This window comes from Hyperolius riggenbachi, chromosome 11 (assembly GCF_040937935.1).
Source record: "Hyperolius riggenbachi isolate aHypRig1 chromosome 11, aHypRig1.pri, whole genome shotgun sequence".
NCBI lineage: Eukaryota > Metazoa > Chordata > Amphibia > Anura > Hyperoliidae > Hyperolius > Hyperolius riggenbachi.
This window is the reverse complement of record NC_090656.1, coordinates 220102366-221074865: the sequence shown is the minus strand read 5'-3', so window position 1 is coordinate 221074865 and position 972500 is coordinate 220102366. Positions and strand designations below refer to the sequence as shown.

At 45.5% G+C, this 972500-nt stretch overlaps 7 protein-coding genes and 1 long non-coding RNA gene across 25 annotated transcripts in view; 5 read left to right on the top strand and 3 right to left on the bottom strand.

Moving 5' to 3' along the window:
- Positions 1 to 7763: 7763 nt before the first annotated feature.
- On the bottom strand, positions 7764 to 409283 carry LOC137537658 (CD276 antigen-like). 7 transcript variants are annotated; one of them, XM_068259572.1, is made up of 9 exons: positions 409199 to 409283; positions 381924 to 382064; positions 362199 to 362281; positions 41960 to 42307; positions 35740 to 36081; positions 25487 to 25588; positions 20701 to 20763; positions 18002 to 18448; positions 7764 to 8001 (listed from the first exon to the last, which is right to left on the bottom strand). In XM_068259572.1, exons 4-8 carry the CDS (start codon positions 42288 to 42290, stop codon positions 18003 to 18005), a joined length of 1284 nt encoding a protein of 427 aa, XP_068115673.1. In that variant the 5' UTR covers positions 42291 to 42307; positions 362199 to 362281; positions 381924 to 382064; positions 409199 to 409283; the 3' UTR covers positions 7764 to 8001; position 18002. The 7 variants fall into 7 exon arrangements, with proteins under 7 accessions (XP_068115673.1, XP_068115672.1, XP_068115674.1 ...); XM_068259571.1 differs by lacking the exon at positions 409199 to 409283 and adding an exon at positions 398996 to 399083; XM_068259573.1 differs by lacking the exons at positions 381924 to 382064; positions 409199 to 409283 and adding an exon at positions 368181 to 368364.
- On the top strand, positions 112214 to 317770 carry IRAG1 (inositol 1,4,5-triphosphate receptor associated 1). The gene is made up of 20 exons (XM_068259568.1): positions 112214 to 112274; positions 219520 to 219698; positions 226175 to 226269; positions 230755 to 230831; positions 232716 to 232889; positions 234392 to 234469; positions 240008 to 240057; positions 256539 to 257123; positions 262913 to 262991; positions 278216 to 278342; positions 281227 to 281257; positions 285267 to 285407; positions 286447 to 286578; positions 288268 to 288409; positions 289282 to 289331; positions 290872 to 290979; positions 292871 to 292935; positions 298765 to 298881; positions 308099 to 308230; positions 315503 to 317770. The coding sequence occupies exons 2-20, from the start codon at positions 219627 to 219629 to the stop codon at positions 315741 to 315743; spliced, it is 2496 nt and encodes an 831-aa protein (XP_068115669.1). The 5' UTR covers positions 112214 to 112274; positions 219520 to 219626; the 3' UTR covers positions 315744 to 317770.
- LYVE1 (lymphatic vessel endothelial hyaluronan receptor 1) lies at positions 329354 to 363432 on the top strand. 2 transcript variants are annotated; one of them, XM_068259576.1, is made up of 6 exons: positions 329354 to 329525; positions 336391 to 336559; positions 347111 to 347253; positions 348741 to 349133; positions 355691 to 355769; positions 361848 to 363432. In XM_068259576.1, exons 1-6 carry the CDS (start codon positions 329441 to 329443, stop codon positions 362029 to 362031), a joined length of 1053 nt encoding a protein of 350 aa, XP_068115677.1. In that variant the 5' UTR covers positions 329354 to 329440; the 3' UTR covers positions 362032 to 363432. The 2 variants fall into 2 exon arrangements, with proteins under 2 accessions (XP_068115677.1, XP_068115678.1); XM_068259577.1 differs by lacking the exon at positions 329354 to 329525 and adding an exon at positions 334448 to 334634.
- Positions 368694 to 441586, top strand: RNF141 (ring finger protein 141). Of its 2 annotated transcripts, none has more exons than XM_068259579.1 (6): positions 368694 to 368727; positions 407673 to 407870; positions 412303 to 412411; positions 430438 to 430625; positions 437621 to 437728; positions 439568 to 441586. In XM_068259579.1, the coding sequence occupies exons 2-6, from the start codon at positions 407734 to 407736 to the stop codon at positions 439722 to 439724; spliced, it is 699 nt and encodes a 232-aa protein (XP_068115680.1). In that variant the 5' UTR covers positions 368694 to 368727; positions 407673 to 407733; the 3' UTR covers positions 439725 to 441586. The 2 variants fall into 2 exon arrangements, with proteins under 2 accessions (XP_068115680.1, XP_068115679.1); XM_068259578.1 differs by lacking the exon at positions 368694 to 368727 and adding an exon at positions 399137 to 399254.
- Positions 441587 to 458676: 17090 nt separating this feature from the next.
- Positions 458677 to 560759, bottom strand: AMPD3 (adenosine monophosphate deaminase 3). Of its 5 annotated transcripts, none has more exons than XM_068260713.1 (15): positions 560505 to 560759; positions 530907 to 531132; positions 510659 to 510893; positions 507379 to 507544; positions 504027 to 504246; positions 498874 to 499003; positions 497528 to 497722; positions 477087 to 477218; positions 475540 to 475703; positions 470194 to 470320; positions 464971 to 465134; positions 464276 to 464396; positions 461963 to 462136; positions 461733 to 461843; positions 458677 to 459158 (listed from the first exon to the last, which is right to left on the bottom strand). In XM_068260713.1, exons 2-15 carry the CDS (start codon positions 531125 to 531127, stop codon positions 458979 to 458981), a joined length of 2340 nt encoding a protein of 779 aa, XP_068116814.1. In that variant the 5' UTR covers positions 531128 to 531132; positions 560505 to 560759; the 3' UTR covers positions 458677 to 458978. The 5 variants fall into 5 exon arrangements, with proteins under 5 accessions (XP_068116814.1, XP_068116811.1, XP_068116812.1 ...); XM_068260710.1 differs by lacking the exon at positions 560505 to 560759 and adding an exon at positions 550713 to 551393; XM_068260711.1 differs by lacking the exon at positions 560505 to 560759 and adding an exon at positions 543770 to 543855.
- An 8677-nt stretch (positions 560760 to 569436) lies between these two features.
- Positions 569437 to 698866, top strand: LOC137538495 (uncharacterized). The gene is made up of 3 exons (XR_011024809.1): positions 569437 to 569513; positions 573799 to 573878; positions 698514 to 698866. It is a non-coding gene; the product is annotated as an uncharacterized lncRNA (long non-coding RNA).
- On the bottom strand, positions 696139 to 699190 carry ADM (adrenomedullin). Its single transcript, XM_068260715.1, has 4 exons — positions 699097 to 699190; positions 698497 to 698607; positions 698239 to 698370; positions 696139 to 697622 (listed from the first exon to the last, which is right to left on the bottom strand). Exons 2-4 carry the CDS (start codon positions 698592 to 698594, stop codon positions 697238 to 697240), a joined length of 615 nt encoding a protein of 204 aa, XP_068116816.1. The 5' UTR covers positions 698595 to 698607; positions 699097 to 699190; the 3' UTR covers positions 696139 to 697237.
- An 87850-nt stretch (positions 699191 to 787040) lies between these two features.
- The window catches only part of SBF2 (SET binding factor 2), a 604108-nt gene continuing 418648 nt past the window's right edge, over positions 787041 to 972500 (top strand). For all 6 annotated transcript variants that reach the window (XR_011024739.1, XR_011024738.1, XM_068260376.1 and 3 more), the window contains exons 1-2: positions 787041 to 787177; positions 911739 to 911824. Coding sequence is in view for 4 of the 6 variants with exons in the window: in XM_068260376.1 (XP_068116477.1) it covers positions 787123 to 787177; positions 911739 to 911824 (141 nt within the window). In the remaining 2 variants the exon portion in view is untranslated. The remainder of the gene's footprint in view (positions 787178 to 911738; positions 911825 to 972500) is intronic.

Here is a 972500-nt window from a genome sequence, read left to right as displayed (position 1 = left end):
TGGTATGGTGGTGAGCATAGCTGTCTTCCATGTGGTTGGCCTGGGTTTGATCCCTGGACATGTCATGAATGTGAGTATGGTTTTGAAATACTACAGATCTCTGGAGAGAGAGAGAGAGAGAGAGAGAGAGAGAGAGAGAGAGAGAGAGAGAGAGAGAGAGAGAGAGAGAGAAGGAGGAGGAGGAGGAGGAGGAGGAGGAGGAGGAGGAGGAGGAGGAGGAGGAGGAGGAGGAGGAGGTTGGTTATTCATTTTAGGCATCTAGAGGGATAGAAACCTTTGCAAACTTTAAAATACTAAATTTCGTAATCGTAATTACGAAAATTTGCGTAATTTGCGAAAATTACGAAATTCCGATTACTGCTAAAATCGTAATTGTAGTAATTTCGCGAAATTTCGGAAATTCGTAATTAGGTCATTACGCTCATCCCTAGTTGATAGCAACTCCCCTGTGCAGACATGGTCTGCACAGGGGAGCAGTCAGTATTAGATACATTTTGTATCCAACACTGACGCCAAAACTGACGGAGGATTTTACAGCTGAGAGGAACAGCTGTGTGAGGAATCAAATTGCTCCTAGTACTTGCCCTAATCAGAGCCGGATTAAGGACAAATGGGGCCCTAAGCAAAGTAGCCGATTTGGGCCCCCTCCTTCAACCCATTCTGCCCCCCCCCCTACCAAACGCTAGCAAGTTACTTGGGATTTAGAAGTATAGTGATATAAACACATTGTCATTGGGCAGCATGGTGATTAGCGCTCTCACCTTGCAGCACTGGGGCCCCGGTTTGAATCCCAGCGCATGGCTCTTTCTGCAAAAAATGTTATGTACTCCCCGTGTCTGTGTGGGTTTCCTCCGGGCACTTTGGTTTCCTCCCACATCCCAAAATCATAGATAAGTTAATTGGCTTCCCCCTAAATTGGCCCTAGACTACAATACATACACTAACATGTTACTTACATAGACGTATGACTATGGTAGGGAGTAGATTGTGAGCTCCTCTGAGGGACAGTTACTAACAAGACTATATATACTCTGTGCAGCGCTGCGGAAGGTTTTGATGCTATATAAATAATAAATTGTCATGCTGGAAGTATCCTGCAGAGTGGCCATAGCATACACACATATTGCCAGTAAACATTTTACCTCCCACGAAAATGTGCACACCGTAATCAGGCTGTCAGCCTCAAACAGTTGACACAATGAAAAACACAGGCAAGACCCCCTGGTTCCCCCCCTTCCCATGAAGGATTCACCTGAGGAAAGTCCCTGTCAGTAGAGGCTTCACTATCGTGCTGCCTGTACACAGCGGAGGGTGAGGGGAAAAAAATCACACTGCCCGGCTGCCTTTCACTTTAATCAAAGAGATGCCCCACATTCCAGCAAAGCACACAGCATAACACCTAAGGATGTTATACAGTCAGCATTCCACGGATGGTAGACATCCCTGTTTCACACCCCTTCTCGGTATATGTGTGAGGGAAGAAGAGGGGGAATGATTACATACGCAATCGGGCTCCTGGGCAAAGCATCCTCTATTGCAGACAGTGTCAGGCACATTCCTCCTGCTTCCTGGTCTCCTCTCCTCATGCCGCTGTGCATTTTAAAACAGACGCCCGCTCAAAAACTGAATCCCTCTGCCATGCTGAACTCAGCAATAGTCCCGTCTTCATGCTTGCTAATGGAACTGGGACAATTTTATGTAGCGGAAGTACACATTCCCGACACAAAGGATGAGAACCGAAACACGGTATTCTAATGAATTAGCGTAATGATGCGCCTGCATACTGATGGGGTCCCTTAGCCGCACCAGACATGTAACAGATACAGGATTGCATGCTGATGGGGCCCTTTAGCCCCTGAATAGGGCCCTAATCAACTGCTTGATGTGCCTGGTGGATAATCCGGCCCTGGCCCTAATGTGTGCTACAACATACAGCATTTAAAAATAAATGCATACATCGATAGTATTACTTTAAGTACAATCGCTTTCCCATAATAATACAATAATAAACCACAAGTGTCCTTTGAGCTCTAGAAGGAGCAAGTTTAGTAGTATCACCCAGTATGCAGTATAGTGGTTCATTAGGCACATGGATTTTTGTTACTTTTGTTATATAATCACATATTGTTTTCCAGGTAGGGGACAGGTTTTGGCAGAGCCAGAACATCTGATCTATATCCGCATTTACTTCTCCACATTTCCAGCACAGTACGGGATTAGAGGGATTGAATTTAGAAAGTTTTGAAGGGGTTAAATAGGCCCTATGCAATATTTTAAATTGTATTAATCGATCTCGCGTTGCTATTAGATATGTAAATGGTTTTATCCATATATCCTCCCATTCTTCATCGTCAAGGGTTGGTATTAGGGTCATCCATGATTGCTTAAATGTGGTGAGATGTGGTTCTGTTAACAATATAATATTTTGATAAAGTGACGAGAGGGCTTTATTTAGGTTTTCTTGTAATAATACATTTTCAAGTCAGAGGTGTTAATTCTAACTGGGCTATTACCAAATTGGGCATCAAACGCATGCCTTAATTGTAGGAATCTAAAAAAAATGTGTATTTGGGAGGGAAAAATTCTCTTTTAGGGAGTCAAATTGTTCAAGTTTCCCGGCCTGTACAATATGATTGAGGTGTGAAACCCCTTTAGATATCCACACTACCGGGTCTGGAATGGAGTAAAAATGGGAAAGTTTTGGATTATTGCAGAGTGGAGTATGCGGAGAGAATTTATTGTCTGGAGGGTGACTCCATTTGTGCACTAGGTCCCAGGCTTTAATAACTATCCTCATGTTATTTGTTAGTGGGCATGGAGCTGTGACTCCTCTATATAACATTTGTTTAAGGGCCTCAAAAGAACCTAACTTAGCTGCATCTAATACAACTGCCGCGTTAGTGGGGTCTTGTGTTAGCCATCAGTTAGCTGTTACCAGTTGACTCGTCAAATAATATTTAAAGAAATCAGGGAAGGCGAGCCCTCCCTCCGTCCATGGCCGTTGTAGCTTTTTAAGGCGGATCTTAGGATATTTATTGTGCCAAACAAAACTTATAAGGATGGATGTCAGTTGTTTAAAGATTCCCCATGCGAGCCACACCGGGCAGTTTCTAAATATATAGAGATACCTGGGTAGGAGCTTCATTTTTATCAAGTTTATTCTGCCAATAAGAGAGAGAGGTAGATTGCCATCCCACAAGTTTATGCTTGGTATGTTGTAGAAGTTGGACTATGTTATCATTTATAAAGTCTTTAGGGTTATTAGAAATCAGAATGCCTAAGTATTTTGTTTTGGATACTATTTGCATTGGGACATTAGATATAGTACTTGGGTTCAGCGGGAGTATTTTTGATTTAGATTGATTTACTTCTAAGCCTGTGAAGGGGGCAAAAGTTTTAAAAATTTCCATTGCGCCTTAGAGATAGAGGTTTCTGGTTTAGCCAAATATATTACTAAATAATCAGCATACAGGGATACCCTTTCCTCCAGTCCCCCGATGCAAAAGCCCTGTAAATCTGGGCTTTGTCTTAATGCAGTTGCAATTGGTTCCATGGCCATAGCGAAGAGAGCCGGAGAGAGAGGGCATCCATGCCTGGTTCCCCTCAGCAGCTTGAACTTATTGGAAAGCTGCATACCAATTTTAATTTGTGAAGTGGGGGACTTGTATCTAGTTTGTATCCAAGATATGAGTTTAGTGCCATATCCAAGTTTTGCAAGGGTAGCCCATAGGTACGGCCATTCCACCGAGTCAAACGCTCGTTGTATATCAACAAACCCTAATGCTCTAGGGGTGCTAGAGTTAGCAGACGATTGTTTATGAGTGAATATCCTTCTAAGGTTTATATCAGTGGTCTTGTGTGGCATAAAGCCAGTTTGATCTGGGTTTATGACTTCTGTGATATATTTATTTATTCTAGTGGTTATTATTTTAGTAAGGATTTTTAAGTCATTATTTAGTAAGGATATTGGCCTGTATGACTGGCATTCTAAGGGGTCCTTATCAGGTTTTAGAATTACATCTGCGCCTATGCAAAACAATCTTGCAAACATAGACTTTGTTTTATTAAAATAACTGTGATAAAATACAAAATATAAATATAAAATGCAACAGTAGTCTGTGTTCAATGCAACAATTTCCTTTCACAGTATCACCACTCGTACTGTCTCAAACTCTCAAAATCTCCTGTAACCTCTCAACAGCAAGACTGGACAACTGCCTATGAGAAAACTGCTCAATGTACTATACAGGCTCCTCTTTGTAGCTACATTAATAGATTGCTTTCATGCCTTCGCCAAGATAAAGATTCTCTTCCAGCAAACTTGCAACTTAAAAGCACAGTCCGACTGCCAATATTGCACACTCTTTCACTGGCCAGTACAGTCCAATCCGTCAACTGGTTATGCCCTGATGCAGGTAGGCGGTACCTACCGAAACGCGTAGGCTATTGGCTGACACGTGGTGACGTCACCTCCGGACTTCCTCTCGCTCTAACTAGGAAGTACCGGCATGTTACTATCCTACTCTTGAGAAACGAGCGGCAATTAAGAACTAAGGTCACCGGCCGGGACCCGAGCTGCTTTCGGAACATCAAAGCCTGAAGGCTACAAGAGTGGGAATATCCGTTTCACCTTCCGGGATACGTGAGTGTGTCGGCAGAACGTGCTGCAATATATTAAGAACAATCAGTGAACTGTATATGGCTATGTGGCCACGAAGCTTTTTTAATTGAAACTGCAGGATGAAATACATATGTTTGACCAGTCACGGCATGAGAGCATAACCAGTTGACGGATTGGACTGTACTGGCCAGTCGGACTGTGCTTTTAAGTTGCAAGTTTGTTGGAAGAGAATCTTTATCTTGGCGAAGGCATGAAAGCAATCTATTAATGTAGCTACAAAGAGGAGCCTGTATAGTACATTGAGCAGTTTTCTCATAGGCAGTTGTCCAGTCTTGCTGTTGAGAGGTTACAGGAGTGTAGTTTGAGACAGTACGAGTGGTGATACTGTGAAAGGAAATTGTTGCATTGAACACAGACTACTGTTGCATTTTATATTTATATTTTGTATTTTATCACAGTTATTTTAATAAAACAAAGTCTATGTTTGCAAGATTGTTTTGCATAGGCGCAGGAGTTATTTTGATGCTGTTCTGAAAGTGTAAGGTAGTGGTTTTTCCTTATTAACTCCATGCTGCCAATCGATACTGCATAAATAAGCGCCACAACAATACTTTTTATAGGTTTTAGAATTAGTACGACATGGGCCTGATAAAATGAAGTGGGAAGGGTTCGATAATATATTTGATAACGTAAAATCATACAAACAAAATAATATGACAAACTATAACGTTGCAAGCTTCTAAAACAATAACATACTTAAAAACTTTAATGTTCTAATGTTGTTAACAATATTTATTGGGCGCCCTTTTTTGCTGCTGTTTTCGCCGTATTAATGATAATTGCATTAGTCTATGGCGGCACCCTTTTTGGCCACTAGCTGCTGGCGCCCTTTTTTCTCTGCTACCGTTTACAGTATATAGCACCATTATCTTCTGCAGCACTTTACAGAGTACATTGCCATGTCATGACTGTCCTCAGAGGAGCTCAGTCTAATACCATAGACATAGTCAAATGTCCTACTGTATTATTATTATGTATTGAGATAGAATTGACAGTAGTGTCAGTATAGCACTTTGCAGAGTCTACAGTCATGTCACTGACCTCAGAGAAGCGCTCAGTCAGAAATGGCAAGTGGGTCCAGATAAAGCACAGGAGCCATGACACCATAGGGGATGGGGGCAGGGGGTTGTAAACAGATGGCCTAGGTCAGTGAAAAGTACAAATCCAGCCCTGAGAACAGACCAGGGTCAATCACACAGGCAGGCAGTAGAAGATAATAATAATAATAATCTGAACATTTGTATAGCGCTTTTCTCCTGTTGGACTCAAAGCGCTCGCTGTACCTGGTCCAGTGCAAAGCTCGGTTCCCTCTTCTGTTCCCTGCAGCTATGAACTGTGCTGCATACTGGTAGGCTGGACAGTGTACTGAATAAGGCTGTTACCTTAGATGTGGGATTTGAGCCTTTGACCAGAGTTCAAACTAAGGCTCAAGCCAGTATGTAAAACAGAAAGGAGTATTTGGGCAAGGCTCTCTAATGATCCTGGTTGCTAGTTTATAAACTGTGCCCCCCTCCCGCCCCCGATAAGAGCCAGTGTGGCCTACTAGCAAAACTGCCCCACTTTAAAGTGTACCTGAGAGGCTTCCTCCAGCCCCCTCCAATGGTAGGTGATTGAACTTGACTCTGAAAGCTCTATCCTCTACGGGAGAGCCAGTGCCGGTGCATCTCCTCCAAGCAGGCACACCACCCCTGCTCCACACAGTGATACAGAGTATAGTATAGTAGAAGGAGGCACTCCACAGGCAGGAACTTGCGTTCAGTTTTATTGCATGTCGATACACACTACATGTTTCGGGCTGATGAAGGGCGGAGCCCGAAACATGTAGTGTGTATCGACATGCAATAAAACTGAACGCAAGTTCTTGCCTGTGGAGTCGACTTCCTCCAGCCCCCTCCAGGCTGATTTGTCACTCGCTGTCCTCCTCCACCTTCTGTAACCTCCTCATTCCCTTCTGTTGCAGAAAAGCAGTGTTCAAATATATACCTGCTCCAGCATTGCATTGTGTCCCCTTCCTAGCAGCTGCACGATCTATGCTTGCATACCACTGGCTCTCAATGCCTGTCACGTGATCAGGAGCCATGGATATGCAGCATAGAGCATGCAGCTTCCGGGAAGAACAGAGGGGACCTGACCAGGAGCGTAACTAGAAATCACTAGGCCCCTCTGCAAAACTTTGGATGCCCCCTCCCCTCACTTTCAGCACAGGTAAACTGAGCACCAATGTTATTCAGTTGGCTAGTGCACACTTGAATGTGTTTTCTTCATGCAGATAAAAACAGTCAGCAGACAAACGAAGTAACGCTGTTCATGTGCAAACCTTTGTGCGCAGCAGCTCGCGTGATAACTGCTGTGATAGCAGTTATCACACTTTAGTGAATCAAGCCCCTGGTGTGCAGAAAATGCATACAGAAAAACAACAGACAAGTGTGTTCCCAGCCTCAGCTTATTACACTCACTCTGTTCATCTCTGATGGAGCAGAACTGGCTCTGCAAACTTCTCCAGCATCACTACAGTACAGAGAACTTGGGGAGGGGTAGAGAGGCTGGTGGCTGGGCGTTAAACACAAAAGCCTGCTGCACACTGAATAGGGACTGTCTACAAATCTTTGTCTGCAAAACTTTGTATGAAACCTTATCAGTGGCTGAGCAGATGCAGTCATTGGAATGATTGTGCAGAGAGCAGAAAGTTTTTCTCTCCATGTCCTTAGTTGTCAGTCTCTCAGGACAGGGAAAAGAAACTTCTCCCTCCACGAGGCCCCCCTCTGGCTTCTGGGCCCCCCTGTGGCTGCATCCCTTGCAGGGTCTTTTGTTACGCCCCTGGGCCCGACGCAGCACTTGTGTGGGTAAATATTACACTGTTTACTTGTCCACTGCACTTACTTTCCAAGTTGAGTAGAGGTGATGGTGGAAGAAGGAGGGATTATGTCTAGCCACACGCAGGGAAGAGGCAGGAGGCTGTATGACAATGTTGCTGAGGGGCCCAGGAGGTTGCTGTTTGCCGTGATGAGAATATATCTACAGTAAAAACAAAACTGCAGCTAGCAAATTCATCAAATAGAACATTTATATTTGTGTATCCCTTTTTATATATAAAACACACAAGACGTAAAAGCTGTTTTCCTAGAGTGATAACACATGAAATTATTTTTCTTGAAACAAAACAAAGTTCTTTCCTAATTCCTAGGTCAGAGTTGCGCAGCAGTCAGGTGAAGTCTCTGGGTTTTTCCATTGAGTTCAGACCAGACAGGTCAAATCTATAAAGAGATCCATTAAACTAAGACTTGATGCTTCTTCACGGACCGTCATCTGTGATCTGAAACCTTAATCAAGAAACATAAAAAAGGAAAAAGTTTGCGCTTGTGTGGATGAATGTGTTGCTGCTAGAGGTGGGGTCGGCTCAGACCCAATGATGAAGGAGAAAATGTGTATAGTACCTCAGCGCAAAAAGGGGTGTGGAACTTGCCCCGGGCTATGCAAGCCCACTCGAGATGTAAGCAGATGACAGTACAGTACCTTAATAGAGGTTACATCTAGCTGCCCAAATACTTGCTGTAATCCCGATCTCTGTATTTCAAGTAATCCCGATATCACAGCGGCGGGGGATAAGAGCTAGCTCGCTCTACCACTTCCTGTTTCCGGTCCGTCAAGCCCTACTGCCAGTAGGGTGCGTGCTGCACTGCAATGTAGTTCCGTGCGCCAATAAAATCACACCGGACAGCCTAAAAAAGAGATAGGCAACATATAGTGCAGAGAGTAGCGAAATGAGTGGCCACCGCTTAGGAATCACTTACTAGAAGCAGAGCTTGTTTATTGCACGTAATAAAACACGTAGACTCCTCTCCCGACTCGAGTTTCGGCTGTATGCCTTCCTCAGGACAGAGATCGGGATTACAGCAAGTATTTGGGCAGCTAGATGTAACCTCTATTAAGGTACTGTACTGTCATCTGCTTACATCTCGAGTGGGCTTGCATAGCCCGGGGCAAGTTCCACACCCCTTTTTGCGCTGAGGTACTATACACATTAATCAAGAAACAAGAATAGTTTTAGGGTATTTTACTGACGTCACCTGTATATATATATAAAGCCATGGTATATGTCATGTAAAAAAAAAAAAAGTAATTTAACACTGCTTGGAACTAAGCCAATCAAATGAACTTTCTTATGATTTTGATTGGCACAGTACCAGGGGCGTAACTAGAAATCCCTGGGCCCTCCTGCAAAAAAAAAACCTTGAGGAAAGGAAGGAAATGAGGGAATAATCAAGCAGGGATATGGAAGACACTGAGTTTAGCTATTACTACAGCAGGGCATCCAGCAGGAGTGAACAGTAGTTTCATGAAATACGAATTTGTCCCTATTTGTAAAGGGTGTGGTCTGTGGTGGCAGAAGTGGTTACAGTGATGTTTTATATGCCCTTGTACAGCGTATCCACTGCTCTAGAGTCATGTGACAATGTTATCTGTCTATTAAAGAACAAGTGACGCCCATGCAGTGTTGGTGTGAGAGGTGGGAAAGCTGAGGAAATCTACTTGCTGGCCAAGCAGTAGTAATTAGGCGTTGCTGCTCACAGTGAAGACTTGCTGCAGGTTTCTATGGGGGGTGATAACACATGGTTACTGCTGCTTGGCCAGCAGGTGGATTTCCTCAGTTTTTCCACCTCCCGGTCCCACACTGCACCCATGCTAACCTAGAAATAAAAAACACATATATACTTAGTTCCCAACTGTCTCTTTTGGAGGGACAGTCCCTCTTTGGGAGCCCTGTCCCCCGTCCCTGTTTCCTCCTCATTTGTCCTTCTTTCAGGACCTTGTCCCTCTTTCTATGTGTATGTGTGTATATATATATATATATATATATATATATTTCTCTACTACAAAATGTGTTTGAATGAGTCTAACATTTATTACCATCCTTTAAATTGATATATTACGAATTGTAAAATGTTAATATGAGGGAAAATGAAACAGGATAGAAAGGACCAGTGTGGTTTGAATAATAAAACAACATATTTTTCTTATGAAATCTTTATAGTATGCGTGACTAGGGTTGTGATGTGGGTGTGTCAGGGGTGTGGCTTAAGTGTCCCTCATCATCGTCTCAGAGTCTGGAGGTATGTATATAAGTAGATAAATACTAGTTCTACTTACATAACAGATGTATTGCACTGTCCACGTTATGAGACCTGTTCTAAAGGAAAAGCAGATAATCTTATTCTAGACCGTTTCCATCTTGGTTACCTTTGAATGAGGCTAATCCTGATATCATTTCCTACCTGTAACGATCGGTGTCAGCACACAGAGAATTCTGATTATTGGTGATCTGCAGTATCACCAATAATACAGATGCTATACCTGATTATGTGGTGATCTGCAGAATCACCAATAATACTAGTATAGCCTGACACTGGACTACAGAAGAGGAATAGTGTTTATTGTAACAGTAAAACGGATGAGAGGGTTCACTTGAGGAGCGGGTGACTCAGACTGTACTGCAGCCGGTGCTCACCTTATGAGTGGATGAGACAGACCGTGATACAGCTAATAGACATATAAATACTACAACAAAGAGAAGGAACACAATAATGCTGTACAGCTGACCACCTGTGGAGCAAGTGATTCAGACTGTACTGCAACCAGGTAGTGTTTGGTGCACAGTATAAGAGGAGGCGATCCTAATGCTGCTTGACAAAGGATCCCCCTGATGGTACAGACTGTTTTGCAGCCTAGGAGTAGTTGATACAGTTGGTGCTGCAAGCTAAGTGACACATGCAGTACTGCCGCCTAAGAGCGAGTGATACAGACAGTACTGCAGCCTATGAATACCTGTAAGCAGATATCACAACTAAGTATCAGTATCCTACACCTGAGAGGTAGGTGTAAGCAACTAGTATCCCGCACCAGTGTCAGGGCCCACTGATGCGGTGAGCGAGGTCAGACAGACAGAGTTTGGCAACGAGCAGACAGATGCAGTACAGAAACGGAAGACTGATTCAACGTCAAGGACAAGCAGGGTTGGCAACGTGAATCAGATAGGCTGAGGTACAGAATCGACAAACGGAAGAATAGTCAGAGCAAGCAAAAGGTCATAACAGATAAACCATGCAATAGTACTTTAAAGCTATCAACAGAATCTGACTCAGGGCCCATTTCCACTATCGCGAATTCGCATGCGTTTTTCGCATGCAAATTCACATGCGTTTTTCGCATGCAAATTCGCATAGCAATACAAGTGAATGGGACTGTTTCCACTTGTCAGATTTCCTTTGCGTTTTTTCTGTGCAGAAAAAAATCGCATGGCAGAGCCATCAGAATTCGCATATCGCATACCGCTATGCGAATCGCATACAATGTATTTAATAGGAAATTCGCATAAGGTTTGGGTATGCGAATTTTCATGCGAATTCGAATTTGCATAGAAACAATGGAAAAGCACACCAGCACTGCCATGGTTAAATTCGCATACATCGTCATCCATGCGAATTTTCATGCGAATTCGCATGAAAATTCGCCTAGACCCGCATGCGAAATTCGCATCCGCATGCAAATTTTTACCGCGGCGATTTGCACCGCACAAGTGGAAATGCAGCCTCAGTGTGGATCCCCGGCTTCGGCCGGTTCTAGCACACTTTGGGATCTGACTAGGGTCTGAGCGCTAACACACTATAGGATTCGCAACAGCAGACGCGGAACTACTGACAGACCTGCTCTATATATAGTCAGTATGCTCCCTAGCGCCACCCTAGTCACCCGCCCCCTCTTAGCTGCATAAAGGTCCTGTCGCTCTACTCGCACGCGCGTAGCCCTTAACCTGTGAGCAATGGAAGGACCCTGAGCACATACCCGCGCGGCAGAGGCCGCCGGTTGACATGCGGAGATAGCCGCCATGCCGCTTGACTCAGCGGCGGCATCTCCGCTATTCCTTACACTACCTCACTCTTTTTTTCTCCTCTTGTAAATCGTGTATTCATCATTGCCCGCCCTCCTCCTAGAGTCTTCAGACACTCCCACTGAGGTCTATACTAGGAAGTGCACTGTCTTATGTCATTAGAAGGAGGGGGAAATAAATGGAAGAGGAGGAATAAATTATAGATAAAAAGACCCCCCAGCATGCAACTGTTTGGCAATGGCACTTATAGGGCCAATGCTCCTAAGGAAGGTATGTGATAACTCCAAACCATAACAGCAGAAAAAGTTTTGAATGCAGGATTAGCATCTTTATCACTCAATACACTCAGACCAGTTGCTGTTGAAATTTAATTTTTATTCTGACAATCCCACTTTAACTATGAAGTCAGACATTAAAGGCAAAGAGCAGAGGAAAAAAAGGAAAAAGAAAAGAGAACAGTGTGTGTTCCTGAGAGAAACCCAAGCATGGTGTCTATGTACAGTTTATCCTTTGTCACTGATCTGCTGTAACTCCCAAGATGAGATTAGAAAAAAAAGTATCAGGCCGGCTATCCCATCTTATCAATCAAAATGGCAACAGGTTATGGGCCCAGGAGAGAGGGAACAAACCGATGGAATAGGCTGCTTTTGGATGGAAATGAGAAGAATTATGAGCTGTGTGAGACAAAATTCCTACGCCATCTGCACTTGATGAATCTTAAAGAGACCATCTTACATGAACCTTCAGATGACACAGACCCAGTTGAAGACAGGACAGTAATACGAAATAGGAGGCTTATGCTGTGCCAAATCAAAAGTCTGTCTCTTATAATAATAGAACAGCTGACGATGGAAGGAAAGCATTGAAAATTCTAAGAGCTCATTATGCTGGCAGAGGTAAGCCAGATATAATAACTTTATGTAGAACACCGACATCCCTTCAGAAAGCTAAAACTGAAAGTCTTACAGATTATATCTGTCTATTTTTTTTTTTTTTAATTTGAGTGCAAGTCACAGCTTCTGTCTTGTTGGTACCTTGTTGGGAGTATAGTAAACACCACTGATAAGCAAATTACAGCCATAAAAGTTTTCCTGGCAGAATGCAACTTCTGAGGGCAGGGGAGAGATAGCTAATATTATGGTGAAACCCTTCCCACAGTTTTCCTGTCTGTGAACCTCATTGCATTGTGGGAGATAGCTGTTTACAGCTGGTTCCAGATGCCAAAAAGCAAGCAGCATCTCCTTCCACTTACATCACCTACCAGCAGTAAAAATGTCACAATGTGATAAATGTCAAAATGTAAATCAGGGAGAGGAAATATTTTAGAATGGGCAAACACTGACAAAATTATTTATACATAATAATTGTAAAAATAAATCACTTTTTTATTACATTATTTTCACTGGAGTTCCTCTTTAACCATTTCAGCCCGCAGGGGATTTTTCACCTTGTGCATGTGAGCAATTTTCACATCCCATTCATTCGCCAATAACTTTATCACTTATTATCACAATGAATTGATATATATCTTGTTTTTTCCGCCACCAATTAGGCTTTCTTTGGGTGGTACATTTTGCTAAGAATTATTTTTTTCAAAATGCATTTTTACAGGAGTATTAAGAAAAAAATTGAAAAATTCATTATTTCTCAGCTTTCGGCCATTATATCTTTAAAATAATACATGCTACCATAATTAAAACCTATGTATTTTATTTGCCCATTTGTCCCGGTTATTAAACCATTTAAGAGACTCTGTAACAAAAATTTCAGCCTTGTTTCTTCTATCCTATAAGTTCCTATACCTGTTCTAATGTGGTCTGTCTTACTGCAGCCTTTCCTAGTTGCACATTGGCTGTATTATCTCTGTTATATAATCTAATCTTTTTTCCTTTGTCAGCTTTGCCGGGCTCAGGCACTCAGGCAGGAATGTGCTGCTCTGCTTGTGATAGGATAGACGTTATACACACCCTCTCTATGCCCCCTGCAGGCTCTGTGTGAGTCACAGACTAAGCTCCTCTCAGCCTATCACAAGCTGGTTAGCAGCCATGTCTTTTGTTTGTAAACACTGCCTAGAACTGGCAATTACAAGCTAGGATTGCAGCAAGGAGTGGCAGAAACAGCACATAGGGGCCCAGGAGAACATAATGAATAAAATGGTATGCTTTTTATTGTAAGAATTTTAGAGTACAGATTCTCTTTAAAGAGACACTGAAGCGAAAAAAAATATATGATATAATGAATTGGTTGTGTACTATGAATAATTACTAGAAGATTAGTAGCAAAGAAAATATTCTCATACTTTTTTTTCAGGTATATAGTGTTTTTTCTAACATTGCATTATTCTATAATATGTGCATATTACACAACACTCAGCATTCAAAATGATTCTTTCAGAGCAGTCTGTGAAGTAATGACATCTCCTCTGGCAGAGGAAAAGTAAATAGTCCAGGAACAGTTGAGATAATAAAAGTCAGATAACAGCCCTCTCCACGACTAAAGGTGGCCATACACTGGCCCGATTCCCGGCCGTTTCGACAGCAGATTAGATCCTGGGATCGAATCTGCTGCCAATCGTTCGCGGTAAACGCCGCCGACGATCTGATTTCCTCCCGAAATCGGATCGGTCCGTCGATCGCGCCGTGCGGGAAATTACCCTCGATCGCCCGCGGGTAAAGTGCGCGTCGCTAGCGGCGGCCGATCCGATGAAAAATACATTACCTGATGCGGGCTCCCGGGCGTCTTCTCCGCATCTTCTCAGCGCTGCACCCGCTCCATCCCGGCGCTTCCTGGGTCACTGCAGTGACCCAGGAAGTTCAAATAGAGGGCGCTCTATTTGAACTTCCTGGTCACGGAGTGACACAGGAAGCGCCGAGATGGAGCAAGAACAGAGCGGTGCAGCGTGGAGAAGATGCCCGGGAGCCAGCGTCAGGTAATGTATGCGCGGGGGGAGGACAGGCGGCAGGAGCAGCTGAACAGATTGTGATCGGTTTCAGGCTGAAATCGATTCACAATCTGTTTGCAGTAAAGGCAGCCATACGATCCCTATCTGATCAGATTCGATCAGATAGGGATCTGTCAGCTGGTCGATCTGATGGCACATCGACCAGTGTATGGCTGCCTTAACTTAGTCGGAGAGCTTAATGGCTTTTTTGCATAGAGATAACAACTGGAGTTTCTCAACTCTTCCTGTACTGGAAACAATTACACTGATGTATCTGATCTTAATGTTTTTTTTCTTAGCTGTACTACACATACAAATCATAATATCATAATTTTTTTTTCGCTTCAGTGTCTCTTTAAAGAGACACTGAAGTCTCAAAAAAAACATCTTTTTATTTAACAAAAGTGTTTAATATGTTTGCCCTAACTAAACCGCCGCATTCCCGCCGCTGTAATCTAATTAAATCCCCCCTAACTAGTCCTCCCTCTCCCCTGCAAAATCTACGACTTTCTTGGTCGTGGATTTTGCTGCCCTCTACTCTTCCGTGTAAGGCAGAGCTATGAGCTGCAGCCCTGCCTCACACGCGTCTGTCAGAGGCGGATCTCTGCCTCTCCCCGCCCTTCTCAGTGAAGGAAGACTGAGAGGGTCAGGGGAGAGGTGGCGATCCGGGCTGACAGACGCGCTAAGAGGCAGAGCTGCGGCTCATAGCTCTGCCTCTCATGGAAGCGCTGCCCGGATTGCCCCCCAGGGAGTTAGGGGCGATTTAGATAGCGTACAGCGGCGGGGTTGTGGCGGTTTAGTTAGGGGAATCATATTAAACATATTTGTTAAATAAAAAGATTTTTTTTGAGACTTCAAAGTCTCTTTAAATTATGTCCCTATCACAATTATGGCGCCAATATTTTATTTGCAAATAAAGGTGCATTTTTTCAGTTTTGCGACCATCACTATTTACAAGCTTATAATTTAAAAAATGTTTGTAATATACCCTCTTCACATATTAAAAAAGTTCAGACCCTTAGGTAACTATTTATGTTTGTTTTTGTTTTGTTTTTTGTTTGTTTTTTCATTAAAAATTTTATTTGGGTAATTGTTGGTGTGGGACATAAATAGCTAATTTTAAATATAATAATGTCTGTGTTATAATTTAAGTAGGCCTCAGTTATTTGGACTGAGTTAGTCAAAAAGGCTTGATGAGCAGACCTGCCCTTTAAGGGGATTTTCTTTTAGAGAGAAAATCTGCAGTTCTGTCAGCAGAACTAGAACATACCAAGAAGCTGTTCTCTGAACAAGGCCGCAGGTCTCCCTGACCTGGGCATGGAACAATAAACATCAGCCATGTTTGGTAAATATCCACATTCCTGCATGTATGTCAAATGTCTCATTGATTATTAATCGAGTAGGTGTGTATGATGACACCACAAGTGGGTCCACCAATAGACGGATATAGGGGATGGCGAAGATGATAAAAAAATTTTTATTTGGGTAATTGTTGGTGTGGGACATAAATAGCTAATTTTAAATATAATAATGTCTGTGTTATAATTTAAGTAGGCCTCAGTTATTTGGACTGAGTTAGTCAAAAAGGCTTGATGAGCAGACCTGCCCTTTAAGGGGATTTTCTTTTAGAGAGAAAATCTGCAGTTCTGTCAGCAGAACTAGAACATACCAAGAAGCTGTTCTCTGAACAAGGCCGCAGGTCTCCCTGACCTGGGCATGGAACAATAAACATCAGCCATGTTTTGTAAATATCCACATTCCTGCATGTATGTCAAATGTCTCATTGATTATTAATCGAGTAGGTGTGTATGATGACACCACAAGTGGGTCCACCAATAGACGGATATAGGGGATGGCGAAGATGATGTCATATTTAACTCTTTCCTAGTCGGTATTAAACCCGGAGTGAGCGATGGAGAGGGCACTCTGCTCCTTACTTTCGCACTAGCTCGCAAGGCTGACTGGGACCTCTAAGTATGTTCTTCCTTTCTGTAATCTGATATAATGTATGCTGTACATAGGTAGTTTAGTGGAACGTAGGTTAGCAAGAAGTGCCTGATTGACTTCAGCAGGAAGTCTAATCAAGAGCTTGTAACGCAACATGAAGATTGGCATGGCTAGGATATGATGAATGTATCTATCTGTATTTCTGTTTCCTGAATAAACTACGTAAACATTGAAGAAGCCTGAGGAAGTCTATCTCCTACTTGCTGTGTTGAGAGTCAAGTGATCTCACAGTCTGTGAGACGGTGGTGTCGAAGCAAGGTGATATAGAACAGGTTCCAACAGTCTGTTTATGTTATTAAAAAATGTATGTAGATGTAGTTTTACTATTTGGCAACAAGATGGCCACAGTCAGTAATCCTGAAAGCAATCGCTCTCGCTTCCAGGAAGGGTATAGAGGACAGGAATTTTTTTTTTCATTTGAAAGATGGCAGTTTCTGAAAAGAAGCCGTCGGTCTTTCTAGCGGGGACTTAGATCAATGATCTCTAGGCTAATGGGGGGCAACACATGCACGTATTACTTTACGTGCGCGTATTACTTTACTCACAAGATAAGATTAGAAAGCAGCATCAGGCAGGCTATCCCATCAATTAAATCAAAATGACAACAATTACACTAGCAACATGTGCGTTACTGGTGCTGTGTAACTGGTGCAAAGGTGAAACATGCCCTGCAATTGTACCACTATTTAGAATATGTCACATTGTTTGAATGTATGCACACTAGCAAACAGTAGATTGTTAATGTGGCCATACATCAGGCAACTTGGTGGCCGATCGACCATCCAATTCGATTATTATAATTGTAATCGGATGAAAATCAGTGCCGCCAAGTGCATGCCCGACCGACAGTGTGACCATTTTTGGGCCGATATTGGTCGCCTTCATCAGTCGGACATGCTGCAAGATGTAGGGCTGATTTTCTCAATGGGGTGCATGGCGGTAATCACAGGCGAGACTGGGGCAAGTGACGAACACAACAAAACCCCTGACGCTGTCCCCCCTAATGTGTAATGTCCCGCTGGAGCCCAGTGCACTCTATACATTACCTCTGATTGCCCTGGGCTCCTTCCACTGTCCATACATGCGGGCCACGTGGTTGCCTAGTAATGTGTGTGTGTGTGTGTGTGTGTGTGTGTGTGTGTGTGTGTGTGTGTGTGTGTGTGTGTGTGTGTGTGTGTGTGACATCTGACATCACACACACACCCTTACTAGGCTACCATGAGGGGCGTGCGTATGGACAGTGGAGGGAACCCCGAGTATAGAGTGTACTGGGCACCAGGGGGCACATTAAACATTAGGGCAGACAGTGTCAGGTCGGCAAGGCGGTCAGATGCGGTGTCACAAGGCCGATCCTTGATCGATTTCAGTGGTGTATGGGCAGCCAACAGATCTCTCTCTGATCAGATTCATTTAGAGAGAACTTTGTATCTTGGTCGAATATGTCTATCACCTAGATAGATTTACGTGTACCTTTAGACTGTCTTACCTCAATTTATCGCCAGTGGGTACTTAGCAGAAATGGGGGTAGTCTGAGTAGGATGCGTCACTTCAACGATAAGCTCCGCTCCATTCTCTTTCTCTCTATCAGGGGTTAAATAAACAGTAAATGAACATTTGTAGATATCAGGAAACACCTCTGCCAGGAAAGGTACCATTTCCACATTTATACGATAGTTGTCAGAAGTGTATGTTTCAGGGTTCTTTTTTGATGATGTCAAACGCTGGTCATTGCAACAATCATATCTCACGTATCCTATTCCTAATGGGGAATCCCAGGAACATAAGAGCTGTTTCTCCGGATCATTCATTCTCTTCATATACACAGTTACTTCAGTCTGTCTTGGACACAACTTCAGTATATCACAGTAAATAGCTGATTTTGCGTTATGAACGAGATTGTCACATTGAGTGAAAATAATCAACTGAGGTGACTCTGCAAAAGGCAAAGGATAAGGGTAAGTGATAAGGGAAGACAATGTATACATCTAAAATCACACCATAATTAAAGTGGGTTTGAAGCTTGCCAATACAAAACTCTCTTGTACCTGTTGCTAGGTACAAGAGTTAATGTAAAGGTGGCAACTAATGACACAATTTGCTGAACGATCTTTTACGAATGATTCTTCGTGTGAAAGATTGTAAATTATCAGTTTGGACCACTAATGGACAAAAATCTCCTAACCAATCAGATTGACAAGATCAACCCAATAAATCAATTTAATTCATCTGATTGGATTGGTTAGGAGATTTTTTTCCATTAGTGGTCACAAACGATCATTTTCGATCGTTCGTACGAGGAATCGTTCATAAACAATAATTCGGCAAATTGTATCATTAGTGGCCACCAGGGATGCTCAGCACGGAGTTATCATGAGTAACCACTGTGGTTACTCGTGATTCAAATGAGCTTTAATTGCCCCAGCTGAGCGGGTAGATGCAGTGGGGTTAATTACCCATAATGCTGCTCTGCGCCCAGCGTTTCAACGAGCTTGCAAGCGTCCTAAGGGACGCATTGCAAGCCTCGCTATGGAGCACTTCCTCCTTCGGGCTTGACACTTGACTCAACACTTGCTTTTTCAATAGAAAGCTCCCTGTAGTGCGATCCACATCCAAACTGGTGATAACATTATCTTGTGTTTACTTAATTGTAGCAGAGAGGAATATAAACATTCCCTGACTTCTTCTAATATGTCCAGAACTGACACAATGCTCAGAAATCATTACTGGGTATATTACAAAATAAATACACCAGCTATGAATAAAATGCAATGGCAGCTTTCAGAGCAAAATAAACTAAAATTTGGGAACTTGTAATTTCTAAATTAATAATAATACTTATGCTCTAAAGCAAACATGATAACTGTATAGAATATAAAAAGTAGGAAAACAAATTTTTATTGAATATTATGTCAGAGTTTAAACCGCTTTCCAATCAAATTTATTTAAAATGGATACATTTATATATTACCTGTGCCTGTATGATGTACGCATGTGCCGCCCTGGCAATGGTTGATGCGTCATTTTAAATGGTCCCAAACTGCACAATTTTCAACTGGCTTCATGCCACTGACTTCACAGTGACCATGGGAAGTATGTGTGTGTTTTTTGTTTTGTTTTTTTAAGCTGCAGTAACAAGCTTATGTCAAAATGCAAATAGCAGAAACTTCCCATTTCAGATAAGAACACTATAGCCAAAAGGTAATTGAATCCTCCCTCCCTTTTGAATTGTTTACACCGTGATGTGAGCCTGTTGTCTAGGTAATGTGTGCTGTAGAAGGGACAGTAATCTGTGAAATAAGTAGTAAATTAACACTAAGTTGGGTTAGAAAAAAAGAAAAGGGGCAAAAGTGTTGTCACTTTTGGCATCACAGAGAAACTGTAAAAATGGAAATCGGCAGAAATATTATATTTTTCCCTATCACATTTCTCTTAAAGGACCACTATCGTGAAAATCATCAAATTTAAAATACATGGTAACACATACAAATAAATTAAGAAGTACGTTCCTTGCAGAGTAAAATGAGCCATCAATTATTTTTCTCCTATGTTGCTGTCACTTACAGTAGGTAGTATAAATTTGACAGAACTGACAGGTTTTCGACTAGCCCATCTCCTCATAGGGGATTCTCAGGGTTTTGTTTATTTTCAAAAGCAATTAGTGAATGGCAGTTGCTCTGTCCAACTGGCAAAAAAAGTTTGAAGCGAACAGGGAATCTGGCCAGCATCATTGTATAAATGTTTTTCAGAGAATGTCCTCATAAAGAATAAGAGCCTTGATGAGAATCCTCCATGAAGAGATGGACTAGTCCAAAACCTGTCAGTTCTGTCAAATTTCTACTAACTACAGTAAGTGACAGCAACATAGGAGAAAAGTAACATATGGCTCATTTTACTATGGAAGAAAAATACTTATTTTTTGAATATGTTTACATGTATTTTAAATTTTAACATTTTTCACGATAGTGGTCCTTTAAATGTGACAGTGAACACTCAAAACAACAGGATAGATAAGCTGAATAGTTTCTTATTAAATGATGTATTTTATTTTTTAATATGGCATTTTCTTCCTTTTACAATGTTGATATTCTACAAAATAATATTTACTCATAATATGTATACTTCTTTACATTTTCATGCATTTTAAAGAGCATCTGTGTTGAAAAAAGCCTCTAGAAATAAACATACCATCCTGTTGGGTGTCCTCTCCTAGCCCCCTCTGTGAAATTTTCGCCGCTCCCCGCTGCGATCCTGGGGATAAAAAAAAACATTTCATAAACTGCTTTTGTAAACAATCAAGATGACCAACACCACCAAACAGGAAGTACATCAGAAGAGCCTGCTTGCTGCTTGTAGTGGTGTGTTTCTTATACACGGAAGCAGTAAAAAAAGGGCGCCACCATAGACTGCAATGCAAAATATCGGTTTTTGGGCACCCGACAGAAAATTTGGGCACCCGAGAAATATCGGTTGCAGGGATCGGGTTAACAAAAGTTTTCGTTTACAGAATAAGGTTTATTACAAATATTGTTTACAAATTTTTGACTTTGCCTTTTATTTTATCGTAGTTAAATTCCGCTTATAGGAGGTTTTACTTATTTTATAGTTTATAATATTATTAATGTGTACGTGATTTTAAGGCTATTTATTGCTATTTATTTTTATTACAAATTATAAATTATTCTATTCATGTTATTTATAGTGAAGTATTTTAAGGATTAAATATATTATTGTTTATATGTGTGTAAGGGTGTTTGTGCAGTGGGGATGGTTAGTGTTAGGCATGACCAGGGGAATGGTTAGGGTTAGGCACCACCAGGTAGAGATGGCACGAACTGTTCGCCGGCGAACGGGAACTGGCAAACTTCCGTGGTTCGCGATCGAGGAGAACCGCAAACTTTTCCGGAAGTTCGATTCGCCCCTATACTACACCATTAGGGTCAACTTTGACCCTCTACATCACAGTCAGCAGGCACATTGTAGCCAATCGGGCTACACTCTCTCCTGGAGCCCCTCCCCCCTGATAAAAGGCAGGCAGCGTCAGGCATTTCACTCACTCTTGTGGCTGCAGTAATTAGAGAAGGGAGAGCTGCTGCAGACTCACATAGGAAAAGCTTAGTTAGGCCCTGGTAGGCTTGTTAGCTTGCTCCTTGCTGATTCTTATTGCTAAAAATGCACCCCTCAACAGCTCTTTTGAGAGCTAATCTTGTTCTTGTGATCTATTTTTGTGTGTGTGTGTGTGGCCCACTTGCATTATATACAGCCCTGCCAGTCAGTCGCAGCTGGCATTTGGCCCCTTGGTGGTTATTCCTACTGTGCCACTGCCAAGCCCAGCACGTTCAGTGACTACCTGTGTGTGTGACAGGCAGCTGCACATTTGTAATCCCAATCACTACACCTGTTCACTGTTCAGTGCACCTACCTACGTGAGCGCACGCATTGTTAATACCACCAGTCATTGCACCTGTTCAGGGTGTGTGTGTGTGTGTGTGTGTGTGTGTGTGTGTGTGTGACAGGTGCACATTTGTAATCCCAATCACTGCACCTGTTCACTGTTCAGTGCACCTACCTACCTACGTGAGTGCACGCATTGTTAATACCACCAGTCATTGCACGGTACCTGTGTGTGTGTGACAGGTGCACATTTGCAATGCCAATCACAGCACCTGTTCACTGTTCAGTGCACCTACCTACCTACGTGAGCGCACGCATTGTTAATACACCCAGTCATTGCACCTGTTCATGGTACCTGTGTGTGTGTGTGACAGTTGCACATTTGTAATCCCAATCACAGCACCTGTTCACTGTTCAGTGCACCTACCTACCTACCTACCTACATGAGCACACGCATTGTTAATACCACCAATCATTGCACCTGTTCACGGTACCTTTGTGTGTGTGACAGGTGCACATTTGTTATACCAATCACTGCATACCCACCTGTTGTTGTTCAGTGCACCTACCTATGTGACCGCACGCAGTACCTGTGTTTGTGTGTGTGTGTGTGTGTGTGTGTGTGTGTGTGTGTGTGTGTGTGTGTGTGTGTGTGTGTGTGTGTGTGTGTGTGTGTGTGACAGATACACATTTGTAATACCAATTCCTGCATACCTGTTCACTGCACCTGTGTGACCACACGCTGTTTAGTATAGCAGTCCGTGCAAACCTGTTAACTGCACCTATGTGACAGCTGCACATTGTATTGTAATACCAGTCACTGCATACCTTTCACTGCACCTGTGTGACTGCACATTGTATTAGTCAAGTCAGTGCATCCTTTCACTTCATCCCCCCCCCCCCCCCCCCGATATGGAAAAATCAGGCAGAGGCATAGGTAGACCCAGAGGCAGGCCACCCGGCAGGTCTGTTAGAGGTCATGCTGTCGTGATTTTGTGTGGCCCTGGACCAAAGTACAGTGTTCAGAAGGTGCGTGCCATCAACCCCCAAGATTGTCAGGACGTAGTTGACTATTTAACGCAGAACACCTCATCTTCCTCAGCTTCTGCACGGAAGCATAACACATCTTCCTCCTCCTGCTCTGATTCTGGCACCCCACATAACACTCAGTCGGCCGCCACCACCAAAGCGCCATCACCCCAGGGCTCAGCGGTGTGGACATTTTATTGTGTTGCTGCTTCAGATGAGAGCAATGCCATCTGTACTCTCTGCCACCAAAGATTGAGCCGTGGAAAGACCAAGACCCGCGTAGGGACAACTTCCTTATGAAGGCACATGATGACAAAGCACAAACTGCAATGGGATAACCACCTGAGGAAAAGCAGCACACAAAAGCAAAGCCACACACCGCAGTGGAAGATACCAGGCTGCAATTATTTCTCAAAAAAGGTGATACCCAAACTGCTCCATGATGTTGAAAGGCAAGTGGTGTCATCTCTGGCACACAGTGTTGGGTCAAGGGTCCATCTGACCACATGGTCTGCAAAGCACGGTCAGGCCTGCCCGAAGACTAAGTCATTCCCCACACAGCATCTCTGCCTGCAGGCCGCTTGGCTGCCTTCTCTGCCACCACCAACAGGGTCCAGGACTCCAGGCGGATCCCTGAATTTGTAAGGCCGCTGCTAGCAGTGGCCACTATAATCATTTTTCTGGTGCGTGTACATGTCTGCCTAATTTTTCAGGCTGCACTGCAGCTGCAACAACAAAAAAAAGGCATGTACAACTGTCAATTCCCCATCGTGATCGTTACCTTGCCGCGGTGAAGGGGCTTGCGTGTCACAATGAAGCACAATGAAGCAATGACCGCCGTCTATATGAGTGTGTTGGGGATGGAAGGCACACCTCCTGACCCAAGAAGATAGATAATAAGGTTGTTGCTTCATTGTGGACAGACCAAATTCGATCAGCTAGACACTCAGTCACTGTTGTTCTGTCATTCAGCTACCTCAGCCCGACCATATGGGCTTGAAAACCGCCAAAGTGCAGATAACAGGTATGCATGGAGTGGTATATCACACTGCATGCATCATGTAGGTAGGTGGGTGCACTGAACACAACAGGTAGGTATATGCAGTGATGGGTATTACAATGTGCACCTGTCACACACACAGGTAGTCACTGAATGTGCTGGGCCTGGCAGTGGCACACACAATAGGAAGTACCAAGGCTGTCTATGCAACACAAGTGTCAGTGGGACACACGCACACAAAAAAAATAGATCACAAGAACAAGATTAGCTCTCAAAAGAGCTGTTGAGGGGTGCTTTTTTAGCAATAAGAATCAGCAAGGAGCAAGCTAAGAAGCCTACAAGAGCCTAACTAAGCTTTCCCTATAGCTCTCTATGCAACAGCTCTCCCTTCTCTAATTACTGCAGGCACACAAGTGAGTCCTATGAGTGACGCTGCCTGCCTTTTATAAGGGGGGGAGTGGCTCCAGGAGGGAGTGTAGCCTGATTGGCTACAATGTGCCTGCTGAGTGCTGACTGTGATGTAGAGGGTCAAAGTTAACCATCATGATGCACTATGGGGGCGAATCGAACTTCACGAAAAGTTTGTGGTTCTCCACGAACGCGAACCACGGAAGTTCACCGGGAACCGTTCGCCGGCGAACCGTTCGGGCCATCTCTATTAAACACAAATGAGGGGGAATTAAACAGGCTAAACTCTCTAAATACATTCAGGGTGCATGTCTCTACATTTCCCTTCTGTCCTGAGAAAAAGTTCAGGTCCACTTTAAATTCCCACACTCTGAACATATAAAAAAAAAGTGTAAAAAATAGGAACAGTTGCTAGTTGCGACTCCACAGGGGTATCCAGGGGTCCGTACCTGGAAAAGCTGTCATGAAATTCATTGCTCTTTCTTTTGATACAAGTAAATATACACTACCGTGAGGTTTGCTAGTTGCTACATTATCTCTCATTTACCGCATTTAAATGTATACTTTTTTCCTATTGAAACTAAAATCGATTTTCTCGAAAACTATAAGGTCTTTTTTTCCCTCTTCTACCCACTGTTCCTAGTTACATACTCTGCAAATTTGGTGTTTCTAGCACGTAAGGGGCCTTTGCTATTAACCGATAAAGTCAGCGGGTTTTTAATCACGAATAACGACTCGTTATTAGTGATTACATGCGGTTATTCGACTCAAAACTGCACTCGAGTCGGATATTTGTTTCTACTCGTGATCAGAGCTATCTGAGCAACCCTCCCCTCTGCTGAGGTATCTAAATGGGGCATTTTTCCCCCTACAGCTACACTTTAATCATCGCCTGCCACTAAAGTCTATGAAAAAATGCGAACGCAAATGTTTTTCAAAAAAAATTGTGTTCAATGCGAACGGCTAACAGGCCAATGTTCGCAGAATTTTGTCCGCCAGCTAACAGTTTGGCACATCTCTAAATATCATTAGATATCCCTCAGGTGTGATATATTATTATATTATATAAATAAGACGTGGAAAGTAAAAAGGTATTTAAAAAGTGTTCTTACAATAATGTCGATAGAAGAGGTTTTCATTTACCTTTTCTGATGAAAGTCCATAATACAAATACAAAACAAAATGTGAAAACTGTGACAATTGTAATTTTGTTGTCCAGAAGATAAACAGGAATATATGATGGCTCTGTAAAGACAAAAAAAATGCAACATATAAGTTGGTATTATTATTACTATTTACTTAGCTCCAACATCTTCCACAGCGCTGTACAAAGTATATTGTCTTGTCACTTATCTGTCCCTCAGAGGGGCTCACAATTTAATCCCTACCATAGTCACATGTCTATCTATGTATTGTGTAGTGTATGTATCGTAGTGCAGGACCAATTAAGAGGGAAGCCAATTAACTTATCTGTATGTTTTTGGGATGTGGGAGGAAACCATGGTGCCTGGAGGAAACGCATGCAGACACGGGAAGAAGATACCAACTCCATGCAGATCGTGATCTTTAAAACAGGGACTGGAATCAGTCTCCTCTAAAGCCCTTTCTCAAAGGTATTGGTACTGCCTAAAATATAGCTTTTATTAGGTTTCAATTAAAATATATGCATGGGCCATTCAACCACCACCAAACATGATAGGCTTGATTCACAAAGCGGTGCTAACTGTTAGGTCGTGATAAAATCAACTCGCACGCAACGTCCCGCGCGCAAAACAACGTCACATCGCGGTGCGCATAAGGTGCAACCTTAACGTCGCATAGTGCTTTGCGCGCAGGACTTTGCGCACGAGTTGATTTTCAAAACGGTGCTAACCTAGTTAGCACCCTACTTATCATGCCCAAAGTCTATAGACATGCTAACTAGGTTAGCACCACTTTGTGAATCAAGCCCATAGTGTGGAAGGGGTGATAAAACAATTACTCAAGTAAAAGGACTATAAAAGGGAAAGTTCCAAACGGTATATCAGAGCACTCATATATATCTATAGTAGAGTGGGGCCGAACCTCCGATTTTAGGTTCGCGAACCGGGTTCGCGAACTTCCGTGTAAGGTTCGGTTCGCGTAAAAGTTCGCGAACCGCAATAGACTTCAATGGGGATGCGAACTTTGAAAAATAGAAAAAATTATGCTGGCCACAAAAGTAATGGAAAAGATGTTTCAAGGGGTCTAACACCTGGAGGGGGGCATGGAGGAGTGGGATACACGCCAAAAGTCCCCGGGAAAAATCTGGATTTGACGCAAAGCAGCATTTTAAGGGCAGAAATCACATTGAATGCTAAATGACAGGCCTAAAGTGCTTTAAAACATCTTGCATGTGTATACATCAATCAGGTAGTGTAATTAAGGTACTGCTTCACACTGACACACCAAACTCACCGTGTAACGCACCGCAAACAGCTGTTTGTGTAGTGACGGCCGTGCTGGACTGGTGCGCACCATGGCGAGAGTGCAGTGGCGGGTTCACTGAACAGGAATACAGTGGCAGGTTCACTGAACAGAACAGGTATGCAGTGGTGGGTTCACAGAACAGATATGCAGTGGCAGGTTCACTGAACAGAACAGGTATACAGTGGCGGGTTCACTGAACACAACAGGTATGCAGTGGCGGGTTAACTGAACAGGTATACAGTGGCGGGTTCACTGAACAGAACAGGTATGCAGTGGCGGGTTCACTGAACAGAACAGGTATACAGTGGCGGGTTCACAGAACAGGTATGCAGTGGCAGGTTCACTGAACAGGTATACAGTGGTGGGTTCACTGAACAGGTATGCAGTGGTGGGTTCAATGAACAGGTATGCAGTGGTGGGTTCACAGTACAGGTATGCAGTGGTGGGTTCACAGAACAGGTATGCAGTGGCAGGTTCACTGAACAGGTATGCAGGTATCCAGTGGGCTCACTGAACAGAACAGGTATGCAGCCAGGAACAAGCTAAGCCTAACTAATCTTTCCCTATGAGAGACAGTCTGCAGCAGCTCGCCCTACTCTCACTAACGCAGGCACACGAGTGAGCGTAATGGCCGCCCCTGCCTGCCTTTTATTAGGGGGGGGAGTGGCTCCAGGGGCTAGTGTAGCCTAATTGGCTACACTGGGCCTGCTGACTGTGATGTAGAGGGTCAAAGTTGACCCTCATGGTGCATTATGGGGCAAACCGAACTTCCGCAAAAGTTCGCCTGCGGGACGCGAACGCGAACCACTGAAGTTCGCATGGAACCGTTCGCAGGCGAACCGTTCGGCCCAACTCTAATCTATAGATGGTAGGGATGTCGGAAATATAACCAGGGCCGGATTTGTACTCTTTACCACCCAAGGCCACTGTCACCAGGTGCCCCCCATTCGGTATAGGTAGCGAGATGACCCCTCCCCCTTCCCTCCAGTATAGGTAGCCTGATGACCCCTCCCCCTTTCCCTCTAGTACAGGTAGCGAGATGACCCCTCCCCCCTTCCCTCCAGTATAGGTAGCCAGATGACTTCCTTAATCCATCCTTTTCCCACCCCCTTTCAGTATAGGTAGCCAGCTCACCTTCACACTGCAGCAGCCATCAGTGTCACTCATTTCTCCGCTTGTCTCCAGTGCAGAAGCTTCTTCTTCCTTTCCATCTCCAATGCTGCCCAAGTCCATAACCGCCAGCCACAATGTAAACGTGCACAGAGAGCCGAGGTGGCTGTTGCAAAGGCAGCAGAGTACCGCGGTCAGGAGCTCGCCTGATCTCCCTGCATTGCAGCATTTGCAAGCTTGCACCAGTTTAGCCTGTTGCTTTGGTGCCCTTGCTCCTGTGGTGCCCTAGGCCATGGCCTAGGTGGCCTTGCCCTAAATCCGGCCTTGAATATAACCCAATAAGAAATCATCCAAATACCATTGAAGCCATCAAAAAATAGTTATAGTCCAACTGAGACTAAAGCACACATTGGTCTGACAATTTAATCGCGATGTACATATCCAAAGTCATGGAAAATGTAGCCTATAACTGTGCTACCATAATATAATCCCAATAGTGTGCATAATCACCCCCTTAACATAAACTTCACCCCTCAAAATTAAACATGTTTCGACATTAACATAATACAGTCTTCATCAGGAAAATTAAAAAGGCGCAGTGCTTAACAGTGCATAATAAAATTGATATAGTCAGTTGACTTGGGCTATATGCTATATCACTTTTATTATGCACTGTTAAGCACTAGAGATGGCCCAAACGGTTCGCTGGCGAACGGTTCCCGGCGAACTTCCGGTGGTTCGCGATCGCAGAGAACTGCGAACTTTTCCGGAACTTCGGTTCGCCCCCATAATGCATCATTAGGGTCAACTTTGACCCTCTACATCACAGTCAGCAAGCACATTGTAGCCAATCAGGCTACACTCCCTCCTGGAACCTCTCCCCTCTTATAAAAGGCAAGCACCGCCGGCCATTATACTCACTCGTGTAGCTGCAGTAAATACAGAAGGGACAGCTGCTGCTGCTGCAGACTCCCATTGGGAAATATTAGTTAGGCTCTTGTAGGCTTCTTAGCTTGCTCCTTGCTGATTCTTATTGCTAAAATAGCACCCCACAACAGCTCTTTTGCGAGCTAATCTTGTTCTTGTGATCTATTTTTTTTTCTGTGTGTCCCACTGACACTTGTGTTGCATAGACAGCCTTGATAATCCATACTGTGTGTGTGCCACTGCCAGGCCCAGCACATTCAGTGACTACCTGTGTGTGTGACAGGTGCACATTGTAATACCCATTACTGCATATACCTACCTGTTGTTCACAGTGCACCCACCTACCTACGAGAGTTGAGCGCACGCAGTGTCACTGTGCCTGTCCGCTACCTGTCTGTGTGTGACAGGTGCACATTGTAATACCCATCACTGCATATTCCTACCTACCTGTTGTTCACAGTGCACCCACCTACCTACGTGATGGCCACGCAGTGTCACTGTGCCTGTCCGCTACCTGTCTGTGTGTGACAGGTGCACATTGTAATACCCAGTACTGCATATACCTACCTACCTGTTGCTTACAGTGCACCCACCTACTTACGTGAGCGCAGCGCACTCAGTGTCATTGTGCCTGTCCGCTACCTGTCTGTGTGTGACAGGTGCACATTGTACTACACATCACTGCATATACCTACGTGTTGTGTTCAGTGCACCCACCTACCTACGTGAGTGCACACAGTGTGATATACCACTCCGTGCATACCTGTTAACTGCACCTGTGTGACTGCACATTGTATTAGTCAAGTCAGTGCATACCTTTCACTTCATCCCCCCCGATATGGACAAAACGGACAAAACAGGTAGAGGAAGAGGTAGACACAGAGGAAGGCCACGCAGCAGGTCTGTGCGAGGTCGTGCTGATGTGATTTCATGCGGCCCTGGCCCAAAGTACAGTGCTCAGATTGTCAGGACGTGGTTGACTATTTAACACCGAACACCTCATCTTCCGCAGCCACCAGTGCTACTACAAGCATCACATCCACTGCATTTGACACTTTGCAGGAGTTAATTGGTGGGGAATTAACTGATTCACAGCCATTATTGTTAAAAACCAGATGAAGGCGCTAAGCAAGTTACACCACCTCATATGTCCGAGTTAGGCAACACTATGGACGTAACGTGTGAAGATGATGAAGTACCTACTGTTGGTGCAGTTTTGGAGGTGTCTGAGGCAAGCGACTTAAAGAATAACTGTCAGGCTGCAAAAGCCAATTTAAACCTCTATTCTCCTGTGTTAAACAGTTTAGAAAGAAGCCAAAAAGGCAATACTGAAGTTAAAAATCTCTCTTACTTTTATCCTTGCTGAACAGCAAGGCTGGTTATTCCCAAGCCTCTAAGGAGGCCGTAAGGCCGCATAACATACTGCAAAGCATTTTGGGGCTGCTTCTTCTCCACACCCTGCACTACCTTGGGTCCTCCCCCTTCATTTTCCTATCACGCCCTAAGGCTGCTTTCACAGTGGGAAGTTACAGGCTCATGTTACAGCAGCTTGTAACATCACAGCACTGAAAAAAATCACAGGGCACATGTTCCGTTAGAGTATACTGCATGAGTTGCTATTGTTCCTAGCCACATGGCTAATTAATATTCACTGCACAATAGTGTTGTCCGGATCATGAACTATTAGGATCTTTGATCCTGATCGAATCATCAGGAAGGAGGGAGGATATTACATCACAATTGGCTTCATAAGAGACAGACAAACATGGAACCTGCCATGAGCTGTCAGGAGCATCATTCTCTGCAAATACTATATAAAAATTCTGTGAAATCCAAACGTGGACAGTGAAATGCATATGTAATGTAAGTACAGACAATATTTAGCTACTGATATATGTGTTTTTTTTTCTCTGAGACCCTATACCTAACAGCTCCTCTTCGACAGAAGTCCCCTTTTGGGTACGTGTACTACACGTTGAGAACCTAGGGTCTAAGCCACGTCTCTATGCCGTATGGCCAGGCTAGGTCTATAAATAAAAGAGGAGCCAGCAGTAACTTAAGTGAACAGAAGAGCTTGAAGAGGACAGACTTCCTCCTGATAACTCTTCACACAAGCTGAGCTGACTAGGTGGCAATCGATAAGACAGGAGGAAGGCTGCAATCAATACATGAAGAAGGGCAAAATCCAAAAGAGAGAAGCCAGACTCCAATCAGTCATCTGAAGAAGATGTGAGTCCCAGAGAAGAACAACAAAGACTTTTTACAAATTACAGATAATAAAATATTACCAAAACCTTTCTTGTATTGACTCTAAGTTTTACAAACAGGCAAGCCAGAACGGAAGTTGGTTAACTAATTTCTTAAATTTTGGGGTGACGAGATAGCACAATAAACCCTTATTGCTGTTATGTACTTCCGCAAAATGCAGATGACTTTGCTCAAGGAGCTCCCGAGTCCATGGAAGCAATACTCTGGAAATGTAAGAATCACATTAATTGTAAATTAATAACATTCATTGTTTTGGAACCACGCCCCCACTGCTAACATGGTGGGACTTTTAAATGGGCAAATGTCTATTTTGTTTTAAAGTGGATCTGAACTCTTGCACAGTACAGAAGGAAAACAGATAAATGCACCCTGTATGTATTTAGAAAGAGGAGCCTATGTAATACCCCTTTGTCAGTAATCACAAGTGTAATTTGATCTCTCGGCTGTGACAGCGCAGGAATTGGGCAGTTTCAGCAGACACAGCTAATATGTAAACACAGGATGTTAACCTTTTGTCTGTTTCCATGAAAGCAGGAAGTAGACACTGCAGATTTATTGCAAGAGTTCTATAAGCTGTAACAAAGAAATGTAAAAAAAAAAAAAAACCTCAGATACCAGATTTATTTTACACAAAAAGAGCAAAGTTTAAGTGTGCTTTCAAGGTAAAAGTCTGCTGTGTAGAGGCCTTAACTCACACTTTTTGCAAAGCATTGGCACAGTACAGTCCTGTGAGATTTCTGATATGTATGTGTATTATTAATAGGGTGCATTTTATATTTGGGTGTTGGCAGTAACCTTGTACAGCACATTGTTTATATTTTAGTATTATCAAATGTTTCTACAAAATCAAACAGATGTTAGTTTTGTAAATCATCTAAATAAAAAATAAAATTCCTCAGTAATTAAAGATTTATGATTGATGTTCCAGTTAAAATCGCTTTTTGCAATTCATTCACTTTCTTCATTACCCCTACCTTGCAAGTTGTACCATAGAGATATACCAATCTATATTTTGCACTGAAGAAGGCCAAAAGAGCCTGTCACGTTTTCGCGAACGCCATTGCGGCAAGCGCATGTAAATGCGCCCAAACTATGATCTGGAGAGCCCCTTTAATTCATTAGCCTGGCTTTTAGAAACTCTTCCATCTCACCACACCTGCACTGGAGGATGTGAGTGGGTGTTTGTTTGTACTTCCCGAGATCCCCAATAAAACCCTAAAACCAGAGCCATTCACATAGCTCACAGATCTACTACAAGGAACTGATGATAAGAAGCAGGATACAGGAACGCATCGTAAAATCATTAGGTGACATTCCTGCCTGTCCTGCAGATACCTAGAGACTTTTGATATCTCATTTCACAGTAGTACATAATTCAATGGATATTGCAGAACCGTTTGGGCCCAGCGGCCCACAACTCGCAGTGCGTCATGCGACCAGCGCAGCACACCATCTGAGACGTTAATTGATCACATAGCGGCCTCACAGCCTGAGATATTGATTACCTAGACAGGGAAGGTGTCACTCCAAGCGAGTTTGATATCGATTGGTTCACCGCATGATGACGGAATGTAAAATGTTGGGTTTTATATGATATGTCAGATATCCGCTGAGGTATGACATACTTGGAGAAACTGCCAATTCTGTCCCTCAGACAATAGGGGCGGACTTCAGCAGCCTGAGGTCAGATTGCTAAGGGTGGAGAAACCTCTCTTGTTACCATCCACACCCTCTGGCAGAGAAAGGGTTAAAACCGACTGACACTCAGCCTGGAGAGAGAGACCCCAGCCATCCTGTACCATCACAGATTTGGGCTGGATGATAAAAGGATTAATACCCATTCCACAGAACTTTCCAGAATTGAACTACATATCTGCTGTGGGACTTATCACAAAGGACACGGTAACTTGACAAACTGCTCAGACTGTAATCAGCTATTATTTTCATATGGAACCCTTATTATTTCTGTATCAATTTGTTTCTATTGCTATATTTTGTTCTGCATTATTTCTTTAAATAAACGATTAAAAAAATCGTTCGTCTAAGTGCTGTTCTGAAACAAATCTCCGCCAAAAGAATTCACATCTTCAGAGAGACATGTTACCATAACTGTTGGATATTAAATATTGTTAGTTTTGCTATCTCTAGAAAGGTTGTCAAATTAACCTTTTTTCCTACAGGATTTAGCTAGAGTTAGAATTAGCGCATTCACACGCTTTTATTGTGGATTGGTGGCAGCGACCTGGCCTCTATATGAGAGCACAGATTGTATCGATTGTATATACAATCAAAATTGGACTGTGTGTGGACTCACCAACCAATCCACAAGGTTACTTTGCCTGCAGTTCTGACTGCCTTCAGGATTCCCTCAGGGTCTGAGGCTTTATGGTAAACTGCAGCAAAGGGAACAGGAATTGGTGGGTGACTGCGCAGACGTCACAGAGCCTGAAACCGCTGTCTGCAAGTTGAACTGTATTGCTCTGTAAAATGAAAAGGCTATAGCCCCATACACCAACATTTTTGGATATATGCTGGGCTTTTGTGGAACATACTGGAATGATGTGCATATTCACTCACTGTCTAGAAAGTGATATACTCTGGAGGTCACTTCTTGCTTAAAGGACTCACAAGGCCAAATAAAGAAAGGTAATTTTACTTACCTAGGGCTTCTTCCAGCCCCTACAAGTCATTTGGGTCCCTTGGCACAGCTCTGGGATTCTCCGGGGTCCCACGGCAGCCTTTAAGGATCGCCAAAACCCAGATGGCTCAGTGCCTTCTGCAAATGCATGTGCCCGCTCCACGCATGCCCGTGCCCATATAACCAGGAGTGTACTGTGCTGGCACAGTGCACCCCCGATTACGTGGGTGCAAGGCACCAACCCAACAGGGGTTGGCGATTCTTATAGGCTGCCTGCGGGACCTCAGAGAGGACCGGAGCTGCTCCGAAGAACCCAAATGACTTCTAGGGGCTGAAAGAAGCCCCAGGTAAGTAAAATTTCCTTTCGTTTTTGGCCTTGTGAGTCCTTTAAAGGACAACCGAGGTGACATGTGACATGATGAGACAGACATGGATATGTACAGTGCCAAGCACACAAATGACTATGCTGTGTTCCTTTTTTTCTTTCTATGCCTGAAAAAGTTAAAAATCAGGTATGCAAGTGACAGTTTCTGTCCGGGTCGGGACTGGGTCAGACTATAGCATAACCCTCACTGCTAAGTAATTACAGTCATAACAAACTTTCCTAACAGAAAATGGCTTCTGTGAGCAGGAAAAAGATAAACAGGGTCAATCGTTCAAAGATTTGAGCTCTGGCATACTTAAATAAAGGTATCATTGAGGAAAGACAATTAAACAGTAAAAACTTAAAAACTAAATATAAAATAAAACTGTGGGATATCTAAATAAAAGTAATTTTAGGAGGAGGATAGATACTATTATTTATTTCATCAGTTTATTTTCACCTCGGGTGTCCTTTAACCTCCTTGCCGGTCCAATTCCCGCCGGCAAGGAGGCAGCGCAGCACTTTTTTTTTAAAAAAAAATTTCAAATCATGTAGCGAGCCCAGGGCTCGCTACATGATAGCCGCTGAGTGGCGGCATCCCCCCACCCCTCCGGCGATCAGAGTAAGCAGGGAAACCCGTCCAGAACGGGATTTCCTGCAGGGCTTCCCCGGTCGCCATGGCGATGGGGCGGGTTGACGTCACCGTCGGGACGTCAGAGGGAATCCCGATCCACCCCTCAGCGCTGCCTGGCACTGATTGGCCAGGCTGCGCAGGGGTCTGGGGGGGGGCAGCTCGGCGCGGCGGGTAGCGGCGAATCGGTGGGTAGCGGCGGTGATCACGTACCACACGCAGCTAGCAAAGTGCTAGCTGCGTGTAGGAAGAAAAAATATGCAAATCGGCCCAGCGGGGCCTGAGAAATCCTCCTGCGCAGGTTACCCCAAGCTGAGCTCGAGATAACCGGCAAGGAGGTTAAAGTGTATCCGAGATGAACTTTTACTCATTGCATAATTGTGTTCCTTTCCTATTATTTATAGGGCCTTCCTCAAGCTAAATACTTTTTTGTTTTTGTTTTAATACTCTAATTGCCTATAAACTACACAAGCCACGCCCACAGGTTTTCAGAGAGCCAAGGCACTTTCAGACAGTAGCAAGGACTCATGGGAGCTCAGTCTGGGCAGGAGGAGGGGGAGGTATTACTAGACAGAGGTTTCAGAGGCAGAGGGGAGGAGGGAGGAGGTGGGGGGATTAGGTTTTTTTTGCTCAAGATACAGATAAGCCTGCTTCTGTGTAATGTTTACAAACATGGTGGCTGTCATTGTATCACAGGAATAATCAATCATATTCTGTTGAAGTTGTTTGCAGCTAGATTTGCTGTGTAAACGATCTAAACTTTAGATAAGATATATAGACAAGTTACTTGTTATAGTTAGTTTTTCATCTCGGATCCGCTTTAAGTCAAGCTGAGTATACTGTCTAGATAATGACGGAATGGGGGGAGGGGTCATTTCTTGCTCATATGAAGTAGAGTATTTGGAAATCCTTTTTTGTTTTCCCCCTTTCGTTTTAGTATAGCAAAATTATATTTTGCATTCATTTTTAGATATGTGAAATATAGTTATTGGATGTCAAAACTACTTTACCATCACGTAGTACTGTCAGAGTAACGTTCAGGGAGAGGTCATTCTCCAGGGACCTGTGTGTCACCCTACAAGAATACACATCTCCATTTTCATGCAGGCTGAGGGGTCTCACAGGCAGCACGCTGGTGACATTGTACGTCCCATCGTCATTCTTCACTGGCTCAGTCAGGCAGGTGTTTTCATCCAGTAGTGTCTGGCCACTGGAACCTTCACTGTCACTGTACCTCTCCCACCTGATCTTCACAGATTCTGGGTAAAACTTGGTGACTTCACAAGTAACAGTTTTCTCACATTGACTTGAAACCGATATTTCAGGAGATGACAGGGTAACCTGTGGTTTAACTACATGAGAACAGAACACATTAAAGACCACCTCTAGCCCAAAAAAGGTCCGAATGGCAATACATATATGTAGTCTAGGCACAGTTAGATAAACATATAATGTTTACATCTGGTACATCATATTGGATAGAACAGACTCACATTTATAGCTGTGAGTAGCACTTCCTTATTCCTCCTGAAGCTTAAAGGAGTTATCAGGTGAAATTGAACAAAATAAGCGTTACTTACCCGGGGCTTCCTCCAGCCCCAAGCTTCCAGCATGTCCCTCGCCGCAGCTTTGCAGTCAGCCGTCTGCCGCCGCTGCCTCCCGGTCCCTGGCGATGACGTCAGGCCGACCACCCTGCGCGAGCGGTGCCGTCATTCACTGCCACATGGACCGAAGCGGACTGCGCAGGCGCAGAACTACTGCGCCTGCGCAGCCCGCTTCGGTCCACATGGCGGTGATTGACAGTGCCGCTCGCGCAGGTGCAGTACAGGCCGACCTGACGTCATCGGCGGGGACCAGGAGGGAGCTGCGGTGAATGGCTGCATGCAGAGCTGGAAGCTTGGGGCTAGAGGAAGCCCCGGGTAAGTAGCGCTTAATTTGTTCAATTTCACCTGATAACTCCTTTAACCCTCCTGGCGGTATGAAAAATTCCGCCAGGAGGCAGCGCAGCAGTTTTTTTTTTTTAAATCATGTAGCGAGCCCAGGGCTCGCTACATGATAGCCGCTGCTCAGCGGCATCCCCCCGCCCGCTTCGATCGCCTTCGGCGATCTCCGATCAGGAAATCCCGTTCAAAGAACGGGATTTCCTGGAGGGCTTCCCCCGTCGCCATAGCGACGGGGCAGGATGACGTCACCGACGTCAGTGACGTCGTGACGTCATTGGGAGTCCTGATCCACCCCTCGGCGCTGCCTGGCACTGATTGGCCAGGCAGCGCACGGGGTCTGGGGGGGACCCGCGCGCCGCGACGGATAGCGGCGATCGGGCGCGGGGCGGCTGCGATCAGTGTGCTGGCGCAGCTAGCAAAGTGCTAGCTGCGTCCAGCAAAAAAAAAAGTAAGCAAATCGGCCGAGCAGGGCCGGAGAAAACCTCCTGCGCGGCTTACCCCGAACTAAGTTCGGGGTTACCGCCAGGAAGGTTAAAGCATTGTGCCCACCTCTTCAGCCTGGTTCTCTCCCCTGCTCCTCCCTCCACTGCTATCTGCCTGGATCAAATTACTTCTCTTTTCACATTGTGTGGGAGAGAGGAGAGACAGGAAAACTGCTGTAGCCTGTCTTATCATGTCTGTTTGCTATCATTCTTATTTCAGATGTCTGTCACATGGACAACGAGGGGTAGAGTTATGGCATCAATCCCCAGCATCCTTTGCACCTATGGTTTGGAATGCCCAGGGCCCAATTTTACACTGGGGGCAGGGATTTCAAGACCATGGCCCTGATTCACAAAGCGGTGATAACTCAGTTATCACGCCTAAAAGACTTTAGGCGTGATAAGCCGTGGAAAGCTGAGTTATCACCGACTTGTGCTGCTCTTCGCGCGAAGCTTCCGCGCGCAAAGTCTTGCGCGCGCAAAGTCTTGCGCGCATAGCGCACCGCGCTGTGCGCGCAAAGCCCCATAGGGCTCAATGGACGCTGCGCGCGAAGCACGGTACGCTACGCGCGCAAAACTTTGCGCGCGGGAGATCGCGCGAGTTTCTTCTTATCACGCCTAAACTGAGTTTAGGCGTGATAAAGGGCTTTTCACAAGCGTGCAAACACTTTGCACCGCTTTGTGAATCAAGCCCCATATGTGGAATACGGACCCTGGGGGTGAGAAAATCACACTTTATCATGTGTGATTTTATATATCTTGGCAACTTATTAGGTTTAAAGGCAACTGTAATTTATAATTCAGGTACTCTATAATAATCATTATTACACACACAGGAAAAAAACATCACCTGGTAAGAACTAAAGACACACAACAGACATTAAACAAGAAACCATCACATTCACTAGAAACTGCACAAGAGGAGGACGCTTCTACAGAGATAGATAAAGGATTCAATAAAAGTGTGTGCAACCAGTGTCAGCTCGTTGTGCAGATTTTCTCAATGACGTACTGATGATCGTAATCTACTAATTACAACATTTTCACAATTACGGCCATACTTAATTGCGTTTTAGACATTCAACTGATTCTGTGTAATCCACCCATAACTTTGCATAATTTTTGTGTAATATTCACATAATTTTTTTGCTGACTTTAGCATTTAATAGCAAAGCATACATGCTATCATCACCAAAATTGTTACGTATGTTAACCACTCTGCGACCACCTAACGTCGATTGGCGGACGGATGGAGAGTGGCTCCGTTGTTCCTCAACTACGCCATATGGCGTCATCTCCCAGCTCCTGTCACTGTAAACAGATGGCCGCAGTGATCAGCCTGCCAATGAATGATTAGCGCTGGCAGGCTGTGTTTCCTATTTATTCCGCAAATAAATATTTATACAACGCTAACAATTATTTAATAAAAAAAATTGCCACCAAAAGAAAGCTCTATTAGTGAGGAGAAAAGGAGGTAAAATTCATTTGGGTGCTAAGTTGTATGGCCGAGCAATAAACCGTCAAAGTGCTGAATTGTAAAAAATGGCCTGGTCACTAGGGGGTATAAACCTCTGGTCCTCAAGAGGTTAAGGAGTAGGGTGGGAACAAGAAAAATATATATTTTTCAAAAACACCTTGTAGTTTTGGAGAAAATGGATTTTAAAAATGCAAAGGAAAAATGTTTTTTAACCAGTTGTTGACTGCTCCACGCCAATTGGCGTGAGCAGTGCGGCAGCCCCAGGACTGCTCCACGCCGACCAGTGTGAACGGCTGTTTATGGGGCTAGCAGGAGATCGCGTGCAGGCTGCATGCGCATCTCCTACTTGGAAGGTCGAGCTCTGATCCGCCTTCAGTTTTCCAGCGGCGATTGCCGCTCAGGAGACTGTGACGGCGTAACCGCCGTCTAATTACTTAGTACAGCGCTGCGATCTGCAGCAGCGCTGTACTAGGAACAGCCGTGTGACACGGCTGTCCCCTCCAGAGTGTCAGCGATGATCCAGACGATCACGATTGGCTAGCGGGGGGGAGGGAGGGAGGGTTTAGGGGGGGGGAAAAAAGACATTTATTTAAAAATAATTAATATAAATATTTGTGAAAAAAATAAAAACATTGTGCGGGGATCAGACCCCACCAACAGGAAGCTCTGTTGGTGGGGGGAAAAGGGGGGAGGAATCACTTGTGTGCTGTGCTATGCAGCCCTGCAGCTTGGCCTTAAAGCTGCAGTGGCCTTTTTAATAAAAAATGTCCTGGTCACTAGGGGGGTTTAACACTGTGGTCCTCAGGTGGTTAAACACAGAAAAATGACAGTTTAAAAAAAACATTTTTCTTTTGCAACTACAATGTTCTTTTGAAAAAATGTTTGCCCTTAACATACATAGCAATTTTGGTGACAATAGGGCTTTGCTATTAACCGCTATTAAGCTATTAACCACTTTGGGCCTGATTCACAAAGCGGTGCAAACTTTTTCGCGGACTTTTGCGCGTGCAATTTGCCGCGATTCGCGCGATCGCGGACTTTTGCGCGCGCAATTTGCCGTGATTCGCGTGAATCGCGGCAAATTGCGCGCGCAAAAGTCCGCGATCGCGCGAATCGCGGCAAATTGCGCGCGCAAAAGTCCGTGAAAAAGTTTGCACCGCTTTGTGAATCAGGCCCTTTGCTATTAACCTCTAATAGATTTTAATTTTAAAAACTATTCGACCAAACAAAATAATCGATCAAATTTCTCTGATCGGAAAAAAATAAATAAATTGTACCATGTACGGCCACCATTAGATTAGCTCTTTAAACACTATGGGCCTGATTCACAAAGCGGTGCTAACAGTTAGCACGCTAGTGAAAAGCCCTTTATCACGCCTAAACTCTGTTTAGGCATGATAAGTTTAGGTGTGATAAGTTTAGGTGTGATACGTTTTTTGGCGTGATAAAGTTTAAGCATCAGTGCACAGCTGATCAAAAGTTTTGCGCTAGCAAAGTCTGGTGCACTTCGCACAGAGTTTAATGGCGCTGCTTTGCGTGCGGGACTTTGCGCGCGATATAAACTTATCTAAACTTATCATGCCTAAACTTATCACGCCTAAACTTATCACACCTAAACTTATCACGCCTAAACTTATCATGCCTAAACTTATCATGCCTAAACTGAGTTTAGGCATGATAAAAATGGTTATCACGCCTAAAGTCTTTAACTGGGTTATCACCGCTTTGTGAATCGAGCCCTATATTTCCTCAGCCACCGAGAAATAAAAACGGTATGGCCAAAGCTGGGAATTGGATTCCTTAAAGGTAAAAATACATTTTTACATGTAAACATTACTACTTTTTCTGTAAGTTATTAACTGTGCGCTCATAGGAAATAAACTAAATAAATTGACTCCCGTTTCACTTTAAATGTGCAAGGTGAAATTATTAGAATCTCCCGGCCATTTCTACACGTCAGATTCATGCATAAATTCTGTAACTAGCCAAAATCATCAAGTTTGTGGACGTGCTGATAATAAATTAAAGAAACATGGATCAGACTAAAGGTGTCCACACACGATACAATACAATGATCCAATGTTATGGCAATTCTATAAAAACGATCGGTTGTACAGAAAAATCATTATTTAACCTATTTTGGTTCCTGGACGTAGAAACTACGTCCAGGAACCATGCGCGCTACCGCACGCTCCCGCGGCCGATCGCGCGCGTGCACGCGCACTCCCGGCCGCGGATTCGGTAGCCAGGGAATCAATGTATCGGGCTATGGTGCCCGATCACTGATTCCTCTCCCCCGCTGAAAAAGCGACAGCTTCTCTCGGAAGCTGCGCCTTTTCTGGCTGTTCCCTCCCCGATGAGTCACTCTAAGCGTGTGTTACGTTTAGAGTGACGTCATGTAAACAAACTCATGGCCGCCATCTTGTGGCCAAAAAGTAAAACTACAACTGTAAGGAAAAAAAAATAAAAATGAACACACATTTACATTATAAATCTATTGTTTACCTCCCACCCTCCCAAAACTACCCAAATAAATTGTTTACTATAAAAAAAAAACCATTACAAAAAAACAAAAAAAAAAAAAAACATGTAAATATTTACCTAAGGGTCTAAACTTTTTAAATATCAATGTAAAGATGAAGTATTTCTATATTTTTTTTATTTTAAACTTGTAAATAGTGATAGATGCAAAATGGAAAAAATGCACCTTTATTTCCAAATAAAATAGTGTCGCCATACATTGTGCTAGGGACATAATTTTAACGGTGTAATAACCAGGACATATGGGCAAATACAATACGTGAGTTTTAATTATGGAGGCATGTATTATTTTAAAACTATAATGGCTGAAAACTGAGAAATAATGAATTTTTCAATTTTTTTCTTATTCTTCCTGTTAAAATGCATTTACAGTAAAGTGGCTCTTATGTACCCCCCAAAGAAAGCCTAATTTGTGGCAGAAAAAACAAGATATAGATCAGTTCATTGTGATAAGTAGTGATAAAGTTATAGGCTAATGAATGGGAGGTGAACATTTCTCACGTGAAAATGACGGAACGCGAATGGATTAAAAAAAAAAATCAATAAGGAAATATTCTTCTGATCAATTTTTATTAAAATTGAATGGTATAGGGTAGATTGTCAATTTCTTAATGTATAGACCCAAGCAATCTTTTACAGAGTTTTCAATCATGTGGTACATTGGTCAGATGTAGCAATCAATGGTCAAAAGTTACAATCAGAAAAATAGATTACAATTCTTGAACTGAATAGTAATTGTAAAAATTGTATGGTGTGTGGCCACTGTTAGAGTGTAGTTGTCACTTACCGGACACCTGCAGGATAGTTGCGGCTGAGCGTTGATAGGGGGTCACAGTGACAGAGCAGCTATATTCTCCATCGTCACTGATCTGGACTTGTGGTATGTACAGGCTGGCGTTACCATTGATAAGGTCGCTCTCTGCCATGCGTGAGCTGTGCCTGCTTGCAGTATGGTTGGAACCTTCTGATATATAAACAGTATATTCAGTTGTATTGGGCAACTTCAGAGTCCAGATAACAGCAACCTTTTGTAGTTTCAGTGGTGTGGGGTGGCCATCAATATAGCACGGTATCGTAACATCTTCACCCACTAGAGCCTTGATAGGGCTCTTATTCATTGTTACACTCCAATAGCCTGAGAAGCAAAACAGAAAGACTGCTATTGTGGCTAATAGATGAGTAATGGTGGCCGTACATTGTACCAATTTTTTCATTTTTATTGAAGAAACAAAATAATTGTTCGTTTTTCTTGATTGAAAAAAAGATTATTTTTGATTCTATCGTTTTGGTCGAATAAGCAGGAAAATTGAACATTTTTATTGTACCATGTATGGACACCATGAATCTGTTCCGAAGCATTAGAACTCCCAGGAAATCTGGAAGACTCACAAGAGGCAAATTTTACACTGCCTAGTTTTTATGCCTGTACTGAAAATTAAGGGACCACTATTGCAAAAAAATTGTACAATTTAAAATTCATGGAAACACATACAAATAAGACATATGTTACTTCCAAAGTAAAATGAGCTATAAATAACCTTTTTGCCATGTTGCGGTCACTTACAGTAGTTAATAAAAATCTGGCGAAATTGACAGGTTTTGATTAGTCCAACTCTTCATGGGGGATTCTCAGTATTTCATTTATTCTTTGCAAAAGCACTTCCTGGAAAGGATCTATAGAAAGATGCAGGTGAACCCCCCCCCCCCCACACACACACACACACACACACACAAACACACACACAAACACACGCCTGTTTGCACAATATTCTGGCAGTTGGAATGAACAACTGCCATTTACTAAATGCTTTTGAAAACTCTGAGAATCCCCCATGTGGAGATGGGCAAGTCCAAAACCTGTCTGTTCTGTCAGTTTGCAGTGCCCACATTCAGGTATTCCACCTGAGGTTTTTAGGGTGCCCATCAGAGACTCCCATCTGTTTATTCTTAAAGGACCACCGAAGTGAAATATTGTAGCATTTAAATTGCATGCGTATGCATATGTATAAAATGTAAGTTTGTTTCACAGTAAAAATGCAGCATAAATCTATTTTTACCTATGTTGCTGTAACTTACAATAGCTTGTAAAACTCTGACAGATCTGACAGGATTTGAACTAATCCATTTCCTCATGTGGAGTTTTCATGTTCTATTTTCAAAAGCACTTACTGCATTGCAGCTGCCAGCTGCTTAGTCCAACTGCCAAAATAGTGTGCACATGAGTAGGTTGGCATCTTTGTATAGATCCGTTTCTGGTAGTGCTTTTGTAAAGAATAAAGGGGATACTGAGAATCCCCCATGAGAAGATGGGCTAGTCCAAAACCTGTCAGGTCTGTCATATTTTTACTGCCTTCTGTAAGCAAGAGCAAAATAGGAAGAACGGAATTTACGGTACATTTTACTCTGGGAGAAATGTACCTCTAGGGAGTGCATTTATCTCTTTTACAGGATACTTATTCCCAATAGAGGCCTCATCCTCACACTCTCATAATATCTTCATAGTCAACAGAGATCTAGAGTCAATCCAACCTGCCCATCCAGGATGAATAAAAAGTAAAAATCTACTTACCTGGGGCTTCTTCCAGCCCCCGGTAGCCGCCCTGTGCTCTCGCAGCAGCTCCACTTCCCACCAGTGGCCCGGGGTCCCCTCTGGTACAAGAGGCCTACTTGCGCTCCAGCGTAGCTCACGTATTTGCGCTACGTCATGCGGACTGTACTGCGCAGGTGCAGTAGTTCTGTGCCAGCGCAGTACAGTCCAGATGACGTCAGTGCGACTCAGTAAGCTGCATGGTGAAGCGCAAGCAGATGCAAACCTGGTGAGGTCGGCATCTGCACCGGAGGGGACCGGGAGCCAAGGGAGCTGCAACAAGGGCGCAAGACGCCCCAGGTAAGTAGATTTTTAGTTTTTATTTATCCTTCCCTTTTAATAAAATGAGCATCTAACTCAGTGGTTCCCAACCTGGGGGCGATCGCCCCCAGGTGGGTGATTTGGGTTCTAAGGGGGGGCGGTAAATTTGTAAGGGGGGCGACAGGGGGCGATCAGTATGAAAAGGCAGAAAAAATAAAGTGTCGCAGTGTCACTCGTTTTTAAGAAAATTATGGGCAAAAAATATGATCTGTATAAAATATGCAAGTGTGCATGCTAGAGTTGCGTAATTCCTCAGGGCTCGTTGGTCAGGCGCCGGTGTAATGACAGATATTGCAGCCCGGAAGCAGCCTTCCTCACTGAGTATCGCGCATGCTCAGTGGGAAGTTAGATATTATTTACCTGAAATATCTCCGCTTCCGCACCACGTACACTCCCGAAATTTTCAGTTGAGGGAGAGGACCCCCAGATCTAGCTCTGTGTCGAATTGCAGCCCCCGAACCCCGCTAGTTCCTGAGATAGGTTTGCTGCAATCAGTCTCAGGAACCAGCGGGGCTTGGGGGCTGCAATTCGGCACAGAGCTAGATGTGGGGGTCCCCTCCCTCCCCAGAAAATTTCGGGAGTGTACGTGGTGCGGAAGCAGAGATATTTAGGACGTTTTACGTGGCTGCACAATTTAATGGGACGCAGGCTCCTACTGCGCATGCGGGGCTGCAATAGCTGACATTACACCGGTAAGGGAATTGGCGCGAAGTAGTTGAGTCACCGGCTATTTTTAGCTGGCAAGGTCACAGCGCTACCCCCTCCACTGGCACCACCACCTGGCGTAAGGGTATACCGTACTAAGAGAAGGGGGACGACAGGGGTGAGTCGTCTTCCCCTAAGGGGCGATACCTCATAAAAGGTTGGGAACCACTGATCTAACTTATCCCACTGAAGGCAATTTGATCTTCAGCATCTTTCAATATTTCAACTTTATCATCCCATTCTTTCAGGGTCGGGGGACTTGGGCATTTCCATTTGATTGTAATCAAAAATGTAGCCGCTACCAGTGGTGTAACTACAAATCTGCAAAACTTTGACGGGGGCCCCCTTAATGTTCTCAACCGTTCCCTTGCCTCCCCTTGATGACCCTCACAGCCTGGGGGTAAATCTCACAACTTCACAAGGGTCATAAAACAAGTGTGGCCATCAGGATCTTCACCCCCATACCGTGTGTAGCCGCAACAACAGCCTCGGACTGACCCACCGAACTGCCGACGTAAAATTCGGTGGGCCTCCTTTAAGAGTTGTGACGTCACAGTCACATGACCAAGAGGGCCCCCTCTCCACTGGCGCAGGCCCCTTCTGTGCGCGTGTGCCGTGTGTATGGCAGCGGTGAGGCTGTCTCCCGTGCTGGGCCAGAGCTGAAAGTACTTTTTTTTTATTAATCCCCCGTGTGAGGCTGTCTCCCGTGCTGGTGGCCAGTAAAATGTTCATACTTGCCGCCCCGCCCCCGCTCCTTCTCCCCCATGCTTCAGCTGCTAAACACACACTTCAGATCACGGCGAGCAGAAGCCAGTCCAGCGCATAGCAACCGCGCGGTCGACTTGAAATGCTGGACGTGACCGATGACGTCACTTCCTGCATTTGAATTCACCGCGCGGCTATGTGCCGGACTAGCTTCTGCTCGCCGTGATCTGAGCCTGAGGTGTGTGTTTAGCAGCTGAAGCATGGGGGAGAAGGAGGGGGGCTGCCTGCAAATATTAATTTATCTAGTGGATAAATTAAAAAAAAAGTACTTTCAGCTCTGGCCCTGGCTGGAGGCATGGTGGCACGGGAGGCTCCTTGGCCAAGGGCGTAGGGCCCGTGGTCGCAGCGGTCGCCTTGGCGACCGGGCCCGGCTCCTGAGGAGGCGGGGGAGGGGCCCGGGGGGCCCATCTCCGTTTGGAGGGCCATGCGCCCGTTCGCGCTGGTAGGAGGGAGCCGCAGCCGCGGGGAGGGCAGCCCGACCTCTTCCTCCCTTCCTCTCCCCGGGGCCCCCCCTCAGATGCAGAGTAAGCGGCTAACGGAAGCGCTATAGGCAGAACTCACCTCCCTGCGTTCCACTCGCCGCTGATCTCCTCTCTGGCTGGCTCTGCATAGATGTTGTTACACACGCAGCTTCCGGCTAAACAGGAAGCTGCGTGTGTATTCATCTATGCAGAGCCAGCCAGAGAGGAGATCAGCGGCGATTGGAACCAGGGACGGAGGTGAGTTCTGCCTATAGCGCTTCCGTTAGCCGCTTACTCTGCATCTGAGGGGGGGGCCCGGGGAGAGGAAGGGAGGGAGAGGTCGGGCTGCCCTCCCCGCGGCTGCGGCCCCCCCCCTTCATTATGGGAACGGGCAGCTACCTAATCTATCCTGGGGGGCAGCTACCTAATCTATCCTGGGGGGCAGCTACCTAATCTAACCTAATCCTGGGGGGCACCTACCTAATCTAACCTATACTGGGGGGCAGCTACCTAATCTATCCTGGGGGCAGCTACCTAATCTATCCTGGGGGGCACCTACCTAATCTAACCTAATCCTGGGGGCAGCTACCTAATCTAACCTATACTGGGGGGCAGCTACCTAATCTATCCTGGGGGGCAGCTACCTAATCTATTCTGGGGGGCAGCTACCTAATCTAACCTATACTGGGAGGCACCTACCTAATCTATCCTGAGGGCAGCTACCTAATCTATCCTGGGGGGCACCTACCTAATCTAACCTAATCCTGGGGGGCAGCTACCTAATCTAACCTATACTGGGGGGCACCTACCTAATCTATCCTGGGGGCAGCTACCTAATCTATCCTGGGGGGCACCTACCTAATCTAACCTAATCCTGGGGGGCAGCTACCTAATCTAACCTATACTGGGGGGCACCTACCTAATCTATCCTGGGGGCAGCTACCTAATCTATCCTGGGGGGAAGCTACCTAATCTATCCTGGGGGGCAGCTACCTCATCTAACCTATACTGGGGGGCACCTACCTAATCTATCCTGGGGGCAGCTACCTAATCTATCCTGGGGGGCAGCTACCTAATCTAACCTATACTGGGGGGCAGCTACCTAATCTAACCTATACTAGGGGGCACCGACCTAATCTAATTTATACTGGGGGCACCTACCTATCTAACCTATACTGGGGGCACTTACTTATCTAACCTGTATTGGGGGCACCTAGCTAGCCTATACAGGTGGCAACTAAACTGGCTACCTATATTGGAGGCACCTACCTAACTAACCTATACTGGGGGCACCTACCTATCTAACCTACGCTGGGGGCAACTATTCTGGCTACCTATATTAGAGGCACCCACCTAGCTAACCTGTACTGGGGGCACCTATCTATCTAACTTATACCGGCGGCGCCTGCCTATCTCACCTATACCGGGGGCAACTATACTGGCTTACCTATGCCTGACTACCTATACATATAGGTAGCTATACATATAGCTGGCTATAGGGATTTTGATATGTGTGTGCATCCGTCGGGTGTTGTCGGGGGAGGGGGGGCTGTTGTTGCCGGGGGGGGGGGGGGGGCCCACATCCAGATTCCGCATCGGGGCCCAGAGGTTTGTAGCTACGCCACTGTCCTTGGCCGTCTGACATATCTCCTTCCTCTGGAGTTCCTCTGTATAAAGACGCTCAGCTTGTAGCAAACATCCCAGCACAAGACAAGAGAGGAGTCACTACTCCTGGCTGACCAGTCTCTGGATAATGACACGGCTGCAGCTGCCTGCCTGGCTGGCTTTTTGGATAGAGTGTATGGAAAGCATAGCTCTGTCCAGGGGTTTGGAAAATAGCGGGGCAGAGCGTAATGCTGGGAATACACGGTTCGTTTTTGCCTTCGTTTAAACCTTCGATTCGTTCGGTAAACGAATCGAGTGTTGAAAACGTACGTGAAAATAGTCATAATCTCATTATAGTTTCGATTAATAGACCCCAAAAACGAACGACTAGTGATCGAACATGTTTGATATTATCTCTCTTTATCCATCTAATCGAGCCATTGGTAGGCTTGATGGCTGTTCAGATCGATTATATATTCGTTTATGTTAGTCCGTCCCTGTAAAAAGGGATTTTCGTTTCGTTTCTTTGCAGCCTTCGATCATTGGAAAAACGAAACCATCAGAATCGAAAAAAAAAAACGAAACCGTGGGTGGTGATATTAACCGTATAACCGATTATTTCGGGATCGAAAAGGACAAAAGGCACAATCGAAACGAAGGTTTAAACGAAGGCAAAAACGAACCGTGTATTCCCAGCATAAGGGAGACAAGTTCACAGGAGTTGTACTCTGTGATTTATTCACTGCAGATCTTATCAGCACCTGCAGTGAGAAGGAACTTCCTAACAGCAGAGACACAGAGCTTCTGCATGGCGATGTCTGGCTGACAGTGCACTGCAGTCTGCTCCTCACAGTCCTCCTCAGTTCCACACCTGGAAGGAAGGTGGATTACTCTCCAAAAAAAGTGAAAGGTGTCTACCTGAATGCAGACTTTTATGAACTCCTCGCTTTGATTACCCTTTCCATTGTTTGGTAAGCATCATGTGGCTACAGCACGTTATCACTTTAGCTTTTACCCTGCTCCAAGGATTCCCATATATCTCAGGTGAGAGGCAGTGACCATGTGATGTGCTGCTGACATTGCTTGTGGCTCTGAAAAGGTGTGGATTGCCTAGGTGCTTCTGTGTGATTGGCTAGTGTACATGACATGCACCAGCTGCTAATGTACCTTCTCAGACCAGCATGGTGTCATTTTGTCACTGTTTAGTGGATGTAATGCTGGGTACACATGTTGCGATTTCCCGCTCGATTTGCGGGATCGATTGTATCTATTCGATTATTTCCAACATGTTCGATCGGATGCAGCTGTCGATTTTGCATATTAAGTGTGCAAAATCGACGGCTGTATCCATTGAAACCCGATCGAACATTTTGGAAATAATCGAATCGAGCGGGAAATCACAACGTGTGTACCCAGCATGCTTTACATCACATGAGGGAGCTTGGATGCACACCTGTCTATTAGCTCTTGACACTCTTCACAGGATTTGATTGCATTTTGTAGGGATATCTGCCGCCAATCTAATTGCATTTTGTGGGGATATCTGCCACCAATTTGATTGTATTTTGTTGAGAAATCTGCCGCCAATTTGATTGCATTTTGTGGAGATATCTGCCGCCAATCTAATTGCATTTTGTGGAGATATCTGCCGCCTATTTGATTGCATTTTGTCGGAATATCTGCTGCCATTTGACTACTTGATGAATTATCATGAGGCATGTAACTACTTGATTATTATATCTAAAATGTATCTGGTCAGACCTAATCTCTGTGAATAACACCTCTACTTATTTTATTTTTTTAAAGTCTGCCCATGACTCATCTTGACCACGCCGATGTTCCAGTGCATGGTGACAATCACTTATTCATGTGGACATATCCCTATTGGAGACTGTCCTCAGAAGTGCTCACAATCTATTCCCTACCATAAAATCATGCAAAATTTCTAGAGTACATGTGTATGTGAGCCCAAAATGGGGGGGATGGGGGGGGGGGGGGGGCCCAGGCTGAAACTTCCTCGGTGGGCCCTTAGTGTCCCAGTCCGACCCTGCGCAACAACACCTGATCTGGAGTATCGGAGGGAGGGTAGGTCATTAGTTGGACCCCTACACACATATGCCTCTGGGCCCCCCTGCAGTCGTAAGGGCTGCTTTCCTGTAGTTTCGCCCCTGGTGCAATCGAACATCTATATCGCTTAACAGTTTTTGAAGTATTATGCAGCAACACTGCAAAGGGATCCAAACTAACAGGAAACTCAATGACTTTATTTATGCATGTCAATACTTGCTCCCAATATGAGTGTATACTAGGACATGCCCAAACTAAATCTCACCTGCATTCTTATGTTTATGTATGCTTCTTTCCACTGTTCAAAAGTTAATAGGGTAGTCCTTTTGGAATTTTGTGTGTTTGTAGCACAGCAAGGAAAAGACCAAGCTAAACTATTCACCCACACACGAGGAAGATAACTCCACAACAATGAGTTAACACCAGCGAGGAGGGAATGGAGTCTGGAGGGGCTGCACACCTGTACACCTGAGTTGATCTAAGTAATTATATTACGTTACAGACATACCTGCTTCTACTCGGAATACAAAGAGAAACATAAAAACAACTCCAAACTTCAGCAGTGCCGTAATCTTTCTTGATCCCATAGTGGCTTTGCGGTTAATCACGGACTCCTGAAAAGATAGGACGTATCTGATCCCTTCCTGGTTCCTCTCCAAACTTGGACTTCCTTTCCTAAACTCACGCGTTACTTACCTTCTATTCTACACATTTCTCGTGAAATCTCAATAGCTGTAGGGAAGATCTGTAAGCGGATACTGGTAGCTATGCTTTTCATGTTGTTATGGGGGGGAAGGGAGTGGCATGGCAAGTTACTGACACAGGTTCAGGTCAGAGAGGCACTTTACTGATTCTAACAAATATAACTGCTTCTCATTACTTCCCTCTGCAGATAGCTTTTGGGGTTATTTCGCAAAACCTCATTCATTCAAATTACTCCGATTAGTTACTTTTCCTAATCTGTTTTTCATCTTATCCATACCTCCCAACTTTTTGAGATGAGAAAGAGGGACACTTAAAGAGAAACTCCGACCAAGAATTGAACTTTATCCCAATCAGTAGCTGATACCCCCTTTTACATGAGAAATCTTTTCCTTTTCACAAACAGACCATCAGGGGGTGCTGTATTGCTGATATTGTGGTGAAACCCCTCCCCCAAAGAAATTCTGAGTACGTACTCTTGGCAGTTTCCTGTCTGTGAACCCTGTTGCATTGTGGGAAATAGCTGTTCACAGCTGTTTCCAACTGCCAAAACAGCAGGCAGCAGCTACATCACTTGCCAGCAGTAAAAATGTCACCATGTGATATTTGTCAGAATATAAATCAGGGATTTAAAATATTTTACAATGGGCAAACACTGACTAAATCATTTATACATAATTATTGTAAAAATGAAGCACTTTTTTATTACATTATTTTCACTGGAGTTCCTCTTTAAGCCACTCCCCTGCCACACCCCTCATCATGCCCTCACCACACCCCTAGTCACGCATATCATAAAGTTTTCATAAGAAACATATGTTGTTTTATAATTCAAACCACATTGGTCCTTTCTATCCTGTTTCATTTTCCTTCATATTAATATTTTAAAATTTTAAAATTAGTAATACATCAATTTAAAGGATGGGAATAAAGTTTAGAGCCAATCAAACACATTTTTTAGTAGAGAAATATATATATTTACATAAAAACAGGGACAAATGAGGAGGAAAGAGGGACAGAGGGACAGGGCTCCCAAAGAGGGACTGTCCCTCCAAAAGAGGGACAGTTGGGAGCTATGTCTTATCTAGTTAGAACCTTTTAAAGTGCATCTGCAGTGTTAAAAAAAAAAGTGACAAACTCACTGTTTTAAAGTAAACCTAAAGCGAAAATAATTTTTTCATATATTTAATTTTATGTGTAGTACAGCTAAGAAATAGAACATTAGTAGCAAAAAAGGAGTCTCATACTGTTTTCCAGTACAGGAAGAGTTTAAAAAAAAAACTGTCATTCTCAGCGATTTTCTGAGCTAGTCAACCCATATTGGGCCATATGCAATTCACTTTTTCACCTGAGTTTTCTCCTAGGAGATATTTTTAAATTTGTCAATAAAATGCAATTTAAGCCACCAGAAGGCAAGAAAATACTCAATACAATTTTGATAGTACATTCTCACCTACTTTTTGATAATTTTTTTAGTTGAAAAGTGCTGGAAAATTATTTTAAATCAAAGATGAAAAATTATCTCCTAGGTGAAAACTCAGGTGAAAAAGTGAATTGCATATGGCCCCATGTGTGGAATACAGCCCTGTTTTCTGAAGTACTTTAACAGCCAAGAAACAATGAGAGACAGCTTGTGATAAGGTTTTACTGCAAGAAATTTCAAAGCATTATTTAAACTTTTAGGCTGGTTTCACAGTGGGACGTTAAAGTCCCACGTTACAGCAGCCAGTAACGCAGCCTAACTCACAGCACTGTAAAATCAATGTTGCTGTTCACAGTAACACCTTGCGTTACATAGTAACACAGCACTTTAAAAACAAAGTGCTGCACGCTGTACATTATACTGGGCTAAGCCACGTTAGACTGTTTGCACATGCTCAGTAGTGTTGGAGGAGGAGGTCTCCCCTCCTCCTCAGTGGCCAGCCACATGGCTAATTAATATTCACTGCACTGCAGAGACTCTTGGTGGGACTGTAGTGTTGTCCGGATCATAAACGAATCGTTCATTTGATCCGGATCTTTTTTATGAGTCGAATCATCCGGATAATCACAATGAAAGATTCGGTTCACAGTGGATGTCTGTCTGGAAGTAACAGGAACATACAGAATGTACAGTGCAGGGAAAGTCCTGTCCTGCTAGTCATTTCACCCAGTCTGCTTCCCTAGTAAAATGATTCAAATGATTCGGTTTAAAGATCCAGATCTTTTCAATGATCTGATTCAAATGATCCGAATCCTTAAAAAGATCCAGACTTTCTATGACTAACCTGGAGCGGCTGCTTTGAGAGCTGCATAACGCAGCTCAATCTGACATCCAACTTCAACACCACCATAGGTTGCATTATGGGCACGTTATGCGACCTTAACGTAGCACCTAACGCAACGTCTTAGTGTGTAAGTAGCCTTATCCTAAAAGACAGAAGGCTTGATTCACTAAACTGCGCTGCTACAGCTTCAAAGTACTGGTAGCTTCAAAGTACGAGATTCCTGCACTTTGATTGGCCCTGTAGGCTGCCTGTCACTTGGCCCTGTAGGCTGCCTGTCACTAGAGATGTCGTGAACCTCCGATTTTCGGTTCGCGAACCTTCGTGGAAGGTTCGGTTCTCGGAAAAGTTTGCGAACCGCAATAGACTTCAATGGGGATGCGAACTTTGAAAAATAGAAAAAATTATGCTGGCCACAAAAGTGATGGAAAAGATGTTTCAAGGGGTCTAACACCTGGAGGGGGGCATGGCGGAGTGGGATACATGCCCAAAGTCCCGGGGAAAAATCTGGATTTGACGCAAAGCAGCGTTTTAAGGGCAGAAATCACATTGAATGCTAAATTGCAGGCCTAAAGTGCTTTCAAACATCTTGCATGGGTATACATCAATCAGGGAGTGTAATTAGAGTTCTGCTTCACACTGACACACCAAACTCACTGTGTAACGCACCGCAAACAGCTGTTTGCGTAGTGACGGCCATGCTGGACTGGTGCGCACCGTGGCCAGAGTGTAGGCCGTGGCTTTTTTCAAGTCCATGTGGTCGCCGGGCTGTGGTAGCTCAATGATAGAACAACAGTGACTGTCCAGCTGATCAAATTTGGTCTGACCACAATGAAGCAACGACCTTATTATCTTTTGTGTCCCACCCCCACCCGGGACACTCAAATAGCCAGCGGTCATTGCTTCATTGTGATACGCAAGCCCCTTCACCGCGGCAAGGTAATGATCACGAAGGGGGATGGGCACATGTACATGCCTTTTGTTTATTTGTTGCAGCCGCCCGCAGTGCAGCCAGAAAAATTAGGCAGGCATGTACACGCACCAGAAAAATTTGTGTAGCGGCCGCTGCTAGCAGCGGCCTTAAAAATTCAGGAATCCGCCTAGAGTCCTGGACCCTGTTGGTGGTGGCGGAGAAGACAAGCGGCCTGCAGGCAGAGATGCTGTGTGTGGGAACTGACTTAGTCTTTGGTCGTGCAGTAGCCCTCCATGATCCATTCCTCATTTATTTTGATAAAGGTCAGGTACTGAACACTGTCGTGACTTAGGCGACTTCTCTTCTCAGTAACTATGCCTCCAGCTGCATTGGAGGTCCTTTCTGACAGGACGCTTGCGGCAGGGCAAGAGAGAAGTTGTTTGGCAAATTGGGACAGCTCTCGCCACAGGTCAAGCCTGCGCAACCAGTAGTCCAAGGGTTCATCGTCGCTTTTCGCAGTGTCTAGTCTACATCCACACTCAAGGCCAGGTAGTCGGCTACCTGCCTGTCCAGGCGTTGGTGGAGGCTGGATCCGGAAGGACTATGGCGAGGAGTTGGACTAAAGAATGTCCGCATGTCCGACATCACCCTGAGATCGCTGGAGCGTCCTGTCCTTGCCTGCGTGGACTTGGGAGGAGGAGGGTTACTGCCAGTGGTACCTTGATTGCGTTGTGCAGCCACATCACCCTTAAACGCATTGTAAAGCATCATCGACAGCTTGTTCTGCAAGTGCTGCATCCTTTCGGCCTTCTGTTGAGTTGGTAACAGGTCCGCCACTTTGTGCCTGTACCGAGGGTCTAGTAGCGTGGCCACCCAGTACAGGTCATTCACCTTGAGTTTTTTGATACGGGGGTCCCTCAACAGGCTGGACAACATGAAAGAGGACATCTGCACAAAGCTGGATGCAGACGTACTCTCCATCTCCTCTTGCTCTTCCTCAGTGACGGGACGCAACTCCTCCTCCTTCCCCCAGCCACGAACAATACCACGGGAACGTGGAGCAGCAGAAGCCCCCTGTGACGGCTGCCGCGGTTGTTCTTCTTCCGCCGCCTTTTCCTCCTCCATAGAAACACCTTCTTCATCATCACCATCATCAGAGTCTGACTCCTCTCCTTCCCCACACGACTCCTCTTCTTCCTCCTCCTCCCCACTCTGTGCTGCCGCAGGTGTTGTGGAAACATCGGGTAAATCGCTCCCAAGTAGGGATGCTCATTCGGATTCCGCGGAAATGCAAATTCCGAAATTCCGATCGGAAATTGCATTTCCGCATCGGAATGCGGAAATCGGCAATGCAAGTGCTGTAGGCGGATTTCCGCCAGAAATCGCGGAAATTTCCGCCGGAAATCGCGGAAATTCCACCCGACTTTAACATCGATTTTCTCAAAAACTATAAGGTCTTTTTGAAAACTTTTTTTTGCATCTTGTTCACAAGATTCGGTTTAATAAACCCTGAAAATTTGGTGTTTCTAGGACATAAGGGGGCTTTGCTATTAACTGCTAAAATCGGCAGATTTTTACTGTAATGTAAAATGCAGAAAATCTGCATCTGCCTATTTTCTGCATTTTACATTACAGTAAAAATCCGCCGAATTTAGCAGTTGATAGCAAAGCCCCCGTAAGTCCTAGAAACACCAAATTTTCAGGGTTTATTAAACCGAATCTTCTGAACAAGATGCAAAAAAAAGTTTTCAAAAAGACGTTATAGTTTTTGAGAAAATCGATGTTAAAGTCGGGCGGAATTTCCGCGATTTCCGGCGGAAATTCCGCATTGGAATGCGGAAATTGGTAGCGGTATGCGGAATCGGTAATCTGTACATGACGGAATCTGTACATGACGGAATGCGGATTTACTGCGGAATCGGAAATTAGCATTCCGACCATCCCTACTCCCAAGACTCCTGCTGCTGTAACTGTTCTCGTTCACGCTCCTCCACAGCTGTATCCACCACTCTACGCACGGCACGCTCCAGGAAGTAGGCGTAGGGGATCAAGTCGCTGATGGTGCCCTCATCGCGACTCACCAGTTTGGTCACCTCCTCAAAGGGCTCCATGACCCTGCATGCATTTTGCATCAGTGTCCAGTTGTTGGGCCACAACATCTCCATCCTCCCAGATTGTGTCCTTGTACTGTAATGATACAGGTACTGGGTGACGGCTTTCTCCTGGTCTAGCAGACGAGAGAACATCAGCAGGGTGGAATTCCAGCGAGTCGGGCTAAATCAGGCGTCTCACCGGCAAGTTGTTTCTACACTGAATGTCCGCAAAGCGTGCCATGGCATTGTAAGAGCGCCTGAAATGCCCACACAACTTCCTGGCCTGCTTCAGGACGTCCTCTAAGCCTGGGTACTTGGACACAAATCTTTGCACGACTAGATTCAGCACATGTGCCATACAGGATATGTGTGTCAGCTTTCCCAAATTCAATGCAGCAATGAAATTGCTGCCGTTGTCACACACCACGTTGCCGATCTCAAGCTTGTGCGGGGTCAGCCATTGCTCCACCTGTTTGTTAAGAGCAGCCAGGAGAGCTGCTCCAGTGTGACTCTCCGCTTTTAGGCAAGACATGTCTAACACTGCGTGACACCGTCGTACCTGGCATGCAGCATAGGCCCTGGGGTGCTGGGGCTGTGTAGCTGGAGAGGAGATCGCGGCACCAGCCAAGGAGGAGGAGGAGGATGACAACAGCGAATCGGTGGTAGCAGGTGGAGAGGAGGTGGCTGGAGGCCTGCCTGCAAGCCATGGAGGTGTGACAAGTCGGTCCGCTGCGCAGCCACGTATTCCCTGCTTGCTGCCATCGGCCACCAGGTTGACCCAATGGGCTGTGTATGTAATGTAGTGGCCCTGCCCGTGCTTGGCAGACCAGGCATCCGTGGTCAGGTGGACCCTTCACCCAAAGCTGTGTGCCAGAGATGACACCACTTGCTTCTCAACTGCACGGTACAGTTTGGGTATGGCCTTCTGTGAAAAATAATTGCGGCCTGGTATCTTCAACTGCGGTGTACCAATGGCCACAAACTTACGGAAAGCCTCAGACTCCACCAGCTTGTATGGTAATAGTTGGCGAGCTAATAGTTCCGCCACGCCAGCTGTCAGACGCCGGGCAAGAGGGTGACTGGCAGACATTTGCTTCCTACGCTCAAATACTTTCTTCACGGACAGCTGGGTACTGCTGTGGGCAGAGGAGAAGGAACCGCTGAAGGGAAGAGGCGGTGTGGAGGAGGGTGGCTGTGAAGGTGCACGGGAGAAAGTGGATGAAGAAGACGATGCACCTGAAGGAGGAAGAGGAGAAGGAGGGTGGCTTGTCTTATGAGGGGTGCTGCTTTTCCTCAGGTGTTCTTGCCATAGCTGTTTGTGCCTTTTCTCCAGGTGCTTTCGTAAGGCACTTGTCCCTACGTGAGAGTTGGCCTTTCCACAGCTTCATTTTTGCTGGCAGAGACAACAGATGGCTTTGCTCCGATCCGAGACACACACGTGAAAAAATTTCCAAACCGCTGAGCCCCCTTGGGGTTATGGCGCTACGGTGGCATCAGCAGCTGACGTTGAAGGGCATGTTGGCTGGCTGGCCATAGCTGGCGATACATGGCGCCGGACACTGCCCCCAGCTGTTTCGGAGGACGAGCTCCCTCTGCTTCTATCATGAAGTCGTCTCCTCCTACTCCTCTCTGACTCCCCCTCTGAACTGTCCCCCTGGTCATCTCCTCTACCGGGAACATATGTGGTATCCGTATAATCGTCATCATAATCCTCCTGGCCAGCTTCGCTTTCCTCAGACACCTCCTCAACTGCACCAAATTCAGGTGGTTCATCATCCCCCTCCTCACACGATACGTCCATACTAGCGCCACCTAACTCAGACGTATGAGGTGGTGTACCTGCGCCTTCTTCTTGTTGTTGGAGTAGTGGCTGGGAATCAGTGATTTCACCACCACCACCAAATAACTCCTGTGAAGTGTCAAATGCAGCGGATGTGGTGCTTGTACTAGCGCTGGTGGCACTGGCTGCGGGAGATGAGGTCTTCTGTGTTAAATACTCAAGCACCTCCTCACGATTTTGGGAAGTGATGGCACGTGCCTTCTTCTGAGCACTGTACTTTGGGGCAGGGCCGCACGAAATCACATCTACACCACCTCGCACAGACCTGCCGGTGCCTGGTGGCCTTCCTCTGGGTCTGCCTCTACCTCTTCCTCTACCTGGTTTGTCCATTTTGTCCATCTCGGGTGGATGCTAGGTATATGCAGTGAGGTGGGTTCACTCAACACAACAGGTAGTTGGATGCAGTGAGCTGCGTTCACTGAACAGTAAAGGTACTTAGATGCAGTGAGGTGGGTTCACTCAACACAACTGGTAGTAAGATGCAGTGAGCTGGGTTCACTGAACAGTAAAGCTACTTAGATGCAGTGAGGTGGGTTCACTCAACACAACAGGTAGTGAGATGCAGTGAGCTGGGTTCACTGAACAGTAAAGGTACTTAGATGCAGTGAGGTGGGTTCACTCAACACAACAGGTAGTAGGATACAGTGAGCTGGGTTCACTGAACAGTAAAGGTACTTAGATGCAGTGAGGTGGGTTCACTCAACACAACAGGTAGTAGGATGCAGTGAGCTGTGTTCATTGAACAGTAAAGCTACTTAGATGCAGTGTAGTGAGTTCACTCAACACAACAGGTAGTAGGATGCAGTGAGCTGGGTTCACTGAACAGTAAAGGTATCTAGATGCAGTGAGGTGGGTTCACTCAACACAACAGGTAGGTGGATGCAGTGAGCTGGGTTCACTGAACAGTAAAGGTACTTAGATGCAGTGAGGTGGGTTCACTCAACACAACAGGTAGTAAGATCCAGTGAGCTGAGTTCACTGAACAGTAAAGCTACTTAGATGCAGTGAGGTGGGTTCACTCAACACAACAGGTAGTTGGATGCAGTGAGCTGGGTTCACTGAACAGTAAAGGTACTTAGATGCAGTGAGGTGGGTTCACTCAACACAACAGGTAGTGAGATGCAGTGAGCTGGGTTCACTGAACAGTAAAGGTACTTAGATGCAGTGAGGTGGGTTCACTCAACACAACAGGTAGTTGGATGCAGTGAGCTGTGTTCACTGAACAGTAAAGGTACTTAGATGCAGTGAGGTGGGTTCACTCAACACAACAGGTAGTAGGATGCAGTGAGCTGGGTTCACTGAACAGTAAAGGTACTTAGATGCAGTGAGGTGGGTTCACTCAACACAACAGGTAGTAAGATGCAGTGATGAGGTGGGATAAATAAACACAGCAGGTACTGCAGTATATGCAGTACTGGGTAGTACAATGTGCAGCTCCCTGTCACACACACAGGTAGTCACTGAATGTGCTGGGCTGCTGGCAGTGGCACACACACTATCAATTGCAAGGCTGTGCATGCAACAAAAGTGTCAGTTTGACACACACAGAAAAAAAAAAGTACAGGATGAGCTCTGAAAAGAGCTATTAAGGGCTGCTATAAAAGCAATAACAATCAGACAGGAGCAAGATAAGCAGCCAAGAGCCTAACTAATCTGTCCCTAGAAGAACAAGTCTGCAGCAGCTGTCCCTTGTCTGTCTCTAGCAGGCACACGAGTGAGGCTAATGGCCGCCAGACACTGCCTTATATAAGGGGGGGTGGGCTCCAGGGCTTAGTGTAGCCTGAATGGCTACAATGTGCCTGCTGACTGTGATGCAGAGGGTCAAAGTTGACCCTCATAGTGCATTATGGGGCGAATCGAACTTCCACAAAAGTTCGCCTGCTCCAGGCGAATGCGAACCACGGAAGTTCGCCTGGAACCGTTCGCAGGCGAACCATTCGCTACACCTCTACCTGTCACTTGACAGGCAGCCTACAGGGCCAAAGTGCAGGAATCTCATACTTTGGAGCTACTGGACCCGCCAGGCTCCGAGCAGGTTCAGTAGAGTGCTCCTTAAGTGTAACAAAGCTCTCTTTACACTATCTGAGCACAGGGTAATTTCACTGCGCACGCTATGGCTGCATACCGCGCGCAGGGCATAATAACTTTCTCTGCTCTCATTAAGCAGTGCAGCTTAGTGAATCAAGCCCAGAGTGAGGTTTCTAAACTGCAAATGTGACAGAATAATTTAATGTTATAAAAAAAAAAGCTATATAATGCTATTAATGTACTAATGGCCTATTGTGCTATTCATTATCTGTACTACACACACAATTCATTATATAATTAGTTTATTTTTGCTTCAGGTTTGATTTAAAGTGTACCTGAGATTGGGCCCCAGCAATAAATATACATACCTGGGGCTTCCTCCAGCCCCCTCCGGCCTGATCACTCCCACGGCGTCCTCTTCTCTCGATCCGTTTGCCAGCAACTGGCCCCGGAAAATCTGTCAGTCGGGGCCAGTCGGCGCATGCGCAGTCTGGCCGGGATCGCTCCCCTGCCTCTCTCCTCTCCCCGCCGCAGAACGCTCCAGGCAACTTGAACACAGTGGGATCAGAGCTGGAACAAGATCCTCCAGCACCCAAGGCTGAGACCTAAGTGTGCCCCTCCATCCCTCCCACTCCAGCCATTACACACTGATTGCTATTAGACTCAGGGATGGTAGTAGTCAGCCAACTTCGCTACGCTGGAACTACGCGTATTTTTATGCAATTACGCTTCGCCAAACTACGGATTTTAAATAAATAATTTGCTTTGTATATATCTCATAGACTACGCGTTCAAATATGCAATTACGCGTAGTGCGAAGTGTATTGTATGCGGATGCTTATGCCCATTTGTGGAAAATTGTATGCATAAATTCCTCTTTTAAACAGGAACTCTTCTATGCGTACATTCCCCTTTCCAATGCGTAAATTTGTAAGCACTCAATCATACGCGGAAAAATAGCCGCGAGCAACGCATTCGTAGTTCACTACGCAATACACTGGTTGACTACGCGTAGTGGGCGTAAGCTACGCGTAGCGATACTTCGCAACACGTAAATTTGCAAGCGTAGTTTTGAAACTGCGTCTATGAACTATGATGCGTAGATGCGAACTACGATGCGTAAATTCGCACTGGTGTAGTTTCTGCTCATTTAGACTAAGATGTGCCCCAGGGCCCCTGCTTCAGACACAATAAGGGTATGATAGCTGAGTGAGTTGTGCACGCCCTTTTTCACTGCGCCCTGAGGCTTTAGCCTCTCTCGCCTCTGCCTCGGCCTTGTCCTGAGCGGTTGGCCCTGGACCGTAGGACTTTCCGGGGCCAATTGTAGGCAAATGGAGAGGGAAAAGGGGATGCCATGGGAGTTATCAGGCTGGAGGGGGTTGGAGGAAGGTATGTATATTTTATTGCTAATTCCCCCATCTCAGGTTCTCAGGTTCCCTTTAAAGCAGAAATGTAAACTCCTAAAAAACAAACAGTTTCACTTACCTGGGGCTTCCCTAAGCCCCCAGCATCCGTCCTGTCCGCGCCAGTCCTGCGCGATCCTCCGTTCCCCCGCCGCCACCTAGTTTTGTTACCGTCGACTTGTAAGTTGATGGCAACTGGGCTATGCAAAGCTTTCTTCTTATGTTTTCATTTTCAGTAATATAGCTTTTTTTTTTATAACCATGTATCATTCTGTTATATTTGCAGTTTACAAATCACACTTTGGAATTTAAACTATAATATAAAACAGAGCTAAAGAACCTTTGAACTTTCCTGCTGTAAAACCTTATCTCAAACTGTCTTGATATTACTCATATTTTACTACTACTAAAACTAAACCTACTCTCATGCAGAACCCTCCTTCTACTGATACCTAAGACCCCCCTTGCTGATGCCTAATCCTAACAACCCCCTGGTGGTTCCTAAACCTAAGACCCCCCTCCCCTCCTGGTGGTGCTTACCCCTAAGACCCCCTGGTTGTGCCTAACCTGAAGAACCCCCTGGTAGTGCCTAACCCTAAACCCCCCTGGTGCTGTGTAGCCCTAACCCCCCCCCCACACACACACACACACACACACTCCTGATGCCTGTCATACTCACCAGGTCCGTGACTCTCAGCGCTTCCAGGCAGGTGTCTCTATGCGTGCGCGCGGAGGAATGCTGGGTCTTGTAGTTCCTCTCAAAACAAGATGGCGCACGGCGTTGCGCATGCTCCGGGTGCGGAAATTGTGCGCGTGCACGGCGTTGCGCACTGCGCTTGCGCGAAAGTGTGTGCGCACAGAGCATTGCGCACTGCGCATGCGCAGGCGTGAATTCTGACGCCAGATTCAAGACAAGTATTTAAGCAGCACTGCCCTTCACTGCAGTGCTGCTTGTTCTGGCAGTTTGGCTAGTTTTCCTAGTGCGATACCTTGTTTATATCTGATCTCCTGTTGTGACCCGGCTTGTGTACTCGACCATCCTTGAACTCCGCCTGCCCTGACCTTCAGCTTGTGACATCGATTATCCTTGAACTCCGCCTGCCCTGACCCTTGGCTTGTGACCCCGACCATTCTTGAACTCTGCCCTCCCTGACCTTTGGCTTGTACTGTGGAATACGTCTCTGCTCATCAGTCCTTCACTCAGCAGTATCCTCCTGTTCTCCGAACCACTGTGTAGCTACCTCCAGCGCAACCTGGTGGGCACTAGGCAGCGAAGTCCGGTATCACCATTAGGGGGGTGTTCCAGCATCTCCACTAGGGAGGTGTTGGTGAAGACCCGTGGTCACTTAGACTCTGTGTTGGAGTGGTTCTATATCAGTGGTGAGGTCAACAGTCTCCCGGCCCGTAACAATGCCTAACTCTAAAAACCCTTTTCTCTGCTGCAAATAACGTGAAGCAATACATTTCTCTGATAATACATTTCAAAACAATAATTAACTACATTCTCAAAACAAATATAGAAATGATTCACCTCCCTGGTGGTGCATTTCTGTCTGGAATCATGAGTCAAAAGCGGTACATTTTTTAAAAAGATTTTTAGGCCTCCAATTCTTATGTCATAACTCACCAAAATATATAAGAATAAAAGCCTGGTAAAAATTCTACATATAAATAAAAGACTGGAACACAAAATTGTAGAAATAATTACATTAATGAATCTTGAAACTTAAAAAATTGTGAAACTGTAAAAATAAGGCAGGCAGGGAGTAGTCAAAATCCAGGCAGAGGTCGGTGCAGGTGGCAGGCAGAGAGTAGTCAAAATCCAGGCAGAGGTCAGTGCAGGTGGCAGGCAGAGAGTAGTCAAAATCCAGGCAGAGGTCGGTGCAGGTGGCAGGCAGAGAGTAGTCAAAATCCAGGCAGAGGTTGGTGCAGGCGGCAGGCAGAGAATAGTCAAAATCCAGACAGAGGTCGGTGCAGGTGGCAGGCAGAGAGTGGTCAAAATCCAGGAAGAGGTCGGTGCAGGTGGCAGGCTGAGAGTAGTCAAAATCCAGGCTGAGGTTGGTGCAGGTGGCAGGCTGAGAGTAGTCAAAATCCAGGCAAAATTTGGTAACAGTAAGGCAGAAGCACTTGGCTCAGAAACAGTTGGGAACCAAATGGTTGTATTGTTAAAATACTGTGCTTTCAATTGAGCTTATCTGCCATGGCAGTCAGGTGACAAAGGGAGAGATCAAATTACAACTTGTGATTAGAGAAAAATATTTTATATATATATATATATATATATATATATATATATATATATCCTACCTAATAATGTACAAGTGTCCCAGCGTCCTGTCCCTGTGTCACTCCTTTTGCGCTACTGCGCATGTCCTGCATTGACAGCTGTAGGGACAGGACGCAGGACGGCCAATGCATGTGTGTGTTGCTAGCAGGTGCGCGCGTCGGGTGAGCGAGCTCGAGCTTTGTTCCGGCGGGTGCGACCTAGAGCTTGTTTTTAAACGGGCTTGGGTCACTAGTATATATATTTTTAAATATATATATATATATATATATATATATATATATATATATACACACACACACACAGTGGGATGAAAAAGTTTGGGCAACCGCCTATGTGAACTAACAGGCCCAGCCACACCAAATGCACGCCGACGCGTTGGACGCGGAAACAGCCGCCTTGCTGTCAGTACCTGCGGCAGCTTTTCCGCGTTCTCTCATGGAGCCAGGCGCACGTCTCCGCATGCCAGCCGATGTGCTGGACGCGGACTCAGCCGCCCTGCCGTTAGTACATGCGGCGGCTTTTCCGCGTTTCCTCACAGTACCCCCCCAAGGAGTGGACTCCGGACACTCAAGCCGAGAATCTATAGCTTTTTGTATCCTCCAATGACTAACCATCATGGGGAGGGAGGGAGCGGAACCCACGTGCACCGCCGGTTTAGGCAAGGACATAGGGAATGAAGTCTTGTCAGCCTGTTTTTTCAGTGGTAAAATGACTTTGGGCCCAAAATCCCTATCTGAAGCGTCTGCTTTGGAGCTTTTGCTATCTGATTTATACCTGCAAGGTAACCGTGAGGAACCGGATCCGTTAGAAGACTCTGTACACTGTCCTGCCTTTCCTCCGACCTGTACCTTGGTATTACCCACATCAACTCTCCTCAAACAGCGCTCATGACAATGGGATGACCAGTTCAGTAGCTGTCCTGAAGCCCAGTCAATCAGCGGAAAGTGAAGCTGTAACCAGGGCATACCAAGAACGACAGGAGAGCTTTTCATTGGCAGGACCAGGAACCGTAACCTCTCTTCATGCACGGCCCCTAAGCAACAAGACAGTAGGGGAGTTTGGGAAAGAGACTGAGCACTCTGCAATAGAGAGTCATCCACCGCAGTGACCGAAATCTGCCGGTCGGGTGCAGACAAAGGTATTCCCAAACTTTTAGCAAAATCGTAATCCATAAGGTTCGCTGCTGAACCCGAGTCCACCATGGCCTCTGCGGACCCTGTCCAACCCTCCCACGTAACCGAACAGGGAAGGAACAACCGACCATCGTTCAGAGACGAAACCTGCTCACCTATGGTATTGACTAATCCCAGGCGATAGCATTTGTCTGGCCTAGTAGAACCAGATAAAGCGTTTCTCTTTGGCCTCCTGTGACTCTTCTTCCCTAGACTCAGCCCTGTATACCCAATTTGCATTGGTTCGGCTGGGGGTGAGGGAGGCCGAGAAGAGTCATGTAAGATAGCCCTTCCAGTATCTCTACCTCGAATCTGTCTTTGGTATCACAAACGGCGATCTATCAGTATGGCCAAAGAAATTGAGTGATCCACAGATTCAGGCTTAGGATATCCAATCATCACATCGTGAATTTCATTTGACAATCCTGCTATAAAACAATCTAATAAGGCGTAATCTCCCCATCTCGCTGAAGCAGACCACTTCCTAAATTCAGCGGCATAAACCTCTACTGATTTACGACCCTGTCTGAGCAATTTGAGCTTCCGCTCAGCGGTGGAAGCGATGTCCGGATCGTCATAAATTATGGCCATCGCTTTAAAAAATTCCTCAACTGAAGTCAGGGCCCCATCCCCAGGTTGAAGGCCATATGCCCAGGTCTGAGAATCCCCCGTCAACAGTGTCCTAATGAAGGTAATTCTCTGTGCAACAGTACCTGAAGAATTAGGTCTTAACTCAAAGTAAGACAACACTCAATTTTTAAAGTTTCGAAAGTCAGATCTGAGACCAGAAAACTTCTCGGGCACAGGCATACGTAAGCAGGGCCGGCCTTAGGTTTCACAGCGCCCTGAGCGAAATCTGATTTTGGTGCCCCCCCCCCCCCCGTTTCAGCCTCTTTGCACGTGCGGTTGCGCGTACACACACACTTTAATCTGCCCCCCATCCCCTCCACTAGGCAATCCACCACAAACAATGCTGGGAATACACGGTTTGTTTTTGAGCCATTTAGATGACTTAATAGATAATTTCCGACATGTCCGATCTCCCGCCCTATCGTTTCGCTGCTCGATTTGTGACAGCAGTGAATGGAAAAGATAAGAAAAACAAGCAGAAGATAAGAGAATCGACTGCAGAATCAAGCGGCGAAACGATCGAGTGGCAAAAACAAGCCGTGTATGCCCAGCATAATGCAGGCACCCCCAGCCACAAAACAGAAAACAGGCAGACAGCAGATCCATGCACGTATGCGCGCACACACACACACTACACACTCACACTATACACACGGCCACAATCTATATACACGGCCACATGCCACACACAGTCTATATACACAGCTACACACACAGTCTATATACACAGCTACACACACAGTCTATATACACAGCTACACACACTACACATACACAGCTACACACACACACACACACAGTCTATATACACAGCTACACACACAGTCTATATACACAGCTACACACACTACACATACACAGCTACACACACACACACACACACACACACACAGTCTATATACACAGTCTATATACACAGCTACACACAGTCTATATACACAGCTACACACACAGTCTATATACACAGCTACACACACAGTCTATATACACAGCTACACACACTACACATACACAGCTACACACACACACACACACAGTCTATATACACAGCTACACACACAGTCTATATACACAGCTACACACACTACACATACACAGCTACACACACACACACACACACACACAGTCTATATACACAGTCTATATACACAGCTACACACAGTCTATATACACAGCTACACGCACAGTCTATATACACAGCTACACACACAGTCTAGCTACACACACACACACACACACACACAGTCTATATACACAGCTACACACACAGTCTATATACACAGCTACACACACAGTCTAGCTATACACACACACACACACACACACACACACAGACACACAGTCTATATACACAGCTACACACACAGTCTAGCTACACACACACACACACACACACAGTCTATATACACAGCTACACACACACACAGTCTATATACACAGCTACACACACACAGTCTATATACACAGCTACACACACACAGTCTATATACACAGCCACACACACACACTACACTACACACAGTCTATATACACACAGCTACACACACAGTCTATATACACAGCTACACACACAGTCTAGCTACACACACACACACACACAGTCTATATACACACAGCTACACACACACAGTCTATATACACAGCTACACACACACAGTCTATATACACAGCTACACACACACAGTCTATATACACAGCCACACACACACACTACACTACACACAGTCTATATACACACAGCTACACACACACAGTCTATATACACAGCTACACACACACAGTCTATATACACAGCTACACACACACAGTCTATATACACAGCCACACACACACACTACACTACACACAGTCTATATACACACAGCTACACACACACAGTCTATATACACAGCTACACACACAGTCTATATACACAGCTACACACACACAGTCTATATACACAGCTACACACACACAGTCTATATACACAGCCACACACACAGTCTATATACACAGCCACACACACACACACTACACTACACACAGTCTATATACACACAGCTACACACACACACAGTCTATATACACAGCTACACACACACAGTCTATATACACAGCTACACACACAGTCTATATACACAGCCACACACACACACTACACTACACACAGTCTATATACACACAGCTACACACACACAGTCTATATACACAGCTACACACACACAGTCTATATACACAGCTACACACACACAGTCTATATACACAGCCACACACACACACACACTACACTACACACAGTCTATATACACACAGCTACACACACACAGTCTATATACACAGCTACACACAGTCTATATACACAGCTACACACACACAGTCTATATACACAGCCACACACACACAGTCTATATACACAGCCACACACACACACTACACTACACACAGTCTATATACACACAGCTACACACACACACAGTCTATATACACAGCTACACACACACAGTCTATATACACAGCTACACACACACAGTCTATATACACAGCCACACACACACACTACACTACACACAGTCTATATACACACAGCTACACACACAGTCTATATACACAGCTGAGCTACACACACTACATCCTATCAGCGGCAGACAGGACAAGACAGACCCTGTTTCTTCCAGAAAGAAAGCGAAACAAAGTCTAACAGCTCACAAGGGGATTAGCTCGCCACCTCGGACTGCTCCTCTATCCATCCAGAGTGCTTGAGGGGGCGGGGAGGGGGGCCGATAAGGAAGTCCGAGCAGGAGGTTGGAGACGTATGTCTTCTTCAGGTCCTAGTGCCCGCTGCTGCCCCAGACAACAGCCAGGCTGCTCTGCTCGCAATTCGCAAACAGTTTGTGCCCTACTCCCCTGCTTGTTATTGTCAGAGGCAGGAGCGCCCCCCTGGAAGCCGGCGCCCTGAGCGATCGCTCCGGTCGCTCAGGTCAAAGGCCGGCCCTGTACGTAAGTCTGTAACAAGAGGGGATCGCACTATGTTTATAGCAGATTGAAGTTCCTGAATAGCCCCAAATAGTTGACCGATCTGGTTCTGCTGGTTTAAAGCTATCCCGGAAAGCTGGTTTACCGCGGTGGTCAGGACTTCAACATGTCTATATAGTGCGTCCATTTGGGTTGGGTCTGCCATTCTGTAACGATTGGTGTCAACACGCAGAGAGATTCTGATTATTGGTGATCTGCAGAATCACCAGTAATGCAGATATACACCAGATTATGGATGATCTGCAGAATCACCAATAATCCAGGTATGTTTAACCTCTGGACACCTGAGATATAAGTGTTTGGTGTAACAGTAGCACTTTGAGTGAGAACCACCAGAGGAGCTGGAGGTTAGAAGAAGAAAGGAATTCACCCTAGACTGTGGGTGAATCCCTATAGGCTAAAGGCTCCCTAGGAGAGGGGCCTAGGCTAGGTTGCAGGATGCCCTGCTGCTAATATGAACAGTCTTGCCCTAACTGGATGTGAGATCCTAGCTCTCGACACCCTGGAGACGGGCTAAGGTAATACAAGTACTCAGTGCTAGTCTTGGGTGTGAGGTCCGTAGTCACAACACCCCGGAACTAGTCTATAGCATAACATAGCATTGACACAGTATCCTAGGCTTGGGTGTGAGGTCCGTAGTCACAACACCCTGGAACTAGTCTATAGCATAACATAGCATTGACACAGTATCCTAGGCTTGGGTGTGAGGTCCGTAGTCACAACACCCTGGAACTAGTCTATAGCATAACATACGAGAGTAATCTAGCTCAGTGTGAATTCCCAGGTCCTCCCGGTTCTAACACACTGTAGGATGTGACTGAGGTCTGTGTGCTAACACATAAAGCATTCACAATGGCAGACAACCAGCAACTGACAAACAACCTAAATATATAGCTGCTGGAGTCTGCCGCCCCGCCCAAGCCACTCAGCCAATCATGAGTCCAGCAGGAATCAGCTGATCCTCCTGATCAGTTTGACACTTCCCCTGCTGGTATAACCATCCTGACATCTGGGCCGCGCGCGCGTAGCTCTCCATCCGCCTATGTGAACTAACAGGCCCAGCCACACCAAATGCACGCCGCCGCGTACAAAGCGCCGCGTTGGACGTGGAAACAGCCTCCTTGCTGTCAGTACCTGCGGCGGCTTTTCCGCGTTCTCTCGTGGTGCCAGGCGCACGTCTCCGCATGCCAGTCGCTGTGCTGGACGCGGACTCAGCCGTCCTGCCGTTAGTACACGCGGCGGCTTTGCTGCGTTTCCTCACAGGACACTGTAGGGGGGTCGGGGGAAAATGAGTTGAACTTACTCGGGGCTTCTAATGGTCCCCCGCAGACATCCTGTGCCCGCGCAGCCACTCACTGATGCTCCGGCCCCGCCTCCGGTTCACTTCTGGAATTTCAGACTTTAAAGTCTGAAAACCACTGCGCCTGCGTTGCCATGTCCTTAATCCCGCTGATGTCACCAGGAGCGTACTGCGCAGACACAGACCATACTGGGCCTGCGCAGTATGCTCCTGGTGACATCAGTGGGATCGAGGACACGGCAACGCAGGCACAGTGGTTTTCAGACTTTAAAGCCTGAAATTCCAGAAGTGAACCAGAGGCGGGGTCGGAGCATCGGTGAGTGGCTGCGCGGGCACAGGATGTCTGCGGGGGACCATTAGAAGACCCGGGAAAGTTCAACTCATTTTCCCCCGACCCCCCTACAGTGTCCCTTTAACTGACGTTTTTTATTTTAACAACCAATGATTTGTACAGGAAAATGATGACAATTAACAAAGTTGCCCAAACTTTCGCATCCCACTGTACATATATAATACATATATACATATATTTATATACATACATATATATATATATATATATATATATATATATATATATATATATATATATTTACATACACATGTATATATGCATACATGTGAAATCGGCGCCGGTAGACTTAGGTGCAGGATACAGCCGGTTTATGGCTGATACTGCTTCTGCACAAGTCCGGGCCGAATTAATTACTATTCCCCCTCCAGGCCGCCATGGATAGAGGGGGAATCGCTGGAAGCCGAATTATTGTGTTTTTTAAGCAACTTCGGCTCCGTCTTCTGATGGAGCCGACGTTACTCACTGAGCGCCGCTATACAAGTGATTCCCTTTATAGCCTATGGAGGCGCCGGCTGCGCCCAAATCTTCCTGCACTGAAAAGGACTGCTCCGTGTGTGTGTATATATATATATATATATATATATATATATATATATATATATATATATATATATAATGTCGCATTTCTCTTTATTTACCTTCTTCTCTATGCACAAGATGTAGTGCACTTTAAAAATTTGTTCCGCCCCCTGCCCCGATGACTTCACCCCGCAACGCCGCCTCTCCACTGTCAATGGCTGCCGAGCCCCCGGAAGAAGAGGGGACATGGGGATCTTGGCGGCTGAAGAGGACGCTGATAGCCGGGGGGCGGGGGGAGAGAAGCCTGGCCGAAGATGATGCAGATCTCGGAAATTAGAGTGGGGAGATGGGGGTCCCTGCTATCAAAGCGGAGACATGAGGATCCCGGCGGCCAAAGAGGAGGCTAATAGCCGTGAAGAGAAGGCAGCCAATAGGAGCGGCGGATTTGGGCAGCCCGAACCGAGCTCGGGCTTATCGCTCTGAGCTCCTGAAACTCAGCTCAGTTCGAGATTACCCCCAGGGGGGTTAAAAAAAAGTAGAATTTCAAAATGTTGAAAAGTTAAGATGATAATTTACAAAAATGATAATTGTCAAAATGAATTTAATCACATTCACAATGTTTTTCAAACCAATATTTCTGACTGCCACGTCTCTAAGTGTCCAAATCGTCCAGTTTTGCGCCCAATAGCTGATTTTCAACATTATGGTGAATGGTGGCACCCGATTTGTCCACCTCTCATATGCACCCAATGTTCCTGCCTCTGTCTCTCACAGTTTCTTGGCTGGTTCAGTGCTTCAGAAAACAGGACTGTATTTGACCTCATGTTGGGAGGAATAGCCCAGAGAAGCTCTTTTACATAGATAACAACTGAAGTTTCTTAACTCTTCCTGTACTGGAAACAATATATGAGACTCGTCTGTGCTGCAAATGCTCTGTTTCTTAGCTGTACTATTATATCATAGGTTTTTTTTCACTTCATGTTCACTTTAAGGAAGTACATTTCTTTAAACTCTTTTTTGCTATGTAATCTTCAATCAGTATTCCTTTCTGGCAGGCATACATTTTTATACAACAGCTTTTCTCTTATATATATGAAAAACAAAAGTTTGCTTTCTTAAAACAGAAAGAATTTGCGATAATTCAGGTTGGAGTGAGCTTGAGATGTCTCCCAAGGCACCACTGCTGAATATATGCAAATTAACTATTGTTACCCTTAGAAGCTAAACACACCTCCAGAACCGCTGGACTGCAATGATGTGTCAGCTTGTTAATTTGTACAGAGCCATAATAATCCAACATGCATACAGACTGTTTCGGGTTGTTTGATCCTCATCAGTGCATGGCATGGATTAAAGGGATACTGTAGGGAGTCGGGGGAAAATGAGCTGAACTTACCCGGGGCTTCTAATGGTCCCCCGCAGACATCCTGTGTTGGCGCAGCCATCCACCGATGCTCCGGCCCCGCCTCCAGTTCACTTCCGGAATTTCTGACTTTAAAGTCAGAAAACCACTGCGCCTGCACGCCCGTGTCCTCGCTCCCGCTGATGTCACCAGGAGTGTACTGCGCAGACACAGACCATACTGGGCCTGCGCTGTGCGCTCTTGATGACATCAGCGGGATCGAGGACACGGCAACGCAGGCGCAGTGGTTTTCAGACTTTAAAGTCTGAAATTCCAGAAGTGAACCGGAGGCGGGGCCGGAGCATCGGTGAGTGGCTGCGCCAACACAGGATGTCTGCGGGGGACCGTTAGAAGCCCCGGGTAAGTTCAACTCATTTTCCCCTGACCCCCCCTACAGTATCCCTTTAATTTGGCTCTATGGAGTAGGGCTTGTAACATATTATATATATGCACATACATTCTTAGCATGCATATGGTCATTTTAGGCTTAGGCTTAAAAGTTAATTTTATGCTGTGATAAATTGTGTTTTTTTATTTCCACATGTCTATCCACTGCTATTTGTATTAGATAGGGGCATTATTCCTTGACTAATTTTCTTGTATTTTGACTCAGAATGAGAATAATAAACAGTTTATTCGCTTCGCTAAACACCACTGGGTCGGGCCTTGAATTGTGTTTGGCACAGAAAAACAGCTCAGATGGGAAGGCATTAAACATTAAGACAATTGATGACATAAAATAACCGTAAAACACCCATAGATAAATATAAATAGTGATGGTCAATACAATAATAAAACAGCTTTAAACAGAGTAGACACTGAAGACTGGAACACTCAAAAGCTGCAGCTCAAAGCAGTGCGCCACTTGACAGAGTGCAGGTGATCCAGTCTGCCATACTACCGGGAGCAATTGCCTCGGCAACGGTTCTAGAAGGCGGGGAGGGGGGGGGGGAAGCCTCTGTATAGCCTTCAGGATTTTTTTCCTATGCCTATCGGTCCTGGTGGAGATGGCCCAAAGACTCCATCCAGATGGGAGCTGGCTAGAGAAGTGGTGGCCTGGATGTGAGGGGTCATTTTCAATCCTCTGTGCCTGGGTTCACAGTCTGGAGATGTAGAGGAGGTCGAGCGGTGGGAAGGGTTTCCCGATAATTCTCTCCGCTGATCTTATGACCCTCTGTAGCTTATATGTGTCGCTCAATAATGGTATAAGAGGCGCCCTGGTGTAGGATAAAATCATCTAAAAACAGTTTGAAACAAAAAATAAATTTGAGGTAGCTTACCTCAATGACAAAAAAAATCTTTGTAATAACAAAGGTTTTTATTAGCAGCACAGGCAACGCGTTTCGCGGGTCAGAGCCCGCTTCCTCAGGCCAATAACAGTGCCTACATCAGTGGAAAAAAGCTCTTTAATATACCAGAATCTTGAAATACTATACATATACATCTGGACAGTGTAGATAAAGAAAGAGAAAAACCCGCAGGGTACCAGGAGCCCTTATGGTGTATTATCCTCGGATAAGGAGATTAAAAATTAAGAGTAATTATACTCACAAGTGTAGGTTGCTTGAAGGCAACCACTTGTGTAGGCGTGTAGGGAAGTCCCGTCCCCACTCGGTCTTTATGATCGATGGTCGCTGCTCCTTAGAAAAAGACTTCGCTTCTCGTAGGTCACGAAGAACCCCACGGGTGGGGTAATACAAGATCGTTATCCGAAGGGGGTAGGAGGCGCCCGTGTAGTGTATTAGGTGTTCTCTCTATACAAAGAGACTCCACTTCAAAAGGTGTCTGGAGAGCTTATACATATACATACACACACACACACACACACATATATATATATATATATATATATATATACACACACACACACAAATACGCATACAGCATGAAGTTACTATCACATAGATTACACATTTTTGATCTGATCTTATATCCACTTACACGCACCTAGAATGGTGGTTTATATATATATATATTGTTATTTAGGGGTATTGGCACCTGATGAAGTTATTAATATTATAATATATATATATATATATATATATATATATAATATTATATATATATATAATATTATATATATATTTGTTTAGGTCGCGCATAAATAAAAACAGAATTTAAAAAAATGTTTTTAAAAAAACTATAAATGATAAAAATAAATAAATAATAAACATACTACAGGTTTGTGTATATATAAAATCTTAAAAAGTTGATAGGAGTTGTCATTACATTATTTTCATATACAAATATATATCTCAATTAAGTATAGGTAGTAAAAAATCAATGGGGTCTTGGCCAGCTCTCTGTAAGGAGAAGGGCTCCCGCTCTTGTCTCCTGTATCTTTTCAGTAGAGGGTACTTGCGATACCCACATCCCACCACATATATGTGCCGCTGTTCGAGGACCTATCATGCCATACCAGAATGGATGAGCAGATGACAGGTTCTATGATGGCAGTGTAAAAGCTTGATTGACAGATGCTCCTGGGCACATACTTACATTACTTACTTACATACATACTTATTTAGGGTCGGACTGGGACACTAAGGGCCCACCAAGGAAGTTTCAGCCTGGGGTCCACTCCCTCTCCTCTCCCCCATCCCCTCTCCCCCCCCCCCCCCCCCCCATTTTGTGCTCACATACACATGTACTCTAGAAATTTTGTTTATGGTAGGGAATAGATTGTGAGCACTTCTGACGACAGTTTCCAATAGGGATATGTCTGCATGCGCCGCAGCAAAACTAAATGGGTGTCACCACGCACTGGAACATTGGCGTGGTCATGATGAGTCATGGGCAGACTTAAAAAAAAAAAAAAAAAAACACAAAATAGATAGCGGTGTTATTCACAGAGATTAGGTCCGACCAGATAAATTTTAGATAAAATATTCAAGTAGTTACATGCCTCATGATAATTCATCAAGTAGTCAAATGGCAGCAGATTTTCCGACAAAATGCAATCAGATTGGCAGCAGATATCCCCATAAAATGCAATCAGATTGGCGGCAGATATCCCCATAAAATGCAATCAGATTGGCAGCAGATATCCCCCCACAAAATGCAATAAGATTGGCGGCAGATTTCCCCACAAAATGCAATCAGGTTGGCGGCAGATACCCCCACAAAATGCAATCAGGTTGGCGGCAGATACCCCCACAAAATGCAATCAGGTTGGCGGCAGATACCCCCACAAAATGCAAGTTCCCCCCAGCTTGGAAAGGGGGGCAGCGGGCACAGATCACCTAGGCTAGGGCCCCCCCTTCCGTGCTCCCCCCTGTCCAAAATTGCAGCCAGCAGCGGCAGCGAGCGCAGGAATCATTTGCCATCCGAGAGTCAGATCGATAGCTCTGCGTGCCGCTGCTGGTCTGGCCTCCTGCACTGCACTGTCCAATCACGCTCTCACAGAAAGTACTGCGAGAGTGTGATTGGACAATCAGTGCAGAAGCCCAGACCAGCGGCACGCAGAGCTATCGATCTGACTCTCGGTCGGTAAGCTATTCCCCGCTGCTGCTGCTGGCTAGCTACAATTCTAGAGGTGGGGGAGCGTGGAAGGGGGGCCCCTAGGTGAGGGAGGGGGGAGGCTTCCCCCCCTCCCTGCCGCTCTGTGCCCACTTTCCCCCCTTCCTGCGCTTAGCCCCCCTCCTTTTCAGCTTTGGGGCCTCCAGGAGGCGGGGCGGCCGGGGCCCACCGATGGAACCATCGGCACTTCAGCGGCTCAGTATGAGCCTGTACTTACTTAATCCTGTGTCTCCTACTAGAGCAAAGGAACTCAACAAATCTATGCCCCCAGTTTCTTTGTCTGTCCCTGCCTTCTTTATTTCTTCCTCCACACTTCCTCTCCAAGTTGTCTTTGGTCTTCATCTTTTCCTGCTGCCTTGAGGATTCCATTTTAAGGCTTCTTTCTCAATTGATTTGTCCTTGTGAGTTGTGAAGAGTATGGCCGATCTTACGGTGACCATACGTCCCGCTTTACCCGGGACGCGTCCCGCCTTCGGGGGGCGCTGTCCCAGGCTGCATGAGGTCCCGGGAAACGTCCCGCTTTTAGCAGCGGAACATCCCGGCCTCGGGACTCTGGCCACCGTACAATGAACTAGCCGCAGCGTCTCCTAGACGCTGCGCTAGTTCATTCCCCGCAGCCCCGCTCCAGCCTGCATTGTCCTCCTCCGGCAGGCACAGGCAGAGCAGGGCTACGGGAAGATGGCGTCCGGAGGCGGAGCCCTGTACCGGAGACTATTTGTGTCTCCAGTACAGGGCTCCGCCTCCGGACGCCATCTTGCCGTAGCCCTGCTCTGCCTGAGTGCCTGTGTGAGCCCGGGGAGCTGCGCACACACACGAGAGGCCGGCTGGCTGTCTGACTTATGTCAGGTAAGTAAATGCTTTTTGTTTTTCCAGGTGAAATGTTTGCCCCCATTGCGTTCATTTTGTGCTGACATGTTTGCCCCCATTGCGTTCATTTTGTGCTGACATGTTTGCCCCCATTGCGTACATTTTGTGCTGACATGTTTGCCCCATTGCGTTCATTTTGTATTGACATGTTGCCCGCAGTGCGTTTATTTTGTACGGACATGTTTGCCCCCATTGCGTTCATTTTTTAATTAACATGTTTGCCCGCAGTGCGTTTATTTTGTACTGACATGTTTGCCTCCATTGCGTTTATTTTGTACTGACATGTTTGCCCGCAGTGCATTTATTTTGTACTGACATGTTTGCCTCCATTGCGTTTATTTTGTACTGACATGTTTGCCCGCAGTGCATTTATTTTGTACTGACATGTTTGCCCGCAGTGCGTTTATTTTGTACTGACATGTTTGCCTCCATTGCGTTTATTTTGTACTGACATGTTTGCCCGCAGTGCATTTATTTTGTACTGACATGTTTGCCTCCATTGCGTTTATTTTGTACTGACATGTTTGCCCCGCAGTGCATTTATTTTGTACTGACATGTTTGCCCGCAGTGCGTTTATTTTGTACTGACATGTTTGCCTCCATTGCGTTTATTTTGTACTGACATGTTTGCCCGCAGTGCGTTTATTTTGTACTGACATGTTTGCCTCCATTGCGTTTATTTTGTAATGACATGTTTGCCCGCAGTGTGTTTATTTTGTACTGACATGTTTGCCCCCATTGCGTTTATGTTGTACTGACATGTTTGCCCCCATTGCGTTTATTTTGTGCTGAAATGTTGCCTGCAATGCGTTTATTTTGTGATGACATGTTGCCCATTGCGTTTATTTTGTGGTGTCTGGGGTAACTGTTGCTGCATTTATTATTTAATGGTCATAGTTGGCTGTGTTTGCTGCTTTGGAGTTATGGTATACTATTAAATAGCATCACACAGTTTCTGCACACCCATGATGCGAATCCTCGTATGACCACATCACGGCATAAACACTGCTCTCTTATGCCTCGCTGTTGCATCATTACGTTAGCTCCGCCCATAGAATGTTATGGCCACGCCCAGGCACCACATTTTTCGCCGCGGCGCACTGCACCCCCCTATTTTTCGCCGCCCCCCGACCCTGTCCCAGGTTGAGCCTACAAAAATCTGGTCACTCTACCGATCTATCTCCACTTTCTGTGTTTGATCTGCAAGTCCACTTGTTGTTCTTGAGTGCTTTCCCACAACGCTTTATTTGAAATTCCATTTAGCAACCAGATATTTAGTATTCTTCGAAGGTAGCAGTTTATAAAGGTTCGGAGGCTTTTTGTTATCTCTGCTGTCACATACTTACATTAGCCACAGAATATGTTACCGCTTTATAATTCAAAAATCAATAATAATAGTAATAATAACAACTACTGGAGAGGCCCTTTGTCCTGCATTGTCCTCCTCCGGCAGGCACAGGCAGAGCAGGGCTACGGGAAGATGGCGTCCGGAGGCGGAGCCCTGTACCGGAGACTATTTGTGTCTCCAGTACAGGGCTCCGCCTCCGGACGCCATCTTGCCGTAGCCCTGCTCTGCCTGAGTGCCTGTGTGAGCCCGGGGAGCTGCGCACACACACGAGAGGCCGGCTGGCTGTCTGACTTATGTCAGGTAAGTAAATGCTTTTTTTTTTCCAGGTGAAATGTTTGCCCCCATTGCGTTCATTTTGTGCTGACATGTTTGCCCCCATTGCGTTCATTTTGTGCTGACATGTTTGCCCCCATTGCGTACATTTTGTGCTGACATGTTTACCCCATTGCGTTCATTTTGTATTGACATGTTGCCCGCAGTGCGTTTATTTTGTACGGACATGTTTGCCCCCATTGCGTTCATTTTTTAATTAACATGTTTGCCCGCAGTGCGTTTATTTTGTACTGACATGTTTGCCTCCATTGCGTTTATTTTGTACTGACATGTTTGCCCGCAGTGCATTTATTTTGTACTGACATGTTTGCCCGCAGTGCGTTTATTTTGTACTGACATGTTTGCCCGCAGTGCATTTATTTTGTACTGACATGTTTGCCCGCAGTGCGTTTATTTTGTACGGACATGTTTGCCTCCATTGCGTTTATTTTGTACTGACATGTTTGCCCGCAGTGCGTTTATTTTGTAATGACATGTTTGCCCGCAGTGTGTTTATTTTGTACTGACATGTTTGCCCGCAGTGTGTTTATTTTGTACTGACATGTTTGCCCCCATTGCGTTTATGTTGTACTGACATGTTTGCCCCCATTGCGTTTATTTTGTGCTGAAATGTTGCCTGCAATGCGTTTATTTTGTGCTGACATGTTGCCCATTGCGTTTATTTTGTGGTGTCTGGGGTAACTGTTGCGCATTTATTATTTAATGGTCATAGTTGGCTGTGTTTGCTGCTTTGGAGTTATGGTATACTATTAAATAGCATCACACAGTTTCTGCACACCCATGATGCGAATCCTCGTATGACCACATCACGGCATAAACACTGCTTTCTTATGCCTCGCTGTTGCATCATTACGTTAGCTCCGCCCATAGAATGTTATGGCCACGCCCAGGCACCACATTTTTCGCCGCGGCGCACTGCACCCCCCTATTTTTCGCCGCCCCCCAACCCTGTCCCAGGTTGAGCCTACAAAAATCTGGTCACTCTACCGAGTCCACTTGTTGTTCTTGAGTTCTTTCCCACAACGCTTTATTTGAAATTACATTTAGCCACCAGATATTTAGTATTCTTCGAAGGTAGCAGTTTATAAAGGTTTGGAGGCTTTTTGTTATCTCTGCTGTCACATACTTACATTAGCCACAGAATATGTTACCGCTTTATAATTAAAAATTCAATAATAATAATAGTAATAATAACAACTACTGGAGAGGCCCTTTGTATTTTGCAGACAGAAATTAGTTTTTATTCTACGCTAGCATCTTGGTTTTACCTCTGGGTGTCATCAGTTCACCACTGCACAGTTACATCTTCAAGACTTTTAATGCAATTGTTGATTAGGCCACAAGATGACAGCTCAAGCTGTACATTTTTCAGATTTCAGCAATCATGACTTTTTAACTTATGGGCTGCAGCTATTTTTTTCCAGAAAGCTACACACCTGGCTACCTATACTACAGCACCTCTAGCTCGCTACCTATGCTGAGGGCACCACATGTACCTGGCTACCTAAACTGAGGGCACCACATGTACCTGGCCACCTAAACTGAGGGCACCACGTGTACCTGGCTACCTATTTACTGCTGCCCCTATAGTTTGCTACCTATACTGAGGGCACCACCTGTACCTGGCTACTTATACTGCAGTACCTATAGCTCGCTACCTTTACTGGGGCACCACCTGTACCTGGCTACTTATGCTTCAGCAACTATGGGGCACCACCTGTACCTGGCTACTTATGCTGCAGCAACTATGGGGCACCACCTGTACCTGGCTACTTATGCTGCAGCAACTATAGGGCACCACCTGTACCTTGCTACCTATACTGCAGCACCTATAGCTTGCTACTTATACTGAGGGCACCACCTGTACCTGGCTACCTATACTGCAGTACTTATAGCTCGCTATCTATACTGAGGCACCACCTATGCCTGGCTACCTATATACTGAAGCATCTATAGCTCGCTACCTATACTGAGGGCACCACATGAACCTGGCTATCTATACTGCAGCACTTATAGCTCGCTACCTATACTGAGGGCACCACCTGTACCTGGCTACCTATACTGCAGTACTTATAGCTCGCTATCTATACTGAGGCACCACCTATGCCTGGCTACCTATGTACTGCAGCATCTATAGCTCGCTACCTATACTGAGGGCACCACATGAACCTGGCTATCTATACTGCAGCACTTATAGCTCGCTACCTATACTGAGGGCACCACATGTACCTGGCTACCTATACTGCAGCACCTATAGCTCGCTACCTATACTAGGGCACCACCTATGCCTGGCTACCTATATACTGCAGCACCTATAGCTCGCTACCTATACTGAGGGCACCACATGTACCTGGCTATCTATACTGCAGCACTTATAGCTCACTACCTATACTGAGGGCACCACATGTACCTGGCAACCTATACTGCAGCACCTATAGCTCACTACCTATACTGATGTCACCACCTGTACCCTATCTCATATGTTAACCGGGGACTACCTGTATTTTGCTAGTATTTGGCTCCAACCACATCACATCTTGGTCACGCCCAATTTTCACAGCGGCACGCTACTTTTCTTCAGTAGTGGTGGTGGTGGTGCTGCTCAATTTGGGGGGAAGTAGCCTTAAGTCATGGGCTGCTTGGGGCCACCAAAGCCTTAGCTACACCCCTGTATAGGAATACATTATTAAATATTTGTAGTTTATAATAGCAATGTGGTCACATGACTCATGCTTCTTCCTTGTTTTTTTCAATGGATGGACTTGTGGGCTATTTATTACAGATGCTGGGGATCCTACCATCCAAACCCCCACTGGCCCCAGTGTCCTTTCAACCCCCCATTAACATAAACAGGTGGAGCGTTGAGTGGCACATCATTCAAAGAAGGAATAGCTTTTCACCTAAAAACATGGTCTAATTTATTGACTATGATATGTTCAAGTACCCTTGGAGCCCATCTTACATACCCCCTGTAGACTGTAGTACACGTATCATGAGTTAAGGGCCTAGGCTTATGTATAGCATATCCACTCCCCTTACCTTTTCTGTCCACCCATTATGTCTATAAAATTTAAAGTCGATATGCATCCACAATATTTTTTTGCTCCCTTATTGGTTCACATTATTTAGCATAAAGATACAATTTCACGCCTTAAACTTCCCCTCATACTTACCTATGGGTGCTGGGATGGTTTCCAATTACAGGGTGATATCTGCCCCCAGTGATGCTCGGATACCCCCCAATCACGGATTTGACTATTCGGCCGTGTCTGAAAAAAAATAAGAAAATTCTGTGATTCCTTTACGGATTTGAACGAACTCACAAATTCGACACGGAATTTTTCTGTGAATGAGGTAATCACGGAAATTCACGGCTGTGATCACGGAAAAGCATTTTAGCTACTAGCAAGGCCCCCATACATGATAACTTCCCCCAAATTGCATGGATTATAAACCTGATAAGGGGCTACAACTTAAACAAAAAAAAATCCAAAAAGAGCTTTCAGTTTTTGAGAAAATGGATTTTAAAGTTAAATCAACGCTTTAAATGTGGCTATTAATTGATAATAAGTGGTTTTAAACAGGGAAATACACTTTAAGCAATCACAGAGGTGAAGGTGAGTCCCAATGGCACCTGGCGGTGGTGGTACCACTGGAGGAGGATGAGTGGACGATGCCACAAAAAGACCCAGAGAGGTTTTTGTAAAAAAAAATTCCTTGCAGCGATAGCAATGACATGGCAGCAGAGTTGTTCATGGCCACTGGTGGTGGGAACGCAGACTGTAGTAGTGAAATAGAACATCAGCGGCAGCAGGATGAGGACTAAAGCGGTCAGTGCGGCAGCACATAACGACCATGGCACCTCACTGGTGGTACCACAGCATGATAATGCTGCCTAAAAAATTACATGCATCCGTGGCCCCCATCCGTGGGTGGATGTCACTGCAAGCGTAGGACTGCTGCTGCTGCTGGGAGTGCTGCTCACAGTGGAGGTCTGGGATAAAGTGATGATCGGCTGCTCCTCCGTCAACATGTCCATCAATGCCTGTGAGTCTATCTCCTGAATGACCACACGGCGACCCAAGGTGCAGAAAATGGGTGCCACCGGCGTCAGCTGACTCGGCCCAGGCTGTGCTGCTGATAGACGCCACTCCGCTGCACCCCCTACAGCTAATCGCCCTCTCCCTGGCCGCCGACCAGTCCCAAAAGTGGCGGAGGCAATGGCACTCCCTCTCCTACCACACCCGCGACTCCTGCCAGACATGTTGTATACTATGCACAAAATTTTGAGGTTGAGATTTTTGAGGTGTGCTGATTTTTACAGTCAATACGTGTGTGTGGGCCTGAACTGAATACAGTAAAATGGAACATGGAAATCAGTGGACAGAGCCTTGGTCTGCCTGCACTATGCGCACAGCAAACTAACCAGCTGCATGCTAGTAGCAAAGTACAAGGTCACTGACTAAACTTAGTGACTGAACAACTGTGGCAGTGACTGCAACTGACTGAAGTTGATCGCTGGCTGGCTGGCATAGCTAGCTAATAAGTATACAGTAATAGAGCAGTAGAATCGGTGGGAAGTTGAACCTGCCTTCCTGCACTAAGCACACCAATTAGTACACTCTCTCACTAACAACTACACTGACTACAACTGAACTAACTTAAGTAATCACAAACTGGCTAGCTAGCTGAATACATGTATCAGATACAGCATAAGGGCAATGTAAGGACTGCTGCAGCACAATATGGCCTAGAGATGATCCTCTCAGTACCACAGAGTCTAGCAAGGATGGAGCTCTTTTAATGGCCCCCACTTTATATACAGGAGGGGAGGGCAAAGTCTCCCATCCTATGATTGGTTGCTAGCAGGGGTGCTCGGATACCCCTTTTCAAAATCCGAATTGATCCGGATACCCAGATACCCGGATCCAGATCAGGTATCCGGATCCAAACTTTTGGGTATATGAATAGAATCGGATATCTGACCCCAGTATCTGGGATATCCAGGCGGATTCGGATATCTGGATAGGGGAACCGGAAGTGGCCTTTAAATTGCTTTTAAAACGTTTTTAAGGGTAAATGAGGCATGTAGCATCAAGTTTTTTTTAAAGGGAAACACAAATTGATGATGTGGGGACTTAAAATCCCTCCCCCCTCAAAAAAAAAAATGGCTGTCAACATCAGGACTAGGTTCCAGTGGTCGTGCAGCCCACATTGGCCTCAATTCACTAAGCTTTATCAAACACTTTATCGAACGTTTGATAATTTACCTCATGGGTAAAATCTAATTTTGAATTCACCAGGATGTTATAGATTTATTGAACGTTTTATCGATAACACATTCAATAAATATATAACATCTTAGTGAATTCAAAATTAGATTTTACCCATGAGGTAAATTATCAAACATTTGATAAAGTGTTTGATAAAGCTTAGTGAATTGAGGCCATTGTGTCCAAAGTCCAACTACATGTCTGGGACATGACGGTTTTCAGCCCAGACACCTCCCAAAAAATTACGCAGCAATTGTGTTTTGGGTTAAATGAAGGTGGTATCAGCACAGCAGCAGTGGCCTGTGGCACCCTGGCAGTGTGAGCAGCACAGGCAGCAGGAACAGGGCACTGCAGCAGATGTAACGTTTGCCAAGAGCATGCCGGACATGGCACTTGGCAGTGGCACGTGGCACTTTGCACTTGGCACTTTGCATTTGGCACATGGCACTTTGCACTTGGCACTTTGCACGTGGCACTTTGCATGTGGCACCTGGCCCGTGCAAAGTGCCACATGCAAAAAGCCACGTGACACATGCAAAGTGCCAAGTGCAAAGTGCCGAGTGACAGTCAGACAGCAGAGGAGAAGACACTAGTGCACACTAACTGTCACACTGGCACTGCTCACAGCACAGCAGTTCTGTAGTAAGCTAACACAGTAGTACTACTACTCTAACAACTACTAGCACTGACTACAGTACTACAGTTCTAACTAAACAATAACACAGTAATCATATTCCCTAATCTAACCTATACTGTAGCTAAGGCTAGCTGGCCAGCAGGCAGCAGCTGGCCCGGTCTGTGCACAGCACACACACAGACACATAGCAGCTGCAGCAGCCCTGCAACCCACACTCTGACTGTCACTCACTGAATGAAATCAAGCTAGCTGGCTGCTACCTAATTAACAATATAACAATAGTGTAGTGATAGTGAAGGGGTTAATCACTGAACAGCTTTAGGTTTATCACTGTATACAGCACTTGCTAGGCCAGCAGCACTGGAGCATGTCTCTCAGTGAGCATTCACAAGCAAAGACGAGATTTCTCATCATGGCACCCCTCCTTATTATACAGGGGGGGCTGGCCATGGTTCCTTTCTGTGATTGGGTGCCAGGGTTTAGGCTGGGAGCCCTCTGACTGGCTCAATGAGGTCAGGTGGGGCTGGCCAGGGTTCCCTTCTGTGATTGGTTGCTAGGGCTTCTGCTGGGAGCCCTCTGATTGACTCTATGGTGTAATCTCCTTAGTTACATAGTTATTTTGGTTGAAAAAAGACATACGTCCATCAAGTTCAATCAGTATAAAGTACAATACCAGCCTGCTCCCTCTCGTATCCCTTAGTTACAGTATTCGGATTCGGATATCCGTCGGATCGCATCGAATCTCCGCAGATAGCTATCCGGATCTGCACAGAAATCCAGAATCCGAATCGGATAGCTGAAAAAAGGTCGGATATCCAGGTTACCCGGATATCTGGAATCCGGATGAGCACCAATAGTTGCTAGGGCCTGGCTGGGGGCCTCTGATTGGCCCAGGGATGTCAATTCTGCCCATTTCCGCCCAACCACGACCTAATCACGGATTTCCAACGTGATCACGACCGTGATCACTTTCCAAATATTTGCGATCACAAAATTTCCGTGGTCGATTTCCGTGATCCAGAATCGATCACGGATTCGAATTCGGAAGTCGAATAGTGAAAAAGTGCTCATGAATCATGGCGATCACGGAAATTATCCAAGCACCACTGTCGCCCCTACACGTGGACTATGCTCGAGGTAGGTCATTTCAGTGTGCGCTCTTCCTGTGACCTGGGCGCCACCATAGACATAAAATTATTATGTCTATGGCCAATCAGCAGTGTAAATTACTTCTACCTTTGAGTTGCTACGACTCGGAGGGGGAATATAAATGAATGCTGCCTGGAATTTCAGTGGCAGCAGGGTGAGCTGTCATTTGACCCAGCCAGTGCCAAAGTGACTGCGTGTGGCAAAACGCCATATACGCGACTATGCTCTTCTTCCCCTCATTTCTCTTGAATGTCACGTCCAGTCCTACTCCTGGTCATGCTCTCCTTACTCTAGAAGCAAGTTGAGTGGCAGACCAGCACTGCCCTCTTCCACGCCCCCATCACCAAATCCTTCAAGCTCTGTGCCACATTCTTGGACTTGGCCCTAACCACTTACCCTACACCACTGCCATGCCTTCTTCACAAGACAAAAAATGGGGGAGAGTAGTGGCTGTATTAGACATGCCTCACCACTCCATCAAGTAAACCTCACCACCAATTTCTGGAGGGCTCAAATCAGAGGCATACCTATTAGGGGTACAGGCCCTGCAGCCATAGATGCCCCTAACCACTCACCCTCACTCCTTACAGTTGTAACCGTACTTGTTATATTACCCCCAATAGATGGGTCTCCAGGCCCTGGGGGTCACCACAGTGAAAGGGGTGCAACCGTTGATGAAAGTTTGGCTGGGGGCATGATTTATTTTTATGCCCCCGGCCCCTGTGATGTCATCAATAGATCATTGCTAGAAATTAAAGTGTACCGGAGGCGACCCTAAGGTGAAAAACTGAATACTTACCAAAGAAGAGGAAAGCCTCTGGATCCTGCAGAAGATTTCCATGTCTTCCTGGCCCCCACCATTGCTATGCATAAACCCCTGAAAGAAATCCAACAAGAGCTTGATGAATTTCTGATTGTGACTGTGCCTCTCTTCATGTACAAGCATGGCCTGTGTGAATACGGAAACACCTGTGCAGTAAGCTACCGCAGCTCGTCCATGAGTGGACTACTGCGCAGGCACAGCCAGCTCGCACTGCTGCAGCACGCCCACGCTTATGCATGAAGAGGAGCACAATCTTCAGGATCCAGGGCAGTGGTGGTAGGAGCAAAGAGGACATGGGAGGCCTCTGGAGGAGGCTTATGCTCAACACACAGTGAGAAGCTGCTTGATGACTATTTCGACTACTTGGGAAATAACACACAGTGATGTCAGTAGAGCCTGAGTCCCGCAGTGCTTTCCCAGAGTGATAGCAGTGACAGAGCACAGCTCACATGATGATGTGGAAGCCACATGTATAAACAGCACAGGAAACACAGAGCAGGCCTCACTGTGATGCCGGATTTACCGTAAGCTTGCCCAGAGCCAAGCTTCTGCTGCAGCCAACATTACAGAGTTGTGTAATTTGTACAGCAGGAAGCAAGTAAAAGGGCCCTGGCGGGTGAGTCATGGAGATAAGATACTGTGTTGCTGGGGAAAAAATCAAGAGTAAAGGCTGGTACACACGCTGGATGGATGTTGCCTGACGGGAATTGGGACTCTATCCCTGGGGCGAAATCACTGGGGCGAGGTTGTACAGATAGGGGTCTGCAAAGTGGGTGGATTCTCCAAAATATATGGAAAAGTAAAAGAGAATAGGGAGCCCCTTATCACAAACTTTCTAGGCACGCCGAGCCAAACTGCACTTCCCTCCAGACATGATTATTGCCCGAAGAAGTAGGCTGCAACCCGCAAAATGTGTTGTCACGTGTGTTTTATTCCAAATAAATAATTTTTGCTGTCATTTGTGTCATCAGAGAGGTAAGTGTTTCTTTAAAAATTTTGGGACACCATCTCCCACCTCAGTTTAGACACATAGACAGCCTACAGGCTGACGATGCGTTCTGTTGCAATATGGAGGGGGCAAAGGCCATTGGTGCGGCGCAGTTGTGATGCGTGTCGGGCGTCGTGCCAAACGGCAAAAACAAAGATATCGGTCAATGCTCGGACAAGCTGATCCAGCCTGGTGAATTGTTGGTTGGGTGATGGTTGGGGGGGTCAGGGGCTGTTGTAGACACGCAGTATTATCGGTAGAGACGGTTGTTATCGGCCGCCTCAGCCGACATAATTCTATCATTTGTATGGGCCTTTGGGATTTGCATTAAAGCAAACCTGTGACTTTAACTGGAAAGAAAGTCACATACTTACCTCATAAAAAAGAAGCTTCTGGATCCTCCAGAGGCTTAAACAACGTCCTGCAGGCCACTGGTCCAGCTCTGTGACCCTCTGGAAGTTGTGTTACCGTCCGTGAACTGGAGTTACTCACTGCTACTGCACAGACGTGCACTCCAGCTGCCCTCATTCACGGACGGGAGCCCCTGTCAAATAGGCTATGAGTGCTTGATCGGTGGACGTGAGAGTGATTATGGAAGCCTCAGGATTATCCAGAGGCTTCCTTCTACTGAGGTATCTAAATGGGGCACTTTTTTCCCCTACAGGTACACTTTAAACCTACAAACCTCCATGGAGGTTCCTAGGCAGGGCCAAGCAGCGGATCCTCAAGGGGGTGGAGCTCAAATTTTAAAAAGGGGTCCCAATCAATAACTTGTGCTAAATTGTGTATGTAATACCCCGTCGCAGTATTAGGCAGAAGAGCCGGGACAAGGTCCTTCGGCACCCAAGGCTGAGACAGCAAAGTGCGCCCCTCCATCCCTCCCACCACAGCCGTCACACACGAATTGCTATTAGACTAAGACTAAATCCCCAGCACCTTAATCTCTAGTTATCTGGCTTGCAGTCACTGCTATGTATGCCCTTTTCTTATTTCTTTGTGCTTCAAACACAATTGGGAATGACCGCAGAATTAATTGTGCGCCCCCTCCTGCACTGCGCCCTGAGGCTGGAGCCTCTTAGCCTCTGCCTCGGCCCGGCCCTGTTAGGCAGTCTTTGCCTCCCCCATCTTTATAGCAGTATCAGGCAGACTTTGTGTGTCCTTCCAACTTCCAGTCTCTTGGCTCCACCACCCTTAAACTGTGGGTCACAGTGGGTGCTAGGAAAGGGAGAGGGCACAGTGGGTGCTGGGGGAGGTAGAGGTTAGTGCTGGTGCTGGGGGAGGGAGAAGTCGTGATTGGAGAGGCTACTGTAGGGAGTACATATGAATCGGCCGCCGGGAGATTTGAGCGCAGAATAAAGCTGGTGAATGGCTTACCCTGCTCCTGCACAACTCCCGGTGGTGCTAATTACTATTCCCCCTCCAGGCCGCCATGGATAGTGGAGATAAGGTGTATTTCAGCTTCCAGCTATTGCTGGTGGCCAAATTACAGTGTTTTTATAGTAATTTTGGTTCTGTCTTCTGACGGCGCCCAAATCATTCAATGAGCGCTGCTATATCCGTAATTCCTATTACGGCCTATGGCGGCACCAGCAGCGCCCAGAACTCCTGCACTGTTTTTACTGAGCTCGACTGTAGGTGCTGCTGGGGGCAGGGCCGTGCAGAGGGTCCTTAAGTGGGGGGTGCTCAAATTTAAAAAATGGGACCCCCCCGAAATGCACAGTAGTATCTGCAAGTGGTGGGGCCTCCCCCCCCCCACCCCCCCCCACCCCCCCCCCACCTCCACCCTCTTACCCTGCAGTGACATGTGAGCTTCAGACTGCCCGCACCCCCACTCGCCCAGGCTCTCCAACTGTCCCAAACCATCCCCCTGAGCCCCTTCACTTGACACGTAGATTCAATCTCAGACATGGCTGCATTCCTGCATGGTGTGGAGTCAGTAGGACCTGTCACCATTGGCTGCACATTCCCCCCCCCCCCTTGTTTCTGGCTGGGGGGGTATTGTTTGTTATGTGGGTGTTGAATGCAGATTCTGGGTGCAGGTACAGGGTGTCATTTGAGTTCTGGCTATGGACGGGTATCGAGTGTCATGCGGGTGTTGATTGCAGGTACTTAGTGCCATGTGAGATCTTGGTGCGTGCACTGGATGTCATGTGATTGCTGGGTGCAGGCACTGGGCGTGACATGGGTGTGAATACTTGGCGCCATGCCTGTACTAGGTGCTGGCTATGGGTGGGCATTGGATGTCATGTGGGTTTTAAATGCAGGTACTTTGGATGCGGGTACTGGTTAAGTGGGTACTTGGTGCAGATAGTAGGTGCCATGTGGAGGCTGTGTGCAGCTATAAGTACTGGGAGCAATGTCAGGCCTGGGTTCCAGGTACTTGGTGTCATGTGAGTGTGAGTACTGGGAACTAGCTATGGGGGAAAGGGTGTGAGTGGATGTTGATAGAAGTAGAGACCAGTGTCAGTGCTGCAGGAAGGGGAAGTCATTGGGGGTGATGGGGAGGGAGAGTTCACTTGAGGTGCTGGGAGAGGGAGAGGTCAGTTTAGGTTCTGAGGTAGATCACTGTGGGTGCTGCTGGGGATAGGAAGGGTGCCATTGGCGGAGGGAAAGGTCAATGTAGGTGCTGGGGAAGGGAGAGGTTGGTGTGGGTGCTGGGGTAGGCAGGATCACTGCAGTGCTAATGCTGGAGGAGGGAGAGGTCAGTATGGGTCCTAGGTGGAGAGGTCACTGTGGGTGCAAGGTTGAGAGAAAGGTCACTGTGGATGCTGGGGGAGGGAGAGGTCACTGCTGTCAGAGAGACATATCTTTCCTGCTTCCACACAGCTGTGGGGATGGTTACACTAGGATTCCTGTATGGGACCTCTTTACTCCAAAGTGTCCCAGATGGGGGAGTAGCTTCCCACTGCTGGTGGGCGGGGTTTACAGCATGTGGTAGGTGAAGTTTATCACAGCCATGGGCGGGGATTCCTTTTCTCAGCCAAAAGGGCCTTTCTATTGATATTTAAAAAAAGAGTGCTGCACATGCCTGGATAGGGGAGGTGGGAAGTCCCTGTGAGTGCTGCTGGGGACAGGAAGGGTGCTGCTGGGGAGGGAAAGGTCACTGTGGGTGCTGGGAAGGGAAAGGTCACTGTGGGTGCTGGGGGAGGGAGAGATCAGTGTGGGTGCAGGGGGAGGTCACTGTGGCTGCTGGGGGTGGGAGAGGTCACTGTGGGTGCTAGGTAGAGGGAGAGATCACTGTGGGTGCTGGGGGAGGGAGAGGTCATAGTGGGTACAGCTTTCAGGGAGACATCATCTTACTTGCTCCCCACACTAGGATTCCTGTCCGTAGCCTCTTTTCTCCAAAGTGTCCCTGGCAGGGGACCCTCCCGCATGGTGGGTAGGGGTTCCCACGTGTGGTCAGTGGAGCTTATCACGGCCAGGACGGGGCTTTCTTTGTGTGGCCAAAGGGGACACTTTATTGAAAACTTAAAAAAGGGGTTGCCTGGCGTACCCCCCCCCCCCCCCCCCCCCCGCGCATGCCTGTTCCTAGGACAAGAAGGGAGCAAAGATTCAGCAGTAGGGTCACACAATCACGCCACAGTGGGGGGGAGTTGGGCTCCAAGTGCTCTTTTTTATGTAAAGGGCCAAGGCGGTAGGAGGCGGCTGAAACATAAGAGGTTGACATACATAAACGCATATAAACTCCATAACACAAATTTTAAGAAGGTTCCCGGAGTTGGGTTTTTAACTTCCAGTATATGTTTGGTTTTGGTTTTTTTTGTTTTTGCAGGGAGCAAAAAGAATCCGATTAAAGCACCCAAACAAAGTCCACCCTTTAGAGAGAACTCTTGTAGAGCTGCATGGCCCATACTGGAAGGTTGGGTTGGGCCCCTGTGTGTTATGGAAAGTCAGGAATGACACCTGTTTATCTCTATATAATAGATGGTAGAACTGTACCCTCCCCCACACACCAGTCCTTCCCCCCTCCCCGGCTCCCCTCAGCCTTGAGAAGTGAGCAGTGGGTGTCCCCATCTTTTCAGCTGGCCCTTGTTTGGGAAGTTTCCGAGTCCCATTAATTGCTGCTGACTTGTCCTGTGTGAAGTGTTGTGCTGTGCAGGATAATGCAGTGCGGCTCTCCAGCCACTTGTGGAGGAGGCTGAGAAAGGCGCTGCTCCGAGCTTCCATTGTACAATATTTACATTAGCGATGAGTATGTGTCCACAGAGCAGATTCCACCTTTATTCTCTGCGCCGGCTCTTCACCGGCACACATAAACAATCCCAGAGAGCCAGCGTTCCATACAGTCTGTTCAGATTCCCGGCTTCCTGAGCCCGAGGCTGAGAAATGTGACTCACAGCTTGCAGCAGTACCCAGTATAAACACAAGAGGGGCGTGCTGAGAGACAAATACATATACACATATATACTGTAAATACAATACAGCTCCAGCAGCCTGTGCTTATTACACTATGGGATCATACATGTAATACTTACAACAGATTTGACATCATTTATTCTGAAACCTATAGAAAGGTTTATAACGTACGTCAATATATCAGTATGTTATCTTAGGACAGAGTCTTAGCATAGAGTCTCCTTGTAAATTTCCCATACAGATTCCTGAATCAGGATCACTTTAAGGCTGGGTGCACACTTAGCAGAAACGCAAGCGTTGCGGAAAACACTGCGTTTTTGCCACTAATGAAAGTCTATGGACCGCAGGAAAAAACTCATATCAAAAACGTATATGCGTTTTTACTGCGTGCGGTTTCAAAAATGCTGGTTTTGTTGCATAATCTTCAAAAAACGCATCATAAACACACATAGCTAAAGTCAATGTAAATGCAATGGTATGCGTTTTACATGCGTTTTTCTATGTGGTATGGATACAAAGGCGCCAGAAGGTTAAAACGATCTAAAAGACGCCATGGCATAGTACCAGACCTGTTTTTGTATATGCTCCATCTTATTGCCTGAGGAAGCGGGTCACTCCCGCGAAACGCATTGTATTTACTGGAGTATGTAAATAAATTGTCTTCCTGAAAATTGATTGGCATTTTCTTGTGTCTGCCCGGAGGAGGTAAGTCCACCACTACCTCCTCATTTTTAAACGTTATGGATCTTTTTATCTTTCTAGCGCCTCTGTACCCTTACTACGTCATACATATCCACCTTTTTTCCTTGATCTACAGAGAGCAACTTCTTAATCCTGAGTGGGGACAGGTCTAATCTCCCCACCTACCTATACAGAGGTTGTCTATGCGGTAACCCTTACTTAAGAGTATTTTGCACATACTCTTTCCACACACCTTCATTTACCAGTGCATACTACACTATATTGGGCTCTTGGTGTCCCGCTTTTTTGTTCTTCTATGTGTTTATGTTTTAAAAAAATGTTTTCTGTTGTCTTCCTAGTGATTTGCATAAAACGCAAAAGAAAAACTCATTAAAAACGGTATTGGTTTTATATATGCGAACCGCTAATGCATTAAAACGCACGCAAAATGCTTGAAAAACGCATCTGCGGTATAAAAAACGCTAACACAAACGCACCAAAAATGCAGTAAAAATGCACCAAAAATGCACAAACAATGCACACAACATAAAAAAAAACAATGACATACAACGCAGCCTTTCATGTTATGTTATGTGTGCACCTACCCTAAAAAATGTTGAAAAAAAAAGCTTGAAGTGGGATGAAACTCAAAACTATATTTTGGCTCTAAAACATTAACGACTACTGGACCACATGTCGTTTTAAAACGTCCTGTTAGGCCCGGTTCACATTAGCGGTTGTTTGCCAAACGGACCGGATGACCTGACCGGATCCGGACCGGATCCGGATCGGAACCGTACGGTTCTGATCCGGATCCGATCCGGATCCGGTCAGGTTGCATCAGGTGGTAATCAGGATGCGATCCGGATCCGTTTGGCAAAGTTTTAACGTAAAAAAAAAAAAAAATGTTGGGGTCTGGGAGGTCAGCAGAAGGGGGACCTGTGGAATCAGGCCCTCTGCTGTTTAGCACTCACCTCCACCTCCGACATGCTGCCAACATCCTGCCAACACCTCCAGCTCGTGATGCTCCACTCCAAAATGCTTGCCCATGTGTCCCCAGCCAATATCGCCGCAAAAATCCGCATAGGAAGTGGGGTAGAACATCCGGATTTCTCAGCCAGTGTGTTGTGCGGCCTCCGGTTCCCATTTGTTTGTATTGGCCGGATGGTGCAGTCCGGCTCCGCCCCGGATACGGCTGCCGGAGGGGCCGGATGAAAAAATAGCGCATGTTGGAACGGAGGCCGGAGTCCGGATCCGGCCCGGATCCGGTCCGGCTCCGGTTCTGCAGAACGGACCCATGTGAACGGACGCATAGGCTTTAATTGCTATGCCGTGCGTCCGTTCCGTCCGTTCTGCAGGCGGTGCGGCTCCGGCACGGCGATTCCGGAGGGCCACCGCAATTGTGAACCGGGCCTTAGTCCCTGTTAACGGACCAACAGATGTTTTAAAATGTCCACTGGTGCCTACACGTACCCGTCAGAAGTCAGAGAGCCACAATTGGTGAAAGAGAACAAGTGTTCCCTGAACCAATCAAAGTGCCTGTAAGGGAAAGATCATGGCTTCAGTGAGAAGCCTATTGTTTTCTGTAACAACGCTGTCTGTGTGCTTGGTTAAAACCACACAGACTAGTGCGTGTGAGGACATCTTGTGGTAAAAAAAAATACAGAAAAAAATAAAAAAGCACATTTTACACTTTTTTACCTTAAATAAAAATAAATTAATACCTCCTTCACCCCTCCCCTGTCTCCCCCCCTGTCCCCTCCCCCCATAGTTACCAAAATAAAACACTTGCAAAAAAATGACAGCATTTAAAAAAAAAAAATACTTAAATAGTTACGTTACTCCGTTTTATTTACTACAGTATGTATGGCATGAGGGTATATTACTGTTATTTTTGCAATTAAAGGCTTGTTATCATTAATCCAGTACAAAAAAAAACAGAACAAATACATCTCTATTTCAAAATAATATATTGGCACCATACTTTGTGATAGCCTGATTTGCTGTAATAACCTGGACAAATGGGCAAATAAAATGTGTGGGTTTTATTTGCAGAAGCACTGTTTATTTTAAAACTATAGAGAATGGAACTGGTGTAAATTAGTGTCATTTTTCATTTTCCCCCAAGTTTTCCCTTTAAATTAAGTATAAAATAAAGTAATTACTGAAAACAAATAACACCCCCAAAAAGCCTAATTTGTGGTGAAAAAAAAAACAAGGTATAGATAATTTGTGTGATAAGTAGTGACAACGTTGCTGAATAAAAGGGAGTAGTGCTGACAGGTGAAAATTGCTCTGAGGTCCGTTAGGGTAAAAACCCTTAGGGATGAAGTGGTTAAACACTGTGGAAGACAAAGGTGAAACACCATAAGGTCTCTTTTTCATGGATAGCTGTCAGCTGTTCCTGTCCACTGGCCGGGCCTTGCTAGCCCTCGGCACATGCGGTGGACCAGCAACACCCCCCTCTTCCCCATGGAGTTGCATCTGTGCATAGAACCCTGCCATTCATCTGCATGTAATTGCAGCTGAATGGCACTTATGGCTGGTAGAGGGGTGGCTCAACTGCCGGAATTGCAACAAGTTCAGCCATCCATTGAAAAGAGTCCTAAGTCAGGCGCAATACCATTTGGAGCCATATTTACAGAACACTGAAGCTAAATGATAACATTGGTTTCAGGGCAAATGATCAGATTTACTCATTGTGACTAGGTTGTGAGCCCCTCGGAGGGAAAGTTACAAGTGACAAGACGTAATATGTCGGCGCTATATAAATGCTTAAATAAATAAGAATTAAGTAATTACAGAGCAAATAAAGGAGAGAAAGATCTCTGCTTGCCCCCTACAATATATAATCCTCAGCACGCCCCCCCCCCCCCACCTTCGACAACACGACAACCACCACCACACTATAAAGTCCTCCGTGTGTCCCGCATAATATTGACTCCTCCTGTGGCTGCCATGGTTAAAATCTGTTTTAGAATGAGATTGTGGGGTTAGGGTGCACTATGCTTGTTATATTGCATAAAAATAAAGAATGTCAATTCACAGCCCATACACTTGTACACTTGGGTTTATTGGGAAATTAAATTGTGATGGGTGGGTGCAGAGCCGGGACAAGGTCCTCCAGCACCCAAGGCTGAGACACCAAAGTGCGCCCCTCCATCCCCCCCACCCCAGCCGTCACACACTGATTGCTATTAGACTAAGAGGCGCCCCAGGGCCCACAACCTCCCCAACACCTTAATATCTAGTTATCTGGCTTGCAGTCACTGCCATGTATACCCTTTTCTTATTTCTTTCTGCTTCAAACACAATTAGGAATGACAGCTGAATGAATTCTGCGCCCCCTCCTACACTGCACCCTGAGGCTGGAGCCTCTCCAGCCTATGCCTCGCCCCGGCCCTGGGTGGGTGTGACGAACAGCCCCGCAATCTCGTCTAACTTACTCCAGTACCATCAGGGATTAATCGCCTCTGATGGCTTGTAAGACTGTGAGCAAGTTGACGTTAAAATACCGGTTGCAGGGTCGTCAGGTAATAATGCAACAACGCGCGCCAATCTTGTCTAATCTGACACCGTTACCATTCGGGGAATGGGCACCTCCGATGGTTTGTAATATGGTGAACAGAGTGACGCCAGAGATTGGTCGCACCGCTGTTGGCAATGTGACGTATGCGCAGTCACCCACTAATTCCTGTTCCCTTTGCTGCAGTTTACCATAGAGCCTCAGACCCTGAGGGAATCCTGAAGACAGTCAGAACTGCAGGCAAAGTAACCTTTTTGGATTGGTTGATGAGTCCACACACAGTCCAATTTCGATTGTATATACAATCGATACAATCTGTGCTCTCATATAGAGGCCAGGTCGCTGCCACCAATCCGCAATAAAAGCGTGCGAATGCGCTAATTCTAACTAGCTAAATCCTGTAGGAAAAAGGGTTAATTTGACAACCTTTCTAGAGATAGCAAAACTAACAATATTTAATATCCAACAGTTATGGTAACATGTCTCTCTGAAGATGTGAATTCTTTTGGCGGAGATTTGTTTCAGAACAGCACTTAGACAAACGATTTTTAAATCGTTTATTTAAATAAATAATGCAGAACAAAATATAGCAATAGAAACAAATTGATACCCGAATAATAAGGGTTCAATATGAAAATAATAGCTGATTACAGTCTGAGCAGTTTGTCAAGTTACCGTGTCTTTTGTGATATGTAGTCCAACAGAAGATTCAAAGTCCAGTTATGGAAAGTTCTGTCGAATAGATAAGTCTTGTAATGCCAATTCCTTTGATGGTATCGGATGGCTGGACAAAAGACTCTCTCCTCTGTCCAGCATTGTTGGTTTTAACTCTTCCTCTGCCAGAGGGCGGAGTTGTAAAAGGAGATGAGTGTTGTATACCTTCTCCCGCCCTTTGTCATGACAAGCTGAAAGAATAGGCAATAACTGGAATGATCATAGCTCGGCAACAGCCGACCAAAACCTGCAGCGAGAGACACGGGCGCACTTCTAGCGTTCTCGGTGTCGCACACATACCAAACATGTGCATCTTGGGGTATCCCAAGGCAAATCACACTGTTGCTTGTTTTTGGATAATGGTAGGAACATTCTGATTGGTTCCACCACACACAAATCATTACTAATAATGGTCTGCTAATTTTGTAATGGCTAGCCTCGACAGAAAACTGATTAATTTAGTAAAATGTCTGAATGACTTAATCCTTCATATCAAGGTGAATTAAAAGTCATTCTCCCCAACTCTCTAACTCCCCTCAGGCTAGATGCAGGAATGTGAATGGGTCCTAATGAGTTTACGACCGGGCCTGTTTGTCCAGGCCTAGCTAGTATCACCTTTGAAGTAGATTTGTGTGCAATGTGAATGGCTCTGTTTTTAGGGTTTATTGCTGCTCTCCGGGAAGCATAAACAAACATTCACATCCCCCCAATGCAGGGGTTGTGTGATGGAAAAACACTCATTTTCTAAAAGCAGGCTAATGAATTTAAAGGGGTACTCCAGAACCGATTTTGTGTGCAATTTTGTACGATTGCGCAAATTGCGTGGTTCTGCTGGTGAACCCAACCATCACAGTGGGTACTAACTAAAATTGTCATCAAGAAGAAAAAGAAGAAAACACCGGGCACCTTCCGTCCTTGTGCTTTATTGTAGTAAATTCACGACAGGTAACTTGTTGCCAAAAAATGTTTCCATCTATTGGTTCATGCGGTGGTGGTGTGATGGAGGTGGGGGGTGCCAGGCACCAGTGGGGCTTGCGACGGCCGTTTCGCGTCTCACTAGACGCTTGGTCACGCTGCGTTTCAGTGAGACGCGAAACGGCCGTCGCAAGCCCCACAAGGACGGAAGGTGCCCGGTGTTTTCTTTTTTTTCTTCTTGATGGCAGCTGATTCAAGTCTTTCTTCATACATCCCAAAGTGCACATGTCCCAGCAGATGATCGCAGGCAACGTCGGTGGTTTGGTGAGAGTTGTTTGCCCTTCACTCACACTTTTCCTTCAACAGGGAGTGCCACTCATACATCCCTTTTTCTACAATAGCAAAAGTACTAACTAAAATTGTCCCAGGCGATATCTCATGGTCAGTTTAGATACAGATAACACTCACCAGTGTTTTGGGACAAAGGAAAAAACTGAGATTGTCCCCCAACTCAAAATACCGGTAATGTGGATTACTAGACATGAAAGCAATCTTTTTCTGCAGCAGGAGCAACATTTATCTTTAGTGTCACCCTCAGATAACCTTCCACTGTATTTTTTTTCTTTTAAAATACACATAAGAATTCTCATTTTTCAAGTCTATATCTAACTTTGCGCAGATATTTATTTGCTTGGTGCCTGCTGTGGCCTATCGGTGAAGAGGATCTGACACAACTCAGCTCCATTTTCTGAGCGATCAACCAGATATCTCTGAGTGTGAAACGATTTAAAGGGTAACTCCGTGTTTGGACTGAAAAACAAGGTTATTTTCTTCAGAACATCTACTAAACATGCACTGCAGATCCAAGTAGGGGGAAGCCAAAAAGTAGATAAAACTAGGTCTTTTAAAAAGGTAAAAATAAAGAGGTGGCTTACCTCAAAAGATGGCTCAAATATAATATAAAAAGTATTTATTTAGAGGGAGCAAAGCACAATAGGAGGGGGGGAGGGGGGGTTGAGGGGAGCACTGCAAATTAGAAAAACTGGGTTAAGAACTATTAAAATATAAAAAAGAGGTGGCTTACCTGAAAAGTTGACACGAAATATAATACAAAAAGTTTCACAGGCTTTTGCCCACTTCTTCAGTCCAAAAATTGTACCAACGTAATAGCGTGCTCAGATATAGACTTTGTTATTTTATGTGGACCTGATTATTAGTCTGAAGAAGTGGGCAAGAGCCCATGAAATGTGTCATCAGCCACTGTCTAAATGTTTTTTGTATTATATTCTGTGTCAACTTTGAGGTAAGCCACCTCTTTCTTTCACGCAGGCGCAGTATGGCCGCACTCGTAAAAGAGGAGCGTGGTCACAATCAAAAATCCCCCAGCTCTTGTCTGATTTCTTTCAGTGGTCTGTGTGTGGCAACTGTGGAGGCCAGGAGCACATGGGAATCCTCTGCAGAAGCCAGGGGCTTTGCTCTTCTTGGGTACATATTTTTTTTCATTATTTTCACCTCAAATACATTTGAACAAAAGTTCTGCTTGTGGGGTCGTTCCCCATCATCTCATCCCATCTCAGTTCTACCAGCTATATCCTACTGTCACCTCAGCAAGGATCTCCAGCATCTGTTGTTGCTATGGTGATTCTTCAGGTTAATCAGCATGATGGTGGCATCATAGGTCAGGAAGGATGCAAATGATTCCCAATTAGCGATTGTGTTTGCCACCCCATACTAATCCGAAAAATTCAAACTTGCAATCCTTTGGTTTAGTAAATTTAGTCCTTTTCTGAAGAACTCTCGTACATTCTTTCTTCTTTCTTCAAGTTTTATGTCTTGGCTCAGGTTACTGTTTTAGCTAAACAACAAAACCACACACATCATTTAAATGTCAGGCTGTTTGCAGACTTTTGATAGGCATTGTAAATATCAAAAAGCACAAGTAACTTTTGTGTTGTTACAATGCCGTGTGCTGTATGAGGCATGAGGAGGCAATTCTACAGATGCCAAGTTACTTCCCTACTCCCCCAGAGCCCCCTTGCTTATTAGGCTTCTAGTGAAGTCAACAACATGACTACAGTCACTTAAAGCGAATGTGAACTTCTTTTGTTTTGGACAAACCATGATACTTCCCATGTTTATAAATGCCTGGGCCAGATTTATGAAAAGGCCTAAAAGGCCCAGTCCTGGACAAAGAGGCTCATACCAGTGTGGTAGTATAGTAAAACCGGCACAATACCTTATGAAGCGGGGTAGACTCACAAAACACGTTGTTACAGGACAATAAACTTCCTAATCAACATATTTTATCAATTTTGTGGGGTAAGTACATTACTTACCCCTTACTTCAAATATTGTTTTCTGGGCACCTCTGGAATAGCTTTACTGTAGACCAAGTTTTTTAAATGGTGCAGTTGGTCCCCCTTCTACCCTGTTCTTTTCCCAACTGCTGACCCCAGCTTGCAGATTTGGAATGTTACCAGAGAGCCTAAAACCCGAATGGAGGTTTTCGCCACAAGAGGAAAATCCAATTGCAATTGGGCAACAACCCAACGTGAGTAGATTGATTTGAACTGCTTACAGAAGATTCCTACACTGACTACTACACTTAGAAGACTCCTGCTTCCCATGTTTTCCCTTCTCTTCTCTCCTCTTTGAGGTTCTTCAACTGGCCCAGTGCCCAAGGTGTGGTCGGAGATAAAAGAAGGTTTCTGCATACAGCAGAGGAGGCAGTAAACCGAAAGGGGATGTTGCAAACAGGGAGAAATATAAGGAAGAGAGTAGCAGCTACCAAAGGGATCGGTAAACAAAACTAAGACATTGTGTACATGGGTTTTACATACATACAGAACAGGGAGCTGCACATGAAAAGATAGTCACAAGAAAGTCGATCTAAAGGCAAAAAAGGGTCAAATCCAGCCTTAATGTTTTAACCCACCATATCCCTTTCCAAGCAGAAGATACCGTATGCACACGTGTGGTACTGTCATCTTGTGCCAACAATGGTATGTAGCCCTGCTCTCTATAGGCTTTTTAGCTATGCGCCAAGCTGCTCAAATCCGGAACCGGGAGATACCCGGATAGTTGCTATACGGATATCTCCCAGTTACCTGTGCGGGGTGGGCGGGGGGGTCAATCTTACCTGTCTGACGTCTTCTTCGTCCATCCCTCGGCGCCTCCCACGATGTGTTCCACGCGCGTCACGTGATTTCAAACACTTCCTCCTTCAACCCGGAAGGAGGAAGTGTTTGTAATCACGTGACTGCCGCTTGGACTGCATCGGGGGAGGCACCGAGGGACGGACGAAGAAGACGTCAGACAGGTAAGATTGACCCTTCCGCCCACCCCGCACAGGCAACTGGGAGATATCCGGATTTGAGCAGCTCTGGCTATGCGGAATTCTACTCCCAGAGCATTCTGAGAGACCAGGTCTTTTTTCTACTGAGTACACAAACATTTCACAGTGATGCACCTACCAGCACAAATGATGTTGCCACCCATGATAAATTTCAAATAGTACTTTAAATCAGAGAGAGGCAAGATGTTAAATTTAGCAGACACTGACTAGATAACTATGTTATTTTCAGTACAGTTCCACTTTAAGATATCAGCTTACTTTAATTTTCCTAAAGTATCCTTCAGACCCCCCCCCCCCCCCCCCCCCACACACACACACACACACACACACTATATATACACACACACACACACACCTGCTTCCTAACCAATCACAGTGAGATCCTCAAGGAACATCAAAATGACATAAGCCACGAGTATTTATTCCAGGGTTCTACTTTAAGCTCATTTCAAGTTCACAAGGATAAACAGATAAGGGTAGGGGGAGGAGTGGGAAATGGTAGGCAGACAACAGGGAGTGGAAATGTGGGGTCAGAGGCCACCTATAGGAATGTTTGGTCATTAAACTATTCTTAGAATTGGCTTAATCTTCAAAGGTAATACGTGAGAGCCAAACTGTCATCCAGACAGACTGTCCCCTATATTTGGGTGCCGAGGCGGTATGTCCATCATTTTTCCCCAATCTATCATTTTAGTGTTTGTACCCCTTCCAACATCAGCAGGATTTATGGTACGTGGTAAAATGGCGGGACACGCTTACATATAATAACTCTGCAAACTCGGGGCCAGGGCTAGATTTGTACTCATTACCGCCCTAGGCCACTGTCACCAGCCACCCCCCTTCAGTATAGGTAGCAAGATTACCCCTCCCCTCTTCCCTCTAGTATAGGTAGTCTGATGACCCCCCCCCCCCAAGTATAGGTAGCCAGATGACTCCTCCCCCTATCCCTCCAGTATAGGTATCCAGATGGCCCCTCCCCCTTCCCTCTAATATATATAGCCAGATAACGCCTTCCCACTTTCCCTCCAGTATAGGTATCCAGATGACTCCCTTAATCCCTCCTTTTCCCAACCCTCTTCCCTCTAGTATAGGTAGTCTGATGACCCACCCCCCCCCCCTCCCAAGTATAGGTAGCCAGATGACTCCTCCCCCTATCCCTCCAGTATAGGTATCCAGATGGCCCCTCCCCCTTCCCTCTAATATATGTAGCCAGATAACGCCTTCCCACTTTCCCTCCAGTATAGGTATCCAGATGACTCCCTTAATCCCTCCTTTTCCCAACCCCCTGTCAGTATAGGTAGCCAGCTCCCCTTTATACCGCAGCAGCCATCAGTGTCACTCATTTTTCCACTCGTCTCAAGTGCAGAAGCTTCCTCTTCCCCTCTGTCTTCAATGCTGTCCAAGTCCGTAGCTGCCTACCACAACGCTGACGTGCACAGAGAGCAAGGTGACCACTGCACAGGCTGGCAGCAGAGTACTATGGTTAGGCGCTTGCCTGATCTCCCCTCATTGCAGCATTTGCAAGCTTGCAAATACTGCACCAGTTTAGCCTGCTGCTTTGGTGCCCTTCCTCCTGTGGTGCCCTAGGCCATGGCCTAGGTTGCCTAGGCCTAAATCCGGTCCTGCTCAGGGCACTTATTAGCCTGACCTCCCATCATTTTTTATGGATTCTTCTGGTCACTTTGGTGGTAATTTGGGAGTGCCAGCATGTTCATATGCAACGGAAATGTGTTGTTTGTTTTGCATAGTACGTTTCTAGCAGGGGAAACCAAATTGAGAGCAAGAAGATTGAGTTTGAGTCTAAATGGAATGAAAGAGCACTCTGCATTAAAAGAAATTCTATGCTAAATGCAAATTTGCCTTCTTAAAACAGAAGGTACATGCAGTCCCCGACTTATGAACACCCAACTTCCGAATGGCCCAAAAATGTGAAACTTGATTCTGTGGGAACAAGTCAAAAACGTTTTTCAAAAAGACCGCATAGTTTTTGAGGAAATCAATTTTTTAAAAAATCAAAGAAAAAATGTTTTTTAAATTGGCAAATTGGCATTTTTCTGTGGCACATTGAGGACACAGAGGGGGCAGAGGTGACGCAGTGGAGGGCAGAGTTGGCACAGAGAGGGCCACGCCCCATCCTTTCCTCATCTCCTCTGTGCTCCCTGGGGCCCCCGCAGGCAGATCAGAGAACAATGATGCACAGATCAGAGAATAATGGCACACAGCGTCTATGCTTTCAAATGGTGCCGCATTGAAAACATACGCTTAAAGAGAACCTGTACTGAGTAAAATTATTTAAGATAAACACATGAGGTAACTTCAATTGAACATTACATAGTTACCTTGCCATCAGTTCCTCTCAGAAGCTCACCATTTTCTTCTGACAATAATCCCTTCCAGTTCTGACAACATTTTGTCAGAACTGAAATATATCAGTTGCTGTCAGTTACAGCTGAGAGGAGAACTGATGTGTCCATGTTTCCCTATGGCTCAAGTGGGCGATGTTACAGTTTAACTGTGTGCTGACCAGGAAGCTGTTATGTGGTAACGGCCATTTTCAAAATGGAGGACGGAGAATTCCCTTGATCACAGTGGACAAACAGGACGCAGGAGAGGAGAAAGAGATTGAGGAGTAGACTACATGGGAGGTACGTATGACCTGTGTATGTTGATTTTCACTTTTAATTTTCAGTTCAGGTTTTCTTTAACGCTATTTAACAATAGTACTGTATAATAATCAGGGGCGTAACTAGAAATCACTGGGCCCCCCTGCGATACTTTGAATGGGGCCCCCTCCCACCAAACCTTAAACCTGCAGAGAATAGAAAGCTTTTTCTCTCCGCGCCCAGACTCATCAAGCATCACTACAGGACACAGCAATTGGGGAGGGGTAGAGAGGCTGGGGGTAGAAACGAGCTGTAGACAAAACCCTGCTGTACACTGAATAGAGATTTTCTACAAATCTTTGTATGCAAATCTTTGCATGATTCCTTATCAGTGGCTGAGCAGATGCAGTCATTAGAAACAATTGTGCAGAGAGCAGAATGCATTTTCTCTACTTGCCCCTAGTTGTCAGTCTCTCAGGACTGGGCCCCCCTGCAGCTGCATACCTTGCAGGGTCTATTGTTACGCCCCTGATAATAATGGCGCACAGAGAAAAAGGAAGAAAGATGGCGCACAGTGCCGTTATTTATCAATAGCGCCGTACATATACCAAACAGCAGACGTCATTGCGCACAGTGAAGTTATTTATCAATAGCGCCGTACATATGTCAAACAGCAGACGTTATTGCGCACAGTGACATTATTTATCAATAGCGCCGTACATAAGTCAAACAGCAGACGTTATTTAAAGAGAGTCTGAAGCGAGAATAGATCTCGCTTCAGACCTCATAGCTAGCAGGGGCATGCGTGCCCCTGCTAAAACGCCGCTATAGCGCGGCTTAACGGGGGTCCCTGTCCCCCCAAACCCCCTCCGAGCAGCGGGGGAGCGCTTCCTGGTTGGGGCAGGGCTAACCGCCGCAGCCCTGCCCCATGCGCGTCTGTCAGACGCGTACCTCCGCCTCTCCCCCGCCCCTCTCAGTCTTCCTTCACTGAGAGGGGCGGGGGAGAGGCGGCGATGCGCGTCTGATAGACGCGACTGGAGGCAGGGCTGCAGCCGTTAGCCCTGCCTCCAGGAAGATCAGCTCCAGCGACCTTTTTCCGACCCAGGTTTGCAGGGGGTGGGTTGGGGGTGAAGGGACCCCCGTTAAGCCGCGGGATAGCGGCGTTTTAGCAGGGGCACACGTGCCCCTGCTATATATAAGACCTGAAGCGAGATTTAGTCTCGCTTCAGTGTCTCTTTAAGTGCAAAACGGTGAATGGATTTAATGTAACACTGTTAAAATTCTAAAGATGTCCCAGATTGAGGATTTAAAAAAAACAATATTAACGTTATTAATTTTGTTCAAGTAATATGCAGTACTGTAAACGTTAACTAACTTTAATACACTGTGACTGTACAGTTTTGAAAGTGTAAAAAAAAAATCTTACCGTTAATAACGTTAGCTAATTTGTACCTGTGATGTACAGTACTCTTAACTTAATTAACTCTAATACACTTTGACTTTGCAGGATCGGACTGCGTACTGCATTACATTTTAAATATAACTAACAATTAATATACTTTGATGTGTTTATATGTAAATATAATTTTTTATAATGAAATGAAAATGTACCCCTTGTGATTGTTTTTTATCTTTAAATAACAAAATACATTGTGACATAACTTAGACCAACTTTAGTGCAAGTACTTTAAATTAATTCAATTCTAATGTAATATTTAATACAAAATTATATTTTATTTTTCTATAAATATCTATATATGTTTTTTATTCCTCATCCTAATCTTATTTTTATTTAAAAATTAACAATAATTAACAATAAGCTAAAATGATTTGAACGAAGATAATAGCAATTAGTCCAGTTAAAAATTATAACTTTAAATAAAGATTACTATCAAGAGCGTTAGAGTTGTTCATATCAATAAAAAGGTTAGTTAATGATTTTAAGAAGACGCTTTTAAAACGGTAAATAAAGATTTAGTGTTAACGATAATTAACAATAAGCGGAAGAAGGATTATCGACATTACCGTGCGCCATTATTTGCAGGTGCCATTTTTCGCATGTACCCCCTGCATGATAGCAGCATTGTATCTCACCTGTCTTAGTGGCCAGCACTCTGCTCCCCGACTTCTTCCTGTTGCCTGCCTCTTGTGACCTGGCGCATGTTAAGTGTAATAACATGCCCCAGATCACAAGAGGCAGGCAACGGGATGAAGATGGGGAACAGGAGTGAATGAAGCAGCGTTCCTGCTGCCAGGACTGGTGAGCTACAATGCCACTACTGTGCATGGGCCCTAGGGAGCAAATTAGAGTTAAGGTGGGAGGTCAGAGGTCTGGCAAGTTGGCAACACGGGGGGCCCAGCAGTGCTCAGGGCCCTGGGGCAAGTAGTGCCGGCCTTTATGCAAATCATTCCTTTAGCCTGTGAATTTTACAGAGCTATACCAATATAATTTCAAACATTTATATGTTACTGGCTAAGTTTGTCTTTATCAGTGCAAGGCATGAATCAATATGGCTCTATGGATAACACATGGGAAATAAAGAGTACCTGAAAATCCAAGCACATATCCTGAACCCCTGGAGTACAGTGTGTCTAAAGCCTATTCATTTTACAGAGCCATGCCAAGCCAACTTGCAGACTTGCTAGGTTGGGATTCATCAGAGAGATGATTGGATTGATATGGCTCGATGGGTAGGACTTGGGAAACAGGATAATAAAGAGTTCCCCCAGTCAACTCATGGCGAACCATGTTAAAAAAAGGTTGTGTAATATATTATTGGTCCGCTGAATACAGTGTGGTTCGCTGTAGCCTGGTACATTGGTGCAGGTCATGGGGAGTCCGGGACCTGGAGTTTTTCCACCTGGACACTGCCTGGGTCCGTTGTCTGTGCAGGTACAGGCCTTGTAGAGTCCACCGCTGCTACCTAGGAGATCAGGGCTCCACTGAGGTAGGACACGTTGCTGATCTTGAAACCTTTGCCCTCTCTGGATGCTGGCTCCATCCATCCATCGGCTGCTGCTGCTCCACCGCAGCTGGGACACATCTGGTTCAGCCCCTCCATGATGTCAGCCACTAAACCGAAAGTAAGGGCCTCTGCAGCTGGACGTTTCTGTGACAGCCAGATTATCTTGACCAGACCTGCTGAATGCTGCCCACTGCCCAGGAGTTGGGACCCACCTTTTGTACTGGAACACCTCAGTCAGCTCTGCCAGATGCCAGAGGTCAGCAGATTTTGTGGCTGACAATCCCTCTTTAATAGAGGGAAACCTCTGTATAATCCAGAGGATTCCCCTGTCCTTCTCCAACAGCCCAGTCCAGCACTGTCCCCCCAGAAAACCACAAGCGCGTGTTGATAGATCGCAGATGCTCAGCAGCACGGACCCGATCGAGCTCAGTTTTTTGTACAGAAGCCCGAGTGGGTCCATGCTACTGCGCAGGTACAGTGCAGCCACATTTCGGAGGTCTCAACGGTGGAACCGTGAGGGGGAGGCAGAGCTGGGACAAGGTCCTCCAGCACCCAAGGCTGAGACACCAAAGTGCGCCCCTCCATCCCTCCCACCCCAGCTGTCACACACTGATTCCTATTAGACTAAGAGGGCCCTAGGGCCCACAACCTCCCCAACACCTTAATCTCTAGTTATCTGGCTTGCAGTCACTGCTATGTATCCCCTTTTCTTATTACTTTCTGCTTCAAACACAATTAGGAATGACAGCTGAATGAATTGTGCGCCCCCTCCTACACTGCGCCCTGAGACTGGAGCCTCTCCAGCCTATGCCTCGGCCCGGCCCTGGGGGGAGGGAACAGGGGTAGCCTCTGAAGAATCCAAAGGCTCTAGCCTAATTATTAGTAACTTCTACTTCCTGTCTGATGATCTCATTGAAATTATCTGAACTTGTTTTATATGCCATTCCGGCTCACTCTGTTTTTGTTTTTCTGTGCTGGCCGGGATATCTTAATTAGCAGCTGAAGCATTAATTAAACAATGAGATAGGAGGTCATTACGTCTTTGAAGACGGAGATATATTGTAACAACAAACTCATTTCCAGGGTGCTCGGATTTCAGCATTATTCAGGGTCATGGTCTGAGTCACGCCACTTCTTCCAGCTCATAGTTCCTATGCTGTTTATTAAAACGTTCCAGTAAAAATAAAGAGGACCATTAATTTTCTGTCGCGGGGGAATATTTTTTTAACAATTTAAAATTAGACTCTGTTTTCACTGTTGCAAATAGAAATAAGTGTTGAACAGCCTTGCGGCCCGGCAGCTTCAAGAGACCAGCGCAAAAAGATGAATGCTTTTAAGATGTCCCTTGGGGGATGTAATATTTCATCTGTGCTGCAATTATGTTTGGCAATTAATTAAAATGAGGAAAAGGAACAGTAGTGTGTGGTCACTAGTGACCACTAGGGATGCTCAAATCCGAATTCGGGTGAAACCCAGATAGTTGCTATCCAGATTTCACCCAGATACCTGTGCGGATTGGGCGGGGGTCAAGCTTACCTGTCTGACGTGACGTCTTATTCGGTCCTCCCTCGGCGCCTCCCATGATGCGTTCCACGTGGTGGTCACGTGAGTACAAACACTTCCTTCTTCCGGGTTGAAGGAGGAAGTGTTTGTAGTCACGTTATGCACGTGGACCGCATTGTGGGAGGCACCGAGGGACGGACCGAAGAAGACGTCAGACAGGTAAGCTTGACCCCTCCGGTCCACGCTGCACAGGTTTACTGGGTGAAATCCGGATAGCAACTATCCGGGATTCACTCGAATTCGGATTTGAGCGTCCCTAGTGGTCACTAGTGATGGTCATGTCTAGGAGAACTCATGGAGAAGCGTGTGATTTTTTTGATCAGCTGATAGATTTGCAAAGCTCTGATTTGCTCTGAGCACATCTTGCTTTAGCACATGATCAGGACTAGCAAATCAGAGACTTACATACCTATCACCTGGCCAAACTGATCATATGCAACTCCATGAGTTCTCCTAGACAGGACCATCACTAGTGGTCACTGCAAAACAGTAACAAACAGGAAGTGGGTAGTTCTCTCGCTTTGCAGGCCAAATTTGTGTCAGGACCCTATCTGAATGGCAATTGTATGGTCCCCTCCCCCACATGGGTTTCCTCAGAGCACTCTCTCACATCCCAAAACATACTCGGAAGATAACTTGCTCCGTCTTTCCTCCCCTCATAAAAAGTTGGCCTTAGACTGTGATAGGGGCATTAGACTATGATACAGAGGAGACTGTGAGGTCCTTTGAGGGACTTAGGATAATGCAGTTAGGGTTAGGCACTAGAAGGAAATTAGAATTAGGCTTTGGAGTAGCTAGTGCAATAAGGGGTTATGGAATGGCATATATCCATTCCTTGGGAAGCTGCTTATGGGAGTTCTAGGGAAGGAAGTCAAATGCTGGAAAATCTGTAAAGAAAAAACAATAGCTGGCGCAAGACAGCATACATGGAAAAAGTGTGCCACTATAATGTTGGTGCCTGAAACAGCCATTAGTGGAATATTGGCATTATTACTATTACTAAATTACTATTACTAAATTATGAATTTTTACCAATATTTGACTATTCCCTAACTTGACCCCACTTGAACACTCCCTATATAGATGCCTAACCCTAGCCAACCACCTCAACCAATGCCTAACCCTAACCAATCCACCCAGCTGATGCCTAATCTTAACCAACCCTCTCCAACGGATGTCTAACCCTAACGACCTCCAACCTATGCCATACCCGTCCCTAACCGACCCCCCACCTATGCCTAAATATAACAAACCCCCCAACCTATGCCTAACCCTAACAGAGCCCCCAACTAATGCCCAACCCTAACTGACCCCCTAACCTATACCTAATCCTGATTACCTAAGCAATACCAAACCCTGGAGGCACTGCCATAGGCACCTCCAACACCCAAATTACCTGCTTGAGGCAGGCTCTCTCAAAGCATGTTGTTTTGGTTCTTTTTGAAACTTCTGCTTTGATCACCTTGTTGTCCCTTGCAGGAGGTAAATGGTCCTTATTCACTCTACATCTTATATACAATTTTATTCATAATTTAAATTTTTTGGGTGCCTCCTACTATCTAGCCCTTCAACAAGAGCGAGGAGAAAGCAAGCACCTTGTCTATATGACTCATTAGAGGCCGGGCTCATAAACCTGTTTCCAGAACTTTGTATACACATTCATAACCATGAGCTATATATAACCTTCACCATTAAACCTTCACCTAGATGGGCCAGGGCTTGGGTGCTTTTTATAAAGATAGCTATCTGTAAAGAAATACAAGAGGGGCTTAAAGTATCTTGCCTAAAATCTTTGCTGGTGTGTTATATGTATACAGACCACCCAGGTTCTGCGCCAACACAAGGGATTACAAGACAAACTGCCAACAAGATTTACTAAACTCCTCTCACGCCATTGCTGAACCCCTTCCCCACTGGCGTTGTCAACTTCACTCCCTCCAGGAAAATATCAATCTGTGCTAAAATTGTTAATAAATATGTATAACTTGCTTCTAAAACTAAGCAGGGCCGGCCCTTCCATTAAGGCAAAGGGGGCATTTTCCCCAGGACCCCTGAGCGCTGTTGGGTCCCTGAGCACTGCCAGAACTCCGACTTCCCCCCTTAACTCTTTTGTGCTCCTCAGAGTCCCTGCACAATAGCAGCATTGTAGCTCACCAGTCCTCGTGGCAGACGTGCTGTTCTCTTTGTTTGCTCTCCCCGTCTTCATCCCACTGCCTGCCTCTGGGGACCTGGCGCATGTCATACGCTTACGTATAACATGCACTGAGTCACAAGAGGCAGGCAATGGGAAGACGGGGATGGGGAGCAGCGGCGGTGCGCTGGCCACCGGGACAGGTGAGATACAATAATGCTGTCATGCAGGGGACCCAGGGAGCACCGAGGAGTGGAGGGGAAGATCGGGGAAACGCAGGCCAGCTTAGGGACCCTGGGGGCTGAATTTTCTGGGAGAGCCCCCAGGTTACTTTTGCCCCAGGGTCCCATCGAACGTTGAGTCGGCCTAAAACTAAGCATGCACGATATGTCTCCCTCACTGGAAAACAATTCTTTTGGGTTATTAGGTGGTGTGTGTACAGGTGTCCACCACCACAACATCAGTAGGCTTACTACCTTTTATTTGAAGTTTCTCAGTAGACTCCTGTTACTGTACACATTTGCCAGAGTGGATTCAAATTTGAGGCAAATAGCATATAAACCTTCACTTCTAGTTTTAGGCACTTCACCAGTTCAGGGGGCTTACCCAAAAAAAACTCTAATACCCACCTCCACCTCTGAGGGGAGGAGGATGTTACTTCAAACTTCCTTTTCAGAGTTTGCCACTGTGCTGACAGTTATAGTGTGAGCTGGTAAATGAGCTAGTAAAGATTCCTTCTGTTCATTACAGCCTCAAACAGCAGGGAGGTAAAGGAGAGTCAACTCCTATGTGCCTTAGAAAAAAAAAAACCTATCCTGCCTACCCAAAAGTAAAGCAAAGAAAAAGCCTCCACCTCTCCCCCAGAGCCCTTGGGCTCAACTCCTCCTCTAGTGCCGAGGAGGAGGTTGGGGTAACTACCCCTATGCCTGTAGTATAGGCCCTGAGAGAAGGTTCATGGTGGCATTTTGGGGTACCATTTAACAAAGGGACCCCCAGATGTCTACCCACAAGTGAAATGAGTATAAGGGTATGGGTATAGGAATAATGAAGACTAAGAGCACCCACATGTATATCCCTGCTGCTTATACCTGCTATACTAAGTATAGCAACCCCTGGCAGAGCATCTTTCATTGTCCAGGGCATCCCATTGGTCCTTTAACAGACCAATGGGATCCCTTCTCCTCAGAACTACTGCCTGCACCCACAATCCCCCCACCACCAAAACACATAGTGCCCATCCCCGTTGGCACCCAGGGCACCCACAGCACCCTGCCCTGACACCCCAGCGCCCCACCAACTCTTGCACTGTAGCAGGCTAACCCCCGCTGAGCAGGGGTTAACGTGTGGTGCCGCATTTTGGCTATACCAGCCTGCAAGGGTGACTTGGGGCTGTTTGGCTTGGATGGAGGGACCCCACGCTGTTCGTATTTTTTCTTTTTATGTATACAAATGTGTATACAGAGCTCAAGCATTCATAGCTCCCAACTGTCCCTCTTTAGGAAGGACAGTCCCTCTTTAGGAACCAAAACCCTCCATCCCACTTTCTTCCTCATTTGTCCCTCTTTCAGGACTGATGTACAGATTTCTGTAAATATATGCATTTTTCCACAAAAAAAAATATGTTTAACTGACTTTTTATTCCCATCATTTAAATGGATATATTTCTCATTTTCAAATGTTAAAAATCAAGGAAAACTATTGATGATAGAAAGGACCAGTGTTGTCTGAATAATAAAACTACATCTTTTGTTTCTGAATTCTTTGTGATATGCATGACGGTTGTGTGGTGGGGGCGAGGTTAGGGTGTGGCAGGGGCGTGTCTTAAAGCATCCCTCTTTCTCATCTCAAATTGTTGGGTGGTATGAGTATTCGTTAAAGTGTGCCACAGCAAATCTCGTTTCCTCGGGTCCAAAAAAAATATTTTTTTATTTTGAATATTTAAAACTGATTTGCTCAAAAACTACACAAATTTTTCCCCTTGTTCCCACTGTTCTCCTTAACGCAACCCAGCAAATTTGGTGATTCTAGCATGTATTTGGGCTTTTTAACCTCTTATATCAGCGCAATTGACTTCAATGCAATTTGAATTCGGTCATTGGATCAAGCTGAAAATCTCAGTCTGTTCGATCGAATGGCCAGTGAATCGAACACAGAGCACAGAACTATTCAACCAACTCTAATGAGCACCTCACTTGCAGGTTATACGGCTGATTATATGAGCCACTATTTCTCTTTTCTGAATACTACATGTGACAGTGTACATTGTAACATTTATATCCACAGGGAAGTCTGGGAAGTGGTGGGACAGGTGCCCACCTGAAATTACAGACACAGCAGTTGAAGAAGTACCCTCAAGCATACAGAGAAAGACACTGATTGTAAATCTTCCACAGATTTATTGGAAGTAGATGTATTGGCTGGAGTTCTTCTTTAAGGGCTTCAGGCTGTAGCTTGTAATGAGTTTTGTTCCCTTTACGAGTACATTTTGGTCTTTGAAAGGATGCCAGGGGTTTCATGAAGTAAATGAAAAAGTAATTGGCAATGAGATTGAGTTGCTGAATGACGGTAAGGTCTCTAAGGTAATTCACTAAGCCTAATCCTGGCCATCGGCAATAGTTCCCCGAATGTCCACTGAGTATAATGTGTGGGGATGTATGTTAAACATTTTTCTTGATAATTTTTGCCTGGAAAATCGTTATATATAAAAGTACTCCCACAAAGTTTAAAATATTTAAGAAATGTTTTTAAAAGTTATATTTTTTAGCATGTCAAATTTAAAAAAACTAAACGGTGCCCTCTCGTCATTTCTCCCAAGAGCCCTCCACTCCTCCTCCCAGACATGGAGGGGAGCATTGCCGCAAAGAGGAAGAGGTTCCCGGCTGGCAGCCGAAGGGGTCGGGGACATTGGGGTTCCCGAAGCAGTGGTAAGTAACTATTTTTTTTTTCTAAACACTTCAGATTTGATTTAATTGTGCTTTTATAAGAAATTGAGTAAATAAACTGATGCAATACAATATAATAACAGAATACAATATAATAATATTTGTAAAGTGCTTTTCTCCATAGGACTCCAAAATATGTCTAACATCAATACATAGATGCAGGCCAAAAAGGATTAAGCTGAAATGGGGCCCTAGGCAAGATAGCAGTTTTTACCCACTAATGAGCACCTGGCTTTTTAGTAAGATTTGGTGGGGATAGCATCTTCCAGGTGAGCACTGTAAAAACAGCGAAGGAGATATGGGCGCATCCGGCACCACCATAGACCGTAATAGGAATTACAGCCATGCTCAGTGACTGATTTGGGCGCTGTCAGAAGACGGAGCACAGATCACTACAAGAACACTGTAATTCGGCCACCACCAATAGCTGGAAGCCGATTGATGTCTTCCCCCCACTATCCATGGTGGCCTGGAGGGGGAAAAGTAATTAACGCTGCCAGGACTTGTGCAGGAGCAGAATAAGCCGTTTATCAGCTTTACCCTGCACCTAAATCTCTTGGCGGCTTTGTTATAGGTACGCCCTCCAGGCCCCCAGACTCTCTCCAGGCCCTAGGCATCAGCCTAGGTTTGCCTTGTGGACAGGGGCGCCTCTAGCCATTTTGTCACTCTGGGCAAGAAAACCTGTTCCCCCCTCGTGAAAATAATCATGATGCGGCAATGTTCCACCATAAAATAATCGTAATACAGCAATGTTTCACCATAAAATAATCGTAATGTGGCAATCTTTCGCTAGAAAATAATCTTAAAGAAGAAATGTTTCAACAGAAAATAATCGTAATGTGGCAATGATTCACCAGAAAATAATCGTAATGTGGGCAGTGTTTCACCAGAAATTAATCTTAATGCAGCAATGTGTCACCATAAAATAATCGTAATGTGGGCAGTGTTTCACCATAAAAGAATCGTAATGCAGCAGCGTTTCACCATAAAATAATAGTAATGAGGCAATAATTCACCAGAAAATAATCTTAATGCAGAAATGTATGACCAGAAAATAACCGTAATGCAGCAATGTTTCACCAGAAAATAATCGTAGTGTGGGCAGCGTTTCACCAGAAAATAATCATAATGCAGCGATGTTTCACCAGAAAATTATCATAATGCAGCAATGTTTCACCAGAAAATAACCGTAATGCGGCAATGTTTCACTAGAAAATAATGAGCACCTGTAAAAAAAAAAGCATTTACTCACCTGCAGAAGAGTTGGCAGGGAGTTCCAAAGTGCAGGGGCAGCATGACAGAAGGCTCAGTGTTATGTGGCAATGGCGAGGTTCACTTGTTAACAGCCTTGCAGCGACATTCTATACTAGATGCAGGTGGTGCAGGTCTTTGTTTGGAAGGCCTGTATAGAGAACACTGCAATAGTCCAGCCATGATGTGAAGAAGTCATGAACTGGGGTTGGAAGATCCGCTGCAGGTATGAGGTGCTTAACTTTTGCAATATTAGGGGAAAGAAGGAATGTTTCACAACAGCTGAGATTGTATTAAGCTGTTGATAGTTACATAGTTACATAGTTATTTTGGTTGAAAAAAGACATACGTCCATCGAGTTCAACCAGTATAAAGTACAACTCCAGCCTGCTCCCTCACATATCCCTGTTGATCCAGAGGAAGGCGAAAAAACCCTTACAAGGCATGGTCCAATTAGCCCCAAAAGGGAAAAAAATTCCTTCCCGACTCCAGATGGCAATCAAATAAAATCAGATAAAATCCCTGGATCAACATCATTAGGCATTACCTAGTAATTGTAGCCATGGAAGTCTTTCAACGCAAGGAAAGCATCTAAGCCCCCTTTAAATGCAGGTATAGAGTTTGCCATAACGACTTCCTGTGGCAATGCATTCCACATCTTAATCACTCTTACTGTAAAGAACCCTGATGTAATTCTCCATCAATCAGTACACCCAGGCTGCACACAAAGTCTGAGCTGTTCAGGTCTGAACTCTCTATTCTTAGTGGTGCTGGCTGAGACTGGAACTGCTTTGCTGTCGAGTGTCGACCTCTGATAACAAGAAACTCACTTTTGTCAGCTTTTTGTTTTAGCCAGTTATCATTCATGATCAGCTGGAGGTGCTGAGAAATCAGTATTGGACCACACCAGATTCCAAACTAAATACTTATATAATTCATTACATGCAAAGACACCCTAAGGCCCCGTTCACACTTGCGGTTCTCTGCCAAACGGACCGGATGACCTGACCGGATCCGGACCGGATCCGGATCGGAACCGTACGGTTCTGATCCGGATCCGATCCGGATCCGGTCAGGTTGCATCAGGTGTTCATCAGGATGCGATCCGGATCCATTTGGCAAAAGATAGTAGAAAGCGAATAAAAATGTTGGGGTCTGGGAGGTCAGCAGAAGGTGGACCTGTGGAATCAGGCCCTCCGCTGTTTAGCACTCACCTCCACCTCCGACATACTGCCAACATCTCCAGCACGTTTAAAGTCACTGCTGCTCCACTCCAAAATGCTTGCCCATGTGTCCCCATCCAAAATCGCCGCTACAATACGCATAGGAAGTGGGGTAGAACATCCGGATTTTTAGCCAGTGTGTTGTGCGCTCTCCGGTTCTCATTGGTTTGTATTGGCCGGATGGTGCAGTCCGGCTCCGCTCCGGATACGGCTGCCAGAGGAGCCGGACCAAAAAATAGCGCATGTTGGGTCTTATGCCGGAGTCCGGATCCGGTTCGGATCCGGTTCGGATCCGGTCCGGACGAAACGGACGCATGTGAACGGACGCATAGGCTTTCATTGCTATGCCGTGCGTCCGTTCCGTCCGTTCTGCATGCGGTCCGGCTCCGGCACGGCGATTCCGGACGGCGACCGCTAATGTGAACCGGGCCTTAATATATACAAAAAAAAAGACTTGATATTTAACAACAGCAACATTTTTAATTATATCAGTCATTTTGGATCAATAAAGATAAATACTGTGCTGAGATTTAAACTACTCCTTTTTTTTCTGGTTACTCAACCGTCCATTGTGGGTGCAGTAGCCCCCCTCACATTCCATGTGTAACTCCCTCTTCTATGTGTTACATTCATGTATATCAGCCTCTCTTCCATTTCATGTACAGTTCCCTGGGACAGCAGCTCCTCTCTTCAATGTGTGGCACCCCACTTGCAGCCGCCCTTACTTAACTTTCTGCCTCCTCTTCCATATGCAGCAGCCCTCTCTTCGGTGTCCAGTCACCGCCTTGGGAAGCTCCTGCCCTAGACCCTGGCCTTTGTGGCCCTTACAGAAATCCAGCCCTCTGAGTGAGGGACACCACTATTGATGCTAAATTTTGGACAGAGACAGTTACTAGTGATCGAGGAAAATTTAAGGTTTGTGTATAGCCAGTATATGAAGGCTGACATATTTATATCCTTTTAAACAATACTAGTTGCCTGGCAGCCCTGCTGATTTCTTTGGCTCCAATAGTGTTTGAATCACAACCCTGAAATAAGCATGCAACTAATGCAGTCAGACTTCAGTCAAAGCACCTGATCTGCATGTTTGTTCAGGGTCTCTGGCTAAAAGTATTAAAGAGAACCTGAGGTGGATCTTCAGGGGGCAGATGAGACACAGAGGCATGTTCTCTGCCTAATGACATGGCTTCGTGTCCCCAACCGCCGCTCTCTGCCCCCCCCCCCCACCGCCATGCTAAAGCCCCCCGAGTTTAGTGACAAGATTTGTCGTTAACTCGGAGGTAAACAGAGGGGAGAGGAATTCCTTGTTTAAAATGCCCACCAGGGTCGTTCCGACAGGGTTTCCTGAGCTGCCATTTGGCAGCTCTCTCTCCCTGACCACGCCTCCTGCCGCTCCCCCGCCTCCCTGCACGCTATGAGAGACAACACAGTCTCTCAGTGCAGCGTCGTTACCTAGGGGTCATGCAAGTGAAAGTGGGCCATAGCGGCCCACAGGAGAGGCAGTTTTTGCCGCTACCTGATCCACTCAGCCCTGTGGATCAGGTAGCCTACTTTTTTTTTTTTGAGCCCTCCTCGGGCTCTCTTTAAGCTGAATAGTTACCTGAAGATAGATCGGGGAACCTCACAGCGACGTTTCCAGCAACGAGGGTCCCGGATCCATCCCCTACCCGCAGGAACAAGCGATGGCACACAAAGGTAAAGTGATCCTGGTACTTTGCACAGGAGTCGTCGAGGATCTTAAAGATCTGATCCGTCATAATGGTCGTTATCGCAGCGCATAACAAAATGTTGTTCTTGCAATCGCATGCATGTACCCATATTGCGAGATCACTGGAACGATCGCCGTGAAAATCGCATCGTGGGTATGGGCCTTAAGAGGATCCGCAGGGCTGCCAGGCAACTGGTGATGTTGAAAAGGAAATAAATATGTCAGCCTCCATATCTCTCTCATATCAGTTGTCCTTTAAAGTCAGAATCTGAAGGATTAGCTGTGCTTGCAAAGTACAGCACAGTATAGCAGCCTCATCTGTCGTTAAACACCCGAAGTGAGAAGACTATGGGGGCTGCCATATTTATTTCCTTTTAAATAATGCCAGTTGTCTGGCAGCCCTGCTGATCTATTTAGCTGCAGTAGTATTTGAATAACACCAGGGACAAGCATGCAGTTAATCTTGTAAGAACTGACAATAATGTCAGAACCTGATCTGCTGCATGCTTGTTCAGGGTCTACGGCTAAGAGTATTAGAGGCGGAGGATCAGCACAGGACAGACAGGCAATGTGTATTGTTTAAAAGGGTATAAATATGTCAGCCTCCATATCCCTCTCGCTTCAGGTGTCCTTTAACTACAGAAGAGGCTGCTATACTGTACTGTACTTTGCAAGCACAGCTAATCGTTCAGATTCGGACCAGTGCCCAAGCATGATAGATTCTCCTTAAATTTATATTGTCTCGAGGCCTTAAAAGACCAAGAAGGAGTTAAGGGGAAAAAAAGGAAACTTGTTTTATTTCGGTTATATTTAGCAGGGAAGGAGTTATCATGGGAATAGCCGGATTGCTCTATATATAACTCCTTGCATTTCCTCTGAGAAGCTTTTCTTTTATTGGGCTTTGATCCTGGAAAGTACACAGGCAGGATCCGTCTGATAGAAACCAGATTGCCCAGACTGCTAGGTGTCTTCATCTCACGTCCCTGTCTTGGCCGCGGCGAGGCGGAGAGCGGCTGCCGGCGTTTCTGCGCCGCGGACAACACAGACTTTCTCTCTCTCGGGCTGCTTTGAAGAAATTATTTATCTTGTGAGCAGCAACCTTCGTGGAAGAGGCTCTGTGAAGATTTGGAAGTTTGGAGAAGTCTTCAGCTTGATCTGCGTTGAGCCAAATGAAGCTTTGACCTTAAATGGTAAAAGTTGTGATTGAGAGGCCGGACTTGGGGGGAGAAGTGGCTTTTTTGGTTGGTAATCGGCATCACTGAGAATAAACTTCAATTTGGAGGACCAGCCAGGAGCCGGGGATCTCATGTAAATCCCTCATGAAAGATGCAGAGAGGTGCTGGATGGAGGGGCCGTACTTCATCCTCCTTGCTTCAGGAATAGCCTTACAAGCTGGGGATCGCCAGTGAGCAGGAAGCTGGGGTTGGACCTCGATGCCCCAGGTCTCTTACAAAAAGGTAAGAAAACATAATTAAAACTTTTCTTTATGCCACTGAGGCATCTGCCTAAGGACTGTGTCACTGTCAGGTGAATGATATGTAGCGTTTGCAAAATGTATAACTTTATTAGCTGCTGACAGCACCCAGCGCAGCTAACGATGATCGTTGCACAGCACCAGCAACTTGTAACTGCCTAGAGATGTATTGTGCCTATCACCAGTCTCCATCATTCAATTCCTGGTACATTGAAGTCTCTAATTAGCATAATTAAAACAGAGGTGGGACTGGCATCTGCAGATCCTACAGATATAAATCTACAGCCATTTCCTAATGCACTAAGGGGGCTTATACATGACTGGATTTTCGGCATGGATATATATGGCCGATTCGATCATAATTTTTTTAATCTATTTATTTAAGTATTTATATAACGCCGACATATTACGCAACGCTGTACAGAGTATATTGTCTTGTCACTAACTGTCCATCAACGGGGCTCACAATCTATCCCTTACCATAATCTTGTGTCTATGTATGTATCGTGTAGTGCATGTATCATAGTCAAGGGCCAATTTTAGGGGGAAGCCAATTCATTTATTTGTATGTTTTTTGGGGATGTGGGAGGAAACCGGAGTGTCTGGAGGAAACCTGCACAGACACGGGGAGAACATACAACCTCCTTGCAGACTAGTTGACCTGGCTGGGATTCGAACCAGGGACCCAGCGCTGCAATGACCGAATCTGGCAGATATCCTTGCAGCGACATGCCCAACCAATCGATCGTTTTGATCAGGACTTGATCGGGTGTGTGACGGTAACAGGGTTCGATTCCCCCCGACAATCGATGGGCCCCCACAGGAATGTAACTAGAGATCATGGGGGCCCCAGCAAAACTTTAATGGGGGCCCTTCATTTTTACAACTTTTCCCTTACCTCCCCTTGGTGACCATCACAGCTTGAGGGCCCATCTCACAAGGTTCATAAAACAAATGTGGCCATCAGGATCTTCACACCCATAACAAGTGTAGCCACAAAAACACCTGATCTGGAGTATTGGAGGGAGGGAAGCTTAATAGTTGGGCCTCCTACCCCCACACCCCTCTGGGCCCTCCCACAGTCACGACTGCTCCTGGACTCCCCGCCCAGTCTCCCTCCAGGTGTATGTGTACCCCCTGGGTCTGTGGTGAGTGTTGCATGCTCACCTGGCTGTCACACTGGGGTACATCCTGGCAACCTCCTCGGTGCAGCATCTTTTTACGTTGCCACCGCGACTTCCTGTAGCGAGTGACATCACCGCATGTACTGACATAAGGTGTATGGGTACCTTAACCCATTCGCGTTCCATCGTTTTCACTTGAGAAATGTTCACCACCCATTCATTAGCCTATAACTTTATCACTACTTATCACAATGAACTGATCTATATCTTGTTTTTTCCACCACCAATTAGGCTTTCTTTGGGGGGTACATTTTGCTAAGAGCCACTTTACTGTAAATGCATTTTAACAGGAAGAATAAGAAAAAAACTGAAAAATTCATTATTTCTCAGTTTTCAGCCATTATAGTTTTAAAATAATACATGCCTCCATAATTAAAACTCACGTATTGTATTTGCCCATATGTCCCGGTTATTACACCGTTAAAATTATGTCCCTATTACAATGTATGGCGACAATATTTTATTTGGAAATAAAGGTGCATTTTTTCCGTTTTGCATCTATCACTATTTACAAGTTTACAATAAAAAAAATATAGAAATATTTCATCTTTACATTGATATTTAAAAAGTTTAGACCCTTAGGTAAATATTTGCATGTTTTTTTTTTTTTATTGTAATGTTTTTTTTTTTTTTATATTAAACATTTTATTTGGGTATTTTTGGGAGGGTGGAATGTAAAGTATAGTTTTATAATGTAATTGTGTGTGGTTTTTAATTTTTTTTATTTGTAGTTGTAGTTTTACTTTTTGGCCACAAGATGGCGGCCATGAGTTTGTTTACATGACGTCACTCTAAGCGTAACACACGCTTAGAGTGACGCAGAGGGGAGGCAACGGCCAGAAAAAGCACAGCTTCCGAGAGAAGCTGTCGCTTTTTCAGCGGGGGAGAGGAATCAGTGATCGGGCACCATAGCCCGATACATTGATTCCGTGGCTACCGAATCCGCGGCCGGGAGTGCGCGTGCACGCGCGCGATCGGCCTCGGGAGCGCGCGGTAGCGCGCATGGTTCCTGGACGTAGTTTCTACGTCCAGGAACCAAAATAGGTTATAGAGGACCTCCATCCTAAATATAAAAATCTGTCAGTGCTGCAATAAAGAAAAGCTATATTTACTTGCGTAGTCGCGGCAGCGAAGTCCCTGCATCACTCCACTTCCGCCGCTTGGCCCCGCCTCCCCTCTCTCCTCTGAGAAAAAACCCTTGGCTATTTACTACAGTATAAACTATTCAATTAATAGTAGTTGCAAATCACAATACTTTATTTCACTAAGCATGACTGGGTCCTGTTTGGAATTGGATTTGGCACATACATATGTGAACATAATATATACAATATGCAATACAGTATGACATGGTATACGGAAACAGGCAGATAGATCAGATTCCAGACAGTTATATACATAAGGCACAGACTAACCAGCAAGCTCATGGTGACCCAGAACTCATTGGAGTGTGTAAGGGACTACAATGGTCCTAAAAGCCCCCTTACTAAGATGTTAAGAAAAACAAAAGTTTGCTTTCCTAAAACAGAAAGAATTTGCGATAATTCAGGCTGGAGTGAGCTTGAGATGTCTCCCAGAGCAACACTGCTGAATATATGGTTAATTTGCATATATTCAGCAGTGTTGCTCTGGGAGACATCTCAAGCTCACTCCAACCTGAATTATCGCAAATTCTTTCTGTTTTAGGAAAGCAAACTTTTGTTTTTTTTTATATACATAAAACAGTAGTTGGTCCGCTACCTAAGCGGAAAAGGGTGGGGGGGGGGGGGTGGAGAGCATGAAGAAAGTTTAAAGGGGTACTGAAGTAAGAGGTATACAGAGGCTGCCATATTTATTTCCTTTTAATCAATACCAGTTGCCTGGCAGCCTTGCTGGTCTATTTCTCTGCAGTAGTATCTGAATAACACCAGAAACAAGCATGCAGCTAGTCTTGTCAGATCTGACTTTAAAGTCTGAAACACCTGATCTGCTGCATGCTTGTTCAGGGGCTATGGCTAATAGTATAAGAGGCAGAGGATCAGCAGGGCTGCCAGGCAACTGGTATTACTTAATAGGAAATAAACATGGCAGCCTCCATATACCTCTCTCTTCAGTTCCCCTTTAAGAGGTTGACAGCCGAGAGTAAAAAAAAAAAGAGTTTCTGTGCCTTGTGGTCCTGGTGGAGATGGCCTGAAACCCAAAGCTATTGTTTGTGTCAATGGTTTTAACACAATACAACTGATTCAATGTGATCAAAATACTCTTTCTCTCTCATGCAGTAAAACAGCTGCAGTTGATTGAAAATCATTGCAGTTAATTAATAGCTCTTAACGTATACATTTTCCTAGGAGTATTAGTAATTTAATTGCAATAAACGTACTATTGAATCTTCACAATCGAAATGTGTGTGGTCATTATTTTTAAAGTAGCGTGACTCAAAAATCAAAGAGGACCTGTCACTGAAAAATCACACCTAATCATTCATGACCAAATCAAGCTATTATTGTGAGAAAAACAATAGTCGTGCAATGTGTAAAAAAAAAAGTTTGCTCTTAAAGGGAACCTGAAGTCAGAGGGATAGGGAGGCTGACATATTTATTTAATTTTAAACAATACAGATTGCCTGGCTGTCCTGCTGATCCTCGGCCTCCAATACTTTTAGCCATAGACCCTGAACATGGATGCAGATCAGGTGCTTCTGACTAAAGTGTGACTGGGTTAGTCACATGCTTGTTTCAGGAGTGTGATTCAGACACTACTAAGGCCAGAAGATAAGCCGGATTGGTGGAGGTGAGGAGGATGGGGGAAGCCTCTGAATTATATAGAGTATTCTTTCTACTGAGGTAAGTACCCATTTGGTGTATTTTTTTTCTCTTCGGATTCACTTTAAACTTGATTTTAAGTTGGGATCTCAGTATCTCCACTCTGCATCTCACTAAGGGCTGGTTCACACGGACACTTGGCGGCGTTTACCACCAAGTGTTCGGGACTCGTCGGCTAAACGCTCCCATTCAAGTGAATGGGAGCATTTAGCAGCACGTGGTTGCCGGCGATTGACGTCGATGGCACAAACGCGGCATTCCGATCCCGATATAATACGTAGTTTCAGCCGGCCCTAGTAGCTCATGTGACGTCTAAGGTTGGCTAGCCGCCGCGGCTTCATGTCCCCTTGCGGGGACGAGAAAATGCCGATCGCAACGGGAAGCAGATGATCGCCGTACCACCGCCCGCAAACGAGACGTCACAGGACGGGACGTTCCCGGCCGCCCCAACACCGCCTGCCGACCGTATGAACCAGCGCTAACTGGAGCATCTGAGGCCTTCATAACAGAGCTATAAATCATGATAAGCAACTAGTTGTGACTTACTGCCCATGTGACTCAGCCCTTATGGGATTGGTTCTTCACAGACGCATAAAGACAAGGGAATCATTCCTTGCAGCCATGGAAGGGGTTGGGAGGACTTCTTACACTTCGATCCTCTGAGACAGGAGCTTCCCTTCCTCCGCTCCCTCACTAGCTGTCAGTGACTGAAGCGCATGGAGTGGGGCAGGGAAGGTTGCTTTATAGTCATATATCTTGTATTGCGCTACAGTCTTTCCTTTGTTTGCCTCGCTCTTCGTCAATTTCTCTACTCCTTGGGTTTGATTCACAAAAGGGTGCTAACTAAGTTAGCACGCCTAAAAGCCCCTTAGCACACCTAAAGCGCTTTAAGACGCGCAAAGTTTAGCGCGCACTAAGTTTAGTGGTGCGCGCGAAACGTCGCACCAGGTGCCCCTAAAACGTCGCACCGTGCAGCACTAAACTTTGTGCGCGATCAATAAAAGCTTTGGGCGTGCTAACTGCTTAGCACCCTAGTTAGCAAACCCAAAGCTTTTAGGTGTGCTAACTGAGTTAGCACCCTTTTGTTAATCGAGCCCCTTGTCTTCATCTCCTGTTGGTATAACAAGTTAGAACTTTTTACTGAAGAAAAACTTGCAGAGATAAATCATACAATACCATCAGGTAATGCAGCTTGCTTAGATCAGAGAGGAACACATCACCCTCAGGAAGCTCCTCCCCATCTGGGACACTTTGGAGTAAAGAGGTGACATACAGGAATCCTAGTGTAACCATACCCACAGCTGTTTGAGGACAGGTAAGATGGTGTTTCTGGGACAACAGTGACCTCTTCCTCCCCCAGCACCCACAGTGACCTCTCCCTCCACCTAGGACCCATACTGACCTCTCCCTCCTCAGCATTAGCACTGCAGTGATCCTGCCTCACCCAGCACCCACACTGATCTTTCCCTCCCCCAGCGACACCCTTCCTGTTCCCAGCAGCACCCATAGTGACCTCCCCCAGCACCTAAACTGACCTCTCCCTCTGCAGCACCCACAGTGACCTCTCCCTTCCACAGCACCCCCAATGACTGCCCCTTCCTGCAGCGCCCACACTAACCTCTGCTTCTCCTAACATCCACCCACACTAACCTCTGCTTCTCCCAACATCCACCCACACCCCTTCCCCCCACAGCTGACACTCAGTACTCATACTCACATGACACCAAGTACCTGCACCCTGGCCTGACATTGCACCCAGTGCTCACACCTGCATGCAGTCTCCACGTGACACCCGCTATCTGCACCAAGCACCTACTTAACCATTATCCACACCCAAACTAGCAGCATTTACAACCCACTTGACATTTAATGCCCACCCATAGCCAGCACTCAGTACAGGCAAGACACTAAGTATTCCTACCCATGTCACACCAAGTACCTGCACCCAGCACCCACATCAAGTACAAACACCCATATCTCACATGACACCCAGCATCTGCATTCAGCACCCACATGACAACCAATATCCCCCAAGCCAGAAACAAGGAGGGGGGACTGTGCAGCCACCGGTGACGGGTCCGAATGACCCCACACCACTGAATGCAGCCAGCGCTTCTGTGACTGAATGAATGTGTCAAGAGGAGGTGCTCAGGGGGATGGTTTTGGACTTTTGGAGAGCCGTGGGGGGATGTGAAGGTCACATATCACTGCAGGGCAAGGGGGGAGGTACCCCACCACTACTACTGTGCGCTTCAAATTTGAGCACCCCCCACTAAAGGATCCTCTGCATGGCCCTGAGTGCATGGGTACACCAGATTCCACGAACTATAAGAGATTGTGGTTAACTAGAGGTTCTAACTCTAAAGCCACAGTGCGGAATGGGGTTGAGCAAGGGAATCCATGGCCCGAAAAGACACAAAGAAGACAAAATACCTGGAGCCAGTCGTGCAATATATTAGAACACCAGAATAAATAATGTAAGGAGAGTCATTCATGAATTGTAGGTTGCAAAAAGATTTGCAACCACCAATAAGGTATACAGTGGAATTCCCACCCCCGTTTGGGCTTCTGTGGATCCTCAAAGGTCCACTCCTGGTAGTTGGGTAGGTCCTGGGAACTAGAGCTACCTCAAAATACAACCTCCCAAAAGGAGGTGCCCAAAAATTATAAAACAGTTCAAAACTGTTTAAAAAGGAGAGGTATACTTGCCTTACCTCTCCTGTGAGTTTCAAAGCAGACGAACACAGCCAATAAAACTTGATTGAGATTCAAGAAATTATTGCTCAATGCAAGGTCAGACAACGCGTTTCACAGGCATTTCCCATTTCATCAGGTCAATAGTAACCACAAAAAGTGTCGTTTGGCCTGAGAGTGTCAAACTCAAGGTCATAATGTATTTCACTGACTTGCTCATCCAGTAGGAGTAGGGAAGGTGAGAGATCATTGTAAAGAACGTGTGTGCAATGGTTTTAAGAAAATATGATAATCTGATGAACATAATTACATTTCATAACCGGCTATTGGATTTCAGGCTCGCCACACTGTGAGCGGAGCTCTACTTTAATACTCTGGAATATGACACACCTGGGAGATGTCTCATTAGTGAACTGTAGATCATTAGCTGAGGCCGCTCGGATGATCTGCAGAACTTTTCTTACTCTCCCCAGAGACATGTTTGCTGGGCTGTTTCTAAGAATACTTGGCATGTACCCGGAATATGCTAAAACATTTGTTTTGTTTATTTTTATGAACGCTGCCAAAAATATTTCCATCCTTTAACCCCTTCATAACCAGAGGTATGATGTTTTACCTTTACGACTGCAAACATAAGACCGCAAAAACATGACTTTCCATTTCCATTATTGTCAGATCTGCCAAGATTAGCTGCATGTTTGTTTCTGGTGTTATTCAGACACTACTGCAGCCAGCAGGGCTGCCAGGCAACTGGTATTGTTTAAAAGGCAGCCTCTGTATCCCTCTCAGTTCAGATGTCCTTTTAAGCAAACCTGTCACTTTCCTGAAAGAAAAAGTCAGATGCTTTCCTTGGTAAAGAAAAAGCCTCTGCCTCCTCTAGAGGCTCCCCACATCCTTCTCAAGGCCACCGCTGGACGCCGGGACCCTCTGAAAGTTTGCAGTTGTGCTTTATTTTGTGAATGAGTACAGAAGCACTGCCTGTGCAGTAGCATGGAGCCGCTCGTGCATGGTGGGAAAAAGCGACTTCATGCTACTGCAAAGGCGAAGGCGAGTATCTGCATTGGTCACTTTTTTCCCTATGTACACTTTAGGCAGGTTTTACATCTAATTCTTGCATTGCGGTGGGGATTAGACAAGCGCTACAATTATAACAGCGCAGGAGATTTGGGCGCAGCCGGCGCCACCATAGACCGTAATATTACGGCTATAGTGGTGCACAGTGAGTAACTTCGGCGCCTTCAGAAGACAGAGCTGAAGTTACTTTTAAAACTGTAATTTAGCCTCCAACAATAGCTGGAAGCTGAATTACATTATTCCCCACCATCCACGTGGACCTGGAGGGGGGAATAGTATCTAACGTCGCCGGGACTTTTGCCGCAGCAGGATCAGCCATATATCGGCTGTATCCTGCTCCCAAGACTCCCGGCGGCGATTTTATACGTATGTGGGATAAGATGCCCCTACGCATCACACTGCAACCAATAAATTGACTAACCTATGACCCTGCGTCAGAGTGCAACGACAGGGTAATTTGCATAGCATGTCCCCATCCCCTCATTTCTCTCTCCGCCCCTTGCCCAGTGACATACTCCCTGCTGGACAGGAAGTACGGCATTGGGATTCCTGGGGATCCCGGTCGTATTCCCGTTGTTCCATGCATGAGCGCCGCAACACCACCACCTATCTTTTTTAAAAGGTATGCACCACCTATTGACTTACGTTACTTCTGCAAAAGCAGCAGCAATGGCGGCTCGGCAGCTATTCAGAAACTTCTGGCACAGCGCGATACATTGCGAGCGCTAGGACCCATTGCCTTGCATTGCCATTGCGTTATCCTGTGGTAAAACAAGGTAACACAATGCACACTTAGAATGCAAGTGTAAAAGGGGCGTGCCATGAAATAGGATTTGTCCTGAATAATTCTGCAGGAAGACATGTATCCTAAATTCACAGAAAAGAACCAGTGCTGGGCCGAAATTACGCATGAGCGTAATTACGCATCGTAATTCAATGTAAATTTACGCGTAAGCGCTACGCGTAACTTACGGTTCTACGCGTAATTATTTACGCGTAAGCAGTAAAGTGGTATCGTAATTACACTGTCTACCGTAATTGCTAGGTATGCGTAATTTTAAGAACACTTACGCGTAATTTTACGCGTAATTACTAACGTAAAAACTCCCCTTTTCTAAGAGTAGCCAATCAGTCAACATCCTAAGCAACCAATAGTATCTTCTCCCGCCCTTCAGTATAAGCGTACGTTTTGACGCATATGAATGATATGTACGCAATAACTGTCACATTGACGGCTATTGCGTACATATCGTCCGTATGCATCAAAAAATACGCATTAATGGTTATTACGGCACTACGCGTAACATCGTAGTGTAAGCGCCTACATTATGGTATCCTTACGCGTAACTGCGTAAGTTTACGCGTAATTACAGTGATGTACCGTAGATAATTTCCTAAGCCGTAACCGTAATTGCGTAATGCGTAATAGCGTAAAATTACGCGTAATGATCCGTAATCGTAGATTTTTCCATTACGACCAGCACTTAAAAGAACAGATTGCCCTCCCATACCTTCCGTTTCAAACAATACTTTCCATATCAGAAACAAGCAGAACAAAAAATGATTCCAGCAGAAGAAATTGATGTAGAAGGTTGGAGAGTGTGCTGCTCTGTATTGTTTGGGGTCCCGTGTACAGTATTGTGTTCCCAGGGTCTATATACACAGCTGAGCCATAATCATAACACCGACATGAATGATAGCGCTTCAGAGGAAATTTACACTTGAAATTTTCAGTATTTCCCTCCCTGGATTCCATCCAGACATCACATTCTGGAAAGATAAATTGCTTTAAAAAAAGGGGGGGTTAAAAAAGCCACATTTTCATTTGTCTCCCAGGCCACCCCCCTCCCGCCGCAGAAGAGCGCAAGTTGTATCCAAATGATTAATCAGCTGTTTGTTGTTGCAATCTGTTGTCAGATCTTCCAGCTTGAGGCATTGCGGTTTCTGGTCCGGAGCCCCTGTGCGTAGGCCGAGACTACACTGGTTGGTCTTACAAGAGTCAAAGTTATACTACTGCTGTGACCAGCGCACAAGTCCGTGTCTAGCATGATAGGCTGTTAGGCATGGAAACCCACTAGGGCGATTTTGGCAGCAATCACCGGCAATTCCCAAAAATGCTTTGCCAATGAAACTGAGTTTGGGGGGGGGGGGGGGACCCTTTAGTGTGATTGTGATTAGAGGTAATCGTAACCGCAGGATATGTAGCATTCTGAGCACGTTTGTGCTCAATGCAAAGTATAGAAGCGCTGCAAAAATTGCTTTCAAAGCTATTTTGCTGGTCTCTGTATTTCCTGCTTCTGTCTGTTGCCCCGCCCCCTAAAGGAAGACGTCACAGGCGGTTTTCTGATTGGTCATAGAGAAGCAACTATGACCTCTTCCTTTAGGGGTGGGGCTACGGACGGAAGTCAGATGCCTGGTAAGTATAATAAAGTGTTTTACAAAAAGCGTTGGGTAATCGTGAGCGCAATCACCCTAGGAATCGCTGCACACAGCGATGCGGCAATTTTAAAGTGCTGCAGTGATTTCTAGTGGGTTCCAGGCCTTATCTACCATCAGATGAAAATATCTCAAGGCCAGGGGCATAACTAGACTCAGAGCCGGGACAAGGTCCTCCAGCACCCAAGGCTGAGACACCAAAGTGCACCCCTCCATCCCTCCCACCCCAGCCGTCACACACTGATTGCTATTAGACTAAGAGGTGCCCCGTGCCCCCAACACCTTAATCTCTAGTTATCTGGCTTGCAGTCACTGCCATGTATCCCTTTTTCTTATTTCTCTCTGCTTCAAACGCTGAGTGACTTATGCGCCCCCTCCTACACTGCGCCCCCTCCTACACTGCGCCCCCTCCTACACTGCGCCCTGAGGCTAGAGCCTCTCTCGCCTCTGCCTCGGCACGGCCCTGACTAGATTTAATAGGGCCCCCCTGCAAAAATGATAGCATGGGGCCCCAAACCCATAGTGGGTCACATGATCGGGAGCTGACAAATGGCAGCAGAGAGTGTTCTGCTGTTAAGCATTGTCTGGAAGCAGGAAAAAAAATGACACACGGGGAGGTTTTTTTTGCTAATTGGTGGCCCCTGCAGTTGGGGAGAGGAAGGAGGAGGGGCCCCCAAAGCCTCTGGGCCCCCCTGCAATGGCGGGGGTCACAGGGGTGAGTGCTATGCTTATGATCAAGGCACCTGCAAGCTGTTCTTAAAGGGAGTGGTTGAGAGAAATTTCCAGCCAGTTGAAACCAGCAGGAGATAGGTTAAACATCGGCAAAAGAGGAAGTCAAAATGAATAAACTCCCAGAGAAATGTACCGGACCACCTGGGTGCCTTGTCTGGTTTAACTGCAGAAAAAAGCATAGTTAAAGGATACTCCAGCCGAAAGGCTGCTAAGAGATAAAACCTGCATTGTGTAGGTAAAGAAAAGGACATACTCACCGCTCCCCTCGCTCCCTGCCGTCGGGTCCCGCTCGTCAGCCACAGGTCCCGGTACTGGCCGACTCTCCTGACCCCTGACCCGGACATACTGCGCCGCGCATGCACAGTATGTCCTGTAATCTTCGCTTCTGGCGTAGCATCATGACGCCAGAAGTACGGACACTCCCCCGCCTCCTGCGTGTGCGCTCCAGCGGCTCCACTATAAAGCCAGCATGTAGCTTTATAGTGGAGCCGCTGGAGCGCACACGCAGGAGGCGGGGGAGTGTCCGTACTTCTGGCGTCATGATGCGACGCCAGAAGCGAAGATTACAGGACATACTGCGCATGTGCGGCACAGTATGTCCGGGTCAGGGGTCAGGAGAGTCGGCCAGTACCGGGAGCTGTGGCTGACGAGCGGGACCCGACGGCAGGGAGCGAGGGGAGCGGTGAGTATGTCCTTTTCTTTACCTACACAATGCAGGTTTTATCTCTCAGCAGCCTTTCGGCTGCAGTATCCTTTAAGCGGGATTACACTCAAATTTCATCTGTGGTCCAAATCATTAAACTGAACCTGTACCGAACCTAAACACATGATGTGCCTGCAAATGAATATTACATACTTACCTCGTTGTCGGTTCTTCTCAGAAGCTCACAGTTCGCCGGTGAATTTTCGCTGTTCGCGTTCTCAGAGAACTGCGAACATCTGGCATGTTCGACCCGCCCCCATACATCATCATGGAGCCTAACTTTGACCCCTTACCTCACAGTCAGAAGACACAGGGCAGCCAATCAGCTAGCACCCCCTCCTGGACCCCCCTATTAAAAAGCAGTTGCGGTTGCCATATTGGATTCATTCTCTGCTGGCTGCTGTTAGTAAGAGCAGGGTCAGACTTGCTGCAGATAGGTAGGGAAAGCATTAGCTAGGCCTGTGTTCTTGTTCCTCGCTTGCTGTGAAAGCACCCCAAATAGCCCTTTTGCAGGCGAGCACATCGGTCTCCTGTGTTTTTTTTTTTTTTGTGGGACACTCCACAGCCCACTGACACCCAGATCATTTGTGCATACTACTGCTGTTGCCTCATTAAGTTGGAAGTGGTGGAGGTGTCTTGACACCCGAAAGACAAAGACAACAGGAAATAGAGACCGGGAGCTCAATAGTGCAGGATGTAAGGTGAAATGGAGAATTCAATAGATATAAAAAAACTACTCACAAAGGTGGGTTGCAGAGGGGCAAATGACCGCAGAAAGCAGGTGGAGATGATTAACCCGACTCCACTCGGGGTGATCCAGCCGGACCCAGATGCGGTCGTTAGTGTTGGGCGAACAGTGTTCGCCATTGTTCGGGTTCTGCAGAACATCACCCTGTTCGGGTGATGTTCGAGTTCGGCCGAACACCTGATGGTGTTCAGCCAAACCGTTCGGCCACATGGCCGAACTAAGAGCGCATGGCCGAACGTTCCCCGACTGTTCGGCTAGCGCTGTGATTGGCCGAACGGGTCACGTGGTTCGGACCCGAACGCGCTCTGATTGGCCGAACTGTCACGTGGTTCGGGTAAATAAATACCCGAACCACGTCATATCTCCGCCATTTGTCTGTGGGTTTAGCTTTGGGTAGGCAGGCAGGGGAGTTCGCGCTCCAGCCACGCTAGCCAGGGTCCCCCCAGTCATTGTGTCGCTGCTGGGAATAGTAGTACGCCGCTCGCTCAGCCACACTATATAGCATTCTGTTTACTGCCACTCTGTGTACCTTGCTCAGCCACACTATATAACATTCTGTTTACTGCCACTCTGTGTCTGCTGGGAATAGTAGTACACCGCTCGCTCAGCCACACTATATAGCATTCTGTTTACTGCCACTCTGTGTACCTCGCTCAGCCACACTATATAGCATTCTGTTTACTGCCACTCTGTGTCTGCTGGGAATAGTAGTACACCGCTCGCTCAGCCACACTATATAGCATTCTGTTTCCTGCCACTCTGCGTACCTCGCTCAGCCACACTATATAGCATTGTGTTTACTGCCACTCTGTGTCTGCTGGGAATAGTAGTACACCGCTCGCTCAGCCACACTATATAGCATTGTGTTTACTGCCACTCTGTGTACCTCGCTCAGCCACACTATATAGCATTCTGTTTACTGCCACTCTGTGTCTGCTGGGAATAGTAGTACACCGCTCGCTCAGCCACACTATATAGCATTCTGTTTACTGCCACTCTGTGTACCTCACTCAGCCACACTATATAGCATTGTGTTTACTGCCACTCTGTGTCTGCTGGGAATAGTAGTTCCTTTGAAACTTTACAATCAATTTTCTCAAAAACTATAAGCTCTTTTTCAAATATTTTTTTTCCTCTTGTACCCACTCCCAAGGTGCACATACCCTGCAAATTTGGGGTATGTAGCATGTAAGGAAGCTTTACAAAGCACGAAAGTTCGGGTCCCTATTGACTTCCATTATGTTCGGAGTTCGGCGCGAACACCCGAACATCGCGGCGATGTTCGGCGAACGTTCGCGAACCCGAACATCTAGGTGTTCGCCCAACACTAGCGGTCGTTCTCCTTGGAAAAACTGAGGACTTATGCCACTTATTTTTTTTTTTGATCTATGCGCCCGAGCTCCGCACGGCTATTGTTAAGGTTATCTGTTTTATTGACCTGAGGAAGCGGGCTGAGTCCCGTGAAACGTGTTGTCTACAATATAACCGTTATTTTAATAAAGACTCCTTTTTCTACTCACATGATTCTTCTTTGGAGGTAGGAGACCTCCTCATTATACCATATATATTTTTATTTACTTATTTTTTTATTTTTATCCAATTTTATGAGTAAATTATCTAGCTGTTGCTATAACATACTTTTGGGCGCCTCCACCAACGTGCTTCACTTATGCCACTTATGGTAAGACCACACGTGGTCTGTCTCAACCCCTCTGAAGTGGTATGTTGGCGGGTGATATAACACAATTTATGGGAAAAGAGGCGCCCAGGTGTGTATAAAATGGATTAAAAACACAATAAAATTAGAAGATGAGGTAGCTTACATGACGAAATCTTTGAGTCAACAATGAATAATTTATGAAGCACAGGCAACGCGTTTCGCAGGTCACAGCCCGCTTCCTCAGGCCAATACAAGTACCGATTAGTAAAAGTTGATCAGCACAGGGAGCCTCTCAAATAATCATTAAGTTGCAGGCACAGAATCACTCCAGTGTATTATTTGTAGGAATGTAATGTGATTATTTAATTTCTGCCCTTTGGGGATTAAAACCCGACTTTGTGTCAAATCACCTCTGTCATTTTTGGTGGGACTTTTGGCATCCCCCTCCGGTATGCCACTGTCCAGGTGTTAGGCCCCTTGAAAAAACTTTTCCATCACTTTTGTGAACAGTAACAGTCTTTGTACAGCAGGAGACATTGGCAGCGCTTCCAAACAGTACTTACTCATGTAAGTATACTTATGGCTAGCTGCATCCATGTGCATCAATTTGCATTCAAATTATAGATTAGGACTAGTACATGATTTGCATCTGATTTGCATTCAAGGCATGTATTTAGCCCCTGTGGGGCTCTGCATGCCTCTGTTGGTCTACAATTCAGTTGCAGCCTATGAGCACTGTCATTTGTTTGATGTCTGTTTAACAGTCTTCGTACGTTTTAAAATTCACCTGCCCATAAAAGTCTATGGTGGTTCGCCTGTTCGCGAACATTTGCGAAAATTCAAGTTCGCTGTTCGCGAACAGAAAATTCGATGTTTGCAACATCTCTAATTCAAACATGCGCAGTACGGAGCTGCCTGTCCTCGGGAGCACTAAGGGATACAAGGGCTCCCAATGCCTTATAATGGCTCCCGGAGGCAGCAAATTTGAACAAGGGACAGTGCTGGAAATAGGACACTGAGGGAGAAAACGGAAGGCTTGTTAGGATTCAGAGCCTTCCCTCTCCGTAGGTGAGTATCAGATTGGGGCGTAACTAGAAAATCAGTCCCATGCACGATTGCAGGACTTCACTAGGGCTGCCCCTACTCTCTGGAACTCGCTCCCACCAGCCATCAGACTCGCCCCCACCTTTAATACCTTCAGACAAGCTCTCAAGACTCACCTCTTCACGCTCACATACCCCCCTACACCAGCACCATAATATGTTCTGTTAGACACCCTCTCAAAAGATGCACCTATTGTCTCCACCCCACCCTTTAGATTGTAAGCCTCTGGCAGGGCCCTCTCCCTTAAGGCTAGTACACACTAGCAATTTTGATTGACCAATGATTGCTCAATTTTACCACCTCCATGTAGTATGACCATTTACCTATATAATCTGCATAGAATTGAAAATCTGTTTGGCCCTCATACTACATGGAGGTGGTAAAATTGAGCAATCATTGGTCAATCAAAATTGCTAGTGTGTACTAGCCTTTAGTGTTTCCAGCTTGATTATGCAATCTTACTGACAATCACCCCTCTTGTGGACTAGAACAGTCTCTATTTTGACCTATGACACTGTACTGTTATCAAATCATTTGCATGATCTTGTTTTTTTGTGAGTTTCCGTATGTTCTACCTTGTATGTTAGCCCATTTATCTATTGTGCAGCGCTGCGTAATATGTTGGCACTTTATAAATACAATAAATAATAATAATAATGCTCCCCCCCTCTGTAAAACTTTGAGTGGGGCCCACTCATTTTCTGCACAGGTAGACTGAGAACCAATGTTATTCAATTGGCTAGTGCACTTTTGAATGTGTTTTCCCCATGCAGATATAAACAAACAGCAGTGCATGCATTTTCTCTCTATCAATTACAAATTATAAAAAAGTGCATGTTCTCACACATAAAAACATACATGGTGTGCAGAAAACGCATACAGAAAACAAACAGAAGTGTATCCTCTAGGGCTGCACGATTTTAGGGAAAAATCGAAATTGCGATTTTTCTCTCAGAAATTGCAATTTCGATTTTCCCGTTTTTTTTTCAAAACATGCTTTTGCACTTTAGGGCAGCCTGGGGGGGGGGGGGGGGATTAGGCGGGGGTTGGGCGCAGTTCATGTTGACGATCTGGTGCAGCAGCAGCTTTCATAGTGGCTGCACTGCCCAGTCCGCTATCTGTAGTACCTTGTGTCTGCCTGGCCCTGCTGTGCGTGGATTGGCCAGAAGCAGTGAATATGTATAAGTATTAATGAGCGGGGGGTGGATCCACTCGAGCAGCGGGTGGGCACATACAACTTTACCAATCAGTGGATAGCGATGGAATGACGGCAGCGGTAGGTGGAGCTGTACAGAGCATACAGCTCCGCCTACCGCTGCTGTCATTCCATCGCTATCCAGTGATTGGTAAAGCTGTATGTGCCCGGCCGCTCGCTCGAGTGGATCCGCCCCCCGCTCATTAACACTTATACATTTTCACTGCTTCTGGCCAATCTGCGTACAGCGGGGCCAGACACAAGGTACACTACAGACAGCGGACTGAAAAACCGAAGGTACTGACGATCAGCAGATCGTCTTGCCACGAACCGCGGTTTCGGTTTTAAACCGATAAACTGGGCAGCCCAAGTATGCTCCCAGCCTCAGCTTATTATACTCACTCTGTCCTCCTCTGATGTAACAGAACTGTCTCTGCAGACTCCTCCAGCATAACTACAGTACACAGCAGTTGGGGAGGGGTAGAGAGGTTGGGGGCAGGGCGCTAAACACAAGACCCTGCTGAACGCTGAATAGGGACTGTCTACAAATCTTTGTCTACAAAACTCTGTATGATTCCTTATCAGTAGCTGAGCAGATGCAGTCATTAGAACAATTGTGCAGAGAGCAGAGCGTTTTTTTCTCTCTGTGCCCTTACTGGTCAGTCTCTAATAACAGGAAAAAGAAACTTCTCCCCCCACACGGCCTCCTGCAGATTCTGAGCCCCCCTGCAGCTGCATCCCTTGCAGGGTCTATTGTTACATTTGTCTTTGTCTTTTCCACTACAGATTTGCTTCAAATGTGTATAAAAAGAAAACATGGGGCTTTTCTGTTTAGTGCAGCAGTAGACAGAGCAGATGGAAAGCACGTCCGCTCTTCTGCTGCATCATTCCTTTCCTGTATACAGCTGTGATTCCAGCACGTCAGATTCACAATAATCATTGTCAGCTCAGAGCTGAGGATTTTTGCGCCGTGAGTCACCTTCGTGAGAGAGAGAGACAGTCACATGTTTATGTGAAGCAGCGAGAGCGTCATCCCGCGAAGCCTGCAGGAGTTCAGATAATTTAAACATCGGTAGGGAGAGAGAAACACGTTCTGATGCAGAAGTCAGGCTGTGCCACGATGTTCATCTTAACCACTTGAGGACCGCCCCCAGCCGATGGGAGGCGGCAAAGGCTGGGCCGAAACGACTGTAATACGCCCATCGGCGGTGGCGGGCGTGATTATGCAGCAATCGCGTCACTCGTGACGCGATCAGCCGCCGGTGACAGGCTCCGCCCCCCTCGCGTTGTAACCCGCCGGCCGTTTGGAAGCGCCGGCGGGTTACTAGCTGCCCGATCGCCGCTGACAAAGTGTATAATAGGCTTTGTAATGTATACAAAGCCTATTATACAGGCTGCCTCCTGCCCTGGTGGTCCCAGTGTCCGAGGGACCACCAGGGCAGGCTGCAGCCACCCTAGTCCGCACCCAAGCACACTGATCTCCCCCTCCCTTCCCTCTGATTGCCCACAGCACCCCTCAGACCCCCCCCCCTGCCCACCCCCCAGACCACTGTTTGCACCCAATCACCCCCCTAATCACCCATCAATCACTCCCTTTCACTATCTGTCAAAGCTAAAAAAAATTTATGCCCTAAACTGCCCCCTGCTCCCTCCTGATCACCCCCCCACCCCTCAGATTCTCCCCAGATCCCCCGCAGACCTCCCCCCCTGTGTATTCTATGCCTCTATCCCCCCTGTAATAACCCACTGATCACCTGTCAATCACCTAACAGAATACCTTGGGGTGTCCTCTTTCTAAAATGGGGTCACTTGTGGGGTTCCTATACTGCCCTGGCATTTTAGGGGCCCTAAACCGTGAGGAGTAGTCTAGAACAGAGGTCCCCAACCAGGGGGCCGCGGCCCCCTGGGGGTCCGTGGGCAGATTTCTGGGGGGCCGCGGCGGATCTGGCCTTTCTCCCTCTCCCCCCAGCGGCCGCCGTTCCTGATACCTTATGAGCGGGCGGCCGCTTTTTTCCTTATATTCCCCATAGCCCCTCTCCTCTTTGAAGCATCTCGTATTACAGCAGCGCTTGCTGTGCGCATGCTGTAAGGAGGGAAGGAGGCGGGCAGTGTTCCCATGGTAACGGCGATCGCCGCTACAGGAAGCCGCTGCCCTATTTCCTACCCTTCCTTACAGCAGCCGCGCGGGAAGCGCTGCTGTGATACGAGGTGCTGCAAGAGGAGAGGAGCTATGGGGAATACAAGGAAGCGACCGCCCGCTCGTAAGGTAACAGGAGCGGCGGCCACATGGGGGCTGTGCGGGGGAGAGGAGAGGCTACACTGGGCTAACTGTACTGGCGACACTGGGGCAGCGATACTGGGCTAACTATACTTGCTATTCTGGGATAACTATACTTGCCATACTGGGCTAACTATACTTGCTATTCTGGGCTAACTATACTTGCTATTCTGGGCTAACTATACTTGCTATACTGGGATAACTATACTTGCCATACTGGGCTAACTATACTGGCTATACTGGGCTAACTATACTTGCTATTCTGGGCTAACTATACTTGCTATTCTGGGCTAACTATACTTGCTATACTGTGGTAACTGTACTAGCTATACTGGGGTAAATATACTTGCTATACTAGGCTAACTGTACTTGCTATACTGTGGTAACTGTACTTGCTATACTGGGGTAGCTATACTTGCTATACTAGTCTAACTGTACTTGCTATACTGGGGTAACTACTGGCTATACTGGGGTAGCTATACTTGCTATACTAGGCTAACTGTACTTGCTATACTGGGGTAACTATACTTGCTATACTAGGCTAACTGTACTTGCTATACTGGGGTAACTACTGGCTATACTGGGGTAGCTATACTTGCTATACTGTGGTAACTGTACTTGCTATACTAGGCTAACTGTACTTGCTATACTGTGGTAACTGTACTTGCTATACTGTGGTAACTATACTTGCTATACTAGGCTAACTGTACTTGCTATAGTGTGGTAACTGCACTTGCTATACTGGGCTAACTGTACTTGCTATACTGTGGAAACTGTACTTGCTATACTGTGGAATCTGGAAAAAAAAGGGGGGGGCTGCTGCCGCTGACACTAGCCACGCCCACTCCCCCCCCCCCCCCCCCCCCAGGGGGGCCCCGGAGAAAATTTTGGTCGGGATAGTGGGCCCCGGGCTCAAAAAGGTTGGGGACCCCTGGTCTAGAAAACAAATGCCTCAAAATGACCTGTGAATAGGACGTTGGGCCCCTTAGCGCACCTAGGCTGCAAAAAAGTGTCACACATGTGGTATCTCCGTACTCAGGAGAAGTAGTATAATGTGTTTTGGGGTGTATTTTTACACATACCCATGCTGGGTGGGAGAAATCTCTCTGTAAATGGACAATTGTGTGTAAAAAAAAATCAAAAATTTGTCATTTACAGAGATATTTCTTCCACCCAGCATGGATATATGTAAAAATACACCACAAAACACATTATACTACTTCTCCTGAGTACGGCGGTACCACATGTGTGGCACTTTTTTGCACCCTAAGTGCGCTAAGGGGCCCAAAGTCCAATGAGTACCTTTAGGATTTCACAGGTCATTTTGCGACATTTGGTTTCAAGACTACTCCTCACGGTTTAGGGCCCCTAAAATGCCAGGGCAGTATAGGAACCCCACAAATGACCCCATTTTAGAAAGAAGACACCCAAAGGTATTCTGTTAGGAGAAAGGTGAGCTCATAGAAGATTTTTTTTTTTGTCACAAATTAGCGGAAAATGACACTTTGTGAAAAAAAACCATTAAAATCAATTTCCGCTAACTTGTGACAAAAAAAAAATCTTCTATGAACTCACCATACTCCTAATGGAATACCTTGGGGTGTCTTCTTTCTAAAATAAGGTCATTTGTGGGGTTCCTATACTGCCCTGGCATTTTAGGGGCCCTAAACCGTGAGGAATAGTCTTGAAACCAAATGTCGCAAAATGAACTGTTAAATCCTAAAGGTACTCATTGGACTTTGGGCCCCTTAGCACAGTTAGGGTGCAAAAAAATGCCACACATGTGGTATCGCCGTACTCAGGAGAAGTAGTATAATGTGTTTTGGGGTGTATTTTTACACATACCCATGCTGAGTGGGAGAAATATCTCTGTAAATGAGCACCTTTAGGCTTTACAGGGATGCTTACAATTAGGCACCCCCCAAAATGCCAGGACAGTAAACACACCCCACAAATGACCCGATTTTGGAAAGTAGACATTTCAAGGTATTCAGAGAGGAGCATAGTGAGTCCGTGGCAGATTTAAATTTTTTTTGTCGCAAGTTAGAAGAAATAGAAACTTGTTTTGTTTTGTTTTTTTGTCACAAAGTGTCATTTTCCGCTAACTTATGACAAAAAATAAAATCTTCTATGAACTCACCATGCCTCTCAGTGAATCCTTTGGGATGTCTTATTTCCAAAATGGGGTCATTTGGGGGGTATTTATACTGTCCTGGAATTTTAGCACCTCATGAAACATGACAGGTGGTCAGAAAAGTCAGAGATGCTTCAAACTGGGAAAATTCACTTTTGGCACCATAGTTTGTAAACGCTATAACTTTTACCCAAACCAATAAATATACACTGAATGGATTTTTTTTTTAATCAAAGACATGTAGCACAATAAATTTGGACAAAAATGTATACAGAAATTTTACTTTGTTTGAAAAATGTCAGCACAGAAAGTTAAAAAAAAAAATCATTTTTTTAACAAAACTCATGTCTTTTTTGATGAATATAATAAAAAGTAAAACTCGCAGCAGCAATCAAATAGCACCAAAAGAAAGCTGTATTAATAGCAAGAAAAGGAGGTAAAATTCAATTAGGTGGTAGGCTGTATGACCGAGCAATAAACCATGAAAGCAGTAGTGGTCTGAATGGAAAAAAAGGCTGTGGTCCTTAAGGGGCGAAAAGACTGTGGTCCTCAAGTGGTTAAACATGGAGGCTCCCATCTTTTAACACCCTTACTAAGACATACCTTTTATAGAACTGCATTTTAACCTCCGCAGCATTTAATTTCCCTGCAATTTTTGTACCAAAAGAGGTACAATTTTTTTTAAAGAGAACCTGAGACTGGCTATATGCCAGTGTTTATATCCCAATGAGGTCCGTGGGATCTCTGAAGGGGGGTTTGCTACTGAAAATTTTTTTTTGGATTCCTGATTGATTTCAGCATGAAATCTCCTGAGAATCGGCCACATCAGCCACCTGTGCATGTATACATTACTTGTTCTCTGTCACCCACTGCACAGTGCACAACTGTCTTATGGTTCCTGCTCCTTTACTTGCGCCTCACACGCTGCCGGCGTATAGCACGTGGCTTATTTGACGTCCCATACGTCCCATACTGGTGTATAGCTCATTTGATGTCCCACAAGGCACGTGCTGGCGTATAGCACATGGCTCATGCTATATGCTGGCGGCGTGTGATGTGCAAATGGAAGAGGAGGAAGATGAAGATGGATGGCACAATGCAGTGGGTGACAAAGGACAGGTAATGTATTACTGCACACATGGGGGGCACATTTATACATTGGGGGGACAGCGCCGGGGGATTTTTAGGTTCCCCCAATATAGATAGCCAGGCATAGGTGCCCCCAATATAGATAGACAGGTATAGGTGCCCTCAGTATAGATAGCCTGACATATGTGCCCCCAGTATAAGTAGCAAGGCATAGGTGCCACCAGTATAAATAGCTAAGTATAGGTGTCCCAAATATAGATAGCCAGGCTGGGGAGGAGGGGCACATGCAGTGCAAGAGCTTGTTAAAAATTTTATGTTGACAGGATCCAAGTGCCATGTGTACTAACTTCCTGTTTTGCGTTTCATCTCATAGTAACAGTACCGTCGTAGGGGATGCTGTTACTGTGAGATGGAACGCAAGACAGGAAGTAAGTACACATGGCACTGGATCCCAGCTACATAAGTATTTTAACACGCTCTGGCTCTGCATTCTCCCCATGGCAATGCCTGATTTCGCCCGCTCGCCCACTCTTAGCACCCTGATAGCATTAGCACTGGGGCGGAAGGGGTAGCCGGTGCTATCAGGGTGCTAATAAGAATTTAGGAGGTACTACACTCCCATCCCCCCCAACAAGCTCCCCTCTGACACCATCACTTGGAGAAAGCAGTCAGGGGGAGGCCCCTGGAAAGGTTGGGGCCCAGGGGCAGGGCAGTTTCTTGAGCAGTGCGAGCAGGGCCACCGCTCTGGGCGCAGACCAGGCATGGTCGGAAGAGCCAATTTCCGTTTCCGCGGTAATTCCGCATACCGCCACTACCGAAATTCCGCTTCCGCTACATTCCGGTGGAATTCCGCTACATTCCACGGAATTCCGCGGTATTCCGCCACGTGCACTTTCCGTATTTTTAAACGGACTTCCGTAATTTTTAAACGGATTTCCGTAAATTTAGGAGGAAACACTCAATCGCTCATTTGAAATATCTATTGTTAATAAAGTTGATTTGTATTTTGTAAATTTGGATAAAAAAAATGTTGAAACCGTTATTTTAGCGCAGTAACTCTCCGCTGATTATGATTGGTCAACTCATTCCGCATCTCCTGATTGGTCAATTCATTCCGATTCCGATTTTGCCGGAATTCCGAATTCCGGATTGCAAATTCCGAATTCCGGATTGCAAATTCCGAATTCCGCGGAACCATGCGGAAACCCCAATTCCGGCGGAATTTCGGAATTTTAGCTTCCGCGGAATTCAGAAGCCCATGCCTGGCGCAGACCGGCAAGTAGAAAAAGGGGGCGCAAGCAAAAGGACATAACCACTAGGGAGCTGGTGATGCGCGGTGCAACTAAATGGAAGAAGAAAGAAAATTACCAGCGCAGTCACCTTCCTTGACTCTTCCTAGGCTACCTGCGCCAGACGTCAAGTCATCATCATGTCACCACCACATGATGACACCTAAAGTCCTGTAGCGGTACTGCAAGCTGTCAGTGCGCGGCGCCCATAGAGGAGTCGGCTTTCCGCGCTCTCTTCGCCTGAGTGTTTTCCTGGTCCCTGCTTCCTCCTGGATGAGCGGCTGTTCACTAGTAAGTAGGCAGATCCTACTTGTGTCCTGCAGTTGTGTGACTGTCCCTAAAGAGAATGGGTTCGCGAGTCCACGGGGTTGGGGGGGAAGGGGGCGTAATGTTTACACCCTGGCACTGGGTGCAATTTAGCCTAGAAACTGCCCTGCCCAGGGGAAATTGCCTCCTTTGCCTCAATGGCAGCACCGGCCCTAACTTCTCTGAATCACTGCCAATTCCAAAATGCTGCTGAAATAGCTCTAGTGGGCCTAGACCTCACAGCTAAAATCAGTAATGAAAGCATATTTCATCTTTAATCAAGCACTCCATTTACAAAATGTTAACCACCCTTAAGTATGCATAAACTGACACTTTAAACCCCTTTTATTACTTTTAAACAAGTGGTTTTAATTTTACACACGCTTAAAGAAAAGTCTGCAATAATGTAATAGGTCAAGATAGACTGGCTATTTTGTTTGAATTACACAAGCTGTTAAAAGCAACAAGTCATGGAATTGTTTGGAGGATTCCAGAGTGTGCTGGGATAGAATATCATTATTATTGCAAATGATTAATATAGCACGTGGTGCTGTACAATGGAAGAAACAAATAAGTGTACATAATATACAGACATTGGTATATGAGACCATGCATGTAAATGGAAAAAAGAAGAGGACCAAGGACAAAGCCCAACGATCAGTGGATGTCGAGCGCAGATGCGATTCCTGAGAAGTAAGAAGATCCAGGAAAGAGCGAGGTCCCTAATACCTTAGGATTTCTAGAGGAGCTGGTTGTGATCAACAGTGTCAAAGACAGAGGAAAGATCAAGAAGGATTAGGATGGAGTAATGATCTTTGAATTTGGCTGTTAGGTCATTAGACATTTTGGTAAGGGGTGTTTCAGTGGAGTGGTTGGAAAGAAACCAGACTGAAGCTGATCAAGCAGTGAGTTAAAGGATAAATAATTACCGTATTTTTCAGACTATAAGACGCTCCTGACTATAAGACGCACCTGGGTTTAGAGTATAATAACCGGGGGAAAAATATATACTAAACTTGATGCATCCATGGTGAAGGGACATCTTGTTGATTATGCCCCCTTTGTACCTCGTGCCCCCTTGTACCTATTGTGTCTCTCTGTGTCCTCCTCTATGCCCCTTTGTGTCCTCCTCTATGCCCCTTTGTGTCCCCCTTTGTCCTCCGTTTATCCCCCCGTGTCCTCCTCTGCATGGACACAGTACAGGAAGTCACTGACATTGCAGCAGGTTGGAGGTTCGTATTGGCAGGTGTTCACAAGTCAGGAACTCCCTGCATTTGTACTATAAGATGCAGTTACCATACTTTTTCCCCCCAATTTTGGTGGAGAAAAAGTGACAGTCTTATAGTCCAAAAAATACAGTAGTTAATTCTGCATGGGCATGGAATTCTAGTAGTTTGGAGACAAAAGGGAAAAAGTGAGACTGGGTGGTAGCTGGAGGGGGCTGTGAGATGCACGTATGTTTTTTTTTTTTTTTATATATATTTTTATTAGTATTTTGAGGATAAAGAAGGCAATACAATGACCAATATGCATGTTTATGCAACAAGTATTCATGTCAATAACTTTTCCCTCTCTTCCTTCTTTCCCCCTCCCCTCCCTTCCCTCCCCCCTTTCTTCCCTCCCCCCTTTCTTCCCTCCCCCCGTGCTCAATGCCAATAAAGAATATAGAAATGAAGCTTGTCAAAACAGTTTGCTTACAATACGTTATATAGATAAATCTCTCATTTATAGACCAAGGTTATACAGCGCCCCTTCATCTCGTGTTTGCGTAAGTCATCTCCGAGGTGCCTTTATCTTAGGTAGATTGTGGCTTGTGTTTGAGGGCTCCCAGACTATCACCTATATCTTCCAAACAGTACCAAGTAGTGAAGGTAAAGTTCCTCATCAATGTATTAATTTCTTCCTGGGTGAAGGTATCCAATATATAGTTTCTCCAAATTTTGAAGAAGGATTTATTCCTTTTTTCCAGGGATTGCAATGTGTGGAGTTTTTCCATTAGAAATAAGGATGCCAGTTCTTGTTTAACCACTTGCCGACCGCACGCTTATACCGTGCGTCGGCAAAGTGGCAGCTGCAGGACCAGCGACGCAGTACTGCATCGCCAGCTGCAGGCTGATTAATCAGGAAGCAGCCGCTCGCGCGAGCGGCTGCTTCCTGTCAATTCACGGCGGGGGGCTCCGTGAATAGCCTGCAGGCTAAATGTAAACACAAGCGGAAATAATCCGCTTTGTTTACATTGTACGGCGCTGCTGCGCAGCAGCGCCGTAAGGCAGATCGGCGATCCCCGGCCAATCAGCGGCCGGGGATCGCCGCCATGTGACAGGGGACGTCCTGTCACTGGCTGCACAGGACGGATAGCGTCCTGTGCAGCCCGGATTACCGGGGGGAGAGGTAGGAGAGGGAGGGGGGTGAATGTCGCCGCGGAGGGGGGCTTTGAGGTGCCCCCCCGCAACTAGCCTGCACGCAGGAGCGATCAGACCCCCCCTGCACATCATCCCCATAGGGGGGGAAAAAGAGGGGCGATCTGATCGCTCTGCGTGCACCCTGATCTGTGCTGGGGGCTACAGAGCCCACCCAGCACAGATCACAACAAACAGCGCTGGTCCTTAAGGGGGGGTAAGGGGTGGGTCCTCAAGTGGTTAAGTAATGACAATGTTGGGGTGTTCGGGGAGATCCAGTGTTTGAATATAGTACGTTTGGCTGAGGCCAATATTATATGAAATAAAGCCGAAGGTTTTTTTACGGAATCTTCATGCTGTTTGTCGTAGTAATGAAATAGGCATAATATTACTTCTTTTTCCACTTGTTTATGACATATAGCATTAGCATACCTAATAACCACATCCCAAAAATGGTCTATAGTATAACATCCCCAAATACAGTCAAATAAATCTGCCTGCGGGTGTTTACATTGCAGGACATAATAACTTGGAGGATTTTTGTACTTAAAGCGGAATATAACCCTGCATTTCAACTTTGCTCTAAAACATTATTTACAGCATATTATATGCAAAAAGCATTTTTTTTTTTTACTAGACCAGCATTGGAAGGGTTAAACACAGAGGTTTAAAGTTCCATGGAGAGATATGCAGAAGTTCAGATTGTTACATTCTATTTAGTTATATGTATCTATTGAGAAATGTTACACACTCTTTGGCTGTCCTCCAAGCTCCTTCTCAGTCAGAGAGATGAGTCACATTCAACACTTAGATACATTTATGTAAACAAAATGTATCTATGTCAGCTTCGGATGCGTCTGCAGAAATCTCCAGGAACTTTAAAGCCCTGTGTAACCCTTCCAATGCTGGTCTAGTAAAAAAAAAATGCTGGTTGCATATAATATACTGTAAATAATGTTTTAGAGCAAAGTTGAAATGCAGGGTTATATTCCACTTTAATATTATTAAATGCGTATTTTGCTCTATGCAAAAATAGTAAATGTGATGTTCTGTGTTGCTCATTTTTGATCACAGATCTATACTCACAAAGTCCCTGCGTGATATTTTGTCCAATATCCTCCTCCAGTATATCTTTCTTTCAAGTTTGGAATGCTATATTTGCCTTGTAATCTTCCTTAAGCCTAGATAGGCCTATATTAATCATAGCCAATGATTGTGCCGGTTTCCCTGGAGCTATCAGGCTATCAAATGCATCTGGCAAAGCCACAGAATTTAGATTCTTAACATGAGATCGCACCAAGGACTGTATCTGTAGATACTGGAGGAAGCTATTTTTTGAGATGGAGTATTTTGTAATTAATTCTTGAAATGTTAACCATTTCCCAGTTTTTAGGTCAAGAAGATTCCACAGTTTAGATATACCCCTGTCTTCCGAATCAGAAAGATATTGTTGGGTGATGCTATCTGGGAAGAGTGGGTTGCCCCATATCGGCATGTATTTGGATATGTACATTGGTAAATGTAATATTTTGCGGACATTTTTCCATGTTATCACTGTGTCTCTTATAACTGTGTTTTTGGGCGAAGCCGTATTGGGAGATCTTTGAATTTGGAGTGCAGGAGGCCAGGGAGAGCCCAAGGTTTTGCTACTTCACTTTCTAATGCGTAATTTGAATATTTGTCCATGCTTTTCAGCCAGTCATCAGGGCCGGCGCTACCATTAAGGCAAAGGAGGCAGCTGCCCCAGGGCCCCACAGCTTGTAGGGGCCTCCAGTGGCTACAAGAGGAAAAAAACATTTTTCAGATCGGCCTTATAGTTTTTGAGAAAATCGATTTTAAAGTTTCAAAGGAAAAAAAATACACATTTAAAAACCTGCCGACTTTAATGGTTAATAGCAATTCCACCTTAAATGCTAGAAACCCTAAATTTGCAGGATATGGTCAGGAGATCATTAGGAATAAGAGGAAAAACAATTTTTCAAAAAGACCTTATAGTTTTTGAAAAAATCGATTTTAAAGTTTTGAAGGAAAAAAGTATACTTTTAAATGCGGTAAATGTCACTTTTAGTAGCAAACTTAATGGTAGTGTAATTTTACATGCATCAAACGAAAGCGCAATAAATTTCCTGACGGGGTTTCCAGGGGGTCTATACGCAGCCGCAGCGCTTTGGCCAGGGATCGCTATACAGCCGCAATATGGCTGTATGAAGATCCCTGGCATTTTTTCCTATTTTCCCAATTTTTTTTTTATGTTTAGAGTGTGGGAATTTAAAAAAAAAATTATGTGGGGTCCCCCTTCCTGAAACTTTTTAACCCCTTGTCCCCCATGCAGGCTGGGATAGCCAGAATGTGGAGCTCCGACCGATTGGGACTTCACACCCTGACTATACCAGCTGCAAAAAAGGTCCCCTAATGCCCCTAATTTTTGTTCCGGGGTATATGTTGGGGGGCCCCCCAGGTTTATTTTGCCCTGGGGCCCCATTGTTGCTTAAACCGGCCCTGCCAGTTATGGACATATCTCATTAGGGAGGCTAGGTTATATTTGCGTATGTTTGGTAAGTTAAGTCCACCCAGATCTTTGGAGGACTGTAACTTTCCTAAGGAAATTCTAGGCTTTCTCCCTTTCCATATAAATTTGGAAAATGCTGCTTCAAGTTGCTTTATGTCTTTATGTCCAATAAGGAGTGGAAGTGTCTGCATTGGATATAACAGACGTCCCATTGTAGTCATCTTAATTAATGACACTCGACCCGCAGTACCAATAGGGAGATTGTGCCACTTCATTAATTGTTCCTTTATTTTACAGAAAAGAGGAGTGTAATTTAATGCATATAATCGAGTGGGGTCTCTAGGAATATTGATACCCAAATATATATATATATATATTGCCAATGCCACTCAGCTACTTTATAGCACCCTTTCCGGAGTTTTGTGGTTTGAATGAACCAGTGTTGGTGGTTGGTTCTGCACAGATGGGCGTTAGTGAGAGGGGTAATGGTGTCCAGAACTGATTTGACAGCATTGTGGTATTGTATAACTGCCGGGTCAGTGAAAGAACATGATGAGAAGAGCGATAATTCAGGTCTAGATTCTGATTGTGTCTGTGTGAGTGTGTGCGCACCTGGGTTGGCATAAAAGAGACAAGATAGTTTAACCAGTTATGGTCAGAAAGAGGGCAGGGACGAATGAATATGAGATCAAATGTTTGGCCGTTTGTATGGGTAGGGTTAGTGGACTACTGACAGACAGGCCCGGATTTACCTCACAGGAGCCTATAGGCACAGATGTCCTAGTACCGTAGAATTCACTCTCCATGAACATACACACCCCCATCGAACCCTACTTCCCTTGACGGTGATAGATAGCTACGGGTGTCCCTTAGTATTAGGTAGCCAGAGGTACCCTCATATTATAGCTAGAGGTGCCGCTGACTGAAGGGAGACCTTGTCAGTGGAATGCAGAGAGCAGGGTGAGTAACCTCTCATTTACACTCTCATCAGGACATAGGAAAGGAGGGAGGCACTTGGGGAGGGGAGTGAGCCGCCTTTCCATCATCAGGCGCCCATGCCTACAGTGCCTTATGACAGGGCCGGCCTTAGGTTTCACAGCGCCCTGAGCGTAACCAGATTTTGGTGGCCCCCCCCCCACATTTATCCTCTTCGCGTGTGAGCACACACACACACACACACACATAATGGGGGGGGAGGGGGGGGCAGATTGCTCCTTTAGTGTATATAGGCTTAGGCTACTAGTCTTGCAGTCGCAGATCCCTTTTAGTGTATTTAGGCAGCAGATCCTCCCCGACCCCCCCCCCCCCCCCCCATTAGTGTATCTACTCTAGCAGCATAAGCATATTCCCCCCCTTTAGCGTAGGGAGGTTGGGGAGCCTTACTTCTTGCTGGTCAGTCTTCTCTTCTTACTGTCTGCAGACTTAGTGCCAGTGTAGGTGACAGGATTCTGGGAGCAGGAGAGAAGGACTCGTCGTCACTCAGGACATGCTGCATGCTTCTCTGCAGCATCCTGAGGCTCAGCGCGCCTCCGTCCATCCTGATTCTGACATATAGCTATAAGTCCCCCCAGTATAGGTAGCCAGGCATAGGTTACCCAGTAAAGGTAGCCAGCTATAGATCCCCCCAGTATACAGTAGGTTAGCCAGGTAGGTGCCCACAGTATAGGTAGCCAGTATACTTGCCCCAGTATAGGTGGTTAGGTAGGCATTTGTCCCAGCTATAGGTTAGATAGGTAGGTGCCCCCAGTACAGGTTAGATAGGTAGGTGCCCCCAGTGTATAGGTTAGATAGGTAGGTACCTGCAATATAGGTTAGATAGGTAACTGCCCCAGTATAGGTTAGATAGGTAGGTACCCGCAATATAAGTTAGATAGGTAGCTGCCCCCAGTATAGATTAGATAGGTAGCTGCCCCAGTATAGATTAGATAGGTAGGTGCCCCCAGTATTGGCTAGATAGGTAGCTGCCCCCAGTATAGATTAGATAGGTAGCTGCCCCCAGTATAGGTTAGATAGGTAGGTACCCGCAATATAGGTTAGATAGGTAGCTGCCCCCAGTATAGATTAGATAAGTAGCTGCCCCCAGTATAGATTAGATAGGTAGCTGCCCCAGTATAGGTTAGATAGGTAAATGCCCCCAGTATAGGTTAGATAGGTAGCTGCCCCCAGTATAGGTTAGATAGGTAGCTGCCCCCAGTATAGGTTAGATAGCTAGCTGCCCCCCAGTATAGATTAGATAGGTAGCTGCCCCCCAGTATAGGTTAGATAGGTAGCTGCCCCCCAGTATAGGTTAGATAGGTAGCTGCCCCCAGTATAGGTTAGATAGGTAGCTGCCCCCCAGTATAGGTTAGATAGGTAGCTGCCCCCCAGTATAGGTTAGATAGGTAGCTGCCCCCCAGTATAGGTTAGATAGGTAGCTGCCCCCCAGTATAGATTAGATAGGTAGCTGCCCCCCAGTATAGGTTAGATAGGTAGCTGCCCCCCAGTATAGATTAGATAGGTAGCTGCCCCCCAGTATAGGTTAGATAGGTAGCTGCCCCCCAGTATAGATAGGTAGCTGCCCCCCCAGTATAGGTTAGATAGGTAGTTGCCCCCCAAGTATAGGTTAGATAGGTAGCTGCCCCCCAGTATAGATTAGATAGGTAGCTGCCCCCCAGTATCGATAGGTAGCTGCCCCCCCAGTATAGATTAGATAGGTAGGTGCCCCCCAGTATAGGTTAGATAGGTAGGTGCCCCCCAGTATAGGTTAGATAGGTAGGTGCCCCCCAGTATAGGTTAGATAGATAGCTGCCCCCAGTATAGATTAGATAGGTAGCTGCCCCCCAGTATAAGTTAGATAGTTAGCTGCCCCCAGTATAGATTAGAGTAGGTAGGTAGGTAGGTAGGTAGGTAGGTGCCCCCCCCCCCCCTCATACTGGAGGTGGAGCCGCGGGGAGGGCAGCCCGACCTCTCCCTCCCTTCCTCTCCGGGCCGCCCTCCGTGCTCCCACCTCCGATGCAGACTCGGCAAGTTATGCACAGAGTACTCACCTCCCTGGTTCCGATCGCCGGCGCCTCTCACTTCCCGCTGTTCGCCTCTTCTACATAGCCGCTGATGCACACTAAACTTCCTGCTTAGCAGGAAGTTTAGTGTGTATCAGTAACTAATGTAGAAGAGGCGAACAGCGGGAAGTGAGAGGCGCCGGCGATCGGAACCAGGGAGGTGAGTACTCTGTGCATAACTTGCCGAGTCTGCATCGGAGGGGGGAGCACGGAGGGTGGCCCGGAGAGGAAGGGAGGGAGAGGTCGGGCTGCCCTCCCCGCGGCTCCCCCCTCCATCACGGCGGCCGCATGTTTGCTCCCCAGCAGCGGCACCAGGGGGCGGAGCGAGACGGACCCAGATGGGGCTGCAGCAGCCACATGCAGCCAGGTGGCAGGAGCGCCCCCTGGAAGCCGGCGCCCTGAGCGATCGCTCCAGTCGCTCAGGTCAAAGGCCGGCCCTGCCTTATGATAAATCCGGCCCTGCTGACAGACCATAGGAGGAGGAAGAGAGAGAAGTTTGATGGCAGCAGAGTTGTTAGTGTCCATGGAGATGTTGAAATCACATGATGATAGTAGGGATTTCAGTGGACAGAAAGTAGAGAAGCCATGCAGAAAAGTTATCTAAGAAAAGGGAAGCAAGGTGCGTAAAGTAAGAAATGGATAGCCCATCTTGTCCGATCTTGCAGAAGAGCTACTGTGACACAAATTGGTAAAAAAAAAACTAATGCAGGCCTATGCTGACGCCTCGCTAGAAATGCATGAGAGAGTCCAAACTAGACCATAAAGTAATAGAAAGTTGTCCTAATCAGATAAGTCACATTTCTTTTGGCCTTCAAATTCCCCAGACCTCAGTCTAGTCATTCAAGCCTCTCTGGTATGTGCTGAAAACACAAGTCTGATCCATGGATACCTTTCACATCTTACAGGGTTTTAAAGTAAACCTGTACGTTTTTAAAATCAAAAAGTTAGATACATATCTCAGGAGAGGCTTCCCCCATCTCCGTCCACCTTGCCGTACCAGCTCTGTGCCCTCCCGAAGCTCACGGCTGCACTCCCGTAAAAGAACAAACGCAGCCCCACCCAGTAGCATGGACCCACTCAGGCTACCCTGTTGACAAGGGCTTGTCAATAGTTTTCCAGAAGAGACAGCACTGGATCGGGACTGGGGGAAGTCTCTGGATTATCTAGAGGCTTTCCTCTATTTAAATGCGTATCCTTTTGGGCCACTTTTTTCCGTACAGGCACTCTTTAAAGATCTGCTGTGGTACCACAGGATACCTTCAGTGGACAATTCTCTTACCTTGCAGCATTCTCCCCGTGTTCTCCCCATGTTTGCAATGGTTTCCTCCAGAACCTTTTGATTTCTACCACATCCCCAAAACATACTAAGTTAGTTGATTCTCCCCCAGAAACTGCCTTTAACCACTTCAGGACCACAGTCTTTCTACCCCTTAAGGACCAGGCACTTTTTTTCCATTCAGACCACTGCAGCTTTCACGGTTTATTGCTCGGTCATACAACCTACCACCTAAATGAATTTTACCTCCTTTTCTTGTCACTAATAAAGCTTTCTTTTGATGCTATTTGATTGCTCCTGCGATTTTTACTTTTTATTATATTCATCAAAAAAGACATGAATTTTGGCAAAAAAATGATTTTTTTAACTTTCTGTGCTGACATTTTTCAAATAAAGTAAAATTTCTGTATACATGCAGCGCGAAAAATGTGGACAAACATGTTTTTGATAAAAAAAACCCATTCAGTGTATATTTATTGGTTTGGGTAAAAGTTATAGCGTTTACAAACTATGGTGCCAAAAGTGAATTTTCCCATTTTCAAGCATCTCTGACTTTTCTGCGCACCTGTCAGGTTTCATGAGGGGCTAAAATTCCAGGATAGTACAAATACCCCCCAAATGACCCCATTTTGGAAAGAAGACATCCCAAAGTATTCAGTGAGAGGCATGGTGAGTTCATAGAAGATTTTATTTTTTGTCACAAGTTAGCGGAAAATGACACTTTCTGACAAAAAAAAAGAAAAAAAAAAAGTTTCCATTTCTTCTAACTTGCAACAAAAAAAAATGAAATCTGCCACGGACTCACTATGCTCCTCTCTGAATACCTTGAAGTGTCTACTTTCCAAAATGGGGTCATTTGTGGGGTGTGTTCACTGTCCTGGCATTTTGGGGGGTGCCTAATTGTAAGCACCCCTGTAAAGCCTAAAGATGCTCATTGGACTTTTGGCCCCTTAGCGCAGTTAGGCTGCAAAAAAGTGCCACACATGTGGTATTGCCGTACTCAGGAGAAGTAGTATAATGTGTTTTGGGGTGTATTTTTACACATACCCATGCTGGGTGGGAGAAATATCTCCATAAATGACAATTGTTTTATTTTTTTTACACACAATTGTCTATTTATAGAGATATTTCTGCCACTCAGCATGGGTATGTGGAAAAATACACCCCAAAACACATTATACTACTTCTCCTGAGTACGGCGATACCACATGTGTGGCACTTTTTTGCACCCTAACTGCGCTAAGGGGCCCAAAGTTCAATGAGTACCTTTAGGATTTCACAGGTCATTTTGAGAAATTTCGTTTCAAGACTACTCCTCACGGTTTAGGGCCCCTAAAATGCCAGGACAGTATAGGAACCCCACAAATTACCCCATTTTAGAAAGAAGACACCCCAAGGTATTCCGTTAGGAGGATGGTGAGTTCATAGAAGATTTTATTTTTTTGTCACAAGTTAGCGGAAATTGATTTTAATTGTTTTTTTTCACAAAGTGTCATTTTCCGCTAACTTGTGACAAAAAATAAAATCTTCTATGAACTCACCATACTCCTAACGGAATACCTTGGGGTGTCTTCTTTCTAAAATGGGGTCATTTGTGGGGTTCCTATACTGCCCTGGCATTTTAGGGGCCCTAAACCGTGAGGAGTAGTCTTGAAACCAAATGTCGCAAAATGACCTGTGAAATCCTAAAGGTACTCATTGGACTTTGGGCCTCTTAGCGCACTTAGGGTGCAAAAAAGTGCCACACATGTGGTACCGCCGTACTCAGGAGAAGTAGTATAATGTGTTTTGGGGTGTATTTTTACACATACCCATGCTGGGTGGGAGAAATATCTCTGAAAATGACAATTGTTTGATTTTTTTTTACACACAATTGTCCTTTTACAGAGAGATTTCTCCCACCCAGCATGGGTATGTGTAAAAATACACCCCAAAACACAATATACTACTTCTTCTGAGTACGGCGATACCACATGTGTGACACTTTTTTGCAACCTAGGTGCGCTAAGGGGCCTAACGTCCTATTCACAGGTCATTTTGAGGCCTTTGGATTCTAGACTACTGCTCACGGTTTAGGGCCCCTTAAATGCCAGGGCAGTATAGGAACCCCACAAGTGACCCCATTTTAGAAAGAAGACACCCCAAGGTATTCTGTTAGGAGTATGGTGAGTTCATAGAAGATTTTTTTTTTGTCACAAGTTAGCGGAAAATGACACTTTGTGAAAAAAAAAAACAATACATATCAATTTCCGCTAACTTGTGACAAAAAATAAAATCTTCTATGAACTCATCATACACCTAACAGAATACCTTGGGGTGTCTTCTTTCTAAAATGGGGTCACTTGTGGGGTTCCTATACTGCCCTGGCATTTTACGGGCCCAAAACTGTGAGTAGTCTGGAAACCAAATTTCTCAAAATGACTGATCAGGGGTATAAGCATCTGCAAATTTTGATGACAGGTGGTCTATGAGGGGGCAAATTTTGTGGAACCGGTCATAAGCAGGGTGGCCTCTTAGATGACAGGATGTTTTGGGCCTGATCTGATGGATAGGAGTGCTAGGGGGTGACATGAGGTGATTGATGGGTGTCTCAGGGGGCGGTTAGAGGGGAAAATAGATGCAATCAATGCACTGGGGAGGTGATCGGAAGGGGGTCTGAGGGGGACCTGAGGGTTTGGCCGAGTGATCAGGAGCCCACACGGGGCAAATTAGGGCCTGATCTGATGGGTAGGTGTGCTAGGGGGTGACAGGAGGTGATTGATGGGTGTCTCAAGGTGTGATTAGAGGGGGGAAATAGATGCAAGCAATGCACTAGCGAGGTGATCAGGGCTGGGGTCTGAGGACGTTCTGAGGTGTGGGCGGGTGATTGGGTGCCCGCAAGGGGCAGATTAGGGTCTAATCTGATGGGTAACCGTGACAGGTGGTGATAGGGGGTGATTGATGGGTAATTAGTGGGTGTTTAGAGGAGAGAAGAGATGTAAACACTGCACTTGGGAGGTGATCTGATGTCGGATCTGCGGGCGATCTATTGGTGTGGGTGGGTGATCAGATTGCCCGCAAGGGGCAGGTTAGGGGCTGATTGATGGGTGGCAGTGACAGGGGGTGATTGATGGGTGGCAGTGACAGGGGGTGATTGATAGGTGATTGACAGGTGATCAGTGGGTTATTACAGGGAATAACAGATGTAAATATTGCACTGGCGAATTGATAAAGGGGGGTCTGAGGGCAATCTGAGCGTGAGGGCGGGTGATTGGGTGCCCGCAAGGGGTAGATTAGGGTCTAATCTGATGGGTAACAGTGACAGGTGGTGATAGGGGGTGATTGATAGGTGATTGATGGGTAATTAGTGGGTGTTTAGAGGAGAGAATAGATGTAAACAATGGATTTGGGAGGTGATCTGATGTCGGATCTGCGGGCGATCTATTGGTGTGGGTGGGTGATCAGATTGCCCGCAAGGGGCAGGTTAGGGGCTGATTGATGGGTGGCAGTGACAGGGGGTGATTGATGGGTGGCAGTGACAGGGGGTGATTGATAGGTGATTGACAGGTGATCAGTGGGTTATTACAGGGAATAACAGATGTAAATATTGCACTGGCGAATTGATAAAGGGGGGTCTGAGGGCAATCTGAGCGTGTGGGCGGGTGATTGGGTGCCCGCAAGGGGTAGATTAGGGTCTAATCTGATGGGTAACAGTGACAGGTGGTGATAGGGGGTGATTGATAGGTGATTGATGGGTAATTAGTGGGTGTTTAGAGGAGAGAATAGATGTAAACAATGGATTTGGGAGGTGATCTGATGACGGATCTGCGGGCGATCTATTGGTGTGGGTGGGTGATCAGATTGCCCGCAAGGGGCAGGTTAGGGGCTGATTGATGGGTAGCAGAGACAGGGGGTGATTGACTGGTGATTGACGGGTGATTGACAGGTGATTGACAGGTGATCAGGGGGGATAGATGCATACAGTACACGGGGGGAGGGGTCTGGGGGGGGGGGGGTCTGGGGAGAATCTGAGGGGTGGGGGGGGTGATCAGGAGGGGGCAGTGGGCAGGGGGGGGGGATAAAAAAAAAAATAGCGTTGACAGATAGTGACAGGGAGTGATTGATGGGTGATTAGGGGGGTGACTGGGTGCAAACAGTGGTCTGGGGGGTGGGCAGGGGGGGGTCTGAGGGGTGCTGTGGGCGATCAGGGGGCAGGGGGAGGGAAATCAGTGTGCTTGGGTGCAGACTAGGGTGGCTGCAGCCTGCCCTGGTGGTCCCTCGGACACTGGGACCACCAGGGCAGGAGGCAGCCAGTATAATAGGCTTTGTATACATTACAAAGCCTATTATACAATGTAAGTGCGGCGATCCGGGTGCTAGTAACCCGCCGGCGCTTCCGAACGGCCGGCGGGTTACTACGAGCGGTGGGCGGAGCCAGTCCCCGGCGGCTGATCGCGTCACAAATGACGCGATCGCCGCATAACCACTCCCGCAGCCGCCCCCGCCGATGGGCGTATTGCGGTCGTTTGGGCCCGGACTTTGCCGCCGCCCATCGGCTGGGGGCGGTCCTTAAGTGGTTAATCTAAGGTAGGGATACATATGAGGCAATGACTGTGGCAGGGATTAGATTGTGAATTCCTCTGAAGGACACAGTGTCAAGCTCAAATGTGTAATGTGCAACATTTCCAGCAAATTCGGCATTAATTTTGTGCGTAACCGTAATTATAATCTTTAATTTAGTGAGTACACTTAATTGCACAAAAATGTGAAATTTGATTCTTTAGCAACAAGTACAAATGTTTTTCTTTTCAAAAAGACTAGCTTTTGAGAAAATCAGTTTTTAAAAAATTGAAAGAAAAGGTGGTTTTTAAACTCTCCCCTCCCAAGCCTCTTTAAAGAACAAGTAACACCCATGTTAACCTAGACATAAAAAACACATATAAAAGTAGATAAATACTAGTTCTACTTACATAACAGATGTATTGAACTGTCCACGTTATGATTCCTGTGAATTTTATAAAGAAAAAGCAGAGAATCCTATTCTAGACAGTTTCCATCTTGGTTACCTCTGACCTCCTGACATTTCCTCCCTCAGTCTTTTTTTCTCCTCTTGCTAATTGTGTATTCGTTACCCGCCCTCCTCCCAGAGTCTTCAGACACTCCCACTGAGGGCTATACTAGGAAGTGCACTGTCCTATTAGAAGAAGGAGGGAGAAATAAAGGGAAGAGAAGGAATATATTATAGATAAAAAGACCGCCCAGCATGCAACTGTTTGGCAATGGCACTTAAAGGGCCAGTGCTCCTAAGGTATGTGATAGCTCCAAACCATAACGGCAGAAAAAGTTTTGAATGCAGGATTAGCATCTGTATCACTTAATATACTCAGACCAGTTGCTGTTGAAATTTGATTTTTATGGTGACAATCCCGCTTTAAACCCTTGTCACCCATGCAGGCTGGTATACATATAATTCAGAGCCTGGACTGCGTGGGGCTCCACAACCTGAGCTATACCAGCCAACATGGTCCATAGTATGAGGTGCTCTGGAAGAGAGGGGCGACAACGCCTCCCCCTCTCCCCCTAAGCCCTTGTCTATAACATGGACAAGGGGCTCTTCCGAACCTCCAGTGCACTGTATAAAATAACTACAGAACTTGTAACTCAGTATTTAATACAGTGTACTGCAGCAAAATGTCAGTTTACCGAGTACAACCATATTTTCTTTGAATGTTTAAAGTGGAATATAACCCAGAATTTCTTCTTTGCTCTAAAAGATTATTTACAGCATATAATATACTAACACAATGTTGTTTTTTTTTAGTAAAACAGCATTCAAAGGGTTACATCATAGGGCTGACTCTTTCTTCTGCAGGGAGAACCTGCATCCAAACTGCTTATAATCGTATCTTGTGTGCACATTCTTTACTTGATACATTTATGTAAACATTCTCTGGCTGTGCAGGACTTCAGCTGATGAATGCTGAAGTAAAAAAACAGATCAGAAATAACTGCTGGCAGCATTTACAACAGAATGACAACAGTTATAAATAAAATGCAACAGCAGCTTTCAAAGTAAATTAACTGAACTTTGGGAAGTTATAATATCTAAATGAATATTAATACTTGTGCACAAAAGCAAATATGATAATTGTATGGGTTAGAAAAAGTAGGAAAACACATTTTTGTTGAAAATTTTGTCAGAGTTTTAAACCGCTTTAAAAATTGATTTTCTTTTTGTAATTTTTTTCACTTGTTCCCACTATTACTGCTAACCACCGAGGACGCCAATTCTAACTGGAGAATCGTGATAGGTTGGTGGCAGGGTGGACAGCGGAGCTTATTCTAATCCCTGGTAGGAATCTTCTTAACCTCCTTGCCGGTTATCCCGAGCTCAGCTCGGGGTAACCTGCGTAGGAGGATTTCTCAGGCCCCGCTGGGCCGATTTTCAAAAAAATTTTTTACTGCACGCAGCTAGCACTTTGCTAGCTGCGTGCAGTTTCCGCTCTCCGCCGATTCGCCGCTACCTGCCGCGCCACCCCCCCCCTCCAGACCCCTTGCGCAGCCTGGCCAATCAGTGCCAGGCAGCGCTGAGGGGTGGATCGGGATTCCCTCAGACGTCCTGACGTCCATGACGTCACCCCGCCCGGTCGCCATGGCGACCGGGGAAGCCCAGCAGGAAATCCCGTTCTGAACAGGATTTCCTTCTTACTCGGCGATCGGAGTGGATAGGGGGATGCCGCTTGTCAGCGGCTATCATGTAGCGAGCTCTCTTTTTTTTTAAAAAAGTGCTGCGCTGCCCCCTTGCCGCCAGAATTTTAATGGCAAGGGGGTTAAAGGGGACCCAAACCAAACATTTTTTTAATTCAAAATATTTAGTTGCACCACTCTGACACATACAAAGATAAATAACCTCTTCTTCAAGCCTATGAGCATTTCAGTGCATGCTTTTCACCCTTCTCTTTTCATAACTAGGGTTATACAGGTGGCAGCCATTAGCAATTCCTCCATTGCCGGACACTACCTACTCCAGCATTTTGCCAGATTATTTGCTGGCAATATGAAAGGAAGGGAGGGGTCCCTCCAATAAATGAAAAATATTTTATATTTGTCATCATGCAGCTGAAAAAAGGCTGCTATTTATTATTATAATTTAGAAAGCTCAGCTCGGGGTAACCTGCGTAGGAGGATTTCTCAGGCCCCGCTGGGCCGATTTTCAAAACATTTTTTTACTGCACACAGCTAGCACTTTGCTAGCTGCATGCAGTTTCCGCTCGCCGCCGATTCGCCGCTACCCGCCGCGCCACCCCCCTCCTCCAGACCCCTTGCGCAGCCTGGCCAATCAGTGCCAGGCAGCGCTGAGGGGTGGATCGGGATTCCCTCTGACGTCCTGACGTCCGTGACATCTTCCCGCCCGACCGGGGAAGCCCAGCAGGAAATCCCGTTCTGAACAGGATTTCCTGCTTACTCTGATCGCCGAAGGCGATCAGAGTGGATAGGGGGATGCCGCTTGTCAGCGGCTATCATGTAGCGAGCCCTTTTTTTTTTTTTCTTTTAAAGTGGTGCGCTGCCCCCTTGCCGCCAGAATTGTAATGGCAAGGGGGTTAAAGGGGACCCAAACCAAACATTTTTTTAATTCAAAATATTTAGTTGCACCACTCTGACACATACAAAGATAAATAACCACTCCTTCAAGCCTATGAGCATTTCAGTGCATGCTTTTCACCCTTCTCTTTTCATAACTAGAGTTATACAGGTGGCAGCCATTAGCAATTCCTCCTTTGCCGGACACCACCTACTCCACCATTTTGCCAGATTATTTGCTGGCAATATGAAAGGAAGCGAGGGGTCCCACCAATAAATGAAAAATATTTTATATTTGTAATCATGCAGCTGAAAAAAAGGCTGCTATTTATTATTATAATTTAAAAAATAGATTTTATTTCTGAAATCTTGTATTTTTAATTTGGGTCCACTTTAACACCTCCTTATGCTAAGGGCACACTATGAGATTTTCTGGCAGATTTACTGTCCGGTTGACTATTTCCAACATGTCCAATCTGGTTTCTGATCGATTTCCGATCATTTTCCGTCCGATCAATTTCCAACTGTTTTTCATTTACTTCTATCAGAAATCGATTGGAAAACGATCGGAAATGAGAATGGACATGTTGGAAATAATCAAAGTGTGTTCCTAGCATTATACTACTGCCTTGACAGTAGCTACTTTGGTTTGCTATATCTAGCACTCCTCTTGCCTACTCACTGTGTGTTCCATATGGGGGGTTCCCTTCACTTTCCTTCCTTTATCTCATTCTTCTTCAGCACTTTATTGTATTCTGTTTCCAGGCGCACTGCAATTCTTATAGTCCTTGCTTGGAAAATAGTTTCACACTTTATTCATGAAGGTTGATGCACATTGCACTTTATTGTATAACTGTTTATTGAGGAATTGTTAATTGCACATTGGATTGATCACTTTTTCCCTATCCAGATGCTCAGCTGCTATTATGGCAATATTATTTTTGTTTTTTTCATTGATGTACTATTTCCTCCTTCCGCCCCAATGGTTCTATGAATGTTTTTAATCATGTTACTCAATAAAGGAATGTATTATTGTTTACACTATATCCTGATTTTTAAGCTATTCTATTATTTGGGTATTATGTAGTTTTCATTGGCCGTTCTGCACAGCTCAGGGATTTGTTTGCCGTCATTTTTATTATTTAGCATTTGGTGCTTGCCCATTTGTTGTTGATATTACAGCTAACCATTCTGGTTTGCACACACATTTTTTCCGGTGCCGTGTTAACCACTTCACCCCCACTGCCTAACCTTAATCACTACACCCCCACTGCCTAACCATAACCACTCCACCCCACTGCCTAACCATAATTACTCCACCTCCACTGCCTAACCTTAACCACTCCACCCCCACTGCCTAACCTTAATCACTACACCCTACTGCCTAACCTTAACCACTCCACCCTCACTGCCTAACCTTAACCACTACACCCCCACTGCCTAACCTTAACTACTCTACCCCCACTGCCTAACCATAACCACTCCACCCCCACTGCCTAACCTTAACCACTCCACCCCCACTGCCTAACCATAACCACTCCACCCCCACTGCCTAACCGTAACCACTCCACCCCCACTGCCAAACCTTAACCCCTCCACCTCCACTGCCTAACCTTAACGACTCCACCCCCACTGCCTAACCTTAATCACTACACCCCACTGCCTAACCTTAACCACTCCACCCCCACTGCCTAACCTTAACCACTCCACCCCCACTGCCTAACCTTAACCACTCCACCCCCACTGCCTTACCTTAATCACTCCACCCCCACTGCCTAACCTTAACCACTCCACCCCCACTGCCTAACCTTAATCACTACACCCCCACTGCCTAACCTTAACCACTCCACCCCCACTGCCTAACCTTAACCACTCCACCCCCACTGCCTAACCTTAATCACTACACCCCCATTGCCTAACCTTAACCACTCCACCCCCACTGCCTAACCTTAACCACTCCACCCCCACTGCCTAATCTTAACCACTCCACCTCCACTGCCTAACCTTAACCACTCCACCTCCACTGCCTAACCTTAACCACTCCACCTCCACTGCCTAACCTTAATCACTACACCCCCACTGCCTAACCTTAACCACTCCACCCCCACTGCCTAACCTTAACCACTCCACCTCCACTGCCTAACCTTAACCACTCCACCTCCACTGCCTAACCTTAACCATTCCACCCCCACTGCCTAACCTTAATCACTACACCCCCACTGCCTAACCTTAACCACTCCACCCCCACTGCCTAACCTTAATCACTACACCCCCACTGCCTAACCTTAACCACTCCACCTCCACTGCCTAACCTTAATCACTACACCCCCACTGCCTAACCTTAACCACTCCACCCCCACTGCCTAACCTTAACCACTCCACCTCCACTGCCTAACCTTAACCACTCCACCTCCACTGCCTAACCTTAACCATTCCACCCCCACTGCCTAACCTTAAAGGATACCTCAAGTGACATGTGACATGATTAGATAGACATGTGTATGTACAGTGCCTAGCACACAAATAACTATGCTGTGTTTGTTTTTTTCTTTCTCTGCCTGGAAGAGTTAAATATCAGGTATGTAAGTGGCTGACTCAGACAGGAAGTGACTACAGTGTGACCCTCACTGATAAGAAATTCCAACTATAAAAAACTTTCCTAGCAGAAATTGGCTTCTGAGAGCAGGAAAGCGATAAAAAGTGTAAATAGTTCGTACATTTTAGCTCTGGCATACTTCAATTGATATATCATTGCGCAAAAACAATAAAACAGTTAAAACTTAAAAAGTAACTTTAAAAATAAAATAATACTGTGGAATATCTTAAAAAGTCATTTTTAGGAGAAGGAAGATAGATATAATCATTTATTTCGTTAGTTTATTTTTGCTTCGTGTGTCCTTTACCCACTACACCCCCACTGCCTAACCTTAACCACTACACCCCCACTTCTTAACCTTAACCACTACACCCCCACTTCTTAACCTTAACCACTACACCCCCACTGCCTAACCTTAACCACTACACCCCAGATGCCTAACCTTAACCACTACACCCCCACTGCCTAACCTTAACCACTACACCCCAGATGCCTAACCTTAACCACTACACCCCCACTGCCTAACCTTAACCACTACACCCCAGATGCCTAACCTTAAAGGGAAAGTCCAAGCAAAAAAAAAAAATGAGTTTCACTTACCTGGAGCTTCTACCAGCCCCATGCAGCCATTCTGTGCCCTCGTAGTCACTCACTGCTGCTCCAGTCCCCCGCTGGCAGCTTTCTGACCTCGGAGGTCAGGGCCACATTGCATCCATTTTTACGCATTCCAGCTAGTGCAGGAACAAAAATGTACGCATTGCACCACTAACGCGTAAAAATGTGTGTGTTAATGTTCCTGCACTAGCTGGAATGTGTAAAAATGTATGCAATTCGGCCCTGACCTCCGAGGTCAGAAAGCTGCCAGCGGGGGATTGGAGCAGCAGTGAGTGACTACGAGGGCACAGGATGGCTGCATGGGGATGGTAGAAGCCCCAGGTAAGTGAAACTCATTTTTTTTTTCTGCTTGAACCTTCCCTTTAACCACTAAACCCCCACTGCCTAACCTTAACCACTACACCCCAGATGCCTAACCTTAACCACTACACCCCCACTGCCTAACCTTAACCACTACACCCCAGATGCCTAACCTTAACCACTACACCCCCACTGCCTAACCTTAACCACTACACCCCAGATGCCTAGCTTTAACCACTCCACACCCACTGCTTAACCTTAACTACTCCATCCCCCTGCCTAACCTTAACCACCCTTCTTGCTTAAACTTAACTATCCCCTTGCCTAACCTTAACCCATCCTGCCCCCCTACCTATAGCAGCAATGAAGTTGAATTATGGTGCCCAATAAATATCCCAGCAATCTATTTATCGGGCACCATCGTTTATCTTCATTGCTGCTAGTTGCGGCTTTTACCATTTTTATCAGTGCTTGTCCTGCGCCATATTTATCTTCTCTGCTGTGGAAGAAATCAGCACTATAACTGTATGATGCTATAGTATCCTGTATTGGTTTGATTCTACCCATAATGCCTTGCTGCAGAGAGTTTTCCCTTGTGTGTGAATCTTGTATCAGGGAGCATGTGAATAGCCTCTGCACCGTCCCTCCCTCTCCCAGGAGATCTGTGTTTAGTGGTGTTTAGGTCACTGTAAGGCTGCTGTTTAGTTTTGTCTCCATGTGAGATTGTGTTTATCCCATGTGTGAGCCTGTGTGTCTCCGGGTGATGTACATCTGCAGCTGCCCTTCTGTCTTTCTGCATGTTCACTTCCTCTAGGCGCAGAGTGTCCTGTCCCCTGGGAGCTGGAGCTTTCATCCACGTAGTAGCCACTTCCCCAGGAGGAAAGGCCGTCTCTTAAAGTCACCCATGAGATAGAACCAGGCCCGGATTTACATCACAGGAGCCTATAGACACAGATGTCCTGGCACCCAGTGGCGTAGCAATAGGGGGTGCAGAGGTAGCGACCGCATCGGGGCCCTTGGGCCAGAGGGGCCCGAAGGGTCCACCCTCTATTACAGTATTAGCTCTCTATTGGTCTAGTGCTGGTAATAATCACTTCTATAGATGCTTTGAATAGTAGTAATACTTAACACACTGTTCCCCATCCCCTTCTTGCACCTCTGACACTGTAGTTGCCGTTGGCAGGTTTTGGTGTGCCATATCAATTGTTATGTATAGATTGCTTGGGGGGGGGGGGGCATGTAAAACTTGCACGGGGCCCATAGCTCCTTAGTTACGCCCCTGCTGGCACCCTAAACTTCACCCTTCACAAACCTACAAACCCTCGCCGAACCGCACCGCAAGTGTGCTGGCTGGCCCAGCCGTTACCTCCCCCTTACTTCCCTTGCCCGTCATAGGTAGCTACAGGTGCCCCTTAGTATTAGGTAGTCAGAGGTACCCTCAGAAAGTATTAAGTATCTATCGGTGCCCCCAAGTGAAGGGAGATCTAATCACTGGAATGCCGAGAGCTGGGTGAGTAAACTCTCATTTATGCTCTGCTTGGGGCTCTTTATAGAGAAAGAGGGAGGGGAGTGAGCCACCCTTTATATCTTCAGGCGCCTGTAGGCACATGACTATAGTGCCTTATGGTAAATCCGGCCCTGGAACAGATCGGGCCTCACGTGCAGTGATGAGCAAAAATGCCAATATTTTTTTTTCCATTAATTTTCACAAAATAATGTTACATTTGATTTCGTGCAAAAATTCCAGCGAAAATGTATTTTGTTATTTTTCGCACATTTCATGTATTTTCACGGTAAAATATCTATTTTTTGCGGTAAAAATTGTCACAGTAAAAATATTGTTTCTCTGCATTGCTGCACTTTTCACGATTTTTCGCATAAAATATTGAATTTTCACTGTAGAAATATTGTTTTTTCATAAAATATGTCAAAATACTAGCCTATTTTTCACGAAAATATCTCAAAATCGAAAATAGCATTTTCAATGCAAAAATGTCTGTAGCAAAAATTTGTATGCAACACTGCTCACATGTGAACAGAGATTCACAAACAATATGGAATCTGTGTTTACTAGTGAAGGGCACAAATTTCGCATAATTGTGTAATTTCGCATCATAATTCACAATTACAATGCAAAATTGTAATGCAAAATTTTGGGTAAAATCTTAATTAACCACTTCAGCCTTCAGTCGTTTTTCACCTTATGCATCCAAGCAATTTTCACCTCCCATTTATTCGCCAATAACTTTATCACTAATTATCACAATGAATTGATCTATAGCTTGTTTTTTCCGCCACCAATTAGGCTTTCTTTGGGTGGTACATTTTGCTAAAAATTATTTTTTTCTAAATGCATTTTAACAGGAAAATTAAGAAAAAAATAGAAAAAAAATCATTTTTTCTCCGTTTTCGGCCATTATAGATTTAAAATAATACATGCTACCATAATTAAAACCTAGGTATTTTATTTGCCCATTTTTCCCGGTTAGTACACCATTTAAATTATGTCCTTCAACTTCATATGCTGTGATTACACTAAGATGAGGTGTATTAATGTTCCTTGCGGATTCTGGTCTCTGTGATTTTATGATCACTAATTTTAGAATACTCCCTTAGGAGATACTGCATACTGTATATCTGTACCATGATTTATGGATTTGATTACCTCTGCTTATATATATGCTTGCATATGTTCTTGTACCTGTAGCCTTTTGGCAATGTTCTGTTTGTATAAACTTCAATAAAATGATTTGTTAAAAAAAATTATGTCCCTATCACAATGTATATTACTCCATCAGATTCGCACCATCTAAAATATTTTATTAGGCAATCTTCTTAAAAGTTACAGCATATTAAAAGTCCACATGTGGGTGTGTGCACCATAGGATGACGCACAGGCGTTTCGGGCCATCCTTGGTCCTTTCTCAAATTTGAGAAAGGACCAAGGACGGCCCGAAACGCCTGTGCGTCATCCTATGGTGCACACCCACATGTGGACTTTTAATATGCTGTAACTTTTAAGAAGATTGCCTAATAAAGTATTTTAGATGGTGCGAATCTGATGGAGTAATTGACAGAACACTTGTGACTCCAAAGGTGATTGCAGCACATCGACTTACCACCGGTGCAGTTACAATTACGCTATAAATACCCTATCACAATGTATGGCGCCAATATTTTATTTGGAAATAAAGATGCATTTTTTCAGTTTTGCATCCATCACTATTTACAAGCTTATAATTTAAAAAATATTAGTTGTATACCCTCTTCACATGCATATTAAAAAAAAGTTCAAACCCTTAGGTAACTATGTTTTTTTTTTTTATTGTAATTTTTTTTTTTATTAGTTAAACATTTTATTTGGGTATTATTTGGGTGTGGGTGGGAGAACGTCAGAAAGGTGAGTCCCCGTCCTCTTCTTCCCCTTCTACCACCGCTGCTAACACTGATCGCTAAGATCGGCCGGCGATCACTGAGGAGAGATGTCAGCTGTCATATGACAGCTTAATCTTCCCTGTCGGGTGTGCACGATCGCGTCAGAAGTGCTTCAAGCAGGCGGTGTTTATCCTACGGCGCATCAGAGTTAGGCAGCCACAACTGCAGCGTAGGACTTATGCTGCACAGTACCCAGAAGATTAAGGAGAAGGGTGAAAACAAGGCAAAATTTTTTTTCAAAAAGACCTTGTAGTTTTTGACAAAATCGACTTTAAAAATGCAAAGGAAAAATGTTTTTCACCTGTCATTTTTCTGATGGAATTCTACACTCCCCTGTATAAATGCATTTTTTTCAGTCACAGAGCTGAATTTCTCTCTTATCAACTCATTAATTCACTGGCTAGGCAGACCAGGACATATCATGTTTAGCATAGGTAGGCAGAAGACAGATTCACTCCCTAAAGGTGCGTACACACCTCTTGACTTATGTCGCCCCTCTCGGGGACTAGGACCTGATCCCCTAGGCAGACATCGCTGGCAGGCCTGTACAAACGCGTGTCATCTATGTAGCCAATCTTATAGTTCTCTTGCTATGGGGGGGCGGAGAGACAATAGAGCAGTGCATGTATGACGTTACGGCGCAGGAGGGAGACCAGCGCAGGAAGGGTTTGGTTTAGTCAGGCATGTGTACGGGCCTTAAGAAGCTGGGTGTTTTGTGTTGATTACAAGCAATTGTTTTTCTGATAGCTGAGCAACAGGTCAAATTACAACAGAGTACAGAGATGTGAATTCCGGTATTTAACATTTCACTTTTATCACACACAGCCTGATCCTAACCTGCTTGGTGAATGGATCTGTACACACGTCTGTCTGCACTATTCAGTAGTCACCTCCACTGATCTTTGGAGTGACCAGCTAGAATCTAATCTCTGCCCTTTGCAAGCAATGGGTGCTTTCTCTCCCTTGTTTGGCAGTAGGTACTGAAATGGTGCTGACGTGTGGTGTTCAAGAATATTCAGGTGTTTTAAATTCGATAGACTAAATTCGAACACCAACACTAGTTGTGAATACAACATGGTGGTTCAAAAAGTTGCAATCACGCTGATTACCATTTGATAAATATGGTGATTGTTACATATTGCAGAGACTTGGTGACAACAGTAATATTTACGAGATATAGACAAACCTTTATAAAAGTGATGAAAATGTAAACCTATTGTCACCTATATCAATATGGCGATCAGCTGATCTCCAGAAAAGAGCTGTTATTGCTGTAAAAATAGTGTTCTTTCCCAGTGTCAATATAAATAGGGCCCAACGTGAACCCTTAAATAACCCATTCAACTAATGAGAATAATCAGGCTTTGCAGCCTTAATATTTCCAGTAATAGAACAGAGATTGTAATCTGTACTTAATCCGGTCTCATAGTTCCAGGCAGTGGGCAGAAAAACGCTACGCACCATTCATGGTCTGATGCAAAGCTTGATGGATTGATGCTTGCTGAACTGACTTCCCTAAAGTTAAGGTCACACACTAGGAAAACATTATGGGGCTTGATCAGAGGCGTAGCTAGGGTTTTCAGCGCCCGGGGACAAAGACTATTAATGCGCCCCCGCGCCAAAAAAGGGCGTGGCCACATAATAAATGTGGGTGTGGTTATGGGTGGAGCCAAATGTATATGGAGGTTAGCAGGCTCACGCTCACCCACCCTCCCTCAGTATGTACCTTCCAGCATGTTCCAAAACATATTCAGCAATCATGAGCCCCCCCATCAAGACAAATTCAGCAATCATGAGCCCCCCCCATCAAGACAAATTCAGCAATCATGAGCAAACATGAGGCCCCAACATGACCAACTCAGCAATCATGAGGCCTCCAACAAGACAAATTTAGCGATCTTGAGGCCCCCAACAAGACACATTCAGCAATCATGAGGCCCCCAACAAGACAAATTCAGCAATCATGAGGCCCCCAACAAGACAAATTCAGCAATCATGAGGCCCCCAACAAGACAAATTCAGCAATCTTGAGGCCCCCAACAAATCATGAGGCCCCCCAAAAAAAGGTAGCCCCAGGTCTATAGGTGTCCCCAGAATAGGTGGCCAGCAGTATAGATGTCCCCAGAATAGGTGGCCAGCGGTATAGATGTCCCCAGAGCAGGTAGCCAGGGGTAGAGATGTCCACAGAACAGGTAGCCAGGGGTATATGTGCCCAGTATATGTAGGCAGGGGTATGTGTGCCCAGTATATGTAGCCAGAGGTATATGTGCCCAGTATATGTAGCCAGGGGTATATGTGCCCAGTATATGTAGGCAGGGGTATATATGCCCAGTATATGTAGCCAGGGGTATATATGCCAGTAAATGTAGGCAGGGGTATATATGCCCAGTATATGTAGCCAGGGGTATATATGCCCAATATATGTAGGCAGGGGTATATATGCCCAGTATATGTAGCCAGGGGTATATATGCCCAGTATATGTAGCCAGGGGTATATATGCCCAGTATATGTAACCAGGGGTATATATGCCCAGTATATTTAGCCCGGGGTATATATGCCCAGTATATGTAGGCAGGGGTATATATGCCCAATATATGTAGGCAGGGGTATATATGCCCAGTATATGTAGCCAGGGGTATATATGCCCAGTATATGTAGCCAGGGGTATATATGCCCAGTATATGTAGGCAGGGGTATATATGCCCAGTATATGTAGGCAGGGGTATATATGCCCAATATATGTAGGCAGGGGTATATATGCCCAGTATATGTAAGCAGGGGTATATATGCCCAGTATATGTAGGCTGGGGTATATATGCCCAGTATATGTAGGCAGGGGTATATATACCCAGTATATGTAGGCAGGGGGTATATGTCGCCAGTATATGTAGCCAGGGGTATATATGCCCAGTATATGTAGGCAGGGGTATATATGCCCAGTATATGTAGCCAGGGGTATATATGCCCAGTATATGTTGCCAGGGGTATATATGCCCAGTATATGTAGGCAAGGGTATATATGCCCAGTATATGTAGCCAGGGGTATATATGCCCAGTATATGTTGCCAGGGGTATATATGCCCAGTATATGTAGGCAAGGGTATATATGCCCAGTATATGTAGGCAGGGGTATATATGCCCAATATATGTAGGCAGGGGTATATATGCCCAGTATATGTAGCCAGGGGTATATATGCCCAGTATATGTAGCCAGGGGTATATATGCCTAGTATATGTAGGCAGGGGTATATATGCCCAGTATATGTAGGCAGGGGTATATATGCCCAGTATATGTAGCCAGGGGTATATATGCCCAGTATATGTAGCCAGGGGTATATATGCCTAGTATATGTAGGCAGGGGTATATATGCCCAGTATATGTAGCCAGGGGTATATATGCCCAGTATATGTAGCCAGGGGTATATATGCCTAGTATATTTAGGCAGGGGTATATATGCCCAGTATATGTAGCCAGGGGTATATATGCCCAGTATATGTAGGCAGGGGTATATGTGGGCAGAGTAGGTAGCCGGGTGACGGGTGTCCCCCTCCCTGGCTCCCCAGCAGGAGGGGAGCAGCGCACAGAAGAGGGAGAGCTGCTCTCCCTCGCTCGCTCTCCCCTCCAATAATGTCCGGATGGCTGGCAGCGGCGGGCGGAACTTACCTCCTCTCGTCGCATGCGCCGGATGGATTAGCCGCTACTCGGTCTGGTCCAGACCAGAGCAGCGGCTGCGGCACCCGAACTTCCGGCCGGCGCTGGAGCGAGACGTAGGTAAGTCCCGCCCGCTGCGCCAGAGACACCCGGACATTATTGGAGGGGACAGCGAGGGAGGGAGAGCACCCTAAGGTGAGAGAAGGGGGGAGATGGCCCCCTTCTCCACCGTCCGCATAGCTCTCCCTCTTCTCTCTGCGCTGCTCCCCTCCGCAGAAAAAAAAATAAATAAATAAAAAAAATAAAACAACAAAGCAGCTCAGCTGGGCGCCCTTAGGGACCCGGCGCCCGGGGGCACTTGACCTACCCCGACCCCCCCTAGCTCCGCGCCTGGGCTTGATCCAATTCACTTTTTCTCCTGAGTTTTCTCCTTGGAGATAATTATTTATCTTCATCTTAAAGTATTTCTGAGCCAGAGCTCAGGATAAAAAGAAAATACTTACCTAAGAAGTGAGAAGAAGGCTCTGGATCCTGTAGAGACTTCCCATGGCATTCTCCGGTCCCCCATTGCCAGGATGGGTCTGCCAAGATAGATCATTTGTTGAGCCCCACAACTGTCATTAGACATTATCTTTTAACATGGTTGTGCTGTTTTTCAGTAACCAATTGTCTGACGACGTAGATCATTGGTTTCCATCTGCCATGTGCATGAGATGTATTTTTTTACGGCTTTCGATCATCTCTGCAGATTAATATTTTAATACTGTTTTATCTTTGTTCTATGATTAGGGCCATCAATGGTATGAGCTCATGGCCTACAGATATCAGATTGGCCTAATCACTGATGAAAATCTTTTCCCCACTACCGGTACTATGTACTTGTTTGTGATAATAATCTGATAAATGTCTTTGCAGTACTTTATACGAGGGGGTGCTGATATGTTCCTGGGTTTGCCCAGAAAGAAGAGAGAGATATGAGATAACACATTTATTCAATATATCTACCCTGAGATTAATGCACTTGGTACAGCGTAGTTGCAGCTTTTTTAAACCGTTCAAATATATATGACTGATATGTTGTATATGTGTCACAATAAAAAATATTTAAAAACAAACGAATAAAAGTCCTTTGGTTGGGCCTCATACCAACTCTCGGCAGCATGTTTATTGTCGGAAATGTCCTCAAACGTTGCTCCTTTTCTTTAAGTTCGGGAACAGATAAAAGTCAGAAGGGGCCAGGTCAGGTGCGTGTGGGGGATGGTGGACCAATTGGAACTGCAGCCTCAACGTTGGACGTGTGCGCAGGTGCATTGTCCTGCAAAAGAAAAGATCCCTCTGGTCAAGTTTAAATGGTGTTTTGCCAAAATTGTCTCCTTCATCTGGTCCAGGGGATTAGCATAATACTGTCCTATGATACTAGAGCTCTGAGGTAGAATGTCCACCAAAAGGATACTAGTTCTAGTTTTCCTAGATATGACCATCACTACCCAACAATAGTGATTACTCATTTCTGAGTGTAAACTTTTTGACATGTCAATATCTTAAAACTGAATTAAAATCGTAAAATGCAAGCATGTACTGCATAATGGATCAAAACCTGGTTCTAGTACATTTTGACCACCTTTATAGATAAGCACACTGATATTATCATGGTTTTTATGCCACATATTCCACAGTGATCAGCACAGTGCTGTGCATCCCAGTCCCAGGACTTGAGTTGAGGTCTTTGGCTGGTCGCTGGCCTGGGACGCAGTTCTCGGCTGTCTCCAGGGAGTCTGAGGCCTGACAGCACTATTGCAGGGTACTGGCTAATGGAGATATATCGCCCACTGTAATCCCCCCTTGTTATGATAACAGGGAACAGCATATACAAGGCTCACTATAATGTTTAATTTACTTCACATCACACTCTTCATCATGTCAGAGGCGTGCAGGCCAACAATAACGTGATAGCAGAAAGGACACAAAGTGCCCTCCAGCCTTCAGCTTCACCTGCACAACTTTCAAAAAGGTTTCCAAACTTTCTTCATCCCTGAAGAACTGCAGCTCAACCTACAAAACTCCATTCACATCACTGCCTTCAAAATCCATGACGTTATTTTAATTTTCATCCAATGGACTTGCATGAAAGCTATCCACAGTACATAAGCTGTAATTGAAAGATGAAATCAGGCTTGCAGTAGTAATGTCTGCTATGTACATTAATGGTAGACGTTGGAAAGTAGTGTTGGGCAAACTTGGCACAATGTAGCTCATGGGGAAAATGGCAAGCACCCTCCCGCCCATTCATATGAACAGGAAAGTTTGCAAAATGGGAAAACCGAAACACAAATGCAGTGTCGCAACTAAAGTTTGCCTGTGAGCCAACAATCGCTTGTCAGCATTTGGCATGAATGCTGCTGCGCATGCGCACATGACTGCATATGTGCTTGAGCTCACATCGGCCTAGCCCTCTAAACCAGTGCTGGGCCGAAATTACGCATGAGCGTAATTACGCATCGTAATTCAATGTAAACTTACGCGTAAGCGCTACGCGTAACTTACAGTCTTACGCGTAATTATTTACGCGTAAGCAGTTAAGTGGTATCGTAATTACGCTGTCTACCGTAATTGCTAGGTATGCGTAATTTTACGAAGACTTACGCGTCATTTTCCGCGTAATTACTAACGTAAAAACTCCACTTTTCTAAGAGTAGCCAATCAGTCAACATCCTAAGCAACCAATAGTATCTTCTCCCGCCCTTCAGTATATAAGCGTACGTTTTGACGCATACGAATGATGTGTACGCAATAGCTGTCACATTGACAGCTATTGCGTACACATCATCCGTATACGTAAAAAAATACGCATTAATGGGTATTACGGCACTACGCGTAACATCGTAGTGTAAGCGCCTACATTACGGTATCCTTACGCGTAACTGCGTAAGTTAACGTGTAATTACAGTGATGAACCGTAGATAATTTCCTACACCGTAACCGTAATTGCGTACTGCGTAATAGCGTAAAATTACGCGTAATGGTCCGTAAGCGTAGATTTTTCCATTACGACCAGCACTGCTCTAAACCCAGACGACCTTAGTTTAAAGATCATATGCTGGGCATTATGGGTAATAGGTTCGCTGCAGATGAATGCAATCAAAGGTTCACCTTTGCCAGTGGATGGGGACACGTGATAACCAATGTCAACAAACGTTTACAAAGCCATTCACATGTCAGGCGCAGCATTGGGAAGAGTGTGCGTCAAAATGACCTGCTTTGCTTATTTATCATCAAGGCACCTTCTTTGTAGTAGGTTCACAGTTTCAGAGCACATAAAAATAACTCAAAGACAGCACTGTAAGATATATAACATTTAATGAATAACTACTTAGCTGCAGATGATGGTTAAACATCCAGATGGTCCCAGGCAAAGTTGCTATCAACAAACAATCCTGTCAAGAAGCAGTCGATAAAGGGTGTTGGCTAACTTTTATACCCACACAGACAAAGAGACAATGGTCAAGCCAATCACAAGTGTTCTTTGGACCATTTCAAAATAAGATTATGACTAGTATGTTACTGAGGTGGTACATTACATACACTTAAAGTGACCATGAAAGTGCAACTAGGGGGGTACTTACAGGGGCATATCTACAAGTCATGGGGCCCCCAGCAAAACTTTGATGCTGTCCCACCAAAGATCACACCTCTTCCCTTGCCTCCCCTTGGTTCCCTTAATGGTCTTGGGGTCCCTCTCACATGGGTCATAAAACAAGTGTGGGTACCATGATCTTCACACCCATAACAAGTGTAGACACAAAAAACAGGGTGCTCGGATACCCCTTTTCAAAATCCGGATTGACCCAGATCCAGTTACACAGATATCCGATCCAGGTCGACAGTTTTCAGCCAAGACACCTCCAAAAAATTACACAGCAATTGTGTTTTGGGTTAAATATAGGTGGTATCAGTGGCCTGTGGCACCCTGGCCTGGCGGTGGGAGCTGCACAGGCAGCAGGAGCAGGGCAATGCAGCAGCAGCAGGGGTAACGTGTGTCAGGAGCATGCCGGACATGGCAGGTGTCACTTGGCACGTAGAACTTGGAAGAGGAATGCAAGTGCCAAAGTGCTCCTTCTATTCTTTTTTCTTTTTGATACATAGTAATTTACTCGGGACTCCAACTCTGCATAGGTAATGCAGGAGGGAGGCACTTGGGGAGGGGAGTGAGCTGCCTTTCTATCATCAGGCGCCTGTAGGCACATGCCTACAGTGCCTTATGGTAGATCCAGCCCTGTTGTTATCCAACCACTAGAGGCATTAACCTCTAACCTCCTGGACAAACTATTTATTATCCCCACCTATCTATGGAATGAATCAAATGTATGAAAGATAATTATCCAAATATAATGTTGGCAGTGAGGACTATGGCAGCTGTAGGAGGTTAGGTTCCTGTGAATCTAGGTGCCACTTCAGACATTTCTGTTGGAGTTTAGCAGCTTGGAGGTGTGGTGGTTTTTTTTTTTTCAAGACTTTTTTTGCCTAGTTTGAAACTCTAATTCTGAATGGTTTCCTCGCTTTCGCTCAGAGCGGCTTAATTTGCCTTGTCAGTCTGCAGACTGGGAAAAGATAAGATTCATAGGTTCATTAGTAAAGAGATCCATCTCCCCCCATTGGGGCCACAAGGGAGTGTATTATCCAACCACTAGAGGCATTAACCTCTAACCTCCCGGACACACTATTTATTATCCGCACCTATCCATGGAATGGATCAAAAGTATGAAAGATGATTATCCTAAATATAATGCTGGCAGTGAGGACAGAATGCAGATTTAAAAATAGCAATCACTTATTTTTTGCAGCACGGGAAAAGAGTCCTCTTTACTAAGGGTTTACTGTGGCACAGGCAACAGGGCTTTTAATAGCTTAAAGGGAACCTGAGACGAGAAGCATCTCAGGTTCCACACTTACCTGGGGATTCCTTAACCCTCTGGGCGATACAATTATATCGCTTAGGAGGTGGCGCAGGGCTCGCTACATGATAGCCGCAGCGCAGCGGCATCCCCCCACCCACTCCGATCGCCTTCGGCGATCAGAGTAAGCAGGAAATCCCGTTCAGAACGGGATTTCCTGCTGGGCTTCCCCGGCCGCCATGGCGACGGGGCGGGATGACGTCATGGACGTCGTGACGTCAGAGGGAGTCCCGATCCACTCCTCAGCGCTGCCTGGCACTGATTGGCCAGGCTGCGCAAGGGGTCGGGGAGGGGCTGCACGGCACGGCGAGCGGCGGCGGATCGGCGGCGAGCGGAAGTTACACGCAGCTAGCAAAGTGCTAACTGCGTGTAACAAAAAAAAATTATGCAAATCGGCCCACCAGGGCCTATCCTCCTGCGCGATATACCCCGAGCTCAGCTCGGGATTATCGCTCAGGAGGTTAAAGAGAGCCCGAGGTGTAGCCTACCTGATCTGCAGGGCTAAGCGGATCAGGTAGCCGCTAAAAAGTCCGCTCCCCGCTGCTCCTGTGGGCCGCAATGGCCCACTTTCACTTGCGTGACCTATAGGTCACGATGCTGCACGGAGAGACTGTGTGTCTCTCATATGCGCAGGAAGGTGGGGGAGCAGCAGGTGGCATGGCTAAGAAGAGAGAGCTGCCCAATGGCATCTCTGGAAACCCTGTAGGAACGCCCCTGGCGGGCGTTCTAAACAGGGAATTCCTCTCCTCAATGTTTACCTCCGAGATAGTGGTGGGGGGGCACAGAAGCATGTCAGAAGGCAGAGAACATGCCTCTGTGAAGCCCCCTTAAGGCCTCTTGTCTCTCGCCGTCTCCCCAGGTGGCTCCGGTCCCCGGCAATTATGCCTGAAAGCCTGGCCTAGTCGCGCTTCATCACACATGTGCGGCAACTGGTAGTGTTCTGTGCTTGCGCAGTACTACTACGCAGGTTCAGAATGCTTCCAGGGACGGGAGCAGGACAGGGGATGAGTGGACTTTAGGGGAGGGGGGCTTAAGGGCGTCCCAGGTTAGCATGGTACCCGAGACGTTTCTCATCTCAGGTATAATTTAAAGAACCGAGAGCTGTTAAAGGAAAAATAAAGTGGTTTTTAGTCATTTGTGTAAATGTATTCATTTTTTTTTATTATCTTAATAATTTTTTATAAGCACTTTGCTTTGCACATAAACAGGTAATACAGGGTGCATGATACTCAATTTGCAAAGCACACAAGGGCCCTGTGTGCCTAGAGAAGCTTTGTATGTAGCAGAGAAAACCAGGTGGTCTCTCTTGTTTACTTTACTAGGAGTGATGAAGCAGCACTTTTTCCTATTCTATTGTTTGTGCCACATATCCAACAGGCATGTGGGATAAGCCCCTCTGTGTCAAGGCCAGTCATCCTATTTTGGGTTGTTGTGTTCGCCACTGGCGAAGTGTCAGTTTTCAGCCCGGGTGCCTTTAAATTTTGCTCTGTGTACTTGCCCAGCCTTGTGAAAAACATCATTAAAAAGTCCACTTTGCATTGACAAGTTAAACATGGCATTCATATTATTTTATGTACAGCAAGCTCCCCCTTCTACATCCAGCCCTCATGTACGGCAGTCCATTCTTCCAAAGAATCAGAACTATTACTTTCATAGCCGGATCATCCATAAGCCAACTTAGGCAGGTGCCTAGGGTCTAGAAGGTCTAGGGGGGCCTGGTTTATGCTAGCCCCCAACACCTCTAACAAAAAAAACAGGTTGCCATCAAGGATGGGCCCAAAGACCTTGCTTGCCTAGGGCCCCATTTCACCTCAGTCCATCTCTGATTACTTTACAACAGTCCCCTATATTAATAAAGAGCCCCTATTCCATGTGCATCCCACCCCCTTAGGTCTATGTGCTGCCCCCTGATTTGGCTCATTTTACCATGTATAAAATCCATTCTCTTGCCCATGCAGCATTACGATCAATTTAGCAACTTACTCTCCCATCTGCACCTCATTTTTTATATTTACCCAAAGCTACTACCTATTTAGCCTTTGCAGAGACCCGGCCCTTGTTAACACTTTCCTATATCCAGGGCCGGATTTGTACTCTTTACCGCCCAAGGCCACTATCACCAGCTGCACCCCATCAGTATAGGTAGCGATATGACCGCTTCCCTCCAATATAGGTAGCCAGATGACCCCGCCCCCTTCCCTCTAGTATAGATAGCCAGATGACCTCTCCCTCTAGTATATGTAGCCAGATGACCCCTCTCCACTTTCCCTCCAGTATAGATAGCCAGATGACTCCCTTAATACCTCCTTTTCCCACCCCTTCAGTACAGGTAGCCAGCTCGCCTTCCATAATCTTCCTCTTCCTTTCCATCTACAATGCTGCCCAAATCCATAGCCACCGGCCACAATGCAAACATGCACAGAGAGCAAGGTGGCTGCTGCATAGGCGGCTAGCAGCAGAGTACCACGGTCAGGCGTTCGCCTTATCTCCCTGCATTGCAGCATTTGCAAGGTTGCAAATACCTCACCAGTTTAGCCTGCTGCTTTAGTGCCCTTGCTCCTGTGGTGCCCTAGGCCATGGCCTAGGTGGCCTTGTCCTAAATCCGGCCCTGCCTATATCTAGGCAATGGACAGATACACTTAAAGGATTTGTTTAAAGTAAAATCTGGGAATTTTTTTCACAAATCTGGGTTTGGTTCACCCCGTGTGAGGAAGCAAAAAGCATCTCTTTAAAGTGTACCTGAACTCTTGTACAGGACGGAAGGAAAACAGAGAGAAATGTACCCTGTATGTATGTAGAGAGTTTAGCCCAGGCATGGGCAAACTTGGCCCTCCAGCTGTTAAGGAACGACAAATCCCACAATGCATTTGCCTTTATGAGTCATGACTGTGGCTGTCAGACTCCTGCAATGCATTGTGGGAATTGTAGTTCCTCAACAGCTGGAGGGCCAAGTTTGCCCATGCTTGGTTTAGCCGCATCCATGCAAAAAGGGCGTTGGGAAAAAGGATGCATGGTGTAAACAATAAACGGTAATAGCGTTTATAAAAATATTGTGTTGTATTCTGTTTACAATAATGTTTTACAAAGTAAAAAACATTATTATTTTTTATTTATATAGCGCCAACATCTTCCGTAGCGCTGTACATAGTACAAACAAATAATCGGGAACAAATATACATAAGAAATACAAGACACTGTACAGTCAAGACATTGAATAGAATAAATACAGATACATACATAGTTGATGTGTAGTTGGTACATGTACATATGTTAAAATTACAGCAGTATGAGAAACACTAGGAGGAGCTCCCTGCCCTTGCGAGCTTACAATCTAGGGGGTAGTGGGGAGGAAACAAAAGGGAAGGAAACACAAGGATTAGTGGGTGAGCCAGTGTGCCTTCAGTGCTGCCTATAGCAAATTATAGGCTTGTCTGAACAGGTGTATTTTCAGAGTACGTTTGAAGGTTTCCAGACTCGAAGCATGACGAACCGACTGAGGGAGAGAGTTCTAAAGGAAAGGGATAGCCCGTAAGAAGTCTTGGATGCGAGAGTGAGAGGAGGTGACTAGGCTGGAGGACAAAAGGGTCTCCTGTGAGGAACGGAGAGAGATTAAAGAGGAAATGTATGGAGGTGATAGCTTGTGTAGAGCTTTGTATGCAAGCGTGAGAAGTTTAAACTGGATCCTTTGGGCAACTGGTAACCAATGGAGGGATTGGCAGAGAGGGGCTGCCTCAGAGGATCTAGAAGAGAGGTGGATGAGACGGCTGCGGAGTTTAGTAGGAATTGGAGAGGTGCCAGTCTGCTTTTTGGTAGACCACAGAGTAGGGTGTTGCAGTAGTCGAGACGGGAGATGATTAGGGCGTGCACAAGCATTTTAGTTGCTTTTTGTGAAAGGAACGGACGGATTCTGGAAATGTTTTTGAGATGGAAGTAACAGGAGGTAGTTAAAGTGTTAATATGTGGTTTAAAGGAGAGCTCAGAGTCCTTAGACATTTCATAATGTCTATGAAATCACAAATTGGGAAAACAATATTCTTCCCTGTTTTGAAAGTGAAAATTATAATTACGTTTCTTAAAAAAACTATAATATATGTATAATCGTTATAATTAGGGATGGGACCTCGAATCTGGTGAATCCACGAATCCCTCGAATCTTAAGAAAGATTCAAGATTCGTGGATTCAAATCCCCATGCCATTTTAGGGCATACGAATCCGACGAATCCGCCGCATCCGCCGCAACGTTTCGCCGCCGGGATCGCTGTGTATACATTACCTGCGCCGCTTGTGACGTCATCGCGACCTCCGCCGACCTCGCGTTCCATCGCAGTGTGATGCGCCGCCACGTCATCGCGACCACTGAAGACCTCGCGTTCCGTCGCTGCGTGATGACGTTGACACCGCTCCGCCTATAGTTCAGTGAAGGCCCGAGGTGTGGACGTCGCTCTCGCATAGAAGACCTGGCTGAGACTGAAGACGGACGGACGGACGGACTGAGGGAGAGAGAACAACAGACAGGTACAGTATGGGGGCAGGGGGGGGCTCGGGCACTGAACTACCTATGCGCCACTAAACTACCTATGCTGGGGGGCACTAAACTACCTATGCTGCTGGGGGGCACTAAACTACCTATGCAGGTGGGGGGGCCACTAAACTAACTATCCTGGGGGGCACTAGATTACCTACCTATGCTGGGGGGCACTAGATTACCTACCTATGCTGGGGGGCACTAGATTACCTACCTATGCTGGGGGCACTAGATTACCTACCTATGCTGGAGGGCACTAGATTACCTACCTATGCTGGGGGGCACTAGATTACCTACCTATGCTGGGGGGCACTAGATTACCTACCTATGCTGGGGGGCACTAGATTACCTACCTATGCTGGGGGGCACTAGATTACCTACCTATGCTGGGGGGCACTAGACTACCTACCTATGCTGCTGGGGGGCACTAGACTACCTACCTATGCTGCTGGGGGGCACTAGACTACCTACCTAAAGGCCCCTCTACCTACCTACATACCTACCTATACATAAGGCCCTATACCCTGCTACCTAAACTGAAGGTCCCTCTACCTACCTACCCACCTACCTAAAGGCCCCCCTATACGTACCTACCTACCTAAAGGCCCCTATACCTACCTACCTACATACCTACCTATACTTAAGGCCCTATACCCTGCTACCTATACTGAAGGTCCCTTTACCTACCTACCTAAATGCCCCTATACCTACCTATACTTAAGGCCCTATACCCTGCTACCTATACTGAAGGTCCCTTTATCTACCTACCTAAAGGCCCCTATACCTACCTAAAGGCCCCTATACCTACCTACATACCTACCTACATACCTACCTATACTTAAGGCCCTATACCCTGCTACCTATACTGAAGGTCCCTTTACCTACCTACCTAAATGCCCCTATACCTACCTACATACCTACCTATACTTAAGGCCCTATACCCTGCTACCTATACTGAAGGTCCCTTTATCTACCTACCTAAAGGCCCCTATACCTACCTAAAGGCCCCTATACCTACCTACATACCTACCTACATACCTACCTATACTTAAGGCCCTATACCCTGCTACCTATACTGAAGGTCCCTTTACCTACCTACCTAAATGCCCCTATACCTACCTACATACCTACCTATACTTAAGGCCCTATACCCTGCTACCTATACTGAAGGTCCCTTTATCTACCTACCTAAAGGCCCCTATACCTACCTAAAGGCCCCTATACCTACCTACCTACATACCTATCTATACTTATACATACCTATCTATACTTAAGGCACTATACCCTGCTACCTATACTGAAGGTCCCTTTACCTACCTACCTACCTACCTATACTGAAGCCACATGTACCTTACTACCTATACTGAAGGCCCCTATACCTAGCTACCTACCTATACTGAAGGCCCATATACCCTGCTACCTATACTGAAGGCCCATATACCCTGCTACCTATACTGAAGGCCCATATACCTTGCTACCTATACTGCAGGCCCCTATACCTTGCTACCTATACTGAAAGCTACCAATATTGAAGGCACCCATACCTAGCTACCTATACTGCGGGCACCTATGCCTGGGTACCTATACTGCGGGCACCTATGCCTGGGTACCTATACTGCGGGCAACTATACCACGGATCACACAATTCTTATGTGCAGGATTCGTTAGATTCGGGATTCGAAAGGTTCGAGATATTCGAGAACCTTTTTAGATTCGGATCCGGATTCGGATTCGAAGAAATTGTGGATTCGTCCCATCCCTAGTTATAATTGTATAATATTGTGTATAACCTTCACTTATCGTTTCTTCATGTAATAACATCTGAAAATATTGTTTATAGCAATGAAAAAAATATATAAGTACATTCGTAATAACTGTAGTAAAATATTAATAAATATTACTAACATTTTACTACAACTAAACCTAACCCTACTCTCACACTGAACGCTCCCTCTACCTATCCCTAACCCTAAGACCCCCCTGGTGGTGCCTAACCCTAAGACCCCCCTGGTGGTGCCTAACCCTAACCACCCCCCTGGTGGTGCCTAACCCTAATGCTGGATACACACGGTTTGTTCCCGCACTCGATTCCCGTCGGTGCGCCACTCGATTCCCATCGATATGTTTATTTCCGACATGTCCGATTCGCGTTTTGATGGATCGTTAGGTCGATTTGCCATACTTTACATGGCAATCGACCTTAAAATCATCGAAATGCGCTCGGAAATGTACGGGAATAATCGATTCGTCGGGAATCGAGCGGCGCATTCGATGCGGGAACGAACCGTGTGTATTCAGCATAAGACCCCCTGGTGGTGCCTAACCCTAAGACCCCCCTGGTGGAGCCTAACCCTAAATCTCCCCTGGTGGTGCCTAACCCTAACAACCCCCTTAGTGATCACTTTATTGTGTGGATAATAATGTTTTACAAACAGTAAGTAAATTTTAAATAATGTTTTAGTTAAATACGAAACATATGTTTAGTATATTTGTGAACGTAATTCATCACGGGTGCATTTTGTAAACGTAAATCATCACAAGCGCAGTTTGAAAACGTTAATAATCTCCAGGCATCGTTTGAAAACATTAACAATCTCTGGGCACCCGTTTTTCCTGTTCGGCACCTGTCAAACGATATTTAATATGGGAGTGAATGGCGGCACCCTTTTAGTCCCCTTGCCTCATGCGCCCAAATTTCCTGCTTCCGTTTACCCTGTCTAATTCCCCCTCATTTGTGTCTAAGCACAAGTTGTAATTTGATCCATCAGCAGTGTCAGCTGACTGCCACAACAGAGAGCTCATTTGTAAACACAGGATGTTAACAATATGTCTGCTTCCATGAAAGCAGGAAGCAGACACTAAAAATTCATTACAGGATTTCTATCAGCTGGAACAAAGAAATTGTTTTTCTTTAAGGTGCCCTTTTCCACTAGCAATCGCAATCACAAATCACAAATGCCAGCATTTTTCATCAATTCTGTTATGCGATTGCGATTTTTCATTTGCATTGCATTATCCCTCTTAAAATCGCTCCAGAAAGCAATTGCGATTTGCGATTTTCAAATCAAATCACTATAATGGAAAATACTTCTCATGATTTCTATGATAGTTACATAGTTATTTTGGTTGAAAAAAGACATACGTCCATCGAGTTCAACCAGTACAAAGTACAACTCTAGCCTGCTCCCCCACATATCCCTGTTGAACCAGAGGAAGGCGAAAAATCCCTTACAAGGCATGGTCCAATTAGCCCCAAAAGGGAAAAATTCCTTCCCGACTCCAGATGGCAATCAGATAAAATCCCTGGATCAACATCATTAGGCATTACCTAGTAATTGTAGCCATGGATGTCTTTCAACGCAAGGAAAGCATCTAAGCCCCCTTTAAATGCAGGTATAGAGTTTGCCATAACGACTTCCTGTGGCAATGCATTCCACATCTTAATCACTCTATATGATAAAGTAGCAACCCTAGCGATTTAAAAATCACTAGCGATTTGCGATTTTGCGATTCAGCTGTGTAGTGGAAAAAGGCTCAAGTTTATTATGCTGTTTAACTTTTAGAGCAGAGAGGAAGTTCTGAGTTCAAGTCCGCTTTAAGAAACAGTTTTCCCAGAAAAAAAAGTCCACAGAACGTGCTGAAATATTTAGATATTGTTTTTAGTCCCGAGGGCCCCGAGAGTCTATATTTAGCTGGAAGCCCAAACAGGAGGACATTAGGTAAGATCTATGTGCGTGTAATGAGAACGGCCCAGATAATGGATTAAAATAAAGCACAAATGAGAAGCAGATGTCGGATGGCAGAATGAGGAGCGATGGGCCGGAAAGGAGAATTCCCCACAGAATCACCTTTTTTGGTGATGTGCCGCTCGCAGCGACGCTGCTCGCCCGCCAGCCTATCCGACCGTCTCTCTACCACATAATCTAATTGAGGGATAATTGCCGGGCCTGACGCTTCAGATCTCTGGTCCAGGAAATAACTGCGCTCGGCAGCCTCACACAGATGTAAAAATAGTGAATGAAATTATGTAATCTGCATCTGTAGCTGCTCTGACGCTCGCCTGCAGAAGAGACTGGCTCTAAAGAGGACCTGTCACCAGGGCCTGTCCCCTAGGGCCCCCAGGCAAATTACCCCCTCCCTGGCAGACCCCCTTCCCCACTTCCAAGAAGTAGTATTAGGGGCCCTTTCTTGCATCCAAATTTCCCTCAGGGTCCCTGAACCCCAACTTGACTGTTGCTCTCCGGGACCCCTGCAATGTCTTCTGCAGAGTAGCGTCTCACACAGAGCCAGTTCATCTATAAGGCAAACCTAGGCAGTTGCCTAGAGCTTGGAGGAAGTCTAGGGGCCAGGTGGAGGCTAACACCCACTAGAGATGTCGCAAACATAGAATTTCTCGTTCGCGATTAGTGAACGTGAACTTCCGCAAATGTTTACGAACAGTCGAATCTGGCGAACCGCCATAGACTTCAATGGGCAGGTAAATTTTAAAACTTACAAAGATTGTTTCTGGCCACAAAAGTGATGGAAAAGTTGTTTCAAGAGGTCTAACACCTGACTGTGGAATGCCGGAGGGGAATCCACTGCAAAGTCCCACCAAAAACAACGGAGTTGACGTAAAGTCGGGTTTTAATCCCTAAAGGGCAGGAATCGCATTATGCACAGCTCTGGGCGTCAGTGGGCTGTGGAGTGTCTCACACATAGAAATGCAATAGTACTATCAGAATACAGTGAAATAATAATGCACTGGAGTGGTACTGTGCGTGCAACTTAATGCGGCAACAGCAGTAGTGTGCACACAGCTCTGGGTGTCAGTGGGCTGTGGAGAGTCACACTCAAAGAAAACACAGGAGACCGATGTGCTAGCCAACAAAAGGGTTTTTGGGGTGTTTGGGGGTTGTGGGGGCCGTGCAAAGGGTCCTTAAGTGAGGGGTGGTCAAATTTACAAAAAGGGGCCTCGCAACGCGGTCACCCACCCCGCATGCCACCCCACCCCGTCCTCATTTCCGGCTAGGGGGTATTGGTTGTCATGTAGGTGCTAAATGCAGATGCTGGGTGCCATGTGGGTTCTGGGTGTGAATACAGAGTGTTATGTGGGTTCTGGCTGTGGGTGGGTGTCAAGTGTCATGCGGGTGTTGATTGCAAGTACTTAGTGCCATGTGAGATCTGGGTGCATGTACTGGATGTCATGTGGATACTGGGTGCAGATACTGGGTGTGACATGAGTGCAAATTCTTCTTGGCGCCATACCTGTACTGGGTGCTGTCTATGGGTGGGCTTTGGTCGTCACATGGGTTTTGGATGCAGATACTTTGGGTGCGGCCGGGTACTGGTTAAGTCGGTGCTTGGTTCAGATAGTAGGGGCCATGTGGAAGCTGTGATCAGGTGTGAGTACTGGGTGCATTGACATGCCTGGGTGCAGGTACGTGAGGTCATGTGAGCGTGAGAAGTGGGCGCCAGCTATGGGGGGAAGGGGTGGATGTTGGGAGAAGTAGAGGTCAGTGTGGGTGCTGCAGGAAGGAGAAGCCATTGGGGGTGCTGGGGGGAGGGAGAGGTCAGTTTAGGTGCTGGAGGAGGTCACTATGGGTGCTGCTGGAGACAGGATGGGTGCTGCTGGGGGAGGGAGGGGTCAGTGTGGGTGCTGGGGGAGGCCGGATCACTGCAGTGCTAATGCTGGGGAGGGAGAGGTCAGTATAGGTCCTAGGTGGAGGGAGAGGTCCCTGTGGGTGCAAGGTTGAGGAAGAGTTCACTGTGCATGCTGGGGGAGGGAGAGGTCACTGCTGTCAGAGAGACACTATCTTACCTGCTCCCATACAGCTGTGGGGATGGGTGCACTAGGATTTCTGCATGGGACCTCTTTACTCCTTAGTGTACAAGATGGTGAGGAGCTCCCTGTGGGTGTGGGCGGGGTTTCTTGTGGGAAGGGGCAGAGCTTATTGCGACCAGAGGCAGAATTTCATTTTTACAGCCAAAGGGGCCTTTTTATGGGAATTTAAAGAGACCGATGCTTCGGCACCCCTCCCCCCCTCCCCCCCCTATACATGCCTGCTGGCGGGACCCAGCTCGGGGCCCTGGGGCAATTGCCCAGGTTGCACATATGGTAGTGCCAGGTCCAGCCTTGCCTGTCACAAATAGTCATCAGCTAAGAACATTTTCTCAAACACAAGCTGATAGCTGTCCTGTTCCCTATTATTTAAAGTGCACCCAAGGTGGACCAAAATAAAGAAGGTAGATACTTACCTAAGCAGAGGGAAGCCTCTGGAGGCTTCCCATGTCCTCCTTTCCCCCACCATTGCCGAGTGTAGACCTCTGGAGCATATTGGTTAAAAGCTTTTTGGATATGTTCTCGTGGCCACGCTTCCTGCTGTGCACAAATGTAGCTGTACTGCACCTGCTCAAGGACTGACGCACCTGTGCTGTAAGCTAACGCCGCAGTATGGCCACGCAGTACAGCCCTCGCTCGTGCATGAAGGGCAGCAAGCTCACGATCTTAAAGATCACCTTGGGCAGCGTCTCCAGGTTTCCAGGAGGACTTAGGTAAGCATCTTAGTTAAGTATCTCATTTATTTCTGTTTTAATTTGCCAGGGGTTCTCTTTAAAGAGGAATTCTGGGTAAAATCTGAAAAATGTAGGCAGATGTGGCCTTCAAAAGTATTGCACAGGCAGCACTCAGATCAACGGAAATTAGTAAGAAAGGCTTAACTGCATCACCATGAGATAACTGCAACACAGCAAGAACATCTCATTTACTGACAGAAGCAAATAACAACAAAAGAGACCAGATACCTACAAACTCCATGGAGATAGTGCCCTGGCACACATTAGAACCGGGGACCCAGCACTGCAAGGCGAGTGTTCTCACCGCTACACCATGGGCTCGATTCACAAAGCGGTGATAACCCAGTTAAAGACTTTAGGCGTGATAACCATTTTTATCATGCCTAAACTCAGTTTAGGCATGATAAGTTTAGGCATGATAAGTTTAGATAAGTTTATATCGCGCGCAAAGTCCCGCACGCAAAGCAGCGCCATTAAACTCTATGCAAAGTGCCCCAGACTTTGCTAGCGCAAAACTTTTGATCAGCTGTGCACTGCGGTGCTAACCGAGTTGATGCTTAAACTTATCACGCCTAAAAACTTATCACACCTAAACTCATCATGCCTAAACTTATCACACCTAAACTTATCATGCCTAAACAGAGTTTAGGCGTGATAAAGGGCTTTTCACTAGCGTGCTAACTGTTAGCACCGCTTTGTGAATCAGGCCCTAGACGTGATAACCATTGCACCACGCTGGTGAAAAGCCAGTTTAGGCGTGATAAAGGGCTTTTCACTAGCGTGCTGTTAGCACCGCTTTGTGAATCAGGCCCCTTGCGTACTGCTGCATCTGTTTTTCTGAGGGCTGAGATCTGCCTCAAGACATGTTTTTACTAAGAGATTATCTTAAAACAATGTTGTATTTATAACATTTTATCATATCACCCTAATCTTTTATAGTATCGTTCTAATCTTCTGAGATTTTGACTATTTGATGTAATGCTGTAAACATTCCAGTATTTACTTTAATACTGTGATGTTTTCATAGAGGAGAGGCGATAGGAGATAAGGCAACCAGGGGTCCTGTGAACAGAGCCTGGGGTGTCCCGTAGAAGTCCCCTTATACTTGTAATGACAGTCAGAAGCATGATGTGACTAAGGCCTCATTTCCATATAGCGCGCATTCATGCACGCGATCGCAGGGACATCAGAGAGTGCATAGACTGCACTGTCTGCTGTTTCCATGCATGTGCTGTGATTCACTTTTGAATCACAGCGCATGGTAGCCTGCATTTCGGGGCGATTACGCCCGCAATCCCATTCAGTATAATGAGTGGGATTGCAAGCTCCACCCCCCTGGTAGTGACATGGCGAGTCTGCGTTGCAGTGGAAATGAGCCCTGAGTCCCAGTTTACACTGCACTGCACACACAGTGGATACAGAAATGGCGCAGTAAGCGTCATTCGCATACCTGCTGTTTTGCACCCGCTGCTTTCATGTTGCCAACTGTCTGCTGTATCGGCCGCTGCCCACTGTCCGCCATCCACCACCCACTGTTCGCAATCCACCGCTCATCCCAAAAAAGATCAGAGCTTGGCAGATGCATGGGGCTCCCTGCTGGATTGAAATAAAATCAACAGGAATCCTACCTAGCAACAGGGTGGACCATGGTGGACCAATGAGAATCTTCTCTGTAAAAGTAGGATTCCCATTGTTTTTTGCAAACCAATGGGGTGCTCCATGCTACCATTAGACTGTGATCTTCTTTGGCCCAATTGGTGGGTACAAGGGCTGTGAAACCAAATCCACCGGACAGGTTGGTGTTTTGCATTCGGCAATCAGCACAGTGGGAATGGTAGGCATTCCGATTTGCGGTTATGCGATCACGTTATGGTTGAAGAAAATGCAGCAGGTCAGGATTCTGCTTTTGCAGTCCAGTCTTTGTGCGTTGCCAGGGCAGGATTTGTACTCTTTATCCCCCAAAGCCACTGTCAGCAGTATAGACAGCCAGATGACCCCTCCCTCCAGTATAGGTAACTAGATGACCCTTCCCCCTACCTCCAGGATAGGTAGCCTGTTGACCCTTTCCTCCATTATAGGTAGCCAGATGACCCATCACTGCCTCCTCCAGTTTAGATAGCCTGATGACTCCCCCTTCTCCCCAGTATAGGTATCCTGATGACCCTTCCCCCCTTCCCTCTAGTATAAGAAGCCAGATGACCCTCCCCTTTCCATATAGATGGCCTGATGACACCCCTCCCTCCAATATAGGTAGCAAGGTGACTCTTCCCTTCCCCCTAGTAAAGCCTGCTGCCCACCCGCCCTTGATCCTGTGGTGCCCTAGGCCATGGCCTATGTGGCCTTGGCTTAAATCTGGCCCTGTGCGTTGCCTTTGCAATTACAGTGTAAACACATTCAATTAATAACATAGGATGCGATCACCATCCGATTTGGCCTTTTTTTGCGCTCCGTAAAATGCTGTATTTTTTATTGCAATGTGAACGGGCCCTTGCAGTTGTTGCCATATTAACCGCAATATGTGTTATAAATATACTAGAATAATGCCGCATTTATATCACTTTGCAGTTTAAAGCAATTTCAGCCATGGATATTTTGCTTAGGTGAACTCATGGAGAAGCATGTGATCAGTCTGATCAGCTGATAGATTTGCAAGGCTCTGATTTGCTAGTCATGATTGATCATATGTTAAACCAGGAAGTCATCACAGCAAATCAGAACCTTATAAATCTATCAGCTGATCAAACTGATCACTTGCTTCTGCGTGAGTCCTGCCTAAGCATTGCCATCTCTATCTATAAATAAAGCAGTTGTTTAAATATTTAAAAGTCAGTATTTTTATTCAGGATTGCACAGCAAATGAACATTGGCTGTGCAGGAGTCACAAAATAAGAGAACAGGAAAAACTGGTCCAGTTTTTGTGACATTTTCCAATGAAGTCTGTAACTTGGAAAATGGACAGTCCAGTCCAATTCCTGCTTAACTGATTGGCTTGATTTTTGTTTTGAAAGTGCTTTTTTAAGAAAAAGATAACATTTATGCCTAAATGATCGTGTCTGTTTTAACGCATACGGATCGCATTGCCGAAAAGCCTAAGAATAAAAGAAGGTTTTTGGGATCTTGGTCAACTCTTTACAATAAAATAGTCAAGCCTCAAAGCAATGGCAAAAGGCCCTTGGAGAGGTTTTCCAGGCCAAATGTAAGCTTTTGAGTGTTGTCTTGTTTTTTCTTTTTTATGTGATAAATAAAGATTGCACATACCTCTCAGATCAAGTTTCCTTTACACACCAATGTAAATGTATATGTTACAGGCAATGTGTTCTATAGAATGCCTAGGCAATATATACAATGCCTGGAGTTTTTAGGCAAGGTATGAAATAGCTGTGTTGTTACATACACAGACACATGACTAGGGTAGGGATTAGATTGTGAGCTCCTTCGAGGGACAGTTAGGCTAGGTCCACACTAGACACAGTTGCAGGACGGACACTGCAGTCCGGATCAGGGGAAGTACCCACCGTACTGCAAACTGATGAAAGTGCATCAGTTTTGCATCAGTTTTCGTTCAGTTTTTCCCTGACAGAAAACGTCTCTATCATTAGGAAGGAGTGGGGGGATTTTTTTGGGCCAATCATAAAGCTCAGGCTATCCGTTTTCACATCAGTTTTTTGCCTGTGGAGCTGGAGATGAGTTTTCTCATTGCTTTTCACTACCCCTGCGTGTATCCGTGGTCCTGATCCGTTGTGTGAAAATGCAGCATATCCGGACCTTCCGTTCAGGTTTTGAAAACGGATCCACGCAAACGCAGACGGATCCGTTTTTTACTTGGGTGAGGCTGGCTGCTATTTTGAATATTAGTATCCGGGACTCCGTCTTTCATCAGGTTTGAAAAACGCAGCCACGGATACGTTTCCGGACCTAGTGTGGACCAGCTCTTAGTGACAAGACTATACAGTATACTCTGTAAAGCACTGCCGAAGATGTCGGCACTATATATAAATACTAAATAATAATAAAATAATAATAATACATCTCCTAGGCATTCTATACAAATCCTAGGCATTCTAAAGAATGACAAGTACTCATTTGGCAAAGTGTGAAATGGGATATCGGAGAGATATTTTTTCCCCAATGAAATGCCTGAGAAGGAAAGAATATTAACACACAAAAAAAACCGTTTGCGAGAATGAATTTTGAATTGCACTTAATTTTCTTCTTTACACAAAGGCATTTCATACTTTGGCAATTAGTCTTGCACATACACCTCAGAAACCCTTGGCCGCTTTCCATGGACTGAGCAGTAGCAACAGATCGAAGAGGTAGTTCGTGGTCAGGAACATCTTGAACTCTCAGTAAGCTCTTTGGACAAACTGTGAATTGTGATCTTGCATATAGTTGCTTTAAAATTCCTTGTGCTGTTCCAAGTCGGTAAAAGCATCTTCTGTCACATTTGTAACGACTGCCAACAGATTAGACGATTTGCCGCGTCCCTTGTCGACGTCAGGGATGGGAGCTCGCACAGTGTCTCCCAAACGTGCAGGAGTGATTTTTTTTGTCAGAGTTCATTTTCATTTTTTTGGCCTGTACTTCCAGATTTGATGTCGATTGTCTTCTACCTTCGACAGCATTCTCTATGTTGAAGCAAATGTTGCAAAAACATGAACCTCATAACCTTCCATTTCCTCGCCTCCATCATCTTTAGTAGCATGCCCACAGATAGCGTGAATGATCCGCCCACACTCTCTGCATGCATGGGCACCGCTGCTTTTCTTTAAACAGACACAACACGTGGCACAAAAGGAAGACTCTTCAATATCCATGTCTTCACTAATGTTTTGGCTTTGTTCATCATGAACTCTATAGAATGCCTAGGCAATCACTAACGAGACTACCGTATTCTATACTCTGCCGGTTTACCTTCTGGCATTGTATAGAATGCCTAGGAAATGTATGTAACGACACAGCTATTTCATACTTTGCCTAAACACTTCAGGCATTGTATACATTGCCTAGGCATTCTATAGAATGCCTGCTTTCAAACTTTGCCTGTAACATATATAATAAAAGGTATAATAAAAGGTATATATAATAAAAGGTATATATAATACTGTGTAGCTAATTTACTAATATTGTAATAGGTAAATTATTATTAGTAGTATAATTATGATTATTCTTATTAAAGTATATACTATAGGAGGGTATAAAGCTGATACAGGTATAACAGGTGTTCAAGGCCATTTGTTTTTTCTTTTTGCACCCACTTCTGTCTAAGCCATCACCTCAAATCTCTGAGAGATGTTGTCAGACTGACCAGACTAAGGTCTAAAAATCATGAAAAATGCAGCACAGAAATCATGTGACACATACAGTAAGTCTGAACCTGACTTCTGCTGGATTAGTGCCACATTCTGATGCAATGTTTCTTGATGAATTTTCTTAAATGTGTTGGAAACCAAAATGCTGCCAATATTCTCGGGGGGGCTCATCTAAGTGGCCTAGGGGAGTGGTCAGCTGATATTGGGGCCTGGCTCGGCTCCCATGATGCCATGGGAACCTTCTTTAACTGTTATAGATAAGAGATGACAAGGCAAGGTGTGAGGGGCAATATATTTCACAAAAATGTCAGAAGACTGTATGCAAGCTACTTATTAAAATGGTCTGAGGACAAACTTGCACATTACTGCATTGTTCCTGTAGTCCTAGCATCACTAAAATGTTGTGAAATGCTGGATAAACGTTGACCAAATTAATCTTTCACATAACTCAAATAAACTCTTGCTTTTTAGAAACAAATCCTCTTGCAAAGGCATAACCACTGCAGGAGGTTGCAGGACCATGACAGCTCCTTACTTTCTACCATACCTTTGGGCTGAGACCCACTAGAGCATTTTTGGATCACCAGCAATCTCTAGCAATTCCAAAAATCGCATTGCCAATGAATGTCAGTGGTGAGGTACACACTAGAGCAGGGGTAGGCAAACTACGATGGGTGGTCAAGTCATCTGGCCCGCCGATGCACGGCCAGATGGTGTGTGTCCCCAGGTAGTAAACTGGTTTGTGGCGCCTAATAGATGTCATGCCAATTCACCGGTCGCAGCCCGCAGCTAACCTCCAGTCTGCGGGAGTCTGTGGGTTCCATCAGGCAGAGCAGGGCTACGGGAAAATGGCGTCCCAAGCCCTGCACTGGAGACTATTTGTGTCCATTTTCCCATAGCCCTGCTCTGGCTGTCAGCGCCAGGCCCGGATTTACCTTAGAGGAGCCTATAGGCACAGATGTCCTGGCACCTTAGACTTCACCATTCATGAATCTACAAACCCCCAACGAACCGCACCACAAATGTGAAGGCTGGTCCAGCAGTCACTTCTCTGTTAATTCCCTTGCCGGTCATAGGTAGCTACAGGTGCCCCTTAGTATTAGGTAGCCAAAAACACCCTGAATAATAATTAGCTAGAGGTGTCCCCAAGTATTAGGCAACCAGAGTAACCTCAGTATTAAGTTACTAGAGGTGCTTCTGACTGAAGTGAGATCTCGTCAGTGGAATGCCGAGAGTGGGGTGAGTAATCTCTCATAGGGAAGGAGGATGGGAGGCACTCGGGGACTCAGGGAGGGAAGTGAGCCACCTTTCCATCATCCGGCGCCTGTAGGCACATGCCTACAGTGCCTTATGGTAAATCCGGCCCTGGTCAGCGCAGGAGTTTTTCAAATTGCATCTGCTTGCCAAATTTCTACTGCCTACTGTAAGTGACAGCAACATAGGAGAAATGTACTTCTTATTTCTATGTTTTTAGATGCATTTAAAATTAAGCAATTTTTGCAATATTGGTCCTTTTATTCTCCCCCTGCCCCCTCCTCATAACCCTCTTCCCCTTGGCAATGCTGTCCGCTCCTCACTAACTGGTCCGCTTCCCCCAGTCTACAGAACGTTCTTGCGCTTTATGGAGAGTAGCGTTATTTGGATAAGGCATAGTTTCGGCTTCTCTGTGTTATGGTTCCAAAGTGTCCTTTTATATACTAAAACTTATATTTAAACCCGTATTTGCATTGCTGATTCATCCTGTCAGGATCTATAGATACACAAAGCGGCACGTCGGGGTTACTTAAAGCAATCCTGAAGTGAAAATAAACTGACAAGATCAACAGTTCTAACTATAGTCCTAATCCTCAGTAGGATTTCCTGGAATCTCATAGTTTTATTCTAGTTTTAAAGGTGAACACACCAGGTGAATGACAGCTGCTTTTTCATTATTATTAAGCTAATGTACAGCCAATTCTTAAAGGACATCCGAAGTGAAAATAAACTGATGAGAAAAAAATTATATCTATTCTCCTTCTGCTAAACATGACTTTTTTTTTTTTTAGATATCCCACGGGTTTATTTTATATTTAAAATTAGTTTTTAAGTTTTTACTGTTTTATTGTCTCTGCTCAATCACACCTTCATTGAAGAATGCTAAGGCTCAAATCTATAAATTATTGACCCTATTTATCTCTTTCCTGCTCTCAGAAGCCATTTAATGACAGGAGAGTAGTTTATGGCTGTAATTACTTATCAATGAGGGTTATGCTATAGTCTGACCCAGTCCGACCTGGTCCCGACCTGGACAGAAACTGTCACTTGCATACCTGATGTTTAACTCTTTTAGGCAGAGAAAGAAAAACGGAACAGAGCCTAGTTGTTTGTGTGTTTGGCACTGTACATACACATGTTCATCTCATCATGTCACATGTCACCTCGGTTGTCCTTTAAAGATCACACCTGAAGTCAGAGGGATATGGAGGCTGCCATATTTATTTCCTTTTAAACAATATCAGTTGCCTGGCAGCCTGCTCCTCTTCCTGGCGTTTGATTCACAAATCTGAGACAAGTATGCAGTTAATCTAATCAGACTTCATATTTGCATGCTTGTTCAAGGTCTATGGCTGAAAGTATTAGAAGCAGAGGATCAGCAGGACAGCCAGGCAATTTGCATTGTTTAAAAGGAAATAAATGTGGCAGCCTCCGTCTTCATTCCACTCCCGGCTTTAGGCTGGTTTCACAGTGGGACGTTACAGGCGCACGTTAGAGCAGCCTATAACGCAGCCCACCGCACAGTAATGAAAAATCAATGGGGCTGTTCACAGTGCGGACGTTGCGTTACATTGTAACGCTGCGTCACAAGACAACGTACTGCATGCAGTACTTTGGACGCGGCTGAGCCGCGTTAGACTGCTTGCACATGCTCAGTAATGTGGGGGAGGAGCGGAGAGCGGCCAGGCACATGGCTAATTAATATTCACTGCACGTTATGACGTGCAGTGTTTACTTCCTGGAGCAGCCGCTCTGTGCGGCGATTGGCCGGCGGGACCACGTGATGCCGCATGCGCACAAGAGTGCGCATCACGGCATCACTGACGCCAGAGTGAGCTGCACAACGCGGCTCACTCTGACGTCCAGATCCAGCACCACCAGGCGTTCCGTTAGGGGGACGTTATGCGACCTTAACGCCCCCTCTAACGCAACGTCCTGGTGTGAAATTAGCCTAAAAGTATTGAACTTTTTGTCTATTCCTCACTCTAAGTAGAGTTTTTCTCACCCACATAGGGGCTTTCTTACATTTAAAGGGAACCCAGAGGTTAGAGGGATATGGAGGCTGCCATATTTATTACCTTTTAAACATTACCAGTTGCCTGGCAGTCCTCCTGATCCTGAAGCATGCAGAAGATCGGGTACTCTGACTCAGCTGACACGACTTTTAATGGATTAGCCATATGCTTTTTCCGGGAGTTTGATTCAGACAATACTTATGCCAGATAATCAACAAGAAAATAAATATGGCAGCCTCCATATCACTCTCACCTCGGGATGCCTTTAATAAGTGTATCACTGGGTATCCTGAATAATTTACGACATTCTACTGCATATCATAACAGTGCTTCTTTATGTTGGCCAGTTGGCTACAGAAAGTGTAAACTTACATAGCTCAAAACTTTTGAAGGACAAAAGCTTTTAAAAGATATAAATTCCAGATATTATTTCTGTTGGATGCCCCATCCAGTGACATTTCATGGTGTCCTCTATTAACCTCCTTGCCGGTTATCCCGAGCTCAGCTCGGGGTAACCTGCGCAGGAGGATTTCTCAGGCCCCGCTGGGCCGATTTCTATCAAATAAAAAGGAGCACACGCAGCCGGCACTTTGCCAGCCGCGTGTGCTACCTGATCGCCGCCGCATCGCAGCGGCGAAAGAGGGTCCCCCCAGTCGCCCGAGCCCAGCGCAGCCGGAACAAACAGTTCCGGCCAGCGCTAAGGGCTGGATCGGAGGCGGCAGATGTCAGGGCGTCAGCTGGCATCCATGACGTCACTCCGCCATGGCGACGAGGAAAGCGAAACAAGGAAGGCCGCTCATTGCGGCCTTCCTTGTTACTTCTGATCGCCGGATCAGAAGTAGAGCCCTCTAGTGGGCTTTCATGCAGCCAACTTTCAGTTGGCTGCATGAAATAGTTTTTTTTTAATTAAAAAAAAATCCTCCCGCAGCCTCCCTGGCGATCTTAATAGAACGCCAGGGAGGTTAACACATTCAAATAGTTTCTCAAATATTCCTCTCCGACTGTAAAGTCAACCAGACAGTCCTCTTCTCCTTTGTAGTCAAGCTCTGCAAGTGTCCCCTGTGTACTTTTTTAATTTGCATCTTTTGTTATTAATTATACAAGACTTCACATTATACCAGCAATTCATAAATAATAATAATGAATTAGCACATTTTGCAAAATGGGGTGAAAAGAACATAAATCTCTATGGCACAATCCACAGTCCATCCTTGGCTAGTCCTACAATGACATTTGCATAGCTCTATCCATTGAGACCATGCGATACCTCTGAAATGATGCATTTTGGGCCTTTTAAAAGACAATAGTTTACATTGCAGGTCTTCCAATAGAGGTTTGGCCTACCAAGATCCAAATTGATTTAGGAGGCAGCCCCAGTACAAGAACTGTTGGCTAGAGTGGTGCAAAGGTCATGGCCACTGGGCTCTGAAGCAGTGAGAACTTCTACAGTTGAACAACACAGGATTTATATTATTTCCTCCAATAGGCCAACTTTCTTGTGGTTGCCCTTTTTGCAACCCTCTTTCCCTCTTCTACATTAAATATCTAGGGGAAAATCCCTGAGGAAACACAGGCCAGCTATAGGTCCCAAGACCTGAGCGTCACCTATCCTGGTTTGGGTTTTCTTCTCAGAGGCTTTGTCTGCTGATAATTTGGATTGGTAGTGGCCACAAGCAAAGAAAATGGTCCATGACATTTGAACCAGATCTAGTTGGACTAAGCACTATAGCTTAGTGCAATTGCTCTATTGTTGCTCCCGGCCAACTAACTCTGGTTCAAAGATCACCTACTTCCTCTGGTCACGGCCTTTACTGGTCCAAATTCCCAGCTAACAGAGCTGCTTGGAAGAACCTCCACCACAGTAAGTGATTGCAGGACCTATGCATGTCCTTTGTTTCCCCAAGGCTTTTAGCCTTGGTATTCTTTTATGTAAGTATGTATGAGTGGATGGATTTCTTGGAATTCCAAATTCCATCTTTTACTACAGAACATTGTTAATTTAGAGTTGAAACTAGAATTCAAACATCTAAATTCCAAAAGTTATGCAAAATTTAGTTAATGTAATGCACAAACTCTTTTCGCGCTAGTAGTGAAACATGGCTACTGAGCATGCTCAAAGGCCGTGACTGTCAGTGGTGCTCAGCAAGATTTCGGATATCCGAGTTACTCATATAATCCAAACTTTTTCCACTATCCGAACTTTGAATAGCAATTCGGATATTTTTTAAAATCCGAATAGACTATCCGAGCAAACTCGGATTTCCTATCTGAAATCCGAAATCCGGGCGGATAGTTAGTTCAGATATCCGAGCAGATGCCAAAATCACCTTCAATGACAAAAATCCTTTTTGATGGCAGTCAGGGAGAGAGAGAGAGAGAGAGAGAGAAAGAAAGAGAGAGAGAGAGAGAGATTTTTTTACCTTCCAAACCGTTTTGGAAGCATTTTAAAGGCCACTTCCGGTTTTCAATCCGGATATCTGAATCCGACCGGATATTGGGTTCGGATATCCGATTCTACTCGGATACCCAAAAGTTTGGATTCAGATATTCGATTCGGATCCAGATATCTGTGTATCCAAATCCGAATCTATTCGGATTTTCAAAAGGGGTATCCGAGCATCACTGGTGACTGTGAAAATTCTATGCAAAAAATTCAAAACGAAGTGATGACCTATTGTGAATATATATTTTCATAATTCGCACTTACCATATTTAACTTTATGGTTAGTGCATAAATATATCTGCAATAAATTCCAATGTCGCAAAGCAAATTCGCAAATCATGAAATTCTGAATTCCGTGTGAAATTTTGGAATTTAGGCATATTCGGAAACGTTCCCATTTTCGACAAAAGTTGTCAGTTGCATACAAAATTGTAGTGTTTTTAAAAAACATTTTGATCAAGAAATGGATTGAATTTCTCCTTTTATGTTTTTTGTTTTTTTTAAATATGTTTTTTGATATTTTTCCATAATGTACTTTTGTGTACTTTTGAAACCTAGTTAACCAGTGTAGAAAAAAAATGTTTTCCCTCAATCAAGGCATTAAAAAAAACTGAGCACAATTTTAAAAGTCACTGTTAACCCCAAACTGTGCACCTTACAGTACACCCTCTGCATTTACTTTCATGCAGTCTTCTTTTTATGGTTGACTTAGATATTGATATGCCTACCCCCTGGAGAGTGTTGTTAACTTTATTGGCTGTTGTGAAAGGGTTTCTCTTCACCATGGAAATTATTCTGCGATCATCCACCACTATTGTCTTCTGTGGTTGTCCAGGTCTTTTTGCATTGCTGATTTTACCGGTGCTTGCTTTCTTTCTCTGGATGTACCAAGCTATAGATTTTGCTACTCTTAATATAGTAGCAGTTTCTCAGATGGGTTTTTCTTTTCAGTTTCTGCGTCTGTAAGATGGCTTCTTTCATCTGCATGGAGAGCTTTTTAGCATCTATGATTAAAGGCAGATTCTGAGCCCAATATGCGCCAGCTGCTCCCGTGGATGTATTTGTCATTTTTCTGTGGAATTTTTGAATAAAGAATACTAGATTTTATCTACTTCACTGTAGATCCTCTGTGTTGTTCTAGAGACCTTCTTTAATCGCATGGTGTCTGTTCACAGCAAAATCTTCCACATGCAAGCACCACACCTCAATGGACTCCTGGTCTTTTATCTGCTTAATTGATAATGGCATAATGATAGACTTGTCCACACCTGCCCATGGAATAGCCTTTAAGCCAATTGTCCAATTACTTTTGAGCCCCTGAAATGAAGGGATTGTGTTAAACAAAATGCTTTAGTTGCCTCACATTTTTATGCAATCGTTTTGTTCACCTCATTGAATTAAAGAGACTCAGAGCTGATTCTTAAAGGACTTATGAGGCCAAATTAAAAATAAAAGTTCTGTACCTGCATGATTTTTGAATGCACGAAGGACGCCATCCGCGCCCTCCGTGCAGTTCCGCCGGGTCCTCGCTGCTTAATCTCTCCCCGGGCCGGCTCCCGACCCCACAGCCCGTGTCGGGCTGTCATGCCTCCCCAAAAATGGCCACCGGAGGTTGCCGCAGCTGCGCAGTCCGCATGCACGCGAGTGCGGCTGCGCAACTCTAGGGCCTCCCTCCCCGATCCATGCTACAGGCTGTCTCTTGTGCGTGGATTTGGGGGGGGGGGGGGGAGTCCCTAGAGCTGCGCAGCCGCACTCGCATCTATATGGACTTAGCAGCTGCAGCAACCTCCGGCAGCCATTTTTGAGGAGGCATGACAGCCCGATCCGGACTGTGGGGTCGGGAGCCAGCCCAGGGGGAGATTAAGCATCGGGGACCCGGCAGAACTGCATGGAGGGCGTGGATAGCGTCCTCCGTGCATTATAAAAATCATGCAGGTACAGAACTTTTTTTTTTTTATTTGGCCTCGTAAGTCCTTTAAGGCATTTTTTTACTTACCCGGCGCTTCCTCCAGTCCCATAAGCATGTATGTGTCCCTCGCCATCCTCTTGCGATCTCCTGTTCAGCTGCCATCAACTCCCGATACACGGCTCAGTCGTACTCAGTCTGACTGAGTGACGTCAGCCGGCGCCTTCTGCGATTGCGCAGAAGGTCCGCGCATGCACAGAAGGTCCGCCGCTGACGTCACTGAGACGCTTACCGGGGGAGATTGCGGGAGAATGGCGGCACTGAGGAGGACGGCGAGGGACACAACCATGCTTATGGGACTGGAGGAAGCCCAGGGTAAGTAAAAAAAATGCCTTAAGATTTAGCTCTGAGTGTCTTTAAAGGAGTTATCAGGCAAACATTTAAAAAAAAAAAAAGCTTTACTCACCTGGGGCTTTCTCCAGCCCCTTGCAGTCGACTGTCCCATACTAACCGCTCCATTCTCCGCCGCCCTCCCGGTCTCCGCGCACAGTGCAAAGGCCGACTCCGAGGTCGTCCTTATTGAGCCTGCGTGAAGCGCCGCTGTCAATCATGGCCGCGTTGCCCACGGCGTACTGCGGTAAGCATGGGACAGTCAGCTGCAAGGGGTGGAGAAAGCCCCAGGTGAGTAAAGCTTTTTTTTTTATTTTTGGCCTGATAACTCCTTTAGGGCTGGAACCCACAAGAGCGTTTTTTTGAGCATTTTGGCAGCGCTGCGATACGCTAGCGTTTTGCCAAAACGCTCAGCTGATGTTAATGGATGGGGCAACTTCCACAGGAGCGTTTGCGTTTCCCAGAAACGCAAACGCAGGACATGCAGCATTTTGGGAGCGTTAGCGCTTCAATGTAAAGTATTGAAACGCTAGCAGAAACGCTCAGCAAAACCTAAACTGAGCGGTTCTGCTAGCGTTTTGCGGTTCAGCACACTGTAACAAAATGAAAAATAATTCACAGGACCAATCAGGATAAAAACGCAAAACGCAAAACGCTAGGCACCCGCTGGGGAAAAAAATACAATGTTGCAAAACACAACCCAAAACGCGCATGAATCCGCTTGCAAACCGCTCAGACAAAACGCTAGCGGTTGCGGTTTGCGTTTGCGGTTTTCAGTGGGTTCCAGGCCTTAAAGTTGAAAGTCTACACTTCAATTGCATCTGAGTTGTTTCATTTAAGATGAATTGTGATAATGTACAGAACCAAAATTAGAAAAAAAAATGTCTCCGGCCACATATTTATGGACCTAACTAAGTGTACAAACAGTACATTACCATTATTTCATTATACACATAATTTTTCCTGTAACTTCTGGAGCCTTTTTTTATTTTTTATAACTCTATATTTCATTCTTAGAACCTTTCAAATTACACTATCGCTTTTTCTTTTGTCCAATTGACTTTTCACTATGCTCTGTTTTTATCTATAAATAAAGTTACATTTGTTTTAAGAATTGTATTCAACTACTGGGCAGCACGGTGGCGTAGTGGTTAGCGCTCTCGCATTGCAGCGCTGGGTCCCCGGTTTGAATCCCAGCCAGGTCAACATTTGCAAGGAGTTTGTATGTTGTGTCTGCGTGGGTTTCCTCCGGGCACTCTTGTTTCCTCCCACATCCCAAAAACATACAGATAAGTTAATTGGCTTCCCCCTAAAATTGTCCCTAGACTATGATACAAGCACTGTATGATACATATGACTATTGTAGGGACTAGATTGTGAGCCCCTCTGAGGGACAGTTAGTGACAAGACAATATACTCTGTACAGTGCTGCGTAATATGTTGGCGCTATATAAATACTGAAATAAATAAATATAAATAAACTACTTATGGGAAAAGCCTGTACAAAATGAGGGAAGGTGCATGACACTTATTTCAGGGTCTTAGATAGAGTCTGATGTTGGTGGTTTGAGAGTGTAAAAGTTTTTTTACATTTTTCAGTCATATGGTTTTACCATAGGTAATATTCTCACATCTTATCAAAAATGCCATTTAAGCCTCATTCACACTTGAAAATGCAAGCGTGTTGTGTTTTTTTGTGTGCTTTTTTCCCCCCTCCCGGCAATCCACTTTGTTGTTTGAAAAAGCGCTTTTCTAAGCACTTTGCCAGAGCGGTTTTGAGATTCACTCCCTGACGCAAGCTCTTCCTATACCTTCCATTAAAACACCCCAAAAATGGTACAGACACCGCTTTGCTAAACGCACAGCGCACGAACCGCGCTGATATGAACCTTCTCATTGAGATTCATTGCACAAGCGTTTTGTGGCGATTTTAAAAATCCCCTGCGCTTGAAAAAAGGTCGAAAACACCCCTAGTGTGAACGAGCCCTTATGCCACCAGCAAGCAGGAAAATAATCACAGGACCAAAGGGCTACAAAGGACCAAAAAACTCTTACTAAAATGCTATGCAAAACAAATGTTTGCCTTCTTAAAAGAGAAGGAATTTGCGATTATTCAGGTTGGAGTGAGCATATGATGTCTCCCATGATGCATCACTACTGAATTTGCAAATCATTCTTTGTTGTCTCTGTAAGCTAGCCACACCTCCAGAACCACTTGAATGCAATGATATGTCAGCTTGTTAATTGTAAAGAGCCATAATAATCCAACATACCCACAGACTGTTTCGGACTGGTTTTGCCTTGAGTGCTTGTTTTAGACAGGATGTTAGGCCAGAGAATGAAACCCCATGTGCCGGCATCTGTCCCCGTGGGGGATTCTCATTATCCGGCTAGTTTAAGCTGAGTGTACAATAACAGTCCACAACACAGCATAACAAACCTTATCCATGCGACCCATCTACCAGCGTGGGAAAGGGACAGGACCTTACATCTGTCCCCGGGACCACAGACGTGAATTAATGGACTTTATTAGAATAATTATTGTTTCTGCCATTGTGCAGCATAGCTAACGTCACTGAGGAGCTCCTGTTCTCTACGGGTAACCGAGCAAGAAATATTTACCAAAACGTACATTTTAGGAAGGATCAGCTCATCGCCTCCTGTGAATTTCAATCATGACATTTTCTATATAAGGCAAGGATGGCTCTTGCTATGCTGTGATTGGCTGGCTTGACGTGGGTTTGAATCTGCGCACTTCCTAGACTTATGTAACCTCTGGGGTCTTAAAGAAAACCTGAAGTGAAAAAAAAACCTTATGATACAATGAATTGTATGTGTTGTACTGATAATGAATAGAACATTAGTAGCAAAGAAAAGAGTCTCATATTTTTATTTTCAGTTATATAGCTTTTTTTTTATTATTATGATCAAACTTGAGAAAGTTTCAACAAAATTACAAGGGCTGGTAGCTTACAAAACACCCACTGGTTGTCAGCTTTTTATAAAGGTGACATGTGTGGCCTTTTTCTGCTTTCCAGGCTTGTCTGGGGCTAAGCGAACAAAGAATTGCTCTAAAATACTTAGTGCAAACTTCAAAGTCAATAGCCTTCTCAATGTCTAGCTAGCTATCATATGTGACATAATTTTAACCATGATAAGTTGTAGAATAGATTTTAGGTTGTTCTAGGTATGAGGTCTATGTCTTGTGAATTCTTTTTAGTGACAAACTGAATCAAAAGCAATAACATTTTTATTTTTATATATTTTAAACTAAAAGAAAAAACTTTCAAAAAGAAAATAAGGTGACAGAATTTAAAATAGAATACACGATTTGTTACCTTAGGAACTGAATGTGTTAAATATGTATGTCTTGAGGGTATATTACTGTTATTTTTTGCAAATAAGGCCATATAATCACTGAGTACAATGAGACAACAAAAAAATACAAAACAAAAAAATACACCTTTCTTAGAAAATAATATATTGTCACCATACATTGTACTAGGAACATAACTTGTTTTATTGTAATAGCCATGAAAAATGAGCAAAAAAAGGTGTGGGTTTTTCTACAGCAGCATTGTTTATTTTAAAAGTATAGGGGGTGGAATTTTAGAAAAGTAATTGCTGAAAGTAATTACTGAAACAAAGTAATTACTGAAACAAAGTAATTACTGAAACAAAAATATCAACCACAGAAAAAAAATCCTTATTTTTGGTGAAAGAAAACAAGATATAGATAATTTAGGTGTGATAAGCAGTGATAAAGTTATGGCCTAATAAATGGGAGGAGTGCTGAAAGCTGAAAATGGCTCTTGGCAGGAAGGGTAAAAATAGCCTGTGGGGTGAAGTGGTTAATTAAGTAGTCAGCTTCTGAACTGGGTAAATAAGAAAAAGTTGAACAATAATAAGTGTCATTCTGGCTATTTTACAATTAGAAATTTACAGCAAAGGTCCACTTTAATTAGCCAAAATCTGTGGCCCAGTTCTCTAGCACTGAATCCATTTCTATGCCTACATACAGTAGTTCCAAAATACACGTGATAGCAACAACAACAAAAAAACAAAACAAAAAATCCAACCAAACACAGTCTTAACAGTTTTGGCACAAACAAGCTAAACTTTTCCAAAGCACTTTTTGACAGAAGATCTTTTTCCTGACATAGTGAGAGATGCTTTATACTGAACTCCAGAACAAAATGTTTTATTTTAGTTTTTCAATTATGTGGAAAAGGCTTTTTATTTTAGCTTCCATTGTTGCCTATGTCCCCCCCCCCCCCCCCCCTCGGTGGATTCCATGCAATTTCTGTCTTTGCAGGAAGGAGTTAAACCTCTGTCACATGGCAGAGCCAGTAACACATAAGATCTTTTTTTGTAGAGAGCGAAGAGCGAGAACCATCATCAAGATTTTTAGTTTCGAAAGTTTTTATGAAAGTGAAATGAAACTTCATATTATCTGAAGAAAAAAACATTCACTAAGAAATTACTTATTTGGCTTACCTATCCTGATGTTTTTAGTGTTCACTGTCAGTTTTGGGAGAAAAAAATATTTCTGCTGGTTTCCATCTTTACTGTTTTTCTTTAACCACTCTAGGACTGTAGGCTTACAACCCCCCTGGTGAACAGGCTATTTTTTACAATTTAGGCCACTGCAGCTTTAAGGCTTCGCTGCAGGGCCGTACAACCTAGCACACAAGTGATCCCCCCTCCCTTTTCTGCCCACAAACAGAGCTTTCTGCTGGTGGGCTCTGATTCCTGCTGCCCTGTTTGTTTAATTTTTTTTAACTACCTGCGGACCGCCGCAGTACAAATCTACGGCGGGCAGGGGGCGCTGCGGTTCTGACCGGACGTAAACTCTATGTCTCATAGACCACACGCCCCCGCCCGTCCCCGCCGCTCCGTCCGCTCTGTCCCCACCGCAATGTGGTGCCCTGCCGCCTCTATGACGGTAGAGCACTGTGAGCCGGGCAGGAGCCGTTTTCATTGGCTCCTGGCCCTGTCATTCATGTAAGCTGCTGCTCCATGCTCTGTACACACGCTGCTGCTCCATGCTCTGTACACACGCTGCTGCTCCATGCTCTGTACACACGCTGCTGCTCTATCCAAAGTCAACTGTAGGTGGGAAAAAAAGGGGGCAGTGTTGAGATCTGCAGATATTCTGGTGTCTCAACTTGTGCCTGTCCCCAGACACTGCACCGGCCCTGGTCTGAGGGGGGATTCTGGGCAGCTGTAATCCCCCCCCTTCCCCCCCCCCCCACGTCTTCCTATGTATCTGTCACTACAGTGACGTGGCTGGATAGGTGAAGTGGCTGGATATTGTAATGGTTAAGGGCTCTGCCTCTGACACAGGAGACTAGGGTTTGAATCTTGGCTCTACCTGTTCTGTAAGCCAGCACCTATTCAGTAGGAGACCTTGGGCAAGACTCCCTAACACTGCTACTGCCTATAGAGTGCTGCCTAGTGGCTGCAGCTCTGGCGCTTTTAGTCTACCAGGAAAAAAGCAGGATATAAATACTATGTGTCTGACTACAGGGCCCCTTTCAAGAAAAAGTTGTGTATATATATGTGTATATATATATATATATATATGTATATATTGTAGGGGCCATCGGGGCTGGGTAGTAGATGGGAGGTACATTCCCCGGTATTTGGACTATGGTCACTTTAAAACCCTGTGTGGTCCTAGGAAGGGAGTCCGGATTTTAGCAGCAAGCAGTTGCTGCTTGGTTTTTCTTCTCAGGGCCGGACTCCTGGGATGGGAGGGAAGGAAGGGCGGGCCTTCCCATCCCACCTAGGTACACACCTGGTTGTCAGTGAGGCTGAGAGCCTCCCTAATTATGGTATTGATGAGATGCAAATTTATGCTTAAGAAGCAGCCTCAGAGGCAGTCTGAGGAGAGGTGTTGAAGGAGTAGCATGTATGCTGTGGAATCTCCTGACAAGGAATATTGGAGTATTTGATGGAAGCCAAACCATACCCTGCTCTGTTGTTTGTATGGTATTGGCCTGATGAAAACTGAACTTTGTTTGATCCTACTGGACTTTATATTACCAAGCTGAAGTAAGCTGAACTGTTATTTTCCACTTATTACTGCTGAGCTGAAGCTGTTTTCTTCTACTGCACAATAAACGGACTTTGTTTTATACATCTGTGTACTGCGTGCTGGCTGCGACCCCCTCTAAACTTCACAACTGGTGCTCGGATGCGGGCAGCGCAGCACTGCAGGAAAAGAAAAAGTTCCGTTTAAAAAGTGACATTTAAAGGGCCGGCCTCCTTGTATGCATGATGGAGGAATTGCTGAAACAAATGGCCTTAGCAACTGTGCAGCTACAGCAGAGTATGGTGTCTCAGCAGGCGAGTATGGTGACTCAACAGCAAGCCACGGAAGCCCTGCGAGAGGCCTCAGAGGCGCAAGCCAAAATCCTGCTTGAGGCGGTGCAGAAGCTGGCCCAGGGGAGAGAGACAGCAGGAGCTGCCCCTAGCAACCAGGCGATGGTGAGAGCCAGCCACTTTCTGCAGAAACTAACCCCCACAGATGATGTGGAAGCCTTTCTGAAAACGTTCGAAAGGACAGCAGAGCGGGAAGGATGGCCGAAAGACAAATGGGCTGGTATCCTTGCACCGTTCCTGATGGGAGAACCCCAGAAGGCCTACTACGATCTCAACTCTGCAGACGCCCTCGACTATGATCGACTACAGGCAGAGATCCTGGCCCGACTAGGTGTAACAACAGCGGTCCGGGCACAGAGGGTGTACAGCTGGCAATACCGGATGGATCATCCAGCCAGATCGCAGATGTATGACCTCATCCAACTGGCGACAAAGTGGCTGCAACCAGAGGTACTGACCGGGCCTGAGATGGTGGAGCGATTCGTGCTGGATCGTTTTCTGCGTGCCCTGCCGGTGGGACTACAGCGATGGGTCAGTCATGCGGACCCCAAAAAAGCGGAGCAGCTGGTGGAGTTGGTGGAGAGATATACCGTGGTGGAGGATCTACTCTCTCCAAAGGGCCAGGCGGGCCCCATCTTACCCCGTGTTGCAAGGTTCCCTGACTCTGGAAAGGGTGCTTCACGGAACCCCGCAACCAGCATCACCAGCAATAGGGAAGTATTCCCAACAGCCGCTCAGGGGTTGCCACCTGCTATTGCTACACCTCGGAAGGGAGGTGCGATCCAGTGTTGGAGATGTTCTGCTTGGGGCCATACCAGAGCCCAGTGTCCACTGCGGGAGGAACCCATGCAGTGTGACGTGCTACAGAGGGTGTCCTTTTTTGCCCAGGAGGTATGCCTGGCAGAGTGCCAGGAGAGCTTTGTGTGTCCCGTTAGTGTGAACCAGGTACCTGCTAAAGCCTTGCTGGACTCAGGCAGTATGGTAACCATGGTGCACGCTGACCTGATTGGAACAATTGACACTGTGCTAAAGCCGCTTAAGGTGGTGAGTATCCATGGAGACACAAAGACTTATCCTGTGGTGCCAGTGTCGATTTCAACTGACTGTGGGACAATCACTCACGACGTCGGAGTGGTAAGAAACCTAATGTGTCAAGTTATATTGGGTCGAGACTTTCCACTGTTTTGGGTACTATGGGAGAATGTCAAAGGGAAGTTATTTAAGGACTCTGATAATAACTTAGCCCCTCCTCCCCCTACCAGAGAACTTGATGCACCAAGTCTGGATACAAATGTTGCAGAAAATGTATTGCAAAATGATCATGTATTATTGCATAATGATGATGTATTATTACAAAAGGATGATGTAATGTTGCCAATGGATGAAAATGGGACTGACCATCCTTGTCGGGACCCTGAGCAGGTTACTGAGGGGGGGGGATGATTCCCCATTACAAGTTATGTTGGGCGAGGATGATGAGGAATCTTCCCCCCAATCTATGCTCCCTGACCTGGATGTGTCAAAAGGGATTTTTATCACTGCACAGATGCGGGATCCAACCTTATCCCATGCTAGAGAACAGGTATCTGTGGTAAATGGAGTTCCCCAGGAACCTGGGGCAGAGGAGAGATTCCCTCATTTTTCAGTTCATGGGGATATGTTATATCGGGTTGCAAAGGTCAGAGAAGAGGTTGTTGAGCAGCTGCTAGTACCTCAGGAGTTTCGGAGGAAGGTACTAGACTTAGCTCACAATGAAGCATTGGGAGGTCACCTGGGTGCCGAGAAAACGGAGACGCGGATAACTGACAGGTTTTACTGGCCTGGGTTAAAGGCCGAAGTAAAGAATTACTGCGCTTCTTGCCCCACCTGTCAGTTAACCGCGCCAGTGTCCCATTTTCGAAGCCCTTTGGTGCCCTTGCCAATAATCGAGGTGCCATTCGAGCGCATTGCCATGGATATAGTGGGGCCACTGGTAAAGTTTGCCAGGGGGCACCAATATATCCTTGTCATACTCGACTATGCCACTCGCTACCCGGAAGCCTTTCCGTTAAGAAAACCCACGTCCAAAGCTATCGCCCGAGAATTGTTTAATATGTTCACTCGGACGGGTTTTCCTAAGGAAATTCTTACGGACCAAGGAACCCCGTTTATGTCTAAAGTGATGGCTGATGTATGTAAACTGTTCCAGATTAAGCAGATGAGAACCTCTGTTTATCACCCTCAGACCGATGGCCTGGTTGAACGGTTTAATAAGACTTTGAAAATGATGTTAAAAAGAGTGGTTCAAAGGGACGGAAAAGATTGGGATTGTTTATTGCCTGCGGTGATGTTTGCTGTTCGGGAGGTACCTCAAGCCTCCACAGGTTTTTCACCATTTGAACTGGTATATGGGCGCAGACCTCGAGGGTTGCTTGACTTGGTAAAAGAAACCTGGGAAAGTGAGTCCAGTCCCCACAAAAGTGTGGTGGAACACGTTTCCCAGTTGCAAGAACGCATTGCCAAGGTGATGCCCCTTGTCAAGGAACATTTACTGGCAGCCCAAGAAGCGCAGAGTCGGGTATACAACCGCTCCGCGAAAATCAGGCAGTTCCAGGTGGGGGATAGAGTGGCAGTATTGATCCCAACCGTGGAGAGTAAATTCTTGGCCAGGTGGCACGGTCCCTTCGAGATCGTTGAAAAAGTGGGGGAAGTGAATTATAAGGTACATCAGCCAGGGAGACGGAAACCCTATCAACTGTATCACGTCAATTTGTTAAAGCCCTGGAAAGAGAGAGAGACCGCTCCGGTTAGGGTGGGTGTGAGTGTTGTACCCCAAATAAGCATTGAGGATGTGAAAATAGCCCCCACTCTGTCCAAATCCCAGGTCCAACAAGTAAAAGAGTTCCTTCAGAGAAACAAGGGAATATTTTCGGATTTGCCTGGACTCACGGGGATGGTTGAGCACAACATTATTACTGAGCCCCGGGCTAAAGTGTTTGTCAGGCCCTATCGCATCCCGGAGGCCTGCAGAAAGGCGGTGTCAGAGGAAGTAAAACGCATGTTAGAATTGGACGTCATTGAAGAATCGCAGAGTGAATGGTCAAGCCCGATTGTGTTGGTACCCAAGCCAAACGGAACTCTGCGATTCTGTAACGATTTTCGGAAATTAAATGAAATTTCCAAATTTGATGGTTATCCCATGCCCCGTGTGGATGAACTGATAGAGAGGTTAGGCCCAGCCCGCTACATCACCACGTTAGACCTGACCAAAGGATATTGGCAAATACCCTTGGCCAAAGAAGCCAGAGAGAAAACGGCATTTTCTACACCTGAGGGCCACTTTCAGTACAAAAGAATGCCGTTTGGGTTACAGACCGCCCCGGCCACATTTCAGAGAGTTATGGACAGAATGTTGCGTCCACACCAAAGATACGCGTCGGTCTATTTAGACGACATCGTAATCTTCAGTTCAGACTGGGAGTCTCACCTTCCCAAGGTTCAAGCAGTCCTGGATGCGTTAAGGAAGGCGGGTTTTACAGTGAACCCTGAGAAATGTGCCCTAGGTATGGAGGAAGCAAAATACTTGGGGTACATTGTCGGAAGGGGGTTGGTAAAACCCCAAATTAACAAAATTGAGGCAATCCAGGAATGGCCCCGCCCCATCAGTAAGAAACAGGTTCGAGCTTTCTTGGGGATAGTGGGCTACTACAGACGGTTCATTCCCAATTTTTCTACCCTAGCAGCTCCCCTAACTGACTTGACCAAGGGCCGGAAGTCAGTGATGATACAGTGGACGGCAGAGACAGAAAAAGCGTTTTTGGAGCTGAAATCGGCATTGTGTAGTCACCCTGTCCTGGTAGCCCCCGATTTCACTCGAGAATTCGTAGTGCAGACAGATGCCTCAGATGTTGGGTTGGGGGCGGTTCTGTCACAGGTGATTGATGGAGAAGAACATCCCATAGTTTTTCTCAGTCGGAAACTGACGGCCGCTGAGAGAAACTATGCGGTAGTGGAGAGGGAATGCTTGGCCATAAAATGGGCCCTGGACTCCCTGCGCTACTATTTATTGGGTAGGAAGTTCAGGTTGATCTCTGACCATGCCCCGCTAGTGTGGATGAAAAGGAACAAAGGAACGAATGCAAGAGTGTCCTGGTGGTTTCTCTCTCTCCAGGAGTTCAACTATGTGGTGGAACATAGGCCGGGTAAAGTGCACCAGAACGCTGATGCCCTTTCCCGAGTCCACTGTTTAGTGGGTCTATGTGCCTCCACCGCCTCGGGGTTGAGGCAGAGGGGGGGGATATGTAGGGGCCATCGGGGCTGGGTAGTAGATGGGAGGTACATTTCCCCGGTATTTGGACTATGGTCACTTTAAAACCCTGTGTGGTCCTAGGAAGGGAGTCCGGATTTTAGCAGCAAGCAGTTGCTGCTTGGTTTTTCTTCTCAGGGCCGGACTCCTGGGATGGGAGGGAAGGAAGGGCGGGCCTTCCCATCCCACCTAGGTACACACCTGGTTGTCAGTGAGGCTGAGAGCCTCCCTAATTATGGTATTGATGAGATGCAAATTTATGCTTAAGAAGCAGCCTCAGAGGCAGTCTGAGGAGAGGTGTTGAAGGAGTAGCATGTATGCTGTGGAATCTCCTGACAAGGAATATTGGAGTATTTGATGGAAGCCAAACCATACCCTGCTCTGTTGTTTGTATGGTATTGGCTAGTGTTGGGCGAACATCTAGATGTTCGGGTTCGGGCCGAACAGGCCGAACATGGCCGCGATGTTCGGGTGTTCGACCCGAACTCCGAACATAATGGAAGTCAATGGGGACCCGAACTTTTGTGGTTTGTAAAGCCTCCTTGCATGCTACATACCCCAAATTTACAGGGTATGTGCACCTTGGGAGTGGGTACAAGAGGAAAAAAAATTAGCAAAAAGAGCTTATAGTTTTTGAGAAAATCGATTTTAAAGTTTCAAAGGGAAAACTGTCTTTTAAATGCGGGAAATGTCTGTTTTCTTTGCACAGGTAACATGTTTTTTGTCGGCATGCAGTCATAAATGTAATACATATAAGAGGTTCCAGGAAAAGGGACCGGTAACGCTAACCCAGCAGCAGCACACGTGATGGAACAGGAGGAGGGTGGCGCAGGAGGAGAAGAAGGCCACGCTTTGTGAGACACAACAACCCCGGCCTTGCATGAGGGCAAGAAGCGTGCGGATAGCAGGCTTTGTACCGCCATGCAGTCATAAATGTAATAAAGATAAGTGGTTCAATAAACAGGGACCACGCGGCAACGCTAACCCAGCAGCAGCAGACGTGATGGAACAGGAGCAGGCGCAGGAGGAGAAGGCCACGCTTTGTGAGACACAACAACCCAGGCCTTGCATGAGGGCAAGAAGCGTGCGGATAGCATGCTTTGTACCGCCATGCAGTCATAAATGTAATAAAGATAAGTGGTTCAATAAACAGGGACCACGCGGCAACGCTAACCCAGCAGCAGCAGACGTGATGGAACAGGAGGAGGCGCAGGAGGAGAAGGCCACGCTTTGTGAGACACAACAACCCCGGCCTTGCATGAGGGCAAGAAGCGTGCGGATAGCATGCTTTGTACCGCCATGCAGTCATAAATGTAATAAAGATAAGTGGTTCAATAAACAGGGACCACGCGGCAACGCTAACCCAGCAGCAGCAGACGTGATGGAACAGGAGCAGGCGCAGGAGGAGAAGGCCACGCTTTGTGAGACACAACAACCCAGGCCTTGCATGAGGGCAAGAAGCGTGCGGATAGCATGCTTTGTACCGCCATGCAGTCATAAATGTAATAAAGATAAGTGGTTCAATAAACAGGGACCACGCGGCAACGCTAACCCAGCAGCAGCAGACGTGATGGAACAGGAGGAGGCGCAGGAGGAGAAGGCCACGCTTTGTGAGACACAACAACCCAGGCCTTGCATGAGGGCAAGAAGCGTGCGGATAGCATGCTTTGTACCGCCATGCAGTCATAAATGTAATAAAGATAAGTGGTTCAATAAACAGGGACCACGCGGCAACGCTAACCCAGCAGCAGCAGACGTGATGGAACAGGAGCAGGCGCAGGAGGAGAAGGCCACGCTTTGTGAGACACAACAACCCAGGCCTTGCATGAGGGCAAGAAGCGTGCGGATAGCATGCTTTGTACCGCCATGCAGTCATAAATGTAATAAAGATAAGTGGTTCAATAAACAGGGACCACGCGGCAACGCTAACCCAGCAGCAGCAGACGTGATGGAACAGGAGCAGGCGCAGGAGGAGAAGGCCACGCTTTGTGAGACACAACAACCCAGGCCTTGCATGTGGACAAAAAGCGTGCGGATATAGCAGCAATGCTTTTTGCCGCCATGCAGTCATAAATGTAATACAGATGAGAGGTTCAATAAACAGGGCCCGGAAACGCAACACCATCCCAGATGTTCATTGGTCATGTTACTTGGTTGGGGTCCTGGAGTGTTGCGTAGTCATTTCCAATCCAGGATTGATTCATTTTAATTTGAGTCAGACGGTCTGCATTTTCTGTAGAGAGGCGGATACGCCGATCTGTGACGATGCCTCCGGCAGCACTGAAACAGCGTTCCGACATAACGCTGGCTGCCGGGCAAGCCAGCACCTCTATTGCGTACATTGCCAGTTCGTGCCAGGTGTCTAGCTTCGATACCCAATAGTTGAAGGGTGCAGATGGATGGTTCGACACAGCTACGCCATCTGACATGTAGTCCTTGACCATCTTCTCCAGGCGATCGGTGTTGGAGGTGGATCTGCACGCTTGCTGTTCAGTGGGCTGCGGCTGCATGGGTGTCAGAAAATTTTCCCACTCCAAGGACACTGCCGATACCATTCCCTTTTGGGTACTAGCTGCGGCTTGCGTTGTTTGCTGCCCTCCTGGTCGTCCTGGGTTTGCGGAAGTCAGTCTGTCTGCGTACAACTGGCTAGAGGAGGGGGAGGATGTCAATCTCCTCTCTAAAGTCTCCACAAGGGCCTGCTGGTATTCTTCCATTTTGACCTGTCTGACTCTTTCTTCAAGCAGTTTTGGAACATTGTGTTTGTACCGTGGATCCAGAAGGGTATAAACCCAGTAATTGGTGTTGTCCAGAATGCGCACAATGCGTGGGTCACGTTCAATGCAGTCTAGCATGAATTGAGCCATGTGTGCCAGAGTCCTACCAGAATCCTCATCATCCTCTTGTGAGCGTTGTGATAGTTGTTGTGATGCATCATAGTCGTCACCTTCCTCCTGGTCTGCTTCTGCTGACCATTCGCGTTGAATTGTGGAAGTCCAACGTGCACCGCTCTGGCCCTCGTCAGTGGTGGCATGAAATTCCTGCTCCAACTCCAGCTGTTCCTCCTCCTCTTCTTCGTCATAGCTGCTGGGGCCAGCGTTCCCTGAGGCGGATGGCCTGATGTTGGTACCATCACGCTGATCGTTTTCTCCTTCAGATTCCCCCAGTTGCATCATGACAGCTGTTTCCTTGATTTTTAACATCGACCTCTTCAGTAAACACAGCAGTGGTATGGTAATGCTGACTGAAGAGTTGTCACTGCTCACAAGCAACGTGGATTGCTCAAAATTTTGGAGGACTTGGCAGAGGTCCAACATGTTGGCCCAATCGGATCCACAGAAGCTTGGCAGCTGGCCGGATGCGCCTCGGTACTGCGCCGTCATGTACTGGACCACTGCACTCTTCTGCTCGCAAAAGCGGGCTAGCATGTGCAGCGTAGAATTCCAGCGCGTAGGGACATCACACAGCAAGCGATGGTGGGGGAGATTGAAGCGCTCCTGCATCTTGGCGAGTGCCCCCGAAGCAGTACTGGAATTTCTACAATGTTTGGACACTCGACGCACCTTCAACAGCAGATCGGGCACGCCTGGGTATGTCCTCAGGAACCGCTGAACTACTAGGTTCATCACGTGCGCCAGGCAAGGGATGTGTGTCAGCTTAGCCAACCTTAAAGCGCGAATGAGATTACTCCCATTATCACACACAACCATGCCCGGTTTCAGGTCCAGCGGTGCCAGCCACAAATCCGTCTGTTCCTTTATTCCCCTCCAAATTTCCTCCCCTGTGTGCTGCTTATCCCCAAGGCAGATTAGCTTCAGCAACGCTTGCTGACGCATGCCAACAGCTGTGCTGCACTGCTTCCACGATCCTACTGCTGCTGGGTTAGCGTTTCCGGATGAGGTACAGCTTTGAGATGCGTTGGAGGAGAAGGAGTCAGAGAGGTAGGTGCTGCTGTTATCCAGTGGGAGGGACGGCGGTGCAGCTGTTTGTGGCGTGGGCAACACCCGTGCCGTAGCAGGTGAGGAATCGCTGCCAGGCTCCACAAGGTTCACCCAGTGCGCGGTAAGGGAGATGTATCGACCCTGGCCGAACGCACTCGTCCAGGTGTCAGTGGTGAGGTGAACCTTGCAGGCAACGGCATTCTTCAAGCTTCGGGTTATTTTGCTGACCACGTGCTCATGCAACTCAGGCACTGCAGAGCGTGCAAAGTGGTAGCGGCTGGGAACCACGTAACGTGGGATGGCCACTGACATCATGCCCTTGAAGCTGTTTGTCTCCACCAATCGATATGGCAGCATTTCGCAGGCCAGAAGCTTGGCTATGCTGGCTGTTACTGCCACGGCCCGGGGGTCATTTGCTGGCAATTTCCTCTTGCGCTCAAACATCTCCGACACAGACAACTGAACCGTAGCGCTGCACACGGAAGGGCTGTTGGTTGTTGTGTTTGATGAACACTGGGAGACCTCAAGAGCACTACTCCGGAAAGTGACAGTGTCAGCGTCGTCTGATGTTTGTGAATGTTGTGAACCACGCAATGGCTGGGCTACTGCTGCTGCTGAGGCGGGTCTGGTGGTGAGTCTGGTGAACCCAAGGGAGGCAGTGTTGTTTCTGGTACCCTGTCCTGACGCGTTTGCCCAAAGAGTGGGATGTTTGGATAGCATGTGACGGCTCATGCTGGTGGTGGAGAGGTTGTTAATATTTTTCCCCCTGCTCAGGCGGGTCTTGCACACCTTGCAAATCGCCATGGTAACATCCTCAGTGCAGTCTTCAAAGAAAGCCCAGACTTTGGAGCACCTGCCTCCTTGCTGGCGATTTCTGTTTGCTCCTCTTTTGCCTCTCACTTGAACTTCCACGCTTGTGGTGCCTGAAATTGCGCGCCGCCTACCTTGTGGCACAAGGCGAACTCGTGCAGCAGTGTGTTCTTCAACAGACTCATCTGTGCTGCTGCTACGACGGCGATGTTCTCGTTCACAAACAAAATCTGGGTCTCTGTCCACATTGTCCATACCCTCCTCTTCCATCTCCTCAAACTCGTCATATGTCATTGTGGGCCACCGCCGTGGAGTAGAGCTCCCCACAACAACCTCTGCGCAGCACACTCCAACGTCGTCTTCCAGATCTTGTCGGCCGACCTCCTGCAATTGCAACCCCTCCTGCCCAAATTGCTCTGGGATTTGGGTTTCCGAGTCCTCTTCGGACTCGCCTTGTATTTCAGTGCGCGGTGCATTTCCCACAGTTAACGGTTGTGAATCCAGGCACAACATTTCTGGCTGTTCCTCCATTGACCTTTGAAAGGTGGAAGTTTGTTGGGCTGGGAATAGCTCCTGCGAATACCCCATTGTGTCCTGAGGTAATTCATCGGACTGGTTATCTGGCAGTTGTGTGCGTGGTGTCGCTGCCGGTTGTGTCAGCTTTGTGCCCACTGGCTCCTTGTAACTGGCTGAGGACTCGGACCTCGTGCGTGATGTGCTGGTGCTGCTTAACCCACTGCTGGACGCTTGAGAGGTCATCCAAGTAATTATCTGGTCCTGTTCTTTTGGATTTGTGAGGGTTGTTGTCCTGGACAACATGGGCGGTATTGAGTGGGTTTTCTTGGGTGCTCCCCTGTGGCCTGTACGTGAACCGTCAGGGGAAACACCTCTTCCCTTGCCCCTCCCTCTTTCACCGGATTTCTTCCTCATTTCACTTATCCTTACAGTACACGCTGACTGGCAGCAGTACAGTGGCAGTACAGAAATGCTATACAGTACCACTATTCCCAGCAGCGACACAGAGCACAATGCTATACAGTGACGGGTGAGCGGTGTACCACTATTCCCAGCAGCGACACAGAGCACAATGCTATACAGTGACGGGTGAGCGGTGTACCACTATTCCCAGCAGCGACACAGAGCACAATGCTATACAGTGGCGAACGAGCGGTGTACCACTATTCCCAGCAGACACAGAACAGTACACAGAATGCTATATAGTGTGGCTGAACGAGCGGTGTACCACTATTCCCAGCAGACACAGAACAGTACACAGAATGCTATATAGTGTGGCTGAACGAGCGGTGTACTACTGTTCCCAGCAGACACAGAACAGTACACAGAATGCTATATAGTGTGGCTGAACGAGCGGTGTACTACTGTTCCCAGCAGACACAGAACAGTACACAGAATGCTATATAGTGTGGCTGAACGAGCGGTGTACTACTGTTCCCAGCAGACACAGAACAGTACACAGAATGCTATATAGTGTGGCTGAACGAGCGGTGTACCACTGTTCCCAGCAGACACAGAACAGTACACAGAATGCTATATAGTGTGGCTGAACGAGCGGTGTACCACTGTTCCCAGCAGACACAGAACAGTACACAGAATGCTATATAGTGTGGCTGAACGAGCGGTGTACCACTATTCCCAGCAGACACAGAACAGTACACAGAATGCTATATAGTGTGGCTGAACGAGCGGTGTACTACTGTTCCCAGCAGACACAGAACAGTACACAGAATGCTATATAGTGTGGCTGAACGAGCGGTGTACTACTGTTCCCAGCAGACACAGAACAGTACACAGAATGCTATATAGTGTGGCTGAACGAGCGGTGTACCACTATTCCCAGCAGACACAGAACAGTACACAGAATGCTATATAGTGTGGCTGAACGAGCGTTGTACTACTGTTCCCAGCAGACACAGAACAGTACACAGAATGCTATATAGTGTGGCTGAACGAGCGGTGTACTACTGTTCCCAGCAGACACAGAACAGTACACAGAATGCTATATAGTGTGGCTGAACGAGCGGTGTACTACTGTTCCCAGCAGACACAGAACAGTACACAGAATGCTATATAGTGTGGCTGAACGAGCGGTGTACTACTGTTCCCAGCAGACACAGAACAGTACACAGAATGCTATATAGTGTGGCTGAACGAGCGGTGTACCACTATTCCCAGCAGACACAGAACAGTACACAGAATGCTATATAGTGTGGCTGAACGAGCGGTGTACTACTGTTCCCAGCAGACACAGAACAGTACACAGAATGCTATATAGTGTGGCTGAACGAGCGGTGTACTACTGTTCCCAGCAGACACAGAACAGTACACAGAATGCTATATAGTGTGGCTGAACGAGCGGTGTACTACTGTTCCCAGCAGACACAGAACAGTACACAGAATGCTATATAGTGTGGCTGAACGAGCGGTGTACCACTGTTCCCAGCAGACACAGAACAGTACACAGAATGCTATATAGTGTGGCTGAACGAGCGGTGTACCACTGTTCCCAGCAGACACAGAACAGTACACAGAATGCTATATAGTGTGGCTGAACGAGCGGTGTACTACTGTTCCCAGCAGTGACACACAATGACTGGGGGGGACCCTGGCTAGCGTGGCTGGAGCGCGAACTACCCTGCCTGCCTACCCAAAGCTAAACCCACAGACAAATGGCGGAGATATGACGTGGTTCGGGTATTTATTTACCCGAACCACGTGACAGTTCGGCCAATCAGAGCGCGTTCGGGTCCGAACCACGTGACCCGTTCGGCCAATCACAGCGCTAGCCGAACGTTCGGGGAACGTTCGGCCATGCGCTCTTAGTTCGGCCATATGGCCGAACGGTTTGGCCGAGCACCGTCAGGTGTTCGGCCGAACTCGAACATCACCCGAACAGGGTGATGTTCTGCAGAACCCGAACAGTGGCGAACACTGTTCGCCCAACACTAGTATTGGCCTGATGAAAACTGAACTTTGTTTGATCCTACTGGACTTTATATTACCAAGCTGAAGTAAGCTAAACTGTTATTTTCCACTTATTACTGCTGAGCTGAAGCTGTTTTCTTCTACTGCACAATAAACAGACTTTGTTTTATACATCTGTGTACTGCGTGCTGGCTGCGACCCCCTCTAAACTTCACAATATATATATATATATTTCTTTATTTCTGCTGTGTATGTCTAGCAGCATAGGTTCCGAAACATCTGTCCCACATTCCACTACGTCTAAGGGCCAAAATTAAAGGACACCTGAACTGAAAGGGATATGGAGTGTGCCATATTTAATTCCTTTTTAAACAAATCTAGTTGCCTGGCAGTCCTTCTAGGGTTTCCAGGTCTATAACTGGAACTGGTCAGTCACACTCCAAATGTTCTTTAGGACAAACTTATCAACTCTAAAGATGTGAGACAAGATGCTAAAACAGTGGTGGAGGCACCCAATGCTTAAAAGACAGGATAATAAAGTTGTTGATCTTATGAACAGAGAGGTAATCTTACCTTTTTTAAGAATTTGGACCAGTCTATTGAAAAAAAGGTCTTTTATCTGAGCAAAATCGACAAAAAAATACACGTTTTGCAGGTACTTGCCTGCTTCCTCAGGTCAGTGAAAAAACAGGTGCCTTAAAGCGGAATATAACCCTGCATTTCAACTTTGCTCTAAAACATTATTTACAGCATATTATATGCAAAAAGCATTTTTTTTTTACTAGACCAGCATTGGACGGGTTAAACACAGAGGTTTTAAGTTCGGTGCAGACGTTCAGATAGTTACATTCTATTTAGTTATATGTATATATTTAGAAATGTTACACACTCTTTGGCTGTCCTCCAACTCCTTCTCAGTGAGAGAGATGAGTCACAATAAACACTTAGATACATTTATGTAAACAAAAAGTATCTAACTCAAGTTCGGATGCGTCTGCAGAAATCTCCAGGGACTTTAAAGCCCTGTGTAACCCTTCCAATGCTGGTCTAGTAAAAAAAAAAAATGCTGGTTGCATATAATATACTGTAAATAATGTTTTAGAGCAAAGTTGAAATGCAGGGTTATATTCCGCTTTAAAGAGGAGCTGTCAGCCATACTATCTCAGAAAAAGAAAAACACATACAGTATATAAGTAGATAAATACTTGCTCTACTTACATAGAATATGTATTGCACTGTCCATGTTTTGATTTTAGTGAGTTTTCTACAGTAAAAAAAGAGAAAATCCTTCTTAGCGTTTCCATTTTAAAGAGAATCTGTATTGTTAAAATCGCACAAAAGTAAACATACCAGTGCGTTAGGGGACATCTCCTATTACCCTCTGTCACAATTTCGCTGCTCCTCTGCGCATTAAAAGTGGTTAAAAACAGTTTTAAAAAGTTTGTTTATAAACAAACAAAATGGCCACCAAAACAGGAAGTAGGTTGATGTACAGTATGTCCACACATAGAAAATACATCCATACACAAGCAGGCTGTATACACCCTTCCTTTTGAATCTCAAGAGATCATTTGTGTGTTTCTTTCCCCCTGCAGTTCTCATGCACTGAAGTTTCAGGCTGCTCTTTTCTCCCTGCAAACAGCTTTGCCCTTGTTTGTAATTTCTCAGTATGTGAAAGCCCAGCCAGCTCAGAGGACGATTTATCCAGCTTGTAAAAGATAAGAGAGAAGAGAGAAGCTGCCCTAATCTAAATAATACACAGGCAGTGTGCATAGAGGGGCCTGGAAGGGGGAGTTCATAGCAGAACCACAACACTGAAGAACTTGGCAGCCTTCCAGACACAGGCCCGACAAGTCTGACAGGGGAAAGATACATTGATTTATTACAGAGACTGTGATGGTAGAAAGTGCTGCAGTAAGCCAGAACACATTAGAATAGCTTTTAGAACTTGTAGGATGATAAAAAACAGGATGCAATTTTTGTTACGGAGTCTCTTTAAGTGTGGCTATTTTGAAGCCAATCCTGATGTCATTTCCTCCCTTACTCTCCTCTGCCTGATTTGCCCGCCCTTCACTATAGAAAGTGCATTGTCTCAGCATGAGAAATATTGGCCAATCAGAGAGGAACAGAGGTGTGGGAGGGGAAAACAGGAGGGAAAGAGGCTTCAGCCAATCAGGCCTACTGACATTTAAATCCCTGAATAATCTAGGCCCTGGATACAAGAAAGATATGTTGCAGCTGCGTAGCAATCCCCGCATTCTCAGATCCACAGGTTCTAGTAATCTACTCATACCCAGAGTCCACTTGGAAACTTTTGGTCCCAGAGCCTTCTGTCATGCTGCACCTATGCTGGAACTCCTTACCTCAACAGATCAGGACATCTCCATCCCTGGATGTGTTTAAATCCAGACTGAAAACCCACCTGTTCAGTTTGGCATTTGCAGAAATATAACTTTTGTTGTGTGAATACTTCATCCTACTACCAATTACTGAATCTGAGAGAGCCTAAGCGCTTTGAGCCCTATGGGAGAAAAGCGCTATAGAAATGTTATTGTATTGTATTGTATTATTGTAAGTCTGAGGGGAAATTAGAGAAGCAAAAAAGGACAACCCAGCATGCCCTGCAACTTCCTTTTTGTGTACCAAATTCTGTGTGTACCAAATAAGAGTCAGGTAAACTGGGGAATGATCATTTATCAACAAGAAAAGTAATAGTGATTTTAACTTTTGGATTGCCTGGTTAGCATCCTTATTACTTGTTTACCAGATAAAAATGAAGAATTGATTTTTGATTTATGCCCGACAGTTACACTTTAACTGTCATGGCTGTGTAGCAAGCATGAGCTCCTCACACTTGCGACACAGATATAGCAATTCAGGCACCTGGAGAGGACTACAAACCCTGCAGATATTGCTCTGTCCAGAATTTTAACCTTGGACTCTGCAATCCAAGAGCATTCACCACTACTTTCTCGGTTTTTGCAGCTATAAATAAATCCATACTAGGTTCTGAGGTTCTAATGTCACCTTTGTTTGTGTTTTGGCAGCATGTAGCAGTAGCAGATGAGCTCCCTGGAAAGCTGCTCGTGTGGATCTAGCTGGGCGTTTTTTGTCTTGAATCAGGGCTCTTCCATCTCAGTGCCCTTTCTTCAGGATGCCAACTGTGCCCGGAGACCCCCAGGAGATGGCAGATGGGCAGCACATTCCCAACTCTGCCCCTGCAAGGGTAAGTGACTGATTACATAAAGTGAACCTTAGGTGAAAATAAACTGCTGAGAAACAATTGTATCGATCCACCTACTCCTAAAAATGACCCTTTTTTATACACAGTTTTTGTTTGGTTCTGTGGAGGGGCTCAAAAGAAAAGATCCGACACTTACCTGGGGCTTCTATCGGCCCTCTGTAGCTGCAATGTCCCGCACCGTCCATCTATGATCCGACGTTCTCCGCCGCCGGTGCAGGACATGACAGCTGCAGGGGGCGGATAGAAGCCCCAGGTAAGTGTCGAATTTTGTCTTTTTAACCCCCTCCACAGAACCCTTTAAAAACTTAAAATGTAGATTTAATGTTTTATTGTCTCTGTTCAATTACACAGTCTTTCCTTGTCCTAGATCTAAAATATATGAACTATTGACCTTTTTTATGTATCCCCTGCACTCAAAAGCTGTCATTTGCAAACCTAAATGTTAACTGTGTTGAGGCAGAAAAATAAAAAAGGGAAATAGGCTAGTTATTTGCATGCTTGACCCCAGGGGCGTAACTATCCTGGATTGGCCCTTCCTCACCTCCATCATATCCTGTACATTAATATACAGAACAGGCAGTACAGCTGAAATGTTGATATACGTTACCCGCTCCTGGCACACACGTCACCTCCACTCACTTCCTGGTTAGCTTTCAATTGCCGTGCACTGCTTGCAACCAGCCCATCACCATGTGGCTCCAATCTCATGGTTTATGGATTTTGTACAGTATTCTTTCAAACTCATCCTATATACTGAAGGTTGTAAATATGCACGGACGCGGAAGCACCTGTGGGTGGGGCCTTAGCGTGGGTGGCTGCTTAGTGCGGCGGTTGTGGTGCGAGCACGCCAAAGCAGGGGCATCTGTATGCGGTGGCTTAGTGGGGGGGTGCAGAGAAGGTATTATCCAAACTGCCTCCATAATAACTATGCAAGTTGTAGTGTGGCATCAGGGTAGTGCCAGCGCTACCATAAGGGCAACCTGGGCAATTGTCCCAGAGTTCCAGGCCTGCTGCCGGGGTCCACCTGGTATCCCCCCGACTCAACTGTTGCTCCCTGTGGCTCCTGAAAAGTCTTGCAGAGAAGCATCTCACCTGTCTGTCAGTCCGTGGCTCTTTAGGCCTCGTTCACATCTGCTGCGCTGAAAAACTTGTGCGCGCTTTTGTGCGCATTTCTGTGCATTGCGCTGCGCTTCTTTAAGGCACGTTTTGCTTAATGTAGCAGTATCAGTTGTCAATAAAGCTTTGTTTTTCTATGTAAATGTATTTTTTTTTCCAAATGGGGTAAAAAACACATGCGCTTCTATGTGCTTGTACGCGCTTCTATGCGCTTAAAAAGCGCACCCATTCACTTGCATTGATGTGTGCTTTACAGCTCAACACACAGAAATGCATGCACCAATACATTTTTGTAACGCTGCTCAGCGCAGCGCATAGATGTGAACCAGCTACATTTAGTTACATGGGAAAATCAATACCTTGCTGAACGCACAGGGAAATGAGCTGTGAAAAGCGCACAGAAACGGCCCTGATGTGAACGAGGCCTTATCCTTGCAGCGGCACCTCTCTTCTGTTACATAATAAAATGCCACGGGTCACAGAGAAACCGTGGACTGACAAAGCCATGGATTGACAAAACCTTTGTCCTGGAACTAGTGGCTGCCACATGCACAGTAGCTTTCCTTTACACACGTAGACAGCGCTGTCCGCACTCTTGGCGGCACTCCCTGCCAGCCACGCAGCTCACCTCAGCTCAATTTCTTCGATGAGGGCGGGCTTCTTTCAGGCAGGGAGTGGGGCTTATCCCAGCCAGGCTGTAATGATCAGTGTCAGCACACAGAGAGAATCTGATTATTGGTGATCTGCAGTATCACCAAGAATACAGATATATATACCCGATTATTGATGATCTGCAGAATCACCGATAATACAGATATATGACTAACTTCTGGACACCTATAAAGAGTGAGTGTTTGGTGCAACAGTAATAATTTGAGTGAGACCCCCCGAGGAGCAGGTGGTCCTTGATTGTATGAGACTTGTCTCCCACAGGGAAGTTTGTAAACCTTCCACCAGCCTGAGACTTCCAAAAGGGGAGAAGCCCAGGCTGACTAGCAGAAAGGCCTAGTAGCTTAGTGACACCTAGAAAACGGGTGTCACAAGCAGGACTGGAACTTATCACTCTAAGGAGAGGGATCTAGGTCGGACAGGCCAGGTCGGCAACACACGGACAGATAAAGTACAGAGACAGAAAGCTGATTCGGTAACCAGGGGCAGGCAGAGTTGGCAACAGGTAATCAGATATGCGTAGGTACCGAATCAGTAAACAGCAGGATAGTCAGGGAAGCAAAAGGTGATAACAGATATCTAACAATGCCTAGACTTGGATGTGAGGTCCGTGGTCTCAACACCCTGGAACTAGTCTGAGATATAACACACAATGGTAACACAGTGTCTCTAGTCTTGGGTGTGAGGTGCGTGGTCTCGACACCCTGGAACTAGTCTGAAGTATAACACAATGATAACACAGTGTGAGGTCCGTGGTCTCGACACCCTGGAACTAGTCTGAAGTATAACACAATAATAACACAGTAGTAATCTGGCTCAGTGTGAATTCCCAGGTTCTCCTGGTTCTAACACACTGTGGGATCTGACTATTGGTCTGAGTGCTTTCACGTAAGTGTTCGCAATGGCAGACAACTTGAGACTGACCAGCAATAACTATATAGAGAGCGGCGCTCCCTGACGCCACCCAGCGCTGATCAACCAATAGCCGCCCGCTCTGAGATCAGCTACCCAACCTGGTCAGCTGATCCCTCTCCGTTTGTCATAAAGGTTCCGCCTCTCCGCGCGCGCGCGCGTATTCCTCAATCTGTGTGCACTAGAAGGCCCAGCCACATCAGACGCACGCCGGCGCGTGCAAACCGCTGAGCCGAATGCGGAACCAGCCGCCTCGCTGCCAGTCCGCGCGGCGGCTTTTCCGCAATCTATTACACAGGCATGTTCTCTTCCACTGCTGTATCTAGTTTTTCTGGTGGGTTGGGATGGAAAAGGCCATAGGATGATTTATTCATTCTGTGCATCATGGTAGATATGCTGTCAGTGGCAGCAGGCAGCCGCTGAGCATTCTTAAATCACTACGCCTGGGCACATATGTTCCCTCTTGCCCCCCTTAGCTACGCCTCTGTCTTCTCATTAAAGGAAACCAGAGATGAACACTTTGGCACAAAATAAACATATCCCCCGATAGGTTTTACAAAATAAATACTACTGGTATTTTCACCGCTCTGGTGTGCCGTTTTTTTGTGGGTTTTTTACTGAAACTCCATGCAAAACACAGTTAATCAGAAAAGCATATTGTTTAGTGTGCAAAATGAAATCACCATTTCTAAAAACCTAACCATGACTAACAAACATAGATTAAAAAAAAATAATTGTTTTCAATATACCCTTTACATTAGCAGCTCCTCCCATCTCATAACCGCTCTCTGTGATGCTGCAAGTATACAGAAAGGGGAAAGCAGAGCCAGAAGGGGGCAGACTTGGGCTTGAACAGACATCAGAGAAGACTCAGCTGTAATGATTCCTGAGCAAAGCCAGACTGAATGCTCAGTCGGGGATTTTATCAGGACTGATAACAAGCAGGCTGGGCAGTGAAGAATGAAACAGAGAGCAGGGTAGGTGTTTTCTCTAATGTTCCCACTGGTGTATATGGTAAAATACATGAGGGTGCTTCGTCTCTGGTTCACTTTAAACAGTGCTGCTTTAGCAGCGCAGCTTAATGAATCAATCCCTTTGTGTAATGATCAGGGGTGTAACATAGAGGATCCCCATAGACCCTGCTCCCCTCCCCCTGTTATGCCCCTGATGATGGAATGTTGCATGCTGAGATCCAGTGGCATAGCTAGGGAGCTATGGACCCCAGTGCAAGTTTTACATGGGGCCCCACAAGCATGATACGGCGCACCAAAACCTGCCAATGGCAACCACAGTGTCAGAGGTTCAAGAAGGGGATGGGGAACAGTTTGCTAATGATTACTATTATTCAAAGCATCTATAGAAGTGACTGTTACCAGTACAGGACCTATAAAGAGATAATACTGTGGTTGAGGCCTGAGGGCCCCGGTGTAGTCGCAACCTCTGCATCCCCCACTGCTGAGACCTGTTCTTCCTCTTTCGTGTCTTGCAAGAGCATAGACACTCCATAACAGGCACTCTGGGAATAGTAGTTCTGCTCATCTGGCTGCCCGTAGTCTTTACAACCCGAAAGTTCTGCCAAATATAAAAGTTTATTTAACTAGCGGCACTTTCTCAGCGCTATTAATACGATCGGGATGGTTTTAATTTGCTGTAACATTTAGTGGAGTCTAAATACAGCCGCATTCTTCTACATTTTCACATTAATAAAAGGACGGGATTCGCTTGGCTGTGTTTCCAATATCTGCACAGATGGTGGACCACTACTCAGTTCAAAACATCCGGTGACTTATCTGCCATGAGGTGGATATGAAGAGGGGCTGTCATGGATCTCACATTGCGAGGACTGCTCCCTGATCCAATACAAAGTTTATTTTCTAGTTAAAATGTGATCAACATTTTCTGTAGCAGTTTATAGAGTACACTAGCACTGACACAGGGGCATGGGACGCAGGGACAATTGTATATTATTAAATAGGATAGTCATGTCACTGTCCTCAGAGGAACTCAGAAACTAATCTCTACCATAGTTATAGTCTAATGTCCTACCATATTATTATTACCGGTATGTGTTTATACAGCACTGACATCTTCTACAGCTATTTACAGAGTAAAGAGATAATCACTATTACCTAAACCTTAACGGCTCCTACTAGGACCTGTTCCTGAATCCTGACTAGTCAAAAACACTACACATAGATCCCAGCTGTCCATTTTTCAAAGACAATTTCTTTGGTTGAAAGAATTTCATCTAACACACACCTTTCAGTCTTTGAAGAAATTGATCTGATTTTTCACCCTTTCTGTTCGACAATTATTGAGAAAAATGGTCAATCTGATCAAATTTCTTAAACAAATAATAAATAAAAACTTTACATTTTTTCATACAATTGATCATTTCCTCAAATTGGCATAAAATAAAATGTTTTAGTTGTAACGTTACATTTTGTCTATTTGATTTTAACCCAGTTCAATTAAAAATATAGTAGACTGTGTAAAAATATTGAGATACATTTTTCTTCTGATAGATACATTTGATCAAAATTGTCATTTTTCTCAACTAAAATTGATCAGAGGTTGAAAAAAATCAGATAAATTTTGTCAGAAATTGAATGGTGCATGGTGGGTTATATGAAAGTCATTCGACCTAAAAGCTTAAATTCAAGAATAATCAAGAATGAGAGGGAGAATGGAGGGAGTCGAACCACAGCTAAAACACAGCTTGTCAGGGCTGTGCAAGCATTCCAAAATGAGGAGGCCTAACTGTCCCACTGATTGTTTTTATTAATATTACTAAAAGGTTCTAGACTTCATTTTTAAGTGTATTTCTATCCATTTCGTGGTTATTAGTATTTTTCTATTATACATATGTGATGTGTCACAGATAACTGAGCATTTGGCATGTGTCATGACTTCAAAAAGGTTGGGAACCACTGGTGTAGGGGAACCAACAGTCCATCTCACATTCACGGAGGATGGGAAATGCAGGGCACAAAGGTTTCCTGTAGCCCCTTGAGAGAGTGAAAGCATGAATCAGGAAATCTACGGACCACAAAATAGAAAACAGTTGTTAGGCAAGTCCCTCTCACTCACTACATCTGTTCCTGCATTCAGCTAAGTTCGTTTTTTACACAGATTTACTTTACATTGCCTTCATGGCACTGGTGTCAGCTGGAAACAGTCCAGATGTTAAAGTCCAGCTTTGTTGTGCAGAGTATGTGGCTTACTGCAGGCAGGGCAAGTTCTAGACTTTTTGCTGCCTGAGGCAAATTTGTGAGGGTGCCGCCCCTTGGAAGGTGCCGCTTCACACACGTGGTTCAGGAGGCGTCATATAAGGTCCGCCCCTTACTGCAGGGAACCATTACCTATATAACTACAAGATGACTGGGCATAGACACTGAGATGCAAATAGTTCCTTGTAGATGCAGGAATATGCTCATTTTATATGCAAATTTATTTATGCAGCTGGAAAGTAGAACAGTGGAATTCCACCAGGCTTCTGTCTGACATGTGTGTTAATATCTGTATAGCGTTTTTCTCCTGTTATAAACAAGGGAAGTCATTTCAGTGTGAAAAGCAGGACTCACAATGCTTCGCTTCAGGGCAATGGGGGTAACCAGTCTGAAGTGGTGCATTATGGGTGTCATTTGTTACAAGTGAATAGTGCTACTTTTACTATGAGATGGTCTCACTTACAAACATAAAGGGAGGATAAACAAGGCAACATAGCTATACATCACTTATAACTGTACGGTCTATTACAGGAGGTGGAGAAGGGGGTTCGGGCCTGCATCCCACCGGCTATAATCCTTCCTGAACCTGATACTGTGCTCGAGGGAAACTGCCTGGAAAGAAGCCGGTAAGTAATTGTAAAGCTTCACTGCTACACTTACAAACGCTAAAAAAGGCCAAGAATTGAATGGCATTCTATTTTTCAGTGTTAGTGTGTTTAAAGCAAACCAGAAGTGGCACAGGTTTGACTTGCCTAAGTAGAAGGAAGGCTCTGGATACCATAGTCTGGATAGAATAGTATAGTCTGGCTCTGGATAGGATAGTATAATCTGATAGTCCAACCACATCTCATCACAGCACTTCTACAACTCCCCTCCGTAAAGTCCTGGACCGCCTCCCCATCCACTTCAGGATCAATTTCAAAATTCTGTACTTGGGCTACAAATCGGTGCACAGGACCTGCCCAACCTTCATCTCCAAACTTGTCCACAGGCACATACCTGCCCACCCCCCTGATCCTCCAAAGACCTGCGTCTGTTTGCACTGCGCATATCTCACTCCCATGCATGATAGTAGGACTTCACTAGGGCTGCCCCCACTCTCTGGAACTTGCTTTCACCAGCCATCAGACTTGCCTCTACCTTTAACACCTTCAAACGAGCCCTCATTCAAGATTTACCTTTTCATGCTCCCCTACCCCCCCACATTAGTACCATAACACGTTCTGCTGGGCACCCCCCTCAAAAGATGCACCTATTGTCTCTATCCCTCTTTAGATTGTACGCCTCTGGCAGGGCCCTCCCCCCCTAGTGTTTTCAACTTGATTATGCAATCTCACTGTCTGACACCGCTCTTGCGGACTAGAACAGACCCTATTTTTTACCAAAGACTCTGAACCACTGTTATCAAATACATTTGCATGCTCTTCAATGGGAGGGAAACCAAGAGCCCAATATAGTGTAGTATGTCAAAAACAAATGTAGATAATGATAAGGTAGACAAATATACTCACAAACATGGGTTACCACATAGAAAACCACTTTGTAGGCAGGTGAGAATAAACCTGTCCTCACTCAGAATGAGAAGTCGCTCTCTGTAGATCGGAAAGAAAGGGGTAGGTCACCCCTCCACCTAGGGGTGGACTCAGTTATGCAATAGGAGAACAGAAGCGCCAGCAGGATAAAAATGAATAAAACCTTTAAAATTCGCTTGGAGGAAGCGGTGGACTCACCTCCATAAAGCAGACACGAAAGACTGTCTGAAGATAAATACATACATTTATTGTAAAGTACCCCAGGGATGCAACGCGTTTTGCAGGCTAGGCCCGCTTCATCAGGCAATAAGATGGGGACAACAACAGCAATTCGGATATAGCAAGTGACAACAGAGGCAATTCACTTGCTATATCCGAATTGCTGTTGTTGTCCCCATCGTATTGCCTGATGAAGCGGGCCTAGCCTGCGAAACGCGTTGCATCCCTGGGGTACTGATCGAGCGGGAAATCGCATTGTGTGTACCCAGCATTAGTCCTTGGTATGTCCCAAGAAGGCATGGCCCAACCAAGCACTTAAGGTAGCCATACATCTAGAGATGTTGGGCAGATTCGACCAAGAGACAAATCTCTCTCTGGTTGAATCTGATTAGAAAGAGATCTGTCAGCTGTCCATGCACCACAGGTCGATTCCCGATCAATTTCAGCATGGAATCTCTCGGGAATCGGACGAGAGATTTTAATTACATGCTACCGTAGTTAAAACCCACATATTTTATTTGCCCATTTGTCCCGGTTATTGCAATGTTTAAAATTTTTCCCCAGTACAATGTATGGCACCAATATTTTATTTGGAAATAAAGGTGCATTTTTTCAGTTTTGCATCCATCTCTAATTACGAGCCCATAATTTATAAAGTAATAGTAATATGCATTGACATACATATTAAAAAAAAGTTCAGTCCCTAATGTAACTATTTATGTATTTTTTTAACTGTATATTTTTTTATAAAAAAAAATGTGGGTAACTATTGGGGAGTGTGGAAGGTAAGGGGGTTAATTTTAAGTGTTAAAAAATGTCTTTTAATGAAAAAAAAGTGTGCAGATGTAATTCTATTTTTTGGCCACAGGATGTCCTCGCGCATAACTTCCCTATGCATAGTATTACTACGCAAAGAGGAAGTAGTGCGTGGATATGTAAGTATGTGTGGCAGCGCCGTTTAACCAGTTTTGCCAGTTCGTGTCCCCATGTAAAATTAATGTGATCTCATGTCTGTAAAACCATTATGTAGCACTAGGCTAGCTAGCTCAACTGTCCGGCACCCCCCAATCCCCGCCGCTCCCCCGTTTATACATTACTCAGCCTGGATCCAGCGATCGGCGCAGTCTCCCTGCACAGCTCCGGTCTTCATTATGGGGAGGATCGCACATGACGTCATGCGCAAACCCGATCCTCCCCATAGAGAGACCGGAGCTGTGCAGGAAGGCTGGGCGATCGATGGATCCAGGATGGGTAATGTATTAACGGGGGATCAGGAGGGATCACAATCGGGGGGAGCTGGACACTTGCACTAGCTAGCCTAGTGCTAGCTAAAGGTATTACAGGCATGAGATCACATTAATTATGCATTGGGGACTCCTGGGGCCAGCAAACGGTATGCTCAACACCGCTAAGCATACCACTAAGAAGGCTAATAGACGGCATCGGTCATTCAACCGAGGACTTACATCAATGAATGGGAACTGTGTTCCCATTTTTTGATTTCCCGGCTAATGATTGGTGGCGGTAGCGATAGCGGGAGCAGGCGTGGCGAGGGGGGGGGGGGGGACAAGTGGGAAGGGACGTAGTAGCTAGTTACGTCCCTGCAAGGTAATATGGGATTTTACAGGGAAGTAGTTACTTGTCCCGGGGGAGAGGAAGGTTAAAGTAAACCTGAACTGAAAATAAACTGAGGAGATAAACAATTCTATCTTACAGTTTTATTTAGTGTTTAATAGCTGAAAAAAAATGTTTTTATTATGTCAATTAAATCAGTGTTCCCCAACCCTGTCCTCAAGGCCCACCAACAGTGAATGTTTTGTGGAAATCTACACAGGTAGGTAATCAGCTCTACTGAGACACTAATTACCCCACCTATGAATGTTCCTGTGGTTTTCTGCAAAACGTGTACTGTGGGCTTTGAGGACAGGGTTGGGGAGCTCTGGGTTAAATGACACAGCCTTTTAGTGTTCCGGAGCCTCAATCTATGAATTATTGATTTTTTAATCTATACCTTGCACTCCAAAGTTTCTCTTTGCTGGGCAATCATTTTATGGCTTTTTTTTTATATAGACTTCAGCCTTCATATCTCGCCCGGACTTACATCAACATGACTTCACACCCGTGCATGTGTCCCTGGGCACGTATTTGCATCACAGTCCAATTTTATGGCTTTTAATTAATTATCAGTAAGCATTACCTTTAGGCCAACTAGAGAGAAACTGACATTTGCATACCTTAATTCTTAACCCTTACAGTGAGGAACAAAGAACACGGCCTAGATCAATTCAGGAATGGCACTATATATACACATGTTTATCTTATCATTTCACATGTGAGTTCAGGTACCTTTTAGGGACAACCAAGATGGGCATTAAAGATTAGAGATGGCCAGGACGGTTCGCCCGCGTACGGTTCCAGGCGAACTTTGGGTGGTTTGCATTCGCCGGCAAAGGCGAACTTTTGCGGAAGTTTGGTTCGCCCCCCTAATGCTGCATTAGAGTCAACTTTGACCCTCTACATCACAGTCAGCAGGCACATTGTCGCCAATAAGACTACACTCACTCCTGGAGCCCCACCCCCCCCTTATAAAAGGCAAGGTTCACCGGCCGTTTGACTCACTCGTTCGCCTACAGTAATTAGTGAAGGGACAGCTGCTGACAGACTCTGCTAGGGAAAGCTTAGTTAGGCTCTTGTAGGCTTGTTGGCTTGCTCCTGGCTGATTGTTATTCCTTAAATAGCACCCCACAACAGCTCTCCCTTCCTCCTCCTCCAGGGGAGGAGGATCTTGTCTTCCAGGGATTTGAAGGATGTCAAAAGCACGCTCACATACATTGGCCAGGAATCGTACCCGGGTCAACTGCTTGGAGGGCAGCTATGCTCACCATATACCACCAACACTACAGGCTGAAGCCAGTCTAGCTGGCCTGGGAAGGATGAAAAGCTAGGTGGCCATACAACCATTCCTGCTAACCTAAAGCTTACTTGTGTCTTACAACACATTGGCTTAAGACTTTACCAAATCCAATGCTCCAATATGGGGAAGCTTCTCTGTTTGCTGTTTTTTGTTTTTTTTTAAGTGTCGTGTCACAGTTCACTCATCTCTTCAACTACAAGGCCCAGGAGTAGTCTTAGCTACTATAATATCTATGTTACGGCAGGGCCCTTATTACACTTTCTCTTACAGGGCTATGGAAACCGTTTTGCCCATTCGATAAAGCAAGGTGCAAAAATGAAATCATGCCTAGCAGAGGATGTGCGGGTAGGAGGCGCACTTCAGCATTTCTGCTTTGGGTCCTGGAGGACTTCTCCCATCCATGCAGATCATCAGAAAACTGATGGGCCTTTTGTTTTTTCTTTCAGACCGCACAGTCCATCTATCAGATCCAACCGCCAGTCCCGGTCATCTTCATCTTCGCCAAGTTCCTTGATTTCTGTTGGTGAGTAATATTGGCTACAAGCTTAACCGAACTTGTGAATGGAATTATGTAGGAATCCTTGCCCTTAAAGCAAACCCAAGGAGAATTGAGATTAAAAAAAGAGATACTTACCTTAGAAGAGGCTTCCCATGTCCTCTTGGAGACCAACACTGCTGCCTAAGACACTCTTGAAGATCACGCTGCTCTTCGTGCTCTAGTTTGGTCATGAAGCACCTGCAATCATCCATGAGGCTTACTGCACAGGTGCAGCCATACTCACACATTCATGTAGAGGAGCTTGGCCACGTAACATATCCATCAAGCTCTTGTCGGATACATTTTGGGGTCGGGAGGTGAAATGAGGCCCAAGGCAAGGTGGTAGCCTTTGCTTCCCCCTATAGTCATTTTGGTAAGCTAAGGTGTGAGAGTGGTCAGAGAAGGTGGCAGCTGGGCCCCTTGATGCCCACTAGGCCCCAGGCAGTTGGCTAGGTTACCTTGTGGATGATCCTGCTTTAACACTGTGGGAGATGTTTCACCAAAATATCAGTCATCCCTGATTACCTATTCAAGAAAAGGTAAAGATTTCTCATGGGAAAGGGGGTATTGGCTACTGATTGGGATGAACGTCAATCCTGGGTTAAAGTTCCTTTTTAAACAATGACTATGGAGAACAGAATCAGACTTAATGTACATACGTACACTTAGATTAAACTCATCCATAGGGGCTGATAAAGATGTGCATTCAACGGCTCCTGACCGTTCTCAGCACGTCACCGAGTGATCAACACGGCCAATTGCTGGCCGAGGGCATTGTTCTGGCCTATACAACCTCGGTCCCATACTGTTGCCTGAGGGAGTCTCAATCCCACCTATGCGACAGCCGGCCTTGTAGATGTGAATGAAGCATCAGAGCTTAGGGTGAAAAATGTTGCAGCTGAATTCCTCAAAAACTATTAGGAACCATTGGCTTATTCCACCCCTAAGTGAAACTGCAGTTTTTAGGGTTGGAATGACTCTCTAAGGTGCTTTAATAACTCCCTACAGGACGTTAGGCATGGAGCTGGGTGGTCAGGACGCACGTGTAGTCAACACAGCTTGGCCAGAGGCCCTGGCAAGATGATTCCACTTTGATGATAAATACTTAATAAAAAATGCTCTTCCTTTGCCAATGCATACCAGCGAAAGCAGAGAAAGCATTTGGATGCAAAAGTGAAACACTTGAGAAAGTTTACTGGACCATTTTCCTGTCTCCAGAACATCTCAGCACTTTAGAAACTGAAAGTCCCTCTAGGTGGAACATTATGTCTGCAAGATGGAGAAGATCAAGGCCCCAATTCTGTGAATGTTTCTCACAAGAGGTCTTTTATTTTAGTCATTTTCTCCTCTACGTTTTCTCCTAGCTAGGAGATAATGTTACATCTTCTGTTTAAAGTAAACCTGTACCTTAGGAAAAAAAATAGATACTTACCTCAGGAGGAGGAAGCCTCTGGTTCCTAATGAGGCTTCCCCCGTCTTCATCCGCCAGCCCCATCCAGCGTTGGCAGCCTCAAAAAAGCGGCAACAATAATTCATGGAGCACTTTAAAAAAAAAAGTGTAAATTAAATTTACAATTTTTACAAGCGCAATAAAAAAAAAAAAAAAGAAAAGATAAATTTGGGGCTTCGCAAAATATTGACATTTGGGCACCCACGATGCCCGATATATGGCAGGCACTGTATCAGTGTCCGTTATTTTCCGGGCGCCCTAAGTTCCGCTCCGGCTTCCAAAGACCAATATTTTCTATTGGCATCTATGGTAACTTAATTAGCCCGCTCGCCGCATGCGCCCTTTTTTACTGCTTCTCACTCAACCTGCTAAACCACGAAAAAGATGACATTGTTTACTTAGCTTCAGATCTCTTCCAGATAACAATGGACACGTCATCGACTTGGTACGTGATAACCTACCTGATGTCCGGATGTCGGAGGAGGACAAGAAGAAAAACATAGAGCTACTGGAAGAGGCCAAGAAAGTCAGCGAAAAATTCCTGTCCCGACGGGGAAGGCGATCGCGGTGCAGCCTCTCTGAGTCTCCCACAGGTATACCCCATACATCTCCTATATGTATACCCCATACATCTCCTATATGTATACCCCATACATCTCCTATATGTATACCCCATACATCTCCTATATGTATACCCCATACATCTCCTATATGTATACCCAATACATCTCCTATATCTATATCCTGTACATCTCCTATATGTATACTCCATACATCTCTTACATGTACTGTATACCCCGTGCATTTCCTATATGTATACCCGTACATCTACTATGTGTGTACCCCGTACTTCTCCTATATGTATATCCTGTACATCTCCTGTCTGCCACGCCCTGGGAGGCTGGGGTCCCGGAGGGCCAGCTTGCCCTGGGAAGCTTGGACCTGGGAGGGCCCAAGGCTCGAGTGCCAGAGAGCCAGCTTGCCCCTGGAGGCCAGGGGAGGGTGGAGGGCTGGGGACTTGGTCCCAGGCACACAGCGAGTCGGTGGCCCCAGTGTGTGTGTGTGGGGGGGAGGGTCAGCAATGCCGGGCAGACAGCAAGCAGTCACGCCCGAGGGGACGGTTTAGGGGGCAAGTTCGTAGGGTGGCGGAAGGCATGGACCTTGGCTGCAGGCCCCTTTCCCCATGCAGCAGAGCCCCAGGAGATGAGGTGCTGGCCAAGAGAGCAAAAGAGGACTAAATCCTTCCGGGGAGACCGACTTGTGGGCCAGCTCACAGGGCAGGAAGGGAGAGAAATGAATCCTCCCAGAGACCTAGCAGGGCAAGGGGAAGCCCCAGAAGAGTGGAAAAGGACGAGCGCCTTCCATGGGAGAGCCTGAGTCACCTGGACTAGCTTGCCATGCAAGGAGGGAAGGGAATGTTTATATACCTACACACATATGTTCCCTCCCGGAGACCAAAATGAGGTAACCAGTAGGGTAATATTTGATATATTTCCCGAGATTACCCAGCGCAGGGAGAGCTGTCTTCCGGCTTCTCCCTGCACCCACATTACATGTGACTGGAGTATACGCAACTCTAGTTATAGTCGCTGATCGCAGCAATTACCATGGGCACCTAAGCTAAGCACCCACAGACAGATCACAGCCATATGGATTGGAGATCTACACCGACGTGCGTTCATCTGTCTGAATCTACAAGTGTCGTTTGTACCGTCGTAAAGAAACAATCAAGTAAACGATCATTTACATGATCGCAGCAAAACCCATGAAAGTCAGTGAGAATCGGAATGATCCTCCGCGATTGCATCCAACATCGCTGCGTATGTCGGGAAACATCGTTTAACGAATTTTCGCTAAACAATATTGCGTAATATTGCAGAAAAAAATTTTGACACCAAAAATTGTTTTGAAAAATCGCATTGTGGTTATGGGCCTTTACCACACTTCCATACTTGCAGAACAGGTTCCATGCTTTCGCGAGTACTATTTCTGTCTGCTGCTAATAAAAAATGTTTTGAAAACAAATTTAGCATTAGGAGTGCCGGCTGAATAACTCTGTATTATGATAATGATCATGCCTTTATTTTCTCTCCAGTCTCCTCTCCATCCCTGAGTCCCAAGGTGTCGCCAGTGTCATCGCGGAGCAGCTCGTTCACCTTCCCTCCGGCACCAGGTACCTCTCCTGCAAGGTCACGCTGGGCGTAGTTTCCCACAACACCTCTCAATGTCGTCCCCTTTGTTTGAGCCGTGTTGTATTGTGTAGCTTCGAAGGATACCTGGGGTCAAAGTTCATTCCCATTCCGTATACATTTCCTTCTATTCAAGAATGCCGTTATCAGGAGGGCTTCGTGTTCCTACCTGCGCTACATCAAACAGCAGAATGGTGTCCACAGGTCTGGGAGGAGGGGAAGTTCTTGTGAAACCTCAGACACACTGATCAGGCAGCAGTGCATAGGTAGGGTGGAGGGACATTACTGGAATCACACACATCACTTGGCCAGCAGAACAGGAAATTTGATGGACACTGAGGTGTGTCAGGAGCCCATCAGCAGTGACTAGAGGCAAGATCCTAACACAGGTAATGATACCTCATATTTCACTTATTATTCAACTAGGGAAAATTGAATTAATGAATTAATTAAGTTACAGAGTACATAGTCATGTCACTGACTGTCCTCAAAGGAGCTCACAATCTAATCTTTCCGTAGTCATAATCTAATGTCCTACCATAATCTTATTATGTATTTATATAGCAATGAAATCTTCTGCAGCACTTTACAGAGTACATAGTCACGTCACTGACTGTCCTCAAAGGAGCTCACAATCTAATCCTTCTACAGTCATAGTCTAATGTCCTACCATATTATTATTTATTTATATATATAACGCTGACATATTCTGCATCATTTTGCAGAGTACATACTCACGTCACTGACTGTCCTCAAAAGAGGTTACAATCTAATCATTCCACAGTCATAGTCTAATGTCCCACCATATTATTATTATTATTTATTTATATATATATATAAAACGCTGACATATTCTGCAGCATTTTGCAGAGTATCTAGATATGTCACTGACTGTCCTTAGAGAAGCTCACAATCTAATCCTACCACAGTCATAGCCTTATGTCCTACCATATTATTATTATGTATTTATATAGCATTGACATCTTCCAAAGCACTTTGCAGAGTACGTAGTCATGTCACTGCCTGTCCTCAGAGAAGCTCACAATTTAATCCTACCATAGTCATAGTCTAATGTCCTACCATATTATTATTATGTATTTATACAGCACTGACATCTGCAGCACTTTGCAGAGTACGTAGTCATGTCACTGCCTGTCCTCAGAGAAGCTCACAATTTAATCCTGCCATAGTCATAGTTCTAATGTCCTACCATATTATTATTATGTATTTATAAAGAATTGACATCTTCTGCAGCACTTTACAGAGTACATAGTCATGTCACTGACTGTCCTCAGAGTAACTCATAATCTAATCCCTTCCATAGTCAGTCATTGTCTTATGTTCATATATAGCCTAACGCTAACCATACATGGGTCGATTATATCCAGATATGCCTAGCTGATTGTTCCCTATCTGATTAGAATTCAGTTAAATGAACATTTGCTGTCAAGTGGAAAACCTCTGCAGCCCTGACCTGGGTCATATCTGCGTCTAGTGGGGTTGTTGAAGGAACAGTAAACTAGCAGTTGAGTCACTGCTGTCATGTGCATCACCCAAAAAGAGAACTTTTTACTATTTCTGATTAAGGCTCCCTGCAAACTGCATGCGATTCCGATTTTTAATCGGTTTTTACATCCGTTTCCTATTTTTAATCGTTACTGCATGGTGAGTTTTTTCCTCCGTTTTTCCTTTGATTGCATTCAGGGAATATCGGAATTGAAAATCGGAAATGGAATCGGAATCACAAAACGGATTTGCAGTGTGCAGGGAGCCTAATGGTGAGTGGGTGAACCCGAAATGCAGTATCGCTTGAGGCAAAACAGAACCTGAATGCTGGTGCATGCCACGGCAAGAGGGGTTATCTCACCTAGGTTGCCACCTCTGGCTGCTGCGCTCCATGCCACACTCCATCCTCCGGAGACTTTGTCTTTTACAGAGGAAATTCCGCTGTTAAGGAGGAAGTATGCGGAGGATGGAGCATAGTGTGGAGCAAAACTATACAAACTCTGTGAAGATGGCGTCCTGGCCAGTATACAAAGCTACAACTGCAGTCAAGTGATAGTTTACTAGCAATAATCATAACTATGCATAATAATTATGTAATGTACCCTCCTGGTACTTGTAGTCCCCCCATCTGGTCAGGAAGGGATGATGACTGATTGATGCTAATGCAAGACCAAGATCTTTTGGTTGTTCCTTGTCATGCTCAATATTTATTCGGTTGCCAAGTGACCTAGGGGACTTTTTAAGTAGCAATTATATCCCGGCTTATCGTGCAGAAATTGTAGAACTAATAATAGTTGGAATAAATGAGAAAGGAAAGGACATTCTTGATGGAATTTCACTTTCCTCTCCGTTGCTGCCAGGCCGAAAGGGGTTATTTTTCCGCTGCTCTGACATCTCAGCATCCATGGAAACGCCACCGTGCTTCTGACTATATTAGGTATATCAGCTGGCTGGACAAATCGCTCAGTTATTTGGAAATGGAGAGCAATGCATCAGAGTACGATGAGAGTAACCGGATCAGGCACTGCGGCCGGGGCACAGTGTGGTTTTGAGATGCCCCAATGGCCAGTCATGCGGAAACTAATGCTAGGTAGACTTTAACCACTTCAGACTACAGGTGTTTTCACCTCAAGGAAGGAAGCAATCTTCCTCTTCTCCTACTCATTTCTTTTGTACAGTGTTTGTTTGCTAACTGGGGGGAGGGGGGTTAGAAAGGATTCACTTTATTAATTTTTAATTAAAATGTACCCTGACTGTATTTTTACTTTTTTTGCCATTAGGTACAAACACTATGCTGTGTTACCAGGAAGTGTTTGATTTGTTTTTTTCTTAAAGACCACCTCCAGCCAAAAAAGGGTCTGAATGGCAATACATATATGTAGTCTAGGCACTGTGTACAGTTAGATGAACATGTAAAGTTTACATCTGGTGCATCGTAGTGGATAGAACAGACTCACATTTATATCTGTAAGCCGGGCCGAGGCAGAGGCGAGAGAGGCTCCAGCCTCAGGGCGCAAAGTAGGCGGGGACACACAACTCACTCAGCTATCATTCCCCTATTGTGTTTGAAGCAGAGAGAAAGAAAAGGGGATACATGGCAGAGACTGCAAGCCATATAACTAGAAATTAAGGTGATGGGGGCTCTGGGGCGCCTCTTAGTCTCATAGCAATCAGTGTGTGAGGCTGGGGTGGGAGAGATGGAGGGGCGCACTTTGGTGTCTCAGCCTTGAGCGTTGGAGGATCTTGTCCCGCCTCTGTCTGTAAGTAGCACTACCTTATTCCTCCTGCCCATCTCTTCAGCTTGGTTAACTCCCCTGCCTCTCCCTCTCCTGCTCTTTGCCTGCCTGGATCAAATTACTTCTCTTTTCATAAACTGTAGTACAGAGAAGATACAGGAAAACTGCTGCAGCCATCTTATCATGTCTGTTTGCTATAATTCTTATTTCAGATGCCTGCCTTGCTTTCTGGATTAGATCACATAGACATGAGGGGTGAAGTTATGACATCAATCCCCCAGCATCCTTTATGCCTGTGGTTTGGAGAGAAAAAAAAAAGACCAAATTTCACACTAGGGGCAGGGATTTCAAGACCATATGTGGAATACGGACCCTGGGGGTTAGGAAATCACACTTTATCATGTGTGATTTTATATATCTTGGAAACTTATTAGGTTTAGCGCAAATTGTAATTTATAATTTAGGTACTCTTTAATTTCCTTTTATTTTCACTATTATGAATGGACATGGCCCCTGATCGGGGTCATATCCATTTATTCCAAGTACTGCAATTGGCTCGGGGAACACTAGTTCCCCTTCACCAATTGCTGCCATGTAAATGCCATTGGGAACGAGTAGCGGGCGTGCACGCGCACCCTCTGCAGCAACACTAGACATGTACATGCCTAGTTAGACTTGCGCTGCTATCTGGAGAACTATAGTCATCCAGAAAGAATTACTGTAAGTGATTAAACTTATGTTAACTGCGCAGGGATGGTTGTGGTGTATTTAGATGTGTTTGAGTCACACACCTGCAAGAAGCATGCAGCCAGGGGAGTCACCCAAGAGTCACAGGATCTGATCTGCATGCTCATTCTGGGCCAGTGACTTCTAGTATTAGAGGCAGAGAACCAGTACAGAAGTCAGGCAACTGGCATTGTTTATTATTCATAAGTTACTTACAGGTACTACAAGGAGCTGCATTTAGGCAGTTTACGGTTTGCTTGTCTTTTGTGTCCGATTGACTTTATAGAGTACCTGAGATGAGTACACTAAAACATTTCATACTAACCCGGAGCTTCCTCCAGCCCTATGAGCCCCATGATGCATTCCTTGCTGTCCTCCCCAGTGTCTCCGTTCACCTGGTATTGGTCCAGGTAATCTGGCTCAGCCTTGCCAGTCAGCTCGTCTGGGCATGCGCAGAAGAGGCCAACTATCATCGATGCTCATGGAGCTGGAGGAAGGTAAGTATAAAATCTTTTAAATTGCCCATCTCAGGCTTCCTTTAAAGAAAAACTGTAATAATGAAAAGTGCCCCTGTGGGGTACTTACCTCAGGAGGAGGAAGTCTCTGCATACTAATGTGGCTTTACCATGCTCTTCTGCCTCGGGGATTCAGCGCTGGCAGCCCCCGAACAGTGTGCAGCAATATTTAACTATCCACGCTCCTGCACAGGCGCAGTACAAGCTTCCCCTTGGGCTCAGGTGGAAATAGCCGAGGACAATCGGGTCTGCTCTACTGCACAGGTGTGTGTCGCCTGTGCCTACATAGTAGAAAGGACCCTATTGGGCTCAACTATTTCCGGCGGAGGCCAAGGGGAAGCTTGTGCTGAGTCTGTGCAGGAGTGAGGATTAGTAGATATTGCCACACGCTGAAGCCCCTACTGCGCCTGCGCAATTTTTGAGGGCTGCCAGGGCTAGATCACCAAGGCTGAAGACATTAGGATCCAGAGGCTTCCCCCTCTCCAGGTAAGTACCCCATAGGAGCAGGTTTTTTCCTTACAGGTTTACTTTAAAGTAAACCTTTAACTTTTATTTTAAAAAGTTACATACTTACATCAGTAGGTGGAGAGGCTTCTCCGATCCTCCACAACCTCTCCATTGCTGGCAGAGACCATTTTTATCTTCGCTCCCCTCTGTTTACGAGTGTTGTAGCTGCACTGCGAAGGCATCAGTGGGTTCGCACCTGCGCAGAAGCTCGGAGCTGCTTGTGCACTGTAAAGGGTGTGCATGAGTGGCTCTGTGCTACTGTGTGGGCCATACTTCGCAGCTACGCAGTGCTGCAGTGCTCATACACGGAGGAAGTGCAGACATGAGCAATCATCATCATTAACGTCGGAGATTGTTTAGAGGGTCCCAGCACAGTGCTGGAGGGGCGTGCGAAGATTGTGGAAGCTTCTGGACCATCCAGAGGCTTCTCCCTACTGAGGTAAGTATTTTTTTAACCTGATAACAGATGTCCTTTAATTTTTATAATTTTAGGATAATTCAACTTGGTCTCTTTTGTTTGTTTATAATGTAGGACCTGATCCATACCCCGGCATTTTTCCTGCAGCCGCGGCCCTACTACAGGTGAGGACCAAAACAGACTTATGTGAATTTGTGACTGTGACTATAGTAAAAAACAAAATTAAACACCGCAGGAGCTTTACTGTACAGAGCTTCAAATCGGAGGGAAACGCAATCACAATCGACCTAGGAATTGCTGCACACAGCGCTTGTGTGGTTTAAAGAGAACCCGAGGTGGGTTTGAAGAATATTATCTGCATACAGAGGCTGGATCTGCCTATACAGCCCAGCCTCTGTTGCTATCCCAAACCCCCCTAAGGTCCCCCTGCACTCTGCAATCCCTCATAAATCACAGCCATGTTGCTGACAAACAGCTTGTCAGAGCTGGCTGTGTTTATCTCTATAGTGTCAGTCTGCTGCTCTCCCCGCCTCCTGCAGAACTCCAGTCCCCGCCTGCATCCCTTCCCTCCCTGCTGATTGGAGGGAAGGGACGGGGGCAGGGACCGGAGCTATGCAGGAGGCGGGGGAGCAGCTGAGACTGACACTACAGATGTAAACACAGCCTCACAGCATGGCTGTGATTTATGAGGGATTGCAGAGTGCAGGGGGACCTTAGTGGGGTTTGGGATAGCAACAGAGGCTGGGCTGTATAGGCAGATCCAGCCTCTTTATGCAGATAACATTCTTTAAACACACCTCGGGTTCTCTTTAAGAGTTTAAAAGCGCTGCAGCGATTTGTAGTGGGTTCCAGCCCTTATAGAAGATTTAGTGAGATTTGGCACTCTGCAGAGATTTAGGCCTTGTTTCCATCTGTGCGCTTCTGTCCGCTTCTGTCTGCTTTTCAACAACATGTATCATCAATCTGTAACATTGATGTGCTGATAAAAAGCGGACAGAAGCGGATAGAAGGGCACAGATGGAAACAAGGCCTCACTGGGGTTGTTTACACTACAGTCATTGATACTCTACAGGGATTTACTCAGATTTATAACTTTACAGCGGTTCACTGAAATGTGGTTTTCTAAAGCCATTAATCTGGATTTGCTACTCTAAAAACAGCCAATGATATTTGGTATTCCCAAACAATACAGTAAGTGGTAGTCTATAGAGATTCACTGAGATGTGGCACTTTAAAGAGATACACTGACATTTTCTAGTTGACAGAGATTCAGACAGTGATGCTCATCCAGATTCCAGATACCCGAACTATCAAGATATCCAAACTTTTTGCTGGTATCCAAACTCGGATACGGATTCCAGATAGCTGTACAAATCCGGAATGCACTATCCGAGTGAATCCAGATACGTATTAGGTATCCGGAAATCAGTCCAGATACCTAGTTCGGGTACCCGGATCCGGATAGCGTAACCACGGAGATGACGTCATTGAGCCAATCAGAGGGCTCCCAGCCGAAGCCCTAGCAATCAATCACAGAGGGGAACCCTGGCCAGGCCGTCCTGTATATAAGACGGGCGCCATGATGAGACTCTCGTCCTTGCTTGTGACTGCTCACTGAGAGACATCTCCAGTGCTGTTGGCTAAGCAAGTGCTGTATTCTGTGCTAAACCTAGGGTTATTGCTCCTAAACACCTGTACTACACCAGTATTTTATTGTGTAGTTAGTTGTTACAGATAGTACTACTACTGTGTTAGCTTCATTTACTACAGATAGTTACTGCAGTGCTGCTGTTAGAGTTAGTCAGTGTGTGACAGTTACTGTGTGCTCCTGTCACTCCATCAGTTGAAGTTCTACTAGTACTACTACAACTAGTCTACTACTACCAGTTATATATAGTTAATTTGTATTGCGTTAGCTTACTTTAATTGCAGTGCTGTTACAGTGTGACAGATAGACAGACAGTTAGTGTGTCAGTGTGTGCTACTCTGCTGTCACTCCATTAGTTGAAGTTCTACTACTGCTACTGCTACTATCTACTAGTACTACTGATTTGAAAAAAAGTATATATATATAGTTGTACTATGTCTGCTGGCACAGGCAGCCGGGGGAGGGGCAGCATGAAAAGCAAGGGCAAGAGGAGAGGGAGCAGCATTGCCGCTACAGGCGGCAGTTCTGCTGCATCAGTGTCCATTCCGCAGCTAGCCACTGGCCGTGGACACACTGGGCGCCCAGCTGTTAGGGGGAGTCACACTGCAAAGGTGCAGCAGCGTGTAGCGGCCATTTTCCAGCAGGGTCGTCGGCGCACATTGGCGGAGAAAGACGCAGAGCCTGTGATGGAGCTGATGGTTAATGAGCAGGCCACCACCAGCTCTACAACAGAGATCTCTACCCACCACCAGGGTCCACACAGAACAAATCTTCTGCTGCCAGTCTGCAACCAGCTATTACGCCACTACAATTGCTGTATTTTGTTGAAAAAAAAAACTTTACTTTTTTTGAGATTTCTGGGCTGAAAACTGTAATGTTCCAGTTGTGCATTGGACATAATCAGCTTGATTCACTAACCGGCGCTAAGCCGGTTAGAGAGTGTAAAGAGATAGTGGGCGCAAACCACGGAGTTAAGTGGTTTGCGCCCATGCATCGCGCACAGCCCAGGGCAGTGCGCACGCAGCTGTTAATAGTGCGTGGTGGTGCGACGTTTACAGGGCAGCGGGTGCAACGATATCACTATTAACAGCTGCACGCGCACTGCCCTTGGCTGTGCGCGATGTAGCTTTGCGGGACTATTTGTGCACGCAAAGCTACTTATGGGACATTAACCTCTTGACGACCAGCTAACGCCGATTGGCGTAAACTGGTCGTCTGCGGGTTTCCATGGAAACGGCCGCTCGTTCGAGCGACCTTTCCATGTCCGTTCACGGAGGGTGTCTCCGTGAACAGGCGGAGAGCCGCCGATCGCGGCTCGCCAGCAAAATGTAAACACGCGGGGAAGAAATCCCCGCTGTTTACATCATACGACGCTGCTGCAAGCAGCGCCGTAAGGCAGATCGGCGATCCCCGGCCTTTGATTGTCCGGGGATCGCCGGCATATGATAGGCTGAAGCCTATCCTTCAATGCGCAGGACAGATATACGTCCTGCGCAGCCCAGGAAGGAAGAGGTAGGGAGGGAGGAGGAGGGAGCACAGAAAACGATGCGGAGGGGGGCTTTGAAGAGCCCCCCCCCGCAAAGCGCAGCAAGCCGTCGGCGATCAGACCCCCCCCCCAGCAGGACATCCCCCTAGTGGGGAAAAAGGGGGGGAAGTCTGATCGCCCTGGCATAATACTGATCTGTGCTGCGGGCTGGAGAGCCCACGCAGCACAGATCAGGCAAATCACCCCTGGTCGGCAAGTGGTTAAGTGGCTGTTCACTCCGGCGCTATCACAACGTGGGCTTCACGACCGCTGTCTGGAACCTCCTGATGTTAATTTACACCCATGTCTTTTTTTTTTTTTTTTTTTGCATTATACCTCCCCACATAAACAATTGCTCTTTTTCTTTAAAAAACATGATGCTTCATGCATCATTTACTATAAAAGACGTTTTGAAAGCAATTTAAAGGCCACTTCCGGATTTCAATCTGGATTCCGGATTTCAATCCGGATAATGGGTTCAGATATCTGGATAGACTCGGATTTCAAAATGGTTCGAATCCAGATATCTGGATTTATCCAGATTTTTTGCTATCCGGATCTGGAACAATCCAGATATCAAAAAGAGGTATCCGAGCACCACTGGATTCAGGCCCCCTGCACACTGAAAATCCGATCTGCGATTCTGATTTTCGATTCCGATTTTCCATGGATGCTATCAAAACCGGAAGAACAACGCAGAAAAAATGCAGCATGCAGTACAGATTCAAAATCGCAAACCGGAATCACATGTAAAATCGCTAATCGGAATTGCATGTAGTATGCAAGAGCCTTCACTGAAATTTGTTATTCTCCTGGTGGACTCAAAGCGCCAGAGTTGCGTCCACTATGAAGCTCAGTAGGCAGTGTTAGGAAGTCTTGCCCAAGGTCTCCTCACTGAATAGATGCTGGCTTACTGAACAGGAAGAGCTGAGATCTGAACCCTGGTCGCCTGTGTCAGAGCCCTTAAACCAGTGGTCCTCGAAGTAAGGCCCGCGGGCCGAATGCGGCCCTCTGAGGCTTTTTTACCGGCCCCCACAAATAAATTGTATTACTTATAGATGCGGTCAGCTACATCTTTAAATATTGGTGGTCCACATATAGAATAGCAGTGCTGGCACCACCCATCCACATGGAAGCCAGAAAGCAATAATTCGCTGGTTTCCAATCAAATTCCACATCAGGTGACACTGCTGTCCAATTAGACTGCAGGTTGTCACCTGGGTATGCTTCACTGGCCCGCAAAGACATCGTTTTATGTATACTCTGGCCCCCCTGAAGTCTGAAGTATGTTGACCCAGCCCTTGACCCAAAACGTTTGGGGACCCCTGCCTTAAACCAACCTTTCTCCACTATTTTACCCTGGAGGAACCCTGCAAATACTTTTTGCATCTCACGGAACCCCTGGCATGGTCTTTAAAAGCTGATGTGGCTGTTTATGCCACTACCCAGGGGCGTAACTACAAATCACTGGACTCCCCTGCAAAACTTTGGATGGGCCCCCCCTACCCTTGCACTGTCTACAAATCTTTGACTACAAAACTTTGTATGATTCATTTTTAGTGGCTGAGCAGATGCAGTCATTAGAACAATTGTGCAGAGAACAGGAAGTTTTTTCTCTCCTTGCCCTCAGTTGTCAGTCTCTCAGGACGGGGCCCCCTGTGGCTTCTGGGCGCCCCAGAGGCTGCATCACTTGCAGGGTCTATTGTTACACCCCTGTCACTACACCCTATAACAGTGCCCTTTATTACAAATATATATTACAAATATTGTTCTGACCCCCAATTTGGTGCTTCTTTTTACAGTTCCCTGCTATTATAGTGTACTCGCTATCATACTTCCCCCAACCCCTACGATGGGGAAAAATGCCAGCCACAGTGCCCCAGCCTCACGCTGACAGCAGCACCCACAGAGCGTCACTGCTAGCCAGGCCAGCCACAGGGCCCCAGCCTTCCTGCTGACAGCAGCTGCAGCACCCACAGGGCTGTTAAAAATCCACACGTATATTCAGTGACTTTTGCTGAGTATTGTTTATTAAAAAAAAAGTGGGATCACTTGCGTACCACCGATCCACAAATATATTCAGTGACTTTTGCTGAGTATTGTTTATTAAAAAAACACTTTCAGTGCCACCAAGTGGGATCACTTGCGTACCACCAATCCACAAATATATTCAGTGACTTTTGCTGAGTATTGTTTATTAAAAAAACACTTTCAGTGCCGCCAAGTGGGATCACTTGCGTACCACCGATCCACGCGTATATTCAGTGACTTTTGCTATGTATTGTTTATTAAAAAAACACTTTCAGTGCCGCCAAGTGGGATCACTTGCGTACCACCAATCCACAAATATATTCTGTGACTTTTGCTGAGTATTGTTTATTAAAAAAACACTTTCAGTGCTGCCAAGTGGGATCACTTGCGTACCACCGATCCACACGTATATTCAGTGACTTTTGCTGAGTATTGTTTATTAAAAAAACACTTTCAGTGCCGCCAAGTGGGATCACTTGCATACCACCGATCCACAAATATATTCTGTGACTTTTGCTGAGTATTGTTTATTAAAAAAACACTTTCAGTGCCGCCAAGTGGGATCACTTGCATACCACCGATCCACAAATATATTCTGTGACTTTTGCTGAGTATTGTTTATTAAAAAAACACTTTCAGTGCCGCCAAGTGGGATCACTTGCGTACCACCAATCCACAAATATATTCTGTGACTTTTGCTGAGTATTGTTTATTAAAAAAACACTTTCAGTGCTGCCAAGTGGGATCACTTGCGTACCACCGATCCACACGTATATTCAGTGACTTTTGCTGAGTATTGTTTATTAAAAAAACACTTTCAGTGCCGCCAAGTGGGATCACTTGCATACCACCGATCCACAAATATATTCTGTGACTTTTGCTGAGTATTGTTTATTAAAAAAACACTTTCAGTGCCGCCAAGTGGGATCACTTGCGTACCACCGATCCACAAATATATTCTGTGACTTTTGCTGAGTATTGTTTATTAAAAAAACACTTTCAGTGCCGCCAAGTGGAATCACTTGCATACCACCGATCCACAAATATATTCTGTGACTTTTGCTGAGTATTGTTTATTAAAAAAACACTTTCAGTGCTGCCAAGTGGGATCACTTGCGTACCACCGATCCACAAATATATTCTGTGACTTTTGCTGAGTATTGTTTATTAAAAAAACACTTTCAGTGCCGCCAAGTGGGATCACTTGCATACCACCGATCCACAAATATATTCTGTGACTTTTGCTGAGTATTGTTTATTAAAAAAACACTTTCAGTGCCGCCAAGTGGGATCACTTGCGTACCACCGATCCACAAATATATTCTGTGACTTTTGCTGAGTATTGTTTATTAAAAAAACACTTTCAGTGCCGCCAAGTGGGATCACTTGCATACCACCGATCCACAAATATATTCTGTGACTTTTGCTGAGTATTGTTTATTAAAAAAAACACTTTCAGTGCTGCCAAGTGGGATCACTTGCGTACCACCAATCCACAAATATATTCTGTGACTTTTGCTAAGTATTGTTTATTAAAAAAGCACTTTCAGTGCCACCAAGTGGGATCACTTGCGTACCACCAATCCACAAATATATTCAGTGACTTTTGCTGAGTATTATTTATTAAAAAAACACTTTCAGTGCCGCCAAGTGGGATCACTTGCATACCACCGATCCACAAATATATTCTGTGACTTTTGCTGAGTATTGTTTATTAAAAAACACTTTCAGTGCCGCCAAGTGGGATCACTTGCGTACCACCGATCCACACGTATATTCAGTGACTTTTGCTGAGTATTGTTTATTAAAAAAACACTTTCAGTGCCGCCAAGTGGGATCACTTGCGTACCACCAATCCACAAATATATTCAGTGACTTTTGCTGAGTATTGTTTATTAAAAAAGCACTTTCAGTGCCGCCAAGTGGGATCACTTGCGTACCACCAATTCACAAATATATTCAGTGACTTTTGCTGAGTATTGTTTATTAAAAAAACACTTTCAGTGCCGCCAAGTGGGATCACTTGCATACCACCGATCCACAAATATATTCTGTGACTTTTGCTGAGTATTGTTTATTAAAAAAACACTTTCAGTGCCGCCAAGTGGGATCACTTGCGTACCACCAATCCACAAATATATTCTGTGACTTTTGCTGAGTATTGTTTATTAAAAAAACACTTTCAGTGCTGCCAAGTGGGATCACTTGCGTACCACCGATCCACACGTATATTCAGTGACTTTTGCTGAGTATTGTTTATTAAAAAAACACTTTCAGTGCCGCCAAGTGGGATCACTTGCATACCACCGATCCACAAATATATTCTGTGACTTTTGCTGAGTATTGTTTATTAAAAAAACACTTTCAGTGCCGCCAAGTGGGATCACTTGCGTACCACCGATCCACAAATATATTCTGTGACTTTTGCTGAGTATTGTTTATTAAAAAAACACTTTCAGTGCCGCCAAGTGGGATCACTTGCATACCACCGATCCACAAATATATTCTGTGACTTTTGCTGAGTATTGTTTATTAAAAAAACACTTTCAGTGCTGCCAAGTGGGATCACTTGCGTACCACCGATCCACAAATATATTCTGTGACTTTTGCTGAGTATTGTTTATTAAAAAAACACTTTCAGTGCCGCCAAGTGGGATCACTTGCATACCACCGATCCACAAATATATTCTGTGACTTTTGCTGAGTATTGTTTATTAAAAAAACACTTTCAGTGCCGCCAAGTGGGATCACTTGCGTACCACCGATCCACAAATATATTCTGTGACTTTTGCTGAGTATTGTTTATTAAAAAAACACTTTCAGTGCCGCCAAGTGGGATCACTTGCATACCACCGATCCACAAATATATTCTGTGACTTTTGCTGAGTATTGTTTATTAAAAAAAACACTTTCAGTGCTGCCAAGTGGGATCACTTGCGTACCACCAATCCACAAATATATTCTGTGACTTTTGCTAAGTATTGTTTATTAAAAAAGCACTTTCAGTGCCACCAAGTGGGATCACTTGCGTACCACCAATCCACAAATATATTCTGTGACTTTTGCTGAGTATTGTTTATTAAAAAACACTTTCAGTGCCGCCAAGTGGGATCACTTGCGTACCACCGATCCACACGTATATTCAGTGACTTTTGCTGAGTATTGTTTATTAAAAAAACACTTTCAGTGCCGCCAAGTGGGATCACTTGCGTACCACCAATCCACAAATATATTCAGTGACTTTTGCTGAGTATTGTTTATTAAAAAAGCACTTTCAGTGCCGCCAAGTGGGATCACTTGCGTACCACCAATTCACAAATATATTCAGTGACTTTTGCTGAGTATTGTTTATTAAAAAAACACTTTCAGTGCCGCCAAGTGGGATCACTTGCGTACCACCGATCCACACGTATATTCAGTGACTTTTGCTGAGTATTGTTTATTAAAAAAACACTTTCAGTGCCGCCAAGTGGGATCACTTGAGTACCACCGATCCACAAATATATTCAGTGACTTTTGCTGAGTATTGTTTATAAAAAAAACACTTTCAGTGCCGCCAAGTGGGATCACTTGCGTACCACCAATCCACAAATATATTCAGTGACTTTTGCTGAGTATTGTTTATTAAAAAAACACTTTCAGTGCCGCCAAGTGGGATCACTTGCGTACCATCGATCCACAAATATATTCAGTGACTTTTGCTGAGTATTGTTTATTAAAAAAAAACTTTCAGTGCCGCCAAGTGGGATCACTTGCGTACCACCGATCCACAAATATATTCTGTGACTTTTGCTGAGTATTGTTTATTAAAAAAACACTTTCAGTGCCGCCAAGTGGGATCACTTGCATACCACCAATCCACAAATATATTCTGTGACTTTTGCTGAGTATTGTTTATTAAAAAAACACTTTCAGTGCCGCCAAGTGGGATCACTTGCGTACCACCGATCCACACGTATATTCAGTGACTTTTGCTGAGTATTGTTTATTAAAAAAACACTTTCAGTGCCGCCAAGTGGGATCACTTGTGTACCACCAATCCACAAATATATTCTGTGACTTTTGCTGAGTATTGTTTATTAAAAAAACACTTTCAGTGCCGCCAAGTGGGATCACTTGCGTACCACTGATCCACAAATACATTCAGTGACTTTTGCTGAGTATTGTTTATTAAAAAAACACTTTCAGTGCCGCCAAGTGGGATCACTTGCGTACCACCAATCCACACGTATATTCAGTGACTTTTGCTGAGTATTGTTTATTAAAAAAACACTTTCAGTGCCGCCAAGTGGGATCACTTGCGTACCACCGATCCACAAATATATTCTGTGACTTTTGCTGAGTATTGTTTATTAAAAAAACACTTTCAGTGCCGCCAAGTGGGATCACTTGCGTACCACCAATCCACAAATATATTCTGTGACTTTTGCTGAGTATTGTTTATTAAAAAAACACTTTCAGTGCTGCTAAGTGGGATCACTTGCATACCACCGATCCACAAATATATTCTGTGACTTTTGCTGAGTATTGTTTATTAAAAAAACACTTTCAGTGCCGCCAAGTGGGATCACTTGCATACCACCGATCCACACGTATATTCAGTGACTTTTGCTGAGTATTGTTTATTAAAAAAAATATTTTATCTTCGTGACAAGTACTACTAACGACTAAGTAATGACTACTATGAAGAAATCCCGTGAAAGAGGGAGGGGCAGGGGAAGAGGTGTTTCCCCTGACGGTTCACGTACAGGCCGTGGTGGCGCACCTAAGAAAACCCCCTCAATGCCGCCCATCTGCCCCAGTCTAAAAACATACCTCACTAATCCACAAGAACGGGAAGATGAAATGAATTGGTTGACCTCTCAAGCGTCCAGCAGCGGGTTAAGCACCAGCCCATCCTTGTCAGGCACGAGGTCCTCTGCCAGTTATATGGAGCCAGTGGGCACAAAGGTGACACAACCAGCAGTTACAACAGGCACACAACAACCAAATACAGAGTCTGAACAATTCTTGTACGACACACTGGGCTATTCGGAGGAGCTATTCGCACCCGCACAAACTGCCATCTGTGAAAGGTCAATGGAACAGCCACAAATCTTGTGCCCGGATTCACAGGCAGTGGATGATGAAAATGCACCAATCACTGAAAGGCAAAGAGAGGACGAAGACACCCAAATCACAGAGCAATGTGCGCAGCAATTGGAATGGCAGGAGGGCTGCACAGAACATGAACAACAGATGGGATTGAGTTGTGCAGAGGTTGTTCTGATGAGCTCTACTCCACCGCACACACATGAGGACGACTCGGAGATGGAAGAGGAGGTTTTGGACGATTGTCGCACAGACTCGGATTGGCCAACAGCAGCACGTGGCCGTCGGGATAGCAGTACAGATGAGTCAGCTGAAGAACCTACTGCATCAAGAGTTTGCGTTGTGCCACAAAGGAGTCAGGGAACATCGGCCACAACAAGCGCACAAGTGAGACGCAAAAGAGGCACGCGCCAAACTCCCAAGCAAAGCAATAGGTCCTCCAAAGTCTGGGATTTCTTTGAAGACAGCAGCAAGGATGTAACCATGGTGATTTGAAGGGTGTGCAGGAAGACACTGAACAGGGGAAAAATGTGAACAACCTCAGCACCACCAGCATGCGCCGGCACATGGAAGCCAAACATCCCACTCTGTGGTCAAACGCGCAAAGCCAGGGTACCGTCGGCTCGCTTCCAGCCCCCAGCAACACTGCCTCCGGTGTGGACACCAGACCCTCCTCAGCAGACCAGCCATTACGTGGTGGACAAACATCCGTACCAACCGATGTTTGTTTAAACAGTAGTGTTCTTGACTGTTCCCAGTCATCGACAACAACCAACTGCCCTTCAGTGTGCGAGCCTACTGTTCAGCTATCTGTCCCGGAGATGTTGCAGCGCAGGAGAAAATTGCCAGCAAATGACCCCCGGGCCATGGCACCAACAGCCAGCATTGACAGGTTCCTGACCTGTGAAATTCTTCCATATAGAGTGGTGGAGACAGACAGCTTCAAATGCATGATGTCGATGGCCATGCCACGTTATGCGGTTCCCAGCCGCCACTACTTTGCGCGCTGTGCCGTGCCACCATTACATGATCACGTGGTAAGCAAAATCACCCGAAGCCTGAAAAATGTGGTTGCCTGCAAGGTTCACCTCACCACTGACACCTGGACGAGTGCGTTTGGCCAGGGTCGGCACATCTCCCTTACGGCGCACTGGGTGAACCTTGTGGAGCCTGGCAGCGAATCCTCACCCGCTATGGTGTTGCCAACGCCGCAAATTGCCGGACCTGCTTCCCTGCGAGTCAATGACAACAGCGACCTCTCTGGTTCCTTCTCCACCGCCTCTCCAAGCTCGACCTCATCCGGCATCGCTAACCCAACAACAGGAGCGTGGAAGCGGTGCAGCACAGCTGTTGCCATGCGTCTGCAAGCCTTACTGAAGCTGATCTGCATTGAAGATAAGCAGCACACAGGTGCAGAAATTTGGAAGGCAATCAAGGAACAGACCCAGTTGTGGCTGGCACCGCTGTACCTGGAACCAGGCATGGTTGTGTGTGATAATGGGAGCAATCTCATTCGCGCCTTACAGTTGGCAAAGCTGAGACACATCCCTTGCCTGGCCCACGTTCTGAACCTAGTTGTTCAGCAGTTTCTGAGGACATACCCAAATGGGGCGGATCTTCTGCTGAAGGTGCGGCGAGTGGCCAAACATTTCCGAAAGTCCAGTGCCGCTTCGGCCGCACTCACCAAGTTGCAGCAGCGCTTCAGTCTACCCAACCATCGCTTGGTGTCTGATGTCCCCACGTGGTGGAATTCTACGCTGCACATGCTAGCACGCCTTTGCGACCAGAGGAGTGCAGTAGTCCAGTACCTGACGGAGCAGTACCGAGGTGCATCCGGTCAGCTGCAAAACTTCTGTGGATCAGAATGGGCCACCATGTCGGACCTCTGCGAAGTCCTCCAAAATTTTGAGCAATCCACGTTGCTTGTGAGCGGTGATAACTCTTTAGTCAGCATTACAATAACACTGCTGTGTTTACTGAAGCAATCAATGTTGCAGATCAAGGAAGAGGCAATCAGGATGGAAGAGGAGGAATTGAGAGGACAACGATCAGCGTGATGATACCCACATCAGGCAATCTGCCTCAGGAACCACTGGTCCAAGATATGATGAAGAAGAGAACGAGGAACAGCTGGAGTTGGAGCAGGACTTGGATGCCTCCACTGCCGAGGAACATGGCCGTGCACGTTTAACTTCCACAATTCAACGGGAATGGACAGGAGAAGAAGACCAGGAAGAAGGTGCTGGTGATGGTGCATCACAACAATCAAGCACAGAACATGATGAGCATCCTGGTGGGACTCTGGCACACATGGCTCAGTTCATGCTAGGCTGCATTGAACGCGACCCGCGCATTGTCCGAATTCAGGCCGACAAGGATTACTGGGTTTATACCCTTCTGGATCCACGCTACAAAGAAAATGTTCCCACACTGATTGAAGAAAGTGTCAGACAGGTCAAAATGGAGGAATACCAGCAGGCCCTTGTGGAGAAATTAGTGAGGAGGATTTGCATCCTCCTCCAGCCACGTCAACAGACTGACTTCCGCTAACCCAGGACTAGGAGGGGAGCAAGAATACAAGATGCAGCTAGTGCCCACAAGGGAATGGTATCGGCAGTGTCCAAGGTGTGGCAAACTTTTCTGACACCCAGGCAGCGGCCCACAGAACAGCATTCGCCCAGTTCCACCTACAACACCGATCGCCTGCAGAAGATGGTCAAGGACTACATGTCAGATGGCGTAGCCATGTTCAACAATCCATCAGTCCCCTTTAACTATTGGGTCTCTAAGCTAGATACCTGGCACGAACTGGCAATGTATGCAATAGAGGTGCTGGCTTGCCCTGCAGCCAGCGTTATCTCCGAACGCTGTTTCAGTGCTGCCGGAGGCGTCGTTACAGATCGGCGTATCCGCCTCTCCACAGAAAATGCAGACCGCCTGACACAAATTAAAATGAATAAATTGTGGATTGGAAACGACTTCGCAACACCCCACGACCCAGCACCATGAACATCTGTGCTGGGTTAGCGCTTCCGCTCTCTTTTTAAGGAATATCACGTTCTATTATATTTATCACTGCATGGCGACAAAATGCTTTGCTTTATGCATGCATTTTGTCGCCAGGCCTGGGTTGTGTCACAAAGCGTGGCCTTGCTCTCCTGTAGTACCTCCTCTTCCATCCTGTGTGCTGGGTTAGCGTTGCCGCTCTCTTTTTAAGGAATATCTCATTCTATTATATTTATCACTGCATGGCGACAAGATGCTTTGCTTTACGCATGTATTTTGTCACCATGCCAGGCCTGGGTTGTGTCACAAAGCGTGGCCTGGCTCTCCTGTAGTACCTTCTCTTCCATCCTGTTTGCTGGCTTAGCCAGCACACAGGATGGCAGAGCGGGCACAGGAGAGCAAGGCCACGGTTTGAGACACAACCCAGGCCTTGCGTGAGGCCAAATTGGATACTGAAAGCAATGCACTTTGTCGCCATGCATTGAATGGCTTAGCGTTGCCGGTGCCATTTTCAGGAATATTTCAATCTTATTATATTTTTCAATGCATGGTGACAAATTGCATTGCTTTCAGTATCCAATTTGGCCTCACGCAAGGCCTGGGTTGTGTCTCAAAGCGTGGCCTTCTCCTCCTGCACCTCCTCTTCTTTCCTGTGTGCTGCGGGGTTAGCGTTGCCGGTCCCATTGGTAGTACTACGACAGCTTTCCAGGATCTCATTTGCCCCCCCCCCCTCCACTATTTCCAAGCCATTTTTGCAGAAGTTTCCCTCATTTTGTAAGGTTTTTCTGGCCTGCAAAGCAGAAATATTCAGGTCCCCATTGACTTGCATTGGGTTCGGAATTCGGCCCGAACATGCCGAATATCGGGCGAAGTTCGGCCAAACCGAACCGAACCCGAACATTTTGGTGTTCGATCAACACTAGTAGGGAACTGCCTGAATTGTGAAGGAAATGGAATAAACTGCCGCGTAATAAAAGAGTAATAACAAAAAGTGAGCACTAGAGGGCAGCATAGAATACTAGTGATAGATCTATGCTCTCAGATGCTGCCAGAAAATCCTCAATATTGTCTACATTATTAACCCCTTTAGCTCCAGGGCTTTAATCCTTTAAATTCCTTGTCCTTCATATTAAAGCAAAATAACAATATGACATGACATGCAGTGCTAATATTTCCCAACCCTTTAGTGCAAAATGAAGAGTGCTCAAGTAAAACGCAATCATTTTTCCTATGTGATTGTTGTTTTTACTGTGCTTGCAAAGTTCCATTCATTTATACTAAATGGTGCAGAAACATAATTGCACCAGGAATGCAGCATGTAATGCATTTTCAATGTATCGCTTTAAGGGCAACAGTTGATCGGAATGCATGCAATAAGAACCAGGACTTTGTGACTGTATCATCAGCCTACCTGCCTTTGACCCAAATTAATGTCATTTATATTTATTTTTGTGTGTCATTGTTTTTGTTGTTACCTATTTTGTTACTATGTGTTATAGTATTGTATAAACTGTTGTAAGTAGTTTCAAGCTGAAAATAACCAAAGAACATTGTTAGTACATATATATATATATATATATATATATATATATATATATATATATATATATATATATATATATATATATATATATATATATATATATATATATATGTGTGTGTGTGTGTGTGTGTGTGTGTGTGTGTGTATATATATTTTTTTTTATTATTGAAGAAAACAGAACGTTTTTAGCTGCAATCAACAATCCAAACAAGCAAGATGCAATACTCTCTTCCTCGTTCCTCTTTTTTTTTTCAAAAATACAAATCAAAAACAACCCCAAAAGCAACCCCAACCTCCTCCTCCCAATCCACAAAACAAACATCTCATCATAACATATCAACTCCTCAATATATTACATCGATGAACTCCCTCCTACTAAATACAATCTACTCCATCTTCAAGAAGCTCCTCCCCCTACACTCGTTAGTACCTTATGTCCAAATCCAGAGGTAACTGAAAGTAAATAATTTATTAACACATAGTATGCATGGTCGGACTGGGACACTGGGGGCCCACCAATGAAATTTCAACCTGGGGCCCACACGTCCCACGATTGCAGTGAAAAAAGGGGAGTGACCATGCACCGGAAGGTGGGCGTGGCCATGATGTATTATGGACAGGGACAAATGTACATGATCTTAGCAGCATTGTAATTCAGAGACACTGCTGCCCAGCAAAACTTTGCATAGAGTCCCCTCCTTCAATATAAAGTAATGTCCTACTTTGCAGAGGTTGCGACCGCAGAGGTTGCAGAGGTTGCGATCGCATCGGGGCCCTTGGGCCAAAGGGGCCTGAAGAGCCGTCCCTCAACTACAGTATTACCTCTCTGTTGGTCCTGTGCTCATAATAATCACTTCTATAGATACTTTGAACAGTGGTAATCACTAACAAGCTATTTCCCATCCCGTTCTTGCACCTCGGACACTGTAGTTGCCATTGGCAGGTTTTGGTGCGTCGTATCAATTGTTATGTATAGAGTGCTTGGGGGGCCCCATTGTAAAATTTGCATTGAGGCCCACAGCTTCTTAGCTACGCCACTGCTCTCAGCATGAGTCATAACAGCACTAAGAAGAGAATTTTTGTGCTGCAGGCAGCAATTGGAGCTCTGTCAGACAAGGAGGGGGGCCCACCAGAGACCAGGAGGCGGGGCCCACCGAGGGAAAAAACTGTACTACTGTGGCCCAGTCCGACCCTGATAGTATGTATAATACGTTACTTGACTTGCAAACTGATTCAACTTACACAACCTCTCCGAATGGAACCTGTTTGTAAGTAGGACCATCTGTATGTTCATACTACACAGCTTTCTATCAGTGTAGCTTGCACAAAGAAGCTCCCTGCTTTATTTTAAAGAACACCTGAAGTGAAAGGGATATGGATGCTGCATATTTATTTCCCTTTGAACAATGCAAATTGCCTGACTGCCCTGCTGATCCTCTGCCTCAAATATCATTGACCCTGAACAAGCATGCAGATCAGATGCTCTGACTGAAGTCTGACTGGACGAGCCACATGTGGGTTTCAAGTGTTTGATTCAGACACTACGGCAGCCAAATAGATCAGCAGGACACCAGGCAAGTGGTATTGTTTAAAGTGTACCAGATCTCTAAAATTAAAAATATTCCCTTTAGAAGGAAATTAATATGGCAGCCACCATATTCCTTTCACTTCAGGTGTCCCTTAACTTATTTCGGTGACCAGAGATTTAGTTAGTAGCCCTTCTGTCATTTTTGATGCATTGCTTGTTGTCTCCTGAAGAATAATTTTGTATTTTTTTTTTATTTTTGTTTGATTGCTTTAGAACGCAACAAAAGGATTAGCAGATCGGAATCAGAATGATCAGAGAAAGATCTCACAGGGAAAGCTGACCCCTCGTCAGAACGCTGCAGTAGCCTCCAAGGAGGCCCTCTCTGACCACAAGGAAAACTTTGACCCCCTCAAACATGTAACAAACATGTTCAAAACTGTACCTGCGGACAACGTTAAACCTTCGCCTTGTAAGCCTGTGAAAAGTCCTGATCCTGACTTTGGCAAGTCCATCCTGAAAAAACCCAAAGACAATGACTTTCCCCGAGGGAACCAATCACAGCCACCAGGGGTCTCCAATGTGGGGTTCCTGGTGCCGGGGTCTCCCATAGGACCTGCGGACTCCAACTTCCTGCCCAGAATGGAGCAGGTGGCAGCTGGCCCCCGACCTCCACTCCTGAGGGCCCTGTCCTGGGACAGCATGGAGCCAGCACAGAAAAATAAGTCCAGTTTGGAGTTACAGGAAAAAGACTTGGTTACTAACCATGAAAAGTGCAACAATAAGCTGTCCAAATTCACAGGGTTAAAGGAAATTCACATACAGCCTGTCCGACTTCAGAAACTCACCAAGCTGAGGGAGGTAAGTTCACTTCCGGGTTTTTTGGGTGAGTTCACTTCCAAGCCAACAGATTTTGAATACTATCAACAAATTGTATAGGTAAGCTCTCATAATATGTGGAGATGGAAAAATTGGTCAATGATTGGCCAATAAAAATTTAGGGTGTGTACCAGGTTTAAAGCTGGGCCAGAAATACACTACAACTTCTAGAATGAGGGACACAGTATTCTTCTGTCATAAACCGGTCATATACGCAATACATTATATTTTTTATCCAGGTTGTTGATATCAATTCAGGAAGGATCCTTGTCTGTGAGATTGTTTCCACGGTTTAGATTTGCAGTACCATTGGCACTCAACCTACATGGAAATGGGAAAATTGGCCAACTTGGATGTGTGTACACACACTTTTACCATGCGCATGAGGTTTGAGGGCCAAAAGATTTTACAAGGAAATGGTAAAATTGGCCAAAATTGTCCAATCAAAATTGGATGTGTGTACACACTTTCAATTATGATTGGCCAATCACTGTCCAATGTGGCCACCTCCATGTAGTATGAGGGTTTACCTACACAATCTGCTCATAGTATTCAATATCTGTTGAGCCTCATACTCAGTGTTGTCAACTCATCCCTTTAATTACTGACACATCTAAATTATACAGATTATGGGACTATTTGCACATAATCAGTGCCTTAACTGCATCTACCTAGCCACAAAACCTGTATAATTCATATGTGTCAGTAATTAAAGGGATGAGTTGGCAACACTGTTCATACTACATAGAGGAGGTAAAATTGGTCATTGATTGGCCAGTCAGAATTGAAAGTGTGTGCTAGGCTTAAAGCAGACCTGTAGAAAAAATTAACTTATGATATAATGAATTGCATGCGTAGTATGGATAATGAATAGAACATTAGTAGGAAAGAAAAGAGTCTCATATTTCTATTTTCAGTTACTATATATACTCATGTATAAGCCTAAGTTTTCAGCACAAAAAATGTGCTGAAAAGTTACCCTCTCGGGTTATATGCGAGTCAGTTGAGAAGAATGGATGGTGGAGCAGGATTTGTTACGGGCAGAGGACAATAAGAATCACGCACTAGTGATCCTACCCTTTCCAGTTGGCTCCTTGCTGTGTCCGTGCCCCCCATCCCCTGCAACATGGTGTGCAGAGTGCGCTGCTCACGACTACCTGTGTCCCTTGGCTTGTGGAGCGGAGCATGCAAGCAATGTATCAGTAGTACAATGATCGAGTGTTCTTCCTGTGTGGCAATCACTGTCTCATATCTCTGACGCCATCTAGTGACATTTTGAGACACAACTGTACCATCCATGTGGCACATCTGGCGATGGGGAGAAGGAATGACTTGTACTGGGGGCACATCTGGCTACTGTGGAGTGGGCGTTACTGGGGAGGAGGCTTAAACGCGAGTCAATCACTTTTTCCTGGTTTCCTCGACTTATACGCGGGTCGGCTTATAGGCGAGTATATACGATATGTAGCATTTTTTTATTAACTTTAGGGTTGATTCACAAAGGTTACTTATTTTTCACCTTAACTGTAAAGGAGTGCTAATGCAGGAGGTAAACAAATTAGGAGAGATAATTCATGAGATAAATAGACAAGGAGAGCTATAAGTCAGTTAAGGAGAGTTATACAATGAATTAAGTCAATTAAGGAAAGCTAAACCATGATTTAAGTCAGTTAAGGAGAGCTAAATCATGAGTTAAGTCATTTAAGGAGAGATAAATTGTGAGGTAATTTAACAGAAAAGCTTTGTGAATCAGGCACATTGCCTTAGGGCCTGTTTCCACTGCACGCAGATTAGATGCAGAATGGATGCAGAAAAACTGACTCCAATGAATGCCTATGGGCCTGTTTCCACTAAACGCGATTTTTCTGATGCAGATTTTCCCATAGGCATTAATCGGCATCAGTTTTTCTGCATCCAATCTGCTTGCAGTGGAAACAGGCCCTTATTCTGTCATAGTTGCAGTTTTAATAACACACACTGTCTTTTAAACTGTAAAAAAGCAAAAAGACTGGCCCTTTGAACTTTCCTGCAGTAAAACCTCATTGCAAGCTTTCGCTCCCTCTTTTTTAGCTTTTTAAGTGCTTCAGAAAACAGGACTGTATTTGACCCAAGTTGGGTCGCATAGCTCAGAGAAACTCTTTTGTATAGATAACAATTAAAGTTTTTTTTTTAACTCCTGTACTGGAAACAATGAGACTCTTTTCTTTGCTACTAATGCTCTATTTCTTAGCTGTGCTACACATACAAATCATTATCTCACAAGTTTCAAGTTTTCTATATAGCTTATCTGGATACATATTGAAACTCTTTCTTTCTTTCTGGAGTGACCACAGAGGGGACGCAGTATTCTCCTGCCATGTACCGGCCGTTTTGCAGGTTGTTGATATCAATTCAGGAAGGAAAAGCCTGTTGGAAAGAGGATCCTCTCGTGTGATTTATTCCAGGGCTCTGATTCCTGAGTCTTCCCCTCCAATCTGACACCACAATCCATCAGCTCCTTCCTGTTTACACTCTGACATTGCAGGCGGAGCGGCAGGTTCAGGAAAGCTCTGAAAACGCGCTGCTGAGAGCCTCTGTTCTCAGGATATTGTTATGTCTGGAGCCTGGAGCCGACCCCGTCCACTGACAGAGCTACACAATCTATGGAGACGAGATATAGGCCTTGCTGTAAATCACCATATAGTTTTATGGAGGCATTCATTGTTATCGTAAAAGTATTATGGTTATTAGACAGGACTCCAGGCGTGAGGAGCGGATCGGCTGTGGGAGAGGTTGTCACTCGAGACCTCCACATACAACCGCCCTGCACAATGTTCACTGATGACGTTAATGCAAAGTAACTGGGAGGCCCCACAGATGGACTGGAGTGTGAGTGTTGGCAAGCCCGGAGTTATACTTTTAGCTCTCCTAGGCCAACATTCTTGTTGCTCCCCTTCTAAGAGCAGCGATGTACCCCATTCCAATTGCAGCCCCTCTTCCATGTGTAACAGCCACATAAGCAACCCCTCTTTAATGTCCAGCCGCCCGCTTGGGCCACAGCTGCCAAAGGCCCAGGCCTTTATTACCTTTTCCAGAAATCAGGCCCGGTTGGCTCATTTGAAGTCTGACAAGGGGGTGGGTGGGATGCAGGGTGGCGTAATTATAATTCATGGGGCACTCCCGGCAAAAGTTTAATAGGTCCCCCAATGTTTGCACCCCTTCCCTTGCCTTCTCTTGGTGCCCTTTACAGCCTTGGTGCCCATCTAACAAGGGTCATAGAACAAGTGTGGCCATCATGACCCGTGTAGCCACTGATCTAAAGTATAGTCCCCTGTATCTGAGGCAGGGAAGGCTAGTAGTTGGGGGCCCCTGCAGCTCTGGGCCCCCCTCAGGGACTGCTCCCCTCTAGTTATGTCCCTGCAGGGGGGACAGGCCCAAGTTCCAGGAACTATCACCTACTCTCTAGCTGTAATAGAGTTAGGGTTAACACTACCATTTTTTATTACTACATCAACTCTGAGTACAGTACTGATTAGTACTGAGTTCTAGTGCCAGTTTAACACCCACCGTCCAATTCAGGGCCATTTGTAGGCATAGACAAACCAGCCAGATGCCTGGGGTAACAGCTGCTTGATGGAGCACTAAGGAGGTGTTCTTAACAGGCTGCGCTTTATGCAATTCTTATGCACAAATGCTAGATCGATTAAAACATGCATAAATGGTAATTTTAGAACCTATTTGGGCACTACTGAGCTGACTAAAATAACCAAGGATGCCAGAATAGCATAACAATGAATGGCAGGTAAATAAGCTGTAATTTTTTTATTTTTTTTTATTTGGTCGGTATGGATTGTTGAAATTCAACAAAAAAATAGAGAACAAAGCGACCAGACCAAAGTAGCTGCACTCAAAGAATAAAATATATTGCAAGAATATGCATATTCACTTAGTCAAGTGTATTTGACTAAGTGAATATGCATATTGTTACAATACATCAATATTCCTTGAGTGCAGCTACACTGGTCTGGTCGCTTTGTTCTCCTTTTTTTGCTATGTCTTATCACCAGTGCTACTTAGTCTATTTATGATCAGTATTTTGTGTGTGTTTTTCTCTTTGATTGTTGAAACTCTTCTAGATTTCCAGGACAATATTCCAATCTGTAAAGACCCAGGCTTTACAGAGTAAATTATTTTTTATAAAGGGATTATACATCTCTCGTAACAGTTATAGGAAGGATTTGTTGTGTGGGTTGAGAAACAACATTTTTGTATCTAACCTATGAAATCATCATTGTTGTCTGCAATGTCAATTAATGTAAGGATGGGAGGGCAGACAACAGTTGCCTTGGGCCCCAAAATGGGCAGAGTTGAGATTATTCAAAGGGTGTAGCTGGGGACACGAGAATGACAAGGTGGGTTGAGGATGTACCAGGGGCATAGCTGAGGACATGAAAATGACAAGGTGGATTAAGGTTGTACCAGGGGTGTAGCTGGGGACATGTGATTGACAAAGTGGGTGTAGGTTGTACCAGGGGTGTAGCTGGGGCCATGCGAATGACAAGGTAGGTTGAGGTTGTACCAGGGGTGTAGCTGGGGACATGAGAATGACAAGGTTGGTTGCGGTTGTACCAGGGATGTAGCTCGGGCCATGCGAATGACAAGGTAGGTTGAGGTTGTACCAGGGGTGTAGCTCGGGCCATGCGAATGACAAGGTAGGTTGAGGTTGTACCAGGGGTGTAGCTGGGGACCTGAGAATGACAAGGTTGGTTGCGGTTGTGCCAGGGGATGACAAGGTGTTTGAGATTGTATCGGGGTTGTTCAGGACATGAGAATGACAAGGTGGGTTGAGGTTGTGCCAGGGGATGACAAGGTGTTTGAGATTGTATCGGGGTTGTACAGGACATGAGAATGACAAGGTGGGTTGAGGTTGTACCAGGGGTGTAGCTGAGGACACAAGAATGACAAGGTGGGTTGAGGGTGTACCGGAGGCATAGCTAAGGACATGAAAATGACAAGGTGGATTAAGGTTGTACCAGGGGTGTAGCTCGGGCCATGCGAATGACAAGGTAGGTTGAGGTTGTACCAGGGGTGTAGCTCGGGCCATGCGAATGACAAGGTAGGTTGAGGCTGTACCAGGGGTGTAGCTGCAGACCTGAGAATGACAAGGTTGGTTGCGGTTGTACCAGGGGTGTAGCTGGGGACATGAGAATGACAAGGTGTTTGAGATTGTATCAGGGGTGTTGTACAGGACATGAGAATGACAAGGTGGGTTGAAGTTGTACCGGGGGTGTAGTACGGGACATGAGAATGGCAAGGTCGGTTGAGGTTTTACCGGGGTGTAGCTAGAGACAAGGTGGGTTGAGATTGTACCAGGGGCTGTAGCTGGGGACATGAGAATGACAAAGTGGGTTGAGGTTGCACTGGGGGTGTAGTACTGGACATGAAAATGACAAAGTGTCAGAGTCGCCCAGACCGATAACTGGCCCAGCTACGGCTGTGGTTCCTCTTGTTGCTTCATCTTCTTACTGCAGTCCACATTTTTTCCAATAGGTCCACTGGGTTCATCCTAAACAAGAGCCTGCAATGTATTCAGGAGGGTTGTTAGATTGTTAGCACCTCAGATCAAGGGACTGATACAAATGGCTTGATAATCTCTATAATGCACCCCAGATTACAGGATACACAGATACAGTAATTACATAAATAACTACTGTGTATGGACTACAAGTTACAGAAATATTCACAAACTCTGTGTTTGGATACAGTAAAACTTTTTTCCCTTCTTCATCTAGGAACATAAGTTGATGAGGAGTCAGAACCTCTTGAGCCAGAAGCTTCCGGATCTCAGCGAGGCGGCTGAGCAGGAAAGAGGTATGACCTGGGAGTATCCTAACGAGGTTTTATTAATTAGTCATCAGATCCCCGGAGGACGATGTTATCATGAAGGAAAATATCGGAATTCTCTTGGTGGAATGTGTTCCAGAAATATGAAAGTCTGAAATGTTATTTGTAATTCATTCCAAAATCAGTTTGCATAGAATGGGCATTCTTATGACTATGGGATAGTACAGTCAGCAACCTTGCCTGATTACCATTACTCAAAAATTAATTTACAGGATGATCTCACCATTGCAGAATTCTAGGCACATCTGCGTAAGTCTAATTTTACATAATTTATACAATAAATCTTCTATGCAAAGCAATGTAAGCTGTACACGTATTTTGACATTTGTAATGTTGGCCAGACTTAATGATGGGATCTGTTAAAACTGTTACACATAGTTGTGTCTACCAACCAGGGCTATGGAGTTGGAGTCGAGGAGTCGGAGCATTTTTTGGGTACGTGGAGTTGGAGGTTTCATAAACTTAGGAGTCGGATGATTTGTGTACCAACCCCACAGGCTGTTAAGTTGGAATTGGAGCAATTTTTGGGTGCCTTGAGTTGGTGGTTTCAGAAAATCTGGAGTCAGAGTTGGAGTCAAATGATTTTTGTACTGACTCCACAGTCCTGCTACCAACAAAGGTCACAATTCAGGTCAGATTGCATTGATAATCCCTGTAGTGTTCTTCTGGCATGGATCTAATTTGCAAGTCAATCTCACTAATATTATAAATGCGAAAGTTTGGATGTTTGTTACTCAATTAAGCAACAATGGCTGAACGGATTTGAATGAAATTTGGCACACAAATAGTACATTACCTGGAATAACATATAGAATTCCTTTTATACCCATAATCAAAAAGTGGGCAGAGACAAATACAAATTTTACTGGGAGAATGTAAACTTTAGCCATTCTTACACCGTTAATAGCAGGGTTCTCAAACTTTGCACAGTTCGTCACTGGGTGACTGGGATTTAAATTCAGAAAAGTGGGTGGAGCCTACAAAAGCCAATCAAAATTCACCTATTGATTTTCAAGGGGAATATTTAATTCCTGCCATTCTTGCACTGTTAATGGCACAAGCCTCAAACCTGGTACAGTTGGTCATTGGGTGACTGTGGTTCAAATTCAGTAAAAGGGGGTGGAGCCACAAACAGCCAATCAGATTTGTTTCATTTCAATGCAGATTATTGATGCCAAAGACCGCAAAGCTCAAAAACTTGGTCATTGAGTAACTGAGTAATTGTGTGTTAGGGTTAGAAAAAGTGGGTGCAGCCAACACCAGCCAAATACATAACCGGGCAACACCGGGCAATCAGCTAGTACTTTCTAAATGTGAATGTGTGTAGGGTACCCGCCTTTAGTGATGTCTGTAGGGTTATCAAACATAGGGCTTGATTCACAAACCCATGCTAACTGTTAGCACGGGCTTGCTAAATAGTTAGCACGCGAAGTGCCGCTCGCGGACTTTTGCGCGCGCAAAGCCCCGCTTTGCGCGATCGCTGACATTTGCGAGCGATAATGAGGACTTTTGCGGGAGCAAAAATTAGTGATCAATGGCGTAGCTAAGTAGCTATGGGTCCCCGTGCAAATTTTACATGGGGACCTCCCAAGTACTCTTTACATAACAATTGATATGGTGTACCAAAACCTGTCAAGGTCAACCACAGTGACAGAGGTGCAAGAAGGGGATGGGGAACAGTGTTAAGGATTACTACTACTCAAAGCATCTATAGAAGTTATTATTACCAGCACAGGACCAATAGAGAGCTAATACTGTAATAGAGGGTGGATTCTTCGGGCCCCTCTGGCCCAAGGACCCCGATGCGGTAGTTAAATCTGCACCCCCCATTGCTACGATACTGTTAGTGATACTCTAAAGACTAATAATTCTTAGTGACTGTCTGCAGGGTACCAAACCTTAGTGACTGCTTGAAGGGTACCAAACCTTAGTGACTGCTTGTAGGGCACCAAACCTTAATGACTGTCTGCAGGATACCAAACCTTAGTGACTGTAGGGTACCAAACCTTAGTGACTGTCTACAGGGGACCAAACCTTAGTGACTGTCTGTAGGGTACCAAACCTTAATGACTGTCTGCAGGATACCAAACCTTAGTGACTCTAGGGTACCAAACCTTAGTGACTGTCTACAGGGGATCAAACCTTAGTGATTGTCTGTAGGCCACTTAACCTTAGTGACTGCCTGTAGGGTACCAAACCTTAGTGACTGTTTGCAGCGTACCAAATCTTAGTGACTGCCTGCAGGGCACCAAACCTTAGTGACTGCCTGTAGGATACTAAACCTTGAGGTCCATACACACATCCGATTTTTATCTGTAGATGATTGGCCAATTTTACCACGGCCATGGGTACACACAAGCTAAATCTTTGAAAAGTGAAAGATTAAAGATCAAACCTGCAGATAATCTTTGTAAAAAAAAGTTCTCAAAAGAGCCAGACGAAAGATATTTAGCTCTTAATGTGGCCATACACTGATAGATTTGCAGCAGATTCGACCAGGAATCTATTTGATGTGTGCCACACACTAGGACCAGATTTCCAATAGATTTAATTCTGAAATCTATTGGAAATCTGTTCCTAGATTTCAGAATGAAATCTATTGGAAATCGATCTAAATGCATTATTGGACCATTAGATCCAAAGCAACTTTATAAGCCATCGATCTGCTGCAAGCAGCAGATCGACCTAGATTTTTCATCCTGTCAGATAGATCAAATTGATCGAAATCGTCCGCAAATCGATCGATAGATTTGATAGAATCGATTTCCGATCGATCGACTCCATAGAATCAATTGATCGATGGCTGAAATCGACCAGTGTATCAGTCCCTTAAATCTTTCAGATTCATCCCAATGGATCTGATCTGCAGATGACTGCCCATTAAACAAGGTGGGTATGAGATCTCCAGATATCATAGACAATGAAAGCATTTTGCAGGAACTGATCTTTTGTATGTGTACAGCATCTTTAGAAAGATCAGTCTTTCAATCCTCTCTGGCAAACCTATGCGACAGATTAATTCCTTAGTTTGCAAAGATTTTTATCTGATGGGGGTACTCAGCTTAATAGAATAGACTGTGTAGAGTATGCTCTCACACTACATGAAATATGGTAAAATTGGTCTGTGATCTTTCATTTTCCAAAGACTTTAATCTCATGTGTGTACGTACCTAGTTTTAGTGACTGTGTGAAGTACATCATACCTTAAAAAGTGAACCTCCAGACTAAAAATCGACTCAGCAGCACTGAAAAGGCCTGGTGTTTCTTTAACAGTTTCACAGCATCAGAACTTTGTTTCTCTTATACAAGCCTCATTTTTAGCTGCACAGAAGAAAACTGCCCGGGCAGTTTTCCCCTTATGCTGTGCAAAGCATGATGGGATTGCTGATGTTGTTGTTCTCGTTGTGCTGTTTTGGTGCAATTTTTTTTTTTTTTTACATTTTGAATTTGACATTTGAAGCCTAGTGTGTGCAGCTGGGAGGGGTTATCAGTACACAGTACAGTTGGAACTGTGTCTCATGCTCCCTGTCACCTCCTTTCAACCAAAAAGATGGCTGCCCCCAGGACAAAGATGGCAGCCCCTATGATTGACAAACATTTGCCTGTTCTTTTAAAACAGGGTGGGTAAAAGTTTATATTACCTATCTATTCTAATTAACATAACTAATGTAACTTAAAAACACTATGTTTGTTTAGGCTGAAGTTCCCCTTTAGTGACTGACAGACAAATGACAGCGCTCAAGGTTGCACCTGAAATGTAAACCAACAGAGGCAATGCAGAGCCCCTCTGGGGCTAAATACATGCCTTGAATGCAAAACAGATGCAAATTATGTGCTAATTCTAATCTAAAAATTGGAAATAAATTTGAAGCAATGAATGCAGCTAGCCACTACTAAACTTACGTTCAATTTGCACAGCGGGAGACATGGCAGCGCTTTCAAACAAAACTTATACCTGAATGATTTATCTGCATGGATGTGCAGAGTAGAGATGGCCTGAACAGTTCGCCCGGGGAACTTTCGGGGTTCGCGATTGCGGAGAACCACAAACTTTTCCGGAATTTCGGTTTGCCCCCATAGTGCATCATGAGGGTCAACTTTGACCCTCTACATCACAGTCAGCAGGCACATTGTAGCCAATCAGGCTACACTCCTTCCTGGAGTCACTTCCCCCCCCCCCCCCCCCTTATAAAAGGCAGGCAGCGTCAGGCTTTTCACTCACTCGTGTGCCTGCATTAATTAAGGGAAAGCTGCTGCAGACTCTCATAGGGAAAGCTTCGTTGAGCTACGTATACACATGCGACAACGATCGAACGTACTTTTAATTGACGAAAGAACGATCTAAGTAAAATTAGTTTTTAAAGGTGTGTAACGATATGATCGTTAGAACGAACGTTACATCACGTAAAGCAACTATTGCGCTTGCGCATAAAAATGAAAAGTTCCATGGAGAAATAGTGAAATGCGCATGTCAAGCTTAGTACAAACGACCATTTCCAACGATGTACTACTTTTGCAAACGATCGTCGTTAAAAAAAATCCGCCAAGATAGATCGTTCGTTTTTAACGATCTAGCTCGTCCGTCGTTAGACTTAATGGTCGTTGGCTCCTTTTTTTTAAACGATCGTCGTTTGAAATGATCGGGCAACGATTGTTTCAAACGACTATAGTCGCATGTGTATACGCACCTTTAGGCTCTTGTAGGCTTGTTAGCTTGCTCCTTGCTGATTCTTATTGCTAAAAAAGCACCCCACAACAGCTCTTTTGAGAGCTAATCTTGTTCTTGTGATCTATTTTTTTTTTGTGTGTGTGTGTGTGTGTCCCACTGACACTTGTGTTGCATAGACAGCCTTGGTAACTCCTACTGTGTGTGCCACTGCCAGCCAGGCCCAGCACATTCAGTGACTACCTGTGTGTGTGACATGTGTACATTGTAATACCCATCACTGCATATACCTACCTGTTGCTTACTGTGCACCCACCTACCTACGTGAGTGCACGCAGGGCCACTGTGCCTGTCCGGTACCTGTCTGTGTGTGACAGGTGCACATTGTAATACCCATCACTGCATATACCTACCTGTTTTTCACTTCAGTCAGTGCACCCACCTAAATACGTAAGCGCACGCAGTGTCACTGTGCCTGTCCGGTACCTGTCTGTGTGTGACAGGTGCACATTGTAATACCCATCACTGCATATACCTACCTGTTGTTCACTGTGCACCCACCTACCTATGTGAGCGCACGCAGTGTCACTGTGCCTGTCCAGTACCTGTCTGTGTGTGACAGGTGCACATTGTAATACCCATCACTGCATATACCTACCTGTTTTTCACTTCAGTCAGTGCACCCACCTAAATACGTAAGCGCACGCAGTGTCACTGTGCCTGTCCGGTACCTGTCTGTGTGTGACAGGTGCACATTGTAATACCCATCACTGCATATACCTACCTGTTGTTCACTGTGCACCCACCTACCTATGTGAGCGCACGCAGTGTCACTGTGCCTGTCCAGTACCTGTCTGTGTGTGACAGGTGCACATTGTAATACCCATCACTGCATATACCTACCTGTTGTTTTCAGTGCACCCACCTCCTCACTGCTTATACCTACCTGTTGTGTTCAGTGCACCCACCTACCTACGTGAGTGCACGCAGTGTGATATAACACTCTGTGCAGACCTGTTATCTACACCTGTGTGACTGCACATTGTATTAGTCAAGTCAGTGCATACCTTTCACTTCATCTCCCAACCCCCCCCCCCCCCCCCCCCCGATATGGACAAAACGGACAAAACAGGTAGAGGCAGGCCCAGAGGAAGGCCACCCGGCAGGTCTGTGCGAGGTCGTCCTGATTTCGTACAGCCCTGGACTAAAGTATAGTGCTCAGAAAAAGACACGTCCCATCAACTATCAAGATTATCAGGACGTGGTTGACAATTTAACACAGAACACCTCATCTTCCGAAGCCACCAGCGCTACTACAAGCACCACATCCGCTGCATTTGACACTTCACAGGAGTTATTTGGTGGGGAAATCACTGATGCACAGCCATTACTGTTACAAACAGATGAAGGCGCTAAGCAATTTACACCACCTCATATGTCTGAGTTAGGCGACACTATGGACGTAACGTGTGAGGAGGAGGATGATGAAGAACCTGCTGTTGGTGCAGTTTTGGAGGTGTCTGAGGCAAGCGAAGCTGGGCAGGATAATTATGATGATGACGATGATACGGATGCCACATATGTTCCAAATAGAGGAGATGAACAGGGGGACAGTTCAGAGGGGGAGTCAGAAAGGAGTAGGAGGAGACGAGTTCCTGAAAGAAGCAGGGGGAGCTCGTCATCAGAAACAGCTGGTGGCAGCGTCCGGCGCCATTTATCGCCACCTATGCACAGCCAGCTAACATGCCCTTCAACGTCAGCTGCTGATGCCACCATAGTGCCATCACTCCAGGGGGGCTCAGCGGTTTAGAAATTTTTTTAACGTGTCTGCCTCAGATCGGAGTAATGCCATCTGTTCTCTCTGCCTGCAAAAAATGAGCCGTGGAAAGGCCAACACCCACGTAGGGACAAGTGCCTTAGGAAGGCAGATGGAGAAAAGGCACAAACTGCAATGGGAAGAGCACCTGAGCAAAAGCAGCACACAAAAGAAAAGCCACCCTCCTTCTCCTCTTCCTCCTTCAGGTGCATCATCTTCAGCCGCTTTCTCCCTTGCACCTTCACAGCCACCCTCCTCCACTCCACCTCTGCCCTTGAGCGGTTCCTGCTCCACTGCCCACAGCAGCCAGGTGTCTGTGAAGGAAATCTTTGAGCGGAAGAAGCCAATTTCTGACAGTCACTCCCTTGCCCAGCATCTGACAGCTGGCTTGGCGGAACTGTTAGCTCGCCAGCTGTTACCATACAAGCTGGAGGACTCTAAGGCCTTCCGTAAATTTGTGGCCATTGGGACACCACAGTGGAAGATACCAGGCCGCAATTATTTCTTTAAAAAGGCTATACCCAAACTGTACCGTGAAGTTGAGAGGCAAGTGGTGTCATCTCTGGCACACAGCGTTGGGTAAAGGGTCCACGGATGCCTGGTCTGCCAAGCACGGTCAGGGCAGGTACATTACTTACACAGCCCATTGGGTCAACCTGGTGACCGATGGCAAGCAGTGCGTACGTGGCTGTGCAGCGGACCAACTTGTGACACCTCCACAGCTTGCAGGCAGGCCCCCTGCCACCTCCTCTCCTCCTGCTACATCCTCTTCGCTGTAGTCCTCCTCCTCCACCTTGGCTGAATGGCAGTTCAACTCTACTGGTGCTGCCATCTCCTCTCCAGCTACACAGCCCCAGCTCCCTAGGGCCTATGCTGCATGCCAGGTACGACGGTTTCACGCCATCTTAGACATGTCTTGCCTCAAAGCGGAGAGACACACTGGAGCAGCTCTCCTGGATGCTCTTAACAAACAGGTGGATCAGTGGCTGACCCCGCACCAGCTGGAGATCGACAAAGTGGTGTGTGACAACGGCAGCAATCTCATTTCCGCTTTGAATTTGGGAAAGCTGACACATGTACCCTGCATGGCACATGTGCTGAATCTAGTCATTCAAAGATTTGTGTCAAAGTACCTAGGCTAAGAGGATGTCCTGAAACAGGCCAGGAAGTTGTATGGGCATTTCAGGCAGTCTTACACGGCCATGGCACACTTTGCCGAGATTCAGCGGAGAAACAAGTTGCCGGGGAGACGCCTCATTTGTGATAGCCCGACTCGGTGGAATTCGACCCTCCTTATGTTCTCTCGCCTGTTAGAACAGGAGAAAGCCATCACCCAGTACCTCTACAATTTCAGTAGAAGGACACAATCTGGGGAGATGGGGATGTTCTGGCCCAGCAACTGGACGTTCATGCGAAATGCATGCAGGCTCATGCGGCCGTTTGAGGAGGTGACCAACCTGGTGAGTCGCAGTGAAGGCACCATCAACGACTTGATTCCATACGCTTACTTCCTGGTGCGTGCCGTGCGTAGAGTGGCGGATCAAGCTGTGGAGGAGCGTGAACAGGAACAGTTACAGGAGGAAACGTTGTGGGATCAACTCTCATCAGAACCAGATGTTTCCTCAACACCTGCGGCAGCACAGAGGGAGGAGGAGGAGGAGGAAGAGTTGTGTGGGGAAGAGGAGTCAGACTCGGATGATAAGGAATGTGTTTCTTTGGAGGAGGAGGAGGAGGCGGCAGAAGAACAACCGCAGCAGGCGTCACAGGGGGCTTGTGCTGCTCAACGTTCCCATGGTATTGTTCGTGGCTGGGGGGAGGAGGAGGACTTACCTGATGTCACTGAGGAAGAGCAAGAGAAGATGGATAGTATGCCTGGATCCAACTTTGTGAAGATGGCATCTTTCATGCTGTGCAGCCTGTTGCGGGCCCCCCGTATTAAAAAACTCAAGGGGAATGAGCTGTACTGGGTGGCCACGCTACTAGACCCTCGGTATAGGCAAAAAGTGGCGAACATGTTACCAACTCACCTGAAGGAAGAACAAGCTGGCAACTATGCTTTACAATGTGTTTCAGGGTGATGTCACAGCACAACGCAATAAAGGTCCCACTGCCAGTAATCCTTCTCCCATGTCCCCGCATGTCACAGGAGCCCTAGTAGTCAGACCGCAAATTGCCTTCCAATCGGTTTCAGCACACAGACCATGCAAGCTTTGGTCGCGATCTTTGCACAGAAACAGACAGAAATTTGGGCAGCAGCCCGACCAGAAGGGAGCCTGTGAGGTACGGTAATTACAACTTTACACACTATTTCAGGGTATCTGCCACCACCACTGGTATGGGCCAGTGGACCCGACTGACTGACTGGTCCTGCAAATAAAACGGTTAAACACACTCTATTCTGTCTAGATAACAACAATAGTAGCGTCTCTTCAGAGGTCTGAGTTCAGTTTCTGTGTATGCTGAATAATAGGGTAGCGGAACGGTGAATGACTTTGATAAAGTCTTTTATTCACAGGCAATATAAATAATTAATATATACAGACAATTATTAAAATCAACAATTATTAAAACAGTAATAGCCAGTGTGAAAAATAAGAGAAAGGGAGAAAAAATACTTAGTTCCTGGAAAGATGTTCTTTTTGTGGGAAGAATTATAAAGTCCTTGGTAAAATCCTTTGTTTCAGATCAAAGTTCAGCAAGATGGCCGCCAACCATGTGTCCTCTGGCTGGCAGCAGACCGTTCTCATATAGATGGAATGTGGAGGACTGAGTTGCCCGGGCAGCTCATTTCTTTTAATTGAGTTGAGTTCAGAGGCGGACTTCCAGAGTTGGCCCCCTGGCCGGATTATGGTAATCACATCTGGGCAGGGGCTTTCACCAGCCCCATAACCCTGACCTTTCTCTAGGCCGAGCTAGGCGGCCGGCACACAAATATTAATTACATATTATCGATCCCCAGAACCAATTAATATGATACCTTGGATGCGGGTGCTAGGGCGTATGGTTACCGAGGGGCCCATAACTCCTTAACCAAAGAAGGTATGATTATGATTTGTATACCGAGACGTTGGTCCAATTTCAACGGATCCGAATACACTCCTCCCACCTCTGGGTGATACTCGGTTTTCCTTTAATAAGCAGAAATCATAATTCCCATGCTTCATCATTTTAACTCCTAGAGACAGTTTGTCTGGTGAGCAGGAGGAAGCCCCATTTGCTAGTCAATTCACATCGAGGTGTGAGCTGTGGGCTCATCCTGTCTTCCCCAAAGGCAGGACACTGGCCTTGTGGTTCTTAATTAGCATCTGAGTGAGATCAGCTTGGTCAAACTGAGTTTTACACCTCTGGCTAAATTAGCAAGTCACAGGGCCAGTTTCCATGAAAAGACTCCTATGAAGACAGCAGAGACCCCCCAGGCTGGACTGCCTGGTATCCACAGACATGAGATTCTGATTTGGCAGCGCAATGACAATCGAGGCAGGAAACCGATTGCGGTTGCGTTTTAGTTTCTCACGGCTGTTCCGTGACAACGCAGGCAAGGACAGGCCGCTCCGGCGATCTCATGGTGATGTCGGACATGCGGACAATGCCTAGTCCAATGCCTCGCCTTAGCCCTTCTGGATCCACCCTCCACCAACGCCTGGACTAGCAGGTAGCCGACTACCTGGCCTTAAGTGTGGATGTAGACACTGTGAGCAGCGATGAACCCTTGGACTACTGGGTGCGCAGGCTTGACCTATGGCCAGAGCTGTCCCAATTTGCCATCCAACTTCTGTCTTGCCCTGCCTCAAGCGTCCTATCAGAAAGGACCTTCAGCGCAGCTGGAGGCATTGTCACTGAGAAGAGAAGTCGCCTATGTCACAAAAGTGTTCAGTACCTGACTTTTATCAAAATGAATGAGGCATGGATCCCGATTCCCGGAGGACTCCTGCCCGCCCGAAGACTAAGTCAGTCCCCACACACAGCTTCTCTGCCTGCACGCCGTGTGACTGCCTGCCCCAAGACTAAGTCGCTCCCCACACAGCACCTCTGCCCGCAGGCCGCTTGACTGCCTTCTCCGCCACCATCAACAGGGTCCAGAACTCCAGGTGGATTCCTTATTTTTAAGGACGCTGCTAGCAGCGGCCACTTTACTAATCTTTCTGGTGCGTGTACATGCCTGCCTAATTTTTCTAGCTGCACTGCAGCTGCAACAACAAATCAAAAGGCATGTACATGTGCCAATTCCCCTTCGTGATCATTACCTTGCCGCGCTGAAGGGGCTTGCGTATCACAATGAAGCAATGACCGCCGGCTATATAAGTGTCTCGGGGGGGGGGGGGCATATTGAAGATAATAAGGTCATTGCTTCATTGTGGACAGATCAAATTTGATCAGCTGGACAGTCATTGTTGTTCTATCACTGAGCTACCACAGCCCGGCGACCATATGGGCTTGAAAACCGCCACAGCCTGCACTCTCGTCATGGTACATTTGGTGTGTCAGTGTGAAGCAGTACTCTAATTACACTCCCTGATTGGTGTATACACATGCAAGATGTTTTAAAGCACTTTAGGCCTCCAATTTAGCATTCAGTGTGATCTCTGCCCTTAAAACGCTGCTTTGCGTCCAATCCAGATTTTTCCCCGGGACTTTTGGCGTGTATCCCAAACCGCCATGCCCCCCTCTAGGTGTTAGACCCCTTGAAACATCTTTTCTATCACTTTTGTGGACAGCATACATTTTTCTAGTTTTCAAAGTTCGACTCCCCATTGACGTCTATTGCGGTATGCGAATGTTCGCGCGAACCGAACTTTCGCGGAAGTTCACGAGTCCGGTTCGTAAACCGAAAATTGAAGTTATTGAAGCTCTGCAGATCCATGCAGATAAATCATTCAGGTATAAGTTTTGTTTGAAAGCGCTGCCATGTCTCCCGCAGTGCATAGTGATTATCTATGCACAATCGCTTAGTGATTGTCTATGTAGGCTAATAATGAACAGTCAGGCAAGTAAAGTAAGTGATGGCCCCCTCCTCCGTAGTTCCCTCCGTTCAGCTTCCCTTTAAATAAGTGCGTCTGGAGAGTGGAATGTATGGCGCTGCAGCAGCTGCTGCCCTGTGATAAGATGCCACAGGTCCGGTGGAAGGCTGATTCATGTCCTGCCCAGGCTTATCACGGGCACTTTACAAATGACTGTATTTTTCTCCTGGGAAAGAGGCAGCGCTGGCACACAAACCCCATGGAGGCAGCAGGTCGTACCTTTATTTATATTCCATATTTTATATCAATTCTGTGTAGAGAGCATGCAGCAGTTACCGGCCACAGCTGTTGTAGCATATTCTCTGCTATCAGGTGGGAATCTGATGCTGTAGCTATACGCGGGCAGAGAAGGATAAAGATGAACTGGGGCCCAAGGCAAGGTATTAGATTTGTCTCCCCATAATGGTATTTCTGGTAAACTGAGGTGAAAAGGGGGTCAAAGAAGGTTGCAGCCAGCCCCTTAACACTCACTATGCCCCAGGCACCTGCCTAGGTTGTCTTGTGGATGATCCTGCTCTGGATGTGGGCACAGAAAAGTGATTCTAGACCAGGGGTCAGGAACCTTTTTGGCTGAGAGAGCCATAAACACCACATATTTTTAAAATGTAATTCCATGAGAGCCATACAATATGTTTCAAACTGGGACAGTAGGGCTCACGTCCCGGTTGCCATGGTGATGTGTATACAGTTGATCCCCCGCGCAGTGGAAGTGTCAGACACGTCTTCAGCTTCTCTTGAGTTTCAGCAACATCAGCCATTAACCCCAAGAGCCAGACAGGAGAAATACAGACTAACAGCTTGTACAATTAGCTGGCTGACTTGGAGGTTAATTTAACTTTGTAGGACGAGATCCCTGCACTTTGGTCCAGTAGGCTGCCTGTCAAGTGACAGGCAGCCTATTGGGCCAATCAAAGTGGTGGATTTCGTCCTACAAAGTCACTGGACCTGACATGGTCGAGTGGGACAATTGGAGAAGCCATTCGTTTTGGGGTAGTGCGAGTAAGTAGTGCGTGCTACAGCAGTAACATGCCTACTTTGAAAATTTAACTTGCTCTGCCACAATAAGCTGCACTGCTTGAGCAGTGTAGCTTAGTGAATCAACCCCTACTGATTTGTATGTGAGCCAGATATACCCATCAAAAGAGCCATATCTGGCTCCCGAGCCTTAGGTTCCCTACCCCTGCCCTAGACCAATACTGACAGCTGGGACCTGGATCTGTTGAGCTTGTTTCCTATCCACAATGCAGCGTTAAAGCACACCTGAAGTGACAGGGATTTGGAGGCTGGCATACTTATTTCCTTGTAAACAATGCCAGTTGCCTGGCTGTCCCCCTGAGCCTGTATCTCTAATACTTTTAGCCACAGACCCAGGTGCTCTGGCTTAAGTCTGACTGGGCTATCCGCATGCTTGTTTCAGGGTTGTAAAAGAGAGAAATAAACCTCTTTTCTGGTTGGCTTGGGGGAGCTTCACTTAAAGTAAATCTGTAGGAAGAAAAAGAGCCCGGGGGGGGGGGGGGGGGTACTTGCCTTGGGAGAGGAAGCCTCTGGATCCTGATGAGGCTTCCCCATCCTCTTCAGCCTTGGGGATCCAGCGCCGGCAGCCCCTGAAAATCTGCCTACAAGCTTGTCGGTGCTGCATGCAGGCGGAGTAGGGGCTTCAGTGTGCGATAATATTTACAATCTGGGCTCCTGCACAGGCACAGTGCAACCTTCCCCTTGGGCTCCAGCAGAAATAGCTGAGCCCTATCGGGTCCGCTCTACTGCGCAGGCGACTTACAGGCGACCTTTATCCCAATCAGTAGCCGATACCTCTTTTCCTGCGAGAAATCTTTACCTTTTCTCGATATTGTGGTGAAACCCCTCCCACAATGTGATGTCAGGGCCATGGCCATGACAGTGGGCTGTCTGTGAACCTCATTGCCTGCAGTAAAGATGATGACTCGCAGGTTCATGCGTTGATCAAACAACATAAACAAATTACACAGCAAATATCAATCATTTCTTGATCTATCGTCTATTTTTTAACCATCTCGATTTGCAATGTATTGATTTATCTTTTGCCCTCTACTGTTATCTTTCAGTAAATTTCCTCTTTAAAGCAAAGACACTTTGTTAATAACTCAGTGAGATGGTGTTGCTTCAGTCTGCCTGACTGGTTTATGTACAGTGTGCATTTTGTATTGATGGTAGGGGTGGAATGGTGTAGTGGTTAGTACTCTTGCCATGCACTGCTGGATACCTGGCTTTAGATCTCAGCAAGGAGACTACCTGTGTGGAGTTTACATGTCCCCTCTCTCTCAGAAACATATACTAATAAGTTAGTTGGTCCCCCCAAAAAGTAGCCATATACCACATGTACCATGGTAGGAACTAGGGATGGTTAGTGTCAGTGAGATCATGCTAATAATTCTGGTTTGCATGTAAATGTAATGCCAGCATGACCTCAAATAACATGATCAGGCAGTATTGCCCCCTAAATGGCATAATTAGGCACTATGACCCCAAAATAACATAATTAGGCACCATATAGCATTAGCAGAGATTGTTATCGAGACGCTGCTAATAATTCTGGATTATATGCAACATAGATGTAAATTTGGTACAGCTTAAATGTGGGTTGTCAAATTACTTCCTGATGATTTTGATTGTCCCTGGCCCAATTCTAAGCTGCATACAATGTGTGCGCAAAGCAAAATTGGTAGCATCTCAGTGGCCATCTCTGCTAATTATGCTATATGGTGCCTAATTATGTTATTTAACCACTTCCGGATACCGGGTGGTTTTGCTGATCGGTGCTGCGTGGGCTCTCCAGCCCGCAGCACCGATCAGCTAGCAGCCAGGCCGATCAGACTTCCCCCCTTTTTTCCCCACTAGGGGGATGTCCTGCTGGGGGGGTCTGATCGCCGCCGGCTGCTTGCGCTTGCGGGGGGGGGGGGCTCTCTTCAAAGCCCCCCTCCGCAGCGCTTCCTGGCCGCCTTCCCCTTCCCTCCCTCTACCTCCCCCTGTGAGCGGCGCAGGACGGAATTCCGTCCTGCGCCGGATAGGATAGGCTTCAGCCTATCAGGTGCCGGCGGTCCCCGGCCAATCAGAGGCCGGGGATCGCTGATCTCCGCCACGGCGCTGCTGCGCAGCAGCGCCGTATACATGTAAACACCGGGGAAGATCTTCCCCGTGTGTTTACATTTACCCTGCGAGCCACGATCGGAGGCTCGCAGGGTGTTCACGGAGACGCCCTCCGTGAACTGACATGGAACGGCCGCTCGTACGAGCGGCCGTTTCCATGCAATCCACTTCAGGATTCAGGGGCGTAGTTAAGCGTACGCCGAATCCTGAAGTGGTTAAGGGTCATGTTGTTTGGGGGTCATAGTGCCTAATTATGTTATTTAGGGGCCATACTGCCTGATTATGTTATTTGAGGTCTAGTAGGGGCATTTCATTAGGACTGTTGTAGGGATTAAATTGTGAGCTCCTCTGAGAACAGTCAGTGACATGACTATGTACTCTGTAAAGTGCTGAAAAGATGCCAGTGCGATATAAATACTAATGATATTAGTAGGAGGGCTTTTTGGTCTCTTTTATCCCCCTATACATTCCTAGTGGTTTGGGTCACCCCGAGCTGCTTGGTTACTCTATATAAATACATAATATATAAAAAAAATGTTGATAGCAGTTATTGCACTTTTATCTATAGGGGCTTCGCCTCTCCACGAGGACAGTGAGGAGGATGGAGAAGAGGTGAAGGGTGAATCAGACGTCATGCCAAACATTCCGGACATCTTATTACGCAAACTGCGAGTTCACAAGACCCTCCCGAGCAGGTAAACAACCAAGAAAGGTCCATTATGGCTCAAACATGGGGAATGTGCTTGCTAGGGATAGTGGGAATTGCCGAATTCCAATCCCACGGAAATTCCAATTTCCACCATTGCCGATTTTCTGATTTCTGAGTCTTTTGTCTTTTTTTGTATTTTCTGCCGAGTTGACGCCGAAGCATTGGACCAATCAGAGAATGCAAAATTTTACAGTGGAAAACGGAATATCACGGCAATTTTAGGCCAATCACAAGATTTAAGAATTCTTGGTAGTATCCCAGTCTTGTGATTGGTCTAAAATTTTTGGACTAAAAGACTCACTTTTTCTCCGCCAAAAGTGGGGAAAAAAGTCACTGCATCTTATAGTCCAAATGCAGGGAGCTCCTGACTTGTGAACGCCGCCAATACAAACCTCCATCTCACCGCAATGTCGGGGACTCCCTGAACTGTGCCCATGCAGAGGAGGACACAGGGGGACAAACGGGGTACACAGGGGGACACAAGGAGCATAGAGGAGGACACAAGGGGGACACAAAGGGCCATAGAGGAGGACAAGACAAGACAAGACAAATAACATTTATATTGCGCTTTTCTCCTTGCGGACTCAAAGCGCCAGAGCAGAGCAGCAGCCACTAGGGCGCGCTCTATTGGCAGTAGCAGTGTAAGGGAGACTTGCCAAAGGTCTCCTACTGGGAAGCAGTAGATTTGGGCGCATGAGACAAGTGGACAAAAAGGGCGCCCCATTCACTTCCATTATAAATATCGTTTAATGGGCGCTGAACGGGGAAAATAAGGCGCCGGAGATTTTTAAGGATTTATAACGGCGCCCGGAGATTTTTAAGGATTTATAACTATGTTTGTGATGATTTAAGTTTACAAAATGAGCCCGTGACGAATAACGTTTATGAAGATAATAAATCACTATTTCTAAAACATTTCTAACACATTATTATCCACCCAAAAAAATAATTTAAATTTTTTTTCTTTACATTTTTTATTTATTAATGTCTGTAAAACATTATTATCCATAGGGGGTTTTAGGTTTAGGCACCAACAGGGGGGTCTTAGGTTTAGGCACCAACAGGGGGGTCTTAGGTTTAGGCACCAACAGGGGGGTCTTAGGTTTAGGCACCAACAGGGGGGTCTTAGGTTTAGGCACCAACAGGGGGGTCTTAGGTTTAGGCACCAACAGGGGGGTCTTAGGTTTAGGCACCAACAGGGGGGTCTTAGGTTTAGGCACCAACAGGGGGGTCTTAGGTTTAGGCACCAACAGGGGGGTCTTAGGTTTAGGCACCAACAGGGGGTCTAGGGGTTAGGGATAGGTACAGGGAGGGTTTTTAATAAACGAAAATATAAGTTTCACTTTACAAACAGGGAAGATTAACGTTTTAAGAATTGCCGATCTCATACACATTATTTAGTGATTTATAAATTCATAAAACACTATTTATAAACGAAATTCTACACAATAATTTCTATAAACGATATTTCCATTTATCGTTTATACCACGCGCCCTTTTTTCCCGACGCCCTTTTCGTACGTACGCCTCCTACTGAATTAGTGCTGGCTTACTGAACAGGCAGAGCCGAGATTCGAACCCAGGTCTCCTGTGTCAGAGGCAGAGCCCTTAACCATTACACCATCAGGACACAAGGAAGATAGAGGCGGACACAAGGGGGACAGAGGAGGACACAGGGAGACACAAGAGGTACAAGGGGGCATGAGGCACAAAGAAGGCATAATCCACAAGATACCCCTTCACCATGGATGCACCAGGTTTAGTATATATGTTTTTCCCCCTGGTCTTGTCCTCTATACCTAGGTGAGTCTTATGGTCAGGAGCATCTTATAGTCCGAAAAATACGGTACCACAGTAATCCGACTTTCACTGAAAATGTCTGCATTCTCTGATTGGTCCAATGCCTCCGAGTTCTGTGATCAGGCTAAAATTACCGTGTTGCGGTAAATTGGACTTCCGCGGAAATCCGAGTTCCGATCAGAAATGCGGAAATTTCAATTTTGCTGAATCCAAACGACCATCCCTAGTGCATTGGCCTGATTCTGATAATGCTAGCTTGTTATGTAAGGTATGAAAAAGTGATGAATGTTACATTTAACAAAAGATCCTCAGTTGCGCAGACCTCTGGAGAAATCTTAGCTTGCTACCAACTGAAATGGGCAACAAAATCATTAATTTACAGAGAGACTCGCGTGGCTCATAGCGGGGTTTTTTTGTTTTTTTTTTTGGGGGGGGGGGGGAGATGAAGTGGACCTGAACATGAATAATGCAGAAGGAACAACGCTCGCAATCGGGAGAAATCACATTGCAAATGCATTGCACTAATGGAAATATTCTGGCACAGTTTTTATCCACTTTTAAAGTGTTTTAAGGTCCGCAAATGATTGGAATAGCAAAACGCCGATAGTGGAAACGGGCCCTAAGAGCTCTTTCACACCAAGTGAAAACGTGAAAAAATGCAACAGAACTATGATTGCCCTTTTAGAAAATCGCAGATGCATTCAGTATGAGTGAATGCCTTCCTACAATTCCAATTGTAACTTTACTATACTTGCGGTTTGAAAATCGCAAGCCTTTTCAAAATCAAAACAGAACGCAGCCGGTGTGAAAAGGCCCTAAGTTTTTGTAGATTTGCATAAAAAAAATGTCTGCTTTCTCTCCAATGTTTGTATTGCGCCATGTTCTATAGACAGAGCTCTGTGGCGATATAGATGTGCAGAGGGCTGACACAGCAGCTGATGCAGCATAAACTCAACGTGATCTGATGATATCTGTCATTTTATCTCTCGCACCTTCCTGTGTCTGTCATTGGCTCTCATTTCTATACATCCTCCCGCATACATAAGAAATGTTTCTGCTTTCCATTGCAGTGCTCCACCTCTGACCGAGAAGGAAGTTGAGGTGAGTCACGTGCCCAGTCTAAAGAACCACAATATCAATGATAGTGTATTATTATATGGCCTGTGTGTGTGTTGTTATATTGTCTGTACAGACAACAATGGGTCTGGCAGAGCTATGTTTGCCTTAAAGGACACCTGTAGTAAAGCTGCGTACACACACGTGATAATCAGTAATAGTGATAATCGTAATCTGCTAATTACAGTTACAAGAAATTTTGCAATTACGGCCATATGTGATTACGATTTGGACATTGAATTGTATCGTGTAATCCAGTCGTAATTTTACATAAATTTTATGTAATTTTGAGCCGACATTTTAATATCAAAGCTCCTGTACAGGTCACACACAAAAAAGCTAAGAAAAAAATGGTTTAAAAAACATTTTTCCTTTGCATTTTTAAAGTCAAGTTTTTCAAAAACTACAAGGTCTTTTTTTTAAAACATAACTTTTTCCCACTATTCCCCTTTACATATGTAGCAATTCTGGTGATGCGAGCATGTAGGGAGGCTTTTCTATTAACCCCTAAAGTTGGCACAAAATTACATGAAAATTATGCGAAATTGTGAAATTACGATTCCTGATTACGTTTACATGCTAAATCAATTACGATTTTCCCCAAGATTTTGCATTACGATTTTGCTCCACAATTGCGAATTACAATGCGAAATGAATCCATTTGTTGGGGGGTTAAAAATAAGATTGCAATCGGCAAGACGGATCCTTAAAGGGAAGGTTCAGGGAGGGGATTCAAAAAATAAAAATAAATTTCCACTTACCTGGGGCTTCCTCCAGCCCGTGGCAGGCAGGAGGTGCCCTCGCCGCCGCTCCGCAGGCTCCCGGTGGTCTCCGGTGCCCGACCCGACCTGGCCAGGCCGGCTGCCAGGTCGGGCTCTTCTGCGCTCCATTTCCTGGGACTTCTGCGTCCCACGCCGGCGCGCTGACGTCATCGGACGTCCGCCGGGCTGTACTGCACATGCGCAGTAGTTCTGCGCATGCGCAATACAGCCCGGCGGACGTCCGATGACGTCAGCGCGCCGTCGTGGGACACAGAAGTCCCAGGAAATGGAGCACAGAAGAGCCCGACCTGGCAGCCGGCCTGGCCAGGTCGGGTCGGGCACCGGAGACCACCGTGAGCCTGCGGAGCGGCGGCGAGGGCACCTCCTGCCTGCCTTGGGCTGGAGGAAGCCCCAGGTAAGTGGAAATGTATTTTTATTTTTTTAATCCCCTCCCTGAACCTTCCCTTTAATGACTCCACATGCCCAAGCACGATTTAGGCCTTGTTCACATTAGCGTTCGCTGTCCGGATTCACCTGATCGGATCCGGACCGTATACTGTACAAATGGAACGTACGTTCTGCATAGCAATGCAAAGTCTATGCGGACGTTCACATGCGTCCGTTCCGTACAGAACGGAGCCGGATCGGATCCGGACACTTTTCCAACATGCGCTATTTTTCGGGTCCGGATCATCCGGCCCACGCACCCGGACCGGAGCCTGACTGCACCATCCGGAAATAGAAACCAATGGGAAACGGAAAGCACAGAACACACTGGCTACAAACACCTGGCGTTCTACCCCACTTCCTATGCGTATTCTAGCGGACATTTTGGATGGGGACACATGGGCCAAGCATTTCTGGAGTGGAGCAGCAGTGACTAAAGTGCTGGAGCTGTTTGGCAGAATGTCAGAGGCGGAGGTGAGGCCTAAAGAGCGGAGGACCTGATTCTACAGGTGCACCTTCTGCTGACCTCCCAGACCCCAGGAATTATATAGTTTTATTTATAACTTTTACCAAACGGATCCGGATCGCAGCCGTATGCATCCGGTCCGTTTGGCACAGAAACGCAAGTGTGAACGGGGCCTTATCAGTGGCCATTGTACACACAGAACGATTGACGGCTGAAATGGTAATTATCAGTTATTTTGGTCGAAAATTATGGCATATGTGTATGTACCTTCAGAGGCATACGGGGGTGCCATATTTACTTCCTTTTAAACAATACCAGTTGCCTGGCTGTCCTGCTGATCTTTATGGCATCAGTAGTGTCTAAATCACACACCTGAAACAAGCAAGTCTTCAGTCTTTAGTCACAAACATCTGATCTGCATGCTTGTTCAGGGTCTATGACTAAAAGTAGCTCAGAGGATCAGCAGGACAGCCAGGCAATTTGTATAGTTTAATAGGAAATAAAAATAGCAGCCTCAGTATCCCTTTCACTTCCAGGCCCATATGCAATTACATTTTCCTCCCAAGTTTTCCTCTAGGAGATCATTTTTCATCTTCTCTTTAAAATAACTTTTCAGTACTTTGTAATTGACAAAGTAATAAAAAGTAGGTGAAACGGCATTATCAAAATTATTTTCAGTATTTTCTTGCTTGCTGGTGGCTTAAAAGGCATTTTATTGACAACGTATGAATATATCACCTCGGAGAAACCTCGAGAGAGAAAAAGTTAATTGCATATGGGCCTTGGTGTCTTTAAAGAGACACTGAAGCGGAAAAAAAAATGATGATATCATGAATTGGTTGTGTAGTAGGGGTAATTACTAGAACATTGGTAGCAAAAAAAATATTCTCATATTTTTTATTTTCAGTTATCCAGCTTTGTTTTTATAACAGTGCATCATTCTCTAATATTTGCAGTTTACACATTACTCAGCATTCTAAACGTTTTTGCAGAACAGGAAGTGAACTTTTGACCTGTCTTGAACTGTTCTCTCTCTGCAAAAGAAAAACAAAATACAGCTGAGATAACCTAATCAGAAGTCAGAGCTCTCTGCCACTTTCGGGGCTGGAACCCACAGGAGCGCTTTTGGCAGCGTTTTGGCAGCGCTGCAATACGCTAGCACTTTGCCAAAACGCTGGGCTAATGTTAATAGATGGGGCAACTTCCACAGGAGTGTTTGTGTTTCCCAGAAACGCAAACGCAGGATGTGCAGCATTTTGGGAGCGTTAGCGCTTCAATGTAAAGTATTGAACCGCTAGCGGAAACGCTCAGCAAAACCTAAACTGAGCGGTTTTGCTAGCATTTTGCGGTTCAGCACACTGTAACAAAATGAAAAATAATTCACAGGACCAATCAGGATAAAAACGCGAAACGCAAAACACTATGCAACCGCTGAGCAAAAAAAATACAATGTTGCAAAACGCGACCGAAAACGCGCATGAATCCGCTTGCAAACCGCTCAGACAAAACTCTAGCGGTTGCGTTTCGCGTTTGCTGATTTCAGTGGGTTCCAGGCCTCAAAGTTGCAGAGCTCAATGGCTATTTGCATAGATAACAACTGGAGTTTCTTAACTCTTCCTGTACTGGAAACAAATATTAGACTTATGTCTCCGCTCCTAATGCTTTATTTCTTAGCTGTACTACACAAACAATTCATTATATCATAAGTCTTTTTTTCGCTTCAGTGTCTCTTTAAGGCCCACTTTATACTAGCATTGCAGGTGTGGTATGCTTTATGCAAGTGTAGGGGGCCTACATTGTGCCAGAAATTTCTGAATCGCTGCCGAGCCAACGCAAAGTCTGCAGCGCGTTACCATATGACTTCCACAGCAATGCAGCGAACATCATTGGAGTCGATGGGCAAAGCAGGATTTTTATTGCCGGTAGCGTTACGTGGTGTATCACACGCATGCGCGGACCGACTGTAATTCCAGGGAATCCCAGTGACATACTTCCTGCCCAGCAAGAAGTATGATGGGAAATAGGACACAGGGAGACAAGGGGTGGAACAGCTCATGAGGAATCCAAATCACCCACCACACCAGCATATAAAAATCTCCTACCTTTTTCCTAAATAACGCTCTCTACCAAAATATGAATCCAAAATTATAAAATATTTTAATTGCGGTCTGTGAAGTTATGAATAGAAACCTGGGAAGAGATTGCCCTTTAAATTAATTTTTCCATTTTCCAGGCTGGGGAAGTTTCCATATTTTCTTCCCAAAGGCACCAACCTTTTGTCACAAAAAATATTACTTTGTCTCTGTGTTCCCTCCCACAGAACGTGTTTATCCAGCTCTCCCTGGCGTTCCGTAACGACAGCTACACTCTGGAGTCCCGGCTGACTCAGGCCGAGAGAGAACGCAACCTGACAGAGGACAACAACGAGAAGGAGCTGGAGAACTTCAAATCTGCCGTCATGGTGAGACCGTGAAGCGTCATTACTGGAAACTTTACACAGAGAAACTACCCAGCTAGTTTTATTTCAAGGAGAACTTTGTGATGTGGCATTGGATTGGCCATTGAATAGGGATAACATTTTTGATAAACACCTTTTAGGACTGGTTCAGAGGGACGGCTGGTGCAATGGCTGTCGAAGGCTTGTTTAGCTGATGCTAAGTGCTTTTCTGCTACTGCACAGAAACGTGTTTGGCATCGGTTTCCATCGTTCCATTGCCAATGGCATTACATTTGGCAGTTCTGTCTATTCTGTCGCACATAAATTTATCAAATTTGCTTTATTCAGTATCAAATAACTCAGCCCAAAACCCCAGCCCACAAAAAAATACTTTCAAGAAGGCTGGGACGTGCTCACCAAACCACACACCGCGTACCAGTACCACTTTCTATGGATTTCTTAAGGGTGATTGACAGAGCTGTGAAGTGTGGACAGACTAAACGGCCATGCGTAGCCAGGATCCACCCATCAATTGTTTCAATCGTTAGGCAGACAACTGCAATCCTAGAATTTATTGCCCATCGGTATCTCACATCTCCGGCGCTAGACAAGAAGACTCCACCGCCCTACCGCTCATGCTCCAGGCATGTGTGAGAAGCACTGTCCATTCCTGCATTATCCGCTCAACCCAGCCACTTGGGTCTTCCTGGCGGAGTGATGAAGAGTTGCAGATCTTGGCTGCAGCCAGTCTGGGTCGGTCTATTGCAGCTGCTGGATGTGACCCCACCCACCCGTCCTGCATACTCATATGTAGGTACCAGTATACAGTATGATGGGCTGTGAAATCTCCTGAGGGACCAGCATACATAAAGCTTCTCCTCAACTTGTTACAGAAACACCCCATGCTCTTTTCTCTCCTAACTGATCAGCTCAAATGCTTGCTGCTTCAGATGAGTCCGGCTCAGGCTTCTCATAAACGGTTTTCTTGCAGTACAACTACTAGATGATATTAGTCCGATGTTTGTGCACTTTAGCTAATACCGTACGTTTGACCTTTTGTTAGTCTTCAGCGCCACTCTGGCAGAACAGTGAACACCGTGAAGCCTATCAGAAGCTGCTAGAGGACATCGCTGTCTTGTTCCGTCTGACCACGAGACTCTCCAGCCGGGCAGAGATGGTCGGAGCTGTACGGCAGGTAACAGAACAGTACCACAACTGTACCTACAATGTGCTGTTATGCAGTGCTTTCTAATGGTGCTGTCATGTCACCTTGTACTTCTCACCACAAACTAGCGGTAATACTCTAGGTCTGGCTCCCTGGATCTGTCTTTTTATCTTATATCGTTGTGAACACCCACCCTGCTCTTTAGAAGGGATGTGTCTTAATAAATATGAAGATGGGTGGGTTTACATGACAGGGAAACCCAAAAAAAAAGTGAAGCACTGCGGGCCGGACATAGTGCCTTTGATATTAGCTATGTACGTTTGCTAAGTGTGTAGAAAAAGGAATTATTCCGACAATCATGACTAGATATATCTTCAATCTGAATGAGTCTGGAGTTTTCAAGGATTGGATGCAGAGCCCTAGAACATCTGGTGTCTATCACTAGATTTGGCGTAGTCGGCAGGTCGTTATGTTCTAGGCAAGATACCCTCTTTTATCCATTTGTACTTTAATAATAGTGGCTGGATAGTGTACTGGTTAAGGGCTCTGCCTTTGACATGGGAGACCAGGGTTCGAATCCTGGCTAGGTCAAGTACCTATTCAGTAAGGAGTTCAAGGCAAGACTCCCTAACACTGCAGGGTGGCCTCCTGAGCGCGTCCCAGTGGCTGCAGCTCTTGAGCGCTTTGAGTCCGAAAGGAGAAAAGCGCTATACAAATGTTCGGATTATTATTATTATTATTAATAAGCACATTTCCATAAAAAAAGAAAACCACTCAATACATGTTTCAATATATATGAAGGAAATTTATAGGAAGGAACAGAAAGGTTTAGCTGCTATTTTTTTAGGGCCAGTTCAAAGATGTGGATTTTGCTGACAGGTATATAACGCCACTGACGGCCTGGAGCAGATGTGTGCCATTCATCTCATAAATGGCAGCTCATCAGCTGTCTGGACAGTGGACAGAAGCGCAATGGAGTTATCTGAACAGGACTATGTGCAGGGGAGTAACTACCTTGCCCCCCCCCCCACACACACACACATATACACAGACACAACCTCCATCAGAGGGGAAGGAGGAGGGTGGGCTGTAAGCTAGGGGTCCCAGTGCTGTGCATAATGCAGAGCCGCAGTGAAGTTATGCACTACCTGCTCCCATTGGGGATACAGGAACCTCTTTACTTACTCTTTAGTTTTCAAGTGCTCTGCAGCCATTAAATCTCCATGCAGCTCCAGTCCCATGTCACATGACAGTGATGGAAGCTGCATGGTGATTGGCTGGCTGCACGGCACTTGTACACTGAACTAGAAGTGAAGAGGACCTGTATCGCTGCCAGGAGCAGGTAATGCATAGCACTCTGCAGGACAGCCCCCCCAGTTCCAGCTCCTATCCCCCCTCACACACACACACGTGATGGTGGGGGTTGCTGGGGCTTTTGTTACGCCCCTGACTATATGAGAGCATAGATCCGTTGTACTTGTTTGTTGCTGTTCCGCTGCTTGCTGCAGTACTGTACACATAGGAGTAGTGTTGGCTGGCCCTATCTGTTACACACAAACAAACGGTAGCGTGTTTACAGAACAATTAAATATGAATATTGTTTTAGGATCCCAAGAGTCTTTGATTTGGCACAGACATTAGCTGCTCAGAGCTTTGCTATAGTGCCATATTACCCATATTTACATCCCTGCCTTATATTATTTTCTCTTTTCTGTCCAGGAAAAACGTATGTCCAGGGCCACAGAGGTGATGATGCAGTATGTGGACAACTTGAAGAGGACCTATGAGAAGGACCACGCGGAGCTAATGGAGTTTAAAAAACTAGCCAATCAGAATTCCAGTCGGAGTTACAGCGGAACTGGTAAATGCCACAGCAGATGAGTGACACCGGAATTGATTTGACTGAAGCCATGTTTCTGACAGACCAAGTTTGGGCGACAAAAAGAGGCACAAAGGGGTCAGAAGGAGGCACAGGGGGACAGAAGGAGGCATAAATGGGGACAGAAGGAGGCACAGGAGCCAGAAGAAGTAACAAAGGGGGAAAGAAGGAGGCACAGGGAGACGGAGGTGGGCAGAGGCGGCACAGAGAGTCAGTGGGTGGCACAAGGAGACAGAAGGAGGCACAAAGGGGAGGGCTGAAGAAGGCACTGGGGGACAGAGGGACATACAGGGGGCAGAGATGGCATGGGGGACTGAAGAAGGCACAAGGGGACACAGAGTGAGACAGAAGGAGGTGCAAACACCTGTTGGGGCGTGATTTCATTTGGGAGGTGTGGCTTTGTTTTGGGGTGGCGCTTAATCAGGGGCATGGTGCCCCCCAGGACCAATGGCCTAGAATGCCTTTGCTTAAAACCGGCCCTGAGTGCAAGACAAAGGTTATGGAGTCAAATTATTTCTATAGTTATATATATATATATATATATATATATATCGCTTTTGACAAATCCCTCAGGCGCTTCATTTGAGTTACTAGACTCTCACACCTAGACTTGGGCAAGCCTTGTACACAAGCTAAATGTTTCTTGGCCAGGACAATCATTTTGGCCCATCTTAGCTGAGTATCTGGCTTGTACACACACTCGATGAAGGAAGTGTGTTTGCAGCTTTACACTGTTGGCGTTCCCAACATGTAACAAGGAAATGGGCGACCCAGCCAATCAGATGTGTTACAACCAACCTTCGACTTACAAAGAAGAAAAGGTTAACTAAGTTTTCTTTGCGTTCTCTTCGCAGATGATGGTGTTCCCCGCTCTTCTCGTTCCATGTCGCTAACTATCGGCAAGGTATATAGCTTTGTTCATACTTTTTAAAGTGATTCAATAGCTAACATCTACAGTATATAAAGCCCATCTACTGTATATAAACCCCATAAAAATAGCAAGAGAAAGTAGCGAAGGAGTGCTCAGAATACCCATTTCATGGGCCCAATGTGCTTGACAAGATGTGGTGTAGCTTGCTTCCTCTCCACTCTGGATTCAGCTAGTGGGTGGAGCAAATGCCAGATTTTCAATTCCATGTCCAGACCCATTTTCTATGTGTAACATCCATATGCTGCAGCGCCACTCTTTTATGAACTCCTTTTCATGTATTGCTCCCCATTTGCAGCCTCCTCTCAGCTGGTGGGTGGATCAATCAGGTGTGAGCAAGTGATATTCAAAGTAGGAAAGATAGAAGAGGCCAGAAAACATATCCCAGCATTCGTGCACTATGGTAGAACCCATTAGTCAGCAAAAAGTTTTTTGGACCAATAGCCAGAGTGGTCAAGAGTGCAGAACTCCACCCGACACTGGGAGCTTTTTCGCACACTCTTTGCAACTGTTCTACCTCTGGCGGTTGTAGCTAAGGAAAAAAATGTGTCACTGTGCAGTTTTAACTGAGGTCAACCTCTGACCAAATACCTTTATGACCACATGCTTGCTTTATATAGCTGGTCATACACTAGGCAATGTTACCCATTCATATATGGCAAATGTGATCATTGTGATCTAATCTGCTAGAAAACGCAAATGTTGCCTGATCAATCGTTTTCTGTCCAGAATCGATCGATTTGGATGATTGCACAGGATGGAAAATGTTGCTTGATCGGCGGCTTGTCAGGAAGCGGCATTCAGTTTGGCAGTAACCGACTCAGAGAAATGGCAGTACTCTCACCCTTTCTGCTGGCATGTGTCCTCCTGTGTCTGGTGGTTTCCTTTATGCTGGTGGTCTCCTCCTACCTGTGTCCTCTTCTCTTCCTGGTCATGTGACACAAGCTGAAGTGCAAACACTAGAGGTACGGCAGCATACTTGAACTTTAGCTTGTGTCACATGACCAGGAATCAGTGGCGTAGCCAAGGAGCTGTGGGCCCCGATGCAAGTTTTACATGGGCCCCCCCCAAGCACTCTATACATAACAATTGATACGGCGCACCAAAACTTGCCAAGGACAACCCCAGTGTCAGAGGTGCAGGAAGGGGATGGGGAGCAGCTTGTTACTGATTACCACTATTCATAGTATCTATAGAAATGATTATTATGAGCACAGGACCAACAGAGAGCTAATACTGTGATAGATGGTGGACCCTTCGGGGCCCCTCTGGCCCAAGGGCCCCGATGCGGTCGCTACCTCTGCACCCCCTATTGCTACGCCCCTGCCAGGAATAAAAGATAACATGGGAGGAGCTGGATCGAGGCCCTGGGGCAAATGACCAGGTTGGCCCTAAAGGACTACTAGGGTAAGGGTGGCCCAACGTTAATAAAACTGAGATAAGAGCATAACTAAAACAATATTATAATGTACCAAAGTGCCTCGCTCACCAAGCTTATGTACTTCTTGCTCCACAGAACATGCCCCGGAGGAGAGTCAGCGTTGCAGTCGTGCCAAAATTTAATTTGCTGAACATCCCTGGACAGTCCCCAAACTCATCGCCCATCCCAACCCTGGCTTCCCTGGTAAGCAGGACCTGAATTACCTCACCCATGTAACTATTTGTGCAGATGCCCATTAACCCTTACCAATCCTTTTTTTTCGATACTCAGCACTTGACTTTTCTTGGTGTACTGGGGAGGGCGTAGGTGATCAGTCTGTGGCTGCAGGGATCCGGAGGTTCTGTACTTCCTTGCGTTAGAGCAAGGGGGTGACCAAGCATTGGGGAGGTCAGCACCAGCTCGCATGCAGAAGCTCTGCCCCCTTGCAAGAATGCCAGCGTAATTACATTATTACACAGTGCTGCGTGGTACTATAGAGGAATAAAGTGTAGGACTTTTTCAGACACTTCCATCAACAAAGGGTTGCACCATGCCTGGCTAGATATATTGGCAGCAGTGCCCGTAGTAATCAACCCAAATGCACCCACAAAAGATGGATTAAAGGACACCCGGGGAGAAAATAAACTAATGAAATAAACAATTGTGTCTATCTTCCTTCTCCTAAAAATGACTTTTTAAGATATTCCACAGTTTTATTTTATGTTTAAATCTACTTTTTAAGTTTTAACTGTTTTACTGTTTTTGCTCAATGACACATTCATTGAAGTATGCCAGAGCTAAAATCTATAAACTATTGACCCTTTTTATCTCTTTCCTTTTTTTAGAAACCATTTTCTGCTAGGAAAGTGTTTTATAGTTGGAGTTTCTTATCAGTGAGGGTCACACTGTAGTCACTTCCTGTCTTGAGTCAGGACTGAGTCAGCCACTTACATACCTGATATTTAACGCTTTCAGGTAGAGAAAGAAAAAAAAGAACACAGCCTAGTTATTTGTGTGCTAGGCACTGTACATACCGATGTCTATCTCATCATGTCACATGTCACCTCGGGTATCCTAATAGGGCACTAGGCTATGTAATGGATTTGAGACCTTCTTGAAGTCTTTTTGGTAAGTTGAAGTGAGGTCACAGAAGGTGGCAGGTGGGCCCATTGACACTCAGTAGGCCCCAAGCACCTGCCTAGGTTGCCAGGTGGATGATACTGCTCTGGCCCCCACGTAATATTTATATTACATGGTGCAGTGGCGGGGGATTGGGCTTTGGGCTAGCAGCTGTCGGACACTTTGATCAGAAGACTGACACACATCGCCATCTAGCGACAGCAAGCTTTCCCATGTCAGACTACTGTATGTCCAGTATTGCTCCTATGGAGAAAAATGCCATAGGATTGAAAAGGGTTAATGGTACAATTATGTATAAAAAAAATCGAATCAATTGATTGATTTTATTTTTTATTTTTTTCTATGAAAAAGTAAAAGAGTCAAAATACTGTACATACAATTCGATCACAATTGACAGAAAATTTCTGTCATACCAAATTCATAAAAAGGTGTTACATGTGATTGGTTATAGGATGGTTCATAGTGGATCTACAGCACTGATACCTTCTACACACATACAATTCAATCACATTGTGGTTTGGAAATATAGTATATTTTATATAGTGTATCATTAAAGTGGACCTGAACTCTTTCACAGGAAAGAAGGAAAACAGAGTTTAGCCTGTCTAATTCCACCTTATCTGTGACTAATCACAACTGTAATGTGATCTCTCAGCTGTGTCAGCTGGCTGCGTTGGCAGAGCAGCTAATTTGTGAACACAATTTGTTAACCCTATGTCTGCACCCATGAAAGCAGGAAGTAGACACACTGCAGATTTATTGCAGGATTTGTATAAACTGTAACAAATAATTTTTTTTCTGTAAAGGTTATTATGCTGTTGCGTATCTTTTAGAGCAGAGAGGACGTTCTGAGTTCAGGTCTGCTTTAATGAGCCTCTTTATATTTGGTTAGTCAGCTGGTGTAGCGTCTGTTCCTGAGTATATCAGCATAACGCTCTCTCTCTGTTGTGTGTAGTCGGAGTCCCCCTGTGGGAAGAGCAGCCTCCCCACCAGCCCATCACTCTCTCCGCTGACAGAAAGGTAAGGACATACATAAAGGACTTGCTTAAACTGCACCACACCTCTCACAACCTCAGATCAGCAGGATCCATAAACTTGGTCACTCCCAGAGTGCACCTCATAACCTTTGAAGCCAGAGTTTTATGTCACGCTGCCCATACCAGGGGTGTTGCTAGCCCCAAAGATCAGTGGCTCGTGCCCCGGATCTATTCTGGGGAGCCCCAAATCTCCCCCAGGTACAGTCAGCTGTGGTGCCTCAATGGTAGCATGCTGGGAGCTGTGGTGCATCAATCAGACGTATGCTGGGTGCTATGGTGTCTCTGTGTGGACATACTGGGTGCTGTGGTGCCATGCTGGGTATTGTGATGCCTTTATGGTGACATGCAGGGAGCTGTGGTTCTTCCGTGGAGGCATGCTGGGGGTTGTGGTGCTTCAATGGCAGACCCATGGGAGCATGGGAGGGGGTCCAGTAGAAGGTCAGGGAATGCTATGGGGGAACTGCCAGATAACCTGACGGCAGGCCAGCTCACCCAGCAGAAAGCCAGACCAGCCAGCACAGAAGCCAGGTAACTCTGCCTAGTTATGTTTAATTGACACTGCCTATTTACAGTATGTGATATGCTGCATTTTTTGTTTGTTTTGTTTTTGTATTAATGGAGAGGGGGGCTTCATCCAACATGTTGCTAGGCACTAGGCAGGCCTACTTAGACCATTGTTAAGTTCATATAAATTTGGCTCCACCCATGACCACACCCATATTCTGGTGTGTGGCCACACTCATTTTCCGGCTGGAGTGCCCAAAAGTGCCCCAGATCTCTTAGGATCCTAGCAACGCCCCTGGCCCGTACCCTTTGGAACTCCCTGCCACACCCAGTAAAGACAGCCCTGTCTCTGGCGCTATTCAAATCCAGAATGAAAAGCCACCTGTTTAGCCTGGCATTTGCAGACTTGTAGAATTCTTTCTCTGTACCACAATTTACCAATCAACCAATTACTGGTCAGAGCCATGCTTATGCGCTTTGAGTACCTGGGGCTTCCTCCATGAGCAGTCTTGCATGCGCAGTCTGGCATCGCCAGTGCAGTACTACTGCGCTGACACAAAACGCTTCTGGCAAGTGGAGCACATGGGCAGCCTGGTGGCACATGCGCAATATACCCCAGATAGAAGGACTTTACAGTCAAATAGCGCAGGATCAGGGGGCACAGGAGGACACAAATATTTATTTATTTAAAAAAAAAAAAAGAAGACATATTTGTCAAAAAATAAATAAACTGGGGGGCGATCAGACCCCACCAACAGAGAGCTCTGTTGGTGGGGAGAAAAGGGGGCAGGGGAATCACTAGTGTGCTGTGTTGTGCGGCCCTGCAGCTTGGCCTTAAAGCTGCAGTGGCCCATTTTACTAAAAATGGCTTGGTCTTTAGGGGGGTTTAGCACTGTGGTCCTTAAGAGGTTAATACAGATAAAGAGAGATTAAAGTGACTCTGTAACAAAAATTACAACGTTTTTTCTACCATCCTATAAGTTCCTAAACCTATTCGAATGTGATCTGGCTTGCTGCAGCTCTTTCTACTATAACCATCTCTGTAATAAATCAATGTATCTTTCCCCTGTCAGACTTGTCGGCCTGTGTCTGGAAGGCTGCCAAGTTCTTCAGTGTTGAACTGTTCCTCTATGCACACTCCAGTGTGTGTTTTATTTACATAAGCCAGCAGCTTCTCTGCTATCTTATCAGTGATAGAAGAGAGCTGGATATAAATCCTCCTCTGGAGGCTGTGAAAGGAGCTGGTCTGTCACATACTGAGGAATTAACGACATAGGCAGAGCTGTCTGCAGGAAGCCTGTAATGTTCAGTGCATGAGAGAAGCTGGGGACAGAAGGTAAACACACACAAGTGATCTCTTGAGATTCAGAAGTAAGGCTGTATACAGCCTGCTTGTGTATGGATGTATTTTCTATGTGTGGACATGCTGTACATCAACCTACTTCCTGTTTTGGTGGCCATTTTGTTTGTTTATAAACAAACTTTTTAAAACTGTTTTTGACTACTTTTAATGCGGCGGGAGCGGTGAAATTGTGACAGAGGGTAATAGGAGATGTCCCCGAACACACTGGTATGTTTACTTTTGTGCTATTTTAACAATACAGATTCTCTTTAATCATGAGTATGAGATAGCAAGATTATTTCTAATACAGACGTAGAAAAGTTGCTAATGATTGGTAAATATGGATTACACACCACTCTTTATTGTCTTTTCTTCAGTCTTTTGCACATGAAAGGTATTTTCCCATGCCGTGATTGCGGAGTAACGTGATTAGCGGTATTATATATAGCGTCAGTTTTCCACAAGCACAGATAATGGTCTGATTGTACCCAGCACCACAGCATTCCATCCCGTGCCAGCACCCCCTTGGCGATTGTCAATGTTCTGTGATCTCATGGCTACTTGGCACAGCTCAGATAAAGGTTCCTACTGGAGAGAAGTCACACCCATCGGGGGAGTGCGTTGTCATGGCTCTTTCCACTGGGAACACAGGATGCCAGGCCCTCTGGAAATAAATAGGGCCCACCCAGCCCTCTTCTATGTTCAGCGGGGGTCACCCTCGGATATGGAGGCAGGAAATTGTTGATTGACTAAAGCAACGGATTTACTGACACAAACTAATGTATGGAACACAAAGGCCGAGATAAGACGCCCCACGGTTGTAAATCTTGGGCAGTGAGGGGTCAGACAGACGTCTGTCAGGGGCAGGGTGTTCACTGGTTCGCTGTGGAGATACCAGGCTATTAATACAGCAAATAGCGAGGACACACCATACCTGAATGCAAGACTTCACAGAAAAGTCAAGCTGAAATTTCCAGTTCAGATTCAGTTGGTCTAATTACAGTGCAAACAGGTTCCGTTCCTAGGAGTTTGATGTAAGTTGAATTTGTTTGTAAGTTGAGTCTCGGGTTAAGCATGGTAAATCATGGACAAATTATTTACTTTCGGATAACTCTGAATTTGGACATATAGTATAAACAATGATTTTTGGTTGTTTTCAACTTGCTTTTAACCCTTTAGCAGCCAATTTATTTAGAGGCTTGCAAGTGCTTCGGGCCAATTTATTTTAGCATTTTCTTTATTTCTTGTTACATTTCCTTGCTTCTAATTAGTACTGCTGTAATGTGTATTTAGGGCCACTTGTCACTAGGGGGCAGTGTGAGACAATAACAGAGGACTTCAGCTCTCAGTTTCTATATTTTCTGCTAGTAGAGAGAGATGAAAGGATTCCAAATATTTGCAGCACAACGAGTTCTGCCAACTTAGGTCAAAAGCAAAACACGTATCTCAAATGAGATAATTCTATTGAAGTTGCTAATGGAAGTTGCTAATACTTGCATTGAAGTTGCTAATACTTGCATTGCTCTCATGCTGTTACATTTAACAGTTTATACCCCAAGTGTCAAACTCGAGGCAGCCGGGCCGAATGCGTCCCTCCTTGCCTTTTTATGTGGCTCTCAAGATCTTGAAATGTGCACCATTGTAAGCAGTAAAAGAACAACAGCACATTGTCTTCCCATCCAGAGAAGCACAGCGGTGACAGTGTTTCACACTGTTTGTAAATTTGAGCCGAGGTGCAGCAATAACCCATGGGGCAACCCCCCCAGCAGAATGAACATGGGATCCAAACCCCCCTGTGTAGATAAGCATGTGCGCAACTGCAAACATTCAGATGCATGCATATATACCCCTGCTGCTGAAGTGAAGACCACAGTGGCATAGATACACGACACAGCGGTGGGGAACTAGAGCATTTAATAAAATAGTAGCTGTGGGATTCAAGCGCTTCACACTAAAGGGGCCCATACACTCAGCCGATTTTCTGGCCAACCGATCGATCCAGATCGATCGATCGATTGCAAATCGGTTGGCCAATCGACCGATCGATGCCCGATTTCGATCGATTTCTATGGATTTCCATCGAACTGGCAGGGTGGAAAATTTAGGTCGATCTGATGAGATTGCTTATCATTTTGCATTGGCCTTAATGGAAATCTGATGGCAAAAAAATGCCATCAGATCGAATTTCAATAGATTTCAAACTGAAATCTATTGGAATTCTATCCTGGTAAAAAATGTTCTAAAAACACATCAGATAGATCATCAGATGCATTTCTTATCTATCTGCTGCCAATCTGACGAGTGTATGGGCACCTTAAAAGTCTTTAGATCAAACAGTTGCCAGACAGATCTGGATTTATGCTTCAAGAGCCTATAGGTACCACAGTTCTGGCACCCTAAAGTTTGCCCTCTGCCGAACCCGCAAATCCCAGTGCAAATTCTGGTTTGTGAGCCGAACCGTTGCAAATGTTCTGGCTGCCCATAAACCCTTCTCCCTTCCCCTGTGCTCATGCTTACCATGCTACATCAGGTCCATCCAGCCCGCCCATTTAGCTCTCCATGCTCCAGGGTGGTGATGTTAGCATACTGGTGCCTCTAGGCTCATGCCTAGTGTGCCTAGTGCTAAATTGCCAGAGGTTTCTCCATCCAAAAGGTGCCAACATAATATTGCATAACCTCAGCGCTATAGACAAATGACCTGCAGCCACCCACTCCACGGCAAACCATACAAGTGGCCGCAACCACATTAATGAGAGATGACAAAGCAAAAACAATTTCAAAAACCCCTAAGAACAGTGTAAGGCCGAAACTAGTCAGGTTTTGGACACGTTACAATCCTTAGTTGTGTCTCAGGGATTTTGTTGGACCCCAGTGTTCCTCTTTTATCCACCTACTTTGGTTGTTGCATATGAGGCACTTGACTCCTCTGGCTACCCCTTGACCTGGCCAAGGCCGGATTTATACTTTTAGTACCCCTAGGCCAACTGTCTTGTTCCCAGACTTCCTTGTGCAGCAGTGTCCTTCCATTCCTTGTGCAGCCTCCTCATCCATATGAAACATCCATTCACAGCATCCCCTCTCTTTCATGTACAGCTCCCTTGTACAGCAGGTCCCCTCTTCTATGTGTTGTGCTCCATGTGCAACCTCTCTTTTCAAATTGCAGCCTTCTCCTCCATATGCAGCAGCCCCTCTTCAATATTCAGCCACCCCTTAGGCTGCAGCTGCTCAAGGCCTGGGCCTTTGTTGCCTTCCCACAAACTGGCCCTGAACCTGGCCCTGCAGACATGAAAGTGGCAGGGTTACAGATCATGCATCATATTTGCATTATTGATTTAGACAAGACAAAACAAATACCATTTATATTGTGCTTTTCTCCTGGTGGACTCAAATCAATTGAGGTGCAGCCACTAGGGCACGCTCAGTAGGCAGTAACAGTGTGAGGGAGTCTAGACCAAGGACTCCTTACCGCATAGGTGCTGGCTTACAGAACAGGAAGAGCCGAGATTCAAACCCAGGTCTGCTGTGTCAGAGGCAGAGCCCTTAAACATTGCACAGCCTTTAGGAACATATCGTCAGATTTTATTGTATCCTTTATGTGAGAAGCATTTGAAAGGTGCCATGGCTTTCTTTTTTTCCTTTTAACAATTGATACATGCATTGCTCTCATGCTGATCCTCTGCTTCTAATGCTTTTTGAATCATGAAACCAGAACCAGTATGCACATCAGCTGTTGTGAGCCTGCTGGCTGCATGCTTGTTCCAAATGTGTGACTCAGAATCCAGTAGACCAGCATGGTTGCCCGGCTACCTCTGTAAATGCCAATAAGCACTAAAGGCAAATTATAGAGGATCAACACTGTAAGTTGATTCTACCGGTAATGTTGTTTTATATCTGCGCTGTACCCGATGGGGGATGTGTGGGTTTTGCTTACTGATGTTATAGTAATGAGTATTTTTTGTATTGTAGGTCTGGTTCAGACGTGGAGGGTTGTGAGGTGCCAACGCCGGCAGTCATACCCAACTGTGCCGAGGAGATCAGTCCCGAAATGAAGGCAAAGATCGAAGAGGAAGCATTTAACAAAGGGTAATTTTTATTGTTTTTAAGTATACCTGTAAGTAAGGGGAAAAAGCGGCCTTAATGTGCATAGATTACATTGTAGCTGGTAATTCATTGAATGTATGTAATTGCATGACCTGGTCTTGTATAAAAATGTTGCTGTTAATGAAAAAAAAAGAGAAAAAAAGGCTCCCCTCCTCTGGATTCAAAAGAGGTTTCCCCAATCCCCGTCCTGTTCTGTCCCTCAGTTCCCCCAAAAAGGGTTTGTCGACGCATGTCGGTAGCTTGCACAGGTGCAGGAGCTCAGGTCCACACCATTGTGCAGCAGTGAGCCATCTGTGCCTGCGCAGTAACACCGACCAAATCGGACTCAGCTATTTCTGCCGGAGTCCAAGGGGAATGGAGCTAATGCACATGCGCGAGGAGGCTGCTTTTCGGGGGTCCCAGCACAGGATCAGGAGGATGTAGGAGGACGGAGGAAGCCTCTTTTGGATCCAGAGGCTTTATGTAATGATCGCTGCTGCAGCAGCTATTGCTGGAAGTAGTAGTGCTGCAGCTCAGGCAGTTCTGATCTATTTCCATGCAAGCTGCATAGCTTTGTCTGTCTTTCCCTGCTGTCAGCTTGTGACTGATTATCATTCACCTGTGTGGGAATCTGCATGTCTGCTCCCATTGGATGACCTCAGTATAAAGATCTGCTTCCTGCAGGGTTTCCTTGGGTTTTCATAGCTTCAGTGTAAGCCAGTCTTGCTGTCGCTTCAGCCCCCGATCGTGTTTCTTGTTCTAAAGATACTTTGCTGGTCTTTGCATCATATATTGGTTCATTGCCAATATATATGCATACCAACACGTTTATTATTTTCCTTGTATTTGTGTTACGTTGATACATCAGTGTCGCTGATGTATACGTACACTAACTGTTTATATCCTGTGTGCAGTTAGTCAGCTTTCCAGCACGTTTTGGTAGGTTGCGCGTACCGTGACCACCCGTGCTGAGGTAGTTACCCTGCTCCTGGTTCTGTTTGTGGATTGCGTTCATCTCTGCGAAGAGATAACGAATCCTTCTGAATCCTGTTCTGTTACCGTTTGTGGATTGCGTTCATCTCTGCGAGGAGATAACGAATCCTTCTGAATCCTGTTCTGTTACTGTTTGTGGATTGCGTTCATCTCTGCGAAGAGATAACGAATCCTTCTGAATCCTGTTCTGTTACCGTTTGTGGATTGCGTTCATCTCTGCGAAGAGATAGCGAATCCTTCTGAGTCCTGTTCCCTGTGTTACTCTATTCCTAGTCAGCGTTCCTGCTTATGTCATATATCGGTTCATTGCCGATATATACATATGTTAGTCAGACGTTACAAATAGTTTCATTGATAGCTGTAATTGTAATACGCTAGGAAAACATACTTATTGTATATTTATCTGTGTTACGTTCATCTATCTTAATCCTGCTATTTTCTGACTGTCCTGTCCTGTCTTTGTGAGGCACGCCATCGCCGCATCGCATTGGCTGCCTCATTCCAGTCTGTCTGGTTTTGGACGCTTGCTGTCGCTAAGTAGCCGCTAGCTAGCAAGCGTTCATTCTGTCTACCTGTCCTGATCTCCTCAGTTCTGGTTTATGCGCTCAGCGCTACTTTGCGCTGAGACGTTATAACGAAAGCATTGTTTGTGGCTGTCAGATCTGCACCGGCTCTGTGCGCCACAATCTCCTATTGGAGTCAGTCCTCCCCTCTACTATACTAGGGATAGCCTGTTTCCTGGTGCTAGTGTGTGTACCTCCTCCACGCCAGCTCATGCGTTGCATGCTGACTGTGGAGAATACACCACCAAGCCTTACATTATGAAAACCCCATTACCAATCCCCATGGTGGGGGGGATTCCCAGAAAGTATGACACTGTTAATTATGGTTCCTGTTCCTTTAAGAAATTTGAAGAACTTAGCTCTGAAACAGAAAATGAGTTTTTCTCTGAATGTGCCAGGTTCCTGACCAATCCTGATCTCCAAGCGACTCCTGTTTCAACCTGGGCACTCCAACTAAGTTATATTTTGTTTAAAGGGGAATTATTCCAGTGGGCATTTGATGTTCTCAATCATTCCGATTTGAAAGAGAGACCGCTGGAATTTCTAGCGTTTGTGATCCATAACTGGTTGCGCATAGATCCATTGCCTTTTTCTCTTAATGAACTCCTGGCAGCAGGCCAATCAGCTACTCCTTCAATTGCTTGCAAAAATGTTCAGCAAGCAGAAAGTGTTACTGATAATTTTCCTGCAGCCTTGAATAAATCACCAAGAACAGCAGGGTCTAAGGCCAAACGCAAACGTTCTAAGAAATGTGTCCGATCTGCAGAGTCGTTATCCTTAGCGACTGAGACCTATAATGAGATTCTGCCATTAACAGATAATGAAATGCAATTGGCTTTCAGGGGAGTTAAATGGACTTATGAAACTACTAATGAACTTTCCTCCCTGGCTAGGGAAAATAAAGATTTTTGTTTAAAAGAATTATCTGAGTATGATTATGATGAGATATTACAGAGTATTGAACAAATCAACTTATTTGTGAACCAAGGGAAGTTTGCATACACTACAGTTCAACACTTGCTACAGGTATTGGAGATTCTTAAGAATAAGGAATCTGCCAATCACCTGCTAATTAACCCTATACATGTGCCTGCCACAATCATATCTGCAGACTGTGATCAGCCTAAATGTTTCGCTGTTAAGTATGCATGGGATCCTCCATTCGAGAGGGGAGAGATGGAAGCCCTGGTCTGTGAATGGAAGAATGATTCAAGTTCATTTTGTCAATTTTACAGTGCAAAAAGTGAAATGGTATTGAACGCATGCATTAAGTCAGCCTATAACCTAATAGAGGCTGGTGTGTGTAGGTATGACTGTGTGGCTCCTTTGATTGATGTGTGGGAACTGATTTTGGATGATTTTTATGTGACTCCGAATTCGCAAATTTGGCGTTCTGACCCGCCTGCTTCAGCACCTTTGGCTGATTCAGCAGGTGATTCGGAGCTCTTTTTGTGTGAAATTGAAGTTCCTGCAATTCCACCCTGTACCATGGATAACTCAGTGTTACTTACCAGTAAAACAGAAGCCACTGATACATTCTTAACCTTGCCCTGCGCAAATTTCTCAGCAGAGAATCCAGAGGTCCTGCTGACTTCCGAGTCCAGCCTAGCCAGTACTCATGACTCTTTGTTCAGTGAAACAAACACCAGAAAAATCTTGCCTGCTTCTGCAAACATTTCTGCAGAAATTACCTGTGTTAATAAAGTTCAACTCCTGTCTGATCCAGCAGATGCCAATAGATGCACTACATCAGTTTCCGAGTCCCAGCAATCCTGTCTAGAAACCTCAGAACCCCAGCTTCTGAATTTTCCAATTTTACAAATGAATGGTGATTCAGATGCGCAAACATTGTGTCTTGATCTTCCTGTTTCTACACCTCGCTCTAGTTTCGTGAATAGCTCAGAGCATCTGCTATGTGAACCTGAAATCGCAAAATTATTACCTTGTTCAGAAAATTTTCCAATAAATTTGCCCTGTACCATGAATTGTGCAGTAGATCTCTCCAATGAAACTCAGGTCACAGAATCATTATGCTGTCCAGCAGGTGCTTCCATGGTTTTGCCCTGCAATATGGACTGTTCAGTGATCCTGTCCAGTGAAGCTGTGGTCGCAGAGTCTTATGCTTCACCCAGTACTTTGGATATTTCAAACCCTCTAGCAGAGCAGTCTGAGGCACTGCTTACCTCAGTTGGTGTTGCAGTAATATTCACTTGTCTAGCAGCTGTTTTGGAATTACAGTCTGCTCTAATAAAACTTGATGAATTTCTGCCCAGCAAAGCAGAAGCCATTGAAATATTGTCCTCGTCAGCAAGTGTGTTAGATACCTTGCCCTGTACACAGTCTGATTTAACCAATGTTGTTGAGTCCCTCTCCAGTGTTGTAACAGCCGAGGAACTCCAGCCCTGTCCTCTGAATGTTTCAGAAGTCTTGCCCTGTAACATGGATAATTCTGATTCTCTGGTCAAAATAATAGAAATCTCAGAATTTCAGTCCGGTCTGATGAGTGTTCCTGAAACCCAGCCCTGTATCCTGAAAGATTCTGGTTCTCTGGCCGCTGTGGCAGAGGTTCCAGAGTCCCCTTCCTGTCCAGGGAATTCCTCAGTTTTGCCTAGTCCAGTGGGGGCTGCTGCAATGCTGACTTGTTCTGCAGCGCCTCATGAGCTCCAATCCAGTGTATTAGATGAGTCTCTGTCCAGTCCAGAGGTAGTTGTGGAGTCCCTATCTGGTTCAGTGCATACATCAGAAGATTTGTCCTGTCTTGTTAGTGCCCCTGAATCTGATTTGTTACTGACTTTGCTGGAGTCAGCGACATCTAAGTCTGATCCGGCATTCTCGTGTAAAAGTCCAGTAGTTGCGAAGTTTAGTCATGATGATTTTTTTTGGGCCAGTCCTGGTTTTGGTCCTGTCCTGGCTGACCCTGAGGCTCACAGTTCCTTGACATGCCCAGAGGTTTCTCTTGTGCCGGTGTGCCCAGATGTTCTTTGTGTGCCAGAATGCCCAAGTGTGTCTAAGGTGTTAGCGTGCTCTGATGCTTCCTTAGTGGGAACACGTTCTGATGTTGCCAGTCTGCCTGCATGCCCAGAGATGGTTCTGGTCCCTGAAAGCCCTGATATTGATGTTTGTCCTTGTGGCCCTGACTCGGGAATTGCCCTAGGTTCCATAGGGGTTCTTGATAGTTCTCCATGTGAGCCTAAGGGGCATTCTGACCTATGGGGATCTCTTTGGAGCTTCAAGGTGTTCTGGGAGGTCTCTGAGAAAACTTGTCCTGGTGCCTTGGACTGGTTCAACAGTGGGTTTTGTGTTGGTAAAGACAGTACCGGTGGGCATTGCAAAGGCTTTGGCGTTTCTGAACGGTTCCTGGAAGGCGGTGGGTATCGCTCAGGGAATTTCGGAGGGCTTTCTTCTGGAATTCATGGTTCTGATGGGTGTCACATTGGGGCTTGTAGTACTGATGGGCATGGTTCTGTAGGTTCTGGTTCTGATGGGTCCAGTCTTGTGGGGACTGATTCTGGAATTCGGTCTTGCCGGGCTGTCCCGGTCATCATGAATTATCAGTCGGACTGTTTTGTTGGGAATTTCAGTTTTGAAAAGCGTCTGGAATCCGCTTTTAAAGGCGGGGGTACTGTAATGATCGCTGCTGCAGCAGCTATTGCTGGAAGTAGTAGTGCTGCAGCTCAGGCAGTTCTGATCTATTTCCATGCAAGCTGCATAGCTTTGTCTGTCTTTCCCTGCTGTCAGCTTGTGACTGATTATCATTCACCTGTGTGGGAATCTGCATGTCTGCTCCCATTGGATGACCTCAGTATAAAGATCTGCTTCCTGCAGGGTTTCCTTGGGTTTTCATAGCTTCAGTGTAAGCCAGTCTTGCTGTCGCTTCAGCCCCGATCGTGTTTCTTGTTCTAAAGATACTTTGCTGGTCTTTGCATCATATATTGGTTCATTGCCAATATATATGCATACCAGCACGTTTATTATTTTCCTTGTATTTGTGTTACGTTGATACATCAGTGTCGCTGATGTATACGTACACGAACTGTTTATAACCTGTGTGCAGTTAGTCAGCTTTCCAGCACGTTTTGGTAGGTTGCGCGTACCGTGACCACCCGTGCTGAGGTAGTTACCCTGCTCCTGGTTCTGTTTGTGGATTGCGTTCATCTCTGCGAAGAGATAACGAATCCTTCTGAATCCTGTTCTGTTACCGTTTGTGGATTGCGTTCATCTCTGCGAGGAGATAACAAATCCTTCTGAATCCTGTCCTGTTACCGTTTGTGGATTGCATTCATCTCTGCGAAGAGATAACGAATCCTTCTGAATCCTGTTCTGTTACCGTTTGTGGATTGCGTTCATCTCTGCGAAGAGATAGCGAATCCTTCTGAGTCCTGTTCCCTGTGTTACTCTATTCCTAGTCAGTGTTCCTGCTTATGTCATATATCGGTTCATTGCCGATATATACATATGTTAGTCAGACGTTACAAATAGTTTCATTGATAGCTGTAATTGTAATACGCTAGGAAAACATACTTATTGTATATTTATCTGTGTTACGTTCATCTATCTTAATCCTGCTATTTTCTGACTGTCCTGTCCTGTCTTTGTGAGGCACGCCATCGCCGCATCGCATTGGCTGCCTCATTCCAGTCTGTCTGGTTTTGGACGCTTGCTGTCGCTAAGTAGCCGCTAGCTAGCAAGCGTTCATTCTGTCTACCTGTCCTGATCTCCTCAGTTCTGGTTTATGCGCTCAGCGCTACTTTGCGCTGAGACGTTATAACGAAAGCATTGTTTGTGGCTGTCAGATCTGCACCGGCTCTGTGCGCCACAATCTCCTATTGGAGTCAGTCCTCCCCTCCACTATACTAGGGATAGCCTGTTTCCTGGTGCTAGTGTGTGTACCTCCTCCACGCCAGCTCATGCGTTGCATGCTGACTGTGGAGAATACACCACCAAGCCTTACACTTTACCCTCCTGAGGTAAGTACCCTCCTAGGGGAGCCCTTTTTTTTACAGGTTAACTTTAACTAACGCAGCCTAGGGGATCCGTTAAAAAGGGCGCCTGAGCTGCCTGTATGAAGAGGGCGCCTCCATAGACATCAATGTTATTTCTGGAAATATGGGCTACAAGGTGGTGACAAGGGCACCCGAGTTTTGATATAGGCTACAAGCGGGCGCCCCTTTGTATCCCATATTTTTTTGGCGACAAGGTTTTCGGCTACAGTAGGGCACCCCTTTGTAGCCCATCATTTTTTCGGCTACAAGGTTTTTGGCTACAGTAGTGCGCCCCTTTGTAGCCCATCATTTTTTCGGCTACAAGGTTTTCGGCTACAGTAGGGCGCCCCTTTGTAGCCCATATTTTTTTCGGCTACAACGTTTTCGGCTACAGTAGGGCACCCCTTTGTAGCCCATATCTTTTATTCGGCTACAAGGTTTTTGATTCTGCTACAAAAGGGCGCTCCTTTGTACCCCATATTTTTTATTCATCTACAAGATTTTCGACTACAAGGTTTTTGATTCTGCTGCAAAAGGGCACCCTTTTATAGCTGACATTTTTGATTTGGGGGTGCAGGGGGGGGGGGGTTAGGATTAGGCATCACAAGCGGGGGAGGGTCTAAGGGTTAGGCACCACTAGGGGGGTTTAGGGTTCGGCACCACCAGTAGAGTCTTAGGGTTAGGAACCACCTGGGAGGTCTTAGGGTTAGGAACCACCTGGGAGGTCTTAGGGTTAGGCACCACTTGGGGGGTCTTAGGGTTAGGCACCACCTGGGGGGTCTTAGGGTTAGGGGAGGGTTCTTTGTGAGAGTAGGGGGAAGTTAGGTCATAGTAATTACCAGGGTCTGTCTTAGGGTTAGGCACTACCAGGGAGGGGTTAGGGTTAGGCACCACCAGGGAGGGGTTAAGGTTAGGCACCACCAGGGGGTTAGGCACCATCAGGGGAGGGTTCTGTGTGAGAGAAGTTAGGTCATAGTAATCACTTCTCTCAGCTATATCTAGAGCCCTTTTATAGCACAACAAATTTTGCCTATAACAGCATCCTTTTTATAAACTAAAACTATATGGCATATATGGGCTACAACAGGCGCCCTTTGTAGCCTAATTTGGCATATATGGGCTACACCAGGCGCCCTTTGTAGCCTAATTTGGCATATCTGGGCTACACTAGGCGCCCTTTGTAGCCGAATTTGACATATATGGGCTTCACCACACGCCCTTTGTAGCTGAATTTGGCATATAAGGGCTACACCAGGCGCCCTTTGTAGCCGAAGTTGGTATATGGGCTACACCAGGTTACCTTTTTGTAGCCGAATTTGGCATACATGGGCTATACCAGGCGCCCTTTTTTCCAGGCGCCCTTTTCAAATAGACGCCAGCCTAATTTTTTTTAAGCAGTAACATTTTTGTACATTTCATCACCTGATGTCAAGCAATAACATGCATGCAATATATTCCTAGCTACTATGTAATCCATGTACATTAAGGCCTGAGACCCACTAGAAGCGATTTAGTAGCGGTTACGTTTTGCTAGTGATCAGCAAAGTGTTTTGACAGTAGAACCCTATGAGGGTGGCTTCACTGCAGCCCTTGTGCTCGGGAACTGTGATCGGGCTGTACCATTTTTTTGAGCGATCCCTTAGAATCATGGTAAAATCGAGGACTTCCACAATTTCGCAAAGCACCACAAGTGGGTCCCAGGCAAGGCCTAATGTACATACAGTATGTCCATATTAAACAATCAGTACTCATAAAATATACAGCACAGCACTGGAGAGATAGAAGAAAAACAAAAAAGTAAGAACAGTGAAAGGAAAAATTTCCTTACACAACTGAATGCTGCTTTCTTGCATAATAATGTAATATTCAGATCATTCTGGTAGCGGAACACTGATTTAACTGGCATGTATTGTGATGCATGTGAGACACTGCCGGGAAGCTGGCAATGCGTCAGATACGGTCTTTCCATGAAGAGAATAGGGGATCTCATATGGGTCGGGGGACCAGAGGAGCAGCACCCTGCAGGTAACTAGTGACATTCATCCCAGCCTCTTCCCTACCACGGGACACTCTATTGTTGGTGAAAAATTACTATCAAAAATATTTTTACAAATTTGTTCTTGCACCAATGGTCCGAATCTGATGTGCAGCGATCCACTCTGGAGTCAAGAGTGTCTAGTAGAAACTTCTCAAGATCCGCACCATCAAAATGTATCTTTAAATAAGCAGCAAAATTAAAACATGATAAAACAATGTGTGTCATAGATGGATGACGCACAGGCGTTTCGGACTTGCCCAGTCCTTTCTCGATTCTTCCTAGACCCACCGAGTGTGGGTCTAGGAAGACTTGAGAAAGGACTGGGCAAGTCCGAAACGCCTGTGCGTCATCCATCTATGACCCACATTGTTCTATCATGTTTTCATTTTGCTACTTAATAAAGATACGTTTGGTGATGGTGCGGATCTTGAGAAGTTTCTATCAAAAATATTTTGAGTATTTTTTTTTTGCTTGCTAGTGGTTTAAAAGTCATTTTATCACAAGGTGTATAAATATCCCTTCGGAAAAAAAGTGAATTGCATATGGGCCAATATCTTCTCTCAGCAGCTTCCCACTGATGAGGTTTACATTGCAAGTTATCCATGCTTGGTAGAGTTCTCCTTTAATATGTGTCTCTGTCTAAGGTTTCAAGAAGGCCTGAAGAAGGTTCAAGGTATCCAGGAATGTAAAGAGGAAGAAGAGGAAAAGTTGAGTGAGAGCCCCACAGACTATGAGGAAGAAGGGAAGAAGGATGAGTTCACAAAGCTGAAGAACAGGTGGGACACCGAAGTTTGGGAATAAACACGAAATATAAGTGGGGTCAGTAACCAATAATTGGTTCATGTTCACAGGGCAAAACCTCTGGTATGAATGCACATGCGTCAGGCCCGTACTCCACTTAGGAGATCGCACTTAGGGGATCACGCTTAGAGGTGCACATGGAATCTTGCCAACATTGACCAGGTTCCAGTATCCTGTGTGAAAGGATGTCCTGTGGAACCATTTAGTAAAAAGCTTCTACTCAGCTTGTCCTGGGAACACCCTCCTGCTCTTCCATTTACAGTTTATTCAGCTCAAATGCTCCTTCCTTCCCAGCCAAGTCCAGCTATTGGGCAGCTGCTCAGGTCATACAATTCACACGCAAGGCTCCTCTCTGCACTCTGCTGGCTGAGGCTTCCCTCTGCACTCTGCTGGCTGAGGCTCCTCTCTGCTGGCTGAGACTGCTCTCTGCACTCTGCTGGCTGAGGCTCCTCTCTGCTAGCTGAGGCTCCTCTCTGCAGTCTGCTGGCTGAGGCTCCTCTCTGAACTCTGCTGGCTGAGGCTCCTCTCTGCTCTCTGCTGGCTGAGGCTGCTCTCTGCACTCTGCTGGCTGAGGCTCCTCTCTGCACTCTGCTGGCTGAGGGTCCTCTCTGCACTCTGCTGGCTGAGGGTCCTCTCTGCACTCTGCTGGCTAAGGCTCCTCTCTGCACTCTGCTGGCTGAGGGTCCTCTCTGCACTCTGCTGGCTGAGGCTGCTGTCTGCACTCTGCTGGCTAAGGCTCCTCTCTGCACTCTGCTGGCTGAGGCTCCTCTTTGCTAGCTGAGGCTCCTCTCTGCAGTCTGCTGGCTGAGGCTCCTCTCTGAACTCTGCTGGCTGAGGCTCCTCTCTGCTCTCTGCTGGCTGAGGCTGCTCTCTGCACTCTGCTGGCTGAGGCTCCTCTCTGCACTCTGCTGGCTGAGGCTCCTCTCTGAACTCTGCTGGCTGAGGCTCCTCTCTGCACTCTGCTGGCTGAGGCTCCTGTCTGCACTCTACTGGCTAAGGCTCCTGTCTGCACTCTGCTGGATGAGGCTCCTCTCTGCTAGCTGAGGCTGCTCTCTGCACTCTGCTGGCTGAGGCTCCTCTCTGTTCTCCGCTGGCTGAGGCTGCTCTCTGCACTCTGCTGGCTGAAGCTGCTCTCTGCACTCTGCTGGCTGAGGCTCCTCTCTGCACTCTGCTGGCTAAGGCTCCTGTCTGCACATTATGCTGGCTAAGGCTCCTGTCTGCACTCTGCTGGATGAGGCTCCTCTCTGCTAGCTGAGGCTGCTCTCTGCACTCTGCTGGCTGAGGCTCCTCTCTGTTCTCTGCTGGCTGAGGCTGCTCTCTGCACTCTGCTGGCTGAAGCTGCTCTCTGCACTCTGCTGGCTGAGGCTCCTCTCTGCACTCTGCTGGCTGAGGCTCCTCTCTGCACTCTGCTGGCTGTGGCTTCCCTCTGCACTCTGCTGGCTGAGGCTCCTCTCTGCTGGCTGAGGCTCCTCTCTGCACTCTTCTAGCTGAGGCTCCTCTCTGCTGGCTGAGGCTCCTCTCAACACTCTGCTAGCTGAGGCTCCTCTCTGCACTCTGCTGGCTGTGGCTCCTCTCTGCACTCTGCTGGCTGAGGCTCCTGTCTGCACTCTGCTGACTGAGGCTCCTCTCTGCTAGCTGAGGCTGCTCTCTGAACTCTGCTGGCTGAGGCTCCTCTCTGCACTCTGCTAGCTGTTATGGAATGATTTACCTCTGGTGGGTGTCACACCCTTTATACAAACTATCACTGGTCAGAGAGGACATTATTTTCATTAAAACTATTATTCATGTTTTCCCACAGTCCCGTTACTCTGTGATTTTTTTTTCAGGGCTACTTCAAGGCTGCCTTCACACGTACCTCTGAAATTATTGAATGCATTTTTCATATTGACTATTATGCATTTTGCGATTTTTTTATTTAATCCCATTCTTCTATTTTGTTTGCGTTTTTATGCATTCCATTTTTTCCATGCCCAATACTGAAGTTAATGTACATGATATTGTATGTCATTAACTATGCATTCATATTCAGTTTTTCACATTTGGAATGCTGAAATTCACATTTCCATTGACTTGCATTGTATGTGTTTCGCATGTCTGGTGGGAAAAAAGCATAAATTTTTTTCTGCAAAGAAATATTGGATGAGAAAATAGCACAACAATGCAAGTCAAATGCTTTGTCACGCAAATGCGAACTTGCAAAAAAAATGGAAAACCCACACAAATCATGTAATGTGTGAAAGGTACCTAAAGCCTAAAGTCCTAGTTTATAAAAAAAAAGGGGGGGGGGGTGAAATGTGGGGGGAAACCAAGAGCCAGTATAGTCTATTTAGTTTCTGACACAGGGTTAAGACATCATGAATGATTATACTCACATTTGTGTGCCACAGTGGTGGCACCACAGTAGGTAGGTGGGGAGAACGAACCTGACCCCACCTGGGTTAAAAAGTGACTCTCTGTAGTAATAGACAAAACAACATAAAAACAGGCTCCACTACAGCTCATTGGAGATTTTGCTCTCTTTATATTCCCGAAGAAGTCGGAACCTAGCCCAGAGAAATGCGTTGCAATCTATCAGAACTCCAAAAACACTAGGAAAGTATAAGGGACTAAAAGAGACCAAAAAGCCCTCCTACTAAAAAGCAACGCTCAGTGTAATTTGCCTTCTTAAAACAGAAGGTATTTCCGATAGTACGAGTTTTTAAATGAGCAAATGTGATTGCCCACAATGCATCACTACTAAATATGCAAATTATCTTTTTAAGCCCCTGAAGCCTGGCTTACATCCAGAAGTGCCATCGGTGTTTAGAAAGCCTATAGCTTATAAAAAGATAATGTGCATATTCAGTAGTCATGCATTGTGGGAGACCACAGTTGCAATCTATGCAAGTTTTGTTGTTAATTTGGATCAATAAAATTACAATTTTTAACCTCACCATTCATTTTTTTCCCCAAGAGGAGGTAAATGTACCTTTGCCTTCTCTATTTTTTAACAGTTTTGTAATAATTGTATTTCACTTTGGCACCTCTGAACCACATTACAAAGTCCTAGTGGAATGCTTTCTTTCAGTGTAATGCTATACTTTCTGACCACCCACAGCAACAAGGCTATGTAGCTGGATAATGGAAGAGGCTACACAGATGGACACAGGAGAAATGAACAAGGGAGCAAGATTGCCCAGAGCAACTGCAGCTCTGGGTCGCCTATCAGGCTACATACTATGTGATACAATACAAAACAGACGTAGTCGTAACAGGCTTGGGTCATACACGATAGATCAGATGGCAGGAATACAGAAGGGCTAGGCAAATTCGTAGTCAGGAGGCAGGCAAAGGTCAGAACACAAAACTATATACAACATTACAATAATACAAATACTGACTGACCAGAGTACATATATATATCATGCTGATGCGCAATATATGAAATGTAGCTCTCAAATAACTCACTAGCTAAAGCACAAGTAATGACAATTAACAAGACAGACAACAGACAGACAGACGGAATGCTTAGCCAATGTAGTCGCTGCTTCAGCAACGGCAACATTTACACTGAGATAGACAAGACTAACAGGTAGGAGCGTAACCAATGGTAACCGCTGCTATAGTTCATTCTAAAGAACAAGGCAAGAACAAGGCAAGAATGAATACTACCAGTTACCAACGTGGTGCTGGCAGAATCCAAACTATCAGGATCAGAAGGACAAATGTCCAGCAGGCATAAAAATACAGAGCAAGGCATTATACATTTTTACAATAACAACTTTCACAGCAAGGACCCAACGACAACTCAGAGAGCTGAATGCTATGTCGGGCGGGGTTTGAAATGGGAGGCAGACTTTTATGTCGGCATCAGCCAATGGATGCAGGCATGCAAATTGCCACACAGCTGAATGGTAATCACGCAATCCTGAGCCATCTTGATCACAAGCTACCAGCTGAAAGACTCTCATAACAAAATACATGCAATACTATGCAACGACATGCATGTAGGAAATCCAGGGATATCTGGCTGCAGTTCAATTGCAGCAAACAAAGGGAAGAGTTATGACTGCATCCTGAGCTGCTCTGAACTGCAGAGTGATTATAAATGACAATGAGACTTATTGCGAATAAGTCAGAACTGCCCGGTTGCAGTCCCACTGCAACCGACAGAACATGCTACAGGAGAGATCGTGAGACCTAGTCTGGTTTAGAATTTTACACTGTGTGTAACATATAATTTGCAAATCATTGTGCTTTAAGTTTTCTCACAGGAAATACGTACTTATCTTCTCTACAAAATACCTTTTCAGCACCTAGCAAGTGAAAAGCACTAGAAGGTAGGTCAGAAAAGTAAATCAAGCTTCGAAACAACTTATTTTCAGTACTTTTTTATGCTGAAAGCGAATGGGTATTTTATTGATATGCTACAAAAACTTCTCTTGCGAGAGTTCAGGAGAAATGTTCAATTAATCAAGGCCAAAGTGAGAAAATGATAAGGGAACACAATCTAAAGCAGGGGTCCCCAAACGTTTTGGGTCGAGGGCCGGGTCAACATACCTCAGACTTCTGGGGGGCCAGAGTATACATAAAATGATGTAGAAATCTTTGCAGGCCAAACAGTGAAGCATACCCAGATGCCAACCTGCAGCCCAATTGGACAGCATTGTCACCTGATGTGGAATTTGATTGGAAACCAGCGAATTACTGCTTTCTGGCTTCAATGTGGATAAGTGGTGCCAGCACTGCTATTCTATATGCGGACCACCAATAGGTAAAGATGTAGCTGACCGCATCTATAAGTAATACATTTTGTGTGTGGGGGGGCCGGTAAAAAAGCCTAAGGGGGCCACATTCGGCCCGCAGGCCTTAATTTGAGGACCACTGATCTAAAGCCTCACACACACGCTCAACAGCGGTGTTTTATGCATCACAATTATCAAACAACTTTTGTTGTGACACAAGTTGAAACAACCAGAAAAAGTTGCTTGCTATTGTTCTGTTCAAACAACTGATAAGACGTCAATCCAACAGTTGGATTGACGTCTTATCATAACAGTCTTATCAGTTGTGTGAAGAATAACAAGCAACTTTTTCTGGTTGTTTCAACTTGTTTCACAACAAAAGTTGTTTGATAATTGTGCTGCATAAAACACAGCTGTGAGCGTGTGTATGGGGCTTAAAGAGAATCTGTACTCTAAAATTCTTACAATAAAAAGCATACCATTTTATTCATTATGTTCTCCTGGCCCCCTCTGTGCTGTTTCTGCCACTCCCTGCTGTGATCCTGGCTTGTAGTTGCCAGTTTTAGGCAGTGTTTACAAACAAAAGACATAGCTGCTAACCAGAATGTGATAGGCTGAGAGGAGCTCAGTCTGTGACTCACACAGAGCCTGCAGGGGGGCGTGGAGAGGGTGTGTATAGCTTCTGCCCATAACAGCAGAGCAGCACATTCCTGCCTGAGCCCAACAAAGCCATCAGAGGAAAGATTAGATTATATAACAGAGATAATACAGCGACTGTGCAAGTAGGAAAGGCTGCAGTAAGACAGACCACATTAGAACAGGTATAGGAACTTATAGGATAGAAGAAATAAGGCTGAAATGTTTGTTACAGGGTCTCTTTAAGAAAGTGTTAGAACACAGATCCTTCGGAAATCTTAATCATGCCAAGCCATTATAGCACACAGTGTGACTAACGCATTTCTTTCAATCTCTCTATTTCTACCTCCTCTATTTACCAAGAATTTGGTTTTTAAGCTCATTTAGCTTCCTTTTATCCTTTTGGCGCCTCTGTTCTCCTGCATAATATTGAGTCCACCCTGGGTGGAGGGTTGAACCCCTTTTTCTCATCTACAGAGAGTGACTTCTTATTCCTGAGTGGGGTCAGGAAAATCTTCCCACCTGCCTTTACAGTGGTTGCCTAATGGTAACCCTGGTTTGTGAGTATTAATATTTACTCTATCTAGTAACCATTTACCAGTACATATTACACTATTGGGGCTCTTGGTGTTCCTTGTTTTTGCATTTCTTTCAATAGCTAGGGATGAGCTTGCGGGATTGACAGCAAACTCAATCTTGCAGAAAATCAGCTCAAATCTGGTTTAGCCAGACTTTCGTGGAACCAGAAATCATGTTTGCCATGTGGTTGTCTTTGGGGGTGAACGAGGAATCAAAGTGAAATCTATAGTAAAATAGATAAAACATCTAATCGATTGTGAACTGCTATTATATTGTTGTTAGCAGAATTATTTTACGATTGATTGCGCTTTTATGTACAATTGATCAGACATTTTGGCCCATATGCAATTCACGTTTTCTCCTCAGTTTTCTCCTAGGAGATAATTTTTCATCTTCTATTTCAAGTAACTTTCCAGTACTTTGCAATTGAAAAAGTATCAAAAAGTAGCTGGAAAAGTACTATCAAAATTATTTTAAGTATTTTCTTCAAAGGCAATTTTATTGACTAGTTTGTAAATATCATCTAGGAGAAAACTTTATCATATCATCTGGGGAAAAAAAAAAGATAATTGCATATGGACCTTTGTCTCTTTTATGATCAATTTCATTCCGATGCCAGTTTCACAAAACTGATTTGAGAGCTTCTCACGGACCAATCAGAGATTTGACAAAAATCTTGCAAATTTGCTAGCGACAATTTAAGCAGTTTTCACTCAATCCCACAATGTACGTTTTGCTGGCTCGGCCTGAATCTTAGAAGGTTCCTGGCTGACTAATGGGCTTTCTGTGAATTTACTGCTTGTCTGATAGGACAGTGTTTCTCAACATTTTACTGGTATGTACCCCTTTACAAAAAACCTGTACTCACCAAGTACCCCCCAGCATAGTAAACATTATCACAAGTACCCCTTGACAAATATATATTTGATCGTAGTACATGAAAATTGGTTCTAAACACTTTCCAAGCATTTACTATTGCTTTTAATTAGCAAAAATATTAATTTGGTATTGTTTAAATAAGATTTATCATTTTCTTAAACTCAAAATGTGTTATTATTGGTAAAGTTTATCAAGCCGAGTACCCCCTGGAACCATCAGAAGTACCCCCTGGGGTACGCGTACCACAAGTTGAGAACCTAGGTGATAGGAGACTCCACCTTGTGTGGCTACTGGGAAGTCCCATGGGCATAACCAGTGAAAGCTGCTGACCCATTCCAAATAAGGAGCCATGGCCAACGTTTAGAGCATCAGGGCACAAATCTCTATTTATGAGCAGGAAATAATACTTTCTCTATTGATGTCTTCCAGTAAAATTGAAGAATGTATTGACTACATCCACATGCTGTACCCCAAGCTACTGAACCACTGGAGCGCTTTCTCCATCGTGGCCGCTGCTGTCGTCCTGCTGGCCCTCCTGCTGAGTATTTATAATGCTTACTCCTCCTGCACTGAACTCCCAGAAGGAGGACACAACAAGGCCACCTGTTCCCTGTCCCAGAAATACTCTTGGTGGACCTCAGGATCTCCACACAAGCAACGAAGAGAGTGAAGGACTTTCGTGGTGCTAGTTTGTGCCTGGCTAGTTGTTCACAAGAACTGTGAATGACAATGACAATGAAGAAACGATACAGCCGAATAAATGGTATCAGAAAGATGCACAGAAGAAAGATGGAATTTATTTTTTGGAAGTTTTAAGGATCTAAATGAGAAGATTTGACGGTTCTCCAAATATTTGGTTGTTCGGATTTGCTAGATGACCTTCAATTTTACAATATGGGCATTGAATAGAGGTGAACAGCAGGGTGGTGTTTAAGGTCTCCTTGATGTAACGGAGAGGGTCGCCCCCTAAATGTTATGATACGGAATGCAATATATCATGGGAAAGTATGTTTGTTTCACAGTTCACACTCATTGGAAAGCACAAGCCCCGTTCCTCTTGTGGTACAAGTCTTATAAACACCGTAAGGACCTCCAGCAAGTTGAAGACTTATAAATAACGTGAAAGTAAAGTTTCTCCTCAGAAGACAAGCTGGTTTATGTAAACATTTTTACAGGGTTTTAACAATAGTAAATTCAGGAACTCATCAGAGCTGAGGATATTAAAGTATATGCCCAGTTCTAACTTCTCCAGGTCATGTTTCCAAAGAAAAAAATAAAGAAACTTTAGATGGACATCTTTTTATTATCTAGGAGAAGTTTCACCACTTTGACTGCAGTGGCTGGATAGTGTACTGGTTAAGGAGACCTTGGGCAAGACTCCTTATACTACTACTGCCTATAAAGTGTGCCATAGTGGCTGCAGCTCTGGCGCTTTGAGTCTGCCAGGAGAAAAGGGTGATATAAATGTTCTGTGTCTTGTCTTCTAATGAAGTGAAGGACATATAACTACATACTTATATGCATAGGTTGTCCACTTACTTCAGCCAACTGTCCACTTAATTTATACTGATCATGTACTGTAGTTGATGATTGTCGTTGTGTTACCTTGATGATATACAAAAACATCAAGGTAATCAAAGGAAAATTAATCTCAAAGGTGTGCTTGTGCCATTGTGTACAAAACAAATACAAAAACAAATACTCATAGCAGTGGTCCTCAGCATCTATATGTTCCACATAGTATAGCTTCCGGCACTATCTAGCCATGCATGCTCCACCCCCTGGTGGGCCCTCTAGACCTTAGTTCCCCTTTAAATAGTTAACATGTGCTTCACCAGTGACTGTTGGCTAAAGTAAGTAGATAACCTGTGATTGAATTCCTTTACCTCATTAAAACAGAGTTGCTTAGCAAGAATGGTTAAAGTTTTAGAACACAAAAAGGTGCCCATTGAAAGCTGTGCCATTTTTTCCCATTGTCCTCCAAATTGAACTATTCCTAATTAATTTTGCATGTTTGCCAAGATATTTCTTTTTATCACAAAATCGTGGCTATGTGACCTGTACTCCTATTTCTAAAAAAAAAATATAGTCTGTCTTCTGTTTCTAAAAAAAAAAAATCTGTATTGGGGGTATGTGCTCATTGTAGTAGCACACAGTGAGACACTGCAGAATTCATGTCCTGCACTCCTCCAGATTTCATTTGACCTCTCCAGTATGGAATAAAAATTTCCTTCCACAACTTGAGTGCTACTGTGTCAGTCCACCAATCGGGGGCATTCCTGGTTAAGTAAAGGCAACAACCTCAACCCCCTTCACAAATTATGAAAACACCCAAAAAGATGGTCTTTCCTCTAACCTACTATTCAAAAGCTGTGGGAGAAGTAAGTAGGGTCAAGTAACACAATACATTATTTGCGTACAGCACTTCTTGAATATTCCCTAATTTTATGTAATAACAGCTCACCAGATTCCAGCCAGAGTGATTTAAAGAGGGACAAAGAAGAGACAGAGCGTGATGGGAGCCTTGCTAATTTTTCTGATAGATAAGCGCTGCGGAATATGTTGGTGCTATATAAATAAAAAATATAATAATTTCAGGCCCTAACCTGGAAGGGGGTGTGACATGTTGGGAAAGGGGTACATTGAACCCCTAGGCAGCAAGGGTGGCTTGGAAGACTGATAATGATAGAGAGGTACCCTGGGTGATAAAAAGGGTGGGGGTGGGAGGGCAGCTAACATCCACATAAAGAAAAAAATTGTCAGTAACTATTTTTCTTGTCTTCAATGATGTGGAGGTTATCATGTCCTACCACCACTACCCTTCTCATCACCAGGGTACCTCTCCACAGAGCAGTATCATCCACCAAGCAACCTAGGCAAATGTCTGGGGTCTAGTGGGTGTCAACCAGCCACCTTCTCTGACCTCTCTCAACTTCAGCTTACCAAAAAGACCACAAGGGGCTGAGGCCCACAAATCTACTACCTTGCCTAGGGCCCCATTTACATCTAAATCCATGCCTGCCTCTCTAGAATTACCACGCTACACTAAAAGTTTCACTGTGCCCTGTCTGTAGAGCTGGGCTTAAAACCGTACCTTAAAAAATAAAAACAGAAACAACTAGATAGTGTAGTATGTACTGAAAATGGAGTAGGTAAACTGTACTCACAAAATTAGGTGGCTTAGGCCTAGTTAACATTAGCATTTGCCAACGGAACCGGCCATATGGTGGTGTTGTCCGTTCCGCTGAACGGACAAAAAAATGCAGCAGGACCGACTTTTCCGGACCGCTCAGCGTAACGGAAACGGAAGGTTTTGCAGCACAATAGGATCCTATGGAAAACGGACGTTTCACAGCACACTGGCTGTAAAAACAGACCGTTTTCCAGGATCCAGATGGCCGGATACATACGGCCGGCTCCGCATAAAACCGCAGATGTGAACCGAGCCTTAGGTAGGCAACCAACCAATAAGGCATGTGGAGAACTCCTGTCTGCACTTGGGTTAGATGGATTTTCTTAAAGAGAAACCATGACCAAGAATTGAACTTCATCCCAATCAGTAGCTGATACCCCCCTTTCCCATGAGAAATCTTTACCTTTTCACAAAAGTATCATCAGGGGGCTCTGTATGGCTAATATTGTGGTGAAACCCCTCCCACAGTGTGATGTCAGGACCATGGACCTGACAGTTTTCTGTCTGTGAACCTCATTGCATTGTGGGTAATAACTGCTGTTTTACTGTTTACAGCTGTTTCCAACTGCCAAAAAAGCAAGCACCATCTCCTTCCAGTGACATCACCTGCCAGCAGTAAAAATGTCACCATGGGATAAATGTCAGAATGTAAATCAAGAAGAGGAAAGATTTTACAATGGGCAAACACTGACTAAATTATTGTAAAAATTAAGCACTTTTTTATTACATTATTTTCACTGGCGTTCCTCTTTAACCTTCTTGGCGGTAACCCCGAACGTAGTTCGGGGTAAGCCGCCGGAGGGCGCCGCTCAGGCCCTGCTGGGCCGATTTGTTTAATTTTTTTTTTTGCTGGACGCAGCTAGCACTTTGCTAGCTGCGCCAGCACCCTGATCACCGCCGCCGCGCGCCCGATCGCCGCTATACGGTGCGGCGCGCGGCCCCCCCCCCCCCCCCCAGACCCCGTGCGCTGCCTGGCCAATCAGTGCCAGGCAGCGCCGAGGGGTGGCCCGGGACTCCCAATGACGACCCGACGTCATTGACGTCGGTGACGTCATTCCGCCCCGTCGCCATGGCGACGGGGGAAGCCCTCCAGGAAATCCCGTTCTTTGAACGGGATTTCCTGATCGGAGATCGCCGAAGGCGATCGAAGAGGGCGGGGGGATGCCGCTGAGCAGCGGCTATCATGTAGCGAGCCCTGGGCTCGCTACATGATATAGAAAATTTTTTTTTTAAAATAAACTGCCGCGCTGCCTCCTGGCGTATTTTTTTATACCGCCAGGAGGGTTAAGTTGTGGTTGCTCACTTGAGTGAAAAGATGACCACTAGTGGAAATGCGTGCAGTTGAAGACCTCCCTCCAAAGGAGGGTAGACAAAATAAATAGCAGGAAAGAGGCAACCAGGTTGTAAAAAAGAGTTAAAAGCAATAAAATGAGAAGAGGGAGGGGGGTTGCCTCAGGGATGACATGGAATTAATTTGAAAATTTGAATTTTTTATTTGCACTCTGGCAACACGTTTTGTGGGGATGTAAAACCCACTTCTTCAGACCAATTTTCCATGCCTGCTGTGTGAACAGCCGAGCATTGAGCGCCTGTAAGGCACACTTTTTATGCATAATTAAATTTAAAATAGTGTTGCATGATATGCATGCGAAAAGTGCCTGCTCTTGCAGTGGTATGGGGCATAATTAATAGTGGAATCGCCATGTGATATACTAGGGTTGTTTCTGGGCAGTTTAGATGGCTGTAGACCAAGTTGCACATTCAGATGTTGAATAGATGAAACCAGGAGGTGTATTAATTAAAAAAAAAAACAAGTTTAAGTAGAATTGAGATTCAGCAAGTTTATGAACTAAATCATGAACCAAAAGCATATTCAGTTATTACCATACTATGTAATTACACCTTACTTATTAACTCACAATATATCTCTCCTTAACTGACATAACTCATGATTTATCTCTCCTTATCTGTTTATCTCATGCATTAGCTCTCCTTACAGTTAGGGTGAAAAATAAGAAAGCTTTGTGAATCGACCACCCTGTCTCATCTTCTAGGCCACTACCCACCATTTCATATGCAAATGTAATCAGCAACCGTAACTTTGCATTTCCGTGTAAATTTCGCATCATTTTGTGCCAACTTTAGGGGTTAATAGCAAAGCTGTCACCAAAATTGCAACGTATGTTAAGGAGAATAGTGGAAACAAGGTAAAACATTTTTAAAAAAAATAGTAAAAATTGTAGTTTTTGAGAAAATCAATTTTGAAAATACAAAGGAAAAATGGTTTTTAAACAATCTACAAGGTATTTTTGTAAAATTCTTTTTCTGGCTTGTTGCCACTATTCCCCTAAACATACATAGCAATTCTGCGTGTGAGGGTTTGCTATTAACAGCTAAAGTCGGCACAAAATTACATGAACATTACGTGAAATTACTAATGGATTACACAAAATCAATTGAGTTTCCAAATCGTAATTATGTATGGCCGAAATTTTGCATAATCGTAATTGGCCAATTCCGATCATCGCTAGTGTCCACCACCACATTCCTACACACACATACACAGACACACACACTGGGGTAGAGGGTTGGATAGAACTGTCCGAGAAGTCTGTTAGGCCCTCCCATTTATGGTGCATGCAGCATTGCAAATTCATTATTACATAGTATAAGACACCAAGGATGCAGCCTTACCATACAAGCATTCTTTGAACTCCCCTATAATTTTAGATTTGCTGCATTTTTTGTAAAGTGACCCCAACGTTGGTTACGCTTTGAGAACATTGGAGGAAGCCAAGTGCCCCAATGTTCCTGTCTCGTCCTCATTGCTATCTACCATAGTTGTTTTTATCATCCTGTTATCTTCACTACTCGGTAAGTAATGGAGCTGGAACAACTGCCCCATCGCTCACTGGCCATATCTCAATGGCCACAAGTTTATTCCACGTCAGTTATTAAAGGCTAAGTGGAGCTATGACACAAAGATTGGATAGCCTAATTTCAGGCCTTTTAATGGTCGCATCTTCATCTCAGGGAGAGAATTCAAATCAAAAAAGCTTTATTGGCAGGACCAAATACCTTTAGTGTTGCCAAAGCAAAGCAGAGTAATGCATGTGAGGAGGTAGTTTTGGGAGTATAGGGGTGGGGAGGGTATAGGGGGCAGTATAAAATGGTATGCAGTCCATAGGGTATCATGTTCCTTTAAGTTGGTGGGGACATGTTGGGCTGCGACAGTATTTGCACCATTGTTTCCTCCTCCCCCAGTAGGATGACATTTCCTCACCTCATCCATGGAGTTGAAATCCAGGATGTCTGTGGATGTGGGCGGTCCTCACAGTTGCGTATTTGCTGTAGTGTAGCAGGAAGTGGTGCCCTGGTCATACTGCCTGCACAGCCTCTCCTCCTTCCTTGTCTGTCTGTTCCACCCTGACTCCATCTCAAGGCTGTGGGCACTCAGAGGGTACAGACTCTGACTGTGGGGTAGTGTAACCTCTCCAGATATAGGGCCATTGTGTACTCCCTCTGCAGAGAATCCTCTGTCTCCCCTACTGCAACATGGAGCAATAAGTGGCCAGGGCAGAGCTTGGGAGATGCTTATGAGTTGTGACAATTCCCATAAAGACTAGCGGAAGTCCCATTCCTGCTCATGCACTGATTTAGAGGCTTTGTTTACAGCAGTCAGCTAGGAAATGGGATGTTTAGGTTACATCTTGGACCTAAGCCAGGGTTGCCCATTGGTAGATCATCATCTTCCAGTAGATTGCAAAGGACTTCTGGGTTCCACACCACTTGCCTCTCTTATTCAGCATCTTTAACTTGGATGAGCTTAGTCCCATATGCTATCTTGAAGTTTTGGACAGCAGTGTAGATGATTATGAAGTTGCAAGTGGGGTAGTGAATCATTTAGAAGCATCATGTGCTACTGCTGATTACAATTTTCCGGGACACTGAGCATGAAATTGTAAGCATGACATCATTTTGACTCTATTTGGTCAAGCACTGTTTTATTTGGCTTAATAAGGAGGACTCTATGATATGCATCTAACTGACTGCGGCCTGTGGTAATCCCTGTTGGACTTCCGCTGTGCAGTTGCTGTAGTCGTCTGTTGTGGCAATGACAAGACAAGACACAGAACATTTATATTGTGCTTTTCTCCTGCCGAACTGTCGAAGTGCCAGAGCAGCAGCCACTAGGGTGCACTCTACTGTATCGGTGGTAGCAGTGTTAGGGAGTGTTGCCCACGGTTTCCTTACTGAATAGGTGCTGGCTTACTGAACAGGAAGAGCAAGATTTGAACCCTGGTCTCCTGTGCCAGAGCACTTTAACAGTACACTATCCAGCCACAACAAAGTCCCAGAGCTGCAGGCAGCCATTAGGGCGCACTCTATAGGCAGTAGCAGTGTTAGGCAGTCTCGCCCAAGGTCTCCTCACTGAATAGGTGCTGGCTTACAGAAGAGGAAGAGCTGAGATATGAACCCAGGTCACCTGTGTCAGAGCCCTTAATCAGTATACTATCCAGCCACTGTAATCATTGATGGCGGACTTCCGCTGTGCATGAACTACAGTCGTGGCTTGCATCTTCAGGTAGATTCTACCTACATCATTTTCACTTCGTAATTTTCTAAGTAGCTCCCAATCTGATAAACTGTGGGCACTACTGACCTAATCTTTACATACTTATGTAAAGAATAAGGACCTTGTAAACCCAGTAAAATAACCCGCAGTGACTTTTGGCTTCCTGTATGCAGCACAAACATACGTTTATGGAGACAGAGCCAGGAGGGTCACACAGGTCATTGGCCGATAGTCATTTGCTGCGCTATCTTCAGGGTCATTGCTAAGGGCAGAACCCTCCGGAAGTCCTTCAATCACTTGTTTCATGCTTAAATGTCTAATTTTAGTCAGGTGGTGTTGCACAAAGGATATCCTGTGATCGCTGTGATGGATACGAGGGATCCCTGGTTGCTGAATTGACTTAAAGTAAACCTGTTATGGCAAAAAAACCACAGAGGCTACTATAGTGCTTTTTCCCAGGATGTTATGTTGCTGATTCCCTAAATCTCAATGCTTACGAAGAGCTCATTCCGAGTATTATTTTTCTGTAGTTTTAAATACATATGGGTGTGGCCATCTACAAGTAGGGATAGTCAATGAGATGCTAAAAATTCCAAGTTGATGAAAATGTTATGCTTATGGATGCAGGTTGGGAGTGTATCAATCGAATGCCAAGCTGATCATTTTGATTAGTCAAGTTCCAAGGTTCATACATTTTGCATTTATTTGGAATTATTTCACTTTTCATTGACCCAAACCTATCTGCATTAGCTTGTGTTGGCCCCAGGGCCGAGGCCAGAGAGGCTCCAGCCTCAGGGCGCAGTGTAAGAGTACAACTCAATTGGCTAACATTCCCCTATTGAGTTTGAAGCAGAGAGAAATTGAAAAGGGTATGCATGGCAGTGACTGCAAGCCAGATAACTAGAGATTGTGGTGTTAGGGGATAGGGGGCCCTGGGGTGCCTCTTAGTCTAATAGCAATCAGTGTGTGACGGCTGGGGTGGGAGGGATGGAGGGGCGCACTTTTGGTGTCTCAGTCTTGGGTGCTGGAGGACCTTGGCCCGGCTCTGGTTGGCCCATGTGAAGGCCCATCTCTGTCCACTGTATTTCTGATCGGTGAGCGATCGATGGACTAATTGGGCTGTGATCATCACATGTAGGCCTAGCTTAAAGGGTGAACGCTGAAAAGAGGCACTGCAATAATTTGGGCGCTGGGTTAAGCTGAAAGTAGAATATCTATAAAGTTACAGATAATCTACTATCAGGCACTGGCTAAGACCAATACTAATTTGACAGATATTTTACTATTACTTTACCTAACCCTCTTCTCACATTAACCAACTTTCTTCCTACTGGCTAGTGTACTGGTTAAAGAGAAACTTCGACCAAGAATTGAACTTTATTCCAATCAGTAGCTGATACCCCCTTTTACATGAGAAATCTATTCCTTTTCACAAACAGACCATCAGGGGGTGCTGTATGACTGATATTGTGGTGAAACCCCTCCCACAAGAAACTCTGAGTACATACTCCTGGCAGTTTCCTGTCTGTGAACCTTGCTGCACTGTGGGAAATGGCTGTTTACAGCTGTTTCCAACTGCCAAAAAAGCATGCAGCAGCTACATCACCTGCCAGCAGTAAAAATGTCACCATGTAACAAATGTCAGAATGTAAATCAGAGATTTAAAAGATTTTACAATGGGCAAACACTGACTAAATCATTTATACATAATCATTGTAAAAATGAAGCACTTTTTTATTACATTATTTTCACTAGAGTTCCTCTTTAAAGAGAACCTGTACTGAGTAAAAATATTTAAAATAAACACATGAGGTAACTTCAAATGAACATTACATAGTTACCTTGCCATCAGTTCCTCTCAGAAGCTCATCATTTTCTTCTGACAATAATCCCTTCCAGTTCTGACAATATTTTGTCATATCTGAAATATATCAGTTGCTGTCAGTAAAATATCAGTTGCTGTCAGTTATAGCTGAGAGGAAAACTGATGTACCAGGTAATGTCCATGTTTCCCTATGGCTCAAGTGGGCGATGTTACAGTTTAACTGTGTGCTGACCAAAAAGTTTTTATGGGTAATGGCCATTTTCAAAATGGAGGAAGGAAAATTCCCTTGATCACAGTAAACAAATAGGACGCGGAGAAAGACACTGAGGAGTCGACTACATAGAAGTTAAGTATGACTTGTGTACGCTTATTTTGTCTTTTAATTTTCAGTTCAGGTTTTCTTTAAAGAGGAACTGTAACGACAAAACGGCCCCTGGGGGGTACTCACCTCGGGTGGGGGAAGCCTCAGGATCCTAATGAGGCTTCCCACGCCGTCCTGCGTCCCTCGGGGGTCTCGCTGTAGCCCTCCGTACAGCTGTGACGCAATATTTACCTTCCTGGCTCCTGCGCAGGCGCTCTGATGCCTCTCGGCGCCGAAGTAGGCGGAAATACCCGATCACCGTCGGGTCTGCTCTACTGCGCAGGCGCAAGTTTCCGGCGCCTGCGCAGTAGAGCGGACCCGACGGAGATCGGGTATTTCCGTCTATTTCCGTGCAGAAAGTCGCCACAGCGCCCCCGCTGGAGCCAGCAAAGGTAAATATTGAACTGACAGTCGGCACAGTCGCCGGCTGTTCGGAGGGCTGCGGCGAGACCCCCGTGGGACAGAGGACGGCATGGGAAGCCTCATTAGGATCCGGAGGCTTCCCCCACCCGAGGTGAGTACCCCCCAGGGGAGATTTTTAATGTTACAGAGTCTCTTTAAGGGCTCTGCCTCAAACACAGGAGACCAGGGTTCGAATCCTGGCTCTTCTTGCCGAGTGGATCAGTCAAAACCAGCCTTATCAGCCTGCCGACAGACTGTACACACGGGCAAACTGTCGGCAGAATGGCTGTCCCATGGGCGGGTCTAATGACCCGTCATTTGAAGGAATCAGGCATGTGTATGCACCTTTATACAGGTGGAACTCTCTCCCACTGAGAAGGAAGATAATGGAATCCTATGGGTCAGGAATTGGACATGTGACTTTTTTATACAGGAAAGATATGCTTTGTTGTTTTTTAACAGTCTGATGCCTACAGCAGGGACACTTTAGTGACTCATCAAAAACAATTTCTTAGTGTTAAAAAAAAATATTATTTCAGTCTAAATTGAAATGGAATGGCCCTTATTCAGTTCACTTTTTCTCCTAAGTTTTCTCCTACCAGATAATTTTTCATCTGTTTAAAGGGAACCTTAACTGAATGGGGGGTATAGAGTTTTACTTACCTGGGGCTATTGCCAGCCCCCTGCAGCAGTCCTGTGCCCTCGGCGCCGCTCTGGAATCCTCTGGTCCCCCGCTGTCACTTAGTTTCGTTTTTGACGACTCACCAGTCGCCGGCCGCCATGCGTATTATTGGACGCATTCACCAATGCAATTAGCGCTATTGCGGACCGCAACGCGTACAAAAATACGCGTTGCCGCATTCCGCACGCGTAGATATGCGGCAACGCGTATTTTTGTACGCGTTGCGGTCCGCAATAGCGCTAATTGCATTGGTGAATGCGTCCAATAATACGCATGGAGGCCGGCGACTGGTGAGTCGTCAAAAACGAAACTAAGTGACAGTGGGGGACCAGAGGATTCCAGAGCGGCGCCGAGGGCACAGGACTGCTGCAGGGGGCTGGTAATAGCCCAAGGTAAGTAAAACTCTATACCCCCCGTTCAGTTAAGGTTCCCTTTAAATAACTTTTCAGTACTGTACAATAGAAAAAGTACCGAAAAGTAGTTGAAGAAGTACTGTCAAAATTATTCTGAGTATTTTCTTGCTTGCTGATCACTTTAAAGGCATTTTATTTGTAAGGTGTAAAAACCTAGCAGAAAACTTAGGAGAATTTAAAAGGGCCCAATTAAATTCACTTTCTATCCTTATTTTCCTCCTAGGTGATATTTTCACACCTAATCATTAAAATGCATTTTAAGCCACCAGCAAGCAAAAAATTACTCTGAATAATTTTGACAGTACTTTTCACCTACTTTTTGGTACTTTTTCAATTGCAGAATGCTGAAGAGTTATTTTAAACAGAAGATTAAAAATTATCTCCTAGGGGAAAACTTAGTAGGAAAAGTGAATTGGATCAGGCCAAAGTGAATGAAATAAGGGTGAAAGCTTCCCTAGCATTCGTTAAAAAGTTTTAACTATCGAAAGCAGTTTAGAAAATCAAAATTGTTTTATAACCAAAGTCTGGTTTTTTTTAAGTACAAATGAATGTTTGATTTATTTTTGTTATTGTTGTTGTGTCGGGGAAATGATGTGCATTGTAAATTTGTGGCCCGGTAGAACCTTTTGCTGTTTAGTAATTATTATGATTTGAAGCTTTTTAATGTGTCCTGTATTTTAGTATTTGTTGAGTTATAACCACAGATGTATTTTGTTGTTGATGATGATGAAGATGTTGTTTTGCCCTGCACAGCACTGAATGGTACCGACCTGCAAAGAGGAAGAATCACTATTTTTTTTTCTGTAGAGTATTTAAATTTTTAGTAATGTTCAATTCTGCACACATTGTGCTCATGGCGTACTGTAAGATATACCACATACTTGATTGGAAAAATAAATAAAAGAAATAGAATTTAAGGTGCCGTGTGTATGTGATCTGTTATCCCTAGAACAAGAGCTAGAAGAACGTGAAGAGCAAGACGCATGCCTACTGGGGAGGCGGCCCATGAAGCCTCAGGTGGGCCCCAACTTCTTATCCTGCCTCCCTCTGATACAATCCCTGACCTCCCTCCTGGAGCAGGTGTTGTTGTAGCCACTCTTGTTATAGGTAGAAGGAGTCACAGTGGACTTACTATTATGTCTCACTTTGTCCGTCAAGACCTAACCTCAATGTACAGAGTAAAGTGATTAATATAGATCACTAGTACACAATAGTCATAAAATGCTAGTGACTTATTGATTAATAAAGCACTGTTGTAGTACTATAAAATAAAATTGATCCTGTACACGGAGGATGTCAAGGGAATATACTGAGGGAGGTCTTTAATGATCCCCCCCATAATCAACGTCAGTGGGGTGTAGCTTCCTTATATAATCGCATATAAGCCTAAATTTTCAGCACAAAAAAGTGCTGAAAAGTTACCCCCCTCGGCTTTTATGCGAGTCAGTGGAGCAAAACAGATGGTGGAGCAAGTTTTTGTTACTGGCAGAGAAGCGTAAGGATCGTGCACTAGTGATCCTACTCTTGCCAGTTGGCTCCCTGCAGTGCCTGTGCCCCCCATACCCCGCAACATGGTGCGCAGAGTGCGCTGCTCAAGACTACCTGGCTCCCCCAGCTTGTGGAGCAGAGCATGTCAGAAATGTGTCAGCGGTGCAATGATCGGGGCTTTTTCTTGTGTGGCAATCTCTGTTTCTCATATCTATGACGCCACCTTGTGGCGTCTTCAGACGCAGCTGTATAATCCTAGAGGCACATCTGGCTATGGGCAGAGGTGATGACTTGTACTGGGGGCACATCTGGTTACCGTGGAGTGAGCTATACTGGGGAGGAGGCTTATACGCGAGTCAATCACTTTTTCCTGGTTTCTGAGGGGAAATGGGTACCTCAGCTTATACACGGGTCAGCTTATATGCAAGTATATACTGTATTCCCTCTGCTAATCCCTCATTATTGTGATCTCTCCTCCAATGTGGATCAAAATAGATAGATTGCTATCAAGAGGGTGCAGGTCGGTATCTATCTCTCCACACCTGGTCCACTGTTAGCAGAACGTGGGTCCAGTGTGCAGACAGATCCCCCTTCCCCAATCAGTAGGTGTATAACAAGTACTAAGAGCAGTACTATTCACCCACTAGCTGCTCTAAAGACCTTCACAGAAGGCATAGTGTAGAAATCACATGAAAAGAGGGTGCATAAAAATATACAATGCAAGTGTAAATCTCAACATGTTTCACCCATAAACAGGGCTTCGTCAGGAGTAATATACCGTACACAAAATCATAAATAAAATGACTTGGGCTATTGCTGGGGGAATCTCTGTCTGCTGGTGGGGGGATCTTATGTTGTATTTATGATTATGTTATTGTCATTTTATTCATGATGTTATTTCCACTACAGTTCCTCTTTAAGTATTTTTAGATGGATGTAAATATTCTGCTATATACTATCTGTAGTGTAGATATGTGCCTACAATCTCTCAGCAAGTTTGTACCCAGTATAAGTACAGGAAATAAAGAACACTCTTTGTTTTCTTTTATTTTCACTACTTGCATTAGTCTTCAGCCTTTCTTTTACACTCTGTCTAATTACATTAAAGACTTTTCTTCATTTTTCTCTACCAGATGTTTACAAGTCCTCTTTAGACTTCTATTATCATTTCCCCTCTTTTTTAGCTGTCTGATTCAGCACTATCTCAGTTTTCCAGACAGCTGTCCACCAAAAATGTTCAAGGGCTTCCTACGTCACTGGTTCCACCCATTGTCCTCCAATTGCCAGGAGAACCGAGACTTTATGAACTGATTCACTCATTCACAGGTTTATTGTTAAAGTGTGGAGTGCAAGGTTCATACATCCTTTTACCAGAGAGGACCACAAAATCCCGGGAGTATATAACTCAGTTTACAGCCTATAACAAGATGGATTGCTGTGTTGGTTTTATGCTTATGCTGATGTTTTTCCTCCTAAGGAATTATGTAACCTACAGCTCTATAGATGTATCAGGTATGTACGACTTAACTGGGTTTTTATCTCTATGCTGAAAGTAAAAGGCGACATGGAGAGACTGCATTATGCTGTCAAAACTAGAAAATGGAATAACTGATGTGGATCCTTCTTTATAATAACAATGAAGCATTACAGACTACATATGAAGACAACAGATAATTTAAACCAGGGATATCCAACTCCAGTCCTTTGGTGTCTAGGATGGACCAAGAAATGGAGGAATGTGTTCTACTTGATGAACGACACCTTTCCTGATTCAGTCCCATCAATTCATTTAAGCTGTGCCAAAAATATGTGAGGACCTTGGCCCTTAAGGACTGGAGTTTGACATCCCTGCTTTAAACCAAGCCTAGGATCTTTAGGTGAAGACTGGACACTCAGATAACACCTCTTACACCATGGCCACGGTTTGAATTTAAAATGGAAATCTTATTCATTGTGCGTAGAATACACAAAATGGATTCAGCTGCTTGAGCAAGAGAATCTAGCCTGCTTGTAGGCTGACTTAGAAATTTTTGAAAACTCCGAGCTAAAGAATTTTGATCCTAATGAGCAAGTTGAAGGTGAAAGTTCTATGTACAGTATGTATGTTCATATTCTGTGGTTGGGTCATTATGTTTCAGGTGTAGTGTCCTATTTATAGAATGTAATAGAATTCTATGGTGAGCCTGTCTAATGGTCATCATGTCATGTTGGGCAAGTGAGGACAGGATTGGGAAACACTGCACTGCACGATCTGGCCATTAAAACAACCATAATGCAATTCTGTTACACTCTGTATGTTGAACTCTCCCAACACGGCACAACCTTGAAAAAATTCACCTCAACCACCTAAATTAAATCACATAACCACAGAAAGATGGACATGTCCATTGGTTAAATCATGTTTGGAGTGTAGTGTTCTATGGATGGAGTGTAATAGCATTGTATGATGGTCACATCCAGTGGTTAAATCGTGTTTGGAGTGTAGTGTTCTATGGATAGAGTGGAACAGAATTGTATTATGGTCACATCCAGTGGTTGGATCGTGTTTGGATTGTAATGTTCTATGTATGGAGTGTAATAGCATTGTATTATGGTCACATCCAGTGGTTAAATCGTGTTTGAAGTGTAGTGTTCTATGGATAGAGTGGAACAGAATTGTATTATGGTCACATCCAGTGGTTGGATCGTGTTTGGATTGTAGTGTTCTATGTATGGAGTGTAATAGCATTGTATTATGGTCACATCCAGTGGTTAAATCATGTTTGAAGTTTAGTGTTCTTCTATGGTTGGAGTAAGTATAATAGAATTGTATTCTGGTCACATCCAGTGGTTGGATCGTCTTTGAAATATAGTGTTCTATGTATAGAGTGTAAAAAGTATTGTACTATGGTCACGTCAGTCGTTGAAACGGGTTTGGATTGTAGAGTTCTATGGATGGAGTGTCATAGAATTGTATTATGGTCGTGTCCTGTCCAGTGGTTGGATTGTGATTGGAGTACAGTGTTCTATGGATGGAGTGTAATAGAATTGTATTCTGGTTACGTCCAGTAGTTGGATCATGTTTGGAGTGTAGTGTTTTATGGATGGAGTGTAATAGAATTGTATTGTGGTTATGTCCGGTAGTTGGGTGAAGTTGACAGAACAGTGTTTAAAGCTAAGTACACACCATGCAATTTCCACTTCAGACTTTATTTCCAATCAAGAAAATGATTGGATTGAACAAAAATAACTTACTGACTGCCAGTGACCTATCCCAGCTCAAAATAGACCTCTCAATCAAAAGCAGATGGGACATGCTGAAAAATATCAATCAAAATACTGACATTTGGTCCTTGTTTCTGTTCTTTCAATTCATTCTCAATCAATACTGAGTTGTTTCTATATCAGATCGATGTAAGATCTGAATATCAATCTGATCACTCACTTGAATTGGATTTGAAGTGAAACTTGCATGTGTGTACCCACCATTAGGTATAGAGTGTAATAGAATTGTTACGATGATCATGTCCAGCAGTTGGGTCATGTTTGTGGAATAGTGTTAGAGTTGTATTATGGGCAGCACGGTCGCGTAGTGGTTAGCTCTCTCGCCTTGCAGCACTGGGTCCCTGGTTCGAATCCCAGCCAGGGCACTATCTGCAAAGAGTTTGTATGTTCGCTCCGTGTCTGTGTGGGTTTCCTCCGGGCACTCCGGTTTCCTCCCACATTCCAAAAACATACAGATAAGTTAATTGGCTCCACCTAAAAATTGGCCCTAGACTACAGTACTTACACTACATAATATAGACATATGGCAATGGTAGGGATTAGATTGTGAGCTCCTTTGAGGGACAGTTAGTGACAAGACAATATATATATATATATATATATATATATATATATATATATATATATATATATATATATATATATATATATATATGTCGGCGCTATATAAACACTAAATAATAATAATAATGTTCAGTGTTCAGGTTATGTTAGCATAAGATTTTGTGGAGATGTATAGAGAGTAACATTTTTGTATTATAATCCCATCTAATGCTCGGATAATGTCGGAGTGTAGTGTTCCACAGTGATGAGCGAAAATGCAAATATTCTTTTTGCATACATTTTTGTGAAAATAATGTTAACTACGATTTTCAAGCAAAAATACCATAAAAAATAAGTCTTGTTGTTTATTGCGGTAAAGTATTGTGTTTTCACGGTTTTCGTGGTAAAAAACGCAAAAATATAAGCTATTTTCGTGAAAATGTTCTCAAAATCGAAAATCGCATTTTCAATGGGCAAATGGCTTTGGCGAAAATTCTCAAGCCACACTGGTGTTCCATCAATAAAGTGTAATAGCATTATGATGTGGTCTTGCCCAGTGGCCGGGCAATGTGGGATAGGTAGTTCTATTCTTTGCCTAGAATGTAATAGAGTTGTATTAGTGTCATGTCCAGGGATGAAGTCATGCTGGGGATGTAGTATTAATAATTTATGAAGTTTTATCTCAGCCCTCTGTATGGGAATATCACATTTGTTACAAAAGTGAAGATAAACTTTAATAACCTCCAAGACCAGTCCCAGGCTGGGTAGAAACAAAGTCAGATGAAGTCCCTTCTCTTTCTACAGCATTGTTGGTTAAAATAGACCTGAACTCTTGCACAGGACAGAGGGAAAACAGAGAGAAATGCACCTTGTATGTATTTAGAGAGTTTAGCCTGTCTAATCCCCCTTATCTGTGACTAATCCCAAGTTGTATTATGATCCCTTAGCTGTGTCAGCTGACTGCCACTGCAGAGATCTCATTTTAAACGATGTTTAAGTGTACCAGAGATGAGATTTAATAAAAGTTTTATACATACCTAGGGCTTCCTCCAGCCCCATGCGCACGGATCACTCCCACGCCGCCATCCTCCGCCTTCTCCACCTTTAGTACCAGGTCCCGTAAGTTCTGCCAGTCGCAGCCAGTCTGCGCAAGAGACGTGCGCTCTTTACGTATCTCTCTGACGGCTTTCCAAGGATTACTTCTATGAACTACCACTCTCCATAGGCTGTCATAGCGCCCCAGTGAGGAGAGGCCGTCTTGGAGGAAAGGGGTCCATATGGCGGCAGCAAAAAAATGGAGGCAGTTGGAGCACCCAAAGCCCTCATCCCCAGCCGAGGTCCCCACAACAACTAATCTTCCCTCCCTCTGATACAGGGGCCCATCCTTCCAGATCAGGTGGTTTTCTGGCTACATGTTATGGGTGTGAAGATCACAAGGGAAGGGGTATATAAATTAAGGGGGCAACATCAAAGTTTTGCTGGGGGAGGACATGATTTGTAGGTATGCCCCTGCAAGAAAATACTACAAAAAAAATTCTGGCCAGAGCTACAGGGCAGGAGTAGACCAGTGCACAAGTGCAATGAGAACAACTCCTCAGGACTTTTAAAACAATGTGCTTTTTACTGCTACGTTTAAGAATCAGAATCTTTATTTTCGCCAAGCACGACTGGGTCGAGCCCGGAATTGGGCTTGGCATGTACAGGGGTACTGATACATGAAATAGTTACAGATACAGGACAGGACATGCAGTAGGAACAGAGCATTATATAGCATTTATACAGAGGGAGACAATGTGGCATAAGTACCACACAAAAAAACCCAGCAAAATAACCCAAAAAATACACTTGAGCTGGAGCGTTGTCTATGTGCAAAGTGCCTCAGTGCGGGCATGGTATTGTGGGTTGGGGATGGGCATATCCATGGAGAGAGTTCAGAAGTTGACAGCCGAGGGAAAGAAACTGTTCTTATGTCTTGAGGTCCTGGTGAAGATGGATCGGAACCGGGGCCTTCGTCTCGAGGGGAGCTGACTAAAGAAGTGGTAGCCTGGGTGTGAGGGGTCGTTGGTGATCTTTAAAGCTCTGGAGTTCAGCCTGGAGTGGTAGAGGAGGTCTAGAGTGGGAAGGGATCTCCCGATGATCTTCTCCACTGATCTAATGACCCTCTGCAGTTTGAGCCTGTCGCTGGTGGAGGAGCTGGCATACCACACCAGGATGGATGAGCATAGGACAGATTAGATTGCGGCGGAGCAGAAGTTTGTCAGAAGCTTTTGGGCCATACCAAACTTTTTCAGAAAAGAAAACTCTCTGTTGGGCTTTCCTCTGTGTTGAGGTAGTGTTGGCTTTCCACCTCAGGTTTCCACCTACGTTTGTGAGTAACATTACAAAATTTCTTTATAATAAATCAAAGGTTTTATGCTATGGAGTGATGCATAGTCCCTAGATACTATAGTACCTGACTCTTGCTTCTTGTGGTTTGAACAAGGGAAGCAGAGAAGTATCCGGAACTTTCTGGGGAACACCTGGAGGGCCTAGCAAGGAGCTGCTTGGTCGGTTGTTGGTCAACAGTCACGGGCAGTTCTCAAGCTGTCGGTTGGGGTGGGCTGCATCACCACAGGGTGAGCAAGAGGCATTGGCAATGTAACTGATTGGCTGCAAGGTATGGTGGATGCGTTTTGCAGTGTTGACAGATAGCTGCGCAATGAGAAGCTGTTTCTTCTTTCTTTGGAGGTAACCAGTCTGGAGGACTTGGAGAAGGTGGAGAGTAGTTTTTGAGTGCGTATTGCTGTCTGTGGATCTGGGCAGTCAGTGGACTAGGTGAGCATGCCACTCTAGTGTCACTCAGAGCACAGTGGAGGCTGGTGACCCTCTATTCTCACCCATGGGTGTGAGGATATACTGGGATGGGAGGTAACCTCTGGAATTTGTATTGCAAGCAGATTGCATTATGTGCTGTTTTCTTCTTTTTTGTTGCATGTAAAATCTGTAATCAAACACTGTGGAACAACAAGGATCACTGTTGATAGAATGTAGACTTTTTCACTGGAGGCGCACTGTAAGGGCTTGTTCACATTAAAATCGCTTTTGGGTTTTTTAAGCGCCGGCGATTTTCAAAATCGTCCTAAAAGCGCTTGTGCAATAATCCCTTATGAGAGTGTTCATATCAGCGCGTTTCGACTGCTTTCCGCTCAGCAAAGCGCTTGCCTGTACCATTTTCTGAGCGTTTTGGCTCAATGGAAACTATAGGGAAATCGCTAAATGCTTAAAAAAGTGCTTTGTATAGTGATTTCCCGAGCACTTTTAAGAATAAATACGTTGTATTTATTCTTTTCCGGGTTAAAGAGTTCACTTCCTGATTGACGTCAGGAAGTGACAAAACGAATCGCTCATCAAAAGCACTTAGAAAAGTGCCAGCCTAAAATCCCTAATGAGCAGGTAAGCACCAGGAGGCGCTAAAAAAAATCACGAACAAATTTATGATGTGAACAAGGCCTTATAAATAACTATTCTTAGCAACATTAGCAACTGTGAATAGACTGCAGGAGCTCTACCTAGGCAGCTCTCCATATAGTAAACACTGAGGCCTAACCCTTTAAATGCTCCTTGCAAAAGTGAAATCAGGTTAAAATTTCAGGGGGTTTTAGGATTTGCATAAATAGTAATGAAGATTTTTTTTCCCATAAAGGTTATCATACTGTGGATAGTCTTTTAGGGCAGAAAGGAAATTCTGGGTTTAGTTTCACTTTAAAAAAAAACTCTTTTGTGTTCCTCCTGGAGAACCATGTACCTCTGACGATGTGGCTGCAAGCCATGAAACAGCTGTGAAGTAGGGGGGATTGTCCCCTTGGATGGATCACTGCTGCTATTAACCCTGTAAACTGTTATTTGGCTACAGGGCCAAATTTTTACTGCCACTGGGGAAATGTGCCTTCCCTAGCCTGGCAGGCTCAGCAGGGTATGCAGTGTGGGTGTCAGGGAGCTTTTATAGTTACCTGTCCGGATGGCCGGATCAGCTTCTTCTTCCTCCACTGCAGCAGCTATGTAATGCCAACATGTCTTCTCTGTTCTGATCACATGGTATGACATGTGATCGGGACCCAGAAGACCTGTCGAAAGTTCAGAGCCGCTGGTGGAGGAAGAGAAGCCGTCCGAAACAGGTAAATACAACTGCTCCCTCCAACCCGCTCGTTTTGAGATTTGCCGGCAAAGGTTTAGAATGCACAGCAGCTTTTACATGAAACTTTCATTTGAAGATGCTAATGGATTAAAGGGCAGTCAGTCCTATATCCTGTGTCCATTCTGTTTTTCTTTGCTGCTGTCAAAAACATTGCAGTACATTTTGCACATGAGCACAACTTTGTTTGTATTTTTGACACATTTGTAATTCGAGTGTTTGTTGTAAGTAGGCAAATGGCTGTATAAAAGGAGGTACCACACAATGAACTTGGCTGTGATGGAGGACTGTGTTGTCCATTTAAGACCGCATCCCAGTGCACACACCTACATTTACCAAACCTCTTGCATTATCCGAATGTGCCATGACCTCTCTTACAATGCTGTCTCTACTTTGCAGAACTGACAATTTTAAAATGCCGAATAGCTGGAGTGGTTCTGGTGGAGAGGAAAGGTTCAACAAAGTTCAATTACACCATGGCGGAGAGCACATGTGAGGCGCTGGGGTTACTGTTCGCCAGTAGAGCCAACCTGGAGAAGGCCAACAGCTTTGGTTTCGAAACGTGCAGGTAGGTGGCCAAAAATGGCAGTCTTTTTAGCTAGATGTGCTAGTGTTGGTCTTTTTTTTTACTAAGGGTGTATCGTACACTGAAATAGGGTGAAGGATGGAAAGAGCAAAAATCTGCTAGTAAGTATCAAAAGTAGAGCAACAGCTTTAGAGCCAGGGACATAACCTTTCCAGAAAGAGGTGACTCTGTGACATAGTTGATACCTCTCCTTGCACCACTGGGTCCCTGGTTAAAATCTGGGCAAGGACTCTATCTAAGATACCACACAGTCCGAATATTGGTACAAGCAGGGCATGATTTACCACAAGGCACTGTAGACAAGTGTCTACAGGGCATACGTATTGTCACGTCACCGATGAGTTGGGCGCCTGGAGTTGTTGCAACGCGGAGGTAGATGTAGATGTAATACGGGGTCCGGTATTTGCCGGAGCTCCGAATTACCCTTACGCGCCCCACACAGCATTTAAACCAGAGCTGACTGAGCTTGAGTTCTGCGTAGGGGAGGCAGACTGGGCAAGATGCTGCAGGGGTAATCCTACCATGCAGATACTTTACTAACCCAACCCCCTATGAACAGCCCTCTGTACTAATGGACCAACGTGAACAGATGAATTAGTTAACATTGGATCCATTTTCGTCCATTCCATTACGGTCCGCTAAGGGTTCTTTTACGCCTAATGTGTTTTAATGCGTTGCTGTAACGATTGCGGAATTGTTTCCGTGGTCAGCGCACAAGATGCGTGCTGACACAGCGGAAATCCTCCACAAGCGTATAATTTGATAGAACCCAGCTTGGGTGCAATGCACCAGTAGAGGGCAATTCCCACCGGCAGATGGAGCTGTGGAGTGCAGACGAGCACAGCCTCTGCACGGCCACAGATGCCAGTTGGGAATTGTACGAATGAAGGCAATGTAGGGCTGAACAGCCCTTAAAGAGAAAGAGCACAGAGAAAGGATGAATGTGTGTCCACCAATCTAGTCGCCACCCAGCGACGGTGAACACACATCAGCAGAAACAAAGTAAGAACGCAATCGCAAAGACTGGCGATTGCCAACAGACACAAGACCGAACAGGACAGAGCACGAGAGTAGCAAAAGGCACAGCAAACAACAATCAGGACATTAAGGAAAATAACAAACGCTAACTAAACGCGAACACCGCACTCATTCGCAACAGCGAACAAGTTTAAGCACGATCACCGCGCGTTAGGCGCCCAGTGATAAGCGTGCTACCCTAACCAATGTAACACAAACACGAAATAGAGAACGTGAACGCTTGCTAAACGGTTACCTCACCGAGCCTACAGCAAGCGTTCGTACAAGACAAGACAGAGAGAAGGAGCAGCCAGTAGCAACTGCAGCTCTGGCCTACACTCCCAGACAGAGTAGAGAAGGAACCACCGCTGCTACCGCTAGAGCGAATGCGTTCCAGACAGACAAACAGATGGGGCTACCAGTAGCAACCGCTGCTCTGGTTAGCACCCCTGAGGCAGAATACAGAAGGAGGCACTGCCACCACCACTAGGGCGAGTGCGATCCAGACAGATGGCGCAGCCGGTAGCAACCGCAGCTCTGGCCTACACTCCCAGACAGACAGAACGATTTCCTGACGACCGCCGCTGGCGACAGGACAATTGCTGCAACAGAGAGACAGTACAGGGCAAACAGATAATACAACCTGACTGCACTAGAAGGGCTGCCTAGTGCAGTCCCAAGTAATTACTCTAAGATAATCTTTAGCAAGCAAGCAAGGCTGACACTCCAGGTGAGTTAGCAGGAACAAACCATTATGACCAGCAAGGGATTCTGGGAGAACATGGTATTTATACTGCAAGCCTTCAAAGGAGGCAGCTAGGCAATTTGCATGACAAGTGTATGCAAATTCCTCAGCAGAGCAACTCTGAAACTTGCAAAGCGACGACAGGTCTCTTTTCCAGAGACCTGCAGCCCTCAGAGCTAAGGAATGGACAAACAGCTGTCTGCCCGTGCAGACAGCTGAGCAGATCATTACAGTTGCTAAACGTTGCGTTTTAATGCGTTTTTTCCTTTATTGCAGTGCATTGTGAAAAAACTTCAGTTTTTCAGCTTAAAGTGTGACAGAGGCCATAGGGAAACATGGACACTGGACTGCACATCAGTTACAAATGACAGCAACTGATTAAAGGGAATCAGAGAGGAATACAATTTAAAAATAGAAAAAGGCTTTTATACATACCTGGGGCTTCTTCCAGCCCCATAAGCCTGGATCGCTCCCACGCCGCCATCCTCCGCTTCCTGGAACCGCCGATACCGGGCCCGTCACTTCCGGCGGACGCGGCCAATTGTCCGCATCACAGGGGCTCCCTCCATACCCGTACGCATGAGGCTGCGCAGTAGGCAGCCTCATGCGTACTTGTGTAGAGGGAGCGCCGTGTGATGTGGAGAATCGGCCGCGTCCGCCGGCCGACTCGCAGCAATGGCGGGACCCGGTACCGGCGGATCCAGGCAGCAGAGGACGGCGGCGTGGGAGCGATCCGTGCGTATGGGGCTGGAGAAAGCCCCAGGTATGTATAAAAGCTTTGTTTTAATCATCTCTGGTTCTCCTTAAGTATAAAAGGGCCCTAAGGACTCTTTCACACTATACGCTGAAAAACTGAAGCTTAAAGGATACTACAGCCCACAGGCAGGGTTGCCAAGCGTCCGTCAAAAGACGGACTGTCCGTACAAAAGCTCTCAAAATAGAGCTGTCCGTACTGCCCGTATTTCCTGGGCAGTCGTCCGTCTAAAACTGCATAAATTACTCGAATCTGTTCTGCGCATGCGCGCGCTCTTTTTCCCCCCTCCCTCAGTCTCCTCTCAGCTGCCCTCTCCTCCCCGGGTGTCCCCTCCAATCAGCTCACCTCTTCTCATCTCGCTGCCCAATAAGAGATGCAGCCGGGAGGGAGCCGGCCCAGCCCACAGCAGCGAGAGTCGAGTGTCACGAGGACGGCGAGGAGAGAGAGGAGCTGAGGAGTGCGTCACACGGGAGGCAGCCAGCCAGGTCGGATGAGGTCGCAGCACAGACAGCACAGCACTCACTCTGGGGCACACACACACAGCACAGCCGCCGAGCCACCACGCAGCAGGGCAGGACTCAGTCAGGAGGAGCAGAATCAGCAGCAGCAGGACCAACCGAGCACTGCAGTGCGAGCACAGAGCAGATCAGCTCAGCAGCCTGACTCGGCAGAGTGAGTCTCCTACAGCAGAGAGCAGAGCAGACTGATTGGAGCCAGCCCGCCCCACCCCCACAGCTCAGCAGCCGCCATCTGCCAGTTCCAGCCAGGAGCGACCCGACCAGACCAGTCACCAGGCCAAGGAAGGAAGGAGAAAAACACTAACAGCCAAGTCGACCCAAGCTAACTGTGAGTCTCTGTGAGGGAGAGAGGCACCCCTAGGGGCTGGCCTGGCTGGGAGTGGGAGCCTGGGAAACTGAGTGAGTCTATGGGACTGGTTGGGGCGGGGACAGGGTGAGAGTGACTTAGTTGGAGCCAGGGCAGCCAGGGACTGGGAGGGAGACAAACAGCCGACCAAGCAGTCTACAGCAGACTGATTGGAGCTAGCCACAGCCCAGCCAGCAGCCGAGTCGACCCAGCACACTAAGGCTCCCTGCACACTGCAAATCCGTTTTCCGATTCCGATTCCGTTTCCGATTCCGTTTCCGATTTTCCTTGAATACATTCAACAGAAAAACGGATCAAAAAAACGCAGCATGCAGTTAAGATTAAAAATCTGAATCGGAATCGGATGTAAAAACAGATTAAAAAGCGGAATCGGAATCTGAAATGCATGCAGTGTGCAAGAGGCCTAAACTGTGAGTCTGTGAGGGAGAGAGGGGCACCCCTGGGGGCTGGGAGTCTGTGGGACTGGTTGGGGGACAGGGGGAGACTTAGTTGGAGGCTTGGAGCCAGGGAGGGAGACAAACAGCCACCCAAGCACACTCACTGTGAGTCTGTGTCTGTGTGAGAGAGAGGCAGTGGGGGCTGGGTGTCTGTGGGACTGGTCTGGGGGTCCAGTCAGTGGGGGACAGGCAGGGGGAGACTTAGTTGGAGGAGAGGTGCTGTGCTGGCTGCCTGTCACTGGAGGGGGACTGGGCCTGGTGGGGACTGTATGATAGGTGGTGGGTAAAGTAATGTGAGTTATGGTTGTCAGGAATGATAGTGCAGGACAGGTAGGCAATGTTGACTGTATGGTAAGGGGGTTATGGCTGTTAGGGAATGATAGTGTAAGTAGATAATGCTGACTGTATGGATGGGTTATGTGAGTTATGGCTGTTAGGAATGGTAGTTGGGGACTTTTTGTTCTGTGAGCATCATCATGGCATGCCAATTGTAGTCCTGCACAGCTATCATCTGACAGCATGCTGCCTGGGACTTGTAGTGCACTGCCCCCTCTTCTTTTACTGACATGATTGCAATGCATGCTGGGACTTTTAGTGCTCCTCAGACAGAGGAGGGTACTGAACCTGCACTGCAGTGCCCCCCTGTCATCTGCTACTGACAAAGCATGCTGGGACTTGTTGTACCCTCACATCATCTTCTAGTGACAGTCAGAGCAAGAGCGTTCTGCTTTCACCTGCCGCCAGCCAGAGAGAGAGAGAGGCCACACAGCAGCATTCTATGACCAAGCGAGTGGGTGAGTCTGAGAGTCAGTCAGTTTGGTCACTTCACTGGTGGTGATGCTGGGTCCCCCCTCCCTAGTACCCTGAGTGTTACTAGTGCCTGGGGGATTCATATGGTTTTGTTTGTTTTTAAAAGCACTTTCAAAAATGCATTTGCTCAAACCAAATACTTAAAATGGTGTGTTAGCAAGTAAGGAGTCTGGCTAGTGGCTGGTATCTTACTATTGTGACAGTTAGGGAATGCTTTTGGAAACAAAGAAAACCCTGGGAATCTGCCATTAGATGGACTAGTCCAAAACCTGTCAGATATTTAACTGCTTGCTTGTTTTGCTGTACTGGTCCATTAGGAATTCAGTGCAATTTAGTTTTTATTGAACAATGTTGCTGGTACACTGGTTTCTGCAATGATGCCTGAGATCATTGCTGTTTAAAAAAACTTTTTGGCATTCTGTTAACATTTCAGTGCAGTGTTGGTTTTGTTCTTATTGAACAATGTTTTGGGGAATAATGCCTGTGGTTAATGCTGTTAACAAGAATAAAATCTGTTCACAACAGTTTTTTGTTTCTCTATTCAGTTTTCGGTTTAACTTTGATAATGCCAAAAAGACATTTGAAAGGTTATATCTATATATGCAATCTTACTTTGGGTAAGAAAGTCTTCTCAGTTCAGGAATGCTGTTTCACATGAGCCTTATGCAGTAATCACCTGCTTCAGCTATATTTCTCTCCCCCCCCCCCCCGAAATAACAAGAAGTTCCCTAAAAAGCCCGCTACTGACTCCGCCCCCTGACTCCGCCCCTGTCCGTCCAAAACTTGGGGTGTCCAGATTTTTTGACCAATTTGTCCAGCAAAAATAAGAAATTGGGTTGGCAACCCTGCCCACAGGTTGTGGTAAACTAAATGCAGCATGGTGTAGGGAGAAAAAAAAGACATACTCACCGCTCCCCTCGCTCCCTGCCATCGGGTCCCGCTCGTCTGCTACAGCTCCCGGTACCGGCCGACTCTTCTGACCCAGACATACTGCGCTGCACATGCTCAGTATGTCCAATCATCTTCCCTTCTGCCGTCGCATGATAACGGCAGAAGATCGGACACTCCCCCGCCTCCTCCTCTCCCAGCGTGTGCGCTCCACTAATAAAGCTAGCGTGACATGCTAGCTGGAGTCATGCTGGGAGCGGCGATTTGGAGAGAGAGCGGAGGGAGCGTGAGTTGGGATGGATGGGAAGCGGGCACTTATTATGAAAGTGCCTGCTTCCCGTCCCGTCTGGGATTCCTTTTAATTATGTAATGCATCACTGCACAAACAGCATGTAACAAAACAGAGAAGAGATAACTCCACAGTCCACACATTTCTGCTGTTACCGAACAGGTTTTTGTAAATTGAAGCTATGAGTTTTGGTAAATTAGCAAACTTCTACCGCATCTGTGAAAATCTTAAATTAGCAAAAAAAAGTCTAAAATACCAGATGCGGTATTTTCCCGACTTTTTTTTGTTTTGTTTTTTTAACAGCCTTTGATGAATTGAAGTCATAACTTTTTACCAGAAAGGCACCAATAAAAACCCAAAAGAATGGATGAAAGAGACCAGATAATGTATCAAATGTGCAGGTTCATGAACATTTGGGAAATAGCGTTTACAACATGATAACGTTTGATCTGGTGACTGATAGGTCATGGAGCAGCGGAACAACTAAACTATGAGTCTTAGAAAAGAAAAGTTAACCACTTAATGACAAGCTGACTTATAAAAATGTCCTGCTAGAGCCTCTTAACCTCCCCGGCGTTCTATTGAGATCGCCAGGGAGGCTGCGGGAGGGTTTTTTTTTTATTAAAAAAAAACTATTTCATGCAGCCAACTGAAAGTTGGCTGCATGAAAGCCCACTAGAGGGCGCTCCGGAGGCGTTCTTCCGATCGCCTCCGGCGCCCAGAATAAACAAGGAAGGCCGCAATGAGCAGCCTTCCTTGTTTGGCTTTCCTCGTCGCCATGGCGACGAGCGGAGTGACGTCATGGACGTCAGCCGACGTCAGCCGCCTCCGATCCAGCCCTTAGCGCTGGCCGGAACTGATTGGTCCGGCTGCGCAGGGCTCGGGCGGCTGGGGGGACCCTCTTTCGCCGCTGCTCGCGGCGGATCGCCGCAGAGCGGCGGCGATCAGGCAGCACACGCGGCTGGCAAAGTGCCGGCTGCGTGTGCTGCTTTTTATTTGAAGAAAATTGGCCCAGCAGGGCCTGAGCGGCAGCCTCCGGCGGTGATGGACGAGCTGAGCTCGTCCATACCGCTCAGGAGGTTAATGGCTCCAGGACGGTTTTATAAGTCAGACAGTACTGCTGTCGCTGTGCACGTGCGCGCTCCCGCGCATGCACGTGCATTCCTGTGCACACGCACGTGAAAATAGTGAAAAAAAAACACCAAAGAAAAAATACACCTTTATTTCCAAATACTATATTGTCACCATACTTTGTACTAGGGACATAATTCAAGTGTTGTGATAACCAGGACAAATAGGCAGATAAAATGTGTGGGTTTTATGTACAGTAGCAGTGTTGATATTAAAACTATAGGGGATGAAATTGGAGAAATAGTGTATTTTTCATTTTTTCCTTGTTTTTCCCTTTAAAATGCATAGAAAATAGAGTAATTACTGGGAAAAAAATACCAACCCCAAAAAGCCCAATTGGTGGTGAAAAAAACAAGATATAGATCATTTCATTGTGATTAGTAGTGATTAAGCTATTGGCAAATGAAAGGGATGAGCACTGAAAGGTGAAAATCGATCTTGTCCGTTAGGTTAAAAAACGCCTTTGGGGTGAAGTGGTTAATCAACTCAGGCAGGCACTAAGTTTGGTGGACTGGGATAATGTACTACAAGGGAGGGACACTGAAGGGAAATGGCAAACTTTTAAAATTATTCTTAATCAATATTGTAGTAAATATATCCCATATGGAAACAAAATGTCTAGGAATAAAAAAAAGGCCTCTATAGATGAATAGAATGGTTAGAGCTAAAATGGAAAAAGAATGTCTATACCAATGGTCTTCTAGCACCATACAAAATAAACGTGATACAGATGGGGACATCAACCTTGGAGAAAAACTTTGGAGTACTCATCGTCAATAAGTTAAATAATCGTATTCAATGTCAAGCCACAGCAGCTAAAGCAAATCGAATTTTGGGATGCCTTAAAAGGGAAATCAAAACTCGAGATGCTAGCATAATATTGCCCCTATTTAACTCTCTACTAAAACCGCATCTGGAATCTGGAATCTGGAATTCAGTTCTGGGCACCACATTACAGAAAAGATATTGCCGTTTTAGAGCAGGTGCAGAGACGAGCAACAAAATTGATACAAGGGATGGAAGGTCTCACTTACCAGAAAGGTTAGATAAACTGGGCTTATTTAGTCTTGAGAAAAGACGCCATAGAGGGGATCTAATTAACATGTATAAACACATCAGAGGGCAATATAAAAGCTTGGCGGATGATCTTTTTGTCCTTTGGCCTTCACAAAGGATTAGAGGACATGGTGCTTGATTCACAAAGCGGTGCTAACTATTAGCACGCTTGTGAAAAGCCCTCTATCACGCCTAAACTCAGTTAGGTCGTGATAAAATCAACTCGCGCGCAAAGTCCCGCTCGCAAAGGCTGGTGTGTGCGAAACATTGCACTTTGGTAAATCAAGCACCCGATCTGCGCATGGAGGAAAAACGTTTTAGCCATTTATTTAGGAAAGGGTTCTTTACAGTAAGAGTGATTAAGATGTGGATTGTATTGCCACAGGAAATAGTTTTGGTAAATTCTATATCTGTGTTTAAGGGGGGCTTGGATTCTTTCCTTGGGCTTGATTCACTAAAGCATGCAAAGTGATAGCACGCCAGTGAAAAGCCATTTTTCACATGCTAACATGCTTTGCACGTGCTAACTAGGGTTCTAAGTAGTTTGCACGTGCTAACTAGGGTTCTAAGTAGTTTGCACGTGCTAACTAGGGTGCTAAGTAGTTTGCACGTGCTAACTACTTAGCACCCTAGTTTGCACGTGCAAAGCTTTTAGGCGTGATAACTGAGTTATCACGCTTTTGTGAATCAAGCCCCTTGTGTTGAAAAACATCCATGGATATAATTATTAAGTAGTTTGGTGATATTAATCCAGGGATTTTATTTGATTGTCATCTACTGTAGAGTCGGGAAGCAATTTTTTTCCTTTTTTGGGCTAATTGGGCCATGCCTCGTAAGGGTTTTTTGCCTTCCTCTGGATCAACAGGGATATGTGAGGGAGCAGGCTGGTGTTGTACTTTGTTTTCTGGTTGAACTCGATGGATGTATGTCTTATATCAATCCAAATAACAATGTAACTATTTAAGAGGGCCCCTAGTGGGCCCCTCTGGTCCAAGGGCCCCGGGGCAGTCGCAACCTCTGCATCCCCTATTGCTACGCCACATATTTCATGTATTTTTCAATTCCTGTGTTCTTCAATTTCTGTGAACATTTGTACAGGATCACCCTCCTCATAGCTCCCAACTGTCCCTCTTTGGGAACCAAAACCCTCTGTCCCTCTTTATTCCTCATTTGTCCCTCTTTCAGGACTGATGTGCAAATCTGTGTTCATATATGTATTTTTCTACTGAAAAATGTGTTTAGTTGACTCTAAACTTTATTCCCATACTTTAAATTGATATGTCTTATTTTCAAATATTAATATGAAGGAAATGAAGACAAAAAAGACAAAGTCAAACACTTATATAGCGCGGACTCAAAGCGCCAGAGCTGCAGCCACTAGGACGCGCTCTATAGGCAGTAGCAGTGTTAGGGGGACTTGCCTAAGGTCTCCTACTGAATAGGTGCTGGCTTACTGAACAGGCAGAGCCGAGATTCGAACCCTGGTCTCCTGCGTCAGAGGCAGAGCCCTTAACCATTACACCATCCAGCCAGGATAGAAAGGACCAGCGTGGTTTGAATTATAAAATATTTTTTTTCCTATAAAATCTTTATGGTATGCATGTCTAGAGATGCATACCATAAAGATTTTATAGGAAAAAAAATATTTTATAATATTTTAACACACCTAACACACTTTAACAATATTCGCATTTAGAGCCTAATAAGAGGCCCTCCTATGAATACCATCATTGCTCAAACACCACTTGCTCCTGGAGAAAATAGCTGTGTGGATAATCTTTTTTTTTAGAAACATGTGTTTGTGCAGTATATGGTCATCTGCCCCTTCATGAGCCACTTCCTGTAGCACAGACCTCGACACCTACAGACTGCACTCCTCTCAGAGAGTTCTGTCTGTTCCCCGCCTCCCTTGCAGTCTGAACAGCAGGGTGATGCAAGCGTAGCAGAAGCCTCTTCCATAGAACCAACACTTTCATCTGAACTGTTTCAGGGAAATCCAGTGGCATAGCTAAGGGGCTATGAGCCCCAGTGCAAATTTTACATTGCCCCCCCCCCCCCCCCAGGCACTCTATACATAACAATTGATACGGCACACCAAAACCTGCCAAGGACAACCACAGTGTCAGAGGTGCAAGAAGGGGATGGGGAACAGTTTGTTAATGATTACTACTATTCAAAGCATCTATTTAAGTGATTATTTCCAGCACAGGACCAATAGACAGCTAATAATGTAGTTGAGTAGGGGTCCCTTGGGGCTCCTCTGGCCCAAGGGCCCCGGTGCGGTCACAACCTCTGCAGCCCCTATTGCTGTGCCACTGGGGAATTCTAATGTTTAAAACAGACCTTTGAGCTACAGAAGTCTCGTTAACCACAAAAAAAGTTAACATTTGTGCATTTGGCTGACTACGTTATCTGATGGTATATGTAGTACTAGAGATACAGTATTTAGTAACTTAGCCATTTTTCAATAATGGATTTATATTTAGATCTGCTTACTGATGGATGTTCCTCTGCTCCACAGCTATGGATGGATACAGGAAAGATACGGTGTTATTTCTCGTATTCAAAACAATGAAAAATGTGGCCAGAACAGAACCGGGGTCCTCAGTTGGACCGTCCAGCTTTACGACACCCGCTTCAATGCGTATTGCTTCAACTCTTCCGGTAAGTGACATGTTGACAACACGTTTTTCAGATTGGTCCTGCTTGTCAGGTCAGTGAAAAGTTGTGACGGTGGTTTCTATGAATTAGAAACAAGCAACTTCAAAGGAGTGCAATAAAAATAGTTTTCATTAGGTGGTTTACGATTGGCTTTTTCTTCAATAAAGGTAGGCCAACCTCTTTTTTTTGCATTTTAGTGTTTTAAAGCTAATGGGAATCCATATGTAACTAAAATAAAGTCAGATACTCACCTAAGGAGAGGGAAGGTCTCGGGTCCTAATGAGCCTTCCCTCTCCTCTCCGGGTTCCCTCAGTGCTGCGCTGGCTCCCCCGTTCAATTCCCCCGCCGCGGGGACTTTGGAAGTCTTTGGGAGCAGGGCCGGATTTAGGCCAAGGCCCCTAGGCCATGGCTTAGGGCACCACAGGAGCAAGGGCACCAAAGCACCGGGCTGAACTTATGCAGTATTTACAAACTTGCAAATGCTGTAATGCATGGAGATCAGGCGAGCTCTTGATTACGGTACTCTGCTGCCAGCGGCCTGTGCAGAAGCCATCTTGATCTCTGTGCATGTTTGCATTGTGGCCGGTGGCCAGGGGTCAAATATAAGCTTAGCACCTCTGAGGTGCTAAGCTTATATTGGACCCCTGGCTGTGTGATACTCCTGTTGTTTATTGCCTGAAGAAGCGGGGTTATGCCTGCAAAATGTGTTGCCAGTTGTTTCTAGGAGTATGTGAATAAATTGTTACTACCTCAATTAACAGCATCATGTCTGTTTTGGGTTGGTTGGTCCACCACCGCCTCCCGAACTTTTTAAACGATGTTAGCGAATGTTATCCTTTTGGCGCCTCTGTACATCTCTACAAATATGCATTGAAATCTGCTGCAATGACCCGATTACTGCGTTCACCAGACATCAACACAATTTCTATCCGCTCCTCACGTGTTAATCTCTGCGACATGTCAATGCTGTAAACAAAGAGAAACTTGTAAATAACTCATGAAAGAATAAAGTTATGTTAAAACCAAGTACACCACTGTTTTTTTTTGTGAAATTCCCAATAAGTTTGATGTGTCACATGACCCTCTTCCTATTGAAAAAACAAAAGTTGGATTCAAAATGGCCGACTTCAAAATGGCCACCATGGTCACCACCCATCTTGAAAAGTTTCCCCCCTCACATATACTAATGTGCCACAAACAGGAAGTTAATATCACCAACCATTCCCATTTTATTAAGGTGTATCCATATAAATGGCCCACCCTGTATATTGTTTTCCTGGGTACCTCCTCCCATCAGTTATTACCTGAAAAATAAGAAATTTCACATACATATCTGATTGGATGTGTTGGAAAAAAGCAGATAGAAACATGCACAAAATGAATTCCCTGTTTGTGTTTTCCCAAGTCTATATGGACATCCATTTGCTCTTGGTTAATCATGGCCCTTTGAGGGTATACATTTTTTTTTTCATCTTCGATTTTTGTTACAGATCTGCAGATCAATTCCTGTAAACCGGAGCTTATGGTTACCATCCCACCCAGCACGGTCGCCCCACCCCCTGGAACCACCTTACTGCCAGCCACTCCACCGGGAAGCACTGAACAAATGGAGTGGTCAACTGTCTTGGTAAATGTGCCTACAACAGCGCATCACACCTCGCCTACCCCATTACATACCACACTGATGGCCACAATAAAGGCAACCACGAAAAAGGCACCAACAACTACAATGCCAAAGACGACAATGCCAAAGATGACAACGCCAGAGATCACAACGCCAGAGATCACAACGCCAGAGATCACAACACCATGGCCAACAGAAGAACTGCCAAAAGCCCCAGAAAACCAAGCCGCACGGCAGAGTGAAAAAATTGTTTTTGGAGGTAAACTCTTTGGCCATGAATAGAGAACTGCTGATGTATCTGTCTCACTTAGAGCAGCACTTATTCTCACAGCACGTGGGTCAATACGCAATTAACGTTTTCTCCTTAGTTTGCTCCAACTTAATTTTTCATATCTTGTCAATAAAATGCCTTTTTAAACCCCCAGCAAGCTAGAAAATACACAAAATAATTTTGATCGTACTTTGCTACTTTTTTGGCACTTTTTTTTTTAACTATTTCAGCCCAAGGGGATTTTTCACCTTATGCATCTGAGAAATTTTCACCTCCCATTCATTTGCTAATAACTTTATCACTACTTATCACAATTTATTGATCTATATCTTGTTTTTTCCGCCACTAATTAGGCTTTCTTTGGGTGGTAAATTTTGCTAAGAATTATTTTTTTATAAATGCATTTTAACAGGAATATTAAGAAAAAAATTAAAAAAAGTTCATTATTTCTCAGTTTTCGGCCATTATAGCTTTAAAATAATACATGCTACCATAATTAAAACCTATGTATTTTATTTGCCCGTTGTCTCGGTTATTACACCATTTAAATTTTGTCCCTATCACAATGTATGGTGCCAATATTTTATTTGGAAATAAAGGTGCATTTTTTTTTAGTTTTGCATCCATACGAGCCTATAATTTAAAAAATGTTTGTAGTATACCCCCTTCACATACATATTTAAAAAGTTAGACCCCTAGGTAACTATTTATGTTTTGTTTTGTTTTTTGTTTTTAATTGTAATTTTTTTTTTCCATTAAAAATTGTATTTGGGTAATTTTTTGGTGTTGGGAAATAAACAGTTAATTGTTAATGTTATAATGTGTGTAAACTGAGTTGAAAAATGTATGTAGATGTAGTTTTACTATTCGGCCACACGGTGGCCACCTTGAGTTTTTGATTTTTTTCCTTGTGCTTCTCGCTAACCGGAAGCACAAGGAGGACGGGCAAATTTTTTTTTTTTTAGAAAAACTGCGTTCTCTGATAAGAGACCGTTGGTTTTTCTGCAGGGGACACGGATCGGTGAACGGGAACCATGTTCCCGTTTACTGATTTCTCGGCTCCCGGGGGACAGCACGGGGACATGGGAGCACAATCGCGCGCGGGAGCGCGCCACTGCACCAGAGCAGCCGCCTGGACATGAGGATCACATCCGGGCGGCAGAAATTGTTAAATTGCGAAATGTTAAAAAAAAATTTTATCTTAAAGAGAAGATGAAAACTTGGGGGAAAACTTAGGTGAAAAGGGCCCATATGCAATTCACTTTTTCACTTGAGTTTTCTCCTAGGACATAATTTTTCATCTTTGATTTAAAATAACTTTCCAGCACTTTTCAACTAAAAAGGTACCTAAAAATAGGTGAAAAAGTACTACCAAAATTATTTTGAGTGTTTTCTTGCTTTCTGGTGGCTGAAAATGCATTTTATTGACAAGTTTAAAAATATCACCTAGGAGAAAACTCAGGAGAAAAAGTTAATTGCATATGGGCCCATGGCATAATATGCCGTTTAAACCACCAGCATGCAAGAAAATACTCCACATAATATTGATAGTACTTTTTTTTCCAATTTTTGGGTACTGTTTCACTTGTAATATGCTGAAAAGTTTTTTTTTAAAGAGAAGATGAAAATTAACTCCCAAGAGATAACTCAGGAGAAAAAGTTAATTGCATATGGGCCAAGTTGAATTAAACAGAAGATGAAAAAGAGCTCCTAGGATAAAACTTAGGACATGTGATGATTTGCTCAGCTGCCTGCGCAGGCAGGCAGCTTTTTGACCATTGTGTAGGTTTGCATGCTGCAGGACTCTGGAAAGAAGAGCTTCTGTCAGTTTTGCAGCTTGTGCTTGCTGAGGAATTTGCATACGTTGTCATGCAAATTGCCTGGCCACATTCATTGGAGGCGTGTACTATAAGTACTATGTCTTTCCCACAATGCTCGGCTGGTCATAAGGATTTCGTCCTATGTAACACTACTGGTGGGGTGTCAGCTTTACTCTCTTACTCTCTGTTTGAATATCACCTTGGAGAAAACTCAGGAGAAAAACGTAATTGCATATGGGCCATGGGGCCATATGCAATTCGAGGAGATAAGAAGCTGAAAACATGCGAGCTTCTTATCTCCTCACATCGCTCAGGATTTACCGGCAAATTCAATTGCCAGTTTCACCTGAGCGATGTCCTTGCGTAAAGGAGCATAACTCAGGCGAATACTAGGTATTCGCCAAGCGATGCTCCTGTGTGGCCAGCGATGTGGAACGAGGCATTACTAGTGCTGGGGAGATGTCCTTCAGCACCACAACACTGCTGCCTCGCTCCCGGGAAGATGCGCGCATCGTCGCAAGAGCCAGCGCATCGTTGCAAGGCTCGTACCCGCCGCCCGTCGCCTTCTGCCGCTCGTCGCTACCGCGGGACCTTCAGAAGATACATACCTCCATCGTTCCGTCTCGCCGCATGTCCCACGCCGCTCCTCTGCTCATTCTTCCTCTGTCTCTGTTATTCTCAGAGCCGGCAAAGCATCTTTGAGTCTCCCGCCGGGGCTCCCTATTCCTCCACTAGGTGGCCCAATGAGAATCATTCTGATTCTAATTGGACCAATGAGAATCAGGATGATTCTCATTGGGCCACCTAGTGGATGAATGGGGAGCCCCGGCGGGAGACTCAAAGATGCTTTGCCGGCTCCAAGAACACTCACAGAGACAGAGATGAGCGGAGGAGCGGCGTGGGACATGCGGCGAGACGGGAACGATGGAGGTATGTTTTTTTGTTACATTTTAAATAGGTAAGGAGTCAAAGCTGACTCCTTTACCTATTTAAATCCCTGGCATCTGGAGTTTCCTTAGTAAAGGAGGCTCCCAGATACCAAAATCAGCCCGCTGACAGCAGCGATAGGTCTTTTCGCCTGCTCAGAGCAGGTAAAAAGTTAGCACCTATGTTTGCCGGGAAGCTTCCCGGGGGGTGCAAAATGCAATTGCATAGGGGGAAAGGAACTTGCTGGGCGATTATATCGCCCAAGCGAGTTCTTTTCCGCCCCGGGGAGTGTTAAATGCAATTGCATTAGGCGACCTTGCTGACGCCTAATTTAAGAACTCGCCAGCACTTAGCGCTGGCGAGTTTGGTAATTGCATAGGGCCCATGGCCTCTTGTCAATAAAATGCCTTTTAAGCCACCAGAAAGCAAGAAAATACTCCAAATAATTTTGACAGTACTTTCTCCCCTAATTTTTGGTAATTTTTCAATTGCAAAGTGCTAAAAAGTTATTTTTAAAAGAACTTGAAAATATTATTTTCTAGGAGAAAATTCAGTAGAAAAAGTGAATTGCACATGGGCCCTTGTCAATAAAATTAAACCATTTCAGGACCTCAGGCTTACACCCCCTTAGTGACCAGCCCATTTTTCACAAAACAGGGCTGTGCAGCTTTGTCAGCATGCTGCGCAGCCCTAGAACTAAGCACACAAATTAATTTTTCCTCCTTCTCTTGTCCTTAATAGGGCACTCTTTAGGAGGTATCTGGTCGCTGTTGCGATCTTTCTTTGTTTTTTTTATTAAAAAAAGAGAGGCTTTTCCCCTCCTCCGTCCTCCCTCCCTCTTTTGCCGTCCTAAATCATCATAGAACGGCGATTGGCTCTCTTTCCCGCCTCTCATAGGCATCAGCCTATGAGAGGGCACACATTAGGAGCCGCTCGAAGGGACAGCTGAGTGTCCCCCATACAGCGCTGCAGGAGATCGCAGCGCTGTCCCAACATAAACAAAGGGGATTTCCTTCCCCTTTTCAGCTGAAAACAGTCTGCTAGCCGCGAGCGGAGCTCCGTGAACCGACAAGGAATGATCGCGCATGCACGCGTGCGTTCCCTGGTAAACTGCAGCTCCAGGACTTAATCGCTGTTAGACTCAAAACTGCAGCTCCAGGACTTAATCGCTGTTAGTCCTGGGGCTGCCGGTGCGTTCATGCCCACTAGCATGACGCGGTTGTTAGGTAGTTAAGCCACCAGCAAGCAAGAAAATACTAAAAATAATTTTGACAGTACTTTTTCACCTGCTTTTTGGTACTTTTTCAATTGCAAAGTGCTGAAAAGTTATTTTAAAAAGAACTTGAAAAATGATCTCCTAGCAGAAAATTCAGTAGAAAAAAGTGAATTGCATATGGGCCCTGGTAGCCATACATGTCCACATGATCTGCAGAATCTATGAATGGAAGAGTGGTGTGAGATATCACCAAGTACCACCTTGAATAGGTTTCAACTGCCTCTGAAAGTGTTTCTCAGACTTCTTGTAGAGTGAGTGAGTTATGGTCTGGAGTGAGTAGAGAAGCAGATCAAAGCAAAGAATGTTGATTCAGGTGCTGCCTTTAAAGCAAGAAATTAAAGTTTGATACTCACCTTCTGGATCCCATAGAGCCTACCCAGTTTTTTCTCTATCACGTTGTTCCAGCATTTGGCCTGAGGGGGGCCGAAATCTGTCTTTGGCCCCCTCAGGCAGTCTTTGGAAGCCCTTGGGTCCCCGAGTACTTTCGAAGACAAACGGATCTGTGTTGTGCACATGTGTGTCGAAACTTGTGTATGCACAATATAGGTGTGCTCATCTTCGATAATACTCATGGATGTGAGTACTTCTAAAGACTGCCGAGGTGTCCCGAAGGTGTGTAACTTCACCGGGAGAACATCGGTAGAACGAGGCGACCAAGTGAGGACTGGGAAGGCTCTAAGGGGATCCAGTGCTTTCCCTCTACGTAGGGAAGTATCTAACCTGAAGTAAGTTTCCTCACTTCAAATTGGCTTTAATGACTAACAGTACATTGTTTTTTGCAAGCTTTCTAAATTTTTTGATGGGCTCCCTCCCTCCTGTTCATGGTTACGACTGCAGCCAGTTGCATGGAGAACAAAGGAGCGACACATGCTCTGTCCACTCGCTCTCACTCAGATGTGCACAGCGGCATGTCTCAAGTATGCATTCCAAGAGAGCTTACAGCCTTTGGTGCTGTGCACAACCGTTCGGTGGCGCAAAATTGCAGGGAGCGCAGAGTGGTCAGAGAATGCAGCCCTTCTTCTTCACACAGGGGGTAGAGCTATCCAAACCAGAAGTCAGGTATACTATATAGATATAATAGCAAATTGCCAGTATAATGTACACTAAGATACTTGCATAATATTCAACATACTAACACACATGTTATATACATGATTCGATTTATGCCCTCTTCCCAACAACTGGGTTGCCTGCATTAACACTGCCAGGGCTGGATTTACCATAAGGCACTGTAGGCATGTGCCTACAGGCGACTGAAGATGGAAAGGTGGCTCACTCCCCTCCCTCCCTCTTCCTCTATAAAGAGTCCCGAGCAGAGCGTAAATAAGACGTTACTCAAATAGCTCTCGGCATTCCAATGATCAGATCTCCCTTCAGTTGGGGGCACCACTAGATACTTACTGAAGGTACCTCTGGCTACCTAATATTAAGGGGAACCTGTAGCTATCTTTGACGGGCAAGTTAAGTAAGGGAGAGGTAACAGAGGTAACTTGCGGTGCAGTTTGGCGGGGTTTGTAGGTTTGTGGAGGGCGAGGTCTAGGGTGCCAGGACATCTGTAGGGATGCTCGTTCGGATTCCGCGGAAATGCAATTTCCGAAATTCCGATCAGAAATTGCATTTCCGCATCGGAATGCGGAAATCGGTAATGCAAGTGCGTTAGGCGGATTTCCGCCGGAAATTGCGGAAATTCCGCCCGACTTTAACATCGATTTTCTCAAAAACTATAAGGTCTTTTTGAAAACTTTTTTTTGCATCTTGTTCAGGAGATTCTGCTTAATAAACCCTGAATATTGGGTGTTTCTAGGACTTACGGGGGCTTTGCTATTAACCGCTAAAGTCGGCAGATTTTTACTGTAATGTAAAATGCAGAAAATCCGCATCTGCCTATTTTCTGCATTTACATTACAGTAAAAATCCGCTGACTTTATTGGATAATAGCAAAGCCCCCGTAAGTACTAGAAACACCAAATTTTCAGGGTTTATTAAGCAGAATCTCCTGAACAAGATGCAAAAAAAAGTTTTCAAAAAGACATTATAGTTTTTGAGAAAATTGATGTTAAAGTCGGGCGGAATTTCCGCGATTTCCGGTGGAAATTCCGCATTGGAATGCGGAAATTGGTAGCGGAAAGCGGAATCGGTATTTGGCAATTGCGGAATGCGGTTTTACCGCGGAATCGGAAATTGGCATTTCCGACCATCCCTAGACTTCTGTGTCTATAGGCTCCTGTGTTATAAATCTGAGTTTGAACACCGCTAAAATTTACACGAGTTGTGTGCGCATGTGAATTCTACCATCCTTTCGTGAATCAGGGCCCATACTAGATGTCGCCTTTACGAAGGCTTCAAATACGGCTACTAAATGTTGAGCTGCTTTCTTAATTTGATTTCCTACTTTGTACAGCACCATCGAATATGTTGCCACTTTTTAGAAATCTATAATAATAATAATAATAACCTAACAATTAGATCTCTCCCTCTAATATGGATATATTATTATTATTTTTATTCTCCTTATTATGCAGGATTACCAACTGCACTGCTCATCTTAGCACTGGTGTTTTTCCTAGCCGCCGTGGTTCTCGCCATCTGCTACATTAAAAAGTAAGTAAGCCTCCCGAACACCTCAGAGTACAGACAGAGTGGGAGGAGCATAGTGGGGAATGGGAAAGACTGGACGCCATTTTGTTTTGTAAAATAAATTTTGAAGCGGGATTGTCAGCCATAAAACCAAATTCCCTTTACCCACAGCTCTGTGTTTACTCTGTAGTCTACATGCAGTATGCATTGCAAGCACTCCAATTGAATTATAAATGTGTCTGCTGTAATGAATCTTTTCTCAGCCTGGCACTATTCTGGTACATTGCCGAGGAGAGATAAGCTGGTTAATTTCCCTCCCACATTCCTGCTCCTCACTGATTGGCTGAGGGCAGTTCAGTGTGACAGGAGGCTGAGAAGGGAAAATACCTCACCCCTCTGAAGAAGCTGCTGAAATTACATCATGATTGGCTTCAGTCAGAGGCAGTAAAGATGGAAAATGCCTGGAACAGTTTTCTCTTTATTTACTATATAAAATTCACTGAAATAAAACAGTGGACAGTACAATACATATGTTATGCAAGCAGAACAAGCATTTGTCTACTTATATATGATGTTTTGTTCTTTTCTGTGAAAGTATGGCTGCCCCAGCTGCTTTAAACAGATTCCAAAGAAGTCACTTGTAGTTGATAAAAAGGATACAAACTTTTTTTCTTTGGCCTTATTACCAACAGATATTTCCAGTCGATAGTTTAACACATTTTGCGGTGTTCATTTACGCTAGGTGCAGATAACTGAATAAACAGGAGGTTGTAGGGTGGTGGGAGGTGAAGCTGTGCAACCAATAGAAAAGCTGAATCAGGCATTGTTTGTTTAGCGTTTGAGGGCGCAGGCTACAAATCTCTGGGCTGCAGTAATTTGGCTGTCCGACAGGGGTGGACTAGCCGGGGGAGGGGGGGGGGGGGGGCAGATGGAGATTCTCCCCAAGCTGCCTCTCATTTATTGATGTAGGGCTGGTGCCTTCAGGTTTTTGTATAAGGCAATGTGAACCACTAGGCTGGCTGAGGGAAATAAACACCCAATTACAGAACAATTAAAGGGCGGGCAAGCTGGTAAATATACACAGCATGATGCAGAGCAGAGGCTTGCCCGCAGGATCCGTGGGCAAAAATCTGGCCTATCACCATTATTACAAACACTGGTCCACATGACAGCCCAGGGGCCCCAGGTCTCTCTCACTCACTGGGGCCCCCAAACCACCATGCGACACCTAGAGGGAAGTGCGGGCAAGCCCTGGACCTCTCACCTCCAGGGAACTCACCCCACCACCTCTAAACTGAATGCCAACTGCAACAAACACAATTGCTAACTTCCAGCCAGAGCAATATCCTGCCTCTATCTGGCCAGCAGACGCCAGTCGGCCAATCAGGTGCACTGTCATACACCCTTTGCCTGCTGTACCATACCTAGCAGGAATTACATAGATTAGCATTCAGGTGGGAGGCTTCGGTTGGACGCAATCGTGAATTGCGTCGTTTACAGGGACGCCCCGTGTAGGCACATCTCCCACACGGTCCCCTCCCTAACCACTCACCTGTCAACCGCATCCTAGAAGCTGCAAAAAATAAATTTAAAATCACAAACACTGGTCCACATGACAGCCCAGGGACCCCAGGTCTCTCTCACTCACTGGGGCCCCCAAACCACCATGCGACACCTAGAGGGAAGTGCGGGCAAGCCCTGGACCTCTCACCTCCAGGGAACTCACCCCACCACCTCTAAACTGAATGCCAACTGCAACAAACACAATTGCTAACTTCCAGCCAGAGCAATATCCTGCCTCTATCTGGCCAGCAGACGCCAGTCGGCCAATCAGTTGCACTGTCATACACCCTTTGCCTCATACCTAGCAGGAATTACATAGATTAGTATTCAGGTGGGAGGCTTCGGTTGGACGCAATCGTGAATTGCGTCGTTTACAGGGACGCCCCGTGTAGGCACATCTCACACACGGCCTATCACCATTATTAACTGCATGTGCACAGCTACATAAGATATTGTCTAGGCTGAAAAGTTTTCGACAGTCCCTTGAATCCAGAAGGGCTGCTGGCAGACAGTCCCTAAACTCCAGAAGGACTGCTTGCAGGACTTGTGCGAGATGGAAACCCCAGCCGTTGTAAATCAAAATGTATTATGTGCCCCCCCCCCCTCCCCCCCGGTGCCAGTGCATTTATACTTTACCTGTCACGCTGTCCCTCATATGTCCTTGCTGTATTTCCCATGTGACTACTGGCATATAGCATGTGGGGCACGTCTGTGATGTCATTTGGGCTGGGGCTGCCGTGAAAACGGGCCTCTAGTTTGTGTTTTCCCCCCAGGCCAAAAGGTCCCAATCCAGTCCACCCCTGGGCCCAGATGTGATCACTGGAATGTCTGCATAGCGTGGACTCATCATTCTATAAATGTTCCGAGAGCATTTTATGAGCTCCCCAGAGGTCTTGAAGTAAACAGGAAATAGGCCACAACGCACAGTATTTGTACAGGAAATGGACAAAACATAATGTCTCTGTACTAGTAGCTCACAGCTGGCTTCAATCTCCTCCTCTTACCCAGGGCTGGGATTTTTATTCCCAACTTTTTTCCTGGTAGGATCAGCTTTTAACACAACTAAACATAGAAATGTTCAGCAAATTCCTCCGCACACCAAGGGCGTAGGGCCCGTGGTCGCAGCGGTCGCCTTGGCGACCGGGCCCGGCTCCTGAGGAGGCGGGGGAGGGGCCCGGGGGGCCCATCTCCGTTTGGAGGGCCATGCGCCCGTTCGCGCTGGTAGGAGGGAGCCGCAGCCGCGGGGAGGGCAGCCCGACCTCTTCCTCCCTTCCTCTCCCCGGGGCCCCCCCTCAGATGCAGAGTAAGCGGCTAACGGAAGCGCTATAGGCAGAACTCACCTCCCTGCGTTCCACTCGCCGCTGATCTCCTCTCTGGCTGGCTCTGCATAGATGTTGTTACACACGCAGCTTTCGGCTAAACAGGAAGCTGCGTGTGTAAGCATCTATGCAGAGCCAGCCAGAGAGGAGATCAGCAGCGATTGGAACCAGGGAAGGAGGTGAGTTCTGCCTATAGCGCTTCCGTTAGCCGCTTACTCTGCATCTGAGGGGGGGCCCCGGGGAGAGGAAGGGAGGGAGAGGTCGGGCTGCCCTCCCCGCGGCTGCGGCCCCCCCCTCCATTATGGGGACGGGCAGCTACCTAATCTATCCTGGGGGGCACCTACCTAATCTAACCTATACTGGGGGGCAGCTACCTAATCTATCCTGGGGGCAGCTACCTAATCTATCCTGGGGGGCACCTACCTAATCTAACCTAATCCTGGGGGGCAGCTACCTAATCTAACCTATACTGGGGGGCAGCTACCTAATCTATCCTGGGGGCAGCTACCTAATCTATCCTGGGGGGCACCTACCTAATCTAACCTAATCCTGGGGGGCAGCTACCTAATCTAACCTATACTGGGGGGCACCTACCTAATCTATCCTGGGGGGCACCTACCTAATCTAACCTATACTGGGGGGCAGCTACCTAATCTATCCTGGGGGCAGCTACCTAATCTATCCTGGGGGGCACCTACCTAATCTAACCTAATCCAGGGGGGCAGCTACCTAATCTAACCTATACTGGGGGGCACCTACCTAATCTATCCTGGGGGCAGCTACCTAATCTATCCTGGGGGGCACCTACCTAATCTAACCTAATCCTGGGGGGCAGCTACCTAATCTAACCTATACTGGGGGGCACCTACCTAATCTATCCTGGGGGGCAGCTACCTAATCTATTCTGGGGGGCAGCTACCTAATCTAACCTATACTGGGAGGCACCTACCTAATCTATCCTGGGGGCAGCTACCTAATCTATCCTGGGGGGCAGCTACCTAATCTAACCTAATCCTGGGGGGCAGCTACCTAATCTATCCTGGGGGGCAGCTACCTAATCTAACCTAATCCTGGGGGGCAGCTACCTAATCTATTCTGGGGGGCACCTACCTATTCTAACCTAATCCTGGGGGGCAGCTATCTAATCTATCCTGGGGGGCAGCTACCTAATCTATCCTGGGGGGAAGCTACCTAATCTATTCTGGGGGGCAGCTACCTCATCTAACCTATACTGGGGGGCACCTACCTAATCTATCCTGGGGGCAGCTACCTAATCTATCCTGGGGGGCAGCTACCTAATCTAACCTATACTGGGGGGCAGCTACCTAATCTAACCTATACTAGGGGGCACCGACCTAATCTAATTTATACTGAGGGCACCTACCTATCTAACCTATACTGGGGGCACTTACTTATCTAACCTGTATTGGGGGCACCTAGCTAGCCTATACAGGTGGCAACTAAACTGGCTACCTATATTGGAGGCACCTACCTAACTAACCTATACTGGGGGCACCTACCTATCTAACCTACGCTGGGGGCAACTATTCTGGCTACCTATATTAGAGGCACCCACCTAGCTAACCTGTACTGGGGGCACCTATTTATCTAACTTATACCGGCGGCGCCTGCCTATCTCACCTATACCGGGGGCAACTATACTGGCTTACCTATGCCTGACTACCTATACTGGGGGTACCTGTAGCTGGCTATAGGGATTTTGATATGTGTGTGCATCCGTCGGGTGTTGTCGGGGGAGGGGGGGCTGTTGTTGCCGGGGGGGGGGGGGGGCACATCCAGATTCCGCATCGGGGCCCAGAGGTTTGTAGCTACGCCACTGCCGCACACCTTCCATGGGATAAAACTAAGTCATTTTATTAAATCATCGAAAGAAAATAGCAAAAATAGGGCAACATACAAGCTCATGCATTTCTGACTCTGCCGGATCCTTAGTCGTAGCTATTGTAATATGCTTCAAGCAGTCTTAAATACCCAGAGACCACACCCGCCTAACCACCACACCTCCACAGGTGAATTAACAATCTTAAAGAGAACCCGAGGTGGGTTTGAAGAATATTATCTGCATACAGAGGCTGGATCTGCCTATACAGCCCAGCCTCTGTTGCTATCCCAAACCCCCCTAAGGTGCCCCTGCACTCTGCAATCCCTCATAAATCACAGCCATGCTGCTGACAAACAGCTTGTCAGAGCTGGCTGTGTTTATCTCTATAGTGTCAGTCTGCTGCTCTCCCCGCCTCCTGCAGAACTCCAGTCCCCGCCTGCATCCCTTCCCTCCCTGCTGATTGGAGGGAAGGGACGGGGGCAGGGACCGGAGCTATGCAGGAGGCGGGGGAGCAGCTGAGACTGACACTACAGATGTAAACACAGCCTCATAGCACGGCTGTGATTTATGAGGGATTGCAGAGTGCAGGGGGACCTTAGTGGGGTTTGGGATAGCAACAGAGGCTGGGCTGTATAGGCAGATCCAGCCTCTGTATGCAGATAACATTCTTTAAACACACCTCGGGTTCTCTTTAAAGGGGAATACCCCTAGTGGAAGGAGAGTGGACTCCAGTGTATTGCACAATTGTTTACATACATACATATGCATAAAATACATTAAAAGACAACACTTTCGTAGGGCCAACCTACTATCATCATTATTGTTACAACCCCCGAGGGGGGAGGGAGGAGGAAAGAGGAGGAAAGGAAGAAAGGGGAAGGCGGAACAAGGAAGGGAAAGACAAAAAGGAAGGAGGGAAGATCCAATGATATATTAGAAATACAACCCAACCCATTGCCCCACGATCTCCCAAAGTTTCAAAGGAAAAAAGTATACATCTAAATGCGGTAAATGACAGTTAATGTATTTACCGCAATTAAATGTATATATTTTTTCCTTTGAAACTTTAAAATCGATTTTCTCGCATGCAAGGGGGCTTTGCTATTAACCGCTAAAGTCGGCTGATTTATAATCACGAATACCGACTAGTGATCACGAGTCGGGTAATGAGTGCAATCACAAGTGCATTCATGATCGGCATTCATGATCGAGAGCCGATCACTAATGCCGATTACAACCTCGTGATCGCAAAAAACGGCTTTTGATCACGAGCTCATGATGAGCACCACTGCTTACATGCATACAGACATAAGATAACACAGACATAATAAACAAGTGCAGAACAACTTATAATATGACTTCTGTATTATTCTACAGGTACACGACCAGCTCGCTGTTCCGCAAGATCAAAGAGGAAAAGGAGAATGTTGAGGCCAAAGTGTTTAAGGAAACCATAACCACAGAAACCCCAAAAGAGGAAGATGTAACAGCCAATGGGAAGGAGGGGCAGCCACAGAACACTGCAGTCAGCACGGGGAACAGTGTTGAGGCTGAAGTGTAGCTGGGAGGACTCATGGACTAAGAGATGAAGTGTGACATCCCGGGTGCCAGGCCCAGCGTATGATCCCACCATGGGTGCCACCAGCTGCCTGGACAATACTGACATCACCAGACATAACTGTGACCATATTCAGTGTCACAGTACACAAAGGTTTAATGGAATCTCACCAGTGTCGGAGGCGTCACATTCTCCATTCCAAAGAGGGAAAAGTCATCAAATCAGGAGGTTTTATTGGATTTCATCATTGTGCCTATGTACCGAAAAAAAAGACGTTATTTTTTTGTTTAAATCTTTTATTGTGGCTTGATGGAAAATCAGCATGTTAAAATATCACATCTTTACAAATTCAGCCACTTTTTATAAAAATAACATAGCACTTAAAGCAGAAACAAAAAAACCCTTATGGTATAATGAATTCCTTGTATGTGTAGTAGGGATAATGTACAGAACATTAGTAGCAAAGAAAAGAGTCTCATATTTTTTATTTTAGCTATATAGCTTTTTTTTTTATAACATAGCATCATTCTGTCATATTTGCAGTTTAGAAACCACACTCTGTCTTTTAAGCTATAAAACAAAACAGAATTAATGATCCTTTGAACTTCCCTGCAATAAAATCTTATCTCAAACAGCCAAGAAACAGCTTAAGTGCTTCAGAAAACAGGACGATATTCGACCTAAGTTGGGTTGAAGAGCTCAGAGAAGCTCTTTTGCATAGATAGCAACTGAAGTTTTTTTTTTAACTCTTCCTGTACTGGAACACAAAGAGACTCTCTTCTTTGCTACTGATGTTCTATTTCTAAGTTGCGCTATACATACAATTCATTATCTCGTAATTTTATTTTCGCTTCAGGTTTTCTTTAATCAGTCTACATGTCAATCCTTGGCAACAAAGTAGAACATGGTTAACGCTAACATTGAAACAATGAACATAGTAAAGAATAGGGATGCCAATGCATAGGAGAACTCATGGAGAAGCATGTGATCAGTTTTATCAGTACAGTTCTGATTTGCTGTGATGACTTCCTGGTTCAACACATGATCATGACCAGCAAATCAGAATCTTACAAATCTATCAGCTGATCAGACTGGTCACATGCTTTTCCATGAATTCTCCTAAGCATTGTCATCCCGAGTCATGAAACTTTCTGTGCTACGATAAAAAAGACAAAATAACCACACAGAGTTATTGCCTGATCCGTGATTATATACAGTAGATGCATAACAGCAGCTTTTTCTATCCTCCAGCCAAATTCTGCCATCTCTTTCTGGGAAGATCCACAGACCGGGTGCAGCTGCTCATCGACCGGCCAGCCTGGCCAACGCCAAGTGTATTTACATACGTTATTTATAAACTTTCTGCAAATCATTGTATCCGTGTCCAATAAATTGAATCACCTCTCCTTGTCTCACAAAGAAATGTTTGTATATCTTTAGCCCAACAAGACTCCAAACGTTTTGATGAGCTTTTAGGGTGGCCCCACACAATAGAGTTTTTAGAATATTTTTGTTTAGTTTGAGAATTACGATACATTTTTACAATTGCTTGGACATTTTGAAAAATCTGGCCAGTGAATCACACAGGTGTGTTACATTTTTTTCCAGTTATGAAAAAAATGATTGAAAATGCCACAAAAAATTTCTTGGGTCTATAAATCAAGAAACTGACACTCTATCGTACACTATTCAATTTTCTGAAAAATTGATTCTTCACCATGGCAGATTGCAAAATATCGGAGAATATTGGGAAAAAAATAGCCATTTTCTAGAAAACAGTTTGTTTTCTTTTCTTTCTTTTTTTTTTTTGCTGTTTTTAAAAACAAGTTGCGTAAGCAGCTTTCATTGTGAGTTGGGTGAAATGTGTACATATTACAGCTATCACTGATTGAAAAACCCTTCCTCATTCCAAAGGTGGCCGAACCAATAATATAATAAAACAGTGACCAAGAATTGAACTTCATCCCAATCAGTAGCTGATACCCCCTTTCCTATGAAAAATCTTTTCCTTTTCATAAACGGATCATCTGTATGGCTGATATTGTGGTGAAACCCCTCCCACAGTGTGATGTCAGGACCATGGTCCTGGCAGTCTCCTGTCTGTGAACCTCATTGCATTGTGGGAGATAGCTGTTTACAGCTGTTTCCAACTGCCAAAAAGGCAAGCAGCATCTCCTTCCACTGAAATCAGCTGCCAGCAGTAAAAATGTCAGAATGATAAATGTCAGAATGTAAATCAGGGAGAGGGAAGATTTTACAATGAGCAAACACTGACTAAATCATTTATACATATTTATTGTAAAAATGAAGCACTTTTTTATTATTTTCACTGGAGTTCCTCTTTAACTGTGCTTACAATAACAGAAAACGGAAGAGAAGAAGTGCCCAATGGTATAATAAAACTAAGTTAAAAAACAAATAAATGAGAAAATGAATGAGGTGGCTTACTTCAATGAAGATAAAATCTCAAATCTTGGCTACAAGCACGCTTTGGCCCTTTAATGGACCTGAGGAAGTGGGCACAGACCCACAAAACGCGTTGCCAGTGCTTAATAAAGTTAATTTTTCATATGAATGTTGTCTTCATTGAGGCAAGTCACCTCATACCTTTTCTCATTTACAGCAGAGTCCCCGGTATCTGGCATTGGCGGGGATCATCTGATGCCGGATACATGTGCTTGCCAGTTGCTTGAGCAAACGGCCAAAAAGGGACAAACCTCCCCCCTAAAATACTCACTGAGACTCCAGCGATGCCTGGGAGTCTCCCTCTAGCTCCCTGAGTGCTCTGAGTGGCTTTCCAGCTTCCCCAATGCACAGAAGTCGGAGTGTCAGCTGAGCCGCATCGGGTCATTTGACACTCCCACTTCCGTACACAGATGCCGGAAGCCTCTAGGAGCCTGCAGGGAGATAGAGGGAGACTGCCAGCCATCGCTGGAGCCTCTGTAAGTATTTCTAAGCCTGCCAGCACCCACAGAAATGCCCCCAACAGAGATCCCTATTATCCTTCAGGCATGACGGTTAGTTAAGACATCTGGTTGCCTGAATTCCGGACAACGCGAACTTTGCTGCATTTGTTTTTTTTAACTTAGTTTTATCAAACTCTTGGGTGCCTCTTCTCCTCCCTTTTGCGCTTGTTAACCCTCTATTGGAGGGGTGTGCCCAGGGCCGGTTCTAGACTTTTTGCTGCCTGAGGCAAACTTGTGAAGATGCCGCCTGCCTCCCACCCCCAATAGATAGTAATTGCCCCCAGTAAAGGTAGCCTGGAGGGGGTAGCAGGCAGGAAGGGGGGCAGTGGGCACGGAGGTGGGGAAGGGGGTCAGACCCCCCCCTTCCTCACCTGGGTCCCCCTGTCCGCTCTCCCCCTCCAGCTATTACCGCAGTGTAGTAGGCAGCCGGCGGGGAAGCGATGACTCCCTTCCTTCCGCGTTCCAGCGTGAATTCCACCGCTCGTCATTTCCTCCAATGCCGTCCACTGTACAGTACAATGGGCGGCACTGCAGGAAGTGACGAGAGGTGAAACGCGTGCTGGAACGCGGATGGAGGAAAGTCATCACTTCCCCTCCCGCTGTCTACTTATACACTGTGGTAATAGCTGGAGGGGGAAACCGGGGGGGGTGGGGGACCCAGGTGAGGGACCTTTTCCCGCCACTGTGCCCGCTGCCCCCATTCCTGCTTGCTACCCCCTCCAGATCAGCAGCCATACCCCCCCACCCGCCCTTGGCCAGGCAGGCGCTGCCCCCCACTTATGCGGCCTAAGGAACTCGCCTAACCCCGCCTCATGGACGGCCCAGGGCTGGGTGTTCTCTGGCCCTTGTCAGGGATCTGTCATCACCAGGACCAGTGATATATTTTACATGAGGAGTGTGACTGCATCCAGTTTGCCCTGGATGCCCGAGTGGAGTCGTGTTATACATCTCCACCTGCCTCTTGTACTTGGTTGCTCCTTCTGCAACCTCCCCTTGTGAGGAGCACCTTTCCTTACACTACTGTATCTCTATCTCTTCCGATTTGAAGAAATACGTTCCTATTAGCTTTGCAACATCCAATACAGCTGTTGCTACAAATGGCCATGTGTGCGTGAATTGTGATTGCGTGGAGAGGAGTGTGATTAGCAAATCAAGTCAGTTCAGCAATTTGCAAATCTGCAAATTTGTCTAATTGCTTTTATTGATGTTTGTTGAAGTAAGTCCTGGTTATTATATGTCATTTTTTCAATAAAGTTAATCATGCTGATTTTTTGTACTCTAAGAGGTCTTGGTCACTACTTTTTTCTTTGCCAATTGTTGATATTTGAGTGTTGCGTTTTGTAAACTCCAAGGCCCACCCTCGATATAGAGGGGAAGATGGAAGATAGGTAAAAATGGTGAGGTGGCTTATGGTCACCCTTGTATTTAAAGAGAATCTGTAACAAAAAAAGAGCCCCTGTGGGGGTACTTACCTCGGGAGGGGAAAGCCTCTGGATCCTAATGAGGCTTCCCCTGTCCTGTTCAGCACTGGCTTCCCTGGACACAGAGCGGCAATATTATTTACAACTGGTGCTGCGCAGTAGCGGCTCTCCGCTCGGGCTCCAAAGTAAAGAGTCGAGCCTGATCTGGTCAGCTCTACTGCGCAGGCGCATACGGCTCATGTCTACACACGGAGCCAAGTGGAGAGCCCCTACTGCGCATGTGTGTACGCCGACAAGAGGCGACTAGGAGATCCTCGGGGGATTCCCAGCGCTGGATCTCCTTTACTGAATCAGAATCAGGCCAATGCACTAGGAATGGTCGTTTGGACTCCGCAAAATTGAAATTTCCGCATTTCTGATCGGAACTCGGATTTCCGTGGAAGTCCAATTTACCGCAACACGGTAATTTTAGCCTGATCACAGAACTTGGAGGCATTGGACCAATCAGAGAATGCAGACATTTTCAGTGAAAGTCGGATTACAGTGGTACCGTATTTTTTGGACTATAAGACGCTCCTGACCATAAGACTCACCTAGGACAAGACTAGGGGAAAAAACATATATACTAAACCTGGTGCATCCATGGTGAAGGGGCATCTTGTGGATTATGCCCCCTTTGTACCTCATGTCCCCTTGTACCTCTTGTGTCTCCCTGCGTCCTCCTCTGTCCCCCTTGTGTCATCATGTGTCCCCCATGTGTCCACCTCTGTCCTCCTTGTGTCCTCCTCTATGCCCCTCTGTGCCCCCCTGTGTCCTCCGTTTGTCCCCATGTCCTCCTCTGCATGGGCACAGTACAGGGAGTCTTCGACATGCGCCGGGTTGGAGGTTCGTATTGGCAGGCATTCACAAGCCAGGAACTCCCTGCGTTTGGACTATAAGACACAGTGATTTTTTCCCCACTTTTGGGGAAGAAAAAGTGAGTTTTATAGTCCAAAAAATACAGTAGATTCGGTACTTATCCATTAGCCGGGCATATCCGGCAGGTGGCGCTGTTGTAGCTAATTTCATTCATACTTAGTTAACGTAGTACTGTGTGAATGGAAGCGCCGCAGGTGGCGCTAATTACATTGATACGGCACGTAACAATACAGTGTTAATGGGAACTAATATGTATTTCAAGTGGCCGGAACTGTCACTTAATGGAATTAAAATAAAGGCGGCGGCAATTTAACAGATGAAGCCGCCGCCTTCGTCTGTTGTTCTTTTTCTTATCCCCCTTTGCCCTCCTCTCGCTTCTATACAATGCTGGCAGCCTGCGGGGACATGCGTGTCCCCCCAGAGTCGTTTGTCGCAGCAGGGAATCCTGCTTGTTTTCTAGCGACGAACGACTGTGGGGGGACACACGTGTACCCCCCCCCCCCCCCCAGCTGCCAGCATTGTATAGAAGCGAGAGGAGGGCAAAGGGGGAGGAGAAGAAGAAGAACAGACAAAGGCGGCGACTTCATCTGTTAAATTGCCGCCGCCTTCATTTTAATTGCATTAAGTGACAGTTCCGGCCACTTGAAATACATATTAGTTCCCATTAACACTGTTATTGTTACGTGCCGTATCAATGTAATTAGCGCCACCTGCGGCGCTTCCATTCACACAGTACTACGTTAACTAAGTATGAATGAAATTCGCTACAACAGCGCATCGAAATTAGCTACAGCAGCGCCACCTGCCGGATGCGCCCGGCTAACGGATAAGTACCGTAGATTCTTACCTCATTAGTGGGAAGCCTCTGGTTAGTGCAGAAACTTTCCGTATGCTTCTCTGCATTTTTTCGGACAACACATCTGAACCCCCATAGCCACGCATGGGATGGTTAAGGGATTCAATGCATACTCGCATCAGCACAAATGGCGGCATCTGTCTTGGAGATTAATGCTGGCACAAAACCGCCCTTACTGAACAGCAGTTACTCAGTCCAACTGCCGGAATAATGTGCCAGTGAGACGAGTGGGTTGGCTGTCCAATATCTTAGTAGAGATCCTTGCCAAAAAGGGTTTTTAAAATAAGGAAGCCCTAATGCTGGGTACACACGATGAGATTTCCCGTTCGATTCCCGGATCGATTCGATTAAATCAAACATGTTCGATTGGATTTCGATCGTTTTTTCTGTTGATTTTGCATACCTATCATGAAAAAATCGATCGAAATCCAATCGAACATGTTTGATTTAATCGAATCGATCCGGGAATCGAACGGGAAATCTCATCGTGTGTACCCAGCATAAGTTCCCCACGAGGAGAAAGACTGATCGGTAACAGGTAAGAACCATCAGATTAAAAAATATTGCTATACACCTTGGATGGCATTTAGTGAAGTAGAAGGGTTGGAGTGGCACACCTTACCGTATTTGGTGGGTGCATAACCTTGGGTGCAAAGCAAACACCCCGCATACAATCTGTACATCCAAGCACACCAGGCTTCTCATAGGCATAATAATGGTTTAATTCCTTCAAAATATGTGTCAAAACACCATCAGTTGACAATTGTTTTGGGGCCACACAGGTAGAGTTGTCTCGAACCTGCGATTTTAGGTTCGTGAACCTCGAACGCAAAAAAAGTTTGCGAACCGGCGAACTTCACGAACCGCCATAGACTATAATGGGCAGGCGAACTTTCAAAACTACAAACACTAATTCTGGCCACTAAAGTGATTGAAAAGATGTTTCAAGGGGTCTAACACCTGGAGGGGGCATGGCGGAGTGGGAGAAATCCGGATTTGACGCACAGCAGGGTTTAAGGGAAGAAATCACATTGCATTGCTAAATTGGAGGCCTAAAGTGCTTTAAAACATCTTGCATGTGTATACATCAATCAGCTAGTGTAATTAGTGTACTGCTTCACACTGACAGACTAAACTCACTGTGTAACGCACCACAAACAGCTGTTTGTGTAGTGACGGCCGTGCTGGACTGGTGAGCACCATGGCGAGACTGCAGGCAATGGTGGTTTTCAAGCCCATATGGTCGGGCTGAGGTAGCTCAATGACAGAACAACAGTGACTTAGTGTCCAGCTGATCGAATTTGGTCTATCCACAATGAAGTAACAACCTTATTATCTTCTTGGGTCAGGTGTGCCCCCCAACACACTCATTTAGCCGGTCATTGCTTCATTGTGATACGCAAGCCCCTTCACCGCGGCAAGGTAACGATCACGAGGGGGAATTGACACAAGTACATGCCTTTTGTTTTGTTCTTGCAGCCGCAGTGCAGCCAGAAAAATTAGGCAGGCATGTACACGCACCAGAAAAAGTATTATAGCCTTAAAAATTCAGTAATCCACCTGGAGTCCTGGACCCTGTTGGTGGTGGCGGAGAACAGTGCTGCTCGGATACCCCTTTTCAAAATCCAAATCCGATTTGGATCCGGATACCCAGATATCCGATCTGGGTCAGATATCCCAGTTCAAACTTTTGCAATCCGAATTGGATATCCGACCTCAGTATCCGGGGTATCCGGGCGGATTCGGATATCCGCCTAGCAAAACCGGAAGTGGACTTCAAATTGCTTTTAAAACATTTTTTTAGGGTAAATGAGGCATGTAGCATCATTATTTTTTTTTTGGGAAACACTAATTGATGATGTGGATGTGGGGACTTTAAATCCCTCCCCCCCCCAAAAAAAAATGGCTGTCAATTAACATCAGGACTAGGTTCCAGACAGCGGTCATGCAGCTCACATTGTGTCCAAAGTCCAACCGCACATCTGGGACATGACTGTTTTCAGCCCAGCCACCTCCAAAAAATTACGTAGCAATTGTGTTTTGGGTTAAATATGGGTGGTATGAGCACCCTGGTGGTGTAAGCAGCACAGGCAGCAGGAGCAGGGCAATGCAGCAGTAGCAGGTGTAACGTCTGCCAGTAGCATGTTGGACGTGGCACTTGGCAGTGGCACTTGGCACGTGGCACTTTGCACTTGGCATGTGGCACTTTGCACTTTGCACATGGCACTTTGCACTTGGCATGTGGCACTTTGCACTTGGCACTTTGCATATGGCACTTTGCACTTGGCACGTGCAAAGTGCCACGTGCAAAGTGCCACATGCCAAGTGCAAAGTGCCACGTGCAAAGTGCCAAGTGCAAAGTGTCACATGCAAAGTGCCAAGTGCAAAGTGTCAAGTGCCACGGGTTAAGTGCAAATGGCCAAGTGCCACGTGCAAAGTGCCAAGTTAAATGATGTCATCTCCTTAGTTACAGTATTCAGATTCGGATATCCATGGATATCCGGGTATGCGACCAAATATCCGCATAAAGCTATCCGGATTTGGGCCCAGGTATCCGGAATCAAAATCCGGTCGGATAGCTGAAAAAAGGTCGGATATCCGGGTTATACTGGCGGAGAAGGCAGTCAAGCGGCCTGCAGGAAGAGATGCTGTGTGGGGACCGACTTAGTCTTGGGGCAGGCAGTCACACGGTGTGCAGGCAGAGATGCTGTGTGTGGGGACTGTCTTCAGGCATGCCTGACCGTGCTTTGCAGACCAGGCATCCGTGGTCAGATGGACCCTTGACCCAACGCTGTGTGCCAGAGATGACACCACTTGCCTTTCAACATCACGGTACAGTTTGGGTATCGCCTTTTTTGAGAAATAATTGCAGCCTGGTATCTTCCACTGCGGTGTGTGGCTTTTTTGTGTGTGCTGCTTTTCCTCAGGTGGTGATCTTATTGCAGTTTGTGCTTTATAATCATGTGCCTTCGTAAGGTAGTTGTCCCTATGCGGGTCTTGGTCTTTTCACGGCTCAATTTTTGGTGGCAGAGAGTACAGATGGCATTGCTCTCATCTGAGGCAGACACACAAAAACATTTCCACACCGCTGAGCCCTGAGATGATGGCACTTCGGTGATGGCTGCCGACGGAGTGTTAAGTGGGGTGCCAGAATCAGAGCAGGACGAAGATATGTCACGCTTCCGTGCGGAAGCTGAGGAAGATGAGGTGTTCTGTGTTAAATAGTCAACTACGTCCTGACAATATTGGGGGTTGATGGCACGTGCCTTTTCTGAACACTGTACTTTGGTCGAGGGCCGTACGAAATCACGAAAGCAAAACCTTGAACAGACCTGCCGGGCGGCCTGCCTCTGGCTCTGTCTCTTGTTTTGTCCATATTGGGGGGGGATGAAGTGAAAGGTATGCATTGACTTGACTAATACGATGTGCTGTTACACAGGTGCAGTGAAAAGGTTGCAGTGACTGCTGGTACAACAATGTGCGGTCACACAGGTGCAGTGAAAAGGTGACTGCTGGTACAACAATGTGCGGTTACACAGGTGCAGTGAAAGGTATGCACGGACTGGTATATAAAACAGCGTTCTGTCACACAGATGCAGTGAAAGCTATACAGTGACAGCTATATAAAACAGCATGTGGTCACACAGGTGCAGTGAAAGGTATGCAGTGACTGGTATATAAAACTGCGTGCTGTTACACAGGTGCAGTGAAAGGTATGCACAGACTGGTATTACAAATGTGCAGCTGTCACACACATAGGTACAGTGAACAGGTATGCAGTGACTGGTATATATAACTGCGTGCTGTTACACAGGTGCAGTGAAAGGTATGCACGGCATGGACTGGTATTACAAATGTGCAGCTGTCACACACACAGGTGCAGTGAAAAGGTAGGCACTGAATGTCCTGGGCCTGGCACAATATAGCAATTAGCAAGGGTCAGCTGTGACAGACAGGGCTGTATATGCAAGTGTTAGTGGGCCACACAAAAAAAAACACATCACAAGAACATTAGCTCTCAAAAGAGTTGTTTTGGGGTGCTTTTTAGCAATAAGTATCAGCAAGGAGCAAGCTAACAAGCCTAACAAGAGCCTAATTAAGCAGCAACCTCTCCCTTCTCTCACTACTACAGCAGCAGACAGAGTGAGATCATAGCCAAAGTTGCTGCCTTATATAAGGGGGGGGGGGGGGGCGCCAGGAGGGAGTGCAGCCTGATTGGCTGCCATGTGTCTGCTGACTGTGCTGTAGGGGGTCAAAGTTTAGACCAATGATGTAGTATAGGGGCGGGTCGAACTCGCTATAAAGTTCGTGTTTTGACGCGAAGGCAAACCAGAGATGTTCGCGCAAATAAGTTCGCGGCCGAACCGTTCGGGACAACTCTACACACAGGGCCCCAAAAAGCTCAACATGGTAAATCATTCATGTAACCAGGGCCAGATTTAGGCCTAGGCCACCTAGGCCATGGTCTATGGAACCACAGGAGCAAGGGCACCAAAGCAACAGACTAAATTGGTGCAGCATTTGCAAGCTTGCAAATGCTACAATGCAGGGAGATCAGGTGATTGCCTGATCTCCCTGCTGCCAGTTACCTGTGCAGCGACCACCTTGCTCTTTGAGCATGTTGGCGTTGTGGCGTGCAACTACGGACTTGGGCAGCATTGGAGACGGAGGGGAAGAGGAAGCATCTGCAATGGGGACCAGCAGAGAAGTGAGTGACACTGATGGCTACTGTGATGTGGAGACAAGCTGTACTGAAAGGAGGGGAGTGGGAAAGGGAGGGATTAAGTGAGTCATCTGGCTACCTATACTGGAGGGGGAGGGGAAGGGGTCTTCAGACTACCTATAGAGGGAAAGAGGGGAGGGGTCATCTGGCTACCTATACTGGAGGGGGGTCATCTGGCTACCTATACTGGAGGGAAGGGGTCATATCGGCTCGCTACCTATACTGAAGGGGGGAGGCTGGTGACATTGGCCTTGGAGTAAGAGTACAAATCTAGCCCTGTATGTGACCCTGAGATCCCGCCTGCAGGTAAAGAGCTGGCACTGGCAGAAGAGTGAATGTTCCCAGCTAGTGAGCACTGCAGATCTCACTGTCCAGATCCTGCCTGTACTTCTTTGTGGTCAGGACTGCAATTAACAGATTGTTATCACTATGGGACTAAGCTTTTAGCTGCAGTGTTGGCCACAAAGAGTTAGGGCTTGATTCACAAAGCGGTGCTAACAGTTAGCATGCTCGTGAAAAGTCCTTTATCACGCCTAAACTCAGTTTAGGAGTGATAATTTTAGGCGTGATAAGTTTAGGCGTGATAACTATAGCACCAACTGGGTTAGCACCGCAGTGCACAGCTGATCAAAAGTTTTGCGCTAGCAAAGTCTGGTGCACTTCGCATAGAGTTTAATGGCGCTGCTTTGCAAGCAGGACTTTGCGCGCGATCTAAACTTATCACGCCTAACCTTATCACGCCTAAACTGGCTTTTCACCAGCGTGGTGCAATGGTTATCATGCCTAAAGTCTTTCAGGCGTGCTAACTGGGTTAGCACCGCTTTGTGAATCGAGCCCTTAATCTCTCAGCAGAGAGGGGAGGTGGGTGAGATACGGTGATCTGTGCTGACGTGTGGGTAATGATGGGTCGGGGAGGAGTCTGGACTGTGTCTACAGCAAAATGTCACCGTTATCTTGAAAGTAATTGAAGCGACCTGACTTTTTTGAAGTGTTCCGTGCAGAGCGGCCATACATCATGTATTGTATAAAAGGAAATTAATACCTCAGCCTCTATATCCCTCTCACTTCAGGTGTGCAGGGACCATAGTCTTTTTTTTTTTCCTTTAAATTTCTCACTTTGTAATTGCTGTGATTGGTCTACAGTGATCACAGGGTCAGGAGCCAATGGAATTGTCTCTTGACCGTCACACAAGACTCACCGTTAGGAGCATGGAAGGCAGTGTAGTAAAAAAAAATGTGGAGGTATGTCATGTGGGAGCGATGTAGGGGTTTTTGGGATGTTGTGGATAGATGAGGCAAGACAGGTTAAATTATTTTGAGTGACACCAGGTCCCTTGACTGTCCAGTGTGGTCACATGACCCTGAAGTGAACGGCTCTGCACCTTTATAGGTGGTATTGGCGGCTGGGAGGTATACGGTTAAGTTAGTTGGAGAGAAAATCGCCCTTGCAGCCTCCAGATAGTAGTATGCCTTACATACCCCTCAGTTAACTGTATTAGAGATCCATGCCGCCCCCTTCCTGATAGCATTATTAGGCGGCCTTGTGCCCCCAAAGCCAACTTCAGAGCATCACAGGGGGGACTGCTGTATGGGGCTCGAGTGAATCTTTGACCCGGCGAACTACCACAAATGGGCCACAGCTGCACAGACAGAGGTGCTTATCTGAGTTACGGACCTTTTTGTATATGCTCTGTCCTTATTGCCTTGAGAAGCGGGGTCAATCCTGCGAAACACGTTGTATGATCTTGTGGAGTGTATAAATAAACTGCTTTATTGATATTACATCGATATTATTTTGTGTCTGCTAGATACTTTTATTCTTTTGGCGCCTCTGTATTCCTAGAACACAGCTGCAGTCTGTGTCTGTCCTTCTGGCTGCTAATTAATATGATGAGAGGTGCTGGGAGGCTCCTCCAGGAGTTACCTTAGTCAGTTAGTGAATAAAGTAAACCCGAGATAAGTGGGAGAAAAGGATTGTTGCTTACCTGGGACTCCTTCCAGCCCCCTGTAGTCTGTCAGCTTCCTCGATACCCTTCCGGTCCGATCTGTTGTGCTCCTGTGAAGTCCGCACAATCCAGCTGGGTTGCAGGCCAGGCCACTGCGCATGCATTGTTCTGGGCCTTATGCCTCCTCCTCCTGAACTGAGCATAGTCAAAACCCTCCAAGTCATGGGAGTGCATGAAAAGCGGACACACAGATGTTAGTGTATTTCAGGCCTCCAAAGATTGTGATTTGCCATTTTGTTGCAGAGAGGAGTGGGGGCAGTAGGTTTGCCCAGTATGGGGCCCAAAAATTTCTGATGCGGCACTGTGTGCCCCTCAACAGGGGCGTAACAATAGACCCTGCAAGGGATGCCTCCACAGGGGAGCCCAGAAGCCACAAGGGACCTTGTGGGGGAAAAAGTTTGAAATTCTGACAAGCAACTAAGGGCATGGAGAGAAAACGTATTCTACTCTCCTACCATTGTTAAGCCCCATCTACATGATATGATTCTTTGTGCAATTCGATTACGATTCTATTTCCGATCCGATTAAATCCGACATGTCCGATCAGGATTCAATTCGATTTGCCGTTGCAAAACAATTATTGTGTAGATTGGGCTTGATGTTGACTGCATGTGTCTACCCCACAGATAAGGAATCATACACACTTTGGAATTTGTGCACTGTCCCTGCTCCCTAGGGTTCGTAAAAAAACATCTGTCTCACACTGCAGCAGTTCTGATGACTTCATGTACAACATTACAAACAAAGGAGTCACAGTTGGAAAAAAAAGTTGTAGACCTTCCCTAATTTCCTACATTCTTATCACACACAGGCTAATGAGGACTTTATGGTGTCTGATTACTGGACACAGTGGAATGAGAAAGATTGATGTCTGACTATTGTTGCCTCATTGAGAGCTTGTGTCTCATACTGAGTCTTAGATCCTGTAATAACAGTATCAATCAGTGAATACTATATCTTACGTTCAGCAGGTCATTGTTGTTCCTCCATATAGCATGTGCTCTCATGAAGTAAAATAATACGGCTGTATGTGTATGTATGTACTGGGAGCAGAGCTGCAACAAGTCCTTGTTGGTTGCAAGGGGCTGGAGGAAGCCCCGGGTAAGTAGATCTGGGGGTAGCATAGATTGTCTGACATTTCCTTTAAAGAGAATCTGTATTGTTAAAATCGCACAAAAGTAAACATACCAGTACGTTAGGGGACATCTCCTATTACCCTCTGTCACAATTTCGCCGCTCCTCGCCGCATTAAAAGTGGTTAAAAACAGTTTTAAAAGTTTGTTTATAAACAAACAAAATGGCCACCAAAACAGGAAGTAGGTTGATGTACAGTATGTCCACACATAGAAAATACATCCATACACAAGCAGGCTGTATACACCCTTTCTTTTGAATCTCAAGAGATCATTTGTGTGTTTCTTTCCCCCTTCTGCTCTCATGCACTGAAGTTTCAGGCTGCTCTTTTCTTCCTGCAAACAGCTTTGCCCTTGTCTGTAATTCTTCAGTATGTGAAAGCCCAGCCAGCTCAGAGGACGATTTATCCAGCTTGTAAAAGATAAGAGAGAAGAAAGAAGCTGCTCTAATCCTAAATAACATACAGGCAGTGTGCATAGAGGGGCCTGGAAGGGGGAGTTCATAGCAGAACCACAACACTGAAGAACTTGGCAGCCTTCCAGACACAGGCCGACAAGTCTGACAGGGGAAAGATACATTGATTTATTACAGAGACTGTGATAGTATAAAGTGCTGCAGTAAGCCAGAACACATTAGAATAGCTTTTTGAACTTGTATGATGATAAAAAACAGGTTCCATTTTTTGTTACGGAGTCTCTTTAAGTCTAAGTGTTTTTCTCTGCATGGGGAGAACACATTGGTCCTCAGTTTTCCTGTGCAGAAAGCGAGGGGGTGGGGGGGGCCCGTTCCAAAGTTTCGCAGGGGGGGCCCAGTGATGTCTAGTTACGCCCCTCTCCCTCAGATAGCATTATTAGGAAGTACTCCACAGACAGCAGTATTAGGCAGCTCCTCCTCCTCCCCTCATGTAGAGTAAGCCCAACAGAGCATGATGTCACTCACCTGTACTGCCAATCATGTCCTTCCTCCAGCTCCTCAGACCCCCATTGGTGCCCCTCTCTATTCCTGCTGACATGTAAAAACTGTCATGAGCAAAGACAAGGATGCAGCATGGGTGCCATGGAGACGGGACGCCAGTCAGAGGAAGGAGATTCGCACTAGCAGGAGCAGGTGAGTTACCTCCCCAGCACTCTCTACTGCATACTCTGCATTTTAGTACCCTTCATGGGCCCCTACAGGAGAAAGGGCCCAGTCACAAGTGAGACCCTTGCTCCTATTGCAAACAAGGTATAAAATGCTGATGCTTCACCTCCCTGGGCAACGCCAGGAAGAGAATTACAAGAGGTGACTGCAAGTAATAAGGACCCCATCACGCCTATGACTCCACGGTGATATAAGGTGCTGGGGAGAGAAAGGATGTAGAGGAAGGTGAGCCGAGGACAGGGTACACACTGACGTCTGTCTTCCCAGAGTCTGCTTCCGTCTGCTGCCCAACACTTCCTGCCATTACACAATGTATATACAGAATGTAATGTATGACTGGGAAGGGTGGGGACACTACAGAAAGTAGGAAACACAAATGTAAACCATTTCTCTTTTCACATTCATCGTGACTTTTAAAGTGGACCTGAACTGTTGCACACGACCCAAGTAAAGCACAGAGAATCCACCCTGTTTGTGTTTCGAGAGAAGAGCCTAATTCCCCCTCCTCTGCAAGTAATCACAAGCAGAGCTGCTCAAAACCGAATTCGGGTGAAACCCGGATAGTAGCTATCCGGATGTCACCCTGCTAATTACAATCAGCTGTGCGGGCTGAGTCAATCTTACCTCTCTGACATCTTCTTTGGTCCGTCCCTCGGCGCCTCCCACGATGCGGTCCAATCCGGTGTCACGTGACTATACACTTCCTCCTTCAACCCGGAAGGAGGAAGTGTTTGTAGTCACGTGACCGCCGCGTGGACCGCATCATGGGAGGCGCCGAGAGATGGACCGAAGAAGACGTCAGAGAGGTAAGATTGACCCACCCGCCCAGCCGATTGTAATTAGCAGGGTGAAATCCGAATTCGGTTTTGAGCATCTCTGATCACAAGTGTAATTTGTGCTCTAGGCTGTGTCAGCTCAGAAATTCTTCAGACTGGCAGACACAGCTAATGTGTAAACACAGGATATTAACCCTTTTGCTGCTTCCATGAAAGTAGACACACTGCAGATTTATTGCAGGAGTTCTGTATGCTGTAACAAAGAAATGTTAAACATGTAAGGTTCTTATGCTGCTGCTTATCTTTTAGAGCAGAGATTTTGGGTCTGCTTTAATGGTATACAGAGATATGTATTGTTAATATTATTTTATTAGTGTAATTATTTGTTGTGCTCGAAAATGTGGGCAAGCAGTAATCCCGATAGCAAAATATCAGTATTTAATACAGATATTTTACTATAGCTAAACCTAAGCCTATTCTCACATACAGTAGCACCTTCCCCCTGACGTCTAACCCTAATTGTCTCCCCTGCACAAACACCCTTCCTGATGCACAGTGGCGTAGCTAAGGAGCTGTGGGCCCCAGTGTAAGTTTTACATTGGGGCCCCCTAAGCACTCTATACATTACAATTGATACGGTGCACTGAAACCATGCCAAGCATAACCACAGTGTCAGAGGTGCAAAAAGGTGATGGGGAATAATCTGTTAATGATTACTGGTAATCAAAGCATCTATAGAAATGATTATTACCAGCACAGGACCAATAAAAGTGCTAATACTGTAAGGGGCCCTGACGCACTCGCAACCTCTGCACCCCCTATTGCTACGCCACTGTTGACGCCTAAACCCACCACGGGTACTGATATTTCCCTTCCTCGCCAATACATTTAATGGAACCCTATATTGGCACCCAAATTTTAATCGCTAGCGGGGACCCAAATTTCCTGCTACCGTGCTATACAATATGGAGGTGAGTGACAGTGGGCGGCTGCATGAAAGACAAGAACTTACCGACCTGGTGGCAATGAAGCAGGTAATAGTCCTGCACTACACAAAGCAGCTGCATTGGAGAGGGAACAGCAGCTGTAGCGGGAGCACTGGAGGCGTGGCCTGGACTAGAGGGATCAGCGGCATAGGTAAGAAGCTGTGGGCCCCGATGCAGGTTTTACAATATGGCCCCCCAAGCACTCTCTACATAACAATTGATACCGCGCACCAAAACCTGCCAATGGCAACCACAGTGACAGAGGTGCAAGGAGGGGGTGGAGAACAGTTTGTTAATGATTACTATTTAAAGTATCTATAGAGGGGATTATTTTGAGCACAGGACCAATAGAGAGCTAATACTGCAGTTGAGAAAGGGCCCTCTGGCCCAAAAGCCCCGATGCGGCTGCAACCTCTGCAACCCCTATTGCTACGCCCCTGAGAGGGATGTCAGCAGGCCCCCAGGTAGATATGCCACTGGAACACCTCAACTGAATCCTACTCTTCCATTGGGTCCTCGCAAAACCTTTGGACTCTTAATAGACCTCCCACAAAACTGTGGGAAACTTCTTAATCTTGCCTCCTCTAATGTTATCTCATGAGAAAAAAAAACCCTCCATAGCGCAATGCAGTTAAAAACAATCAGTCAAAGGTTACACTCACATGATGATAGGGAAGTTAAATGCAAAGTGTGTGGTGACAGGATCTCCCCTGTGTGTATCCCGGCTCAGGTGTCTTAGCGATGTCTGCCCTCTTTTCTCTTTCAAACTTCCCCTGTGCAGCGTTGTTACTTCCTGGTAGCCGCGTCAGCTCCGCCCAACATGTTTCACTGAACACCCTGATGAGTCTAAAGGTCGCCATTAATGATACAATTTTCCTAACGATCGATTACTAACGATTCTTCTTATGAATGATTTTAAATGATCGTTTGGGACCACTAATGGATAAATATCTCCTAACCAATCCAATCAGATTGACGGGATCGAACCGAAATTCGGATTGATTACATTAATCTGATCGGATTGGTCAGGAGATTTTTGTCCATTAGTGGTCCCAAACGATCATTTACGATCGTTCATAAGAAGAATCGTTCGTAATCGATCGTTCGGCAAATTGTATCACTAGTGGCCACCTCTAGGCATACATTGAAAACATATTGGGCGGAGCTAACTGCTGCTACAGATGGGGTGGCCCCTGCGTCAGAAGGAGGGAGGGTAATGAGCCCCCAACTGCCTCAGGCCTCCCTGCCTTTGCAGTGGCTGTAACACCAGCAGTTTTGCCTCTAGAGTCTGTCCATGAATGCGGCTCCATTTTTTACACCATTCATAAGAAAAGCTCCACTATCCTTTTTATCCCCAGCTAGAGATCAGCATGGAGTATGATGTAAGCTGAATGGAGGTACTGTGGAAATTCGTGTGCCGGAAACAGCCGCTAGTGGAATATGCATAACATTTTTTAGTATTGGGCAGTGGCAATTTCATTAGTAAAATATACATTTAACAAGCCCCCCCCCCTCTACTGATGCCCAACCCTAACTGCCCCCCATGCCTAACCCTAACCACCCTACCAATGCCTCACCCTAAATGACACAACCCCTCCCTCCTCCCACCCCACTAATGCTGTTGAGGTTTGGTGCTTGCACTATTTTCCTAGCAATCGCGATTCAATGTTAAAGTGGGATAAAACTCTGACATAACGTTCAATAAAAATGTGTTTTCCTACTTTGTATCACCCATACCGTTATAATATTTGCTTTTGTGCACAGGTAATATTGTCTGTTTGCAAATTACAAATTCCCAAAGTACAGTTTATCTGCTCTGAAAGCTGTAATTGTATTTTATTGCATAGCTGCTGTATTTACACGTTTAGGGCTGGTGCACACCGAGCGGCTTTTGTCGCATTTTTACAGATGCGTGCGGCTGTGGAAAAGCGTGGGTAATCTATTTCAATGGGCTGGTGCACACCAGAGCGGGAGGCGTTTTGCAGAAACGCATACTCCCGGGCTGCAGCATTTTTTGGATTTCGGAGGCGTTTCTGCCTCCAATGTAAAGTATAGGAAAAACGCAAACCGCTCTGACAAAATGCCAGTTCAGAGCGGTTTTGCAGGCGTTTTTGTTACAGAAGCTGTTCAGTAACAGCTTTACTGTAACAATATATGAAATCTGCTACACAAAAACCGCTTCCCAAAACCGCAAAACGCTAGCTGAAACGCTTCATAAAAATAAGAAAACGCGGTTCAAAAACCGCTAGCGTTTTGCGGCTCTGCTAGCGTTTTTTGGTGTGCACCAGGCCTAAAATATATCTAGCGATCACTCCTCAGCTCTTTCTGCTTCTCAACTCAGTACAGCTTAGTATTGGCAATTTGCTAATGTTAACTAAATGTATCTGACAAAGGAATGTAAACAAAAGATAATGTTATCACCTCTTCAGATGCAGCTAGAAGCTTTCCACTGAAGCAAGGAGCTTTCCACTGAAGAAGAAAGTGCTGTGTTTAACTGTTTGAACACTGTCCTGCTACAAATCTTTTTTTTTTTTTTTTTTTTTTTTCTTTCATGGCAGTAGAGTTTATGCTTTAAATAATCTATTAGAACAAAGAGTAAATGCTCAGTTTCATACCACTTTAAGTATAGAAGTGCTGCAAAATCACTTTTCAATCACTATACTTTTTTGCAGCACTTATACAACCCAGAAACCACCAGCTTACCGGAAATCCCTTGCAGACTGTAAATCGCGAATCACTCTTGCAATCACTAGCACAAATATAAAACTGGTACAAAAAAACTTCCCAGGAATTGCTGCTGGAATCTCTTTACAAAACGCTGCAGGATTGTGACTTCAATCAGCGATCTGAAGTGGGCCCCAGGCCTAAGTGACGTGACTTGTTTGAAGATTTATGTAAAGCTCAGCAGAAAATGCTGCATGTAAATATGTCATAAAAGTGATAGATAGATTTCCCCCATACATACTTACAGACACAGAGTTCTCTGCATTTCCCATGATGGGGACGATGGTTGTGGGTACCGGGGTCAGCAGTGACAGAGCTTGTCAGGGACACAGATGTTTAATGACCACTGGTAAACACAGGCTGAGTTCACAGGAAAGCCACAAACTCTAAAAGAGGAAGAAGAGGTTACTGAGTACAAACCGCACTATACAAACACGTTTCACTGGACAGGGATTTAAAGGGATTCTACATCTGCAATCACAAGTGGGGCTCCCCAGGAACACACCTGCTGGGGCTCCCCTTATCAGGTTCATAATCCAAAAGGAAAAACAAGCCAGCAATGCTAAATACATTGTTCCCAATGGCCCAATGCCCCTGATCTTAACCACTTGAGGACCATTGGCTTACACCCCCCTAGTGACCAGGCTATTTTTTACAATTCAGGCCACTGATTAAAGGGGAACTGAAGTAAGAGGTATACGGAGTCTGCCATATTGATTTCCTTTTAATCAATACCAGTTGCCTGGCAGCCCTGCTGGTCTATTTCTCTGCAGTAGTATCCGAATAACACCAGAAACAAGCATGCAGCTAGTCTTGTCAGATCTGACTTTAAAGTCTAAAACAACTGATTTGCTGCATGCTTGTTCAGGGGCTATGGCTAATAGTATTAGAGACAGAGGATCAGCAGGGCTGCCAGGCAACTGGTATTGCTTAAAAGGAAATAAACATGGCAGCCTCCATATACCTCTCTCTTCAGTTCCCCTTTAAGGGCTCGCTGAGTGCAACTCAGCACACAAGTGATTCCCCCCTTTTCTGCCCACCAACAGAGCTTTCTGTTGGTGGGATCTGATCGCTGCCCTGTTTGTTTATTTTTTATTTGTTTTTAATTTTTTAATCAATTTGTATATTTTTTTTTTATTCCCAGCCCTCCCTCCCCCCGCCAGCCAATGACTGCGATTGGCTGTCATAGGCATCAGATCCTCTGTAGGGGACAGCCGAGTGACATGGCTGTCCCCAGTACAGCGTAAATAAGCGGCAGTTTCGCCGTCTAACAGTCTCCTAGAGGCGATCGCCGCTGGGAGACTGATGACGGAGCAGAGCTCCATCATTCAAGCGGAGATGCGTGCACGATCCCCTGCAAAACCTCGCCCCACTTCACGGCAATTGGCGTTGAGCAGTCCTGGGGCTGCCACAGTGTTCACGCCAATTGGCGTGGAGCGGTCGGCAAATGGTTAAAGCATACCTGAAGTTAGTAGGATATGGAGGCGCCCCAAGAACCTTGTGTTCTATGCAAAGACACTGTGACCATGACCTGAAGAAGCGGGTAAGACCTGTGAAACACGTTGTCTTTTTAAATCTCCGATAAAATTTTTTATACACTACCCCTCAATCAGCCGCCCTAAACAATGCTCGATTTATGGAGCCCTAGACCATGGCCTATGTGGCCTAGCCAGAAATTTGGCCCTGGGCAGGAGGATATCTGATGCTAAACAATGTATTTCACATCTCAATTCAGTAACCAAATCAATTGAAAAGAAGGCTGTGACAAGGTTACCTTAATTCTAATTTAAATCTAAAAATGACGTCCTGTGTTTGTGTCGGGAGGTGTGCATAGGCTTACTGCACCTCCCGGGTCAAAGGGCACCGAACGCTCCAACCAGGACCATAAAAACCGGAGGATTAGCAGGCGAACAGAGGCAGACGCCAGGCCATAGGAGGTGCAGTAAGCCTATGCACACCTCCCCACACAGGGTGTAATTTTTAGATTTAAATTAGAACTAAGGTATCCTGTAAAGTACCCCTAAGGCTTGGGGAAAAAAAAGAGTGAAGCTGATTTCCGGACTAGACTACCTCTTGATATCCCTCATGCTGCTTGTTGTCCTTTTGGTCCCTCCTGCAGAGGTGGGAGATTTAGGCGCCCGTTACGGTGATGTTCTGTTCACCACTCCACTGTGGCAAGAGAGACCCTTGGAGTGCAGAATCTAAGTGACCACGGGTGTTCACCGTAGCGCCCGCAAGGGACGATGGACTTTTTTGCGGCCTAATGCCCACCAGGTTGCACTCTAGAGCCCTCCAACAGTGGATTGGAGAACAGGGGACACCCCGATGTGGAGGCTGGGATTAGAAGTAATCTAGATAGATAATTCGGGTCGGTGGCAGGCAGCAGAGGTTCAGTACGTTTAGATAATTCGGGTCGGTGGCAGGCAGCAGAGGTTCAATACATTAGACAATCTGGGTCGGTGGCAGGCAGCAGAGGTTCAATACGTTAGACAATCTGGGTCGGTGGCAGGCAGCAGAGGTTCAATATGTTAATGGTTAGGCAATCCGAGTCGATGGCAGGCAGCAGTGGTTCAGCAGTACAAGACAAGCAAGGTCGGGGCAGGCAGAAATCAGGGAGATCCAGAAACAGGCCGAGGTCAAACCAGAAAGCAAGGAGATCGAGAGGTCAGGACAAGCCGGGTCAGCAACAGAGAAACAGGATCAATAGGACTGGCGTAACCAATACACTAGCTGACACAAAAATCAGCGCAGTGTGCTGTGAGCAGTTGCCTTTTATACTGCAGGGGGGCTGGCTCCAGAATTGAATCCAGCGCTGCGCATGCAGAGTCATGTACGCCAGACACTGTGCACGCGTACATAATGCCCGGCGCTACATCCGCTCACTTCTACATAAGTCTCCCGGCAACAGAGACCTATCCATTGCCAGGGATGCATGTGCAGATGCCTTTTCCTGGAGATCAACCCGGAAGTGTGAGCCGCAGCAAGCCACGGAACTCCGACCTCCCCGCAGCAATCCAGCCAGACTGCACGGAGGACCACTCGGAACCCGCAGGACACAGTGAGACAGCCATATGGGCCTGACAGTCCGCCTCATCCCCCTGACAGCCGCCTGGAAATCTGGCTATAGCCTGCAATGTGAATTGTGGTTATAGCTGCGCCTAGTGGACAGTGTAGGCAACAACGCCGGACGTAGTCAAATTGTCAGAATAGCAGCGGTAAAGCTGTGGTTAAAGGCACAGAGGCCGAGGGATGTGATTGTAATGATAGCGTACCTGAGGTACAGGAGACCAGTTAGCTGAGGGCAGCAACCCTTGCGGCTCACCGACTGGGGCCCCTGAAGATGAAACAGGGGAGTCCAGTAAGCAAGGGGCAGGAGCGCTTGTGAAACCAGTAAGAAGTCCTGTTTGGAAACACAGCACTCCCGCAGGCTGAGTCTGGTACTGCAATGACTCAGCAACCAGGTAGGCTTGGACGTAGTCACCAGGCTGGAGAAGGCGTAGAACTTGAAACAGGCAGAGGTCGGCAACAGATCGGGTATTCGTACTAGCCGGGGTCTGGCAACAAATCGGGTCCTCAGGCAAGCAGTGGTCGGCAACAAATCGGGTAGTCGTACAAGGCAGAAGTCGGCAGGTAATCGGGTAGTCAGGCAGGCCAGGGTCAACATCCAAGAGATCAGGTACGGGCAGAGCAAGGCTCACTCACAGGAGTGTAACACACACACAAGCTGCAATACTACAGCACCCGAGTGTTGCACTCTCCAGACTTATATAGGCCGTTTTGGCGCGCATGGCGTAACGCGTCACACGCATGCGCACGCGCACACACGCGCATCACACGCGCGCATGCGCACCCGCAGACGCGCACAACCGACCGCGCATGCGCACGCACGCGCACGCACGCACGCAGACGCGCGCAAACAACATAATGCATAAAACAGAACATCCCTCACGCGCGCGCGTGCACAGCATCAACCGTCAACGTTTTACAACGCCAACGTCCACGCCGCGCAACGCAACGCGCATGGGCAAGCACCGACAGTCCACCACGCCGGGAAGACCGCCGAGACCCACCAGGACGACTGCCAGCATCCGTGTGTGCAAGCCGCCTCGTCTGGACAGGTAACTGACCGTGACAATGCCCCTCCCCAAGGGGCAGCCTCCGGATGCCAACTGGAACTGGTTTATCTGGATATTTCTCATGGAAGTCCTTAATTAGCCGGGAAGCATGAAAATTTGGAGCAGGTTCCCATGTGTTCTCTTCTGGGCCATAACCCTTCCATTTCACGAGAAATTGGACCTGACTACCTCTTTTTCTAGAGTCCAAGATTTCTTCCACCTCAAATTCTTCTTCTCCATCAACCATAATTGGTGGAGGTGGAAGAATCTCCCGATCTGGAAATGGATCCGTGAGAGACGGCTTCAAAAGAGAGGCATGGAACACTGGGTGGATCTTTAGATTTGAGGGTAAGTCTAGTTCATAGGCCACTTGGCCAATCCTCCTCTTCACTAGGAATGGCCCAATAAATTTGGGACCCAATTTTTTTGACGGACAAGATAGTTTCAGATTAGTAGTCGACAATAACACATTATCTCCAGGCTTGAATTCCGGTTCACCCCTTCTATGACAATCCGCCTTCCTCTTATACGTGGCTTGAGCTTGGGCCATGACTTGTTGTAGAAGTTTGTTATTTTCTGAAAAAAATTTTGCAATGTCCGTAACAGCTGGCACCGTAGATTCAGGGATGAGATCTGGCAGGAATGCTGGATGGTAACCGTAATTGGCAAAGAATGGAGTTTGTTGAGTGGAGGAATGAATAGAATTATTGTATGCAAATTCAGCTAAGGGGAGCAACTGTACCCAGTTGTCTTGAGCGGCAGAAGAAAAGCACCTAAGATACTGTTCAAGGGTTTGGTTAGTGCGTTCCGTTTGGCCATTGGACTGAGGATGGTATGCAGATGAGAAATGAAGTCGTATATCAAGTAGTTTACAGAGAGCTTTCCAGAACCGTGAAGTAAACTGCGACCCTCGATCAGAGGTAACATCGGCTGGAACACCATGAATGCGAACAATTTCCTTGATGAACATTTCTGCAGTTGTTTGGGCAGAAGGAATACTGTGCATGGGCAAAAAGTGTGACATCTTCGATAACCGATCCACTATGACAAAAATTGTAGTAAATCCCTCGGATATAGGCAATTCGACAATAAAGTCCATTGAAATGGAATACCATGGCCTGGGAGGAACAGGAAGGGGATTTAGCAATCCTAATGGTTTTAACTTGGATTCTTTAGAGCGATTGCAAACTAGGCATGTAGTTACATATGTTTTGCAGTCTTTTCTGAGATCCGGCCACCAAAAGTGCCGTTGGACCAATTCCTGGGTTTTAGCGCACCCAAAATGACCTGCCATCTTATGATCGTGGAAGAACTTAAGCACTGAAGAGCGACTATCCTCAGGTACAAATATCTTATCACCGTTAAGCCAGAGACCATCCTTTTGTGTTAATGGCAAATGAATTTCTTCAACAAGAACTGATGATCCATGACGAATCTGATCAACTAATTCTGATTGTATCAACAGGAAGTTGTTTTCAGCTAAAATGGTATCAGATGTGGCTGGAACTTCATCATCTGGGAACATACGGGACAAAGCATCCGGTTTTGTATTCTTTGATCCTGGTTTGTAGGTAATATGGAATGTGAAGCGGCAGAAAAAGAGAGCCCATCTAGCTTGTCTGGGGTTTAGTCGTTTGGCTGTCTTAAGGTATTCCAAATTTCGATGGTCTGTGTATATTAGAATTGGATGAACCGCCCCTTCCAGCAAATATCTCCATTCTTCTAAGGCACACTTAATTGCTAGTAACTCCCTGTCACCCACGCTGTAGTTACTCTCAGCGTCTGATAATTTTCTTGAAAAGAAGGCAACTGGATGGAGGGCCGCTTTCAGACCTTGACGTTGAGAAAGTATTGCCCCCACCGCTGTTTCTGAGGCATCCACTTCAAGAGTAAAAGGTAAGGCTGGGTCCGGATGCTTGAGGATAGGAGCCGTAGTGAAAAACCGTTTGAGTTTGTCGAATGCTGCTTGAGCCTGTGGAGTCCAAAGAAAACGGGTCTGTTGACGTGTAAGCTGTGTAATCGGTAGTATGACTGCTGAAAAGTTCTTGATAAATTTGCGATAAAAGTTTGCAAAACCTATGAACCTCTGGACTGATTTCTTGTTGGTAGGGGCTGGCCATTCCAGGATTGCTTGCACCTTTTGGGGATCCATAATAAATCCATCAGGAGAGATAATTAGTCCCAGAAACTGAATGGAATGTTTTTCAAACTCACATTTTTCGGCCTTCACATACAACTGGTGTAACCTAAGTCTTGCGAGAACCTGTGAAACTTGATAACGATGTTCTTCTAAAGATGTGGAATATACTAGGATGTCATCCAAATAGACAATTATAAACAGGTCGATGAAATCTTTAAGAACGTCGTTGATGAAGTACTGGAAAGTAGCTGGAGCATTACAAAGTCCAAAGGGCATGACGAGGTATTCGTATTGCCCGTAACGAGACCTGAACGCTGTCTTCCACTCGTCACCCCTCCGTATACGTATCAAGTTATACGCCCCTCTCAGATCCAACTTCGTAAAGATGGTGGCGTCTCTTAGTTTCTGGAATAATTCCGGCATTAAAGGTAATGGGTAGCGGTTCTTAACAGTCACTTTATTGAGTTCCCGGTAATCGACACAGGGGCGGAGAGTCTTATCCTTCTTCTCAACAAAGAAAATACCTGCTCCTGCAGGAGATACAGAAGGGCGGATAAATCCTTTTTGTAGATTCTCCTCGATGTATTGCTTCAAGACCTTCTGTTCGGGTTCAGATAAAGGAAACATACGGCCAAAAGGTATAGCCGCACCAGGCAACAGGTCTATGGGGCAATCGTAGGGACGATGTGGAGGTAGCTGATCCGCTCCCTTCTTGTCAAAGACATCCAAGAACCCATGATATTGGGAGGGAATGAGTTCGGTCAGGTTTGCGGTGCATAACAATGGTCCGGAATCCTTTGCTTCCTCCAGCGAGCAGAAGTCAGTACAGTATGAAGAGATGAATGAAATCTTCCCAGTAATCCAGTTAATTGCAGGGTTATGAGCGCGAAGCCAGGGCAGACCCAAGATAACTGGGTACAAGGGGGATGCGACTAGATCAAATCTAAGATATTCCTTTTTTTTTATAAATTCTTTTTATTGTTTTTTTTGCTTTAAAAAACATATAAAATTAACAAAACCATTGCTCACACGCAGGTGAGCATCAAATAAACTTAAAACGTGCACATTGCTCACTATTTAGACATATACATTGTACTATCTTCCTCCCCCCTCCCCGCTTATTTACTTTCCATCATAGGATTACTAGTAAATTCTGTTAGGTTATTTCGTTGTACATTCAAGTTGCATTTATATGATATACATATTATCGGTATGGTAATTGTTGTCAGATATTTTATATTTACATCATATTGTGGTTTGTTTCCTTGTTGCTAGTCCATGGTTCCCATATTTTTTTAAACTTCTGTGGACATCCTCTAGCTATATAGGCAGCCTTGTACAGGTGTAATGATTCATTGACTAGTTTTTTCCAAAATTGTAAGGTAGGTGGGTTTTCACTCTTCCAATTTAGCACAATAGCTTTGCGATAGTAAAATAATAGAAGCCCCACTAAGGTCCTTTGGGCTCTTGTAGGGGCAAGCTTAGTGGTGTCTCCTAGGATGCAGTAGTGGGGATCTGCTGGGGTTTTTATTTTGGTAATGGAGGATATGTGGTCACAAATAGTTTTCCACATAGGTGCAATTGCTGGACAATGCCAAAATATGTGATCTATGTCTGCATTGGAGGTATTACATCTCCAGCAGAGAACTGGTTTAGTCGTATCAAATTTTGTTAGTTTGGCTGGGGTTAAATATGCTCTGTGGAGGATTTTGTATTGAATTAGTCTGTCACGGGTTGCTATTAGATAGGTAAAGGGTTTGATCCATACATCTTCCCACTCCTCATCGTCTAGGGTTGGGATGAGGGTAAGCCAAGGCTGCCTATATATAGAGATGTGAGGTTCCGTAAGGAGTATAATATTCTGATAGATTTCTGATAGCGCCTTTTTGAGGTTTTCTTTGTGTAATATGTCCTCCAGTTCAGTGGTTTGCATACGTATTGGCATCTTTCCAAACTCTGCAAAGAAGGCATGTCTGAGTTGTATGTACCTAAAGAAGTAAGAGTTTGGAAGGGAAAAGGTGTCTTTCAAGGTATTAAATTCTGCTAGTGTTCCAGCTATAATGATATGTTCCAGATTGACCACTCCTTTAGAGATCCAAATTATTGGGTCCGGAATTGTGTAGAAATTTGGCAGTTTAGGGTTGTTCCATAGGGGAATTTTAGGGGATTGTTTATTTTGAGAGGGGCTATTCCATTTGTGGACTATTTCCCATGCTCTAATGACAGTTATCATATTAGTGGTGAGAGGGTAAGGGGCTTTTGTTCCTCTATGTGCTAGTTGTCTGAGAGCTTCAAGAGAACCGAGAGTCGCTGCATCTAGTATGGTTGAGGCATTTGTGTAGTCTTGTATTAGCCACCAGTGTGCTGTCACTAGTTGGCATGCAAGAAAGTATTTAAATAAATCGGGGAAGGCTAATCCTCCCTCTGTCCATGGTCTCTGTAATTTCCTGATACCTATTTTAGGAGTTTTGTTGTACCAGATATAACTTATAAGAATAGAGTTGAGTTGAGTAAAAAAGGTTTTTGGTACCCAGACTGGGCAGTTTCTGAGGATGTAAAGGTATTTCGGGAGGAGTTTCATTTTAACTAAGTTAATTCTTCCTATCAGAGATAGGGGCAAGGTTCGCCATCCCATTAGTTTTGTTTTAGTATATTGTAACAAAGGTAGAAGGTTGTCTGTTATGAAGTCCTCTGTGTTATTGGAGATCCATATTCCTAAGTATTTAGTTTTGGTGATTATCTCTAGTGGAGTCTGCAGTATGGATATGGGATTAATGGGGAGTAGTTTTGATTTAGACCAGTTGACCTCCAAACCCGTGAATGGGGCAAAGTTGGAGAATACTTCAAGTGCCCCGGCTAGCGAACTTGCAGGGTCAGTAAGATATATAACTAGGTCATCCGCGTACAGGGACACCCTCTCCTCAAGCCTGCCAATCGTAAAACCATTTATTTTAGAGCTTTGTCTCAGTGCTGTGGCTATCGGCTCCATTGCTATGGCAAATAGTGCCGGCGAGAGAGGGCATCCCTGTCTGGTGCCTCTATACAGTTCGATTGGAGCAGAGATTTCCGATCCTATTTTTACTTGCGTCAATGGGGCTTTGTATATAGTCTGTATCCAGGATACAGTTTGGGAATTAAACCCAAGTTTCTCTAGCACCGCCCATAAATATGGCCACTCTACCGAATCAAAAGCTCGTTGGATATCCACAAATGCTAAAGCTTTGGAGGGGGGTGCATTACTCGAGGATTGTATGTGGGTGAAAATACGTCTGAGGTTTATATCCGTTGTTTTATTTGGCATGAATCCTGTTTGGTCAGGGTTTATAATTTCAGTAATATATTTATTAAGCCTAGTGGTGATTATTTTGGTTAGTATTTTTAAGTCGTTATTTAAAAGAGATATAGGGCGGTATGATTGGCAGTCAAGGGGGTCTTTTTCTGGTTTTAGTATTAGTATAGTGTGTGCTTGGTAGAATGTAGGAGGGAGCTGGCCACTTGTGAGGCAGTGATTTAGTGTGGTCTTAAGGTAGGGAGCTATTAATCTAGAGTATCTTTTGAAGAATTCAATAGGGATGCCGTCAGGGCCCGGGGATTTTTTTGGTGGAAATGAGGAAATTGCGTCTAGGATTTCATCCTCAGTGATTTCTGACTCCAATGTCTTTGTGGCCTCTTCCGAAAGAAGTGGCATGTGTAGGTTCTGCAAGTGTTGTACTATTATGTCTTGAGGTGTGTTACTAGTAGATTTATACATAGTAGTAAAGTATGAGTGGAAGGCATTTAATATGTTTTTGGGGGAGGACGTTAACTCTCCAGATGGCAGTCGTATTTCAGGGATATTTGTTTGCTCGTTGGGGCTTCTGGATATATTTGCTAAAAGTTTGCCGTTTTTATCCCCCTTTTCAAAGGTATATTGTTGCCACTCCCGAAGGGAAAGTTTAGTAACGTCAGTCATGTGTATGTTTATATTTCTTTTAGCTTGCATAAGGTCATTAAAGGTATTTTCTTCTGGAGCGTCTGTAAATTTCTGGGAGGCTAGAGCTTCTGCTTCGTATAGGGAGGTTAGTGAGTTATTAAAGTTTTTCCTCTTGGTGCTGATAAGATTTATATAATTACCCCTGATAGTAGCCTTAAAGGCATCCCATGTCATTGGTATTGTAGCCGAACCTTCATTTAGTTGCCAGTATTGATTTATTTCTAAGGTGACACTATCTCCTATTTCTTTGTCCTCTATCCATTTGGGGTCTAGTTTCCATAGTGATTTATTGTGGATGAGGCCAACTTTACACATTATTTCTAGCGGGGCATGGTCAGATAGGCCGCTAGGGAGGTAAGAGGCTTCAGTAATATCAGTGAGCAAGTCTACATTGGCAAATGCCAGATCGATTCTTGAAGCTGATCTATGTACTGAGGAAAAATGTGAGTACGCTGTTTTAAGTGAATTTTTCCATCTCCACACCTCCGTCAGTGATAATGCCTCAGCCCAGTTGCAAAGGTCAGTGTTTTGTGTTCTCAAGGGGTTTGTGGAGTCTTTACCAGTAGATATTATATCATTAAAATCACCTATGATTAATAGTTTTGCTGGAAGATATCGTTGAAGAGTGGATGTGATTGTATTCAACAATGCCTTTTGTACAGGGGGAGGGGCATAGAGACCAACAATACAAAAGATTGATCCCATAATAGCAATTCGGACAATTACAAATCTACCATCAGGGTCCTGGTATGTGCTAATAATTTTATGCGTTAGGGTTTTACTAATAAGAATAGAGACACCTCTAGAGAATGTGGAGTATGTAGAATGGAAAGCTTTAGCTATCCAAGGTTTAGCTAGAGCCTTAGTAAGAGAACCATCTAAATGCGTTTCTTGTAATATTGTGATGTGGGGTTTGTGTTTCATTAGATACTGGAACATTAGAGATCTTTTAAATGATGAGCGTAGCCCTCTTACATTCCAGGACACAATCTTTAGTGGGGTTTCCATTGTGCTAGCTTAGTGGTTATAACAGGATATGAATTGATCCAAAGGGGGGAACCCGCTAGGAGGGGGGCGAGGAGACAGAAAGAGAGCGGCATCAACAGTTTACAGTTTGTCATTTCCAGTGAGATCTTGTGCAATATAAATAACTTAGCCCGACAACTGCAGGCAACAAAATATAAAACCCTACTGTAGTATTAACAAAAACTAACCTAAACTTATACCACAGTTTTATTCCCAACCCTTAGTGCGACCAAATAGCCGAGTCAGTGAGACAGTCACTTGATTGCACTAATCGCCGGCGCTGCCCAACCGTCTACCTCTGCAGCCTCCAGTTAAAGCATGTGTGATAACGAAATGGAAAGAAAAAGAAAATTAACAAAATCTATCAGATTATAAGAAAGAAAATGAAGTGTGTGGGGGTGGACAAGAGAACCAGCGTGTCACCGCCCAGCAGCTCTCAGGGTACAACGGTACCTACTGAGGGTTCATAAATATTTGAACCGTTACAAACCAGTATTATTCGTTTTTTTCCTTGTGCCTATTCCCAGTTATGCATATCTACGTCTTGAATATGTGTATCCGGTATTACATTTGCAATTACTCACTAGCGTGTCTCTATGCTTAGGTTGTGGTGTACATACAGGGGAGTAGAGGGCACGCTGCTCCGTGGGCCTCCAGGGTGTCACTGTGGCTCCGGGGACATTTGTGGGCATATATATTATGGCATGTTCCGGTACTGTGTCTAGGCATAGGGCACCTCCATATACACTCAATGTCAGCCCTCCAGTGCTCACCTGTGTGCGAATTAAGCCGTCAGCTAGTGTTTAAAGTGAGCGCCAGCGGGTAGTGGGAGATCCGGGTGAGGGGGGGGGGGGGGAAGACAGGTCGGGCGCCGGCCGGGTGTGAATTCCAATGGAGTCCAGTGACGGGGCCCGCTACCCTCGCCATCCACCCATCCCCCACCCAGACCCCCATCAGTGCCCCTTTCCCCAGGCATGCCAACTTCAGACTAGGAGCGGAGGACAGATCAGGCGCCGGCTGGGGTATAGGCCCCTCAATAGAGAGGAGCCCAGTGACGGGGCCCGCTACCCTCACCGTCCCCGGTCCCCGCCCAGAGCCGGCAGCCGATCATACATGGGCACCCAGGCGGCACCTGCTAGGGTTAGCGCAGCAATTCTCCTGCACATACCGGACAGTCCAGGCAATGCAGCTGATAAAGGATTTTTTAGGATGTAGATGATCGGACTATGGCACCTATAGTCAGCATATGATAGACACATTATTATGTAAAGTAAAGGAGAATAAGAAAATAAAGAAAAACGACATCATTGAACACGTAGCTACTACAGGGCTTACGATGTAGTTCAGCGTACAGGCAAGCGAATGCTTGGCTTATGTGGGGAGAGAGTGTATATGCTGCCAGAGGCTCCATTCAGGGCTTTGTCTATTAGTATACAACAGTCATCATAGTTTAGACTGAAGAAGCCCTATGGTAGTATAGGTAGGAACCAGGGGATCATTTAGGCAGGGCCTCGATCCAAGTCATAGCATCCTCCGGCTTTTCAAAGAAAATTACAGACTCACCATCTTGTATGCGGAGACGGGCAGGAAACATCATGGCGTAGACTATTTTTTTCTCACGCAACTTTAGTTTAACTTGTGCGAATGACTTACGTTGTTTCTGAGTTTCTGTGGTAAAATCTGCAAACAACATAAGTCTGGCGTTTTCGTATACAAGGTTTTCGGCTCTTCTAGCCGCAGCCAGGATAGCGTCTCGGTCCTGATAATTGAGAAGCTTGAAAATAATCGGTCTAGGAGGGGTCCCTGGCAGTCCGCGTTTAGCTGGCATTCTGTGCGCTCTTTCTATGAGAAAAAAGGATGAGAAGGTCTTATCTGGAAGGAGTTTTCGCAGCAGGGATTCCACGAAGTCAGGTACGTTGTCACCTTCTGTGCCTTCTGGCAAACCGAGCAGTCTAAGGTTGTTTCTCCTATTGCGGTTTTCCGCGTCTATGGCTCTATTTTCAAGTGTTTGTAGGCGCTTTTTCATGTCTGGAATATCGCGCGCATGCTCCTGTTGAGTATCCTCCAGGTTAGACACTCTGCGCTCCGTTTCGCTAGTGCGTTCCCTTAACTTAGAGACATCTTGCCTCAGTAGGCTAAGACCTGCTTCATAATTGTCCATTTTCATGGTGAGGGAAGCCTGGCACTGTTTAATTGCGTCCAGGATCTCGAATGGATCAGGCGGGAGCGGTTGGTCGCCATCTTGTGACTCCTCGTGGTCCGGGGATTTAGGAGCCTGCTTGCTTTTCGGGATAGATTTAAGCTGGGCTTGTAAGGCGCCTTGGTGCTCGGAGCTGTCTATCTTCTCCCCTTTGTCTTTAGTTTTGTCCTTTTCCCTGTTTGCTTTGTGAGTTCTTTGTGCCATTGTGGTAGTCTCGTACGGAGCGAATCTCTCAGCCGCTCTGTGTAAGCGTGAGGGGCCCGCCGATTCCTCTCCGGCCAATAGTGGTAAAGAGTTCAGCTCGGTCTCCGGCAGCGTCAGAGGATCGTACCGCTCCGTGATTTGTTCTGCAGGTTCGGTAGACATAGGCTAGTAGATTCGTTCTAGTTTGGTCAATGAACGGTCAGATTTTTGCAGGGTTTTCAGCTGCTGGGCGGTGGAGCTCTACCACTAAGCTGTTAGCCGCTCGCCATCTTGGCCACGCCCCCCAAATCTAAGATATTCCTGATGGGTCCCAGATATACATGTATTAATCGGAGTAGATTCCATAGTCACGGGTCCAGAGCTGATTGATGTTCCATCAGCCAGATGGATATGAAGAGGCTCCTTCCGAGGTTGGATGGGAAACTGGTGAGTTGTGGCAAAGGATATGTCTAGGAAACAGCTGCAGGCTCCGGAATCAATAATGGCAGTGGTTCTAAGGACTCTTCCTGGGAGCTGAAAAGAAATAGGAATAATGAAATGATTTGAACTGAACGAGGGACAGGTTGGAACTAATACTTTGGTAGCAGGATCCTTACCCGTAGGTCTTACTGGGCAGGCACGAATGAAGTGACCAGTGGCTCCGCAGTAGAAACATAGGTTGCTCTGCCTCCTTCTTGTTCTTTCCTCCATGGACAATGCAGGACGAATCACTCCTAATTGCATGGGTTCAGGCGAATCCAGAGAGGAGGCGGATGTCGTAGCTGGAGAAGAACTTGAGGGTACCCAAACTGGACGGTTAGTACCAATTGATCTCTCCAATTGACGTTCCCTGAAGCGGCGATCAATCTGAAGAGCCGTTAGGATAAGGTTATCCAAGGTGGCTGGGGGTTCCATTCTTGCCAATTCATCTTTTACGTATTCGGACAAACCTAAACGGTACTGATGACGAAGAGCTGACTCGTTCCAGTCTATGTCGGCTGCCCAGCGGCGGAATTCCGAGGTATACTCCTCCACCGGCCGCCGACCCTGGCGAAGATTATGTAAAGAAGCTTCAGCTGTAGCACTCCGCTGCGGGTCATCGTAGAGGACCGCCATGCTCTCAAAAAAAACATCAAGGGAGGCTAAACACTGATCTTTCTTCTCCATTAGCTGGTGTGCCCATGACTGAGGTTCCCCTTGTAGTAAAGAGATCACAAAACCAACCTTGGTTTCTTCGAAGACGAAGGTGCGGGGCTGAAGGGAGAAAAACAGCTGGCATGCATTCTTGAAGGCCCTGAATCTGGTTCTGTCTCCCGAAAAACGCTCAGGTGTTGGCACACGAGGTTCAGGTGCGGGCAATACCACGGCCGGACCCAAAGGTGCAGGAGCAGGAGGAACAGCGGCCGGGGCAGGAACTGGAGCTGCAGTAGCAAATCCAGTGGGCTGGGTTGCAGTGGCTAGAGTGTTGATACGTTCTTCCAACTGATTGTGTGCTGCTTGAAGTTCCTTGATTGCTTCCGTTAGGTTACTCATCTGCTTGCATAGAGTGCCCAGCACACTTGCTGCCTCAGCGGTCTCCATTCTTTGGCTGTAGTATTTTGTAATGATAGCGTACCTGAGGTACAGGAGACCAGTTAGCTGAGGGCAGCAACCCTTGCGGCTCACCGACTGGGGCCCCTGAAGATGAAACAGGGGAGTCCAGTAAGCAAGGGGCAGGAGCGCTTGTGAAACCAGTAAGAAGTCCTGTTTGGAAACACAGCACTCCCGCAGGCTGAGTCTGGTACTGCAATGACTCAGCAACCAGGTAGGCTTGGACGTAGTCACCAGGCTGGAGAAGGCGTAGAACTTGAAACAGGCAGAGGTCGGCAACAGATCGGGTATTCGTACTAGCCGGGGTCTGGCAACAAATCGGGTCCTCAGGCAAGCAGTGGTCGGCAACAAATCGGGTAGTCGTACAAGGCAGAAGTCGGCAGGTAATCGGGTAGTCAGGCAGGCCAGGGTCAACATCCAAGAGATCAGGTACGGGCAGAGCAAGGCTCACTCACAGGAGTGTAACACACACACAAGCTGCAATACTACGGCACCCGAGTGTTGCACTCTCCAGACTTATATAGGCCGTTTTGGCGCGCATGGCGTAACGCGTCACACGCATGCGCACGCGCACACACGCGCATCACACGCGCGCATGCGCACGCGCACCCGCAGACGCGCACAACCGACCGCGCATGCGCACGCACGCACGCGCGCACACGCAGACGCGCGCAAACAACATTATGCATAAAACAGAACATCCCTCACGCGCGCGCGTGCACAGCATCAACCGTCAACGTTTTACAACGCCAACGTCCACGCCGCGCAACGCAACGCGCATGGGCAAGCACCGACAGTCCACCACGCCGGGAAGACCGCCGAGACCCACCAGGACGACTGCCAGCATCCGTGTGTGCAAGCCGCCTCGTCTGGACAGGTAACTGACCGTGACAGTGATTAGGTGCATGGGCTTTGTATATTATGTAGCCAGACCCCACTTAGCCACTAATACCGTAGTGTGTCCATGGAGGTATATGAAGGGGTTGAGGTTAAGCGTAGGTAGGGGTAGGTTAGTGTGAGAATAAGGTTACAGTGAGGGATAGTAGAATGTTGGTATAATTGCCAATATTCTACTAGTGGCTGTACCAGGTGCCCACACACCTCCATATCTCCCAACTTTTTAAGATGCAAAAGAGGGACACTTAAAGGGGACCTGAAGCGAGTAAAAGTATTTCAAATAAACACATGACGTAGCTGTAAATAAATATTACATACTAACCTCACCGTCAGTTCCTCTCAGAAGCTCACCATTTTCTTCTTACAGTGATCCTTTCCAGTTCTGACAATATTTTGTCAGAACTGAAATATACCAGTTGATGCCAGTTATATACCAGCAGCTGTCAGTTACAACTGAATGTGCAAGGTAATGTCCATGTTTACCTATGGCTCAAGTGGGTGATATTACAGTTTAACAGTCTACTGACCAAGAAGCTGTTATGGGGTAATGGCCATTTTTAAAATAGAGGCCGGAAAATTCCATTGATCACGGTGGACAAGCGGGACGCAGGAGAGGAGAAAGAGATTGATTAGTAGACTACACAGGAGGTAAGCATCACTTGTGAATGGTTATTGTGACTTTTTATTTTTAGTTCAGGTTCTCTTTAAGCAACACCCCTGATCATGCCCCTGTCACACCCCTTGCCACACATACAATAAAGATTTCATAAGAAAAATATGTTGTTTTCTAATTCAATCCACACCGGTCCTTTCTATCCTGATCCATTTTCCTTCATATTAACATTTTAAAATTAGTAATATATCAATTTAAAGGATGGGAATAAAGTTAAGAGTCAATCAAACACATTTTTTAATAGAGAACTATATATATATTTACATAGAAAGAGGAACAAAGTCCTGAAAGAGGGACAAATGAGGACGAAAGAGGGACAAATGAGGAGGAAAGAGGGACTGTCAGTTGGGAGCTATGCACCTCCCTCCGGACACCATTTTTTTACGAATGCGCTCCTGTCCCCCCAATTTCAGATGTGAACAAAGCCCAAGTAGTGGGTAATCTATACCAACACCCTTTTCAATTAAAAATGTTAGCACATCTCTCATGCCTAGCTCTAAAATGCTGCTGGAAGTCTTACCAGAGAATTTCGCGTAGCCAGGTGGCGCTGCAGCCATGTGAGGTCAGCGTGCCCACACTAAACATGGTGGCCGCAGGATGCGTGCGTCCTGGAGACGTCGCTTGGCTACTGACAGCTGGGCGGGTACAGTGCGTGTGTTCAGTGTACACCACGTGACCTGCGTGGTGAGTTTGTGCTGCTGTGTATGGGGGTCGCTCAGCGCTGTTGTGTACCTGGCCGGGAGGAGGAGGCGCAGCTCCCACCCATCAGCAGGACCTCTGTATGTAATGTCTGGTATGGGGGGGTGTCTGCTCTGCGCATCATATGGGGGGGGGGGGGGGGGGCACAGCTGTCAGCTGTATGCATACGACATTTAGCTACTGCATGGTGCACATAGATACTGCCTGTGAGCCACATAGATCAGTATGATGATGTAAGCATATGTATTGGATCACAGGGTATATATATATCATATAAGTAGATTTATGGAACACATATTTTGGAATATAAGGTATTATGTATTGGAACATAGGGTATAGGTCACATTAGTAAATGATGGAACATATATATTGGATAAGGAGGTATTGTACAGATATACAACACATTCACCTACTGCATAATGCACATATATAGCATGTGAGTCACATAGATCAGTATGATGATGTAAACATATGTATCATACATAGCTCACAACTGTCCCTCTTTCCTCCTCATTTGTCCCTCTTTCAGGACTTTGTCCCTCTTTCTGAGTAAATATATATATTTCTCTACTAAAAAATGTGTTTGATTCTAAACTTTATTCCCATCCTTTAAATTGATATATTACTAATTTTAAAATGGTAATATGAAGGAAAATGAACCAGGATAGAAAGGACCAGTGTGGTTTGAATTATAAAACAACATATTTTTCTTATGAAATCTTGATGGTTCTGTGTGACTAGGGGTGTGGTGGGGGCGTGATCAAGGGTGTAGCAGGGGCGTGGTTTAAGTGTCCCTTTTTATCATCTCGCAAAGTTCAGAGGTATGGATCATAGGGTATATACATCATATAAATAGATTATGGAACACATATATTGGACTATAAGATATTATGTATTGGAACATAGGGTATAAATCATATTAGTAAATTATGGAGCATATAGATTGGATAAGGAGGTATTGTACAGATAATGATGTAAATATATGTGTGATCATTGGGTATGTAGATGATATAAGTATATAATTATTATGTATTGGAACATATGGTATAGATCACATTAGTAAATTATGGAACATATATATATTGGATAATAGGGCATTGTACAGATATATGATATGAAGAACTCAAGTTTACAAAGGAGGTTTGGGTATATAAGGGCAGGATCACATGGGTGTCTGCTGGCATGTCGGTCAAAGGCTTTTCTGCAAGCATGTTGAAAGTAATTGTCTTTCAGCGGCATCCGACTTTTTTTTTACCTCTGCAGAGGAACGCAGAGCGGCGGGGGTAAGCAACGTTTGGCTGAAACAATGCCAAAAATTGGGATCGGAAAACTACATTAGCGCAAACAACGGTACAGGCACTGCCCATTCACTTGAATGTGCTGAATCAAGTGAAAGGGCAGTGCTTGTGGCACTAGTCTGCTTGAGGGGACCCAGCAGGAAACCTGACAGCGAAATTCAGCTAGCGCGATTGGGTGGATGGAACCCTTTCCAACTGCTAGGTTTCCAATAGGTTGTAGTAAACTATGCCCACATTATTCAGCCAATCACAATGCTTTGTGCTGTAAGAGGGTGCTGTGATTGGAGAACTGTTACTTATGAAGTTTCCTGCAGGGTCCCCTTAAGGAGAGCCCGACGTGGTCTTAATAGACCGCCAGGGAGGTTAAGAAAAAAAAAGACTGAGACCATCTTGTGGCCAAATAGTAAAACTACATCTAAAAGTATTTTTCCTAAATGCAAAGACCTGTTTTTACATTTTAAATTAACCCCTTACCTCCCAAACTCCCCAATAGTTACCAACATTTATTTTTTTTGTAAAAAAATACAATGAAATAAATTTACAATTATAAAAAATGCATAAATAGTTTTCTTAGGGACTGAACTTTTTTAATATGCATGTCAAGAGGGTATAATACTGTTACTTTATAAATTATGGGCTTTTTATTAATGATGGATGCAAAACTAAAAAAAAATGCATCTTTATTTCCTAATAAAATATTGGCGCCAGACATTGTGATAGGGACATCATTTAAATGGTGTAATAACCGGTACAAATGGGCACATAAATTACGTGGATTTTAATTACGGTAGCATGCATTATTTAAAAATTATAATGGCCGAAAACTGAAAAATAAGGATTTTTTTCCAATTTTTTCTTATTTTTCCATTAAAAAACATTTAGAATAAAATAATTCTTGGCATAATGTACCACCCAAAGTAAGCCTAATTAGTGATAAGAAAAAACACATTTAACACATTTCATTCTGATAAGTAGAGATAAAGTTATTGGCAAATCAATGGAAGGAGCTGAAAGGTGAAAATTTCTTGGATGCTGAAGGAGTAAAACCCCTCAGTTGTAAAGTGGTTAAAGTGGATCCGAGATGAACTTTTACTCCTTGCATAATTGTGTTCCTTACATATAGTTTACAGGGCATACCTCAAGCCAAATACTTGTTTTGTTTTGTTTTGTTTTAATACCCTAATTTCCTATAAACTAAACAAACCACACCCACAGCTTCTCCAGAGTGCCTTGGCGCTTGCAAGGGATTGTGGGATTTCAGTCTGGGCAGGTGAAAAAGGTGTTACTAGCTATAGATTTCAGAGGCAGAGTTTTCACAATCTGAGAGCTGCAGTGCAGATACAGATCACTTGCCTGTGTAATGGAGGAGATAAGAGTGGAGTTTTCACAGAATATGCAGATTAGCATGCCTAGATACAGATAAGCTTGCCTGTGTGTGTAATTGTGTAATAGTGACAAGCAGAAAACATGTCTGCTCCAATTGTATCACAGGAAAAAATATTAATATACTGTTGAAGCTGTTTGAAGATAGATTTGCTGTGTAAACTATCTAAACTTTAGATAAGATATATAGACAAGTCACTTGTTATATTTAGTTTTTCATCTCGGATCCGCTTTAACCTGAGTTTGAGAGAGTTGCTGAAGTGCTGGTAAATAATGATGTATACATTTAATTTGCTTATCTCTTTTGTTTACTGAAACAAATTCCTTTCACTCTGAACTGACTGCACTGTCTGCTTATTTCTGACGGGAGAGTTAATGAGAGGAGGGGAGTTTCCCTCACAGTGTAGTTAACTCTGTAACTGTGTGTCAGAGAGCTCTCATAAGAAGCTGCATGTTTCTAAGCTGTCTGCAAGAGAGCAGAGGAAATGTAACTTGTTTTGAACATGTAAATTGTCTGTGACAGCACAGTTTTTCATATTTTTGGGGGCTTTCAGGGAAAAATACTGTGTAGTGTGATATGCAAAAAACAACACTGGCTGTGCATTGAAACAGAAACCCCTTTGCGAATGATTTGTCCCAATAGAGCTTAACCCTACACACAGTTAATTACAGCTTTTGCCTCTGATATTTAACATGACAAATAGGAAAATGTTTACACAGCTACTTAGACATTATTTGTACATTGTAATTTAAAAAAAAACTTGGGTATTGATAGTATTCCTTTAAGTTCGTGTAAATCTGGCTCCACCCATGATCACACCCACATTCTGGTGGGTGTCCATGCCCATTTTGCATCTGGAGTGCTCAAAAGTGCCTCGGATCTCTTAGGATCCCAGCAACGCCCCTGGCACTTACCATGCAGGGCTGGGGTCCCAGGTGTGATTGAACCTAGACAGAAACTACCAGTTAGGAGATTGTATATTCTCTGTGTTTCTCTCAAAGCATTCCTATTTCCTCCCAAATCCTACAAACAAGCCCATGGGTTAATTGGCTTCTGCCCAAATTGGCCTAGACTCTGAAAGGGCGGGGATGTTCATTAGGTTGAAAATTTTATGCTATGGAATGAATGGTGTAGGCGTACAGTGCGTGAGGTGTGGATGTAGGGGTGGCACGCGTGAGGCGACTGTAGAATATAACCCAAAGTGTGCTGCGCAGAGGGGGTTGGATATTAATATTATATATATATATATATATATATATATATATATATATATATATATATATATACATACATACATACATACATACATACATACATACATACATACATACATACATACATACATACATACATACATACAGTGTTCTCCACAGAAATTTTTCCAGCCGGGTGGCATGAAAAAGTAGCCGGGTGGGACACGACCGAAGAATGCAACTCAACTGACGCAACTCTGCTTACATCATAGGCGGAGAATTAAGAGGCAAACAGGTGACAGCCAGGTGCCTACCAAAACTAGCCGGTTGGAGAACCCGGCTAAAAGAGCATGGGGAGAACACTGAATATGTGTACAGGGATTAGTAGTATTTATACACAAGTGACATGACTGGTACATGAGAAATCTTATTCCTTTTCATAAACGGATCATCAGGGGGCTCTGAATGGCTGATATTGTGGTGAAACCCCTCCCACTGGAAACTGAGGCCTATGGTCCTGGCAGTTTCCTGTCTGTGAACCTTGCTGCATTGTGGGAAATAGCTGTTTACAGCTGTTTCCAACTGCCAAAAAAGCAAGCAGTAGCTACTTCCAGTGACATCACCTGCCAGCAGTAAAAATGTGAACATGTGATAAATGTCAGAATGTAAATCAGGGAGAAGAAAGAATTTACAATGGGCAAACACTGACTAAATCATTTCTACATAATTATTGTAAAAATGAAGCACTTTTTTTATTACATTATTTTCACTGAAGTTCCTCTTTAAGGGGACCCACCATGAAACCTCATCGAGAACAGTTGTCCAATCACAGCACATAGCGTTGTGATTGGCCGAATAGTGTGGTTATAGTTTGCTACAACCTATTGGAAACCTAGAAGTTCAGGAGGGTGCTGTACACCCGATAACATTAACTACATTTCCTTAAAGAGACTCTGAAGTCTCTAAAAAAAAAAGTTTTTTAATTCAATAATCTGTTTAATAGCTTAGCCCTAACTAAACTGCCGCATCCCCGCGGCTGTAAACTATCTAAATCCTCCCAAACTCCCCGGGGCACACTACGGGGAGCGCTTCTGTGTGAGGCAGGGCTATGAGCCGCAGCCCTGCCTCTCCACGCGTCTATCAGCGGAGGATCTCCGCCTCTCCCCCGCCCCTCTCTGTCTTCCTTTACTGAGAGGGGCGGGGAGAGGCAGAGATCCGCCTCTGACAGACGCGTGTGAGGCAGGGCTGCAGCTCATAGCTCTGCCTTACACGGAAGAGTAGAGGGCAGCAAAATCCACGACCAAGAAAGTTGTGGATTTTGCGGGGGAGAGGGAGGGGGGAGTTGGGGGGGGGGGATTTAGATAGTTTATAGCGGCAGGGATGCGGCGGTTTAGTTAGGGCTAAAGTGTTAAACGGATTATTGAAATAAAAAAACATTTTTTTAGAGACTTCAGAGTCATCTTAAACCATTTTTTCTGCTGGGTCCTCTAAAGTAGACTAGTGCCGAAATAGGTACCCTGAGGGCTTGTTCACACCTAGATCGTTTTCAGGCTTTTAAAGGCCCGTTCACATCTAAAACCGCAAAATGCCGGCGGTATTGCGGGAGTGATTTTCCCACGATTAACGTGGAAAATTCACTGGACACTGCGGCGGTTTTGGAGCGATCGGGATTAGCGGTGCTATGCATGCTAACCGCGATCTCTAAACGCTAATCGCGAGCCGCCGGCAAACCGCTGCATGTAACACGTTTGCGGTTAACGCTAACCGCAAACGCGGCAGTGAGAACACCGCCATTTGTTACATGTTGTAGCAGTTTTTCAAAGACTGCTAGCGGTTTGCCTAGAGCGGGAATCGCGCGATTCCCGCTCAAGTGCGAACGGGCCCAAAAGCGCCGCCGCTTTTTAAAATCTCCCTAACACTTGTGCAATGATTCCCTATGAGTGTGTTCACATCTGAGCGGTTCGATTCCGATCCGCTCACCAAAGCGCTGCCTGTACCATTTTTGGGGTGATTTGCCTCAATGGAAGGTATAGGGAAATCGCAAAGTGCTTGAAAAAGCGTTTTGTTTAGTGATTTCTCCAGCGCTTTCATGAATAAATACATTGTATTTATTCATTACCGGGGGAAAGAGTTAAAAACAAATGGCTCTGCAAAAGCACTTAGAAAAGCGCTTTACAAAAAAATCCCTAACGCGCAGGTGAGCGCCTAGCGGCGCTAAAAAAAAATTGCGCACAAAAACGCAAAATGCTGGCATCAGCGATTGCGATTCATGATGTGAACAAGGCCTTACAGCTTATGTACATATACAATTTATTTAGAGCCAACATGTTCCACAGCGCTTTATATATAGTCTTGTCACTCAGAGGGGCTCACAATCTAATCCCTACCAAAGTCAGTCACAGTGTAATGGTTAAGGGCTCTGCCCCTGACACCGGTGACCTGTGTTTTAATCTCGGCTCTTCCTGCTCTGTAAGCCAGCACCTATTCAGTAAGGAGTCCTTGGGCTACACTCCCTAACACTGCTACTGTCTAGTGGCTGCAGCTCAAGCTCTTTGAGTCTGCAAGGAGAAAAGCTTGTCTTGCCTTGTGTCATATGTCCATTGTAGTCTAGGGCCAATTTACCTGTATGTTTTTGGGATGTGGGAAGAAACCTGAGTGCCCAAAGTAAACCCACGCAGACACGGAGAGAACATACAAACTCCATGCAGATAATGCCCTGGCTGGGATTCAAACTCAGTGCTGCAAGGTGAGAGTGCTAATTACTACGCCACCGTGCTGCCCATCATGTAGGAAGATTGAGATATAGACTGTGCACATAAATACTCAGATTAATAGGTATAGTTTGTATGCACAGTTATGAGTCATAACACTCAGTGTGGACATGAACAAGCAAGTACATATGTAGTATAGTTATATTATACACAAATAGGTGTTCCACTTCGCTGCTGTACTGAATGACTTTCAGTGACTGTAATGTTACCTGCAGGCTACATGCATGCCTGTTCAGGCCTTTATAGTACTATGCATCACCCACAACCTCATGCTTCACTGTACTCAAGCATGCGCAACAGATGGCTTGTGAGAATTGGCAGCATTTCATATGCAAATATTCCCTATTGCCAATAATAGGTATTTAAAGGACACATCCGAGCACGCTAAAAATAAAAAAAAATCCACTTACCTGGGGCTTCTTCCAGCCCCTGCCAGCCATCCTGTGCCCTCGCTGCAGCTCTGCTCACCGCCAGTGGCCCGAAGTCCCCTCCGGTGCAAGATGCCCACTGCGCATGCGCGAGCGGCTCTGAGTCGTGCAGACGTCATGTGGACTGCACGGCGCAGTCCGTATGAAGTCAACTCCACCATGTGAACCGCATGCTAGAGCGCAGGAGAAGCCGACCCAAATGCCGACCTGGCAAGGTCAGTATCTGCACCGGAGGGGACCGGGAGCTACGGCTAGGGGGCTGGAGGAAGCCCGAGGTCAGTGGATTTTTTATTTTATGGTGCTCGCACCTTCCCTTTAAAGGACATCTAAAGTCAAACTTCTGATCTGCATGCTTGTTCGGGGTCTATGGCAAAAAGTATTAAGGTGCCCATACATCTATCGACTTGGTGGCCATTTGACCATCTGATTATAAAGTTGTTGAATCAGATGAAAATCTGTGCCGCCAAGAGCATACCTGATTGGCGATGTACATTGAACCCAGAGGTGTTGTCTATCACCCATAAACCTGGTTCAGATTGTACATGAAGAATGTGTAATAGAGGAAGAATCTCCTCATTGCCCTGCAGAGTACTTGCACATCACTCTTAGAAATAAAAACGAGTGAGTATATCTATTTAACACCTACTCTACAGCTATATCCTAAGTTAAGTTAAAATGCATCTCTGAATAAGATTCACTGGATCCCTGTATCAGCTAGGTTTCGATGCATAGATCTGCCCCTTGCATAAAATGGCCCTGGCTTTTTCTATATCAGATATAGAAAATGTAGAGGCCTTTTCTGCAAGGTGGCTGGGCTACACGCTGGAATCCAGCAGATAAGGTGCTCTGGTGAATCTTATTATACTGACGACATACTGGGGCATTTGCGTTGGCAACAACAGGCCAAGAGGGTAGAGTGTCAACTTCCTGGCCTGGGAGTTTTTTTTTTCCCAAAAGCAGATGGCATCTTAATATAGCTTTAAAATTCTTAAGCTTTGGCAGTAATGAAATGTTTTTTATGTTACATACTTTCAATCAACAAGAATGCAATATGAAAATTAGAGGAGTCTGTGGAATTCAGGAACTGAGGAGTTGGAGTTGGGGGATTTTTGGTATCAACTCCACAGCCCTGGTTCCCAGAAACTGGTTTGATGCATGATGTGTTTGAGGAAACCTTATCGATGTTAACTGACATGGTACAAATACTAAACACCCTCCATTCTACCAACTAACTATTCAGTGTTTATTATTATGGTCTGTGTTTTAGTTTGCTGTACCTATTTATTTTGGTGTGTAAAGGGTTAATGTTGGCGTGCGACTTCCATGTTTCCCATAACAAAGATGTGGAAGAATAAACTTTGCGAGAAATGGCCGAAACATTTGCAAAACTGGATGAAACCTCTGAGTTGGTGTTTGTGTTGCAGGACCTGGCGTAAGCGTGACCTGCATTCTGAGGTGAAGCCTTTCCTCCTCCACGCCCCAGCCATGGGCCAGCAGTTGACCGGCCAGTCCGCCATGAATAAACTTCCTGAAAAAGTCGTCAAGCATGTGACCCTTGTGCGGGAGAGCGGCTTCCTGACGTACGAGGAGTTCCTGGGGAGAGTGGCTGAACTGAATGATGTGTAAGTCTGTTCTGTAAATCACTCAGTAGGTGCCGTGTTGACGTGATCTCCGCTTGAGGGAACGGGGTGTCCATGGGGGGGTGCCAGGAAATGTAGTCAGTTATACCAACCCTCCAACAATCTGTATTGTCATGTGACTGCTCCACTTACCCCCTGCATAATCCACTATTGTCATGTGACTGCTCACCTCACACCTTGCATAACACGCTATTGTCATGTGACTGCTCTCCTCACCCCCTGCATAATACGCTATTGTCATGTGGCTGCTCCCCTCACACCCTGCACAATCCACTATTGTCATGTGACTGCTCCTCTCACCCCCTGCATAATCCACTAATGTCATGTGACTGCTCACCTCACACCTTGCATAATATGCTATTGTCATGTGACTGCTCCCCTCACACCCTGCATAATCCACTATTGTCATGTGACTGCTCCCCTCACCCCCTGCATAATCCACTATTGTCATGTGACTGCTCCCTTCACCCCTGCATAATCCACTATTGTCATGTGACTGCTCACCTCACACCCTGCATAATACATTATTGTCATGTGACTGCTCCCCTCACCCCCTGCATAATCCACTATTGTCATGTGACTGCTCCCTTAACCCCTTGCATAATACATTATTGTCATGTGACTGCTCCTCTCACCCCCTGCATAATCCACTATTGTCATGTGACTGCTCCCTTAACCCCTTGCATAATACATTATTGTCATGTGACTGCTCCTCTCACCCCCTGCATAATCCACTATTGTCATGTGACTGCTCCCTTCACCCCTTGCATAATACATTATTGTCATGTGACTGCTCCTCTCACCCCTGCAGCCGGATCCAAAGACATTGTGAGGTGCTCAAAAGTCAGTAAATGGCTGTACTCTGGACGTTTTTTGCACATGCGAATTCGCGTTTCATAGGGCATAAAAGCATATGGGATACTTTCTATCCAATGCGAATTTCCCATATGTGAAAAAACTGACAGCATGCAGCAGTTTTCGCGGACACGATTGCGTTTTCACCTATAATAGGTTTTAGTGGAAATCGGGGCTGTGGAGTTGAGGATTTGGAACAATTTTAGGGTACTTGGAGTTGGGGATTTCATAAACTGAGGAGTCGGATGATTTTTGTATCCACTCCATAGTCCTGTTGGAAAACACATTTTTGCATGGAAAACGTACATGGATACTGCCCTAAGTAGAATTGCATGCGTTTTAAAAACTCATCCGCGATTTGACACTTTGCAGTGAAAATGGGCCTTTAAACTGTAATTTTCTCACATATTAAAAGCTGTTGGCTGCACACCCAATTTCCGGAATGTTGTTCTTACTTTAGAATTCCCTGATTTGTGACTTGCGGGAGTGTTTACACTGCTGCGTATTGGACCTTGAGTCTCTTGGCCTTGTGGACAGACGGCAATAGTGAAGAGTAATAACTGATCATGAAGACTGTTAGTTGTTAGATTACTGGCCAGTGTCGCACTGTGTGGCCTCCAGGGAGGTGGTCACATGACATGAAGGACGGGGAGAGTTTAGTGCTTTGTTCCAAACTTTGTTTTGAGTAACTTTGCTGGTTGGGCGAGGCTCGTATGACTTCACATGAGTGTTTTTCTGGGTAGTCATGTGATGCAGTGATGTCACACCCTGGCCTTGTGTGTTCATATTAAACAGCAGCTGACAGACGGCTGATAAAACCTAATCCATGAAGCTATTAAAGAATAGAGATCACAGTTTATGGAGGAAAATGTGAAGGTTGTGGACTAACTTATGGACTATATTTCTGCCTGTTTCCATTCCCCACTTTATGATCCAAATAGAGTATATTCAAGAAGGAAAAAAAAGATTGTAAACTAGCTGCAGTGTGTGCTGATCCCTGCTGCCTCCAGTATGTAAAGTATAAGCTGTTACTCTGTTCCTGTACTGATAGTAAGCTAGCTGCAGTGTGTGCTGATCTCTGCTACCTCCAGTTTGTACAGTATAAGCTGTTTCTCAGTGCCTATACTGATAGTAAAGTAGCTGCAGCTTGCTTTGATCTCTGCTACCCCCAGTATGTTCAGTATAAGCTGTAACTCTGTGCCTTTATGATAGTAAACTAGCAGCAGCGTGTGCTGATCTCTGCTACCTCCTGTATGTACAGTGTAAGCTGTTACTTTTTACCTATGCTGATAGTAAACCAGCTGCAGCATGTGCTGATCTCTGATACCCCCAGTATGCACAGTGTAAGCGGTTTTCCTGTGTCTGTACTTGATAGTAAGCTAGCTGCAGTGTGTGCTGATCTCTGCTACCTCCAGTATGTACAGTGTAAGCTGTTTTCCTGTGTCTGTACTTGATAGTAAGCTAGCTGCAGTGTGTGCTGATCTCTACCTCCAGTATGAACAGTGTAAGCTGTTTTCCTGTGTCTGTACTTGATAGTAAGCTAGCTGCAGTGTGTGCTGATCTCTGCTACCTCCAGTATGTACAGTGTAAGCTGTTTTCCTGTGTCTGTACTTGATAGTAAACTAGCTGCAGCATGTGCTGATCTCTGCTACTTCCAATATGTACAGCGTAAGCTGTTACTTTGTGCCTATGCTGATAGTAAACGAGCTGCAGCGTGTTTTGATCTCTGCTACCCTGATTTGTACAGTATAAGCTGATACTCTGTACCTCTACTGATAGTAAACAAGCTGCAGCATGTGCTGATCGCTACTACCCCCAGTATGTACAGTGTAAGCTATTTTCCTGTCTCTGTACTTGATAGTAAGCTAGCTGCAGTGTGTGCTGATCTATTTACTTGTCATTTTATTCTTAATAAATTTGTCATTTTTCTATTTATTTTAAACTCCGCTTGCCCCCCCCCCCCCCGCAATCAATCCAGCGATCAGCTCTCGTAAGCATCAGCCTACGAGAGCCAGTTGCTATCTGAGCCTCCCCAGGGGACAGCCGAGTTACACGGCTGTCCCCTGTACAGTGCTGCCGTAGATCGCAGCACTGTACAATGTAAATAGACAACGGCTTTGCCGCCTAACAGTCTCCTATAGTGGGAGACGGATGTTGGAGCAGAGCATTCAAGCGGAGATGTGCCCGAGATATCCTGCAAGACCCCGCCCCAGGACTTGATGCCTTTCAGTGTTAGGCGGTCCTGGGGCTACCACCCTCCCGCCACCCAGGGGCGTAGCAATAGGGGGTTGCAGAGGTTGCGATTGCATCTGGGCCCTTGGGCCAGGGGGGGCCCAAGGGGCCCTTCCTCAACTGCTGTATTAGCGCTCTATTGGTCCTGTGCTCATAATAATCACTTCTATAGGTACTTTGAATAGTGGTAATCATTAACAAACTGTTCCCCATCCCCTTCTTGCACCTCTGACACTGTAGTTGCCATTGACAGGTTTTGGTGCGTCATATCAATTGTTCTGTATAGAGTGCTTAGGGGGCCCCAATGTAAAACTTGCATCGGGGCCCACAGCTACTTAGCTACGCTACAGCCGACGCCGCTCTGTGTAAAGGTGGCCACACACCATACATTTTTTTAAATATCTGTTAAATTTAAGAATTGCAATCATTTTTTCTGACTGATTGTAACATTTCAAAAATATGACCAATGTACCCACATCTATGTTCAATTTTTCACCAATTATGATAAAAATGATTGGATACTCTGACAAAAATGCTAGGGTGTGTACATTAATAAATTGGCAATCTAACACACACCATACAATCTTTAGAAAGATTGAAGAGAAATATCTGGCAATCCGGATCGGTAAGAATCGAAGAAAACGGGAAATCCGATCGGATTTTTCAGTCAAATGAAAAAAAAAAGCTTTCGATTTTTTTTCGGGAGATCCAATTGTTTTTATCGAATTCCAGTAAAATCGGATAATTTTATTGTATCGTGTGTGTGGCCACCTTTAGACAGTCGGGAAGGGGTTAAGAGGAAATAAATATGGCAGCCTCCATATCCCTCTTACTACATACAATGTCCTTTAAAGAAATCTGGAATGGGAGGGACAAGAAGTATCAGGAACAGCTGCTACAGCAGGCATTCTAGCCCACCATGGGTTTTATTCCACATTAATGTTGTCACTTCAGGTGGCCTTTAAAGCACAACTGAAGTGAGAAGAATATGGAGGCTGCCATATTTATTTCCTTTTAAACCATACCAGTTGCCTGGCAGCCCTGCAGCTCTGTTTGGCTACAGTAGTGTCTGAATAACACGAGAAACAAGCATGCAGCTAATCTTGTCAGATCTGGCAATAATGTCAGAAACCGCTGATCTGCTAAAATTATTAGAGGCAGAGGATCAGCAGAATAGCCAGGAAACTGGTATTGCTTAAAAGGAAATCAACATGGCAGCCTCCATATCCCTCTTGTTACCGTTATCCTTTAAATCAGGGAAATTATGTTTGTTTATCGAGCTGATTCCATTGCGATGATTCCATTTCGTTCACTTCCTCTCTTCCAGGACGGCAAAGCTGGCATCGGGACAGGACAAATATCTGCTGTTTGAAGTCCAGCCAGGCTCTGACTCGTCTGCCCTGTGGAAAGTGGTGGTGCGAGTTCTGTGTACAAAGGTAAGCGTTGCTGCGGTAACCGGAGTACTACGTGGTGCTGTAAGCTCCACATACACGTCATCGCGTGGCACACTGCACATTGATGTATTCTCCATATACACGTCATCATGTGGCACACTGCACATTTATGTATTCTCCACATACACGTCATCATGTGGCAGACTGCACATTGATGTATTCTCCATATATACATCATCATGTGGCACACTGCACATCTATGTATTCTCCATATACACTGCATCATGTGGCACACTGCACATCGATGTATTCTCCATATACACGTCTTCATGTGGCACACTGCACATCGATGTATTCTCTATACACGTCATCATGTGGCACACTGCACATTGATGTATTCTCCACATACACGTCATCGCGTGGCACACTGCACATTGATGTATTCTCCACATACACGTCATCATGTGGCACACTGCACATTGATGTATTCTCCACATACACGTCATCATGTGGCACACTGCACATTGATGTATTCTCCATATACACTGCATCATGTGGCACACTGCACATTGATGTATTCTCCATATACACGTCATCATGTGGCACACTGCACATTTATGTATTCTCCATATATATATATCGTCATGCGGCACACTGCACATTGATGTATTCTCTATACACATCCTCATGTGGCACACTGCACATTGATGTATTCTCCATATATATATCATCATGTGACACACTGCACATTGATGTATTCTCTATACACGTCATCATGTGACATACTGCACATTGATGTATTCTCCATATACACGTCATCATGTGGCACACTGCACATTTATGTATTCTCCATATACACACCATCATGTGGCACACTGCACATCTATGTATTCTCCATATACACGTCATCATGTGGCAAACTGCACATTTATGTATTCTCCATATACACATCATCATGTGGCACACTGCACATCTATGTATTCTCCATATACACATCATCATGTGGCACACTGCACATTGATGTATTCTCCATATACACGTCCTCATGTGGCACACTGCACATTGATGTATTCTCCATATACACGTCCTCATGTGGCACACTGCACATTGATGTATTCTCCATATACACGTCATCGTGTGGCACACTGCACATTTATGTATTCTCCATATACACTGCATCATGTGGCACACTGCACATCGATGTATTCTCCATATACACGTCTTCATGTGGCACACTGCACATCGATGTATTCTCTATACACGTCATCATGTGGCACACTGCACATTGATGTATTCTCCACATACACGTCATCATGTGGCACACTGCACATTTATGTATTCTCCATATATATATCATCATGTGACACACTGCACATTGATGTATTCTCTATACACGTCATCATGTGACATACTGCACATTGATGTATTCTCCATATACACGTCATCATGTGGCACACTGCACATTGATGTATTCTCCACATACACGTCATCATGTGGCACACTGCACATTGATGTATTCTCCATATACACTGCATCATGTGGCACACTGCACATTGATGTATTCTCCATATACACGTCATCATGTGGCACACTGCACATTTATGTATTCTCCATATATATATATCGTCATGCGGCACACTGCACATTGATGTATTCTCTATACACATCCTCATGTGGCACACTGCACATTGATGTATTCTCCATATATATATCATCATGTGACACACTGCACATTGATGTATTCTCTATACACGTCATCATGTGACATACTGCACATTGATGTATTCTCCATATACACGTCATCATGTGGCACACTGCACATTTATGTATTCTCCATATACACACCATCATGTGGCACACTGCACATCTATGTATTCTCCATATACACGTCATCATGTGGCAAACTGCACATTTATGTATTCTCCATATACACATCATCATGTGGCACACTGCACATCTATGTATTCTCCATATACACATCATCATGTGGCACACTGCACATTGATGTATTCTCCATATACACGTCCTCATGTGGCACACTGCACATTGATGTATTCTCCATATACACGTCCTCATGTGGCACACTGCACATTGATGTATTCTCCATATACACGTCATCGTGTGGCACACTGCACATTTATGTATTCTCCATATACACTGCATCATGTGGCACACTGCACATCGATGTATTCTCCATATACACGTCTTCATGTGGCACACTGCACATCGATGTATTCTCTATACACGTCATCATGTGGCACACTGCACATTGATGTATTCTCCACATACACGTCATCGCGTGGCACACTGCACATTGATGTATTCTCCACATACACGTCATCATGTGGCACACTGCACATTGATGTATTCTCCACATACACGTCATCATGTGGCACACTGCACATTGATGTATTCTCCATATACACTGCATCATGTGGCACACTGCACATTGATGTATTCTCCATATACACGTCATCATGTGGCACACTGCACATTTATGTATTCTCCATATATATATATCGTCATGCGGCACACTGCACATTGATGTATTCTCTATACACGTCATCATGTGACATACTGCACATTGATGTATTCTCCATATACACGTCATCATGTGGCACACTGCACATTTATGTATTCTCCACATACACGTCATCATGTGGCACACTGCACATTTATGTATTCTCCATATACACACCATCATGTGGCACACTGCACATCTATGTATTCTCCATATACACGTCATCATGTGGCAAACTGCACATTTATGTATTCTCCATATACACATCATCATGTGGCACACTGCACATTGATGTATTCTCCATATACAACACGTCATCATGTGGCACACTGCACATTGATGTATTCTCCATATACACATCATCATGTGGCACACTGCACATCTATGTATTCTCCATATACACATCATCATGTGGCACACTGCACAATTATGTATTCTCTATACACGTCATCATGTGGCACACTGCACATTGATGTATTCTCCATATACACATCATCATGTCGCACACTGCACATTGATGTATTCTCCATATACACGTCCTCATGTGGCACACTGCACATTGATGTATTCTCCATATACACGTCATCGTGTGGCACACTGCACATTTATGTATTCTCCATATACACTGCATCATGTGGCACACTGCACATTTATGTATTCTCTATACACATCCTCATGTGGCACACTGCACATTTATGTATTCTCTATACACGTCATCATGTGGCACACTGCACATCCATGTATTCTCCATATACATGTCATCTGTGGCACACTGCACATTTATGTATTCTCCATATATATATCATCATGTGGCACACTGCACATTGATGTATTCTCTATACACGTCATCATGTGACATACTGCACATTGATGTATTCTCCATATACACGTCATCATGTGGCACACTGCACATTTATGTATTCTCCATGTACATGTCATCATGTGGCACACTGCACATCTATGTATTCTCCATATACACATCCTCATGTGGCACACTGCACATTGATGTATTCTCCATATACACCTCATCATGTGGCACACTGCACATTTATGTATTCTCCATATACACGTCATCATGTGGCACACTGCACATCTATGTATTCCCCATATACACATCCTCATGTGGCACACTGCACATTGATGTATTCTCCATATACACCTCATCATGTGGCACACTGCACATTTATGTATTCTCCATATACACGTCATCATGTGGCACACTGCACATCTATGTATTCTCCATATACACATCCTCATGTGGCACACTGCACAATTATGTATTCTCTATACACGTCATCATGTGGCACACTGCACATTGATGTATTCTCCATATACACGTCATCATGTGGCACACTGCACATTGATGTATTCTCTATACACGTCATCATGTGGCACACTGCACATCTATGTATTCTCCATATATACATCATCATGTGGCACACTGCACATCTATGTATTCTCCATATACATGTCATCTGTGGCACACTGCACATTTATGTATTCTCCATATATATATATCATCATGTGGCACACTGCACATTGATGTATTCTCTATACACGTCATCATGTGACACACTGCACATTTATGTATTCTCCATATACACGTCATCATGTGGCACACTGCACATTGATGTATTCTCCATATACACGTCATCATGTGGCACACTGCACATTGATGTATTCTCCATATACACGTCATCATGTGGCACACTGCACATTGATGTATTCTCCATATACACATCATCATGTGGCACACTGCACATTGATGTATTCTCCATATACACCTCATCATGTGGCACACTGCACATTGATGTATTCTCCATATATACATCATCATGTGCCACACTGCACATTGATGTATTCTCCATATATATATCATCATGTGGCACACTGCACATTGATGTATTCTCCATATATATATATCATCATGTGGCACACTGCACATTGATGTATTCTCTATACACGTCATCATGTGGCACACTGCACATTGATGTATTCTCCATATACACGTCATCATGTGGCACACTGCACATTGATGTATTCTCCATATACACATCATCATGTGGCACACTGCACATTGATGTATTCTCCATATACACCTCATCATGTGGCACACTGCACATTGATGTATTCTCCATATATACATCATCATGTGGCACACTGCACATTGATGTATTCTCCATATATATATCATCATGTGACACACTGCACATTGATGTATTCTCCATATATACGTCATCATGTGGCACACTGCACATTGATGTATTCTCCATATACACCTCATCATGTGGCACACTGCACATTTATGTATTCTCCATATACACGTCATCATGTGGCACACTGCACATCTATGTATTCTCCATATACACATCCTCATGTGGCACACTGCACATTGATGTATTCTCCATATACACATCCTCATGTGGCACACTGCACATTGATGTATTCTCCATATACACCTCATCATGTGGCACACTGCACATTTATGTATTCTCCATATATACATCATCATGTGGCACACTGCACATTGATGTATTCTCCATATACACATCATCATGTGGCACACTGCACATTGATGTATTCTCCATATATACGTCATCATGTGGCACACTGCACATTTATGTATTCTCCATATACACATCATCATGTGGCACACTGCACATCTATGTATTCTCCATATACACGTCATCATGTGGCACACTGCACATCTATGTATTCTCCATATACACATCCTCATGTGGCACACTGCACATTGATGTATTCTCCATATACACATCCTCATGTGGCACACTGCACATTGATGTATTCTCCATATACACCTCATCATGTGGCACACTGCACATTTATGTATTCTCCATATATACATCATCATGTGGCACACTGCACATTGATGTATTCTCCATATACACATCATCATGTGGCACACTGCACATTGATGTATTCTCCATATATACATCATCATGTGGCACACTGCACATCTATGTATTCTCCATATACATGTCATCTGTGGCACACTGCACATTGATGTATTCTCTATACACGTCATCATGTGACACACTGCACATTTATGTATTCTCCATATACACGTCATCATGTGGCACACTGCACATTGATGTATTCTCCATATACACGTCATCATGTGGCACACTGCACATTGATGTATTCTCCATATAAACGTCATCATGTGGCACACTGCACATTGATGTATTCTCCATATACACATCATCATGTGGCACACTGCACATTGATGTATTCTCCATATACACCTCATCATGTGGCACACTGCACATTGATGTATTCTCCATATATACATCATCATGTGGCACACTGCACATTGATGTATTCTCCATATATATATCATCATGTGGCACACTGCACATTGATGTATTCTCCATATATATATATCATCATGTGGCACACTGCACATTGATGTATTCTCTATACACGTCATCATGTGACACACTGCACATTGATGTATTCTCCATATACACGTCATCATGTGGCACACTGCACATTGATGTATTTAACACGTTATCATGTGGCACACTGCACATTAATGTATTCTCCATATATACAGTACATCATCATGTGGCACACTGCACATTGATGTATTCTCCATATATATATATATATATCATCATGTGGCACACTGCACATTTATGTATTCTCCATATACACGTCATCATGTGGCACACTGCACATTGATGTATTCTCCATATACACCTCATCATGTGGCACACTGCACATCTATGTATTCTCCATATATACATCATCATGTGGCACACTGCACATTGATGTATTCTCCATATATATATCATCATGTGGCACACTGCACATTGATGTATTCTCCATATATATATATCATCATGTGGCACACTGCACATTGATGTATTCTCTATACACGTCATCATGTGACACACTGCACATTTATGTATTCTCCATATATATATATCATCATGTGGCACACTGCACATTGATGTATTCTCTATACACGTCATCATGTGACACACTGCACATTTATGTATTCTCCATATATATATATCATCATGTGGCACACTGCACATTGATGTATTCTCTATACACGTCATCATGTGACACACTGCACATTGATGTATTTAACACGTTATCATGTGGCACACTGCACATTAATGTATTCTCCATATATACAGTACATCATCATGTGGCACACTGCACATTGATGTATTCTCCATATATATATATATCATCATGTGGCACACTGCACATTTATGTATTCTCCATATATATATCATCATGTGGCACACTGCACATTTATGTATTCTCCATATACACGTCATCATGTGGCACACTGCACATTGATGTATTCTCCATATATATATCATCATGTGGCACACTGCACATTGATGTATTCTCCATATATATATATCGTCATGCGGCACACTGCACATTGATGTATTCTCTATACACGTCATCATGTGACACACTGCACATTTATGTATTCTCCATATACACGTCATCATGTGGCACACTGCACATTGATGTATTCTCCATATACACGTCATCATGTGGCACACTGCACATCTATGTATTCTCCATATACACATCCTCATGTGGCACACTTCACATTGATGTATTCTCCATATACACCTCATCATGTAGCACACTGCACATTTATGTATTCTCCATATACACGTCATCATGTGGCACACTGCACATTTATGTATTCTCCATATACACGTCATCATGTCTACACTGCACATTGATGTATTCTCCATATACACCCCATCATGTGGCACACTGCACATTTATGTATTCTCCATATACACATCATCATGTGACACACTGCACATTTATGTATTATCTCATATGCACGTCATCATGTAGCACATTGATGTATTCTCCATATACACGTCATGTGGCACACTGCACATCTATGTATTCTCCATATACACGTCATCATGGAGCACACTGCACATTTTTGAATTCTCCATATACACTTCATCTTGTGTACACTGCACATTTACAGTGGGTTGCAAAAGTATTCGGCCCCCTTGAAGGTTTCCACATTTTGTCACATTACTGCCACAAACATGCGTCAATTTTATTGGAATTCCACGTGAAAGACCAATACAAAGTGGTGTACATGTGAGAAGTGGATTGAAAATCATACATCATTCCAAACATTTTTTACAAATAAATAACTGCAAAGTGGGGTGTGCATAATTATTCGGCAACCTGAGTCAATACTTTGTAGAACCACCTTTTGCTGCATTTACAACTGCCAGTCTTTTAGGATATGTCTCTACCAGCTTTGCACATCTAGAGACTGAAATCCTTGCCCATTCTTCTTTGCAAAACAGCTCCAGCTCAGTCAGATTAGATGGACAGCGTTTGTGAACAGCAGTTTTCAGATCTTGCCACATATTCTCGATTGGATTTAGATCTGGACTTTGACTGAGCCATTCTAACACATAGATATGTTTTTGTTTTAAACCATTCCATTGTTGCCCTGGCTTTATGTTTAGGGTCATTGTCCTGCTGGAAGGTGAACCTCCGCCCCAGTTTCAAGTCTTTTGCAGTCTCCAAGAGGTTATCTTCCAAGTTTGCCCTGTATTTGGCTCCATCCATCTTCCCATCAACTCTGACCAGCTTCCCTGTCCCTGATGAAGAGATTTACCCCCCGAGCATGATGCTGCCACCACCATGTTTGACAGTGTGGATGGTGTGTTTAGAGTGATGTGCAGTGTTCGTTTTCCGCCACACATAGCGTTTTGCATTTTGGCCCAAAAATTCCATTTTGGTCTCATCTGACCAGAGCACCTTCTTCCACATGGCTGCTGTGTCCCCCACATGGCTTGTGGCAAACTGCAAACGGGACTTCTTATGCTTTCTGTTAACAATGTCTTTCTTCTTGCCACTCTTCCATAAAGGCCAACTTTGTACAGTGCATGACTAATAGTTGTCCTATGGACAGAGTCTCCCACCTGAGCTGTAGATCTCTGCAGCTCGTCCAGAGTCACCATGGACCTCTTGACTGCATTTCTGATCAGCGCTCTCCTTGTTCGGCCTGTGAGTTTAGGTGGATGGCCTTGTCTTGGTAGTTTTACAGTTGTGCCATTTCTGAATGATCGCTTGAACAGTGCTCCGTGGGATGTTGAAGGCTTTGGAAATCTTTTTGTAGCCTAAGCCTGCTTTAAATTTCTCAATAACTTGATCCCTGATTTGTCTTGTGTGTTCTTTGGCTTCACGGTGTTGTTGCTCCCAATATTCTCTTAGACAACCTCTGAGGCCCTCACAGAGCAGCTGTATTTGTACTGACATTAGATTACACACAGGTGCACTCTATTTAGTCATTAGCACTCATCAGGCAATGTCTATAGGCAACTGACTGCCCTCAGATCAAGGGGGGCTGAATAATTATGCACACCCCACTTTGCAGTTATTTATTTGTAAAACATGTTTGGAATCATGTATGATTTTCGTTCCACTTCTCACGTGTACACCACTTTGTATTGGTCTTTCACGTGGAATTCCAATAAAATTGATTCATGTTTGTGGCAGTAATGTGACAAAATGTGGAAAACTTCAAGGGGGCCGAATACTTTTGCAACCCACTGTAAATGTGCAGTGTACACAAGATGAAGTGTATATGGAGAATTCAAAAATGTGCAGTGTGCTATGTATTCTCCATATACACGTCATCGTGTGGCACACTGCACATCTATGTATTCTCCATATACACATCATCATGGAGCACACTGCACATTGATGTATGCTCCATATACACATCATCATGTGGCACACTGCACATTGATGTATTCTCCATATACATGTCATCATGTGGCACACTGCACATTAATGTATTCTCCATATACACTGCATCATGTGGCACACTGCACATCTATGTATTCTCCATATACACATCATCATGGAGCACACTGCACATCTATGTATTCTCCATGTACACATCATCATGTGGCACACTGCACATTAATGTATTCTCCATATATACATCATCATGTGGCACACTGCACATCTATGTATTCTCCATATATACGTCATCATATGGCACACTGCACATCTATGTATTCTCCATATATACATCATCATGTGGCACACTGCACATTTATGTATTCTCCATATATACGTCATCATGTGGCACACTGCACATTGATGTATTCTCCATATACATGTCATCTGTGGCACACTGCACATTGATGTACAGGGAGTGCAGAATTATTAGGCAAATGAGTATTTTGACCACATCATCCTCTTTATGCATGTGGTCTTACTCCAAGCTGTATAGACTCGAAAGCCTACCAATTAAGCATATTAGGTGATGTGCATCTCTGTAATGAGAAGGGGTGTGGTCTAATGACATCAACACCCTATATCAGGTATGCATAATTATTAGGCAACTTTCTTTCCTTTGGCAAAATGGGTCAAAAGAAGGACTTGACAGGCTCCGAAATGTCAAAAATAGTGAGATATCTTGCAGAGGGATGCAGCACTCTTAAAATTGCAAAGCTTCTGAAGCGTGATCATCGAACAATCAAGCGTTTCATTCAAAATAGTCAACAGGGTCGCAAGAAGCGTGTGGAAAAACCAAGGCGCAAAATAACTGCCCATGAACTAAGAAAATTTAAGCGTACAGCTGCCAAGATGCCACTTGCCACCAGTTTGGCCATATTTCAGAGCTGCAACATCACTGGAGTGCCCAAAAGCACAAGGTGTGCAATACTCAGAGACATGGCCAAGGTAAGAAAGGCTGAAAGACGACCACCACTGAACAAGACACACAAGCTGAAACGTCAAGACTGGGCCAAGAAATATCTCAAGACTGATTTTTCTAAGGTTTTATGGACTGATGAAATGAGAGTGAGTCTTGATGGGCCAGATGGATGGGCCCGTGGCTGGATTGGTAAAGGGCAGAGAGCTCCAGTCCGACTCAGACGCCAGCAAGGTGGAGGTGGAGTACTGGTTTGGGCTGGTATCATCAAAGATGAGCTTGTGGGGCCTTTTCGGGTTGAGGATGGAGTCAAGCTCAACTCCCAGTCCTACTGCCAGTTTCTGGAAGACACCTTCTTCAAGCAGTGGTACATGAAGAAGTCTGCATCCTTCAAGAAAAACATGATTTTCATGCAGGACAATGCTCCATCACACGCGTCCAAGTACTCCACAGCGTGGCTGGCAAGAAAGGGTAGAAAAGAAGAAAAACTAATGACATGGCCTCCTTGTTCACCTGATCTGAACCCCATTGAGAACCTGTGGTCCATCATAAAATGTGAGATTTACAAGGAATGAAAACAGTACACCTCTCTGAACAGTGTCTGGGAGGCTGTGGTTGCTGCTGCACGCAATGTTGATGGTGAACAGATCAAAACACTGACAGAATCCATGGATGGCAGGCTTTTGAGTGTCCTTGCAAAGAAAGGTGGCTATATTGGTCACTGATTTGTATTTGTTTGTTTTTTGAATGTCAAAAATGTATATTTGTGAATGTTGAGATGTTATATTGGTTTCACTGGTAAAAATAAATCATTGAAATGGGTATATATTTGTTTTTTGTTAAGTTGCCTAATAATTATGCACAGTAATAGTCACCTGCACACACAGATATCCCCCTAAAATAGCTACAACTAAAAACTACTTTCAAAAATATTCAGCTTTGATATTAATGAGTTTTTTGGGTTCATTGAGAACATGGTGGTTGTTCAATATTAAAATTATTCCTCAAAAATACAACTTGCCTAATAATTCTGCACCCCCTGTATTCTCCATATACACGTCATCATATAGGCACACTGCACATTGATGTACTGTATTCTCCATATACACGTCATCATGTGGCACACTGCACATTGATGTATTCTCCATATACACGTCATCATGGGGCACACAGCACATTTATGCTTTTAAATCTTTCATTAAAGCATCGTTATAAACCTTTATCATTATAATTGTTATCAGTTCACCACTATGACTACAAATCAATTTTTAAAGAGAGCCCGAGTCAGGCTCAAAGAAATTAAAAAAAAAAAAAAAGTAGGCTAACTGATACGTGACCTACGGGTCACAATGCTGCACTGAGAGACTGTGCGTCTCTCACAGCGTGCAGGGAGGCGGGGAGAGGCAGGGGGAGCGGCTAGAGAGAGAGAGCTGCCCAATGGCAGCACTGGAAACCCTGCAGGAACGCACCTGGTGGGCGTTTAAAACATGGAATCCATCTCCCCTGTGTTTACCTCCGAGATGGCGACAAATATTGTTGCTAATCTCGGTTGGCTATAGTGCGACGGTGGGGGGGGCAGAGAGCGGCGGTGTGAGCACACAGAGGCATCTTATGACATAGAGCATGCCTCTGTGTCCCATCTGCACACCTCGGGGTCTCTTTAAAGTGAATGGGAACCGCATTTAAAAAAATGAGACAGATACTTACCCTAGGAGAGGGAAGGCTCTGGGTCCTATAGAGCCTTCCGGCTCCTCTCCTGGTCCCCTCGTTCCAGTGCTGGCTCGCCCGGTAGCAGTATTTGACTAAATTAGTCAAATACTGCTTTACCTGGCGAAGGAGGCTTTAGAAGTCTTCAGGGAGCCCGAGTGCTCCTGAAGAAGGGCGGCCCTGTACTGCACCTGCGCAAGCACGCTCTCTTGCACGCTCACGCCTGTGCAGTATGGAGCCGCACGTCTTCGGGAGGACACGGCTCCCGAAGACTTCCAAATACCCTTTCGGTGGGGGATTGAAACGGGGGGGGGGGGGGGAGCCAGCACAGGATAGAGAGCGCCGAGAGAGGAGACGGAAGGCTCTATACAACCCAGAGCCTTTCCTCTCCTTAGGTATGTATTTACTTCATTTTTTTTTAAAATGCGGTTGCCATTCACTTTAACCACTTGCCGACCGCCTACTTCATATTGGCGGCGGCAAAGTGGCAGCCCCAGGACCACGTAACGCAGAATGGCGTCAGGTCCTGGGGCACTGTTTTGCCGGGAATCGCGCGCTGGGATGCGCACGCATCCACCGGCAATAGGCTCTGCCCACCCGCGACGTCAACCCGCCGGCCAATCGGAAGCGCCCGCGGGTTGTTAACCCGAAGATCGCCGGATAGGAAGCGTATAATACGCTTTGTAATGTTTACAAAGTGTATTATACAGGCTGCCTCCTGCCCTGGTGGTCCCAGTGTCCGAGGGACCACCAGGGCAGGCTGCAGCCACCCTAGTCTGCACCCAAACACACTGATCTGCCCCCCCCCCCCCCTTGCCCCCTGATCGCCCACAGCACCCCTCAGACCCCCCCCCCTGCCCACCCCCCAGACCACTGTTTGCACACAATCACCCCTCTAATCACCCATCAATCACTCCCTGTCACTATCTGTCAACGCAATTTTTTTTTTAGTCCCTAAACTGCCCCCCTGGGTACTCCTGATCACCCCCCCCCCCCCCCCCTGTGTACTGTATGCATCTATCCCCCCTGATCACCTGTCAATCACCCATCAATCACCCCCTGTCACTGCCACCCATCAATCAGCCCCTAACCTGCCCCTTGCGGGCAATCTGATCACCCACCCACACCAATAGATTGCCCGCAGATCCGACATCAGATCACCTCCCAAGTGCAGTGTTAACATCTGTTCTCTACTCTAAACACCCACTAATTACCCATCAATCACCCATCAATCACCCCCTATCACCACCTGTCACTGTTACCCATCAGATTAGACCCTAATCTGCCCCTTGCGGGCACCCAATCACCCGCCCTAACGCTCAGATTGCCCTCAGACCCCCCCCTTATCAATTCGCCAGTGCATTATTTACATCCGTTCTTCCCTGTAATAACCCACTGATCACCTGTCAATCACCCCCTGTCACTGCCACCCATCAATCACCCCCTGTCACTGCTACCCATCAGATTAGACCCCTATCTGCCCCTTGCGGGCACCCAATCACCCGCCCACACGCTCAGATTGCCCTCAGACCCCCCCTTATCAATTCGCCAGTGCATTATTTACATCTGTTCTTCCCTGTAATAACCCACTGATCACCTGTCAATCACCTATCAATCACCCATCAATCACCCCCTGTCACTGCCACCCATCAATCAGCCCCTAACCTGCCCCTTGCGGGCAATCTGATCACCCACCCAAACCAACAGATCGCCCGCAGATCCGACATCAGATCACCTCCCAAGTGCAGTGTTTACATCTGTTCTCTCCTGTAAACACCCACTAATTACCCATCAATCCCCTATCACCACCTGTCACTGTTACCCATCAGAATAGACCCTAATCTGCCCCTTGCGGGCACCCAATCACCCGCCCCACACGCTCAGATTGCCATCAGACCCACCCAATCACCCGCCCACACGCTCAGATTGCCCTCAGACCCCCCCTTAGTAATTCGCCAGTGTAATATTTACATCTGTTCTTCCCTGTAATAACCCACTAATCACCTGTCAATCACCTGTCAATCACCTATCAATCACCCATCAATCACCCCCTGTCACTGCCACCCATCAATCACCCCCTGTCATTGCCACCCATCAATCAGCCCCTAACCTGCCCCTTGCGGGCAATCTGATCACCTACCCACACCATCAGATTGCCCCAGACCTACCCTCAGATCACCTCCAAAGTGCATTGTTTACATCTGTTCTGCCATCTAATCACCCACTGATCACCCATCAATCAGCCCCTGTCACTCTTACCCATCAGATTAGACCCCTATCTGCCCCTAGAGCACCCAATCACCCGCCCACACCCTCAGACCACCCTCAGACCCCAGCCCTGATCACCTCGCCAGTGCATTGCTTGCATCTATTCCCCCCACTAATCACACCTTGAGACACCCATCAATCACCACCTGTCACCCCCTAACACACCTACCCATCAAATAAGGCCCTAATTTGCCCCGTGTGGGCTCCTGATCACTCGGCCAAACCCTCAGATCCCCCTCAGACCCCCTTCCGATCACCTCCCCAGTGCATTGATTGCGTCTATTTTCCCCTCTAACCACCCCCCGAGACACCCATCAATCACCTCCTGTCACCCCCCTAGCACTCCTATCCATCAGATCAGGCCCAATACAACCTGTCATGTAAGAGGCCACCCTGCTTATGACCAGTTCCACAAAATTCGCCCCCCCCCCATAGACCACCTGCCATCAAAATTTGCAGATGCTTATACCCCTGAACAGTCATTTTGAGACATTTGGTTTCCAGACTACTCACGGTTTTGGGCCCGTAAAATGCCAGGGCAGTATAGGAACTCCACAAGTGACCCCTTTTTAGAAAAAAGACACCCCAAGGTATTCTGTTAGGTGTATGAAACGTTCATAGAAGATTTTTTTTGTCAAAAGTTAGCGGAAATTGATTTTTATTGTTTTTTCACAAAGTTTCATGTTTCACTAACTTGTGACAAAAAATAAGATTTTCTATGAACTCACAATACACCTAACGGAATACCTTGGGGTGACTTCTTTCTAAAATGGGGTCACTTGTGGCGTTCCTATACTGCCCTGGCATTTTAGGGTCCCTAAACCGTGAGGAGTAGTCTAGAAAACAAATGCCTCAAAATGACCTGTGAATAGGACATTGGGCCCCTTAGCGCACCTAGGCTGCAAAAAAGTGTCACACATGTCGTATCTCCATACTCAGGAGAAGTAGTATAATGTGTTTTGGGGTGTATTTTTACACATACCCATGCTGGGTTGGAGAAATCTCTCTGTAAATGGACAATTGTGTGTAAAAAAAAAAATCTAATATATGTAATTTACAGAGCTATTTCTCCCCCCCAGCATGGGTATATGTAAAAATACACCACACAACACATTATACTACTGCTAAAGGGCCCAAAGTCCAATGAGTACCTTTAGGATTTCACAGGTCATTTTGCGACATTTGGGTTCAAGACTACTCCTCACGGTTTAGGGCCCCTAAAATGCCAGGACAGTATAGGAACCCCACAAGTGACCCCATTTTAGAAAGAAGACACCTCAAGGTATTCTGTTAGGTGTATGACGAGTTCATAGAAGATTTTATTTTTTATCACAAGTTAGCGGAAATTAATTTGTATTGGTTTTTTTTTCACAAAGTGTCAATTTCCGCTAACTTGTGACAAAAAAAAAAATCTTCTATGAACTCACCATACTCCTAACAGAATACCTTGGGGTGTCTTCTTTCTAAAATGGGGTCACTTGTGGGGTTCCTATACTGCCCTGGCATTTTAGGGGCCCTAAACCGTGAGGAGTAGTCTAGAATCCAAATGCCTCAAAATGACCTGTGAATAGGACGCTAGGACCCTTAGCGCACCTAGGTTGCAAAAAAGTGCCGCACATGTGGTATTGCCGTACTCAGGAGAAGTAGTATAATGTGTTTTGGGGTGTATTTTTACACATACCCATGCTGGGTGGGAGAAATATCTCTGTAAATGACAATTTTTTGATTTTTTTTTTTACACACAATTGTCCATTTACAGAGATATTTCTCCCACTCAGCATGGGTATGTGTAAAAATACACCCCAAAACACATTATACTACTTCTCCTGAGTACGGCAATACCACATGTGTGGCACTTTTTTGCACCCTAACTGCGCTAAGGGGCCCAAAGTCCAATGAGTACCTTTAGGATTTCACAGGTCATTTTGCGACATTTGGTTTCAAGACTACTCCTCTTGGTTTAGGGCCCCTAAAATGCCAGGGCAGTATAGGAACCCCACAAATGACCCCATTTTAGAAAGAAGACACCCCAAGGTATTCCGTTAGGAATATGGTGAGTTCATAGAAGATTTTATTTTTTGTCACAAGTTAACGGAAAATGACACTTTGTGAAAAAAAAACAATTAAAATCAATTTCCGCTTACTTGTGACAAAAAATAAAATCTTCTATGAACTCACCATACTCCTAACGGAATACCTTGGGGTGTCTTCTTTCTAAAATGGGGTCATTTGTGGAGTTCCTATACTGCCCTGGCATTTTAGGGGCCCTAAACCGTGAGGAGTAGTCTTGAAACCAAATGTCGCAAAATGACCTGTGAAATCCTAAAGGTACTCATTGGACTTTGGGCCCCTTAGCGCAGTTAGGGTGCAAAAAAGTGCCACACATGTGGTATTGCCGTACTCAGGAGAAGTAGTATGATGTGTTTTGGGGTGTATTTTTACACATACCCATGCTGAGGGAGAAATATCTCTGTAAATGGACAATTGTGTGTAAAAAAAAAAATCAAAAAATTGTCATTTACAGAGATATTTCTCCCACCCAGCATGGGTATGTGTAAAAATACACCCCAAAACACATTATACTACTTCTCCTGAGTACGGCAATACCACATGTGTGGCACTTTTTTGCAGCCTAACTGTGCTAAGGGGCCCTAAGTCCAATGAGCACCTTTAGGCTTTACAGGGGTGCTTACAATTTAGCACCCCCCAAAATGCCAGGACAGTAAACGCACCCCACGAATGACCCCATTTTGGAAAGTAGACACTTCAAGGTATTCAGAGAGGAGCATAGTGAGTCCGTGGCAGATTTAATTTTTTTTTGTCGCAAGTTAGAAGAAATGGAAACCTTTTTTTTCCCTTTTTTTTGTCACAAAGTGTCATTTTCCGCTAACTTGTGACAAAAAATAAAATCTTCTATGAACTCACCATGCCTCTCAGTGAATACTTTGGGATGTCTTCTTTCCAAAATAGGGTAATTTGGGGGGTATTTATACTATCCTGGAATTTTAGCACCTCATGAAACATGACAGGTGCTCAGAAAAGTAGGAGATGCTTCAAAATAGGAAAATTCACTTTTTGCACCATAGTTTGTAAACGCTATAACTTTTACCCAAACCAATAAATATACACTGAATGTTTTTTTTTTTTTTTTTATCAAAGACATGTAGCAGAATAACTTTCACGCTCAAATGTATAGGAAATTTTACTTTATTTGAAAAATGTCAGCACAGAAAGTAAAAAAAAAATTATTTTTTTGAAAAAATTCATGTCTTTTTTGATGAATATAATAAAAAGTAAAACTCGCAGCAGCAATCAAATAGCACCAAAAGAAAGCTGTATTCGTGACAAGAAAAGGAGGTAAAATTCATTTAGGTGGTAGGTTGTATGACCGAGCACTAAACCGTTAAAGCTGCAGTGGTCTGAATGGAAAAAAAGGCTCTGGTCCTTAAGGGCTTTTATGACTGCAGTCCTTAAGTGGTTAAAGACATTGATTGCCTGTCCTGAAGAAGTGAGCATGGACTTGCAAATGCGTTGTCTTTTTTTTAAGCGTGCAATAAAATTATTTCTTTATTATTTAAATACTATATAGTTTTTATACAAGCCCTTCAACATTTAAACAATCCCCCTCCTTCCCCAAAACTGTTTGACGAACACGACTATTATTCGGGCACCTCTGACATCTCCATTTTTTTCTTAAACCCTTTTTTTTCCCCGATCAATCAATTTTTGTGATCAACTTTCTGATCACCTCTATACAAAATCGATCGGGAATTAGATCGAACCTGTTAGAAGTAATTGATTTGACCATCAACCTGACTGAAAATTGCATTGTGTGTGCTAAGCCTAGTGTCTACTTTATTTCAGATTAATAAAAGCAGCGGCACTGTGGAGATATCCCGCATTATGAACCTCTATCAGTTCATCCAGCTGTATAAGGACATCACCAGTCACTCCGAGGGCGTCTTCGCTCAGAGTGCGGCGGCCGCCGCCGAAGAGCACGTAGAAAACCTCTCGTCGGTCTCCTCCTGCCAAGCCAGCATCTTAATGGGAAAGTAAGTGGATGTTCCTCATCTCCCCCAACCACATCTTGATCCCTCTCTGTGTAGTAAGCTCCATATAAACGCTAGACCATCGCCATCCAAAATGAATGAGGTATAACGTGCTGTCCAAATATCGCCAGGGAAAAAAGTAGCACAACGTTGGGCCCAGCCGCCCCCTTCCTTCATAGAACGATACGCTCAAGTATTTTGATATGCAATGCTGGGGGCACTCTGGGTAAGATACCTGTTTACTAACCAGTATAGTCCACCATGCAATCTCTACAATGTAGGGAGTGGGAAATGGAGTTTGTATGTTCTCCCTGTGTTTACTAAAATATACAAATCGGTTAATTGGATACATTCTCAGCCCCTCCCCCCCACATCTCCCACTTCAAACTATGGGAAGGGCGTATAACTATGGCAAGGACAGGAGTTTGAACTCCTCTGAGGACAGCTAGTGACATGACTATGTACTCTGTAATAGGCCTGAACGATTTTAGGAAAAAATTGAATTGAGCGATTTCTGTCAGAAATTGCGATTTCGATTCACAATTTCCTTCAAATTAAGTTTTGTTCCCCCTCTGTCCCCCTGTCTCTCCTTGTGCCCCCTTTGCCTCTTCATGCCTCCTCTGGGTCTCTCTTGCCCCCTTTGTGTCTCTGTGCCTACTCTGTTTCTCTCTGTCCCCCCTCTGTCTCTCTCTCTGTCCCCCCAAGCTGCATCAGTTCTGGACATAGTTTCCACAATGAGTCCAGTGATGCCCGTCTATCCACTTCGCCTCCTGCAGACTCTAATGCACAGAATACTTCCTGTATGTGACATACAGGAACCCAGAGTTTTGCCAAGCACAGGAGCCGGCAGAGGACGAATGAGGACGGACAGCGTTGGACTCGTGGGGAAGGTATGTCCAATGCTGCGGGCCGCGCGCGACGGGACTTTGGGGAAGTTTGAAGGTGCTTCTTCAAACTTCCTCATCTGGAAATGAGGTGATCGCGATATTCGCCACTTTGACGATTCTGAAATTGTGATCGCGATTTCGATTTAAATTCGATTTATCTTTCAGGCCTACTCTGTAATGTGCTGCAGAATAAGTCAGCGCTATATAAATACACACGAATAATAATATGGTAGGACATTAGATTATGACTATGGTAGGATTAGATTGTGAGCTCCACAGAGGACATGACTATGTGATCTGTAAATTGCTGCAGAAGATGTCAGTGCTATACAAATACACAATATTAATATGGTAGGACATTAGACTATATGGTAGGATTAGATTGTAAGTTCCTCTGACATGACTGTGTACTCTGTAAAGTGCTGCGGAAGGATCCGGCGTTCTATCCATGTAATAAATATATTCAGCATGGATGCAGGGTTTTGGTCGTTTACAGGCACAGATTGGGCAGCTTGCAAACACAATAAACTGAAACGGAGCAATGCCTAATGTTGACAGATCTCCCATCCATGTAGCTTTAGAAATATATCCAGGCTGTATCATTGTGTGCAGCGACATTCTTGGATATCTCCGTGGGTAACGAGTCAGATGCAGGGGAAATTAATTTAAGGACTCCTGAAGTGAGAGTGATATGGAGGCTGCCATATTTATTACCTTTTAAGCAATGCCAGTTGCCTGGAAGCCCTGTTGATCTATTTGGCTGCAGTAGTATCTGAATCACACCAGAAACAAGCATGCAGCTAATATTGTCAGATTTGACAAAAATGTCATAAACACCCGATCTGCTGTATGCTTGTTCAGGGTCTTAGGTTAAAGGGATACTGTAGGGGGGTCGGGGGAAAATGAGTTGAAGTTACCCGGGGCTTCTAATGGTCCCCCGCAAACATCCTGTGCCCGCGTAGCCACTCACCGATGCTCCGGACCCACCTCCAGCTCACTTCTGGAATTTCAGACTTTAAAGTCTGAAAACAACTGCGCCTACGTTGCAGTGTTCTCGCTCCCGCTGATGTCACCAGGAGCATACTGCACAGTCACAGACCATACTGGGCCCACGCAGTACGCTCCTGGTAACATCAGCGGGAGTGAGGACACGGCAATGCAGGCACAGTAGTTTTCAGACTTTAAAGTCAGAAATTCCAGAACTGAAGCGGAGGTGGGGCCAGAGCATTGGGGAGTGGCTGCGCGGGCACAGGATGCCTGCGGGGGACCATTAGAAGCCCCAGGTAAGTTCAACTCATTTTCCCCCGACCCTCTACAGTATCCCTTTAAACGTATTAAAAGCAGATGATCAGCAGGAGAGCCAGGCAACTGGTATTGCTTAAAAGTAAAAATATATGGCTGCCCCAATAGCCCTCTTGCTGCAGCTGTCTTTTAAAGTGGACCTGAACTCTTGCACAGGACAGAAGAAAAACAAAGAGAAATACACCCTGTATGTATTTAGAGAGTTTATCCTGTCTAATTCTCCCTCATCTGTGACTAATCTAACTGTAACTTGATCTCTTAGCTCAGGAAACTCTGGCAAGGCAGAGCAGTTAATTTGTAAACACATGAAAGCAGGAAGTAGACACCCTGCAGATTTATTGCAGGATTTGTATTTGCTGTATCAAAGAAATGTGTTTTTCTTTAAAGGTTATTATCCTGTTGATGCTTATCTTTTAGAGCAGAGAGAAAGTGATCTGCCTCATGCTTGTTCAGAGTCTATGGCTAAATGTATTAGAGGCAGAGGATTAGCAGGACTGCCAGGCAATCTGTATTGTTTGAGAGAAAATAAATATGGCAGCCTCCATATCCCTCTCACTTCAGTTACCCCTTAAAGTGCATCCGCTTGCGAGGTTGCATATATGAGCCATTACACCGCAGTCTCCATGGGTTACAATGTCCATGTTGCCTGTTTCGGTGCCGCCCTGGTTTCCAAGCCTCTTCTGGTAACCTTAGTTCTGCATCACATAGAGCTCATGTCATGGTGGAGACAGCCTGTTTACAGCGGGGCTTTCCTGTGTCTGGGCTGCCCTGTCCCACCTGTTCCTCTCTCCCTGTGTTTACGTTGGATGGGAGAAAGGGTACTGGGGGTATGTTCAGCAGTTTCCACCAAGCGGTCTTAATGACGGTGAATCCTGCTCATCCGTTTGCTTTGGGAGCATCAGATAGGAGGACGCGGCGTCGGGTTGTTCGGAACACAGTGCTCTGTTTAGATAACACGGATGGGACATTGTTCAGTAAAAGCTCATTTTACTGGCAACGATCGAGTTTTTCTGCTTACTCTAAATTACCTGAGGCTACGACTGCAGATAATACATAGTTCAGGCCTCAAATGAGGCCACATCATAAAGACTAATGCTCAAATACTGCTATCAGATCGACCATCTGATAGATCCCTCTCTGATCGAATCTGACCAGAGAGGGATCTATTGTCTGCCCACACACTGCACACCGAGTTCAGCATCACAGCACTCGTGGCAACACCGGAGGAGGCTAGGATTTGCGCCGGTGTTTGACAGGTGAGCCTTTAAAGGTGCCTATACATCAGGCGACTTGGCGGCCGATCGATCATCCAATTGGATTATAATCGAATTGGATAAAAATCGGTGCCGCCAACTACAAAATTGGTTGCATTGTCGATCGCTGCAAGATCTTGGGCCAAATTGCTCGATCGGGTGCACAGCGGGAACGGAGGGCAATTTTAGGACGATCGATAAATGCGACGAAACCCCCGGCGCTGTCCCCCCTAATGTAAAATGTTCCCCCACTGTAAAGTATAGATTACTTGTCCGTGGCCTGCACTTATCCTATCCTAAGCCTATCCTATAGCCTATCTGCTGTTCCAGGCGCTTTCTGTTCTGCATATATGCTCGCCCCACGTTATTTTCTAGTAAGGGCGCGCGTGTGACCACACACACACACACACACACACACACACACACACACACACACACACACACACACACACACACACACACACACACACACACACACACACACACACACACACACACACACACACACACACACACACACACACACACACACACACACACACCCCTTACTAGGAAAACCTGTGGGGTGCACGTGTATGCAGGAGGAATCCCTGAGGCCAGTGAGGGACAAGCGCAGGCTGCAGTCAGGTAATGTATACTTTACACGGAGCACCGAGGGGACATTCTACCAGGAATTACCAGGACCCATAGCAGAGGATCCAGGCGGCGGACAACGACAGCAAGGGACCCATCAGCCTGAAGGGGGCTGGAGGAAGCCCCAGGTATGTATAAACGTCTTTTAATGCATCTCAGGTACTCTTTATGGAGTACTTGCAGTGACATTGATATGATGGGATAAACGTGTATCCACAGTCCTAAACCTACCTAGAACTAGGCTGCGCTCTTTTTTTCCCCCCTTACTGCTGAGGGCAGCTGAATAAACATGATCATTCACTGGAGGCAGTCTAGACTTTTTGAACGGAGATGCCAGGCCATTCATGCATGGACGACCAGATGGTCCGCAATATTTTTTCTTGCTACAGAGAGCAACATTTTTTACCTGATTGAGGACAGGTTTATGTTCCTCACCTGCCCTTACAGTGGTTACCTTGGAGGTAACTCACCTCTGTGAGTATATCTAAAGATTATTTCACAATGGCCTCAATTCACTAAGATCATGCTGGAGATAAGGCAAGAGAAAACTTACCTCCACACAGTACGAGAGTTATCTTATCTCTTCATTCCTTAAGTTACCTCCTCTATAGTTATTTTCACACGCAGTTAAAGAGACCCTGTAACAAAGTTCCCCTGGGGGGTACTCACCTTGGGAGGGGGAAGCCTCAGGGTCCCAATGAGGCTTCCCCCTCCGCTGTAGCTGCAGGCAATCCAGCACTGGCTCCCCCGAAGTGTCCCGGAATCCTCCCTCGACAAGCCTGACAATCGCTGATTTATTTACCTTCTGTAACGATCTGTGTAACACAGACAGGATCTGATTATCGGTGATCTGCAGTATCACCGAGAATACAGATATATATACCCGATTATTGATGATCTGCAGTATCACCGATAATCAGATATATCACTAACCTCTGGACACCAGGGTAATACGAGTGTTAGATGTAACAGGAATACTTTGAGGATTGCACCTGAGGAGCAGGTGCCCAGCAGTGAGGAGTACTGCACAGTAACACGTTCCTTCCGCAAGCTTGAGACTCTCCCGAGGGAGGGGTCAGGCTAAGAGTAGGAAGGACAGAGTGTGAATGACACCAAGGAAGGGTGTCACCCCCAGGTGTGTGAGCTATCTCTTGACTTAGGAGATAGCTCTCGAGGTCGGGCAAGCCGGGTTGACAACAGACAGACAGATCAGAGACAGGAGACAGATGCGGAATCCTAAGACAAGCAGAGTTCAGTAACAGAGTATCAGATATAGCAAGGTACCTAATCAGAGATCAGAGAATAGTAGTCAGGAAAGCAGAAGGTCATAACAAATAATCAACAATGCCTAGTCTGAGGTGTGAGCTCCCTGATCATCAACACCCTGGAACTAGTCTGAATCTAACAGGCTGGTAAACTAATCCTAGTCTTGGGTGTGAGCTCCGTAGTCATCAACACCCTGGAACTAGTCTAAAGAACAACACAATTAATATACAGTTTTCCCTAGACTGAGGTGTGAGGTCCTTGATCATCAACACCCTGGAACTAGTCTAGATATAACACAGATAGATCACAGATACTGACAAGGTCTGAGTGCTACCACGTAGTGATCGCAACGCCAGACACCACAGAAATGACCAGCACCCAGTATATATACACCAGCGCTCTCCAGCGCCTCCCCTGAGTGCTGGACCAATGAAACCTGATAGAATTGTCAGCTGATCGGCTGGATCAGCTGACACCCTTCTGACTGCCATAAAGGCTCTGCCTCTCACCGCGCGCGTCATTCTGAACCTGTGTGGACTATCCGTCCCAGCCACACCAGACGTGTTGTAATGCATCTGTTGGTTTGAACGCGGGGCAAGCCGCACCGCTGTCAGAGCATGCGGCGGTTTCCCCGTGTTCGGCCATACTACTAGTGGCAAGCCCCTGTGTTCAAACTTCCATGTTGGACGCGGAATCCGCCGCCTTGCCCACTGGGCATGCGGCGGTCTCTCCGCGCTCCGCCAGGCCAGTGGATGCAGGCCCATGCGCGAACTGTCATGTTGAACGCGGAATCAGCCGCCTTCCTAGTGGCGGCTTTTCCGCGTTTTCTCACACCTTCCCTGGATCCAGCGGGGGCGGTTTTCCGCACGGAGATAGGCGGAAATAGCTGATCTCCGTCGGGTCCGCTCTACTGCGCAGGTGCAGGAAACTTGCGCCTGCGGAGTAGAGCGGCCCGACAGCGATCGGCTATTTCCTACTATCTCCGAGGCGGAGAGCCATTACTGTGCCTGCGCTGGAGCCGGGAAGGTAAATATTTACATCCCCGCTGTTCGGGGCGTTTTATCTCCGCCGCCGCGGGACCGAGGAGGACGGGGGAAGCCTCAAAAGGATCCGGAGGCTTCCCCCAACCCAGGTGAGTACCCCCCAGGGGAGGTTTCTCTCAATACAGGTTTTCTTTAATTAACAGCCTGTCTTTAACTTTAGAATTCTAGAGTTATTTTAAGGATTGAAGAGTTATCTTTAGAGATCTCACCTTAACTTAAAGACAGAAGAGTTATCTTTAGGTTTGCCTGAGGTAAAATGTTTCCTAAATACTACATGCCTTATCACCATGGTGAAAACTCTAGAAAAGTATTAAAGACAGGAGAGAAGCTTAGTGAATTGAGGCCATTGTCCTATCCTAGGGAAAATAATATATGTAGCTCACCATACAGACATCGATTTTGATCACCCACATGAGTACCGCCAGCCATCGCCCCCCCCCCCCCCCCCAAAAAAAATTGTGAAGCTGGAGCCGTCACTGGCTGCTTCTCTACAGCTGTTTCACTTTCCTCAGTTTTAGACAGGTGCTCATCGGTGAAGTGCAGTGTGTGTTTACCCAGCAGAGAGGCAGTCAGGCCTGCGCTGTAACCTGATCATGTGTCTCTCCTGTCCTCAGGGTGAAGCAGCTGACAGATGAGGAAGAGTGCTGCATCTGTATGGACGGCAGAGCGGATCTGATCCTGCCCTGCGCTCATAGCTTCTGCCAGAAGTGTATTGACAAATGGTAAGTGCCTCCTCACCTCGCCCGCCATCCCCCCTCCCGCCATCCCATTCATTGTATTGTGGGGGATTCTTATCAGGTTACACATGTCATGGAACATAGGAAGTACAGGATTCCTATTTGGCTCAGATTTGCTATTATCCTATTTTATACGATAAAGCTCTTGCAGTCTTTAGAGCCTTTTATGCTCTATTCAACACGAATAATCCCTTCTTTTGCCTCATTTTCAATGTTTTTCAGAGTTTTACAAGCAAGATGGTGTATCTTGCAGTCAAAGCACAGCAGTTGCAGAAATCCTGTTGTAGGGTGTTACATCTCACATCCCAAAAATATAGCAAAAGGGTCCTCCGAGATTAGACATAGAGGTATAATGGGAACATTACATTGTGAGCTCCTCTGAGGACAGTCGGTGACATGACTGTGTACTCTGTAAAGTGCTGCAGAATATGTCAGTGCTATATAAATGCATAATAATAATATGACAGGACATTAAAGTAAACCTTTTATGAAAAAAATCTACCCTAGCAGCAACTCGCCTCAGCAGGGGGAAGCCACCGGATCCTAAAGAGGCTTTCCCTGTTATCCGACACAAACCCCTTCCACCGATTGGACCCCTAGACAAAAAACAATCCCCGTCACTGCTGCGCACAGACGCAGTAGTGGCTTCCTGCTTGAGCTCCGGCAGGCGTCACATACTGTGCACAGACGCAGTAGCTGCTTCCTGCTCGAGCTCCTGCAGGCGTCACATACTGTGCACACGCAGTAGCGGCTTCCTGCTCGAGCTCCGGCAGGCGTCACATACTGTGCACAGGCGCAGTAGTGGCTTCCTGCTTGAGCTCCGGCAGGCGTCACACACTGTGCACAGACGCAGTAGTGGCTTCCCGCTTGAGCTCCGGCAGGCGTCACACACTGTGCACAGACGCAGTAGCGGCTTCCTGCTCGAGCTCCGGCAGGCGTCACATACTGTGCACACGCAGTAGCGGCTTCCTGCTCGATCTCCGGCAGGCGTCACATACTGTGCACAGACGCAGTAGTGGCTTCCTGCTCGAGCTCCGGCAGGCGTCACATACTGTGCACAAGCGCAGTAAAGCGGACCATGATAGGGCTAGGCTATTTCCACTAAAGCCCAACGGAAAGCTGCTACTGCACCTGCACACCCCACCAACAAGCCTTTTCTGCTGATGTTTCGGGAGTCCCATTGCTGGTTTAGGGGTGCTAAAGAGGACGAGGGGAGAGGCTTCCCCCTCCTGAGGTAACTATGCCCCCAGGAAAGTGATGGCTAACCTTGGCACTCCAGCTGTTACAAAAGTACAAATCCCATCATGCCTCTGCCTCCCTGAGTTATGCTTAGAGCTGTCAGAGTATTGCAATGCCTCATGGGACTTGTAGTTCCACCACAGCTGGGGTGCCAAGGTTAGCTATCACTACCCTAGGGGCACTTTTTTCACTACAGGAACTATTTAGACTATGGTAGAGATTCGATTGTGAGCTCCTCTGAGGAGAGAGTCAGTGAAATAACTCTGTAAAGTACTGAAAAAATGTCCCTGCTAAAGGGATAAATAATAAAATAGAATAAACTCAGTCTAAAAAGAGTTAAGTTTAGATTAACATTTCTTTGCACGGTGGTGTCTGTGAACACACTATTGTGGACTGTAAATTGTGAAACAAATATTACCCAGCCGCACAACACCTGACCTGCATACTTGTTTTGGGTCAGTAAAAGGTGGAGGGTTAACATGGCACACCAGGCATGCAGCATTTTTTAAGAAAAGTGGAATTTACAAGTCATGTCCCTCTTGGTACATTTTTTTTAACGATAACCCCCCTCTTTTTCTTCAACAGGAGCGATCGGAACCGCAACTGTCCAATCTGCCGCCTGCAAGTGACGGGCGCAAATGACTCCTGGGTAGTCTCTGATGCGCCAACAAAAGAGGACGTGGCTAACTACATCCTAAACCTGGCGGATGAGGTTGGGCAGCCCAATGACGCCATGTTCTGACTGCAGTGAGGCCTCATCCTTCCTTTCTCTCGCTTCCACTAAGTCACATGGTCTGCCGCCTCCTGAAAAGATCTACTTTTTGACATTACAAGGCCTCACATGTGAATACTTGGATGTTACAACCTTTCACTTTCTAGCAACCAATCTTCTTCCTTTCTTGTTGCTAGGTGAGACATGAAAGACTTATTAGGAAAATGCTATCTCGCCACATCGTACCCAAGGCATGGCCTCCTTTTTGGGGTGGCGGGTCAAGCAGGCTTGTGGCCTCCTTGCAAGCCGACTAATTACTACTTGAGACAAGAAGAAGAAGAAGAAATCCAATCTTGAGAGGCTACTGAGAGCAACCAATCGAAATTCTTATTTCACATTTCCAGAAAGCAAAGGAAGAAACCTGATTGGTTGAACAAGGAAATCTGGTTGCCAACAAGCTGCTACAGCAACCTCTCATTTTCTTTTTCTTCAGGTTTTTGTGAATCTGTCCCCTTTTAGTGGGTCACACTACTGATAAAACCTGACGTGCTTCTGGTTCTCATCACATTAGGAATGAACAAGAGGGGATACCACGATCCTAACTGATAATGGCATTGCTAGGCCAGTTTCAACAGCTACAGGATGGTGGGTGAATTATCTCCTGCAGGGTAATTTTGGCACAGTACTCCGCCTCTCGTACGGCCATAAGTAAAGCCAAACCCCAAGCGATTGATTACAATTTGCAGAGGGTATATTAAGGGTGTGAAACCATAATTGGGATTGGAATCAGCAGTAACGTGTTGACTGCACTGAAGATACAGAAGATATATCACTGTTGGCATTTCTGAGCACTTCTAGTATAAGGTGGAAATTGCCAGCATCCTGGTGAGGTTGGAGGCTGTAAAAGTTCTCTACATTTTCAAAAAAGATTTAGTGAGATGGAGGCTGCCATATTTATTTCCATTTAAACCTTGCATGTCCTACTGATCTTTCTGGCTCCAGCAGTCTCTGAATCACACACCTGAGACGAGGATGGAATTAGGGTGGTCAGGCTTATGCTCTGTACATGCGCTAGACCGCAGTCGTCGGGAAAACAAGCCATCACAGGCTGTTAGCAATGAAACAACGGCACACATTTGAATTCCGTAGTCCATCCACCAATTGGATTGTTATCAGAAGTGTGAAACTGAGGACCAACTAGTGAGGTAAATTACTGAATTGTGCAGTAGATGCCTCAATTCACAAAGATTAAAGCATTCAGTAAATCAAGTAAAGGTGTTCGATATTTCAGAAATCAGAAAAACTTTATTTCGCCAAGCATGACTGGGTCACTGACCGAAAATATTTTACCGAACTGTTCTTGGTGAATTGAGGCCATTAAGTACTTGCGTGGGTCAATCGTTTGGTACAAACGACTAACAGCGATTATCATCCAAACCAATCTGCTAGGACAGACCGACCTACATGGATGTTAGCTTCTCTCTTTTGCCATTGTTGGGGCATTTAAAAAAAAAAATCAGCCAACCCGTCATTTGTTTCCGAGGACTGCGGTCCAGCGTGTGTACAGAGCTATAAATTGGAGCACCTGATCTGCATGTTCATTGTGGATCAATGGCTTGTAGCATTAGGGGCACAGGATAAGCAGAACAAAAAGGAAATACATGTGGCTGCCCCATATCCTGAATGTAAAGTCACTAAGTTTACTCTTTCTCTTAGCAATGGGCAGTTAGATTCACAGAACGACTGCACAGACGGCAGATGTTCTGTTCTGTAGATGGGCTACCTGTGAAGGACCTTCAGCCTACACTGAAGGCAAAGTTAAATAATTATTTAAATTGTATTACACTGTATTAAAGGAATACTGTAAGAGGTCAGGGGAAAATGAGTTGAACTTACCCAGGGCTTTTAATGGCCCCCCGCAGACATCCTGTTCTCGTGCAGCCACTCACCGATGCTCTGGACCCGCCGTTGCTGTGTCCTCGCACCCGCTGACATCACCAGGAGCGTACTGCGCAGGCCCGGTATGGTCTGTGCCTGCGCAGTACGCTCCTGGTGACATCAGCGGGAGCGAGGACACGGCAACACAGGCACAGTGGTTGTCAGACTTTAAAGTCGCAAATTCCAGAAGTGAACCGGAGGCGGGGCCAGAGCATCGGTAAGTGGCTGGGCGGGCACAGGATGTCTGCGGGGGACCATTAGAAGCCCCAGGTAAGTTCAACTCATTTCCCCCCGACCCCCTTCCCCCCCCCCCCCCCCCTACAGTATCCCTTTAAACAAAATTACTGAAAGCCTCCCTTACCTAGTAGACAAATGACACACCACAAAAAAACAGGGAGTTTCACTTAAAGGGGAACTTCGGCCTAAACAAACATACTGTCATCAAGTTACATTAGTTATATTAATTAGAATAGATAGGTAATATAATCTCTTACCCACCCTGTTTTAAAAGAACAGGCAAATGTTTGTGATTCATGGGGGCTGCCATCTTTGTCATGAGGGCAGCCATCTTTTTGGTTGAAAGGAGGTGACAAGGAGCAGGAGACACAGTTCCAACTATCCTGTGTCCTGATTACCCCTCCCAGCTGTACACACTAGGCTTCAAATTCAAAATGTAAAAAAAAAAAATTGCACCAAAACAGCAGAAAGAGAATAACAAAATCAGAAATCCCATCATGCTTTGCACAGCATCAGGGGAAAAAAGCCTGGGCAGTTTTCTTCTGTGCAGCTAAAAATGAGGCTTGGATAAGAGAAACAAAGTTCTGATGCTGTGAAACTGTTAAAGAAACACCAAGCCTTTTCAGTGCTGCTGAGTCGATTTTTAGTCCGGAGGTTCACTTTAAACAATAGATAAGGACGTGGATAGGCATTTCTTACAGGGTTAAAGCAAACCTAAAGCGGAAAAAACCTGTATATGATATGATGAATTGTATGTGTAGTATGGATAATGAATAGAACATTAGTAGCAAAGAAATGTCTCATATTTTTATTTTCACTTGTATAGCTTCATTTATAACACTGCATCATTCTGTCGTATTTGCAGTCTAGAAACCACACTGTTTTAAGCTATAAAACAAAGCAGAAATAATGACCCTTTGAACTTCCCTGCAGTAGAACCTTATCTCAAGCTGCCTCTCACTGTTTCTTGGCTGATTAAAGTGCTTCAGAAAACAGGACTGTATTCTACCCAGTTGGTCGAAGAGCTCATAGAAGCTCTTTTGCATAGATAACTAATGTTTTTTAACTCTTCCTGTACTGGCAAACATGAGACACTTTTCTTTGCTACTAATGTTTTATTTCTTAGCTGTGCTACACATACAATTCGTGACCTCATACGTTTATTTTCGCTTCTGGTTGGCTTTAATGTGCCCATATATTCATCGATTTCATATAAGATCCCCATATATTCATCAAGTCTTCATATGATTGTGAAGGGATGACCCTATTGGCCAGATAATATTCAATCATGGCCCAATCAGCTGGCTGGAGGCGGGAAGCAGACAGCAGAGTCCGTAGTGTTGCAGATTCTTGATATTGGGGTCTCCCACATGGCTATAGAGTATGGTATAGGATGTGTGAATGATGAGTGGGATCAGTAGGACCTCAACCCTCCCATTAGTAAATAGTCACATACTGTATGCATTTCCACTACATATTTAGCTAAGTGGCCTGAGGTCTTCATAACCCGGAGGCCATATTTCTGTGTTGCACGTAGACGTAGGATAACTTTTGGTTTGCACTTTGTGAATATTTTATATAGTGACGATACTAAGCCATTTCTATTAATGGACACTAACTGAAAAAAATAGTGACCATCGATCCATTAAGTAAAAATAAAAAACTTTTAACGTATACCCAAGTCGAAGCTGGGGTACACAATAACATACTTACCTGAGAAGAGGGAAGCCTCTGGATCCTAATAAGGCTTCCCTTGCTGCCCACTAGTCCCCCCGTCGTTGACAAGGGCTTGCCGGTAATCGGATTTGAGCGGCGTGCCTCTTCAAGCAGGAGTGCACCCGTATTGCACCTGCGCGGCGTGCTCACACCACTGCAGTGCGGCCACGCTTGTGCCAGAGGAGGAGACCAGCTCTGATCAGCTGGAGGGTCCACGAGCGCCAACGGGGGGAGCAGAGGACAGCGAGGGAAGCCTCATTAGGATCCAGAGGCTCCCCTCTTCTTAGGTAAGCATGCGTTTTGGGTCTTTAAAAGGTGATGAATATAGAGTGACACCATAAATAAATATTTAAAGTGGAACTCCACTTTCACTTACAAAAATATTCTTTATAATATTGATTATATACGCCTCCTAAATACACAAGTCATTCATTTAGCATTTTTCCACTGTGTGCATTACTACCCTCCTCTGGCAGCCGCATCGTGATTCGGAATCCTGGGTAAAACCCAGAAGCACAGTGGCTTAGCTAAGGAGCTGTGGGCCCCGATGCAAGTTTTACATGGGGCCCCCCAAGCACTCTATACATAACAATTGATACGGCGCACCAAAACCTGCCAATGGCAACTACAGTGTCAGAGGTGCAAGAAGGGGATGAGGAGGAGTTTGTTAATGATTACCAATATTAAAAGTATCTATAGAAGTGATTATTATGAGCACAGTACCAATAGGGAGCTAATACTGTAGTTGTGGGAAAGCCCCTCGGGGGCCCCTCTGGCCCAAGGGCCCCGATGCGGTCGATACCTCTGCACCCCCTATTGCTACGCCCCTGCAGAAGCAGTTAATGCCTCGGTATATAATCCGGTGGGTACAGTGACCGCCTGTGTCATCACTGTGAAAGGCCCCGTATTTTCTAAGGGTCTACGTTATCCTTACTGTAATGTAGAAAATCAGGCCTTGTGCCTAGGATGAGCATAACTACAGCTTCTTAAACAAAAAGAAAAATGGCAGCGCCCGTATTGCCATAATAATCACTGGTTCTCGTTACGTTCCTCATGGAACTTTTACAAGATTTGAATGTATGCACTACTGGTTCAGTTGAAGCATCAGCTCACTTTGTTTGTCACATGACTGCCAATCTACCAATCGCTTACAAGCCTTGGACTTGGCAAGATGACAGTGGTGGCTACTGTAGTGTTTTGTAGTGTTTACCTGTGCTTAAAGGGCTCGTCCACTCACAGTTAATTTTTCAGGTTTAAGTGGGGATCTGTGGTGCACGCAATTACTTGGTTTCTTCCGGAGACTTAAGTGCCACTTCACCCTCCCTGCTCCTTTCCACTAAACCCAGTAATGGCTGTATTGGATGGGTACTTAAGGCAACTTCTGGGTGGATTTAAAAATGGTAGTTGGGTGAAGTTAAGAGTTTTGGGCAATATACTGATGGAGTTGTAGGTTCTGATTAGCTAATGGGTAGAGCTGGGAGGTCTGCAAAACTTAAGGGAGGAGCAGGAGGCTGTGTGAAGCTTGTGCATGGAGCTGGGTCCTCTGACAAATTGTGAGTAGCGCTAGGTAGCTCTGAGAAGCTTGTGGGAGGAGCCTTGAGCTCTGAGAAGCTTGTAGGTGGAACTGTGGGCTTTGAGAAGCTTGAGGGTGGAGTTCGGAGCTCTCAGAAGCTTGTGGGTAAAGCTGGGAGTTCTAAGAAGCTTGTGGGAGGAGCTGTGAGCTCTGAGAAGCTTGTGGGTGGAGCTATGAGCTCTGAGAATCTTTTGGGGTGGTTGGGAGATATGAGAATTGTGTGGGTGGAACTGAGAACTCTGCAAAGCTTGTGAGCGGAGTTGGTGGCTCTCTGAAACTTGTGGGTGGAGCTGGGTCCTCTGACAGCTTGTGGTTAGAACTGGATAGTTCTGAGCAAGGTGTAGTAGGAGTTGTGAGCTCTGAGAAGCTTGTGGGTGTAGGCGGGAGCTCTCAGAAGCTTGTGGGTGGAGCTGGGAGCTCTAAGAAGTTTGTAGGTGGAGCTCTGAGAAGTTTGTGCATGGATCTAGGAACTCTGCAAACAGTGTGGGTGGAGCTGGGGGCTCTGAAACTTTTGTGGTGGAACTGGGTCTTCTGACAGCTTGTGATTAGAACTGGGTAGTTCTGAGCAACTTGTGGGAGGAGTTGTGAGCTCTAAGAAGCTTGTGGGAGGAGCTAAAAGTCCTGAGCAACTAGTGAGAGGATCCCAAAAGGAGGATAGGTGTCCAGTCCCACAAGCACCCACCCAGATCTGAAATTTTAGTTTGGAATGGACTAGCCCTTTAATGGTATAATTTGAGTTCTCATTTATTTGTTTGATGTCATTTAGTAATAAGTTACTTAGCAATAAGTTTGATATTTCAGATTCTATTTTTATGCAGTGTAATTTTGTCTTGTATTTTATTGATTTTAAACAGCTGTATGTAGCACATAACACTGTACAATCATATTCTGCTTCTGCTAGACACAGATGCAAAACTTTGGATGTCATTATCACAGTTTACTTGCTTGGTGTGCAATTTTGCAATAGCTGCAATCTTTGTAAATAAACTTGTGTAGGTGCTCCCTCTAGTGGCAGTCTGAATGTGGAGCATTTGTACATTATCAGATAAGCCACAAACAGATTGTGTTGTTTAGTCATTTAGGCTAGTAGCTTTCACTGAGGAAAGAGCAGCTGAAAAGCAGTCACTACAAATTTGAAAGCAGGACCTGCATATGCAAAGAGCACACATAGGGCTGTTGCGATGTTTGTTTGTAATTAACTATAAAAGACCGTTTGTAAACGTTTTGCCAATACACTGCTTATTGGAAATCGGCAATCAACTCTGTGTATTGAATTTATACCTGCCTGAATTAGCAAGGCACAAAGTCTGGCATAACTTTGACTTTCCAGTGTCATTAATTAATTGTCCTTAATTTTCATCAAGCAAGAAGCTAGAAGTTTGCCCATGCAGATGCCAGCCCACTCTAGCTGTAAATTATTCTGGCTGTTTCTAAAGGGTACCTGAACTGACATGTGATTTGATGATAAACATCTTTTTGCAGTGCCAAGCCTTTCTTTTTTTTCCCCCTCACTGTAAGAGTTAAGAATTGAGGTATGAAAAATTACAATTTCTCTCGTGTTGATGTAGTTGTTGGACTATAGGTAACTCGCTAATAACGAATTACCAACCATAACACTTTTCTTCCTGGCAGAGCTTTCAAGTGCATGGAATAGAGAACAAAGGTGTACTAGTTTATGGATTGTGGCTCTAGAACACTAAAAGACTCATTCAGCTGAGGCAGTAAAAAAACATTAAACCTACATTTTAATTTTTTTTAAACAACAAAATAAAACACTTGGATTTGGAAAAAAAAAAGTTTTATTAAACACTTTTACTTACATATAAACAACGCAGTTAGATTTGGCTTGACACGCTAAACTTAGATATGGAATTCAAACTACGCAATATATCCAATTGAAATGCCACAACGGGAAATCCAGAAACTCAAAGAGTTATAGATTTGGCTTGAGAAAAAAACATCACCTCACAAAAGCAAAAGGACCTCAGGACAGCAGCGTTAGGCGGGTGACAAAATGACAGATTTTTAGTTCTGCACTTCAGCTGTGGGTTCCTTCTCTGCCTTCTCCTCCTTCCCATGGTCCGGTCCATGGCTCCTGGAGATGTTTGTATCGCTTCATCAGCCTAATTCTCCACCTTGCTCTTGCAGTAGCAGCAGTAGAGATTTTTGTTGTTGTTTTCCAGGCTCTTTGAATGCTTCCCCAAGAGGAATCGGTGGTGTGTGCATTTCAGATATTCTGCCCAAAACATACTGAATCAGATCCTGGGTGGCCTGTATAAGTTCAGATCCAGCAAACTCAGTGTCAGTGTTGGTATTCCTAGCAAGATCATCTTGCCATAAACTACTGGATTAGATCCAGGGTGGCCTGCATGCCATCAGACACAGCACTGCTAGGATTTGTCTGGATCACCAAACCCAATTGCTCACCTGATCTCACTTCATCAGAGATGGATACTTACCTTTTCTTTGTTTTTGTACACACAAACTCACAGAAATGCAGAATAGTTGCTCTCCATGTTCGGTATCGTCTTCAGCAGGGTAGTCTGTGGCCAGTTTATTAAAGCCATGTGGCACTGACGCTCTAAGATATTCATTGGAGTCATTTGCTGAGCTTGGTATTATTGGCTTCAGCCATAGTCTGGACTTGTTAGAGTTGGTAGAGTAATCGGTCATCTTCTGCAGGGTATGCTGTAACCAGTTTTAAAAAGCCAGGTGGCACTGAAGCTCCGCAATGGTCATTGCAGTCCTCATGGTATATTGGCTCCACCCTGCACAACTTGCTCTTGCAGCAGCACAGGATTTTTTTTGTTGTTTTCCAGACTCTGGCTTCTTCCCCGAAGAAGACTGTCTGCACGGCTGTGGAGTTGGAGGAGTCGGTAGCTTCATCCAAAGTCCAGATTCTTTGAATTCGGCAGAATGTGGCACTGAGGCTCTGCAATAGTCATTGGAACCCTCATGGTATATTGACTCCATCCTGCAGGCGTAGTCTGTGGACAAATTAAAACCTAGTGGGACTGAGGCTCCTTGATAGTCATTGGAGTCCTCCCAATCCAGACATGGAATAGATAACATTGGGGGAATGATGTTCCTATTCATAAGCCTCCATTAAAGCACTGACCATGGCTAGATAGGTGTTGACATCTAAAGCCACAAGATCTCAGGTTTCAGGATAGTCAGGAGCCGCTGTCCCGATGTCGCTTGAGGGTCCATCTAGGCTTCCAGATGGTGTTGGAAATCCTCGGAGTCTATTTTCCATGATAATCGCAAACAAAAGTTTAAAAAAAAAAACATTTAGGAGTAGGAGAATAGATGCAATTGTTTCTCATCAGTTTATTTTCAGTTCTGGTTTCATTTAACTTGGTCATACGCTTATTTTTCCTTCCTTCAATAAATTAAATATGGCAGAGACGTCTTCAGCAATGTATTCTGTGGCCAATTTCTTAAAGCCATGTGATACAGAGGCTTCAAGATAGTCATTGGAGTTCTCATCTGCTTTATTGGCTTCATGTCTCTATATGATTGATGGCCTTTTGGGCAACATTTGTGCCTGAATAGGATCACTGCATAGGATAGACCAATATTTGCTGAAAATTTGTTGGTATTCATTATGGTGTTGTCCAGAATAATTCATAATCACTGGAAATGTTGTTTGTTTTGTTAGGGCTGTTTAGGAATAAGGCAATCTTCCTGGCTTAATTCCGAGGCTCTGGAGAATGGTGTTTATGAAGTCCTGAAAATAGTGCTTTTCCTGGAATCTGTTCTTTAGGATCTCAGATTGGTTGTGAAAGTCTTCCCTTTGTGTACAGACTCCTGTACACATGTTCAAAGCCTGAAAGCTGTACTAGTGTTAGTTCTTTATCACCTGATCACACCAAACTTCGGGCCCGTACACATGCCCAACTGATGTCATCCATTGGGGATCAGAAGCTGATCCCGTTGGGCACTATTGCTGGGCCAGGCTAGCCCGTCAGCTGTGTAGCTGAGAACATGCTAGGTTGCTATGTGGAGGGGAGGGGGGGTGAGCGCCGCATGCTTGACCTTACACGGCGGGGAAAGGAAGTGACGCGAACAATGGGATCAGCAGGGGGATCTGCGTCGCTGGGTTTGGGTACATCCGTCTGACAGATCACTCGCAGGTTGGGAGTCGCCAGCTGCCATACACATGTCTGACCGAATTGTATATAACTTAATGAATAAAATTGCTTATTTAACAATGTTCATTTATACATTTAGTGTGTGTTTTGCCATTATAAATCCTGATTTGATATTTATTTCACCTGCATCTTTACTTGTTGGCAATGGACTAAAATATTGGAACAGAGGTGCCAATACCAGGATAAAATATGTTAAAAACCTGTTTAAAAGAGTCGGTAGTAGTGGACTTACCTCCTTGTGTCAGTAGACACAAATTCTGTTGATTTTTGTTTAACATGAATGTTATTCAAATACTCCACAGTGCAACACGTTTCGCAGGTTCAATCCCGCTTCATCAGGCAATAATTAGAGCAAAAATTAATACAGGTCTAAGCAAGAACCAAGCGCCACTCTGTTGTTTGTTTTATGATTATTATGATGTGTGACATAGCCTGGGTTAAACCACACTGGGAGGGCGGGATTACATACCAATATACAGCACTATATAAATATAAGAAGCATTTCTGACGCTAAAACCAGGATAAGGTAAACCTGGGTATCCTGAATAATTTTATATTCTATTTGTTATTACAGTCCCTCTTAAGTACACTAAATGTTTGTTTGTCTTTGAGTGGAAGTCCTTATCCACACCCACCCATGCTCACCTGTTAAAGTCATATAAAAGCTACAGTATGTACAAACACTGTTGATGGATATGGGGTGGCTGCAATAATGAATGGGTCAGTCCACGCAAAGTGGATATTCTGTCATTTAGTAGATGCTGGTCTGGAGGTCTAAATTTCAAGGTGTTTTTATTTTTTAAGGGCCGGTCTCTGAGTTCCCAGGTCTGCATCTCTGCTGCAGCCAATAAGAGTGTCTCTCACACACTTAATTGGGGATATCAAACGGGATTGGGGACACCAGTGTCATAGAAGAAGGAAATGGACCGCCTGGGTGGTCCACCCAATCCGGGCAGGCTCCATCACTGATTTCTGGGACTTCAGCACTGACATCACTGGTTCCACACCAGTGACATCAGTGCTGGAGTCCCAAAATAATTCAAAAAGTAAAACCGTGGCTGCCCCCCCTTCCAGACCACTTCTATGGCTGAGATATCACTTTTGAGAAGACTGACCTCTAAAGGAAATGGGAAAAGAAAAAGCATTTTTAACTGTCTAAAATAAAAGAAAGCTATTTAGAAACACGGTTGTTGTCTTTGTCTTATTTGGGGCGAATATTGTAGGGAAAAAAACACAAATTAGAGATGTTCTTGGTTAACTGCTTACCGTGCTGATTGAAATCTATATCCGGTTTTGCACCAGTTATCTCTGCAGGGCGCAGATTTCAATTCTTCCCGCGGTTCTGTCACCGCTACTTCCCCCTCAGTCAGTTTTTCTGTGTGTAGTGGAAACAGGCCCCCAGCATTCTAAATTATTTAACAAAGCAGGCTGGTGATTTTTTTTTAACTGTTCTCTGCTGAAAAACAAACAATGCAGTGACTGGCAGTTGAGATAATAAGCTTCAGAAGACAGAGCTCTCTGCGACTATGAAAGTCATGGCGCTCAATGGCTCTTTTGCATAGATAACTGGAGTTTCTTAACTCTTCCTGTACTGTAAGCAATATTAGACGTATGTCTCTGCTCTTAATGTTTTATTTCTTAGCTGTACTACACATACAAATCAGTATATCATAATTTTTTTTTTTGCTTCAGTGTCTTTTTAATGGGCTAGAGCAGGCATGGGCAAACTCGGCACTCCCACAATGCATTAGCCTTTATGAGTCTTGACTGTGGCTGTCAGACTCCTGCAATGCATTGTGGGACTTGTAGTTTCTTAACAGCTGGAAGGCCAAGTTTGCCCATGTCTGGGCTAGAGACTGCTGGTACAGAAAGTTGGTGTACACGGACCTTTTGACTTATTTTGACCTTCTCTTTAAAGGGACTCCGAGCAGTGCAGAAACTATGGAAAGATGCATATCATTTTAAAGCTCTCTTTCTCCTCTTTCCAATGATATATAAATCACCGCCCTACGCCTTTTAGTTTTCGCTATTTTCGAGATTGAAATTGCCGTGGCCGCGATTTCAATCGCGAAAATAGAGAAAACAAAAAGGCGTAGAATGACGATTTAGGTGTCGCCAGAAAGAGGAGAAAGAGAGCTTTAAAATGATATCCATCTTTCCATAGTTACTTGTATTACACAGGACGACTTTTTCCTAAAGTCAGCAGCTCCATTCTGCTGAATGGAGCTGCTGACACTGGGGAAAGTGTCGTCCTGTGTAATACAAGTAACTATGGAAAGATGGATATCATTTTAAAGCTCTCTTTCTCCTCTTTCTGGCGACACCTAAATCGTCATTCTACGCCTTTTAGTTTTCTCTATTTTCGCGGTTAAAATCGCGGCCGTGGCAATTTCAATCGCGAAATTAGCGAAAACTAAAAGACGTAGGGCGGCGGTTTATATATCATTGGAAAGAGGAGAAAGAGAGCTTTAAAATTAAATGCATCTTTCCATAGTTTCTGCACTGCTCGGCGTCCCTTTAAGTTCAGTTGCACATCTGTACTTTTCCCAGTTAGATGGTGAATAGGAGACAGAGGTCAACTTGAACTTCGACAAATGGCAAGCTGATATCGAACAGACGTCAGACTGAAATCAAAAGTCCATGTACCAAAGAGAAACTCTGGGCAAAATGTAAACAAAAACACATTGGGCATGAGTCACCAAGTTTTTTCACCTGTTTCCCTCTGTTTTCACCTTATCTATGTTACATTTTTGAGTTACTAAAGAGCAAAAATATGATTTTGGGCCCTTTACCTCTAGCAATCACAATAGCTAATCAAACACTAGAGATTTTTCTTTAATTTAATTAAGCAATTGTGATTTTCCACACGCATTGGATTGCATTGCAAAACCGCTCTCAAAAGCGATCCAGAAAGCAATTGCGCTTTGTAAAAAAAATCGAATTGCGGTAGTGGAAATTACCACGATTCCTGTGTTAAAGTAGCAACCCTACCAATTTGAAAATCGCTGGTGTTTTGTAATTCAGCATGCAATCACCTGCCGTGGAAAAAGGCATAAAGGCAAGAAAAGTAATCGTGAAATGAAGTTAATCGGGAACAACTTACTTTGAGTGATTATTTTGCTTGTAACTGTGCTGAAAGGTTATTTTTTATCAGTTAGGTGATAAGTCATTTATGAGAAGTTTTGTGAATAGAGCCCAATGTGTCAATATCAGAGTACAAAAACGGAGATATTGTAGTTTTTGCCTGTCTGTTATCACTTGTATTTTCTTCCATGATGCAGTGATCTGTTTATCATGTCTAATGCGTGTTTTCTGCAATCCTTCTCTTTCCCTGTCTATCCCAGATTCCTGACCATCAGATGTGGAACCCAGGTCAAGTTACAAATCCTCATGGTTTTTCTTTTAGCTTGGACCACTCCTTTAAATCTTCTTCTAGGCGTTAATGAAAGTAGAACATGTTTAATTAAAGCGGGGTGCACTACTGTCAGCGTAGCGTGCGATCCTTGTAAATGCTCCATGATAGTGATGTATTGCTACCGCGATACTTCACTAGTTGCGTAGTAGTGGCCAGGGCAGTGAAGTATCGTGGTAGCAATACGTCACAATCACTGGGCATTTACAAGGATCGGCCTTTGCTAAGGAGTGCACACTACACTGCCAGTAGCGCACCCCCACTATAAGTTGTGCTACTTTCATTAAAGAAAATCTGTAACGAAAAACCCTCCCCTAGTGGGTACTCCCCTCCGGTGGGGGAAGCCTCCGGATCCTATTGAGGCTTCCCCCATCCTCCTCGGTCCCACAGTGGCGGTGAAAATCCTCCAGGACCGGCGGCGATGTAAATATTTACCTTTTGGCTCAGGCGCAGTATCCGCTCCTTCCCATAGAGATAGGTGGAAATAGCCGATCTCCGTCGGGCCGCTCTACTGCGCAGGCGCAAGTCTCCTGCGCCTGCACAGTAGTGTGGACCCAACTGAGATCAGCTATTTCTGCCTATCACCGTCAGAAGAGCTGCAACAGCGCCCCTGCCGGAGCCTGGAGAGGTAAATATTGAACAGGCTGTCGGGCCGGAGGGCTGCAGTGAGACCCCCGTGGGACAGAGGAGAACGGGGAAAGTCTCATTAGGATGCTGAGGCTTTCCCCTCCTGAGGTGAATACTCCCCAGGGGACGTTTTTCTTTTTACAGTGTCTCTTTAATGCACATAAGAAGATTTAACTTGCGTTGTCTCTTAATGAATTAAACAATCATGGTGTGCATACAATTTGGCATTTATTAACGCCAACCATCTTTATTGAACCATTTGAGTACAACAGGTATTTTCCTCAATGTCAGGAGACCTCTGCAACATGGACCAAATTTGCACTGGGTCTCTTTCCCAATCTTGTATGGGGTCGGTCTCAGTCCTAGCCAGAAATCCTGGTGAGATGGCCTCATTTAAACACACAGATGCAGAAAATCATGCAGTGGCAGTTTTATTCCATTTCATATATGTACAAAGTAAAACATGGATGGCAGAATAAGATAACAGATTGCCGCGAAGTCCTACTGACAGTCCAATTTCACATCCGTAAACAGCGTGACCAGCTTAAACAGTGATGTGATTTGTGAACAACACAGCATGGCGATTCATTCCTACAACAGTGATCTGGATGGGATAAATTTAGATACGTAATGCGAGATTCAGAGATGTGATGAAGCAAAGGGGAGGCATTGCTGTGTGATTGCACACTCCCAGTCTTTTTAGATGTGCGAGGAAGGGATCTGTAAACTGCAGTGGTTTGTAAAAATCCTGTTATCTTTATTGCAAAAAAATACACATAAGATATTAACATCCACAGGGTCCAACTTACGCGTATCGGGCTCAAGGTGTGCCCTTAGTCATAGTTTCAAAGATTTTTAGATTTGCCAAGGAACCTGTATTCTTTATATGGAAAATAAGCAATGGTTACTCCCATTCATGTCTCGATACAGATTTCCATGAAATCAGCTTCAGCTGTGCCTCACATAGATGCACACTCCTCACCTGGTTTATTTATCATAACATTTCGAGTGAGTAATGAACTGACTGCCAACCCCCCACTGAGTTTTAGTGCAATTGGCCAACACCGGTGTGGTTTGCAGTAAAGTGGGGCAATTGACAAAAATGGTCATTTAGTATCCTACTAACCATAAAGTTGTTGGGTGCTAATCTGGTTTAGGAGTGCCAGCAGGATACCTCATAGGAAACATTCTCCACCTAAGCACCTTTTTACAGCACAAAGCGTTGTGATTGGCTGAATATTGTGGGAATCATTTACAACAACCTATCTGAAGCCTAGTCTTTCAAGAGGGTGCTGTCCACCCAATCACATTAGTGGAATATCTCCATCAGGTTTCCTGCTTGGTCCCCTAAACTAGGCTAGCGCCAATTGTTAGACCTAATGTCAGAGACTGCTGAGGGTCATGAGTGTAACTGCCCCTTCTTGCCCGGCCCTTGATCAACAGGGCACAAAAGCAGACAGCAGGCAAAACATGAACATGGCCACTTACACAGCCCTTTAAACTCCTACTATGGTTTTGGCCACGCTTGTTTCCATTAAAGATACATTTGTGCTTGATAAAGTATCTTTAGATCTGAAATAGACTGGTGCCATTTTTTTTTCTTGCCTTAAGACCTACTGCTTGACAATATGGAGTGAGATATTGTCTACTTTTAATATTCTGTGATTCATGGTAGAGTCTGCCTGCGATATTTATCTGTAAGTAACTACCATTAAAATTACTTCAACAAAAATTCCTATTTTACCATAGTCGATTGTTGGCACTGTGATCGCTTTGAATCACTCCTTTAAAAGCACCCGTTAAGAGAAAGCAGTATGGAAACTGACATTTACTTCCCTTTAACAAGGGGTGGGCAAGCTTACCTGTCTGACTTCTTCGGTCCATCCCTCGGCATCTCCCACGATGTGGTCCAAGCGGCGGTTACGCGAGTACAAACACTTCCTCCTTCCGGGTTGAAGGAGGAAGTGTTTGTACTCACGTGATGCGCATCGTGGGAGGTGCCGAGGAACGGACGAAGAAGACGTCAGAAAGGTAAGATTGATCTCCCCCCCACCGCCGCCCAGGTTTACTGGGTGATATCCGGATAGCAACTATCCAGATTCACCCAAAGTTCGGATTTGAGCATCACTGAATATACCCTCATGACATATACATATTTTAAAAAAAAAAAAAAGCCAATTCACAAAGGTAATTATTTATGTTTTTTTTTTTTTTTTAAATGAATGTGGTGACTATTTTTCCTTACACAAGTGTTTTATTTTGGTATCTATTGGGGGGGGGGGGATAAATATAGGACAGATGTATGCTGTAATTTGTATCCACTACATTGGTGTTACACACTTAATCCTGTGTTTACCGGATGTGTTTAACTGTATTTTATTTTCCTCTACTTTTAACTTTTGTTTTAATGAATGAACATTGCTCCTGATTCCCACTCACCAATCTAAAGACAGCGTGGCACTGCCTGAGGGAAGCTGTGTTCTTGATTCCCATGCAAGCACCTGGTGTATACTGTTGTGTCTTGTGCGTGTTTGCAGAACATCACAAAGGCCCAGTGCACACCGAGCGGTTTTTGGAGCCATCCGCCTATAAAAACGCTTGGCTAATGTATTGCAATGGGATGGTGCACACCGGCGGTTTGAGGTTTTTGCCAAGCCGCAAACGCGCCTCCTGCTGCGCGTTTGCGGTTTGCTAAAAAACCTCAAACCGCCGGTGTGCACCACACATTGAAATACAATAGCCAAGCGTTTTCACTGGCTGATGCGGCTGGTGGATCGCATACAAAATCCGCTTGGTGTGCACCCGGCCAAATATCTGCTCTCTGCTCCCAAAACCGCTAGCGTTTTGACGATCTGCTAGCGGTTTTAGTGTGCACTGGGCCATAGTTGTGTTTTGCTACGTATTGGAGGAATTCAGAAGTGTTGATACCACAAGTAAAAAGCACAACTACAAAAATTTTAAGAATGAATAGCATTTACCATAACCTCTGGTATGCTAATCAGAGGTGCTGATGTATGTGTTATCTGGTAGGGTTAGGTGTCCCAACATATGACTTTTTGCCTTACATCACCGTTGTACCTTTCCTGACCATCCTATAAGAAGCAGCAGACATAATTTAAACGGTCTAATAATTGGGATAAATGGGCAAATACAATATGTGGGTTTTATCCACAGGAGAATGTTTTATTTTAAAACTACAATGGCCAAAACTTGAGAAATATTTTTTTTTCCTTTTTTTAAAATGCATTTAGAATAAAAAAAAATTCTTAGCAAAATGTACTACCCACAGAAAGCCTAATTGGTGGCAAAAAAAACCCCAAAAGGTATAGATCATTTTGTTGTGATAAATAGTAATAAAGTTATTGGCGAATAAAAGGGTGGAGCACTAACAGGTGAAAATTGCTCTTGTCCGTTAGGGTAAAAAAACGCTATGGGGTGAAGTGGTTAAATATAATTCGGGTGCCAGTGAAAGCCGGACCCCAAATTACTTTTTCCTCTGAGTTGCTACAATTCAGAGAGGGAATATTATTTGCCGCCGGGGTTTCAACGCCAAGTGACCGGGCGGCATACTAATAGGTACACCCACTAGAGTCTCAACGGAGATGGACCTCAGGGCTAGTTCACAGTGCTCCGTTGCATCGCAAAATAATTCTGCATGTCATCTCACTGCCCATACTAGTCTATGGGCCTGTTCACAGTAACAGATTGTGTTATTCTACCTTGCTGAATGCAGGCTTTGTATTAACCACTCTGAGACTGCCTAACGCAGGATGGCGCCCGCAGAGTGGCTTCCTTGTTCCTCGATCACTCACCAGTGCGTCATCTCGCGATGCGGGAGATTTGCAGGTAAGCTCGCACTCGCTCTAGTGCGACGCCTGTAAATGAACAGTGCGGGCATCCGTGATCAGTTACAAACAAAAAACAGCCTATTTGCATTTGTACAGTGCTAGGATCTAGCGGAGCGCTGTACTGGGGACAGCGCTGTCATTTAGATGTCCCCTCGAGTGGCTCACAATCAGATCCCTCCCATAGGTTGATGTCTAGGAGAGGTGATCTTAGTGCTGCATCTCGTGGGGAGGGAAGAGATAAAAAAAAAAAGGTATTTTTATTTTAAAAAAAAATTTTAAATTTAAAAAAAAAAATCACATGGCAGCAGCAATCAGATGCCACCAACAGAGCTTTCTTTTGGTGGCATCTGATTGCTGCTGCCATGTAATTTTTTTTTTTTATAAAAATAGCTTTTTTTTATGCAAGAAAAGGCGGTACGATTCATTTGGCTGCTAAGTTGTATGGCCCCACAATAAACCCTTAAAGCTGTGCAGTGCTGAATTGTAACAATAAAAAACAAAAAAAAAACGCCTGGTCACCAGGGCCAAATTTACGCCAAGGCCACATAGGCCATGGCCTGGGGCAACACAGGATCAAGGGCCGGTGGGCAGCAGGCTGTACTAGGGGGAAGGGTCACCTGGCTACCTATACAGGAGGGAAGGGGGAGGAGTCATTAGGATATCTATACTGGAGGGAAGGGGGTTCATCAGGCTATCTAAACTAGGGGGGAGGTCATCTGGCTACTTATACTGGTGGTGGTCATCTGGCTATACTGAAGGAGGGCAGCTGCTGCCAGTGGCCTTGGGCAGTAAAGAGTACAAATCCGGCCCTGCTGGTCACTGGGAGGGTGTAAGCCTGTGAGGTTAGAGTTTATGTCCAATCTCCATTGCAGTTCACACTCATGACAGCTCAGTAACCCTGAATCTATGCAATAGTCGGTCTGTATTGTCACCACCAGCCCAGGGCACAATTCTCTAACAAAGGCGGCGAGCTAATCACAAAAGCAGAAAGCAAATTAAAAGTTCACAGCATCTTGTGGGGCAATTGGCAAAATATACTAAGAATCATCGATAATATGGTTGTTCATTATAGATCTATAGCACCCATTGCTTCTGTGCCCATACAATTCTATCACACTATCGGCTCAAAGTAAAGAATCGTTCACATAGAATTAAATTGGTGATGGTCACCTTCTAGTACATCTTGTTCCAGTGAAAAAAAAAAATCAAATAAGAGAACAGACTGAATACACAAATATCCAGATTAGCAGTAGCCAAGGTACGGAAATGAATCACTAGTAAATTTCCCGCTGAGTCCAACCAGGACCGCCTGATGTCACATCATGCTGTTATAAAGACGGGAAAAGAAATCACTTTACAGTGACAGTTAACGGTTTCAGAGGAAAGACCGGAGTAAATGAGCACAGCAAACTAAAAAAAAAAACATGGCTGTGAATTGTGAGAAATCAGGTACCGGTAAGCAACAGTAGACACATACTGCGCTCAGATGTCAGTCACTGCGAGATGAACAGAACGTCACATTTATTAAACGTATGCCATAAATAAAGTTTGCTATAAACGAAAAAAAAAAAAGTTGTGCAGCAGTTCTATATATTACATAAACGTTATACGGAGTCGCAGTTTTCTTTCACTGCTTCCCGGATTGTGATAAATGTAACGCATATTCCAGCGTGGAGATATATTTATTCCATAGATAAGGACGGATTGGAGTTTCGGCAGATTGGAGGCGATTGTCACAGCTTGTTATTCACAGCGCGGTGGTGAAGGTGGGGGTTGTGTTCATTGTGCGTGGGCTACGGCGAGGTCGGCAGTATTCATAGCGTCTGTTAGAAAGCTCAGCTCGTTGCACAGAGTCTCGTATCGGAAGGCCATGCGGATCTGGGCCACGTTGGTGCGGCTGATGTCATTGCCCTCTGGACCCTCCTTCATGTAGTTGGCACCCAGGAAGTGTTTCTTCTCCTGTGGAAGAAATGAGAGGTTTCACTTTCAGACCTTGCACACCATAAGGTGCATACACACATCCAATTTTGATTGGCTAATCACTTGACCAATTTTACCATCTCCATGTAGTATGAGGGCCAACAGACTTTGAATACTAAGGCCAGGTTGTGAAGGTAAAGTCTCATACCACATAAAGGTATTAAAATTGGTCAGTGATTGGCCAATCAAAATTAAAGATGAGTAGGGACATTCCCCTCCCTTCATCTCTCTCCCCCCTTTCCCCCTCCCCATTTCCTCTCTCTGCACTGGATCTTCCAGTGGCACAGATTCCTCAGACATGCCATGCATATACGATTAACCCTCCATATAGGTAAAATATCTTGCCCACCCAAGGGCTGAACACCTCCTGAGGAAGTGAAGTATATCTTCACAAAACGAGTCAAGCTAAGCGCTTGGCCTTGGATACACTTAAAAAAAAACGTGGTATAACAATTAAATACTCTTAGTGGCTCATATGGGGGAATCATTGATGTTTCCAAGCCACAAAGAATCCTCTCACCCTGCGGGGTCTGCAATGACACAAAAGATGATGTAACATAACATATTGTGACTAATTATGGCAAAAGTTCATGATTGTTTTTATTGAATGTTCTATGGTTGCACTGTCACATTTCTAGATGTTTAAATAAAAATAGTGTTTATACAAATGAATGACATCAATTTATTTAGGGCCGGCAATTGCAAGGGGACAATTGCCCCAAGCACTGCTGGGAGCCCCAGCCTCCCACTGCCTTAACATTACCGTGGTCGCGCTGCTGCCACACTGCCAAAACCCCGCCCTCCCCCTCCCCAATTGATTTGCGCTAACGAATACATCCGCTAGCGGGGCCGCAGCACGACAGCAGCGTTTGTAGTTTACCTCTCGGCTGCTGTGCTGGAGCCGCTTCCCCATCTTCATTCCACTTCCTGTGTGACCTGGCGCATCATATGATGTGTAACATGCGCTGGATCACACAGGAAGTGGAATGAAAATGGGGAAGCGGCTCCAGCACAGCAGCTGAGACAGGTAGACTACAAACGCTGCTGTCGTGCTGCGGCCCCACTAGCGGATGTATTTGTCGGTGCCGATCAATTGGGGGGGGGAGGTCGGGGTTCTGGCAGCGGGGGGAGGTGTCAGCATCTGGGCATCGATGAAGTCGAATTTTTCTGTGCGATGGAGGCTCCAGGTTACCTTTGCCCCGGAGCCCCATCGGGGGTTAAACTGGCCCTGTTTATACCTACCACGTTTACCTCTCCTACACTTAATTATCCCCTAAAAACTACCAGAGACCTGTTCATTTTATTTACATAATAAATATATATAAACAATAGACGAGGACCTTAAAGTTACCTCCTTTTGAAAATATATGGGTAGAGACAATCTATGAGCAGTTACATAAGATAAAAAATGTGTTCGTTAGTGTTATTTTTTTTCCCCAGATAGTAAAATCACCCAGCCCCTGTACAACATAGAACTATTATTATTATTATTGCTAAGTATCTATAGCGCCAACATCTTCCGCTGTACAGCGTATATATTGTCTTGTCACGTGTCAATGTATCATGTGTCAATGTATGTATCATGTGTTGTAGTCTAGGGCCAATTTAAGGGGAAACCAATTAACTTATCTGTATGTTTTTGGGATGTGGGCAGAAACTGGAGTACCCTGAGGAAACCTATGCAGACACGGGGAGTACATACAAACTCCTTGCAGATAGTGACCTGGCTGGGATTCGAACCGGGGACCCAGCGTTTCAAGGCAAGAGCGCTAGCCACCACACCACTACTGCCCCAAAACAGGTATGGTTGTGTAGTGCTTAGTTTGTGCTCATTGGTGCTTCAAAAATATTAATTTTATCTTTTAGAGTTTTCAAGATATTCAAGTTTTTATAAAGGTCAAAAGTTCGCTCAGCCTTTGTACTGGTGTGTGTGTGTGTGTGTGTGGGGGGGGGGGGGGTGAACTTTTGACCTTTATAAAAACTTAAATATCTCAAAAACTAGAAAAGATAGAATGATGATTGTTGCAGCACAAAGGAGCACAAACACAGGCCTACCCAGCGCTGCGTAATATGTTGGCGCTTTATAAATACAATAAATAAATAAATACCCTTTTGTATCCATAGGCTGTTGTATGGGAGGCTGCCTGATGTTATTATCTGGGAAAAAATAGGTGCTATTACTGTAATAAATAATAACTATCTTCCCAGCACAAATAGGTACAAACGTAGCACTAACCAAACATGATGGAATTTTTATTTGTGATGATTGTGGGGGGGGGGGGGGGAAGCTTCACAGAGCCTCCTCTGAGGAACAGTTAATGGCATGAACTGTTTAATAAACTCTGTAAACTGCTGCCGAAAATGTGCCAGTTCTGGATAGACCCAGAATGATAGTAATAGTAGTAGTATTATGATTGACAAACAAAGGCTGATTCTCATTGCTCTGGAGTGGAGGTGGTGGATGGAAGGATCCCCTGACATGCAAAGCATGCTCGGTGTACCATAACTGGCTACAATAAGTCACCCAAAAGACTCCGCCCACCCTGTACTGACCTTATCTGATAGGCCACTCTGCAAAACGCTGTTCCTGGCGATTTCACACAGGTCGCAGGTGCTGAGCTTCCAGACCTGGGCGGCGATGGCGTATTCCTCCATCAGAGCTTCCTGCAAGACATATTTACCAGTGAACACTGGGAGTTTTTTTGTTTGGGGTTTTTTGTCGGAAGGCAGCCTGTAGACATAACACAAAGACTTTGAATGGCTTGTGATTTGCATTCATTCACCTTGGTGTAGTGGAACTGCATGGGGTCATCTGTGGACAGAGACACGACCAGGCCCTTGTGCAGGAACTCTCGCAGCGGGTTCTTGGAGTATTCCAGGAAGAGGCTGTTGTTGCTGAGGGGGGACATGGCGATGGGGATCTGTGCCAGGTAATAGAGATACTGCAGCACTGGGCTCTGCCAAAACAAAATGAGACATGCCACATTATTAAAGCCAAAGTATAGTCAAAAGAGGAACTGAAGTGAAAATAGCGTAATGAATAAAAGTGCTTATTTTCTATATTTATAGATTTACTGTAGTCAGTGTTTGCCTCATTATCCTGATTTACATTCTGAAAATTTTCTAGTCCTGTCAGGTGAAGCTCTAAGGAATGTTTGTATACTGACAATTCTGAAGCCAGTGAAAAATAATGCCTGGTCTCCCACAATGCTTTGGGAGGAGAACTCTGCATAGCTAAACAGCCTAGGCTAGGCATGACTTACAGACAGGGCTAAATACCAATATAGATATAGAATGGATATAGAAAGTGTTTCTGATGCTGAAACCAGGAAAATTACTGTAGAAGCGGGTAGCCTAAATAATTTACTGTTATCTACTATGTGTCACTATAGTGCTTAATCAAATACATTTGACTACTATACCTACTATATGTCACTACAGTGATCAAATCAAATTTGGCAGATCCAGCTATTATCACTGTTTAAAAAGATAAATGATGCACCGCACTATTTTTTTTGTACTATGTAGAGTGCTATATAAACAGAAAAAAAAATTATAATAATCATCTGTTCCTGAACTGGGGCTTTTAGCAACTAATCCGAGTTGCATGTTGGCTCAATGGTGACATCTTGTGGTCATTCAGCAGAACGCTATGAACCTTCTACAAGCTATACAGATTGCCCAGCAAGCTCATAGCAAACCAGAACTCCCAGTGTGCACAGGGCGAAAAAGGCCTCTAACTAAAATACTATGCAAAACAGAAATTTGCCTTCTTAAAGCAGAAGGTATTTTTGATTATACACACTCCTGTGAGTTCTGGTTCACCATGAGCTTGCTGGGCAGTCTAACTCTGGGTGTTTCGAGTCCTACCCCATAGAGCCACATTATTAATCCATGCCATGCACTGAGGAGGATCAACTAATCTGAAACAGTCTGTATGCATGTTGGATGATTGTGGCTCTGTACAATTCACAAGTTGACACATCATTGCATTCCAGCGGTTCTGGAGGGGTGTTTAACTTTCAGGGACATCAAGGGGATAATTTGCCTACTCAGCAGTTGATCCTGATTAGTTGAATGTATGCATTTATGGCCTAATGGCTGGATTGTGTACTGGTTAAAGTGATCCCGAGCCAAAGCGCAGGATCAAAATCAGAACCATACCTTAGAGAATCTGTACTGTAAAATTCTTACAATAAAAAGCATACCATTCTATTCATTATGTTCTCCTGTGCCCCTCTTTGCTGTTTCTGCCACTCCCTGCTGCAATCCTGGCTTGTAATTGCCAGTTTTAGGCAGTGTTTACAAACAAAAAACATGGCTGCTAACCAGAGTGTGATAGGCTGAGAGGAGCTCAATCTGTGACTCCCACAGAGCCTGGAGGGGGCGTGGAGAGGGTGTGTATAGCTTCTACCTATCACAGCAGAGCAACACATTCCTGCCTGAGCCGACAAAGGAAAGAAGATTAGATTATATAACAGAGATAATACAGCCACTGTGCATCTAGAAAAGGCTGCAGTAAGACCGACCACATTAGAACAGGTATAGGAACTAATAGGATAGAAGAAAGAAGGCTAAAAATGTTGTTACAGAGTGTCTTTAAAAGAGGGAAGCCTCAGGATCCGATTGAGGCTTCCCTCGCCATTTGAAGGCCCCTGTTGTTGAACGCTGTGGAGCACAGCCACGATGTGGAGCTTTTCCTTCTTAAGCGGGGCCATGCACTAGCCCGCCCGGACTTGCGCAGTAGCACGGAGCCAGCGGCGGGCTGGGTCGGTTGTTGCGCGGCCAAGCTGCAGGAAGAAGAGCCGTGTGGCCCTGATATGATTAACAGCAATGCATTGTCGCTAATCTTCTGGGGGACTGCTCTCAGCAACTGGATGGGGGGGGGGGGGCAGAGCACCACACAGGGGGACAAGGCAGGGAGTCCCTGACGTTGAGGTGGGTCATATCGGCCAGCGATCGAAAGCCGGGGACTTCCTGTATTCAGCATATAACACGTAGGGGGACTTTATCCTCATTTGGAGGGGGGGGGGGGAAGTGCATCTTATATTCCGCAAAAATCCGACACATAAAATATCAAATGATAATATCCATACCTTCTTGAGATTTAAGCCATGGGAAATGTTGTCGGCTGTAATGAATGCCGACACCAGATGGGTGATGGATCCGGCTTCACCGCAATGTGGCCGGAACTGGAAGGTGCTCATCCCCCTCTCTCTAGATGCAAACAGACAGACACAGGGATTTCAGAAGACCGCACATATAGAACGCACATATTCTTCCTTCACATCTCGGGCCATACAGGTTTAGGTAACGTCACACATTACCCTTTATATAAGGAACAGAACAGTAGCCATGGGGCCCAGAAGCAGAAGGGGCCCAGGTGGGTACTTAATGTATTCACTACATTAAGTACCCATTAGCAGATGCTGGTGTGAATCTAGCCCTGGGCCTAATGCACAGCAATGGGAACACAGCACTCTTACCCTTCACTGGCAGATGCTGGTGTGAATCTAGCCCTGGGTGTAATGCACAGCAATGTCTGTACAGAACTCCTACCAATCACTGGCAGATGCTGGTGTGAATATAACCCTGGGCCTAATGCACAGCAATTGAAACACAGTACTCCTACCGATCACTGGCAGATGCTGGTGTGAATCTAGCCTTACTTTGTGAAAGGTATTCATGGTTATATTAGACACCCCATGGTAACTCTGTTGCCTGTACAGAGACCTCTGGATTAGTGTCTGAGATTCCCCTCGCTCGGTGATACACAGGAGATGTCACTCACTTGCGCAGATTGTTGAGGACCATGATGTTGGCGTACATGAAATACAGGTAGTAGCTGTATGGCGGGTTCTGCTTGTGAGTCCACAGGTCGGGGGTGGGACTTTTGTTGGAGAACATGTGATCGTTGTGCTTGGATTCATCATCCACACTGTCAAAGCCCGTCACCTAGGAGCAGAAACAATCATTGCTGAAAATAATGATACTGCTAACAATTTCCTGTTTACATACCTTTCTTCTAGAAAAAAAAAAAAGAGTTCCTTTTATTAACACTTTCCAATCCATCTTCATGATCACCTACATCTCTCCCCAACACTTAATGTTTTCCAGTGTGCTGGGGGATTGTGGGTAATCGGGCAAAAGGATCGGCGGCAGGGATCCGGAGGCGCTGTACCTCCTTACTCTAGAGCGAGGAGTGACCCAGCGTCACATGTGGGGCAGCGCCAGCTTGCGCACTGTAGCTCCACCCCCTTCCACCAACATAATTTAGGTATTATTCTGCAGGGGGGGGGGGGGGGGGTTGGGGACAGCAGCGATCAGTTTGTCAGACATGGTCCAACATTTTGATCTGAATAGGATGACTTTGTGCCGGATTTTACCAGCAACAGCGTCATCTTTTATTATTAGAGGGTGTCTCACATTTTTTTGGGCCTCTCAGTGTAAGTATATAACTTAAAAAAAAAAAAAAAAAAAAAAAAACTGACTGAAGGCTGGTGCACTTTTGATATCGCTAGAGCTTTGAAAAACGATTGGCTAATGCGTTTGCTTGGTGCTTGTTCAAGCCAGAGTGAGGTGATTTCTTTCACAAACACAAACGTGGGTCCTGCAGCATTTTGAAGGCAATTACGCCTCAATATAAAATATAGAAAAAGTGGAAAATTGCTTTAAAAAGAGCTGAACAGCAATTTTTCAAAGTGTTTTTTTCCCAAAGCTGGTCACTTCTAGATCAACGTTTACATGAACTACAAAATCACTATAACACGCTCAAAAATCGCTAGGCATAAATAGGAAATCGCTACAAAAATCACTAAGCTTTTGCGATTACGACTACCGATTTTTGGTGTGCACTAGCCCTGACACATGTGGGTCATACAATAGATACCTTTAAAAGGCTAGTGACAGCTGACTTGGAGGACTTGACGGATCAGAGAAAGGATGGAGAGTTAATAATAGCATTAAAATTAGCAGAGAGAAAAGACCTTTTGATTAGGCCCGCTGACAAGGGGGGTGGGGTAGTTGTGATGAGGAAGGACCAATACGTTGAGGAATTAGAGAGAATAGTTGGGGACCATCTCACATATGAGAAACTAGGGGGAGACCCCACCAATCAATATAAGGGTAAACTAAGGGATATTCTGAGGGATGGACTGGAGAACGGGATCATTGATGATGCAGAGTTTAGATATCTTATGATTGATGTTCCTCGGGTACCGGTAATATATCACAACCCAAAAATTCACAAAGATTTAAAACAGCCCCCGGGATGACCCATTATAAGTGGGATTGAATCCCTCAATCAGAGAGTGGGGGAATATATCGATAGATTCTTGCAACCAGTTGTGGGGAAACTCCCATATTTGATCAAGGACACAAAACAGATGATTCAGGAGGTAGAAAAGATAAGATTGGGAGAGAATGTGACAGCTGACGTGGCATCATTGTACACAATTATACCACATGATCAGGGATTATATGCTGTAGAAAAGGCACTAGAGAAAGAGGGAACACTCAAAAGGGAGCAAATTCTGTTTATACTACGGCTATTGAAATTTGTTTTATGTCACAACTATTTTTGGTATGCCGGACATTTTTTCCGACAGGTTACGGGATGTGCCATGGGGCAAAGTTTGCTCCAAGTCTGGCAAATATTTTTATGGACGAATGGGAGAGGAATGTTCTTGACAAGGCAGAGAGTAATCCAGTAAGACACTGGTTCCGTTATATTGATGACTTTTGTGTCATCTGGAGAGGGGGTCAAAAGGAGTTGGAAGAATATATACAGTGGCTTAACTGCAATCAAAAAGGGATTAGACTCACTGCGGAGTGTGACGCTAACAGAGTTTGCTTCCTGGATTTGGATCTATATAGAAGGGGGGACAGATTACAAATGAGAACACATTTCAAAAAGACAGATAGAAATGGGTATATCCCATACTCTAGCTGTCATCACAAAAAAGTGGTTGACCAATATACCAAAGGGGCAAATGTATAGAATAAGACGTAATTGCACAGAGATTACAGATTTTAGAGAGCAGACAGATTTGCTAATTGAGAGGTTCACTGAAAAGGGGTATGATAGAAACACACTGGTGCAGATACGTGATGCCATTGAAAGACAGGATAGAGGACAAATGATAAAGAATGGGGGTGGGAAAATGGGAGGGAGTGATAGATACGATTATGCAGTGATGCTGTATTATAACTATAGATACAATAAGGTGGAAAAGGTTTTCAAAAACATTGGAATGTCCTTAGGGCAGACACAGTGTTAGGAAAGGTAATACCACCTAAGCCACAGTTTATATATAGGAAGGCCAAGAATTTGCAGCAAATTTTGGTCCCAAGCTTTATAGATGGTCCAAAAATCAATAGAGGTGACCTAGTGGGGAATAAAGGTTTTTTTTCCATGTCGCGGGTGTGTTGGATGTAGAGAGGCACGACCACAGAGGGGAAATGCGTTTGTGGGGAAAGTTACCAATAGGAATTATGAGATCAGAGACTGTATAACCTGTAATACGAGCCACATTGTATACATGTGCTGGTGCCCATGTGGATACCAGTATATTGGGAGGACCACTAGGAAGCTGAGGGAGCGTATTGGGGAACATGTGCGGAATATTAAAAAGGGTAATGTTGGTCACAATTTGTCCAAGCACTTTTCAGAACATCATGGATGTGACCCTGCTAGGATGAAATTCTGTGGGATAGATTGCGGGCCAAATGGCGGGGATGCAATAGTCTGATGGTGACGTACGAGTCTCCAATGAAAGCTGAGGCAGCGCTTTGGTGGGCGTTCTTTGGCCCCGCCCACTCTGACGTGTAGGCTAGATAGAGGGGAAGTAAGCATAGCAGAGACGCTAGTACGTAAGGAGGGCGGAAGTATGCTAGCGGCCATCTTGGGATAGGGCGCTATTAGCCCATTGGATACGCCAGTACGCAGGGAGGGCGGAAGTATGTTAGCGGCTATTTTGGAAAAGGGCGCTATCAGCCCATTGGATAGTGGAAGGGCAGAATGATATTTAATACGCCAGCTTGCCAGACGCCTCCAGCCCCTGATGAGTGTGCATGCACGAAACGCGTAGGGCGGAGCTACGGGCATGGAGAGTTGGTGTGGAAGCAGTTGATTTTATATTACGCTTGTTTATCTTTGGAATATGTGAGTGCACTATTTTATTATACATTTTAAATAAACCTATGGTTTTACGCTATGAGAGGCTTTTCAGTTACTAGGCAAAACGAGGAAGCTGCTCTTAGGACGGTCTATCTGTTGGGAAAATGATGCTGATGGGACAAACAAGTGCATTTGCTGTCTTATAATTTGGACGGCAGCGGAGAAGGTGAGAGGCCACGTATGCTTGCTGGGATACCTGGATACACTAAGGAGCTGTGCACTTTTTGCTGTGTGTGGAGGAGTTTATAGCTGTTTGTGATTTGGCAGCCACTGTATATGGTGAGGACCTGTGAGACCCTGTATAGTGGGTACCATTTACAGCACTGGGTGTTGTGGGAAGAGGCAATATATTTGAAACAGTATTATGCTATGGTGCGTTTTTTCTTCTTTTCTCTTTGAGCAACAAATTTGGAGGAAGGAGTTCCTGAAGGGTAGAGCGCAGTGTCTTGGAGGAATATCAGGATTTGCACCCTATGCTTGGTGACTGTCGCTGCGATCCAAAAGAACTTTTAGTTAAGTTAAAGAGAGTTTAGCTGCTCCAATTTGGAGACAGCACTTTGGGACATTTGTGAGTGAGCGCACAAACATATTGTATTTTTATATTTATAAGCTATAATAATGTTGAGAAATACTGCTCTGGACAACTGTGTAATGATTGGTCAATGCACTAAGGCTTTTATTAAATTCTCTTTTTGTCCTAGACCTAGGTAATATGTAACCGCCTAAGTCTATCTGGACAAATATATCTTTTCAGGTAGACTGTGCTGCTGCAGCGGCATCACGCGCGTGATCATGTGCGTGCTCCCGCCGCCAGCCCTTAGCACCAAGATCAATGAATGGGAATATAGTGAAACTACACCCACATACATTTTTTTTTATTCAATACATACAGTACATTATATTACATTTAAAATTAACTGTTTACCTCCCACATCGAAAATTACCCAAATAAAACTTTTTAATAAAAACAAAAAATGACAAACATAAATAGTTATCTAAGGGTCTAAACTTTTTGAATATCCATGTCGAGAGTATACTACTATACATTTTTTAAATTATAAGCTTGTAAATAGTGATGGACGCAGATTGAAAAAATTCACCTTTCCAAATAAAATATTGGCGGCATAAATTGTGATAGGGACATAATTTAAACGGTGTAATAACCGGGACAAATGGGTAAATAAAATACATGGGTTTTATTTATGGTAGCATGTATTAATTTCAAACTATAATGGCCAAAAAATGAAATAATATTTTTTTTCCATTTCTTTCTTACGGTAATCTTGCTGTTAAAATGGATTTAGGATAAAATAATTCTTAGCAACATGTACCACCTAAAGAAAGCCTAAATGTTGGCGGAAAAAACAAAATATAGATCATTTCAGTGTGATAAGTAGTAATAAAGTTATTGGTGAATGAATGGGAGGTGAAAGTTGCTCAGATGCATAAGGTGAACAACACTGTAGGCTGAAGTGGTTAAATGCCTTTTAAGCCACTGACAAGCAAGAAAATACTCAGAATAATTTTGACAATCCTTTTTTTGCTTATTGTTGGGTAATTTTTCAATTGCAGAATGCTGAAAAGTTATTTTAAACAGTAGATGAAAAATGATCTCCTCAGAGAAAACTTTATCTGAGTAAGGGCCTAAAAGTTCAATGCACATGATTTGTTTCACTGCAATGTTGCATTCTGTTGCCCTGATAATGTTATGTAACTACAAGCCTTTCAATAAAGTTTTAGTTCTTTAAAACAAAACAAAAAATTAGGAAGCGGTACAAGTCACTTAACATATATCCGGTAGTTCCCGAAGAGAGATAGAGGTCCCTCGTTACTTACATAGTTCAGGAAGAGGTAGAGCTCCTTGTGATCAGAGGGGTTAATTGTGGCCTCAAACAAAGGGAGGAAAATATTTTCTAACATCTTGCCAAAACTGGGAAGAATCTTCTTTGATCGGAAGATATCACTGCAAGACACAATGACATGAGATAATTTACTTGCAGGCAAAACAGACAGGCTGTATTATTATCATTATCATTCATCAGGTTGTACGACAGTGACAAAACATCCAGCAAACCTAGAATGCACTTTTTTTTCTTTAAAGGAGTTAGAGAAAAATGAATAAAATAAGTGGTACTTACCGGGGGCTTCCTCCAGCCCCAAGCTCCCAGCAAGTCCCTCGCCGCAGCTCTGCCTGCAGCCATTCGCCGCAGATCCCTCCCGCTCCCCGGCGATGAAATCAGGCCGCAGTAGTTCTGCGCCTGCACAGTCTGCTCCGGGCCAAGTGGTGGTGATTGACAGTGCTACTCGTGCAGGCGCAGTACAGGCCGACCTGGAGGTAGGCCTGACGTCATCGCCTGGGACCAGGAGCGAGCTGTTGCGGCGAGGGACATGCTGGGAGCTTGGGGCTGGAGGAAGCCCCCGGTAAGTAGCACTTATTTTATTCATTTTTCCCTGATAACTCCTTTAAAGAGCACCTCCAGCTAAAAAAATGTTTGAATGTCAATACATATATGTAGTCTATGCATTGTGTACAGTTAAATGAACATATAAAGTTTACATCTGGTACATCATAGTGGATAAAACAGACTCACATTTATATATGTAATAGCACTTCCAACTTTCTCTTCATACAGACGCCTTGCCGAAGTACATCCTCAGCATTGGGCCCTCCCTTCAAGCCTGGTTCACTCCCCTGCCCCTCCCTCCCTTGATCTCTGCCTGCTTGGCTCAAACTACATCTCTTTTCGCAATGAGGAGAGACTGGAGAACAGCTGCAGCCTGTCTTGTCCTGTCTGTTTGCTATAATTCTTATTTCAGATGTCTGTCTACCTGGCTGGATTAGATCACATGGACATGGGAGGTGAAGTTATGACATCAATCCACCAACATCCTTTGCACCTATGGTTTGGAAAGACAAAAAATCCTCCTGGTCCAATTTTTTCACTGGGGGTGGGGATTTCAAGACCATACGCTGAATACATATGGTGAGAATACATAAGGGGTGAGAAAAATTACATTGTACCTGTGATTTTATATATCTTGGCAACTTATTAGGTTTAAAGAGAACCGAGGTGGTTCTTGGGGGGGGGGTAGATTGGGCACGGAGGCATGTACTCTGCCTCCTGACATGCCTCTGTGTCCCCCCACCGCCGCCCTATAGCCCCCCAAGCCCCCCACCGAGATTAGCAACATTATTTGTCGCCATCACGGAGGTAAACACAAGCTTGCAGCGAATCCAGTCTGACTTCAGTCGGAGCACCTGATCTGCATGCTTGTTCAGGGGCTGTGGCTAAAAGTATTAGAGACACAGGATCTGCAGGAGATTCAGGCAACTGGTATTTTAAAAGAAAAAAAATATATATCCTTCTCAGTTTAGGTTCCCTTTAAGTTACCTGGCAGTCCTGCGGATCCTGTGCCTCTAATACCCTCCCTAGCCATAGACCCTGAACAAGCATATGCAGATCAGAGGTTTGAAGTGTGACTGCATTAGCCACAGGTATGTGATACAGACACTACTGATGCATGAAAGATCAGCAGGGCTGCCAGGCAACTAGTCCTGTTTCAAAGCAAATATTGCAGCCTCCATATCCTTCTCACTTCAGGTGTCCCTTAAAGTGCTCAAACCTGTTTTTTTTAATCTTTCCTATGAGGACACTATCACAGCTGTAGCAGCGCAGCTTAGTGAAACAACCTCTTTGTGCTTGTTGAGGACTTGTACAGCTTTAGATCAGACCAGGCATGAGGACAGTGTATATCGTGAGTGTAACATCCGAGTTCATTAGTGATGGGTCGTTCGCGAACGAGCCGGTTCTAAGAGCCGGTTCTTTGCCGAGAACCAGAGGAGCCGATGCTCACTCTGAGAAGAGCCGATGCCTCAGCCACCCCACACAGCTCTGCTCTGTAATAAAGGGCGCTGAGGCATGCCGGGAGATGTAATCCTCCTCCTGTATCCTTGTAGGGGTGTATGGGGCGGAGCAGAGCAGCAGCAGCAGGAGGGATTGCCCCACTCAGAGAAGCAGCCTGGAGTTGTCATGGAGACAGGGCGGGGCTTTTCTTCCATATCTGAGTGGCTTCTAAGGATATTAAATGAAGAGCCGTTTGAGAGCCATACGAGCCGGCTCTTCAATGGGAGCCGAGCCAGAAGAGCTGATGCTCTTAAAAGAGCCGGAATTCCCATCACTAGAGTTTATGATCCACAGATCTTTATTTCCTGTGAGGTGACAGTGAGTTTCCAGAGGACAGGAAACATTGTCCCAGATATCCTCTGACTGTCCTGGGAATGACCTGAGCCAGCCAACAGCTTTCCATACTTCCTGCTGTGACAAGTTCCAGCCGGCCAAGTGACAGCGTGCGCTCCTGACGATGCAAGACATTCTCCCACTGTCATTTCATTTTTATTCAGTATTATTTCTCAAATGTTTATTGCTAAAACGGTCACTATAGTAAGTTTGTTTATAGAAAGAACTTATTATAACATCTGTGTAGGAAACTTATGTGGATAATCATGCAACATGTAGCACGTGTCTTGGTAATTGGCATTTTTGCATCGTCGGTCTTTCAGTACATTGCCATACCCAATGAGCATTTAAAGAATTAGCTTCTTACCCGCATAAGCGGTTTCGGCTACGCGATTTAATGCCATCCACGGGGATATCAGATGGATAATGGATCAGATTATAATGAATGGAAAACACAATTATATCAGCAAAAACACATCATAACGCAAGTGCCCGCAGTGCTGACCTTAAAGAGAAACTGTCACCAAGAATTGACCTTCATCAGTAGCGGATACCCCCTTTTACATGAGAAATCTATTCCTTTTCACAAACAGATCATCAGGTGGCTCTGTAAGGCTGATATTGTGTTGAAGCCCCTCCCACAAGAAACTGAGGACCATGGTACTCCTGGCAGTTTCCTGTCTGTGAACCTTGTTGCATTGTGGGAAATAGCCGTTTAGAGCGGTTTCCAAAAAAGCAAGCAGCAGCTACATCATCTGTCAGCAGTAAAAATGTCACCATGTGATAAATGTCAGAATGTAAATCAAGGAGAGGAAATATTTTACAATGGGCAAACACTGACTAAATCATGTATACATAATCATTGTAAAAATGAAGCACTTTTCTTATTATTTTCCCTGGAGTTCCTCTTTAAGGGCCTGAGCCCACTGGCGCAGTTGTGTTCGCTTTTCAGCTACACATCAATGTCAGAGATGCTGAAAAGCGGACAGAAGCGGACACAACTGCGTCAGTGGGCTCAGTTAGCTTAGCTGAATATTCACCTGACGACCCAAGAAGATGGATCCCAGTGACGTCCCTCGACGACGAGCGTTCCCCCGATCCATCTTCCTGCAGGCGGGTACATGTGACTTTACACAACGGGCATAAACAGGAAGTCAGGTGATTGCGGTAGTTTGCACAAAGTCAGAGAGACAGAAGAGGATGGCGTGGAAGTGATCAGGCCAGAGGGGGCTGGAGGAAGCACCAGGTATGTATATCAATCACCCATCTCAGATATGCTTTAAAGATTTGATCCACCATGACAGTCTTTATTGCAGCGCATCGGCAAATGTCATTCGCTTAATCATGCGTTTTACTATAGGATTGCGAATCGAACCCAATGATTGTTACATGGCACAGCAGCAGCCCTGATGTCTCTGTTGGGATATGCAACAGCAGTCATGTATTACCTGTGTGTACTAAAAGGCCACAAGGTGGCACTGTGTATTTGGTTGATGTGCATATTCAATAGCACTTACCATGCAGATGATACACAATGATACACTACTGTACCTCTAAACTACAAAGCTCTCCACAATCTCTGTCCCCGGTACATTTCCTCACTTGTTTCCAGATACCAACCCAATCGTAATCTCACACGGCCTTCATTTGTCCTCCCCTAGAATCACATCCTCATATTCACGTATAAAAGATTTCTCACGTATGTCAACCATCCTCTGGAATCTCCTTCCACAACTCATAGGTCACTCTCCAACCTTTAAAATACTTAACCTCTTGAGGACCAGCTAACGCCGATTGGCGTAAACTGGTCGTCTGCGGGTTACCATGGAAACGGCCGCTCGATCGAGCAGCCTTTCCATGTCAGTTCACGGAGGGTATCTCCGTGAACAGCCGGAGAGCCGCCGATCGCAGCTCTCTGGCAAAATGTAAACAGGCGGGGAAGAAATCCCCGCTGTTTACATCATACGGCGCTGCTGCGCAGCAGCGCCGTAAGGCAGATCGGCGATCCCCGGCCTCTGATTGGCCGGGGATCGCCGGCATATGATAGGTTGAAGCCTATCCTTCAATGCGCAGGACGGAACTCCGTCCTGCGCATTACGGAGAGAGGGAGGGAGGGAGGTAAGGAGCGTGAGGGCAGAAATGGCTGCGGAGGGGGGCTTTGAGAAGCCCCCCCCCCCCCGCAAAACGCAGATGGCCGGCGGCGATCAGACCCCCCCAGCAGGACATCCCCCTAGTGGGGAAAAAAGGGGGGTAGTCTGATCGCCCTGCTGGACTCCTGATCGGTGCTGCGGGCTGTAGAGCCCACGCAGCACCGATCAGTGTAAAATCCACTGGTCGGCAAGTGGTTAAATGCTCCCTCAAAACTCGCTTTCTCCAACAAGCATATGCTCTAACTTAGGCCATTTCTCCTTCGACTCCAAATTGTACTCCTTACTACCCAACCTAAAAACACACTGCCTCTAGGTATGAATATTGTATCGTACCTCACCCCTTGTTGTCACCCCTGCCCCCATGCCTTTAGATTGTAAGCTTGCAAGGGCGCGGATCTCTCACCCTTTTGTGTCTAGGAATGTTATTCATTTTGTATCTTGCAATTTGTTATACAGTTTATTCATCATGCTATATTTGTCACTGTAATTACCAATTCTGTATTTTGTACCAGTGTCTATATTTGATGTACACCATTCTCTGTATTATTTTGTACCATATGTTCGTTTCTTACTTTGTACAGTGCCAAATCAGTAATAATAATATTCAGTGTTATGTACTGTTGTCATTCTCTACTCTATAGTCCCCACCTTCCACCATGAGAGATCGTTGAGTCCCTGTTAGCCCAGTGTGATATACAAGTGAATCCTTCTTACATGTTGCTGAGCCGAGTGTTCCCTGTGTGTGTGGTCTTCATAAACCCCACATATGCCTACCAGTCTATTGCTGTACTTACAAGATACGGGGGACCTGGATCATCCAGCGCATGTTGGGGGAGTAGACCTTGTGTTTGATGAACCAGCGTGCCAGAGAGTCCCACTCGTCAGGGGAGCGGCCATAGATGGACAGTCGAGGCTCAGTATATTGGTACTTGCTGTCCTCCAGCTCTCGGGCCACCTCCTGGAGGAACAGAGAGAGGGTCTGTAAAAATGTGGCCATCCATAGTACAATCTGATCTTTGTGGGGGAAGGGTGGTGGCAACAGAGGTGAAGTGAAAACTGTGAAACTCCCCATTCACTTTGAACTGTCAGAGAACTTATTAAAGGGAAGCCGAGGTGAGAATAATATGGAGGCTGCAATATTTATTTCCTTTTAAGCAATACCAGTTGCCTGGCTGCCCTGCTGGTCATCTGCCTCTAATACTTTCAACCATAGACCCTGAACAAGCATGCAGCAGGTCGGGGGGTTTTGACAATATTGTCAGAACTGACAAGATTAGCTGCATGCTTGTTTCTGGTGTAATTCAGTTCACTACTGCAGCCAAATAGATCAGCAGGGCTGCCAGGCAACTAGTATTGTTTAAAAGGAAATATGGCAGCCTCCATATCACTCACCTTGGGTTCACTTTAAAGGCACTGTTTTTTATGTTCATTTTACAGAACATAGATGAAGTCCTGCATGGCCTAGATATGAGGTCCCAGGGACATAGATATACCGCCGCGATAGCCACTGTGCATGCTCCTGATCGCTCCCATGCGTTGTTCTCGTCAATGCCTGTTAGTGCACAGATCAGTGCCTGTGCTTCCTTTAGCATTAGGAGGATACACCTAGTAGCCAAATAGTAAAATTACACCTACATACATTTCTAATACATACATCTCCCATTAAAATTAACCCCTCACCTGCCACACTCTCCCATAGTTACCAAAATATAACTTTTGCCTTTAAAAAAAAGTTACTTTAGGGACTAAACTTATTATTAATATGCATGTCACAAAAGTATATTACTGTTATTTTTGCAAATAATCGCTTCTAATTAATGACAGACGCAAAACTTGCCATACATTGTGATAGAGACATACCGGTAATTTCAATGGTGTAATAACAGAGACAAATGGGCATATAAAATATGTGGGTTTAATGACAGTAGCATTTATTATTTTAAAACTATTTTAAAATCTGAGAAAAAAAAAAAAACTTTTTTTTATTTTCCTGTGAAAACGCATTTAGAATAAAATAACTCTTAGCATAATGTACCACCCAAAAAAAGCCTAATTGGTGGCGAAAAAAAACAAGGCATAGATCATTTTGTTGTGATAAGTAGTAATAAAGTTATTGTTTAATGAATGGGAGGAGCGCTGTAAGGTGAAAATTGCTTTGGTCCTAAAAGTGAACCTTAACTGCAGACATCTTGTGCCCGCGCTGGTCCTCAACGATCCTCCGGTCCCCCTGCAGCCAGTTTCATTTTCAGCGATGGGCCAGTGCGCTTAACAGCAGACATTATCAGTGTTGTACATGGCACTCATACACATCTCTGCACATTGCCCCCTCTAGTGTTCTTACCTTGATAATGCGGGCAAAATATTCCCCCTCAATATAATTCTCTGTCTTCAGATACAAATCTCTCAGCTCACTGGCTCCCACAGGGTTGTACTTGGCGTTGAACTTATCGAAACGGTGGAACGTCTGTCGACCCTGTAAAGGCATAATGAACATCTAAGTTTGCAGGAGTGAATGAATGGCATGATAATAATAATAATGGTCAGCAGCTATTGTATAACTTTGTTAAAGAACACCTGAAGTGGAGTGATATGGAGACATATTCAATTCCTTTTAACTACTTTGTGACTGCTCCACGCCGATTGTCTTTAATGGCTGTGGGCGGGGACTTCAAGGGATAGTGCACACATCCTCGCTTGAATGACGGAGCAGAGCTCCGTCATCAGTCTCCCAGCGGCGATCGCCGCTAGGGACTGTTAGACAGCGAAACTGGCCGTCTATTTACATTGCACAGCACTGCGATCTAAGGCAGCACTGTACTGGGGACAGCCATGTAACACGGCTGTCCCCCTGGTAGGAAAAAAGTGATCCGCTGTCAGACTGAAGCCTATAACAACCAATCACGCTGATTGGCTGGCGGGGGAGGGAGGGAGGAGGGAATTCAAAAAAAAAAATTGTATATATATTTTTTTTTAAATAAATATTTATAAAAAAAATAAACAAGGCAGGAGGGATCACACCCCCCCCCCCCCCAACAGAAAGCTCTGTTGGTGGGGAGAAAGAAGGGGGGGAGGGGAATCACTTGTGTTCTGAGTTATACGGCCCTGCAGCGAGCCCTAACCGCTAACACTAACTGCGAAAAATGCAGCATGTCCTGCGAATTGCGAATCGCAATTGCTCCAGTGGAATTTGGCCCATCCATTAACATTAACTGAGGGTTTGGGGAAAAATCGCTAGCGGTTTGAATCGGTCCCTAAATGCTCAGAAAAATCGCTCTAGTGGGTTTGAGCCCTCAGGCTTGAAACAGTCATGTGACTTCTCTACTTATAAAGATGGAGTGTTAAAGGGAAACTGAAGGGAGAGGTACATGGAGGCTGCCTGCAGTAGAGTCTGAATAACACACCCGAAGCATCTGATCTGCATGCTTGTTCTATGGTATTGGAAATGAATGTATATGGCAGCCTCCGTATGCCTCTCACTTTCTTAGATTTGCCTTTTGTCTCATACAGGACAGGGCACAGTATGGGAATGGGACACCTAGGTACATAGAGTAGGTGGCATCTAGTGGTGAAGCCACGCATTACACCTAAATGGCCCTTTGGACAGGTAGCAACCGGTTTGGTGGGCTGTTCCATGAAGACAAAAACTTACAGAATGCGCTGGTCAAATGGAAATACAGTATTTATTGAACTAGTGAGTATTGCACTCTGATCAACTGTATAAAACCAAGGCGGTTGCCCCGTGTGCGTGTATACAAAAAATTACAATTCTGAATAAAACTGATTAAAACAAGTTAAAACATGAGCAATGTTCTTACAATGCGTAATAGCACTCCAATATTAGCGGCATGGCCCTTCTCTATAGAGTAGTTGAACTAATGATTATAGTGGGTGCCTGGATTGGTAGAAGGCCAATGGTTCAAACTACAACAACGGACTTTTCAAGAAGCTGGTTGGTCTTTTTCATAGAAATGTAATAAAGCAGTGTTCCAAGCATAACATGCATGCATGCAGATAGGCAAGTATATATAAACTCCAAGCGTGATGATAAGCGCAGCTAAAAAAGCATATTGGATCAGGCAGGATAATATCCAGCGTGATGCCTGGTGTCTGATGGAGAGGCTGGCAGGCAAACAAGTGGTGCTTTTGATATGCAGGGTTAATATATTAGCAATGCTCAATGCGACTAAATGTGGAGCGGTCTCACCCTCCTGAGATGTCAAATCCTTTGATGATGAATCCTGTAGCAGATGATATCTTCCTGGAAGCCGCTCAATCTCACCAGCCCCGGCCGGCGGCTAGGTGAGAGAGACTTGACCTGCACTGCAGTGTCGGGCAAGCGTGCCCGGCTTCCAAGGGGTCCGGATAGCGTTGGTGTCGTAGAGGATGCGAGCCGGCGGCTCGTCTAACTTCCGTCTTACTCTAGCAACTTTCCAATGCGGACCTCCAACACGCCTCCTTCCCCTAAGCGGCGTGACGTCACGACTGTAGCCTCTGCTGACGTTTCGAGAGGAACGCCTCTCTTTCTCAAAGCTTGGCTACTCGGGGAGTAGGAGGGTGGTTACTTATGATGTGCGTGCATGCTAATAGGATTATTGAAAGGCATGTAGCTCCAAGTCCTTGTTTAATCCATGCGGAACTAGAGTATTTAAATTGAATATCCACATAGTTTCACGTCTAGACATTTCTAATAGGAAATCTCCACCTCTCCACGGTCTTGCTACTTGCTCAATGACACAGTATTTGGATCCCTTAAAGGAGCAGTCATGTTCTAATTTATAATGTGCTGATAAAGGATGTTCTTTATTGCCCTTTTTAATATTAGTGCAATGTTCACTCATTCTTTCTTTTAAGGTACGTTTTGTTCTGCCTACATAGTGTTTAGAACAGGGGCAGGTTAGCACATAAATGACCCCTTTTGTGTCACAATTTGTTACACTTTTCATACTGAATGTTTCATTCCCAGAGGTAATCTCATAGATCCTTTCTATAGGGGAATTCGATTCTTTACAAGCTCTGCAGAACCCACATTTTTTAAAATATCCTCTAGTCTTCTTCATTCCAGATTTCTTAATGGTGGGTGCTAGCAGGTTACCTAAATTCCTAGATTTTTTAAAAATTACTCGCGGATGTTCAGGCAGTAAGGAGGTAAGTATGGGATCTTCCCTCAGTAAACCCCAATGCTTCCTCACTATATTTCTCACTTTATGGGCTTGGGTGGAATATCTCATGACCACACTTGGTTGCTGAAAAGTGTGGTCAACGGGGCCCTCTCTCTCTTCCAACAGGGACTGTCTTGCAGTCCTAGTGGCCTGCTCCCTAGCTCCTAAAATGATATCCTGTGGATATCCTTTGTTTTCAAATCTGGCTTGCAGAATTTGGGCCTCTCTATCAAACTCACCAATTTTTGAGCAGTTTCTTCTTAGTCTTAAGAACTGGCCCTTGGGGATATTCATCAACCACTTATAGTGGTGACAACTATCAATGTTGATATAAGTATTAGTGTCTACTGGTTTTAGGAAGGTTTTAGTGAAAATCCTACCCTCTTCTATGTAAACCGTCAAATCTAAAAAATTCACCTCCTGTTTGCTAAATTCAGCAGTAAACTTTAAATTATATTGATTAATGTTGATCCAGCCTAGAAACATATCGAGACTGGCTCTGGTTCCTCGCCAGATGAAAAACGCATCATCTATGAATCTCCTCCAGAGCACCAAGGAGGGTCCGGGGCCCTCTGGCCCATTGAGAACAAAACGCTCCCAATGGGCCATGTAAAGATTTGCAAAAGATGGAGCAAACCGGGTCCCCATCGCCGTCCCGGTGCCCTGGAGGAAAAACTGCCCCTCAAAAACGAAATAATTATGCTGTAATATAAATCTAATACTCTCTAGAATAAATTCTATTTGGTCCTGAGGTACCATTTTGGCCTCTTGAAGAAAAAACTCCACTGCTTCTATACCCTTCTGGTGGGGAATCACTGTGTAGAGAGAACTAACATCAACAGTGCAGAGCCAATACCCCTCCACCCATTCATGATTTTCAAGAATTCTCAAGAAATGTCCTGTATCTTTGATATAAGTGGGAGTGGATTTGACTAGATCTTGTAAATAGAGATCCACATACCCAGAAAGGTTTGATGTCATGGACCCAATCCCCGATATTATGGGTCTCCCTGGGGGATTGGTGAGGCCCTTGTGAATTTTGGGGAGATGATAATACACAGGAATTCTAGGGTTCTGTTCATATAAATACGCATACTCATCTTCGTCTATGATACCTTTTAATTTGGCCTCTGTTAAGTGGGTTTTCAATCTCTTTAAAAACTTCACAGTGGGGTCCATCGTTAATCTTTCATATGTGTCCTCTTGAAATAATTGACGAACTGCCTCCTGATGGTAATCTTTTAAATCCTGTAGAACTATCCCTCCCCCCTTATCTGCTGGCCGAATCATAATGGATGCATCGTTCTGGAGGTCCCTCATTGCCTTTCTCTCCATGGTGGTTAAATTATCTGCAAATTTGGGGTTTAGTTTTCTAATATCCTCCAATACTAGAGTCTCAAAGGCATTCATAGGTTTGCTAGCCTCATGAATTGGATTAAATTTGGACCTACATTTCAGCCCCGAGTGTTTATAAGGGTCATCCTGTGGCGTTTCACTATTTAAATTATCCCTTATTGTTTTTGAGAAATACTTTTTTAAGCATAATTTTCTCATAAACTGTTTAATACCAATGAAGGCTTCGAATTTGTTCAGCCTGCTGCCAGGAGCAAACTTAATTCCCTTCGCCAAAATATTGTGTTCTACTGAGGATAGGGTCCTTTGGCTGAGATTAAAGACCCCTCCTTCACCCATTGTTGGCACCTCTCCTATGTGTTCTCCTATTTTCTCACCCTTTTTTGATAGCCCCCTCCCCCTCCTCCCCCTTGGCCTGCCCTTGTTCCCCCTCCTCTGATGTACTTGTCCATCCTTTGCTGCTGGTGTAATTTGTCCGGAGGGACTTTCTGTTGTGACTGTTGTTTGGTGATACTTCTGGTCTCTCTCTGAAAATTTGGTACTCCATATTTTAAAGCTGTGCGATAATCCAAAAAGTGTACATTGGGCTTAGGATTAGCTCCCAACGTAGAATACCTATTCTGAATGGGAACATTAGTATAGCTAACTTCATCTATAATTTCTCTTGATTGAGTGGGAACTGCTGGACTACAGGATGATCCACCCCCCTCCCCCTGGGATCTGATCCTGAAGTATTCAGTGGGGTAGCACTCACCAGGCTAAAGTTGTCTTTGGTCCTCTCTAATGTGCCACCCACTCTGTCACTAATGGACTCACCTATAGACTGATTATAGTTTGTCCTTATTCCCTCTTGTAACGTGGGATCCATCACTAATGCTATGTTGTCATCCGACTGTTGACCCTTCTTTTCCTCTATTATGGGGTCTGTATAGGGTAATGCTTTAATAATGGGTAATGTGTCTGGGGCTGAAGCCGCTTTAAATATTTCTGATCTTTCTAAATTTTCTTCAATTATGCCAATGGATACTGTATCCCTTGGTATATGTTCATAAACAGGATCTCCTGTCTTGACTTCCATTAGTCTGAGGGTTGGTTCTGTTACTGCTGACTCTTTATCCAAATGTTCATCAGCAGATTCTCCTGCCTTTACTTCCATAGTCCCGTTTGTACTAGGCTTTTGTGGTGGGGATAAACTAATAATTTGATCAGATAAGTCCACCACAGATGAAATGTCCTCCAATGTTATTTCTTTCTGATCAATTGTGGCTCTATGTGAGGCTAATTTTTGCTCCTCCCCATATAGACCATCTCTCTCAAATTTCCTCCTTTTCCGTTTAATAATTTCCTCCTCCATACTAGTGAGCCTTAGTTGTATATTGTGTTCTAAGTTTCTATAGAAGTCGTTATCTTTAAAGGGTTCTAGTTTCTTATAGGTCTGTCTAATTTCCTCTCCACTTTTCATCAGTTGAATCTTGCGGAGCTCCATAATGAATTCCATAACCTGTAAGGAGAAACCATGGAACATACGATCCCATTCCATTTGGACTGATTCAGATTGTAGATCAAAGGACAATATTTTTCGTACTTCTAAACCTGGTGGGCATATGCCGTGCAGATGGTATCTCTCTAGGGTAAATACTTCCCAAAGATTTTTAGTCTCTTGTGTCAGCATTTTCTCAAGTGTTCGGCAATGTAATTTAATGACATCATTGTCAAATGGATTCACCTGAGTGAGGGTTTCATGATTGAAGAATTTCTCGAGTCTCTCCAATCTATCCTCCCTATACTGCCAAAGATCAGCACTAATGTTAACAGGTATTTCCATTATGGGCTGCGAACACCAAATGGGATAAAACAGGAAATCAATACAGAAATGGTGGTGTTGCGCCCCTTCAGACCGCAGCAAATCTGTAAAGGGATCCCAATTCCTAAAAGTGTAATACAAAAACTTACAGAATGCGCTGGTCAAATGGAAATACAGTATTTATTGAACTAGTGAGTATTGCACTCTGATCAACTGTATAAAACCAAGGCGGTTGCCCCGTGTGCGTGTATACAAAAAATTACAATTCTGAATAAAACTGATTAAAACAAGTTAAAACATGAGCAATGTTCTTACAATGCGTAATAGCACTCCAATATTAGCGGCATGGCCCTTCTCTATAGAGTAGTTGAACTAATGATTATAGTGGGTGCCTGGATTGGTAGAAGGCCAATGGTTCAAACTACAACAACGGACTTTTCAAGAAGCTGGTTGGTCTTTTTCATAGAAATGTAATAAAGCAGTGTTCCAAGCATAACATGCATGCATGCAGATAGGCAAGTATATATAAACTCCAAGCGTGATGATAAGCGCAGCTAAAAAAGCATATTGGATCAGGCAGGATAATATCCAGCGTGATGCCTGGTGTCTGATGGAGAGGCTGGCAGGCAAACAAGTGGTGCTTTTGATATGCAGGGTTAATATATTAGCAATGCTCAATGCGACTAAATGTGGAGCGGTCTCACCCTCCTGAGATGTCAAATCCTTTGATGATGAATCCTGTAGCAGATGATATCTTCCTGGAAGCCGCTCAATCTCACCAGCCCCGGCCGGCGGCTAGGTGAGAGAGACTTGACCTGCACTGCAGTGTCGGGCAAGCGTGCCCGGCTTCCAAGGGGTCCGGATAGCGTTGGTGTCGTAGAGGATGCGAGCCGGCGGCTCGTCTAACTTCCGTCTTACTCTAGCAACTTTCCAATGCGGACCTCCAACACGCCTCCTTCCCCTAAGCGGCGTGACGTCACGACTGTAGCCTCTGCTGACGTTTCGAGAGGAACGCCTCTCTTTCTCAAAGCTTGGCTACTCGGGGAGTAGGAGGGTGGTTACTTATGATGTGCGTGCATGCTAATAGGATTATTGAAAGGCATGTAGCTCCAAGTCCTTGTTTAATCCATGCGGAACTAGAGTATTTAAATTGAATATCCACATAGTTTCACGTCTAGACATTTCTAATAGGAAATCTCCACCTCTCCACGGTCTTGCTACTTGCTCAATGACACAGTATTTGGATCCCTTAAAGGAGCAGTCATGTTCTAATTTATAATGTGCTGATAAAGGATGTTCTTTATTGCCCTTTTTAATATTAGTGCAATGTTCACTCATTCTTTCTTTTAAGGTACGTTTTGTTCTGCCTACATAGTGTTTAGAACAGGGGCAGGTTAGCACATAAATGACCCCTTTTGTGTCACAATTTGTTACACTTTTCATACTGAATGTTTCATTCCCAGAGGTAATCTCATAGATCCTTTCTATAGGGGAATTCGATTCTTTACAAGCTCTGCAGAACCCACATTTTTTAAAATATCCTCTAGTCTTCTTCATTCCAGATTTCTTAATGGTGGGTGCTAGCAGGTTACCTAAATTCCTAGATTTTTTAAAAATTACTCGCGGATGTTCAGGCAGTAAGGAGGTAAGTATGGGATCTTCCCTCAGTAAACCCCAATGCTTCCTCACTATATTTCTCACTTTATGGGCTTGGGTGGAATATCTCATGACCACACTTGGTTGCTGAAAAGTGTGGTCAACGGGGCCCTCTCTCTCTTCCAACAGGGACTGTCTTGCAGTCCTAGTGGCCTGCTCCCTAGCTCCTAAAATGATATCCTGTGGATATCCTTTGTTTTCAAATCTGGCTTGCAGAATTTGGGCCTCTCTATCAAACTCACCAATTTTTGAGCAGTTTCTTCTTAGTCTTAAGAACTGGCCCTTGGGGATATTCATCAACCACTTATAGTGGTGACAACTATCAATGTTGATATAAGTATTAGTGTCTACTGGTTTTAGGAAGGTTTTAGTGAAAATCCTACCCTCTTCTATGTAAACCGTCAAATCTAAAAAATTCACCTCCTGTTTGCTAAATTCAGCAGTAAACTTTAAATTATATTGATTAATGTTGATCCAGCCTAGAAACATATCGAGACTGGCTCTGGTTCCTCGCCAGATGAAAAACGCATCATCTATGAATCTCCTCCAGAGCACCAAGGAGGGTCCGGGGCCCTCTGGCCCATTGAGAACAAAACGCTCCCAATGGGCCATGTAAAGATTTGCAAAAGATGGAGCAAACCGGGTCCCCATCGCCGTCCCGGTGCCCTGGAGGAAAAACTGCCCCTCAAAAACGAAATAATTATGCTGTAATATAAATCTAATACTCTCTAGAATAAATTCTATTTGGTCCTGAGGTACCATTTTGGCCTCTTGAAGAAAAAACTCCACTGCTTCTATACCCTTCTGGTGGGGAATCACTGTGTAGAGAGAACTAACATCAACAGTGCAGAGCCAATACCCCTCCACCCATTCATGATTTTCAAGAATTCTCAAGAAATGTCCTGTATCTTTGATATAAGTGGGAGTGGATTTGACTAGATCTTGTAAATAGAGATCCACATACCCAGAAAGGTTTGATGTCATGGACCCAATCCCCGATATTATGGGTCTCCCTGGGGGATTGGTGAGGCCCTTGTGAATTTTGGGGAGATGATAATACACAGGAATTCTAGGGTTCTGTTCATATAAATACGCATACTCATCTTCGTCTATGATACCTTTTAATTTGGCCTCTGTTAAGTGGGTTTTCAATCTCTTTAAAAACTTCACAGTGGGGTCCATCGTTAATCTTTCATATGTGTCCTCTTGAAATAATTGACGAACTGCCTCCTGATGGTAATCTTTTAAATCCTGTAGAACTATCCCTCCCCCCTTATCTGCTGGCCGAATCATAATGGATGCATCGTTCTGGAGGTCCCTCATTGCCTTTCTCTCCATGGTGGTTAAATTATCTGCAAATTTGGGGTTTAGTTTTCTAATATCCTCCAATACTAGAGTCTCAAAGGCATTCATAGGTTTGCTAGCCTCATGAATTGGATTAAATTTGGACCTACATTTCAGCCCCGAGTGTTTATAAGGGTCATCCTGTGGCGTTTCACTATTTAAATTATCCCTTATTGTTTTTGAGAAATACTTTTTTAAGCATAATTTTCTCATAAACTGTTTAATACCAATGAAGGCTTCGAATTTGTTCAGCCTGCTGCCAGGAGCAAACTTAATTCCCTTCGCCAAAATATTGTGTTCTACTGAGGATAGGGTCCTTTGGCTGAGATTAAAGACCCCTCCTTCACCCATTGTTGGCACCTCTCCTATGTGTTCTCCTATTTTCTCACCCTTTTTTGATAGCCCCCTCCCCCTCCTCCCCCTTGGCCTGCCCTTGTTCCCCCTCCTCTGATGTACTTGTCCATCCTTTGCTGCTGGTGTAATTTGTCCGGAGGGACTTTCTGTTGTGACTGTTGTTTGGTGATACTTCTGGTCTCTCTCTGAAAATTTGGTACTCCATATTTTAAAGCTGTGCGATAATCCAAAAAGTGTACATTGGGCTTAGGATTAGCTCCCAACGTAGAATACCTATTCTGAATGGGAACATTAGTATAGCTAACTTCATCTATAATTTCTCTTGATTGAGTGGGAACTGCTGGACTACAGGATGATCCACCCCCCCTCCCCCTGGGATCTGATCCTGAAGTATTCAGTGGGGTAGCACTCACCAGGCTAAAGTTGTCTTTGGTCCTCTCTAATGTGCCACCCACTCTGTCACTAATGGACTCACCTATAGACTGATTATAGTTTGTCCTTATTCCCTCTTGTAACGTGGGATCCATCACTAATGCTATGTTGTCATCCGACTGTTGACCCTTCTTTTCCTCTATTATGGGGTCTGTATAGGGTAATGCTTTAATAATGGGTAATGTGTCTGGGGCTGAAGCCGCTTTAAATATTTCTGATCTTTCTAAATTTTCTTCAATTATGCCAATGGATACTGTATCCCTTGGTATATGTTCATAAACAGGATCTCCTGTCTTGACTTCCATTAGTCTGAGGGTTGGTTCTGTTACTGCTGACTCTTTATCCAAATGTTCATCAGCAGATTCTCCTGCCTTTACTTCCATAGTCCCGTTTGTACTAGGCTTTTGTGGTGGGGATAAACTAATAATTTGATCAGATAAGTCCACCACAGATGAAATGTCCTCCAATGTTATTTCTTTCTGATCAATTGTGGCTCTATGTGAGGCTAATTTTTGCTCCTCCCCATATAGACCATCTCTCTCAAATTTCCTCCTTTTCCGTTTGATCTACAATCTGAATCAGTCCAAATGGAATGGGATCGTATGTTCCATGGTTTCTCCTTACAGGTTATGGAATTCATTATGGAGCTCCGCAAGATTCAACTGATGAAAAGTGGAGAGGAAATTAGACAGACCTATAAGAAACTAGAACCCTTTAAAGATAACGACTTCTATAGAAACTTAGAACACAATATACAACTAAGGCTCACTAGTATGGAGGAGGAAATTATTAAACGGAAAAGGAGGAAATTTGAGAGAGATGGTCTATATGGGGAGGAGCAAAAATTAGCCTCACATAGAGCCACAATTGATCAGAAAGAAATAACATTGGAGGACATTTCATCTGTGGTGGACTTATCTGATCAAATTATTAGTTTATCCCCACCACAAAAGCCTAGTACAAACGGGACTATGGAAGTAAAGGCAGGAGAATCTGCTGATGAACATTTGGATAAAGAGTCAGCAGTAACAGAACCAACCCTCAGACTAATGGAAGTCAAGACAGGAGATCCTGTTTATGAACATATACCAAGGGATACAGTATCCATTGGCATAATTGAAGAAAATTTAGAAAGATCAGAAATATTTAAAGCGGCTTCAGCCCCAGACACATTACCCATTATTAAAGCATTACCCTATACAGACCCCATAATAGAGGAAAAGAAGGGTCAACAGTCGGATGACAACATAGCATTAGTGATGGATCCCACGTTACAAGAGGGAATAAGGACAAACTATAATCAGTCTATAGGTGAGTCCATTAGTGACAGAGTGGGTGGCACATTAGAGAGGACCAAAGACAACTTTAGCCTGGTGAGTGCTACCCCACTGAATACTTCAGGATCAGATCCCAGGGGGAGGGGGGGTGGATCATCCTGTAGTCCAGCAGTTCCCACTCAATCAAGAGAAATTATAGATGAAGTTAGCTATACTAATGTTCCCATTCAGAATAGGTATTCTACGTTGGGAGCTAATCCTAAGCCCAATGTACACTTTTTGGATTATCGCACAGCTTTAAAATATGGAGTACCAAATTTTCAGAGAGAGACCAGAAGTATCACCAAACAACAGTCACAACAGAAAGTCCCTCCGGACAAATTACACCAGCAGCAAAGGATGGACAAGTACATCAGAGGAGGGGGAACAAGGGCAGGCCAAGGGGGAGGAGGGGGAGGGGGCTATCAAAAAAGGGTGAGAAAATAGGAGAACACATAGGAGAGGTGCCAACAATGGGTGAAGGAGGGGTCTTTAATCTCAGCCAAAGGACCCTATCCTCAGTAGAACACAATATTTTGGCGAAGGGAATTAAGTTTGCTCCTGGCAGCAGGCTGAACAAATTCGAAGCCTTCATTGGTATTAAACAGTTTATGAGAAAATTATGCTTAAAAAAGTATTTCTCAAAAACAATAAGGGATAATTTAAATAGTGAAACGCCACAGGATGACCCTTATAAACACTCGGGGCTGAAATGTAGGTCCAAATTTAATCCAATTCATGAGGCTAGCAAACCTATGAATGCCTTTGAGACTCTAGTATTGGAGGATATTAGAAAACTAAACCCCAAATTTGCAGATAATTTAACCACCATGGAGAGAAAGGCAATGAGGGACCTCCAGAACGATGCATCCATTATGATTCGGCCAGCAGATAAGGGGGGAGGGATAGTTCTACAGGATTTAAAAGATTACCATCAGGAGGCAGTTCGTCAATTATTTCAAGAGGACACATATGAAAGATTAACGATGGACCCCACTGTGAAGTTTTTAAAGAGATTGAAAACCCACTTAACAGAGGCCAAATTAAAAGGTATCATAGACGAAGATGAGTATGCGTATTTATATGAACAGAACCCTAGAATTCCTGTGTATTATCATCTCCCCAAAATTCACAAGGGCCTCACCAATCCCCCAGGGAGACCCATAATATCGGGGATTGGGTCCATGACATCAAACCTTTCTGGGTATGTGGATCTCTATTTACAAGATCTAGTCAAATCCACTCCCACTTATATCAAAGATACAGGACATTTCTTGAGAATTCTTGAAAATCATGAATGGGTGGAGGGGTATTGGCTCTGCACTGTTGATGTTAGTTCTCTCTACACAGTGATTCCCCACCAGAAGGGTATAGAAGCAGTGGAGTTTTTTCTTCAAGAGGCCAAAATGGTACCTCAGGACCAAATAGAATTTATTCTAGAGAGTATTAGATTTATATTACAGCATAATTATTTCGTTTTTGAGGGGCAGTTTTTCCTCCAGGGCACCGGGACGGCGATGGGGACCCGGTTTGCTCCATCTTTTGCAAATCTTTACATGGCCCATTGGGAGCGTTTTGTTCTCAATGGGCCAGAGGGCCCCGGACCCTCCTTGGTGCTCTGGAGGAGATTCATAGATGATGCGTTTTTCATCTGGCGAGGAACCAGAGCCAGTCTCGATATGTTTCTAGGCTGGATCAACATTAATCAATATAATTTAAAGTTTACTGCTGAATTTAGCAAACAGGAGGTGAATTTTTTAGATTTGACGGTTTACATAGAAGAGGGTAGGATTTTCACTAAAACCTTCCTAAAACCAGTAGACACTAATACTTATATCAACATTGATAGTTGTCACCACTATAAGTGGTTGATGAATATCCCCAAGGGCCAGTTCTTAAGACTAAGAAGAAACTGCTCAAAAATTGGTGAGTTTGATAGAGAGGCCCAAATTCTGCAAGCCAGATTTGAAAACAAAGGATATCCACAGGATATCATTTTAGGAGCTAGGGAGCAGGCCACTAGGACTGCAAGACAGTCCCTGTTGGAAGAGAGAGAGGGCCCCGTTGACCACACTTTTCAGCAACCAAGTGTGGTCATGAGATATTCCACCCAAGCCCATAAAGTGAGAAATATAGTGAGGAAGCATTGGGGTTTACTGAGGGAAGATCCCATACTTACCTCCTTACTGCCTGAACATCCGCGAGTAATTTTTAAAAAATCTAGGAATTTAGGTAACCTGCTAGCACCCACCATTAAGAAATCTGGAATGAAGAAGACTAGAGGATATTTTAAAAAATGTGGGTTCTGCAGAGCTTGTAAAGAATCGAATTCCCCTATAGAAAGGATCTATGAGATTACCTCTGGGAATGAAACATTCAGTATGAAAAGTGTAACAAATTGTGACACAAAAGGGGTCATTTATGTGCTAACCTGCCCCTGTTCTAAACACTATGTAGGCAGAACAAAACGTACCTTAAAAGAAAGAATGAGTGAACATTGCACTAATATTAAAAAGGGCAATAAAGAACATCCTTTATCAGCACATTATAAATTAGAACATGACTGCTCCTTTAAGGGATCCAAATACTGTGTCATTGAGCAAGTAGCAAGACCGTGGAGAGGTGGAGATTTCCTATTAGAAATGTCTAGACGTGAAACTATGTGGATATTCAATTTAAATACTCTAGTTCCGCATGGATTAAACAAGGACTTGGAGCTACATGCCTTTCAATAATCCTATTAGCATGCACGCACATCATAAGTAACCACCCTCCTACTCCCCGAGTAGCCAAGCTTTGAGAAAGAGAGGCGTTCCTCTCGAAACGTCAGCAGAGGCTACAGTCGTGACGTCACGCCGCTTAGGGGAAGGAGGCGTGTTGGAGGTCCGCATTGGAAAGTTGCTAGAGTAAGACGGAAGTTAGACGAGCCGCCGGCTCGCATCCTCTACGACACCAACGCTATCCGGACCCCTTGGAAGCCGGGCACGCTTGCCCGACACTGCAGTGCAGGTCAAGTCTCTCTCACCTAGCCGCCGGCCGGGGCTGGTGAGATTGAGCGGCTTCCAGGAAGATATCATCTGCTACAGGATTCATCATCAAAGGATTTGACATCTCAGGAGGGTGAGACCGCTCCACATTTAGTCGCATTGAGCATTGCTAATATATTAACCCTGCATATCAAAAGCACCACTTGTTTGCCTGCCAGCCTCTCCATCAGACACCAGGCATCACGCTGGATATTATCCTGCCTGATCCAATATGCTTTTTTAGCTGCGCTTATCATCACGCTTGGAGTTTATATATACTTGCCTATCTGCATGCATGCATGTTATGCTTGGAACACTGCTTTATTACATTTCTATGAAAAAGACCAACCAGCTTCTTGAAAAGTCCGTTGTTGTAGTTTGAACCATTGGCCTTCTACCAATCCAGGCACCCACTATAATCATTAGTTCAACTACTCTATAGAGAAGGGCCATGCCGCTAATATTGGAGTGCTATTACGCATTGTAAGAACATTGCTCATGTTTTAACTTGTTTTAATCAGTTTTATTCAGAATTGTAATTTTTTGTATACACGCACACGGGGCAACCGCCTTGGTTTTATACAGTTGATCAGAGTGCAATACTCACTAGTTCAATAAATACTGTATTTCCATTTGACCAGCGCATTCTGTAAGTTTTTGTATTACACTTTTAGGAATTGGGATCCCTTTACAGATTTGCTGCGGTCTGAAGGGGCGCAACACCACCATTTCTGTATTGATTTCCTGTTTTATCCCATTTGGTGTTCGCAGCCCATAATGGAAATACCTGTTAACATTAGTGCTGATCTTTGGCAGTATAGGGAGGATAGATTGGAGAGACTCGAGAAATTCTTCAATCATGAAACCCTCACTCAGGTGAATCCATTTGACAATGATGTCATTAAATTACATTGCCGAACACTTGAGAAAATGCTGACACAAGAGACTAAAAATCTTTGGGAAGTATTTACCCTAGAGAGATACCATCTGCACGGCATATGCCCACCAGGTTTAGAAGTACGAAAAATATTGTCCTTTGATCTACAATCTGAATCAGTCCAAATGGAATGGGATCGTATGTTCCATGGTTTCTCCTTACAGGTTATGGAATTCATTATGGAGCTCCGCAAGATTCAACTGATGAAAAGTGGAGAGGAAATTAGACAGACCTATAAGAAACTAGAACCCTTTAAAGATAACGACTTCTATAGAAACTTAGAACACAATATACAACTAAGGCTCACTAGTATGGAGGAGGAAATTATTAAACGGAAAAGGAGGAAATTTGAGAGAGATGGTCTATATGGGGAGGAGCAAAAATTAGCCTCACATAGAGCCACAATTGATCAGAAAGAAATAACATTGGAGGACATTTCATCTGTGGTGGACTTATCTGATCAAATTATTAGTTTATCCCCACCACAAAAGCCTAGTACAAACGGGACTATGGAAGTAAAGGCAGGAGAATCTGCTGATGAACATTTGGATAAAGAGTCAGCAGTAACAGAACCAACCCTCAGACTAATGGAAGTCAAGACAGGAGATCCTGTTTATGAACATATACCAAGGGATACAGTATCCATTGGCATAATTGAAGAAAATTTAGAAAGATCAGAAATATTTAAAGCGGCTTCAGCCCCAGACACATTACCCATTATTAAAGCATTACCCTATACAGACCCCATAATAGAGGAAAAGAAGGGTCAACAGTCGGATGACAACATAGCATTAGTGATGGATCCCACGTTACAAGAGGGAATAAGGACAAACTATAATCAGTCTATAGGTGAGTCCATTAGTGACAGAGTGGGTGGCACATTAGAGAGGACCAAAGACAACTTTAGCCTGGTGAGTGCTACCCCACTGAATACTTCAGGATCAGATCCCAGGGGGAGGGGGGGTGGATCATCCTGTAGTCCAGCAGTTCCCACTCAATCAAGAGAAATTATAGATGAAGTTAGCTATACTAATGTTCCCATTCAGAATAGGTATTCTACGTTGGGAGCTAATCCTAAGCCCAATGTACACTTTTTGGATTATCGCACAGCTTTAAAATATGGAGTACCAAATTTTCAGAGAGAGACCAGAAGTATCACCAAACAACAGTCACAACAGAAAGTCCCTCCGGACAAATTACACCAGCAGCAAAGGATGGACAAGTACATCAGAGGAGGGGGAACAAGGGCAGGCCAAGGGGGAGGAGGGGGAGGGGGCTATCAAAAAAGGGTGAGAAAATAGGAGAACACATAGGAGAGGTGCCAACAATGGGTGAAGGAGGGGTCTTTAATCTCAGCCAAAGGACCCTATCCTCAGTAGAACACAATATTTTGGCGAAGGGAATTAAGTTTGCTCCTGGCAGCAGGCTGAACAAATTCGAAGCCTTCATTGGTATTAAACAGTTTATGAGAAAATTATGCTTAAAAAAGTATTTCTCAAAAACAATAAGGGATAATTTAAATAGTGAAACGCCACAGGATGACCCTTATAAACACTCGGGGCTGAAATGTAGGTCCAAATTTAATCCAATTCATGAGGCTAGCAAACCTATGAATGCCTTTGAGACTCTAGTATTGGAGGATATTAGAAAACTAAACCCCAAATTTGCAGATAATTTAACCACCATGGAGAGAAAGGCAATGAGGGACCTCCAGAACGATGCATCCATTATGATTCGGCCAGCAGATAAGGGGGGAGGGATAGTTCTACAGGATTTAAAAGATTACCATCAGGAGGCAGTTCGTCAATTATTTCAAGAGGACACATATGAAAGATTAACGATGGACCCCACTGTGAAGTTTTTAAAGAGATTGAAAACCCACTTAACAGAGGCCAAATTAAAAGGTATCATAGACGAAGATGAGTATGCGTATTTATATGAACAGAACCCTAGAATTCCTGTGTATTATCATCTCCCCAAAATTCACAAGGGCCTCACCAATCCCCCAGGGAGACCCATAATATCGGGGATTGGGTCCATGACATCAAACCTTTCTGGGTATGTGGATCTCTATTTACAAGATCTAGTCAAATCCACTCCCACTTATATCAAAGATACAGGACATTTCTTGAGAATTCTTGAAAATCATGAATGGGTGGAGGGGTATTGGCTCTGCACTGTTGATGTTAGTTCTCTCTACACAGTGATTCCCCACCAGAAGGGTATAGAAGCAGTGGAGTTTTTTCTTCAAGAGGCCAAAATGGTACCTCAGGACCAAATAGAATTTATTCTAGAGAGTATTAGATTTATATTACAGCATAATTATTTCGTTTTTGAGGGGCAGTTTTTCCTCCAGGGCACCGGGACGGCGATGGGGACCCGGTTTGCTCCATCTTTTGCAAATCTTTACATGGCCCATTGGGAGCGTTTTGTTCTCAATGGGCCAGAGGGCCCCGGACCCTCCTTGGTGCTCTGGAGGAGATTCATAGATGATGCGTTTTTCATCTGGCGAGGAACCAGAGCCAGTCTCGATATGTTTCTAGGCTGGATCAACATTAATCAATATAATTTAAAGTTTACTGCTGAATTTAGCAAACAGGAGGTGAATTTTTTAGATTTGACGGTTTACATAGAAGAGGGTAGGATTTTCACTAAAACCTTCCTAAAACCAGTAGACACTAATACTTATATCAACATTGATAGTTGTCACCACTATAAGTGGTTGATGAATATCCCCAAGGGCCAGTTCTTAAGACTAAGAAGAAACTGCTCAAAAATTGGTGAGTTTGATAGAGAGGCCCAAATTCTGCAAGCCAGATTTGAAAACAAAGGATATCCACAGGATATCATTTTAGGAGCTAGGGAGCAGGCCACTAGGACTGCAAGACAGTCCCTGTTGGAAGAGAGAGAGGGCCCCGTTGACCACACTTTTCAGCAACCAAGTGTGGTCATGAGATATTCCACCCAAGCCCATAAAGTGAGAAATATAGTGAGGAAGCATTGGGGTTTACTGAGGGAAGATCCCATACTTACCTCCTTACTGCCTGAACATCCGCGAGTAATTTTTAAAAAATCTAGGAATTTAGGTAACCTGCTAGCACCCACCATTAAGAAATCTGGAATGAAGAAGACTAGAGGATATTTTAAAAAATGTGGGTTCTGCAGAGCTTGTAAAGAATCGAATTCCCCTATAGAAAGGATCTATGAGATTACCTCTGGGAATGAAACATTCAGTATGAAAAGTGTAACAAATTGTGACACAAAAGGGGTCATTTATGTGCTAACCTGCCCCTGTTCTAAACACTATGTAGGCAGAACAAAACGTACCTTAAAAGAAAGAATGAGTGAACATTGCACTAATATTAAAAAGGGCAATAAAGAACATCCTTTATCAGCACATTATAAATTAGAACATGACTGCTCCTTTAAGGGATCCAAATACTGTGTCATTGAGCAAGTAGCAAGACCGTGGAGAGGTGGAGATTTCCTATTAGAAATGTCTAGACGTGAAACTATGTGGATATTCAATTTAAATACTCTAGTTCCGCATGGATTAAACAAGGACTTGGAGCTACATGCCTTTCAATAATCCTATTAGCATGCACGCACATCATAAGTAACCACCCTCCTACTCCCCGAGTAGCCAAGCTTTGAGAAAGAGAGGCGTTCCTCTCGAAACGTCAGCAGAGGCTACAGTCGTGACGTCACGCCGCTTAGGGGAAGGAGGCGTGTTGGAGGTCCGCATTGGAAAGTTGCTAGAGTAAGACGGAAGTTAGACGAGCCGCCGGCTCGCATCCTCTACGACACCAACGCTATCCGGACCCCTTGGAAGCCGGGCACGCTTGCCCGACACTGCAGTGCAGGTCAAGTCTCTCTCACCTAGCCGCCGGCCGGGGCTGGTGAGATTGAGCGGCTTCCAGGAAGATATCATCTGCTACAGGATTCATCATCAAAGGATTTGACATCTCAGGAGGGTGAGACCGCTCCACATTTAGTCGCATTGAGCATTGCTAATATATTAACCCTGCATATCAAAAGCACCACTTGTTTGCCTGCCAGCCTCTCCATCAGACACCAGGCATCACGCTGGATATTATCCTGCCTGATCCAATATGCTTTTTTAGCTGCGCTTATCATCACGCTTGGAGTTTATATATACTTGCCTATCTGCATGCATGCATGTTATGCTTGGAACACTGCTTTATTACATTTCTATGAAAAAGACCAACCAGCTTCTTGAAAAGTCCGTTGTTGTAGTTTGAACCATTGGCCTTCTACCAATCCAGGCACCCACTATAATCATTAGTTCAACTACTCTATAGAGAAGGGCCATGCCGCTAATATTGGAGTGCTATTACGCATTGTAAGAACATTGCTCATGTTTTAACTTGTTTTAATCAGTTTTATTCAGAATTGTAATTTTTTGTATACACGCACACGGGGCAACCGCCTTGGTTTTATACAGTTGATCAGAGTGCAATACTCACTAGTTCAATAAATACTGTATTTCCATTTGACCAGCGCATTCTGTAAGTTTTTGTATTACACTTTTAGGAATTGGGATCCCTTTACAGATTTGCTGCGGTCTGAAGGGGCGCAACACCACCATTTCTGTATTGATTTCCTGTTCCATGAAGAATCAGCCTTTATGTGTGTGCATCCTTCATACAGCCAGGAACCTGCCACTCGATTTGCCGTAGTCCAGTCAGCTTCAGGCTATCAGCCATTTGCTCTACAAGAAGTCTGCTCTGTTTTGCCATGCATGCAATGAAAAACCACTAGCGCAGCATGGATTGGACTGATGCGTTTCGCAGGGGTTCTCCCCCGCTTCCTCAGGGAATAAAAACCCCTCTGAAACGTGTTGTAGCTACTTTTAATACAATATAAGGATATATTTAAATAACTCTCAGACTCGTTGCACTTATCCATACAGTACAAGTGGCATTTCTGCATTGCAACACAAAAAAGATAACCTCTTACAGAGCAAACGGCTGATACCCTGAAGCCCATTGGACTACGGAATGTTGAGTGCCAGGTCCTTGGGCCATAAGAGGCATCCACAAGCATAATGGCTGATACTTAATGGAACAGCCCCCCAATCCAGCTGAGACCTGTCCACACGGCCATTTGGCCACCTTAAGTACACAGTGAGGATTGTTCTCTCTCTTTTTGTCATTTATATTTTTAGTGGAATTACCCAGCTGCACTTGTGGGGAAAGGTCACCTGACTTCACAACACCAGAGGGAGATTCCACCCTCACCAAATACTGAGAATCAATATATATGCACTACCTCTTGGGTATAGGTTGTGCTGTATGTGATTGATGGTGCAGATCATATGACTTGGTCTATTCTAACGAGTTTCAGCCTCACCCATAAAGAAGTAGAGGTTATGTCTTACCGCATGGACATCCAGAGAGTCCACAGTGAGGTCATATGGATCCATGTGCAGGCTCTCGAAGAGTTCCTTTAGTGTCATCTTCCGACCGTTCTTCTCGGCCACCACCCGGTCTGATTCTGTGCGGTATGTGTGCTTGATAAAGCGTAGGAGGTGCTTTTGGTTCATGCAGGCCGCGGCATGGATGTGAGTGTCCACCTGTGGAAGGTCAATAAGGCAGTTCATTATTAAAATTGTGTTACATTTAGAAGATTGAAGACATCAGGGAACTTTACAAATAATTGCATAATGCTTTTAGAGCATGAATCACTCACTGGTGGTGCAACACTGTGAAGTCCACTGACCTACATTATGGGGCTTTGCTGTTCCACTGAGCATAATTATAAACTGTAGACAACTCACAGACCTACACTATGGGCTTCTGGTGATCCACACACCAGCAGTGTAGACTACAGACTGGTATGGATTTAGACCAGTAGTTCTTAAACTTTTTTGGGTGATGCTCATAAGTAGTCAATGACTGACCCCCTCCACAGGAACCCAGGAACCTTAGGCAGCATTACCCACTTCTAGGGGTGTAACAATAGACCCTGCAAGGGATGTAGCCGCAGGGGGGTCCAAAAGCCACAGGGGACCCCGACCTGAGAGACTGACAACTAAGGGCAAGGAGGGAAAGGAAAAAAAAAAAAAAAAAACTTTCTGCTCTCTGCACAATTGTTCTAATGCCTGCATCTGCTCAGCCACTGATAACGAATCACACAAGTTTTGTAGACAAAGATTTGTACGCAGTCCCTATTCAGTGTGCAGGGGGAGGGGGCCCGAGCCAAAGCTTTGCAGGGGGGCCCAGTTATGCCCCTGCCCCCTTCATATAGTCATCGACTCCCCATCAGGCAGCACCCCCTCCAAATAATCAGTGACAACCCCCCCTCATTAGCCAGCATCCCCTACTCCAGTTAGTCAGTGAGGCAGCATTCCCCACATTATGCAGCACCCCTCCTGAATGAACCAGACAAGGATAAAGAGTCAATTTTGAAGAGCACCTAGACAACATTTCCCCACATGGCAACTGCAGTTAGTAACATCCCCTTTACTTATGCAGCATCACCTTAGCACCCACTGCAGACTGTAAGTGACCACCATTAGCTGAACAAACATTCTACCTATACAGGGAATTGGAACAGAGCCTAACTGCCAAGTATGTAATGGAGTCCTGCAAGTCCCGTAAATAGATAGTCTTCCTGGGGAATACTTTGATGTAGGAAGTTGCGTTACACTCTCAATCTCCATATCTAAAATTTGCCACCAGATCTCTTGGTGCTTTTACTGATGCCGGCAGATGGGATACGAACCTTCCTGACGTTATAGAAGTCGCGGTGTGGAACGCTCTTCAGCTCCTTCAGCTCGGACATCTCGTTCAGCATTTCATGGAGGTTAAATTTGGAGCCCAAGAAATTCAGTCTGCGGTGACAGTATGTCTTTCTGTAGCACAAAAATATAAATATACACAATAATACAATGTTAGAGGTGACAATGTCATGCTTTTACCCTCATTTTTTTGGATTAGAGAGGAACCGTACTGGAAATATTATAATGAAAACATTTGCTTATTTTTTTTACAATATTGCTTTAGGGCTCGTTCACATCATTTAGCGCAGATGGCCGTGCGATCGGAATGCGCAAGATCACACGCCATCTACGCCGCTGATCCCATTCACTATAGTGAATGGGTCATCGCTGCGATTCCTGAAAAATGCCTGCAGCAGTGCTATAGTGCATCACACAGCTGCGCAGCGCATATGGTTGGAATGGCAGAAGTTCTGTCTATGCACTTCTATCATTCTTGCGCGTCGCACATCATACGCGCTGCCGAAATGCGCACAGTAGCGTCTATAGTGGGAACGCAGCCTAATTATTTAGTGAGTGTTTGCCCGTTGTAAAATCTTTGCGTTCTCTGACTTATACTCTGAAATTTATCACATCCACCACCTCTGTCATTGCCACCCATGTAAATGTGACTCCCATGCAATGAAAATACTTTACCTGTCCACTGCTGCCCACACGTCTTCCGTTTACGCATTTCTGACCCGTGTGCTATATGCGGCAGCCATGTGGAGCGGGACGGAACCTGTAGGGGCATCGCAGACAACAGTGGAATGTGAAAGTTTGGGCAACCTTGTTAATCGTCATGATTTTCCTGTATAAATCATTGGTTGCTACGATAAAAAAAAAATGTCAGTTAAATATATCATATAGGAGACACTTAGTGATATTTGAGAAGTGAAATGAAGTTTATTGGATCTACAGAAAGTGTGAAATAATTGTTTAAATAAAATTAGGCAGGTGCATAAATTTGGGCACTGTTGTCATTTTATGGATTCCAAAACGTTTAGAACCAATTATTGGAACTCAAGTTGGCTTAGTAAGCTCAGTGACCCCTGACCTACATACACAGGTGAATCCAATTATGAGAAAGAGTATTTAAGGGGGGCAATTGTAAGTTTCCCTCCACTTAATTTTCTCTGAAGAGTAGCAACACGGGGGTCTCAAAACAACTCTCAAATGACCTGAAGACAAAGATTGTTCACCATCATGGTTTAGGGGAAGGATACAGAAAGCTGTCTCAGAGATTTCAGCTGTATGTTTCCATAGTTAGGAACATATTGAGGAAATGGAAGACCACAGGGCTCAGTTTAAGTTAAGGCTCGAAGTGGCAAACCAAGAAAAATCTTGCATAAACAGAAGCGTCAAATGGTAAGAACAGTCAGAGTCAACCCACAGACCAGCACCAAAGTCCTACAACATCTTGCTGCAGATGGAGTCACTGTGCATTATTTAACCATTCGGCGCACTTTACACAAGGAGATGCTGTATGCGAGAGTGATGCAGAGGAAGCCTTTTCTCCACCCACAGCACAAACAGAGTTGCTTAAGGTATGCTAAAGTACATTTGGAAAAGCCAGCTTCATTTTGGAATAAGGTACTGTGGACTGATGAAACTATAATTGAGTTATTTGTACATAACAAGGGGTGTTATGCATGGAGGAAAAGCAACACAGCATTCCAAGAAAAACACCTGCTACCTACAGTAAAATATGGTGGTAGTACCATCATGCTGTGGGGCTCTGTGGCCAGTGCAGGGGACGAAAAGATGCCCGCACGGTGTTCTTAAGATCAAGTTCCTTTATTGTAGACGTATCCAAAAATAATCACAGATAACCAGTGCAGGGACTGGGAATCTTGTCAAAGTTGAGGGACGCATGGATTCCACTCAGTATCATCAGATTCTGGAGACCAATGTCCAGGAATCCATGACAAAGCTGAAGGTGCGCAGGGGCTGAATCTTTCAACAAGACAACGACCCTAAACACTGCTCAAAATCCACTAAAGCATTCATGCAGAAGAACAAGTACAACGTTCTGGAATGGCCATATCAGTCCCCAGACCTGGATATAATTGAAAATCTGTGGTGTGAGTTAAAGTGAGCTGTTCATGCTCAGAAGCCATCAAACCTGAATGAACTAGAGATGTTTTGTAAAGAAAATACCTTCAACCAGAGTCCAGACTCTCATTGGAACCAACAGGAAGCGTCTAGAGCAGGCATGGGCAAACTTGGCCCTCCAACTGGTAAGGAACTACAAGTCCCACAATGCATTTTCCTTTATGAGTTATGACTGTGGCTGCCAGACTCCTGCAATACATTGTGGGACTTGTAGTTCCTTAACAGCTGGAGGGCCAAGTTTGCCATTGCCTGGTGTAGAGGCTGTAATTTCTGCAAAAGGAGGATCTACTAAATATTGATTTCATTTCTTTTTTGTGGTGCCCAAATTTATGCACCTGTCTAATTTTGTTTAATTATTGCACACTTTCTGTAATTCCAATAAACTTCATTTCACTTCTCAAATACCACTGTGTGTGTCTGAGATATTTACTTGGCATTCTTTATTGCAACAACCAACGTTTTATACAGGAAAATCATGACAATTAATGTTGCCCAATCTTTCCCATCCCACTGTATTTTAATACACAGGGGGGGGGGGGGATTTACATTACAGAGGACAGAGGTCGGGGGTTCTGTTGCGCTCATCATCTGAGATTATCGCACGCCATTACCACCGCAAGTTAGATCAACCACGTTGGCCTGAGATTTCCCAGCATGTCCTATTAATACATTCAACCACTTTCAGCCTGAAATCAGTCGAATCATCGATCAGGCAGGCTTGTGGCGGCTCTGATTTTCATCTGATTTCAATAACTATGGAATGTGATGGCCGCCTGAAGTCACCTGATATAGAGCCACCTATAGAATGAAATATGGCCATAAATACCAAAGGGGAAGCCTTCAAAGCGGACCTGAACTCAGAACTTCCTCTCTGCTCTACAAGATATGTAACAGCATAATGACCTTTACAGAAAAACATTTTAGTTACAGCCGATAAAAATCCTGCAATAAATCTTCCATGTGTCTACTTCCTGCTTTTCTGGAGCAGACATAGGGTTCACATCCTGTGTTTACAAATTAGCTGCTCTGCCAAGGCAGCCAGCTGACACAGCTGAGAGGTGAAATTACAGCTGTGATTAGTCACAGATGAGGGGGAACTAGACAGGCTAAACTCTCTAAATACATACAGGGTGCATTTCTCTAGGATTTCCATCTGCCCTGTGCAAGCGTGCAGGTGCACTTTAAATGATATCAGATTGCCTTTTGTCTGGCTAAATAAAGCCACACTCCCTTCTTCACAGCGCACACCTATATCTAGAGGTCATGAGTTCCTTTGCTGTGTACCGTGTTGTGTTCCGCCTAACGTGCTGCGTGATCTCAGCTATTTGCTTTGTTATGAGCTTGAGGAATGCAGGTGAGTCTATTATATTGTCGAAGTTCCTCAGCGGATCCCAGAGATGAATCCAGCTCAACCAGCTCATTACATATTAACAGAGGCGGGGGTGTTTGAGGCCAGGGCCCTGAGTAATAAACACGGTACCTCCAGCTGGTCATAATAATGTGTCACGGGCGTGACTCCAGCATGCCTGGCTCAGAATAGGCCGCGGTGCTTCTCCACCTCCTATAGCCCTGCCAACATGTTATGTGAGTAGCCAGCTTTTATCCCCCCCCCCCTCCCCTCCTGTCGCTATAAAAATAATGCTGAAGGTCGGCCGGGAGCTCAGGAAAAAACATCACAGTGTTATTTAATTATTATTCTGAGTGGCGTTACATAAGATGTTATTGTGTTGTGTGCCAATGTTCCAGGGCTTGTAGAAAATCCCATACCCTTTTCTGGCCCCGATTATGATGATTAGGTACTCTTAGTGGGTACCTGAATTGAGAATAAAGGATGTCTGAGCTGGGTTGGGGGAAGATTACCGGTAGATCTACATACCTGGGGCAACTTTTGCCCCCCAGCAGTCTATTAGATGCCTCGCTGTAGTTCTACTGCCCTCCAGGGTGCCGCTGTCCCCTTTAGAAGATCACCCATCCACAACCGTGGTGACGGGCTACTGCACATGTGCAGTCAAGCACCTCTTTCGCTCCAGTGGCCAAGAGAATTCCTGCACTAGTGCAGTTGACTTAAAGTGCAGTATGCGATCCAGAGAGGTGCACTGACAGTGACGTATCTAGATGGGTGTAGGCATGGCTCATGCCATGGGCGCAATGCTTGCCCCCTTATCCCTCATGCTGCACCACCACACTGGGGGATGCCTCACTACCTATACTGGGGTCATAAACACAGTTCATTAGCACACCAGTAGCAGTTTCAAATACTCCGCACTTTTATTGTGCAATTATTCCACAGTTGGTACCAATCATTGCACAATAAAAGTGCAGAGTATTTGAAACTGCTACTGGTGTGCTGATGAACTGTGCTTATGACCCCAGTATAGGTAGTGAGGCATCCCCCAGTATGGTGGTGCAGCATGAGGGATGAGAAAATGATGCATGCAGTGCGTTTTTTCAATTTTCGCACATCGCAAGCGCTGCTCAAGCACTGCAGTTAGAGTAATCACATAAGATTATATGTGTGTCAGTGCTTTGCTGATCGCAGGTGACTACCTTAAATACAGGGGTTTCACCTTAAATATGGAGGGAAGTAGGGGGGCCCAGTAGGTTTTCCCAGTATGGGGTCCAGAAATTACCGACGCCCGAGCAGCACACGATTGCAGCCTGACACAGGTTGATAATGAAGAGAAGGATATTCAAACTGCGCTAGTTATTGTCCTATTCCCGAATTATATTGTGACCACAAGAAGGCCAAGAAGATCAATAGTGAATACTAATGACTTTTATTCAATGATCAACCAACGTATATGTTCTGCACAAGGCTGCAGAAGTTAAAAATGGTCTATCTTACTGGTTCCTATAACCTCATCATCAAATGTTTCCATAACTCCATACCTTCCAAAGAGAAGCACTGTATTTCTATTTCATCACCTTGATACAAAATGTGTTAACTGTCTTAGTACCAATTTTATAAAGCACAGTACACCAGGAGATAACATGTCAAACTCACGCAGGGCCATCAGCGATGAGTGCCAAGATGTGACTGAGGTCCAAAGTGTAGGTCTCTAGGTCTGGATAGGGCAAGCCACGTGGCTCATTGGCTTCCGCCATCTCCTTGTTGTCGTAGACGTGGAGGATCCCACCATGCATTCTCACCACGTAATGCAGGTTTGAGGGAACGTTCTCCAAGTTGTAGGGGTCCTCTTCCCCAGATGGAGGAGGAAAAAAGTCTGAAAACGAAAAAATACAAGAAAATGCATCAATGACAACTAAAAGTCTTGTACTGCTCTTTTGACTTGTAGCCACCATGGCTGATGGGATCAAATTGAGACCAAGTTGAATCTTTTTTATGACTTTTTAACAATACAGATTCTCTTTAAAGATGAAATCGCACAAAAGTAAACATACCAGTGTGTTAGGGGACATCTCCTATTACCCTTTGTCACAATTTCACCGCTCCTCGCCGCATTAAAAGTGGTTAAAACAGTTTTAAAAAGTTTGTTTATAAACAAACAAAATGGCCACCAAAACAGGAAGTAGGTTGATGTACAGTATGTCCACACATAGAAAATACATCCATACACAAGCAGGCTGTATACATCCTTCCTTTTGAATCTCAAGAGATCATTTGTGTGTTTCTTTCCCCCTGCAGCTATCTTCCACTGAAGTGTCAGGCTGTTTCTTCCTGCAGAGTGCAGACAGCTGTGCCTGTATGTAATTCCTCAGTATGTGAAAGCCCAGCCAGCTCAGAGGAGGATTTATCCAGCTTGTAAAAGATAAGAGAGAGAAGAGAAAATCTGCCCTAATCTAAATAATACACAGGCAGTGTGCAGAGAGGGGCCTGAAGGAAGAGATGCATCACAGAACCACAACACTGAAGAACTTGGCAGCCTTCCAGATACAGGCTGACAAGTCTGACAAGAGAGAGATAAGTTGATTTATTACAGAGATGGTGATAGTAGAACGTGCTGCAGTAAGCCAGAACACATTAGAATAGCTTTTGGAACTTGTAGGATGATAAAAAACAGGATGCAATTTTTGTTACGGAGTCTCTTTAAAGTCACTGGGAACCGAACCGCTTTATAAAAAAAATAAACCAGATACTTACCTAAGGAGAGGGAAGGCTCTGGGTCCTAATGAGCCTTCCCTCTCCTCTGCTGGTGCCCACCGTGCAGTGCTGGCTCCCCCGTTAAAATCCCCCACCGCGGGGGATTTCGGAAGTCTTTGGGAGCTGAGTCCTCCTGACGACAGGCAGCTCCATACTGCGCGTGCGTGATAGAGGGCGCTCACGCACGCGCAGTATGGCGCGGCCCGTCTTCGGGAGTACTCAGGCTCCCGAAGACTTTCCGAAGTTACCTTTGCCGACGGAAGGAGCAGAATTTGACCAATTTAATCAAATACTGCTCCCGGGGACAGCGCGGCACCGCGGGCACCAGGAGAGGAGAGAGAAGGCTCATTAGGACCCAGAGCCTTCCCTCTCCTTAAGTATCTGGTTTCTTTTTTTTTTATAAAGCGGTTCCCAATGACTTTAACATTTGCTACCACAAACATAATAAAGGAGTTTGAGGAAATACAAAAGGGACAATCACCAGACCCCGAATTACTTCTTCCTCCGAGTTGCTATGACTCAGAGGGGGAAATAGTATTTAACGCTGCTGGGACTTTGAGCGACATTCAGCTCACCCTGCACCCAACTTACCGTCGGAGTACATATACGATATACAAATCATGGGGCTCCCCAAGCAAAAAAACTTTGTTAGGCCCCCACCAGTGTTCACAGTGTGGACATTGTAGTCTTCACACCCATTACAAGTGTAGCCACAACACCTGATCTGAAGGATGGACCCCTTTATCAGAGGGAAGTAGTAGTTTGGGCCCCCTTACAGCTCTGGGCTCCCTGTATTCCCTGGGGCTACTCCATTGTAATTACGCCCCCTGCCCTGGCCCCTAAAGCCCCAGAATCAGGAGCGTAACAATAGACCCTGCAAGTGATGCAGGGGGGGGGGGCAGAAGCAACAGGGGGCCCTTGGGGGGGGAGTTTATTTTCCCTGTCCTGAGAGACTGACAACTAAGGGCATGGAGAGAAAACATGTTCTGCTCTCTGCACAATTGTTCTAATGACTGCATCTGCTCAGCCACTGATAAGTAATCGCACAGATTTGTGGACAGTCCCTATTCAGTGTGCGGCAGGGTCTTGTGTACAGCGCCCAGCCCCCAGCCTTTCTTCCCCTCCCCAAGTGCTCTGTACTAGAGGGATGCTTGAGGAGTCTGGGCACAGAAGGAAAAAAAGCTTTCTGATCTCTGCACAATTGTTCTAATGACTGCATCTGCTCAACAACTGAAAAGGAATCATACAAAGTTTTGTAGACAAAGATTTGTAGATAATCCCTATTCAGTGTGCAGCAGGCTCTTCTGTACAGCACCCTACCCCCAACCTCTCTACCCCTCCCCAAGTGCTGTGTACTGTGGTAAAGCTAGAGAAGTCTGCAGAGCCAGTTCTGTTCCATCAGGGATAGACAGAGTGAGTGTAATAAGCAGAGCCTGGGAGCACACTCGTCTGACGCTTTCCTGTATGCATGTCTGTATGTGTGCAAACATGCACTTTTTATCGCAGAAGCTAATGTAATTGATAGACAATGGGCCTGATTCACAAAGCGGTGCTAACCCAGTTAGCACGCCTAAAAGACTTTAGGCGTGATAACCATTGCACCACGCTGGTGAAAAGCCAGTTTAGGCGTAATAAGTTTAGGCTTGATAAGGTTAGATTGCGCGCAAAGTCCCGCACGCAAAGCAGCACCAATAAACTCTATGCGAAGAGCACCAGACTTTGCTAGTGCAAAACTTTTGATCAGCTGTGCACTGCGGTGCTAACCCAGTTGGTGCTTAAACTTATCATGCCTAAACTTATCACACCTAAACTTATCATGCCTAAACTTATCACACCTAAACTTATCATGCCTAAACTTATCACACCTAAACTTATCATGCCTAAACTTATCACGCCTAAACTTATCACGCCTAAACTGAGTTTAGGCGTGATAAAGGGCTTTTCACCAGCGTGCTAACTGTTAGCACCGCTTTGTGAATCAGGCCCAATGTGTGCAGTGCTTCACTGCTGTCTGTTTTTATCTGCATGGTGAAAGCACATTCAACTGTGCACTAGCCAATTGATTAACATTGGTTCTCAGTTTACCTGTGTAGAAAGCAAGGGGGAAGGGGAGGGGGCCCCATCCAAAGATTTGCAGGGGGGACAATGATTTCTAGTTACACCCCTGCCCAGGATCTTTTTTTTTTTCTACTCTTGCATCTGCAAGGCTGGAGCAGAGACACATTTTCCATTCGTCCCTTTCCCATGTCTGTACCTGGGTACACCTCATCTTCCAGCCTCCCGCCGTCATCGTTCGCTGTACACAGGTACTGCGCGGTGGTTCTTGGGAAGCGATGGTAGGCCAGCCGGCAGTATTTCTCTCTTATCCGGAGAGCCTTGGCGAGCCCGATCGCAGCTTGCTCATAGTCATCAACGGTCACCTGAAACATTTGTTGGAAGTCAGAAGATTGCAGTCATTTTCTCTTATATTTTACACAGCAAACTAAACCCTGATTTTTCAGCCAGGTTAGAGAATACTGGAGCACACAGGCAATCCTGGAAGCTGGCAGAGGCACAACTACCGAGCGGGCTGCCGCCCCTTCTGGCCCTTATTTCTTCTCCTTCCTCTTTGTGCTGTTACAGGGAAGGGTCATAGTAGCTGCACTTGTTACATGACACATGGCAGGTAGGACCACTTGGGGATTTGAACATAGGAGGGGGATTCCACAAGTTTTGCTGGAGGGCCCCACGATCTGTATTTCTGCTACTGAAAGCCAGACCAGATTTAATAATGTGTACCTGAAGTGACTATAAAACGAATATAGTGACGATCGGCCCATGTAGAGGGCATCTTTAACCTCCCTGGTGATATGATGATTTCCAGATTTTAACCCTAAAAATCATACTACTTGATAGCTCTGCTCTCGGGGTTACTGCTAAGGATGTGGAACTTTAACAAAAAGAGCTTCTCTGAGTTATAAACCCAACTCGGGTCAAACTCGGATTGAATACAGTCCTGTTTTCTAAAGCAGTGTTTCTCAACATTTTATTGGTATGTACCCCTTTTAAAACCATATACTCACGAAGTACCCCCTAGCATAGTAATATGGACAAAAAGAAAAAGAAGCTGGCCCTGCAAAAACCGCACCACAAGGAATTGAAGTACAAAAAATAGCCTTTATTCAAACCATAACAACATTAAAACCAGTTAAAAGCAGTCACACTAAATACATAATGCCCTCTAATATTGTACTGTAAATGTTCAGTGGTTACAATAGTGAACACGTGTTATAAATAATCTATGATGTAGACAATCCGCTGCAAGCCAGTAGCAGAGTAAAGGTGAAGGGGTAAAGGCAGGGAAAATTAGAGATTGGAAGTGAACCAACCTGTAGAAGTGAAGTGCACCAAGTGAGGAATAAGGGTGTGAAGTGGGTGCCAATGTCCGTGGTGAAACGGAATTCCGAGTGGTAGGGGCCAAATGGGGCCAAGTGAGAGAGAAGAGATGCAAAGAAAGAACCGTGGATGGAAGGCTTACCGGCCGGCAGCTGAGCGGAGGGACTAGCGTGTGGAGGCCATCGCGATTCGCCGCTACAAGCGGGCCCTTAGTCTTACAAATGACTTGATTCAGGGCCCTGACACACCGGAGAGCGTTTTTTGGGTCATTTTATTTTTTTAAAAAAACCTTCCAATTAAGTTGCATTAAAATAGTGGTAAAATCGTGGTGAAATAGCCGCCTTTACCATTTTCGAAATTACAAATTTTGCCGCCATTTTAATGCAAGTCAATTGAAGCATTTTTTTTTTTTTTTTAAATACAAAAATGACCTGCAAAACGCACTACCGTGTGCCAGGGCCCTAAAACTGACCACATGTTTCTCCAAGAGTTCTGCTACACTAGGAAAACTTTGTTCTCCTAAGGGCCCTTTTCCATTGGAATAGTGATGCGAAAGCGGCTACCTCACCGCATCACTTCCGCTGCTGACTGCGTCACTTCCGCAGGTCCCGATGCAGAAGTGTATGGAGGGGACGGCGGGCGGGTGTGGCTGTGCGAGAATCTGAAGCATGCTGCAGATTCTTGGATCGCTCCGCACGTAATGGAAACTGTTCCATTGCTGTACATTGGGTTCAGGACACTCGCGGGTGCGATGCGGCTATTTAGCACCGTACCGCATCTAATGGAAATGGGCCCTAAGTAAGGGCTTGCCTTGTTCACACATAGGCCCAGTGCACACCAAAAACCGCTAGCAGATCCGCAAAACGCAAAAGGTTTTTAAAGCAGATTTCAGAGCGATTCTAGGCATGTTTAGAGACGTTTTCTAAATATGCCTAGTATTTTTTGGAGCGTTTTTTGATCAGATTACACATATTTTTACAGTAAAGCGGTTACTGAACAGCTTCTGTAACAAATACGCCTTGAAAACAGCTCTGATCTAGCGTTTTTCAGTGCGGTTTTCCACTTATCTATACTTTAACAATGAGGCAGCAACGCCTCAGAAATCTAAAAAATGCTGCAGCCCCTGAGTTTGCGGAAAAAACGAACCGCTCTGGTGTGCATCATCCCATTCACTTTCATTAGCCAAGCGGTTTTCCCCCTGCGCGCTTAAAAAACCGCTACAGAACTGCACTGGTGTGCACCAGCCCTAAGGGTGCTTTTGGGGTTTTTTAAGCACTTGTGTGATGATTCCCTATAAGAGTGTTCACATATGAGTGGTTCAATTCCGATCCGCTCAGCAAAGCGCTGCCTGTACCATTTTTGGGGCGATTTGCCTATAAAGTGCTTGAAAGAGCGCTTTATATAGCTATTTCCCGAGCGCTTTTTAGAATAAATACATTGTATTTATTCTTCCCTGGGTTAAAGAGTTGACTTCCTGACTAGCGTCAGGAAGTGAAAAAACTATTCACTCTACAAAAGCGCTTAGAAAACCACTTTACTAAAAAGCACTAACACGCAGGTAAGAGCCCGGAGGCACTAAAAAAAGAATCGCGCACAAAATCTCAAAACACTGGCGTCAGCGATTGCGATTTATGATGTGAACAAGACCTTAGGCCTGGAACCCACTGAAATCAGCAAACGCGAAACGCAACCGCTAGCGTTTTGTCTGAGCGGTTTGCAAGCGGATTCATGCGTGTTTTCGGTCGCGTTTTGCAACATTGTATTTTTTTGCTCAGCGGTTGCGTAGCGTTTTGTGTTTCGCGTTTTTATTTTGATTGGTCCTGTGAATTATTTTTCAGTTTGTTACAGTGTGCTGAACCGCAAAACGCTAGCAAAACCGCTCAGTTTAGGTTTTGCTGAGCGTTTCCGCTAGCGTTTTAATACTTTACATTGAAGCGCTAACGCTCCAAAAATGCTGCATGTCCTGCGTTTGCGTTTCTGGGAAACGCAAACGCTCCTGTGGAAGTTGCCCCATCCATTAACATTAGCCCAGCGTTTTGGCAAAGTGCTAGCGTATCGCAGCGCTGCCAAAACGCTGCCAAAAGCGCTCCTGTGGGTTCCAGCCCTCAAAGTTTGTTTTTTCTCAACTTTCAACACTGACCAGTGAGTGCTGTCCTTACCCCAGCGCAGTAATCGCCACTGATGGTCACTCGCTGGAACTCTGGCACATCGTAGGGGACTTGCACAGGCTGGCCGGGACCTCGCAGGATGGGATGCGCTGGCTGCGCGGGGTGCACGGGGTGTACAGGGGACACAGGTGAGGCGATGGGTGAGGCGCTAGAGGGGGTCTTCCAGTCCACCGAGGGTAACTGCAGCTGCAGCGACTGAGATCGGATAATCTTGAAACTTTTCTTCCTAAACTCCGGAAAACAGAATGGCACCATTACAAAACTCAAAAGACAATAATGGGAATCATCATCAATACCGACACACACAGGGGAAATGAACACATCACTTCAAATCACTTATACAGCGCTGATCCATTTTAAACAAAATACTTTAGGCTTTGTTCACATCTAAAATCGAAATCACTGACGCCAGCAATGTTCGATTTTGTGGGCGATTTTTTTCTTTTTTTTTTTTTTTTTCCCCTCCTGACGCTTGGGTGGGCGCTGCGGGTTTTTTTTACAGTGCTTTTCTAAACAGTGACAGGCAGCCCATTGGGCCAATCAAAGTGCGGGGATAATGTCTGGACCCGAAGGGGAACAGGGCAAGACGAGCGGAGCTTTCGTCATTGCCAATTAGCAGGCATAAGTTTGTGGCGCTCCCTTTGCTACTCTGATAGGGCATGTTAACTCTAGTGAATCAAGTCCAATGTATTTATTCTTAAAAGCGCGAACGCAATCGCCGGATAAAGCGATTTGCGAGCATTTTGCGCTTTTCCTATACCTTCCATTGTAGCAAAATCGCCCTGAAAATGGTGCATGCAGCGCTTTACTGAGCGGAAAGTGGACGAAACGCACGGATATGAACTGTCCCATAAGGAATCATTGCACTAGCGATTTCAGGGTGTTTTTGAAAATCACCGGCACTAAAAAAAAAAACACCCTAGGTGTGAACAAGCCCTTACTGGCGTACAGGTGACACGGTAATTTGGGCACCAATCCTTTACCATTGGACAGTGGTAATTCCGATAGTAAAATATCTGCAAAATTTACCCATATTTTACTAAGGGCCTAAAGAACACAGTTGTGTCCACTTTTCAGTTACACATCAATGTTACAGATGCTGAAAAGCGGACAGAAGCGGAGACAACTGCTTTAGTTGGCTCAGGCCCTTATGCTAAACTGATCCGTATTCCTTAATTTGCTTTGCTATTAACCTATAAAGTCGGCGGCCATTGACTAATGTAAAATGCGAAAATCCGCAATATCGATATGCGGTATGCTGCCGACTTTAGAGGTTAATAGCAAAGCCCCCGTAGGTACTAGAAACATCAAATTTACAGGTTATGTTAAGCAGAAGAGTGGAAACAAGAGAAAACAAAATCTTTCAAAAAGACCTTGTAGTTTTTGAGAAAATCGATGTTTAATTCCCCTGGACTACTGTATCACCTGTTGACTGAAAAAGGAGTTGGGCTTTTGCCTTCTCATTGGCATTGTGTTTATGGGTGTTCTGGGCTACTCGCCATGTAGAACAGTTGGCCTCAGATGGATCTGAATTGTACAGTATCTCATACTCTTTGGTTTTCCTAGAGAGCAGTTTCCTTTTTTTGTAACATTTCTTAAGGGGCCCATACACTGGTGGATTTCAGACATCGATCTATTCTATAGAATCGATCGAATCAGAAATTGATTTTATCAAATTCCCCATTCGATTGATTTGCGGCAGATTTCGATCGATTTGATCAGACAGGATGGAAGATGTAGGTCAATCTGCTGCTGGCAGCAGATCGATGGCCCATAGAGTTGCATTGGATCTAATGGTCCAATAATACATTTAGATCGATCTGTCCAGGGGCGTGACTAGAGGATAACAGCCCATACGATCAGAGCTGTTCTGGAGTCCTATTACTAACCTTCCCTTCTTCCAATACAGGGGACTATACTTCAGATCAGGTGTTTTTGTGGCTGCACTTGTTAGGGGTGTGCAGATCATGATGGCCACACCTGTTGTATGACCCTTGTGAGATGGGCCCCCAGGCTGTGAAGGGCTCCAAGGGGAGGCAAGGGGAAGGGGTGTGACCATTAGGGGGGGTCCATCAAAGTTTTGCTGGGGGCCCAATGAATTGTAGTTACGCCACTGAGTCTGTGTTGTGTAGGCATAGCAGAGTTGGCTCTTTGGCCTTCCACAAACTGTAGAAAGGTAGACAAGTTGAGTGTACAGGAACTTTCCTAACTGAAGTGGATGTGTGATGTGCATGGACACCTTAGGTTTAAGATAAAGGGCACTTTGGTTTTCCCTGACTACCTTGTGGTGAAAGAGGATGCTGTCTACTTGATAGATCTGTCTTTATTCACAGTGAATAAGGTCCAGGGAGCCAAGGGTGGCCAGCAGGAGTATTTGCTTGAGTGGAGGCCTAGACGCAAGACCGATGCCAGGAGCCTGTGTAGTTCTGCAGCCCTGGAATGATCCACAGCTGGTATGGCAGTGCCACAGAAGGTTGCGGAGGATCAGAGCAGGCTGGTATGTTCAGTGTGGGGAAGGTAGGAGCCCTAGAACTTGCCAGATATGTGACAGATTCAGCAGACTTCAGAGGATGCTACAATTCTAAATAAAGGATGGCAGTGTTCAGCAGGTTGTGGCCACCGGGGTCACAGAGGAACTAGCTTGTGGCACAAGTCAGGGTTCTCAAGCATCTTTTGGAAGCTAGGGCACTTCAAATTGATACGGGATGAGGCAGTAGGATATATTTTGAATAGAACTCTGAAGAGCCATCTTAGGCATCTCCCCAACTTGTTTGTAGAAAGTTAAGACAGCCAGCAAAGAATATTTATACATATAATTAGCACATCAGTAGTACCTGCTGTACTTCGATTGCGTTAACCAGCTCTTAATTGTACTATTAATCAAAGGTGTAGACTTTAATGAGATCTTGGACAGCCTAGGTATTCTAGCATATCCTTTGACTATGAGTCAATGAAAGGGTAAACAAGGCATGCACATTTAAAGGACAACTGAAGGGAGAGGGATATGGAGAATCATTTCCTTCCTTTCAGGTCGGTTTTACACACGGGCCTAGCCTGTGTGTTTGTAGTGCAATGCCCTGTTCCATTGCACCTCAATGCAAAAAATGTCAGTAAAATGACCACGCCCAGTGACGTACTCCCTGCTGGACAGGAAGTACGTCACTGGGATACCTGTGTTTTCCAGTCATATTCTCGTCGCTCCACGCATATGTACTGCAGTACAAACACCAAGGGCGGCTCAAGGATTTTTTTTTATTGAGGGTGCTATGCAGGTGCTGCATCCACTGGTTATGTAGTCGTTGACCTGCAGTGGGCTAAGCATGCTACGGCAAATAATGGATGAGTCCATGCACTGGAAAGTGGGCGTGGTAATGATGGGTCATGGGCAGGGTTAAATGTACATGAACTTAGGAGCGGTGTAATTCACAAACCGTGGACATAAACAGCAAAACTTTGAATGAAGCTCCCTCTCCTAATAAAAAAATAATGCCCTACTTGCTATACACATAGCAGAGATTAGATTAAAGCTCCTCTGAGGATAGCCCGTGACAGTTGACCAGGCAACTGTTATTGTTTAAAAGGAAATGAAAATGGCAGCCTCCATATCCCTCTCACTTCAGGTTTCCTTTAACGGGATACTGAGCAGATTTTTAAAACTCATTTTGGACTTACCTCAGGCTTCCTCTAGCCCACCATAGCCAGCGAGGTCCCCTGGCGTCCTCCTGACTCCTCTCTCGGTCCAGCAGGCAGCTCCATTAAGTCACCAGCAGGAGTCCCTGCCGCACACGTTATCACGCCGGCCGCTACACGTTGTCACGCTGGCCAGCGTGAAAGTCCTGCGCATGCGTGGTTCAAAGTTAGAGAACCGCGCATGCGCAGGACTCTCACACCGGCCGGCGTGATGACACGTAGCGGCCTGCATGATGATGCGTAGCGTGTGCGGTGGGGACTCGTACTGGCGTCTTCAGGAGGAAGTTGACGATTAACAGAGCCACATGCGGGACTGAGAGAGGAGCCAGGAGACCTCGCTGGCTACGGTGGGCTGGTGAAAACCCCAGGTAAGTGCAAATTGTGTTTTTAAAACCTGCTCAGTATCCCTTTAAAGCAAATTGTTTGGATTTCAGCCAATCAAATACACTGACTGCCAGTTTTGATTGGCCCATTCCCAACCTTCATATAATTTACCGTACATAATATTTGCGAGCAAGCTATCAACAATTATCAGCATCTCCCTGACCATCTTGGCTTCATTTATGCAGTTACTCCTCAGTTCCCTCCTCTACATCTCCTAACCAGCAGCATCAGTTTTCTGCCATGAGTGTTTTTGTATTGTTTCCATTGTTTGCATTTTTTTTAATGTGCATTTCTGTTTTCTAATTAATATTTATATTAAGCAAGTAAAAAAAAATAATTTTCAATTTTTTTTTTACCTTTTTTTCAAAGACGGATGTGAAGCGCATGCGTTTTTCATCCACCATAGGAAACCATTGCACGTGAAACGCATGCGTTTTTCATCCCCCATAGGAAACCATTGCACGTGAAACGCATGCGTTTTTCATCCCCCATAGGAAACCATTGCATGTGAAACGCATGCGTTTTTCATCCCCCATAGGAAACCATTATGTGAAACGCATGCGTTTTTCATCCCCATAGGAAACCATCATGTGAAACGCATGCGTTTTTCATCCCCATAGGAAACCATTGCACGTGAAACGCATGCGTTTTTCATCCCCATAGGAAACCATTGCACGTGAAACGCATGCGTTTTTCATCCCCCATAGGAAACCATTGCATGTGAAACGCATGCGTTTTTCATCCCCCATAGGAAACCATTATGTGAAACGCATTAGTTTTTCATCCCCCATAGGAAACCATTGCACGTGAAACGCATGCGTTTTTCATCCCCCATAGGAAACCATTATGTGAAACGCATGCGTTTTTCATCCCCCATAGGAAACCATTATGTGAAACGCATGCGTTTTTCATCCCCCATAGGAAACCATTGCACGTGAAACGCATGCGTTTTTCATTCCCCCATAGGAAACCATTGCATGTGAAACGCATGCGTTTTTCATTCCCCCATAGGAAACCATTGCATGTGAAACGCATGCGTTTTTCATCCCCCATAGGAAACCATTGCACGTGAAACGCATGCGTTTTTCATTCCCCCATAGGAAACCATTGCATGTGAAACGCATGCGTTTTTCATCCCCCATAGGAAACCATTGCATGTGAAACGCATGCGTTTTTCATCCCCCATAGGAAACCATTATGTGAAACGCATGCGTTTTTCATCCCCCATAGGAAACCATTGCACGTGAAACACATGCGTTTTTCATCCCCACATAGGAAACCATTGCACGTGAAACGCATGCGTTTTTCATCCCCATAGGAAACCATTATGTGAAGCGCATGCGTTTTTCATCCCCTATAGAAAACCATTATGTGAAACGCATGTGTTTTTCACCCCTACATAGGAAACCATTATGTGAAACGCATGCGTTTTTCATCCCCCATAGGAAACCATTATGTGAAACGCATGCGTTTTTCATCCCCCATAGGAAACCATTGCACGTGAAACGCATGCGTTTTTCATCCCCCATAGGAAACCATTGCATGTGAAACGCATGCGTTTTTCATCCCCCATAGGAAACCATTATGTGAAACGCATGCGTTTTTCATCCCCCATAGGAAACCATTGCACGTGAAACGCATGCGTTTTTCATCCCCATGGGAAACCATTATGTGAAGCGCATGCGTTTTTCATCCCCTATAGGAAACCATTATGTGAAACGCATGTGTTTTTCATCCCCACATAGGAAACCATTGCATGTGAAACGCATGCGTTTTTAATCCCCCATAGGAAACCATTATGTGAAACGCATGCGTTTTTCATCCCCCATAGGAAACCATTATGTGAAACGCATGCGTTTTTCATCCCCATAGGAAACCATTGCATGTGAAACGCATGCGTTTTTCATCCCCATAGGAAACCATTATGTGAAGCGCATGCGTTTTTCATCCCCATAGGAAACCATTGCATGTGAGACGCATGCGTTTTTCATCCCCATAGGAAACCATTATGTGAAGCGCATGCGTTTTTCATCCCCTATAGGAAACCATTATGTGAAACGCATGCGTTTTTCATCCCCCATAGGAAACCATTGCATGTGAAACGCATGCGTTTTTCATCCCCCATAGGAAACCATTGCACGTAAAACGCATGAGTTTTTCATCCCCCATAGGAAACCATTATGTGAAACGCATGCGTTTTTCATCCCCCATAGGAAACCATTGCATGTGAAACGCATGCGTTTTTCATCCCCACATAGGAAACCATTGCACGTGAAACGCATGCGTTTTTCATCCCCCATAGGAAACCATTATGTGAAACGCATGCGTTTTTCATCCCCTATAGGAAACCATTGCGTGTAAAACGCATACGTTTTTCATCCCCCATAGGAAACCATTATGTGAAACGCATGCGTTTTTCATCCCCCATAGGAAACCATTATGTGAAACGCATGAGTTTTTCATCCCCCATAGGAAACCATTATGTGAAACGCATGCGTTTTTCATCCCCACATAGGAAACCATTGCATGTGAAACGCATGCGTTTTTCATCCCCATAGGAAACCATTATGTGAAACGCATGCGTTTTTCATCCCCCATAGGAAACCATTATGTGAAACGCATGCGTTTTTCATCCCCCATAGGAAACCATTGCATGTGAAACGCATGCGTTTTTCATCCCCCATAGGAAACCATTATGTGAAACGCATGCGTTTTTCATCCCCCATAGGAAACCATTGCATGTGAAACGCATGCGTTTTTCATCCCCCATAGGAAACCATTGCATGTGAAACGCATGCGTTTTTCATCCCCCATAGGAAACCATTGCATGTGAAACGCATGCGTTTTTCATCCCCCATAGGAAACCATTATGTGAAACGCATGCGTTTTTCATCCCCCATAGGAAACCATTATGTGAAACGCATGCGTTTTTCATCCCCCATAGGAAACCATTATGTGAAACGCATGAGTTTTTCATCCCCCATAGGAAACCATTATGTGAAACGCATGCGTTTTTCATCCCCATAGGAAACCGTTATGTGAAACGCATGAGTTTTTCATCCCCCATAGGAAACCATTATGTGAAACGCATGCGTTTTTCATCCCCCATAGGAAACCATTGCATGTGAAATGCATGCGTTTTTCATCCCCCATAGGAAACCATTATGTGAAACGCATGAGTTTTTCATCCCCCATAGGAAACCATTATGTGAAACGCATGCGTTTTTCATCCCCCATAGGAAACCATTGCATGTGAAATGCATGCGTTTTTCATCCCCCATAGGAAACCATTGCATGTGAAACGCATGCGTTTTTCATCCCCCATAGGAAACCATTGCACATGAAACGCATGCGTTTTTTATCCCCCATAGGAAACCATTGCACGTGAAAAGCATGCGTTTTTCATCCCCATAGGAAACCATTATGTGAAACGCATGCAATTTTCATCCCCCATAGAAAACCATTATGTGAAACGCATGCGTTTTTGATCCCCCATAGGAAACCATTATGTGAAACGCATGCGTTTTTCATCCCCCATAGGAAACCATTGTGTGAAACGCATGCGTTTTTCATCCCCCATAGGAAACCATTATGTGAAACGCATGCGTTTTTCATCCCCTATAGGAAACCATTGCGTGTAAAACGCATACGTTTTTCATCCCCCATAGGAAACCATTATGTGAAACGCATGCGTTTTTCATCCCCCATAGGAAACCATTATGTGAAACGCATGAGTTTTTCATCCCCCATAGGAAACCATTATGTGAAACGCATGCGTTTTTCATCCCCACATAGGAAACCATTGCATGTGAAACGCATGCGTTTTTCATCCCCATAGGAAACCATTATGTGAAACGCATGCGTTTTTCATCCCCCATAGGAAACCATTATGTGAAACGCATGCGTTTTTCATCCCCCATAGGAAACCATTGCATGTGAAACGCATGCGTTTTTCATCCCCCATAGGAAACCATTATGTGAAACGCATGCGTTTTTCATCCCCCATAGGAAACCATTGCATGTGAAACGCATGCGTTTTTCATCCCCCATAGGAAACCATTGCATGTGAAACGCATGCGTTTTTCATCCCCCATAGGAAACCATTATGTGAAACGCATGCGTTTTTCATCCCCCATAGGAAACCATTATGTGAAACGCATGCGTTTTTCATCCCCCATAGGAAACCATTGCATGTGAAACGCATGCGTTTTTCATCCCCCATAGGAAACCATTATGTGAAACGCATGAGTTTTTCATCCCCCATAGGAAACCATTATGTGAAACGCATGCGTTTTTCATCCCCCATAGGAAACCATTGCATGTGAAACGCATGCGTTTTTCATCCCCCATAGGAAACCATTATGTGAAACGCATGAGTTTTTCATCCCCCATAGGAAACCATTATGTGAAACGCATGCGTTTTTCATCCCCCATAGGAAACCATTGCATGTGAAATGCATGCGTTTTTCATCCCCCATAGGAAACCATTATGTGAAACGCATGCGTTTTTCATCCCCCATAGGAAACCATTGCATGTGAAACGCATGCGTTTTTCATCCCCCATAGGAAACCATTATGTGAAACGCATGCGTTTTTCATCCCCCATAGGAAACCATTATGTGAAACGCATGCGTTTTTTTTCCCCCATAGGAAACCATTGCACGTGAAACGCATGCGTTTTTCATCCCCCATAGGAAACCATTGCATGTGAAACGCATGCGTTTTTTATCCCCCATAGGAAACCATTGCACGTGAAACGCATGCGTTTTTCATCCCCCATAGGAAACCATTATGTGAAACGCATGCGTTTTTCATCCCCACATAGGAAACCATTGCATGTAAAACGCATGAGTTTTTCATCCCCCATAGGAAACCATTATGTAAAACGCATGCGTTTTTCATCCCCATAGGAAACCGTTATGTGAAACGCATGCGTTTTTCATCCCCATAGGAAACCATTGCACGTGAAACGCATGAGTTTTTCATCCCCCATAGGAAACCATTGCGTGTAAAACGCATGCGTTTTTCATCCCCCATAGGAAACCATTATGTGAAACGCATGCGTTTTTCATCCCCCATAGGAAACCATTATGTGAAACGCATGCGTTTTTCATCCCCCATAGGAAACCATTGCATGTGAAACGCATGCGTTTTTCATCCCCCATAGGAAACCATTATGTGAAACGCATGAGTTTTTCATCCCCCATAGGAAACCATTGCATGTGAAACGCATGCGTTTTTCATCCCCCATAGGAAACCATTATGTGAAACGCATGCGTTTTTCATCCCCCATAGGAAACCATTATGTGAAACGCATGCGTTTTTCATCCCCAATAGGAAACCATTGCATGTGAAACGCATGCGTTTTTTATCCCCCATAGGAAACCATTGCACGTGAAACGCATGCGTTTTTTATCCCCCATAGGAAACCATTGCACGTGAAACGCATGCGTTTTTCATCCCCCATAGGAAACCATTATGTGAAACGCATGCGTTTTTCATCCCCACATAGGAAACCATTGCATGTAAAACGCATGAGTTTTTCATCCCCCATAGGAAACCATTATGTAAAACGCATGCGTTTTTCATCCCCATAGGAAACCGTTATGTGAAACGCATGCGTTTTTCATCCCCATAGGAAACCATTGCACGTGAAACGCATGAGTTTTTCATCCCCCATAGGAAACCATTGCGTGTAAAACGCATGCGTTTTTCATCCCCCATAGGAAACCATTATGTGAAACGCATGCGTTTTTCATCCCCCATAGGAAACCATTATGTGAAACGCATGAGTTTTTCATCCCCCATAGGAAACCATTGCATGTGAAACGCATGCGTTTTTCATCCCCCATAGGAAACCATTATGTGAAACGCATGCGTTTTTCATCCCCCATAGGAAACCATTATGTGAAACGCATGCGTTTTTCATCCCCAATAGGAAACCATTGCATGTGAAACGCATGCGTTTTTTATCCCCCATAGGAAACCATTGCACGTGAAACGCATGCGTTTTTTATCCCCCATAGGAAACCATTGCACGTGAAACGCATGCGTTTTTCATCCCCCATAGGAAACCATTATGTGAAACGCATGCGTTTTTCATCCCCACATAGGAAACCATTGCATGTAAAACGCATGAGTTTTTCATCCCCCATAGGAAACCATTATGTGAAACGCATGAGTTTTTCATCCCCATAGGAAACAGTTATGTGAAACGCATGCGTTTTTCATCCCCATAGGAAACTATTGCACATGAAACGCATGCGTTTTTCATCCCCCATAGGAAACCATTATGTGAAACGCATGCGTTTTTCATCCCCATAGGAAACCGTCATGTGAAACGCATGAGTTTTTCATCCCCCATAGGAAACCATTATGTGAAACGCATGCGTTTTTCATCCCCCATAGGAAACCATTATGTGAAACGCATGCGGTTTTCATCCCCCATAGGAAACCATTATGTGAAACGCATGCGTTTTTCATCCCCATAGGAAACCGTTATGTGAAACGCATGCGTTTTTCATCCCCATAGGAAACCGTTATGTGAAACGCATGCGTTTTTCATCCCCATAAGAAACCATTGCATGTGAAACGCATGAGTTTTTCATCCCCCATAGGAAACCATTATGTAAAACGCATGCGTTTTTCATCCCCATAGGAAACCGTTATGTGAAACGCATGCGTTTTTCATCCCCATAGGAAACCATTGCATGTGAAACGCATGCGTTTTTCATCCCCCATAGGAAACCATTGCATGTGAAACGCATGCGTTTTTCATCCCCCATAGGAAACCATTGCATGTGAAACGCATGCGTTTTTCATCCCCCATAGGAAACCATTGCATGTGAAACGCATGCGTTTTGCATACAGTAGGCAGAAATAATGAATTTGCAGAGCATCTTTTTTTCTGCACATAAAAATGCATTGAAAAACCCAATGCCAATGCGTTTTTTTGTGTGCGGTCCATAAACTAACATGTGCGTTTTCCATTGTGCCAATGCATGCGATTCTAATAAGTGTGACCCCTGCCTAATAGAATAATACAATAAACATCAGTGTGGTTCCTCTGGTTCTTTTGTCCCCCCCTCTCTTTGGGTAGCTGCCTAGTTTTGCCTATGTCTACTAATTAGCACTGATATAAAAGCAGTTTTAATTCATATTTTGCTCTGGCCTTGTTGCTAGGTGCTGGTCTGATATGTATTTTTAACCCAACTACAATTCTAACTTAAATATAAAATAAAGAGTACTTTTTTCCCATTAAAGGGAGCCTCAAGTGAGAGGTGTATGGAGGCTGCCATTTTTATTTCCGTTTAAACAAAACCAGTTGCCTGGCAGTCCTGCCGATAATGGTTTGGCTGCAGTAGTGTCTGAATCGCACACCTGAAACAAGCATGCAGCTAAATCAGATTTTGTCAGAAACACCTGAACTGCTGCATGCTTGTTCCGGGTCTATGGCTAAGCGTATTAGAGGAAGACGATCGACAGGACAGCCAGGCAATGTGTATTGTTGAAAGAAAGCATGCAGCGATATGGTAAAGCAGCCTCTGAGCCCTGCGCAGATTTCCTACCTATTCATTAGCCGGAAGTTTCAGCGTCTGTGGCGGCAGAGCTCCCATCCCTCTGCGAGGAGGTTCTTGCCTCATGGCTGTTTACATAGTGCTCACAGATTATCAAACAATCCCATCTATAGCATGACAGCTCAGGCAGAGGCACAGCTGCAGGCTGCAGATACAGTACAGACTTCATGTATCCATAACTGGTGACCAGAAATACCCAGCCGCTTCCTGCCTGAGCACTCCGGGAGCACCATAACTCTCCGACCGCAATTCTTACTACACAGAGCACAAAGCACAAAGCAGAGCACAAAGGCAGACACACTAATGGCCCATACTCACAGGCAACTTTTCTTCACTGTCGCTAGCACACAGGAGCATGTGCATAACAGGCCGGTGACAGCTCGTCGCCAGGTCCCTCCGCGTACACACGCGGAAGAGGGATCAGTGGTGCGACGGAAGCTGTCGCCGACGTTCCTCCCCTGCCGCCGGAAGCTCCGTGTTCTGGACAGAGGTTGCTGTCGCTAGTCCGCATACTCACGCGGACTAGCGACAGTTGTGGCGAAGTTGCGGCGGCACTGTCGCCAGGTGATTGACCGCGCCAATCGCCTGGCGACAGCAGCGACGAGCGACGGTTCGGGGTGCGCGCCCGTGTTGCGCCTCATACTCACGGGCGACAAAGGGTGGAGTACAGTAAAAAGGCTAAAGCCATTGGTTTCCTCCTACATATCAAATAAGTACTGATATGTTTCCAAGAATTAAATTGGTTTTAAAGCGGACCTGAACACAGAACTTCCTCTCTGCTCTAAAAGATAAGCAACAGCATAATAACCTTTATAGAAAAACATTTCTATGTTATAATGTTTCTACTTCCTGTTTTCATGAAAGCAGACATATGGTTAACATCCTATGCTTCCAAAGTATCCTCTCTCTGCCAAGGCAGCCAGCTGACATAGCTGAGGGGTGTGTTTGTTTCTAGGAGGTATAGGGGAGTGATGATGGTACAGCTATGACACAGCAGCTTCTGACAGGAGGGTAAGATTCAAAAGTCGAAGTTATTTAAAGATCCAGTGTTCTGGATCTGTAAAGGATAAGGGCTTGTTTCCACTATTGCGGTGCGGAATCGCCTGGATTCCACCGCTGATGATATTGCATGCGAATGCGATTTCCCATGCGTTTGACGCGAATTCGCATAGGTGAGGGTATATGCGAATTTAACCATGTCACTGCCTGTTTGAATTACATTGGTACCTATGCGAATTCGCATGAAAATTCGCATACCATAGCCGCATCCGAATTTCCTATTAAATACATTAGCGGCGATTCGCATGCATTTCACTCGCAGGCGAATTCGTTGGCTCTTTTGTGCGTTTTTTTACCGCTGAAAAAAACGCACATCACCAACGCAACAGTGGAAACAGGCCCATCCACTTGCATACCATGTGCGAATCTGCATGCGTTGGACGCATGCGGATTCGCGATAGTGGAAACGAGCCCTCACTGAAGTGAGAAGACCATGGAAGCTGCCATATTTATTTACTTTGAAGCAATACCAGTTGCCTGGCTGTTCTGCGGATCCTCTGCCTCTAATACTTTTAGCCAGAGACCCTGAACAAGCATGCAGCAGAACAGGTGTTTCTGATATTATTGTCAGATCTGATAAGATGAGCTGCATGTTGGTTTCTGGTGTTATTCAGACACTACTGCAGCCATATAGATCAGCAGGGCTGCCAGGCAACTGGTATTGTTTAAAATGAAATAAATATGGCAGCCTCCAGATTCTTCTCACTTCAGTATTCTTTTAAATGATATAGGGGACACCTGTACTTACGCTTGAGTCTTGTATAGTGTGTGGACGCACCTTTAGATCCAGCATGCCGAGTAGCCTGATGCAATTGCTGTCTCCCACCCGCTGCCCCCTCCATCATGCGCTGCACATCGTCCCTCTGCCACCCTCCATAGTGAAATAAAATGCCACCAGTCTGTAGGCTAGCGATGTGTCTGTACAGCATCGACCCTGAACTGTCACCTTAGGGATCGTGTCTATCAGCATACAAGGGTGCTAAGAGCTCGGGGTTGGGCAGAGGGTTCCATAATATTGAGCTATAAGTTGGCAGTCATTGCAGGGAAGAAAGGCCCAGCGATTCTAAGCGCATACAATCATTACCTGGCCCAGCACAGCTCTCTCCTCCTCCAGGATAAATAGCAGAGCGTATAGAGGCCGAGCATGCTTTTATCACAGAGCCATCCTGCTGCCGGATACGGGAATCCCGGGCTGGGACGTCTCTGTCTTTACTTAATCTCATTACAGGAGATTTCACTGCTATCTTTGTCTCGGCTGCATTGCGCTGGGACTCTATGAAAGAGGAAATGATCATGTAGATCATCACCGAGATATGAAAAATTGGTGAATGCTCCACTTCATAATAAGCCATGGAGACATGGCGCCGGGGCGTAACTAGAGTGATCACAGGGGAACCCAGAGCTCGAGCAACTGGCCTAAAAAGCACAAACCTCCCCCCACCCCCGTGCAGCATTAAAAAGAGGAACTGTCGCAAAAATCTTAAAATGTAAAACACATACAAATAAGAAGTACATTTCTTACAGGAGTAAAATGAGCCATAAATGACTTTTCTCCTATGTTGCTGTCACTTACAGTAGGTAGTAGAAATCTGACATTACCGACAGGTTTTGGGCTAGTCCATTTCTCCATAGGGTAGGGGCCCCCAAACATTTTGGGTCGAGGGCCAGGTCAACATACTTCAGATTGCTGGGGGGCCGGAGTATACATAAAATGATGTAGAAGTCTTTGTGGGAAAGACAGTGAAGCATACGCAGGTGACAACCTGCAGTCCAATAGGACAACAGTGTCACCTGATGTGGAATTTAATTGGAAACCAGCAAATTACTGCTTTCTGGCTTCCATTTGGATGGGTGGTGCCAGCACTGCTATTCTAGAAGCGTTCCAACAATATTTAATGATGTAGCTGACCACATCTATAAGTAATACATTTTGTGTGTGGGGGGCCGGTAAAAAAAGCCTAAGGGGGCCACATTCGGCCCACGGGCCTTAGTTTGAGGACCACTGCCATAGGGGATTCTCAGCGTGGCCTTTATCCTTTATAAAGACAGTCCCTGAAAAAGATTTAGGGTCCTTTTACACGTAATCAGTTGCTCTCAGTTATAACTGAAAGAAGACTGATTTTCAAAGTAATGCCCATGTTTTCCTTTGGCCTCTTTTACACTTAACGCGTTTTAACTGAAATCTTCTTCCCAATACACTGCTATGGAAAAAAACGCACACCAACGCACACCAAGGGCCCTTTTCCACTAGCAATCGCTAGAGTTCGCGTTAAAACGCTAGCGATTGCTGAATCGCAAGTGCAGGAAACTTCCCGGCGATTGCGTTCACGATTTTGCTATGCAATGCACTGCATAGCAAAATTGCGGCAAAGATCGCTCCGTGGTGCGATCGCGTTTGAGTCAAAAACGAATCGCGGTAGTGGAAATTACCTACCGCGATTCCTATGTTAAAAAGCAAACCGTAGCGATTTCAAAATCACTAGCGGTTTGCGTTAGCATCGCAAACGCCGCTAGTGGAAAAGGGCCCTAACTGATTAAGTGTAAAAGGGCCCTTATACAAAGATGCTTGCCAGCCTCCCTGCTCGCTGTACACTATTTTGACAGTTGGACGGAGCAACTGCCATTCACTAAGTGCTTTTAAAAAAAAAAAAAAAGAAAACCCTGAGAACCTCCCCTATGAGAAGATGGGCTAGTCCAAAATCTGTCGGTAATGACAGAATTCTACTTCTTATTGTAAGTGACAGGAACCTAGGAGAAAAGTAATTTACAGCTCATTTTACTCTGGAAGCAATGTACTTTTTATTTGTATGCGTTTTACCTTAAGATTTTCGCGACGGTTCAGTGGCGTAGCTAAGGGGCTGTGGGCCCTGATGCAAGTTTTACAATGGGGCCCCCCAAGCTCTCTATACATAACAATTGATACGGTGCACCAAAACCTGCCAATGGCAACTACAGTGTCAGAGGTGCAGGAAGGGGATGGGGAACAGTTTGTTAATGATTACCACTATTCAAAGCATCTATAGAAGTGATTATTATGAGCACAGGACCAATAGAGAGCTGTAGTTGAGGAAGGGCCCTTTGGGGCCCCTCTGGCCCAAGGGCCCCGATGCGGTCGCAACCTCTGCAACCCCTATTGCTACGCCCCTGCGACGGTTCCTCTTTAAATACTTACTGAGTGTCCAGCACTGTCTTCTAATCATCCTGTAGCTACTAGCGGCTTTCTGGCACCCTCCGTGCACAGCTCCCGGCATGTCACATGACCCATGCCGGGTCAGGTGACATGCCAGGAGCCGTGCACGGAAGCAGGAAAACTGCTAGGAGCTACAGGGAGGTTAGAAGACAGTGCTGGACACTCAGTAAGTATTTAATTCCCAGAAATAACCACCTGAAAACCCCTTAGCACAGTCCCCGTTTTCCCCTCAGGCATGCCGGCTAGTTGAGACTTTCAGTTGCCTGAGTTCTGGATAACAGGGACTTTGCTGTACTTACCTTCCCTTCCTCAAATACAGAGGATCTTCCTTCATGTTAGGTGTCTATTTGGCCGGGTGTGGAGATCATGATGACCACACTTGTTCTATGATGCTTGTGAGATGTGCCCTGAGGCCATGAAGGTCACCAAGGGGAGGCAAGGTGAGGGGTGTAGACATTGGAGGGCCCCAGGAAAGGTTAGTTGGCTCCCTAAGATGGGTGGCTGTGGCAGACGCGAGTGCAAGCTTTCTAAACAAAAAAGGGAGCGCTCCATAGTGCATTATTATAAAAGCCTTTTAATTGCACGAAGTTATACTCGCAAGATAAAAGATCACAATTTGCTTATCAGTGGCAAGCCTGTCCGCTTCACTCCCAGGTGGCTGAATCTCTCGCGCTGTGGCCAGCAGCGTGATCTCGATGGACTCAGCAGCTCATCTCTGGGGTGATGGACGTGGCTTACTCCGGGTGTGCTCGTAGCGTCATTACGCGTTTCAGCGCTCTGCGCCTTCGTCAGTTTTTCGCTGTAGTGCCCCTTTAATGGTTTTCCCTCTAAATTGGCCTTATGTCTATGGTAGGTATTAAATAGTGTGGCCCTCTGAGAGCTAGCTAGTGACAAGACTATGTACTCTGTAAAGCGCTTCGTAAGATGTCGGTGCTATATAAATACTGAATAAAAATAGGGGGTCATTACAGTGACAAAAAGTGAATGAGCAGATTTAATTGCATAGCTGCAGTCCCCGATCAAATTCCAATCAGATAGGGATCGATCGGCTTGGCATATCGGGCCCTAATTGACCCATGTAGAGTAAACGTTACTTTTGTGATTAACAGTCAGTCACGAGACGTTACAAGGAATTAGATACAGTCAGCAAGTTATGTAATTGTATATTTTAGCACTCTTTTCGTTTCATTTACATAGGAGAAATAAAAACAAAAATGTAATTATGCAGCAGATTCTTGTAGTATCAAAAAAACCAAGACACAGAGGCTTTGTATCAGATCTGCATGAGTTATATGCTCATAGCCTGATGAAGCAGGATATACCCGCGAAACGCCTTGCACTTTCTGGAGTATGTAAATAAATTACAGTATTTCTTTTAAATATATTATCAACGGTATCTTGTGTCTGCTTGGAGGAGGTAAGTCAACCTCTGCCTCCACGATTTGTAACATTTTTATTCTTCTGGCGCCTCTTTCCACGTGTAAGGAACGAGATACAGTCAGCAAGTTATGTAATTTTGTACTTTAGCACTCTTTTGGTTTTGTTTACAGAGGAGAAATAAAAACAAACGTAATTATGCAGCAGATTCTTGTAGTATCATCAGAAAACTATGAGCAAACAAAAAACTGTTAGGTCAGCATGTAAAGTATTCTCTGTGTTGTAATATGTGTCTGTGTACAGCCAATCCAGGCTTCCGGGAATGACATGATATATAACTCACAGCATCATCAGCGTCTAGAATAGACTCATGTCAACACCTCTCCAGGCTCTGATGTTTCCCTACCCAGTCAGCGGGGGATACATTCATGTAAAAAGACTGTCAACAAAATGACTGTGTGTTTACACTTTGCAACCAATAGGGCTGCAAGGATTTATGACCCATCATTGTTTTCCTTCTGTGTTTACAAACAACATTATAAAATGGCAACTGTTCAGCAGGTGACATCATAGTCCAGAAGTTACCATCACCTCTTCAAGAACCATGATCGATCAGTAACACTTAAAGAACTACTATCGCAAAAAAAAAAATAATTAAAATACATGAAAACACACATAATAAGAAGATTTCCCCCAGAGTAAAAGGTGCTATAGAAATCTGACAGAACGGACAAGTTTTGGACTAGCCCATCTCCTCATGGGGGATTCTCAAGGGTTTCTTTAGCATTTGGTGAACAGCAGTTGCTTAGTCCAACTGCCAGAATAATGTGCAAACAGCTGGGGAAAGGGGGGGCCGCCTGCACCTTTGTATAGATCCTTTCCAGGGAGAGCTTTTGTGAGGAATAAATAAAATACTGAGAATCCTCCATGAAGAGATGGACAAGTCAAAAATCCGTTGATTCTGTCAGATTTCTAATAACTACTTGAAGTCACAGGAACATAGGAGAGAAGTAATTTATAGCTCGTTTTATTTTGGAAGACTACTTTTTAACCCAGGAAAATCTTCGGAAAAGTCAGGGGTCAACTTATAGGGCGGGTACTGAAACTTCCGAGCCGGACTGGAGAGTCTGTGGTTGCCGCATATGGTGGGGGGAGCTCAGAAACGTCCGTGGTCGCATCCCCGCCATATGCGGCGACCGTGTGAAAGCAGCAAGGGCGGTACTGTACAAGTATGGTAGAAGAAAATCCACTCACCAGGATTCCTGAAAAGAAGTGACTTAACACGGTCCTGATGACGAGGTGAGGGGACACCTCACTGGGAAGGTGTAAGTGAAGGGCGGAGCAAGCTGCAGGCGTCCGGGACACCCGAGGTATGTAAAAAAAGAGATAGAGCGGCCCTGTACCCAGAAAAACACGCCTTTCACACGTCTGGCCCGCCCTTGTATCCTATTACCACACCTCCTTCTCTGCCTCTCAGATCTCGCTCCTGAGGACTGCAGTGAAGCAGCGTAGGCAAGCATATGTGAGATCTGAGAGGCAGAGAAGGATGTAATAGTATACAAGGGCGGGCCAGATGAGTGAAAAAGGTGTGTTTATACTACTGCTCTGATAGTCCTGGTGACAGGGATAGCTGACCAATCCAAGCAGCCTTTGTATACAACAACCAGCCAGTCGCCGGTAAGGTACATCGCTTGCCGTGATTGGCTGGTTATTTTATACTGGGTACTACATACAGTACAGCACCAGTAACTGTACCTGTTTATACAGTATAGCACCAGTACATACAGTACAAATGTCCAACAGTCAAGAGGGGTAGTCTTATACAGCGAGTATATTCCAAAATGTATATTTTAACTGGAAAAGTTGGGGGTTGTCTTATATGCCCAGTCGTCTTATATGCCGGAAAATACAGTACTTCTTATTTGTATGTGTTTACATGCAATTTAAATGTTACAATTTTTGAGATAGTGGTCCTTTAATACCAATACAACCAGGGATGCAATTTGGTTTTGCTATAGGAATTGAAGGGCTTACTGCATAGTTTTTTTCCTCTTATTCAGAGTTATGGATGGAGGGGGGCAGGGAGAGTAGAGATTTTGAAGAGGCTGTCGTACTGGCCTTAAAACTTAGTGAGGAACAGATGCCATATTATTGTTTCACGTTCAGCAGTGGTGGCAATGTCCTTTCATTTTGCATGGTAATTTTACCATGGGAAGCCTGGGAAATGCTACAATCAGCATTTGAATCCAACACTAATTGAATATCAATATTATCGTGAAAACTGCCATTGAACAGGGAGAAGAGAGCTAAACTTAATACCCTTTACACCCAGGGATGTAATTTGTTCATTCAACTTAAAGGGATACTGTAGGGGGGTTGGGGGAAAATGAGTTGAAGTTACCCAGGGCTTCTAATGGTCCCCCACAGACATCCTGTGCCCGCGCAGCCACTCCCCAATGCTCCGGCCCCGCCTCCGGTTCACTTCTGGAATTTCAGACTTTAAAGTCTGATAACCAGTGCGCCTGCGTTGCCGTGTCCTCGCTCCTGCTGATGGCACCAGGAGTGTATAGCACCAGCCCAGTATGGTCTGCGCCTGTGCCGTGCGCTCCTGGTGACATCAGGGGAAGCGAGGACACGGCAACGCAGGCGCACTGGTTTTCAGACTTTAAAGTCTGAAATTCCAGAAGTGAACCGGAGACGGGGTCGGAGCATTGGGGAGTGGCTGCGTGGGCACAGGATGTCTGCGGGGGACCATTAAAAGCCCTGGGTAAGTTCAACTCATTTTCCCCCGACCCCCCCTACAGTATTCCTTTAAGTAAAACCGGGCATCTTACTTTTCTCCAATTTTGAGTTGTAGGTGGTAGCTAAGCAGTGAATAAGGATACTCATCAATAACACAAGCTAGACCCATGTGGACATATTAGCAAATACAAAAAAAAGTGGATGGAATGTAAGCACACACCTTTTGACGGTTTCAGCAGACTTTTGTTCGGCGAGCTCCTTCTCCAGCTCCCGTTCTTTGGCTTCTTTCTGTCCGATAGGACAGTCCTCTGGAACAGTGAACAGGGAGAACGCATCCTTACTGTCCTCCTCCCGCAGGACTTTGGCAAACACTTTCTCGGCCAGGAGCCGGACCTGCTCATCCACCTCGGAGATGCTGAGGCGAGGGAAGTGGCGAGGCATGTCTCCTGTAACGAGACAAGAAGCAGAACATTAGCCTGAGAACCACAGGTATTCCCGAAACACGTCAGTGACCCCAGCACTGGGGACGTGTCTTTTAGGCACCCCTCTCAAGCCAAGAGCCTGGAGAGTTCAGATCCATATGCAAAGATTGAGAGCTTATTTTATACGGATACACAGAACCCCCCGACCTGAGAAAGGCACCTGCTCAAACCCTGATTTTAGGCCTTAGAAGTGCTCTTACTGGTGGCACACCAGTTGGCACACGTTGTCTATTTGAGTAATAAAACTTATTTTTGCCAAACTGGAGGTGAATCAGCACTTGCTTCTATTTTTAAACTGTTTGTAAATATTTTGTTCCTTTTGGATGCCTCCTAGGATATCTTTTATTGTAGGATAATAATAGGATAATAAAAAAAAAATTGTAGTTGTTGAAAGGTTTGGCTTGCTCTATTTATTTATATAGCACCGACATATTACACAGCGCTGTACAGAGTATATTGTCTTGTCACCAACTGTCCCTCAGAAGAGCTCACAATCTAATCCCTACCATAGTCATATGTCTATCTATGTATCGTGTAGAGTATTTATCATAGTCTAGGGCCAATATTTGGGGGAAGCCAATTAACGTATCTCTATGTTTTTATATGTGGGAGGAAAACGGAGTTCCCAGAGGAAGCCCACGCAGACATGGGGAGAACATACAAACTCCTTGTAGAAGTTGCCCTGGCTGGGATTTGAACCGGGGACCCAGCTCTGCAAGGCAAGAGCGCTAACCACTACACCACCGTGCTGCCCCCTATTTTACATAATATTCCTCATCGCACATTAACATTTGAGGGGACAGCTTACGGGGGTTCCATCGCATTCATCGTTGCCCCAATATCACACGCTGTTACCACTGCGCACCTGATCGACCACGTCCACCCGAGATTTCCCAGCATGCTCGATTTGCCCGAGTTAGGCCCTATATCAGTTGAAATCGTCGATTGGGAACGCTTGTCACAGCACTGATTTTTATACAACTCGATAACATTTCTGAATCGTATGGCCGATCGGCCCACAAAATCGATAGCTGTATGGCCACCCACCTCTATATTACACACATTTGGTAAATGTGTACAGAACAATTAAAATTGTATGGTGTATGGCCACAACTAAGACAACATACCCTCTTTCCCTGAAATTAAGACAACCTCTGAAAGTAAGCCCTAGCAGGAATTTCGAGCATGCTGGAAATACTGTAAAAGCAATACCCCGAAAGTAAGCCCTTGCTGCAGTAAGGGGGAAAAGGTCCACAGAGGCACACAGAGGGGACACAGAGGCACAACATTCAGAGCAAAAATTAAAAAAATTAATTTAAGACGCTGTCTTATTTTTGGGGAATCACGGTAGCACTTGTGCACAGCAATTTGTGGAAAACAATTGGGAATGCAAATGACAAACTAAAGATACATACGTGACAAATACAAACTATGACACAGGAGAAGCAGAGGCTTCTGCTCAATACAACTCACAACTGAAAGTCTAAGAATAAAAGAGGAATCAGTATAATAGATTGCATAAACTTTACCTGAGGTGTAACCAGTCTCTGGACGTGGGATAGCCAGTGTCAGTCTTCCAGCAGGTCCACCTTTCCTGCAATACGATTCAGAAAATAAAGAAGGAGACAGCAGCACACAGAACAGCTGGCAACAATAGTGTATTGGTGCAACAGGACGCTACATGTTTCAGGTGGTGCCCTCAGACTGATAAAGGGCACCGCCTGAAACATGTAGTGTCTTGTTGCTCCAATACACGATTGTTGCCAGCTGTTCTGTGTGTCATCTCCTACTTTGCATTGTCTGAATAGTGCAATAGTAGAATTGGGACAGTGGGGAGATGGGGTAGGCAGGTGGATTTTGTGGGTGTGGCTAAGTCTGGTGGGCAAATGACTGTAAGGACAAGGGAGGGAGTTCCAGAAAGAAGGGTAACCCTAGAAAAGTCTTGGAGCTACGTATGGGAAACGGTTACGAGTGAGAATGTCATTAGTAGGCCATTGGAGGAGAAGAGAGGGTGGTTGATGGACTGTAGAATGACTGCCCTCAGCATTTAGGAAATGTATGTAAGTGGATTGGCAGGTACTAGAGATGATCTTGACGTGAAAAATGGAGAGGGCGGAGTCTAAAATGCGTGCGACACCCAGGCACCAATCTTTTTGTATCGTCAATCACGTGTTATAGGCTATTGGTTTTTGTCTTGCCAAACTGTAATCTGTAATTTTTCTTTCCTGGGTAAAGGTGCCTATGCGTGAATTGATTTTCCATCGAGAGATGAAGCTATCGACTTTATTGTGCAATCAACAACAGTGTGGTCGAGAAAAAGGATCGACTAGTGGCCCACACACTACAAGCGAAATCCTATACGATTCTCATTCACTAATCAAGCTGAACGATGTTGTGTCTCCATGCTCCGAAAACCAAAAATCCATTCTGTGTCAATCAAAATCATGTGAACATTACCCGATTCCTTCACGATCGACAGATCTTTTCCATCCTACCCAATCAGGTAAACTGGTTTACTCAACCAGATATCGGGCCAATTTACATCGATCGAGCAGAATGGAGGGCAATCGCTTCTCCCCCGAGCTGATAAAATGAACCTTTACGTTTTTAAAGGTACCCATACTGTATCGAAAAATTATCGAATCGGATGAAAATCGGTGCTGCCAAGTGCATGCTCGATCGACTCTGGGCTCTGTCCATACACAAGGTGGTTGCTGGAGTAACGTGGGTGTGTGTGAGGTCACCCACGCGCTCATGTGTACGCCGGCAACCCCATGGGATGCATGTATGGATGGAACCCGGAGCTTGTGGCAGACACAAACAATGTATACTGCGCTGGGCATCAGGGGGGCACATTGGACATTAGGGGGACAGCGTCTGGCCGGCAAGGCAGCGGATATGGCATCACAAGGCTGATTCCAAATCGATTTCAGCATGAAATTAATTGGGAATTGGCCTGCAGTGTATGGGCAGCTGACAGATCTCTCTCTGATCAGATTCGATTAGAGAGATTTGCCTCTAGGTCGAATCTGCCCATTATCGCCTGATGTATGGTTACTTTTAAAGCAGGAGGATTATCCATACTATGCCAGGGGAAAAAAACACATATATAAGAAGATAAATACTTGATCTACTTCCATAACACATGTATTGTACTGTCCACGTTTTGATTTCAGTGAATGATATATAGTAAATGAAGAGAATTCTGTTCTTGGTTGGAACCATGCTTTTTGCCCACAGTTTAGGCTAAATCCTGATGTCATTTCAGCCTTTTTCTTTTTTCCTCCAATCGCTGAGTCACCTCAGCCTTGCTTGTAAACACAAGTGTGCAGGGGATCGTGTTTCAGATAGGCAGATAAGCAGCTAGGCAGGGAAATACATGGAAGAGGAGGAATATATTATAGATAAAAAGAACCCCCAGCATGCAACTGTTTGGCACTGACTACTAAAGGGCCAGTGCTCCTTAAGTATGAGATAACTCCAAATCATAACAGCAGAAAAAGTTTTGAATGCAGGATTAGCATCTTTATCACTTAATACACTCAGAGCAGTTGCTGTTGAAATTTGATTTTTATGGTAACAATGCCGCTTTAAAGAGAGTCTGAAGCGAGAATAAATCTCGCTTCAGACCTCATATATAGCAGGGGCACGTGTGCCCCTGCTAAACCGCCGCTATCCCGCGGCTTAACTATGAGCTCTGAAGCGAGATTTATTCTCGCTTCAGGGTCTCTTTAAAGGCTAGCAATCTCCTTAAATACTGTGGGGTTCATTCACTATACCGTGCTAACACATAGCATGGTCGCGCTATTCGTTAGCGCGCAATGTGACGCGTGCACATGATTATGCGCGTAAAGGTTTGCACTCGCTTGCTAACAAAGGTCTTCGTGTGTTATCTACCGCTTTAACATGCGAAGACCTTTGTTAGCGAGTGAGCGCAAACCTTTACACGCGTAAACATGTGCACGTGCCACATTGCACGCTAAACGAATAGCGCGACCATGCTATGTGTCAGCACGGTATAGTGAATCAACCCCTTTGGCTTTATCTCTGTATTCAGTAAAGATTTTGAGCCACTGATGTTTCTATGGTCAATCTTATGGCATGTGAGTCTTATCTAGTGCTATAACTATGTGCACATTGATCTGAGCTGCTGTCAGATAACGTTATCTCTGTGTGCTTAAAGAACTATTTATACAAACGGTCAGTGACGCTCTGTCTGCCCAGCCCCACCAGTCTTTTCAATAGAACATTGCAAGGCCCACCCACAGAGTGAGAATAGGCTGCTCCCATTCCCAATCGATACCCCTTAAAGTGGAACTAAACTCAATAATTTCATCTCTGAATTCTTCATTCCAATTTATGAATATCCTAAAAATAAAATTGTAAAAAAAGTTTACAAGTGGGTTTCACTTTGCAGGGAGCACTGAAGGGGTTAAGCGTCAGTGTTCACTGAATGGGGAGAGGTGCCTCATCGGTGCTGCGCTGCAGTCTATTTATAGCTGCTGATAAGAACTTATTAGGCACTTTCATCTGGCTAAACAAAAACACCTAACACAGAGCAGTGAATTTCTTCAGCAACTATATGTGGAATAAAAGACTTTTCACTGTGTGCTGGGCTAGAGTTTCGGTCCATTGGACAGGCCTTTGGGGGGGGATGGGTTCAGCAGCACTCCCACTCCTTATGCAGATCATATGCCACAGGACATCTGTCATTTTTATTATTATTATTTGGTTTGTTGACGCCTGTTCCTGCTCTTTCAGTTCAAACGGAAAAAAAAAACCCTATCGATCAACTTCGGGGGAAGCAGAAAATTCTATGTACAGTCAAACAAAATCATCAAGCCTGCCTGTAATGAACTTGTGGGATAGCATTAGAAGTCTGGCACACGGGAGGCTGAAGAGCGCACTTTCCATGCAGTTCAGCTGCCGATCTGCCGTGGAAGGTGTGAAATCCGGTTCCACCTTAACTCTCAATTACCCTAAACAAGTATGGACACAACAGTATTTGCTTTGGAGGAGGACCACATACTGGTGGGAGGTAGGGTGAGAAGTTGGGGTTCCCTTACAACCCCGGTCCCCATATAGGTACAAACAAAGTAAGGGGCAGCACGGTGGTTAGCTCTCTTGCCTTGCAGAGCTGGGTCCCTGGTTCATATCCCAGTCAGCCAGGGCACTATCTGCATGGACAATCGCAAATATGGCTGTGTAAACAGTAGATGGTGGGACATGCACTCCCCAATCAAATAATCATCAAAAGCAATTATATATCAAAATCATATCAAATTTTATTAATTACTGAAAAAAGGAATCAAAAAATGAAAATAAAATAAAAATAAAAAAAATCTTTAAAAATTACATGGGATGTAGATACCCCATCTATCTGCATGGAGTTTGTATGTTCTCCCTGTAATTACGTGGGTTTCCTCTGGGTACTCCGATTTCCTCCCACATCCCAAAAACATACAGACAAATCAATTAGCTTCTCCCTAAATTGGCTCTAGAATACGATACATACACTACACCATACATAGACATATGACTATGGTAGGATTAGATTGTGAGCTCCTCTGAGGGACAGTTAGTGACAAGACAATATATTCTGTACAGCACTGCGGAAGATGTCAGCGCTATATAAATACTAAATAAGAAGAAGAAGACAGAGGAGTTTTGAGTGAAAGAGAAACATTTAATTTAAAGGATAACCAAGGTGACATATGACACGATGAGATAGACATGTGTATGTACAGTGCCAAGCACACAAATAACTAGGCTGTGTTCCTTTTTTTATTTCTCTGCCTGAAAGAGTTAAACATCAGGTATGCAAGTGACAGTTTCTGTCCAGGTCGGACTGGGTCAGTCTATAGCATAACTCTCGCTGACAAGTAATTACAACCATAAAACACTTTCCTGTCAGTAAATGGCTTCTGAGAGCAGGAAAGCAATAAAAAGGGTCAATAGTTCATAGATTTGAGCTCTGGCATACTTCAATGAAAGTGTCATTGAGCAGAAACAATGAAACAGTAAAAACTTAAAAACTAGATTGAAATATAAAATAAAACTGTAGGATATCTAAAAAAGTCATTTTTAGGAGAAAGAGGATGGATACAATTGTTTTTCTCATCAGTTTATTTTCACCTCGGATGTCCTTTAAGGAGGTTTGAAATGAGAATAAGGGAGGTTACCATCTTTAGTCCCTTGGCCGCCATTTTGGCATCATTAGTGTTTTAGTTACACGTAGTACAAGCACGCAGCCATTGGGGTGAGATCAGCTGATCTGCATACCTGTCTGGGGTCAGTAATTTAGAAAGAAAGTGTTTAGCGCCAGCCACACAACAATGGGTCCTTGTGTATTCCTATACACCCTCCTGGGTTCCTCTCTATACAGATATCGCAGTCATCACAGAAGGAATGAAAGTCTGCGTGACAAGCTCGCCGCTGGCTAAACATAACATTTTCCTGACAATAAGCTCATTGTAGACAGGCAGGAGCATAACCATAATATTAAAGAATGCTTCTCAGAAGCATAGAAGGCAAATCAGGTCAAGGCCTTATGCCCCGCTGTAACCACACAACAGCAAGACCACTGACCTGTGACATGCAGCCCTACATGCAGGGCCAGGTTCTAGCTACAATGGGGTACCCCAGCAAAATTAACCTTGGCCACCATGATGGACTCCCCCTCCCCCCTTTACAGCGGAATTAGGGGCAGGGCCGAATTTAGGCCAAGGCCGTCTAGGCCATGGCCTAGGGAACCACAGGAGCATAGGCGGGTGTACAGCAGGCTACACTGGTGCAGCATTTGCAAGCAAATACGGGAGTCATCGGGTTGCATATACTGGAGGGGGAACAGGATCATCAGGCTACCTATACTAGAAGGAAGGGGTCATCAGGCTACCTGTATTAGAGGGAAGGAATGAGGGGTCATCTTGCTACTTATACTGGAGTGGGTTCATTAGGCTACTTATACTAGAGTGTAGGGAGGAGGGGTCATCTGGCCACCTATACTAGAGGGAAAGGTTGCGGGGTCATCTCGCTCCATATTCTGAAGGGGGGCGGCTGGTGATAGTGGCCTTGAATGGTAAAGAGTACAAATCTGGCACTGATTAGGGGCCACTTTGTTGGGCCATATCCCCAACCTACCCAGGCCCCTTAGCCAGCTGCTGCCCCCCAACTTCATTGTGGTCCCATGAGTCACTGCAACGTTCTCGCTACGATACTTTCCTCCCCCAGCTAGCACACGCCTCCACTAGTCCATCTTCATTATCACAGTAGTACCTCCTCTACATGACCCAACACATGTTATTACATAATATGCCGCTTAGTCAGTGAGAAGATGTGGCCAGCGTAGAAAGAAAATGGAAACGCATGAAGCCACAGACTAATGGAGGATTGCGCAAGCCACGGATAGGTGAGCTGCTACACTGCTAAACTCTGCAGGGGCCCTGGGGACCACAGTACAGTTGGGAGAGACGGGTAGGGGGCTGTCGACTACTAGCCTTTCAGTACCTCCCCTCATAGTAATAACATGGGCACTTATGGAGGCCCCCAAACTTCTGCAGAGCCTGATACAGTACTTAAAGAGACACTGAAGCGAAAAAAAAAATATGATATAGTGAATTGGTTGTGTACTATGAATAATTTCTAGAAGATTAGCAGCAAAGAAAATATTCTCATACTTTTATTTTCAGGTATATAGTGTTTTTTCTAACATTGCATCATTCTATAATATGTGCAGATTACACAACACTCAGCATTCAAAATGAGTCTTTCAGAGCAGTCTGTGAAGTAATGACCTCTCCTCTAGCAGAGGAAAAGTAAATAGTTCAGGAACAGTTGAGATAATAAAAGTCAGATAACAGCCCTCTCCACGACTAACTTAGTCGGAGAGCTTAATGGCTTGTTTGCATAGAGATAACAACTGGAGTTTCTCAACTCTTCCTGTACTGGAAACAATTACACTGATGTATCTGATCTTAATGTTTTATTTCTTAGCTGTGCTACACATACAAATCATAATATCATAATTTTTTTTTCGCTTTAGTGTCTCTTTAATTAGTAATGCAAGAGGTGTCAGCAGATTTGTGTGTGTGTGGGAGGGATCCGGTTAGACATGGATGGGGGTCAGTTAGGATTAGGTGTGCGTGAGGGATCGCTCAGGGTTAGGTGTCAGTGGGTGGGCATCACTATTCTACTAGCAGCTTTTTCGTGTGCCCAAATTTCCCTGGCACCCTTTTTGCTTGTATGCATTTTACACATCCATGGGGATGCTGGCTTTGCGTATACGGCTTTTGGAATACATCATCACTCCTATCTCAGTAGCAGCTGAGAGCAACAGAAAGCAGTTTTTTTCCAGTGAAACGTGCAGAGCCACAGAGCAGCAGTTTTTCAAGAGAAATCACAGGTATGCTCGTGTCATACTGATTGTTATAATGCTTAAAATATATAGATATGATTTAATAGGAATATTTTTTTAGATTTATTTTTTTTCAGGAAATGTGGAGATGGACTTTTTATAATGAATTCACCCACATGTGATTTTTTAATTCCCCAACGGATGCGGATCGGTGACTTTTGAGATAAACATCTATGTCACCAACAAACAGCCATGACAAGTGCCTGAAGGCTATTTCCATGTAATCTGCATGTATTAGCTATGCCTGTAAGTCACCCTCCATCACCAACCTCAAGGTTATTGCTAAGATGACATTATTGCTAACAGGGTGCCATTGTTTATGTGTCATAAAATGTTTCACCAATCGCAATGGCACCATGAGGAACATAGTAATCGCAGTACCCTGTACAGAGTGGTGCGATCCATTCATAACCCAATCCCAAATGTAGTGCCTGCTGCAGTTTGCATAAAAGTTACATAAATGGGAGCACATGTAAAATGTGATCTCCCATTTGAAAAAAACTTCTTGTGCTTTGTTTTTTCCCACAACGGGAGACGTAATCACGCTCACCAATCACACCCATAATCACGAAAACATGTAAAAATTACAGTATATTTAGCCCTGGGATGCCCATGATGCCAAGTGACACCTCTTCTTCAGGCAGTCACCATTAGTTTACTGTGCCCAGCATAAGTGGGGAGCGGGGCTGACATCATTCCTCCCTCTCCACGGGCCCCCCTGCAAAGCTGAAGCAGCAGTGCAAGTTGTAATTAACTCATCTGCACACTGGCTCCATGCGATGTGTCCTGGCCGGCAGCTGCCTCCTCTCTACCTCCTGTTTCCCTGTATGATGGGTGATTACGTGCGTGATACAGAGATCAGGCGGCCAGAGAGGAGACGGCTGCTGGAGGGGACACATCTCATGGAGCGTGCGGGCAGATTGCAACCTGCACCGCTGCGCAAGCTCTGCAGGGGGGACAGGAGGGGGGCCCATGGAGAGGGAGGGAGGAAAGATGTCAGCCCCCCTCCCCGCAGTGTCACTTATACCTACTACCTATACTGGGGCACCTATACCTGCTACCTATACTGGGGCACCTATACCTGCTACCTATACTGGGGCACATTTACATGCTACCTATACCAGGGGCACCTATACCTGGCTAACCTATACTGGGGCATCTGTACCTGCTACCTATACCCGCTACCTATACTGGGGGCACCTATACCTGGCTAACCTATACTGGGGGCACCTATACCTTGGCTATCGATACTAAGGGCACCTATACCTAACTACCTATACTGGGGGCACCTATACCTTGGCTACCGATACTGAGGGTACCTATACCTAACCACCTATACTGGGGGCGCCTATACCTAACTACCTATACTGGGGGCGCCTATACCTAACTACCTATACTGGGGGCGCCTATACCTAACTACCTATACTGGGGGCTCCTATACCTAACTATCTATACTGGGGGCACCTATACCTAACTACCTATACTGGGGGCTCCTATACCTAACTACCTATACTGGGGGCGCCTATACCTAACTACCTATACTGGGGGCGCCTATACCTAACTACCTATACTGGGGGCGCCTATACCTAACTACCTATACTGGGGGCTCCTATACCTAACTATCTATACTGGGGGCACCTATACCTAACTACCTATACTGGGGGCTCCTATACCTAACTACCTATACTGGGGGCACCTATACCTAACTACCTATACTGGGGGCGCCTATACCTAACTACCTATACTGGGGGCACCTATACCTGGCTAACCTATACTGGGGGCACCTATACCTAACTACCTATACTGGGGGCACCTATACCTAACTACCTATACTGGGGGCTCCTATACCTAACTACCTATACTGGGGGCACCTATACCTAACTACCTATACTGGGGGCACCTATACCTAACTACCTATACTGGGGGCGCCTATACCTAACTACCTATACTGGGGGCTCCTATACCTAACTATCTATACTGGGGGCACCTATACCTAACTACCTATACTGGGGGCTCCTATACCTAACTACCTATACTGGGGGCACCTATACCTAACTACCTATACTGGGGGCGCCTATACCTAACTACCTATACTGGGGGCACCTATACCTGGCTAACCTATACTGGGGGCACCTATACCTAACTACCTATACTGGGGGCACCTATACCTAACTACCTATACTGGGGGCTCCTATACCTAACTACCTATACTGGGGGCACCTATACCTAACTACCTATACTGGGGGCACCTATACCTAACTACCTATACTGGGGGCGCCTATACCTAACTACCTATACTGGGGGCACCTATACCTGGCTAACCTATACTGGGGGCACCTATACCTGGCTAACCTATACTGGGGGCACCTATACCCTGGCCACCGATACTAAGGGCACCTATACCTGACTACCTATACTGGGGGCACCTATACCTGGCTAACTATATGGGAGGCACCTATACCTGGCTTCTTATACAGGGGGCACTTTTTTTGGTTGCACCCCAGCTATAACATACGGTGCAAATTGTCGGGTGTTGTGCGATCATTCCAAAATGGGGGGCGCATACTCAAGTTTCCCACAGGCAGCAAAAAGTCTAAAACCGGCCCTGAGTATATTAGCATATATATTAAAGTCCACCAAAGTAGAATTTTATCTTTCATTTAGAAGAGATAGTTGAAGCAGAAGGTTTTAAAGGACAACTGAAGTCAATGAAGAATATGAAGGCTTTTAAACAATACCAGTTGCCTAGCAGCACCGCTGATCTATTTGGCTGCACTAGTATCTGAATCACACCAGAAACAAGCATGTGGTTAATTTAGTCAGATTGATAATAATGTCAGAAACACCTGATTTTCTGCATGCTTGTTCGGGGTCTGTGGTTAAAAGTATTAGAGGCAGAGGATCAGCAGGATAGCCAGGCATCTGGTATTGTTTAAAAGTGAAATAAATATGCAAGCCTCCATATCCCTCTGGAGTCCATATTGTGCAGGCGCCCTAGTTGGTCACCTGGTGGTGCCACTAGTGAAAATATTGGTAATTGAAATTAATATTTTACTGTGCACTTACCCAGCACCCATTCTCAATTGAACCCTCCCCCTTCAAGCGACTAACACTACCCCCCCCCCTCCCCATATAAACACACCCCTAATGCTAACCACCACCCAACACACTTACACTCCTAATGCCTTATAATAAGCCATCCCCCTCCCACACACACCCCTACTGCCCATTTCTACTTACAAAGCAGAACCACGCTCTGTGTTCCATGTGACTCCCTGGGGGGCGGCGCCTGTGATCCCATTCATTATACTGATTGTAATCGCAAACGCAATCGCCCAGAAATGCATGCAGCCATGCGCTGTGATTCAATGGTGAGTTACATCGCATGTATGGAAACAGCAGACAGCGCAGTCTATACACTGTCTGATGTCCCTGCGATTGCATTTCCATAAGCGCGGTTAAAAGTGCGCATATGTGAACTAAGGCGGTCTTTTCAGTATTCTGCATCAGTTTTTCTGCTTCAGTTGTCTGACAGTGCTGCATTGCTGTCAATTGTTTTTCTGCACGTGAAAATCGCATTTAAGTGTGAACTAGCCCTTGATTAACATAAGTTCTCAGTTTTCCAGTGCAGAAAATGCACAGAAAAACTGACCAGTGTGGCTAGGACACACACACACACACCTAATGCTGGGAACACAAGTTTCGTTTTTATGGTAGAATCGTTCCGATAGATGCCTTCGATTGATAAAATTTCATGCCCAATTCTCGACTCGATTGTTTTCCGCTCGGCTCGATTTCGCATAGAAGTGAATGGAAAATAGATAAGAAAAAAAGAGAATTGAGCAGAGAATCGAACGGTAAATCGATCGCGCAGAGAATCCACCGCAACAAAACGTATCATGTGTTCCCAGCATAAAACTAACCTTTCTCCCTCCCTAAATAATGATGAATTGTCTACTATCTGTTCCGGTCTGCGGCCTGTAGGTTTTCTAATTCATGCATTCAATTTCAGGGGAACAGGAAGTCTGGGGCTCTGTGCCCTGCATTTGCCTTCCTCAGTGTAGGTGAGAAAGACTTTTGGTTCTCCTGAAAAGGTGAGTCCTGTTTCTTCTAATCTATACAAGGCTGACATAAGGAAATAAGAAATAAGACTTGTTGCTATGGGCAACAACCACAGATACTCCCTACTCATGAAGCCCCGGACTGCAGATTTATCTCTCCCAGGAAAAGCTGTTGGAGCTGAAGACCAGCAGAAATCCAGTCACCAATATCACATGACCAGAGATAGCCAATGGGAGCACTTAGTGATGCAGGAAGGGGATGGCACAATTCTCACAACATAAACATACAAAGGAGATGGGGGATTTCCCAGACATGGAGTAATAGTGAGATGATAGTGCATATATAGGGTAGGAACACGCTAGGCAGAAATGCTAGCATTGCATAAAAAGCTAGCGTTATTGCAAGTCAATAGGCCACATAAAAAAAACGCATCTGTTTGCGTTCTGAAATGTGCGTCTTAAAAACGCTGAACTTGCTGCATATTTTTCCAAAACAAATCTAAAACGCAACATAACATATATCAATGGTAACGCAGAGGTATAGCGTTTTACTGCGTTTCTCAAAAAAACCAAAAAACAAGTTTGATGTATTTCCGCTTCCTGTTGAATTCCTCGTGATGAGCATAAAATGCATATAAAAAAAACGCATACAAAATCTTCCCGTAGCCCTGCTATTACATTCAGCGCGAGCGCGGGAGATATGCAGGAGGATCGTTTGGGGGAGCTGCGGGTCAGAGGCCGGCCAGGAGAGGAGACTTCAGTCAGGTGAGTACATTCCTTTTTTTGCAGGTGAAATGTTGCACGATGTGTTTATTTTCTGGTGAAATGTGACCCACATTGCGTTATTTTCTGGTGAAATGTGGCCCACTGCGTTTATTTTCTGCTGAAATGTGTCCCACTGCGTTTATTTTCTGCTGAAATGTGGCCCACTGCGTTTATTTTCTGGTGAAATGTGGCCCACTGCGGTTATTTTCTGGTGAAATTTGGCCCACATTGCGTTTATTTTCTGGTGTCTGGGGTAACTGTTGCTGCATTTTTTATTTAATGGTCATAGTTGGCTATATTTGCTGCTCTGGGGTTGCGGCGGGTAAACTAATAAATAGCATCACACAGTTTCTGCACACTCATGATGCGAATCCTCGTTTCTCCACATCATGGCAGAAACACTGCTTTCTTATGCCTCACTGTTACATCATTATGTTCGCTCCGCCCATACAATGTCATGGCCACGCTCATTTTTCGGCGCAACCCCCCCCCAAATTGGCACTCTGTGATAAATAAGCCGATGTTAGGTCGCAGTTTGGGCACTCGGCCTCTGAAAGGGTAGCCATCACTGGCCTAGTGTGTTCCCAGCCTCGATGTAATGTGGTCACAGCGGGTGCACAACTACAGGGGAGCAGCAGGAAAGGGGTGTGAGCTTTTGGGGGCCTCATGAATTGTAGTTACGCCATGGTTTCACAGGTCCACTTTGCTTCCCAAGGTAAAATGTAAAATACTTCACGCAATGCCTGTACTTATAATTTACACACTTGTCGTATTGTAATGTTTCTCCTTTCTGCTTTTTGTGACCCGGCAGAAATTGGCCTTAGGACCCTTTTACCACTAACCTGCATCTTGCGCCACATGCAGGGTACAGTAAAACTAACTGACATGGCGTGCACACAAGACTTCCACCCATCTGGGGTTGGCGATCCCTAGAGGCTGCCAGCAGGACCCCAGAGAAGACCAGAGCCGCGGGGAGGGACACACGTGACTTCTAAGGGCTGGACGAAGCACCAGGTTAGTAAAGCTAGACTTAATTTCTAGCCTTGCTTATCCTTTCAAGGACCATTATTGCATACATAGGAGAAGTATGTTTCTTCCAGATTAAAATTAACCATAAATTACTTTTCTCCCATCTTGCTGTCACTTACAGTAGGTAGTAGAAATCTAGACAGAAGTGACAGGTTTTGGTCTAGTCCATTTCTTCATGGGGGATTCTCATCATGGACTTTATTCTTTAAAGAGACACTCGATTTATGCAAAGACGCTGGCCAGCCTCCCTGCTGGCTGCACACATTTTTAGCAGTTGGACGGAGCAACTGCCATTCACTAAGTGCTTTTGAAAAAACGGTCCCTTTCATCTCGATGCAGGTGTTGGTTGATCCTGGCGGAACGCGACAATGGATGCCCGCAGAACCCAGTGTCATCCAACACTTAAGTAGCTTCCTCCCCAGATACAGCAAAGCAGAAGCAGCAGAGTGTCATACTGTAAATGCTTTCAATGATGGGACAGGTCCTCCTCACTCCTCTACACACTGTGCAGCCCATCTCATCTTTGCATGTCATGTGACAGGGGTACTGAGGAGAGAACAGAGGACGACCTGTCCCGCCACCAGAAACAGGTTATGTACAAGGCTGGTTTAAGGAGTCCTGTGGCCTGGGGCAAACTGTAGTGTTGGGGCCCGCCTGAGCAAAGCCCCCCCTCTGCTATTACCCCTCTGCTCCCCAGGGCCTTGCAAGTGAAACTGCAGCAATAATTATTGCTGCTATTACACTTGCAGGGGGAGCAGGCAGCATGTAGCAGGGTCGGTAGTGTGGGGGCTCCAGCAGAGGTCGGGGCCCCGGGGCAATTGCCCCCTTTGCCTCTATGGCAGTTCCGGCCCTGGTAATGTATGACACCCCACCTTAGTCCCCAGCCCCCCAACCCTTCCCCCCCCCCACCCCATGATGGTGGGGGACCTGGGAGCCATTTTTACATCCCTGTCAGGTTTCACAGGAGACACACTTTGCAGAGACTGAACCAGAACTTTGCAGGGAACTCCAGATTTTGGAGCTTCTATTAGGGCCCATTTCCACTTGAGAATCCGCAGAGTTTCCCCGCAGGCAAACCCGTCTGCATTAGCGATTCGGCCGGCACTTCCATCCGAATCTGTGCGAATCCCATAGCTGTGCATGGCATGGCTATGGGATTCATCAGCGTATCCGCAGACCTGGAAGTGAGCGACTCGCAGACGCCTGCTGCTCAAGTGGAAATGGGCCCTGACACTAAACCCTAATTAAAAGAAAAACACATTTTAGGGGAGGTTTTATTGCTGTCCTTATCTATGAGAATGTCAGCTATTTCCTATGGAGACAGGAAGTTGGAAAAACTCAGCACTTTTTAGATATGATAACTGGTGAGGAAGGATCAGGAAGTTTCTAGCCCTTTTGCTGTTTTTTACCAGTTCAACAAACAATAGTGTGCTTGGTTAGGTTCTTCCAGCAGGTGGTGCTGTTGGCAATTGCCCACTGTTCCTATGTCTAAAGATGGCCCTGAAGTGAACCAAGTGGGAAATTGACAACCAATATCGACATCTGTGGCAAATGTTACTTTTTTGTTCTCTTTCTCCCCCCCCCCCCCCCCCCCCTTTTAATATGGAGGTAGGCTATGTTGAAATTTCTATTACCTAAAAGTAATTAGTAGAGATCATTTAAGGTGACAGTTTTTCAATTATCCCTATTTATTGTCCAGCGCTGCGTAATATGTTGGCGCTTTACAAATACAATAAATAATAATAATCACTGTACAGATACACTGGGCTCCTAGCTGAGCAACGTGTTCTGTTCTTTACAAAGGGCAGTGGGGAGGAGGTGCTGTGAGAACTTTGGTAGAATTTCCCACAAGTAACATATAGGTCAACCACTAGTGATCTCGGATCAGTGAATAATGGCGCACAGCGCCTATGCATAAAAATGGCGCCACATTAAAAAGATACACTTATCGCTATTTATCGTTAGTACTGCATGATAATGGCGCACAGGGAAAAAAAAGAAGAAAAACGGCACACACTAACGTTATTTATCAATAGTGCCGTTCATTTTCCAAACAGCAGATGTTATTGCCCACAGTAACGTTATTTATCAATAGCGCCCTACATAAGCCAAACTGTAGAAGTTATTTTACTGCAAAATGGTGAATGGATTTAATGTAACACTGTCAAGGTTAGGGTTAGGCACCACCAGGGGGGTCTTAGGGTTAGGCACCACCAGGGGGGTCTTAGGGTTAGGCACCACCAGGGGGGTCTTAGGGTTAGGCACCACCAGGGGGGTCTTAGGGTTAGGCACCACCAGGGGGGTTTAGGGGTTAGAGATAGGTACAGAGAGGGTTCTGTGTGTTAACGCTAAATAACAATAAGGCTTTAACGTTAAATAGCGATAAGCGACAAACGGATTAGCGGAAACACCATGCGCCATTATTCTCAGGCGCCATTTTCAGATGGATCCAGTGATCTAGCATAACAATGGATCACTAACTACCTCCTTTGTTATCCCAGGGCACGCCTCTGTACAGCGTAGATTTTCACCAAAATGGTCACAAATCCTAGGGATGATGTAACTAACGAAGAAGAGGACCTGTCTGTTGCAGGAGAAGCCTATGCAGTAACTTACAGACAAATTTAAAACAAGGAAAACTGTAGTAAAAACTACAATGAACAAAATTCCTTTTTTTTCAATTAATTTTTTGAAAAATCGCCTTTACTGCAATCCAATGGAGGCATTTTTGAAAAAACAAAAACTACCCGCAAAACGCTATTTGGTGTGTCAGGGCCCTTACTGAGAGTTCAATGCACAAAGGGAGATATTGTTTGCTTGGAGTTGGAAAAAGCCTTAATTTCCCACAGTGCAACAAGGTTCACAGCCAAACTGTCAGGACCATGGTTAAACCCTGTGGGAGGGGTTTAACCACAATATCAACCATACAGATACCCCTGAGGATCTGTTTGAGGAAAGGAAAAGATTTCTGGTGGGAAAGGGGGTATCAGCTACTGATTGCAATGAAGTTCCATCCTGAAGTTCCTCTTTAAGGAATGTAATAATGCAAACAGGCTGCAACACGAGATATCTGGCACTGATCCAACAGCGCTCACACACAACCCAGAAGCCTGGCACTGGCACCCAGCTGGGATTCCGCACTGTCACTCACACAGAGCAATTATATACAGCAGTTGTTCCGCTGCATGCCTTGCTGCTGACACACTATAGAGAGGAGGAATTAAACTCGCTCATTAAGATGCACAATTAGCCAACAACAGCCCAACCCCTGCAGGAAAACCAACCCTCTGTCATCATAACAGCCAAATGCGGAAGTCAATGAGGAAACTAACGAAAGAGTACCTGGGTTCAGCATCTGACAGATGCCTGCCTGAAAGGGGGAGGATGCTGACAAGCATCGCAGTATTAAAAAGTTAAAGCATTACTGACGTGAACCAAAAAAAAAAAAAAAAAAGTTAGATACTCTCCTATATAGAGGAACAGTTCTGGATCCTATAGAACCCTCTATCTGTGCCCTCGGTCTACCTCTGACACACCAACCCACTCCCGGGGTATTATCTGGCCATCTGGTCGAATACATCTTCGGTCCTCCTCGAGCAGCCTGCAGAAGTACTCCTGTCTCAGAGTACTTCCGAAAATGAGCAGACCTGTACTACACACACACACACACATACACACACACACACACACGAGTGCGGCCTCATATATGCGCAGTGCGGAACCACTCATCTTCAGAAGCACTCGGGGACGCAAAAGCTTCCGAAGCCTTTTGAGTGCCAAAGGCACGGACTTTTACAGGGAGACAGTGGTGGACTGGACTGGGGGCACAGAGCCAGAACTGGGAGGGCTCTTTGGGATCCAGGACCTTCCCTCCCCATAGGCGAGTATCAAACTTATTTTTACAGGTTCACTTCCGTAAAGCTTTAAAGGAGTACTGTAGGTGGTCGGGGGAAAATGAGCTGAACTTACCCGGGGCTTCTAATGGTCCCCCGCAGACATCCTGTACCCAAGCAGCCACTCACCGATGCTCCAGGCTCCGCCTCCAGTACACTTCTGGAATTTCAGACTTTAAAGTCGGAAAACCACTGCGCCTGAGTTGCCATCGTGACCTCGCTCCAGCTGACGTCACCAGGAGCGTACTGCGCAGACACAGACCATACTGGGCCTGCACAATACACTCCTGGTGACATCAGCGGGAAGCGAGGACATGGCAATGCAGGCGCAGTGGTTTTCTGACTTTAAAGTCTGAAATTCCAGAAGTGAACAGGAGGCGGGCCCGGAGCATTGGGGTGAGTGTCTGCGTGGGCACAGGATGTCTGTGGGGCACCATTAGAAGCCCCGGGTAAGTTCAACTCATCCCCCCCCCCTACAGTATTCCTTTAAAGTGTACCTGAAATGAGAAGCGCCTCAGGTACCATACTCATTTAGGGCTTCCTTATGCCCCCTTTAGGCCGCTCGTCCCTTGCCATCTCCCGTCCTCCGCAATTCAGCCCGAATAAAAAAAAATGAGGAAGATTCAGCTTTAGAGTGAGTCTTTGAAAACGCTTTGTCACGTGGCTTCTTTGGTTAAATGAATATAAAAATGTGCGTTTTCCTTGACTTCAAATGAACGGTAGCAGTCACATTTGGCAGTGACAAAAAAAACTTCTAGAATGCAAAAAAAAGGGTGCACAGTTGAAATGACCTTACTCTGTTTTGGATTAATCAGAAATGAGAGCCCATGACAAGATGTAAAAAGCAAACTAAAGAGACGAACTGGCAATAACTCTCAACATTAGAAATAAAATAAAATAAAAAGATAAAAAGGATTAAAAACAAAAAAACTAATCAGTCAGAAAATGTATAATGAAAAAAAATAAAAACAAATTGGAAAAAAATAAAGAGAAAACAAAAATGACCAAATGTAACAAAAAATAATTAACCTAAATTATTATTATTATTTATTGTATTTATAAAGCGCCAACATATTACGAACCTAAATCAGAAATAATGCCGTGACAAGTTAAAATAAAAAAGTTATATAAAAGCTGTCCATAACATTCCACCAAACTTTACAGGAGACATAAAAAAAAGCTGAGAAAGCAGTAACTAGTCTTATAACACTGGCATGCACATACAATGTCTGCACATAACTGTACATATCAGTGCTGAAAATACCACTGTGAGAGGGAGAGATAAGGCATAAGCAGAGAGACTTTTAATTTAAGTGGCTGATGGCATTCAGGGTCTGCTACCAGAAGCAGACTAAGCAGCATGTAAGTAGGAAGAAGACTTACCTAGTGAACCAGAGACGGACATTGTTACTATTTCTGGACCAATGGGGACTATATCCAATTTAAGTAAGATAAGTCTAATCCTGAAGTAGTTAAGTCCTGTAAGGGGTAGACAAGAGAGGCAAGTCCAGTAGGTTAGACTAGGTCTGGAGGACCCTAGGTTGTTTATCAGGTAGGTCCACTCCAGTGAAAGTTAAATCTATACCGTATGAATTAATCTGGTTAGTAAATCTTGCTTTATTCCCAGCTCTCTTGGAGCTTAGACCTGTTACACCCCCAGTGCTATGGGAGCTTAGTCCTGTTTTACTCCCAGTTCTGTGAGAAGTTAACTCTTCTTCCGGTCTGGTGGGAGGCAGCTCCCGTCCCGCTTCAAGTTCTGTGGGAGCTAAGTCCTCTTACTCCCACTTCTACTGGAAGCAAATACTGCTATTCTGCTCCCAGTGCTGTGGGAGTTTAGTTCTGTACTACTTCCAGTGCTCTAGTTCCTTTTATACTTCCAGCTCTGGGGGAGGTAAATCTTGCTGTAGCTCCAGCCCTGTGACAGAAAAAGTTCTACAGGTATATTTAGAAAAGTTCTACTTTATTCTGTAGTGGTTACAGCTAGTCCTCTGTGAGGCTTTGTGATGCTCTTCTCTCCCCTCCTCTCTCACTCTGGTCTCTGCTCTGTTCTTCCTGTGAAGATGTTTTGTTCTGACACGCTATAGGATCCTGGTCATACTGAGAAACTTGAACACTGAAAAGCAACACAACGCAGAGGAGGAGGAGGCCTCACTGTGATGACAGATTAGCATCGCTCAGGAAGGGAAGTATTTTTAGAGCTGCTCGCAAGCTGTCTTAAAGCCCGTCCAGTCACCGTACTGTTAAAAGTCACGTCACATCAGGCACCTGCTTAACACAAGTGTCACCTGGTTCACATGTCACAACATCCAGCTGCATTGTCAACATGCCTTTTTCCTGAGTCACCAGAGCAGCATCCACAGCCAGGAAAAAAATGGGAAACACAGGACAAAAATGGAGGAGAAGGCAAGACATCTTGGAAAGTCCAAGACAAATATGCAAAGCACAGGACAAAAAAGAGTTAAACACGAGAGAAACCGCTAAGAAGAGGCAAGAAGAGAGGTAGAGGGTGGAGAGGCAAAATGTGATTGAGAACAGGAATACAAGACAAGTTGGGGGGGGAGAAATAACACGGTGGGGAATAAGAGAAGCAATGGGACATAGGCGATTACAGGAAACGATGGGTGAAGCAGGACATTAGGCAGCAAGCATGGCAAGGTGGGGCACAAAGGACAATGGTGGACAACAGGACAATGTGGATAAAGAATGACAAGCTGGTGATCACAGTACAATGGAGGGGGTGTAGGATACAGTGGGGAACACATGAAGCAGTGGTGAGCAAGGGAAATAATGGGACATGATGGAGAATACATGAAATGATGGAGGAGGTGCAGGACATTAGTGGGAGAGGCTAACAAGGTGGGTAACAAGCGACAATGGAGAACAACAGGACAATGTGGAGAAGAGAATAATAAGGTGGCGATGACAGATGCAGGATACATTGGGGAACCCATAACAGTGGGGAGCAAGGGAAACCATGGGGGGGGGGGGGGGGGGGGTAGGACAACAGGACAATGTGAAGAATGACATGGTGGTCATGAAAGTACAAGGGGGGGGGGGGCAGGTCAAAGTGGGGAACACATGACATGGTGGGGAGCAAGAGAAACGATGGGATATGATGGAGAATACAGCAAATGATGGGGAGGTCCAGGACATTATGGAGCAAGCATGACAAGGTGGGGAACACAGGACATCAAGTGGCCACAGGACAATACGGAGAAGAGAAGTACAATGGCGAGATGGACAAAGTGGGGAACAAGGGAAACAATGAGTCATTATGAAGAATACAGGAAACGGTGGTGGGAGCATGAGCATGAGCAAGATCTTCCTCAGCCACGCACAATACAGCATGATAATATGGTAGGACATCAATTCAATTTCCTGTCCGACCAACTGACCGACATCGGGATCAATCAGGAGCAGTTTGGATGCAGATAATAATGAAGACAACCGTCCTTGGTAATGAAGGGGAGAGTGAAGCATTCACCCAGCTGGAGCACAGGGCTATGCCCATGCCTGACTATCCTCAGACACTGCACTGGCCCTGGCCTGAGGGGGGATTCTGGGCAGCTGTAATCCCCCCCCCCCCCGCGTTTGCCTATGGGGGGAGAGCCTAACAAAGGAGAATGGAGAACAGGACAATATGGAGAATGACAAGGTGGTGATGACAGTACAATGGGGGTATCCAGGACACAGTGAGGCTAGGTTCACAGTGGGACGTTGCGTTTAGGGAACGTTATAGGGCACATAACGTGCCCCTAACGCAACGCCTGGTGCTCTCTGATGTGGACGTCAGAGTGAGCCGCATTGTGTAGCTCACTCTGGCGTCCGTGATGCGTACTCTTGGACGCATGCAGCATCACGTGGTCCTGCCCAGCCAATCGCCGCACAGAGCGGCGCTCCAGGAAGTAAACACTGCACGTCACAACGTGCAGTGAATATTAATTAGCCATGTGCCCGGCCGCTCTCCCCTCCTCCCCAACATGACTGAGCATGTGCAAACAGTCTAACGCGGCTTAGCCGCCTATAACGCACAGCATGCAGTACTTTCTCTTGATGTGGAGCGTTACAATGTAACGCAACGTGGGCACTGTGAACAGCCCATTGATTTTTCATTACTGTGCGGTGGGGCTGCGTTACAGGCTGCACTAACGTGCGCCTGTAACGTCCCACTGTGAACCTAGCCTGAGTCACATGACATGGTGGGAAGCAAGGGAAAAAGATGGGTCATGATGCAGAATACAGGAAATGATGGGGAAGGTGCAGAACATAAGGGGGGGGGGGGGGGGGTAGCATGACAAGGTAGGGAACACAGGACAATGGAGGTATGCAGAACAGTGGGGAGAAGAGAATGACTAGGTGATGATGAGAGTACAATGGGGGATGCAGGACACAGAGGGAATCACATGACATGGTGGGGAGTAAGGCAAACCAGGGGACATGATGGAGAACACAAGGAATGAATAGGAGGTGCAGAACATAAGGGGGGGGGGGGGGTAGCATGACAAGGTGGGGAACACAGGACAATGGGGGTATGCAGGACAGTGGGGAGAAGAGAATGACACGGTGGTGATGACAGTACATAGGGGGATGCAGGACGTGACAGATGGGAACACAGGACTCAGTAGGGAGCAAGGGAAACAAAGGGTCATGATGGAGGAGAATACAAGGACTGATGGGAAGGTGCAGGACACTAGGGGGAAGAGCAGGACAAGGTGGAGATGCAGGACACAGTGGGGAGTAAAGGACAAGGTGGGGAACAAGGGAAACAATGGTGAATACAGGAAATTATGGGGTAGGTGCAAGACATAGGGGAGAGACTATGACAAGGCAGGGAAAACAGGACAACGCTTGTTACACACCTGGCGCTAGAATCAGTAAAATTGTGTGCTGCCTGCGCAAAGGACCATTATTGAAATTTAGCGACTCATACCCAAGGTATGGAAAATGTAGCAGGTTACCATTATTGTTAATGGAAAAAGGGTTTTATTTTTCACGTTTTAGGTTTTTTAACTCTACACTGTACATGTTGCTTTGTAACGGACCTAGCTTTGCGCACGGTAGCTTGGAGCTATTCAAAGTCTATGAACAGCTCACATCTCCTCAGTTACGATGCAAAGCTAGGAATTCCTTTATTACAAATGCAGAACATGCAGTGCGCTTCTAGAATTGCACACAATGGGCTCTATTCTCAAAGACTTCCCGTATGCGGTAAAGTACATGCGGGAAGTTTGCACCCAAAACACCGTCAAGTTGGAATTCTCAAAATGTTCCGCATGTTTTTTCCGCATGCGGAAAAAGTGTGGTAAAAGTGCAGGATTCATGCGGAAAAATTTCCGCAACAGTCGGTATTTTCCGCAATAAAAATCAATTCTCAAAAATGTTCAGGCGCATCATTTCGTCGTTAATTACCGATTTTTTATCACCTACAAGTAGTAGGTGATATTCTGCATCCCATTGACTTTAATGAAGTCTGGAGGCTTAAGGGCTTTGCTTGCTGGACTTTAACTTTTTTTTTTTTTTAAACACTTTTTCATGCGACCTTTTTACCGCATGATTACTGCATGAATAATGGCTGTTTCCGCATCTTTTTTCCCGCATGCGGAAAATATTAGTGAATGTGGAAGAAATGCGGAGTTTACCGCTGGCGGGAATATAGAGGTAAAATTTTGCGGAAAATTTGGCTCTTTGAGAATAGAGCCCATTGATGCGCACGGTGCGAGTCAATGAAGCTGCACATTGGTCAGTTGCTACTTTGCTTGTGTTGCATCACAAGCAAATGTTGTTGCGGTGGACATTAGAACACAACACAATGTCCAGGTGTGAAACTAACCTCATGGTAGATGGAACTCAGCCAAGGCGGCCAGTAACGACCATCTCCATCGAGATGTGCGAGTACAGCTGCCCCCTAGACTTTGGTCAGCAATCAGCACAGCGGATTGATCGTTCTCCTGACCTCCCCCGCTGCTTCTTGCAAGCCAATCCATCAGACCTCCTCCCCCCACATAGCAGCAAAATGCTTTCCAAGCCTAGAAGCTAGAGATGTGTCTGTACAGCATAAGCCCTGCACTGTTGCCCAAGGGGGTGCAGTCTCGATCCCTGCAGGGTGACTTGCTATGAACGCGTGTACGAGGCTTAAGGGTGCGTACACATATCCAATTTTGATTGGCAAAGATTAGCCAATTTTACCCCTTCCATGTAGTATGACCTTCACAATCTGTTCATAGTATTCGACATTGGCTGCCTCTCATACTACATGGAAGTGGTAAAACTGGCCAATCAAAATTGGATATGTGTATGCGCCCTAAAGCCTATTACACACCTTCAATTTTAACTGGCCAATCACTGACCAATTTTACCAAATCCGTGTAGTATGAGCGCTTACCTACACAATCTGCTCATAGCATTCAATATCTGTTGACCCTCATACTACATGGAGGTGGTAAAATTGGTCAGTGATTGGCCAATCATAATTGAAAGTGTGTACCAGGCTTAAGCTGGTCAGGTGCACCTTTCTGCTGATTTGGACCTCCCAGTTCCAAGCTGTAAATGTAAAAATTACCCGATGCAAATCTCAGGTCAAATGTAAAGCCTGGTACACACTTATAGTTATGATTGGCCAATCACTGACCAATTTTACTACCTCCATGTCGTGTAAGAGGCCACACACAAGCGTTTTGCAGAAGCAATTTTTACATGATAATACGTGTATTTACATTGTAATCGCAATTGCTCAAAAATTGTGAGAAAACACTGCATGCACCGCATTTGCCGATAATCGTGAATCGCTGGCAATCACGGCAGTGAGATCACTACCCTATACTTTTAAATGCACTAGCACTTTCAAAAGCACTAGCGATCGCCAGCGATTTGGCTATAAGCGGTAAACGCCCGCTAATCACCCAAGTGTGAATGAGTCCTGAGGGCCCATTCACTCTTGAGCGTTTTGCCGGCGATTTCGGCAAAACGCTCAAACGCTAGCGCTTTTCAAACCGCTAGGGTAATAAAAGTCTATGGGCCCGGTCTCATTTGGACGATTTGCGCTAATCGCCGTAAATCGCCCAAAACCGCTAAACGCAAAAGCGTAGCCTGCACCATTTTCAGGCGATTTCGTTTCAGTGCTATAGAAGCGAAAAACGCAATCGCAAAAAAAAAAAAAAAAAAAAAAAAAGAAGATTGCCAGGTGTGAATGATTTTTTGGCGTTAGTCGGTAAAAAAACGCCAGAGCAAAACTCTATCGAAATCGCTAGCGTTTTGTGATCAGCAAGTGTGAATGGGCCCTCAGGGTCAACAGGTATTGACTACTATGGGCAGATTGTGTAGGTAAACAGGCATGGTCAATGAGATGCAAATAATTTCCAGTTGATGCAGAATTTATGCAAACTTTGTATGCAAAAATATGCAGCTTGCAAATGAACCAATCAAATCCTGATGAGGTACAATTCAGCTGTCCCATTTTCAAGATACACAAATTTGCATAATCCAACTCACAATGATTTGCATCTCATTGACCATCCCTATAAGTAAACCCTCATACTACACGGAGGTGGTAAAATTGGTCAGTGATTGGCAAATCATAATTGATAGTGTGTACCAGGCTTAAAATACTTACATAAGAGGGAAGCCTCTGGATCCTGTAGAGGCCTCCCACATCCTCTGGTCACCCGTTGATAAACGTGGACCCCTCCCCCTAAACGAATCCAACTAGAGCTTGTTGGATTCCAAGCTTGGGACCGAGCTATTCTTCATGCATGAGGGCGGCAGTATTGCACCTGCACAGGCACAGCCCCAGCTGTGCAGTAAGGTTGAGGCGCTTGTGCACGTGCGGTGCAGGAGAGGTACGCTGATGTGCAGGAGAGTCAGCGTGGGAAGCCTCTATAGCAGGGCTGTCTAGCTGCTGGCCCATAGTCTGCACTCACTTGCCTGGACTATTTTTGTGTCAGGTCCCTTCCTCTGGCAGGCCCACATTTTGTCTGCGCTTGGCTCCCCCACCCCCAAAGCCAGGACTTTTATGCTCTGCTAGACACACCCCCTGCCCATGAAGTTGGACAGCACTGGATCCAGAGGCTTCCCTCTGCTCAGGTAAGTATTTGCCTTTTTACTCGAGGTTCACCTTGGGTTTGCTTTAAATTACATGCATGCAAGCTAGAAGTATTTGCATCTCATTGACAGTGGGCTCTATTCTCAAAGAGCCAAAAGTACCGCAAAATTTTACCGGTAAATTCCCGCCAGCGGTAAACTCCGCATTTTTTTAGCATTCACTAACATTTTCCGCATGTTTGCCGCATGCGGGAAAAAAGATGCGGAAACAGGCATTATTCATGCGGGAATCATGCGGTAAAAAGGTCGCATGAAAAAGTGTTTAAAAAAAAAAAGTTAAAGTCCACCAAGCACAGCCCTTAAGCCTCCACACTTCATTAAAGTCAATGGGATGCGGAATATATCACCTACTTCTTGTAGGTGATAAAAATTCGGTAATTAACGAAGAAATGATGCGCCTGAACATCTTTGAGAATTGATCTTTTATTGCGGAAAATACCGACTTTTGCGGAAATTTTACCGCATGAATCCCGCACTTTTATCACACTTTTTCCGCATGCGGAAAGAACATGCGGAACATTTTGAGAATCCCAACTTGCCGGTATTTTGGGTGCAAACTTCCCGCATGTACTTTACCGCATGCGGGAAGTCTTTGAGAATAGAGCCCATTGGGCTCTATTCACAATCACACATGCGGTAAGGGCTGGTGCACACCGAGCGGCTTTTTGGGCGTTTTCAGATCCGCTTGCGGCTGCGGATCTGCTTGGTCAATGTATCTCAATGGGGTGGTGCACACCAGAGCGGCAGGCGTTTTGCAGAAACGAAAAATGCCTGGGTGAGGCATTTTTTTGGATTGCGGATGCGTTTCTGCCTCAATGTTAAGTATAGGAAAAACGCAAACCGCTCTGAAAAACGCCTGTTCAGAGCGGTTTTGCAGGCGTTTTTGTTACAGAAGCTGTTCAGTAACAGCTTTACTGTAACAATATATGAAATCTACTATACTGAAAACCGCAGCAGCAATCCGCAAAACGCTAGCAAAACGCCTCATAAAAATAAAAAAAAAACGTTTAAAAATCTGCTAGCATTTTGCGGATCTGCTAGCGGGTTTTGGTGTGCACCAGCCCTAAGAGATTTTTTACTGCTATATTACCGCCAGTGATAATTTCCGCATATTTTCCACATTCACTAAAATGTTCCGCACGTTTCCCGCATGCGGGAACAATGCGTAAAAAATTGTGGGAAACATGCGTAATTACATAGTAAACATGCGGAAACCATGCGGAAAAAAAGTGGCATAAAAAAAGTGTCCAAAAAAAAAAAAGTTAAAGTTCAGCAAACACGGCACTCAAGGCTCCAGACTCCATTTAGGTCAATGGGAAGCGAAATATATCACCAAGTACTAGTAGGTGATAAAAAAACAAAAAAATCGGTAGTTAACTCAGAAATAAGGCGCCCCTTTTTTTTGTGAATTTTGATTTTTTTGCGGGAACTACTGACTTTTGTGGACTTTTACCGCATTTGTTTACGCATGCGGATAAATAATGCGTCAAATTTTACGCATGCGGTAAATGTTCATGCGTGCAATTTTGTGAATGTCAAGATGGTCTCATTTCAGTCGGGAATTTACCGCAAGTGCATTTCCGCATGCGGAAAATGATTGTGAATAGAGCCCTATGTCTATTGATTAGTCCTGTGTCGGGATGGTCAATGAGACGCAAATAGTTCACATATTTGCAGTTTGAAACTGGGCCATTTGAATCCCTGCTGAGGTGGGATTTGATTGGTCCACTTTCAAGCTGCATATTTTTGCAAGCAAAACTTGCATAATCCTGCATCAACTAGGAGTTATTTGCATATTATTGACCATCCCTGGTCCTGTGCCGGTTCAGTTCAGCCCACAGCAACTTCAGGTTAGTTTCAGTGCTTGGCCAGGCAGTAACTACGACTCGCACGGAAGCTGGGACCTCATTGGCTGCAGGATTGTTCCACTAATCCTCCATGCGATCAACTGCATCTTACGTACGTGCAATTTTTCCGACCAACCTTCGTCCAAACACGGTCTATTGGATGATAGCTGGGTGTGTGTGCGTGTGACAAATGAGAGGAGCGACTGATAACAGGTGGTTTGCTGGATCCAACAGGCAGATCAACTCACACGACTGTTAGGCTGATATTGTGCAGTTGGCCACGTGTGTACAAGTCATTTGAATGACCTGTACTTGTTTTGACGGCAATCATATCATTTAGTCCATCGTTTCGCTTGCGTGTGCAGTATGCAAATGAGTTGGTCGTTCAGTTGGTTGATGCACGTAAAACACAAGTTGTGCAATCGCTTGGTGGTGCGGTCGGTCATGCCGTCAGGTTGCGCTTTTGTTGGACGTGTGTGAGTGCAACTTTTACACCCAACTATCCTCCAAACTTGGTCTGATGGACGATAGTTGGGCATGAGTACACATGACAAACGACTAGATGAGCGACTAATAACAGTCTGTTTTCCCGATCTAATAGGTGGATCGACTCATACAACTGTTGTGCTAATATCGTGCAGTTAGTCACGTGTGTACGTCGTTTGAATGCGGCCGTATGGTGCGGCCCATCGTTCTGCTGGCATGCACAGTATGCAAATTAGTTGGATGTTCAGTTGGGTGATGCACAGAAAATACAAATCGTGCAATCGCTTGGTTGTGCGGTTGGTCATGTTGTCAGGTTGGTCATGCGCTTTTTGTTGGATGTGTGTACGAGCCTTAATAGGTCTCTTGTGGGTGAATCTGAGCCTATCCCAGTTCTACACCGAGACTAGTTTTCCCCTTGATTACATCTGCTATCAGTCTCCTCCACGCTTCCACCACCTACTCCTTCTGTGAAATACTTTCCCTTCCTGTCTTTGACAGTTTCACACGGTGATTTTCCCTATAGCAGAACTTTTATGAATGCAATGTTGTGTCTGTGCTGTGCTTGACCTTGGCTTGGTAGAGAGCAGTCAGAGGAAGCAATGTCACAGTGAAGAGAAAGCTGTCCCACACCCTGCAACAGAGCAGTGACATGAGGTCTTTGCATTACCACACTTACATCCTCTACAGCCCACCCAGGACACCCCATGCAATACTGCAAAGCACAGCAAGAGAAAAGTATTCTTACCTTATCGTTTGGGGTAGGGCAGGTCAGGACTTCACTCTTCACCGAATGCAGGAGATGAGGCACCTAGTGCAATAGATGCACCTGCACAAGAAATCCAATCTCTGCTGAGAATCCAGCTACCTGCAGACTGGCTGTGTAGTCCAACCAGGAAAACTCCTCACAAGTCTCAGATTTCAGTCCCTCTGCTGGAATATGAATTTCTTGTCATTTGTGGAACCTGGCTGTGCTTAGCTGTGTGCTTTGTGCTGATATCAGGGCAGACCTAAATAAGGAAGCGTACACAGGAACAGTAGTGTGAGGGAGCAGCCCTTGAGTACACACTGCATGCAGTAAATCGAGCCAAGAGAGATATTATCAATGTGGCTCCAGCCCTTCCTGAAGGCACTGCAAACCACTAACATGCTTCTCTCTACTCATCTGGTGCCTGATTAAAGGGGAACGACTAGCACGCCTCAACGTCTTCCCTGTTGTATTCCACCTGCAAAAGCAAATCAGTTTATGTGTTGTGTATGTAATGCTACACCGGCTTGTTTCTACTGAATACAGCATGGTTAAAGGTTGTTGGGGTCAGAGTATTTTTTTTTTAAAGGTATTTGCCCACATGACAGGGCAGCTAATCATGCAGGCTATCCAACTGCCAGTGGCATAACTACAATTTATGGGCCCCAATGCTCACACCCCTTCCCTTGCCTCCCTTTGCTGCCCTTACAGCCTGGGGGCCAACCCACAAGGGTCATAAAACCTATGTGGCCATTATGATCTTCACACCCAGGTGTTTTTGGGGCTACACTTGTTATGGATGTGAGATGTGAAAATTATGATGGTCACACTTGTTTTATGTCCATACACAATCAATCGATTCCGGACTCAACCCTTGCACGAATAATCTTCAGAGTTTATTGTAATAATGTATGCGGTTATACAGCAGACAAAAAAGCACAACGTTTCGGGCTACATGCCCTTTCTCAAGTGCTTAAAGGGAACCTTAACTGCCGTGGAAAAATAAATTCACTTACCTGGGGGCTTTCCCAAGCCTCCTGCAGCCGTCCGGTGCCCGCGTCGGTCCTTCGGTGCACTCCGGTCTCCCTCCGCCGCTAAGTTTCGTTTTCGGACGACTGCCAGTCGTCCTCGGGCCACTTCCGCATTCCTCGTCGTAAACTGCAGTAAAGCGCGTCCGCATGACGCCAAACGCGTCATGTGCATGACGCCAAACAAGTCATGCAGACGCGCTTTACTGCAGTTTACGACGAGGAATGCGGAAGTGGCCCGAGGACGACTGGCAGTCGTCCGAAAACGAAACTTAGCGGTGGAGGGAGACCGGAGGGCACCGAAGGACCGGCGCGGGCACAGGACGGCTGCAGGAGGCTTGGGAAAGCCCCCAGGTAAGTGAATTTATTTTTCCACGGCAGTTAAGGTTCCCTTTAACTATCTGAACAAACTTAGACCTTCATATAGACACACACATATTGACACACCCCTCCAAAGCATTAAGTGGCGGGCACAAAACTTTTCCAGAACATTAACCCTTACTCCTGAAAGGACAACCAATTATCATAAGAAGCACTTTAAACTTAAGTCCTCGTTAAGGCCACTGGGGGCCTGCTTCCCCAACCTGTCCATCCACCAAGCCTCACGCCGCAACAGCACACTTGTTTTATGGCCATTGCAAAATGTGCCCCCATGCTGTAAGGGGCACCAAGGGGAGGCAAGGGAAGGGGTCAGGGGCGTAGCAATAGGGGGTGCAGCGGTAGCGACCGCATCGGGGCCCTTGGGCCAGAGGGGCCCCGAAGGGCCCTCCCTCAACTACAGTATTAGCTCTCTATTGGTCCTGTGCTCATAATAATCACTTCTATAGATACTTTGAATAGTGGTAATCATTAACAAACTGTTTCCCATCCCCTTCTTGCACCTCTGACTCTGTAGTTGCCATTGGCAGGTTTTGGTGCACCGTATCAATTGCTATGTATAAAGTGCTTGGAGGGCCCCATTGTAAAACTTGCATCGGGGCCCACAGCTCCTTAGCTACGCCACTGGAAGGGGTGTGAACATTAAGGACCCCATCAAAGTTTTGTTTGGGAGCCCCAACAAAAAGGAACTCTGGCTATTGTTCCATGATTGCACTTGACCAGAAAAGATGATTAGTTGTCCTGCAAGGCCATGACTAATTTGTACTTCTCCGATTGGCTGGTCACAATCATGTGATCATGTCTCACTTTTGCTTTCTGTGTAGGCTGATAGGGACCCACCAATCACAGAAGTACAAATTGATCACAAGACAATGGGCTCTATTCACAAGCACACATGCGGTAAGAGATTTTTTACCGCTATATTACCGCCAGTGATAATTTCCGCATTTTTTCCACATTCACTAAAAATGTTCCGCATGTTTCCGACATGCGGGAACAATGCGTAAAATTTTTTTGGGGAAACATGCGTGAACCATGCGGAAAAAAGTTGCCTGAAAAAACGTGTCCAAAAAAAAAATTAAAGTTCAGCAAACACATCACTCAAGGCTCCAGACTCCATTTAAGTCATTGGGAAGCGAAATATATCACCAAGTACTTGTAGGTGATAAAAAATCGGTAAAGTCAGAAATAAGGCACCCCCTTTTTTTTTTTTTTTTTTTTTTTTGCAGGAACTACCGACTTTTGCCGCATTTTTTACGAATGCGGATAATTAATGCTTAAAATTTTACGTATGCAGTAAATGTTCATGCGTGCAATTTTGTGAATGTCAAGATGGTCTCATTTCAGTCAGAATTTACCGCAAGTGCATTTCCGCGTGCGGAAAATGATTGTGAATAGAGCCCATTGAGTATGTGCTTCTTTAATCATTTTCCTTGCAGTATAAATTCTCCTAAGAGGATTAATCTTCTCCATTGATGAAACAAGCATTTGTGTTTACGAATAAGGAAATGATCAGATGATGATGATTATTATACAGTTTATCTTTTTAAATGAACAGCCTTAGGAACAGGCCTCAAGCCTGGTGAATTGATGAATCCTTCCCCAGCCTTCCCCTTTTGAATTGCAGGTGCCAGTGGGCCATAGATGTCACATCATCACCCATTATAGATGGAAAAAAAGTCCAGCACTTTCCTACCCCTTATACCTTACAAACCATGCGGTCTTAAAATGTGATTGGTGCATTCGCAGACCAATACAGAATCTCAAGCGTAAGGCCTACTAAATGGGGATGCCAACTGCATTTTCAATACCGATTTCTGAGAAAAGGCGGATTTTGCTATTTTTGTTAATAAAGTTATGTAATTTTTTGTAAAAGTTGTTTTGCAGAATCCGCAATGTTTTTCAGATGTCCACTATTATGCGGGCATCCTTGATTCACTACCGAATTCTCTGATTGGCCAAATACTTGCAAAGTTTATAACGGAGATCTGAATACCGTGGTAATTTTAGACCAATCACAAGACTCGGATACTACCAATCACAGTCTTGTAATTGGCTTAAAATTTTAGTGCAATTCCAATTTCTGTGGTAAACCGCCACATTCTCTGATGATTGGTCCAATACTACCGAGTATTTCCGAATCCTTTGACTGGCCTAAAATTTCTGATTTTAGACCAACTCCAAGACTTTACTCGGTAGTATTGGTCATTGATAAATGCTGTGGTTTACCGTGGACATTGGATTACCGTGGTAATTTTAAGGCAATCACAAGACTCACAAAAACTCTGTAGTAACCTAGTCTTGTAACTGTTCTAAAATGACCATGGTAATCAGATTTACGCAAAAAAAAATCTGCTTTCTCTGATTGGTCTAATGGTCTGTGATTGGGCTAAAATTTCCGAGTTGCGGTAAAGCGGCATTTCTGTGGAATTCGGATTTCCGCTACCAATTTTCGATCGGAAATCAGAATTCTCCGACCATCTCACTACTAAGTTTTACCTTCACAGAACGTGTATCTCTAGAACTGCTGACTGTTTAAAGATAGAGTTGTAAAAAGAAATATAAACCTAGAGTAAATGTAGAACACAATATTCCCCCCATGCCATAGGGTAAAAATAATTATCCAACAAACTTTAATTTACAACCGTTAACAGTAACACACTTGCCTTACATACTAGCTTCCAACTCCCTTTCAGAGTATGACCATCAAAGCCCAGCAGGCATGTCATTATGCACATATTTGAGATGTATAGTTTGACCTTGTCACAAACTAATCCGCTGATAACACCATATCATCTGTCTATGACCTGTTCTATGTTTTATTTTCTTTTGATTGTTAAAATGTGGCCAGTAATCTATTGGTCTTAAAGAGACTCTGAAGCGTTATTAAAAATTGCTTTTTACTCTATATTCAACATGGGCATGTTTGCCCCTGCTAAAACGCCGCTATCCTGCGGCAGAACGAGGGGTCTTTACCCCCCATATCCCCCCCACTGCATAATCCACGACCAACTTGGTCGTAGATTTTGCTGCTCATGGAGGCAGAGCTAATGGCTGTAGCTCTGCCTCTCAACGCGTCTATCAGCGGCGGATCTCCGCCTCTTCCCCGCCCCCCTCTGTGAAGGAAGACTGAGGGGGCGGGGAAGAGGCGGCGATCAGCGCTGATAGACGCGCTGAGAGGCAGGGCTGCGGCCATTAGCCCTGCCTTAACAGGAAGCGCTCCCCGGGCACTACGGAGGGGATTTGGGGGGTAAGGACCCCTCGTTCTGCCGCGGGAGAGCGGCGTTTTAGCAGGGGCAAACATGCCCATGTTGAATATAGGGTAAAATGTGATTTTTAATAACGCTTCAGGGTCTCTTTAATGTGTATGACCGATATGTTGTATATGTGCCACAATAAGTTTACCTCTAATTATGTATTTTGTATTATGGCATTTTTCTTGCCCAGGTTGTTTGACTCTTAGCATGCAATGTACAGTGTTGTGAAAGAACAGCTATTGACAACAACCACTTGGAAGACTAGGGTTATTATGAAGCAAGCCAAACAGAATTTGCCTTGAAGGGTTTACACTATTTTTTGGAGAATTATCGGCATTTGGCAATCATGTTGATCAGTCCTGGTAAAATCAGAAGAAAGAGTTTTCAGTTCCTTGTGGGTAGTGAAAACCCTTTTCTGGACTAAGAGGACAAAATCCATCAATGTGTTACTCTCAGAGAAGTAGACCTAGGTTACAAGTTCTCAACAAGGAAGCCAGGAGGACTGAACGCACGGAGCGACTCAGGGCACATCAAGTGCAACTTGGTAGATGAACCAGCTGCCATGAGCTAATGAGTTTCTCTAAAAAAATAAAGATTACAGATAGTATCCAATCATAGCTCTCTCACAGCTTCACCCCACCCATGAGGAGCTCTCCTCCAATCCAAACCATTCCATTGCTTGCCTTGTTATCAAAGAGAGCTCAAACACCTTACACTCTTCGGGCTGGTTTCACACTGCTAATCAGCGTTAGCATTGTGGTGCAATGCCATGATCACATCACACCGCCAAAATACCTTTTTGGGATTTTGTACGCAATTCAATGCGCGGTTATTCCCTTCTGGCTGACAGCCAAGCAGGAAGTGAGGCTGTCTAGCGCTCACTTCCTGTGGCAGAAGAAGCAAATTGCATGGAAGTGTATTGACAAAATACGCTTCCACGCATGCAAGCCGCAAAGGTACTGTGCACATTTTTAAAAATATACGCCTCGCCAAAGACTTACATGACTTCCGGTCCGTTGCACGACGCTGTGCAAGTAGGCCGCCCACCAACATAGTGTTGCCCTCGCGTCAGGATGATTATTGCGTCACTTCTGCCACATCGTGTCAGTCTGAAAGGCCCCATAGGCTTACATTGGCTTAGTCTTGGCCTGCAGTAAAACAGGCCAACGCACCGCACCAGTGTGAAAGGGGCCTCAGGGAAAGAGCAGGTTGGAGTAAGCTCTGAGGTGGCCCACAATGCATCACTGTGTTTGCCCATTGTAAAAATCTTTTCTTTCCCTGATTTATAGATTCTGCAATTTATCACAGGTGGAGCTCTGGCGACCTCTTTAGTCCTGTCAGGTGATCTTTGCAGAACATTTGTTTACTGAGAGCTCCAAAACCATAGAAAATATAACTGGTCTCCTGGAATGCTCAGCCTAGGCTGTGACATCACTGGGAGGGCGGGGCTATATACCAATATACAGCAATATATTGATATAGGAAGTGTTTTCAATGCTGAAACCAGGAAAATTACTGTAAGTGGGTATCCTGAATCATTTACTGCATTCTACTATATGTCTCTACAGTGCCTCTTAAAGGGAACCTAAACTGAGAAGGATATGCATTTTTACTTTTAAAATAATACCAGTTGCCTGACTCTCCTGCTGATCCTGTCTCTAATACTTTTAGCCACAGCCCCTGAACAGGCATGCAGATCAGGTGCTCTGACTGAAGTCAGACTGGATTAGCTGCATGCTTGTTTCAGGTTTGTGATTCAGCCACTGCTGCAGCCAAAGCGATCAGCAGGGCTGCCAGGCAACTGGTATTGTTTAAAAGGAAACATCCATTTCCCCCTCAGTTTAGGTTCCCTTTCAAGGGATTCAAGCAACTTTTTTTTTCCTGCAGTTTGTCTTGGTTTCTAATTGCTGTAGGAGATGCCATTTCCCCCCCCCCCCCCCCCCCTTTTCCTCTGCCGTTGTTTATCCAAGGGAAGGTATGAATGTAATCAGGTGTGACTCTCTAAATTGTTTGAAGTACAGTGTACTATCTCCCCACCCCACCTGCTGATGAAAGCTTTTGTTTGCTCATTGCTACTGCTAATTACAGCAATGCTTATCTGCCTGCTACTTCTGCTGACTGCAATAAAAGCCTCTAACAAACATTTTAATGTAAAAAGAAGAGGTAGAATGGTTTAGTAATGAGCCACATTGCTAGTATGCTTTTTTAATGTACTTTTGAGTTGCCCAGGGTGCTACAATTGGTGCTCGATTCACTTTAAAGTTGGACTGCACTGCATTGACATTTGGTCATTCATGAAATAGCATCACAATAAGATGCTCAGAAGTGCAATGTTTCTAAATATAGCATGCTGCTCATCTCTCATTAGGGCGGGTGGTGGAGGGTCAGGATCCCCCTTTTAACTTGGGCCCATATGCAATTACATTTTTCTCCCATCGTCCTCCAGGATGGCTGTTGCTGCTGAGACAGTGATTGGTCCCTCCCTAAACGGAAACATCTGAAAGAGTACAAATTTAAGTAATTAACCTCCAATAAAAGGACACCTCCTCTCTATCTCTCCAGTTTTTTTTATTGTTACCCATTTCACCCATGGAAGCACTGGATAGAGTACCTGTGTTTTTATTTTCTCTATACTGGTTTGCCTGGGGCACTAGTGTAGTAGTTAGGCAGTAAGAGTATTTCTAGATGGCCGTGGAGGCTGTGGATGGGAGATACCGGCCTTAGTTGCAGGTGGAAAGGTTAGAGTTACCTGATCGGCAGCTGTTCAATTGCAGAATCGCTGCCATTTGTCGCCTATCTTCAGTGTCCCACGATTGAGTGAGCGGTGGGTGGGACACGTATACCGGAAGTTGGTTCACGTCACTGTAATAACAGTTAAACTGTTATATCACCCACTTGAACCACAGGGTAACATGGACATTACATTGCAAATTCAGTTGTAACTGACAGCAGCTGATATATAACTGACAGCAACAGGTATATTTTAGTTCTGACAGAACTGGAAGGGATCATTGTAAGAAGAAAATGGTGAGCTTCTTAAAAAGGAACTGATGGCTCTCCCCTCCAGCAGTGAATAGTGCATATGCAGATGGCGGCGGCAGATACATACCTTCCATGCGTTCCAGCGCGGATGTTCCTCCCTCTAGTGTCTGACGTTATACAGGAAGTCGCATCAGAAGCTAGAGAGAGGAACATCAGTGGAACGCAAGGAAGGTATGTATCTGTCGCTGCTTGCCGCTTGCATACACACTATTCAATGCTGGAGGGGAGTACATAGGGGAGAGCCTGAGATGATGGAGGGAGGGACCGTCCCCCCCCCCCCTCCCCACCGATGTGCTACCAAGCTCTCCCCTCCATGCTGCGACCCCTCCAGCACCCAAAAAGGGCCCTGAGCGGGCCCGGGGGGAGGGGGGCCCGCTCAGAACTTCTGCAGGGGGCCCGGCGATTCCTAGTTACGCCCCTGTCTAGCTCTTTTAGATTTAATGAAATCTATGAAAGAGGAAATGACAAACACTTTCACTACATTTAGATCTGCTTTATTAAGCATTTCTACTGCAGCATCACCAGGGAATCTGATCAGCCTATACCTTTGGATACAATATCTGTCAATCTATCAGACGGGTTCATACAAAATCTGATAGAATCCGGTTAAAAGATAGAGTTCCTCTCAGCTCCTCCCCCCAGTCGGTTAATATCCGAGTCACCCAGAAGTCCAGAAAAGGCAGTAGCATTAAGAGAATCTATAGTGTCACTGCTTCAGAAAAATGTGATAAAGAGGGTTCCACCTCAGGAATTGTTTCAGGGGTTTTATTCAAGGGTGTTCTTGATAGAGTGGCCATCCGTCCGGATTTAGGCTGGACAGTCCGGATTTTGGACTGCTTGTCCTCTGTCCGACGCAAGGCAAGGAAGGACAGCCAGATGTCCTCCTTTTTGGGCTGTGTGGAGGGAGAGAGCGCAGAGAAGAGGGAGCGGTGGGCACAGTGGGAAAGGGGGGACATCTCCCCCCCCCCTTTCCTCACCTTTGGGCTCCCCCTTCCTCGCTCTACCTTCTAGAACTAAAGTTTTGGGTCGACTGGCAGCGGGCGGGTCTGCCTCGCTCCAAGCGCTGCGTAGTGACGTCCGGTTCATGAGTTATTTGAGCCTGTTCTTTCGAGTGAGTGTAATGATTCGACTCATCCACTGAGCCGAATCAGTTCAGTGGATGAGACAGGAACTGCAGCTGCAGTTCCTCCTGTCTCATCCACTGAACTGATTCGGTTCAGTGGATGAGTCGGATCACAGGAAAGAACAGGCTCAAATGACTCATGAACCGGACATCGCTACTGCTTCGCTGTGGAAGGAGGCAGGTAAGTCTCACCCGCTGCCAGCCACCCCAAAACTTTAATTCTAGAGGGGAGAGCGAGGAAGGGGGAGCCCAAAGGTGAGGAAAGGGGGGGGGGAGATGTCCCCCCTTTCACACTGCTGTACCTCTAGCTCTCCCTTCTCTGAGCTCGCCCCTCCTGCCGGGGGACACCTGGCTAACTATTCTGGGGACACCTATAGACCTGGCTACATATACTTGGGACACCCATAGCCCTGGCTAAATATACTGGGGACACCTATAGACCTAGCTATATATACTGGGGACACTATACACCTGGCTATCTGTACTGGAGACACCTGTACACTTGGCTAACTATTCTGGGGGAACCTAAAGACCTGGCTACATATACTGGGGACACCTATAGACCCGCCTACCTATTCTGGGGACACCTAAAAACCTGGCCATCTGTACCGGAGACATCTATAGACCTGGCTAACTACTCTGGGGACACCCAAAGACCTGGCTACCTATTCTGGGGACAACTATACTCATGACTACTTATACTTGGGACACCTATAGACCTGGCTACCTATGCTGGGGGTACCTATTTTGGGGTAACTGCTGTCAGATTATCTGTATTTATGGGGAACCGCTGCCATATTATGTATGTTAGGGGCACGGCTGCTGGGGGACCACTGCTGCCAGATTACATGTATTTTGGGTGTTATGTGTATTTTGGGTGATCTGCTGCCAGGTTTTGCGTATTTTGGGGAACTAACTTCCAGGTTATGTGTATGTTGGGGGGAACTGCTGCTGCCACATTGTCTATTTTGGGGGAACCACTGCCATATTATTTGTATTTTGGAGGAACTTCTACCAGATTACGCATATTTTTGGTGAAATGCTGTCAGATTACATCTATTTTTGGGGGCTACACTACGGCAGAGCTCAAACTTCCCCGGCAGACAATTTACACCACTGCTAAGGTCATGTATATTTGACCACACCCATGACCACGTCCACATTATGCTTGACCACACCCACTTTTGGCACACTCAGTACGATGTCTTCCTTTTCAGGGTGTGATGTCCTCCTTTTTGGGGTTCTGCAAGTGGCCACCCTAGTTCTTGATCAAGAAACCATCCGGCAAGTATTGCATGATATTGAACCTAAAGCCCCTGAACCTCACATTGTGGAGAAAAAATGTCACATGGAGAGCATCGCCTCCATGCGAAGTCTAACCTGGCCAGAAGCCTTTCTCGCCACCGTCTATTTGGAAGATGCGTACCTCCATGTTTCAATTCATCCAACCTATCAGAAATATCTGAGGTTTGCGGTTCGGTTCAGTGACATGATATGTCATTATCAATATCCAGCGTTGCCTTTTGGGATATTGTCTGCTCCAAGGATCTTCACCAAGATAATTGCGGAAGAAAGTGTGTTTTTGCATCTCCACAATGTGAGGGTTCTACCCTACCTGGACGATTTTTTTTTTCTGGCAGTCTATCAGCCTTAGAAAGGCAGCTAGATTTTTCTCTTCAGATGTTAAGAATGCTGGGATAGCTGATAAGTTCAGAAAAATCTCAACTGGCTCCTGCCCAACAAAGGATTTTTCTGGGTCTCCTGTGGGATATGGTAAACAGAGTTGCTCAAATCCGAATTCGGGATATACCCGGATAGTTCTATCTGGATATCTCCCAGTAAACCTGTGCAGGCTGGGCGGTCAATTTTACCTGTATGACGTCTTCTTCGGTCCGTCCCTGGCGCTTCCTACGATGCGGTCCAAGCGGCGGTCCCGTAACTACAAACAGGTTGAAGTAACTACTCCGGGTTGAAGGAAGAAGTGTTTGTAGTCACGTGACCGGCGCATGGAACGCATCATGGGAGACGCCAGGGACGGACCGACGAAGACGTCATACAGGTAAGATTGACCCCCCGCCCATCTAGTACAGGTTTACTGGGAGATATCTGGATAGAACTATTCGGGTATCTACCGAATTCGGATTTGAGCAACTCTGACGGTAAGAGGAAAGGTGTATTTACCAGAGGACAAAATTACAAAGATAGTGGGAAAAGTTCAACATTTCCTTTCAACATCTCGGGTATCATTAAGAGAAGTGATGTCCCTACTAGGTCTGATGTTCTTGACATTCCCACCAGTAGAATGGGCTCAGGCCCATTTCCGGAGTCTGCAATCTTGGTTCCTGTTCATCTGGGACAGGAAACAGAATTCTCTGGACAGTCTAGTAGTTCCGCCAACTCATGTCCTCAACTCCCTACATTGGTGGATACTCCCCAACCAGTTGTCGCAAGGTCGGCTCTGGAACCAGCTGGATCCAGCAAAGATTTACACAGATGCTAGTGCCTGGGGTTGGAGGGCCCATTATCTGGAGTTTCAAGTACAGGATATTTGGGGACCACAGATGACTCACAGATCCTCAAATTTCAAGGAGCTTATGGCAGTGAAATTAGCCCTTCGGCGACTACGAGACCATATTGTAGGGAAAGAAGTTCTGATATTTTCAGACAATACGGTCACGGTATCGTATGCCAGGAAACAGGGGGGTACCCGGAATAAGGAATTAAGGGACCTAGTTCTAGAAATGTATTTTTGGGCAGAGGAAAATCTCCTCTCCCTCTCAGCAGTCCACATACGGGGAAAAGACAACATATGGGCGGACTGTCTCAGCAGAAGAAGTCTAGAAGAGTCAGAGTGGCAACTAAATCAGGAAGTATTCCTCCAGATTGTGTCCAGGTAGGGTTGTCCAATCCTAAACCTATTTGCAACCCCATCCAATGCGAAAGTGAAGGACTTTTGCTCTCTTCACCCATCAGTTCCGGTAGACCGACTGGATGCATTGACAGTGGAATGGCCAATGGGGTTACTCTATGCCTTTCCACCATTCAATCTTATCTCGAAAGTCCTAAGGAAGATAGAGGTGGTTCAAGCAACTGTGATCTTCATAGGTCCTTGGTGGCTGAGAGGGTCATGGTTTCCCTATCTACCATCCCTAGTCTTTGAGGGTCCGTGGCATTTAGACAACAGGGAGAATCTGTTAGTCCAGGGGTCGGCCCATCACCCAAACCTCCAGATGTTGAATCTAACAGTCTGGGTATTGAGGAAGAAATGTTATGTCCACATATAAAATGTCCACAAGACGTAAATATGCAAAGATTTGGAAAGCTTACTCTTCCTGGAAAGACAAAAATTGTGTGAATACAAATGATTTAAAAGTAATTTTGGACTTTTTGCAGAGCAGGGTGGACATGGGACCGGCAGTAAGTACCCTAAGAGTCCATGTCTCTGCGTTATCTATTTTTTTGAATAGACGATTGTCTAAGGAAATTTTTTAATTTTCAGTTTCGAGATCAGCACCAGTACAAGAAAAATTATGCCCTCCTTGGGATTTATCTTTAGTTTTGAAGTTTTTGACATCGGATACATTTGAACCAATTGAGCTTACTCTGTTAAAGAATTTAATGTTAAAAGTAGCCTTTCTGGTTGCTATAACCTCAGCCAGAAGGATAGGTGACATTCAAGTTTTGTCAATAAAGGATCCTTACATGGTAATTCAATCAGGCAGAGTAGTCTATAAACCTGATCCAGCTTACCTTCCAAAGGTGTCTTCAGCTTTCCACAGAACACAAGAAATAGTTCTACCCTCTTGTTCATCCAATCCACAAAATGATAGAGAAAGAGAATGGAGCAAACTAGACGTTAGAAGGGCTGTACTTACATATTTGGAAAGAACAGCACAGTGGAGGAGGTCTATCCATCTGTTTGTGTCTTATGCGGGGTCTTCAAAGGGGTTGCAAGCCTCTAAGGGCACATTAGCTAGATGGGTTAAGGAACTCATTACCTGGGCTTGCAAAGATTTAGGCAGAGTGTCTCCTTCCAAGGTAACGGCACACTCTACGCGATCCCTGGCAGCATCCTGGGCAGAAAGATCGGGAGCTACCTTAGAACAGATCTGCAAGGCAGCAACATGGTCTTCACACACAACATTTGTGAAACACTACAAAGTGGAGCTACTGTCAAGCCGAAACCAAAGCTTTGGACGAAAGGTTTTGCAGAACATAATTCCTCCCCAGGTAAAATTCTCGCTGGTCTCAGCAGCAGCCATACTGGAGGATGATGGGAGAAAGTCCCAGCTGCTTACCTGTAGCCGTGTTTCGGCGAGTCCTCCAGGATGGCTGCCTACTTCCCAGCCCTATTAATTATGGAGTGTATATGGGGAAATGGGATTCTTGTCTCTTCTTAAACTGGAGAGATAGGGAGGAGGTGTCCTTTTATTGGAGGTTAATAAGTTAAATTTGTACTCTTTCAGATGTTTCCATTTGGGGAGGGACCAATCACTGTCTCAGCAGCAGCAGCCATCCTGGAGGACTCGCCGAAACACGGCTACAGGTAAGCAGCTGGGACTTTCTTCTGAGTTTTCTCCTAGGGGATAATGTGTCATCTTCTCTTTAGAATAGCTTTTCAGCACTTTGCCGTTAAAAAAAATACCAAACATCGGTGGAAAAGTACTATTAAAACTATTTTAAGTAATTTTTTTTTTGCTTGCTGTTGATTTAAAAAGCAGAACACACAACCTTTCACGCTCTGTTATGTGTGCATCCAGCCTTTGGAGAAAACTTGGGAGAAAAAGCTAATTGCATATGGACCCTGGTCTCCTATTACTCACTGCAGAAACTGACCACTCAGCAGCTGCATGCAGAGAAGTAATGTCTGCTGAATCCTTTTCCCAGATAGGAGAGACCAAGTGAAGGGGGGGATCCCTGCCAGCATGCCTGCTGATAGATAAGAAGTTGTCCAGTGTTGAAAAGTGGCATTTGTGACACAAAGTACACTGAGGATTGCATTCTGTGTGATGTAACATGGATGACTGTAGGTGAAGCAGTACGTCAAAATATTTCCTTCCTTTGATGTGAAGCAGACTTTTCTGCAGTAACACAGGACAGGTCCTCTTTACATTCCATGTATTGATTGTACATCTTTGCTAATGGATTATGTGGTATGAAGCTTTTAAATGTGTAATGGAGCCATTATCAGCGGTATATCCAGCATAATGCATCTGTTTTCCCTCCACGCCACTCTAATGGCTTCCTCTTATTGTTATATAGCTGTGCGCCACTTTACGAACGTCCTTACAGTCTGTCGGTCTGCTTACCAGTGAGATCACATCGCTGTCTTCTCTTTGATTAAAGAGAACCTGTCAGGTATTTCGCCTTTCTGAACAGACACTTTGGCCTGTCAGCCCCTTAGGAACTCGGAGAGCCTCTCAAATATATATGTCATTCTTCTCTAGTGCATTGATAGGCTGTGCATACGGTTCAAAAGGTGACCTGGCTGTCACATTCACACAACGAAGGCAGGCACAGTGGTTCTATCGATGCTGCAGCACAACTGCTCCCATAATGGTCTATATACTGGTGTATTCTCTGAAACCCTCTACAGGCAAGAGAATGGTGCTGTCTGTTACCTGGGTTCTGTCATGGGGTGCAGTCTGTTCCTGGAGTGCTGTCATGGGGGCTGTCTGCTACTGGGGGCTGTCGTGGGGTGCTGTCTGTTCCTGGGGCGCTGTCATGGGGGCTGTCTGCTACTGGGGGCTGTCATAGGGTGCAGTCTGCTACTGGGGGCTGTCTGCTACTGGGGCGCTGTCATGGGATGCTGTCTGTTCCTGGGGCGCTGTCATGGGATGCTCTCTTTTACTGGAGGCTGTCATGGGGTGCAGTCTAATCCTGGGGCGCTGTCATGGGGTGTAGTCTGTTACTGGGGGCTGTCATGAGGTGCAGTCTGTTACTGGGGGGCTGTCATAGGGTGCAGTCTGTTACTGGGAGGCTGTCATGGGGTGCAGTCTGTTACTGGGAGGCTGTCATGGGGTGCAGTCTGTTACTTGGGGCTGTCATGGGGTGCAGTCTGTTACTGGGAGCTCTCACGGGGTGCAGTCTGTTACTGGGGGACTGTCATGGGGTGCAGTCTGTTACTGGGGGACTGTCATGGGGTGCAGTCTGTTACTGGGGGACTGTCATGGGGTGCAGTCTGTTACTGCGGGAGGCTGTCATGGGGTGCAGTCTGTTACTGGGAGGCTGTCATGGGGTGCAGTCTGTTACTGGGGTCTGTCATGGGGTGCTGTCTGTTACCGGGGTCTGTCATGGGGTGCTGTCTGTTACCGGGGTCTGTCATGGGTCCTGTCTGTTACTGTGAACTGTCATAGGGTGCTGTCACTGAGGACTGTCATGGGGTGCTGTCTGTTACTGGGGGCTGTCATGGGGTTCTGTCTGTTACTGAGAGCTGTCATTGGGTTCTGTCTGTTACCGGGGTCTGTCATGGGGTGCAGTCTGTTACCGGGGTCTGTCATGGGGTGCAGTCTGTTACCGGGAGGCTGTCATGGGGTGCAGTCTGTTACCGGGAGGCTGTCATGGGGTGCAGTCTGTTACTGGGTGCTGTCATGGGGTGCAGTCTGTTACTGGGTGCTGTCATGGGGTGCAGTCTGTTACTGGGAGGCTGTCATGGGGTGCAGTCTGTTACTGGGTGCTGTCATGGGGTGCAGTCACTGGAGGCTGTCATGGGGTGCAGTCTGTTACCGGGGTCTGTCATGGGGTACAGTCTGTTACCGGGAGGCTGTCATGGGGTGCAGTCTGTTACCGGGAGGCTGTCATGGGGTGCAGTCTGTTACCGGGAGGCTGTCATGGGGTGCAGTCTGTTACTGGGTGCTGTCATGGGGTGCAGTCTGTTACTGGGTGCTGTCATGGGGTGCAGTCTGTTACTGGGAGGCTGTCATGGGGTGCAGTCTGTTACCGGGAGGCTGTCATGGGGTGCAGTCTGTTACTGGAGGCTGTCATGGGGTGCAGTCTGTTACTGGAGGCTGTCATGGGGTTCTGTCTGTTACCGGGAGGCTGTCATGGGGTGCAGTCTGTTACTGGGAGGCTGTCATGGGGTGCAGTCTGTTACTGGGAGGCTGTCATGGGGTGCAGTCTGTTACTGGGAAGCTGTCATGGGGTGCAGTCTGTTACTGGGGGCAGTCATGGGGTGCTGTCTGTTACTGGGAGCTGTCATGGGGTGCAGTCTGTTACTAGGAGGCTGTCATGGGGTGCAGTCTGTTACTGGGGGACTGTCATGGGGTGCAGTCTGTTACTGGGAGCTGCCATGGGGTGCCGTCTGTTCCTGGGGGGTTGTCACGGGGTTCTGTCAATGGGGGGCTGTCATGTCGTTCTGTCTGTTACTAGGGTCAGTCCTGGGGTGCTGTTCAGTATTCGGGGTCTGTCATGGGGCGCAGTCATAGGGCCCTGTCTGTTTTTGGGGGCGGTTATGAGGTGCTCTGTGTTATCATGGGGTGCTGTCTGTTACTGGGGTCTGTCGTAGGGTGCTGTCTCTTGTAGTGGGATATTATGTGGGTCTTTCACACTGCTTGCCCTAACCACCATTTGTTCTGGATACCTCACTGACAGATTGGTATACAGTAGATTTGGTTATGGCTGTTTTAGGGTTCCAGGTTCAAATTTGCACCAGGACACAACCTGTATGGAGTTTGCACGTTCTTCTGTGTTCATGTGGATTTTTTTCTGGGGATTTTGATTCTCCAACATCCCACAAACATACTGTCTTTAAACTTAAAGTATGTAAGGAACTAGGGCCATTAAACTATGACTATGGTAGAGATTAGATTGTGAGCTCCTCTGAGAACAGTCAGTGACAAGACTATGTGCTCCGTAAAGTGCTACAGAAGATATCTGTGCTATATAAATAATCTAGTAGGACATTAGACTAGGACTATGGTAGGATCAGATTGTGAGCTCCTCTGAGGACAGTGAGTGACATTACTCTGTAATGTGCTGCAGAAGAAGTCAGTGCTATATAAATACATACCGTATTTTTCAGATTAAAAGACGCTCCGGGATATACGACGTACCTAGGTTTAGAGGACAAAAACCAAGGATAAAAAAATTGATACTAAACCTGGTAAGTTCATGGTGCAGGGATGTCTTATGAACCTCTTCCCCTAATTATTATGTCCTCCTTGTGCCCTCCTTGTACCTCTTGTGTCCCCCGTGTCCTCTGTACCCCATGTCCTCTGTCCTGTCCTCCTTTTTCCAGTGAGTGCAGTGATTGGCTCCAATGATGGAGCTGTGGTTCCGCCCTCGACCATTGGCTCCTATTAAATAGCTAGCAGGGAGCGGCTGCTATTGACAGTCTAAGGCAGCGCCCCCCGCCTAATTGGTCATTTGCTCCCGGAAGCCTACTACCTTACGGAGTCAGAGAGGCAAGTCTTTTATGTAAATATATGCATGGGGAACATCTGAGAATGGTAGGGAGGGGGGGGGGGATGCGGGCGGGCAGAGGACACAGACAGGTCTGGCGGACACAGGGATGGAGGACACAGGTCTGACGGACATGGGACGGGCACAGGTCTGAATATGTGTCATTCAGGCTATAAGACTCACTGACTTAGTTTGTGAGCTCTTCTCAAGATAGTCAGTGACATGACTATGTACCAGTACTCTGTAGTGTGATGCAGATGTCAGTGCTATATAAATACATTATAATAATAATAATAATATGGTAGGACATTAGACTATGGTGGGGATTAGATTGTGAGCTCCTCTGGGGACAGTCAGTGACAATACTATGTACTCTATAGTGCTGAAGATGTCAGTCAGAGCTATATAAATACATAAAAGGAAAAAACGATATAACTATGAATGCATACAGTAGATGGATACATATACTGTAGATAGATCTACATACAGACAATGAAATACACATTTTTATAATGGGTGTTTTAGTTCAACCACAAGCGCTTGTAGGATGTTTTTAGCTTCCTGTAAATACATATGATATAGAATGAGTCTCAATATCCAACGATTGCCTATATATAGCTTCATTGTTCCCCATTGAGTGGTATTGGTCCATTGTCTGCTCTGCAATGTACAGAGTTTCAATTATTCAGCAAAATCCAGCCTCAGAGGCAGCAGCCTAGAAGGTGAATCATATTCCATTGATATGTGATACTGCAGGGCGGGGCTGTGAGTTCATCCGCTGTGTACCTTATTACAGGCTGTTCTGGTACAGCATGACAAACTCATAAAGCATGCATTCTGGCCAACCAGAAATAGTCGGTTTATGCTTGATATAGGGAAATATAGGAGTACGTATTGAGACACTGCAGCTTGAATTAGGAGTTGACTCGGTTGCCATTGAGAATTGAAGGATACCCGAGGTGACATGTGACATGATGAGATAGACATGTGTATGTACAGTGCCTAGCACAAATAACTGTGCTGTGTTCCTTTTTTTCTTTCTCTGCCTGAAAGTGTTAAACATCAGGAATGTAAGTGACAGTTCTTGTCTTAGTCAGGACTGAGGCAGACTACAGTGTGACCCTCACTGATAAGAAATTACAACTATAAAACCCTTTCCTAGCAGAAAATGGCTTTTGAGAGCAGGAAAGAGATAAAAAGGATCAATATTTCATATAGCTCTGGCATACTTCAATGAATGTGTAATTGAACAAAAAACAATGAAACAGTAAAAACTTGAAAATTAGGCTTTAATATAAAATAAAACTGTGAAATATTTTAAAAAGTAATTTTTAGGAGGATGAACCACTACTTCCCCCACCTCGGGTTATTTCCCCTTAACAAGCAGAGAAGTTTTCACACATGATGCTCCTCCCATTGATTCGCCAAATACTTTATCGCCACTTACGACACCATAATGATCTATACATCGTTTGTTTGGCCACAAATTAGTCTTTTTTGGGGTGGTACTTTTTTTCTAAGAATATTTTATTGTAGCTGAATTTTAAAGGGAAAAATAAGAAAAGAAATGGAAAACATCAGTATTTCTCAGTTTTTAGCCATTATAGTTTTAAAATAAAATGTGCCATGATAGATAAAACTGACACGTTTTATTTTCCCATGTGTCCCGGTTATTACAATGTTTACATTGTGTCGCTCTAGTACAATATATTGCGACCAATATTTTTGGGGAATTAAGTGTGTATTTTTTCCATTTGCATTTCTTTATACTAGATCAATAATTACAAGCCCTAATTTGCAAAAGTAATAGTGATATTCTCTAATGACATACAAACCCACCTAAACCATGATGGTGAACAATCTTTGCCTTCAGATCATTTGAGAGTTGTTTTGAGACCCCCATGTTACTACTCTTCAGAGAAAATTAAAAGAGGAGGGAAACTTACAATTGAAATACTCTTTCTCATAATTGGATTCACCTGTGTATGTAGGTCAGGAGTCACTGATCTTACCAAGACAATTTGAGTTCCAATAATTCGTTGTAAAGGTTTTGGAATCAATAAAATGACAACAGTGCCCAAATTTATGCACCTGCCTAATTTTATTTAAACAAGTATTGCGCACTGTAAATCCAATAAACTTCATTTCACTTCTCAAATATCACTGTGTGTCTCCATATGATATATTTAACTGACATTTTTTATCGTAACAACCAACAATTTATACCGGAAAATCATGACAATTAACAAGGTTGCCTAAACTTTCGCATCCCACTGTACATATTAAAAAAAAGCAGAGTCCCTAAGGTAACTATTTATGATTTTATTTATTGTTTTATGCTGTCACTTTTTTTTTTAAACAAGGTAACTTATATAGATATAGTTATATAGACAGTTAAAGAGAACCCGAGGTGGGTTGCTGACATGAATATTAGAACAGAGGCTGGTTCTGCATACAGTCACCAGCCTCTGAGTCTGTACAGTGCGCCCCCAGGCCCCCCCCCCCCCCGCGCTCTGCTGTCCCCCAATATAAAAACTGCCATGCTAGCGACATGCAGCTCGTCGCTAGCTGACTGTTTACCTTTGTGCTGCCTGTCACAGCCGCTCCCCGCCTCCTGCATATCGCCACTCCCTTCCCTACCTCCGTAAGCCAATTGGAGGAAGTTTACGGAGGTGGGGAGGGAAGGGATGCAGGCGGGGGCAGAGATATAGAGGAGGCGGGAAGTGGCGGTGATAGGCAGCACAAAGGTAAACAGCCAGCTAGCGACAAGCTGCGTGTCGCTAGCATGGTGGTTTTTATATTGGGGGACACCAGAGCACAGGGGGGCCTGGGGGCGCTGCCACAAGCCCCCTAGTGGCCGGACCGCACAATGCCTTCCACTCGATTTCAGCACACAGACCATGCAATCTGTGGTCGCAATCGGTGCGCAGAAACCGCTGGGATTTTGGCAGCAGACCAACTAGAAGGGAGCCTGTGAGTTACGGTAATACAAATTACACACTATTTCAGGGTATAACTGCCACCATCTGTTACCATGGGACAGAGGAACCCACTGACTGACTGGCTGACTCTAGACCTTCAAATAGAAAACGGTTAAACCCCCTCTATTTTATCTAGCTATCAACAATAGTAGCGACTCTTCAGAAGCCAGGATTCAGTTTTGTGTTGCTGAATAATAGTTGTAGCCGAACAAATAAATGACATTAGCGTCGTTTATTAACCTCCTTGCCGGTCTAAAAAATTCGGCAAGGAGGCAGCGCCGCACATTTTTTAATTTTTTTTTTTTTTAAAATCATGTAGCGAGCCAAGGGCTCGCTACATGATAGCCGCTAAGCGGCGGCATCCCCCCACCCACTCCGATCGCCTTCGGCGATCAGAGTATGCAGGGAATCCCGTTGAGAACGGGATTTCCTGCAGGGCTTCCCCGGTCGCCATGGCGACGGGGCGGGATGACGTCACCGACGTCATGGACGTCGGGACGTCATAGGGAATCCCGATCCGCCCCTCAACGCTGCCTGGCACTGATTGGCCAGGCAGCGCAGGGCTCTGGGGCGGGGGGGAGCGACTCGGCGCGGCGGATTGCGGCGGATCGGCGGCGAGCGGTGGCGATCGGAAGTTACAAGCAGCTAGCAAAGTGCTAGCTGCTTGTAACAAAAAAAAAATTATGCAAATCGGCCCAGCGGGGCCTGAGATATCCTCCTGCGCAGGTTACCCCGAGCTGAGTTCGGGATAACCGGCAAGGAGGTTAAAAATGCAACATAAATAATTAATATATACAGAAAATCATTAAAATCAACAATTATAGAGACATTAGTAGCGCAGTAAAAAAATTAAAAGGGAGAAAATACTTAAGTTCGTGGAAATATGTCCTTTCTGGGAAAACTCGTAAAGTTCCTTTGTTTCAGTTTAGAGCAAAGTTCAGACAAGATGGCCGCTAACCACATGGTCCTCTGGCTAGCAGCAGCATGCTCTCGTGAAGATGGGATTTGGAGGACTGAAGACCGCCTGCTGGCAATGTGCTTTTGATGAAGCTGGTTTGGGGGTGTGGCAATACCTGCCCCCTCTGAATTACCCACCAATGACAGCCCACCTCCTCCGAGGGGAATTTTGAGCTTAAATTGTAAAATACTGTAATTTATAATCGATAAATGTCATATTTAGGCCGACATAATTGTCATAATTGTCAGAAAATACCGATTTAATATGACATCTTGCATGAGTGTGTTAGGTTGTCCTGTCCCCGAGAAGGGTCGTACACCAATAACCGGACGGGTTATTGTTATGAATTTTATATCCGCACATTGGGCAGTTTTTAACAAATAAGACTATATGAATTTCATAGCTGTGCTGTACACGGTTTTCATTTAACAGACAGAAATCATAATTCACAGGCATTTAAATCTGTTCCCCAGCGGTGCCCCTGTGTCTGAGTTCTTCAGTGGACCCCTGTGCAGCTAGCTTCCTTTGGCTTCCCCTGGATGAAAGCAACCTTTTGGGGTGTTAATTACCATCTAAGCGTGACCAGCTAGAACAACCTTTGACTTATTACACGAGGATTCCGCCTAGGGTTTCACACCACTGTGTCACTGGCCAGCAAAGTGACTTTTTTGATCAAGTTAATTTAAACAAACATTAACTTCACTGGTCAGCAAACATACTTCAGAAAAAGAAAAAAAATGTCATTCTGATCGCTGCAATGACTGCGCAAATCTAACCGAGAAGCGATCAGAAAATCAACTGCGCGAATCTTCCCGATTCGCCTGCGTTTCTCACGGCTGTTCCGTGACAGTCGCAACTATACGGACACAGAGGCTGGTGACTGTATGCAGAATGTGCCTTTTGGGTCCTAATATTCATGTCAGAAACCCACCTCGGGTTCTCCTTAAATAATGGGATGAAGCAGGGTTTGGTTTTCCTTGTTAGATTAGTCTCCTAGGTTTCACAATGACGTGTTTGTGTCTGTTTCTCTTCAGGAACATCTTCCTGTTTGGCATGTGCATGCCGTGTAATAATAGAGAAAATTGCATTATTTGATGATCTTGTGCTAAATATATTATGATTATGTACAGCATGTAAGATGTGCTGGAAACCGCTGTTATTATGTATGATCTCTGAGGCAATGCTGAGGAATACGTGCGGCGAGTCACACTTCTGGAATTATGCCTTCATGTTTTCATACACAAGAGGTTACCTGATTGCCCAACATCTTTATGTAACGTGACATCACATGAGTTACATCACTACCACCGCCAAGAGGACAACAGGTGCTGAGGTGTTGTTACATTGTTCACCTGAAGTGTAAACAAAAAAGTTGGATACTTATTTCAGTGAGGAAGTGAAGTCCAGAGGCTTCCCAAATCGCGTGTATTGAAAAAAAGGCACATGAAAACATGGCACTTGGGCACCCCTAATCCCGATAGTAAAATATTGGTATTTAATACCAAAATTTTGCTATTAAAGTCTAAAATATCTGTATTAAATACCAATATTTTACTATGGCTAAAGCTAAGCCTACTCTCACACAGAACTCTCCCCCCGACGCCTAACCCTAAACCCCTCCCCTCACACAAACACCCATCCTGGCGCCTAACAATAACCCCCCGATGCCAACCCTGCTGCAAGAGGGGAAAAAAAATTCTCATGCACTGCCATAGGCACCTATTGAAATATGGGCATTGAGGTGCAATTTTGGCACCCGCAGTGCCCCGTTAATAGCAGCCGCTGCACCAGTGCCTACTATTTATTGGGCACCACGGGAGCCCAAATAGCCCCTTAGTGCCAATATTTCAATAGGCTCCTATAGCGGCATCAAAACGTCTGGTGGTAGAGGGCGCCCAAAATTGCCTGCTTCGTCCCAGATCTCCCAACAACCAACAGTTCGAACACAAGGGCGTACATTTAAAAGTGACAAATGTTATAATGGGCATGAGATCACGCTGATAGTACAGGGTGGTACATATAAAACCGGCCCTGGATACTTGCTACTTGCACGTGAGTATAGAGGCAGATGCAGCCAGCTCATCCCTGTGCACAATGCTACCTGTTGCCTCCCTACTGTGTGTGTGTTTTGCCCAGCTTGTCGCCTGTGCCGCTGGCATTCACGGGCTGCAATAATGCCAGACCATACACTCCACCACTTACCTGAGTTACTATTAAGCCGAATTGCGATGCAAATGACTGCCGCTACCGCTGCTAACTGGAGTTTAGCTTCAGAGCAGTCAAACTCTGGAGGAAGTAACGGCTACTCCTGCCGCTAAATCAAGCCACTACCACCGGTAACTGTAATAGCCAGAGATCAGCTGTACTGTAGCCAAACTGTGGCGCCCAAATTACCTTGTTGGCGGCATTATAGTCGCAATTTCCACAGCGGCCTATAGCGGCACCCAAATTAACTGATCTTGCGCAGAGTCCCTCTATACCATACATGTCAAACTACGGCCCGTGGGCCAAATCTGGCCCTAAGAGCCATCAGATTTGGCCCTCAAGTGGTTTCCCCACTTTGCATTATGTTGTTTGGCCCACTCTAGACTACCAGGGAAGCTATATTGGAGGTTAAGCCCTAGATCACTATGGAAGCGATATGGAGAGGGGAAAAGCACTAGGTACCAGGGAAATGTATATGAGAGGGAAGGGGGCCACTAGACACCAGCAAACTGTATAGGAGTGGGAAGTGGGCCACTAGACACCAGGAAAATGTATAGAGTAGGGAGGGGGCCACTACACACCAGGGAACTGTATAGGGGAAGGAGGGGGCCACTAAACACCAGGAAACTGTTTAGGCGAGGGAGAACTGTCAGGTTCCCGACTGCGGGTTTGACCAGATCGAGAGGGGAAGCAGCCTTAGTCACGCTAAAACAAGGCTGTGACCAGTGGTGCTCAGCAGAGCTCGAATATTCGAGTAGCTCGAATATTCGAGCTCTTTTTCAGCTATTCGAGCTCGGTATTCGAGCTTCGAATAGCTGGAGCTATTCGAATGGGCTATCCGAGTACACTCGAATAGCCCATTCACTATTCGAGCTATTCGAGCAACCCGGCGCTATTCGAGCTCGGTACCGAGCTCGAATAGCGTCATAGCCCAGATTGATGTCCTTAGAGCCAATCAGAGGGCTCCCAGGCCCTCTGACGGCAGCCAATCACAGAGGGGGACCCTGGCCAGCCCCTACCCTATAAATAGCGGCCGCCATGTTACGTTTCTCCGTGCTTGCCTGAGACTTGTACAGAGAGAGAGTTGCTCCTTTGTGCTTTGGCTTAGCAAGAGCTCTATTGTGGTCATTTACCTAGCGTTTTTGCTCACATACACCTCCTATACACACCTATATTGTTGTTAGTTAGATAGACATTGTATTTTAGTTAGTAGCTTGTGTGTTACATTAGAGACAGGCAGCTGCTGCAAGCTTACAGGTTTAGGCCTCAGGGGGGCCTTGCCTCTGTGGGCAGCTGTCCTCTGTTTATTTCTCTCATCTATACCAGTATTTCTGCTGTCCTTTACTAATAGTATTGTAGTTATACTGTACTAGGAGTAGGACACTCACTGACTGTCACTGTTTATAGGCTACTAGCTAGCTCCTGCGTGTGTGCACTCACTCACTGTCTGTGTGTACACACACTCTATTTCCTTCTGATTACTGATAGATTATTGTTAGTTAGTTGTACTTACTTACTACTTACTCTTACTGTACCCGTAGGGACACTCACTGTCACTGTTCATATAGGCTACTAGCTCCTGCGTGTGCGCACTGCACTCACTGTCTGAGTGTACACACACAACACACACTCTATTTCCTTCTGATCGCTGATTGATTATCGTAATTAGTTAGTTGTACTTACTGTTACTACTTACTCTTACTGTACTAGGAGTCTAGGACACTCAGTCACTGTGTTCATAGGCTACTAGCTCCTGTGTGCGTGCACTCACTGTCTGAGTGTACACACACCCACACTCCATTTCCTTCTGATCGCTGATTGATTATCGTAATTAGTTAGTTGTACTTACTGTTACTACTTACTCTTACTGTACTAGGAGTCTAGGACACTCAGTCACTGTCCATAGGCTACTAGCTCCTGCGTGCGTGCACTCACTGTCTGAGTGTACACACACCACCCACACTCTATTTCCTTCTGATCGCTGATTGATTATTGTAATTAGTTAGTTCTACTTACTGTTACTACTTACTCTTACTGTACTAGGAGTCTAGGACACTCAGTCACTGTGTTCATAGGCTACTAGCTCCTGCGTGCGTGCACTCACTGTCTGAGTGTACACACACCCACACTCCATTTCCTTCTGATCGCTGATTGATTATTGTAATTAGTTAGTTCTACTTACTGTTACTACTTACTCTTACTGTACTAGGAGTCTAGGACACTCAGTCACTGTGTTCATAGGCTACTAGATCCTGCGTGCGTGCACTCACTGTCTGAGTGTACACACACTAAATTTACTTGTGATTACTACTGATTATTGTAACTGCTAGTTGTACTTCCTGACTGTTACTACTTACTTACTGTACTAGGGGACACTCACTCAGTCACCTCACCAACCAACCAACTCACCTCATTAAAGTACCCCACTTTTCACCCGCCCTTTTAAAAAACTTTTGTCTATACGCCCAAAACATTGAAGATGTCTGGAAGTGGCAGCCAGCGCGGTTTGGGCAAGGGCAAGGGCAGCAAGGGAATCAGGAGGAGAGGGAGCAGCATTGTGGCAAGCCGCGGCCGCGGGCGCGCCACCATGCACAGTTCCGCAGCAGCAGCGTCAGTGGCTAACATTCCTCCCATAGCCACTGGCCGTGGACGCCTTGGGCGCCGCCCAGCAGGAGCATCTGCAACTCACGCTGCAGAGACACAGCAGCAGCAGCGTGTAGCACCTGCTCCCATTTTCCTCCAGCCGGGTCGGAAACGTCCCATTGAGGAAAAGGATGCAGACACTGTGGTGCAACTCATGACGGAGGATGAGCAGCCCGCCATCAGCTCTGCATCCGAGGCCTCCACCCTCACCACCACCACCACCACCACCCCTGTTCGCAGCAGCCGCCCAGCAGGGCCTGGGGAGGAGGCCAGTTCACCGTCAGTTGGCGACCTGTCATTCAGCAGTCTTTTGACCCCAGGCATCATGAGTCAATTGTCTGCTGTTGTTGGCGATTTTGAGGAGGAGATGCTGATGGGCACTTTGGGGGATGAGGGATTGGACAGCAAGACTGTGGCGACCGTCAAGCAGCCCATCCATGCATCAGGAGAGGAGTTTGGGGGGTCCTCATCCCAGCAGGACATGTTTCAGGAGGGGGAGGATGATGATGACCCGATGACAGACAGAGACTGGGTGCCACCACCTCCAGGGGATGTCGTCCTCAGCAGCTCTGAGGAGGAGGAGGAGGATGCTCTTGTGGGCCTTGCAAGGAGGCGCATCATTGCAAGCATTGGCAGCAGCAGTAGGCAGGTCCCACAGCCTGCTGGTGTCTCAGGCTCAGCAGCAGCAGCAGCAGCATCTGCCAGTACCACCACCAGCCGCACCCAAGCCCCCCCCCCCCCCCCCCCAACCACCACAGGGAGACAGGCAGCAGCGCTTCCATGCCGTAGGGGGATGTTTAAGTCACCAATCTGGCGATATTTCACCATGCCCACTGTGTACAGCAAGTACGCCACTTGCAACCACTGTCAGCGGAAGTTGAGCAGAGGTGCAGACCCCTTAAAGTTCTGCACCAGCTCGCTCATCAACCACCTTGCGGCTAAACATTTCCACCAGCATGAGGAGTTCCAGAGGCTGAAGGCATCTGGTGCTGGCAGTGGCACCACACCCATCACTGCACAGCCTTCAGCAGCAGCAGCAGCAACAGCAGCCACCCGCCCTCCTGCTCCTCCAGCAGCACCAGCAGGAGTGCGGAAACGCACTGCTCCTCCCCCCTCTGCAACTCCTGCCGCCGACACTGAGGCCTGTTCTGGCAGCCAGTCCTCAGTGGCCTCCTCTGCTGTGTCTGCTGATTCCCGTGTCAGCAAAAGGCCACGCCAGAGCCTTTTGAGCGAGTCCTTCCAGGGGGTGGTTAGGGCTCTGCCTCCCAGCAGCCGTCGCGTGCGGCAGCTGAACGGCTTGCTGGCACGGGCCATGTGCTCCCAACTCCTGCCGTACACGCTCGTGCAGGAGGGGAGCGACATTCGTGCGCTGCTTGCTTGCGCAGCCCCAGACTGGCAGCTCCCCAGCAGACACTTCTTTGCCCGCAAGGCCATTCCTGCACTGCACCGCTTTGTGATGGCCAATGTGGAGCGAGGGCTGGAGCACGCGGTTGGTGAAAGGGTCCACGTCACCATGGACTCCTGGAGCAGCCGCTTCGGGACAGGCCGCTACCTGTCCTTCACTGTCCACTGGGTCAGCTTGGTGGAAGGGGGTGAGGATGGGAGAGCAGCAGCGGGCACAGCAGCAGCAGCAACACAGTGGGTGGTGCCACCCCGCAGGGTCAGGGGAACTGCAGCAGGTTCCTCCGATCCTCTGCCATCCTCCGGCACACCTGGCCAAACCCCCCACCTCAGCAGCAGCGTGAAGGCACGCCACTGCCAAGCGCTGCTGCACTTGGTCAGCCTTGGGAAGACCAAGCTGACGGCAACCCATGTGTTGGCCAAACTCCAGGAGCAGGAGAGGATTTGGCTGACCCCCAGAGGCCTCAGAGTCGGAGAGGTGGTGGCCGACAATGGGGCCAATCTGGTTGCCGCAATAGACAGGGGAAACCTGACCCACATCCCCTGTCTTGCCCACGTGCTGAACCTGGTGGTGCAGAAGTTCCTGCGCACCTACCAGGGGATGGGCGAACTGCTGGAAACGGCAAGGAATGTTGTGCGTCACTTCCGGCGCTCGGCTGCAGCCTGTGCGAGCCTGGAAGACGTGCAAAAGGAGCTGGATCTGCCACGCCATCGGCTGATCCTTGACGTTCCGACTCGCTGGAACTCCACCCTGGCGATGTTGGAGCGTCTGGTTGAACAGAAGCACGCTGTCAACCAGTACCTTGCCCTGGCCACTGTTTCCGCCGCTCAGAGAAGGGACAAGACCAGCAACATCCCGTCCATCGTCCCCGATGATGACTGGAGGCACATGCAGCAGGTGTGCTTTGTGCTGGCTCCCTTCCTGCAGGCCACAAACATGGTGAGCAGGGACCATGCTATGGTCTGCGAGTGGGTGCCCCTGGTTTCTCTGCTGAACAGGGCCCTCGATGCTTTGCTGGAACAGGGAGCGGCAGCCTTGGACCAGCAGGAGCGGCAACCAGCTGCGCAGTCCACCTCTGAGGGGGAGGAGGAGGAGGACTTGGTGGAGGTCCCTGACCTGGCTGCTGATGAGGGGGATCAGCACAGCGCAGCTGAGTTGGTGCGGGGGTGGAGAGAGGATGAGGCGGCAGAGGAGGAGGATGAGGACAGCACTGACGTCGATGTGCCAGCAGACGTGGCCCGCCTCTTCCCAATGGCAGCGCACATGCTGACGTGCCTGCGCAGGGACCCCAGGGTGATCCAGATGAAGCAGAGGGAGGACATCTGGATCAGCATGATGTTGGACCCACGCCTCAAGGGGAAGTTGAGCCAGTTCCTGCCGCCTGCAGGAGGAGACCCAGCGCAACAAATAAGGAGCTTGCAGCAGGCCCTTGTTGAGCGCTTGGAGGAAGCCTTCCCCCAGCCTTCCACCCCCACTGTCCAGCAGCCAGCACAGAGGCAGCAGCAGGTGCCTGCATCCAGCAGCAGCAAGCGCCCCACAGACCTGCTGTCTCTCAGCCACGAGCTCTACAGGACTGTAGAGGCTCCGGCAGCAGTGACTAGAGAGGAGATGCATGCAGCAGCATCCTCCTCCGGTCACAGCCAGCGCCTGACCCGCATGGTGGCTGACTACATGCGGTCGTACAGCGGGCTTGACAGCGATGCCCCTGTTGATCCCATGTAGTATTGGGTCAAGCGCATGGAGATCTGGAGCGAGCTGGCGCAGTACGCCCTGGAAGTGCTGTCCTGCCCCCCTTCCAGCGTGCTGTCCGAGCGCTGCTTCAGTGCAGCTGGTGGCGTGGTCACCGAGAAACGCTCACGTCTGTCTCACAAGTCTGTGGACAGACTGACGTTTCTCAAGATGAACCAGGCGTGGGTGGAAGGCGAGTTCCTGGCCCCTGTTGTCGGCGAGAGGGGGACATGAACTGGCTGCCGGAACCATCGTTAATGTGCCTTACCACCCTTTACCACCTCCTGGCTCCTGCTCACTAAGCCAGCCTGGTTCACTTTGACTATTACGTCGCCTGCAGCCACACATTTTACACCTACAGTGGGCTGCTGTGTACTGCCCTTCTGCTGTCTGTCTGTGTTTCCCACTGCCAGGGTACACAGAATTACCTTCTTCTGCTGCCACTCTGCCACCAGCTATTACGTCAAACAATAGCTATATTGGTTGTAAAACCAAAAACCAAAAAACCATAAAAAAAAAAAGGTTTAATTTTTCTGAGGTGCCCGGGTTGAAAACTGTGTTGTCCCAGTTGTGTATTGGACACAATGTGGGCTGCACGACCGCTGTCTGGGACCTCCTGTTGTGTTTATTTACAGCCCTGGTATCACCGCTAGGTACCAGGGCTATTATGTCACGCTGCCTACCTGCTGCCACACTCACACTGCTCCTCCATACCTCCTCCTGCTGCTGCTGCTGCTGCTGTCTGTCTGTGTTTCCCACTGCCAGGGTACACAGATGATTTACCTTCTGCTGCCACTCTGCCACCAGCTATTACGTCAAACAATAGCTGCTCGCCTACTCCTCCATTCCTCCTCCTGCTGCTGCTGTCTGTCTGTGTTTCCCACTGCCAGGGTACACAGAATTACCTTCTTCTGCTGCCACTCTGCCACCAGCTATTACGTCAAACAATAGCTATATTGGTTGCAAAACCAAAACCAAACAAACCATTAAAAAAAAAAAAAAGGTTTAATTTTTCTGAGGTGCCCGGGTTGAAAACTGTGTTGTGCCAGTTGTGTATTGGACACAATGTGGGCTGCACGACCGCTGTCTGGGACCTCCTGTTGTGTTTATTTACAGCCCTGGTATCACCGCTAGGTACCAGGGCTATTATGTCACGCTGCCTACCTGCTGCCACACTCACACTACTCCTCCATACCTCCTCCTGCTGCTGCTGCTGTCTGTCTGTGTTTCCCACTGCCAGGGTACACTACACAGATGATTTACCTTCTGCTGCCACTCTGCCACCAGCTATTACGTCAAACAATAGCTGCTCACATTACTCCTCCATTCCTCCTGCTGCTGTTGCTGTCTGTCTGTGTTTCCCACTGCCAGGGTACACAGAATTACCTTCTGCTGCCACTCTGCCACCAGCTATTACGTCAAACAATAGCTATATTGGTTGCAAAACCAAAACCAAACAAACCATTAAAAAAAAAAAAAGGTTTAATTTTTATGAGGTGCCCGGGTTGAAAACTGTGTTGTCCCAGTTGTGTATTGGACACAATGTGGGCTGCACGACCGCTGTCTGGGACCTCCTGTTGTGTTTATTTACAGCCCTGGTATCACCGCTAGGTACCAGGGCTATTATGTCACGGCGAGCTGCCTGCCTCATTGACTGCCTGCTGCCACACACTCATCCTCCTCCTCCTGCTGCTGAATTTACCTCATGCTGTCTTTGTGTTTCCACTGCCAGGGAGCACATACAATGGCGCTTCCAACATGCGTGCGCCCACCAGCTATTTGTTACGCTCAAAAATAGCTGCATTTCTTTAAAAAAAAATTGAAAAGAGAAATACGTGAAGAAGAAGAAGACGATATTGAAAAAGAAGGAGAAGATGAAGATGAAGAAGAAGATGAAGAAGATGATGAAGAAGAAGATGAAGATGATGAAGAAGATGAAGATGAAGATGAAGAAGATGAAGAAGAAGAAGAAGAAGATGAAGAAGAAGAAGAAGATGAAGAAGAAGATGAAGAAGAAGAAGAAGATGAAGAAGAAGAAGAAGATGAAGAAGATGAAGATGAAGAAGAAGAAGAAGATGAAGAAGAAGAAGAAGAAGATGAAGAAGATGAAGATGAAGAAGAAGATGAAGAAGAAGAAGATGATGAAGAAGAAGATGATGAAGAAGAAGAAGAAGATGATGATGAAGAAGAAGAAGAAGAAGATATAGAAGAAGAAGATCTAGAAGAAGAAAGATAAAGAAGAAGAACAAGTATATACAGTAACACTACTGAACAAAATTAAGGACACAACTTCTCTTTCCACATTTTTTTTTTAAAGGAACATCCCCACATAATCACTTGCTGTTGTTACTTGGAAAAAAAGATGTTTCTTGCATCATTCACCCTCAAAACAAGTGTTGGAAGCTATTTAAGGCCAATTCGAATAGTCAGCTCGAATAGTGAGCTCGAATACCGACTCGAATAGTGAGCTCGAAGTCCGAGGTCGAATCGAATAGTAAAAATTATTCGACTCGAATATTCGACTGACCTCGAATAATTTACTATTCGAATTCGACCTAACTCGAATTTTGAAAAGGGGTATTTGAGCATCACTAGCTGTGACCCCTCAGAACACTTCTCACTGCCACCACTAGCTGTTGCTAGACACTTCCACTCTGCTGTCGAGTGCTCAGCGCGCAATCCGCGTTTTCATATTCGGGTCAGCTTTGCGCTTTAGGCCGAATACGGGAACGCCACGCACACAGTTGCAATCTTACACTGTAGTAAAGCAAAACCACTAACAGTTGTTCCAAACGATACTGTTAGCCACTCTGCTGTCGAGCTACTCGCACTGGCATTTTCGTACATTGGGTCAGCTGCGCGCTTTAGGCCAACGTATGACAAACGTCCCACACACAATGCAATAACAATCTTATACGGTAGTGTCGCTCAATCATACAATCAGGCATGAACTCAATTACACTTCAGTCTCTTCTAGGCTATGAGTGTTAGTTTAGTACAGCAGAAGTCAAACTTATTAAATAATGATTTAATATTCCAGAGAAAAAATGGAACAATGCAGAAAATAATATATACAAAAGATTTACAAAAACAGTAAAAATTACAAGGATAAAAGTTACAAAGTTACACACAAGGCTATTTGCTTACCAAAATAACAGGGATAAAGATAGAAGAACCTTGGACTTTTGTGCATGGACACAGTTCTGGTTGGACCAGGAGCCCACTTAGCGTGGTCCAGGAGCGTGGACTTTGGCTACCGTCAGGAGGGGACTGATTTGAGGTATCTGCCCCCTGCTTTTTATGCTGGAATGTTTGCCTTGAGGCTGCAAGCCTGTTTGGGGGGGAGGGGAACTAGTTTTAATTACATCCTCAGACATAATTTGATTCCCAGAGATCTACTTCCACATGTAAAGAGTGTATTATAGCACACACACAACAAAAGACTTCCTTACTCCCGGTTAAAGGTGACAATTGATTAAGGCTTTCACATTGCAGCAGGATGTCATATGTAAAGTCCTGGCTCAGGCTGGTGTGAGCTGCTTCAAAGCATACTGCAGCCAGTCCAGGTGACAATGGCTCCCAAGCACAATACACCTCTGAGACAGTATTCATACAACAGGGTCTGACCACCTGTATAGGCTTCATAGCAACTGTCTGATTAAGGGTTTCCTAATTCGAAGTAGACAATGATAGAGGTAATTTACATTATATAAGGAATTCCAGGAAGCTAGCTGCCAGCCTTCAAAGCCAGACTGGCTAACAGACAATCCCATATGATACAGTCAGAAAAATGAAAGAAATATGTTCCTGTATTATCCTTACATCATAAGCACCCCAGTATATCACCACAAACCACTAAACATCAGTGAATTGTATACATAAGGGAGGGAGGACTACTAAACATCAGGGAACTGTATAGGGGATAGAGGGGGCTATTAGACATCAGGGACCTTTATAAGGGAGAGAGGTGGCCACTAGACATTGAGATTGGCCAGTCTAAATGCGCTAGTCTATAGCTGGGAGCACAAACTACAGTTTAGTTGCAGCTCTATGGCACAGCCAGGGACTATAGCAATACAAGAAAAAGGAAGGGATCTGGGCACCAGTCGATATATGCAACGAGTCGCACTGTGGCCTCTGAGCCATCTGTAATGTCCAATGCTCCTTGTTCGTGCATCTCCAGTGGGGCTGGCTGTGCTTCCTGTCTAAGGGGCAAGAGAGCGGACAAAATAGTGCACCCACAGTTGGAACATGCGCACGGACTCGGAAACTTACAATGCTTAAACTTGGTTTATTGCGTGTAAAACAATACACGTAACCTGACCTGTGTTTCGGTCTTAGCCTTCGTCAGGGGATGCAAAATGTCCCATTAGCAGTCGCAACTTGTCCAAGTCGCCAACATCTCACCCGGACATCCTAGGCCAGTGATGGCTAACTTTGGCACTCCAGCTGTGACAAAACTACAAATCCCATCATGCCTCCCCGAGTTATGCTTACAGCTGTCAAAGTATTACAATGCTTCATGGGACTTGTAGTTCCGCCACAGCTGGAGTGCCAAGGTTAGCCATCACTGTCCTAGGCTGTGCATGCGCAGTATGTCGGATCGACTCCACTTGTGACCCCCTAGCTCCTGCAATCCTGGCATGCCTGCTCCAGTCTGGACCACAGTACAAAGGGGGTGCGTAAGACATATGTCTGGGTTAATTGTCGCCAACTTGGCCAAGTTGCAGCCACTAATGGGGCCTTTTGCAGAAGAAAAAAATGGTTTGGGGAGTGATCAGAAGAGTGGTAAAACTCAAAACTCAGGCCCACATATTGCAGTAGCCTCCATTTTAAAGAGGAACTGTAACGACAAAACGGCCCCTGGGGGGTACTCACCTCGGGTGGGGGAAGCCTCAGGATCCTAATGAGGCTTCCCATGCCGTCCTGCGTCCCTCGGGGGTCTCTCTGTAGCCCTCCGTGCAGCGGTGACGCAATATTTACCTTCCTGGCTCCTGCGCAGGCGCTCTGATGCCTCTCGGCGCCGAAGTAGGCGGAAATACCCGATCGCCGTCGGGTCTCCTCTACTGCGCAGGCGCAAGTTTCCGGCGCCTGCGCAGTAGAGCGGACCCGACGGAGATCGGGTATTTCCGTCTATTTCCGTGCCGAAAGTCGCCACAGCGCCCCCGCTGGAGCCAGCAAAGGTTAATATTGAACTGACAGTCGGCACAGTCGCCGGCTGTTCGGAGGGCTGCGGCGAGACCCCCGTGGGACAGAGGACGGCGTGGGAAGCCTCATTAGGATCCGGAGGCTTCCCCCACCCGAGGTGAGTACCCCCCAGGGGAGGTTTTTGTTGTTACAGAGTCTGTTTAATACACTTCTTCAGCTTGGGTATAATTTAAAATATACCGAGGTGGAATACTAACCTTACCTTTTTCCGGTCCCCCGTAGTCTTGTATGACCTTTGCTGTCCTCCTCTTCCCCTTAACTGAGCCACAGTCAGGCGTTGTAAAGTCTGTGACACAGCTAAGTCGTCCATTACTGTGCTTGCGCTGACCTGGTGGTGCAATTCCGTGATCACACTCCAGTGGCCAGGAGTATTCTGTGCATGCACAGTTAGTACTTAAGACCCATGCACAGAATGCTCTGGGAGGAGCAGTAAGACTCTGAGCTCATGTGCATGTGCTGCAGTTGTGGCTTGCAGTTGTAGGTAGATTCTTCCTGGTAGATCATTTTCAATGGAGTTTTGAGTTCTATGGGGGTTTAATGGGGAACAAATAAAATAGTAAATCTAAAAAGCAGATCACATGCCATTAATCAGTGTTAAAAACCTTACGTTTTTATATAATGTCTAGATAAAAATGTAACATACAACATGCATGCTGCTTAAAATAGAACCATACATTATGTTCCAAAGATTATATACGCACAGTAAACTTAGAGTATTAATATATTGCTTAGTTACCAGCCAATCCGGTTGGCTACAACAAACATCTAAATGATTGAAAAGCAATATACAATCACCAGATCATTTTACATGGAACAATAGATACTAATAGAGTCTCAAGGCCAATGTGCTTAGCTCGACGCGTTTCGTGAAGAGATAAATTCCCTTCCTCAGGAGTTATTCTGCTCAATAGTCAAAATATCCTTTCCTAGAAACATACAAAACAGCATATGTATCGACTCCAGGTATGTAAATCCTTAAAGAGACACTGAAGCGAAAAAAAAATGATGATATTATGATTTGTATGTGTAGTACAGCTAAGAAATAAAATATTAAGATCAGATATATCAGTCTAATTGTTTCCAGTACAGGAAGAGTTAAGAAACTCTAGTTGTTATCTCTATGCAAAAAAGCCATTAATCTCTACGACTTTCAAAGTTGTGGAGAGGGCTGTTATCTGACTTTTATTATCTCAACTGCAAGTGAACTAATTACTTTTTCTCTTCCAGAGAAGAGGTCATTAGTTCACAGACTGCTCTGAAAGAATCATTTTGAATGCTGAGTGTTGTGTAATCTGCACATATTAGAGAATGATGCAATGTTAGAAAAAACACTGTATACCTGAAAATAAAAATATGAGGATATTTTCTTTGCTGCTAATCTTCTAGTAATTATTCATAGTACACAACCAATTCACTATATCATATATTTTTTTTCGCTTCAGTGTCTCTTTAAAGACCCGGGGATGGAATGCAAACCGAGCGCTGTAAGGGGGAAGGGAGGGGAAAAGCGGGTAGGAGGGGGAATAAGATTATTTGCAATTCATAATTTTCAAAGTAGCTCGCAAGCTGAAAAAGCTCTTGTTGTAGCAGTTTAGGCAAGAGACTACGAGAGCCTATCCATCATGAGCTTGACCCTCTCCACACTAAGACACTTCTGTCAGGTGGTAATGTATTTTTTGAGCTTTGATTTGACACATAAACAAAGGTGAAGACAAGACAACAGCTGTGTCATTTCAGGGCCGTGTGGCGCTATGCTCAGGACGGTAACAGCTGTTGTAGCGTGTGTGACGGGGCCGTGTCCAGACTTTTTTGTACAGTCTGGACAAACACGTTCCCATTTCTGTCCATTGTCCTTCTGGCCTCAGCTGGTGAAGTTAGTGAGGATACAGTAGAGTGATGACACAGCGCACTAAGCCCAGAGCGGCTAGATGGTTATAATTAGCTACCTGTGAACATATATAGTATTTATATTGAGCAATATCAGTGTTGAAATGACAGGCTATTTGATGAGACACAGACTCCAGAGTGACAGTGAGGTCCTTCTACAAGGACGCTGGGGACAGTCACATGGCAACAAGATCATTTTGTTTTGAAGACCTCTTGCGAGTATCAGATAACTCTGTCATGTCCCAGATAGGACTTCAAAGAAACTTTCAGCACATGAGAATATATATTTATATACAGGTCCTTCTAAAAAAATTAGCATATTGTGATAAAGTTCATTATTTTCTGTAATGTACTGATAAACATTAGACTTTCATATATTTTAGATTCATTACACACAACTGAAGTAGTTCCAGCCTTTTATTGTTTTAATACTGATGATTTTGGCATACAGCTCATGAAAACCCCAAATTCCTATCTCAAAAAATTAGCATATTTCATCCGACCAATAAAAGAAAAGTGTTTTTAAAACAGAAAAGTCAACCTTCAAATAATTATGTTCAGTTATGCACTCAATACTTGGTCAGGAATCCTTTTGCAGAAATGACTGCTTCAATGCGGCGTGGCATGGAGGCAATCAGCCTGCGGCACTGCTCAGGTGTTATGGAGGCCCAGGATGCTTCGATAGCGGCCTTAAGCTCATCCAGAGTGTTGGGTCTTGCGTCTCTCAACTTTCTCTTCACAATATCCCACAGATTCTCTATGGGGTTCAGGTCAGGAGAGTTGGCAGGCCAATTGAGCACAGTAATACCATGGTCAGTAAACCATTTACCAGTGGTTTTGGCACTGTGAGCAGGTGCCAGGTCGTGCTGAAAAATGAAATCTTCATCTCCATAAAGCTTTTCAGCAGATGGAAGCATGAATGGCTCCAAAATCTCCTGATAGCTAGCTGCATTGACCCTGCCCTTGATAAAACACAGTGGACCAACACCAGCAGCTGACATGGCACCCCAGACCATCACTGACTGTGGGTACTTGACACTGGACTTCAGGCATTTTGGCATTTCCCTCTTCCCAGTCTTCTTCCAGACTCTGGCACCTTGATTTCTGAATGACATGCAAAGTGCCACATGCCAACGTGCCAACTTGCCAAGTGCCACGTCCGGCATGCTCTTGGCAGACATTACACCTGCTGCTGCTGCATTGCCCTGCTCCTGCTGCCTTTGCTGCTCCCATCGCCAGGCCAGGGTGCCACAGGCCACTGCTGCTGTGCTGATACCACCTATATTTAACCCAAAACACAATTGCTGCATCATTTTTTGGAGGTGTCTGGGCTGAAAACTGCCATTTCCCAGTTGTGCGGTTGGACTTTGGACACAATGTGGGCTGCACGACTGATGTCTGGGACCTAGTCCTGATGTTAATTGACAGCCATTTTTTTTTTTGGGGGGGGGGGGGAATTTTAAGTCCCCACATCATCAAGTAGTGTTTCCCTTTAAAAAAAATAATGATGCTACATGCCTCATTTACCCTAAAAACGTTTTTTAAAGCAATTTAAAGGCCACTTCCGGTTTTTCTATCCAGATATCCGAATCCGCCCAGATATCCCGGATACTGGGGTCTGATATCCGATTCTATTCGGATGCCCAAAAGTTCAGATCTGGATATCTGATCCGGATCCGGATATCTGAGTATACGGATCTGGATCAATTTGGATATTGAAAAGGGGTATCCGAGCACCCCTGGTATTCACTATTGATCTTATTGGCCTTCTTGTGCTCACAATATAATTCAGAAATAGGACAATAACTAGCGCAGTTTGAATATCCTTCTCTTGATTTGCACCCACTCTCTATTGGGGAAGGGGCACCCCCAATGTTTCAGACTTGCTGCTGACAAACCATACAATTAGGTGCAATACCATTACACTTTTTTCCATATATTACAGTCCTGGACAAAAGTTTTGAGACCGTCAAAAATATTAGTTTTTACAAAGTTTGTTGCTAAACTGCTTTTAGCTCTTTGTTTCAGTTGTTTATGTGATGTACTGAAATATAATTATAAGCACTTCATATGTTTCAAAGGCTTTTATTGACAATTACATGAGATTTATGCAAAGAGTCAGTATTTGCAGTGTTGGCCCTTCTTTCTCAGGACCTCTGCAATGCGACTGGGCATGCTCTCAATCAACTTCTGGGCCAAATCCTGACTGATAGCAACCCATTCTTTAATAATCACTTCTTTGAGTTTCTCAGAATTAGTTGGTTTTTGTTTGTCCACCCGCCTCATGAAGAATGACCAAGTTCTCAATGTGATTAAAATCTGGGGAGTTTCCAGGCCATGGACCCAAAATGTCAACGTTTTGGTCCCTGAGCCACTTAGTTATCACTTTTGCCTTATGACACAGCACTCCAGCGTGCTGGAAAATGCATTGTTCTTCACCAAACTGTTGGAGGGTGGTTTGGTACCATTCTTTATTCGTGGCTGAGTTTTTGGGCAAAATTGTGAGTGAGCCCACTCCCTTGGATGAGAAGCAACCCCACACATAAATGGTCTCAGGATGTTTTACTGTTGGCATGACACAGGAATGATGGTTAGAGTTGGGCCGAACGGTTCGCCTGCGAACGGTTCCATGCGAACTTCAGTGGTTCGCGTTCGCGTCCCGCAGGCGAACTTTTGCGGAAGTTAGGTTCGCCCCATAATGCACCATGAGGGTCAACTTTGACCCTCTACATCACAGTCAGCAGGCCCAGTGTAGCCAATTAGGCTACACTAGCCCCTGGAGCCACTCCCCCCCCCCTTATAAAAGGCATGCAGCGGCGGCCATTACGCTCACTCGTGTGCCTGCGTTAGTGAGAGTAGGGCGAGCTGCTGCAGACTGTCTCTCATAGGGAAAGATTAGTTAGGCTTAGCTTGTTCCTGGCTGCATACCTGTTCTGTTCAGTGAACCTGCCACTGCATACCTGTTCTGTGAACCCACCACTGCATACCTGTTCTGTGAACCCACCACTGCATACCTGTTCTGTGAACCCACCACTGCATACCTGTTCTGTGAACCCACCACTGCATACCTGTTTTGTGAACCCACCACTGCATACCTGTTCTGTGAACCCACCACTGCATACCTGTACTGTGAACCCACCACTGCATACCTGTTCTGTGAACCCACCACTGCATACCTGTTCTGTGAACCCGCCACTGCATACCTGTTCAGTGAACCTGCCACTGCATACCTGTTCTGTGAACCCACCACTGCACACCTGTTCTGTGAACCCACCACTGCATACCTGTTCAGTGAACCTGCCAATGCATACCTGTTCTGTGAACCCACCACTGCATACCTGTACTGTGAACCCACCACTGCATACCTGTTCTGTGAACCCACCACTGCATACCTGTTCTGTGAACCCACCACTGCATACCTGTTCAGTAAACCTGCCACTGCATACCTGTTCTGTGAACCCACCACTGCATACCTGTTCTGTGAACCCGCCACTGTATACCTGTTCTGTTCAGTGAACCCGCCACTGTATACCTGTTCTGTTCAGTGAACCCACCACTGTATTCCTGTTCAGTGAACCCGCCACTGCCGTCACTACACAAACAGCTGTTTGCGGTGCGTTACACAGTGAGTCTGGTGTGTCAGTGTGAAGCAGTACCTTAATTACACTACCTGATTGATGTATACACATGCAAGATGTTTTAAAGCACTTTAGGCCTGTCATTTAGCATTCAATGTGATTTCTGCCCTTAAAACGCTGCTTTGCGTCAAATCCAGATTTTTCCCGGGGACTTTTGGCGTGTATCCCACTCCGCCATGCCCCCCTCCAGGTGTTAGACCCCTTGAAACATCTTTTCCATCACTTTTGTGGCCAGCATAATTTTTTTTTTCAAAGTTCGCATCCCCATTGAAGTCTATTGCGGTTCGCGAACTTTAACGCGAACCGAACCTTCCGAGGAAGTTCGCGAACCTAAAATCGGAGGTTCGGCCCAACTCTAATGATGGTAGCACTCACCTTTTCTTCTCCTGACAAGCCTTTTTCCAGATGTCCCAAACAATCGGAAAGGGGCTTCATCGGAGAATATGACTTTGCCCCAGTCCTCAGCAGTCCATTCACCATACTTTCTGCAGAAGATCAATCTGTCCCTGATGGGTTTTTTTGGGAGAGAAGAGGATTCTTTGCTTCCCTTCTTGACACCAGGCCATTTTCCAAAAGCCTTCACCTCACTGTGCATGCAGATGCACTCACACCTGCCTGCTGCCATTCCTGAGCAACCTCTGCACTGGTTGTATGCACTCCAATCCCGCAGCTAAATCCTGTTTAGGAGACGATCCAGGCGCTTGCTGGACTTTCTTGGACGCCCTGAAGCCTTCTTAACAAGAATTAAACCTCTTTCCTTGAAGTTCTTGATGATCCTATAAATTGTTGATTTAGGTGCAATCTTAGAAGCCACAATATCTTTGCCTGTGAAGCCATTTTTATGCAACGCAATGATGGCTGCATGCATTTCTTTGCTGGTCACCATGGTTAACAATGGAAGATCAATGATTTCAAGCATCACCCTCCTTTTAACATGTCAAGTCTGCCATTCTAACCCAATCAGCCTAACCTAATGATCTCCAGCCTTGTGCTCGTCAACATTCTCACCTGAGTTAACAAGACGATTACTGATTTGATCTCGGCAGGTCCTTTAATGATAGCAATGAAATGCAGTGTAAAGGTTTTTTTGGGATTCAGTTAATTTTCATATCAAAGAAGGACTATGCAATTCATCTGAACAATGTTCATTACATTCTGGAGTAAATGCAAATTGCTATTATAACAACTTAAGCACCAACTTTTATAATTTTCAATATTTTTGAAAGTCTCAAAACTTTTGGCCAGGAGTGTAGTTTCACCTTTTAAGTTGAATTACTGAAATAAATGAACTTTTTGATTGGGTTTTTTTTTCGAGTTTCACCTGTTCTGTTCCATTTCTGCAATGGGAGTTATCCTTTAACATAATGAAAAAAATGTAATAATATGCACTGCCAATCAAAAGTTTGGAAACACCTTCTCATTTGGTTGGCAAAGACAGATAAATTGAAGAGAAGATGAATGAAAGATGTTCTATCAGCAGTTGATGGAGTCAAAGTTTGAAGGTCTTGTCTCAAGAAGATGGAGAAGAGGAGAGGACAGGAGAAAAGATGTTACCAGAAGGTTTTTCAGACATGGTCACACACAAGTTCTAGATAAAATGGAGCCCTGGACAAAAGTTAAACTGGGCCTCCCCCTAATATAGCAGTATTAGGTCCTATTCCCCCACCCCCAAACTCGCAGAATTAGGTGGCCTTTGTCCCCCTCTCCGCAGTTGTAGCCTTTGTACCCTCCCAGATAACAGCAGTAGGTGGCCATTGTTCTTTCCCAGATAGCCCGGGACCTAATTTACAACATTTCATGCAGAAGAGCATTCTCACCTTTCCAGCTAGCATACTTTCCATCTTCATCCAGTGTCCTTCTGTCTACATTCCTGTGCCAACTCTGTCCCTAGGACCAGGTGGCATGTGCGTACAGAGGAGATCTGGGGGATCCATACAGCTGACTCTGGGGCCCTGGGCAGTTGCTCAGTTTGCTCCTATGGAAGCGCTTGTCCAGGTCACACATCAAGGGGTAATGTGACCTTGTTTGGTGTTGTTTTGGAGTGGAGAAAGTTTATGACTTTCATCATATGAAAGACATGCTGAAAATGCCATTCCATACTGCAATACCAAGCATTCCTCTAAGGCTACTTCTCATTGGTGTCAAGCTTAAGCTTCAAGAAGACAACCACCATGCCAAACATATTTCCAAAATGTGTAAATGGTCTATGGAAAAAGAGGCTGTCCTCAGAGCCATGTCTACCATGAAACGGTTGCCAAGTCATCTGACTTTAATATTAGCAGTGCCAAGTAGAACAAAAACAGCATATTAAAATCTTTTGCTTATGAACACACTCTACTTATTGGGTGCTTTTCCAAGTTCAATGTTCCACCACAAATACAAGGACCCTAGGCACCTGACCAGGGCTGAATTTTCCCTAAGGCAGTGTAGGCTCATGCCTACAAGCGCTTGGTGATGGAAAGGTGGATCACTCCTCCCCATGTGACCCCCTCCCTCTTTTCCTATGCAGAGTCCCAAAAAGCGTAAATTAGAGGTTACTCGTCCGGCTCTCAGCATTTCACTGACGTGTTCTCCCTTGAGCCGGGGTCACCTCTAGCTACCTAATACCGAGAGTACCTCTGGATACTTAACACTAAGGGGCATCTGTCCTGTGGCTTCCTATGCCGGGAAGGGTAACTAGAGGAGAGGTGACAACCCAGCCAGCCAGCCAGCACAATTGCGGTGTGGTTCGGCCAGGGTTTGTGGAGGGTAAAGTCTGAGGTACCAGAACATTTGTGCCTACAGGCTCCTGTGATGTAAATCTGGGCCTGCCCCTGACAGTGGTTTATGTCTCACCACAATCCCAAAAGCAGGTCAGCATGTACGAAGGTCTCCATATGCCACCAGTCATCATAACACCAGCCTTTCTTCTTGCACCCCCTCTGGGATGATGGTGAGTAGGTACCAGTTGTCAGACAGGAAACTGAATACACGCCAGACTTTGGCACTGTTGTCTTTACTCATATCCAGGGATGTTTTCACCAAATGGTTCTTCGCGCAGAGTGTCAGCACTAGTGTTGGGCGAACAGTGTTCGCCACTGTTCGGGTTCTGCAGAACATCACCCTGTTCGGGTGATGTTCGAGTTCGGCCGAACACCTGATGGTGTTCGGCCAAACTGTTCGGCCATAAGGCCGAACTAAGAGCGCATGGCCAAACGTTCCCCGAACGTTCGGCTAGCGCTGTGATTGGCCGAACGGGTCACGTGGTTCGAACCCGAACGCGCTCTCATTGGCCGAACGGGTCACGTGGTTCGGGTAAATAAATACCCGATCCACGTCATTTCTCCGCCATTTGTCTGTGGGTTTAGCTTTGGGTAGGCAGGCAGGGTAGTTCTCTCTCCAGCCAGGCTAGCCAGGGTCCCCCGGTCATTGTGTCGCTGCTGGGAATAGTAGTACACTGCTCAGCCACACTATATAGCATTGTGTTTACTGCCACTCTGTGTGTCTGCTGAGAACAGAAGTACACCGCTCACCCTTTATAGCATTGTGCTCTGTGTCGCTGCTGGGAATAGTAGTACACCGCTCACCCACACTATATAGCATTGTGTTTACTGCCACTCTGTGTGTCTGCTGGGAACAGTAGTACACCGCTCACCCTGTATAGCATTGTGCTCTGTGTCGCTGCTGGGAATAGTAGTACACCGCTCAGCCACACTATATAGCATTGTGTTTACTGCCGCTCTGTGTGTCTGCTGGGAACAGTAGTACACCGCTCACCCTGTATAGCATTGTGCTCTGTGTCGCTGCTGGGAATAGTAGTACACCGCTCACCCACACTATATAGCATTGTGTTTACTGCCACTCTGTGTCGCTGCTGGGAACAGTAGTACATCGCTCACCCACCACTGTATAGCATTGTGCTCTGTGTCGCTGCTGGGAATAGTAGTACACCACTCACCCACCACTGTATAGCATTGTGCTCTGTGTCGCTGCTGGGAATAGTAGTACACCGCTCACCCGCCACTGTATAGCATTTCTGTACTGCCACTGTACTGCTGCCAGTCAGCGTCTACTTTTACGGATAAGTGAAATGAAGAAGAAATCCTGTGAAAGAGGGAGGGGCAAGGGAAGAGGTGTTCCCCCTACGGTTCACATACAGGCCACAGTGGAGCATCGAAGAAAACCCACTCAATACCGCCCATGTTGTCCAGGAAATCAACCCTCACAAATCCAAAAGAACAGGACCAGATAATGAATTGGATGACCTCTCAAGCGTCCAGCAGTGGGTTAAGCAGCACCAGCACATCACGCACGAGGTCCGAGTCCTCAGCCAGTTACAAGGAGCCAGTGGGCACAAAGCAGACACAACCGGCAGCGACACCACGCACACAACTGCCAAATAACCAGTCCGAAGAATTTTCTCAGGACACAATGGGGTATTCGCAGGAGCTATTCCCAGCCCAACAAACTTCCACCTTTCAAAGGTCAATGGAACTGCCATAAATTTTGTGCCCGTATTCACAACCATTGACTGTGGGAAATGCACCGCGCACTGAAATGCAAGGCGAGTCCGAGGAGGACTCGGAAACCCAAATCCCAGAGCAAGTTGGGCAGGAGGGGTTTCAATTGCAGGAGGTCGGCCGAGAAGATCTTGAAGACGACGTTGGAGTGTGCTACGCAGAGGTTGTTGTGGGGAGCTCTACTCCACGGCGGCGGCCCACAATCACATATGATGAGTTTGAGGAGATGGAAGAGGAGGAGGAGGGTATGGACAATGTTGACAGAGACCCAGATTTTGTATGTGAAGGAGAACATCGCCGTCGTAGCAGCAGCACAGATGAGTCTGTTGAAGAACCCACTGCTGCACGAGTTCGACTTGTGCCACAAGGTAGGCGGCGCGAAATTTCAGGCACCACAAGCGTGGAAGTTCAAGTGAGACAAAAAAGAGGCGCAAACAGAAATCACCAGCAAGGCAGGTGCTCCAAAGTCTGGCCTTTCTTTGAAGACTGCAGTGAGGATGGTACCATGGTGATTTGCAAGGTGTGCAAGACCCGCCTGAGCAGGGGGAAACATATTAACAACCTCTCCACCACCAGCATGACCCGCCACATGGTATCCAAACATCCCACTCTGTGGCCGCCAGGACAGCGTACCAGCAGCAACACTGCCTCCCTTGGGGTCACCAGACTCACCACCAGACCCTCCTCAGCAGCAGCAGTAGCCCAGCCATTGCGTGGTTCACAACAACATTCACAAACATCAGACGACGCTGACACTATCACTTTCCGGAATAGTGCTCTTGAGGTCTCCCAGTCATCAAACACAACAACCAACAGCCGTTCAGTGTGCAGCCCTACGGTTCAGTTGTCTGTCTCGGAGATGCTTGAGCGCAAGAGGAAATTGCCAGCAAATGACCCCCGGGTCGTGGCAGTAACAGCCAGCATAGCCAAGCTTCTGGCCTGCGAAATGCTGCCATATCGAGTGGTGGAGACAAACAGCTTCAAGGGCATGATGTCAGTGGCCATCCCACGTTACGTGGTTCCCAGCCGCTACCACTTTGCGCGCTCTGCAGTGCCTGAGTTGCATGAGCACGTGGTCAGCAAAATAACCCGAAGCTTGAAGAATGCCATTGCCTGCAAGGTTCACCTCACCACTGACACCTGGACGAGTGCGTTCGGCCAGGGTCGATACATCTCCCTTACCGCGCACTGGGTGAACCTTGTGGAGCCTGGCAGCGATTCCTCACCTGCTACGGCGCGGGTGTTGCCCACGCCACAAACCGCTGCACCGCCGTCCCTCCCACTGGATAACAACAGCAGCACCTACCTCTCTGACTCCTTCTCCTCCAACGCATCTCAAAGCTGTACCTCATCCGGAAACGCTAACCCAGCAGCAGTAGGATCGTGGAAGCAGTGCAGCACAGCTGTTGGCATGCGTCAGCAAGCGTTGCTGAAGCTGATCTGCCTTGGGGATAAGCAGCACACAGGGGAGGAAATTTGGAGGGGAATAAAGGAACAGACGGATTTGTGGCTGGCACCGCTGGACCTGAAACCGGGCATGGTTGTGTGTGATAATGGGAGTAATCTCATTCGCGCTTTAAGGTTGGCTAAGCTGACACACATCCCTTGCCTGGCGCACGTGATGAACCTAGTAGTTCAGCGGTTCCTGAGGACATACCCAGGCGTGGCCGATCTTCTGTTGAAGGTGCGACGAGTGGCCAAACATTGTAGAAATTCCAGTACTGCTTCGGGGGCACTCGCCAAGATGCAGGAGCGCATCAATCTCCCCCACCATCGCTTGCTGTGTGATGTCCCTACGCGCTGGAATTCTACGCTGCACATGCTAGCCCACTTTTGCGAGCAGAAGAGTGCAGTGGTCCAGTACATGACGGCGCAGTACCGAGGCGCATCCGGACAGCTGCCAAGCTTCTGTGGATCCGATTGGGCCAACATGTTGGACCTCTGCCAAGTCCTCCAAAATTTTGAGCAATCCACGTTGCTTGTGAGCAGTGACAACTCTTCAGTCAGCATTACCATACCACTGCTGTGTTTACTGAAGAAGTCAATGTTGAAAATCAAGGAAACAGCTGTCATGATGCAACTGGGGGAATCTGAAGGAGAAAACGATCAGCGTGATGGTACCAACATCAGGCCATCCGCCTCAGGAAACGCTGGCCCCAGCAGCTATGACGAAGAAGAGGAGGAGGAACAGCTGGAGTTGGAGCAGGAATTTCATGCCACCACTGACGAGGGCCAGAGCGGTGCACGTTGGACTTCCACAATTCAGCGCGAATGGTCAGCAGAAGCAGACCAGGAAGAAGGTGACGACTATGATGCATCACAACAACTATCACAACGCTCACAAGAGGATGATGAGGATTCTGGCAGGACTCTGGCACACATGGCTCAATTCATGCTAGACTGCATTGAACGCGACCCACACATTGTGCGCATTCTGGACAACACCAATTACTGGGTTTATACCCTTCTGGATCCACGGTACAAACACAATGTTCCAAAACTGCTTGAAGAAAGAGTCAGACAGGTCAAAATGGAAGAATACCAGCAGGCCCTTGTGGAGACTTAAGAGAGGAGATTGACAGCCTCCCCCTCCTCTAGCCAGTTGTACGCCGACAGACTGACTTCCGCAAACCCAGGACGACCAGGAGGGCAGCAAACAACACAAGCCGCACCTAGTGCCCAAAAGGGAATGGTATCGGCAGTGTCCTTGGAGTGGGAAAATTTTCTGACACCCATGCAGCAGCCCACAGAACAGCAAGCGTGCAGATCCACCTCCAACACCGATCGCCTGGAGAAGATGGTCAAGGACTACATGTCAGATGGCGTAGCTGTGTTGAACAATCCATCTGCACCCTTCAACTATTGGGTATCGAAGCTAGACACCTGGCACGAACTGGCAATGTACGCAATAGAGGTGCTGGCTTGCCCGGCAGCCAGCGTTATGTCGGAATGCTGTTTCAGTGCTGCCGGAGGCATGTCACAGATCGGCGTATCCGCCTCTCCACAGAAAATGCAGACCGTCTGACTCAAATTAAAATGAATCAATCCTGGATTGGAAACGACTATGCAACACTCCTGGACCCCAACCAAGTAACATGAACAATGACCATCTGTGATGGGTTAGCGTTTCCGATCCCTGTTTATGGAACCTCTTATCTTTATTACATTTATGACTGCATGGCGGCAAAAAGCATGCTATCCGCACGCTTCTTGTCCTCATGCAAGGCCTGGGTTGTTGTGTCTGAAAGCGTGGCCTTCTCCTCCTGCGCCTCCTCCTGTTCCATCACGTGTGCTGCTCCTGGGTTAGCGTTTCCGGTCCCTGTTTATGGAACCTCTTATCTTTATTACATTTATGACTGCATGGCGGCAAAAAGCATGCTATCTGCACGCTTCTTGTCCTCATGCAAGGCCTGGGTTGTTGTGTCTGAAAGCGTGGCCTTCTCCTCCTGCGCCTCCTCCTGTTCCATCACGTGTGCTGCTGCTGGGTTAGCGTTGCCAGTCCCTGTTTATGGAACCTCTTATCTTTATTACATTTATGACTGCATGGCGGCAAAATGCATGCTATCCGCACGCTTCTTGTCCTCATGCAAGGCCTGGGTTGTTGTGTCTGAAAGCGTGGCCTTCTCCTCCTGCGCCTCCTCCTGTTCCATCACGTGTGCTGCTGGTGCTGGGTTAGTGTTACCGGTCCCTGTTTATGGAACCTCTTATCTTTATTACATTTATGACTGCATGGCGGCAAAATGCATGCTACCTGTGCAAAGAAAACAGACATTTCCCGCATTTTAAAGACAGTTTTCCCTTTGAAACTTTAAAATTGATTTTCTCAAAAACTATAAGCTCTTTTTGCTAATTTTTTTTTCCTCTTGTACCCACTCCCAAGGTGCACATACCCTGTAAATTTTGGGATATGTAGCATGTAAGGAGGCTTTACAAAGCACGAAAGTTCGGGTCCCCATTGACTTCCATTATGTTCGGAGTTCGGCGCGAACACCCGAACATCGCGGCCATGTTCGGCGAACGTTCGCGAACCCCAACATCCAGGTGCTCGCCCAACACTAGTCAGCACCTTCGAAACAGGTTTTTGAATTTCACTTCTTTTTACTTTGTTTTACTTAATTACTTTGGCATAGAAAAAGATGCATAAGGATTTCACGTTTTTTATTGTCTGTGTGTATTTGTGTATGACTGTCTTTAGTAAATCAGATCTCTCCGATCATGCTCACCACTGTCAAACACTGAAAGGCTGTGGGAGGATTTGGAGGCTGGAGCAAATATCCTCCTAGCCAAGAACATTTTGGGCAAAGTGTTTCAGCTGAATCAGTGGCGTAACTAAAATTCATTGGCTTTCCCGGTGAAACTTTGATGTGGCCCCCTAATGGTCTCAACCTTTCCCTTGCCTCCCCTTAGTTCCCCTCATGGCCTTGATGGCCATCTCATAAGGGTCCTAAAACAGGTGTTACACACACACACACACACACACACACACACGAAGCACACCCTCTGTATAGGTTAGATAGGTAGGTGCCTCCAATATAGGTTAGATAGGTAGGTGCCCCGCAGTATAGATTAGATAGGTAGGTGCCCCGCAGTATAGATTAGATAGGTGCCTGCAGTATAGGTTAGATAGGTAGGTGCCCCGCAGTATAGATTAAATAGGTGCCTGCAGTATAGGTTAGATAGGTAGGTGCCCTGAAGTATAGATTAGATAGGTAGGTAGGTGCCCTGCAGTATAGATTAGACAGGTAGGTGCCCTGCAGTAAAGATTAGACAGGTAGGTGCCCTGCAGTACAGATTAGATAGGTAGGTAGGTACCCTGCAGTATAGATTAGATAGGTGCCTGCAGTATAGATTAGTTAGGTAGGTACCCTGCAGTACAGATTAGATAGGTAGGTACCCTGCAGTATAGATTAGATAGGTGCCTGCAGTATAGATTAGATAGGTAGGTGCCTGCAATATAGATTAGATAAGTAGGTGCCTGCAGTATAAATTAGATAGATAGGTCCCAGCCTGCAGTATAGATTAGATAGGAAGGTGGCTGCAGTATAGATTAGATAGGTAGGTGCCCTGAAGTATAGATTAGATAGGTAGGTAGGTGCCCTGCAGTATAGATTAGACAGGTAGGTGCCCTGCAGTAAAGATTAGACAGGTAGGTGCCCTGCAGTACAGATTAGATAGGTAGGTAGGTACCCTGCAGTATAGATTAGATAGGTGCCTGCAGTATGGATTAGTTAGGTAGGTACCCCGCAGTATATATTAGATTAGATAGGTAGGTGCCCTGCAGTACAGATTAGATAGGTAGGTAGGTACCCTGCAGTATAGATTAGATAGGTGCCTGCAGTATAGATTAGATAGGTAGGTGCCCTGCAGTACAGATTAGATAGGTGTCTGCAGTATAAATTAGATAGATAGGTGCCAGCCTGCAGAAAAGATTAGATAGGAAGGTGGCTGCAGTATAGATTAGATAGGTGCCTGCAGTATAGATTAGATAGGTAGGTGCCTGCAATATAGATTAGATAAGTAGGTGCCAGCCTGCAGTATAGATTAGATAGGTAGGTGCCAGCCTGCAGTATAGATTAGATAGGTGCCTGCAGTATAGATTAGATAGGTAGGTGCCCTGCAGTACAGATTAGATAGGTGTCTGCAGTATAAATTAGATAGATAGGTGCCAGCCTGCAGAAAAGATTAGATAGGAAGGTGGCTGCAGTATAGATTAGATAGGTGCCTGTAGTATAGATTAGATAGGTAGGTGCCTGCAATATAGATTAGATAAGTAGGTGCCTGCAGTATAAATTAGATAGATAGGTGCCAGCCTGCAGTATAGATTAGATAGGAAGGTGCCTGCAGTATAGATTAGATAGGTAGGTGCCAGCCTGCAGTATAGATTAGATAGGTAGGTGCCAGCCTGCAGTATAGATTAGATAGGTGCCTGCAGTATAGATTAGATACGTAGGTGCCCTTCAGTACAGATTAGATAGGCGCCTGCAGTATAAATTAGATAGATAGGTGCCAGCCTGCAGTATAGATTACATAGGTGCCTGCAGTATAGATTAGATAGGTAGGTGCCCAGCAGTACAGATTAGATAGGTGCCTGCAGTATAGATTAGATACGTAGGTGCCCTGTAGTATAGATCAGATAGGTGCCTGCAGTATAAATTAGATAGATAGGTGCCCTGCAGTACAGATTAGATAGGAAGGTGGCTGCAGTATAGATTAGATTGGTGCCTGCAGTATAGATTAGATAGGTGCCAGCCTGCAGTATAAATTAGATAGGTGCCTGCAGTATAGATTAGATACGTAGGTGCCCTGCAGTATAGATCAGATAGGTGCCTGCAGTATAAATTAGATAGGAAGGTGCCTGCAGTATAGATTAGATAGGTAGGTGCCTGCAGTATAGATTAGATAGGTAGGTGCCTGCAGTATAGATTAGATAGGTAGGTGCCCCGCAGTACAGGTTAGATATGAAGGTGGCTGCAGCTGTGGGGAGAGCGGGCATAGTAGTTAAAACTCATGTGTCTTCCTCCGATCCGCACAGCTACCATCTATTTCCTCCCCCAGCATCTGTGTATTGGTAACAGCGCCCCCTGTGGTGACATGCGGTCACGTCATCATAGGGGGCGCTGTTACCAATACACAGATGCTGGGAGAGGAAATAGATGGTAGCTGTGCGGATCGGAGGAAGACACGTGAGTTTTAACTACTATGCCCGCTCTCCCCACCCCTGCAGTGGGTGCGGGCCTCTTCAGGCGCGGGGCCTAGGGCGATTGCCCCACTTGCCACCCCCAAAGGCCGGCTCTGGCCCCCTGTATCGAAGGAAGGGAAGGTTAGTAGTGGAAGCCTCCACAGCTTTGGGCCCCCTTGTGATCGCAGGCGCTGCTCCCCTCTAGTTACGCTCCTGGGCTAAATGTTTGAAAACACAAATAGTCCAGATGCAGAGAGTATGGAAAGCAGTAATAGCTTCAAATTGTGGTGCCCCCAGTAGAACTTTGACAGGGCACCCCAAAGTTCACCCCCCCCCCCCCCTTTCCCAGTGGTGACTCCAAGAATGAGATAGCCAATATGCCAGGAATGATAGAACTGGTGTGGCCACCATGACTGCTTTGACCCATAACCAGTATGGCCACCACATACCTGCTTTGGAATGGTGCCCCTGTATCTGAAGGTGGAAGCGCCCCACACAGCCTTGGGCTCGGCTGCAGATGCAAGGGCTGCTCCTCCTACAGTTATGCCTGTAATCACCGCCAGTGAAGGATTCCTCAGTTATAAAACATTTTGCTTTTTTATTATGCTTCGTACAAATATCTACATATGTTCACATTCTTCTTTTTTTTTCTGTCAAAATCCATCTACTTACCCAAATACATATAAAGCTGACTATGTCCTATTGCCGAACCAACCAATGACAAAGTGTTCACTTGTGTGATCAGTCCTACTTTGTAATGGCCAAATGTCCATCTTACCAGCTGCACATAGTACTATGCTTAGAATGGAGATATAATTCTAATATGGGTTATGACAGCAGTTAATAAAAAGCAAACCTAAACTGAACAATAAAGTCAGAATAAACATACACACGTTATACTTACCTCCTGTGTAGTCTACTCAATCTGTCTCTCCTCTCCCACGTCCTGTTTGTCCACTGTAACAGATGGAATTCATCATCCTCCATTTTAAAAACGGTGACGACCCCATAACAGCTTCCAGGTCAGCATTCTGTTAACCTGTAATATCACCCACTTGAGCCATAGGAAAACTTGGACAATACCTTGCACATCAGTTGTCCTTTCAGTTATAACTAACAGCAACTGACGTAATGGCTGCATAGTGTACTGGTTAAGCCTGTGACACAGGATACCACAATTTGAATCTTGCTCTTCCTGTTCAGTAATCCAGCACCTATTCAGTGAGGAGACCTTCAGCTAGACTCCCTAACACTGCCTATAGAGTGTGCTCCAGTGGCTGCAGGTAGTGTTGGGCGAACACCTAGATGTTCGGGTTCGCGAACGTTCGCCGAACATCGCCGCGATGTTTGGGTGTTCGCGCCGAACTCCGAACATAATGGAAGTCAATGGGGACCCGAACTTTCGTGCTTTGTAAAGCCTCCTTACATGCTACATATCCCAAAATTTACAGGGTATGTGCACCTTGGGAGTGGGTACAAGAGGAAAAAAAAATAGCAAAAAGAGCTTATAGCTTTTGAGAAAATCAATTTTAAAGTTTCAAAGGGAAAACTGTCTTTAAAATGCGGGAAATGTCTGTTTTCTTTGCACAGGTAGCATGCATTTTGCCGCCATGCAGTCATAAATGTAATAAAGATAAGAGGTTCCATAAACAGGGACCGGTAACACTAACCCAGCACCAGCAGCACACGTGATGGAACAGGAGGAGGCGCAGGAGGAGAAGGCCACGCTTTCAGACACAACAACCCAGGCCTTGCATGTAAAGTTTCAAAGGAAAAACTGTCTTTTAAATGTGGAAAATGTCATGTTTCTTTGCACAGGTAACATGCTTTTTGTCGCCATGCAGTCATAAATGTAATACAGAGAAGAGGTTCCAGGAAAAGGGACCGGTAACGCTAACCCAGCACAAGGAGCAGAACACGTGATGGAACAGGAGGAGTCGCAGGAGGAGAAGGCCACGCTTTTTGAGACACAGCATCCCAGGCCTTGCATGAGGACAAATAGCGTGTGGATATAGCAATGCTTTTTGCCGCCATGCAGTCATAAATGTAATAAAGATGAGAGGTTCAATAAACAGGGACCGGCAACGCTAACCCAGCAGCAGCACATGTGATGGAACAGGAGGAGGCGCAGGAGGAGAAGGCCACGCTTTTTGAGACACAACAACCCAGGCCTTGCATGAGGACAAATAGCGTGCGGATATAGCAATGCTTTTTGCCGCCATGCAGTCATAAATGTAATACAGATGAGAGGTTCAATAAACAGGGACCGGAAACGCTAACCCAGGCCAACAGCAGCAGCAGCACACGTGATAGAACAGGAGGAGGCGCAGGAGGAGAAGGCCACGCTTTTTGAGACACAACAACCCAGGCCTTGCATGAGGACAAGAAGCGTGCGGATAGCATGCATTTTGCCGCCATGCAGTCATAAATGTAATACAGATGAGAGGTTCAATAAACAGGGACCGGAAACGCTAACCCAGGCCAGCAGCAGCAGCAGCACACGTGATGGAACAGGAGGAGGCGCAGGAGGAGAAGGCCACGCTTTTTGAGACACAGCATCCCAGGCCTTGCATGAGGACAAATAGCGTGCGGATATAGCAATGCTTTTTGCCGCCATGCAGTCATAAATGTAATACAGATAAGAGGTTCAATAAACAGGGACCGGAAATGCTAACCCATCACAGATGGTCATTGTTCATGTTACTTGGTTGGGGTCCAGGAGTGTTGCATAGTCGTTTCCAATCCAGGATTGATTCATTTTAATTTGAGTCAGACGGTCTGCATTTTCTGTGGAGAGGCGGATACGCCGATCTGTGACGATGCCTCCGGCAGCACTGAAACAGCGTTCCGACATAACGCTGGCTGCCGGGCAAGCCAGCACCTCTATTGCGTACATTGCCAATTCGTGCCAGGTGTTTAGCTTCGATACCCAATAGTTGAAGGGTGCAGATGGATTGTTCAACACAGCTACGCCATCTGACATGTAGTCCTTGACCATCTTCTCCAGGCGATCGGTGTTGGAGGTGGATCTGCACGCTTGCTGTTCTGTGGGCTGCTGCATGGGTGTCAGAAAATGTTCCCACTCCAAGAACACTGCCGATACCATTCCCTTTTGGGCACTAGCTGCGGCTTGTGTTGTTTGCTGCCCTCCTGGTCGTCCTGGGTTTGCGGAAGTCAGTCTGTCGGACCAGTGTTTGTGATTTTAAATTTTATTTTTTGCAGCTTCTACGATGCGGTTGACAGATGAGTGGTTAGGGAGGGGACCGTGTGGGAGATGTGCCTACACGGGGCGTCCCTGTTAAACGACGCAATTCACGATTGCGTCCAACCGAAGCCTCCCACCTGAATGCTAATCTATGTAATTCCTGCTAGGTATGGTACAGCAGGCAAAGGGTGTATGACAGTGCACCTGATTGGCTGACAAGCGTCTGCTGGCCAGATAGAGGCAGGATATTGCTCTGACTGGAAGTTAGCAATTGTGTTTGTTGCAGTTGGCATTCAGTTTAGAGGTGGTGGGGTGAGTTCCCTGGAGGTGAGAGGTCCAGGGCTTGCCCGCACTTCCCTCTAGGTGTCGCATGGTGGTTTGGGGGCCCCAGTGAGTGAGAGAGACCTGGGGCCCCTGGGCTGTCATGTGGACCAGTGTTTGTCATTTTAATTTGAGTCAGACGGTCTGCATTTTCTGTGGAGAGGCGGATACGCCGATCTGTGACGATGCCTCCGGCAGCACTGAAACAGCGTTCCGACATACTGCTGGCTGCCGGGCAAGCCAGCACCTCTATTGCGTACATTGCCAGTTCGTGCCAGGTGTCTAGCTTCGATACCCAATAGTTGAAGGGTGCAGATGGATTGTTCAACACAGCTACACCATCTGACATGTAGTCCTTGACCATCTTCTCCAGGCGATCGGTGTTGGAGGTGGATCTGCACGCTTGCTGTTCTGTGGGCTGCTGCTGCATGGGTGCCATAAAATTTTCCCACTCCAAGGACACTGCCGATACCATTCCCTTTTGGGCACTAGCTGTGGCTTGTGTTTGCTGCCCTCCTGGTTGTCCTGGGTTTGCGGAAGTCAGTCTGTCGGCGTACAACTGGCTAGAGGAGGGGGAGGATGTCAATCTCCTCTCTAAAGTCTCCACAAGGGCCTGCTGGTATTCTTCCATTTTGACCTGTCTGACTCTTTCTTCAAGCAGTTTTGGAACATTGTGTTTGTACCGTGAATCCAGAAGGGTATAAACCCAGTAATTGGTGTTGTCCAGAATGCGCACAATGCGTGGGTCGCGTTCAATGCAGTCTAGCATGAATTGAGCCATGTGTGCCAGAGTCCTGCTAGAATCCTCATCATCCTCTTGTGAGCGTTGTGATAGTTGTTGTGATGCATCATAGTCGTCACCTTCTTCCTGGTCTGCTTCTGCTGACCATTCGCGCTGAATTGTGGAAGTCCAACGTGCACCGCTCTGGCCCTCGTCAGTGGTGGCAGGAAATTTCTGCTCCAACTCCAGCTGTTCCTCCTCCTCTTCTTCGTCATAGCTGCTGGGGCCAGCGTTTCCTGAGGCGGATGGCCTGATGTTGGTACCATCACACTGATCGTTTTCTCCTTCAGATTCCCCCAGTTGCATCATGACAGCTGTTTCCTTGATTTTCAACATTGACCTCTTCAGTAAACACAGCAGTGGTATGGTAATGCTGACTGAAGAGTTGTCACTGCTCACAAGCAACGTGGATTGCTCAAAATTTTGGAGGACTTGGCAGAGGTCCAACATGTTGGCCCAATTGGATCCACAGAAGCTTGGCAGCTGTCCGGATGCGCCTCAGTACTGCGCCGTCATGTACTGGACCACTGCACTCTTCTGCTCGCAAAAGCGGGCTAGCATGTGCAGCGTAGAATTCCAGCGCGTAGGGACATCACACAGCAAGCGATGGTGGGGGAGATTGAAGCGTTCCTGCATCTTGGCGAGTGCCCCCGAAGCAGTACTGGAATTTCTGCAATGTTTGGCCACTCGTCGCACCTTCAACAGAAGATCGGCCACGCCTGGGTATGTCCTCAGGAACCGCTGAACTACTAGGTTCATCACGTGCGCCAGGCAAGGGATGTGTGTCAGCTTAGCCAACCTTAAAGCGCGAATGAGATTACTCCCATTATCGCACACAACCATGCCCGGTTTCAGGTCCAGCGGTGCCAGCCACAAATCCGTCTGTTCCTTTATTCCCCAACAAATTTCCACCCCTGTGTGCTGCTTATCCCCAAGGCAGATCAGCTTCAGCAACGCTTGCTGACGCATGCCAACAGCTGTGCTGCACTGCTTCCACGATCCTACTGCTGCTGGGTTAGCGTTTCCGGATGAGGTACAGCTTTGAGATGCGTTGGAGGAGGAGTCAGAGAGGTAGGTGCTGCTGTTGTTATCCAGTGGGAGGCAAATGAAGAGAAAGATCCGCACCACCTTCAGAAAAGCTTAGTCTGTTTTATTGGAAAAAAACATACAAATTTAAAAAGAACTTTAAGGCAGGACAGTCCACTGTTTCGGGCTCCTGCCCATCTTCATGCTGCCTAGTTCTGAAGTAACATACAAAAACACCAACATATATACAGAGAAACAACCAATCACTGAGTATATACTAATTAGAGGACCTGATGGGAAACAGCCTATTTACATATCTAGTCACACCTCCAACTCCCCCATTGGTGGATCTGAGCAAGATCCAAACATTCAAAAAATAACTGTCAATAATGGCTGAATAAAAAAATATCAAAATCAGGCATGCCTCTAAGATGTATTGGCAAGATATCAGCCAAAACGCCATGGTGGAATATGCTGAATAGCAGAAAAAAGAAAAAATAAAAGAAAAAATCCAAAAAGTAACATTTTATTAAAGAAAACAAAACATCAAAATCCGCATGGAAATGACACATAAACGCATCAATACGACGCGACGCCATACCCGCATACGCGTATAGATGACGTAATAATGCATATCCTCTATCTAGACTACTGACGATCAAAAATACGCATCTATGCCGGACGTATATACACATGAGACAAGCGCTCAAAAAAATGACGCATAAACGTATAAAAAATTACGTATCAATAAAACAATCGCCTAGAAAGTGCCACATGAACGCGTCCTAACTATACGCAATCTTTGCGACTAAAAATACGCGTAAAATTAACCAAACACCAAAAAATGCCGAAAAAATGTCAAATGCCAAAAAAATGCCAAGAAAATGCTGAAAAAATGCCAAAAAATGCCAAAAACATAAAAATGCCATATATGAAAAAATCATGCCATATATGAAAAAAATCAATTCAGCACTTTCCACCAATGGTATATCAGATGATTGGTAGTATAATAAAAAATATCCAATAAAAGAAAGCTAATAAGGCCTATAAATATCTATGAGTCTATCAGTATCACCAATCTAGTCTCAAATCATACTCTTTATTTAACCCACTATTCACAGTGTCAAGTTCTCTGATCCATTTAGATTCTAACTTCAACAATCTAGACAATCTATCACCCCCTTTATTATCCTGTTTAACCCCATCGATGACACAAACCCTAAGCTGACTAACATTGTGTCCAAAGGTAGTAAAATGCTCTGAAACGGCCTGATCCATATTCTTTTTGCGAATGGTAGATTTGTGCGAGGCCAAACGATCTTTCAATCTCTGTGTCGTTTGGCCAACATAGCACTTACCACATGGGCATTTAAGCATATAAACCACCCAACGAGAATCACAAGTGTACCTATCTCGTATGGCATATCGTTTACCACTCATAGGGTGAAAAAAGGTATCACCCTTAATGAGGCTATTACAAATATGACATTGTAAACAGGGAAAAATGCCACATTGCTTTGGTTGTTTATTAATACTGATATCAGAATGAACCAATTTACTCCTAAGGGAGGGTGCTCTTTTGTAACAGAACATAGGGGGGCGATTAAATTCCTTAATATAAGGTAATGAATCCCTAAGAATATTCCAATGTCGTTTAATACAACGTTCCACTTGACTACTGACTACACTATAAGTGGAAACAAATGCAACCCTATCTTGTTGTATTCTTAGGGATTCATTACCTTATATTAAGGAATTTAATCGCCCCCCTATGTTCTGTTACAAAAGAGCACCCTCCCTTAGGAGTAAATTGGTTCATTCTGATATCAGTATTAATAAACAACCAAAGCAATGTGGCATTTTTCCCTGTTTACAATGTCATATTTGTAATAGCCTCATTAAGGGTGATACCTTTTTTCACCCTATGAGTGGTAAACGATATGCCATACGAGATAGGTACACTTGTGATTCTCGTTGGGTGGTTTATATGCTTAAATGCCCATGTGGTAAGTGCTATGTTGGCCAAACGACACAGAGATTGAAAGATCGTTTGGCCTCGCACAAATCTACCATTCGCAAAAAGAATATGGATCAGGCCGTTTCAGAGCATTTTACTACCTTTGGACACAATGTTAGTCAGCTTAGGGTTTGTGTCATCGATGGGGTTAAACAGGATAATAAAGGGGGTGATAGATTGTCTAGATTGTTGAAGTTAGAATCTAAATGGATCAGAGAACTTGACACTGTGAATAGTGGGTTAAATAAAGAGTATGATTTGAGACTAGATTAGTGATACTGATAGACTCATAGATATTTATAGGCCTTATTAGCTTTCTTTTATTGGATATTTTTTATTATACTACCAATCATCTGATATACCATTGGTGGAAAGTGCTGAATTGATTTTTTTCATATATGGCATGATTTTTTCATATATGGCATTTTTATGTTTTTGGCATTTTTTGGCATTTTTTCAGCATTTTCTTGGCATTTTTTTGGCATTTATTTGACATTTTTTCGGCTTTTTTTGTCATTTTTTCGGCATTTTTTTGGCATTTTTCGGCATTTTTTCGGCATTTTTTGGTGTTTGGTTAATTTTACGCGTATTTTTAGTCGCAAAGATTGCGTATAGTTAGGACGCGTTCATGTGGCACTTTCTAGGCGATTGTTTTATTGATACGTAATTTTTTATACGTTTATGCGTCATTTTTTTGAGCGCTTGTCTCATGTGTATATACGTCCGGCATAGATGCGTATTTTTGATCGTCAGTAGTCTAGATAGAGGATATGCATTATTACGTCATCTATACGCATATGCGGGTATGGCGTCGCGTCGTATTGATGCGTTTATGTGTCATTTCCATGCGGATTTTGATGTTTTGTTTTCTTTAATAAAATGTTACTTTTTGGATTTTTTCTTTTATTTTTTCTTTTTTCTGCTATTCAGCATATTCCACCATGGCGTTTTGGCTGATATCTTGCCAATACATCTTAGAGGCATGCCTGATTTTGATATTTTTTTATTCAGCCATTATTGACAGTTATTTTTTGAATGTTTGGATCTTGCTCAGATCCACCAATGGGGGAGTTGGAGGTGTGACTAGATATGTAAATAGGCTGTTTCCCATCAGGTCCTCTAATTAGTATATACTCAGTGATTGGTTGTTTCTCTGTATATATGTTGGTGTTTTTGTATGTTACTTCAGAACTAGGCAGCATGAAGATGGGCAGGAGCCCGAAACAGTGGACTGTCCTGCCTTAAAGTTCTTTTTAAATTTGTATGTTTTTTTCCAATAAAACAGACTAAGCTTTTCTGAAGGTGGTGCGGATCTTTCTCTTCATTTGCCACAGTTTGAGTCCCATGGTGTCCGGGACTATTAGATCTGCACACCTGACCATCTGGAATTGATGGAAGCCAAGCAAGTGCGACTCCACACTCAAAGTTATCCAGTGGGAGGGACGGCGGTGCAGCTGTTTGCGGTGTGGGCAACACCCGCGCCGTTGCAGGTGAGGAATCGCTGCCAGGCTCCACAAGGTTCACCCAGTGCGCGGTAAGGGAGATGTATCGACCCTGGCCGAACGCACTCGTCCAGGTGTCAGTGGTGAGGTGAACCTTGCAGGCAACGGCATTCTTCAAGCTTCGGGTTATTTTGCTGACCACGTGCTCATGCAACTCAGGCACTGCAGAGCGCGCAAAGTGGTAGCGGCTGGGAACCACGTAACGTGGGATGGCCACTGACATCATGCCCTTGAAGCTGTTTGTCTCCACCACTCGATATGGCAGCATTTCGCAGGCCAGAAGCTTGGCTATGCTGGCTGTTACTGCCACGGCCCGGGGGTCATTTGCTGGCAATTTCCTCTTGCGCTCAAACATCTCAGAGACAGACAACTGAACCGTAGGGCTGCACACTGAAGGGCTGTTGGTTGTTGTGTTTGATGAACACTGGGAGACCTCAAGAGCACTACTCCGGAAAGTGACAGTGTCGGCGTCGTCTGATGTTTGTGAATGTTGTGAACCACGCAATGGCTGGGCTACTGCTGCTGCTGAGGCGGGTCTGGTGGTGAGTCTGGTGACCCCAAGGGAGGCAGTGTTGCTGGTACCCTGTCCTGCCGCGTTTGCCCACAGAGTGGGATGTTTGGATAGCATGTGGCGGCTCATGCTGGTGGTGGAGAGGTTGTTAATACTTTTCCCCCTGCTCAGGCGGGTCTTGCACACCTTGCAAATCGCCATAGTAACATCCTCAGTGCAGTCTTCAAAGGAAGCCCAGACTTTGGAGCACCTGCCTTGCTGGCGATTTCTGTTTGCGCCTCTTTTGCCTCTCACTTGAACTTCCACGCTTGTGGTGCCTGAAATTGCGCGCCGCCTACCTTGTGGCACAAGGCGAACTCGTGCAGCAGTGGGTTCTTCAACAGACTCATCTGTGCTGCTGCTACGACGGCGATGTTCTCGTTCACAAACAAAATCTGGGTCTATGTCCACATTGTCCATACCCTCCTCTTCCATCTCCTCAAACTCGTCATATGTCATTGTGGGGGGCCGCCGCCGTGGAGTAGAGTTCCCCAGAACAACCTCTGCGCAGCTCACTCCAACGTCGTCTTCCAGATCTTGTCGGCCGACCTCCTGCAATTGCAACCCCTCCTGCCCAACTTGCTCTGGGATTTGGGTTTCCGAGTCCTCCTCGGACTCGCCTTGTATTTCAGTGCGCGGTGCATTTCCCACAGTTAATGGTTGTGAATCCGGGCACAACATTTCTGGCTGTTCCTCCATTGACCTTTGAACGGTGGAAGTTTGTTGGGCTGGGAATAGCTCCTGCGAATACCCCATTGTGTCCTGAGGTAATTCATCGGACTGGTTATCTGGCAGTTGTGTGCGTGGTGTCGCTGCCGGTTGTGTCAGCTTTGTGCCCACTGGCTCCTTGTAACTGGCTGAGGACTCGGACCTCGTGCGTGATGTGCTGGTGCTGCTTAACCCACTGCTGGACGCTTGAGAGGTCATCCAATTCATTATCTGGTCCTGTTCTTTTGGATTTGTGAGGGTTGTTGTCCTGGACAACATGGGCGGTATTGAGTGGGTTTTCTTGGGTGCTCCCCTGTGGCCTGTACGTGAACCGTCAGGGGAAACACCTCTTCCCTTGCCCCTCCCTCTTTCACCGGATTTCTTCCTCATTTCACTTATCCTTAAGTACACGCTGACTGGCAGCAGTACAGTGGCAGTACAGAAATGCTATACAGTGGTGGGTGAGCGGTGTACCACTATTCCCAGCAGCGACACAGAGCACAATGCTGTACAGTGGTGGGTGAGCGGTGTACCACTATTCCCAGCAGCGACACAGAGCACAATGCTATACAGTGGCGGGTGAGCGGTGTACTACTGTTCCCAGCAGACACAGAGTGGCAGTAAACACAATAATGCTATATAGTGCTGGGTGAGCGGTGTACACAGAGTGGCAGTAAACACAATGCTATATAGTTTGGCTGAGCGAGCAGTGTACTACTGTTCCCAGCAGACACAGAGCGGCAGTAAACACAATGCTATATAGTGTGGCTGAGCGAGGTACACAGAGTGGCAGTAAACACAATGCTATATAGTGTGGCTGAGCGAGCAGTGTACTACTGTTCCCAGCAGACACAGAGTGGCAGTAAACACAATAATGCTATATAGTGCTGGGTGAGCGGTATACACAGAGTGGCAGTAAACACAATGCTATATAGTGTGGCTGAGCGAGCAGTGTACTACTGTTCCCAGCAGACACAGAGTGGCAGTAAACACAATGCTATATAGTGTGGCTGAGCGAGCAGTGTACTACTGTTCCCAGCAGACACAGAGTGGCAGTAAACACAATGCTATATAGTGTGGCTGAGCGAGGTACACAGAGTGGCAGTAAACACAATGCTTTATAGTGTGGCTGAGCGAGCAGTGTACTACTGTTCCCAGCAGACACAGAGTGGCAGTAAACACAATAATGCTATATAGTGCTGGGTGAGCGGTGTACACAGAGTGGCAGTAAACACAATGCTATATAGTGTGGCTGAGCGAGCAGTGTACTACTGTTCCCAGCAGTGACACACAATGACTGGGGGGACCCTGGCTAGCGTGGCTGGAGCGCGAACTACCCTGCCTGCCTACCCAAAGCTAAACCCACAGACAAATGGCGGAGATATGACGTGGTTCGGGTATTTATTTACCCGAACCACGTGACAGTTCGGCCAATCAGAGCGCGTTCGGGTCCGAACCACGTGACCCGTTCGGTCAATCACAGCGCTAGCCGAACGTTCGGGAACGTTCGGCCATGCGCTCTTAGTTCGGCCATGTGGCCGAACGGTTTGGCCGAACACCATCAGGTGTTCGACCGAACTCGAACATCACCCGAACAGGGTGATGTTCTGCAGAACCCGAACAGTGGCGAACACTGTTCGCCCAACACTAGCTGCAGGCAGCTTTGGCGCTTTTAGTCCGCCAGGAGATAAGCGCAATATAAATGTTCTGTGTCTTGCCTTGTGTAGTCTAGCCTTATGCTGGGTACACACGTTGAGATTTTCCGCTCGATTCGCGGATCGATTTGATTTGATTAGTTCCTGCCATCGATTTTGCATACTTAACATAAAAAAAAACCGATCAAAATCCAATCGAGCATGTTTGAAATAATCGAATCGATCCGTTCGATCCCGCGAATCGAGCGGGAAATCTCAACGTGTGTACCCAGCATTACAGCGTCTGGAGAGACAAGTCTGACTAGATCTAGTCGGAACTGGAAGGAATTGTTGTTAAAAAAAATTGGTGAGCTCCTGAGAGGAACTGATGGCAAGGTAAATATGTAATGTTAATTTGCAGGTACATAATGGGTTTATTTTAAATCATATCACTAAGCTCAGGTTCCCTTTCTTTCACAGTTCATACGCAGGTTTTTCTTCTGCATTTAACAGAATATTATTTCAACATAGTTATGCCTGTTTCCAAAGAGATGATGATCTATGCATTGGTGCAGCAGATATTTACCATTTACTGTACAAATATATACCGTATATTCTGGCGTATAAGACGACCCCCCAACTTTTCCAGTTAAAATATAGAGTTTGGGATATACTCGCCATATAAGACTACCCCTCTTCCGACCCACACCAAATAAACATAAAAAAAACATCATATACTGATGCTATGTATGAGCAGATACTGGTACTGGTGCATTAAGTAAAGCACATACCCTTGTGAGAGAAGGCGTGGGTGGTGGTGGGTGCTGGGCACAGGATGCCTGACGGCCGTTTCGCGCTAAACAGCGCTTCTACGGAGGCAGCCTCCGTAGAAGGGCTGTTTAGTGCGAAACGGCTGTCAGGCATCCTGTGCCCAGCACCCATCACCACCCACGCCTCCTCTCACAAGGGTATGTGCTTTACTTAATGCAATTTTGAAAGATGTTGCACGTTTGCACTTTAATAATGCTATAATAAATTGAACACTTGCAGCAGTGCCAGCTGTCCTGAAGAATAGATTGCGCTGTGCTCATAAAACACACCTCTTTCACCTGTCTGACCCGCCCTTGTATCCTATTTACCTCCTTCTCTGCCTTTCAGATCTCACACATGTACGCCTCTCGGTAACAGGATAGGGCGTATCACCCGGCATCAATGACACCCAGCGTATAAGACGACCCCTGACTTTTTAGATGATTTTCAAGGGTTAAAAAATAGTCATATACGCCAGAATATACTGTATTTATAATTTTTTATGAGCCTCCAGAGCCATGTTAAAAATCTCTTGTGCCAAGAAGATCACAGCAATACCTCCTGCTGCGTCCTATGAGATTACACATTTGGCTGTGCATTCTCGGGTTTGATCCACTCGGCACTGGATCTTTTCAGCATAGAGATCTTGTTCTCGGAAGCATGCATTACTGGACCCAAATAATTTGAATTTGTTGAAGGCCAGGGTTTCTTTTTTGGTTATTTAGGATGGGGTAGCTTTGGGAAGCTGTGTTAGGTCTGCAGGGGAAATGGTATTTTACACCATGTCTGCAACTTTGGGTCCAAATGGCAATTTCAAACATGTCCGATCTGCTCCCAGTTAATAACGGGATCTATTTTCAGATCAGTACTGTACATCAGATCAGTACTGCACAGGATCAAACCCTGTTATCGATCGGAAACAGCTTGGACATGTCAGAAATTATCGTTTTGACCTGATGATCTGATGAGAAGTTGCATTGTGTGTACCAGTGTTAAAGTGAACCTGAACTGAGTACAATTATCTCAAATAAACACACGATGTACCTGCAAATGAAAATTACAAACTTACTTTACCGTCAGTTCCTTTCAGAAGCTCAAAAATTTTGTCAGAACTGAAATATATCGGTTTCTGACAGTTATATATTTGATGCTGTTAGGTATAACTGAAAGGACAACTCATATGCAAGGTAATTTCCATGTTTCCCTATGGCTCAAGTGGGAGATATTACAAGCGGACCCAAACCAAACATTTTTTTAATTCAAAATATTTATTCGCACCACTCTGACTTACAAAGTTAAAAAAACACTCCTTCAAGCCTATGAGCATTTCAGTGTATACTTTTCACCCTTCTCTTTTCATAACTAGAGTAATACAGGTGGCAGCCATTACCTCTAAACTTAGTAGTAGGTTTTAGATCACGGGTGTGTTTGTCATCAGCTATCCTCCCTCACAAGGGCGTCATCTATGTGAAATCTCACACAAGGTGAGATCACCTACCCTGTGACATCATCAGTAGCAGACTGTGTTTTGTTTTTTATCTCCTCCACCAGTCTGCTGGGTTCAGTCCCGACAATATGAAAGGAAGGGAGGGGTTCCTCCAATAAATGTAAAATAGTTTATATTTGTCATCATGCAGCTGAAAAAAGGCTGCTATTTATTATTATAATTTAGTAAATACAGTAGATTTTATTTCTGAAATCTTGTAATTTTAAATTTGGGTCCACTTTAACAGTGTGCTGACCAGGAAGCTGTTATGGGGTAACGGCCATTTTCAAAATGAAGGATAGAGAATTCCATTGATCACAGTGGACAAAAAGGACACAGGAGAGGAGAAAGAGATTGGTGAGTAGACTACACTGGAGGAAAATGTGTGTGTTCATGTTGACTTTCAATTTTCAGTGCAGGTTTGAGGGGTTATGCTACTTTAGTGGGAATGAGATAGTATCTAGTTCCTGTAGTGAGTTATGCCACGCTTGATGGGGTGAGGGGATAGAACTTAACACCGAGATACTCATGATAGGTTTTGGGCTTGCGTTCAGAACAGTACTCGTTTTCAAGAGACATTGCTAATTTAGTAGAGAGATGGGATATTGGTTGGGGGCTAGTACCTAATGTCAATGAGGCTATGCCAGGTTTTGGACATGAGTGGGGAACAGTGTTTGAAACTAAGGGGCAGGCCCATTTCTAGGGCTGCTCAGACCGTGTGATTTTCCTAAGCGCAGTGGCGGAGCTGCAGAGGGGAGCACAGGGGAGAGCGGGCATATCGCTTAACAACTCACCTTACGGGATCCACCGCAGCCTCTATCTTCTTCCTTTTAGGCATCTGTCCCGTTGGTAACAGCGTCCCTGTGATGACGTAACTGCATGTCATCACAGGGGGTGCTGTTACCAGCGTTGTGACGGACGCCCGGGAGGAAGAAGATTGATTTTTACACCCTCACCCTGGCCTGGGTGCAATTTAGCCTAGACACTGCCCTGCTAAGGGGTTTAAGCTATGTTAGGGGTGAGTTATACTAGGTTTGGATGAGAAAGAAGATCATGCTAGGTTTTGAGAGGGGACAATGGATTGTACTGAGGAGCTGTAATGCTAGTCTTTTTGTGGTGGGGGGGGGCGGGGGGGGGGGGGGCATTGGAGTAATTTATACAGCTCTAAGGTGGCAGTTTATTTGCAGACAAACACTGACATTGATAGCTTGCCTTGAAAATACTTGGTGCCAGGCTGTCAGAGCCAGATTTACCAGGAAGGAATTTATATGGATGCATAACAAGTAATAGAGGGTTGTTGCAATCTTAAACCTTTTGGGTGCTGTGCCAGTGGAAGCATCAGTTTAGAATGTTGGCAACGGAAGGAGGTCCTGACAGCGGATTGGCCGCTGTCCACCTTCCTCTGAGCGCCACAAATCTATTTTGCTTCTGTTTAAACTTCACTGACTGCTTAAACCTATCCCACATGCCGCTACCTGCAGCGCTGTACCAACATTCTCTCTCTCTGAGCTAATAGCACTTCTGCCATCCACTTCTGCTTTTATACTTTTTTTTTTTTTTTTTGTTATCAGCTACTCTACAGTTACATTGTGAGGACTTCTCTGTGTTGGTTTTGCTATCTCATAGCTGTCTGTCCAAATGTATTGCTAGATACCACAGAAGAGAGAAAGGGGAAGTAAGAGTCAAGTTGTACTTTGCAGTTTATTTTGCAGAAGTTTAGGCCTGCATGAAAAAGAGCCACCAGGAAATTTGGGCGTCCAGTCAGGCAGAGCCAGGACAAGGTACTCCAGCAACCAAGGCTGAGCCACCAAAGTGCGCCCCTCCATCCCTCCCACTCCAGCCGTCACACACTGATTGCTATTAGAGTAAGGGCCCATTTCCACTAGAGCAGAAACCGGGCTGAATCCGCAGTTTCCCCGTAGGCAAATCGCGCAGGGAAACTCTGCCATAGGGAATCATAGCACCGCCGGCTGAATCGATTGCGCTAGTGATTCGGCCTGCATTTCCATCCGAAGTGGTGCGGGAGGCTGCGAATCCCATAGCCGTGCATGGCACAAGTGGAAACGGGCCCTCAGAGGCACCCCAGGGCCCCCAATCCTCCTAATCTCTAGTTATCTGGCTTGCAGTATCTGCCATGTATCCCCTTTTCTTATTTCTCTCTACTTTAAACACTATTGAGGAATGATAGCCTCCTACACTGCGCCCTGAGGCTGGAGCCTCACTCGCCCTTGCCTCGGCTCCATCCTGTGCCCCCCTCCTACACTGCACCCTGAGGCTGGAGCCTCTCTCGCCTCTGCCTCGTCCCGGCTCTGCGTCCAATTTCAGCATGTATAAGGGAAGATGCCGAAAACCCAATATAGTGTAGTATGTACAGTGAGATGGGCATGAAAGGTAAGTATGGATAGATTATACTTACAAGCCCGGGTTACCGTCCAGGTAACCACTGTATAAGCAGGTGAGGAGATTAGACCTGTCCCCACTCAGGATTTAGAAGTCGCTCTCTGTAGATCGGGAAAGAAGGAGGAATTCCCCTCCACCACCAGGGGTGGAATCAACAGCAATAGTAGTACAGAGGCACCAAAAGAGTAAAAACAATATTTCTTTAAAATAAATAAAATGAAGTAGGTAGCGGTGGACTTACCTCTCCCCTGTTGCCTGAGGAAGTGGGATATACCCACAAAACGCGTTGCACCTTGTTTGGAGTATGTAAATAAATAGTTTTTTTTGCTTGAAACAGCATTTTGTGTCTGCTTTGGAGGGGTAAGTCCACCGCTACCTACTTCATTTTACCATTTTAAAGAAATATTGTTTTTACTCTTTTGGCGCCTCTGTGCTACTATTGCAGTTTCAGCATGTAGAATACCTGTAAATTTACTGATATACTACATTGTTAAATTGCCGATTAGGATAGTAAAATATCAGTAAAGAATACAGATAGTTTACTACAACTAAATGTAACCTTATTTTCACACTGAACCCAACCTCTACTGATGACTCACCTTAACCACCCCCCTGCCAATGCTTAATCCTAAAAGCTCGCACACACATGCAACTTTTCACCAAACTATCGTTCCAACTTGGTGTATTTAATAGACGCAAGGAAATGTAACAAGTAAGAAATAAAAAAAAATGTCGCCACCTGTAATAAATGTCAGAACGTAAATCAGGGAAAGGTAAGATTTTGCAATGGGCAAACACTGACTAGATCATTTATAATGGAATATTATAAAACAATAAGTAATTTTCTTGTTAAATCTGATTTTATTCAAATTTTGTGAAACATGAACAAGTGCAAAAATGAAGTATAAGTACAAAAAACTTGTTACATAATGAAGGAGTTACATCATAATAGCTAGGGTACTGAGGTATATCAAAATATATAAAAAATTTTACAGAGTGAAATTCAGATATACAAAAGACGATATCACTTCTAGCATGAGAATTACACCGCTATGTGATAACCTTTAAGGACACAAGTTAGTAACTGAGAGTCTGGATGTTCATTTAGTAGGTATAGAGAGAAGAGCGAGGGAGGTGAGTGAAGAAAGAGACCTAAGAGGTAAGGGGGGTATCGCGTGAAGGGCTGGAAGTCCCCAAACCACGGCCCCCCCACCCTAGGTAGAAGAGGTAGAGGAATGAAAAAAGAATAGAAAGAGAATAGTAGAGGGACAAGATGAGGGGAGTAGAAGATAAGAAAGAGGTTAAGAAGAGAGAAGAGAGAATCGGAAAGATAGAGAGGTAAGCTCATAGAGGGAGTAGGAGAATGAGAAGGGAGGATCCTAAGCATTGAATAAGCAATATGAAGTTAAAAACAAGAGAAAGCATCACCTAGTAAATACTGTTTACTGATTTGGAGAAATTAGACATGTTGATCTTTGGTATGGCACTTATCTAAAATGAATAATTATGCATGGGGGGAGAGTTTGATTGGAATTGCTTTATTGCCCCTTTGACAAAAGGATTGGCATGTGGTTAGGGATGTTACTTTTGGAGGTCAAGTCACCGTGTCTAAAATGATAAAGTGATAAAGTGATAAAGTGATAAAGTAAAGATCTATGACTTAATATTAGTTTGGTGTGCTAGGACTAGCCTACATGGAAATAATTTTTTTAAAAGATTCGGAAGATTTATGATCTATCCATATTGACCACGTGTCTAAGAATGATTGGTTTAAGTCCATATCAGATGAGATTAAATCTTCCATATACATAATATCATCTATTATTCCAACCCAAGAAATCAGAGACGGGGGAGAGGATTTTTTCCATCCTCTGGCAATAGCTGTTCTGGCAGCGGAGAGGATGTGTCTGAGAAGGCCTTTCTTAATAGAAGCTAAATGTCCAGGAATCATAGATAAGAGTGCAATTTCAGGGGATGGAGGTACAGATTTCCCACAGATATCACTGTAGGTCTTAAAAACTGAATCCCAGAAGGGAATGAGTAGTGGGCAGGACCACCAGATATGAAGTTGAGAACCAACTTCTGAGTGGCAACGCCAACAAAGATCAGGTACATTCGAAAAGATCTTATGGAGATTCTGAGGGCATCTATACCAATTAGATAATAGCTTAAAATTTCTTTCTTGGAAACGAGATGAGGTTGAAGATGCATGCGTGAGTATGAATGCTTTAGACCATTGTTCAGAGGTTAAGGTCTTGTCTAGTAATTTTTCCCAGTGCTTACAGTATGTGGGTAGTTCCTCATGTCCTTCTTCCCTCAGCAGCCCATACAGGAGGGAAATGATATGTGTGGGTTTAGTTTGGTTGATACAAGTTTTCTCGAAGAGTGTGAGATCCCTAGAATATGTAGATGGATCTCCTAGATTTTTCCAGAATGAAGTGAATTGTCTCCAAGTTAACCAGTCCTTACCTAGGGATAGACCCTCCTCTGGAATGGAGAAGCCTGCTGGTGAAGAGGATCTAATGTGACGTATTTGGGGCCAAGAGACCCTGGAAAGGGATAAAATGGAGGTTTTCCTGAGTCCAGGGGGGAATGCTGGGTTGTCAAAAACTGGAGTTAAAGGGGAAGGGCTGGTCGATAGTTTGAATTTAGATCTGATTTTCTTCCAGACTGTAAGTGTTTGTATGACTAGGTATGGAAGGTGAAATGATGAGGGGATGAGATCAGATGAGATCCAGGGGAGAGCTTTAAGTGATAAGGGGGATAGGGATTCCTCAAAATATGAGTCTCTCTTTTCTTTATCTACGTACATCCAATCAATGACCCGAGATAAAATGGAAGCTTTATGATAAAGGTTCAGGTCAGGAAGACTCAAACCTCCCTTGTCCTTGTGGCGAGTTAATGTGGAGTATGATAGTCTAGGTTGTTTTGAACCCCAGATAAAGCGGATAAACATGGATTTTAATGTTTTCCAATAGGAGGGAGGTATTTGGATTGGGATTGTTTGAAACAAATAAAGGAATTTTGGTAAGATATCCATTTTTAAAATGTTAATTTTGCCAAACCAGGACAAAGGGAGGCTGGACCAGTCCTGAAGGTCTTTCTTAGTCCTTTCTTGGATAGGTTGATAATTAAGTGAGTGGAGTAAAGAGAGGTCTGTGGGTATTTGTATGCCGAGATAGGAAATCGAAATAGGTTGCCATTTAAAGGAGAAAGAAGTTCTAATTGTGGATAGGGTCTGTTTGGGTATTGATATATTAAGGCCTTCTGATTTGGAGACATTGACTTTATAATTACTAACCTCGCTATATCTAGAGCATTCGGTTAGTATGTTCGGGAGAGAGATGTGTGGGTTAGTAACATATATAAGGAGGTCATCCGCATATAGAGCTAGTTTATGGGTCATGTTATTAATTGTGATGCCATGTATTGATGGCTTTGTGCGTAAGGCAATGGCGAAGTGTTCCATCACAATGGCATAGAGGAGAGGAGACAGGGGACAACCCTGTCGGGTTCCATTGGTGATCATAAATGAGTCAGAAAGGCAGCTATTTATTCTTATACGGGCAGAGGGAATTGTATATAGAGCCATTATTTTATTAATAAAGAGGGGGCCCAGGCCAATTTGTTGGAGAGAGGCTTTTAAGAAGGGCCATCCCACTCTGTCAAAGGCTTTTTCAGCATCTAGCGAGAGTAGACAGAGTGGAATGGCCCGTCTCCTTGCCGCATCAATGAGATTAATTGTTCTAATGGTGTTGATCCGGGCTTCCCTACCTGGGATAAACCCAACTTGATCTCCATTGATTAGGAAAGGAAGAAGCGGTTGTAATCTATGAGAGAGCATCTTGGCGTATAATTTAAGATCAAGGTTAATAAGAGATATGGGTCTATAACTTCCACATTGGGTGGGGTCTTTTCCTTTCTTATGTATAAGAGAGATGTGTGCCTCTAGGGCTTGTCTGGGAAAAGGAGAAGTAGGGGAAATCGAATTGTATGTTTTAGTCAAAAAGGGTATTAATTGTGTGGAGAAGGTTTTGAAGAATCTATCTGAATATCCATCTGGGCCTGGACATTTGCCAGAAGGTAAGTTTTTAATGGCTGTTGATAGTTCAGTCTCAGTGAGGGGAGATTCAAGAGTTTGTGCTTCGTCTTCCACTATAGTTGGTAAGGGGGTATCCTGTATATACTTTTTAATGCGAGTTAAAAGATGTTCCGCAGCGGGAGAGTTAGTTTTTTCCTTAATATTGTATAGTCTGGAATAATATCGAACAAATTCTTGAGAGATGTCTGAGATGCGGGATGATTGACGTCCCTTTTGTTGGGTAATGGAATGTATATGGGTTCTAGCAGTTCTAGGATGAATTTGCCTCGCAAGAAGTCTACCACATTTACTATCATATTGATAATAAGTTTTCCTAATCTTGTCCCTATAGATTAGGTATTTTTGATTTATAAGGTGTAGTAATTCTTGTCTATTTTTAGAAAGCTCAAGGAAGATTGTGGCAGAGGGATTGGCTTTATGGGAAGCTTCAAGGGAGGAGATCTGAGTTAGTAGCTTGTTGATGATATGGGATCTCTCCTTCTTTAACCGAGATCCATGTTTAATGAATATTCCTCTGAGTACACACTTCAGAGTTTCCCATTGTATAGGGAGAGAGGTTGTGTCTGAAGAATGGATTTCCAGGAACTCATCAATGGCTCTAGATATTTCAGATTTGCATAAAGGATCTTTTAAGAGATTGTCATTTAATCTCCAGGTCCAACCTGGTTTAGAGGTATTAGGTAAGTTGCATGAGAATGTAACTGGTGCATGATCTGAGCCAAAGATGAGATCAATGGAAGCTTCTGGAGACATGTCTAAGAATTTCTGGGAAACTAGTAGGTAGTCAATCCTGGAATAAGATGTTCTAGGAAAGGAGTAATGGCTATAATCTTGGGAGGTGGGGTGTAGAAGACGCCATATATCAAAAAGGTGCAGGTGTCTGAGCTGTTTTTTAAGGGCAAGCAGGGCTGCTGAGGAAAGTGAGGACTTACCTGAGGAAGTATCCATTGCTGGGTCCAGAGGGGTATTGAGATCTCCTCCGAATATTATAGGCCCTGAAGCAAATTTCTCTAGACGTCTGAGAAGAGAAATAATATAAGGGATTTGACCTTGGTTAGGAACATAACAGTTACAAATGGTAAAAGGTTGATTATGTATAGATAGTTTAAGGAATATAAATCTTCCTTTCGGGTCAATTTCTTTTTCCAAGATTTGAGCCGGAAGAGATTTATGAAATCCAATTGAAACCCCTTTTGTTTTGGATTCAGGATTGGTAGAGTGAATCCATTTCTGATAATATCTGTCTCTGATCTCGGGGGTCGAAGATGATTTGAAGTGTGTTTCCTGTAATAATACAATTTTGGCCTTAAGTTTATGTAGGCGGTAGAGTGTCTTAGACCTTTTGGAGGGGGTATTAAATCCCTGGACGTTAAAGGAACAGAATTTAAGTTTCTCCATTGCAGGTGAAGAGCAACAGAAGTATATATAAATACAAAGGTGATGTTAATGATGAGCTATGTGGGTTAGGATCCTTAATATGGGGGAATTGAGAAACCAAGAGGTTATTGGGGCCTTCGTGAAAACACGATAGGCACCATATTGGTACTGGGGGGTTAGTAGAAGCCATGAACAGAGGTGGCTCCGGTACTATACCCTTAATTATGAAAGTACGTATTGAGGGTATGTATAGGAGACCAGGTCTTGTGGTGAACATACCTTATTAAAATAATGATTAGTACAATTTAAGAAAACGCAAGAACATAGGTTAATGAACAGAATAATCTTAACAAATCCGGGGTCTCATCAGGATCCTGTACATTAGCATGTCTTATCATAAAATATGATGTTATAGGCGTAAAAGATATTTGCAATGACATTGATGTATATATATAAGGCAGATTAATACTTAAGGATCAGAGGAGAGAACAGCTTATCTAAATCTGTGTAAAACAAAACATATTCCCGAGGGGAAGGATAAACATTACTATCCGCAGCAGTGCAGAACCAGTAAAAGAGGTAAGAATACACCATAACTAGAGGGTGATACTCAAGTGTCTGTAGCTTCTGGGGCTTGAGTTTTCTTCTTGAAGTTGTTGTTTCGACGGCGTTTAGGGGTAACCTCAGACCATGATTCCCTCGGAGGAGAGAGGGGTAGAGGAGGATGAAAAGGCCAGTCTGGTAGTTTCACCTGAGGGAGTTCAAATGTTCCTAAGAAACGAGGTAAGTCCCCAAGAGTGCGAAACACTGCTGACGAGCCATCTTTGGAAGCTATTAAATGAAAAGGGTATCCCCATTTGTATCGTATTTCTTTCTCTTTCAGAAGTGTGAGAAGAGGTTTAAGGGATCTGCGTAGAGCTAAAGTACGTCTGGAGAGATCAGGGAGTAAAATGATTTGAGCTTCGTTGAACATGATAGCGTCTTGGTTGCGTGCAGCTAGCATAATTTCCTCTTTGATTTTATAGAAGTGAACCCTGCATATTATGTCTCGGGGACGTGTTGGATCAGGATTCACTGGTCCTAGTGCCCTATGAGCTCTGTCTAGCTCAATTGGGGTGTCAGATTGAAGCAGTTGTTGGAATATTTTTTGGGCTACTGCATCGCACTCTTTAGCATCAACGGATTCCGGAACACCTCTAATGCGAATATTGTTCCGTCTGTTCCTGTTCTCAATGTCATCAGATTGCATAATATGGTCCTGGGATTGCAGTGCTTGGGCATTGATCGCTGTTTGATGGGAATCCAGTTGTGATTTCAATTTATCCACTGTTTCCTCTAAAGTCAGTACCCTGTTCCCCACCTGCGAGATGTCTCCTTTTAGGGATTGTATTTCGGATTTGTAAGTATTTTCCAAACGCGTGATATATTTTTCCATGTCCTTGGTAGTGGGGATGGAACGTAAGTAGTCTTTAATGTCTCTCATTTCAGAGATATGGTGAGGAGAGGGCGATCGTGATCCGTTCCTATAATGATAGGATTTGTTAGATCTGGAAGACCTTTTCAGTGGAGATAGCGAGCGGGCCGGGGAGGGGCTGGGAGAGTGATGTGAGTTTAAGCGGCGCCGGGCCTTAGGGGTCGTACCTGCGTGTTTATCCGCGTATCTACTTTGTGAGTCCTCACCGCGAAGTCTATTGCTGGAAGAGTGGTGTGATCTGGTCCCGGATGCAGTGGGATTAGCCGGGGTTTTCTTAGATGAAGAGCGCTGGGTTCCATGCGGCCTAGTGTCCTGGTCTCGATCACGCCGGCTGGAGGTGGAGGCCTTGCGGGCAGACGAAGCGGCCTTAGTGCTGGAATAGTTGGATCTGCGAGAGGATGATCTTGATTGCCGCTCTGCCCGTTCAGATAGGTCAGTCTCGGAGCGTGAGGCAATGGAGGAAGCTTGTGCTTGTTCCTCACTGCGAGCCCTCGTGTTAGACGCCATCTTGGATATGGAAGCGGGTCTGGTCTTGGATCCTTCTTTCAAGAAATAGGTATGGATCCTGCCCCTCTTTTCCGCTGGAAAGTGCTTAGAGGGAGAGAGCTTCTTCTTCTTATTCTTTTTAGGGGGCATAGAAGGTGGTGAGTGAACCTGGTCTCCTATACAGCCGAGAAGTTAGCGGGGGATAGTCGGAGCTCTGAAGCTAAGCTGCCTCACTCGGTCATCGCAAGCCACGCCCCCAAGTAATTTTCTATTATGTTATTTTCACTACAGTTCCTCTTTAGTGATAAATTAGGCATGATAAACAGGTCTCAGCTGCAACGATTAACGCAAACCTGGGAGTGATAACAGTTTAAAAGTGAGATATGCTTACCTAAGTAGAGGTAAGCCTCAGGATGGTCTAGAGCAGGGGTGTCCAAACTTTTTAGGACAAAGGTCATATTGCAGTTCTATTGAGTGCTAGGGGGCCGAGCTAGCAAAATTAAACACAGTTTTTTCTGATTGCCCTTAGGACACTATTCCTATTTTATGTGACATGTTGTCAAATAAAACAGTTCCATGGGAAATAGCCCATATACCGTGTGCAGTTAGCATGTCCTTTTCAGTATGCAGGCATAGTGCTACTGGCATAGTGGCAGCTGCTAATCAGTGGCTGTTACTGCTGCTGGCACAGTGGCAGCTGCTAATCAGTTGCCGTTACTGCTGCTGGCAAAGTGGCAGCTGCTACTCAGTGGCTATTTCTGCTGCTAGCATAGTGGTGGCTGCTGATCAGTGACTGTTACTGCTGCTGGCACAGTGGCAGCTGCTAATCAGTGGCTGTTGATGCTGGCACAGTGGCAGCTGCTGCTCAGTGGTTGTTACTGCTGCTGGCACAGTGGTGGCTGCTAATTAGTGGCTGTTACTGCTGCTGGCACAGTGGCAGCTGCTAATCAGTGGCTGTTGATGCTGGCACAGTGGCAGCTGCTGCTCAGTGGTTGTTACTGCTGCTGGCACAGTGACAGCTGCTAATTAGTGGCTGTTACTGCTTCTGGCACAGTGGCGGCTGCTACTCAGTGACTGTTACTACTGCTAGCACAGTGGCAGCTGCTAATCAGTGGCTGTTACTGCTGCTGTCATAGTGGTGGCTGCTAATCATTGGCTGTTACGGCTGCACTGAACAGTGACAGCTGCTAATAAGTGGTTATTACTGCTGCTGGCACAGTAGCAGCTGCTAATCAGTGGCTGTTTCTGCTGCTAGCATAGTGGTGGATGCTGATCAGTGACCGTTACTGTTGCTGGCACAGTGGCAGCTGATATTCAGTGGCTATTGATGCTGGTACAGTGGCAGCTGCTAATCAGTGGCTGTTACTGCTGCTGGCACAGTGGCGGCTGCTACTCAGTGGCTGTTACTGCTGCTGGCATAGTGGCAGCTGCTAATCAATGGCTGTAACTGCTGCTGGTACAGTGGCGGCTGCTTCTCAGTGGCTGCTACTGCTGCTGGCACAGTGGTGGCTGTTAATTAGTAGCTGTTACTGCTGCTGGTACAGTGGCGGCTGCAACTCAGTGACTGTTACTGCTGGCACAGTGGCAGCACCTAATCAGTGGCTGTTGAGGCTGGCACTGTCGCAGCTGCTACTCAGTGCCTGTTACTGCTGCTGGCACAGTGGCAGCTGCTATTAGTGGCTGTTACTGCTGCTGGCATAGTGGTGGCTGCTAATCAGTGGCTGTTACTGCTGCATTGCACAGTGGCAGCTGCTAATCAGTGGCTGTTACTGCTGCTGGCACAGTTGCAGCTGCTACTCAGTGGATGCTTCTTCTGCTAGCATAGTGGTGGCTGCTGATCAGTGGCTGTTACTGCTGCTAGCACAGTGGCAGCTGCTACTCAGTGGCTGTTACTGCTGCTGGCATAGTGGTGGATGCTACTCAGTGGCTGTTACTGCTGCTGGCACAGTGGTGGCTGCTAATCAGTGGCTGTTACTGCTGCTGGTACAGTGGCGGCTGCTACTCAGTGACTGTTACTGCTGCTGGGAAAGTGGTGGCTGCTAATCAGTGGCTGTTACGGCTGCAGTGGTGGCTGATAACCTACAGGTGAGTAAAGGAGACAGGGACATAAGATGGCCCCTGCATGTGGAATCACAGCTACGGCCTTGCGGGCCACATGGAATTATCATCTGTAGAAAGCTCCGTCAGCCACCAGAAATGGCTCAGTGGACCCCCGAAGCCTCCAGCGGCGGGAGATTCAATTCGGGGAGCCAGCGCTGGAACCGGGGCCGCAGGAGGAACGGGAAGGCTCTATAGGCCCCAGTGCCTTCCCTCTCCAAGGGTAAGTATATTTTTTATTTAAAAGGCTCAGGTTTGCTTTAAATGTATGTTGTGATTAATACCATATTTATGGTAAATTTGGCTAAACACGCATCGATTTTTCTAATCAATTGTGTGCAGTTTGCCACGTAGGAAAATGTCTATGCGAGGGGGAGGGCAGGGCAGGAGTGGGGCACCAATGGCCTGTAGAGTTGCACTGCATTGAATAGTACAACACTTGCAGTTCGACCAATCAATGTTCAATAGATTTCTGCTGAAATCTACTGAAGTTGAGTTAGCTGTGTACGGTTAGAATGGATCATTATCCAATGGGATTCCAATATAGATTGAATTAGCATATCAGGCCATAAGTATTAAATACCAATATTTACTACAGCTAAACCTAAGCCTATTCTCACACTGAACCCTCCCACTACTGATGCCTAACCTTAATCACCACTACAGAATCTACAGACCCAGAGCCGGATTAAGGCTAAATGGGGCCCTAAGCAAAGTAACTGATTTGGGCCCCCCCCCCATCATGTCGTAATAGAATCAGAAGATGCAGCTGCACAGCAACATGCCGCACACACCGGGGCAGCCGAGCTACTGGTTGCTATGGGCAACAGCCCGCTTTCCTCTGTGGGTACACAATGCAGGGAATAGCGGCGGCAAAACGCAGAGTGAGAGATGAATTGCTGGGACATTTTCACTCAGGGGCTGGGGCACCCCTGTGAAGAGGGCGCCAGATATCACAGCAGCAGCACTTTCCCCCTGCATCTCCAGCCTTGCAAAAGCAGAAAGCTCTGGACACCGCCAAACTGGAACCCGTTCCCCAGACAGAATTACATAACCACCACCGGACAACCGATTTCCTCCCAAACTAGACAGCCACCATGCAGCCTCCATCCCAGTGAATACGATAGTCCAACAGAGAAGGCAGCCGCAGCAGGGGAGAATGACAGCACTAGATGACTCACATTCACCTATTGCGATCCAAGCAATAGAGGTCCTGTCATCCAGAGCCCATCTGTCTCCTCTAGAGTGCTCCCGCTCTGTTACTACTACTAATACTACTTCCTACTTCCTGTCTGATCTGAGAATCAGGAAGTTCAGAGCGAGTGGCTGCACTGTAGAAGAGACAGATGGGTGTCAGATGACGGGATCTCTATCGCTTGGATCATGGATAGGTGAGTGAGCGTTTGCCATCTGCTGCTATCATTCTTGCTGCAGCTGTGGTTCTCTGTGGGAAGGGAGAGAGGAGTGGGCAGCAGCAGAGCGCACAGTAGCAGGAGGGGGACCTAGGAGGAGAGCCTGGCTCTGAAGACAATCAGCAGCGCACGGCATCATTTGACAAGACAAGACAAATAACATTTATATTGCGCTTTTCTCCGGGCGGACTCAAAGCACCAGAGCTGCAGCCACTAGGACGCGCCCTATAGGCAGTAGCAGTGTTAAAGAGACTTGCCTAAGATCTCCTACTGAATAGGTGCTGGCTTACTGAACAGGCAGAGCCGAGATTCGAACTCTGGTCTCCTGTGTCAGAGGCAGAGCGCTTAAAGGGACTCCGAGCAGTGCCTGTGGGTATGCCTTTAAGCATACCCACAACTAATGAATTACATCCTCACACCTACCAGCATGATGTTTGTAATTATATCCTCTTGGGTTCCTTATATTTCATTGCATTGTGCTGAATCGAGCTGCCGACTTTGGAGAAAAGTCGTCCTGTGTAATACAATGTAACTATGGAAAGATGCATATCATTTTGAAGCTCTCTTTCTCCTCTTTACAATGATAGATAAACTGACACCCTACGCCTTTTAGTTTTCACTATGTTTGCGATTGAAATTGCCGTGGCCGCGATTTTGATCACGAAAATAGCGAAAACTAAAAGGCATAGGGCAGCGGTTTATATATCATTGGAAAGAGGAGAAAGAGAGCTTTAAAATGATATGCATCTTTCCATGGTTAACCATTATACCATCCAGCCACCGCTGACAGGATGGCGAGGGCTGGTTTATGTGCTGATGGGGCCCCTTTGACTCTGAATGGGGCCCCAAGCGACTGCTTTTGTTGCCTTGTCGGTAATCCGGCCCTGTACAGACCCCATCATTCATAAAGGACATCATTTATTTCTGAAATGCTATATATAATAGTAACCTGTGAGCAATCTTTATTATTTATTTATTTATTGTATTTATAAAGCGCCAACATATTACGCAGCGCTGGACATTAGTTTAGGTTACAGACAATATTTAGGGGTGACATACAGCAATATGACAATACAGGAATACAAGAATGACCAGATCATGCAGCACAGTATGAGTACCAGGTAATGCTTAGTCAGTCACTGGATGGAGCATGGAGATTAGGCAAGTTAGGTTCACTCAGATGCCTAGCATGGGTTCACAGTAATGGAGGTGCATGATCAGGTAGGACACAAAAGGAGAAGGACCCTGCCCAAAGGCTTACAATCTAGAAGGAGAGGTAAGGACACGAAAGGTAGGGTACCAGAGTTCAGCTGTGGGTTTCGAGCACCAATGAGGGGGGCGGGGGGATAGAGGGGGGGGGGGGGGTAGGCCAGAGTGAAAATGTGAGTTTTGAGGGCCTTCTTGAAAATGTTGAAGAAGGGGGGAACCCTAATGGCGGGAGGTAGGGAGTTCCATAGTGTTGGAGCAGCTCTTGAGAAGTCCTGAAGGCGTGCATGGGACTCGGTGATGCAGGGGGCAGTCAAGCAAAGTTCATTGGAGGAGTAGAGGAGCTCTGTATGTATGGGCAGCTTTGTAAATTATTTTGACCCTGCTCCCCTCCCCCTTTTACAAGTACAGCGAGGGGAAACAAGTATTTGAGCCCCTGCTGATTTTGTTTGTGTGCCCTCTGTCCAAGAAGTTACCAGTCTATAACTGTAATGGTACGTTTATTGTAGCTGTGAGAGACAGAATATCAGCAAAAGAACCCTTAAAAAATAGTGACCCAAAGTCAGAGCTTGATGTGCATTGTAATGAGTGAAATAAGTATTTAATCCCCTATCAACCAGCAAGATTTCAGACTGCCAGGTGTCTCCACTGTATGCAGGTAATGAGCTGAGATTAGGAGCATCCTCTGTAAAGGAGTGCTCCTAATACCAGCTTGTTACAGCACCTGTATAGAAGACACTTGTCACCAGAAGAAATCAGTCACTGAGATTCCAAACTAGGCACCATGGAAAAGACCAAAGAGCTGTCCAGGGATGTCAGGCACAAGATGGCAGATCTGCACAAGGCTGGACGGGACTACAAGACTATTGTCCAGAAGCTTAGTGAGAGGGCGACAACAGTCAATGCCAGGGCCAAGGCAAAAGCAAGAGAGGCTCCACCCTCAGGTATGAGGGGACGCACAACTCACTCAGCTCATGGCATTGACTGCAAGCCAGATAACTAGAGATTAAGGTGTTAGGGGCCCTGGGGCGCCTCTTAGTCTAATAGCTATCAGTGTGTGATGGGTTGGACAGGCCCATTTTGGTGTCTCAGCCTTGGGTGCTGGAGGACCTTGTCCCGGCTCTGGTCGATGCAATATCTTACAAATATAACTGTCAATCTCCTTCAGTCTTGGGCTCTATGTAAGATCTCACCTAGTGGAGTTGCAGTTATCATGAGAACGGTGACAAAGTAGCCCAGAACTAAAGGGATGGGCAGGGGGGACCTTGTCAATGACCTCAGGGCAGCTGTGACCAGTCACAAAAAAAAAAATTGGTAATACACTGAAGGACTCAAATTTTGCAGAGTCCCCAAGGTCCCCCTGCTTGAGACAGAATATGCACAGGCCTGTTTGCAGTTTACCCATGCACATCTGAATGATCCAGAGAGGAAACAGATAATAGTTTTGTGGTCAATTGAGACCAAAATTGAGCTATTTGGCATCAACTCATCTTCTCCGTGTTTGGAGGAGGATTGCTGCCTCCAACATTATCCCCACTGTGAAACATGGAGGTGGACACATCATGCTTTGGGGGGTGTATTTCTGATAGGGTTTAAGGACACTTACCATCAAATCTTGGGTGAGCACCTCCTTCCCTCAGCAAAGGCATTGAAAATGAGTCCTGAATGGATATTTCAGCATGACAATGACCCAAAACACATGGCCAAGGCAACAAAGGAGTGGCTCAAAAAGAAACCTGGCCAGTCTCCAGACCTTAATCCAATAGAAAATCTGTGAAAGGAGCTGAAGGTTTGAATATCAGCTTATAAAGATTACTGACTTCAAGAAGATCCACAAATGAAGTGGGCCAAAATCCCTTCTAAGATGTATGCAAACCTGGTAGCCAACTACAAGTAATGTCTGATCTCTGAGGTTGCCAACAAGGGTTTTGCCACCAAAAACTAAGTCATCTTTTGAGAGGGGATCAAATACTTATTTCACTCATGATTATGCCCATCAAGCTATTTCTTTGAGGTACTGGGGTTCTGAGGGTTTCTCTTGTTGTTATTCTGTCTCTCATAGCTACAATAAACCCTCCATTACAGTTACTGACTGCTCATTTCTTGGTCAGGGGCAAACAAGCAAAATCAGATGGGATCAAATACTCTCACTGTATTAACTGTCTGAGATTTGCTACATTCCACCTGTCAATAGCTTGACTACTATTACTATGTAATATTGGTCCCCTGCCCTGACGGTAGCCTGTATCAGAAGCTTCTCTCCAGACTTGCAGTTCCTCTGCCATGGAACAACCCTACAGCTGTTCACTCACTGACACAATTACATGTCATATAAGATGAAATCTGAAGAGTAAAAAGGGAAGGTATTTGGTAACAGATTGCACATGGGAAGGAAATGTACATAATAAAAAATAAGGGGAAGTCTTGGCTCACATATACTCCATTACTGGCTATTGCTTCATTAGACGCTTGGACGGTTGGTTCCCCCCTGGCATTCAGTTTCTGATGAATTTATTTGCAAAAATGAATTTTTAAGTGGCCTTCCCTTCTGTCCCCCGTGTGTCCTCCCGGTTTGTGCTCTGCTTCCCCCCATTTGTCCTCCTCTGCCCCCGTGTATAACAGTCTTCTAATCCATGGTCCCTGCAGCAATCACATACCTCTCCTCAACGGCACGGCTGCCCTAGTGCCTGCTTCTACTGATTGTGTGATCAGCAGAGGCCGGCAATAGAGATATAGTGAAGGAGAGGAGAGGTCTGTGATCACCGCTGGAGCTGTTGATTAGTTGAACCAAGCTGCCACTTCTGATTGTTAAACACGGGCAGAGGAGGACCCGGGGGGGGGGGGGGGGGTGGAGGAGCAGAGCACAAACGGGGTGGGAGCAGATAATAAATGGGGCAGAGGAGGACATGGGTGGGGGTACTGGGGGAGGAGCGGAGCACAAACGAGGGGAGGGAGCAGAGAATAAATGGGGCAGAGGAGGACATGGGAGGGGGTACTGGGGGAGGAGCGGAGCACAAACAGGGGGAGGGAGCAGAGAATAAATGGGGGCAGAGGAGGACACGTGGGGATAGAGCCGGGACAAGGTCCTCCAGCACCCAAGCCAGAGACACCAAAGTGCACCCCTCCATCCAAAGATCTTTGCCATCTTTCTTGGCTTTCCTTATAAGTGTCTGCTATTTTTACAGCTGATTAGGCCCTGCCATTGGATTGGCTGTGGTATGGGGATGATGTAATGTGTTTGAATTTCCACTTTCTTACAAATTGGTCAAACTCAGAACCAGACCCAGGACAAGGTCCTCCAGCACCAAAGGCTGAGACACCACAGTGTGCCCCTACATCCCTCCCACCACAGCCGTCACACACTGATTGCTTTTAGACTAAGAGGCGCCCCAGGGCCTCCAACCCCCCTAATACCTTAATTGATAGTTATCTGGCTTGCAGACACTGCCATGTATCCCATTTTTTATATTTCTCTCTGCTTGAAACACAATAGGGGAATGATAGTTGAGTGAGTTGTGCGCCCCCTCCTACACTGCGCCCTGAGGCTGGTGCCTCTCTTGCCTCTGCCTTATCCCGGCCCTGCATGGGTAGAGCGTTGAGGCTTTGAACTGCAACCCGACACAGTGTCTTGCATACCGCCCAGGAGGTTAAAGAGCGTAACCCCTTTGTATCACGGAGATCTACAATGCCAAACGTGTGTGGGAGTAAATTAGTCTAAAGGTGCGTACACACGCCGGACTGGAGGCAACGACGGGTCAGTCGTTACCTCCCGCTGGGTGGGCGTGGCAACGACAGTCCGGCGTGTGTACGCACTGTCGGCGGACTGATACGGCTGCTTCTGAGCGATCCGCCCGGCGGATCGCTCAGAAGCAGCCGTATCAGTCCGCCGACAGTGCGTACACACGCCGGACTGTCGTTGCCACGCCCACCCAGCGGGAGGTAACGACGGACCCGTCGTTGCCTCCAGTCCGGCGTGTGTACGCACCTTAAAGGTGTCCACTAATTCTACAATCTTGATTGTACAATTTTACCACTTCTATTAAACATGAGGGACCACCTAAAATATCCATTCAAAGTTTAATCATGTAATGCTGGGCATACACTGGTCAGTTATACTACGATTGATCAACCTATCGATCCATCTGACAGGAAAACCGGATGGTGTCTATACAGCGAGGCTTACACACACCGTGCCATTTCACCTCAGATCAACTGATCACTATAATTTCCAGTATGTCCTATCAGCTTGCCATCCACAAAGATCAATTTTGTGCACTGCTGATCTCAAAATCCATCACTTTCTCCATCCAAAGCAAATCAGACATGCTGGAGATTATTGATCGATCAGTCGATCTGACAGGAAAATTGCATGCTGTGTATAAGCCATCTCTGAACAAACAATCTGCAGTGATGACTTGAAATGAAGAACAAAAAAATCGAGAGCCTAGTATGGTGTAGTATTTAAGTTGGTAATGGGTAAATATAAAAGACAATAATTATACTCACAAACAGAGGTTGCCGCAAAGGCAACCACTGGCAAAGCAGGTGGGGAGAATTGGAACCTGACCCCACTCAGGTTTAAGAAGTCGCTAACTGTAGACAGGAAAGATATGGCGATATACCCCTCCACCAAGGGTGGGCTAGACAGAGTAGATAGGTAAACAGAGGCGCCAATAAGAGTAAAAACGTTTAAAAGGGGGAAGTTTGGTGGACTTACCTCCCGCGTAGGAATAAACAGACTGTTAGACGTCACTATAATTCACAGTAACATTTATTAGATACTCCAAACGTGCAACTCGTTTCGCAGGTCACAACCCCGCTTCATCAGGCATTACATTGGAGAATGCAGGAAAAGGACTGTATCATGGCCAAGCGCCTGTGTCTCTGTCACAGAGGCGCTTGGCCATGATACATACCTTTTCCTGCATTCTCCAATTTATTGCCTGATGAAGCGGGGTTGTGACCTGCAAAACGCGTTGCACATTTGGAGTATCTAATAAATGTTACTGTCCTACGAGGGAGGTAAGTCCACCAAACTTCCCCCTTATAAACGGTTTTTAAAAGTTTTTACTCTTATTGGCGCCTCTGTTTACCTATCTACAATCAATCTGCAGTGATGCATCTTTGCCAGCAGTAAAGATGTTGCAACCAGCGACCACTTTAGCCACTGCGGAGGACTGGAGGACCGTTGAGTACCGGCATGGGCACAGGGCAGCTGCAGGGGGCTGGTAGAAGCCCCAGGTAAGTGAAACTTTTTTTTTAACACTCGGTTTAGGTACACTTTAAGAAGAACAGTCTGGTAAGAACAGAAACTGGTATTATGTAGGAAAGAGAGAAGATATTTATGGTGTAATTTGAGAACCATCATTATAGGATATATAACTGTGCTTTCTAAATATAGCATGATATTGGATTGCAGCAAATAGATAGAAGCAATACTGTCCTGTTCCTATAACTGGAGCTAAAAATAGCTCCACAGCACCACCGCCTGGAAGATCTTTACACTTCAGCCAGGTGTTTAACCACTTCGGGACCACAGTCTTTTCGCCCCTTAAGGACCAGAGCCTTTTTCTCCATTCAGACCACTGCAGCTTTCACGGTTTATTGCTCGGTCATACAACCTACCACCTAAATGAATTTTACCTCCTTTTCTTGTCACTAATACAGCTTTCTTTTGATGCTATTTGATTGCTGCTGCGAGTTTTACTTTTTATTATATTCATCAAAAAAGACATGAATTTTGTCAAAAAAATGACTTTTTTAACTTTCTGTGCTGACATTTTTCAAATAAAGTAAAATTTCCTATACATTTGAGCGCGAAAGTTATTCTGCTACATGTCTTTGATAAAAAAAAAAACATTCAGTGTATATTTATTGGATTGGGTAAAAGTTATAGCGTTTACAAACTATGGTGCCAAAAGTGAATTTTCCCATTTTCAAGCATCTCTGACTTTTCTGCGCACCTGTCATGTTTCATGAGGGGCTAAAATTCCAGGATAGTACAAATACCCCCCAAATGACCCCATTTTGGAAAGAAGACATCCCAAAGTATTCAGTGAGAGGCATGGTGAGTTCATAGAAGATTTTATTTTTTGTCACAAGTTAGCGGAAAATGACAGTTTGTGACAAAAAAAAAAAAAAAAAAAAGTTTCCATTTCTTCTAACTTGCGACAAAAAAAAATGAAATCTGCCACGGACTCACTATGCTCCTCTCTGAATACCTTGAAGTGTCTACTTTCCAGAATGGGGTCATTTGTGGGGTGTGTTTACTGTCCTGGCATTTGGGGGGTGCCTAATTGTAAGCACCCCTGTAAAGCCTAAAGATGCTCATTGGACTTTGGGCCCCTTAGCGCAGTTAGGCCGCAAAAAAGTGCCACACATGTGGTATTGCCGTACTCAGGAAAAGTAGTATAATGTGTTTTGGGGTGTATTTTTACACATACACATGCTGGGTGGGAGAAATATCTCCGTAAATGACAATTTTTTTATTTTTTTTACACACAATTGTCTATTTATAGAGATATTTCTCCCACTCAGCATGGGTATGTGGAAAAATACACCCCAAAACACATTATACTACTTCTCCTGAGTACGGCGATACCACATGTGTGGCACTTTTTTGCACCCTAACTGCGCTAAGGGGCCCAAAGTCCAATGAGTACCTTTAGGATTTCACAGGTCATTTTGAGAAATTTCGTTTCAAGACTACTCCTCACGGTTTAGGGCCCCTAAAATGCCAGGACAGTATAGGAACCCCACAAATTACCCCATTTTAGAAAGAAGACACCCCAAGGTATTCCGTTAGATGTATGGTGAGTTCATAGAAGATTTTTTTTTTTTGTCACAAGTTAGCGGAAATTGATTGTAATTGTTTTTTTTCACAAAGTGTCATTTTCCGCTAACTTGTGACAAAAAATAAAATCTTCTATGAACTCGCCATTCTCCTAACGGAATACCTTGGGGTGTCTTCTTTCTAAAATGGAGTCATTTGTGGGGTTCCTATACTGCCCTGGCATTTTAGGGGCCCTAAACCGTGAGGAGTAGTCTTGAAACCAAATGTGGCAAAATGACCTGTGAAATCCTAAAGGTACTCATTGGACTTTGGGCCCCTTAGCGCACTTAGGGTGCAAAAAAGTGCCACACATGTGGTACCGCCGTACTCAGGAGAAGTAGTATAATGTGTTTTGGGGTGTATTTTTACACATACCCATGCTGGGTGGGAGAAATATCTCTGTAAATGACAATTATTTGATTTTTTTTACACACAATTGTCCATTTACAGAGAGATTTCTCCCACCCAGCATGGGTATGTATAAAAATACACCCCAAAACACATTATACTACTTCTTCTGAGTACGGCGATACCACATGTGTGACACTTTTTTGCAACCTAGGTGCGCTAAGGGGCCTAACGTCCTATTCACAGGTCATTTTGAGGCATTTGGATTCTAGACTACTCCTCACGGTTTAGGGCCCCTAAAATGCCAGGGCAGTATAGGAACCCCACAAGTGACCCCATTTTAGAAAGAAGACACCCCAAGGTATTCTGTTAGGAGTATGGTGAGTTCATAGAAGATTTTTTTTTTGTCACAAGTTAGCGGAAAATGACACTTTGTGAAAAAAAAAACAATACATATCAATTTCCGCTAACTTGTGACAAAAAATAAAATCTTCTATGAACTCATCATACACCTAAAAGAATACCTTGGGGTGTCTTCTTTCTAAAATGGGGTCACTTGTGGGGTTCCTATACTGCCCTGGCATTTTAGGGGCCCTAAACCGTGAGGAGTAGTCTTGAACCCAAATGTCTCAAAATGACCTGTGAAATCCTAAAGGTACTCATTGGACTTTGGGCCCCTTAGCACAGTTAGGCTGCAAAAAAGTGTCACACATGTGGTATCGCCGTACTCAGAAGAAGTAGTATAATGTGTTTTGTGGTGTATTTTTACATATAACCATGCTGGGTGGGAGAAATATCTCTGTAAATGACACATTTTTGATTTTTTTTACACACAATTGTCCATTTACAGAGAGATTTCTCCCACCCAGCATGGGTATGTGTAAAAATACACCACAAAACACATTATACTACTTCTCCTGAGTATGGCGATACCACATGTGTGACACTTTTTTGCAGCCTAGGTGCGCTAAGGGGCCCAACGTCCTATTCACAGGTCATTTTGAGGCATTTGTTTTCTAGACTACTCCTCACGGTTTAGGGCCCCTAAAATGCCAGGGCAGTATAGGAACCCCACAAGTGACCCCATTTTAGAAAGAAGACACCCCAAGGTATTCCGTTAGGGGTATGGTGAGTTCATAGAAGATTTTATTTTTTCTCACAAGTTAGTGAAAAATGACACTTTGTGAAAAAAACAATAACAATCCAATTTCCGCTAACTTTTGACAAAAAATAAAATATTCTATGAACTCATCATACACCTAACAGAATACCTTGGGGTGTCTTCTTTCTAAAATGGGGTCACTTGTGGGGTTCCTATACTGCCCTGGCATTTTACGGGCCCAAAACTGTGAGTAGTCTGGAAACCAAATTTCTCAAAATGACTGTTCAGGGGTATAAGCATCTGCAAATTTTGATGACAGGTGGTCTATGAGGGGGCAAATTTTGTGGAATCGGTCATAAGCAGGGTGGCCTCTTAGATGACAGGATGTATTGGGCCTGATCTGATGGATAGGAGTGCTAGGGGGGTGACAGGAGGTGATTGATGGGTGTCTCAGGGGGCGGTTAGAGGGGAAAATAGATGCAATCAATGCACTGGGGAGGTGATCGGAAGGGGGTCTGAGGGGGATCTGAGGGTTTGGCCGAGTGATCAGGAGCCCACACGGGGCAAATTAGGGCCTGATCTGATGGGTAGGTGTGCTAGGGGGTGACAGGAGGTGATTGATGGGTGTCTCAAGGTGTGATTAGAGGGGGGAAATAGATGCAAGCAATGCACTGGCGAGGTGATCAGGGCTGGGGTCTGAGGGCGTTCTGAGGTGTGGGCGGGTGATTGGGTGCCCGCAAGGGGCAGATTAGGGTCTAATCTGATGGGTAACAGTGACAGGTGGTGATAGGGGGTGATTGATGGGTAATTAGTGGGTGTTTAGAGGAGAGAATAGATGTAAACAATGGATTTGGGAGGTGATCTGATGTCGGATCTGCGGGCGATCTATTGGTGTGGGTGGGTGATCAGATTGCCCGCAAGGGGCAGGTTAGGGGCTGATTGATGGGTGGCAGTGACAGGGGGTGATTGATGGGTGGCAGTGACAGGGGGTGATTGATGGGTGATTGACAGGTAATCAGTGGGTTATTACAGGGGAGAACAGATGTAAATATTGCACGGGCGAATTGATAAGGGGGGGGTCTGAGGGCAATCTGAGCGTGTGGGCAGGTGATTGGGTGCCCGCAAGGGGCAGATTAGGGTCTAATCTGATGGGTAACAGTGACAGGTGGTGATAGGGGGTGATTGATGGGTAATTAGTGGGTGTTTAGAGGAGAGAATAGATGTAAACAATGGATTTGGGAGGTGATCTGATGTCGGATCTGCGGGCGATCTATTGGTGTGGGTGGGTGATCAGATTGCCCGCAAGGGGCAGGTTAGGGGCTGATTGATGGGTGGCAGTGACAGGGGGTGATTGATGGGTGGCAGTGACAGGGGGTGATTGATGGGTGATTGACAGGTAATCAGTGGGTTATTACAGGGGAGAACAGATGTAAATATTGCACGGGCGAATTGATAAGGGGGGGGTCTGAGGGCAATCTGAGCGTGTGGGCAGGTGATTGGGTGCCCGCAAGGGGCAGATTAGGGTCTAATCTGATGGGTAACAGTGACAGGTGGTGATAGGGGGTGATTGATGGGTAATTAGTGGGTGTTTAGAGGAGAGAATAGATGTAAACAATGGATTTGGGAGGTGATCTGATGTCGGATCTGCGGGCGATCTATTGGTGTGGGGGGGTGATCAGATTGCCCGCAAGGGGCAGATCAGGGGCTGATTGATGGGTGGCAGTGACAGGGGGTGATTGACGGGTGATTGACAGGTGATTGACAGGTGATTGACAGGTGATCAGGGGGGATAGATGCATACAGTACACGGGGGGGGGGGGGGGTCTGGGGGGGGTCTGGGGAGAATCTGAGGGGTGGGGGGGTGATCAGGAGGGAGTAGGGGGCAGATTAGGGACTTAAAAAAAAAATAGCGTTGACAGATAGTGACAGGGAGTGATTGATGGGTGATTAGGAGGGTGACTGGGTGCAAACAGTGGTCTGGGGGGTGGGCAGGGGGGGGTCTGAGGGGTGCTGTGGGCGATCAGGGGGCAGGGGGGGGGGAAATCAGTGTGCTTGGGTGCAGACTAGGGTGGCTGCAGCCTGCCCTGGTGGTCCCTCGGACACTGGGACCACCAGGGCAGGAGGCAGCCAGTATAATAGGCTTTGTATACATTACAAAGCCTATTATACACTGTTGCAGCGGCGATCCGGATGCCAGTAACCCGCCGGCGCTTCCGAACGGCCGGCGGGTTACGGCGAACGGGGGGCGGAGCCAGTCCCCGGCGGCTGATCGCGTCACGAATGACGCGATCGCCGCATAGCCACTCCCGCAGCCGCCCCCGCCGATGGGCGTATTGCGGTCGTTTGGGCCCAGACTTTGCCGCCGCCCATCGGCTGGGGGCGGTCGTTATGTGGTTAAAGAGAACCAGAGATGAAGCACCCTCTTGCATTTTACCTTATAAATCAGTGGGAACATGACAGTAAACACCTAATCTGCCCTTTGTTTCATTGTTCTCTGTGTAATCTGACTGTTATTACCTCTGATAAGAATCCCCGACTGAACAGTCAGGCTGCTCCGTCTAGCTTTGCTACAGAAAGATTATAGCTAAGTCTGTCTTCTGTGGTGTTATTTCAAGCCCAAGCCTGCCCCCTTGTGGCTTTGCTATAATGACTCAGCAATAATCATTCCCAGCAAAGCCAGATTTCATTGCTCAGTCTGGGATTCTTGTGACTGCTGCTAACAGACACTTTTAGCAGTGAGGGTGAAACAGAGAGCATGGTAAGTGTTTTCTCTAATGTTCTTACTGATATACATGGTAAAATACACAAGGGTGCTTCCTCTCTGGTTCCCTTTAAATTGTACCGGAGCTCAGTAAAAGGAAAAAATGTATACCGGTACATACCTGGGGCTTCCCACAGCCCCATCCGCTCAAATTGCTCCCACGCCTCCGTCCTCCGCTGTCTGCAGCTCCGGTCCCCACATTTCCATCAGTCGGAGCCAGTCTGGTGTAAGAGAAGTGCGCCCTCTACGTATCTCTCCAGCAGCTGCTGGAGAGATACGCAAAGAGTGCACTTCTCCTGCGTAGACTGGCTCCGACTGACGGGAGTACGAGGACCCAGTACCAGAGCTGCAGACATTGGAGGACAGCTGCATGGGAGCGATCTGAGCAGATGGGGCTTGAGGAAGCCCCAGGTAAGTATATTTTTTTCCTTTTTCTGAGCTCTAAGTCCCTGTAACTGAACATTTTAGGTACGTGCGTCCCATTCAGGGTCCTGTGTTGCCATAGTACTCTGCTTTCTTTACCTTCTACGCCTGCTGTTGCTGCCTAATTGTGGCCATACACTGGTCGATTTGCCATCAGATAGACCGACAGATAGATCCCTCTCTGATCGAATCTGATCAGAGAGGGATCGTATGGCTGCCTTTACTGCAAACCGATTGTGAATCGATTTCAGTATGAAACCGTTCACAATCTGTGGAGCTGCCGCCCCCCGCATACATTACCTGATCCGGCCGGCGCATGTCCCCGCTGTCACCGCTGCGCCTTCTCCGCTGGGCTCCGGGTTCCGGACTGGCTGGCTTCACTTCATGTCCGGGGAAGTTTAAACAGTAGAGGATGCTCTACTGTTTAACCTATTTTGGTTCCTGGACGTAGTTTCTACGTCCAGGAACCATGCGCGCTCCCGCGGCCGATCGCGCGCGTGCACGCGCACTCCCGGCCGCGGATTCGGTAGCCAGGGAATCAATGTATCGGGCTATGGTGCCCGATCATTGATTCCTCTCCCCCGCTGAAAAAGCGACAGCTTCTCTCTGAAGCTGCGCCTTTTCTGGCCGTTCCCTTCCCGATGCGTCACTGTAAGCGTATGTTACACTTAGAGTGACGTCATGTAAACAAACTCATGGCCGCCATCTTGTGGCCAAAAAGTAATACTACACCTGTAAGAAAAAATAAATAAAAATGAACACACATTTACATTATAAATCTATTGTTTACCTCCCACCCTCCCAAAACTACCCAAATAAAATGTTTACTATAAAAAAACAAACCCATTACAATAAAAAAAAAACATGTAAATATTTACCTAAGGGTCTAAACTTTTTAAATATCAATGTAAAGATGAAATATTTCTATATATTTTTTTATTTTAAACTTGTAAATAGTGATAGATGCAAAATGGAAAAAATGCACCTTTATTTCCAAATAAAATATTGTCGCCATACATTGTGATAGGGACATAATTTTAACGGTGTAATAACCGGGACATATGGGCAAATGCAATGCGTGAGTTTTAATTATGGAGGCATGTATTATTTTAAAACTATAATGGCTAAAAACTGAGAAATGATGAATTTTTCAATTTTTTTCTTATTCTTCCTGTTAAAATGCATTTACAGTAAAGTGGCTCTTAGCAAAATGTACCCCCCAAAGAAAGCCTAATTGGTGGCGGAAAAAACAAGATATAGATCAGTGCATTGTGATAAGTAGTGATAAAGTTATAGGCTAATGAATGGGAGGTGAACATTTCTCACGTGAAAACGACGGAACCTGAATGGGTTAAACTTCCTGCCGGGACAGGAAGTGAAGCCAGCCGGAACCCAGAGACCAGGGGACTCGCGCCGGCGGAGCAGGTAATGTATTGCCGCTAGCGTCGGTCGTCGGGCATTCGAACGCCGCTATCAGCGCACTCCCAACCCACCAGCGATCGAGCAAAATCTTCCGCTCGGACGGATCGACGGGAATCGATGGGAACTATTGATTTTGGACGGAAATCGATCGTTCTGTCAGCATTTGCACAACGATTTCACAGCAGATTCGATCACAGTGATCGAATCTGCTGTATATCGGCAGGAAAATCGTTAGGTGTATGGGTCCCTTTAGGCATTCTCTCAGTAGTTTTTCTTTTGAGATCATATTATTGATTGATTTCTGGAGGCTCCATTTTTTTTCCAAGACAGTGGCTTTGATGCTTACCAGACCCTGTCTGCCTTCCCTTCATGGGCAGATTTTCCATAAGGCACTGTAGGCTCGTGCCTACAGGCGCACCTAATAGTGCTTCCTTCCCTCCTTCCGTATGTAGAAATCTGAACAGAGAGCAGGGGCGTAGCTAGAAATGACTGGGCCCCATAGCAAAAAATGTTTATGCCCCCCCCCCCCACGACCTTCCAACCCCACGGACCTTGGACCTCCCACCCAAGCATTCCTCCAGGACCCTCCACTCCAACATTCCCACACCCCTCTAAGTACAGTATAAGTAGCCAGGTCTATAGGTGTCCCCAGTTTAGGTAGTAGTCAGGGGCGTAACTAGAAATCACTGGGCCCCCTTGTGGCAACAGCAATTTAAACTAAATACTGTACAAATTTTTTAACTCATACAGGAGCCCCCACTTTAGGTAGTGAGTGACAGGGACCCCCAGGTTAGGTAGTGAGTGACAGGGACCCCCAGGTTAGGTAGTGACAGGTGACCCCAGGTTAGGTAGTGAGTGTCAGGCGCCCCCCAAGTTAGGTAGTGACAGGGACCCCCAGTTAGGTAGTGACAGGCGACCCCAGGTTAGGTAGTGACAGGAGCCCACCAGTTTAGGTAGTGAGTGACAGGGACCCCCAGGTTAGGTAGTGAGTGACAGGGACCCCCAGTTAGGTAGTGACAGGCGCCCCCCTTACCATGACAGCCAGCGTGCCCCCCCTCCCCCTGGGCCCGCTCAGGGACGTTTTTGGGGGCTGGACGGGTCGCAGCATGAGGGGAGAGCTTGGTGGCATGTCGGTGGGGAGGAGGGACGGTCCCCCCGCTCACCTCGGGCTCTCCCCTCTGCGCTCCCCTCCAGCATTAAATAGTGCGTATGCAGGCAGCGGGGCAGCGGCAGATACATACCTTCCGTGCGCTCCACGGATGTTCCTCTCTCTAGCTTCTGACGCTACTTCCTGTATAAACAGGAAGTAGCGTCAGACACTGGAGGGAGAAACGTCTGCGCTGGAGCACACGGAAGGTATGTATCTGCCGCTGCCCCGCCGCCTGCATACGCACTATTTAATGCTGGAGGGGAGAGCCCGAGGTGAGGGGGGGGACCGTCCCCCCTCCTTACCGACATGCCACCAAGCTCTCCTCTCATGCTGCGACCGCTCCAGCAGAGCCGGCCTTTGGGGGGGGCAAGTGGGGCAATCGCCCCAGGCCCCGCACCTGAAGAGGGCCCCGCACCCTCTGCAGGAGCCTCCGATTTCCCCATGACAGTTTCTTGTCATGGAGCAGCAGGACTGCGGGTGCGCTGCACACTTGGTATAGTCATGGCCAGGGGGTGCTTCGGGAGGCTATAGCACCCTTTTAATTACCGGCAGCCAGCACCTACGAGTGCTGTTCGGCAACTCCTCCTCCCTCCCCACAGGCTCACACAGTAAACTATCACACATGTCAGCGTCAAGCGTGCTTACGCTGACCTGACGTCTCTTTGGAGTGTGACATGATGGCGGGAAGAGCTGGAGGGAGAGACGTGACTCGAGGCTGGAGATCTGGATGAGGAGCTGACACACATTCCATGGCCTCAATTCACTAAGCTTTATCAAACACTTTATCAAACGTTTGATAATTTACCTCATGGGTAAAAACGAATTTTGAATTCACTAAGGTGTTATATTATGTTATATATTTATTGAACGTTTTATCAATAAAACATTTGATAAATATTTAACACTTTAGTGAATTCAAAATTAGATTTTACGCATGAGGTAAATTATCAAACGTTTGATAAAGTGTTTGATAAATCTTAGTGAATTGAGGCCATGTGTGCAGCTTGAAGCGCAGGGCAGATGAGGAAGGCCGATCAGCCAGCCGTGACTAGAACAGCCAGCCTATACATAGCAGAGAGAGGACCCAGTCCCATACTGGTGAGAGGGGAGGAGGAGAGCGAGTGTCACTGAAGAGGGGATGAAAGTGGAGATGTTCTGCAGTTGTCTGTGGTGCAGACTGAAGTTGCTGGGAGCAGTGGTTCCACAGGGAAAGAAGGAAGGAGGCAAGCATGTGAGTGACTGCAGTGATGATCTTGTTTTGCCCAAGTATTCTGGTTTATTTTCTGGCAATCATGTCACTTTTATTGTATTTTCTCTATGGTCTGATTCAAATCTGTTATTGTAAAAATGTTCTTATTTTTCTTTTTTTGTTTTTTAAAGAAAATTCACATAAACGCATGGTTTAATATGTTTTTCTTGCATTCTGTGCATCTCCGTATTCCCACCCAAGTGCGTTTCCAACAGTATGTTCCCACAGTATGTACTCATAGTCTGATGTCCTACCATATTGTTATTATGTATTTATATAGCACTGACATCTTCTGCAGCACATTACAGAGTACATAGTCATGTCACTGACTGCCCTCAGAGGAGCTCACAATCTAATCCTACTATAGTCATAGTCTAATGTCCTACCATATTATTATTATGTATTTATATAGCACTGACATCTCCTGCAGCACATTACAGAGTACATAGTCATGTCACTGACTGTCCTCAGAGGAGCTCACAATCTAATCCTACTATAGTCATAGTCTAATGTCCTACCATATTATTATTATTATGTATTTATATAGCACTGACATCTCCTGCAGCACATTACAGAGTACATAGTCATGTCACTGACTGTCCTCAGAGGAGCTGACAATCTAATCCTGCCATAGTCATAGCCTAATGTCCTACCATATTGTTATTATGGATTTATATAGCACTGACATCTCCTGCAGTACTTTACAGAGTACATAGTCATGTCACTGACTGTCCTCAGAGGGGCTCACAATCAAATCGTCATTGTCTAATGTCCTACCATATTGCTATTATGTATTTATACAGCACTGACATCTTCTGCAGCACTTTACAGAGTACTTAGTCATGTCACTGACTGTCCTCAGAGGAGCTCACAATCTACCCTACCATAGTCAGTCTTATAACGTCAATGGTGTAGTAGAGGCGCCTCACGTTATATCAGCTGGTATTCTTTAAACAAGGATACACACTGCAGCCACTGTAGAGGTAAATCCCCAGCCTCCAAAGCAATAGATATGTCAAAAAAGCAGCAGCGCTGTATGATACACCCTTAGATGAAGTAGTTCCACCTCCAGAGATCCCAATGATGGGTTCTTCTTCTCCTAAAAGTGCAGCTCAGTGCACAAAAAAAGGAGATATGGATTCTCTCAGTGGAATGATAAAATCACAAATTTTTATTGGAATATATGGATAAAAAACAAATACGTTATGACTCACATCTAGAGGGTCCTACTCCAGTAGGAACCCTCTTGGCAACAACCGCTTCCCACTCCGTGTGGTACTCCAAATAACAGCGATCAGTGTAGTATTGCCCGCTCTCGTCCCGACTAGTTTCGGCCTTCCGCCGTCATCAGGGGATACGAGAGCGGGCGGGCAAACCACAAATATATATACCTAAGTAGCCATAATTACCTCTCTCTAGGTCAGCATAGTTGCGAGTGGCATCCGCCGCTCGTAGTGGGCACTTCCGATTACCGCGGATAGTACTTCCGGTTCAGGCAAGTGAACCCGACCGTCACTGGAGCGCATATGCGCTCCACCATCATACAGAGCCGAACGCCAGAATCCAATCGTCACCGGAACGCGCTTAGCGTCCTAACACGCCTGCGTTCCATCACAGTGAGCGGCCAAAGAGGCCGCGCATTCCGACTCCACACGTATATCCACTTGCATATAGATATGTCCTCCTATATGCAATGGTGAATATGCTGACTTATGAGGCAAGCACCATTTCATTTAAAATAGTTATAAATATAAATACAACTATTATTGTAAAATCATAAAATCTAAGCAACAAAAAAAAATTATATAAAACTGTCGAGCAAGTATCTGAATAAATAACACATATCTCTATGTGCTTACATTTTCAAAATTTCTTAAAAATATATCCTAACACAACCTCTATCAACCCACTAATTCATATAAAAAGAACAACAAAACTAAAATGGTCCATACGATTATACAATGTTTTCTGGAAATTGTTATAAATTATACAGTAATGTCTCTCAATAGTAACATCTCAATGTAAGTGTTCATAGGCTCCCTCTTGTGGATAAAAAGTAAATGGATCTTCTTATTTTGTTTTTCATAGTATCCAAGTTAAAGGAGTCCTCCTACATCATCTTGTGGGCAAGCAATATATTGCACATCTGTCCCTTTACTAAAACCAATGTACTATTTTCTTTAAATACTGATTAAAATTGTATCAAAAATGGAAAAAGGCTTACCATCTTACTCCATTTTCTTTTCATTACATTGTAGATAATATAAAGTTCCTCACCTCAGATGTTTCTTTTGCATATTTTAACTCAGATGTTTCTTTCATTTATTTTTAACTGTTGGCCAAAAAACAGTTTAAGTTAAAATCTATATTTAGACCATTCGGATGCATGCAGTTTAATTTCACTATCCAATTCATCTCCAACTTGGCTAAATCTCTATCCATATTATTTCCTCTCCAATTCCTCTTCACCTGATCAATAGCTGTAAAGACCAGACCTCTTGGATCGCAATCATGCTTCTCTTTAAAGTGTGCAGAAACGGAATGGTCCATAAAGCCACTTCGTATATTCTTAACATGCTCATAGGTTCTCTCCCTGAGTGCCCGCGTCGTCAGCCCCACATATTGCAGACCACACGGGCACCCAAGGAGATAGACCACCATTTTAGACTCACAGTTCAAAAGATTCTTAATGGGGAAGGTGTCTCCCCCCATTTTACTGTTAAAGGATGGGGTTCTCCGAGCAACATTCGGACAGTGTCTGCATGCAAAACAGAAGCCACACTTATAAAACCCTTTGAAGTCACCCAACGTGCCAGTTGGTTGGTTTGGGATGTCTACAGCACTTTTTGTTATCAAGTCCCTCACGTTAGGAGCTCTTCTAAATATCACTCTCGGTTTTTCGGGTATTAGATGTGACAGTTCATGGTCCGCTTGCAGAATATGCCAGTGTCTTTGTAAAATCTTTCTAATGTCTCTATGCTGAATACTGTAATCTGTGATCATCGATAACAAAAAGTGCTGTAGACATCCCAAACCAACCAACTGGCACGTTGGGTGACTTCAAAGGGTTTTATAAGTGTGGCTTCTGTTTTGCATGCAGACACTGTCCGAATGTTGCTCGGAGAACCCCATCCTTTAACAGTAAAATGGGGGGAGACACCTTCCCCATTAAGAATCTTTTGAACTGTGAGTCTAAAATGGTGGTCTATCTCCTTGGGTGCCCGTGTGGTCTGCAATATGTGGGGCTGACGACGCGGGCACTCAGGGAGAGAACCTATGAGCATGTTAAGAATATACGAAGTGGCTTTATGGACCATTCCGTTTCTGCACACTTTAAAGAGAAGCATGATTGCGATCCAAGAGGTCTGGTCTTTACAGCTATTGATCAGGTGAAGAGGAATTGGAGAGGAAATAATATGGATAGAGATTTAGCCAAGTTGGAGATGAATTGGATAGTGAAATTAAACTGCATGCATCCGAATGGTCTAAATATAGATTTTAACTTAAACTGTTTTTTGGCCAACAGTTAAAAATAAATGAAAGAAACATCTGAGTTAAAATATGCAAAAGAAACATCTGAGGTGAGGAACTTTATATTATCTACAATGTAATGAAAAGAAAATGGAGTAAGATGGTAAGCCTTTTTCCATTTTTGATACAATTTTAATCAGTATTTAAAGAAAATAGTACATTGGTTTTAGTAAAGGGACAGATGTGCAATATATTGCTTGCCCACAAGATGATGTAGGAGGACTCCTTTAACTTGGATACTATGAAAAACAAAATAAGAAGATCCATTTACTTTTTATCCACAAGAGGGAGCCTATGAACACTTACATTGAGATGTTACTATTGAGAGACATTACTGTATAATTTATAACAATTTCCAGAAAACATTGTATAATCGTATGGACCATTTTAGTTTTGTTGTTCTTTTTATATGAATTAGTGGGTTGATAGAGGTTGTGTTAGGATATATTTTTAAGAAATTTTGAAAATGTAAGCACATAGAGATATGTGTTATTTATTCAGATACTTGCTCGACAGTTTTATATAATTTTTTTTTTGTTGCTTAGATTTTATGATTTTACAATAATAGTTGTATTTATATTTATAACTATTTTAAATGAAATGGTGCTTGCCTCATAAGTCAGCATATTCACCATTGCATATAGGAGGACATATCTATATGCAAGTGGATATACGTGTGGAGTCGGAATGCGCGGCCTCTTTGGCCGCTCACTGTGATGGAACGCAGGCGTGTTAGGACGCTAAGCGCGTTCCGGTGACGATTGGATTCTGGCGTTCGGCTCTGTATGATGGTGGAGCGCATATGCGCTCCAGTGACGGTCGGGTTCACTTGCCTGAACCGGAAGTACTATCCGCGGTAATCGGAAGTGCCCACTACGAGCGGCGGATGCCACTCGCAACTATGCTGACCTAGAGAGAGGTAATTATGGCTACTTAGGTATATATATTTGTGGTTTGCCCGCCCGCTCTCGTATCCCCTGATGACGGCGGAAGGCCGAAACTAGTCGGGACGAGAGCGGGCAATACTACACTGATCGCTGTTATTTGGAGTACCACACGGAGTGGGAAGCGGTTGTTGCCAAGAGGGTTCCTACTGGAGTAGGACCCTCTAGATGTGAGTCATAACGTATTTGTTTTTTATCCATATATTCCAATAAAAATTTGTGATTTTATCATTCCACTGAGAGAATCCATATCTCCTTTTTTTGTGCACTGAGCTGCACTTTTAGGAGAAGAAGAACCCATCATTGGGATCTCTGGAGGTGGAACTACTTCATCTAAGGGTGTATCATACAGCGCTGCTGCTTTTTTGACATAGTCAGTCTTATGTCCTACTATATTATTATTATTATGTATTTATACAGCACTGACATCTTCCGCAGCACTGTACATAGTCATGTCACTGACTGACTGTCCCCAGAGGAGCTTCCAATTTAATACCTACCATAGTCATAGTCTAATGTTCTACCATTTTATTATTATCATCATGTATTTATATAGCACGGAGATGTTCTGCAGCACCTTTGTTACGTCGGGCAGGCCGGATCAGGTGCTGTTGACCTTTCCACTGCGAAGTGAACCACCCAAGCACAGGGTCTAAGTGACCACGGGTCTTCACCCACAACCCCTTGAGGGGGAAGCAGGACCACAACCCCTTGAGGGGGAAATGGATTCTTAGCTGCCTAGTGCCCACCAGGTTGCACTTGAAGTGATTCTACAGTGGATCGGAGAACAGGTTGACAGCTCAGTGTGAAGAGCAGCAGACAGGCAATCGTAGTCGTGGATGGAGCCGAGGTCAAGACAGGTAGAGATCTGGATAATCGAAGACAAGCAGGAGGTCGAGGCAGGCGGCAGGTAATCATAAACGGGAACACAAGCCAAGGGTCAGGACGGGCAGAGATCAAGAGTAGTCGGGGTCACAAGCCAAGGTCAATCAGGAATACAGATCAGGAATAACAGGTATACGTTCAGGCAACGCTGTAAGAACAAACAGCACTCCTGGGAAGGGCAGGCCTGCTTAAATAGTGAATTTGGGCGCCAACAATAATGCCTGTGCATGCGCACTGCGCGCAGCGCAGTGTGCGCACGCGCGCGTAACCTATTACGCATGCGTGTGACCCTTCCTTCGTACAGCGCAAGCGCGTGACCTTACGTGCTGCGCGCGCAACGCTGAGCGCGCCAACACACCCGGATAGGATAAAACACCCAGCATACCCGCGCGCGAGAACGCCGGAGTCGGACAGGAAGGTGAGTGTAACATTGCCCTCCCCCTAAGGGCAACCTCCGGATGCCCCTTGGCATAGGTTTGTTAGGAAATTTTGAGTGGAAGGCCCTGATAAGTCTTGTTGCGTGAATGTTTTTCAAGGGTTCCTAGGAATTCTCTTCCACTCCAAACCCTTCCATTTGATCAAATATTGAAAAGAACTTCCCCTTTTCCTGCAATCTAAGATCCTTTCCACCTCATATTCTTCATGGTCCTCCAAGAACACAGGAGCGGGTGGTGGGGTACCTCTATTGAAACAGTCAGGCACCACTCTTTTCAGGCATGATACGTGAAACACTGGATGGATGTTCAAAGAGTCAGGAAGAGTCAATCTAAAAGCCACAGGATTAATCTTCTTTTCAACAGGGAATGGCCCAATGAATCTGGGTCCCAGTTTCTTCGAAGGACACCGCAGATGGAGATGGTTGGTTGATAACCACACCCGATCACCAGGAGCAAGATCAGGCGACTCAGTGCGTCTTTTATCTGCCCAGGATTTAGTTCTACGTTGTGTTTCAGATAAAATGGTTCGTAATTTCTTGAAACTTTCCTTGAGAAAAGTGATCCTGTCTTGAACGGTAGGCACACTGGATTCTGAAACTTGACCAGGCAGGTATGAAGGGTGGAAGGCGTAATTAGCAAAAAATGGAGAAGTCTTGGTAGCAGAATGAACAGAATTGTTATATGCAAATTCAGCAGTAGGCAAAAGGGCAGACCAGTCATCTTGTGATGCGGATGAAAAACAGCGGAGATATTGCTCTAAAGTCTGATTAGTCCTTTCGGTTTGTCCATTTGTTTGAGGATGGTAACCGGAGGAAAGGAAGGAGCTAATACCCAGTAGTCTACAGAGTTCTTTCCAGAACTTGGATGTGAACTGAGTTCCTCGGTCAGAGACTATTTCAGAAGGTAGACCATGCAGACGGACAATTTCCTTCAAAAACATCTGGGCAGTAACTGCGGCAGAAGGTACCCCCTTCAAGGGTATGAAGTGTGCCATCTTGGTGAATCTATCCACTACTACCAGGATGGCTGTAAAATCATCAGAAGGAGGCAGTTCGACTATAAAATCCATGGCAATCTTGTCCCATGGTCGTTCAGGTACAGGTAGAGGTTGGAGAAGACCCCAAGGCCTAGTCCTAGAGACCTTGGAACGAGCGCAAACTTCACAGGCAAGTACAAAGTTAGTACAGTCTTTGGACATCTCCGGCCACCAAAAGTCCCTCTGGAGCAACTCTAAGGTCTTGGTGATCCCAAAATGACCCGCCAGTTTGTTATCGTGACAGCTGGCAAGAATCAACTGACGAGTTGCCGGTGGAATGAACAATTTGCCTTGATGAAAGTAGACACCTTCTTCTTCGTCTAGATTGACAGGAATCTCCTGAGTGGTAAGTGTAGAGGTAGCCAGTTTGATTTGGTCAAACACACCAGAATGCATCAGCAGAAAATGATTGGGAGATAAAATGGTGTCCGGAATGGTTCTCCCAGTTGAGCTTTCGTTAAACATTCGAGAAAGGGCGACAGCCTTGGAATTCTTGTCCCCTGGTTGATAGGTCAGATGGAAATTGAATCGGGAGAAGAATAAGGCCCAGCGGGCCTGGCGTGGTTTTAACCTTCGGGCAGTGCGTAGGTACTCTAAGTTCCTGTGATCCGTCAAAACAAGAATTGGATGCACCGGCCCCTCCAACAAATAACGCCATTCCTCCAGAGCAGCTTTAATGGCAAGAAGCTCTCGATCAGCAACATCATAGTTCCTTTCGGCTGAACTGAGTTTGCGGGAAAAAAAAGCTACAGGATGCAGGATTGCCTTGGGACCGAAACGTTGCGAAAGGATAGCTCCCAGTGCTGTTTCAGAAGCATCAACTTCTACAATGAAGGATAATGATGGGTCTGCATGTTTCAGGATAGGAGCGGAGGTGAACTGAGACTTGAGCAATTCAAATGCAGTCTGGGCCTCGGAAGTCCACCGGAAAGGAAGATTCACTTTGGTCAGATGTGTGATAGGAGCCACAATTTTAGAAAAGTTCTTTATGAATCTTCGGTAGAAGTTGGCAAAACCAATGAAACGCTGAACCCCCTTGCGATCAACAGGTGCAGGCCACTCCAGGATAGTGGAAATCTTCTTGGGGTCCATCTCGATTCCTTCGGCAGAAATGCGAAAACCAAGAAACTGGATCTCATAACGCTCAAACTCGCATTTCTCCGGTTTTGCGTACAGTCTATGAATGCGTAAGCGAGCGAGGACTTTTTTGACATGAACCCTGTGTTCTTCCAGGCCAGAGGAAAAAATAAGGATGTCATCCAAATACACGACTAGGAAGTCATCGATAAAGTCTCTAAGGACGTCATTGATAAAACGCTGGAAAGTGGCAGGTGCATTGCAGAGGCCGAATGGCATGACCAGATACTCATAATGTCCGTAACGGGATCGGAATGCGGTCTTCCATTCGTCTCCCTCTCGGATTCTGACGAGATTGTAGGCCCCTCGTAGGTCTAGTTTGGTGAAAACTTTGGCTGAACATAACCTTTGGAAAAGATCTGACATCAGGGGAAGAGGATAACGATCCTTAATTGTAAGCTGGTTCAGAGCTCTGTAGTCTATACAGGGTCTAAGAGAGCCGTCCTTCTTTTCCACGAAGAATATTCCCGCTCCTGCTGGTGAAGAAGATGGTCTAATGAAGCCTTTCTGAAGATTCTCTTGGATATAGTCCTTAAGTACCTGAGACTCAGGTTCAGATAAAGGGTACACTCTACCATAGGGAATGGACACTCCGGGTTGAAGATCAATAGGGCAGTCAAAGATGCGATGAGGAGGGAGAGAGTCTGCCTTATTTCTTATCGAATACGTCCAGGAAGTCATGATAAGCTGCTGGAATAACGGCATAAACTTCGGGTTTGAGACAAAGCAGCCGACCAGTGTCCGGAAAACAGAATTGAGTACAGTAGGAGGAGTTGAAGGTCACCTCCCCAGAGAGCCAATTGATGAGCGGGTTATGACTCCTGAGCCAAGGCATTCCCAGTATGGCAGGATACAGAGGTGAAGGGATGAGGTCGAACACAAGGTGCTCTTGATGACCATTTTCGGTGGAAACCAGTAAAGGAAAAGTCTCTAAGGTGATTGGTCCAGAGTGGATAGAGGACCCATCAGCAAGCTGGATGAACAAGGGTTTCCTCTTCTCACGGATGGGAAGGTGCAATTGATAAGCTAGTTGCAGATCAAAGAAACAAGAACAGGCACCAGAGTCAATTATTGCGTTGATTCTTCGGTTCTCCCCTGGAGGCCCCTGTAAAAGGAGAGACAAGGGTATATAAGCTGCTGACAAGGTTGGCAAGGACAATTTAGATGAGCGTACAGGGTTAGGCTTACGTAAAGGGCGGACCGGACAGTCTTGAAGGTAATGACCGGATGCTCCACAGTAGAGACATAGATTTGCCATTCTACGACGCTGACGTTCTTCAGAGGATAAAGAGGGTCTGGCAAGGCCGAGTTGCATTGGTTCTGGTTCATCTAATGCTGGAGAGCTAGTGACTGGAACAGGTGTTGGAGTCAGACGAGAAGAGAACATGGGGGTAGGCCAGGGTGTACGGTTGAATCCAAGTCTCTCCTGACGTCTCTCTCTTAATCTTCTATCAATCTGGATGGATACTTGAATAAGTTCTTTGAGAGTATCAGGAACTCCAATACGAGCCAGTTCATCCTTGATGGGATCAGAGAGTCCTAGGCGAAACTGGGATATCAAGACAGAGTCATTCCAGTCTAAGTCTCCCGACCATCTACGAAAATCAAGTACGTAGTCCTCAACCGATCTACGACCCTGGCGAAGAGCCCGTAGTGCAGCATCTGCAGAAGCTCCCTTACTGGGGTCATCATAGAGTTCTGCCATGGCCTCAAAGAAAGCAGTGGTATTCTGAAGACAGACATGACCCTGTTCCACCAGTCTGAGGGCCCAGGCCTGCGGCTCCCCCTGCAACAGAGAAATGATGGCCCCAACTCGAATATTCTCACTTGCATAAGTTCTGGGAAGTAGAGTAAAGTGCAAATAACACGCACTCTTGAAGAGCCGAAACTTGTTCCTGTCGCCAGTGAAGCGTTCCGGCAGAGGCAATCTTGGCTCGGGAGCAGTGAGGCCCGCCTCAGCGGGAGGTGCGGCAGCTAAAGGAACAGAAGCAGGTGGTAATTCTGGAGCTGATACTGCTGGAGCTGTAGCAGGTGCAGGGTTGGCACTTAGTTGACCTCGGATCTGAGTACAATCTCTCTGGACTTCTTGCACGGAGACGGTAAGCTGATGGACCAGGTCACATAAGACATCAAACGGGGTGCGCTCTCCAGAGCCGTCCATCGTGGCTGTTTGTTACTGTTACGTCGGGCAGGCCGGATCAGGTGCTGTTGACCTTTCCACTGCGAAGTGAACCACCCAAGCACAGGGTCTAAGTGACCACGGGTCTTCACCCACAACCCCTTGAGGGGGAAGCAGGACCACAACCCCTTGAGGGGGAAATGGATTCTTAGCTGCCTAGTGCCCACCAGGTTGCACTTGAAGTGATTCTACAGTGGATCGGAGAACAGGTTGACAGCTCAGTGTGAAGAGCAGCAGACAGGCAATCGTAGTCGTGGATGGAGCCGAGGTCAAGACAGGTAGAGATCTGGATAATCGAAGACAAGCAGGAGGTCGAGGCAGGCGGCAGGTAATCATAAACGGGAACACAAGCCAAGGGTCAGGACGGGCAGAGATCAAGAGTAGTCGGGGTCACAAGCCAAGGTCAATCAGGAATACAGATCAGGAATAACAGGTATACGTTCAGGCAACGCTGTAAGAACAAACAGCACTCCTGGGAAGGGCAGGCCTGCTTAAATAGTGAATTTGGGCGCCAACAATAATGCCTGTGCATGCGCACTGCGCGCAGCGCAGTGTGCGCACGCGCGCGTAACCTATTACGCATGCGTGTGACCCTTCCTTCGTACAGCGCAAGCGCGTGACCTTACGTGCTGCGCGCGCAACGCTGAGCGCGCCAACACACCCGGATAGGATAAAACACCCAGCATACCCGCGCGCGAGAACGCCGGAGTCGGACAGGAAGGTGAGTGTAACATTGCCCTCCCCCTAAGGGCAACCTCCGGATGCCCCTTGGCATAGGTTTGTTAGGAAATTTTGAGTGGAAGGCCCTGATAAGTCTTGTTGCGTGAATGTTTTTCAAGGGTTCCTAGGAATTCTCTTCCACTCCAAACCCTTTCCATTTGATCAAATATTGAAAAGAACTTCCCCTTTTCCTGCAATCTAAGATCCTTTCCACCTCATATTCTTCATGGTCCTCCAACAACACAGGAGCGGGTGGTGGGGTACCTCTATTGAAACAGTCAGGCACCACTCTTTTCAGGCATGATACGTGAAACACTGGATGGATGTTCAAAGAGTCAGGAAGAGTCAATCTAAAAGCCACAGGATTAATCTTCTTTTCAACAGGGAATGGCCCAATGAACCTATTACGCATGCGTGTGACCCTTCCTTCGTACAGCGCAAGCGCGTGACCTTACGTGCTGCGCGCGCAACGCTGAGCGCGCCAACACACCCGGATAGGATAAAACACCCAGCATACCCGCGCGCGCGCGCGCGAGAACGCCGGAGTCGGACAGGAAGGTGAGTGTAACAACCTTACAGAGTACATAGTCATGTCACTGACTGTCCTCAGAGGGGCTCACAATCTAATCCTGTCATTAATAATCGGAGTGCAATTACAATCAAGAAGTGCCTGACTCAACCAACCACCTTAGTTGTTACTACCCACACCTCACGTCTGGGAGGGAGCAACCCTAATGAAAAACGAGGGTCATAATTGAAAGTAATAAATAGGTCAGTTGCTCATAGGTATAGTGAAAATAGAAAAATTGGCTTTATTGAAATCGTTGTGCCGTGCACAGACCTAACCAGTAAAAACAGTTAAAATAACCATATTGGAACTTCTGCCACACACACACTGTTCACACAAGCCACCCCATTCATAACTCCCTACTGGTACTGGTACCGAATGTACTATGGTCTTCAGAGAGGGGGAGAGGGGGTGTTTGCTGAATGTATGCAGCGTGGTATGCGTTCTTCCCGTGTGGTCTGCCTCTTGGACCGTCGTGGACCACTCAACCCAATCTACTTGTGGACAACTGAAGTGGTGAGATCGCTCCAGATATACACTCCACACGCAAGAGGCAGACCACACGGGAAGAACGCATACCACGCTGCATACATTCAGCAAACACCCCCTCTCTGAAGACCATAGTACATTCGGTACCGGTACCAGTAGGGAGTTATGAATGGGGTGGCTTGTGTGAACAGTGTGTGTGTGGCAGAAGTTCCAATATGGCTATTTTAACTGTTTTTATTGGTTAGGTCTGTGCACGGCACAACGATTTCAATAAAGCCAATTTTTCTATTTTCACTATACCTATGAGCAAGTGACCTATTTATTACTTTCAATTAATAATCGGAGTACCTGGTGGAACACACAAACTCCTTGCTAATGTTGACCTGGCTGGGATTCGAACTGGGGACCAAGCACTGCAATGTGAGAGTAACACACACACACACACACACACACACACACACACACACACACACACACACACACACACCTACCTAATCTGTGTCTCTAGGCCCCGCATATGACACTCGCCCCAGGCCCCGCGTACTCTAAGTCCGCCTCTGCCTCCAGGTCCTATTGGGGCATCCTGCTGCGGGCCCCCTGTGACGTAGGGCTCGGGCAGGCCCCATAGCAACGGCTATGGTTGCTATGGCAATTGCTACGCCCCTGGCAGAGAGAGTAAATGAGACGTTACTTACCTGGCTCTGCACTCCACTGACAAAAATCTCCCTTCAGCTGGCGGCATCTCTAGCTACCTAAAACTTAGGGGCACCTGTGGCTTCTGAATATTGGAAGTACTTCTAGCTACCTAATACTAAGGGGCACTTGTAGCTACCTATGCTGGGCAAAGGGAAGTAGGCGAGAGGTACAGCTGAGCCAGCCTGTACAATTTTGGTGCAGTTGGGGTTTGTGGGTTCGTGGAAGGCCCAGAGGTGTGCGGGGGTCACAACTACTAACTCTCCCTTTCTCTGACACTCCAGATCAGGTGTTTTTGTGGCTACACACGTTATGGGTGGCCACACTGGTTTAATGACCCTTGTGAGATGGGCCCCCAGGACATGTAGGGAACCAAGAGGAGGCAAGGGAAGGGGTATGAACGTTCACACACCCCCCCCCCCCCCCCCCTTATGATTGCTTCCTGATTTTAGGGTCTAAAAGCAATACCAATTTTTCATTAGCTTTGAGACTCTAAAAGCAATAAAAAACATACCCCCAGAGAGCCTTCAGCAGCTCAGCACTCATCTTCCTGGGATCCAGCGCTGCAGTTCTCCCTCCATCCTCCGGGTGACACTGTAACCCTACAGTGAGATTGCTGGCTCCGGGTGACACTGTAACCCTACAGTGAGATGGCTGGATGTCGTCATGACGACAGATGGCGATTTCACCAGAGGGATCCAGAGCCTCCGAGGACAGGAAGGAGAATGGAGAAACCGTTGTCTATTTACACTGTACAGCGGTGCGATCTACGGCAGCGCTGTTCTGGGGACAGCTGCGTCCTTCCTGTGCCCTGGAGAGGCGCAGAGCGATCGGCTCTCGAGAGCTGATCGCTGTGATTAGCTGGCGGGGGAAGGGAGGGATCAGAAATAAAAAAAATACCAAATACACGTTTTTATTTAAAAAAAAAAAACACAATTAAATTAATATTAAAAAAAAAAAATGAAACAAAATCTGCATCAGCGATCAGAGCCCACCAACAGAAATCTCTGGTGGTGGGCAGAAAAGGGGGGAGGATTCATTTTTGTGCTCAGTTGTGTGGCTCTGCAGCGAGTCATTAAAGCTGCAGAGCACCAATTTGTAAAAAATAGCCTGGTCACTAGGGGGGTGTAAGCCTCCGGTCCTTAAAGAGGAACTGTCGCAAAAATCACATACAAATAAGAAGTACATTTCTCCCAGATTAAAATGAGCCATACATTACTTTTCTCTTATGTTGCTGTCACTTACAATAAGAAGTAGAAATCTATCATTACCAACAGATTTTGGACTAGCTCATCTTCTCATAGGGGGGTTGTCAGGGTTTTCTTTATTTTTAAAAGCACTTAGTGAATGGCAGTTGCTCCATCCAACTGCCAAAATAGTGTGCAGCGTGCAGGTAGACTGGCCAGCATCTTTGTATTAACCCTCCTGGCGGTTTGTAAAAATCCGCCAGGGGGCAGCAAATACGTTTTTTTTTTTAATTTTTTTTTTTTTTTCATGTAGCGAGATGAGGTCTCGCTACATGATAGCCGCTGCTCGGCGGCATCCCCCCAGCCCCTCCGATCGCCGCCGGCGATCGGAGATCAAGAGATCCCGTTCAAAGAACGGGATCTCTTGGAGGGCTTCCCCCGTCGCCATGGCGACGGGGCGGGATGACGTCACCGTCGTGACGTCAAAGGGGACTCCGATCCACCCCACGGCGCTGCCTGGCACTGATTGGCCAGGCAGCGCACGGGGTCTGGGAGGGGGGGCAGCTGCGGCGACGCGTATAGCGGCGGATCGGCGGGTAGCGGCGGCGATCGGACACTGCACGCAGCTAGCAAAGTGCTAGCTGCGTGCAGCAAAAAAAAAATTATGCAAATCGGCCCAGCGGGGCCTGAGCGGTGCCTCCCGGCGGCATAGCCCGTGCTCAGCACGGGCTTACCGCCAGGGAGGTTAATCATTTTCAGGGAATGTCTTTATAAAGAATAAAGGCAATGCTGAGAATCCCCTATAGAGAGATGGACTAGCCCAAAACCTCTTGGTAATGTCCGATTTCTACTACTTACTGTAAGCAACAGCAACATAGGAGAGAAGTAATTTAGGCTCATTTTACTCTGGAAGAAATGTACTTCTTATTTGTACGCGTTTTAAATTGTAAGATTTTCGTGACAGTTCCTCTTTAAGCGGTTAAATGTATACATGTATACACAGGGGCATAGCAATAGGAGGTGCAGAGGTAGCGACCGCATCGGGGCCCTTGGACCAGAGGGGCCCCAAGCAGGGCCGGGCCGAGGCATAGGCTGGAGAGGCTCCAGCCTCAGGGCGCAGTGTATGAGGGGGTGCAGAATTCATTCAGCTGTCATTCCTAATTGTGTTTGAAACAGAAAGAAATAAGAAAAGGGGATACATAGCAGTGACTGCAAGCCAGATAACTAGATATTAAGTGTTGGGGAGGTTGTGGGCCCTGTGGTGCCTCTTAGTCTAATAGCAATCAGTGTGTGACGGCTGGGGAGGCAGGGATGGAGGGGTGCACTTTGGTGTCTCAGCCTTGGGTGCTGGAGGACCTTGTCCCGGCTCTGGCCCCAAGGGGCCCTCTCTCAACTACAGTATTAGCTCTCTATTGGTCCTCTGCTCATAATTATCGCTTCTCTAGATACTTTGAATTAGGGGCATAACTAGGAATCGCCAGGCCCCCCTGCAGAAATTCTGAGCGGGCCAGTCCTCCCCCCTGGGGCCCGCTCAGGACCGTTCTTGGGGGGCTGGAGGGGTCGCAGCATGAGGGGAGAGCTTAGTGGCACGTCGGTGGGGAGGGGGGACGGTCCCCCCCCCCTCACCTCGGGCTCTCCCCTCTGTGCTCCCCTCCAACATTGAATAAAGTGTATGCAGTCGGTGGGGCAGCGGCAGATACATATCTTCCGTGCGCTCCATGGATGTTCCTCTCTCTCTCTAGCCTCTGACGCGACTTCCTGTACAAACAGGAAGTCGCGTCAGACACTAGAAGGAGAAACGTCCGCGTTGGAGCGCACAGAAGGTATGTATCTGCCGCTGCCCCGCCGCCTGCATACACTTTATTCAATGCTGGAGGGGAGCGCAGAGGGGAGAGCCTGAGGTGAGGGGGGGGGGGGACCGTCCCCCCTCCCCACCGACGTGCCACCAAGCTCTCCCCTCATGCTGCGACCCCCCCTGCCCCCCGCAAGAGCATGGGCTGCATCCTCTATTGTTACGCCCGTGCTTTGAATAGTAGTAATCATTAAGAAACTGCTCCCCATCCCCTTCTTGCACCTAGCAGGTTTTGGTGTGCCGTATCAATTGTTATGTATGGGGGAGCCCCAATGTAAAACTTGCATCAGGGCCCACAGCTCCTTAGCTATGCCACTCCTTAGCTACGCCACTGTGTATACATCATATGGAAAGGATTCGTTTATCTATAGGAAACACTTGTAAGACTGTCTTTTGCTGTTTCAAGTGAAAGCAGTACCTAATTTCAACCACAAGGTGTCACTGCTTCTACTGAAATCGTAGTTCTCACAGTCATGATGAATGACACCATAATAAATGAATGAAGTTCATAGTGGGCTAGAAAACTACCTGCTCCTGAGAGTGCTGCCGCTGCTTTTTGTCCTCAGGGACAATAACTTATCCAGTAAGTTCTTGTGGCCGGGCTCTCCCTCATGCTCGAGTATGGCTGTACTGTGCCTGCACAAGCATGGCAAAGCCTGCACAGTGAGCCCAAGCCCGGCCCTCTTCCACCAGCAGTTCTGTGCTACCGCACAGGTGCAGGTGTACTCGCGCAAGCACAGTACAGCCACGCTTGTGCACAAGGGGGAGCATGGCTGAAAACTAAAAGAAGGTCCCCGTCAGTGGCAGTGGGGTTGAGGAGGACATGGGAAGACTCTGGAGTAGCTTTACTCAAACTTTTTACTCTGGAAGAACTCCCTCAAATATTTTTCAGATGTCAGGGCACCCCTGCATGAATTAAGGGAGAGGCAAATGATTTTATATTAGGATTGGTCATTAACCTATTTTGGTTCCTGGACGTAGAAACTACGCCCAGGAACCATGCACGCTACCGCGCGCTCCCGCGGCCGATTGCGCACGTGCACGCGCGCTCCCGGCCCGCGGTTCGTTAGCCAGGCAATCAGTGTATCGGGCTATGAAAAAGCGACAACTTCTCTCGGAAGCTTCGCTTTTTCTGGCTGTAACGTACCCCATGCGTCGCTCTAAGCGTGTGTTACGCTTAGAGTGACGTCATGTAAACAAACTCATGGCCGCCATCTTGTGGCCAAAAAGTAAAACTACAACTAAAAGTAAAAAAAAAAAAATTCAAACACACATTTACATTATAAATAACATGTTTACATCCCAACCTCCCAAAACTACCCAAATAAAATGTTTAATATAAAAAAAAAAAAACATTACAATAAAAAAAACAAAACATGTAAATATTTACATAAGGGTCTAAACTTTTTAAATATCAATGTAAAGATGAAATACTTCTATATGTTTTTTTATTTTAAACTTGTAAATAGTGATAGATGCAAAACGGAAAAAATGCACCTTTATTTCCAAATAAAATATTGTCGCCATACATTGTGATAGGGACATAATTTTAACGGTGTAATAACATGGACATATGGGCAAATACAATACGTGAGTTTTAATTATGGAGGCATGTATTATTTTAAAACTATAATGGCTGAAAACTGAGAAATAATGATTTTTTTCCCGTTTTTTTCTTATTCTTCCTGTTAAAATACATTTACACTAAAGTGGCTCTTAGCAAAATGTACCCCCGAAAGAAAGCCTAATTGGTGGCAGAAAAAACAAGATATAGATCAGTTCATTGTGATAAGTAGTGATAAAGTTATAGGCTAATGAATGGGAGGTGAACATTTCTCAAGTGAAAACGACGGAACGCGAATGGGTTAAAAGTGTGTGAGGTAAGTCAGCTGAGAAGGTGCACAGGTACTGCCTCTGCCTGTGAAGCATGAGGTCATGGGTTTGACTACCGTTTCAGGGGGAAAAAGTGTGTCAGGTTAAACACTTTATTATTGCAATGTTCCGCATTCCATGTTTCTCCATTACAGGTTACCCATTTCATCTCTTTCATTATTGTACTCCCCATTATAGTACAAACTATGAGATAGAATTAAGGAGGGGTGAGGCCTGATTGAATACAAATCAGTCTTATTCAAAAGTACAAAACTTTATTCAAACATATGCTCATTATTAAAAACTACAAGATAAAATCCCACCATATAACCCATCCCCCACCCCATCCATGCACATACCCACCCAGGCGTGCCCACCACTCTCCCCCTCCTAGATGTAAATATCACTAGATCGTGTGCACACGTATAGAAGACTGCGCAGCCCTATAAAAATAGATCAAAAAACCTTGTATGAAAAAAGTTCAGGGCCGGGCCGAGGCATAGGCTGGAGAGGCTCCAGCCTCGGGGCGCATTGTAGGAGGGGGCGCACAATTCATTCAGCTGTCATTCCTAATTGTGTTTGAAGCAGAAAGAAATAAGAAAAGGGGATACATAGCAGTGACTGCAAGCCAGATAACTAGATATTAAGGTGTTGGGGAGGTTGTGGGCCCTGTGGCACCTCTTAGTGTAATAGCAATGAGTGTGTGACAGCTGGGGTGGGAGGGATGGAGGGGCGCACTTTGGTGTCTCAGCCTCGGTTGCTGGAGGACCTTGTCCCGCCTCTGAAAAAGTTATTCCTGAATCTCTCACAACCGGAGAAATATCAAAAACCGTTCATTTGAAAAATAGATTCCAGAACTTTTATCCAATGCACAGTGATTACTTCATATCATGTAGCCTCCAATATTGTATGGGGGCCATGCACATAATCATCCAATAGAGCAGATAGAGTACTCAGCGTCCCATCAGGCTAGCAAGCCAACTCGGTATAGCATGTAGATATAGCAAAATACAGTCCTGTGTTATTGCACAGCATGGCACATGCAGTATGATTCCTCAGAACCCTTGACAAGCAAGCACATCAAATGGCAAGTCAGCATGTATCAGATTGCAGCAGCAGCAAAGCACATCCAGTGCTAGTCAGTTCATGTAGCACACAAGCAAATAAGATGCATGGCAATATTGACAGTGTCTCTGTGCAGGCAGCATGTGCAGTTAAAGTGCCCTAAGGGCTCTTACTGTATCCACCAGTGTGGAGTCTTCATGTTGGCCTGCTATAACTGAGCCTGGAACGATTGGACGAGTCTCTAATGCTGGCGGTGTGGAGAGGAGGGTGCAGCGCCCGGTTTAGGCAGCATGGAGGCATGGAGGAAATGGTCTCATGGTAGAGGACAGCGTCCTCGATCGATTTCGCCGGACTCTGCCGGCTTCTTCAGGAGGCGTGTCCTTCCGGGGCCAGCGCCGTGTCTATGTGCAGGCCGCCGTCCAATCCGGCCGCAAGCACAGCACCTCCCGCCCCCACACCAGGGCCAATGCGAGCGGAGGGGCGGAGCGGGCAGAAACGATGGGCGCGCCTAATAGCTCACCCGGCGCGTCCACCAAGCCCCGCCCCCCCCCGCACGCAGGCCCCGGGGAAGGGGCGGGAGACGCCAAAGCAGCCGGATCAGACGGCGGCAGCACAAACAGACACATGCGCCCCACATCCCATCCCAAAACAACATCATAAAAGCAAAGTGGCTATACAAATAATGATTATTATTCATAATTAGAAACGCCTACCATATATATATGTGGCTTCAAAAAACCAAGCAGGATAAGTGAATATATTAGATCACAATGTATGAGATTTCGCTCATTCGTTATAATTAGATCACCCCCATCATAAAAGTGGAAGAGACGTACGTGTCTGCACATCCCTATCCAGATGGGGATCAAGCCGATTCTGGCATAAACACAAATTAAGAGATTCTCTCCATAGACATCATGCGGAAGAACTGGACGTAAGATGCCCCAGCCGGGAGCCCCCAAAAACCCCTCCCACTGAAAGAGCACACAGACCCATAAAGTATGGGATGCTAACACTAGAAACTCCTAAGGTGGCAGAAAGGGAACATAACTTGTATTTTCATTGAGGCCTGGTTTCTTAGTTGCCTCTAAATCAAATATCCACCTTGCTTCGCGTTGTAGAAGCAAACGATCCATATTCCCACCTCTTGCAGAGTTATGGATTCTATCAAGACCAACAAAACGCACATGTTGAAATCTACTACCATGAGCAGATTTAAAATGCTTCGCCACTGGAGTGAGATTATTATAGTTTGAACTCTTAATACTTGCAATATGTTGCGAGATGCGTGTACGAAATTCATTTTTGGTCTTTCCCACATAAAAGGCCCCGCAAGTGCAGAGCAACAGGTATACCACAAGGGTGGTACTACAATTTACATAATGTGGGAAACACCAATCCCGACCATCCGGAAGGCGAACCGATCTGCCTACCTGGATGTAACGGCATACCGAACACCCACCACAGGTGTATGTACCAGTCACTTTACAGTGCTTTTTGTTGGTCTGAGGATCGACGAAATGACTGTTAACCAAAAGATCCCGTAGGGACGGTGCCCTACGAAATGAATAAAGGGGGGTTTGCGTTACCACTGTGCTCAATTTGGCATCGCTAGTGAGAATATGCCAATGCTTGTCCAGTATCCCAGAAACCTCTCGATGTTGTGCCAAAAATCTAGTACAGAACCTAATTGTCTCCGACTTCTCGCGGGCGGGACATCTACTCCTATCCAATAGGGCAGATCTATCACTAGCATTAGCTCTCTTATAAGCCTTAATAAGAGTCTTGTTCTTGTATCCTCTTTGTCTGAATCTCGATCTAAGCTGCAAGGCCTCCCTCTGGAAAGTGTCATCCTCTGAGCAGTTGCGTCGAATGCACAAGTACTGCCCAGTAGGGATAACATTAATAGTATGTTTTGGATGGAAACTTTCTGCTCTCAGAAGTGCATTTGTTGCCGTTTCCTTTCTATATAAACTTGTAGAGACAAGGCCCGCAGCCGACACCGAGATCAGAAGGTCCAAAAATGGAACCTCCACATAACTCATGTGCATAGTGAACCTAAGATTCCAGATGTTCCTATTAATAGCTGTGATGAATTGTAGCAGTAATTCTTTGCCACCCGTCCAGAAAAGCAAGATGTCGTCAATGTACCTGTGCCAGGCCAAAGCGCGGCACAGGTACATTGCCAGGTCCTCATCGGAAAAAAGCTCCCTCTCCCACGCCCCCAGGTACAGGTTGGCATACGACGGAGCACACGTAGTGCCCATCGCTGCCCCCTGCACCTGGAGGTAGTGGGTATCCTCAAACAAAAAAATATTGTTTCTCAAAATGAAATCTAAGAGGTTCAGCAAAAACATACTATGCGCAGTGTTCTGTATGCCCAGCTCACCCAAGAAGATCCTAACGGCCTCCACACCCAAGTCGTGTGGTATACTTGAATAGAGAGCCTCCACGTCCAGTGTCACAAGTAACACGCCAGGGGGAAGTTGAAGATTATCCAAGATCTGCAATAAGTAAGATGAATCTCGAACATATGATGGTAGTGCGCACACGTGCGGCTGAAGATGTCTATCTATATATGCACTTGCTCGTTCAGTAAGAGATCCCCTACCCGATACAATCGGGCTCCCCGGGTTTTTTTTAAGATTTTTGTGGACTTTGGGAAGTGAGTAAAATGTTGGCAAAACCGGATTTAATACTTTCAAAAACGTCACTATATCTAAATCAATTACCGTGCGGGAAAAAGCGTCATCAAATATTGCAAATAGCTCCCCCTGGCAGCATGCAGCTCTGGACGGGGAGACCCTCACATAACAGTCCTGATTCTTCAAGATATCCAGGCACATCTCTCTGTAACGCTCGGCCCTCATCAGCACAATGTTTCCCCCCTTGTCTGAGGGTTTGATAACCCATTTCTTATTTAGCATTAGCTCTGCAAGTGTGTTGCGTTCAGCCCCATCCAGATTGTCACCATCTGTCTTATGACCTTTTAATTTAGAAATGTCCCTTTCCACCACCTCCATAAAGGTTTTCAAATTTGGGAACAGAGAGAAAGGTGGAAACTTTTTTGAAGTGTTCCGCAATCCCACCTCCTCTAGAGTGGGAACAAAATAAGATGCGTATACATTCGTGTATTCAGTTTGAGAACAAGCCACCGTATCTCCTTGTAGCTCATTTAAATCTTGGAGGATAGCAAGATCCTCCTCTGACCACGGCTTCTCTAAAATACTTGAAGGGATTTTTCTAGGTTTATCACCGTAGAGGGCCTGTAACAGAATACGTCGTCCAAACAAATGCAGATCAACTATTGTATCAAACACATTTATATTGTGTGTCGGACAAAACCCTAAACCCTTTGATAATAATGACAGATATTCCTGAGGAATCTCCTCATCTGTCAGATTGATAACTTCTAGATCTGCATTTGAGGCATTGGCTCCTCTACCGTTAGTGTCTGTCACCTTCCCACCCTCTGCCTGGTGGCTAAAAAAGCCGAGGCAGACGATGAGGATGGTAACCCACCATCTGAGTCCTCCTGACATGATGACTCCGTATCCTTACTGATGTTACCCTGTTCTTTATTCTTTTTACTCCCTGTTTTATTTGAGTTCTGCCCAAACTGTTTCTGTCTTAAATTGTATTGTTTTGGATTATCCTTCCCAGAGGCAGAGCTCTCAGAATTGGGAATGCTGCTGCCTATGGAGGAGTCTGATTCATCTGCAGCCCGAGGCTGTTTTGGAGGTTCCTTCCTTGGAGATTTGGGTTTGATTGGGGGCCGTCTCCTCGGATTGCTCCACCTATATGCGGAGCCAATTTTGTATGCCGTTCTATCACGTAGGACCTTTTGGTTCCTATGAATGACCAAGTTTTTGTTGAATTGAGTAATATGTTTATCTAATTCTTCACTACGAGTTTTATATAGTGGATCTCTCTCAAAAGGTTTTAGAGAGTCCGAAACTTTCTGAATTTCCTCCTCAATTATTTTTAAATCCTCTGTATCTAATTCATTCATCAAAGTCAGGCAGATTTTTGCACAGCACTCAAAGTTCCTCTCCCATCGTTTTTTGAAATCTTCCGTCAGATTCCGACGATGGGGGAAGATCTGAAACCGTAGCCAGAGGGGAGCAAACTGATCGTCCAAGTATATCTTGTTGTATTTCAGATTCCACCAAAGTTTGGATTTTCTTTCATATAATTTAGTTAGTTTTCTAAAGCCACCATTAGTCAATTGCTGTGCATTCCTAACCCCCTGTGTCTGTGTGCAGTCCTTCTCCACCCGGGCCAGAAGGCTATCCCACTGGAGCATCTCACACCCTAAATTGTGAATGGCACCCCCAGTGAAATCCCTGATCCTGAGGATCAAATTATCCCACGCTATGTGGGTATTAATCTCGCCGGGCACAGAGGGGTGTGGTCAATTTGTGGTCACCCAGGCCCCCCACTCCAAAGTAGCAATAGTACAAAACGAAACCTGTACTGGTTAGAGGTGCATAATCAAATACTCACTGCGCTTCCTGTTCCCCTCCATCCCCCACTGCTCTTCTCTGGTCCTTCCCGTTGTCCTGGGCAACTTTGGCATCTCCAAACCCGGACATACTATCCCGCGCATGCGCAGTATGTCCGTTCTGCTCCCCTGTGGCCACCTATGTCGTGTTTGGAGTTGCCCAAGTCGCCCAGGAGAACGGGACTGACCTGAGGAGAGCGGCAGGGGACGGAGGGGAACAGGAGGAGCGGTGAGTATTTGATTATGCCCCCCTACCCAGTACAGGTTTAGTTTTTACCAGATCCTTTAGCATCTGGTATCCTTTAACTTGTACCAGATCTCTACATACAGAAGAGTCCCAGTTATCCAGAATGCAACTGATCAGAAGTCTCAACCAACCAGAACAAATCTTTGGCAGTACTGACAGTGGTGAAGGCCAACTTCTTAGGCTTGTTGTAGGCTCTGCTGTGCTTAAGGACTGGATTCCATGGCTCTCACAAGGTTAATATACTTTCAATTACTGTACTTTAATATTTAAAGGAATACTATCAATTGAAACGACTTTTTTTTTAATACTCTATATCTTAGTGTACACATTACCACTAGTGCTAGGGGCACTTTATTTATTCACCCAGGTCTCTCTCTCGCTATCCCTGCTTAAAAATTAATTTCTCACACAGCTCATAGTAGTTTGGGTCACCCTGAGCTGCTTGGTTACTCTGTCACACAGCTCACAAATATATTTCACTGTGTCACTCACAGCATGCAGCAGACATGAGGAGAAATAGGCTGATCTGAGGTGGTAACAGGTAACTAAATTAGCTGTAATATTGCTGGAATATAACTAGCTATAACACTAGCCTGTGTTTACACTCAGACTGGCTGCTTGCTTGTGGTGATTCACTCCAGGCTGCATCCACTTTACAAGCTGCTGAGAGGGGCAGACCACTGTCTACAATTTGCTTCTCTTGACTGATAAAGATACTAATAATGCTAAGATAATAAACACACATTGCTAGAATCTTTAAAGCCTCATCTATATGTGTAGATGAGGCGGCGATCCGGCTCGATTAGCCGCCGGATCGCCTCTTCCGCATCCCCGCACGTGCCCGCCGCGTCCCCGCTCGCCGCGCGTGCGTCGGATTCGATTCCCCGCCGGCGCCGCTTATCTTCCGCTCGATTTCCTGCCATTGTCCCCTCGCTGGGAGCGAGCAGGGAATCGGCGGAAGCAAGATCCGTCCTGTCGGATCTTAGCGAGCCGCATCAGCGGCTTGATTGATAAGGAACATTGCGGCTGCATCTACGCGTGTAGATGCGGCTTAACCCCTTACCACCATATCAATAAGATTCTTTCAGCAAGGATGTCCTGCTGGGGGGGTCTGATCACTGCCGCTGCCTTGTGCCTAGCGGGGGGCTCCTCAAAGCCCCCCTCCGCAGCGCTATTCCCCCCTCCCTCTCCTTCTCTCCCTCCCCTCCTCATTATGGGCGGCACAGGACAGCGATCCGTCCTGTTCCGCCTCTGATAGACTTCAGCCTATCAGACGGCGGCACTCCCCGGCCAATCAGAGGCCGGGGATCGACGATCTCCTTTTCCTTATGATGTAAACACCAGGGATTTCTTCCCCGGGTGTTTACATTTAGCCTGTGAGCCGCGATCGGAGGCTCGCAGGCTGCTCACGGAGCCCCCCGACGTGAACTGACTTCGAGCGGCTGTTTCCATGGAAAGCCACATGCAACCAGCTGCTGCCTATCAGCGTTGGCTGGTCGTTAAGTGGTTAAGGTAGGGAGCACACTTGTCTGGGGAAAGCCATGAGTTTTCTGTCGTGTGCAATTCTACGTTTTTCTCTGCGCTTTGCATTCGTGGTTTGGTTTGTTTTGTATACGAGTGCGTTTTTCATGCGATTACATTATTGAAATAATCTACCAATTTTTTAATGGGGAAAAATACAGTATCACATTTATGGAATAATGACGCAGTACAAAGTAAGTGGTGCTGTTTAAAGTAAGTGGCGCTGTAGTAGTATCAGCCCTTCCAGTGAACACTCTGACTTTATTTCTGTAAGTATTGATTGGTTAGATCTTCTGGCAGTCCAGGGAACTCTAAGTAGCTTGATAACGGTAAAGCCTATGGGATCAGTGAATAATGGCGCACAGCGCCTATGCATAAAAATGGCGCCGCATTAAAAAGATACGCTTATCGCTATTTATCGTTAGTACTGCATAATAATGGCGCACAGGGAAAAAAAGAAGAAAAACGGCACACACTAACGTTATTTATCAATAGTGGCACACACTAACGTTATTTATCAATAGTGTCACACACTAACGTTATTTATCAATAGCGCCCTACATAAGCCAAACTGCAGACGTTATTTAACTGCAAAACGGGGAATGGATTTAATGTAACACTGTCAAGGTTAGGGTTAGGCACCACTAGGGGGGTTTTAGGGTTAGGCACCACCAGGGGGGTTTTAGGGTTAGGCACCACCAGGGGGGTTTTAGGGTTAGGCACCACCAGGGGGGTCTTAGGGTTAGGCACCACCAGGGGGGTCTTAGGGTTAGGCACCACCAGGGGGGTCTTAGGGTTAGGCAACACCAGGGGTGTCTTAGGGTTAGGCACCACCAGGGGGTCTTAGGGTTAGGCACCACCAGGGGGTGGTTAGGGTTAGGCACCACCAGGGGGTGGTTAGGGTTAGGCACCACCAGGGGGTGGTTAGGGTTAGGCACCACCAGGGGGGTTTAGGGGTTAGGGATAGGTACAGAGAGGGTTCTGTGTGTTAACAGTAAATAACAATAAGGCTTTAACGTTAAATAACAATAAGGCTTTAACGTTAAATAGCGATAAGCGGCAAATAGATTAGCGGCAACACCATGCGCCATTATTCGTAGGCGCCATTTTCAGATGGATGCAAAGCCTATACCTGCCCTTCTCCCCCCAACCACGCAAATTGCAGATCCTCCTTTAGATTGTAAGCTCGCAAGGGCAGGGTTCTCTCACCCTTTGGTGTCTTGGAATTTGTTAAACATTTTATTCATCATGTTACATGTGTCACTGTAATTACCAATTCTGTATTTTGTACCAGTGTTTATTTTTTGCGTATACCATTGTCTTTATTATGTACCCAATGTTAATTTCTTACTTTGTACAGTGCCACTGCACAGTGGCGGCGCCAGGGGGGTGCTCAAGCACCCCCTAAATTTGTCCAAGCACCCCCAAAGCACCCCCTGGCGTGAACTGACTTCAGGCGTCTAAGAGACGCCGAGTCAGTTCACAACGGCAACCCGAAGCAGCAGAGCAGGGCTACGGTAAGATGGCCGCCCGAAGCCCTGCTCTGCAGACTTGGAGTCTGCAGTGCAGGGCTTCGGCCGGCCATTTTCCCGTAGCCCTGCTCGCCGGGTAATGCAGGCTGCAGGAAAGAAGTCACGTGAAGGAAGAGGATCGGGGGAGCTGCGCGCCACAAGGAGGTCGGGAGAGGAGGAGGTCGGGACAGGAGGTCTTCTGACTGTAGGTGAGTAAATGGGTTTTTCTTTTCTTTTTCAGGTGGTGCTGCTGATTGTGGTCAGAACTGCTGAGCATTGTGCATATTGGGGTCAGATCTGCTGTGCATTGTGCATATTGTGGTCAGATCTGCTGAGGATTGTACATATTGGGGTCATATCTGATAACGATTGTGCATATTGGGGTCATATCTGATAACGGTTGTGCATATTGGGGTCATATCTGATAACGGTTGTGCATATTGGGGTTATTGAATGTGTTTTTTGTTCAAATCTGCTCACATTACGTGTATTTTCTTGAGAAAACCTGCACAATTATGTGAATTTTCTGGGGAAAGGGTCACCAAAACTTGGGCCCTCTGTCTTTGCGTTGCACTTTTAAAGGGAACCCGAGGTGAGAATAATATTGAAGCTGCCATATTTATCTCCTTTTAAGCAATGCCAGTTGCCTGGCTGCCGTGCTGGTCCTCTGCCTCTAATTCTTTTAACCATAGATCCTGAACAAGCATGCAGCAGGTCGGGGGTTTCTGACAATATTGTCAGAACTGACGAGATTAGCTGCATGCTTGTTTCTGGTGTAATTCTGTTCACTACTGCAGCCAAATAGATCAGCAGGGCTGCCAGGCAACTAGAATTGTTTAAAAGGAAATAAATATGGCAGCCACCATATCACTCTCACCCTGGGTTCACTTTAAATTACAGTTAGCCCCACCCTCATCCGGTCATGACCACGCCCATATTTTCACCGCTTCGCGCGCCGCAGGTTGTAGCCGCACCCATTTTTTGCCGCGCCGCAGGTCATCAGCTCCCCCAGAAATTGGTCCAGCACCTGCATAACACCCCCTAAAAAAATTCCTGGAGCCGCCACTGCCACTGCATATGTTAGCACTTTATAAACCAATAATATCAAAAATGACTGTGGAGTAAAAATGTATGTAAACTACCAACATGTGCCACCAGGGTGCAGCAGTGTAACACTAATGATATCACATCACCAACAAATTTTGATTGAGGTAATACCTTTAATGACCAACTCTACATTATTATTATTATTATTATTATTATTATTATTTAGTATTATAGAGGTGACATCTTCCACAGCACAGTACAGATTGGGAATACCTATCTAAACTGGGGACAGCTAAACCAGGTAGGTCTGGTCCTGAAGGGGGATTTTAATGCTGGTCCTCAAGTGGTTGATATAGTTACCAAATATTGGGGAAAGTCTGGCTACCTTGTCTGGGGAGGAGGGAAGCCTACCTTAATATGTGGGTGGTGCCTGAGTTGAGAGTGGAGTTAAGGGCACCAGACCACCTGCATCTACAAGCTCCTGAGTTGTAAATTAATCTATGTCTGCAAGCTAGAGAACCAGAGATGAAGCAACCTCATGTATTTTACCTTATAAATCAGTGGGAACATGACAGTAAACACCTAATCTGCTCTTTGTTACATTGTTCTCTGTTTAATTTGCCTGTTATCACCTCTAAGATAAGAATCCCGACTAAGCAGTCGGTCTGGCTTTGCTACAGAATAATTATAGCTGAGACTGTGTTCTCTTTGGTGTCTTCAAGTCCAAGCCTGCCCCCTGCTGGCTTTGCTCAGGAATCATTATAGCTGAGTCATTATAGCAAAGCCAGACTCAATGCTCAGTCCGGGATTCTTATCTCAGCTAGATAACAGACACTTTTAGCAGTGAGGATGGAACAGAGAGCAGGGTAAATGTTTTCTCTAATGTTCCCACTGATTTCTATGGTAAAATACACAAGGGTGCTTCGTCTCTGGTTCACTTTAAGTCTCTATAAGAACTCACAAGCCATGTGGTACTGATGTTCTCCTTCCAAATTGCAAAATCTACAGCTGATCTGTTTTTAGTGCAACAAACAGAAGCGCCTCCAGAGGGGTTGCCAAAAATGGCCTCATTTGTGGCCGAAGTCCCTCACCTCACCGGAAAAAGGTGGAGACACAGTTGTTTGTCCTAGTAGCTATTTTCGTGGTTCATGCTCAGCCGCCCACAAGATCCCAAACCTCTCTCTGCATGAGGTCATAAATATGTTTTGCAAATATTTTAAGCATATTGTGGAAATACGGGTCACGCGGATGAGGCTAAGAATATCTGGAGAGAGTAAAAATAAGTCGGGGCGTACTCCCTTTCTTACTCATCACCGGGAGGGGCGTACTCCCTTTCTTACTCATCACCGGGAGAGGGGCTGTTTAGTCAGCAAAGCGGTCCAGACCCAGGCGCCTCGAGGAGCCCTCCGGGAGGTCCAACACTTGTGGGGAAGGATTAACTTCCATCTGCTCATTCTGGACTGTCCAAAAGATGAGGTCTTCTTAGGTTTCCGAGAGGTCCAGTGTGGACTCCATCATCCAAATGGTTGGGTCATAACATAATCCCCTTCATACAAGCATAAGCTCATACATTATTGTAGCAATTTATTTTGATCTTTATAGATTGACTGTAACGGCTTATAGTAGAATGCAGTCAATTATTCAGGATACCCACTTTTATGTGAAATATCCTGATTTCAGCAAACCCTTTCCCTAGCTATATTTTGCTGTACATTGGTTCACCCTCCAACTGACACGTAGCGTAGGCTGTTTATTATGTGGAATCCCTCCCCCGAGCATTCTGGGAGACCAGAGATCTTTTCTACTGGCTTTAGGACTCCCATTAAACAAACATTTTGCAGAGCTCACCTGCCACTACTAAAGATGTCACCACCTGAGATAAATTTCAGAATGTAAACCAGGGAGAGAACGTTTTTACAATGGGCAAACACTGACTAAATAATTACTAAATAAATATTGGGAAATAAGCAATTTTATTCTTTATGTTACTTTGACGTTTATTATGAAGTTTAATTGCACAGGACTTGTAATATATATCTTCTGGAAAATGGATGCCCGTCAGTCCCTAGAAAGTCATGGCTGAGACTAAAATCAGTCACATCCAACGTGGACCATACCACTGACTCGAAGAGTGTTGGGGTCATGTGACCTGGGGCATTGGGAAAGAGTGTAAAGGTGTTTCCAGCTAGTGGGAGAGGAGCTGAGTACCTGTGATCCATTGCAGCAAGTATTTTGATCTACCTTACTAGAAAAACTAAACAATTTTACTATCTAATTTAAAATGAATGTCCTAATAAATGCATAAGGGGCAAGAGGGTGAATTAAGATACTAACAGTGAAAGGAGAGCTTTCCTCCTCCTCTGCAGTCATTTAGTCAACTCCAACTCTTTGTGACCATGTGTACTTTTGCACAAGAGATGTATCTGTCAATCACTGCTTCTTACAGGTGTTGCATAGACACGTTCATAGCAACTGTCTATCCACCTTAGCGTCTGCTGTCCGCTTCTTCTTCTACCCTCAGTATTTCCAAGCATGAAGGATTTGTCCAAAGAATCCAGTCTTCTCATTATGTGTCCAACGTATTTGAGTTTTATTACTATTTTTATCATTCATTTATAAAGCGCCAACATATTCCATGACGCAGTACAAAGTAAGTGGTGCTGTTCAAAGTAAGTGGTGCTGTACAAAGTAAATAAGTAGTATCAGCCCTTCCAGTGAACACTCTGACTTTTTTTTTTTTATTTCTGTAAGTATTGATTGGTTAGATCTTCTGGCAGTCCAGGGAACTCGAAGTAGCTTTCTCCACACCCACAATTCAAAAGCATCAATTTTTCCATGCATGGCCTTATTTTAAGCCCAGCTTTCACAGCCATACGTCACTACTGGGAGGACTATAGCTCTAACTATCCTGATCTTTGTTGGTAAACTGACATCTCTTTCATTTAGTATCTCATCCAAATTTACCATAGCTTTCCTCCCAAGTAACAAGCATCTCAAGGTGCAAAATGTAGGGGTTATGATGAGATTATTGTGGGTCTAAAGCATCGGTGCCCAATGGGTCGATCACGATCTACCGGTAGATCGCGCCCGCCTATTTTGTAGATCGCGCCCGCTTCACCCCATCCCATTGTAAGACTGTGTACCGAGGGGTAACCCCAGGATACAACGAAGTCTTGGAACAAGGAAGGCGACACAGACACCAGCTTAGTGCAACCAAAAATGTCTTTACTGGAAAGTATTAACAGGAACAGTTACAAACATAACAAGATTTGCAATACACAGGGTACCCTATACCCCAGAGTCCCCACTTCTGTCCAACAGGACACCTCTACCTGATGGCAGTTTACAGCAGAGCCTCCAAGTCGTGCTGAGCTGCAGAATCACCCTTAGCCATTAGCAGACACAGCAGAGCCAACAAGTCATGCTGAACTGCAGGATCACCCTTAGCCATTAGCAGACACAGCAGAGCCAACAAGTCGTGCTGAACTGCAGGATCAGCCCTAGTCGTTTGGCGGTAACAGCAGAGCCTCAAGTCTTGCTGCACTGCAGTATCAACCCAGTGTCACCTGCTAAAAAAAAACTGTTTCTAACTATCTACCTAAAGCAGGCCTAAGTCTCAGTTTCTTCAGGTACCATACTACTAAAAAAAACAGTTTAATGAAAACACAAGAACCCAGGTTCACTGACTTGTTCCTACTTGGTATCAGCAGATGCCTCTCTTTAGGACAGCCTCAGGCCTGCAGCCTTGATGGGTAGCTGTCGTAGAATCCTAAGCTCAAGGCAGCTAACCGGGAACAATCTCCACTCCAGCAAGCAGCATTCAAGGAGTAAACAGTGATCAGCCTCTCTGCAGCTTGGATGGATCCAGATTGTCCTTTTCACAGACAGCTCTCCACAAAAACAACCATGTCTCTCTCTCTGTCTTTTCTTCCTGGTCTCTCTAGAGCTGCCAGGCCCCACCTCTCATGCTTGTTCATACTTCAGCAGGATTAGGTTACAACTTTTATACAGGCGGCATCTAGTGGCCAAAATGCAAACTGTCACTTCAAAACTTAATACAGGCAAGATTGTTGACAATCTCACAACATTTTGCGGCCGGCAGCTGTCCCATCAAATTCTGCTACCGGCCGCTGGCCAATAGGAAGCAGGGGAGGAGAGAGGAGGTGCAGCTGAAAAGAGGCCAGGGGCGGTTCTGCCATGACACGACGTCATGGCTGGGGGCGGTGCCAGGCACAATACATACACACACATGCACGACTCACTCAATCACGCTGCCCGCTGGAGCGCTCCTTCAGCCGCCAACATGCGATTCCCTGCAGCTGAAAGAGTGGAGACCAGACACCGCCGCCGCAGCTGGAGGGAGGTAAGTGATTAACCCTCCTGGCGGTTTGCAAAAAAATCGCCAGGGGGCAGCAAATCTTTTTTTTTTAATTTTTTTTTTTTTTTTCATGTAGCGAGACAAAGTCTCGCTACATGATAGCCGCTGCTCAGCGGCATCCCCCCAGCCCCTCCGATCGCCGCCGGCGATCGGAGATCCGGAGATCCCGTTCAAAGAACGGGATCTCCTGGAGGGCTTCCCCCGTCGCCATGGCGACGGGCGGGATGACGTCACCGACGTCATCGACGTCGTGACGTCAGAGGGGACTCCGATCTGCCCCATAGCGCTGCCTGGCACTGATTGGCCAGGCAGCGCACGGGGTCTGGGGGGGGGGGCGGCCGCGGCGAGAGGAATTGCGGCGGATCGGCGGGTAGCGGCGGCGATCGGGCACTGCACGCAGCTAGCAAAGTGCTAGCTGCGTGCAGCAAAAAAAAAATTATGCAAATCGGCCCAGCGGGGCCTGAGCGGTGCCTTCCGGCGGCATAGCCCGAACTCAGTTCGGGCTTACCGCCAGGAAGGTTAAGCACCCGAGCACCCATCCCTACCTACCTATGTTAAAGGGACCTGCACCCAGCTACCTATGCTAAAGGGACCCATACCCAGCTACCTATGCTAAATGGACCTGCACCCAGCTACCTATGCTAAAGGGACCAGTACCCAGCTACCTATGCTAAAGGGACCAGTACCCAGCTACCTATGCTAAAAGGACCTGCACCCAGCTACCTATGCTAAAGGGACCTGCACCCAGCTACCTATGCTAAATGGACCTGCACCCAGCTACCTATGCTAAAGGGACCTGCACCCAGCTACCTATGCTAAAGGGACCAGCACCCAGCTACCTATGCTAAAGGGACTTGCCCCCAGCTACCTATGCTAAAGGGACTTGCACCCAGCTACCTATGCTAAAGGGACCTGCACCCAGCTACCTATGCTAAAGGGACCTGCACCCAGCTACCTATGCTAAAGGGACCAGCACCCAGCTACCTATGCTAAAGGGACCAGCACCCAGCTACCTATGCTAAATGGACCTGCACCCAGCTACCTATGCTAAAGGGACCTATACTTAGCTACCTATACTGGAGGCACTTGTACCTGTTCATGATGGGTGAGGGGGGGGGGGGGGGGGAGGTTGGTAGATCTCCTAGACTCCGCAAATTTTAAAGTAGCTCGCGAGCCGAAAAAGTGTGGGCACCTCTGGTCTAAAGGATATTTTAGGGCAAAGGTGCCCACGCTTTTTCGGCTTCTGAGTTACTTTAAAAACTAAGCAAGTCAAAATGATCTACCCATGTACAATTTTAGGTGCACAATTGTATGTACAGAATGAAAAATGTAGTATGGTCGGGATCTACCATGCAGTCCTTTTTTGATATACCGGTAGATTGCAATCTGCCCAATGAACACCCATGTTTTAGGGGTAGCGTTTATGAAAACCTGGAGGAAGTCATTCCATAATTCACAGCAACACCATCAGTGGTGTAAGTACAAATCATGGGGGCCCCCAGCAAAACTTTGGGGCCCCGTAAAGTTCACACCCCTTCCCTTGCCTCCCCTTGGCGACCCTCATAGCCTTGGGGCCCATCTCACAAGGGTCATGTAACAAGTGTGGCTCTCAGGATCTTCACCCCCATAACAAGTGTAGCCACAAAACCACCTGATCTGAAGGATGGACCCTTTATTGGAAGGAGGGAAGTAATTAGGGACCTCTCACAGTAGTTGCACCCTTGAACACCATGATTCCCATTGGTTGATTTCTTTCTCTGCAGTACAATGTCACAGTTAACAGATCCTCACTTGAGCTGTGATTGTCAGTCCACGTCCCAGCAGTGTGTACACTATAATATCTTATCATGGCATTACCAGCTGTTGCGTACACATGTAAATACTTCCGATAACCTCACCACTCTACCGTCTGTCGCGATGCTGATAGCGGGTCACTGAACATGGAATCTGGAGGAAAAGTTGCAGGTTATGATGACCTTGAGGCTGTCACCTTATCCATGCACATTCCTCAAAGGAAGATTAGATTGCCAGCTCTTTTTGCCAAGGACTTTGTGACGATTAATCCCTACTGCTGGACCAACATGTTGTTCAGCACGTTACAACAAATTGATGTCAGATACTGAGACTAAATAAAGAGTGGAAATGTTGATAACCAAGCTGATTAAATAGTCCATTGCAACATTGACAATGACAGCACGTGATGTTTGAGAAGTTCTGTTACTTGCTTTACTCTTGTGTAATAACAAGTTCCAGCAATCATCACCTCCATTAACCCTAATTATTTCGTTTTCCGAATTTTTCTTTTTAAAAGATATTTACTAAATTCGAGATGAAAAACTAACTATATCTTATCTAAAGTTTAGATAGTTTACACAGCAAATCTAGCTGCAGACATCTTAGACAGTTTATGATTATTTCTTCCTGTGATACAATGACAGCAGCCATGTTGTTTGTAAACAGTACACACAGGCAAGCTGATCCGCATCTCCAGCCCTCAGCCTGATTAAACCTAATTCCTTCATCTTCATATTAGCGTTACCAGGGCCGGTTCTAGTAACCATGTGGCTGGCACTAAGGCCAAATTAACCCAGGGGCCCCCCAACAGAAAACCCGACACTCTTGGAAGGCCTTCAAGTGTGTTGACTTTTTATTTGGAGCTGCGACCAACCTTTTCGCCAGGATCAAGGCCGAGTGGGAATGGCACCTCCCCACATACTTGATGAGTGGTTGCTTTCTGAGCAACCCAACCTTGTGAGTATATTACCTTTATCTACACATTTCTTCTGGTATGACAACAATAATATACCAGACTGGGCTCCTGGTCTCCCTGTGTTTTTTTGTTTCTTACAAGTACCACTATATCTGTGGAGGTTCTTCAAAGAAAGAAAAACCAAGCCTCCTTTGTCATTTGTCATATCTAGGGTACTTCCTGTGGTCAAATATTTCACATTTTAACCACTCCTACTGTAAAGAACACCTTCCTAAATATGCAGATCATGTCCCCTTATCCTTTCTATACGCCAAGGGACAAAAAAAGCTACAATCAGATTCAGTACTATTTAAACAGACAAGCGAAAGATCAAAGCAAATACAAGAGGCAAACTTTTTTTTCTGCCCCCCCTAAAATTGGTCCTAGACGGTGATAGACATGTGACTATGGTAGGGATTAGATGGTGAGCTCCTCTGAGGGACAGTTGGTGACAAGACTATATATACTCTGTAAAAGCATTGCGTTGACGCTATATACAGTATATTCTTATTAAAGAGCCACTATCACGAAAAAAGCAGTTAAAATCTGACAGAACCGACAGGTTTTGGGCCAGTCCATCTCCTCATGGGGGATTCTCAGGGTTTTTTGTTTTCAACAGCATTTCCTGAACAGCAGTTTAACTGCCAAAATAGTAAGATACCAGCCAGCCTCTCTACATACTTGCACACTATTTTGTCAGCTAGACATTGTAACTGCTGTTTAGGAAATGCTGTTGAAAACCATGAGAAGATGGACTGGCCCAAAACCTGTTGGTTCTGTCAGATTTTAACTGCCTACTTTTTTTTCGCAATAGTGGTCATTTAACTAAAGCTGGCCACTAACGGTCCAATTTCTAGTGAAATATCGTTCAAGCGATCAGAAATTCTGATCGGACGAAAAATCGTTCACTACACCATCAACTAACCAATCATTGCTTCCTATCTATCACGACCACCAAGAAAATACAAATTTTCGTTCGACGAAAATTCATTCGGGCGACATTTTTTTCACTCGTTCATAATCGATTGTGTCCACCAATGGAGATTATTTACAACCAATCCGATCAGAATTTCTGATCGCTCGAACGATTTTTCGCTAAAAATTGGACCATTAGTGGCCAGCTTAACGTTCCTTTCACGCTGTGTGATACCATCACAATGCAACCGAAAAGTCAGAAATTCTACTATACGACGTGTGATGCTTCTATGTGGTAAACGCATACAGTACCAGGGCCGGTTCAAGTAACAATTGGGCCCTAGGGCAAAGTTAGCCTGGGGCCCCCCAACAGACACCCCCTGACCAAAAAGCGTCATTAGAGGCCCTTTGTTGCAGCCACATTTTCCTCCTGGGCCCCTGAGCTGGCTGCTGACCCTCCCCCAATCCCCTCCAAACTTAACAGACTCTGCAGAGTCCCTGGGGAGCAACAGTTAAGATGGGGAGGGACACCTTAGGGGCCCCTACAGGCTCTGGGGCCCTGGGGCAATTGCCCATTTTTTCCTATGGTAGCTCCGGTCCTGTACAGTACAATGTAATTATACTTCGGTACCACTGTAAATGTACATTTGGCCTCATAAACGCCCAGCATGCTGTACGATTCTCCTGCGCAACCCACCGCACTGCATTCATTGTGAAACCACCGTAGGAATAGCTTTGTATTGCATTAGATTATTGTCCGTTGCATTGGTTTACGTCTCCTGCAGGTGGCGACAGAGCACCACCTTTGCTCAGCAATGTCCTCCGCAGCTGGTCCTCCTATCCCCCCGCTCTAGATAAAATAACATTGCAGTGAGCCAGGACAAAGATTTAGCATTGGGTTACACTGATCCCATGTACTGCCGATTGCACAATCCTTTGCTCTTGGATGGGGACTCTGGCATTACAAGACCTCTCTTAACAGAAAACACCAGAAGAGTCGAGCATTGTGCAGTTTACAATGTATTGCGGTTTGCCCGCCAATTTTTGGGCCGCAGAGCCCAGCACCAGCAAGGCTATTCACTGGCCGCAAGCCTTGGCAACTCTAGCGGAAATTGGGACATCTCTAAGGCATCCTAATTGCTAAACATAATTTACTATCAAGTATCAAGTTCTAACATTTTGTCGAGTTTTACTTACACCGTAATAAATGCTACTTTAGTTATTTTCCATTTGTATGCTTTGTTTGGGTGTGTGCGGGTTTTGTTTATACCTGTTTACATTCTTTTAGGCACACTTCCCCATGGGTAGTGAGGCTATGTGTCCAAGCCTTCACTCTTAGGGTGGGCCTTAAAGTTAAAGGAATAAAGGTTAAAGCTTGGTCTAGGCCATACATGTCAAACTCCGTCCCGTGGGCCAAATCTGGCCCTCAGAGCCATTAAATTTGGTCCTCAAGTGGTTTACCCACTTTCCATTATGTTTGGCCCACTCTAGACCCCCAGGGAAGCTATATTGGAGGTGAAGCCCTAAAACACTAGGTAAGCCATATAGGGGAGGTAGGGGGAAAGCACTAAACACTAGGGAACTGTATAGGGGAGGGTAAGGGGCCTCTAGACACTAGGGAACTGTATAGGGGAGGGAGGACCACTAGACACCAGGGAACTGTATAGGCCCATCTGTACCTCCTATCAATATTCCCTAGAATCTTACAAAAAGTTGTTTGGGGTTGTTTTTAATCATGAAACTATTAACACAAATGAAACCATCATGTTTATTTAGAGCTCCACCTGCTGGAGTGATTGACAAATTGTTGGAGTACAATAAAGGCCTAGTTTTGCTGCAGTGCCATCAAGAGGACAGTGAGGCTTAAGGTCCGTACATACGCCGGACTGGAGGCAACGACGGGTCCGTCGTCACCTCCCGCTGGGTGGGCGTTCCAGCGACAGTCCGCCGTGTGTACAGTCTGTCTACAGACTGATACGGCTGTTTCTGAGCAATCTGCCCGGCGGATCGCTCAGAAACAGCCGTATCAGTCCGCCGACAGACTACACACGCCGGACTGTCGCTGGAATGCCCACCCAGCGGGAGGTGACGACGGACCCGTCGTTGCCTCCAGTCCGGCGTGTGTACGGACCTTTAGTGACCCATCACCAGGTCTGGGGACTTTGCTCTTACAATGATAGAGGCTTGTTGAATTCAGCAGAAAAGTTATATTCTCATTTGCTCACAAATCCTTTTTTGGGGAGGGGGTGGGCGGCGGGTCCGAGAGTGAGTGATGCATCATGGGAAACCACAGTTGCTTACTTAACGCTGCTTTATCCATCGCAAATACCTTCTGTTTTAAGAAGGCAAATTATACTCTGCCTTTATTAAACAATATGCTTGTTTTCTTTTCAAGGATTGGAGCATTGCAGTTATGTCACTAGACATGATTTTAACAAATGTATCTTTGTGTGTTAATGCGCTTAAACTTTAGTGAGATTAAAGGACAACTGAAGTGAGAAGAATATGGAGGCTGCCATATTTATTTCCTTTTAAACAATACTGGTTGCCTGGCAGCCCTGCTGGTCTATTTGGCTGCAGTATGTCTGAGTAACACCAGTAACAAGCATGCAGCTAATCTTGTCATATGCTGCATTCTTGTTCAAGGGCTATGACTAAAAGTATTAGAGGCTAAGGATTAGCAGGACAACCAGGCAACTGGTATTTCTTAAAAGGAAACATATATGGCAGCCTCCATATCCCTCTAGCTTCAGTTGTCCTTTAAAATGGTGCTAATCAGTAATGCGATGACTTTAGCCCCATTTTATAATACCGACATGTCACATCTGTGCTTAGTATGAGCTGTTCCTCTGCGCTTGTACTGATAGTAAACTAGCTACAGTGTGTGCTGCTCTCTGCTATCACCTGTATGTACAGTATAAGCTGTTACTCTGTGCCCATGTTGATATTACACTAGCTGCAGTCTGTGCTGATCTCTGCTTCCGCCAGTATGTAAAATATAAGCTGTTACGCTGTGCATATACTATTAGTAAATTTGCTGCAGTGTGTGCAGATCTCTGGTACTCTTATGCTGGATACACACCATGCGTTTCCGTGTTCGATGTGTCCGTCGATACGCATCGATTTGATTATTTCCGACATGTCCGATTGAAGCATCGATGGATCGTTAGGTCGATTTGCCATACTTTACATGGCAATCGACCTAAAAATCACCGAAATGCTTTCGGAAATGCTCGGAAATAATCGAATCGACGCGTATCGACGGACGCATTTGACGCGGAAACGCATGGTGTGTATTCAGCATTAGTGAGTACAATATAAACTGTTACTCTGTGCCTGTACTGACAGTAAACTAGCTGCAGTGTGTGCTGCTCTCTGCTACCTCCAGCATGTACAGTATAAGCTGTTACACTGTGTCTGTACTGTGAGTAGACCAGCTGCAGCATGTGCTGATCTCTGCTACCTCCAGTACATACAGTATAAGCTGTTAATCTGTACCGATTATAATAGTAAACTCACTCCACTGTGTGCAGAGCTCTCTGGAAATGGTTTTTTAACATTTTTCCTTTCTTGCTTATTTACAATGCTTGCCCAGGGCTGCTTCTAGACTTTCTGCTAAGGACTAAGGATGAGTAATATGCCAGAATTTTAAAACAAGGTTAAAATCGGTAATGCCAGCATTTTAGCTTTATAAATCAATAATAATTATAATAATAACAACAATGCCTAGTACACTAAAGTGTTAGTGGAAGAAGAATGTTTCACATGATTATCGTGCAGGGAACTACAGTAATTCTTCTTTGTCAAGTGCTGTATGTGAGAATCGCTTCCATTCATCAGGGCCCTTTTCCACTAGCGGCGTTTGCGATGCTGAATCGCAAAATCACAAACCGCTAGTAATTTTTTAAATCGGTACGGTTTGCTAAATAACATAGGAATCGCGGTAGGTTATTTCCACTACCGCGATTCGTTTTTGGCTCAAACGCGATCGCGCTGTGGAGCGATATTTGCCGCGATTTTGCTATGCACACTACAGCATAGCAAAACCGTGAACGCAATCGCCGGAACTTTCCTGCATTTTGCGATTCAGCAATCGTTAGCGTTCAGCGTGAACGCTAGCGATTGCTAGTGGAAAAGGGCCCTCAGGGTCAAGAGCATGACGATCAGACTGATAATGCAGCTAAAACCATCGTCTGTGTGTCCAGAAATCAGTTTCACAAGTTCTTCACTAGAGGGAGCTCTTAGGCAACAGTTTGACAATTTTGGGATCATTTTTTTATTGCATTTGTGTTCATTTGTACTATTGGAACTGTTTAGAGCTGCATTTAGCTTGTATGTATGGGCTGGGGAAACACATTCTTTTAATACCTGTCTATTTATTCATTTAGCAAATGCTTTATTGCTGGTAGAAATTGGCACAAAAATCACATCCACAACAGCTAATCACACCTAACACTTAATTACTGCAGTGTGTATAGTTGAAAGTTTATATACGCAGTAAACTGCGTTAAGCAGAACAACATGTGTAAAGTCTTACTATAGGATGAGTAGAGCAGGATACGATACATTGCATGCAATGCATTACGCTCTGCTCATTGAGCATTAAGACTTATGCACGTAATCCTGCGTAGCGCAGTTTAGCGCATACGCCCCATATTTTTGGGTGAAATTCTAGATCTTAAAGCCAATGCAAATATTGTAGTAGTTTTGACTATGCAAGAAGTTTTAAATCAGGATGATGCCATTTATATCTAACTTCAAGGAAAACAAAAAGTTTTCAATGTCCGACTTTTTGTTTTCTTCTAAGTTAGCCAATAAATGGTATCATCCTCACTCAAAACTTCCTGCTTTTACTGATGGTTAACACCGTACTACTCTCTACTGCTTTGACATTGCATGGACAACCAAGCGTCGTCCCACATCAACCAATCAGAATTCTCTTTACTTCAGTCAGACCAGTACTAAGATGGATTCTGATTGGGTAATGTAGGCTTTTTTGGATTGCTCACATAACGCTATAATATTTTCAACTTTACGACCCCTGCTGGCACTTTAGACCTTTGCTTGCAAGTCAGAGACTAGTGCTAGCTTATCTCCTAAATTATGACCTATATTATCTAGATAACAGGTGGATGTATACATAGTTCAACCTATGAAAGCCAGGCTGCCTGTGAATCAGCCAGGCTATGACCACATTAGCCGCAAATGACGAGGAAACAACACATAGGTATAAGGTGAATTTTTTGTTTTTATTATAGTTCAGAGTAACCCTCTTGCAGGTTAGAATAAAATGTAACATATAATGACTCTCGATAAAAACAGGAATGCAAATAAAACATCACAATGGACGATATCTTCATAAAATAGATACAATGCCCTCATATATATATATATATATATATACTTATATATTTATAAATTTATAATAAACTCAAGTAAAAAAATAACTTCTTCTTTGGACAATACAAACATAAAACAGTAGCAAATAAATAGTGACGGTTATCTTTGTCATGGACAACACACAAAAATAACTTTGATTGCACTTAAGGTTTTAACTTCAAGTATTATATATGGCTCACTAAGAACCTGGGGAGAAGTCCTGGGGACTGTCCTTCAAAGGGGTTTCTAGAGTCCACTGTAACAAGTCCATTGGCAGTGATAAGGCAGGGTTGGGGAAGGGGAACGTTTTGGGGAGTTAACCCTTGTTTGCCAGGAAAGCCTTCAGCGATGGTTGTTATGTGCTTCTCTGACAATCAGAAGTGGTTGACTAGCGGGACTTGCTTGTCCCTTGATGAGGTCGGTTAGTTCTGGAGCCCATAGGGAGACCCCCAAATGACACATACAAGAAAATGTTTGCAGCACCTTCTCCAGCTCCGGATCCTAGCTCAGGGTCAAACTTGTGACTCTATGTTGGGATGATGAGTCCTTGAACAAAACTGGTCATCCTGGAAGCTCCCAAGCTTCTGAAACACACATTAGCCCCATCAAGTTTTTTGTTTTTATGTTTTATTTTTGGTATAGTCTATCAGTGCTCACTTATGCAAAAGTCCTTACAAGTGCAAAATTGTACATCCTACATCGGCCCAGAGGGATTAACAGTCTCTCCAACTTCACAAAGACGAGAGAACCTCAAAGACTGTAACCCTGACCTCCATGCTTATCACAACACCTCTTCGGCAATGGCCATGTCCTTATATCCTCTCTCCAGTCTGGTCTAAAGCTTCACTACGCTTGCGATGAGGGATACCATGGACCACAGAAAGGAAAACCTTTCTTTTTTTTGCCCTTCATTCTTATCAAAATAAACCTCCACTTGTTGAGTCTGTGGTTTAAGTCCTCAGTAAGGTCTGCCACAGCTTGCCTTTGGTCTTTGGCACGCTTCCTTGTTGCCGCATGGATGCACCATTAACTTCTAAGAGCTGTTCGGTGGCAGCATCGCTGCTTCTCGTGCTGACCCACCAAGGTTGAACTTTTCCATCCACCACAGGGAGAAGAAGTTTCCTCTCGGGAACAGACCTTCTCCTCCGGCCGTAGCCCTGTGAGCTTATTTTCCTGGCCGGGGCCGTACTGTCCTTGTCTTTGTCGTTGTACTGGTAGATCTGGTTAGCGAGCTTGTGAACAATGCAAGTGCCAAAGTTGCAGCCCCTGGAAGTAATCTGTGGGTAGTTGCTGAAGCTGTGACGGTATCGCTTCACACGGATATGGATGTTGTTGCTGGTAGATGAAGAAAAAAACACCAACATTAGCTGACTGGCACTCTTGCATAATAATCTCTATAGTGGCAAACTTTGACGTGCCAACAATTGCAAATCTCCAAGTGTCGGGGCAAGCACGTACTTGTAGTTCTGCAATCATCACCATGCCAAAGGCTGCCCATGCGTTATCTCATTCCTGACCACCCGCTATCTGTGCATGCTTGATCTTAAGACTATTCTGTGAAGCATGCACCTGTGCCTGTATTATAATAGCACACGGAAATTGTATATGCCTTTATTGTCACTGTAACTCTAGAGTCACCAAATATCTCAAACAAAAAACTGCTTCTATAGCTAGACAATAAAGATCCTTGCTGCTAACCCTCAGAGACAGTAGAATCCCTTAATAGTAATCCTCAAGGTATCTGGCCAAGTAGTTTACTATATCAGAAGTTTACTATATCAGGATTTGTCATATATTGTATATTTATACAGGTGCATATTCAGGACTTGGAGACTGAGGTTACTATAGCCAGAGGTTTACTATATCAGAGTTTACTATAATGAGATTCTACTGTATACATTAAAAACATAAAAACACTGCAATACGATAAAATACTGGTATAAATATTCACCTGCTCTGTGGCACTACGGAGTCCTTAGTGTCTTCTGTTTTGACGAAAGCAGATTGAGCCATTGCATCATTCGGCAGTTGCAAGTGTGCTGTCAAATCTCTCTTTATTCGATTCATCCCAATTAAATTCCACCTGCAAGCGCACAAAAAAATAGAATAGCTCAGGTTAGATATCTGGTGGGTTTCGGACAACCAAAGAGTTTCAGAGAAAAGTTCTTGTTAACTTTTTTTTATTCTTCTAACTTTTTTTTTAACTTACCGTATTCTGTCTCCTAGATCGTTCTCCAAATCAGCCGCTACAGTGCCGAAGAAGGTCAGGAAACTGATGAGCAGGACTAAGACGTAAGCCAACTCCATTCTGGACAGACTCCTGGTGGAGGAACACAAAAATGAGCTATTTAGAGGAGCTGTCAGAGGCACAGACTGAAATCATCCTAAAACTCATCCAAGTATTTTTTTTTTTCAGTTTTTTTTTAACTCCCGCCCTCATTTTACTTCTTGTTGACTTTGCAATTTTATCAGCTAAGCAAACACCCAAATCTGACAAAAGTCCCAAAACACCGGTAGAAACCACTTCTGGGGGACTTTGCACCAAAAGTGCAGAATAATAAACTATTGCATGATCTCAATCATCTAAGCAGTGCATTTTTTAAATTTTTGCAGCCCAGGAACAAAAATGCTATACAAAATTGCTCAGTTTGGTGCAAGGCAATTTACCACTGCTTTTATTGTAAGTGAAAATGCCTGTCTCTACTGCAGAATAACCAGCAAGAATTAGGATTCTTAAATAATAATAAATTGATGCATGATCTACTGTACAAAGTAGTAGTCAGATAAAAAGTTTGGAAAGTGTGCGTACCTGTTGAGAATGGTTTAGTCCAAAAAAAGAGTTTTCTTGCAGGCAGGGAATAGAATAATCCAAAGTTCTCAGAGCAAGTTGCAGTGTGAGCTCCTCTCTGATCTATGATTCCTCTGCAGCACACCGACGCCTTATAAAGAAAGGGTGTGGGCGGAGTCAAGGGAGCCTCAGTGACAACTCTGTGCAGCTGGGCAGCGCTACAATACAATACATGCTGATTTCACTGTAATAAGCTATTGTGTTACATGGCTCGGAAAAAAAATTAAGCAGATTGCAACAAAGCCCAGAAAAGTGGACTTTCCCAAATATGGACTGTTCTTCTGTGACTCTGTGAGTAAATAAGATAGGCATTATCTACATGTGTGTAGGTGTCTAAATGGGGGAGGGGGGTTATGTAATATATTACCTGTGGCATGTTACATGCCAGGTGATACAGGGATGATATGAATTTATGATATCATTTATTCATTGGGATGATGTTAATTTTTTTTTCTCTTATTTCAGAATTAGAAAGAGGTGAAGTTAGTATTGGTTTGGGGAATGGCCAGAGGAATCTGGAATTCTATTCCACAGATTCATGATTTAGGGATGATGATAGATCATCTATGGATGGATTTATGGATCCAGCAGTTGATAGGGGTGGATGGATCCAGAAGTTGGTAGGGATGGATGGATCCAGCAGTTGATAGTGATAGATGGATCCAGCAGTTGATAGGGATAGATGGATCCAGCAGTTGATAGGGATAGCTGCATCCAGCAGTTGGTAGGGATGGATGGATCCAGCAGTTGGTAGGGATGGATGGATCCAGCAGTTGATAGGGATAGCTGGATCCAGCAGTTGATAGGGATAGCTGGATCCAGCAGTTGGTAGGGATAGATGGATCCAGCAGTTGATATGGATAGATGGATCCAGCAGTTGATAGGGATAGCTGGATCCAGCAGTTGGTAGGGATAGATGGATCCAGCAGTTGATATGGATAGATGGATCCAGCAGTTGATACGGATAGCTGGATCCAGCAGTTGGTAGGGATGGATGGATGGATCCAGCAGTTGATAGTGATAGATGGATCCAGCAGTTGATAGGGATGGATGAAAAGCTTAGAATACATAGATAGTCTAGAAATAATAGACAGACAGACAGGTAGACAGTTAGTTAGATAGACAGAGCAATATATAGATATAAACTGCTATGGATGGATGGATAGGTAGATAGATAGATAGATAGATAGATAGATAGATAGATAGATAGATAGATAGATAGAGCTGTGGATGTATGCATAGACAAATATCTAGTAGATAGATAAATGAGTAGATAGATCGATAGATAGATCAATAGACAGACAGATAGATGGAGCTATGGATGAAGATAGATAGACAGATAGAGCGATAGATAGACAGAGCTATGGATGTATACATAGAACGATTGATAAAATAGATAGATTGATAGATAGATCTATGGATGTATAACTAGATAGCTAGATAGAGCTGTGGGTGTATACATAGATAAATACTGTATCTAGTAGATAGATAGATAGATAGATAGATAGATAGATAGATAGATAGATAGATAGATAGATAGATATGGATGAACTGATAGACAGATGTGTTTTGTTTTTTTAATCTTTCATCCTCTTTTTTTCAGATCGATCGATCAATCGATAGATAGATAGATAGATAGATAGATAGATAGATAGATAGATAGATAGATCTATCAATGAAGATAGACAGATAGAGCAATAGATAGACAGAGCTATGGATGTATGAAAAGAAAAAAAGAGATAGATAGATAGATAGATAGATAGATAGATAGATAGATAGATAGATAGATAGATAGACAGAGCTATGGATGTATGAACAGAAAGAAAGAGAGAGAGAGAGATGATAGATAGATAGATAGATAGATAGATAGATAGATAGATAGATAGATAGATAGATAGATATGGATGAACTGATGGACAGATGTGGTTTATTTTTTTATCTTTCATCCTCTTTTTTTCTGTCTTTTTTCCTTCTACACACAGACAGTTTTTAGGCATTGATTGAGGCATAGACAGGTAATTGGGTGATGGATATAGACAGAAAGATAGGTGAACCTTTACCAAAATTCTTCATTCTGTTTTCTTATATAGAATGAAAGGCAGACAGAAAGGAATGATCCTCTATAAGCACATAATCCATGATGTAGAACTGGGGGGGGGGGGGCTGCGCTGAGTCCAGGTACCCCAGAGGACATTCCCCTGGATAGAGAAGTGAGCAGAGGGCACAGGGGGTAATGATCTGTGCAATACAGAGAGGCAGAAGCTGCCACCCTAGAGAAGAACTGACATCTCCAGCATTCAGATGGAAGCGGAGAGAGAGTGAGAGAGAGATTACACCCTGTGCTACAGAACTGCCTGTGCCTCGCTGACCAGAGAGCGGCGACCCCCCTGTCCTGCCAACACTCATCTACCCTGCTGCTGTCACTTCATATTCTCTGCTATCTATCTATCTATCTATCTATCTATCTATCTATCTATCTATCTATCTATCTATCTATCTATCTATAAAGCTATCCATCTCCTATTTATATTCTACTATTTCATATCCTGTCTATTTATAAATCAGTCATCTATCTCCTATTTTATATTCTGTCCATCTGTTTATCTATCTATCTATCTATCTATCTATCTATCTATCTATCTATCGCCTATCTCATATTTTATATTGTATCTCCAATTGTACAGCCTATCTATCTAAATATCCATTTTCTATCTGTCTCCTATTTTATATTTAAACACCTATTTTATACCCTAGCTATCTATATATCATTCAATCAATCAATCAATCAATCAATCAATCATCTATATCCCATTTTACATCCAATCTCTTATTTTATATCCTATCTATCTTGCTGTCTAGATATTTGCCTATTTATACACCCACAGCTCTATCTATCTATCTATCTATCTATCTATCTATCTATCTATCTATCTATCTATCTATCTATCTCCTATTTTATAATCAATCTACTACTTTACATCCTTTCTATATACCTATTTCCTATATTGTGTCCTGACTATCTCCTATTTTACAGGCTATCTATCTATCTATCTATCTATCTATCTATCTATCTATCCATCTATCTATCCATCTATCTTGAAAATTGATATGATATGATATGCTGTGTTTGGTAGAAATCAATCCCTCTCTTATCAGATTCTTCTAATCAGAGAGAGATTGATCATTTTTGCACATTGGGTGGCAATCTGTAAGTGAATGGCTAGGTTAAGACATGCTGGGGAGAAGAGAGACAGCAGGGCATGGAGAAGGGGGACAGCAGGGCAGGGAGAGGGGGGACAGCAGGGCAGGGATAAGGTAGACAGCAGGGCTGGGAGGGGGGGGGGGGGACAGCAGCGCAGGGAGAAGGTAGACAGCAGGGCAGGGAAAGGGGGGACAGCAGGGCAGGGAGAGGGTGGACAGCAGGGCAGGGAGAGGGTGGACAGCAGGGCAGGGAGAGGGTGGACAGCAGGGCAGGGAGAGGGTGGACAGCAGGGCAGGGAGAGGGGAGACAGCAGGGCAGGGATAGGGTAGATGGAAGGGGAGGCAGAGGAGGGACAGCAGTCCTGGGAGAGGGTAGACCGCAGGGCAGGGAGAGGGTAGACAGCAGGGCAGGGAGAGGGTAGACATCAGGGCAGGGAGAGGGGGACAGCAGGGCTGGGAGAGGGGGGGGCAGAAGGGCAGTGAGAGGATGGTCAGCAGGGCAGGGAGAGGCGGGGGGGACAGCAGGGCAGGGAGAGGAGAGACAGCAGGGCAGGGATAGGGGGGGGCAGCAGGGCAGGGGGAGGAGGGACAGCAGGGCAGGGAGAGGGGGGGCAGCAGGGCAGGGAGAGGAGGGACAGCAGGGCAGGGAGAGGAGGGACAGCAGGGCAGGGAGAGGAGGGACAGCAGGGCAGGGAGAGTGGGGGCAGCAGGGCAGGGAGAGGGGGGGGGGCAGCAGGGCAGGGAGAGGGGGGGGGCAGCAGGGCAGGGAAAGGGGAGACAGCAGGACAGGAAGAGGGGGGGACAGCAGGGTAGGGAGAGGGAGGGACAGCGGGGAGAGGGGGGGCAGCAGGGCAGGGAGAGGGGAGACAGCAGGGCAGCGAGAGGAAGGGACAGCAGGGAGAGGAGGGGCAGCAGGGCAGGGAGAGGGGGGACAGCAGCGCAGGGAGAAGGTAGACAGCAGGGCATGGAGAGGGTAGACAGCAGGCCAGGGAAAGGGGGGACAGCAGGGCAGGTAGAGGGGGGACAGCAGGGCAGGGGGGACGGTAGGGTCAGGAGGGGTTAACATGAATGTAATGGGGAGTAAGTTGTGCTAGGAACAGACAGCAGGGCTGGGAGATGTAATGGAGAGGAAGAGGTGCTAGGAAAAGACAGTAGGGCTGGGAGGTGTAATGGGGAGAGGGAGGTGATGGCGGGGAGAGAAGGGGCAGCAAGGCAGAGAGTGGGTGAGGAAGGTGATGGGGAGAGGTATGCTGCTGGCAGGGCTGGGAATGATAGGGAGAAAAAGGTGCTAGGGAGAGAGAAGAAAACAGAGCAGAGCGTGATGAGAGAGAGTGATGAGAGCGAAAGTTGCTGGGAAGACGACAGAACAGGCAGGGAGTAATAGGGGGGTGCTGGAGAGAGGGGAGAAAGCTGGGAAAGTAGGGGAAATGGAGGTAGGGGCTAGGGAGAGGGGAGACAGCAGGGCAGACAGGGGGTAAAGGTGGGGGGTGCTGGAGAGAGGGAAGAATTCCTTTGTAGTGAGAGGGTAATGAGAGGGAAAGGTGTTGGAGAGGTGAGACAGCAGGGCAGGGAGAGGCTAATAGGGGGGTGCTGGGGAGAGAAGAGACAACAGGGCAGACAGAAGTGCCTGTGCCCCTCTTGTCTAGTCGGGGACCGAGCTATCTGAACTCCCACTGTGGATCGCATAATGGACAACGTCACACAGGAAGCATGTTTGACTTGAGAAAGTGGAGGATGAACCTCTGGGAAACGCGTTGTCTGCCCTTTTGTATAAAAAGTTTATTTTTTAGTCCCTCTAGCCCAGTGCCTTTTTTAGTTGCAAATCCCACAGCGGTTGTTTCTTTGCTCACACACCGCCGTGACATCCAGACCACGCCCGCTTGCATTATCCAGCAGCGGTTGGACTTCTGGTTTCCATGGCGGCTAGCTCCTCGTGACGACACTTCCTGTGTGACATTGTCCATTACGTGATCCACAGCGGGAGTTCGGATAGCTTGGTCCCCAGCTACTCAAGAGGGACGCAGGCACTTCTTGGCTGCACACTTCGTTCAGCCACACCGTGAATGGGTGAGACCTGTCTTGACTTTTGTCTATATTACCAGCAACAGTGTTTTAGAGCGCACCCCCCTTTTTTTCTGTATTTGCATTGACAGTGGTGTATTCCGGGAGCTGCCTAAACACAGGGGGACTTGGCCAGATTGCACCGAAGGGGTTATACTCACAACCCATATTCTACAACAGGCCAGACAGGAGATAGTGGGGGGAGAGAAGAGACATCAGGACAGGGGTAACCAGCTTGATCCATGAGCACCAAGCACTCGGCTAAGTGGAATCTACCAGACACTGACTCAGATGAAATGATCAAAGATTTATTCAAGACCTAACAGTGGTCACTGTAGAAACGAATCAATCATTAGCTATCAAAATACACTTCCCTTGCACATCAAAGTTCAAATAACACAATCTTCTGGTCTTCACTGCCGGGGCACCGGTAAAAGCTGCGGAAGGGAACGGTTAGTTACGCAGAAATTATAGTGAGCTACAATAGGTCTTCTCATACAACAATCAACCACTTTACAGCATATACAATCCACAGTACCGATGTTGGGCATGGGCTGGGAATAGGACTGGTCTACTGAGCAATTCAGTCCGCTATTGAATCCATTCTCAGTCTCTCGCAACTAAGTTACAGTTCTGTTGCTCAGCAAAACCTTGGGGAAGCTTGTGACAGTTTGCAATATGGTACTGAGTAGTTCACAGTTCGTTGGGTGGTCCAATCAGGACATTCACCTTGCTCCAAGATCTTATATACTCTTTAGGTTGTATTTGTAGCACTCAATACACTCTCCTCAGAATACCTCCCTGCTGCACTGGGCTCCTCAAAACAACAAACAAAATAAAAGATAAAGTAAATAAACAAAAAGGGTTAAAGTAAAATAAAGATAAATAAAATAAAATATAAAGTGACCGATGCACCCCTCTATACCATCAACACCTTCCCACTACAATAGATCTTTGTTTAACCACTTAACGACCGCCCCCAGCCGATGGGCGGCGGCAAAGACCGGGCCCAAACGACCGCAATACGCCCATCGGCGGGGGCGGCTGCGGGAGTGGCTGTGCGGCGATCGCGTCATTCGTGACGCGATCAGCCGCCGGGGACTGGCTCCGCCCACCGTTCGTTGTAACCCGCCGGCCGTTCGGAAGCGCCGGCGGGTTACTAGCACCCGGATCGCCGCATGTAACAAGTATAATAGGCTTTGTAATGTATACAAAGCCTATTATACTGGCTGCCTCCTGCCCTGGTGGTCCCAGTGTCCGAGGGACCACCAGGGCAGGCTGCAGCCACCCTAGTCTGCACCCAAGCACACTGATTTCCCCCTCCCCTGCCCCCTGATCGCCCACAGCACCCCTCAGACCCCCCCCTGCCCACCCCCCAGACCACTGTTTGCACCCAGTCACCCCCCTAATCACCCATCAATCACTCCCTGTCACTATCTGTCAACGCTATTTTATTTTTAAGTCCCTAATCTGCCCCCTACTCCCTCCTGATCACCCCCCCACCCCTCAGATTCTCCCCAGACCCCCCCCCAGACCCCCCCCCCCCCCGTGTACTGTATGCATCTATCCCCCCTGATCACCTGTCAATCACCTGTCAATCACCTGTCAATCACCCGTCAATCACCCGTCAATCACCCCCTGTCACTGCCACCCATCAATCAGCCCCTAACCTGCCCCTTGCGGGCAATCTGATCACCCACCCACACCAATAGATCGCCCGCAGATCCGACATCAGATCACCTCCCAAATCCATTGTTTACATCTCTTATCTCCTCTAAACACCCACTAATTACCCATCAATCACCCCCTATCACCACCTGTCACTGTTACCCATCAGATTAGACCCTAATCTGCCCCTTGCGGGCACCCAATCACCCGCCCACACGCTCAGATTGCCCTCAGACCCCCCCTTATCAATTCGCCCGTGCAATATTTACATCTGTTATTCCCTGTAATAACCCACTGATCACCTGTCAATCACCCATCAATCACCCCCTGTCACTGCCACCCATCAATCACCCCCTGTCACTGCCACCCATCAAACAGCCCCTAACCTGCCCCTTGCGGGCAATCTGATCACCCACCCACACCAATAGATCGCCCGCAGATCCGACATCAGATCACCTCCCAAATCCATTGTTTACATCTCTTATCTCCTCTAAACACCCACTAATTACCCATCAATCACCCCCTATCACCACCTGTCACTGTTACCCATCAGATTAGACCCTAATCTGCCCCTTGCGGGCACCCAATCACCCGCCCACACGCTCAGATTGCCCTCAGACCCCCCCTTATCAATTCGCCCGTGCAATATTTACATCTGTTATTCCCTGTAATAACCCACTGATCACCTGTCAATCACCCATCAATCACCCCCTGTCACTGCCACCCATCAATCACCCCCTGTCACTGCCACCCATCAAACAGCCCCTAACCTGCCCCTTGCGGGCAATCTGATCACCCACCCACACCAATAGATCGCCCGCAGATCCGACATCAGATCACCTCCCAAATCCATTGTTTACATCTCTTATCTCCTCTAAACACCCACTAATTACCCATCAATCACCCCCTATCACCACCTGTCACTGTTACCCATCAGATTAGACCCTAATCTGCCCCTTGCGGGCACCCAATCACCCGCCCACACGCTCAGATTGCCCTCAGACCCCCCCTTATCAATTCGCCCGTGCAATATTTACATCTGTTATTCCCTGTAATAACCCACTGATCACCTGTCAATCACCCATCAATCACCCCCTGTCACTGCCACCCATCAATCACCCCCTGTCACTGCCACCCATCAAACAGCCCCTAACCTGCCCCTTGCGGGCAATCTGATCACCCACCCACACCAATAGATCGCCCGCAGATCCGACATCAGATCACCTCCCAAATCCATTGTTTACATCTCTTATCTCCTCTAAACACCCACTAATTACCCATCAATCACCCCCTATCACCACCTGTCACTGTTACCCATCAGATTAGACCCTAATCTGCCCCTTGCGGGCACCCAATCACCCACCCACACGCTCAGATTGCCCTCAGACCCCCCCTTATCAATTCGCCCGTGCAATATTTACATCTGTTATTCCCTGTAATAACCCACTGATCACCTGTCAATCACCCATCAATCACCCCCTGTCACTGCCACCCATCAATCACCCCCTGTCACTGCCACCCATCAAACAGCCCCTAACCTGCCCCTTGCGGGCAATCTGATCACCCACCCACACCAATAGATCGCCCGCAGATCTTCTCTCCTCTAAACACCCACTAATTACCCATCAATCACCCCCTATCACCACCTGTCACTGTTACCCATCAGATTAGACCCTAATCTGCCCCTTGCGGGCACCCAATCACCCGCCCACACCTCAGAACGCCCTCAGACCCCAGCCCTGATCACCTCGCCAGTGCATTGCTTGCATCTATTTCCCCCCTCTAATCACACCTTGAGACACCCATCAATCACCTCCTGTCACCCCCTAGCACACCTACCCATCAGATCAGGCCCTAATTTGCCCCGTGTGGGCTCCTGATCACTCGGCCAAACCCTCAGATCCCCCTCAGACCCCCTTCCGATCACGTCCCCAGTGCATTTATTGCATCTATTTTCCCCTCTAACCGCCCCCTGAGACACCCATCAATCACCTCCTGTCACCCCCTAGCACTCCTATCCATCAGATCAGGCCCAATACATCCTGTCATCTAAGAGGCCACCCTGCTTATGACCGCTTCCACAAAATTTGCCCCCTCATAGACCACCTGTCATCAAAATTTGCAGATGCTTATACCCCTGAACAGTCATTTTGAGAAATTTGGTTTCCAGACTACTCACAGTTTTGGGCCCGTAAAATGCCAGGGCAGTATAGGAACCCCACAAGTGACCCCATTTTAGAAAGAAGACACCCCAAGGTATTCTGTTAGGTGTATGATGAGTTCATAGAATATTTTATTTTTTGTCAAAAGTTAGAGGAAATTGGATTTTTATTGTTTTTTTCACAAAGTGTCATTTTTCACTAACTTGTGACAAAAAATAAAATCTTCTATGAACTCACCATACCCCTAACGGAATACCTTGGGGTGTCTTCTTTCTAAAATGGGGTCACTTGTGGGGTTCCTATACTGCCCTGGCATTTTAGGGGCCCTAAACCGTGAGGAGTAGTCTAGAATCCAAATGCCTCAAAATGACCTGTGAATAGGACAATAGGCCCCTTAGCGCACCTAGGTTGCAAAAAAGTGTCACACATGTGGTATCGCCGTACTCAGAAGAAGTAGTATAATGTGTTTTGCGGTGTATTTTTATACATACCCATGCTGGGTGGGAGAAATCTCTCTGTAAATGGACAATTGTGTGTAAAAAAAATCAAATAATTGTCATTTACAGAGATATTTCTCCCACCCAGCATCTGTATGTGTAAAAATACACCCCAAAACACATTATACTACTTCTCCTGAGTACGGCGGTACCACATGTGTGGCACTTTTTTGCACCCTAAGTGCGCTAAGGGGCCCAAAGTCCAATGAGTACCTTTAGGATTTCACAGGTCATTTTGCGACATTTGGTTTCAAGACTACTCCTCACGGTTTAGGGCCCCTAAAATGCCAGGGCAGTATAGGAACCCCACAAATGACCCCATTTTAGAAAGAAGACACCCCAAGGTATTCCGTTAGGAGTATGGTGAGTTCATAGAAGATTTTATTTTTTGTCACAAGTTAGCGGAAAATGACACTTTGTGAAAAAAAACAATTAACATCAATTTCCGCTAACTTGTGACAAAAAAAAAAAATCTTCTATGAACTCACCATACTCCTAATGGAATACCTTGGGGTGTCTTCTTTCTAAAATGGGGTAATTTGTGGGGTTCCTATACTGTCCTGGCATTTTAGGGGCCCTAAACCGTGAGGAGTAGTCTTGAAACGAAATTTCTCAAAATGACCTGTGAAATCCTAAAGGTACTCATTGGACTTTGGGCCCCTTAGCGCAGTTAGGGTGCAAAAAAGTGCCACACATGTGGTATCGCCGTACTCAGGAGAAGTAGTATAATGTGTTTTGGGGTGTATTTTTCCACATACCCATGCTGAGTGGGAGAAATATCTCTATAAATAGACAATTGTGTGTAAAAAAAATAAAAAAATTGTCATTTACGGAGATATTTCTCTCACCCAGCATGGGTATGTGTAAAAATACACCCCAAAACACATTATACTACTTTTCCTGAGTACGGCAATACCACATGTATGGCACTTTTTTGCAGCCTAACTGCGCTAAGGGGCCCAAAGTCCAATGAGCATCTTTAGGCTTTACAGGGGTGCTTACAATTAGGCACCCCCCAAAATGCCAGGACAGTGAACACACCCCACAAATGACCCCATTTTGGAAAGTAGACACTTCAAGGTATTCAGAGAGGAGCATAGTGAGTCCGTGGCAGATTTCATTTTTTTTTTGTCGCAAGTTAGAAGAAATGGAAACTTTTTTTTTTGTTGTTGTTGTCACAAAGTGTCATTTTCCGCTAACTTGTGACAAAAAATAAAATCTTCTATGAACTCACCATGCCTCTCACTGAATACTTTGGGATGTCTTCTTTCCAAAATGGGGTCATTTGGGGGGTATTTGTACTATCCTGGAATTTTAGCCCCTCATGAAACCTGACAGGTGCGCAGAAAAGTCAGAGATGCTTGAAAATGGGAAAATTCACTTTTGGCACCATAGTTTGTAAACGCTATAACTTTTACCCAATCCAATAAATATACACTGAATGGTTTTTTTTTTATCAAAGACATGTAGCAGAATAACTTTCGCGCTCAAATGTATAGGAAATTTTACTTTATTTGAAAAATGTCAGCACAGAAAGTTAAAAAAGTCATTTTTTTGACAAAATTCATGTCTTTTTTGATGAATATAATAAAAAGTAAAACTCGCAGCAGCAATCAAATAGCATCAAAAGAAAGCTGTATTAGTGACAAGAAAAGGAGGTAAAATTCATTTAGGTGGTAGGTTGTATGACCGAGCATTAAACCGTGAAAGCTGCAGTGGTCTGAATGGAGAAAAAGGCTCTGGTCCTTAAGGGGCGAAAAGACTGTGGTCCTGAAGTGGTTAAAGTGAACCTAAAGTCAAGGGTAAAAAATGAGATTTACTCACCTGGGGCTTCCCTCAGCCCCCTGCAGCCGATCGGTGCCCTCGCAGCTCCGCTCCGATGGTCCAGGACCCGCCGACGAACACTTCCGGTTCGGCTGTCACCGGCCGACAGGCATGGGAACGCGAGTGATTCTTCGCGTTCCCAGCCTGTATATCGCCCCCTATGCTGCTATTGCGGCCAGGAGGCCTGGGGGGAGGAGCCTGGGCGTGGGGCTGGTGGTTCTGCGGCCTCTGATAAGTGAGTGGAAGGCATTGTAAACAGAGGAGACCGGCGGTGCGTGCGAACACTTTCATTCCAGCGCAGGAGACTTGGGCGCACAGGGAGTAACTTCAGCGCTGTCAGAAGACGGAGCTGAAGTTACTTATAAAACACTATAATTCGGCCTCCAGCAATTGCAATGTCGGACATGCGGACATTCTTTAGTCCAACTCCTCGACATAGTCCTTCCGGATCCACCCTCCACCAACGCCTGGACCGGCAGGTAGCCGACTACCTGGCCTTGAGTGTGGATGTAGACACTGCGAGCAGCGACGATGAACCCTTGGACTACTGGTTGCGCAGGCTTGACCTGTGGCCAGAGCTGTCCCAATTTGCCATACAACTTCTCTCTTGCCCTGCCGCAAGCGTCCTGTCAGAAAGGACCTTCAGTGCAGCTGGAGGCATTGTCACTGAGAAGAGAAGTCGCCTAAGTCACGACAGTGTTCAGTACCTGACCTTTATCAAAATGAATGAGAAATGGATCATGGAGGGCTACTGCACGACCGAAGACTAAGTCAGTCCCCACACACAGCATCTCTGCCTGCATGCCACTTGCCTTCTCCGCCACCACCAACAGGTCCAGGACTCTAGGCGGATTCCTGAATTTGTAGCAGCGGCCACTACACTAATTTTTCTGGTGCGTGTACATGCCTACCTAATTTTTCTGGCTGCACTGCGGGCGGCTGCAACAAAAAAACAAAGGCACGTACATGTGCCCATTCCACTTCGTGATCATTACCTTGCCGCGGTGAAGGGGCTTGCGTATCACAATGAAACAATGACCGCCTGCTATTTGAGTGTCTCGGGTGGGGGTGGCACCTAAAAGATAATAAGGTCGTTGCTTCATTATGGTCAGACCAAATTTGATCAGCTGGACAGTCACTGTTGTTCTATCATTGAGCTACCACAGCCCGGCAACCATATGGACTTGAAAACCGCCACGGCCTACACTCTCGCCATGTTGCACACCAGTCCAGCACGGCCGTCACTACGCAAACAGCTGTTTGCGGTGCGTTACACAGTGAGTTTGGTGTGTCAGTGTGAAGCAGAACTCTAATTACACTCCCTGATTGGTGTATACACATGCAAGATGTTTTAAAGCACTTTAGGCCTGCAATGTGATTTCTGCCCTTAAAACGCTGCTTTGCGTCACATCCAGATTTTTCCCCGGGACTTTGGGCATGTATCCCACTCCGCCATGCCCCCCTCCAGGTATTAGACCCCTTGAAACATCTTTTCCATCACTTTTGTGGCCAGCATAATTTTTTCTATTTTTCAAAGTTCGCATCCCGATTGAAGTTTATTGCGGTTCGCGAACTTTTCCGCAAACCAAACCTTCCGCGAAGGTTCGCGCACCTAAAATCGGAGGTTCGGCCCATCTCTAGCGGGCACGTAAACCAGGATACCTATACTGGAGGCACCTATACCAGGCTGGGGGTCACCTACCTATGCTGAGGGTATCTATACCTGGCTACCTATAATAGGGGCACCTGTACCTGGCTGTCTATACTGGAGGCAGCGATACCTGTCTATCTATACTGTATTTTTATATCCTGCCTGGCATACCTTTCCAATCTCTCTTTTGAGGGGGGAGAAGGGGAGGTGGCATCCAAAATTCACAGGGGAGCCCTGTGATTATTAGTTACACCACTGTGTGTAATTCATTAGTTACAGGGAGGATTGTGTTTTTTGTTATTTGTTTTTTTTACTTTATACAGGCAAGCTGAGGAGACAGGAATGTCTGCCGAGGACAGGCAGAGAAAGTGAAAGTACAGGAGCAGCAGAGAAGAATGAGGTGACAAGGACACAGGAGACACCTGCAGAGACAGTGTCCCCTGCTCTGTGCAGTCCGTGCCGAGCTGCATGGCAGTCAGTGTGTGATCTCATCAGTGCTGGAGGTATGAGCTCACCCCTATTGCACACATCGTCCCCACCATGCCCTCTGCCCTACTTCTCCCTCCTATAGAATGTGCCCCAGGGTCCCCTGACTCACCCGTCCCTCCTGACAGTGACTGTATAATATAGAGTAAATAGTCCTGTTCTCTAGTTCTCCCCTTCTCTCTTACCTTCTTGTATGTTCTCACTTGATCCATTCTGCCTTCTTTCTGTTCCCCTGTCTGTCTCTATCATTCTCTGTGTGTCTCTCTCCTCCAGTCCTGTGTCTGTCTGTCTGTCTCTCATTCCTTGGCTGTCTCTCTTCTCCAGTCCTGTCTGTCTCTAATTCCCTGTCTGCCTCTCTCCTCCAGTCATGTCTGTCTCTCATTCCTTGGCTGTCTCTCTCCTCCAGTCCTGTGCCTGCATGTCTCTCATTCCCTGGCTGTCTCTCTCCTCCAGTCCTGTGCCTGTCTGTCTGTTTCATTCCCTGGCTGTCTCTCTCCTCCAGCCCTGTGCCTGTCTGTTTCTTTCATTCCCTGGCTGTCTCTCTCCTCCAGTCCTGTGCCTGTCTGTCCCTTATTCCCTGGCTGTCTCACTCCTCCATTCCTGTGTCTGTCTGTCTCTCATTCTCTGGCTGTCTCTCTCATCCAGCCCTGTGCCTGTCTGTCTCTTTCATTCCCTGGCTGTCTCACTCCTCCATTCATGTGTATGTCTGTCTCTCATTCTCTGGCTGTCTCTCTCATCCAGCCCTGTGTCTGTCTGTCTCTCATTCCTTGGCTGTCTCTCTCCCCCAGTCCTGTGCCTGTCTGTCTCTCATTCCCTGGCTGTCTCTCTCCTCCATTCCTGTGTCTGTCTGTCTCTCATTCTCTGGCTGTCTCTCTCTCTTCCAGTCCTGTGCCTGTCTGCCTCTCATTCCCTGTCGGTCTCTCTCCTCCAGTTCTGTCTGTCTCTCATTCCCTGTCGGTCTCTCTCCTCCAGTTCTGTCTGTCTCTCATTCTCTGGCTGTCTCTCTCCTCCAGTCATGTGCATGTCTGTCTCTCATTCTCTGGCTGTCTCTCTCCTCCAGTCCTGTGCCTGGCTGTCTCTCTCCTCCAGTCCTGTGTGTGTCTATCTCTCTCTTTCATTCCCTGTCTCTCTCTCTCTCCTGTGCCTGTCTGTCTGTCTCCTCTAGTCCTGTGCCTGTCTGTCTCTCATTCCCTGGCTGTCTCTCTCCTCCAGTCATGTGCCTGCCTGTCTCTCATCATCAAGCTTAGCTGTCTTTCTCCTCCAGTCCTGTGTGTGTCTGTCTCTCTCTCTCATTCTCTGTCTGTCTCTCTCCTCCAGTCCTGTGCCTGGCTGTCTCTCTCTCTCTCCCTGGCTGTCTCTCATCCAGTCCTGTGCCTGCCTGTCTGTCTCTCATACTCTGGCTGTCTCTTTCCTCCAGTCCTGTCTGTCTCTCATTCTCTGGCTGTCTCTTTCCTCCAGTCCTGTCTGTCTCTCATTCTCTGGCTGTCTCTTTCCTCCAGTCCTGTCTGTCTCTCATTCTCTGGTTGTCTCTTTCCTCCAGTCCTGTGCCTTTCTCTCTCCTTCTCTCTCTATGTATCTCTCTCATTCTCTGACTGCCTCTCTCCTCCATTCCTGTGCCTGCCTATCTGCCTCTCATTATGTGGCAGTCTCTCTCCTCTAGTCCTGTGTCCGTCTCTCATAATTTAGCTTATCTGTCTCTCTCCTCCAGTCCTGTACATTCTCTCTCTCTCTCTCTCTCTCTCTCTCTCTCTCTCTCTCTCTCTCTCTCTCTCTCTCAACAGCCCCCTCCCCCCCCCCCCCCCCTCTCTCTCTCCCTTTTCCAGTTCTGCACCTGTCTGTCCGACCCTCCCATTCTCTGCTGGCAGCCTCCCTCATCCAGTCCTGTGCCTGTCTCTCCTCCAGTCCTGTGCCTGTCTCTCTCCTCCAGTCCTGTGCCTGTCTCTCCTCCAGTCCTGTGAGCGCTGTCCTCTCTCCCAGTCCTGATCAGTGCTCTCCATACAGTTCTCTTCATTCCTCTGTAGACTGCTGAGAACAGGCTACACAGTGAACTCTGTTGATCCTCTGGGACTCTGTTCCCATTCATATCAATCATCAATACTCAATGCTAACCTACTCCTAGCCACAGCCTGACGAAAAACTAACTTCAATAAACAAAACAGTCCAAAGACTTTTAGGGGGTTTTATAGGAACAGCATCAGTCTTTATTCTTCATAAGTACAAATTCTCCTCGATTGCAGTCATGAAATGTAGACAAGTTACATAGGGATCCAGTTTCACAGAACCAAAATTGCCTGACACGGGTTTCACGGCCAAAAGCTGCTTCCTCAGAGGCACACAAATATATAAATATCACATAAAACCAGGAATCGGAGACCACAATCTGAGATGCTGTATGGACAAGTGTAGCAGCTAAGTGTGCTCTTCACCAGTGAACGAGTGTGGCTATCCCACCCGCTCTGAAAAACAAACCTCATATACTACCTAACTCTCCCTAACTAATTAACCTAACTCACTACCCTCACTCATTACCTAACACTAACCTACCCATATCCGATACCTAACATTAGCATACTCTCACTTAAAGGGGCACTATGGCGAAAAATTGTAAAATGTAAAATATGTGCAGACAAATAAGAAGTATGTTTTTCCAGAGTAAAATGAGCCATATATTACTTTTCTCCTATGTTGCTGTCACTTACAGTAGGTAGTAGAAATCTGACAGAAGTGACAAGTTTTGGACTAGTCCATCTCATCATAGGGGTTTCTCAGCAGGGCTTTTTTTTTCTTTAGAAAGATATTCCCTAAAAAGGATTTAAACAATGATGCTGGCCAGCTTCCCTACTCGCTACAGTTTTTTTGGCAGTTGGACAGAGCAACTGCCATTCACTAAGTGCTTTTGAAAATAAATAAATCCCTGAGAATCCCCTATGAAGAGATGGTCTAGTCCAAAGCCTGTCACTTCTGTCAGATTTCTAGTACCTATTGTAAGTGACAGCAACATAGGAGAAAAGTAATTTATGGCTCATTTTACTCTGTAAAAAACGTACTTCTTATTTATATGTTTGCACATATTTTAAATTTTATAATTTTTCGCCATAGTGCCCCTTTAACACCTAACACTAACCTACCCACATCTGATACCTAACATTAACCTATCCTCACTCAATAACTAACACTAAGCTACCTAAATCCAATATCTAACACTAACCTACCCAAATCCAATATCTACTATTATCCTACCCTCATTCAACACCTAGCCTACTCACAGTTGATAACTAACATTAGACTACCCTCAGTTAACACCTACAACTAACCTACCCAGATCCATTGATAAGGTAACATCCCTAACCTTTAGTATCTTTCCAAATTTGCCTTAGCTTTCCTCCCCAAGTAACAAGTGGTCTCTTAATTTCATGCTTGCAGTCACCCTCTGCAGTTATCTTTGATCACAGGAAGATGAAATCTGTTATAACTTCAAATTTTTCTCCATTTGTAGATTGTTCATTGGAGCAGATGGTATGACTTTAGTTTTCATGATGTTAAGCTACTGACCAGCTTTGGCACTTTCTTGTTTGACATTCATGAATAGGCTCTTCAATTCTTCCTCAGTTTCAGCCACCAAAGTGGTATCATCAGCAAATCTCAGATTGTTAATATTCCTGCCAGCTATTTTAATTGGCATGTGACTCACTCAAACCAGCTTTCCGCATTACATATTCACACTAACACTAACCTACCCTCACCCACTACCTAAAAAACCCTATGCTTACCCAATACCTAAAGCTAACTTTCCCTCACCCAACACCATTTACTTCCAGGAGACTGGACACGTCGAGTCTCCACCACATAATGTTTTAAACTATCCCATGACTATTTCCTATGTCATTGTATACAGTTCAGTCTGTGTCAACCTCTCCCTCTATTTCCTTCAACCATCTCTTCCACGAGTGTTCTTTGTAAGCAGTCATGATGAAGAATATAATGGGTGTGATCGACAAGGAACTTCAAAAACCAGAAAGGAAAAATACAGAAATCACCAGGAGCTCCTATATAGTGTAGCATCCATATGAATTGGTTAAGATGGTAAGTAAGCTACTACTTAAAGAGCAAGTGGAGAATCCCATATCCATGAGGATCTGTGGATGAAACTTCTTCAGAATTCTTGTTGGCCGCTCTGCAAAAATGTGGACCACTGGACTGCCACAGAGGACATCCCTCTTTATAGGGGAAGGATACTATCTGTTATATGATGAATAATATGTCCATAATATGATGTTCTTCTCCTTTTCATTGTCTTCTTCATCCTCTACCCAACTCCACCATCTCCAACATTCCATCATAAGTTCTTCTGGGTGCCCATGCAATTTTCAATATTTATCGGATAATCCACATCTCAAAAACTTTTCGCAATTTCTCTCTGTTTTCCCCGCATGTTACAGAAATCACAAAACCAATATTTTTACTTTTAGTAATTCTCACCACAGAGTGCATCATTGGGGGAAGGCAATACAGTGTTGGGGAAAGGAGTGCAGTGTTGGGGTAGGGGAGTGCAGTGTTGAGTGAAGGGAGTACAGTGTTGGGGGGGAGTGCAGTGTAGGGTGAAGGGAGTGCAGTGTTGGGGGAAAGGAGTGCAGTGTTGGGAAAAGGAAGTACAATGTTGAGGGAGTGCAGTGTTGAGTGAAGGGAGCGCAGTGTTGGTGAAAGGCAATACAGTGTTGGGACAAAGTAGTGCAGTGTTGCGACAAGGGAGAAATCACAAAACCTCTATTTTTACTAACCTTTTATTTAATCCTCATCACAGAGTGCATCATTGGGGGAAGGCAATACAGTGTTGGAGGAGGGTAGTGCAGTGTTGGGTGAATTGAAGTATAGTGTTGGGGGAGTGCAATGTAGGGTGAAGGGAATACAGTGTTGGGGAAAGGTAGTACAATGTTTGGGGAAGTGCAGTGTTGAGTGAAGGGAGTGCAGTGTTGGTGGAAGGCAATACAGTGTTAGGAGAAGGGAATGCAGTGTTGGGAGAAGGGAATGCAGTGTTGGGGGAAAGGAGTGAAGTGTTGGGGAAAGTGAGTACAATGTTTGGGGGAGTGCAGTGTTGAGTGAAGGGAATACAGTGTTGGGGGAAGGGAGTGCAGTGTTGGGGAAAGGGAGTACAAAGTTTGGGGGTGTGCAGTGTTGAGTGAAGGGAGTGCAGTGTTGGTGGAAGGCAATACAGTGTTAGGAGAAGGGAATGCAGTGTTGGGAGAAGGGAGTGCAGTGTTGGGGGAAAGGACTGCAGTGTTGGGGAAAGGAAGTACAATGTTTGGGGGAATGCAGTGTTGAGTGAAGGGATTGAAGTGTTGGGGGAAAGGATTGCAGTGTTGGGAGAAGGGATTGAAGTGTTGGGAGAAGGGATTGAAGTACTGGGAGAAGGGATTGCAGTTTTGATTGAAGGTAGTGCAGTGTTGGTGAAAGGCAATAAAGTTTCGGGAGAAGGAAGTGCAGTGTTTGGAGAAGGGAGTGCAGTGCTGGGGGAAGGGAGTGCAGTGCTGGGATAAAGGAGTGCAGTGTAGCATGAAGGGAGTACAGTGTTGGGGTAAGGGGGTGCAGCGTTGGGGAAAGGAGGTACAATTTTGGGGGGAGTGCAGTGTTGCGTTAAGGGAGTGCTCTGTTGGTGGAAGGCAATACAGTATTGGGACAAGGGAGTGCAGTGTTGGGACAAGAGAATACAATGTTGGGGGAAGGGAGTGTAGTGTTGAGTGAAGGGAGTGCAGTGTTGGGGGGAAAGGAGTGAAGTGTTGGGGAAAGGGAGTACAATGTTTGGGGGAGTGCAGTGTTGAGTGAAGGGATTGAAGTGTTGGGAGAAGGGATTGCAGTGCTGGGAGAAGGGATTGCAGTTTTGATTGAAGGGAGTGCAGTGTTGGTGAAAGGCAATAATGTTTTGGGCGAAGGAAGTGCAGTGTTTGGAGAAGGGAGTGCAGTGCTGGGGGGAGGGAGTGCAGTGCTGGGATAAAGGAGTGCAGTGTAGCATGAAGGGAGTACAGTGTTGGGGTAAGGGGGTGCAGTGTTGGGGAAAGGAGGTACAATTTTGGGGGGAGTGCAGTGTTGCGTTAAGGGAGTGCTGTGTTGGTGGAAGGCAATACAGTATTGGGACAAGGGAGTGCAGTGTTGGGACAAGAGAATACAATGTTGGGGGAAGGGAGTGTGGTGTTAGGGTGGTGGGGGCAAATGTGAGGTTTGCACCGAGGTCTATGCTGTAGTAGTTACACCACTGCTAAAAACTTGTGGACCAGTGCAGCAGATTTATTAAATCCAGTGCATGGAAAACTGGAGCAAAACAAACGTAGTAAAGTAGAGGCCGAGATCAGTATTTCTTTCTGGTCACCTTCTCCGCTTCTGGTCCAGTTTTCCATGCCCTGCTTTAATATAGTCTAATAATTTCAGGCTAGGTTTGATGGATCATGTTCATTCTCCTTTATTCTCTACCTTGGAGAATCTTGGTGAAGGCTAAAGTCTTGCTCCATGCAGAGCCTCACCAGAGACGCATGGTTTGCTATACAGAAGCTTCTAGATTGGACATGCTGCATCTTCTGGTTCATTAGTCCCTCCAGGATAAAGTTCACCCCTGAGTGTATCGGAATGCGCTGGGTGTGTGGCAATGCCCGGCACGCTTCTACTTGTGCGGGGAATGCTGTGTTTGTTGGTTTCCCCAGCTACAGTAAATGAGTTAGCGACTGCTGAAATAAGTGACACGGCAAAGAATGGAGCCAGGAAGCAGAGGTGGGCGTCACGGGGTTCCACAGGTGAATGAGGCGGCAGGTCGAGGCCGCTCTGAGGTGTAACTCCCAGGCCCAGAGCAAAAACAAAACACATCAAAAAAATCACAAACATCTAAACAGCCCTGCAGCAGTGTAAGTGCATTGTGCCAAGTGCACGCAGCTATTATTAACTCTCCTGATTCATGTTCAGTACGCGAGGGAAAATATTCACACCTGCGATTAAAAAAAGCAGTGATGTCACCGACCTGCTGGCTCCCCATGAAAGAGGTAAAAATAACATACGCCGAAAGTGAAATTGAAGGTCTCCCTGCCCTGCGTGCAAGTAGAGACCTATCACTGCAGTAGAGAAAAATGTGGACTCGGTTTCACAAAACGTAATATTTTTTGCACAAAGGCACGGGCATAACTAGAGGGGTGCAGCACCTGTGATCTAAGGGGGGGGGGGCAATTACCAGGGGCATAACCCCCCGGATTTAGGCACCCCTCCAGCATTGGTAGCCAGAGGTACCCCTCAGTATTAACAGTCCCTCAGAGGCAGAGATGGATTAAGATGTAATGGGGCCCTAAGCAAGGTAGTTGATTTGTGCACCCCCTTGTGGTCCTTTTGGTAAGCTGAAGTGGAGAGAGGTCAGAGAAGGTGGCAGGTGGGCCCCACTGACACCCACTAGGTCCCAAATGGTCAAAATATTGTATATAACCAGTGGTGCTCATCCGGAAATCCGGGTAACCCGGATATCCGAACTTTTTCAGCTATCGGATTCCGGATTGCTGTAGAAATCCAGATAGCTATCTGCGGATATTTGGGCGCATAACGCGGATATTCGCGGATATTGTGGATATCCGGATCCGAAATACGGTAACTAAGGAGATGACGTCCTAACTAAGGAGATGACATCCTGGAGCCAATCAGAGGGCTCCCAGCAGAAGCCCTAGCAACCAATCACAGAGGGGAACCCTGGCCAGCCCCACCTGACCTCATTGCCAGGGCCTAAGCCCTGGCACCCAATCACAGAAAGGAACACTGGCCAGCCCCTTGTATAATAAGGAGGGCTGCCATGATGAGACATATCGTCCTAGGTTGCTAAATGCTCACTGAGAGACATGCTCGAGTGCTGCTGGCCTAGCAAGGGCTGTACACAGTTAAAAACCTAAAGCTGTTCAGTGATTAACCCCTTCACTATCACTACACTATTGTTAAATCGTTAATTAGCTTGATTGATTTCAGTGTGTGACAGTCAGAGTGTGTGCTGTGCTGCAGGGCTGCAGGCAGCTGCTATGTGTCTGTGTGTGTGCTGTGCACAGACCAGGCCAGCTGCTGCCTGCTGGACAGCTATTAGCCTTAGCTAGCTACAGTATAGCTTAGGTTAGGGATTAGGGGATATGATTACTGTGTTATTGTGTAGTTAGTACTGTAGTACTGCAGTCAGTGCTAGTAGTTGTTAGAGTAGTAGCACTACTGTGTTAGCTTTCTACAGAACTGCTGTGTGAGCAGCGCCAGTGTGACAGTTAGTGTGCACTAGTGTCTTCTCCTCTGCTGTCTGACTGTCACTCGGCACGTGTCACGTGCCAACTATATTTAACCTAAAACACAATTGCTGCATAATTTTTTGGAGGTGTCTGGACTGAAAACTGCCATGTCCCAGTTGTGCGGTTGGACTTTGGACACAATGTGGGCTGCACAACCGCTGTCTGGAACCTAGGTCTGATGTTAATTGACAGCCATTTTTTTTTGGGGGGGGGGGGATTTTAAGTCTCCACATCATCAATTAGTGTTCTACTTAAAAAAATAATGATGCTACATGCCTCATTTACCCTAAAAATCCTTTTTAAAGCAATTTAAAGGCCACTTCCGGTTTTTCCATCCAGCTATCCGAATCCGCCCGTATATGCGTTCGGATATCCGCATGAACGCGGATATCTGAAAGTTCGGATTCGGATATCCAATCCGGATCCAGATATCTGGGTATCCGGATCAATTCAAAATTTTGAAAAAAGGGTATCCGAGCTCCCCTGTATATAACAATGTTTTGTTTCTTTCATGAATATCTTAGACTAACAAATATGGTAAGATAACAGTATACTACAACTACAACTAAATCTAACGCTACTCTCACACAGAACCCTCCCTCCACCGATGCCTGATGCAGATGCCCTAAAACCCCCCTTCCTGACGCCTAACCCTAAAACCCCTCTTCCTGGCGCCTAACCCTAAATTCCCCCTTGCTGACGCCTAACCCTAAATTCCCCCTTGCTGACGTCTAACCCTAAAACCCCCCATCCTGATGCCTGACCCTAAAACCCCCCTTCCTGACGCCTAATTCTAAATCCCCCTTCTTGACGACTAAACCTGAAAACCCCCCTTCCTGAGGCCTAACCCTAAAACCCCCCTTTCTGATGCCTAACCCTAAAACCCCCCTTCCTGACACCTAACCCTAAAACCCCGCTTCCTGATGCCTAACCCTAAAACCCCCCTTCCTGACACCTAACCCTAAAACCCCCGTTCCTGACACCTAACCCTAAAACCCCCGTTCCTGACACCTAACCCTAAGACCCTCCTTCCTGACCCCTAACCCTAAGACCCTTCTACCTGACACCTAACCCTAATCCTGGAGCTAAACCCCCCCGTCCACCGCAAATAATGTAAATTCCCAAAGCGATACATTTCTAAACAAGAAATTTCAAAACAATAATCTACAAAATAAGAATAATTAAAACAAATTTCACAATGATAATTTTAAAGGTAATAATTCTAAAAATGTCGGGGTTAGACGGGCTTTTGGCGCCTAATAGCCAATATTTTGCATTAACACCTTTGGGGCGCCCAAACTGTTCATTTGCTTACCAAATTTCTTGCTCTCCCTTCAGACAATGTTGGTGCCATAAACGCCTGTTTACAAATAAGGAAGTTGAAAAAAATAAAAAGCCAAATATTGAAGAAACACATCATTGGGAAGAATCCGAAGCATTTCAGAGCAGCGGCAAGGTCAAGAGCAGGAAATGGAAGCATTAGAAAACTTCAAGATATCTTGTAATGCTTTGCCAGATCCGTGCCAGGCCTGCTGAAACACTGGGAAATGCCTATATGTGTGAACAAGCCTAAAATTCCTGGCATTTTTATGATGCCTATGTGTGAACAGGCTCCAACGTTATGGTCGGAACATGTTTTAATATAGGCATAATAAAAACGCCAGGCATTTCAGCCTTTTTTCACAGACGCTTCAAAATGACTCGCACACATTTGGCAATCATTTTGACACTTTTTTTTGTCTACTACTTTTGTTTTATATAATCTTTTATTCCTATTACTATTAAAGAGAACCTGTAACAAAAAGAAAAACGTCCCCTGGGGGGTACTCACCTCTGTAGGGGGAAGCCTCAGGGTCCCAATGAGGCTTCCCCCTCCCCTGTAGCTGCAGGCAATCAAGCGCTGGCTCTCCCGAAGTGTCCCGGAATCCTCCCTCAACAAGGCTGACAAGCGCTGATTTATTTACCTTTCCTGGCTCCAGTGGGGGCGCTGTTGCGGCTCTCAGCAGGTGAAAATAGTCGATCTCTGTCGAGTCCGCTCTACTGCACAGGCGACTTGCGTTTGCACAGTAGAGAGGCCCAACAGCGATCGGCTATTTCCGCCTATCTCCGAGGCGGATAGCCGATACTGCGCCTGCACTGGAGCCGGGAAGGTAAATATTTACATCCCTGCCATTCCGAGAGCTTTTTCGCCGCCGCTGTGGGACGGAGGAGGACGGGGGAAGCCTCGATCGGATCCGGAGGCTTCCCCCACCCGAGGTGAGTACCCTCCAGGGGATCTTTTTCTCATTACAGGTTTTCTTTCAAATTGTTTGCAATGCTAAAAATCCAGTAATTTTTAAAGGGACACTGAAGCGAAAATAAACGTATGATATCATGAATTGTATGTGTAGTCCAGCTAATAAATAGCAAAAAAATGAATCTAATATTGTTTCCAGCACAGGAAGAGTTAGGCCTCTTTCACAGTGCAATGTTAAAGTCGCACGTTAAAAAATGTTTTAAAAAATGTTTTAACGTGGACTACCGCACAACAATATTAAGTCTGTGCAACATTCACAGTGCACACGTTGCGTTTGTGTGTAACGTGTAGCATTGTTAGAAAGTGCTGCATGCTGTGCGTTTAGCAATAAATCTGCTGCGTTGTGTGTGTTGCACATGCTCAGTAATGTTTTTTTTTTTATGTAACGCATGCGCCGTTTTCATTCCATCACTGTGCAACGGAAATGGCGCACAAAACGCAGGGCTAAAGAATGTACTATAACGTCCAAGTTATAGTCTTTTTTTGATGCGTTGCATTAGGGGCACGTTATGCGACCTTAACGTCGCATCAAACGCAACGTCCCACTGTGAAAGAGGCCTTAAGAAACTCCAGTTGTTATCTATGCAAAAGAGCTTCTCTGAGCTCTCCCACCAAACTTTGGTTGCTACAGTGCTGTTTTCCGGAGCACCTTTACATCAAAGAACCAGCCGAACACAGATTTCAATAAGATTTTACTGCAGGGAAGTTGAAAGGGTCACTAGCTCTGCTTGTTTTTTAGTTTACAATACAGAGTGTAGCTTGTTATTGCAAATATGCAATGTTATAAAAAAAAAGAGCTATATATCAGAAAATAAAAATATGAGACTTTTTCATTTCCTGCTAATGTTCTATTAATTATCTACTACACATATACATAATTCATTATATCATAAGTTTTTTTTCGCCGCAGTGTGACTTAAATGCCTTTTTTGTGAACAGATCCCTAGGACTGGGGCCCACTAGCAACCGCAAATCACTATCACAACCGCTGATTGCTTTTTGATAGAAGTTTTTGAAGCAAGCGATTTGTACAGCGGGTTTGGTAGTAAAAGTGCTTGAGGAAGCACCGGGTAAGTATTGATTCTTTGTATTTAAAGGACTTACGAGCCCAAACCAGTAAAAAAATGTCTTTACCTGTATGAAGTTGTAAGGCACGGAGGACGCCATCCAAGCCCTCCGTGCAGCTCCGCCGGGTCCCCGCTGCCTTTGCTCCCCCCGGCCGGACCCCGACCCCACAGCCCGGGCTCTCCTTCCTCCTCAAATATGGCCGCCGGAGGAGACCGCGGCTGCGCAGTCCGCATCGACGCGAGTGCGGCTGCGCAGCTCTAGGGCCTCCCTCCCCGGTCCACGCTACGTAGCGTGCCTTACAACTTCATACAGGTAAAGACATTTTTTTACTGGTTTGGGCTCGTAAGTCCTTTAATGATCTCTGGTTTACTTTAAAGTGTACCTGAGATAAAGAATATGCAAGGATTTGTACTTACCTGAGGCTTGCTCCAGCCCCCTGTAGTCCGTCTGCTCCATTACTGTGCTGCCATCCCCCTCCATTGCAATCGCTGTTAGTCCAATAAAGTCCCCAACTGAGCAAGTCTGGAACTACTACACATGTGTGGTCTCGGTCGCACACATATAATTAAGCTGCCAGGAAATTTGGCCGCAGGTTAAAGCTCACCTTGCTTCTGCAAAAGTCCTGGCGGTGTTAATTACTATGCCCCCTCCAGGTCACTGTGGGGAAAGATATAATTCGGCTACCTATTGTATTGCTGGCAGCTGAATTAGGCTATTTTTATAGTAATTTGTGACAGCGCCTGCATTTGTGACAGTGCCCAAATTACTGTCTGAGCGCCAATTTAGCTGTAATTCCCATTATGGCCTAGGACGGCGCCGTCTGCACGTCTGCACCAAAATCTCTGATGCTGTTTTTACTTGATTCGGCGTGTACCTCCCTATCACGCTCCCGTGGTGGGGAGCATTCTGCACACGCGCAGTCTATTAAGACTGTAACCTGGCTTACGCATAATGCTCCCGGTCACTGGAACATGATTGAGGGGGGAATGCAGTAGTTAAAGCGGACCCAAACCAAACATTTTTTTTTAATTCAAAATATTTAGTTGCACCACTCTGACACATACAAAGATAAATAAACACTCCTTCAAACCTATGAGCATTTCAGTGCATGCTTTTCAGCCTTCTCTTTTCTTAACCATGGTTATACAGGTGGCAGCCATTAGCAATTCCTGCATTGCTGGACACTACCTACTCCACCAGTTTGCCGGATTATTTGCCGGCAATATGAAAGGAAGGGGAGGGGTTTCTCCAATAAATGTAAAATATTTTATATTTGTCATCATGCAGCTGAAAAAAGGCTGCTATTTATTATTATAATTTAGAAAATACATTTTATTTCTGAAATCTTGTATTTTTAATTTGAGTCCACTTTAATGTTCTGCACAAGCGCATTTAACTGCACATGCCATAATGTTGCTGGCCACGGGAGCATGATTGGGAGGAGCACGATCGCGGGGTGTACGTGGGCTGGACTTCACATGGCTTAGTAATCCCTGACTGGCTCAGTCGGCTACTTTACCAGGGCTGACAGCGTTGCAACAAAGGGGACCGGCAAGACAGTGGGGGAGCAGACAGACTACAGGGGGCTGGAGGTAGCCCCAGGTAAGTATAAAACCTTGTGCTAGCTTTGTCTCAGATACACTTTAAGTTTAGCAAGTCATGTGAATGGTAAAATACATTTTCTGCAGAAATGTGTTAGAGCTAAGATGGAGTACAAAGCTAAAAGTGGAGTCATATATTAAAGTATTTGGTTTATGGGAGTGGAGTGGTTTAGATGGTGATGATGGAGAGTCACACTACTGGAGAGGGAAGTGGGGGTCACTGGGGGCCAAAGTAGTATTACAGTAATTCTCCAGGCTAAGACAGTAACGCGGGGTGGAGATGCCAACTCAAGTGAAAGTTATCCAGGTGTGAGGCATCCAGGAATTTGTCACCTTCATCCTTCCCAGAATCCCGTGCGGCAGATGCACCCCCATATTTGGTCATCCTGTCACTCACCTACTAATTAGCAGCAGCACTGCTCATACAATTAAGCTGCTTTCAGAAACAGGAAATGCCATAATATTTTCCTTAGTCATCCCGAGGGATAAGGCGTCTGTCTGCTAGCTGACATCTGCCTGAAAGCACAGAGTCCAGGCCATATAAGGACTTCACACCTAACCCTGGGCCACGCCTGTCACGTTCAGCACAGACACAGCAGCGCTAGCCAGGTTACCTGGGTGCAGGTGCGATAGGTGTACACAACTCGCCTTACACTGAACAATAACAGTTTGGCTGCCGCACATAGATTCTCCACATTACAATTGATGCACCTGTGTGAGGCCTGCTAGTGTTCTGGAAAAGGCAGCCTGTTAACTCTTTAGGAACTAGCAATGCTGTTGAAGTATGAGAACTTGTTCTCACCTTGAGCTTCATTTATGTCACTACGTTCCAGGAAATTTGGTCGAGACCTTACATGACTAAAGAGGAAACCGGTATCTGCTGCTCACCCATACTGGTACCAATTTATGAATCTGAGAGAGCCTAAGCGCTTTGAGTCCGATGGGAGAAAAGCGCTATAGAAATGAATTGTTATTGTTACCTTAAATAAAACTGAAGTTAATCAGGAACTTTACTTATTAAAAAGGTATAAAACCCTGACATAATGCACAGCTATCATATTTGCTTTTGTGCACAATAAATATTGTTTGTTTACAAATTACAAGTTCCCAAAGTACAGTTTACCCGCTCTGAAAGCTGCCCTTGCTTTCTCGTGCATAGCTGCTGTATTTCTATATTAACATTTATCTAGTGTTCACTTCTCATCTCTCTGCTTCTAGAGCAGAGAGAGCTCATTTTCAGGACAGCTAGGAATGTATATTAATTGTAGCAGACAAAGGAATGTAAACAAAAGAAAATGATATCATCTCTTTGGATGTGGCCAGAAGCCGCCCACTGAAGCAAAGAGCTTTCCACTGAGTACAAATCAATGCAATGAATCTTCCCCAATTAGAACCCTAATATAGGTTCAGCGAATAAACAAGGATATAAATCTCATCAGGAAATGACCATGATTGGCAAACCCCGCCCCCACCCTGTTGCAAACCTGAAGCCCCTTCATTGAAGTTCGGAGCTCTGTAGCCACCCCTACTGTGTTGCCCTAGCCGGCCCACCGCTCAACGCCTACCTATCAGGCCGAGGCTGCCAAGTTGGGGCAGGCCGCAGCAACACAGTGGGGGTGGGACAAATGATCAAAAGGATTCCTACACCTTCCATAGAGTAAAAACAGTCCTTTTTATTGAATCATCTTAGAAAAATAGCAAAAATAGGACAGCTTGCAAGCTGACGCGTTTCTGACCCTACTGGGTCCTTAGTCGTAGCTATTATGGTACATCACAAGTTGTCTTAAATACCTAGAGACCACACCTCCTATCCACCACACCTACACAGGTAACTAACATGCAGTGGTTTGCAAAAGTATTCGGCCCCCTTGAAGTTTTCCACATTTTGTCACATTACTTCCACAAACATGAATCAATTTTATTGGAATTTCACGTGAAAGACCAATACAAAGTGGTGTACACGTGAGAAGTGGAACGAAAATCATACATGATTCCAAACATTTTTTACAAATCAATAACTGCAAAGTGGGGTGTGCGTAATTATTCAGCCCCCTTTGGACTGAGAGCAGTCAGTTGCCCATAGACATTGCCTGATGAGTGCTAATGACTAAATAGAGTGCACCTGTGTGTAATCTAATGTCAGTACAAATACAGCTGCACTGTGACGGCCTCAGAGGTTGTCTAAGAGAATCTTAGGAGCAACAACACCATGAAGTCCAAAGAACACACCAGACAGGTCAGGGATAAAGTTATTGAGAAATTTAAAGCAGGCTTAGGCTACAAAAAGATTTCCAAAGCCTTGAACATCCCACGGAGCACTGTTCAAGCGATCATTCAGAAATGGAAGGAGAATGGCACAACTGTAAACCTACCAAGACAAGGCCATCCACCTAAACTCACAGGCCGAACAAGGAGAGCACTGATAAGAAATGCAGCCAAGAGGCCCATGGTGACTCTGGACGAGCTGCAGAGATCTACAGCTCAGGTGGGGGAATCTGTCTATAGGACAACTATTAGTCATGCACTGCAGAAAGTTGGCTCTTATGGAAGAGTGGCAAGAAGAAAGGCATTGTTAACAGAAAAGCATAAGAAGTCCCGTTTGCAGTTTGCCACAAGCCATGTGGGGGACACAGCAAACGTGTGGAAGAAAGTGCTCTGGTCAGATGAGACCAAAATTGAACATTTTGGCCAAAATGCAAAACGCTATGTGTGCAAGAAAACTAACTGCACATCACTCAGAACACACCATCCCCACTGTCAAATATGGTGGTGGCAGCATCATGCTCTGGGGGTGCTTCTCTTCAGCAGGGACAGGGAAGCTGTTCAGAGTTGATTGGAAGATGGAAGGAGCCAAATACAGAGCAATCTTGGAAGAAAACCTCTTGGAGTCTGCAAAAGACTTGAGACTGGGGCAGAGGTTCACCTTCCAGCAGGACAACGACCCTAAACATAAAGCCAGGGCAACAATGGAATGGTAAAAAAAAACATATCCATGTGTTAGAATGGCCCAGCCAAAGTCCAGATCTAAATCCAATCGAGAATCTGTGGCAAGATCTGAAAACTGCTGTCCACAAACGCTGTCCATCTAATCTGACTGAGCTGGAGCTGTTTTACAAAGAAGAATGGGCAAGGATTTCAGTCTCTAGATGTGCAAAGCTGGTAGAGACACACCCTAAAAGACTGGCAGCTGTAATTGCAGAAAAAGGTGGTTCTACAAAGTATTGACTCAGGGGGCTGAATAATTATGCACACCCCACTTTGCAGTTATTGATTTGTAAATGTTCCAAATGTTTCCAAAATGATTTGTAAATGTTCCAAATGTTTGGAATGATGTATGATTTTAGTTCCACTTCTCACGTGTACACTGCTTTGTATTGGTCTTTCACGTGGAATTCCAATAAAATTGATGCATGTCTGTGGCAGTAATGTGACAAAATGTGGAAAACTTCAAGGGGGCCGAATACTTTTACAAGCCACTGTATTCAGCTGGCCCTATCAAGCCGCTCGACCCCCGCCCGATCCCCGCCAGCGGACAATGGCAGGGAATTGAGCGCTGATAAGGAAGCGCCGGCGGGGACGAGAGGTAATCGATTTGCGCGCACGAGCGGGGACACGGCGGGAGTCTATCCGGCGGCTAATCGGCCGCCGGATCGACCTGTGTATATCCAGTGTAATACTTTTAACCATAGGCCCTGAACAAGCATGCAGATCAGGTGTATGACCTGGATTGAATTAGCTGCATGCTTGTTTCAGGTGTGATTCAGACACTACTGCAGCCAGAGAGATCAGCAGGACAGACAGGCAACTGGTATTGTTGAAATACATATTGGCAGCCACCATATCCCTCTCACTTCAGGTAGCCTTTAACATAGATCAGGATCTTCTTATGTAGTGAGAATCTTAAATTTTGTGTAGCGCACCTATTGGTGTAGCTGTGTTAGATGGGTCCAACTCCGATGGCACCCCAACCTCCAGTGATACACATAAACCAGCAGTGTAATGTTAAGCAATTTTATTGGATAATAAGTACCGGTAATACAGATAAAGTAATAAAGATAAAAAAATAACAATTTACCTTCTAGCAATATGTTCTAACAGATAGTTCATAGCATCTGAACTCACAGTTATGGCAATAATGGAATAGCAACAGTTGCTTGCAAAAGAATGCAATAGAGAATGACACCTCCAAAGTCTCTGGAAAGGGTTTGGCCAAAAGACGCACCAGAAAATCACAGTAAATCATTAAGTGAACTTTAAATGACAAACGTATAAACAGTCTGTTATGAATCAAACTCAGATAAACATTTAGGGTAGGAACACCCTAGGCAGAATCGCATATGCGTCTTCTACTATGTGCTCTGGAAAACGCATATACGATTCTGCCAAGTGTGTTCCTACCACTAAGCTGATTTCTTTAAAGAGACACTGAAGCGAGAATAATTCTCGCTTCAGAGCTCATAGTTAGCAGGTGCCCCTGCTAAAACGCCGCTATCCCGACGGCTAAGCGGGGGTCCCTTCACCCCCAAACCCCCCCTGCAAAATCAACAACCAAATTGGTCGTAAATTTTGCTCTTCCTGGAGGCAGGGCTAACGGCTGCAGCCCTGCCTCTCAGCGCGTCTATCAGACACGCATCGCCGCCTCTCCCCCGCCCCTCTCAGTGAAGGAAGACTGAGAGGGGCGGGGGAGAGGCGAAGGTACTCGTCTGATAGACGCACGGGAGGCAGGGCTGCTGCGGTTAGCCCTGCCCCAATGCGGAAGAGATCCCCGGCTGCACGGAGGGGATTTCGGGGGTAAAGGGACCCCCGTTTAGCCGTGGGATAGCGGCGTTTTAGCAGGGGCACACATGCCCCTGCTAACTATGAGGTCTGAAGCGAGATTTATTCTCGCTTCAGACTCTCTTTAAACATTGGCCAATGTTAATCTAAGTAGTAGGCCGACAGTTGGAGCTCATATATAAAACAGTATTTGTGATCCACAAGGAGCTTCACTCAGGAGAGCAGCAGCAAGAAGATGGCACAAGCGGGATTATTAGATATATATGAATGATCCTCTTCTGATAGGCCTAGACACCCCAGAGCAGAGTATTAGGCCAATATGACAGTTTTTGTATCTAGTCCTAACTACAAACTGTGTTGCATAAGACCCTGGGAGGGCTGAATATGTGAAAGTCACAATACAACAGGAATAACTCACTCAAAGATGGCAGATGATAAAATGATCACTGTACTAATAGAGTAGATTGCTTACAGTTCCTTCAGATGAGGCAGAAAGAAACAGTCACGTATATTGCTCTCTTCAGAAAGGATGCAGTCACTGGACGCTGTGGAGAAAGATTTTCACCTCACAGACAGATCAGTTCTGTGTAATCCTGTGTTCCTCCCCTCCAGGCAGTTCTCTCTCCACACAGTTATCTCTGCTGCAGGCTCACTGCAGTTTCCAGCAAATTCCATGTTCTCTGAGCTAAGACTTTCTCTCATTGGCTACAAATTCTCCACAGTATAAAAGCTGCTCTCCTATTGGTGAAAGGAATTCTCCACCTAGATGTAGGAGGGAAAACTGCAAACAGCAAACTATTTAGCAATTAACAGTTTTAGAGCTGATTTCATAGAACCACAAATGCCAGATATGATTACACAGAGAACATACTTTGTACAGGTACTGAATAGCCATGTTGGCAGGATGGCTACACTCGCATTGCAGTTATTTTGCTGTAAAATTCGCAATTACGAGTGTAAAGTATGTATAAAACAGGCACACCCCAAAATAAATATGTTTTAATGTCATTTTCATATACAGTATGTATATAACCATTAGGCCCGGTTCACATTAGCGGTGGCCGTCCGGAATCGCCGTGCCGGAGCCGGACCGCTTGCAGAACGGACGGAACGGACGCACGGCAATAGCAATGAAAGCCTATGCGTCCGTTCACATGCGTCCGTTCTGCCGGACCGGAGCCGGACCGGATCCGGACCGGATCCGGACTCCGGCGTCCGTTCCAACATGCGCTATTTTTTGGTCCGGCTCCTCCGGCAGCCGTATCCGGAGCGGAGCCGGACTGCACCATCCGGCCAATACAAAGCAATGAGAGCCGGAGAGCGCACAACACACTGGCTACAAAAACCGGACGTTCTACCCCACTTCCTATGCATTTTGGATGGGGACCACATGGGCCCAGCGTTCAAAGAGTGGGGCAGCAGCGATTTCATGCTGGAGCTCGTTTTGGCAGCAACATGTCTGATGTCTGATAACGAGGAGGCGAACAACAGGAAGGAGAGAATTCCCAGGTTTACGAGTAAAAAATGCCTGGATCCATGGTCCCAACTGCAGTCTCTGTATCCACGGATGGTCTCCACACGTCCACCTGTCTCCAACAATGACCCCAGACCCTTCTGCTGACCTCCCAGACCCCAGGTATTTACAGGATGTTATCTCCTTAAGAAACCGGATCCGGACCGCAACCGTGTTCACACCGCACGGAAACCGGATGCAAACGGACCGGATCCGGACCGGATCCGGATAGGAACCGTACGGATCAGGTCCGGTCCGGCTCCGGTGCGGTCCGGACATCCGGTGCGGTTTTGACAAAACCGCAAGTGTGAACGTGGCCTAATAGATCCAGATAAATGATCCCAGTATTATAAAAAAGGGGGGCACACACAGTTCCCCCCAGCAAAGCTGCCTCATTTCCTGTGGGAGAGGGAACCAGTTGTTCTTTCTTGGTTGGTGGGGATCTTTTCTTAGTTGCACTGTTCCTGCCCTAGTAAAAGGGTCTGCTTCTTCTCATTTCAGGTATGGTGATTCTTTTTCTAAGTTTTAACTTTACTAAACTTTACTTGCAAAGCTTAATACTCACCGCCCGGTGTAGGAAGATGGATCCAGCCATGTCTCCCTGACGACGAACGCATACCCGCTCCACGGTCCATCATCTGGCCTGCGGGTATGCGCAACGTCACACGAGGTTACACGACGGACGTGAACAGGAAGTCAAGCAATCATGGTATTTTCCGTGGAGTCGTCGGGGATCTTAAAGATCTGATCCGCCATGATAGTCGTTATTGCTGAGCGATGCTAAACAATGTTTGCGTGAATGTGCACTTGTACCCACATCTCCAGATAACGGACACAATCGTTCATCGCTCAAAGTATCGCTGGTCATTGGGAAAATCTTGGGGAAAATCTCATTGTGGGTATGGGCCTTCACACATCTCCCTGATCTTTTATATGCTAGAGAAAAGGATGAGAGCACTGAAGTCATAGGACAGCTTCCCTGATACTCATTGCAGCGCTGTTAGGTAATTGCGTGACTGTGGCAGACATTATGAGCACATGTTATGCAGAATGCTGATTGTTGATAGCTGTGATACTGCTGCAGTGTATTTGCATTGACGTCATATCTGAGTAATATGACACAACGTTATACAACTTCATACCTCCCAACTTTTTGAGATAAGAAAGAGGGACATCTTATGACACACCCCTGCCTCGCCTCTAATCACACTTGTTCGCATTGCTGCCTGCTAGTACACTGATCAGTGAATGGGAACACAGTTCACCAATCTGAGTGCCTGTGGTCAATGAACAGTGTCATCAATGAGATGCCAGTGGTCATTGACAAGAGAGAAAGTAATGCATACACATAGTACTTCCTCTGTGTACTGTTCAGTACACCAGTACACAGAAGGAATACATTTGGGGGGACATCTAGTGGCCAAATAGTAAATTTTCACCTACATACATTACAATAAAAAAAATACATAACATACCCCATTAATTAACCCTTTACCTCCCCTCCCATAGTAAACAATATAAAACACTTATCTTTTTTATGGAGATGAAGATTTCATTTTTCAGCACGACCTGGCAGCTGCTCACAGTGCCAAAACCACTGGTAAATGGTTTACTGACCATGGTATTACTGTGCTCAATTGGCCTGCCAACTCTCCTGACCTGAACCCTATAGAGAATCTGTGGGATATTGTGAAGAGAAAGTTGAGAGATGCAAGACCCAACACTCTGGATGAGCTTTGGGCCGCTATCGAAGCATCCTGGGCATCCATAATACCTGAGCAGTGCCACAGGCTGATTGCCTCCATGCCACGCCGCATTGAAGCAGTCATTTCTGCAAAAGGATTCCCGACCAAGTATTGAGTGCATAACTGAACATAATTATTTGAAGGTTGACTTTTTTTTGTTTTAAAAACACTTTTCTTTTATTGGTCGGATGAAATATGCAAATGTTTTGAGATAGGAATTTTGGGTTTTCATGAGCTGTGTGCCAAAATCATCAATATTAAAACAATAAAAGGCTTGAACTACTTCAGTTGTGTGTATATAAATCTAAAAAATATGAAAGTCTAATGTTTATCAGTACATTACAGAAAATAATGAACTTTATCACAATATGCTAATTTTTTGAGATAGGAATTTTGGGTTTTCATGAGCTGTATGCCAAAATCATCAATAAGAAAAACAATAAAAGGCTTGAACTACTTCAGTTGTGTGTAATGAATCTAAAATATATGAAAGTCTAATGTTTATCAGTACATTACAGATAATGAACTTTATCACAATATGCTAATTTTTTGAGAAGATCCTGTATTTACATACCGTGATTCCACAAAAATAAGACATTGTCTTATATTAATTTCACCCCCAAAAAATGTGGTATGTCTTATTTTCAGGGAGGGCTTATAATGCTGGTCCCTAGTGGCCCTGGCCCCAGCCCAGTAAAGCCCTGATGTGCTGCCCTGTAGTGATAACCAAAGGGACCTGGTCCATAAGGGCAGCCCCAGCCCAGTATATCTGTGGTAAGAGAGAGGTGACAGGTTATGCACAGGTCAATAACCCTTCCTTCCCTTCCTCCCTCTTCAGAGTGGCGAGAAGAGCATTACAGCAGAAGAAACTCACGGCTTCCGACGTGGCAGCGATAACTTCTCTCCTTAGCAGCGTCCAGGTTCCTCTGGTTGATAACGGCAGCTCTTGTCATGTGACGCGATGGAACGTGCATGCGTCACATGACAAGAGCTGCCGTTGTCAAGGAGAGGACGGTGGATGCTGCTGAGGAGAGACGTTAATGCTGGCACGTCAGAAGCCGGTGAGTTTCTCCTGCTGTAATGGTAATGCTACACCCGCCACTCTGCAGAGGGAGGGAAGGAGCGAGGGGGGGGGGGGGCCACATTGGGCGGACCAGCTATTTCTTATTTTGAGGGATGTCTTATATATCAAATATAAGGTAGGCCTTATTTTCGGGGGTTGTCCTATTTTTGGGGAAACGCGGTAGATCTGTACATGAGTCCTGAAAAGGTATAAATGAGGAAGAAAGAGGGACAGAGGGGGATTTAGTTTCCAAAGAGGGACTGTCCCTCTGATAAAGTTGACAGTTGGGAGCTATGCAAGTTTTTGTGTTAGTTGTACTGCTCCTGTCCTAGTAAAAGGGTGTCCTCCATCTCATTCCATTGATGAACTGATCCTCAATAAACACCCAGCCTCTTCTTACCTCATCGCACTGTGGAGTTTATTCATCATATGTGCAACATGATGAGAGATCACAATGGGATATTTCATACTACAGCACTGCGAAATTGATTTTGGTACGTAATCGTAATTGTGGTGCAAAATTTCTGTTTCAATGTGTTTATCGAAAAGTTTGAAATAATAGCAAATTAAAGTGCAAACTGGTTTAACTACCCTCTATAATAAAACCCCTGTGTCCTTGCGTCACGCTGTCCCTGTGTAGCCGTGGTTTGTGCTACTGCACATGTGCGCAGCACGGACCCGGACAGCCAGTGAGCCGGGCGGGCGGACGGGTGCGCGCATGAGCGGTGGGTGCGCGCGCAGCGCGAAGTTAAGAAAAAAAAAACAGATCTAGAGCCCGTTTTTAAACGGGCTTGGATCTACTAGTACGGTATAAAATAGCAGTCACCAATTGAACATATGTTTAGAGTTTGTTTACAAGCATAAGAATCTTAGGCCTATGATGCATAATTTCATAAGAATTAGTTATTTTAACAAAACTATAATTGAATTTCACAAGAGGCACATTTTTAAATGAATTTGACGAAAATGGATTTTCTCATGCCCATATATTTTCACAAATATTCTCTAGTGTGAAAATAATCACAAGTAAAATGGCTATATTTGCTCTCTGCTATAGTACATGGCATGCCTGGCCCATGAATGTACATTTGCACTCTTATTTCTGGCAGCAAGTACTGCAAGTTACGCTATTAGTGCCAATCACATTGGCTCACAGTGATCACAGGGTCAGGAGTAGAGATGCAAATACTTCTAAAATTATGCAAATTTTTATGCTTACATAGGCAGCTTGAAAAAGGAACAATCAATTTAAACCTGTGTTAAAATGGATTGGTCCAATTTCAAACTGCATATAATTGTATACAAATTTGTATAAAGTTGCATCAACTCGGAACAATTTGCATATCGTTGATTATCCCTAGTCAGGGGCCAATGAAATTGGCTCCTTACCGGCTCTCAGAGCTCTGCTGTCATGGAGACAGCAGTGCGAGTGGACTTCAGCAGCGGGTGAGCGGCGTGATCAGCGGTAGTGGCTTGTCCATGCGCCATGACGTCTGTGAGCCCCGTTGTTTTACCCAGAAGTCTCTGGTCCTTAAAGAGGAACTGTAGTGAAGCTAACATAATGAATAAAATTGCTTATTTTTTACATTATTCATTTATAAGTTACTTAGCCAATGTTTTCCAATTGTAAAATCTTTCCTTTCCTTGACTTACATTCTGAAATTCATCACTGGTGGAGGCGTCTTTAGTCCTGTCAGGTGATCTGCATGGAATGTTCCTTACTGAGAGTTCTGTGCATAGAGGGAGATTCTGATTGCTTGGCAGTTGGAAACGGCTGTTATTTCCCACAATGCAACAAGGTACACAGACAACACACTGTCAGGACCATGGCCCTGACATCACACTGTGGGAGGGGTTTCACCACAATATCAGCCATACAGACTCCCCTGATGATCTATCCAAGAAAAGCTAAAGATATCTTGTGGGAAAGGGGGCATCAGTTACTGATTGGGATGAAGTTCAATGCTTGGTTAAAGCTCCTCTTTAAGGGGCTAGAGACTTTTGGTCCTGTAGTGGTTAAGGAGAGACAAATTGAGAGATACAGGACCACTAAAGTGTTCAGAGATAGCCATAAAGACCAGCACTGAAAGACTTCAGTGTTGGATTTGTATTCACATGAAGCACTGAACAAACTTTAGCCAACATCCGTTATTAGAGGCAGATGTAACTGTAGCTCATGTATTGAAAGCTCATGCTGCCACACAATGGAATAGCCACTTGGTAGAGAGGATGATGTCACATTGTGGCCAAGTTCCGACCAGGGCCGGATTTCTGGCAAGGCCACATAGGCCATGGCCTAGGGCACCAGAAATTTAGGGGCGGCTCAGTGAGGGGCAGTAAAGCTGTTCTATGCAGCCATCCCTATCTACAAGGACAGCTTTAACCTTTGAACTCTCTTTCCTGTACTTGTGTCATCCCTGCAAGACCTGTATGCTCTATCCTGCAGGTTCACCTCTGCCTAACTCTCATGGTGACACAATAAGTCCATCATTAACAAGATGGCAAACATAACATAAAAGTTCAAAACGTAATTTATAATCTATACGCATATTACTAAAATAGCTATTGTCTGTGACAGCAATGATGGAAAGTAAGGAGAATTCTCATTGGGGCACACAGAGATAACAACCATGCAAATGGTATAGTTGGCCTTGGGCGGTAAAAAGTACAAATCCGGCCCTGGTTCTAACGGACTGCTTCCTTTTCAGACAGTAAACACCAATGACTGGAGGCCATTACCCACTATTTAGTGAACATCCTGTTTAACATTATGCGACATTGGAATCGGCCCTGTTCCCCATCAGGTCCTCCTCACTTGTGATTGGTCAGTTAGGGAAGGACGGTAGTATAAAATGCACCTAGGTTTAGAGCATACATGACAAATTAAATCTGGCCCTCAAATGGTTTCCCCACTTTGTATTATGTTTGGCCCACTCTAGACCACCAGGGAAGCTATATTGGAGGTGAAGCCCTAGAACACCTGGGAAGCCATATGAGGGAGGGTGAAAACTACTAAACACCAGTGAACTGTATAGAGGAGGGAGGGGGGCCACCTGGGAACTTTATAAGGAAGGAAGGTGGATAGTAGACATTGAGGTTGGCCCGTGACTAGGTTCTGGTGTACAATTTTGGCCCACGTTGTATTTGAGTTTGACACCCCTGGTCTAGAGGGCAAAAACGAGGGTAAAAAAATACATCAAACCTGGTGCGTCCATAGTCCAGGAGTGTCTTGTAGATGCTCTGTCCCAATTATTGTGTCCCCCTTGTACCTCATGTGTCCCCATGTGCCCCCCTAGTACCTCCTGTGTCCTCCTGTGTCCCCTTCTGTCCCCCAGGTGTTGTCTTCTGTCCCCCTTTGTGATCTGCTCCGCTCCCCCTGAATAAATGAAAGCAATGGCAGCACGGCTGACCTAATCTATCAGAGCCCATGGCAATCAGAGACCTCTCCTATCTCCCACTGCTCTCCTGGTGACGGCATCTGCTGATTGCGTCACCACTAGGAGGGCAGTGGGAGAGGAGAGGTTTCTGATCCCTGCAGGCTCCTATGGATTAGGTAAGCTGTGCTGCCATTGCTTTCATTCATACGGTGGGAGTGGAGGGGAACACAGGAGCAGCAGAGAAGGAGATGGGATGTTCGTATAGATGGGGCGTTAAAAAATCGGGGATTCCCTGCATTTGGAATATAAGATGCAGTGACTTCCCCATTTTTTGGAGAGGGATTGGCAGAACATGGCCATGTCGCTTATTAAAGAGAATCTGAAGCGAAAAAAAATATGAATTGGTTGTGTACTATGAATAATTACTAGAAGATTAGCAGCAAAGAAAATATTCTCATACTTTTATTTTCAGGTATATAGTGTTTTTTCTAACATTGCATCATTCTATAATATGTGCATGAGTCTTTCAGAGCAGTCTGTGAAGTAATGACCTCTCCTCTAGCAGAGAAAAAGTAAACAGTTCACTTACAGTTGAGATAATAAAAGTCAGATAACAGCCCTCTCCACGACTAAGACTTAGCCGGAGAGCTTAAAGGGACACTTAAGTCAAACAAAAAAATTAGTTTTACTCACCTGGGGCTTCCAATAGCCCGCTGCAGCTGTCCGGTGCCCTCGCCATCTCCCTCCAATCCTCCTGGCCCCGCCAGCAGCCACTTCCTGTTTCGGTGACAGGAGCTGACAGGCTGGGGACGCGAGTGATTCTTCGCGTTCCCAGACACATTAGCACCCTCTATGCTGCTATATGGTATATGATATATGCTATAGCAGCATAGAGGGTGCTAATGTGTCTGGGAACGCGAAGAATCACTCGCGTCCCCAGCCTGTCAGCTCCTGTCACCGAAACAGGAAGTGGCTGCTGGCGGGGCCAGGAGGATCGGAGGGAGATGGCGAGGGCACCGGACAGCTGCAGCGGGCTATTGGAAGCTCCAGGTGAGTAAAACTCATTTTTTTTGCTTGACTTAAGTGTCCCTTTAATGGCTTGTTTGCATAGAGATAACAACTGGAGTTTCTCAACTCTTCCTGTACTGGAAACAATTAGACTGATGTATCTGATCTTAATGTTTTATTTCTTAGCTGTACTACACATACAAATCATAATATCATCATTTTTTTTTCGCTTCAGTGTCTCTTTAAGGGGGTTGGGGTTAATCAGATATAGGCCGCAGTTCTTACTGGAGCGCTGGGGTGGTTTATGCCAGATTGCAAATGGGCTATAACCTGCCCTGGGTGTCGGTGTGAGTCAAAAAAAGGAAAGAAAGGGGAGAATTTTACTACTGAGTTTACTGAGTTCCATACCTAATGATAGTTGTCTATGTTGCCTTGTTATAGACTTTTACTACCCTCCTTGACCCAGAGAGTTTTGCTTTCTCTTTTAACACCATCTATAGCTATAAGTGAAAGTGATAAAAGTTCTCCGTAGCAATGAGCAATAAAGTGCTGTAAAGAGTTTTTAACTCTCCCACATTATATCCAACACCAAAATAATAGATTGGCTTCGATTTTAACGTGAACCTATGACTCGGGTAAAAAAAGTTGCTGACTCACACACTTAGAGGGAAGCCTCTGGGTGATGTAGCACATACATGTCAAACCGGCCTGTGGGCCAAATCTGGCCCGCAGAGCCATCACATTTGGCCCTCATGGTTCCCCCACTTCGCATAATGTCTGGCCCACTTTAGACCACCAGGGAAGCTATGTTGGAGGTGAAGCCCTAGGCCACCAGGAAAGCCATATGAGGGAGGGGAAAGGCTCTAGACACCAAGGAACTATTTAGGAGTGTGAGGAGGAACCACTAGACACTAGGGAACTGTATAGGGATGTGAGGGGGACACTAGACACCAGGGAACTATTTAGGGGTGGTAAGGAAACCACTAGACACCAATGAACTGTATAGGGAGCAGAGGCCACTAGACACCAGAGAACTACATAGAGGAGGGAGGGGGCCACTAGACACCAGGGTACTGTATAAGTGAGAGGGGAGCTGTATAGGGGTAGGAGTGAGTACCACAAAACACCAGGGAACTGCATAGGGGAGAAAGGGGGAGGGGGCACTAGACACCAGTGAACTTTATAGGGAAAGGAGGAGGGCCACTAGACACTAAGAAACTTTGTAGGGGAGGGAGGGGGGCACTAGACATTGGTGTTGTACCGGGACTTGGTCCCAGTGTTCATTTTCAGACCATTTTGTATTTGACCCTGATCTCACCCTTGGTCTATAGGCTTTCTGTATCTTCCTCAACTCCACTGCCGCTGGCTGGGACTCTCCTTCAGTTCATGGCCATGTTCCCTTGTGTGGTAGTACAGCTGTGCCTGCACAGTAGGCTCCGGTATACTGCACAGGCGTGGCCGTACTTGCACAGTATGGGCTCTTGTTGGATATGTCCAGAGGCATCCTGAACAGCTGAGGGGGTCTCCAGGAAGGATCAGGAAGCCTCTGCACTATCCAGAGGCTTTCCTCTACATTGGTAAGTATCTAACTCCCTTTAAAGGAAACCTGTAGTTTCTCCCCCCAAAAAAAGAGTTTCACTTACCTGAGGCTTCTCCCAGCCCCCTGCAGGCGTCCTGTCCTGCAATGGTACTCAAAGATCCTCCGGTCCCCCGCTGCGGCTCACTTACGTTACCGCTCACTTACGGCCACTGCGCGTCCTTCTCATTCACGCTCCTGTCGCTGCGAGTGTCCTGCGCAGGCGTAGTACGAGAAAACCTCATACTTTGCCTGCGCAGGACGCTCCAGGCTAGGGGAACACAAACGAGGACACGAGTGTCCAGGACCGCGCAGGCGCAGTGGCTGACAACTTGCGAATATGAAAGTGAGCCGCGGCGGGGGACCGGAGGATCGTTCACAGATGGCGCATGCACAGGGAGGCTGCAGGGGGCTGGCAGAAGCCCCAGGTAAGGGAAACTCTTTTTTTGAGGGGGGGGGGGGGCATTACAGGTTTCCTTTAAAGTGAAAGAAGCCATCCTTTTTAGTTTGCTTGAGTGTTCTATACAATGTCATATATACTATATACTGTAAATATTATGTATGTTATATGCGCAAAATAAAATCTACAGAGACAAGACTGTATAGCTTACAGGAAAGAACTACTGCGCCTGCTCTGTGACGCAGAGGCCACAGAGCTCAATGGCGTGAAAAGAAAAAGGAAAGAAGATAATTTAATTATTTCTGGATTCCATACCTGATGATATTTGTCTAGGTTGCCTAGTCATTGACTTTTACTATATCCCTTTAACCCAGAGGGTTTTGCTTCCTCTTTTAACACCATCTGTAGCTGCAAGAAAGTGATAAAAGTTCTCTGTAAGAATGACGAAACACAAAAGGAGGGACAACATAGTGTAGTATGTAGTGATACCACTGCAAACCCCAATACAGTGTAGTATGTAGTGATACCACTACAAAGCCCAATACAGTGTAGTATGTAGTGATACCACTACAAAGCCCAATATAGTGTAGTATGTAGTGATACCACTGCAAAACCCAATACAGTGTAGTATGTAGTGATACCACTACAAAGCCCAATACAGTGTAGTATGTAGTGATACCACTGCAAAGCCCAATACAGTGTAGTATGTAGTGATACCACTGCAAAGCCCAATACAGTGTAGTATGTAGTGATACCACTGCAAAACCCAATACAGTGTAGTATGTAGTGATACCACTGCAAAACCCAATACAGTGTAGTATGTAGTGATACCACTGCAAAGCCCAATATAGTGTAGTATGTAGTGATACCACTACAAAACCCAATACAGTGTAGTATGTAGTGATACCACTGCAAAACCCAATACAGTGTAGTATGTAGTGATACCACTGCAAAGCCCAATACAGTGTAGTATGTAGTGATACCACTGCAAAACCCAATACAGTGTAGTATGTAGTGATACCACTGCAAAACCCAATACAGTGTAGTATGTAGTGATACCACTACAAAACCCAATACAGTGTAGTATGTAGTGATACCACTGCAAAGCCCAATATAGTGTAGTATGTAGTGATACCACTACAAAACCCAATACAGTGTAGTATGTAGTGATACCACTGCAAAACCCAATACAGTGTAGTATGTAGTGATACCACTGCAAAACCCAATACAGTGTAGTATGTAGTGATACCACTGCAACACCCAATACAGTGTAGTATGTAGTGATACCACTGCAAAACCCAATACAGTGTAGTATGTAGTGATACCACTGCAACACCCAATACAGTGTAGTATGTAGTGATCCCACTGCTAAACCCAATACAGTGTAGTATGTAGTGATACCACTACAAAGCCCAATATAGTGTAGTATGTAGTGATACCACTACAAAGCCCAATATAGTGCAGTATGTAGTGATACCACTGCAAAACCCAATACAGTGTAGTATGTAGTGATACCACTGCAAAACCCAATACAGTGTAGTATGTAGTGATACCACTGCAAAACCCAATACAGTGTAGTATGTAGTGATACCCCTGCAAAACCCAATACAGTGTAGTATGTAGTGATACCACTGCAAAGCCCAATACAGTGTAGTATGTAGTGATACCACTGCAAAACCCAATACAGTGTAGTATGTAGTGATACCACTGCAAAACCCAATACAATGTAGTATGTAGTGATACCACTGCAAAACCCAATACAGTGTAGTATGTAGTGATACCACTGCAAAACCCAATACAGTGTAGTATGTAGTGATACCACTACAAAGCCCAATATAGTGTAGTATGTAGTGATACCACTGCAAAACCCAATACAGTGTAGTATGTAGTGATACCACTGCAAAACCCAATACAGTGTAGTATGTAGTGATACCACTGCAAAACCCAATACAGTGTAGTATGTAGTGATACCACTACAAAACCCAATACAGTGTAGTATGTAGTGATACCACTACAAAGCCCAATACAGTGTAGTATGTAGTGATACCACTGCAAAGCCCAATACAGTGTAGTACCGGTATGTAGTGATACCACTGCAAAACCCAATACAGTGTAGTATGTAGTGATACCACTGCAAACCCCAATACAGTGTAGTATGTAGTGATACCACTGCAAAACCCAATACAGTGTAGTATGTAGTGATACCACTGCAAAACCCAATACAGTGTAGTATGTAGTGATACCACTGCAAAACCCAATACAGTGTAGTATGTAGTGATACCACTGCAAAACCCAATACAGTGTAGTATGTAGTGATACCACTGCAAAACCCAATACAGTGTAGTATGTAGTGTTACCACTGCAAAACCCAATACAGTGTAGTATGTAGTGATACCACTGCAAAGCCCAATATAGTGTAGTATGTAGTGATACCACTGCAAAACCCAATACAGTGTAGTATGTAGTGATACCACTGCAAAGCCCAATATAGTGTAGTATGTAGTGATACCACTGCAAAACCCAATATGTAGTATGTAGTGATACCACTGCAAAGCCCAATACAGTGTAGTATGTAGTGATACCACTGCAAAACCCAATACAGTGTAGTATGTAGTGATACCACTGCAAAGCCCAATATAGTGTAGTATGTAGTGATACCACTACAAAACCCAATACAGTGTAGTATGTAGTGATACACCTGCAAAACCCAATACAGTGTAGTATGTAGTGATACCACTACAAAACCCAATACAGTGTAGTATGTAGTGATACCACTGCAAAACCCAATACAGTGTAGTATGTAGTGATACCACTGCAAAGCCCAATACAGTGTAGTATGTAGTGATACCACTGCAAAACCCAATACAGTGTAGTATGTAGTGATACCACTGCAAAACCCAATACAGTGTAGTATGTAGTGATACCACTACAAAACCCAATACAGTGTAGTATGTAGTGATACCACTGCAAAGCCCAATATAGTGTAGTATGTAGTGATACCACTACAAAACCCAATACAGTGTAGTATGTAGTGATACCACTGCAAAACCCAATACAGTGTAGTATGTAGTGATACCACTGCAAAACCCAATACAGTGTAGTATGTAGTGATACCACTGCAACACCCAATACAGTGTAGTATGTAGTGATACCACTGCAAAACCCAATACAGTGTAGTATGTAGTGATACCACTGCAACACCCAATACAGTGTAGTATGTAGTGATCCCACTGCTAAACCCAATACAGTGTAGTATGTAGTGATACCACTACAAAGCCCAATATAGTGTAGTATGTAGTGATACCACTACAAAGCCCAATATAGTGCAGTATGTAGTGATACCACTGCAAAACCCAATACAGTGTAGTATGTAGTGATACCACTGCAAAACCCAATACAGTGTAGTATGTAGTGATACCACTGCAAAACCCAATACAGTGTAGTATGTAGTGATACCCCTGCAAAACCCAATACAGTGTAGTATGTAGTGATACCACTGCAAAGCCCAATACAGTGTAGTATGTAGTGATACCACTGCAAAACCCAATACAGTGTAGTATGTAGTGATACCACTGCAAAACCCAATACAGTGTAGTATGTAGTGATACCACTGCAAAACCCAATATAGTGTAGTATGTAGTGATACCACTGCAAAACCCAATACAGTGTAGTATGTAGTGATACCACTACAAAGCCCAATATAGTGTAGTATGTAGTGATACCACTGCAAAACCCAATACAGTGTAGTATGTAGTGATACCACTGCAAAACCCAATACAGTGTAGTATGTAGTGATACCACTGCAAAACCCAATACAGTGTAGTATGTAGTGATACCACTACAAAACCCAATACAGTGTAGTATGTAGTGATACCACTACAAAGCCCAATACAGTGTAGTATGTAGTGATACCACTGCAAAGCCCAATACAGTGTAGTACCGGTATGTAGTGATACCACTGCAAAACCCAATACAGTGTAGTATGTAGTGATACCACTGCAAACCCCAATACAGTGTAGTATGTAGTGATACCACTGCAAAACCCAATACAGTGTAGTATGTAGTGATACCACTGCAAAACCCAATACAGTGTAGTATGTAGTGATACCACTGCAAAACCCAATACAGTGTAGTATGTAGTGATACCACTGCAAAACCCAATACAGTGTAGTATGTAGTGATACCACTGCAAAACCCAATACAGTGTAGTATGTAGTGTTACCACTGCAAAACCCAATACAGTGTAGTATGTAGTGATACCACTGCAAAGCCCAATATAGTGTAGTATGTAGTGATACCACTGCAAAACCCAATACAGTGTAGTATGTAGTGATACCACTGCAAAGCCCAATATAGTGTAGTATGTAGTGATACCACTGCAAAACCCAATATGTAGTATGTAGTGATACCACTGCAAAGCCCAATACAGTGTAGTATGTAGTGATACCACTGCAAAACCCAATACAGTGTAGTATGTAGTGATACCACTGCAAAGCCCAATATAGTGTAGTATGTAGTGATACCACTACAAAACCCAATACAGTGTAGTATGTAGTGATACACCTGCAAAACCCAATACAGTGTAGTATGTAGTGATACCACTACAAAGCCCAATATAGTGTAGTATGTAGTGATACCACTACAAAACCCAATACAGTGTAGTATGTAGTGATACCACTACAAAGCCCAATATAGTGTAGTATGTAGTGATACCACTGCAAAACCCAATACAGTGTAGTATGTAGTGATACCACTACAAAACCCAATACAGTGTAGTATGTAGTGATACCACTACAAAGCCCAATATAGTGTAGTATGTAGTGATACCACTGCAAAGCCCAATATAGTGTAATATGTAGTGATACCACTGCAAAACCCAATACAGTGTAGTATGTAGTGATACCACTACAAAACCCAATACAGTGTAGTATGTAGTGATACCACTACAAAGCCCAATATAGTGTAGTATGTAGTGATACCACTGCAAAGCCCAATATAGTGTAGTATGTAGTGATACCACTACAAAACCCAATACAGTGTAGTATGTAGTGATACCACTACAAAGCCCAATATAGTGTAGTATGTAGTGATACCACTGCAAAACCCAATACAGTGTAGTATGTAGTGATACCACTACAAAGCCCAATATAGTGTAGTATGTAGTGATACCACTGCAAAACCCAATACAGTGTAGTATGTAGTGATACCACTACAAAACCCAATACAGTGTAGTATGTAGTGATACAACTACAAAGCCCAATATAGTGTAGTATGTAGTGATACCACTACAAAACCCAATACAGTGTAGTATGTAGTGATACCACTACAAAGCCCAATATAGTGTAGTATGTAGTGATACCACTGCAAAACCCAATACAGTGTAGTATGTAGTGATACCACTACAAAGCCCAATATAGTGTAGTATGTAGTGATACCACTGCAAAACCCAATACAGTGTAGTATGTAGTGATACCACTACAAAGCCCAATATAGTGTAGTATGTAGTGATACCACTACAAAACCCAATGCAGTGTAGTATGTAGTGATACCACTACAAAGCCCAATACAGTGTAGTATGTAGTGATACCACTACAAAACCCAATAGAGTGTAGTATGTAGTGATACCACTACAAAGCCCAATATAGTGTAGTATGTAGTGATACATCTACAAAACCCAATACAGTGTAGTATGTAGTGATACCACTGCAACACCCAATACAGTGTAGTATGTAGTGATCCCACTGCTAAACCCAATACAGTGTAGTATGTAGTGATACCACTACAAAGCCCAATATAGTGTAGTATGTAGTGATACCACTACAAAACCCAATACAGTGTAGTATGTAGTGATACCACTGCAAACCCCAATACAGTGTAGTATGTAGTGATACCACTGCAAAACCCAATACAGTGTAGTATGTAGTGATACCACTGCAAAACCCAATACAGTGTAGTATGTAGTGATACCACTGCAAAACCCAATACAGTGTAGTATGTAGTGATACCACTACAAAGCCCAATATAGTGTAGTATGTAGTGATACCACTACAAAACCCAATACAGTGTAGTATGTAGTGATACCACTGCAAAACCCAATACAGTGTAGTATGTAGTGATACCACTACAAAGCCCAATATAGTGTAGTATGTAGTGATACCACTGCAAAACCCAATACAGTGTAGTATGTAGTGATACCACTACAAAGCCCAATATAGTGTAGTATGTAGTGATACCACTACAAAACCCAATACAGTGTAGTATGTAGTGATACCACTGCAAAACCCAATACAGTGTAGTATGTAGTGATACCACTACAAAACCCAATACAGTGTAGTATGTAGTGATACAACTACAAAGCCCAATATAGTGTAGTATGTAGTGATACCACTACAAAACCCAATACAGTGTAGTATGTAGTGATACCACTACAAAGCCCAATATAGTTTAGTATGTAGTGATACCACTACAAAACCCAATACAGTGTAGTATGTAGTGATACCACTACAAAACCCAATACAGTGTAGTATGTAGTGTTACCACTGCAAAGCCCAATATAGTGTAGTATGTAGTGATACCACTGCAAAGCCCAATATCGTGTAGTATGTAGTGATACCACTGCAAAACCCAATACAGTGTAGTATGTAGTGATACCACTGCAAAGCCCAATATAGTGTAGTATGTAGTGATACCACTGCAAAACCCAATATGTAGTATGTAGTGATACCACTGCAAAGCCCAATACAGTGTAGTATGTAGTGATACCACTGCAAAACCCAATACAGTGTAGTATGTAGTGATACCACTGCAAAGCCCAATATAGTGTAGTATGTAGTGATACCACTACAAAACCCAATACAGTGTAGTATGTAGTGATACACCTGCAAAACCCAATACAGTGTAGTATGTAGTGATACCACTACAAAGCCCAATATAGTGTAGTATGTAGTGATACCACTACAAAACCCAATACAGTGTAGTATGTAGTGATACCACTACAAAGCCCAATATAGTGTAGTATGTAGTGATACCACTGCAAAACCCAATACAGTGTAGTATGTAGTGATACCACTACAAAACCCAATACAGTGTAGTATGTAGTGATACCACTACAAAGCCCAATATAGTGTAGTATGTAGTGATACCACTGCAAAGCCCAATATAGTGTAATATGTAGTGATACCACTGCAAAACCCAATACAGTGTAGTATGTAGTGATACCACTACAAAACCCAATACAGTGTAGTATGTAGTGATACCACTACAAAGCCCAATATAGTGTAGTATGTAGTGATACCACTGCAAAGCCCAATATAGTGTAGTATGTAGTGATACCACTACAAAACCCAATACAGTGTAGTATGTAGTGATACCACTACAAAGCCCAATATAGTGTAGTATGTAGTGATACCACTGCAAAACCCAATACAGTGTAGTATGTAGTGATACCACTACAAAGCCCAATATAGTGTAGTATGTAGTGATACCACTGCAAAACCCAATACAGTGTAGTATGTAGTGATACCACTACAAAACCCAATACAGTGTAGTATGTAGTGATACAACTACAAAGCCCAATATAGTGTAGTATGTAGTGATACCACTACAAAACCCAATACAGTGTAGTATGTAGTGATACCACTACAAAGCCCAATATAGTGTAGTATGTAGTGATACCACTGCAAAACCCAATACAGTGTAGTATGTAGTGATACCACTACAAAGCCCAATATAGTGTAGTATGTAGTGATACCACTACAAAACCCAATGCAGTGTAGTATGTAGTGATACCACTACAAAGCCCAATACAGTGTAGTATGTAGTGATACCACTACAAAACCCAATAGAGTGTAGTATGTAGTGATACCACTACAAAGCCCAATATAGTGTAGTATGTAGTGATACATCTACAAAACCCAATACAGTGTAGTATGTAGTGATACCACTGCAACACCCAATACAGTGTAGTATGTAGTGATCCCACTGCTAAACCCAATACAGTGTAGTATGTAGTGATACCACTACAAAGCCCAATATAGTGTAGTATGTAGTGATACCACTACAAAACCCAATACAGTGTAGTATGTAGTGATACCACTGCAAACCCCAATACAGTGTAGTATGTAGTGATACCACTGCAAAACCCAATACAGTGTAGTATGTAGTGATACCACTGCAAAACCCAATACAGTGTAGTATGTAGTGATACCACTGCAAAACCCAATACAGTGTAGTATGTAGTGATACCACTACAAAGCCCAATATAGTGTAGTATGTAGTGATACCACTACAAAACCCAATACAGTGTAGTATGTAGTGATACCACTGCAAAACCCAATACAGTGTAGTATGTAGTGATACCACTACAAAGCCCAATATAGTGTAGTATGTAGTGATACCACTGCAAAACCCAATACAGTGTAGTATGTAGTGATACCACTACAAAGCCCAATATAGTGTAGTATGTAGTGATACCACTACAAAACCCAATACAGTGTAGTATGTAGTGATACCACTGCAAAACCCAATACAGTGTAGTATGTAGTGATACCACTACAAAACCCAATACAGTGTAGTATGTAGTGATACAACTACAAAGCCCAATATAGTGTAGTATGTAGTGATACCACTACAAAACCCAATACAGTGTAGTATGTAGTGATACCACTACAAAGCCCAATATAGTTTAGTATGTAGTGATACCACTACAAAACCCAATACAGTGTAGTATGTAGTGATACCACTACAAAACCCAATACAGTGTAGTATGTAGTGTTACCACTGCAAAGCCCAATATAGTGTAGTATGTAGTGATACCACTGCAAAGCCCAATATCGTGTAGTATGTAGTGATACCACTGCAAAGCCCAATATAGTGTAGTATGTAGTGATACCACTGCAAAACCCAATACAGTGTGGTATGTAGTGATACCACTGCAAAGCCCAATATAGTGTAGTATGTAGTGATACCACTACAAAGCCCAATATAGTGTAGTATGTAGTGATACCACTACAAAACCCAATACAGTGTAGTATGTAGTGATACCACTGCAAAGCCCAATACAGTGTAGTATGTAGTGATACCACTGCAACACCCAATACAGTGTAGTATGTAGTGATACCACTGCAACACCCAATACAGTGTAGTATGTAGTGATACCACTGCAAAGCCCAATACAGTGTAGTATGTAGTGATACCACTACAAAGTCCAATATAGTGTAGTATGTAGTGATACCACTGCAAAGCCCAATATAGTGTAGTATGTAGTGATACCACTGCAACACCCAATACAGTGTAGTATGTAGTGATACCACTGCAAAGCCCAATACAGTGTAGTATGTAGTGATACCACTACAAAACCCAATACAGTGTAGTATGTAGTGATACAACTACAAAGCCCAATATAGTGTAGTATGTAGTGATACCACTACAAAACCCAATACAGTGTAGTATGTAGTGATACCACTACAAAGCCCAATATAGTTTAGTATGTAGTGATACCACTACAAAACCCAATACAGTGTAGTATGTAGTGATACCACTACAAAACCCAATACAGTGTAGTATGTAGTGTTACCACTGCAAAGCCCAATATAGTGTAGTATGTAGTGATACCACTGCAAAGCCCAATATCGTGTAGTATGTAGTGATACCACTGCAAAACCCAATACAGTGTAGTATGTAGTGATACCACTGCAAAGCCCAATATAGTGTAGTATGTAGTGATACCACTGCAAAACCCAATATGTAGTATGTAGTGATACCACTGCAAAGCCCAATACAGTGTAGTATGTAGTGATACCACTGCAAAACCCAATACAGTGTAGTATGTAGTGATACCACTGCAAAGCCCAATATAGTGTAGTATGTAGTGATACCACTACAAAACCCAATACAGTGTAGTATGTAGTGATACACCTGCAAAACCCAATACAGTGTAGTATGTAGTGATACCACTACAAAGCCCAATATAGTGTAGTATGTAGTGATACCACTACAAAACCCAATACAGTGTAGTATGTAGTGATACCACTACAAAGCCCAATATAGTGTAGTATGTAGTGATACCACTGCAAAACCCAATACAGTGTAGTATGTAGTGATACCACTACAAAACCCAATACAGTGTAGTATGTAGTGATACCACTACAAAGCCCAATATAGTGTAGTATGTAGTGATACCACTGCAAAGCCCAATATAGTGTAATATGTAGTGATACCACTGCAAAACCCAATACAGTGTAGTATGTAGTGATACCACTACAAAACCCAATACAGTGTAGTATGTAGTGATACCACTACAAAGCCCAATATAGTGTAGTATGTAGTGATACCACTGCAAAGCCCAATATAGTGTAGTATGTAGTGATACCACTACAAAACCCAATACAGTGTAGTATGTAGTGATACCACTACAAAGCCCAATATAGTGTAGTATGTAGTGATACCACTGCAAAACCCAATACAGTGTAGTATGTAGTGATACCACTACAAAGCCCAATATAGTGTAGTATGTAGTGATACCACTGCAAAACCCAATACAGTGTAGTATGTAGTGATACCACTACAAAACCCAATACAGTGTAGTATGTAGTGATACAACTACAAAGCCCAATATAGTGTAGTATGTAGTGATACCACTACAAAACCCAATACAGTGTAGTATGTAGTGATACCACTACAAAGCCCAATATAGTGTAGTATGTAGTGATACCACTGCAAAACCCAATACAGTGTAGTATGTAGTGATACCACTACAAAGCCCAATATAGTGTAGTATGTAGTGATACCACTACAAAACCCAATGCAGTGTAGTATGTAGTGATACCACTACAAAGCCCAATACAGTGTAGTATGTAGTGATACCACTACAAAACCCAATAGAGTGTAGTATGTAGTGATACCACTACAAAGCCCAATATAGTGTAGTATGTAGTGATACATCTACAAAACCCAATACAGTGTAGTATGTAGTGATACCACTGCAACACCCAATACAGTGTAGTATGTAGTGATCCCACTGCTAAACCCAATACAGTGTAGTATGTAGTGATACCACTACAAAGCCCAATATAGTGTAGTATGTAGTGATACCACTACAAAACCCAATACAGTGTAGTATGTAGTGATACCACTGCAAACCCCAATACAGTGTAGTATGTAGTGATACCACTGCAAAACCCAATACAGTGTAGTATGTAGTGATACCACTGCAAAACCCAATACAGTGTAGTATGTAGTGATACCACTGCAAAACCCAATACAGTGTAGTATGTAGTGATACCACTACAAAGCCCAATATAGTGTAGTATGTAGTGATACCACTACAAAACCCAATACAGTGTAGTATGTAGTGATACCACTGCAAAACCCAATACAGTGTAGTATGTAGTGATACCACTACAAAGCCCAATATAGTGTAGTATGTAGTGATACCACTGCAAAACCCAATACAGTGTAGTATGTAGTGATACCACTACAAAGCCCAATATAGTGTAGTATGTAGTGATACCACTACAAAACCCAATACAGTGTAGTATGTAGTGATACCACTGCAAAACCCAATACAGTGTAGTATGTAGTGATACCACTACAAAACCCAATACAGTGTAGTATGTAGTGATACCACTACAAAGCCCAATATAGTTTAGTATGTAGTGATACCACTACAAAACCCAATACAGTGTAGTATGTAGTGATACCACTACAAAACCCAATACAGTGTAGTATGTAGTGTTACCACTGCAAAGCCCAATATAGTGTAGTATGTAGTGATACCACTGCAAAGCCCAATATCGTGTAGTATGTAGTGATACCACTGCAAAGCCCAATATAGTGTAGTATGTAGTGATACCACTGCAAAACCCAATACAGTGTGGTATGTAGTGATACCACTGCAAAGCCCAATATAGTGTAGTATGTAGTGATACCACTACAAAGCCCAATATAGTGTAGTATGTAGTGATACCACTACAAAACCCAATACAGTGTAGTATGTAGTGATACCACTGCAAAGCCCAATACAGTGTAGTATGTAGTGATACCACTGCAACACCCAATACAGTGTAGTATGTAGTGATACCACTGCAACACCCAATACAGTGTAGTATGTAGTGATACCACTGCAAAGCCCAATACAGTGTAGTATGTAGTGATACCACTACAAAGTCCAATATAGTGTAGTATGTAGTGATACCACTGCAAAGCCCAATATAGTGTAGTATGTAGTGATACCACTGCAACACCCAATACAGTGTAGTATGTAGTGATACCACTGCAAAGCCCAATACAGTGTAGTATGTAGTGATACCACTACAAAGCCCAATATAGTGTAGTATGTAGTGATACCACTACAAAGCCCAATATAGTGTAGTATGTAGTGATACCACTACAAAGCCCAATACAGTGTAGTATGTAGTGATACCACTGCAAAGCCCAATACAGTGTAGTATGTAGTGATACCACTGCAAAGCCCAATACAGTGTAGTATGTAGTGATACCGCTACAAAACCCAATACAGTGTAGTATGTAGTGATACCGCTACAAAACCCAATACAGTGTAGTATGTAGTGATACCACTGCAAAGCCCAATACAGTGTAGTATGTAGTGATACCACTGCAAAGCCCAATACAGTGTAGTATGTAGTGATACCACTGCAAAGCCCAATACAGTGTAGTATGTAGTGATACCACTGCAAAGCCCAATACAGTGTAGTATGTAGTGATACCAAGGTAAATATGTAAAAGACAGGTATATATATACTCACAAACCTCTCTCACAGAGACGCTTGGCTTTCACACGGCCCTGCATTAGTTCTTGCTCTGTTTATTGCCTGATGAAGTGGGATCAAACCTGTGAAACGTGTTGCATCGAGGAGTATGTGAATAAAATGTACTCTTTGTACAAATCGTTAATAAAAGTATTTGAAACAGAAAATGTTTTGCTGACCATAAATCAACAGAATTTTGTGTCTACTTGTTGGAGGCAAGTCCATCACTACCTCAACTTTTAAAGAGTTTTTAATGCATTTCATCCTATTTTATCCTATGACTGTACTCGCTTATCCTTAATGGTGAACACTATTCTCTAGTAGTGCACCATAGGGCATGCTGCAAGTAAGTTTTCTCCAAGAGTACATCATGCGACATGCATGCAGCCAATAATTTATCCGGTGTCTCCGTACTGCTGCACATCCATGACATTGGTTTGACTATTGAGTTTGGTGAGCTGTTCAGGAGATGGGTAGATAGAGTTCTGGCAAAGCCAGAGAGTGTCCCCGGTGGTGGGTTTGTAGAACAGGACGGTTGTGAAGGACCAGTTATGCTTTGACATGACATCAGTAAATCAAGGATTAAAAGATACAACCAGGTAATACGTAATCCATGTTCTTGACAAAGGGGACATTGTCAACACAGTTTAGTGTCTGTGAACCTCATTGCATTGTGGGAAATAACTGCTTTTTCCAACTGCCAAGAGAGGAATATTGCTCTGTGCAGTAACGAACATTCCGTACAGATCCCCTGGCAGAACTAAACATGTCACCACCAGTGATACATTTCAGAATGCAAATCAGGGAGAGGAAATATTTTACAAGGGGCAAACACTGACTAAATAATATATAAATGCATTTTGTAAAAAATAAACAATTTTATTAAGTTATTTTCACTACAGTTACTCTTTAAGTTATGTCCTAACTATTTCTGATTTCAAAAAGGGAGACCAGTGGTTAAAATAACTTTGGCAGCTGCCATTAGCTCCATAAAGCAGAGAGTCCATTTTTGTTCCTGATTTACTGACCTTAGGGAGGTGGGTGAATGGTGTGTGATGTCACTGTGTCTACATAAATTTAAGGGAGATGTAAGGAGAGATCAGGTGTTGGCAGGGCCGGTCCTACCATGAACCACCCAATTCAAATGATTCAGATGGCAAAAATCTAGAGGGCAGAATGTACACCGGCAGAGCGTGCAACAGAAAATAATTACTTGGTCCAGTGCCCTGTCCTCTAGTGTTGTCCGGATCATGAACGATTCGGATCTTTGATCCGAATCTATTTTATGAGTCGATCACCCGAATCATCAAAATGAGTGATTCGGATCGCAAAAGGGGCGGGGCCAGGAGCGACACGCCCCCTCTCAGCGGGCAGCGGGGTCTTGGAAGCAGAGCAGAGATGGATCGCTCTGTTGGAAGAGAGCCAACCTTGCAGGGAGACCGGTAGATGATAGAGAGGGGACACATGGGTGCCACTGCCAGATATGTGTAGAGCACACATACTGGCTATAACGTGCTGCTCATTACAGGCTGTCTGTTCCATAGTTGTGCACAGTGAACACATGGGAAGCTTTTGGCTCAGCACAGCTCAGTAACTTTGCAGACAGTGTGATTGAAAGGCAATATAATCCTCCTGCACTCGGCACTAAACAGCTGCACTTCACTTCTGGGAATGCTTTCTTTCACTGTGCGACCTTTTCTTTCAAAGTGTACAGATGAACATATAGGTGAAATACATGTAAAGCATATGACTTCAGCATGTGGGTATTGTGTGCAAGCAAACATTTCTGCTCTCTGCTCGTCCTTCCTCCCTTCTCTGTCCACTCCCTGCCCTCTGTCCATCTTCTCCCCTTCTCTGTGTGTCCACTCCCTCCCCTTCTCCTGTCCACAGACCTGTCCTGCTGTTCATTTCACCCCCGAATGCTTCCCTTGTAAAATGATCCGAGATTCGGATCAAAGATCCGGATCTCTTCAATGATCCGATTCGAATCATCCGGATCATTGAAAAGATCCGAACTTCCCATCTCTACTGTCCTCTCTTCTTCCGCAGTGCAGCCTATCTACATGCAGCAGTGTCTCTCTGTTTGCTTCCGCCTCTCGATGTCATGTGACACGAATTGGTAGTCTATGGAGGGATGTTTCTGCATGGTGATAGGCTGCAGTGCAGAAGAGGAGAGGAACCAATGCAGGGCTAGGTAATTGTGGGTTATTGTGCCTGCTCTGCTATTCACATAGAGCAGGGGTGTCCAAACTCTTTAGGCCAAGAGCCATATTGCCATTCTTGAGAGTGCTATGGGGCCAAACTAATTAAATTAAACACAGTTTATGATGATTTCCATTAGGTACATAATGCCTGTAACATTTTATCAAAATATTTCCAACCATTATATGTGTGCAGTTAGCACAGTGGCAGCTACTAATCAGTGATTGTTACTGCTGCTGACACAGTAGCAGCTGCTAATCAGTAACTGTTACTGCTGCTGGCACAATGGCAGCTGTTAATCAGTGGCTGTTACTGCAGCTGGCACAGTGGCAGCTGCTACTCAGTGGCTGTTACTGCTGCTGGCACAGTGGCAGCTGCTAATCAGCGCCTGTTACTGCTGCTGGCATAGTGACAGCTGCTAATCAGTGGCTGTTACTGCTGCTGGCATAGTGACAGCTGCTAATCAGTGGCTGTTACTGCTGCTGGCACAGTGGCAGCTGCTAATCAGTGGCTGTTACTGCTGCTGGCACAGTGGCAGCTGCTAATCAGTGGCTTTTACTGCTGCTGGCATAGTGGTGGCTGCTAATCAGCAGCTGTTACTGCTGCTGGCACTACAGCTGCTAATCAGTGGCTGTTACTGCTGCTGGCACAGTGGCAGCAGGCCAGCAGCTAACGAGTGGCTGTTACTGCTGCTGGCACAGTGGTGGCTGCTAATCAGTGGCTTTTACTGCTGCTGGCATAGGGGTGGCTGCTAATCAGTGGCTGTTACTGCTACAGTGGTGGCTGATAACGTATAGCAAAGGGGGGGGGGGGGTCACATGAAATTAACCATTGAGAGAGCCTTGGGGGACACCTGAAAGGGCTTGGCGGGCCACAACTGGCCCCCAGGCCAGACTTTGGACATGCCTGATATAGGGGGAGAGAGAGGTGGCCATAGGTACTAAGTTTGTGTGTGTGTGTGGGGGGGGAGTAGAATGACCACACCTCTTACAGGGGGAGGGGGGCTACAAGGGGGGAGAGGCACACTTGTCTTCTGGGGGGGTGACACAGGTATGGGGAGGGGTTATGGTTTGCTTCAGGAAGCAGCCTGGAACCTGCCCTGGGTGTTGGTCAAAAAAAGTGAAGAAGGAAAGACGGAAGAATGGGAAATATTACTCTTACTCCCCACCCTCCTTTCCCGTCAACAGAGTCCAATCTGGGTTCCTTGCCTGATTATATTTGTCTCTGTTACCTATTTATAGATTTTACTGTCCATTTGACCCAGCGAGTTTTGCTTCCTCTTATAACACTATATAAGTAAAAGTGATGAATGTTCTTTGTAACAATGACACAATCGGCAATAAAATGCTGTAAAATGATTTTAACCTTGCCACACTTTTGTTCATAATGACACAATCTTTTTCAGTTCAGCTAAATATGCTATATATAATATGATATAAAATACTGTACATATTACATATGTTATATGCAAGAATTAAAGTGCAACTCCAACCACAGAAATGAGACTGTATAGCTTCCAGAAGGGCCCAACTGAAGTAACATATTATTATGTACTGTATTTTTGGACTATAAGATTCACCTTTTCTCCCCCCAAAGTGGGTAAAAAAGTCACTGCATCTTATAGTCCAAATGCAGGGGCCAATACAAACCTCCAACCCACCGCAATGTCGGGGACTTCCTGTACTGTGCCCATACAGAGGAGGACGCAGGAAGACACAAAGGAGCATAGAGGAGGACACAAGGATCACAGAGGCGGACACATGGGGGACACAGGAGGAAACCAAGGGGGACAGAGGAAAACACTGAGAGACACAAGAGGTACAAGGGTGCAAGAAGAACAAAGGGGGCATAATCCACAAGATATAGAAGGGAGACAACGAGAGCCCTGTTTAGTGTAGTATGTACTGGAAATGTGGATATGAAAATGTAAGTATAAGTTAATACTCACAAACCAGGGTTACCATCCAGGCAACCACTGTAACGGCAGGTGAGGAGATTAGACCTGTCCCCACTCAGGAATAAGAAGTCGCTCTCTGTAGAGTGGAAGAAAGGGGCCAACTCCCCTCCACGGCTCCACCAGGGGTGGACTTAGTCGCTATGCAGTTGTACAGAGGCACCAGAAGAATAAAAACAGAAGATTAAAAAGTTTAAAATGAAGTAACAGAGGCGCTGAGCTTTGATACAGACTGCATGAGCTATATGCTCCCTTTGTATTGTTAGAGGAAGTGGGATTTACCCGTGAAACACGTTGCACCCTTTACGAATATGTAAATAAAATATTTTTGTTGTAAAAATCAACATCTTTTGTGTCTGCATTTGGAGGGGTAAGTCCACCACAGCCTACTTCATTTTAAATTTTTTAATCTACTGGTTTTATTCTTCTGGCGCCTCTGTACAACTGCATAATCCACAAGATGCCCCTTTACCATGAATGCACCAGGTTTAGTATACAGTGGTTTGCAAAAATATTCGGCCCCCTTGAAGTTTTCCACATTTTGTCACATTACTGCCACAAACCTGAAACAATTTTATTAGAATTCTACATGGAAGACCAATACAAAGTGGTGTACACGTGAGAAGTAAAACGAAAATCATACATGATTCCAAACATTTAAAAAAAAAAATAACTGCAAAGTGGGGTGTGCGTAATTATTCAGCTCCCTGAGTCAATACTTTGTAGAACCACCTTTTGCTGCAATTACAGCTGCCAGTCTTTTAGGGTATGTCTCTACCAGCTTTGCACATCTAGAGACTGAAATCCTTGCCCATTCTTCTTTGCAAAACAGCTCCAGCTCAGTCAGATTCAGTGGCGTAGCTACAGACCTCAGGGCCCCGATGCAGAATTTGGACATGGGCCCCCCCCCCCCCCCCCCCCCCATACTTACTCTGCCAGTGCCAAGTGGAAGCAGACAGCAATATAGCTGTCACCTGCAGGCCAATATAGCTGTCACTGCAGGCCAGTGTCCTCAGCAAACAGGCGTGTGCACCATGTGACGCCGGTAGCATTGGATCTGGGGGAGGGATGGTAAGGAATATTGAGGGGGTAGTGAGAAGAGAGAGCGGGATTATTAGGGGTCTGGGAAAGGGAGGGTGGGGAATATTGAGGGGGGAATGAAGAAAAAAAGGGGGGTTATTAGGGGGGGTGAGTGAGGAGAGACAGGGGGGTTATAAGGAGTCTGGGAAAGGGAGGATGAGGAATATTGAGGGAGGAGTGAGGCGAGAGAGGGGAGCTATTATTAGGGGTCGGGGGACAGTGAAGAATATTGAGGGGGAAGTGAGGAGAGACAGGGGGGTTATTAGGGGTCGGGGGAGTAAGAAGGGAGAGCAGTTAGGAGTCTGGGAAAGGGAGGGTGAAAAATATTGAGGGGGGAGTGAGGGAGGTTATTAGGAGTCTGGGGGAGAGAGGTTGAGGGGGGGCTAGTGAGAATTCTGGGGGGTGGATAGAAAGACAGGAAATTACTAGGGGTCTGGTGGAGGAAGGTTAGTGAGCACTGTTGCGGGCTCTGGATACAGTAAAGGCTGATAAGCAGTGACAGGGAAATAAAGAGGGAGACAGCACTCAGCTCTCATACCTCCCACTCTGTTTGCCTGGGGGAAGGGAGCTCTTGGCTCATCTCCATCTTCTCCCATGCTCTGTCCTTGCTGTGCCAGCCAATGGGATTTGCAGGGGCAGGGCTCGGTGAAAGAATCAAGCAACTCACAGGAACGATCCTGTGAGAGGCGGAGCTACCCGCGATTTGGGGGCGGAGCTACCCGCGATTTGGGGGCGGAGCTAAGCGTCTGTCACGGAGGGCCTGGGGACAGAGGAGAATGCGGGGAGCAGGGGCCGGTACGGGCCCTAGGAGATTGCGGGCCCCGTCGCCAGTGCGACTGCTGCGACCCCTGCTCCTACGCCAGTGGTCAGATTAGATGGACAGCGTTTGTGAGCAGCAGTTGTCAGATCTTGCCACGATTCTCGATTGGATTTAGATCTGGACTTTGACTGGGCCATTCTAACACATGGATATGTTTTGTTGTAAACCATTCCATTGTTGCCCTGGCTTTATCTTTAGGGTCGTTGTCCTGCGGGAAGGTGAACCTCCGCCACAGTCTCAAGTCTTTTGCAGACTCCAAGATGTTTTCTTCCAAGATTGCCCTGTATTTGGCTCCATCCATCTTCCCATCAACTCTGACCATCAACGCCGCACATAGCGTTTTGCATTTTGGCCAAAAAGTTCAATTTTGGTCTCATCTGACCAGAGCACCTTCTTCCACATGGTTGCTGTGTCCCCCACATGGCTTGTGGCAAACTGCAAATGGGACTTCTTATGCTTTTCTGTTAACAATGCCTTTCTTCTTGCCACTCTTACATAAAGGCCAACTTTGTGCAGTGCACGACTAATAGTTGTCCTATGGACAGATTCCCCCACCTGAGCTGTAGATCTCTGCAGCTCGTCCAGAGTCACCATGGGCCTCTTGACTGCATTTCTGATCAGCGCTTTCCTTGTTCAGCCTGTGAGGTTAGGTGGATGGCCTTGTCTTGGTAGGTTTACAGTTGTGCCATACTCCTTCCATCTCTGAATGATCGCTTGTACAGTGCTCCATGGGATGTTCAAGGCTTTGGAAATCTTTTTCTAGCCTAAGCCTGCTTTAAATTTCTCAATAACTTTATCCCTGACCTGTCTTTTTGGCTGGTGTCTTCTTTGGACTTTATGGCGTTGTTGCGCCCAATATTTTCTTAGACAACCTCTGAGGCCCTCACAGAGCAGCTGTATTTGTACAGACATTAGATTACACACAGGTGCACTCTATTTAGTCAATAGCACTCATCAGACTATGTTTATGGGCAACTGACTGCACTCAGACCAAAGGGGGCTGAATAATTTTGCACAACCCACTTTGCAGTTATTTACTTGTACATGTGTGGAATCATGTATGATTTTCATTCCACTTCTCACGTGTACACCACTTTGTGTTGGTCTTTTATGTGGAATTCCAATAAAATTGATTCATATCTGTGGCAGTAATATGACAAAATGTGGAAAACATCAAGGGGGCCGAATACTTTCGCAAACCACTGTATGTGATGTTTACAGAAGGACAGTTTCTTTGATAATTCTTCTTTAAATACTACAGCTGCTTATTATGCAGGCAAGAACCCCCCCACCCCATATGCTTGTGCTTACATAGTAGCTGCTCTGAGCAGAGGGAGGAGCCTGAGCTAGCTGTATCTATCCTCCTCCCCCCCAGCATGCAAATAAGGGGAGTAAAAGACACACCCATAGGGAGGTCACAAGGACATTCCCAGTGAACTGATCTGGAGGAGTTTTGGAAACAGACACACAGGCACACGACCAGTGTTGTAAGAGTCTGCAAAAGGATACCAGGGTTTTATTTATTTATTTTCATTTCAGCTGTATTACTTAGACGTGGGGCAAGACAAATCTTGGAAACTGCCCAGACACTTTAACAGGAAGTATTATTTCAACTTGCCTACCTTGCTTTTTTCTAACTGCAAAACACAGCAATGTCACAGTTCTCCTATCAGAGACAGCCAGGTGGGTGTGGCAAAGCCAGCTGACAGTCACTGCTTCAGTGCAGGTGTTGAAAAAGTATAATGAGGGTTACATTCTAACGCATGAATTATGTTTGAGTATCTTCTCCTTCAACCTAACATCAGCTTCTGCATTTGCTCCACTGCAAAAATCAGTCAGAGCAATGCACTGCTAAATTCACCTCTGAGTGTTATCTACTGTCTACACAACTTTTTCTCTCTCCCATCTACTGCTGTGCTTGCGATAACTCCATTCAGCTTAATGACTGTTTCCAGCGCACATGTATTATCGCCGGGCAGTGTTAATAACTATTCCCCCTCCGAGTCATAGCAATTTGGAGGGGGAAGTAATTGGGAGTCCGGCGACGGCTGGCACCAAAATTACACTGCTGCGTGGCCTCTATGTCTATGGTGGCACCCAGAGCAGGTGCAGCACTGGGGAAGAGCGCGCACTGAAATGACCTGCTTCGCCATTTCCACTACATGCGAGTTCCCATGAATTTTCTGTATTTCAATGGGCCTGTTTCCACTGCATCCAGAATTTGCATGCAAAAAAAAATTCTGTACAACAGTCCAAATTTCATGTGCATTTTCATATTTGCGTGCTTTGGAGTGTCTTCGCATGCATTTTCATGTGGATCCATCTGAAAATGTCGCCTGCGAATAATGACGTACGGTGTTGCCGCTAATCCGTTTGTCGCTTATCGCTATTTAACGTTAAAGCCTTATCGTTATTTAGCGCTAAAGCCTTATCGTTGTTTAGCGTTAACACACAGAACCCTCTCTGTACCTATCCCTAAACCTCCCCTGGTGGTGCCTAACCCTAACCACACCCCAGGTGGTGCCTAACCCTAAGACCCCCCCTGGTGGTGCCTAACCCTAACCACCCCCCTGGTGGTGCCTAACCCTAACCACACCCCTGGTGGTGCCTAACCCTAAGACCCCCCCTGGTGGTGCCTAACCCTAACCACCCCCCTGGTGGTGCCTAACCCTAACCACACCCCTGGTGGTGCCTAACCCTAACCACCCCCTGGAGGTGCCTAACCCTAAGACCCCCCTGGTGGTGCCTAACCCTAACCACACCCCTGGTGGTGCCTAACCCTAACCACCCCCCTGGAGGTGCCTAACCCTAAGACCCCCCTGGTGGTGCCTAACCCTAACCACACCCCTGGTGGTGCCTAACCCTAACCACCCCCCTGGTGGTGCCTAACCCTAACCACCCCCCTGGTGGTGCCTAACCCTAACCACACCCCTGGTGGTGCCTAACCCTAAGACCCCCCCTGGTGGTGCCTAACCCTAACCACCCCCCTGGTGGTGCCTAACCCTAACCACACCCCTGGTGGTGCCTAACCCTAACCACCCCCTGGAGGTGCCTAACCCTAAGACCCCCCTGGTGGTGCCTAACCCTAACCACACCCCTGGTGGTGCCTAACCCTAACCACCCCCCTGGAGGTGCCTAACCCTAAGACCCCCCTGGTGGTGCCTAACCCCAGGGAAGGATCTAGGGGGGAGGGGGGGCAGACGGGTCTCTTGCCCCAGGCGCAGTTTGTTGAATTCTTAAAAAGGCGGCAAAATTTGGATGGGAAATGGCAGTTTAGGCACTAAAACCTGATCTTTAGGCGCCAAAACCTGACCTTTAGGCGCCAAAACTGGATGGGGAATGGCAGCTTAGGCGCCAAAACCTGACCTTTAGGCGCTAAAACCTGGCCTTGCCCCAGGCGCAACTTGGTCTAAATCCATCCCTGCCTAACCCTAACCACCCTCTGGTGGTGTCTAACCCTAAGACCTCCCTGGTGGTGCCTAACCCTAACCTTGACAGAGTTACATTAAATCCATCCACCGTTTTGCAGTTAAATAACTTCTGCAGTTTGGCTTATGTAGGGCGCTATTGATAAATAACATTACTGTGGGCAATAACGTCTACTGTTTGGCATATGAACGGCGCTATTGATAAATAACGTTAGTGTGTGCCGTTTTTCTTCTTTTTTCCCTGTGCGCCATTATTATGCAGTACTAACGCTAAGTAGCGTTAAGCGTATCTTTTTAATGCGGCGCCATTTTTATGCATTGGCGCTGTGCGTCATTATTCACTGATCCGTTTTCATGTATGTCAATAGAGCTAAAACACGGGAAAAAAATAAAACCCCCAAAAAGATCGAATTCAAATGCAAAAAACAGATGCGTACGTACATACACATGCGATTACCTGTCCAGAAAATATCAAGCAAAGTCATATGCTTGTAGTGGAAACATACCCTTAGGGCTTGTTCACCCTAAGGGCGCTTTCAGGATTTTTTAAGCGCCAGCGATTTTGAAAATCGCCCTAAAAGCGCTTGTGCAATGATTCTCTATGAGAGTGTTCACATCTGAGCGGTTCGATCCGCTCACCAAAGCGCTGCCTGTGCCATCTTTGGAGCGATTTGCCTATAATGGAAGGTATAGGGTAATCGCAAAACGATTGAAAAAGAGCTTGGTATAGCGATTTCCCCAGCGCTTTTAAGAATAAATACATTGGGCTCGATTCACAAAGCGGTGCTAACCCAGTTAGAGACTTTAGGCGTGATAACCATTGCACCACACTGGTGAAAAGCCAGTTTAGGTGTGATAAGTTTAGGCATGATAAGTTTAGGTGTGATAAGTTTAGGCATGATAAGTTTAGATAAGTTTAGATCGCTTGCAAAGTCCCGCACGCAAAACAGCGCCATTAAACTTTATACGAAGTGCACCAGACTTTGCTAGCGTAAAACTTTTGATCAGCTGTGCACTGCGGTGCTAACGCAGTTGGTGCTTAAACTTATCATGCCTAAACTTATCACACCTAAACTTATCACACCTAGGGCTCGATTCACCAAGCGGTGCAAAGTGTTAGCACCGTGGTGAAAAGGCCCTTATCACGCCTAAACTCAGTTTAGGCATGATAAGAAGGGCTTCGCGCGAAGCTCCCATTAAACCCTATGGGACTTTGCGCGCGCTCTCACGCGCGTACGCGCGAACGCGCGTTCGCGCGGTAACTTCGCGCGAAGAGCAGGAAAAATCGGTGATAACTCAGTGGTGAAAAGGTCATCACGCCTAAAGTCTTTTAGGCGTGATAACTGGGTTATCACCGCTTTGTGAATCAAGCCCCTAAACTTATCACACCTAAACTGAGTTTAGGCGTGATAAAGGGCTTTTCACCGGCGTGCTAACTGTTAGCACCGCTTTGTGAATCAGGCCCATTGGGCTCGATTCACAAAGCGGTGCTAACCCAGTTAGAGACTTTAGGCATGATAACCATTGCACCACTCTGGTGAAAAGCCAGTTAAGGCCCCGTTCACACTTGCGGTATTGTCAAAACCGCACCGGATGTCCGGACCGCACCGTATCCGGACCGGACCTGATCCGTACGGTTCCTATCCGGATCCGGTCCGGATCCGGTCCGTTTGCATCCGGTTTCCGTGCGGTGTGAACACGGTTGCGGTCCGGATCCGGTTTCTTAAGGAGATAACAACCTGTAAATACCTGGGGTCTGGGAGGTCAGCAGAAGGGTCTGGGGTCATTGTTGGAGACAGGTGGACGTGTGGAGACCATCCGTGAATACAGAGACTGCAGTTGGGACCATGGATCCAGGCATTTTTACCTGGGAATTCTCTGTTGTTCGCCTCCTCGTTATCAGACTTATATCAGACATGTTGCTGCCTAGAGCTCCAGCATGAAATCGCTGCTGCCCCACTCTGTGAACTCCATGTGGTCCCCATCCAAAATGCATAGGAAGTGGGGTAGAACGTCCGGTTTTTGTAGCCAGTGTGTTGTGCGCTCTCCGGTTCTCATTACTTTGTATTGGCCGGATGGTGCAGTCCGGCTCCGCCCCGGATACGGCTGCCGGAGGAGCCGGACCAAAAAATAGCGCATGTTGGAACGGACGCCGGAGTCCGGATCCGGTCCGGATCCGGCTCCGGTCCGGCAGAACGGACGCATGTGAACGGACGCATAGGCTTTCATTGCTATTGCCGTGCGTCCATTCCGTCCGTTCTGCAAGCGGTCCGGCTCCGGCACGGCGATTCCGGACGGCCACCGCTAATGTGAACCGGGCCTTAGGTGTGATAAGTTTAGGCATGATAAGTTTAGGTGTGATAAGTTTAGGCATGCTAAGTTTAGATAAGTTTAGATCGCTTGCAAAGTCCCGCACGCAAAGCAGCGCCATTAAACTTTATACAAAGTGCACCAGACTTTGCTAGCGCAAAACTTTTGATTAGCTGTGCACTGCGGTTCTAACGCAGTTGGCCCTTAAACTTATCACACCTAAACTTATCACACCTAAACTTATCATGCCTAAACTTATCACACCTAAAATAATCACACCTAAACTTATCATGCCTAAACTGAGTTTAGGCATGATAAAGGGCTTTTCACCAGCGTGCTAACTGTTAGCACCGCTTTGTGAATCAGGCCCGTTGTATTTATTCTTTTCCGGGTGAAAGAGTTCACTTCCTGACTGATGTCAGGAAGTGAAAAAATAGAATCACTCTGCAAAAGCACTTTATAAAAATTGCAGTGCGCAGGTAAACGCCAGGAGGCGCTAAAAATAATAGCGCTAAAAATCTTAAAACGCTGGTGTCAGTGATTTTCGATTTTCGATGTGAACAAGGCCTTACAGAAATCAGGAAAAGAAAGAGACAGCAGTCAGTTTGAAGGACAAGATAAAAAAAGTATACCGTCCACCACTTTGCTGAGATAATTTTTATTGTCAGACATATGCTTTTTTTTATTTTATTACGCCATCTGAGGAGGAAGCACAAGCAGAAAAATCTATGAATCTGCCCATGCAATTTTATTGTTTGAGTTTCCTATCTGGAGGTGTGAATTATCTTTAAACTGTGAGTGTAAAGATTGTAAAAAAAAAAATAAAAAAAAAAATGATATGTAAATGATATGTGGTGTGAAAAGTTCCCCACCCTGTTTACAGATGGTGGTTATTGTGTGACATTTTCCCCATCTAACAAACCAGCGGTCTCCTCTGACCAGAATCTGCATCCCGCCATTTTCAGTAGCGGGTCGCTTCCTCTTCAGGTGTAGGCAGACAGCATTAATAAAGGGTCATAGGGATTTTACTTGTAGTTTGTAAGGATTAGCTGTCACATAACGGAAGCGGAATAGCAGAGATAAGAAAAGCAAATGTACTGATAAGAACAGGGCTAAAAGATGTAGTCATAACAGATACAGTGGGAAATCCAAGTGCACCAGGAACTTCCTATTAAATTCTTGTGCTGCTTCCCTATTGCTACCTATCGGTGTGAGAGGTGACGGTGACATTACAGTAGCGGGTTAAAGAGACACTGTAGTGACATACAGTAAATTATTCAGGATACCCACTTTGGGAAACACTTTCTTTATGTATATTGTTGTACATTGGTATGTAGCTATTTCCTCTCAGTGATGTCACATCCAGTGGCATACTAAGCAGGGTGGTGCGGGGGTGTCACCGCGGAAGGCGTGACACCTGGGCAGAAGTGATCGAACCTCCAGCCAGTGGGCCGATTAGCATTGAGGAGTCTGGGGACACGGGAGGAGGTCGACATAATTCCTCCCAACCTTTCCATGCCCCCCCCCCCCCCCTATGTCCCCCTACAGAGTAGGTGCAGCGGTGCTGCTTGTGAGGGTATCTCACCTGATCCAGATACGTCCATTCTCCTCAGCAGCTGGGCACTTACTGCACTTCCTGTTTACTTCATGTTGTGTAATTAGAAATGAGCGTAATGACTTAATTACGATTTCGTGAAATTTCGCGTAATTAGTGTAATTACGATTATGGCCGTAAGTACATAATCGTAATGAAGAAGGATTTTGCAAAATTCCGCGTAAGCGTAATTTTCGCATTACAGTGGGTATCGCAAAATTACGTTTGCCTTGCATGCAACCGTTTGTAAGCGTAGTTACATAACGTAATTTCGCGATAGTTCATATTACTGTAAGCGTTAATTTTCGCGTCGTTTTCGCGTTACGGAATGCTATTTCGCATATAAAATTCGCCATGTAGTGATATTTCGCATCAAAATTCGCCATACAGACGAAAATGCTTTTGGCGAAAATTCGCGAACAACCCTGCTAACAAGTAATTACGAAATTCGCAAAATTACGAAGAAATTACGTTATGGTTTAACGCGAAATTACGTTATGGTTTAACGCGAAATTACGTTATGAACAAAACGCGAAATTACGCGTTGAAAATTACGCTTACGGTATTTTCAATTACGCTACCATAATTTCGCATCGTAATAGCAAATTTCGCATGCGTAATTATAGTAACGCGAAATTTCGAAAATTTCGGCTCAACACTATGTGTAATTACGCAGGAGATCGGGCGGGCAAAAATGCAGAGATCGGGTGGGCAGGAAACACCGACTGCTGAGGAGCAAAGACACATGAGATTCACTCCCAAGCAGCACTGTTGTTCCCTACTCTGGAGGCCAACACGAGAAGTCTACAGCACCACGTCAGTAATGTATAGCTCTTTTATTTAAAAGAAAGACAAAGAGATAGCCATAACAGCGACAGACGCTGTTTCGGACAAAGTCTTTCCTCAAGCTGTATCAGGCTCTCTCTGAAATACAATACAATTGCTACTCTTATATATACTAGCCATCAAAGCAACATAACCAATCAGGATGCAGAGAGTACATGGAGGACCTGATGGGGAACTGCAAGAAAGCCAGGTAAGCTACACCCACTAAGATAGAGGACCAATCACAGTAAGATCTAGGAATTCAAATCTATCCTTCCCTCCTTCCAACTGACAAATATGGAGAGGACCTGATGGGAAACTACAGCTCACTCCCCGTATGTCATGTCAAAACACTTCCTGGAACTTCATGATGACATCATGACGTACGCATGGACGCATGCGTAAACGTAAGTGCACGCGTAAAAAAAATCCGCATGGCTATATGCGTACATGTGTCTGCGCATGCGTAAAAATGTCCGCATACATCCCAAAATGGGAAATAGAAAGATGCAAAAAAGGCATAATCCACATGTATACAAATAAAACACGTACTATGTGAAAAATAGTAATGGCATGTCAATTGAGGATATCAAAAACCACCAAGGCCATATAAATACTCATGGGCCAAAATAAATTCGCCCATGAGAGATTAATAACTGAAAAATAGGCCTATCTATAACTATCAAGAATCAAAATACAGGTCCACCCATATCACATCTGCATCCCAACTACATAAAAGAGACACACATCATATATAATGAAGCCCTCAATATAAACCAACTACTACTTGCTCTAAAAGGGAAAGAGATTGTGGATCACAATATATCACCAGCATGCTACCCCCCAACTCCCACCCGTGACCAAGCTAATACGAGTATCAAAGACAAAGGAGCTAGATGCAAAAAGAGAGATCATAGTCTCTGTTCAGTCCACTATTACCCAATGCTCCCAGGCGTTTAATCCAAAAAGCTTCCCTCATGAGGAGATCCTTTGCTCTATCCCCCCTAAAATCACTGGGAACCCCATCTATAACTTGGACCCAATTGCGAGACCGTGTGGCGGCACATAGTAAAATGCTGAGAAACAGCTTGTTCCATATTAAGTGTTCTAATAGCAGATTTGTGAGAGGAGATACGCTTGCGCAACCTCTGTGTGGTTTCACCCACATATACCAACCCACAAGGGCATCTAAGTAAATATACAACATATGAAGAGTCACAGGTGTAGAGGCCCCGAATGGAGAACCACTCACACCTGGATGGGTGCGCGAACGTATCTCCCCTCACAATATGGCTGCATAAGTGGCAGCCCAAACACGGGAAAGTGCCCCTTCTAGAAGTCAACGTAGGGGGTAGGGGTAACAAGCCTATATTTAATTTTATCTTTCACTGTAGGGGCCCGCTTGAACGAAAAAAGGGGCGGATAGCGGAACTCCTCAATATGAGGAAAAGATTCTTTCAAGAGGCCCCAATGTTTCCTCACAATAGACCCCAGCTGATTGCTGCAGGTATTGTAACGGGAGACAAAGGGGAGTCTTGGCCCAGAGACACGTTTTCTACGTGAAGGCAATTCCTCTAGGGTATATTCTGGATAACCTCTCCGCCTGAACTTTTCCCTCATTTCCACAATACGGGTCTCCCTGACGGCAGGATCCGAGACAATCCACCTCACTCTACCCAACTGGCCGCCCGGGATATGTTCACGGGTAGACATAGGATGAAAGCTGGTAAATTCCAGCAAAGAATTTCGGTCAGTTGGTTTGACAAATAGGTCAGTTTGGAATGTCATTCCAGAACGGATTACCACTGTGTCCAAGAAGGCAACACGATCAGGGTGCACATGAGCCGTCAACCGAATGATCGGACAGCTCTCATGAAGATCAGAAAGGAAGACTGCCAGGGCCTCCTGGGACCCCCTCCATATGCAAAAAATATCATCGATATATCGTAGCCAGCATACAACATGCCTACGATAATATTCATGAGTGCAAACAAATGCCTCCTCATAGAGGCCCATATAGAGGTTTGCGTAGGAGGGGGCCACATTTGATCCCATGGCGGTCCCCCTGCACTGCTGATAGTATACGCCCTCAAAGACAAAGTAGTTCTCCTCCAGTATAATCTTAAGTAAGGAAATAGCAAATTTTCTCTGCCCCTCAGAGAGATCAGATCGGGTAAGTAAAAACCAATCCACAGCCTCTACACCCCCATCATGTGGGATGGAGGTGTAGAGGCTTTCTACATCAAGGGTGACCAAATAGATGTCAGAAGATTCAACATTCAACATATTTAACTTATCAAGGAACATGGTTGTATCCTTAAGGTATGAATCCAACAATACAACAAAAGGTTGCAATAACCTATCCAAAAATGTGGCCAAAGGGACAAAAATTGAACCACCCCAGCCACAATGGGTCTCTCCGGTGGCTGGAGTAGGTTCTTATGGATTTTCGGTAGCGTATAAAATTGGGGGGTGGCAGGGTGGTCACAAAATAGGAATCTACGCATGTCCTCATCTATGATGTTTTTAGAATAGGCCTGATCCAGGACAGTCTGTATTCTTCTGCGTATATGGTGAATAGGATCACCGGTCAGTCTCTTATAGACATCAGGTTGATTCAATTGAGAGGAAATTTCATCCTTATAATAGCGAGTATCTAGGACCACCACTGCTCCCCCCTTATCAGCCGCCCTAATAGTGATGTTTGGATTTGCCTGCAGTCTCTTAAGAGCCATCTTATCAGATTGATTCATGTTGGACCTATACTGCAAATGTCTGCTACGGAAATTACGCTCCAAAGATGGTACATACACCGCGGAAGGCGTGACACCTGGGCAGAAGTGATCGAACCTCCAGCCAGTGGGCCGATTAGCATTGAGGAGTCTGGGGACACGGGGAGGGGGCCGACATAATTCCTCCCACCCTCTCCATGCCCCTCCTCCTATGTCCCCCTACAGAGTAGGGTGCAGCGGTGCTGCTTGTGAGGGAATCTCACCTGATCCAGATACGTCCATGTTCCTCAGCAGCTGGCCACTTACTGCACTTCCTGTTTACTTCATGTTGTGTAATTACGCAGGAGATCGGGCGGGCAAAAATGCAGAGAACGGGTGGGCAGGAAACACCGACTGCTGAGGAGCAAAGACACATGAGATTCACTCCCACGCAGCACTGTTGTTCCCTACTCTGGAGGGGGAGCCAGGAGGAGGCCCATGGAGAGCGTGGGAGGAATGATGTCGGCTCCCCGTCCAAAAGGTTGTTTTTTATAGATATACAGTGGGTTGCAAAAGTATTTGGCCCCCTTGAAGTTTTCCACATTTTGTCATATTACTGCCACAAACATGAATCAATGTTATTGGAATTCCACATGAAAGACCAATACAAAGTGGTGTACACGTAAGAAGTGGAACGAAAATCATACATGATTCCAAACATTTTTTACAAATCAATAACTGCAAAGTGGGGTGTGCGTAATTATTCAGCCCCCTGAGTCAATACTTTGTAGAACCACCTTTTGCTGCAATTACAGCTGCCAGTCTTTTAGGGTATGTCTCCACCAGCTTTGCACATCTAGAGACTGAAATCCTTGCCCATTCTTTGCAAAACAGCTCCAACTCAGTCAGATTAGATGGACAGCGTTTGTGAACAGCAGTTTTCAGATCTTTCCACAGATTCTCGATTGGATTTAGATCTGGACTTTGGCTGGGCCATTCTAACACATGGATATGTTTTGTTTTAAACCATTCTATTGTTGCCGTGGCTTTATGTTTAGGGTCGTTGTCCTGCTGGAAGGTGAACCTCCACCCCAGTCTCAAATCTTTTGCAGACTCCAAAAAGGTTTTCTTCCAAGATTGCCCTGTATTTGGCTCCATCCATCTTCCCATCAACTCTGACCAGCTTCCCTGTCCCTGCTGAAGAGATGCACCCCCCCGAGCATGATGCTGCCACCACCATATTTGACAGTGGGGATGGGGTGTTCAGATTGATGTGCAGTGTTAGTTTTCCGCCACACATAGCGTTTTGCATTTTGGCCAAAAAGTTCCATTTTGGTCTCCTCTGACCAGAGCACCTTCTTCCACATGGTTGCTGTGTCCCCCACATGGCTTGTGGCAAACTGCAAATGGGACTTCTTATGCTTTCTGTTAACAATGCCTTTTTTCTTGCCACTCTTCCATAAAGGCCAACTTTGTACAATACATGACTAATAGTTGTCCTATGGACAGAGTCTCCCACCTGAGCTGTAGATCTCTGCAGCTCGTCCAGAGTCACCATTGGCCTCTTGACTGCATTTCTGATCAGCGCTCTCCTTGTTCGGCCTGTGAGTTTAGGTGGATGGCCTTGTCTTGGTAGGTTTACAGTTGTGCCATACTCCTTCCATTTCTGAATGATTGCTTGAACAGTGCTCTGTGGGATGTTCAAGGCTTTGGAATCTTTTTGTAGCCTAAGCCTGCTTTAAATTTCTCAATAACCTGTCTTGTGTGTTCTTTGGACTTCACGGTGTTGTTGCTCCCAATATTCTCTCAGACAACCTCTGAGGCCCTCACAGAGCAGCTGTATTTGTACTGACATTAGATTACACACAGGTGCACTCTATTTAGTCATTAGCACTCATCAGGCAATGTCTATAGGCAACTGACTGCACTCAGGTCAAAGGGGGCCGAATAATTATGCACACACCACTTTGCAGTTATTGATTTGTAAAAAATGTTTGGAATCATGTATGATTTTCGTTCCACTTCTCATGTGTACACCACTTTGTATTGGTCTTTCATGTGGAATTCCAATAAAATTGATTCATGTTTGTGGCAGTAATATGACAAAATGTGGAAAACTTCAAGGGGGCCGAATACTTTTGCAACCCACTGTATACTGTATGCACAGGGGGGGATACTGGTTTCTTAGCAGTTGGAAACAGCCATTATTTCTCACAATGCAACAAAGCTCCCACAGTGTGATGTCAGGACCTAGGTCCTGACATCACACTGTGGGAGGGGTTTACCACAATATCAGCCATACAGATGTCCCTGATAATCTATTTGAGGCAAGGTAAACATTTCTCATTGCAAAAGGGGTATCACCAACTGGATGAAGTTCATTCTTTGGTTACAGTTCCTCTTTAAAGGAATCTGAAGTGAAAATAAATAGAATAGAATAGAATTGTTTCCAGTATAGGAAGCGTTAAAAAACTTCAGTTGTTAACTATGCAAAAGAGCAGGGCAGTTTCTAGGCTAAATTGCACCCAGGGAAAGCTTGTACAAATTGAGCCAGGTATAGGTTCCCACAGTACAGGTTAGCCAGGTCTAGTTGCATCCAGTATGGGTAGCCAGCTATAGGTCACCCCAGTATAGGTAGCCAGGCATAGGTGCTCCAGTATAGGTAGCCAGTTTAGTTGCCCCCAGTATAAGTTAGATAGGCAGGTGCCCCCAGTATAAGTTGGACAGGTAGCTTCCCCCAGTAAAGGTTAGATAGGCAGGTGCCCCCAGTATAGGTTAGATAGGTAGATGCCCCCCGTATATGTTAGCTAGGTGGGTGCCTCCAGTACAGATAGCCAGTATAGTTGCCCCCAAATTAGATTAGATAGGTAGGTGCCCTCAGTATAGGTTAGCTAGGTAGGTGCCTCCAATATAGGTAGCTAGTATAGTTGCCATCAGTGTAGGTTAGATAGATAGAAGCCCCCAGTATAAGTTAGCTAGGTAGGTGCCTGCAGTATAGGTGAGATAGGTAGGAGCCTGCAGTATAGGTTAGATAAGTAGGTGCCCCCAGTATAGGTAGGTGCCCACATTATATATTAGATAGGTAGGTGCCCACAGTATAAGTTAGATAGGTAGAAGCCTCCAGTATAGGTTAGATAGGTATCTGCCCCCAGTATAGGTTAGATAGGTAGGTGCCACCAGTATAGATTAGATAGGTAGGTGCCCCCAGTATAAGTTAGATAGGTAGGTGCCCACAGTATAAATTAGAAAGGTAGGTGCCCCCAGTATAGGCTAGATAGGTAGGAGCCCCCTATATAGGTTAGATAGGTAGGTGCCCTCAGTATAGGTTAGATAGTTAGGGGCCCCCAGTACAGGTTAGATAGGTAGGTGCCCCCAGTATAGGTTAGATAGGTAGGTGCCTGCAATATAGGTTACATAGGTAGGTGCTCAACCACGGGGAGGGCGGCCCGACTTCTCCCTCCTTTCCTCTCCCCAGGGTCACCCTCCATTCTCCCCCCTCCGCTGCAGAGTTAGTTCAGGGAAGCCTTGTATAGAGCAACTCACCTCCCTGACATTCCAATCGCCGATCACTTGCCGCTGGTCTCTGCATAGCCAGGTATACACACTCTACTTCCTGATTACCAGGAAGTAGAGCGCGTATCAGCGGCTATGCAGATATTGGAACGGCAGGGAGGTGAGTTGCTCTATACAAGGCTTCCCTGTGCTAACTCTGCAGCGGAGGGGGAGCACGGAGGGTGGCCCCAGGGAGAGGAAGGGTGGGAGAAGTCGGGCTACCCTCCCCGCTGCTCCCCCCTCCATCATGGCGCCCCCACTCCCTCAGCGCTCAAGGCGGCCGCACGGCCTGCATGCCCCGGGCAGCAAAAGAGCTTCTCTGAGCTCCAGGACCAAATTGGTAATTTCTGGAGCACTATACATCAAAGAAACAGTGACAGACAGCTTCATATAAGGTTCAGTGAGAATAGAAGTTGAAAGAGGCATTAGCTCTTCCAAATCTGTATTTTAAACTATAACACAGAGCAAACTGCAAATATGACAATATGATGCAATGCTATAAAACATGCTATATAACTGAAAATAAATATATTAGACTAATTTCTTTACAGGTAGTCCCCGGTTAACGTTCGAGATAGGGACTGTAGGTTCGTTCTTAACCTGTATCTGTCGGAACAATGTGCTATCTCTGTCCCCTGTACCTCCTCTGTGCCCCCCTATGCCTCCAGTGTCCCCCTCTGTGTCACCTCTGCCCCCTGTACCTGCTTATACAAGTTTAAAAGCCATTTTTTCTTTGAATTTTTTAAAATCGATTTTCTCAAAAACTACAAGTCCAGTTTGAAAACATTTTTTTGGCTTGTTCCCATGGAAACACTGAATCCATGCCGTTCGTATCAGCAGGTCGTTCATAAGTCGGGCGTTCGTAAGTCGGGGACTACCTGTACTAAGGTTCTATTCCTTATCCGTACTACACATACAATTCATTACATTATACGTTTTTTTTTTGCTTCAGTGTCACTTTAAATTAGTCATATATTACTCGATATTCGATGGAGCGATTAAGCGATCTACTGTTTTGGACAATCAACTAACGTATGATTGATCGAAAGTCGATCGACTACTGGCCCACATACTGGAAGCCAGATCCTATGCAATTCTCCTTCACTAATTGAGTTGAACGATGTTGTGCTATCAAGCTCTGAAACCAAAAATGTATTCAAAATCATGTGAACAGTAGCCGATTCCTTTACGATAAACCAGTATTTTCCATACTTTCCGATCGAGGAAATTGGTCAATTCAACCAGACATCGACCAATTTCCATTGATCAAGCAGAATGGAACATAATGGTTTCTCTCTCGATCTGATAAAACAATTGAATCGCTTTGTTGAGCGTGCAGGAAAATTGAGTAATGTATGGATTCCTTAACCATGCAAAAAAAACCCCAAAAGGGCAGATTTATCAAAACTGGTGGGTCGGGCATTGAAAGACATAAATACTGTATTTTTCGGACCATAAGACGCACTTTTTCTCCCTCAGAAGTGGTGGGGAAAAGTCAGTGCGTCTTATGGTTCGAATACTATGATTTGGACCGATACAAATGTGTCCCTCACAAGTGCCATCCACCACCATTCCATGCATTGTGTCCTCATGTCCTCTGCTATCTTTGCTGTGTCCTCCTTAGCCGCTCCTAATACTTTTGGCAATCTTCCTCCATTTATGCACTGCCGACTGCTTCTCCAAGCAGCGTACACGTGTACACGCCGCGACTCCATCTTCAGTCTCCAGTCAGAAGCGGCCAATCAGGTGGGGTGCTGAAACTAGTCCTGCTAACACCGCCGTTCTGCGTGTTAACTCGAGCCGATGGTCTTGGAAGCCAATCATTGGAAGTATTAAGAGCAGCTAAGGAGGACACAGCAGGGATAGGAGAGGATATGGGGACAGAGGGAAGAGGACACATGAGGGACAGAAGAGGACACAGGAGGGACAGAAGAGGACACAGGAGGGACAGAAGAGGACACAGGAGGGACAGAAGAGGACAAAGTGATAGGAGAGGAAACAAAGGGGACAAGGGGACACAGAAACGAACACAAGGAATCCAGCGCAGGAGACTTGGGCGCAGCCGGCGCCACCATAGACCGTAATAGGAATGTAACTTCTGCGCCGTCAGAAGACTAAGCTGAAGTTACATTTAAAACAGTGTAATTCGGCCGCCAGCAGTAGCTGGAAGCCAAATTATATCATTCCCCCATTATCCACGTGGACCTGGAGGGGGAATATTATTTAACGCGTCCGGGACGTGTGCAGCAGCAGGATCAGCCATATACCGGCTGTATCCTGCGCCCAGGTCTCCCAGCGGCCAGTTAGACAGAAGAAGACCCAAGAGGACTGAAGGGGACACAGAAGCACACAAAAGGTACAAGGGGGACACAAGATGAACTAATAATTGGGGGGAGAACATCCACAAGACGCCCCTGCACTGTGGACACACCAGCATTAGTATATTTGTTCCTTGGTTTTTATCCTCAAAACCTGGGTGCGTGTTATGATCAGGAGCTTCTTATGGTCGGGAGCGTCTTATGGTCCGAAAAGTGCGGTACTAGTAATTTCCGGCAAAGTTGATCCAGGGAAATTATCTGACTGCCACCTGGAGTTGGGAATTAATGGTTTCCCCTCAAGCCCAATCACAGAACTCGTTTTGCCCGTAGCCCAATCACAGAACTAGGAATCATCAGACCATTCAGAGAATGCAGAATTTTTCCACAAAAAATTGGATTATTATTATTTTATTATTATTATTTAGTTTTTTTATATAGTGCCGACATATTACGCAGCGCTGTACAGTGTATATATATATATATAAATCTTGTCACTAACTGTCCCTCAAAGGAGCTCACAATCTAATCCCTACCATTGCCATATGTCTATATTATGTAGTGTAAGTACTGTAGTCTAGGGCCAATTTAGGGGGAGCCAATTAACTTATTTGTATGTTTTTGGAATGTGGGAGGAAACCGGAGTGCCCAGAGGAAACCCACGCAGACACGGGGAGGACATACAAACTCTTTGCAGATAGTGCCCTGGCTGGGATTCGAACCAGGGCCCCAGCGCTGCAAGGCGAGAGAGCTAACCACTACGCCACCGTGCTGCCCGTGGTAATTTAAGAGCAATCACAAGAATCAGTTTTTCCGATTTCCAATTTCTGATTATTTTTTGGTCATCTTTTGCATTCTCTGATGCAAAAAAATGCCCCAAAAAACACTCCTCGGAAGTTGGAAACAAAGAAAATCGAAATCAGAAAATTGAAAATTGGCATTGGTGGAAATCAGAATTTTTGCAGAAACCAAGATGGTCTTTTCCGACCATCCCTACTGCGGGGGCTCTGTGGTGGTTGCGGCGTGCCATTCTTTTGAGAATGGTGGGTTTACTGGTAGAAGAAGTATGACAGTCTCACATCAGAGGCAGGTGCGGAGCTTGTTTAGGCATCACATTAGATAATACAGATTGCAGCCAAAGATGGAAGAAAGCAAACAGCATAAGCCCAGCAGATGGTCCCATTACGTAAAGTTTTTTTTTCAGGAAATCAGCAACATCTGAATATTGCCATCATATCAGTTACTGTAACATATCAATGAGGCACTAGCATGCTGCAGCTCTGAAAAGCCCCATCTTTATCACATGATCCGGCTTAAAGGGGCCACACACAATGTAATAAAGATTCCATTGTACAGCAATTCCATACAAACGATCGGTTGTACAGAAAAAATCAAAAGCGTTGTTAATTCAAGTGAGAAATCTGAGTGAATTTCCCATTTTTATCAATACAGAGAAATTCTCTGTTGTCCGGAACTCTGGCAACCAGATGTTTCAAGTAACTGGCATGTCTGAGGGATAAGGGGACTGTGCTTTGGGAGATTTTGGTAGGTTTTGCAGGACAAAAAATACTCACTGAGTGTCCAATGCTGTCTTCTAACCTTCCTGTAGCTCCTAGTGGCTTTTCGTCACACGTGCACAGCTCCTGTGCAGAGCCACAATAATCCAACATGCACACAGACTGTTTCAGACTGGTTGGTCCTGATCAGTACATGCCATGGATCAATGTGGCTCTAGGGCAGGGGTAGGGAACCTATGGGAGCCAGATGTGGCTCTTTTGATGGCTACATCTGGCTCACATACAATCAGTAGGGGTTGATTCATTAAGCTACACTGATCAAGCAGTACAGCTTAGTGTGGCAGTGCAAATAGCATGTAGCATGCACTACTAACTTACTCACGTTCCCCCCAAAACGAACGGCTGCTCCAATTGTTCCACTCTGGACCCTGTCAGGTTCAGTGACTTTGTAGAACGAGATCCCCGCACTTTGATTGGCCCAGGGATCTCATCCTACAAAGTGAATCAACCCCCCAAGTCAGCTAGCTAATTGTACAAGCTGTTGGAAATTGCTGATGTTGCTGAAACCCAAGAGAAGCTGAAGACGTGTCTGACACTTCCGCTGCCCGAAGGATCAACTGTATACACATCACCATGGCAACAGGGATGTGAGTTCTCTGCTGAGCATGTGCAGTGTCCCAGTTTGAAACATATTGTATGGCTCTCTCAGAATTACATTTTAAAATATGTGGCATTTATGGCTCTCTCAGCTAAAAAGGTTCCTGACCCCTGCTCTATGGGGTAGGTGTGACGGATTGCAGAGAAACCGCCGCGCGTTCTGGCAGTGAGGCGGCGGAATCCGCGCTCAGAGCGGCGGTTTCCCCGCAGCAACATGCTTCTGGTTTGCCTGGACCTAGTAGTGCACACAGATGGAGAGCTAGCCGCAAGACAGGCTCTTTATGCCAATAGGAGACGGGTCAGCTGATCAAGGCGGTCAGCTGATCCCAGCTCAGCAGGTGATTGGTTGATGGGAGCTGGGCGGCGCTGTGGAGCGCTTTACTATATATATCTCTTGCTGTTCAGTTGCTGGTTGTCTGGCGTTGCGAATACCTATGTGTTAGCACTCAGACCTTAGTCAGATCCTTCAGTGTGTTGGAACCAGGAGGACCTGGGAATCCACACTTACTCCTTAGACCAGTTCCAGGGTGTAGAGACCACGGACCTCACACCCCAGACTAGGAATATTGTATATCATCTGTGTTATTCCTTAGACCAGTTCCAGGGTGTAGAGACCACGGACCTCACACCCCAGACTAGGAATATTGTATATCATCTGTGTTATTCCTTAGACCAGTCCCTGTGTGTGAGAGCACGGACCTCACACTCAAGACTAGGCATTATCGGATATCGGTTTATGAATTGTATCTCTCCTGACTTCTCTTCTGTTTTCTGATTCGGTACCTTCGCACATCTGATCTACTGTTGCCGACCCTGCCTATCCCTGGTTACCGAATCTGTCTCCTGTCTCTGTACTTTATCTGTCTGTGTGTTGCCGACCCGGCCTGCCCGACCCTTCTGGCTGTCACCCAACCTTTGGGTGCTCAGTCGTCCTGCAGGGGTCCCCTGCTCCTCAGAGGGGGGCCCTGACGCAAATCCAGTCGGGGACTCCCCCTCCTGGAGCCCTTGACTGCAGTAGAGTCTTTCTCTACTTATTGGACCACCTGCTACCCCGGTGGTTCAACTCCTACTGTTACACCAAACACTTACACGCTTCAGGTGTCTAGAGGTTAGTACTATATCTGTATTATTGGTGATTCTGCAGATCATCCATAATCAGGTATAGATCTGTATTATTGGCAGGGGCGTAGCAATAGGGAGTGCAGAGGTAGCGACCGCATCGGGGCCCTTGGGCCAAAGGGGCCCCAAAGGGCCCTCCCTCAACTACAGTATTAGCTCTCTATTGGTCCTGTGCTCATAGTAATGACTTCTATAGGTACTTTGAATAGTGGCAATCATTAACACACTGTTCCCCATCCCCTTCTTGCACCTCTGACACTGTAGTTGTCATTGGCAGGGTTTGGTGCGCCGTATCAATTGTAATATATAGCGTGCTTGGGGGGGGGGGGCCCATTGTAAAACGTGCATCGGGGCCCACAGCTCCTTAGCTACGCCACTGATTATTGGGGATACTGCAGATCGCCCATAATCAGATTCTCTCTGGTTGCTGACACCCATCGTTACAGTAGGGCTTGGCTTTATACAAATAACAAGCTGACACATCATTGCATTCCAGCAGTTATGGAGGTGGGGTTAGCTTACAGGGACAACAAAAGGGACAATTTCCATATTCAGCAGTGATGCATTGTGGGAGACATCATATGCTCACTCCAACCTGAATAATCGCAAATACATTCTGTTTTAAGAAGGCAAAATTGCTGTTTTGCACTGTGTATCATGTGATTATGATGTATACAGTGCTGTATGCATAATATGTGATGTCATGCACATGTGTGATGTCATCCTTTCTGTTGCGGCTTAACGGCCAGAAAAGCAGATCTTTCGCACACTGAGAAACTAAAGATTCTGAGGTCATACAGAATCCTCCATACAGAGCAGAGATTGTCAGTGAGATGCAAGTAATGGCATCTTCCATCCAAGCTGTGTGCAGCATGACAGTGGGCTTATCAGAGTCTGCAAGAAGTGGACTGGATTTGATTGGGACAATTTTAAGATGCATGTGATTGCATTACATTTGCATGCAAGCTGTAATTATTTGCATCTCATTGACTATCTTTAAAGAGAACCCGAGGTGGGTTTGAAGAATATTATCTGCATACAGAGGCTGGATCTGCCTATACAGCCCAGCCTCTGTTGCTATCCCAAACCCCCCTAAGGTCCCCCTGCACTCTGCAATCCCTCATAAATCACAGCCACGCTGCTGACAAACAGCTTGTCAGAGCTGGCTGTGTTTATCTCTATAGTGTCAGTCTGCTGCTCTCCCCGCCTCCTGCAGAACTCCAGTCCCCGCCTGCATCCCTTCCCTCCCTGCTGATTGGAGGGAAGGGACGGGGGGCAGGGACTGGAGATATGCAGGAGGCGGGGGAGCAGCTGAGACTGACACTACAGATGTAAACACAGCCTCACAGCATGGCTGTGATTTATGAGGGATTGCAGAGTGCAGGGGGACCTTAGGGGGGTTTGGGATAGCAACAGAGGCTGGGCTGTATAGGCAGATCCAGCCTCTGTATGCAGATAACATTCTTTAAACACACCTCGGGTTCTCTTTAAAGAGGGATTATCAGTCACAAAATCAAATTTTATTTACCTACTGTTCTGTGTTAATTATGCAGCCTGCTACCCCGACCCTGCATTGCAAACATTCCTATATATTCATTAGGCCTCATTTCCACTTAGGCCTCGGAAGCGCGTATGATGTGCTGAAACGCAGGAACGGCAGAAGGGCATAGACTGCCCTTCTACCGTTCACATCTACTGCGCTGCGCAGCAGTATGATGCGCTGGGAAGCGCTTGCATACCGCTGCCTGCATTTTGCCCGCAAGCGCAAAGCTGATCCCATCACTGTCAATGGATGGGATCAGCAGCGCAGCGGGCAGCGGCGCAGATGGCGTGCGATCGGATGCGCTGCATTCCGATTGCACAGCCATCTGCGTTGGCTAGATGTGAACGAGCCCTAACTGCGCTTCTGTCCGCTTTTTATCAGCACATCATTGTCACAGATTGATGCATGTTGCTGAAAATCGGACAGAAGCGCAAAGATGGAAACAAGGCCTAAATGTTTCTGCTGTAATAAATCTTATCTCAGTCAGCCTGACACTATTTGGTACATTGCAGACGAGAAGGAAGATTGTTATCTCCCCTCCAAGATTCCTGTTCCTCACTGATTGGCTGAGGGCAGTTCAGTGAGCTGCTGAAATCTGATCTATGCTGTGCTCACATGTGTTTACAAAGCAAGCTAGCTATGACAGTGCAGTTTCTAGGAGAAAAAAAAAGTAAGGGTTTGTGCACACCTAGGGCTTTTCCGTTTTTTTTAAAGGAGTTATCAGGCAAAATGTTGTCAATTAAAATGGCCTACCTGCAGCTTTTCACAAGCCTGATCTCTGTAGGATCGCATCTTTTTTTCCCCCCAGGGCTTTACCGGCTCCGCAATTCGGGCCGTTTGTATTGCTGCCCCGGAAGTAATATTAACATACAATGGCCATACTTCCCTGTTTACTTGGAACGCAGGGGGAAGTTGTTTTGCAATGCATGCTTCCGTACATTCTTGTACGGCTGCGCACACGTAGTAGAGCGCCGGAGGAGGGTTTGAGCTTGTCTTCAATACTCGCAAGCCAAACCCTCTGCAACAGCCACCGCCCATCAACACTCCCATTCCGTTCTGCCCACTCCCTTCAGCCGCCGCCTCGTGCAAGGCAGCACAGATCATCCGTGTATGAGACCTGCAGACAGGCGGAGGCTAAGACCTTATTGGATTATTTCATCAGGCTAGGCGGCGGCTGAAGGGAGTTCTTTAAACACACCTCGGGTTCTCTTTAAAGAGGGATTATCAGTCACAAAATCAAATTTTATTTACCTACTGTTCTGTGTTAATTATGCAGCCTGCTACCCCGACCCTGCATTGCAAACATTCCTATATATTCATTAGGCCTCATTTCAACTTAGGCCTCGGAAGCGCGTATGATGTGCTGAAACGCAGGAACGGCAGAAGGGCATAGACTGCCCTTCTACCGTTCACATCTACTGCGCTGCGCAGCAGTATGATGCGCTGGGAAGCGCTTGCATACCGCTGCCTGCATTTTGCCCGCAAGCGCAAAGCTGATCCCATCACTGTCAATGGATGGGATCAGCAGCGCAGCGGGCAGCGGCGCAGATGGCGTGCGATCGGATGCGCTGCATTCCGATTGCACAGCCATCTGCGTTGGCTAGATGTGAACGAGCCCTAACTGCGCTTCTGTCCGCTTTTTATCAGCACATCATTGTCACAGATTGATGCATGTTGCTGAAAATCGGACAGAAGCGCAAAGATGGAAACAAGGCCTAAATGTTTCTGCTGTAATAAATCTTATCTCAGTCAGCCTGACACTATTTGGTACATTGCAGACGAGAAGGAAGATTGTTATCTCCCCTCCAAGATTCCTGTTCCTCACTGATTGGCTGAGGGCAGTTCAGTGAGCTGCTGAAATCTGATCTATGCTGTGCTCACATGTGTTTACAAAGCAAGCTAGCTATGACAGTGCAGTTTCTAGGAGAAAAAAAAAGTAAGGGTTTGTGCACACCTAGGGCTTTTCCGTTTTTTTTAAAGGAGTTATCAGGCAAAATGTTGTCAATTAAAATGGCCTACCTGCAGCTGTTCACAAGCCTGATCTCTGTAGGATCGCATCTTTTTTTCCCCCCAGGGCTTTACCGGCTCCGCAATTCGGGCCGTTTGTATTGCTGCCCCGGAAGTAATATTAACATACAATGGCCATACTTCCCTGTTTACTTGGAACGCAGGGGGAAGTTGTTTTGCAATGCATGCTTCCGTACATTCTTGTACGGCTGCGCACACGTAGTAGAGCGCCGGAGGAGGGTTTGAGCTTGTCTTCAATACTCGCAAGCCAAACCCTCTGCAACAGCCACCGCCCATCAACACTCCCATTCCGTTCTGCCCACTCCCTTCAGCCGCCGCCTCGTGCAAGGCAGCACAGATCATCCGTGTATGAGACCTGCAGACAGGCGGAGGCTAAGACCTTATTGGATTATTTCATCAGGCTAGGCGGCGGCTGAAGGGAGTGGGTGTGTTTTAGGGCGGTGGCTGAAGCGGAGGGTTTGATTTGCGAGTGACGAAGCAAGCTCAAACCCTCCTCCGGCGGCTCAGTACGCGTGCGCATCCGTACGTGAATGTACGGATGCACGCTTTGGAAGCTCTCTGCGCCAGCATCCGCACAGTGTTAATAATTATACTGGGCCTGCGTTACCAATGTAGTTCCAGGTCGCTGATGAGCCCGACCTCAGGGTCGGGTCCCTGACCGGAGCTTACCACGGGAAAATAGATACATTTCTCAGGGGAATGGAGGGGGCGATTCAGCTAAAAAAAGGTTAGTTACACGCAGGCAAGCGTGTTTAACATTAGACACAATGCCTGATAACTCCTTTAAGCGCCGGCGATTTTCTATATCGCCCTGAAAGCGCTTGTACAATGATTCCCTATGAGAGAGAGTTCACATCTGAGATGTTCGTTTCCGATCCCCTCAGCAAAGCGCTGCCTGTACCATTTTCTGAGCGTTTTTGCTCATTGGAAGGTATAGAGAAATCGCAAAGCGCTTTGAAAAGCGATTTCCCCAGCGCTTTCATTAATAAATACATTGTATTTATTCATTTCCGGGTGAAAGAGTTCACTGACGTCAGGAAGTGAAAAAACTAATCGCTCTGCAAAATGCAGGGAAAAGCAGAGATAAAAACTCTTAATAAATCGCTCTGCCCTTGTGATAACGCTGGCGATTTATGATGTAAACAAAGCCTCAGAGAGGAAATTACATCAGGATTGGCTTCAATTAGAGGAAATGAAGATGGCAAATGCCTGAAACAGAATTTGCTTTGTTTACTATATAAAATTCACTGAAATCAAAATGTGAACAGTACAATATATATCTTATGTAAGTAGAACAAGTATTTATCTGCTTATATGTGTTTTTTCCCCTGGGATAGTACGGCTGTCCCTGCTGAAAGTTTGCAGACATTTTTTAAAAAAGTTTTTACTATCTTTAATGACATCATCACTCTAACTATTGGGAGGGGGGTGCATTACCAGTGCCAGCTGCCTGTCGGGCATGGGTCTACACTTTCTATGATCCTTAGCGGACACTATTAGCTGGTAACAATAAGCCGACAATGCTGAATCACACTCATCCCAGAAAAAGGAACTTTTTTATTTTTTGCATGTCATTTATCTGGATACTATTTGCATTCATGTGCGTTTTTTCGCCTGTGGCTAATAAAAGTCAACAAGAATTTGCACTCAATGTGCAAATTCATGTTGCAAAAAGAGAGTTACTTTCATGCATGCAAAAACGCAAACACAATTTTGCTATTTTTAAACAGAAGTGCAATTCTCCATTGACTTTCATTGAGCGGTAAACACGTTTTTGCAAATGTGAAACCTGGTTTAAAGCAAATCTGAAGCAAATTTTAAAATAAAAAACAGATACCCACCTAAGGAGAGGGAAGGTTCTGGGTCCTAGAGGCTTCCCGTTCTCCTGCTGGTCTCCTTGTTCCCCCGCAGGAGTCTCCGTTCGAATCTCCTGCCGAGGGCTCCCGAAGCCCGTCGGGTCTGTACTGTGCATGTGCCAGAGAGGGAGTTTGCACGTGCGCAGTACGCAGCAGCCCGTCTTTGGGAAGCCCGATTGCTTCCAAAGTCTCCCCAACCTAGAAGAGAGCAGTCCACGAGTGACCAATTGGTCGTGGACTGCTAACGAAGGAGCCTGCGAGGAAACGAGGAGACAGGCAGAACGGGAAGGCTCTAAAAGACCAAGAGCCTTTACCTCTTCTTCCAATTGTATCATCAGGGGGGGCTGTGTATGGCTGATATAGTGGTGAAACTCCTCCCACAGTGTGACCATGGTCCTGACAGTTTGCTGTCTGTGAACCTTGTTGCACTGTGGGAAATAACAGCTTTTTCCAACTGCCAAGCAAACAATATCTCCCTTTGTGCATAGAACCCCCATTAACAAACATTTCACACAGATCACCTGGCAGAACTAAAGATGTCACCCCAGTGATACATTTCAGAATGGAAATCAGGGAGAGGAATGATTTCACAATGGGCAAACACTGACTAAATAATCTATAAACGAATATTGTAAACGAAAAAAAAATAAGCATTTTTATTTATTATTTTCACTACAGTTCCTCTTTAAAGTACAAGTATAAAGAATATTGACAGCCCAGCCCAGTTAAAGAGAAACCGTGACCAAGAAATGAACTTCATCCCAATCAGTAGGTGATACCCCCTTTCCCATGAGAAATCTATTTCTTTTCTCATATGGACCATCAGGGAGCTCTGTATGGCTAATATTGTGGTGAAACCCCTCCCACAGTGTGATGACAGTTTCCTGTCTGTGAACCTCATTGCATTGTGGGAAATAACAGCTGTTTTACTGTTTACTGCTGTTCCCAACTGCCAAAAAAGCAAGCAGCATCTCCTATCACTGACATCACCTGCCAGCAGTAAAAATGTCGCCATGTGATAAATGTCAGAGTGTAAATCAGGCAGAGGAAAGATTTTACAATGGGAAACGCTGCTTAAATCATTTATACATGATTATTGTAAAAACTAAAAATGAAGCACTTTTTTTTATTACATTATTTTCACTGGAGTTCTTCTTTAAGCTCCCTGCTCCTCCAGCCAGTGGCACCACCCCAGCCTCAGACACCCCGGTGCAGTACAGCAGATACCACTATACTGCCACAATAGCAGAGACCCCAACGTACTGTAAGCTCTGCGCTTGATAACACTCTCACCAGCCCCGCCCCCGGCCTGTCTCCGCTCCGCGCGTGCTCAGTGGCGACGCTCGCTCCGCGCATGCGCAGTTGCTCGGAGGGTCTGTACGCCGCAAACATGGCGGGGCTGCTACGGCCAAGATGCTGAGATTTGCCGTCGGTACGGAGGAGCGCGGGCAGCCATGGCGAGGCTGGCTGACTACTTCATAGTGGTGGGCTACGACCATGAGAAGACAGGTAGGTGGCTTGTGTGCGCCCCCCGGTGCCCGCTGACTAAAGGGGTGGGAAGGGAGCTGCATCCCCGGCTACCCCTATAGTGGCCGGATATGGGTTGACCCCTGTGCGGTGTGCATAGCAGTGGGGAGGTACCATGTGCAGCAGGTAGGGGTGTGATGCTGAGGGAGCCCTGTCAGGTGTTTCTGTGTTTATGTCACACCCTGAGTGACGCACAGGGGGAGGGGGTGGTCTCTTGTCTCTGTACTGGGGGTGATGTCAAGGGTTCATTCCATGGTAAACGTCATACATCTGTGGGAGAAGTGATACCATGTCATTTTCTGGCAGTTGGATTGTGCTGCCTCCCTGTCGGTTGCTGGTAGTTGGACCATGCTGCCTGTCAGTTGCTTGTAGTTGTACCATGCTGCCTGTCGGTTGCTGGCGGTGGTACCGTGTTGCCTGTCGGTTGCTGGCGGTGGTACCGTGTTGCCTGTCAGTTGCTGGCGGTGGTACCGTGCTGCCTGACGGTTGCTGGCGGTGGTACCGTGCTGCTTGACGGTTGCTGGCGGTGGTACTGTGCTGCCTGTCGGTTGCTGGCGGTGGTACTGTGCTGCCTGTCGGTTGCTGGCGGTGGTACTGTGCTGCCTGTCGGTTGCTGGCGGTGGTACTGTGCTGCCTGTCGGTTGCTGGCGGTGGTACTGTGCTGCCTGTCGGTTGCTGGCGGTGGTACTGTGCTGCCTGTCGGTTGCTGGCGGTGGTACTGTGCTGCCTGTCTGTTGCTGGCGGTGGCACTGTGCTGCGTGTCTGTTGCTGGCGGTGGTACCGTGTTGCCTGTCTGTTGCTGGCGGTGGCACTGTGCTGCGTGTCGGTTTCTGGCGGTGGTATCGTGCTTCTTGTCGGTTTCTGGCGGTGGTACCGTGCTTCCTGTCAGTTGCTGACGGTGGTACCGTGCTTCCTGTCAGTTGCTGATGGTGGTACCGTGCTTCCTGTCGGTTGCTGGCGGTGGTACCTTGCTTCCTGTCGGTTGCTGGCGGTGGTACCGTGCTTCCTGTCGGTTGCTGGCGGTGGTACCGTGCTTCCTGTCGGTTGCTGGCGGTGGTACCGTGCTTCCTGTCGGTTGCTGGCGGTGGTACCGTGCTTCCTGTCGGTTGCTGGCGGTGGTACCGTGCTTCCTGTCGGTTGCTGGCGGTGGTACCGTGCTTCCTGTCGGTTGCTGGCGGTGGTACCGTGCTTCCTGTCGGTTGCTGGCGGTGGTACCGTGCTTCCTGTCGGTTGCTGGCGGTGGTACCGTGCTTCCTGTCGGTTGCTGGCGGTGGTACCGTGCTTCCTGTCGGTTGCTGGCGGTGGTACCGTGCTTCCTGTCGGTTGCTGGCGGTGGTACCGTGCTTCCTGTCGGTTGCTGGCGGTGGTACCGTGCTTCCTGTCGGTTGCTGGCGGTGGTACCGTGCTTCCTGTCGGTTACTGGCGGTGGTACCGTGTTGCCTGTCGGTTGTTGGCGGTGGAACTGTGCTGCCTGTTGGTTGCGGGAGGTGGTACCGCACTGCTTGTTTGTTGGTGGTGGTACCGTGCTGCCTGTTGGTTGCGGGCGGTGGTACGGTGCCCCCATCAGTTCCTGGCAGTGGTACTGTGTCCCCTGTGGGTTTCTGGCATTGATAGTGTCTCCTGTACGCTGCCATCTTGTCAGTGGCTGGTGGTGGCACCATGCCCCATTGGCAGTTCCTGATGGTGGCACAATTTCCCCCATTAGTCTCTGATGTGGAGACTGTGCGCTACCAGTCCTCTGGAAGTGAAACTGGTCACCCTGTCAGTCCTTGCATTGGTACATTGCTCCGCGTTTGGCGCTGCAGGCTTTACAGTGTACTCAATCATGTCTTGCAGGTTTTGTAGCAGGCTGACAGTGCAGCCTGTTGCTCGCTGGAGGTTGTGCTGTGCAGCATGTTGTTCACCGGAGTTTGCACCATGTAACCCGTTGCTTGCTGGAGATTGCACCACGCAGCCTGTTGCTGGGTGATGTTACTTGTTTTGTGCAGACAGTTGCCTGACAGAGGGTTTCCTGTGCTGCCTGTTGCTTGCTAGAGCTCTTCCCACGCTGCCTGATGCTTGCTAGAGCTCTTCCCACGCTGCCTGATGCTTGCCAGAGCTCTTCCCACGCAGCCTGATGCTTGCCAGAGCTCTTCCCGCGCAGCCTGATGCTTGCCAGAGCTCTTCCCGCGTAGCCTGATGCTTGCCAGAGCTCTTCCCGCGTAGCCTGATGCTTGCCAGAGCTCTTCCCGCGCAGCATGATGCTTGTCAGAGCTCCTACCGTGCAGCCTGTTACTCCCCAGAGCTTTTCCCACACGGCCTGTTACTCCCCAGAGCTTTTCCCGCACGGCCTGTTACTCCCCAGAGCTTTTCCCGCACGGCCTGTTACTCCCCAGAGCTTTTCCCGCACGGCCTGTTACTCCCCAGAGCTTTTCCCGCACGGCCTGTTACTCCCCAGAGCTTTTCCCGCACGGCCTGTTACTCCCCAGAGCTTTTCCCGCACGGCCTGTTACTCCCCAGAGCTTTTCCCGCACGGCCTGTTACTCCCCAGAGCTTTATCCGCACGGCCTGTTACTCCCCAGAGCTTTATCCGCACAGCCTGTTACTCCCCAGAGCTTTATCCGCACAGCCTGTTACTCCCCAGAGCTTTTCCCGCACAGCCTGTTACTCCCCAGAGCTTTTCCCGCACAGCCTGTTACTCCCCAGAGCTTTTCCCGCACAGCCTGTTACTCCCCAGAGCTTTTCCCGCACAGCCTGTTACTCCCCAGAGCTTTTCCCGCACAGCCTGTTACTCCCCAGAGCTTTTCCCGCACAGCCTGTTACTCCCCAGAGCTTTTCCCGCGCAGCCTGTTACTCCCCAGAGCTTTTCCCGCGCAGCCTGTTACTCCCCAGAGCTTTTCCCGCGCAGCCTGATACTCCCCAGAGCTTTTCCCGCGCAGCCTGTTACTCCCCAGAGCTTTTCCCGCACAGCCTGATGCTTGCCATTGCTTTTCCCGTGCCACCGGATGCTTGCCATTGCTTTTCCCTCACCGCCTGTTGCTTGCCATTGCTTTTCCCGTGCCGCCTGATGCTTGCTATTGCTTTTCCCACACCGCCTGTTGCTTGCCAGAGCTTTTCCCGCGCCGCCTGTAGCTTGCCAGAGCTTTTCCCGCGCCGCCTGTAGCTTGCCAGAGCTTTTCCCGCGCAGCCTGTAGCTTGCCAGAGCTTTTCCCGCGCAGCCTGTAGCTTGCCAGAGCTTTTCCCGCGCAGCCTGTAGCTTGCCAGAGCTTTTCCCGCGCAGCCTGTAGCTTGCCAGAGCTTTTCCCGCGCAGCCTGTAGCTTGCCAGAGCTTTTCCCGCGCAGCCTGTAGCTTGCCAGAGCTTTTCCCGCGCAGCCTGTAGCTTGCCAGAGCTTTTCCTGTGCAGTGTTATAGATGGTAGGTTGCCCCAAGCTGGTGTCGTGGATGGTAGACTGGCTTACATTTTGGTGATGATGATAAGGGTGCCCTAGGTAGGTGTTGAGGAGGGTGGGTTCCCCTCTTTAGTGTAGAGGCAGATAAGTCACCCCATGCTAGTGTAGCGGAAGGTAGGTCACCCCTTACTGGTGAGTGGAGATATGTGCCCTGTATTGCACGGTGCAGTACCTATACACCTGTTCATTGCTGTTTGAGTTTGTGTACGGCATCCTGGCTGGTATTCCCATGTAATTTTGCAATATAGCTGTGAAGCGATGCTATGATTCCATCGAGCTGGGCACGCCATGCAGCCATCTATCCCCTGTGGCAAAGGAGTTGTCTTGGTACTCTGCCCAGTACTTCACTCTGTCTAGTGCTCCTCCTATGAGACACCACACATGATTGTGCCGTGATCATTGTCCATTGACGGCCTGGGCGGTATGCAGCGTTCCACCACATTGTGAAGGACGGTGCTGCCAAAGGGCGCAGAAATTACCATGTTTCTCCCTCTAACAAGCAGCTACATCTCTGTAATACCTCTTCCCATTGGACAGATCACATTTCTGCTGCTTCTCATGTCATGTTGTCGTACGAATATTGCTTCAGTACACGGATTATTGAATGTCAGGAAACATTTTTAGAATGCACCAGCAGCCCTTGGCCTGAAATTCATCCTAGAATTTTTATTTGTATACAGAGATTAATTTATTAATTGGCCCTGTGTCATGTTGACATGCTTTTAGCATTCTCTCCGGTCCCTGGGAAAATGCAGAACTCATCATATTAGGTCTTGCGGATAGCCGGTCGGTTTGAAGTTCAACTTCAGGAAGGAAAACATCTTCAGGATTGGGTTTTGTGGGAAATGTTTTAGTTCCACTGTTTTTTTTTTTTTTTTTTTTTTTTTATTGCTGTCGGCACCCCTGGTCTCCTTGTAGCAGGGCTGGGCAGAGGCAAGAGAGGCTCCAGCCTCAGGGCGCAGTGTAGGAGGGGGCACACAACTCACTCAGCTATCATTGCCCTATTGTGTTTGAAGCAGAGAGAAATAATGAAAGGGGATACATGGCAGTGACTGCAAGCCAGATCAAGCCAGATAACTAGAGATTAAGGTGTAGGGGGCCCTGGGGCGCCCCTTATGCTACGTACACACATGTGACAACTATCGTTCGTTGTGAACGACGAACGAACTTTTAATTGATGAAAGAACGACCTAAGTAAAGTTAGTTTTTAAATGTGTGTAACGATCTGATCGTTAGAATGAACGTTACATCACGTAAAGCGCTTGCGCATAAAAATGAGAAGTTTCATGGAGAAATAGCGAAATGCGCATGCCAAGCCTAGTACAAACGACCGTTTCCAACGATGTACTACTTTTGCAAATGATCGTCGTTGGAAAAAATCCGCCAAGCTAGATTGTCCGTTTTTAACGATCTAGCTCGTCCGTCGTTAGACTTAATGATCGTTGGTTGTTGTTTTTTTTTTAAACGATCGTCGTTTGAAACAATCGGGGAACGATCGTTTCAAACGACTATAGTCACATGTGTGTACGCACCTCTAGTCTAATAGCAATCAGTGTGTGATGACTGGGGTGGGAGGGATGGAGGGGCGCACTTTGGTGAATCAGCCTTGGGTGCTGGAGGACCTTGTCGCGGCTCTGCCATCTAGGGAAAATTTTCTATCACTTCCTGTCCTGAGAGGAAGTAAATGAATCTCCCTGATGGTGCCCACGCATGGTACCATTTTTTTTCAATCAGATAATATTGTTTGATTATTCCCTTAGATCGAAAAAAATTCACATAGTTGTTTTTGAGGTACCATACACGATCGTTCGATTTATTAGAAAATCCGGAAAAAATGATCCAATATAAAGATTTTTTAAAACATGTCTGATTGGATTTTATAGAAAAATACTGGATAATTGTTTTTTTTTTTTTCTCAAAAAAAAAAAGATACTTTTCTTTCATTCAATTCAATTGTTTTGTGATCGAAATAAACAGGAAAATTGAACGTTTTTATTGTACTGTGTATGAACACCATTAAGGTGACCGCACAGCATACAATAAAAAGATTACATTTTACACCAATTCATTAAAAACGAACGGTTGTACAGAAAAATTAAAAAAGGTGTTGTTTTTTTTTCTTTCTATTCAAGTTTTTTTGTTCGGATTTATGTTAATCGGGAATGGTGGCTTATTCTGATCAATTTTACAGAAGATTGAATGGTGTAGGGTAGATTGTCAGTGTATTGATGTATAGATCCTTGAAAATTTTTCTGAGATTTAAATTTTTTATGATAATTTAGAAAAAATGTAACGTGTGTGTGTGTGTGTGTGTGTGTGTGTGTGTATACATTGGTCAGATTTGGAATTCTAAGATTGAAAAGAAATACAGAAAATTGTATGGTGTGTGTGTGGCCATCTTAACAGCTATGCCAATCAAACCCAGTGCCTGCTGGTTAATAAAAATTTTAAAGGATAACTGAAGTGAGAGGTATATGGAGGCTGACATATTTTTTTCCTTTTAAGCAATGTACCAGTTGCGGCTCCTCTAACACATTTAGCCCTAGACCCTGAACAAGCATGCAGCAGATCAGGTGTTAGCTGCATGCTTGTTTCTGGTGTTATTCAGACTCTATTGCAGCTAAATAGATCTGCAGGGCTGCCAGGCAACTGGTGTTGTTTAACAGGAAATAAATATGGCAGCTACCATATACCTCTCACTTCAGTTGTCCTTTAATCCCAAGCTGCATAAAATCTGTATTACATTTGGAAATATGAGCATTTTGTTGACCAGAAAATATTTTGATATGAAAGCCAGATCGCAATAAAGATCAGATATCGCAACGCAATGTACCTAGTGTGGCATTTACCCCAGAGTTCCGCTGCATGCTTGTTCAGGGTCTGTGGCTGAAAGTATATGAGGCAGAGGATCAGCAGGATAGCCAGGCAACTGGTATTGCTTAAAAGGAAATAAATATGGCAGCCTCCATATCCCTCTCACTTCAAGTGGACCTGAACTCTTGCACAGGACAGAAGGAAAACATAGAGAAATGCACCCTGTATGTATTTAGAGAGTTTAGCCTATCTAATTCCCCCTCATCTGTGTCTAATCACTAGTTGTAATCTGATCTCCCCCTGTGTCACATGACTGCCTATGGCAGAGATGGCAGATACGCCCATTTGAAAGCACAGGATGTTAACAATATGTCTGCTTCCATGAATCCTGGGGGGAGGCGGGAGGATAAAGTCTCAACATATAGACAAGATAAGGTAAAAAGACAGTGGGAGCCTAACATTATGGGGGGTGGAGAGGGGGGTGGGGACAGTGTAAAGATTAAGGAGGTTGGTAAAACTTCAAGTAGCCCATTTCAGGTAAACAAAATTGGTAAATGTGGTGGTAAAAATATAAAGTGCATGATAACCAATGCTCGGAGCCTTGCAAATAAAATAGATGAACTAGAGTTCATTCTGAATGACAAAGGCTATGACATTGTGGGAATAACCGAGACATGGATGGATGAAAGTCATGACTGGATAGCCAATTTAAAAGGATACAATGTGTTCAGGAGGGATAGAACAGGGAAAAAAGGTGGAGGGGTTTGTCTCTTTGTTAAGAATTCTTTTACAGCTGTCCTCAACGATGAGATGGAGGAAGATTGCGAAGATGTGGAGTCCGTTTGGGTAAATATTCATGGTGGAAATAAAAGTTGCCAATTGCTTATTGGGGTATGCTACAGACCACCTCATATTAATGAAGCTGCAGAACTGCAATTACTACAGCAAATTGAAAAAGCGGCAAGTAAAAATGAGGTCATAGTTATGGGCGACTTCAACTTTCCAGACATTGACTGGGGTATTGAGGCTACCCATTCTGGTAAAAGCAGCAGATTTCTGGCAGCACTACAGGACAATTACTTGACTCAAATGGTAACGGAACCAACTAGGGGGAATGCGTTACTGGATCTGATCATTTCGAATAGACCAGATAATGTATCAAATGTGCAGGTTCAAGAACATTTGGGAAATAGTGATCACAACATGATAACGTTTGATCTGGTGACTGATAGGCCACGGGGCAGCGGGACCACTAAAACTATGAATTTTAGAAAAGCAAAGTTCAATCAAATCAGGCAGGCACTAAGTTTGGTGAACTGGGATAATGTACTACAAGGGGAGGACACTGAAGGGAAATGGCAAGCTTTTAAACGTATTCTCAATCAATATTGTAGTATGTATATCCCATATGGAAACAAAATGTCTAGGAATAAAAAAAGGCCTCTATGGATGAATAGAAAGGTTAAAGATAAAATGAAGAGGAAAAAGAATGCCTATATGGTCCTAAAACAGGAGGGGACCGAGACTGCACTAAGCAATTATAAGGAGTGCAATAAAAATTGTAAAAAAGAAATTAGGCTGGCAAAGATCGAAGCTGAAAATCAAATCGCTAGGGATATCAAATCTAACCCAAAAAAGTTTTACAAGTACATCAACTCTAAAAAAAGAAAGGTTGACTGTATAGGACTCCTAAAGGATGAGGGTGGGAACTCAATGGTGGATGACCAAGGTAAGGCAGAGTTATTAAATGCTTTCTTTGCTTCTGTCTTTACAAAGGAAACAGCACTGTTGCAAATTACAGAGGCGGAAGAGTCTCAATCTTCTAACTGTAATATTAAATACTTAACGCAGGAAGAAGTAAAGGCAAGACTAAATAAATTAAAAATAGACAAGGCACCTGGCCCGGATGGCATGCATCCTCGGGTCCTAAGGGAATTAAGTTCAGTTATAGATAAACCCCTTTATCTTATCTTTTGTGACTCTCTTGCAACTGGCAGAGTCCCAGTGGATTGGCGTACAGCCCACGTTTTCCCATTATTTAAGAAGGGCAAAAAATCAGATCCAGGAAATTATAGACCTGTAAGCTTAACATCAGTTGTATGCAAACTATTTGAGGGGTTACTAAGAGATACTATACATGACATAGTAGAAAATAATCTTATTTCTCAGCATCAACATGGGTTTACTAAAGACAGGTCCTGTTCGACTAACATGCTCAGCTTTTATGAGGTAGTGAATGCTAATATGGATATTGGGAATGCTGTAGATGTGATATACTTAGACTTTGCTAAGGCATTCGACACTGTTCCCCACAAAAGTCTGGTGCAAAAGATGAGGATGCAAGGACTGGGGAAGAGTCTGTGTGCTTGGATAGGGAACTGGCTAATGGACAGAAAACAAAGAGTTGTGGTCAATGGATCATACTCAAAATGGGAGACTGTTAGCAGTGGGGTCCCACAGGGGTCTGTACTGGGTCCAGTGCTCTTCAATTTATTTATTAATGACCTAGTGGATACAGTAGTGAGCAATGTTGCTATTTTTGCAGATGATACAAAATTGTGCAGAATCATCAACTCTGAGGAAGATAGTGTTATATTGCAACAGGATCTGGATAGGATGGCTATATGGGCACATACATGGCAGATGAAATTCAATGTTGACAAATGTAAAGTCATGCATTTTGGTCGTACCAATGGTCTAACACCATACAAAATAAATGGGATACAGTTGGGGACATCAAACTTGGAGAAGGACTTAGGAGTACTCATCGACAACAAGTTAAATAATCGTACTCAATGCCAAGCCGCTGCAGCTAAAGCTAACAAAATTTTGGGATGCATTAAAAGGGAAATAAAAACTCGAGATGCTAGCATAATATTGCCCCTGTTTAACTCTCTAGTAAGGCCACATCTGGAATATGGAATTCAGTTCTGGGCACCACATTACAAAAAAGATATTGCAGTTTTAGAGCAGGTGCAGAGACGAGCAACAAAATTGATACGTGGGATGGAAGGTCTCACTTACCAAGAAAGGTTAGATAAACTGGGTTTATTTAGTCTAGAGAAAAGACGCCTTAGAGGAGATCTAATTAACATGTATAAATACATCAGAGGGCAATATAATAGCTTGGCGGATGAGCTTTTTGTCCCTAGGCCTTCTCAAAGGACTAGAGGACATGATCTGCGCATGGAGGAAAAACGTTTTAGCCATTTATTTAGGAAAGGGTTCTTTACAGTAAGAGTGATTAAGATGTGGAATGCATTGCCACAGGAAGTCGTTATGGCAAACTCTATACCTGCATTTAAAGGGGGCTTAGATGCTTTCCTTGCGTTGAATGACATCCATGGCTACAATTACTAGGTAATGCCAATGATGTTAATCCAGGGATTTTATCTGATTGCCATCTGGAGTCGGGAAGGAATTTTTACCTCGTAAGGGTTTTTTCGCCTTCCTCTGGATCAACAGGGATATGTGAGGGAGCAGGCTGGAGTTGTACTTTGTACTGGTTGAACTCGATGGACGTATGTCTTTTTTCAACCAAAGTAACTATGTAACTATGTAACTATGTAACTATGAATCAGGAAGTAGAAACACTGCAGATTTATTTTAGGATTTGTATCAGCTGTAACACTAAAAATGTTTTTGTTAAAGGTGATTATGCTGTTGTGTATTTTTTAGAGCAGAGAGGAAGTTCTGAGTTCAAGTCCGCTTTCAGTTGTCCTTAAAGTGTACCTGAAGGGAAAAAAGTGCTCCTAGGGGGGTATTTACCTCTGGAGAGGGAAGCCTCTGGATCCTAAAGAGGTTTCCTCCGTCCATCCATTCCAGTGTTGGGACCCCCGAAAGACCACTTGTCAAGAACCTCGCGCAGGCACAGTAGAGCGGACCCAATCGAGCTCAGCTGTTTCCTGCCGGAGCCTGAGGGGAAGCTAATACTGCGCGCACCCATGACTGGTGCTGTTCTTGTTTGTTTGCGGGTTGTTGAGCTGGATCGGGGCTGCTGAGAACAGGAGAGGCTTCCCCCTCCTGAGGTAAGTATCTGATTTTTATTTAAAAGAAAGCTACAGGTTGCCAATAAAACCTCCCGGTGAATCTGATCAGCCCATTTCGCAAGCATCACACAATTTGCATGCAAGCCAGAACTGGTAGCATGTCATTGACCATCTACAGAAAAGTCCCCTTTATCTGGAACTCAGGCAACCGGAAGTCCCAACTAACCGGCATGCCTGAGGGGTAACGGGGATGGTGCTTTGGGAGGTTTTGCAGTCCATAAAATACTCACCAGGTTCCTAGTGCTGTCTTCTAACCTTCTGGTAGCTCCAATGGCTTTTCGGCGTCCTTGAACTTCTCCCAGCGTGCCATGGGACCCAACGCAGGTCAGTTGACATGCCGGAAGCCATAGATGGAGGATGCAAGAGAGCCGCTAGGTGCTACAGGAAGGTTAGTAGATGGTGCTAGACACCTGGTGAGTATTTTATGCTGGACGGGGGGTGGGTTGCGGTGGTTCGCACGGTTACTCAAGCACATGTATCTGGCTTTTTTTGTTTTCAAGCGCTGCCGATCGCCATAAAAGCTCTTGTGCAATGTTGCTTTATGTGAGTGTTCTCAAACGCGGGTCCTGCACCATTTCCTGAACGTTTGTGCTTCAATGCAAAGTATAGGGAAATCACAAAGCACTTGAAAAAGCGCTTTCAAAAACGATTTGGTGAGCGCTTTTGAAAGAAAATACATAGTTATTATTCAGTTCCAGGACAGAGTTCATTTCCTGATTGTCTTCAGGAGGAAAATCTTAAATCATCGGACAAAAGCGCAAATCGCTCTGAAAGTGCAAGAAAAAGTGCTCACAAAAGCGCTTAGCGATGGCGATTTATAATGTGAACAAGGCCTAACAGGAAGTAAGCCAGAATCCTATTTCTGTGCAGCTCTTGGCGACAGAGCTCACTTTTATCGATGCAGAAGCTTCTTGGCTGGATTATTGCAAATAAATCTGAAAACGAAGCAGCGGAACAACAGCCAGAATATTTGATTTTTTTTTTTTTTTCCTGAAAAAGTGCTGAGGAGGACAGCTTCTGGTTTCCTCTTGTTTATGGATTCTTTTCACACTCCAAATATCGGTAGATTACACTAAGTTCCTGTATTCTCTGCAGTGCTGGTGCTTTTATTGAGCTAGGCCCAAATTGAGGCATTACCATGGCAACCTCTCAGATAGCATCACTGCAGGTCGTCATCAAGTGTGTTTGCGTCTCGTCACAGAAATAGGACAGTATTGCTCTCTGCGTGGCCAGGATGATATCCAGAAGTATTTTCTTATTCAACATTATTTTCAGTCTGTAATGAAGTGTTGGAAGTCTGGAGATTGCTGTCTGAGTGTTGTCTACCCTCTTTCCTAAAGCCTTGTGTACACGCTAGACAGCTCTTTGCCGAGGCTACTGCCTTGAAACCCCCCCCCCCCCCCATGCCTTCGCTATGGATCAGCTAGTGGATGGACTCCAGCTAGGGCATTGTTCCCTGCACTCACGCTGCCCACTCTGTGACGCTCCTCGCGCACTGCCCTGTCGTCCCTCCCAGGCTAGCAACATACCGACTTTTGTACAGCCTAGTCATGACTGCACTGTTGTCCTGGGGATCACGTCCCGATCCCTGCTGGGCGATAGTCCTTTTCCCAGTGTACAATGTTTAACAACAATTTTTGCCTTTTCTCCTTTTAGAATAGGTAAGGTCAGAGAGTGGCACCGCTGGCTTTACCTCTGAGTGTTGTTTCTGGTCTAAACAACTTTCTCTTTGCTTCTCATCTTCTGAGATTGTTAAACGACAGGTTTAACGAGATGGATATGGAGGCTGCCATATCTTTTTCCTTTTAAATAATACCAGTTGCGTGTCAGAAACACCTGCTCTGCATGCTTCTTCAGGGTCTATGGCTAAAAATATTTGAGGCAGAGCATCAGCAAGACTGCCAGGCAATTAGCATTGATTAAAAGTAAATATGGCAGCCTTTATGTTAATCTCGCCCTAGGTTCCCTTTAAGGGCTGGTTCACACCGATAACAATATAACAATCGTCAAGCAATTCTTTTTGACAATTTTTTGGGGGGCGAATGCGTATGCGAATCGCAGCCCAATCCCTCCCGGAATGCAATTTCAAATTTGCAGTGTGAATGCTCCTATAGGGGGACACTACATTAGCGACTAGCGTTCACAATCGTCCTTCAATCTCTGTGCTCCCCCAGTGTGAAACAGCCATTAGCCCCTTCTTTTTATAATAAAAAATATAGCGCTTTTCTTCTGCTGGGCTCAAAGCGCTCAAGAGCTGCAGCCACTAAATCTTGCTCAAGTGGCCACCCTGCAGTGTTGGGGAGTCTTGCCAAAGGACTTGTTACCGAATCGGTACTGACCCTAGCCCGGATTCAAACCCTGGTCTCCCATGTCAAAGGCAAAGCTTAACCAGTACGCTATCCAGCCAGCCTGAACATCCTCTGTTAGCCTTGTGTAGCGGGGGACAGGAAGCAGAGGAGAAATCTTGGAAACTGTACAACTTAAAGAGCTTCTTTACACAGGAAGCCTTTCCCTGGCATGGAGTTATGTATTGTATGACGTGAGATGGAAGTTCTCATATGAAGACCATTTGTTATGATGTATGGATAATTTCCAGAGATTCATGCACCATCTGCTCCCCCACCACCCACACAAGCACTATAGCTGCATCTGCAGAAGTTTCTAATGCCAATGAACCTTATTTCAGATAATGATCGCGTGTCCTGTGTGCCTGTTTACAGAACTCTGTCAGATCAATTCACTCAGTTCACACGGTGTTTGTAGGTCTTGAATACTGGTTAACCGGGTTGCAGACTAAAAATGGATGGGAAGACTGCAGTGGTTTTCTGTGGGCCAGTTTACTCTGTTTTTGTCTGCCATGTTCTGTTGTGGATAAGTCTGGCTGCATTTTTCCAGACAATGAGTTGCCTTGCCAATAATCTCTTTGAGGCCGGTTTTACACGTGAGGCGACCGTTGCGGTGCGATGCTCCACCCCCTTGCATCACACCACCAAAAAATCGATTCATATGACCCTGCGGCAGAGTGTGCGGACAGCGTCATATGCCTAGCACTGCCCCCGGACGTCCCTTGCATGCCCCCTGCTCACCCTTCTCCGGCCCTCACCCAGTGATGTACTTCCTGCTGGACAGAAAGTCCGTCACCGGGTTTCCTTGCTTCTCCGTCGTATTTGCATCATACTGTTGCCGCCAACGTATTTAAAGTTTCTGCGTCGCCCATTGACTTGCATGCATTTGATTGCGGCGGAAATCCGATTGTAATGCGGTGTTGACGGGCCAGCGGTGAAGCAGAAGCTTCCGACGCAATGAGCTGTGGTTAGTGTACTGGACCCCATACACTTTCGTTGCTGTTGCATTATTCTGTGTGCAGAAAGGGTAACACATTACAAAAAAATGTAAAAGGGGCCTGAAAGTGTACCCAAGGCGTTATCAAAATAAAAAAAAATGATACTTTCCTAAGAAGATGATGTCTGCCTCTGTATTTTGCAGAGGCTTTTCACATCCTCCCGGGTCATACCGTTGCCACACGTAGACCCTGGGAGCATATCTGACAAGAGTCTGTAGACGTGTTCATAAAGCAGCAGCTGCTGTTATAAGAGTTGCTTTGACTTAGTGCGCAGCCACGCTTGTGCTTTAAGAGGAGAGAAGGTGCGAAACTCAGGAGGCTGTGGGCAGCGGCGGTGGGCTTCCCTCTTCTTGGGTAAGTATCTGTTTTTTTATGCAGCGAACTGCCTCAGTTACCTAAATACCTTTTACATGTAATGATAGGCTATTATATACCGGCGATTTATATTGAAATGACGTTTCTGTGACTAAAAATGTACTTATTTATCGACAGGGTAGCTAGCCAAGATGTCCTCCCCCTAGTATAGGTAGTAAAATAAGTAATTGGTGTCAGTGGGGGTATTTAGCTTCCTACTGCCTCCCCATCTTGAACACTCACATGGCCAGATTTATCAAAGCGTTACTGATAGTTTTTTCTTCTAAAACTGTTCCAACCAGCAGAGGATCTGTTCTGCATTATAGTATGAAACTTCTCAAATCCTACGTAATAGCGGCAGTTTAGCCTGGATTTCAAGAGCTGTACTACAGTTAAGAAAAGTGCAAATCCACCACTAAACTGCTGCACATTAATGACCCATACTCACGGGCAACTGTTTTGGCCTGTCGCCAGTACACGTGAGCGTGTGCGCGACAGGCCGGCGACAGCTCGTCGCCAGGTCCCTCCGCATACACACGGCGGAGGGACCTGGCAACTGATGCGGCGGAAGCTGTTGCTGTTGCTCCTCCCCCCGCCGGAAGCCCAATGTAATCCTATCTTGTTGCTGTCGCTAGTCCGCGTATTCACGCGGACTAGCGACAGTTGTGGCGGAGTTGCGGCGGCGACAGTCGCCAGTCGATTGAGCGGTTCAATCGCCTGGCGACATCAGCGACGAGCGACAGTTCGGGGTGCGCGCCCGTGCAATGCCGCATACTCACGGGCGACCTGTCGCCGCAACACGCGCGCGCCGCGTGTTACGGCGACAATTGTAGCCCGTGAGTATGGGCCATAAGAAGTGCTTCATAGCAGTTCTCCAGATAGTGCAGCAGTGCAGGCTAGATGTGATTTGTGAAGGGTTTCTCCCCCGTCACTCAGAGCCTGCTGACAGCAGATTTATTGGTTACCTCAGCAACAGTAATTTCCCTCACACACTGCACTGCCTGAGAGACCTTCCTAGCTCCTATACCTAAAGTTTAAGAAGGAATCTGCACTATTTAGTGATTTCTTAGGATGTCTGAGACAAACCTACTAATATTCTGTCTCAGACACTCTTGATAAATGTCCCCCACAGACCTGCAGATCAGCGGTGACCTGGATTGAGGGGAACAGCACAGAGTAAGCATGCAGCACACTTCAAATGCAGGAAATGAGGAATGACCTCACTTCAGCATCTGAAGTGTACTTCGTGGCCTCTGCGCCACTCTCTCCCCTCTGTTCAGACTGTCGCTGGTCTGAGGTCTGTGTGAGTGACCAGGGCTGTGGAGTCGTTAGAAAAATCCACCGACTCAGACTCCTCAGTTTAGGATTCCTCCGACTCCTCGACTCAGACTCCTCTAATTTGCATATTACAATCTTGTTGATTGAAAGTATGTAACATGAAATTCGTCTCTTAACTGCCAACGCTTAGGAATTTTAAAAGACAACTGAAGTGAGAAGGATATGGAGACTGCCATATTTATTCCCTTTAGTCATAGACTAATACTAGTCCTTGGTAAGAGTACTTGTAGAAGGTACAGACCGGAACAAAGAACATCTATCAGGCCCTAGGCAATGTGACTGTGGGTACATGTAAGAGTGATGTGCAGGTACTCTGCAGGTGAATGAGGAGGTTCTTCCTCTATTACACATTCTTCATGTACAATCTGAACATGGATCAGGCCCTAGGCAATATAACTGTGGGTACATGTAAGAGTGATGTGCAGGTGCTCTGCAGGAGAATGAGGTGATTCTTCCTCTATTACACATTCTTCATGCACAATCTGAACCAGGTTTATGGGTGATAGACAGCACCTCTGTGTTAAATGTGCACAACATTCTCAGTGGATTCCCTGCAGCTCTGTGGAGAGTGCATATGTAGAGTATAGTACTGCTGTGTAACAAAGCAAACCTGAGACAGATGAAAGTAAAGTTTTATACATACCTGGGGCTTCCTCCAGCCCCCTTCAGGCTAATCAGTCCCTCGCTGTCCTCCTCCGCCACCTGGATCTTCTGCTATGAGTCCAGGTATTTGAGCCAGTCTGGCGCAGTGCGCATGCACACACTCCGCCGCCGGGAGCATACTACACCTGCGCAGCACTATTGTGCAGGTGCAGAACGCTCCTGGCTGTGGAAGCGGCATGCGGCCGGACAGCGCTGACTGGCTGAAATACCACAACTCATAGCAGAAGATCCAGGTGGTGGAGGTGGACAGTGAGGGACTGATTAGCCTGAAGGGGGCTGGAGGAAGCCCCAGGTATGTATAAAACGTTTCTTTTCATCCTTCTCAGGTACCGTTTAATTCGTAGTCACCAAACCAAATTTTAACATATCAAATTATTTGATTTCACAAGCAAATAGAGTACATTTGCATAAACCAGCATCGGCGCAGAATTATTTCCATCTCATTGACCATCTCTATTAGTGACACAGCTACACATCAGGCTTTATTCTTACAGCATAAATGTTATTTAGTATATAAGAGATTCCTGTGTACACATCATAAATAATACGGGGACTGCTTTATTGAAGCAGCACAAGTAACTCATTTTGATTGGTTTATTTTATTTTTGTGAACTCAGCACAGCTATTACTGTATGTATAAATTATTTATTACTATTATCTGAGAAATAGAACATTTTATCATATTTTCTATTTTAATTACAGTTTAAATCAATTAGGAGTCGGAGTCGGTGCATTTTTTCCCGACTCCGACTCCAGGCACCCAAAATTGCCCCGACTCCACAGCCCTGTGAGTGACAGGGAGGCAGCGGTGGCTATACAAGTCACAGAAAGCGCGGCCCTGGCAACATGGGAGGCCCATGCTGTGGGTGAGGCCCCAAGGAGCCTCTCTGTTCACCTGGGCCGAGCAGCACCCCTGGTGCGGCCATATTGCTATTTCACCAGTTTCTGCTGGAAAATCCCAGAGATAATGGACGAGGAAAGGTACACCAGTCTGTTTGTGTGACTTCACACATCTATGGGTACGGCATGTCCATTTGTACAGGCTAACATCTGCCTCTTGTGAAAACCGAAGAACATTATTATTTACACCCCATTTCCTCTGACACCCATCTTTCCATCACACTACAAAGTCAAATGATCGCGGCCAAATGTATTTTTGAAGTATTTTCTGTCCTTGCTCACTCATCACCTCGTTAATTTCCTCTTAAAAAAACATACAAATAGGCTCCCCAGCTGAGATTTTGATATAGTTTACTTCTTGTTCTGTTTTTCTGGAAATCTCATGTGCAAATATTTACCCCCAACCATAACATAGTTGTCAGGGAAGGGAAGTATGACTTAAAGGGACACCATCGTCCACTTTGATGATCATGTCAGACGCTAATGATGTTGTTCATGTAATATGAATTAGGTATTACATTTACATCTATTTTCTGGCTTTATTTGTGGAACGTTTTTTTTTTTTTTTCCACTTCTGTAGGCCTTCTAAAGCAGGGCCACCAACCCCCAGTGCTAATCCATGGGCTAGGCCTGTTTTCATTCATAGAGGGTCCAGAGGCTTCCCCAATGCTCCTCAGGCTGCAGAGGACCCTCCTACTCTTCATGGCCGCACTACAATCCATGTATGAGTAAGGTATTACCGTACCTGCGTGCATGCCCAGTTGTACGAGGACGCTCCTGTACAGTGGGGAAAAAACGTGTATGAGCGGCCTCATTCTGCCAACATGTGTGGCCTGTACTCGTGCTGGTGCCCTGCAGCCATGTTCTAATATGTTTAGAGGGACCTGGCGCTGGAATGGAGTGGTGTAAGAAGATCAGAAACTTTACAGAGGCTTCCTTCTACTGAGGTAAGTATTGTAAAGTGAACCAAAAACGGGCAATAAAAAGAAAATTAGATACTTTCCTGTGGAGAGGGAAACCTCTGGATCCTATAGAGCCTACTCGGTCCTCTCTGTGTCCTCGTTCCACCGCTGTCCCTATGTTGGAGTTATTTGCCCAGCAGGTCAAATACCTCTTCGGGACTCTTCATGCAAGCTACGAAAGTTCACATGTCCCCGAGTACTTCAGAAGACTAGTGGACCCGTACTGCGCATGTGCGAGTCAAGAGGCGCCCATTTTTGGAAGCACTCTAAAAAGCCTGCTGAGGAGTCCCAAAGGCCCTTAATTTCACCAGGGGGACAGGCCCTGGTCCGAAGACATGGAGAGAGGACCAGGAAGTCTATGGGACCCAGAGTCTTCCCTCTACATAGGTGACTAACAATTTTTTGGTGAGTATCTAACATTTTTTTGTTGCCCACTTTAGGTTCATTGTTATGCCTTCAGGTACACTATAACCAGCTTATTGATCTGCAGCTGCTGGCCTTGATAGGGTCAGTTTCGCTCTCCGCCTGGATCAGTGGGAATTGGCACAGCTGGGGAATGATGTTGCTCATGGCTACAGATCTCCGCAGGACACTGTGGTGTATTAAGCAGGGAACCTCACAGCGACCCCCTCCCGAGAAACAACGTTCCCCTATCCATCTTCCTGCCTTCGGGAACACTCAATGTCACATGATGGGTGCCATCAAGAGTTCAAACGATTGTGACACTTTGCGCAGGAGTTGTCAGAGATCTTAAAGATTCAATCCGGCGTTACAGTTATCGGTGTGCGTCGCAAAGGGTTGTTCGGCTAATCACGCACTCGTACCCACCTCGCGAAAACGCGGAATTGATCGGTCGTCACTCACAAAAAATTGCTGGACGTCAGAAGAATTGCGAGATGCATACAAGCCTTAAAGTCCATCACATCTTGTACAATTCTGGGAAAGTCCGGAACAGACTGGATGGAGTAGATGTCAATGCTGATGACGTGACTCAAAAGACGCAATTTACCCTGCCTGCAATAGATAAATGGTGAAAATAGTTACATAGTTACATTGTTACATAGTTATTCGGGTTGAAAAAAAGACATACGTCCACCGAGTTCAACCAGAAAAATTGAGTGTAACGTGATAATTGCTGGAAGTGTTACCAGACGGTAAAGCGTATTCTGTATATGATCTGTTGATGAGATCTATAATTGCATTCTGCAGTGTTTTCACATTGCAGACTGTGTCTTTAAAGGGGCACTATGGTGAAAAATTGTAAAATTATTTTAAAATATGTGCAAACATATACAAATAAGAAGTACGTTTCTTCCAGAGTAAAATGAGCCATAAATTACTTTTTTCCTATATTGCTGTCACTTACAGTAGGTAGTAGAAATCTGACAGAAGCGTCAGGTTTTGGACTAGTCAATCTCTTCGTAGGGGATTCTCAGGGATTTCTTTTTCAAAAGCACTTAGTGAATGGCAGTTGCTCCGTCCAACTGCCAAAAACTGTGTAGCGAGCAGGGAAGCCGGCCAGCATCATTGTTTTAATCCTTTTTAGGGAATGTCTTTATAAATAATAAAAGCCTTTCCTGAGAATCCCCTATGGAGAGATGGACTAGTCCAAAACCTGTCACTTCTGTCAGATTTCAACTACCTACTGTAAGTGACAGCAACATAGGAGAAAAGTAATTTATGGCTCATTTTACTCTAGAAAAAATATACTTTTTATTTGTCTGTTTGCACATATTTTAAACTTGACATTTTTTTCGCCATGGTGCCCCTTTAACCTCCTTGCCGGTTATCCCGAGCTCAGCTCGGGGGAACCTGCGTAGGAGGATTTCTCAGGCCCCGCTGGGCCGATTTACATAATTTTTTTCCCTACACGCAGCTAGCACTTTGCTAGCTGCGTGTAGTACGCGATCGCCGCCGAGCCACCCCCCCCCCCAGACCCCTGGCCAATCAGTGCCAGGCAGCGCTGAGGGGCGGATCGGGATTCCCTATGATGTCGGTGACGTCATCCCGCCCCGTCGCCATGGCGACCGGGGAAACCCTGCAGGAAATTCCGTTCTGGACGGGATTTCCTGCTTACTCTGATCGTCGAAGGCGATCGGAGTGGGTGGGGGGATGCCGCCGCTCAGCGGCTATCATGTAGCGAGCCCTGGGCTCGCTACATGATATAAGAAAAAAAAAAAGTGCTGTGCTGCCTCCTTGCCGGATTAATTAGACCGGCAAGGAGGTTAAAGAAAGATTTGATACTTACCCGGGGCATCCTCCAGCCCCATAAGCACCACTGAGTGCCTCGACATCCTTCCGAGAACCTCCGTTCAGCCGCAATCAGCCCTGGTCACTGGTTCAGCCACGCCAGTCAGGCTCTTGGCTCTAGTCTGTATTCGCGTAAGTGTAATTCGGCCGGACTCAAAAATGTCATCCCTCCCTCCGACTTGGAGGGTGAATTTCAGCAGCAGCAGGGTAAGCCATCATTGGACTCGCCCTGCGCCCGACTTCCCACCAGCGATTCAGTACATAGGTGTACCCAGACATTCACCCCTATAATACAGACACTACAGTGTGTGCTAATCCCAGTCGGGTTGTCCGTTCATGAAATCGCTAACTGTAATTTAAGTTCTCCAATAACTGCCGTTACTCTTTTTTGCTGTAAACTCAGAAACCCCCTCTTGCTGAAGGATAAAAGAAGCAGAAGTGTTTTATTTTCGGAGATCACGCGTCCAAAATGGGGAAGTACAAATTAAAAAGCCCGTGGTTGCGTCTGATGTAGTCCTGGCATTACGATAGGCACGTGCCAGCGGAACTGTGAGCTGAAAGTGGGTAAAGGGCCAGAGTGGTAATCTTGTCACTTACAGTGTGACCTTTTCACTTTTCCCTGCAATAATGAAATAAGTTCAGTTTTATAAATTAAGAGATGTGTGTTATGTCATAAATCCTCGCATGGTGGACCAGATAAGATGTTGCTGGGAAAGGAAACTACATTTTTTCCCCCCACATTACCTAAGGGCTGAGACCCATAGCGGCTGCTATGGTGCCCGTAGACAAACAGGTCACAGTGGAAATGGCAGATGGCGATAATGGGGTCCACAGTTGGCCCCCTAAGGTGCAGAGTCATGTGAGAGGAGCAAAAGTGAGTGTTATCTATACTGGGGGTATCTCTGGAAACCTACACTGGGGGGCTATCTATTACTGGAAGTCACTGACTGCCCATACTGGGGGGCTACCTAATACTGCGAGCCCCTCTGGCTACCTATACTAATGGGCTATCTGTTACTGGAAGCCCCTCTGACTGCCCATACTGGGGGCTACCTAAAACTGGGAGCCCCTCTGGCTACCTATACTAAGGGGCTATCTATTACTGGAAGCCCCTCTGACCACCAATACCGGAAAGGAGGGGGCTACCTCCTACTGGGGGGGGGGGGGGGGGAATGATGCTGGTGGTGACTTTGGCTACCGATATTAGGGGGTTTCCTAATTCTAGGGGACACTTCTGGCTACCTAATACTGGTGTGTGTGCGTGACGGTGTAGGGCACAAAGGTGCCTTATAATTGTTTTGTAGGGGCCCCTACCAAAACACGGACTTTCATGATTTCGGACATTGCTGGAGCTTTGCTATTTATCGCAGAGCAACACCAGTTGGTCCCAGGCCTTAGCCCCACTTCGCTGTATTACTGGCAGATGATCAGGACAGCCAGGCAATCTGCATTGTTTAAAAAGGAAATGAATATGGCAGTTTCTCGCTTTTGGAGAGTCCTTTAATGGCCGTGTTTTGCGCGCCCTGTATTCCCTGCAGGCTTCTAGGATTAGCGCGGGGGGAAAAGCGGCTCTCATTTTGTTGATGGGTCCGTACACAGCGTCCGCACGGGTAAATCAGAGGAGGAAATGGCGGTTACGATGTGATGGATTTGGGGTCCCTCTGGGAGCCGGGCTCTTGAATTGCATTAGGAAAGGCTCTCCTTTTCCCACGTGCCGGGATCATGGAATGCAGATGGGATTCTGACAAGTGCGCAGATGTTTGTGTATATCACGCGAGGACATGGGAAATGCAACCGCTAAGTAGGGGAATTCACACCAGATAAGGGCAGCTGCCATTCTAGCAGTCCCGATCCTCATTAGACTGCTCCAGTCACACATGACTCAGCCGGTCCATCGGGGGACGGCGACTTTCATCTCCTGCTCAGCGTATTGTTATTGCCACCTTCCAGGAAAAGTTCTTATTTTAGTTCTGAATACTAAGGGAAAGTTTGGAAACTTTCTTATTTTTAAAGCAGCAGGGACAGCCATAAATAAATACTTGTGCTTCTTACATAACATATGTATTATACTATCCACATTTTGATTTCAATGAATGCTATTTAGTAAATAAAGCGAAAACCGTTCCAGGCATTTTCCATCTTCACTGCCTCTGATTGAAGCCAAACCTGATGTCATTTCCTCCCTTACTTTTTCTCCTAGAAAGTGCATTGTCATATCTAGCTTGCTTTGTAAATACATGTGAGCACGGCATAGATCGTATTTCACCAGCTTCTGCAGAGGGATGAGGTGTATTTCCCACCTCAGCCTCCTGTCTCACTGAACTGCCCTCAGCCAATCAGTGAGGAGCAGGAATGTGGGAGGGGAGGTAACAAGATTCCCTCTCCTCTGCAATGTACCAGAATAGAGCCAGGCTGACTGAGATAAGATTCAGTACAGCAGAAACATTACTGATTATATTGGAATGCTTGCAATGCAGGGTCATGTTGTGGACTACATAATAAACACAGAGCAGCGGGTAAATGGAATTTGATCTTATGGCTGACAATCCCGCTTTAAGTGGGGGTTATAGCTGTCTGTTTCCATTGGAGCGATTTTTCCCTTACTTCCTGTTCTTGTGACCGTTCAGTAATACAAAGATGGGACTGTTAGGGGCGGAGGCCCCGTTCACACTAGGGATTGCAAAATCCTAGTACAATTGCAATTTTGAAGCATTCCCGATTTGCGGTTTTTTTAACATTTGAACCGCGATTGCTCCAAAGTCACGGAAAAGTGCTGCACTCAACGCATTTCAGATTTCCGTGAATTCCCAGCGATCACTGCAGTGAGATCATTGCCATATACTATAAATTACACTAGCGGTTTTTCCTGGGCTGTGGAGTTGGAGTCGAGAAGTTGTAGCAATTTTGGGTACCTGAAGTTGGAGTCGGTGGTTTCATAAACTGAGGAGTTGGAGACGGATGATTTTTGTACCGACTTCACAGCTAGTTTTTTTTCTGAGCGCTAGCGATCGGCAGCAATTCAAAACGCTGTGCAAATCACAGCGAAAAGCTCCCCCATGTGAATCGGTCCCCACAGGAGCTAATTTAGCCGCATTTTTATTAGCCGGCGAGGGATGAAGCTCCACGGGGGCCTATTAATTTGACTGCCAAAGTGGCATGCAGATAGTAAGGTCCTGGGTATAGCATCTAGCTCATGAAGACCATGCTAACATGCCGTCTAAATACCTGTCAGGCCCTAGGCAGGTGCCTAAGTTGCCTTGTGCAATCAAATGTTGAGAACGCTGTTCAGTTAAAGTTCATCTGCAGGTGAAATGAGGGGAATCTTCCTCTATTGCTCATTTCTTCGGCACTAAGGGCCCATTCACACTAGAAATCGCTAAACGCTAATGCAAAACGCTGAGCGTTTTTCTGGCGTTTTTTCCTAGCGATTTTTCACTGTATAGAGAGCGTTTTTCCAGCGATTAGCGTTTTGCAATTTCTAGTTCAATTCAAATACTTTTATTGAATCGCTAATCACTCCAGAATCGCTCAGAAAACGCTGCATGCAACACGTTTGCGTTTCAGCAAATCGCTAAACGCTTAGATGAGAACCCTTCCATACACTTTCATTGTGCACACGTTTTTCAAATCGCTAGCAATTTTCAGCAAAGCTGAAATCGCTCTGAAAACGCACAAGTGTGAATGGGCCCTAACTGATCTGGGTTTGCCAGTGTTAGATAACACCCCCCCCTGTGTTTGATGTACTCTGTATTCCTATTCCATTCCCAATGCAATTGCAGCTAATGTTTATGTAGAATTTAGTAATGATGTACATTCCCGATTAACCCTCTGGGGGATAATCCCGAGCTGAGCTCGGGGTAAGCCGCCACAGAGGTTTTCTCAGGCCCTGGTGGGCCGATTTGCATAATTTTTTTTTTTGTTGCACGCAGCTAGCACTTTGCTAGCTGCGTGTATATACCGATCGCCGCCGCTCCGCGCTGATTCGCCGCTACTCGCCGTGCCGTGCCGCTCCCCCCCCCCAAGACCCCCTGCGCAGCCTGGCCAATCAGTGCCAGGCAGCGCTGAGGGGTGGATCGAGACTCCCTCTGACGTCACGACGTCGTTGACGTCATCCCGATCGTCGCCATGGCGACGGGGGAAGCCAAACAGGAAATCCCGTTCTGAATGGGATTTCCTGTTTGCTTTGTATGCCGGAGGCGATCGGAGGGGGTGGGGGGATGCCGCTGCACAGCGGCTATCATGTAGCGAGCCCTGGGCTCGCTACATGATTTAAAAAATAAATTTTTTTTAAAAATAGTGCTGCGCCACCTCCTGGGCGATATAATTGTATCCCCCAGGAGGTTAAACACTAAGCTGTTTAATAGTACATCAAATCAATTTAAATTACAACTAAACAACTAAATTACAACTTACAACTAAAATAAGAACTATATGGAGGCTGCCATGTTTATTTCCTGTTAATACCAGTTGCATGGTAGCCCTGCTGGTTTTTTTGGCTGCAGTAGTGTTTGAATCACACCAGAAACAAGCATGCAGCTAATCTAACAAAAACAAGTTTGTTTTTCGGAGCCAATCACGCAATGTAACACGTAGTAGTATCACTCTTTATTCTTGATTCTTTTTGTGGTGTCAAACTCAGGTGCACACGCAGGATTCCAAATCACAACAAAGCAGCCTGACACGTGTTTCATGGCTAGAAGCCGCTTCCTCAGATGCACACAGTATGCATAAAATCAAATGCGCAACAGAAAAACAAACGTATTCCCGTAGAGGAAAAATCAGCGTGGATGCCTGCTCCAACGGTAAAAAAATAGAACGTTCAGAACGTTTTTCAGTACCGTATTTTTCAGACTATAAGACGCTCCTGACTATAAGATTCACCTGGGTTTAGAGGACAAAACACTTTTTGACACTTTTTCTAGGGGGGGCGCGCTTTTGGTCTTTAGTGTTGGGGGAGGATGGGCATGCGTAATTTAACATGCCCATTGCGTCCTTTTTGACGCACGAACGCACATGTAAATGATGGGCATAACGATGTCCCCATCTAGTGGTGGTTCATTATAACCTCTTCATACGTCTACTAGTACGCATTACATGTGCGTATGAGCGCCATCTCCCAGACTGATACCAGAAGTGCTTCCCCTCCTGGTCAAATGAACTCCTTGTGATGCCGGTGATTCACACGGAAGGGGCGGGGCTACTCCCGCGATATCCCAGAGGTTCGCCGAGCATTCACAATGTGGAACGCAGCGTGACCAAGCGTCCTGTTGGACGCGAAACGGCCGTCGCCGACCCTTTCACACCCTGGGCACCCACCAAACCACCACCACCGCCACCACCACCAGTACGTATGTAATATATCTGCGTGTATACTGATGTTCACCCCTCTGTATGGATTTGATCTGGAGGATTAAAAGGCAGGATTTGTCAGAGGACACTGGTGCACGCTTCTGCTTCTTTACGTTTGTTTAGAGGACAAAACCAGGGAAAAAAGTAAACTAAACCTGGAGCATTCATGGTGTAGTTTCAGGCTGAAATCGATTCACAATCTGTTTGCAGTAAAGGCAGCCATACGATCCCTCTCTGATCAGATTTGATCAGAGAGGGATCTATCTGTTGGTCGATCTGATGGCAAATCGACCAGTGTATGGCCACATTTAGGGTGTGGTAGATGTGGGTTAGGCCATTTTAAAGAAATGTGTTTTGAGGGCTTTCTTGAAGGTGTTGAAGGAAGGAGCGAGTCTGAGGGGGAGTGGAAGGGTGTTCCATAGGGTGGGGGCAGCTTTTGAGAAGTCGAATGCGTGGGGAGGTCAGGTGGAGATCATCAGGCTTAAAAGCTTGTGAAAAGAACTTAAAATCCGGAAATAATCATACCGCTAGGGAGGTTATTATTATCATTATTATCATTATTATTATTTAGTATTTATATAGCGCCGACATATTACGCAGCGCTGTACAGTGTGTGTATATATATATATATATATATATATATATTGTCCCTAACTGTCCCTCAAAGGAGCTCACAATCTAATCCCTACCATTGCCATATGTCTATATTATGTAGTGTAAGTACTGTAGTCTAGGGCCAATTTTAGAGGGAGCCAATTAACTTATCCGTATGTTTTTGGAATGTGTGAGGAAACCGGAGTGCCCGGAGGAAACCCACGCAGACACGGAGAGAACATACAAACTCTTTGCAGGTTAAACCACCGACTCCAGGTACCCAAAATTGCTCCGACTCCACAATCCTGCATTTTTGTAGGAATGTCTGGTTTCATAATACTGTACCTCAGCTGGATGTCATCTTAGTGATATAAGTACACAGCGGGCTTTGTTCTTACAGCAGAGGTGCTTTATTATGACTGGTATTTTCGAAATGTGACATTTTAACATACTATATTTTTCACTACAATTTAAATGTATTAGGAGTCGGAGGCCATACATTTTCCTGATACATTTTCCTGATACTCAATAATCGCTTCTGACTCCCCAGCCCTGATTGAGTGTTGTGTTATCTCTGTGAGTTCCCTGTATACATGGTATTGTATACATGGTAATGATTGCCTCGTGTCCCCGTCCACAAGGCCTCAGCAGTGAGATATATGCAGGCTTCACCCTTATTTGAATGGCATGCAGGCCCCAGAACACAAAGGCTCGTTCTTCGGCCGCCCACCCCTAACATTCTGACTGGGGCCGCGACCGTCATCCTCGGCCACATGTCATTGTTCGGCGAGAAGTGCTGATGTGCTGTGACAGTATGTACATCGGCCGCGGCCAGCACGCCTGCGCTGTGGGGACACAATGGCTGCTGGAGAGGCCCTGCTCTTTGTGCCTGACCCACTCAGGATTTCCTGAAACGAAGGAAAACATTTCCGCAGCAGTTCAGGAGAAACGAGCCGTGTGACATAACAGAGGCGCTTGTTTTTCTGCACGCTGGCCATAGCGCCGGGGTGCTGTGCAACAATCCCTGCGGGTTTTCCTTCCCTTAAAGGAGTTCTCCGGTATATTTTAAAAATCTAAAACTGACACTTACCTGGGGCTTCCATCGACCCCCTGCAGCTGTAATGTCCTGCGCCGTCCTCCTCTGATCCTCCGTTCCCGGTAACCTGCTAATTATTCGTCTATACTAGACGCCTGCACAGTAAGCTGCCAAGGCCGCATCTAGTTACACAAATAATTAGCAGGTTACCAGCAGCAGGGAACTGAGGATCGGAGGAGGACGGCGCAGGACGTTACAGCTGCAGGGGCCGATAGAAGCCCCAGGTAAGTGTCCATTTTAGCTTTTTAACCACCTTAGCGGTATGGACGAGCTCAGCTCGTCCATTACCGCCAGAGGGTGCCGCTCAGGCCTTGCTGGGCCGATTTTGATAAAATAAAAGCAGCACACGCAGCCGGCACTTTGCCAGCCGCGTGTGCTACCTGATCGAAAGAGGGTCCCCCCAGCCGCCTGAGCCCTGCGCAGCCGGAACAAATAGTTCCGGCCAGCGCTAAGGGCTGGATCGGAGGCGGCTGACGTCCATGACGTCACTCCGCTCGTCTCCATGGCGACGAAGTAAGCACAACACGGAAGGCCGCTCATTGCGGCCTTCCGTGTTACTTCTGGCCGCCGCAGGCGATCGGAAGAACGCCTCCGGAGCGCCCTCTAGTGGGCTTTCATGCAGCCAACTTTCAGTTGGCTGCATGAAATAGTTTTTTTTTTTATTAAAAAAAAACCCTCCCGCAGCCGCCCTGGCGATCTTAATAGAACGCCAGGGTGGTTAAAATACATCGGAGAATCCCTTTAAAGTGCACATGAGGCGATATGTGACATGATGAGATAAACATGTGTATGTATAGTACAAAACATGCTAATAACCAGGCTGTTTCACTTGTTTTATTTTGCTGCCTGAAAGAGTTAATTTCTAGGCATGGAAGTTACAGCTTCTGTCTTGTCGGTACGTTGTGGGGACTATAGTAAACATCACTGATAAGAAAACTACAGCCATAAAAGTTTCCCTGGCAGAAAACAACTTCTGAGCTCAGGGGAGAGATAGAAAAAGGTCAGTATTTTAACTCAGGGGCACGTAATAGGCTGCCACTGATTAGAGACAGCAAAACATTCAACCTACTAAGTCATTTTTAGGAGTAGGAGGATAAATACTGTATAATTGTTTAGCTCATCAGTTTATTTTCACGTCGGGTTTACTGTAAAGCAGACCTGAATTTAGAACTTCATCTCTGCTCTAAAAGATAAACAGCAGCATAATAACCTGTAAAGAAAAACATTTCTTTGTTACAGCTGATACAAATCCTGCAATACATCTGCAGTGTGTCTACTTTCTGCTCTCATGGAAGGAGAAATACTGTTAACATTAACATTGTTTACAAATCAGTTGCTCTGCCATGGCAGAGGAAATTCCTGAGCTGACACAGCTGAGAGATGAAATTACAGTGGTGATTAGGGACATATAGGGGAGAATTAGACAGGCTAAACTCTCTAAATACATACAGGGTGCATTTCTCTGTTTTTCTTCTGTCCTGTGCAAAAGTTAAGGTCTACTTTAACCACTTGAGGACCGTAGGCTTTACCCCCCTTAAGGACCAAACCCTTTTTTTCCCATTCAGACCACTGCAGCTTTCACGGTTTATTGCTCGCTCATACAACCTACCACCTAAATGAATTTTGGCTCCTTTTCTTGTCACTAATAAAGCTTTCTTTTGGTGCTATTTGATTGCTGCTGCGATTTTTACTTTTTATTATATTCATCAAAAAAGACATGAATTTTGGCAAAAAAATGATTTTTTTTTAACTTTCTGTGCTGACATTTTTCAAATAAAGTAAAATTTCTGTATACATGCAGCGCGAAAAATGTGGACAAACATGTTTTTGATAAAAAAAAAACCCATTAAGCCTATATTTATTGGTTTGGGTAAAAGTTATAGCGTTTACAAACTATGGTGCAAAAAGTGAATTTTCCCATTTTGAAGCATCACTGACTTTCTGACCACCTGTCATGTTTCATGAGGGGCTAGAATTCTAGGATAGTATAAATACCCCCAAATGAACCAATTTTGGAAAGAAGACATCCCAAAGTATTCACTGAGAGGCATAGTGAGTTCATAGAAGATATTATTTTTTGTCACAAGTTAGCGGAAAATGACAGTTTGTGACAAGAAAAAAAAAAAAGTTTCCATTTCTGCAAACTTGTGACCAAAAAAAAAATGAAATCTGCCACGGACTCACTATGCTCCTCTCTGAATACCTTGAAGTGTCTACTTTCCAAAATGGGGTAATTTGTGGTGTGTGTTTACTGTCCTGGCATTTTGGGGGGTGCCTAATTGTAAGCACCCCTGTAAAGCCTAAAGGTGCTCATTGGACTTTGGGCCCCTTAGCGCACTTAGGGTGCAAAAAAGTGCCACACGTGGTACCGCCGTACTCAGGAGAAGTAGTATAATGTGTTTTGGGGTGTATTTTTACACATACCCATGCTGGGTGGGAGAAATATCTCTGTAAATGACAATTGTTTGATTTTTTTTTACACACAATTGTCCATTTACAGAGATATTTCTCCCACCCAGCATGGGTATGTGTAAAAATACACCCCAAAACACATTATACTACTTCTCCCGAGTACGGTGATACCACATGATTGGCACTTTTTTGCAGCCTAACTGCGCTAAGGGGCCCAAAGTCCAATGAGTACCTTTAGGATTTCACAGGTCATTTTTGTTTCAAGACTACTCCTCACAGTTTAGGGCCCCTAAAATGCCAGGGCAGTATAGGAACCCCACTAATGACCCCATTTTAGAAAGAAGACACCCCAAGGTATTCCGTTAGGAGTATGGTGAGTTCATAGAAGATTTTATTTTTTGTCACAAGTTAGCGGAAATTGATTTTAATTGTTTTTTTTTCACAAAGTGTCATTTTCCGCTAATTTGTGACAAAAAATAAAATCTTCTATGAACTCACCGTACTACTAACGGAATACCTTGGGGTGTCTTCTTTCTAAAATGGGGTCATTTGTGGGGTTCCTATACTGTCCTGGCATTTTAGGGGCCCTAAACCACGAGGAGTAGTCTTGAAACCAAATATCGCAAAATGACCTGTGAAATTCTAAAGGTACTCAATGGACTTTGGGCCCCTTATCGCACTTAGGGCTTGATTCACAAAGCGGTGCTAACCTACTTCGCACATCTAAAGTCTTTAGACGCGCTAACCAGGGTGCTAAGTAGGTTAGCACCGGATTTCTCAATCAGATCGTGCGCTAACTTTGCGCGCGTAAAGTTTTGGACCAGCTCATCTCCTCATGGGGGATTCGCAGGGTTTTCACTTAGTTAATGGCAGTTGCTCGGTCCAACTGCCAAAAGAGTGTGCAGGGAGGCTGGCCAGCATCTTTATTGAAATCCTTTTCAAGGGGTGTCTTTATAAAAAAAATAAAGGCCATGCTGAGAATCCCCCATGAAGAGATGGACTAGACTAAAACCTGTTTGTTCTGTCAAATTTCTACTATTTACTGTAAGTGACAGCAAGATGAGAGAAAAGTAATTTATGGTGCATTTTACTCTGGAAGAAATGTACTTCTTATTTGTATGTGTTTACATGTATTTTAAATTTTACAATTTTTCGCGATTATTATTCCCCCTCAAGTCCGCCATGGATAGTGGGGGAAAGACGTAATTCGGCTTCCAGTTATTGCTGGCGACTGAAATGAGTGTTTTTACAGTAATTTGTGCTCTGTCTAAGGGCCATTGCAGAATATACTGATAAGCAGTCTTAGCAATAATAGGCTATTGAATCCCGGCCTGGTCACATGGGAATAACTTTGCCTTGTTTGTGTGGCTGGAGATACATGGTCACACGTTTGGTGTTCATGTGTATTTCATGCTATTTAGCTGCGCAGAGGATATTGGGTAAAATAACGCAAATGCAATATCCCAACTTCCCCGGCTTTCGCATGACCTGCAGTGCTTCTCCTCCCACTCATTCCCAGCTTCACTTAAAGTGGATCTGATATAATGCATAATTGTGTTCCTTTCATATCGTTTATAGGGCATTCCTCAAGCCAAATACTTATTTTTTTTGTTTTTGTTTTAATACTCTAATTCCCTATAAACTAAACAAGCCTCGCCCACAGCTCCTTTTGTGCCTTGGCACTGTAGCAAGGGCTTATGGGAGCTCAGTCTGGGCAGGAGGAGGAGGTGTTATTAGCCAGAGATTTTAGAGGCAGATGGGAGGAGAGAGGGGATTGAGCTGAGAGCTGGAGATGCTATCAGCTTGCCTGTGTAACGTGACAAACAGAACATGGCTGCCCTCAGTGTATCACAGGAAGAAATAATCATATACTGTTAAAGCTGTTTGCAGCTAGATTTGCTGTGTAAACTATCTAAGCTTTAGGTAAGATATATAGACAAGTTACTTGTTATAGTTCGTTTTTCACCTCGGATCCACTTTAAAGGAATACTGTAGGGAGGTCGGGGGAAAATGAGTTTAACTTACCCGGGGCTTCTAATGGTCCCCCGCAGACATCCTGTGCCCACCCAGCCACTTACCGATGCTCCAGCCCCGCCTCCGGTTCACTTCCGGAATTTCAGACTTCAAAGTCCGCTGATGTCACCAGGAGCGTAGACCATACTGGGCTAAGTGACACGCAGCGTGTCGACAGCTGGCTGTTTATGTCTGTACTGTCAGTCTCGCTGCTCCCCCGCCTCTGCTATGTCGCTGCTCCCCATCCGCGTCCCTTCCCTCCAATCACCGGGGAGGGAAGGGGCGCAGGCGGCGACAAAGAGGAGGCGGGGGAGCGGCAAGACTGACGGTACAGACATAAACAGCCGGCTATCGACACGCTGCATGTCACTTAGCACGGCGTATGATTTATTGGGGCCGGGCAGAGCGCAGGGGGGCCTGTGGGGGGAACTGTATAGCAACAGAGGCTGGGTGTTATATGCAGACCCAGCCTCTATGTGCCATTAGGATTCTTAGAACCCACCTCGGGTTCTCTTTAAATCTGACAGTAATTACTACCTACAAACCAACAGGATAGATAAGCAAAAGGAAGAATTTCTTATTAGATGATTTATTTTTATTTTTTTCATCTGGTATTGATTTTTATCCCACTTTGAGAACAGGAGAATGGTGATCATGTGACTGTCAATGAATACAGGTGTTGTAGTAAGGGTGGCTGTAATCGGCTCGTCTTTTCTGCACAGGCTTTTCAGCGGTGGATGAAATTAACATCTTTTGATTATTTTCACTGTTTTTTCTTCTCACTTTTTTTTTTTAGAGTAAGGTGAGTAAGGTGTGTTTTGTGCCACATTTTCCTGTAAGTATTTAGTCAGTGCTTTTTTGCAGTATACTAATCTATTTGGAGTGCAGAATCTGTTGCTCACACTGACAGGACTCCTGCCCTAGAGTCGCGTTTAACCATAACCGAAAACTGCTCAATGTGAATGAATGAAATGGCCGTTCCAGCGGTGAGCGATGGTGTGACAGTGACAGGTCATCTTGTGGCCCTGAGACTGCTGTCACTGTCTTGTCCCCATGTAAACAGCGACAGTTGGTTTATCTTCATCACTAGTCCAGGGGCCTCCATTTCCTCTCTTTCACCCTGCTAGTCCCTGCGGGGCCAACCCCTGGCTCTGGTCCCAGTCCCACTTCCTCCTCCGCTGCACCCCCAGGGGGCCCTTCACACCCAGACAGATCCTTTTCCACTGAACGCGATTTTCCATCCTTTGCATTTCCCTCAGTAAACAGGGCAGCCTGAGGCTTTGTCATCGCTCATGCCACCTGCTGGCACGGCCTATCTGTCGCACCTGGACAAGGGATTGGCCGGTGTAACGGGGATGGGAGCGAGATAACAACGTAGCATAATGCCTCTACATCCTATCTGTTTTCCACAACATCCAGTCAGGGCCATGTGCTCGTTCAGATGTCCGTAGGACCCATCTATCATTCGCGACGCCATCGTAAGACTAGCTGTCGCCATGCAAATATGCAAAATATTCATCATTTAAAGGGTAACCGCAGTCGCAGAAAATGGAACAGGCCAGACAGAAATACAGTAGCCCATCATTATTTCAGATTTTTTTGTGAGATCTTGCAGTTGCAGTTTGTTGATCAACTGTTAATTTATCATTCTATCAGCAGTCATCACTATGGTCTGATTTAACCAAGGTGAGGACTGCACATTTCTACAGTGTTATAAAGCAGCAGGGACAGCCACACTGTCCCAGGAAAATAAAAACACATGTATAATTAGAAGATAAAACCTTGTTCTCCTTACATATGTATTGCACTGTCCACATTTTGTTTTCAGTGAATCAGTGAATTTTTTATATAGTAAATAAAGACAAAACTGTTACAAGCATTTTCCATCTTTACTGCCTTTGAATTGTTCCCCCTGAGTCCCCTATCCCCCTATGTTCTCTGTGTCCTCCGCTGTATCTCCCACTGTCCCCAATGTGCTCTTGGTATCCTCCAATGCCCCCCTGCAGCCTCTTCTTTCCCCCAGCTCCATGCGGTTGTGTCCCTGAGCTTCAGCCTATGGGGAAGAAGTACGGCAACTTGTGTTTCTATTGAAGCTCGCAGGCGGGACCATGGCTCCATTACTGGGCTAATCACTGCACTTGCTGAGCAGCAGGGAGTGTATTGATTGGCCTAATGACGGAGCCTTGGTCCTGCCCACGAGATCACCAACTCCAGTGACAACACAAGTTGCCATACTTTCCCCTTACTGCAGCTAGGGCTTACTTTCGGGGTAGGGCTTATATTTCGAGCATGCTTGAAATCAGGGCTGTGGAGTCGGAGTCGGGGCAATTTTGGGTGCCTGGAGTTGGAGTCGGGAGAAAATGCACCGACTCTGACTCCTAATGAATTTAAACTGTAATTAAAATAGAAAATATGATAAAATGTTCTATTTCTCAGATAATAGTCATAAATAATGTATATATACAGTAATAGCTGTGCTTAGTCCACAAAAATGAAATAAACCAATCAAAATTAGTTACTTGTGCTGCTTCAATAAAGCATTCCCCGTATTTTTATAGTCAGATATACATATATGATTGTGGCTGTATATATGATGTGTACACAGGAATCTCTTATATATACTAAATAACATCTATGCTGTAAGTATAACGCCTGATGTGTAGCTGTGTCACTAATAGAGATGGTCAATGAGATGGAAATAAGTCTGCGCTGATGCTGGTTTATGCAAATGTATGCACTCTCTTTGCTCATGAAATCAAATAATTTGAAATGTTGTTAAAATTTGGTTTGGTGACTACAAATTAAATGGTACCTGGGAAGGATGAAAAGAAAAGTTTTATACATACCTGGGGCTTCTTCCAGTCCCCTTCAGGCTAATCAGTCCCTCGCTGTCCACCTCCACCACCTGAATCTTCTGCTATGAGTCCTGGTAATTCAGCCAGTCAGCGCAGTCTGGCCGCATGTCGCTTCCACAGCCAGGAGCGTTCTGCACCTGCGCAATAGTGCTGCGCAGGTGTAGTACTCTCCCGGCAGCGGAGTGTGTGCATGCGCACTACGCCAGACTGGTTCAAGTACCTGAACTCATAACAGAAGATCCAGGTGGTGGAGGAGGACAGCGAGGGACTGATTAGCCTGAAGGGGGCTGGAGGAAGCCCCAGGTATGTATAAAACTTTAATTTCATCTGTCTCAGGTTTACTTTGTTACACAGTAGTACTATACTCTACATATGCACTCCCCACAGAGCTGCAGGGAATCCTCTGAGAATGTTGTGCACATTGAACACAGAGGTGTTGTCTATCACCCATAAACCTGGTTCAGATTGTGCATGAAGAATGTGTAATAGAGGAAGAATCTCCTCATTCCCCTGCAGAGTACCTGCACATCATTCTTACATGTACCCACACTTACATTGCCTAGGGCCTGATAAATGTTCTTTGTTCCGGTTTGTACCTTTTACAAGTACTCTTACCAAGGACTAGTTTTAGTCTATGACTAAAGGGAATAAATATAGTAGTCTCCATATCCTTCTCATTTCAGTTGTCTTTTAAAATTCATAAGTGTTGGCAGTGAAGAGACATATTTCATGTTGCATACTTTTAATCAACAAGATTGTAATATGCAAATTAGAGGAGTCGGAGTCGGTGGAATCCTAAACTGAGGAGTTGGAGTCGGTGGATTTTTGTACCGACTCCACAGCCCTGCTTGAAATTCCCTCTAGGGCTTACTTTCGGGTATGTCTTAATTTCGGGAAAACACAGTAGTAAAGATGACAAGCTGCATGCTGCTTTTTTCAACTTGCTTGCAAAATGAATGCAAACATCTTTGATTTCGGCCAATAAATCACCTCTAGCCACATTGGTTTTAGTTTTCTCCTCTGCCGGACAGGAAGCCAGCGGAGGGAGGCAGCGGGTGGGGAGTGCTGGTAAGAGTCCATTTATGATGGATGGCGGAGGTGAGAGTCACCTGAGAGGAAGAGGTAAGTGGCGTCTAATATAAATAGTGCTTACTTTATAAATACTTAACGATCCTCCCACTAAGCAAATGGAACCGTTTTGTTCCTCTCCACCTGGAGTAGTGGCAGGTGCCCTTTGTTGACGCCAGTGCTTGAAGAGAGGCCATTCACCACCCGCGTACCTTTCCTCTGTCAACGTCACGCTCATCTATCACCATCAGCTTAAGTGTCCTGCTGAGGAGTATAGGAAGAGCTCGAGGCCCATAGCAAAGCGGCACAAACAAGGTCTGGGTTTGGGCATCTGTTGCCTCATTACTGGGAAGAAATTCAGTCAACGGAAGCATACACTCTTAGGGTAACATAACCTGGCTGGAGAAATCCCAGAAGCCAGGTAGCCATGGATCTATTCACAATATTCTCCTGTCTTCTTCTCTGCTTAAAAACAAGAAGAGAATCGAGAGCCCAATATGGTGCAGTATTGTTAGGTAAAATGAAGAGTTCAATACAATTTTATGTGTATATACTCACAAACACGGGTTACCCATAGGCAACCACTTTAAATGCAGGTGGGGAGCATTAGGACCTGACCCCACTCAGTTTAAGAAGTCGCTCTCTGTAGATAGTAGATGGGGGATGCACCCCTCCACCCAAGGTGGCCTAGAAGATCAGCAAAAGCTCGGTATACAGAGGCGCCAGAGTAGAGTAAAACGTTTTAAAAAACGTTTAAAAGCAGAGGGGGATGTTAGGGTGGACTTACCTCCCTCTTACAAAAAAGAAAACTCACTCGAGTCTCGATAAAACAGAATTAACAAATAATTTATTCAACTCCACAAATGCCTTCTTCTCTGGTCACCTCTTCTCACTCCCGCTCACAAGACTTTTCTCGATCCTCTCTCCTTCTCTGGGACTCCCTCCCTCAACACATCCAGTACTCACCCATACTTTTTTGGGGGCATAATCTTACAACTCACCTCTTTAGGCAAGCCTACTCGCCTCTCATACACAGCTTCCCTTTATCTACTGTCCTATCTCTTAAACTCAGAGATCACAAAAACTTAAGCTCTGATACTTACCCCAGGCTTTCTCCCACCCCATAAACACATCTAAATCCCATGCTGTCCTCCTGTGGTCTGCCGTTCAGCCGCGGTGAGCCCCGGTAACAGGCTCAGTCAATGCCAGACTGGGTCTACTGCACACGCGCAGACCTCCCGCGCATGTGCAGTAGACCTGTACTGACATTACTGAGCCCGTTGCCGGGGCTCACCGCTGCTGAATGGCAGACCGCGGGAGGACGCCGTGGGACTTAGACGTGTTTATAGGGCGGGAGAAAGCCTGGGGTAAGTATCAGAGCTTAAGTTTATGTGATCTCTGAGTCTCTTTAAATCTTTAGGGCCCTTACACACTGTGACGTTGCAGCAATTTGCCACAGCTTAACGCTAGTCTGATCATAGTCTATTAGTGAAATACTTTTATTTGTGGTGCGGTACACCGGAAGTCCTCAATATGACGCGCTTCCAAAGCTATGTTACTGTGTGTGGCGGACCGAAAGTCAGAATACCTGCTGCTGGTTTTACGCACTGTGCATGCGTGGAAGCTTATTTTTTGCAATACACCCCCACGCACGTCATCGCTTGGCCGGCAGGAAGTGAGCATCACTTATTTATTTTATTTAAGTATTTATATAGCGTCGACATATTACGCAGCGCTGTACATTGTATATTGTCTTGTCACTAACTGTCCCTCAGCGGGGCTCACAATCTAGTCCCTACCATTGTCATATGTCTATATCCTAGGTTCTCAACATGCGGTACGCGTACCCCAGGATGTACTTCTGTTGGTTCCAGGGGGTACTCAGGCTTGATATACTTCACCAAGAATAACAAATTTAGAGTTTTAGACAATGATAAATCTTATTTAAACAACACCAAATCTGTGATTTAGCAAATTAAAAGCAATAGTAAATGCTTGGAAATTGTTTAGAAGCAATTATGTACTAAAATTAAATATATATTTGTCAAGGGGTACTTGTGATAATGTTTACTATGCTAGGGGGTACTTGGTGAGTACAAGGTTTTAAAAGGGGTACATACCAATGCAATGTTGAGAAACACTGGTCTATATCATGTAGTCTAGGGCCAATGTGGGGAGGAGGGGGGGGGCAGTTAACTTATCTGTGTGTTTTTGGGGTGTGGGAGGAAACCAGAGTGCCCGGAGGATGGCGACAGAAGCGGACATAGCAGGATCATATGAGGCCTTATGCGCTGCAATATACAGATATAACATTCCAAATAAGAATATAGGCACAACCTTAATTTTTAACACCATCAGGATATATAAGAGAACTAGAAAACTGCTTGGTGAACCAGTGAAGTATGTATCTCTTAGTTCCCCTCTCTGGGGCAATGAAAACCTACCTGAATTATCCACCATCCCAGATATTGCCTTTTGGTACAAATACGACATTAAATACCTCTTGCAATTATACGCAGAAGGTGTATTCAAAAGCTTTTTAACTCTTAGATCCGAATTTGGTCTCCCGAAACAGGCTCTATTTCGATATTTCCAACTACGACATGCCCTGAAAACGCAACTTGGTCTAGTAAATGTAACACTATCCCCATCAGAATTAGAGAAACAACTTTTAAACAAAGACAGATCCAAGCAGATCTCTACCTTTTATAGTTTCCTGATAACAAATAATACCGCCTGTAAACCATATGCTACTAGAGAAAAATGGCTAATAGCTGATCCAACGATAACAACAGAACACTGGGAGGAACATATGGATTTTTATACTAAAACAGTTATTGCTTCCCAGGACAAACTAATAAATACCAAATGGTTCCACCAGGCATATCTCTCCCCATTGAGACTTTCTAAAATGCAACCTATGTCCAGTAGTGGATGCTTTAAATGTAAACTGAGTAATGCAGATTTCATACATTGTGTATGGTCCTGTCCAATGGTCAATCAATACTGGAAGTCAGTACTGCACTTCATGAGGGACTCCTTAAATCTACCAATTACTTTGGACCTAAAATTATGCCTACTGGGGATCATAGGACATATTCCATGTAATAAACATCAATTGTCCTTAATCCGCATACTCCTATACTACGCTAGGAAATTAATAATACTTAACTGGAAACTCTCTGTGCCACCTTCCCTATCCAACTGGAAAAAGTTAATTAATGATGCTTTACCACTATACAAACTCACATATCAATCACGTAACCAGTTTCAAAAATTTGACAAAGTATGGAATAGATGGGTAAAAGCAACAGACTCCATTATCCCGAATTTTAACATCACGGCCACTGTACAGGACCTTATACAAGCTTAATTATGGTGATACTTATGCTGGAAACACATCAAATACTAATTCTATAATCAATATACCTCTGACTTATGTAAATCTTTCCTCAGACATATCTCTTCAATAACTATTGAATGTATCTAGATAGTTTTGTCACTGCTCTGATTGATGTCACGGTAATTATAATGCATTTATGTAACTCAGCTGAATTACTAAACCTTCTGAAATGACATGATTTGTTACTTGTTTAAAAAATTTAATAAAAATTCTCTTTTAAAAAAAAAGAGTGCCCGGAGGAAACTCACACAGACAAGGGGAGAACATACAGATGCCTTGCAGATGTTGACCTGGCTGGGATTCCAACCGGGACCCAGCGCTGCAAGGCGAGAGCGCTAACCACTACGCCACCGTGCTGCCCACTTCCTGCGTGGGGTGGCTGGATACCAACAGGGAATAACGCATAGTAACGCAATATTCCCTGAAGGCCTGTTTTTGGCCGTGTGGCGGGCGTGCTACACCGCTGATGCCAATTTGCAGTGTGAAACCGGCCTTAGACTATAAGGCCTTTTGGCCAGGGCTCTATCCCCCTTTTTTCTCACAGTGCTGTGTAATGGGTGTACCTACCTCCCACCCCTGTGTTAAAATCTGTAGTTGATTTGTTGACTGCATCAGCTGTACTCTACCCTTGTCTTGTAATAACTGTTGTATTGTTTATTTTGTATTGTTATACCCTGTAGGCTGTTGTACAATGCCATCGAAGAAGCTGGCACTATATACAGTAAATCAATTATAATAATAATCTATTAAAGTGTACCTGTAGGGAAAAAATTCCTCACATGGATACTCGCCTCAACAGAGGGACACTTCTGGATAATTCAGAGGCTTCCTCAGTCTTCCTGCGCCGGGCCATTCCAGCTCTGTATAGTAAGATACCGGCGCTGCAGTGCAAACGGGCCAACGGGAACAATTTCTGAGGTAGCAACGAGCGCAGCTCCAGTTCTGTGGGCCAGTCAGTGATGGGGCTCTAAGGAGGAGAACAAGGAGCGCGCTATCGTGCGTTAACCTTTTTTATTTTTCAAATTCATAAAACCATATTGCACTTACTACAATGTAAAAGTTGCAGTCATACAATATTCTTCCCCAGAATTTTTTTTCCAGCTGGGGGGCATGAAAAAGTGGCCTGGTGGGGCAGGACGGGGGGGGGGGGGGGAATGCAGTGGCGGCGCTTCTCTGTGCAACTCTGCTTACATCATAGGAAGAGAATGATGAGGCGAACCGATGACAGCCGGGTGCTTACCAAAATTAGCAGGATGGAGCACCCGGCTAAAAGAGCCTGGGGAGAACACTGGTGTAAATTGCTGTACTCAGATCTACCTGGAGAGGAGCTAGCTGAGAGGTGGATCCAGTGTCAGTGTGCTATTGTGTCATGACGCGTTTCGGTGATCCCGCCTTCATCAGATGAGGCGTAGCACGTAAGCTTGCTATATACACAGACAGCCGTGTGTGATTCAGACACTACTGCAGCGAAGAGATCAGTAGGATGCCAGGCAACTGGCATTGTTTAAAATGAAATAAATATGGCAGCCTCCATGTCCTTGTCCGTTAGGGCTTTTTTACACTGGTACATTGTGGTGGCTTGGTTTTGGCGCCCTGCGCCGCTACGCCAGTGAAAGGCTATAGGGCCTTTCGTACTGATGCAATGCGACAGACGTGACGTTTTCGCCACATCATGACATGAGCAGATACCTACGTTACCATCGATTCGCGTATCGTTGTGAGGAGGACCGGAAGTCATGTAAGTACATGGCGACCCGTAAATTAAAAAACAACACTTGCATTAGCGCCGCGGTACGCATGCGCGGAAGCGTATCTTAGCAATACACTTCAATGCAGTTCCTTTCTTAGGCTGCAGGAAGGGAGCGCCTCACTTCCTGCTTGGCCTGTAGCGGTGATCAGTGCAGTCTCTGGGCACGGAAGCTGCTGTGTGGTGATTGGGTTGCCGGGTAATGTGTGTGGCTGATGGGGGGTTGCTGTGTATTCTCCTCGGAATGCTTTTCGTTCCTATATTAGGTAACTGCTAAGTAGCCACGCTGTACCTCAGTGTACACATTTTTGCTTATTAGGATAAATCCCTTGTCAGGCTTATTTGTTTTCCGATAAATCTTAGTAAAATTCCCATGAAGCTTTGCTAAATCCTCTGGGTCCGCGACGTTCGGCAGCTGAGCTGCGACAGATACATTCCAGATGTTGTGGCGGAAGGCACTGGTGAGAAGCGGCCTTTGATAGCGATCTACCTGCTCTGCACATGTTCGGATGCATTGGTGTCACTTTCTCAGTCACTGCCTGGCCCTAAAAATAGACCCTCTGTAATAGTCTATTGCTTTCAGTCAGTGTGAGAACACTGTAGGCTTCCATTCAGTAAGGGCCTGTTTCCACTACACGCGGATTCTGGATGCATAAAACTGACTCCAATCAATGCCTATGGGAAAATCTGCATCAGAAAAATTGCGTTTAGTGGAAACAGGTCCATAGGCTTTCATTGGAGTCAGTTTTTCTGCATCCAGAATCTGCGTGTAGTGGAAACATGCCATAAGAGATATAGGAAAGTTCACTGATCTCTTCACTGCTCAACCACCACATGGATCTTACATCCAAAACTTATGAAGTCCTTCAACTTCCACCTTCGTAACATCTGCAACCATTGAGTCTATCCTTTGCTCCTCCATCATCGTTTGGTATGGAGGAGCCACCTCTAGCGACAAGTACAGGCTACAAAGGGTCATAAATGCTGCGGAAAAGATTATCGGCACACCCCTACCACCACTGGACCTCCTCCACGCTTCCAGGATGAGAACCAGGGCAAATAGGATCACGCATGATACCCATCACCCCGGCAGTCACTTCTTCAACCGCATGCGCTCAGGCCGCCGCTACAGAACTATCCCCACCAGAACCTCCAGGCACAGGAACTCCTTTTTCCCCCAAGCAGTGCTCCTTCTGAACTCCAGCTGAACTCGAACACAGCGCACAGCAAAACCCCCTAGGACAGTGATGGCTAACCTTGGCACTCCAGCTGTGGTGGAACTACAAGTCCCATGAGGCATTGCAGTACTCTGTCAGCTCTAAGCATAACCCGGGGAGGCAGAGGCCTGATGGGATTTGTAGTTTTGTCACAGCTGGAGTGCCAAGGTTAGCCATCACTGCCCTAGGATGACTGTCACCTAGGCCTCAATAGCTTGTATAGCCTTATTGTATGTCTGTTCATTGCATGTGATTTTTGCACTTCTATGGTCAATGCCTTTTTCTTTTCTCTTTTGCACTATGCACTTTCTCTATGCTAAATGCCGATGTGTACCACAAACAATTCCGGGTGTGGCAACCACTGCACTTGGCGAAATAAATATGATTCTCATTCTGATCTGCAAGATCCACCCTTTCCTGACCTCTGTCACCACCAAACTCCTCATCCATGCCCTCGTAATTTCCCGCCTTGACTACTGCAAGGCCCTTTTGTCTCATCTCCCTGTGACCTGAATAGCCCCACTGCAGTCCATCATGAATGCAGCAGCCAGATTTATCCACTCCTCCCATCGCTCCACCAGGGCGGCTCATCTCCGTGAATCCCTCCACTGGCTTCCTATCCAGTCCAGAATCAGATTCAAGATACTGTGTCTGACCTACAAATCTGTCCACAAAACCTGTCCAACCTACATTTCCTATCTTACACAGAGGTACACACCTAGCCGCTCACTCCGCTCCTCCAATGAACTTCGCCTGACCGTCCCCCACATCACCCAGTCCCATGCACGCCTCCAAGACTTCTCAAGAGCCGCTCCAACACTATGGAACTCCCTACCTCCACCCATTAGGGCAGCCCCCTCCTTCAACATCTTCAAGAAGGCCCTCAAAACTCACCTTTTTACTCTGGCCTATCCCCCTTACTAGTGCTCTAAACCCACAGCTGAACTCTGGTCCCCTACCTTTCGTGTCCCTTCCTCTCCGAGTCTAGATTGTAAGCCTTCAGGCAGGGTCCTCCTCCTTGTGTCTCTACCTGATCATGCTCCTCCATTACTGTGCACCCATCCTATGGATCTGAGTGAACTCCACTTGCCTAATCTCCATGCTCCCCTCCAGTGACTAAGCATTACCTGGTACTCATATTGTGCTGCATGATCTGGTTTGCTTGTATTCCTGTATTGCCATATTGCTGTATGTCACCCCTAAATATTGTCTGTAACCTAAACTAATGTCCAGTGCTGCGTAATATGTTGGCGCTATATAAATACAATAAATAAATGCCTGATACCGTGCAGCTCTAGCCTGGATTCCACAAGATTTCTGAGATGTTAGCATTGTGTCCCTTTCATCTCCTTTCCCCACCTCTGTCCCCTTTCTTTTCTCACCTTAACCCCCTCCCCTTCCTCACCTCTTTACTTCTACCCTCTATTCCCTGCCAATTCCCTATTCGCTACAACCCATCTCTGTCCTCTCTTCTGCCCATCTCTGTCATATTCCCCCTTATGCCTATCTCTCCTGCCCTTTCTCTTACCCCTTCCATCTTAAATCTACACCTCCCTTTTCTCATCTGCCCTATTTCTCCCTCTCCCTCTCCATCCCCACCCAACAAAAGATTGTTATTGAACAAAGCATGAAAATACAGGAGTGCAATACAACTGTATTACAAGCCAACTAGCAACTAGAATGGTCTGGGACCAATAAGCACACCAGTAATGGAATCGTAAAAACAGTAAGAAATAAGGTACACCTGCCCACAGGGCTGTGGTGTCGTTTCAAAAATCCTCGGACTCCTCAGTTTATAAAACCTCCGACTCCAGGTACCCAAAATAGCTCTAACTCCTTAACTCCTTAGTCTAATACTTACCAGGACTGTGGAGTCGGTAGGAAAATCATCCAACTCACAATTCTCAGTTTATAAAGCCTCCCACTCCGGCTCCATAGCCCTGCCTGCCCAGATGAGTGCTGTTCAGAGCGGGGGGGGGGGGGGGGGGGGGGGTTTAGAGTAAAACCTATATCTTCCCCTTTCTGCCCCACCTCTCTCTCCCCCTCTTCCCGTTTTCCCCTCTCCCGCAGTATAAAGGTCGCAGCATCCTGGTATAGCAGCAGCCAGTATGTGAATGAAAGGATTGTCTGTGACCCAGCGTGACTCTTCCATGGGTGTAAATGTATCAGTCAGGCTTTTTGGACCTGAACTCTTGCACAGGACAGATTGAATACAGAGAAATGCACCCTGTATGTATTTAGAGAGTTTAGCCTGTCTCATTCCCCCTCCTCTGCGACTAATCACAACTGTAATTTGATCTCTCAGCTTTGTCAGCTCAGGAATCTCCTGCTTGTGCAGAGCAGCTAATTTGTAAACACATGCTGTTGACCCTATGTCTGCTTCCATGAAAGCAGGAAGTAGACAAACTGCAGATTTATTGCAAGATTTGTGTCAGCTGTAACAAAGAAATGTTTTTCTGTAAATGTTATTCTGTATCTTTTAGAGCAGAGAGGAAGTTCTAAGTTCAGGACCGCTTTAATGTATTTGTCTAAGGGCTGGTTCACACGGGCGTCTGCCCGGCTTTCTGTGGCGTGGCGTTTGGTGGCGTTGCGGCGGCTACGCGTTCGGGCTTTCAGCAGCCTTCACGTAGCTTTCGGATGCGGTCGGCGTTTTTCTTCCCCTAGGGGAGCATTACTCGTGTCGGTTAACTGCCCCAGGATGCTACAGGTAGGTACAGGGGCGCCTTGAACGCCAAGGAAAGTGGGGACCCGAACACCGCATTCGCGTAAACGCCCGTAAAAGTCTGGTGCAAACGCCCCCATTCACTTGAATGGCAGGGTTTTAACGCCAAGTCCCAAACGCTGGCTGTAAACGCTCCGCAGACGCCCGTCTGAACCAGCCCTAACTGATGTGCTGATCACCGCTTACAATGCTAGTCCTCTCATTCTAAAAACGTCCATATACTCAGCGATTTTCCTGTTCCACTCCTTGCAGATTTGAATCAGTTTGCAAGCATTCAATTCCTCCGAAATCCCTGATCAACTGGCTTTCAATTTGACCAAAAATCAATCAAAAGTATCGATCGCACAAGATGGAAGCTCTAGATAGTTTGGGGGCGGGGCAGGTGCGGCGGTAGTTTGGTGGCCCCACCTGCAGCATCCAACTGCAGTGCAATGCTGCAGTGTAACCAATTTTCAATCGATTCTCTGCTGAAGTATATTGAAAAATCGATGTGCAGTGTGTGGAGGAATCTGTTTCTTCCTGTATAAATTGCTTTTTGAGAGGATTCGATAAGATTGCCACATTGGGTGGCAGTCTATAACGGCTAATACACACAAAGCAATTTTCCTGGGAATGTCCGATCTGCTTACCATTTAGAGAGGAATCGCTTTTTGAGATCAGTACTGCACAATATTGATCCCTTTCCTGATCAGAAGCAGATCCAACATGTTGGGAATTATTGTCGCTTTTGTCGGGGAAATTGCATTGTGTGTACCTTCCATTAGTGTATGGCCAGCTTTATAAAGTACTCAGATGCCTGGTCCTGATGAATATTAGCATTGTTTCTTGACATTTACTATACTTATAGCCATGTACTGTATCGTGTAGTGTGTGTATCGTAGTCTAGGGCCAATTGAAAGGGAAGCCAAATAACGTATCTGTATGTTTTTGGGATGTGGGAGGAAACCGGAGTGCCCGGAGGAAACCCCCCCCCCACACACAAGGAGAACATAAGGACTGCAGATTGTGCCCTGGCTGGGATTCAGTCCGGGGACCCAGCGCTGCAAGGCGAGAGCGTTAACCACTACACCACCGTGCTGCCCATTATTTGTTTCTTCACTGCTTTCATCTCTGAGTTTAGGCCATTCGTCTTTACTGGTACCAAGTGTTCTGAGATCACCATAGACTGGCACTAGATGGCCGCCTGTTCACCTACTGCCTCTCATTTCCATAAAGCATACAAACTCCATGCAGATAGTGTCCTTGCTTGAGAATCATGCCCTGTACCCCAATGCTGCAGTTCACAAACCGCCCCAGGCCATGGACAACATCACGGGGATCCCATCTCATTAAAGGACAACGGAAGTGAGAAGAATATGGAAACTGCCATATTTATTTCTTTTTAAACAATTCCAGTTGTCTGGCAGCCCTGCTGATCTATTTGTCTGCAGTAGTGTCTGAATAACACCAGAAACAAGCATGCAGCTAATCTTGTCAGATCTGACAATAATGTCAGAAACACCTGATCTGCTGCATGCTTGTTCAGGGTCTACGGCTAAAAGTATTAGAGGCAGAAGGGCAGCCAGGCAACTGGTATTGCTTAAGGGCTCGTTTCCACTGTTGCGGTGCGGAATCGCCTGGATTCCACCGCGGACGAAATCGCATGCGGATGCGTTTCCGCATGCGGATTTCCCCGCGATTTCGCATGGCAAGGAACCAGGCGAATTTAACCATGTCACTGCCTGTGTAAAGCTCCATAGCTTTACATGCGAAATAGCACGCGAAATCGCTGGGAAATCCGCATGACAAAGCCCATGCGATTTCCCTATTAAAAGCATTGTGGGCGATTCGCCCGCATTCCTGCCGCACGCGAAATCTGACGGCTCTGCCGTGCAGATTTCCCCCGCACGCCAAAACGCACCCGCACGACGCACAAGTGGAAACAATCCCATCCACTTGTATTGCCTATGCGAATCCGCATGCGGTGCCTGCATTCGCTATAGTGGAAACGAGCCCTTAAAGGAAATAAATATGGCAGCCTCCATGTACCTCTCACTACAGTTGTCCTTTAAAGACCCTTACCTTATACCAGGTGGCCATCCATATCCTCATATTAATGCTGTGCCGATAGTAAAGTACAGTAGACTAAAAAGCTTCAGTTTGAAAGAATCTCAAGACTTCAGAATATGTAGATTGTCCTCTTCAGCAGAGTGGGGAAGATACAGGAAGTGCAGCTATGCAGGGCAGCCAATCAGATTCCATCTTCTCCCAGATGAAGAAATTCTCGTGTTGAGGGTTCAGGGCTTTTGTTCTCAGTCACATCACAGGCTTTTCTTTCTAGTAAGTTTCTTCCACTTTCTATACTCCATACTTAAAGGATATGTTCAGGGGGGGGAAAAAAAATCCACTTACCTGGGGCTTCCTCCAGCCCGTCCTGTGCCCTCGCCGCAGCTCCGGTGGCTCCCGGTCTTCTCCGCTGCAGAGTCGGCTTCCGGTCAGCTTCTTCTGCGCTACACTGCTGACATCATCAGCGCTGCACTGCGCAGGAGCAGAACAGTCTTTCTGCATCGGAGAACACTGGGAGCCACCGGAGCTGCGGCGCGGGCACAGGGCGGCTGCCAGGGTTGGAGGAAGCCCCATATAAGTGCATTTTTTTACCTTGGACGTATCCTTTGAGTAGTGTATATCATTTCAAGTAAGGCTGTGATTGAGAGAGGTTTCACGCTTGTGCAGTGCGATCCTCCCGCAGCAGGAGAGTGACACTGCACCAAAACCCTTTTCATATGACCCTGCGGCAGAGTGTGCTGACAAGGTCATATGCATAGGATTAGTCCCGCCCCCGTTCAGTGACAAACTTCCTGCTGGACAGGAAGGACACCTGACGGGAGAGTGATATGGAGGCTGACATATTTCCTTTTGAAGAATGCACATTGCTTGGCTGCCCGGCTGATCCTCTGCCTCCAATACTTGTAGCCATAGATCCTGAACAAGCATGCAGCAAATCGGGTGTTTCTGACTGAGGTCTGACTGGATAAGCCATATGCTTGTTCCAGGTGTGTGATCAAGATGCTACTGCAACCAAAGAGATCAGCAGAACAGCCAGACATTTATAAAAAGAAAAACCTGGGGCTTTAAAAAAATTAAGAACGTTTCCTTCACCATTAACCCTTAGACTTCTGCGGACATCTACAGGTGTTCTGTGTTTCTGCATCCATACGCCACGGACGTCTAAAGGCCTTGTAGTACAAAACTACTTCCGGCTGCAGCAGATGTCTGTAGGTATTTTGGTTTCCCTGTATCGTTATGCCACGGAAGGCATTTAGTACAAAGTTTCGGCTCAGTGCCAACTTTCTACTTTACTTGAAATATGCAAATAATTCTAAGTCGATGCAGAATTATGTAAGATGATGCAGAAATATGTAAGATGATTCAGAATTGTGTAATATGATTCAGAATTATGTAAGATGATGCAGATTATGTACAGTATTTCCCACCGTATAAGACACTTTAATATATAAACCTAGGTTTAGAGGGGAAAAAAAACAGGGAAAAAATATACTAAACCAGGTGCGGCCATATTTCAGGCGCGGCTTGTAGATGTTCTTCCCCAAGTAGTTCATCCTGTGTCCCCTTCTGTCCCCAGTGTTTCCTTGACTCCCCCCCCCCCCCAGTGTAATTAGTAGTGTATATAAAAAGATGGCAAACCTTACATCAGTTGCGGTGTGGGGAGGGTTACCAGGGGGTGGATGGACGGCACGACAACCGTTTCGCGCACGTGAGCAAGCGCTGGATTAGCGGGAAACGGCTGTCATGCCGTCCATCCACCCCCTGGTCACCATCCCCACACCGCAACTGATGTAAAGTTTGCAATCTTTTTATATACACACTGTGTATGTGTTTGTACTTTCTCTGGCTAAAATAGATTAAAGCAGCAGGTTAAAGAGACAGTGCCTGGTCTACCTCCATTGTACTTTTCCTGGTGATTGTATCTTTTCAAAAAACGGACCGGTTGCACATCCCTATTGCCGCAATTCCGCCATTGGTGTAAGTGCTTGGACTGGGATTATATGAATGTAGTAGATACTGGTGTTGGCCTAGCCTCCTTTATCCATATTTGCCGAAGTGCTGAGTAACCTCCTGTGTTCACCTCACTTGTACCTACTGAACAGTAATTAGTAGTGTAGCAGCATGTCTTATACCTAATCCAGCAGCTCCAGCGGGGATTGCAGACCTCTTCTGCGCGGCTCCCCCAGGGATGGCTTCTGCTGATGATGCGATCAGCAGAAGCCGTTACTAGAGAAGTGCCAAAAAGACGAGAGATCTGCAATCCACGCTGGAGCTGCTGTCTTAGGTAAGACATGCCGCTGTACTCCTAATTACACAGGGGAGGGAGAGAGAGTGTATACACAAGGGGGGAGGGGGGGGGGGAGAGAGCTGGGGACACGGGGGAGCTTATGCAGGGAATCCCCAGCGTGGCGGGTCGGTGGATCGTATCGGCGGGCATTCGTACGTCAAGGATTCCCTGCATTTGCCATATAATACGTGGGGACTTTTTCTCCCCATTTTTGGGTAGAAAATGTGCGTCTTGTATGGCGGGAAATACAGTAAATGTTCCTACATATTTATGCAGCTTGAAAATGGACCAATCAAATGCCTTCACTGCAAGATTTAATAAGTCCATTTTACAACAGATTTTAATAATAATTGCCCTAGTTCTGTATCAAAATAATTAGCATCATTCTCAATCTTCCCAGATTTATTTGCACCGCGATGACCTCCCTACTGACCGATGTGGACTTTGTTACATGTAGATTTGGGCAAGACATTTAACAAACAATAAAATGAAGATGGCAGCCTCCGTGTTCCTCTTACTTAGGTTCCCTTTAAAGAGATACCGAAGTCTCTTAAAAATCCTAATTTTATTAAAAAAATTGTGTTTAACATTATTGCCCTACCTAAACCGCTGCATCCCCGCCGCTGTAATCTATCTAAATACCCCCTAACTCCCCCCTCTCTCCCCCCTCTCTCCCTCCTCTCTCTCCCCTGCAAAATCCATGACTTTCTTTGTCGTCGATTTTGCTGCTGTAGGAGGCAGAGCTTTCAGCCCCTGCTCTGCCTCCATGCGTGTCTATCAGCCGCGTATCTCCGCCTCTTCCCCGCCCCTCTCAGTGAAGGAAGACAGAGGGGCGGGGGAGAGGCGGTGATCCGGGCTGATAGATGCGCTGGGAGGCAGAGCTGCAGCTCATAGCTCTGCCTCTCACGGAAGCGCTGCCCGGATTGCCCCCCCCCCCCGGAGAGTTTGGGGGCATTTAGTTAGTGTACAGCGGCGGTTAAGGTAGGGCAATAATGTTAAACACGATTCTGTAATAAAAAGAGGATTTTTAAGAGACTTCAGTGTCTCTTAAAAGTCCAACACATTTTTTTATGTTCTATTTTTCATGAAGCGGTTTAGCAAAATGCAGCAGTTGATTGATGCTGGTCACCTAGCTGCAAATGATCAGGTTGCCACTCATGTCTCCCCCGCTCCGATCGCTGCCCCCTGCAGTGACAGGAGTGACCTGCAGGATAAATGACGTAAAATCCTGAACTGCTTCCCAGCCCTGATGCTCAAAATTAAACCTAAGGGCCTGGGCCGCTAACGCAGTTGTGTCTGCTTTTCAGCAACCCATCAATGTCACAGATGCTGAAAAGCAGACAGACAAGCGGGCCCAAGACCTAAAACTTTTGCTCCAATTTTATAAGCTGTTACATAATCACGCCTTATGATTTCTTTGTCCTGAATGTAACCTAGTTAATGTGTTTAATATCACCCTCTATAAAGATCACCTGAATAAGATCTTACGCATGACTTGATTCTAATCGCTGTATAAATTGGAGAGCTTATTTATTTCAATGATGTTGATGTTATCAGTTATACCAGTTTAATAAGAGAACAAAATGGGCCCATAAATGTGTGCATGCACCACCCAGATGTCTGTGTTAACCCTTTCCAATCCATTTTACTGATGGGGTGATCGGTGGGCGGATCCGCAAGGGTCTCTACCCCCTTACATTAGAATGAGGAGGCGACCCGGTGAGGAAGGAGGGGCTAGGGGAGGATGGGGTGGGCGGCAAGAGGTTGTGTGCTGTAGCTCAAAATGCCAGTGTAAAACGCCTCTAACAGTCAGCTAAATAATGAAATAGTGACAAAACTTAAAGAGGAACTTCAGTGAAAATAATGTAATAAAAGTAGTTGTGCCCCTGCTGAAAGCAGATACATATATACACAGAGGCAGGAAGAATCCAGGCACCAACTACAGTAGAATGCGATTAACTGTCCCCATCATACCGACAAACATTGCAGTGTAAATGGCCTGACAGCCGTTTTGCGGGCAAAGGACCCGCTTCGTCAGAGGCCATTTACACTGCAAACACATGGCATTCGTCAGAGGCCATTTACACTGCAAACACATGGCATTCGTCAGAGGCCATTTACACTGCAAACACATGGCATTCGTCAGAGGCCATTTACACTGCAAACACATGGCATTCGTCAGAGGCCATTTACACTGCAAACACATGGCATGCGTACCATGAATAGACATTTGCAAGTTAGGCGAAAATATGTTAGTAGAGTCCTTGAACATAACGTGAAAATTATGTGACATCAACATTACCCACCAAATCATAATTGCAATCAGGATCATCGTACGTTAAAGAGAACCTGAACTGAAAATAAAACATACACAGGTCATACTTACCTCCCATGTAGTCTGCTCATCACTCTCGTTCTCCTTTCCTGCAATTTGACTACTGTGATTGATGGAATTTCCTGTCCTGCATTTTGAAAATGGCCATTACCCCAAAACAGCTTCCTGGTCAGCAAACTGTTAAACTGTGATATTGCCCACTTGAGCCATAGGGATACATAGACATCACCTTGCACATTCAGTTGTAACTGACAGCAGTTGATATATAACTGACAGCAACTGGAAGGGATCACTGTAAAAAGAAGAAAATGGTGAGCTTCTGAGAGGAACTGATGGTGAGGTAAGTATGTAATATTAATTTGCAGATACATCATGTGTTTATTTTAAATAATTTTACTCAGTTCAGGTTCCCTTAAAGTCTGTTAAGAAAAGATAAACCATGAGTTAAAGAGACACTGAAGCAAATTTTTTGAGTATATAATGATTTGTATGTTTAGTACAGCTAAGAAATAAAACATTAGGAGCAGAGACACGAGTCTTATATTGTTTCCAGTACAGGAAGAGTTAAAAAACTCCAGTTATCTATGCAAAAGAGGCATTGAGCTCCACGACTTTCAAAGTCGCAGAGAGCTCTGTCTTCTAAAGCTTACTGTCTCAACTGTCAGTCACTGCATTTTCTTTTTCTCTCCAGAGGACAGGTCAATATTTCACCTGCCTGCTCTGTAAAATCATTTAGAATGCTGAGTAGTGTGTAAGCTGCAAATATTAGAGAATGATGCAATGTTATAAAAAACACTATATAACTGAACATAAAATATGAAAATATTTTCTTTGCTACTAATGTTCTAGTAATTATCCGTGAACAAATAGAGAAAATATATAGAGTACAGGCACTACAGTCTTCCCCAACGGCACAGATCTTGAGTATGCTGATCACAAGACTAAAAAAACGGGTTTACGTGTGGCTCAGATTGTGTGCTCTAACTATCCTCACACAAGCAAGTATTGTTCCATGAAGGGAGAAAGAAACAGCAGTTGGCACATGCAATCTATAGAAAACGTTATTGTTCCGGCCACATATCAAAAATAGATTTAAAAGCAGAGGTACATAGATCTTTTCCTACCCGTTTCCTGCTGAGCTGTGGGGTAAGGTGGGAGCGGTGAGCTGCCTGACAGCTGTTTTGCTCTCCTGAGCGTCTTCTGAGCGTCTTCTAGTAATTATCCGTACTACACAACCAATTCATTATATTAAAAAAAAAAATTCCGCTTCAGTGTCTCTAACCTCCCTAGCGTTCTGGACGAGCTGCGTGTCCTACCCGATTGCCGCCGCTCGCCGTCGATCCTTCGCTACCCGCCGCCATACAGACCCCCCCCGAGACCCCGTGCGCTGCCTGGCCAATGTTGCCCGGTGACGTCACTCCGTGGCGACGGGGGAAGCCCTGAAGCAAATCCCGTTCAGAACGGAATCTCCGGATGGGTCTTTGCGCCGGCGGCGATCGGAGGGGTGGGAGGGACGCCGCAGGGAGGGGGGAATCATGTAGCTAGCGCTAGGCTAGCTACATGATAAAAAAAAAAGCTAAAAAAAAAGTTCCTGCGGCCGCAGGGCCACGGGAATCAGAACGCCAGGCAGGTTAAGTCAGTTAAGGAGAGATAAACCATCACTTACCCACTTCACCACTGAGGGGTTTTTACCCCTTGAGCACCAGAGCAATTTTCACCTTTCAGCGCTCCTTCCATTCATTCGTCTATAACTTTATCATTACTTATTGCAATGAAATGAACTGAACTATATCTTGTTTTTTCCGCCACCAATTAGGCTTTCTTTAGGTGTGACATTATGCCAAGAATTATTTTATTCTAAATGTGTTTTAATGGGGAAAAAAAAACATTATTTTTCAGTTTTCGGCATGCTACTGTAATTAAAATCCATGAAATGTATTTGCCTATTTGTCCCGGTTATTACACCGTTTAAATTATGTCCCTATAACAATGTTTGGCGCCAATATTTTATTTGGAAATAAAGGTGCATTTTTTTCAGTTTTGCGTCCATCCCTATTTACAAGCCCATAATTTATAAAGTAACAGTGTTATACCCTCTTGACATAAATATTTAAAGAGTTCAGTACCTAAGGTAACTATTTATGTATTTTTTTTATTGTAATTTTTTTTCTTTTTATTAGAAAAAAAATAAAAAATTGGAGTGTGGGAGTTAATGAGTTAATTTATAATGTAAAAGAATGTATTTATATATGAAAAATGTTTTTGACTGTAGTTTTACTTTTTGGCCACAAGATGGCCACAGTAATTTTTTGTGAATGCGTCCTGTAAGCGTAGGAAGTATGCTTACAGGAAGTGTAATGAGGCTGGGAAACTTTTTTTCACAATGATCGCTCAGCTTGTCATAGAAGCAGCCGATCATTGCTGGGGGCATAGATCAACGAACGGGAACGTTTTTGATCTCAGGTCGAGCGGGCAGCGGCGTGCACAAGCGTGGGAGCGTGCACATGAGCGAGCGGGAGCATGGACAGCGGCGGTAGCGGCGGGGGGGGTGTGTATCTACGCTCCTGGTGGGGAAAGGGTGATAAAAGGAGCGTAGATACATGCAGCACTGGTGGTAAAGTGGTTAGAGAGGAACTCCAGTGAAAATAATGTAATAAAAAAGTACTTTATTTTTACAATAATTATGTATAAATGATTTAGTCAGTGTTTGCCCGTTGTAAAATATTTCCTCTTAGTGATTTACATTCTGACATTAATCACATGGTGATATTTTTATTGCTGGCAGGTGATGTCAGTGGAAAGAGATGCTGCTTGCTTTTTTGGCAGTTGGAAACAGCTGTTATTTCCCACAATGCAACAAGGCTCACACAGTGTGATGTCAGAACCATGGCCCGGACCAGGGCTGTGGAGTTGAAGTCGGAACAATTTTGGGTACCTGGAGTTGGAGGTTGATGATTTTTGTACCAAATCCACAGTCCTGGTAAATATGAGACTGAGGAGTCGAGGAGTTGGAGCCATTTTGGGTTCCTGCAGTCGGAGTCGGTGGTTTCATAAACTGAGGAGTTGGAGTCGGATGATTTTTGTACTGACTCCACAGCCCTGGTCCTGACATCACACTGTGGGAGGGGTATCAGCCATACAGAGCCCCCTGATGATCCATTTGTAAAAAGGAATAGAAATGTAAAAGGGGGTATCAGCTACTGATTGGGTTGAAGTTCAATTCTTGGTTACGATTTCTCTTTAACTATATACAGTATGCCAAAATTAATATCTAACACGTTGTATCCAATATTATATCCCCTTCTTTATTAAAGTGTACCAGAGATGGGAATGGAAAGAAAAAATATACATACCTGGGGCTTCCTCCAGGCCCTCCCTCGCGGTCCTCCTCTGCCGCCTGGCTTATACGCAAATAGCCATGGAAAAACCTCCAGTCTGGGCCAGTTGGTGCAGTCGCAGTCCTCCGTGTGCTCCCGTGTCGCTAGGGGCATTCTGCAGCAGGAGCGCGCGCGGCCTCAAGGCGCATGCACAGTTAAACCTGGACTGTAGGTCTTTCCGGGGTCAATTGCAGAAGAACCAGGCAGCGGAAGAGGACGGTGAGGGAGCGATAAACCTGGAGGGGGCTGGAGGAAGCCCCAGGTATGCATAGTTTTTCTTTCCATTCCAACTTTAAGATTTGGGAACCCTGGCTCAATTTGTCATATGGTTCTCATTTTATCTTTTTACATCCTAAACTAGTATTTATCTGTGTACAGGCAAACCGAGGCACCAAAAGGATAAAAGTTGATACAAAGTTTAAAAATCAGGGGAGGCCGAGCTGGATTTCCCTCCTCTAAGTAGACACAACAAACTGATAGAGGTCAACCAAATATTTATTCACATACTCCAGAAAGTGCAACGCGTTTTGCAGGCACATATCCCACTTCCTCAGGCTATACATGGTGCATAAAACTCATGTAGGTCTAGTACAAAGCAATGTGCCTCTGTCCTGGAAGGTAACCCTGGTTTGTGAGTATTAATATCATATACAGGTACTTACCTTGTCACACCCATATTACCAGTACATACTACACTATATTGGGCTCTCTTGTGTGTCTTTCTGTTTAGTGTTTATCTAGTTGTTTAAAGCCCCAACAGGGACAATGTTTCCTTGACCTTGTTATATGACTAACAGGACAATGTTTTGCGACCTTGACTATTACCCTGGTTACGAGATCTTCTTAATGTGTTATGTTTACTCAGTAAGTTGGATTATGATTTTATGTTTGACATAGAGCTCCGTCTTCCATGTATTGTTTTGTTTTATTCTTTCAATAAAGCTGTTTGATGGCAAAAAATAAAAGTCTGCTAAATAATGACCATTTGTTACCCTGGCAGAGACACTTAATCTGGGTGTCAGAGATGGCCTTTCTTCTCTGACAAGAATTTCTTTGAGATTATATAAATCTGCCGTCACGCCAGCCTTTTTTATTGATAATAAACGTTTCCCAGAATAAATCCACAAATGAGATTATACAGCATCAGTAGTGAAGGCGGCTCATCTGTTCGCTTTCAGCGCAGCTTCCTCACGAGACGTGCTCAGCAAAAGAAGCTGACCTATCATGTGGAGGAGGCAATTTTTGTTCCTGCTTAACCAATTCAGGACCACTTTTTAATACATTTTTCTTTGTTTTTTTTTTTTACTCCCCCCCCCCCCCCATCTTCCTTCCTGCCCCTGCCAGCCAATGACAGCGATCGGCTGTCATAGGCATCAGCCTATAAAAGTCGATCGGCCTTGAGCCTCTCTAGGGGACAGGCAAGTGACACGTCTGTCCCCAGTACATCGCTGCCGTAGATCGCAGCGCTGTACAATGTAAATAGACTGCAAAATAGGGCTAGCCGTGATCGCCGCTGGTAGACTGATCACACTAGAGTGAGGAGGTAGAGACCCCCTCATAGTCTTACCTCACTGTCCAGTCACCGATGTCCAAATGGATTGGAGAGGGTTATAGGAATACTGTAAGCCCCTAAAAAAAATGTAACTTACCTGGGGTTTCTACCGGTCCCCCGAAGACGTCCTGTGCCAGTGTCGGGACAAAACTATCCGCCGGTTCCCTGCCGTGACTCACTTCCGGTTTTTGCGACTTTAATGTCGCAAGCCACTGTGCCTGCGTGCCCCACGCACATCCTCGCAAGCCACTGCGCTTGCGGTGACATGGACGAGGACACACGCAGGCGCAGTAGCTTGCGACATAAAGTCGCAAAAAAAGGACAAAAAACGGAAGTAAACCGCAGCGGGGACTGGCGGATCGTTGGGGGGGCAGGGGGCTTACAGTATTCCTAATAAAGGTACCCAGTTTGGCCCATTTGTTTCCCCCCTGTAACAGGCATATCACTGTAGAGTGGATTTAGCCTTTAATAAGTGGTGGTGGTATTTGTTTTTTTTTTTTTTTTTTGGGACCACACATGCTGCTCATCTGGGTTATTTGTCAGATCTCCTGTTCTGGCCTTACTCTCTGCCATCCTTCCTATCTACCCTGATATTATGATCTGTGGCAGAGGGGGTAGCAGGTGAGAGCGTGGCTCTCTGCCCTTCCTATCTACCCTGATATTATGATCTGTGGCAGAGGGGGTAGCAGGTGAGAGCGTGGCTCTCTGCCCTTCCTATCTACCCTGATATTATGATCTGTGGCAGAGGGGGTAGCAGGTGAGAGCGTGGCTCTCTGCCCTTCCTATCTACCCTGATATTATGATCTGTGACAGAGGGGGTAGCAGGTGAGGGCGTGGCTCTCTGCCCTTCCTATCTACCCTGATATTATGATCTGTGGCAGAGGGGGTAGCAGGTGAGGGCGTGGCTCTGCCATCCTTCCTATCTATCCTGATATTATGATCTGTGGCAGAGGGGGTAGCAGGTGAGGGCGTGGCTCTCTGCCATCCTTCCTATCTATCCTGATATTATGATCTGTGGCAGAGGGGGTAGCAGGTGAGGGCGTGGCTCTCTGCCATCCTGCCTATCTATCCTGATATTATGATCTGTGGCAGAGGGGGTAGCAGGTGAGGGCGTGGCTCTCTGCCATCCTTCCTATCTACCCTGATATTATGATCTGTGGCAGAGGGGGTAGCAGGTGAGAGCGTGGCTCTCTGCCCTTCCTATCTACCCTGATATTATGATCTGTGGCAGAGGGGGTAGCAGGTGAGAGCGTGGCTCTCTGCCCTTCCTATCTACCCTGATATTATGATCTGTGGCAGAGGGGGTAGCAGGTGAGGGCGTGGCTCTCTGCCCTTCCTATCTACCCTGATATTATGATCTGTGGCAGAGGGGGTAGCAGGTGAGAGCGTGGCTCTCTGCCCTTCCTATCTACCCTGATATTATGATCTGTGGCAGAGGGGGTAGCAGGTGAGAGCGTGGCTCTCTGCCATCCTTCCTATCTATCCTGATATTATGATCTGTGGCAGAGGGGGTAGCAGGTGAGGGCGTTGCTCTCTGCCCTTCCTATCTACCCTGATATTATGATCTGTGGCAGAGGGGGTAGCAGGTGAGAGCGTGGCTCTCTGCCCTTCCTATCTACCCTGATATTATGATCTGTGGCAGAGGGGGTAGCAGGTGAGGGCGTGGCTCTCTGCCCTTCCTATCTACCCTGATATTATGATCTGTGGCAGAGGGGGTAGCAGGTGAGAGCGTGACTCTCTGCCCTTCCTATCTACCCTGATATTATGATCTGTGGCAGAGGGGGTAGCAGGTGAGGGCATGGCTCTCTGCCCTTCCTATCTATCCTGATATTATGATCTGTGGCAGAGGGGGTAGCAGGTGAGGGCGTTGCTCTCTGCCCTTCCTATCTACCCTGATATTATGATCTGTGGCAGAGGGGGTAGCAGGTGAGAGCGTGGCTCTCTGCCCTTCCTATCTACCCTGATATTATGATCTGTGACAGAGGGGGTAGCAGGTGAGGGCGTGGCTCTCTGCCCTTCCTATCTACCCTGATATTATGATCTGTGGCAGAGGGGGTAGCAGGTGAGGGCGTGGCTCTGCCATCCTTCCTATCTATCCTGATATTATGATCTGTGGCAGAGGGGGTAGCAGGTGAGGGCGTGGCTCTCTGCCATCCTTCCTATCTATCCTGATATTATGATCTGTGGCAGAGGGGGTAGCAGGTGAGGGCGTGGCTCTCTGCCATCCTGCCTATCTATCCTGATATTATGATCTGTGGCAGAGGGGGTAGCAGGTGAGGGCGTGGCTCTCTGCCATCCTTCCTATCTACCCTGATATTATGATCTGTGGCAGAGGGGGTAGCAGGTGAGAGCGTGGCTCTCTGCCCTTCCTATCTACCCTGATATTATGATCTGTGGCAGAGGGGGTAGCAGGTGAGAGCGTGGCTCTCTGCCCTTCCTATCTACCCTGATATTATGATCTGTGGCAGAGGGGGTAGCAGGTGAGGGCGTGGCTCTCTGCCCTTCCTATCTATCCTGATATTATGATCTGTGGCAGAGGGGGTAGCAGGTGAGAGCGTGGCTCTCTGCCCTTCCTATCTACCCTGATATTATGATCTGTGGCAGAGGGGGTAGCAGGTGAGAGCGTGGCTCTCTGCCATCCTTCCTATCTATCCTGATATTATGATCTGTGGCAGAGGGGGTAGCAGGTGAGGGCGTTGCTCTCTGCCCTTCCTATCTACCCTGATATTATGATCTGTGGCAGAGGGGGTAGCAGGTGAGAGCGTGGCTCTCTGCCCTTCCTATCTACCCTGATATTATGATCTGTGGCAGAGGGGGTAGCAGGTGAGGGCGTGGCTCTCTGCCCTTCCTATCTACCCTGATATTATGATCTGTGGCAGAGGGGGTAGCAGGTGAGAGCGTGACTCTCTGCCCTTCCTATCTACCCTGATATTATGATCTGTGGCAGAGGGGGTAGCAGGTGAGGGCATGGCTCTCTGCCCTTCCTATCTATCCTGATATTATGATCTGTGGCAGAGGGGGTAGCAGGTGAGGGCGTTGCTCTCTGCCCTTCCTATCTACCCTGATATTATGATCTGTGGCAGAGGGGGTAGCAGGTGAGAGCGTGGCTCTCTGCCCTTCCTATCTACCCTGATATTATGATCTGTGGCAGAGGGGGTAGCAGGTGAGGGCATGGCTCTCTGCCCTTCCTATCTATCCTGATATTATGATCTGTGGCAGAGGGGGTAGCAGGTGAGGGCGTGGCTCTCTGCCCTTTTTATCTATCCTGATATTATGATCTGTGGCAGAGGGGGTAGCAGGTGAGAGCGTGGCTCTCTGCCATCCTTCCTATCTATCCTGATATTATGATCTGTGGCAGAGGGGGTAGCAGGTGAGAGCGTGGCTCTCTGCCATCCTTCCTATCTATCCTGATATTATGATCTGTGGCAGAGGGGGTAGCAGGTGAGGGCGTGGCTCTCTGCCATCCTTCCTATCTCTCCTGATATTATGATCTGTGGCAGAGGGGGTAGCAGGTGAGGGCGTGGCTCTGCCATCCTTCCTATCTATCCTGATATTATGATCCGTGGCAGAGGGGGTAGCAGGTGAGGGTGTGGCTCTCTGCCATCCTTCCTATCTACCCTGATATTATGATCTGTGGCAGAGGGGGTAGCAGGTGAGGGCGTGGCTCTCTGCCCTTCCTATCTACCCTGATATTATGATCTGTGGCAGAGGGGGTAGCAGGTGAGGGCGTGGCTCTGCCATCCTTCCTATCTATCCTGATATTATGATCTGTGGCTGAGGGGGTAGCAGGTGAGGGTGTGGCTCTCTGCCATCCTTCCTATCTACCCTGATATTATGATCTGTGGCAGAGGGGGTAGCAGGTGAGGGTGTGGCTCTCTGCCATCCTTCCTATCTATTCTGATATTATGATCTGTGGCAGAGGGGGTAGCAGGTGAGGGCGTGGCTCTCTGCTCTTCCTATCTATCCTGATATTATGATCTGTGGCAGAGGGGGTAGCAGGTGAGGGCGTGGCTCTCTGCCCTTCCTATCTACCCTGATATTATGATCTGTGGCACCGGGGGTAGCAGGTGAGGGAGTGGCTCTCTGCCATCCTTCCTATCTACCCTGATATTATGATCTGTGGCAGAGGGGGTAGCAGGTGAGGGCGTGGCTCTCTGCCCTTCCTATCTACCCTGATATTATGATCTGTGGCAGAGGGGGTAGCAGGTGAGGGCGTGACTCTCTGCCCTGCCTATCTATCCTGATATGATCTGTGGCAGAGGGGGTAGCAGGCGAGGGCAAGGCTCTCTGCCCTTCCTATCTACCCTGATATTATGATCTGTGGCAGAGGGGGTAGCAGGTGAGGGCCTGGCTCTCTGCAATCCTTCCTATCTACCCTGATATTATGATCTGTGGCAGAGGGGGTAGCAGGTGAGGGCGTGGCTCTCTGCCATCCTTCCTATCTACCCTGATATTATGATCTGTGGCAGAGGGGGTAGCAGGTGAGAGCGTGGCTCTCTGCCCTTCCTATCTACCCTGATATTATGATCTGTGGCAGAGGGGGTAGCAGGTGAGGGCGTGGCTCTCTGCCATCCTTCCTATCTACCCTGATATTATGATCTGTGGCAGAGGGGGTAGCAGGTGAGAGCGTGGCTCTCTGCCCTTCCTATCTATCCTGATATTATGATCTGTGGCAGAGGGGGTAGCAGGTGAGGGCGTGGCTCTCTGCCATCCTTCCTATCTACCCTGATATTATGATCTGTGGCAGAGGGGGTAGCAGGTGAGGGCGTGGCTCTCTGCCATCCTTCCTATCTATCCTGATATTATGATCTGTGGCAGAGGGGGTAGCAGGTGAGGGCGTGGCTCTCTGCCATCCTTCCTATCTATCCTGATATTATGATCTGTGGCAGAGGGGGTAGCAGGTGAGGGCGTGGCTCTCTGCCCTGCCTATCTATCCTGATATGATCTGTGGCAGAGGGGGTAGCAGGTGAGGGCGTGGCTCTCTGCCCTTCCTATCTACCCTGATATTATGATCTGTGGCAGAGTGGGTAGCAGGTGAGGGTGTGGCTCTCTGCCATCCTTTCTATCTATCCTGATATTATGATCTGTGGCAGAGTGGGTAGCAGGTGAGGGTGTGGCTCTCTGCCATCCTTTCTATCTATCCTGATATGAGCAGTAGGGGTAGCAGGTGAGGGGATTATCCTATTACAGTGGGCAGGCTCTTTACTATCCCTCCACATGACCTATGTATTTCCAGACAGACATATAAATAGATCCGCACTGTCACTGTTGTTCGAAAGTCGTCTTTCACCTTGTGGTATAGCGTCAGCAATGTCCTCGCATAACCTCAGAGAGGCATCTTCTTTTCCATCCCACCCCTCTCAAACGTGCAACCTTTTTTTAACTTTAACAAGGTAAAGTATTACAAAGCTATGGTCTTCTTCAGTCCCAACTACGGTACACTTTAAAGGACAAGTGACACCCATGCTAACCTAGAAATAAAACATATGTATAAGTAGATAAATACTAGTTCTGCTTACAAAACAGATGTATTGCACTATCCACGTTATGATTCCTGTAAATTATATAACGGAAAAGCAGAGAATCCTATTCTAGGCAGTTTCCATCTTGGTTACCTTTAAACCTTTTGTAATAATTTCCTCCCTCCCTCTTTATTCTCCTCTTGCTAATTGCGTAGTCGTTACCCGCCCTCTTCCCAGAGTCTTCAGACGCTCCCACTGAGGTCTATACTAGGAAGTGCACTGTTTTATGTCTGAAAGAGGAAATAGAGAAGAGGATGAATGTATTATAGATAAAAAGATCCCTCAGCATGCAACTGTTTGGCAATGCAATTAAAGGACCAGTGCTCCTAAGGTATGTGATAACTCCAAACAATACAGCAGAAAAAGTTTTGAATGCAGGATTAGCATCTTTATCACTTAACAGTTGCTGTTGAATTTTGATTTTTATGGTGACAATATCGCGTTAAACTGAGCCAGGCACATTCTGAAATCAATTATTTTGATTAGAATTAGAAATATTACCTTTGGAAATTAGCTTTTTGTAGGGGGATAAAGGGGATATACACCACATTCCAAATTATTACGCAAATTATACCCTATTTCCCTCTGATTTTCCTAAGTAGTGGATGCAAGTGGCAGTCAGCATCATCATTTAGACATCAACCATTAGAGCATAATTCAAATGGTACTGAACAAACCTCCTCATGATAACGGGATTTATTCAAAGATAAAAAAAACTTAAAATGCAGTTTTCCAAATTATTATGCACAACAGAGTTTTAAAAAATTTTCTAGGCAGAAGAAAGGCTGCCACATTAATTTCCTTTTAAACAATGCACATTGCATGGCTGTCCTGCTGATCCGCTGCCTCTAATACATTTAGTCATACACACTAAAGAAGCATATGCAGATCAGGTGTTTTTGAATGACATCTGGCTGGTGAAGCTGCATGCTTGTTCAGTGTGGGATTCAGACACTTCTGATCAGAAAGATCAGCAGGACAGCCAGGCAACTGGTATTATTTAAGAGAAAATACTTAGTGTCCTTTGATCTGGAAGTATATCTGTCTCATACCATAAAGCATATTTTTTCCAAAAGACTTAAAAAAAAAATCTGTGATGGTTGAAATGTGATTATAAGCAAAGGAAAAACAATTGTTTAAAGCAAATCTATGAGGTCTGCACAGGCCACAATTAGATACTTACCTCAGGAGGGGGAACCCTCTGGATCCTAAAGAGGCTTCCCCGTCTGCCTCCATCCTCTCGATCCGCGGGTCGCGACCATGTGCGCGTTGTTGGTGGGGGGGGTGTCACTGCCATGTGTGGGAGGTTGTGGGCGTGCACCTTTTGGCCTAGCGCCCGTTATTTAACAGGCGGGCCTTTATTACTAGTATGAAATAAAACTGTGGGATATGTATAAAAAAATAAAAAAGAATTTTTCGAAGGAGAAGGATAGATACAATTGTTTCCCATCAGTTTATTTTTCCTGCGAAGTTCCTCTTTAGCTAAAACCATATAATAGCGCTCACAGATCAATAAAAACGCACAGCAGTTACACAATCTAGGTGATCCAGGTGACTGCACAAAAACACCAGTTCATAAGGTGGAGCTTTCTGTGAAAAGCTAAGAGTGAAATTGTAGGTATATGGGTACAGCGCTCAAAGTAGTCAGTCTCTCCTTTTAACAATACATCTTGCACATCAAAGCATGAAAGGGGTTTGTGCAGCGCCTAACTCCCCCCAATATGTAAGGACTCACCAGATCAGCTGGTCAAACGGGCCCGTCAGCGCGATAGGGGTATAGGCCAGCCCTCAGCCACCTCAGGCAACCACAGTCCAATGATCGTCACATAGGATAATGGAGGCTTGTCTAGACTGCTGCTGTGTGTGATAAAGGCTCGCAGGTCTCTCCTCCAGCTGACATGACAGGAGACCAGGGACACACAGGCAATGCTGAGTGATGTTGGCCTACCTGGTCCCTGGTCTAGGTCCAGCAGCAGTCTAGATGAGCCTCCATTATCCTATGTGACGATCATTGGACTGTGGTTGCCGAGGTGGCTGAGGGGTGGCCTATACCCCTATCACGCTGACGGGCCTGGTTGGCCAGCTGATCTGGTGAGTCCTTTCATATTGGGGGGAGTTGTGCGCTGCACAAACCCCCTTTCATGCTTTGACGTGCGAGATGTACTGTTTAAAGGAGAGACTGACTACTTTGAGCGCTGTACTCATATACCTACGAAGTTCCTCTTTAAATGAGTCCTGGAAGCCACTTTTGCTGTTTTTTCTCGATAGGCTCCCCTGTAGTTGATGCTTCTTTCAGCCTTTGTCGGCAGCCCATGTAGTTTTGTGCAAGCTTCGTGTGGTTCCGGTGAACCTGGCTGCGGTAACGAGAAGGAAACGCGATTCCTCACCAGCTGCTGATTTGTGGCAGCCGCAGCAGCACCACTTCCCCCATCTGCGGTAATGATGCAGAGATCGCTGGGTAGAGATACAGGAACCTGTTACATGTGAACTCTCCGTAGTCAGAGGGCAGCCCTGAATTACAGCAACCGCAGCCTAATGTCACCCTTTCCATCTATTCCTCTGAACAAGACAGTTGGGAAATTTAGCTTTTTTTGGCTTTATGTTGCTGGTAAATTGCAGGAAGAGGATATGATGAAAGAAACGTTTGCTTATTCCTTTATTGACCTAATAAGTGAGCTGTACCAACGTTAAAGTGAACCCGAAGTGAGAGGGGTATGGAGGCTGACATATTTATTTCCTTTTAAACAATACCAGTTGCCTGGCAGCCCTGCTGATCCTTTTCCTCTAATACGCTTAGCCCTAGACCCTGAACAAGCATGCAGCATATCAGGTGTTTCTGACATTGAGCTCTATTCACAATAACAAGCGGTAACATTTTTTTACACAGAAAATTGCCTCCAGTGATAACTACCGCCTTTTCTGAGTATTTACTAAAAATTTACCGATTGTGATTAATGTTCGACAAAAGTGCAATAAAACAGTCGATAAATGGTCGGTAAATGTTCGGTAATGTTGCGGTAAGTGTGTTAAGTGGTCGGTAACTTTGCGGTAATTGGTCAGTAATATGTGCGGAAATTAAGTTTTTTTTCACCACTGTAGGGCAGGCAATATGCTTGCCACCCATTACACAGAGACGACCCAGGAAAGCCTGTCACATTTAAAGTGGGACCTCAACTCTTGCACAGGACAGAAGGAAAACAGAGAGAAATACACCCTGTATGTATATAGAGAGTTTAGCCCAGGCAATGGCAAACTCGGCCCTCCAGCTGTTAAGGAACTACAAGTCCCACAATGCATTTGCCTTTATGAGTCATGACTGTGGCTGCCAGATTTCTTCAATGCATTGTGGGACTTGTAGTTCCTTAACAGCTGGAGGGCCGAGTTTGCCCATGCCTGGTTTAGCCTGTCTAATTCCTCCTTCTCTGTGTCTAATCACAACTGTAAGTTGAGCTCTCAGCTGTGCCAGCTGGCTGCCTCAGCAGAGCAGCTAATTTGTAAACACAGGATGTTAACCCCATGTCTGCTTTCATTAAAGCAGGAAGTACAGACACTGGAGATTTATTGCAGCATTTGTATCAGCCGTAACAAATGTTTTTCGTTAAAGGTTATTATGCTGTTGCTTATCTTTTAGAGCAGAGAGGAATTTCCTCCTCGGCAACTAAAAAAATGATATAAAAGACTGTACGAGGTGTGAAAGTGCGCCTTGAGATTAGACACACTCGTCTTTTCTGCCTGCTATGTAAAATTGACATAAACGCAAGGATCAAAGCTCAAAAGGCTCCATCCTGAAGGCCAACAGCAGAGAAGTGATAATTATCACCTATAGGTGATAAAAAATTCTTATTTATCACCAATTATCCGCACATTTATTCAATTATGAATCTCAAAATGGAGACAATTTAGTAACGTTTTACTGCACTATTACCGCATGCAGAAATTTAGGGTGAAAAAATAAGAATTACACAAAGGAGATATTTTGGTCGGTATTTTTCACATACTACATTACCGCATGCGATAAGTCATTGTGAATAGAGCACATTGTCGGATTTGACATTATCTGCATGCTTTGTTCTGGTGTTATTCGGACACTACTGCAGCCAAATAGATGAGCAAGGCTGCCAGGCAACCAGTACTGTTTAAAAGGTAATAAATATGGCAGCCACCATATCCTTCTCACCTCGGGTTCATTTAAAGGAAAAAAATCGGAGTATTTATCAGGACAGGAGGAAAAATAGCTGCCATCAGCTACCCATGTGACAGAGGCCAGTCCTTTCTCAATCCAAATTGGATGTGTATACGCACCATAAAGCAGGCCATACACACATCCATTTTCCCATTCAATTCTCAACTGTTTTGATCACTGTGATCCAATCTGCTACGAATCAATGCCATGAAAACATCTGATCAATTGATTTTTTTTAAAATCAATAATTTTAATTGATTTTGCTCTTCTATTCGTGCTCGAGTTCTCCTTTTCAGTGGGAATATACTCCCATCTAATATCTAAGTAATTGTTCTTGGATACATTAAAACATTTGAAAGCATTCCCATGCACTCCCTGTGTGTTAAAACATTTTTTTTTCCACTGCAGAGAGCAGTTGAAGATTGCTTATCTCTGTCTAATTGATAAATTTAATTGTTGCCAAGAAACATCTCTCTGCCTGTGTCTGACTCTTCACTAATCCCCCTCCCTCTGCTGAAGTAACTAAAGCTGGCCATACACTAGGCCGATTCCCCGCCAATCAACAGCAGATTCAATCACTGGGATCGAATCTGCTGTCACATCGTTCACGCTACACGCTAAATTTCGATCTATTTCGTCCCAAAATAGATCGATCCCGTCGATCGCTCCGTGCGGGAAATTACCGCCGATCGCCCGCGGGTAGGGAGCGCGCCGCTAGCGGCGTTCGAGTGCTGGACGACCGACGCAATACAGCTGCAATACATTACCTGCTCCGCCGGTGCGTATCCCCAGGTCTCCGCTGTCTTCTCCGCTCTGGTCTGGTCTCCGGCATGCTTCACTTCTTCCTGTCCTGGCAGGAAGTTTAAACAGTAGAGGGCGCTCTGTTGAAACTTCCCCCAGACAGGAAGTGAAGCATGCCGGACCCGGAGACCAGAGCGAAGAAGAAGACAGCGGAGACCTTTGGAGTCGCGCCGGCGGGGCAGGTAATGTATGCGGGGGGGGGGGGGGGGGGGGGGGAACGGCGGCAGCACCACCACCACCACCTATTGTGATCGGTTTCATGCTGAAATCGATTCACAATCTGTTTGCAGTAAAGGCAGCCATACGATCCCTCTCTGATCAGATTCGATCAGAGAGGGTTCTATCTGTTGGTCGAATCTGATGGCAAATCGACCAGTGTATGGCTACCTTTAGCTGTTGCCAGGGTGATGTGTCTATTCTACAGAGGGGGAGCAGAATCAAGACACAGGCAGAGAGCTTCCCCTGGCTGGCAATGATTACATTTGCAGATCACCAGAGATAAGCAAGCTTCTCCTACTCTGTGCAGTGAAAGTAAATGTTTCTACAAACCATGGATACTTGGGAAAGCTTTCAAATGTTCTTATATGTATCTGAGTAGTTATTGAAATTTTAGTTTTGGTAGTGTATTCCCACTTTAAAGGACCACTGTCGCGAACATTTTTAAAATTTCAAATATATATGTAAACCTATGCAGAGAAGTATGTTTGTTTCTTCAAGAGTAAAATGAGCCATGCATTAATTTTCTCCTATGTTGCTGACTGACAGGTTTTGGACTAGCCCACCTCCACATGGGGGGTTCTTAGGGTTTTCTTTATTTTCAAAAGCACTTAGCGAATGGCAGTTGGTCCATCCAACTGCAAAAAAAGGTGTACTGTGAGCAGGGAGGCTGGCCAGCATCTTTATATAAATCTTTTTAAGGGAGTATCTTTATAAATTATAAAGGCCATGTAGAGATGGACTAGCCCAAAACCTATTGGTAATATCAGATTTCTACTACGTGCTGTAAGTGACAGCAACATAGGAGAAAGGTATTTTATTTTACTCTGGAAGAAATGTAATTCTTATTTGTATGTGTTAACATATATTTTAAATTTTAAGATTTTCGCCCAGGGGTCCTTCAAAGAGAAACCATGACCAAGAATTGAACTCCATCCCAATCAGTAGCTGATACCCCCTTTCCCATGAGAAATCTTTTCCTTTTCTCAAACAGACCATCAGGGGGCGCTGTATGGCTGATATAGTGGTGAAACCCCTCCCACATGAAACTTTGAGGACCATGGTCCTGGCAGTTTCCTGTCTGTAAACCTTGTTGCATTGTGGGAAATAGCTGTTTACAACTGCCTAAAAAAGCAAGCAGCATCTCCTTCCACTGACATCACATGCCAGCAGTAAAAATGTCACCATGTGGCAAATGTCAGAATGTAAATCAGGGATTTAAAAGATTTTACAATGGGCAAACACGGACTAAATCATTTATACACAATTATTGTAAAAAATGAAGCACTTTTTTATTACATTATTTTCACTGGAGTTCCTTTTTAAGTGTAACAACCCATATCCACTGCCCTGATTGATTAATTTAATAAGACATAAAAATATTTGAAATGAATTGGTTGGTCTGAAACATGTCAATGTCAGTTAGGAATTGGAGAGGGCCCCATCCCACCTGACATTCTTGCCATTACCTGCGTCATTTGCCGGCACTGCCTGACCTCCGCGCACATTACATGCGGCCGTGCTGCTCACGGGAGTCCAGGTTCCCCTCCCTGCGCCATGTGAGCTGGGCTATACCATATATCAGCTACGGGTGTTCATCCAGTGACGCAAGCAGACCACTTCAAAGGCCTCTTATTGGCATTGGGCCCTGACGTCCCATCCCAGCCCGTCTCTGATGATTTAACGCCTGGCATGTGATACATCAGGATGGATGATTGAGGATAAGAACTCATTCCACTTGAAGCCTAAGATTCCGCTCCCAGGAGAAGTCACGCACAAGGAGCGAAATGGTTACAGGCAAACATAGAGAAAAGCTTGCTGATGCTTCATTAGTGTGGTGGTAACAACAACTGCAATAAATACCCTTTTATGTGCGCTTTTGTTCTTCGGGGGTTATCAGTTTTAGAAGTATTAAATACAGCCGGCCAACTTCAGAATCCATCAGGGGAAAACTAGAGAAGTGCGTCACTTGTGTTACTAATTGAAGGGCAGTGCAGTTATCTTTAAAGGGAAACTGTATCCAAGAATTTGCAGGAATTGAACAGGATAAAATATGCTTAAAACTTTAAAATTGCTCAGAGGCACTAGGCTGAGACATAGACACTTGTTGCTGTATGCTCCATCCCCTATGGCCTGATGAAGCGGGGCCACACCTGCGAAACGCGTTGCAAGTGGTTTTTTTGGAGTATATTAATAAATCTAAACCTTTGAAAATTGACAGTTTCATGTCTGCTTTGAGGAGGTAAGTCCACCACTGCCTCCTCAACAATTTTAAAGTTTTTAGCATATTTTATCCTGTTGGCGCCTCTGTTCAATTCCTGTGATACCTGTCCACACCTGGTGGAGGGGTGATATATCCCCTTCTTTCCAATCTACATTGAGCAACGTTTTAATCCTGAGTGGGGACAGGTCTTAATCTTCCCACCTGCATTTACAGTGGTTGCCTATCAGGTAACCCTGGTTTGTGAGCATCAATTTACTTACTTACACTATCCATCAAATCCAATACATACTACACTATATTGGACTCTCTGTAACCAAGAATTGAAGTTCATCCCAATCAGTAGCTGATACCCCCTTTCCCATGAGAAATCTTTTCCTTTTCTCAAACGGATCATCGGGGGGCTCTGTATGGCTGATGTTGTGGTGAAACCCCTCCCACAGTGTGATGTCAGCACCTCACAGCACTGAGATACTGACATCACACTGTGGGAGCCTTGTTGCATTGTGGGAAATAACAGCTGTTTCCAACTGCCAAAAATGCAAGCAGCATCTCTTCCAGTGACATCACCTGCCAGCAGTAAAAATGTCACCATGTCAGAATGTAAATGAGGGAGAGGAAAGATTTTACAATGAACAAACACTGACTAAATCATTTATACATAATTTTTGTAAAAATTAAGCACTTTTTTTAAATTAAATTATTTTCACTGGAGCTCCTCTTTAAAGGACACCCGAGGTGACATGATGAGATAGGCATGGGTATGTACAGTGCCAAGCACACAAATAACTAGGCTGTGTTCTTTTTTTACTTTCTCTGCCCGAAAGAGTAAAAAATCAGGTATGCAAGTGACAGTTTCTGGCAGGGTTGGACTGTAGTGTTATCGTCACTGATAAGGAATTACAGCCATAAGACACTTTCCTGGTAGAAAATGGCTTCTGTGAGCAGAAAAGAGATGAAAAGGTATTCATAGATTTTATCTCTGGCATACTTCAATTAATGTGTCATTGAAAACAGGCCATGAAGCAGTAAAAACTTAAAAATTAGATTTAAATATAAAACTGCGGGATAGCTAAAAAAAGTCATTTTTAGGAGTAGGAGGGATAGATACAATTGTTTATCTCATAATTTTGTTTTTCACCTCGGATGTCCTTTAACCACCCTGGCGTTCTATTAAATGCGCCAGGGTGGCGGCGCAGCACTATTTTTTTTTTTTTTTTAAATCATGTAGCTAGCCTTGCGCCAGCTACATGATTCTCCCCTCCCTGCGGCGTCCCTCCCACCTTTCCGATCACCGCCGCGTCTTCCCATAAGGAAATCCCGTTCTGAATGGGATGTCCTTTAGGGCTTTCCCCCGTCGCCATGGTGGCGATCGCGATGACGTCATCGGGAGTCCCGATCCACCCCTCAGCGCTGCCTAGCACTGATTGGCCAGGCTGCGCACGGGGGGGCCCAATAACGCGGCGGGTAGCGGCGCATCCAAAGCTGAGCTCGTCATTACCGCCAAGGAGTTTAAGGCCCCTTTTACACTAGGGCAATTGTTTGCCGTTGCGTTACCCTTTCTGCATGCAGGGTAACAACAGCAAAGAAAACGTATGGGGCCTAGTACACTTACCACGGTGCGCTGGAAGTTCCCGAATCGCCGATGACCTGCCGCAAAGTCAACAGCCCATTATCGCTGGTCTTCCGTGGCAACGGAATGCCAGAATTTAAATACAGCGGTGGTGCAAGGCTTGCACGGAAGGACACAAATACGACTGGGAAGCTGGAAACTATGCATATGACCCCCTGTCGGCGCAATCTGCTGCAGGGTCATGTGAATCTATTTTTGGCGATGGTGGTGGGGAAGGGCTTTGACCAGGTGTAAGGCTACAAAAAGAACCAGATACTTACCTAAGCAGAGGGAAGGCTCTGGGTTATAGAGCCCTCCCTATCCTCTCACAGTCCCCTCCTTTAAGCGTTACATAGTTATTTGGGTTGAAAAAAGGCATACGTCCATCGATGGCTCCACATTTGAATCCTCCGCCGCGGGAGGCTTCAGAAGTCTTCGGGAGCCTGAGTGCTCCTGAAGACGGGCATCTGCATACTGCACATGCGTGAGCGTGCGAGACAGCGCAGGCACAGTACGGACCCGCCCATCTTCGGTAGCAATCGGCTCCCGAAGAATTCCGAAGCCTCCTTCGGTGGCAGAAAGCAGTATTTGACCAATTGCTCAAATACTGCTACTGAGGGAGCCAGCGCTGGAACGAGGGATCGGTGAGAGGAACGGGAAGGCTCTATAGGACCCAGAGCCTTCCCTCTCCTTAGGTAAGTATGTGTTTGAGTTTTTTTTTTTTTTTTTGCCGCTTCCCATTCACTTTCGTCTTTGTGTGAGAGTCCCAGCTGTGGGGAAATGGGTCCTCCTCACACTGTGGTGTTTTCTCTGTAGATGAAAGACTCCGGTTCTGGGGAATGAGTGACTGACCTGAAGTCATGCTTGTCTGGGTTGCCATATTAACAGCGGTATAAATCATCACATTAGCACAGGCCTGCCATGTACACTCGCCGGTGACGAGTGGACCCCCCGGGATCCGGCACCTGTTCCCCACATGCTGAGCACTCAGACACCTCGCCTATATAGGCCAAAGGCTTGGGGGTGCCTCTGCAGATTCTCCATGCATGTCAGACACTGACGTACAATCCGCAGGTGGCAACCAAGTGACGTTCTTGTGTGGGAAGCGCCGTGCAGGGGGTCTGCAGCCTGGATTCTCAGAACCGCCTTCACTGTGAAGTAAGGGCCGATTCAGATGGACGGCTGCCGGTGCCGTTTACCGCCGGTATCCACCGCGTCCTGCATTGAGACGAATAATGTCGTTCATCTTAATGCGTTTGCCATTGATTGCACAATGCCGACATTCAATCGAATTATTCCAAGATGCTGTGTTCACACATAAAAGGTGTCCATTTCTGGTCCAGTCCAATCCTGTGAGTTTTGTATCAGTTTAGTGTGCGATTCTATGGATGTGTTAACACATAAAAGGTGTACATTTCCGGTCCAGTCAGGTAAAACTGAAAGAAAACTGATGCAAAACAGACAGGACAGGATTGGACTGGACCGGAAATGTGCAGATTTGTGTGGGAACCAGGCTGATTCACACATAACACCGTCCTCCGGTTTCACGTCGCGTAGCATTACCAAACTAGGGTTTGCCGGTAGGAAACCAAACTAGGGTTTGTTGGTAGGAACCTTGGGGCCGCATTCCCCTCAGGCAGTTGATCAGGTGACTTGCTTGTGTTTGTACCTCCCACCCCCTGGCCATGGCAGAGGCACAAGCAGAGCGTTATAGAGCAGTTACTTATCTGTTTGCGCTAAGATCTCTCTTCAGCCACGTCCTGCATCTCCTCTCTATGATTTGTTGCTGCTGGAGTCTTCAGAGAGTGGTCGCTGCGATGCATCGAAGGGCTTGTACACACTGCTGCGCTTGTGCTGCGCTTTTCAAATCGCATGCGGTTTTCAATTGCAAGGTCTTCTAAAAAAAATCATGAAGACCTGTACACACTGGTGCAATGTGCTTTTTCTATTCTCATGAAGGCTTGCGATTTAAAAATCGCATGTGATTTTAGAAACGCAGCAGTGTGTTCAGGCCCTAAAGATGTGGTCTTAATTTGGGGGGGGGGGGTGCATTTTTAATCACCTTCTCACATTCACGTATGCAAGATTTCTCACGTGTGTCACCCCTCCTCTGGAAACCCCTTCCAAACTACATCTGTCTCTCTCCAGTCCTTGAAATCTTTTAAGCTCTCCCTCAAAACTCACTTTTTCAGACATGCCCATACTCTAATTTGGGCTGTTCCCCCTCCAACCTTTGACCAAGTTATGCTCCTTACTAAATATAACCTGAAAACCACACTGCCTCTAGGCATGCTTATTGTAAACTACCCACCTCTTGTTTGTTTCTGCCCTATTCCTTTAGTTTGTAAGCTTGCTAGGGCAGGGCTCTCTCACTCTTTTGCTGTACATTTTGATCATCATGATACATTGTAATTATTCTTTATGTTCCAATGTCTATATTTTGTGTACACCATTATCTGTATTTTGTATCTGTTGGTATCCGCCGATCAGTGGCCGATCTTAGGGTCCGAGACCAATTAAACCGGATCCTGCCCGGCTCACGGAGCTCTACTGTCATACCAACAGCAGAGCGAGTGGGCTGCAGCAATGAGAAAGTGGTGTGATTGGTGGGAGCGTGCAGTGCGGTAACTGAAATCTACGCCCTGGCAGTGATAACAGGTCCCAAACATGGCATAGATTTCAATTAGCAAGGTCCAGAAGCGTTCAGTCTGGTCTTTAGTGGATTCTATTTATCGTATTTGGAATCGGTCCCCACCCCTCCTCTGATGGAAGACTTGAGGACTTTCCCTGTCAGCGTTAGGCCGGGATTCTGGTGAATATCCGTGCTATGTGGACACACTCATGCGGACACCTTGCCAGGATGAGCATTGTGAGAGCCTTTCAGCTCCACAGTTGTTTATATCCAGCAGCCGCTGCTATCAGCCGCTTGGATGACCCCTCCCAGTCACCCCGGTAAAAACTGGGCCAGCATCCATCACTCACCGGCGGGATAGTACATCGTGTAAGCATACGCGCCGTCATTGTACATCGTGTCAATATGCGCTATTCATTTTTTTAATCCCTTGGTGAAAACGGAAAACATGTTTTGGAAAAAAGTCATGTTTATGTTTCTGGTATCCTTTTTCCATAGCGAGCGATGCGATGAGAGCGTGTAATTGTTTGTATGCCGTCTATTATTATATATGGAGAGCATAATATAACGAGAAACACCTTTTATCCCAACAGTGGAATCCTCCATAGTTTATAGTGCAGTGAAAATAGTTTAGTGGTTACACGTCTTCTGTGCAGCTGCCATTGTTTGCTCTATCAATGTCTCATTATGCTATGACTGCTTAAAAGTAACCTGAAGTGAGAGGGATATGGAGGCTGCCATATTTATTTCCTTTTAAATAATACTAGTTGCCTGGTATTCTGATCTGCCTTTAGGCTAGTTACACACCAAGACGTTGCGTTAGGTGCTACGTTAAGGTTGCATAACGTGCACCTAACGCAAGGCCTGGTGCACTTCGATGTGGACGTCAGAGTGAGCCGCGTTGTGCAGCTCACTCTGGCGTCCGTGATGCGTACTCTTGGACGCATGCGGCATCATGTGGTCCCGCCGCACAGAGCGGCCGCACCAGGAAGTAAACACTGTACGTCACAACGTGCAGTGAATATTAATTAGCCATGTGCCCGGCCGCTCTCCGCTCCTCCCCAACATGACTGAGCATGTGCAAACAGTCTAACGCGGCTTAAGCCGCTGTAACGCCGTAGCATGCTGCACTTTCGGAAGAACGTGCAGCGTTACATGTAACGCAACGTGGGCTGTGTGAACAGCCCACTTGTGATACATTGCTGTGCGTTGGGGGAGCGTTACAGGCTGCAATAACGTGCGCCTGTAACGTCTTAGTGTGTAAGCAGCCTTAATGCTAAGTATACACTGTGCAACTTCCTGTCAAGATCGACAGGTCACACTGGTTATTTCTACAGTAACTTGTACAATCTGCTCCCAGTTGATATCTGGATCGATTTTGTGCAGTAATGATCTAAAAATCGATCCTGTTATCAATCGGGTGCAGTTTACACATGTACACACGATGCAACTTCCAGTCAGATTACCCGCCAATAAATGAAGGGAAATTGCATTGTGTGTACTTAGCATAATATTCTTAGCTATAGCCCCTGAACAAGCATATAGATCAAAAGACAGAAAATTCAGGAGCCCTAATAGTGTATTATTGATGGTATGTGAATCAATTAGGTAAGGAATGAGATGCTCACAAATATGGGTTGCCGCCACAGGCAACCACTATATGCACAAGTGGGAAATTTCTCCCGTCCCCACTCGGGCAAAGATGTTGCTCTCCCTAGACAGAAAGGGGTAGTAACACCGCTCCACCACTGGGTGGATATTCAAATCACTTAAAGATTTACAGAGGCGCCAGTAAAGCGTATAATGAATTAAGAACAGTTTAAAAATGAAGGGGTGGGGGGGGGGGGGGGTGGTACTGGTGGACTTGCCTCCCCACAAATGACACGACAGTATGTATCGTATACAATATACATGTATTTCTTACTCCAAATATCTACAACGCGTTTCGCAGGGCTGACCCCAAGAAGTTAGCAGCTAAAAAAGTGTCTATACCGTGTATAAGCCTCTAACGCTCTTTTAGCTGCTCCTTCTCGTACTTCGCCTGAGGAAGCAGGTGTCAGACCTGCAAAACGCGTTGCAGATATTTGGAGTAAGAAATAAATGTATATTGTATATGATACATACTGTCGTGTCATTTGTGTGGAGGCAAGTCCACCAGTACCCTCCCCCTCCATTTTTAAACTGTTCTTAATTCATATTATGCTTCACTGGTGCCTCTGTAATTTAAACGCATGCAGCAGATCAGGTGTTTCTGACTGAAGCGTGACTGCGATTAACTGAATGCTTGTTTCAGGTTTGGGCGATGGGGTCGTCGAGTGGGTACACATGCCTGATTGTCTGCTAAGTCGGTCGTTATTGGCTGCCTAAGCCAACTTAAAGAGAGTCTGAAGCGAGAATAGATCTCGCTTCAGACCTCATAGCTAGCAGGGGCATGCGTGCCCCTGCTAAAACGCCGCTATAGCGCGGCTTAACGGGGGTCCCTGTCCCCCCAAACCCCCTCCGTGCAGCGGGGGAGCGCTTCCTGGTTGGGGCAGGGCTAACCGCCGCAGCCCTGCCCCATGCGCGTCTGTCAGATGCGTATCTCCGCCTCTCCCCGCCCCTCTCAGTCTTCCTTCACTGAGAGGGGCGGGGGAGAGGCGGCGATGCGCGTCTGATAGACGCGCTGGGAGGCAGGGCTGCAGCCGTTAGCCCTGCCTCCAGGAAGGATATCTCCAGCGACCATTTTCCGACCAACATTTGCGGGGGGTGGGTTGGGGGTGAAGGGACCCCCGTTAAGCCGCGGAATAGCGGCGTTTTAGCAGGGGCACACGTGCCCCTGCTATATATAAGACCTGAAGCGAGATTTAGTCTCGCTTCAGTGTCTCTTTAAGTCAAAGAAGTGTACGCGACTTTGGAGGTAGAGGATCAGCAGGGCTGCCAGGCAACTGGTATAGTTTAACAGGAAATAAATATGGCAGCCTCTGTACCTCTCTTACTTCAGTTGTCCTTTAAATATCAGGTTGAGGTTTTTCTGGATTGATTATAATGATTCCCGGGATCACGGGAGTCACATCAGTAAATCCAGGCCGATATTGTTGCACTGGGACTGGGTAGCTGCGTTATGTCACCCTTTTCAGCACTGGTATCATCTGACAATGAGCACCTGATTGTTATCTATTCCTGTAAGCATCACGAGCCTTCGGAGTAATTATGTGTTAACGGGCGGATTGCGGCTCCTATTAAATGTCAACGCCTTGACAGAAGGCTGAGACAGCTGCCTATGGGCTTGTAATGTTTTATACCGGGTTAATCAGTACACAAATTAAGGCGATGAGGCACACGTATCCTCCGCTGTGATTGTTTTCCTAGAAGGATGGGTCCCTTGAACGCTTATGTGTCATCACTGCATACAATCAAATGCAATTTATTCCTCCGTTTGATTACATTTATAGTTTGATGAGCTAACCGTATTAAAATAGCCGTGTACCTATAATTAAGCATGCTGAAAAGAACTTGAAGCAGAAGTAAAGTCAAAATTTCCATGTACGAGTTAGTACGCCACCTGGTTAGTTGGGCGCAGGCCGAGCAGTAGGATTAGCCATACTATGCCAGGGGAAAAAAACACATACCGTATATTCCGGCGTATAAGACGACCCCCCAACTTTTCCAGTTAAAATATAGAGTTTGGGATATACTTGCAGTGTAAGACTACCCCTCTTCCAGTGCACACCAAATTAAAATATAAGACATAATATACTGGTGCTATGGATGAATAGATACTGGTGCTGTACTGTATGTGGTACGCAGTATATAACAGTATACAGGGGACTGACTGGTTGGATTGGTCAACTCTCCCTAAGTGGTCAGCTCTCCTTGTCCTGTTTATCAGATCGGTATAGAAGAATATATCCCTCTGTGCCCATAAAACACGCCTCTTTCACCTTTCTGACCCGCCCTTGTATCCTATTTACCTCCTTCTCTGCCTCTCAGATCTCACATGTGCACCTGCGCCGCTTCACTACAGTCCTCAGCAGCTAGATCTGAGAGGCGGTAACAGGATAGGGCGTATCACCCGGCATCAATGACACCCGGCGTATAAGACGACCCCCAACTTTTCAGAAGATTTTCAAGGGTTAAAAAGTAGTCTTATACACAGGAATATACAGCATATAAGTAGATAAATACTTGATCTACTTACATCACACGTATTGTACTGTCCAAGTTTTGATTTTCAGTGAATGTTATATTGTAAATGAAGAGAATTCTTTTCCTGGTGGGAACCATGTCTTTTGCCCACAATTTGAGGCTAAATCCTGATGTCATTTCTGCCCTTAACTTTTTTTTACTTTTCTCCTCCAATCGCTGAGTCTTGCTTGTAAATACAAGTGAGCAGAGGATTGTGTTTCAGCTAGGCAGGGAAATAAATGGAGCAATATATTATAGATAAAAACAACCCCCAGAATGCAACTGTTTGGCACTGACTATTAAAGGGCCAGTGCTCCTAAAGTATGTTATAACTCCAAACCATAACAGCAGAAAAAGTTTTGAATGCAGGATTAGCATATTTATCACTTAAAGGGAACCTTAACTTTGAGGGATATGGATGTTTCCTTTTAAACAATACCAGTTGCTCGTCAGTCCTGCTGATCTCTTTGGTTGCAGTACTGGCTGAATCACAACCCTGAAACAAGCATGCCGCTAATCCAGTCTGACTTCAGTCAGAGCATCTGATCTGCATGCTTATTGAAGGGCTGTGGCTAAATGTATTACAGACACAGGATCAGCAGGAGAGTCAGGCAACTGGTATTATTTTAAAAGGAAATATCCATAGCCTTCTCAGTTTAGGTTTCCTTTAATACACTCAGACCAGCTGCTGTTGAAATTTAATTTTTATAGTGACAATCCCGCTTTAAAGGACACCCGAGGCGAAAATAAACTAATGAAATAAACAATTGTATCCATCTTCCTTCTCTTAAAAATGACTTTTTAAGATATTCCACAGTTTTATTTTATGTTTATATCTACTTTTTAAGCTTTAACTGTTTTATTGTTTTTACTCAATGACACATTCATTGAAGTATGTCAGAGCTAAAATCTATAAACTATTGCCCCTTTTTACATCTTTCCTGCTCTCAGACGCCATTTTCTGCTAGGAAAGTGTTTTATAGTTGGAATCTCTTATCAGTGAGGGTCACACTGTGATCACTTCCTTTCTGTGTCAGGACTGAGTCAGCCACTTACATACCTGATGTTTAACTCTTTCAGGCAGAGAAAGAAAAAAAGGAACACAGCCTAGTTATTTGTGTGCTAGGCACTGTACATACACATGTCTATCTCATCATGTCACATCAGGTATTCTTTAAATACTATTCCGCCTCTGAGTTGTAGCAACACGGAGGGAAAAGTAATTCGGGGTCTAGCGATCGCCGGAAGCCCAAATTACCCTTACGCAGAGCGCGGACTATAGCATTTCATGCTATAGCTGTGGTGTCTTCTACATACCTCTGTGCGTGCGCCCTTATGACTTGCTTCGAAGATTTCCCCAGTAGATTTACCACTATATTATGATTGCTATGAATAAAATCATGTTAAAGAAAAGTATTTGAAATGCTTACTTTTACTTTCCCCTGGAGCTTTATTACATGAGGATTGTGGGAACAGGAAGCTGCGCTCCATTCAGTATTTCCTGCTGCCAAAAGATATCCTTTTTGAAGGCTTGAAGTGCAGGAAATGATTGTTCACACAACCAGCAAAGCCAAGGATCTTATCTGGGTGACTTAGGGCCAGTGCACACCAGAAGCGTTTTTTCTGAGTGATTCTAGGCATGTTTAGAGCGATTTTCTAAACATGCCTAGCATTTTTTGGAGCGTTTGTATAGCATTTTTTTATATTTTGTTACAGTACAGCTGTAATGAACAGCTACTGTAACAAAAACGCTTGGAAAACCTCTCTGATCTAATGCTTTTCAGGACGGTCTTCCACTTTCCTATACTTAAAGGAACACTATCAAAGTTTACGTTTTTTTCCCGAAGCCCTTTAGGCGGTAGAAGGGATTTGTAATGGCAGATAATAGTAGTAAACGGGAAAAAAAAAATCCAACAGCTTATCAGATCTTGTATTTTGCTGGGACAGTGCAGGGGTCATGGACAAGTTCTTCTATTATTCGTTATAGGCAACAACAATGCCTCTCTTCCTCTGCACAAGCCTTGCCAGAGGCAAATAAATAATCCCATGGTGGGCCAACAGCAGAGAGACTTCTTATGTGATACAAGATTATTTCACATGCTGTAGTGAGAGATTCGCTGACTGAATCAGTGTTGAATCTGTGAACCTATTACTACAGCGTGTGAAATAATCTACCCTCAAATAAGAAGTCTCTCTGTTGTCGACCTAGCATTGATAGTTTACTTACGTCTGGCAAGGCTTGTGCAGAGTAAGATAGGATGTTTTTTTCCCCTAGTCTACTACCATTATCTGCCATAACAAATCCTTTCTAACTCCTGAAGGGCTTCTGGAAAAAAAAACGTAAACTTTGATAGTGTTCCTTTAACATTGAGGCAGAAATGCCTCAGAAATCAGCAAAAATGCTGCAGGACCCGAGTTTGTGTTTGGAAAAAAAAACGAGCCGCTCTGGTGTGCACCAGCCCATTCAAATACATTAGCCAAGCGGTTTTCAGCCCGCAAGTGTTTTTAAAAACGCTCAGAACCGCTCTTGGTGTGCACTGGCCCATAATGTGCTAGCTGCACTGATTCTGAGCAGCAGACTACTTTTTTTTTCTTTTTTACTTACAGAACCATCAGTTAGGATGACATGACTTCTGTCAACTAAAGTGATCACAAAAAAAATTCACTTTGGTTGACATTTATGCTATGTGCCTTTATAGCCTAAATCGGAACACAATGGATAAAATTGCTTATTTATTTTACTATATATTTGTTAATTGTTTAGTCAGCATTTTCCCTTAGTAAAATATTTCCTTTCCCTGATTTACTGAAATGTATCAAAGGTGGAAAAATCTTTAGTCCTGTCAGGTAATCTCTGCAGAATGTTTGTTTACTGAGAGTTCTAAAGACAGTAGAAAAGATCTTTGGCCTTCCAAAATGCTCTGGTTAATTTTCCTGGTTTCATCCTCAGAAACACTTCCTGTATGTATATATTGCTGTATAGTGGTGTGTAACCCCGCCAGTGATGTTTAGCCTAGGCTATGATGGCACCAAGCCTTCTCCTCCCAGTGCACTCTGGGAGTCCAGCGCCCATATGCAATAAACTCTTTCGCCTAGATCAGTGATCTGAAAACTTGGCTCTTCAGCTATTAAGGAACTACAAGTCCCACAATGCATTTGCCTTTATGAATCATGACTGTGGCTATCAGACTCCCGCAATGCATTGTGGAACTTGTATTTCCATAACAGCTGGAGAGCCAAGTTTGCAGATCACTGGCCTAGATGTGAGAAGGGGCATCTGGACACACTGCAGAGACATAACTAGCAGTAACACTACATGAGGCATCACATTGTGTTCTCAGGGGGCAGCCTAGCTTTAACTAGCCAGGGATAATCCGCGAGTAACCAGAGATTCACTCGTCTGCCCCATCTCCAGTTACGTCTCGCAGGAGAGCTATTCACGGCTAATTTTCCGCTGGCAACATTCTGGCACTTCATATTAGACCTAAAAGTTCCATACTTGACACCGGCCAGCGCTAAGTGATTAGCTTCTGTGTTTTCTATTTTAACGTGTGTTCCAGTTGCAGAAATAGACTAGAAAAGCTTTCATTAAAGGACCTCTGTCACAAAAACTTTAACATTTAAAATACATGTAAATACATGCAAATAAGAAGTACTTTTCTTCCAGAGTAAAATGAGCCATAAATTACTTCTCTCCTATGTTGCTGTCACTTACAGCAGGTTGTAGAAATCTGACATTACCGACAGGTTTTGGACTAGCCCATCTTCTCAAGGGGGGTTCTCAGGGTTTAATTTTTTTTATTTTTAAAAGCACTTAGTAAATGGCAGTTGCTCTGTCCAAACTGCCAAAAAATGTGAGCAGGGAGGCTGGCCAGCATCTTTGTATAAATCTTTTTCAGGGAATGTCTTTTTATAGAATAAAGGCCATGCTGAGAATCCCCTATGGAGAGATGGACTAGCCTAAAGCCTGTCAGTTTTGTCAGATTTCTACTACCTACTGTAAATGACAGCAACATAGGAGAAATGTAATGTATGGCTCACTTTACTCTGGAAGAAACGTACTTTTAAGATTTTCGTGACAGTTCCTCTTTAACTATTTAGTGGCATCCTAACGTATTAAAACGTCATGCTTTACCATATTAACGGCAACATGACGTTTTAATACGTCGCGCGTTCCCGCCGCTGCTACCGCCGTGTGCGCACCGCTACCGCCGCCGTTTCCGTCGGGATCCCGTGCTGAGTGATTGGGGAAGAGGACCGAACAGTCCTCTACCCAATCGCAGTGCCTGGAGTGAATGGACGTGACCGCGAACAGCGGCTACGTCCATTCACAATAACAGGAAATTTAACAATTAAACAAAAAAAAAAAAAAAGTGAACACTTCCTATAACGAGTGTTCACTAGCGCCATCTTGTGGCCAAAAAGTATATTACACGTACAAAATACATACATTTACAAGTACATACACATGATTAATAAAATTACACTTCCAACCCCCCCCCCCCCACACACACACACACACACACACACACACACACAAAAAAAACAATTGTAAAAAAAAAATCAGCTTAAAATAGATAAATAGTTGCCTTAGGGACTCAGCTTTTTTTAATCTATATTTTATGGGGGGAAATTAATTTTAATGTATTACATAGGGGCTTGTAATTATGGCCAGAACAAAAAAAAACCAGAACAGAAAAATAACACCTATAATTCAAAATAATATACTGTCGCCATACATTGTGATAGGGACATAATTTAAATGGTTTAATAATCGGGACAACTGGGCAAATACAATGTGTTTGTTTTATCCACAGGAGAATGTTTAATTTTAAAACTATAATGGCTAAAAACTGAGAAATAATGATTTGTTTTCTTTTTTTTTTCTTTTTTTCTCATTAAAACGCATTTAGAATAAAAAAATTCTTAGCAAAATGTACTACCCACAGAAAGCCTAATTGGTGGCGAAAAAAACGAGGTATAGATCATTGTCTTGTGATAAGTAGTAATAAAGTTATTAGGGAATAAAAGGGAGGAGCGCTGACAGGTGAAAATTGCTCTGGTCCGTTAGGATAAAAACCCTTGGGGGTGAACTGGTTAAAGTCAGGTTGGAATCCAGTAGCTTTCTGTTACATGTAATAGTTCTCATGGTCTACAGATCACTGTAGAAATGATCTTTCCTGCTTTGGCTGACCTTGAGTTCTACAGGCACATCCTCTGAATAGAATAAGTCAGAGGAACACCCCTCTGGTTTTGCCTGGATCTCATCTAAAGGTGGGCATACATCTGACAATATTGCGGCCGATTGACCATCCAATTAGATAATTACTATCGAGTCGGTGGAGAATTGGTTGTGCAACAAGCATGCCTGATTGATGATCCGACCGATTTTGGGTGATATCAGTCAAATGTATCCGTCTGACATAGTGGAAAATCTTGGGTCTATGTGGTCAGTTGTGTCAGTTGTGTGCATGTAATGACGTGTGATATCGGGACGAACGCAACAGAACCCCCTTCCACTGTCCTCTCAAAGTTCACACTCAGCCGCTGACCCGCCACAAAGTCAGCAGTGTGTTGCCGCGGCGGCGGAATGTATGTAAGCCAATGGGCAATGCAAAATAATGTAAATAAATAGGTGGAGGCGGTGCGAGGCATTCCTGCAACAACGCCAATATGGGGAACCCCGGAATTGCAGTGACGTACTTCCTTTCCAGCAGGGAGTACGTCGCTGGGCGAGGGGTGTGTGGAGGGCGGCGCTACACATATGACTCTGTCAGCGCACTCTGCTGCAGGGTCATATGAATGACGTTTTTAGTGATGCGTTGGGGGCGGAAAATCACACCGAAACACTATGATCAGGTGTAAAACCAGCCTTAAATTGTTGAACTACTTGCACATTAGTTTTCTTAAAGGACTTAGGGCTGGTGCGCTTCTGAGCGCTTTTTAAAAGGCTTGTGCTTCAAAAAGCACTTGGCTAATGTATTTGAATGGGGTGGTGCACACCAGAGCGATGAGCTTTTTTCCCAAACGCAAACGCGGGTCCTGCAGCATTTCTGCTGATTTCTGAGGTTATTCAGCCTCAATGTTAAGTATAGGAAAGTGGAAAATCGCTCTGAAAAGCGCTAGATCAGAGCCTTTTTACCGTTTTTGTAACAGAAGCTGTTCAGTTACAGCTCTACTGTAACAAAATATAAAAAGCTACACCAAAACGCTCCAAAAATCGCTAGGCATGCTTAGAAAATCGCTGGACAAATGCCTGGAATCGCCTTAAAAAAAATCACTTCATAGGCCGGGTCCACACTATAAGCACTTTTGTGAGCGATTGCGTTTGATTAGGGCTTGCTGTGCTCTTGTAAAAAATTCGCTCCCATTCACTTTCATTAAAATTGCGGCAAATATCGCGTAAAAATCGTAAGCAGCGCCCGCAATGTCCACGAGTGCAGCTTCAGCATGGGCTTTGAGGAAGGGCTATAACACGGAGGAGATGAGCTAAAGCAGCTTTGTGTCAAGCTTCTAATGTTTCCTCCCACAGTGCATTGGTACGGCCCAACACCAGAGCAGTTGAGGAGTTGGCAAACCAAGTAAGGTTTTTTTTTTTTTGTCCCCTTTTTGTGCTCCTGGTGACAATTACTGTTTACCTGCCAGCAAAGAAACCTTTCTGCTGGTCACAGATAAGTGGTGATAATGGTTCGTATTCAATGCCAAGCAGCTGCAGCTAAAGCAAATAAAATTATGGGATGCATTAAAAGGGAAGTTTACTTCTCCTGCCAGAAGCCACACATCATTCCTCCTCCCTTTCTGCTGTAGCAGAGTGAGGCATCTGTACAAAACTCGGCCCTCAAATTGCCACTTGAGGGATTGAGTCCTGATTCCTTTTTGGGGGAAAAATGCTGCAGTGCAGCACACAAGGAAACCAGCGCATGCTGTAGGTCACCCCTAAACATTGTCTGTAACCTAAACTAATGTCCAGCGCTGCGTAATATGTTGGCGCTTTATCAATACAATAAATAATAAATAAATAAGGAAAATTTGAAAGAAAAATAAGAAAGGAACACTTCTAAGGCATCGACGATACAGCTTCAAAATTTGACTTTGCAAAGTACAAGAACAAAACATTTGTAAAGCGCTTTTCTCCCTGAGGACCCAAAGCGCATAAGCTAGTCTCAGATCAGTACATAGTGATGTGTACACGGGAAAAAGTTATGTGATCATAAATGCCAGGCTAAACTGGTGGCTTTCCAGTTTTTATTTAAACATGTCCTGGGTTGGATCTGTCTTGATTAAGTTTGGCAAGGCATTCCACAGGGTAGGGGCAGCATGACAGAAAGCTCTGGCTCCAAAGTTTTTAGTTGAACTCTGGGGGTGGTCAAGTTATTGGATCCTGTTGATCTGAGGTTGTAGGAGGTGTAACTCAGTTGCAACAAATCCTTCAGGTATCCAGGGCCTAGGTCATGTAGGGATTTGAATGTTAGCATGCCAATCAGGGCTGTAGAGGCGGAGTCAAGGAGAGCAATTTTGAGTACCTGGAGTCGGAGTCTGATGATTTTTGAACCAAATCCATAGCCTTTGTAAAAATTAGACTAAGGAGTTTGAATCTTGGAGTCGGAGCAATTTTGGGTACCTGAAGTTGTAGTCGTAGTCGGTGGTTTCATAAACTGAGGAGTTGGATGATTTTTGTACCGACTCCACAGCCGTGATGCCAATTTTGAAAAGCATTCTCCATTTTATGGGTAACCATTGTAATACGCAAAGGATTGGCATTATGTGGCAATGGTGGGGTTGGCTTGTTAAGTCTTGTGGTAGCCTTCTGTATTAGCTGTAGGCGGTGTAGGTCTTTATTTGGAAGACCTGCATAGAGGGCATTCAGTAGTCCAGCAGTGATGTGATGAAGGTGTGAACTAGAGTTGGAAAAGCCTCTGAAGGAGTGAGGTGCTTATTTTTTGCAATGTTCATTTAAACCCCTTTGGGACCAAGGACGTTACAGTTATGTCCCGTGTTCCTGAATGGATGTAACTGCAACGTCTCTTGGTCCCGCTGCACGCATCCGAATGGGGAGATTCAGCTGTCATATGACAGCTGACATCTCCCCCCTCTGATCAGAAGCCATGGCGATTGGCTCCTGATCATGCGATCACTACGATCGCCGCCGATCGTAGTGATCACTAAGCGGCGGTGGAAGTAAAGGACCCACTCACCTCTCCTGACATTCCTCCGGCTGTTGGTGGTCCCCCTCCGCTCTGCCCGGCATCCAGCCTCGCACTGCCTCTAGTGTCGGGTCCCGACTTCATGACATAATCAAGACAGGACCCGGTACTTGTCAGCAGTGCGAGGCTGGGTGGTGGGGAGAGCTGCTCATCGCTGGACCTGGGGAGGTGAGTAATTGCTGACTATCTATACTGGGGACACCTATGCCTGGTAGCTATAATGGAGAAACCTATAATTTTTTATGCTGGTCCTCAAGTGGTTAAGGTCAGAAGTTGTTGCCTAGAGCGGAGTCTCTCTTTAGTTTGGCTCATCCGTGAGGCAGCGATGCGATCACTTCCTGCTTTTACGATAAGCGTTGGTGGCTGCGGTCGCCTCGTACAACGAGGCTCTGTCATTGGCTGGGTTGCAGCGGGCAAGGAATAGATGGAGCTGTCATTCTGTAATGATGACAATGCTGCCTCTGTAACCTTTTTATAGCGTCTCACACGCTACACTATTTTTACCCCTCAGATGTATTAATTATGCTCTTTATATAGTACGGATAAGCTGCAGCTTTCCCCTGCTTCCAGATTGTGGGTCCTTGGGGAGGGCTGAATGAATTCATTCTAGCTTTGTTCCCCTAAGTGGAAAATTTCTATCTTAATAAAAGACAAATAATCAGCGTTCATTAGCTGCTCAGAGAAATGCAGGAACTGGTCCAAGACTAAGAGCGAGTCATATCTCCTTCCATCGCTTCCAAGTGTCATCTGCGCTTCCTTGAGAAAGCTGAGGACTCCCGATTTCTGTCATTGAGAGGAATGTGGAATATAAGAGTTATGGAGGTGAGCGTTGCTGCTGCCCCTGCAGGAAATGGGGTAAGGGCACCTGTCATGCATAATTGCTGTCAGGGTTTTACAGTCACATACTATGACAAGAGAAGCAGGTCTTTTAAAGCAAACCTGAACTGAAAATGTAAAAGTCAAAATAATCATAAACACATCATACTTACCTCACGTGTCATCTACTCATCAATCTCTTTCTCCTCTCTTGAGTCCTGTTCGTCCACTGTGATCGATGGAAGTCTCTGTCCACCATTTTGAAAATGGCCATTACCCCATAACAGCCTCCTGGTCAGCACACTGTTAAACTGTAATATCGCCCATTTGAGCCATAGGGAAACATGGACATTACCTTGAACATCAGTTGTCCTTTCAGTTATGACTGACAGCGACTGGTGTATTTCAGTTCTGACAGAACTGGAAGTCGTTGTTGTAAGAAGAAAATGGTGAGCTTCTGAGAGGAACTGACAATAAGGTTAGTATGTAATATTCATTTACAGGAACATCATGTGTTTATTTTAAATAATTTTACTTGGTTCAGGTCCACTTTAAAGAGGCACTGTGGTGGAAACTGGCTGGAAAATTATTCAGGATACCCACTTTTATGGTAAAGGTCCTGGTTTCAGCTTTAGAAGCTCTTCCTATATCTATCTATTGCTGCATAGTTCGTAGCCCCGCCCCTCCAAGTGGTGCTTAGCCTAGGCTGTTTAGCTATGCGGAATTTCCCTCCCAGAGCATTCTGGGACACCAGAGATCTGTTGCTTCCTCTTTTAGGGCTCTTTCACAATGAAATTTGCTGCTTTCAACTCAATCACGGTGTGCTGTGATTGAGATGTTCAGTGTTTTTTGCTAAGTGCGTGTTGCGATGCGTTTTTCCGGTGCGATCGGCTTGCAGGATTGGGTTTCCCGGTGTCAGAATATAAAAAAAAAGCAGGTTAGTTTTTCTTCAAATGGGAAATTGCATAGCACAGCATTGGCTATGGGATTTGCATGTAGTTCCATTGACCTGACACAAACGCAGCAAAACTGCAACCGGCACTACGATTTTTAACTCCCCCAGAACAAATCGGTGGGAGTGTCACCAACCCTTTCTGAGCCTCCAACTGGCTGAATTGTGGTCAGAGTACAATATCTGACTTGTCAGAAAAGCCATTTATACTATGAAATGAAGCCAAGAGGACGATATTAAAGACTTGTGACTGTTTCGAAGGGGACCAATTCTTAATTGCGCTAATTGCAGTACAGAATGCGACCAATAATACGCATGGCGGCCGGCCGACTGGTGAGTCATCAAAAACGAAACTAAGTGACAGTGGGGGACCGGAGGATTCCAGAGCGGCTCCGAGGGCACAGGACTGCTGCAGGGGGCTGGTAATAGCCCCAGGTAAGTGAAACTCTCTAACCCCCGTTCAGCAAGCATGCAGCTAATCCAGTCAGACTTCAGTCAAAGCACCTGATCTGCATGCTTGTTGAGGGGCTGTGGCTAAAAGTATTAGAGACACAGGATCAGCTGGAGAGTCAGGCAACTGGTATTATTTTAAAAGGAAAAATCTCAGTTTAGGTTCCCTTTAAATGTTATTATGCTGTTGCGTATCTTTTAGAGCAGAGAGGAGGTTCTGAGTTCCAGTCCGCTTGAAAGAGAACCTAAACTGAGAAGTATTTGGAGGCTGCCATATGTATTTGCTTTTAAACAATACCAGTTGCCTATCTGCCCCCCCATCCATGCTGTCACGGCCTAGGCTGTTAAGCTTCGCTGCATTCTCCTTCCAGAGCAACACAGCGCATTGGATAAGCGGGCGGTGTACGCTTTGTTTGTGTTGCATCGGGGACAGTGAAGCATACAGTCAATAAAAAGTATGCTTCACTGGTGCTGTTAGCATTCACAGTTAGTGGTAACACACGGCATGCATGAAGTGTATTACGATGCTTGAACCTGCTTATACTGCAACTCTCCTGCCGCACTGCATTGCGGTAAGGTGCGTTACAAAGCGACGGTCGCACCGCACCTCTCTGACCGTAGCCTGAATCACACAAGTGAAGCAAGCATGGGGCAAATACAGTGAGACTGCAGTCAGAAACATCTGATCTGCATGCTTGTTCAGGGTGTATGGCTATAAGTAATAGAGGCAGATGATCAGCAGGACAGCCAGGCAATCTGCATTGTTTAATAGGAAATAAATATGTCAGCCTCCATATCCCTCTCCAGTGTTCACCCCAGAATTTTTTTCTAGCTGGGCGGCATGAAAAAGTAGGCGGGTGGGGTACGATGGGAGAATGCAGGGACATCGCTTCTCTGCGCAACTCTGCTTACCTCATAGGAGAAGGTCGAGGAGGTGAGCTGATGACAGCCGGGTACCAAAATTAGCCGGCTGGAGCACCCAGCTAAAAGCCTGGGGAGAACACTGCCTCTCACTCGAAGCGTCTCCCAACCTGCTTATACTGCAATTAAAATAAAATTAAGCAGTTAAAATCTGAGGGCCCGTTTCTACTTGTGCGGTGCGAATTCGATGCGAAAAACGCGAAAACGAATTCACATGCGGATGCGAATTTTACTGCGAACTTTACTGCGAATTCACATTTTTTTGGGTAAGTATGCGAATTTAACCATGTCAGTGCCTGTGTGCTTTTACATTGATTTGAGGTGAAAACGTACGCGAATTCGCATGGAAAATTCGCATAGCGAAAACGCATGCGAATTTCCTATTAATTTAATTGTATGCGAATCGCACACCGCCTTGCATTGTGCGGATTCTGATGGCTCTAAGAGCTCTACCCCTGACAAAGGAGACCTGTGTCTGAATCTCTGCTCTTCCTGTGTTAGGCTGCACCTATTTAGTAAGGAGACCTTGGGCAAGACTCCCTAACACTGCCGCCTATAGAGCATGCCCTAGTGACGGCAGCTCAAGCACTTTGAGTCCACCAGGAGAAAAGCACAATATAAATGTTCTGTGTCTTGTCTACAGTACAGTAAATAGGGCAGCAGCTGGAGACAATAGGGGCCATGGAAAAGCAGCCGGTAACAGGTAAACAGAGGACAGCTGCTGCCTTGTCTAATCCATGGATCGCAAGGAATCGGTAATCGGCTATATTTTGATCATTGATCAGGCATTACTTGCACACCCAGGAAGCACATCTGAGATCTATAGTTGATTATTAGGCTAATTACGCCCAGGCTTCTCTCGTCTGACTTTCACCGGTGAGCTTTTTTCCTAGACGTCGGCTGGAAAGGTTACGGCCCGCCAACGAGTGACTCCAGCAGTCTCTGAAGTGGCCTGGCTGGTATTCGTCCTCGGTAATCCTGGCTGATCACATGATCCGCGCTCTGACCCGGGTCCTCGTTATGCTCAGTCATGACTCTGCGCTGTAATGACTTGCATGCTGTTGCGCATACGTGCGGATATTTTCCTGTGCGGTTTAACCCCTCGCTGCTCCATGTCCCACAGGGACGGCCTTGCAGCTGTTAAGGTTTCATGGAAAAGATGCGTGTGTTATTATTCCCCCTGTGGCACTGCTAAACCACAGCTCCGTCCGTCATGTAAAACCAGTCAGGTGACTGGGAATATATTTTGTTTAATTCCTGCGTTTATACGACATGTGTTTATACTGCAGTTTATAGAGCTCATAGTAACATCCATGTCAGTCCCTGGCCTCAGAACCAATCAGATCTGTCCTTGTAATTTCTCCATTATTATTATGCATTTATTAACATTGTCCTTTTCTGCTGTACTGTACTTTGCACAGTACAGATAGTCCCCTACATACAAATGCCTCCAGTTACAACAGTTCAGAGATACAAAGTTGTCTTCATGTACAAAATACACAACACTTTGTTTTTATCACTGTATATACTCGAGTATAAATCTATAAACTTAGGTCTGATTCATATTATAAAAATATAGGGGTCAGCTTATACACGTGTCACCTGCAACACTGAGCACACGGAGTATTGTATTACTAATAGTGACATTCCGATTTGCAGCAATTTACCCAGTGGTGAGTGATACTTTGAGGAAAGAAAATGACAAGAAATCACAGGTCTGAAAGTCCTGGCCACAACAATTAACAGGAAAAGGGGCAGAAGGGAAATATTGGGCTGCATAAAAGGGAGTGAATAATTGCTGCACTTGGGGGGCCTGGAGGAGGTATTGGCTGCACTTAAGGGACAGGAGGGGTTAATAGCTGCAATACTGTATGCAGTGCAGTCATTAACCCTTTCTGTGCCCCAAGTGCAGCCATTAACGTTGCTGGGTAGACTTATATTTGAGTCCGTAAAAAAAAATCCAGCTTAAGGCTGCTTTTACAGTGGGACATTACAGGCGCACGTTAGAGCAGCCTGTAACGCAGCCCAACTCACAGTAATAAAAAATCAATGGGCTGTTCACAGTGCCCACGTTGCGTTACAGTGTAACGCTGGACCTTCAAAGGTAGTGCAGCATGCTGTGCGTTATACGCGGTTTTAGCTGCATTAGACTGTTTGCACATGCTCAGTGCAGGAGAGGAGGAGGGGAGAGCCCGCTATTGTCCCTAGCCACATGGCTAATATTCACTGCACTGTGTGACGTGCAGTGTTTACTTCCTGGAGCGGCCGCTTTGTGTGGCGATTGGCTGGCGGGACCACGTGATGCAGAGTGTTCCGATCACGTGGTCTGCACAGTCTTTGGACGCATGCGCTGTTTTCGTCCGATAGTATGCGCCAAAAAGTACGCATCACGTGCGCATCAAGAGACGCATAATGCGGCTCTATATAACATCCAACTTCAAAGCTCACATGCTTTGCGCTAGGGGCACGTTATGCGACCTTAATGTCGCATCTAACGCAACGTCTTAGTGGGAAAGAACCCTTAGTGTTGAATATTGGAGTCGACTTATACACTAGGTCGACTTTTATTTGAGTATATACTGCACTTATTTTACTTATTTAATGTTACAGTATTTTATAAAGTCTTATAAGTTGTGTAAAACACTTTACAGGATACCTAACCGCTGGATAAAAAATAAAAATGGGGGAGCAGGCATGTGTACCGCGCTGTCCTCGTGCCCAACACCCCCCATATTCTCCTGCATCACCCCCTGTTAAGTTTTGTGGCTGGGAGCGCTCTGCACATGCGCGCAACATCACAACTTTGTAATAAGCATGTGCAGAGCGCTCCCGGCCGTGGGAGCTCGATCAAGGACACGCATCACCGGGCAGTGCTTGCGCACTGATCACCGACCCTCACGACCCGGAAGTAGTTTCAGGGGCTATTCAAGCTTAACGGGGGGTAACAGGATAACGGGGACAGCGGTGGGCATGAGGACAGCACGCTATACATGTCTGCTCCCCCTGTTTTTAATTTTTAGCCAGCGCTAAGGTATCCTTTAACTGCTTGGGGACCAGCCATTTAACCCCCCCTTCGGGACCAGAGCAGCTTCCCTGGTTTAGGTGTCCCCAGGTTAGATAGACAGGAATAGGTATTGCCGGTTTAGATAGCTAGGCATGGTCGTCCCCCGTATAGGTAGGTGTCCCCAGTGCAGGCAGCGGCCATTACTCACCTCCCTGGGTCCTGCGATGAGCAGCTCTCCCCGCCTCCTCTCTCCCCAACATGCAGCCTCGCACTGCCGCTAAGTTCGGGTCCCGGCTTGATGACGTCATCAAGCCGGGACACTAGGAACTTGGCGACAGAGCGAGGATGAATGCCGGGAAGAGCGGAGGGGGAGCATCAGGAAGGTGAGTGGACCCTCTTCAGCCGCTGTGCTTCAGTGATCACTATGATCGGCGGCGATCGTAGTGATCAGGAGTTAATTGCCATGGCTCCTGATCAGTGAGGGGAGATGTCAGCTGTCATATGACAGCTGATTCTCCCCTTCCAGGTGCACACGATGGCGTCGGGAGCGGGAAGTGACCGGGGGGTGGGGGGGACTTCAAGGATATAAGAGTTATGTCCTATCAGCCACAGAATGCCACACACTCTAACATCCTTGGTCCAGAAGAGGTTAAAGCTGCAGTTACCCAATTTAGGAAAAATGGCCTGGTCTTTAGGGGGTTGTAGCGCCGCAGTCCTTAAATGGTTAAGCAATTAATATGCAGGAAATATTAAAAAAAAAAATGAGCATGCTACAATTAACACAGTACATAATCACAAAATCTACTACACGGCATGCGCTAAGGACAATTAAAGAGGATCTGTAGTCAAAATAACATAATGAATAATTTTTTTTTATTATGTTGTTTTATAAATTATTTAACCAGTGTTTGCTCATTGTAAAGTCTTTCCTCTCTCTGATTTACATTCGGACATTTATCACAGGCGGCAACATCTTTACTGCTGGCAGGTGCATCTCTGTGGAATGTTCATTTAGTGAGAATTCTAAAGCGAGAGCACACATCAAAGCCAACGCATGCGCACCACAACTGCCGTCTACAACACGAATATCGCCTTGGCCCCAAAGCCTGTGCGAGCATACTACAACCACCGCCTACAACGCAAACACCGCCTCTGCCCAAAGCCGTCGCGCTCATACTACAACCGCCATGTACAACGCGAATGCCACCTCTACCCCAAGCCTATGCCCACACACACACACCAAAGCCTGCGCATGCACACCACAATCGCCACCCACAATGCAAATGCCTTCTCTACGCAAAGCCTGCGCCCACACACACCAAAGCCTGCGCATGCACACCACAATCGCCACCCACAGTGCGAATGCCTTCTCTACCCAAAGCACGCACACACACACCAAAGCCTGCGCATGCACACCACAATCTCCACCCACAATGCGAACGCCAACTCTACCCATAGTCTGTGCCCACACACACCAAAGCCTATGCATGCACACCACTTCTGCCACCTATAGCACAAACACCACCTCTGCCCAAAGCCTGCACCCATGCACACCAAAGCCTATACATGCACACCACTACTGCCACCTATGCCACCTACAGCACGAATGCCACCTCTGCCCAAAGCCTGCGCCCACACACACACCAAAGCCTATGCATGCACACCACTTCTGCCACCTACAGCACGAATGCCACCTCTGCCCAAAGCCTACGCCCACACACACCAAAGCCTATGCATGCACACCACTACTGCCACCTATGCCACCTACAGCACGAATGCCACCTCTGCCCAAGGCCTGCACCCATGCACACCAAAACCTGCACATGCACACCACTACCGCCACCTATAGCAATAAACCGCACCTCCACCCAAAGCTTGTGCCTGCACACACCAAAGCTGGCACAGTGCACACCACAACCTCCGCAGGGCTGCCGTGCAATTACTTCATTGGGTATATAGGCTGGCATTCAGTTACAAAATGTCTTGTACATCAATGATGTGTATGATATACGGATTTTTGTAAGAAGGGGAAGCACCCCTTTACATTTTACACACACAGTGCTAATTAACGTTTTAATAATCTGGCTCCAGTTCAAGCATTCGGTCTACCATGATTAAAATATGAGTCATTTCTCAGGCATCACAGGAATTAACACTAAACCGTCGCCACTTCCAGTTCACGCACGGCGTCCTAGATGACTTCTCTGTCAGTCACCCGGCTAGGCACATTCCTGCAGTGATGAAGCAGGATTGCAAGCCCTGCACCCAGCATTGCATCAGCGGGTGAAAATGAGAGGATCGACATTCAGGGGAGGGGAGAGTTTATGGGTTCTCGTGAATTGTAGGACAGATTGTAACTTGCAAAGCATATATGTATGGCAGCGTCCCTCCTGAACTTGGCTCCTCCACACAGTGTTCTTTGGGGGGTGTTCTTCATGCTATGCAACATTTCTGGAGAGAATCATTATTATTTGAAAAGGTTCATTGCCCTTCTTCTTATTAGCCAGTAATAGGATTGCAAAATAATAATAGGAAATATAGGAAGAACTCTAAACAAAAACATATTTATTTCTAATGGTAGGACTAGGAATGTATGAACTTCTCATGCCCCGAGGAGCCTCAACTTCCTGACACACCTCAAGAATTGGTCCTAGATTCTGGCAGGGACATTAGATTGCTAGCCCCTCTGAGAGACAGAATGAATTGTAATATTACCGATATTCTACTGTTGGGTACCAGATAATAGCGATGGTAGCATATTGGTAATGCTTTCCATTCATTCAATGTCTCTACCATGTTTTTCTCTGATTTCACGATCTGTTAATACCTCTACCATCTCTGTCTCTGATTTTACCATTTCCATCACTGATTGCACTATCTACCCTTGCTTCATCTCTGTCTCCGATTCCACCATCTCTGAGCTGCCTCTACCATCTCTCTTATTGCATCTATCTCTAATTCTACCATCTCTGCCTCCGCCTCTACAGTCTCTGACTCCTCTACTATGTCTGTCTCTGACTGTACCAACTTGGCTCTGCCTTGCCCTCTACCATCTGTCTCTGCCTCCTTTGTCTGTGCGTCTACCATCTGTCTTCGCCTCTACCAGCTCTCTCTCTCTCCACCTCTACCATCTCTGTTTTCTCCTCTGCTATCTTTGTCTCTTCTACCATCTCTGTCTCTACCAACTTGGCTTTGCCTCTTCTGGTCTCTACCAACTACCATCTCTGTCTCCACTTCTACCATCTCTTTATCTGGTTCCATTATTTCAGTCTCTGTCTCTGATTCCACCATCTCTGTCTCTGATTCCACAATCTCTATCTCTGATTCCACAATCTCTTATCTCTGATTCCACCATCTCTGTCTCCACTTCTACTATCTCTGTCTCCGATTCCTCCATCTCTATCTCCGATTCCACTGTCTCTGATTCCACCATCTCAGTCTCTGATTCCACCATCTCGGTCTCTGATTTCACCATCTCGGTCTCTGATTCCACCAACTGCCTCTGATTCCACCATCTCGGTCTCTGATTCCACCGTCTCGGTCTCCACTTCTACCATCTCTGTCTCCGATTCCACCGTCTCTGTCTCCGATTCCACCGTCTCTGTCTCCGATTCCACCGTCTCTGTCTCCGATTCCACCGTCTCTGTCTCCGATTCCACCATCTCTGTCTCTGATTCCACCGTCTTGGTCTCTGATTCCACCGTCTCGGTCTCTGATTCCACCGTCTCGGTCTCTGATTCCACCGTCTCGGTCTCTGATTCCACCGTCTCGGTCTCTGATTCCACCGTCTCGGTCTCTGATTCCACCGTCTCGGTCTCTGATTCCACCGTCTCGGTCTCTGATTCCACCGTCTCGGTCTCTGATTCCACCGTCTAGGTCTCTGATTCCACCGTCTCGGTCTCTGATTCCACCGTCTCGGTCTCTGATTCCACCGTCTCGGTCTCTGATTCCACCGTCTCGGTCTCTGATTCCACCGTCTCGGTCTCTGATTCCACCGTCTCGGTCTCTGATTCCACCGTCTCGGTCTCTGATTTTACCATCTCGGTCTCCGATTTTACCATCTCGGTCTCGGATTCCACCATCTCTGTCTCGGATTCCACCATCTCTGTCTCGGATTCCACCATCTCTGTCTCTGATTCCACCTTCTCTCTCTGATTCCACCTTCTCGGTCTCCGATTCCACCTTCTCTGTCTCCGATTCCTCCATCTCTGTTTCCGATTCCTCCATCTCAGTCTCTGATTCCTCCATCTCAGTCTCTGATTCCTCCATCTCAGTCTCTGATTCCTCCATCTCAGTCTCTGATTCCTCCATCTCAGTCTCTGATTCCAGCATCTCTGTCTCTGATTCCAGCATCTCTGTCTCTGATTCCAGCATCTCTGTCTCTGATTCCACCTTCTCTCTCTGATTTCAGTATCTCTGTCTCTGATTCCACCATTTCTGTCTCTGCCTCCACTATTGCTTTTTCTGCCACTTGTCATATTTCTGTTCCATCTTTTTATCTGCCTCTATATCTGTTGACTCTGCCTCTTTATCCACTCTCTGCTTCCACCATCATAACACGGCTAAAGATTTCCTCTCTTCCCCTGCTCCTACTGCCCCTTCCTCTGCAATCCCTATCTCTGCTTCTCCGTTGTGAAGCCGGAGGACACACATCACGATGTCAGAACCTCTATCTGCTGATAGCTGCAGTTATTACCTGACCTTTTAATGCCAGTTATAGTGGGGTACGTTTTCTGTGGCTCACACCTTACCTTTTCTTTGTATTTGGTCATTGTCTTTGCTTCCTCCTGTATTGCTGTCAGCACCAGCTCTTTGCACAGGCAGATGCGATGGGAAAGCTATAGTGTTTGGCCATGTATTTCTCACACCCATGCAAACACTGCAGCTTCACACAGCTGAGAGCAGATGATGAACACAGCTACAGATCGCTGAAGAAGCGCTTCCAGCAAGCGCACCGTGAGGGAAGACGGAGCCCCTCTGGCTGAGGAACCGCTGGTGCTTTCTGTTTGTGGCAGGGAACATGTGTGAAATCACCCCGGTCTCACACACCCCCAATTCTCCTCCAAGTTTAATAAAACTCGACATTCCCGACATGCCATGACATCACACCTCCGTACCCCGACACCTCATTTGGAGGGGAAAACAAGGCGGTTTGGTTTTGTTTAGCCTCCAGATTTATTGCAGCGTTCCCTTTCCCGGCAAATCTCCTGCCAGCGCACGATTTATAGGCGCGTTTAATATAAGATCTTCCAATATACATTGTTTAATTTCTGTGAAATATGGAATGCAATAATCTGTGCTTTTATCATCTGGCGTCACGGCGGCCATGCTGTTTTGTTTAGCACGTTAAACGTTCGTCCGTTTGGGAGAAGAAGCATGTCCAGTTTGTTGACATAATAGGAAACTGCACGATTTTATTAAAAAAAAAGGTCACGAAGAGGCTGTGGGGATATTAGCCTTTCAGTAATCCTCCCTGTGTTCTAATAGAACCATCTTGGTTATATTAGAGGCATTGATGGGCAACTAAATTAATCAGAGGGATGGAAGACCTCACTTACCAAGAAAGCATAGGCAAATGCAGGGGGGGATTACAGCCGCCCAGAATCCCCCCTCAGACCAGGGCCAGTACAGTGTTTGGAGACAGGCACAAGTTGAGACACCAGAATATCTGCAGGCGTCCTGCAGCTCACAGCACCATACTGCTGCCTGCACTGTGTGCTGCCCCCTTCCTTTCCCTGCTACAGTTGACTTTGGATGTAGCAGCAGCGTGTGTACAGAGCATGGAGCAGCTCTGGGGAACTTAACAGGGTCAGGTATGAGCACAGCCCTGTGCCCTGCAATATTGTCTGTCTTCATTATTATCTGTATCCAAACTGCTCCTGATCGATCCCGTTGTCGATTAGGAGCAGATTGGACATTTAGGGAATAATCATCAGATCCTGTCAGTCGGACGGGAAATTGCATTATGTGTACCCAGGATGATGCCCTACCATATTATTATACTGCATTGTGCGTGGCTGAGGGAAACCTTTAAGGAATCCCCCACCTTGAAAATCCTGCGCTTGCCCCTGGAAAGGTTGGACAAACTGGGCTTATTTAGCTTGGAAAAAAGGCGACTGAGAGGTGACCTGATTAACATGTATAAGTACATCAGAGGGCAATACAAAAGCTTGGCAGATGAGCTTTTTGTCCCTGGTGTACGACGGAGGCTTAAGGACCGTACACACGCCGGACTGGAGGCAACGACGGGTCCGTCGTTACCTCCCGTTGGGTGGGCGTTCCAACGACAGTCCGGCGTGTGTACGCACTGTCGGCGGACTGATACGGCTATTTCTGAGCGATCCGCCTGAGCGATCTGGGAGACATCTCAAGCTCACTCCAACCTGAATTATCGCAAATTTTTTCTGTTTTAGGAAAGCAAACTTTTGTTTTTCTTAACATCTTAGTAAGGGGGCTTTTAGGACCATTGTAGTCCCTTACACACTCCAATGAGTTCTGGGTCACCATGAGCTTGCTGGGTAGTCTGTGCCTCTCGGATTTACAAGCCCTACTCCATAGAGCCAAATTAATCCATGCCATGCACTGATGAGCATCAAACAATCCGAAACAGTCTGTATGCATGTTGGATTATTATGGCTCTGTACATATTAACAAGCTGACACATCATTGCATTCCAGCGGTTCTGGAGGTGTGTTTAGCTTCAAAGGGTACAATGGTTAATTTGCATATATTTAGCAGTGTTGCTCTGGGAGACATCTCAAGCTCACTCCAACCTGAATTATCGCAAATTCTTTCTGTTTTAGGAAAGCAAAGTTTTGTTTTTCTTAACATCTTAGTAAGGGGGCTTTTAGGACCATTGTAGTCCCTTACACACTCCAATGAGTTCTGGGTCACCATGAGCTTGCTGGTTAGTCTGTGCCTAATCCAGATGAGGGCTGCTTACTGTTACCACCTAATTACAGAGACTAACAGCAACAAAAAAAACAACAAATAGTCCCGTCAGCCATGCGCCGAGCTGCTCCGCACAACCAGCAGAGTCCCTAACCGCTGCTGTTTGTGTGGAGCGGCTCGGCACACAGCTGACGGGACTATTATTTGTGGAGAAATGGAACTGGTGGATCATAACACGCTGAATTGCTGGTCTGTGACGGGTCGGCACCCGCATCTGGTGAGAGGCTTGAGAGCTTACTTGGTGGAGGCACGCTGGGTGTTATAGCTGCAAGCTGGAAGCACTGGTGGCATTACATACCATATGATCAGACAGTATCACACTATTGCTGTATATGTTTTTTCCTTTACATACACGGAAATCTGAGGATCCTGGAGGGACATATGCAGGAAATGAGCGAACTGGCGAGGCCAAATATGTGTTTGCTGATCCAGATGTGTCGGCCACTTTATCCGGTGAGAGTATAGTGTTATTGTTATCAGCATTATGAGAAGTTTATGAAGAACGTTTGAAAATGGCACTATGTGGAGAAGTTTTATGTTGATTTTATGCGGACTTTGTTGATGGACAGAACTTTACACTGGTTGCAGCGTGTTATATATCTATTGGCTAATTTGTCTGTTGAGCGCTCTGTCTTGTCTGATTAGTTGTATTATTTACAGTGTCGTACACACGTTGGTGGCAGGTAGCGATCCAGAATTATTTAAAAACTATAGTGAGGCTTGAATTGTGAGGAGCGCACAGTCCCCCCTTTTTATCAAACCACCCAACCAACCAACCAACCAACCAACCGGTGTATAACTAAAAATAAGAATGCTACTCTTTTCTTTGCTAATAATGTTCTATTCATTATCTGTACTACACACAATTCATCATATCATACTTTTTTTTTTCCTTTTCGCTTCAGGTTTGTTTTAAGTCCCTTTATAAAAATTCCTGTTGGTTTCGTTTCTCCGTAACTTATCTGGGAACTCGGTTGAATACGACAGGAAACTGTTTTGCAGTTGACTTTGAGGAGCAGGATTTATTGAAAGAAAACGGAGCCAGCGGCATTGTAGGCCGCTTATCGCTAAATCAATATTTACAGGAGATAATAGGGCGCTAGCCGCTGCACAGCGTGCTTCTGTCCGGACTGAACCTCAGTAAAACGGAAGACTTGAACTGGCCTGGATACAATCTGGGTTCAGCAGCCGCATGTGTTAAAAGTTTATCAAGTCCTTTATTAATTACTCTGAGAGCGTTTCAATGTAGAGGACATCGCTGCTGGATCTCTGCCCGATGAACCGGCACTCAACATCAACCGGCACTCACATGGTTTATTCAGCTGCTTACCAAACACGCATGGACTTTTCCAAGAGTTTGGTAAGCACTTGGATTGCTAATAATTTTGAAATTGATGGGTTATGTTAAAGTGAGTCAAACGGGACAAAAAAATAAATGACCAAACAGATACTGACCTAAGTAGAGGGAAGACTCCTCACAATGTCCTCGTTCCCCCGCAGGCTCCTCCATTTTAATTTTCCGCTGCCCGAAGTCTTCGGGAGTCCATGTCCTCCTGAAGACGGACGGCTTTGTACTGCGTGAGAGAGGGTGCTCGCGTGTGCGCAGTATGGAACGGCCCGGCTTCCAAAGACCGCAGAAGCCCCCCCGAAGAGGAAGAGAGCAGTCTCCGACTGTGAAATCACAAACTTACAGCAGAATTACTTATGCCATTTACGAATGTTACATTATTTCCGTGACAAGAAGATCGTCATTTTCGCTCATCACTGTTGATTTCCTTCTAAGCTATACCAGTTGCCTGGCTGTCCTGCTGATCCTCTACCTCTAATTCTTTTAGCCATAGGCCCTTAACAAGCATGCAGCAGAACAGACATTCTCAGATTTGTCAAGATTGGTTGCATGCTTGTTTCCTGTGTTATTCAGACACTACTGCAGCCAAATAGACCAGCTGGGCTGCCAGGCAACATGTATTTTATATACTGCCACAAGCCTGCCTCTTCCTCCAGAGTAGCAAAGTGTGAATATTTGAAGTAGGTTATTGTTTATACTCACTGTACAAGTGTGCAGTAAGCAGGATGCTCAGAACATATCTAGTTTGGGGGTGGTGGGGGTTGTAGAGAATTAAAGTCAAGCAAAACAGAAAGAGCCCAGAAAGAAATGGCGGCCTTAGAACCCAGGTGTGCGGTTCTGATCCCTTGAGTATGGTTTGTTTCCCACATACAGCAAAGTCTCCGGTATCCGGCACCGGCGGGGATCACCTGATGCCAGATACATGTGCTTGCCGGTTGCTTGAGCAACCAGCCGAAATAGTGCCAAACTCCCCTCTGAAATACTTACCGAGCCTCCAGCGATGCCTGGCACTCTCCCTCTGTCTACACGCGAGTTCAGGGCTGCAGAGATAGAGGGAGACTGCCAGCCTTCACTGGAGGCTACGTTATTATTTCTAAGGCTGCCAGCACCCACAGAGCGAAGCAGAACAATTTGGCATCTGCCAGTTTGGGTGCACCATAGACCGTAATGTCAACTACGACCATAGCAGTGCTTAGAAGCTAATTTGGGCGCCAGCGAAAGACTGAGCCCAAATTGCTTAACGGACCTCTGTCGCGAATATCTTAAAGGATACCACAACCGAACGGTTGTGGTAAAATTGACTGCAGCACTGTGTAGGGTATAAGGAGTACATACCTTCCGTGCTCCAGCCCCCCTCTGTCTGCCGCTGTTCTAAGTTTATAAATGCCGGTGTCCTGCGACTTTCCTGACCCTTACCCCGGACATACTGCGCCCCGTGTGCAGTATGTCCTTCCCCAATGCTTCTGGCCGGCACATAGTGCGAGGCTCAGAAGCACGCTGTCCCCTTTCTGCTGCGTGTGCGCTCCATTACACTGAGCGTCACATGCTAATCATTTTAATATTTAAAATACATGTAAACATATACACAGGGCTGTGGAGTCGGTACAAAAATCCACCGACTCCGACTCCTCAGTTTAGGATTCCGAGGGACTGATTAGCCTGAAGAGGGTTGGAGGAAGCCCCAGGTATGTATAAAACTTTTCTTTTCATCCTTCTCAGGTACCATTTAATTTGTAGTCACCAAACCAAATTTTAACAACATATCAAATTATTTGATTTCATGAGCAAAGAGAATGCATACATTTGCATAAACCAGCATCAACGCAGAATGATTTCCATCTCGTTGACCATCTCTATTAGTGACATGGCTACACATCAAGCTTAATTCTTACAGCATAGATGTTATTTAGTATATATAAGAGATTCCTGTGTACACATCATATATACAGTCACAATCAGATGTGTATATCTGACTTTCAAAATACGGGGACTGCTTTATTGAAGCAGCACAAGTAACTAATTTTGATTGGTTTATTTCATTTTTGTGGACTAAGCAGAGCTATTACTGTATATATAAATTATATATGATGACTATTATCTGAGAAATAGAACATTTTATCATATTTTCTATTTTAATTACAGTTTACTATTCATTAGGAGTCGGAGTCGGTGCATTTTTTCCCAACTCCGACACCAGGCACCCAAAATTGCCCGACTCCACGACTCCGACTCCACAGCTCTGCATATACAGATAAGAAGTACGTTTCTTCCAGAATAAAATGAGCCATAAATGACTTTTTCCCTATGTTGCTGTCACTTACAGTAGGTAGTAGAAATCTGACATTACCGACAAATTTTGGACTAGCCCATCTTCTCATGGGAGGGGGGGGGGGGGTGTTCTCAGGGTTTTCTTTATTTTTAAAAGCACTTAGTGAATGGCAGTTTCTCTGTTTAACTACCAGAAAAGTGTGCAGCGAGCAGGGAGGCTGTCCAGCATCTTTGTATAAATCTTTTTCAGCGAATGTCTTTATGAAGTCTAAAAGTCATGCTGAGAATCCCCCATGAAGAGATGGAGTAACCCAAAACCTGTCGGTAATGTCAGATTTCTACTACCTACTGTAAGTGACAGCAACATAGGAGAAAAGTCATGTATGGCTCATTTTACTCTGGAGGAAATGTACTTCTTATTTGTATGAGTTTTAAATGTTAAGATTTTCATGACAGTTACTCTTGAAAACAGTGTAATTAGTCCGCCAGCAATATCTGTCAGGGAATAGTAATTAATGCCGCCGGCACTTGAGCAGAAGCAGGGTTAGTAGTTTATCTGTGCCGTTTTTACATGTATCCCCCACACAGAGCCCCCCGACAGAGGTCCTCATTATCCCTCAGGCATGCCGGTTAGTTGAGACTTCCAGTTTCCTGAATTCCAGATAACGGCGGGTACTTTGCTTTAACGCTATCCTCTTTTTCTTTTTTTTCCCCCTAGCCTCTTTTTTTTTTAACAACGAAATGTGTTTCCAATAAGGCTTGAATTCCTCTGCGGGGGACAGGATGGCATCTCTGCCCTCGTGTTGTGTTTATTCTGTGCACGTCTTGCGACGTGGCCGATGGTTAAGTGTGATCTAGGGAGGAATATGTGAAAGCTGTATGACAGCGGCTGAGACTCTGGAATGTGGATCCGCCGACATTGCTGGAATTCTCGTATTAATTCATTAGCGTCGTACTGGAGTGATGATCGTTATTGATGGGCGCCATGTGCTTCTAATAAGCTGCAGACAGACACCTGACATGCCGTCCCGCCAACAAGCCGAATCCATCATTCCAATGCACATCTCCTTCTTACGTTTTGTCTTTAGGAAGCTCAGAGACAGATGTATAAGCATTACAGTCTTAAAGCGGACCTGAAATATGTTTAGAAATAAAGAGTTTCACTTATCTGGGGTTTCTGCCAGCCCCCTGCAGCCTCCCTGTCCCCCCGCCGTGGCTAACTTTCGGTATTGCCGACTTGCAAGCCGACGGCCACTGCGCCTGCGTGGCAATGGCCGCGTGCGTCCTCATTTGCGCACCCGTGGCAGTAGCTCCTGCCTGCGCAGGATGCTCCCAGTGAGGGGAACGAGGAAGCACGTGGCGAGGGCCGCGCAGGCGCAGTGGCCATCAACTTGTGAATAAGTTAGGTGTGGCAGGGGACCAGAGGATCGTTCAGAACTGGAGCGGGCACAGGACGGCTGCAGGGGGCTGGCATAAGACCCAGGTAAGTAAACCTTTTTTTAAACCTATTTCAGGTTTCCTTTGATTGCAGTCCCCACGCCCCCCCCCCCCCCCCTTTTATTTCTATACATTTAACAAACTCATTTTGGATACCGGTAAATATTTTGTTAAAAAAAATACTTTTTTTCAGCAAGCACACTAACTCTTTAAAAATGATAAACTGCATTTTTAGGTCCACCAATGGTGGACAATCAATAGAACTGGCATGACAAATGTGCCAACAAATGTAGAAAATGCCTTACATTTGAACAGGAAATCAAAAAGAGGTTGTTGTAAACGTAACTCCTATTTGTAGACTCAGGTAGTCAATTTTAAAAAAACCCACTTCATATTTATCACATTTAAAAAAACAAAAACTCCAGGATGCGACTTGTTTAGTGAGATGCAGCTCACTTCATCAGGGAAAAAAAAGGGATTCCCATCACAGATACTCCCTTTTTCGCCTGATGAAGTGGGATGTGTCCCACATGACACGTTGCATCCTGGAGTTTTTTTCTTAAATGTGATCAATAAAAAATATTTTTTTGAAATAGACTACCTGAGGATACAAATAGAAGGAAAGTTTACCACAACCTCGTTTTGATTTCCTTTTTAAGTGTTAGGAATTTTCTACATTTGTTGGTGCCTCTGTTATACCACTATCGATCGTCCACCTATCATGGAGGGGTATTGGCCCCATTCCTGCTACAGAGACTGACTCTGCAAGCCCGAGTAGGGTCGGGTCTAATCTCCCCACCTGCCATTTCAGTGGTTGCCTTGGAGGTAACTCAGACTTGTGAATATACATACTCTCATTTGACATGATACATGGTGCAACAATTTACTGGGCTCTCCCCTTTTTGTGTGTATTCTTATTCTTATTATTATTGATTTATAAAGCCCCAACAAGTTCCATGGCGCTGTACAAAGTAAGAAACGAACATGGGGTACATAATAATACAGATAATGCTATACACCAATATACAAGATACATAATTAGAGACAAAATACAAAAACGATACAAAATACAGAATTGGTAATGACAGTGATAAAAGTAACATGATGAATAAAATGTATAATGATTGTCAAGACGCAAAAGGGGGGGAGAGTGTGTAAAAGTCGTTCCACTTTTCCATCTTCCCGTTCGTGCGACTGGCCCTCTTCTTCAGCCAGAATTCTACAGAGCGTGACGTTTCATGAAATGAGAAATAGAGGCACGTTTGCCCCAATCTTTTCTCTCCCTGTTATCCAGCCTCTCCCCTCGGACAGACACACACTTGGCCTGTAGGCTGGGAGAGCTGCCACCTGGCTGTGTGTTGCATTATCTGGTCTGGAGACGGGTGTGGTCCCGCTGAGGTGATGTGCACCCATCTCTCCAGGCAGAGCGCTCTGGCATCTCTTCCTGACAAGTGAGGTCAGATCCTCCATCCGCTCTTCCAGCAGACCTGAATACTGGCCGCTTCTCTGAGCTTCAGGTGCTCGCTGCCATAATGTGTTCAACATGCCACGTTCCTGGCTAATACACCCATATACAGGGAGGTTTGTTATGCTGGGGCCTCTCCCTCTGTTTATTATCTCTGTCCATCTCCCTCTGGCTCTCTGCTTGGAGATCTGACTTTCCTTCTACTTTTTAAAGTGGATCTGTACTCTTGCACAGAACAGACCGAAAACATAGAGAAATGCACCCTGCATGTATTTAGAGAGTTTAGCCTGTCTAATTCCCCCTCATCTGTGATTAATCACAAGCTGTAATTTGATCTCTCAGCTGTGTCAGCTCAGGAACCTCCTCTGCCATTTAATGAGGGTAAGAACCAGAGGTGCCAAAAAAAATAAAAGCATAACAAAAATTAAAAACTGGGGGGAGACATTAATCACGACTCACCGCCCATAGAGACCAAGAACCAGTATGAGACTTAATGTTCAGTCAGAACAACAACAATTTATTGGTACTCCCAGGTGCTACGCGTTTCACGGGATTTCCCCGCTTCCTCAGGCAATCAGACAGGAGCACAAGCAAATAGGGGTCTGGTAAGAACTCAGCGCCTCAGTGATGGCAGTGCAGCTAATTTGTGAACACAGGATGTTAACAATATGTCTGCTGCCATGAAAGCAGGAAGTAGACACACTGCAGATTTATTGCAGGATTTGTATCAGCTGTAACAAAGAAATGTTTTTCTGTAAAGGTTATTATGCTGTTGCTTATCTTTTAGAGCAGAGAGGAGGTTCTGAGTTCAGGTCCGCTTAAAAATAGCAGCAGCAAATACCACCAAAAGAAAGCTCTATTTGTGAGAAGAAAAGGAGGTAAAATTCATTTGGGTGCTAAGTTGTATGGCTGAGCAATAAGCTGTTAACGTTGTGAAGTGCCGAATTGTAAAACATTGCCTGGCCACTAGGGGGGAATAAACCTCTGGTCCTCGAGTGGTTAAACACAGAACGTTTCCAGCCACAGGAGGTTGAACGAGGTGCATGGACACCCCCAGGCATGCTCAGTAGCCTGTGACCACAACTGTGGTTGGGGATCTTTCGTAGGGGACAGCGGCAGAACTACTGTAGTTCTGCCGATGTCCCCTACGAACTACAGCAAGGGATTGTAGTGGGTCAGGCTCCTTCCTCTACTCAAGGGTCGTATTTCAACAAACTCAAATCTGGAAAGACAAGACATTCTTTTCTGTCCCACTTTTTCAGTTGCTGTGCAAGCTCCAAAGTGGCTATACATCTAACCAGGACTGTGGTACAAAAATCATCCGTCTCCAACTCCGACTCTTCAGATTATGAAAACACTGACTCCGACTACAGGTACCCAAAATAACTCTGACCCCTCGACTTCGACTCCTTAGTCTAATACTTACCGGGGCAGTGGATTTGGTACAAAAATCATCCGGCTCCGACTCCTCAGTTTATGAAACCTCCGACACAGACTCTGTCTCCAGGTACCCAAAATTGCTCTGACTTCAACTCTGACTCTGACTCCACAGCCCTGCATCTATCGACTTGGTGGCTGATCGACCTTCTGAATTGATAATTATTATCCAATAGTAAGAAAATTGGTGCCGCCAAGAGCATGCTCGATTGATGATGCAACCAATTTCGGCCCGAAATTTGTGGCATGTATCGATTGGGCTATCGTGGTCAATTGTATGCATGGCGGTAATGGTGAGCGATATCAGGATGAACACGGAAACCCCCAATGTAAACTGTTCCCTGTGCAGTATACGTTACCTGTCCGAGTCCGCTGCTTGCTCCATTCGCAATCCGCATACACGCGCCCCAAGTATGCGGATTGCTGACGGAGACAGCGGCGGACACGGACAGGAAAAGTATGAATATCACATCTGAAAGGACAGCGCAGGGGGCGGCGACGGATGTGGCCTCACAAGGCTGATTCCCGAGAGATTTCATGTTTAAATTGATGGGGAATTGGCCTGTGGTGTGTGGACAGGCAACAGATCTTTCTCTAATCAGATCTGATGAGAGAGATCTGTTTCTTGGTCGATCTGCCCATACATCTTCTGATGTATGGGCACCTTCATGTTAGGTACACATGATGCAATTTTCTGACAGATTTACTGTCAGATCGATAATTTCCAGCATGTCTGATCTGATTTCCGATTGATTTTCTGATCGATTCTCCATAGAGATCTCTGTTAAGGTGGCCACACACGATACAACAAAATGATCCGATTTTGCGGCAAATCGATAAAAACGATCGGATCTCCAGAAAAAAATCTAAAGCATTTTTTTCATTTGACTGAAAAATCCGATCGGATTTCCCGTTTTCTTCGATTTTTATCGATCCGGAATGCCAGATATTTTTCATCAATCTTTTTAAAGATTGTATGGTGTGTGTTAGATTGTCAATTTATTAATATACAAACCCAAGCAATTTTGTCAGTTTCCAATCATTTTTATCATAATTGGGGAAAAATTGAACACACGTGTGTGGTACATTGGACATATTTTTGAAATGTAAAGCCGCATCTACACGCGTAGATGCGGCGGCGATGTTCCTTATCAATCGAGCCGCTGATGCGGCTCGATAAGATCCGACAGGACGGATCTCCCCACCGCCGATTCCCTGCTCGCTCCCCGCGAGGGGACGATGGCAGGGAATCGAGCGGAAGATAAGCGGCGCCGGCGGGGACGAGTGGGGAATCGAATCCGGCACGCGAGCGGGGGCGCGGCGGGCACGCGTGGGGACGCGGAAGAGGCGATCTGGCGGCTAATCAACCCCCTGGATCGGAGCCTCATCTACCCGTGTAGATTAGGCATTGCAATCACTCAGAAAAATTGATTGCAATTCTTAAATTAAACAGATATTTAAAAAATTGTTTGGTGTGTAGCCACCTTTCGATTGGACATGTTGGAAATAATCGATCTGACAGTAAATCTGTCAGAAAATTGCATCGTGTGTACCTAACATTAGTCTGGTGCCAGAGGTCATAGCATGGGAGAGATCTGCAGCACTGTACAGACAGCTATTACGGTCTCTGATTTAAACAATGACCTGTAATAATCGGATCACGTTTCACTCTAGCCACACTGAAAGCTGTATGGTCTCTTTCCTCTGTCACTGCTCAGCTGAAGCAGTTTATTCAGCAGCTGTGCTGTCAATTTGTAACGATGCCAGAGTTATCCTTTAACAGCTGCCCCCAAGCCCGGATGCTGTCAAAGCTTTATTAAATAACTGCACAAGCATGACACGCCACATTCCTGTGTCCCTCTGAAACAAACAGGCCACGGCGGCTGTAATGGGATGAGATGAAGCGGTCACACAGCGTTATATATTCTCATATCGTAACAAGAGGACCCGTGATAGGAATGCTGCAAATCAGTCATCGTATACATTGAGCAGGAGGGGAATGAAGGATTCTGGGTAAACAGGGATTGGATTTACGGGACTCTCGGGATCAGAACGGTTTAGACAGAGGCTTAGCATGACAGAATGCACAGGCTTCTGTCGTCACAAATCACATCACTGTTCATTGAGAGGGGAAATGTCGAGAATCCTTTTCATTTTTCAAAATCCGTCATGGTTGCCTATAAAATGCATTTGTCTGGAGAGGAACGATAGTGGCTGCTCTTGCTATTGACCCCTCCTTCACAAATGGCTAGCTGCATGCCTGTCGTGCTGATCCACGTCCTGTTATACTGACTGGTGTTAAAATATTAGCGTGATAGGGATGGTTAATGAGATGCAAATCATTTTCAGTTGATGCAGCATTATGCACATTTTGTATGCAACTTTATGCAGCTTGAATATGAGCCATTCAAATCCTGCTGAGGTAAAATTAGATTGGTCCATTTTCATTGTCCTTTATTCTTTTTTTTCCCCTCCTGCTTGAAATGGTGTGTGCATTGCTAGACCTCCTCCCCACTGGGCTCTGCACTAAAAACTGCACTGTCACATCTAGCTTGCTTTGTAAACACATGTGAGCACAGCATAGATCGTATTTTAACGGAGCTTCTGTAGAGAGGTGAGGTGTATTTCCCTTCTCAGCCTCCTGTCACCTTGAACTGCCCTCGGCCAATCAGTGAGGAGCAGGAATGTGGGAGAGGAGATAACAAGCTTCCCTCTCCCCAGCAATGTACCAGAACAGAGCCTGGCTACCGAGATAATAGTAATTATAGCAGAAACATTTATGATTATATTGGAATGCATCCAATGCAGACCGCATGTAGACTACATAATAAACACAGAACTGTGGGTAAATGGAATTTGATTTTGTGGCTGACAATCCTGTTTTAAGTATAAGCTAGCTCCAACTTGCTTCCAGTATGAAGGTAATGAGCTTTGTAGGATCATTTTTTACATCATCTAGAGGTTTGGGCCTTTTCTTGTGCGCAGTTCTAGTCTGCCAACTCTGTCCTCCTCCTTCCGGACAATCCCGCATTGATCTGACTCGACGGTACAGCAGCGGTCAGCGCTGGTTACAAATTAGAGCGCACAGCAAATTACAGTAATTTTACGGCTCTTTCGTAAGAGTTATTCTCTAACCCGTGTTTACAGTAAATGCGACCCCGCTCATTGTCTCTTCATGGGGACGTCTGAAGATCTCTGGGAACCAAAGTAAACACGATAGCGCTGGGCATTTATCCGGCTGCACAGGGAGGAGAGCGTAGAGGAGAAATCATGGGACAGATTCACTATAACACTACAGCTCTGATTTCCCCGGATAGATTTACTCCTGATTTATTGGCATAATCTGGAGGAGATGGGGTGCCAGGACACCCTAAAGCCCCATCTACACAATACGATTCTTTATACGATTCGATTACGATTCTATTTACGATCCGATAAAATCCAACATGTCTGATCGGGATTCGATTCAATTCGATTTGCCATTGTTTTGCAATAGCAAATCGAAGTGAATCGAATCGAATCCCAATCGGACATGTTGGATTTAATCAGATCGTAAATAGAATCGTAATCGAATCGTATAAAGAATCGTATCGTGTAGATTGGGCTTAAAGGTGTCTATTTCCCATCGAAATACAGCAGATTCGATCACTGTGACCGAAACTGCTGTGAAATCGTTAACGTAAATGTTGACCAATCAACCAAATTTCCATCCGAAATCAATCGATTCAGACGATCTGTACAGGCAAAACATTTTGCTCGATTGCCGGCGGGTCGGGAGCGCATCGTTGGTGGCGTTCGATAGGGTGACAACCAACACAGCAGTAATATCAGCTGTCCGCCAGTGCAAGTCCCCCAGGTCCAAGTCCCCCAGGTCCCTGCAGGCTCTCAGTTCTTCCGACGTCTTCTTTTCGCTTCCTGTCCCGTCCTGTGAGAAGGCGAAGTTCAAACAGTAGAGCGCCCTCTACTGTTCTAACTTACACTTGTCACAGGATGAGACATTAAGTGAAGGGGAGAACGAAGGAGGGCAATAAATTATCCTCTTTCGGACTTGGGTCGGCATCTATTTGAAAAGGTCCACTGGATATTGCCTGGGTATTGGTTGCAGCGATGACCTCTAAGAGGGAAGAAGGGGGGAAGGGGGGGCTAGACTAAACGGTGTAGTAGGAGGCGCCCCAGTGTAAGTACAAACTGAAGACGTGGATGAAACCCAAATTTGTTTTTGGTGTCCAATAAATTATTCTTTAATTTTCATAATGAGGTAAAACTGTTCTTTATTACCTCCTAAATCGGTAGTTTGCACTGACACCGGGGCGACTCCTCCCACCCTGTATAGCTTATCCTGTGAGGTATGTGTGCTCTCGGGCACTTGCACGGGTTTCCTTCCTCAGATCAAAAACGTGTTCCTTTGTTAACTATTTTCTTGTGTTTAAAGGACTACTGTAGAGGGCTAGGGGGGGGAAAAGAGTTGAACTCACCTGGGGCTTCTAACATTACCCCGTCACCGTAATGTGGCAGATGAGAGCCATTTGTGGGCGTGTCCTATTAATCGGCATCTAAGTAGGCAAATCATGAACGGTAACTCCGTACAGGTCCTTTGAGGTGCCAGTGAAAGGAAGTAAGGGCAAATCTGTCCACTGGGGGCATAAACCGCAATGAATCCCTTTCCAAACGATTCCTATGCAAAACTCAAAACATTTCCCTGAAATTGCTTTTTTGTAGAGGGTGCCTTTTCCTCGAAATACATGATATTTTTTCGGTGTCTCGCCTGGGCCATGCAGTGAAAGTATCTTGGCCATGATAAAGAATGTGACCTTGCACAGCCAGGTTAAAGATTAGCCCGTCCAGAAAGCAGGCCGGTGTCAATCATTTAACCGGGATCCAGTTGGAGACTTGTATAACAGTTCCAGACATGACCTGGCCCAGTCTCTGCGGACTTCATGCAGCCACAGGGAGGGGGAGCTGACAAGCATTAAGCCTTACCCAGAATAAATGGAGCTAGGATGCTGTAACTGCCATACTTTTCTACATCTTCCCCCAGCATGTCAGTGCGCTTGTCACATCTCCACTGCAGCTTTTTAAAGAAAACCTAAGGCAAAAAGAGGGTCATACCTGGGGCTTTCTCAAGCCCACTCTGTAGGCTTATCGCTCCCGTGCCCTCCTCCTGGATCTTCTGCAATTGACCCCGAAAAGACCTCTGTTTTGGGGCCAATTGCCCCAATCGTGCTCCCGTCGCCAAGAGCCCCTCTGTGCCTGTGCACTACTGCACAGCGCAACTGGGGAGCATGCACGGCCGTACTGAGCCTGTGCCGACAGAAGAACAAGGAGGAGGGTGAGGGAGCGATATGTCTGGAGGGGGCTGGAGAAAGCCACAGGAATGTATAATTCCCCCCTTCCTCTTCTCAGGTACACTTTAAGCCTTAAACCGTTGTCCCTTTAGGTGTTTTTTTTATTTTGGGGAACAGATGATAGTCAAAAGGAGATGGATCATTGAGAAAGGAAAACCATTTCCATCAGGCGCTGCAGTTGAATTGTATTTATTTAGGATTCAAGCGTGATATGGATCACAATATGTGAATTCCTTGTGTTCATTGGTAGGAGCATAAGTCATAAGCAGACAACTCGTGCTATGATGGCAAAGTCAATATTACAATATGAGATAGATGTCCTACCGGATCAGAGGGTGGTGATGGTGGATGCAGGGCAAAAACGGTAGCCTAACAGCCGTTTCGCACGGCGGTGCTTCTTCCGAGGCTGATTCACACCAGCCTCGGAAGAAGCACCGCCCTGCGAAACGGCTGTTAGGCTACCGTGCCTGATGGATATTGTTTTCCTTTCTCAGTGATCCATGTTCTATAAATCTGTCATCGGCATCATGAGCACGCAGCTTTCCTAATTAGGGTGGTGTCTGGATGTTTGATATCTCTCACTTTCAGTGACAGGACTGTGTACCTCATAGTGTCGGTAGACCACACACTCTCCGAATTGATCCATAGTCAAAAGGAGCCAGGTCAGGCGAATAGGGTGGATAGGGGAAAAAGAATCGATGCTTGATGTTTACCTGTAACCTCCAAACATCTGTGGTATGAGAGAGACTAACAGCCCAATGGTGCAGTATCTTGGAATAAGGAGATAATTGTAAGAACACATGTATAAGTAATATACTAACAAGGGTGGGTTGCAAAAACTTGCAACGACTTTCTGAGGCTGCGGGAATATAACCATCCCCGCTCGGTGTCCCAGGTCTGTTGGTGCATAGGCTGGTTGGTAGCTCTCCTGGATAAGTTCTGAGGGCACCAAGGTCCTCATGACTATGAACCTCTTGGGGGGTATAGGCTATACTAGAAACACTTGTGGAGGTGCCCTTGATGATGTACTACTACATAACATGCTGTAAATGAGAAGTGTAACGTCGTACCTTCTCAGAAGAACAAACCATTAAAAGAAGGAAAAGATAAATATATATTTTCCATTTTTTTAATGGTTTGTACTTCTGAGAAGGTAAGACATTACACTTTTCATCTATATAATGTTCCGTAGTAGTATATCTTCAAGGGCGCCTCCACCAGGGTGGATGGGGCATCACTTGACGGAGGCCATTTTTGCAATACTGTCACCTGCAGCGTGTGACAAGGCATTGTTGTGCAACAAGACGACACCTTTGGAGAGCTCCTCGACGTTTTTCTTAATGTTTTGCCCAAGCTTTGTCAATACAGAACATTTAATACGTGACATTAAAGGTTAAACCCCTTGGGAGGTAGTCCACGTGCAGAACTCCCTTTATATCCCAAGAGATGGTTGCCGTTTGCTTCTGCACTGACCTTTGTACACAGAACTTCTTTGGCTTGGGGAAACCACAGTGCCTCCATTTCTTAGACTGTTCCTTTGTCTCAGGACAGTAGATCGATGTCTCATCACTGTTTGTCCAGGCTCATTTCTTGCAAAATGTTCCAAAACAGCCACCGATATCTCCAAGCGTCTCCTCATTTGTTCGGTCGTCTAAAGTTCTGGCATCTACTTTGCGGCAAGTTTTTTTCATTTCCAAGTACTTGTGGATAATGGCGCCAATTCTCTCACGTCATATTGCCAGATATGTAGCAATACTTTTGGTTAATATTTGGCGATCTTCCATGATCATGTTATGGGTGGCTTTCACAGTAGAAGGCACAGAGACAGTGACAGGCCTTCCACTAGGTCTCACTTTCAACACCAAAATGGCCAGTTTTAGAATTGACTACCCAACGTGTAACTGTTGCATAGGAGGGGCTGCTGTCACCCAAAGTTCAGGGCTGTGGAGTCAGAGCAATTTTGGGTACCTGGAATCGGAGTTGAATTCGGTGGTTTTATAAAGTGAGGAGTTGGAGTTGGATGATTTTTGTACCAACTCCACAGCCCTGCCAAAGTTTGTGACAGTTCATCATGAATCTGCTTTGCATCTTTTGTGCCTCTGAAGAAGCGGGGGAACCCGTGAAACGGCTGTTAGGCCGACCACCTCTTTACTTCCACTGTTTTGTATGTACCTGCTGGAATAAAAGAATACTGGTTTACTGCAACCTGTGCCGGATCTGCTATTGTTCTACTGTGGTGAATCTGCTTTGCACCTTTCCCTTGGAGACACAAGATTTTGATTATGGTTCTATACTCTTCTACATTGATCTTTTTTGGAGATGCTGCCAAGTTCACTTTGGACTGGAAAAAAAAGATAAGTTAATATCATAGGTAGTTGATTTTTGCATCATTGAAAATAGACAAAGAAGTCGGTACACCCTGCAATTTACAGCTATCTAGCTCAGTTTTTTTCTGGGTAAAGCTCAATACTTCACAAAAACACAATTGCTAACTTCCAGCTAGAGCAATAACCTGCCTCTATCTGGCCAGCAGACTCCAGTCAGCCAATCAGGTGTACTGTCATACACCCTTTGCCTGCTGTACCAAATCCAGCAGGAATTACATAAATTAGCATTCAGGTGGGAGGCTTCGGTTGGACGCAATCGTGAATTGCATCGTTTACAGGGACGCCCCGTGTAGGCACATCTCCCACACGGTCCCCTCCCTAACCACTCACCTGTCAACCGCATCGTAGAAGCCGCAAAAATGAAATTTTAAATCACAAACGCTGGTCCACATGACAGCCCAGGGGCCCCAGGTCTCTCTCACTCGCTGGGGCCCCCAAACCACCATGCGACACCTAGAGGGAAGTGTGGGCAAGCCCTGGACCTCTCACCTCCAAGGAACTCACCCCACCACCTCTAAACTGAATGCCAACTGCACAAAAACACAATTGCTAACTTCCAGCTAGAGCAATAACCTGCCTCCATCTGGCCAGCAGACGCCAGTCAGCCAATCAGGTGTACTGTCATACACCCTTTGCCTGCTGTACCAAATCCAGCAGGAAGCTCAATACTTGTAAGCATCACCTCGTATTTTTTTTTATCTCAGGTGCCTACCCATTACCCCTCCTTATATATCAGTTATTCCAATTCATGTTTTCCCTTGCTTATGATTCATAGGATTGCGAAAACGTTTTGTTGTTGAAAACACAGTGTACCCTGGCATCAAATAGATTGATCTTTCAGAATGTTTATTCACCTCCTCGACTGTGCTAACCATGGGAATCAGGCAGAGGGCAGGTTTTATTTTTCCTCTCAAGATGACTACATTGTCCTTGAAGCTGTAATGCAATTCTCTGCTACTACTAATAGAAAGTCCGCGCTCACAAAACACAGGCCAAAAATACAGAAAAACAGAAGAGATCTCACGTTCCTTAATGTCCAAGGAAACAGTCCCAAAATGGATTAAACTGTGTCAACTTCTCCGATCTGCATAAGCCTTGTTTCACGTCACATGCAAAAAAAAACAGAAGCACATACATAGTGTGTAACTGCTTGTTAAGAGCCATCGCTTGTGAGTGCAATATTTTTTAATTATTAAAATGTTTTATGGTTTTACACTATGTCAGCCCGTTTGAGTTCTAGTTACTGAGGAGCAAGTATGTTCTAATTAGAAGCAGAGGTGGACTGCCTGGACTGTTAAGTGTCCAGTAACCCCCAAAAGCTATCATTCTAGCCTCCGGATACTTTGGAGGACAGCTGGGTGAGTGCGGGCACTTTGGGGGGGGGGGGTTCCAGCACTGGTGGTGTAGTGTGAGGTGACGGACAGAGCACTTTGGAGAGGTGTTGGAATATACTTCAGTCTTGCAGTTACACACTAAATGTATGTGCTTCTGTTTTTTTGCATGTGACGTGAAACAAGGCTTATGCAGAGAAGTTGACACAGTTTAATCAATTTTGGGACTGTTTCCTTGGACATTAAGGAACGTGAGATCTCTTCTGTTTTTCTGTATTTTTGGCCTGCGTTTTGTGAGCGCAGACTTTCTATTAGTATTGACTCATATTGTTAAATACAAAAATTTTGGAACGCGAACCACGTCTGCAGCGCATAAGAAATTTTTATAATTCTCTGCTACTGCTGCACTGCTCCACTCTGCTCTTGCTAATCACTCCAAATCAATCTTCATATGTCTTCCCAGCCACTTCCTGCTCTGCTACTGCTGTCCTGCTCCACTCTGCTCCTGCTATTCACGCCAACTCCACCTTCATATGTCATCCCAGCCACTTCCTGCTCTGCAACTGCTGTCCTGCTCCACTCTGCTCCTGCTAATCACTCCAACTTCACCTTATATGTCATCCCAGCCACTTCCTGCTCTGCAACTGCTGTCCTGCTCCACTCTGCTCCTGCTAATCACTCCAACTCCACCTTCATATGTCCTCCCAGCTGCTTCCTACTCTGCTGCTGCCCCGCTCCACTCTGCTCCTGCTAATCACTCCAACTCCACCTTCATGTGTCTCCCCAGCCTTTTCCTGCCCTGCTACTGCTGCCCTGCTCCACTCTGCTCCTGCTAATCACTCCAACTCCACCTTCATGTGTCTTCCCAGCCACTTCCTGCTCTGCTACTGCTGCCCTGCTCCACTCTGCTCCTGCTAATCACTCCAACTCCACCTTCATGTGTCTTCCCAGCCACTTCCTGCTCTGCTACTGCAGCCACTTCCTGGCTCTGCTACTGCTGCCCTGCTCCACTCTGCTCCTGTTAAACACTCCACACTGTTAGCCAGAAGCGGATTACTGCGTATTAACACGGAAATCCATGAAGGCTATTTTTAGCGTTGCGATCATCCGATCGCACCGTACCGCTGCCGCCAGTTTCCAGTGTGAAACCAGCCTCCGTGTTAACAGGGCCTTAATTTGTTACTCATCCAGTTTCACCATGCATCTCTAGAAACAGTCGTAAGTATTCTCTGGGAACCTCTCAGAAGTCCGGCCCTTGTTATGTGTATTTTCATTAGCTCTCTCCGCTGTCACACACAGGGTTGTGGAGTTGGTACAAAAATCATCCGACTCCAACTCTGACTCCTCAGTTTATGAAACCACCGACTCCAGGTACCCAAAATAGTTCCGACTCCTCTACTCCGACTCTTTAGTCTAATACGTACCAGAACTGTGGTACAAAAATCAACCGACTCCGACTCCTCAATTCATGAAACCACCGATTCCGACTTCTCGACTCTGACTCCACAGCTCTGGTCACACATCCATGCCATCCAATCGCACGCAATGAAATCTTCACAAAAGCTCTGGATGTTTGAAGAGGCAGTTTGCCTGAACAGAGAACTTGCAGTAGCGCCTATAGACTTCTCAGCTTACAATACGCAAGTTACCGCACTGCACTAAGATGAGAAGAACAAGCTGCGATTTGTATGTGGTTTTGTGTAATCATCCAGAAGAATTGAACCTGTAATGTTCCGCACACATCTCGTCTGTCGCTGAAAAGGCGCCTCTTTGTGTTTTGCACATCTTGTGATTAGAAGGATATTATAGACCAGCGACTAATTACCTCTGGCACAGTCACAATACCAGGCTTGTCTAACCTTGCCCAGCAACTGTGGTATAGGAATCACTTTTCCAAGTGTACGCCTGTTCTTCTCCGCAGCGTGTACTGCGTACGTGATGCAGGTGCAGACGGTCCCTACGGGGACGTATCGCCACATTATGAGATGTAGATTGCAAAGGCGGGGTCACGTGAGGAGCATAATTAGCAGCTGCATTCATGAGACATTTCAGAAACGTGCTCAAAGTCATCTCGTGAATAATGTAAATAAACCATACTAATGACTCAGCTTCTGGAACTTGAGCTGATCCTGCATAAAATTATATTGTTTACATGGAGCACGCTGTGCTGAACCCCTATTTGCCACTTCCTGCTCTGCTACTGCTGCCCTACTCCACTCTGCTCCTGCTAATCACTCCAACTCCACCTTCATATGTCTTCCCAGCCACTTCCTGCTCTGCTCCACTCTGCTCCTGCTAAACACTCCAACTCCATCTTCATAGGTCTTTCCAGCCACTTACTGCTCTGCTACTGCTTCCCTGCTCCACTCTGCTCCTGCTAAACACTCCAGCTCCACCTTCATATGTCTTCCCAGCCACTTCCTGCTCTGCTACTGATGTCCTGCTCCACTCTGCTCCTGCTAATCACTCCAACTCCACCTTCATATGTCTTACCAACTACTTCCTGCTCTGCTACAGCTGCCCTGCTCCACTCTGCTCCTGCTAATCACTCCAACTCCACCTTCATATGTCTTACCAACTACTTCCTGCTCTGCTACAGCTGCCCTGCTCCACTCTGCTCCTGCTAATCACTCCAACTCCACCTTCATATGTCTTCCCAGCCACTTCCTGCTCTGCTCCACTCTGCTCCTGCTAAACACTCCAACTCCATCTTCATAGGTCTTTCCAGCCACTTACTGCTCTGCTACTGCTTCCCTGCTCCACTCTGCTCCTGCTAAACACTCCAGCTCCACCTTCATATGTCTTCCCAGCCACTTCCTGCTCTACTACTGCTGCCCCAGCCACTTCCTGCTCTGCTACTGCTGTCCTGCTCCACTCTGCTCCTGCTATTCACGCCAACTCCACCTTCATATGTCATCCCAGCCACTTCCTGCTCTGCAACTGCTGTCCTGCTCCACTCTGCTCCTGCTAATCACTCCAACTTCACCTTATATGTCATCCCAGCCACTTCCTGCTCTGCAACTGCTGTCCTGCTCCACTCTGCTCCTGCTAATCACTCCAACTCCACCTTCATATGTCCTCCCAGCTGCTTCCTACTCTGCTGCTGCCCCGCTCCACTCTGCTCCTGCTAATCACTCCAACTCCACCTTCATATGTCTCCCCAGCCTCTTCCTGCCCTGCTACTACTGCCCTGCTCCACTCTGATCCTGCTAATCACTCCAAAACTCCACCTTCATATGTCTTCCCAGCCACTTCCTCCTCTGCTACTGCTTCCCTGCTCCACTCTGCTCCTGCTAATCACTCCAACTCCACCTTCATATGTCTTACCAACTACTTCCTGCTCTGCTACTGCTACCTCTCCCCAGCCACTTTCCGCTCTGCTACTGCTGGCCTTCTAATCTTTCCATCTCCACCTTTATATATCTTCCAAGCCACTTCCTGCTCTGCTACTGTTGCCCCTCTCCACATTGCTCCTGCTAAACACTCCAACTCCACCTCTAAATGTCTTCTCGGGGACTTCCTGCTCTGCTCCTGCTGTCCTGCTCCACTCTGCTCATGCTAATCACTCCAACTCCACCTTCATGTGTCTTCCCAGCAACGTCCTGCTCTGCTTCTTCTGCTGTTCTCCACAGTTGGAAAACAATCGGGTGTGTGTATGTCTGGCAAACAACAAGATGACCAACTGATAAGTTTGTTTGCCAGATCCAACCGGTGGATGGACCTGCACAACTATCGTGCAGGTTGGCCACATGTGTACAAGTCTTTTGAACAACTTTGTTGTTTTTGAATGCTGACATGTTGTGCAGTTTGTCATTTAGCTTGCACACATAGTAGTTAAGTGAGTTGGTTGTTTAGTTGGTTGGCGTGTGTGTACATACCTGTCATGTAAACGACTTGTTGTGTGGTCATGCTGTGCAGTTGATTTTGCATTATGTTGAACATGTGTATGAGCCTTAAACCATGCCCACAAAGCCTTTTGGAATTAGTACCGTAATCCCAAAACTGTACATGACTGTGAATTTGTTTTATGAGCTTCTCCCAGGACAGTAGTCCAAGAGGTCTAAAATGCCCATAAAGAAACAATTTTCCAATAAAAAGCAGTGGCACTTGACCGCTTCTGCGTTCTAGAGATTTAACATTTTTTGCTCCGCCCCGTACCGCCAGAGACAAGAAGTCGGAGGTGTCATAAACTGGGGAGTTGGAGTCAGAGGATTGGCCTGATTGGCCAACATGAGGGGCAGGGTTTTAGCTAATCTAACTTGTTTAGCCAATCAGGGTTGAGCTTTGTGAACAGAATGGGGGAGGAGCTGTACACTGGAGGCGGTTATCATTATCCAGTCAGCAAGCCAGGCTTTGGCCGATTTTCTAGGAACCAGTAGTTTTCCATTCATGAGGATTGTGAAAGAAAGTTGTTCTATCTGACTTAACCCACAGTTCCCGGGACACCAGCCCCTGCTCCTCCATCTACTACGCTCCAGATGTCGCCCTGTTTACTGACTCTGAGCAGTGTCCCAGGCCCAGAATAGCAACCTTCAGGAGTGATTTTGGGGCAAGCTGGCCGCAGACTCTGTGTGATCGGTTTTCAGAGCTCTCAGATGCCTGGGCCAGTTACATGTGCTGTTAATTATTACGCAACAGCGGCAAACATCTCTTCTTAGACCTCAGAGACGTGATATTTAATTCATGCCTCGGTTTGTTTAACATGCTGTTCAATTGTTAATGTACTTGTCGAGGAATCTAATGCGTCCTGACAGATCGCATTAACAGCTAGAGTGGTGATGGAGCTCGGTGGAGCCAGAGTCCGACTCGGGTTTTTATATGAACCTGGTGAAGACTTTTCTGAAGCTTTGGAATGTCAGAAAGGGGGTAAGAGGCGCCCAGGAGTGTATAAAATGAAGTTAAAAACAACTTAATGGGAAAAAACGGTGGCTTACCTCAATAACGACAAATTCATACACACAGTGAATCTTATTATGCACTGGCAACACGTTTCGCGGTTCTCTACCCGCTTCTGCAGGCCAAGTCCCAAAGCCAAATATAGAGCACGTGTCAGAGTAATAATTATGTGCAAGGGCCGGTTCTAGTCACAATTGGGCCCTGGGGCAAAATTAACCTGGGGCTCCCCGACAACCCTCCTCCCCTGTAAGTGACAAATCCACCTCGCAGGGCCCCTGAGCTGGCTGCTGCCCCCCCCCCCCGGTTGCCATCCTAATTGCATAGTTTTGGCAGCATTGCGACTCACCTGTCCCGGCTGATACCCTCCTCCATGCACTTCACCCTCGCAGGGGCGCCTCTCCTTTGTGACCCAGCACATAATGACATGCCCCAGGTCACTGAGAGGAGGCGCCCCCACGAGGCTGAAGACTGGGGGGATGGGGCTGATGGAGGAGCGGATCAGCCAGGACCGGTATGTCACAATGCTGCAGAAAACTCTGCCAGGTGACAGATATGGAGTTGAGGGGTCACCTGGTGACCCACTGAGTTCTTGGGGGCCCTGGGCAACGGCCCTAGAAACTGCTGTAGTAGAAAAGTTTTACCCCTCAGGTAGGATTGCTTGATTTTAAATGATTTGCTTGACTTGGTGCCTGTTTACATTACACTTAGCACAGTGCATAGTGTTGCATTTTAAGCTTGTACAAAGCACAAGATGGGTCTGTTGCTTTAACAGGAGCTGTTTTTGCTTCTCTGGTGCAACAGCAATGAGTGCTTGGCATTTATTAAAATAAAGTCGGCGGTACAACAGAAGTGACTGTATTGTGCTAAAACATATATAGTGTGATGGACTCTCTAGCTCTAGCTAGTAACCCTGGAGGGCACCAGGCTACAGTGCAGCCTAGCAACACCGCCTCAGCCATGTCCCCACCCAAGTCCTCCAATAAATATTTGGCTTTAACATATGGGAGTGGCCTAGATATTGAACACTGGGAACAAGTCGTGGGCCAACCTCAATGTCTAGTGGCCACCTCCCTTCCTTATAAAGTTCCCTGGCGCCTACTGGCCCCCCTTCCCTTCCTATAGTTCCCAGGTGTCTAGTGCCCCCCCCCTATACAGTTCCCAGGTGTCTAGTGGCCCTCTCCCCTATACAGTTCACCGGTGTCTAGTGTGACCCCCTCCCCTATACAGTTCCTTGGTGTTTAGTGCTTTTCCTCTCCCTCCCCCATATGGCATCCCTGGTGATCTAGGGCTTCACCTCCAATACATCTACACTGAGGGTCTACAGTGGGCCAAACATAATGCAAAGTGGGGAACCACTTTGGGGGCCAAATTCAATGACTCTGAGGGCCAGATTTGGCCCCTGGGCTGTAGTTTGACTTGTATGGCCTAGAGCAGTGGTTCCCAACCTTTTTGGAGTCGTGACACATCAAACCAAACGTTCAGATCTCCGTGACACGTAGACTAAATGCATGTAATGAGAGACAGCGTTTCCCCACTAAATGCACATAAGAGACAGCGTTTCACCAGTAAATGCAGGTAATGACAGACAGCCTTTCACCAGTAAATGCACGTAATGAGAGACAGCGTTTCCCCAGTAAATGCACATAATAAGAGACAGCTTTTCACCAGTAAATGCACATAATAAGAGACAGCTTTTCACCAGTAAATGCACATAATAAGAGACAGCTTTTCACCAGTAAATGCACATAATGACAAAAAGCCAGTTGTCCCCAGTATATGTAGCCAGGGATATATGTGCCCAGTATATGTAGCCAGGGGTATATGTGCCCAGTATATGTAGCCAGGGGTATATGTGCCCAGTGTATGTAGGCAGGTGTATATGTGCCCAGTATATGTAGCCAGAGGTATATATGCCCAGTATATGTAGCCAGGGGTATATGTCCCCAGTATATGTAGCCAAAGGTATATGTGCCCAGTATATGTAGCCAGAGGTATATGTGCCCAGTATATGTAGCCAGAGGTATATGTGCCCAGTATATGTAGCCAGAGGTATATGTGCCCAGTATATGTAGCCAGAGGTATATGTGCCCAGTATATGTAGCCACGGATATATGTGCCCAGTATATGTAGCCAGGGGTATATGTCCCCAGTATATGTAGCCAGAGGTATATGTGCCCAGTATATGTAGCCAGAGGTATATGTAGCCAGAGGTATATGTGCCCAGTATATGTAGCCAGAGGTATATGTGCCCAGTATATGTAGCCACGGATATATGTGCCCAGTATATGTAGCCAGGGGTATATGTCCCCAGTATATGTAGCCAGGGTGTATATGTCCACAGTATATGTAGGCAGGGGTATATGTCCCCAGTATATGTAGGCAGGGGTATATGTCCCCAGTATATGTAGGCAGGGGTATATGTCCCCAGTATATGTAGGCAGGTGTATATGTCCCCGGTATATGTAGCCAGGGGGTATATGTCCCCAGTATATGTAGTCAGGAGTATATGTCCCCAGTATATGTAGGCAGGTGTATATGTCCCCGGTATATGTAGTCAGGGGGTATATGTCCCCAGTATATGTAGCCACGGATATATTTGCCCAGTATATGTAGCCAGGGGTATATGTCCCCAGTATATGTAGGCAGGGGTATATGTCCCCAGTATATGTAGGCAGGGGTATATGTCCCCAGTATATGTAGGCAGGGGTATATGTCCCCAGTATATGTAGGCAGGGGTATATGTCCCCAGTATATGTAGGCAGGGGTATATGTCCCCAGTATATGTAGGCAGGGGTATATGTCCCCAGTATATGTAGGCAGGGGTATATGTCCCCAGTATATGTAGGCAGGGGTATATGTCCCCAGTATATGTAGGCAGGGGTATATGTCCCCAGTATATGTAGGCAGGTGTATATGTCCCCAGTATATGTAGGCAGGTGTATATGTCCCCGGTATATGTAGTCAGGTGTATATGTCCCCGGTATATGTAGTCAGGGGTATATGTCCCCGGTATATGTAGCCAGAGGTATATGTGCCCAGTATATTGTAGCCAGGAGGAGAGAGCGAGGGAAGGAGAGCGGCACCTCAGGGTGCTCTCCCTCCCTCGCTCTCTCCTCCGGAATGAAGTGCGGTGGCTGGCAGAGGGGCGGAACTTACCTTCCGTGTCCTCCGTCTGGTCTCGTCGCCGGCGCGGGATGATTTGCCACTACTCTGGCCTGATCCAGACCAGAGCAGCGGCTGCGACACAAGAACTTCCGGCCGGCGCATGGAGCGACACAGAAGGTAAGTCCCGCCCGCTGCCAAACGCCGCCGCACACACAGATCGGAGGGGAGAGCGAGGAAGGCAAAGCACCCTAAGGTGAGAGAAGGGGGGGAGATGGCCCCCTTCTCCGCCGCTGCCCACAGCTTTACCTCCGCTGCGCTGCTCCCCTCAGAGAGCCGCGACACATACCCGAAGCTGCCGCGACACATGTATGTGTCGCGGCACATGGGTTGGGAACCACTGGCCTAGAGGCTTGTCTAGCTATGTGAAGACAGAGGGGAGAATCAGAAGTGGGCGGGGTGAGACTGTGCTTTCCTTACATCTCGGTAGCATAGCAGAGTGCAGTCTTAGTGAGAGGACGCACAGGTCTGTTTAACTACAGAAATGCTGATACTGGACGATTATCATACCCCACACATGGCTGGTATTACAACTAAGACTGTAGGCTGTATTTAATAGATCGTAACAACTGTAATTTATTGTGTAAATTGTTAGGAGACGCAGGACTAAGCTGTTCTCTGTTTTTTTCCTTCTTATTCGCAGGTTCTGGCGAAGGATACGGAAAAATCATTCAAAGGTTCCCACTGACTGATTGGAGCGATACGCCATTCCCGCAAGGAATTGAACTGGTACGTGGATCACATTGAAGGATTATGAGCTTGGTTTAAAATGTTTTTACTTAAAAGGACCCTTAAAGAGAACCTGAACTGAAAATAAAAAGTCAAAATAACCACACAGCGGTCCTCTTCTGCGTCCCAATTGTTCACTGTGATCAATGGAATTCTCCGTCCTCCATTTTAAAAATGGCCATTACCCCATAACCGCTTCCTGGTCAGCACACTGTGAAACTGTAATATCACCCACTAGAGCCATAGGGTTACATGAACATTACATTGCACATTTAGTTGTAACTGACAGCTGCAGATATATAACTGCTATATTTCATTTCTGACAAAATATTGTCAGAACTGGAAGGGATCACTGTAAGAAGAAAATGGTGAGCTTCTGAGAGGAACTGACAGTGAGGTTCGTATGTAATATTCATTTGCAGCTACGTCATGTGTTTATTTTAAATCATTTTACTCGCTTCAGGTTCCCTTTAAGTGACATGATGAGATAGACATTTGTATGTACAGTGGTAAGCACACAAATGACTATGCTGTGTTCCTTTCTTTTTCTGCCTGAAAGAGTTAAAATTCAAGTATGCAATTAACTGGTTTTCTCAGGTCAGGACCCAGCCAGGCTATAGTGTAATCCTCACTGATAAGCAATCAGTCTTAAAACACTTCCTGGCTGAAAACTGCCTCGGAGTACATACATAAAAAGGTCAACAGTTCATATATTTTAGCTCTTTGCTACACAGAAACACTGTGTCATTGAGGATAGACAAAAAAGTGTAAAAGGGGCATTAAACAATGCTGATTGCTTGGCTTTCCTGCTGATCCTCTGCTTCTAATAGTTTTAGCAATAGCCCCTGAACAAGCATGCAGATCAGGTGCTCTGACTGAAGCCTGACTGCATTAGCTGCTTGCTTGTTTCAGGTACGTGATTCAGACACTACTGATGCACAAAAAATCAGCAGGACTGCCAGGTAACTGGTATTGTTTAAAGGAAATAAATATGGCAGCCTCAATATTCCTCTTGCCTAGGGTTCCCTTTAACTCCCCCACAGACATTTTTCATCTTGCGCCTTGATTTTCAGTCCAGGTTTATCTTGTGCGTTTATTTTCAGTTCAGTTAGCTTTATCTCAGGTTTGGAGGTGTGTGCGGATCTGCATTAAGTATTGCAAGATCAGTGATTGTCATCATCACTGTAATAACTTTCATCTGTTCCCCTGATGTGTCTCTAAACAGAAGAGTTTGGCCGTGCTGCGCCTCGATGAGCAGTTCTCAGTCCTGGAAAAGGGATTTGGACGGAGTTTTTGGTTTAGTGAAAAATTTCTACACTTTTTTTTTTTTTTTTTTTTTTTTTTTTGAAACTTACTCCACTCTTTTTTTTGCCCCAGGAGAAGATTTTAAATTAAATCCACCTGTTGTGTTTGAAACACCTTTCTTAGAGCGTATGTGTCGTTCAGACCGATACACCCATCCTGAAAACGCCTTAAACAAGTGTCAGGAACCGGCCCTGCGGCACGCCTGCAGACACTTTTACTGACTGCAGGTTTGACCAGATTGAGCAGGGAGCAGCCTTATTCAAGCTACCACAAGGCTGTCACCCCTCAAAGCACTTCTTACTGCCACTACTAGCTGCTGCTAGACACTTCAACGATTCCCACTCTGCTGTCGAGTGATCTGCACGCAGTCCGCTTTTTTGTATTTGGGTCAGCTTTGCGCTTAGGCCAAACACGGGAACGCCACACACAAAATACATTTAAGAAAAGATAATTTCAGCGCTTACAATTGATTTAAAATCACCCCAGATGGCACAACCACCTCTCTGGGTGTTTAAAGTTCCAATGGCACCTAGCCACAAATGTCCAGATATAAATAAACAGTTATATGGGGTGCTGCAGGATATGCCAGGTTGTACTGGTAAAGTTTATGCAGGTAAGTGATCATGCGCTCCCCCTCATCCACAATAAGCACGTTTCCAAAGAAATTGTAGAGATACAGATCCCCTTTCGGGTACAGACTCACCAGATCCTTAGGTCTCAAGTGACCAAATCGCGCATCCGGGGGTGTTGGCCCCCCCGTCGCCTCTCTGGCCACTGTTTATCCTCCAGTGATTGCTGACTCTGCTGGGCTCCGCTGGGCTCTCCTTCTCACTCGTGCAGGATGTTGAGAAAAAATAAAAACAAGAGGACCAGCCTCTAATCGTGTATTACCTTCTTTTATTTTTCCAAGAAAAGTTTAAAAACATGCAGCAAATTCATATGGCAGTTGGATAACAGATAAAGTTCTTTGGGCTAGGTGGAGTTAGCTCCCGGGTGGCCGCCTCTCACCGTCCCCTCTGCCCCTCCACACTGCTTGTTAAACTGCAAAAAAACGCCAGGCCGGGGATCACTCCAGTGACTCCTCTCGGCTGTACTTCCTGGCGTACGCGTCACACGCTACGCATGTACGCGTTGACGTCACTCAAGCCCGCGCATGATCACTTACCTACACACAAAATACGATCGTACAGTAGCAAGGCACAATCAGGCACTGAACTTGTAACGTAAATTACACTGCAGTCTCTTTCTAGGCTATGAGCTAGTTTAGTACATCAGAAGTCAAACTTATTAAATAAAGATTTAATATTCCAGGAAAAAGTGGAACAATGCAGAAAATAATATATACAAAAGATTTACGAAAACAAAGTAAAAATTACAAAGATAAAAGTTACAAAGTTACAAGACAGTTTGCATAAAAATAAAATGGGGATAAACGTTACCAATATGAGGTCTAACTTGGTCTTGGGAAGTCACGATTTTTCTGATTCGCTCAGGATCATCGCTAGCTATGCCCTACAGGAGAAGATGATTTTTAGGCATCTGGCCCTGCCTTTTATGCTGGGAGATATGCCTTGAGGCTGCAATTTCGTTGGGAAGGGGAGGAACTAGTTTTAATTAACTTTCCAGACATTTCCCATCTCCCCATAGATCTAATTTCCACAGGTAAAATTGTATCTTAACACACACATCAAAAAGACTTCCCTACTCCAGGTGGCAGGTGATAATTGTCCAAGCAAAATACACATCTGAGACAGTATTTCATAGCAGATCAGAGGTAAGGCCGTGGCTGGCTATTGGCCCTTGAAGTTCCTAGACTCAGTTGGTCCTGATTTGTATATTGGGACAATGGGGCTGCCTACATATACACAGAGTTCAAAAGCCATGCAGACACAGACTATCCTTTGCCAAATGGCTGCTTATTAGCAGCTCCCTGTTTCCAGAGGAACTGAATGCTAATGTACTTCACACTGCCATACAGACAATCATATTAGCATTCAGTTTCCACCGGTCAGGTGACCAATGCACACCATGAAGCCAGCTTCCAGCCTGGCCTCTTAGCATACATACACATATGACATAATACACACAAAAACAGACAGAAAATGTGAAAATATGGCTTCCACGAGATACAATATGGCTTCTATGTTATACACTGCCTTACAACAAGCTGCTGCCAAATCGCAGTAACCCCACCTCTTCTGCCTGCTAACCTGTGAGCTTAAAATAGACAAAAGTTAGGTACTAACTTCACCAACGCGAAGCCTCTGGATATATTGTACCATTAGTAGGCACTTTAAAGAGGAACTTTAACCCAGGGTTGAACTTCATCCCAGTCAGTAGCCGATACCCCCTTTTCCCATGAGAAAACTTTACCTTGTCTCTAATGGATGATCATGGAGAGTCTGTCTAGCTGATATTGTGGTGAAACCCCTCCCACAGTGTGATGTCAGGACCATGGCCATGACCGTCTCCTGTCTGGTAATCTCAATGCCTTTTGGGAGATAACTGCTGTTTCGAACTGCCAAGCAAGCATAATCTCCTTATATGTACCTCCTGTACATAAAACTCTCCAGGGCTGTGGAGTCGGTGCAAAAATCATCTGACTCCAACTCAAGGGCGTAGCAATAGCCATAGCAGCTGCTATGGGGCCTTGGAGCATAGGGGGCCTAGGTGGTACGCAATGTATTAACCATTAACTTTCTTGTGCTTCTCCATCTGACTTTGTCTCACTTCCCCTGAGCTATGTGCAGTGTTGATTGCATGAGAATGTAAATTGCCCAATTAACTTCATATCCATACGGTATGGACAGGTGGCATTGCTCAATAGTGCCTACATCTAAGGGCCCCATGAAAATTTTGCTTTGGGGCCCCTCTAGCTACGCCACAGCTCCGACTCCTCAGTTTATGAAACCACCGACTCAGAGTCCGACTCCAGGTACCCAAAATACCTCCGACTCCTCGACTCCGACTTAGTCTAATTTTTACCAGGGATATGGAGTTGGAACAAAAATAATCCGACTCCTCAGTTTATTGAAACAACCGACTCCGACTCCAGATACCCGAAATTACTCTTCGACTCCGACTCCATAGCATCGGAACTCTCAGAAACAAACATTCTGCAGAGATCACCTGGCAGAACTAAAGATGTGATACTTTTCAGAATGTAATTCAGGAAGAGGAAAGACTTTACAACGGTCATTCACTGACTAAATCATAAAAAAAAAAATCAATATTGTAAAATGAAACCTATTTTATTCATTAGGTTATTTTCACTACAGTTCCTCTTTAAAACCGGGCGCTGGGGATCTTGTCCTAATCCCTGCAGGCGACAATACTCATACCTGTGTGCAAGCGCTAAATAGTAGTGTCAGCAGCGGACCTGAACTGAGAACTTCCTCTCTGCTCTAAAAGATAAGCAACAGCATAATAACCTTTAAGGAAAAACATTTCTTTGTTATAGCTGATACAAATCCTGCAATAAATCTGCAGTTTGTCTTCTTTCTGCTTTCATGGAGGCAGACATAGGGTTAACATCCTGTGCTTACCAATTAGCTGCTCTGCCGAGGCAGCCACAGCTGAGAGATCAAATTACAGCTGTGATTAACCTCCTTAGCGGTAACCCCGTGCTGGACACGGGGTGAGCCGCTCAGGAGGATCTCTCAGGCCCCGCTGGGCCGATCTGCATAATTTTTTTTTATGCACTTTGCTAGCTGCGTGTTACTTACGATCCGTGCCTATTCGCCGCATCAGAGATTAGAGCCCCCCCCCCCCCGAGACCCGTGCGCTGCCTGGCCAATCAGTGCCAGGCAGCGCTGAGGGGTGGATTGGGACTCCCTCTGACGTCATCGCGCGTGTCGCCATGGCGACAGGGGAAGCCCTCATGGAAATCCCGTTCAGAACGGGATTTTCGGATGGGCATACGCGCCGGCGGCGATCGGCGCGTACTGGGGGACGCCGCAGGGAGGGGGGAAGCATGTAGCTAGCGCTACGCTAGCTACATGCTAAAAAAAAAAAAAAAAAAAAAAAAGTGAAAAAAAAACCTCCCGTGGCCGCGCAGCCGCATTTATCATACCGCCAGGGAGGTTAATCACAGATGAGGGAGAGCCAAGCTGTGCTGTAAAGCGCTTCATGAAAGGCATGGGGGGGGGGGGTACTGCATGCATTTACGTACCTGCAGGGGGCTTTTTCGTAGCCTCCCACCTATAGGAGGACCTCCATCTTCTCTGTCCCTGTTCCGCAGAGCCTTAGGTTGCCGTATCCGTGGTGATGTCGTTTGTACCAGGCCCCTGCAGTGCACACTGTGAGATGTAATCACAGTAAGGGACTACATCTCCCGGCATGCACTGTGGAGGCTGGGGACATGCAGCATCACCGCGGCTACTTCGGCACAGGAACAAAAAGAATGAAGGTGATCCAACATTACAGCATACCAGTGAATAATATCGCTATTTTACTATATGAATGAAGTGGTACAATATTGGTTAATTTACAAATATTCTACTATATATATCGTAAACTAGTGTATGGTGAATTGATAGGTATCTTAGTTGGTTTAGAGAGACTCTGTAACAACATTTTCAGCCTTATTTCTTCTATCCTATAAGTTCCTATACCTGTTCTAATGTGTTCTGGATTACTGCGGTGTTTTCTAGTGGCACTGTCTCTGTAATATATCTAATCTTTTCTTTGTCAAGCTTTGTCGTCCTAGGGAGGAATGGGCTGCCTCTGCTGTGATAGGGAGAAGTTATATACGCCCCCCTCTGATTTCCTGTGTGCTGTGTGTATCAGTCACAGGCAAGGTCTCTGCTCACAGCCAGCGTGTCAGTGAGGCTCACAGAGCTGTGACTTTGTGAACAGCTGTGAGTGCAGAAAGATCAGTTCAAATCCCAGACAAGCAGCTAAGGCAACAAGTGGTAGTAACATTCCAGCAGTCAATTCAGGCTTGAGAGGAGCCACTGCAAACAGGCACCTGCCCTGATGATGTATTTCCTGTTTGGCGGCCATCTTCATTGTTTACAAAAACAATTAATAAAACAGTAATTTTATCACCAAGAAAGCAGCAGGAGCAGCGAAACTGTCACAGAGGGGGCTAGGAGAAGACAACAAACAGGCTGGCACGTTTATTTATGTAAGATCTTCACAGTACAGATTCTCTTTAATTTGTCCAACTAACATACAGGTCTGCTACTTTGTCATGCATGCTAGATTGTTGGAACGGGAGTCCTTATATCAACGAGGGGGGCTACGGAGCTGTCTCACCCCTCAAAAACAGCCAACGTTAACTACAACGAATTGGGTCATTTAGACGCTGGGATCTGTATCAGCAAATTATATATTTTGGGCAATCTGAGAAGCATCATGTAACCACAGTAACCTAGAAACACTACCTGTAGATCTACCATCTGCAGATTAGAGGTTTTGATTTGATGGCTACCTTTTATTGGCAGTTAAAAATATTTAAAACCTTTTCTGTACTAAATTTAGAAATGTCAAAAAATGTGAGTTACTTTTTTTAAATAAAATAAATAAATAAATAAATGAAACGGATGGTTTCCTGAACCTGTGCAGTGCTCCCCCTCTGTCCGCTTGTGGTATTGCTGTATTGTCACACAGCAGAGACAGGCTGTAGCGGCTGCAGGAAACTGCTGGAGCGTTCAGTGCGCTGATTTGCTTGTGAATCGGCTCACATGTGCGATGATGCGGTGAATTTTCCCCTAATCCCTCCAGCCTGTATAACAATGGCAGTCGGGAGCCGGCGTGCGCTGTCGTGCGTGAAGCGGCCTATCTGCAGAGGCCGTTTACATAAACTGAGATTTACCTCTGTAATGTCGGGATTAGTCTGAGAAAACTCCACCCCAAAGAGCAGAAAGCAAAGCTGCACGTAACGAGCGGCGGAACCGCATGCAGAAATAACTGTTATTACCCGGGTGATTACCGGGACTCATAATGGCAACAATAGCCGCAGGAGTTTATCATCCTTTTATTGTTCTTTCAATTCAAAAAGCTTTATTAAACGTCACACCCCGATGAGCCAATGTGAAAAAATTATTTAATTAGTTTATTAACGTTTTAATAACAAAATAAAAACAAAAACTTGACATATAATTTTTTTTAAATATATATTTGTAAACTGACTGTATATTATTCTGCCCTGCCCAATAAAAGCAAGGGTTGCAAATTACAAACTTAAATGTACAATTATGACGTAGGGGTAGCGGGCATACCCTATCTATGTACACAAAGTTGCTTGAAGCGGATCCGAGATGAAAAACTAACTATAACAAGTAACTTGTCTATATATCTTAATCTAATATAGATTATATCTAATAAGATTAGATGGTTTACACAGCAAATCTAGCTGCAAACAGCTTTAATAGAATATGATTTTATTCCTGTGATACAATGACAGCAGCCATGTTGTTTGTAAACATTACACAGAGGCAGGCTTATCTGTATCTTGAGCCATCAGCCTAATCCCCTCTCCTCCCATCTGCCTCTGAAATCAATGGCTAGTAACACCTCCCCCTCCTCCTGCCCAGACTGAGCTCCCATGAGCCCTTGCTACTGCCAAGGCTCTCTGAACCTGTGGGCGTAGCTTATTTAGGTTATAGGGAATTAGAGTGTTAAAAGAAAAACAAAAAAGTATTTGACTTGAGGAATGCCCTATAAACAATAGGAAAGGAACACAATTATGCAATGTGTAAAAGTTCACCTCGGATCCACTTTAAAGGACACTGGAAGTAAAAGACATATAGTGGCTGACATATTTATTTCCTTTTAAAACAGGATTGTCAGCCATAAAATAAAATTCCTATTATCCACTGCTCTGTGTTTATTATGTAGTCTACATCCTGACCCTGCATTGCTAGCATTCCAATACAATTATAAATGTGTCTGCTGTAATAAACCTTATCTCAGTCAGCCTGGCTCTATTCTGGTACATTGCTGGGGAGGGGGAAGCTTGTTATCTCGCCTCCCACATTCCTGCTCCTCACTGATTGGCTGAGGGCAATTCTGTGTGACAGGAGGCTGAGAAAGGAAATGCACCCCACCCCCCTGCAGAATCTGCTGAAATCCAATCTATGTTCTGCTAAGTGTTTATAAAGCAAACAAGATGTAACAGTACAGATCAGCATACACCATATCAGGCAGAGGATTAAGAGAGGAAATGACATCAAGATTGGCTTTAGTCACAGGCAGTAAAGATGGAAAATGGCTGGACCAGTTTTCTATTTATTTACTATATAGAATTCCCTGAAATCAAAATGTGGACAGTATAATATATATGTTATGTACCGTAAGTAGATCAAGTATTTATCTGCTTATATGTGTTTTTTTATTGCTTAAAAGGAAATTAATATGGCAGCCTCCATATCCTCCTTGCTTCAGTTGTCATTTAAGGGGGCCATACACTTAGAGAAGGCCACCTAATGTCCCTAAAGATTCGATCCCTCTCTGGTCGGAATCTGTTCAGAGAGGGATCTGTGCACACGATAGATATTCAGTAGATATCAGCATCAAGTTGGGCAGCACGGTGGTGTAGTGTGTAGCACTCTCGCCTTACAGTGCTGGGACCCCGGTTCGAATCCCAGGCGGAGCACTATCTGCACAGAGTTTATATGTTGTCCACATGTCTGCGTGGGTTTCCTCCGGGCACTCCGGGTTTCCTCCCACATCCCAAAAACACACAGATAAGGTAATTGGCTTCCCCCTAAATTGGCCCAAGACTACGATACATACACTACACGATATAGACATAGGAGTATGGTGGGGAATAGATTGTGAGCTTCTCTGAGGGACAGTTAGTGACAAGACAATATATTCTGTACAGCGCAGCGTAATATGTCAGCACTATATACCAGGGCCATGGAGTCGGTCCAAAAATCCACCGACTCCGACTCCTCAGTTTAGGATTCCACCGACTCCGACTCTTCGACTCCGACTCCTCTAATTTGCATATTACAATTTTGTTGATTAACAGTATGTAATGTGAAATTCGTCTCTTAACTGCCAACGCTTAGGAAAGACAACTGAAGTGAGAAGGATATGTAGACTACTATATTTATTCCCTTTAGACTAAAACTAGTCCTTGGTAAGAGTACTTGTAGAAGACAGGAACAAAGAACATCTATCAGGCCCTAGGCAATGTAAGTGTGGGTACATGTAAGAATTAAGTGCAGGTACTCTGCAGGGGAATGAGGAGATTCTTCCTCTATTACACATTCTTCATGCACAATCTGAACAAGGTTTATGGGTGATAGACAACACCTCTGTGTTCAATGTGCACAACATTCTCAGTGGATTCCCTGCAGCTCTGTGAGGAGAGCATATGTAGGGTATAGTACTACTGTGTAACAAAGTAAACCTGAGACAGATGAAATTAAAGTTTTATACAGACCTGGGGCTTCCTCCAGCCGCCTTCAGGATAATCAGTCCCTCGCTGTCCTCCTCCGCCACCTGGATCTTCTGCTATGAGTCTAGGTACTTGAGCCAGTCTGGTGTAGTGCGCATGCACACACTCCGCCGCCAGGAGCATACTACACCTGTGCAGCACTATTGCGCAGGTGCAGAATGTTCCTGGCTGTGGGAGCGGCATGCAGCCGGACAGCGCTGACTGGCTGAATTACCAGGACTCATAGCAGAAGATCCGGGTGGTGGAGGACAGCGAGGGACTGATTAGCCTGAAGGGGGCTGGAAGAAGCCCCAGGTATGTATAAAGCTTTTCTTTTAATTCGCCTCAGGTACCCTTTAATTCATAGTCAGCAAACCAAATTTTAACAACATATCAAATTATTTGATTTCATCAGCAAAGAGTGCATACATTTGCATAAATCAGCATCAATGCAAAATTATTTCCATCTCATTGACCATCTCTATTAGTGACACAGCTACACATCAGGCTTTATACTTACAGCATAGACGTTATTTAGTATATATAAGAGATTCCTGTGTACACATCATATATACAGTCACAATCAGATATGTATATCTGACTTTAAAAATACGGGGACTGCTTTATTGAAGCAGCACAAGTAACTAATTTTGATTGGTTTATTTCATTTTTGTGGACTGAACACAGCTATTACTGTATATACACATTATTTTGAATGACTATTATCTGAGAAATAGAACATTTTATCATATTTTCTATTTTAATTACAGTTACAAATTCATTAGGAGTCGGAGTCGGTGCATTTTTTCCCGACACCGACTCCAGGCACCCAAAATTGCTCCGACTCCACAACTCCGACTCCGACTCCACAGCCCTGCTATATACATTCTTAGATAAATAAATAAAATCAAGCCACAGCATTTCACTGCCTGATGCAGAGCATCTCTACGCTGTGAAGCTACCGCCCCACCCTCCATCAAGCCAATTTTCCCGGTCTGATCGATAACTACGATTGAGTCTGGCCAAACATTGGTCAAAATTACAATCGGTGGTCACGTTGTGATCTTTCAGAGGCGGATTATTCTGCAGTCATAAATTTTTTTTTTATATTAAAGCGGACCTGAACTCAGAAGAACTTCCTCTCTGCTCTAAAATATAAGCAACAGCATAATAACCTTTAAAGAAAAACATTTCTTTGTTACGGCCAATACAAATCCTGGAGTAAATCTGCAAGGTGTCTGCTTCCTACTTTCAAGGAAGCAGACATAGGGTTAACATCCTGTGTTTACAAATTAGCTGTTTTGTCAAGGCAGCCAGCTGACACAGCGGGGATATCAAATTCCACTTGTGATTAATCACAGATGAGGGGGAATTAGACAGGCTAAACTCTCTAAATCCATACAGGGGGCATGTCTCTGTTTTCCTTCTGTCCTGTGCAAGAGTTCAGCTCTACTTTAAACTGCAAAATCCCCACATTGTGGAGTTCTGCTTTAAATGTCAGGTTTTGGATGGAAGTGGCCATAATGATTTAATGAGAGCAGAAATTCTCTGAATTGTCAACAGGTTTTTTCATAGAAAAGGTCAATTAAAATTCAGTACAAGTAGTGAAAGCTATTTAGCGGCATTGTAAATCATTGATGATGACAGGTGATGTTTAGCATATCACTCCCATAAACAGTAAATACATTAATTCTTCACAGCCCTGTCTGCTAGCTCGCTCTTGCCAAGTTAAGTTTATTTAGCATTGCATGTGACTCGCGGTCACATGACCTCTCCTGTAACTTTCCCAGCAAGAGATAACGTACAGTATATTCTCCAAATAAAGTCACTCCTCTCATTTTTTGCCCCTTTTAATTGGGATATAGGAAAACATTATGATAATTGATTAAGGCCCGGTTCACACTGGCAATTAGTGGCAAACGGATCAGTGAAAATGTATCTGATTACCGGTCGATCGGATCCGTTTTCACTCCGTTGCCGTTCAGCTGTTTCCATTCCGTTTCTCCACATACCCCTCAGACCCCATTGCCAAAGTGATTTTGCACAACACCACCAAAATTCAGAAGAAATCCCAGCAGAGGTTGTTCTTCCTGCACCAACTGAAGAGATTCGGCATGCCCAAGGAACTGCTGACCAGCTTCTATACTGCCACTATAGAATCCATCCTCTGCTCCTCAGTCATTGTCTGGTACGGGGGCGCAACGGCCAGTGACAAACAGAAATTGCAGAGAGTCATAACTGATGCAGAGACAATCATCGGGGCTCCTCTCCCACCACTTGATCTCCTCCACTCCGCTAGGTTGAGGAAGAGGGCCTCCATGATCTCCCGTGACCCCTCCCACCCTGGCAGCCACTACTTCAAGCTCCTCCCGCTGGGACGTCGCTACAGGACTATTCCATCCAAAACCACCAGGCGGAAGAATACCTTCTTCCCCCAAGCTGTCCGGTCACTGAACTCCATCCTCCCCCGGCCCGGCCTGCAGTTCTAACTGCCGGGTCAGCCGGCCCCGGATGCTGCCTGCCTTGGTTCTTATCCGAATATGGACTCGGGGTCCTTAACAGCATTTTATTTGTCTACTGCATTTTTTAACTTGTATGTGTTGTATGTCTGCCTACGTCGTCTATGCCATGTGTACCACAAATAATTCCGACTATAGCTCTGCTGTATTTGGCGAAATAAAAATAAATCTGATTCTAGAATGGTCCGTTTCTTCCCCAGTGTGGAGAAACGTTCGGTTTTCTCATTGCCCCCAGTGCAGGGCTTCAACTTCTGTTTCTGTTCCACTTGGCTCAGCGGTCCAGAAAAATTCCTTCAGAGCCAAATTTGTGGTCCGTTCACCGGACCGTGCGGAACGGATCCGTTCTAACAGACCAATGTGAACAGATCCATAGGTTAACATTGGATCCGTTGGCATCCGTTAGGATCCATTCCGTGAGGATCCGCGAATGGACCGGTTTTTAATGCTGTATAAAGCACCAACAAATTTAGTGGCGCTGTATAGAGTAAGGCACAAGCATGGGGTACATAATAAAACAGACAATGATATACACAAAATACTGTATAGGGATACATGTTATAAAGGCTTCTGGAAAAAAAGGCACAAGAAATTCAATCATGGGGTGCATAATAATACAGACAATGATATACACAAAATATAGGGATACATGTAATAAAGGCGTCTGGAAAAAAAGGCGTAGGAAATTGCCGCTAATAGAATATCTAGTAGAATAGCTCTGAAATTGGCAATATTCTACTGCAGTAGTTCGATAGTAAAATTCCGGTAATATTAATTTACTAGAGCTTAACCTAACCCCACTCTCACACAGAACCCTCCCACTACCTACGCCGAACCCTAACACCCCCCCTACTCCGGTGGTGCTTAAACCTACCCCCCCCCCCCCCCCCCGGTGGTGCGGTGCCTAAACCCAAGAAGCCCTTTCACCCCCCCGTGGTGCCTAAACCTAACCCCTCGCCTAAAACGTAACCCCTACCCTGCCAGAAAGCCGCAATATGCAGCAACAAAGGTAAATTATTAAATGCCGCGCCTAGTCCTGCACCTTAGGGCGCCGAAATGTACCTTCTTGCCGCATTATGAAAGCTGCAATTTTTAGCATCGAAGATGCATTTTTTTGCGCCTGATAGCAGCTGCTGCCCTGCACCCAATTTTACCTTGTTTTCCGCTAATCGTGTCTTTTATAATAGGCGCCTATGGCGGCGCCATTTTTTCCGTAAAGACTCCTGCGCCCTTTTTACTGGATTTGAAACATAGACACTGGGATGTAATACAAAATTGGTTTTTACAGTGACTCATTTACATGATGAACAAAATGGGTAACAAGACAAACACCTGATCTGCATTCTTGGTCAGGGTCTATGGCTAAAAGTATTAGAGGCAGAGGGTCAGCAGGGCAGCCAGGCAACCGGTATTGCTTAAAATGAAATGACTATGGCAGCCTCCATATCCCTCTCACAGTTGTCCTTTCAAAATAAACTGTACTGAAAATAACATGAGCAAAACTCCATATTGTTTTACAATATTAATTTATAAATTATTTAGTTAGTGTTTGCTCATTGTAAAATCTTTCCTCATTCTGATTCTGATTTACATTCTGAAATGTATCACCTCTTCAGCCCTGTAAGGTGCACCACTGCAGAGTGTTTGTCTACTAAAAGTTCCGAAGCCAGTAGAAAAAATACCTTGTCTCCTAGAATACTTTGGGAGGACACAGTCTAGGCTGTGACATCACTGTGAGGGTGGGGCTACATACCAATATACAGCAATATATTAGTTATAGGAAGTGTTTTTCATGTTGAAACCAGGATAATGATCCGGAATAATTGACTGCATTCTACTATATGTCACTACAGGGTCTCTTTAATATAATGTTCCCTGAGAAACGGATAACATCCTTTTGTGGATGGTTTTCCGTGATGATCTTCATTAAAGGAACAGCTTAGCATTAAGAAGGTCAGAAAGCCGCAGCTGTAGGAAATGGAAAGCCCTGGAGCTTACGCTTAAGTGAAACGGAACCGGCGTCGTCCTGGTCACTGGGCCTCCTGAGGATCCCTTCTTGTCCTCCAAGACCCCCTATTTAGTGGGATTTTTCAAGAAAGCAAATCTTTGTTTACTGTTTCCCAAAGCGACGAATGTGGAACAGGAGCGCTTGTACTGAGCTTAAAGCAGCAGGGGAAGCCATACTATCCCAGGACAAAAACATATATATAAGTAGATAAATACATGTTCTACTTACATAACATGTCTACTTTACTTTCCACTATTTGATTTCAGTGAATTTTAGGCATTTTCCATCTTTACTGCCTCTGGCCACTCCTGATGTGTTGTCATTTCCTCCTGTACTTTATTTTATTTTTTTCTCCAAGAAGCTGCACTGTTATATCTAGCTTGCTTTGTAAACACATGTGCGCACAACATAGATTGGCCTCAATTCACTAAGATCATGCTGGAGATAATAAGGCAAGAGAAAACTTACCTCCACACACTGAGAGAGTTACCTTATCTCTTCATTCCTTAAGTTACCTACTCTGTAGTTAATTTACCTCCTCTGTAGTTATTTTCACAGGCAGTTAATAAACAGCCTGTCTTTATCTCTGGAGTTATTTTAAGGATTGAAAAGTTAACTTGAGAAAAAAAAACTGCGAGGAAAAAAAAACGCGAGATGCTAGCATAATATTGCCCCTGTTTAACTCTCTAGTAAGGCCACATCTGGAATATGGAATTCAGTTCTGGGCACCACATTACAGGAAAGATATTGCAGTATTAGAGCAGGTGCAGAGACCAGCAACAAAATTGATACGTGGGATGGAAGGTCTCGCTTACCAAGAAAGGTTAGATAAACTGGGTTTATTTAGTCTAGAGAAAAGACGCCTTAGAGGGGATCTAATTAACATGTATAAATACATCAGAGGGCAATATAAAAGCTTGTCGGATGAGCTTTTTGTCCCTAGTCCTTCTCAGAGGACTAGAGGACATGATCTGCGCATGGAGTAAAAACGTTTTAGCCATTAATTTAGAAAGGGTTCTTTTACAGTAAGAGTGATTAAGATGTGGAATGCATTGCCACAGGAAGTCGTTATGGCAAACTCTATACCTGCATTTAAAGAGGGCTTAGATGCTTTCCTTGCGTTGAAAGACATCCATGGCTACAATTACTAGGTTATGCCCAATTATGTTGATCCAGAGATGTTATCTGATTGCCATCTGGAGTCGGGAAGGATTTTTTTTTTCCTTTTGGGGCTAATTGGACCATGCCTTGTAAGGGTTTTTTCGCCTTCCTCTGGATCAACAGGGATATATGAGGGAGCAGGCTGGTGTTGTACTTTGTGCTGGTTGAACTCGATGGACGTATGTATTTTTTCATCCAAAATAACTAACTATAACTTAAAGACAGAAGAGTTAACTTTAGGTCTGCCTGAGGTAAAATGTTTCCTGAATACGACGTGCCTCGTCACCATGGTGATAACTCTAGAAACGTTATTAAAGACAGGAGATAAGCTTATCTCCTGTCTTTAATAACGTTTCTAGAGTTGTTACCATGGTGACGAGGCATGTAGTATTCAGGAAACATTTTACCTCAGGCAAACCTAAAGTTAACTCTTCTGTCTTTAAGTTGACTCTTCAATCCTTAAAATAACTCCAGTGTTAAAGACAGGTTGTTAATTAACTGCATGTAAAAATAACTACAGAGGAGGTAAATTAACTACAGAGGAGGTTACTCAAGGAATGAAGAGATAAGGTAACTCTCTCACTGTGTGGAGGTACGTTTTCACTTGCCTTATTATCTCCAGCATGATCTTAGTTAATTGAGGCCAATGAGTTTTTTTTGGGCAGATTTAGGGCTGGTTCACACAGACGTTTTGCTGGCATTAAACGTAGCGTTTTAAAAGTAACATTTTTAGGGATCTACCGCTGTCCCATGCAACTGAATGGGAGCGTTTAAGGGCTGGTTCAGATGGGCGTTTTTGTGGCGTTTAACGCAGCGTTTCAGACGCAGCGTTTTTTGGGATCTACTGCCATCCCATGCAAGTGAATGGGAGCGTTTAGAGCTGGCTTTTGCAGGCTTTCATGAAAGCCTGGCAGTAGATCCCAGCGTTGCGTCTAGTCTCAAAAGCAACATGCTGCTTTCAGAGGCAGTAAACGCGAGGAAACAATAGCAGAGACCAGAACTGCTAGCCTTGAACGCTTTTCAAAAGCTTTCAAAAGCTAGCTTTTAAACGCTGGCGTTTGAACGCAATGCCAAGCCTTTCCCTATACCTCCTGCAAAAGACACCAAAAGCCCAGAAAACGCAACGCTCTCCTGAAAGCCATTAAAAGCCTTCAAGAGCCGCTAAAAGCTTAGCTGTTAAACGCTGGCAATCTTGAAAAAACAAAAAAAAACACCACAGCCAGAAGCTCAGCAGAAGCCCATGTGAACCAGCCCTTACTTTCTGATCAATTTTCCTATCAATTTCCATTCACTTCTATGAGAAAATCGATCAGAAAAAATGATCGAAATCAGATCGGACTTGTTGGAAATTATCTATCAAGCCATCTATCTGCCGAAAAAACTCATGGTGTATTCCCAGCATTACGTTTGGCGTACTGTTGCCATGCCATGTCCAGAAAACCCCCCTTTGATGCAGAAGTAAAGAGCAGTACAAAGCAGGAGCCATTGTTACTCACCTTGAACTTCTGCACTACGGTAATGTATTGATTGGCAGCAGTTTTTGGCACTCCTGCCTTTCATTGTCTGGTGGAACCACTGTGGAATGATATAACGACAAAGCAATCAAGGATTGAGCAACGCTGTGATATTGGTGTAAGTTAACAGGATGCAATCTCTCCAGAAAGTTTGCAGTGTTGGTCATAATGACTATTTATATCCTCATTTAACACACATTCCCCCCCCCCCCCCATGTGTGCTATTGTATTTTGTGGTTTATTTGATGGTATTCTTAGTTGCGGCTAACCTGTTACTCATTACCCCTGCAATGTTCCGCGCTGGCCCCATGCGTTTCTAAGCCGATTACTGCGCCTTTATTAACTGGCTCAGTGGGTAAGTTTCCTGCCTTGCAGCAATCGTGGCTTTCGTTTTTTTCCCAAGAGCGCCGTTGTCTGTGCCGAGGATGTGCGATCCGCTTCCCATTGCGAGCCCCGCACTTTCTCCCCACGGTCCAAAGCCAGCTGAATTAAAATGGAAAGAATAATATTTAGTAGCCTTAAAGAGACTCCATAACAAAAATTACATCTTGTTTTTTATCATCCTACAAGTTCCAAAAGCTATTCTAATGTGTTCTGGCTTACTGCAGCACTTTGTACTATCACAGTCTCTGTAATAAATCAACTTATCTCTCTCTTGTCAGACTTGTCAGCCTGTGTCTGGAAGGCTGCCAAGTTCTTCAGTGTTGTGGTTCTGCTATGAACTCCCCCTTCCAGGCCCCTCTATGCACACGGCCTGTGTGTTATTTAGATTAGAGCAGCTTCTCTCTTCTCTCTTATCTTTTACAAGCTGGATAAATCGTCCTCTGAGCTGGCTGGGCATTCACATAGTGAGGAATTACAGACAAAGGCAAAGCTGTTTGCAGGAAGAAAAGAGCAGCCTGAAACTTCAGTGCATGAGAGATGCAGGGGGAAAGAAACACACAAATGATCTCTTGAGATTCAAAAGGAAGGGTGTATACAGCCTGCTTGTGTATGGATGTATTTTCTATGTGTGGACATACTGTACATCAACCTACTTCCTGTTTTGGTGGCCATTTTGTTTGTTTATAAACAAACTTTTTAAAACAGTTTTTAACCACTTTTAATGCGGTGGGGAGCGGCGAAATTGTGACAGAGGCGAATAGGAGATGTCCCCTAACGCACTGGTATGTTTACTTTTGTGCGATTTTAACAATACAGATTCTCTTTAAAGAGGCCCTGTAGTGACATGTAGTAGAAAGCAGTAAATTATTCAGGGTACCCACTTTTACAGTAATCTTTCTGGTTTCAGCATCAGAAACACTTCCTATAGCTATATATTGCTGTATATTGGCATTTAGCTCCGCCCTACCATTGATGCTTAGCCTAGGCTGTTTAGCTATGCAGAATTTTCTTCCCAGAGCATTGTAGGGTACCAGGTAGTATTTGCACTGGCTTCAGAATTCTCTGAAACAAACTTCCACAGAGCTGCATCTGACAGGACTATAGATGATTATTATTCTTATTTATTTATTGTATTTATAAACGGCAAAATATTACGCAGTGGCTGAAAGATGTCACCATTTCTAATAAATGTCAGAATGTAGATCAGGGAGAGGAAAGATTTTACAATGGGAAAACACTGACCATTTCATTTATAAATGAATATTGTAAAAAAAAAAAAGAAGCAATTTTATTCCTTACTTTATTTTCAACACAGTTCCTTTTAAAGGACCACTATCGCGAAAAAAGTAGGCAATTCAAATCTGACAGAACTGACAGGTTTTGGACTGGTCCATCTCCTCATGGGGATTCTCAGGGTTTTCTTTGTTTTCAAACGCATTTCCTGAAGAGTAGTCAAACTGCCAAAATAGTAAGATGCCAGCCAGCCTCCCTACTCACTTGCATACTGTTTTGTCAGTTAAGGTGGCCACACCCCATACCATTTTTTAAAATATCTGTTCAATTCAAGAATAGCAATACATTTTTCTGACTGTTTGTAACAATTCAAAAATCTGACCAATGTACCACACACCTATGTTCGTTTTTCCCCCTATCATGCAGAAAATGATTGAAAGCTTAGAAAAAAATGATTGGAATTGTACATCCAGTAATTAACAATCCATCACACACCATACAATTCTTTATAAAGTTGGTCTGAAATTTCCAACATGTCCAATCTCCAAAAATTTAAAAAAGGGAAATTTGATCGGATTTATCGATCAAAAACAAGAAAAGCTTTTGATTTTTTGGGACAACTGATCGAATTTATCGAACTGGTGAAACATTGGATCTTTTAAGGTGTGTGGCCACCTTTAGGGGTTTCTTTGTTTTCAAATGCATTTCCTGAACAGCGGTTTACCTGCCAAAATAGTAAGATACCAGCCAGCCTCCCTTCTCACTCGCCCACTATTTTGTCAGTTAAACTTTGCAACTGCTGTTCAGGAAATACTTTTGAAAGCTAAGAAAACCCTGAGAATCCCCCATGAGGAGAGTGACTAGTCCAAGACCTGTCAATTCTGTCAGATTTCTACTACCTACTTTTAAACTGTACCAGAGCTGAAAAAGATTTATACATAACTGGGGCTTCCTCCAGCCCCATCCGCTCGGATTGATCCCACGCCGCCGTCCTCCGCTGGCCGCAGCTTCGGGAACCGGTCCTGTTATTTACGCAGCCGCTGGAGAGATACGTAGAGGGCACTCTTCTCCTGCGTAGACTGGCTCTGACTGATGGGACCGGTTCCCGAAGCTGCGGGCGTGGGAGCGATCCGAGCGGATGGGGCTGGAGAAAGCCCCTGGTATGTATAAATCTTTTTACTTTTTTCAGCTCTGAGTCCCTTTAACTGCTTACTTTTTTTGCTTGAGTGGTCCTTTAAAACTACAAAAATCATTTGGCAGCACAAATCTATGTTTGTGGCAAATTTATATTAAAAGTGGAATTTCGTGTTTAAGGTATAATTTAAAAATTGCCCTTTAAAATAATTGCTTATGTCTTTAGCCGTTCCTAACTGTGACGCCATATAATGCAGAACAATAGCAGCGTTTGGAGTCGGGGATTGCACCCCCCGTAGTGACAGCTTAGAGTCTCAGCCACTTTATACTTGGCTCTTCTAGAATAGCTCAGGTTGTAAAATGACTTAGAAAAATAATCCCATTTACAGACTTATTAAACACAATGATTTAAAAAATACTACTAAACCTAATGAAACAAAGATTGGGGGGGTCACTATAAATTCCTTTAAAAAAAAACTTTGTGCAACTGAAAATTAAACAAGAAAAATTCCATAATAGTCGGGTTAATAAATGCACTGTAGAAAAATATAGTGGAGGACGGAATACTCATCTCATGGGCCACATATGCTGGGCTGCAGAATCGGAGTCTGAGTTGGATGCTATTACTGGGTGCTTGAAGTTTAGAGTCTGAGTCAGCAGTTATTATTATTATATTTAGTTTTTATATAGCACTGACATCTTCTGCAGCACTTTACAGAGTACATAGTCATGTCACTGACTGTCCTCAGAGGAGCTCACAATCTAGCCCCTACTACAGTCATGTCTATTCAGGGGTGTAACTAAACTTAATGCAAAAATGACAGCGTGGGGCCCCCTTGGAACCCTAACCCCATGAGGGTCACGTGATCGGGAGCCAGCGAATGGCAGCAGAGAGTGTTCTGCTGTGAAGCAGTGTGTGGAGGCAGGAGAAAATTACACACTACTCGCTACCCTGCATGGTGGGAGGCGGCAGGGGCGGTTATTGTGAGCAAACGGGGAGTTTGTTTTGCTAATTGGCTGCACTTGCAGTTGGACAGAGGGAGGAGGAGGGGCCCCCAAAGCCTCTGGGCCCTCCTGCAATGGCGGGGGACGCAGGGGTGATTGTTACGCCCATGTGTCTATATATGTATCGTAGTCTAGGGCCAATATGGGGGAAGCCAATTAACTCATGTGTTTTTTGGAAGTGGGAGGAAACCGGAGTCCCCTGAGGAAACCCACACAGACATGGGGAGAACGTACAAACTCTGTGCAGATAGTGCCCTGGCTGAGATTTACACCAGCGCTGCAGCATGAGAGCGTTAACTGCACCACTGTAGTGGTATTAGTAGTCTTAATAAAGTACTACTATTGTGGAAAAAGTAATGCCCAGCGCGTAGAATGTCACTGGTGTGACATTCAGTTAAGCTATTATGCAATCTGATATTTAAAATGTGTCCGAGCCATTAAAAAAAAAATACTTGCCTAGATGACAGGAAGAGGTTGGATAGTCCAGAGGCTTCTTATCTCCTCCTCGCCCCACCGTTTCAGCGGATAGACCCTCTGAACGCATCCAACAGGAGCTTGTTGGATATGTTCCCATGGCCACGCTCTCTGCCGTGTCTACGAATCGCTGCCATGCGATCCAACTATTATCAAGTTCCTAGTTTTTAGGTAAGTGTACATTTTTTTCAAAATACTAGCTGATGGACCGGCGTTGCCCGGGTATGTATTTGGCTGGTGTTGGCTCCGCATACTTTTTCTAACCCTAACACACAATTACTCAATTACTCACTGACCTAGTTTGTGAGCTTTGCGGTCTTTGGCATCAATAATTTGCTTGAAATGAAACAGATCTGATTGGCTGGTTGTGGCTCCACCCCCTTTTCTGAATTTGAACCCCAGTCACCCAATGATCACCTGTACCAGGTTTGAGGCTTGTGCCATTAACAGTGCAAGAATGGCAGCTATTAAATATTCCACTTGAAAATCAATAGGTGAATTTTGATTGGCTTTTGTAGGCTCCACCCACTTTCCTGAATATTAATCCCAGTCACCCAGTGGCCAACTATGCAAAGAGAACCCTGCCATTAACAGTGTAGCAATGGCTGCAGTTTACATTTTCCCAGTGAAATTTGTATTTGTCTCCACCCACTTTTTGGTTATAGGGATAAAAGTATCCTATATGTTATTCCAGGTAATGTACTGTGTGTAAGCTGAATGTTATTCAAATCCTTTCAGCCATAGTTGTGCGACTGAGTGACAAACATCCAAACTTTCCCATTTATAATATTAGTGAGATTTTAAATCTTGGATTTGCTTTAAACATAGTGTTAGTCTGGATTATAGTATATTATGAAAATAATCATCTAACTTGAGCTGTAATACAATTTTTTCTTTAAAAGTTGATATGAGTGTAAACACGTTACTAATGTCAGTTTTAAGGCTCGTACGCACATACAACTTTTCCACACGACCAACCTGCACAACACGACCAACCACACAGCCAAGCAACTGCACGACTTGTATTTTCTACGCACCAATCAGCTGAACGACCAACTCATTTTCATACTGTGCACCCAAGAGGTACAGCAGACTGCACGATAGGGTCAAATTCAAAACTAGTGCAAGTCGTTTCCAACTGCACGTTGTCAGTTTTGTTAATTGATCCGCCGCTTAGATCGGGCAAACCGCCTGTTATCAGTCGTTTGTCACGCGTTCAGATATTCATGCCCTGCAGATCTGAGCAGGGAAAGCCGGTGATGTGGCTTAGCAGGATCTGCGCGAGTCGCGGAAGTCTGACAATAACCTGACCTTGGAAAGTTGCCTTCTCGGAAGTGATACTGAAAGCGGAGTTTTCCTTGTTTCACCGCCTGATTCCTCTGAGCAATTCCATTCCCATCTCCTCGGTCCCCGAACGCCGCTCGCTATACGTTTACCGTTAACATTCCCCTTACATGTTTTGAATTTTTGTGGCGTCGACTTCCTCAGCCGGTGGTTTTCCCCCACTGAATGCTAAATTTAATTGGGTGGTTTTTGCCTACACATTCTGAGCAATTTATTGACAAGGTTGGAGCAATTAACACATTTTTGGAAGAGGACCAGAAACAGAGAGGCTTCCTGTTTGTCCACGGCCCGCATTATTTGTCAAATTCTTAAAAAAAAACCTATAGGCGGCTAAAATCTTATTGTTTGTAATGTTTGACGCTCCTTTTACAATTGCATTGCAAATGTGCGTTACATTACCCAGTTTTACCGCAGGGTAACGCAACAGATGGGCCTAGCACACTTATCATGTCGCCTTGCGCTGGAAGTGTCCGATCTGCCGCCCAGTCAACAGCATGTTTCCGCCAAACTTCCGTGTGCGACTCAAACCTTTTAAAAAGGTTGGTGGTGGCGGCGTTGCAGTGCGCAAGCGCAGAATGACGGAATACGATGGGAATCCTAGTGACATTTTTCCTGTCCAGCAGGGTGTACATCACTGGGCGATGGGCATACAGGTGGGGCGGTGCTATGCATATGACCCTGTCAGCGCACTCTGCCACAGGGTCATGTGATTGACGTTTTGTACGTTGCGGTGTAGTGCGACGGGGGGAGGGGCATTGCACAGCAAGTGTCGAACATTGCTTGCAGCCGTGCTCTCCCCTGCCTTTTTTACATGCATAGCCTCACTCATAGCCTACAACCTGCGCAGTAGAGCAGTGAGGGCGCGTTTTTACATGGATGGTAGTGCGGCAGCGCAGATAAAGAGGGTCCTAGCTGGCTTCAGGAGGGGGGGTCATTTAAAATGTGCAGTTTTGCCTGACTCTGCAATATACACATGCTTACTTGCTTGTCCATAACTTTGTGCACATACAGGTAGTCCCCGGTTAACAAACGAGATAAGGAGTGTTGGTTCGTTCTAAACTTGGATCTGTCCATAAGTTGGAACACTGTGCTGTCCCCTGTACCTCCTCTGTGCCCCCCTGTGCCTCCAGCATCGTCCACTGTGTCACCTCTGTCCCCCCTTCCATTTGTCACCTCTGTCCCCTGCTCCTTCAAAGCCCCCTTCTGTGCCAACTCTGCCCCCCCTTCCATGTCTCACCTCTGTTCCCCTGTTCCTTCAAAGCCCCCCTCCATGTGTCACCTCTGTCCCCCCTTCTGTGCCACCTCTGCCCCCCTTCCATGTGTCACCTCTGTGACCCCTTCTGTGCCACATCTGCCCCCCTTCCATGTGTCACCTCTGTCCCCCCTTCTGTGCTACCTCTGCCCCCCTTCCATGTGTCACCTCTGTCCCCCCTTCTGTGCCACCTCTGCCCCCCCTTCCATGTGTCACCTCTGTCCCCCCTTCTGTGCCACCTCTGCCCCCCTTAGATGTCACCACTGTCCCCCTGTTCCCTCAAAGCCCCCCTCTGTGTCACCTCTGCCCCCCCCCTTAGATGTGTCACCTCTGTCCCCCTGCTCCTTCAAAGCCCCCTTCTGTGCCGCTTCTGCCCCCCGTTCCATGTGTCACCTCTGTCCCCCTGCTCCTTCAGAGCCCCCCTCTGTGCCACCTCTGCCCCCCCCCCCCCTCTACTACACACTGTATCCCCTCTGTCCTCCTGCTCCTTCAAAGCCCACTTCTGTGCCACCACTGCCCCCATTCCATGTGTCACCTCTGTCCCCCTGTACCTTCAGAGCCCCCCTCTGTGCCACCTCTGCCCCCCCTTCTGTGCCACCTCTGCCCCCCTTTCCATGTGTCACCTCTGTCCCCCTGTACCTTCAGAGCCCCCCTCTGTGCCACCTCTGCCCCCCCTTCCATGTGTCACCTCTGTCCCCCTGTACCTTCAGAGCCCCCCTCTGTGCCACCTCTGCCCCCCCCCTTCCATGTGTCGCCACTGTCCCCCTGTACCTTCAGAGCCCCCCCCCTCTGTGTCACCTCTGCCCCCCTTAGATGTGTCACCTCTGCCCCCCTGTTCCTTCAAAGCACCCTCTGTGCCACCTCTTCCCCCCTTCTATGTGTCACCTCTGCCCCCCCTTACATGTGTCACATCTTTCCCCCTGTTCCTTCAAAGCCCCCCTTTGTGCCACCTCTGCCCCCCCCCCCCTTATATGTGTCACCTTTTTCCCCCTGTTCCTTCAGAGTCCTCTTCTGTGCCACCTCTGCCCCCTCCTCTGTGTCACCTCTGTCCCCCTGTTCTGTGTCCCCCTCTGTGCCACCTCTGCCCACCCCCACCACCTACAGTATGTCACCTTAGTATCTTGTGCCCTCAGTATAGCGCAGAGCAAAAATTTAATTTTACAAATGTTCTTTGAACTTTTTAAAATCAATTTTCTCAAACTACAAGGTCTTTTTGAAAAGAAATTTTTTTCGATTTGATCCCACAGTATCAAATTTCACATTTTTTTGGGTCATTCATAAGTCAGTTGTATGTAAGTCAGGACTAACTGTACACTGACTTGTGTGAAAATGCATTTCCTCATTTCCATATCATTTCATTTATATTCTCATTTGCATGAAAATGTGACCTTTTGTGCGAAAATTATGGAGCTATGTTTCGCTCAACACTACAGGTGCACCAATAACCATACATTTTTTTTTTTTTTTTTTTTTTTTTTTACCATTATGCCCTGATTCTCTTTAGTAATGTGTCGGTTGTGTTGATTTAGTCTTGGTGGCGGGAGTAGATGTGGTCTTGAGGGTGGATGGGGATGTAGTCACGCATTGGGGGAGGAGTTTGCAGAGTAAGAGCGCAAATGGAAAGTGGTCACCTCCCTGTGGGATGCTTTTGGCTGTGAGAATTCAGAAAAAACTGGGAAATGACTGTCTATGGAATGCGGAGTCAATGCTGGGGACTGTAGTCTTCCAGTCACATGATGTATGGTGTACACGACATGCTGGGACTTGTAGTCCCTTCATCAGATGGCATACAGTGCACACAAGACATGCTGGAACTTGTAGTCCCTTCATCAGATGACATACAGTGTACACAAGACATGCTGGGACTTGTAGTCCCTTCATCACATGACATACAGTATACACAAGACATGCTGGGACTTGTAGTTCCTTCATCACATGACATACAGTATACACAAGACATGCTGGGACTTGTAGTCCCTTCATCACATGACATACAGTATACACAAGACATGCTGGGACTTGTAGTTCCTTCATCACATGACATACAGTATACACAAGACATGCTGGGACTTGTAGTTCCTTCATCACATGACATACAGTATACACAAGACATGCTGGGACTTGTAGTCCCTTCATCAGATGACATACAGTGCACACAAGACATGCTGGAACTTGTAGTCCCTTCATCAGATGACATACAGTGTGCACAAGACATGCTGGGACTTGTAGTCCCTTCATCACATGACATACAGTATACACAAGACATGCTGGGACTTGTAGTCCCTTCATCACATGACCTACAGTATACACAAGACATGCTGGGACTTGTAGTCTCATAATCATGACATAAATGTGGCTTGAAAGTGTACTGGTTAAGGGCACCGCCTTTGACATGGAAAACCAGGGTTCGAATCCTGGCTAGGGTCAGTTCCTATTCAGTAAGGAGTTCAAGGCAAGACTCCCTAACACTGCAGGGTGGCCTTTTGAGCGCGTCCCTGTGGCTGCAGCTCTTGAGCGCTTTGAGTCCGACAGGAAAAAAGCGCTATACAAATGTTTGGATTATTATTATTATTATAAAGTGCACACAAGACACGCCGGGACTTGTAGTCATCTAATCACATTTATATTTTATACAGGCTATGATGGGACGTTAATTCGCATTGCTACAAAGTATACAGACCATGCTCAGACTTGGGTTCCCCTAATCACATAAGTGTACAAATACATTTTGTGCATAATTAAGTTAAAATGATGTTCTATTAAATACATTAAAAATTCACGCCTTAACTTGGGCATTAATCTGGGTTCAAACGTTGAATACAGCTACTGTGTTGTGATTTCTGCCTATTAATGGTACAATAACCATAACATAGACCGTACTATCAGTCAACCCTGGTAACACTGACGGTGCCAATTGACATTGAACAATCATTCCGTCAATCTGATTTTCATATTGATTTGAATACTCTGATCAGATTGCTGATCATGTTCCCCCTCCATTGGAAGACCTGAATAATCGTTTCCTATTGATTGCAGCAATTGCATCAGACAGTCGATCATTCGGGATTTTGTACTGTTAACGGCCACTTTTAGTTTGTCAGTCGCAAGGGTGAGACACAAAGCCTGACACTGCCAGCAATGTACACAGAAAGCGGCCGAAGTAGTCCCACGCCATAACAGTCCCTCCACGTTTCATAGGTATTCTCCATTTTATGTTGTCAATGCAGCTGTCATTGTAGTAGGCATGGGCATTTTCATTGTTTGAGGTCAGCTTCCTCTTCGTCGGGGGTTAGCTCCTGCATTGCTCTCCTTCCACAGTGGCAGCCACTTCCTAACAATTATTATAGGAGGAATGGGCATTCTCAGCCTCCTGGGCACACAGTTGGAATTTCTGCTACGGAGGTCAGCTTCCTCTTCGTCGGGGGTGGACTCCTGATTTGCTCTCTTTCCACAGTGAGAGCCGCTTCCAAACAGGAAGGTGATTCTGAGTATGCCAATCTGGAAGCGGTGACGTCTGTGCGGAATGCAGCTCGCTGTCTGTGGAATAGTACATACCGTACAGTGATGTCATCACACCTATCTTCTTGTAAATGGCATCAGATTCCTGTATATTAAAAAAAATGCACTTTCGTCTACAGTTGCAAGAAAACAGGTTTGTGAACACTTAGGATACGGAGTGTCTCTGAATAGGCTGGCTGACTCGGCCACTTGCTTTATTCCCCTAAGCCACGTGCACACTTCAGACAGGAGGTGTGTCATGTGACTTCGCCAGTATGCGCATACTGCAATTGTGCGCCAAGCGGTACCGCTCATACTGTGTGGCCGCATGCTGCAGAGTCTGCGTCCCCACAAGCACTTCTTAAAGGTAACCTGAAGCGAGGAAAATTATTTAAAATAAACACATGATGTAGCTACAAATGAATATTCCACATTAACCTCACCGTCAGTTCCTCTCAGAGGCTCACCATTTTCTTCTTAGGGCCTGTTTCCACTTGTGCGGTGCGTAATCACCGCGGATCCCCCGCTGACGAAATCGCATGTGGGTGCGATTCCGCATGCGTATTTTACCGCGATTTCGCATAGGTTAGTAGTGATGCGATTTTAACCATGTCACTGGCTGTGTGATTTAACATTACTTTCTATGCGAAATCACATGCGAAATCACGGTAAAATACGCAAGTCAAAACCACATGCGATTTCCCTATTAAATACATTAGCGGCGAGAATTGTGAATTCTGGCGGCTCTGCCCTGCAGATTTCTCCCGCACAGAAAAACACTCAGGATTACTGACAAGTGGAAACAGGGCCATCCCTAACGCGGCGGGTAGTGGCGAATTGGCGGCGAGCGGCGGCGATCGCAGGTAACACATAGCAAGCAAAGTGCTTGTTGCGTGTTTTAAAAAAAAAATTATGTAAATCGGCCCAGCAGGACCAGAGCAATACTCCGCGACGGGTTCACCGGCAAGGAAGTTAAAGGGATACTAAAGGAACACTACCGGCTGTCCCCCTGGGAGACACAGGAGCGATGGGCTCCCATAGGCTGATGCCTATGACAGCTGATTGCTGGTGGCAGGAGGGTTACAAAAATAATAGTAAAATAGGTTTATTTATAAAAAAAATAATACAATAAATATTTACAAAAAAATATCCTGGGAGCAATCAGAGCCCACCAACAGAAAGCTCTGTTGGTGGGCAGAAAAGGGGGGGGGGGTGTTCACTTGTGTGCTGAGTTGTACGGCCCCACAGCGAGGCCTTAAAGCTGTAGTGGCCTAAATTGCAAAAAAATAGCCTGGTCACTAGGGGAGTGTAAAAAAACACACGATTGGTTCACACGATGGCCAGGAGCCCCGGACCTCTCTCACTGGCCGGGGCCCCAAGGCCAACACGTGATACCTGGAGGGGAGTGCAGGTGGGCCTGGACCTCTCACACCCAGGCTCTGGACCTCTCACATACAGAAAACCCACCAACACTGCCTCCATACTGAATGCTAAATTCAACACACACAAGCAATAGAACACAGCAATACATGCATCCAGCTACATTTGAAATTGGTCAGCAGGTGCTCGTCAGCCAATCAGGATGCACTGTCATACACCCTTTACCTGCCATACCACATCTAGCAGCCATTAGCATTCAGGTGGGAGGCTTCAGTTGGACGCCATCGCAAGATTGCGTCGCTAGCAGGACCGCCCCGTGCAGGCATTCCTCCCACAGGGGTCCCTCCCTAACCGCTCACCTGTCCGCCATGTCCTAGAGCTGAAAGAAAGGCCCCGTTCAGACTGCAGAACGCGGACCGCAACGCATGCTGACCGCAACGCGTACGAACGCATGCCATCCGAGTTCGTATGCGTTGCGTGGCTGATCCCATCACTGAAAAGTGAATGGGACAGCCACACGTTTTTACAAAAAATGCGTGCAGCATGCTTTCCCGGACAGCACAGGTCCGGAACGCATGCAGTGTGAACATCAGACATTGCACTGCATGCAATGTCTGATGTCGTGTGTGTCGGCCACCTGCACGCGTTTCCAAAACGCGGCTGGAAACGCATGCAGTGTGAACGGGGCCAAAACGTTTAATAATACATGATTGGTTCACACGATGGCCAGGGGCCCCGGACCTCTCTCACTGGCCGGGGCCCCAAGGCCAACACGTGATACCTGGAGAGGAGTGCAGGTGGGCCTGGACCTCTCACTAGGGGAGTGTAAGCCTACGGTCCTCAAGTGCTTGGACCAGTCTTTTTTTTTTTTTTTTTTTTTGCACTTCCTAATCACCGTGACTGGCTTACATTGATCAGGGGGTCGGGAGCCGATGAAATGTGTTCTAACATTGCCAGTCAACAGGCCAGTTAAAGGAGTCTGAAGAAGGCTTTTAATTGAAAGCTTACTGTTAATTTTGCCTTCTTAAAACAGGAGCTATTTGCCATAATTCAGCTTTAAAGCATACCCGAAGTGACATGATGAGATAGATGTGTATGTACAGTGCCTAGCACACATAACTAGGCTGTGTTCCTTTTTTTCTTTCTCTGCCTGAAAGAGTTAAATATCAGGTATGTAAGTGGCTGACTCAGTCCTGACTCAGACAGGAAGTGACTACAGTGTGACCCTCACTGATAAGAAATTCCAACTATAAAACACTTTCCTAGCAGACAATGGCTTCTGGGAGGAAGAAAGAGGTAAAAAAGGGGAATTTCTTATCAGTGAGGGTCACACTGTAGTCACTTCCTGTCTGAGTTAGGACTGAGTCAGACACTTACATACCTGATAGTTAACTCTTTCAGACAGAGAAAGAAAAAAAGGAACACATCACAGCTATTTGTGTGCTAGGCACTGTACATACACGTGTTTATCTCATCAGGTCACATGTCACTTCGGGTAGCCTTTACATGAACATCTGTGGTTACCCACAATGCACTGCTACTGAATATGCAAATTATCTCTTTATGCCCCTGAAGCCAAGCTTGCATCCAGAACCGATGGTCTACAGTGAGCCTGTAGCAGTGATGGCTAACTTCGGCACTCCAGCTGTGACAAAACTACAAATCCCATCATGCCTCTGCCTCCCTGAGTTATGCTTAGAGCTGTTACAGTATTGCAATGCCTCATGGGACTTGCAGTTCCACAACAGCTAGAGTGCCAAGGTTAGCAATCACTGGCCTATAGCTTATACATTTTACAAAGACACATCAACCCAACATGCAGACAGCCTGTTTTGGACTCTCTGGTCCCCATCAGTGCATGGCAGGGATTGGTGTGGCTCTATGGGATAGGGCTTGGACTAGTACAACACAATACCCAGATAGCTCATAGTGACCAAGAGTCATTAAGAAATTGTACAGTACTAAGGTCTTTATATTTCCTAGTGGTTCTGGATCACCATGACCTATGTGGGTATCCTGCCTTTATCTTTCAAAGAGGACCTGTGGTGTATCTTGGGTAAGAAAACACATACTAGCTGAAGGAGAGGAAAGCCTCTAGATCAGGGGTCTCAAACTCAATTTACCTGGGGGCCGCAGGAGGCAAAGTCAGGATGAGGCTGGGTCGCATAAGGAATTTCACAATCGCGGCGCATCGCCGCCTCTGCCCGCCCCTCTCACTCTTCCTTCACAGAGAGGGGCGGGGAGAGGCGGCGATCCGTGCGGCGATTGACATCAGGAGGGGCAGAGCTGAAGCTGAAAGCTCTGCCCCTTCCAGGAAATGCCTGCGGATTGCCCCCCGGGCGATTTGGATCGTTTAGCGGCGGGGATGCGGCGGATTACTTGGGAGCACTGAAGCGAACTATAAGGAAGCTTTTGCCGGCGAGGGCCACAAAATATTGTATCGAGGGCCGCAAATGGCCCTCGGGCCACGAGTTTGAGACCCCTGCTCTAGATACTGTAGAGGCTCCTGGTGGCCTCCTCGCTACAGATGCCGCTTTCGAGGACCCTCCAGAAGATTCATGCTCTTCATGTATGAGCCTGGCTATGCTGTTCCTGCTCGAGTGCTCCCGTGCCTGAGCTCCGGCTTACTGCACAGGGGCAGCCATACTCCCGCAGCTGCAGTGCGGCTGTTCTTCAACTCCAACAAGCCCTTGTTTGATTTCTTCGGGGGGTCCATAAGTGGCAACGAAGGTCCGAAGGACTGAATGGGAAGCCTCTACAGCAGGGGTGTCAAACTGAAATACAAAGTGTGCCAAAATTGTACACTGGGAGCAAGTCCCGGGCCAACATCCATGTCTAATGTCCACCTCCCTCCCTTATAAAGTTCCTTGGTGTCTAAATAATGCCTCCCATACCATATACCGTTCCCTGGTTTCTGGTGCCCCCCGTCTCTCCACTATACAGTTCCCTGGTGTCTAGCCCCCCCCCCTCCCTCCATCATACAGTTCCCTGGTGTCTAGTGGCCTCCTTCCTCCCTTATACAGTTCCCTTGTGTTCAGTGGCTCTCCTCCCACCCCTATGCAGTTCTCTGGTGTCTAGTGGCCTCCTCTCTCCCTTATGCAGTTCATTGGTGTTTAGTGGTCCTCCCTCCCTCCCCTATGCAGTTCTCTGGTGCCTAATGCCTCCTCTCTCCCTTATGCAGTTCATTGGTGTTTAGTGGTCCTCCCTCCCTCCCCTATATAGTTCTCTGGTGCCTAATGCCTCCTCCCACCCCTATACAGTTCCCTGGTGTTTAGCATTCATTCCTTCCCTCTACATTTCTCGAGTGTTTAGTGCTTTCCCCTCGCTCTCCCATATGGTTTCTGGTGATCTAGTGCTCTACCCTCCAGTATAGCTACCCTGGTGGTCTAGAGTGAGCCAAACCTAATTCAAAGTGGGGAAACCACTTGAGGGCAAAATGTAATGGCTCTTTGGAACAGAGTTTGACATATATGCTCTACGAGATCCAGAGACGTCCCTCTTCTTCAGTAAGTGTTTTCTTCAGGGTTGTGTAGTCGGAGTAATTTTGGGTACCTGGAGTCTGTGTCTGAGTTGGTGGTTTTAATAAACATCAGAGTCGGATGATTTTTGAACCAAATCCATAACCTTTGTAAAAATTAAGATTAGACTAAGGAGGCTGAGTAATTTTGGGTTCCTGGAGTCGGTGGTTTCATAAACTGAGGTGTCTGAGTTAGTTGAATTTTGTACCGACACCACAGCCCTGGCTTTCTTATCCACACTGGGTACACTTTAAATTAGCCAATACATTGGTATCATCCTAATTTAAAACTTCCTGCTTCTTCTATTTCATCTCCTTCCCCCCCCAATATTCCTTTGTGCCTTATATTGTTGCCTAATGGGTCCTCTGAGTCCATAAACGTCTTGTAGAATTAGCTAGAAGTCTCTGAAGACAATAGATTGGCTTGTATACTACTCAGGGTGGGATCCAACAGCTGTACATCAGAGCTGTGTTGGACCCCCTCCGCCCTCGCTCCACATGCATGCTGTGTGGCTTCTCGTATATCGGTGGTAGTTCTCTCAGTTCAGCGGAACACTTGAAAAGTAATATTAATTACATATTGTCTCCTCTAGCTGTGTGACATCCCTGGGGCTTCCTCCACCTCGCAGGTATATCTCAGATCTCCGTCCTCACCCCTTGTGGCGTTTTTCTGCAGAAAACCATGTTATGGACAATCCGGCATAATATTTATTCTGCTTTCAGCGAGGGGAGGTGGGAACGTTTTGTTGAGCGCTGTCGTTGTTGAGATATTTATGATTTATGTTTGGGTTTCACCAGCATGTGTGATATTGTCTTGTTCAGTTTCGTTCTGAGAAGTCAGTGAATTTTGGAGAACTTACATCACTTGTGGGTATTTTTGTGACCTGCTCTATACGGAATCCATGTGTAGCCTCAGGTTGTCTCGAATGAAAGCGCTTTTTGTCACAATTTGTTTGTTTTTAATACTTTGGGATGTTTTGAAAGTCTATAGAATATAATGCAGCTGATTACAGTGGAGCGTGACGAAAACTTTAAATTGAATTTGTTTAAGGACCTTTGTATGAAGAAAATGTTTTCGGCCATTATCGTTTTGAAATAAAACGTGCCACTGTGGATAAAACCCACACATTTTATTTGCTCATTTGACCCGGATATTACGTTTAAATTATGTCCCCATACAATGTATGGTGAAACTATTTTATTTAGAAACAAAGGTGCAGTTTTGCATCCATCACTAATTACAAGCCCTTATTTGCAAAAATAACAGTAATGTACCCCAATGACATACAGTACCGACCAAAAGTTTGGACACACCTTCTCATTCAAAGAGTTTTCTTTATTTTCATGACTATGAACATTGTAGATCCACATGTGTTACTTCATAGTTTGGATGCCTTCAGTGTGAAAGTATAGTACATGACCAAAAAGTGTGAAACAACTGAAAATATGTCATAGTCTAGGTTCTTCAAAGTAGCCACCTTTTGCTTTGATTACTGCTTTGCACACTCTTGGCATTCTCTTGTGCCGGATTGCCCATAACGAGGTGTTCTGCAGAAAACCGCCACAAGGGGCGAGGCCAGAGATCTGAGAGATGCCCTTTAAATAAGAACGTGTGTCAAAACTTTTGGTCTGTACTGAACATATTATTATTACTATCTTTTTTTTTTTTTTTTTAAATGTCATTTTATTTTAAGGGGGGGGAGGGGGTCTTGGAGGCGGGGGAGGCACTATGGGACAGTGGAGGGTATGGGGTTACTTTAATTAGGGAATATATATATATATTTTTTTTTTATATATAAATGTTTAGAGGTATAATTTTACTATTTGGCCACTAGATGTCCCCCCACTTTTATTCCTCCCATGTACTGAACAGCACACAGAGGAAGTAATGTGTGTTTCTTTTTTTCTTTTATCAATGACCACTGGCATCTCATTGATGACGGTGTTAGTGACACAGGCACTTAGATCGGTGAAGGTGAACTGTGTTCCCATTCACGGTTCTGCGTACTAATGGGCGTCAACAAGAACGTACATGAGAGCACAAGCAGGAAAGCACGCAGAGCGGCCATGCGCCAGGACACAAATATTTACGTTCCTGGGCAGGAGCTGAAGTCCTGCGGGACATAGATATACCATCTCAAACTAGGAAAGGGGTTAATGGACAACTGAAGCGAGGGATATTTGGAGGCTGCCATATTTATTTCCAATACCAGTTGCCTGGCTGTCCTGCTGATCCTCTTCCTCTAATACTATTAGCCATAGCCCATGAACAAGCATGCAGCAGATCAGGTGTTTCTGACATTAATGTCAGATCTGACAAGATTAGCTGCATGCTTGTTTCTGGTGTTTATTCAGACACTACTGCAGCCAAATAGACCAGCAGGGATGCCAGGCAACTGGTATTGTTTAAATAGGAAATAAATATGGCGGCCTCCACATACTTCTCGCTACAGTTGTCCTTTATGCTTGGAAAACACGGTGCGTTTTTTTCGGCTCATTTTTCGTTCGATCGATTTTTCGATTTGTTTTCCTGATTGATTTCTTGCTCAATTCTCATATCTTTTCTTATCAATTTCCATTCACTTCTATGAGAAATCGACCAGAAAAACAATCGAAAATATCGGACATGACGGAAATTATCTATCAAACTATCTATCTAACTCAAAATTGTATGGTGTGTACCTAGCATAAGAGAGCAACTGTAATGGCGTATAGTAAAATGCAGTACACTACTCAGGATAGCCACTTTTACTGCTTTCAGTATCAGAAACTCTTTCTATAGCTATATATTGCTGTATATTGGTATATAACCCCACCCTCCCTCTGAGGCCTAGGCTATGTATTATGTGGAATCCCACAAAGCATTCTGGGAGATCAGAGATCTTTTCTACTGGCTTTAGAACACTCAGTAAATGAACATCCCGCAGAGACCACCTGACAGGGATAAAGATGTCACCACCAGTGATACATTTCAGAATGTAAATCGGGTAGAGGAAAGATTTTTCAACGGGCAAACACTGACTAAATCATTTATAGATGAATATTGTAAAAAACAACAACAACAAAAAAACCACACATTATGACAACTCTTAATATAGATGCCCTTAATACAGCGGTACTATGGCAAAAAAATGTAAAATTTTAAATACGTGCAAACATATACAAATAAGAAATACGTTTTTTTCCAAAGAGTAAAATGAGCCATAAATTACTTTTCTCCTATGTTGCTGTCACTTACAGTAGGTAGTAGAAATCTGACAGAAGCGACAGGTTTTGGACTAGTCCATCTCTTCATGGGGGATTCTCAGGGATTTATTTATTTTCAGAAGCACTTAGTGAATGGCAGTTGCTCTAAAAAAAAAAGTGCTAAAAAACTGTGTAGCGAGCAGGGAAGCTGACCAGCATCATTGTTTAAATCCTTTTTAGGGATGATCTTTAATAAGGATAAAAGCCTTGCTGAGAATCCCCTATAAAGAGATGGGCTAGCCCAAAACCTGTCACTTCTATCAGATTTCTACTACCTACTGTAAGTGACAGCAACATAGGACAGGCACATATATGGCCCGACATCTTGCAGCAAGTCTAATCAATACATGCGACCGATTTCGGACCGCAATTGGTCACATTGTTGATCAGGCATGCTCTTGGCAGCACCAGTTTTCATATGATTCAATAATAATTATTAAATTAAATGGTTGATTTGCCAATTTGAGAGACGCATGGCCACCTTAATACATAGCCATAGTTCCTGAACAAGCATTCTGATCAGGTGCTCTGACTTAAAGAGAACCAGAGATGAAGCACCCTATTTTACCTTATAAATAAGTATTTTATAAGTATTTTACCTTATAAATCAGTGGGAACATGACAGTAAACACCTGGGGCTTGATTCACAAAGCGGTGATAACCCAGTTATCACGCCTAAAAGACTTTAGGCGTGATAACCTTTGCACCACTGAGTTATCACCGATTTTTGCTCTAACTCGCGCGAAGTTTCCGCGCGTACGCGCGTACATGCGCGCGCAAAGTCCCATAGGGCTTAATGGGAGCTTCGCGCGAAGCGGGGACGCTGCGCGCGAGCGTGCGCGGTTGCGCGCGCGCAAAACTTTGCGTGCGGAAAATTCGCGCGAGTTGCTTCTTATCATGCCTAAAGTGAGTTTAGGCGTGATAAGGGGCTTTTCACTGGCGTGCAAACACTTTGCACCGCTTTGTGAATCGAGCCCCTAATCTGCTCTTTGTTTCATTGTTCTCTGTGTAATCTGACTGTTACCACCTCTGATAAGAATCCCCGACTGAGCAGTCAGGCTGCTCCGTCTGGCTTTGCTACAGAAAGATTATAGCTAAGTCTGTCTTCTGTGGTGTTATTTCAAGCCCAAGCCTGCCCCCTTGTGGCTCTGCTATAATGACTCAGCAATAATCATTCCCAGCAAAGCCAGATTTAATTGCTCAGTCTGGGATTCTTGTGACTGCTGATAACAGACACTTTTAGCAGTGCGGATGAAACAGAGAGCATGGTAAGTGTTTTCTCTAATGTTCTTACTGATATACATGGTAAAATACCCAAGGGTGCTTCGTCTCTGGTTCCCTTTAAGTCAGACTGAATTAGCTGCTTGCTTTGTTCAGGGGTGTGATTCAGACACTACTGACCAGAAAGATCAGCAGGGCTGCCAGGCAACTGGTATTGTGTAAACTGAAATAAATATGGCAGCATCCATATACGTCCAACTTTAGATGTCCGTTAAAGAGAACCCAAGGTGGGCAGATGGGTCACAGAGGCATGTTCTCTGCCTCATGACATGGGTGTTCCTACAGGACTTCCAGAGCTGCTATTGGGCAGCTCTCTCTCTCCCTGGCCGCGCCCCCTGCCGCTCCCCCGCCTCCCTGCACACTAAATGAGAGACGGGTCTCTTTTCCAGCGTCATGACCTAGAGATCATGAAAGTCAAAGTGGGCCAGTGCGGCCCACAGCAACGGCGTGGAGCAGCGGTTTTTGCGGCTACCTGATCCGCGTAGCCCTACGGATCAGGTAGCCTTTTTTTTTTCCATTTTTGAGCCCACCTCAGGCTCTCTTTAAGGAGGTGGGAATACACTTTAAAGCAGGAGGATTATCCATACTATGCCAGGGAAAAAAACACATATAAGTACATAAATACTTGATCTACTTACATAACACGTGTATTGTACTGTCCACGTTTTGATTTCAGCGAATGTTATATGGTAAATGAAGAGAATTCTGTTCCTGGTGGGGGCCATGTCTTTTGCCCACAGTTTAGGCTAACTAGTGATGTCATTTCTGCCCTTTACTTTTTTTTTTCTCCTCTAATCGCTGAGTCGCCTCAGCCTTGCTTGTAAAACACAAGTGAGCAGGGGATCGTGTTTCAGATAAGCAACTGGCAGGGAAATAAAGGGAAGAGGAGGAATATATTATAGATATAAATAACTCCCAGCATGCAACTGTTTGGCACTGACTACTAAAGGGCCAGTGCTCCTTAACCACTTGAGGACCTAGGGCTTTCTACCCCTTAAGGACCGGCCACTTTTTTTCCATTCAGACCACTGCAGCTTTCACGGTTTATTGCTCGCTCATACAACCTACCACCTAAATGAATTTTGGCTCCTTTTCTTGTCACTAATAAAGCTTTCTTTTGGTGCTATTTGATTACTCCTGCGATTTTTACTTTTTATTATATTCATCAAAAAAGACATGAATTTTGGCAAAAAAATGATTTTTTTAACTTTCTGTGCTGACATTTTTCAAATAAAGTAAAATTTCTGTATACATGCAGCGCGAAAAATGTGGACAAACATGTTTTTGATAAAAAAAAACCCATTCAGTGTATATTTATTGGTTTGGGTAAAAGTTATAGCGTTTACAAACTATGGTGCAAAAAGTGAATTTTCTCATTTTCAAGCATCTATGACTTTTCTGACCCCCTGTCATGTTTCATGAGGGGCTAGAATTCCAGGATAGTATAAATACCCCCCAAATGACCCCATTTTGGAAAGAAGACATCCCAAAGTATTCACTGAGAGGCATAGTGAGTTCATAGAAGATATTATTTTTTGTCACAAGTAAGCGGAAAATGACACTTTGTGAGAAAAAAAAAAAAAAAAAAGTTTCCATTTCTTCTAACTTGCGACAAAAAAAAAAATGAAATCTGCCACGGACTCACCATGCCCCTCTCTGAATACCTTGAAGGGTCTACTTTCCAAAATGGGGTCATTTGTGGGGTGTGTTTACTGTCCTGACATTTTGGGGGGTGCTAAATTGTAAGCACCCCTGTAAAGCCTAAAGGTGCTCATTGGACTTTGGACCCCTTAGCGCAGTTAGGCTGCAAAAAAGTGCCACACATGTGGTATTGCCGTACTCAGGAGAAGTAGTATAATGTGTTTTGGGGTGTATTTTTACACATACCCATGCTGGGTGGGAGAAATATCTCTGTAAATGACAATTTGTTAATTTTTTTTACACACAATTGTCCATTTACAGAGATCTTTCTCCCACTCAGCATGGGTATGTGTAAAAATACACCCCAAAACACATTATACTACTTCTCCTGAGTACGGCGATACCACATGTGTGGCACTTTTTTGCACCCTAACTGCGCTAAAGGGCCCAAAGTCCAATGAGTACCTTTGGGATTTCACAGGTCATTTTGAGAAATTTCGTTTCAAGACTACTCCTCACGGTTTAGGGCCCCTAAAATGCCAGGGCAGTATAGGAACCCCACAAATGACCCCATTTTAGAAAGAAGACACCCCAAGGTATTCCGTTAGGAGTATGGTGAGTTCATAGAAGATTTTATTTTTTGTCAAAAGTTAGCGGAAAATGACACTTTGTGAAAAAACACAATTAAAATCAATTTCCGCTAACTTGTGACAAAAAATAAAATCTTCTATGAACTCGCCATACTACTAACGGAATACCTTGGGGTGTCTTCTTTCTAAAATGGGGTCATTTGTGGGGTTCCTATATAGCCCTGGCATTTTAGGGGCCCTAAACCGTGAGGAGTAGTCTTGAAACGAAATTTCTCAAAATGACCTGTGAAATCCTAAAGGTACTCATTGGACTTTGGGCCCTTTAGCGCAGTTAGGGTGCAAAAAAGTGCCACACATGTGGTATCGCCATACTCGGGAGAAGTAGTACAATGTGTTTTGGGGTGTATTTTTACACATACCCATGCTGGGGGGGAGAAATACCTCTGTAAATGGACAATTGTGTGTAAAAAAAATCAAAAGATTGTCATTTACAGAAGTATTTCTCCCACCCAGCATGGGTATGTGTAAAAATACACCCCAAAACACATTATACTACTTCTCCCGAGTACGGCGATACCACATGTGTGGCACTTTTTTGCACCCTAACTGCACTAAGGGGCCCAAAGTCCAATGAGTACCTTTAGGATTTCACAGGTCATTTTTGTTTCAAGACTACTCCTCACGGTTTAGGGCCCCTAAAATGCCAGGGCAGTATAGGAACCCCACTAATGACCCCATTTTAGAAAGAAGACACCCCAATGTATTCCGTTAGGAGTATGGTGAGTTCATAGAAGTTTTTATTTTTTTGTCACAAGTTAGCGGAAATTGATTTTAATTGTTTTTTTTCACAAAGTGTCATTTTCCGCTAACTTGTGACAAAAAATAAAATCTCCTATGAACTCACTATACTCCGTACGGAATACCTTTGGGTGTCTTCTTTCTAGAATGGGGTCATTTGTGGGGTTCCTATACTGCCCTGGCATTTTAGGGGCCCTAAACCGTGAGGAGTAGTCTTGAAACCAAATGTCGCAAAATGACCTGCGAAATCCTAAAGGTACTCATTGGACTTTGGGCCCCTTAGCGTACTTAGGGTGTAAAAAAAAGTGCCACACGTGGTACCGCCGTACTCAGGAGAAGTAGTATAATGCGTTTTGGGGTGTATTTTTACACATACCCATGCTAAGTGGGAGAAATATCTCTGTAAATGACAATTGTTTGATTTTTTTACACACAATTGTCCATTTACATAGAAATTTCTCCCACCCAGCATGGGTATGTGTAAAAATACACCCCAAAACACATTATACTACTTTTCCTGAGTACGGCGGTACCACATGTGTGACACTTTTTTGCAGCCTAGGTGCGCTAAGGGGCCCAACGTCCTATTCACAGGTCATTTTGAGGCATTTGTTTTCTAGACTACTCCTCGCGGTTTAGGGCCCCTAAAATGCAAGGGCAGTATAGGAACCCCACAAGTGACCCCATTTTAGAAAGAAGACACCCCATGGTATTCCGTTAGGTGTATGGCGAGTTCATAGAAGATTTTATTTTTTGTCACAAGTTAGTGAAAAATGACACTTTGTGAAAAAAAACCAATAAAAATCAATTTCCGCTAACTTTTGACAAAAAATAAAATCTTCTATGAACTCGTCATACACCTAACAGAATACCTTGGGGTGTCTTTTTTTCTAAAATGGGGTCACTTGTGGGGTTCCTATACCGCCCTGGCATTTTACAGGCCCAAAACCGTGAGTAGTCTGGAAACCAAATGTCTCAAAATGACTGTTCAGGGGTATAAGCATCTGCAAATTTTGATGACAGGTGGTCTATGAGGGGGCGAATTTTGTGGAACCGGTCATAAGCAGGGTGGCCTTTTAGATGACAGGTTGTATTGGGCCTGATCTGATGGATAGGAGTGCTAGAGGGGTGACAGGAGGTGATTGATGGGTGTCTCAGGGGGTGGTTAGAGGGGAAAATAGATGCAATCAATGCACTTGGGATGTGATCGGAAGGGGGTCTGAGGGGGATCTGAGGGTTTGGCCGAGTGATCAGGAGCCCACACGGGGCAAATTGGGGCCTGATCTGATGGGTAGGTGTGCTAGGGGGTGACAGGAGGTGATTGATGGGTGTCTCAAGGTGTGATTAGAGGGGGGAATAGATGCAAGCAATGCACTGGCGAGGTGATCAGGGCTGGGGTCTGAGGGCATTCTGAGGGTGTGGGCGGGTGATTGAGTGCCCTAGGGGCAGATAGGGGTCTAATCTGATAGGTAGCAGTGACAGGGGGTGATTGATGGGTAATTAGTGGGTGTTTAGGGTAGAGAACAGATGTAAACACTGCACTTGGGAGGTGATCGGACGTCGGATCTGCGGGTGATCTATTGGTGTGGGTGATCAGATTGCCCGCAAGGGGCAGGTTAGGGGCTGATTGATGGGTGGCAGTGACAGCGGGTGATTGATGGGCGGCAGTGACAGGGGGTGATTGATGGGTGGCAGTGACAGGGGGTGATTGATGGGTGATTGATAGGTGATTGACAGGTAATCAGTGGGTTATTACAGGGAAGGCCAGATGTAATTAATGCACTGGCGAATTTATAAGGGGGGGGGGGGGGGGGGGTCTGAGGGCAATCTGAGCGTGTGGGCGGTGATTGGGTGCCCGCAAGGGGCAGAAAAACAAAAGTTTGCTTTCCTAAAACAGAAAGAATTTGCGATAATTCAGGTTGGAGTGAGCTCGAGATGTCTCCCAGGGACCACTGCTGAATATATACGCAAGGGGCAGATTAGGGTCTGATCTGATAGGTAACAGTGACGGTTGGTGATAGGGGGTGATTGATGGGTAATTAGTGGGTGTTTAGAGAAGATAACAGATGTAAACAATTCATTTGGGAGGTAATCTGACGGCGGGTTTGCGGGCGATCTAATGGTGTGGGTGGGTGATCAGATTGCCCGCAAGGGGCAGGTTAGGGGCTGATTGATGGGTGGCAGTGACAGGGGGTGACAGGGGGTGATTGATGGGTGATAGGTGATTGACAGGTGATCAGTGGGTTATTACAGGGAAGAACAGATGTAATTAATGCACTGGTGAATTGATAAGGGGGGGGTCAGAGGGCAATCTGAGCGTGTGGGTGGGTGATTAGGTGCCCGCAAGGGGCAGATTAGGGTCTGATCTGATAGGTAAAAGTGACAGGTGGTGATAGGGGGTGATTGATGGGTAATTAGTGGGTGTTTAGAGGAGAGAATAGATGTAAACAATGGATTTGGGAGGTGATCTGATGTCGGATCTGCGGGCGATCTATTGGTGTGGAGGGGGGTGATCAGATTGCCCGCAAGGGGCAGGTTAGGGGCTGATTGATGGGTGGCAGTGACAGGGGGTGATTGACGGGTGATTGACGGGTGATTGACGGGTGATTGACGGGTGATTGACGGGTGATTGACGGGTGATGGACGGGTGATTGACGGGTGATGGACGGGTGATTGACGGGTGATGGACGGGTGATTGACAGGTGATCAGGGGGGATAGATGCATACAGTACATGGGGGGGGGGTCTGGGGAGAATCTGAGGGGTGGGGGGGTGATCAGGAGGGAGCGGGGGGCAGGGGGGGGGATAAAAAAAAAATAGCGTTGATAGATAGTGACAGGGAGTGATTGATGGGTGATTAGGGGGGTGATTGGGTGCAAACAGGGGTCTGGGGGGTGGGCAGGGGGGGGGTCTGATGGGTGCTGTGGGCGATCTGGGGCAGGGGGGGGGGAAATCAGTGTGCTTGGTGCAGACTAGGGTGGCTGCAGCCTGCCCTGGTGGTCCCTCGGACATTGGGACCACCAGGGTAGGAGGCAGCCAGTATAATAGGCTTTGTAAACATTACAAAGTGTATTATACACTTTGTATGCGGCGATCGTCGGGTTAACATCCCGCCGGCGCTTCCGTATGGCCGGCGGGATGTTGCGGCGGGTGAGCGGCGCCAGGCGGAGGCGGAGGATCGCGTCACGGATGACGTGATCGCTCCGCCCATGCCCATACAAGGACCGCCACCAATTGTCAATACGGCGGTCCTTGTGGGGTGCACTTCCCGGCCGCCAATTGTATATACGGCGGTCGGGAAGTGGTTAAGTATGTGATAACTCCAAATCATAACAGCAGAAAGAGTTTTGAAAGTTTTGAATGCAGGATTAGCATCTTTATCACTTAATACACTCAGACCAGTTGCTGTTGAAATGTGATTTTTATGGTGACAATCCCGCTTCAAGTAGAACTCAAAGATAAGAGTTGTATATTTTCATTAGCTGTAATTGCAGCACTGATATGAGCAATGGATAACAGCGTGCCATATCTGTGTTTGCGCAGTGAGTTATTGTCCTTTTCTGTAAAACTTACCATTGTTTTGTTGCTTTTTTCTGGCTGTACAAACACTGTCCCCTCACTTCTGAAGAAAGGACTTGTTTGGGGTCACCTGAGACTAATTAATCTTCTGACAAATCCCCCGCGACCATTTGCGTTTGATTATTATTATGAATATAAATAGGATTTGGGCAGAAAACAGCCTCCTGTAGAAATCCCCGAATTTACCAGAATGCTTTTTAGCTGCAGCCCAAATATTATTTGTCTGTCCTGTGTTGTTTCAGTTTCTCCATCAGATCGTGTCCCCAGATATACGGGAATGACATGAAACGGTCAGGAACTCCCGTCGGGCCCGCTTATTTGTTGTTCTGGTGACTGGCGCAGGTGGGCCGTGTGACAGATGTCACCTCTTATCTGATTGGGGGGCTGCATCATTGTTAGACTGTATCGCGCTTCGTTATTATTGCTGCCGGGGCATCATTTTTAGCAAGAAACCCAATTCCAGGAGAACAAACTTTATTTTTGTTTTAAATCAGTAATCTCCCTCGATTCTTAAAGAGACACTGAAGTGAAAAAAATAATGATATAATGATTTGTATGTATAGTACAGCTAAGAAATAAAACATTAGGAGCAGAGTCATAAGTCTAATATTATTTCCGGTACAGGAAGAGTTTTATGTTTAAATCAACTTTTTAAGTTTTAACTGTTTAATTGTTTTTACTCAATGACACATTCATTGAAGCATGCCAGAGCTAAAATCTATGAACAATTGACACTTTTTATCTCTTTCCTGCTCTCAGAAGCCATTGGCTGCTAGGAAAGTATTTTATAGTTGGAATTTTTTTTTATCAGTGAGGGTCACACTGTAGTCACTACTGGAGTCAGGACTGAGTCAGCCACTTACATACCTGATTTAACTCTTTCAGGCAGAGAAAGAAAAAAAGGAACACAACATAGTTATTTGTGTGCTAGGCACTGTACATACACATGTCTATCTCATGTCACATGTCACCTCGGGTATCCTTTAACTGCTTTAAGTTCCAGGACGTAGATTCTACGGCCTACTTAGTCCCCCTGTATGTTCTAGGACGTAGAATCTACGTCTTGCATTAAATCACGCTGTTTGCCGCCGCTGCGCGTGTACATGCGCGTGCATGTGATCGTGCATGCTCGTGCACAGTCACGTGAATGATCCTGTGAATGATTGTTGCTGTTAGCCAGCAACAATCATTCAATAAAGTTAGGACAAAAAAAAAGTTGTAAAAGTTAAAAAAAAAATTATTTTAGGCTACTTGCACACCAAGACGTTGCGTTAGGTGCTACGTTAAGGTCGCATAATGTGCACCTAATGCAACGTATGGTGGTGCAGGAGAGGACGGTAGAGTGAGCCGCGTTAGGCGGCTCTATCCGTATAAGGTCTCCCAGAGTGGCGCTGATTGGCCGGCGGGACCACATGATGCGGAGCGAGACACAATCAGCGGCCGCCAGTGCAGTGAATATTAGGTAGCCATGTGCGCGGCTACTGTAGCTGGCTCTCCCCGCCTCCTCTCCGCCCCCCACTGAGCATGTGCAAACAGTCTAACGTGGCTAAAGCCGCTCTAACGCCGTAGCATGCTGCACTTTCCGGACAACGTGCAGCGTTACATGTAACGCAACGTGGGCTGTGTGAACAGCCCACTTGTGTTACATTGCTGTGCGTTGGGGAAGCGTTACAGGCGCACTAACGTGCGCCTGTAACGTCTTAGTGTGTAAGCAGCCTTAAAGTGACATGGGCCCAATAAATTAAAAAGTATTTTTTTTTAAATTCCCCATTTATTTTTGACCCAAACTTAGCCTATTAACCCCTGCAATACCTATGCCTTTTTATAAACGTTTAATGACTGCCACCAGTAGCGATTGGATGCAATCGCTAGGGTGAAAGTTTCAGGCCCCAATACTCTACAGATGTAACACTCTGCCATTGCCTAGTGATGCATCTGTACAGCTCTATGCCCCCTGAACTGTCGCCCTAGTGAACGCATTCGATCGCCACAGACGCGCAGACTGGGGATAACGGCCCACCACATGCTCAACTAGAAGTAAAATATGGCATATGGGGTATCATTTTAATCGGGAAGGGACAAATAATTTGTTTGTAAATGATTTATAACTGTGGGACGTGAGATGTGATAATTAGGAAGGGGCGTAAATGAAAAAAATGTTTCTCTGCATTTACGCCTAATTTTTCCCCATAAATGGACTATAAAACAAAATAATAATATTACTCCAAGAAAGCCTAGATTGTACTGAAAAAAACAAGATATGTATCACTAAGATGGCATAGATAATTAAAAAGTTACTGCTGTATCAAAACGACACAGCTAAAGTGTCAAAAACGCCAGGAACTTTAAAGGGAACCTGTACTGAGTAAAATTATTTAAAATACATGACGTAGCCGCAAATGAATATTACATACTAACCTCACAGTCAGTTCTTCTCAGAAGCTCACCATTTTCTTCTTACAGTGATCCCTTCCAGTTCTGACAATATTTTGTCAGAACTGAAATATACCAGTTGCTGTCAGCTATATATTAGCAGCTGTCAGTTACAACTGAATGTGCAAGGTAATATCCATGTTTCCCTATGGCTCAAGTGGGCGATATTACAGTTTAACAGTGTGCTGACCAGCAAGCTGTTATGAAGTAATGGCCATTTTTAAAATGGAGGATGGAGAATTCCATTGATCACAGTGGACAAACGGGACGCAGGAAAGAAGAAAGAGATTGATGAGTAGACTACACGGGAGGCAAGTATGACCTGTTTATGGTTATTTTGACTTTTTATTTTCAGTTCAGGTTCTCTTTAAGTTGTAAAAACCGTGGAACGCGAAAGGGTTAAGAAACTCCAGTTGTTATCCATGCAAAAAAGCCATTGAGCTTCTCGACTTTCAAAGTCTCCGAGAGCTTTGTCTTCTGAAGCTTGTTATCTCAAGTTTCGCAAGTCTGCTCTGTAAAAACATTTAGAATGCTGAGTAGTGTGTAAACTGCAAATATTAGAGAATGATGCAATGTTATAAAAACTCTATATAACTGAAAATAAAAATATGAGAATATTTTCTTTGCTACTAATCTTCTAGTAATTATCCGTACTACACAACCAGTTCATTTTATCATAATTTTTTTTTCGCTTCAGTGTCTCTTTAAAGGGAACCTAAACTGAGAAGTATATGGATTTTTCCTTGTAAAATAATACCAGTTGCCTGACTCTCCTGCTGATCCTGTGTCTCTAATACTTTTAGCCACAGCCCCTCAACAAGCATGCAGATCAGGTGCTCTGACTGAAGTCAGACTAGATTAGCTGCATGCTTGTTTCAGGTGTGTGATTCAGCTACTACTGCAGCCAAAGAGATCAGCAGGACTGCCAGGCAACTGGTATTGTTTAAAAGGAAGCATTCATATCCCTCTGTTTAAGCCCCATCTACACTATACAATTTTTCTGTCCGATTCAATTCGATTAATTGATTCGATTCGATGCAATCCGACATGTCCGATCGGGATTTGATTCGTTGCAAAACAATGGCAAATTGAATCGAATCCCGATCGGACATTTCAGATTGAATCGAATCGACTCAATGAATCGAATTGAATCGAACAAAAAAATGATATGGTGTAGATGGGGCTTAACCACCTGGGCGTTACGGACGAGCTCAGCTCGTCCAGTAACGCCGCGGTGGATTGCTCGGGCCCTGGTGGGCCGATTTGAATAATTTTAATTTTTTTTGAAACACTCAACTAGCAGTTTGCTAGCTGCGTGTTTTTCCGATTGCCGCCGCTCACCGCAGATCCGCCGCGAAAGAGCCCCCCCCCGTCCCGCAGACCACTTGCGCTGCCTGGCCAATCACCGCCAGGCTGCGCTATGGGGTGGATCGGGACTCCCTGTGACGTCACGGCGTCATTCCGTTTGTCGCCATGGCGATGGGGAAAGCCCTGCAGGGAATTCCGTTCAGAATGGGATTTCCTGATGGGTATGATCGCCGGCGGCGATCGGAAGAGGTAGGGGGATGCTTCCCCCATGTAGCTAGCACTAGGCTAGCTACATGAAAAAAAAATTAGGTAAAAAAAAACCTTCCGCGGCCGTGCGCCGCGTATAATCAGAACGCCAGGCAGGTTAAAGTGGACCCAAATTAAAAATACAAGATTTCAGAAATAAAATCTATTTTCTAAATTATAATAAAAATAGCAGCCTTTTTCAGCTGCATGATGACAAATATAAAATAATTTATATTTATTGGAGGAACCCCTCCCTTCCTTGCATATTGCCGGGACAGAATCCGGCAAACTAGTGGAGTAGATGGAGTCCAGCAAAGGAGGAATTGCTAATGGCTGCCCTCAGTATAACACTAGTTATGAAAAGAGAAGGGTGAAAAGCCGGCACTGAAATACTCATAGGCTTGAAGGAGTGTTTATTTATCTTTGCATGTGTCAGAGTGGTGCAAACTAAATATTTTAAATTAAAAAAAATGTTTGGTTTGGGTCTGCTTTAAGGTTCCCCTTAAAGGTATCTACCACTGTGCACGTGTGCCTGCCCCCCCCCCCCCCCCCCCCCACTGCCGCGAGTTAAGAAGTCAGCAGCTGTGATTTGCGCATTCAGCTCTGCGTCCTCGTCGTGCATATTACAACTGCCCTTTATATATACCGTCGATAGTCTGGAACTGGTTTCGGATTCTTTTTATTGCTGTCTTGTGTTTGTTGAGGCCGGTTTTACACTTGGTGTGTGCGTTGCGGGGCCATGCACCTGCCGCATCGCACTGCAACGCACTAAATCGCAAACCTATGACCCTGTGGCAGAGTGTGCAGACTGGGTCACTTGCATAGCGCCAGCCTTGGCCCAGTGACATAACCTTCTTGCTGGGAGGTGGGTGATCAAAAAATTGGGTCTGAAAGGGTTAAATGTTTGGTGACTGCAGCACAGATTGTACAATGGTGGAAATCCTGGATGCTGTGCACACAGAGCTGGCGTCACCAGTCAGCAGGGAAATGTGCCACTTTCTGAACACCAATGCTTGGTGCCTGCAGTTCTTGTTTAAAAATTATGTCAGCACGGTGGTGTAGTTGTTATCGCTCTCGCCTTGCAGCGCTGGGTTCCTGGTTCCTATCCCAGCCAGGGCACTACCTGCACAGAGTTTGTATGTTCTCCCTGTGTCTTAAAATCTTAAAGTGAACCTCCGGACTAAAAATCTACTCAGTAGAACTGAAAAGGCTTGGTGTTTCTTTAACAGTTTCACAGCATCAGAACTTTGTTTTTCTTGCCAAAGCATTATTTTTAGCTGCCTTTTTAGCTAAGCTCCACCCATCAAAGAAAACTGCCCGGGCTTTTTTTCCCTGATGCTGCGCAAAGCATGATGGGATTTCCTTTGTTGTTATTCATGTTGCCTAGCAACTGGGAGAGGTGCTTAGGACACAGGACAGTTGGAACTGTGTCTCATGCTCCCTGTCACCTCCTTTCAACCAAAAAGATGGCTGCTCTCATGAAATCAAACATTTGCCTGTTCTTTTAAAACAGGGTGGGCTAGAGATAATATTACCTATCTATTTTAATTAACATAACTAATGCACCTTAATGACAGTATGTTTGTTTAGGCTGAAGTTCTTCTTTAAGAAGCGGGAATGCTGTCCTGAAGAGCTCACACTCCATGCTGCCCTGTGTGCGCCGTCACTCGCCAGCTTGCAGATTTAGCTAGGTCATCCTTTGCTGAGAACGCGCGCTCTTGCCTGCCGTCTACCTAGCGTGAGTCATGACATTCTGTTTTCGGTTACCCCACCATCCCTCATAAATTATGCTGCTGGCCAATTGACTTTGGCAGGGGGTCCTCTCATTTCTTTTTTTAGCCACTCGGATTCTGCAGATGTGAGAGTTTTATTTAAACATGGTGTGTGTGTGTTTGTTTCTCAACGTTCACATTTGTTCTATGAAATTCATTCGCTTTTCCCCTTGAGAGGTGAGACAATCGCTGAGCTGCGCTCCAAATTCTTCACTTCTGAGTGTGCATTCGCTGCGCTCCGCTCCGATTCCCATGTCACGCCTAAACGTGGACGTGTTTTGTTACAGCGATTTGGAATCGCGGCCGTTTCTGTATGGCAAACCGCGTTCGTCCATATGAAATCAGAGGCCGCTTAGTGGGACGCAGAGGGACAAATTAAACGAAAGAGGAAAAAATGTGTGTGACTTATTTGTGTGAAATGTTAAAGGAAGCCTAGTTTAATGCATTGCCAACGGTCCGCTGGCATGGGAAGAGCAATGGGCGCCCTGCAACGGGGGTAAAACAGAGCGGAATGTACCATTCAAGATTGGTAAAGGATGTTTCAGGGTAGGGCACACGAGATCCTTGGCAGAGACAGACTCTAGGGTGAGGATTACAGAGTGTATGTATGAAGCTTAAAGCGGCCCAGAGCTCTTGCACAGCACACAATGAAAAGTCTTTATTCTACATATAGTTGCTGAAGAAATGTACCTCTCTGTTTTCTGTTTGTTTAGCCAGTGTCTAATTAGTTCTTATCAGCAGCTGTGAATAGACTGCAAGAGAGCTCTCCCACACAGCAAACACTGAGGCTTAACCCTTTCAGTGCTCCCTGAAAATGACATTTTACATGGGGAGGGGGGAGCATTGGGCAGGCAAGACGGCAGATTAGGCATCAGAAGGACGATTATCGATCAATTTTTCATGAAATAAATCGTGAATCGGCATGTGGTGTATGGATGGCAGACAGATCTCTCTCTTATCAGATTCAGTCAGAGAGAGATTTGTCTCTTGGTTGAATCTGCCCATCCTCGCTAGATGTATAATTTAGGTAAAGCACACTTCATCCCCTGGAACAATAGAGAGTTCAGCAGACTCCCGTCCCACGTGTCGGCCTCTTATCAGCTTCCTCTCTGGGCAGTAATTGACGTGGAGTCAGGCCAGACTTGCAGCCTGCACAAGGTTAGTGCTAAGTGACCTGACCTTGGCTGTACGATAGCTCCCTCTGCATTCTTAGCATCCCCTGATTCTGTATGATGGGGGGTCCCCTGGGTAACGAGGAATGCAGCCTTCTCTTCCGGGAAATACATAACTCTGAGATTCGGCACAGAGTGCGTCCCCGTGGGAATCCGGTCATCTGTCATCGCCGGGGACAGGTCACTTCCACATTGTACTCCTTGTGACATTTCTTCTGTCCTCCTTGTGACAGCGCAGTGTCCTTCAGGGGGGAGGTTAGCGAATAATAAACATAACGTGTATAGGAATTTATTTCCTATGAGTAAGCAGGCTGATGTGCAGCGCGGCACGTTGCTGCTGAGGCCGCCAGGACCGCCAATTACCGAATGAATGACGGAGTGTTCGTGGGCCTGGATGGGCAGCACCGTGCTCTGGATTCAGTGCCCACTTCTTACGCTTAGAACACAACTAGAGCGTGGAGGAAGCAGTAATTACATCACTAATGAAGCACATAGCGGTTTTGTCTTTCATTGTTGCGTAGTTGGTTAGGTTGTAAAAAGACATCCGTCCATCAAGTTCATCCAGAAAAAAAGATCACTGTCCTGACCCTGCACATATTCCAGCTGACCCGGAGGAAGGCAAAAAAAAACCATTAAAAGGCCTGGATAAGTTTTATTTTACTTACCTGCTGCTTCTTCCAGCCCCTCGTAGCCTTACAGGTGCCTCGGTTACCTCCTGATCTGCTGTGCCGCTGTGTTGTACCGATAGCTGGCAATTAGACAAGTCGTGGACTCCTCTGGCCATTAGCATTATATGCGCCGCACATGTGCAAAATGCTCGCAGTCACAGGAGCACAATGTCTGGAAGCAACTCCAGGTAAGTAAAGTCAAACTACCCCCCTACCCCTTGCCCTTATCTCAGGATTACTTTAAAAGTGGAAAAAAATCCTTCCCAACTCCAGCTGGCAGTCCAATAGACTACCTGGATCAACTCTCCCGGGAATTGCCTTATAATTATAGATGTGAATTCCATTAATTGCAAGGAAAGCATCCAAACCCTCTTAAAGTGAACCAGAGACGGCGCACCCTCATATATTTACCATATATACCAGTGGGGACATTAGCGAAAACACCTACCCTGCTCTCTATTTCATCCTTAACTGCTCAGCCTGCTTGTTAGCAGCCCTGATAAAATCCCTGACTGAGCATTCAGTCTGGCTTTGCTCAGGAATCATTATAGCTGAGTCTGGCTTCTCTGATGTCTTTTCAAGCCCAAGCCTGCCCCCTTCTGGCTCTGCTTCCCCCTTTCTGTATACTTGCAGCATCACAGAGAGTTGAGATGAGATGGGAGGAGCTGCTAATGTAAGGGTGTATTGAAAAACTTTTTAAATCTATATTTGTTAGTCAAAAGAGGTTTTTACAAATGGTGATTTCATTTTGCACACTGCCCAGTAAATAATATGCTTTTCTGATCAACTGTGTTTTGCATGGAGTTTTAGTAAAAAACCCCCACAAAATACGGCACACCAGAGCGGCGAAAATACCAGGTATAGTGTTTATTGTGGTGTAAAATCTATCGGGGGATATGTTTATTTTGTGTCAAAGCGTTCATCTCTGGTTTCTTTTAAAGAGACTCTGTAACGTCAAAAAGATCCCCTGGGAGGTACTCACCTCGGGTGGGGGAAGCCTCGGGATCCTAATGAGGCTTCCCACGCCGTCCTCTGTCCCACGGGGGTCTCGCTGCAGCCCTCCGAACAGCCGGCGACAGAGCCGACTGTAGCTTCAATATTTACCTTTGCTGGCTCCAGCGGGGGCGCTGTGGCTGCTTTCGGCACGGAAATAGACGGAAATACCCGATCTCCGTCAGGTCCGCTCTACTGCGCAGGCGCCGGAGACTTGCGCCTGCACAGTAGAGCAGACCTGACGGCGATCGGGTATTTCCGCCTACTTCGGAGCCGACAGCCGTCAGAGCGCCTGCGCAGGAGCCAGGAAGGTAAGTATTGACGTCACTGCTGCACGGAGGGCTACAGCGAGACCCCCGTGGGACAGAGGACGGCGTGGGAAGCCTCATTAGGATCCGGAGGCTTCCCCCACCCGAGGTGAGTACCCCCCAGGGGAGGTTTTGTCCTTACAGTTCCTCTTTAAGATGCAGACATAGAGTTTGCCATAACTTCTTCCTCTGGTAAGATATTTCAGATTTGAACCTCTCTAACTGTGAAGAACCCTTTTCTAAATAAATGACAGAAACTTTTTTCCAGATGTGGCCTCATAAAGTTATTTATACAGAGAGAGTAGTATACTAGCATCTCTACATTTTATTTCCTGTTTTATTCCTCCCAGAATTTTGTTTGCTTTAGCTGCCGCTGCTTGGCATTGTATATGCTGGCTTAACTTGTTATCAGCCAGTATTCCCAAATCCTTCTCCAAGTCTGATGTTCACAGCTGTATGCCATTTATAATAATAATAATCTGAACATTTGTATAGTGATTTTCTCCTGTCGGACTCAAAGCGCTCAAGAGCTGCAGCCACTGGGACGTGCTCAAGAGGCCACCCTGCAGTGTTAGGGAGTCTTGCCTTGAACTCCCTACTGAATAGGTACTTGACCTAGCCAGGATTCGAACCCTACTCTCCCATGTCAAAAGCGGTGCCCTTAACCAGTACACTATCCAGCCACTTAAAGTGAACCTCCAGACTAAAAATTGACTCAGCAGCACTGAAAAGGGTCGGTGTTTCTTTAACAGTTTCACAGCATCAGAACTTTGTTTCTCTTATACAAACCTCATTTTTAGCTGCACAGAAGAAAACTGCCCGGGCATTTTTTCCCCTGATGCTGTGCAAAGCATGATGGGATTTCTGATGTTGTTGTTCTCGTTCTGCTGTTTTGGTGCCATTTTTTTTTTTTTTACTTTTTGAATTTGACATTTGAAGCCTAGCGCATGCAGCTGGGAGGGGTTATCAGGACACAGGACAGTTGGAACTGTGTCTTATGCTCTGTGTCTTATGTCCTGTCACCTCCTTTCAACCAAAAAGATGGCTGCCCCCATGACAAAGATGGCAGCCCCCAAGAATCACAAACATTTGCCTGTTCTATTAAAACAGGGTGGGTAAAAAATTATATTACCTATCTATTCTAATTAACATAACCAATGTAACTTAATGACAGTATGTTTGTTTAGGCTGAAGTTCCCCTTTAAGTTATATGGTGCTCTACCATTGGTACAGTCAAGGTACATGACTTTACATTGATCAACATTAAATCTCATCTCCCATGTGCCTGCGCTTTCCCACTAGAACAGTGCTCGTGCACGGCTATTTTCCTCTGCGCATGTACACTTTGTTCTACTGGGCATGTGCAGACCTTAGATATGCATGCCCAGAACAAATGTGTTTACCCACAAGAAGAAACCTAGTTGACTTGCTGAGTTGAATAGGTATAGAGGGTCCCCTACGCTGGATCAGTGGTCTGCAGGTTGATCTTGGAGCCACTGGACCATCTAGAGGCGCTCCCCACTACTTAGGTGAATATCTAATGTTAAAAAAAAATACACTTCAGGTACCCTTTAAGATGATGTTGCTGTGCACATGGTGGGAAGACACTTGTGCAGGGAAATTGTGAATAGGAATCCATCCTGTGGAAAATTTCTGGCAGATCTCAGATGTCCTGGAGGAGCCTGGAGAGAACGGGCCCAGGATAATATATTCCAAGGGAAATAATGGCACTATTAGGAAAATATGTGCGCCGTCCCAGCCAACATATAGGAGCTTGCTGTTCCAGCATGATCAGAGTGTTCAAGTTGAGAGCCCGGGAACTGAGCAGACCTAATGCCCAGCTAATCCCGAAAGTGGAGGGAAAAAGTCCATAAACTGTGTACTTTAGCAAAGTAGTGGGCAGGAAACTGGCTTCATGGGACAAACGTGCTTGTCACTGCAGAACAGCTCGCATCCTCCTCTGTGGATTTAACTGCTGGGCGGGTCAATGGCCATGTGACACACAAGTAGAGAAAACTGTAGGTGCACATTAGCAGGCGTCAATGCTACATACAGTAGAGTTTCAGTGTCCGATGCCAGATATGTGTGTTTGCCGGTTGCTTGAGAAGTCAAGGAACCGGCGTTAAAATAACACTAACCTCCTCCCAGCGGATTAACTGCTCAGCGGTGTGCAGCAGAAAATGCTTATCAATCCTCCGGGGCACTGTCCTTTTGACTTCTTGCATCTCCCAGCGGCTTTGCATGCACGGCCCTGATGCGTGACATTACCCGTTGCCGGTCAGGTCACACGGCGTTGAGCTGTAAGAGGACGCCGCAAAGCAGCTTGGAGCTGCAAGAATTTAAAAGAATGGCGTTCAGAGGATTACTGTGCAGTTTCTGTTGTACACCGTTGTGCAAAGTCAATTAGGAACACCCCCATTGTGTCCCACCAGGCATGCCAGTTAGTTGAGACTGCTGTATTTGGTTTTTTAATTTGACAAGTTCAGTTCTAAAGAAAATACTTAGACAAGACAAGACAGAACATTTATTTGCAGTATGTCATGCTTTCTCCTGGTGGACTCAAAGCACCAGAGCTGCAGTTGCAGTGCACTCTATAGGCAGTAGCAGTGTCAGGGAGCCTTGCCCAAGGTCTCTTTACTGAATAGCTTATTGAACAAGAAGAGCAGAGAGTTTAACCCAGGTCACCTGTGTCAGAGGCAGAGCCCTTTACCAATACACTGTCCATAGTTACAATTTAATCAACACAGCTTAAAGAATTAGCCTTGGTTGGTTTTGGATTGAGTTGGAGAATGGCTGGATTCACACATAAAAATTGTACAGATCGGTTGAGCCCTATTCTGTCAGTTTTTATCAGTTTGCAACAATTTTGTATGAGCTTTCTATGGATTGGTACACACATGAATCTGTACAACTCTATTCCAGTCCTGTCCTGTCAGTTTTGTTTCAGCGATAGAAAACTGATGTAAGACGGACTGGACTGGAACAGCTGCAGTGCTCACGTCCTCCTTCCAGCCACTGATTCAGTGCAGGGACCCTCTGGAAGTTTACAGCCCCGCTCCCATCTGTGAACTAGCGTGGCCGCACTCCTCAGCCCGGTTCTGTGCTACTGTGCAGACACAAGGCGTGGCTGTGCACATTCTTCAACAAGGGCTTATCAAAACGCTGAATCAGTGGAGGCGAAGGCAGCGGGGTTCCCTCGACTGAGGCAAGTACCCATTTGGGGCAGTTTTTTCCCCCCTTGGGGTTCACTTTAATTTTTCCTATTTAGAGGCACTGGCGTAGCAATAACCACAGCAGTCATAGCATCTGTTATGGGGCCCTAGAGCAAAGGGGGCCAAAAGGGTACTTAAAGGGAACCTTAACTGAGAGGGCTATGGATGTTTCCAGTTGCCTGGCAGCCCTGCTGATCTCTTTAGCTGCATTAGTGGCTGAATCACACACCTGAAACAAGCAGGCAGCTAATCCAGTCTGGTTTCAGTCAGAGCACCTGATCCGCATGCTTGTTGAGGGGCTGTGGCTAAAAGTATTAGGGCTCTTTCACACTACAGGCAGCAGTAAAAGGCTAAAACGCTGCGTTTTGGCTGCTGGCGTTTTCAAGGCATTTTTAAGACGTTTTAACGCCAATACATAGTATCAATTGTAATGAGAAACGCCGCCGTCAGCTCTAAAAAAAGCTCCTGGGAGCTTCAAAACGCAACGCTCCAAAACACAGCGTTAAGTGTGAAAGGTAAAATGAAAGTCTATGAACTTTCATTTTACCTAGGACAACGCCAACTTCGGCCGTGGCGTTAAAACGCCAAAAAAGCCCTCTGATGTGAAAGGGCCCTAAGAGACAGGATCAGCAGGAGAGCCAGGCAACTGGTATTATTTTAAAGGGAAAAATTCATATCCTTCCCAGTTTAGGTTCCCTTTAATGTATTCATGTACAGTGTTAATTGCATAAGAATGTAAATTGCCCAATTAACTTATATCCATAGGGTAGGGGCAGGTGCCTACGTCCAAGGGCACCATAAAAGTTTTGCTATAGGGCCTCAAGAATTCTAGCTACGCCACTGATTAGAGGTGATCTTTGATTGGCTACTCTTTGCTGTGCTAATGTGTGCAGCTTTCACTGAATTATTGCCTTGATCTGCATTCTTGGCCACTAGGGGCCAGCAGAGAGCCAATCCGAGACACAATGAAAATCCTATTAATGTCAGACTCCGAAATAGGCTAAAGGTAGATTATTACCATCAAATATTGCTGAAAGTAACCTGTATTGTTCAAAAGTATCTTCATATTTTTTAGTTTGAAGCCATCTTTGAATTTCCAAAACTGAATGAAGTTGACATCACTCTTCTTTACAAGTCTGGAATCTGTGCTCTTCTTGAGGAATATACACTGACTAGAAACTTCCATTCTTTCTACACGTGTAAATACTGTACAGAGTAGGTGTCCTGTTTATTCGTTTTTCACAACTGGACTAATCGGTTATCAAGCAGCAAACCCAAAGAGGAACTACCCAGGATTGAATGTCATCCCAATCAGTAGCTGATACCCCCTTTCCCATGAGCAGTCTTTTCCTTTTCTCAAATAGATCACCAGGAGGCTCTGTATGGCTGATATTGTGGTGAAACCCCTCCCACAGTGTGATGTCATGACCATGGTCCTGACCGTTTCATGTCTGTGTCCCTCGTTGCATTGTGGGGAATAACTGCGGTTTCCAACTGCCAAGCAAGCAGCATCTCCCAATGTGCATAGAACTCTAAGTAACAAATATTCCGTACAGATCACCGGACAGGGCTAAAGATGTCACCACCAGTGATTCATTGCAGAATGGAAACCAGAGAGGAAAGATTTTACAATGGGCAAACACTGACTAAATAATCTATAAATTAATATTGTAAACAATAAGCAATTTTATTCATTAAGTTCTTTTCACTGCAGTTCCTCTTTAGTTGGGATGGTCAATAAGATACAAATCAATTCGAATTGATGCAGCATTATGGTAATTTTGTTTGCACATTGATGCAGCTTGAAAATGAGCCAATCAAATCCTGCTGAGGTAAAATTCGATTAGTCTACTGTTAAGCTGCATTAATGCGCATGCAAAATTTGAATAATCCTGCATCAACTGGAAATTATTTGCATCTCATAGAGCATTCCAACTCTTTCAGGCTGGGTTCACATATGTCATAGCGTGAAAGGTAGCTTTTTTTGGCATTTGCATTGCTTTTTTTGTGTGTGTTTGCGATGCGTTTTGCGTGCGTTTTTATGCGTTTGCAGTTCGCTAATGCATATGCGTTTTTCATGCGTTTTCTATTGCGTTTTATGCAAATCACTAGGAAGACAACAGGATGAGAAAATGCATCACTAAACAATTTTTTTTAAGCAAAAACGCATTAAATAACACATGAAAACCACATACCATTGCATTCCCATTGACTTTTATTATGTACGTTTTGGCAGCCATCCTGCATATAATACAACACTGCCAGCGTTTGCGGAACGCTTACTGTAAAAACTTATATAAAACGCATCTGCCTTTTTTACATGCGTTTTTCCTGCGGCCCATAGACTTCCATTAGTAGCAAAAATGCTGCGTTTCCCGCTACGCTAGCGTTTCTGCCATGTGTGCACCCAGCCTCAAGCAATCCTGAAGTAAACAAAGGAAGCCTGTGGATAGCCCAATTTCTCCAAGACGATCCGGCACAGCTCTTTTGATCAGAAAATTATTTTATTGGATCATAAAAATACAAACATTAAAGCTGCATAGTGGCTACGGTCCACCGTTTCGGACCATCACAGTCCTTGTTCACGCCACACAGCCAAATGAACAACTGCAGACATGCTCTTTATATAGTCAAAGCTCCAACAAGGCAACCAATCAGAGGAACCTATGCAAATGACTGGTCCGACTACGATCACCAACAGCGTGTTTTTTTGATAGCGCTTTTGAATCTGATTTTGCGGGAGAGTTATTTTTCTTTTGAAGGTCGATTTTTTTTCTGCAACGACGCGGTACTGCCGTGGGGTCGAACGTGGCCCCTTCTTACGCTAATCTTTTTATGGGTCTCTGGGAGGAGGCCTTTGTTTATCACGACCCACTGTTCACGATGTACGCCAAAGGATGGTGGCGGTACATCGATGACATTTTCTGTTTGTGGGCGGGGCCACGTTCGACCCTTACAGCGTTCGTTGATAATCTACATAGCAAATGCAGACACATTCGTTTGGTGGTCAACGCGGACCGGGAGAAGGTGTCCTTTTTGGATACGTGTGTCTTTAAGAAGGATGGGAAGCTTAGCACGGACCTGTTCGTCATAAGTACGGACAGGAACTCGGTGCTTCATTTTGACAGCTTCCATCCACGTCATCAGGTGGTCAGCATTCCTAATAGCCAGTACGATCGGGTGACAAACATTGTTGGTGACTCTCAATTGAGGGAAAGGAGACTAGTTGAGATGGGCAGAAAATTTCAGTCTAGAGGTTATCCCTCTGATACATTAATGAGATACCAAAAGAGAAAGAATACGTTGAGAAATAGGGGTAGGGATGAGGGACGAATAGCATTCGTCTCTACTTTTAATACTATCAGTGATGAGGTACAACGTATTGTTACGAAACATTGGCGCACCCTTAAAGATTCCCTCCCACATGTTCCTGAATTCCAGCAGCCTCCTTTATTTTCCTACAGAAGGGCCCCCTCTTTAAGATCCAGGCTTGTTCACTCCGACCCTAATCGTGGGTCCAACATACAGGTGCCCCGTGTGTGTGGTACCTTCCCTTGTCTCAGCTGCCACATGTGCCATAGCATTATTAGAGGTGATGTTTTTTCTCACCCTTCTTCTGGTAAGAGATATGCGATTAGAGGTCGCTTTTCTTGTTGTTCACGCTTTGTTGTTTATATGCTTAAATGTCCATGTGACAGCTGCTACGTGGGAAAAACCACACAGGAGCTCAAAGATCGTGTTTCCAAACAAAAATCCAATATTAGAGGTAGAAGCTTGGATCATGCAGTCTCAGAGCATTTTGTTCAATTTAGACATGATGTTAGTCAGCTTAGAGTCCAAGTTATTGATGGGTGCCCCGTGGGTTTAGGGGTGATAGGGGTAGAGAATTGTTAAAAAGAGAGGCGCGTTGGATTAGGGAATTGGGGACTATTGGTCGTGGGGGATTAAATAAGGAATACGACTTAAATTTTGTATGGTAGATGTTCCATGGCTCTGGGTCTGTTGTTTGGGGGTGGGGGGTGTCCTTTGGGTCCCCTTCTCATTGTCACCTTTGTATCATAGGTTCTTATGCACTCTCTTACTATGCATTATAGAACTAGGGGTGTTATTTTATGGGTTGAGTCCAGGTCACCTATTGATAGCATTGGGCATGCGTATTTTTGTCTGTGTCTGTCCCGTATTTTTATACGCGTACTATGTGTCTGTTTTTCCGCATCGCGGTGGCATTAGGACGCCAGTAGAGGCGTCATTGCGTACGTCCTTCCGCATTGGTGTCATGTGACGGTGGTTGCGACGGCGGGCAGCGCTCGGTGTTCCTTCGTTTACAGTTTTATACTGTATATGACACATCCAAACCCATGCCCTCTGCATCATGATGCCCTGGATTCCTCCCAGGATCTTTTTTGATGTTTAACAGGTGCTATAGATCAGAGGTAGAACTGTTTCTATTTTTCTATTTACATTTTTATGTTACTGCAATGACATCATGCATTTCAAAATGTTTGACCAATGGAGTGGGAGGGCGGTACCCTTTGTGGACAAGCCCTGCAGTTCCCCATCAGGTCCAGTCATTTGCATAGGTTCCTCTGATTGGTTGTCTTGTTGGAGCTTTGACTATATAAAGAGCATGTCTGCAGGACACCTTCTCCCGGTCCGCGTTGACCACCAAACGAATGTGTCTGCATTTGCTATGTAGATTATCAACGAACGCTGTAAGGGTCGAACGTGGCCCCGCCCACAAACAGAAAATGTCATCGATGTACCGCCACCATCCTTTGGCGTACATCGTGAACAGTGGGTCGTGATAAACAAAGGCCTCCTCCCAGAGACCCATAAAAAGATTAGCGTAAGAAGGGGCCACGTTCGACCCCACGGCAGTACCGCGTCGTTGCAGAAAAAAAATCGACCTTCAAAAGAAAAATAACTCTCCCGCAAAATCAGATTCAAAAGCGCTATCAAAAAAACACGCTGTTGGTGATCGTAGTCGGACCAGTCATTTGCATAGGTTCCTCTGTTTGGTTGCCTTGTTGGAGCTTTGACTATATAAAGAGCATGTCTGCAGTTGTTCATTTGGCTGTGTGGCGTGAACAAGGACTGTGATGGTCCGAAACGGTGGACCGTAGCCACTATGCAGCTTTAATGTTTGTATTTTTATGATCCAATAAAATAATTTTCTGATCAAAAGAGCTGTGCCGGATCGTCTTGGAGAAATTGTACGCTATACCCTGTGGGTACAGGGGTGGATCCGCTGCACGCCCATTCCCCGACATCGCTAGTGTGCGGTCTCATACATCTTTGTGGTTGTGGATAGCC

What these genes read in the sequence shown, in the direction of transcription:
- LOC137537658 (XM_068259569.1), bottom strand. Translation starts at nt 50,270, where the DNA reads ATGGGATCAAGAAAGATTACGGCACTGCTGAAGTTTGGAGTTGTTTTT. An exon ending in TCTGACAGTACTACGTGATG is followed by an intron (nt 25,589 to 35,739) that starts GTAAAGTAGTTT and finishes TTGTCTTTACAG; the next exon opens with AGCCATCATATATTCCTGTT. An exon ending in ATGGACTTTCATCAGAAAAG is followed by an intron (nt 20,764 to 25,486) that starts GTAAATGAAAAC and finishes TTTTATCCCCAG; the next exon opens with GATCGCAGCGGGGAGCGGCG.
- ADM (XM_068260715.1), bottom strand. Translation starts at nt 698,594, where the DNA reads ATGGAGTTGGCTTACGTCTTAGTCCTGCTCATCAGTTTCCTGACCTTC. An exon ending in GATCTAGGAGACAGAATACG is followed by an intron (nt 698,371 to 698,496) that starts GTAAGTTAAAAA and finishes GTGCGCTTGCAG; the next exon opens with GTGGAATTTAATTGGGATGA. An exon ending in TCCGTAGTGCCACAGAGCAG is followed by an intron (nt 697,623 to 698,238) that starts GTGAATATTTAT and finishes TTCATCTACCAG; the next exon opens with CAACAACATCCATATCCGTG.
- RNF141 (XM_068259579.1), top strand. Translation starts at nt 407,734, where the DNA reads ATGGGCCAGCAGTTGACCGGCCAGTCCGCCATGAATAAACTTCCTGAA. An exon ending in TGCGAGTTCTGTGTACAAAG is followed by an intron (nt 412,412 to 430,437) that starts GTAAGCGTTGCT and finishes ACTTTATTTCAG; the next exon opens with ATTAATAAAAGCAGCGGCAC. An exon ending in CAGAAGTGTATTGACAAATG is followed by an intron (nt 437,729 to 439,567) that starts GTAAGTGCCTCC and finishes TTTCTTCAACAG; the next exon opens with GAGCGATCGGAACCGCAACT.
- LYVE1 (XM_068259576.1), top strand. Translation starts at nt 329,441, where the DNA reads ATGGATTGCTGTGTTGGTTTTATGCTTATGCTGATGTTTTTCCTCCTA. An exon ending in GTATTGCTTCAACTCTTCCG is followed by an intron (nt 347,254 to 348,740) that starts GTAAGTGACATG and finishes TTTTTGTTACAG; the next exon opens with ATCTGCAGATCAATTCCTGT. An exon ending in TGAAAAAATTGTTTTTGGAG is followed by an intron (nt 349,134 to 355,690) that starts GTAAACTCTTTG and finishes CTTATTATGCAG; the next exon opens with GATTACCAACTGCACTGCTC.
- IRAG1 (XM_068259568.1), top strand. Translation starts at nt 219,627, where the DNA reads ATGCCAACTGTGCCCGGAGACCCCCAGGAGATGGCAGATGGGCAGCAC. An exon ending in AACTGCCTGGAAAGAAGCCG is followed by an intron (nt 226,270 to 230,754) that starts GTAAGTAATTGT and finishes TTTTTCTTTCAG; the next exon opens with ACCGCACAGTCCATCTATCA. An exon ending in AACTCACCAAGCTGAGGGAG is followed by an intron (nt 257,124 to 262,912) that starts GTAAGTTCACTT and finishes TTCTTCATCTAG; the next exon opens with GAACATAAGTTGATGAGGAG.
- AMPD3 (XM_068260710.1), bottom strand. Translation starts at nt 550,734, where the DNA reads ATGTCCGTCTCTGGTTCACTAG. An exon ending in TCTGCTGAAACCGTCAAAAG is followed by an intron (nt 510,894 to 530,906) that starts GTGTGTGCTTAC and finishes TCCGGAGTTTAG; the next exon opens with GAAGAAAAGTTTCAAGATTA. An exon ending in TCTACCTCTTCCTGAACTAT is followed by an intron (nt 465,135 to 470,193) that starts GTAAGTAACGAG and finishes TTCTGCTCCTAG; the next exon opens with GTGACGGGCTTTGACAGTGT.